Source organism: Dasypus novemcinctus, chromosome 1 (assembly GCF_030445035.2).
Source record: "Dasypus novemcinctus isolate mDasNov1 chromosome 1, mDasNov1.1.hap2, whole genome shotgun sequence".
Lineage (NCBI taxonomy): Eukaryota > Metazoa > Chordata > Mammalia > Cingulata > Dasypodidae > Dasypus > Dasypus novemcinctus.
The window spans coordinates 86,195,926-87,214,056 of record NC_080673.1 but is presented as its reverse complement, the minus strand read 5'-3'; the positions used below and the strand labels follow the sequence as shown (position 1 = coordinate 87,214,056).

At 37.6% G+C, this 1,018,131-nt stretch overlaps 3 protein-coding genes and 4 pseudogenes across 24 annotated transcripts in view; 4 read left to right on the top strand and 3 right to left on the bottom strand.

Moving 5' to 3' along the window:
• The window catches only part of ZGRF1 (zinc finger GRF-type containing 1), a 149,353-nt gene extending 28,034 nt beyond the window's left edge, over positions 1-121,319 (bottom strand). The window contains 21 exon segments of the mRNA XM_058293946.2: positions 942-1,044; positions 2,703-2,787; positions 2,789-2,862; positions 4,699-4,838; positions 6,505-6,701; positions 8,227-8,411; positions 9,038-9,176; positions 10,198-10,841; positions 14,452-14,563; positions 19,169-19,266; positions 19,357-19,453; positions 48,464-48,649; positions 50,313-50,393; positions 65,074-65,124; positions 69,332-69,408; positions 95,789-98,012; positions 98,641-98,826; positions 100,218-100,277; positions 115,581-115,661; positions 117,672-117,761; positions 121,095-121,319. Of these exon segments, the coding sequence (XP_058149929.1) occupies positions 942-1,044; positions 2,703-2,787; positions 2,789-2,862; positions 4,699-4,838; positions 6,505-6,701; positions 8,227-8,411; positions 9,038-9,176; positions 10,198-10,841; positions 14,452-14,563; positions 19,169-19,266; positions 19,357-19,453; positions 48,464-48,649; positions 50,313-50,393; positions 65,074-65,124; positions 69,332-69,408; positions 95,789-98,012; positions 98,641-98,826; positions 100,218-100,277; positions 115,581-115,661; positions 117,672-117,692 (4,841 nt within the window). The 5' untranslated portion in view covers positions 117,693-117,761; positions 121,095-121,319.
• On the top strand, positions 121,312-138,781 carry LARP7 (La ribonucleoprotein 7, transcriptional regulator). Of its 7 annotated transcripts, none has more exons than XM_058293943.2 (13): positions 121,312-121,460; positions 127,464-127,664; positions 127,981-128,081; positions 128,163-128,246; positions 128,418-128,582; positions 128,664-128,757; positions 128,912-129,271; positions 129,361-129,499; positions 131,173-131,324; positions 132,034-132,152; positions 135,085-135,244; positions 135,442-135,533; positions 138,380-138,781. In XM_058293943.2, the coding sequence occupies exons 2-13, from the start codon at positions 127,466-127,468 to the stop codon at positions 138,458-138,460; spliced, it is 1,746 nt and encodes a 581-aa protein (XP_058149926.1). In that variant the 5' UTR covers positions 121,312-121,460; positions 127,464-127,465; the 3' UTR covers positions 138,461-138,781. The 7 variants fall into 7 exon arrangements, with proteins under 7 accessions (XP_058149926.1, XP_004480927.1, XP_071071152.1 ...); XM_004480870.4 differs by having other exon boundaries at positions 129,355-129,499; XM_071215051.1 differs by having other exon boundaries at positions 121,360-121,497; positions 128,915-129,271.
• A 54,041-nt stretch (positions 138,782-192,822) lies between these two features.
• LOC101445363 (glyceraldehyde-3-phosphate dehydrogenase pseudogene) lies at positions 192,823-193,811 on the bottom strand (annotated as a pseudogene).
• A 40,673-nt stretch (positions 193,812-234,484) lies between these two features.
• On the top strand, positions 234,485-237,298 carry LOC101445810 (RNA-binding protein EWS pseudogene; annotated as a pseudogene).
• An 85,813-nt stretch (positions 237,299-323,111) lies between these two features.
• LOC101437446 (eukaryotic translation initiation factor 4E pseudogene) lies at positions 323,112-323,944 on the top strand (annotated as a pseudogene).
• A 2,850-nt stretch (positions 323,945-326,794) lies between these two features.
• ANK2 (ankyrin 2) lies at positions 326,795-951,083 on the top strand. Of its 16 annotated transcripts, none has more exons than XM_058293829.1 (51): positions 326,795-327,032; positions 422,393-422,453; positions 736,420-736,521; positions 767,708-767,806; positions 770,420-770,518; positions 804,192-804,290; positions 808,429-808,614; positions 809,053-809,076; positions 811,990-812,088; positions 813,373-813,471; positions 826,777-826,875; positions 830,244-830,441; positions 832,555-832,653; positions 832,821-832,919; positions 838,076-838,174; positions 843,430-843,627; positions 846,512-846,610; positions 847,134-847,232; positions 850,256-850,453; positions 855,216-855,314; positions 856,040-856,138; positions 859,584-859,682; positions 860,572-860,670; positions 868,064-868,136; positions 875,033-875,177; positions 881,608-881,710; positions 882,337-882,440; positions 886,845-886,880; positions 893,204-893,428; positions 894,932-895,030; positions 895,996-896,150; positions 898,863-899,074; positions 899,371-899,575; positions 901,997-902,093; positions 904,962-905,190; positions 906,367-906,492; positions 907,696-907,818; positions 909,940-909,972; positions 911,897-911,918; positions 914,587-920,847; positions 922,349-922,423; positions 924,533-924,664; positions 925,585-925,728; positions 928,049-928,358; positions 939,401-939,692; positions 941,889-941,981; positions 942,469-942,552; positions 942,663-942,827; positions 944,268-944,450; positions 946,209-946,300; positions 948,793-951,083. In XM_058293829.1, exons 2-51 carry the CDS (start codon positions 422,433-422,435, stop codon positions 948,974-948,976), a joined length of 12,414 nt encoding a protein of 4,137 aa, XP_058149812.1. In that variant the 5' UTR covers positions 326,795-327,032; positions 422,393-422,432; the 3' UTR covers positions 948,977-951,083. The 16 variants fall into 16 exon arrangements, with proteins under 16 accessions (XP_058149812.1, XP_058149821.1, XP_058149848.1 ...); XM_058293812.2 differs by lacking the exons at positions 326,795-327,032; positions 422,393-422,453 and adding exons at positions 704,961-705,145; positions 869,329-869,376; XM_058293838.2 differs by lacking the exon at positions 886,845-886,880 and having other exon boundaries at positions 326,825-327,032.
• A 3,671-nt stretch (positions 951,084-954,754) lies between these two features.
• Positions 954,755-965,875, bottom strand: LOC101446707 (activating transcription factor 7-interacting protein 2-like; annotated as a pseudogene).
• Between the last annotated feature and the right edge of the window lie 52,256 nt (positions 965,876-1,018,131).

Genomic DNA, 1,018,131 nt, shown 5'->3' with positions numbered 1-1,018,131 from the left:
TTGATGAGGGAGGAGTGGGGGGGTGGTGTATGGGGACCTCATATTTTTTTAAGGTAATATTTTAAAAGAAAATAAAGAAGAAAAAAATAAAATAAAAAAATAAAATTCAGTTAAAAAAATGAGATACAGGTAATGTCAACAATAAAATTAATATTGATATACATGTAGGACTTAAGCCATAAAATGCTTCTTTAAAATGTTAAAATACAGATGCATGAATAAAATAAACGCAACACTTAATAAAATCTTTAAAAAGTTATCCCCTGACAAAGGGAAAAAAATACACTAACATTAACTGGAACCATCATAACTAAGTAAAAAGATAGAGAGATACATAGGTGTAAATTTCTCTTTCTATTTTTAATTACGGACAGTAATCTCAAAGTCCCTAAAAGAAGATTAAAATTTTATTGCCAGTATTTACATAATGTGATTTTTTTTTTTACTGTATTTTTCATATTCATTTTTTTTTAAAGATTTATTTATTTCTCTCCACCCACCCCTCCACCCGCCGTTGTCTGTTCTCTGTGTCTACTTGCCGCGCCGTCTTCTTTGTCCGCTTCTGTTGTTGTCAGCGGCACGGGAATCTGTGTTTCTTTTTGTTGCATGATCTTGTTGTGTCAACTCTCCGTGTATGCGGCGCCATTTTTTGGGCAGGCTGCACTTTCTTTCGCTCTGGGCGGCTCTCCTAATGGGGCGCCCTCCTTGCGCGTGGGGCTCTCCTACACGGGTGGACACCCGAGTGGCATGGGACTCCTTGCGCGCATCAGCACTGCGCGTGGGCCAGCTGCACATGGGTCAAGGAGGCCCAGGGTTTTGAACCGCGGACCTCCCATGTGGTAGACGGACGCCCTAACCACTGGGTCAAGTCCGCTTCCCTTCATATTCATTTTTAATGACCATTTTGAATACCAGTGACCCAAACGTAAATGGTAACTTACATTGTTAACAGGTACTGCGTTAGAGGTAGAGTAGCTGGATTAAAGTAGTTTTGAATGTTTTTCAAAGTGGTCAGCTCTGTGCTAGCATTACAAACTAATAATGCTGTGAACCACAGCTGTGGAAAGGACACCAAAAATGAACATTTAGTATAAATAAAATGGACCATGACAAAATCTGTATTAAATGTCCATATAACTATTGAATTAATCAATCACATAAAAGAAACTCTAATTACATGAAAAGGTCCACAAACTTTTATCCACTAAAACTATTACACTGTTTGCTCATCAGACTTTATATATTGATACTCACAAATTGCACATCTTAGATAAAATTTGGACTTCCACACATCAACAAATGAATAAGAAAAATTTCTTTTGAATTAATGTGTTAATGCACGGTGGTACTGTTTGACAGCCTACAGTTCCATTTAATCAGCATACCATCTTGGCACTATCTTTGTGTAAATTTTTAAGATTTTCTTGTATTTCTAGCTAACTATTTTATAGAAACATACAGAAATAAGAAAATTAGAATGCTGGTATTGATGAGGAAACACTGTGACAAATATGAAAATATGCAAATGAAAAGTGACAAATGTTCATTTTATTAAGCTCTAGCTGTACTCAAACTGGTTGACTAGGTTTATTCAGTTATGAAAGAAAAGATCAAAAGTTAAAAGTATATATGAAGGGAAGCAGATGTGGCTCAAGCAGTTGAGCACCTGCCAACCACATGGGAGGTCCTGGGTTTGGTTCCTGGTGCCTCCTAAAGAAGACAAACAAGACAGTGAGCTGATGTGATGGGCTGGCATGGTGAGCAGATGCAACAAGATGACACACAAAGAGACACAATGAAGAAACACAATGAGAGCCAAAACAAACAGGGAGCATAGGTGACTCAAGCGATTGGATACCTCCCTCCCACAAGGGAGATCCTGGGTTTGGGGACACTGGGAAGTGTCTCCTAAAAAAAAAATACAAGCAGACAGCAAGCGCAAAAAATGGTGGGGGGGGGGGGGGGGGGAAATAAATAATCATTTTAAAAAATTACAAAAATTAAACAAACATGAAATACTAGGAATGTGCCCTTAAACAATGTGTCTTCAATAAGGTGTGGACCAGTTCAACCAACAAAAATTATTCTAGAGATCAAAAGGCATAGAGAAGTCTATATATGCCAGAGAACTGGATAGGTATATGGTTTACTAAAGGTTACTTTATTAAAAAAGAAAAATTAGGCTAGTAGCCTATTATTTTATTAAGAAATTCTCAAGATAGATGATAAAATACCCTTAAAGTAAAAATTCTGCTTAACTTCCTACAAAATCTCTTACAAAATGAACACCTTCTTAATATAAAAAATAAATTATTTGTTCAATAAAGTTACCTCCAAATAAACAAAGAGAATTAGAACTTGAAGACATTGTTTGAGAAAATTCTTATTTATATGCTTAATGTTTACATTTTTAGAAATCAGGTATATACTGTGTAAAATTCAATGTTATTGAAAATATTTAAATGAGAGTTAAGGACTTCATTATATTGTTAACCCTCTGGAACTTGAACTGCAAAGCTATTTATATATTCAGACTTCATGCACATTTTTAGGAACCCATTGTACAGTGCAATAGAAAACTGGAGGTATGTGGGTTTTGTTTTGTTTTGTTTGATTTAATCAAATAATCCGACACAAAATTAGCATCTTTGCTCAGAGTGCTTTCCATGTCTATCATTCTTTTTTAAATAAACTAGGATGGCCATGGTAATACTCACCGTTAGTGGGCCAATTAGAAGGGAAATAGCCTTTCAAAGGCAGTAGCTCCACCTCATTGATAGATGATGGGTCCATAGAAAGAACTACATGCAATAAAAGTATCCAGTTCAAAGTCTAGGGTTTTTGAAACGACCCAAAGATCATCTGAAAGGACAAATTTTAAAAAGGAATCAGAATCTTGTGATGGGGGGAGACAAGGAGATGAGTTAATAGAATTATATTGCTATAAAGGTATCCCATTTTGTTTTGCTGTGGGTTCACAGGTACATATTATGCTATTTAAAATAGCTAAATAACTGAATAAAAATAAGCATGTAAGGACCAATGACAAGGGTAAGACATAAAACCAAAGACTGTGATTAACCCAATTTTGTGTACCTAATATCCATTTTATTTCTCCCCTTTCCTTCCCACCCTGGTTTTTGCTGTCTGTCCATTCGCTGTGTGATCTTCTGTATCTATTTCTTTCTGTCTTCTCTTCTCGTTTTCTCCTCTAGGTTTCACTGGGATTCAATCCTGGGGACCTCCAATGTGGAGAGAGGTTCCCTGTCCCTAGTGCCACCGTGGTTCCTGGTTTCTGTTGCGTCTTGCCTTGACTCACCCCTTCATTTCTTTTTGTTGCTTCATCATCTTGCTGGTGGCTCACCACATGGGCAATTGCTTACCGCGCAGACACTGACTCGTGGCGTGGCCCTGCCTTTACCAGGAAGCCCCAGGGATTGAACCATATAGTAGACGGAGTCCAATCATCTGAGCCACATCTGCTTCTAATATCCTTTTAAGAAAACTTTTTTTTTTTAAAGATTTATTTTATTTATTTCCCACCCCATTCTCACCATTGTCTGCTCTCTGTGTCCATTTGCTGTGTGTTCTCCTGTGTCTGCTTGCATTTTCATTAGGCAGCTCCGGGAGCCGATCCTGGGACCTTCCAGAGCAGGAGGGATGTAATACTCTCTTGCACCACCTCAGCACCCTGTTCTGTTATGTCTTATTTTCTCTCCTGTGTCTCTTGTTGTGTCATCTTGTGACAGCTCTCCACATCGGCCAGCACTCCTGCGTGGGCCGGCACTCCCGCATGGGCCGGCACTCTGCATGGCCAGCTTGCCCCACCAGGAGGCCCTGGGCATTGAACACTGGACCTCCTATATGGTAGAAGGGAGCCCAATTGATTGAGTCACATCCGTTTCCCAGAAAAATATTTTTTTAATGGATTTTATTTCCAGATCAAACTTTAGGGTCTAATGTTGTCAAATTGTGTAGTTAATGAAGTATTGTTAAAACTCCTTAGATTTTTCAGGTGTTTTTTTTTTCATATAGGTCAAAGTACAGTCGAGTCATATGCCAATTAATATGATGCCAAGAACTTAGCATAATTTTTTTAAGATTATTTTTTATTTCTTTCTTTCCCCTCTCCCCGCCCCCCATTGTCTGCTCTCTGTGTCCACTGGCTGTTTATTCTTCTGTGTCCGCTTGCATTCTTGTCAGTGGAACTGGGAATCTGTGTCTCTTTTTGTTGCATAATCTTGCTGCAACAGCTCTCCGTGTGTGCGGCACCACTCCTGGGCAGCCCGCGCTTTTTTGGTGCAGGGCAGCTCTCCTTGTGGGGACGCACTCCACGCCTTGCGTGTGTCAGCACTGTGTGTGGGCCAGCTTACCACACGGACCAGGAGGCCCTGGGTTTGAACCCTGGACCTCCTATGTGGTAGGCGGACAATCTATCAGTTGAGCCAAATCCGCTTCCCTAGCACAACTTTTTAAAGACATATTAAACCATTTTTGGTATCTTTTTAATAAAGTTTAAAAAAAAACTACAATTTTTAAATATTTTAGAAATGGCCTAATATATTATATAATAATTTACAATTTATATTACTATCAAATTTTACTTTAAAAAAATCTCTTTAGGATAAAGGAATAATAGGGTTGTACTTAACAGACACAAGGTTAGACTCAATGCCCAACATGATTGGATTAACTTACCTTTGCTATAAGTTGAAGAACTTTCCTTCCTACTTAGCTTAAGATAAAGTTTACTTTTAGGTTCATTATAAAGGTCAGGATTTACAGAAGTGAACTTCTTTAGTTTCCCATACTGTTTTCTCTGAAAATCGAATCCCTTTCTGCAAAATGAAGTAAAAAACAAAAATGAATTTGAATATTAAAGTATTGTTTTAAATCTTTAAAATACAGTATGAAAAGGAAAGAACCAGGTGTGTGTGTATGTTTACACTTTCAGATGTGTATACAAAATATAAATATACTCTATCAAAGGAAGAAATTATTTTCTATTATTACTGCTATTATTAGCAATCTTCACAGGATTGTCATCATTTTATTTTTTTTAAATAACACACTTTTTTTTTTCTCTCCCCTTCCCCTCCCCACCAAGTTGTCTGCTCTCTGTGTCCATTTGCTGCATGTTCTTCTGTGACCGCTCCTATCCTTATCAGTGGCATCGGGAATCTTTGTTTCTTTTTCTTGAGTCATCTTGTTGTGTCAGCTCTCCGTGTGTGAGGCACCATTCTTGGGCAGGCTGCACTTTTTTTCACACTGGGTGGCTCTCCTTATGGGGCACACTCCTTGTGCATGGGGCTCCTCTATGCGGGGGACACCCCTGTGTGGCAAGGCACTCCTTGCTCATATCAGCACTGTGCATGGGCCAGCTCCACACGGGTCAAGGAGGCCAGGGGTTTGAACCGCGGACCTCTCATGTGGTAGCGGATGCCCTATCCATTGGGCCAAGTCTGCTTCCCTGTCATCATTTTAAAAAAGACTGAAGTAGAAAAAGCATCTAAAAGACAGAGTACCTCAGTTTCCAAAGATATAAAATGACGACTTATTCCTTTCATCTTTATATCTTATAGGGGGTATTATGATGATTAGATGAAATAATACATGTAAAGTGCTTAGAAGAGAGCCTGTCACATATAAGCTCTAAATTAATGCTGTTATTAAATCACCATGACATTAGTAAATCATATCTTCTCTTTGGATAATTCCACGTTTATGAGACTATGTTTACAAAAAGTAGCACTCTATTATCCAATAAGCACTGTAGTTCAGGCTTTTGAATCCTATTAGCCTGCACTGCTAAAATGTATACCTGTTATTTGTTGAATGGGATTTCCTTTAGGATTGTGAAGAATAGTCCTGACTATACATAAAAACGATTAGAAAAATAGTACTCCTGCCAGTTATCCTGTTATCACGGCTTGATGTTTAAAAGAGGCCAAAAATATGGGAAGCAGATGTGGCTCAACTGAAAAGAGCGTCTGCCTACCATATATAGGAGGCCCAGGGTTCAAACCCAGGGCCTCCTGGCCCATGTGGTGAGCTGGCCCAGGCGCAGTGCTTTCGCGCGCAAGGAATGCCATGCCATGCAGGGGTGTCCCCTTGTGTAGGGGAGCCCCATTTGCAAGGAGCACAGCCTGCAAGAAAAGCTGCCCTTGCAAAAAAAGCACAATCCACCTAGGAGTGGTGCCCCACACAACAAGAGCTTACGCAGCAAGATGACGCAACAAAAAAGAGACACAGGTTCCTAGTGCTGCCGAGAATGCAAGCTGACTCAGAAGAACACACAGCAAATGGACACAAAAGAGCTGAAAACGGGGGGAGGAGTGAGAAATAAATAAAATAAATCTTAAAAAAAAAAAAAAAAGAGGCCAAAAAATAGCTTTAAAAAGTTCTTTCCAAGATCACAACAGAGTCTTGGAATAAGTACACTAAGATTTGGTCTAAATTGATTTGATATATTTGCACATAATTATTTGGTACCATAAAACATACCTCACCAAAAGCTGACATTCTTCATAGACTGGTATCTTTTGACTTCTTAAGTACAAGCCAATACTCTTTATATCACTCAAAACCATGGTGGGATGAGATTTTTCGTGTGTTAAATATCCTGGAGTCACTTCTTCAAGCCACTTGAAAAATTTACATCTGTCAGTTTTGGGTCCATCACATGCATAAAAGAGACGACCCTAAATGGGAAAAAGAAGATATTAAAATTTAGTGGAAAAAAAAGATTTCATTTTTCTACCGGTTATTTTTGTCTATCAAGACTTTTATAAAGATGGCTTGACATTAATTTACTCCAGTAAATCAGTCTCCATATGATCTACTTTTATTATTAATTTAAACATTAAAAACTATCTACTTTTCCATTTATTTTCTCTTTGTCAAAAGGTTACATTACTCTAAGATAATGTAAGCTTATTTGAAAAACAATATTTATCGATTTTCTGATTAAAAGTTTTCATTATGGATAACCTGAAAGCTATCCAGAAACAACTACAAGCAACATCTTATGGGAAGTGGACTTGGCCCAGTGGTTAGGGCATCCGTCTACCACATGGGAGGTCTGCGGTTCAAACCCCGGGCCTCCTTGACCCATGTGGAGCCGGCCCATGCGCAGTGCTGATGCGCTCAAGGAGTGCTGTGCCACGCAGGGGTGTCCCCCGCGTATGGGAGCCCCACGTGCAAGGAGTACGCCCCATAAGGAGAGCCGCCCAGTGTGAAAGAAAGTGAAGCCTGCCCAGGAATGGTGCCGCACACACAGAGAGCTGACACAAGACTCAACAAAAAGAAACACAGATTCCCATGCTGCTGACAACAACAGAAGTGGACAAAGAAGACACAGCAAATAGACACAGAGAATAGACAACCAGGGCATGGCGGGGAGAGGGAATTGAAATAAATAAATAAATAAATAAATCTTTTTTAAAAATTAAAAAAAAAAATCTTATGCATTTCTTTGTTTTTTTTTTTAACTCAGTCACCTAAGTACACACACATATAAATGCACACATACAGGAAGATATAGACCTACATATTGAATTATTTTTAAACAACACTCAGACAATGATACATTTTCCACTCTATAACCTAACCCTTCTACCCAACAACATACTGTGAGCATGCAATGCAACTATGTCTTCAAATAATCTTAAAAAAAAAAAAACTTTTACCAGTTATTCTACGATATAACTGTAACTTACGAATTCTGCTTTTGACAATTAATTTAAATCCAAATTTTCACACTCAACTAATGATGATTCATAAATAAAAAAGTGGGATAAGCAAACAGCGGAGGAAAATTGGATTACTATGTGGGAAGACATAATCTTACAAATGAGTACAAACCATTAATCAACACTTTACTAACACAATAATGTTATCAGCAATTACATACATAGAAAGAGACACACACATGTATATACATAAATATAGATGATTCATATAGTTTTCTCTGAAGTATTTGTCTCCATTTACTACTATGCAGTAAGTTCCTAGGCAATCTGAAAGTTGACCTTAACTCATATTTTGATACCCTAGAACACAGATCCCTTGTTCTTTCAATAAAATTTTATTGAGAGTTTACTATAAATGAGGTACTAATATCTCAAACAGAAGAGTCCTAGTCAAGCTTGTCAAAAAAGCAATAGGTGCAAACTTTTTATAAGACAAGTATTTGGTGGGATATGGAAGGGAAGAAGGGAATAATACCTTATTTGGACCTTCCTTTTTAACCATGACAAGTTTTGCAAACTGATGATGATGACAGAATGGTACATTATTTTCTACATTTTTCAGTTTTTCTCCTTTTGATGATGTATAAAATGATATGTCAACTTTTGAAAGAGCTTTGTGCAACTTTTGTGACAACTCAAACAGCAAGATATTTAGATGTTCTACAAAGAAAGATAGATACAAGCAAAAATTAAAAACAAAATTATTCCATGTTTTTATTACATGTGCTATTTGTTAGCTAAATTTGAAAATAGTCTTTTGAGAGTCAACTATAATACTATACTAATATTCATATTTTAAAAAAGCAAGTTTTTCCCTTGTACAATAAAACAAACTATCAAAACTAATTATGTATCATACATCAAATGTTCCACTTATAGACATGTATAATACTTCCAGTTTTAAAAAAAGAATGAAATAACTATAATTTTAAAAAGAAAATATTGGCATTTCCCACTTTTAAAAGTCATTTATGATCTGAAATTAGAATAGATGTTAATGTTGAAACTAGTAAAAATAGAAATTAATAAAATCTCAACTGGAAGATTTAATATAAAAATTCACAATATAAGATATAAAAAGTATACAACTTTTTAAAAGTTTAAAAGTCATTTATGATCTGAAATTAGAATAGATGTTAATGTTGAAACTAGTAAAAATAGAAATTAATAAAATCTCAACTGGAAGACTTAATATAAAAATTCACAATATAAGATATAAAAAGTATACAACTATACAACTTACATTAAGCAGAAATCATAATAAAATTAAAAGATAATAGTTATACCTATGAGACAAGCAGTAAAAATCTGCTTATAATGAGCAGTAGACTGAAAAATAGCTGGTATATGAATTTGCCTTTGAGGAAGATAAGCAGATTTTGTTTTCTGCCCACTTGGGAAGGATAACTCAGAGGTATTTACCTTCTGAAAAGGAATAATTCAAGTCATTATAACATTCCAGAAAAGTACTGTTTACAATTGAGTAAATTATTTTCTATAGACATGTTTAATAAAATAAGTACACTTTCTTTAGATCTAGAATTATTAAAAATCATTGAAATTCCAAATGAGAAACTAAGTATAGCAAGATTGGCTATGTATAGTACTTTTAAACCTAAGTAAGACTAGCTTTTCTGGTTTCCCTGTTACTTAGTTTTCAAATACATTTTGCTAAGAAAAACTGAACTGATGTAAGTGGATATTATGTTATCTATTTCTGGTTATGACTATAATAAGAATTGCTCTCAAACAATTCTCATCTTAAAGCAAAAATGAACTGACAGGGAAGTGGCTGTGGCTCAATCAGATGAGCTCGCGTCTGCCATACAGAAGGCGCTTAGTTCGCGTCCCGGGGCAGCCTCGTGAAGGCAGGCTCTCCCACACACTGCAGAGTGCCACGCGGCCAGCAGAAGCCACAGAGCGCTGACTGAGCAAGGTGACACAACAAAAGGAAGGGAGACAAGCGAGAATACAGAAGAGCCCACAACAAATGGACACAGAGAGCAGACAGCAAGCAAGCTGCAAGGGGGGAGGGGAAATAAAATAAATAAAATACAGACACAGAAGAACAAACAGCGAATGGACACAGAGCAGACAGCATACAAAAAGCTGCAACGGGGGGTGGGAATAAAAAAAAAGAACTGATACTGGAAAATAAAAACAATCATAGTGAGAATAGCAGTCAAAGTAGTGGTGGAAACAGGAGTAGGTGCTATAATTTATCAAGTACCTACTATATCCCAGATACAGTACATAATGTTCACAATTAGTAAGAAAGATTCTAAGTCAAAGGAGATGTGATTGTAGCTAGCATTCTGAATCAAAAAAAGCTTCGTCTCCAAGAGTAAAATCATTGCTCCTATACTATTTTGGTAATTCTTTTGTTGAAATTCAGATAGTAACTACTGCAAACAGTGTACCAAAACACCCTGGTACATTTCCTTACCTGTAAATCTCCTATTACACTGTAGTTGTAGCAGTCAGACTCTCCTAACATATTTTGAATTTCCTCAGTCTCAGAAGTCTGCTTTACATTCAGAGAAAGTAGTTTCTTTCTGGAAACCAAGTCTTGACTGCTAAATTTCTGCTGCTGTTGATAGAGCATGTCTTTCATCATTTCTAAATGCACAGAGTCTAAAGAGCTTTTATTCATAGCACCACTTTGTCTTTCACCTGTGTTACTAAAATGCATCTCAGCAAAGAAACCTTCTGTTACCTTCTTATCAACTCTGCTTGGAGTAGTCAAGTTGCACTGGGGTGTGTTCTGATATTTCAGCCATTTGCTTTGGCTAGATATATTATCGAGAAGTAAAAGATCCCCTGGGGTCATTTCCCTAGATTCTTCAGAGAAAGAAGTTTCACTTTGGTCCTCAGGCAGAAAGCTAAATGGAAGAACTGCTGACTCTTCACACAAGTTGAATATGGGGGAACGGGAAGATGCTTGCATGTCACAGTCGATCAGATATGAATAAGAATCTAAATGGGGTAGCCCATCAGCAGGTGGCAAAGTAATAAGTGGAACTCGGGTTCTACTTACTAATGAAAGTCTTTGAAGGTTCTTGTTCTCCAGAGAATTGGATTTCTTTATTTCTGAAAGAAAAACAGAATGTTTCTTAAATAAAAATGTACTACCAGTCATCACCCAGGCTCTAGAGGGTGTCTATGTAAAAGCAGAAAGAATCAACTTGCCCTGCAAAAAAAACCCCAAAAAAACAAAAAGACATACACACAATTTTATTTCTTTTAAATAAAATTTTAAATGGTTTTAATCTCAAAAAAAACAACAACAACAAAACAACAAACAATTTCATAGTTAAATTCAGACTAAAATTTTTTTTAAGGTTGATGAACTCGGAGATCCTTTTCTTTTCCACCTTAGCTAAAAGTTTTTTCCATAACCACTATGCTACTTTTTAAAATTAAGTTTTCAAAGCACTTTAAAGCCATTCCACTACATATATTCTTGTTTTACAAAGGAGACTGCTAAGGCCTAGAGATAACATAGCTACCAATAGCCAAAGTCAGGATAAGAGCTCAGAACAAGCTTTTTATTCTCTATATCCTCCAGAAGCTGAAGTTCATGGTTCATTTATTGGACTTCATGCTTGTAACTTCCTTTATATGATTATTATATTTATAAATTAATATGTTGACATTCAGGGCAAAGGAAATCTTAATTTTCATTTGATCTACTGGTATGTGATGAGAGTTCAGTTCTGGTAAGCTAATGTACGGCAGATTTTGGCTGAAAGAGTTTTATAAGTTCTATCTGTCAGCGGCTTTAGTAGCAGATATACCCCAGAAAATGTAGAACAAAAAACTCATCACATTTAAATTCATTTAAAAATAAAAGAGACGTCTATCAACTATGGTCTCTGTAAAAAAGTGAGTAAACTTTCCACTGGAAAACAAGTAGGTTTTTTTCATCCTGCTTTCCCATTAATTTCTTTTATAAATTTGGACAAGTCAAATGGCTCTCTAGGGAAGCAGATTTGGCTCAACTGATAGAGCGTCTGCCTACCATATGGGAGCTCCTGATCTGTGTGTTGAGCAGGCCCATGCGTAGTGCTGATGCGTGCAAGGAGTGCCATGCCACGCAGGGGTGTCCCCCGCCTAGGGAAGTCCCACGCATAAGGAGTGCGTCCGGTAGGAGAGCCTCCCTGCGTGAAAAAAGCGCAGTCTGCCCAGGAGTGGCGCCGTACACATGGAGAGCTGATGCAGCAATATGACGCAACAGAAAGAGACACAGATTCCCAGTGCTGCTGACAAGAATGCAAGCGGAAACAAAAACACACAGCGAATGGACACAGAGAGCAGGCAAGGGGAGGTGGGGAAGGGGAGAGAAATAAATAAGAAATAAATCTTAAAAAAAAAAAACAATGGCTCTCTAGATTTGCTTTCTCATCTGTAAAATAGTATGAATAAGCATGACCTCCATCCTTCATGGAGCTACATAACGATGAATGAGAAGTGACATAAAAGGTACTTTCACAATGGGAAATTCTATACAAATTCTATACAAATATAAGGTCAGCTACCATCTGAAACTAGACGTAACTGCTGTAGTTGTAATGATTTTGATTGATCTCCATCTTACTCTCTGCTATAAAATGGCAAAATACCCAATATTTTATTTTCAGGTAACTTTATTATAACCTAGTTATCCTCAAATGTCCAAAGGGGAACCCATAATTTCCCCCCATAAACATCTCTTCCATCTTTATTCTACCACATCTTCAGGCTAAAAACCTGAGTCATCCTCAACTTTTTCCCCTCTCCTGCCCCACATTCAGTCCATCAGCAAATTACTTCCACTCTATACTCGTAATATATCTAGAATCTGACTACTTCTGATCATCCCACTGCTCCCACTCTGGTCCAAATTAGTCACTTCCTACTTAAACCGTTGCAATAGACTTCTTTTAGTCTATCCTCAAAAGGGCAGATAGTCTGATCTTTCTAAATTGTAGGCCCAATCACATCAATTCTCTGCTCAAAATTTTTCTCAATGGTCTAAAAAATGAATAAAGTGATGAATGCACAACGATGTGGTTACACCAAATACCACAGATTGTACATTTGGGATAGATTTATACTTTATTAATATATATCAATAAAATGATTTTTAAAAAAACTCTCCATTAGAGTCTATTTCACCCAGAGTAAGTACCAAAATGCTTATGACATATATATGATCTGGACCACTTTCTTTTATCCTCTCCCCTCCAACTCTTCTCTGAACATGTCAACTATGCTCCCAACTCAGTTGCACCTATTATTCCCTCTGTTTGATCATTCTTCCCCAGATTCCTGCAGTTTCCTTCTTTATCTCATCGAGGTCTTTGCTCAAATGTCATCATATCAGAACTACTCTGATCACCTCATATAATAAAGCAATTTCCTCCATCCTGTAATTCTTTCCTCTTATTCTGCTTTACTCTTCTCCACAGCACTTACTAATATTTAACATGTGTTTTATCTCTTTATTTCTTATCTCCCCCACTAGCTTATAAGCTCCCTGAATGAAAACAATTTTTGTCTATTTTGTTCACTGCTGCATCCCCAGTACCTATTACATTGTCTACATCTCTTGTTGAATAAATAAATGAATAATACTTCATGGGAACCAGCAAAGACTCCCATCAAAATGAAGTTTTTATCTAACAATGCTATGATTTCCTGTTTTATAAAAATATACTTTTCTGACTGAGTTTCTGTTTTCTTGGAAATAAACTCTACAGATCCTTTGGGATATAGTAGAGCAGTAGGTGAGCCAATGAATATTCTTTTATAAAGTGCTAAATTATTTTATAATTCTAACAAGTCAATCAAGCAATACTGACAGAAAAGTTAAAACTCCGAAAGAGAAGTAAAAGATTCATGGTATAGTGTTCCATTGTCACTTTAGTTGTTTTAGAATATTCACTCCTCCCACACTGGCTCTCCCATTTTTTCCTACCCTACCTTGTTGCCTTCTGCTAATCCCCACTAAATCTTCTCTGATGCAAGTACCCATTCACATTATACAGTTTTTCTTTTTAATATGCACCCAAGACCGAAAGTATTATCTACAACTTCACCCCTCACAAACTCAGAACAAGTTAAATTGATGAGATTACAAGAAAAGACAGAAGAAACTAAAAAGTAGTGGAAGGGAGCAGAATACAGAACAGTTGATACTTACCAAGAAACAGGAAATGACTCAGAGGGAAGAGTAAAAATATAAGAAAACTCAGAGACCTAGGAGTGACAATGGTGATAGCAGCAGTTTAGGAGTTTCCTGATATGGCCAGAACCGCCAAGCCACAAAGAGGAATCAAAGAGGTCATGCTAAAATCCATCAGTGGTGTCGAAAAGACATTCACAATGAGCTAATCCCCTGGCAGAGGAAGAGGCTATAGAAAAGCAAGGTTCTGGAGTTACAATAGTGAGAAGTATTGACAATGACAGAAAAGACTTTCAGAGGTCTGTGATGTGAAATGTTGGGAGGAGAAATAAGAAGGAAATAATAGCTATCTGTAATAGAAAAAGTCAAAAGGAAGAAAAGGTTTGGGAAGGATTCAGAGGGTATGATATTGAATCTGGTTCCAATATAATTTCAGTTCAATAATAATCTCTCAAAAAATTTCATTTTACATATTATAGATATTAGAGCAATATGGTAAAAAAAATATCTTCCAAGTGACAAAGTGAAGATCACCAGGTAAAGTTCTTGCTTTCAGGGATGCCTCAGAGAAGTCTTCATCTCTTGTGTTCAAAGAAAAAGTAGAAACAGGGTTTGATGTGGATATCTTTTGTTCTGATGATGTCACCTGTCCAGAAAGAAATTATTGCATAAAACAGAGTCATAATAAACAAAGCTACAGACCAAGGTCTTTTTACTACATTCTTCCCTATAGTTTGAATAAATTCTAGTACTCTATATTATAAAAATCATGATTTCAAATACATTAAGTAATACTATAGTGGGGACAAAGAACTATAAATACTTGTAAAAAGGACCCGACAGAATAAATTCATTAAAATCAACAAGAATAATAGAATGTAGCATATAGAACATAAAATCTTTTTGACTCATTTGAAATGGGCCAGATTCTGATCTGGACTGATATGGGTTATGGGGATTTGGTTCAGAAGATCAATTTCCAAACCAAGGGGGTCCAGACTATTAGACCTCAGGTTTGGAGCTGTGAAGGTTGATTCCTGCAGACTCAAATACTGAAGAGCTTTCTCTTTTGTCCTTAGGTTTAGGGTTTATCTAATGTTGATCTTAAAGTTCACTCCATTCGGACATATCCTAGACCCAAAAAGCCACATTATTCACTATGCTATCATCCTTAAAACAACATTGAATTTTGATGCTGCTTCTTCCAGAAATCGGTCACTTTAAAAACCTAATATGAGGAAGCAGACGTGGCTCAAGCAACTGGGTGCCCACCTATCACATGGGAGGTCCCAGTTTGGGTTCTTGGTGCCTCCTAAAGAAGACAAGCAAGATAGCAAGCTCTTGCAAAGGCTGGCGTGGTGAGCTGACCTAAGATAATGCAACGAAATGACAAAGTGAGGAGACACAATGAGGAAACACAATGAGAGACAATATAAGCAGGGAGCAGAGGTAGCTCAAGACATTGGTACCTCTCCCCCACATAGGTCCCAGGTTCGGTTCCTGGTACCTCCTAAAAAAAAAGATGAGCACATAACAAATGGACACAGAGAGCAGACAGCGAGCCCAAACAACAATGGGGGAGGGGGGAAATCTTAAGAAATAAACTGATACAATGATCACATTTAATATATATATTTGTATAAGCACAGAATAGAAGTATAAAAATTTGGAAGAATAATCACTAAACTAGCTGCTAATGGGATTGGGATAAGGAGAAAGTGTTCTTTTACTTGTAACTTTATAACTCTTCTCAATGGTTTGAACTTGTTAAAATGAACATGTTTGTGTATTTTTTAAAAAGTAAGTGACAATAAAGATTAAAAGTTTATAGAAACAAATAAATGTTTATAGATACATTTTAAAACATTTTATTGATTAGCTACTTGGCTCCAGGTATGCGAGAATTTAGGATGTAAAGATGAATATTCAAGATCCCTGCATGCCAGGGCTTCAGTCTAGTGGAAGAGACAAACAAATGGGAAATTATAAATCAATTATCACCATAACAGTAGTTTTCCTATAATATTGAGTTCTTACTATGTGCCATGTACTGTTCTAAGCACTTTATATTTTTAACTTATTTGATGCTTATTACAACCATCTGAGGTGGGTACCATTATTATCCTCAACTGAGGAAACTGAGAAAAAGAGCTGTTAGGCAGTTAAACTTGCTTAAATTCACCTAGCTGAAAGTGTCAGAGTTGTGGGATTCAGAGCTAGGCAGTCTAGACTGTATTGCCTCTTCAATAAAAGTAAGTGATGGGCAATACTTATTGAGTGTTCTACCCTGTTCCCTTCGTACATTCTCCACAAACTTGCTAGAAGTCTTTCTAAAATGTAAGTTCACTCATTTCACTCCTCTGATCAAAACCTTCTAATGGTTCTAAGTCTCTCTCAAAGTACAAGAAGACTCTCACAAGGTCTTATATGGCCCTGTATGATCAAACATCTTACCATCTCTTTTGTCTCTCTTCCTACCACTTTTCCCCTCACTTACTCACTCAATCCACAGCAGCCTCCTTGCAGTTCTCCAAATGGATTGCTATTGTCCTGCCTCAAAACCTTTGCACTTGTAATTTCCTATGCCTAGAATGCTCTTTTCCCAGATATCTACATGGCTCTCTCCATCTGCTCATTCAGGTCTCTCTCCAATGTCATTTTATCAAAGAGGACTTACCTTAATCTACACAAATCAAAACACCAACCCCATCTGTATTTCCTCTCCTTACTCAGCTTTATTGTTCTCCACAGCACTTAAAACCCTTTGAGGTACTGTATACTTATTTGTCTCTCTACTAGAATGTAAGCTCCATCAGAGCAGGACTTTGCCTATTTAATAAAAGCCTATCTCCAGCACCTAGAATAGTGCAACATAGAGTAGGTGCTGAAGAAACATTTATTGAACTAGTGACTGATTGACGAAATATGTTATTCTTTTAAAGGAGTTATCCACACATACTTTTCTCCATTCTCTTACCTCTCACTCACTCTAAAGGGGTTAAAACCCACTCTAAACTGGATTCTACCCTCACTATTTCATTGAAACTGCTCTTGTCAAGGTTAAAAATGACCTCCAAGTCGCCAAATGAAATAAACATGTTTCTGGTTATTTTATTTGAAATCTTGATAATAACTGACATAATCCTCTCCACCCGTTTCTTGACCATTATTATTTTTAGGAGGTACCAGGGATTGAACCCAACACCTTGTACATGCGAAGCAGGCACTCAACCACTGTCTACATCTGCTCTGGTCTCGAACGTTATTTACTCAAAACTTTTATGCCACCAACAGACTTCACAGTTCCTTCTCAGTTTCCTCTACCAGCTCTTCCTCTCTACCAAAACATCACTGCTAGAATTTTTCAGGGCTCAAAATAGAACCCTTCTTTATACTCTCCCTAAATGAATCCATCCATTCTTGTTGCTTTAAACTTAAGTATAAATTACTGTACAATCTTTTCCTTGAATTAGACCCATGTACCCAACTTTTTACTTAACATCTCTACCTGACTTTCTCCCAAGCATTCCTTACCTATATCGATGTAATCACCAACCTGTTCAATCTCTTACTCCACTCAGTGAGAACCATAGTTAACTCTCCCTTTCTTTCACCCCTCCCCACAATCAAACCAGCAACATCCATGCCTCTACCTCCAAAATATATCTTAAACCTATTTATCAACTCCTTTATACTTTCTCTGCCACAATCTCTAGCTCAAGTTATCATATCATCATAGGCTCTGCCTAACTGGTTTCTCTGCACCGATTTCTACCATAGCACCAATCCAACCAATTCTCCACATAGCAGCCAGCTAAATCTTTTGACAATGTAAATTAAATCATATAGTTTCTACTGAAAATCATCAGTGATTTTTCAGTGGCATGCCAAATAAAATCAAAGTTCTTCAGGAGCAGATTTGGCTCAAGCAGTTAAGTGTCTGCTTCCCACATGGGAAGTCCCAGGTTCAGTTCCTAATGCCTCCTAAAGAAGACGAGCTCACCCAATGAGCAGCGAGCAGATGTGGCTCGAGTCATTGGGCAACTGCCTCCCACATGGGAGGTACCCAGGTTCAGTTTCCAGTGACTCCTAAAGAAGAAGAGCAGACAACAAGCGGACACAAAGAGCAGACAGAGGAGGGAGACATCTCAGAGGGGAAAAAAAAACAAACAAGCAAAAAACCAACTCAGGGAAACTGATGTGGCTCCGTGGTTGGACACTGGCTTCCAACATAATAGGTCTCAGGTTCAATTCCTGGCCCTAGGTACATTAAAAAAAAAAAGTTCTTTACCTGACTTGTAAGACTCTACATGTCTGATCTTACCTTTTACAACCTCATTTAATTACCACTTTCCCTTTCACTCACTACAATTAGCCACTTTTACTTCCTCAAAGGACCTACTGTTAGTTCCTCAAACCCACCCAACTCTTTTTCACCTCAGGGTATTTACACCTATTTGTGTTCTTGCTCCAACTCTTATCATAGCGGCCAGCCTTCCTTAATTGCGCATCCTAAAGTAGATTTTTCCCTATAATTTCAGAGAGTTTTCACAGTTTTTTCACCACAGCAATTACCGCAATTTATTTATTTGTTTTTGTTTTGATTAATATCTCTCTCCCACTGCTGGCCTCTAGTTTTTAAGAAAAGAGACCATACCTGTTTTGTTCATCATTCTATATCCAAGTCCTTATAAATTTCTCATATACAGAAGGTAATCAATACATAACTGCTGAATTTCTATTTATTGATTTTATATCTTACAGTAAAATTTCATAGTCTATTAAACATATGTCCTATCCTTCTAATTAAGATTATGCCTAGTCATTTTATATCATTTGTTACTATTGTTGGGATTCCTTTTCTACTATATTTTGAAACTGGTTTAGGAAATCTATTTAGCTTTCAAGTTTACCTTATTCTTATTTAGTTTACTAAATTCTTCTTAAACTTCTACTAACGTTATTTGATTCTTATTTTATTTTTCCTTTTTAATATGTATGCTTCTCATTGAATGTCATATTGCAATAATCAAGACATGTTTAAATAATAAAGGAGACCGTACTCATCATATTTTGTTCTTGATTCTAACAGAAATTACTCTGCCTTTTCACTACTAAAATAATGTTGACTGGTTGTTGATAAACTCTTGTTCATGTTAACAAATATCATCCAGTCTTAAGATTTTTTACCTTTTTAATTTTTAATAAACTCATTTCTTATAAGATTACCAAAAAGTTTTTTATATTATACCTTATTTGCGTCCCATGAAGTCTTCTCTGTTGATTTGAAATTATAATCAAAATAATGATATGAATGTTCTGGATCTCTAGGAGGGAAACCTAAATTAGCTGTGGGAAAAAAAGCACAGATGTTTACATGACAGTTTGTCCAATGATAAAGAACTTTTAAATGTTATATTCTATTTACCATTAACTTACAATAATTTTCAGTTGATTCCTTGGACTCAGCTATCGCTTGAAAATGGTCTTCAATATTAAGGCTATTATCTTTTGGAAAGTTTTCTTTATCTGGGAACTGGAAAACAGATTCATTTATCACTTTAGTTAGTAAACACAAACATATACATACTCACATATATACACAGTTTATGGATATAAATTTAAGAAATAGAAATAAACAGAAATAAATGTTATGAAGCCAATTCTATTCAGGGAAAGTACATAATTGATGAAATTATGGTTAATCAATTCCTATGACTCACATTTTATTTTACATCTTAATGTTACTGAAAGAGGGATGTGTCTTAAAAGTGATGGCATTTTTACATGTCAATAAACCAGGCAGCAGTCATGACACAGTTGTCTTTGCCTGTGCATGTACAAATATAGTCACACTGCTCATAAAATGATCATTTAAATATGAGTTTGTACACTGTTACTATTAGATATGTTAAATAATTTTGCTGTTTAAATAGTTTTTTAAAAAAGATTACATCATAATTTAGTATTGAAACAAAAAAGTTACTGTGTTCACACAAAGGCAAGAAGATAGAACAGTGTGATATAATAAGTATTTATGCCTAAATAAATCTAAAATCATTCTTTCAATAAATTTAACAGTAAAGGACTAAGTGATAAAACATAGGGAAGCGGACTTGGCCCAGTGGATAGGGAGTCCGTCTACCACACAGGAGGTATGCGGTTCAAACCCTGGGCCTCCTTGACCCGTGTGGAGCTGGCCCATGCGCAGTGCTTATGTGCGCAAGGAGTGCCGTGCCACGCAGGGGTGCCCCATGTTGGGGAGCCCCATGCACAAGAAGTGCGCCCCGTAAGGAGAGCAGCCCAGCGCTAAAGAAAGTGCAGCCTGCCCAGGAATGGCGCCGCACACACGGAGAGCTGACACAACAAGATGACGCAACAAAAAGAAACACAGATTCCCATGCTGCTGACAATAACAGAAGTGGACAAAAAGAACATGCAGCAAATGGACATAGAGAACAGACAACTGGGGTGGAGGTGGGGAGGAAGGGGAGAGAAATAAATAAAATAAATCTTAAAAAAAAACCCCATAATGTTTTACTTCTTACTTCTTAGTGGCATATAACATAATGGTGCTTCTTAAAATCAGTGATATTTTCTTAAATTTCATGAATAATAGAATATTTTTTAAATGTTCACAGACTGCTATGTGTAAGCAGTCTCATACTTATTCAATAAGTCATGTATCTTTGTTGGTAGGCCTAGTCATTTTGCTTTAGAACATTTCTTAATAAACTTAGGATAAAATATGTATAAGCATAATTGACTTATATAAAGATAATTAGAAAACAGACACACAGTTTTTAGGGCACCAGGCGAAAGTGGACACTGCCAAGAGGAGAGAGGGACAAAGGAGGGGAACTGCTACCACAGAACTGTGAGTTGAAACCAGGGGCTGCTGCTGCTGCTGGCACCCTCCCCCACAATAAACACACTGTAGAAAACTCAGGCCTCTCAGCCTGTGGCTACAGACTAAGGGGGCTCCAGGGACCCATCACCCCTGGAAAGGGGAGACAGAGGGACACAGCCTAAGGCTGACTCAGCTTCTGACCCATGAATTTAGTCTGCTGTGTCCCAGGAGCCCTTCTAAGCTGGGTAGGCTGCGCCACTGTTTGCCTTGGGAGCCAGCAAGGGGGTTAAAGATATACAACCCTCCCAATCTCCTTCTCTACTAACTAGGACTGATTGCAGATACACAGGAGGGGAGCAGAAATATCTCCTACCCTGGGAAATGGAGTGGGCTGCCAGAGAAGGCTGGAGAACTGTCTGAGAAAGTTTGAATTACAAGGCTCTTAGCCTTCAGCCAGGAAGCTCTGTCACACTGACCAGGTCTGTGTCGCAACAAAACACACTCCTACCAGACAATGAACTGAGAGGGCTGCCAGAGAGTGCCATCTGCTGGCAAAACAAGGAGGGCAAGTGAGAAAATTTAAAAATAACAGGTTTTTTCCAGCCTTTATAGCCTCCCTCCCCAAGGTCCTAGGAAGTGGGTCTGCAACCCATTACTGGATCCAGAACCCAGTTTGAGCAACTACCAGGGATAATCCTAATGATCCAGATTGAGCCAAGAATCAAAGAGCAGTGGTAACACACAGCCTCCCACCACTAAATCCCTACAAAAGAGGAAGAAATTGACCATCTGAGTAAACTACATCCTAATTAGATGTCTAGACATCAGCAAAAAATTACAAGCCATACTAAGAAAATGGAAGACATGGACCAAGAAAACATATATCAAAGCCCCAGAAAAGACACAGAATTTGAGAGAATTAGCAAGATGTTTACAAATGTCCAAAACCAATTACTGAGTTGAAAGACAGTATGGCTACGGAAACGGATGTGGCTCAAGCAATTGGGCTACTGTCTACCATACAGGAGGTCCAGGGTTCAATACCTAGGGCCTCCTAGTGAAGGCAAGCTGGCCTGCATGGCAAACTGACCCATGCGGAGTGCTGCCCTGTGCAAGGAGTACTGCCCCACACAGAAGGGTTGCCCCGTGCAGAAGTGCTGACCCACACAGAGAGCTGATGCAGCAAGATGATGAAACAAACAGACACAGAGAAGAGATAATAAGAGATGCAACAGACCAGGGAGCTGAGGTGGCACAAGAAAATGATTGTCTCTCTCCCATTCCAGAAGGTCCCAGGATCGGTTCCCGGAGCCACCTAATGAGAATACAAGCAGATAAAGAAGAACACACAGCGAATGGACATGGACAGCAGACAATGGAGGGAGGGGGGAGAAATAAATAAATAAATAAATAAATCTTAAAAAAAAAAACACCAGTATGGCTAAAGAGATAAAAAGTACATTAAAAAGATAGAGCAACTACAAAGAAGAATTTGTAATTCTGATCATCTCAATCAACACAGAAAAGGCATTCAATGAAATCCAGCATCCTTTTTTGACAAAAACACTCCAAAGGATAAGAATAGAAGGAAAACTCCTCAATATAATAAAAGTCATATACGAAAAACACACAGCCAACAACATTCTCAATAGGGAAAGGCTGAAAGCTTTCCATCTAGAATCAGGAACAAGACATGGATGACCAGTGTCACCATTGTTATTCAATATTGTGACCGAAAAAAAAAAAAGGTATCCTAATAGGAAAATATAAAGTAAAATTCTCACTATTTGCAGATGACATAATCCTGTATTTAGAAAATTCTTAAGTATCCACGGCAAAGCTACTTGAGGTAATAAATGACTTGAGCAAAGTGGCATGATACAAGATCAAAATGGAAAAATCAGTGTTTTTATACACTAGTACTGAAGAATATGAGGAGGAAATCAGGGGGAAAATTCCATTTACAATAGCAACAAAAAGACTCAAATATCTAGGAATTAACTTAACCAAAGAAGTACCGGACCTATATGCAGAAAACAACAAAACAATGCTAAAAGAAATCAGTGAATACCTAAACAAATGGAAAGACATTCTGTGTTCAAGGATTAGAAGACTAAATATTGTCAAGATGTCAATCCTACTCAAACTGATTTATAGATTCAATGCAATACCAATTAAAATTCCAACAGCCTACTTTACAGAATTAGAAAAGGCAATTACCAAATCCATTCAGAAGGGAAAGTGCATCTGAATAGCCAAAGGCATTCTAAAAAAGAAGAGTGACGTGGGAGGAATTTCACTGCCTGACCTTGAAACATATTACAAAGCTACAGTGGTCAAAATAACATGGTACTGACACATTGATCAGTGGAATAGAATTGAGAATCCAGAAATAAACCCTCACCTATATGGCCAACTGGTTTTTTATAAACCTTCCTAGTTCATGTTAACTGGACAAAACCGTCTCTTTAATAAATGGTGTTGGAAGAACTGGATATCTATAACTGAAAGAATGAAAGAGGACTATCGCACTCCCTATACAAGAATCAACTCAAAATGGATCAAAGACCTAAATACAAAAGCTAAGACCATAAAACTACCAGAAGAAAATGTAGAGAAACATCTTCAAGACCTTGTAGTATGTGGTGGTTTCTTGGATCTTACAACAAAAAGCACATGCAGCAAAAGAAAAAATAGATAAATGGGACCTCCTCAAAATTAAACACTTTTGCACCTCACAGGACTTTGTCAAAAGGGTAAAAAGGCAGCTGACTTAATGGGAGATATATCTGGAAATCACATGTCCAATAAGGGTTTAATATCCAGGATATATACAGATTTACAACTCAACAATTAAAAAGACAAAAGACCCAATTAAAAAATGGTCAAAAGACTTGAATTGACATTTGTCCAAAGAAATACAAATGGCAAAAAAAAAAAAAATGAAGATTCATCAACATCACTAATGATTAGGGAAATGCAAATCAAAATTACAATGAGATATCATTTCATACCTATCAGAATGACAACTATTAAAAAGACAGAGAACTATAAGTGCTGGAGAGGATGTGGAGAGATAGGAACACTTATTCACTGTTGGTGGGAATGCAGAGTGGTATAGCCTGTGGAGGACTATTTGGCAGTTCCTAAAGAAGTACAGACTTGCCACATGACCCTGCAGTACCACTACTGGGTATATAATCAGAACTGAAAGCAGTGGCACAAATAGGCATCTGCACACTTATGTTAATGGTGGTGTTATTCACGATGGATAAACAAATTGTGGTATAGTCACACGATGGAATATTATGCAGATGTAAGAAGAAATGAAGTCGTAAAGATATGACAACATGGGTGAACCTGGAGGACATTATGTTGAGCGAAGCAAGCCAGACACAAAAATATAAATACTGTGTGACTGTATTATTATGAACCAAATATACTGGGTAAAATATTCTATGATTCAAAAAAAAATTGTATGTATCCAGTACATTTAATTGAGAAATGTATGTCTTTTTTGTTTTTCCATATATTTTTAATTTATTTTTAAAAGATACATAGATCATGCAAAATGTTACATTAAAAAATATAGATGACCATATGCCCCACTCTCCACACTCCCCACTTCTTGCACATCAAAAACTTCTTTCATTAGTGTTGTACATTCATTGAATTTGATGAATACGTTTTGGAGCACTGCTACAGAGCATGGATTATAGTTTACATTGTAGTTTACACTCTCTCCCAGTCCATTCAGGGAGTTATGACAGGATATTTAATTCCCTGTAATTCAGGACAACTCCAAGTCCCCAAAATGCCCCCATATTACACCTTTTTTTCCCCTCTCCCTGCCTTCAGCAACTCCCGTGGCCATTGTCTCCACATCAATGATATAATTTCTTCCATTGCTAGAGACACAATAATTATACAGTAGAATACCAGTAAGTCCACTCCGGCCCACATTTTATCCCCCCATCCTGAGGTCTCTGGGATGGTGATGCCCACTCCACCTCTTGAGAGAGGGCTTCGATCCCACATTGCAAAGCAATGGAGAAAAGACTGCCTTTTCAGTAAATGGTGCTATGTCTATTGGATGTCCAAATCAGAGAAGAAATGAAACATTATTCCTACCTCAATATATAAAAATCAATTCCAAGTGATTTAGAGGTCTGAATGTGAAAAGTAAAATAATAAAATTCTAGAAGATAATATGAGAGAATATCTTCATAAACATAGGGTACAGAAAAATAAAAAGTTCTAGACATAAAGGAAACAACTGAAAAATTGATTTAACATTAAAAATTATAAACTTCTGTTTAGAAACCATATATGTGATGAAGGTTTAATATACAAAACATATACAGGAAGCTTACAATTCAACAACAAAAACATAAACAACCTAACTAAAAAATGGGAAAAAGACTTGAATGACATTATTCCAAAGAAGATATACAAATGGTCAATAAGTTTGTGAAAAGATGCTCTATGTTACTAGCCACATGGGAAAGGCGAATCAAAACTACTATGAGAGGGAAGCGGACTTGGCCCAATGGATAGGGCATCCGTCTACCACATGGGAGGTCCGCGGTTCAAACCCCAGGCCTCCTTGACCTGTGTGGAGCTGGCCCACACACAGTGCTGATGTGCGCAAGGAGTGCCATGCCACGCAGGGGTGTCCCCCACGTAGGGGAGCCCCACGCGCAAGGAGTGCGCCCCATAAGGAGAGCCGCCCAGAGTGAAAGAAAGTGCAGCCTGCCCAGAATGGCACCGCACACACGGAGAGCTGACACAACAAGATGACGCAACAAAAAGAAATACAGATTCCCATGCCACTGACAACAACAGAAGCGGACAAAAAGAACATGCAGCAAATGAACACAGAGAATAGACGACTGGGATGGGGTGGTGGGGAGAGAAATAAATAAATAAAATCTAAAAAAAAAAACTACTATGAGAAACCACCTCATCCACATTAGAATGGCAATTTAAAAAAATGAAAAATAACAAGTGTTGAAGTGGATGGGGAGACTAGGAATACTTGTTCATTGCTGGTGAGAATGTAAATGTTGCTTCCACCGTGGAAGACAGTATGGCAGTTTCTCAGAAAGTTAATTAGAGACTTAGCATGTAACCAAGCAATCCCACTTCTTCAATATGTGCCCAAAAGAACTGAAAGCAGGGATCTGAACAGATATTTGCACACCAACCTTCATAATGGCCTTATTCACATTTACCAAAAGAAGGAAGCAGTACAAATGTCCATCAACTGATTAACGGATAGATAAAATGTACATACAATGGAATATTATTCAGTCATAAAAAGGAATGACGTTCTGATAATGCAACAACATGGATGAACCATGAAGACATTATGCTGAGTGATATAAGCCAGACACTCAAGGAAAATATTGTATAATTTAACTGATATGAATAATTAGAATAAGCAAACTCATAGTCAGAATCTAGAATAAGGTTCCTGGGGGCAGGGTAGGGATAGGGAATGAGAAGTTAAGGTTTTTTTTTTTTTTTTAAATTCTACTCAATTTATTTATTTTTTTAAAAGATATTACATTAAAAAAAATGAGGTCCCCATTCGCCCCCACCGCCCCCACCCCTCCACTCCTCCCCCCAATAACACTCTCCCCCATCATCATGTCACATCCATTGCGTCTGGTGAGTACATCTCCCGGCATCGCTGCACCCCATGTCCCGTGTTCCATAGCATAGCCCACACTTTCCCACGTTCCATCCAGTGGGCCATGGGAGGACATACAACATCCGGCAATTGTCCCTGGGGCACCACCCAGGACAACTCCAAGTCCCGAGAATGCCTCCACATCTCTTCTCTGAGAAGTTAAGGTTTAAAATGTCCATGGCTCCTATGTGGAACAATGGAAATATTTTGGTAATGGATGATGGTGATGGTAGTTGAGCATTGTGAAAGTAATTAATAGCAATGAAATATGTGCCTAAATGGGTTTAAAAGATAAATATTGGGTTGTATATATAGTAACAAAATAGTTTTTCTTAAAAATTCCTAAAACTGCACTATAAAAACAATAAATCCTAAATTAAACATGGACTATAGCTTATACTAGAATTATAATAATTATAACAAATGTTCCACCCCAATGCAAAGTGCTAATAATAGAGTGGTATATTAGAACCCTGCATTTCATGTATGATTGTTCTTAAAACTCACAACTTCTCTAATATAGAAAAACATTTTTTTAAAAGGACAGATATTGTAGTTTCTTAAACCTTACATTCAAAGCTCGAGCAATAAAAGAAAAAACAGAAAAATAGGACTCCTCAAAATTACACTCTTTTGCACCTCAAACGACTTTGTCAGGGTGAAAAGGAGGAGTGGATGTGGCTCAAGAAGTTGAGCCCCTGCCTCCCGTGCGGTAGGTCCTGGATTCAGCTCCAGGTGCCTTGTAAATAAGACAAACAAGAAATGAGCAGACAATGAATAGATATCGGGTTAAAAAAAACACCAAAACAAGCAAAAACTAGGAAAAAAAATGAGCAGACAACAGGCAAGAACAAATAAGCAGAGAGCAGGTGTGGCTCAGGCAGTGAAGTACCCACCTCCCACATGGAAGGTCCTGAGTTTGGTTCTCCCTGTGCCTCCTAAAGAAAAAACAAACAGACAGTGAGCAGACAACAAACAAAAACAGTGAGCAAAAACAGTAAGCAAAAACAAGCCAACAGACAAGGGAGCCATCTGCCAGTGGGGGGAGGGTGAAAAGATAGCAGACTTAATAGGAGAAAATATTTAGCAATCACATATACAATAAGGGTTTAATATCCATGATATATAAAGAGATACTACAACTCAACAATAAAAAGACAAACTATCTGACTGAAAAATGGACAACTGTCCAAAGAAGAAATACATATGGTGAAAAAAACACATGAAAAAATGTTTGACATAATTAATGATTAGGGAAATGCAAATCAAAACTATAGTGAGATATCATTTCACACCTAGAAGAATGTCCATTATTAAAAAGATGGAGTACTTCAAATGTTGGAGAGGATGTGGAGAGATAGAAACAATTATTCACTGTTCATGGGAATGCAGAATGGTACAGCCACTGTGGAGGACTGTTTGGCAGTTCCTAAGGAGGTTGAATATAGACTTGCCATGTGAACTGGCAATACCATTAGTAGGAATATAGCCAGAAGAACCGAGAGCAATGACACGACAGCATCTGCACACCGATGTTCACAGTGGCATTATTCACAATTGCCAAAAGACTGAAGCAACCCAGGTGTTCATCAACCAATGAATGGATCAACTGTTGTGTACACACGATAGGATATTATGTAGCTGCAAGAAGACATGAAGTTATGAAGCATATGACAACATAGTTGAACCTGAAGGACATTATGTTGAGTGAAATAAGCCAGGCACAAAAGGAACTAAATATGTTGTGTAAACTCATGGAGCTATTAGAATATAAGTCACCAGAAAATAGAATAAAGATTTGGAATGGAAACCTGAGGGTGAAATGGTGAAAACACATCAGTGTTTGTAAATAGCAGAGTCATTACATTGATATTAAAGTGGTTGAAAAAGCCTAAGGCTATGTATATTACTAAAAGGAGAGCTAAAAAATGTAAATAGGACTGTATAACATAATGAAATCTCATGCAAACTACAAATATAGTGATATCTAAGACTTTTTACAAAATATAAGTACAAATAAACTAGAGACAGAAAGAGAACAGCAGCTATGTACGTAAGGAAAATCATAGAGAGATTGAGAGGTGAGGGTTTTTGTTTGTTTTATTATTAATATTGGAATAATGAAAATGCTCTAAAAATGATCGAAGTGCTAAATGCACAACTATGTGATTATACCAAATACCACTGATAATATACTTTGGATGGCTTTATGCTTTATTAATATGTATCAATAAAAGTTATTTGTTAAAAAAAGGACAAATACTGTATGATCTAATTTACATGGAAAAATTAAGAATATGTAAATTCATAGAGGCAGAAACTAGAATACCATTTACCAGGGGCCAACGGAGCTGAGGGTAGGGAATGGAAATTAATGAATAATTGGTACAATTTCTCTTTGGGCTGAAGGAAAAGTTTTGGTAATGAATGGTGGTAACAGTGGTACATCACTATGAATGAAATTACTACCACTGATTTATATATTTGAAATTGGACAAAATGGGAAATTTTAGGTTGTATATGTTATCAGGATAAAAAAAAAAAGCAAAAACACCACAGAACTGTAAAACACAAAGAGCGAACCCTAATATAAACTATGGGCTATAGTTAATAGTGTAAATATAATAATGTTCCATCAATTATAACAAAGTTACCACACCACTATGACAAAATATTGCTAATAGGGAAATCTGTGTGTGAGAGGGGTATTTATGAGAACTTTTACTTTCTGCATGATTTTTTGTTTAAACCTATGGTTTTTTTTAGTTTATTATGCATATTAAACATAAACATGAAATATACACAAATCATGTTGTTTAGTTGTAATATCAGATTTCTTTTAAATAATATACTTTCTTTTTAAAGAGGCTTTTAATTACAGAAACATTACATCAAAAGTATAAGAAACTGTAAAATATAATCCATGCTTAGTGGCAATGCTCCAAAAATGTGTTCATCAATTGAAAGAACCATACTAACGAAACAAGTTATTAATGTGGGGAAGAGTGGGAAGTGTAGGGAGTGGGGCATATGGGAATCCCTTATATTTTCTTTATGTAACATTTTATGTAATCTAAGTATCTTTTAAAAATAAATAAAAAATATATTAAAGAAAGAAAAACAATTGGAATAGGTTTTCCAAAAAAATAAACGAAACATAAATCTCAAAAAAAAAAAGTATAAGGAATTCCCATATAATGCCCTTTCTACCCCTTCCACATCTTCGCTAATTTAATAACATCTTACAATTGTGTGGTACGTTTGTTACAAATGAGGAATAAATATTGCTACTAACCAGGTTTACATTGTGGTTTATATTTAATTCCAATGTCCTAAAAATTCCTATGTTCCACCTATTATACCCTCCCTCTCCCCTCAGAACCTCTGGTAACCACTATCGTTATTAAGAGGTTACATGTTCTTTCATTACTAAAATATTAAGAAGTTTACTTTGTTCATGGTTATATTTGCCCCTTATGATTGTTCATTATTCAATCTTGAGGATTTTAGGATGGTGGTGTGCACTTGGCCTCAGATTGAGAGGGTGCCTTAGATCTTATGGGGCAGATGGAAAGAACTGTTGTGCTTACAGTTGCAGATACTCTCTGCTTATTAGGAGGGGGCTGTACATCATCATTTTGTTAATTGTCCTAGATGAGTCCAATGACCTGGAGAGTAGACGTTGTCCACAATTCTTCTGATATTCAGAGCTCAGCTGACATATGAACAGACCACAAGTCTCTGAGACATATCTTTAATGGCATAGTGCTAATTATAGGTTTAATAAAAGGGGTAGAAAAATCATATGTAGGGAAATAATAAATGAGTCAACTGTTATGTTGGAGAAATAGGTTGTCATATATTTAAAGGTAAGGCTGATTTCAAGGGATTTTGTGACTTGCCTATACAGACTGGATGACTCTATAGTCCTCAGAAGCAACCCTATTTGAGGCTTTCTTCACAATGGCATTTAGTGAGATCTGCCTGAGACATGCATAAGTGTAATCTCTGGAATGACCTGCCAACTCATTTTGAAATCTCTTAGCCTTTAAAAACTGTTTTGTATTTGATGTGGTCAAGGTCTTTTTCCAAATGCATCACTGGTTGGTGCTTGGTATTTAATCCCTTGCTGCCAAAGAGGCTCATCCCTGGGAGCCATGTCCCATGCCAGGGGGAAGAGCATTTATTTGCTGAGTTTGGCTTAGACAGAGCCCACATTTGAGAAACAAGAGGGTTATCAGGAGGTAACTGTTAAGCAATAGTTATTATTAGGCTAAGTTTCAAATTTTACAAGTGTAAGGTTCATAGTGACGTGCATTAATATTGAGAGCCTGACATATTAGTCTGTTTTCTTTTATTAGGCACTGCCTATGTACTCAAGAGATTCTTGTCCCTTTATCTGAGAACCCAGGATGGAGTTTAATATTTTGCTGTTTATCAAGCCCCAGATGCACCCTTTCCCACATAGCCCCCACCACCAACACCCTGTACCAGTGACCCTCCCCTGCCCTATGTGCCAAAAGAACATTCTCACAATTTTATTTTCAACCACAGACCTCCACCTCCCCCAGAGTTCACCTGTTCATTTGTCCAGCCCTCCCCCTAGTTCAATGGATAGTCTATCCCACTCCCCCAACACTCCAGGACCATCGATCCCACTCACATCCCTGCACACCATCACACCTATCCACTAGCCAAACAACCCCTGTCCACCTTGTCACAGATTTTGTCCAGATGGAGCATCAGTTCACCACTCTCTACTCCCTTTCTTTCAGACTCTATCTCTGTGAATCTGCTCAATATGCTTAGGTAATATCAGTGAGGTCATGCAGTATTTGTCCTTTAGTGACTGGCATACTTCACTCAACATAAGGTCTTCAAGATTCATCTATGTTGTTGTGTGTGTCAAAACTTCATTTCTTCTTATAGCTCAGTAATATTCCGTTGTACATATATACCACATTTTGCTTATCCATTCATCTGTTGATGAACATTTGAGTTGCTTCCAGCTCTTGGCAATAGTAAATAATGCCACTATGAACACTGGTGTGCATGTATCTATTCATGTCTCTGCTTTCAATTCTTCTGGGTATATACCTAGCAGTGTGATTGCTGGACCATATGGCAATTCTATAGTTAGCTTCCTGGGGAAATGCCAAACTGTGCTCCACAATGGCTGCACCATTCTACATTCCCACCAGTAGTGGACGAGTGTTTCCATTCCTCCACATCCTCTCCAAAACTTGCAGTTTTCTGCTTTTTGGGTTTTTTTTAATAGCAGCCAGTCTAATAGGGGTAAGATAGTATCTCATTGTAATTTTGATTGGCAGTTCCCTAATAGCTAATGAAGTTGAACATCTTTTCACGTGCTTTTTGCCATTTGTATTTCCTCTTTGTAAAGTGTCTATTAAATTCTCTTCCCCATTTTTTAAATGGGTTGTTTTGAGATGTGGAATTTCGTATATATGCTGTATATTAGACCCTTATTGGATAAGTCGTTCCCAAATAATTTCTCCTGTTGAGTAGGCTGTCTTTCACTTTCTTGACAAACTCTTTTGAATACAAAAGTTTTTTTATTTTGAGGAGGTCCCATTTTATCTATTTTTTCTTCCATTCCTCATTCTTTGGGTATAAAGTTTATGAAGCCACTTCCTACTACAAGACTGCTCTACATTATCCTCTAGGAGCTTTATGGTCTTGGCTTTTATATTTAGGTCTTTGATCCATCCTGAGTTAATCTTTGTATAGGGCATGAGACAGTGATCCTCTTTTATTCTTTTGGATATGGATATTCAATTCTCCAGGACCATTTGTTGAAGAGGATATACTGTCCTAGTTGAGTGGGCTTGATGGCCCTGTCGAATATCAAGTAGCTGTATATGTGCAGTTCTATATCAGAACTCTCAATTTGGGGAAGCAGATTTGGCTCAACAGATAGAGCGTCTGCCTACCATATGGGAGGTCCGAGGTTCAAAGTCAGGGCCTCCTGACCCGTGTGATGAGCTGGCCCACATGCAATGCTGATGCGCGCAAGGAGTGCCATGCCATGCAGGGGTGTCCCCCAGGTAGGGGAGCCCCATGCGCAAGGAGTGCACCCCATAAGGAAAGCTGCCCAGTGCAAATAAAGTGCAGCCTGCCCGGGGTGGCGTCACACACAGAGAGAGCTGACATAGAAAGATGATGCAACAAAAAGAGACACAGATTCCCAGTGCCGCTGACAAGAATACAAGCGGACACAGAAGAGCAGACAACTGGCGGTGGGGAAAGGGAGAGAAATTTTAAAAATAAATAAATAAATAAATCTTAAAAAAAAAAAAAGGAACTCCTAGTTTCATTTAATTGTCTATCCTTGTGCCAATTCCATGCATTTTTTTGTTTTTTTTTTTTAAAGATTTATTTATTTCAATCCCCCCACCACCACTGTTGTCTCCTCTGTGTCCATTTGCTGTGTGTTCTTCTGTGTCTGTTTGTATTCTCATCAGGTGGCACTGGGGATCTGTGTCTCTTTTTGTTGTGTCATTTTGCTGCATCAGCTCTCTGTGTGTGTGGCACCACTCCTGGGAGGGCTGCAGCTTCATGCAGGGCGGCTCTCCTTGTGCAGGGAGCACTCATCGTGCAGGGGGGACCCTTAGGTCGGGGCATCCCTGCATGGGCCGGCACTTCTTGCGTGCAGCAGTACTGCACGTGGGCCAGCTCACCACACAGGCCAGGAGGCCCTGGGTATCGAACCCTTGGACCTCCTATATGGTAGGCGGACACCCTATCTGTTGAGCCACATCCACTTCCCACCATGAAGTTTTGATCACTATAGCTTTACAGTAAGCTTTAAAGTCATGTAGCATGATTCCTTCAGTATTGTTTTTTTTTTTTCAATATATATATTTTAAAAATATATTTTAGCTCCCCTCGTTGTTTGCGCTCATTGTCCACTCTCTGTTCATTGTGTGTTCCGTATGCCTGCTCATTTTCTTTTTGCTTTTTTTTTAAAGATTTGTGTATTTTTCCCCTCCCCTGTGCCTCCGCCCAGCTGTTTTTTTTGGTCTATGTCTATTTGCTGTGTGATCTTCTATATCTATTTCTCTTTTTTGTCTTCTCTTCTTATCTTTCTCCTCTAGGATTCAGAGGGATTCGATTCTGGGGACTCTGATGTGGAGAGAGGGTCCCTATCAATTGTGCTACCTTAGTTCCCGGTCTCTGCTGTGCTTGTTTTTGACTCTCCCCTTTGCCTCTCTTTTGTTGCATCATCATTTTGCTGTGTGACTCACTTGCGTAGGCACTAGCTCACCACACAGGAACTTGCATGGGCACTTGGCTCACTGTACGGGCAGGCTTTCTCCTCTTCTTTTTCACCAGGAGGTGCAGGGATTGAACCTGGGTCCTCCCATATGGTAGGCAGAGGCCTTATCACTTGAGCCACATCCACTTCCCTCGTCTTCTTTTCAGGAGGAACCAGGAAACAAATCCAGGACTTCCTATGTGGGAGGGAAGCACATAACTGCTTGAGCCACCTCTGCTCCCTGCTTGTTTTGTCTCTTATTGTATTTTCTCCTTGCATCATTTCATTGCGTCATCTTGTTGCATCTTCTCACTGTCTTGCTTTTCTTCTTTAGGAGGCAATGGGAACTGAACATGGGACTCCCATGTGGTAGGCAAGCACCCAACTGCTCAAGCCACATCTGCTTCCCTTTTTTCAATATATTTTTAGCTATTTTGGGCTCTCTACCCTTCCAAATAAATTTCATAATTCGCTTTTCCAATTCAGCAAAAAAAATGCTGTTGTAATTTTAAGGGGATTGCATTAAATCTGTAAATCAATTTGGGTAGAACAGACACCTCAATGATATTTAGTCTTCCATTCCATATACATGGAATATTCTTCCATTTAATTAGGTTTTCTTTGATTTCCTTTAATAATGTAAAATAGTTCTGATAAATTTTAAGTTTTACTCATAAAAAGACACCATTAAAAGTAAAAAGATAAATCACAGACAGAAAATTTATTAGGGATTGCCTAAGACTGGGTGGGGCAGTAGAGAGGGGAAAAAGAAGAATGGGGAATGGCTGCTAATTGATATCAAGTTTCTTTTGGGGGTGATAAACATGTTCTAAAATTAGATTATATTGAAGGTTGTACTTTGTAAACATATTAAAACCACTGAATTATACACTTTAAAAAAATGAATTTTATGGTAAGTAAATTATATCTCAATAAAGCTTTTTAAAAAAGGATAAGTGGGGGAAGATATTTACAAACATTCAACTGACAATGGATAAATATCTAAAACATATTTAAAGATGCAAAAATTTTAAGTAAATGTTTAGGTTAAGTCAATTAAAAACTGAGGAAGAAACTTTAAAAGAAACTTCACCAAAGAGGACACAGAGATAGCCGATAAGCACAAAAAAGGTCCCAAACTCACTGCTAGGCAGGGAAATGCAAATCTGAACCGTAGAGAATTACCGCTGACATACCACTACTCGACCACCCAAAGAGAGAACCTTGAACATAAACAACTGGCAACAAAAAGTGTTGATAAGGATGGAGAACGACGGCAATTCTAAATTTCTCATTGGAAACCAGGGAGGCAAGAAGGCAGTGGGTAGAAATATTTAAAGCACTGGGGAAAAAAAACCCAAACTAAGAATTCTGCAGCCAACAAACTGCCCTTCAGAAATGAGGGAGAGATTAAGACATTCCCAGATAAACAAAACTGAAGGAGTTTGTCACCACTAGACCTACCCTACAGACAATGCTAAAATGAGTTTTTCAGATCAAAAGTAAAGGACACTAGAAAATACACTGAAGCAGCACAAAGAAATAAACACTTCTGGAAAAGGTAACGATACAGGTAATTATAAATTCCAGTACTATTAATTATATATTTTTGGCATATAACTCTACTTTTTACTTACACTTTAAAATGAAAATGCATAAAAAGCAATGATGAATCTATGGTTTGGGGCACACAATATATAAGATATAAATTGTAACAAGTACAACAAAAAGGTGGGGCAAGGAGAGGTATAGGAACACTGTATGCTATTCAAGTTAAGCTGGAATCAAATCAAATGTGACTGTTAAGAGATTTAGGATGTTAAATCGCAGCCACGTGGTTACCTTAAAGAAAAAATAAATAAGATATATAAAGAGGGATAAAAGAAGAGACTCAAAATGTTATATTAAAAATAATCAAGTAAACATGACAGGAGGCATTAATGAAAAAAGAACTGAGGGGCAAACAGACCAAATAGGAAAATAATACAAGAAAGTCCTGCATTACCAGTAGTTATTTTGAAAGAATATGGATTACACTGTCTAGTGAAACTTATAAAAAAGCATGATCAGGGGAAGCAACTGTGGCTCAATCGATTGGGCTCCCATCTACCATATGGGAGGCCCTGGGTTCACATCCCAGGGCCTCCTTGTGAAGGCAAGCTGGCCCGCACCTGTGGAGAGCTGACAGTCTGTGCCCACGGAGAGCTGACAGTCTGTGCCCATGGAGAGCTGGCACAGTAAGATGATGCAACAAAAGGGAGACAAGCAGAGGAACGCACAGAGAATGGATATAGAGAACAGACAGCAAACAAGCTGCAAAGTGTGGGGGGGGGGGGAATAAATAAATAAATAACCTTTTAACCAAAAAAAGCATGATTGGGGAGCAGATGTGGCTCAGGTGGTTGAGTGCCTGCTTCCCACATGGGAGATCCTGGGTTTGGTTTCTGGTGTCTCCTAAACAACAACAAAAACAAAACAAGAAGCAAAACAAATGAAAAACCAACCCAGGAAAGCTGATGTGGCTCAGTGGTTAAGCACTGACTTCCCACAAACAAGGTCCTGGGTTAAATCCCAGGTTCCACATACGTCAAAAAAAAAGAAAAGAAAAAAAAAAAGAAACAAGTAAAAAACAAAGAGAACAAAACAAAAGCATGACTCAACTTAAAGACCAATCAAAGACAAAAGTAGATTAAAAGGGAGACAGATGTGGCTCAAGCAGGTGGGCTCTTGTCTACCATAAGGAGGACGAGGGTTTGATGCCCAGGGCCTCCTGGTAAAGGCAAGTTGGCCTGCGTGGTGAGCTAGTCCATGCAGGAGTGCCACCCCACGCATGAGTGCCCCGCCCCACACAGGAGTACCACCCCTCGCAGGTCTGCCAGCCAATGTGGTAAGACCTGGCACAGCAAGATGACACAACAAGAGACACAGAGGAGAGACAATAAGAGACATAGCAGAACAGGGAGCTGAGGTGGCAGAAGAGAATGATTGCCTCTCTCCCACTCTGAAAGGTCCCAGGATTGGTTCCCCGAACCGTCTAATGAGAATACAAGCAGACACAAAGGAAAATACAATGAATGGACACAGAGAACAGACAACAGGAGGGTGGGGGTGGGGGGGGAGAGATAAATAAATAAATCATTTTTTTAAAAGGTAGATTAAAAGAGAAAAGAGAGAAAAAAAATTGCCATGCAAATAATGACCAAAGAGAGGTGGAGTAGCTATACTAATATTAGATAAAGCAGACTTTAATTCCAAAATTGTTATGATAGACAAAGAAAGTCACTATATACTGATAAATGGGTCAATTTAACAAGAAGAAATAATTATAAATATATAGGCACCTAACGGTAGAGTCACAAAATATATGAAGCAAATATTGGCAGATCTGAAGGGGAAAAGAGATGTCAAATACACTTTCAATAGTGGATAAAATATCTAGACAGATAATCAATAAGGAAATAAAGACTTGAACAATACCCTAAACCAACTAGACCTAACAGACATTTATAAAACTCACATACTTCTCTAGTGCATATGGGTCATTCATTAGTATAGACTATGTTAGGTCACAAAACAAGTCTCAATAAATTTAAAAATATTAAAATCATACAATGTATCTTCTCTGACCACAGTGGAATGAAGGTATAAACCAATAACAGAGGGAGTAGTGGAAAATTCACATATATGTGGAGATTAAACAACATATCTTAAACAGCCAGTGAGTCAAAAAAGAACCACTAGAGAAATTAGGAAATATCTGAAGTGAATGAAAATGAAAACACAACATACCAAAACTGATGGGATGCAGCAAAAGCAGTGCTGCGAGGGAATTTATACCTCTAAATACTTAAATTTTAAAAGTAGCAATCTTTCAAATCAGAGACCTAACCACAAAACTGGAGGATTAAGAAAAATAAAAACAAACTAAACTCAAAGTGAGACAAAGAAAGGAAATAACACAGCTTAGAGAAGCAATAAATGAAACAGAATTAAAAAACAATTGAGAGAATCAACAAAACCAAATGTTTATTACTTGAAAACATCAATAAAATTAACAAACCAAGAGGACACAAATACTGGAATCAGAAATGAAAAGGGGGATGTTACTACTGACCAAAGATATAGAAAGGATTATAAGAAGATACTAAGAATAAATGTATGCCAACAAATTTGATAAACTAGATGAAATGGACAAACTCCTAGAAACGTGCAAAGTATCTATATTAAATCAAGGAGAAATAAAAGACCTCAACAAACAAATATCTAGTAAAGAGATTAAATCAGTAATCAAAAACTTCTCAACAAAGAAAGGCCCAGGACCAGAAGGCTTCACAGGGTAATTTTACCAAACACGCCAAGGAAAATTAGCACCAATCCTGTTTAAACTCTTCCAAAAAACTGAAGAGGAGGGAATACTCGCTAATTCATTCTACAAGTCCACCAGCAACCTCATACCAAAGCCGGATAAAGACACCAAAAGAAAAGAAAAGAAAATTACAATCTCATATGAATACTACCGCAGAAATCCTCAACAAAATATTGGCAAACAGAATCCAACAGCACAATAAAAGAGTTAAACACTATAACCAAGTGGGATTTATCCCAGATTTACAAGAATGGTTCAACATAAAAAAAAAAAAAAAGTCCAATATAATACACCCTATTAACAGAATGATATCTCAATTGATACAGAAAATGCATGTGACAAATACCAGCACCCCTTCTTGATAAAGCCACTTAAAGAAAACAAGAATAGAAGGAAACTTCCTCAACATGATAAAGGGCATATATGAAAACCCTACATTACCATCTTACTTACTGGTGAAAACTGATTGCTTTCCCTCTCAGATCAGAAAAAAGGTAAGGATTCCACAATGTGGTAGAAGTTCTGGCCAGAAAAATTAGGCAAGATAAAGAATTAAAAGGCATTAAGAGTAGAATGGAAGAATAAAACTTCCATGAGTAGTGAACAACCTGAAGAAGAAATTTTTAAAAATCCATTTACAATAGCAACTAAAAGAAGCATTTATCTAGGAATAAATCTAGCCAAGGATATAAAGGACTTATACACAGAAAACTACAATACATTGCTAAAAGAAATCAAAGAAAACCTAAATAAATGGAAGGACATTCCATGTTCATGGATTGGAAGTCTAATATTGTTAAGATATCAATTCTACCCAAAATGTTTTACAGATTCAACACAAGCCCAATCAAAATTCCAAAAGCCTTCTTTGCAGAAATGTAAAAGCCAATCATCAAATTTATTTGGAAGTATAAAGATGATTATAAAATCATCTTTAAAAAGTATGAAGTAGGAGTCCCACTTCCTGACATTAAAATTCATTAAAAAGCTACAGTCATCACAACAGCATGGTACTGGCATAAGGATAAATATAAAGACAAATGGAATCGAATAGAGTCCACAAATAGATCCTCATACCTATGGCCAATTGATTTTTGACAAGGCTGCCAAGTCCAGCTGTTTTAGTTTCCTAGTCTGCTGAAAGCAGAAACCATGAAATAAGGTTTGGCTTAAATAATAAGAATTCATTAGTTCACAGTTTTAGCTAAGAAAAGTCCAAATCAAGGCATCATTGAGGCAATGCTTTTTCCCAGACTACCTGCCAGTTATCCCTGGCTCCTCTGCCACATGGCAAGGCACACAGCAACATCTGCTGGTCTCTCCCTTATCTTCTGGGTTTTGTTGCTTTCAGTTCCTTGCTTCCGACTTTCTCTCCCATTGTCTGAATTTCACTGTCTTATAGAGGACTCCACCCCTGAATGAGGTGGGTCACACCTTAACTGAAGTACTTCATGAAAAGGGCCTACTTACAATGGGTCCACACCTACAGAATGGATTAACTTTAAGAACATGTTTTTCTGGGGTACATACATTTTCAAACCATCATACCACCCAGTAAGGAAAGAATACTATCTTCAACAAATGTGCTGGGAAAACGAAATATCCATATGCAAAAGAATGAAAGAGGACCCATATCACATACCATATACAGAAATCATCTTGAAATGGATCAATAACCCAAATATAAGAAACAGAACTGTAAAACTCCTAGAAGAAAACATAAGGAATCATCTTCAGAATATTTTGTTAGGCAATGGTTTCTTATTTTACACCAAAAGCATGAGCAGCAAAAGAAAAAAATAGAAAAACTGGACTTCATCAAAATTTAAAACTCTATGTATTAAAGGACTTCAACATGAAAGTAAAAAGACAACCTACGGGGGGAAATGGGCAAGAGCTCAGCAGAGTAGAGAGCACTAAGAATTAGCTTACCCTACAGAGCAGTTAGTAACCATCCAGGATCTATATAAAAATCAACTGTCTGAGGGGATCCAGAGACCAGAACACCATATACCATCTAGGGAAGAATGAAAGGAAAAGACTGGCTACCTGTAGTAAAGACGCATGAGGAGATCCCTCCACGTTAGAGACTAGTGCCCATCCCCTACAGTGGGGCAGTCTGCTTCCAGAGTCACTCCCTGCTGGAGTTGGAAACTCCACATCCCAAAAATGGGGAAGAGGAGACAGCCAGACACTGACTGCTATTGATTAGCAAATTACACTAGCTAGATTCCAATTCTAAGATTCTAATTCTAAGCTAATTCTAATTCTAATTCTAAGCTAAAGTTTGAACCCATCCATGTTAGAAAGAAGCTGGCAATCTCTACTTTAATTCCACCCTGGCAGGAGTGGAAGGAGGGTTGACTGAAAATCACAGTGACTGCTTGGATGTTAGGGATCAGCTTCTTTCCACCCAGGTCAGATAACAGTACCCAACTGGACTCCATCTCTACCCCTAGCAGGGAAGAAGGTGGGCAGAGCTTCATCAGTCTTTCCATGAATCTACAGGCAGTTTCAACCTGCACAGCTTTAATTACCACTTGCACCCTGACTCCATACCTGACCCCTGTGGGAGAGAGAGGTGACAGAGCTTCATCAATTGCTCAGGACAATGTGGGCAGTTCCAGCCCAATCACCACAAAAAGCAATCAGGAGGAAGTGGATGTGGCTCGAGCAGTTGAGAGCCTGCCTCCCACATGGGAGGTCCCAGGTTCAGTTCCCAGTGCCTCCCTCCCCAAAAAAGCAAACAAAAAACAGAATAACCAACTCAGGGGAACTGATGTGGCTCAGTGGTTGAGTGCCAAAAGGCTTCCCACATACAAGGTCCAGGGTTCAATTTCTGGTCCTGGTCCTCTGGTCCTGCCCCTCAAAAAAGAAAAACAGCAATCAGTAGTCTTGGTCTCAACTCTGCCTCCAACAGGGAAGCTAACTGAGAGATACAGTACCCTCTTGGAGATGTGGTAAACAGCTTGCTAAAGGTGAGTTCTTCCCCAAGAAAAGGAGGGTGAGGTCATGGCCCAGCACAGATTGTGACAGTTGATTAGAGATCTCAGATCACAGACAGGGTTTGGGATCTGTGCATCAGTTTCATCCCAGTGAAGCTGGCAAAATCAGTCACAGTCATACCCCCAAAAGGGGATAAGTTAGTTGAGAATTAAAGCAGCAGGACTACTTTAGGGCTGTGGGAAATATTTGGCTAATAAGCACCACCTGCTGGGGTAAGAATCAGAAGACTAAGAGCTAAAAAAATCTGACTTGTTAAACACCAGCTAATATAAAGTTTCAAATTCAGTGTCAAAGAAGGGCTTTAGCACAAAGTCAATCAAGAAAGTCCTTGGCTAAAGAGAGAAACTGAGCCCAGAATAAAGATATCAAGAAAATGTAGATGGTGGACTTGGCCCAGTGGTTAGGGCATCTGTCTACCACATGGGAGGTCCGCAGTTCAAACCCCGGGCCTCCTTGACCCGTGTGGAGCTGGCCCATGTGCAGTGCTGATGCGCGCAAGGAATGCCGTGCCACGCAGGGATGTCCCCCGCATAGGGGAGCCCCACGCTCAAGGAGTGCGCCCCTTAGGGAGAGCCGCCCAGCGCTAAAGAAAGTTCAGCCTGGCCAGGAATGGCGCTGCACACACGGAGAGCTGACACAACAAGATGACGCAACAAAAAGAAACACAGATTCCTGTGCCGCTGACAACAGAAGTGGACAAAGAAGACATAGCAAATAGACACAGAGAACAGACAACCGGGGTGGGGGTCAGGGGGAGGAAGGGGAAAGAAAGAAAGAAAGAAATCTTAAAAAATATATATATATATGGAAAAAAAAAAATCAGAAGCTAGGAAACCAGCAAAAAATTACAAACCATACTAAGAAAGGGGAAGGTATGGTTCAAAGGAAAAACTACATCTCCAGGTGACATATAAGATTTGAGACAATTAATCACAGATGTGCAAATTTCCTTAATAAATTCAATAAAATGGTGCAGCAGTTTGATATGGTTATGAATTCCAAAAACAGATAATGGATTATGTTTGTAATCTGGTCTTAATTACCTGGGCATGATTAAGTAAGATTAGGGCTCTGACTGGGCCACATCATTAGGGTGGGGACTCACAGAAAAAAGGCATGGTAAAGGACAGAGTTGAGAGATTTTGATGATGCAGATTGATGCTGAAGCCTTAAGCTGGAGCCCTGGGAAGAAAGCCCACAGAGGAAAGAGAAGCAAGCCCCAAGAAGAGAGGAACCCTGAGCCCAGGAAGACGCAAGCTCCGGGAGGAGAAGAACCCTGAACCCAGAGAGGCAAGACCCTGGAAGGGAGGAACCCAGGAAGCCTGAGCCCTAGCAGACATCAGCAGACATCTTGCTCCAACACATGGAAATAGACTTTGTTGAAGGAAGTAACTTATGCTTTATGGCCTGGTATCTGTACGCTCCTATCCCAAATAAATACCCTTTATAAAAACCAATCAATTTCTGGTATTTTGCATCAGCACCCCTTTGGCTGACTAATACAGATGGTTAAAAAATTAAGGTTATTAAGACACTGGTGGGCACAAAGAAGAATGTGAAAGCATTCAAGGAAAAATAAAAGAACTTATAGGAATGAAAGGGACAATGAATTAAATGTAAAATGCACAGCAGATTTGAAGAGGCAGAAGAAAGGATCAGTGAGCTAGAAGACAGGACATCCAAAATTGAACACAAAGAAGAGATAGAGAATGGAAAAAATTGAACAGGGTCTCAGGGAACTGAATGACAGCATGAAATGCAAAAATATTCATGCTGTGGGTGTCTCAGAAGGAGAGGAGAAAGGAAAAGGGGCAGAAGGGATATCTGAGGAAATAATGGTAGAAAATTTCCCAACTCTTTGAAGGATATAGATATCTCTGTCCAAGAAGTGCAAAATCCTTTGATCTGAATAAATCTGAATAGATCTACTCCAAGACACTAATAAAGAATGTCAAAATCTAGAAATAAAGAATTAAAAAAGCAGCAAGAGAAAAGCAATTTGACACATAACAGGGACAGCCAATAAGATTAAGTGCTTATTTCTCATCAGAAACCATGGAGGCAAGAAGGCAGTGGTATGATATATTTAAGATACTAAAAGAGAAAACTGCCAGGCAAGAATCTTATACCCATCAAAACTGTTCTTCAAAAATGAGGGTAAGTTCAGAATATTCACAGATAAACAGAAACTGAGAGAGTTTGCCATCAAAGGACTGGCTTACAAGAAATACTAAAGGGAGTGCTGCAGCCTGAAAAGACAAGAGAGAGACTTGGAAGATGTCTAGAAAGGATGATTATCAGTAAAAGTAACTAAAAGAGTGAAAAGAGTGGTGAAAATAAGATATGAAAGGGAAACGGACTTTGGCCCAGTGGTTAGGGCGTCCGTCTACCATATGGGAGGTCCACGGTTCAAACCCCGGGCCTCCTTGACCCGTGTGGAGCTGGCCATGCGCAGTGCTGATGCGCGCAAGGAGTGCCGTGCCACGCAAGGGTGTCCCCCGCGTGGGGGAGCCCCACGCGCAAGGAGTGCGCCCGTGAGGAGCCGCCCAGCGTGAAAAGAAAGTGCAGCCTGCCCAGGAAAGGCGCCGCCCACACTTCCCGTGCCGCTGACGACAACAGAAGCGGACAAAGAAACAAGACGCAGCAAACAGACACCAAGAACAGACAACCAAGGGAGGGGGGGAAATTAAATAAAATAAATAAATCTTTAAAAAAAAAAAAAAAAGAAAATAAGATATGAAAGATAAAACCCAAAGATCAATGTGAGTGAAGTAAGTACTACCTTTACTAATAATAACACCGAATGTTAGTGGATTAAACTCCTCAATCAAAAGACTGCCAGAATAGATAAAAATATATGAGCCATTTATATGCTGTCTACAAGATACTCATTTTAGACCCAAGGATATAAATAGGTTGAAAGTAAAAGATATTTCACACATACATTTACAAAAAAAAAAAGGTGGGGAAGCTATATTAAGGTGGACAAAATAGACTTCAAAAGCAAAGCTGTTATAAGAGACAAAGAAGAACATTATATATTATATTATTAAAAGGGGGCAATAAACCAAGAAGAAATAAGTCATAAATATCTATGTACCTAACCAGGGTGCCCCAAAATACATGAGGCAAACATTGAAAAAACTGAAGGGAGAAACAGACATCTCTATAATAATAGTTGGAGACTTCAAGGTACCACTCACATCAATAGACAGAACAACTAGACAGATGATCAATAAGGAAATAGAGAATCTGAACAATTTGATAAATGATATAGACCTAACAGACAAATAAAGAACAATGTACTCCAAAACAGCAGGATATGCATTCTTCTCAAATGCTCATGGATTATCCTCTAGAACAGCCCACATGTTGGGACACAAAACTGGTCTCAATACATTAAAAAAGATTGATATTATACAAAAAATTTTCTCAGATCATAATGGAATGAAGCTGGAACTCAGAAACAGGCAGAGGACTCAAAAATTCCCAAAGGTATGGAGGTTAAACAATATACTCTTAAACAACTAATGGGTCAAAGAAGAAATTAGAAGAGAAATGAGTAAGTATATTTAGTGAAATGAAAACAGGAACACAACATCAAAATATTTGGGGGAAACACACTTGGCCCAGTGGTCAGGGCGTCCGTCTACCACATGGGAGGTCCGCGGTTCAAACCCTGGGCCTCCTTGACCCGTGTGGAGCTTGCCCACGCGCAGTGCTGATGCGCACAAGGAGAGCCCTGCCATGCAGGGATGTCCCCCGCGTAGGGGAGCCCCACGCACAAGGAGTGCGTCCCGTAAGGAGAGCTGCCCAGCACGAAAGGAAGTGCAGCCTGCCCAGGAATGGTGCCACACACACAGAGAGCTGACACAACAAGATGATGCAACAAAAAGAAACACAGATTCCCGTGCCGCTGACAACAACAGAAGTGGACAAAGAAGACATAGCAAATAGACACAGAGAACAGACAACCGGGGTGGGGGGGGAGGGGAGAGAAATAAATAAATCTTTAAAAAAAAAAAAGAGAGGATCAACAAAACCAAAAATTGGTTCTTTGAGAAGATCAACAAAATTGACAAATCCTTGCCTAGATCGACAAAGTAAAATGGTGTTTTTTAAGTAATGAAAATGCTCTAATATTGATTGAAGTGATGAATGCAACAACTTGTGATTACCAAATGCCACTGATTGTTCACTTTAGTTAAACTGTATCGTTTCTGAACAAAATTAATAAGGAAGGCTGGGGGAAAAAATAAACCAAATGTAATATATGGACTATAGTTAGTAGTAATACTTAGATGATGCTCTTTCATAATTTGTAACAAACGTTTAAAAAAAATGCCAGTATTGGTGGTAGGGTGATGTATGGGAACCCTGCACAATGTTATGTACGTTTGTTTTGTGAGTTTACAACTTTTACTGTACACTTATTGTTTATGTATGTTCACATATGAATGATATACTTCAATAAAAATTTTTAAAATAAAATAGAGTGAAGATGCAAATAAATCGAATCATAAAGGAGAGGGGGAATATTACTACTGACTTCACAGAAATAAAAGAGATCATAAGAGGATACAATGAACAGCTGTACAAATTCCTAGAAACACATGAACAACTCATTTGACCTTAGAAATGATAGAAGACCTCATGAAAACAATCACAAGAGACTAAAACAGTCATCAAAAAACTCCCAAAAATGAAAAGCCCAGGACCAGATGGCATCACATGTGAATTCTACCAATCACTCAAAGAAGATGTAATACTTACCTTGCTCAAATTCTTCCAAAAAACTGAAAACAGGAGGGAGTACTACCAAACTCATCCTATAAAGTCCTATAAAGTCACCCTAATATCAAAGCTACATAAAGATACTATGAGAAAAGAAAATTATAAACCAATTTCTCTTATGAATATAGATTCAAAAACACTCACTGTATTCAAGAGCATATTAAAGAATTATTCATCATGATCAAGTGGGTTTCTTCCTAGGATGCAAGGGAGGTTCAACACCAGAAAATCAATCAGTGTAATATATCACATTAAAAAATAGAAGAAAAAAATCACATGATAATTTTGATTGATACAGAAAAGGCATTTGACAAAATACAGCATTCTTTCTCAAAAGATAGGGATGGAAGGAAACTTTCTCAACATAATAAAGAGCATATATGAAAAATCCACTCTAACATTTTACTCAATGGTGAAAGACTGAAAGCTTTCCCATTAAGATTGGGAACAAGATAAGGATGCCTACTGTCACTACTAGTGTTGAATACTGTCCTAGAGGTTCTAGATAAAGCAATCAGGCAAGAAAAAGAAGTAAGAGGCACCCAAATTGGATAGGAAGAAGTAAAGCTTTTGCTTTTCACAGATGATGTGATCCAATACTAAGAAAGTACCGAAAAATCTACAAGATAGTCGCTTGAGCTAATAAACAAGTTCAACAAAGTGGCAGGATACAAGATGAATATCCAAAAATCAGTAGTGTTTGATATACACTAGTAACGAGTAATCTGAATAGGAAGTCAGGAATCAAATTCCATTTACAATAATGACTAAAAGAATTAAATATTTAGACATAAACTTAACAGGACATAAAGATCCTGTATTCAGAAAACTACAAAACATTGTTAAAAGAAATAAAAAATGACCTAAATAAATGGAAGGAATTCCATGTTCATGGATTAGAAGACTAAATATCCTTAAGATATCTATTCTACCCAAATTGATGTATAGATTCAATGAATTCCAATAAAAATTTCAACAGCCTTTTTGCAGAAATGGAAAAGCCAATTATTAAAGCCCTATGCCAGCCTACCCCTGAGATAGGAAGAGTGGACCCACGGAGACTTAAGAGGAAGAGGAAGCTTGAACCCTTGCAGAGATCACCCACCATCTTGCATCAACACATGGCAAGAGACTTAGGGTGAGAAAATACCTCTTATGGTACTTTTAACTGGAACCCTTAGGGCCTTGTAACTGTAAGCTTTTACTCCCAAATAAATACTCTTAATAAAAGTCAACAGATTTCTGGTACTTTGCATCAGTACCCTTTTTACTGACTGAATAGTAGAGAATGGAGAATAAATGCTTTATTGGTCGAGTTTCTTTTGGGGTGATGGAAAAGCTTTCCTAATGAGTGGTGGTGATGGTAGCAAAACAATGTGAACATAACACCATAGAATTATATAACTGAATATGGCTAAAAGGGGAAATTTTAGGTTTTATATGTATAGTTAACAGAATAAATTTTTTTAAAAAACCATAGGCCTGTACAACTCTAACAGCAAATTTAACGTAAACCATGAACTATAGTTAATAATATAATTATAATAATATTGTTTCACCAATTGTAACAAAAGTACCACACTAATGCAAAGTGTTAATAAGGAAAACTGTGTGTGAGGTGGGGTATATGGAAACTCTATTTGTTTGCATGACTTATCTGTAAAACTACAACTTCTCTAAACCAATCAATAAATTCATAGCAACTACCTGTAGTAGTTCCAAAATGCAAACCAAGAAACTGCAGAATGAAAAAACTGAGGTGTATTCATACAATGGAATAATACATTCACAATGAAAATTAATAAACTATAGCCACACACAACAACATGAATCAATTTCAGGGGCATACTCTGTGCATGGTTCCCTTTATATAAAGTTCCAAAATCAAAACTAACATATTGTCTTATTCAAGAAAGTGATTACTTTAGGGGAGAAGGGAAAGAGTCACCAGTGACAGAGGCCAGGAAGGGAATTTCTGGGATACTAGTTATACTCTGTATCTTAAAGCTGGAGGTTAAATGGTATATTCGCTTTGTGATTCATTATTGAGCACTTATGATCTGTGTGCTTATTCTATATGTGTGTTATTTTTTTATCAAAGGCTTAAAATAAAAGAAAAAAAATCACTTTGAGTTGAAGAGACACTGCTGCAAATACATGCATATCCATCTTACTTAATGCTGTCTATTTTCATCCCAGGGATTTGCCTCTGATAGTAATGAGAAGTGCTCAGGGTCATACTTAATAGGAATTATTAGAAGAAGAAAATCTACTACCTGATAACTTCATGGGCATTTTCTGTACATAATCTGCCTATCTGCTCATGTCATCAATTCCCAGTCTTCTCTTTTAATTCCTAATTCTAAAAACTGTTAATCTATCAAATAAAATATTTTTGCCTTATTTCATTTGAACTGGGACATTACGCTTCTTGTTAATTTCATGAACACCTTTTTTACATAACTGTACAATGATTTAGCTAACTATATTCTCATTACAAAATTTGGTATTGACATAAAGAAATGATTTGGCAAGATGCAACAATAAGAATATTTTTACCTGCAAGAAGTCAATCTGCATACAAGTGCCAGGCAAATATGGTTTCAAAAAACTAATGTCTGCTGTGAAGTTTTCATCCTCAATGCTTTCTGGAAACTGACTGCACCCTGGCTGTGAGCTGTATCCTCTGACCATCACATCACTAGTGGCTGATCCTTTCACTTGGTGCCCTTGAAACTCAATGGGCTTCAGGTAAATTATTAAAAATGAGAACTGTGTAAGTATATAAGTATATATGGATATATATATTCATAATGTATATATAGAAAATAACACAAAATTCAGTTTTCTATTAAATATTACTGAATGTAAATAATTACCAAGGGACTAACATTGAAAACCAGGAAATGGTCCAATGATCCTAAAACATATAAGGGCAACTAATTTAAAATGCACTGATTTAATTGCATCCAAGTTCAACACTTATAAGTATGAATTTTTTTTTTTTTATTATGAACGTAAGGATGAGTAAAGTAAAAATGGGCTAATCAAGCCAGAAAGACTTAGTTGTTCCTTTCTCAGGCTTCCACTCTACAACTTTTTGTAGAGACGTTCTATTATAGACTTAATACATTGTACTCCAATGAAGTCTTTTCTTATCTGTATAGTCACTGTACTGTAAGCCCTGTGAGGGCAGACTTTTTTGCTTCGCCTAGGTATCACCTGCATCTAACACAATGCTTGGCTTCCTCTAGGAAGCAACTGATAAATATAAGATTATCGGAAAGGAAAAAAGGGACACAATGCAGGGAGTGTTTTCCTTACCCTAAGGGTCTTAATCAGGCTTCACACAAGGTGGATGGTGGACTCCCTATTTCACAGGAGAAGATCTAATATCCTATTGCTTTGAGAACAAAGGCTGTAAGAGTATGATTGCAATGCAGACATGTAACTCTGAGAGGTTCTTTCATTCCCCTCAGAGATGTGGTTTACTTTCAGGTTTGAATGACTTTCTCTGCTGCCCCCTTGAGGGTTCTAGGATTTTTATTTCACACTAGGTGACAAAGGAGACCCAGAATGTGGAAAAATAAGATTGCTAATACAGCCAAAGACGATACATAAAGGATTTATTTCCAACTGATGAATTAATGAAATTATAATAATATATAATCTGAACATACTCTTATGCATATTCTAAATAACACATTCGTGATTCTAGATCACACATTTAAAATAAAAAATGGAACCCAAACTGCCACTTATATAAGACTTTTGTTGAAAATATTCTTCTGGATTTAAAAACACGCACATTTCAATAAGAAATTTCTTAAATTTCTCAACTGTTAAAGACTATATTTCTGCTTGACAGGGAATACATATTTCCCACCAGCAAATAGCTCCCTTGTGTTCTATGCTGCCACATAGACCTCTTCCAGAGATGTGATGGACTTTAAAAATAGAATCATAATTGTAAAAAACCAATCACCATCTATATGGGTGTTGTCTCTATCACTTTTTGATGTGAAATAGGCAGTACTACTTAGAGCTTGAGGTTATATATTTGGTCAGAAGTAGAAGTGTATAGACTAAATAATTTAAAGACTATGAAGATATTCATTTTTTTTCCTCATGAAACATTCATCAGTTGCACTTTACATGGCTTTGTGTCCACCCTTGTGTATCTTAAGTATGGGTACTGCATATACTGCAATATTAGCTCATTACTAGTAGAGGGACGGCTCAAGACAAATAAATGGGGTAAGAGTCATTAAAAAGTTTCTCTTGTTCTTAAAATCAGGCTAATTCATTATGTTTGCTAACCTTGTGCCTAGGAAAACTCTTACACTTGTGGAGAAAATGACAGGAAAACACAGTAGTTTAGAAAAATAAGGCTCTTCAGAAATTTTACCTTAGGGATGCATGTGTTTCTCTCTATTTGCTTAGGAGTAACAGCTAGAAAAGCATTCTCTTCAATTCCCAAGGAAAAGAACTAAAATAAAATATCAAAAAGTATGTTAGGTAAGATATTTTTGGGGAAGGATTGTTGAGTTTCATGGGCAAATACTACCAAAATCTAAAGCTAAGTTTGCCCTTTGAAAGAATATTTAAGGCCATCTTGCTTCTTTTTATACCTACATATAACAAGCTATAGATGGTAAAGGAGTGTTCTAGCAGATAAAGTACTCAGGTAATTTTTAAACTCAGCACATTAGAAAATTCTGATTCTAAAATTAATTGAATCTTCTAAACACTAGATAAATTTGATGGGTACATAATTAGACACCCATCAAACCTAATACTTACATAAATGCAGGACATTAATTTTAAAATCATTATGAACTTGAAGGAGGAAAAACTGTAACTTGAGTAACAGTCTATTTAAGGAATGAATTGCCTTTCTGTGTTCATAGATACAGACAATTGCAACTAGTCATTTTTACTTTATCAAGTAGCTGTACAAAATAATAATGATTTTTAAATGAATTGAATAGGTTTAAAAAATGAATCCAACTACAGAAGCTATTTTTTCTATACATTTAGGAAATATGAGGAATGCCAGGTCATGGGGTAATTCTTAGCTTTCTGAGGAATTGCCAAACTGTTTTCCACAGTGACTGCAACAGTGTACATTTACCAAAAAATGAATGAATGTGGGAAGCAGCTGTGGCTTAATCAGTTTGGCTCCTGTTTACCATACGGGAGGCCCTGAGTTTGCGTCCCAGGGCCTCCTTGTGAAGGCAGGCTCGTCCGCACACTGCAGAGCGCCGCCCCACCCACAGGTGCCATGGAGAGCCGACTCAGTAAGGTGACCAAACAACAACAACAAAAAAGGGAGACGAGCAAAAACACAGAAGAACACGTAGTGAATGGACACAGAGAGCAGACAGTAAGCAAGCCACAAGGGGGGAGGGGAAATAAAATAAATACAGACACAGAAGAACGCATAGGGAAGGACACAGAGGGCAGACAGCATGCAAAAAGCCACAAAGGGGGGGGGATGAAAAAAAAAAAAGAATGAATGGGACAACCAGCAAGATGGCAGCAGAGTAAGGAGCTCCTAGAGTCAGCTCCTGCTACAGGACAGTTAGCAAACACCCAGTGCTCTCTGGAGCTAGCTAAAGCACCTGTTTGGGGGCTCCAGGAGGCCAGAAGCACATCCTGCAACATCCTTAAAGGAGGCACAAGCCAAATCAGGAGCTGTTCTGCAGCTGGAATTGAAAGCTCCACTTCCGAAAAAATGGGAAAGGAAGAGTCAGTTGGGCACCAACTTCAGTTACTGATAAGTAAATTCAGTGGACTAAAATATAATCCTGAGAAGATCTAAAGTTTGAACCTGTCCAAGTCAGAAAGAGGCTGATAGCACCATCTTTACTCCACACCTGGCATGAGGGGAAGCAGGGCAGACTGAAAATCACAGTGCTGGTGGGGACCAGCTTCTTTCCATCCAGGTCAGATTGCAGCTCTAGCCAAGGCCCCAACCCCACCTCCAGCAGGGAGGAAGCTGCGGGGACCTGCACCAGCCTCATCAGGAAATTACTGGCCAAGCTGCATAGGCAGGTGATCATCCTGCTTTGGCAGCACAAGCTGCCCCAGGAGCTATTCTGTGGCTGGAATTTGAAGCTCCATTTCCCAAAAACAGGGGAGGAAGAGACGGTTGGCCACCAATTTCAGTTACTGGTTGATGGATTCAGCTGGCTAGAGTATAACCCCAAGAACAGCTAAAGTTCTTATCCAGGTCAGAAAGATGCTGGTAGCTGCCATTTTGACTCTGCCCCCAGCACAAGGGGAAGCCAAGCTGACTGAAAATCACAGTGACGGTAGGAACTGTTTTCTTTCACCCAGATCAGCCTACAGCCCCAGCCTAGGCATCAGCCCCACTTATGCAAAGTAGGAGGCTGGCAGGCCCTACACCAGCCTATCCAGGTAACTGCAGATGCATTTGGCTAGCACAGACTGAATAACTGGAAGTCTATCAGGGCAACCCTGGACATCTTGGACTCATATCTTAGAATGCTGCTAACACCGACAGCTCTATCCCTGCCCCAGGCAGGGGAGAAAAGGACATGAAGTTTCATCAGTCTGTTTGGGCAACTAGAGTGTAGGCCTGCATGTGGATTATTCCACATAGCTGTGACTGTCCCTACCCCTAGCAAAGGAGAAAGTTGGGAGAAGCTTCACGGGTCCCTGGGGCAATGAAGGCAGCTGAAGTCTCCACAGCTTATAGCAACAACTATATCCTTGGTCCCTACTGCACAACTAGCAAAGGAGAAAGGGCAGGAAGCTCTAAACTAAAGAGAAAATCTGCACACAGAATACTATAGTAAGCCAGGTGCCAAGACACCAACAACAAATTACAATGCACACCAAGAAAAAGGAAGATATGGCCCAGTTAAAGGAACAAGATAAGCCTCCAGATGACATAAAGGAGTTGAGACAACTAATCATAGATGTTCAAACAAATCTCCTTAATAAATTCAATGAGATGGCTAAAGAGATTAAGGATATTAAGAAGACCCTGGATGAGCACAAAGAAGAATTTGAAAGCATACATAGAAAAATAGCAGGTCTTATGGGAATGAAAGGCACAATAAAAGAAATTATAAACACATTGGAGGGAAGCGGCTGTGGCTCAATCAGTTGGGCTCCTGTCTACCATATGGGAGGCCCTTGGTTCGCATCTCAGGGCCTCCTTGTGAAGGCAAAGCTGGCCCGTGCACCGCAGACAGCTAGCATAGCAAGATGATGCAACAAAAGGGAAACAAGCAGATACAGAAGGAAAAAAAAAAAGGCACAGCAAATGAACACAGAGAAGAGACAGCAAAGAAAGGAACAAGGAAGGGGGGAGGGGAATAAAGAAATAAACAAAATTTTTTAAAGTTATAAAAAAAAAAAACACTGCAATCATATAATAGCATATTTGAGGAGGCAGAAGAAAGGATTGGTGAGCTTGAAGAAATGGCTCTGAAAGTGAACATACAAAAGAACAGATGAAGAAAAGAATGGAAAAAATTGAACAAGGTCTCAGGGAACTAAATGACAGCAAAAGAGTTGCAAACATACATGTTATGGGTGTCCCAGGAGGAGAAGAAAAGGGAAAAGGGGCAGAAGGAATACTTGAAGAAATAATGGTAGAAAATTTCCCAACCCTATTGAAGGGCATAGGTATCCATGTCCAAGAAGCACAATGTACTCCCATCTGAAAAAATCCGAATAGACCAACTCTGAAACACATACTACTCAGGACGTCAAGTGCCACAGACAAAGAATATATTATGAGAACAGCAATGGAAAAGCAATGTGTAACATACAAGGGAAACCCAATAGGATTAAATGCTGATTTCTCACCAGAAACCATGAATGCAAGAAGACATTGGTGTAATATATTTAATACACTACAAGAGAAAAAGTTCCAGCCAAGTATCTTATATCCAGCAAGAACGTCTTTGAAAAATGAGGACAAGCTTAGAATATTCACAGATAAACAAAACTGAGAGAATTTCTAACCAAGAGAACAGATTTTCAGGAAATTCTACAGGGTATGATAATGCCTGAAAAGAAAAGAAAGGAGAGAGAGGCCTATAAGAGAGTCTAGAAATGAAGATTATATCAATAAGAGTAATTAAAAGTGTCAAAAGAGTGGTGAAAATAAAATATGACAGATAGGACACAAAATGTAAGGAATAAGCTTAACCAACGATGTAAAGCACTTATATTCAGAAAACTGCAACTCAATTTTAAAAGAAATCAAAAAAGGCCTGAATAACTGGAATAACATTCCATGCTCATGGATTAGAAGACTAAATACCATTAAGATGTCAATTCTATTCAAATTGATATACAGATTCAAGGCAACCCCAATAAAAAGTCCCCCAGCATTTTAAAAAAATTGAACATATGATTATCAAATTTATTTGGACGGTTAAGAGGTCCTGAATAGCCAGAAACATCTTAAAAAGGAAAAGTGCACTCTCCTATCTAGACTTTAAATTTTATTACCTAGCTGTAGTGGTAAAAACAGCACGGTACTGGCATAAAGATAGGCACACAGATCAATGGAAACAAACTGATGGTTCAGAAACAGACCCTCACATGTATGGTCAAGTGATTTTTGACTAGCCTTTTAAATCCACAACACAACTTGGGCAGAAGAGTCCATTCAAAAAATGGTGCTGCAAGAACTGGATATCCATAGCCAAAAGAAGGAAAGAGGACCCCTGTCTCATACCTTATCCAAAAGTTAACTCAAAATGAATCAAAAACCTAAAAATAAAAGCAAGAACCATAAAGCTTCTAGTAGACATTGTAGGAAAATATCTTCATGAGCTGGTAGTAGGTGGTGGATTCTTACAGGAGATAAGAGGAGGACTGAGATGGACTACTGCTGTTTAATGTATGTAGCAGTTTTAATTAGTTTTACTGTAAAAGTGTGGAAATGTATAGAGTAGACAGGAACACATAATAACAGTTTATAAATGGGCATGTGGCTGAAAATGGTAGTTTAGGTATGTAAATGCCAATTAACAGAATGCTAGAAAATATTCTAGCAACAGAATAGCACAGTAAACCAAGAGGTAGATGAGAATTGTGGTTGATGGTACACATGCAAAAGTGTCCTTTGTTAGCTAGAGCAAATGTACATCACTATTGCAGAGTGGTGGGAATGTGCAGAAGCATGGAAAAGATACAACTGGAGTGATCTATGGACTGTGGTTAGCAGTAATAATACAATATTCTTGCATCTGTGCCAAAGAGGTACTGTGTTGATAATGGTGCAGTATGGAAAATGTGTGCCAAATGTACACTATGCATGTGGCAACAATCAGATGATATTATATTATCTGTAACAAATGATCTACCACAGTGTGGTGTGTTGATAGAGGGGTGTTGTTTGGGAATTCTGCACATGTGCATGATTGTTTTATAAGTTTACAACTTCTCACATAAAAAACATATTTAAAAATAATAATAGGGTGGGTTGGGGGGAAAATACACCAAATATAAGATAAGGACCATAAATAGTAGTAAAATTTTGACAATATTCTTTCTTAATTTGTAACAAGCATCTCACGACAATGCAAGGTGGTGGTGGAGTGTTGATGTATGGGACCCCTGTATGATGTTATGCATGGTTGCTTTGTAAGTTCACAACTTTTACTATACACTTATTGTTTATGTATGTTCATATATAAATGATATAAAGATAATAATAATGGAACATTGGGGGAAAATACTTTGGTCAGTAGCAATATTTTGACAATGTTAATCATTAATTAAAAAGGTTTAACAACAATGTAAGGTATTAGTGGTAGAGTGAGGTGCAAGAGTCCTGTATGATGTTATATGTGTTAGTTTTGTAAGCTCACAACTATTACTGTACACTTATTGTTTACATATGTTTATGTGTGAATGATATACTCTAACAAATTAAAAAATTTTTAATTTCCTATATCTTGCCATCATCTCCAGCACTTGTAATATATACACATATATTTAATAGGAGCCATTCTAGTGATGTGAAATAGAATTTCATTGTGGTTTTGACTCACATTTACATAATAGCTAATGACGAGGAACATCTTTTCATGTACTTGTTGGCCACATATATATCTTCTTTGAAGAAATGTCTATTCAAGGCTTTTGTACATTTTTTAATTGAGTTTTTTTTTTGTTGAATTGTAAGATTTATTTATAAATTCTGGATATTAAACCTTTATCTGATAAGTGGTTTTCAAATATTTTCTCCCATTGTGTGGGTTGTTATTTTACTTCCATGATAAATACCTTTGAGGCTCAGACACTGTTCATTTTGATGAGGCCCCATTTATCTTTTTCTTCTTTTGGTACTTATGCTGTGGGTGAAAAGTCTAAGGAACCACTGCCTAACACGCAGTCCTGAAGCTGCTTCCCTGAGAGTTTTATAATTCTGATTCCTATATGAAGGTCTGTGGTCCATTTTGAGATTATTTTTGTACATGCCATGAGGTAGAGGACCACCTCCATTTTTTTGCATAAGGACATTCAGTTTTCCCAAAATCATTTTTTTGTAGAGACTATTCTTTTCTAATTGAGTGGACTTTGCAATTCTGTAAAAAATCAATTGGCCATCAATATGAGGGTTTATATCCGAACTCTCAATTAAATTTCATTAGTCTACATATCTATCCAAAACACCAATACTTTGCTGTTTTGAGTACTGCAGCTTTTTAATAAGTTCTAAGATCAGGAACTATGAGTCATGTAACTTTATTCTTCTTTAGATTGCTATGGCCATTTGGGAATCTATAAATAGCTTTGGATAGAATTGCTATCCTAACAATATTCAGTATTCCAGTCCATGAACATGGAATGCCCTTCCATTTCCTTAGTTCTTCTTTCATTTCTTTTGCAATGTATTGTACTTTTCTGTGTACAAGTCCTTTACATCCTTGGCTATATTTAATCCTAGATATTTGATTCTTTTAGTTGCTATTGTAAATGGGTTTTTTCCCCTTGATTTCCTCTTCGGATTGCTCACTACTACAGTATAGAAACACAACTAATTTGTGCTCATTCTACTTGTACTCCACCACCTTGCTGATTCATTTATTAGCTCTTATAGCACTGTTGTGGATTTTCAGAATTAAGATCATGTCATCAGCAAATAGGGAAAGTTTTCATCTTCCTTTCCAATCTTCGTGCCTTTTAATTTTTCTCTTGCCTAATTGCTCTGGCGAGAACTTCACTAGAATGTTGAACAAGTGGCTACAGTGGGCATTCTTGTCTTGTTCCTGATCTTGAAAGGAAAGTTTTCATTCTTTCACTGTTAAGTATGATATTAGCTGTGGGTTTTCCACATATGCCCTTTTTCATATTGAGGAAGTTCCCATCTATTCCTAGTGTTCTACGTGCTTTGCTCAAGAAGTGTTGCTGGATTTTGTCAAATGCCTTTTCTGCAACAAGGAGATGATCGTGATGTTTTCTGTCATTCTGTAAATGTGTTCTACTTACATTAATTGATTTTATTATATTGAAACACTCCTGCATACCTGGGATAAATCCCACTAGGTCATGATGTGTAATTCATTAAACGTGCCATCAGAATAAGTTTGCTAGATTTTGTTGAAGATTTTGCATCTATAATTATAAGGGATATTGGTCTATAATTTTCTTTTCTTATGGTATCTTTATTTGGCTTTAATATCAGGGTGATAGTGGCTTCATAGAATGAATCTGGGAGTATTACCTCCTCTTAAATTTTTCAGAAGAGTTTTCGCAGTACTGGTATTAATTCTTCTTTGAATGTTTGATAAAATTCATTTGTGAAGCAATCTGCTCCTGAATTTTTCCTTTTTGGGAGATTTTTGATTACTGTTAAAATCTCTTTACTAGATATTGGGTTGCTGACATCTGCTATTTCTTCTTGACTCAGTGTACGTAGTTTGTGTGTTTCTAGGAAGTTGTCCATTTCATCTCAAATACCTAATTTGGCGAACATTTTCCAAAGTATCCTCTTATAATTCTTTTTTATTGGTGAACATTTCCAAAGTGTCCTCTTATAATCCTTTTTTATTTCTGTGGTCAGTAGTAATGTCCTCCTTTTCATTTCTGATTTTCATTATTTATGCCCTCTCTTTTTTCTTTTGTCAGTCTAGTTAAAGTTTTGCCAATTTTCTTGATCTTTTCAAAGAACCAACTTTTGGTTTTGTTGATTCTATTGTTTTGTATTCTCCATTTCATTCATCACCACTCTAATCTGTTGTATTTCCTTCCTTATGCTCACTTTGGGCTTAGTTTACATTTAAATTAATATTGTGGAGCAGTATATCTCAAGTGGTTTAGTGCCTAATTCCCTTGTACAAGGTTCTGGGTTTGATCCCCAGTACCTACTAAAAACAAAACAAAACAAACAAAAAACAACTCTCTTCGTGGACTGGCTGCAGCTCGGTGAATGAATGCCTGCTTCCCATATATCAGGTCCTGGGTTCAATCCCCAGTACCTCCTAAAAACAAATAAATAAAATAAAAATAATTTCTGATATTTTGCTACTTTTTTCATTTTAAGTCTTAAATATTTTTTACCCTCAATTCTTCCATTAATTAACACTTTTGTATTTATTTGATATTTTTCTATTGTACCACATTGAGTCATTTCTCATTATTATCTGGAAATATTTTTCATATATTTTCTTGTGATTACCATGGGGTTAAATTTGAATACCCTAAAAATATAAGTCATTTGTGTTTTGACCCCAACTATACTTGAATAGCATAAGCATACACTGTTTCTGTAATCCTCCATCCCATTTTTTGTACTTGTTACAAATTATGTCTTTGCACATGATACGTACAAAACCACAGATTTATCATTTCATGCATTTGCATTTTATGCATTTGCATTTTAGCACCTGTAAAAAGATTAGAGTTACATACATAAAAAAGCAAAACACAATATTACTTGCATTTATAATTATTCAAGTGGTTAACTTTTACTGGAAGCCTTTATTTCTTTATGCTGCTTTGATCTACTGTCTAGAGTCCTTCCCTTTCAGTCTGAAGAACTGTCTTTAGCATTACTTATGGGGCAGGTCTAGTGCTAAAACTCTCTCAGCTTTTGTTTAACTCTCATTTTTGAAAGAAAGTTCCGCCACATGTCAAATTCTTGGTTAGCAATTGTTTTATTTTTTTCTTTAAAAAAAAAAAAAGATTAATTTCTCCCCCCCCCCCCCCCCCACTGTCTGTTCTCTGTGTTCTTCTGTGTCTGTTTGTATTTTCATTAGGTGGCTCTGGGAACTGATCATGGGACCTTCTGGAGTGGGAGACAGGTGATCATTCTCTTGCACCACCTCAGCTCCCTGATCTGCTGTGTCTCTTATTGTCTCTTCTCTGTGCGTTATCTTGCTGCACCAGCTCTCTGTATGGGCCAGCACTCCTGTGCAGGCCAGCACTCCAAGTGGGCCAGCACTCTACATGGGACAGCTCACCACACGGGCCAGCTTGCCTTTACCAGGAGGCCCTGGGAATCAAACCCTGGACCTCCTACATGGTAGACTGGAGCCCAATTGCTTGAGCCACATCCGCTTCCCAGCAATTTTTTTTTTTAACACTTTTAAGCGTTTCAAACCACAGACTGCCTCTGTGGTTTCTGATGAGAAATCAGCATTTAATCTAATTGAGACTCTGTTGTACACACCATGTTACTATTCTCTTACAGAACTCTCTTCTTGTCTTTTGCACTTGACAATTTGACCACCATGTGTCTGGGTGTTTTTGTTTCTAGGCTTCTCAAGCAAATATCATGAAATGGCTTAGCTTAAATAATGGGAATTTATTCACTCATGGTTCTGAGGTCAGGAAAATATCTAAAACATGGCATCATCAAAGTGATACTTTCTTCTTGAAGATGGTGATGTTCGGGAGATGGCTGTTGGTGATCCTTGGTTCCTCTGTTACATGACAAGGCACATGGTGGGATCTCCTGGTATCTTCCTTCTCTTCTGGTTTCTGATTCAGTTTCTTGCTTCCTGTGGCTTTCTGCGTATAAAAGACTCTAGTAATAACATTAAGACCCATTCTGATTGAGGTGAGTAACACCATAACTGAAGTATTCTCATCAAAAAATCCTACTTATAAAGGTGTTTTAGTTTCCTGGGCAGCTTAAGCAAGTACCAGGGAATGGTTCAGCTTAAACAATGGGATTTATTCACTTGACTTTCAGGCCAGGAAAAGTGTCCAAATCAAGGCATCATCAAGGTGATGTTTTCCACCCAAAAACTGGTGCATTCTGGGGCTGAATGCCAGTGTTGCTTAGCTCCTCTGTCACATGGCAAAGTACATGGTGGCATCTCCAAGTCTCTCCCTTCTCATGCTGGCTCTGTTGAGTTTCAGCTTCTGGCTACTCCCTCTGTGGCTTTCTCTCTTTCACATCTGAATTCATTTCACTTATAAAGGGCTCCAGTAATAAGAAAAGACCCATCCTGATTGGGGTAGGCCACACACACCTTCAATAAAGGAACCTCTTTAAAAGGTCCAACTAACAGGTCACATTCACAAGAGTAATAGTGAATTAAATTAAAGAACATAATTTTCTGGGACACATGCAGTTTCAAATACCATAATAGGTATATTTCTCTTTAAGCTAATCCTGTTTGTTGTTCATTGGGCATCTTAGATGTACATATTCACATCTTTTACTAAATTGGTAAAGTTCTCTGCCTTTAGTTCTTTGAATAGTTCTTCTGCTCCTTTCTCTTATTCTTTTCCCTCTGCAACTCCCATAATGCACATATTGGTACACTTCATGGTGTCTCAGAGATCTCTTAGTCTACCTTTACTTTTTCTAATTGATTTTTCTTTCTGCTCCTCATCCTAACTCATTTCACTTGTACTGTCTTCTAATTCATTTATTCTTTCTTTTGCCAGCTCCAGTCTGCTTTGAACAGCTCTCTCCCCTTTTCCATTTTAGTTACTATGGTCTTCAATTCCAGTAGTCCTGTTTGGTTGTTTTTTAAACTTTCTATCTTGTTATTGAAATTTTCATATTGCTTATTTATGTTTTCATGAGAGACTTTAGTTCTTTTTCTGTATTTTCCTTCATTTCCTTGAGCAAACTGAAGATTTTTTTTTTAAAGTCTTTGGTATATCCATAGTCAGTCTTCTTTGTTGGTGTTTTCGTGTTTTACCTTGTTCCTTTGGATGGGCCAGGATTTCCTGTTTCTTTGTCATGTAATCTTTTATTGCAATGTACATTTTAATATTTTAAAATGTTAACCCTGGGTTTTAGTTTTGTTGTTTTGTTTTTAGCTTATGTTCATGAAAAGCAATGTCTTTAGACTGTGCCATTAATTAATTAAAGAGAGGGCGGCGGACTTGGCCCAGTGGTTAGGGCATCCGTCTACCACATGGGAGGTCCGCGGTTCAAACCCCGGGCCTCCTTGACCCGTGTGGAGCTGGCCCAGGTGCAGTGCTGATGCGTGCAAGGAGTACAGTGCCACGCAGGAGTGTCCCCCGCGTAGGGGAGCCCCATGCGCAAGAATTGCGCCCCGTAAGGAAAGCCGCCCAGCGCAAAAGTGCAGCTTGCCCAGGAATGGCACCGCACACACAGAGAGTTGACACAACAAGATGATACAACAAAAAGAAAGCACAGATTCCCGTGCCGCTGACAACAACAGAAGCGGACAAAGAAGACGCAGCAAACAGACACAGAGAACAGACAACCGGTGGGGGGAAGGAAGGGGGAGGGGAGAGAAATAAATAAATAAATACATAAATCTTTTTAAAAAAATTAGTTAAAGAGAATGTTATCTAAGAAGCTGCATTTCTTTTCCAGAGTTGTTTCACACCATCCTTTGGGCCCTCTGCTGGAAAAGTAGAATAAAGGCTCAAATAATGCCTTTTTAATTGTATCCTCCAGCATTATAGATGGAGGACATTACTGTATCATATCTCTGTGAATGTAAAATATCTTGTACATGCTTTATGATACATAGTAGTGACCATGCTATATCACACCTGTTCTCCCCCAGATGGCAACCTCATCCCTTTGCTTGTTTTTTGTGTAAATTGTCTCCTTGTTGTTGGTTTTTTGCTTGTTTGCTGACTCTTTTTTTTTGCTCTTTGTCTGCTTGTTGTGTTTGTGTTTTTTTTTTTCTTTAGGAGACACTAGAATCGAACCCAGGACCTCCCATGAGATGCACGCACCCAAATGGTTGAGCAACAACTGCTCCCTGTTCATTTTGGTTTGATTGCTCATTGTGTTATCGTCATTTACTTGTTGTGTTTGCTCATTGTCTGTTTGCTGCCTGCTCATTCTCTGTCTTTTTTAGAAGGCAGTAGAAAACAAACCCAGGATCTCCCGTGTGGGAGGCAGGCGCTCAACTGCTTGAGCCACACCCACCTCCTCATACCTGTTTTTAATCATGTTATTCTAAAATGTTTTCTTTCCAGATGATGATTGAGAAGCTAATAAAAAATGGTACCAGGTACCATAACAGTAACAGAACTTGCTATTTTCTGGGGCTTTTGTTTTTTAACATTTTTTTCTTTTTCTTTTCTAATGGAGTATACTGGATGTCTCTATAATTTTGTTCAGATGACTATAGAACATGGAAAACCTGTTGCTGCTGTTGATGCATAACATACTGCTATTGGTCTTTTTATATAAATATATATACACACATATATACATACAATTTGGATTTTTAGAAACTTCAGCTATGCTGTCAACTTTGGAAAAAATATCCCAGTTGTACTACATTGAGATGGCATTGTACAGAAATTAATGGCCATATTGGTCTAGAAACATAATTAATTTTCTTTTCCATTTGTACCAGGGTAACACACTGTATTAAATATGTAAAGTCTTATCCACATGGGCTTGATTACAGAAACTAGTATTCTCTAAACAATGAAAAAAAAGGAAAAAGAAACACTCTGGGTTTAGTCCCTGAGGTATCTCTTTCCTGACTTTTTTTTTTCAACTAGTGATCTGACAGTGATCTTGAGTGCCAGGACCTAACAAACCAAACAAACCAATGCAAAAACGCCTTTCACAGCCTTTATAAATTGGCTTTGCATTGGTTTGTGCTTTCCTTCAGAATTCACCCCTCCTGTGAACGTCAGCCCAAGACAAATGCTAAGTACAGAGTCTTCCCAGGTTTTCTGGGCCTGAGTCAAGTTCTGAGCTTGCACTTGCTAGTGGCCTAAGGAGTTCTCCTATTCACAGGAATTTGAATTCACCCTCTACTCCCTAGAAACAGACATTCTCTGGGGTGCTCCATCACAGAACTTAAAGCATACAAAACCTTTGCACCAGGTCACCTGACTCAATTGTTTCTTACACTGATTTCATTGTCCCAAGTTGCTTTTGCCTAGAGGGCAGATTCTGGAAAGGGGGGTAAGCTAGAGATGAGTTTCCTAGGTTAGTCTTTCCAAGCCAGAAAGAGGCCAGGGACCCACAAAGGGAGTACCAGATGGCTACCACTACCATGGGAAAGGGATGCAGCACACCAATTTTCAGTTTGTAAGTTCCTTCCATCACCAATGTATATGAAGAGGCTGTATCAGAAAAGCTGTGGTAAGAAAGATACATTACAAAAGTACAAATACACTAATTTAATGCCAAAGTCAGATTTAAATAATTTTTCTTTCAAAAGATTATAAGATAGAGGGGAAACGGACTTGGCCCAGTGGTTAGGGCGTCCGTCTACCACATGGGAAGTCCGCGGTTCAAACCCCGGCCTCCTTGACCTGTGTGGAGCTGGCCCATGCGCAGTGCTGATGCGTGCAAGGAGTGCCCTGACACGCAGGGGTGTCCCCCGCGTAGGGGAGCCCCACGCGCAAGAAGTGCGCCCATGAGGAGAGCCGCCCAGCGTGAAAGAAAGTGCAGCCTGCCCAGGAATGGCACCGCCCACACTTCCCGTGCCGCTGATGACAACAGAAGCGGACAAAGAAACAAGACGCAGCAAATAGACACTGAGAACAGACAATCGGGGGAGGGGGGGAAATTAAATAAATAAATAAATCTTTAAAAAAAAAAAAAAGATTATAAGATAGAGCCAAGAGTGCCTACAACTGAAAGCAGGAGGATTGCATCCAGCATCCATGTGGAATCTAAGCCCTCTCTTGACATAGATGTGGAGTGGACACAAGCAATTCAAGGTCCACAGGATGGAGGAATAGAGTAGAGTGGACTTAACTGATAATCTATTCATGAACTATTGTGATTAGTAATCAAAGAAAACGTGGCATTGGTGTGGAGAAAGTGGCCATGGTGGCTGCTGGGCGTGGGGAATGGGAGGAAGAGATGAGATGTAGAGGCGTTTTCAGGACTTGGAATTGACCTGGGTGATGCTGCAGGGACAGTTACTGGACACTGTATGTCCTCCCATGGCTCACTGGGTGGAACGTGGGAGAGTGTGGGCTATGGTGTGGGCCATTGACCATGAGGTGCAGCGGTGCTCAGAGATGTATTCACCAAATGCAATGAATGTCTCATGATGATGGAGGAGAGTGTTGTTATGGGGGGAGGAGTGAGGTGAAGGGGGTGGGGGGTAATATTAAAAAAAAAAAAAAGAAAAAGAAAAAAAAGACAAAAAAAAAAGATTATAAGACCTTCTCATTACAGTGAGAGTACAATAGACTTTAAAAATTATGTGACATTTACTTAAATGGTAACTCATTCTAGAAAAAAAAAACGGTGATAATGTTTATTTGCGATTTATACTTTGTAATAACTGTCCTACAAAAAGTGTAAGGACTATTTTTTCAAGAGAAAAAAGCAGAATAAGAATGTGATTATTTTCATGCTAAACTGTGTAGTTTATTCATGTATTTATGAATTTATATATTTGATATTGTTAAAAGGGGTGAAAATGGTGTGTTACCACGACACTGATATTTTTGTTTCATTTGTGCAGTTCTGGGCAACAGAGCTGAAGATATAATTGTCAATGGCAATTCTTCGGTTCGGTAAATCTTGCTAATTTGCAAAATTAGCTTTATAATAAAGGATTTGTTGTTTAACCAAATTATATCGATCACACAGGGCATTTAAACAAAAGATAGAAAGGTCATCTAAATGGGCAAGGAAGCAATGAAGTACAAATGCATTTGAAGTTGACAATATATAATACAAACTTAAAATATAAATACATATAATTTCTGTATATTATACATTTTAAAAGATAACTCACCTGCAAGGATGCAAGTGGCTCACTTGGTTCAACTTCATTTTCTTTTAGCACCTGAGGAATATAAAATTAATATAAGTAAATCAAAAGGCAATAGTAATCACAAAATAAAAATACAAATTTCTATTAGATATAAGAAACATATAAACAGCATCACTAGAGATAACAAAACAAAAACTAATATGGAAAAGAGGATGTGGCTCAAGTGACTTAGCTCCCGCCTACAACATGAAGATCCCTGGCTCAGTTCTCAGTGCTTCCTGAAAAAGACAGCAGGCTGACACAGCAGGCAGGCACAGCAAGCTGATGTAACAAGAAAATACAGCAAGAGACACAAAAAGAAAAAGAGGACGTAAGAGGAGACACAGCAGTGTGGGGGCAGAGGTTCCTGGTGCCTCCTGAAGAGGACTAGCAGGATGGTGAGCTGGCTCAACATGATGACGCACAGGAAGATAAACATAATGGGAAACACAACAAAACAAGGAACAGAGGTGGCTCAAGAGATTAGGCGCCTCCCTCCCACATCGGAAGTGCTGGGTTCAGTTCCTGGAACCTCCTAAAAGAAACAAGACAGACAGACACAGCAAGTGCATGCAGAGACAGGGTGGGGAGAAAAAAAATACTGAAAAAAAAAAAAAACTACTACATTAAAATAAGACACTATTTTCACTTATCAAGAATTTTAAAAGCCTTTACCAGTACTGGTAAGAATAAAGTGAAATAAATATTCATACTGTAAAACATGAAGCTTTTTAGATTATATACCAAGAACCTCAGAAAATTGCTCCTAGCCTTTCAAGTACTCAAGTCCAATTCTAGGAATCAAATGTAAGGAAATAATTTAAAATGTAAGCAATGGGGAAACAGATTTGGCCCAATGGATAGGGCATCCGCCTACCACATGGGAAGTCCAAGGTTCAAACCCAGGGCCCTCCTGACCCGTGTAGAGCTGGCCCATGTGCAGCGCTGATGGGCACAAGGAGTATCATGCCACATAGGGGTGGTCCCTTGCGTAGGGGAATGATACGTGGAAGGAGTGCACCCTGTAAGGAGAGATGCCCAGAGCAAAAAAAGAGCAGCCTGCCCAGGAATGGCGCTGCACACAAGGATAGCTGACGCAGCAAGATGACGCAACAAAAATGAGACGCAGATTCTGGGTGCTGTTGACAAGAATAAAAACGGACACAGAAGAACACACAGCGAATGGACACAGAGAGCAGACAACTGGGGGGGGGATAAATAAAACATAAAATCTTAATGGAAAAAAAGTAAAAAAATAAAATGTAAGCAATGATTTAAGTGTAAAAACATTTACTGAAGTATTATTTATAATAGCAAAATGCTGGAAACAACCTAAATGTTCAAAATTAAGGGAACTATTTGTCCAAAGCATGGGATATCCATATGAAGGAATTGTAAGTAATCTTTAAAAAGTATGTTAAAGAACACTTTTTAATGATGTGAAAAAATACAATATGGTATTGTGGCAGTTCAATATTATTTATGAATTCTAAAAAGACATATAGATTATGTTTGTAAACTGGTCTGTTCCCCTTTGATTTAAATTCAAAACTTTTAGGTTTACTTATGTAAATCAATTCAGGGTTGAGTCCCCCCTGCTTTGGGCTATGTAAATGAACTTTCAATCGAGAAGATGCACAGAAGAAGGCAAAGGAAGAAAAGAGAGCTCCATAGACATGGAAAAGGAGAAACCGTCATCATTTCAGTCCTGCCATGTGACAGAAAGGAGAAGACTCAAACAGCTAAAGAACAGGGGAGAGCTGAGCCACTCACCTGAGAGTCTGCAGCAGGAAACCAGAGCCCTGAGCAGCTGAGAAGGCCCAGAAATAAATGACCCTCCAACCTACAGCTGAGATTGGAAGAAGCTGCACCCAGAGCCTTAAGAAGAAGAGGAAGGCTGAACACTGCAGACATCGACAATCATCTTGGCTCAACACATGGCAATAGACTTTGGTGAGAAAATACCTCTTGTGGTACCTTGAGATGGATTCTTTTTTTTTTTTTTAAACATTTTATTTTATTTTTTTTAAAGATTTATTTTTATTTATTTAATTCCCCTCCCCTCCCCCGGTTGTCTGTTCTCTGTGTCTTTTTGCTGCATCTTGTTTCTTTGTCCGCTTCTGTTGTCATCAGCGGCACAGGAAGTGTGGGCGGCGCCATTCCTGGGCAGGCTGCTCTCTCCTTCACGCTGGGCGGCTCTCCTTATGGGTGCACTCCTTGCGCGTGGGGCTACCCTACGCGGGGGACACCCCTGTGTAGCACGGCACTCCTTGCGCGCATCAGCACTGCGCATGGGCCAGCTCCACACGGGTCAAGGAGGCCCGGGGCTTGAACTGCGGGCCTCCCATGTGGTAGCCGGACGCCCTAACCACTGGGCCAAAGTCCGTTTCCCAAGGACCTTGTAACTGTAAGCTTTTACCCTAAATAAATGCCCATTACAAAAGCCAACAGATTTCTGGAACTTTGCACCTCTTTGACTGACTAATACAGGTGTTAAGGGAAAGGATATAAAATTATACACCTCAATCAATATTTTAAAAAGAGGCAAAGAGCTTTATTTTTAAAACTTTTTTTCTGTATATATAAAAAAAATCAAGATTATTGAAAAAAAGACAGTAATATGAAAATTTAAGTGAGATGCAAAATGGAGATAAATATTTCACTTTCCCTTTCTTCCACACATCTGCCAGAAAGAAGTGGTACATGATCAAAGAATTCTCCCTCCATAAATGCCAATAGTATCCCTATTGAGAAATATTAATTACAATGGTTTAATCCAAATTTCAATTCACCCTAATTAGCATGTTATTTTTTATATTACTACTGTGGTTCTCAAACTGTATACCAAGGTATCGTGGGAACCAGACTGAAATCACAGTGCCTCCATGAGAAGTTGCAAATTTTAGAGAAAGAAACTATCACTTGTCAAATACTGAATGAACTAACTCAAGAGACTTCAGCTTCAAAGTCAAACCTTGCTACATATCTTTCAATGAAGCCTTCCTTTGTGAAGCTGATTTTTGTGGAGGCTGCTATAATAAAAAGCAAGTACTATGGAAAAATCAACGTGGGGGAAGCGGGTTTGGCTCAACTGATAGAGCATCCGCCTACCATATGAAAGATCCAGGGTTCAAACCCAGGGCCTCGTGACCTGTGTGGTGAGCTGACCCACAAGTAAGGAGTGCCCTGCCACGCAGGGGTGTCCCCTGCATGGGGAGCCCCACATGCAAGGAATGGGCCCTGCAAGCAGAGCTGCCCCATGCGAAAAAAGCACAGCCTGCCCAGGAATGGCGCTGCACACAGAGAGCTGACATAGCAAAATGACGCAACTAAAAGAGACACAGATTCCCGGGGCTGCTGACAAGAATGCAAGTGGATACAGAACACACAGTGAAGGGACACAGAGTAGACAACGGGGGGCGGGGGGGGGGGGGGAAGGGGAGAGAAATAAATAAAAATAAATCTTAAAAAAAATCAATGTGGAAAATGGATGGGATAGTAGTGTCTAGTCTATTCCAAGGTTTGTGAAGTTCTGCAAAGCTCAATAGGAAAATATTTTTCATTAATAAGGTTACTGTTTATTTAAAAATGAGATGACTGCTAAGTTATTAGCATATAAAGACTTAAGTGTTTTTTTTTTTAATTTCTTTCCCTTCCCCCCCCGTCCCAGTTGTCTGTTCTCTGTATCTATTTGCTGCGTGTTCTTTGACCGCTTCTGCTGTTGTCAGCAGCATGGGAATCTCTGTCTCTTTTTGTTGCATCATTTTGCTGTGGCAGCTCTCTGTGTGTACGGCACCATTCCTGGGCAGGCTGAACTTTCTTTCGTGCTGGGCGGCTCTCCTTATGGGGTGCACTCCTTATACGTGGGACTCCCCTAAGTGGGGACACCCCTGTGTGGCACGGCCTTCCTTGTGCACATCAGCACTGCGTGTGGGCCAGCTTCACACAGGTCAAGGAGGCCCAGGGTTTGAACCATGGACCTCCCATGTGGTAGACAGATGCCCTAACCACTGGGCCAAGTCCGCTTCCCTATTAAGTTGTTTAATACCACTAACTGCTTAGTAAATGTAACTGTTGGGTATAGCTTTTGGCCTGGGGATGCTATGAAAAAATTGCCAAGATACATCTGGGGCCACGAACTGAGAGCATGGGAACCACTATATTGTGATAATCTTATACAAATTATAGAACATTCTATATCATAATAAAAAAAATACACTGATAGAAAAAAAGTAAGTACCTTTTGAGGGGAATCCTGGTTCAGATGTGGAGACTTTGGTATAGCTTGTGAAACTATTGCAGTTAATTGTTTCCTAGCTAAAAGGGATAAAATCAAATTATCTTAAACACCATACATATATTAGTACACAAAAAATTTTAAACTTATTTCTAAAACTGAAAGGAACAAAGAATAAAACTTAAATTTAAAAATTATTTCTCCAAATTAAATTTTATGATTCCAAATCCAGATATTATAAATTTATATCCTTATATGGTACTATATAATTTTATCTAGCTATATTTATTTTTCATTACTTTTAATTTTTTAGTAAACAAACATTTATTAAATTTAACTACATTTTAAAGAAACATTTTAGTAGATACAATAATATATTCATGTTTTTTTCAAAAACCCCCTGAAATACTAAAATAAAAGTTCAATATTAACTTTTTTCTAAAAATATCATAAAACGAATTGTTCATTCACATTCATACAGGTATAATATTAACTATTACATCCTAAAAAATGAAATGCTATTGGGAAAATACCAAAAGTAAGGACAAAAGAATGATGTCATAAAGAAACTACTTGTAGTACATATACTAGATATGGGGCTAATATTTCTAACTAGAAAAAGAACTATTACAAATCATGAGAGGTAAAAATATAAAATATTCATTTTTTTAAATGGACAAAAGGGTAGAACAGTTCATGAAAAGATATACAAATGACACTTAAAACCTGAAAAGATACTCAATTTCACTTATAAGAGGAAAACAAATAAAAAATACACTGAAATACCACTTCTCACATTTCAGATTGGAAAAATTCAAATGCTTGGTGACACTATTGGCAAGGCTGTAGAGAAAAAGGCACTCTTCATGCATTGATGGTAGGAATGTGAAATGATATAACCCCTTTGGAAGGGAATGTGGAAATATCTAACAGAACTAGACATTATTTATCCATTTGCTAGCAATTCAACTTCTGGGAATTTACCCTGAAGATAAATCTCTACCAATATGTAATAAAAAAATAACAAACCATGTACACACAGAAACACATACATATAAATGAATATATAGAAAAGGTTGTTAGGGACAGAAATGTCAGTTGAAAGAAAGCTAGAGAATAATCTAGGGACTGAATAACACAATGAACCCAGAGGGGGATGAGAATTATGGTTGATGTTACAGATATGAGTGCGCTTCTGTGAGCTAAAGCAGATATACATCACTATTGCAGGCTGGTGGGAAGCATGGGAAAAATATAACTGGTGTGACCTATGGACTGTGGTTAACAGTAATATTGTAATACTCTTGCATCTATGCCAAATATGTACTGTGTTGATCATGCGGGAATATGGAATAAGTGTGCCAAATATACGCTATGGACCATGCTTGGTAGTAATGGTCTGATACTATCTCATAATCTGTAATAAATATTCCACCATGGTGTGGTGTGTTGGTGAAGGGGTGTTGTATGGGAATTCTATACAAGTACATGATTGTTTGGTAAGTTCATAACTTCTATAATAAAAATGCATTTAAAAAAGTAATAGGGTGGGTTGGGGGGAATCACACCAAATGGTAGATATGGACTATAGTTAGCAGTAATATTTTAATGATATTCTTTCATAATTTGTAAGAAATGTTTCACAACAACATAAGGTGTTGATGGTGGGGTGACGTATGGTACCCCTGTATGATGTTATGCAAATTAGTTTTTTAAGTTCACAACTTTTACTATAAACTTATTGTTTATGTTCATGTATGGATCATATACTTCAATAAAAAATTTTTAAAGTATATTTATTGTCACATTATCAGTAATAACAAAATTAGAAACAATCTAAATACCCATAATACAAGATTGGTTAAATAGATGATGGTACAGCCACACAGTGTAATACTATCCAACTGTAAAAACAATAGAGGGAGGAAGCTGATGTGGCTCAAGCAATTGGGCTCCTCCCGACCACATGGGAGGTTCCGGGTTCAGTTCCCAGTGCCTCCTGAAAAAGGCAAGCTGATACAACAGGCAGGCATAGTAAGCTGACACGACAAGCAGGCGTAGCGAGCTGATGCAACAAAATGATGCAACAAAGAAACACAAAGAAGAAAAACAATGAGAGACACAACAAACCAGGGACCTGAGGTGGCTCAAGTAACTGAAAGCCTTTCTCCTACATGGGAGGCCCCAGGTTCAGTTCTCGGTGCCTCCTAAAGAGAAGGTGAACAAACGCAAAGCACACAGCAAATGGACACAGAGAGAAGACAGCAACCTCAAAACAACGAGGGGGGTGGGAGCAGAATAAATGAATAAAATAAATCTTAAAAAAAAACAACAATTGGAAGTGGATGTGGCTAAGTGATAAGGCCTCTGCCTACCATATGGGAGGACTGGGGTTCGATGCCTGGGGCCTCCTGGTGAAATAGAAGAGAAAGCATGCCTACACGACAAGTGAGTGCCCATGCAGTGAGCCGAGTGCCTGCACAGCAAGCAGAGGCCCTATGTGGGTGCCCACCTGGTGGGCTGAGTGCCTGTGCGAGTGCCTGCATGGCAAGCCAAGTCCCCATGTGAGTACCCGCATGGTGAGCCAGTGCCCGCATGGCAAGCCAGTGCCCAAGCGGTGAGGCGGGTGTCCACGTCGTGAACTGAGTGGCCACCTGAATGCCTGAGTGATGAGTCAGTGCCCACATGGTGAGCCAAGTGCCTGCAGAGCAATCTGAGTGCCCACGCAGCAAGCCTAGTGCCCACGCAAGTGAGTCATGCAGCGAGATGATGACGCAACAAAAGAGAGACTAACAGTCAAAGTGAAGCGCAGCAGAGACCAGGAACAGAGATGGCGCAACTGGCAGGGAACCTCTCTCCACATCAGAGGTCCCCAGGATTGAATCCCAGTGAATCCTAGAGGAGAAAGATGAGAAGAAAAAAGAGAAGTAGATACAGAAGATCACTCAGTGAATGGACAGAGACAGCAAAAACAGCAAGGGGGAGGGGGGGGAGGGGAAGAAAAAAAAAACATCGAGGGTAGAGTAGATGTGGCTCAAATGGTTGAGCACCTGCTTCCTACATGGTAGGTCACAGGTTCAGTGCCCAGTGCCTCCTAAAAACAAAAAAAAAACAAGCAACAAGCAAACCCAAATAAGAAAACCAACTCAGGGGAGCCAATGTGGCTCAGTGGTTGATAGCTGGTTTCCCAGCCCCAGTACTTCCAAAAAAAAAAGAAGAGGAAATACAAGTGTTACTAGAATAAATGCTAGAAGATGAAATATAGACTGCACAATAGAGTGAATCCTATTGTAAATGATGGACCAAAGTTAATAGTACAATTATAAAAATCTTTCGTCATGAATTATAAGAAATGTACCACACTAATGCAAGGTGTTAGTAATAGTGTGGTATACTGGGGGAAAAATACACCTAATGTAAACTATGAATTATAGCTAATACTATTTTTTTCATCAATTGTAACAAAGGTACCACACTAATGCAAAATGTTAATAATAGGGTAGCATATGGGAATACTGTATTTTTTTACATGATTTTTCTATAAATTACAACTTCTTTAATTAAAAATTTTTTTTTTAAGTGACAGCACCTGGTACCTCAAAAAAAAACCAAACAAACAAGAGTGTTATAGACTTAGGTGTTAAATTTAAGTCCCACAGTAACTACAAAGAGAATATGTAAGAAATATACACATAAGGAAATGAGAAAGGATTCAAAATGGTTTACTACAAATGAGCAACTTAATAGAAAAGTAGCAGTGGGAAAACTAAGGACAAGAAAGGTGCAACACTTAAAAAAAAAAACAGCAAAAGTAGACAGATTAAATGTAAATGGATTAAACTCTCCAGTCAGAAGGCAGACATTGACAGAATGGATAAAACAGCATGACTCAACTACATGCCTTTTACAAAAGACTCACCTTAAATTCAAAGACACAGTAAGGTACAAGTGAAAGAATGGGGAAAAATATTCTAAGTAAGTAAACACAACAGAGCAGTATGGCAACACTAATACAAGACAAAACAGACTATAACTAAAAAACTGTTACAAGGGACAAAAATGGAAACTGTATATTGATAAAGAGTCAATTTGTCAAGAATGTATGCCAATTATAAACTTATGTACTGTGGTAGTTTGATATTATTTTTGAATTCCAAAAAGAGATATGGATTAGGCTTGTAAACTGGTCTGTTCCTCTGGCCATGATACCTGTTGATTGAATTAAATTCAAAGGTTTTACATTTACTTAATTATGTTAAGATTAGGGCTTTGATTCAACCACGTCATTATGGTGTGCAGGGTTGAGTCCCCACCACCTTGACAGGCTATGCAAACAGACTCATTCAAGAAGAAAAAGGATGGTAGAGGGCCCAAGAAAAGAGATGAGCCATTCACCTGACAGTTTGCAGCTGAAGAGACCAGAGCCCTGAGCAGCTGAGTAGGCTCAAAGAGAAATGAGCCCTCCAGCCTATGGCTGAGATTGGAAGAAGGTGGGCCCATGGAGCCTTAAGAGGAAAGAGGAAGGCTGAACCCTTGCAGATGTCTCCCACTATCTTGCTTCAACATATGGCAACAGAGTTGGGTGAGAAACTAACCTTGAGTTGAACTCCTTAGGGCCTTGTAACTGTAAGCTTTTACCCCAAATAAATACCCTTTATAAAAGCCAACAGATTTCTAGTACATTGCATCAGCATCCCTTTTGACTACTACATACACAGACGAAACAACGAAGTTCCAAAATATATAAACAAATAGTTGCAAATTTGGAGGGAGAAATAAACGGTTCTACATACAGAGACTTCAAATACCACTTTCAATAATGGATAGACTAACTACACAGTAGATCAAGAAGGAAATAAAGACGCGAACAATACTGTAAACCAACTACAACTAACAGACATATACAGAATACTTCACCCAATGACAGAAGGGTACATATTCTTCTTGAGTGTACATGGATCAATCTCTAGGATAGATCATATATTAGACCACAAAAAGCTTCAATAAAATAAAAAGTCATACAAATTGAAATTATACAAAGACACTTTTCTGACAACAATGGAATGAAGCTGGAAATCAGTAACAGGGAAAAAATTTGGGAAATTTACAAATATGTGGAAATTAAATTAAACAATACAAATAAGTCAAAGAAGAAATCACAAGAAAAATTAGGAAATATCTTGAGACTAATGAAAATAAAAACATAACATCCAAAGTTTATGGGATGTAGTGAATGCAGTATTGGGAGGAAAATTTATATCTATAAAATACTCGTATTAAAAAAAAAAGAAAAACGTCAAATCAGTAATGGAACTTACACCTGAAGGACCAAAAAGAAAAAAGTAAATCCAATATGAGCAGAAAGAAGGAAATAATAAAGATCAGAGCAGGGATAAATGAAGTATAGAAATAGAAAAAACAAAACTGAGAACCAGCAACACCAAAAGATTGTTGCAAAGATCAATCAAACTGAGAAAACTTTAGGTACTCTAAGAAACAAAGAGAGAATGCAAATAACTAAAATCAGAAATGTAAGAGTGGACAATACTATCAACCTTACTGTATTAGTCAGCCAAGGGGATGCTGATGTAAATTCCAAAAAATTTATTGGTTTTTATAAAAGACATTTATTTGGGGTAGGAACTTAGAGATACCAGGCCATAAGTGTAAGTTACTTCCCTCACCAAAGTCTATTTTCACATCTTGGAGCTAGATGGCTGGTGACGTCTGCAAGGGTTCAAACTTCCTGGGTTCCTACCTTCCAGGGTCTTGCTTCTCTATCTGGGTTCAGGGTTCCTCTCTTCCCAGGCTCAGGGTTCCTCACTTTCTGGGACTGGCTTTTGTCTGTGAGCTTACTTCCTGGGACTCCACTTAAGGCTTCAGCATCAAACTGCAACATCAAAAACAGTCAAGTCTGGAGAGTGGGAGGGAGTGCAAGAGCAGAAGAGAGCACAAGAGCAGGAGTAAGAGGCAGGCAGGTAGTGCCTGCCTTCTGGAGACTGGATTCATGCCTGTCCTCAGGGGCAGCGAGAGGACTTTATGGTTTACTGTGAGACAGGCCGCTAGAAGCAAGGACCCCCACCCTGCAGTCCCCTCACCATCCCAAGAGCACAAGTGCAAGCTAGATGCAGGGTTCGCCAACTTCCTGCCAGCTGAATAAAAAGCATCTGCACAGCTCTCTGCCAAAGAGGCACATGGACGCCTGGACCAGCAGAGTAGTGATAGAATCCTGCGGGAACAGGCTGTTTCAGGAACCTACAAAGCAGGACATGTCTGGCCATCCACCTGGAGAGACTGCACCAAAATTAGTGCTTGCTCAAGGGAAAACTGCAGGTTTCTAACACTAAACTCAGAAGCCTTAGGAAGGTAAATCCCTTTCCCCCAGGGCTAATGGCTACAGAACTTCCTGAGAACTGAAGGTCACAGGGCAGCTTAGTTCATGTATTCCTGAAATGCATAACCACAAGCCCACGTTCCCTGAACCCCCACAATTTCACAGACCTACATAACTTGAGTCCACATTCTTCTGGGCCCCTGATTCCCCAGCCCAGCACTCCCAGAAATCCGGTATTGCCCTAGTCCTGCAGTTTCAAACTAACTCCAGGAGTGGAAAGGTTTAGGTGGGATGGAGAGAGGGGCCCAAGGAGTGCAGGCTCAATTGCCTGGTATCCCCCTTTTTATCAGGTTTGAAGGAGCATAGCAGCTGACTTGGGGAGAGCCTAGGAAGAGAGAAGAGGTAAATCGGCTGAGAGAGCCCAATTTACCTAAACGCCCAGGGATAGGAAACTTGGCCTGGGAAAAGGTGGAGTCAGAAAATTAGACCCTCAGAAGCACACCTCCAGGAGAGGGACTGTAGGATGTGTTCTGCAGGCTTCCAGTAGCATATTTAGGGTTCCTGGCAATGGGTGGGCACTCTCACTCAAGAAATTGAGACATTATTTTCTGAGGTGAGTTGGTTCACCAGGGACCCATTTCAATCTCCTATGGGAGCCCTCACACACCCTTCCTACTGCCCTGGGAGAGAGGGAAGTGAGGAAGGGAGAAAGGGGAAGGTCGGACTCCTAAGCAGTTTATTCAATTGGGAAGACGATTCCTTGCCTGTGACCTTGTCTGGTCTTTTTCGTTGGTGTGTTTTCTTGTTTTTTCTTCCTCTTTATTCCTGCATGGCCCCGTTTTTCTTTTTCTTTGTTTTCTTTTTTTAACTATGTTTTTATTTCTTTCCCCTTTCCCATCCCCCAATTGTCTCCTCTCTGTGTCCATTTGCTGTGTGTTCTGTGTCTGCTTGTATTCTTGTCAGCAGCATGAGGAATCTGTCTCTTTTTGTGAGTCATTTTTCTGCATCAGCTCTCCATGTGTATGGTGCCATTCCTGGGCAGGCTGCACTTTTTTTGCACTGGGTGGCTCTCCTTACGGGGTGTATTCCTTGAGCGTGGGGCTCCCCTATGCGGGGGACACCCCTGCGTGGCACGGCACTCCTTGCATTTATCAGTACTGCATGTGGGCCAGCTCATCACGCAGGTCAGGAAGCCGTGGGTTTGAACCTTGGACCTCCCATGTGGTAGGCAGACACCCTATCAGTTGTGCCAAATCCGCTTCCCCCATCTGATTCTTGTTTGCTTTTCCTTCGTTTCTTTTTCCTTTTCCTTTTCTTCTTCTTCTTTTTTCTTTTTTTATATTAGGTGCTGCAGGCAACATTTCTTATTTGCTGTGCTTCTTCATTCTCAATTTCCTCTTTTCTTTGTGTACTGATTTTGGCCAACAACACTATCCACTTTGCATCCTTCTATCCTCCATCATTTATTGTTTCTCTTACATTCCACTTCTCTTTATTTAGTCCCCAATATTTCTGACTTTTTATCTCTATCTTTTATTCACTCTTTATATTATTGTCCTTTCTTTTCTCTTTCCCTCTCTCCTGACTACACTGGCCTTTTAATTCATAATATATTCCTCTCCATATTCAGCTTACTATCTCATTATAGGTAGTCCACATTTTTACTGTTACAACTCTACACAGCTTACATGGGTTCAATATCCATTCTGCTAAATCTCACATGGTTCTTCTGCTAACATTCACTATCAATGCTATTATATTTTTCTATTCTTACCCCTTTTGCTTTCTTTGGCCCTACTATTTTCCTTCAAAGGAACTTAGCCAACAACAAGGAAATAGAATAAGAACAAAGTGACAAAGAGAAGACTTAACATGCACACAAAAACAACTACTTAAACCCCAAGACGAAGAAGCTAATCAACTGCATAAACCCAACAAGATAAAATGATGACCAGACAGCAACTAAAAACTACAGACCATCCCAATAATCAGGAAAACATAGCCCAATCCAATGAACAAACTAAAAACCTGGAAGAGGAGTGGAACATCGAACAACTAATTAAAGCTCTCAAAAAACATACATCATGGACCAATGTAATGAAGTGAAGGAAGAGATTAAGCATATTAAGAAAACACATGGAGAGCATACAGAAGAAAATCATTCGCAAAAAGATGACAGATATGATGGGGATCAACAGCACAATCCAAGAAATCAAAAATACACTCCCAGCAAATAACAGCAGATTTGAAGAGGCAGAGGAAAGAATTAGTGATGTGGAAGACAGTACATCTGAAATCAAACAGCTAGTAGAACTAATGGATAAAAAGATTAAAAAAATACAACAGGGACTTCAGGACCTGAATGACAAGGCAAATCGCACAAACATACATATTATAGGCATCCCAGAAGGAGAAGAGAAGGGAAAGGGGACAGAAGGGGTGTTGGAGGAAATAATGGCTGAAAACTTCCAAAACCTACTGAGGGGGATGCATGTACATGTCCAGGAAGCACAATGCACCACAAACAACATACATCCTAACAGGCCAACCCCAAGATATATACTTGTCAAATTATCCAATGCTCAAGACAAAGAGAAAATTCTAAAAGCAGCAAGAGAAAAGAGAACCATCATATACAAGGGAGGCTCCATAAGATTAAATGCTGATTTCTTATCTGAAACTATCGAGGCAAGAAGGCAGTGGTATGACATAGTCAAGGTACTAAAAGAATTTCCAACAGAGAATACTCTATCCAGCAAAGCTAACATTCAAAAATGACAGAGAAAATAACATTCAAAAATGACTAAGAGCTGCAGGATACCTAAGAGTTACCTCCTGGGAGCCTCCATGTTGCTCAAATGTGGTCAGTCTAGAAGCCAAACTCAGCATGTAAATGCACTGCCTTCCCCCCAGCATCGGACGTGACTCCCAGGGATGAGCCTCCCTGGCACCAAGGAATTACTACCAAGTACCAGCTGATGATGTGATTGGAGAACGACCTTGGATAAAAGGGTCAACTCAGGCCAGCAGAATATCTCAGCCTACATGTAATACCAGGAGTTAAAAATGCTTTCTGACCTTGAATACAAGGGGGAAATGGAAAGGACAAATGAGTGTATATGGCTATGAGTCTCCAAAAAAGAGCCGGGAGGTCATCAGAGAGGTCACTCTTATGCACACCTCAACAGAGTCCCAGAGACAGCTAAAGTAGATACAACCCCAGGTATTGGTTCTTCTGAGGGCTACAGAGACCCACAGGTTCTATGGTCATGGCAAATGGACTTCAGTGCCATGTCAGTTGGCCCTACTTTGGAATTTGTATTCCTGAGTGTGAAGGAGTTGGATTCAGATGTGATCTTTGTACACAAGCCTCTCCTGTCACTTTTACCAGATCTGTGGTTGGCACTGGGGTTTAGCGTATACTTGGGGAACCTGAATCTCTATACTGTCCATGTGATAGGCAGGCCCTGAGCCTCAACAGACTTGCAACTCCTACCCTCTGGTTTATTGGACTTACCCCACCCAGCTAACAGGGAGGTGAAGAAGGTCAACCACCACACCAGGGAGCCAAGAGTGCCTACAACTGCAAACAAGAGAATTGCATCCATCATCCAAGTTGAATCTAAGCACCCTCTCTATACAGAGGTGGAGTTGACATAACCATCCCAGGGTCCACAGATTGGAGGAATAGAGTATGGATCAGAGTGGACTTACTGATATTCTATTCTGGAACTACTGTGATTAGTAATGGAAGTAAATGTAGCATTCAGATGGAGAAAGTGGCCATGGTAGCTGCTGAGGGTGGGGGCTGGGAAAAAGATATGTGATGTGGGGGGCATTTTCAGGACTTGGAGTTGTCCTGGGTGGTAGTGCAGGGACAGTTACTGGACATTGTATGTCCTTCCATGGCTCACTGGGTGGACTGGGGGAGAGTGTAAACTATAATGTGGACCATTGACCATGTGGTGCAGCAGTGCTCAGAGATGTATTCCCCAAGTGCAGTGGATGTCCCACGATGGAGGTTTTGTGAGGGGAGGAGTGGGGTGAGGCGGGGTATATGTACCACTAAAAATAAATGAAGACAAAGAATTTTTTTAAAAAAATGATGGAGAATTCAAAATATTTGCAGATAAACAATAACTAAGAGAGTATGTCAACAAGAAACCTGCCCTTCAAGAAATACTAAAGGGAGTTCTACAGGAAGAAAGGAAAAAACAGGAGAGACAGAGTTGGAGGAGAGTGTAAGAACAATTAAAACAAAAAAAAAGAGAAAAAAAGATCAAACAACATATGACAAACACAAATCCAAAGACAATATTGCTAATATACGTAATTCCTTGAAAGTAATAACACTGAATGTCAATGGACATGTCACCTGTTAAGAGACACAGATTGGAAGATTAGATAAGGAAACATGACTCTTCTATATGCTGTCTTATATCTTAGATCCAGGGATTCGAGGAGGTTGAAAGTGAATGGCTGGAAGACAATCTTACAGGCAAATAACCAAAAGAGGGCAGGAGTAGCTATATTAATATCAGACAAAAGACTTTAAATGCAAAACTATTATGAGAGACAAATATGGACACTACAAATTAGTGAAAGGGATAATCTTTCAAGAAGAAAGAACAATCAAAAACATTTATGCCCCTAACAAGGGCGCCTCCAAATATGTGAGGCAAACACTGGAGAAACTAAGGGAAGGAATAGATGTCTCAACAATTACAGTGGGGGACTTTAACATACAACTATCACCATTGGACAGAAGATCTCAAGAGAGAATCAATAAAGAAAGACTTTGAACAATATATTAAAGAATCGAACCCTTAATAGAAATATACAGAACATTACACCCAAATACAGCAGGATATACATTCTTCTCAAGTGCACATGGATCATTCTCCAAGACAGACCACATGCTAGACCACAAAGAAAATCTCAATGAATTCAGAAAGATTGAAATCATAAAAAATAATTTCTCTGACCACAATGGAATGAAGCTGGAAATCTGCAAGGGCCAGAGAACCAGATTAGGCACCAAGCTATGGAAGTTAAGAAACACACTCTTAGAAAAACAGTGGGTCAAGGAGGAAATCTCAAAAGAAATCAGTACCTACCTTGAAACTACTGAAAATGATAACACAACATATCAAAACTTATGGGATGCAGCAAAAGTTGTACTGAGAGTGAAATTCATAGCCATAAATTCATACATCAAAAAAGAGCTAAAATTGAAGAACTAACTGCACAATTAGAGGAATTCGTAATAAAAACAACAAACTAACCCCAAAGAAAGAAAAAAGAAAGAAAGAAAAAAGATCTGAGCAGAACTAAATTAAATAGAAAATAAGAAAGTGCTCGAAAAAATAAAACAAAGAGATGGTTCTCTGAGAAGATCAATAAAATTGACAAACCTTTAGCTAGACTAACAAAGAAAAAAAGAGAGAAGATGCAAATATACAAAATAAACGAGAACAGGATTATCACCACTGACCCCACTGAAATAAAGAATATCATAAGAGGATACTTTGAAAAACTATATTTCAACAAGAATGACAATTTAGAGGTAATGGACAAATTCCTAGAAACACATAAACAGCCTACATTGATGAAAGAAGAAACTGATGATCTCAACAAACCAATCACAAGTAAAGATATAGAAACAGTCATTAAAAACTTCCCAACTAAGAAGAGTTCTAGGCCAGATGGCTTCACAGGTGAATTCTACAAAACATTCCGGAAAGAACTAACACCAATCTTGCTTAAACTCTTACAAAAAATCAAAATAGAGGAACACTGCCTAACTCATTTCATGATGCCAACATTATCCTAATACCAAAGTCAAACAAAGACACCACAAGAAAGGAAAATTACAGACCAATCTCTGTAATGAACTTAGATGCGAAAATCCTGAACAAAATACTTGCTAATCATATTCAACAACACCTTAAATGAATTATACACCATGACCAAGTGAGTTTCATTCTGGGTTTGCAAGGATGGTTCAATATAAAAAAATCAATTAATGTAATACACCACATAAACAGATTGAAGGAAAAAAATCACATGATCATATCTATAGATGCAGAAAAAAACACTTGACAATATACAGCACACTTTCTTGATAAAAACATTGCAAAAGACAGGAATAGAAGGAAACTTTCTGAACATGATAAAGGGTATATATGAAAAACTCACGGCTAACATCATTTACAATGGTGATATCCTAAAATCTTTCTCTCTAAGACCAGGAACAAGACAAGGACGCCCACTATCATCCCTTCTATTTAACACTGGGTTAGAAGTACTTACTTGAGCACTGAGGCAAGAACCAGATATAAAAGGAATTCAAATAGGAAAGGAAGAAGTCAAAATTTCACTCTTTGCAGATGACATGATCCTATTAATAGAAAGCCCTGAGAAGTCTACAACAAAGCTTCTAGTACTTATAAATGAGTTCAGTAAAGTTGCAGGTTATAAGATCAACATGCAAAAACCAGTAGCATTTTTGTACACCAATAATGAACAATCATAGGAGGAAATTAAGAAACAAATATCATTTACGATAGTAAATTAAAAAGTCAAATAACTAGGAATAAATTTAACTAAAGATGTAAAAGACTTATACACAGAAAACTACACAACACTGTTCAAGGAAATCAAAGAAGACCTAAATGCATGGAAGAATATTCCCTGTTCATGGACAGGAAGACTAAATATTATTAAGATGTCTATCCTACCAAAATTGATCTACAGATTCAATGCATTCCCTATAAAAATCAACACAGCATTTTTTAATGAACTAGAAAAACTAACTATGAAACTTATTTGGAAAGGAAAGAGGCCTCAAATAACCAAAGACATATTGAAAAAGAAAAATGAAATTGGAGGACTCACACCACCTGACTTCAAAACATACTACAAGGCTACAGTAGTGAAAACAGCATGGTATTGGCACAAGGATAGATGCACTGACCAATGGAACCAAATTGAGTTCTGATATAGGTCCTCACATATACACTCATCTGCTATTTGATAAGGTCACCAAGCCCACTCATCTGGGAGAGAATGGCCTCTTGAACAAATGGTGCCTAGAGAACTGGATATTCATATGTAAAAGAAGGAGAGAAGATTACTATTGCACACCTTATACAAAAACCAATTCAAGATGGACCAAGGGGGAAGTGGATGTGGCTCAACGGATAGAGCGTCTGCCTACACATGGGAGGTCCAGGGTTCAAACCCAGGGCCTCCTGACCTGTGTGGTAAGCTGGCCCATGCACAGTGCTGATGTGCGCAAGGAGTGCCATGCCACACAGGGGTGTCCCCCACGGAGGGAAGCCCCACGTGCAAGGAGTGCACCCCACAAGGAGAGCCGCCCTGAGCGAAAAAAGTGCAGCCTGCCCAGGAGTGGTGCCACACAGAGAGCTGACATGGCAAAATGATGGAACAAAAAGAGACACAGATTTCCAGTGCCACTGACAAGAATACAAGAGGACAAAGAAGAACACACAGCAAATAGACACAGAGCAGACAACAGGGGGCAGAGGGAAGGGGTGAGAAATCAATTTTAAAATAAATAAATCTTAAAAAAAAGAGAAGATGGATCAAGGACCTAAATGTAAGAGCCATGACCATAAAGACCTTGGAAAACAATGTAGGGAAGCATCTACAGAACCTTGCAATAGGAAATGGCTTCATGAACTTCATACCCAAAGCATGAGCAGCAAAAGGATAAATGGGACTTCCTCAAAATTAAAGACTTGTGCACCTCAAAGGAGTTTGTCAAGAAAGTGAAAAGAGAGCCTACCCAATGGGAGAAAATATTTGGTAACCATATATCTGATAGGAGACTCATATCCTGCATACATAAAGAACTCCATTACCTTGAAAATAAAAAGCAAAACAACCAATTTAAAAAATGGGAAAAAGATTTGAACAGACGCTTCTCCAAAGAAGAAATACAGATGACTAAAAATCACATGAAACAATTGTCAAAATCACTAGCTATTAAGGAAATGCAAATCAAAACTACAATGAGATACCATCGTATTCCCATAAGACTGGCAGTTATCAAAAAAACAGAAGAGGGAAGAGGATCTGGCTGAATGGACAGAGCGTCAGCCTACCACATGAGAGGTCAAGGGTTCAAACCCAGGGCCTCCTGACGCATGTGAGAGCTGGCCCACGCACAGTGCTGTGCAAGTAAGGAGTGCTGTGCCACGCAGGGGTGTCCCCCGCGTAGGGGAGTCCCATGTGCAAGGAGTGCGCCCGTAAGGAGAGCCGCCCAGCGCGAAAAAAGTGCAGCCTGCCCATGAGTGGCGGCGTACAATGGAGAGCTGACGCAGCAAGATGACGCAACAAAGAGACACAGATTCCTGGTGCCGCTGACAAGAACATAAGTGGACACAGAAGAACACAAAGTGAATGGACACAGAAACCCGCCAACTGGGGGAGGGGCGAGGGCAGGGAAAGGGAGAGAAATAAATAAAAAATAAAATCTAAAAAAAAAATCAAAACCAGAAGACTACAAGTGCTGAAGAGGATGTGGAGCAATGGGAACACTCATCCACTGCTGGTGGGAATGCAGAAGGATCCAGCCATTCTGGAGGACAGTTTCATGGTTTCTCAAAAAGTTAGCTATAGGTGGTGGACTTGGCCCAGTGGTTAGGGCATTCTTCTACCACATGGGAGGTCCGTGGTTCAAATCCCGGGCCTCCTTGACCCTTGTGGAGCTGGCCCACATGCAGTGCTGATGTGTGCAAGGAGTGCCATGCCACGCAGGGGTATCCCCCGCATAGGGGAGCCCCACACGCAAGGACTGCACCCCATAAGGAGAGCTGCCCAGCGTGAAAGAAAGTGCAGCCTGCCCAGAAATGGCGCCGCACACACAGAGAGCTGACACAACAAGATGACGCAACAAAAAGAAACACAGATTCTCGTGCCGCTGACAACAACAGAAGCGGACAAAGACGCAGCAAATAGACACAGAGAACAGACAACCGGGGTGGGGGAGAAGGGGAGAAAAATAAATAAATAAATAAATAAATAAATCTTAAAAAAAAGTTGGCTATAGATATGCTGTATGACCCATCAATTCCACTGCTGGGTATATACCCACAAGAACTGAAAATAAGGACACAAACCGATATATGCATACCAATGTTGATAGCAGCATTATTCACTATTGCCAAAAGTTGGAATCAATCCAAATGCCCAACAACAGGTGAATGGATAAATAAAATGTGGTATATACATACTATGGACTACTACTCAACTATGAGAAGGAATACAGTACAAACACATGTGGTAACATGGATGAATCTTGAGGACCTTGCGTTGAGTGAAGCAAGCCAGGCATTGCAAGACAAATTACTACATGACCTCTCTGATATGAAACAAGCAAACCAAGTTGTCTCAGAAAGCTAGAGACTGGAAGACAGGCTTAAGGAATTTGGGAGGGAGGGGAAGGTTGTGAGCTGACGCCTACATGGATGAAGTCTATGATAAGCTGGAGGTAAATATTTGTACAGGGAGGAGAAAAGATGTGGGGATACCTTTGGGTGGGGCTTTGTGGGCTTGAGAAGGGCTAGGGTTGGGAGGATGGGTCAGATCGCCCAAGAAATTAGGGGGAGGGATGGAGGGAACAGTTGAATATGGGAGACTGTCAGGTATATGGTTGAAACGATAATGTTGAGAAAACTCTTTAGAAAATATAATAAGGAAGGAGTACATGTTTAAGGTGTGTACGGGAGGGCATTTGGTACAGGGGCAGGCTTCTAGGGAGTGTGTGAGTACTCATTTTGTCATAGTGTGTTATATCATTGGGTGGAGACCCATACAATGAGTGTGATGTTGTCTCAAGAGACCTCAAGAGAACCGGGGGCTCCCAAACAGTTAGGGCAACTAGTCTAGTATGTCAAGCCCTCAGCATTGTTGCAAGTTTCTGTAAATCTGTTCCCTCAAGTAGTGAAGATTGAGGGAACGGGGAGAGAGGTATAGAACAGATGGAAGCAGGGCAACTGGGGGGCAATAGAAGTGCTCCAAAAGATCATATAATCACGGATATAGGGCATGTTAACTTACACCAAAATTGTACAAAAGTCTATAAGCTAAAATGTAAACCATAATGTAAAACATAAGGAAACTAAAAATTTAAAAATGTGTACAGTCTAAAATATAAACCATAATATCAACCAAAATGGAACCATGTTTGATAGCTATGTTTCAAAATCTGTACATCAGCTGCATCAAATATAACATGAACATGTAAAAAGATCGTTGCTGGGGAAGGGGGAAAAGGGTTTGATGTTGGATATCTGGGAGACCCTATATTGTGTATGTGAATTACTGTGATCTAAAACTTTTTTGAAGACAAAATTAAGAATTACAGAAAAAAAAAAAAGAATGTAGACACTGAGGAAGAAATGAAACAAAGTACCTTGCCACTGTACATACAGGGCTACATCTATTACAGTGATGAAAGGCGAAATGTTAAAAACAAAGCTTTATAATATTTTTCATTTTTTTAATACACCAACTTATTTTGACTTTTAGTATTTCTAAATAAGTATGTATTTCTAAACTTTAAACCCATCACTATATTTCAATTTCCTATTCATTGAATTTGGCATTGTATCAGGCTTCACTGTTGAAGTTTTGGACCACAGTGAGGTTCAACTATGGCAGGAGGAGGAACACTGGTGTGGGGTGTTATTGATGGGGGGCACATGGGTGGAAGGGAGTTCTGCAGGGCACGTATATAGGGGACATAAAAATGTTCAGATATATGTTGGGTATTTTCATAGTAGTTACAGTTACAAACATCAACTGATGGAGTGCTGAGTTCCTACCCAGGGGAGCTCTGTTACGTTCCCCAATGGAACAGCAATAACCCCCGAAGTGCAACAGGAAAGACCAACAAGGAAGGATGGTCCAATAATGAGCCCTTGATACTGATGACTATGTTTATGAACCTGTATGCCTGAAATATGAACTAGGCCTAGAGCTGCAGGGTGCCTAAGAGTTACCTCCTGAGAGCCTCCATGTTGCTCAAATGTGGCCACTCTCTAAGCCAAACTCAACATGTAACATGACTCCGGGAGATGAGTCCCCCTGGGCGCTGAGGGATTACTACCAATCACTAACTGGTGATACAAATAGAAAGAGACCTTAAATAAAAGGGACAACTCAGACAAGCAGAATATCTCAGCCTACATGTAGGATCATGTGTTAAAAACTTTTTGACCTTGACTAAAAGGGGGAAATGACAAAGACAAATGAGTTTATATGGCTGAGGCTTCAAAAAAGAGTCGGGAGGTCATCAGAGGGGTTGCACGTAGGCACACCTCAGCAGGACCCCAGAAAAAGCCAAAGTAGATACAACCCTACATACTGGTTCTCCTGAAGGCTACGAAGACCCACAGGGTATATGGTCATGGCAGGTGGATTTAGAGTTCTGCGACATGTCAGAGGGTCCTACTTTGGAATTTGTGCTCCTGATTGTGATGGAGCTGGACTCATATGTGACCTTTCTACACAAGCCTCATCTGTTACTTTCACTGAACCTGTGGTTGGTGCTAGGGATGCTGTATACTCAGGGGACTTGAATCTCTGGACTGCCTATTGTGCAAGCTGGGTCCTGAGCCTCAGCAGAGTTGCAACTCCTACTCTCTGGTTCGTTGGACTTTACCCAGGTCAGCAAACAGGGAGGTGAAGGTGGTCAACCACCACACCAGGGAATCAAGAGTGCCAACAACTGCAAAGGAATTGCATTTATCATCTACTTGACCTAGACATGGAGTGGACATCACCATCCCATGGTCCACATAATGGAGATATAAAATATGGATTAGAGTAGGCTTACTGATATTCTACTATAAAAATATTGTGACTAATAATAGAAGAACTTTTAGCATTGAGGTGGAGAAAGTGGCCACAGTGGTTGCTGAGGGCAGGGAGAGGGAAGAAGAGATGTGATGTGGGGGCATTTTTGGGTCTTTGAGTTGTCCTAAATGATACTGCAGGGTCAGATGCTGGACTTTATATATCCTGCCATAACCCACTGAATATACTGGGGAAGAGTGTGAACCACAAGGTAAACTATTATCCATGTGGTGCAGCAGTGCCCCAAAATATGTTTCCCGAGTGCAATGAGTATGCCACAATGATACGGGAGGTTGCTGGTGTGGGAGGAGTGGAGTGGGGAGGTGGGGGGTATATAGGAACCTCTTATGTTTTTTAATGTAACATTTTTTTTAGATGTATTTATCTTCAAAAAAATACAATTTATAAAAATGATGGGGGTGAGGGATAGAGTGAGTTATATGGGAACCGCTTATGTTTTTTAATGCAACGTTCCTTGTGATCTATTAACTTTAATTTTTAAAAAAACCTCCACTTTGTCATTTGCCATGTCTTTTACCTGTGAATCCACACCTATCAAGGGGTGGGGACTCAATGCCCTAATGACATGGTCCAATCAAAGCCCTAATCATAACTTAATCATGCCCAGGTACAGACCAGATTATAAACATAATCCAATATCTATTTTTAGAATTCATAACCATATCAAACTGCTACACTCCACCCTCTGAATTCCAAAAGGACATTACAATATTTTAAAAAAACCTAAATCAACAACCATGCAAGTACTAAATCATATCACAATCAATTTAAAGAAATACAGTTTGTCTTGGGGTAAAGTCCTGTCTGCTATAGAACTCTGAAACTTACAAAACAATTTATCTGCTTCTAATACACAAATGGACAAAGGATAAACATTTTCATTACAATAGGAGAAACTGGAAAGGAAACATAAGTCAGGGGTCCTCTTCAGTTCAGGAGACCTGCAAAGCATCCTCTATTTGATTTCAAAGTCTGAGAGTCATTCTTAAGATGATGTTTCTTCTCCTTGGTGCCTTACGGGAACCCACCCTTTCTACATGCTTGCCCAATGGCCATTTTCTTGGTTCCACCCTCATCAGGCATCTGGGTGTCCACCAAGCTCAAGACCTCACCCTCGAAGAGTGAAGGGGTGATTGCCACACATTACCCAATCTTTGGGTTAGAGTCTTAAACCCCTTACTACAGTGATGTGAAGACAACATTCCCCCCAACCTTTGGCAAACAGGCTCAACCCACTCCGAGCAAAGAATTGACCACCTGGCCTTCCCTAACCTTTGGCATGCAGGCTCAACCCTCTCAGCAACAAATTGACCAACTGGCCTTCCCTAATCCATAGGGGACAGGTTCATCCCTCACTGACCTTCGGCTTGCTGACCTTAACCTCCATAATCCTTGGGGAATGTGCTCCACCCTGTCTGTACCCTGGGGCGGCAAAACTCTTCCAGAACATAGGGTGGGAACAACCACCCTCTTCAGCTGCTGGGGCAAACTCACCATCTCTGTACACATGGGTGGGGTTCCTCTCTTGGCCCAAGGTGATGTCTTAATTCCAGATATCAGCTTTCCATGGTTTTCCTTTTAAAGCTGTTTCTCCTTCAGTCTCCTTTCCATGTCCCTTTTAGTCCAAGCTGACAGAGGTTTTGTTCATAGAGTTCTCTCAAAAATTTTGTTAGTTTAGCATGCAAGAAGCAGGGGTCCAAGCCATCAGACAGTAAGACTTTCCAAAAGTCTTTCTGAGATAACTGCATCTTCAATCCTGATTTACAAATTCCAAGTTTAGTTAAGTCCTCCAATGGGGCACTTTCTTCTGGGAGCTTGATTTCCAGAGCCTTGGAATTTCCAGAATTAGTTTCTATTTTCTTTGTATCTGACAATTCAGTCCTCAGTATATCTCTCTTGTCTAGCATTTTATTATAAGCTGAAAGCAGACAAACCGCATTCTCCAGGTTTACTTTGGAAATTTCTTTACCTAAATGCCCAGGCTTCCCATTTTCAAATTCTGCCTTCCATAAAACACCAGGAATTAATCTTGCTAAGTTCTCTGCAACCTATAAAACACAGATCGCCTTTCTTCCCATTTCCAAACATAGTTTCATCATTTACTTCTAAGGCATCAGAAAAAGTCTCTTAGCATCCATATTCCTATCAACAGTCTCGTCAAAGAGATCTAGGCCTTTTCCATCAAGCATCTCACAATTCCTCCAAAAAAATACCTCTTACACATTTATAAAACCCTTCCAGCATTCTGGTAATTTTGCAAAAGCACTTCCCCTCCTCGGTACCAAATTCTGTATTAGTCAGCCAAGGGGGTGCTGATGCGAAATACCAAAAATTGGTTGGATTTTATAAAGGGCATTTATTTGGGGTAGGAGCTTACAGATACCAGGCCATAAGTGTAAGTTACTTCCCTCACTAAAGTATATTTTCACATGTCAGAGCAAGATGGCTGCCAATATCTGCAAGGGTTCAGGCTTCCTGGGTCCCTTCCTACCAGGATCTTGCTTCTCTCTGGGTTCAGGGTTCCTCTTTTCCCAGGCTTACTTTTCCCTGGGCTCAGGGCTCCTCTCTTCCTGGGGCTTGCTTTTCTTTCCTCTGTTAGCTTACTTCCCGGGGCTCCAGCTTAAGGCTTCAGCATCAAAATCCAACATCAAATATCCAACATCACAAACCCTCAACTCTGTCCTTTGCCATGTCTTTTACCTGTGAGCCCCCACCCACCAATGGGTAGGGACTCAATGCACTAATGACATGCCCCAATCAAAGCTCGAATCATAACTTAATCACACCCAGGTACAGACCAGATTACAAACATAATCCAGTATAGATTTTTTGGAATTCATAATCATATCAAACTGCTACACTTACAAAAATAAGAATATAGGAGGATACTATACCAGAATATTCTATAACTGGGATGAAATGGACAAATTCCTAGAACACACAAATTACCAAAACAGACTCAAGAAGAAATAGATAATTTCAATAAACCAATGACGAGAGTGAATCAGTAATCTAAAACCTCCCAATTTAAAAAAAGCCCAGGACCAGATGGCTTTATTGGTAAATTTTACCAAATATTCCAACAAGAATGAACACCAGGTCAGCTCAAAGTCATCCAATAAACTGAAGAGGTTATACTTGCTAACTCATTCTAACAGCAAAGATAAATAACAAGAGAAAATTACAGACCAGTATCCCTTATGAATATATATGCAAAAATCCTTAGCTAAATATTAGGAAAATAAATTCAACAGCACATTAAAAGGATTAAAGGGAAATTGTGGGAAGATGGCAGAATAGGTAACTCCAGGAATCAATCCCTCTACCAGAACAACTATTCAACAGGCAGGAACTGTCTAATTCAACTATTTAAAACTCTGGAATCCAAGTAAAACACTGTACAATATCCAGGGACAAAAGGAAAAAGAAAATGGCTAGTAAATTACAGAAAATATCAGTAAATTGCTCTCTTCACACAATGTTTAAAATCACCTATCTCCAACTCCTACAGCAGGTAGCAGGAGGGCCAGACTCTGGCATAGCTTGCTGGTGCCACAGAGGGATATAAAAATCCACTTTCCCAAGACTTGGGGTGGGCAAGTGCTGATCACGGATGACTGCTTCTGATTAGTTACTTAAGTATGCTGGGGGACCGGTTCTGAGGGCAACCATTGTTCCGATCAGCCCTGGACAAAGGTGGTGGAGATGACTTAGTCAGTATGCTTACGCAGAGCTGCAAAGGAAAGTTGAAAGGCTGCCTTTGCTGGGCAGGGGCTAAGTCAAGAAATCACAGTTTGGGCAGCGGACTTGGCCCAGTGGTTAGGGCATCCATCTACCACATGGGAGGTCCGCAGTTCAAACCCCGGGCCTCCTTGACCCGTGTGGAGCTGGCCCACGCGCAGTGCTGATGTGCTCAAGAAGTGCCGTGCCACGCAGGGGTGTCCCCGCACAGGGGAGCCCCATGCGCAAGGAGTGCGCCCCGTAAGGAGAGTCGCCCAGTGTGAAAGAAAGCTCACCGTGCCCAGGAATGGTGTCACACACACAGAGAGCTGACACAACAAGATGATGCAACAAAAAGAAACACAGATTCCTGTGCCACTGACAACAACAGAAGAGGACAAAGAAAATGCAGCAAATAGACACAGAGAACAGACAACTGGGGTGGGGGGGGAAGGGGAGAGACATAAATAAATAAATCTTAAAAAAAAAAAAAAAAAGAAATCAGTTTGGGGAGGCTATTGAAGAAGCTCCTGGGGCCCTTCCTGGCCCCTCCCCTCATCCCTTTTCCATAGAAATAGAGGTAGTCAAATCTCCCTTTGCAGGTGCCTAGCCTTGTTCTGGCCAGGAAAGACTCATTTGGGAAACTCCTCACCAGCATGCCCCATGTTCCAGAATTTACCCTCCAGGCAAAAGCAGCTTGAGACAACTAAAAAGTGTAAAATCAGTTGAGGCAAGCAGCCTGGAACAAAGGCTCACCCTGACTTACGTATCTCAGTGGAACATCAGGAGAGGGAGAGTCTGTCTCCTGGAAAGTAGAGGGGGCATTCAAACTCCTCTAAATAGGAGAATTCCTAAGGAAAAAGGAAGCAAAAACCTAGGACAAGACGGGGCCCAGAAAAGACAGGGAAGATTCTGCTCTTATCATTGGCCTTGGGCTGACCTTCTTGGTAGGAGGGCTTATATCCAAGAAAATCTCTGTCATATAAAAAACTGGTTACAAACTCAAGACACAGACATTTCAAGGAATAAATCCCAGAGTTAACATTATAAAATATTAAAACATACAGTGTGCAGCAAAAGGCAATACCATTTCTAGGGATTTACTCAAAAGAACTGAAAGCAGGGACTTGAACAATTATTTGCACACTGATGTTCACAGCATTATTCACAATAGCCAAAAGGCGGAAGCAACCCAAGTGTCCATTAACAGATGAATAAAAAAATATGGTATATACAAACAATGGAAGATATTATTCAACTGAAAAAAGGAATGTTCCAATATACAACTACAACATGGATGAACCCTGAAGTCATCATACTGAGTCAAATAAGCCTGACACAAAAGGATCAATTTTGAATGATTTCACTGATATGAAACAAGTAAAATATGCTAATTCATAAAGACAAAAAGTAGATTACAGGTTATCAGGGATAGGAGGATATGGAATGGGGAGTTAACGCTTAATGGGTAAAAGTTTTTATTTGGGGTGATGGAAAAATTTTGGTAATGGAAGGGAGTGACAATGGCACAACCTTGTTAATATAATTACCACTGAACTGTGAACCTTAAAGGGGTTAAAATGGGAGTTTTATGTTGTAAATATATTACTGCATGAAAATTAAAACAAAAATAAATAGGGATGATTTTTATGAATTGATATGAAGTGATTTCCAAAATATATTATTGATGAAGAACAAGGTGCTGAAGAATATACTGAGTATATGATTATCTTTTGTTTTAAAAGAGGAAATAATTTATATATGGAGCTGCTTGCTTTTGGAACAAGAATCACAGGTGGTATAAATTTTGTAACTAAACAAGTGGGTAGGAATTGGGTGAAAGGCATAGGGAAGGGATCAGAGTATGTATTTTATATGGGTTTGACTTTTTAACTATATTAATGTCTTACATGGTCAAAATATAAAAATAAACCAATAAGGACAGGAAAAAAAACCCTCTTGCTGAATATAAACAATGAACTTAATTCTATATCAAATGATAATGTAATTATACTAAGAAAAAAATATCCAAGTAATTTTTGAACATAGCACACCAACTTTACACTCCCAGTAGCATATATTCCAAAGACAAAAAGAACTGCAAAGGATTCATGAAGTTCATGAATTTGTAAAGATTTTTTTGTTATCAGTGGTATCTGTGCTATAATTCAGAAACTATTTTGTATTATAGAATAAAACAAGTAAACAAACTGAAGAAATAACCACTAAATATGTGAGAACTTTAATTGGATTCTGAACAGAGGGGGTCCCTTTTTTTTAAGAAAGGACTTCATTGAACCAATTAGAATATAAAGTACTATAAAATAATAGTATTGTATTAATGTTAAATATGAGTAACTGTTTTATTTCACAGTTCAGTGAAGTGATATCTATAGTTAACTCTCGAATGGCTCAGAATATAAATTTATAAGTGGACACCAATGAAGTCCACTTAAATACATTATTGGATTGTTCAGAACAAAAGATTTAACATCAACAATATTATCTACTGCTTCTAAAAAAATCAGCAATTATTTGCTGAGGGAAATAGACAATGGTTTCACAACTGTGATGAACATTTAGAATTATTTCATCCCTTTGCACGTCCTCTAGAACTGCAAAGTCTAAAATAACAACGAGGGGGCGGTGGACTTGGCCCAGTGGTTAGGGCGTCTGTCTACCACATGGGAGGTCCGCGGTTCAAACCCCGGGCCTCCTTGACCCGCGTGGAGCTGCCTCATGCGCAGTGCTGATGCGCACAAGGAGTGCCCTGCCACGCAGGGTGTCCCTGCATAGGGAAGCCCCACGCGCAAGGAATGCGCCCTGTAAGGAGAGCTGCCCAGCACAAAAGGATGTGCAGCCTGCATAAGAATGGCACTGCCCACACGGAGAGCTGACACAACAATATGATGCAACTAAAGAAACACAGATTTCCGCGCCGCTGAAAACAACAGAAGCAGACAAAGACAACGCAGCAAATAGACACAGAGAACAGACAACCGGGGTGGGGGGCAGGGGAAGGGAGAGAAATAAATAAATAAATCCTTTTAAAACATAAATAAAAAATAACGACTAGCCACATTTAGCTATTAAGCACTTGAAATGTGGTTTGTCTGAATTATAATGTGTTGGAGGTATAAAACACACTGGAAAAAGTGTAAAATATCTCAATCATTTAATAATTTTATATTCATTACATGCTGAAATATTCTGAATATACTGAATAAAATATATTAAAACTAGTTTCACCAGTTTAACTTTTTAAAAATTTGACTATGAGCATTGGCCAATGCTACTCTAGAATTTTCTTTATATTATGGTTACAGTTTGAATTTAATCTATTCAAGTTGATCCTTACTTTTTAGGCACAAAACTGACTGAACAGAATACACAATTATATTCTGTTTCCAGAGGGCTTTCAAACTCATGCTTGTTGAGTTTCACATGAAAGTCTACTTTCTCCAAGTATTTTATTTTGCTTATTTTCACTATTAACAATATATTTGATATAGTTTGATACAGTTTAAAAATTGTTAGCCAAGGGAAAGAGATGTGGCTCAACCAGTTGGGCACCCGCCTACCACATAGGAGGTTCCAGGTTCGGGTCTCAGTGCCTTCTAAACAAAGAAGAGAAGATGTTGCTCCTACCGCAACAAGCAGATGCCACAAGCCAGCAGATGCCACAGCCTACAGAGAGCGGATGTGGCTCAGGCTATTGGGCACTTTGCTCTCATGTGGGAAGTCCCGGGTTCAGTTCCCGGTGCCGCCTGGAGAAGGCGAAGAAACAATGAGCAGAGAGATGAGAAAAACATCTGGGGGAGGGGGATAAATAAAGAAAAAATAAAGTAAACAAGTATATCTTTAAAAATTTGTTAGTCAATATTTACCATTGTATATTCCTAAAATTATCACAAATGTTAACTTCTTAAGTCACACAAAAGATAACTTATCAAAGGAAATAATGTATTGGTAAGAAATATTTTCAGAATTATATTTATTTTAGAGGAGATACTTAAAGAAATATAGGAGAGTGGGTATAGCTCAGTTCTTTGAGCATCTGCTTCCCACATACAAGGTCCTGGGTTCATTCTCTGGTACCTCCTTTAGAAAAAAAGAAAAAGATACACATATATTTATATAAAAACAGAGCTACTGAGTGATATGTATACAGGAATAGAGCTATATAGAGGGAGAGAATAAGAGAATACAAACACTTAGAACATACATTTGTGCACACATAAGCATATGTTTTACATACTTAGATATGCACAGAATAGTTCTAGAAGGATATGAGACTCCTAATTCTGAGGACACCAAGGGACTGTGGTAAAAGATAATTTTTCACTACATTACCCTGTAAGAATTGATTTTACCAAGTATATGTAGATCTAGTATCATTTAAACAATACATAATTCTTTAAGGTAGCTTCCAGAAGTAAGTATCTTCGCATCTTCTGAGCTGTAAAGAGAACAATCCAAAACAGACATGTCATTCTAACCTTTGGGACTGCTATCTGGCCCAAATGTCTGCTGGATTCCTTCCTGTTTAAAAGCAGTATTTTTTTTTTTCAATATCTCCAAGCTTTCTAAGGCTGTACTGTGTTCAGATAGTGACCTTAAAAGGGAAATATTTGCTAATCCAGGATGTTCTGAAGAATTTATAGGATCTTCCCAATACCGTTTGCATTCTCCAGCAGTTTCTGTCTCAATATGATCCTGTGGTAGACTTCCAGTCCTTTCCCCTTCTTCAGATTCAGAAATATAAGCTTCTGTTTCTTCGGAAATGGAATGCTTTTTTCCCAAAGAATAAAATGAAGAATGTGAAACTTGGGTATTTGATTTATCAAATGCAATACATTCAGAATGATTCTGATTGTTATTTAAAGGCTGGATACTACTGTCACTTCTAGAGGTTGGTGGTAAAACCTGTTTTTCATTTTTGTCCAAGTCACTTCCCAAAATAAAAGACTGAGGATGAGAATCTTCTGAAAATAGACTACTGTTTCCAGGAATCTGATGAGTGGCTATTTTTAATAAATGAGGAATATGTAAATCTGTTTTTATATCTTTACATTTATTTGGGACTGAAGTAAAATCATAGTCAGTTCTAACTCTTTGGATAGATTTATTAGCATATTCATTATTATCTACATATATATCATCAGTCCACTCTAAAGATGAGTAAAAATTGTATAATGTGTCGTTATATTCCTCCTCTAATTCTTTTCCAGTGTTTTCACCTTCACAAAGTCCCATACCAAAATCCGTACAAGTTTTAGCACAAAGCTGTGATGGCAGAGTTTCTTTAATGGGAAATGTTCCTGTCGATTTGCCACCTATAGATGGTAAGAGACACAAATGTTCACTGCCAATTTCTTTACTGCTTATATCCTCACATCTCTTTTGAACACATGAATTGGCATCATTAACCAAAATTTCCTTTACCCAACACACTGAATCTTGGGAAATTTTGTTGCTTTCCTGTGATTCTTCCTCAGTATCACTGGTCTCAAAATTGTTTAAATTAAAAGTTACCTCCAAAAGTGGTTGAGTTACATTACTCACAGATTCAGGAATACTATTAATAACTTCATTATCAGTACTACTTTTAGAAAGCATGTCTGAAATGTCACCAGAGATCCTAGAATTGTTACTTAGAGGAGATCCAATTTGTAGATGTTCCCATTGTGGCAGAGAAGACACTTTTTCTGGTGTTCCATTTCTTCCAATGAGAATTGGTTCTTTTATGCATACCCGGTCATTGTGATTAAAAGGTCTTTTATTATTTTCTTGAATGTCAGATTCTGATAAGCCATCATTTTCTGCACTGCTGCAAGTAACTGGCAAGGTGTTGCTTTCCCAGAATAAAGGAATTGTAAAATTTATATCTTGATCTAGGGATTGATCGTTATTGTCTACATGTTTGTCTTCATTATACTTTATCCCCTCTTCAGCACATGTTTCAAAAAACTGTATCTTCTTTTGCACCAAAAAGTCTTTCAAATTTAAATTTATATCATCTCCCTGAGCCTTGGGTTTCTTTTCTCTATCACATCCATTTATATTAGAAGGTTCAGGTGAACTCTGTGAGGATAAATACATGGCCCACCGGCTTTTATTTCTCATGGTATTTTCTGATGGATGTTGGTAGTATAAGGTTTCTGTGCTCTTCACCTCAGTACCCTCTTCTTGTTCAATTAAGCACTTTGGTTCAATAGGAATTTTTAAACTTCCTTGTGTTTGTATCTGAGGAAAATGTTCTATCATCTCTGAATTTAGCTTCTCAGAGGTACAAATTGATTTGGACTTCAGAAGAGCTAGTATCCGTGCTTTGCTCCTAATGTTTTGTGAAATTCCTAAGCAATGAGATGTCAAATTATCTATTTTCATGGGCTCACTGGTCAGTAAAGAATCTGAGTGCTTGCTTACAGAGCTGATAGGAGAGGAAAAATCGGTTTCTTGGTTAATCTTGAAGGATGGAGTAGAGACAATTGAAGAAAAAGATATGCCATTTCTTTCTCTGTTCTTGTAAGACACAATGTTCTCAGGGTCTACTGGTATATTTTCTGTATCTTTCTTGCCAACAGTAGAAAACAAAGGAGGTGTACTATACAATGGAGAAAGAAAAGTAGGACCAGTTTTCTTAGTCTCAAGTGACGCAGCTGATTGACCATTTTCCGTAGTAACCATTTTCTTTGGCACTTGACATGGCACTCGAAAACCCTATGAATATTAAAACCACTGATTATACACTTTGGATAAATCATATGGTATGTGAATATATCTCATATGGTATGTAAATATATCTCAATAAAACTGCTTAATAAATAATTAATTTTGTAAGAATAGTCAGAAATAGCTAAGTACAGCATGGGAAGCATAGAGAGATCAAGGGGTGTAGAATTTTCTTGTACGTATGTTTGTTTTTTATTATTATTGAAATAATGAAAATGCTCTAATGATGACCGAGGTGATGAACACACAACTATGTGATTATACCACATACCACTGATTGTTCACTTTGGATGAACCGCATGCTTTATTAATATGTATCACTAAAATTGATCTGTTAAAAAAAATTGTTAGCTATACCATCACCTATACAAAAAAGCTAAAATGAACTGATTAAAAAAAAAGGGGGGACGACAACTGTGTTTTGCCTAAGGTAAAGATCAAGATTTTAAAATTACTAAGTTAAAATGCAAACATTTTTATTAAGCTTTGTTTACATTTTATTTTCTTTCCAAATATACTATGGAGTATGATTTTAATGATAAGGTACAATAGCTTCAAAATTCAATGCCTCTTGAAATGATTTCATAAATATTATTATTTCAACAGAGAAACTTACAGTAAATTTCCTTTTTAAACCAGCAGGCTGACATCCAAGACACCGGCCAGAGGATATAAAGTTTCTTGAATTTAACTCTGGTGCTTCTTTAATGGCATCATGTTTAATAGCTATGCTTCCAGCTACTTTAACCTCCTCAACTGTGATTAAGTATCGATCACTTTCTAAGTCATCTCCAGGTTTCACCTAAATTTTAAAGAATAAATGTCAAAATCATATACATCTAATTATTTGATTATCTATTTGCCTCAGAAAGCTACTGGCACTGAGCAAGATATAATGGGTGCTCATAAATAGTTGCTGAGTAAATCAATCATTAAATTTATTTATTAGAAACTTCTTAACTATCAACAAACACAAAAAAAGGATAATAATGCAATAAAAAATTCACTAATTTGTTCATTCAACAATACATACTGGGACATGTGTGAGGCCCTTGGTTCATACAAAAACAGATACAAAAACAGAAAAATAAAGTGCCTCCTCTCAAGGCTTTCACTTAAGAGTCCATATAACTAAATGTATTTTTTTTTAAAAATAGTGTTATTATCAATTACATATCTTTACAAATGAGCGTGAATTAAATGCATACTCATAATTATTACAAATTAATTATTATTTCAACTGTTTAAACAATCATATTCAAAAAGGTATTTTAACCACTTTAATGAATAAAATATAAATTTGCCAACACCTCTGCCTACAGCATAAAAAACAGATCAACCTAATTTGATGATATACAATATCTGCATTAGATTAAAATTATAAGATAAAATAATAACAACAGCAGTCAGCACCAATTAAACACCTCCTAAGATATTGCTTCCAGACCCTGTTTTGATAAATATAAAAAGTATCATACCTACTCTTAATGTCATGTAAAATTTAAAAATAAGTTAAATATCATGGCCGAAAACCAACACAATACTAGTAAGAATATTCATTTTAACACTTTTAGAATCACTGTGCTGAATTGCTAGACAGTTTATAAAAGTCATTTCTAATCTTCAGACCAACCCAGTGAAGTCTGTCTATAATCCATATTTCACAGAAGGGAAGTTATATACAGAGAGTTAACCTAATAGATTAGCTAGTAAGTGTTTGAAAGCAGGAAAGGAATCCGAAACTCCAATATTCTTATGCTACTAAAATAGGTCTTTAGTTCCCTTCCCATCCTTTTTAGGAGACAAAATACAGAATAAATGTTTGAGAAAATATTTAATGGGAGTAAGTTCACAGAATATTTCCTACTGTGGATATCTATCAATATCAGGTAACAGAGCTGGACTCTGGAATCACTCCGAGTTCAAATCCCAGATCAAGCCCTGTAACTCTGAAAGAGGGCAGACATTCATCCTTTAGGTACTTCTAATTTATAAAAACCCAGGTTTATTGTAAAGATTAAATAAAACAATATGTAAGTTTTTAGCACAGTCTAGCTAATAATAAATGTTCAATGAAAACTTAATTATTAGTGTTATTCTATCAAGACTACACATTTTTACAACAACATTTATGAAGGAAGTATTTAAAGAGTTTTTGTAACAATAACTTATAAGACAAACACATTAAAATACCTCAGGGTACTTAAGAAATATGCTCTCCAGACACTCTCCTTTGTCATCATATAAAATCGCCTATATTTAAAACAAAATGAATGTTAAAAAAGAAATAACATAATTTTACTTGTCTTAAACATTTTCAAGAGCAAATTTACAAATGTTATATAAGTAAATCATATGAGAAGAAGATTGCTCATCTGTTTAACTTGGACTTAAAACTGCACCTATTTCAAATGTTCATCAAGTATCTATTTAGTTTGGGCAAGATGGCCAAGACCAACACATTAAAAAATTCAAGAACTTAACTTCTACCACAAGGATATTAGAATAGGATTTGGAAGAAAAGAGAATTGGAATGCATTAAAGGGAGGCAAAACAGGAGATAAGAAGATTAGGAAAGAGATTAATGTAATGGTAGGATGGAGAACTAGGGAAATGGTAAGTGCTTGAAATAAGGCATTGATACTGGGAATGAGACAACTGTTTATGAGGTATAATAAGATTTATTGACCAACTGAATGTGAGTGGTAAGGAAGAAAAAGGAAAGTAAGGTGACCATCGAATTTCTGGCTTTCCCCTTATGTCTCTAGCCATTTTTCATGGCAATCTCTCCACTAACCCAAGTATTGGTGTTTCCACCACTTTGGAATACATCTGGCAGTTCCACAGTGAAACACCGAGTTACCATATGATCCAATAATTCTACGCCTAGGCATATATCCAAGAGAACTGAAAACATATGTCCACTCAAAAACTTGTACACGAATGTTCACTACAGCCCAAAGTGAAAACTACCCAAATATCCAATAACTGATGAATGGATAATATGATATATCCATACAATGGAATATGATTCAGCAATTTAAAGGAATAAGTATTGATACATGCTTCAATATGGATGACTCCTGAGAACATTACGTTAAATGAAAGAAGTTATTTATAAAGACCACACATATTGTATGAGTCCATTCATATGAAATGTCCGGAGGCAAATCTATATACATAGAAAGCAGATTAGTAGTTGCCTAGGGTAGGAAGAGGAGATGGGGGTTGGGCAGTAATTGCTAAATGGGTAAAGAGTTTCTTTTTGCAGTGAAAAAAAAAACCTTAAAATTAGATTATGGTGATGGTTGCACAACTCTGGAAATATACCAAAAACCACTGAATTGTACACTTTAAGTGGTTGAATTGTAGATTGTGAGAACTATATCTCAATAAAGCCGCTTTTTAAAAGAAGTGTTTCTAAGGGCTCTATACTTGTTCTTCTATTATTTCATTCTATATTCCCTCCCTAAGCAATATCATCCACACAAATCAAATCATGTCACATTTCTGCACAAATCCTTCCAAATCTCTACTAAGAATAAAAACAAAAGTCCTTACAATGGCCTAGAGGCATACACAATTTGGACCCCCATTAACTTTCTACCATTATCTCCTACCATTCTCGCCCTTGCTTACTCTACTCTAGCTACACTGCCCTCCTTGCTTTTTGTCTACCTCACAAGACATACATATTCATTTTGTTTAGTCATCTGTCTCCTCTAGTTATTTCCATGACATTAAGGATTTGTCTATTTTGTTCCCTATGGCATTCCTTAGAAGGGGGCCTAACTCATAATAGGTGTTCAAAAAATATTTGTTAAATAAACGAATGAATGAATCCAGTCCAATCACTTCAAATATCATCTCAATGCCAGGGACTCCCAATCTGTATCTCTAGCCAAGAACTGTCAAATTCTAGGTCCATATAGTCAAGTACTTCAATGTTCTATAATACTTGGAATTCACTATGCTCCAAATAGAACTCAGAAATCTTCCCTGTTCCCTCAAAGCTTTTTTTTGAGATATCCTATGTCAGCAACATAATCATAATACAGAAACATAAACATAAAAGTCATTCTGGATTCTCCTCTAAACTTATATATGATCTTATCTAAGACCTGAAGATTCTATAATATTTTTATAATTTCTAATAAACTCTTCCCTTCATTGCCATTACTAATGCCTGCTTTGTCAAATGTCCATCACTGTCTAGATTATGCTATTGCCCCTTCATTACAACAGCCTTCTCAAATTCACTCTCATCCTACGTAACTTTTACATTGCTGCCAATGTGACCTTTCTATATACAAATATTCTCATAATTATTCGATGGTTCCTAAAGCTAAACACACAAAGTCCTTCATGATATGGTTCTTGCCTACCTCTTTAGCTTTATACTTCTAAAATTTCTGAATATAAGCCCTTCATTTTAGCTACATTTAATTATTTATAGTTCCCTAAATGATTTAAACTTCCATGTTGTTATGATCATAACACCATCTTCAACTCTTCTCTCTCCAATCTATTGATTTTATTTGGAAAAAAAACTAAAACACCTCTTCTTCTGAAAAGACTTTTCTGAACCACAGTCAAGATTTTGAAATCTTTCCTTTGTAATTTCACAGAATCCTAAATCTAAGCTTATCTCTGTACTTACTATAATCCTTATACTCATAGGTAAAAATTAGAGAAGTCCCTTGAATTCAACAACTATAATAATAGTTATCAATCATTCCATGCTTTCCATGTGACAGTTACTTTGTCAAGAGATTTATGTTTTCTCATTTAATCATTAAGAAAACTCTCTGAGGTATCATTTTCCTTCTTTTACAAAGGAGAGAGTAGAGGTCTTAAGAAGCTTACTCAAGATTACATAGCTAGTAAATGAAGAACCCAGATTCAAAAGTAGGTCTACCTGACTTTAAAATCCATGTTCATAACTGTTCTTCTACACTGCCTCCATATATCTTTTATTTGGTTTCCCTCAACACAACAATATATGTTTACTAAACAATGCCTCAATCAATGGAAGATGAGTAACACTGATAGAATTTGGATAAGTAGAGAAAAGGCATTACTAACAAGAGAAACAATGTAAATAATGTATTGGATTTAGGAACAATATTGTTACGTAGGATATAGTGAGCTGAATGATTTTCCTGGATCACAGAAAACCTCTGGGACTAACACCAATTTATCTTCTTTTTCTATAACCTACCACAGTGTGAGGTATATAATGGACATTCAATATATCTATGCTCTAGTTGAAGATAAAGTAGGATAATATTATTAGAATGACCTTAACATTATGAAAGATCCAAAAAAGGCATGAGCAAAGGGAGTAGATGTAGTTCATGTGGTGAGTGCTTGCTTCCTATGTATGAGGTCCTGGGTTCAATCCCCAGTACCTCCTTAAAAAAAAAAAAAAAAGGGATGAACAAAGAAAAAGATACTGCAGAATCCAAATCCAATCAGATATTCTTTATCTACAAACTTTAAGACTTTGACTCCATAATATAACAGAAAAATCATACAGAATAGCATCAAAGAATGGATTAGTTTAATCTAAAATGACAAACCAATGTGCATGAAAATGAACATGGACTTTAGTCTATTCAAATCACAAAAATGAGATAATGATATGACTTGAACGTAGCAATATCAACTATGAGACTAACTCCTTCTAAAGGGCATGGACTGTGAAGCAGATGTGGCTCAAGCAGCTGGGCGCCTGCCTACCACATGGGAGGTCCTGGGTTCCATTTCCAGTGCTTCCTAAAGAAGACAAGCAAGACAATGAGTTGACACGATGGGCTGGCATGGCAAGCTGAAGCAACAAGATGATGCAATGAAATGGCACCATGAGGAAAACACAATGAGAGACACAACAAGCAGGAAGCGGAGGTGGCTCACGTGATTGGGACCCTTCTTCACACATGGTAGGTCCCAGGTTCAGTTCCCGGTGTCTCCTAAAAAGAAGACATGCACACACTGAACAGACACAAAGAGCTGACAGTGAGAGTACAAACAATGGGGGGCGGGGTGTTAATAAAAATAAAATAAATCTTTAAAAAATAAAAATAAGGGCATGGCCTTAGGGAAGCCAATGTAGCTCAGTGGTTGAGTGCTGGCTTCCCACATACCAAGTCCTGGGTTCAATACCTGGGCCCTAGTACCTCAAAAAAAAAAAAAAAAAAATGTTAAAGGGCATGGACTTGGAGATCCTGTTATTACTGCAACTAAACACAAGTTCTCATCATGTCCACAGATTATGCAGGCAGTGTTGCACTGATTATAGAACTAGGTATCAAGTCCTAACCAAAACTTTCATTACCAACTTCAGTTCACTGGTACAATAACTCCAATTTACTTGGGATAGTACCACTTTTCACTCAATGGAAAAATACCTTTTAACTCCAGAACTAATGCAGCAAGATGATGCAACAAAAAGAGACACAGATTCCTGGGCCCCTGACAAGAATAGAAGCAGACACAGAAGAACACACAGCAAATGGACACAGAGAGCAGACAAATGGGAGGGGGGAGGGGAGAGAAATAAATAATCTTTAAAAAAAAAAAAAAACAGGGAAACGGACTTGGCCCAGTGGTTAGGGCGTCCGTCTACCACACGGGAGGTCTGCAGTTCAAACCCCGGGTCTCCTTGACCCGTGTGGAGCTGCCCATGCGCAGTGCTGATCCACACAAGGAGTGCCATGCCACGCAGGGGTGTCCCCTGCGTAGGGGAGCCCCACGCACAAGGAGTGCACCCGTAAGGAGAGCCGCCCAGGGCGAAAGAAAGTGCAGCCCAGGAATGGCACCGCCCACACTTTCCATGCCGCTGATGACAACAGAAGTGGACAAAGAAACAAGACGCAGCAAATAGACACAGAGAACAGAAAACTGGGGGGGGGTGCAAATTAAATAAATGAATAAATCTTTAAAAAGAAAAAAAAAACATAAGAGGGATGGGGCAAAATGGCAGCAGAGTCTACAGGGCAGTTAGTAATACCTCAGAGCTCTCTAAAGCACCTGGTTGGGGGGCTCAGGAGACCAGAAGAGTATCCTGCAACATTCTTGAAAGAGTGGAAGAAGGAGACTACCCATCTGCAGTGAAGAGCTGTGAGTACAGCACTTCAGGCTGAGGAAGCAGATGCCCATCCTCCACTGGCAGCACAAGCCACCTCGGGAGCTATTCCATGGCTGAAGTTAGAAACTCCATTTCCCAAAAACATAGGAAGAAGAAAGGAAGAGACGTTTTGGTACCAACTTCAGATACTGATTACTAAATTTGACGGGCTAAAGTATAATCCTAAGTACAGCTAAAGTTTGAACCTGCCCAAGTTGATAAGAGGCTGGTAGCTGCCATTTTAACTCCACCCCTGTCTTGAGGGGAAGCAGTGTTTCCCTAGCCTCCCTGACAACTGCAGGTGCTTTCAGTCCACAAAGACTTGTTTGTGGATTACCTTTGATTCCATTCCCACCCACCCTCCATAGGCTAGGAGGTTGGTGTTTCTTCAGTCTCTCTGGGCTACTGCAGGCACTTCCAGCACACACAAACTGGGTACTCGGACATCTGTAGCTCCATCCCTGCCACCCAACAGGATAGGAGGGGAGTTGTGTTTCCTCAGCCTCTCTGGGAAACTGCAGGTGCTTTTGGCCTGCATTACTGTGGGGTGCCCATGGTTCCATCTTCCCCCCTTCAAGGGCAGAAAGGACAGTACTTCCTCAGCCTCTCAGGGCAACTGCAGGCACTTTCAACCCACGTGGATTAGACTGTTGGGCAAGCTGGAGGGTTCATCTTTACCCCTGGCAGGGAAGGTAGGGGGGCCAGAACTAGGTTAATCTACCTGGTCAACTGTGGTCAGTTTTGACTAGCTAGGCTTAGTTTGCTGCCCACATCAGCAACTCCATCCCCACCCAGGCAGGGGAAAAAAGGGTATGAAGCTTCATCAGTCTCTCTAGGCAACTACAGACATGCTTGACGCCTGCGCAGCTTGGAGTACTATATTCGGCTGCAGTGCCGTCCCCTACCCCTATCAGGGGAAAAGGTGGGACAAGCTTTATCAGTTCCTGGGGCAATGAGGGCAGCTTTACCCTCTACAGCTTAGTACAAACTACACCCTCAGCTCCTACTATACAACCAACAAGAGGCAAAGGGCAAGAAAACCCTAACCTAAAGAGAGAAACTGCACCCAGAATAAATGTATCTATTAAGCCAGATGCCAAGACACCAACAAAAACTTATAATCCATACAAGAAACAGGAAGGTGTGGTCCAGTCAAAGGAACAAGATAAGCCTTCAGAGGATATAAAGGAGTTGAGACAACTAATCATAGATGTTCAAACAAATCTCCTTAATAAACTCAATGATAATCCTATTACTGGAGGCTTTAGAGAAAGCCATGGGGAGAAGATAGACGTCAGCTGATGGGAAGCAGACGAGACTCAATTGATAGAGCGTTCATCTACCATATGGAAGATACAGGGTTCGATCCCTAGGGCCTCCTGACCCATGTAGTAAGCTGGCCCGGGCGTAGTGCTGCTGTGTGCAAGGAGTGCCATGCCATGCAGGGGCACCCCTGTGTAGGGGTGCCTTACCCGCAAGGAGTGCACCCTGCGTGAAAAAAGCGCAGCCTGCCCAGGAGTGGTGCAGCACACATGGAGAGCTGATGCAGCAAGATGACGCAACAAAAGAGATGCAGTTTTCCAGTGCCGCTGGATAATGTGAGCGGACGCAGAAGAACACACAGCGAATGGACACAGAGCAGACAACAGGGCAAATGGGGAGTGAAATAAATAAAATCAATCTTAAAAAAAAAAAAAAAGTGAGGTGAAACCTGGATGACAAAAATCGAGGACATAGCTCCATAATGGGAAAGCCAAGGAACCCCAAGGATTGCCAGCCCACCAGAACCCAAATGATCATGGCAGGAAGCAAGCCTTCTACCCTCCAATAAGTTCCAAGAAACTGCCAGATTTGTTTGGATCCAGTCTCATTTTAAAATGGAGTACTCCCACACATATCTGCATTTATGATATAGTGGGTCAGATTACATCTACTTTGTGAGGGAGAGTTTGGGTTGCATACTTTCTTGGCATCCTTGGCCAGACATGCAATCTCTACTAAAACCCAAGAGAAAACTCAAGAGCTGCCTTTTAAATGGAGAAGAGTCACTGGCAAAAAAAGACCTGGCCTTACTCCAAAACAGTATACATTGTGATTCTCCTATTGGGACTTGCTCCATAGAGCATCTCTACCTATCACCCATACTTTAAAAACCATAGGAAATAAACAAAAGTAAAAGAAAAAAACAAAAACCATAGGATCTTCTCGGTCATGAGTATTAAGTGGCAGAGCACCTTGCATCAAAACCTGGACCTTCTGCAGACTCCACCTGTGCTCTGGGTTCCACTCAAAATTGGCAGTGTTAGGGGCACCCAGTATATGAGTCAGGGAAGTTCAACCAAGGTAGTAAACACTGTCAATAAAATCCAAAATGGTCAATCAAGCAGTGTTTCTCTATCTTTCTTGTGGACTTTTGTACACCTGAAATTTCTTCATTCCACTTTTCATGTTTGAAAGATATTTTTGCTGGGTATAGATTCTAGGTCAACAGTTTTACTTCTTTCAGTACTTTAAAGATGTTGTACCAATGACTACTGCAATGAGAAGTTCTGCATTATCCTTAAAAAAATAAATTCAATGAGATGACTAAAGAGATTAAGGATACTAAGAAGACACTGGGTGAGCAAAAAGAATAATTTGAAAGTATACATAGAAATAGCAGATCTTACAGGAATGAACAGCACAATGAAATTAAAAAGACAATGGAGGCATATAACAGATTTGAGGAGGCAGAAGAAAGGATCAGTGAGCTTGAAGATATGACTTCTGAAAACTAATATACAAAAGATGAAGAATGGAAAAAATTAAACAGGGTCTCAGGGAAATAAATGACAACAAGAGACATAGAAACATATATCTCCTGGGTGTCCCAGAGGGAGAAGAGTAGGGAAAAGAGGCAGAAGGAATACTTTAAGAAATAATGGAAGAAAATTTCCCAACCTATTGAAGGACATAGATATCTGTGCCTAAGAAACACAAAATACTCCAATCCTAATAAATAAAAATAAACCTACTCTGAGACCCATACTAAACCAGAATGTTATATGCCACAAAGAATTCTGAGGGCAGCAAGAGAAAAGTAATGCATCAATACAAGGGACACCCAATAAGAATAAGTGCTGATTTTTCATCAGAAACCACAAAGGGAAGAAGGTAGTGGTATGGTATATTTAAGATGCTACAAGAGAAAAGCTGCCAGTCAAGAATCTTATACCCAGAAAGATTATCTTTCAAAAATGAAGGTGAGGGAAGTGGACTTGGCCCAATGGATAGGGCATCCGCCTACCACATGGGAGGTCCATGGTTCAAACCCAGGACCTCCTTGACCCATGTGGAGCTGGCCCATGAGCAGTGCTAATGTGCTCAGGGAGTGCCATGCCACGTAGGGGTGTCCCCCATGCAGGGGAGTCCCACACACAAGGAGTGCGCCCCGTAAGGAGAGCCTCCCAGCGCAAAACAAAATACAGCCTGCCCAGGAATGGCACCACACACACAGAGAGCTGACACAACAAAAAGAAACACAGATTCTCGGTTCCCCTGATAAGAATAGAGGCGGTCACAGAGGAGCACACAGTGAATGGACACAGAGAGTAGACAACTGGGGAGGGAGGGATGGGGAGAGAAATAAAATAAAAAATAAATCTTTAAAAAAAAAATGAAGGTCAGTTTCAAATATTCACAGATAAACAGAAACAGAGTTTGTAACCAAGGGACCAGCTTTGCAGAAAATACAAAAGCAGGAGTTCTTAACCAGAGTTCCATGGACCCTGAAAATTCAAACAAACATTATTCTTGTGGGGACATGTTTGTGTGAATGTGATATATTTATTAAGTAATACACAGTATAATGTGTACTTAGTAAGGGGTCTGCGGTTTTCACCTGACTGGCAAAGGGATCCCTGGAACCAAAAAGTTTAAGAATCTCTGTACTAAAAGGAGTGCTACAGCTTGAAAGGAAAAGACAGGAGGGAAAGGCTTGGAAAAGAATCTATAAATGAAGATTATATCAATAAAATTAACTGAAAGTATATAGAGGTGAAAATTAATTATGACAGATAAAACCCAAAGGTCAAAATAGGTTAAATAAGAACTGCCTTTACAGTAATAACATTGAATGTTAGTAGATTAAACTCCCCAATCAAAAGACACAGACTGGCTGAATGGATAAGATGAATCATCTATATGCAGTATACAAGACTCACCTTAGACCCAAAATACCAATAGACTGCATGTGAAAGGTTGGAAATAGATATTCCATGTATGCAGTAACCAAAAAAAGCTGGAGTAGCTATATGTATATTGGATGAAGTAGACTTTAAAAGCAAAATTCTTATTACAGACAAGGAAGGGCACTATATATTAATATAAAGGGCAATGCATCAGGAGGAAATAATCATAAATACATATGCACCTAACCAGGATGCCCAAATTACATGAAGCAGACACTGGCAAAACTGAAGGGAGAAACAGATGTCTCTACAATAATAGTTGGAAACGTAAATATACCACTCTCAGCATTGGTTAGAACATCTGGGCAGAGTACAAATAAGGAACAGAGAGTTTGAATAATATGATAAATGGACTAAATCTAATAGACATTGACAGAATCCTGCACCCCAAAACAGCAGGATATACATTCTTTTCAAGTGCTCATTGATCTTTCTCAAGTGCTCAGGCTAGACCATATGTTGGGTCACAAAGCAACAAAGCAGATCTTAATAAATTCAACAAGATCGAAATTATACAAAGCACTCTCTGCTCATAAAGGAATAATGTTGGAAATAAACACAAAGCAGAAAAATTCACAAATATGGAGATTAAACAACATTTTCTTAAGTAATCAGTGGGTCAAAGAAGAAATTGTGAGAGAAATCAAGTATCTTGAGACAAAAGAAAATGAAAACACACATATCAGAACAAATGAGATGCAGTGAAAGCAGTGAGGAGAGGGAAATTTATAGCCCTCTCTGCTTATATTAAAAAAGAAGACCCAAAATCAATGACCTAACTCCACAGCTGGAGGAACTAAAATAGAACAGCAAACTATTTCCAAAGCAAGCAAAAGAAATGAAATAACAAAGCACAGAACAGAAATAAAATAAATTGAGAACAAAAAACAGTAGTGAGAATTAACAAAACCAAAAGGTGATTCTTCAAGGAGAGTAACAAAATTGACAAACCTTCAGCTGGACTGACAAAGAAAAGAGAGAAGATGTAAATAAATAAAATAAGAACTGAAAATGGTAACATTACTACAGAGCCACAGAAATAAAATAACAATTACACGCTAACTAGACAACGTAGAAGAAATGGAAAAATTCTTAAGAATGTACAAACACCTACACAGACCCTAAAAGAAATAGAAAACCTCGATAAACCAATCGTAAGTAAAGAGAATGAAACAGTCATCAAAGCACTCTCCAAAATGAAAAGCCCAGGACCAGATGGTTTCACATGTGAGTTCTACCAAGTACTCAAAGAAGATTTAATACCAATCTTATTTAAACTCTTCCAAAAATTGAACATTCCATGAAGCCAATATTGCCCTACCAAAGTCAGATAAAGATATTACGAAAAAAAAGAAAATTACAGACTCATTTCCTTAATGAATACAGATGCAATAATCCTCAACAAAATACTTGCTAATAAAGTCCATCAACACATTAAAAGAATTTTTCATCAAGCAGGTTTTATACCAAGCAACAAAGGTGATTCAATACAAGAAAAGCAATTGGCATAATACATTTTAATGAATCGAAGAAGAAAAATCACATGATTCTATTGATTGACACAGAAAAGCAATTTGACAAAATACAGTATCCTTTCTTGGTAAAAATACTACAAAAGATAGGAATTAAAAGAAACTCTCAACATGATAAAGGCCATACATGAAAAACCCACAGTTACCAGTGTACCGAATGGTGAAAGACTGAAAGCTTTCCCATTGAGATTGGGAACAAGAAAAGGGTGCCTACTGTCAACATATTGCTCAATACAGTGCTTAGAGGCTCTAGCTAGAATAATCAGACAAGAAAAAGAAATAAAAGGCATCCAATTCAGAAAGGAAGAAGCAAAACTTTTGCTACTCACAGATGTTATGATCCTATACATAGAAAACCCCGAAAAATCTACAACAAAGCTGCTAGAGCTAATAAGTGATTTCAGCAGAGTAGCATACTAATACGCAAAAATCTGTAGTATTTCTATACTCTGGTAATGCATAATCTGAAGAGGAAGTCAGGAAAAAAAGTCCATTTACAATAGTGAATAAAAGAATCAAATATTTAGGAATAAACCCAACCAAGTACATAGAGCACTTGTATTCAGAAAACTACAATGCATTGCTGAAAGACATCAAAAAACACCTAAATAAATAGAAAAACATTCTGTGTTCATGGATTAGAAGATTAAACATTAAGATATAAATTCTACCCATATTGATAAACAGATTTGATGGAATCCTGATAAAAATTCCACCAGCACTGTTTAAAGACATGGAAAAGACAACTATCAAATGTATTTGGAAGGGTAAGGGGCCTCGAATAGCAAGAATCATCTTAAAAAGGAAGAGCAAAGTTGGAGAACTCTCATTTTTGGACTTTAAATCCTATTACAGTTACCATGGTAAAAACAGCATGGTAATGGCATAAAGCTAGACACAAAGACCAATGAAACCAAATTGATGGTTCAGAAACAGACCTTCACATCTATGGTTAAGTGATTTTTTAAAAGGTTGTCAAACCCACCCAGCTGGGGCAGAAAACAGTCAATTCAACAAATGGTGCTGGGAGAACTGGATACCCATATCCAAAAAAAGAAAGAGGACTCCTATCTCAAATCCTTACACAAAATTTAACACAAAATGGACCAAAGACCTAAATATAAAACCCAGAACCATGAAACTCTTAGAAGAAAATACATGGAAACACCTTCAAGACCTGGTGGTAGGTAGTGGATTCTTAAATCTTATGCTGACAGCACAAGCAACAAAAGAAAACATGGATAAATGGGACCTCCTCAAACTGAAAACACTTTTGCGATTCAAAGGACTTTATTAAGAAGGTAAAAAGGCAGCCCATTCAAAGGGAGAAAATATTTGGAACTCCAATACAACTCAACAATAAACGTGCAAGCAATCCAATTAAGAAATGGTCAGGAAGCGGATATGGCTCAAACGGTTGAGCACCTGTTTCTCACATGGGAGGTCCCAGGTTCAGTCGGCAGTGCCTCCTAAAAACAAAAAAACAAACAAAAAAAATAACTCAGGGTAGCCAATGTGGCTCAATGGTTGAGCATTGGCTTCCCACATACAAGGTCTGGGGTTCAATCCCTGGCCCTGGTACCAAAAAAAAATAAAAAAATGGGCAAAAGACTTAAATAGACATTTCTCCAAAGAAGAAATACGAATGGTCAAGAAGCACATGAAAAAATGTTTACTATCACTAGCTGTTAGGAAAATGACAGGTATCATCTCACACTGCATAGAATGGCCACTATTAAAAAAAAACAGAAAACAGTGCTGGAAAGGGTGGAGAAATAGGAACACTCTTTCCCTGTTGGTAGGAATGTAAAATGGTACAACTTCTGTGGAAGACAGTTTGGCAGTTTCTCAGGAAGCTAAATATAGATCTGCCATATAATCCAGCAATTCCTCTACTAAGAATATATCCAGAACTGAAAACTATGAAGCGAACAGACACCTACACACCAATGTTCAGAACAGAGTTATTCACAATTGCCAAAAGCTGGAAACAACCAAGGTATCCATCACCTGATGAATGGATAAATTGTGGTGTATGCACAAGTTGAAATGTTATGCAGCTTTAAGAAGAAATGAAGTCGTGACGTCTATGACAACATGGATGAACCGGGAGAACATTATGTTGAGTAAAGCAAGCCAGACACACAAAAGGAAAAATGATTACACTGTTTTGAACTAAATAATCTCATGGGGTTACTAATTAGACTATCGGTCACTAGAAAATAGAATGAGGTTAGAGAATGGAAAACTGAGAGTTAACTTATAAAGAATTCCTAAAAATTAATTGAAAAAAGTATTATATAAGCACAACTTAACGTTTATAATTAGCAGTGCTATTACACGTGGTTGAAAGGGAACGTCATGTACATTACTAAAGGCAAAGCTAAAAATATATAATGTGGGACTGTATAGCATAGTGAAACCTCACATGAAATATGAATATGGGTAATATTACATATAAGACTGTTTTTCTTTAAAACTGAACAAATTTATGCTAATATTACAAGATGTTAATAACAAAAAAAATTTACACTAAGTGAAAGAAACCATACACAAAGTACTACATATTGTATGAGTCCTTTTATATAAAATGTAAATCTAAATCAATTTATAAAGATGGAATTAGATTAGTGGTCATGTAGGGCTGGGGAGAATACAGGAATTGAGAGGTAACTACTAAGAGTGTCGAGTTTTTCACTTTGGAGTAAATTGTTCTAAAATTTTTTGTGGTGATGAGTGCACAACACTGTGATTATACTAAAAACCACTGATTGTACACTTTGGATAGACTGTATGGTAAGTTAATATATCTTAATAAAACTGATTAAAAAAACAAAAAAACTTCATGGAGTTAGTAACTAGAATATAGGTCACCAGAAAATAGAATGAAGTTAAAGAATGGAAAGCTGAGGGTTAATCTGTGCTGAATTGGTAAAATGGTTCTTTGTTAACATTTGGAAATGAATAGAAAAGGTAAAAGCCCATCATAGTATTTGTAACTAGTCGTGCTATCTTTGGGTATGAAACTGATTGAAAGGGAAAGTCTGAGATCATGTATATTACTAGAAGGAAAGTTAAAAAATGTAACATAGCACTTTATAGCATAGTGAAACCTCAGGTGAAACAAGAATATGGATAATATAGCACATACAAGACTGTTTTCCTCACGTGAGTGGCCGCGTCACAAGCCAACTGCCTGAGTGGTGAGCCAGTGCCTGTGCGGCAAGCCTAGTGCCCACATGGTGAGCCGAGTGTCCACGCAAGTGAGTCATGGCAGCAAGATGATGATGTAACAAGAGAGGTGATGGGGAGAGTCAAGGAGACGCACAGCAGAGACCAAGAACTGAGGTGGTACAATTGACAGGGAGTTTCTCTCCACATCAGAGGTCCCCAGAATTGAATCCTGGTGAACCCTAGAGGAGAAAGATGAGAAGACAAAGAGAAATAGATACAGAGGATCACACAGCGAATGAACACACAGCAAAAACAGCAGGGTGGGGGAGGGGGAGAGGGAAGGAAAAAAAGACTTTTTTTCTCTGAAACTGAACAAATGTATGTTAATGTTACAAAATATTAATATCAGAAAAAAACACAGCCAGCGCAAACTATGGACAGTAGTATAGAGTAATATACTAATAATCTTCCAGTAAGGGTGGAAAAAAAGGAAATATACCAAGGGAAAGAAACTAGACATAGATACAAGGTACTACACATTGCTTGACTCCATCTACACAAAATGTAAATACAAATAAACTAGAGAGAGAAACAGAATAGCAGCTATGTATGGCAGGTGAAGAATAAGAGATTGAGAGGTGATGAGTTTTGGTTTTTTTGTTGTTATTATTATTGGAATAATGAAAATGCTCCAAAAATGACTGAAGTGATAAATGCACAACTATGTGATTAAACCACATACCACTGATTGTATACTTTAGATGGATTGTATGGTGTATTACTATTTATCAATAAAGCTGATTTATTTAAACAAAATAATAAGGGGGAGGGACATATGGAATCCCCTACATTTTTTATGAATCTAAAGCTTCTTTAAAAATAAATGTTTTAAAATAGTAAATAGCCTTCCCATAGGGATACTAATGATAGGTAGAATAAGGACAGAATATAGATATTTAAGCTCTAGGAATATGGACTTCACTCAGGGGGTCACAGAATTTGCCAATGTGTCCTATATAATATTATAAATTCACCTGTAATAAAGATTTTCTTATAAATTAGTAATATTAAGAGAGATGGGTTCACATATGATACCTCTACCTGATAGCTGTGGGACCCCTGCGTAAGCTATTCACCTCTCTAAGCCTCAGTTTCATGATCAGTAAAATGAAGACAACAATAGTACCTAACTAAGAGTGGAGGCATGCAGGTTAAGCAAATTAACACATTTAAGGCATCACACCTGTCACATAGAAGTGCTAGATAATATAAGTTATGTTTTGTTTTTCTTTTTATCAAGACAAATTAAATAATACTTACTGGACTTTATACACAAATTAAGCAATGTGATGTTAAAATCATTTGACAAAATGTTTTCTCAAGTTAGAGTATGCACATATCTGACATTTTATCACCTATAGAGCTTTCTCAGTATTATCAAGAGGTGAAAATACTAGCTCTCAGACTCTGTAACCAACTGCTTTTCACTTACTCTGTTTCCTAATGGGCTTATCTTCAGGACTCCATCTTGCCACACTTTGGACTTCTTCATCTTTTGGTGAGTATATAGTACCTTATTTCCAAAAGCACAAAAGTGGAAAAAAGACAATTTATATCATTCAATATTATGTATTTTATATACACTTCCTTCATATAAAAGTATTTAAAACGTCTCTTGAAATTAGAGCACAAACATCATGAAAATAACAAAAACATTAATTAGAAAAATAACAGAAAACTGGTAGTATAAAGAAGGGAGAGTAAAGAGGTAAAATATAAGAAGGAAAATGAAAAGTTAACTAAGCACCAAAAATAATTTAGAGTTTCCTAGTAATCAATGGTAAAGGAAAATTAGTTGGGTTGCAAAGTATTCATGATCCATGCAGTTCACAAAGTGTTAAGTCAGAGATTCCTAGAGGTCCCCTAAACCTTTTCAGGGGTTCATGAGATCAAAACTATTTTCATGGGGAAATGGATATGGCTCAAGCAACTACCATACCATATAGGAGGTCCAGGGTTCAATGCCCAGGGCCTCCTGGTGAGGGCAAGCTGGCCCATGCAACAAGCTGGCCCATGCAGAGTGCCAGCCCACACTGGAATGCTGTCCCATGCAGGAGGGCCCTCCTGAGTGGGAATGCCACCCAGTGTGGGAAACCACCCTGCACAGGAGTCCCAGCTGATGCTGAGAGCTGGCGCAGCAAGATGACACAACAAGAGACACAGAGAAAAGAAGAAGACATAGTGGACCAGGGAGTTGAGGTGGCACAAGAGAGTAATTGCCTCTCTCCCACTCCAAAAGGTCCCACAATCAGTTCCCGGAGCCACCTAATGAGAATACAACCAGACACAGTAGAACACACAGCAAATGGACACAGAGCAGACAACGGGGGTAACGAGGAGGGCGGGGGGCTAAATGTAAAAAAATAAAAATAAAAATAAACTACTTTCATGATTTACAAAGGTGTTATATGTCTTTTTACTCTCATTCTTTCAGGACTGTACAGTGGACTTTCCCAGAGGCTACATAGTGTGTGCTCTCACAAAAGAATGAATGCAGAAACAGATATGAGAATCTAACTATCTTTCATTAAGCCAAATATTAGAGAGATCTGTAAAAATTCTAAAAGTTATTTTTCTCAATGTTTATTGTTATTTTGGAAAATACAGCTATTTCAGCTATTTTTCATTTTAAAATATTATTTTTTCTAACATGTAATCGGTTTAGTACTGTCATTTTAAAATGAATTTAAAATACATATATATGTATGTGTGTATATATATATATATTTTTTAATCTCCCCCGTCTCCACCTCAAGATGGCTCGCTCATCTGTCTGCTGGTCTTCTTCAGAAGGCACCGCGAACTAAACCTGGGGTTTCCCATGTGAGGTGAGTACCAAACTGCTGGAACCACTTCCGTTCACAGCTTGTTGTGATGTCTGCTGGTTGTGGCTTCTGCTAGTTATAGCATCTGCTTATCTTCTTTAGGAGGCACCAGAAACCAAACCCTGAACAAATGCTTGAGCCACATCCACTCCCATGAATTAATAAATATATATTTTTAAAATTTAATTTCTAATATGAAATATATTATTTGATATCCCCATAAACAAAAACCCTTTGGAGTTCACAATAATTTTTAAGAGTATGAAAGGGTCCTGAGGCCAATGAATTTGAAAACTACTGATCTAGATACAATCATTCCAGTTCTTCAAAAGAAAGAAATTGCTTCCTGGTCCAAAGCTTCCAAAGAATTTGTTACAAAGGACTTTAAATAACAATATATAGTAAGCAAGAGGTAGGATTGTCAGATAAAATATGAGTGCCCAGTTATATCTGAATTTCAGAAAAACATGATTTTTAGTATAAGTATGCCAAATATTAAGAGACCTACTTAAACTAAAAAATTATTTGTTGTTTATCTGAAATTCAAATGTAACAGGAAGTCCTGTTTTTTGTTTCTTATTAAATATGGCAACTCTAAAAAGACATTTGTGAAATTCAGGGAAAGGAAGGAAAGAGAATAGGAAAGAAGGAAAGGAGGGAAGGAAGGGAAAGCAAATAGTGAAAATGGTAAAACTTACAATGAATTCCTGATTTTCCATTGTTTCTTTTGAAGTTATAAGCCAGTCAGGTCCAGCAAATTCTCAACGGTTACTCACCTATTATACCACCTAAATGAAAAATGACAAAGAATATTCAACACTGCTGAAAATAAGCATAAAATATATTTTTTCTCCACAAACCCTTACCTGGAGAGAGGAATAAGACTATCTAACCATCGAGGGAACAGATGTGATTAAATTATCTGCCACTGGGAAAAGGATTTGGCTCAACTGATAGCAGGTCCACCTACTACATGGGAGGTCCGGGGTTCGTTCCCCAGGGCCTCCTGACCTGTGGTGGTGAGCTGGCCCACGCGAAGTGCTGATGTGTGCAAGGAATGCTGTGCCATGCAGGCGTGTCCCCTACATAGGGGAGTCCCACACGCAAGGAGTGCGCCCTGTAAGGAGAGCTGCCCCAGGCCAAAAAAAATGCAGCCTGCCCAGAAGTGGCACTGTACACATGGAGAGCTGATGCAGTAAGATGATACAACAAAAAAGAGACACAGATTCCCGGTGCCACCGACAAGAATACAAGCAGACACAGAAGAACACACAGCAAATGGACACAGAGAGCAGACAACTTGTGGGGGCAGGGAGAGAAATAAATTCCTAAAATAAATAAATAAATCTTTTAAAAAAAATTATCTGCCACTGAGGACACTGTAAAAAGACTTAACACCACTATTGTGGAAAAGACTTTGCCAAGTTTTTAAAAAACTAAATAAAATATATGAAACTATATATAAACTTATATACTACATATATATTTATATATGTATAAACTACATATGTGGTTGTCTGCAAACATATTTCTAGGTGCCATAATCTGTTTCAGAAAATATGACTTTCCCCTCAATTTTGACTAAACTTCAATTTTTAAGTTTTCCGAATTGCTATGGTCACCACAAGATGGCCCCCTTATGTTTTAAAATTTTCCTTTTCACATCTAAAAGTCAATACAGCACAGTATTTAGGACCAAATACATATTATAATGCCTCTACAAGGAAAAATATTTTGAATTCTCTTGCAATGGTACTAGTTTTCCTATGCTATTGGTTAAAATTTGTGGGCAAATTTGGAACTCTAAAATCACTTATAGCACCGAAGTATGACTTGGAGAAGTAAACAGACAAGCCAAGCATATTTTCTCCCAGCTCTCCTCCCCAGGCAATGTTTCATATGTATGGATGGTCCCTGGACCAGCATCATAGAAAATTTGTTAGAAATGCAAATCCTTGGGCCCCATCCTTAACCTAATTATCAGACAGGCTGGGGTTGGGACCCAGTAGCCTGTGTTTTAACAAGCCCTCCAGGTAATATTAAGTCCTCAAATTAGCCAACACAGCACTAAAAGACACAGGGGGCTCCAATAAAATGATAATTTGAGATTCTGGGTTCAATTCCTCTAATATATGTGTAAAATATATAAAATATGCTCCCTATATATTATTTACAAAATATATGTCTACTCAGTATTATATGCCAGACATTTTGCTAGCCTTAGATTCTCAAGGAACTTTCAGTATAGCAAGGCAATAAACAGTAATTATAATAAAATATGATAAGAATAAGCACAGTAGAGGCAACCCAGCTCAGCCTAGGGCATCAATGTTTCCAGAAGGAGGTAATGTCTGAATTTTAACTTGAAATAACCATTAACTAAGAGAAGATGCCAGCGAGAGAAAAAAATTAAATTTAAATTTTTCAAAAAAAAAAGACAATAGGAAGTTAAGACAGGATTTTAAGAATATAAGCACACAAGCTGATTTGTTACAAAGACCACTCTAGTTGCTGTTTTGTAGAAGTATGGGGTAAGACATAGCCAAATGATATATGAATCCTTGCCCCACAACACAGGTCACAGGACTAGACCCAGACCTACAGGGGCACTGCCTTTCAGAAATACAAATCTCACATTCCGAGACATGCACACACCCCCTCCAGCCCTAAGGAATTGTTAGATGACTAATGAACGCTAAGACGATAACAGAGAGGTCAAGAGACACAGCACTGTTGGTGATTTCAGAGCAACTTGCTCCTAGCCACTGAATGGACTGGACATTTTGTGTATATAGATGGGACTCTATGGTGAAGCCATGGTGCCTGGCAAGTGGCAATTATTAATCTTAGATCTCTTTAATAAATTATTTACTCTGTGCAACTACATACTAGACACTTTTTTAAAAATGCTTTAAATGCTCACAACAACCTTATGGTGTACTATTTTTAATCTCCATTTTACAAGGGGAAACTGAAGCACACAGTAGTTAACTTGCCCAAGATCCTAAAGTAAACAAGCAGCAGAGACAGAATTCAAAACCAAACGATCTGGTGCTCATATTCAGAAAAATTACATTATATAGGTATGTATTCAGTACCTACAATGTGTCAGTCAGGAATTGGGCTAAATACTGTACATATATTTATCATTTCATAATCATGAAAAGTAGATATTATCACAATTATACATTAGGAATCCAGTGTTTACTAATTTAGAATTATTTATATACTATTTTGAATTTGCAAGATAGATTTCCCATAGTTTTCCCAATTTAGTGAAATTACTGCTGGAGTTTACAATTTAAAAGGAACTAAGGTTCAAAAAGTCTCATAAATGGTAAATGAGATTATAGGATTAAACCTCAAGAAAAGTCTAACTGGATTAGAAAAGATTCATAAGAGCCCTAATTCTCCAACGTGTAGTGGAGAGCTGACACCCTTTTCTTACCCTTAAACAGGAAAAATGGTTTCAGCCAACAGCATCATATATTAAGATGCAAGGATGAAAAATTTTCCCAAAGTGTTGATCTGTCCCGTCTCAAGCGTTGACCTACGTGTAAACGGCGAAAGAGTAATCCGCAAAATTTTCAAACTGCTGTGGAGACCCCAATCGTTCTGCGGTATTTAAATTAAGTACAGATATACATAAATTCACATACATACATACAAATAAAATATTTCTCAGTGAAAGATGAGCTATTCTCCTAGTTAATTACCACGAGATGTTGAAATGTTTTTGGTCTTTTTGTTTTGAAACAAGCAAAAAACTTTCAGCGGGGTCTTTCGTAGCCCTAAATGTTTCACAGACCAAAAAGATGGTGTCATTCAATAATATCCTAAGAAACCAATCCGTCCAAATAACTAAAAGAAACCACATTTTATTTACAAGTATTCTAATAACCGTGATCCTCTGTAACCAAATGACAAGGGAGACATGACACTTTGGCAGACCTAAAAGCAAACACCAAGACCCTCTCCGTTCCTTACTCGGAAGCAGGAATTGCCCAGTCCGTAGTTTCTTTGCTCAAGTCGTTCCAAGTCAGCGACGCGGTTTTCCACTCAAGTCTCCAAGCCTACCCACCCTCTCTATCCCCAGAAACACCGGAAACAGTTCAATTCACCTGTTCCTTGTCCAAATCCTTTCGAAATTCTCCCGCCAAAGGGATGACGTCACTAACTGCGGCCCACACTAGGTGAGGACCCAATTCTTAGCCCGCCCACCACCACTTGACCCAAACCGCCATTTTCAACTCGCGAATCACATTCTTCATTGGCTTGGTGCCTCCTCAGCCGGCCGCGTTCTCCGATGCCCCGCCCTCTCGCTGCTGTGACTAAGCGACGGACGCACCGCCTCCTGGCTGTCTCCTGAGGATGGGTGAACGGTGTCGCTCATCCTATGACGCGAAATATTCACGACCGTAAGGATCCGAAAGCGGAAAGGGTCGAAGGACGCAGTCTCTGACCCTTTGTTTTGCGAACTGAACTGAGTAAGTTGCACGTGAACTACAGGATCGGTCACGTTAGGTGAGGTCTAAAATGCTCATAGTCCTTTGCCTTGCTGTCCATTCTATTATCTGCCGTCCTTTCACCCCGCCCCTCCCACAAACCCATTTTCTTCTTGTACTAGTCCTCTATGCGCACGCGCAAAAGCCCTCTGGCGGCTCTTCAATTGCAGTTTTAAGTGAGCAAGGGCGCGTATTGTCCGGCTTTGGGAGGGTTAGAGCACGCCCCACATTTGGCGGCGTCTGTGCGGAAGTACGGGGGCCGAGAGGGACAGTAGCCTTAGAGATTGTACCTTATTTTGGGAGATTGGACTTGGGCTTTGGCTGCTGAAGGGTACCAAAATGTAGGGCGTTGTATTCCAAAATTTAGTCCTTTTCTTTTGCAGTACTGTGGTCCTTGTCCTGAAAAAGTTGAAAATTCGATTATGCAAGGACTCAAATCAGAAGTGTTAGAAGCGTAATGAATATGTTAATGGAGTCTTAGAGAAAGCAGATGAGCCAATTAAGGAATATGTGGTGGTGGGAGACCACAGACAGTAAGAAGACATTTAACCTTGCCCTTTAAGATTGAGTAGGGTTTATTAAACAAAACGAGAAGACTCATTCAGGTAAAGGCATAGGGGCAAGAAAATGTTCCGGGATTATTGAATAGTCCAGTAATATCCAACTAACTGGCTTCTTAAAGTGAGCTTTAAACAAAGAAAAAAAAGTTACTGTTTAACAGTGCCAGTTACTTTATGTACGTTGTTTTGAATCCCCACGATTCCCCTCGGTGGTTTCTTCCAGCTTCTTTTTACAGAAGCTCAAATGTTAAGTGATTTGGACAAAGATAACTAGCTCAGTGATCCCAGGTATGTTTGACTCTCACATTACCTACCGTTTAGTATAAAATTCTATAGTTTGCTATCATGTAAGGTGATGTTCTGACCTGGGGATTCTTAACCCAAAATCCATGGTACTTCAGGTAGGCTTCAAGAAGTCTTGGTATATATAACATAGCATCAACTATTTTCAAGAACAATATTAAACCTGATAAGCAACAAAATTCAGACAATGTGTAACAAGAAACTAATGGCCTTTCTATAATCCAACATTCAGTTATCTACAATGTCTTTGTACAAAGGGGGGAAGTCCATTGTTTACAGGCGTGTTATGTTGAAAATAAGGCTGCAATAGCAATTTCATATACCATCTCACAAAAATGTTATTAAAACAGCAATTAAGATTTCACAAATCAGTTTTTTCTTAATATATACTCTGTTTTTAATACATACTATGTTATAGGAAGGTGCTAAGGAATTTCTATTGTTGAAAGTTTTGATTTAGATTGACTTCAAAGAAACATCAGATCTGTGTTTTCCACAGGTTACAGTTTCTATAGAGGATGGATGACTTCTAGAACACTTTATAAAATGTTTCCATATGGCTACATATATTGAGTGTGTACCACATAGCAGCAATTTAAGTCCTTTATAAACAGTATTTTCATTAATTCTCATAACAACCCTATTCATTAAGTGTGATTTTTATCCACATTTTATAGACCACAGAGAGATGGAGTGACTTGCCAAGGTCTGTACAGCTAGTAAATAGATTTTTTAACTAGGTAGAATATGGCATCCTTAAATAATATGATGATGGTAGGAAGAATAGGCCTAGGGAGGAAAGAGAATAAGTTTGATTTGGGTCTGTAATGACAGTACATGTATTTGTTATCACAGGATATTGTAAAAGTGCAAACTTTGAAGGATAAGGCTAACAAAGGTACTACTCGTGACTTCCTGATCCCTGCAGCCACTCCGTAGAGGGAATCTAAGTTGTGCCATGTCTTATATTTCTTTCTGCTTAATCTAAATCTTCCTCTAAACAAAGGTGTTCAGTCATCCACAGAATCTTTTTTTATTATAGAAGTTACAGATTTACAGAGAAATCATGCATAGAATGCTGAGTGCCTATATACCACCCTATTAGTAACATCTTGCATTAGCGTGGTACATTTGCTGCAATTGATGAAAGAACATTTTGATAATTGTACTGTTAACTATAGTCAATGGTTTCCTCTAGAGTTCGCTGTATTGAACAGTCCTATGAATATATATACATACTTACTAATTTTTATTCTAGTAACATGTATAGAACCTAAAATCTCCTCTCTTAACCACATTGAAATATTTTATTTCATTGTTGTTCACAATGTTAGGTTTGCAATGCAAGGTTGTGCTGCCATCACCACCATCGATACCAAAATGTTTCCATCATCCCAAAAGGACACACTCTACCAATTAAGCATTAAGTCCTCTTTCCCTACTCTCACCCCAGACCCTGATAACCTATATTGTGTTTTCTGACTCTTAGGAATTTGCTTATTCTAATTACTTCATATCAGTGAGATAATACAATATTTGTCCTTTTATATCTGGCTTATTTCAGTCAACTAATGTCTGCAAGGTTCATCCATTTTGTCACGTTATCAGAACTTCATTCCAGAATATATATTTTAAGGTCTCAAATTGCAGACATGCTTAATGTACCTTATACAAGAATTCCTAAATTAAATACTCCAAGCCACAAAAATAATTGTAGGAAAAGGAATAAAGGTGGGTCTCTGGACCAAGAAATGAGAATGATGATAAATACCTGGTTTCTGGGAGAACTGTGGCTTTCTGGGCAAATGTAGTTCTGATTTCTTATTTCCTTATGTAGGGGGTTTTGATAAGGAAAGGAATTAGAGAGCTGACAGTCTGCCCTTTTTAATTTATACTTTCAGAGGGGGAAAGTTAGTAACAGAGCCAGCTGTAGTGATAATCACAACCTACATTTATGTTTTATTTATATCTTACCCCCTTACAAAAAAAAAAAAGAAATGCTTAACACTTTACATTTTATAAGGTACTGTTAAATATATTTATTGAATTATTCAAAATACGTGACGTTCAAGCCAAAGTCCCTGAACTCAAAGAGTTTACATTCTAGTGAGATAGTAAAATTATAATTCCCAGAAGTAATACAGGATAATAGAAAATGGTGATTGAGGGGGTGGGTAGACTTAAGGTTGGCAGGAAGGGAGTTATTTTAGAATGGATGGTAGAGAAAGCCTCTCTGAGAAAATGACATTTGAATAGCAACCTGAATGAACAAGAAAGTAATTTATACAAATATGGTAGAGAAGGCAAAGAGAGCAGCAAGACTTTAAAAGGCCTTGAAGTTGAATTGGCCTTAGTGTATTTAGAACAACAGAAATATGGTATGTGGCAAGAGTGAGCCTGCTAGAAATAATTATAGCAGATAGATTAGAAACAGATATACCTGGGCCAGATCATATAGAACCTGGTTAACTACAAGTAAGGATTTTAAGTTTCATTCTGAGTGTGATAAGAAACCTTTGGAGGATTTTGTGCAGGGGCTTGACATGATCTGATTTACATATTTTAATTATCCTTGTAGCTATCTGGGGAATTATTAGAAAGAAAGAAGAGGAGAAGCAGGCAGGTCCTTTAGGAACCTCTTGCAGTAAGTAGTCCATGCAAGAACAATGGTAGCTTAGACAGGTAGTTGTGGTGAAAGAGATGAGAAGTATTCATATGCAGGATATATTTTGAAGATAGCACTTACAGAAATGCTGATGAATTTGTTGTGATGTATTAAACAAAGAAAATGGGGAATGATTTCTAAGTTTTTGCTTCCTCAGCAATTGTGTTTTCTGAGATGGGAAAGAATAGATTTGTTAAAAGTCAAGAGTTCTATTTTTGCCAATTTAAGTTTGTGATACCCTTTAAATAAACAAGTAGAGGCTTCAAATGGACAGTTGAATATTGGCTTTGGGAGCAAATGAAGCCACATGAAGAAAGTTTTCAAAGAGGGAGTGAGCAACTGGAAATGTTGCTGAGAAGTTAATAGCAGAGGTCGTCGATGACTTTGTTGGCAGTTTTACTGCAATGGTGGGAAGGAAAGCCTGACAGGATGGGTTGAAGTGAGAATGAAGGGAGGAAAGTGGTTATGGGACATAAAATGAGACTTGATTGATTTTCTTTATTATTAATGACGTGTGTGCATTTGTGTATGTTAAACTAGCATCAACTAAATACCTCGTTACTTGTATGTTTTCAAAATTAGTACTTGGATGAGGAACCAAATCCTATTCTAAAAATGTCAAGGGGAGCAGATATGGCTCAAGGGATTGGGTGCCTCCTTCCCACATGGGAGGTTCTGGGTTTGGTTCCTTGTGCCTCCTAAAAACAAAACAAAAAAAGACAAAAAAACAGGCAAACAAATGAAATAAACTCAGGGAAGCTGATGTGGCTCAGTGGTTGAGCACCAGCTTCCCACATAAGAGATCCAGGGTTTAATCCCCAGTCCCTGTATCTCACACACACACACAAAAAAAGTCAAAAGACTTCTGTTTATTTTGGTGAGAATGCAGGAAGAGATTTGAGGTAAAATTCTTTAAGGGTACCTTCTTACTGGACATCACTTTGAAAACATGTCAAATTTCTGTTGCTATCTGCAACATCACTGCTCAGTTACAGGTTCTAGGTGGCAGTCAGACTCAGGAAACACAGAAACTTTAATACTGTCCTCACTTAACTTTAAAAAGGATAAGAGGCAAAAGATATAGCAGGTGCAATATTTTCATCACATTAGGCCTTGCAGTTTCCTCATCCATCAGTTACCAGTTCTTCTATCCACTCCTGCCACCCCCAACCATTGACAGCAGGAGTGTATAGCTACCACCGATAAAAGCCAACTGTATTTAGGTCACCTTGACACAAAAAAACTTTTACCTTCTTTCTCCTCATCCATCTTTTATGTGGTTCTGGTTGCATAGGCCCCAAGGCCTGCATACCAACTAATAGTTCTCCCAGCCCAGGTGCAATGGGAGAGTCCAATACAACCTTCCTCATTAATCTTAGCTCTTCTGTGTTACGGAGACCAAGATTATTCTTTTTTTTCATTTTTGTGTTAAGTACCTTACTAAATTGCCACTTCAGTAGATTTTTAAAATGTGTTCCAGGGACTAGGGATGTGTCAGTAAGCAAGGGGAGAAAATCTGATTTCATAGATCTGACATTTTCAGAAGGATGAATAAATAAATTAGTAATGTTAGAAGGTAACAGGACAGTGGACTTGGCCCAGAGGTTAGGGCATCTGTCTGCCACATGGGAGGGAGGCCTGCGGTTCAAACCCCGGGCCTCCTTGACCCATGTGGAGCTGGCCCACGCACAGTGCTCATGCACGCAAGGAGTGCCCTGCCACACAGGGGTGTCCCCCACGTAGGGGAGCACCACGCACAAGGAGTGCACCCCATAAGGAGAGCCGCCCAGCACGAAAGTGCAGCCTGCCCAGGAATGGTGCCGCACACACAGAGAGCTGACACAACAAAAAGAAATAGATTCTCGTGCCGCTAACAGATGCGGACAAAGACGGACGATACAGCAAATAAACAAGAGAACCGACAACCGGGGGCGGGGCGGGGAGGGAAGGGGAGAGAAATCTTTAAAAAAAAAAGAAAAAGGTAACAAATGCTATGAAGAAAAAATAAGGCAGGGGAGATACAGTTAAGTTTCTGGTTTTAGCTGTATTTCCGGAGAACACCTCTGAGGTAACAGCTGAACAAAGACCCTAAGAAGTGAGCTGTGTTGTCAGGGTTGCACAGAAAGGAGCAAGTTCAAAAGGCCCTTCTTGAGGCCTAGTCAGTTTTCAGGAAAAGCAAGGCCTCAGCTGGAGCTAAGGGAGCAAGGAAGGAGACTTACAAAATAACTCGGTAGGGAAGGAGGGCATAGGGAATTACTGTCAAATAAGCTCTGGGATGGAAAGTGGAAATTAACATTTTAAAATACCCAAATAGACTTTTATATTTCCTTCACTGGAGATGATTCATCTGTTGAGATAGACTGATTTAACTGACTTGGTTACATCTAATATAGCTGGAATGTATCTTCTGAAAGGGAGTTGAGATTTTCTGTTTTGAACTATTGTGTTAATTCACAGGAATGGAAACTGAAAATGTAAATCCAGACAAGGCAATAGAGGAAAGCACTGAAAAGAAAAAAGATGTAGAAAAAAAGAAACGATCTCGGGTTAAACAGGTGCTTTCTGATATTGCTAAGCAAGTGGACTTCTGGTTTGGAGATGCAAATCTTCACAAGGATAGATTTCTTCGAGAGCAAATTGAAAAGTCTAGAGATGGATGTAAGTTTACCTCTATATAAATATGGGCAGCTCTTTTCTCTTAATAACCACTTGCTCAGCTTTCTCAGAGTGTCAACACCCATTTTTTCTTAATGTGCTTGGGAACCTGCCCCACCTGGAATCATGACCCACACAAACTTGATATAGCGTTTGAGGTACACAGTCCCGGGTAACAGAATCAAGGTGGGTGGGACATTCTATATATATATTGAGATCTTCCCATATAAATAATCCTTTCAAAGTATATATGTATGACTTTTTTAACTATGTGCTATTTCTTACATCTGGTGGCTAAATCCGTTAACTTTTTCATTAGATGTGGATATATCCCTTCTCGTGTCATTTAACAAAATGAAAAAATTAACCACAGATGGAAAGTTAATAGCCAGAGCATTGAAAAGCTCAGCTGTTGTAGAGGTAAGAAATTCTACAGTTTAACTTTCAAAGCATAGAATTAATTAATGTTGAATAATCTCATTTAGTGTGCTCTTTTTTAAGCTGGATTTAGAAGGCACCAGGATAAGAAGGAAAAAACCCCTGGGTGAAAGACCAAAGGATGAGGATGAGCGGACAGTATACGTGGTAAGTCATTTTTAAGAAATTTTCTAAAGCCCAGGTCCCACAGTCAAAAAAGTGACACAAACATATTATATTGAAATTTATTGACCTTCAAATTAAAGTATAGTAATTGAATTTAAAAAAAAAAAAAACCTTAAGCATAAATCATGAAATACTGTGTTCAATTTATCATAGGAATTACTTCCCAAAAATGTTAATCACAGCTGGATTGAAAGAGTATTCGGGAAATGTGGCAATGTGGTTTATATAAGCATCCCACATTATAAATCTACTGGAGATCCTAAGGGATTTGCCTTTGTGGAATTTGAAACAAAAGAACAAGCAGCAAAGGCTATTGAGGTACGTCCAAATCCTAAAAAGGAAAAGGCAAAAAAAGATTTTTTTGGTCAGTGTTACAGTAACTTTTTGCAACCATTTCAGTTTCTTAACAATCCACCAGAAGAAGCACCAAGAAAACCTGGAATATTTCCAAAGACAGTGAAAAATAAGCCCATTCCTGTGCTAAGAGTAACTGGTAAGTTAATCATCTAATATTTAAATAAACAAATATTTCCAAAGACAGTGAAAAATAAGCCCATTCCTGTGCTAAGAGTAACTGGTAAGTTAATTATCTAATATTTAAATAAACGAAGGTGTTTTAAAGGAAACTAATAATAGCATTTTTACAGAAGAAAAGAAAAAGAAGAAGAAGAAGAAAGGCCGAGTGAAGAAGGAAGAGAAGGAAGATAATGTCCAGGTCAAAGAGTCAAATATGGACACAAGCAATGAGAGCGCCTGTAAACTGAAAAGATTGAGGGCAACATCTGAAGGCTCCGAGGTAGAAATGATTGAACCCCAGAAGCCACCCTCAAAGAAAAAGAAAAAGCGGGAAAGAGCTGAAATGTCCAGTGTACCTGAAGTCAAAACAGGGAAAAGGAAAAGAAGTAGCACTGAAGATGCAGAGTGTGTAGCTCCCAGATCAAAAGTTAAGAAAATAGCTCAAACAGAAAACATTAAAAAAGCAGCTTCAGAAGTCAAAGAAAACAAAGGTAGGTTAGAGATAAATAAAGGTTATGTTTCATGCATTTTGTAGCCAAATACCTAACCTAACTGGATTCTTAATTTTGTCAAGATATAGAATTCTCTGTAGAAGAGGAAAAGGACACTGGAGATACAAAAGACGGATCGCTCTTAAAGTCAAAAAGGAAGCATAAGAAAAAACATAAAGAGAGACATAAAATGGGAGAAGAAGTTATACCACTAAGAGTACTATCAAAGTAAGTCCATGGTATAAATTTCACTGCCGGCAATTGACACACTCCATCACCATTGCTAAAGTGCAATTCCACTTTATATTGAACAGAGTTGCATATTAGCAACAGTAGTGGCCTGTAACTCCCAGCAATATAGATAACACAATTGAAGGTTAAGTAGGATTCACCACACTCAAACATGGAAGCACTTAATAAAATAGCTCACAGCAAGTGCTTCCATGTTAAAGTAGAGGGGGTCCCTTTTCTGGCTTAAGCCTAATTTATACATACTAAAATTTTAGCTTAATTAAGTAGTCTTGAAGTCATGAAATGTAAAAAGACTCACCATCACCAAAACATGGAAGCACTTACTTTTTTAGATTTAAAGCAAGTACATCCACGTTTAAGTGGTGGGGAGCCCAGTCTTGATAGATTTGAAATCATTCACTTCACTTCATTAACCTGTAAAATTTAAAAAGTTGAGAGACATACCTTGGGTCAAACAAAAGTGTGCCGGTTTGGAGACACCTCCACTGAAACATGGAAGCACTTACTTTTGTTTTACATAGCAGGTACCCCCATGTTAAAGCAAAGGGGATCTCTTAGACCGCTGCTAAATTATCAGGGTTAGCATGTTCATCCAGAAGGTCAAATTGAATACACTTCTACTAAAACATGGAAGCACTTACTTTAAGAAACAGAAAGTACCTCCATGTTAAAGTTGAAGGGAGTCCAGTCCATTCTACATGACCTTCTTTCCGACGTTAAAGCTTAAGAGAAGAAAAACAAAATGGCATACCTTCAGAGGAAAATTTCCTTTACCTGCCGGTATTCGTTCCAAAGACTTGTGTTCTCTAGAAGGGTAAAAGGCAAGGACTTGAGGCACTTCTATTTATACTATTCTTAACTCCTGAATTCCTTCTGCCTTTTTATCTCTGAGAATCATTACAAGAGCCTTTTGTTATTTTAATGTATCAGCTCTCAGGGAATGTATGATCCTGGGTGGGTCTGGATTTTTTTTTTTTTTTTTGAAGTATACAGATGTCAATGTTAACAGCTAAAACCATTACCACAAGATACCATCCTCTTTAAAAAATCTCTTATCTGCTTGTTTGATGGCATAGATTAGGGTAACAATGAGTGTTCCTGGGGAGCCCCTGGAGGCATTGTGTTTCAATCTGGAAGAGCTCTACCTGTTTGCAGAAACATCTACATGTTAAATGCATGTAAATAAATAAATTGCTTCCCTGGGGTGTTTTTTTCTTCTTAGAAAATCTTTTTGATTCAAGTTAAAACTAAGGAATGTTACCTCTCACATTGGAAGCCCCTTAACAAATAATCTCTAAATTTTACTCTCTATTTTATCACCAGATTTAGCTAATTGTTCTAATAAATTTTACTAGTTAATTAGTAAATTCTGAAATTTTATTATCAAAAAATACAAACATTTGCAGCATGCTCAAGAATTTAATTTGCAAATTTAAAGCTTTTAATCTGAATGCTGGGGCCAGGAGAACTACCCTTTGCTTGTTTGCTAGTTGAATTTAGAACCCAAGAATAATTTGAGTGTGTTTAAAGAAAGAGAAGTTGAGGGAGGGAGTGGTTGCAAATAACTGTATATGTGTATATTTAGATATTTCATTTATTTTTTTAGTCATTTGTTGCAATATTTCTGTGTTTCTTTTTATTCCTTACAGGAATGAATGGATGGATTTGAAAAAAGAGTATTTAGCTCTGCAAAAGGCCAGCATGGCTTCTTTAAAAAAAACAATATCCCAACTAAAATTGGAATCTGAAATGGAAACAGACCGTGGTATACCTAATAAATCTGGAATGAAAAATGAAAAAAGTAAAGATCACTATAATAGTGTTTATAGGATTATGGTGGTACTTATATACTAAAATGCTATTTCTGAGTTCTTATAGGATAGCCTTTCATTTTGAAAAACAATTATAAAATGGTAGTAATTATAATAATTATTTGTCATGTCCAGTTGTAATTTATTCTTGGTACAGGATTATTTGAAGGGGATCTCTTTTAAATTATATCAGTTTTTTTTTCCTACAGTTTTCATAATTAATCAAGTTTAGTAAATATTAAGTGCCTAGTTTATGGATTGGGAATAAAGATTGTAACTTCATCACATAGTATGAACCACAAGCAAGAACAAATTAAATCAAGAGTCTTCTGAATTCTTCAATATTAGAATACATTTTAACTTCCTATAAATTGTAAAAATAGATTTTTACTTTTGAGTTAATGTACATGGGATATTCTGATATAGCCCTCTATGCCTGTATATTTCTAATAAAGTACTTACTTGGTTCAGAGAAAAAGGCCATTTTTAAGGTTTTACAAATGTTCTTCTAACAGTAAGTTTACAGTCATAAAACTATTTCATTTTAGTCTGAAATACAAGTTATTAATTTTCTTAATTTGAATCAACCTGAGAAGGCAAGGAATCATTCACGGTTGTTATTCTAAAACAGTCCTCCTAAGTATTTAATTGTGAAACGTAAGAGATTTATTTCTGGCCTTTTCCTTCTCAAATCAACAGCAAACAATGAAGAATGTGACCCCCAGGAGAAAGTTAATGCAATGGGACCACAGTTTGTGAGTGGAGTGATTGTGAAGATTGTTAGCACTGAGCCCTTACCTGGCAGGAAGCAAGTCCGGGTAATGCTTTTGAGACCCCAGGGTAGTTGTCACTCTCTCCCCTTAGTAAGATTCCTGTGTGAAAATGTCTTGGAAATGGAAAATGAAGTAAATCAAATTAGAATATACTTGCACCTTTTATATTCTATGGTAACTCTTAGGCTTAACTAAGCAAAATTTGAAATTCCTCACTGGAGCAAATTTGCAGTGAATACATGAAAAGTCATTCTGTATAGGAAAATTACAATCTCTGCTTATTTTTATTGTTGTCCTGAAATGGTTAACAACTGTGAGGTTGAAGATATATTCTATAGCCATTATAACTAAAGAACTGAATATAGTAAAATGCTTCCCCAATATTTTTTCCAAGACTTTTATTTCCAGTGAAACTTAATTTTAAAAAAATACTTAGCGCCAAATCTTTTGAAGACTTAAGAATATAGTTGGTATGAAATTATTTTAAAATTGTAATCATCATTATCGGTCTGACTGTGGAGCAAACTAGAGATTTGTGAATTTATTTTCAGTAGATTCAGTAGATGTTGTGACCTAAAAAATATGTCAGAACTGCTATTTTGGAATAAAAGGTAATATGCATATTTTTTCATTTAACATGGATTTAGTTTCTTTTAGTTTGTTAATGCATCCTGTCCGAGAACGGATCCTGGAAGGAATGCAGGAGGTTTTGGAGGAAAGAGATTTTAATTTTTTTTATGTTGTTTATGATTTTTCGTGAAATATTTCAATCCATGCTGAGTCTTTAAAATTTTTCAGCTATGGAAAAGTACTAAAAAAGGCTACAAAAATTTTGCATGCATGCACAACATAAATAAGTTGCACTATAAATTGCTGTGCACACTTCAGTTTTCTTTTTATCATGTATTCAACTTATATTCTAAAAGTCTCTTATACCAACATATATGGCAATATTTCTTTCATATTAACTCTGTCATATTCCTTTAGGTGGGAGTACTATATCATTTCCCTTACTCTGTGACCCATTTATTGGAAACACTTTATTTTTAAACCATGTAAAATGTTCTTCTACATCATTTCAACTATTTTTAAATTCCATTATACTAAAATTCAGAACACATGGTGGTTTGGTTATTCAAAGATCATGGCATTCGCATATTTAAGCTTGATAACCATTGAAGTTGTTACTGTTATGATCTTGCCAAGCGCTCTTTATATGAAACCCTATCCTAAAATCATGTAGCTGTCAATAAAAAGTAAGCTTTGTATTCTCTTTCCAAATTAGGTGAGGTGTATGGACAATCCTAGGGATTACTAGCTTGTTTCATTTGGGATAAGAAGGCTGAAAAATTGAGGGACTTAAATATATAGTCAGATTGCAAAAGCTTTAATAGAAAAATAACTCAAAGTTTGTTATTTGGAGACACTGGCAAAATTTAATTATATTAATCAAACAACTTTCATTGTCTAAATAGTAATTAGATCAATTACAAATTCTTCATCTATGATCAATGAAATAAAAAAATAACTCCATTAATTAAGTTAGTAGTTACTTACATTTTGCTGGAACAAAAACTGGTTACTGCTGTCTGCAACTTGCCCATTTGATTACCTGCCTAATTTGTCATTCTAGGATGGGTTTTAAACCTGGAGATTAGCCTGACATTATAATGGATATTTAGTAAATATCTGTTGAGTTGTGGTAATCTAATCTGTCTGATAAATCAGTCACAGCACTCTCACTACTACCTGTGAATATATTTCAAATTTCATCCCTTTAGTAATGTTTTGTTTTGTTTTGTAAATTTGGTACTAACTAGAGAGAGAAATGGGAAGGATTGGCCAAGTGTATTTTTCTTCAGTTCTTTTATATATATATTTTTTGACTCAGCAAACATTTACATTTACTAAGTACCTATTTTGTGATAGGCAGTATGCTAAGCATTGGGATGAGATAAGACCTAGTCCTTGGCTTCTAGAGGCTCACAAATTTTTACTGGATGTTCTTTATTATTAACTAATGGGCATTTCTTGTTCTATAATGAAATAACTTTTCCAGGTACTCAGTTGTTCTTTCTATAATTTTCCATCTGAAAATTGACATCTAAAAATGTGGGTCAAAGCCATAGGGAGAAAAGATGGATAAGGTTTCTTTTTCAGTTGGAAATCTTCAGTTACTTCTTTTAGTTTTATGAATAGGAATTGATGAACTAAGAATTAGTGTAACATTCCTGCATAAATGCCTGTATACCCTGAAGGACCCGCTGTGAAAATAAAATTGATTAGGATGCAGGAATCTTGTTAAGTCGCCCTCACAGCAGGCATTATAGGTAAAACTTTTCCTTGCTAAGTGACCACAGCCTCTTTAGAAGAAGTTACAGAGAAATTTTAACAGAAAGCAAGAACTTTTAAGCTAAGTTTGGGTTTTTGTAAGGTTCATGAAATTTTTTTCATAAATTGTTATAAAAAGAAGTTGAATGTTTTTACGTATATTTTAAGTCCTTTGTAATTTTGTGAAAAAAAAAATACCTTTTCTCCAATTTTAAATTTTATTCCATCTTCTAACTTACTACTCCTGGACTTGGATGTCTTGATATATATATATATATATATTTTTTTTTTTTTTTTTGGTTTGGGGCCAGGGGCTGGGCAGTATTTTCTGTATGTTCTGCTGTACAAATTTGTTGTCCTTACAAAGTTTACCTTATAGTTTAGATTTTTAGGATGTGGTTTAAAGAAAATAAATGAAACGTAAATTATGATGAGACTTGATATTAAATAGGTTCTCTTCTTTGTTCAGTTGTATTTATCTTTTAAGAGCTTGTGTATATTTTAGAACAGTCGGTCTACAGTACTTAACAATTAAGCTACATAATAGTAACCTATTTATAGAATATATCCTTACACCATCAATAGTATAAATTTTAAATTATTACAAAACATTTTGGTAAAGTCTTTTTACTGAACTCTAATGCAGGATACTTTGGCAACAATCTCAGAAGTTGTTTATGTTGATATGCTAGAAGGAGATACAGAATGCCATGCTAGATTTAAAACTCCTGAAGATGCTCAAGCAGTAATAAATGCATATACAGAAATCAAAAAGAAACACTGCTGGAAACTCGAAGTCCTCTCTGGTAAAAACTTTCATAGAAACTTCTAACAATTCTTATTGCCAGTGATTGTATTACATTTTCTGAGTTTAGCTAATATACACAAAGTGGCATAAAATATAATCAAATAACTATTCTACTTCCTAGAGAACGTTTGGTGCTTTGAATATGCTTATTCTTAAGTATCTATATGTTCTGTGATCAAGATTTTTGTTTTCAAGGTGATCATGAACAGAGGTATTGGCAGAAGATTTTGGTAGATAGGCAAGCCAAACTTAATCAGCCTCGGGAAAAGAAAAGAGGCACTGAGAAGGTAATCAATTCACATTTGATTTTTTATTTTGTAGCCTGAACTTTTGTTGGAGGATGAATTTCTTCTAGAAGTCTATAATTTGTAGTGACAAAATAACATTGATTTTCCTATACCTTAACAAAGATTTACAGAGAATATATTTTACATTGGTTTGGATCTCAAAACGCATGAAATCAGGATTATTTAACCTATGAGGGTACATAATTTTAATTTAGAGTCAGTTTTCTTTTTTTCCTCTTTTTAAGTTAAACCGTCTTTATTTCTGGCCATTGTGTTTTTTAGTTTGATGATAAGAGATTATTTAGACTGTCCTAATGGTAAAACACAATACTTTTAAGAGCATAGTTTATAAAGATACAAACTCCACAGATAAGATTCAGAAACTTCACACATAAATGATCCCTATAGCAATGTTAAACTTATTTGTTTTCTCTAGGATAGTCAACAAATGATATAAACAAGCGTAAGCAATTTAAATTAAGCCCTGTGTTCAATAATTTTATTTTCGTGTCAGTTTTTTAAATGATACTGTGCAATTTATAAAATAGTTTTTATTGCTACTTAAGCTGGCATATTCTTTTAAAAATTATTTATGTAAAGGTTAAAACATTTTAAAGTGTTTGGAACAAAATAGGACACATAAGGAAATGTATACTATAAAAGTCTGAGAAAATCTGAAAAAATAAGCTTCCTTTTATAATTGGTTAACACTTAAAGTCATACTTCCTGTATTCCAGGTTTGTTGATTTGGGGTCATATTCCTAAAATTATTTCTTTTAACTTAAAAAATTGAACGTCTTTCTTTAGCCTTCCATTGCCAGGATTCTTTAGAATTTAAGATGATTTGGGGGGAGGTTTCCTGCTGGTCTTTGTTAATTCTCTTTCCTTGAAAGAGACTGAACTTGCTGAAATGGGATGGCCTCCTTCCTTCCTAAGAACTCTTTCGAATCTATGAGGTGTTAATTTTAAAACCTGCTTGAGATTATTTAAATGTTAAAATCGTTAATTAAGAACAGGTAACTGAGATGAGATCACTTTGTTAAATAACTTATTCTTCTAATTGATGTGAAATTCCATTTAAATTATGTATATGTTTAAAACTAGGAGTTAATCATTTAGTTTAGATTTTAGAAATTTAGAAAGATTCTGTGTTTGAAAATTAAACTTGAGGCAAGGAATAAACAATTGACTAGGAAGTTTTATAAATTGAATTGGAAACCAATTAAGTAGCTCTATCATTGACCTTCAGTCTTGTTAATTAGCAAGATTTGTGTGATAAGTGGAAACCTGAAAGCAGGGGATCCTGCCTGAACACTATGGAAGTAGCTTATTTGCTTATCTCATGAAGTGAAAAGAATGTACTATACAAAGCTTTTCAGAGGAGAGGCATATACTATAATTAGTTTGTCACCCTCCACTTTACTATTTATTCATTCAACAAATTTTTTAATGCTTCCCTTTGTGTCAGCCACTATTTACTGGTCTAGGAACTGGGGATATGGCCATAAGTAACAAATTCCGTTTTCATGAAGCTTACACAGAAGACAGGTCAGATAATGATGAGCAGGTTATGCTGTGCAGTAAAATAAAGCAAATTAAAGGGCATTGTAGGGTAGTTTTGCATCAGGTCAATTGCCAGGGAAGTTCTCCCTGCTGAGATGACTTTTGAGCCATGAGTGAACAAGCCAGGAAGGTGGAGGATACTGCTTTGGGCAGAAGCCCTAGAGATAGGGTTGTCAGGGACTAGGAGGCAAGTGTGGCTAGAGTACAGGAAACGCTTTAGTAGTGGAGATTGAGTGCTTAGAAAAAATGAGCAGAATGTTAGTGATTCTGCCCAAGATATGACATAATACTTTATTGACTTCGTTGCCCAGTGTTTCAGCAGTAGTATTGAAATTAATCCATCAATGAATGACAAAAAAGTACAAATAAAAAACATCGTTCTTAATTTTCATGTTATACAGTAGAATAATATTGGTAACAGTTTCTTCATTGCCCTCCCTGTTTTCAGTTAATAGAGGATGAAAAGGAGGGAAAAAATGAATATGTCAAGAAAAGTTTTATATTTTCTTCAGATACCAGTAAATTAATGACCTCTCACAAAAAATCAGGGAAGTGGGGGCTATTAAAAAACTCTTTTGAGGAATACTCATTACAGTTGATATTTTTAAGAGAAAAGGATTCTAATTTACTCTTAAGATAAATAGCACATTTAAAATTTTTCCATTAAGAAAGCTTTTGGAAATTTAGACATTTTCAGCAGGTTTCTTCTGAGTTTCATTAAAGTAATTTCAATTACTTTAAGATGTTTCCCAAACTTTATAAAATGTTACAATAAATAAACTTTATTTAGGATATTTTTCATTTTCTAAATTTATATTTGTAAGCAAACCTTTATGTAGCACTCAGCCCAAAATATGTTGTCTTATTGGAATAACCTATAAATTGCCAAGCGCAGTGTAATTATTAAGGACCACATACCATTGAAGAAGTGCCTTGGTAATACTCATACCCACGGGCATATAAAACAACAAAATATGGATCTTGAACCCTTCTATAAAAGGGTAAAAAAAATCATCTATGTGGAATGACTGCTGATAATCGAAAGATTTTAGTAAAATGAAACCAAAAAGTTTTGGATAACTCAAAGATTAATGACTTACTATTTAAAAAGCTATAATCTAGTTTTTTATTTGACTTAAGCTTAATATCTCATTCATCTCCCTTTCTCTTTTCTAAAGAGAAAAGTTTCATTCAAGCCGATATGTGAATTTTTTCTAGTCATAATTAGCTTTGCCTTTCTGAGTATCCAGTACATTCTAATTTCTGATTTTTTCCCTCTGTAGTTAATAACCAAAGCTGAAAAGATTAGACTGGCAAAGACTCAACAAGCAAGTAAACACATTAGATTTTCTGAATATGATTAAACAAAAAAACTATGACTCATCTCTTAATGTTTCACTGGGTACTTGAGTTATTCATAGGAAATCCATTTTTATTATGGTTGTGCTGCATAATGAATATTGTTCAAGGACCTACATCTAATTAAAAGAAATATCTTCATTCCTCAATCTGTAAATAAAACTCTTTTTTTAAGAGACAAATACATTGTATTACCACAGTTTTTCATTAAACATTTTATTTGTTGAAATGATCCCTGTAGCAATGATGAACTTTGTTTTTCTCTAGGATGCTTGATGTAAATCAACCTCAAAGTGATGTAGTAAATAAATGTGTTTTGAATATTATTAATTTTGTTGTTTTTTTATTATAAAAGCAATATATAATTGTAAAAATAATCAACACTACATGAATATATAAATTTAAAGAGAAAACGTGATTAACAGCCTTAACAGTGGACCCTTACTGTACTTAATATCCTGTGACTTGCTTTCATTTCAAATATCTTGGATGACTTTTCATGTCAACTTATACAGACTTGTGTAATATTTCACTCTATTTACTGCAGTTTTCCTGTCCAAGCTTCCACTGCTGACTGTAGGAACTGTTCCCAATTGAGATGTTAAATTTAAAGTATTGAGTTTTTTATAAATGAAGTTGATGTTTTATTTTTATTTATCAGGTGCTAGCAACACAGAAAAATCAAGTCTTCTGAGAATTAGGCAGAATGGAAGTCTCTTTTTTTATTCAGGAAGATCAGCCATAGGACTAGAACATTGAGTGCTTTCTGGTACTGAACCTACAGAACCACTTTCTGCCAAGACCCTGGGCAGGGCAGTGCAGCTCTGGCTTATGGGCCACTGGCTTCACTCCCTGGAATCTGCAGATGACACTGGAGGGTGTTTATTGGCGAACCCTTTAGTTCCATACTATGAGGAGATTCACTGTCTCAAGACCTAATGTTTCTTAGTTTCTGCTATATATCAGACTTTGACAATAGGCATTAGAGATACAAATACAAAGTAAGATCCTCCCTGTCCTTGAGGAACTTACAGTCTCTTGAGGAAGAAAGACAAGTAAACATGATTATAATACAGTGTAAATGCTGTGATAGCTCCAGGTCCTTGTCAGTACTGAGGAAGAAAATAACCCATTTCTCTGTTTACTTACTGTGTACAAGTCACCACTGTTCCTCCAATACATTATCTACATAGACACTGATGTTTCAAGGCATAGCTGGTGAATTTCCACTCATGTGGCTGGATACCAGAATAGCAGTAACAAATTCAGCCTTCTCTTTTCTCAACTAAATCCACAGTGCTAACAGAAAGCTCTAGCTCATCCCACACCAATCATCTTTAATATCGGCCATCTTTAATTTTTGTCCACTTTGATGTGGGGTTACCTTGTTAAGCAGGATTGAAGAGGCTACCACTTGATTGGATTGTGAAGGGCCTACTATCAAAGGATCTGTTTACTTTTATGGGCCAGAAATATGAGGAGATTGGCTACATCACTGTTTGGGGTGAACAATTTATGACTACCAAAAGTAAGAACCAGGCAAATTGTCAGCCAACTGCTTACTCGTTTTCCTTCCTCCATGAAGGAAAGATAATATATACCGCTCATAGAGGAAAAGGATTATCTCTAAAGAGTTGTTAAGCCCTATTATAAAGGATTATGACTAAAGATGTTTCAGTCAATCCAGTGGAATCAGAAGTAAATGAATGTTTAAGAATTCAATTGATCTCAGTGAGGAGTGTATTAAGGAGACAATGGGGATGTTATCAAGTAAAATTTCAGATATCCTTCCCTTAACAATCTTTAAAACAAGGTATTCATTTAAAAAATATTTGGATATTTAGGCTTTGGACACTATTGTAGCACCTGAGAGAGAGTGAACATAGTAAAGATCCTTGCTCTTAGTAATCTAACAGACAAGCAATAGAGACAGACAAAAGTAAATTTTGGGATGGGGTGACTTTTCTTTATTAGAAAAGTTGTGGGTTTCTAAAACATGCATAAAATATAAGATTCTCATATACCACCCTATTAACACATTTACATTGGTGTGGAGCTCTTATTACAATTTGTGAAAGCACATTTTTATAATTATAGTATCAATTATAGTCCCTAGCTTAATTTAGGATTTGCTGTTCATATAGTGCAGTTCCTTGGGAATTTTGTTTGTGTTTTACTTTTTCTTCTGTTACTATGTACAACCTAACATTTCCCCATTTAACCACATTCAGATAATATATTTTCAGTGTTGTTAATTAGGTTCACAGTGTGCTACCACAGCCACCATCCATTATCAAAACATTTCCATTGTTCCAAATAGGATCCCTGGATGTTTTATTTTATTTTATTTATTTATTTTTTTTAGCATTAGATTTTTTTTTTTTTAAGATATTTCTCTCCCCTTCCTCCCCCCAGTTGTCTGCTCTCTGTGTCCATTCACTATGTGTTCTGTGACCACTTCCACCCTTATCAGCGGCACCAAGAATCTGTGTTTCTTTTTGTTGCATCATCTTGTGTCAGCTCTCCATGTGTGCAGTGCCATTCTTGGGCAGGCTGCACTTTCTTTCGCGCTGGGTGGCTCTCCCCATGGGGTGCACTCCTTGTGCATGGGGCTCCCCTACACAGGGGACACCCCTGCGTGGCACGGCACTCCTTGCACGCATCAGCACTGCGCATGGGCCAGATCCACACAGGTCAAGGAGGCCCAGGGTTTGAACCACGGACCTCCCATGTGGTAGGTGGATGTCCTATCCATTTGGGCCAAGTCCGCTTCCCCCTGGATTAAAACATCCAGGGGAAGCCCTAACTTTCCATTTGCTATCTCCACCCCATCCCCTGATAATCTATATTCTAGATTCTGACTCTATAAAGTTGCTTATTCTGATTAATTTTTTCATATCAGTGAGAGCGTACAATATTTGTCCTGTTGTGTCTGAGAAAAAAAAACGAAAAGAAATATAGTGAGTTGAGTGAGGATCTTTTTATCAAAGACTTGAACATAAACATAATTCTAAAGATTGAATCTGAACCAATAAATACTGTTTTTTTTTCATAGCACTGATGACATTTCCCAAAAATCTTGAAATCCCACTACCAAGCTACAGCCTTTTATACCTAAATGGAGAATAAGAGGAAGTTTTGACAGCATTTCAGATTTTCAAATGCAAAGTTATGAGGTGACTTATAGCATATTTTCCTGAACAAAAATATGTCAAGACTTTTTTTTAAGATTTATTTTTTTCTCCCCCACCCCCTTGTTCTTCACAGTCGTTTTCTGCTCTCCGTTTCTGTTCATTATATGCTCTCTGTGTCTGCTTGTCTTTGTTTTTTTTTTTTAGGAGGCACTGGAGACATAGCCCAGAACCTCCCATGTGGAAGGAGACACTCAATCACTTGAGCCACCTCTGCTCCCAACTTTTTTTTTACATCAGTTTTATTGGTACATATTAATAAAGCATACAATTCACCCAAAGCATACAATCAATGGTATTTGGTAAAGTCACATAGTTGTGTTTTGATCATTTCAGTCATTATTAGAGCATTTTTATTATTTCAATAATTTTTAAAAATTTAATTTTTTACCGCTCTATCTTTTGATGTTTCCCCTGTTGTACATAGCTGCTATTTCTCACTATTCTTGCACATTTATTTATTAAAGTTTTATTGAGATATATTCACATACCATATGATCTATCCAAAGTGTATAATCAATGGCTTTTAGTATAATCACAATGTGCGTTTGTCACCACAAAAATTTTAGAACCATTTCATTACTCCAAAAAAGAAAAACTCCACACCTCTTAGCATGCCTTCTCCAGCCCTACATAACCACTAATCTAATTTCATTTTTATAAATTGATTTTTAGTTACATTATATATAAATGAAATAATACCATATGTCACACTATATTTAGTTCTTGGTAACGCAATCATACATTATTTGTCCTTTTGTATCTGGCTTGCTTCACTCAACATAAAGTCCTCATATGCTTTATGACTTCATTTCTTCTTGCAGCTGCATGATATTCCATCATGTGAATACACCACAGTTTGTTTATCCATTCATCGGTTGATGGACATGTGGGTTGTTTCCATGTATAGGCAATTGTGAATAGCACCGCTATGAACATCGGTATGCAGATATCTGTTCATGTCGGTATGCAGATATCTGTTCATGTCACTGCTCTCGGTTCTTCTGGGTATATACCTAGCAGTAGCAGTGCAGAGTCACATGGCAAATCTATATTCAACTTCTTCAGGAACTGCCAAATAGTCCTCCACAGTGGCTGTACCATCCTGCTTTCCCACCAACAGTGAACGAGTGTTCCCATGTCGCCACATCCTCTCCAACACTTGTAGGTCTCTGTCTTTTTAATAGTGACCATGCTGTTGGTATGAAATGGTATCTCATTGTAGTCTGGATTTGCATTTCCCCAATATTAGTGATGTTGAACATTTTTTCGTGTATTCATTTACCATTTGTATTTCTTCTTTGAACAAATAAGAAAGACATTTTCATATTTTTAAATACCAAGAATTTATTAAGCCCCTTCCTACTGTTTAACTTTCCTGTGCTAAGTACTGGTGAGAGTACAGAAATAAAGGAGACATAGACTCTGCCTGCATGGAGCTTGCCATCTAGACTAGAGGGGAAAAAGTATACTTAAAATAAAGCCTAAGCAGGTTTTTCTTCCTTGAAGAACAAGGGCAATAATACTTTCCACCTTCACTAAGTAAGTTAGTGTTTTTGCCAAATAATTTTTAATGCTGCCTTTCTCAATGTATGGTTCTTGCACCATCTACTTCAGAATCTTCTGGGAAGCTGATTAAAATGCAATGATGTAGGAAGTAGATATGGCTCAAGTGATTGTGCTCCTGCCTATTACATGGGAGAGCCCAGGTTCAGTTCCCAGTGCCTCCTAAGGAAGATGAACAGAGACAGCAAGTGCAAACAATGAGGGGGTGGGGAGAAATAAAATAATAAATCTTAAAAAAAAAATGCAAGGATGTATGCAGTCCGCTGCTCTCAAATGTTTAGAACATATTGATAGATGAGAGATGCCAGGTAAGTAGATAGATGATAGATGATAGAATGATATAGCAAAGGTGGCAAAAGGTTAAAAATTGGTATATCTAGGTATTTGGATCAGAAGTATACTAGAGTTCTATTGTTATAGTACTATTTTTGCAACTTTCCTCCCAGTTTTAAATTATAGGCAAATAATTTTTAGAATGCAAATTCTCTGGCCCTACACTGATGCACTGACCACCCACCAGATCTCCAAACAGTCTATCCTGGAGGACAGGTGGGTATGATAAATATGGTGGAATCTGGAACCTGTAATTTTAATGCACACTTAGATGATTCTTATGCATACCAAAGTTTAAGAACTAAGAAGAAAGTGAACTATTTTTCTTAAAAAATTGGAGAAAAGGAATAAATTTTTTTCTCCTGCCCTAAAGAAACTATTAATATTGGTTGATTCTAGGAAGAGAAATGGATGTTGGAGAAGGCCTTTATTCTATAAACTCTTTAGGTACCCTTTGAGTTTTGAATCAAAAATATTATTTTCAAATAACATCAAAATTAACTTTTTTCATCTAATTGGTTTTTCACAAAAAATATAACATAAGCCAAGAATTAATTTCCTAAGTAAATACAGACCCCAGTAGAAAGCAAAGACAAGACTGGCCTACCAAAATGGTACAGCTCTGCAAGGAAGACTGCTCTTCAATGTTCTTCTTTGGGGTGGCCTTAGTGGATGTTGGAAAAAGGAAAATCCTCTCATTGGGCAGAGCCAGGAACAGTCAGGTGTGCTAAACAAGGGTGCCCTGCCCAAGGAGATAACCAAAATGCATATTCCCCTGAAAAGAGCTGGTTGATCATATGCCTAACCACTTCCAGGTAGACTGTCATTCAGGTGAACAGGATGAGGTATGTTAAAATTGATGGTTTCTTTTCCTTGTTGAATTGAGACTTATACTGGTTTTTCTTCATTATCATATTTAAGTGGTTTGGAGTTATAAATTGAACTCCTATTTCATAGGTTGTTGGATATTTTAGAGTCATACATGGATATGATTCCCTTAGGAAGTGGTTGTAGCTGCTAGACCTGAAAAGAGACTTGAAATTATAGTAGCTTAAACAAGATAAGCCAGTGAGATGGTGGAAAGATGTCAGAGTATATAGTTCAAGGATTCAGGTCTTCCACCACAACTACTATTAAACAGGCAGGAACTGTCCTAAACAACTATTTTTGAAACCCCTGGAGGCCAGTAGAACACTGTACAACATCCAGGGAGGTTCTATGGAAGGCAAAGACTAATAGATAACGGTGAAGATGAGTAAAATGGTCTCTCTGCATGGTGATTACTGGTGCACATCACACACTCTCGTGGCAGGTCACCATAGTGTTCAGTCCCAGGTAGTTCACTAGTGTCAAAAAGGAATGTAAATGTCCTCGTCCTCAAGCCCAGGGGAGGGCATGGCCAATCACTGATCATGGCTTTTGATTAGTGAGTTTGGATCACTGAGGACCTGGCTCTGAGGGCAGCCATTGACTCACCTACCCCAGACAAAGGAGGCAGCATACCAGCTTAAAATGGCATGCTTCTCGGGGCTCCAGGGGCAAGTTCAAGGGTTACATTTGCTGGGAAGTTCAAGATAGCTCAGCTTTGGGGAACTATGGAAGTTGCTACTGGTATCCCCTTCCAATGGCACTTTGGAATCTGTGCCCCCTTCATAGGTCGCTAGCCCTGTTTCTGCTGAGAAAGACTGACTTGGGAAAATCATCTGTGACATGCCCCTACTTCCAGAGTTTGCTCTCCAGGGGAAAGCAGCTTAAAATACAAGGAATGAAACTATAGAGGCTGACAGTCTTGGGCAAAGGCTTGCCTGCCTTAAACACACAGGAATAGTAGTCTGATTCTTGGGAAATACAGGGGGTATTCAAACTTCTATAAACAGGGTAACTCCAAAACAACTAACACACACAAGCCCAGGACAAGACACATGGCTAGAAAAGACAGCAAGGACACTGAACACAGCATTCACCTTGGACAGATCTTCCTGATAGGAGGGCTAAAACTCAAGAAAATCTGACCAATCACTCACTACCTGCTTAAAATCAAGAAACAGAAATCACAGAGTTAGCATTCTAAAATATTAAAATGTACAGTGTGCACTAAGAGTATAAGGCAAACAAAGAAACAGGAAATGACGTCCTATCCAAAGCCACCAGAATGTGGACATACCAAACAAAGACTTTTTAAAAAGATCTTAATAATGCTTAAGGGGAGAGGAAAATAAAGAGAAAGTATTAAAGGATATCAATGCAACAATAAATGAACATGATGAGAATCTTAGTAAAGAGAACAGAAACTTTAAAAGGAACTAAACAGAACTACTGGAGTTGAAGGTCATAATAATTGAAATGAAAAAGTCCCAGGAGGGTTCTAACAGCACAGTGGAGCCAGCAGAAAAAAGAAAGAGCAAATTCTAGAACAAGACAGTTGAAATTCATGGCAGGGAAACAGATGTGGTTTAAGTGACTGAGCTCCTGCCTACTACATGGGAGTCCCAGTTTCAGTTCCCCATGCCTCCTAAAGAAGACAAGCAAGACAGTAAGCTGACACGATGGGCTGGTGCAGTGAGTTGATGCAATGACATGATGCAACAAGAGAGACAAGCAGGAAAACATAAAGAGAGACTCAACAAAGCAGGGAGCAGAGGTGGCTCAAGTGATTAGGCACCTCCCTTCTTCATGGGAGGACCTGGGTTTGTTTACCAGTGCCTCCTTTTAAAAAAAAAAAGGAAGACGAGCACACAACAAACAGACAGCGAGCATAAACAATGAGGAGGTGGGGAGAATAAATAAAATAAATCTTAAAAAAAAAAAAAAAGAAATTAGGCTGAGGAGTAGAAAGAAAAAAGAATTTTAAAAAGTGAAAATAACCTGAGCCCATACTGAGACATCATCAAGCACACCAATACACACATTTGGGGAGTTTCAAAAGGAGAAGAAAGAGCTAAGGTACGGAGGGAACATTCAAAGAAATAATGACAGAGAACTTCCCAAACTTAGCAAAAGAGATGAATATGCACATCCAAAAGACTCAGAGGACATCAAACAAGATTAACATGAAGAAAATATACACCATCGCATATTGATTACCCTATCAAAAGGAAAGAACATGCAGAGAATTCTGAAAGCTGCAAGAGAAAAACATTTATGTACAAGGGAGTCCCAAATAGGCTGATTGTCTGTTTCTCATTAGAAATCTTAGAGGCAAGAAGGCAGTGGCTTCAAATACTTCAGATGCTTAAAGAAAACAACTGCCAACCAAGAATTTTATATCAAGGGAGACCTACTTTCAAAAACAAGGGAGAAATTAAGACATTCCCAGGAAAACAAAAGCTGAAGGAGTTCCTCACCACTAGACCTTCCTTATAAACAATGTTAAAGGAAGTTCTTCAGACTGAAAGATGAGGACACTAGACAGTGCATCAAAGCAGCATAAAGAAATAAAGACCTCTGGTAAAAGTAACATTTGGGTTTATAAATGCCAGTAATATTGTATCATATTGCTTGATGTAACTCTACCTCTTACTCCCTACACGTCCTAAAAATGCAAATGTAAAGAAAATAATGACAAATCTATCTATGGCTTTGGACATACAATGTATGAAGATATACAAGTACACAAATAGATGAGAAAGGAAGCAGATACGGCTCAAGTGATAGCCTCCACCTACCATATGGAAGGACCCAGGTTTGATCCCTGGTACATCCTGGTGAAAAAGAAGAAGAGAAAGTGTGCCTGCATGGTGAGCCAGTGCCCATATGGTGAGCCAGGTACCCATGCAAGTACCTGTATGGTGAGCCAAGTGCCCGCATGGTAAGCCAGTGCCCACCAGTGTCATGCAGCAAGATGATGATGCAACAAAAGAGAGACGAAAGGGAGAGTCAAGGTGAAGCGCAGCAGAGACCAGGAAATGAGGTGGTGCAATTGACAGGGAACCTTTCTCCACGTCAGAGGTCCCCAGGATCAAATCCCTCCTAATCCTTGAGGAGAAAGATAAGAAGAGAAGACAAAAAAGAGAAATGGATACAGAAAATCACACAACGAATGGACACAGACAGCAAAAGATAGCTGGGCAGGGGAGGGGAAAATTTTTTTAAAATAGATGAGAAGCTGGAAGTGTATTGGAAAAGTGTATATGTACACTATTTGAGGATGGGGAAGTGTTAGATTCCTCTAGATTCTTGGCTATGTTGCATAAAAGAATTTAAGAACATGCCAGTTTAGTTAGGCTGGTAAAAATTTATTTGGGAAATGAGGAAAAGAACAGAGCTTGCAGAGAAATGGGAGAGAAGGACAGAAACACACACTGAAATTTGGTATGGGCTCCTCTAGGCAGAGAAAGTGAGCTCTATCTTGTGTGGTTACTTTTTAAACTGTTAATTATTCCTCCCTCTTGCTAATGCTAAGGGAAGGAGCCCCAGCTGTTATTGGTTACCCCACCAATGGTGGGGACCAATAGTGGGGTCTTTTTGGTATATCTGGGACCAAGGGGAGGTCCAGGAAAGAGAAAGTAGGACCTCAAGGTCTCAACAAGATCTTGTAGCCATGTTTTCTGTTGACCATGTTGTCTGTCAGCCATGTTGTCTTTTGGCCATGTTGTCTTTCAGCCATGTTGTGGCTCATCATCTCGTTTTTCTGGCTAACCTGCCTCACTATTGAAACCAAGTTGATATTAAACCAAATATGATTATTATAGATTTAAGATGCTGGATTTTAACTCCATGGTAACCACAAAGAAAATATATGAAAAAATATTTCCAAACAGACAAGAAAACCCACTCCGATGGTGTAATTCAATGAGAAGATATAACAATTATAAATATATATATGAACCTAACAGCAGAGCCACAAAATACATGAAGCAAATACTGAAAGATTTGAAGGGAAAAATTAATGTAGACATTAATTATAGGATATTTTATTATACCACTTTCAATAATCAATGGAACATCTAGTCAGAAGATCAATGAGGAAATAGAAAACTTTAGTTAAATTTTAAACCAAGTAGACCTAACAGATTGTTATAGAACACTTGATCCAATAACAACAGAATACACATTCTTCTGGAGTGCACATGGATTATTCTCAAGGAAAGATCATTTACTGAGTCACAAAACAAGTCTTGATAAATTAAAAAATATTGAAGTCATGCAATGAATCTTCTCTAACCACAATAAAATGAAGCTAGAAAGCAATAACAGAGGGAGAAATTTAAAAGAGGGAATATTTTTAAAATGTGTGGCAATTGAACATATACCCTTAAACAGCCCCTTTAATGGGTTAAAGAGGAAATCAGAAGGGAAATTAGGAAATAACTTGAGGTGAATGAAAATGAAAATACAGCATACCAAAACTTATGGGATGAAACAAAAGTAGCACTGAGAAGAAAATTAATAGTTCTAAAGAATTGCATTAAAAAAGAAGAAAGAGGTAGTAGATGTGACTCAAGCAGTTAAGCACCTGCTTCCCATGTAGGAGGTCCCAGTTTCAGTTCCCAGTGCCAATGTGGCTCAGTGACTGATTGCCAGCTTCCCACATACAAGGTCCTGTGTTCAATCCCAGTCCCACGTAACGCAAAAAAAAAAAAAAAAAAAAAAAAAAAAATTTAGAGATCTAATCTCAAAATTGGAAGAACCAGAAACTAGACCCAAAGTGAAGAAACTTTGGGAAGGAAATAAATATTAGAATAGACATAAATGAAATAGAAAACAAAAATAAGTAGAACAAAACAAAAACTGGTTCTTTAATGAGATGAATAAAATTGACAAATCTTTAGCTAGACTGACAGAAAAAAAGAAATCAGATACAAATAATGAAAATAAGAAATGAAAAGGGACGTGAGGATGATCTGGCTGTGATATCTATTACCCCCTTGATCGCTAGGGTTGATTCGGCTGATCTGGCTGGCTAGGTGGGTGTCCCCTTCCTCCCTCACCACTCTATGTGCATCCCTCCTGAAGTTGCACGCTTGGTCGAAGAGGACAACCTTCCCCGCTAGAGGAGGACAGTTCTTCAGTCAAGGGTATACCAGCAGCTGCACTCCCCTGCTAGAACCTCCCAATAAGCTCTCAAGAAGTGGAAAGGAGGGTACTAATACTGACCGCAGTGAAGTAAAAAGGTCTGTAAGATGATAATATGAACAACTGTATGCCAATAAATTATATGACATAGATGAAATGGACAAATTCTTAGAAACACAGGAACTACCTTGACTGACTAATGAACAAATAGAAGATCTCAACAAAACCAAGCACTACTAAAGAGATTGAATCAGTAATCAACCTCCCCACAAAGAAAAGCCCAGGACCAGATGACTTCACAGGGGAATTTATCAAACATTTCAAGAAGACTTAACTCCAATTCTGCTCAAACACTTGCAAAATATTGATGAAGGAACACTACCTAACTCATTCTATGAGGCCAGTATTATTATCCTCATAACAAAACCAGATAAAGATACCACAAGAAAATAAAATTGTATTATCTCTTATAAACATGGATGTAAAAACCAAACAAACTAGTAGCAAACTGAATGCAACAGCACATTAAAAGAATTGTACACCATGATCGAATGGAATTTACCCCTGTTATACAAAGGAGGTTCAACAGAAGAAAATTAATTAATTTTACCACATTAACAGAATGAAGGGGGAAACCACATGATCATCTCAATCAGAAAAGTCAATTGACAAAATCCAGCACCCCTTCTTTTTTTTTTTTTTTTGGTTTTTATATGGGTATTTATTTAGTAGCTTACAGATACTGGACCATAAAGCACAAGTTACTTCCCTCACCAAAGTCTGTTTTCACATGTTGGAGCAAGATGGCTGCTGACAGCTGCAAGGGTTCAGGCTTCCTGGGTTCTTCCCTTCCAGGGTCTTGCTTCTCTGTGGGTTCAAGGTTCCTTTCTTCCCAGAGCTTGCCTCTTCCTGGGCTCAGGGTTCCTTTCTTCCTGGGGCTGGCTTCTCTTTCCTCTGTGAGCTTACTTCCTGGGGCTCCAGCTTAGGTCTTCCACATCAAACTCCAACATCAAAACTCCAACATCAGAAAACCCCCAAATCTGTCCTTAAGCACCCCTTCTTGATTAAAAACACTTAGAATGCTAGGAATGGAAGGATACTTTCTCAACAAGGTAAAAGGCATATATGAAAAACCCACAGCTAACATCCTACTTAATTGTGAAAGATTAAAGTTTTCCCTTTAAAATTAGGATTAAGACAAAGATGTTCACTATCACCATTATTATTCAACATTGTAGTGGAGTTTCTAGCCAGAGCAATTATGCAACATTACACCACATTGGTAATAAAGAAGCAAACTTTTCCCTATTTCTATACACAATCTTTTCCCTGTTTCTATATACACAATCAATCAAAAATAGGGAAAAATCAAGAAAAAATTTCTATTTACAATAACAACTAAAAGAATCAAATATCTAGGAATAAATCTTTAAAAAGGGTGGCTGGATATAGCTCAAGCAGTTGGGCGCTTGCCTCCCACACGGGTGGTCATTGCTCAGGTCTTGGTATCTCCTAAAGAAGACGAGCAAATGCAATGAGCTGACAAACAAGCAAAAACAAGTAGGGAGTGGATGTGGCTCAAACCACAAAGAACAGAGACAATGAGCAGACACAACAAGCAGACAACAAGCACACAGGCCATTTCACTGCAGGGGGTAAAGGGGATGTAAAGCACTTGTATACATAAAACTACAAAACATTGCTAACAGAAATCAAAGAAGACCTAAATAAATGGAAAAATCATTCCATTTTCATGGACTGGAGGACCAAATATTGTTGAAATATCAATACTACCTGTAGCACTTTGATGTTATTTATGAATTCCAAAAAAAAATATTGATTATGTTTGTAAACTGGTCTGTTCTTCTGGGCATGATACCCTTTGATTGTATTAAATTCAAAGGTTTTACATTTACTTGAAAAAATCAAGATTAGGACTTTTATTCGGCCTAATCAAGATTAGGACTTTTATTCGGCCACATAAATAGGGCATGACTCAGGGTTGAGTCCCTGCCCACGTGGTGGGCTAATAAATACAGACATTCACTGAAGAAGAAACACAGAAGAAGATACACAACAGGAAGTGAGAGCGCTCTTTAGACATGGAATAGGATAGAACTTGGTCATTTCAGTCCTAGCTATGTGAAAGAAAGGAGAAGGCTAAAACAGCTAAAGCCATGGGGAAAGAAACGGACCCTATGCCAGCCTACAGCTGTAGAGGAGAAAGGAAGGCTGAACCTGCACAGAGATTGGCAACCATCCTTGGTGAGAAAGTACCTCTTATGGTACCTTAAATTGGGCACTTTATGGCCTGGTAACTGTGAACTTCTACCCAGAATGAACACCCTTTATAAAATGCAAGAGATTTCTGGTACTTTGCATCAGCATACCTTTGACTAATGCACAACCCAAAGTGATATATAGATTCAACACAATCCCAATCAAAATTCCAACAACATTCTTTGTAGAAACAGAAAAGCCAACCATCAAATCCACATGGAGGGAAGCAGATGTGGCTCAAGTGATTGGGCTCCCATGTACCGTATGGGAGGTCCAGGGTTCTACTTCCGGGGGAGTGCTGGCCTGTGCAATAATACTGGCCCATGCGGCAAGCTGATACAGCAAGATGACACAACAAAAAGAGACACAGGAAATACAATAAGAGACACAGCAGACCAGAGAGCTGGGGTGGCACAAGAGATTGAGCACCTCTCTCCTACTCTGGAAGGTCCCAGGATCAGGTTCTGGAGCAGCCTAAAGAGAAGACAAGCAGTCACAGAAGAACAAACAGCAAATAGATACAGAGAGCAGACAGTGAGAGCAAAAACAATGGGGGAGAGGGGGAATTAAATGAATACATAAAAGAATTCACGTGAAAGGGTAAGAAGCCCCGAAAAGCCAAAGCCATTTTGAAGAAGAAGGAAGTTGGAAGACTCATACTTTCTGATTTTAAAACTTAGTACAAAGTCACAGTAATCAAAACAGCTTGCACTGTGGAGGACTGTTCGGTAGTTCCTAAAGAAGTTGAATATAGATTTGCCATGTGATTTGACAATGCCATTACTAGGTATATATGTAGAAGAACTGAGCAGTGACATGAACAGACATCTGCACACCAATGTTCATAGCATGTATTCAAAATTGCCAAAAGTTGGAAATAACCCAGGTGTCCATCAACTGATGAATGGATAAACAAACTGGTATATTCAAATGATGGACTACTATTGAACTGTAAGAAGAAATGAAGTTGTAAATCCTATGACAACATGGATGAACCTGGAGGACATGAAGTTGGGTGAAGCAAGTCAGACACAAAGGACGAAGGATTGCACTATGAACGAAATATATTGTATAATCTCATGGCATCAATAACTTGCATATGGGTCACCAGAAAATAGAATGAGGCTAGAAAATGGAAAGCCAAGGGTTAACTTGTGCAGAATTGGTAAAAAGGATGTGTGTTTAATCTTTGAAAATAAATAGAAAAGGTGAAAGCCCAACATAATGTTTATAACTAGCTGTACTTTTATGTGGGTATGAAAGTAGTTTAAAGGGAAAGTCTAAGGTCAGGTATATTACTAAAAGGGAACCTAAAAAATGTACCAAGGAACTGTATAGCATAATAAAACTGCATGTGAAAATTTATAAAAGATTATAGAAATTACATATTGTTTCACTCAATCTAAACAAAATGTAAATACAAATAAATTATTAAAATGGAACTAGATTAGCAGTTATGTGTGGCAGGAGAAGGATAGAAAAATTGAGAGGTGACTATTAAGGGATAGGGCTTTGTTTTTTCTGTTTGTTCATTTGTTTTTGTTTTTTTGAGTGTGTGATTGTTTTTTCTTTCTTCTTTCCTCTTTTTTTTGTGGAGTAACGAAAATGATCTAATATTGATGAATGTGTAACTCGGTGATTATACCAAATGCCATTGATTGTACACTTTAGATGGATTGTATGGTTTATGAATATTTCAACAGAATTGATTTGAAAATAAAAACAGCATGGTACTGGCATTGGCATAGACCAATGGAATGGAATTGAGAGCTCAGAAATCACCCTCACATTTATGGTAAGAAGACAAAGACCACTCAGTTGGGAAAGAACAGTCTCTTCAACCATTGGTGTTAGGAAAACTGGAATTTCATTTGGTAAAAAACAGGAAAACCCCTCTCACATCCCATATATAAAACTCAACTCAAAATGTCTCAAAGACAGAAATGTAAGAACCAGAAATATCAAACTCCTAGGAGAAAACATCAGTAAGCATTTGCACAAGGATCCTCAATGCTTTTTACTTTCTATTTGAGAATATCCTTTTGCTGCAGAAAGGAAAAACAAACATGCCAACATATTAACAAAAGTAGTCCAGGTCTGTGGAGGATTGTGGGAAGATGGCAGAATAGGATGCCCCAAGGATTGGGCCCTCCAACAAAACAACTATTGATTTGGTAGCAATTATCTGAACCAAATCTTTTGAAACCCTGGAGTCTAGGGGAACACTGTGCAACATCCGGGGAGGAGGATAAGGAAGAGGCCAGTAAATTGTGCTAAATACCATCGAGATTCACCCTCCCTGAAGGGGCTCCCATCTCTCTTCCCCCAGCCTCATGGTGGGCAGCAGTGGAAACTAGAGTTCTGGCTCCTGGCTCAGCTTGCTGGTGCCAGGGTGAGACTTATAAATCTAATCCTCCAAATCTGGGGGTGTATGGTCTGATCCATGATCCCTGCTTTTGAGCATCTACTCTAGGAAGCTGGACGCCAGCTACGAGGGAAGGTCATTGTTCTAACTCATGTCAGGCAAAAGTGGCAGAGGAACTCTAAAGACAGCAACCTTCCTCAAAACTAAGGCAAACTGCTAAGGGTCTACAGTTAACTGGGCAAGTGCTAAATTAAGAAAACACAGCTTCAAAACTCATAGAGAAGCTCCTGGAACCCTTGCTGGCATCTACCCTACATCCTATACAGTGTGAAGTGGAGCATGCTTGCATTCCCTTTGTGGGTCCCTGGCCCTGTTCCAGAGGGAGCAGAGTGGCCCCGGTGTACATACTGGGGTGTATGTATACTTACGACAGTGCCTGAGTTCCTCAGAAAGTTAAGTATAGAATTACCATATGATCCAGCAATCCTACTTCTGGGTATTTACCCAAAATAATTGAAAACAGAGCATTGAATAACTATTTGTACACTAATGTTCATAGCAGCATTATTCACAATTTCCAAAAGATGGAAGCAACCCGTGTCCATCAACTGATGAATGTATAAACAAAAATGTGGTATATACATACAATGGAATATTATCCAATGTAAAAAAGGAATGAAATTCTTTTCCATGAGACAACATGGATGAACCTTGAAGATATCATGTTGAATGATATAAGCCAGACACAAAAGAACAAATATGGTGTGATATCACTGTTTTGAAACAATAGAATAAGCAAACTCATAAAGTCGGAATCTAGGGTATGGGTTACCAGAGTACATGGTAGAGGAAGGGAATGGAGAGTTACTGCTTAAATTGTACAGAGTTTCTAACTGGGTTGATGGATAAATTTTGATAGTGGGTGGTGGTGATGGAAGCATAATATTTTGAACACAATTAACAGCACTGAATTTTATGTTTGAATGTGGTTAAAAGGAGAAATTTTAGGTTGTTTATATGTTACTAATAGAACATTAAAAAAAAATAAACCCATAGGACTGTACAACACACAACAGTGAACCCTAATGTAAGACATGGACTATAGTTAATAGGATGATTCCTTTATAAAACTTCATTGATTATAACAAATGTACCACACTAATGCAAAGTTTTAATTATACAGTGTATATGGGAACTCTGTATCTTATGCATGATTTTTCTGTCAACCTACAATCTCTTTAATAAGAAAAACACTGAGAAAATTGCTGTATATTCATGCGACAGAAATGAACAAGCTATTGCCATACATAACAACATGGATAAATCTTCCGGGAAGTGAACTTGGCCCAGTGGTTAGGGTATCCGCCTACAACATGGGAGGTCCAAGGTTCAAACCCTGGGCCTCCTTGACCTATGCGGAGCTGGCCCACGCGCACAAGGAGTGCCATGCCACGCAGGGGTGTCCCCGCAGAGGGGAGCCCCATGCACAAGGAGTGAACCCTGTAAGGAGAGCCGCCCAGCGCTAAAGAAAGTTCAGCCTGCCCAGGAATGGTGCCGCACACATGGAGAGCTGACACAACAAGATGACACAACAAAAAGAAACACAGATTCCCGTGCCACTGACAACAACAGAAGCGGACAAAGAACACGCAGCAAATAGACACAGAGAACAGACAACTGGGGTTGGGGGGAGAAGGGGAGAAAAAAAATATATGGATAAATCTTCCAAACACAAGAATATATAGTGCATTATTCTGACTTTTAAAGTTCAAAAACAGACAAAACTAAACTACTCTCTGGTGTTTAAATTCACAATAGTTATTACCTATTCGTGACAAATCATGAAAAATTTTCTTTAGCAATACTTAGAACAATGATCATAACTGTATTCCAAGTACATATTGAAATGTTTTATGTTTTATCTTGACTAAACAGAACTTGGCCTTAAGAAAAGTACTGGGTTTGTCAGTTCGTTTTGTTTTTTAACCCTCCCAAGCAATAAGGATAGGACAAACAAAAAAATGGGAAGTGGATAAGTTTTAAGAAGTACAAATGGCCAATAAATATAATAAAAAGATGCTTAAACTCACTAGTAATCAAGAAAATGAAAATGAAAGTAAAATGAGTACTCCCCCATTTTTTGAACTATTAGACTGACAAAAATAAAAAATATTCCTGTTGCCTGGTGATGTCAAAAGGAGGGTAATGGGTAACACCATACACTGTGTTGTAAATTGGTTTGTTATTAAAAGAAAATTTGGGATGTGGATGTGGCTCAATGATAGAGTGTCCACCTACCACATGGAGGGTCCAGGGTTCAATACCTAGGGCCTCCTGGCCTGTGTGGTGAGCTGGCCCACACAGAGAGCTGCCGTGCGCAAGGAGTGCCATGCCACACAGGGGCGCTCCTGTGTAAGGGTGACCCAAAAGAGTGCTCCCAGTAAGGAGAGCCGCCTGTGTGAAAAAAGTGCAGCCTGCCCAGGAGTGGTGCTGCACACATGGAGACCTGATGCAGCAAGATGACAGAACAAAAAAGAGATGCAGTTTCCCATTGCCACCTGACAATGCAAGCGGACACAGAAGAACACACAGCAAATGGACACAGAGCAGACAACGGGGATGGGGGGAGGGGAGAGAAATAAATAAAAACTCCTGAACATGTGAAAATATTCTCAAATCTCCCTCATAACAGGAAATACAGTACAATAAAAAATTTTTTTAATTTATTTCTCTCCCCTTTCCCGCCCCCCGCCCCCTAGTTGTCTGCTCTCTGTGTCCATTCACTGTGTGTTCTTCTGTGTCTGCTTGTATTATTGTCAGTGGCACCCAGAATCTGTGTCTCATTTTGTTGCATCATCTTGCTGCATCAGCTCTCCGTGTGTGTGGCACCGTTCCTGGGCAGGCTGCGCTTTCTTTGGTGCTGGGTGGCTCTCCTTACAGGGCACACTCCTTGCGCATGGGGCTCCCCTACGCGGGGGACACCCCTGCATGGCACGGCACTCCTTGCCCGCATCAGCACTGTGCATGGGCCAGCTCCACATGAGTCAGGAGGCCCCGGGTTTGAACCTTGGACCTCCCGTGTGGTAGGTGGACGCCCTATCCATTGGGCCTAATCCACTTCCCTATAATAAATATTAAACTCAAATTAAAACTGAACTTAGTAAACTGGCAAAGATTTCAAAGTTTTAAAACACACGGTGTTGTTGAGGATGTCATAAAGCAATCTTTTTGGGAAATGTTTATTACTTGACAAAAATCTGTTTAAAAATACAATCCTTGATACATTTCAGTTGTTTTAAAATGAACAAAATCAGGAATCTGACAGTTTGGTTTCAGCATATATATTTATATTAAGAAAGAAATTGGGGAGCAGATGTGGCTCATGTGATTGAGCTCCGGCCCACTACATGGGAGGTCTGGGTTCAGTTCCTGGTGCGTCCTAAAGAAGACAAGCAAAGCAGCAAGCTGATGCGACAAACTGGCCTGGCGAGCTGATGCAATAAGATGACATGACAAGAGACATGTGGAGGAAAACATAATGAGAGACCCCTAAAAGCAGGGAGCAGAGGTGGCTCAAGCGATTATGCACCTCCCTCCCACATGGGAGGTCCCAGATTTGGTTCCCAGTACTGCCTAAAAAAAAAAAAGAGCAGCACACAACAGATACAGCAAATGCAAACAACAAGGGGTTGGGAAGAAATAAGTAAAGAAAATAAAGCTTAGGAAAAAAAAAAGGAAATTATGCCATCTTTTTTAGGAAGAGATGACAAAATGTGTATAGAAGAACAAAGCCAGGATCATTAATGTCCAAAGGAATAATCCAAGCATTCAATAGCATGCAAATTTATAAAACAATATTATACTGTTTTTTTTGTTTATTATTATTGAAATAATAAAAATGCTTTAATAATTATTGAAGTTATAAATGCACAACTATGTAATTATACCAAATACCACTGATTTTATACTTCAGATGAATTGCATGCTTTAGTAATATGTACCAATAAAATTGATTTGTTTTAAAAAACACCATATTACTGTCAAGTGGGCACTGGCTTACCATGTGGGCACACACGCGGGCTCTCAGCTTGCCAAGTGGACACTCAGCTTGTCACACAGGCACTCAGATGGGCACTTGGCTCACTGCACGGGCACTGGCTCACCACATGGGCACTCGGCTTGCCACGTGGGCACTCGTGCAGACACTTGGCTCACTTGCCACGCAGGCACTCAGCTCGCCACACGGCACCCACATGGGCACTCAGCTCGCCATGCAGGCATTCAGTTCACTGCATGGGTACTTGACTCACCACGTGGGCACTGGCTCACAGTGCAGGCACGCTTTCTCTTCTTGTTTTTTACTAGGAGTCCCCAGGAATCAAACCCGGGTCTTCCCATATGGTAGGCAGAGGCCTTATCACTTGAGCCACATCCGCTTCCCTAATTTTATTTTCTTTTTAATTCAACTTAATCTCTATCTCAAACCCCACTTTCCACCAGGCTTCCTAATCTCAGTTTTTTTTTGTAAAGTTTCTCCTTCTTTTTCTCAGAACTGAGTCAAAATTCTGCGAGCTAATACAATATACCAGATTAGAGAGACACATTTTGACCTGAAGTCATCTATTTGAGATGGACATACTTGGTCCTGGGTTGTGAATTTACTCTAGGTACATAAACATCCCTTGATCCTATACACTTTCTTATGCTACTTTGGGCATTGCTCAAGACCTGGGAATGACTCCAGAGTGTTTGTGCAGTGTTGTAACTTGCTGGTCTTATGACACAGACATTTGGTGAGTGCAAGGCCCCTTCTTTCCACCTGTCAATCAAAGTAGAGTAAGTCAATACCTAGTCTGCAAAATTCTTTACAAAATAAATATGCAAGAGCAAATGAAAAAGGCAAGATTCCTTTGGTTGCAAGAAATAGAAAACTAGTTCCACTAGATTAAGCAAATGAAAAAGATTATTTTAAGGTTACAGGAGAGGCTCATGAGATCTAAGGGGAAAAAAAAAGATGAATATTAAGCCTCAGGAAAGGCTCTGGATTTCTTGGCTCAGGAACTCTCAGTTCAAAATCATTAAGTTCTAAGAGGCAGACTGTAATGGACTAAGATTGGGCCAGTGCATTCTTGTATTAATCAGTTGAGGCAAGTGGGGCAGGGTTACTCACACCATGACCATGGGTTTGGGAGTAATGTTTTAAACAGGGCAATGGTTGTTAGCTAAACATCTATTAGACCTAATTCTCGTATATAATTATAGCTGAGAAAACAGCACATGCATAAATATCCAAGAAGTATATCTCTTCTTGCTTGGCAGGTTTGGCGTACACTAAAGAATCTCAGCAGGAAAGTGGGTGTACTTCAGTGGTTTGAGTGCCTGCTTCCAGTGTTATAAGGTCCCAGGTTCAATCCCTGGAACCTCCTAAAAAAAAAAGTAATTAAGGTATTGACACAGTTTCTCAGAATGACCTTTACTCATCCAAGCATCTGTTTACTAAAATTCTAAAAATAAACCAGTTTGCTGCTGCTAGTCTCTCAATTTTTCAATTCATTTTTTAGACTATCAGCCAACAAATATTTTTAAGCTATTAGTAGTAAATGGAGGGCCATATTTTGGAATTTGTGCTCCTGAGTATGATGTAGTTGGACTCAGATGTGACCTATCTACACATACCTCTTTTGTCACTTTTACTGAACCTGTGGTTAGCGCTGGGGTTGGTATATGCTCAGGAGACTTGAATCTCTGAACTGTCCATGTGCCAGCTGGGCCCTGAGCTTCGGCAAAGTTTCAAAACCTGCTCTCTGATTCATTGGACTTACCCAGGTCAGCTAACAGGGAGGTGAAGATGGTCAACCACCACACCAGGGAACCGAGAGAGTCTACAAGTGCAAGCAGAATAGCATCCATCAGTGATTTAGAGGTGGAGTGGACATTGCCATCCTAGGGTAGAGGAATAAAATATGGATTAGAGTGGACTTACTGGTATTCTACTTTAGAATTATTGTGACTCTAGCAATGGAAGAAATAGTATTATTAATGTGGAGACAGTGGCAACAGGAGTTGCTGAATGAAGGCAGAGGGAAGAAGGGGTGTGATATTGGGGCATTTTTGGGACTTGGAGCTGTCCTGAATGATATTGCAGGGACAGATGCAGGACATCATATATCCTGCCATAACCCACGGAATGGACTGGGAGAGAGTGTAAACTACAATGTAAACTATAATCCATACTGTGTAGCAGTGCTCCAAAATGTATTCATCGAATGCAATGTATGTGCGACACTGATGAAAGAGGTTGTTGATGTGGGAGAAGTGGGGGTGGGGTGGGGAGTGGGGGTATATGGGAACCTCTTATATTTTTTAGTGGAACATTTTGTGTGATCTATGTATCTTAAAAAAAAAAAAGAATAAAAAAAGGGAGAAAAAAAGAAGTAGAATTACCAAAAAAAAAAAAAAAAAAAAATTAAGTGGAAGGTATGTTCTGTGACCTGAGAATGCAGCAGACATTATAATTACTTATTCCTGTTAAAAGCCTCCACTGACTTCCCACCAATTCTAAAGTCTATACTTGTTGGTAAGGCAGCCATCATCTTTCATAATCTGAGTTAAACATTTCCCAATACTTTTTCAGTCAGAAATTATCAAACATTTTGGTTTTAGAACACATTTATACTCTTAAAAGTTATTAAGGGCTCCAAAGAGTTTTTGTCTATGTGGATTATATCCATCAATATTTATTCTATTTATAATTAAAACTGTGAAATGTTTAAAATTTTTATTCATTGAATTTTTTTGAAATAATAAACTCATTTTATGTTAACAACTCATAAATAAGAAATGCAAATGGTCAATAAACATGAAAAGATTAGCAACCTCACTCATAAGTACAGAAAAATAACATACAAAGCAATAATTGGGGAAATTTTTAAATTTTGGAAATGCTGAGTATTGGCAGGTGTATGAAGAAACAGACACTGCCATGCGTTGTTGATTTCAATTATTGAATCTTTTTTATTTATTTTTATTTTTTTATTTATTTCTCTTACCCCTCCCCCTCCAATTTGTGCGTTCTTCTGTGACTGCTTCTATCCTTATCAGTGGCACTGGGAATCTGTGTTTCTTTTTGTTGCCTCATCTTGTTGTGTCAGCTCTCCGTGTGTGCGGCACCATTCCTGGGCAGGGTGCACTTTCTTTTGCGCTGCGCGACTTTCCTTACAGGGCCCACTCCTTGTGCGTGGGGCTCCCCTACGTGGGGGACACCTTTGTATGGCATGGCACTATTTGCACGCATCAGCACTGTGCGTGGGCCAGCTCCACCCGGGTCAAGGAGGCCCGGGGTTTGAACTGCTGACCTCCCATGTGGTAGGTGGACGCACTATCAATTGGGCCAAGTCTGCTTCCCGTTTATTGTTATTATTCAATCTTTTTGACGAGCAACTGGGCAGTACCTGTCAACATGTAAAATGAACATATACTAAGGTATAGTAAAAAAAAACTCAAAACCCTTATCTTTCAGAGATACCTACTAGAATAATATTTATGGAAGAAATGTCTGAGGTTGCTTTGATAACAGTACAAGCTAGGGCAAAATATAGTGTTGTATAAATAACAGGATTGGCCATGAGCTATTATCTCTTGAAGCTGAGTGAAGGGGACATAGAGGTTTATTATACTAGTATTTATTATACTATTCTGTTTCCTCTTGTATATGTTTAAAATTCTCTATAATAAAAAGTTATTTATAAAATAATCCTTTGACAAAACAGTTTCCACTTCTAGAAATTTATACTACATATAAATTAGCAAAAGTCCCCAAAACAACCAACTGGTTTGTATATTCCAGGATTATTTCTAAAAGAAAAATCCCTGAATCATCAAAAGGAGACTTGTCATTTGCATTATGGCACACTATACAATGGAATGTTCTGCAGTGGTTAAGATTGAAGTAGAAGACAATAATGACAGGTAGTATATTAATATGTAGTATGAACCCATTTCAGTAAACATATTAAAGAGAATATATCTCCTTTTAAAATGTATATATCGTATGTAGGGGATTTAATCATGTCCCCAACAAAAGACATGTTCTAGTCCTAACCCCTGTCCTGTACGTATGAACCCATTTGCAAATCGGTCCTTTGAAGATATTAGTTAAGGTGAGCCCAATAGGGGAAGCGCCTTACTTCAATAGGACTGGAGTCCTTCTAAGTAGAGGAAATTTCTAGTAGAAACCAGAGAAAGAGGCAGAATGAGACAGATGGCCATGTGATGGAGGTAGAGATTGAGCACCACCAAAATGCTACAGGCTTTGGAGAAAACATGGCCTACTGATAACTTGATTTGGTTTTCTAGCCTCCAAAGTGAGATAATTTTCTGTTATTTAAGCCAACCGGTGTGTAGCACTTGTCATAGCAGCCTTGGCTAACTAAGACATCACATTTGTGCTGTTAAATATACATTTTAGAATAATATACAGGACATTGTTAACTGTGGTGCTTTGGGGAAGACGAACAGCACTGAAGGGAAAGACTTCTTTTTGAAAAGACGAATAGAAAGTTTAAGATTACTTCAAACACAGTCTTCACATTTAACATGAGGACCCTTGTTGTCATTTGTGCAATAAGACATTAGACTTTGAACTTAAGATGCAGTATTGCAAAGGGAAAATTCTACAAGGAACTGGTGACCCACCAAAATTGTTGGTTTAAGCTTTGAAACAGGCCATTTTCACATGCATCGTTTTCAAGCTCCTAGAATAAAATTGGACTGATAATTAGTATGCTTATCAGGAAATCCAAACAGTTTTAAAAGAAAGAATGGAAGAAACAAACAAAAGAGAATGTTTGGGAGCTTTAACTGCTATTACTAAGGAAACCAACTTTATTTGCCCTGTCTCTAGATCAGGAAAAAAAAAAAAAAAATCAACCAAAAGTATGGTAACAATTATGAAAGAAAGACTATACTTTAAAATTACTTCAACTACTGAAAAATAATTTCAGATTTTTAATAAAATTTTTTTTCCTTTATTGTATTTTTGTTACATAAATAACACAAATTAATTTACCACACATGTATGGGAGAAAATTAGAAAATACTTATGAGCAAAAAAGATATCATTAGAATTTTATACATGCTATTGCACTTTCATAAGTATACTGTGAAGATTTTTCTTCAATAAATATTGCTTTCTCCAAGTTAGGTTTTTAGTCTGTAACACAGGGATATAACAGTATCTACTGTAAGATTATTGTGACAGTTAAAGAAATTAATACAAATAAACATCCAGTACGTGCTTGGCAGATGGTACATTCAACAACCATCCATCCTCTATCTCCATGTCTCTTTCTAAAAAAGCCATCATTACTTTTAAAAGCTGTTTGGTGTGCTCTTATGTTTGTACCTTAATTTATTCATTAATGTATTATTGCTTGATATTTAGTTTTCTATTTTTAAATTATTACAATTTTGTGTGTGTGTGTGTGCTTGACTATTTGCTTAGGATACATTTCTGGAAGTGCTCATTGCAAGCAAAATGCATCACATGTTTAGATACATGAATTCCTAAACAAGGGCCTGCTAAACTGCTTAAATTTTTTTTTTTCCTTTCTGTATAAAGTCAAATATGGTTTGTGCCATGTATTGCTAGACTCTATCTTGCTACCAAGGCCACGACAAATGAGGGAGGAACTAAAGTTCAACGTGGTTGAACCTGGAGGAGACCAAGAATCTAGGGTGGGGGCAGACTGCTTAGTAGGTATGCTACTGGACCCATTATAATCTTTTCTCTTGGGTGATAAGTCTCTCCAGCAAACTAAGATCCTGTTCTGGTTTAGTAAGAGAACTACCTTCACCCAGCCTTAACTAACAGGCTGGGAAATGGCATCCTTTATCAATGTACTCTTATAATCTTGGCATGTCTCTCTCCTATCACTTTAAAGAAACTAACCTTACACCTTCAAAAAAGAAATAGGAGACATTGTCTGGAAACAATAGTTCTCTCTACCTTATCAGACATTTCTAAGGCACTGTCACTTCTCCCTAACTCTGAATGTGTCTGTCATGCAAAAGAACACCAGCTGAACTGTTGCTCTCTGCCCATGCCAGTATGAACCCTCATGCATGATGCTTCTCCCCAGTTGTATGTTTAACATTTTAATGATCTGATTTAAAAAACAAGAACACCACTTTTCTAAGAATTGTCTGTCACTTTCTAATCAGATCTTGCCATATACTTGCATTCCTTGCTGATTGAACTCCAATTTTCAGGAAAGTTCTCTGCTTCTGAGGACATATCTTTATTTTGATTGATCTGACATTAATCTCAGCCCTGATATCCATATTTCAATTACTATTAAACAACCTTTTACAACCTTTAGAGAAACAAAGCTTGTGTCAGTCACTATTAGTTAGTAAATAGATTTACCATCTTAGCAATAGATCATATTCTCTGTTACATATTTTTCCTCTCTGACCAGAAACTACCCAATTTGGTTTTGCAGATGCCTGGAAGTTACCCTCATATTCATATTTGAATATATACATACCACATTTGTATGGGGGTTATTTTACATATAGTGTACTTAATTCTATATAATATATAGTAGATATTTCTTTCTTTCTGATTATAAAGTATAGTTAAGTGAAGAAAAAAAACAGGCTAATCCCATTTATATAAAACAATTACATATATATATACAAACACATATAACATTTATATATGTATATAAAAATCTATACAAATATGTAACAAACTAACAGTTGTTATGCCTACAGAGTTGGATGGGGCTGGATTTTCACTTTTTATTTTAGACATCTCAGTATTACTTAATAACAAAAGCTAATACAGGTGTGTACTATGTGAGATACTGTTATAAGCACTGTATATTTATGTATAAGCACTGTATATTTATTAACTCATACTTCTTCATACCAATCCTATGAAGTAAGTGCATGTTACAGATAAGGAAGCTGAGGCTCAGAAAGATTAAGAAAATTGTCCAAGGTCATGTGGCTAGTAAATGGCAGAGCTGGGATTTCAAACAAGGCAGTCTGGCTCCAGAGTCCATGCCCTTCCTAACTGTACAATACCGTGCTTATCTGATTTTACAATGAGCATGCTCCATTGCAAATGAAAACAGTAATGTATATTTATTGTATAAAGTTTAGGGATTAATGAAAAATAATTACCCAAAATGCCATTCTGTTGGATATTCAATAATTTTTACTTATTGAGAACATTTTCCAAGTTGTTAAATAGTAAATAATGTAATTTTTATAAGATGTATAATCTCCACCCCTTATCTAGCCAGTTCTCAGCAGCCAGACACTTTGGGTCTTCCAGTTTTTCTTTTTTTGAAAATATCTGTGTGATTAACATCTGTATCATACTTTACAGCTTTGAATTAAGAAGTAAAAGGGTTTAGAAAGCAATACACAAGTCATAATCTTCCATTTCACCTCCAAGTTACATTCTAGTAATAATAGTATAGTACAATATAGCATAGCATAGTATAATAGCATGTGTGTGTTTGTAATTTCTTCAATTAGATTAAAAACTCCTCCAGAACAAGATAATCTCAATAATACATAGAATATCACATTATAGAGTAAAATAATCTGTGCTTAGTAATTTCTCCAAGAACACTTATTAAAAGAATGATTAAATATTTAAAGGACTAGAATATTTATTTAAACAAATGAGTTTTTAATTATAAATAAGAAAACTAAAATGGGCTTACCAGCTTTGGGGGAAATCAACTCTCATGTCAAGAGGGCACTGCATCAGCCTTATAGAAGAGTCCCTGTGGTAAAGTTTTGAGGCCTTCAGCAAATAGACAGTGAGGAACTGAGGCCTCCTGCTAATGGCCATGCAATGACCTTCTTGGAAATGAATCCTCCTACTCTAGGCAAGCCTTCAGATGACTGCAACCCTGGTAGCATATATATATATATATATTAAAAAATTGTGGAAATATTAAATAGAACATAAAATTTCCCACCTCAACTATTCCCAAGAATATGATTCAGTAGGATTAATCACATTCACAACGTTGTGCTACCTTCACCACCATCCATTACCAAAACTTTCCTCTCACCCCAAACAAAAACCCTGCACCCATTATGCATTAATTCCTGATTCCCACTTACCCTTAAATTGTACTCTACTCTCTGTCTCTATGAATTTGCCTATTGTATCTGTTTCATATAAGTGGAATTGAATCATACAATATCTGTCCCTTTGTGTCTGACTTATTTCCCTCAACATGATGTCTTCAAGGTTCATCCATGTTGTAGCACATATCAAAGCTTCATTCCTTTTTACAGTTGAGTAATACTCCATTGTATGTATGAACCACATTTTATTTATCCATACATCCACTGATGTACACTGAGTTGCTTCCACTTTTTGGCTATTGTGAATAATGTTGCTGTGAACATTGATATACAAGAATCTTTCCCATTCTCTGTTTTCATTTATTTTATGTATATTCCTAGAAGTGAGATTCTGGCTGATATATTGACTGCAAATGCATGAAAGTCCCTGAGTCAGAACTACCCAGTTAAGCAGCTGCCAAATTCTTGAGCCACAGAAACTGAGAGATAATGTTTGTTTTTCTAAGCCAAGGAAGGAAGGAAAAGACAGAACAAAAAGGAAAATATAAAATAAACAGAGACTGCTTTATATAAATCACACAATTCATTTTCACTATTTTGAAAACAGTTACCCTGATTAATAATAAGTAACAATAAATTGTGTATTATTCTGGCAGGAAAAGAGTTACTAATCAGGTAGCAACTGATCAATTTTATAAAAATGCCAAAAATATTTTACCATGTACAAATTCTGAGTTATCAAAATGTATCATGTTCTACTTTTGTTTACAAAAGCAATTAATTTGGAAGTACAAAAATTATGACAGTATACTTTCTGGTGGAGATAGCCACAGAGAATTTGGATGAAGATGTTAGCCCTGTGGAAGTCCTGTTATATTCATTTGCCTGGAAAGTAGCAAAGCGACGGATAATTAACAGAACCTAGCTGCAATCATGACATAGCAATTTCCTTTATTTGAAATATCAGCCAGGCACCAATTTTGCCTCCTAATGTCCTCTCTCAGAATTTCTGGATTGAAAAGAACGTTAATTTGTTCTTCAAGGGAGTATACAGTTTCTTGCAATATAGCAGTTTATTTAAAAGACTCAATAATTTAGTTACCCTTAAAAGGTCTCAGAATTAAAGATAAGGTTTGCTTTCCCTTAAAAAGTAAGCTGTCTGTGTTTTCTTCCCTCTTTTTGTTCCCCATGGCAATGCATTAATCCTGTAACTCTAGTAATTTGATCTTTTGAGAAGAAAACACAGTGACCCATTTCTTTCACTACACAGCAAAAATCAGATAGTTAAGTTAAAAACAGAGTGCAGTTTTTAAAAAATGGAGGGGATACAAAACAGATTAGAATGAAAGTAACTTTTTCAAATTGTGTAGTATTTATCAGAATTTCATTGGTTTTTTAATAGGAAAAAACATAAGAAGATAACTTAAATGAAATATGGTAAATTATGAACTTATACAAAAAACTAAATAAGATGAAATTGAAACCATAAGAATGAGAAAAGAATAAATAAGGCAAAAAAAGTTTAAAATGTGTCAGAAAATAAAGATTATTCAGGTTTGTTTATGGATCAGTCTACAAGCATATATTGTTATTTTATTGCGCCTCAAAATGTTCATTTTTATTTCAGGACTTGAAAATTTTTAAGAACACTAAATAAATTTCACAAGTACACCAACATGATATAGCATGTGAACCCATAGAAAGATCTATGTTAAAAAGGTTGTTGTATTATCTATATTGTTAATTATATTACTAGTTATCAGTAGCTATTGGTTACCAGTAATTACAATATCAAAATAATATCTTTAAATAGCTAAAATGTATTTTAAAAGACTAGTGATATGATTGTGATTGTTACAGCAATGAACATTTACAATGCACTTGCTACATGTCTGCTGTTGTGCTAAGCACAACATGCCTACTGACTCATTTAACTCTCATCATAAACCTATAAAATTAGATGTTACCCTAATCTCCATTTTATAGTTGAGGGAACTGAGACAGAGATAAAATATCTTGTCCAAGGAGTGGATGTGGCTCAAGTGGTTGAGCATCCACCTCCAAGGTGGGAGGTCCTGGGTTCGGTTTCCAGTGCCTCCTAAAAAAACCAAAAATGAACAACAGGCAAAACAAATGAAAAAATAAAACCAACTCAGGGAAGCCAATGTGGCTCAGTGGTTGAGCACCAGCTTCTTACATATGAGGTCCTGGGTTCAATCCCTGGCCCCCAGAACCTCAAAAAAAAAAAAAAAAATCTTGGTCAAGAACATTTAGCTAATAAGTGACAGGGCTGGGTTATGAGTCCAGCTTTGTAAGTATCATGTAATACTGTCTGATTATTCCACCAAGATTGTTGTCTAAAATTAGAAATATTCAATAGACAAACTTAGGTCTATGGTTAATATATTAGTTCATATGTGTCATTAAGATTAAGATTGGGAAGTGGACTTGGCCCAGTGGTTAGGGCGTCCGTCTACCACATGGGAGGTCCGCGGTTCAAACCCTGGGCCTCCTTGACCCGTGTGGAGTTGGCCCATGAGCAGTGCTGATGCACGCAAGGAGTGCTGTGCCACGCAGGGGTGTCGCCCGCGTAGGGGAGCCCCACGCGCAAGGAGTGTGCCCCATAAGGAGAGCCGCCCAGCGCGAAAGAAAGTGCAGCCTGCCCAGGAATGGTGCTACCCACACGGAGAGCTGACACAACAAGATGACGCAACAAAAAGAAACACAGATTCCTGTGTCGCTGACAACAACAGAAGCGGGCGAAGAAGAACACACAGCAAATGGACACAGAGAGCAGACAACGAGGGGGTTGGGGTGGGGGGAAGGGGAGAGAAATAAATAAAAAATGAATCTTAAAAAAAAAGATTAAGATTCGTGAAGATGTCTTAATTAGTTAAAATTGAATTTGAAGAATAATTTAAAGAAATACATTGTCTCTTGCTTTTATTCTTTGTTTTTCCATTTTTAAAAAAAGATACTTAGATTATGTAAATGTTACATTAAAAAATAAGGATTCCCATATGCCCTGCTCCTCACACCTCCCACATTTTCCCACATTAACAACATCCTTGGAAGCGGATATGGCTCAAGTGACTGGGCTCCTGTCTATCATATAGGAGGTCCAGGGTTCGATTCCCAGGGCCTACTAGTGAAGGCAAGCTGGCACATGTAGCAAGCTGACCAGAGTGGAGAGCTGACCCATGTAGAGTGCTGACCCACACGGCATGCTGGCCCAAGCAGAGAGCTGGTCGGCAAGATGGTGCAACAATAAGAGACACAGAGGAGAGACAATAAGACACAGCAGGCAAGGGAGCTGAGGTGGCACAAGAGATTGAGTGCCTTTCTCCCATTCTGGAAGATCCCAGGATCAGTTCCTGGTACTGCCTAAAGAGAAGACAAGCAGACACAGAAGAACACACAACGAATGGAAACAGAAAGCAGACAGCAAGCAGAAAAACAATGAGGGGTGGTGGTGGTGGGGATAAATAAATAAATCTTTAAAAAACAATACAAAGCAAAAAACAAAACAACCTCCTTCATTAGTGTGGTACATTCATTGCAATTGATGAACACATTTTGGAGCATTGCCATTAAGTGTGGATTAAAGTTTATATTGTAGTTTACATTCTCTCCCACACAATTCTGTAGGTTATGGCAAGATAAATAATGGCCTGTATCTGTCATTGCAATGAGATTCAGGTCAGTTCCCAAGTCCTGAAAATGTACACCTGTTTTCCCCTCTTCCTGCTGTCAGAACCTCTAGTGGCCACTGCCCTCCACATCAATGATATAATTTTTTCCACTGCTAAATCACAGTAAGTGTGTAGTAGAACATCAGAAGTCTACTTTAGCCCATAGATCCTTACCCAATCCTGAGGATTCTAGAATGGTGATATCCTCTCCACCTCTGATTGAGAGGGGGCTGCGATCCTATAGGGCTGTACATTTTCTCTTTTGACACACATTCCTTAGCAGTAATTCAAAATAAACTACAGTCAAAGTAGATACAAGCCCATGTACTGGTTCTCCTGAGGGCTACAGAGACCCACAGGTTCTATGGTTATGGCAGATGGCTCTGGAGTTCAGTGCCATGTCAGTTGGCCCTACTTTGGAGTTTGTGTTCCTGAGTGTGATGGAGTTGGACTCAGATATGACCTTTCTACACATGCCTCTTCTGTTGCTTTTACCAGACCTGTGGTTGGCATGGGGGTTGGTGTGTACTCAGGAGACCTGAATCTCTGGACTGTCCATGTGACGGACAGGTCCTGAGCTTCAGGAGAGTTGTAACTCCTACCCTCTGGTTTATTGGACTTACCCTGGCCAGCTAACACGAAGGTGAAGAAGATCAACCACCACACAGGAAGCCAAGAGTGCCTACAACTGCAAGCAGGAGAATAGAATCCATCATCCAAATGGAATCTAAGCCCCCTCTCAATTTAGAGGGGGAGTGGACATAACCATCCCAGGGTCCACAGGATGGAGGAATAGAGTATGGGTTAGAGTGGACTTACTGATATTCGACTATGGAACTATTGTGATTAGAAATGGAAGAAATTGTAGCATTGATGTGGAGAAAGTGGCCATGGTAGCTGCTGAGGGTAGGGAGAGGGAAGAAGAGATATGATGTGGGGGCATTTGGAGTTGTCTTGGGTGGTACTGCAGGGACAGATGCTGGACATTGTATGTCCTTCCATGGCACACTGAGTGGACTGGGGAAGAGTGTAAACTACAATGTAAACCATTATCCATGTGGTCCAGCAGTGCTCCAAAATGTATTCACCAAATGCAATGAATGTCCCACAACGATGAAAGAGGTTGTTGATGTGGGAGGAGTGCGTTGAGGGGGGTGGGGGTATATGAGGACCTCATATTTTTTTAATGTTACATTTTTTTTTAAATAGAGAAAAAAGAAAACAAGAACAAAAACAAAAAAGATAAACTAACAAAGTACAAGAAAATGCCACTCTATAGGAATAATGTAATTGTTTGTACATAAAAAGATATTTCTTAAGTAATCAAAAAGTGTTTATTCTCAAATGGGCAAAGAACTTTAACAGATAGATAATTCTTGAAAGAAGATATACAATTGACCAATAAGCCCTTGAAGATGTTCAACATCATTAGCCATTAGGGAAATGGAAATCAGAGCCACAATGAAATACTACTTAACACCTACCAGGATAAAAAATGGAAAATAACATGTGTTGGTTAGGATGTGGAGAAATAGGAAAGCTCATGCTGGAGGGAATGTAAAATATGGCAACACTGTAGAAAATAGTTTGGCTGACAGGTTCTCAGAAAGTTAAATTTAGAACTACCATATCCCCTGGCAATTCCACTTCTAGGTACATACCCAAAAGAATTGAAAACAGGGAAGCAGATGTGGCTCAAGTGATTAGGCTTCCGCCTACCACATAGGAGGTCCTGGATTCAGTTCCTGGTGCCTCCTGAAGAAGGTGAGCTGGCGCAATGGGCAGGTGTGGTGAGCTGACACAAAAAGATGATACAATGAAGAGACACAAAGAAGAAAGACAATGAGAAACAGCAAACCAGGGAGCTGAGGTGGCTCAAGCAACTGAGTGCCTATCCCCCACATGGGAGGTCCCAGGTTGGGTTCCCGGTACCTCCTTAAAAGAAGATGAGCAGACACAGAATGAATGGACACAGAGAGCAGACAACCACCTCAAACAACAAGGGGGGAAGGGAGAATAAGTAAATAAAATTAATCTTAAAAAAAAATTGAAAACAGGGACTTGAACAAATATTTGTACATTAATGTTCATAGCAGCATTGTTCACAATAGCCAAAAGGTGGAAGCAGCCCAAGTATCCACCAACAGATGAATTGATAAACAAAATGTGGTATAGGCATACAATGGAATATTACTCAACTGCAAAAAGGAATGAAGCTGGAAGCGGATGTGGCTCAAGTGATTGAGCTCCCACCTACCACATGGGAGGTCTGTGGTTCAGTTCCCAGGGCCTCCTAAAGAAGTCAGTGAGCTGGCAGTGACAGACAGGTGCAGCAAGCTGACACAATAAGATTATGCAACAAAAGACACAAGAGGAAAAACATAATGAAAGCACAACAAAAGCAGGGATTAGGTGCCTTCCTCCCACATTGGAGGTCCCAGGTTCAGTTCTCAGTGCCTCAGTGTAAAGAAACAAAAGAAGATGAACAGACACAGCGAGTGTAAACAATGAAGGGGTGGGGAAAAATAAATAAGACAAATCTTTTTTAAAAAAAGGAACGAAGCTTTGATATATGCTACAATATGGATGAACTTGAAAGACATAATGCTATGTGAAATAAGACAGACACAAAAGGACAAATCTTGTATAATTTCCCTTACATGAAATATCTGGAATAAGCAAATTCACAGAGGCAGAGTAGACTATAGGTTACCGGGGGCTGGAGTGAGTTGGGAATGGGACATTATTGCTTGATGGGTATACAGTTTCTGTTTGGGATGGTGAAAAGTTTTAGTGATGGATGGTGGTGATGGTAACACACCACTGTGAATGCAATTAATAATACTGTGTTGTACACATAAAAATGGTTAAAATTTTATTCTAAAATATGCTACCACAATAAAATTAGAAGAGAAGATGAAAGAAACTCACCATGCATTTCAAGTGCATGTTGAGAATTCATTCATTTAGAAGACTTCTTTAATCTCTGTAATACAGGTTTGCAATATTAAATGATTTCCATCCTTTCTTTATGCATGCTGTTGTGATCTAAGTCAAGCCTAAAGATACTTCTCTCCCATAAATCTGGAGAACCTGGGGATGGACCAAATAGGTTTAATGCTTCTATTCGTGGTTCCAAAGATAAAGGTAAAGATTCTTTCTGAGGCAGGACCAACAGGTCTGAGAAGGGAAAGCTGAGTTCAGGATAATCACAGAATCAAAGCTTCCATGTATAAGAAAGTCACCCAAACATCATTTAATTACTGTTCCTTATTGTTACAGATGAGAAATGGAAGCCTATTAAGATATTAAATTAACCCAAAGTCACCAGACAACAAGTGGAGTCATCCCTTATGCTGGAGTTAGGAGCTATAGCCAACAACAAGGAGAAAAACCACTTAGTGCCAACTTTATAACAGGAAAGAAATTCCCCAGAAATATGACTTTCAGAAAAATTCATTCTTTAAGCCCAAAAATTTAGTTGTCCTTCCACTATTAGAAGCAGATCCTGTTCTTCCAGTTGGATGCCAAAGAAGTAGTTGCCTGATATAGAAGGACCATGTCATATGAGAAATGTAAATCTTTAAACTCTAAATCACTCAAGCATAGCTTGAGGTTCTCACTCAGAGAAGAATGTGGAAAACGAGTCAGGAAAGAACACATATACTTTTCCCAAGTAAACAGATTTCCCCATACTAAGTAAATTATCACACTCCCTTCTTCTCTGTCCCTTCTTTCCTTTCTTCTTTACTTCTCTCCCTCTTTTTTTCCTCTCTCCTTCCAGAGTTTATATGTTTTGTTATTTAAAGTAAATGTAGCGGGAAGTGGTGTGGCTCAACTGATGGGGCTCCTGTCTACCAGAATGGAGGTCTAGGGTTTGATTCCCAGCGCCTCTCGGTGAAGGCAAGGTAGCCCATGTGACCACCTGGCCCAAGCCACGTGCTGGCTTATGCAGGAGTGCTGGCCAGCACGGCAGGCTGGCCCAAGCAGAGAGCTGGTGCAGCAAGCTCTTTTTGATGATGCAACAAAAAGAGACACAGAGGAGAGACAATAAGAGACATAGCAGACCAGGGAGCTGAGGTGGTGCAAGAGATTGAGCACCTCTCTCCCACTATGGAAGGTTCCAGGATAGGTTCCCATTATTGCCTAAAGAGAAGAAAAGCAGACATAGAAGAACACACGGTGAATGGACACAGAGAGCAGATGGGGAGAGGAGAGGGGAGGAGGATAAATAAATCTTTTAGGAAAATGAAAATAAAAAATAAAGTAAATATGCATATTTCCTGACTCCAACGTGTTTGATGGGCCCACAGGACCACAAGATGAATTGGAGTAGGGAGAATAACAAGGAAAATACAAGACTGAAATGAATTCTTTGGTTTACATCAAATATGAGGTCCTTGAAGGAGTGGGCTGGTAACCAAACCATGACTCCTAGGCAGAGGAAGTAAGAACCACCCAATAGGATAAGAGACCTTCAGCCAACCAATAAGATCCATTACCCTAATTAATAATCAGCCAATCAATGCCTCTCAGTTAGCCTACCTCATTAACATAAAATGCTCTCATGTGGACCCAATGATTAACCAATCAGAGCATTGCAACTTTAGGCTCCACCCCAGGGCAGCGACATAGTAAACCTATATTTAGCACAACCCCAAAGCCCTGAGCTCAGTTTCATCTTTGCCCAGCCAGACCAACACCAAGCTGCAACACTGAGCCAAACTAATAGGAAGCCATGTGCCGCCATCTTTCTGCTGGGTGTGCTTCCATCATTGCCTCTGCCAGGCTTGAGCTGCAACACTGAGCTGTAATCAAAAAACGTCTGGTCGGGCAGTGGACGTGGCCCAGTGGTTAGGGCGTCTGTCTACCCCATGGGAGGTCTAGGGTTCGAACCCCTGCCACCTCCTTGACCCATGTGGGGCTTGCCCATGCGCGGTGCTGATGCGCCAGGAGTACAGTGCCACGCAGGGTGACCCCTGGTAGGGGAGCCCCACGCGCAGGGAGTGTGCCCCGTGGGGAGGGCCGCCCAGCGTGAGGGAGGGTGCAGCCTGCCCAGAGGTGGAGGTGCCCACCCAGAGAGCTGACGCAGCTGGCCGGTGCAGCAAGGGGAGGCACGGATTCCCGTGCAGCTGACAGCAACAGAAGGGGACAGGGAAGGTGTGGCAAATGGACAACCAGGAGGGGAGGGGGAGGGAAGAGAAATAAATAAATAAATAAATAAAATCTTTTTTAAAAAGTCCTTATTAAAAAAAAAAGGTCACTGTACTGAGGTAGCATTTCTTCACTCTGAAATCCGTCCAAACCAAGGTGCAAAAGTGGTGATAATAGTCCTTACATTTCTTTCCTCACCATCGCAATCACTTACATTCCCAGACTTTAGTTGTCATTTCTCAATACTTAACACAGTTTCGGCCAAAACATTAGTGCTTACCCTTAAACGTGTTGAACTAAGTCCATGGATTCTGCTTTTCAATACTTTGTTCTCTTTAGCTCTTAGAGTCCTTGATATGTTTGGAAAGGTTTCATTTTGAAATCATCATTCCCTCTGCAAAATTATTATACTTATTTGTTACCCATAAACTCTGCTCTTGATTTATATTCACTGCTTTATCACTGAGGTATGTGTACCCCAGCGTGAACACTTATAGCTCAATTATAGATTGCTTTTTATAAATGTAGAATATTAAATTTAAAAAGAAAAAATAGAACTTTGGTAGCACTGGACAATATAGCATCACATTTTCTCTTTTATTTGATATCTTTGGCATATTTAAAATATTAAGATTTTTTAGAGCTATATGCAGCTTTATCACTGCTCTAGTTAAAGAAGATGAAATGTGAATATAGACGCAATTATAAATGAAGCTGGAGTAGGGAGAATAACAAGGAAAACATATGCAAAGAATATGCAAGCAGGGAATTTACCAGTTTTGCTAGAGTTAATCTTTGGGGCTAGATGCAAGAGGAGGGCAAAAATACAGTTCAGAAATTCAGTGTAAGAATGGGTTCAAGAAGACCTGATCTACATATACATGATTGACAGAATTTGGTGTGTGTCAAAGTTTGTTCTTTCCAGCACAAACTTATATTTTGATTATTTTACACTGAGACATTGGGAGAACAGAACAGAGAATTACAAAAGCACACTAAGGATACAAACAACAGAAAAAAGACAATGATGCAAATAATTATTACATTTTTAAAACAATAACTCTTGTTTTAAATTACTATAGATTTTACTTTTATAACAATATTAATTTTGAACATCAGCTTTAAAAAATATATGGCTCTGTAGTTTTCATTGCATCATTGCCTTGCTTGTGATCAAGATTCCCTGTTGGCTGGTTACCATATCTCTCCTTAGTGTTCTGGGCTCCCTGTCAACTCTCCAACTTTCATCTTTTGTTATTCCCTAACATGACCTTCTTCTTAAGCCAACTTAATTGGCAGATAGCACCCAGCACATGACTTGCTATTTCCTCCTATTTGGCCCTTGGAAAGGTCCTTCTCTAAACCTGGAACGGCTTTCCCACTCTCTCCCAATCTGTATCTATTATTTCCTCTCACTGCTGATCCAAAACTTAATTTTCTTCGGAGAGCCTTCCCATTCTAATAACTTCTTTAGCATGTATTCCCTAATTACTGGCACTTCCTCACGTGGTCTTTTAAAATGTCCTAAAATTTCTTCATGAGACTGTTCTCTCTACAGAACTAGGACTGGTCTTTCTTTGTTATTTGAGCTGAATTTAGCACATGGTGGCACTCAATGCTGTCTTCAGATTTAAAATCTAATGCCATTGCTTGTCCCAAAAAATCAGGTTTAGTTATTTTATATTCATAAGCAACAGAAAAGGAAACATATCAAAAGATTGTAAAGCATAAAAAAGACAAGCATATGAGCTAAACTTATAGACGGAAGTATGCACATAAAATAAGTTGGCGGAAAAAAGCAGTATCTTCAAGTCCTTTATAGATAAAGGTAGAACATAAGTAAATAAAAAAATAAATTAAAAGAACATTGCAAAATAGTACATTTGCACCGATTTCATCTATGTAAAATATCTATTGTATATATATACTTCATACAGTGAAAATGGTGTTAGAGACCATTTGTTTCTATAAATTTGTTTGAGTGTAATTCAAATCAAAACTGTAAGAGATGAGTAATGGAAGTCTAGAAGTTCTAGATTATTTGATACATATGAATACATTCCCACCCTTTCTTTCCTCCTTAAATTCGTAAGAATTAATGAAACCTTTCTGGGGAGTGCTCCAGGTGATGATTCAGATGCTCTTTAATGATGCTTGTTAATGATGGAGTAGGGCGGGGGTGGGGGTGGGGACCCACTTGTTTAGTGGTTCTCAACCTTTAATGTGCCTCTCAATCATCTGGGGGCACTTGTTGGAACACAGATTGCTGGGCTCTACTTCCAATGTTTCTGATTCAGCAGGTCAGGCAAGCAGCTCTAACAAGTTCGCAGGTGATGCTGATGCTGCTAGTCAAAGGACTATACTTTGAGGGCCACTACTCTACTATTTCTCTAATGCTAACTTTTGTATTACTAGCTCATAATATTGCACATCATTTGCCCTCTTCTGCTTAAGCCCCATGCTATAATTCCTTGAGCGCTAATCTAGTGTCTGCTTCTGATGCATCCATCCCTTCCCTATTTCCACTCAATTTCCCTTCCCTCAAGTCCTCTGTGTAAAAATGACCTCTATCCCCCAAAATAGAATCCACCTCCATCACCACTTCCTGTCTAATTTACCTACACCAAAAGAGAGAGCTATAATTAAAAGTTTTCCACAGCAAGTTTTTTTTTATGCCTGTGCTTTACTTGGCATCCAAAGCTAATGTTTAAGCCTAGAGTTGTGAAAACTCTGCATAGGCCTAAAGAAGTGTTTGGTTTCACCACCTCTGTGGCCCTGAACTGCCTATCATTGAAATGTAATCTCTGCTGATTACATATCTAATTTTGAGTTGGTTTGATAAAGTAGGAGGGAATTTGAACTTCTCTATGTTGTCCTGCTCTCAAAGAATTCTTAAGCATTTTCTTCATAGAGACACAGAAACTATAGCAGGGACCCCAGGTACTGGTTTGACAGTGTGCATGCTATCTGAAGTGAGAAGAATGCTGTCACCACATGACAAATGTTCGTGGAGCAGCTGGGAAGGCATACATAGCCTCCAATATGATACCGTATATTTTTGTCTGGAGTCACGTAGTCTCTGCCTTTAAATATACAGGATTGCACTTTGAAAAGATGATGGAAATACTATATCATTTTAAACTTTTGACTATTGTATTAAACAATTGAAAATCTTGGTTTCTTAAGCTTTTTGACCTCAAGGTTGAAACCAGGAACAACATGTTATGTTCCTTGTTGAAGGGATTTACTGTTGGCAGACTTACACAGTCTTTATTTCTTACAGTATGATGTAGCTATATTTAGCTAGTCATTCCCTTCTGGGCTCTTGAAGTAATATTTTTTGGCTCTACTGCCCTTAGAAGAAAAGGAAAGATCTATTACCACGAAGAGAAATGATACAAGAGGGTTGTTGTGTTTTTTTCCAGGAGGTACTGGGCATGGAACCCATGACCATATACATGGGAAGCAGGTGCTCAGACCTCTGACCTATACTGGCTCCCCGAAGGGTTTTAATAAAGCAGTGGAATTTCTGAGATGAAGTGTATTAGCTTTTTCTCAATTACCAGGCTTAATGCAGTATTATTTCTGGTCCATAGAAGAGAACTGGCCTCCTGCAAAATAGTCACTTGACAAGTTTGTCTCTAGACCTTCAGGACTTCCTTATTTTGTGCCCTTTTCCTCCTTGGGCAGTTATCCACCTGAACCTTATTGCTCATCTACTACTTTTTTAAAAAATTTATTGAAGCATATCACTCATACATGAACATACATAAACAGTAAATGTATAGTAATAGTTGTGAACTTACAAAACAAACACATATAACATCATACAGGGCTCTCATACCTCACCCTACGACCGATACATTGCATTGCTGTTAAACATTTTAAACTAATGATTAAAGAGCATCCTCACAATATTACTACTAACCCAAGTATTTTTCCCCCAACCCACCCTATTATTACTTTTAATATCATTTATATATGAACATACATAAACAATATGTGTATAGTAAAAGTTGTGAACTTACAAAGCAGACATGCATAACATCATATAGGGGTCCCATACATCAACCCTCCACCACCACCTTGCATTGCTATGAGAATTTTGTTAAAAATTATGAAAGAATATTGCCAAAATCTTACTACTAATTATAGTCCTTATCTTACGTTTGTTGTATTTCCCCCCCAACCCACCCTATTATTATTTTTAAAATATGTTTTTATGACAGAAGTTGTAACAGAACAATCATGCACATTTGAAGAATTCCCAAACAACACCCCTCTATCAACACACCACACCATGGTGAAATATTTGTTATAGATTATAAGATAAGATCATCCGATTGTTACCATGTTCATTGCATACATTTGGCACACATTTTCCATGCTCCCCCATTATCAACACAGTACAGCTTTGGCTTAGATGCAAGAATATTACATTATAACTGCTAACCACAGCCTACTCCAGTTGTATTTTTCCCATGGTTCCCTGCAATAGTGACATATATTTGCTCTAGCTAACAAAGGACACTCTTGCATCTGTACCATCAACCACAATTCTCATCCACCTCTGGGTTTACTGTACTATTTGGTCCCTAGATTATTCTCTAGCATTCTGTCAACTGGCATCCCTAGTCTACCATTTTCAGTCACATCTCCCTTTGTAGACCAGCTGTTACTCACTATAATGTATTACCATCAACTTTATACATTTCCATACTTTTACAGTAAGACTAATTAAAACTTCTACATACATTAAACATCAGTAGTACATCTCAGTCCTTCTCTTATCCCCTTAAGAATCCATCACCTACCACCAGGTTTGAAGATTTTTTCCTACATTTTCTTCTAGAAGTTCTATGGTTCTTGTTTTTATATTTAGGTTTTTGATTCATTTTGAGCTAATTTTTGGATAAGTTGTGAGACAGGGGTTCTCTTTCCTTCTTTTGGCTATAGATATCCAGTTTTCTCAGCATCATTTGTTGAATGGACTATTCTGCCCAAGCTGGGTAGTATTGACAGGTTAGTCAAAAATCACTTGGCCAGACATGTGAAGGTCTGTTTCTGAACCATCAATTTGGTTCCCTTGGTCTATGTATCTGTCTTTATGCCAGTACCATACTGTTTTTACCACTGTAGCTAGGTCATATGATTTAAAGTCCAGAAATGAGAGTCCTCCAACTTTGCTTTTCCTTTTTAAGACGTTCCTGGCTATTCAGGACCCCTTACCCTTCCAAATAAATTTGGTAGTCATGTTTCAATTTTCAAAAAAATTTGCTGGTGGAATTTTTATCAAGATTGCATTTAATCTGTTTATCAATTTGAGTAGAACTAACAATCTAATGATATTTAGTCTTCCAATCTATGCACATGGAATGTTCTTCCAATTATTTAGGATTTTAAAAAAATTTCTTTTAACCCTGAGTTGTAGTTTTCTGAAAGTAAGTGCCTTACATCATTGGTTAATTTTATTCCTGAATATTTATTTGGGTTTTATCTGCCATATTTTATTTTCACCACTCTTTGACACTTATAGTTACTTTTTTTTTTTTTAATATAGTGGGCTTTTTTTAAAAAAAGATTTATTTATTTATTTATTTCTCTCCCCTTCCCCCACCACCCTGGTATCTGTTCTCAGTGTCTATTTGCTGCATCTTCTTTTGTCCGCTTCTGCTGTCGTCAGCGGCACCAGAATCTGTGTTTCTTTTTGTTGCATCATCTTGTTGTGTCAGCTCTCCATGTGCACTGCACCATTCCTGGGTAGGCTGCACTTTCTTTCGCACTGGGCAGCTCTCCTTACGGGGTGCACTCCTTGCAGAGTGCACTCCTTGCGCGTGGGGCTCCCCTACATGGGGGGACACCCCTGCATGGCAGGGCACTCCTTGTGCACATCAACACTGCATGTGGGCCAGCTGCACACAGGTCAAGGAGGCCCAGGGTTTGAACCACAGACCTCCCATGTGGTAGACGGATGCCCTAACCACTGGGCCAAGTCCGCCACCCTATAGTTACTTTTATTGATATAATCTTCATTTCTACACTCTCTTCCAGGCCACTCATTCCTGTCTTTTCTTTTCAGGCTATAGCACACCCTTCAGTATTTTTTGCAAATCCAGTCTCTTGGTTACAAACTCTCTGTTTCTGCTTATCTGTGAATATTCTAAACTCATCCTAATTTTTTAAATACAATCTTGCCTGATATAAGATTCTTGGCTGGAAGTTTTTCTCTTGTAGTATCTTAAATATATCATACTACTGTCTTCTTGCCTCCATGGTTTCTGCTGAGAAATCAGTACTTAATCTTATTGGATATCCCTCATATGTTATGCATTGCTTTTCTCTTGCTGCTTTCAGAATTCTCTCTTTGTCTTTGTCATTTGACATTCTGATGAGTATGTGTCTAGGAGTTGGTCTATTCAGATTTTTTTCAGATGGAAGTACATTGTGCTTCTTGAACATGGATATCTATGTCCTTCAACAGGGTTGGGAAATTTTCCACCATTATTTCTTCAAATATTCCTTCTGCCCCTTTCCCCTTCTCTTCTCCTTCTGGGACACCCATGACATGTATGTTTGCATGTCTCTTGCTGTTGTTTTAGTTACCTGAGAACTTGTTCAATTTTTTTCATTCTTTTCTTCATCTATTTTAATTTTGTATCTTCACTTTCAGAGGTCATTTCTTCAAGCTCACCAATCCTTTCTTCTGCTTCCTCAAATCTGATATTGTATGATTCCAATGTGTTTTTAATTTCATTTATTTGTGCCTTTGATTCCCATGAGATCTGCTATTTTTCTATGCATGCTTTCAAATTCTTCTTTGTGCTCATCCAATGTCTTCTTTATATCCTTAATCTCTTTAGCCATCACATTGTATTTATTAAGGAGGTTTGTTTGAACATCTACAACTAGTTGTCTCAACTCCTTTATGTCATCTGGAGGCTTATCTTGTTCCTTTAACTGGGCCATATCTTCCTATTTTTTGGTGTGGTTTGTAATTTTTTGTTGGTGCCTTGGCATCTGGCTTACTAGAGTATTTATTCTGGGTGAAGTTTTTCTCTTTAGTTTAGGGCTTTCTGCCCTTTCTTCCTTGCTGGTTGTATAGTAGGAACCAAGGATGAAGTTGGCACTATAAGCTGTAGAGTCTCAAGCTGCCCTTATTGCCCCAGGGACTGATGAAGTCTGGAAATAGAGGATATAGGGTCTTGGGGGTCACTGTAAGATTTTTTATTTTGCTTCCGAGTGTAATGAGAGATCATTGGAGGATTTTGAGCAGCATAAAAAGGCCTAAAATAGCTTAAGGTAGTGTCTCTTCCAGGGCTACATAACTGCAGAGATAAAATAATGGTAATATGTAATATATCTAATATAATGGTAATGGAAATAACCATCATATACTAACACTTAATATATGCAGGCACTATGCTAAGAATTTTACAAGGAGATTCTGAGATACGATTTCAAAAACAGGAGGCTATTTTTAGGCAGGGGGTATTTTCCTTCTGAAATCACATCACTTTTCTTTTCCCTTGTCTACAGACAAGACCAGTAAGGCAGTGACTGAACTTTGCTGGCAATGTGAGAATGAAACAACTCTGTGATAACAGGTAAAATAAGAAATAAAGAGACATGTTTCAGATTACATTGTTCCAGAAACATTATTCTTACTCTAAACCAATCTTTAGATGGGAACTCATCATTGCTAGCTCATTTTTAAAAAAATGCTGACAAACTCTTGCCACTTCATATTCAATGTTATATGCATGCCTCTCTCTTCCTGGATCTCAAATTCTTTCTAGGATAATGCAGGATAATTATTCCCTTCTCTTCCCTTTCTAAATTCCCCTTCTAAATTCTCTGTTTGAACCTGAAATTGATGGCCACTGCAAGGTTCTATGTAACTTTGCTCTTGTCTTGTAGTGCAGGCTCTATAGCAGCATGTTGGAAAATTCCTGGGTCTATGGCCTATTGACCATTCTCAAATTATCAGTCCCTTTCTTCTCTTTGGCATGCATCCAAGCAGAATCCACAGCCTGGGATATCATACATAAATAACAGTACAGGGCACCATTTTGTTGCATTGGAAGATTTCCAGATGTCTACTCAGGCAAAAAATTCAGTTCACATTTCTATGTGCTCATCTAGTTCATTCAGTTGCAACAAATATGTGTACAACATCATTCTGGGTGTGGAGAGTAATAATGGTTTTTAAAAATAAACTTATCATTTTAGACATGTAATTATCTGCCTGGCACTGTATTAACCATTTTGAATATATCATTTCATTTAACACCTAAAACATATTTGCAGTTTATTTATTGTTAGTACCATTTTGCTTAAGTAAATGGCAGCTTGGAGAAGAAAAATTGCTTGATGTTCCCACAACTAGAAAGTCAGGATTAAGAATTCAAGTTTACCTGCCATTAACGCCTGTATTTTACCAACACAAATGGTAATGTTTTTCTTTTAGTAAAATATAAATATCAAGCATCCAGTCCATATATACTTTTATTATTCTGTGGAACACTGAATTATTTAAACTACTTAAATTGCTTATTCCCTTGGCAAGAAGTTTCTTTGATCTTTTTTTGAGGCAAGAATGTTGCCCAAACACAGGGAAGTCCCCTAAGGCATTGGGGATCTCTAGAAACCCCAGAAATTTTTCAGTACCAGCTAGAATGTCATTGGCATTTGCCTTGTAATACAGAAGGGTGAGGGTTTAGGCTTATCGTCTTGATGTGTGTCTTTTCAAGGGCAGGCTAGAGCCCTGAGGTAAAGGGCAAGCACTTGGTTTCCGGCAGGAGGCCAGGTGCAAGATGAGAAGCACAGCAGCTGAGGGCCCAGGGAAAAGAGACTACGGGCTTCTCTAACCTGTCCTTCCTCTTTGACCTTGACTTACTTTTTTCATTTTCTTTTATATGTACCATTAAACCTTTTCTCACTTTGTGCTTTCTCTTCCCTGAACTGAATGGGAAAATCTTCTCAACTTCCTTTGAGAAAAACATCACAAGAATATGAAACTTCAGTTCAAAGGTGCCCCTTTTATTTTCTTGCAAGATGAAAATTAATTTTTTCTCCAGTTTTGATGACAAATATCATAGACAAGGGCAGGTGAAATTCAAGGGTCAGTTTAAATATATACACATAGATAAAAGAAAGGATGTAGGATGGTGTTCACCGGGAGTTAGCTTTCTCGCTTTGATTATAACTCCTTTGGATTTCTTTCTTTTCTTGTCTATTGCCTAATGTTCTCCAGTAAACAGGTTTTGCCTTTGTAAGAAATAAGACAAAGATTATTTTTAATTAAAAAATATGTATAAATTATCACTTGCCAAATATATTTACAAGGTAGACGACTAACACATAAATTGTAAGGACTTCGTAAAGATAAGTGTAGAACCAAGATAATATTAAAGAAACTCAAGACAGTGGGTGAATAATTAAGGAAAATCTGCAGAGGATCTAGCCCAGTGGCTTCTGCAAACCTACCTTCACTCTCGGGAAAATCTGCTCAATGGATTTCCATGGACTAAGGAAAGACTAAGACAACTATGTAGCTTGCAAAACCAGTTTAATTAAATTCTGTGATGGATGGGTTAACAATAACCAAAACAAGATCCTATTAATAGATAATTAAATTTCACAGACCATTACAGTCTTAAAAATTTTAATTTAATTATGCTTATATTTAATTATGTGGGGAAGTGTTAAGTAAATGAAATCAGGGAGCAAAACTGTACTTATAGTATAAATACAAGTTTTTTAAAAATAAAAGTAAGTTAAGCAGTGAAAAAAAAAAGAGTGGAAGGAAATCCACCAAGAGTGATTACAATTTGGTGGTGGGACCATGCTATTCTCTGATTTCTACCTTTTTGTATTTCTAAATTTTTAAAATAACTATATTACTCTTGAAATAAAGTGAAACCATGGTAATAAAATGAAAACAAACACAAAACATCCTACATTTTCCTGTATCTTTTTTCAAATTAAATAGTTTGAGAAAGAATTTTCATGTGGGATTTTTATCTGAAGAGGATTTAGAAGCTTAGACTTCCATAAAATGTTTATGCTTGCCAAGTTTCCAATTTTATTTTTATCTTAGTAATTACAGATATTGGAGAGGACTATAATTAAGATGGATTTCAAAATATTAGACAAAACATTCATTACTTTTGACCAAGCAACACAAATCTGAAATTTTGGCCTATTAGCATAACCCCAAAGATCGAACACTGTAAGTATTCCTTTAGCATTATTTATAATAAAGAATAGAAAGAACCTGCAAGGGGAATAGTTATTTAAATTGTGATGTATATCCTTTATATCATAGAAGCATTATAAATCCTTATTTCGAATACCATACCAAAGGCAAACCAAACAGTCTATTAGCAAGTAGACTATTACTAGTAATTTCATTGTGTAAAAATATGTATGCATCTTGAAAGAGTACTAGGAAAAGAATATACAAAAAATTATCATTAGACTTAAGGAGGTATGACTATGGATGATTTCCACCCTATTTTTTAAACTTAAGAAAAAAGTTTTTATAAGTGGGGTTTGTTTTTTAATGGGGAACATTATCTAGAGCAAGAGGGTTTACTTTAAATGAGAACCAATTTGGGTTTGGGCTCTGGAGTCAGGGTTCAGATTCCAGCTCTGCCACTTGTTACCTGTGTAAATTTTGTAAATCCCTTCATCTCTCCCAGCTTCGGTTTCTTTACTTGTAGAAGGGAGAAGGGAGATGATAATAGCATCTATTTTATGTGGCTATTTAAGAATTATAAATGGAGTGCTTAGCATAGCCTCTGATGCATAGTATGTACCAACAAATGAGGGCCATTTTTATAAACTCCCTAACCTAATTTTTTCCTTTGTTATTCATCAATCTTCTTTAAGTGACCAAGCAGTCAGCACTCTGACCTAGGGAAGAATCATTCTTTTTGATTAAGACTGATAGGATCTACATTTGCAGGTGGGATTAGCTGTGTATCAGCAAATTCCCTATTTAAGAAACTGGATATTGATGAGATTAGCATGTCCAGCTACAGGGCCAACCTCTCCATTAGGCACAGTGTAAAATGGGGATAATAATTAGTAAGTTTGTTGTGGAAAATAAATCAGATACTATCTATAAAGTACTTAGCATTATGCCTGGCACACAGTATGTGCTCAGTAAATACCAGCTGCTATTATTATCATAGTAACATGTAACAAAAACATATGAAAACAATTTCTTGGGTGCTTTCCCAAGCAAAGGCCCAAAGGTCATCAAAGAAATGTCAATTAAAATAGTACATAATCTTTCATCTATCAAATTGGCAAAGATATAAAAAGATCAATGCATCCTGTTTATAAGGGTATGGGAAAAAGAGCACTCATATATTCACTGCATATAGGAGCATAGTTTTAGAAACTCTTTCAATTTTTCATTATGTATCTAAAGCTGCAAAATGTACATAGCCCTTTTCAATGCTAAGAATGCATCCCAAAGTCATAATTACTGATGTGTAGAAAATATTCAATATAAGGATGTGTATCACAGGATAGTTTGCAATAAGTTAAAATGGGGAAGCAGACTTGGCCCAATGGATAGGGCATCTGCCTACCACATGGGAGGTCTGTGGTTCAAACCCCGAGCCTTCTTGACCTGTGTGGAGCTGGCCCATGCGCAGTTCTGTGGCAAGGAGTGCCGTGGCAAGGAGTGCCGTGCCACGCAGGGGTGTCCCCAGCGTAGGGGAGTCCCACGCTCAAGGAGTGCGTCCCGTAAGGAGAGCCACCCAGTGCGGAAGAAGTGCAGCCTGCCCAAGAATGGCGCTGCACACATGGAAGAGCTGACTCAACAAGATGACACAACAAAAAAAGAAACACAGATTCCTGGTGCCGCTGATGAGGATGGAGGTGGTCACAGAAGAATACACAGCAAATGGACACAGAGAACAGACAACTGGGATGGGGCGGGGAGGGCGGAGGGGAGAGAAATTTTTAAAAAAAGGTTAAAATGAAATAAAGAATTAGAAACAACCCGAATGGCCAAAAAATAAAGAATTGAATAAATAATAATTTACTCCAATAGTAGAATTTGAAGCAGCCATAAAAAGTTATAGTAGAACCAGATTTATTGGCATTGAAAAGATATTCATAATAAGCTGTTGTTAAAAAGTAAATAAATCAGATGATCCCACTTTAAAAATTATGAACATTGGTAGAAGCATATCTGGAAGAATTAACCAAGATGTTAATAGTGGTTATGTAGGAACTGTGGAATTACAACTTTTTTCTCTTTGCTTATCTGTATTTTAATTTTTTTCTCTTGTAAATTCTACATTACTTATAAGAAAGCACATGGAAAAGGATTTATTAAACTAGAGCACAGTAATTAAGAATGCAGGCTCTGGATGGACTGGGTGATAGCCCAGCAGAACATAACTGCATAAACTTGGACAACTTATTTAAATTTTTGAACTTCACTTCTCTTATTCAGGAGCTATAAGGATTAAATAAGTCAATGAACCAAAGTATGATAAGTAATATATTGTAACAATAATGGCTCACATTTATTGATCAAGCATATTTATTGACCAAGCTTTGAACTTTACATATATTAAATCTTTTACTCTCTTAAACAAGCTTTTAAGATAAGCATTGTTAGTATCCCTATTTATAGATGAGAACTCAGTAAAAGATGTAACAAATATTATGATAATTATTTTAATTCTTCATTTAAGACTATACATTTTTTAAAAGTCTACTCTCATTCTCTATGCTGTTTTTATCATTCATTTATGCACTAACCCAATCTTTTTTTAAAAAAGATTTATTTTATTTATTTTATTTATTACTCTATCAGTTGAGCCACATCCGCTTCCCACGTTTTTAAATTTTTAAATTTTTTTTAAAAAAATTTATTTCACTCCTTCCCCCACCCCCCTGTTGTCTGTTCTCTGTATCTATTTGCTGCGTGTTCTTCTTTGTCCGCTTCTGTTGTTGTCAGCGGCACAGGAATCTGTGTTTCTTTTTGTTGCGTCATCTTGCTGTGTCAGCTCTCCATGTGTTCTGCTCCATTCCTGGGCAGGCTGCACTTTCTTTCACGCGGAGCGACTCTCCTTACGGGGCTCACTCCTTGCACGTGGGGCTCCCCTACGCAGGGGACACCCCTGTGTGGCATGGCACTCCTTGCGCATCAGCAGTGCATGTGGGCCAGCTCCACACGGGTCAAGGAGGCCTGGGGTTTGACCCGCGGACCTCGCATGTGGTAAGTGGACTCCCTAACCACTGGGCCAAGTCCTCTTCCCCCCACATTTGTTTAAACTCAAAAACATAACCCTGATTCTATAATAGAAATGATTGTAGGCCAAACAGTGATTTTAACATTATTCCCAGTACACCTGTTCATTGAAGGTGCTCCATGTAGGGAGTTGGGCATTATATGTCCCAAGGCTGTTCCTATCTTTAAAAGAGTGTGATGCTGCGATTGAGATAATTGCTAGCAAATTCAGGAATAATTTAAACAGTATAAATGTTGACTTAGGGCTCAAATCTTTCTATGGTCCATAATTAAAGTATTCCGTTGTGTTTAGAAATATATTATCACATCATTGCTGAGGGTAATATCTTTTGTTGATTGTATATTCAACCAACTGAGTATCCATGTAAATCCATCAAAGAAATACCCTTTGCAGTAACAATCAGGCCAGTGTTTGCTTGATCAAACAACTGGGCACCGTAACCTGGACAAGTTGAAACATATGGAATGAACTGTCACAAGTACTGACTCATTTAATCCCAGAACAGATGGGAAGGTGGACGCCATGACAGTCTTATTTCACAGGTAAGTACACCGAGGCTTAAAACAATTCAAGGCATGCTTGAGGTGAACCAGCCAATGTCACCTGACCTCAGGAGCTGGGAAAGCCCTTGTTCTTTTCATTTTAGCATACAATGGAGTATACCACAGACTGTGGCAAATATTTCAATCCAATAGATCTTTAAATTTGGCTTTTTGCAATACCATATCTTACCACCATTTCTTCAACAGTACAATATATGCTTAAATGTCAATTGTTATTTTTGTGGATTTTATTTTTTGAAATGGTACTAAATTTATATATTAATACCACTCCTATCCAGAACCTAAAGTGAGGAAAATATTCTGAGTAGGCAAAATAGGGGTATAAAGTCCAATGCTCTAAGGAAGCGGACTTGGCCCAATGGATAGGGCAGCCGCCTACCACATGGGAGGTCCGCGGTTCAAACCCTGGGCCTCCTTGACCCATGTGGAACTGGCCCATGCGCAGTGCTAATGTGCCCAAGGAGTGCCCTGCCACGCAGGGGTGTCCCCCGTGTAGGGGAGCCCCGCGTGCAAAGAGTGCGCCCCGTAAGGAGAGCTGCCCAGCGTGAAAGAAAGCGCAGCCTGCCCAAGAATGGTGCCGCATGCATGGAGAACTGACACAGAAAGATGACGCAACAAAAAGAAACACAGATTCCCTGTGCTGCTGATAAGGATAGAAGCGGTCACAGAAGAACACACAGCGAATGGACACAGAGAGCAGACAACTGGGGTAGGAAGGGGAAAGAAATTTTAAAAATAAATAAATAAATAAAGTCCAATGCTCTAGAGTTCATGACCATTCTCATAAGGAATCTTCAGGACTTCATTCTGATCCTGTTTGGTTGTATTTTGCACACAGTAATAGCAATCTTCATGATGTGGTTTCTGAATTTGTAATAGATCAGAAGAGTATTACAGAAAGAAAAACCCTCTCAGGTGACATATCGACAGCAGTAATGAGATAAGTGATTTCCTGTCAGCAAGGAAGGGAACAGAAAAATAAATATAAAAGAAAGAAAATTTATGAACTCAAAAGAATAGCAACAAAGAGTGTCATTTAGTAGGGTCAAATAGACCTAGCATTTTTTAGAAGGCAGGGAGGTTATATATTAGAAAATTTTTCATAGAAATTGATTAAAATAAATATATTTCAGTACTTATAAGGAGTGTGTCAGCTGTCCTTGAAAGTATCCATCCATCCACTCACCCATCCATCTAGCCATCAGATGCTCTATTTCAATTGAATCCTGGATCTAGGGAGTTTATGTTCTAGAGGGGAGGAGACATGGAAATCGACAGTATAGTGACAGTATACTACAATGCTTGCCACATAGTTGGTAGTCAACTATGTTTCCTGAGTGACTGACTGACTGACTGAATAACATAGGTAAAATGAAAGCATTAAACAGAAGAATTTAAATTAGACTGGAGGGAGCAAATGTGGTTCAAGCAGTTGGGCTCCCGCTTCCCACATGGGAGGTCCTGGGTTCGGTTCCCTGTGCCTCCTAAGGAAGATGAGCTGACATAGTGGGCAGGCAGACAAGAAAACCATCTGGGGGTGGGGATGGAGGTGGGAGATTAAAATAAATAAATAAATACATACATTAGACTGGAGGTGGGAGCAGCAGAGCCTGGAGCTTTATTTTGTAGAGATAAGAGAAGAGCATTTGACTCTTAAGGAACAGGATGTTTGAAGGCAAGTTGGTGGAAAATAGCATGATATATTTAGAGCACTGTGTGTAGTGTGGTATGCAGGAATGGTAGACCATGAAATGAGTCCCAAGTAGGGACCAGATTGTGAAAGGCTTTGTGTATTGAGCTAAGGAACTTGAAGTTTCTCCTGAATACTATGTAGAACCTTTGGAGGAGTAGAAGAAGTGGTTAACTTTTGTTTTGTAATGATTATTCTAAGACAGACTACAAGAGACAGGATTAGAGTCCTAGAGAGCAGTCTGGAGTTCACTGCAAAAATACAGGAAAAAGGGGTTGAGAGCCTGAAATAAGAATGTGGCAGTTGCAAAGGCAGAGAAAGGGACTGATGCAAAAGCAATTTAGAGAGAATTCAATGACTGATGAGGGGAAGATTAAAAGCAGAGAAGGAAACTAGGTTAACCATTAAATTTCTGGTTTTAGCTGGGACAATGCAAAGGGGCAGCAGCTGAAGTTGGCTTTGGACACGCTGAGTTTAAGATATTTAATGGGCCTGAAGAGTTGTTCTATCTTATCCTGGTCATTCAGCATTACTATTCCCAATATCCTCATTTAAGTGGTTTTAAAAATTAGATCCTGAGAGGGGAAGAAACTATTCCAAGGTCACAAACTGAAACTGCCTACATGTCAAATTGAAGAAAATATTGAGATAATTATCTTAAAAGCTAATGAAAATATGAAGCACTTTTAGCAGAAAAAAGCAAAATAATATTTCGTTTCAGGGTCTAGATGTTGTTTTCTTCATCATTGAAATAAACTACTCTCCATTTCTCTCCTGTTGTCTCTGATTTTTTAAAATATTAATTTTATTCACCTACTTCAGCCCGCCCCCTCCCCTGTTGTTTGCAGTCACTGCCTACTCTCTGTGTGCTTGTCTTCTTAGGAGGCACTGGGAACTGAACCCAGGACCTCCCATGTGTTAGGCAGGCACCCAACTGCTTGAGCCACATCTGCTTACCTCTCTGACCTATTTTTGCAATCTCTTGGTTGTGAGATTTGTTATTCAAATTTTCTTAGTTACCTGTGAATATTGTAGAGATCCTTGGATCACATTTTGATTGATTAAAACATAAAGGGTCAAATGCACATTTTCCCAACTATAAACCTATTTCTATTTCCTCCTCTTATAATCCCTCCATGAGCTCACTAAGAACTAACATCTCAATGGAAATAAATTCTTTGATAGGGCAGAATTCTTATGTATTTGTAAAGTTGTTTTATATTCTAGTTCTTCCTTTTACAAAAATGCTTATGATAAAGTCCTATTACACGTTTTCTGAAACAGTTTAAAAAGCTGTTTCAGCAATTGCAAGGTTAAATGTGTTCAGAATTTGTGGTTTTCCTCATTTTCTTTTTTCTTTCACAGTTTTCTAAATGCTCTTAATGGGTAATATTATTTGAGTAAACTAAGACACCCTCCAAACAGAATAAAAGAGTATTTTAGCTTTTTGACCTACTCAGATATCTGATTTACAGATTGGCTCTTCCTGTACCAGGCGTGCTGCCCTGGATGAACTGGAAAATATCCCAGTGGAGAAGAAGGTCATGAGCCTTTTCTGGAGGTTTCATCCAACCCAAGATTACTGTTCTTGTCCCTTAAGGTCAAAGAAATCTTGTTGGCCAAATGATTAAAAAACATAGAAATGCAGTGGTATTTTTTGACTTCGTAAACTTCTTATTGGAAAGACTATCTAGGTCTCACCCAGGGCCAGAGTCCCAGGTGTAAGTTATACTCATGGATACAGGGCAGGACCTATATTAATTTCATAATGCAATCCTCAGCTATTAAAGTCATTTATGCTTGGTTTCTTACAATGTGTTGTGGTAAAAGATGCAGTGGTGTCTGATAATCCCACATTATTTATTTGTTTGTTTATTCATTCATTCATTGGCTGGGTACCGTGTACTTTATTAATAGTATATGACAAGGTAGGGCTCTCTGAGCCCCTCCCCTTCTTCAGGGGTTTTGGGATGGAAGCTGTGGAGAATAGGCCATTCTCAGTTTTGGGGGATTGAGTTGGGGCTAGGACTCCCCTATAGTGACTGCCCCATTCTTCCTCTAATGCTGTTACTGGAGCTGGTGGTCCAGGGTGCTCTGATTCCTTGGAGGCCACATAGACTATAAGGCCCACCATCCGGTTGCTATAGCCAAATTCATTGTCAAACAGGAAATGAGCTTGACAAAGTGGTCATTGACGGCACTGTCAGCCCCAGCATCAAAAGTGGAAGTAGAAGAATTGATGCCACTGTTAAAGTTGGAGGAGACACCCTGGTTCTCAGTGTGGCCCAGAATGCCCTTTGGGGGCCCAGTGATGCCTATTTCACCACCTTCTAGATAGCATCGTATTTGGCCACTTTCTCCAGACAGCAGGTCAGATCCATGAGGGACACACTGGGGATGGGGATGTGGAAGACCGTGCCAGTAAGTTCACATTCAGCTCTGGGATGACCTTGCCCGCAATCTTGGTAATGCCAGTAGATGCAGTGATGTTGTTCTGAGCAGCCCCAAGGCTGTGCCAACCACATTTTCTCTGAGGGGTCACCCACTGTCTTCTAAGTGACAGTGATGGCATGGACAGTCATCATGAGTCCCTCCATGATGCCAAAGTTGTCATGAATGACTGTGGACAGGGTGAGGAGAGGTGGAGGACAGTGCAGGCTGTTGGTGTGTAGGAAGCATTGCTGACAATCTTCAGGAAATTGTCCTACTTCTCATGGTTCACACCTATCACAAATGTGGGGAGATTGGCCAAAGGGGCAGAGGTGATGACTCTCTTTCAAGTGAACGCCAGCCTTCTCCAGGATTGTGAAGACACCAGTGAACTGTACAGCATATTCAGCAGCAGCAGGATCCCATTTGATGTTGGTGGGATCTCCTTCCTGGAAGATAATGATGGGATTTCCATTGATGAGAAGCTTCCTATTCTCAGCCTTGATGGTACCTTTGAATTTGCCATGGGTAGGATTATTCTGGACCAAGTAGACCATGTAGCTGAGGTCAATGAAGGGGTCATTGACAGCAACAACCTGCACTTTCCTGGAGTTTACAGCAGCCCTGGTGACCACGTGCCCACTATGACCAAATCCATTTATTCTGATATTCACCATTGTGTCTCAGAGATGTGGCTGTCACTGCACGAAAAGATGAGGCTGTCTCTCAAACACAGAGGAGCAAAGAGTCTGCCACATTATTTATGGTTTCAAGATTTCAGCTTACACTACTCCACAATCAATAGGAAAAAAAAAATTATTCATACAGGCAACTTAGATCAATCTCCAGAGAACTGTACTGAATAAAACAAACCAATTTCAAAGGTTACCTACTGTAGGAGCCTACTTATATAACCTCTTCGAAATGACAACATTTTAGAAATGGGGTACAGATTAGTGGCTGCAAAGTGTTAGGGGGGAGGGTGGTTACAAAAGGGCAAAACAGTGTTGGGACTGTTCAATATTTTGCTGTGGTGGTGGAATTTCATTAGAAATTTCAATTAAAAAATAATAGCAAGAATCCAGTTTCATTATAGTTTCAGTATAGTTCATATTATGTTTTAAATTATTATGTATTTGTTACATAAGTTTTTTGTAGGTATCAAACATTATATTAAAATTAAAAATGAAGAGCATTTATATGTATTGATACAAAAAGCTGTCCATGCTATATTGAAAAGTGTAAAAAGCATCATGTCAAGTAACATGTATAATACAATCTCCCCAAATATAATTATGTCTTTGTAGGTAAGTGTGCCAGGAATTCTGAAAGGACCAGTAAGAAACAGTTTATAACGGTTACTTCTGGGGCATGTGTCTAGATTAACAGAAACTGGAAGACTCTAGTAATGGTACCCACAGCTTCCCAGGAAGATGATTCAGTATTTTTCATGATTATAAACTGAAGCATTCTTCAGTTCATTTGAGCTAAGAGGGTAAGGCAGGCAGAGGAAAATCAAGCCTCAAAGTTAAAAAAGACAATATTTTTGTAGTCAGAGTCAGAAAACACAAATAGGGAAGCAGATGCGGCTCAACTGATAAAATGTCTTACCATATATAAGGTCCAGGGTTCAAACCCAGGACCTCCTGACCTGTGTGATGAGCTGGCCCACTCTCAGTGCTGCCACGTGCAAGGAGTGCCACGCCATGTAGGGGTGTCCCCCACGTAGGGGAGCTCCATGCGCAAGGTGTGGCCCTGCAAGGAGAGCTGCCTATGTGAAAAAAAGCACTGCCCTCCCAGGAGTGGTGCCGCACCCATGAAGAGCTGACACAGCAAAATGACTCAACAAAAAGAGACAGATTCCCCGTGCCGCCAAGAATGCAAGAGGATACAGAAGAACACACAGCAAATGGACACAAGAGAGCGGACAACGGGGGTTTTGGGGGTTGGGAGGTAGGGGGTGGGGTGGAGAGAGAAATAAATAAAACAAATCTTAAAAAAAAAAGAGAAAGAAAACAGATTAAGTGTTAATAAAGCTCCCTTGTAACCTGGAGCAGTTAATGTCAGTTATAGATTTCTACTATAGAAGCAAGAAAAAAAGAATCTTCTGATTTCTGTCTGCCTAATTGTGGCAGCCAAGATTAAATGGGGTAATACAGGAAGTACTAAAAATGTAGGGAGGAGGAGATCATCTCTGCAACTCAAAAATAACCTTGTAAACAGTCAAGAGCCTTTTTACTCCACAAAAGGAATCTTGGGGAGTGGATATGGCAGTTGAGCTCCTCCTCTCACATGAGAGGTTCCTGCTTCTGTTCCCAGTGCCTCCTGAAAAACAAAAATGAACAAGTGAAATAAATGAAAAAAACAACTCAGGGAAGTCAACGTGGCTCTGTGGTTGAGTGCCAGCTTCCCACACACAAGGTCCTGGGTTCAATCCCCAGCCCCTGGTAACTCGAGAGAAAAAAAAGGAATCTTGAAGTTTTGGAAGATTGTATTCCCTATACCCTTGCTTTCTGGTTGGTTTCACTTTAAAGTTTTAACAACTTTAAAATTTTACACAGCATAATATATCAATCTTTTTCATTTTTTAGATAAATGTCATTCTTAAGATTATCTTTCCTATCACAAAAAGTATGTCAATATTAAGAAGGGCACTTAGTTCAAAGCAAAGGGGTGTAGATTTTCTCCAAAGGGAAACAGAATCATCAAGGGTTTTCAAACAAGAAAATTTGAATTTTTTTTGAAGATATTTTTTTGAAGATATTGAAGATTTTGAAGATATTTTTTTGAAGATATTTGAAGATATTCTAGCTGAATGATGCAAGATGTTCCAGAATAGGAAGAGAGCTTCAGGACCATTATTAAGAAAATAAAACAATAGATTAAGAGTAGCTGAGGGTTTAGACTAAAGCCTGAATATGGACAAAAAGAAGAGGCACTTACCCTATTAGAATTCATTGGGTTTGGTGAGGAATTATGGAGAATAAGGAGGGAAACATATAGAGAGATCTAGAATGACACTAACATTTCTAGCTAGAATGCCTTGGTTCATGGTGAGAATCTTCACCCAGATTGGGAAAGCAAAAGAGTTGAGGAGGTTTTGCGTATTTGTGTGTATGGATGGGCAGGTGAGAAGGATAAGAAAGAAGAGATTTTTTTTTTTTTTAAAGATTTATTTTTATTTATTTAATTCCCCTCCCCTCCCCTGGTTGTCTGTTTTCTGTGTCTTTTTGCTGCGTCTTGTTTTCTTTTGTCCGCTTCTGTTGTCGTCAGCGGCACGGGAAGTGTGGGCGGCGCCATTCCTCCGCAGGCTGCTCCCTCCTTCGCGCTGGGAGGCTCTCCTTATGGGTGCACTCCTTGCGCGTGGGGCTCCCCTACGCGGGGGACACCCCTGCGTGGCAGGGCATTCCTTGCGCGCATCAGCACTGCGCATGGGCCAGCTCCACACGGGTCAAGGAGGCCCGGGGCTTGAACCGCGGACCTCCCATGTGGTAGACGGACGCCCTAACCACTGGGCCAAAGTCCGTTTCCCGGGATGTATTTTAAATCTCTCCTATTTTAGGGACTGAAAAATGCCTTTACTTAGCCCATTGGATCCAGCTAACTCATACTTAGAAGTTAGCCAGCCAACACCTCTGAGGACTTACCATGTGCCCAACTCTAAGCATTTTATGTGCATAAAACTTTTTAATCCTTCCACCAACCCTATGAGTTTGAGGGAGAGTGGTAAGAGACAAGGACAGAAAGGTAACAGGTTGGGCAAGGGACAGGGAAGACAAATGTTATTGGTGTTTTGAATTTTATTCTTTGTGAAATGAAGATCATTAGAGGATTTTTAACAGCAGATGTGATGTGATTGAACATATATTTTAGAGATAGTTCTGGATGCTCTGTTAACAATATCCTGCTAATAGACTATTACAATAAACCAAGTAAGAGGAGACTAATGGCTTAGATTTTTGTAGGAGAGAAAAGTTATTAGGAAGTAGTTAGGTTCTGGATTTATTTGAAGGTAGAGCCAAGGAACTTCCTAACAGCTTGAATGTGATGTGTGAGAGAGAGAGTAGTCAAGTATGACTCCAAGGTTTTAGGTCTGACCATCTGGAAGATTAGAGTTGTGATTTATTGGAGAGGGGAAGGCAGGCAGAGGAGTAATGCATGTTCAGTCTGAGATATCTAGTAAATATCTAAGTAGTGATGGAGAGTAGTCAGTTGGCATATGTGATGGTTAATTTTATGAGTCAGTTTGGCTGGGTTATTATGTCCAGTTGCTTGGTCAAGGAAGCCCTGGCCTGTTTATTACTGTGAGGGTATTTAATAGATGGATTTAAATCATTAATCAGTTGATTGCATCTGCAATCAACAAAGGAGATTGCCTTCAGTAATGAGAGGAATCTTTTCATCGAATCAGTTAGAAGCCTTAAAGTGAGAACTGAGGATTTTAGCAAAAAGAATTTCTAACTCTCTTTCAGCCAGTCTACTTTTGCTGAGAATTCAATTTCCAACTTGTCGCCTGACCTACAGAATTCAGACTTGTCAATTCCCACATTCACATGAGTCAATTCCTATAATAAATCTCTTAATATTTACATATATATCTGCCTCCTATTACATCTGTTTATCTCACAGTAGAACTGTGACTAATACAGCATGGCATGCCAGAGATATCTGTGTAGGGAGTTGTCAGCAGGGTGATATTTAAAGTCTTGGGCGAGGGATGCAGATGTGGCTCAGGCTATTGGGCTTCTGCCCACCACATGGGATGTCCATGGTTCAGTTCCTGGTGCCTCCAAAAGAAGACAGCGAGCTGGCACAATGGGCAGGTGCAGTAAGCTGATGCGACAAGGTAATGCAACAAGAGACACAAGAGGAAAAGCATAACAAGAGACACAACAAAGCAGGGAATGGAGGTGGCTTAAGCAATTAAGTGTCTCCCTCCCACAACGGAGGTTCTGGGTTCATTTCCCGTTGCCTCCTAAAGAAACAAAAAAGGTGAATAGACAGCAAGTGCAAACAAGGAAGGGGTGGGGAGAGATAAATAAATAAAAATAAATCTTTAAAAAATAAAAAAATAAAGTCATGGGTGAGACCAACTCAGGAGTAAGATTAGAGACCACTACAGTACTCTCCATTTGTGTAGTTTTCTGGAAAACCCATGGCATGCCTTTCCTGGAGCACTCTTCACTGTTGGTGCATGTGACAGTGGCATCTGTAACTATGAATGTAAAAAATGGGAATACTTTTTGCTTAAAATATTGTTTAACTCTACTATCCATATCCATCAATTTCTTTATCTACTTCTAATTATTTATATTTTCCTATCTATTTAAAACCTTAATTCTATTTATTGATATGCTGATTTTTTTGTAAATTTGAGTTAAGCATAACCAAACCATAAGAGATCAAAGACTCTGATTTCTGGTTTTCTTTTTTTTTAATTCCCCCCCCACCTCCGCCCTTTGCTGTTTTTGCTGTATGAGTCCATTTGCTATGTGATCTTCTATATCTATTTCTCTTTTTGTGTTCTTGTCTCATCTTTCTCCTCTAGGATTCACCAGGATTCAATCCTGGGACCTCTGATGTGGAGAGAGTTTCCCTGTCAATTGCACCACATCAGTTCCTGGTCTCTGCTGTGCTTCGCCTTGACTCTCCTCTTCATCTCTCTTTTGTTGTATCATCATCTTGCTGTGCGACTCACTTGCATGGGTACTGGCTCACTGCATGGACGCTTGGCTTGCTGTTTGGGCACTTGGCTCACCACGCAGGCACTGGCTCACTGTGCAGGCATGCTTTCTCTTCTTTTTCACCAGGAGTCCCCAGGGATAGAACCATGGTCCTCCCATATGGTAGGCGGAGGTCTTATCACTTGAGCCACATCTGCTTCCCTGATTTTTGGTTTTCTATGTGCCTATGATATAGGGCAACAGGAAACTACAGCTCACTCAGTTTACCTTGATTCCCTGATATGAAATAAAGGATTTCTTCTTTAATCACTTTTAGCCTCAGCATCCTATTTTTGGTGGACATCTTTACATAAATAAATGGCAATAGCTACATTATTGAGTATATTGTGTGTCTGTGTTTCTGTACATTATCTTGTTTAATAGTCACGATGATCCTATAAAGTAAATGATATCATTATTTTCCTTTCACAGATAAGGAAACTGAAATGTGGAAACTAGAATCACACAGCTAATGGTTGACTTCAGCTCACCATCCTAACTAATATACTACACTGCTACCATATAAATTATCACATTGGATGTTTCTTTATCAACCTCATGGTTTGGGGGACTACTTGCAGAGAAAAGGAAATAAATGTGTGTGATCTAGTAACTTAGAGAGCTTTTCAGATATGAACATTAATATAATTCTTGTCCACACATTTTTAGTATAATTCCCCAACGTTCTAAGTAAGTGACTGGCAAAAATTCTTTTTTTTTTTTCTTTTTTAGGTACCTGGGACCTCAGGTGTGGGAGATTGGCACTCAACCACTGAGCTATATCAGCTCCCCTGAGCTGGCTCCTTCGCTATTTGTTTGCTCTTTGCCTGTTTGCTTTTTCCTTAGGAGGCACTGGGAACTAAATCCAGGACTTCCCATGTGGGAGGTGGGTGCTCAACTGCTTTAGCTGCTTCGGCTCGCAAAATATACTTTTTTTTTTTGAAGGACCAGTATTGAGAGTTGAACCCAGGACCTGGCATGTGGGAAGCCAGTGCTCAACCACTGAGCCACATAGGCTTTTCTCAAAGATTCTTAATTCATTCAACAAATACTTATCAAGCACCTATGTTTAAGGCACTGTCCAAAATGTTAGAGGGTCTAGAACATCGGTGAACAAAATCAAGCCACTACCCCCACAGAATTTACCTTTCAGAGAGTCTAAAAAAACAAGTAAATTTAAATTCCATCAGGTGGTGTTAAGTGTACTGGAGGAAAAGAAAACAAAAGAAGAGTAGAGCAAGTGGGGCATGGTATTACTATTAATTTTAATTAAAGAAATTGTGGACTTAGAGAAAAATCATGCATTAAATACAGGGTTCACTTATACCACCCTATTATTAACATCTTGGATTAGGGTGGTACATCTGTTACCATGTCATGCAATTGTACTGCTAACTATAGTCCATTGTTTGCAACAGGGCTCAATGTTTGTATAGTACAGTTCTATGCTTGTTTGTTTGCGTAATGTTTATTCTAGTAATATATACACAACCTAAAATTTCTCATTTTAACCACATTCACATATGTAATTCAGTGCTGTTAATTACATTCACAGTGTTGTGCGTCCATCACTACCATCCATTACCAAAACTTTACAAACAACCCAAGTAGAAACTCTACAATCTAAGCATTAACTTCCCATTCTCTACCCGCATTCCATCCCTGGTAATTTATATTCTAGATTCTGAGTATGAGTTTGTTTTTCTAATTGTCTCATATCAGTGAGATCATACTGATGGCTTATTTCACACAACATGCCTCCAAACTTCATCCATGTTGTCGCATGTATCAGAACTTCATTCCTTTTTGCAGCTGAATAACATTCAATTGTCTGTATATGCCATGTTTTATTTATCCATATATCTGTTGATGGACACTTGGGTTGCTTTTACCTTTTGCTCATTGTGAATAATGCTACCCTGAACATTGGTGGGCAAATATCTTTTCAAGTCCTTGATTTCAAATCTTTATTTTTTTATTTAAAAACAATTTTTATTGAAGTGTATCATTCACATGAACATACACAAACAATACGTATATCGTAAAAGATGTGAACTTACAAAACAAACATGCATATCGTCATACAGGACTCCATATATCACCCCACCACCAACACCTTGCATTGTTGGGAAACTTTTGTTATAAACTATGAAAGAGCATCATCAAAATATTACTATTACCTATAGCCCATATCTTACATTGGTGTGTGTTTTATCCCCAACCCACCCAATAATTAATATCCTGAGTTAGTATTATATATTTGTTATAGTTTGTGAGAGAAGATTCTCATATTTGTTCTATTAATCACATCTTTTGGATATATACCTATCAGTGGAATTGCCAAGTCATATGGTAATTCTATACCTAACTTTCTGAGGAACCACCAAACTGCCTTCCACAGTGGCTACACCATTTTACATTCCCATCAACAAGGAATGAATATTCCTGTTCCTCTACATCTTCTCCAATACTTGCGATTTCCTATTTTTTTAAGAGCACCATTCTAGTGTGTGTGAAATGGTATCTCATTATGGTTTTTATTTGTATTTCTCTAAAAGTTAATGACATTGAATATCTTTTCATGGGCTTTTTGGCCATTAGTATATCCTCTTTGGAGAAATATTCAAGTCTATCGCCCATTTTTAAAATGGATTGTTTGTCTTTTTATTGCGGAGTTGTAGGATTTCTTTATATAATCTAGATATTAAACCTTCATCATATATGAGTAGGTTGTCTTTTCATTTTCATGATAAAGTCCTTTGATGCACAAAGTTTTAAATTTTGATGTAGCCTCATATAAATTTTGTTGTTTGTGCTTTAGGAGTAAAGTTTAAGAAACCATCACTTAAACAAGATCCTGAAGATGCTGCCCTAATTTTCTTCCAGGAGTTTTATAGTCCTTGTTCCTATAAATAGGTCTTTGATTCATTGTGAGTTCATTTTTGTATATGATGTGAGATGGGGACCCCTTGATTCTTTTGTATATGCATATTCAGTTCTCTCAGCACAATTTGTTGAAAAGATTATTCTTTCCCAATTGAGTGGACTTGGCAGCCTTGTGAAAAATTAATTGGTCATAGCCATTTTTAACAACAATATTATAATATTCTTGCATCATTGTCAAAGAAGGTACTATGTCAATGTTAAGTGTCAATAATAGGGGGATAGGGGATTTTTTCTTTTGGACTAAGGAAAATGTTCAAAAAGTTACTGAGGTGATGACTGCATGTGAGAATAAAAGTAAGAGCCACCGAGTATATACTGTGGATAGATGGTACAAGACATGGGACTATATAGCAAAGTGAACCATGTGGTGGAAGATGGACTGTGGTTAACAGTACAAATATGAGAGTGTTCTCTCACGAACTGTAACAAATGTACAATACTAATACATGATGTTAATAATAGGGAGTGTATGGAAAAAATATAGCAAATGAAAGCTATGGACCATAGTTAGTGGTAATAGTGGATGATGTTCTTTCATAATCTGTAACTAACGTTCCATAACAATGCAAGATGTTGGTGAAGGGGTGATGTATGGGAATTCTGCACATTATGCATGACTGTTTTGTAAGCTCACAACTTCTCTAATAAAAAAATATATATTTATAGGTATCAATAAAATTGATTTGCTAAAAAAACATATAGGTATAAATATTTAAAAAATCAATTGGCCATTGAGATAGGTCTATTTCTGAATGCTTAATTTGATTCCATTGGTCTTTTTAAAAATATTAAATTAAATTAAATTAATTTATTTATTCTCAGTTGGTCTTTATAGCTATCCTTGTACCCCATTTTGTTTTGACCACTGTAGCATTGTATTAATAGTAAGTTTTAAAGTCTGTAAGTGTGAATCTTCTAACTTTGTTCTTCTTTTTCAAGATGTTTTTGGCTATTCAGTGTCCCTTACCCTTCCAAATAAATTTCATGATTGGCTTTTCCATTTCTGAAAAGAGGGCTGTTGGACTTTTGATTGGGATTGTGTTGAATCACAATCAAAATCATTTTGGGTAAAATTGACATCTGAACAGTATTTATTCTTCCAATCCATGAGCATGGAATTTCCTCATTTATTTAGATCTTCTTTGATTTCTTTTAGCTAAGCTTTGTAGTTTTCCTTGTATAAGTCCTTTAAATCTTCCATTAAATTTAGTCCTAGATGTTTGTTTCTTTTAGTTGGTGTTGTAAATGGAATATTCCCCCTTGATTTCTTCTTCAAATTGCTCAATACTAATGTACAGAAATGCTACTGATTTTTGCATGTTGACCTTGTACCCCACCACTTTGCTGAATTCATTTATTAACTATAGGAGCTGCTTTGTAGATTTTTCAGAACTTTCTATATATGAGATCATGTTGTCTATAAATAGTGAAAGTTTTCCTACTTTCTTTCCAATTGGGATGCCTTTTCTTTCTTTTTCTTGACTAATTGCTCCGGTTGGAATTTCCACTACAATGTTGAACAACAGTGGTGATGGTGAACATTCTTGTCTTGTTCCTGATCTTAGAGGGAAAGCTTTCATTCTTTCACCATTGAGTATGATGTTAGCAGTGTTTTTTCATATGTGTTCTTTATTATGTTGAGAAAATTTCCTTCTATTCCTATTATTGTGTTTTTTATCAAGAAAGGATGCAAGATTTTGTCAAATGCTTTTTCTGCATTAAGATGATCATGTTTTTTTTTCCACATTCAATCTGTTAATGTGGTATATTTCATAAACTGATATTCTTATGCTGAACCACCTTTGCATACCAGGTGTAGTATTCTTTTAATGTGCTGTTGGGTTTAATTTGCAAGTATTTTATAGAGGCTTTTTGCATCTATATTTATAAGAGAAATTGATCTGTAATTTTCTTTTCTTGTACTGTCTTTATTTGGTTTTGGTATTAGGGTGATGTTGCCTCACTGAATGAGTTAGGTAGTATTCCCTCTTCTTCAATTTACTAAAGGAATTTGAGCTGGATTGGTATTAACTCTTCCTGGAATGTTTGGTAGAATGTACTTGTGAAATCATCTGGTTCTAAGCTTTTCTTTGTTGGGAGGTTTTGATTACTGATTCAATATCTTTGCTTGTAATTGTTCAGATTTATTTCTTCTAGAGTCAGTGTAGGTTGTTTGTATGTTTCTAGGAATTTATCCATTTTATCTACTTTGTCTAATTTGTTGGCATACATTTATTTATAGTGTTCTCTTATGTTCCTTTTTATTTCTGTGGTGTCAGTAGTAATGTCTCCCTAGGGATAGTATTATTTTATAAGGTGTTTGGGGAAGGCTTCAGTGATAAGGTGATACTGGTGCAAAGACCTAAGAGAAAGCAATGAGCTATGTAAATATCCGGGGGAGGAATGTTCCAGCACAAGGGACTTGCAAGTGCAAAGGAGCTGATACCAGAGTAGGCCTGGAATGTGCAAGGAACAGAACCAAGGCCAATGTGGCCATATGGAGTGAGCTCAGGGATGTTGGGAAATAAGGCAAGAAGTGTGGGTGGGCCAGAGTGGAGAATGGAATACTTAGGCCTTTGTAGACTGCTGAAAGACCTTGATTCTTACTCTGAGTGAAATAGGAATTTAGGAGGGCTTTGAGCACTGACTGGCTACTCTGTTGCAAGCCAAATGTGGGGAGAAAGGTTGGAAAGAATGTAGATTGGCCATCATGCAAGTCGCAGACTGTGGTAGCTTGGACTAAAGAAGAGTAGCAAAAAGTGAGAAGCAGTTGGTAGGTAAAGCCAGCAGGATTTACTGATGGATTAAATGTGAGGCATAAGAGCAATCACAAAATTAAGAATATCTTCAAGGATTGTCTTGAGTTACAGCAACATGGGACAAGCTGTATCAGAACAGCTGATTTGGCAGGGGTAGATTGGAAAGAATTCAGTTTTGGACTTAGTGTGTCCATGATTCCTATTAGGTTTCCAGGTGGAGGTGGAGGCAGTTGGCAACAGGATTCTGAAGTTAAGTGGATGGGGATATACATTTAACTGTATGAGATCAACAATGGAGTGAGTACAGATAGAGAAGAAAAGGGTGGCCAGAACCATTTTGCATTCCAAAATGTAGTGGTTTGGAAAATGAAGAAGAACCAAAAAAAAAGGAGACTGAGAGGAAGCAACCAGTCAGATAAGAAGCTAACTGAGAGGTGCATTGGTGTCAGGGGTCTCCAGAGAAACAGAACCTACAGGCTGTCAAATTGTAAACTCCTATAATGGTGATGCTGGAGACCTTTATTCAATTCCCAGGGAAAGCTGACTGACTGGAAATTCTGGCAAGAGCCAATACTGAAGTTGAGGCAGAAAACCTTCTTTTGACCTCTGAAACCTTCAGTTCTGCTTTTAAGAACTACAACTAATTGGATGAAATAACCCACATTGCTGAGGAGGGCAATCTCCTTTGCTGATTATAGCTACAATCAACTGATTTTAGATGCAACTCCTATCTATGAAATACTGTCATGGTAACAAGCAGGACAGTGCTTGACCAAACAACTAGACACTATAACTTAGCGAAATTGACACATTAATGGTGCTCCAGAAGACAAGGGAAGGCATTTCCAAGAAGGAGGGAGTGACTTATTTTTTTTTTCAAATAATGTTTGGCAATCAATCCAAATGAGAACTGAGAATTAATCATTAGATTTAGTAATTTGGGGGTCACTGTCACTGGGATCCTTGCCAGAAGAAAATTTGGTGATGTGTGTGGAGGACAGTCTACATGGAGTGGATTCAATCCAGAATGTAAGAAGAGTAATTAGAGATACTGAAACTTCTTAGATGATATTGCTGAAAAGAGGTGTAGAGAAATGTAACACTAGCTATTGGGGTTTGGGATAAAGTGAAAAGGGGAAGTTTTTTTTTTTTTTTAAAGGTGGAAGATGTGTTTGTGGAGATGCATAAGAAAAGGAAAGGGAGCAATTAATCTCTTAAGAGTCATCTTCTTATTTATAAAAAGTCATAAAAATACCCACCTCTTTGGGGGCAGCTGAGCCGAAGGAGGGAGATAATCACCAAGTCTTGGCAGGTGACGTGTACTCAGTCAATGGTTGTTCTATTTCCCTCGGACCCAGGACTCCTGCCACAAGCCCTTGCACAGGCAGAGGTATTGTACCTGGTCCTGCTTTCTAAGTTCTTTACAGGACTACAGAAGAGGTGCTCTTTGCCTTGGTGAGGATGGAGACATCACTACCTCCTCATCGCTTAAGGAGGATGCTGTCTTATAAAGCTTTCTGATAGTGAGGATGAGTGAGAAGGAAGAAGCTGGATCTTGGGGAAGGGGGAAACGCCCAAAGCTTTGTAAAAGACACAGTTTAACGCACTTCCTTGACAGCCTCACGCTCGACATGGGTTGAAGTCGCAGTGACATTTCACACCACGTTCGCGCCATAAATTAATTCCTCCTTATCAATAGGGCGTGGTCGGCAGAACAAAGAATGTGCGCGCGTTGAGGCTAGAGGTGAGTGGCTGCCTATCCCAATGGGAAGGGGAAAATGAATGAATAGGAAATGTGTGTATGGTTTGAGTGGAAACAGCTGAGAGCGAGAGCGGAGATGGGCAGAGAAGAACTGGACGTGCCCCAACGGCCGGGGGCCCCAGAGGGAACATTTGCCAGTGATGCGGGAGCGCCCGCGGAGGAGCCTTCTTATCCCCACCCACCTTCCTAACTCTGGCAGCCAGTGGTGCCTGTAGACATATTTCTGGGAGCTGTCCATGAGCTCATCGCTCTCCTGGCGAAAGCGGCAGCAGCAAGGAATGCAGCCGCCTTTCTCCCCGCACCGCTAGAATAAGCCCCGCCGCTGGCACATCCAGTCACACGCGCTGCGCGCTGCGCGCTGCGCAGGGAAGGGGCAGCCGAGCGCAGCCGCCGCCCGCGCGGTCTCACGGCCAAGGTCGCGCCCTGACCCCCCGCCCTCCGTGGCCCCGAGTCTCCGGGCCGGGAGGTAGGTGGGCGCGGGAAGGGGCGAAGGAGGTGCGGCCAGGGCGCTCCCCGGGCGAGCAAGGCGCGGGCAGCCACCCTTCCTCTCGGAGGACGCCGGCGCGTCTGCGGGGCGCGCGGCTTCGAAGCCTCGCGGCGAGCCTGGGGACGCCGGCCGCAGGCCCGGCGCTGCGGAGACGCGGGAGACACGGGGTGACAGGAGGAAGCACCGCGGAGCGGCGGGAAGATGGCTTCTCCCACCTCCCCGGCCCCGGAGGGCGGGGCCTGCACCCCGCCGAACCCGCCGCGGATTCGTCAGGTGGGTGCCCAGGGTGCGCGGAGCGGTGGCCTCACCCCACTGCCGTCGCCTCCCCTGGGGACGGGGACCTCGCCCCCCCATGCCGAGGCAGACCAAGGAGTGGGACCGACACTGGCACACTTGGCTACATTGCCTGGCCCAGGACCATTCTCTCAATCTCGTTTTCTCACGCTCACTTCACCCACAGACAAACACACCCACACCCCCCACACAACCCTAGAGAGGCACGTCTTCCAAAACTCGTGTGTAACTTCTGCATACACACACATACGCACGCACATACACTTACACACCTCGCAAACTCATGCCCCCACCGCTCACAGAGACACACACCCAGCCGTCACATGACCCACTGCAGAGCTGCTGTTAGAAGAAATCCATGGTGCCCTCAGAGGGCAAATGCAGCCCAGACCCGGATCCCCTGAGGATCTTAAGTGGGATTGCGGGAAGCATTCACTTCCCACCCATAGGAGAAAAGGAACCTCACCTAGAGATTACGCCACAGTTCTCAACTTTTAGGCACAACTAAACCCAACAATGCAGCCCTGTATTAGACACACTGTACTAGAAAACGTGTGTGCCTTCTCTTCCCACATTTAGAGACCCAGTTTCCCTGAGTACAGCAGGGGGGCAATGTACATTTCTTTGACTCTTTGAAAAAGCACTGTTTTCTGTTTGTGTGATAATATTAAACAAGGGAGTATTCCATCTGGTTGTGATCTGTGATTTGGTATCTAGAAGGTTTTTGGTTTTCTTTCACTGCCGTTTCCAGGAACTGCAGCTTTAGCACTTTCTGTTATGGCAATAACGCAAGCAAATATCAGCTTGTCCTGTTTCAGGGTAGTGTATGGGTGTGAGAATATGATCCACTGACTACAAGTGAGGAACCTCTTTACCGAGGAGAATTGGTTTCCTGTTTATGAATTAGGTAAAATGAATTGATAGAAAGGGAATATCTAGGCCTGTAGATAACGCCCAACAGAGTGGTCTTTCTCCAGGGCAGTGTGGCTATTGAGAAGAACACCAGAAGCTCCAGAATTTTATGAAAACCTTGCAGTAAAATTTGGTTGACACTTAGCAAGGTCTTTGCCACAATTTTAATTTTAATATGTGTAGGAGGTGTTATTTTAGGAACAATCTTTGTTTATGTGCATTATTTTTTCATGCAAAGACAAAATATGTACTTCCTTTTTTTCTTTTTTCTTTTGGTAATGTGTCCCAAATAAATTGTTAGGGTTTTAACTCCTACAGGATCCAGGACACTAATTTGATGACAATGTATTTTGAGTTGCACTTGGAAGTATTTTTCCTCTGAAGAATTGTGGTAGCAGGTATCATTAAATCTGTATTTGTGATATTTATCTATCCATCTAAGAGTAATGGTGAAATTATTGTGATTTGTAATATGAGAAATCACATCCTATGCAAAAAATATATATATCTATTTTAGTAAATATACATGCATGTATGTATGTATATATGTTTACATATGTATACTTTTATATGTAAGCATTGAGGAGATAAAATGTTAATTGAAATAGAATATATGCATTCATAAAAACCTCCATGAAATCTCATTTTATATTTAGGATATTTCTTTTTATCTTAAGAAATGTATGAAAATAGCTTCTAGGAAAAAATTGCATGAAAGGTCATTATTTTGCAAAGAACTCTACTTAGAAGACATTGTAATTAAATGCTGTGTAAAAAACAAAATGTTGCAACTTTCGAGCTAGTGACTTTTGTCATCTCTTCAGGTTTTCATTTATATGACCTTATAAAAGCAGTCTTATAGTGATTGGTGCATTAATTTGCATAGGATTTAGAAAAAGGTTACTGGGATTCCAGTCTACCTGATTCATTCAGTTAGGTGGAACAGAAGTACTGACAATCTCTGACTGCAGAATTATCATTTGCCTGCGAGTGCTTTGAAGAAAATGAGAAACAGACAAACCAAAGGGCTAATAGCATAGCCCTGCTAAGAGGTGAAATATTTTAGGCCCCAGATATTGTATTTTAACTGTCACTGTCTCCTGGTTCTTCTTGCTCTTAAATTCTTCTTCAAATCCTTTGCGTATTGAATCAAAATTGAAGTGGAAATCTCTGAATTGTTTTCCTCTTTCTGATCTGTGGTTGGAGGTTAAGTATAATTGACAACACACAGAAGAGAAATCCAAAGGAATCAAGGATTTTAATTAAGGACAGTGCATGGAATTTGGCAATAGATAAATTCATTGGTCATGATTTAATTATATAATAGAAATCTAAAAATAAAAATATTTTAAAAAGGCTTTTTGTTGAGTATAAAAATGACTGGTAAATTAGTATCTTTAATTACTAATTACATTAAAAATATTCTATGTTGAGATTCATTTATTCAACAAATATTTATGCAATATAAAGCAATGTTTCATGCCCTGAAGATAAAAAATATAAGGACGAAAACCTTGTTGATGAGCAGAAGTAGGCATTTCTAATGAAGAAAAGCATTAATCTCTTTGAAATTTGAATTCCTTATAGGGTCTTTTCCACATTATTTAGACAAAGTAGTTATTTCTTAGTTTTTTGTTTTGATCATTCCTGTAGTCATGAGCCTAAATAATACCTAAGTTTGCATATACCAAAAAAGTCACTATTTAACTGAATTCTGTTTGATTATTTCTGTTTTTTAACTATTTAATATATTATTAAAATTACACATCAGAAACTTTGGGACAAAGATTTTAAGCTTTTGGAAAATGCTGGTATAACATTAAATACCTAATGTAATCTAAAACCTCACATAGTGTAGTTAAAATCTAGATTTCCCCAAATGAAAAGATCAAGGATAAATAACCTTCAGCTTTATCCTCTCAGGTCAGGGAAGGGAGAGAAAAGTGAATCAAATCTGTCTTCTCAGGCTCCTAAAATACTAAGTATCTTGATTTATTTTTCTTTTCTACGAAAAGAAGTACCTTTATTTTATATATAGAATAAGACACAGAAATTTTGCTTACATTTCCAAATATGTAAGCCAAATGAGTTACCAAACTAGAAAGACAGATTTCCTGGATTTCAGCGTGCATTTATTCTTAATTCATTTTCTAACTTTGTAAAAAAAGAGATGAAGAAATGGCAGTGTTGCAACTGAGTTTCAAAAAAGGTTGTTACATATATTTTATACATTAAGAGGCCTACATGAGTCCTGTGCTCATTGCCAGAAAGTTTACATCAGTTAATTCAATGGGTATTTATTGAGATCTTGAAATGTAAGATACTTTCCCCCCAGATTTATTGGCAGTAAATTTATCTGAAAAAATTAGCAGATTAGGATTGTTAAATGGTGATTGAATTACAACCTTAGGTTGGCTGTAGATAAAAGAGTTCTGCAAAAAAATCAAAGAAAACATCTGTGAGAATCAACTGACTATATGGATTTTGAAAGAATTTTATATATTAGTATAAGTTGTATGATACTTTATATCAGTAAAATTTTAAATAAATTATATGTGTATAGATATGCCCACATTTTTTTCTCCTGGAGGGCCAGTTATGTCCCAGCACACCAATGAGTTGTACCTGTTTTTAGGGATGATGTGAAACTCAAATAAGAGAGTATATATAAAATACTTGGCATTACCTACTGCAGAGTTGGTACATGTTAGTTCTGGTGCCACTTCCCACCCCTGCCTCCTTTGTCTTTCTTGGTCAAGTGTCACCCTGGACAAGTTGCTTAACCTTTTCTACCACAGTTTCCTAAAGGGAATTAGGAGTTCAGTCCCAATTAATTGACACATGGGGATTCAGTGAAATAACTTTTCTGATTCAACTGACAAAGCCAGGAGCTTAAATGTTAATTCTCTCCCTCCCTTTAGTATATAAAGGCATAATCTACTAAGCATTTGGTAAAATTAAATGACTCCATTGTCTATAAGAATTTTTAAAGAAAATCTTCCAAAAATTATCTATACTGAATAATTCTACTTGTCAAATTGTTTATCTGGATCTAGTCTATTCACTGTCAAACTTTTTCATTTTAGTTTATTTTATAACTCATCATCAGATGTCTTTTTGTTATATTAATATTCTTGAGTAGACATTATTTTCCTTAGGAGATTGTAAACTTGAGAACAGGATCTGTCATACCATATCCTCCCTCTTTCTCTCTTTCTCTTTCCCTCTCTCTCTACCCCACTCTCTTTTAAAGCAGAAATATAAGATACTTTGTTAGCATCTTTTTGGCTTTACTAGCTCTCTGATGACTTCTGATGGGAACTTCCATGACATCCATGGCTATTAAAGTTTGGGGAGCTATAAGACGTCCTCTATCATTGGTACCAATAAAATTTAGTGTCTTTCTCTTGTTTCATTGCTAATACTTTTCCAAAAGGTCTGGGTATCATTTCATTTATAGCAATGAACTATCGTTCCTTCTTTGCCATAGAAACTTAGGCACCTCCCATATGATAAAGAAATATTTACGGGGCAGCGGACTTGGCCCAGTGGTTAGGGTGTCTGTCTACCACATGGGAGGTCCGCGGTTCAAACCCCGGGCCTCCTTGACCCGTGTGGAGCTGGCCCATGCACAGTGCTGATGCGCGCAAGGAGTGCCCTGCCACGCAGGGGTGTCCCCCGCGTAGGGGAGCCCCACGCGCAAGGAGTGCGCCTGGTAAGGAGAGCCGCTCAGCACGAAAGAAAGTGCAGCCTGCCCAGGAATGGCACCGCACACACGGAGAGCTGACACAACAAGATGATGCAACAAAAAGAAACACAGATTCCCGTGCCGCTGACAACAACAGAAGTGGACAGAGAAGAAGATGCAGCAAATAGACACAGAGAACAGACAACTGGGGTGAGAGGGGAAGGGGAGCGAAATAAATCTTAAAAAAAAAAAAAAGAAATATTTACAATGAGCCAGGAATGGTGTTGAGGTAGGCACAGACCTCACAAAAATCATATGAAAGAGATATTGCTATTCCTATTAACCATAAGAGAAAACATGACTTTAGAGAATTAAGCCACATACTCAAGGTCATAGCCAGTAAGTAGCAACTCAGGGGTTTAAAACTTCATCTTAATAATGTCTTCTTTCTCAGTCATTATCATTTACTTTCTCTTCTAAATTTTGGGCATTATTAACTTTTGAGGGATTTCCTCTTAACCCTGTTGCTACTCCAGTTTCCTATAACCATTCTTATGGAGTTCTCCTCTGGGTTATCTTGAATTTAACTACAGAATTTGTATCAGATTTGAAATAATTCTCATTATCCTAATCCATCAAATGAGGAGAACTTGAATTCCATTTTCCCTTCTGTATTCCCTAAAGCAGCACTTCTTCAGCATTGTAGTTCCTACGGGGAGAGACGAAGGCCCTCACTTAGCTTTTGCTTCCACTGGGAACTCCTCAATTATTTCCTACTGTTTCCATTATAGTCCTAAGAAAAATAATTCTGACAGTTATTCTGAGTTGGGTTAATGGAGAGTCTTCTTAAACAGAATGGAAAAAAAAAGAAAGAAAGTTAGGCTTACATTGTCAAGTTTTAAAATTTCTTCTAATGTTAATTCCATTCTTTGATTATGTTTGTCAAATGTCTAGAATGTGAAGGGTTGGGAGAAAGAGGCAGCAAGTGAATACAATGATGTAATGAAGATCATTGGATAAAAGCATCTCTTAGAAATCTTTTAAAAAATCATTGGTTTAGAGTTTTAAAATTTGTTTTAAAATTTATATATGGTAAAATTAACTTTTTAAACAGTTTAATGAATTTATACAAACACTTAGAATTGTGTAACTTCCACCACGAACATGATACAGAACAGTTCTATCTCGGAAATATTCCCTCATGCTAATCCCACTGTAGCCAAACTCTTCTCCTAGCACCAACCGTTGGGATCCAGTGATTTGTTCTCCATCCCTATAGCTTTGCCCTTTCCAAAATATCATATATATGTAATCATATAGTATGTAAACTTTTGAAACTGGTTGTTTTACTCAGCATAAAACCCTTAAAAGCCATCCAGGTTGTTGTGTGTGTGAATATTTTGTTTCTTTTTATTGCTGAGTAGTATTCCATTGCATGAGTATATAACCATTTGTGTATCTGTTTACCAGATGAAAGATATTTGGGTTATCTCTAGTTTGGAGAAATTATGAATAAAGCTGCTATTAAACAGTTGTGTACAGATTTTTATATGAACATACATTTTCATTTTTCTGAGTAGTAGGATTGTGGTAATATGTTAAGTGTATGTTTACCTTAATAAGAAATTGAGAAACCATTTCCCAAAGTGTCTGTACTATTTTTTATTTCTTTATTTTTTTTAATTTTTATTTTTTTTAAAGATTTATTTATTTATTTATTTCTCTCCCCTCCCCCCCCACCCCGGTTGTCTGTTCTCTGTGTCTATTTGCTGCATCTTCTTTGTCTGCTTCTGTTGTTGTCAGCGGCACGGGAATCTGTGTTTCTTTTTGTTGTGTCATCTTGGGTCAGCTCTCCGTGTGCGTGGCGCCATTCCTGGGCATGCTGCACTTTCTCTCACACTGGGTGGCTCTCCTTACGGGAGGCACTCCTTACGCGTGGGGCTCCCCTACGCGGGGACACCCCTGCGTGGCACCGCACTCCTTGCGCGCATCAGCACTGCGCATGAGCCAGCTCCACACGGGTCAAGGAGGCCTGGGGTTTGAACTGTGGACCTCCCATGTGGTAGACGGACGCCCTAACCACTGGGCCAAGTCCGCCCCCACTATTTTTTATTTCCTCCAACAATGAATGATAGTTCTAGTTGCTCTGCATCCTTGCCAGCATTTGCTATTGTTAAGGTTTTTTGTTGCTTTAGTCATTCGAATACGTGGTTAACTAAATATACATTATTCTAGCAGTTTTTAAAACAATTTTATTTTACTTTTTTAAAATTGAAAAAGTTATACAAGAATGTGAAAAGAACTTCAAATGTTTATAGAAGGGTGTATATGAAAAGTCAATCTTATTCCAAACTCATACTCTATTGTTCCCCATCTCAGAGGTGACTTCCTTTCAGTATCCCTCTAGAAATAGTTTGTGTTAATAGTAAATTCATCTGTCTGTATGTTTCCTCCTCCTTTTGCTTTTATAAAGGGAAACCACTACACATTGCTTTAAATTCTGTTTTTTTTTCATAAAAATTTATTCTGGTCATCATTCCATTTTAGTACATACACGTCGTTTTTTATATTGTTATATATTATTTTATTATATGAATGCACCTACAGTTTATTTTGCTGATTCTTTATTAATGGGCAGTAGGTTGTTTCCAGCAATTTACTGCAGTGAATGTCTGTGTACACTTGTCTTTAAAAATATGTGTGTGTGTATGGGTCTTTGAGCACATGTACTGGTAGATAAATTCCCAGAAGTAAAATTGCTGGATTGAAGGCTACTTTTTATTTCTGAATATTATGGTCAATGATGTAGAAAACACTGAGTAACAAACTGAAGTAGATTAATTTTGGTTTTGTGTATATAATTGCAAAGTCTGTATTTGTTTCCTTCACTTTTAATTTTATTTTGTGCCTAGATGCTAATATATTTGGAAAGTAGCCTTCATATACTTGTGACAGGTCATACTAGATTGTACTATGACCAAAAACTTTTCATCATTTAACTCAGTTCTTCCCTTAAAACACAGGATTATTCAACCCAGAGTATTATTATCAAGTACCATTTCTGTTCCTGTTTCAGATTCCCTCCTTCTTTATCATTCTTGATAATCACTTCGTGACAAATATCTGTAACAACTTGGAAAATGCAGAATCCATATTTCAGATTAGTAAAGTGAATGTGCACAGAGCATAAGTAATTTGCTCAAGATTACCTAGCTGATTCAGTGGCATTTGGAAAAAGACCCTGATTGGTAATTATTTGCTCTATCATCTGTGGAACTTCAGAGTGTTTCAAATAACGAAAGAAAAGTGTACAATCACATTTTTCAGTTTTAACTAACATCTGTTGGAGGACATACTGATAATGTAACCCTTTTACATTTTCACTTGGACATTTTAGAAGGTAGCTGTTAGAATGAAAAATCAAATGTAAAACTTCACATGTGGCCTGAAGTACACCCCTTAGTGGTCATTTAAAGAGATGTGTGCCTCAGATTTTTTAAAAGTTATGATTATATAAGCTAGGCTATGGTTTATTTGGGGACAAAAAAGGTTTTTAAATTTTTCCTAAAAAGGTCATTAAATCAGTTCCTATTCTCAAGGATCTTACCAATTCTATAGAAGATAAAATCAAGCTCTGTACATAACATACTATAATATCAACAGAATAAGGTAAGTGCAATAATAAAATACAAATTACTGTGGGAGGGCAGAAAAAAGTTTGTTTCGGTGGGAGGAAGTCAGATTAAGTTTAGTGAAGTAGTTGACATTTGAATTGAATAGTGAAGAACGGTTTTAATTTTGATAGGTAGGGGAGACACCTCCTACATGGGAGGTTCCAGGTTCAGTTCCTGATGCCTTTAAAGAAAAAACAAAGAGACAATGAGCAGACAATGAGGAAAAACAATGGGGAAACAGATGAGGGAGCCATCTTTGGGGGGGTAGTCATTAATTTTGATAGGTAGAGATTGGATAAAGAGCATTGCAAAATGAACAATGAGAAAGCAGATGTGGCTCATGCGACTGGGCTCCTGCCTACTCGCTGGTTTGGATCCCAGTGCCTCTTAAAGAAGACAGTGAGCCCACACAATGGGCTGTTGCAGTTAGCTGATGCAACAAGGTGAAGCAACAAGAGATGCAGGGATGAAAAAAAAACATAATGAGAGACACAACAAAGCAGGGAGAGGAAGTGGCTCAAGTAATTAGGCACCTCCTTCCCATATCAGAGGTCCTGGGTTCAGCTCCCGGTGCCTCCTAAAGAAACAAGGAAGATGGACAGGCACAGCAAGTGAAAAACAAAAAGGGGGTGAAGAGAAATAAATAAAAAAATTAATCTTAGGAAAAAAATAAACAGCATTAATAGGTACAAAGAAATGGGAAAATACTGAAGGGTGGGCAGAATGTTTAGTAATCAGTCCCAGTTGGCTACAGGGTAGGGGGCAAGAAGTGATTAGTGAAAGATATAATTGAAAAGATTAGAGGGTCTTCAGTTTACTAAAGAGTTAGGTCTTTATTCTTAGAGAGCAAATACCCAGGCAAGCAGTTGACTCCATTAGCCATCTCTCTCCCATCCCCAGTTAAAAGCTACCTCCAAATAAAATCATCATAATTTGTATTTTCACAATCTTATTTAAAATGTAGATAAAAGTAACTTTAGAAAATATTGCTCTTTCATCAATTCTGTAACATATAATCTAAGAAAAACAATGTTTACTCTCCAAACATAATTTCATACCATATCCCTTTGAATCTCCCTGTCTTCCAATTGGATTAATTCCTGTAAGCCCTTCCTAAACAGAAACTCTGGAACTGAGCACCCAGAGATTTAAGTTGAGGAAATTTTTTATTTCAGAGGCTGTACATTAATAGAATTAAGATCAGAGTTCTTCCTAAGATCCTTTGATACAAATATAATTGATAGAATACTCAGATAAAAATGAACTTGTAATGAGTGTTGCTCATGTGGCTTTTCCCATATGGACACCAGAATCTGACTAATATTCAGGTTATATATTTTTATATAACAATGCTTGAAGGAGGTTCTTTAGTTTAGGACTTAATGAAAATAATAAAAAAAAATTAATTAGTGGAACACACAATATAGAGTGGAAATTAAATGCATTTAGTGATACAAGTAAGTTAAACATATGAATGCAGTTATTAATCCTACCCAGTGGGATTCTGATATGAAACTATATGCCTCTTCACTAGGAAATTTCAGTCATATCTGGGTTTTCTTTCTTCCAGATGTGGCCAGATCACATTCTGATTCCCACATTATTCTTTTCCAATAATGCCTGAGCTCTGGATGCTAACTTCCTTGCTTTCAGGCCATTATTATTATTTGTACATTAATCTTATTCTCCACTAATATTTTAAAATTTTATTTAAAGTGCTAAATTTTTACCATCTGATTTTTGTGTTGTTCTGCTTCTGTCAGTTTACTCAGTAAAATTCACACCATTATTGTCTTAGTTTGCCAGGGCTACTATAACCAAGTGCCACAGACTGGTTGGCTTAAACAATAGGCGTTTATTGTCAGTTATGGAAGGTAAAAGTGCAGAATCAAGGTGTCGGCAAGATCGTGCTTTCCCTGAAGTTTGCCGTGCTCTGGTAGTGGTTTGCCAGCAATCCATAACTCCCTCTCTGCCTGTCACATGGCTGTGTCTCTCCCCATGTGTCTCCCACTGCCTCCCACTTTCTTCTGCTTATATGGACTCCAGCCATACTGGATCAAGGCCCATCGGTTCAGTTTGACCTTACCTTGGGTAATAGGATCTTCAAAGATCCTGTTTCCTGTTTGCAAATAAGTTCAAATCCATAGGACCAGGGTTTAGGGTTTGAATATGTCTTTGTGGGGGACATGATTCAATCCATAACAATTATATACATATTAACCAGAGAATCATGTCTCTTTAATGAGTATCTTCTCTTTTGCAGATGTGTATTTGGCCGTGATTGCCTGTTTAGTGAGCTGTGGGTGATAGAAAGGATATTTTAATTTACAGATTAATGGGTCACTTCTTGGTTAGATTTCAGGCGGAAAACAAACCTTGGGGCAGAACACAGGCCCATGGCACTTCCTGTGTCACATATAAAGTAGGACTTTTGAGGATGTGCTCAGATTGAGAGCACTGGAGATGAATGAGCTGCCCAACAGGAAGTCAAGAAGATTCAGTCATACTCCAATTAGAGGAAGCATCAAGAACTGAGCTATCATTAAGTGTGACATTTGGAATTTATTTTTCCTTTTATTTAAACAAACATTTCTTTTGTTGTACCTGAGCAGGTTGGACAGCAGATTTGTTCTTTTCAATACTTTATTTCTTTTAGACTAAAACAATTACAAATCTCCTTGAATTTTCCACTCTCTTTTATATACAAGTTATTTATCTCAACAGTTTTCCCTTTTAATGGATGGTAGATTGCCAGACACTTGGTAATAGCCAGACTCCTGGAAATGCAATTTTCCAAATCCATTAACCTTTATTCATCTCTTATGGTAATAATTGTAGAAGGATCGCGTCATTTTTCTGCAGTGTATGACCTAATATAAATTGGGTTTGTCTGACCTTTTTTTTGACTGTCCTAAAGGATAGGCTTATAAAACTTAAAGACGTCCTACCAGATTTTTTATGAATATTGCGTTTTTCTTTGGATGTGTATTTTTGTCTTAGTATCAGAAGGTTATTTCTCTCTGGTTCATTGTGGGCTTAGACAAGTCAAATAAACCCATTCTGGGATGAGATTTAGCCTGATTTAACCATTTTTATGCCCCTTGTGATAGCTGGTAATTTACAGCATAACTGGTAATAACTGCACAAACATGAAGGAAACTTGGATAGTATTGTGGTATTGCTTAAATTGTGTGAGCTTGCACATTTAAGAAATAATAAATATATTTAATATAAATTATATGGATTAACCACTTTCATAATGCTAGTTTATACAATAGGATGTTTATTTTATAAATATGCACCATTGTGTTAAAAATAATACCCAAGAAATCAGTATATTTAGTGCTAATACTTTTCTAAGACAGCTCCTGAGTATTTGTATAGTTTCACTAAAAGTGCTCATATGTATATATAAAAGAAATAATAAAAATAAAAAAACAACAAAAAAAGTTGCTTATAGGGAGCAGATGTGGTTCAAGTCGTTGAGCTCCTGCCTACTACAGGGAAGTCCTGGGTTTGGTTCCCAGTGCATCCTGAAAAAAAGCAAAAGCAGGGAAGCAGACTTGGCCCAGTGGTTAGGGTGACCATCTACCACATGGGACCATCTACCACATCTACCACATGGTGACCACCTACCACAGCTCCTTGACCTGTGTGGAGCTGGCCCATGCACAGTGCTGATGCGTGCAAAGAGTGCCCTGCCACACAAGAGTGTCCCCGCGTAGGGGAGCCCCACGTGCAAGGAGTGCACCCTGTAAGGAGAGCCACCCAGCGCCAAAGAAAGCACAGCCTGCCTAAGAATGGGGCCTCCCACACGGAGAGCTGACACAAGAAGACGCAACAAAAAGAAACACAGAGTCCCGTGCAGCTGACAACAACAGAAGTGGACAAAGAAGAAGACGCAGCAAATAGACACAGAGAACAGACAACTGGGGGGGGGGGGGGTGGGGAGAGGAAGGGGAGAGAAACACATTTTAAAAAATAAATAAATCTTAAAAAAAAAAAAGCAAAAGCAAACAACAAGCAAAACAAATGAAAAAGTCAACTCAGGGAAGCCAATGTGGCTCAGTGCTTGAGCACTGGCTTCCCATATCTGAGGCCCCGGATTTAATCCCTGGCCCCAGTATCTTAAAAAAAAAGTGTTCATATAGTTTATTTAGATACCTATGAATAAATATTTACTTAAAGTAAACACACATTTATAAATATTAAAAGTCAATATGTACAAGAGTAGCAGGGCTGTTGACTAAATCTGACTTTTAATTGGATAAGAGACCTTGTATGTCACTGTAGAAAATCTTCTCTCTCTTTCTGATAAAAGCTTGAATTGTTGTATAACTGGCTAATTTTTTTCATCTGAAAGCACAAAATGTTTTATTCATGATATCTCTTTTATAGCCACCTTCTTCAATTATAAAAGAAAACCAGGAACACACCTCCAACTTAAACATCTGTATTTTCACATATTCCTGCCGTCTTTCCTTTTTCAGAGGAAGAATTATCCTGATCTTGATCACATCTTTTCTTGCCTATTCTATGATATTGCTCTGTCCAGGAATTGTTTTCTTTCTTTCCAGATTTTTTCATCATTGATTCTAGAGATGTGCAAGGCTGAGTATGCTAAGGGTAAAGCAGGTCAGCTGCTGAGGAGAGAAGGTGGCTTTGGTAGAGAATTTAGCAACTGACAGGCCTAATCCTACTAGACTTCTGAGACTAGAACTAGTTTTAGTTCCTTGTCCTTTCTTATTATCTGGAGTTGCTATTGATTCTCCTCTCTTGTTTTTTTCCCTTCTCCAATATTTTTTTTACTGCCCTGGTTTAGGCTCACATTTTGTCTCACCTGGACTGTATTATAAAGCTTCCTAATTTATCTCATTCTTCGCAGTCTCTCCCTTTTACCAACTCTCTTCTGTACAGCCAGCACATCTGATCATGTCACTTCCTACTGGGATCAGTAATGTCTTTCTTTCTTTCTCTCTCTCTTTTCCTTTCTTCCTCCTGTTCCCTTCTCTTCCCTTTCCCTTCCTTTCTATATTATGAAGTGTTGAGAGCAAAAAACCTATCTTTGTACTCCTAGTGCCTTACATTGTGCTTAATTCATAATAGGTGCTGAGTGAATACACATTTTTTTAAAAGGAAGTACCAGGATATGAACCTGAGACCTTATACATGGGAAGCAGGCACTGAACCACTTAGCTACACCCACTCCCCTAGATTAATTTTTAAAATTAGAATTAAAGCCTTACACGTGCAGGACTAGGTAGAAGGAAAAACAACAGAGTTTGGTTTTATAATGTGCTTTTAATAATTAAGATATTTCAAAGCACTTTACCATGTAATGGATAATTCAGATATTTGTTGTCTAGGGATTGTGTTGGCAAATGGAAAAGCCATTACGTATTGAAAAAGAACTTACATTTGGCTGTGATTATTATAGGAGGAAGGAGAATATAATGGCTCATGATTCAGAAGTTTTGCCTAGCTGCTGTTTTTCTGAAAAATGCTAGGGAATAATCTCAATATTAAGGAATACTCTCCCCCTCCACCCCTACCAGCATCCAGAGCTCCTTTGATTTTCATATAATAAATTTCATTTTAAAATAAATTACAGAAAGGTTACTTTGAAAATATTGGGGATTCCCATATACTCCACCCCTTTCCTCTCTCATTTGTCCCTATTAATAACATCTTATGTTAGTGTGGTACATTTGTTACAACTGATGAACAAATATTGAAGCATTACTACTATCCAAGGTCTCTAGTTTACGTTATGGTTTAGACTTTGCACTATACAATTTTATAGGTTTTGACAAAATGTATAATAGCCTGTATCCATCATTGCAATATCATGCAGTACAATTCCAGTGCCCTAAAAATGCTCTGTGTTCCACTTATTTTTCCCTTCCCTTCCCCTCAGAACCTCTAGTAACCACAATCTCTATATCAATGTTACAAGTTCTTCCATTACTACAATCATAATAAGTCTACTTTCATCCATGGTTGCCTTCCCCCCTGCAGTATGTTCATTCCTCAGCCTTGAGGATTTGGGGATGGTGATGTCTGCTCTGCTTCAGATTGAGAGAGGGCTTAGACCCCATGGGGCAGTTGACTGTTTTGCTTACACTTAGAGATACTCTTGCTTTTTGGGATGGGGGTTGATCATAATTATTTTGTTAGTTGTCCTGGTTGAGTCGAATGAACTGGAGAGTAGGTGTTAACTGCAACTCTGCTGAGATTCAGGGCTCAACAGGCATATGAACAAATTCAGGCATATGAACAAACTCAAGGTTTAAGTCTCTGGGACACATGTTTAACCGGCATAGTGCTGATTATGGGTTCAAATTAAAGGGGTAGAAGAATCATGTGTAGGGAATTATAAATGAGCCTAACTCTGTCACACTGGGGAAGTAGAATCCTTTGATTATTTTACAGCTTCAGAGAAATAGAATCTCCGAATCCCTAAAGTTCAGAAGCCATTCTCCCAAGCATGCTAAGGTTGGGGGAAGGATGCTGAGGACAGGGTGAGGCAGAGGACGTAGCATCCTTTGTGTTTTTCAGAGCTGGGTTTGCCAATGAGGTAAAGATAATAGAGACTCTTTTATCATCTTGTTGCTAACTACGCGTTTGTCTGCCCTGAAGAAGGTAGTATCCCTGTTCACCTTGGGAAAAAAAGAGGCTGTGAGCTTCCAAATTGGAGTATGGGAAAAGTGGCAAGGAGGAGAAATGATTCTAACCTATTGCTCTTTTTTAAAAGGGAGAGTAACACTGAAATTGTGAGTTCTGAAATATAATTTATTGACTGCATCTAGCTAGCAACTAAAGGCAGGTATGTTGGAAATAGCATTGGGGGCATTAGAAATTGGACTTCATTTGTCATCCTTCTCAAATTTAATCGGAAAAAACAAATGTGACCTCATAAAAGTTTTAGTTTTGTTAAGTTTTGTCATCAAATTATTTGAGCCATTTCTAAACAGCTACCAGCATTTAGTATGCTCTAAATTACTTCAAGGCTGGCAAGGGCAGCTCCAGCAAAGTTTGTGCTATGGTTGCAATCTGTCTTGTGTTCATGTCTTTAACTCTATTTTAACTCACCCTCATTTCTGGCTCCCAAATTTTATGAGTTTGGAACACTTAGTATCTTTCTGTCTCCAAATGATAAAGTTGTGAGTTATGATCCAAAATCAGCTTTTAAATGGGATTTCCTGCCTAGAGCACACCCAGACACACATACACAAGAGGCCATGCTCCCCCACTCCCCTGAAAAATCATTTAGAATGTTTCAACTTACTGTGGCTTAAGCCATAAGGACATTTACTGTTTACCTAATAAGGAGGCCAGAAGCCATTAGTCCCAGGATTGTTTTTTCAGTGGCTCAGTAATGTCATCGGTGATGAAGTCTCTCTGCTCTTTGCCATCCTCAGTCATTAGCTCTGCCATCCTCTTGGTCACAAAATGGTTGCCAAGTTCCAATCATCATATCTTCATGTAATGGTGTCCAAAGTAGAAAGTCAGGTTAGGAGTAGGGTGGTGGCAGAGGGTCTTTCTCAGGTCATACCTGTCTGATCAGGGAGGAAAATTTTTCTCAGAAACCATCTTGTAAAAAAGCCTCCTTTCATCTCGTTGTCAGAACTCAGTCACGTGCCCATTCTTAGAAAAATCCCACCAGTGGAGAACAGTATGCCATGTATTGGGGCTGGGTACATTGATGTCCAACCAAAATTCATTATCCTCTGAGAGCATTCTTTTAGAACTAACAATGAGCATGGTTAGATGATAATCAAAGAAATGAACAAATGTCTTTGACAACTGCTGAAAGTGTATTTTGAAAGAATTTTCCAGTTGATATAATTTATGTATTACATTACTGAAATTATATCTGGGTTTAAAATTTAAAATATCATCAATAGAAATAAGAGTCTAAAATTAATACTTATAAACCTCTAAGAAAATCTTTTAGAGAGGATCTTCATAATAATTCCTATAATAACAACTTTATTATCTTTTCAATTTGAATCATTGTGCTAAGATATAAGAAATCTTCAAGATGATCTTTAAAAATCTTTAGGATTACTAGTTCATTCAACAAATATTTATTGAATGCCTAATATGTGTCAGGTGCAGTTCTCAGTTTTGGGAATATGACATCCCAAGAAAATAATGACCCTGCCATCATGGAGCTTCCATTCTAGAAGGGAGAAAGAAAATAAGCTTGTAAAAATAAATACAGAATATGTTAGATAGTGATAAGAGCAATGGAGGAGATAAAACAAGGTAGGAGTGGAGAACCCAGGAAGGAAATGGAGATTACTATTTTATATTTGGTGCTCAGGGGAGTCCTCCCTGATAAAGTAACAGTTGAGCAGAAGCCAGAAGTATGTGAAGGAGGAAGCAGACATGTGGGGGAAGAGCATTTTAGGGAGATAGCAAAGCAAATTCAAATGGTTGAAGGTGTGATCAGTTTGGTGTGTTCCAGGAGCAGGAAGACAGGCAGTGCAGCTCAAGCAGAGTGGGCTAGGGCAAAGTGGTAGGAATGAAGTCTTGGAGAGGTAGGGGTTGGGCAGATCATGTTTCAAGTTATAACAGTGAGTATCTAAGTGCATCCTGGTATGAATAAAATATGGGTATTACATTTTTCTGTAATCATAGGCATAATGTCTGTTTGTTGGAAAGTAGACGATTATATTGACTTAAGTCACATGAGGCGGTGGACTTGGCCCAGTGGTTAGGGTGTCCGCCTACCACATGGGAGGTCCGCGGTTCAAACCCCGGGCCTCCTTGACCTGTGTGGAGCTGGCCCATGCGCAGTGCTGATGCGCGCAAGGAGTGCCCTGCCACGCAGCGTGCCCCCCGTGTAGGGGAGCCCCACGCGCAAGGAGTGCACCCCGTAAGGAGAGCCGTCCAGCGCAAAAGCAAGTGCAGCCTGCCCAGGAATGGTGCTGCACACACGGAGAGCTGACACAACAAGATGACGCAACAAAAAGAAACATAGATTCCCCTGCCGCTGACAACAGAAGCGGACAAAGAAGAAGACGCAGCAAATAGACACAGAGAATAGACAACTGGGGGGGGGGGGAACTGCCTCCTAAAGAAACAAGGAAGACAAACAGACACAGCAAGTATAAACAACAAAGGGGTGGGGAGAAATAAATAAAATAATTCTTTAAAAAAAGAAAATAGCTTCCAAAAATCTAAGTTATTGAATGAAAGCTGTGCATGTTTCTTCAGATATATATGCTAAAATATGCTTCAAAGCGTATTTTAAGAATTCATTATTGCAAAAGTAAATAAAGGGCAGAAATCAAAGTAAGCCTCCTTGATTTCAAACACATGGGTAATTTATTGGAAAAAAGATGAGTTTTTTTCATGTTTATAAATAGCTAGCTATAGCTTACTGCCGGCTGTATATATAAAACAATAATATAGGAGCAGATGTAGCTGAGTGGTTGAGGGTCTGCCTCCCATGTACAAGGTCCTGGGTTCAGTCCCCCATACCTCCTAAAAAATTTTTTTTTTAATAATACATACATGATTCAGAGAGTAGCTGTGGCATGCAGTGTAGATAGTTAATGTTAAAATACTATGTTATATCTGATAAGGGTTTAAGATCCATGATATATAAAGAGACACTACAACTCAACAATAAAAAGACAAACTAACCAATTAAAAAATGGGCAAAAGACTTGAATAGACAATTGTCCAAAGAAGATATGCAAATGGAGAAAAAATACATGAAAAAACGTTCAACATTACTAACAATTAGGGAAATACAAATAAAAACTACAGCCAGAGGGAAAGGCTGTAACTCAAGTGATTACGTGCCTGCCTCCCATGTATGAGGTCCTGGGTTCAATCCCTGGTACCTCCTAAGAACAAACAAGCAAACGAATGGGCAAACCAACTCCCACTGGAACAAATGTAGCTCAGTGGTTGAGTGCCTGCTTCACATGTACAAGGCCCTGGGTTCATTCCCTGGTATTTCCTAAAAAACGAAGAAACGAAAAAGCTACAATGAGGTATCATTTCACACCTATTAGAATGGCCACTATTAAAAAGAGAGAGAGGGAAGCTCAACTGATAGAGTGTCCACCTACCATACAGGAGGTCCAGAATTCAAACCCAGGGCCTCCTGACCCATGTGGTGAGCTGGCCCACATGCAGTGCTGATGTGTGCAAGGAGTGCCGTACCACTCAGGGGTGTCCCGCATAGGGGAGCCCCATGCGCAAGGAGTGCACCCTGCAAGGAGAGCCGCCCCATGTGAAAAAAAGCACAGCCTACTCAGGAGTGGCGCTGCATACACGGAGAGCTGACACAGCAAGATGACACAACGAAAAGAGACACAGATTCCCAGTGCTGCTGACAAGAATGCAAGCTGACACAGAAGAACACACAGCGAAAAAACACAGAGCAGTCAATGGAGGGGGAAAAGGGGGGGGACAGAAATAAATAAAAAAATAAATAAAATAAAAAGAACTACAAATGTTGGTGAGAACGTGGAGAGATAGGAATGCTTATTCACTGTTGGTGGGAATGTTGAATGGTACAGCTGCTGTGGAGGACTGTTTGGCACTTCCGAAGGAAGCTGAATATAGACTTACCTTGAGATCTGGCAATACCGCTGCTGAGTATATACCCAGAAGAACTGAGAGCAGTGACACAAACAAACATCTGCACACTGTTCATAGTGGCAGCATTCACAATTGCCAAAAGATGGAGACAACCCAGGTGTCCATTAGCTGATGAATGGATAAACAAACTGTGGTATATACTCCTGGTGGAATATTATGCAGTTGTAAGAAGAAATCAAGTTGTGAAGAATATGACAATATGGATGAACCTGGAGCACATTATGTTGAGTGAAGCAAACCAGACCCAAAAAAGACAATACTATATGATTGCGCTGTTATGAACTAAATATATCATGTAAACTCATGGAGTTAATAATTAGAATATAGGTTGGCGGAAAATAGAATGAGAGTAAAGAATGGAAAGCTGAGGATTAATTTGTGCAGAATTGGTAAAAAAGTTGTTTGTAAATCTTTGGAAATGAACGGAAATGGTGAGAGCACGTCTTGGTGTTTGTGACTAGCAGAGCTATTGTATAGGTATGACAATGGGTGAAAGGGAGAATCTAAGAACATATATATTAGAAGGAAAGCTTAAAAATGTAACAAGGGACTGTATAACATATGGAAACCTCATATGAAATATACGTACAGGTAATATTGCACATATAAGACTGTTTTTACAAAATATGAATACAAATAAACTAGAAAGATGGAAACAATAGCAGCTGTACATGGCAGGGGAAGCATAGAGACATTGAAAGGTGATGAGTTTTTTTGCTTACTTGTTTTTTTTTGTTTTTTATTATTATTATTGGAATAATGAAAATTCTTTAAAAATTATTGAAGTGATGAATGCACAACTATATATTTATACCAAGTACCATTGATTGTACACTTTGGATGGATTGTATACTTTTTAAAAATGTATCAATAAAACTGATTTGTTAAAAAAAATACTATGTCATATGAGTTGTTTAACCCAAATATTTACATGTAACCAAACAAAACCTCTCTTTTTTTTTATGGTGCAGTGTGTATCATAGTAGTGAGAGCATAAGATTTAGCCTCAAAAGATCAGGTTCAAATATATGTTATATTATTTACTAGCTGAATAGCCTTTGGGAAGTTATAAATCCTCTCTGATCCTCTCAATTTCTTATCTGGAAATATTACCCATCTAATCTGGTTACTGTAGGGATTAATGGAGGATTTGTAAGTATACACTCAATCGTTAGGAAATTATAAATCATACATCATTAATAATATGCCATTAATGGGAATCATTTGTGTATTAATACTACTCTCTCCTCTCCAGTAGGGTATTAAAAGTGGAAATATGGAGAAGTGGATTTGGCTCAACTGATAGAGCGTCTGCCTACCATACAGGAGGTCCAGGATTCAAACCTAGGGCCTCCTGACCCATGTGGTGAGCTGGCCCACGCACAGTGCTGATGTGCACAAGGAGTGTCGTGCCACACAGGGCTGTCCCCTGCGTAGTGAGCCCCACACACAAGGAATGCGCCCCCCAAAGAGCTGCCCTGTGGGAGACCATGATTGGCGGTAGTAGCCTAATGATATTATCTCATAATACATAACAAATGTTCCACCAGGGTGTGGGACTGTATGGGAAATCTACACATCTGTATGATTGTTTTGCAAGTTCGCAATATCTGTAACAAAAATATATTTTAAAAAAAGTAGTATGGGTTGGGGGAAAAATACACCAAATGTGAGATAAGAAATATAGTTGGTAGTAATATTTTGATGATGCTCTTGCATAGTTTGTAACAACTGTTTCACACCAATGCAAAGAATTTGTGGAGGGGTGATGTATGAGACCCCTGTATAGTGTTATGTATGTTTATTTCGTAAGTTCACAATCTTTATTATACATTTATTGTTTATGTGTGTTCATGTATGAATGATATACTTCAATAAAAAAGAAAAGAATAAAAGAAAAAAAAACAAACACAGCCTTCCCAGGAATGGCACTGCACACATGGAGAGCTGACTTGGCAAGATGGCACAACAAAGAGAGACACAGATTCCCGGTGCTGCTGACAAGAATGCAAGTGGATACAGAAGAACACACAGCAAATGGGACAAGGAGAGGTGAGAGAAATAAATAAACAATAAATCTTTTTTAAAAATGTGGAAATATGATTCGAAGGGGCAGAGACATTGGAGGACTTGTCTTGAAGCTGCATTTGCATAGCAAAGTAGGGTTTTAATAGGGTGTATGTCTATTTCGGGCCACCTGGGGAGGAGGGCGTTCTTGGGGCACCTTATGAATTTAGTTATTCTAGTAATTCCATTGTAGCTGAACATTCTCAAATGAGAGAAAATGCTTTATATATTTTATACTTCTCTATATAATACTAACATCTATCTATATATCTTATACTTAAATAGTGCTCACCTTGTATCAGGTCCTTTTTTTTTTTTTTGAGGTACTGGGACCTCATATGTGGGAAGCCAGCATTCAATCACTGAGCCACATCGGCTCCCTTGTTAAAATGTCAGGAATTCTGTGAGCTCGTTGACTTCCTATTGTAACTTGAAATCAGCCATGGTAGAAAACTAGCACCCTTAACTCCCAGACCAGCTGTTAAATATTTATAGACTGGGAAACGGACTTTGGCCCAGTGGTTAGGGCGTCCGTCTACCATATGGGAGGTCCGCGGTTCAAACCCCGGGCCTCCTCGACCCGTGTGGAGCTGCCCATGCGCAGTGCTGATGCGCGCAAGGAGTGCCGTGCCACGCAAGGGTGTCCCCCGCGTGGGGGAGTCCCCACGCGCAAGGAGTGCGCCCGTGAGGAAAGCCACCCAGCGTGAAAAGAAAGTGCAGCCTGCCCAGGAATGGCGCCGCCCACACTTCCTGTGCCACTGACGACAACAGAAGCGGACAAAGAAACAAAAGCAGACAAAGAAACAAGACGCAACAAATAGACACCAAGAACAGACAACCAGGGGAGGGGGGAAATTAAATAAATAAATAAATCTTTAAAAAAAAAAAAATAAAATAAATATTTATAGACTAATTTTACTCTCACAAGGACTCTAAAATGCTACTGTTACTATTCCCATTTTAAGGAACAGGTGTAGCTCAATGTTGAGGGCCTGCTTCCCATGTATGAGGTCCCTGGTTCGATCCCCTGTATCTCCTAAAAAAATCCCATTTTACAGATGAAGGAACTGAGGCACAGGGTATTTAAGGTCACTTGCTTGTGGTCACATAACTAGTAAGTGGCAGAGTAAGGATTTTAATTGCTGCAGGCTGGATCTTGTGTTCATGGTCTTAATCTCTTTGCATGGTTACCATTGATGTTCCCAAAGAGGCATTCTCTTCTTTCTTAGTTTGTCAGGGCTGCTATGATGTATGCCATAACTTGATTGGCTTAAACAACAGGAATTTATTGTCTCACAGTTTTGGAGGCTAGAAGTCCAAAGTCATGGTGTTGCCTTACCATGCTTTCTTCGGGTTCTGTGGGTACTTGTGTTGGCTTGCTGGTAATCCTTGGCACTCCTTGGCTTGTGGATGCAGCTCTGCCTCTCTCAGATGGTGATCTCTCTTTAGTTCTCTGGCTTCTCCTGACTGCTTCTGAATGTCCTCTGCTTATAAGGACTTCAGACATGTTGAATTTATGGCCACCTTGATTCAATTTGGCCTCATCCAAATAGGACCTTCAAACTTTCTATTTATAAATGAGTTTACATCCACAGGACCATGGTTTAAGGCTTGAACATGTCTTTGTGGAAGACATGATTCAATCCATAACATCTTTTTTAAAAAAATGTAAATGTTTAAATTTTATCTTTTTTATTAGAGAAATTGTGGGTTTATAGAAAAATCATGCATAAAATAGAGGATTCCCATATACCACCCTATTATTAACACCTTGCATTGGTGTGATACATTTTTTATATTTGATGAAAACACATTTTTTATAATTGTACTATTAACTGTAGTCCATGGTTTAGCTTAGGGTTGGTTCACCAGGTTGTGTAGTTCCATGGATTTTCAAAAAATTTTTTATTTTAGTACCATATACACAACCTAATGTTTCCCCTTTTAACCACATTCATATATATATAATATATATATATCATTGCTGTTAACTATATTCACAGTGTTGTACTACCATTACCATCCATTATCAAAGACCTAAATATAAGAACAAAAAATATAAAACTCTTAAAAGAAAACCTAGGGGAAGTGGATTTGACTCAACTGATAGAGCATCTGCCTACCACATGGAAGGTCCAGGGTTCAAACCCAGGGCCTCCTGATCCATGTGGTGAGCTGGCCCACACGCAGTGCTGATGCACACAAGGAGTGCCATGCCACATGGGCGTCCCCCACCTAGGGGAGCCCCACGTACAAGGAGTGCACCCTATAAGGAGAGCCGCCCCATGTGAAAAAAAGTGCAGCCTGCCCAGGAGTGGGACTGCACACACAGAGAGCTGAAGTAGCAAGATGACACAACAAAAAGAGACACAGGTTCCTGGTGCCACTGACAAGAATACAAGTGGACACAGAAGAACAATGGACACAGAGAGCAGACAACTGGGGGGCGGGGCGGGAGGGGAGAGCAATAGTAAAAAAAAAAACTTTAAAAAAAAGAAAGCCTAGGGGGAAACAGATGTGGCTCAAGTGATTGAGCTCCTGCCTACTACACGGGAGGTCCCTGGTTTGGCTCCCAGTGCTTCCTAAAGAAGACAGAGAACTGGTGTGATGTACAGGCATGGCAAGCTGATGCAACAAAAGACTCGAGAAGAAAAACATGAGAGACACAACAAAGCAGGGAATGGAGTTGGCTTAAGTGATTAGGGGTCTCTCTCCCGTATCAGAGGTCCCAAGTTTGGTCCCCAGTGCATCCTAAAGGAAGAAGGAAGATGAACAGACACAGGAGGAGTAAACAATGAGGGGGTACGGAGAAGTAAATAAAATAAATCTTTTTTAAAAGAAGAAAATAAAACCTTGCAGGGAGCTGATCTAGCTCAAGTGGCCGAGTACCTGCTTCCCATGTACAAGGTCCTGGGTTCGCTCTCCGGTACTTCCTAAAAAAAAGAAGAAAAGAAAACCTAGGGAACCACCTTCAAGACCTTGTCTTGTCTTGAATGGTTTCTTAGATTTTATACCTAAAGTACACATACCAAAGAAAAAATATATAATAAGATCTCATCAAAATAAAATTCCATGACATCTTACAGTGTTGCCTGCAAAACAGAATGCAGCCTCACGATTGAGGGTTGAATGTGCGCTAAGAGATCACCTAAGACGGGAGGCCTCACCAACACCAGACAACACTGTCTTACCGGGCTTTGAAAGAGCCTGGGTCTCACTCTGCCTCTGAATAGCACTCACTATTCCTTCTTGAGACTCGGATTCCTCACCTAAAAGTAAGGAACTTGGACTTGATTGTATCTAAACTTCTTCCAGGTGCAATATTCTAAATTAACCAAATCCCATCATCCTTTTTTCCCTCTTTTCCCCGGTCTTTGGAGACCCAGCATCTGCACCACATAGGGCCTGTAGCTCTACTTGCGATTGAACATTTGAAATTATGAGAGTAATTCCCTCTCGTTATTTCATGCATGTACACTTTTTTTCCCCAGAAATTAGGTGCATTCTGAACTAACAACCTATTATGATTTTGCAAATTAGGCTTTAAGCTTCGTGAAGGCAGAAACCCTGTCTGTTTTGTTCACTGGTATATACTCAGCATCTACCTCAAATTAGACATTTGTTGATTGAGTTGAATGAATAAATGAATTGTCTTTGATTCAACTCAACAATTATTTATGGGGAACTTATTATGAACAATGAACACAGAACTTTGTGATATGAGGAATCCAACAATAGGACCAACAAAATTTATGGCTAGAAGAAGCATGAACTCTAGCTGGGACTCAAGGCTATATACATGCACATACTAATACACAATGCAAACAGGAAGGGAAGAGTAGGGATGAGCATTGAGGAAAATCTTTAGGAAGATAGGTTGATCTAGGCATAAAAAAGAGGGTGAGATTGTCCTAGGTGAAGAGCATAACATGAGGAAAGGTATAAAGGTTGGGGTGAGCATGGTATTTTGTTTCTTGGCATATGTATAAGTATATATAATATATACATAAATTATAGGTATTTTAAGTCTTTTTAGGTATTTTATAAGTATCTCTATATAATTAATGTATTTATATAAGCATATATATTTTATTTAAAAGATTAAAATGGAATTATGTCATAAATTCTATGTTTGCAGATGGAGCTAAATTCTGAATAGCTTTGGATTCCAGAATAATGAACAAAATTTTCAATTGTCTTACCACATGGCCAATGTTTGAGCTCACAGTTCCCTCAAATACCTTTCCTGCCCCTTTAACACCTCTTTCCTGCCCAGCAGACATGCCTACCGGTTTTTGACCTTAGTGACTTTTGTGTTAGCGACATTCTTGCCTTTTCTTTCTCATTTGATGTAATCTTAGAAAACTTCCACAGTGTTTACCTTTTCTGTCTCTGTTTCACTTCTGGAACTTCCCCTTCTGCTCCCTGTTCATCTTTCCCTCTTGATAGCTTGACAAAGACCATATTTTAAAAGGATAAATACCATGGGTAGGTTGAATGTAATGTGAAGAAAAGAAATTAGAAAATTGGAAACACAGACCAGTTGTGTGATGTGATGTGTATGACATACATATTTGCATGTATATGCACAGAATAGCTGTGGAAGAAAGGAAGAGTTTGGTAAGAGAAAGTGCCATGTCTTCTACTCTGTGAGGGAGAGGACTAACCTCCAAAGCTCACTCATTGGATGGACTTGACATGTTTCTCCTTAGCCTACTAAGTGCTGGGAACACTCCTGTTATTAACTCTTTCTAATTAAGCTCAGGGCCAAAACGTATCCTGGGGATGGCTTAGATTCTTTCTTTCTCCTGTGATCAGTCAGTCATAGCCATGAAATATTCCCTGGGAAAAATGCTGGGAAGAACCCTGTTCAGGGAACGTAATACCAATAGAAGACAAGGCTCCTGCCACACGTCTCTTGGTGAAATAGTTGCAGAGAATGATCTGAGGGAGCTGTGAGGGAATGTGATCAGAAAATATACATCCCCCCACTTTACAGACAGAGGCTCTTCATCACTTTTCTTTCAAGATCTCAAGGAATACTTCTCTTGTTTTTCAGTGCCATTTATTACAATAGTATTTTATTTCATTAAGTGTATTTTCTATTATTAAAGGTGCTCATGCTTATCCCCCCCTCCCAAGATGGTTCCCTCATCTGTTTGCTCATTGTTTTTGCTTGCTGTCTGATCATTGTTTTTGCTTGTTATCTGTTTGCTGTCTGTCTGTTTTTTCTTTAGGAGGCACCAGGAACCAAACCTGGGACCTCCCGTGAGAGGTGGGTGCTCAACTGCTCCCTGTTCATTTGTTTTAGCTCGATGTCTGCCTGTTGTTTTTTTGCTCATTTCTCCTCATCTGCTTGTTGGTTTTTTTTTGCTCATTGTCTGCTCTTTGTTTTCTTTAGGAGGAAACTGAACCCAGGACCTCCTATGTGGGAGGTGGATGCTCAACTACTTGAGCCACGTATGCTCCTCTCATACTTATTTTTAAAATATAGAAACAGGGAAGAATACAGAGAAGAAGGAAAATAAGTCTTCCATTGTTTCAGCACCCCAAAATAACCACCATTATTGTGGAAAATTTGTTTCCATTTTTACTTTTATAGTACTTTATTCTTGTATGTGTGTGTATGTATGTGTGTAGGAAGTAATCTGGGCATTTTGCCCAGTTTCGTTTAATTTTTATTTATTTGCGAAGTGTCTTAGATTGCATTACCCTTATTAAATCATTACTGTTATTAGCTATTACTAATGATAATCATAATGTGTTCTTATCAATCTAAAACTGATGCAATAAAAAGTTCATTACCTCAGGCACTCTCGAATGTTGCCTGAATTATGAACAAAAAAGATTCACAGTGGAAATATGACTTTAACCACAATGAATTAAAAATTCCTTGGATTCTGGTTCTTTAAGCATTTCTTGTTTGTGGGAATTACTTAGTAGGAAATCAGATGGAGCCCCTGCCTATACCCCAATAAACTGACCTTTTCTGTCAGTTTTGCTAATTTCTTCATCTTCCCATCTTTACCTGTCAAGACTCACAGTCATCCTCAAAGACTGTCACAAACCTTATCTCCTACAAGGCAGCTTCCCTCCTCACCCTGACAAGATGGATGTATCACATTTCTATGAACCAGCGCAGTATTTACTATCTGTACTATTCATATGGTATTTGTATTCTATTTCTTTTTATTCTAACTATTCACATATATGCCTTTTCTTGTATACTAGACTTGAAGCTACTGGAAAGACAGTACTAATGCTCATTTTCTTATCTTTTATATTTTTTAATACAGCAAGTCGTTCCTTAAATATGTTCAGAAATTTGAGTTGAATGAGTAAAGCCAGATTTTCAAATCTGATCGATATATAGAATTGCCTTACCTACATCCAGTGCATACTTAGGGAGACCATGAAGGATACTTACGTAACATTTCTTTTTCTCAGGTAGTTTTTTTCCCCCATTGAGTTTTAACTTGGCAGGCAGATTAATGTGGATAATTTGTCTAGGAGTCATTTGTACTAAATGTTCCCAGAATCCTACCTTTTCTTTTGTGTTTTAGAACAGAAATACCCCTATGTATTAGCAGTGCCCTTCAATTAAATCATGGTATTTTATAATCCCTTACCTAACTTAGTGACAAAATAATTCCTAAATTTATCTTAAAGAAATAAAAAATAATACCATAGACTTTCAGGGAACTTTAAAAATCAGGTTCTCTAATTTTACAGATGAGGAAACTGAGTCCAAAGAAGTGGATATACAGAAAGATGGGGTAGATCATTTGTCACTTCTCTGTGATGGCAAATTTCAAACATCTATCATTGGGAAAAAGATTTTGGTCAGGGAAATTTTCCCTTGCAATCACTTAATCTGTGTGTGTTCTGAATCTGTTAAGCTTTACTTTTATTCTGCAAATCCTTTTTAGAAGTAAAATTGAGTTATCCCACTCATAGATCATGAAGGAGAGCTGCCTTATAGTGATATTGCTATTTGCCTCACTAGACCAAGTGGCCCTGGTCATGCTATTAGAGAACAGTGGCAGCAATTCTTCCTCGAAGGAGCACAGTTAAATTTCTCTGACTATTAGGGGTGGTGGCAGCAGCTCTTTTTTCAAAAGTCCCTCTAGTGTTGTTAAGATCTTGGGTTCTGAAGATGCCACTGTTAGTTGAATCCTGGCTATGAATCCTGGTTTGCCGTGTGGCCTTGGACTGACTTCTTTATCTTTGCAACCCTCAATTTCCTCATCTGTAAATTGAGTATAATATTTGTTGCATTGGGCTGTTATGAGAATTAAATGATGAAGGCAAAGTATCAGGCACATGCAAAAAACTTTAAAAAGTTTCTTTTTTATGAATACAAGAAAAGTACTAGTACTTTAAGAGAAAAACTGATGCCCATAGATTACAGTACCTACAGCCAAGCTGCAGCCCGGCTCAAGAATATGCACAGACCGTTCAGGTATATGGACAACAAAGTTATGGAACCTGTGGACAGCCCACTGATGTCAGCTATACCCAGGCTCAATTCACTGCAACCTATGGGCAGACTGCCTCTTCATATTCTTATGGACAGCCCTCCTATTGGTTATATTACTCCAGCTGCTTCCCCCTCTAGGCTTACAGCCAGCCTCTCCAGGGGTGTGGCATTGGTGCTTACAATAACACAACTACAGTCACCACCACCCAGACCTCCTATGCAGCTCTGCTTACCCAACCTATGGGTAGCAGCCAGTAGTCACTGTACCTGCAAGATTGCAGGATGGTAGCAAGCCTGCTGAGACTAGTCAACCTCGGTCTAACATAGGGGGTTACAACAAGCCCAGCCTAGGATATGGCCAGAGTAACTAAGTTATCCCCAGGTACCTGGGAGCTACCCTAGCAGTAGCCAGTCACTGCCCCTCTATCTTATCCTCTTACCAGCTAATCCTCTACACAGCCAACTAGTGATCAGAGCATTTACTCTCAGCAGAACACCTATGGGCAGCTGAGCAGCTATGGGCAGCAGAATAGCTATGGTCAACAGAGCTGCGCTGGGCAGCAGCCTCCCACTAGTTATCTGCCCCCAGACTGGATCCCACAGCCAGGCTCCAAGTCAATATAGACAACAGGGCAGCAGCTGTAGGCAGCAGAGTTCATTCTGGCAGGACCACCCCAGTAGCATGGGTGTTTTGGGGCAGGAGTCTGGAGGATTTTCCAGACAAAGAGAGAATCAGAGCATGAGTGACCCTGATAAGTGGGTCAGGGAAACAGGGGGATTTGATCGTGCATGAGCAGATGTGGGTGGGGAGGAAGACATGGTGGAATGGGCCCTGGAGAGCAAGGTGGCTTCAATAAACCTGGTGAGCTCCATGGACGAAGAACCAGATCTTGATCTAGACCTGCCTGTAGATCCAGATAAAGACTCTGACAACACTGCGATTTGTGTGCAAGGATTAAATAACAATGTGGCTCTAGGTGACCTGGTGTGGACTTGTTTAAGCAACGGGGTTGTGAAATGAACAAGAGAACCGGGCAACCCATGATCCACACCAAACTAGACAAGGAAACTGGAAAGCCCAAAGGTGTCATATGAAGACCTGCTGACTGCCAAGGCTACTGTGGAGCGGTTTGATGGGAAAGACTTTCAAGGGAGTAAACCTAAAGTCTCTCTCACATGGAAGAAGCCTCCAATTAACAGCATCCCAGGTGGTAGGGCACCCTTTTAGGGCATAGGGATGCTGTCCCCCACTCTGTGGGGGCCCAGGGGTTCCAGGAGACTCTGGGGGACCCATCGATAACATGGGAGGCTGTGGAGAAGATAGAGGTGGCTTCCCCACAAGAGGCCCTCAGGGCTCCAGTGGATTTGGAGGAGGAAATGTCCAACACTGAACTGGAGACTGGTAGTGTCCCAGTCTAGGATGTGGAAACCAGAACTTCTCCTGAAGAACAGAATGTAACCAGTTTAAGGCCCCTAAACCTGAAGGCTTCCTCCCACCACCCTTTCCAGTATCCTGGACTGCAGGGTCCTGGTAGAATGTTCAGAGGTGGCAATGGTGGAGACAGGTGGCTTCCATGGTGGCCGGGGCATGGACTGAAGTGGCTTCCATGGCAGAAGATGAAGTGGCCCTGGGGGGCTTCCTGGGCCTTTGATGGAACAGATGGGAGGAAGAAGAGGTAGCTGTGGAGTACCTGGAAAATGGATAAAGGGGAGCACTATCAGAAACACAGAGATCGTGTCTACTAGATGCAGAGACCCCCTAGAGTTTTATTGACTACGAGATTTATTTTTTAAACAGAAAATGTTTTAAATTTATAATTCCATTTTTATAATGTTGGCCACAACGTGATGATTATTCTTTGTCTGTACTTTACATTTTTAATCATTTGTGAAGAAACACTAAAGTTAAAATGGTTTTAAAGAAAAGTGCAAATACTTCATAATGCTTGATTTAATAACATATCGGACCATTGTATGTTAAGAAAATCTACAAGGCTTAGGAACTGGTAGAGAATATTTCAACTGTATTCTGTTGGTTGAAATGATTCAAGAAGAATGTGGGAACAGCAGGGGATGTGGTTCATTGGCATCCACACCATTCATCTAACATAAACATTTAGCTACTTTTGGTGGGGACAGCATAAGAGAATATTTGTTCATTTATTGATTCTGCATTTATTTACTGAGCATCTATGCTGTGCTAGGGCTTGTATCAGGGGTCCACAGTTGAACAAAATATACAAGATCCTCTTCTGATGGAGCATATCTCAGGCAATTAAACAACTGATTTCAGTGATTTGGTGGGTACTATGACAGAGTTTATTTTTGTGAATCCCCAAAAGAGAAAGATTATATTTGTAAGCTATTCTGGTTGTGACACCTTTTTGATTATATTGGTTGAGTTGAGCGACTCGATTAAATTACCTGTTACGATTAAGGCGTGACTCAGTTGAATTCCCACTCCCTTGGTGGGCTGATATAAATGGACACTCAATCAAGGAGACACACAAGAGAGAGAGCTATGTCATTTTTGGTCCTGCAGCCCTGGGGAGAGAGGAGCAATTTGCCTTATAGCTTACAGTTGATCTTGGGAAGAGAGCCAAGACTGACATAGGAAGCCCTGAGAGACAAGCCCTTTGCCAGCCTACAGCTGGAATTGGGAAGAAGCTGGGACCATGGAGCCTCAAGAGCAAGAAGCGGCCCAGAGGGGAAGATTGAAACCTAGCAGAGATTGCCCACCATCTTGCTTCAACACATGGGCAGCTGACTTTGTAAGAAAGTACCTCTTATGGTACCTTTCCATGACTGGAAACTGTTAAGTTTTTATCCCAAATAAATGCCCTTTATAAAAGCCAACAGATTTCTGGTACTTTGCATCGACATCCCTTTGACAGACTAAGACAGGTACTTAGAGACTGGCAGTTAGGGGCTATATGCTGGGCACATTTAGCAGGAATCTTAACCTATTCCATGGGTTCAGGAAGGTTCTGAACTGTGAGGTAATAGTAAATTCTGTAAGGGTTTGAGAAAAGGAAGAAGTAGAGTTAAACTATGCAAGGAAAAGTCTGTTTTTTCTGGATATTAAATGATGTGGAGGCATTTAAAATGAAAAGGAGTAGGGATGGGATCATTCCACATGGAAGAAGCAGTACTGAGTCTGTAAGAAAGTGTATGTGAATGAAGTGATTGGCTCCTTTCTAGAGCAGGAGTGCCTGGCTGCACTACTTCTTTGCTCTCTGACTTAGAACCATAGGCACATGCTTACAAAATAGCAATAAGAGAGGAGTGCACTTGATATTCATGAATCTAGGGATGGACCATGTAGTGGTTTGATATAACTGATGAATTCCAAAAAGAAATATTGGATTATACTTGTAATCTGATCTGTATCTGGGCATGACTGAATTATGATTAGGGGTGGGGACTCACAGATAAAAGGCATGGCAAAGAACAGAGTTGAGGGCTTTTAATGTTGGAGTTTTGATTTTGGAGCTTGATGCTGAAGACTTAAACTGGAGCCCTGGGAAGTCAGCATGCAGAGGAAAGAGAAGCCAGCCCCAGGAAGGAAGGAACCTTGAAGCCAGAGTAAAGCAAGCCCCAGGGAACGTACGAACCCAGGAAGCCTGAACCCTCGCAGATGTCGGCAGCCATCTTGCTCCAAATAGACTTTGGTGAGGGAAGTAACTTATGCTTTATGGCCTGGTATCTGTAAGCTCCTACCCCAAATAAATACCTGTTATAAAAAGCAACCAATTTCTGGTATTTTGCATCAGCACCCCTTTGGCCGACTAACACAGACTCTTTGACTTTGAAGTTATTAGCAAAATACCTAAGAGAGGCAAATGCAGAACCAGGAAGGAAGCTTTTCAGTGGTTCCTCTGCCCACTGTCCTTGTGCCGAATTACCAAATTCCTGATGCTTATTTGGGAGGATAGTGTGGGCAATTTCCATCTCCCTATTTCCTTTGCAGACTCTCTTTCTGATAAGTTTATGCTGTTGCCCTTAGCTTTATTAGGAGATGAAAATATTGGAGAACCACTGATTTATTTCAAGTATGCTAAGAAAGTCCCAGAGAAATATTTTCAGTAAAACATTGTCATTGTTGAACATATTCCAATTTTCTATTCAAAATAGATATTTTCATCAATTAGAATAAAATAGTGGCAAGCTCAATTAGTTCAGACATACTTGCCTGTACAATGAGCAGGCAAGTGATTTTTATCCTATGTTTCTGCTTTAGAAAATTAAAAAACATGATTCGAGTTTTGTTTTTAAAAAATATATTTCTTTTGTACAAATTGCGAAAAAATCATTCATATACATTCACATATATTAAATGCAAAGTAATCACAAATTTTCATTAAATTAAAATCTTCACTTATTCTGAGGACTGTATACCACAGTTGAATTTGGTTGAAAAATACCCAACAATGCTGCCTGGTTTCCCTTCAGATTCCTACTCTTGAACCTCAAGGAGCCCTTAACGCTGCCCAGGATTGTGAATACATTTCCCTAGTCCTGTGTTCTCAGACTTAAGTAGGCATCACCATCACTGGCAGCTTGTTAAAACACAGATGGGGGGACACCTTTGAAATTCCTGATTTGGTAGGTCTGGGTTGGTACCTGAGAATTTCAAATTTCTAGCAAGTCCCAAGTGATACTGGTGCTGCTGGTCTATGCTCCCACTTTTCTAGATGAATAGTTCATCTCTTCTCCTTTCTCTTAAACTTCTAACATCTCCTTCTTCATTCTCACTCTCAACTGATGACCTTGCTTCTGGATTCACAGAGAAAATTGAAGCAATCAGCAGAAAACTCCCACAAGCTCTCACCAGCACTGGCATGCTCTGCCCTCATCAAATAGAGTCCAGCACATAATAAGTTTTAAGACTTATCAAGGGTCTTTACAAAAAATATATAGATTTGAATTTCCATAACACATTTATCCTAATAAAATACAGCTTACATCAGCTTTATATATTTGAATGCTGTGTAATTATTCCTTTGAAATAAGGGTTATATGTCTGAAAACCAAACTGGAAAACCACTGGAATCTATGACTTTTAAGATCTCTTGTAGCTGAATCATTTTTAGGATCTATGTAATGTCAAATAATGAGATAGGAATTCAGATGAGACAGAATAATATTCACGAAGGGAGGAAAGGGATACTTCTGTGGAAAGATTAAGTAGAGAGAAACTGCAACAAATATCCTGTTGGACAAAGAGTCACCTTCACAATGAAGAACTTCTACAAAGAGTTGCTTATTAGTAATCAATCCGTTAAAACAGAGATTCTTAACTTTTTTTGTTTCACAGACCCCCTTGCCAGTCAGGTGAAAATCATGGATCCCTACTACTACTACACTGTGTATTATTTAATAAATATAATCACATCACACCTGCACCAATGTGTCCCCACAAGAATAATGTTTTTTGGATTTTCAATTCAAGCTCATGGATCCCTTGAAATCTTTCCATGGACCCTGGTTAAGAACCCCTGCATTAAAAGAGTTTATGTAGGTGAGTGACATGATATGATTATGTTTTTTTAAAAAAACCACTCTGGTTTACTGTGTGGATACTTAATGGAAGGGAGACAAGAGTGTTAAGGGATAAGGTAGTATAATAATCCATGGGAGACATAATGGTGACTGATTGGAGTGATTATCAATGGAGATGGAGAAAAATGGATGGTACGGGGCATGTTTAAGAGACAGAGCTGACAGACTTCCTGGTGAGTTGGATGTTGTGATTGAGTGAAGGAAAGGAAACAAGGAAGTGCAAAGTTTGTCAATAATAGTAGCTTGGATTATTTTTATTTTCTTCCTTCATATTTTCTGTATTTCCCAAATTGCCATCTTGCATTAAAAATGAGAAGGAAGTAACAAATGCATGTATAGTGTTTTAAAAGGTACATATATTTCTAACCCATTTAAAAAGACAGGTAAGCACAGGGTATAAGATCTGAAATATCTGAATGTTTTATATGGTCAGAATAAGAACTATATTTCTGAAAAAAATCATGTATTCAAATTTAGCTTTTGTAGTCATTTGACATAATAAAACATGAGAATATGCATAAATACAAGTTTATGTATAAATTTCACAGAGGGGGGAGGGAATGTTTCATTTTGCACTGCTTAATCCTCTGGTACCTAACTGGAGCTAAATAAGTATTTATTGATGAATGAATGAATGAATGCATGGTGGTTATGTGCTTACATATGTAAAATATTTGGTGTAAACTAAACAATTTTGGCACATTTGTTGAATGATAGTTACTTTAGGAAGAAAACCTTAAATTCCTTCAGGATGAGCTTTTTTTCTTTCTTCATAAGGATGTGGGAAATTAGACATAGTCAAAACTAATAAGGTCACTGATAATCCTAGGGGATTCTTTCTAGCTCTAAGAAAGTCCAGGTGACAGTCAGGTTAATTTTTATAATTAACAGTTTCCTTATTTACTTTTATCCATGAAAACGGTTTACCTTGAATTACAAACATGGTCTACCTTAGATGCAGGTACATTCAGGATAGCAAAACATCAATATGCCTTCTTTTGGATTTATCAGAAAAATATGGTCAGGAAGGTATGGTCAGATTTTTCAAGATAGTAGGGGCTAGAAGAACTGTACAATAAAACATTTTTATATCATATTAATAAATTGCAATATAATTCCTGTCAGTATTGTTTTTTTCTCCCCCTAGCTAGGATGATCAGATAATATCTCTTAGGAGTCCTCTCTGCTCTTTTGCTTTTATTACTTTCTTGGTTTTTTGCCTGCCTCTTTGTCTCTACTCTCACACCTGCCCTAAGTCATCTTTCATTCCACCACCAGAGAGATTTTTTTTAAACACAAATTTGTCTGCCAATCCATGAACATGGAATGTCCTTCCATTTATTTAGGTCACTGGTTTCTTTCAGCAATGTTTTTTTGTTTTTGTTTTTTCTGAACACAAGTCTTTTATGTCCTTGGTTAAATTTTTCTTAAATATTTGGTTCTTTTAGTCACTATTGTAAATGGAATTCTTTGTTCCTAAATTCCTCTTTAATTTGCTCTTTAGTGGTGTATAGAAATGCTATTGATTTTTGCATATTAATCTTGTATCCCACTACAGTGCTGAAGTCATCAATTAGTTCTAGTAGTTTTGTTGTGGATTTTTCCAGATTTCTAGGTATAAGATCATATCACCAGTGAATATAAAAGTTTTACTTCTTCCTTTCTTATTTGCGTACCTTTTTTCTTTTTCTTGCCTAATTTCTCTAACTAGAACTTCTAGCACAATATTGAGTAACAGTGGGCATCCTTGACTTGTTCCTGATCTTAGTGGGAAAGGTTTCAGTCTTACACCATTGAGTATAATGTTAGCTGTGGGTTTTTCATATATGCACTTTATCAGATTGAGAAAGTTTCCTTCTATTCCTATTTTTTTGGAATATTTTTATCAAGAAAGGATGCTATATTTTGTCAAATGCCTTTAGTAATTTTTCTTTTTCAGTTTATTAATATGGTGTATTACACTGATTGGTTTTCTAGTGTTGAACCACCCTTGCGTACCTGGTATAAAACATACTTGGTCATGGTGTATAATTCTTTTAATGTGCTTTTGGATTTGGTTTGCAAGTATTTTGTTGAGGATTTTTCCATCTATATTCATCAGAGATATTGATCTGTAATTTTCTTTTTTTGTAATATCTGTATTTGGCTTTGGTATTATGGTGATGTTGGCTTCATAGATTAAGTTTGGTAGGGTTCCATCCTGTTCAGTTTTTTCAAAAAGTTTGTGCAAGATTGGAATTAGATATTCCTTAAATGATTGGTAGAATTCACCTGTGAAGCCATCTGGCTGTGGACTTTTCATTTTGGGGCAGTTTTTGATGACTGTTTCTATTTCTTTACTTGTGATTTTGTTTGTTGAGATCTTCTATTTCTTCTAGGGTCAGCATGGGTAGTTCTTGTGTTTCTAGGAATGTCCATTTCATCAACATTGTCTAGTTTGTTGGTGCACAGTTTTTGGTATCCTCTTAAGATTTCTTTTATTTCTGTTGGGTCAATGGTAATGTTCGCCTTCTGGTTTCTGATTTTATTTATTCACATCTTCTCTCCTTTTTTCTTGTCAGTCTAGCTAAGGGTTTGTCAATTTTGTTGATCATCTTGAAGAGCCAACTTTTTGTTTTGTTCCTTCTCTCTTGTTTTTTTTATTCTCCATTTCATTTATTTCTGCTGTAATATTTATTACATTTTTTCCTTCTGCTTATTTTGGGATTAGCTCTACCCAAACTGTTTTACAGATTTAATGCAAAACCAATAAAAATTCCAACAGTCTTTTTTTGTGGGATAGGAAAAGCAAAATTTCAAATTTATCTGGAAAGGTAAGAGCCCCTGAACATTCAAAAATATAGAACGGGCAAATGTGGCTCAGGTTGTTGAGCACCTGATTCCCACATAGGAGGTCCCAAGTTCAATCTCTGATGCTTCTTAAAAACAAAACAGAACAGCAAACAACAAGCAAACAAACAAAAAGTCAACTCAGGGGAGTTGATGTGGCTCCCGACATGCAAGCTCTTGGAACCTCAAAAAAAAAAAAAAAAGAACAAAGCTGGCAGCTGCTCACTTCCCACTTTAAAGCATATTACAGTGGTAAAAACAGCATGGTATACTGGCATAAAAGTAAATTGAAATCAAATTGAGATTGGAAATAGACTCTCACATCTATGGTTAAATGATTTTTTAAGCTTTATTTTATTTATATGTTTGCCCCCTCCTTGTTGTTTGTGCTTGCTGTCTGCTCTCTGTGTCCATTTTCATTGTGCTCTTTGTGTCTGCTCATCTTCTCTTAGGAGGTAACAGGAACCAAACCTGGGACCTCCCATGTGGAAGAGAGGCAGTCAGTTGCTTGAGTGACCTCAGCTTCCTGGTTTGTTTTGACTCTCATGTCTTTCCTTTTGTGTCTCTTTGTTGCATCCATCTTGTTGCATCAGCTCACCATGCCTGCTCATCATGCTCGCCATCTTGCTCATCTTCTCCAGGAGGCATCAGGAACCAAACTTAGAATCTCCCATGTGGTAGGTGGAAACTCAATCACTTGAGCCACATCTGCTTCCGGTTAAATGATTTTTGACAAAGCTGTGAAGCCCACCCAGCTGAATCAGAACAGTCTATTAAATGATGCTGGGAAAACTGGATATCCACATCTAAAAGAAATAAAGTAAACACCTATCTCATACCTTATATAAAAGTTAACTCAACTGGTTCAAGGACCTAATTATAAAAGCTAGAACCATAAAACTAGAAGAAAATGTAGGGAAACATCTTCAAGATCTTGTGGCAGGTGATGGTTTCTTGGATGTTACACCCAAATCATCAACAATGAAAAAAAAAATAGACAAATGGGAGGTCCTCAAAATTAAACACTTTTATGCTCCAAATGACTTTGTTAAGAATGTGAAAAAGCAGGCTACATAGTAGAAAAATTTTCGGAAACTCACATATCTGATAAAGGTTTGATTTCCATGTTATACAAGGAGGTCACACGACTCAATGACAGACAGACAAGCAAACCAATTAAAAATGGCAAAAGACTTGAATATTTTTTCAAATAGGGAATATAAATGGTCAAACAGTACATGAAAAGATGTTCAACATCAGTAGCTATTAGGGAAATGCAGATCAGAATTCTAATGAGATATCATTTCATGCCTTACAGAATGGCCATTATTAAAAAAAAAAAACAAAAACAAAACAGAAAACTACCTGTGCTGAAAAGGATGTGGAGAAATAGGAACACTTCTTCACTGTTAGTGAGAATGTAGAATGATGCAGCCTCTGTAGAAGACAGTTTGGCATTTCCTCAAGAAGGTAAATATGGAACTGCCATATGATCTGGCCATACCACTACTATGAATATATTCAGAAGATCTAAAAGTAAGGATTGTGAAATGACATTTGCATACCAATGTTCATTGCATCATTATTCACAATTGCTAAAGGTCAAAAAAACCTAAGTGCCCATCAACCAATGAGTGGATTTTAAAAATGTCATATATACATATGAAATACTTTTCAGTTGTAAGATGTAAACTAGGGAAGCACATGACAACATGGATGAACCTTGATGATATTATGTTGAGTGAAATAAGCCAGATACAAAAGGATGAATGTTGTAGGGTCTCACTGATATGAGCTAAATACAATGAGTAAGTTTATGGAGTTGAACTATAGAGTATTTGTTAGTGGGAGACAGAATGTGGGTTGAAAAAAAAAGAATGAAGATTGACAAGGGGGTGCTGATACTGAATCAATGTAGAATGTTTAATAAGGTTGATTGTGAATATGTGGAAATGGATAGAGTTGATGGTAGTACATTATAATGAGTATAACTAATCCTGCTGATTTTTAAATGTGATTGTGGCTGAAAGGTGTAGGGAGGTTAATGTTAATTGAAAGACAGCTAGAACGTAATCTACAACTGTATAACAGTGATTTTAGTGTTAGATGAGGACTGTGGTTTGTAATATAAATACAAAAGGATGTTCCTCTATTACAAGGTGTTAAGAATATGGTGGTACATGGGGAAAATACAACTAATGTAACTTATAGACTATAGTTAACAGTAATGTAATATTTTTGTAGCAAAGACAAAGATGGTACTATGTCAATGCTAAAGGTGAAATAAATATGGGATTTAGTTTTAGGAGATATGAATATTATCAAGCATTTTTTCCCTTTATTTTCTTTATTAACAAGAAGACCTTGGTCATATTATTTAACCAATCTGTGCTTATTTATTTATCTTTCTGAGCACTGGAGAAACAATTGAGTTTGTTTTTAGGATCAAATAAGACCAATTTTTAAAAATAATGCTTCCATAATTTGTTAAGTTGCCTTTTGTCTGTTATTTTATATTTTGATGTTGAAATAAAGTTTACTTTAAAAAAAAGCAAACATATGGGAGGAGCTGGTGTAGCTCAGTGGTTGAGCTCCCGTTTCCCATTATGAAGTCCCAGGTCAATCCTTGACCCTGGAGTCTTAAAAAAACGAAAACAAAAACAAAAACTAACAAGAACCATGGGGAGTCAGTATAGTTCAGTTGGTTGAGTGCCTGCTTCCCATGTACGAGGTCCTGGTTTCAATCTTCAGTGCCTCCTAGAAACGAAAAAACAAGTTTGAACTTCTTATTCCCTTGCCTGAAACTATTAAAGGATTCTTCACTGCCTTTAAGATAAAGCTCAAATTCTTAATGTGGCTTCTAATATCCTCCATGATCTGCCTTGTCCCTTCTGAGCAGGGCCTGGGTCTTCAAATGGGCTGTGCAATTTTCACTTTCACTTTTCATCCCAATGTCTTTGTTTGAATTCCAAGTCTCTCCAGTTCTGTCAAATAGGGATAATCTACTTCTCTTTCCATCCCTCCATGGGAGCCTTTCTGCATCTTCCAATTTGAATTGTTCAGTCCTTCTTTTTGTTCACCTCTGTCTTTACAGACTTTCATCACTTCCATCAATGATGGTTTATTGCACTTTGTTTTAGCATCTGTATTATTCTTGAAGTTGTGGAGCATGTCTTATTCATCTTATTCCCCCGTGTCCAATATGGCTCATGATACATAAAAGGTACAAGAAATAGGCTTACAAGATATACTTGATCTGAATCATCAAATTAATTGAGTAATCCATTTTCTTGGAAAAATGCCTTTTTAATAGATAAAAATCTTGGTTGAAAGGTGGTTCTTCTAGCCTGTCTATTACATTTTCCAAATTGTCCCCACCAGCTTGGTTCTTCTAAATGTGGTTAGCTGTTGGCATTTGTAGTCACTGTTCTATTGACCAAAAAACAGGAGAGAGAGAGAGAAAGCTGAAACAAAATGTCTATACCATAGAGGCTCTTAAGTGTTATTATCGCACCTGACAATTGATCTCCCTAGCAACAACCATTTTTTCATGTGCTTGTCCATGCAGAGATCTGGCTTTGCCTTTCTCACCCAGCAAAGCAACAACAACAACGACCAGGACGCCATCAAACAAACAAAAAAACACCCAGGAGAAACAGATTAGCTCAACTCCCTTCCGTTCAGTGATTTGACTATTTCCACTAGACTTTTCCCCAACAAATATGCTTTCATCTTTCCAATAAGGCTTTCTTTTTCAACAAGCCCAGAATCCCTATCCCTGGCCCTTCGAAGATGGGGGACTTCCTTATTCTCACAGGACCACCTTGACCAAGCCTACCCTGTCCGTACACTCGGTACGCTCTTCTAGGTTAGTGTGGGTTAGGATAGACTGGACCAACCTCCGTCTTGGTGTAAGGGGAAGTCAGGCTGTGTCCGAACATATCAGCCCTCTCAGGACTGGTGTCCCTAGAGTTGCTTAGTATAACTATTCATAGTCAGATTTTCTTTTGGATATAACTTTACAATTATAAATTTATTTTTTTATTCTCCATTCCACTTGGATTTCATTTTTTATTTCTTTGACTTGGCTGGATTGTGAATCTTGAAAATTGGCATTGAATTTGGAACACTTCTCAAAGCATTTTCCTAATATACTGATATAAACAATTATGATGTAACTATGTTCCAGATACTAGATGCTGAACACTTGATTAGGTTACTGTTTATGAGAGTAAGTATGCAAACAAAATAAAATGTAGTAAATGCTATATAAACTAGCTGAGTCTCCACAGAAGAGGTGAAAATGATTCTATTGGCATGGTATCCTCATCAAATGTTTCACTGAATAGTGTGTGTGTGTGTGTGTGTGTTTAAGTGGGGTGTGGATTTGAATGGTTAGAGGTCATAGATAAGGTTGGCTAAGGTAGGCTGGGAACAGAATGTTAAAGAAGGGCCTTGTTTGCCTTGATAAGGAGGATCTGGGGCAATTATCCTTTAGACAATGGTTAATTAATAGATTTGCAAGTAGAGGAGTACCACGATCAGATTTACTTTGTTTCTTCTTGAAACAAAGCAAACTAAAACTGAAGAAAAGTCTCCCCAAAATGAAATGCCAGATGACCCAAACTCTGATTTTAAAGTCCATAAACAGACTTTGTGGGTTTACAGTCCTCATTCTGCATTCTTTTGAGATCTACGGAGTACCAAATCAGGTCAAAGTCCAAATGTTGACTGATCCTTGTATAGGTAGAATCTAGGACTTTAATCTTACTCAGGCTGTAAAAACAAATCTTCACCCTTACACTAACTCCCACTCCAAACCATCTGCCCTCCATTTATTAAATTGTTTAATTTCACTATACATAAATATTGGTTTCAGTACTGTTAACCCATTTGTACAGTGGGATCAACTTTATCAGCACACAGTATTTTTATACAGTTCCTTTTGCCTTTGGTTTATAGACTCCAAGCATTTCCAGAGTTACTTTGGTCAGAATCCTTTTTCCTTAGTCCCTTCAGTGTGATCATTTCATACATTTGTATGCCACGCTATGAGTATATTTGTATGTATCTTGTTTTAAAACACTGCTATTAGGGAACTCGCTTCTTCCCCATTCTCCCCATTTTAATGGATTTCTATAACCTATTATTTCTATTTGGGATAGAAACATGAAAGTGCAGGCATTTCTCTCTGGCTGATACTTCTTGGCAAATCGAATTGGTAGAAACCTATATGACTCACTAATTATTATTTACATATTTTCTTTCAGTTTTACATGCTGATTTCTGATTACAACATAATATGTACTTGTAAAACTTCCATAACTACAGAAATGTGTTCAGAGAAAATACAGGTGATTAAGAAAATTGACAAAAAAAGAGTCTGGAGGCTGGCAGAAGGATTGCCCTCATGCACAACTGAGCAGAGTCAGAGAGACAGATAAAGCAGATACAACCCCCAGATATTGGTTCCTTTGAGGGCTAAAGAGACCCATGGGAGTTATGGTCATGGCCGATGGGGTTAACTACCAGGGCAGATGGCCCCTCTTTGGAAATGGTGTTTATATGTGATGAATCTGGACTCAGATGGGATCTCCCTTCATAAGACTTTCATGCTAATGTGCTGGAGGTGCAGTTAATGTTGGGGTTTAAGATATATTTAGGGGATTTGAATCTCTGGACTGACAATGTGATAGCCAGGTCCTGAGCCTCAACAGACTCCAGCACCTACAATCTGATCTATTGGACTTACCACACTCAGCTAAGATGGAGTTGAAGAAGGACAACCACCACACCATGGAGCCTAGAGTGATTACAACTGAAAATGGGAGGATTGCATCCAGCATCCATGTGGAATCTGAGCCTCCTCTTGACATAGAGGTGCAATGGACACAACCAATCCAATGTCCACATAGAAGAGGTGGTATTGGATTGGGAAAAGTGGACATGGTGGACGATGGGTATGGGGAAAGGCAGGAAGAGATGAGAGGTGGAGGCGTCTTTGGGACATGGAGCTGCCCTGGATGGTGCTTCAGAGGTAATCACCGGACATTGTAAATCCTCACAGGGCCCACTGGATGGAATGGAGGATAGTATGGGCCATGATGTGAACCATTGTCTATGAGGTGCAGAGGTGCCCAAAGATGTACTTACCAAATCCAATGGATGTGTCATGATGATGGGAACGAGTGTTGTTGGGGGGGGGGGGGGGGGAGGGGGGGGTGGGGGGGTGGGGTTGAATGGGACCTCACATATATATTTTTAATGTAATATTATTACAAAGTCAATAAAAAAAATAAAAGTAAAAAAAAAAAAAGAAAATTGACAATTGTATTAATCTTAAGAGTCATTTTCTAAATAGATTGAACGTGCACATTGTTAATGTTTAACTTCAGTTAAAACTACTTTTTTACCTTTTACATATGATGCAAATAAAAGGAGACGCCAAAGAAGATGTCATTGGAATTGCTAGGGTACCGTAGACTTGGGATGGCAGGGGCAGAAAGTGCCTCTGCTTACTGACCACCTCCTCCTGTGGAAACTTTATGGATAAAGAAAGGCAGGCGATCTCTCTTGTATTAAAATGATGCAGATGATAAGCTCTTTAGCTTATGGACATGCTTTAATGTTAAATAATTTTTAGTTTCATCTGAGGACCTGTAAAATGTGGACAATGACTTGGCACATTAATGTAAAAGAATTTGTCATTATTCTAATTTCAAAATAGGTTTTAAATTATTAAATTTTAATTTTAATCATGTGCAATGGGAAAAAGCCTGATGAAGTGTCTTAAAAATTTTCCTTTATGCATTCAGTGACAAAAAAGACACACTTTTTTTTCCCCAAATATTTCAAATATCAAATTTAAGCAGTTACTAGGCCAATAATTTTATTCACACATTTACAAATCCCTAAAGTACGTTTTAATTTGTATTATATTATTTCAGGAATTGAGCACAATTAACAGTGGTATCAGAGTCACAGCAGCAGATAGTACCTTTACATTTCTAAAAATAGCTGAGTAACAGTAACCAGATCTTTTAAGGCTGAGGAAATTCCTAAAAGCATAAATTATAATGTAGAGTATCAACATCTCTAGGTGATCCATTCTTCCCCCCAAAACTCGGTAGGGATTTTCAAAGTGAGAAATTCTTTTGTATCTTTTAAACTAGGAAAATCAAAGGAATTTCTTCTAATCTGGTTTACATCCAGGCATCCAGTGAGTGGCATTAATAAGGAACAAACACATTAGCACCAAAAGGAAATGAGAATTAGAAAGGAAATCTTAATCCATAGCCCACAGGCTACAATCCTTAAAGCCTTGTCACTGGACTTTAAATGTAAAAATCACTTTCAAATGTGCAAAATGGTAATGGTCAAGAATATTTGCATGTGAAAATCACTGGTTTTGTGCATAATTGCTTAGTTGAATACCTTTTGTTTGCGAGAGGGGATTGATTGTTGTGCTCCTCGGAACTCTTCGGGAAAGAAAAAGTAAAGTCTTCTGTGAAAGCACCAAATTTAAGAGTGAATTTATTTTTAAATTGAAAGTTAAATACTAAATGCTCTTAATTAAACAAATTGATTCTGCTTTGAACTGATCTATTTCAATGGTGATTCTCTAATTTGTGATTCTACTTATTGGAATCCAGCTGCTCTCTTAATATTGAGAATTTAAAACTGGTGGGGGAGGTGGGGAGCATGAGAGGAGAGTAGGAACAATAGATGTTAAAATCCCTTGAGTAGCTTAGGGTTGGAAAGAAGAAATAGAATTGTGAGGTGAAAGGAAGATAAGGATTTTTGCATGTGAGATGACTGCTGATGTTATCAGGATAATCCTGGCACAATGGATTAATAGTGCTCTATCTTAGAGAGTTCTCTGAGATGTCATCATTTATACATTTAAAAATAAATTTTTATGAAAAGATTTGACTATTATCCTGGAATTTAACGAGTTCTACATTGACTACTGAGGTGTAGTAAAGATTTTGTAAACATGTATTTTTTTGGTGCGGCATCCTCCAAGTGATTCAGTATTTGTAGAACATCAGGAAAATGAGGTGATTAATATTGCATGAAATAGAATACTAGAAGGACTTCCTCAAGACGCTCTTATTCCTGAGTTCTATATCAATTTACATGGGAATTGCCCTGGGCTAATATTCCAAAATATTCAGTCTGTAACAGAACACCACCAAATTTGTCTATTCCAACAAACATTTTTACCTCATAACAAGGATTAAGTAACAAATTAAGATAGTCATTGTGAGTTTTATAGAGTAAATATGGCAAAATCAGAAATCAATTTCAGGATCCTCAAGTAGTGGTGGATCTAATTCAGACTTGGTTAGGCTTGAACCTGCTGTTTTTTGTATATATACAAATATAGAGAATATCTTCAGAACAAGCTGGATGCAACCTATTTCTTTTAGGAATTTTTGAGTGACTCATGTCCTAAATTCCAGGACAGGGCTGTTCACAATGACAAATTCTTCTCTCTTTAAATTCCCCTTTCTCTTGTTTGCTTTATCTTCATTTGAAGGTTAACCTATAAGGGAATGTTAACTTCATGCACTGATAATACATTCCTTTTTTACCTTATTTTCTTTTCCTTTAATTCCTGCTGCTGCTGGGCCTGAAATTTCCCCCAGCATCAGCATAATATTGTCCTGGATGTGTTTTGAACATGGATGAATGTAAGATACTCAGATACATGTTTGTGGCCCCTAGAGAAAAAACAATTGAAAATTTGTTGTCTAAGGGACATTTGGAAACACACTTATGATTTTCAAATGGTTTAAATTATTGGAAACAAGAATGACAAATAATGTAGGAAACAGTAGTTAAGAGTAGGGATGTTATTTACAATAAAGGCATTAGGTTGACCACTATTCTAAGCCTCTTTTGATCATGTACAGATTCTTTTATGACATCTGCGAGTTTATCACCGTCTATAATGCCAACTCTCATATCCTAATGCATGTGTAGGCATTTCAGGTTTCTGGCAGGAGTGCTGTGGGGACTGGGTAATGTCTTGGGTGACTTTGTGCTTAGGTATAAAATAGATCCATGGATACTGAGGGCCAGAAATTATTTTACCCCAAATAAACCCAAATAAACCTGGGGCCCAAATGAACTTTGAAATTTAGGGGAAAATATTACATTCAGAAAAATGTATGGGCTGTATCCTGCAAATTTTCTCAAAGTAAGCTGTCACTGATCCTGCAGGGCTTGTGAGTTAAACTATCTGCTACTAAATGGAATCACTGGATTGAACAACAAAAGCAGTATTTTTCTGGCATAGCATCATGACTTTCATGGAAAGTGCTGGATAACAATGAATTAACTTTTTGATATTGAGATATATTATAGAACATAAAAATTTGGTTTCATTTCAGGATTATTCAACTGTAGGTAACATCTACAGTTATTTACTTCCATAATTTTTTCATAAATATATACATACTATTTATTTATTTTTGAGGTACTGGGGACAGGCATTGAACACCAGACCTCTTGTGTGGGAAGCCAGCACTCAACCACTGAGCCATATTGGTTCCCTTAGTTTTTATTTTCAAAAATATCACAACATACATTTTTTCTTTTATGACAATTTTCATGTAAGTAGTTATTTCTTCACTTATCCATTGTTTGTCTCACACATTGACTTAAAGCTTCAGAAGGACAGGGCCCTTTCCTCTCTAAAGAGATATATGGGAACATGTTTATTGCTCAAGGTTGTGTACTAGTGCATGCAGTGATTAACATAAAGCATTGCATCAATCTGTTATTGGACATTTAGATCACTTTAATTTCTCCATTTATTTCTCAGGAGCCACACCTTTGGTTCTTTTGATTGCATAGATTTTTTTTCTTACTTAGCATTTTTTAATTAGAGAAGTTGTAGGTTTTACAGAAAAATCATGCATGAGACATCCATAATATTTTTACAGAGAAACTCAAGAAAGATGCCCCAAACCCAACTTTTTTGATTTTTGATCATAGTGAGGGAAATCCAAACAGATCAATAGTAAAACATCAGATTGTTTCCATGAGGTATAAATACCATTAGGATTTACTTTCTCTGTAAGAAAATATTCTTTCTGTTGAAGGAAGCAAATCTTGAGGGGGTAGATCAGGTTCACTCTAGAGTAATCATAGAAAGAATCAGCAGTTATGAAAAGCCCTGAAAAAATCACCCTTCCTCTTTTTACTCCAATGTATTTGTGATTGAGCACATCAAGGAAAGTCAGAGAAATGGAAGGTTTTTGGATACAATCTTGCTAAGTAGGAAATGTCCACCTCTTTGAAATACCCTGTAATTAAGTCCTTAAAGTTGGATAAGTTCTTAGAGTTGGATAAGTTAGCACAGCTGTGGGCAAGAATCTCAGCACTCTTTTCACCCAATTTATTGTTTATATATATAAATATGTCACCCCACCTAAAATGTTAATGGACTTGGAGATTTCACCAAGGTTCTTCCCACTACTACTGTCTGACAATTCTTCCAGTCTCAGGAGATGAAGCAAGACTTGCCCCATGAGCCTAGAAGCACCCATTTGAGGGTGAGAAGAAAAGTGGCTCTGGCTAGAGAAGAACATGGAATAGAAGCCTGAGGAGAGTGAAGGAACCGGCCATTGGAAGGGTACAGAGAACTGGACTAGTGTGAAATGAAGGACAGTGGTGGGATAGAGGTTGTCACAACAAGGGGTGTTTTTTGGAAGAGCAGGAGAGAAAGAAGGCAAGTGTACTCAAATGCCAGTATGAGAATGAAGCAAGAGTCACCTATTACACAAAGTGTAACAGTCCAGAGAGCAAGTGCCTTTCTTGTCTCATCCTTGTCTCCTGTGTCGCGGGTGAGACTGGAGAGTTGGTGGGTTGAAAGCAAATGGTAAAGAGCAGAGGGTGATGTTAGTAATCTAAGGAGGACAAGGCACTCAAGAGTGAGTCTTCTAACAGTGTTGAGAAAAGAATAAGGACTCAGTAGAGAGCTTATGCATGAATAAAGGTTGACTTTCCCCCTTCAATTTCCTCTCCTAAAAAGGACAGTTCCTGGGAGTGGGGATGGCGATTATGCCATTTGTATACAAGTCCAGACTTCAGTGATTATTTTCCTTTGCATAATAGGTCCTAAGAATGGTAGCAAAAATACATCAGAGCACACCCTGAACTTTCTCCATATTCTTTGCATTGTTGGTAAAAGATAGCAAACCGTGGAATGGAAACAAAATGATCTTTATTGCCTAATTACTGTAATGCATTTTTTCTACAGGAAAATTCTAGAACAAAATTCCTTTTTGCTAACTTGAATATATTCTAAATGTTTGGCAGCCGGAGTTTGGGGATCCTTTATTTTCCTTATTTGAGATTTTAAACTTTGCCTTTATAATGAAGGGGAGCTAGTTCTAAGTGGTACATTGATTCTGCTAATAACCTTATTTGAATTGAGTGAAGGTCACTGAATATCATTACCACGAAGACGGAGGAACATGGTCACTTAGCCCCATTTTGCCTAATGCAGTGTTTACTTGGAAGTGAATAAAACTGAGTGCATAACTGCTTGAAAAAAAAGCAACCCATGAAAAACCAACTCACCCAAAGTTCACAGTCTACACCAAGCATGTTTCCTGGTTCTGCTAAGACATCCCTGATTGAGACACCAGCACATCCTCTTCAAGAAATGTTCCAAAATTTTCCCCACCCTGAGCCCCTTGCCACCTCCTGCAGGATTCCTTATGTAGATTGACTCTACTTCCTACTTTAGAGATAAGATCTCCACCATCTGGTGACCTCCCTCAATATTTAGCATATCTCTGGCTGCATTCCGGTCCCTACATTTTTGCTAAAGCTGTTTCCTACTGTTTCCCACCCTCCCCCCTCTTCTGACTCTATCCCTGCCCCCCTGCTACTTAATCCTTCTCATCCTTTAGGGCCTAATCTAATCCATAGCAACTCCACAAAGTTTTCTCTGACCACTCCTTCCCACTGGGATATCAGCTTTCATTGCACTTCACGGAAGTCTGTCGTAAAAAGGCTTAGACTCACCAAACTGGCAGTTGCCTTCTAGTCTAACCTCATCAGTTTACATATTTGCCATAGTCCTTTAGCTAGTTAATGGCTGAGCCAGGCCTAGATCTTGGCTTTCAGATTTACAGTGCTGTTCCTGGTGCTCTACCATATTTTAAAAATTAGAGGTCAAGAGTCTAAGCTCTCCAAGGTTATCTAATACTGCTTACAGTTTTCTGCTGCATTTGCAGGCGTGGCCACATTTTTACACTGTGACTTTTCCCTGGAGGGAGGGATTGGTGTTGGTTTTGGGAACCAGAAGGCAGTATTGTTCAGCAGGAAGAGTTTGGAACTGGGGAAGCAGAGACCCGGGTTGGGGCGACTGGCAGTTAACTGGCTATCGGAGAGTTGACTACTTTCTTCATTCTACCTCCGTGCCTTGTACATTGTTTTATTGTTGCTTGAATAATTCTGCCTCCTGACTATTCACAGGTTCTTTCTTCACTACCCTAAGTAACTCAAGCTACACTAACATTTTAGGTTTGCCTACAATGAAGCCATACCCCCTCTCTGGTCCACAGTTTCCTTTTGCCATTAAATGAAGTGTTTGTGCCTGAGGATTTCTAAAGTCTTGCCTGATTCTAAATGCCTATGATCAGTCAAAAGCAGAGGTCGCTAAAACCTGCTGGTTGAATCAAGCCCACGTTGTGTTTGTGGTGGTGTTTCCTGGCTTGCATTATGTCAAGAACTTGTAATTAGTCTCCAATGGTTGAAAGGCTTCATATAAAGATATGGATTTCTAGATTCACTCAAAAAACAAAAACCCACACTGTACACTGAGGCTGTTTTCTCTCGGGGCAGCCGTTGACTGGAGTGCACTCTTCTCTGCAGGCTGGGTGGAACTTACCAGTACCCGTGTTACTCTTTCACGTTATTTCTTAGCCCTGTTCTGAGTTTGTTATCCCTGCCCTAAAGCTGCCCAAGAAAACTTTCTAGAAAGGGAAGGGATAAAAGGAAGAGTGAGGGGTCATAATAAAAACAACCAGGAATAGAATTGGTGGGGGATATGAGGCCATGGAATACTGAAATGAATGATAAATTCTAACATGATAACAGTGATTACACCTAGAAATAGAGATGAGGAGGGAAGAGGAAGACTTTTACTTTTTATCTTAAATCCTTATGTATAGAAAACTACTAGATGAAAATATGAAGGCACATCAACAACTTGAAAGTAATTAATATTTCCTTTGTCAGCATTTTACATCTATTGATAGACCAATGCTGTATGTCTTGTGGCAGGAACAATATCTTGTTCATCTTTTTACCACCCTGGGAGCCTTGTGGAGTGCTAATTGGTATTGAATAAATGTTTATTGAATTGAAATAAGAGAAATATTCATTTTAAGATCATAGATTTATGTAATTGAGACATGCATATTCCTGGAATGAGATCATTCCTATTCTTTGGTTGACTGAGGTTGATACATGTGATTTGAATCTGGTGGGATGGTGGTTCCACTAGTTCTGACCATGAACGTGTCAGCCTCCTGTCTCATCATGCACTGGAGAGTATTTACTCAAGGAGCCCCTGGGCAGATCATCAGGTTCTTCCTCATCAATTTGCTACACGGCTTTAGTCCTGTCATTTAACCTGTGTAAACCTGACTTCTATAATTTAAAAAGGAGAGATTAGATCTAGAGTCTCTCTAGTCAGGTGGTAAGTTCTTCATAAATATTTTTTGAATAGATGACTGGGGTCTTTCCAATATTATCTTATCAATACTATTCTTTTTAGTTGTTCCTGCCTCTGAGAACAGTGGAGGAAATCAAACCTTGACCTAAAAAAATACAAATCTCAAACAATTTAAATAATCTAACCATGCAAGCAAGCTCCACTTCGGATTTATCTGTATTCCCCAACTTTGTTTAAAACATACAGCATCAGCTCTTAAATCTCAAGACAGGTTTCATTATATTAGTATCATCAGGAAAGTCATGAAACTTCCTTCTGTTACTCTGCCTTTTCTAATTTTTAGATTAAGTAGCTCTTTTAATTTTGAGCTACAGTATACTATTAACCTTGTAGTAAGTTTTATTAGAAAAGTACCAATACAGCATTGGCTTTCATAAAATCATAAGGCTATTGAGAGTAAGAAGAGAAACTCATTTACACTTTTTAAAAAATAAACTGAAATTTTGAAAGGTTCTCTTTGATATATCTTTATCAACATCTCTATTCTGTAGCTCAAAAAATGACAGTGAGTTCCTGCTGTATGTGAGAAGGTATTAGAAATATGAAGACCTGCCCTGAGTGGGAGGCCTTATTAAATCAACAAAATAAGACAGAAAGTGAAGACTTTGCAGTTCAGAAAGACTGGGAGCAATACAGCTAAAATGATAATTACTCAGGAGGTAGTTCATTAGCATTGTTTTTCCCCCTCTCACTTGATTTGCAACCATAGCTGACTTTGCTAGTCTTTATATGTAGTCTATTATTATTTTCTAAATATTACGTTCATAAGTTTTCTACATTATTCATGTAACATCATCTTTATTAGAAATTAGTTATTAAAATAAGTCACTACATTTCTTAGTAGTTTTAAACCAAGAGAAGGAAATGTGGTCCATTTCTTAATGATGCTTGGTAGAAAATATATTCAGGGTAGAAAGACCCCTCAATCCTTTTATCAATGGGCCTTCCTTGGGGGAAAGGGAGAAAGGGAGGAGGAGGCAGGCGGCTCTTGACGCAAGCAGGAAGGTAGGAGTGACTTCTGGCTAATCCCTGAGCTAAAAGGGGATGCCTTTGGCAGGACAATCCAAAAAGGCACTGGAAGAAAAAGCATGGGCATTATATTGTTTTCTTTAAAAGCAATTACTTTCCTTAGTACAAAAGCAGTGCCTTTGTGTTTTCTTGTAAATGCAGAGACTATTGTAGAATATCTAAGACATTGTATTATTTGTTGCCTCTGGAGAGAGGAGATTGTGTGGGGGAGGAGCATTTATATGTTTCGAATTTGAACTATTTCAATTTATTAGTTGAAAAAAAAGTATCATCTTCTATTTGTAGAAATAGGTTTCTACAAATCACTTGTAAAAAAAACTGATAGAGTAAAAAGGAAAAAGTGAAAAACAAAAACCAAAAACCACCCAAAACCCTGATTCATAGACTGAAAATGTTCATTGTTAACATTTTGATGGCTGCCTTTCAAGTTTTTTTTCCTACACATCTGATTTTTAAAATAAAAGGCAGGTTATACATATCTGTGTGGAGTTTCAGATGCACTAAGTGGGTGAGAAAAATCAACCAATCCCCAGCTCATTCTGTAGGAAGACATGCTATTTTCTTATTGGCGAATCCAGCCCTTATGTGTAAATTACTGGAAAATGAGTTAATTTAACAATTGCTGCTTAATTCTCCCCACCTCCCGAATTATTGAATAATTAAAGAAACTAGGTCAATTGTCCTGTAGAATGTTTCACATTCCTGAATATGTCTATTTCCTTTGGTATTATTTACCATGTTCCACTATTCACCCATTTTTAAGATTGAATTAAGAACTTTCCAATGAATTTGTTGTCCTGTAAGAACTTGATTGGACTATGGTTATATGGGTCTGTACTATGCTAAATAATAGGATTGGTTCCTTAATACTAGAAGACTTGTGCTTTGGGTTTTTTTCTAGAGGTACAGCTGAATTTAGAACTGATATATTTGCTCCCCTTCTCTTATGCAATTTACAGCATAAGAAGGAGGACAACCTGAATGTGGTATGCATGGCTCATGGGGATAATACAGGACAAAATTATCTCAATTGCCCCATATTCTATGCTAGTATGGTGTGGACACACTGGTTGCTCTGGAATCATTTGTTTAGTCTTATTTCTTTGGAGAAAAGGTGAGTCAGTTTATATAATACCCACTTATTATTGAACATGTTGAATTCCTATGTTAATTTCATGTCTTAACTTTATTTGGAATGCAATTCAGTAAGCCTGTACCGATGGCTTGCTATATATAGGCTATTTGCTATTGTTATACAATCCATTAAAAAGCATTCATTCATTCTTTAAGAAACTTGACAAATATATTATTTAGAAATATTGTATGCTGGTCACTGTGTAATGCTGGAGTTGCAAAAAGGAAAGATAATTTCTGTCTTCCCTTTCTCAGAATCCTTTCAGGTCTAAGCCATATACTGAGGATAGGATAAAGATGATGGAATTTAGAGGTGAGGGGGATTTGGGGGTCATCACCTGTATAGTTCATTCTTGAGAGAATGATGCATTATGAAGAAATAACAATGTCTCATAATAATAGTGAGGTTTACTACCACCATTTATTGACTGTAGTCATGTGCCAGATGTGTGCTCCATGCTTTACATCAGTTAGCTCTCATCTCCATAAAAATTTCGCAAGGGGATAGTAAAAATAGTTAACATTGTTGAGTACTTACTAAGTATGGGGTACTATACTATATTCTTTTTTTTTTAAGATTTATTTTGTATTTATTTCTCTCCCCTTCTGTCTCCCCACTCCCTTGTCTGCTCTCTGTGTCCATTTGCTGTGTGTTCTGTGCCCGCTTGTATTCTTGTCAGAAGCACCGGGAACCTGTGTCTTCTTTTGTTGCGTCATCTTGCTGTATCAGCTCTCCATGTGTGTGGTGCCACTCCTAGGCTGGGTGGCTCTCCTTATGGGGTGCACTCCTTGTGTGTGGGGCTCCCCTACATGGGGACACCCCTCCTTGGCACGGCACTCCTTGCGCGCATTGGCACTGCACATGGGCCAGCTCATCACATGGGTCGGGAGGCCCTGGGTTTGAACCCTGAACCTCCCATGTGGTAGGTGGATGCTCTGTCAGTTGAACCAGATCTGCTTCCCTGTACTAGATACTCTAGGTAGATTTTCTCATTTATTTCTCGCTACAACTGCATACAGGAGATAAATTTATTATTCTCATTTAGCATATAGAAAATTTAGGCATAGAGAGGAAATTTGCTGAGGATCACATAGTTAGGAAGAAGTGAATAAGGAATTTGCACTCTTTAGTCTCATAAAGCTTATGCTTTTAATCTGATAACCCATTTTAGGAAAGGAGAAACTGATTGTCTTAGTCTTGCCAGGCTTACTATGACAAGTACTACACAACAGGTTAACTTAATAACAGGAATTCATTGTCTTATGGTTTTGCAGCCTGGACATCCAAAATCCAGGTTTCAACAGTACATGCTTTCTCCTGGCATCTCTGTAGCATTCTCGAGCTGACTTGCTGCAGTCCTTGGGTGCCTGGTGTGCGTCTCTGCTTCCGTGTAATCTGTCTCCTTGATCTCCTCCTGTGACTTTCTTTGAGTTCAAATTTCTTTTTTTTTTAAGATTTATTTTATTTATCTCTCCCCCCCACAACCCCCATTGTCTGTTGTCTGCTCTCTGTGTCCATTTGCTGTGTGTTCTTCTGTGTCTGCTTGTATTCTCATTAGGTGGCTGGGGGAACCAATTCTGGGACCTTCCGGAGTGGGAGAGAGAGGCGATTACTCTCTTGCACCACCTCAGCTCCCCTGTTCTGCTACGTCTTATTTTTCTCTCCTCTGTGTCTCTTGTTGCAACATCTTGCTGTGCCAGCTCTCCCTGTTTGCCAGCACTCCTGTGTGGGATGGCTTTTCCCGCACGTGGTGGGTCTCTTGCAAAGGGCCGCATTCCCGCATGGGCCGGCACTCCGTGTGGCCAACTCACTATGTGGGCCAGCTTGCCCTCACCAGAAGGTCCTGGGCATCAAATCCTGGACCTCCTGTATGGTAGATGGGAGCCCAATTGGTTGAGCCACATCTGTTTCCCCCAAATTTCTTTTGTTTTTAAGGACTCCAGTCGTAAGGATTAAGGCCTACTCTCATTTAATCTGGCCTCATCAAAATAGGATTCTGGAAGATACTATTCACCAATGAGTCTGTACCTTATCTAATAATAACGTCTTCAGTGGTCCTGCTTACAAATGAGTTCACACCCATAGGATTGGGGGTTCAGACTTGAATATGTCTTTTGAGGGGTATGCAATTCAATCCCCAACACTGAGGCTTAGAGATGGGATGTGATTTAGCCAAGGCCACTGTATTAATCAGCCAAAGGGGTGCTGATGCAAAATACCAGAAATTGGTTGCTTTTATAAAGGGGATTTATTTGGGGTAGAAGCTTACAGTTACCAGGCTGTAAAGCATAAGTTACTTTCCTTACCAAAGTCTATTGTCACATCTTGGGGCAAGATGGCTGCTGATGATTGTCAAGAGTTCAGGCTTCTTGGGTTCTTCTCTTCCCCGGGCTTGCCTCTCTCTGGGCTCAGCTGCTCTGCTATCTCCACAATGCCAGCTGTAGACTACCAGGCGAAGGGCTCTGTCTCTCTTCCCAGGACTTGATTCTCTCCAGGTTCAGCTGCTCTGCATTCTCCTGTGTGTTTACTTCCCAGGCTCCAGCTCAGAACTCTCAACTCTTGTCCTTTGCCATGTCTTTTCTCTGTGAGTCCCTGCCTGCAACATCCTACTGATGTGACCAATCAAAGACTTAATCATGGTTTAAAAATGGAAACCTCTGAATCCAATATAATCAAATATGCCCAGAGAGACAGACCAGTTTACAAACATAATCCGATATCTATTTTTGGAATTCATAAACAATATCAAACTGCTACAGCCACCAACTAGCAATTAGCACTATGGCAGTCAAGCTCAGGCAGGTCTGATGGTAATGCCCAAGTTCTTTTCTTCCTCCCTCATACTGCCTCTGCTGGGTGCCATTTATAGACTTTAAAAAGAGTGAGAATTACAATGTTCTTTCTCCTTTATTTAAACACTGTAATAAAAAATAAAGAATTTAAATTTTCATACCTCTTTGCAATTGAAGAACAGTGTAATGAAATAATGATGTAGAAAGCAAGATCAGATCAATGTATAGAATTGTGTCACAACTTATGCTTTGAAGATTTATCCTTTCCTGCTTTCACCTGGACAGAAGGTGTGGATTGGAGTACTTAGCTATTTCATGTTGGGTACTACAAGTACAAAATCTTTTTGGGGTTCATGCTTTCACCAGCTCAGTATTGTTGATTCAGAAACAATTTGATTATCAATGCACATAGAATTAATCCGACTGGGGGGGAATAGATACTCTAGAATTCCTAAGAAATTGGTTTGTAAACCAAAATACCAATCTATTTATTCATGATGGGACTGTGACCTTCCAGTGTCAGGAATAATAATTTTGTTTACCAGGTATCAAGCTAAGTTAATAATTCAAATGTTTCTTGGGAGATTGATTGTGTACTTTATTATGAACACTTTGCTAGAGGTTCTATAAGCTATGTTGGAAAAATACTGCTAAGTTAGATTTTGAGAAAAATTTCTGGTATCACCATCTACCCCTCACCACCTTCTTTTCTAGCATTTGGATTACATCACCATGCAGCTCCTATAGTATATAGTTTCATCCGTGATAATCTATGTCGGTACTTTCCTGAAGTCTCAATCAAAGCATTTCTTAGCAGTCACTGTCTAATGCTGTTAATGAGCATCTATATTGATCCAGCCCCATGTGCCAGGCTTTTTTGCATGTATTAATGTATTTAATCCTCACAACAATCCTGTGAAGTAGGAACTGGCATCATTTCTGGTTTTATGAATGAGGAAATAGTAGGCCAGTGAATTAGTTTGGAGTAGATTACCTCTGGGTTTATTAAACCATTTATTTAATAAGCACTCCAAATTTATGAGCTATGGATTCTTATAAATTGAAGTTATAGAGCTTCTCATTTGTGAACACCTTATGCTTTATTGTGCCTGTTAGATTTTAGGGTGAATTTATTCGTGTGTCTATAGTCATCTCATTAAAACAGGAATAAAGTCTGGATTGAGAAAGTGGGGTCCGTGAATTAAAAAAGACACTTGTGGGAAGTGGATTTGGCCCAATGGATAGGGTGTTTGCCTACCTCATGGGAGGTCTGCGGTTCAAAAACCCTGCGTGGAGCTGGCCCATGTGCAGTGCTGATGCGCGCAAGGAGTGCCGTACCATGCCGGGGTGCCCCCGCGTAGGGGAGCCCCATGTGCAAGGAGTGCGCCCCATAAGGAGAGCCACCCAGCGCGAAAGAAAGCGCAGCCTGCCCAAGAACAGCGCTGCACACACAGAGAGCTGACATAGCAAGATGACACAACGGAAAGAAACAGATTCCTGGTGCTGCTGGTAAGGATCGAAGTGGTCACAGAAGAACACACAGCGAATGGACACAGAGAGCAGACAACTGGTTGGGGGGGAGGGGAGAGAAAAAAATCTTAAAAAAATACTGCATATTTATTTTTAAAAAAAGACACATGCAAAAGGTTTCATAATGTTGGGTTGTAATTCTTCAGAAGATTTATTATTTTACATGTATGATTCTGAGTTACATACAATTTAAAAAAAATTTTTTAATTTAATTTAATTTTTTAAAAGATAAGTTACATAAATGTTATATAAAACATACCAATTTTAAGATTAACATAGAAAAATAGAAATTTTCCCTATCTATAGTCCATTTTGGATTTAATACACAAGCCTCAATATATTTTAGTCTCTTATTAGTTTTATTTGTTTTTTTATTTTTTAAAGATTTTATTTATTTATTTATCTCTCCCCTTCCCCCCCCACCCTGGTTGTCTGTTCTGTGTCTATGTGCTGCGTCTTCTTTGTCTGCTTCTGTTGTTGTCAGTGGCATGGGAATCTGTGTTTCTTTTTGCTGCGTCATCTTGTTATGTCATTTTTCCGTGTGGGTGGTGCCATTCTTAGGCAGGCTGCACTTTCTTTGGCATTGGGCAGCTCTCCTTCCGGGGCGCACTCCTTACGTGTGGGGCTCCCCTATGCGGGGACTCCTTGCGTGCATCAGCACTGCCCATGGGCCAGCTCCACACAGGTTGAGGAGGCCTGGGGTTTGAACCGCGGACCTCCCATGTGGTAGACGGACACCCTAACCACTGGGCCAAGTCCGCCACCTCTTATTAGTTTTAAATGCCATTTCTTCCCAATTAATTTTTCTAGTTTTTTTTTCTTTTCAGATAACAGTACCAGGAACCAAATCTTCTATCAGAACATCATTTACAAGATAGCAAATCTTTTTATTTAACAAATTTAAATAGCTATTTTCTTTACTTTCTTAGGAAATGTTTCTTTTTCCTTAGTTGTATTGTTATACACCCAGTTTACTTTGATGTATATCCAAGTAAATTTGAGATTACAGTTATCTCAAAGTACAAAGAAATTACTTAGATTCTCCTATACATGACACACCCATAAAAGAATACCTAATATATTATTTAAGGACTTCAACATAGTAGAATTCTTTTTCCAGCTTTTCAAATGATTTTTTTCCTCATCTAAGCCAATATATATTTGACATTTGGTTTATATGTGCACATAAAAACAAACCCAGCATTCAATGTCCTTTCTGGATATAATCAAATTTTCAGAGGCAAAGTGGTCCAAATGGGAGTGAAAAGGCTGACTTCCTTATGAAACAGACTAGATAAACACAAAAATTAAGAATAATCAAAGATGCTAAAGATGAATTCCATAAATAATTCTCTTTCTTATCCTTTTAACATACAAATGTGCACTCTAGGTGTATATGAATTAGAATACTTCCAAGCAAGACTGTGAACTCCTATGACTAGGGATATGTAATTCACTAAAATTCCCTGGGTTAATGAGAGGTAGTTTTGGTGACTAGAGGACATTTGTCCATCAAGTTATCCATTTCAACTTACTGAAGAGGTAGATTATTTAGAAGTCTTTTGGGCTCAGATATTGCCTTGGGCTGTAAAGTGATGTTTTATTGCATTATTTATTAAGATGATAATTAAGTTTTTTAGAATACTGTCACTGGCTTAGTACCTTAATGTTAAACACTGGAGAGAAATAACGTATAAAACACACACACAACATTATATTTTGTGGTTCCACTATTTGTTTGTTCCACTATTTTTGTAATTGGGACAAGATAAGAGTTCCAGTTTGTTTAAGAACATTTAATGTTGGGAGCGGATGTAGCTTAGTGGTTGAATGCCTACCTCCCATGTGTGAGGTCCTGGGTTCAATCCCCAGTACTTCCTTAAAAACAAAAACATTTAATATAGCCCATACTGTCTGAATCAAGATTTTTATTAATTCTTATGCCAACACAGCACTGATTTCCATCACAATTATTTAATATGAGAAATGGTAAATCAGTTGGAAAAAAAAGCTGTGACCTTGAGCTCTAAAAGATTACTTTAACGCACATTGAAAAATCTAGAACATCCCTGTAAAGATGTTAATCACAGGGAGTGGATGTGGCTCAAGCAATTGGGCTCCTGTCTTCCACACAGGAGGTTTGGTTTCTGGTGCCTCCTAAAGAAAGTGAGCAGTCGCTGCAACAAGCAGTTGATGCAACCAGCATACGATGCAACCAGCACAAATTGGAAGTGGTTCAAGTGGTTGGGTGCTTGCCTGCCACACAGGAGGTCCTGGATTTGATTCCCTGTGCCTCCTAAAGAAGACAAGCAGACAACGAGCAGACAGATGAGGGAGCCATCTCGGGGGGGGGGGGGGGGGGATAAAAATTTCAAATAATAATAATAAAGATGTTAATTATTGTTGGCCTTCGGCAATGAATGGATGCAGCTTTTCTGTAACTTCTCCAAAAATGCTTTGCATCATCTAACACTGCAGGTACAGACTCAAAGTTGGAGTCATTCTCAAAGTTACTACAAAGTCAATAATAAGTTGTTTTTGTGGCTCATAGCTCCCAAGTAGTTCAATTTTAGCTTTGCAGTTTTTAACTTGATTACCTTTGTTATTCAGATCTCTCAGATTGCTTTCATCCCATACATAGTATATAATCAAATGTGGCAAAGTCTTCTGTGGTAAACTACCAGGCAATGTGATTCATAGGAATATCATGCTGCTTCATGCAATGATGCCCTTTATAATGAGGAGGCTTTCCTATCTCATATGTGGATGTTGCAGCACTGCCTGTGCTCCAATTACCTGAACTATTTTTATCAGTTACAAGTTTTCTAAAAACTGCTTCCAAATTGACAAGTGTTACCCAGATATATAAACAGCAGCAAGTTGGACACCTGCCCGGCCATCTTTTTAGGCTCAGAGCAGCACAGCGGTGAAACACAGAACGACCAGGCCTGGGATATGAGATGAGCACCGCCACATCTAGGAAGTGTTTTTAGACAATAAGAATAAAGCCTAAAATTTGCATAAAAGTAGAATCCCGTCTGGTTTGTTCCTTGGTGGTAAAAATCCCATTTCAATGCTGTAGAGAAGTGGGGGGTGAGTAAATTAACATGTGAAAAGATGTCCCTTTTCTCTCTTATCCTCACCTTCTCTAGTTTTGATTAGCTTTCCTGACTTCTGTGTTTCACTCCATCTTGGAAGCACATTTGATTAGTAATGATTTTCAGGGCACCTTACGTTGTAGAGGACTTAATGCTTTTGGAAGTGTCTCTACCCGTATGTATATTTTGTTCCTGTCCTTCCTTCTTCCTTCCCATGTGCAATTTGTCACCAATATCCTATTGATTCCTGGCTACAGTGCCTTTTTTTTTTTTTTTAAAGATTTATTTATTTTTTTATTTCTCTTCCCTTCTCCCTCCCACCCCAGTTGTCTGTTCTCTATGTCTATTTGCTGCGTGTTCTTTGTCCACTTCTGTTGTCAGCGGCACGGGAATCTGTGTTTCTTTTTGTTGCGTCATCTTGTTGTGTCAGCTCTCCATGTGGGTGGCGCCATTCCTGGGCAGGCTGCACTTTCTTTTGTGCTGGGTGGCTCTCCTTACGGGGCACACTCCTTACGCGTGGGGCTCCCCTACGTGGGGGACACCCCTGTATGGCAGGGCACTCCTTGTGCGCATCAACACTGCACGTGGGCCAGCTCCACATGTGTCAAGGAGGCCCGGGGTTTGAATCAAGGAGGCCCAGGGTTTGAATCATGGACCTCTCATGTAGTAGGCGGAGGCCCTAACCACTGGGCCAAGTCCGATTCCCTACAATGCCTTTTAAATTTGACACTTCTATCCCAATAACTGATGCTGTAAAAATCACAGCATGGTGGGGCTGGAAGGATCTTTGGAGATCACTTAATATGAACACCTCATTTTTAAAATGAAGCAATGGAGATCTGATGAGGTTAAGAAACTGGCCTGGGAGCTGATATAGCTCAAATAGTTGAGCACCTGCTTCCCATGTAGAAGGTCCCAGGTTCCATCCCCAGTCCCACCCCAAAACAGACAAAAAACCCAAAACAAAACAACTGTCATTGGGGAACTGCCTCTGGTACCTCAAAAAAAAAGTAACTTCGTCCAGCTTTAGGTCCCTTGACCCCTTGTGTTTCGGGTTGTATGAGTCAATGTCTAACTGCTTAGTTCCCCCCACTCCATTCTCCCACTCCAATTCTTGTTCATTCTGCACAGAGTTGGGAGGAAAATCCTTTTCAAATTCCGTTTACTTAAAGTTAGGTTCCTTTCTTTAGACTTAATGGATTTCTTATTTTCTCACATATCAAATCAAAAGTGTTTTAGTTGGGTTTATGATGTGTCCGCCCCCCCCACTTTTTAAAAAAATCAGTTTTCTTTTTTTCTTGAATACTTATTTATTTTCTTTATACTGTGTTAATTGTATTTGTTTTTGTTTTTTCGGTTTTGCATTTTTATTGGATCATCTTGACACAGAATCATTACAGCAGCATGATGTCTCCTTTACACGGGAATGTCGATAGGAAATAAGTTCTTAACACATCGTACGGTTGGAAAATCCTAGAATCACGGCACGGGATTCCGCGATAGATAACATGCTAAAGGGATGGTTTTCATGAAAAGGAAAAGTTAAAACGTCGCGAGGACCATCATCTGAGGAAGTTCAGTGTCACACGCGGCTGCCCAGCACGGAGGGGTCTGGGCTGGGGTCCCCTCGCCCCACCAGAGCCGCCCCGCCCGGCGGCTCCCCGCGTGGGGGCACCCACGGGGGCTGCAGAAGCCAAACCTCGGGGTGCGCAGTGGCGAGGCGGGGGGCGTGGAAGGCCGAGCGCCACCGCGCCCCCCAGGCCAGCAGACGCCCTTGTCCTGAGCGGAAAACCAGCGCAGAAGCGCCCCGGCCCTGCCCGGAGCTCAGGCCACAGCCCCCACCGCGCGTCCTGCCACTTGGCGCTCAGCCGGGGCGGGTGTCCACGACTCCCACAGGCGCAGTTGGTGTTAATTATATTAGAATGTATGTTGCTTTTGTAGTGTCCTGAAGTTTCTTGTGTGTACAACACGCTTGGAATAGCTTGAGCTGTGCCTTTCTTTTGTTTGCTTTTCCATGATATCTAATATTATAATAGTGTTTTGAATTGATGCTCGAAAAAATAAAAATAAAAATTCTTTCATATTAAGTACAAAGACAGTGTTAGGATATATGTCTTTCAAGATTAATGCATGCTTCATGTTTACTGATCTTTCTCTGCTGTAGTTCTTCAGTAACTTTACATTTGTTTTTGCATGCAATTGTATTTTTTTCTCAATCAGTCACTCTATTAACCCATAAACTCCTTAAACTGAGCCTCTTGGGTGCATGGCATGGAGTAGTTACTTAAGGAATATTGGCTACCTTTAATTGCTCTGAATAAACCAAATGCTATAGGAGCACAGAGGAAGGAACTGTTAAATTTTGCAGGCGATTAGTGCAAGAGAAAGCTGGACCAATATTGGAGCTGGGCCTTTAGTTTGCTGGGCTTGGGGGGAGAACATTCCTGGTAAAAGAACTGATATCACCACCTAGGGAAGTTCCAGCATTTTAGGTGTGACTTTATCCAAGACACCCCAGTTAGTTGATTAGTGAATTGCCAGATTGAAACAGACCAAGGGGCTAGCCTGTTTGTTTGGAATTCAGTTTATTACTTAAATATTCATTTAAAAAAATCGTTGGAATGAAAAAGGATGCAGGGAAACATTACTGAGTTCAAATCTCTGCTCTTTTGGTAATTTATTTGGATGAGCAGAGTAATTTCTAATTTAAAATTACAACAAGGTTTAATATTATTCTGTTGCTTCTTTAAGAGCTGAAAGCATTTAGTGAAAAAGAACCAAACTGAGTCACGTGAGTGATTTTCTAACAATCTTGATGCTATGATCAGTACTTTAATTTGTAATACCTCTAAATTCAATTGTGTTGCAACTGGAAAACGAGGGTATTTTCTTCAGGCTTCTGAGCTTCTGGTGCCCTCTAGTGACAGGAATGAACTATTAAATCCTTACTAAAGTTGTTTTGAAAATATTCTTTATTATTTGATATCATTTATTTCTATGCTTATTCAGTATTACATTAGGAGAACATTAAACTTGCAACTAATGGCAAGAGACAACTGATGTGGATTTATATAAAGTCGCAACTCCCAGACACATTGTTGGAATACCTGATGAATATTTAATTCCTTTATGAAAAAAAGTAACTCAGTGGGCTACAGTTATCAAAGGCACACAGTTTGGAGCTGCAGAGTCATGGAAACTTTATGTAGGAAGCTAAGGGTATCAAATCAAAAGGACATCAAGAACATACAAGCTGAAGTGATAATTTACATTGTTTCTTTCATCTATAGATTTTAGATATAGGGATATTGTACTTGGGAGGGGGTAGACTGCTGCATTCAAAAGATAAATAAATACAGTGAAATTTGTACTCACACACACATTATCTCATATGATCTTACAACATCCTTATAGGACAGGTAAGGGTGGTTCCATTTTACAGATGATTTGCTACTGAGAGGCAGAGCCTAGACTGGACTCCATATTGCTGTGATTCTGCCTCAGGGTTCTCTCCACTGAATTACTATTACTCTTATCTTCTTTATCTCTTACCTCTTCCATCTTTTCCCAAATGCTTATCCACCTATAGGAATTTTTCTGGGCAAAATGTTGAGCATTTACTCTCAGTATTTTATATGAAATCTCTTACTTAATCTTCACAACCGTATGAGGGAGGTATTGTTATGACTCATATTACCAATAAGGAGCTGAATGAAACAAAGAGTGAATTAATGTGTTCAAATCACATACCTGGTAGGTGGCAAAGTGAAGATTTGAACCCAAGAAGTCTTACTCCACCGTTTTTGCTGACAAACAATGCTATGCAGGCTGCTTCTTCTTAAATCCTTCCCTGATCTTGTCCACATTTTGAGCTGTGATTTCCTTTTCCTTTAGTCACCAAAATCACATCCGCTGTTTCTGTTCCCTTTTCACATCCACTTCTCAACTCCCTGCATTCTGGTTTTCTCCGTCATCTCTTATGACACCTTTCTCTCCGTCTTTGTTTCTGTCCCTCTCTATTTTTTTTTAAAGCAAAAATATACAATTAACACAAAATATTCAGTTATCAACATAGAGTCATGCAGATACAATCCAGAAGAAGGTGTAGGTCATCTAATATGTGGAGTGTTAGAGAGAGAATGTCATCACACTGTTAATAAAAGCCACCTGTTTTTATAAAACCACCCACAGGCTTATTGGTAGATTTATTTAATTTCACAGGGTGACCCCTAATATAAAGTTACTTGACACTGTAGATTGCCAGTTGTTTAGCAGGCCTTTCTTCCTAATTATTTGTGGATAAGCTGAATTCTGCCCGCCCCCCTTCCCCTTAAGGCCAGCTCACCAGCACTACCTGCAGGGACCAGGAGCGCTGCCACTGAGCCAGGGAGGGTGTGTGGAGCTGAGTGAGGGTCCAGCAGAGTGGGGGTGAGGTGGGCCAGGAGGAGCTATCCCGGCAGCTCAGGACTGGGCAGCACCCTCCGCCTCCCCTAAAATCAGCAATCTCCGGTTGTCTAACACAGTTCTCATTTTATTTTTTAAAAAACCTTCCTTTAGTTCTTGGCATAGTTAAGTCCTCTCCTCTTTCTTGAAGGTCTTTCCTTTTTCTTTTTCTTTTCTTTTCTTTTTTTTTTTTTTTGTGACACATCAATCTCACAGTTTAAAACCAGTTTTAGGGCATTGCATGAGAAGTTTGGTTTTTCCTTCCAAGGTGTAGCTTATTAAGCTGGAATGATTGTTTTTTTTTTTTAATCAAGAATTTGTTTAAAGCTTAATGTGTGTCAGGTACTGTTTTAAGCACTTTACAAATATTAACTCATTTAATCTTCACAAGAACATATGTGGTATTTTTTCCTTATTTTACTGATAAAGAAATTGAGGCCCTGAGATATTAAGCAACTTGTCCATGTTTTGCACTCTGGCAGTTTGCCTCTTACCATGTAGACTAAGCTGTTTTTCTAGATTTTCTTCAGCCTTAAAAGAGAACCACACTAATGCCAATTGTTAAAATAGAGAAGACAGCTTGTGTGAGTAGGGTATATGGGAAGTCTGCATTTCCTGCCTGATTTTTCAGTAAACCTACAACTTCTCTAATAAAAAACACTTAAATAAGAGTAATTAATAGATGTTAATGTCAAAAACTGGGGAAAAAAGGAAATATAATTACCCTTAATTCCTTACATATGTTTTAATTCCTTAGAAATGTTTTAAATGTTATACATATAATTCCCTCCCTTTAAATTTAGCAACCCTTGTGACTATTTTCTTACTATTAAGTATTTTTCTAAAATGCAAAAAATAAAAATAAAAAAGATAGAGGAAGAGGGAGGCAGATCAGAAATATCATTTCACAGTCTATTATCTTCATTGATTTTTTTTCCAAAGATTTATTTTATTCATTTATTCCTCCCTCCACATTGTTTCAGGTTCCTGTCCATTCTCTTTGTCCATTTGCTGTGTGCTCTCTGTGTCTGCTCATCCTCTCTTCAGGAGGTACCAGAATCAAACTCAGGACCTTCCTGGTTTGTTGTGTCTATCATTTTCTTTTCCTCATTGTGTCTCTACATTGTGTCATCTTGCAACAGGAACTGAACCCAGGACCGCTCATGTGGTAGGCAGAAGCCCAATCACTTGAGCCACATCTTCTTGCCCTCATTGTTTGTTATAAAGAAATAAACTTATTTGTTTAAAAGTAGAAATTGGTTGAATTAATTTTTAAATATCGACATCATTTATAAAGTTTGTGGAGCAGGAAATAAAAACCATAGAAAGGATTTAAAGGTATCATTTCTTCGGTTAACTTTAATAGTGTTCCAGTTTTTTTTTATTGACATTTTATTATGAAAATGTTCTAACATAAAGTAGAATAGTCTAGTAAAGTATCTCTATATATCTCATTGCTTTTTACTGTCAGATATTAGCTACCCCTCTGTTCTGCCTCCTGGAATAACTTTTTCTTCTCTTTTTTTTTTTTTTCTTTCCCCTGATCTGGTCTTCTGACATGTCTTTTCTATATAATATGCTCAATAGCTCTTAAAATCTGGTTCCATGATATCATGGCCTCTTTTCCCAATTCAGTGCTTCTCAATCAGGGTTAGTACTGCCCCCTGGGGGAACTTCTCTAAATGTGTAACATTTTTGGTTGTCAAAGGACTGGGCTTTATTGGCATATAGTGGCCAGGAGTCAGGATGTTAAATGCATTTTTCTTCCCTTCTTGGAATAGTCCTGAAAACTAAGAATTAATTTGCAACAAGTGCTAATACTGCCCACAATTAAAAACTATGCAGCTAATCTTAAGTAACTTACTGGATGTTGACTGACATAATGCTATGCACAAGCACACAATAGATGCTCAATAACTATTTGTGAATAAATGAATGAATTTTGGAATTTGACCTTTTAAAGCAAACAATTTTGCCACAAAAAGCAACATGTAACATAAAAGTAAACTCTGTTGTTAGAACTCTTAATTGTAAGTGGGGAAAACTCAGCTCACACTGAATTATGTAATAAAAGTCCAGAGGTATCAACAGCCTTCAAAAATTGCTGTATCAAGAGGCTCAAGTGATGCTATTGGTCTGTGATTTTCTTTTATCATTTGGCTTCCTACTTTTGGTATTGGCTTCACTTTCCAATGCATTCTTCTCTTAAGGTAGTGCCCAACAGCTCAAGGCTTTCATCCTTCCACCCTCCAGAAGAAAAGAGAATTATCCAGTTCCAACTCAAACTTAATCTTACTGGAATCATTGCATCATATACTTGTATCTGAACAAATCTCTGTGGTCAGAAGAGTTAGGGTGTGTTGATGGGCCAGGCTGGATTGTATCTTTTCCTTCACTCAAGGCATGAATTGAGTTAGCTTCCTTATTAGAATAAAAAGGGACAGATGCTGAGCAGGAAATAATAAAACAAATGAACAGACAGCAGCATACTTTCAAATATTCCTTCAGTCATTATCATTCAACTATGCCAAGCAATGTTTGTTTGTTTTTTTAAATATAACTATATAGTAGCAAATGTTAAGGGCTGTATATTTGCGTTTTCTGATTATCTTACAACATAAAACATTATGTCTTCCTTGCTTCAAAACTAGAACTTAAAAAGGAATATTCTGAATAGAACTGAATTAGTTGATTTAATTCTACAAGTATTTTGTGATGTCAAATTTCTAATTAAATAATTGAGGAGCAATTCAAAGAGCAATATAGCAAAATGCTATATTTAATCTAAGTTCTAAAATATATATGGTTTAGACCGTATATTCCTAGCCTTGGGCCTCTGACAAAAAGGGAATGGGCATAGATGATGTTTAAATTTTATATATTGAGAGTTTATGGTACTTTTGGCCATTATTATCTTAATTTATAATCATTATTATCTTGTTTTTTTTATTTAAAAGGGATTTACTGCTCCAAAAAGATTGGGATTCTGACCCTGGCAATCATATACTCCTATATAGGAAGGTCTTTTCCTCATCTCTCCAAACCTCCATCAAGGTCTGAGATACTTCCCTTGCCTTTTAGCTGAAAATTATCAGAGGAAGAAAGGGATAGGGCCAGAAAAGCAGGTAAAGGAAAAGACAAACGGGGAAGCAGACAGGGAGAGGAAAAGGATGAATATGGGGAGGCATAGAGTTGGTGTATAAGGTTTGTTGAATGGTATTGTTGAAAGAGAGATGAAGAGTCTTTGAGTATTGTCTGCGTAGATATAAAGGACATTGTATTTTCTAAGTCAGTGGGATGAAGTCGATCCTCATCCCAATTAAACTCGGAAGTACTTGCTACTTTTTTTCATGCTGTCCTACTTGAAATTCTCTTTTTCTTTATTTTCTACAAATATAATTTCCTCCTGTATCACTACCCGTTCTTCTGTCTACTTTTTAAATGGGTATTTTCCCAAGTTCCTTATTTTGCTCTTTAAAAAAAAACACAACTCACTCACTGTGCTCTCTCACATCAATTTCATCCATTTGTGCTCATTGTATGCTGTGACACAAATTTATGTCACCAGTTTTGAATTCTAGATTGTGTTTCCATCTGACTTTTGCATATCTTTACCCAGTTATCCTGTAATTATCTCAAACTCAAGCTGTTTAGACCCGAATTATCTCTCTCACCCACCTACCCTGCCTCTGTTCTAAAAGTCTGTAAAAAGAGAACAATTTGTGTTGATTAATACACTAGTTATCTGTTACAATAATGCTGGATAACAAATCACCCCATAGCTTAATGGCTTAAAACAACAGTCATTTATGATGACTCACAATTCTCAACTGATTTCACTCATGCATTATAAGGTCAGCTGCCATTTAGTAAAGTGACTTTGCTGAGCCTTACTGGGCTCTCACGTGTTTGGGGGCTAGCTGGGAAAATGGGCTCTTCTTTATGTGTCTTTCATAAGCACATGTTTCTCATATTCCTTTAGCAGGCTTGTTTCAAACTAGCTTGGGGAATATACTCTTAGTCACGAGAGGGAAGCAAGAGAGAGTGGAATGCCCAGGTGCTTTTTTAAGACTCTGCTTACTTCATGCTTGCTATTGTCCTAGTGGCCAAAACAAATCACATAGCCAAGTCCAGAGTCAGAGTGGGCGAGAACTACATAAATTATAGGGTAATGGGCATAAATATGAGAGAACATGTGCTCATGGCCAATGATGCAGTCTATCTATTGTACTTGACTTGGAGTCATCCTTGGTTCCTCTGCTTCCCTTACTTTTCAGGCAGTTGATGGGCTGCTCTGCTCTTCATTCTTCCTCTGAAATAGGGCCACCCTATCTTTCCCTCAGTGCGCACCAGTGCTGCATGATCAAGACCTAACCTCACTCTCCTGTTATACTAATGGTTTCTGCACTGGTGTTTTTTCACTTTCTTTTAACAAGTTCTACATAAAATCAAAACAAAACTGGTTCCGTTTCCTCTGAGACCTGCAGATCCCTATCTGCTCGTCCTCCCTTCTCTGGCAGACCAAATCCCTGGAGCCCTCCCAGGCCTGTGCCCCAGTTGGGAGTTCTGGGGAGTGTGGACACAGAGTTCGGGGAGGCTGCTGCAGATTACATGCTGTACATCCACCCAGCATTGGACAGAACACTACATAGCCCTCAAGAGCCATGCTCCCGTTAGGTGGGTTAGGTAGGAGGGCAGAGGATCACCTGAGTCACCAGTATTGGGAGCAGGCACTGGGCTCCCAGAGGGTCACCGAAGCAGACCTTGGTTGGGTTGATGTCTCTCTGGCATATTTCCTCTGGAGGGCGCCTGTGCTGTTGCCCATGGCCCCGGGACACAGGAGATGAAGGGAGGATTCCACAGCAAACAGTGTGGGACTGACCTACCATCTGAAGTGGGGACTCCAGGGCTTTGTGGCAAAGGTGCCAAAGGCACACAGCCCAGCAGGCTCTGTGTCCGTTTCAATCCAGTTCACCCTACTCTGCTGACCCTGGGATCCCTGCTCCCCAGATTTGGCCATAGGACAGACATCTGGGACCTTGAGTGTCAGAAGGGCCTGTGACAAGGGCATGGGACAGAATGATCGAGAGGGAACCATGGCCCAGCTGAGGGGAGAGCTGAGTGACAGATGTGGGCAGCTTGAGTGGGGCCCTTCTTGGGAGCGACTGCAGAAGGCTCTGGAAGGGGGGCGGGTCTGGGCAGAGAAAGCCTCATTGACTTTCTGTGCAAACAAGAGTTAGGTACCCATAAAGTGCCTGGGATCTGGTACGTTTCAGGAACAATATACATGTTTGATTGGCTGCCTCTTTTTCTTCTGGCTTTAATTTATCCTATGTCAGAACTAGCTTTCTAAAACATAAATCTAAGTGTATCAGGTCTTCATTTTAAACCATCAATCACTACCTTCACCTTACATAGAGGTTTTTCAAACTTGTGTGTTAGAATCCCCTGGAGGGTGTGTAAAACAGATTTCTGAACTTCACCCCCAGAATTTCTGATATAGTAGGTCAAGGGTGGGGTCCAAGAATTGCATTTCTGCAGGTTCTCAGCACTTTGCAGACACCGATGATCTGGTGACTGTATGTTGAGGACCGTGTTACACAATGATAGCCCCGCTCTTCACATGCCAAACAAGGACCTCCATAGCTTGACCTTCGTGTGAGGTCAGCGGATTCTGCCCAGGGGCAGGGCGATGCAGGAAGCATGACTTAGCTGACCCTCATTGGAGAATCACACAGGGGGACTCAGACCTGGGTCACCCTCCCCTTTGGTCAGCCAGTAGTTTATTCTTCTGAGATCTGGCTCAAATGAAAATCAAGAAGGGAAAGAAGGTATTAAAGGCAAATGTTGCTTCACTAAATAGAATAATATAACCTAGGAGAAGATGTGTGTGGTCAGAGAGAGGCAATTGTGCGGTAATTGATACATTATATATTTCTTCTGCACAGTAAGTATTTATTGAGTGCCTTTAAAGTGGCCTGACTGGTATAGGAGATAAAAAACAAATAAAGGTCCCAATCATGCCCTAAGGAAGGAGTTCACATGCATATGTTGTCAGATATATAAATAACTACTCTATGCCTGGATGAAAGGAAGCTGGAACAGAAGTATAAGGAGTGCGCCTTGCACATCACAAAGACTGATTTGTGAGTTCTGATACACAGATAACATTTGCTCTGGCCTTTAATTGCTCAGAAGTGAAGGGTAAACATAGAAGGGGTGAAATGGAAGGCAAAGTCCAGGTCCAAAGAAGAGGTGAGAGCTGGGGACATAGTTTTATAGCCACAGGCATGTAAGGACTGAAGTCTTGGTGGTGGATGAGATCGCAGGCGGCAGTTTCTCACACTTCAGCATTCATCAGATTCACTTGGAGAGCTTGTTTTTTGAAACACACGACTGGGCTCATCCTTGGAGTTCTGAATCAGTAGGTCTGGGGTGGGGGGTGGGGGCAAGAAAATACCTCTCTGACTAGTTCCTAGTGAAGCTGCTGCTGCTGACCTGTGCACCATACAGGACTTTGAGAGGCCCCAGCTAGGGAAAGATGTAGTGGAAGAGAAGGGCTGAGAGTGTCATTCTGGAGAGTGCCCCGTTTAAGAGTGAAGGAGGAGGGAAGCGGATTTGGCTCAATGGATAAAGCGTCCGCCAGCCATACACTAGAAAAGTACTGCCTATAAAAATGAGATGTCCAAAAGACATTTAAGGACATGAACAAATATTCTCATTATAATATTGACTGGAAAAAAGGAATTACATACAATTAAATAAATGACTTGATTCCAGTTTCGTAAATGTAACAACACTAGAAAGAAATACACCTAAATCTTCATAGTGGTTATGGCTCAACTATGAGTTTATGGATATGTTTTTAAAATTATCTTCAATATTTTCCGATATAGTTGATTAGCAGAGGTTGTTTATTTTATGTATATTGGTGAGCAAGTTCTCTGCAATGTGATTTTGTACCTTTTGTATCCAGGTTGCTGGTCAGCTTAGCCTATCCCGCAGAACAAACCTGAATTTGAGAATGATTTGACCAAATTAATATGGGGAATCAACACTCACTGTTATTTTTTTAACCATAACACTTTATTTTCTTCATAATTAGAAAAATTTACATACATTTCAATTTTTACAGACAACTCACAGGAAATATCAGACTATAAATTTGGTGTGACATTTTCTCTAAGAATACATTAAACTGATCAATTAAAAAAAGGACTGGGAGCTGGTATAGCTCAGTGGCTGAGCATCTGCTTCTCATGTAATAATAGTAGGTCCTGGGTTCAGTCCCTGGTTCCTCCTTAAAAAAAGAAGAAGACTGGCCACTAAGGCCTTTGTGAAATGATGACTCCCAGATGAAAACCTCTGAAGAACTGAACAGTGAGGGATTCCTGGAAGGACCAGACTTGGGGAATTCATGCATTCTCTCTTTTCTCATTTGTCTTCTGATATTTCTCATCTAACTGTGTTTCCCAATATGTGCATATTACACATGCATAAATATGTTCATATCGCACATGCATAAGTACGTGCATATTGTACATATCTAATATGCTATTTTTATTGCAAGGTGAGGAAACTCTAAGACATATCATAAGTATGCCTCACTAGCACCTCTTCCTTCACTTTTTTTAAAAAAGATTTATTTTTTATTTATTTCTCTCCCCTTCCCTCCCCCACTCAGTTGTCTGCTCTCTGTGTCCATTCGCTGTGTGTTCTTCTGTATCTGCTTGTATTCTTGTCAGTGGCACCAGGAATCTGTGTCTCTTTTTGTTGCGTCATCTTGCTGCATCAGCTCTCCGTGTGTGCTGTGCCACTCCTGGGCAGGCTGCACTTTTTTTTTGCATGGGGCGGCTCTCCTTACGGGGTGCACTCCTTGTGCGTGGGGCTCCCCTACGCGGGGGACACCCCTGCATGGCACGGCACTCCTTGCGTGCATCAGCACTGTGTGTGGGCCAGCTCATCACACAGTTCAGGAGGCCGGGGGTTTGAACCTTGGACCTGCCATGTGGTAGGCGGATGCTCTATCAGGTGAGCCAAATCCGCTTCCCTGTGTCATAATTTATTTAACCATTACCTGAAGTTGTTTCCATTTTTTATTGTTCTAATCAAAATATAGTTTTGAGATAAATATTAATGTTCCTTTTTGTAGTATAGAGAATTTCTCTTGAAATTATCATAAAAAATAATTTATCTTTGGCAACATTCTCTTTGCTATTTAGATCTTTAGGTGATATCTCATCTTGGTCTAGTAGATGCATCTAGTGCTTTAATAAGCCTAACAGTTTGGTACTTAAAGTTTTATAGCAAAAACCTTGTTTGCCTATGTTTATTCCTGAAAAGAGTAGAAGGCTAAGATTAATTTCTTCACTATATAGAAGGTAGAGAGAAACCATAAGGTATAAGAGAAGTATTGACTCAAGGGAAACCAGAAAATTCTGTAGAAGAATTTTACTCTTCTTAATCTTTTTCATTGTGTTAGACATGGCTCATCTACTTGAAACAAAATTTTTTTTTTTTGCTAATTATATGTGTATAACTTATAAAAATACCTGATGGGGGAGCAGATGTAGATCGGGTGTCGAGTGCCTGCTTCCCATGTCCGAAGTCCCGAGTTCAATCCCCAGTACCTCTGTTTCAACCCAACTTTGAAGGGCACGGGCTGGGGCAGCTGTAAGATCAAAGAGTGCACTAGACAAATGGTTAGACACGAGCTTTATTTGGACTATGAACAGGACATACCTCGATGGCAGCCGAAGTATGACATTAGCACCCCACAAAGAAACTTGAAAAGGACGGGAATATAAGGGGTTTCAAGACAAAGACATTCCGTAGGGCATGAGAACAGAGCTTCTGCAAAAGTCACATGAGGTGCACAAACAGGGTGTTTGGTGATCTTATCTCAGGAAGGAAGTTTTACCTCTAGGAGGAGATTTGGTGTAAGGCATTCTCTGCCCCTGGGGAGGGTTGGTAACCTTTAACTTAGGCCTAGATCATGCAGACAGCTGCATGCTGAGGACTTAGTGGGGGGTCTGGACCCTGCACCCCCACAAACTCCTTTAAAAAACCCTGACAACAGCAAACATTTATTGAATTCTCTTTATTAATAAATTACAGAGGGGAGCAGATGTACCTCAAGAGGTTGAGCACCTGCTTCCCATGTGCGAGGTCCTGGGTAAAATCCCCAGTACCTCCAAAAAAAAAAAAAAAAGAAATTACAAAAGAGAATATAAGGCCTTAACTCAGAGAGAGATTACAATTTAATGAAGCAAAATTATGCAGAAATGCTAAATAATGAGCAATCTTAGTTCATTGGTGAACCAATCTCAGTTCCAAATTCAGAGAAGTTGTTAGGCAGTTGAAATTATACATATTTCCTCCTTTTTGGAGTGTCAGGGAAAAAAAAAAACCAGTGTAAAATTTGCATGTTAATTATGAAATGTGTTTGTACTTAAGAAGCATTAAATGTGAAAAATGTATATTTCAGCATTGAGAAATTGTTCTTTATAGGTATATATCTATTTGGTATTTACCTACCTAGAGTCTGCCTATCATTTATATATACATCAGTTATCGAGCTGTAGAGTACATTTATTTATTTTCTGTTGATACTACTTTAAAGAGTGTGCTACCCTGGGGCCACAGGTGATTGTTGGATTTTTTTTTTTATTTAATTCATTTTTAAAAAAAATATTACATTAAAAAAATATGAGGTCCCATTCAACCCCACCGCCCCCACCCCCCACTCCCCCCACAGCAACACTCTCTCCCATCATCATGACACATCCATTGCACCTGGTTAAGTACATCTCTGGGCATCGCTGCACCCCATAGTCAATGGTCCACATCATAGCCCACACTCTCCCACGTTCCATCCAGTGGGCCCTGGGGGGGATCTACAATGTCCCGTAGTTGTCCGTGAAGCACCACCCAGGACAACTCCAAGTCCCAAAAACGTCTCCCCATCTCATCTCCTCCTCCCATTCCCTGCACCCAGCAGCCACCATGGCCACCCTTCCCACACCAATGCCACATTTTCTCTGTGGACATTGGATTGGTTGTGTCCATTGCACATCTATGTCAAGTGGGGGCTTAGATTACACATGGATATTGGATGCAATCCTCCTGCTTTCAGTTGTAGGCACTCTAGGCTCCATGGTGTGGTGGTTGACCTTCTTCAACTCCATGTTAGCTGAGTGGGGTAAGTCCAATAAATCAGAGTGTAGGAGCTGAAGTCTGTTGAGGCTTAGGGCCTGGCTATCATATTGTCAGTCCAGAGATTCAAATCCCCTAAATATATCTTAAACCCCAACACCAACTACAATTCCAGTAAAGTGATTGTTGGATTTTTAAGACACGGAGAACTTCACAGTCAGGCAGGGTGGCTGTGACCAAGCCCTCATCTTTTCTGTGATTATTAGAATTTGATAGCTCAACAGACACAGGATATGGGGGAAAGAGCACTTAATATAGTGCACCACAGTTTGAGGACCATCTTTTTTAAATTTATAATCAAATCAATTTTATTGATACATATTAATAAAGCATAGTATCCCTCCGAAGTGTACAATCAATGGTACTTGGCATAAACACATAGTTGTGCATTCATCACTTCAATCATTATTAGCGCATTTTCATTATTCCAGTAATAATAATAGACAAACCAAAAAACTAATCAAAACAAACATATATAAATGCTATTCTGTCTCTATTGCTCTAGTTTACTTTTTTTATATTTTGTATTGAGCAATTTATAGTACCTTGGGTCTAGTTTCTTTCACTGAGTATATTTTCTTTTTTTTTTTAACCCTTAATGGAAGATTATTAATACATTGCTATAAACTACTGTCCTTAGTTTGCTTTGGTTATATTTTTTTGCCTGTTACTAACATCTTATAATATTTGATTTTTAAGTTTCCAATAAAAACAGTCTTATATATGTAATATTACCCATACTCATATTTCACTTGAGGTTTCACTATGCTGTACAGTCCCGTGTTACAAATTTAGCTTCCCTTCTAGTAATACACATGACCTTGGTCTTTCCCTTTCCACCACTGTCATATTCATATAATAACTCTGCTAGTTTCAAACACTGTAATAAGCTTTCACCATTTCTATTTATTTCTAAAGATTTGCAAATAACCTTTTTACCAATTCTGCACAGATTAACTGAGGCTGATCTTTGCTACCTAACTTTTTGGTTAATTCTGTATGGAACTTAGGGAAGCCTCATACAGAATTGGTCAACATTTTTTTTTTTTTTTTTGTAAATTGGGATGATAAAAACTATTCTAGCTGTTTTTCAAGTTTGTTGTAAGAAGGGAATCAATTATGCCTCTGAAAGTGCTTTGAAAAAGGTAAAGTGTTCTGTAAACACACCTAATTAAAATATATCAGCACCCTGCTGCTGCAGATGCTGGCTGAAGCCTCCTCTTGAAATATTATGACTTCTAATCAACTGTTGCTTGAACAAACATCTCAGAAGGATACAATGAGTACCACATAATGCTAGGGGCTGGGGAACTAGAATCAATAGAATATACAGGCCCTCTCCTTAATGGGTTCTTCATGTCTTGTTCCTTTGAGGCAGCCGTATGCCTTGTTTGCCCCTTGCAATAGTTGGGTCATGGAACTGATTCTTTGAGATGGAATGCTAGCCTGCAAAAGGATTGCTACCTAGATTATAAGTTTGCTTGCAGGGTGAGGATGAGATAAGGGAGTGTCAATCACCCAGCACACCATTGCCCAGAACTGCATTTGCTTATTTGTTTAATTTTTTTGTGTGGAGGAAATTGAATTTATAACAACTTCTGATTCCCCAATGCCATCACTTATGAGAAGCATTAGTACTTATCACTGATTTTTGATTTGCTGAATTAGGTTAAATTGCCTTTTCTTGACACCCAATTGCACCTCAAGGGAAATCTAATTTGTACCAAAGTGGTCAGAGGTAGAAGCTTGTTCCTGTGCCGGTTTACTGTTTTGTCATTCAGGTTGTGTGATTGGCAGCCTCATTTATCAATGCTGCTTGTAGGACCTGAGGAGGCACTTTCTTGGTGAGCTTCTCATATATTCTCTGTAACTACGCACATATCATAATATAAATATGGAATAAATAAGCAATTTTTTAAACAAATCCATTTTATTGATATATATTAATAAAGCATTCAGTGAATCCAAAGTGTACAATCAATGGTATTTGGTATAGTCACATAGTTGTGCATCTATCACTTCAATCACTATTAGAGCATTTTTTTTTTTTTTTTAAAGATTTATTTATTTATTTAATTTCCCCCCCTCCCCTGGTTGTCTGTTCTTGGTGTCTATTTGTTGCGTATTGTTTCTTTGTCGCTTTTTTGTTTCTTTGTCCGCTTCTGTTGTCGTCAGCGGCACAGGAAGTGTGGGCAGCGCCATTCCTGGGCAGGCTGCACTTTCTTTTCACGCTGGGCGGCTTTCCTCACGGGCGCACTCCTTGCGCGTGGGGGCTCCCCTACGCGGGGACACCCTTGCGTGGCACGGCACTCCTTGCGCGCATCAGCACTGCGCATGGCCAGCTCCACACGGGGTCGAGGAGGCCCGGGGTTTGAACCGCGGACCTCCCATATGGTAGACGGACGCCCTAACCACTGGGCCAAAGTCCGTTTCCCTAGAGCATTTTTGTTATTTCAATAATAATAATAATAATAATAAACAAAAACCAAACAAACAAGAAAATTCTTCACCTCTTGGTCTTTCTGTGTTTCCCATGCTATACATAATTGTTATTTCTCACTGTCCTTGCACATTTATTTATTTATTAAGCAGTTTTAGTGAGATACAGTCACATACCATACGATCTATAGTGTATAATCAACGGCTTTTAGTATAATCACAATGTCGTATATTCATCATCATAAAAAATGTTAGAATTATTTCATTGCTCCAAAAAGAAAAACTCCACGCCCCTTAGGATGCCTTCCCTAGCCCTACATAACCACTAACCAAACTTCATCTTTGTAAATTGACATACATTTTATATAAATGGAATCCTACAATATGTTACACAATGTATTTAGTTCATAGTAATGCAATCATACAGTATTTGACCTTTTGTGTCTGGTTTGCTTCACTCAACATAATGTCCTCCAGGTTCATCATGTTGTCATACGCTTTATAACTTCATTTTTTCTTATACCTACATTGTATTTCACCATGTGAATAAACCACAGTTTGTTTATCCATTCATTTGTTGATGGACATCTGGGCTGTTTCTAACTTTTGACTATCATGAATAACGCTGCTATGAACGTCAGCGTGCAGATGTTTATTCATGTCACTGAATACCATCCAGTAGTGGTATTGCAGGGTCATGTGGCAAATCTATATTCAACTTCTTTAGGAAATGCCTAATAGTCCTCCACAGTGGCTATATCATTCTACATTCCCACCAACAGTGAATGAGTATTCCTAACTCTCCACATCCTCTCCAACACTTGTAGTTCTCTGTCTTTTTAGTAGTGGCCATTCTGATAGATGTAAAATGATATCTCATTGTAGTTTTGATTTGTATTTCCCTAATCATTAATGATGTTGATTATTTTTTCATGTGGTTTTTTTTTTTTCCCATTTGTATTTCTTCTTTGGACAAATGTCTATTCAAGTCTTTTGCCCATTTTTTAATTGGGTTGTTTGTCTTGTTATTGTTGCGTTGTAACATTACTTTATATTTCATGGATATTAAACCCTTATCAGACATGAGATTTCCAAATATTTTCTCCTATTGAGTCAGCTGCCTTTTCACCCTTTTCACCCTTTTGACAAAGTCCTTTGAGGTGCAAAAGTGTTTAATTTTGAGGGAGTCCCATTTATCTATTTTTTCTTTTGTTCTGTGTGCTTTGGATGTAAGGCCCAAGAAACTACCACCTACTACAAGGTCTTGAAGAGGTTTCCCTACATTTTCTTCTAGTAGTTTTATGGTCCTGCCTTTTAAATTTAGGTCTTTGATCCATTTTGAGTTGATTATTGTATAGGGAGTGAGATAGGGGTCCTCTTTCATTCTTTTGGTTACAGATATCCAGTTCTCCTAGCACCATTTGTTGAAGAGGCTGGTTTGTCCTGTTAACATGGACGTGGTAGATTTGTCAAAAACCAGTTGACCATAGAGGTGGTGGTTCACTTCTGATTTTCAATTCTATCCACTGATTGATGTGTCTGCCTTTATGCCAGTACCATGCTGTTTTTTTTTTAAGATTTATTTTTAATTTCATTTATCTCCCCCCCTCCCACCACCTTACTGCCTGTGCTAGCTGTCTGCATCCATTCACTGTGTGTTCTTCTGTGTCTGCTTGTCATCTCTTCTTTTCTTCTCTTTAGGAGGCATCAGGAGTGAATCCTGGGACCTCCAATGTGGAAGAGTCACTCACTTGCTTAAGCCACCTCAGCTTTCTGGTCTGCTTCTCTCACTGTCTCTCCTCTGAGTCTCCCTTTGTTGCATCATCTTGCTGCACCAGCTCTCCACGGGCATGGGCTGTCAGCTCTCCATGGGCCAGGCCAGCTTGCTTTCATCAAGAGGCCCCAGGAATCAAATTCAGGTCCTCCCAGATGGTAGATGGGAGCCTGATTGCTTGAGCCACATCTGCTTCCCTATACCATGCTGTTTTTACCACTGTAGCTTTGCAGTATGTTTCAAGGTCAGGCAGAGAAATTCATCTCATGTTGTTCTTCTTTTTTAGAATGCTTTTGGCTATTTGGGTGCACTTTCCCTTCCAAATGAATTTGATAATTGCCTTTTCTATTTCTGAAAAGTAGGCTATTGAAATTTTGATTGGAATTGCATTGAATCTATAAATCAGCTTGGGTAGGATTGACATCTTTATGATATTTAGCCTTCCAATCCATGAACACAGAATGTCTTTCCATTTGTTTAGGTCTTCATTGATTTCTTTTAGCACTGTTTTGTAGTTTTCAGCATGCAGGTTCTGTACTTCTTTGGTTAAATTGATTTCTAGGTATTTCAGTGTTTTTGTTGTTATTGTAAATGGAATTTCCCCCCTGATTTCCTCTTCAGATTGTTCAATACTAGAGTACAAAAATATTACTGATTTTTGAATGTTGATCTTGTATCCTGCTACCATGGTGAACTCATTTATAAGCTGAAGTAAGTAAGCAATATTTTTTGATGCCTCTGCTTTTTAAATCAGCTATCTTATTCTTATTGATAATGCAGTTTAGTAGTACATGATTTCTCATTTTCTTCTTGTTCTTTCTGATAATCTCATTTGCATGAGAGCAGGTCTTAGAGTTTACCGCCATAGTTAGCATATTCTTCAAAGTTCTGAAATTTGGAGTATTCTATATGACTGCTTTACACAAGTTTACATATATTTTAATTTCAGAAAATGTCATGATTATTTTTCGTATCCTTTTCTTGCCTTTTTCTGAGCATATTTCTAAGGTAAGGGGAAAATAATAAATTTATGACATAGCTTGCTTTTCCGTTTTCCCAGAACAAGGGGATTATTGCAATGCATTTTCCAAACCTTCCTTTCTCCCAGGAACTCTGCCAGAAGATGGCATTATGCTCCCTGAGCTGCCTCTGCCCTGCATGGAGTCATTAGAAGTCAGTGAAAACTCTGCAGTTGGAAAGCCCATTAGCCTCCGGAAATGAATTTGCTTTTGCATCTCCAGTCAAGGTCAATGACATTAAGGATTGCAAAACTACAGTATCTCAGACTAAAGATTTTAAAATTTGATTACTGGCTCACCAGTAAAATGCTTGCATTTCAATTTAGAATGAGGGATAGGAATCCAAATACTAAGAGATACAGTTTTTAATGTAGAAAACAATAGTGATTACAAATGAAACAAATTTATTCTAAAGGGAATGTATATATTGAGTTAGATATACAATAGATCTCTTGGTATATGTTTTACTTTAATGACCATAGGTTGAATCTGTTTTCAATGATCAGTGGTATTTCTTTTTAAAAGATGCTATTTTATATAATGCTGCAAAAGACTACACTGAAAAATTTTGTTTCATATCTTTATTTCTTTAACTAGATCTAATATGAGTACATACGATAAAAAGGTGAACTACTAAAGAATAGTGAAAAATTCAAAATATTGAATTTTTGACTTTCATTCCCACCCCCAGTGGCAACTAGTAGTGTTTTGTATATTCTTTCAGAAATAAAGAAAACCAAATTGTTTAAAAAAAAATAGGTTCATATTCTTCACCATTTAAATGTTAGTTTAAAAATTACTTAAATAATTATTTAAAAGAGACTGGTAACCAATTGTGAGGTAAGACCCTATTTGGATCTCTCTCTTTTTTTTTTTAAGGTTTATTTTATTTATTTATTTATTCTCCCCACTCCCTCATTGTTTCCACTTGCTGTGTCTGTTTGTCTTCCTTGTTTCTTTTTAGGGGGCACCGGGAATTGAACCCAGGACCTCTGATAGGGGAGGGAGGTACCTAATCACTTGGGCCACCTCCATTCTCTGCTTTTTTTGTGTCTCTCTTGTTTTTTCCTTGTGTCTCTTGTTGTGTCATCTGTGTTGCATCAGCTTGCCATGCCTGCCTGGCATGCCAGCTCACTGTCTTCTTTAGGAGGCACCAGGAACCAAACCACGGACCTCCCATGTGGTTAGCGGGAGCTCAGTTGCTTGAGCCACACCCACTTCCCTCTGTCTGGATCTTGATTTGAAAACGATCGTAAAAAAAAATCAGACTCTATTTCTTTTTCCAGGTGTATTCACTTTGGCGAAACTCATCAAGCTGTATATTTGTGAACACTTCAACATAAAAAGTTTACTTATAAGTATTTATGAGACAAACAAGGAAATTTAAACAGTGATTGGGTATGTGGTAGCATTAAGGAATTGTTAATGCTTAAATTATGATTATGGTATTTTTGGCTATGTTATAAAATGTCCTTGTACTTTGAAGAGATATACTGATTATTTATAGATGAAATGACTTGCTTCAAAATAATCCAATGAGTCTCTCTGAAAAGCGGATGAGGACAGAAACGAAACATAACTGTCCATTCAGTGTTACCTCACTATTCTTTGTAAATTGGTTACGGAGGTGCACCAAGTATCAAAAATGATGATTACCAAACAAATTTTTCCTATAGGGAATAATGCAAATGGGTTCCCAAACCAAAGACAATGCACATTTTTAAGGCAATATATAAAAAGATAGGGCTGAACATCATTACTTTACATAAGAAATAAACCTAAAAATTAATACTTAGATTAAGTAAAATAAGAACTTCACTTTTCCTGCACTGAGAAAGGTCAATGGCCTAAGGGGATGGTGGGAGGAGTGTGGTGAGGAGGAGAGGTTACATGGGCACTGCCTGGAAGGAGAGCCCCCTCCAGTAGAACACTGGGCACTTGCACTTCAGGTGTTCTCTTTTCTGCCTTTTCCCAACTTGTACCACAGGCTTTGACACACTCTTTGTCACCTTCACTAAAAACTTATTCAATGACGACTGCTTCTGTCTTTTTTTTTAGAATTCCTCAGAAGTGAAATTTTTTGGTCATTTAATGAATTCTCATTTCTGCTTGTCAGAGCTTTCTCCAGATGGTACTTCTTCACACAGTTTTGAACTTCTGCCCATTCTGCACACATTTCTTTTATCAAGGAACTGGGGACATCCTTCCTTATCTCCTTGTTAGCTGAAGAAATCTCTTTGGCCACCTCTTGTTGCTGCTCCCTCTGTAGTTCCTGCAGCTTCTCAGGGCTGAGTTCTTCAAGATGTTCCTCCACTAACTCCTCAACTTCAGCAACATCAACCTCCCGACCCGTGGATTGGTCCAAAGATACAATACCCTGCATATCTGTACCCTCTATACCTGCAGGCGTGGGGTCAGCTTCAAACCGTCTGAAGTCTCTCTGAGTCACTGCTTCTGGACACTAATTCTTCCATACCAAATTCAATGTTCTATAAGACTTCATTCCAGGCCTTATCAGTAAGTTTAAGGCAGTGCAGGATATTGAAATACTCCTTTCAGAATTCTGTGAGGGTCAGCTGTGTGTCATGAGTTATCTAAAAACACCTCTGGAAAAGTGCCTTGGTGTACAACTTCCTGAAGTTTGAAATGGCCTGCTGGTCCATGGGCTGGATGGGAGGAGGGTGTTGGGGGGCAGGAACCTTACAGTGATGGAGCTGAACTCCTCCAGTAAGTCATCCTCCAGGCCTGCAGCAGCTTCACGGCCTAATTAGAGGAGCCAGGGCTTACCTCCCCAGGGAGAAGAGCAGGCTCAGGTGCTGGCAAACTCAGCCCAGAGACCCAGTCTCTCCCATTCTGTTCTTTTTACATATCTCCTCTCCACTTGGCATAGAGAGAGTATCTCATTTCTGGGTACCCATACACTCAAGTGAACAGTATGTTCACTTCCATGCACTTCTTTTCCTACCTCTCCTTGATTCTCTAACGTGCTTTTCCTCAGTCTGGATTATGAACAACTTTTCCAGTTATCTTCACTTGTTAAGGTTCTTGGGAGAAGCAACTCTTTCTCACATCAAATCTGAAAAGGTGAAGGGAAGCTTGATATTGAATAATGAACACTGTGCATACTAAGGTGAATAAAGCCACTATCAGTGTATAACAGAAGTACTTGCTAACAAGCCGTAGTGGCTTCTATGCTATTAGGGCATACATTATAGAAAGAAGATTATAGTAGATGCTAGTATAACTTTGGAAAATACATCATACTATTTGATGTTGTTTTCTAATTGTAAGCTTTCCTCTTACCCCAATTTTAGCAATCCTCATTGGTTAATGCTTCTGCATTGTGGGTAGTCTTAGTTGAGATCACCTTGGAAACCTTATATTTGCGTTTTATTTTCTGTATTCAGAAAAATAAGATTGCTTTGCAGAAGGTTTTAGCTTTACTCTTACTGTCACTGTATAGAAAGTCCAGGGAGGAAACGGTCTTGGCCCAGTGGTTAGGGCATCCGTCTACCACATGGGAGGTCCACAGTTCAAACCCAAGGCCTCCTTGACCCGTGTGGAGCTGGCCCATGTGCAGTGCTGATGGGCACAAGGAGTGCCGTGCCTCGCAGGGGTGTCCCCCATGTATGGGAGCCCCACGCGCAAGGAGTGCGCCCTGTAAGGAGAGCTGCCCAGCGCGAAAGAAAGTGCAGCCTGCTCAGGAATGGCGCCACCCACACAGAGAGCTGACACAACAAGATGATGCAAGAAAAAGAGATACAGATTCCCGTGCTGCTGACAACAACAGAAGCGGACAAAGAAACAAGAAGCAGCAAATAGACACAGAGAACAGACAACCAGGGTGGAAGGGGGGAGAGAAATAAATAAATAAATAAATATTTAAAAAAAAAAAAAGTCCAGGGAGATACAGAAGTTAAGGGATTTTGGAGCCTTTAATGTTTAAATTCCATTACAAGGAAAATTAAATTCTAATTTCAGATAACCTATTACCTTTCCCCCCCATTACCTTTTTATAATGTTCACCAAAGTATTTTGACTTACAAATCCATCTTCACTGTGTATGAAAAATTATGGCAATGTGAGGTGCAGGTATAGATCTACATCTCTTTTGTGTGTGAAAAATAGAAAAGATTTAGAAAGCATTTTATCTGCTCATTTTGCCAATTCACAACTAGACATTTTTTTTTTTTATTTGAGAAATTGTGAGTTTACAAAACAATCATGCATACCATACAGGATTCCAAAACATCACCCCACCACCAACACCTTACATTTTTGTGACATATTTCTTACAACTGATGAAAGAATATCACCATAATATTCCTGCTGTCTGTAGTCCATAGCTTATATTTGGTGCATTTTCCCCACAAACCATCCCATTATTAACACCATGTATTACAAACATTCTCATATTTGTAACCACTAGTTTTTTTTTTAAGATTTTTCTTTTTTTTTCATTTCTTTCATCCCCTTGTTGTTTGTACTTGCTGTGTCTGTTCGTCTTCCTTGTCTCTTTAGGAGGTACCAGGAGCTGAACCTGGGACCTCCGATGTGGGAGGGAAGAAGCTAAATGCTTGAGCCACCTCTGCTCCCTGCTTTGCTCTGTCTCTCAGTATGTTTTCCTTCTTATGTCTTTTCTTGCATCATCTTATTGCATCAGCTTCCGTAGCTGCCTGTCATGCCACTTAGCTGTCTTCTTTTTTTTTTTTTTAAGAGGTTATTCCAACTGGAACACGTCACAATCCTAAATTTAGTACCCCAAACACCTTTTTAAAAAAATTAATTAATTAATTTTAATTTTTCTCCCCTTCCTTCCCCCTGCCCCCCAGTTGTCTGTTCTCTGTGTCCATTTGCTGCGTGTTCTTCTTTGTCTGCTTCTGTTGTTGTCAGCAGCATGGGAATCTGTGTTTCTTTTTGTTGCGTCATCTTGTTGTGTCAGCTCTCCGTGTGTGCGGCACCATTCCTGGGCAGGCTGCACTTTCTTTCACGCTGGGCGGCTCTCCTTATGGGGTGCACTCCTTGCACATGGGACTCCCCTATGCAGGGACACCCCTGTGTGGCACGGCATAGGTTATAACCTTTGCCATGGTCTTAGTTTCATGACCTATCATATACTCAAAAAGCACTTTTTGCAAATACTCAAACTCAGTACGTTCCCCAAAGAGTGAGACATTGGTATGATATAAGCTGCCACCTTTGCAAGGTGTGCCTGTAGTTGTTGCACATACATTCTTCTCGTATTTCTTTAAAAGGTCTTCTAAATTATGACTTTGTTCTCTGAACTCTTGCTCTTTCAACTTTGAGTAACTGATAAGAGTAGTCTTCTGTGCTAGTTGTGTCTGTAGCGCCATAATTGTTACTTTATCATTGCTAAGGTTTTCTTCCTGTTGTAGCCTTTGCTAATATTTCGTCTGCAGCTCCTCAAGTTGAGGCTGCAGGCCCACTACTTTTGCAGTCATTTCTTCTTCATAAGCATCAAGGATTTCTTCGTATCTTTTGGCTATTCTTCTTAGATCATGGTCTTTCTCTGCAGAGTTTTTAATGTCTGTGATCATATGTCACAAACTGATGTAAAAACAAGCATTTGTATTCATGTCATTCAAGTCACATACAGATCTTGTAAATTAATTTAATCTGTTTCAGCTTAGACCGATCACTGCCTTGTGTGTAAGTTTTGTCAATGTGCAATGGCAACATTCAAGCAAGAATACAGATTAAGAAAAAATAAGAGACCTCGATCTACTGTTCCAAATTTACCTTCTGTTCCTCTCTCAGATAACCATCCATTCAGTGTAGACACATGCACTGCTTGTTCCTAAAATAAATGACTTTATGCCATTTTGGTTGTGAGGAAGAGACTGCCTCAGCTCATCTGAAGACAAAAGCCACTGCCTTTTTTTGTCCCCCTGTTCAGTCCTTTCTTCATTTCCGGTATAAATTCTGGAGAGAGAGAGTCTGATGGGACTGATTTCCATTGCTCCAGCAGGAAGAGTACTTTAAGCCAGCCCACCCCATGGGTCAAGACTCAGAGTGTCAGGTGCCCACTCTGGTCCAATCAGTAGGTACGCCTGTCCTGGATGAACAGTTTCAGTTGGAAAGAGGAAACTTTCTGTGTGACTCAGAAACTGTCATGCCTAGGATGTGTCTAAGTCATTTTCACCTTCCAGCTTTTGCTTATATCCATTTTCTCATCTGTTAGATATGCTCTATTAATTTCCAATACTGCCCAGCTCAAATCTCAATGAATGAAATGAATACTGCAGCGTACTATTTTCCATCTGTGATATTTCATTAGATTGTAACTCAGTATTATCATGTGCTGCCTAATATTATTTGTTATTTATTAAAACTATATATTGTATCATCTCAAATAGAGTTAAAAACTTTGACGGCTGGGGCCATGTTTTATATATCTTTATTTTCCCCTCCTATGTAGTAGATTCAGGTTTGGTCCTTTTGCCAGAGTTTATAAATTCATGTTCGTTTCTAAAAAAGTTGTAACATGCATCTACTTGCCATAAAACGGTACCCTCTGTAAGAGTTCATTGTATATAGAGGATCATCTGAGACCATTCATCATACTGTGGTAAAATGTCAGGTTCAGAAAGGACTCAGACAGGGCTAGAGGAAAGAAAAAACCCCAAAACTTAGATGAGCCAAAGCCTGAGGTTCACAGTTTATTAGAAAATCTTTAAGTGTTAGAACACTAGAAAAATTATAAAAAGGCTGAAGATATACTACTTCATACCCACTAGGACCCACTAGGATGTTTTATTTTTTTTAATTTTATTTTTATAAGTGTTGACAAGGATGTGGAGAAAATGGAAGCTTCATGTTTCATACATTACTGTTAGGAATATAAAGTGGTGTAGCCACTGTGGAAAAGAGTTTGGGCCTTGCTCAAAGAGCTCAACATAGAGCTGCTATATGACCCAGCAATTCTACTCCTAGGCATACACTCAGGAGAATTGAAAACATATGCTCATACAGAAGCTGTACAAAAGTGTTCATAGCAGCATTATTCATAATAGCCAAGAAGGGAAAATAACCCAAATGTCCATCATCTGATGAGTGAATATAGTATGTTCATACAGTGGAATATTATTCAGCCATAAACATTAATGAAGTTCTGATACATGTTACAACATGGATGAACCTCAAAGAAAAGTGTAAAAAACCACATATTTTATGTTTCCATATATATGGAATATCCAGAATAGGTAAATCTGCGGAGACAGAAAGCATATTTGTGGTTGCCAGGGGCTGGGGGAACTACCTGTAGTTCTGTAGGGGTGGGTGGGAAGGGGGAGTGACTGCTTAATGGGTATAGGATTTCCTTTTGCGGTAATGAAAAGGTTTTGAACTTTAGGGCTGATGGTTGCACAACACTGTGAATGTACTAATTCACTGAATTGTATACTTTAAAATGGTAAATTTTATGTTACACGAATTTTACCTCAACAATGAAAAAAGTGTCAGAAGATAAATTGGAAAAAGACAATCAATATGGGAAGAGATAGAGGTTTATCTCAGATGATACTTGATGACTTAAATTGTGAGGAGCCGTGGAGGAAGAATACAGAGGACTATCCAAACCAGCAAGTCATATGGCTATTGGGGAAACAATTGTGATTTAAGGCTAAGGAGATGGAGAACAGCCTAGAAAGGAAAGATATTTTATCAGGCTGTAGGAATGAAAAAATAAGAACACTTACACTCATGTTATTTTGGAGTTGAACTTATTCTGGGTGGTAGAAACAACCTGGGCAAATAAAGACTCTTTAAAGTGCCCTTTAAAGGGTTTATGCTCAACCATTGATTACCTCAGGTGTGTGTAGTTTATTTCCTTCAATTCCCATACGCTTTAGTAAAGGTCTGTATATGTGTGCTTGAACTCTGTGTTCTGTACCACAGCAGTTGGAATAAGGGAAAGGTTGCTATTTGAAAAGAAGAAAAGTAAGAGGTGAGAGAGAACATAAATCAAAGGGCACATGACTTAAAGGCAAAATCTCCTTTCTTAGATTCTTGGCAGCATCATCAGAGTTATCCAAGATGGTGACTGCTGGGGATTCACTGAGGAGGTCCTCAGACACCAAAGGATTAGGCTTATTTCCTCTTCCAATATGGTGGAGACAAACTGCCTAAGTGTATAATTGACTACCTAGTTTGTCCCTATGGAAAAAGGAGAATGAATAAGAGCGATTGATTTAGATATTTTGGACATAAAAAAGGTGATAAAAATTCTAAATTAACTTCTACTTGTGAGAAGGAATTAATGGATTCCTTATCCACAATGACCTTGAGGTAAATAGAAATGCTCTTCTGTCCTTGATGATATTCTCATTTTTCTTACTGAAGACAGCAGGTATCCAACCAGTTGATCTTGAAGTCTAACTTGTTGATTTCTGATCCATCTGACTAGATGGGTGACCTCATTGACTGTCTCCTTTCTCTTAGGGCCTTATACGGGTGGGCAGAAATAAAAAGTAGTTTTTCCTCCAGAAAATGTTACACATTAGAACTAATTAAGCAAGGTATAGTGTCCCTGTACTATTTGGACTTACAGAATATCAGAGGGGTATTTCTGGATGCCACATTTGATAAATTAGAGCATGTCTGAGAAAGACAGATCTTGAAGGATAGATATGGGAAGAATTGTAGAATATATGGGGCTCTTCATTCTGAAAAAAATAATTATTGAGAAGAGGTTTTATATTTATTTCATGTAGCTCCAGAAGGCAGAATTGGATGATTGGGTTGAGGTTGCAGGAAGCAAATTTCTGCTTAAAGTAGGAACTCTCTAATGCTTAGGGGATATATGGTATGATAGAGATAAACTTAGAGATGTTTGAGTGTAGAACCATCCTGTGAAATGGAGAACCCTGTGCTTGGAGCATTTGAGCAGATATTGGTTAGCCATTGTCAGGAGTGTTGTAGAGGGGATTCCCACACTAGGAGACTGGCTTGATCAGATGGCCTCCAAGTGTCCTGGAAACTGACAGAACAAAGTGAGCAGTAGATTTTTAGGAATACACACATATATGGGCTTTCCATTTGTAAAAATTTTGACCTTATTCTGGGAACTTCTAGGGAACCAAGATTTATAGGTATTGGAAAATCAGGGTGGAGATAAAGAAAATCTCTTTTTACCTCTATATACCTGCAGGTCCTTGATTAGATCTGAGAAATGAAAACATTAGACTCTACATAGATAGGATTACCAAATACCTTGATATTCATAAATGATAGAAATAAAGGGAACACATTTGTATTTACTACAGTTGGTTCTTTAAAAGACAAATTAATTATAATGCTATAGATAGGCTCTGTAATTAACTCTTGATACTGATAACTACTTTAGGGAATATAAACCACAATTTCTTACTTCAACATGTCCTAACACACGCTTCTTTTTTAGTAGGCTTTGAGGTAAAATTTGTATTAGGTAGTATATTAGACTTGGACCTTGTAACAACTAAACATTTAAAAGATTTGAAAATATTTTTATATGCAGGTATCATTGCAATAGGATGTGAATTCTTTAAAAAAATGGATAATAGTCAATGGATAATAAAATGGTTGCTAGGAAAAGATGTCATTTTCTTAGGTGTTTGGTATTCACTGTGAGTCTCACAAAAATTAGTACTTTTTGCTAACTACAGCAGAAAAAATATTTGGTCTGATACTGGATATATAAGAAACATGTAGAGCCTACACATTGAATAATTTTGTATAGTTTCACCCCTTTCCCTGCTTAGTTGATTTGTTTCCATTTTAGAAATGAAAAATGAGGAGCCAAAAGGAAGGAGAGAAATAGACAAGTTTTCTCCTTGTGTAAAAGAGGATGTGACTTTTATTTGTATAGTATACTATTTCATTTGGTTTTGTTTTATTATAAAGCTGATACAGGCTTATTATAGAATGCTTTGAAGAAGAGTGCATTGTTTTTAAAATCTACCATCTGTTACCTCAAAACTAGAATGTTTTTAAAGGATAACCTGAATTCACCATTTGTTTTGATCCAAAATTTTTAAATAAAATCATAAGAATGTGGTTTACCTTATGGAGAACTTCAACTAATATTTGATAAAAAACTTAAAAGTATTTAAAAAATAAGAACATCTGCAAATTAAATGTTTATATTTTGTGATCTTTTATCCAAGAAATTAAAACAAGTCATAAATGAGCCAAAGTTTAAGATGTTAAGGTGAGATAAAATTATTGATAAGAAAAATTAGAATAATATTTATATTTCATTCAAATAATTTCATTATATTAAAGCATATTAGTTATTAAATAATAAACAAAGTAGTTATAAGACATATAGTTCTGAATGTGATTATTTAACCTGAAGACCTCTTATTAACTTTAGAGATGAATTTGTTCAATTCCATATTTCGTAGATTAGGAAAGTAAAGCTCAGGAAGCAGATTTGGCTCAATGGATAGAGTGTCCGCCTACCACATGGGAGGTCTGCGGTTCAAACCCCGGGCCTCCTTGACCCGTGTGGAGCTGGCCCATGTGCAGTGCTGATGTGTGCAAGGAGTTCCATGCCACACAGGGGTGTCCCCCGTGTAGCGGAGCCCCGTGTGCAAGGAGTGTGCCCCTTAAGGAGAGCTGCCCAGTGTGAAAAAAGTGCAGCCTGCCTGGGAGCGGCACCACATACACGGAGAGCTGACACAGCAAAATGACGCAATGAAAAGAGACACGGATTCCTGGTGCCACTGACAATAATATAGGGGGACACAGAAGAACATGCAGCGAATGGACACAGAGCAGACAACTGGGGGGGGGGGAGGGGGGAGAAGGGGAGAGAAATAAATAAAAAATAAATCTTAAAAAAAAAGGAGACTAAAGCTCAGATAGAAATGAAATAATTCCCTTCATTTGTAACAGCTTTTAAAAAATAAAGTATAGTCATCAGTTTCAATTGTGGAGTTTAATAGAACAACTAAGTTTTTACTTTTTCCCATACAATGTGTTAGAAGATTTATTTAACAGTGCAAAACAGATCTCTGGACAGCTTCATGACAAAAGTGAATTTAATTTTTTTTTTTTCTTTTTTTTTTTAATTTCATTTTAAGATAAAGTCTAAAAGCCCATGAAAACCCTTTGAGAAGATTTCAGGCTTTTATAGTTAATTTGCAGATTCCTAACTTGGGTTTCATAAAATCAGTTGTTATTTGTTAACATTTTGTTTATAAGAATTCAACAGATTTGATGCAGTATTATGACAGACAAGTCTCTTTGTTGCCTGGAAGAGAAATTGAGTAAATTTTTGGAAGATAGTGCATTGATTAAGTTATTAATAAAATCAGAGTATGTGGTTATCTTATTTATCTATTGTTTTGCTTATTCCTTGCCAACAAAGTAAAATTTATCCCATAACAAATACTCTTGTAAAACAAATTTAAGTATAATTAAGTATAAGTCTATAAGCTCTTGTGTGCTTGTAGGGAAATACAATAACTAAGCCTGAATTTATATATAGTGATTTTTGAGCATTAGGTTTAATGTCTTATCTCAATATTAGTTAGTGGTTCTATTTTCCCTTTAAGCCAAAGGAGGTCCTGAATGCAGAGGTAAGAAGCCCTTTCTGTTGCTGCCCTTGCTGCTTATTCTAGCGGAGAATCAGCCTTAAATGTATTAATGAAAGAATGAACTTATAGTCAGGAGCCTCATTTGCCTGCCAACATAAGAATTTGAGTACAGGTTTTTAAAATTACGGGTCTAAAGCTTTGATATCAGGGTAACATGGCTTTTTCTAAGGGGGAATGTGAGCAGAATAGAACAATGGCATAAGTCTAGGATCTAGAATCAGAAACAAATTTTCTTTCTGTATCCCTGACAAATTCTTTGGATTCCTTTGAAGACTAAACTGAAGAATGGTTGAAGCGGGGACAGAGACCATTAGGTTACTACAGAAGCCATTTTACCTTGGGGAATTACTTTCCAATGAATGTAGGAGAGAGACAATATTACCATTTTTTACTGTGCCCTATTCTTAATCCCACCTTTCACTACAAATAGTATATATCCAATTCCCAGAAGCCTCATCTTTGGATATATTTCTCAGACACTTGGAGTAAGGATAACTATCTCTGCATTCCAGGATAAGGTAATTCAATTCTGCTCCCATTTGCTCATAGAATCCCAGTGCTCTGGTAAAGTGGGAAAATGTTTTTCTCTATGAAGTGTGAGTAAGAGGTACAGAATCTAAAGTTAGATAGACCAGAAAGTACTAGACTAATTTTTAAAGGATTTATGACTTACAGTGCATAACCTGCCTCAGTTCTTAGCCTAGGATCCATGCACTTAGCAGTTATTTGTTGAATGAGTGAGCAAAAATCCATAGATCAAACATGAAAGTAATGACCAATAGGAAGTAATCCAAAAAGTAGTATAGTACAATTTACTCATCCATCCATCTGTTCATTTAGTCAACAAACTTAAGTATGTGCCACGTTTTATGTTAATTGTTACAAGGTTCAAATTTCAATAAAATTAGAAGCCGAGACAAACATAATTGCTTCAATAAAAAAAGAGCTGAGTGTAAGTTTTCTTTCTAGGGAGGAAGGCTGAGTTGCCAGGATATGAGAGCTCAAAGAAAGTATCTTTTAAAAAAAGCATTTAACTTATTTGTCTTTAAAGTCTCATTTGTCTTTAGTATTTTTCAAACTACATTATAATTAGCAATGATACTATATTCTAATTTGGTGACAGAAGTATTTTTTTTTTGTAATTTTGTAATATATTGGGGTTTGAATCATTTCCACCAAAAAAAAGACATGTTTAAATCTTAATCTGTGTTTCTGTGGGTGTGAACCCATTTGTAAATTGGACCTTTGAAGATGTTATTATTAGTTAAGGTATGGAATCATTTGTGAAGAGAATCTTCAAAGATCCTATTTTATAGATGTGGCCAAATTAAATTACGGTAGGCCTTAATTCATATGGTTGAAGTCCTTACAAAGAGAGGAAATCTAGACAGAGACACAGATGACTGAGCAGGAGAGAAGCCAGAAGGAGAAGCCATGTAATGAGGAAGAGATGCAAGCCAAAGAACCGCAAATATTTAGGTAAGTTAGTACCAGAGTGCTAGAGTCCAGGAGAAAGAATGGCATGTCAAGACCTTGATTTAAGGGAGATGGAGGATTAGAGAGGCAGAGGGATCACTTCTCTCCCAGAAAAAATACCTAGAGGACAAGTAGGGATTGTCTGGAGGGCCTCTTAGGGACTCAGGATACCAGGGGAAGGTGGGACACAACCAGAAGGGAAAGGGGTACAAGAAAGTCATCTCAGCAGCCTGGAAAAAATCCCATGAGTAAAGTTGCAGCAACAGCAGCTGGTGCCCATCCCCAACACTTAGGGCAATAGGAGTCTGAGGACTGCAGCAGTTGTGGACTGCAGAGGCTGTGGACTAAGGAGGTTGTAGGTGTCCTCTTACTCAAGAAAAGGGAGAGGGAGGGACATAGCCTATAGCAAATTCAGATTCTGGCCAGCAAATTTTGTCTGTTGCATTGGAAGGGTCCCCCACTTCCAGGCTGGGTGGGGCCCTGACATTGTTTGCAGTGAGAGCCAGCGGCAAGCTAAAGTAATTTGCCTTCTCTAAACCTTCTCTACCTCCCTGGGCTGGTTGCTGAGTAGGCAGAGGGAGGGAGGGTATGGCAGGGCAAGGGAAAAGAAGAACAGCATCTGAACAGCCCTGAGGACACTGCTTCTGCACCACCCACTGCAGATACACTAAATGCCTTACCCCTAGCACATGGGGTCTGGGCAGAGAGGTCTGCCAAAGAATGCCATCTGTTGGCAGACCAGAAAAGCACATGAAAAGGGAAAGTAAATAAATAAAGGCAATCAGGTGACTTTACTGTCTCCCTCTTCAAGGCCCTTGGAAACTTGTCTGCTCCCCATTACTTGGTCCTTAGCCCTGGTTTAAAGAAACAAACAAAGCAATCCTAAATATTTAGACAAGTGAACTAAAAATAGTAAAAAAAAAAACCAGTGACAGAACATAGCTACTTAACAATAAATCCCTAGGCAAGAGAAAGAAACTGAACATCAGAGTAAACTCAGCATCATAATCAGATGCCTAGAAACCAGAAAAAAATTGCAAGCTATACTAAGAGAAAGAAAGATATGACTCAGGCAAAGAAACAAATCAAAGTGCCATGTGAGACACAGGATTTGAAACAACTAATCAATGAGGTTCATACAAATCTAAATCAAAACATGGAATTGAAGGACAATATGGCTAAGGCTAAAGAAATAAAAGATATTCAAGAAGACACTGGGTGAGCACATAGAAAAATTTGAAACCTTGATAGAAAAATAACAGCTTATGGGAATGAAAGAAAATATGTGAAATTAAACATACAATAGAAGATTTGAAGTCATGGAAGAAAGAATCAGTGACATAGAGGACGGAACACCTGAAATTGAGAAAACAAAAGAACAGAGAGAAAAGAATGGGAAAAAAAAAAATTAAGCAGGGGCTCAGGATGATGAATGATAGCACGAAGCACACCAACATATGTGTTATGGGAATTCCAGAAGGAGAAGAGAAGGAAAAAGGGGCAGAAAGTATTTGCAGAAATAATGGCTGGAAAGTCCCCAACACTCATGAAAGACATGAATATATATGTGCAAGAAGCACAGTGTACTTCAATTAAAATAAACACAAATAGACCTACCCCAAGGCACAGAATATTCAGAATGACAAATGACAAAGATAAAGTGAAAATTCTGAAAGTAGCAAGGGAGAAACAAACATCACAAACAAGCATCATCCAATAAGACTTAGTGCATATTTTTCTACAGAGTCCATAGAGAAAAGAAAGCAGTGGTATGATATGATTAAGGTACTGAAATAGAAAAACTTTCAGCCAAGAATTCTTTATCTGGCAAAATGTCCCTCAAATATGATGGTGAGTTAAAAATACCCATAGATAAGCAGAAACTGAATTTGTAAATAAAAATCCAGCTCTGCAGGAAACACTACAGGGAGTTCTGCAGCCAGAAAAGGAAAGAGAAGAGAGAGAGGCTTGGAGAATAGTGTAGCAGTGAATATCAGAAAAAGTAACCAAAAGGAAAAAAAGATGGACAAAAATAGGTTATGACATATGAAAACTAAAGGATAAAGTGGTTGAAGTAATACCTTTACAGCAATAAGATTGAATGTTAATAGATTAAACTCCCCAATCAAAAGACAGGTGGGGGGATTGTGGGAAATGGCTTTCGACAGGCAAACAAGTCTCAGCTTCCTCACAAAAATAACAGGGAAAGAGTCAAAAACTGCCTGAAGGACCTGCTTTGGGAGTCAGCAGACCAGGACAGTGCTTCACAACTCCCAGGAGGGTGAGGGATAGAAAGATAAAGAAACAAAAACAGAAAACTGTGAGTTACTAAGTCTCCTAGCTGCTGGGAAGGGTTCCCCTCCCCCATCCCTGAGATATTAAGTGGGGGTGAAACCTCTGACTCATTGCAGCTAACTGAAAGGGGAGCAGACTTCTTTCCCCTGTTGCTGCTACAAGGGAAAAGGGAGGGAGAGTCAGGGGGCTTTTCTTCAGTGAATCTAGCCAGCAGAGCCTTCTTTGAATCTTGGCTCTAGCCAGATCAAAACAAAGGAAAACAGAGAGAAATACACCTCCATGGAAAGGTGTGCCAACAAGTGCCATCTGCTGGAAATTACATGGATGAAAACTGCTTTTAGGACTTTCTTTACCCCACCCCTGAGAGAAAATCTGTACCCCATTAGTGAGTCCCTGGCATGATTTTGATAACTTAAGCTGGACAATTTTAAAGACTTAGGATAAGTTGAACCAAATAGCAGAGAAGAGCTGTGAAAAAATAACAAAAATAGGGAAGAGAGAGAAATTGGCCATTAGAGTAAATTCACCAACTTATTCAGATGCCTAGACATCAGAAAAAAAATTACAAGCCATGCTAGGAAACAGGACAAGCCCCAAGATACAAGAGGAACCCTGGCAAAGCTTTAGGGAGAAATAGATGTCTCTACAATAATAGTTGGAGGCTTCAATACACCACTCCCAGGTTTGGATTGAACATCAGGACATAGGATAAATAAAGAAACAGAGCTTGAATAATAAGATAAATGAACTAGACCTAATAGACATCTATAGAGCAGTGTACCCCAAAACAGCAGGATATACATTTTTTCAAGTGCTCATGTATGCTTCTCCAATTTAGACCATATGTTGGGCCATAAGACAAGTCTCAATACATTTAAAAAGACTGAAATTATACAGAACATCACTGATCATAATGAAATGAAGCTGGAAAACAATAATGGACAGGAAAAGGGAAAATTCATAAATATATGGAGGTTAAACAACACACTTAAATAATCAGTGGGTCAAAGAAGAAATTGCAAGAAAATTCAACGAATATCTTGAGATGAATGAAAATGAGAACACAACATATCAAAACCTATGGGAGACCACAAAGTGCTTCAAGGGATATTTATAGCCCTCAATGCTTATGTTAAAAAAGAATGAGCTAAATTTGAAGATGTAACTGCATATCTGGAAAAACTAGAAAAAGAACAACAAACTAATCCTAAACCAAGCCAAAGAAAAGCAATAGTAAAGATCAGAGTAGAAATAAATGAAATCAAGAAAAAAATACAACAGAGAGAATCCACAAAACCAAAACATGGCTCTTTGAGAAGATCAACAAAATTGACAGACACTTAGCTAGACTGAAAAAGAGGAGACACAAGTAAATAAAATTAGAAATGAGAGGGGGGAATGTAACCACTGACCCCACAAAAATAAGAGAGATCATAAGAGGATCCAATGAACAACTGTATGCCAAAAAACTAGAAAATGTAAACGAGATTGACAAATTCCTAGAAAAGTATGAACCACCTACATTGATTTTAAAAGAAATAGAAAACTTCAACAAACCAATCACAAGTTAAGAGATTGAAACAGTCATTAAAACCTCTCAAAGATGAGAAGATGGCCTCACAGGTGAATTCTACAATCATTCAAAGATTAATACCAATCTTGCTCATGCTCTTCGAAAAAATTGAATAGGAAAGAAAGGCTACCAAACTCATTCTATAAGCCAGCATCATCTCAATAGTAAAACCAGATAAAGACACTATGAAAAAAGAAAATTACAAAACAATATCTCTAATGAATATTGTTGCAAAAATCTTGAACAAAATACTTGCAAACAGAATCCAAAACCACATTAAAGAATTATACCTTGGGAAGTGGATGTGGCTTAAGCCCTTGGGCTCCCGTCTAACATACAGCAGGTCCAGGGTTTGATTCCCAGGGCCTCCTGGTAAAGGCAAACTGGCCCATGTGGTGAGCTGGTCCATGTAGAGCACTGGCCTGTGCAGAGTGCTGCCCCACGCAGGAGTCCTGGTCCGTGTGGAGAGCCGGCGCAGCAAGATGATGCAAAAAAAGAGACAGAGGAGAGATAATGAGACACAGCAGATCAGGGAGCTGAGGTGGCACAAGAGAATGATTGCCTCTCTCCCACTCCAGAAGGTCCCAGGATTGGTTCCCAGAGCTGCCTAATGCGAATACAAGCAGACACAGAAGAACACACAGTGATTGGACACAGAGAGCAGGCAATGGGGGCGAGGGGAGATATAAATAAATCTTTAAAAAGAAAAAAGATTCATATACCCCGATCAAGTGGGTTTTATCCCAGGTACTCAAGAATGGTTCAACACAAGAAAATCAATTAGTGTGATAAACCACATTGATAAATTGAAGAAGAAAAATCATGATTCTTTTGATTGATGCAGAAAAGACATTTGACAAAATACAGCACCTTTTCTTCATAAAAAACAAAACAAAACAAAACAAAACCCGAGCACCACAAAAGATAGGAATAGAAGGAAGCTTTCTCAACGTGGTACAGTGCCTATCTGAAAAACCTACAGCTAGCATGTACTCAATGGTGAAAGACAGAAAGCTTTTCTACTGAGATAAGGAACAAGACGAGGATGCCCACTGTTACCATTATTATTTAGTATTGTGCTGGAAGTGCTAGCTAGAGTAATTAGACTAGACAAAGAAATAAAAGGCACTCAGATAGGAAAGGAAGAAGTAAAACCTTCACTTTAAAAAAAAAGATTTCTTTCTTTCTTTCTCTCCCCTGCCCCCCGCTCCCCCCACCCCCAGCCCCAGTGGTCTATTCTCTGTGTCTATTTGCCGCATGTTCTTTGTCTGCTTCTGTTGTTGTCAGCAGCACGGGAAACTGTGTTTCTTTTTATTGCGTCATCTTGTTGCAGTAGTTCTCCATGTGTGTGGCACCATTCTTGGGCAGGCTGCACTTCCTTTCGCACTGGGTGGCTCTCCTTACAGGGTGCACTCCTTGCGCATGGGGCTCCCCTAAGTGGGGGACACCCCTGCATGGCATGGCACTCCTTGCGTGCATCAGCACTGCGCATGGGCCATCACCACATGGGTCAAGGTGGCCCAGGGTTTGAACCACGGACCTCCCTTATGGTAGATGGACGCTCTAACCACTGGGCCAAGCTGCTTCCCAAACTTTGACTTTTCACAGATGACATGATCCTATACCTAGAAAATTCTGAAAAATCCACAAAAAAATACTAGACTTAATAGATGAGTTCAGCAAAGTGGTGGGATACAAGATTAACATGCAAAAATCAAAGGTGTCTCTATATACAATGTGCAATCTGAGGGAAAAAATCAGAAAAAAAATTCCATTTATAGTAGCAACTAAAATAATCAAATACTTAGGAATAAACATAACCAAGGACATAAAAGAACTGTATTCAGGAAACTACAAAACATTGCAAAAGAAACTGAAGACGACTTAAATAAATGGAAGGACATGCTGTAGTCTGGAATGGAAGACTAAATATCATTAAAATGTCAAGTCTATTCAAACTAGTTTACAGATTGAATGCAATCCCAATAAAAATCCCAGCAGCCTTTTTTGCTGAAATTGAAAAGCCAATAATGAAATTTATTTATAAGGATAAGGGGCCCTGAATAGACAAAAATATCTTGAAAAAGAAGAATGAAGTTGGAGGACTCTCACTTCTTGAATTTAAAACATATTACTTAGCTACAGTGGTAAAAACAGCACAATCCTGACATAAAGACAGACTGACCAATGGATCCAAATTAAGAACTCAGAAATCAACCCTCACATCTACAGTTCAGGTGAGTTTTAGCAAGGCTTCTAAGCCCACCCAGCTGGTTAAGAATAGTCTTTTCAGCAAATGGTTCTGGGAGAACTGGATACCCATATCCAAAAGAAAGAAAGAACACCCCGTCTCACACCTTAAACAAAAATTAATTCAAAATGGATCAAGGACATAAATTTAAAAATGACAACCAAGAAACTCCTAGAAGAAAATGTAGGAAGACATCTTTAAGACCCTGTGGTAGGTTGTAATTTCTTTCCTTTTTTTTTAAAGATTAATTTTATTTATTTATTTCTCCCCACCCTCTTGTTGTTTCCATTTGTTGTGTGTTTGTTGTGTCCCTCCCATCCCTCTCCTCCCATTCTCTCCCTGCCCCTCCCTTAACCAAGGACATAAAGAAATTGTATGAGCATGAACACCTGTATGAAGCATGAGCACCAAAAGAAAAAATAGATAAATGGGGTCTCCTCAAAATTCAACACTTTTGCACCTCGAAGGATTTCATCAGAATGGTGAAAAGGCTGCTGACTCAATGGAAGAAAATATTTGGCAATCATATATCTGTTAAGGGTTTAATATCCATGATATGTAAGGAGATCATACAGCTCAACAATAAAAAGACAAGCTATTTGATTAAAAAATGGGTAAAAGACTTGAAAAGACAACTGTCCGAAGAAGAAATACAAATGGTGAAGAAACATAGGAAAAAATGTTCAACGTCACTAGCGGTTAGGGAAATGCAAATCAAAACTACAATGAGATATCATTTCACACCTATTAGACTGGCCACTATTAAAAAGACAAAGAACTACAAGAGTTGAAGAGGATTTGGAGAGTTAGAAACACTCATTCACTGTTGGTAGGAATGCAAAATGGCACAGCCACTGTGGAGGACTCTTTGGTAGTTCCTAAGGAAGCTGAATATAGACTTGCCATGGGACCCAGCAATATCATTGCTGGGTATACACCCAGAAGAACTGAGAGTATTGACACAAATAGACATCTGCACACCAATGTTCAAAGCAGCATTTTCACGAAAACCAAGTGTTGGAAACAACCCGGGTGTCCATCAACTGATGGATGGATAAACAAATTGTGGAGTATACACATGATGAAATATTATGCAGTGGTAAGAAGAAATGAAGTAGTGAAACATATGATAGCATGGATGAACCTGGAGGACATTATGTCGCGTGAAACAAGACAGACACAGAAGGATGAATACTGTATGATTGCCATATTATGAACTGAATATATAATGTGAAATATAAATATTTTATGTGCCATATGAATATGGCTAGAATTGCATGTAGAAGACTGTTTTTCTTTAAAGCTGAAGAAATATAAGTTAATAGTACAAAATATTATTATCAGACAAAAAAAATTATACTAAGTGAAGGAGACCAGACACAAACTACTACATATTGTATTCCATCTATATAAAATATAAATCAATTCATAAAGATGAAATTAGACTAATGGTTATGTAGGTCTGAGGAAGGAATTCTAAGGGATGTGAAGTCTTTATTTTTGGAGTAATGGAATTGTTCTAAAATTTTTGTGATGATGATATATAACATTTTGATTATACTAAAAACCAGTGATTAACACTTTGGATAGAGCATATGGTATGTGAATATATCTTGGTAAAACTTCAAACTGCTTAATAAACAAATAAATAATTGTGCAAGAATAGCCAGAGACAGCAGCTATGTACAACAGGGAAAATACAATTTAGTAGGTGAGGAATTTTCTTGTTTGTCTGTTTTTTGTTTATTATTATTATTCAAATAATGAAAATGCTCTAATAATGATTGAAAAGATGAACTCACAATTTTGTGATTATACTAAATACCATTGATTGCACACTTTATTTTTTATTTTTTTAGAAGAGAAGACAGAAGCCCAGTGGCTCCAGAGAGCCTTCTAATGGACTTCTGTGTAGTTTATTTATTTTTTAATTGATTTTGTAAAAATATTACATTAAAAAAAAATATATGAGGACCCATTCAACCCCACCACCCCCACCCCACCACTCCCCCACCTAGCAACATTCACTCCCATCATCATGACACATCCATTGCATTTGGTAAGTACATCTCTGGGCACCTCTGCACCTCATGGTCAATGGTCCACATCATGGCCCATACTCTCCCCCATTCCATCCAGTGGGCCCTGTGAGGATTTACAATGTCCAGTGATTACCCCTGAATGATTGCACACTTTAAATGAATTGTAATATATATCAATAAAATTGAATTGTTCAAAATAAAAAGACATGGGCTGACAGAAGGCTAAGAAAACATGAGCCATCCATATGCTATCAGCAGGAGACTCACCTTAGACCAAGGATGCAAATAGACTGAAAGTAAAAGGTTGAAAAAAGATATTTCATGTAAATAGTAACAAAAAGAGAGCAGGGGTAGCTATAGTGCTGTCAGACAAATAGACTTTAAATGCAAAAAAGTAGTAAGAGATGCAGAAGGTAATTGTAGCAGTTTGATATTGTTTATGCATTCTAAAAAGAGATATTGTGTTGTGTTTGTAAACTGGTCTGTTCCTCTGTGCATATATGACTGTATTAAATCCAGAGGTTTCACTCTTACTTGATTAAATAATTATTATGGCTTTTATTGTGTCACTTCAGCAGGACTTTGAGTTCTCACCAGAGACTGACAGAGAAAACTACAGGGTGGAGGAATTAGTTGAAATTTTTAATGCTGGAGCCCTGGGAAGTAAATACACAGAGAAGCAGATATGTGAGGAAACAGAGAAGGCTCTGTTAGACATGGCAGAGGTCCTGTGGAGAGAGTAGAGCAGCTGAGCCCAGAGAGAAAGAAGCCCCGGCAGAGAGACAAGACTTATCCCAGCCTACAGTTCATACTGGAAGAAGCGGGGACCACGGAGACTTAAGAGAAAGAGGAAGCCTGAACCCTTGCAGACATTGGCAGCAGTCTTGCTCCAACATGTGTCAATAGACTTTGGTGAGGGAACTAACTTGTGCTTTATGGCTTGGTAACTGTAAGCTTCTACCCCAAATATATACCCTTTTATAAAAGTCAACAGATTTCTGGTATTTTGCATCAGTACCCCTTGACTGAGTAATACAGACATTATATATTAATAAAAGGGACAATCTACTGGGAAGGAATAACAGTTATATGTATCTATGCACCTAACCAAGGTGCCCCAAGATACATGAGGGAAACTCTGGCAAAACAGAAGGGAGAAATAAACATCTTTACAATAACAGTTGGGGACTTCAACATACCATTCACATCAATAGAGAGAAAAACTAGAAAAAAGATCAACAAGGAAACAGAGAACTTGAGCAAAATGATACATAAGTTGGTCCTGACAGATACATACAGAACATTGCATTATTCATTCTTCTTAAGTGCTCATGGATCTTTCTCCATGATGGACGACATGTTGTGCCACAACACAGCCTTAGATAAATTCAAGAAGTCTGCAATAATACAAAGCACCTTCTCTGTTCATAATGGATTGACCCTGGGAATCAATAATAATCTGGAAAGGGGAAAATCTGTAAATATAGGGAATTACAACACACTTTTTTTTTAAGATTTTATTTATTTATTTCTCCCCCCTTCACTCCCCCCCCACTCCAGTTGTCTGTTCTCTGCATCTATTTGCTGCGTGTTCTTCTTTGTCCGCTTTTGTTGTTAGCGGCACGGGAATCTGTGTTTCTTTTTGTTGCGTCCTCTTGTTGTGTCAGCTCTCTGTGTGTGCAGCGCCATTCTTGGGCAGGCTGCACTTTCTTTCACGCTGGGCGGCTCTCCTTACGGGTGCACTCCTTGCGCGTGGGGCTCCCCTATGCAGGGGACACCCCTGCGTGGCACTGCGTGGCACGGCACTCCTTGTGCACATCAGCACTGCGCATGGGCCAGCTCCACACGAGTCAAGGAGGCCCGGGGTTTGAACCGCGGACCTCCCATGTGGTAGACGGACGCCCTAATCACTGGGCCAAGTCTGTTTCCCAGTGTGGTACATTTGCACAATTGATGAACACAGCTTGGAGCATTGCCATTAAGCGATGATTATAGTTTACATTGTAGTTTACACTCTTTCCTGCATATTTTTGCAAGCAATTACAAGATATACAATGGTCTGTATCTGTCATTGCAATGTTATTCAGGATAATTTTCAAGTCCTGAAAATGCCCCCAAATTACACCTATATTCCCTTTCCCTCCCCTCCAGTGGCCACTGCCTGTACATCCATGATAAAAGTTCTTCCATTGCTAGGATCACAGCAAGTCTACAGTAGAACAACTGTAAGTCTACTCTAGTCCATCACCCATTCCCCAATCCTAAGGATTCTGTGATGGTGATGCCCACTCCACCTCTACTTGAGAGGGGGCTTAGATCCCATGGGGCAGTTGGATGGGACTTTTTTGTTTGCATTTGCAGACTCTCTGGTGTCAGAACTTATGCTGTCATTTTGTTCATTATACTCAAGCCATGCATTGAACTGCTTTCCCAGACATAAATGTACAGTCCATTGGTACTGACTATATATGTTACACTTTCTACCTATTCAATTCCACTTATTTAACAATTATTTATTGATATTCTATATGTGTTCAGTACTGTGCTAGGTACTGATAGTATACAGACGAATTGATCTTGTGGTTTAGGGGTGGTGAAAGACAAATGAGCAGACAAATATAATTGATAATGACAGGGAAAGCAAGGATATTGTGGTATCTTAGAGAAGAGATCCCTAACCTAGACTAAGAGGATTAGGGGGAGGCTTCCTAGAGGAACATATCTAAATTAAGACCTGCAGATTGACTAGGAATTGACTAAGTAAAGAAACGGAAAACTGCTTTTAGTCAGCATAAACAGCATGTGCAAAGTGCCAGCATGGGTCATCATGCATTTTTTGGAAATTGAAAAAACACGAGTTTGGTTTAAAAATAGATTGTGAGAGCATGAGGGTTAGAGATAAAGCCTAGGAGATCAGCAGGGACTTTCTCATATAGACTGTTGTAAACCTCCTCAAGACCCATTAAAGAGCTTGGAGAAAGGGTGTGTCATAATGAAATTTATGCTTGGGAAAGATAACTGTGTTTGAAAAATAGAGAATAAGAAAGGATAGGGTAAGACAGAAGTCTAGTAGACCAGTCATGAGTTTTTTGCAAGCAATCTAGGAATGGAAAGAAGTGGATAAATTTGAGTGTTCTCTTCTGGGATTTGATAACTTTTAGACCATATGAAGAGGGGAAAGGGTGACTCCTTGGTTTCTGACTTGGGCCACTGGATGAGGTGGGAAACAGTAGGAGGATTAGGTTTTCCTGGGGGAAGATAAGCTCAATTTTAGATAATTTAAATATGAAGATGAGGTCCCTATGGGTCTATGAGAAGGTTTTTTTTTTTTAATAGACAGTTTAGGTAGAGAGATTAAGAAGAGTTGTTGATGTTTTAATTGTTGCTCTTATCTCCAGTTCCTCCTTTAGAACGCCACTATGGATTTAAAAATTTATGAATAAGCAATATTTCCTGTGAGATTGTATCCAAGCAGTACAACAGAAAGGGGCATTGAACTTGCTGCATCTTTGGAGCATAATAAGCAGAGGTAGTGTAGTTTTTTTAAAAAGATTTTTTAATTTTTTTACTTTACTTATTTTTAATTTATCCCCATTTACCCCAGATGGTTCTTTTTGTCTGTCTGCTTATTGTTTACCTTCTCCAGGAGGCACTGGGAACTGAACCTGGGACCTCCCACATGGAAGGATAATGCCCAACGGCCTGAGCCACATCCGCTTCCCATGGGTGTGGTGTGTGCTGGCCTGTGGTGTCTGCTCGTTTAGGCTTCTGCTTGTTGCAGCGCAGTGCAGCTTCTAGCTCTCATTGTGGTGGATGTGGTGTTTAGCTGTCCTTGTGGTGGGTACGGACATCTGCTTGTCTTCTTTTAAAAGACACTGGGACCTGAACATGGGACCTCCCATGAGGTAGGTGGATGTCCAGCTGGTTGAGCCACATCCACTTCCCAGTAGCATTGGTTTGATTATCACGTTCTGTCAACGAATGATTGTTCTGCTCCTTCTCATTTATTTTAAAAAAATGTTTATATATACATAGATAAAGTCTTGTGAGATATATACTATAAAGTGTGTGTTTTGCTTATGGGGGAAATTGGGTTTAGGTGGAGTAGGGCCAATATTACTTTATATAATTTTATATTTTTAGAAAACTTCTTTGCTTAAAGCACTTTATTTTTATGGAAAATTAATTAAAATTATTTGAAAAGGGATTGGTGAAAAATAATTTAAGGGTTTGGAAGTTTTAAAGGGAATGGAGGCATTGAAAAAAAAAATGACTGGAAGTGAGATGGGAGTTGTTCCCTAAACAACATGGGAAAAGACTTTTTGCCTTCTTGCCTCCTCAAACAGTATATTAGGAAACATATGTAAAGAATTTTTGTCATCCAATTGCTACTTATTTACCTACCCGTAGCAAGCCTTTTTAATTATTACGTATTAAGCATTATTTCTTGTTTACTAAAAATCAAGCAAGAAATATGTTGGTACCTATAGCAGTTTGATATTATTTATGAATTCCAAAAAGAGAGATTATGTTTGTAAATGGATCTGTTTCTCTGGGCATGATACTCCTTGATTATATTATAGTCAGCTGAGACATCTGATTAAATTATGTTAAGATTAGGGCTTTGGGAGTAGAGGTGACCCAAGCAATTAGGTGCCTCCCTCACACGTCAGAGGTCCTGGGTTTGGTTCCCAGTGCCTCCTAAAAAGACCAGCTCACAACAAACAGACACAGCAAATGCAAACAACAAGGGCATGGGGAGAAATTAATAAATAAAATAAATCTTAAAAAAAAAAGATTAGGACTTGGATTCAACCATATCACCAGAGTAGACTCAGCATTGAGTCCCCACCTCAAGACTCTCACGGAGAAGTAGATATGTAGAAAAGATACACAAAGGATCCTGCAGCCCCAGGAAGAGGGAAGAGTTGGATAGTATACTGCTGATCTTGTGAAGAAAACAGCAGCTGAGCCCAGAAAGAAATGAGCCCCAGAGGAAGAGAGATGAGCTCTATGCCCGCCTATGCTGAGATAGGAAGAAGCTGGGATACCAGAACCTTAAGGGAAAAGAGGAAGGCTGAACCCTCATAGACATTGCCTACCATCTTGCATCAACACATGGCAACAGACATTGGGTGAGGAAGTAAGTACCTCTATGGTATCTTGAGTTGGGCTCTTTAGGGCCTTGTAACTGTAAGCTTCTACCCCAAATAAATACCCTTTATAAAAGTCAACAGATTTCTGGTACTTTGCATCAGGACCCCTTTGGTTGACTAAAACAATACCTTAAAAAAATTCATAGTCATGTTACTGTAATCACAGCTATTCTGATAGAAGAGTTAGAATTTTCGGAGCTGTATAAGTGAAGAAATTTTTAGTATGCACATTTTCCAGCTCTCAGTGAAACTTAAAGAAGGAATTACAAATAAATTATTGAGATATGTACTGTAACCTCCTCATAGAACACCTATTAGCAAAACTTGTGTCCAACTGGCTCTTACTGATAGGTTGTAGTGATGATGTATAGTTGGGATCTGACTACTGGGTGTAACTATCACCACTGCTTTAGTAACTTATACTCTGACACCATTGATTTAGGAAGGCTTTCTTGACCTTACCTCTTCTCCACCTCCTTTCAAGTTGACCTGACAGCTCTTTCTCTCTTTTGCCACTATTTCTCTGTGGTTGTCTATGATGGCTCCTAATTCAGACTATTTTAATAGTCTGAATTAGGGCCCCCAAAGACATCAGGTTCTAATTCCTAGCATCTGTAAATGTGTTATTATTTGGAAAAAGGATCTTTATAGATGAGATTAAGTTAAGGATCTTGAGATGGGATGATTATCTGGGCGGACCCTAAATGCCATCAGGAATGTCTTTATAAGAGACAGGAGGAAGTGAATTTGACACAGACACCAAAGAGAAGGAGATGTGAAGATAGAACAGATGGAGATGTGAAGATGCTGGTTTTGAAGATAGGAGTGATGTGGCCATAAGCCAAGGAATACTAGGAGCCACCAGAAGCTAGAAGCCAAGGAACAATTGTCCTCTAGAATCTCCAGAAGGAGCACAGTCTTGCTGACACCTTGATTTCAGCCTAGTGATACTGATTTTGGACTTCTTGTTTCTGGAACTATGAGAGAACAAATTTCTGTTGTTTTCAGCCACCAAGTTTGTGTTATTTGTTATAGCAGCCACAGGAAACTAACACATAACATTTAATTAGGGAAGTGGACTTGGTCCAGTGGTTAGGGCGTTGGTCTACCACATGGGAGGTCTGCAGTTCAAACCCCGAGCCTCCTTGACCCATGTGCAGCCGGCCCATTCTCAGTGCTGATGTGTGCAAAGAGTGCCTTGCCACACAGGGGTGCCCCCTGTGTAGGGAGCCCAATGCGCAGGGAGTGCGCCCTGTAAGGAGAGCCACCCAGCACGAAAGAAAGTGCAGCCTGCCCAGGAATGGTGCCGCACACACGAGAGCTGACACAACAAGATGACGCAATAAGAAGAAACACAGATTTCCATGCTGCTGACAGCAACAGAAGCGGACAAAGGAAAACATGCAGCAAATAGACACAGAGAACAGACAACTGGGGCGGGGGCAGGGGGGGGAGGGGAGAGAAATAAATAAATAAATAAATCTTTAAACAAACATTTAATTATGCTTACTTGTCAACAGGTGTTTTCCTCTACTGCTTTATATGTTTACTAAGGACAGAGATATGGTTGCCAGATCCCAATTAAATTTGAATTTCAGATAAACGACTAGTAATTTTTAGTGTAATTATACTTGGTACAACTATGATTATAATTTGGCATAATTTTTTGAGATAACTAAAACATATTTTTCATTGTTTGTCATCTCTGTAATATTATTCAGCATAATGCTTGATAAAAAATGGATGTTTGGTGCATAAATGCCATGATTATTTTGAAAATTATTTTTAAAAGTATTTTTATTATGGAAATCTCTAAATATGTTAAAAAAGCAGAGAGAACAGTATAATAAAGACCCATAAACCCATTGCATAGATTCTAAAATTATCAACATATGACAAATCTTGCAGTTTTTAAAATGATACTTTGCTCAAAAGAATCGGCTCTGGTGGTATCATTTTGTGTGTATATTTGTATGAGCATGTGTCAGGAGAGGAATGTGGTGGCAAAAGCACTGCATTTCAAGGAATTCTATACTTAGGCAAGAATCCAGGAATTGGAGATCGGAAGTTTGCTGATGAGCGTTTTATGTGAATAATAGGAGAGAAAAATAAAATATCAATGAGGGGGCTTGCTATAGAATGCAAGATCAGTTAGAGGACATGGTCAATATTTTCCAAATATAAATTACAACAAAGGCACAGAGATTGGTAGGTGTAGCTTATGGTAGTTTCATTTTGCTGAAAGTGAAGCATCTGTTGAATACTCAACAAGCTTTGCTGACAGAAATCCCTTCTTGGAATGGTGAGGAAGCAATTGGGAAAATGTTACCAATAAGAAGAGGGTAGAGATGTGGAAGTGACTGGCACTGAAAGAGGCCATGATCTTGTCATCTCTGAATGTAAAATGGCAAGGAAGATGGGGCTGGGCTTAGTCAGATCACAGTTAGCAGGAAAAGCAGGTTTCAAAAATTGAGGGAAATAATAGTTATACTTGTACCGTGAGGATTTTCAATGAGAAGCAGGTGCTAGGGGAGCACAGATTTCTTCAAATAATGAAAATTTGACAATTCAGCTTCATATTTATACTTTATTTTTAATTTTTTTTGAGGTATCAGTGGCCCAGGACCCAGGAACCTCATATGTGGGAAGTCAGGGCGCAACCCCTGAGTCACATCAGCTTCCCCAACTTAGTTTTCTCATTTGTTTTGCTTGTTGTTTTGTTGTTGTTTCTCCAGGACGCACCAGAAACTGAAACCAGAACCTCCCGTTTGGGAGGCAGGTGCTCAACAGCTTAAGCCACATATGTGCCCATACATTTTTATGGGGAAATGGGAAGCCAGAAGGCATTTGTAGCAGCTCCTACTGTTTGTTGTCTACCTTTGTACCAGGTAATGTGAACCAGTGAAGTGGGCCAGGCCAACAAGGCAATCATCAAATCTTTTTTGATGCCTCCTATGTACCAGTCACTGAAGAAACCATAAGAAACAAGCCAGACAAAGGCCTAGTGCTCCAGGGGCTAATATTCTAGTGATGAAATGAGACAATAAGGATGTAAGGGGTGTGACAAAGTAGATAGGGTGTGCCCTGACTATCTAAAGGTATTCTGATCTTTGTATCTTTGTTTTGTAAAATTGCCCAGGGCAAACAAAACAAGACTCTTGGGGATTGTGGTGGATGGGAGCTACATGTACCCTAGAAAAAGATGTCCTTAAACTTAATACATTCCTGAAGGTGTGAACCATTGAAAGTAGGACCTTTTGATGAGGTTACCTCAGTTATGGTGTGGCCCATAATGGCTATTAATTCTATTATTGTAGTCTTTTACAAGAGAATGCTATTCAGAGAAAAAGCCATAGAGGGAGTATCCAGAAGTTGAACATTAATGGACCCTAAAGAAAAGGGAGAGACTAGGAGATGCTGTTATGTGTTTTGCCATGTGACAAGTGAAGGACCAAGGATTGCTGGCAGCCAGCCCCAGAACACCAACAGTCTTTGAGAAGAAAGCATTGCCTTGATGATGCCTTGATTTGGACTTTCTTTTAGCCTCAAAACCATGAGCAAATAATTCCTATTATTTAAGCCAAACCATTGTATGGCAGTTACTTGAGCAGCCAAGGAAACGAAAACTTGGCTCCCTGTGATAAGCTGATCTTTATCCGCCTCTCCATTCTCATTTCCCGCCACTCCATGCCCTCAGTCCAGCAGGGCAGAAACATTTCTAGTCCCTGCACATTCTCTGATGTGTCACACCTCTGCTCCTGTTGTTATACCTGTAGAAGTCTTGCTGTCAACACCCGAACCTCAAAAACGTAGATTGAGTTGCACTGAATTTGACTCTGTATTATCCTAAGGAACTTAAATCTGTTAGAGGAGACAAACATGTATGCACATAACTTCATAGAAATGCATTCAGATACCATAACAAGTTCATTCCTAGGCATTAAAAAATGATATATCAGAGCAATGGAAATGTGTGCAGATGTAATTCACAATCACTCTTTGAGGAGAACTGGGGAATGGCAGAAGTTCTGGGTGAAGGGCAAATTTCCTCCATATTTTTAGAAAGGGAAAAATCTTTGGAATCTGATATACAATTGGGTTTGACATTGGTGGTCAGCAAAATTTAGAACAAATGTTAAAATAGGTGGCTTGTGAACACTCAGACTGGGAAGAAGTAATCACAAGGAATCAGTTTGGATTTACAAAGAGAAGGTGGTCCTTTTTTCCAGATATCCTAGATTGGTAATGAAATGCTGTAGATCCAGGCATTGGGCAATCTCCCAGAAAGTAGCATTTGGTTCTTTTGCTACAGGAGTTGGTCCCTTGCTCTTTGCCAGACTTTTTGTATGAGGTCAAAGGAAGACAAGTTTATTAAATTTGCAGATGACTGTGCTTAATAGAATTAGGAATTATAATTAGGCTGAAATGATGGAACAATACTGAAAAGATGAAATTATATAAGGGTAGATATAACTACATATATACAAATAGACTCAGCATTCATCTGCAATAAATCTTCAAGAAAATGAAGGTCTGTTTTAAAAACAATTCAATGAAAAAGTTCTAATGATTTTAGTTGACTGTAAGCTCAATATGAGCCAGTAGTGTAAAGGACTGCCAAGAAAAGTGGATACAAATCTAGAATATATTAATAACAGCTGAATGTCCAGTATAAAAGAAAAAAAAACAACAATCCCACTATGCTTTGTACTTCTCAGACCACACACATTTGGAGTCTTCAGTCCTCAGATCTGGGTTCCACATTTCCAGACAAACTGACAAACTGGAGCATTATCTGGAAGTGGGTGAGGAGGATGAAGAGAATGAAAATCATGTCAAGTAGAAAATGGCTGAATGAACTGGGAACATAATTGTTTTCTTTAGTTAGGAGGAAATGGGAATACATAATTTTGTGTAGCTCCATAGAGCAGAACTAAAGCCAGTAGAGTAGGATAATTTGAGGAAAACAAATTATGACTAAGGAAGAAAGAAATAAAACTCAGAGGTTTTAAAATTTAAATGGGATTCAGTATTAAATGTTGATATTGTAGAGATGATAATTCTTCCCAATTCAATTTTAGTAAAGAAACCAATGGGAAAAAAAAGATTTTTTAGAGGGAGTGGAGACAGTGGAAATAATTTTAAAAATTATCTGAAAAAATGGTAATAATAGCTTTAAAATTGAAAAAGAGAAGTAATGATGGTCAGGTGACTCTTTATTACATAAACTATTGTAATTAAAACAAATTGGTACAGACAAATCAATGGAATAGTCTCAGAAATAAATCTTAATATATTAAGAAATAAATCTTAATGTATCAATAGTTTAATAAAAGACAAGGGGCAAAACTATTGGGGAGGGAGGGAGAGGTTATTAATAAAATATCCAGGGTCAATTGGTTTGTCCAGTGAAAACCAGTATACTCTAAAAAATGCCCAGGTAATTTAGATAAATATTTTAAAGTATCAAGCCATAAAAATTAGAAAAAGCAAAAGTGAGTAATTAGAAACTCCCTGGATTTGGGGAGAATTTCTCTTTTATTATTTTATGCTATGAACATTTTAAATATAAAAATAAATATAAAGAATAGTATGCTGAATGCCTCCCATATATATTTATCACCTAAGTTTACAATCATTAACATTTTGCCATATTTACTTTTCTTTTTAAGCATTTGGAAATAATTACAGATATGTCATTTCACTCCTACATTCTTTAGTATGTATCTCTAAAATAAGGATATTTTTCCTAACTAAACACAATACTATTATCATTATCACATTTAACAAATTAACAATAATTACCTGAAATCTTCTAATACTCACTACACATTCAGATTTCTTCAATTTTTCCCTAGGTATCTTTTTTTTTTTTTTAAGATTTATTTATTTCTCTCCCCTTCCCCGACCTGCCCCAGTTGTCTGTTCTCTGTGTCTGTTTGCTGCCTGTTTTTCTTTGTCCACTTCTGTTGTTGTCAGCAGCACAGGAATCTGTGTTTCTTTTTGTTGTGTCATCTTGTTGTGTCAGCTCTCCGTGTGTGTGACACCATTCCTGGGCAGGCTGCACTTTCTTTCGCACTGGATGGCTCTCCTTATGGGGCGCACTCCTTGCGCGTGGGGCTCCCCTACACGGGGGACACCCCTGAGTGGCAGGGCACTCCTTGCGCACATCAGCACTGTGCATGGGCCAGCTCCACACGGGTCAAGGAGGCCCGGGGTTTGAACTGCGAACCTCCCATGTAGTAACCGGATGACAGATGACCTAACCAATGGGCCAAGTCTGCTTCCCCGCTAGGTGTCTTTTTCTGCCAATTTTCTCAAACCAGTATCCAATCAAGGACCTGCATGGCTTTTACCACTTGGCTGTTCGGGCTCTTATTTTTCTGTTAACCCATAAGAGTTCTTTCCTCTCTCTTTTTTCTTTTTTTCTGTGACATTCACTTGTTGAAGAGACTGGGCCAGTTTTCTGGTAGAAGTCCCACATTTTGGGTTTGTATGACTGTTTCCTTCAATTTATTTTATTTACCTATCCATTGTCATTCCTGTACATGGAAATTTCTATCTAAAAGTGTGACTTAATTCTGGTAAAACAGTATTTTCAAGAATATTTCATGGCCGATGCTGTGAACATTTTATTGAAGCATATCAGGAGTCACATAATACCTAGTTGTTTTACTTTATATGATGTTAAGATCAATTACTGGATTAATGGTAAATGTGGAAATAGCCAGGTTTGCATTGTAAAGTTATGACTTTCCCCCTTGAGACAAATAAATATGCTGTATTTATACCTTGGAGGCAGATTAATAGCTAGTCCTTTATCAATTTTATAGCTAAAGCTTTTAACACTCATTGCTGATTCTTGTCTCAATCAATCATTTCATTACAGGTTGCAAAATGATGATTTTTCTAATTCTGTCAATTCTTTTGCATTCATTAACTAAAGACTGTTTTAGTTGAACGGGGTTTTAGTTTCCCAGCTGCTAAAACAAACACCATACAAGGGGGTTAGCTTAGCAACAGGAGTTTACTGGTTCAGAGTTTCTGAAGCCAGAAGGCTGCTTCCTCCTGGGGTTGGTATCTTCCTATGGGCTGGCAATCTTTGGGGTTCCATGATTTTTCCATCCCATGGCAATGCACATCTGTTGACTTCCAGCTTCTGGCTGCTCCCTGTGGCTTCTCTCTCAAGCCTCCAGTAGCAGGATTAAGAGCCATCCTGATTCATTTGGGCCACACCTTAACTGATGTAACTTCATCAAAAAGTCATATTTAGAAAAGTTCATATCTGCAGGAATGGATTAAATTTCAGAACATGTTTTTCTGGGATACATAGCTCCAAGCCACCACAAAGAACTTCCTTTTGTTAACTGAGGCTATTTGTTACTCTGAAATACAGTTACATATGGAAAAAAAAGAAAAAAAATCAATACTTAAATCTGTCTCTTTACCAATTTTTAAGTAAGGTATTGGTATAGTAGTCACCTCATTAGTAGCAATGTTTTTCCTCTGTTGAGTATCACTAGGATTTTTATATATTCAAGTGCTTCAATCAATTAGAGCAAATATTCTCTTTGATATTGTGGCAGATTGTATTTTACAAAGGTGGCTATACCAATATATGCCACCCCACATACTCTTCTTACAATGTAATGTTGGTACTTCTCCATCAAGAATGAATCTTGGTCACAAGAGTTGTTGCATGACTTCTGACCTTAGGTTATAAAAGGTGGTACAGGTTCTGCCTGCACTTTCGGGACACACACTTTTGGAGAAGTCCAGCCACCGTGTTGGAGAGAGCATATGGAAAGATAATACAGAGATCTAGAGAGATGACTAAGGAACCTCAGTTGTTCTGTCCCTTAGCTTTTTGAATTCGGATACTGGATACATAGCTGAGACCTCAGAAGATCCTATACCTTAGGGTGCTGAGATGATGCTGAGTGGAGTAGAAACCAGCTGACCCTCTGAGCTCTGCCCAGACTGCAGACTTGTTAGGCAAATAAATGTCATTGTTGTTTTAAGCAGCTAAATTCAGCAGAGCTTTTTCTACAGTCAAAGGAACTAGAACAGATGCTCTGTTGACGTTGACCCTCCTCAAGTTGACTGTTGTGTCCTTTCGACATGACCTCAATGCTCTTTGACAGTTTCCTTGCTTTCTGGCATAAGAAAATTTCCTAGGCTCACCTTTTACAGTTTCTGCCTCAGACCTGAAATCAGCCCTATTCCCCAAAAGCCCTGGTTCTTTTCAGTGAGGTACAGTATTTAGGGTCCAAAAAAGCTGGACATTATAATAGAAAAATTACAAATTTGATGATAAAAAAACATTTCAAAATGTTTCACAAAAATACTTTGAAGGGCAAACAATGAAGTTCAACAGAATGGATAAGAAAAATACAAAAAAATCCCCCAAAATGTAAAGAAACGTGAACAAACAATTCTCAAAAGATAGAATACCAATGAATAATAAATATGAATCATGTTCAGCTTCTAATAGTAAAAAAGAGAATATGAACTTCTTTTCCTTTATCTAATTAGTAGATTTTGCTTAAAAGAAATAAGCCTCATGTGGACAAAACTGTAATCATGTATACCACTGACCACATGATTTTAGGTTTTCTGCTAAGTAACTGGGCAATACAAATTAGGATTCTTAAAAAGTTCAGATTTTTTGTACTAGTTAGGATAGAGGCTATGATACATACAGGCTAAGATGCTGTAATGAAGAGGTACCAAAAAGAAGTGTCTTCAAGTAAAAAAACAAATTTATTTTTCTCTCATACAGCCGTTCAGAGTGAGGGCTCAAGGTTGGCAGGGCTTTTCCCCTTGAGACAAATAAATATTCTGTGTTGATACCTTGGAGGCGGATTAATATCCAGCCCTTTATCAATCTTATACCTAAAGCCTTTAGCACTCCTTGTTCTCCCATTCTTTTGCTCTGCCACGCCCTAGGGGCCAAAGCTATGGGGTTGAAGCTAGGTTTCAGGCCTTTTTGTTCCATGAAAAGGAAAGAAAGAAGTCTAAGACTAGCAATTTTCTTTTAGGCCAGAGAGGTGGAATTTTGTTCACAATGCCACACATAGTGTGGGAGGATGGGAAGATGGGAGTTGTAGTCTTTGGACAGGCAACCACATTTCTAGATTACATTCTATTCCTTTGGAAGAAGGCCACATCCTTTGACCCACTCTATTTGCAGGGTCTTGGAGGCCACAGTAAGGAATTAAATGAGATGGAAAACCATCAGAAGCTTTGCTTTTGCTTCATAAAGGCTAAGCAAGAAGAGTAGAAGATTGATACAATTTGATTAATAACATTCTAAGGGGAGAGAAATAAATAAATAAATAAATCTTAAAAAAAAAAAAGAACATTCTGCTTGGGGAGCGGGTGTAGCTCAGTGGTTGAGCTCCTACTTCACCTGTATGAGGTCCCTGGTTCAATTCCCAGTACCTAAAGAACATTCTTCTTGCTCTACAGAGGGCAGAGTGCAAACAGTTGTCATAATTGAGGAGACAAATGATGACAGATCAAATTGATTTCAGATGGTGACTGTGGAACCAGAAACCATTCCTACTCTTAATCCCCATCTATAGAAGAAAACAGAATCTAATCAGGAGGTTGCTAACTCAGAGCACTATATTAAACATACACTACAGAACAGATGGGTGCTTTGACTTTTTAAAAATGATAAAAGTGAAACTTGGCAAGCAAACCTTCGACTTATCTCTAAATTTGATACTATTGAAGACTTTTAGGCTCTGTACAACCATATCCAGTTGTCTAGTAATTTAATTACTAGACTGTGACTACTCACATTTTAAGGATGGCATTAGCCTATGTGGGAAGATGAAAAAAAACAAAACAAAAACAAATGAGGAGGATAATGGCTAATTACATTGAACAGACAGCAGAGTAAAGTGATCTCTCTCACTTTTGGCTAGAGACACTGCTGTGCCTTATTGGAGAATCTTTTGATGATTACAGTGGTGGTGAATGTGGAGCTGTTGTTAACATTAGAACTAAAGGTGATAAGCAATACAGACTACTGAATGTGAAAACAGAGCCACTGCTACACACATAGGGAGGGTATACAAGGAAACGTTAGGACTTCTTCAAAGACAGCGACTGGTTATCAGTCCCATGCAGACACAGCTAGTAAGTGCGACTCCACCACTAAAAATAGGTTTGTTGTTTAAGAAGACACCTTCTGAGTATTCTCATAGGAGACTGCGGCAAGCAATTGAGATTTGGGAGCTGAACCAAAGCCACTTCAAAAGCAGAGTGGTGGACTGGGGGAGACTGTAAACTACAATGTAAACCACTATGCATGTGGTGCAGCAGTGCTCCAAAATGTATTCACCAAATGCAATGAATGTGCCACGATGATGAAAGAGGTTGTTAATGTGGGAGGAGTGGGTTGAAGGGGGTGGGGGGTATATGGGGACCTCATATTTTTTGAATGTAACATTTAAAAAAAATAAAGAATGAAAAAATAAAAGAAAATATAATAAGGAAAAAAAATAAAGCAGAGGGGACTGCATTTAAGTTTGATTCCCATCTGAATGTTGCTAAGAGATAAGTATCATTTTCCTTTGTCTTGTATGTCTGTGTTCATATATTATTATTGTTATTATTTTTAAATTTTTGGCTAGTGTATCCACTATCCCAATCAAAGTATTAGAGTGCACATCGTCCCCAGAATTCATAAATGTGTTCCTGGCACACTCTGTAATAGCTTAGTAGAATTACCATTACAAATACATTTACCTACCCTTAATATTTAAAAAAGAACTTGCATTTCTATACCTTAAAGGGAAAAAAAAATGTTTATGTTCCATTGTAGGCAGGAACGTGTTTTGCTGGTTTGAAAGAATATGATGCCTACAGTTTTCTAGCAATTTTCTTTTCTTTCTTTTTATAACATTGTCTTTGCTGTACTCCTGCTGATGGCTGTTAGATTTTATTTTATTTGTTTCCCTTCTTGATAACATTAGTGATTTTGATTTCTGCTATTCATTTTGTTTTGCTTTTTTTTTTCTTCATGTAACATTGGTGAAGGATCCAAGAATATGACAAAAAGTTAGAATAAACATTAATTTTGTGCATTCTTTGGTAATTTTTTTGTTTTTGTTTTTTAAATTAAGTTTGCTACACATTTATGTATTTCATTCAAAACAGTGATCTATGTTTGAGTGATTTCCTAAACATAATTATGGATTTTAAAAAATGTAACATCATAATTATATTTCTAATTAGAATTAGAATGTCTTTTTATATCTTTATGCTGTATTTTAACACTTTGTATTGCTATTGCTTATTGTTATTTTACTTTGGTTGAAGATGGCTCAAGTAGAGAAGTGATTTCATTCATATTAAGACAGTGTGCAAAGCTGTAAATAAAATGTATACAGTGAATTGTCTTTCAAAAAAATGATGATGGAGTAGAACTAGGGTTTAAGTAGTAGCGATAGATTTTTTGCATATTCAACTATTCTTAGCTATATAGATTCCCCACTTTACTTTGCCCATATGTTAAGAAATAATAGCAAAGGATTGCTTATGTGGATGTGTTGGTACAGATCTGAAAAGTGTCACTTAAAATTGTTCAAAGTTATAGTTAAAGATCAGAAAATGCCAAGAAACTCTAAACAAAAACATGTTTTCAAGTAGAAAACTTTCTTGTATATTTCATATTCATTTTATTTTATTTCAGTTTAAATATAAGATCTTTCCTACAGAATCATCACAAAATATGAAAGCTCTTGGTGTCCATTCATTTTCATCCGTGTTCCTTACATTTAAAGTGGATTGTACTATTTTCCTATAAGTTTATTAACACTATAAGATCAGCAATTAGATAGTATGTACATAACCTCTTTGTTATGGAAATAATATGCCTATTTGTAATTTCACATATGCTATTTAAGCCATCTCTTTCTTTTGTATCAAGCTTATGATATTTTCCCCCTGAGAGGGTTTGCCAGGTGACTTGTTACTGTGAGGATTTCATGGGGCAACTAATATCCATTTGTTCTCTTTTGGGAATAGCCAGATTAAGAATAAAACTGATTGTGTTAATTCATTTATTCTGTTTATTAAACACTTGCTATGTTTGAACCACTATAAGTGATTCAAAGTTATATACTATTCAGTGGATATATAAGCTGGTTACCTAATAGTCAGTGGATATATAAGCTGGTTACCTGTTTCTCCACAAATATCTGTTGATAAATGAAAAACACAGGAAGTAATATAGTTACAGAAAGAAAAGAAAGTGAATTTTCCTCTCTGCTAGGAAAGAATTACACTTCTGATCACTGCTGCCTAACTTGGTTATGATTTTGCTTCATAATAATTTAATAATTTTGGTTATTCTTACGTTAAAGGTTTATTTCCATTTATCATAATGAAATTAATTTGGTTTTGGTGCCAGTCTCCAAAAGTAGCATTAGAGAGACATTTTAAAAGGAGCCTTGATAAGGATGTTCCTTCCTTGTCTTCTTACCACAGAAGAATTAGAAGCCATGTGCCCCCCCAAAAAAGTTATTTGAGACTGTGTATGTTGTTAAAATATACAGTCCTGCATCAACTTCTGATATTCCCCTTTGTACTAGGTACATAGTAAGTGCTCAATAAATGGTTACTGAGTGAAGGAATGCAAGCATTAATAGATCTTGGCTCTTTGTCTGCCTACCTGTCTGGCTGACAGAGTGTGTTGGTATATTTCTGTTGACCTGTATGCCCTCTCCTCACACCGGAATTATTGGATAGGGCACTAAGTCTAGTGGCTGCCTCCCAGATATTTTCGTTGAACTAAAAGCAGTTGCAACTGGCTGAAAAAAAATTCTCAGAAAACCCCCCAACATTTTATGACTTACACTTGTTACAAAAGATGATCTACTGAAAGACGGGGTTGGTGGTAGTGATTTGCAGATGAAATCGCTCCCATGGTGTTGGCATCTTGATGCATTCCTCAGCTTCCCTGAACTAGGCGTGGAGCTCCAGCTACTTCCCATATAATAAATTCTGGCTGCAAACAAATCCATGCACTTTTATGGATTATTATTTTTTTCCTCCTGTTAAAAGCAGAAGGAATCGGGCAAACAGTATTTTGTAAGAAAACAGTAGTTCCTTACACCATGCCACCTGCTTAAATACAAGTCAAAGCCACACAAATGATGCAACCCGTGCGTGTGGAAGAGGCTGGCGGATGGGCTGTCACGTCGGGCTGATCTGATGTCAGAGCCGATCATGTGGTGCTCTCTGGGCAGCTGGGACTGGCCGGCTGCAAGCACATGGATTACAGTCTGAGGCTCTAATGGGAACGTCGGCTCCTCCGCTGCTGTCTCATGGACCAGCCTGCGGGAAAGCGGAGGGTTCTCTGACTTGCCCTGCTCAGGGCGGTAGGAAGAGCCTCCTGCTGCGTGACTCACAGGCACATTACTGAGAAGCTGCTGCTCCCCGTAAGTCTTAAAGGAGGTCTTTATTCAGAGCGTGTTGGAGGCTGGGAGGGAGTGGTAGTGTTGAAAAGGGGTTCTGGAAGCTCTTTGTAAAACACCCTCCTAGGACCTGGGCTGGGCAGCGTTGCTTTCCATGCCCTCCTGGAGTTCATAGGCAGAGCTGATAGGCAAATGTTGCCTAGCCCAGATTTCAGATTGCTCTCCCTGTGATGTGATTTTCTGATTTGCATTTTTAAATTTGTAATTGTAGGGCAGATTTTTAGATCCGGTTAGCCTGAATTGATTCAGATTGCCCCGTCTCGAGTCGACTTGGTTTTCTCTGTATGGTAAGCAGCTGGATCCGGGAGAGAGGGTGGTGGCTCCTTGGTTAGGCTAGCTACTGCTCTTAAGATATTGGCAGTGTCTGTGCGGGAAAAATATTTAGTGGTTGCCACCCCTTTCCTGCTTTGGAGAGGTAGGTGGTGGAAGAGAAAACAGGGTGGACCAGCGATGAGGAGCATGCAGATTTGGTTAGTTTCTGGTAAATAACAGTGCTATTATTATATTGTCTTTTTTACGGTCAAAATTTCTATTAGGTAGTGTCAGCTGGCAGAACAGGTGCCTGCAGTGGAAGGATGATGGAATTCTATCTCCCTTTTTCCAGTAAGCAAATTGTCCTTCCTGTTTCAAAAACCCCAAGACTGCAGAGAAGAGACAAGTACAGATTTCTAAGCACTGGGTTTGTGTGTGTGTGTGTTTGTTTGCTGGTAACAAGAATTATCTTTGGTAAAAGGATGTGTGCCACAGGAAATTGAATCATTCCCACACATCTGCATCAGGAAAGCTCCTCATCTCGTGATGTCTTAGGTGTGGCCTTTTTGGGGGGGTAGGGGATAAATCCAATAACATCTTACTGTTCCTTGAGGGCATATAAAGCTCAGTTTGTTTTAGAGACTGAAAATAAGTGTGTGTGGTTGAAAGGGACGGTAAAGGGGAATTTAGTAGAACAGATTGTTTGCCCTGGCATTTTTCAGTGAACATTTGTCAAGGTGTAATGCGTCTCCTTGACAGGCAATAGGTACATAATTTGTCTGAAGACATTGGAAAATCTTTATTTACTTGCTTTTAGGAATAATGTCTAGTCATTTCTGTGAGTCTCTACATAAAGGCTTTAGGTCCAAAGCCTGATTCCAGAAACATTTAGGCACTGATGGAAACTTTTCAGTGGACAGATGATAGGATAGAAGCAAAGAAAGCATGCTTAGATGAGGTCTATTCTGTTTTGTAGCCTTTTGCAATAGATGGTTTAAATCACAGAACACCAAACAACAGGCAAGAGCCTACCCCACCCAGAGTGTCATGAACGTGGATTATGCACTTGTCATTTTATTCAACTGAGCTGCATAAATACCAGTATAGAGGGGATTCTGATTCATCCTTTGAGCACTGTGATATAGAGTGCGTGCCATATGTCTTCTTGGGCATAGAAAAATGAAGATTTCTACTCCAGTCTACTTTGTCCTCCGTCCATATTGTTGGAAGAAGCTAGCTTTATTCTGGATTGGTTCCCCGTCACTGCTTATCATTTTCTTAGCCGTTTCACAGGAGCTGACAGAGGGGCATGGGATCTGCAGCTGATGCTCGGTGGGGGAGAGTAGATGAGAACATTGTGAGGAATGCTTTTGTAGTGACTTTTATTGATTCAGCTCTCTCTCCCTGCCTTCTTCCGAACAGCGCTAGATCACACCCTGGTTTTTGGCCCCACGTCAAGGACTCTATCTCTCTAGAGGGAAGCCTAATAAAATAATGGCCATGCTGGGGAACACTGATTCTTTGGTCACAAAATTGAGGCGCCTTCACCTCTCTGCAGACACACCTGCTTCTTAGAATGGAGATGCCCGTTTATGAGTATTTTAGAATTTCTTTTCTTCAAAAATCAATGTATCAGTATGAAAAGTAAGAGAGGAAAAGTACCCATTCCCCGAACTCACTCACATGAGCCCTGGTTAATGTCATACTGTTCCCTTCTTGTCTTCATAATTGTCCCATAGGCAGACTGTGTTTACTCAGAGGGGTCATCTACAACCCCCACTTGTACTTTCAGGGAAGGCTCTTGCAGTTAGGGACTCAGAGCTGGAATAGAGCCAAGGACTGACCTAATACATCCCCTTATTTTGTAAAGGGGAAAACTGACCAGCAGTATGCATCTGATGGGCTTCCTGACTCCCAGGCCAGTGCTCATTCTGCAATCACGTAACCTAAGGAGAGAGCATTTTCCTATGAAATTAGGCGTTTTTTCAGTTTCAGGTTATTTTTCATTTTATTTACTAGAATAAAATTATTATTAGATTAGTAAAATCACTGCAATTTCTCTTCCCTTCCCTAAAATGTTTTGAAATAGATTGGGAAGTCTTTAAAAAAGAAAATTATTTGCTCTCTTAAGGCAGTAGCATGTATGTATTTTTTGTGGGCCCCGTGATGAGATCTCAAATACCTGAATGTTAGAAGAGTTTTCCAATCTTGGCTTATTGGGAATGTGGACAATCCTAATTAATAAGGGGGATCATTGTTCATTTATGGCAAATCACGTAACCATGAAAACGTTTAGAAGTTTTTTCCCACTTGTTGTTTTTGGAGTCACACAATGCTCTTTTTTTATGCAGCCTCTGTTTATGGTACATTTAAAACTGTTTACTAGATATTCAATTTAAAGTAAAGTTGTAGCTTAATTTTCTGTCTTTATATTACTATTGGACCAACAAGTAATGTTCAAAATATACTTGTTGATTGAATGATAGCACAAATATTCAGAACATTGCAACATCTATTTATGATTATAATGAGATTTAAAAGATAATCCTACGTTATACTGTATTAGAATGCATATCTGTTAATTATTCAATCTAATTTTGGTCAGAGTGAGATTCATATATTGATTTGTAATTAAAATAAATATGAATAAATGTTACATGTAATTCATCTACATTAATATTGTTTATAAAAGCAATAAACACAAAATTAGATTGGGTGTTTAATTATATTTCTTGGAAACCTTGACCACAATTCCTTAATGTGAAATAATCAGTTTCTACTTGTCCAATGAGGGCTTCTTTCCATTCTAGACATTAAACTATAGTGATGTATTGGGAGAAATTAGTTCTGGTAGCTTTGAGTGGTTTCAACAAGAATAATTGGAACACTGTTCTAAACTGCCTGCACTCTCTAGCTCAGAAACAAATAGCTGCATGTGTGACATTTCTAAATGGTGACATCTTCATGCAACCCTCTAAACTATTACTTATTTAAAGCTTCAGGTTATGAAGGAGGAAGATAAAAACAGGAAAGAGAAATAAGGCAATAAAGTTTGAAATATGCACTAAGACTTCATATAAAGATATCTCTTATCTAAAAAACATGTAACTAAGAGGAAATGCAAAGAAGTTGTTCAGTGGTTGTTCAGTATAGTGAATTGCAGCTGTAGCCACTGTAAATTTCACTCTTTAAGGTCCTGGATGCCTTTTACCAAATCCATTGAGGCAGAAAGCACAAGCAAATATCTCTTCTTGTAAACAAAGCAACAGATTTAAGTTAATGCTAATGTGTTCACAGCCAGAGCCAAAAGCTTTTCAGGGTTATTATAACACACTGGGCTCTTGGCCCATCCATCTAAATGTCTAAAGTAGATTAAAGTTATGGATCAGCCCATTGTACACACCATCCCACACGAGAGCCAGATGCTACTGTTTACTGTGCTAGTGACTTAGCCAGATTCAATGTGAAATCTGAGAGTGCTGTTGGGGTCAATGGAAGTTATAGATTGATTTTTCTGATCATGGATTTAGACTGCTTCTCTCCAGGCTGTTTTGATTAATGTTGATTTTCTAAAACAGTCTCTTAAACCTGATTTACACCCAACTGTCTAAATTGTTTAGAGGGAGGGCTTCCTCGTGAAAACTGTGTTTATTTATTGTCCTTTGGGCAATGGGTTTGATGTAGGTCTTTAGCATATTTTTGTTCTTGGCCTTGAGTATGGAAAAGAAGTCGTGAAAATCTATAGCCCAACAACTATGCTCTAACATACAACTATAACACAGTGTTGGAGATGATTTGGTAGAAAAACAGTTCTGTCAATATTAGTTTAGAGAAAGACTACCTACTGTCCTGGGCTGAAAAGAAAATTCATCATTCAAGTCTCAGTGTTGGGTTTTGTTGACATTGTTAGGTTCCTTATTCCTTAACTTTATTCCATCTGACTTGATTTTATACCTTTTGCATCAGATTTTATACCTTTTGCATCAGAAGTACCACAAATAACAACAACAACAACAGTACTAATAGTAGTTATTATTATTGTCATTGCAATTGCCGTATGCTGAGCACTTCCCACATGCAAGACTAACGCTATTTTGGGGTCTTTCACATAAAGGCAAATAAATTCAAATCTCATAGGCTGAGATTCCAGCCCAGGTCTTTCTAAGTCTAAAGCACTGTCTGTTATTAAAGTTCTGCAAAGCACAATATCATACATGCCATATTTTCCTCTTTTGGCTTTCATGTCCTCACCTGAATAGCTGATTGCCCTCTTTTCTTAGACTTCCTTAAGGTTCTCGAGAAAAGGACTGAGTTTTACCTTTGTGTTTCCAGAGCCAGGCGCAGTAGCTGGTACAGGATTTTGGTTGTTCATACAATTGCATCCACCAAGAAGCCCAGCTCTCTGAAGGTGAAAGCTTAGTGGTTAAAACTATTTTTTTTGAAGTACCAGAGGCTGGAGATTGAACTCAGGTCCTCGCATGGAGGAAGCCAACACTCGACCACTTATCCACGTCAGCTTCCCTGAGTTGGTTTTTAAATTTGTTTTGCTTGTTTTTTGTTTTCTTTTTTCAGGAGGCACTGGGAATCGAGCCTAGTACCTCCCGTGTGGGAGGCGGGTGCTCAACTGCTTGATCTACATCTGCTCCCGTAGTTGAAACCTTAAAAAAGTAGGATTTCTTGACATTTTAAAAGAATATGTTGTGTAAAACAAAACAAAACAAAAAAACAGAAAATAAAACTTAACTAATCCAAACCAGTACTCCTTTTGCCTTGTTTTTTTTAAAAAAATGATATAGATATAACATAAAATTTGTCATTTTAACTACTTTTTGAGTGTACAATTTGGTGGCATTTGATTGCCTTTACTACATGTGCTACTATCACCATTATTTACTACCAAAACCCTTTTATCACCTCAAACGTACTTTACCCATTAATCAATAATTCTGCCTTCTCTCTTGGCCTTGGCAACCACTAATCTGCTTTCTCTTTTTTTTTTAAAGCTTTATTTATTTATTTATTTATCTCCCGCCGTCCCCTGTTGTCCATTCTCTGTGTCTATTTGCTGCGTGTTCTTCTTTGTCTGCTTCTGTTGCTGTCAGCGGCACAGGAGTCTGTGTTTCTTTTTGTTGCGTTATCTTGTTGTGTCAGCTCTCCGTGTGTGTGGCACCATTCCTGGGCAGGCTGCACTTTCTTTCGTGCTGGGCGGCTCTCCTTATGGGGCGTACTCCTTGCGCGTGGGGCTCCCCTACGCTGGGGCACCCCTGCGAGGCACGGCACTCCTTGCGCGCATCAGCACTGTGTATGGGCCAGCTCCACATGGGTCGAGGAGGCCTGGGATTTGAACTGCGGACCTACCATGTGGTAGACGGACGCCCTAACCACTGGGCCAAGTCCGTTTCCCTAATCTGCTTTCCATCTCCATGGATTTGCCTTTTTGGGATATTTCATATAAATGGAATGATATACTACGTGATCTTTTGAGTCTGGCTTCTTTCACATAGCATAATATTTTTGAGGTTTATCCCCGTCATTGCATGTATCAGAACTTCATTCTGTTTTACGGCTGAATAATATTCCATTATGTATATGTACCACATTTTGTTTATTCATCCATATGTTGTTGGACATTTGAATTGTTTCCATTTTTGACTCTCATGAGTAATGCTGCTTTGAATACTGGTGTACAAGTATTTGACTGAATCCCTGTTTTCATTTATTTTGGGTTTTAACCAGGAGTGGAATTGCTAGATCATGCCTTGCCGTTTAGCAAAGCAATTTCACAAATTCTTTCACACTGTCCATTCAGAATACCCACTGTCAGGGGTCTGGTTTGTGACTTTAAAAGTATACCCTTAAATGTGATACTCGGCGGCAGACTTGGCCCAGTGGTTAGGGCGTCCGTCTACCACATGGGAGGTCTGCGGTTCAAACCCTGGACCTCCTTGACCCGTGTGGAGCTGGCCCATGTGCAGTGCTGATGCGCGCAAGGAGTGCCGTGCCACGCAGGGGTGTCCCTGCATAGGGGAACCCCAAGCACAAGGAGTGTGCCCAGTAAGGAGTGCCGCCCAGTGCGAAAGAAAGTTCAGCCTGCCCAGGAAAGGCGCCACACACACGGAGAGCTGACACAACTTGATGACACAACAAAAAGAAACACAGATTTCCGTGCCACTGACAACAACAGAAGCAGATAAAGAAGACGCAACAAATAGACACAGAGAACAGATAACTGGGGTGGGGGGGAAGGGGAGAGAAATAAATAAATAAATAAAATCTTTAAAAAAAAATGTGATACTCAAGTGCTAATGAGAAAGTAGAATTCAGGAAGTTTTAGATTGATTAGATTTTATCTCTTCTTGATGCTGGAGCATCAGCTCTATAATTCATAACATTTCAAGTGGCTTAATGTCTGGTTTCTTTTTTTTTTTCTATTTTTTTTTTCTTTTTCTCTTTCTTTTTAAAGAAGCTTCAGATTATATAAATGTTACACTGAAATACAAGGGATTCCCATATAGCCCACTCCCACCCCTCCCACACTTTCCCCCATTAACAACATCTTTCATTAGTGTGATATATTTGTTACAATTGATGAACACATATTGAAGCATTTCTACTAAGCATGGTCTATAATTTACATTATAGTTTACACTTCATACTGCTTAGTTGTATAGATTCTGAATGCTGCTGAGTTTTATAATAAAAAAAAAATCTAGCCCTAACTAAGCTAAATTGAAAATTAAGCTTTGCATTGTTTTACAGTTACAAAATTATTTTACCCAGAAAAAACTACTAGTTTTCCATATTGTACATAACATACTTATTAAAACTTTGTTGATTTGTATAAAAGCAGATTCATTCTAATTATGAAGTTATTCGTAGGATAATATTTCAGAATTTAAAATACCTCATCCTGGTATTGTATGTTATTCAATTTCAGAATAAACTATGTTCTGTGAGAACATTTGGCCCAGATGTTGCTAAAAATAATTGTTGCTCTGAAATTTCACACAAAGAATAACATTCCATGTTCCACTTATTATGCATTCTAGCTTCATTTTCCATTTAGGATTGAAAAGAACAAATTCAGGAAAAAAGTATTTTAAAAGGAGATGTATTGTTATTTTATAAGCTCTAATATAAACCACTTCAATTAACTCTGAACTGTTGCTGTAAGGAGACAACTATATATTTCTGTTTAGAGACCACATTTTAAAAATTATTTAAAATTCAAGTTGGGGGATAAAAGTAAATCCTCCTTAAAGACAGCTAGCCTAGTTTTTATGTTAACCAGTTCTTAGCTAGAAAAAGTAGATTGTGAAGGACAGAAAGTGATGTGTGTTTGCTGGATTCTAAGGCAAGTCTCATTTAGACATGGAACAGTTTTGAAAGGTGGTCTAGCTTTCAGCTTGGACCACCAGAGAACTTTGCTGTTCTGATGGTGAAGAAAATTCCCTAGCAATTCTGCCAAAGAAAATGTTAGAATACAGAAACAAAGAAGGTTTTAACCATAATAAACCAAATTAAATACTTTTCAGGGATACAAACATGAAGTGGTGGGTAAGAGGTGAAGATGGCAAGCTGAAGGGGCAATATTTTGCCTCTAAAATTCAGAGCACTAGAATACTGGATTGGACAGAAGGCTGGAGATTTCTGATTTTAGAGGAGTTAGAACAATTCAGCAACAAAACTCTGAAGGACACCAAATACACTCTTCCTTAATTCAAAGGGTACAAAATGATAATGAGTCTTCCTTCTGTCCTGGTGCCTCAGTACTCTTCCTCAGAGGCAACCCCTATTTTTAGTTCCACATGCATTTTCTGGATATAGTCTATGATTATATATATATATATGCACACACAGATGCACATAACCTATACATACACCTATATATTTTTTTTAACCAAAAATTGTAGCATAGTACATACATTATTCTGTGTCTTTTTAACTTAGTATGTGTTGGAGATTGTTCCATGCCAGTGCATACAAAGTTGCCTTATTTTCTTTTAAATTTATTATGAAAAATTTCTGATATATACAACATTAGATTGTATAGTCACCTCCCAGATATCCATCACCTGGTTTTAACATGTCACTATTTTGACAATCTTACTGGATATTAGATGATATTAAGGGATTAATAATAACTTTCTTAGGTGTAATAGTGGCATACTGGTTATGTTTAAAAAAGATGTTCTTATCAATTGGAGATGCATGTGGAAATATCCTTGGATGAAATTATAAGTTGCCTGATGTTTTAGATTTACTTTAAAATATACTAGAGAAAAAAGTAAGTGTTGGAAGAATAGCTTGAAACTAGACTGGCAAAAAGTTGAAGTTGGATACATATAGATTCATTATATCCTTTTCTTTGCTAGTGTGTATTTTGAACATTATCCATAATAATAAAAAAATGCATTTGCCAGTCTGGCTTCATCTATAACTCCTCCTTTTTTGAAGTATTTTTAAAAATCCTAAATATCATGCAACTGCACCTACAAATACCTCAGTACCTATTTCTAAAAAATAAGGACTTAAAAAAATATGGCTACAATGCCATTGTCACATCTCAGAAAATTTTAAAAAATAATTCTTAATATAATTATTTTCCTACCTTCTGATTTTCTAAAAAATGTCTTTTTACAGTTATTTTGTTTGAATTAGGAGCCAAATTAGGTCCACATATAGCATCCATTAAATCTCTTTGGATCTTTAACAATTTTCTTCCTTCAAAAAATTTGGCTTTTTGTTGAATAAATTGGGTTATTTGTCCCATAGAGGGCTCCACCTTCTGGATTTGAAGGAATACTTCCTCCAGGTGCTGTTCAACTTGATCTGCTATCCCTTGTAGTTTCTGTAAACTGGCAGTTAGACCTAGAGGCTTCATTAAATTCACACTCAATATTTTTGTCGAGAATTCTTCCTGGGTGGTGCCATGTAATTTCTGATGTATCACCTTAGGAGGCCCATAAGTTTCATGTTTCACTTTGAGTAATTCTAAGATTGAGCAGAGGATTCAGATGGTGTCAGCCTAATCTGCCCATTATAAAGTTCTCCATCAACATTTGTCCTAATGTTTTTCTATCCACTGATTAGTTATGCTGAGTCCATTATTCCATTAAGGGTTATAAAATGATCTAATTCTTCCATTCCTTTTGCATTTATTATCTGGGATTGTTCTATAAAGAAGTTCCCCTCATTGGCTATTTGATTATTTTTTTTTAAGATTTATTTCTCTCCCTTCCCCCACCCCAGTTGTCTATTCTCTGTGTCTATTGGCTGCATCTTCTTCTTTGTCCACTTCTGTTGTCAGCGGCACAGGAATCTGTTTCTTTTTGCTGCACGTCATCTTGTGTCAGCTCTCCGTGTGTGCAGTGCCGTTCCTGGGCAGGCTGCACTTTCTTTCACGCTGGGCGGCTCTCCTTAGGGGCTCACTCCCTGCGCGTGGGGCTCCCCTATGCCCTGCATGGCAGGGCACTCCTTGCGCGCGTCAGCACTGTGCATGGCCAGCTCCACACGGGTCAAGGAGGCCCGGGCTTTGAACCGTGGACCTCCCATGTGGTAGACAGATGCTCTAAGCACTGGGCCAAGTCCGCTTCCCTATTTGATTATCTTAAGTACAGTGACTTCTCCTTTTTTAAAGATCTCTTTGCATTAATTGTATCAGAATTTAACTAGTCAGCTAATATAGATATTTACAATGTTCAAGAGCAAGGAAGTTGCTTATTTTTAAAATTATTTTCCTATTAATCCATGACAAGTTAGTTCAGAATTCAATGACCAACATTAAGGCAGTACTGACCCATGTCTGTGCTTTATCCTGAATGCAGAAGGTTTTTTTTTGTTTTTGTTTTTTGAGTGGAGGAAGACCTTAAAAAAGAATTATATGTAACAGTCAACAGCCTGTCTTTCACATTCTTTGCACCTGGGATGCCTTTAGGTATAGCCTCTTAAAAATGCCTATTTGCGACATTTGTCTTCCATTTTTTATTCCTCTGGAGGTTGGGGAATAAACTATTGTTCCCACATATGAAAGAAATGTTTTTCCTCTAGCTCTCACTTATTTGTTCAACAATAATTGATTAAGCAACTACTTAATCAGTTATGCTAAGTCCTGTACCACATGCTGGGGGTACAAAGATGAATAAGACATGGTTGTGGTCCCCGTCCTTTCTTACATAGGTGGAACTAGGTTGAGCACCTCTGCCCAGAAGGAGCAGGGCTTCTTGGAGTGTGGTTTGTGGCACACGCATCAGAGTCTCCTGGTGCCCTACCTTAGATCTACTGAGTCAGAATCTGGATTTATGTTTTGGAATCTGCATTTTCATCAGGTGCGTTTAATGCACTGGCCAAGGTCATTATAGGAGTGAGGTAGTTAATGGTGAGAGTAGCAGCCTGCAGGAGATACAGTGCTTTCCTTAGAGAGAGCTTTTCCATTTAGCACTAATAGTTCTGGGAGGTTTCACCTGAGGGAAGTACCTGGCTTGGAAGAGCTTCCTTTGGAGGGAGCTGGCTGAAGTGCTAGTGCGAAGACTTCTGGGAGTGGGTAGGAATTCTGTCCTTCCAGAAAGATGTAGTCCTGGATGAGGGAGAGATTCTGGATGAGGTCAGGGTGGTGGGTGGGGGGATAGGGCCAAGGGGCTTATACCCCTAAAGAGTCCACACCTCTTGGGTGTCCAAGAGGGAGCATACAGGTAACAACAATTCTAGTGTTGTCAGGGTTCATTTAGGGACAGAAAAATGCAAAGGTCAAACAATAAAAGCTAACATATGTAATGTCTTTTTAAGTCTAGGTACTGTTTTAAGCACTTTATATAATGTTCATTCATTCGGTCCTAACAACAATCCTGTGAGGTGGGTACTAGTATTATCATCCTTCTTTTCTGGAGGAGGAAATAGGAAAGCAGAGAGGTTAAGCAATTTTCTTGACGTTACCAGCAGCGCCAGGATTCTCAGCCAGGCAGTGTGGCTCAGTGTAAGTTCATCCACCACGGCACTGAACTGCCTCTCAGAAGCATCATTATTTCACATGGCAAAAGAATAGTGGGGTTTTAAATTCATAATGTTCATGCTGTTTTACTTCAGCACTGATTTCTTTTCAACTTTTTACCAAAATAATACCCCCTCCCAAAGGGCCACACAAAGAATGCTTCAGAAAGTCCTGACAACTGTCCTCTTAAATGCCTTCATTTCTGGTTTCTTCTGTTATAGAGAAGAAATGACACATTTCTCTTCGCTGTTACCTTAAAAGCTAGATGCATATGCAAATCCCTTTCACTGTGGATCTGGTTCTTCACTTTACTGCATGAAGTGAAGACTGGATGCACTATTTTTAGAGATGAAGCCACAACATCATAGTCCTTAAACAGTGCGCAATACAAGAAAAACTCCCAGTGCATATTTAGAAGGCTGAACGATTTTTCAATTTCTTTTCATTTGCTTTTAATTTCAGATTTGGTGTCTAAAAGCTTTCATGCTGTGTGTTCAGTAAATGTGGATAATTATGAGCAAGTTTAAAAAATGTTAACAAGGAGAAATACATTTGATCTGTGTCTGAGCTTCTGACATGAAGAGATTTTAATAGGTTGTTTGACTTGTGTTCTTTTCCAGGAGCTATTTAACACTTGTACATATTGTACAGAGGCCAGGCTTACAAATAGATATGACAGTGTCTTGGATTAGAACCAATTTGGTGGGCTTCGAGACTTTCCCATCTTTTTCAGTAGAGTGAGGAGCAAGAGGCCTTCCATTTCTTGGAAATTTTGCCCAGTGGCTAGGAAACTTAGACTTTTTCCTGCTCATAAAACACTATCTTATTGACCAAATTTTTTTCAGGTACAGGTTTGCTGCATAAACCTATGCAAGTTCTTTCGTTTAACAAATACCTTTGCCTAGCTAAACCAGCACTTGTAAGTTTACTGATGGGTGCAGCTATGGAAAGATAGATGAGGTTCTCATGAGTCAGGCATGGCCATAGACTCCATGGAAAATCCAAATTCAAATTATTTTTATTAATTTAAATTAATTATTTTTCTATTAAGATAGTACTTCTTATAAAAAGTTCAATAGAAGCAAACTTGTTTGAAGAAGTGAATGACTTTTACCCCTAAATTATTTTAATGTCAATAGATATCTGATACTTCTCTTAAAATAACTTTCCCACTGAAGAAAGTAATAGTTTAAATTTCTTAAAGTTAGAATCTTGATTCATAAGAGTAATTCTATTACTTTTAACTATTAAGGGATTTAGTTAGTGTCCTATTGCTGCTGTAACAAATTACCACAAACGTAGTGGCTTAAAGGAACACAAAGTTATAATCTTACAGTTCTGGAAGTTAAAAGTCCCAACTGGCTTTCACTGGGCCAAAGCCAAGGTATCCACAGGGCTGTGCTCTCTCTAGAGTCTTGAGGGGAGAATCCATTTTCTCTTCTGGAGAAAGTTTCCAGAACCTTCTGCATTTCTTGGTTCTTGACCCCTCCTTATCTTCAAAGCGCATCACTCCTCTAGAACAGCCTCTAGTTCTCCCATTACATTCTTCTTAGACCCTCTTGCCTCCCTCTTACAACTACCTTTGTGACTACATTGTGCTTACCTTGAAAGTAAAGGATAATTGCCCCATTTAAAGGTTCCTAATTTAATACCATCTGCAAAGTATCTTTTGTCATATGAGGTAACATTGTAAGATTCCTGGGATGAGAACACAGACATCTTTGCAGGGCTGTTATTTGGCCTGCCACAGCAAAGTGGACAGCTCAGATTTGCTAAGAGATTTTTTGTGGAGAAATTCATATTAAATTAGGATGTCTACCTCAACTCTTCTTTCTGTTCTCATCCAAATACCATAAATTCCTTTAATGTCTCCAGTTTGATGTATCTGAGAACTCCCAACAGAAGTGTGAAGAGGGCCTTAGCTTAGTGTTTTCCAAACTGGGACTCCGGTGGCCCATGAAAAATTAAGAGAGAAACTTTGCAAAGTGATCTGGATCAAATAGGATTGAGAACATTGCACTGAGCATGCTCATTGCACCTTCTACGCCACTGTCATTTTTTTTCTTTGTTAGAGAAGTTGTGGGTTGACAGAACAATCTTGAATAAATACAGGATTCCCATATACCACCTACCACCAACACCTTGCACTGGTGTAGAACATTTGTTACAATTGATTATAGCACACTTTTAAAAAATAATTGTACTATTAACTATAGTCCATGGTTTAGCTTAGGCTTGGTTCACTATGCTGTGCAGTTTCATGGGTTAAACAAAAAAAAAATGTTATTTTAGTACCATATGTACAACCTAACATTTCTACCTTTTAACACATTCAGATATATATATTTCAATAATGTTAATTGCATTCACAATGTTGTGCTACCTTCATTACATCCATTAACAAAACATTTCCATCCTTCTGGATAGGAACCCTGTACATTTTAAACCTTAACTTCCCATTCCCTATTTCTACCCCATCCCCTGGAAACCTATATTCTAGATTCTGACACTATGAGTTTGCTTATTTTAATTGTTTCAAATCAGTGAGATCATACAATGCTTGTTCTTTTGTGTCTGGCTTATTTCACTCAACATGATGTCTTCAAGGTTCATCCACATTATTGCAGGGATCAGGACTTCATTCCTTTTTGTGGCTGGATAATATTCCATTGTCTCTATATACAGCATTTATTTAACCATTCCTCAGTTGGTGGACACTTGGATTGCTTCCTTCTTTTGGCAATTATGAACAATGCTGTTATGAACATTGGTGTGCAAACATCTATTTGAGACCCTGCTTTCAATTCTTTTGAGTATATACCTAGTAGTGGAATTTCTGAGTCATATGCTAGTTCTAGACTTAGCTTTCTGAGCAACAACCAAGCTGTTTTCCACAGTAGCGACACCATTTTACAGTCCCACGCAATGAATGAGTGTTCCTATTTCTCCACATCTTCTCCAACACTTATTTTCCATTTTTTCATTTATAGAAGCCATTCCAATGGGTATGAAATAATATCTCATGTGGCTTGACTGGCATTTTCCTGATGACTAAAGATGCTGAACATTTTTTCATGTGTTTTCTGGCCATTTATGCATCTTCTTTGGAGAAATGTCTTATCAAGTCTTTTGCCTATTTTTAAATTGGGTTTGTCTTTTTGTTAAGTCCACCTTCACTTTTAATGCTCATTAGCATATGGGAAAGGTGCTGAGAAATCTCACGTTACTCTGTGATTCTGGACATATTTTACAGTGAAATCTTTTATTCTTTTTTAGGATGCTTATAACAATCTTCTCAAGGGATAGCATTAAGTTATGTTTGGCAACTATTGCCTTTAATGCCTTTTCATTCTAAAACTCAACTATATTTCCCTGAAAAAAAAAATAAATAAAAGCTGACTCTCCTAAATTGCATCTCTCCTATTTAATCTACTTTCTCTACTATACATACTCCAGAATTTAAGGCAACCTGCTTTCATAATTTAAATTCAAACCTGATATTAAGAATAATATCTCTGTAAACAAATATTCAGGATAATATTATATGCATACAATGATTTTGTGAATATAACAGCCCAGACAACATTGAGAAGTAGGATGATATCTGGATGTTTTCAAGATGCATTGCAAAAAAGAATGTTTTAAAGGTTTATTTTATTTATTTCTCCTCCTCCTTGTTGTTTGCACTGTCTGCTCTTGTCTGTTCATTGTGTGCTTTCTGTGTCTGCTTGTATTTTTTTTTAGGTGGCACCAGGAACTGAACCCAAGACTCCCATGTGAGAGGAAAGCGCCAATCACTTGAGCGACTTCCGCTCCCTGCTTGTTGTATTCCTTGCTGTGTTTTCTTGTTGTGTCTTCTTGCTACATCATCTCACTACATCATCTTGTTACGTTAGCTCACTGTCTTGCTTGTCTTTTTTAGGAAGCACCAGGAATTGAAGCCAGGACTTCCCATGTGGTAGGCAGGTGCCCAACTGCTTGAGCCACACCTGCTTCCCAATAGCAAAATTTGCAAGGTTGGGTACAATTCAGAATCACAGGACTGGAATATATCTTTATTTTTAAAATTTTTATTATTTTTAAAGATTTATTTATTTCCCCCATCCCCAACCCTACTGCTTTTGCGGCCTGTGTCCATTTGCTGTATGATCTTCTATATCTATTTCTCTTTTTGTCTTCTCATTTTTTCTCCTCTAGGATTCACTAGGGACCTCTGATGTGGAGAGAGATTCCCTGTCAGCTGTGCCACCTCAGTTCCTGGTTTCTGCTGCCCTTATCCTTGACTCTCCCCTTCGTCTCTCTTTTGTTGCTGTGTGACTCACCTGAGCAGGGCTCGGCAGCACTTGGTTCACCATGTGGACACGTGGGCTTACTGCGCAGGCCTGCTTTCTCTTCTTCTTTTTCACCGGGATCGAACCCGGGTCTTCCCATATGGCAGGCAGAAGCCGTATCATATCATTGAGCCACATCTGCTTCCCTGGAATATATCTTTAAAAAGTGGTGTTTACCTTTTCCCTAATTTGAGAAGGTATTGCCTCTTAAGTGATCCAAAATGACTCAATAAATGAATGAACTAATTTAGAATGGAAATCCTGGTAATATCATGTACTTCAATCATTGATCATCCATTTATATCCATCCCTACCTAAAATTTGAGGAATTTCACAAAAATACAGATAGAACAAGGAAAAAAAAATAAATTAATAGGTAAGATAACAGGTAAAGAAAGATAAAGGTCAGAAGGTAACATGGATGTAGAAGTGAGCCTAGTTCTGAAAAATATATACCATAAAATCTAAGCATTTGTAGGAAGAAGACATCGATTTGGTGTTAAATTTATTAGGAGCCAAAGAAGGAAGCAGTTGATTATTTGATTTTCAGTGTCAGTCAGATTCTTAGATGAAGCACAGCTATTTCTAGAACTAGGACCAGAGAAAAACTCCTCTCCTGGGATCTTGGAAAGAGTTTACTGTATAATGCAAGGAATAAAGTATTCAACTTATCTTTTCATGGAACATGACAATGCATTTCAGAGGGAAATTTCTTATATTATCTTTGATTTATGCTGATAGCATTCCTACCATCAAGAAATAACCTTGATAAGGAGTACAGCTTTAGGAAAATGGTATATGTTGGCTTATGAAATCCTGTAATGCTAACAAAATTATAAAGCCGCATTCAAACCTATTTTTGCAAAATCTAGTTAATGTGGGTATAAAATATCACTAGCAGGTAACAGAAGAGTATGTAGGTATGAAATACCATGAGCAGGTTGAAAATCTGTTGCCTAATTGTTGAGCAAAAATAAATTGTGGTCAATTAATGTAATCGATCATCTGAATATGTTACTCAAATATTAATGAGTATCATTTACTTAGGTGTTTTTGCCCTTTCTCTGTGTATGTGTAACTATGGAATGCAGCAAATAAGACTAATTATTAAATAACAGGGACAAAATCAGTTAAACATAGTACACGTTTCTTCCATAGGTTACAAGCTAGGTTCATTTCAGTAAAAGGAAAGCTACTCTAGAGAGAGTTCACAGATACCAATTATCCCAGAAAATGATGACTTAAAAGGAAGATGTGAGAGTAGGAACTAATTAAAGAAGGACATGCACCTGGAGCCCACTTTTGGGGATGGGAAAGTTGGATGGGAGTGTTGTAAATGCCCGGAGGTGATAGATGGAGATTGTGTGTCTTCTGGGAAATTAACCACCTCTTACCTTTCCTTTGTGCCTACATGGATTTTATACCACTATCATGTAACAGAGGTACTACCATTATCAGTTTAGAAATACGTATCAACGCATAAAAATTTATTGGAAAGAGGTTATAAAAAAGTGGATTCTCAGAAGCTATTTTTAAATTTAGGGAATTTTTCTAGAGGTGTTGTCTTATTCTTGGAGGTTCTGGAGTTAAGATAAAAACCTGCTCCCAGTAGCTTTGCAAACTAAAACAGTATGTTATAAGGCTACTTTTCTATACTTTTATTATTATATTTATTTTATATATATAATTGTCTCACTTGCTAGATTTTGAGCTCCTTAAAGGTAGTAGTCTAGATTCACTCACCTTTACGTACTAGTGCCGGGCAAAGAATAGACATGAAATAAATTGAATTGAAATGGATTTAAAGTAGAGAAATAAAGGTCAACAAGCCTCCTTGGCTCTGACTCATCCTTCCCGTAAGGAATTGAACAAGAATTTGATGGATGTGCATATGCTGTTTTATAATAAAAAGGAGCAGTCTTCTGATTCTGAACATGAAATAGCAACTGCTGGACTGCAAAACAATCTGCAAAATTTCATTTCTCCTGGAGTGTTTTGTTTTGGCATCAGTGGGGTAGCATGTTGTGGCATAGTCCATGTTTACTGAGCCATGTAAAGGATTTACAGGGGCATCTGGATGGAGGCCAGAGTTAAAATGGGGCACTGTCCCAAAAAAGTGACATGTGAGACAAATTGATATATTTAGTCATTCAGAGTTGACAACATAATCTGCTATTTTTATAGCGGACATTTGGCACTAGGTACAGGGTGTGTGTATATGTGGCCAAATCAAGCTCAACATCAACCCCACTCCCCCAAGCAAATTCCTCTTAGTTCCCTATTACTTTTTAAGGATATTACCAGTCTTAGTATTATCCAAGTTTGAAATCTTAAAATTATTTCTCTTTATTTTCCTTGTACCTCATAACTAAAAGTTGCCAAAAACCACGCAATTCTATAGTAGTTCTCACATAAGAATGCTCTCTTTCTTTGTCTTTCACTGTACACATCCACATCCCTGTTCATCACTCTCTGAATTCTTGGAGTAGTCTTCTATTTCTCCTACCTACTTGAGATATCTTACATTTCCAGCTTAGTTAAAATGTTATCTCTAGTTTATGCTTCTTAAATTGTTAGGAAGCTAGTCAAGATATGTTCATAAAAAAAGTTCCTCAGTGTTGTCCAGAAATGCCAACATTTTTCTAAGATTTTGTCCCAAGTTACTTTTCTGGCTTTTTTCTTTGTTTCCCACACCCATTCCCTACAAATAGGTTTATTTTCTATTGTTCTCATACTGTCCATAGTTTCCTGACTTTGCCTGTGACTGACTTTTTGCTTGGAATATATTGGAATGCTGTAGGGACACTTCTTTGGTCATTCATCTCTCCATCTGCCATCTTCTGCTGTTGTTTCTCTTCACTCCCTCTTAGGGAGTTCAGTTTCAACTATGACCTATATGTTGCTATAGGGGACTGAAGAATAGCACTCAACTTGCATACCTAAGATCTGATCCTGTTAAGGGGTAGACTTGATTTAAGACAGATAGAGACCTGTGATTATTTGAAGTTGCATGGACCACAGAAGATCGTGTTCTTAAAGCTAATCTTTCCTGTGGGTGCAAATCATCAATAAATTCATGAATTGATCAATAGAGAAATTTAGAAGAGTATGAATTATCTAATACATATGAAGTTGAATTTCTAATCCAATATAGGAGTTGTTTAAGGAGAAGGAAAACCAACAAAATTTCTTATATTTCCTAATTTGGAATTTCTACAAATGAATAGATATTTGGTGTATCCTATTTAAAGTCTTTCCTTGGTGGATAGATAATAAGACCCCTTTCTTAGGTGAATACAAAGTAGAGAGCATTGGAAAGGAAAACTGATAGAAAAAATGGTCTCAGTATATTAATAACACATGGCCTCAATCAGAAGGCATTGGAAGAAATTAAGCAGGCATTTGGAGAAAAGACAGATTGTTTTCTGGGCATTGATTTTAAAAGAAAACATTTGGGTGCATGTAATATTTAAAGTCATTCTGTGGATCCCTCTTCTTGGAAAACAAAATAAGTTAATATATAATGACTCTGATTTGTCTCTGATGTGTGTAATGCGAAGTTTGAATCGATTGTACACAACAACATAAAACATATGATGGAAAGCCCACAAAGCACTCTAGTAATGTCTACTGGAATTTGATTTCCTACAAAGAAACTCTTAAAAGAAGCTTTTATCTTCCTTATATCCACCTAATTGTTTCCTTTAATAAAAATAAGACAAATTGAGAGAGTGAATGCCCTAACCTTTTATTGTTCTTTAATTTCAGTTTTTAAAAAATGTTTCCCTCTTAATGGTAGAAGAACAACTACTATAAGTTACCTAATTTGGTGAGTCTTCCTTCCTAATGAGTATTTTGGGTAGTTGGGAACCGGGGGAAATATAGGAGGAATTGGGAATGTTTCCTCATTCACAGGATTTGAGAATTGTGGAAACGGTGCCATTTCTAGGAACTACCACAAGGTGGTGTAGAAATAAGTAACTTAAATACACATGGGCATCCTTTTTTCATTCATTCATTCATTCATTCATTCATTCATTCATTCATTCATTCAATGAAGAAGCACTTAATAATCCCAACTCATTCCAGGAATAATGTTAGGCACAGGTTAAATTGAAATGATTTAGATACAGTTCCTGTCCTGAAGGAACCTAGAGTCCAGTAGATATGTACCTGTAAGCAAATAAAGACAATACAGGTATCAGAGGGACTATACTAGAGCTACAAATGAAAGAAAGTGAATGGAGACCCAAAGGAAGGAAAGGGCACTTGCAAGGGGGGTTGGAAGAGTGGGTGAGTATAGATTTGAAAGTCACCACAGAAGAAAGGATTCTTAAACAGAATCTTATGCACTTGGTAAGTCTTTACTAGGAGGTAGATTTTATAAACTGTAGGACTAGAGGGGGATTTATAGGAAGGGCTTTTCAGTCAGAGGCAGAAACATAAGTGAAAGCACAAAAATGTAAGAACCAACAGTCATGTTTAATGAACTTTATAGTTTAGTCTGATCAAAGCATAAGGTAGGAGAGGAGACTGAAGATAATACAGAACAGATAATGGACAGCCTTGCATGCCATGGTGATATGATAGCCTTGTGTTTTAGGGAAGTCAGTTTAATAGTAGTATAGATGGTGACAGACAGGCAGGGGGATAAGTTGGGAGCCTGTTTTAACCATCCAGGGTAGATGTAGGGCCAGAACTATGGGTGAGGAAGAGGTGCTATTCTAGGAAGACGTTGAGGGTGCCAACTTAAGGGAACATGGTAGAGGATTGGGCAAGACTGGAATTACAGGAGGAAGAGTGGTTTTAGGAATAAAGCATTATATTGAGTTCATAGTGGTCATGTGTCTTGGAAAGTTTGGCTTAAGAGTAGTAGTACAGAGGGGAGCTGAGATGAGGAATGGAAATGGAAAGACCACTGTGCCAGAGCTGGGGCTCAGTGGGGGAGAAGGTGGAGGCTAGGTGATGTGATTTCATTTTGGTTATTTAAATTTTAGCATTATTTTTCTTTTTGATTTGATTGAGAGAGTTACACTGAGGACATGTAGTCAAACCACACAAGAGTTTAGTTTAATATTGCTAAACATTCAGCTCCTAATGGTACAACACAACAAGTACTGACCTTGTTGTATGGTTCCTTAATCCTACAAATGCACTGATTTAGATAGGCTGTCACCTTTCTGGGCACGGACCATACACTTGGTCTCTGCATGGCTGTACAATGCTGGGCAAGTTAATTACTCTTTCCTCAGTTTCCTTATCTTAAAATAGGAAAAATGATTAATTCGGGGGGCTAATATAATATACTTCCCTCATCTCCCTGAGTTATAACTTAGCAGATAAAGACAAAGGGCTCAGGCAGACAGAGAGCAAAATATTAACTTTAGTACTGAAAAAAAATGGATGAGAAGATGTAGCTTAGACAGGCAGAAACATTAAGCTTCTGAAGTTTCCTTTTCTCCAGTGTAGACCTTCAGGAATAGTGGGAACCCTTTCTGCTATATTTTAGGAAAATTAAGAATAAGTGCCTGGGTCCTGGGCCAGTATCCCAGAAAGGTGCACCCCTGGCCTTATGCAGTTAGTGATTGTGGCGGGTGTTTACCTCCTGGGCACCACTACTGCCCCAGAGCTCCCTGTCCATCTGTACAGCCACAGCGTCCACCAGCCTGCTCAGACTGAAGTGTTTTGCCAACATTTCCAGTCTACTGTCTTTGTGTACTTTACATCTGCTGGGGCAACGTTCTTCTATGCTAACATGCTTACCTGGTTCAATGCGGATCAGCAGAATATCCCTGTCTACATAAAATAACATGACTTTAAAATGCTGTTTGACCTAACGTAAGGGGGAAATGGAAAGGAGAAATGAGTTTATATGGCTACGAGTTTCTAAAAAAGAGTCTGGAGGCTGGCAGAAGGATTGCCCTTATGCACAACTGAGCAGAGTCAGAGAGACAGATAAAGCAGATACAACCCCCAGATATTGGTTCCTCTGAGGGCTAAAGAGACCCATGGGAGTTATGGTCATGGCCGATGGGGTTAACTACCAGGGCAGATGGCCCCTCTTTGGAAATGGTGTTTATGTGTGATGAATCTGGACTCAAATGGGATCTCCCTTCATAAGACTTTCATGCTAATGTGCTGGAGGTGCAGTTAATGTTGGGGTTTAAGATATATTTAGGGGATTTGAATCTCTGGACTGACAATGTGATAGCCAGGTCCTGAGCCTCAACAGACTCCAGCACCTACAATCTGTTTTATTGGACTTACCACACTCAGCTAAGATGGAGTTGAAGAAGGACAACCACCACACCATGGAGCCTAGAGTGATTACAACTGAAAGTGGGAGGATTGCATCCAGCATCCAGGTGGAATCTGAGCCTCCTCTTGACATAGAGGTGCAATGGACACAACCAATCCAATGCCCACATAGAAGAGGTGGCATTGGATTGGGAAAAGTGGACATGGTGGCTGATGGGTATGGGGAGAGGCAGGAAGAGATGAGAGGTGGGGGCGTCTTTGGGACATGGAGCTGCCCTGGATGGTGCTTCAGAGGCAATCACCGGACATTGTAAATCCTCACAGGGCCCACTGGATGGAATGGGGGAGAGTATGGGCCATGATGTGGACCATTGACTATGAGGTGCAGAGGTGCCCAAAGATGTACTTACCAAATCCAATGGATGTGTCATGATGATGGGAGGGAGTGTTGCTGGGGGGGGGGGGGGGAGAGGTGGGGTGGGGGGGTGGGGTTGAATGGGACCTCACATATATATTTTTAATGTAATATTATTACAGAGTCAAAACACACACACACACACACACACACAAAAAGCAACAATCCCTCAGGTGCAATGGCAAAGACCAATAAAGAAAGATCATCCAAAAATGAAAAAAAACAAAACAAAAAAAAACATGCTTACCTGGGCAGTCTAAGCTGTACTAATTATAGTTTTTGGTGATGTTCCACAGATTGTGCAGGTTGTGAGAGGTCTACCTCTAATCCTTTTTTTAAAAAAAATGCTTCTCTTTTTTTTAGAGCACAGTTTTGTAGAATAGAGATTCCCCTCCCCCCCCAAATATATGTATTAAATTATAGCAAAGATACCTATAATAATAACTCTACTTATATAGCACTCACCATGTGCCAGACACTGTCCTAAGTGCATCACATATATAATTTCACAACAACCGTATGAGATAAATTCTGTCATCAGCAAGAAAACTAGAGGCACAGGAAGATTATGTTATTTACCCAAGATCCCACATCCGGAGAGTTTTAGAGTCAGAGTTTGGACTCTGGCGTCTGGCTCCAGGGTCCAGGCTTTTTCCATTTTCAGCTTTGCTTTTCCCAGTTCTGAGAGGTGGGAGTGGGGAAAATTAGTTGTAATATGGGGTCATTTTTGGGACGTTGGAATTGTCCTGAATGATGTAGCAATGACAGATACAGACCATATTATATCTTTTCATAACTTACTAAATTGTGTGGGAGAGAGTTTAAACTATAATGTAAACTATAATCCACACTTAGTGTCAATGCTCCAATATGTGTTCATCAGTTGTAACAAATGTACCTCACTAATGAAGGATGTTGTTAATGTGGGAAACTGTGGGAGGTGTAGGGAGTGGGACATATGGGAATCCCCTACATTTTTTATGTAACATATATGTAATCTAAGGAACTTTAAAAAAAAAAAGGGTTCTGTGGAGTGTCTGGGAAAGTCCTGGATTAAACAAAGTAATAGAGGCTTCTTCAGAACTTTTCAGAAGTATTAATATGCTAATGTGATTTAAAATCTTTTATAGGCTAGTTTGCTCTTGAATCTTTAAACAGGAAGATTGGGCATACATTATTTTCCAAATATATTTGACCAAGGAACTATTTTTCTGGAGAATCTCATATTCTTCAGAACATGCTTTTTGAAACATGTGTGGATTAATGAAACATACAACCAAGATTTCTGTAAAAAGTGGCCTTGACCAGTTCTGTTTTGCAAATTCTTAGGTGTTTTTCAGACGCAAACATATTCAGAGTTTTTTTCAAAACCTTGCCCAGTGGTTGCGATGGGGCAGTGTTACCCAGAGCACACATCCTTTTGGAATCGGGTGCTCACCTTTGGGACTTGTAAACATGCTGTCATTTTGATGGCCTTAGAAGAGATCCTAGGGAAGTGGATGTGGCTCAACTGATAGAGCGTCCGCCTACCATATGGGAGGGTACAGGGTTCAAACCAGGGCCTCCTGACCCATGTGGAGCTGGCCCATGTGCAGAGCTGCCGCATGCAAGGAGTGCCGTGCCATGCAGGGGTGTCCCCCGAGTGGGGGTGTCCCACGCGCAAGGAGTGCACCCCTCAAGGAGAGCTGCCCCACGTGAAAAAAGCACAGCCTGCCCAGGAGTGGCGCCCCACACACAGAGAACTGATGCGACAAGATGACGCAACAAGAAAGAGATGCAGTTTCCCAGTGCTGCCAAGGCTGCAAGTGGACACAGAAGAATGCACAATGAATGGACACAGAGAGCAGACAACAAGGGAGGAAAGGGGAGAGAAATAAATAAAAAAATCTTTTTTTTAAAAAAAGGAAGAGATACTAAAAGAGTCTCATGTTGTTTCATTTTTGGACTTAGAGTCTCACGAATACTGAGAATGAAACTTTGACGTAGGTACATGACCAAGAGGTGATTTAATGTACGATGCTTGGATCTCTGTTCAGCTTGCCCATTTCTACTCGCACTTCACCAGGGAGTGATCATTGATATTTTGTGACTTCACAATTTTGGGCTTTCATTTAGGTGTTTGTTTTTCTTTTAACTAGTATTCTGAGTGAAATTATAGCCTTGTACAAGTCATTTTGTTAAAGTCTCAAGTATACTTTTAATAAAAAGTAAATTTTATTCAAACATACTATTCACATTTTTTTATAGTTCTCCATAAACCAATCTCATAAAATATATTCTGTCATACAGAACCATAGCACAAAGGATGGGGGCTTAGGAAAATTTGGATTAGGCAATTTGTAAAACTATTGGGAAAAATTCATCTGCTATTCTGTTATGTATCAGGTTTAAATTTAATCTTATTTATAGGAATACATTTGTGCAGAAATTGGCAACATTGGTATTGTGAGCCTTTTATACGTTGTACAAGGCATTGTTTCTTGAGCTCTAGTCAGGTGTTTAAAAAAGAAATTACATGTTACTCTGCTGTAATGATCTACTTCACCACCTCTTACTGCTTAGAAATTGGATGCTGCCAGCCTAAGTAGGCTGGGCTTGAAATATTAAATGTGCAGGTAGAGGGATCTGGATATTAAGGGATCCAATGATTGTCAAATTTTCATGTTTACAGTTGCCTCCATATATTGAACACAGACTATGTGCTAAATATTCTTCTAGGTGCTTTATATACATTTTCTTTATAAGTCCTTACAATAAGCATGCATTGGGAATTTTATTATATGTTTCGACTGATCGGTAGGGAAGCCATAGTTGAGAGAAGTTAAGGAAACTGCAATGACAGAGAGGAAATTTGCTCTCAGGTTTGCCTGACTCTGAAGTTGGATCTCATCTGTAAGAGCAAATTCGGTGATAGCAGCAGTGATAATGTCAAGGTCCGTTATCGGCCCAGCAGGATTCTCTTCTTCACCATCCATCTTGGTCCGTGTATTGATTGAAGCATAGGGAAAAGAACAGGAGGGTCCTCTGGTAAGATGACTTTGTCCTTGACTGTGGCAGCAAGTAACATCTTCAAAGACAAAGATCAATTAGAGAGTCTTTAACTCTGTCTTCTCCTTTGATAGTTTCTCTTTCCTTGAACATCTTTCTGCACGTAGGTAGGTAATCATCCCCCTTTGTGTGGCACACAAAATTAATCTGACCATTCACCAGCTGTCAGGTTCTTTGAGAAAGTACTTGAAGTGGTCTGAGATGGTTAAAGGTGTGGGATCCATGGATCCCTCCCATGAAGTCTCTGTGTTACAAGGAAAGCAAGTCTCAGACCAAATTTGCCTCTTAATAGCAAGAATGGCAAGAGAGTCAGATTGTCCAGGGGTTTGTCCTAATCTGTCCTCAGGCATCCCACTGTCGTCCCATGAAAACCTCACTCTGAGGCAGACAAAATGAAATTCTGATGGCAGGACCAGCCACACTGAGAAGCAGACAGGCTCAGGGCCCGTGGAATTCTAGGCCTCAAATGCTGCTGTTCATGCAAGGACAGGGAGACCCAAGCAACTCTCCATTCATTTCACAGGAACAACTATTTCAGATACCTCTTGTGTTAAACAGCAAACCTCCTGGTGTAGATCTCAGAAAAAATATTTAAAGTACCTTAAGAAACTACCTCTGTAGTATTGATTAATGATTGCATATTATAAATGCTAATTAATCACGTCTAAAGTGTAGATTAAAAATTAACACCAACTGGGAAGTGGACTTGGCCCAGTGGTTAGGGCATCCGTCTACCTCATGGGAGGTCCACAGTTCAAACCCCGGGCCTCCTTGACCCGTGTGCAGCTGGCCCATGCGCAGTGCTGATGCGCGCAAGGAGTGCTGTGCCATGCAGGGGTGTCCCCCGCGTAGGGGAGCCCCACACGCAAGGAGTGAGCCCCGTAAGGAGAGCCGCCTAGTGAGAAAGGAAGTTTAGCCTACCCAGGAATGATGCTGCACACACGGATTGCTGATGGTGCAAGATGACGCAACAACAACAAAAAAGAGACATGGATTCTGGGTGCTGCTGACAAGAATACAAAGTGGACACAGAAGAACACACAGCGAGTGAACACAGAGAGCAGATAACTGGGGCAGGGAGTGGAGAGAAAAAAATAAAATAAAAAATAAATCTTAAAAAAAATGAACACCAACTAACAAAAAACAAAACAAAGAAAATGAAAAAGAAAAAAATTAACACACATATCACATGTTTATATTTAAATATTTTCAGCCGATTACAGGCTGGTGGCATAATACTTTGCATAATTTTTTTTCCCTCACAGAAGTGGCTTCTGGTTAATAGCAGCAGCAAAAGGCTTTGATATGTAAGTTCATAAGGCTGAAAAAGAAAAAGGGCGAGAAGGATTGTATTTACTGAAAATGAGAAAGTTCTCAGGCTATTTCTGGTCCTTACAAGTGGCCTCAGTGACTAGGAAGGAGTGAGGCTGCCTTCTGTCTCACTCACAGTCTCCCTACAGTGTAATGTGGTACAAGAAAAGCAAGTCCCAGGCCAAATTATGCCCCGTGAAGCTGTATCTAATAGCAAGCTAGCATAAAAGCAGCCCTTCTGTTGTTTTCTGTCCTTCACACATTCCTGTAACCACCAATATCCCATGAAATGTTCACTGAGGCAAAGGTGACATTGTTCTGGCAGCAGGGTCACTAACCTTGTAATCAAATCTGTTAGGTGACAGACGGGGCCAAAGGAAGCTCTGCAGTCAGGAGGGCTACCCTGGATCTGTTGTGCTGCTGTGCGAATGTTTATACGCCACGCAAGGCAGCCTTGTCTGTCCAGCATTTCCGGCCAGTTTCCCTGCATGAACAGCATTTCACCTGGAATACAGTACTTCTAAGAGCCCTAGCACTAATCAGTGACCTCTCTAACACAGATTCAGATAGGGATGTTTGAAGTGTTTGTTCAAGAGGCCTTGGGAGTTTGAACTCTGATGAAAGTTTTTCAAATGCTACCCACCACCCTTCTGAGTGGTGGAGGTGTGGATTCCCCTCTAGGGGACTTCCAAGGTAATTTAACTGCCCTCAGGGTGTAGATTAAACACCTACGACAACCACAAAGTCCCTCTGCCACTGCTCAGGTATGTTAAAAGTAAATTACTGACAGTATGGCCAAGGGCAGACAGAAATAGTTATTGGGCAAAGCAGAAGAATTTAGCTTTTTCCTTAGCTGCACTCATACCAAAGAATTGTGGCTTTATGTAAGGTAACTATGATTATTAGTTTCACTATTTACATTAAAGTACAATGTCCCTTTAGCTCCTGGTACTCTGTTCTGTGCCTGTTCTAAAGCTTCCCCTGGATTTGGGAAAGGATCCAGAGGGTAGGCTCAGTGGAGGGGCGTGGCGTACGCAGTTAGGCTCCCAGCGTGCAGGCAGGCTCCAGCTGTCGCCACGCTCAGGGCTGGAGGGCTGTCCTGAGGCCGTAGCTTTTACCCTTCCATTGTCTCTTATTTGCTGCCAGTTAACATGGCTGAAGACCAGAGAATTTTTTTTCTGCTACCCAAAGCCTCTTTAATAAAAGTCTCTGCTGAGGAGCAAGTCTGCAGAAGGCATGGGAGCAGCCACACCACTACTGACCTGTGGCCCCCTACCCGGGTCACGACCCTTTCTAATGCTCCCTCTCACCTGCCTTGGGTTGCTAAGAGAGCCTGCCCACTGGGATATATTTTCCTGAATTGTGGGCCTTTATTCCTTGAAAAATAAAAAACAGAAAGATGATGTTTTAGTTACTTGCTCATTATTATTATTACTATTTGTTTCCATGATGCTTCTTTGCTACCTACCAGATGTGAGTACGCGGGTTGATTGCTTCTCTGTCAGGAAGAGAGCAGCCATTCTCTATAAAATAAGGGGGCGTTGTTTCAGCAGGTAGGTGGTACAGACCCGGCAAATTCGAACCAGCCTACAGGGAACATAGCTCTAGTGAAAGGAGGATCCATGTGAATGCTTCATTGTTACAGTGTTCTATCAATCAGAGAATAAACATTTATTTGATTAAGTTCCATTTACTATATTTCCTTTCCCTGTCACTTTCTCATCCATACAGTCTCGTAGAATCAGTCATTTACCATTTCACATAACCCAACTTAAACAGAAATTTTTCCTTTCTTTTTGCCTTCCCTCCCTGCCTCCTTCCTTCCTTCCTTCCTTCCTTCCTTCCTTCCTTCCTTCCTTCCTTCCTTCCTTCCTTCCTTCCTTCCTTCCTTCCTTCCTTCCTTCCTTCCTTCCTTCCTTCCTTCCTTCCTTCCTTCCTTCCTTCCTTCCTTCCTTCCTTCCTTCCTTCCTTCCTTCCTTCCTTCCTTCCTTCCTTCCTTCCTTCCTTCCTTCCTTCCTTCCTTCCTTCCTTCCTTCCTTCCTTCCTTCCTTCCTTCCTTCCTTCCTTCCTTCCTTCCTTCCTTCCTTCCTTCCTTCCTTCCTTCCTTCCTTCCTTCCTTCCTTCCTTCCTTCCTTCCTTCCTTCCTTCCTTCCTTCCTTCCTTCCTTCCTTCCTTCCTTCCTTCCTTCCTTCCTTCCTTCCTTCCTTCCTTCCTTCCTTCCTTCCTTCCTTCCTTCCTTCCTTCCTTCCTTCCTTCCTTCCTTCCTTCCTTCCTTCCTTCCTTCCTTCCTTCCTTCCTTCCTTCCTTCCTTCCTTCCTTCCTTCCTTCCTTCCTTCCTTCCTTCCTTCCTTCCTTCCTTCCTTCCTTCCTTCCTTCCTTCCTTCCTTCCTTCCTTCCTTCCTTCCTCCCTCCCTCCCTCCCTCCCTCCCTCCCTTCCTTCCTTCCTTCCTTCACTAGAAAATAACTGAGACAATCTGAGCCCTAGACCCACCCTGCTACTAAGTGGAAAAGACGCTTGAACTTTCTGCGCCTCAGTTTAAGTATCTGGAAAAATGAGGCAGCTGGAAAAAATGATGACTAATAGTTTTAGGTCTAAAATTCTATCACCATAATTTTACAAAATAAGTCAATAATTGCTAAATTAGGGACTTGCTTACTTAGGTTTAATCATACCAGTAAAATATATAAAAAGTTAACATTTTAAAATAAAAGATTTTACAATTATTGTTTTTTTGATTTGAGTATTGCTTTCCAAATTTGGTGACTGGGGCTATTGTGATTTGCCGCCTCCCCTTCCCCCTTGAAGCTGCCAAAGGGTACAAAAGAATTGCTTCACTGTTAATTTTACTGGACTTTTCTAATGGTAAACAAACTTCCTTTGACATGCAGAAGTTTCCAAAGCTGTGCTTTCCTTCCGGGAAGGTGGTTGAAGCTAAAAGGGGCAAAGCTTTTAGATTTAATTCAATGGGTGCACATGAAAGCCATGCATAAATCTTAGAAGAACTATGTTTTGCTGGGAGGCAAAGAATTGTCCCTATACTCTGTTGTGGAGTTATGCGGGAGGAGCCCAGGAGGTCTCCATGAGGTTGCAAACCAGTTAAATAAAAGCCTTGAACTCAGATTGCTTTTTATCATCTGGGTGAGAAGCCACAGATTTAAAGAAAAGAGCTATTGTTTGACAAAGATCTAATTAGCTGGACTACACTCAAACTCTTGGATTAATAGCTAACTAGGGAAAGGAAAGGAGTTTGAAATTACTTATGTACTGCCTCTTGAGTTGGGACTACTTGGAATTTGAATCTTCTAAATCCATTTCTGAAGAATACAGGACTCTTCTCAAAGCTGTTGTGAATCTGACTAACTAGAATTTACATTGAGTCCCAAATTAAATACAAGACCACTCTGATTTATTGAGGGTTGTCCTAATATCTTCTCTTGTACTTGGTAGTACAAGAATGATTTATTTATTTTTTGTCATTGTCTCTTTAATTACTCTTAAATAAACTGGAAACAAATTTTCAAAATAAACCTTTTCATCTTTTTTTTTCATTTTTCATTTTTTAAAAAAATACTTAGATTACATAAATGTTACAGAGAATATATAGGGGATTCTCATATGCCCTGACGAGGATGTTTTAGCTGTTAAAGAATTGCTTTCAGTCTCAACTGTACAAAATGCTAGTTGTACATTAAATAGCTATTTGCATTGAGGCAAGTTACTTGAGTTCTGTGAACTTACTGAGTTATTGAGAAGATTAAATGAAGTTTAATGACATGGTTAGTAACTGCAGGGACTTGACGGGGCTTCTGACCCTTACTTAGATATTGGGGTTTTAAATGTGGCTCTTTCAGCTTGGTAATATTTTATCACAGGCATAAATTGAACTCATTTTTCTTTGTTGAAAATAAATGAACAAACAAACAAGCACATTTAAAAAGGGGAGAAAGAGACTGACTGATGTACAGCTACCTGGAGAAACACAACTAAGGACGTTTTTCTTATTCTTTAATAACTTCAAGAACCTGACACTAGGCTCAAATCTTGGCTCCTGGCTTCAAATCAGATGGTTCCACTTACTAACTGGGGCAAGTTATTTAACCTCTCTGCCTCAGTTTCCTCATCTAAAATGGCAACAATACTCTTAGGTCCGTTGTGAAGATTTAAGGAAGTAAAGAATATATCTGGCATATATTAACACCCAGTAAAAGCTAGCCATCATCATCACTTCCACCGCAATTATTAAACAGCTGAGCATTCAATGTCAAAAATAGGAACAAAGAGTTTTAATACAGTGATGTTTGACAGATTTAAGAAACTATGTTTTTCCTTAAAGTAGATTTATTTCATTACTTTTCAGTGTCTAATTATCTCCCTTTTGATTTGATGAAGAAATATAGGAACAATTCTAAGCTAGTCTTTTAAACATGTTAGTCTTGCATGTGAAAGCTGGCTTTCATTATGTCTAGAGTGTGCCTGGCCAAGGCAGATCAGAGCCTTAATTTTTGGAATGCTAACAAGGGCAGCTGTATTTCAGAGTCCCAGTTGTTTTTATGGGATTTTAATACAAGCACAGAAACAAAACTAGTGGAAAAAAATGTTTTTAGACTCTGGTTTGAGTCTAAATCCTTTGAGAAGAATTATTTCTCTTCAAATTAGATGGTAATAAAATTAGTCAGATACTCGAATGTGCAGAACTTATGGTGTATAATTGCATTGTTGGATTAATTTGATTTTTTACTTGCAATTGTTTTATGCATTTGATTCAGAAAGCATTTTTAAGACATGAGATAAATGTTTTTCCTATGAGTAAAAAATTAAATGAAAACCATTTACTCCAGAGGACTCAGAGAATTCCAAGGTTTGTGTTTTCCTTATTTTTCCTATAAAAAGTCTTTAATACATAAAGTATCACATTGTGCACTCTTAGTGCTGAAATAAGTATTTGAAATCTCTTTACTGTTTTGCTATTTCATAATTTATTCTAATCTATGTATATGCTTTTTTTCTAGACTAAAGGATTAGGAAGATAGGTTATTTTATTTCTCCAAACACACTGTATTTCTTTGGAAAAAAATGATTTTAAGAGATTCTACTGTTTATATTGTCAGTATGGAAATATAAGAGTCTTTCAGTAGAGAAAAAGGCTAGAAGGAACAGTGAATATATGTGGGTAGTGTTGATATTGGTGATTAACATTTTTTTCTTTCAGATATACTTTATTTTAAAAATATAATGAGCATTCATTATTCAAATTAAAAAGTCATAATTTCTAATAGTAATTTTATGTAAGAAACAATAAATTTATTAGCCAGAACTTAATTGTCTCAAAAATTACAAAATCTTGTTTTTTAGCCTTCGCAGTTTTGGGGAAAACAACTAAATTGAGAGTATCTTCATTTTTTAAAAATGTGGTGATGGCCATAAACTTGTCAACTCTGATTTGTATATTATGAAGAAAATGATGAAATAGTTAAAATGAAAGAAGGTAAAAAAATCAAATGATAAAATAGTTTTATTAAAACAATAAAAGAGAAAAGAGAAAATAGCCAGAGATCCCCAAGATCCTTATATTTAGGTGACCTTGCAACCAGGAAAATGTCTAATTATAGAGATGTAAAGAAGAAGGACCAAAAATTAGATAGGATATTATGCAGAAGCGCCTAAAATTATTCGTAGGGGGTAGAAAACAGATTCAAAATAATAGGGAAGGGCAGAAAGAAGGGCTCTGGATAAGGATATTGTTCATTCATTTGCCATTTAACAAAGATATTTTGAGGGCCTGCCATATGCCCGATGGGATCAAGATATTCTTTAACCAGATACACTGCTGGTTTTCAGTGCCAACTCCTATCAATATGACATTATGACATTTTGGGCAGGCCCAGTAACATTTTCATTGAATGGCAAGGATTTTTAGAGTTTTAAAAAATTTTATTTGGTCAGATGGGATTAACTTGCACTGTGTTTTGTCATCACATAAAAGCAATCAAGTGCTGTGCTCATGGCACTTTAGTTTGAGTGGCTGTGAAGAGTAGAAACCAGGGACTCATTAACCTTAGAGTGTGTGGATTATGATGACAGTAATCCACCGAATGGTACTGGTACTTCATTTGCTCTCAAAGCAAGGGGGAAAACTTTGGCTTGACATTATAAATCCCAGTCTCCCAAAAGCAGTACAGTGAATCCTGACACTTCATGTAGAGAGGTGTTTTTTTTTATTAAATCGCAGTAAAGAAATTAACTTTCTTGGTTTTAATTTTCACATGGAACTTTTTGAAAGCTGTGTTACTGAGTTTACAGTGAATTTTGGCTTATAATAACCTTACAACTTCAGAAGATCTTGATAATGTTCGTCTCTGGCTTTTAATTTGGATTATAAAAAAATCAATTTTTAAAAATATTTCTGGGTATGTGAAAAGCATTTCTATGCTACGTAAGAAGGGTATATTTTATAGCAGTAATTGCACTCTACTTACTGCTTTTTTACCCAATAATCTACTTACAAGATGGTTAGGGCAAAACATAATATGGCATGGGGTGTAGGGTAGGGAAACATGAATCAGATGAGTGAGATTTTGCGGCAGCTAGAGTTTATAAAAGATATGATAATAGAAAATATTATAAAATATCTGTTCTAATTATACACCACAAACATTAGAAAAATGTAAATATTATCATTTACTTAAATTTTATTTCCAGGCATAAATACTTTAAATATTGGAGATGAACCCGTTCCACAAATGTCCTTGCAGCATTCTGAAGATGTATTTTTCATAAGCTGGTTTACTAGGTTCCTTAGATATTAAAAAAATTCATCACTCCAAGTTTTAAAGAGATTATGTACCCAGCTATTTTCCATAGCAATGAGAGTCTCAGCCATTTTATAATGTTTTGTGTGAATTTAAGGCTAATTACAGACACACAAACACATATTGGAGCTCTTTGGTAGATACTTTTGCTGCATTTAGGAAGTATTCTATTTTAACAAGGAAGAGCACTGCTGTTTTTCTTAAACAAATACCAGCCACAACTTTTAAAAATTGAGGTGCAGTATATGGTGCACCAAGGGAAAAATATCTTTTAGGCAATTAAATACTCTTCACTATCAGATAAGATAGTTATGGGGTGCCCATTTTGTGACTTTAACTTATGTTCCCCCATCCCTTGTAAAACTTAGATAGGAAAAATCCTTAAGGTGGCATGATCCAGCTGGAAGGAGGGAACAAAGTGTCTGGTTAGAGCCTAGTGAAATTCTAAGTCAACACACCTAAGGGAGTCCTTTGTGAGAGTACATATTGATAATAAAAAGATTATTCAAACTATGGAATAAGAATGCTATGAAGATGAGAACCCTTCAGGTACCTTAAACATAGGTATGTTTATGTAACAAAGATTAATACACAGCATTGTTTTTATTTATTTTATTATGAGAGATATTTAGGAAAAAAAAGATAAACAGAACAATGGAACACAGATAAGCAAAATGAGGATGATAAAGTTCATTCATTATCCAACCTCTTGGAAGTATTACTTCTAACAACTTTTCCATATTTTCCCTTGTGTTTGTTAATATATTTTTAAAGGTACCATTATATGGTGGTTCTGATGATAAATTTGAATTTTTTCCTACAAGTGAAATATGACTAAAGGAAAACTTTATGTCATAGTTGTGTTCAGATTCTTTTTTCCCTTTCCCTCACAATTCTTTATTATTTGATGACAATCTTTTTGTGATGGTGTATTAGTTTTGTGATGGTATATTAGTCTTGGTCTGTGTCAGAATAGTTACTTCCTTGTATCAAATTTTTTTCTATCAATTGAAGAAAAATCTAAGTTTCTGTAATTACATCAAATTCAACATTTCATACTATTAAAAAATCAATTATCTTTTTATAGGCCTAGCTATTTCCTAGATCTATTTAATGCTGAATTTTTAAGATCTTCTTTAATACATTCTAAAGACATTATATTTTATCTTTAAGGCACATTTTTAAAATTTCATAATGATTTCCTTTTTTGAGGTCTTTTAAAATTTTTTTCTTCCGCTTTTTTTTCTCTTGAGTTCTACCAGCTCATGTTTCATTTCCTTTTTTAAAAAAATTTATTTATTTTATTTATTTCTCTCCCCTTCCCCCCTCCCACCCCACTTGTCTGTTCTCTGTGTCTATTTGCTGCATGTTCTTCTTTGTCCGCTTCTGTTGTTGTCAGTGCATGGGCATCTGTGTTTCTTTTTGTTGCGTCATCTTGCTGTGTCAACTCTCCGTGTGTGTGTGGCGCCATTCATGGGCAGGCTGCACTTTCTTTCACGCTGGGCGGCTCTCCTTACAGGGCACACTCCTTGCGCGTGGGCCTCCTCTACACAGGGACAACCCTGTGTAGCACAGCACTCCTTGCATGCATCAGCACTGCGCGTGGGCCAGCTCTACATGGGTCAAGGAGGCCTGGGGTTTGAACCGCAGACCTCCTATGTGGTAGACGGATGGCCTAACCACTGGGCCAAGTCCACTTCCCTCATTTCCTTTTAAAGTATTTCCTTATCTTCCGTAAGCACTTGTCTTTCTACCTTGTGCTCTTATTTTATAAAAGCAATTGCCTTTAATTTTTAGAAATTATGTTGTTATGTTTGATTTCATTTTTTGTCTAGTCTTTGGTAGCTTTTTTTTTTTTTTCAATTGAGATACCAGGACCAGGGATTGAACCTGGGACCTTGTATGTGGGAAGCTGGTGTTCAATCATGGAACCACATTGATGCCTCTGATTTGGTTTTTCCATTTATTTGCTAGTTGCTTGCTTTTCTGTGTGTTTAGGAGGCACAGGGGACTGAACCTGGGACTTGACATGTGAGAAGCAGGCACTCAACTCTTGTGCCATATTTGCCTCCCTTTGGTAGCATTTTTGTGTTGAAAACTCATTTGTCATTTTTTTCCCTTAGTTTTTATTTTTTAAAGATTTGTTTGTTTATTTATTTCTCTCCCCTTCCTTGCTCCCCGCTCCCCCCCCCCCGCCAGTTGTCTGCTCTCTGTGTCCATTTGCTGTGTGTTCTTCTGTGTCTGCTTGTGTCAGTGGCACCTGGAATCTGTGTCTCGTTTTTTTGTTGTGTCAACATGCTGCTTCAGCTCTCCATGTGCGTGGCACCATTCCTAGGCAGGCTGCACTTTATCATGCTGGGCAGCTCTCCTTACAGGGCACACTCCTTTGCACGTGAGGCTCCCCTATGCGGGGACACCCCTGCATGGCACAGCACTCCTTGCGTGCATCAGCACTGTGTGTGGGCCAGCTCATCACATGGGTCAGGAGGCCCTGGGTTTGAACCTTGGACCTCCCATGTCGTAGGCGGATGCCCTATCTGTTGGGCCAAATCCGCTTCCCTTAATTTTTGTTGCATTATTTTTTTAATAAATTCTGTGTTTTAAAAATTGACATATAATCCACATATCACCAAATTCAACTTTTAAGGTGTCAATTTAGTGTTTTTTTTTTGTATAGTCACCGTCATACAGTCATCACAACTATGGAATTTCATAATATTTTCATTACCCTCCAAAGTTACTCTGTACCTGTTAAAAGTCAGTCCCCATGTTTCTCTTCCCCAGCCTCTGGAAACCACTAAAATTCTTTCTGTCTCTATGAATATGCTTATTCTGGAGATTATATATATACATAAAATCATATAGTATGTGGCCTTTGGTCTGGCTTGTTTCACTTAGCATAATATTTTTAAAGATCAACATGTCATATATAAGTACTGCATTCCTTTTTATGGCATAACCATACTCCATTTAATGGATATACCACATTTTGTTTATCCATTTATAAGTTGATGGACATTTGGGTTGTTTCCTTTTTCGTTATGTGTAACGCCATCATTAACACTTGTGTATGAGTTTTTGTGTGAACATGTTTTCAGTTCTCTTTAGTATGTACCTAGGAATGGAGTTGCTGGGTCTTTTGTTAACTCAGTGCTTAATTAGTGAGGAATTACTAGAGTGTTTTCCACAGTGGTGGCACCATTTTACATTCCCACCATTGAAGGTAAGTGTGCCAATTTTTTCACATTGTCACCAACACTTATATCCCATTATGTGTGTGTTTATTTTTAAAAGCATCCTAGTGGTTATAAAGTGATATCTCATTGTAGTTTTTATCTCAATCTTTAAAGTCTAATGATCTTGAGCATCTTTTCATGTACTTATTGGTTATTTCCATATCTCCTCTGGAGAAATATCTATTCAACTCTTTGCCCATTTTTCATTAAATTGTCTTTTTATTATTGAGTTGCAAGATTTCTTTATATATTTTGGGCACTTGACTTTTATCAGATATATAATTTGCAAATATTTTTCCCCATCTGTGGACTTTCTTTTCACTTTCTTGATAGTGTCCTAAAACACATAAAATATTTTAAAATTAATAAAGTCCAATTTATCTATTTTTCATTTGGTTGTGAATGCTTTTAGTGTCATATCTAAGAAACCCTTGTCTCTACCAAGGTCACAAAGTTTTATTCCTATGTTTTTGTCTAAGAGTTTTATTAGTTGTAGCTTTTACATGTAGGTCTTTTATCCATTAGGTTAATTTTTTTTTTTTAAAGATTTATTTATTTATTTAATTCCCCCTCTCCCTCTCCCCCCCCCCCCACTCCGGTTGTCTGTTCTCTGTGTCTATTTGCTGCATCTTGTTTCTTTGTCCGCTTCTGTTGTCGTCAGCTGCATGGGAAGTGTGGGTGGCGCCATTCCTGGGCAGGCTGCACTTTCTTTCGTGCTGGGCAGCTCTCCTTACGGGGTACACTCCTTGTGCGTGGGGCTCCCTTACGCGGGGGACACCCCTGCATGGCAGGGCACTCCTTGCGCGCATCAGCACTGCGCATGGGCCAGCTCCACACGGGTCAAGGAGGACCAGGGTTTGAACCACGGACCTCCCATGTGGTAGACGGATGCCCTAACCACTGGGCCAAGTCCGTTTCCCGATTGGGTTAATTTTTGTATATGGTTTGTGGTAGTAGTCAAAATTTATTCTTTTGCAAATGTTACCATTGATCTAGCACCACTTCTTGAAGAAACTTTCTTCCCCCATTGAATGGTCTTGCCATTCTTGTCAAAAATTGACTTTAGACACATGAATTTATCTCTGGACTCTATGTTCGATTCCACTTATCTATATCTTTATTCTATATCCTTATATTAAGTTTTGAAATCAGGACGGATGAGTCCTCCAATTTTTTCTTCTTTTGCCAGATTGTTTGGCTCTTCTGGGTCCCTTCAATTCATATGAATTTTAGTATCACCTTGTCCATTTCAATGAAGAAGCAGTTGGAATTTTAATAGGGATTTGATAGGTCAATTTGAGGAGTATTGTTACCTTAATAATATTAAGTCTTCCAATCTATAAGCAAGGAAGTTTTTCCATTTATTTATGTTTTCATTAATTTCTTTCAACAGTATTTTATAGTCAGAGTACTAGTCATGCATTTATTCCTATTTTACTATTTTTAATTGTTATAAATGCAACTACTTAATTTAATTTTTCAATTTTTCATTGCTAATATGTAGGAATACAATTAATATTTATATATTGACTTGTATTGTGAACATGTTTATTAGCTTTAATAATTTTTTTGGATTATTTTTAGTGTTATGTATATATAAGATCATGTTACCTGCAAATAAGGGTAGTTTTACTCTGGCTTTCCAACCTAGATGCCTTTTATTTCTTTTTCTTGCCTAATTTCCTTGGCTAGAACCTTCAGTACAGTATTGAATAGAATTGATGGGAGTGGACATCCTTTTCTTGTTGTTGATCTTATGAGAAAAGGTTTTAGATTTTTGTGAATGAGTTTTTCATAGTGCCTTTTATTAGATTCAGGAAGTTTCCTTCTACTGTTTTTTTTTTTTTGTGTGTGTGTGTTTTTTTTTAATCTTGAAAGGGTGTTCAATACTGTTAAATGCATTTTCTGTGTTTATTGAGATGATCATGTCATTTTTAATTGTATTGCTATAATATATTAAATTAGTTGATTTCTGGATGTTAAGCCAACTTTGCATTACTGGGATAATCCTACTTGGTCATAGTATATAATACTTTTTCATGCAGCTGTTGGATTTGTTAGCCTTTTGCTGAGGATTTTTGCATCTGGTATTCATAAGGGACATTAAGACATTGGTACATAGTTTTCTTTTCTTAGGATGTCTTTGTCTGCTTTTTTTTTTTTTTTTTTTTGTATTCTCTATTTCATTTATTTATGCTCTAATTTTTAGTATTTCCTATCTCTGCTTGCTTTGAGTTTAGTTTGCTCTTCTTCTAGTTTCTTAAATTGAAAAGTTAAGTTATTGATTTGAAACACAAACAGTTACAGTTATAAATTTCTTTCAGACCCCTGCTTTCTCTGTATCCTGTACATTTTGGTATGCTCTATTTTCATTTTCACTCATTTCCAAGCATTTTCTAATTTCCCATGTGATTTCTTCTGTTACTGAATGATTAGAAGTGTGTTGTTTAATTTTCACATATATTTGCCTTTCCCCAAATTTCCTTATATTATTATTTTCCAATTTTAATCCAAATATGGATAATATACCTTCTATGATTTCAATCCTTTTAAATTATTAAGACTTATTTTATAGCCTAATAGATGATCAATCTGGAGAATATTCCATGTGTACCTGAGAAGAATGTAGATTTTGCTTTTGTTTGGTGATGTTCTCTATATATCTGTTAGATTCTTGGTTAATGGTGTTGTTCAGTTGTTATACTTCCCTGCTAATCTTCTGCCTAGTTTTTCTACCTTTATTGAATTTAGGAGTTTGACATTTCCAATTATTATAGTTGAGCTGTCTATTATATTTATCCCTCCATTTCTGTCAGTTTTTGCTTTGGTAGTTTGAGAGTCTGGTGTTAGGCTCATATGTCTTATAATTATCAGGTTTTCCTGATAAATTGATTCTTTTATCATTATAAAATGTCCTCCTTTGTCTCTAATAAAAAATTTTCTCTCAAACTCCAAATATTTTCTGATATTATTATAAACACACCAACTATCATCTTGTTACTGTTTGCAAGGCATATTTTTTTATCCTTTTATATTAAAGCCCTTGAATAAAACATGAGTTTCTTGAAGACATCATGCAGTTAGATCACATTCTTTAAGCCATACTGCCAATCTCTGCCTTTTAATTGGGAAGTTTTATCCATTTAGATTTAATGTAATTATTGATAGTTAGTATTTATGTTTACTATTCTGTTATTTGTTTTCTTTATATTTTTTATTCCTCTATTCTTCTATTACTATCTTATTTTGTGTTAAATATATCTTTTCTAGTGTGCCATTTTTATTCCCTTTTTGTTTCTTACATATATATATAAACTTTTTTTATTTTGAAATACTTTCAAACTTATAGGACAGTTATGAAAATAATACAAATTCCACACAGAGCACTCCAACATACCCTTATCCACCAGATGCCGATTATGGCAGGTTGAGATTATTTCATGAATCCTAAAAAAGAAAGATTATGTTTATAATCTAATCTGTTCCTCTGGGTGTGATATCCTTTTATTGCATTAAATTTAGTTGAGGGGCATTTGATTAGATTACCTGTTAAGATTGCTGTAGGGCTTTCAATTGGACTATGTTAGTGAGGCGTGACTCAGGTTGAGTCCCTGCCCCCTTGCTGGACCTGATTAAATGGACTCACATAGGCAGAAAGAGGAGAAAAAAGGGAGCCTGCATATTTGACTCTGCTATGTGAGAGAGAAATGATGGCTTAAGTATAAAGTCCCAAGAGGCTGGGCCCATGGAGTAGCTCAAGAGGAGACCAGCCCAGCTATATGCTTTGAGTTTACAGCTGAACTTGGGAAGGGAGCAAAACAGTTGAGACTGAGGAAAGAGTAAAGCCCTATTCCAGCTTGCAGCTGATATCAGGAAGTGGAGCAGTTGAGCTTGAGAAAGGCTGAAACCAAGGCAGAAATCATTTGCCACCTTGCTTCAACACGTGTTTGCTGACTTTGGTGAGAAAGCACCTTTTAGGATGCCTTGAGTTGGACTTTTCATGGCCTTGAAACTGTAAGCTTTTACCCCAAATAAATACCCTTTATAAAAGCCAACACATTTCCAGTACTTTTCATTGGTAGCCTTTTGGCAAACTAAAACAACCGTATATACCAGTTTTAACATTTTATCATAGTTGCCATTTTTCTTCCTCCCTCGCTCCTTTCCTCCCTCCTTTCCTTTCCTTCATCTATCAACCTACTTATTTATCAATCTGTTTCCTAAGACTTGAATATGAGTCATGCCCCTGTACATTTAATACTAGCATGCATTTTTTCCCAAGAAAAAGAATATTCACTTAAGTAGTTGCCTTAAGTGCAGTTATCAAGTTCAAGAAATTTAATACTGATGTAAAGCTTAGAGTCTATACTCAAAATTTATGATATGTTCCAGTAATGTCCCTTGAAACCTTTTATCTCCCTTGCTAGATCCTAACCAGGGTCATGTATTGTATTTAATTGTTGTTGTCTCTTTAGTCACTCTTTTTTAAAAATTAATTGTGGAAGCATAAAAACATAAACTTTATCATCTCGACCATTCCCAAGCATACCATTCATTGGGAATAATCACATTCACAAAATTGTTGTACTCTCACCATTTCCATTACTAAAACTTTCCCATATCCGCAAACAGTAACCCTCTACCCATTATGCATTAAGTCCCTATTACCTCTGCCCTCCAACCCTGGCAACCTGTAGTTTTATTTCTCTCCCTATGACCTTGCATATTTCTGATATTTTCTTTGTAGCTACCATGGATATTAAATTCAACGTACTAAATCTGTGACAATTTCATTTGCTTTGATATCAATTTACCCTCAATACTATCAGAAGCTATGTTCCAGTACCCCTCTCTCCCCACCTTTATTTAGTCCTTGTCACAAACATGTTTATACATTGTCTCAAACTATAAATACTGCTTATCATTACGTTTTCCTTGTATATCCTGTAGTAAGTAAAAAAAAAAAATGAAGTTATAAATAAAAAATGCAATAGTACTGGTATTTATATTTACCTACGGTATGATCTTTACCAGAGATCTTTATTTCTTCATGTGGCTTCAGTCAGTTGTCTGATATATATATATATATATATATATATATTATATATATATATATATATATATATATATATATTTACAATTCATAGAACAGGGCTGGTCTAGTGATGAAGTCTGTCAGCTTTTGTTTATCTGGGAATGTCTTAATCCCTCTCTCATTTTTGAAAGACAGTTTTTTTCTGGAGATGGAATTCTTTTAAATATGTCATCCCATTGCCTTTTTGCCTCCATGGCATCCAATGCGAAATTGGCACTTAATCTTATTGAGATTCCCTTGTATATGACACATTGTCTCTCTCTTGCAGTTTTCAGAATTCTCTATCTTTGGCATCAGCTCTTCGATTATAATATGCTGTGGTATGGATCTATTTGGCTTTGTCTTATTTGACATTTGTTGAGCACCTTGGATGTGTATATTAATGTCTTCCATTAAATGTTGGCGGTTTTCAGCCAATATTTCTTCAATTATTCTCTCTGTCCCCTTCCCTCTGTCTTCTTTTGGGACTCCCACAGTGCATATATTGGAATGCTTGGTTGTGTTCCACAGGTTCCTCATTCTCTGTCCACCTTTCTTTTCCTCTCTATTTTCCATTACTCATTCCCAGGATTTTCTGTTGTTGCAGCTTACTTAAATTGTTATTTGTTCAGTGACTTTTCTGAACTAAATCCATGTAGTCTGCATTCTTTGTCATTTGTGGCCATTGAAGTCTCCATTTGATTAGCTTAGTCATCAGTGAATTAATGGAGAGAGATATTCTTAAATGCCTGGAAGTAATAAATCTCCCTGTCTTGACTGAGGGCTCTATGTGCATGTTGAGTCATACCTTTACCACTTAGCTAGGGGATTTACCACTCTACTTGAAACTTCACTTACTGCTTGTACAATTTCAAGGACTGCCAGGGGTGAGAGCCTATAGCCTTCTCAGGTATTTTCCAAGCATGCATATAGCTTTATGTCTGTGCACGACCTCCTAGTTTCCCAGGAGTATGTTGAAATTTTTCAAAGCCCTTGTAGACATATCATTTCTCAGCTTTTACTTTCAAGCTTTTGGTTAGCCTGGTGTTTGCCCCAACTGTTATACATCCATCCCCTCAGGCAGTTGTGGCATTAAATTATTTGCCAGTAAATGGTTTTTTTTTTTTGTTTTTTGTTTTTTTAGCAAATGTCCCCTAAGGGAGATGTTTTAGCAATGGGCAACTGATAGAGAAAAGCCTTTTGAATCAGGTATTCTAGGGAACCCCCAGAGAGGTTAAATAATGACAGTTCTTTAGGAAGGAGGTCCCATTTCTCCCTCTGCTACCAGAAATGCAGGTTGTTACTTTCAAAGCTACATCTTGGGTTGGAAAGGGGGATTGGACTATGATAAGTTAAAACCACAAAACTTGCTGTTCCTACAGACATTCAGCCATTTTTCTTGCATAAATACTCCCTGAATTGCTGTACGCCTCTGGTTAGTTTCCAGAATTCTTAAAATGTTGATTTTGACAATTTTTGCCAGCTTTTTTTGATGATCTTATGGAGGAGTGAATTTTTGGAGGTCCTTACTCTGCTATTTTCACTGACATCACTGGTGATTACTTTTTAAACATTATTCATATTTGAATGAGATAATCCTTCATTGAATGGCTTTTTACAACAGGTTAATGTGGGAGACCTACAGCCTGTTCTGGGCTAATAGATATTCTTTCTATGACAAATGTTTGTTGTGTGTATCATTGAGTTTTTTTAGCTTTTACTTCTCCTCGCCCAACTAAGGTTACCTTTCAAGGTTGCCCACTGTGCAGAGTTTTTTTAAATGTCTTCCTCCCTCTATCAGTTTACTGTTACACTGCCTCCTACATATATGGCTTATCTATGTGAGTCTTCATTGTATTGCACAATCCCAGCTTTACTAGATTAAATGCTAAAAATTGATGTATTTGGCTGATGTTCCTCCTTTCCATTTTGTAATTCCAATAGTGTCGTATACTTGGAAAATTTGCTCTAGTGGCCTTTTTTTCTGAGCTCTGTAGCCAAGTACATTCTCTTTCCAAGCTTTGCGTATACCTTCTCCCTATTTGTGGCTTCTAGCTTTTAGATGTGTGAAAGATGGTGTTTCTTTTCCCTTTCTCATCTTCTTGTTGCTTTGGAGATATTTTAAAGAAACGAAAGGGGAAATGCCAAATTTTATTCCACTGTGTTACTATTAGAAGCCTGAATGCCCATTGATCTATGCTGGTAAAGGTTGGGATTTTAGAAACTGCTTTTTGATCTGAAGAAATTCATTTTTCTAAATATTTATCACATATGAAAGGCTCTTTTACAGAGAATAAAATATTGACTCTGATACTTATCTCTTACTCTTAAATATCAAATATCTTACCCTCCTGCATCATCTTGCATTAAATTTTTTTAATACCGTGTCATGCTCAGTCTGTGTAGTCTACAGTTGACACTAGAAATATGAAAATTAATAAGTTTATGATTGATTTTGATTACGAGATCAAAGAAGTCTTCATAGAAGAGGTGATATTTGATAGAAAACTTTCTATATATATATATATTTGATAGAAGACTTTCTCATGATTGGGCATGGGATGGAAAGTGGGAGTGGAGAAGGGAAAGCATAGGTAAGTACAAGGGAAGGTAACTAGAAAAGGAAGGCAAAAGGTGCCTGTGAATATAGCAAGTAAGTCATTAAAGGTGCATCTAAATATGGGGAAAGAACCACTGGGAGTCCCTGGAATACTTTCAGGGGTTTTGTGAGGTCCTCCCTTTTCCAACTATGTATCTATATGAGGCTGGTGTTTTCTTTATATGCTTCAACTAAGAAATGTATCACAGATTAAAGCAGAAGCAGATGAGAATCTTGTTGTCTTCTATTAAGCTAGATGTTGAGGTGATTTGGAAAAATGTGAAACAATGCCATTCTTCTTACTAATTTTTTGGGGAAATATTTAGCTTTTTTCATTAATAATGTGTCATTTATGTTAACATAAAATGAGTTTATTATTTCCAAAAAATACTTCAATGAATAAGCATTTTAAACATTTCACAGTTTTAGTTATAAATAGAGTAAATACTGATGGATATAATCCACATAACGAAAAGCTCTTTGGGGTGTTTAATAAATTTTAAGAGTTAGGACGTCCTCCTACCATATGGAAGGACCTGGGTTCAATCCCTGGGGCCTTCTGGTGAAAAGAAGGAGAAAAAGTGTGCCTGTGTGGCGATCCAGTGCCTGTGTGGCGAGCCTAGTGCCACAGATTGAACTGAGTGCCCACGTGGCGAGCTGAGTGCCTGCATGGTGAGCCAAGTGCCCACACAAATGTCCATGTGGCAAACCGAGTGCCCACGCAAGTGAGTCATGCAGCAAGATGATGACACAACAAAAGAGAGATGAAGGGGAGAGTCAAGGTGAAGCACAGCAGAAACCAGGAACTGAGGTGGTGCAATTGACAGAGGTCCACATCAGAGGTCCCCAGGATTGAATTCCGGTGAATCCTAGAGGAGAAAAAATGAGAAGAGAAGACAAAAAGAGAAATAGATACAGAAGATCACACAGCGAATGGACACAGGCAGCAAAAACAGCAGGGTGGGTGAGGGGGGGAAATAAATAAATAAATAACCCTTTGAAAAAAGCATGTAAATGTATCCTAAGACCAGAATGCTTAATAACTGCTCTCCTAAAGAGTGTTGGGCAATGACTCTGGACATAAATTTTACTCAGATTATGAAAGATGCTGTTTGCCTTGCCAATGAGTATAAATGGAAAGTCAGTGGAGTTTTTTTTAATAGGAATAAGTAATTATGTTTGCCACATCCCCAGGTCACAGACCAATGCTTTCCACTTACTAGCTTAACAATATTTGTTGGATGATAGTCTGAAAAATGAATTGAAAAATTGAAAGACTAGTTTATTTTTAGAATTTTAGGTAAGAGATGCTTGGATGAATAAAGATTATTCTGAGAAATTATATTTCAACTCCTTAATTACTTTTAAATGCTGCTTTTAGGATAAAAGAAATGTGAAATGTTCCCTGGGTATTTGCAATTTTTTTGTATGTAGAGATTCAATGACTTTCTAACAGTTTCATGTGCTTTCCTGAGTGAGTATAACCAATCCTTTGTCAGTGTTATTTTTCAGATAAGCTTGTAGTTTGAATAAATAGAAAACCAATATATAAACTGAGCACAAAGCAGAATGAAGAGATTCACATTGGTGATAATCACAGAATCAATTCTTTGAAGTAGTGAATGCTGCTTGGAATGTCTGGATGCTTTGAAATATAAATTTAAAGCAATGTAATTTTGCATATATTATTGTGGTATTTTGAGATTAGGTAGTGTGTCAACCAGGATTCCAACAGAAATCCAGGTACTGTCATCTGTACACAATACACAATACTGTTTACTCAAACCATCATTTTAATAGCTTTATTGAGTTACAATTAACATAAAATAAACTGCATAAATTTAAAGGTACAATTTGATAAGTGTACAATTTGATAAGTTTTGACATATGTATATACCCCAAAAAAACCATTACTGTAATCAAGCTAGTGAAAATATCCAGCATCTCCTAAAGTTTTCTTGTGCCCTTCCACCATCCCTGCCCTCCTCCATCCCTAGGCAACCAGTGACCCCGCTTTCTAGCATTATAAATTGACTTGCATTTAAAATATTATATAAATGGAATTATAAATATCTACCCCTTTTTTCCTCTGATTTCTTTCAATCAACATAATTATTTTGAGATTCATCTACATTAAACAGTATGTTAGTTGGACTCTCAGTATATTATATTGACCATTTTACCTGCTGAGGGTAGACATTCTTTTCCATTTCCGTCTAGTATCAAACATTTTTTTTTCTCATCAAGTTCTGTGACTAAAATCTTCTCTTTCTCCCTCATTTTTTTCCCCATTAGGATAAATAAGCCGCCAGAAAAAAATACTCCATTTCTTTCTTATCATCATCTTTTTTCTGCTAATCTCAGGGATGAGGTGTCTACCTGGGCTTTGTTGCTCTCATACTCTTTTTTCTCCTTCCTATTATACTCTAGCACCCATTTCCTCTTTCTTCTATACCTTCAACATCTTTTCTACCATTGCCTCCTTTTCCTAAACCTGTAAGTCTTTCTCATTCTAAGATAAAAATATCAACAATAACCAAAGCAACCGATATGATTATGAAATAAAAGAACTTTCTGTTGTCTGCATATCACTTCTAATGCCTGCTTCCTTATCTTTCTTCCCTTGTTTGGTTGACCTTCTTTAAAGTATTTTCTTTACATGATAAGCTACAAATCCCAGCACTGAATGAAAAGTCAGGGTCCCTCGTTAAAAAATTATGAAGAATGTCAAGAACTCAACAGCAGAGAATTAAACAAAGAGGGGAGACTAGGGTCCCCTGTGACTGCATAGGTTACACATCTCTGCGTTTGGCTCTTTGGTCTACATTATTTCTACTTCTTCACTTCCCATTTACCTCTCTGCCTGTCACCATCTACAGTTTATCTCCTTTTTAATGCTATGAAATATCTCCATCTATCTAAAATCAGTACATATTTTTCAGTTCTTATTTTGACCTTTTTGTTATTTGCTTAATGTTCCTATATATTTCTATTTCCCTTTGCTTTGGTGATACCACCTTTGCCTGGTTCTGCTGTTACCTTCCACACATTGTGGTTGCTGAAAAAATATTTCTTGAATGAATGAACCCTTCTCATTGGGTTCTGGTTGTCTTCTCCTCTAACGCCATATCTTTACTCTAGTTAGTCCCTCCAGGTTTACATGTAAACTTGTGACTTAAAAATCTATATGTGGGGGAGCAGGTGTAGCTCAAGTGGCTGAGCATCTCCTTCTCATATATGAGTTCCTGGTTTTGATCCCTGGTATCTCCTAAAAACAAACAAACAAACGAAAAAAAAATAACTCATTGGGGGGCAGATGGAGCTCAGTGGCTGAGCAACTACTTCCCATGTACAAGGTTCTGCGTTCAAACCCTGGACCCCTGAAATCTATATGTGAGCTGGCAACTTCAAAATAGGTATGTCTCACTCTTCCTCTAAATTCACTTAACTTAAATATATATATGTATAATATATATTTATTTGCCATGCATATATATTTGCTGCCCTTGAGATAGCTTCACCTAGCTGTCCAACTGACACCTCAAATTCAACATTTCCAAAACCAAACTCATTACTGTCATCTACCCCTAAACTTTCTATTTCTCTTTGGGTTCTTATTCTTTATGAGACTTCTAAGCACAAAATACTTGGAAGGAGTCATTGAGGGAGAATTGATATTTTCTGACCAATGTGAGCTCAGAAAACATAGCAAGTCTAAAATAGGACTTGAAAGGTAAGTAATTTGGAAAGATAGAAATTAGATGGAATTCTCATAAAAGATGAAATGTTACTGTTGTTTATCTTCTGGAAAAAAAGGACCGATGAAGTGTGGTAACCAACTTTTTAAAATTAATTATTTTTTCATTTTTTAAGAAGCTTTAGATTACATAAATGTTACACAAAAAATATAGGGGACCCTCACATGCTCCCACTCCCTTCCCCTCCCACACTAACAACATCCTTCACCAGTGTGGCACATTTGGTACAATTGATGAACACATGTTGAAGCACTGCTACCAACCATGGACCATAGTTTACACTATGTTCTGTACCCTGTCCAGCACAATTCTGTTGGCTATGACAGAATATACAATGGCTCATATCTGTCACCTCAGTGATATGCAGGACAATTCCAATGTTCCAACAGTGCCCCCACACTACACTGATTCTTCCTTCTCCCTTCCCCTAGAACTTCTGGTGGCCTTGGCCCCCATAGCAATGATAAAAGTTCTTTGTTTTGTTTTTTTTTTTTTTTTTGAATCACACTTCATTTTATTGGCATTGTCAATATATGAAGAACAAGACAGGTATTTTTTTTCTCCATGGAGCCAGACTGCTTTCAATATGCCATAACATATGCCCACACATCTTCACCTTCAACATGTAGCATTTCAAGCTTTAGTCAGGGTAGATTATTCCTTTTCCACTTTCGCAATTTTTACACTGCTGGCAGAAGTCTTCTCGGCATTTGCTATGAATTCAGTCTTGAGTGCATCTCTTACTGCTTTTGCACAGATCTGGGAGTATCGGATGTAGCTGAGCCCAGCCTATCGCCAGTACGCCACCATGATGTCGCGAGAGTGGAGCGCGACGGCCAAATTGTGGGGGAGCGTCAACGCCGGCTCAGCCCCGCGCAGCCCAGCGGCCGATAAAAGTTCTTTGACTGCTAGAATAATAATAAGTATATAGTAGAACAATAATGTCTACTTTGGTCCACTGTTCATTCCCCAGTCTGGAGGATTTGGGGATGGTGATGCCCACTCTGCTTCTAATTGGAGGGGGCTTAGAGCCCATGGGGCAGATGGATGTAACTATCATGCCTGCTGTTGCAGACACTCTGTTTCTTGGGATAGGCGTTGTACATCATCATCTCCTTGTTAGTTGTTCTTTTTTTTTTATTCATTTTAAAAAAAATATTACATTAAAAAAATATGAAGTCCCATTCAACCCCACCGCCCCCAGTTGTTAGTTGTTCTTGGTGAGTCCAGTGAACTGGAGAGTAGGTGTTGCAACTCTGCTGAGATTCAGTGTTCAACTGGTACATGGATGGATCAAAGATTTAAGTCTCTGGGACAGTGAACCTATAAGTGTAAGTTCAAATAAAAGGGGTAGAAGCTGTGTATAGGAAAACAATAAATGAGTAACTAACTCTGTTACACTGGGGAGCATAAATTCCAAAGGGTGCAGAATTACTGAGCTGTCTGCCCTGCTTACAGTGTCTGGATGTCTCTAGAGCCCTCAGGGGCCCCACTATTTAAGGCTCTGTTTACTGTGGCAGTCAATGAGATCCTGCTGAGATGTACAGAAGTGTAACCTCTGGAATGACATCCTGACTCACATTGAAATCTCTTAGCCATAAAAACTCATTTGTATTTACCATTTCTCCCTTTTGGCCAAGGTCTTTTTCCAGATGCATTTCTAGTGAGAAGGTTTCCAATAATCTCCCTCCTGGTATTCACACACTTTTATAGTCTGCTTCCACCTTGAATGGGACTGATTTGTGTAACCAGTAGAACATTGCTAAAATAATGAAACATGACTTCTGAGGCTTGGTCATAAAAGATTGTGTGGCTTCCATCTTGTTCTCTTGGATCACTGATTCTGGAAGAAGCTGCTGCCATGTACTGAGGACATTCAGACAGGACAATGGACAGGTCCATGTGTTGAGAACAGAGCCCTCCTAAAACAGTTGTGTGAGTGATCTGTCTCGGAGGCAGAGCTATCTCCCCAGCCAAGCCTTCTAATTCCTGTTGTACCTACTAACATCCCTACTGCAATTTTACAATGCACCCTGAGACAAAACCACCCAGCAAAGCCACTCCCAAATCCTTGACTCATGAAAACTGTGAAATAATAAATGTTTGTTAGTTTAAGTGTTGAAGTTTTAGGGTAATTTTTCATATACATTTTAATGTTTTTTGCTTTTTGTTTTTGTTTTTTTTAGATTTTGAACTATGGGAATGTATTACCTATTTAAAGAGATGTAGCAAGAGCAACCACAAAGAGAACTCTGAAATTTAGACCCTTGCCTAAATCCCAGGGGTTTCCCATTACTTTTAGAATAAAATAAGAACTCCTTGCATTTATCTTCCAGCCTATGGGATCTGGCCCCAGTCTGCCTTCTGACCTCCTTATATACCCCTGACCTCCTCACTCATCACACCTTAGCAACACTTGCTTTCACTTCCTCAGGCATGAGTAGATCTTTAAAGTCGTTGTTTATTTGTCATTTATTGAGTGCCTCTGTGCCCTCTACTCATTTGTCACTCGTTTCCCAATGCCTAGAGCAGTGCCTAGGCACATAGTACAGGTTCAATGAATGTTAAATGAATGAATGAATGAATGAATGAACAGGCCCATCGTACATTTCACATAACACATATATAAATGTTTGTATTTATTTCATGTTTCTTTTGTCATTAATAATGACAAAATACGAATTAGATAGTTCATTTAAAAAGTCTATTTATATTTGAGTACCTATAGTTCCAATTTTTGTGAAATATTGTATAGATAATAGATATTAGACATAGAGTAGAAATTTTAGAGAGTATAATTCAAGGATATTTTTAGAAGGATTTGAAAAAATAAAACTTTATGGAATGTGTAAACTTATTCTCAATTTTATCATGGGATATACATTAGAAAGGCACAGATTTGTTGTTATTGCAGAAGGGTTCCCTTTCACAGACATTGTCACATACTGGTACAACCTATGATTAGTATGAAGAGACCTAAAATATTTGTACACCTAATTCATATAATTTCATGCTAAGGAAATAACAAAGATTCACTTAGCATATATTTATTGAGCACTTATTACATAGTAGACCAGTGTACAACACTGTATTACTGTAAAGAAAAGAATGAACAGAAAAGGCCTGCAGCTAGTCTTTAGAAGGGCTTGTTTGCAAAGCTGGCTCCTGGCTTGCATCTGGGAATTTGGTTTTTGAAGTATTCCCTCCATTACCTAACCAATAAGGGTGGTTCAGTGTATCTGGGCCTTTTGTATAAATAAGGTATTTTATGCATTCTGGGAGCCTGGAATTTTAGTAGGTGCTAAGTGGAGGATTTCTATATGACCAGCCTCCAATAAGAAACTTGAGTGCTGAGTCTCTAATGGGCTTCCTGAGAAGGAAACATTGCATGTTACTGCTTTTTTTTTTTTGCTGATGGATAGAGGAGCACACTTGTATGTTCCCCTCCCCAGAGGAAGAGATCATCAGAAACCTATGTAGGGAGTGGATGTGGCTGGAGCAGTTGAGCTCCCACCTCCCACATGGGAGGTCCCGGGTTCAGTTCCAGGTGCCTCCTGAAAACAAACAAACAAACTAAAAACAAACAACAAGCAAAACAAATGAAAAAACCAACTTAAGGAAGCAGATGTGGCTCAGCAGTTGAGCACTGCCTTCCTAAATATGAAGTCTCGCCAGTTCAATCCCTGGCCCTGATACCTCAAAAAAAAAAAAAAAAAAAAAAAAAAAATCTGTGTAGTCTCCTGAATCTGACTGTATCTTTTCTCTTTATTGATGTGGCTGTGCATCCTTACTGTGCCACTTTAATAAACCTTAACCATGGTAAACTATAAGCAGAGTCCCATTAGTCGTTTTAGTAAAACACTTAACATATGGGTGGCCTTGGGGACCATTAGCAAAAACTGAAAACAATGAAAATGTCTTACAATAGAATATCTCCATTTAATAGAATACTATGTTGTAAAAAAATGTTTCCAAAGAGTACTTCATGACATGGAAAAATGTCTATAATGTTAAATGGAAAGCATTTTATAAACTATAAATACACTATTATCTCAATTTTATTTAACATAAACTAAGGTAAAGTTACAAGAATAGATACATTTTGTAAAAATTGATAATAGTTAGATCTGAGTAGGGATAATTATGTTACTTAAAAAATCCTTATGATTTTCTACATTTCCTAAATTTCTACATATATTTTAATTATAAAACTTTAAAAAATTTTTATGTTTTTATTAGAGAAGTTGTGTGTGTGTTTAAAGACCAATTGCAGGTAAAATACAGTGTTCCCATATATCACCTTACTACCAACACCTTGCATTGGTGTGGAACATTTGCTACTATTGATGAGAGCCTTTTTTTGTAATTGCACTAATTTTTTAAAAAAATAGTTACCTTTGTTGCAATTGATGAAAAATTATTAAAATAGTACTATTAACTATGGTCCATAGTTTACATTAGGCATATTTTTTCCATATACCACTATATTATTAACACTTGTACTAGTGTTGTACATTTGTTCTAATTCATAAAGAAGAATTCTAATACTTGTACTATTAACTATAGTCCATCATCCACAATAGGGTTTGCTGTATTATACAGTTCTATATTTTATATAAGACATTTTTTTAGTTAACAGAATAAAAATATACTCAGAGGTGTGGTAATTCTAATTTCAGGTATATTCACTTCTTTATAGAGGAAGGATCTGAATCTTACTTCCTTTAGTTATCAACCAAAGAAAATCAGTTTTCTTGCAAATAAATTTGAGTAGAGTTTTGACAAGCAAAAATGTTTAGATTCTAAAAATGTTGCTATCCTTTCAGATATTTACTGAAATGCCATGGTAATACATTTGACAGCTAAGAACATCAAGAGATGCCAAATAATGTTAGTTGACTGAAGTTCTTTTTTTCTGAGTATTTTTAAAAGCCCAGATAATTAGTGAGTCCACACCCATTTTCCCAGCTACACCTTTTCTTTCCTTTTAAAAATAGCATTTATTGCTTTACGCTGACTATAAAACAAAAGACATCCATTTTTAGGAATCAGAGAATGCAAAATATACCTTCACTAAATGTATGAAAATCAAATCATTTTAACTTGCAAGAAAACCTTTGTATTTGAAGTATTTCTGTTGTGGGTAATTATGTAAAGCTAGTACTTGCTACTAAATTTATCTTTTGTTTCTATTTGCATTTTCACAGAAAGCATCAGATTTATCCGAAGTAAGGCATAGCTGTACAGATAGTCCTCTCCTGCTTGCTCTCCTATGATAACTAAGAAGTGGCAATCTAAGGACCAACTGGAGAAATAACTAACAAAACCAATTTGAAAACTGTGTTGCAAATGTTGGGGGCAAAAATTGGTTAAATGATATAGGCTTTAAGTTTAAAATTAAAAGAACAACATACTAAATTATGTGGTAGGTCAGCACAATTAGATGTTTGATGTTTACAATGAGAAGTTATGATAATAATTAGCTCTTGCTTTGTAAAATAAAATAATCTATACTTAGCATTAAAATAAGAAACTAGAAAGGCAGATGCCCACCCTATATGGTATATTATCATTAAACAAGCAAAGAAAACAAACAAAAATGTCTTAAACAGAAAAGCTCAATAAATTAGGTGCATAAGAATGGAGTAGCTGGTCTTTTACCCCCTCTTTAACCAGCAACTCTTTCTGTGCCCAGTTTGAAAAACACTGCTCTAGACCAATCTGCAATCTCATAGCACTGAATTAATTGCAATATCTTCTAAACTGTAAGACCTTCTATCATGGGTTAACATGTATCTCTGTGTCTAGTTCTAAATTGGGTTTCTCCAAGACATACTCTTCCAGTCAAGCAATATTTATTGTGCTTTACTATGTGTCAGAAACTCTCTTAGGTGCTGGGAAGATATTAAGAAAATATCTCATCCATGTGGAACTTTTTTTTTTTTTTTAAGATTTATTTTTATTTATTTCTCTCCCTCCCCCCGCCCCCCCCCCCCAGTTGTCTGTTCTCTGTGTCTATTTGCTGCATGTTCTTTTTTGTCTGCTTCTGTTGTTGTCAGCGGCATGGGAATCTGTGTCTCTCTTAGTTGCATCACGGGTCAAGGAGACCCGGGGTTTGAACCGCAGACTTTCCATATGGTAGACGGACGACCTAACCACTGGGCCAAGTCTGCCTCCCCATGTGGGGCTTATGTTCTAAGGAGGTAGAAGAGATCAACAATAAAGGAAATAAATAATAAAATTGTAGAATCCATTAGACGGTGGTAAGTTCTATAGACTAATAAAACAGAGTAAGGGGACAAGGAATGGCAGGGTCAGGTTTATAACTTTGAGTAGAGGGTCAGGGAAGACCTCACCAAAATGAGGGCACTTGAGCAAAGACCTGTGGGAGGTGAGGAGTGATTAATGTTCGTATCTGGGGGAAGAATGCTGCAAGTCAGAGCAGAAGCCCTCATAGGAGATGATGTACCTGGCATCGAGGCTTGTGTAGCTGGAGTGGAGTGAGCAAGGGGAATAGTAGTAGGAAGTAGGAAAGTATGGTAATAGGGAGCCAAATCATGAAAGGATTTGTTTTCGAAGCCCTAGGAATAGCACAGTGTTTGGCATATAGCAGGTACATAGTAATTGTTTGGTTGAATGAATGGACCTTAATTAGATGGTGGGATCTGATTGCTTATTTGTATTTTTTTGGGCATTTTCATTGGGATTATCTTTACTAATGCCACATACCACTCTCCTATTGCATATCACTCTCCAGAAATTAACGTGACAACCTAGTATTCAATCACTTATGGTCACTCTAGGAACCAGGGGATTTCTAATTAAAACCAATCCATGAAAAAGGATTTTCTTTATCATAGTTTTTGATGATTTGACATATATATAGGAAGGCAGTAAAATATCAGTAGATGAGCTTGTCACTGTGAATACAGATAATAGTTACACATACATTCTTTACAAAGACTGTCTTGCATTTAAAAACTCAGCTCTGCATCTTTTTAGTGGTCATTTAACTGTTTCTTCATCTGTAAAATAAAGGTAATAGCATTTTGTTTTTTTATTACATTGATTGCTACTAAAAGAAACCAACATAAGTTAATTTAAGAAAAAAGAATGAAAAATAAGGTCATGAAAATAGTGACTAAGCTTATTCTTTGGCTCTGTCTTCATTCTTTGGAAATTCCATCCCACCACGCTAATGTCTTTCAGCAGGTTCCAGAATGAGCTCAGTAAAACTCGGTCCTCTTGTATTTCTTGTGGCTTCCATATTTTCCTTCTTTCTAGCTTTCAATTTAGGTGCTGCTGATTCTCCCAAAGGAGCTGAACCTAGTTTCACTGGAATACTCAGTTTATTTTCCAGTCCTGATAAAAGCTAGCCTTATTGGCTCCTCTGCCCAGTGTGTTCACTTAGTTTGTGCTCTCCCTTACCCTCAACTGTGTGTGTGTGTTTGGGCGGGGGGGAGGGGGGGGGCACTCTGCCCTGCTCTGGTATTACATACTATTTTGTAGGTTACAAACCTTTGCTGCCTTGTTCTTTCATGGATTTCAGAAGTTTCTTCGGGATTCTTGTTTTCCTTTCTTTTTTTAAAATTTTAGTCCTCTCTCCCTAGAGCTCCTCAAGGCAAAGCTGGTTTGCAAATCTGAGCTGCAAGCTCACATGTTGTCTTGAGCTCTGCGGAGAATTGCGCATTCTCTTTGAGCATGGCCTATTGTCCTTAAACCAAATTTGTGCTTTCTGTCTTTAGGATGAGTTCATTGCCAAGAGATTCCTCATCTCTCCTGCAGGAGACATTTAGTGCTGGTTCCCCTGGATTTCCATCAATGTTGTGATATTTCTGAATTTCAGGATTGACAAAGATCAGATTCTTTAACTGAAACTCCAGCTATATATCACAACGCACCTGTTTGATGAAAAGGATATCCCTTACATTTTTCCTGCAGAGTGAGATATACACACACACACACACACACACAAACATACAGTTTTATGGAGGCATAATTAAAGCACAACAAATAGTACATAAAATGTACACTGTGATAAATTTAAAATAAATGATACCATTACTATACTTGAGGTTATAAACATATCCATTATGCTTAAAAACTTTCTCTGAGCTCCTTTGCAATCCTTCTGTCCCTCTCATCTCTTCTGACTAACTCCCCATCAAGTTCTTATCTTGACAGGTTATATAGAACATTTCCATCACTGCAGAAAGTTCTGTTGGAAAGCTCCTGAGCAGTTCGTGTACAGAATATCCCATTTTGTCTTGTAGTTAATATAACAGTTGTTTACAAAGTTCATGAGCAACAGATCCTATGAATGCATGAAAACAATTCTACTTATTGACAGTTGCTGATGAGAGAGCTTCTGGATTTTAGATATCTGCTGCAGTGGCTGAGGTATAACATGTTCACACTGTTGGAGGCAGAGTATAAAATGCCAACAGAAAAGCATAATTTAATTTTTCTACAGAAAACTATCTCCTCACTGTAGTTAGAAAGGCTGGCTTTTCCAGTTAAAACAGAGGTTTACAGTCTTTTTTTTTTTTTTTAAGATTTTTTAATTTACTTATTTATCTCCCCTCCACCCCCCCCCCCCCACTGGTTGTCTGTTCTCTGTGTCTATTTGCTGCGTCTTCTTTGTCCACTTCTGTTGTTGTCAGTGGCACAGGAATCTGTGTTTCTTCTTGTTGCATCATCTTGTTGTGTCAGCTCTCCGTGTGTGCAGTGCCATTCCTGGGCAGGATGCACATTCTTTTGTGCTGGGCGGCTCTCCTTACGGGGTGCACTCCTTGTGCGTGGGATTCCCCTACGCGGTGACACCCCTGCATGGCAGGGCACTCCTTGCACGCATCAGCACTGCACATGGGCCAGCTCCACGGGTCAAGGAGGCCCGGGATTTGAACTGTGGATCTCCCATGTGGTAGACAGATGCCCTAACCACTGGGCCAAGTCCACCGCCGGTTTGCAGTCTTTGCCTGAGGTGGGGGGTGGGGATGGAGTAAAAGTTTGCTCCTTCCATTAATTATCATTTACAAATGTGACCAGTGCATCCACTCTCTATCTTCTGATCCTCTTTCCTTTTTCTCTTTTATCTCCTCCATAGATCCCTCAGAAAGATTAATGGAAATTAGGAGGGTTTTCTTTGATCCCATTTCACCTTCACTTGGAGCTCTAGAGTGAGGGGGAAATAGGGTAATAGGATCTTTTCCTAGACAATAGCTTCAATTGCTTGTTTCTTATTACTAAAGTTTATTGTTCGTTTTAGTTTCCTTGGTTGCTTAAGCAAATACCATGCTTAAACAACAGGGATTTATTGGCTCATGGTTTTGAGGCTTGGAGAAATCCAAACTCAAGGCATCATTAAGGTGAGGTTTCTCCCAGAAGATTGTGACATTCTGGGGTTGACTGCTGGTGATTCTTGGTCCTTAGCTTCTCTGTCACATAAGGCACATGGTGACCTCTTCTCACCTCTCCCTTCTCATCCAGATTCCACTGATGTTCAGTTTCTGGCTGCTCGCTCTGTGGCTTTCTCTCTGTCTGTCTGTCTGAAGTTCATTCTGCTTATAAATGACTCCAGTACTTGGATTAAGACCCATCCTGAATGAGTTGGGCCACACTTTGAAGTAACCTCATTGAAAGGTCCTGTTTACAATGGGTTCATACCTACAGGAATGGGTTAAGTTTAAGAACATGTTTTTTTCTGGGGTACATACAGCTCCAAACTACCACATTGTTAAAAATTAGATAGAAAAGTTCAAAGAAAGTAAAATCATGATTATGCTTATCACACAGAGATAACTACTATTAGTATATTTCTCCTTAATAAAAATGAAAGTATACTACCCATTTAAATATTACGTTACTTACTATATTATGAACTTACGTTCTGAAGGATCTTTTATAGCACAATTTTAAAGAACTGCATAATGGAAATATATGCTGTTTTTTTTAAAAAAATGAATATTTACTGTTAGCTGCTACAAATAAAGACAGTTTTTCTCCAAACCTTTGACCTCTGGAATTGTTTTTATAGTCCCATATGTAAGGAAAAACCTACAGAAGTAACTCTCAGCAATGTTAGGGTCAAGATGGCTAGTTTTCAAAAGGAAACAAAATTAAACTCCTTTTTTAGATTCTGATGCAGTCAGTAGTTTAAAATATATGATTCATCTCAAATTCAAAATGATACTTACTAATTTTGGAATCATTGGAAACCCTATTTGGGGGATTGAATGTGGAAACTGTTCAATAGTTCAGAATAATGTTGGTTTGGTTTCAGAATCGAAGTGCCATATCTAATAGCAATCTTGGGCAAATTAATATAAGCAAAATGAAATTATCCAAATTAGAATTAAGTCAGAATTACAGGTCTACTGTACCAATAATTAGAATAAAAAAAAAACAACAAAAAACTGAGTTTCATTAATTTCATCACCTAACACAGGCAGATACTATTTGATGTAACTTTAGGGACACAGAGACTACGAAACATTTATCTGGATTAATTCCATGAAAATAATAGTATCTGTTACAAAGAATGAAAACTTCTATGAACTTGTAACAAAATACAGCAGAAGTATTTGCTAAACCACTTGTCTGCATTAATCTATACTGGCCTTTCCCCTGGAGAATGCTTTGAATGGAGCTGAGCTGTGTTGTGTAGATGTGGCTAGTGAATTTAGTCTAGTTTGTCTGGTCACTCTTGTACCCACCAGGGGAGTTGTGTAGTTGTGTGTCTATTCAGAGTCACTTGGGTTTCTTCCCTCTTGTATTTGTTATTATAATTATATAACTTAGTTAAATATTATGTTAGTAGATGAACTATATTAGAAAAAATAAAATGAATTGTTATTTCCATGAAAAATAGAATGCTTTGTAAAGATTTGATAAAGGTGAATTAGAATGGATCAGAACACTGTAAAAAATTAGGGATAAATTCATCAAAATCTTGAAGGAAACTGTATTCAGATTGATTCACAATTGGCTTGGCATTTTCCCTACACGTTTAAAGAAGTTGAAATTTGGAATTGTAAACTGTCTATTAAGATTATGCAAGGAGGAGTTGTTACAACTCCAAACTGCAGGCAAGTAATCAAAGAAAGGATCTTGGTCCCACATCAAAAAAGTGGTGAATAAATGTACTTTTAGTTAAAATAAAATGTTAAGTTATTTTATCATCATTTTTGTGAGTCTCAACTCTAGTTTTTTCAGTTACCACCTCAACACCTGGATCTTATTGCTCTAGATAAGGAGATAAGGGGAGTGAGTTGATACCACAAGTGCTTTTGTTTTTTGAATTGGAGCCGGGGATTGAATCCTGGACTGCGATTGTGAAGCCAGCACTCAACCACTGAGCCACATCGCCTCCCCTGAGTTGGTTTTTCAATTTGTTTGCTTTTTTTTTTTTTTTTTAGGAGAACCAAACCTGGGATCTCCCATGTGGGAAACAGGCACTCAACTGTTTAAGCCACGTCCACTCCCAACTATAAATGCTTTTGAATAGAGGCTTAAAAAGAATGATTCAATAAGAGTTCAACAAGGTATTATACACTCACATTTTATAGATTCCCCTAAGTGACTATGAAAATGTGACTTAGATCAGTCAGTTATTTCAGTAGATAATTGCTGAGGATGGAATTGTGTCTCCCACAATTCATGTTCAAGTCCTAACCTCCCAATCCTGGGGATGTGAACTCATTGTGAAATAGATTTTGAAGATGCTTTTAAGATGAGGCCAATTGAATCTGGGTTGGCCTTAATCCGTTACGACTGGAATCATAAGGAGAGGAAATCTAAACGGAGATCCAGATGATGGAGCAGGCGTGGAAGTCCGAGGAGGAGACAGAGAGAGGTGGAGCAGTGTCAAAGGGGGCAGAGACTGAGCCACCACCAGAACTCTCATGAACTTTGGAGGAGCCGTGGCTGCCAGTACCTTGGTTTTGGACTTCCAGCTTCCAAAACAGCGAGATAATAAATTCCTGTTGCTTAAGCCAACTTTTTGTTTTTATGGGAGCCCTTTCACACTAAGACAGTGATTAGAGAGAATGAAATTCTGACAGCTAAAGGCTTTCAAAAAAGTGATAGATAACAAAATTAATTTGTAGCTTTTCAAGTTCTTTCTAACTTTTTACAAAAAAATAAAGCAAATTGGACTACTTATGTTTAAATTATTGAACTTGTTGGCCTGGGGTAATAGACTGGATTAGGAGTTTGATTATTTACCCCAGGGTCGGCAACATTTTCTGTAAAGGACCAGAGTGTTAATAATTTTGGCTTTGTGGACCATTTTGTTACTACTTAATTCTGTCATTGTAGCATGAAAAGAGCCATACATAATATTTAAGTGAATGAGTGTGGCTCTTTTCCAATAAAAGTTTATTTGTGAACAGGGAAAATGAAATTTCATATATCATGGAATATTGTCCTCCCTTGGATTTTTCCAACCATTTAAAAATATAAAATCCATACTTAGCTCTAAGGCTTTTCCAAAAACTGGTGGCAGTCTGATTTTGATGCATGAACCCTAGTCTGCTGACCCCCGATCTAGACCTCATTCTTGCTATCCAAAGCTGCCTTTCTCATGAAGTGCTCACCAGGTTGCTTTTAATATCACAGATATACACAGTATTTGTATTTGCTCACACATTTTTTTTTGCTCATATTTTTCCTTCTCTGGACTATCGTCTGCTTTATCTTCAAATCCAGAATCTACCTGAGAGCCAACTCAGTTCCTCTGGCCTTGGAGAAGAGGATTGCATGGGAATTCACTGTGAATCCCTGGCCAATGGCTGCCTGCTCAAGTATAGGGCAAGACTGCACAAGGCCTAGCAGAAACTGACTGCTTCAGGGCTGAGAGCTGAACAGTGATACGGAGGTTGGACCATGCTGGAAGATGTTCAAGTTCTGGCCCCACTAGAATAAAGACATCCCATTGTGCACCCTAGGTGTTGAGTGGATGTTGCCATCACTGAACAGTCCTGTGGTCCTTCACTCATTTTATTATTTATTTGTTATTACTGTTATAACTTTTTAAGGTGGTACCAGGGATTGAACCCAGGACCTCATGCATGGGAAGCAGGAACCAAACACTGAGCTACATCTGCTCCCAACGAGGGTTGTTTTTTTCATCTTTTGTTTATTTAGGAGGTACTAAGACTTGAACCTAGGACCTTATACATGGGAAGCAGGTGCTCAAATACTTGAGCTACATCCGCTCCCATCATTTTATTTTATTACTACTTAATATGTCCTTCAAGATCCTATTCTAATGGTAAGATTTTTCCCCAGAGGTTTTCCTGAATTCCTCCATCCTGAAATAATCTATCTTCTTTTTTTCTTTTCCAGGATTAACTGTGGGTTCAGGGAAGTGGTTTTTATATTTATCTTTTGACTTCTCACTGCTTTACGCCTCTCCCATGGTACCTAGTTTTCTTCTGTCTTATCTTACAGTTACCTGTATGAGTATTTTATTTCCCTTGTTGTGGTGAGGGATTTGTATTTTGTTATCTTTTTAGTCACCAAAAGGTTTAGCCACCTAAGTCATGTTTTAAACACTCAGTAATTATTTTTGAATACATGAGCAAAATATGTGTCCTATATTTTCCTGTGGTTTTAAGAATATTTATTCTCAGAAATTTTTGTATTTATTCGTACATACATGGGTGAGTAGAAAATCTTCCACAGTGTTATTTTGGATTATGAGTTTTCAGGGAGGTTTTGACTTATTAACAGGCTAAACAAGTGTTCTTCTATCCCTCTGTACAAATGAAAAAAAAGTAATTGCTTATTGTTTTATGTCACAGACTAATGTATATAAATTTAGTTTTTGACAATCTCTTCTAGAATGAAAGCTCTGTGAGGATACAGACATTGTTTTGATCCAGCGATTTCAACAATTCCTGGATCAATACATATTTATTGAATGCCTGACATTGCCTGATATTTGACTAGAGCTTTCATAAATATGCCACACATTTTACCATTTTATCATAATTTATTTAAACCATTTTGAGTGTTTCAAGAAAAGCCTTCAGGGAAGTGGATGTGACTCAAGCAATTGGGCTCCCATCTACCATATGGGAGGTCCAGGATTTAATTCCCAGGGCCTCCAGGTGATGGCAAGCTGGCCGGCACAGTGAGTTGGCCCAAGTGGAGTGCTGGCCCATGTAGGAGTGCTGGCCCATGCAGGAGTGCTGGCCCACACAGCAAGCTGGCTCGAGTGGAGAGCTGGCACAGCAAGATCATGCAACAAAAAGAGACACAGCAGACCAGGGAGCTGAGGTGGTACAAGAGATTGAGCACCTCTTTCCCACTCCAGAAGGTCCCCGGATGGGTTCCCAGTGCTGCCTAAAGAGAACACAAGCGGACACAGAAAGAACACACAATGAATAGACACAGAGAGCAGACAACGAAGAGGGGGGAATAAATAAATAAATCTTTAAAATTAAAAAAAAAGAAAGGCTTAAGGTTTTCAAAGATTTTTTGTCATCATAAATTACAGCCATAAGATAAAGCCTATTGGGCGGCGGACTTGGCCCAGTGGTTAGGGCATCTGCAAACCCCGGGCCTCCTTGACCCGTGTGGAGCTGGCCCATGCACAGTGCTGATGCGTGCAAGGAGTGCTGTGCTACGCAGGGGTGTCCCCGCTTAGGGGAGCCCCTGCTCAAGGAGTGCGTCCCATAAGGAGAGCCTCCCAGCATGAAAGAAAGTGCATCCTGCCCAGGAATGGCACTGCACACATGGAGAGCTGACACAGCAAGATGAGATAACAAAAGGAAACACGGATTCCCGTGCCACTGACAACAACAGAAGCAAAGAAGACGCAGCAAATAGACATAGAGAACAGACAACCGGGGTGGGAGGGGGGAAAGGGAAGAAAAATAAATAAATAAATAAATAAATAAATATATTAAAAAAAAAATGTCTATTATTTAAAGCCTTTATTTTAAAGCAAAAATCAAATAGCTTTTTTCTTGTTAGTTTCTTTCAGGATGTTTTAGTGGTGGATTTTAATGCTATTTATAGATACTAAGTTGACATTATTTATATGCTCTTTTTGGTAACAACTCACAACTTTAAAAGAATTAATTGGTGAGACTTAGTTATATAGGTGGTGGAAATGGTTAATACAATGTTTAATGTCATTGCATTCTAATGCTAGAATGGTTCCTAGAGAGTGCCTAATCATTAGAGATAGATGAAAAATGATTCCAGAAAGCTAAACAGAGTGGTTCACGGCATCAGAACTAGACCTGATTTCAGTCTGCTGACTCCCTGTCCATTGCTACTTTTCTACTGTATAGTAATCACTTCATTCATTGATACATTCATTTATGTATCTATTCTTTATTGATTTATTTACCATTTTTTGAATGCCTCTTATTTCCAGTCCCTGTGCTAGGTGCTTTGAAATCAGCAGACCAACGTCTCTGCCTTCATAAAATTTACTCTGTAGGTACATTGGTAAATATGGAACTGTGCAAAGCAATATATATATTGCATCATCATCTTTCTGTTGCATCACTTCACCTCGTGGGGGGCACTGGCGAGGGTCTGCACCTCTCCACACCATGCAGGTCTGGGACACCTTTTTTTTTTCCTTTTTTTATGAGGAGGTCCCGGGAATCGAACTTGGGTCCTCCAAATGGTAAATGGGAGCTCAATTGCTTGAGCCACAGCCACTTCCCTATTGTTTTTGTTTTTCTTTTTCTTTATTTTTTTAATATTACATTAAAAAAATATGAGGTCCCCATATACCCCTACCCGCCTCCCCCCACTCCTGCCCCCATAACAACAATCTCCTCCATCATCATGAGACATTCATTGCATTTGGTGAATTCATGGTCAATGGTCCACATCATAGCCCACACTCTACCACATTCCACCCAGTGGGCCATGGGAGGACATACAATGTCTGGTAACTGTCCCTACAGCATCACCCAGGACAACTCCAAGTCCCGAAAATGCCTCCACGTCTCGTCACTTCCTCCCATTCCCTACCCCCAGCAGCCACCATGGCCACTTTCTCCACACCATGCCACATTTTCTTCAATTACTAATCACAATAGTTCATGAATAGATTATCAGTAAGTCCACTCTAATCCATACTCTATTCCTCCATCCTGTGGACCGTGGAACGGTTGTGTCCACTCCACATCTGTAACAAGAGGAGCCTTAGATTCCACATGGATGCTGGATGCAATCCTCCTGCTTTCACTTGTAGGCACTCTAGGCTCCATGGTGTGGTGGTTGACCTTCTTCAACTCCATGTTAGCTGAGCAGGGTAAGTCCAATAATCCAGAGTGTAGGACCTATATATTTTCTAAGAGCAACACAAAGAGCATATTTTCTCAAATTTAATTATGTTGGCATTTAGTATAATAAAATCTTTTGCAAGCAAAAATATATGATTTTAAAAATTTTGTAAATAATCAAGAGTTTGCATTTTTAAATATAAGATAAATATTTAATTAACATAAAAGGATCTTTATGGGTTTTTTTTTGCAAGTTTTAACAGGGCTAACAGCTGGAAACCACTCTAAATTACTTTAATTTTGATTTCTTTTGACTCTGTAGGAAGAGAGTCCTGTTTGTTTTCTAACCTCCCACTCTCCACCCTTCTACCCCCAAAAGAAACAACATAGCAATGCTCAAAGAGATAAATCCAGCCTTTGTTCTGCCAGATTCTTGCAGTCTGGCACTGGCACTACCAGAGGTTTGGTCTGATATAGTTAATCCACTGCCTACAACATGACAAATGTTTTTAGTCCAAGTTGAATGGCAAAGTCTTTTCAAACAGGAAAAACAGTTGTCAGCTGTCATTGATGTGGTACCAAAATGTACCATGTCAGGACAGCCAAACAAAGAAGAGGATGATTCAGAATGCTGACCTAAATACACAAACCTTGCTAACTCAGGTGGGATTTCTGGAAGGTCTGTTAATAAGAGCTGGAAAAAACAATCAGAGCATAAACTGGCATTATATTTGTTTCCCTTGACTGCTACACTGTTATCAACTAATAAAATGGTGTTACAAAACCATGAATTAGAATTCCTAACTTACCTATCAATGCCATATTTCTCTTCTCTTTAAAATCTCAAATTGTGAAGGTTTTCTTAAAATGCAAGTTTCTTTCCTCAACTTTTTGGGCTTGTTTGGTAGGAACTATGCCACTTACAGTTCTTGAATTCTATGAGGAGTGCTATTACTCTTGAAGCCACTCATTCAGAGACATAAATTCAGTTGAATACTGTGCCTGCCATACCTCATCTCTTTTATGGGAGATATTGCTCTCTTTTTTCTTTAGTAAGAGTGATGCATAATGTCATTTCTATAATAGAAAGAACACTATAGTACATTACATGCATTTAGTGATGTGTGTTTACATGGCCTGTCTTGATTCTTTTGAGTACAGTGGAGCCTATAATTCTGCAGAGCTACTGAGGAGATTAGAATAAATACTTACATCAACTTTATTTTAGGTGTCCCCACTTCAGATTTTTTTGCTCTTACATTATAGCTTTTAGATTTCATTTTGTTCTTTTCCCCATATTTTAAAAACTATTCTTGATTTTCTTTATTTTCTCTTTTTAAAATGACCAATGATTTCTATTTTATAAAAGTATCATAAAAAATAAAAGTACAACATGATGCTTATTTTATCCATTAGATACTGTTTTCATTATTATCCATTTATGGAAAAGAAAACGTCCAATAGGTTTATGTTTTAATTTATTCTTGAATATAATTGGGTTATGGTGTTATTCCACATCCCAGCTGGTAGGGAATTGTTAATTCCATAGGGCATTGCATGAATTATGTAATTAACATTAATTATTTGGGTTCAATGATACACACTTACCCCACACTATAATGTTATTCAGCGCGGGATGAATCCAGATTTTGGGTTGCAGAGATCTGTAGGACTATAACTTTTCCTAATTGACTTTGTTTTTTAAATTTATTTTTCTTTTTTAATAACTTGTTCAGTTAAAGTACAACATTCTTCAACATCTTGATTCATTACTGTCTAGAAAACACTTTCTGTGAGGAGAAACTACTTAAAACATGAAATAAACAATTAAACAGGCTTAGGAAATATTAAACTAGTAATATTTTGAAAAATAATATGTTTAGACCCCCTCCATTTCACATCACCTCTTTTTTCCCTTTTATCACAGTAAAAAGAGGTAAAAATACAGTGTTCCTTGCCAAATAGTTTTGCTCTTTCACTGTGAGAGAGAGGGAAAGAGCTTGGTGCTCTGGGATTTTCTTTCCTGTTCCCTGAAAATGTACTTGGCTTCTCGGTGTTTGAAGCCCCAGATTCTAGAATAAAAGTAAGTACCTGAGAGCCAAGAGCATGTTATTCTACATTCTTCATGATGAGACTACCTGTGATGATTAGATAGTGGGCCATAGACAATTGCACGGCCTTCCAGGAACACGTTATGGAATGGATTTATTTTCACACATAGTGACCAATGCTATAACTCTGAATAGTAAAGATTGCAGCAGGAATTAATGATATAAATTTTTATTGGATTTTGAAGTATAGGTGCTCACTTACATCTGTTTAATCCCTCTAAGAACTCATTATCTTTTGCAGTTGAAAAATGAAACTGTGTTCCAAAGAATAATTGAACCTCCATTTTCTCAAGAATTTATCACATTCCAGGTCATTTTCCTGTGCAACCTCATTTACTTTGCACCCACCACTGTGAGTTGGTGTTGTTAACTCTATTTTGTAGGTGAGAGAAGTTAAGACTCGGAGAGGTTATGTGACTTGGCAGATGCCACATAACCAACCCCGTCTTAAAACAGGTCTCTTGACTTGTAGTTTTTTGTTTTTCCTTTCTTCCCATATTCCCTTTGTGTCCCAGGGAATATGCTATAGAATTAATCTGGTTACAATAAAATGTGTAAAATTAATAATATTGGCTATTCTCTATTCCAAGCATTTCAAATTAATAAATATTCTTTCATTGGAAACTGGGTGACAATATAATTTATTGTCCACAGCAGGAAACTTTTGAGAGTGAAAGGAGGTATGATTAACCGCACCAGGACAACGAATTCAAACCAGAATCATCCCAGGCAAATTAGGATATAAATTCATCCTAATTATAAAGAAGACTAGAGGTAGTACTAGCTTAGTAATTAGGAGTAGTAGTTCTGGAGACAGACTAGCTGAATTCAAACACTGATTTTTACAATTTATGAGTGATATGACTGGTCAAATGCTTTACCACTGTGCCTCAGTTTCCTCATCTATAAAATAGGAATAATATCAATAATATTATTTCCTGGGGTCTTTGTGTGTTTTAAATTAGGTAATAAGCATATAACATTAGAAGAGAGTAAACACTTGGTTTTAGCTATTATTATCATGCATAGAGAGAAAGTAACTCCTGTAGCTATGCTTTGAGTAGTATCCAAAGATTGCCTGAAGATAAAACATTGGTTTTCCAGAAGTATTTTTTAGTATATTGTCAAATATTTACTCAATGAATAAAGGCATACTAGCTCAGAGGGATAAAATGCACTAGCATCCATTTGTGTTGAAAAGATAACTTGTATTTCAAAGAGACATGAAAGAATAAAGATGAGTTTTGCTGATGGCAGTGGGTAGATGAGAGTTTGGGCACAAGAACTCAGAGTGTGGTGTTCCTGGGAGGGCAGACTTCGCAAGGTTGCAGGACCACTAGGCGGCTCTGGATCAGTGAAACTTTTCTGAATTTCAGGTGTAAGAAAGGGTGGAAAGGGAAGAGGCCCTTAGACAAATGCTATTTGCATAAGATTGTATTGGCATTAAATATTAGGAGAAGAGATATACATCAGGCATCGTACGAAAATTTGACCTTTGGAATTAGAAAATCATAATTTCAAATTTCTCTTAATGATACTTAACTATATTATTATAATTTAGGGTAATTCCCTGAACTTTTTTGAGTCAGTTGCTTTGTTGGAAAACTGGGAATAATAATATTTATCTTATAAGGATTAGAATGGGGTATGTGTGTATGTGTGTGCATTCATGTACATACATGTATATAATGGCTTGCTCTTATTGGAAACTCAACAAATTGATAGCTTCTATAATTATTAAACATCATGACAAATTCCTTACCTGACTCACAGAACTTTATTTTAAACTCTTTTTAAAAACCTTACAGGGCAGTTGCAAAAATAATACAAAACCCATACAGATAACTCCAACATAACCCACCCCTCTCCCCAGATATCCAGATCCACCAATTTTAACATTTTGCCACATTCGTCATATCATTCTTTCTATTCATCTCTCAATCGATCTATATACCAGTCTCTCGCTAATCCTTCATGTCTATCATCTGTTTGTTTATTTATTTCTCTATCTGTCCCCCAACCCTGGTAGCTTCTACTATACTTTCTGTCTCTATGAGTTTGCATATTCTAGTTATTTCATGTAAATGGAGTCAGATACTAACATAACTCAACATGATGTCTTCAAATTTCATCCATGCAGTGGCGTTTATCAGAAATTCATTCCTTTTTAAGACTGAGTAATATTCCATCGTATATCTATACCACATTTTGTTTATTCATCTGCTGATGGATATTTGGATTGTGTCCACCTTTTGGGTTATTGTGAATAATGCTGCTGTGAACATTGGTGTAGGAGTATTTGTCTGAGTTGACTCACAGTATTTTGAAGAAATTTGAAGTAAAGTATTTGAAAGCTCTTTTGAAGGTAAAGTGCTTTACAAAGATATGGACTTGCTGTGAAGGCCGACTTTATACTGGTCACAAGTCCTGGATTTGGTTGTGCTGCTCTTGGAAAATAGCACTCCATGTTCATGTGGTCAGAGCACAAAGATTCAGAGTCAAGATTGTGACTGATATGACAGCTAAGAAGGAACTGAGGTTAAATTTTTTTCTCGTCTTTTTTTTAATTGTTGAGGCTAAGTTTTAAAGCATAAGTGTTTTCGTTGTTGTTGTTGTTGTTCTTGTTATTAATATATCCCTTTCAAGTCCTGGAGCCATAAGATTTGGTGTTTCAGTAGTTTTGAGCTTAATGGAGATTTTTGAACAACCACTTCTACTTTGTATATTTTGCTACTTAATGCTACACTGACCTTTAGACAGGGAGAAGGCAAACGTTTAGGTATTTAAACACAGATTTTGGGAAACGGACTTTGGCCCAGTGGTTAGGGTATCCGTCTACCATATGGGAGGTCCGCGGTTCAAACCCCCGGCCTCCTTGACCCGTGTGGAGCTGGCCATGCGCAGTGCTGATGCGCGCAAGGAGTGCCGTGCCACGCAAGGGTGTCCCCTGCGTGGGGGAGCCCCACGTGCAAGGAGTGCGCCCCATAAGGAGAGCCGCCCAGCGTGAAAAGAAAGTGCAACCTGCCCAGGAATGGCGCCGCCCACACTTCCCGTGCTGTTGACGACAACAGAAGCGGACAAAGAAACAAGACGCAGCAAATAGACACAGAGAACAGACAACCAGGGGAGGGGGGGAAATTAAATAAATAAATAAATCTTTAAAAAAAAAAACAAAAAACACAGATTTTTCCTATCTTTTTTTCTGTTTAGGAGGTACCGGGGATTGAACCCGAGACCTTGTACATGAGAAGCAGGTGCTCAACCACTGAGCTATACCCGCTCCCCCATATCTTTTTATATTTTTGTAAGTTCCTTTATAAAATAAAAAATATATTTTAAAAAAATCACTTCAACTAAACTTTAGATAAAAGTTTGATCTTTTAAAATCGTTTTTATGTTCTCTAGAGAGTTCATTCTGATATTCTAATTTTAAACTTGTGAACAGGCCCAGGCAGATTTTTTTTTTTTAAGATTTATTTATTTCTCTCCCCTTCCCCTCCCACCCTGTTGTCTGTTCTCTGTGTCTATTTGCTGCATCTTCTTTGTTCGCTTCTGTTGTTGTGAGTGGCACGAGAATCTGTGTTTCTTTTTGTTGCATCATTTTGTGTCAGCTCTCCATGTGTGCGGCACCATTCCTGGGCAGGCTGCACTTTTGCGCTGGGCGGCTCTCCTTACAGGGAGCACTCCTTGCACGTGGGGCTCCCTTATGCGGGGACACTCCTGCGTGGCAGGGCACTCCTTGCATGCATCAGCGCTGTGTGTGGGCCAGCTGCACACGGGTCAAGGAGGCCCGGGGTTTGAACCGTGGACCTCCCATGTGGTAGACGGACGCCCTAACCACTGGACCAAGTCCGCCGCCTAGGCCCAGGCATATTAATTCCAATTTTCTTCTATAAAATGGAGATTAACAATACTTTATAAGGCTATTGAGTGGATTATATGGCAAAGCTTGTAAAGTGCTTAGTAAAGTCCGTAATACTACAAGCGAGAATTATTATTATTGTGAATATGAATAAAATGCATCCTAAACCTTAACTTTATATAAAGAACTTCAGGCAAATTTATCATTTATAAAATTCTGCATTTTACAGACATTCTTTATTCTATAATGGTCATGTAGGATTCCTTTCTCCTCTTTAGAGATGGATGAAAGCTTCACAGAGGTTAAGTTCCATACCTAATCTTAGACAGACAGGAAATGGCAAAATCAGAATGTAAATACAAGCCTGCCCGAAAGGGTGTGCAGATTCTACTATGCTATGCTGATTATTAATCTCTAAACCACGGACTCCTTTGCCAGTCAGGTAAAAACCATGGACCCCTTCTTAGAATGTAGTGGGAGATAGTTTCATGACACTCATCTAGCATTGGGAATAACAACTACTGTAATTTCAAAATATGGATGAGCATAAGCAATTTTTCAAGATATGCAACAACTGTAATGTGATATGAAGTGAATACTATGGTGATTTTTGCATACATGCACAAGTGAAGGAAATGCTAGATTGCAGTTAGAGGTCAGAAATCATAAAAATAATAAGTTGATTTTTTTTCAGTTCAAGCTCAGGGACCCTCTGAAATCTTTCCACATACCCCTTGGGGGTCCATGGACCCCTGGTTAAGAACCCCTGATCTAAACTCTATAATGTCCCATGTCAAGACTTGCCCTAGTTGACTACTTACAAGCATATTCTATTTTTACCTAATATTATCATTTCTTGAGCACCTCCTAAGTGCCAGACATGTACTAGGCCCCTGTGATATAGAAGTGAATACAGCACTGGGTCTGTCCGTGAGAAATTCAGTCTAGTGGGGAAGGAGAGATGTGTATTTATATATGTAAAAGACATTTGTAAGTCTTTTCTTTTGGAAAAGTTTACAATTATTGACAAGCATAAAATTTTTGAATTTGCTTTACAAATATAGGTACTTGCTGCTTGCTATGAATGCTGACAATGTCCCTGTTCTAGCTAAGAGATGTCTAATTGGAAAGCTATAGAACTGGTAATACATTGTTATGAAGTGCTAAACTTTTCTCTGGGTAAGCTATAGAATATCCCACAATTGTCTAAGAATCAAATGTGAAAGCACAGTAAATTGCAAACACTAGAAGATCCACAAATCCATGTCATTCTTCATTGGAAGGATCATGTTCTCTTGGAATAAGTCACCCCTAGAACTTCCTGCCCCAATTTTTTTCACCATCCCTGGCCATTCCAGGATGACTTCAGAAGCGTAGACACAAGAGAGAAGTTTGTTTTGCTCATGTTGTAGCTGTGCTTTTTTTGAGTCTCATTCAAGAAATGTGCTTTTGGACATCAGACGTCATACATATGTGAGGCTGTAAGATCTGAAAACTAAGTTTGATATATAATAATTCTTTTTTTTCCAATTCTTTGATTGTGACTAACAAGTGACAAAAATTCCAGTAATTCACCAAACACCTTGCATGGTTAATGTACAAATTATATTACTGGTGACATTAGGTTATTGATGCATTAGAGGCATATTTTTTTTCAGTAACTTTGCAAAGCCACTCCCAATGGACACACTTAGCAACGAAGGATCAGTGTGCTGGTAAATGACCAATGTGTAATTTAGTTATCCTAAATGGTCTTAAACACATTTTCCTAATGGAAAATTTTACTGTGATAAGCTTTGAACCACTTACCATCCTTGCTATCATATTCCATTTGTTTGAAAACAATCATATTAGTCTAATGTTAGAGTGGATGACATCAATATAGTACTTAGAAAGAAGCTAATATATTCACCTTTTAGTTGTCCCTTTCATGGACTTGGGTAGACAAACCTAGTTTCATCTTAAAAGAAAAAATGATCATTCCAAGAAGGATTTGCAAAAGGAATTTTTAATCATTAGGGAAGATCAGGATTATTTTCTCCCCCAGTTTTACGACCTTTTAGGTGAAGAATGCCATAGATTTTTAAAAAAATCAGGGTGGCAGAAAATTATTTTCTATTTTTCAAGGAATTAAATAGATTTTTTAAATGCACCACTGAGGACATAGCTTTACTATGATGCTCATATAGAACTAAAACGTGCAGATGGTGGCACTTAACATATTTTTCCGACAAGTGACACAATCATCATAGGAACCCAAAGGAATACTTTTAATTTATAAGAAATTTCTTTACATAGTTTGATTACATTGAAATTCTGCTCAACAATAAAAAAAATCTGTCCCCAAAATAGGGAGTAAAGCAAGACTCTTATGTTTTGTTTTTTTTTAAGGTCAACCACAGCAACAAATGTGGCAAGACACCAAGTTTATTTTTTTAAGTAGTTATAAATTTCAGAATCAAAATACGAACAAAAGCAGCTAAAAAATAGTTTTCTTGGTTGGCAGAAATTTAAAGAGGAGGCTAGAAAACTGTTCAGCTCTGAGAGTATGTGTCTAAGTGAAAGCATTCAGGCCGCCTGTGCTTCAGCATTGGTGCATTGTGTGCTCCGCTGTGCCCCTGAGTGTGTTGTATTTGCGAGTCAAACTCTCATTTTGTCTCAGTAAGCCCCACAATGGAAGCGTTTGTTCTTTTTCTCGACTCACTCGACTGCTTCAGTTCCAAGCCATGGTGCCCAGGCTCTCTGACACAAAAAAAGGACCGTTAGAAATGCTTTAGAATGCTTTGAAGGGTCAGCAGGACTGGGGCATTTGGAGCCAAGCTTGGACTTAATTCATGTCGACTTGTTATTTAGAAGGCTTAGCTGTTTGTACACTGTTTTCCAGCCAGAGGGGAAAGGAGCTACAACATACTTTCAGTAGTTATTTCTTTTGAGGTGTGTGGTATAGACTGTGGACTGAGAACTTTTGTTTAGAGCAATGTCGTTTATCCACCATATTTGCAAGGGGCGTATTCTCAAGTTTCCGACCACAGGCTCTTGCCAAGCTCTTTGCCCTATAAAAGCAAATAACAGTTCTGAAAGGTGAAATCTGTGCATTGGAAATAAAGCTGAAACCTTTTCCACAATAACAATCTAAAGGGGGCGGAACAAAAAGGATTGAGGAATGTAGCATAAAACTTCCTCATTTTCCTTGCAGAAAGGATAAATGAATGTCTGGGTGCTGGAAATGCTTTTCCTGAGGTACTGCCTTTCTTTGAGTTCTCATTTATGACATTTCAGAGATTGAGAAAGGAGTTAAAGAGCGTTTGGTCAAATTGTTAGTGTTGCTCTTAGGCTGGTTTGGATAAACACTGTAACTGCCGGTCTCACACTGCCTGCGTTTTCAGTTGTCATTTCTGCTTTTACCACACTCAGACCTTAAGGGCTTCTCACTGTTTTCAATCTTGGATTCATGACCACTGCCACTTGCCTGCTTCAAGGATAGTTGCTCTCAGGCAGTCATCAATGACTTCATAGCCAGACTGGTCATTAGCGGAAACAAACCACTTAACTCCAAGTGTGAGGATTCTCAGATTATTAGCATGTTAGCTGCATGCAGTTCTTGGTGATTACAGTGCAGCCTCTTGTATTTTAGGGGACGATTATTCCACAGACATGATTCCTATTTTCAATTTCCCTTATCCACTGCACTACTCTACTCTTCCCCCAACCACGTCTCCTTCACCTGTTGATCTGAGAAGTTCCATTTCTCTTACAGTCAAAGGTAGAGTCCCCTTTTCCTGAACTTCTCTGGAAACTTTTCGTGGAGGAAATGGATTTCCATTCAGGCAAAACCAAAATCATGTCTACCTCTGGAAACCTTGTGCGGCTCTAGCTTCTGGTCTTCTGCAATTAAAGTTGCCCCCCCCACCTGGGCGTTCCTGATAGCCTCCTGTTCATGCGCCCACTCTACCAAGTATCTTTGTTCAGTGTCTGCTTCTTTGCCTTGGTTACTGTTTTCATTTGCCCCTTCTCCTTACTAGGAGTTCAAATGAAAAAGATCACCAGTATCTCAAGAAAAAAAAAAAACTATTTACGTACAGGACAGATAAAGAGAAGAGACTGATTTTTCTTTAATTTCTTAGGGTTAGCATTTTTATTTTTGTATTTCATGAAAGTGGCAAGAGTGCAGTTTATAAAAAACTAGTTAGCTGTTAAAATTTCCTCATCTGTGAAAATAAAGGGATTAGAGCAGATGGTCTCTTAAGGACCTTTCTAGCCCTAAAAATTTCCACCCACTGGTGATGTTCTGCCTTCTTGTGGGGGAGGCCAGATGGATGCTCATCTGTCTACACTGTGCATCTTTTTGGTCAATGGGTTGAACATCTGTTTGGGATATCTAATACCAAGGCACTGCAATTCCCATTGCTCACCCCTTTTAGCTAGCAGCAGCAGAATGCCTCTCCAGAAGGTATAAGAACTCTTATCTCTAGATGAGCTTTTTATTCTCATTATTTCCAGGAATAACATAAGAACTAGTTTCTTCTATATTTCCTTTTGAGACTGTAAAATATATTTTGCAGTAGTACTGAAAATTTGTGTGTTCCTCTCAAGTACCTCAAAAGAGCAGGAATTTGATATCAAGTCATAGTATTCATTCACAAATCAGAAACCAAAAATACAAACCAAAAAGTCAGAATATATTCTGACTTATTTCATCAAGGGAGGAGCCAATTAGTTTTTTAAAATGCTTTATTATATTCTCCCCCATCCCCAGTTTTCCCTATTAATAACATCTTACATTAGTGTGGTAAATTTGTTACAGTTAATGAACCAATATTGAGACATATTTTACTAACCGAAAGCCATAGCTTATCAGATTCCCTTAGTTTTTACCTAATGTCCTTTTCCTGATCCAGGCTCCCTTCCTGGATCCCACATTACGTTTAGTTGTTATGTTTTCTTAGGGTCCTCTGGCAGAGACAGTTTCTCAGACTTTCCTTATTTTTGATGTCCTTGACAGTTTTGAGGAGCACTGGTCAATTGTGGTACAGGATACTCCTCTAATAGAATTTGTCTGATGTTTTCCTCATGCTGAAGCTGGGCTTTAGGGTTCTGGGGAGGAAGATCCGTGAGGTAAAGTGCCATTTTTATCGTATCACATCGAGGATAATAGTCAGGGATGTCAGCCCACTTCATACCAGGGTCACCAGCAAAAGCGTGACTCACACAGACTCTGACCGGAACACGTTTTACTCCAACACGGAGAGACAGAGCAAGGCCGGCTTGGGCTGCCCTGGCCTGGGGGCCTCAACCCGGGGCTGAAGGGAGATGTTCTGGCACGGCTCCCCTTTCTTGCGCTGCGACAGTGGAGGAACTCTGCTCCTTCCCTGCCAGGGAGCTGGATGTTATAAAGCCTGTCCACCACACCCAGACGGTCTCCTTACGTTTACATATGCTCAGGAAAATAGGGGAAGTAATGTACTGGCAGCCCCCGTATCTACTGGAGGCGTTTGTGTTTTGTCCCACCTGACTGGTGCAACTGCTCCTGAGCACAGGACGTGTCAGTGGGGCCAGGGCCCCTGCTGTGCCAGGACTGCCCCTACCACAGAAATGCTATCAACAGGACTTAACACAGTTGATTTCTACCTTGATCCCCTGGCTGGCGTAATGATTGTCATGTTTCTCCATAAAAGCCATCCATTTTTAAATTAGCATCAAATATTTTTTCAAAAGAAAATTCTAGATTCTAGATTTGGAAATTAATATGAGGGAATGGCCTTCAGAAGGAAGCTTGAATTAATCTGTTTTCCTTCTTATGTCATAGACCTAAGTAAGTTCATGACCACTGAGAACACTGTTCAACGAGATAATTTGTGTGTGTGTTTGTGTGTGTGTGTGCATGCAGGTGATGCACCAGGGGAATGAAGGGGAGGAAAACAGAAGATGAGATTTTTCTCTAGGAAGCATCAGCCCCACGAAGGAATTGGTGCCTCATAGACCCTGATCCATGAGCATCAGCGAAGATATTTCCATTCTGGTTCTAGAGACATTTAAAGAATGACCATCCGGGGGTATTTTCAGCATTTCTGAGCACCTTTCTTAGGGAAGGAAAAGGTGCTTCCTAGCCCTTGTCTGTTTTCTTCTGCCTTACTCCATCCTGGTTTGTGGGCTCGTGAAGCCTTTCTCGTGGGTGTGGTCCCATTATTTTTATTTTAAATCGAGCAAAAGAAATATTACAAAGAATAATTCAGGTGTGCAGTTACTTAAATATCCTTTATAATATTTTCATATTAGTGAAAGTTAGGAAAGGAACTCCCTTCACAGAATGCAGTGTGATCTTAGAAATTAGATATAACCTATAATATTTAGATTCCAAATACCACATATTTGAGTTCAGACAAAGGAGTTCCTTTTAAATTAAGTCCATTGAATAAATGATATGTATATATTTACATACTTGCTTAGTGACAAGCAAAATAATTTAAAAACTTTTTACTTATATATTCATCCATAAGAACTCAATTTTATTCTTCTCAGGTGTGTTAGTTAATATTTATTAAAATTTGCAAGTATATACATGTTCCTCAGGCTTTCTCCCCTTCTGCTCATGTAAAAACAGTATTTTCTGAGCCATTAGCATAACAGGATCAAAAACATGATATTCTTTGCAGAATTAGGTACAATGTAGATGCCTAATAAAGTTAGCTATTTTATTATTATTAGAATGAGAATATTTATTATGTAGCAAGAGAATTAAATTACTTGGTTAATATTTTGTGTATCCACCCCCTCTTCTTTTGTTTCAGTGCTATTTCTTCAGTTCTGATCCTTGTTCTTGCTGATTTTCTTCAATCCATTAACCACTCTGCTACCAGAGTGAATTTTCTAAATGTTAAATTTAATCATTTCCCTTGTGCCCACCATAACTTATATATATGTGTACATCGTGACGAGTCTGGATTGTTATTGTTAGTTTTCTGTCTTGCCTTTTTTAGATAGTTAGGATATTTCTGAGGGCAGGGACAGTATCTCATTAAACTCTTTATAACTTCTGGCTCATTGTAGACCCAATCACCATGTACTCAAAGAATGAATTAATATAACCATATATTGGGGTATCTTGTTAACATCTCCAAACACAGATTAAAATTTCATTCTTTGCTTTTGTTTTACTGCCCTTATTTCATGAGGCTCTTAAAAAATCTTTTAAGGACAATTTCAAACATGAACCAAAGTAAGGAAATAGTATAATGAAAACCCACGTAGTCACTTGACTTTAAAAGTTATCATCACTTTGCTTATTTTGTTTCATCTATCTCCCACCCCATGTATTTTTGTATGGTTTTGCTGGAGTACTTATTTTAAAGCAATACCAGCCATCCTATTATTTCACTTGTAAATATTTCAGTATACATCAAACTAGTAAACCCCTCCTCTTTTGACAGACATACACACCATGACATTATCATACTTCTTTAATATAATTTAATACCTACCAAATATCTATACCCATATTTCCCTGATTGTCTCAAACCTACCTCTTTTTTACACTTGGTTTCTTCAAATTGGAGTCTAAACAACACCTGTACATATTGCATCTGGTTATGATAAGGCACTGTTTAATCCTCACATGTAGAAGAGTGTGATTTATGTCAAAAATGGGTAAGTGACTTAATAGCAAGAGGGTTTTAATAGCAGATTGGAACTGGCCGAAGAAAGAATCAGGGAACTCGAAGACAAGACAATTGAAAAGAGTCAGGCTGAGGAGCAGAAAGTAAAAAGAATTTTATAAAGTAAAAATAGCATACGAGACCTCCAGGACACAATCAAGCACACCAATAGATGCATGATGGAGTCCCAGAAAGAGAAGAAACAGAGAAAAGGGAAGAGGGAATATTCAAAGAAATAATGACAGAAAACCTCCCAAACTTAGCAAAAGACATGAATATGCACATACAAGAAGCTCAGATAGGAGAAACTATTGGATCAAACAGAAAAAACAGTCACTACTCTTATTCAACATTGTACTGGAAGTTCTGGCTAGCACAATTAAGCAACAAGAGGAAATAAAAGGCACCCAAACAGGAAAGGAAGAAGTAAAAAAATTTTCATTTGCAGATGACATGATCCTATATACAGAAAATTCTGAAAAACCCATAATACAGCTCCTGGAGCTAGTAAATGAATTTAGCTAGTGGTGGGGAATGGCAAAAACATAAAAAATCAGTAACATATCCATATACTAGTAATGAGTAATCAGAAGAAGAAATCAGTAAAAAATTCCATTTACAATAACAACTAAAATAATCAAATATCTAGGAACAAATCTAACCAAAGATGTAAATGACTTGTAAATATCATTGGTAAAATAAATCAAAGAAGAGATAAATGAATGGAAGGACATTTCTGTGTTCATGAATTTGAAGACTAGGTATCATTAAATATCAATTCTACTCAAAGAGTTTTACAGATTCAACATAATCCCAATAAAATCCTAACAACCTACTTTGTAGAAATGGAAAAGCCTATCATCAAATATCTGGAAGGGTAAGGGAGCTTGAATAGTCAAATCTATCAAAATGAACTTATAGGACTCATATTTCCCAATCTTAAAACTTATTACAAAGCCACAATAATCAAACATCAGGTTACTGGCACAAGGACAAATATATAGACCAATGGAATTGGATTGATAGCCCAGAAGTCACCTCTCACTTTTATGGCTGACTGAATTTTGACAAAGGGGCAATGTGCACTCAATTAGGAAAGAATAATCTCAATAACTAATGGGGCTGGGAAAACTGGACCTCCATTTACAAAAGAATAAAGATGGACCCCTACTTCATGCCATATACAAAAGTTAACTCAAATTAGACCAAAGACCTAAATATAAGAATCAGAATTATAAACTCCTAGAAGAAAACTTAGGGAAGCATCTTCTGGACTTTATGTTATATAATGGTTTCTTAGGATTTATACCTGAAGTACAAGCAAAAAAGAAAAAAATAATCAAAATGTGAAACTTTTAAGTTTCAAAGGACTTTATCGTGAAAGTAAAATGACAGCCTACAAAATGGGAGAAAATAATTAGAAACTGCATAGTTGATAAGGTCCAGAATATATAAAGAAATTCTTTAACTCAACAAGATAAAGATAAATAACCCAATTAAAAAATAGCAAAAGACTTGAGTGGACATTTCTCCAAAGAAGATATAAATGGCCAGAAAGCCCATGAAATGATGCTCAACATCATTTCAAGAAGGAAATGCAAATCAAAACCACGATAAGATACCATTTATCACCTACTAGAATTGCTACTACTAAAAAAACCCAGAAAATTATAAGTGTTGGAGAAGATATGGAGAAATAGGAATATTCATTCATTCATGCTGGTGAGAATGTAAAATGATGCAGCCACTGTGGAAGACAGTTTGGCAGTTCCTTGAAAAATTAAGTATGTATTTACCATATGAAACAGCAATCCCACTTCTAAGTACATACCTGAAAGAACTGAAAGCAGAGATTCGAACAGATTTGCACACCAATGTTCATAACAGCATTAATCACAATTGTGAAAAGATGGAAGCAACCCGAGTGTCCATTAACTAATGAATGGATAAAGAAATGTTGTATATACACACAATGAAATATTACTCAGCTGTAAAAAGAAATGAAATTCTGATAGACGAGACAGCATGGATGAATCTTGAAGACATCATGTTGAGTGAAAGACAAAAGGACAAATATTGTTGGATCTCACTTATGTGAAATAATTAGAATAAACAAAATCATAGAAACAGAATCTAGAATCTAGTTTACCAGGGGATGGTGTGATGGTGTGGCTGTAGGAAAAAGAGAGTGAAGGCTTAAAATGTACGGAGTTTCTATACATTTGGGTGATGGAAAAGTTTTGGTGATGTTAGCACAGCATTTTGAATATAATTAGCAGCACTGAATTACATATTTGAATATGGTTAAAAGGGGGAATTTTTACATTGTATATATGTTACTACATAAAAATTAAAAGAAAATTCATGCACAACATGAAGAGTTAACCCTACCTTAAATCACTATAGTTAATAGTACAATTATAAAAATGTACTTTTATCTATTGTAACAAATATACAACACCAATGTAAGGTATTAAAATGCAAGGTATGGGAAGCGGGCTTGGTCCAATGGATAGAGTGTTTGCCTACCACATGGGAGGTCCGCGGTTCAAACCCTGGGCCTCCTTGACCCGTGTGGAGCTGGCCTATGCGCAGTGCTGATGCGCGCAAGGAGTGCTGTGCCACGCTGGGGTGTCCCCAGTGTCACCAGGGTGTCCCAAGGCGTAGGGGAGCCCTACGCGCAAGGAGTGCGCCCCGTAAGGAAAGCCGCCCAGCACGAAGGAAAGTGCAGCCTGCCCAGGAATGGCGCTGCACACATGGAGAGCTGACACAGCAAGATGTCGCAACAAAAGAAACACAGATTCCCGGTGCCGCTGATAAGGATAGAGGCGGTCACAGAATGCACAGCGAATGGACACAAAGAGCAGACAACTGGGGCGGAGGGGGGAAGGGAGAAATAAAAAAATTTTTAAAAAATCTTAAAAAAAAAGCAAGGTATATGGGAGCCCTGTATTTTATGCATGATTTTTTCTGGAAAACTACAACTTCTCAAAAAAAATTGAGTCTCCATCTGCAAATAGGTTTTCTCTTGCGTTTAGAGAGTAAAGAGATGTCAAGAAACTGATGCCAGAAGTACCCGTGTAGTTAATATTTTATTTGTTGCAAATGATTTTCAATATTGCTTCTATGCCAACCCTAAAGCAAAATACTCCCCTTGAAGGAAAAAAAAAAGCATGATGCATTTCACCACAGAAAGCTAGTCACAATTAGAAGCCAGGAGAATCAAATTGAATTGTGGCTCTGAAGTAGTTCAAGGAAGTGCGTTTTAAACTGAGCTAAGCACACGGTACTTCATCATTAAGAGAGGAGAGTTACAGACTCATAGGGAAGAGGAGAGAGTGCTTAATTGCTCTCAGTCTCTTGGAGAAGAATGAACATGTATGCAAGAGCCCAGGAACTGGTTTTTAGTTTCAGAAGAAATAATACATGTTCTGTCAGTGGAACTCAGTGCATTCAGAGGCTCCATGGAAAGGAGCTGGAAGCAGCGACTCCATGAAGTAATAGCTCTGTGCAGTAGTAGGAGCACAGAGCCACATGCAGTAGGAGCTCTGTGTCTTTGGCAGTGTCTTGAAATTAGGATTAAAATTAAAAGTAGTCAAGTGCAGCCAGTTTTAAACATCAGATGGACCACTTTGCTCAGTATGCTGTGTATAATGTTGATTTTCCTTTTATGTTCTGCACTATTGTGTGAGATGTTGAATCAAGTTCCTGTTAGTGCATTCACTAGTGTAAGAACTGGAAAGCAACTTGGTCCATAGTTAATATTCTGTGATGCTATTATCTATTTGTCTTGGACTTTAATTGGGGAAGGTTTTTGTGGACTTGCTTTATTCTTTTGACACCTGGAGGCTATGTATATACTCACTCTTTCAATTTGTCTGATTGGTCTTTTCCATGGAAACTTCTTAAGAATGCTTGAATGTTATTTCTGAATTGGTACTAAGCACAGTACCCCACTGTGAGCTCCTCACATACAAGTGAAATATGGGAAGAAGTCTTCAAAAAAGCTTTATGCTAACCATGTGATCACTATGGGTACATCCAAATTTCTAAGAGAATTTGAAATTATAGTTGGGAGTTAAATGAATACCCCTTTATAATTTTGGCTGCTCTGAGTAAAGTTATGTGAATGTGGTCACTAAATCGATTGAAATTGTAAAATTTTAACCTAGTCATAGGATAAATCAAATAAGATCATGGGAAGAAAAATTATGGCCATGGAATACTATATGTGCCAGAGAGGCTTCTGGGAAACCAAGTGGGTACAATGCCTTGCCCCATCATGGCTCTAGACAGTCCAAAATTGAGAGGATGCAAATAGAACAAAGAATCTAGGAAACTGCTTCATTTGGGGCAGTGATTCTCAAGTACTTGTCTGCTTCAGAATCACCTGGAGGGCACATTAAATCTTATATACTTGGGCCCCATTCCCAGAGTTTCTGATTCAGAAGCTTCAGGTGGGAAACAAGTACTGCATCTCTAATAAGTTCCCAGGTGAGGCTGATGCTGCTGATCCTCGACCATTTATAGGATGATTCTTTTTTTAATTAAAAAAAATATTTTGAAGTATATCATTCATACATGAACATACATAAACAATAAGCATATTGTAAAAGTTGAGAACTTACAAAAAAACCATGCATATCATCATAAAGTGCTCCCATGTATCACCTCACCACCACCACCTTGCTTTGTTGTGGAACTTTTGTTGCAAACTGTGAATGAGCACCATCAAAATATTACTACTAACAATAGCCCGTATCTTACATTTGGTGTATTTTTCCTTCAACCCACCTGATTATTAACACCCTATATTAGTATTATATATGTCTTATAGTTCATGAGAGACGTTCTTATATTTGTTCTGTTAACCACAGTCCATCTTCCACCACTGGACTTCCTGTGTAATACAGTCCCATACTTTGTACAGTCCATTCAAAGTGTACACTCAATAGCTTTCATTTTCATCTCAGAGTTGTGCTGTTATCACCTCAGTCTATTTTTAGAACATTTTCATTACTCCAAAAGGAAAAACCCCTTATCTCTTTTTACCCATTACTAATGTCCCATAGAATTGATATATCTTCTTTGCCATTGCTTCAAAAATTTTACAATATTACTTTAACTATCATACATAAGTTATTTTCGTTGTGGTTTTTCTGTATATCACCATATTCTTAACATTTGGTAAAGGAACATTCTTATATCTATACTACTATATTAACGACAATCTTCATCCACCCAAAAATCACTATGTTATACATTCCCTAGATTACTCTCTAGCTTCCTTTCAATTGACATTTATGCCAATAGACTACCCCTTTCAGCCACAATCTCACTTATAAATCAGCTATGTTAGTTATACTCACCATAATGAGGATGATGATTCTTGTATTTTTTCTTAAACTTTAATGTGCAGAAGATTCACCTTGGAGAGATTGTAAAATGTGCAGTCTTGAAAATTATACCAGGATGGGGCTCAAGACTCTCTGATTTTATTTTTATTTTTTAATATATATTTTTATTTATCTTAAAAGATACATAGATCACACAAAATGTTACATTAAAAAATATAGGAGGTTCCCATATGTCCTATTCCCCACACCCCCCACTTTTCACATCAACAACTTCTTTCATTATTGTGGTACATTATTACAATTGATGAATACATTTTAAAGCACTGCTATACAGCATGGATTATAGTTTACATTGTAGTTTACAATCTCTCCCAGTCATTTAGTGGGTTATGGCAGGATATATAATGTCCTGCATCTGTCCCTGCATTATCATTCAGGGCACCTCCAAGTTCTGAAAATGCCCCCATATCACACCTCCTTTCCCTCTCCCTGCCTTCAGCAACTCTGTGGCCACTGTCTCCACATCAGTGATATAATTTCTTCCGTTGTTAGAGTCATAATAATTCTATAGTAGAATGCCAGTAAATCCACTCTAATCCTTATTTTATTCCTCCATCCTGAGGACCCTGGGGTGGTGATGCCCACTCCACCTCTAAATTGAGAGGGGTCTTCAATTCCACATGGCTGGTGGATGGGACTTTCATGACTGCAGCTGCAGACTCTCTCAGTTCCTTGTGGTAGTCGTTGTCCATCCTCATATCCCTGTAAGCTGACCTGGGTAAGACCAACAAAGTGGAGAGTAGGTGCTGTAACACCGCTGAGGCTCAGGGCCCAGCTGGCACATGGACAACCTAGAGAGTCAAGTCTCCTTGAATCTCTGGGGTTGGCATACACGAACCCCAGCACCAACCATAGGTTCAATAAAAGGGACAGAAGAGGCATGTGTAGAGAAGTCATATCTGATTCCAACTCCATCACATTCAGGAGCACAAATTCCAAAGTAGAGCCCACCGGCAAGGCACCAAACTCCAGAGCCATCTGCCATAATAATAATAGTAATCCCTCAGCACCAGGGAGGCTCATCCTTGGGAGTCACATCCCACACTGGGGGGAAGGGAATGCATTTATATGCTGAGTTTGGCTTAGAGAATGGCCACATTTGAGCAACATGGAGATTCTCAGGAGGTAACTCTTAGGCCCCCTACAACACTAGGCCAAGTTGAAATTTCCAATGCAATAGGCTCATAAGCATAGTCATTAGTATCAAGGGCCCATCACTGGACCATCCTTCTTCACGGGATATTGCCCTTCCACTTGGGGAAGTGTTGCTGTTCCATTGGGGAATGTGACAGAGCTCTGCAGGATGGGAACTCAGCACTCCCTCAGTTATCATGTGAATCTCTACCCATTGTGTTAATACCCAATGGACATCCGAACATATCTATATACCCTAAATGCATACCCAGGTGAACTCCCTCCCATGCACCCCCCATCAATGACACCCCACACCAATGCTCCTCCCCTGCCAGAGTTGAACCTCTCTGTGGTCCAAAGCTTCTTCAAAAATGAAGCCTAATATATTGCCAAATTCAATTAATAGGAAAATGAAATAGTGATGATAGGTTTAAACATCAGAAATAAAATACATAATAATTTAGAAAAACTGAAATAAAGTAAAATAATTAGGGTATTAAAATTTTTTTGACATTTTACCTTTCATCACTTTAATAGACGTTGTCCTGTATCTACAGTGGCAAGGCAATCTTTTCCATTTCTTCCTCAGTGTCTTACCTCTTTTTTTAATTTTTTATTATGTCTTCGAAGAAGCTTTAGTTCACAGTAAAGTCACATACAGAATACAGGGGACTTCCATATACCCAACATCCTCCCCAACATACTCCCCCATTTCCCCCTTCCCCAACAATGATCTTTTTAGATGTGGATATTATATTTGCTACAACTGATGTACAAATATTGAAACATAGCTACTAACTATGGTCAGTAGTTTACATTATGGTCTATATTTAGACTGTACACTTCCATAAATTTTTGGCCTGTATCCATCATTGCACAGTCATGCAGAACACTTCCATTGCCTCCAAATTGCCCCCTCTCCCATCTATTCCATTCCTCTCTCCCTCTCCCCTCTGGGCACACAGTGGCAACCAAGCTTCACTGCTTTAAGGATAAGATTCATAGATACTTGCAACAATGCTAAGGGCTGGACACACTAGTCTGACCTCCCCATTAGGAAACTCCCATGCTCTCGTGAGACACCCTCCCCTCTGTTTGAGAACATCCGGCCTCTCTGCTGTTGTTGGTCCAGTCATACTGGTCAATGGACTCTAACCCATTGGAACAATCCTAGCTTTTTAGTGTTTGGACCCTTTATGTTTTCATAATCAGTCGTGTGTTTGAATGTTTATTAATGACTGTTGGAGTGCTAATATTCCCTGAAGAGTAAGTGAAAATAAAGTGGAACCTTATTACAATATTTTAGTGACTTAATATCATAAGCTAAAGCACATCTGATGAAAATAGGATATATTATAATGCAATATGATTAACAGTTATTAAACCATAATATATTATAACAACATTTTGGCATTAAAAATTGTCCAATTTTCTGACTGGAGTTAATTATAAATAAACTAAATATTTTGAATGGAATTGGCAAGATATAATGAAATAGAAGACTTTGGAGATGGATGGATGGATGTAAGTTTGAAGCCAGGTTCTGCCACTTAGTACAAATTATTTGCTCTTTATGATGATTAGTTTTCTCATTTGCAAAAGGGGCTTAGTAAATCCTGTCTTTACAACTTCATGAAGAATAAATAGATACTATACGTGAGAAGGCTAGTATATAGCTTCTGACATTGTAGGTGCTTAATATTAATAGATGGTAGTTAGAGGAAGGAAGAAAGCATGATAGGGCAAGATATCTCACTTCTTAGTTTTTTTTTCATTGAATTTTCACTGTGGGATGTGGGACACTTATCCAATGTAACACTTCTGAGTCAGAAATTTCTTTTTTTTTATTTTGTTACTTTATTTTTGATTTCTCTCCCCTTCCCCGCCCTGCTGCACCGCACCCCCCAGTTGTCTGCTCTTTGTGACCATTTGCTGTGTGTTCTTCTGTGTCTGATTGTATTCTTGTCAGCAGCACCAGGAATCTGTATTTCTTTTTGCTGTGTCATTTTGCTGTGTCAACTCTCCATGCATGTGGCACCACTCCTAGGCAGGCTGCACTTTTTTCGTGCTGTTTGGCTCTCCTTACAGGGTGTATTCCTTGCACATGGGGCTCCCCTATGCAGGGGACATCCCTGCGTGGCACGGCACTCCTTGTGTTCATGTGGGCCAGCTCATCACATGGGTCAGGAGGCTCTGGATTTGAACCCTGAACCTCCCATGTGGTAGGCGGATGCTCTATCCGTTGAGCCAAATCTGCTTCCCGGTCAGAAATTTCAGCCACTGCTTTTCTATGAATTTAGTCTGACTCTGAAAATAATCTCATCCTCAAGTTCATTTCCTATAAGAATTATGAATGTAACTCTTCAAGATGTAAAGTATTATTAATAAATTATTAAGCTAATTTTGAATATTATATAATGAAAAGGATGTCTTGTCTTTGATTAAATAGATCATAATATGGGCATGTTCTCTGGAATGCTAAGGAAGTATTAAACAGGATGAGGTGAGTTTATATATAATGGCATGGGGCTAGTGTGAAGACCAAAGCAGTGGGTTCCAAAATAATATTCTATGATTTTTAATACAATAACTATGTGTATGTATATAAACAGTTCTGGAAGGAATGCATTTCATTTTAAGGTTAGGAAATCCAGCTGCTTTCTTGTGAACATTTTTCTTTTTAATGAGAAATAACAGAAGATACACAACTAGGATTCCTGAAGAGACATTAATGAAGGAACACTTTATAGAGAAATGAGTCAGGTTAAAGGAACCACTGTGCGGTGGCGAGGCACGATGGGGTCAGCCATCATCATGTGTAGGTTATCCTTGGGGAGTGAAGGAAACTTACTGGAGTGTAGAAGAGGAACCTCCTGATGGAAGTTAAAGTGCTATAAGGTTGCACCCACTGCTGGAACCGTGTCAAAGCAGGAAAAGAAGCAAGAAGAATAAATATCTGAATATCTTTTGTCCATCCCATTGGCCCATCCCAAGTCGAAACCAGTGGGGAAGGAAATGTGTGGGACAGTATCTATGGAGAGCACACTCACAGGATGAGAGCAGGGCAGAAGGGAAGTGAGCAAATGGGAGAGAGGAGGGGTGTGGAGGGGGTGCCTGGAAAGTAGTCTGCACAAGCAGTTATTTCTTAAAAATTTTTAAAAATTATTATTTTTATATTAGAGAAGTTGTAGGTTTACAGAAAAGTTGTGTAAAAAATACAGTGTTCCCATATACTTGCTATTGTTGACAGTTGTTGACAGATGAAAAAATATTAAAATACTACTATTAACTTTAGTCCATAGTTTACATTAGGTACAGTTTTTCCATATACCACCCTATTATTAACACCTTGTATTAGGTTTGTACATTTACTATGATTCATGAAAGAACATTCTTATGCTTGTCCTATTAACCCAGTTTATCATCCACAATGTGGTTCACTGTCTTATATAATTTCCATGATTTAACTTCTAACTTTAATTCTAGTAACATACAAGACCCAAAACTTCCCCTTTCAACCAAATTCACATAATCCATATTCTTAATTTAATTGCATTCCCAACAATGTGCTACCATTACCACCATCCATTTGTGGATTAACCTAAATAGAAATTCTGTACAAATTAAGCAATTTTCTAACCCCAATATATCCCCTGGTAACCTATATTGTAGATTCTAACTCTATAAGTTTGCTTATTATAATTAGTTCATATCAGTGAGATCATATAATATTTGTCCTTTCGTGTCTGGCTTATTTCACTAAGCATAATGTCCTCCAGGTTCATCCATGCTGTCACATGCATCAGCACTTCATTCCTTTTTAAAGCTGAATAGTATTCCATCTTATGTATATACTCTATTTTACTTATCTGTTCTCAGCGAATGGACACTTGGATTGCTTCCATCTTATGGCAATTGTGAGTAATGCTCCTATGAACATTGGTGTGCAAATATCTGTTTGAATCTCTGCTTTCAGTTCTGAGTATATGCCTAGTAGTGGAATTGCCCAGTCATTTGGTAATTCTATATTCAGCTTCCTGAGGAACCACCAGACTGACTCCCAGCTTTATTCCATTATAGTCAGAGAACATGCTTTGAATAATTTCAGTCTTTTAAAATTTATTGAGGACTGCTTTGTGACCCAACTTGTGGGCTATCCAGGACAATGATTCCTGTTGCAATTGAGAATTTATCCTGCTGTTTGGGGATGCAGTGTCCTGTACATGTTGTTCGGTCTAGGTAATTTGTCACATTATTCAAGTTCTCTGTTTCCTTATTTATCTTCTGTGTAGATGTTGTATTGAGAGTGGTGTATTGAAGTCTCCAACTATTATTATAGAGGTGTCTATTTCTTCCTTTAGTTTTGCTAGCATTTGCCTCATGTATTTTGCAGCACTGTGGTTAGGTGCATAAATATTTATTATATCTTCTTGGTGGATTGCCCCTTTTATTAATATATAGGGTCCTCCTTTGTCTCTTAAAACACCTTTTGATTTAAAGTCTACTTTATATAATATTGGTATAGCTACCCCAGATATTTTTGGTTACTATTTGCATGGAATATCTTTTCCCATCCTTTCATGTTCAACCTATTTGTATCTTTGGGTCTAAGTTGAGTCTCTTGTAAACAACATACAGTTGTATCATGCTTTTTTATCCACTCTGCCAACCTGTGTCTTTTGACTGGGAAGCTTAATTCATTAATGGTCAGTGTTATTATTGTAATGGCAGTACTTATTTCAGTCATTTTGTCCTTTGGTTTTTATATGTCATTTTTTTTGGTCTCTCTTTTCTTTTATTGCAACTTCCTTTTCTGTATAGTTGATCTTTTGTGGTGTATTTGACTGATCCCTTTCTCATTTCTGTTTCTGTATATTTCTAAAATATTTTTTTTTGCTGTTACTCTGGGGTTTATATTACAAAACCCTCATCTATAACCTACTAATTTGAAAAGATATCAATTTAGTTTCAATAGCATACATGTTCTCTGCTCCCATATTCCTGTTTCCCGTTTGTGTTGTTTTTGTCCCACTTAACCACTTTATATTTTGCATATCCATTGTAACAAAATATGCCTTTTTCTTTTTCAGTTGTTTTGTGACTCTTGTAGAAATTAAAGTGTAGAGTTGTATATTGAGGGTACAGTACTACTGTGTTTTGCATTTACCTTTTTAGTTACTCTTACTTATAATCTTCATTTCTTCATACTATTCCAAGGAACTCTCTCCTGTCTTTTTCTTTCAACTTGTAGAACTCTCTTTAGGAATTCTTTAGGGCATAGCTTTTGTTGACAGATGCTCTCAGTTTCTGCTTACCTTGCCAGATAAAGAATATTTGGTTGACAGTTTTTCTCTTTTAGTACCTTAAGTATATCATATCACTGCCATCTTGCCTCCATGGTTTCTGATGAGAAATTGGTACTTTGTCTTATCGAGGATCTCTTATATGTGATGTATCCTTTTTCTCTTACTTTTAGAATTCTCTATTTATCTTTGTCATTTGACCTTCTGATTGGTATGTATCTTAGAGTAGGTCTGTAGGATTTATTCTGTTTAGTACATTTAGTTTCTTGAACGTGTGCATGTGTGTGTGTATCTATTTAAGAGTTGGGACGTTTAAGGCCATTATTTCCTCAAATATTCTTTCTGCCGCTTTTCCCTTGTCTTCTCCTTCTGGGATACCCATCACATATATGAGTGCATGCTTCTTGTTGTCACTCAGGTCCTTGAGACTTTGTTCAATATTTTGAATTCTTTTCTCTATCTGCTCTTCTGACTGTGTGATTTTTTTTGAAAAGATTTATTTTGTTTATTTCTCCCCCTGACCCTGTTTCCTCCATTGTCTGCTCTCTGTGTCTGTTTGCTGTGTGTTCTTCTGTGTCTGTTTTTATTCTCATTAGGCAGCTCCGGGAACCAATCCTGGGACTTTCCAGAGTGGGAGAGAGGCAATTACTCTCTTGTGCCACCTCAACTCCCTGTTCTGCTATGTCTTCTTATTTTCTCTCCTCTCTGTCTCTTGTTGCATCATCTTACTGCACTAGCTCTCCGTGTCGGCTGGCACTCCCGTGCAGGGTGACTTTCCCATGCTGGGCAGCATTCCCACACAGAGTGACACTCCCACATAGGGTGGTATTCCCATGTGGGCTGACACTCCGTGTGGGCTAGCTTGCCCTCACCAGGAGGCCCTGGGCATTGAACCCTGGACCTCCTATATGTTAGATGGGAGCCCAATTGGTTGAATCACATCTGTTTCCCACGACTGTATGATTTTGATTGTCTTGTCTTCTGGTTTGCTGATTCTTTCTTCTGCCTGTTCAGATCTGCTGTTATATGCCTCTAATATATTTTAAATCTCTAACATTGTGCCTTTTGTCTCCATAATTTCTATTGTTTGTTTTTATACTTTTGAATTCTTCTTTTGCTTACACATTGTCTTCTTAATATCTTTTATCTCTTTATGAATATTTTCCATTATCTTCTTGAGTTGATTTAGTAGATTTGTTTGAACATCTGTGGGTAGTTGTTCCAACTACTGAGTCTCTTCTGAAATTTTAATTTTTTCCCTTTACTGAATCTTATCTTACTCTCTCTTAGTATGGCTTGTAACTTTTTGCTGATGTCTGGGCATCTGATTATCTTGATGAGTTAACTCTGAAGGTCAAGTTCTCCATCTTGCCTTGGGTTTTATTGTTGATTGGCTTTATGTTAAGGCTCTTCTTTAATGCTTGGTCTAACTTATAGTAAACCTTTCAAATAGCCCATGTTTAACTGTTCAGATTTTCTCAGATCTTTTTCATCTGATTCCTGTATATGCAGGCAATTTTTAAGGTTGCACTTTTTGTGCAATCATTTCTTCCCCAGAAGAGAGCTTCTTTTCCTCTATTCCTTCTCTGGGAATCTTGATCTGTTCTCTTTGTTTTTGTGCAGAATTTTCTCCCCAACTCCTATGATTCGTTTAAATTCTCTCCCTTACCCCTTTTTCCTTATACCTTTCAGTTCTGGGACCTATCCTATCTTATAGCAGTTCAGTTTAATCCACCCTTCTTTTCTGTGAGGCTTTTTGTATCCCAACCCAGGGAGCCGGATGGATAAGTCACTTCAGAAAAGTCTATTTGGTCTTAGGTGGTGCAGCTGACTGAAATTGGATTGAGTGAGAGCATAAAATTCTTGCCAGCCTCTCTATCGTGGTCTCTCTGTCTCTTTTCACCCCCTGGAGGCTCTTTGGTATGCAGCATTCTTCAGTGGCTTGTATTCTGCCCTGGGTCTCTGTGGTCTTAGGTCCCTATGCCTGGGTATGTGTAGAGTTCTACCTCACTACTGTAAGTCATTCTTCACCCTCTGTCTCCAGTGGGGGGAACCTGGGCCATGCTGCCTCTGTGCAACTCCCAAGCTGCCCAGGACCAAGTGAAAGGGAGGGGCATGGAACCATCCAGCAGTCCAGAATGTAATTTAGTTACTTGATATTTTTCTATTTCTTTGATTAAGTATTTGTGGAGTCCTCCAGTCTCTACCATCCTCCAGAGTTCTAAGCAAGATGAATTTGTCCTTTTATTTGCTAAATCTCTGGGGAAGCTTTTTAAGGGAATGTCTTACACCACCATGTGGTGATATCAACTCAACAGTTATTCTATTTTATTTCATTTTATTTTTTAAAGATTTATTTTTTATTTATTTCTCTCTGCTTCCTCCCTCCCCCAGTTGTCTGCTCACTGTGTCCATTCACTCATGCTCTTCTGTGTCTGCTGGTATTCTTGTCAGCAGCACTAGGAATTTGTGTCTCATTTTGTTGCATCACCTTGCTGTGTCAGCTCTCTGTGTGTGCAGTGCCACTCCTGGGCAGGTTGCACTTTTTTCTCACTGGGCGGCTCTCCTTATAGGGTGCATTCCTTGAGTGTGGGGCTCCCCTACATGGGGGACACTGCTGCATGGCACGACACTCCTTCTGTGCCTCAGCACTGCCCATGGGCCAGCTCATCACACAGGTCAGGAGGCCCTGAATTTGAACCTTGGACCTCCAGTGTGGTAGGTGAATGCCCTATCCTTTGGGCCAAATCTGCTTCCCATATATATATATTTTAATTGGAAAATTTGAAAATGAATTGTGTTGAGATAAAGTGTAGAGATAGAAAACTGGAGGCAAATGTAGGCTTGTGCGTAATGGGGAATAGCAAAGAGTTCAGCCTGGTTGTGGAGAGGATTGAGTGAATGGGAGTAATGGTCATTAATGTTGGAAAAACTATTTTGGGTCAGATGATAGGGCTTTTTTTTTGTTTTGTTTGTTTTGAGATACTGGAGCTGGTGATTGAACCCAGGACTCTCATGTGGGAAGCTAGCACTCAACCACTGAGCCACATTGGCTCCCTTGAGTTGGTTTTTCATTTGCTTGTTTTTGTTTTTAGGAGTTAGCAGGGACTAAATCCAGGATCTCCCGTGTGGGAAATAGGTGCTTAACCACCTGAGCCATATCAGCTCCTGACAGAGAGTTTTTAATGACAGTTCAGAGATTATAGACATTACTCACTGGATTTGACTATAAATCAAGGCCTTTTTTCTAGTCATTACAAATTAAAAAGAAGTGCTCTTTTTAATATTATGAAAGCTGGATCTTAGTAGGGAAAAGGAATGGTAAAGGAATCAGACAGAGATGGTGGAGAACGCATTAACTTAGCATCAGAGAGATGGTGGCTAGAATTCTGACTCAGCATTGCTTGTTGATGTGAACTTTTTCATCATAGACACTGAACCTATTCCTCATAGACTAAATATCTATAATATCTCACATGGCTGTAGTAAGATTAAGTGAGTTAATATGCTTACAATACCTAGAATGGGTCTCAATAAATGATGATAGCTACCAATTCTTTAGTGCCAAGTTTAGGTCAGGTACATTCCATTTTTGTCACTAATTCTCCAAGTAATCTCATTTTTCTATGAGAACTGAGGCTCAGAATGTAAGCAATTTGCCCAGGGCCTGTAGTTAGCAAGTGGCAGAATCAGGCCAATATGGTTCCAAAAACAGGCTTTTCTTGTAAAACCCCAGTTCACATTCTTTGTTCTCTCCCAGAAGGCACAAGCACACTTAAAATAACTTTCTGAGAGAAGTCAAAGGGATCTTATTGTGTAGTAAGTTTTCTCTGAAAATTTGTTCAGAGAAAATGTTTAGGTTGTTACATACAGGCTCCCAGTGCAAAGGAATAAAATGCTTGAATATTATGTGGGAGGCAGCACAATTTCCAAATGACTGCTCATGCTAAAATCAAAGCCAGCTTTCAAAATTCTGCTTACTAGGCCATCTTAATCGGCCTTACTGCCATCAACTCTAGATTGTGCCATATAACATAGTCTATCTACCTAAGTGTATTAACTTGCATAATGGGGATACTCAGGAAGAATTTATCTATTTTCTTTATAGTTTTAAAATTTGTTATCTGATCAGAGAAATGTCAAAGACTTTAAATAGAATATATAAACTTACTACAGAAAATGAAGCCAAAATAAAAGTGCAGAAATTAATAGCATTAACATATACAAGAAAGAAAAATACAAGCAAGAAGATTCTGTTGACAGTTACAAGTAAAAGAATTAAATAATAGCAAGCATAGCAAAGGGTGTACATGAACTATATAAAGAAAGCTGGTGTACTTTTAGAGGGCATGAAAAGGAGTATTTGAATAAGAGAAAAGCACTGCCTATTTGCATATGTGATGATAGACAATTGTTGGGTTTTCATTTCTTATCCAGGTTATTTATAGACTGAAGGAATACTAATTAAGTCTGATTGGATTCTAAATAATTGAACTCAACAAATTGATTCTAAGTTTCTATTGGAAAATAATAGGAATGAATATAAAACTATACCCTAAAACAATGCAATAAAAAGGGATGTACCCTACCAGATAAAGGAGCATGTATAAATCAGAAAAAATTAGGACTGTAGATGAGTATGAATTGGCAAGAGACAAAAGGGAAATATATATACATACTTGAAGTATTATTTATAGATATGACATTAATAAGATAATGGCAAAGTAAATTATGGAACAGCAATTCAATGCACAAATTTGCAGACATTAAAATGAAATGCAGGAACATAGAAAATAATTATAAATTATAAGTTAAAAAGGAATGTAGTATGTTGTATTCATATATATATATTTATGTTCTATTCATAGTGTGCTATATGTGCTAGGTTTAAATGAGTATAAAATTCATATTCGTAGATTTAAAGGAGAAAGACCATGAAAAAATAAAGGCAGTGGACAAGTGACTTTTGTTCATTCTAAAATTCTTTTACTGTTTTTGTAATGTTTTAACAATAAAAGTTTTAGAATAGGCATATGAAATTTCATATAGATATTGACTTGAGTGTCAATCAAAGTATATTAAGTGTTTGGTATAGTAAAAACAAGTATGAAGACAATAACTTATGTCTTGTTCACAATTATGTTATGTTGCTTAAAGTTCCTTATGATTGGGTGGCAATTTTAATAATTTCTTAAATTTCTTCCTCTTACATACTTATATTCTATTTCCTTCTTTTCATACCTTCTATTTTGTCTACTTTTTTTTTTTTTACGAGGTATGGGGTATTGAACCCAGGACCTCATACATGGAAGCAGACACTCAACCATTTGAGTTTGCATCCACTCCTCTGCCTACATTTTGAGCTCTTGAAATATTTAAATATTTTTAGTTTTGCTTTGCATTTATAGTAGGGTGGCAAATTTCTTACAGTCTATCAGAAATGTAAAAATTGTTCTAAATGATATATTGAAATAATTTCAAACTTCTAATATTTTCTTTTTTTCTTCTAGGTAAGTAACGGGACAGGGACATGAAGAACTGATATTTCAAATGACAACCATGTTACAAAAGGTACTTTTGGTATTTTGTTATTACTGTAAAAGAATTCCTATGAAAAGACATAGAGGTTGAATGTAACAAGGTAATAGTTTGGTCAAAAAAAATTTTTTTGTATAAATAGATTTAGTGATACGAGAGCATTAATAACATTTTAATTATGAGGAATGTACTATGTGATAGAACTTTTCTTTCTGTAGTCTAGGCATTATCAATATTATTTGGGAATGGAAAGGTAAATAAATTGATATATTTCCCTCAACATATTCAGGGAGACAGGGGAAAGAAATAAGGATGAGAGAGACAAAATGAACACATTGAGGTTTGTGTATCAAAAAAGTCATCTGTCTGTTTTCTCTTAGAGCTTATGGTTTGTCTTAAGTGATAAAAACATTATCTTTAGAATTACTCATAAAATCGACTGTACTAAGCTTGTCAATAAAGTGATTTATTCTAGATAATTATAATATATTGTGTTAGTGTAGAGAATTCTTCAGATTCTAAATATATGAGAAAACATTTAAGTAAATGGGAATGAGGGAAGAAGAAAATATTAAACATAAAGAAATAATACAACATAAAAGTTATTAGTACTGAGCATCTGTCATACAAGAATTGTGGAAATCTATTTGTTGTTGTTGTTGTTTTTAAAGGCATCAAGCTTGTATAAGAAAACCTCTTTCTTTTCTAGAAGGAATTTTAAAACACTAGGGAAACCATCATGTCTGGTTAGATGGGAAGCTTTTCATTGTGAAGTAGTAGACAAGCCACGTGACACTATTAATACTGGTAAGCATGCAAAAGGCCAGGGATATTTTAGATTCAGTGAATCATCTTTTTCCTTTATATTAGATTGATTATTCAATCCACGGAACAGAAGATATATGAAAATACTATAAGAGGATAAGTCAACTCAACCACCTTCTAAAATCATAATTTTAAAAGAGTTTCTAATTTTGCTTAGAATTTCCTCAAGGACCTTAGGAAATTCAAGGTAGTGCCACAGAAGAGGCTTAATTAGAAGAGAAGTTTGAAAGAAAGTTCGGGAAATAACTTTATACTCTTCTAATGGTGATCATTGAGTTAGCATTAATTTTCCTTGCTTTGTGGCGATATTTTTTGAGTGTTAAATGAGAATTAGACATTTTATTAATGCTGATAATGAGGGAACACTAATAAGCTTGGGATATTTTCAGGATGGGAAGTTATTACTCTGTCTTATATTAATATATTATATAATTTGTTCACTTGAGACTTGTAAGTGTAAATGCTAAGTCAGCTGGACTGCTGAATCTAGGAGCTCAGATGAGACATCGGGGTGGATTTGGAAATCACTGTCTCACAGTTGGTGACTAAGATTGCAAGAAGAGATGAGACTACTTCTGTGGAGATTAAATTGTGGTAAAGGACAGAGGACCAATTCTAAACTTAAAAAAGGGAGAAACTAATGAGGTGCAGGAAATGTTCAAATGTTGCTGAAATGTCAAGGACTATGAGAATGTCAATGAACCCACTGGGTTTTCCCACAGAGATATCACTAGTAACTTGGACAAGGGGCATTTTGGTGGAATAGTGGGGACAGAAGCCCAACTGGAGTTGGTTGAAGAATGAGTGGGAGGTAAAAAGATGGGTCAAAAAGATATTTCTTCCAAAACTTTTGTCTGTGAATAGAAGGGAAGAGAAGCCAGTAGCTGGATAGGAATGTTCAGATGAGAGTGAGTCTTTAACATGGTTAAATATTGAAGGGAACAGTGTTGAAGAAGGGAGAGATTGGAGGAACAGGTGTCTAGACAGAGGGATTATGTTCCTCTTCTGGGAAGGACACCTATCGAACATACCTCTCAGGTTTTGACAGTAGATGGGTGCAGACACAGGAAGGTTTGTAGACTTGGTGGGGGACGTTGAGGGGTTTCTCAAATAATGGCTTCTATTTTTCCTATGAAAAGGTTGTTGCCAGAGTAGTTAGAAAGGATTTGAGGAAAGGAAAAAGATTTGAAATAGTGTTTGTGAAAAATGAGAGAGAGGAAATTGCATTGCAGACACTTCAGCTGATATCGATGACTGGGAATTTGTAGTACCATTACACTCTCTGAATTTTACAAGTGATCTCAAGCTTCAAAAAGATGAATATCCTTAGTCACCCATTGAAATCATGACAAATCTTAGGTGGTAGAAGAATCTATTTAATCTAGTAAATAATTTCCTTCTCCCATAGAATTAAAAGAAGACCAAATTTGAGGACGTTCATCTAAGTGTGGTTTTGTACCTTAATTTGCTTGAACTTATAGATTTATGTGTCTATGTTATATCTGTGAATATTGCCTTCTAAAAATCAGGTATCAGGGATATTTTGCTTTGAGGAAAGGTATAAGGAAGGTATTGACTTTTCTTAGGTCCTTAGTTTTGGTGTATGTCTCCTAATGACAGTATTTTCATTGCTAAATTTTAGAACACAATTTAAACTTGAAGAAAAGATTATTATTACTTTTTAAATCCAAAACTTTAGTCCTGCTTTCCGCGACTGAACAGAGCCTGCTGTCCCTACACAGGCGCCATCGACTTGGCAGGCTCTTCCTGCTTTGGCAAGCATCCTTCGGGCAGTAGTGTTCAAGAGTGAAAGCATTAAGCAAGCCCAGAGGATGAAAGGCTTCGGCTTGTTGACCATGAATTATAAGAATGTGAATATGCCTATTTAACTAAAAGCTCTAAATTTCTACTCTCCATCTAGACTTTTAACTTGAGCACCTAGAGCTCTTTAAAGGCCTGAGATCTGCTGGTTTAGGGACTTTCAGATGTTTCTTCTAACTGAAAAATCATTTTGAAAAATAAAATCTGATGTTAAAAAAAGATAAAAGAGAACTGTTCTGGTTGCAGTAAGAGTAGGGGACATGGGACTCACCTTCTCTTGCCTACTCTTCCCCATGACCTCCTCCCACTTTCAGGGAGTGAAATGTACCATGAACATTCTGGCTGCATGGCACATTGAAAATTCTAGGTGATCACACAGTGAATTTTGTCAAAATATAAAGTTTTAAAGATAAATTGATTGCAGTTTGAAGGTATTTTTTTACTATATAATAAAATATGCACGTTAGTAGCTAATTTGATCCAAAACATATAATTATTATCTTCTATTGTTAGTTTTAATGATAGTAGATACTAATTTTGGCCAAAGAAGCTCCTTAAAAACTGTTGCTAAGTCCATTACAGATCTGGGGGGGACAAAAAGGCAAGTACTCCATTTAATTTATGCTGCAGATCAGGATGACCAAAGTTCATAAATGGGAAGCCTTCCAAGCTTATGTGTAGAACTGTTCTTTGTCCTCAAAGATGAACCTATGGCTATGGCAGGGAAGATTTTATTGCCTTGATCTAGAGAAGCCATGAGAGTATATATTATGATTTATCCAGGATAATCCTTTTTCCATTAGGGCATGGCTCTGCCTAGTCTGACATTATCCATAGAATTAGAATTGAAAAAGCAATAGTTTGAATTCAAGAAAACAGTAGTTTCCTGTTGGAAGCTAAAGCATGGACAAGGTAGACCAGTGTGTACGGGAAATGTTAAAAAGAGGTTAAACTGTAGTATGTAGAAATGGCTGAGAGAATTATGAAGACAAACTTATAGCAGACAGTAGTATTGAATGTATGATATATACCATGTAAAACAAAAGAGTTTACTCGGGGTATTTTTATTTTAGTAGTCATAGCAACCCAGTGAGGTAGATATTATGACTTGGTTTTATTGATGATGAAATGAAGGCTCATAGTGGTTAAATCCCTGATCCATGTCGGCCAGTAAAGTTACTAGTCATGTGGTAGCATCAAACTTCAGACCCAAATAATTTTATTTCAAGGCCAAACTGGTCTAATGAAGTCAGACCCAATACCATCTAGGTTAGAATAGTTGATGTCATGAACACAAGATTCAAAACTGTTAAAGGTATAGCAAGAAAAGAGCTGGCCCTTCAAGCCAGAGTGCTATCTATGAAGTTGAATGTCTCCAGTGGCTGACTGAGAAAGAAGTGACTCTGAAAGTCCACTGCAGAGTTTAGGCTACTTGGTTTCCAACTACTTGCCCCCAAAAGCTTTTCATATGGGGGTCACGTGGAACAACATCTGGCTGTATGAGGATTCCACTGGGGTGCCCCTGACTTTGGAAGCCTGGCCCATTGGTTGTGGGAGTGTTGTCTTTTCTCTTCCAGGATTCATTTCCTAGGGATAGAGAAGTACACCTTGTCCTTAAAATCTTCCATTCCAGTGTGTATCCCTGAATCACACATAAAGACCAATATCCACTGGTAAATGAAATCCATATGCTTAAAGGCAAAGCATATGAGGGAAGCAGGACCTTAACCTATCAGCTGGAAATACTGATCTCACAGAAAAGATCATGCCCTCCTCAGCATGCATCTGGCTCTCTACATTTTGCTTTCATCAGCTGGGGCTGCTCAGTGGTGCAAAGAAAACATTGTAAAATGCTTACGACTTTTAGAAGTGCTTCTGAGCTCTTCAAGTAATGGTAAGATTTGCAAATCTTGTAGGAAAGGCCTATCACAGAAAAGCTTTATTCAGCTCCATAGGGAATGATGAATTCCAGTTACTGAGAGTTGCTCTGCAGTAAAATACTTATATGAAGGAGGTACTGAGGTAGTCATTGTTACATAGCTTAAAGGGAACAAATGTGTGGTTCTTCGCAAATCTAAACCTAATATCTGTAAAGGAGGTTTGTGGTGGCCAACAGAAGGAAAGAGTGAAATTTTGCAGATGGATAAAAAGGAACTTTCAACAACCCATCTTGGCTTTTTGGAAAAAATCCAGCGCACTGGGATTTCTTCAGCAAAATGGGCTGAAGTTGGCAGCTATGCAAATACGCATATTTCTGCTCAGTACAATCAGGCAAACAGAGACTTCCAGAGGAACTAATTAACTTTTGTCTTTTTTGCCTTAGAAAGAGGATGATATTTGGAAGATAATTAACTGCAAAGAAATTTTAGAGGCAAAGGTTGAAAAGCATTGAAAGAGAAACCTATATTTAGTCTTTTAAAAAAAGTTTTTAATATCCATTTGTGCCAGAAAAATAATTGATCATGAATAGAAACCCAAGTCTTATGGTTTATAATATATGGTTTATAATTTGAAGTCTTGAGTTTATTGTTTGGTGGTATGGAAAACTATAACCATTTGCCTTTAAATAAACAAAAAAAGATATTCTATTTTATTATCTTTTGTTTTTCTTGCTACTTATTGCCACAGTTTCATCATTATGGAATTCATTAGCAATGCAATCAGTTTTCAAAGTATGTGTCTGTCTGGGACAGAACCTGTTTACTGACTCAGATTATCTACATTACAGAAGAACAAACTACACAAGAGCACAGATGAATTTCTCTTCAAAAACTATTTTCTGGAAAATATTGGCATATATAACAATGTGCTATCTGTATCAATATATATGTGAATTTTATATGATAATTATATTTGTTTATATGAATGTATATGAATGGGGAGATGGCATGGTCTTTCAGAAAAAATTATCATAGCAATTACAGGTAATATAACCAATATGTTTTAAATTCATATATATATCTATTCTAAGTATTTTATTATAAAAGTCATATAAAACAATTGAGAGAACTGACTTACTTGAAATGCAAGTCCTTGATTTTCATATTTTGTAAAAGTTTTCAGTTACATTTGGAGCATTACAAAAGATCCAATGGGCTCAATACAGAGAAATTTAAAAGGATCATCCATTTTTAAGAGTGGAAAGGTGGATAGACAGCTTTTTATATAGGATGAATTAAATCTTCCTGTTCTGAGATAGAAAGGTGGCCAAAAGCAAGGGCAGGGGTTGGGGGGATAGAAAGAAAAGAAAAAAAGACGTATCTATAGAAAATATTTATAACCGCTGATAATGGCGGCTGTCTTCAGTAAAAAGGATTTGGTGAGGGGACACAGGTGACTTTTACTTTTATAAACATTTTGTATTGTTTGGATTATTTTTCAAAGAATATTTACTAAAATTAAAACATATATTTAAGAGAGTTGGAAAGACTATTAGTTCTGACTTTGCTAATGACTAGCTAAATGACCACCAACCAGTAAATTTATCTTCTGCTTATTTTATGACTATTATGAGAGTAATTTGAAATTGTGAATGAGGAAGGAGAGAGGATAATTTTTTTTCTGTTAAACAGAACCACTGGCAACTAGAAAATGTAGCCATTGTATTGAGACAATTAGGCCAAGAGTTTATCCTGTGGATCTGGTTGACTTTCAAAGAGTAGCATTAAGGTAGTACCATGAGAAGTACTACTGACATAAAGTAATTTCTGTTTGTAAATGTCACTGGAAAGGGACTGAAATTAAGGAACCACGAAAACATCCACATGAGAAAAAGGATGATATGTAGAGGAGTTACAAAATACATCATGAGCCATTGTTAATGAAAGGAAAGAACTAAACTCACCAAAATTTTACCGTTTAAAAATTAACAGGATTTTTTGGTTTATACTTTTTCATAACATGCACATTTTAATTTGTGTCCATCAGTATCATGTACTTATAAACCTACATTAAAATTTCACATGGTCTACATTCTATAACATGGCTTATTTTAATTTTCTTATAGTGGCAAGCATACATAAACTCTTCAACACTATCTGTAGTGTTTACATATTCCTTTTTCCAACCCTGTATAATAATGTCTTACACTGCAATTTTCTTTGGCTTCCTAGTGGTTCACATTTTATTTTTATTATAATTTTTGTGCACCTTAATGACATCTATCAGAAGGCAAAATAGTCTATTATAGTTATAAACCATCAACTGGCTGAAAAGTTGGATGAATAAACAAAAGACAAAAATGAAAAACATTAAATAATGACAAAGTTCTAGCAGGCATAAACTATTGTAGGAGCACTATATTAAAATTTCTTTAATTCTATATTCATTAATTTTGATGGAAAATAGAGCATATATATCAGATGTGTGTACAAAGCAGGGGAGGGAGAAGATACACATCTTAAATGAACCATATATTAAATCACCTACAGATTACGATTAAATAGATGGTGTGGATTAAAGTATGCATGGACTATTAGATCTATTAAATTTTGTGTGGTTCTAGACAACCACTTTTTTTTTAGTGGATATTTGTATATTCATTTAGTAATGTGCACTTGGCTCATCCTGTGTGTATTTGAGACTAAATCAACTGAGCAATTGATTTATCCTGTCAAAAATACAATTATTCTTATATTTGCTTTCAAAATTCAGACACTGATATTTGGTATTTTGTTAATGACTCAGAAATGATCAACGTCTCTCCAACAGTGGATCTAATGCACATTACAAAATATGCCATACTTGGGGGGCATAAACGTCTCAGTATCTACAGAGAAGAGCCATTGGTTTTATCAGATATTTTCATCGTGTGAATCTTGGGTGGAAATTCAATGTAATTTTAAACAAAATGTAACACTATTCTTTTCCTTACATGTTATCAAAAAACACTGGGAAGAAGCTAATGTTGTCCATATATAATTTGGTTTTAGCCAAGCCCTTCAGATAAGAAAGGAAAAAAATAATATGTAAATAAAATATTTGGATAATTAGTTGGATTAGCTAGAAAAATAGTTCATGCTTCTGAAGTACATTAGCTAAAAGTGCATCTCTTTAATTGGTTACTGTGGTAAAAACTATGTGTCCTTTGTTGGTGAGAAATTTGGGTGTGGTGCTTTAGGGACTGCTAATACACAATGTCTATGGTTCAGAAAGGAAATTTCCCCTTTTTAATGAATGCTTCCCTCCCCCCTCTCCCTCCCCAGTAACATAAATATGGAAAAAAAGGGAAACCAGTCATGGGGGTCAAGTGTTTATAAGCATACTTTCTTTCTAACAACAGATGACCAAAATCTCTGAGCAAACCATTGCTTTAAAAATTATTCATTCTTACTTCAGAATTTCCAAGCAAAATCCCACTGGTATAATATCAAATGTAAAGAAAACATTTAGTTGCCAATTTTTTTATTTGCAGGGGTGGATGGAATGGTGTATATATTGTGATTTTTTTCTTGTCCCTCTAATGAAAAGTTATTTTTCTGTAAACTATGGAATCCCGAAGGACAAAATGTGTATTCCTAGCAAAGTAGAATGGAAAATGTCATATAATTAAGAGAGCTGAATAGAGGGGATACTCCATATTATAGTTTCTAGAAGATGAAATCTGTGAGTAGCTTAGTTTATTTTAATGTTATTAAGACAAAGTCAGCCACACGACCACTTAAAATGGGGTAGAGATATGTATTTGTAAATTAAATGTTTTCCAGATTTTAGAAAGGACTATAAGAAAACATGGTATAATTGAATAAACGCACTGGACTGGACGTTCAGTGAGGTTTCTCAGGTTTCTTCCAGTTCTACAATCCTCTGATATTTGTCAATCAATGATTGAAACAAGATACACTACAAGCTCAGTAACAACAATGTAACAGCAAAAGAGCTCATGTTAGCCTAAATTTACAAAGTTCTTCACATCTATGGCCACTAGGCTCAATCCCATTGTAACTACCCAAATTATTTGATAACACTAGAATTAATAGACTATATTAAATATTGCTTGGATATTAAATTTTATTTAATATTAATTGTTTATCTAAAAGGGCTGTGATCGGGAAACGGACTTTGGCCCAGTGGTTAGGGTGTCCATCTACCACATGGGAGGTCCACGGTTCAAACCCCGGGCCTCCTTGACCCGTGTGGAGCTGGCCCATGCGCAGTGCTGATGCGCGCAAGGAGTGCCCTGCCACGCAAGGGTGTCCCCCGCGTGGGGGAGCCCCACGCGCAAGGAGTGCGCCTGTGAGGAAAGCCGCCCAGCGTGAAAAGAAAGAGCAGCCTGCCCAGGAATGGCGCCGCCCACACTTCCCGTGCCGCTGACGACAACAGAAGCGGACAAAGAAACAAGACGCAGCAAATAGACACCAAGAACAGACAACCAGGGGAGGGGGGGGAATTAAATAAATAAATAAATCTTTAAAAAAAAAATAAATAAAAAAAAATAAAAGGGCTGTAATTGACATTTATATATCTTTCTGTGCTAAAGAGTTTTATGGCAAAATGAAGTTTGTTGTAAAAGGTTTTGATTGTATAGTTCCTTTTCCTATTGAATAAAGTCAGTATTATCATCTCTACTTTCTAAGCAAGGTAATTGGGACCCTGAGAGGTTAAGAGATTTGCTCAATATAATAAATCATCAGGAGAGCGTGTAGCTCAGTGGTTGAGCACTTGCTTCCCAGATAAGAGGTCCTGGGTTCAATCCCTGGTACCACCTAAAATACACACACACACACACACACACATAAATAAAATATGCACGCACATATATCCTCAACAAATGTTTTTAGTAATAAATACAAATCTGTATCAATCCGAGCACACACACAAAAAAGGCAGAAAATAAAGAAGGGAGAGGTAGAGGGAGACAAAGAAAGAAAGTGAGACTTACCATTGTATCTCTCATAAGGTCACTTTATGTTGAAAAATTTGATTTTACTTTCTACTTTTTTGCCTACCTTTTTCCTAATTCTGTTTTTTTTCTTTTTATTTGGAGGTACTGGGGACTGAACCCAGGAAGCAGGCACTTGACCACTGAACTACATCTGCTCCTCTAATACTGTGTTTTTTATTGAGATTGATTTTATTCTTTGTTAGAGAAGTTGTGGGTTTGCAACACAATCATACATAAAATAGAGGATTCCCACATAGCACCCCACCACCAACAATTTGCACTGGCGTAGAACATTTGTTAAAATTGATACTAGCACACTTTTAGAGTATTAAAGACCATGGTTTAACTTGGGATTCACTGTGTAATATAGTTCCATGGAACTTTTTCTTTGAGATATAGAAATTAAATTTTGGTTTCTTCTCTATTTACTATTGTTCTTTATATTTCCTTTTCTATTTTCTGGAGAAAGATTCTCAGGAGCAGGAACCTTGTCTGTTTTCTAAATCTTAGTGTCTTTAGTGCCTAGAAGCTCGTGGTGGGGCTTCAGTACGTGTATTGGGGGGAAAAACCCAAATAAATAGTGAATGCAAAAAAAAAAATAGTGAACGCATAAGTCACATTTGATCTAAAGAAATCTTTACCAAGAACATGAGACTTGGCAAGAAAATAAGACTACAACATGATTTTTTAGAAGAATAAGTTAAAATTATCAAAGAAAAATAAAGAATGGAGTATATTTTGAATACTATTTTGGGTTTTAAAAACTTGTAGCAAGATAGTTTGAATTATTTTTCAGTTTCTGTTGGGCTTGTAATGTTGCATTTACTTTCCTTATTTAGATTTGCAATTTTGTTCTTGGACACTTGATTTACTTAGTATGATTATATTTACCTCTTCTCACAGATGTGTAGAGAATTTTAGACCTGGAACATTAAAAATTAACATATGCAAAATATTTTTCTCTCCTGCATAGTTTTCAGTGCTTTTAATTGCCTGCTTTGAAAAAAGCTGTGTGAATTGAATTAAGATACAAAACGATTGAAAAAAAACCCTGAAAACATTATCCTAAATGAAATAAGCCACTTATTAAATGATTCTAGTTATCTGAGATATCTGGAACAAGCAAATTCATAGAGACAGAAAGTGGATTAGAAGCTACCAGGGACTGAGGGGTGGGGCCGGAGTGGGGAAAAAGGCCAATGGAGAGTTATTACTCAATGGCCTATGCATTTCTGCTTTGGGTTATGAAAAGTTTGGTAATGGTAGGTGGTGGTGTTAGCACAGCATTGTAAATATAATTAATGCCACTGAATTGTATACTTAAAAATAGCCAAATTGGCAAATATTCATATGTTACCACAATTAAAATTATTTTTAAAAACCCAAAACTATTGATTAACTACCCCATAAATGTATTTGTTTCACAGATTAAACAGCCCTTTCTACTCGTGGATTCTAAATGTCACAACTCATGATTTAGTAGACCCGTTACATGAATCTGTAGCATTCTTGTGTACTGACATAGTTTTGAAGAGGAGATAAATTGATATTAAACCTAGTAGTTCATGGATATAAACGATTTAAATATTTGCCTTTTTTGGTTCAGTTATTGAAGGTTAATGCATTAAATGCACTATTCTATCTTAGTCACTGAGCAGGTCTGTGAGTCTCAGTGCTGGAAAAGAGGAAAATGTGGGAAATTGTTTACCATAATGATCTTTGATGAGTATAACTATTAAATGGAGGAAATTGATCTATAAAGACTTCATGAATAATCAATATATAAGCTAAATTATCTGTACTTTTCTAGTAAGCATTTGAGTATTTCAGTGAAATACTTGTAGTCTATGTACATTTTGTGGCAATTTGGGTAGTGATGTGACTGAGAGTGAAGGTACAATTTTCTTCCAAGACTGTATGCTCTTCAATGACTGAGACTATTGAGACTGAGAATATTGTTTGCTTTCGTATCGCCCATTCCTAGCATAGGGTCTGGCACATTTAAAAAAGTAAAATGCAAGCAAGCAAACATAAAACAAAAACCTTGATACATATTTGTCAGGTGAATGAATTAATAAGTATTTACAAGAACATCTTTAACCTGTATAATAGCATCAAGGTTTTCCATGCAGGGAGTGTAGCTGGCTCAAGTGATTGAGTGCCTGCTTCCCACATGAGAGGTCCTGGATTCAGTTCCTGGTGCCTCTTAAAAAAACAAAGAAAAACCAAACAACAAGTAAACAAACAAGGACACCAACTCAGGGGAGCTGATAGGGCTCAGTCGTTGAGTGCCAGCTTCCTACATCCAAGGTCCTGAGTTTGATCCCTGACCCCAATACATCAAAAAAAAAATTTTTTTTCCATTTAATGTATTTTTATGAACGATTCAATGACTTTCATCAAAATTTATATCTCATTATATATGAGACACTGTGATTGGCACTTAAGTGGAATTAAGATGAATAATATAAAGGTTTTGCCTTTTAGCATATAATATATAGAGGCAACTAAATTGCAATGTCGTAAGTGCTATGAGAGCACTGAGGAGGCAAGGTTTTCGTAAAAGCCAGTGGGAATTCCAGAAAGGATTAGCATGTCCATTGTCACTGGAGAGTGTCGAACGTGCCAAGTTCCAGAGCTGCAAGTCATTCAGGATAGCCAGAACTCAGCGTTTGTGCACAAGGTAGATTTGATTGGTGAGGCCTGGAGCTAAATGACTATGTTAAGTGACCATTGTTTGCCAAAACATCAAGCATCACAACAAAACAGAACTCTTGAGCCTCTTTATTGATAACTTTCTCAGTTCTAAATCAATTTAGTTGTGAATTCACATTAACTCTGTTCATGGAATATGATGTGTAAAATAGAGTTCTACCGTATTTTTACCTAAGATTGAATAGTAGGGCCAACCTGGCATTCTGACTTTCTAGGCAAATAAAAGTGTTTTGGAACCAAATATTAACTGGAATACTACTACATATGCATGGGACCAGAAGAAGGGAGAGTCAATTATATAATTTGATTGCCTGTGATAGCTGCCTAGTATCTCAAAGTGTCCATCCGCATAAAAAAAATTAATTTTTGGCACTAGGATTAGAATGCTGGAGATACGGGACCTGAGCCTCACCTCTCTAGTTTGCACTATCACTATCAACATCTTGTGTTTCTGACTCTGCTTTACCTGTGAGTCAGGCTCACCTCCTGGATACTACTGCTAGTCATTCTGATTAGCGATATATCCAGGAGGTAACTAGGTTTCATCTCACAGACTATCTTGGATTAATTGGCAGTGGCTACCTGGAGCATTCTTGAGAAGGACTTTGAGACTTAGTCATGTTTAATGGACTAGAGTGTCAATGAGGTTGGGTTAGGTTTGTCTGGGCTTTGGAGGGGAGAGTGGAGATGATTTACAGATCTATTTCATAGTTACCTGCAAGAATAATTTAGATTATGTGGAGCACTGAAAGAGCATATGCAGGAAAGTGGTATCATCAGACTTTCATTTAAGAAGAAATGGAAGACGGTTAAATCACTTGCCCAGATCTGTCAACCCAGGATCTCTCTGAGTGAAAGCTATTTGACTGGGAGTAACTGTGGCACATGGCAGTCATTTCTAACTTCAGATACTTGTCTTCTATGATGGTCTTCACCATGGCTGATGCATTTGTTTTCCACGTGAATATTATTTATCCTGTTTGAAAATAAGGACAAACACAGATTAAAAATCTTGGCTATGTTGAGCAAAATTGAGAGAGTTGTTTAATTGGTCAAGAATCTTCCTCAATTATAAAGCAGAAAACTGACAATTCCTGCTTAACTACTTAATAATGGTTGATTGGAAGATAAAGAGATCATACTTTAGACTGAAATCTACCTGTGCCCTTTTATTCTGAACACTGATATTATTCAGACCATTCTAAGTGCTCTTAATTCCCTATTGACATCTATTATAGTTTTGTTTATTGCTTTATTTCATTAACAAGAGGAATTAATTTTAATAAAAGACTGCTGCTTAATTGATAAAGAGTCCTTTTCGTCAGCTGAGTTGTGGGTGGGATTAGGTATCTCAACTGCGGTGTGTTTGATGTACACCCCCTCCATGACGGGATGAAGATCTTTTTTGAGAAGCGATTATTTTTTCTGGAAATGAGAGACCCTTTAGTAACTAGAATCTCGTTTGTTCATTAAGAACTATTATTTTATGAACATTATCTATAGGGCACTATGCTTGGGGATATAATTTATTTTAAGACATGACGATTTTTACAAATAACTGCAAACTAGTAAGGGCTATAGAGCTGGCTCTCTTTGTGCCCAGCACACTAGATACCTTGTGGATGTTATTTTGAATCTCCACGTCAAATCTTTAAGGAAGCGTTACTAATATTCATTTCTGGAATGTACTTTCTGAGGAACTTAGAAATTAAGTAATTTGCTCAATTTTACACAACTGAGAGTGGTGTTTAAATTGAAACCCAGGCCTGTTTTAACAGCAAAGCCTACAGTTGTTATGCTATACAGGAACATATTTGAGGAAATAGAATTTGCACAATGCAATCATTTGAATGATATTTGTGCTGTTGTTCCCGAAGGATTCTGGAAGCAATTTATACAATTCACATCTTGTATAAAATTGATTTATACAATTCACATCTTTTTCAAAACCTCTTAACCTCTTAATGAAACTCTGCCACTCTCAAACAAATGCATGACAGTAATACTAACAATACTATCTACTATCTTCTTCGGGTTTTGAGTTTTATATTCAAGTTGTCTGTCATTCCAAAAGAATTACTGATTTTGAATTGCAGACAATATTTTTATCCCTTACTTTTTTTTTTATCCGTTAGTACTAATTACATCCTGGTTTTAAAAATGGTTAAATAATCCCGAAGGTGCTTTGCCCACTATCTTCCCACCTGTTAGCTTACTTGTTTACTTGCCTATCTCTGGAGCTGGGGATTAGTGTTTGCACAGCGACTTTTCTGCATAATTGAGTCCAAATACTGCTAATCGGAAGGTGGTAATGAGCACCACTTTAGTTGACCTGTGATTACTTTTGCTTCCTGTTGAATTTCCATTTTCTTATGTTTTTTATTTTATAAAAAGATGTTTACCATTTTCCTGCACAAATTTTTCAAAGCCTGGTCCTGAATAAAATGGAACTCTTGATAGCTTAGAAGAAATTTCTTGGTATGCTGGAGTATGTATATTAAAATTGGACCCCAGCTCAATAGCTCTTTTTATATTAGATGAATTTATAGGTGACAGTAAAGGCTTAGAGCAGCTATTTGGAATGGGAAATGACACTAAGCAATTCTTTTTTTTTTTCTATTTTTATTTCAATAGTTATAGTCAAGTTTTATCTTTTTTATCACAGATGCTTCTTTTCTATTAAATAGGTTTATAAATGTATAAAAACAAGTGATATTTTAAAATACATTAAAAAACAGCACAAATTTATCAATTGATGGTCATTAATGTTGGTTGAAGTCCAACCTGTCAGGTAAAGAAATAGTTTATTTTATGAAGACCAATAAAGGATAATTAATATGTACACTAATATTAATGTATATTGAATTATTTTTAATGCACCCAATTTGAACATCCTTTGAGATATCTGGATTTTCTAATATCTTCTTTAATTTTACTAAGACAAGGAAATAAATACATTACCAAATCTAATTGTCTTAGCAAAAAAGAACAGACAATTCATAAACCAGCATTTTGTTGATATTTCTATAATAGAGAATAATCGTTTGTTTGATTTAATTGCACTGAGTCTTGACGATGATTGCAAATGTCCAAAGGTGTGAAGGTGTGGCCAAACTAAAGTACCAATTGGGAAATGCAAAAGTGAACTTTGAATAGACTATAACGCCTGCCATTAATGAAGACCGATCATCTTAATGAAAAAATTACTTGTGTAGGCAAGTGTATTAGTCAGCCAAAGGGGTGCTGATGCAAAATACCAGAAATTGGTTGTTTTTTAGATAGGGTATTTATTTGGGGTAGGAGCTTACAGATACCAGGCCATAAATCATGTTACTTCCCTCACCAAAGTCTATTTGGAGCAGGATGGCTCCCGATGACTGCGAGTGTTCAGGCTTCCTGGGTTCCTACGTTCCGGAGGCTTGCTTTTCTCTGGGTTCAAGGTTTCTTTCCTCCTGGGGCTGGCTTCTCTTTCCTCTGGGGGCTTAATTCCAGGGGCTCCAGCTTAAGACTTCAGCATCAAACTCCAACATCAGAAACCCTCAACTCTGTCCTTTGCCATGCCTTTTATATGTGAATCCCCACCCACCAAGGGGCAGGGATTCAATGCCCTAATCATAACTCAGTCATGCCCAGGTACAGGTCAGATTACAAGCATAATCCAATATCTATTTTTGGAATTCATAACCATATCAGACTGCTACAGCAAGAATAAATACCTCTGATTAATGACTGCCTGTCTGCCTATATAGTTCTCTCTTCCTGCAGCTATTAATAAAATTTTATTACATTTTAAGTTGAATAATTAAATTACATAATTTTAGATAGCTTAGAAAGGGGCCTTATAGATTATTCAGTCCAATTGTCTTATTTCAGGTACTCTAGAGGTGAAAGTTCTACACCTGACTGATTGGTGGCAAAGTAGCTAAGTCTAGAACTCAGGTCTCTCACTTCTAAGCCTAGAATGTTTTTCATTATTCTTGCTGCCTCTGATTTATTTGGCACATAAATCCACTAAACGTTTTATAATATACAAAGTAAATCTGCATTTCTAATATTGAGGAGACTCAGCTCATTTTGCTTTTCATCAATATTTATAAAATATATAATGTGCTAGCAACAACCTCTGCAATGTTGTCAGGTGAGGGACATGATCTCATGACATTTAAGTGGAAAATAACAATATATCCATATGGCTTTCCAGTAGCCAACTAAAATGTTTTCTTCTTTGAAAAGCAATATGTTTGGAAATGATGTTTCCAAATATTACACAAATACGTAGAGGATGTATAACGTAACACTAAAGAGACAAGATGCATTTTATTTTTGTTAAGATCTATGCTTTTTACAAGGAGATAATGATGAACATTATATATCACAAGGAACAGAGAATGTCTGCAACTGCAAGCAAAATAGTTCCATCCATCTGCTCCATGGGCTCTAAGCCCTGTCTCAGTTAGAAACAGAGTGGGCATCACCATCCCCAAATCAAGATTGGGGAATGAGTCTTAATAATAAGATTAAAGTAGACATTATTATTCTATTATCGACTTATTATTATTCCAACAGTGGAAGAACTTCTATCATTGATACAAAGGCAGTGGCTACCAGAGGTTCTGAGGGGAGGGAGAGGGAAGAATAGGTGTAACATGGGGGCATTTTTGGGACATTGGAATTGTCCTGTATGACATTGCAATGATGTATACAGGGCATTATACATTTTTGTCAAAATCTATAAAATTGTGTGGTATAAAATGTAAGCCATAATGTAATCTATAGACCATGTTTAGTACCAGTGCTTCAATATGTGTTCATCAATTTTAGCAAATGTACCGCACTAATGAGGGATGTTGTTGATGTGGGGAAAGTGTGGGAAGGAGAGGGGGTGGGGCATATGGGAATACCCTATATTTTTTATGTAAGATTATGTAATCTAAAGCTTCTTTTAAAAAAATAAAAAAAGAATTATGCTTTTTAAACATGAACAAAGTGAAACAATCTTAAAGGATTTGGGATTACTAAAAATGTATTTATTTTCAATTATAAATCATATAACTTGAGCATTAATATTAATTCTTGGATTTCCAAAGGAGTCTCCATTGTAGTTGTAAATATTGTGCAGACTGGCAATAAATTAATAAAATCACAATTATTTGCTTGCTTTCCTCATAGATACATACAGTGCATAAGATTTTGGTAATGCTGTCAAGAATGGTCTGTTCCTAGTCTTATTTAACTGAATTGTCATGTCCGCTAACGAGAGATGTTTTACTTGTTACTCTTCCTTATTGCACACACACACACAAACGAGGGTCAAGGGTGTCCTGCTCCACCTTAAACATACACTTTCAGTTTAATATTGTCACAAATGCTAAATATAAAACCAACCTTAAATTTTTTTAAAAAAGATTTATTTATTTATTTCTCTCCCCTTCCCCCATGCCCTTGTTGTCTGTTCTCTGTGTCTATTTGCTGCGTCTTCTTCTTTGTCCGTTTCTGTTGTCAGCGGCAGGGGAATCTGTGTTTCTTTTTGTTGCGTCATCTTGTGTCAGCTCTCCGTGTGGGCGGCGCCATTCCTGGGCAGGCTGCACTTCCTTTCGCACTGGGCGGCTCTCCTTATGGGGCGCACTCCTTGCGTGTGGGGCTTCCCTACGTGGGGACACCCCTGCATGGCACGGCACTCCTTGCGCGCATCAGCACTGCGCATGGGCCAGCTCCACATGGGTCAAGGAGGCCCGGGGTTTGAACTGCGGACCTCCCATGTGGTAGACGGACGCCCTAACCACTGGGCAAAGTCCACTTCCCTCTAACCTTAAATTAAAGCTGTGAATGGTAAAACTCCGTGATTTCTGGTGAAGAAATATTCACAGAATCTTATTTATTTAAATACGTCATGGGATTAAACTGTTTTTATTGGTAATTAGTCCAAAGGAACAATTCTGTGTGCATTTTTCCTTGAGAAAAATTTCTGCCTTAGGTTCCTTTAATCTTTGTACAGTCACTGTTACATAATCTGTTAACAAAGTCAAGTAGAAAGTATTTTGAAGAACATGAGATACCACCTCTCTAATTTTTATCAAGTTTTAAACAGTGAATTTAAAACACAATTTTGCTTTTCTGTATTTCCCTCTATTTGTTCCTGTGTTTAAATATTTGTTACCACGGTAACTAAGAGGAATTTATTACTTGATCCTTGCCAAATGCCAGATAGCATGATCTTCTATGTTCAGTGCTTAAAACTCACAGCAATTCAGCTCTAGTTCATTCGTCCTTGAACGTGTCTGCCAGGGAGCCGCCATCTGACAAGCAGTGGAGGGAACAGAACTCTGGGCGGGATGTTGGAAGACTCTCTTTTTATTTTATTCATTTATTTATTTATTTGTTTATGAAGCTTTATATTACATAAATGTAACATTGAAAATATAGGGGATTCCCATATACCCCATCCCGTCCCCCCCCCACACTTTCCCCCATTAACTACATCCTTCATTAGTGTGTACATTTCTTACAATCGATGAACATGTATTGAACCATTGCCACTAACCATGGACTATAGTTCACACTTTGTCATGCACAAAATGTGTAATCGCCTGTATCTGTCATTGCAATGTCATGTGGGACAAATCCAATGACCCCCAAATGCCCCATATTACACCTATTCTTCCCTCTCCCACCCCTCAGAACCTCTGGTGGTCATTGTCTTTTATTCAATAATACAGGTTGGAAGATTTTTTTGCTAGTTGCTGTGTCAGACCTGTTCAGCTTAGTGCCCTTAAACAACTGACCTGTGTCTGTGGGCTTCAGTTTCCAGAGCTGTTAAAGAAATGGAAGACTTCCAAGGCCCCTTTTAATTCAAATATTCTGATTAATGAAATCATAGGGCTACTCTAACTGACCTTGAGAGTGTCATATATATATATATACCAATCTCTAGCACTCTTAGTTCCCTTTAACTGGAGTGTTAGAGAGGGAAGCCTGGTTCTTATCTTTGGGGATTTTGAGAAGAGAAAGGGATTTTTTAGTAGATCTGTATTGGGGTGCCCTTGAGTTAGCCTTATACTAAGCTCTGTAACTTTGAGAGGTTGTCTATCCTTTTTTTCAGATAGCCCAAGGGTCCGAGATCTGCTCATGATGCCACCTTCAGTTCTTTGACCTGTTTCCTTAGCATCCACATGAGTCATTTTTAACCTAAAATGATAAAGTAGTTGACAAGGAATATTCACCAATAATGAAATCCTGCTTATCTAATTTAGCTCAACTAGGTTTTATGTTGACAAATTTTGGACTTCAGAAATATTTTCAATTAACACTCAGTAGTAATGTGATACAAGGAAGTAAAAGTAGACAGAGGACTTAAAGATTACTAAAGTGCATACGTAAATAATGTAGTTTTGTTGGGAAATGCCTGAGAACATATTGCAGGTCACTCAGGCTGGTGTGACAGTCAAAGATGGAGTGGGTCACTTATTTTGAGCAAAGATTTCATAAAGAACTTACTTGGAATATCAATAGGAAGGTCTTAAAATTGGATTCTGACTTACTCAATACTTCAATATCAATGCTGGATTTTAGTTAAGAATGGTCAAAACCTGGAAAAAAAGCTATGATTAATAATGACTGTTGGATATTCACTGTCACTAGCAGTAACCTGCCAAAATCCAAGATGTAGTGGCAGACAGAACAGAGTTCTTATTTTAGATATTTTCCCTTTTTTCTAGTCTTGTAAAGGCTGTGTTGTTTTTAACATTTCTTTAAAAAATCATAAAATTTTCAGGAGTTACATAATATTCCCACCCCACACCCCATCTATAAAGAAAATAATACATTGGATTTATTGTTAGAGAGACATAGGTATAAATGTGACAGGATATGTACTTCTTTTTTTTTTTTAAGATATATTTTTTATTTATTTCTCCCCCGCCCCCCGCCCCATTTTCTCTCTCTGTGTCCATTCGCTGTGTGTTCTTCTGTGTCTGCTTGCATTCTTATCAGCAGCAGCAGAAATCTGTGTCTCTTTTTGTTGCATCATCTTGCTGCGTCAGCTCTGCATGTGTGTGGCGCCACTCCTGGGCGGGCCGCACTTTTCTCGCATAGGGCAGCTCTCCTTGCCGGGTGCACTCCTTGTGCGTGGGGCTCCCCCATGCAGGGGACACCCCTGTGAGGCATGGCACTCCTTGCACGCATCAGCACTGCACATGGGCCAGCTAACCATACAGGTCAGGAGGCCCTGGGTTTGAACCCTGTACCTCCCATATGATAGGTAGACACTCTATCACATGAGCCAAATCTGCTTCCTGGGATATGTACTTCTAAAATGGAAGTACAGTTTATTAATCAACATACTTCAGTGGACGCATTATTCTCTTTTAAACATTTTTAGTTTTTTTTTTTTTGGCATTTGATAATGCTAGATTCAAAGCTAATTGCATTTACACATAACACTAAACTAGAAATCAGAGAAATTAAATGCATTTATATTCCAACTCTTAAAAATTCTTGTCTAGGAGTGATATTGAAGAGCTGTTGCTTCATTGCCTTTAAAATAGAAATGTAAAACAATTGCTCTAATAGAGAATGTTGTGGATACTTAAACTGCTACCTAAAGGATTAAATTCTATGGTATGATAGTTTTAAAATGAGGCTGATTGTAACAGTAATTGCTAATTGCTACTGTATTGTTTTCAATGGGCACCTGGCTAATAAAATGCCAATGAATAGCAAGCTCAGATAATGCATGGAGTTGGGGGAAAATAACATAAGCTAGATATTTTTGAAAAGAAAGAAGTGCCTTTTTAAAATATGAATTGAATATAGAGCAAAAAAGGTCATGACTGCTCTAAAATTAGAGCGTTCATTAAAAAACCTCAAAACATGAAGTGCTAAAATTTGAACAGGAAAATGAACAAAATAGAAACCAGAGATTAATATTAAGCAATCTCTTGAATAAAGTTGTAAGAAAAAGTATTGGTATTTTTGCTATGTTGTTAAAGCTTTAGATATTGGAATAGAGAAGAAGGAGGAATTTGGAAGAAATATAATGAAACGCCCAAATTCTTGGAATTTGATTCAAACCAAAAGGAAATGATGTCTGAAATAGAGTACAGATTTTAAAACAATGATTCTTCCAGTTGTGAAACACTTTAGTCACACCTCTTTTTTTAGTGACCCAGAAGGTAATTCTACAAGTCTTGCCTTACAAAGTGAAATATAATGATATGTCAAAATGATTTTAAAATTCATTAAATAGGTAAGTGTATTTTGATATTTTAAAACCAATGGCTTTTTTTTTTTTTCAGATTTCTTGAAACATTTCCAGAAGATTTGAGTTTTTGATCCACGGATAACATTTCATCTTAAACAACTTGGGTCATAGTCTGTCTATTGTTTGGTGAGGAAATAGCTTTTTAAAAACTGACTTACTATAATGATACCAAATTGAAAACAAAGAAAATATTCAATAATAAGGAGATTGTTAGGTAGATTACAGTTCATCCATGAAATGGAATATTATATAACCATTAAAAATTATTTTCTTAGAGAAATTTTAATGATGTGAACACTGTGCACTACGTATGTAATAAAAAAAATTCAGGATACAAAAGCAATGTCTCCAATATGCTCTCAACTGTATTATCTAGATGTGTAGAAAGATGGAAAAGAAATACATATGCTAATAATGGTGTTATCCGAATACTTAAAAGTTTTCTTTTTTTTTTTAAGATTTATTTAGTTATTTTCCTCCCTCCCCCTTCCCCTCCTCACCTGCTCCCCCTCCCCCCCTCCTGTTTTTGCTGTCTGTGTCCATTCACTGTGTGATCTTCTGTATCTATTTCTCTTCTTTGGTTTTCTCATCTTTTCCTGTAGGATTCACCGGGATTCTATCCTGGGGACCTCTGATGTGGAGAGAGGTTCCCTGTCAGCTGCTCCACCTCAGTTCCTGGTTTCTGCTGTGCTTCACCTTGATTATTCCCTTTGTCCCTCTTTTGTTGTGTCATCATCTTGCTGCATAGCTCACTTGTGCGGGCACTGGCTCACTGCATGCGCACTCAGCTTGCTGTGTGGACCCTTAGCTCACCATGCAGGCACTGGTTCACCATGCAGGCACTTGACTCACCGTGTGGGCACTTGGCTCACTGGGTGGGCCCTCGCCTTGCCGTGTGGGCACTCGGCTCACCACACGGGCACTCAGCTCACCGCACACAAGCACTCATGCGGGCACTTGGCTTGCTGTGTGGGTGCTCAGCTCACCACAGGGGCCTGGCTCACTGTGCAGGCACACGTTCTCTTCTTCTTTTTCACTGGGAGGCCTACCAGAAATTGAATCCAGGTTCTCCCGTGTGGTAGGCAGAAGCCCTATCACTTGAAACACATCCACTTCCTTAAAAGTTTTCATCATACTTTAATTTCAAATTTTTCTTACAGTGACAATTTATTACCTTTTATAATTTAAATTCCATTTTAAAAAGCTTACTGATTCCAAATGTTATTGCAAATTACAGAGGTGAAGGTAATTATCAATAGCATATGATAACAGGTAGCTTTTTCTGAAATGTGTGGGAAAGAAAGGAACAAGGAATGGAAGTATACCTAAGTTACCCTGATACTGAGGTCAACAGCTTCAGTTTTCCTCTCAAGTGCATCAGTAGCTCTCTTAGAAAGGGAGTAACATCAATCTGTTTTCCATCTGCCATGGTATATGTTATGACATTTTAAAAAAATATGTAGGTTTGACTTTCATCGTTAATACAAGAGGTATATTTGCCTATTATAGATACCATTGACTGTATGAGTTACACTCTGAAATTTAAAAGGTTTACTTAGTTGCAAGAAAAAATAGCTTCAGTCTGGCAGATCCCCACCAGTAGGAAACTTGGCATAGTTCTACTTGTACTTAAGGATAGCAATAGTAAGTACCTCGAAGAATTTTTGATTAACTAAATCAGAAGTTTTAACTATAAATATTTTGTGTCTACTCAAGTGGGATAAACCTGGAATAACTTTGTGGGATTATTCAAAAGATTTAACTGGTATAGGATATAATAAGCAATTTAATTAGTATTATAGAGCGTGACATGAAATTCTGTCCTGAACTTCTGTGGTAGTCTATCAATTCTTCTACAGTTGAAGGGAATTTATGGTCAGCCATAGGGGAAAGTGTATAGTGGATATGAAAAGAAAATATAATGATACTTGGCTCTTAGAATATTTCCAAGTAAAGCCAGGCATTAGTTTGTGTTCTGGACCTCCACACAAAAATTTAAGAAATAACTTCCCTGAACCTTTTCTTTTTGGTCAATGATATGTCCCCCCTCTGGCTGCACATCAGAATTTTTTTTTTTAAGTTAAGCCAGTAATTTATTAAGGGATGGAAAGAAGAAGAGAAATGGAAGAAAATAGCAGGTAGAGAGAAAAGGGGCTGAAAAGAGATAAAGAGGATTGATTTATAGACTACACAAAATCCTTTTAAAAGTTCTTGAATTCTGTACCTGGAGAACCTGACTTAGTAGTTTTTGGTTAGGGGCAGGGTGACTGTATTTAAACAAAACAAAATAGAAAATCTCCTCAGGTCATTTTTATGTGTAGACTAATAGGGAACGATTGATCGGTACTGCAAGTCATTGACGATACAAAGAAAGAAGACATCAGATGGGGCCTTACATTGTTTGCCCTATGAAAAAGCAACTCAGCAGAGATTACCCTAATAGAAAGATGTTTTCCTGTCATGGGCTTTACTTGTGTTGATAGTTTTTGCATCTATTATCTCAGGTTCTGTCATGCCAGGAACATAAGGTCAAAGGACAGGTTTATTGATTGATTCAGTTATGACAGGATAAATTGTCAAATATCTGAAATAGACAGACCAGATGGCTGGATGCTCTTTTAGTGGAGTGTTGGGTTTTGTCTAGGAGACCCAGGGATTATCTGATTTTATAAGGATTTGTACTTGTTATTCTCATTCTAGGCATTTTATAACTTTGTAGCAATGGAAGTTAATTTGTAGAAAACTGATTAATGATACAAATGATTCTTTCTCATGGAATTGCTAATAAATTTTGTCCAGTAGAAATACAATTAAGTTCTGTTCTATAATCTTAAGCATTACATTTTATTGATGTATGGAATATTAAACAATTTTGCATATGATAGTAAAAGCATTTCAGCATTTAGAATATATGGTTATCCATATATAACTCTGTCTTCAGATTCTCCTTTGAGCCAGTTTTAACATCTTACAAATCTAATGAATTAATTAGCTAAATGAAATTTTTAAAATTTTATTTAAAATTTTTATTTTAAAGAATCTATAGATTACATAAAAGTTACATAAAAATTATATAGGAGATTCCCATATGCTCCCCTCCCCCTCCTCTCATATCAACACCTTCTCATGTCAGCAACAACCTTCATTTGTGTGGTATATTTTCTAAAATTGATGAATACATATTGAAGCATTGCTACTAATCATGGACTATAGTTCACATTCTATCCCACACAATTTTGTAGGTTATGACAAAATATGTAATGATCTGTATCTGTCATTGCAATGTCATGCAGAGTAATTCCATTGTCCTGAAAATAGCCCCATATTACATGTATTCTTCCCTCTCTTTCCCCTCAGAACATCTGGTAGCCACTTCCTTTATATCAGTGATAAATTTCTTCCATTACCAGAATAACAAAAAGTTTATAATAGAATAATAATGTCAACTTTTTCCATTGTTCATTCCCCAATCTTAAGGATTTTGGGATGGTGATGCCCACCCTGTTTCTAATTGAAAGGGGGTTAGGTCCCATGGGGTAGATGGATGGAACTAACTTTCTTGCATTGTAGACACTCTCTGTTCCTTGGAATGGGTGTTGTACATCACTATCTCCACGTTACTGTTCTGGGTGAGTCCAATGAACTGAAGAGTAGGTGTTGCAACTCTGCTGAGATTCAGGACTCAACTGGCACATGAACTGACCGAAGATTTAAGTCTCTGGGACATATATTTAACAAGGATAGTGCTAATTATAAGTTCAAATAAAAGGGGCAGAAGAGCCCTGTGTAGGGAAACGATAAATAAGTTTAAGTCTGTTACACTGCGGAGCACAAATTCCAGAGTAAGGCCCACTGACAGGGTGCTGAATTTCTGAGCTTGTCTGTCCTGTTTATAGTGTCATATGTTTGAGGCACTATTTACTGTGGCAGTCAATGAGATCTTGCTGAGACATGAATAAGTGTAGCCTCTGGAATGACTTCCCAACTCACTTATAAATCTAGCCATAAAAACTCATTTGTATTTAATATTTCTCCTTTTCGGTCAAGGTCTTTTTCTGGATGCATTGCTAGTTGGTGCTTGGAAATAATCCCTCAGTGCCATGGAGGCTCATCCCTGGGAATCATGCCCCACATGTTTATATGCTGCATTTGGCTTAGAGAGAGGCCACATTTGAGCAACAAGGAGGCTTTCAGGAGGTAACTCTTAGGCTATAGGCTAAGTTTCAATTTCACCAGAAAAGGTTCATAAGGACAATCACAATGTCAAGAGCTTGGTGTAATGGTCTGTCTTCCTTCACTAGGCACTGCACTTGTACTTGGGGGATTCTTGTCATTCTGTTAGAGAGTGTAGCAGGACTCCTCAGAATGGGAATTCAATGTTCTTTTGCTTATTGTGTTGGTCTCCACTAAGTGAAATCTTTGACATGCATCTTGTTGTATTTGCATGATAGTCACAATTTTACATTTTTGAAAAGCATGCTTTAGCAACTATAAATTCTGCATGACCTAGACTTATCTTTGGAATGGATTTCCCATCAGGGATCTTTCTGTCTTTGCTGCCCTTGTGAATAATGGCTATTTTCTTACTCATCCCTATATACCCCGAACCTAGAGATAGGATATATATATATATATCCTCCTAGCCTCTCACTACTTCTTTCAGGCCAGGTATCTTTATATTTCCATTAAAAAAAGCAACCTTTTTTTAAAAAGAATGTCATTAGACAAAACCATTTGCTCCCTGTCCTTGCCTCAGTCATCCTGAGTCTCCTATACATTCCTTGAGGATATAGCTACTGGCTTGCTCTTTCCATACTCTTTCTGCTATCTTTCTTGGTGACTTTATTCCCACTGAAACAGTGTCAAAAGTCTATTAGGATGAAGTTGTTAATGCTTTCACATTTGATCTTTGGGTAAATATGTTGAGAGGCATAGTAGCTAGAGACAAGTGACTTGGGTATTACACAGTTTACATAACTTGAAATTTGAGATGATGCATTGGTCATTTCTTCTCTATCACACCACTTTAAAAAGGTTGGAAAATTGTCTACCCTGGATCTTTCAGAAAACTATTTTTTTCAGATTAGTTGACAGAAATTTACTATTGGTTCTATCACAATAGTTCTTATGTCCTTTGATAAACTACAGTCATAAACTCCATTGCATTTGCTAGAGAAACTATCCTTGCTACCATGGCAACAGAGACAACATGTTCAAGTTAGATGTATACATTATACTTATTTATGCTTATTTATTTGGCCTATTGTGTGGCGATGTGATTTTTCTCTTGAAACAATTTTTTTTTAAAGAAATCTCTATTTTATTTATTTTATTTTTATTTATCCCCCCATTCCCCCTGTTGTCTGCTCTCTGTGTCCATTCGCTGTATGTTCTTCTGTGTCTGCTTGTATTCTCATTAGGTGGCTCCAGGAACCAATCCTCGGACCTTCTTGAGTAGGAGAGAGGTGATTACTCTCTTGTACCACCTCGGCTCCCTGTTCTGCTCCATCTTCTTGTTTTCTCTCCTCTGTGTCTCTTGTTGTGTCATCTTGCTGCACCAGCTCTCCATGTTGGCCGGCACCCCTGTGCAGGGTGGCTTTCCCATGTGGGTTGGCGTGAGCCAGCTTGCCACATGTGCCAGCTTGCCCTCACCAGGGGGCCCTGGGTATCAAACCCTGGACCTCCTATGTGGTAGGCGGGAGCGCAATTGGTTGAGCCACATGTTTCCCTGAAACAATTCTTGATTTCCAGACCAATAAGTTTTCCCATACAAAAAAATCAGAGCATTAAAAGGCAGTCTCTAAATACTCTCCGTTAGAAACCATGATGTGCCATTAGCACATAGGGTTTGCAAGCATTTTTTGATTTTCTAATAGTCTTGTAGGTTCCTTTCATTAAAAAAATAAAAAAAGAAATTGGTATGTACATGCTTGGAATATATCAAAAAAAGGAATATTTACCAGAGTAGAATGATTTGTAATAATTTGTTTATTGACTTTTAAAATACTAATTATAATGACATCTTTAAATAATGAAAATATAGAGAAAAGAAGAAAAAAAAAATTGGGTTTAAAAGTAAATCACTTGCTGTTTTTCTGAACTAGTGTTTTAAGTAAATATAAATGCCAGAGGCAGTGCCTTTCATTTTCCTAAACTGATGCAGTTAGAAAATATTTCAAATATGAAAACAGTATGATTTCATGTTTTTAGCACTTATGAAAATACAACATAAATGGCACACTGAGACATTTTCATTGTAAACTATAAAATATGCATTTTCTTAAAAGATCTAAGATAGACTTTTTAGCAATAATAATTACCCCATTTTTAGTATGAAAAATACCAGTGTCACCTGCGCAAGACTAGACCAGATTTCACTTTGATATCCTTCAGAACTCTAAAATATAGGCCTTTAGTTATCTGTGTCTCATCTGTCAGTAGTTTTTCTAAGATGCAATAAAGAAAATATGGACTTTACTATAAGACAGACCTGGTTTCAAATAATAGCGTCTCCATGAACTAGACTTAGGCAACATTATTTAGCCTCTTCGAGACCATTTACTCTTAAATGTAGCTAATGCTACCTATCTGATACAGCAACTGTGAAGATAAAAATGAGATAGCGTGTCTAAGTGCCAACTCAATGTCTAGCACACACGTACAGCAAATGGTAATTATTAGTTTCTCAGATTGATCAAGATGGAATTTATCTGCCTTCAGCTTCCCTAATTGCAAAAGTTGCGTCGCCTTTTCTTCCATGCTTATAATTGGGTTCAGTCCATATCCCATAACTTAACTCCTCCAAGAATGAAGGACAAATTCTAACGGTACCTCCATATCCTTACAAGCAGTTTGCAGGCTAATTTAAGTGGTAATTTCTAGCTGTCCTGTGAAGTTAAGCCAGTGAAGACATTCCATCTTGTACCAAATCATCTCTATAATGAACAATTTTTTCCCCCACTGAGCTCAAGGTAGAACAGAGCAACCAGACAAATTAGGTTAATTTGTAGTTTCCAGTCAAATTGCCCAATTAGGAGATGCAATCCAGTCTCTGACTCATGAAATGCAGGCTCTTGGAGTATTGTCTTGCTGCTAATGGAATAATTAACCTTTTGCTTCCAGGTTTATACAATGAGGTTGGTGAATAGGATGGTGCAGAAGGGGTAAATGAGTGGAGTATTTGGCAGAAGAAGGTCTCATCACAATGGGGGCTCATTTTTAAAAAAATCATCTTCCTGCTCATTGAAAACGTCTAGGTATCCACCTGTGAATACCAGCCAGGGAGTTAGGTTATAACAGGCAGAGAGGAAAGGCTGGATTGACTGTAAATGGTGAAAAAAATAAGGCTCAAAGTGGTAAAAGGTAAGAATGATGAGTGGAGCCACCAGACATTTACAACGTAAAATGTCTTCTTATGAGGAACACTAAATTAGCCAAGGCTGGAGAAATAACTCCTGGGATGTGGTCAGAGTATACTTGGAATAGGACATAGAGGCCTCACGACATCAGGGATGTGGATAAACAAGACAGATGATGATTTATAATGGCACCTTTAGTCTTCTGAGGGATAATAAGAGCCTTTAAACCCAGAATGGGTTCTGCGTGTGGTCAAGGAAATATGTGAGTGCAGAGAGAAAGGGAAAAGTTTCTTGGGAAGTGGTTAAGCAGAGCAGTCATTTCCTACTGGGTTTTTCCATTAGGCAGCAAAAAAGGGCCTTCAAGATGAGAATCTTGGTGGTTGGGGATAGGGAGGCTAGCACTCTGGAAGTATGGCCTTCCCTTCAACCCCCATTTTATTAGGGACTCAGAGCATAACTATGGGGATTCAAGAAACCATTCCATTTGCGGTAAATTAATCACAAACTTGATTATCATTTTACCCCTTAAAACCCTATAAAGACTCCTCCTCACTTGAAGTAACCACAGTTTGATCTTGATGTCTTGAGTAGATAATCATATGTCCATGATGATTTATTTCCCAAAACTGGTATCTTTCATTTTCTTAAGAGGGGTTGTTTTCTACAGACAAAATTAGTTTTTGTTCATATTTGGGGGCCTGTCACGAAGCCAAACAAAGAGAGTGTGTTGTGACTCTAAAGATATTGGGATGTGCTATTTAATCTGATAACATAAGTCTGGAAGATTCAGATTAATTCATATTGAACAAGACAACATTAAATATTAGTGGTGTCCCTGTGGCTATGAATTCGTTTTTTTATCTATGAGTGTTAATTTGTTGTTTAATAAGGGCAAGGGGCAACCTCTAGCCTGATGAAGGTAGAAATGTTAACATAGTTGGCTAAAATGTTGAAATTCAAACAAGGTAGCTTCATTCTCATGTCTGTAGCTGCGAATTTTGCCTACAAATAATATATGGTTTAGTGTTAGCCCAAAGTTTGTAAATCAGATTTAGTAGAATTATATAGGACCAATGAAAAAGAAATCTTTTATCTTGAAAATATTTTCCAGATTACTACATATAGTTTTAGCCTTCAAAAATGTCTTTCAATGATCTAGTTTTCAAAGCAGTTAAATAAATAAACTGAAGTTTCCCTAATGTAAAGCCAGATGAAAATGAGTTAATTAAAATCTGCAGTAAAATTGCTCATATAATTTCCTTTCATTTAAATCAAAGGAGTCAACTTGATGTTATCTTTGATGGTCTTCTATTTCTTTCTATATTTTAGAAAATGTAAAAATTAATAACTCAATCAGTCAAAGGAATATTCAAATGCCCCTTCCTTTTTGCCTCCTTCAGCACACTTATTTCTGTCTTGTTTATGATTTTGGTTAGAATTTCCATGGTAGAGTAAAGATAAGAATGGATGAGAAGTTAAGGGATATGATTCATGAAAAATTAATTGTAAAAAAAGATGTTTTGGATATAGTCAGGAGAATTTAAATATAGAGTGAGAATTAAATGCTATTAAGAAATCATTAATCTTGTTAGATGTGGCAACAGTTCTTCCTTATACGCAAATGTCCTTATTTTTAAAAATACTTACTAAAAGGTCTAGTGATTAAATGTCAGGATAGCTGGAATTCAGTAAAGGACTGAAAATAGACGAAGCAAATGTTAGCAATTGTTCCATTGAGAGGATAGGACTATAGGTGTTCGTTTTGCTAATACCCCTCTACTTTTATGCATAACTAAAATCTTTCATCATAAAAAGTTGAAGAAAAACAAAATCAGAAAGATTTAACTTGGCTTTAGATCCACCAGTCTGTGGCTTTGGATATGTCAATTAATCCTTTTAATTCTTAGCTTTTCCAACTTTAAAACTGAAGGGAAAATCCTAACTGTGAGGATCAAACAATACAATTCATAAGAAGGAATTCTGAAAAGAAAGTGATTTCCTAATATAAGGTACAGTATTATAAATAATGTAAATGTAATCACCTAACCTAAACTTTGGCCTATCCTTGTGCAAATAATTTTTAAAGAAAAATTGAGAACTATAATAGAGCTAAAAGCTATTGACTATAAAAATGACCATCTGGAAACTATGTCATATGAGAATAGCCAAAGTCTCTGGAGAGATTTATTTAGCCTGAGGAGTAAGATTTGAGAAAAGGGTGGGGAAGTTGGGCTTGTTAGCTGTTTTTAAATATTTGAAGAGTTGTGGAAATAGGATCTGTGTATTTCTGGAAGGCAGAACTGTAACGAATTTATGGGAAAATAGGGTGGAAGGTTTGGGTTCAGAAGCATGAAGAACCTCTTAACAACGAGAATGTTCTCCACATAGATTTGTGTTTTGTAAAGTGGCTGTTTGTGTGATTGAAGTTTTCAGGAGGAGCTAGTGATGAGCTAGAGAGGTGTTGAGGTGTTTCTGTCTCTGAGAGGGAGGGTCGGTGTTGAGCCTGAGAAACCTTCTGCTCCCTGGGGTTTCACTGAACCCAGTTGCCCCATATCGTCCTCTTTTTCATTGCTTTTTCTCTCAACATTTTTTTCTTCTCCCTCTGGCCTCCTAATTCCCTTTTACTTGAAATTTTACTCAACCCTCCCATTTTTTTCAACACGTAAGGCAATTTGATGGCATTTATTAGACTCTATTACTGCATTTCCTCTTTCTGTCATTAAAGGTTACTATTAATCCACTTCTGTTTATTTCTTTCCACTTTGTCAGACACGTAGTTACAGAATAGGAAAATGATTTAAAGTTATTTTATAATAAATATCTATTGAGCGCCTTCTATTTGGTAGGCTATATTTTGGGTTCTGGAGATATAACCATGATCCTTCTCTCATAGGCGTTACATATTAGTAGGAGGCATAGAACAAATAAATAATAGAGAAAAATATATCAGGGTAAGGGGAGTAAGAAGTGCCAAAGGAGGAGAAATAGCTATTTTACCTAGGGTGGATTGGGAAGGCCTTTCTGATCCAATGACATTTAAATGGTGATATAGGAAGTGAAAGAACAAATGGTGTGGCTATCGGAGGGAGAGCATCCCATATATAGGAATTGGTGAGGGCAAGGTCTTTGAGTGAGAGCATGTTTGACACATTCCAGGAACACCAAGGGGAAAATGTGGCTGGAGTGGGGCAAACAAGGGAGAGAGTATAAAATCGAAATCAGAGAAATGTGTTTGCGTGTTGGTGTGTGTCTAGATGGGGTGTGGTTAGAGTGCTGGATCACTGAGTGCTTTTAGGCCATTGTAAGTCTTTGGTGAGGTAGGGAGCCATTCAGAGCTTAGAAGTGACATGTTCCAAATTGCATTTTAAATATAATTTCTGGGAAGCAGATGTGGCTCAAGTGATAAGGCCTCTGCCTACCATATGGGGGGACCTGGGTTTAATCCCTGGGGTGTCCTGGTGAAAAAGAAGGAAAAAAAGCATGCCTGCATGGTGTAGTGAGTGTACACACAAGTGCCTATGTGGGGAGCCGGGTGCCCACATGGCGAGCCAGTGCCCACACAAGTGAGTCACGCAGCAAGATGACGCAACGAAAGAGACAAAGGGGAGAGTCAGGGTGAAGCGCAGCAGAGACCAGGAACTGAGGTGCACAATTGACAGGGAACCTCTCTCCACATCAGAGGTTCCCAGGATCAAATCCTGGTGAATCCTAGGAGAAAGATGAGAAGAGAAGACAAAAAGAGAAATAGATACAGAAGATCACACAGCAAATGGACACAGACAGCAAAAACAGGGTGGGGGCGGGGGCGGGGGCACAGAAGGAAAAAAATATATAATTTCTTTCAGAATTTACATCATTTGAATGTGAAAGTTAAAATTATCTTAGAATAAAACTGTGAAGGCAAACATGATGTCATCTTCAGCTCATTTACATAAATATTTTTGAGTTCCTACTATGGGACAAATGTAGGGGTTGGTCTGGGATATCTAACCCAAGGCTCATCCCCTTGAGACCATCAGGCTCTTTTGTCTTCTCAATTTTGCAATTTTTGAAGCACACAGTAAGTATAACAACAATAACTATCAACATCCTCTGAGAGTCTTCCTCAGTTGATATTGAAAAGAATATAATAGCACAAAACATAATCCTTTTATGTTTGAGGCCTTATGAATGGCCTCAAGGACTTATGGCCATTCATAGTAGGAGGCAAGGAGAGACAACCAGAAGTTAAAATTGAAGAACCACAGGGAAGCGGTTGTGGCTCAACTGATAGAGCGTCTGCCTACAATATAGGAGGTCCAGGGTTTGGTACCCAGGGCTTCCTGACCCAGGTGGTGAGCTGGCCCATGTGCAGTGATGTCACATGCAAGGAGTGCTGTGCCACGTAGGGGTGTCCCCCATGTGCTGTGCCACATGGGTGCCCCATGTACAAGGAGTGTGCCCCACAAGGAGAGCTGCCCCGTGCAAGGAAAAAAAGCGCAACCCGTCCAGGAGAGGCGCTGCACACATGGAGAACTGATGCAGCAAGATGATGCAACAAAAAAAGCAACAGTTTCCCAGGGCCACATGACGAGAATGCAAGCAGACAAAAAAATCACAGCGAATGGACACAGAGAGCAGACAATGGTGGGGTGGGGAGGAGGAGAGAATGAAATAAAATAAATCTTAAAAAAAAAAAAAAAAATGAACAACCACAAAGAATGGCAGTGACATAACACAGAGAAAGTTCATCTATCCCAGAACAGGTTAGTCTCAGAAAGACAATTGCTAATTTCATCTGTCATTAGGTCAAAATGGTACTTTATCAGTGACTACTATTGCCATCTATCAGACATGGGCAGCATCAGCATGCTTTTCTTTTGGAGCATTGCTTTGTCTGTCCCTGAAATTGTCTTAACTGAAAATCTGTAAATGGAGGAGCTTCTGTATTGTGCAGACATTGAGTAAAGAGCTTGTGTGGTCTAAAAAGGATAAAAGTAATGATTAATTTTGATTAAGCACTTACACTAAGCTAGGTATCATTCTCAGCAATTCCATGTATGAACTCATTTAAATCTTGCCACACACTGCAGTACAATTAGTGTCCCTTTTTTACTGACAAAATAGTCATGACTATGAGGAGTCAACACCTTTTCCAAGGTTGTTTAATTTGTAAGTGAGGGAGCTGGAATTCACACCAAAACAGTCTGTACTCTGGGAGCATGTTCTAGACCACTATTCTGTACTAATAGTTTATTTAAACATACAATGAAGACTTCCTTTTTGTCCAAACAATAGATCCAAACTTGGTTTTGAAGGGCTTACAAATATCTCAGAATGGGTAAAATAGTGATAGCTGATGAAAACTTGCCTTCCATTACTTACTTCTTGATGGCAGGGTCAATTGTGGAGCAGCTAGGGAAAGTATGCAAGATTTGTGAGTATAGACTTTTCTCTGTACAACCACCGTTCTTGTCTCTTCCAGTTTGGGCATTGTTAGACCTGATTTCCTTGTGTATAACTGGGATAGTCATTACTCTATCATGCTCTGAAGAAATGCCTATTCTTTAGTTCTATCATATACCAAATGTTCTCCTGATTATGATGTTTTCAGTGGTACAAGAACTTTTCAAACAGCTTATGTAATAATGCGGTGTATAGACAGGTGGCGATCTTTGGGAAAATATTGGCACTGGCAGTTAATAGCTTTGTGGCCTTGGGCAAGTTCATTCATCTCTTTGTAACATAGTTCCTCAGCTGTAAATGAGGATAACAATAGTATCTACTTTGTGAAGTGTTATGAGAATTAAATTAATTGCTTTTTAAAGCATTTAGTCCCTGATACATAGAAAACACTGTTTTAAAAATAAATAAAAAATAATAATTACTATGTCCATAATTCCCAATATCGTGCATTTTCTCCTAGCCAAAATGTATTGTTAGAATCATACAGTTAAATATGTCCAAAGGGAAGCAGATTTGGCCCAACAGTTAAGGCGTCTGCCTACCACATGGGAGGTCTGTTGTTCAAACCTCGGGCCTCCTTGACCTGTGTGGAGCTGGCCCATGCGCAGTGCTGATGCGCGCAAGGAGTGCCCTGCCACGTAGAGGAGCCCCACGTGCAAAGAGTGCGCCCCGTAAGGAGAGTTGCCCAGCATGAAAGAAAGTGCAGCCTGCCCAGGAATGGTGCCACACACACGGAGAGCTGATACAATAAGATGACGCAACAAAAAGAAACACAGATCTCGTGCTGCTGACAACAACAGAAGCGGACAAAGAAGAAGACGCAGCAAATAGACACAGAGAACAGACAACCGGGGTGGAGGGGGGAAGGGGAGAGAAAAAATAAATTTATTAAAAAAAAAAAAAAGGAAACACGAATTCCAGGTGCCACTGACAGGAATGCAAGCGGACGCAGAAAAACACACAGTGAATGGACACAGAGAGCAGACAACTGGGGCAGGGAAGGGGAGAGAAATAAAATAAAAAATAAAATCTAAAAAAAAGAAAAAGTGCCCGAAATAGCCCTTTAACAAACCTTAAATTATTCAGTCTTTGAAGACCCTTTTAGGTGGGCAGGAATATATTGGTCTTTGTATTTTTCTTTAATGAGAAACCAAAGCTAATGGAGATTAGATGAGTTGCCCCTGGTCACTCATCTAAAGTTGAGCCAAAGCCCGTAGACTCCTTTTCCAAAGTCCTTTTCCATCAATCTACACTATTTCTTTTCAGGAGTTCCATTCATTCTTGATGAGAAGGCTATTCATCACCATGTGCCTTGTGCTCTGATCATGCCTTAAATTGCCTGTCATGAAATAAGCTGGTGTGTTTCAGCAAATCAGACTCTTCTCTTATTTCATATTTCTGTACATTTTATATTTCCCCCAAATAGTTTAAACCGTGTTTTGGTCAGTTAAAAAAATCAATCAAGTTAGAAAACAAAACTAAAGTGAACAAAAGAGCACAAGCCCATGGAAAGTAACTGTTTCTTCTGATCAAGGAAACACTGCCACCTAGTGGATTTCCTTAGATAGCGGAGGCAAGCGATAAATGAGAGGACTCATAAAGATATAGATGATGCAATAAATGAAGAACAAAGAAAAGGGAGAAGTAAAACATAGGCTCTGTTTACCACCTCGGACTCTCAAGCATACTTTAACAGCTTATCAGTGGATTATTACATTGGAATGTAAGTTCCATGAAGGCAGGGACATTTTTTCCTTTTCCTGGAGAATTGCCCGTCGTTCATACATAAGAGGGATTTGTTGGTTTTATTTGCAGTTTATAATTTTGCACACTCCCATTGTAAATTTAGTTTTCTAATATTTTGTAGAAATTTAAACAAATTTCTTTTAACTAAAATAAGTGGGAATATTTTCATGGATATTTTGTTAAATTTGCTTGTCGCTCTTAGAGATAGGAAAGCCGGCAGGCATATGAATGAAAGTCAGCTCAGAAGAGACTACAAAGAAACGAAAATAGCAGGGAATAATCTATTTTTTTAATTTAAATTTTACATTTAAATTGGGAATTCGGTCCCAGTCACTGAGGACGGGGCAGCCTCCCTCTCTAGCCGCTCGCTTCCCTGGGCTCCATACCCAGCCTGCCTTCCCCTGCACCTGCCACGGCAGGCAGTTTTCACTGAAGAGAAGGAATTGTACTTATGTCTGCTATCCAGAGCCTCCATTCTTTCCACACCTTGGCTGATGACCTGCTTCCTGCTGGGAATGAGGCTATGTCCATATAAGAATTTAAGGGAGACCACGACAATGTCCAAGGGTTCGCTGATGACTATGATGAAAAGAAACTCATGAAGGCATTTGAGAAGAAACTAGCCTGCAATGGTATTGTAGTTGAGCATCCGGAATATGGAGAAGCGATTCAGTGACAGGGTGGCCAGCGGGAGAACATCTGCCAGTTCCTTGTAGAGATTGGAGTGGCTAAGGATGAGCAGCTGAAGGTTCACGGGTTTTAAGTGCTTGTGGCTCTCTGAAGCTTATGAGGATTTCCTTGCAATGAGTAGAAAATGTCCCTTCTGCCCTTGTCACAAGTTTGAAAACCTCACCGCTTGTATAGGGTAACCATTTGGGGTCTGCTTTTAACTTGGACTAGTGTAACTCCTTCATGCAGTAAACTAAGGGCCATGCTATCTAGTCTTGAAGTCCCCCATTTAAACAGAGCTCAGGCAGTCGGTTCCTGCCAAGGTCCAGCCTGCTGCAAAGCGATAACGTGATGTTCGAGCCACGCCTAGGCCAGAAACTCCTTGGCCCTCCCTCTGCAGAGTTCCCTGATCTGAGAGAATGCCACCACCTGAGCAGCCCTGAGTGGAGCTGAGAACCGATGCAGTGAGGCAGCCACGGCTGGGGCACCACTAACAGGGAGCCTTTTGGTAGCAATAGAAAGAGGCCCTGGTGTCTCCAGGCTGACCAGGTGGGCAGAGCTTAGCGAGGCCACTTCCCCTTTAGTGGGGCAATGCCATTAAGATCTTTGTTCTTTTTGCCCAGACAAAATATCCTAGCTAAGTTTGACCAAATGAAGACCCACCAGAATGTGAGGCCAACCTTCTATCAGGAGGGACAAAAGGGAACAAATTTGACAAGGGAACAGATTTCAAACTCACACAGCTGGCTATGGAGCTTTGCATTTTATTAGCAACAGCTGCCCAATGCTGTGTAAAGTATCAAAACTGGTTTTTGGGCTCCCCCCCCCCCTTCAGCTTTAATGCTATGAAATGTATTTAAACTCTTACTTAAATAAAACTTATTTTTAGAAAAAAATTGGGAATTCATTAAAATGACTCAACATTCAAAATGAACCAAAAAGAGACATACTGCTAAATGGTTCCTTCCCTACCGCTGTCCTCCAGCTAGTCAATTTCCTCACCTGCAAGCCAGCATATTTTCCCACGTGTTCTTCCTGGGATGTCTTAGATATATGCAAGTGTATATTCCTTTATTACTATAAAGAAAAATCATACAAATTTTAATTATAAAAGTAAGGACAAAATTTGTTGGAAAAGTTAATGTCTGAACTACCATGTGTTTTAAATTATTAACAAAATTCCTTTCAAGTGAAAAAATCTTTTTTTACTTCCCTGATTTTGTTTAAATGGCAATTCTTATTTTGGTTTTATCAGTTTTAAAATTTGTTTTTATAATAATTTTTTTATTTTTATATAATTTATTCATATAGAGTCTCAGCATTTTGGTTGAAAAACAGTTTTACCAGGTTGTAGACTTCCACCAAGCCATCTAATGTTTGCAGTGCCTCGGAAATTTACTGTAGGCACATCAGCAGGAAGAGAAACATAGTTACAGACTTTTTACCTTCTTATCAAAGGTTCATTTGTCTGTTACCCAGGCCAAATATTGCCTAATTCCTTTATTTTCTTCTTAAGAAAATGGTAGAAAGAAGCAAGATATTTATTAATTTGATAAGTCATTCTTAAATACTCTTATGAAAATAAAACTATGCTAGGGACTATAGAAATCACCTAATTATATAAAGCATTTGTGGAACTTATTCTACTTAGGCACTCAAACATAAAAGGAGCTAGTGACATTTAAAAATTTGCCCCTGTCTGAACACACATAAGGAAGGTCTAATTTGTTTTAAAAAATCAACTGATACCAGATGACTTTCAGTATTTAGTTATAATGGGAAGTGACATTATTAGCATTTTAAAGACTCCCCAAATGCCTGAGGCATTGTACATAAAATTAGAATACCCATTAATATTATGCTCTGGAGTTTGCGCTGTCTGACATATACTCTGTTGAATAACTGTTGCAAGACTTCAATTAACCTAAAAGCCTCTTAAGTATAACCACAATGTCAGCTCAGTATTTACATTTCAAGTAAAGGAACACAAAATGAAGGAGTCTACCATGGAAAAGCAACACTTTTTAGTTCAGACAGATTAAAGCACATCGATTTGTCCCTGAGGCATCCGTTCGGTCTTGGTGAAAGCATAGCCAAACAGGGATTTTCATGTCAAGGCATATGATTTATTTATGATCTGGAGCACAGTCTCTAATGCTAACATTTCCATTAAGAACTTAAGATCAATGGGAGAAAGGGATGCACCCTTCCAAACACTGCATGCTGTTATAGATAAGATTTTTGCTTTTTAAAGTCTGGGATAATATACACAAAAATTATCAGGAGAGTTTGATTACTTTGATATGAAAATTATTTAATGCATCTTTAAGATATTATATTCTTCATAGCGTATAATAGTAAATTATATTAAAAACAAACAACCCAATTTAAAATGGGCGAAAGACTTGAATAGACATCTCTCCCAAGAAGATATACAAATGGCCAGAAAGCCTACGAAATGATGCTCAACATCACTAGCTATGAGGGAAATGCTAAATCAAAACCACAAATGAGATACATTTCACACCTATTAGAATGGGTGCTATTAAAAAAAAAGGGAAAATAACAAGTATTGGTGAGGATGTGGAGAATCAGGGATACTCATTCATTGCTTATGGCAATGTAAAATGGTGCAGCCACTGTGGAAGACAGTTTGACAGTTCCTCAGAAAGCTAAGTATAGAATTACCATATGACTTGGCAATCCTACTACTAGGTATATGCACAAAATAATTGAAAGCAGGGATTCAAACAGGTATTTGCACACTGATATTCTTAATGGCATTAAACACAATTGCCAAAAGATGGCATTTGTGCCCATCTTAAGTGCCCATCAACCAAGCAGTGAATAAACAAAATGTGGTGTATACATACAATGGATAAGTATTAAGCTGTAAGAAGGCATGAAGTACTCATACATGCAGCAACATGGATGGGCCTCGAAGACATCATGTGGAGTGAAATAAGCCAGACACAAAAGGACAATTATTGTATGATCCCGCAACTTGAAATAACTAGAATATTCAAACTCATAGAGTCAGAATCCAGAATATAAGTTACTAAGGGACGGGGGGGGATAGGGAGTGGGAAGTTAAGGTTTAAAATGTACAGCGTTCCTATCTGGAATGATGGAAATGCTTTGGTCATGGATGGTGGGGATATAGCAAGACATTGTGAACCTAATTACAGCACTGAAAAAAATACATACCTGAATGTGATTAAAAGAGGAAATGTTAGGTTGTATATATGATAAGGGAATAAAATTTTTTTAAAAAATCCATGGAACTGCACTACACAAACAGTGAACCTTAAGCTAAACCATGTACAATAGTTAATAGTACAATTATAAAAACATGCTGCCATCATTTGTAACAAATATTCCACACCACGCAAGGTGTTAATAATAGGGTGGCATATGGGAAACCTGTATTTTATGCATGATTGTTCTGTAAACTCACAAATTCTTTAAGAAAGAAAAAAAATCATATGGCAGAAGAATAGTTAATATGGGAAAATATTCCTGTTACATTGTTGAGTAAAATGCAAATTTAAAAATATGTACTATTTGAACCTAATTTCATTGAAAAAGAAAAAAATATATAATTAATATGTATGCACAGGAACAAGTGGAAAGAAAAAGTCAATATTTTCATAGACGTTTTTCCTGTGCCTCAGTTTCTTCTTTAAAAATGAGGATAATGGCAGGACCTACCTTACAGGCTTGTTATAAAGATTAAATAAAACAATATTTATATTGATTAGAACAGTGACTGGCATAAATGGTAGCTGTTATTATCATTATTTTTACTCTTGTTTTTGTTGCTGTCAGTATTATTTTGTAGATAACTTATTTTCTTTTGTTTCCTTACTTTATAATTCTCCTTTGCAGCACATGCTGATATAGTAACTAATTATCTGCTTGAAGATTGTCTCTTCCAATAAACTATAAATTCTACTGGGTGGAGTTGTGTGGGTCTTGCTTAGTTTAGTTTCACCTGTTTCTAATGCTTTTCCTATTCCTAGTAAGTGCTCAACAAATACTTGTTGAAAGAATGAACATTAGGGATTTGTTCTAGACAATTACTAGTCACAATACTTGGAGGTTTAGTTTGATATATTATGTCACTGAATCCTCCTCATATACCTCTGAAGCTAATTTGATCTCACCCATTTTATAGATGAGAAAACAGCAGACACATCAAGCAGATTGAGGGGTCAGGTTCAAACCCAGATAATCCAATGAAGATGTTCTGTCTCCCATAAGAAAAAGGAAGAAAAATGGTCGAAGAAATATAAAGGGAATTATACCAATAAATAGGACTTTTTGGAAATATTATGATTTTAAAAAAATGAATCTGAGAGGAATGGAACAGAATATGTAGCACATCTGCCTGCTTTACAAATGTTTTTTTGTGTGTACACATACCAAATGCTTTCCTTGTAATTTCCTAAACACTTTTTATTTGTGTCAATTTTAATACATGTATTTGTTTCTCCCTATATTCTATCCTATTCATAAAATTAAATTAAGATAGCAATTTTCTCCGTTAATTCCTTACATACTTAAAAAAAAAATTTGTGGGGTGTTGAATGAACTGCAACCTGTGGTATTAGCAACAAACCAGATTGCTTAATTGAATGTAGTTTTACTTGCCTGGCATATATAAATGGTTACACTTGGTACCCATTCACTTTTACTCCATTTCTGCAGCCCCTCTTTCCCCAGACTTCTGCGAGACAGGGACATGGCAGATATTAAGTCACATAATGAACCCCTAACTCTGCGAACAGATTAAAGAAGTGAGCTGGTGCTTCATCAAGGGGCTAATTCTTTTCGTCTTAGATTATGGGTGCTGAGGTCCCAAAGGTAAAAACTGAAAGGAAAGTGTATGCTCTTTGAGAACTCTTTCTTATAATAGATTGAAAGTTCTTTTCTTTTTTTAAACTTGTAATTATAGGCAGCCACAGTTAGCCATTTAGTTTAATGATTGAGCAATTGCTGGAGAAAGTTAGAGTTTGCTATTACTCTGTTCCTTTCTCTCTATTTGGTCACATGGCTATTTGGTGGTAGTGGAGGAAGCCTTGAACTAGAAGTCAGATGATCTGTGTGCCAGTCCTGGGCTTTGTTTACCTTGGGCAAGTCATTTGAGTTCTGTGGGATTCTCTCTCCTCATCTTCAGAATAATGGCATTAGGATGTAAAGGCCCTATCAGCTCTAAATCCTCATCTTTTAACTGCATGTCACAGGTTTTGTGTGAGTGGGGGTATGTGTATGAGAAGGCAGTGCCAGGATTAATAGGGGTTTCGAAAAAGTAATACTATATGGAACCTATAAATTTTTCTTCTTTCCCCTCTACCTTTTTTTTGTAAGAAAGTATAATTGAATTGCTCTTTTGGACTCTAGAAGAACAGTTTTTAATTAGGAAAGTTGTGTTGGTTTCAGTAACAAGTTTTATAGATTCAAACCTGATTTGTATGACAATGTAATTTAGATGACTTTAGATGACTTCATTTATGTAAAACAGGGATGGGTTTTGGTTGCCCTTGATTAGAGAAGCCTGAGGTCCATTTCTCAGAAATTATTGGTTCATTGAACTAATACATATACCTAGGAAGGACTAGAGAACAGATGTAGAAGCGCTATTGATGGAGAAATCAGCTGTTAAATCCTTTCCCCTTTCTGGACAAGTCTTTCACTTATTTTTCTGATTTGGCCTGGTATGCATCTCTTTGTTGTGGCCCTTCCCTAGCTGAGGAGAAAATGTATGTTGTATTGGCTGCCCTGCGCTAGTCTCTTGTCTATTTGTTCACCATGATCTCACTCCACAGACTAGTATACAAGTATTTTTAGTTCTGTTAATAAACGGAAGAAATTATTTTTGCAGTTAAGAGACCAAACATGGCAAGTATTTTCAACCATACACTAAGTAAGGATTTTTAAAAATGTAAACATTCTGCCTTGTGGTAAAGATAAAGTTAAGTTACAATTATTAAGGGGGGAATGCAACTATGGATTAAAGTAGACGTTATTCTGGTATGGAAGGACATAACGTTGATATAAAGACAGCGGTCATCAGGCCTTCTGAGGGGAAGGAGAGGGAAGAATAGGTGTAATGGGGCATTTCGGGAACGCTGGAATTGTTCTGCATGACATTACAGTGATGGATATAAGCCATTATATGTTTTATTGAAACCTTTTATATTGTGCGGTGAAAAGTGCAAACCATAATGTAAACTATAGACCATGGTTAGTAGCAATGCTGCAATATGTGTTCATCAATTGTAACAAATATACCACACTAATGAAAGATGTTGTTAATGGGGTAAACTGTGGGATGAGGAGGGGTATATGAGAATCCCCTATATTTTTGATACAACATTTATGTAATCTAAAGCTTCTTCAAAAATAAAGCAAAAAAGCGACAGTCTCCCAGGTACAGTGGTGGGGACCGGGAGGGAGTGAGGGTTCAACAGTGAGCCCCTGATACTAATGACTATGCTTGTGAGCTGATAAACCCAAAATAATAACAAGGCCTAGAGCAACTTTGTGCCTGGGAATTTCCTTCTGTCAGCCTTCATGTTACTCAAATGTGGCCAGTCTCGAAGCCAAACTCAGCATGTAAATGCAATGCCTTCCCCCCAGCGTGGGACATGACACCCGGGGATGAGCCTCCCTGGCAACGAGGGACCACTATCAACTACCAACTGATGATGCAACTGGAAAATGACCTTATACGGAAGGTTCAATGCGGATCAGCAGAATATCCATGTCTACATAAAATACCATGACTTTAAAATGCTGTTTGACCTAAAGTAAGGGGGAAATGGAAAGGAGAAATGAGTTTATATGGCTACGAGTTTCTAAAAAAGAGTCTGGAGGCTGGCAGAAGGTTTGCCCTCATGCACAACTGAGCAGAGTCAGAGAGACAGATAAAGCAGATACAACCCCCAGATATTGGTTCCTTTGAGGGCTAAAGAGACCCATGGGAGTTATGGTCATGGCCGATGGGGTTAACTACCAGGGCAGATGGCCCCTCTTTGGAAATGGTGTTTATGTGTGATGAATCTGGACTCAGATGGGATCTCCCTTCATAAGACTTTCATGCTAATGTGCTGGAGGTGCAGTTAATGTTGGGGTTTAAGATATATTTAGGGGATTTGAATCTCTGGACTGACAATGTGATAGCCAGATCCTGAGCCTCAACAGACTCCAGCACCTACAATCTGATTTATTGGACTTACCACACTCAGCTAAGATGGAGGTGAAGAAGGACAACCACCACACCATGGAGCCTAGAGTGATTACAACTGAAAATGGGAGGATTGCATCCAGCATCCAGGTGGAATCTGAGCCTCCTCTTGACATAAAGGTGCAATGGACACAACCAATCCAGTGTCCACATAGAAGAGGTGGCATTGGATTGGGAAAAGTGGACATAATGGACAAAGGGTATGGGGAAAGGCAGGAAGAGATGAGAGGTGGAGGCGTCTTCGGGACATGGAGCTGCCCTGGATGGTGCTTCAGAGGTAATCACCGGACATTGTAAATCCTCACAGGGCCTACATGATGGAATAGAGGAGAGTATGGGCCATGATGTGAACCAATGTATATGAGGTGCAGAGGTGCCCAAAGATGTACTTACCAAATCCAATGGATGTGTCATGATGATGGGAACGAGTGTTGGTGGGGGGGGGGGGGGAGAGGGGGGGTGGGGGGGTGGGGTTGAATGGGACCTCACATATATATTTTTAATGTAATATTATTACAAAGTCAATAAAAAATAAAAAAATTAAAAAAAAAATAAAGCAAAAAAATGAGTACATTGAATGGATGTTACAGCACGTAGAAGGTAACATTAACTTGAAGAGTCTACACCTGTGAGTGGGTAGATCCATGAGATTTGATGAGCAGGCTTGTAGTTTGCATATGAGAATTGGGAGGTTTAGCATAGAAAAAAAGAAATAGAAATACTAACTTGCTTGTAATGAAGAGAGTAGAGGAAGATAACATAAAAGCAAAATGTGGCATAGAGAAGACCTTAGTGGGAATGAGAGAGGAGACACAGCCCTCAGTGGATTGGTACATTATAAAAGGCAATGCTGTAGTCGAAGCTGACTGTCTCAGCCCAAGAGTATGATGTCCAAGTTTTTATACAAATTATTACACAATATTTAATCAGTTAAATGTGCATCATTTAAAATGGGCCACTTTATACTAGAGTAGCAAAGAACTCCTAAATCTTAGTGGATTAAAACTCAAAGCTTTATCTCTTGCTTATGCCACCTGTGTGTCTTTGGTTGGTGGGGGCTCTGTTTAGGGCCCAGGCTAGCAGAGCGTCCATCATCTAGAACTTTGTTGCCTGCTGTGGCAGTAGTAAGGAACCCGTTGAATCGTGTATGAAAACTGATATGTTGCTTCCATCCACATTTCACTGGCTACTGCAAGTGTGGAAAAGTGTGGTCCCTTCTTGTGCCCAGAAGGAGAACAAGAACTATTGGTAAATTACATACCAAAAATAGTAAATAATATTTTTATCTACTATTTGGTATCAAGATTTTAAAGTAATAAGTTGTTTATGTAAAAATGGACATAGTGACTAACTGCAAAAAACACTTAATAAATTACTGACTCACAGCTACCATTTCTGTTTGGTAACCCACATACCAAGTCACTGGAAAAAGTACCTGAGAATGCATCCACATGCGTCAGTTTGCGGTGCCCTGAAAATGTCTATTAACTGCAAATTATCATTGAAAAGTTAATTTTTTTCCATAAGAGGTAAAATAATTCAACATGAGTACACTAGCAGACATAGGAACCCTCCAAGAATTATCTATCTATATCCATGTATCTTGTATCTAAGTATCCATCTATGTTTCTATGTATCTATGTATCTATGTATCTATCTGTCTTTCTGTCTATCTACCTGTTTAGTTTGCATATTCTTTGATATTTTCCTTGGGGGTTAAATTTAATATCCTAAATCTATAACAATTTCATTTGCTTTGATACCAAATTAACATCAGTATCCTATATAAACTATGATTCTATACCCTTTCCCCCCACCTGTATGTAGTTCTTGTAATAAATTATGTATTTATACATTATGAATCTAAAACCATTGATTTATGATCACATTTTATGGATTTGCCTTTTAGATACTTTAGGAAGTAAAAGGTGAATTACAAATAAAAAATACAATACTACTCATATTTATGTTTATCCATGTCATTATCTTTACTGGAGACCTTTATTTCTTAATGTGGTTTCAGTCAATTGTCTAGTGTTCTTTCCTATCAACCTGCAGAATTCCCTTTATAACTTCTTGCAGGACTCGTTTAGTGGTGACAAAGACCCTCAACATTTATTTATCTGCAAATGTCTTAATTGTTCCCTCATTTTTGAAAGACAGCTTTTCCAGATACAGAATTCTTGCTTGACAGTTTTTTTTTTTTTTGCTTTCAGAGCTTTGAATATGTCTTCCCACTATCTTCTTGGCTCCATGATTTCTGATGAGAAATTGACACTTAATCTTATTGAGGCCTCCTTGTATGTGCTGTGTTGCTTCTCTCTTGCAGCGTTCCAGATTATCTCTTTATCTTTAGCATGTGGCAGTTTGATTATAAAATGAACAGCATGGGTCTATTTGGAGTTACCTTGTTTGGAGTTTGTTGAGCATCTTGATGTGTATATTCATGAATTATTTTAAATTTTGGAAGTTTTCAGTCATTATTTCTTTGAATATTTTCTCTTCCCCTTTCTCTCTATTCTTCAGGGACTCCCACAATGCATATATTGGTACACTTGATGGTGTTCCACAAGTTCCTCAGGCTCTATTCAGTTTTCTCCATTCTTGTCCTTCTGCTCTGAGACTGGATAATTTAAATGGTCTTATCTTCAAGTTCACTGATTCTTTCTTTTGCCTGCTCCAATCTGTTGTGGAACTCCTCTAAGGAATTGTTAAATTCTATTACCATGGTTTTCAGCTCCTGTTCCTTTTCATAATCTCCATTTCTCTGTTGATATTCTCTTTGTGTTCATCTATTGTCTTCCTGATGTCCTTTAGTACTTTATCCATATTTCCTTTTAGCTCTTTGAGCATATTTAAGAGCATCTTTAAAAAGTCTTCATTTGGGGAAGTGAATTTGGCTAACAGATAGAGCAGCTGCCTACCACGTGGGAGGTCCAAGGTTCAAACCCAGGGCCTCCTAACCTGTGTGATGAGCTGGCCCATGCACAGTGCTGATGTGTGCAAGGAGTGCCATGCCACGCAGGGGTGTCCCCCATGGAGGGGAGCCCCACATGCAAGGAGTGTGACCTGTAAGGAGAGCTGCCCAGTGCGAAAAAAGTGCAGCCTGCCCAGGAGTGGCACCACAGACATGGAGAGCTGATGCAGCAAGATAATGTAACAAAAAGAGACAAAGATTCCCAGTGCCTCTGACAAGAATACAGGTGGACACAGAAGAACACATAGTGAATGGACACAGAGAGCAGACAAAGGGGGTGGGGGGGGGGGGGAAGGGGAGAGAAATAAATAAAAAATAATAAATCTTTAAAAAAAAGAAAAAAGAGTCTTTGTTTGGAATGTCTCAGGTCTGATCCTCCTCATTGATGGTTGCTAATGCTTTAATTTTCTCCTTTGCTCAGGTCATTACATCTTGTTTCTTCATATGTTTGCAAACTTTTGTTGAAACCTGGATATTTTGATAGCTTATTATGTTATCACTAAAATTTAGGCTCTGATGCATCTGTTCCTTAAGCTTGTATCCTCCTCCTATTGTGGCAGAACTTTTCTTGAATGCCAGGTGCTGACAAAAAAAATTAAAAAAAGAAAAGAAAATAAGAAAAGTCCTTTGCAGATTGACCTGCATGAGTGTTCTTCAGAGTTTATCCATTTAGTGAATTTAGAGAATAGCTCAAGACCAAAGCAGGTCTCCCTAGTTCTTTCTATGCATGCATCTTTTTTTGTCTTAGTCACGTGCATTTGGCCCCATTTGCATGGATACAAATATTTCTTCTTCCCTAGGAAATGGTTACCACACAGTCTTTGGCACTGCACTGTATGTCCCACAGCCAGCAATCCCTTGCCCCAGGAAGCCACTTGATTGCTCTCCCGTTGTGCTCTGTAGGAGAGCTCTGTGAGCTGCCTTCTACACTCAGTGCAGGTTCTGGGTCAATGAGTCCCTTAAGCCACCAGCAGAGCATACACGATTTACTCTGCTCCCTTCAGAACTGGAAACAGGGAGTCACACTAGGAGCACAGGCCAGCTCTGTGCTGAGCTGATGAGGAAGGGGGATGGGCCAGCCAGGGCTCTTAAGTGACCTTTTTCTTGATTGGGTGCTCACCTCTCATTGCTTTCTGGAGCTTTGAGAAAGATGTTTCTGCCAGTTCTTGCTAGTTCTTCAAAGTTCCTTTTGCAAGGACAGGGTTAGAGCCCTGAAATATCTCACTCTGCCATCTTAATTGGGGCAGGGCTGATGGTTGTATTTTAAGGCCCATTTTGCCGATAAGGAACCAAGGCTCTAAGAGGTCAAACCACATTTGCTAAGTCTCACAGCTCATAAGGGATGGAACCTTGCCTAGAATCCAGGCCTGTTTGACCACTCAGCATATGCTGTCATCCATATTCTCTACTACATTGCAGCAAGGCTGGGCACTGTAGGAAACCAGGAGATGGAAATCAGGTCAGAATTGGTGCAGGCAGACCAGCTGGATCCAGGAGAGGAGTCATTGATCTTGGTACTCTGCAACTGTGCTCATAATCCTACCAGAACCAGGAAGTGTTTTTAAATTAGTGATTTTCTGGGTTTTTGATACAGAAGCCTAGTTATTGCTGTTGTTTTTCCTGTGCTTGTGAGAGGAGCTTTGTCTGAGCCTGGGAGCCAGGGATACCCCAGCAGATGAAGACCAGAGCCCTTCCTGGAACGGAGCCGTGGCTGGGCAGTACCGGTCTCCTGATGTCTGGACATAGTCGGTAGAGGTTGAGGTCAGCTCTTATGATCCAGGGCACTTGGGGGAAAAGTGAACAGGCTGAATGGAATTAATTCATACCAGTAAAATCTAATTTTCTTTAAAATTGAGTGTTAATGTCAGCTTCTTGTTCAGGTGCTTACACAGATTGTTTGAATTCTTGTAAAAACCTATGATGTAGGTATTATGCCATTATATATGCAAGTATACAGAGGCTTAAATAAAGTATTACTTTTCCCAAATGATATAGCTAGAAAGTGGTGTTCTGGGTGCAAACATAATCATTCTAACACTAAAGCCAAGCTTTCCTCTGGAATACACTTGCTTAGGTGATTTTATTTAGTGGATCAATTCTTACAAGTTAAAGAATAAAGGTTTCTTGGAATTAAAGTTTTCATTCAACCCATATTTTCTAGATAACCTTTCCTAATTAACACTAATATGAAACCAATGCATAGACAGCAAAGCAACATTATTTCCTCTCACATGACTCACTCCCGTGAATGGAATTGCATGCATGTTAAGTCCATATTATGTTCACATATTTTATGCCCTTTGGGGGTAGGAACCATAACTAAATAATAATTTAAACCCCATTGTTCTTAGCATGGTGCCATTCAGTTAATAGCTGATTTTATGAAGTATAGTTACTTCATGGATTATACATTTAATGTAGCTTGTTATGACATAATATATGCCCCAGATTTTAGTGAAAATCTTTGTTTTGGGATCAAAGAAGTTGTTTATAGTTTGTTCTTAGTTATGCCAAAAATTGACTAGAATTATTTAACTATATCTTCATAACCTTAAAACATAGAAAAATATGTAGGTATCAAGAGCAAAGCAGCACATGGGAGGCTACTTAAATCTGTACAATAAAAGGTTATAATTTTGTTTCCAGACAACTGCATGGTATATATTTATTAATAGCATAGGTGTTCTACTCTGTGTTCAAAATATTAGTGTTTGATATGGAAAATTTTGGTGTAATGAATAGTAATTAGCTGGAGAACTTATGGGAAGTGGTGGAAAATTGAAACTTGGGTTTGAACCTGCCTTCACATCCAGGCTCTGTTACTTAATAGCTCTGTCACTTTCAGCAATTTAATTAATCACTTTGATGTTACTTTTTAAAAAGGATCCCCGCCCCCCGCCCCAAGATGGCAGTGGCTCCCTTGTCTGTTTGCTCATTGTTTGCACTCATTGTCTGTTTTTTCTTTAGGAGGTACCAGGAACCCAGGACTTCCCATGTGGGAGGTGGGCACTTAACTGCTTGTGCTACATCCATTCCCTGCTTGTTTTGTTTTTGCTTATTGTCTGCTCATTGTCTGCACATTGTTTGTCGTCTTTAGCAGGCACTGGGAACTGAACCTGGGACCTCACATGTGGAAAGCCAGTGCCCAACAATGCTAAGTCACATCAGCTTCCCTGAATAAGTTTTTTCATTTGTTTTGCTTGTGTTTGTTTTTTCAGGAGGCACTGGGAACTGAACCTGGGACCTCCCATGTGGGAGGTAAGCATTCAACCTCTTGAGCCATATCTGCTCCCAGAAAATCTTTTATTTACATGGAAATTCTAATTCCTAAATGCAGGGTTGTTCTGAGGAGTGAATGTGCAAATCATGTAGACTTTAGGCACCCAGTGAACAGTAATTACTCTTATTATCATCATTGAAGCCTGACACTCAGGACTAATTTGAGAATTTAGTGAGTCTACTGAAGATGTCATTCTTTTCTTTATTTCTGGGGAACACGTTGTATCAAACTGGAGAGCCTTCTGATATCTGCTAATTTTATGACTAAAGTTAAAATTTCTAGGGATGCGAATTTCACTCAACTGATAGAGCGTCTGCCTACCACACAGGAGGTCCAGGGTTCAAACCTAGGGCCTCCTGGCCCATATGGTGAGCTGGCCCACGTGCAAGGAATGCCGTGCAAGGATGTCCCCTACGTAGGGGAGCCCATGCGCAAAAAGTGCACCCGTCAAGGAGAGCTGCCCTGCATGAAAAAAGCGCAGTCTGCCCAGGAGTGGTGCCGCATACACGGAGAGCTGATGCAGCAAGATGACTCAACAAAAAGAGACACAGATTCCCAGTGCTGCTAACAAGAATGCAAGTGGACATAGAAGAACACACAGCAAATGGACACAGAGAGTAGACAACAGGGGCTGAGGGGAGGAGAGAAATAAATAAAAAATAAATCTTTAAAAATAAATTCTAGTTCCACTAAGTGCTCTGAGCCACTCTTCCCTTGTTCCTTTCCATTTTATTACAAATGTTTCCTAATGTATCCATTTAGACTGCTATCATTTTCCTTCTCACATTTTTCTGCCCAAAATAAAATATCAGAGTAGGGGAAGATGGGAGAAAGAGATAGAGAAGTCCTTATAAGTTGGTAGTAATTTGTCACAGAGGATCAAGTTTGTATCATCTGTTATGGATAACTGCGCCTCATCAGTCTATAAGGCTGCTTTCAGGATTGGTGGGTGCCTTTGTCTACTTACTAAAAGTCAGCACCTTGGAGAAGATATACACATACAAAAAGAGTTTAGTTGAAATGTCCACTTTGTACCTCTGTTCATTTGTGTTCATAAAATTTTAACTGTTTGGGTCAAAGTTGGACATGTTTTGTTATTTGTATTTGAACAATTTAAAAGTAACAGTAATTAAAGTCATATAACCCTGATGAAGGGATAGACAGTTCAATGAGCCAGAATAGAATCATGAAAGAAAGCCAATGATATGAGAAATGTATAATTGACTTAATTCACTGAAAGAGTTGCACAGAGGAAACAGCTTGATTTTTTCCTCCCAACAATTTATTCAAACTAGTGCTGTCATTCCTCCTTCCTGGCCCTGGATAACACCTCAAATCATCCTATAGTTTTTTTATTTTAATTTCTTTATTGGAGAAGGTGAGGATTTGCAGAAAAATCATGCATAAAGTACAGGGTTCCCATGTAGTACTCCATTATTAATATGTTACATTAGTGTGGTATGTTTGTTGCAATCGATGAAAGCACATTTTTATAATTGTACTATTAATTATATACCATGGTTTTCCTTAGGGTTTACTATGTTGTATAGTCCCATGAATTTTTTTAAACTTCTTATTCTAGTAAACTATATACAACCTAAAATTTCCCCTTTTAGCCAGTTCAAATATATAATTCAGTGCTGTTAATTACATTCACACCATTGTGCTACCATCACCACCAACCATTACCAAAACTTTTCCATCATCGAATAGAAACTCTGTACATTTTAAGCATTAACTCCCTATTCCCTTCTACCACCATTCCCTAATAACTTATATTCTAAATTCTGACTTGATGCATTTGCTTATCCTAAATATTTCATATCAGTGAGGGCATATACTATTTGTCCTTTTGTGTCTGGCTTATTTCACTCAAAATGATGTCTTCAAGGTTCATCCATGATATCAGAACTTCATTCCTTTTTAAGCCTAAATACTTTTCTATTTTGTGTATATACCACATTTTCATCTCTATGTATCAAATTCTGGGAGTGGGGCACACTGAAGAGGAATTGCCCCAGTTAGTCTTTCCTAGCCAAAACAAGGCCAGGAACCCACAGAGGGAGTTCTCTTGGCTTCAGATTGCCCTGGGGAGGTGATTAGGGAGGAGCCAGGAATGGCACCAGAAGCTTCGCCCATGGCCCTCCAAAACTGTGCTTTCTTGTCTCGGCACCTGACCAGCAAATGCAGCACTTCATTTTTCCACTGCAGCTTGAAGGAAGCCGACATGTTCGTCTCCTCCCCTGTGTTTGTCCTGGACATGTTGGAGCAATGGCTACCGTTGGAGCTGGCTTCTAATAATCTTAGTGGCTAATCAAAAGCAGTGATTAGCCCTTGGACTGTATACCCCTGGGTCTTGGGGAACTGGGTCTTAATGTCCCACTCTGGCCCCAGCAACCTGTATCAGTACCTTACTGTTGCCTGCTGTGTGGATGGGGAATGGGCAATGGGCAATGGTTGTCCCATGTGAATAGTGCACATCACTCACTGGTATTTCTTGCAATTTACCAGCCACTTTCAAATGCTCTTCCCTGGATGCTGAGCAGTATTCTTCTGGGCTCCAGAATTTTGAAATAGTTGATTCAGACTTCCTGCCTGCTTAATAGTTGTTCTGTTGGAAGGACTGATTCCTGGAGCTTCCTACTCCACCATCTTCCCACAACCTCCCCATCCTGCAGCTTTTTGGTCACATATTCAGACATTGGTCTCATTTTTGGAAAATAAAGAAGTCTAGTCCATGTAAACTAAAGCTTATTTTCATATCCAATTTAAAGATTTTGTTGATTTGGATCAGCACGGGGGAAAGGAGAGTATGACCTGTTCTTTCACTCTTGTCCCATCTTCTCTTACCTTTAGATCATCTAGCTTTGAGAGAAGGAGGATAATGAGTAGAGAAATAGAGGCAACGGCATTTTCACTAGTGATGTTTGTGGTGCTTTTTTGGTTATCAAAGTGCCTCTGTATTTCAGGTGTTAAATACTGCCACTTTTGTGATGCTCCTGGGGTTCTTTGACGATCTCCCACGGCATTTCTCCTGTTGACTTTCTGAGGTCCTGTACCCTGGAGCTTTTTTGCCCAGGTAGTGAAATTCAACCTTTTTTTTTTTTTTTCTTTGAGAGTTTAATATTTTCTCCGCCCACTGATATAACGCACTATGACAAGATGAACACTGACATATTCCATAGACGCATGCCCCAGGCGCAGCTTGTTCTGTATGCACCCTCCCCACACACATCCAGCTCTTTTTGGAGTCCGTTTGTTCCAGCAGGTGATGCCTGTTAAGTCAAGGTGCCATAAGCCTAGCTAAGCACTTGAATTTAGTTTCATTGCTTTCAACTTGGAAGTTGAGGTTGGTGTCTCCCCAGCTGGGTAAAACTTGCAAACATTTCCAAAGTGGTTCTCTTGATTCCTACTTTTCCTAAATAACTTGAACATTAGAGAAGTACCACAGAGCATGCTCCTAAAATTCTCTTTAAAGAAATGAATCATAGGCTTCATTAATATGGGATAGACATTTGTACTATGTTTAGTGGCCTGGTTTTGTGATCTCCTAATTCCTGTGAAGATGGATCTAGATGTATTGTGTCAGTATGAGGTTTGAGTTTAAATTCCAAGCCAAAAAAATGAGTTTCATAAATGTTTTTTTCAAATGCAATAATCAAATAAATCGGGAGGAAGTTCTTTCTTATTGGCATTGGAATATTTTGTTAGCTATTTGGAACAAAAATAATTGGATATCTTTTAATACCATACGCAAAAGTAATTTTGAGGTGGATTCATGTTTAAAATGCAAAATAAAAGTTGATAAAAATTCTAGAAACTAGAGATACTGTAGGGAAAGGGACTTGGCCCAGTGGATAGGGCATCGGTCTACGACATGGGAGGCCCACGGTTCAAACCCCAGGCCTCCTTGACCCGTGTGGAGCTCGCCCATGCGCAGTGCTGATGTGCGCAAGGAGTGCCATGCCACGCATCGGTGTCCCCCGCATAGAGAAGCCCCACGCACAGGAGTGCACCCTGTAAGGAGAGCCGCCCAGCGCGAAAGAAAGTGCAGCCTGCCCAGGAATGGTGCCGCACACACAGAGAGCTGACACAACAAGATGACACAACAAAAAGAAACACAGATTCCCATGCTGCTGACAATAAGAAGTGGACAAAAAGAAGAAAATGCAGCAAATGGACACAGAGAACAGACAACTGGGATGGGGGGAAGGGGAGAGAAATAAATAAAATCTTTAAAAAATATAAAAAAAAGAGATATTGTAGTCTTGGTTTTGGAAAAGTCCTTTAAACCAAGGTCAGAAACCATAAAGGAAAAGAACGTTTGTTGGAATATATACAAATTAAGAACTTTCCCATGGCATGAATCATTAACAAAGTTAGAAAACAAATTATACAATAGGAACCAATTTGCAACAAAGCATATTCTCAACATACAATCATATATCATTAAGAAAGCTAAATATGATAGAAAAATGAACAAAAGATAGAAATGGGCAACTGAATGAAGAACAAATGCAAAAGATCAATACACATTAATATGATTAGATGTTCAGTCTTACAAATAACTTGCTGCTCTATCTGCTTGAAATGCTTTCCCTCTCTCCCCACAGGTTTTATTAGCCTCATTCCTTTTCAATGATGACTTCAATGCCCTTTAACTCAGAAACTCTTTTTGTCACTTCATTACCCACCTCCCTCCATTTGAACATAAACTTTTTGAAATCAAGGCCTTAGTTGCTATTTTATTCTACTATGTGTCCAGTGCTTGGCCAGAGAGGACTCAACGTATGGTTTCAGGTTAACCATGATTTATGAAAAATGGAGTTGTATCTCAATCCACTCTTTACCAAATTATTGGGGATGAAACAGCCACTAAAGATGTTATAGATCTGTTTTTTTGAAGATTTATTTTTTATTTATTTCTCTCCCCGCCCTCCCCAGTTGTCTATCCTTATCATTGGCACTAGGAATCTGTGTTTCTTTTTGTTGTGTCATCTTGTGTCAGCTGCCTGTGTGTGCAGTGCCATTCTTGGGCAGGCTGCACTTCCTTTCACGCTGGGCGGCTCTCCTTACGGGGCGCACTCCTTGCGCGTGGGGCTCCCCTACGCGGGGGACACCCCTGCGTGGCATGGCACTCCTTGTGCACATCAGCACTGCGCATGGTCCAGCTCCACACGGGTCAGGGAGGCCCAGGGTTTGAATCACGGACCTCCCATGTGGTAGATGGACGCCCTATCCTTTGGGCCAAGTCCGTTTCCCTATAAATCTGTTTTTATTGACATAAAAAGATGTTTCTTGGGAGCAGAAGTGGCTCTGTACCTGCTTCCCACATGGGAGGTCCCGAGTTCATTCCCCAGCCCTGGTGTCTGCTAAAAACAAATAAAACAAATAGCAAACAAATGAAAAAAAAAAACCACCCAACTCAGGAAAGCTGTTGTGGCTCAGTGGTTGCGTGCTGGCTTCCCACATGTGAGGGCCTGGTTCATTCCCTGGCCCCAGTACCATTAAAAAAACAAACAAACAAGTTTGCTATTTAGTAGGTTAAAAAATCAGATTACTCAAACAGTACATATAGTATGATATTGTTTTCACAAAAATTCTAGAAAGATATACACCAAAATATTGACAATAATTAACTTGGGTCATTTTATGGGTTATTTTATTCTGTATGTCATTGTTCATTTTCTGAGCATTGGTTATTTTAATTATCATCTAGAACCCGACAGCTTTTAAAAATAAGGCCATAATTTCTGTTTCTAATCTCACGAATCAAATGAAAACAGATGAAGTAATTTCTTTTCCTTCTAATGTGTTTCTGAGATTATTAATCATTGTTACTGACACCTAGTGGATGAAGATTATTTTTTTTAAAAAAATATTTGAGAGTGTAGCTTATTTTATCCCCAAGATAGTGCTTTATATCTAAGAGTCTGACTATATACTGATGGTGTGCTGGTAAATGTTTAACAACCAGCTCTCCGAAAAACAGTGTAACTATATGTATATGTTTATAAATGTTTTATAAAGTTTACTATATAAGTAATTTATAAAAGCAGTAAAATATCAATGTCCTTTATTTAAATTCTATACTAATTGATTATCATAAAATGATTTTATTAATTTTTTCTGAACTCGTATATCTGTAACCAACCTATGGTTGCAGGTTAACTGTGATTTAAAACGTGGAGTTGGGGAAACGGACTTGGCCCAGTGGTTAGGGCATCCGTCTACCACATGGGAGGTCCGCGGTTCAAACCCCGGGCCTCCTTGACCCGTGTGGAGCTGGCCCATGCGCAGTGCTGATGTGCGCAAGGAGTGCCCTGCCACGCAGGGGTGTCCCCCGCGTAGGGGAGCCCCACGAGCAAGGAGTGCGCCCCGTAAGGAGAGCCGCCCAGCGCGAAAGAAAGAGCAGCCTGCCGAGGAATGGCGCCGCCCACACTTCCCGTGCCGCTGACGACAACAGAAGCGGACAAAGAAACAAGACGCAGCGAACAGATACAGAGAACAGACAACTGGGGAGGGGTGGTGGTGGATTTAAATAAATAAATAAATCTTTAAAAAAAACAAAAAAGCAAAAAAAACGTGGAGTTGTATCAAATCCACTCTTTTTGTTTTTTGTTTTTAAAGATTTATTTATCTCCCCTGTCCCCCCCCCCCACCCCGGTTGTTTGTTTGTTCTCTGTGTCTATTTTGCTGCGTCTTCTTTGTCCACTTCTGTTGTTGTCAGCGGCCCAGGAATCTGTGTTTCTTTTTGTTGCATCATCTTGTTGTGTCAGCTCTCTGTGTGGCACCATTCCTGGGCAGGCTGCACTTTCTTTCGCGCCAGGCGGCTTTCCTTCTGGGGCACACTCCTTGCGCGTGGGGCTCCCCTACACGGGGGACACCCCTGTGTGGCAGGGCACTCCTTGTGCGCATCAGCACTGCGCATGGGCCAGCTCCACACAGGTCAAGGAGACCTGGGGTTTGAACCGTGGACCTCCCATGTGGTAGACAGACGCCCTAACAACTGGGCCAAGTCCGCTTCCCCAATCCACTCTTTACAAAATTATCATTAAATGTGATATGTGATATACTGTTTCTCACTCTAAATAATACTCATTATTGTATTCAAACTATAGTCAAAATTATATTCATTCAACTCAAATCTCTTTCAGTAAGAGCTAAATCAAGCTCTTACGTGCAGCATTTGTAAATTTCCATCATGTAAATATTTCCACTGTGGCTGATTTCAATCTACCAATGTGATATCACTGAACATAGATTTGGAAAGAGATACAGAAGACCATATATAATATTTTCTATATGTATATGATAGACATTCTCAAAAACATAAATGAAATAAAATGTAGTAAGATAAATAGGAAGTGATGAGTTTGGAAAATAAATGATTTGTTTTTAATATAATTTATATAATTGTGAGTATATATAATTTAGATGACTGTTTTAACAGCTGGCTTGAAGAATTATTGAATATTTAACACTTGGCTCTCACAAGCCAGTATGAGCCAGCTATAGCACACCACTAAATAAGCTGTTATCTTTCTTTTCTGAGCTATCTTTATTGTTCTGGGAAAACTGAAGAACGCTGAAAGAGAACTATTCTTGAGTTTCTAATCTGTATTTGAGCAGCATATTACGGCATGTTTTATTTTTATCTGGTGTTATTGCATGTTAAAGAAGAGATTGCTCTGAAGTATGTTTTAAGCCTTTGAGCTTACTGTTTTATGAAAAGAAAGCATAAGAGATATATGCAAATCTCCAAATTACTGAGCAACATTATTGTCATATGGTGAAATTGGCTAAACTAGAGTATCTTGTGGACATACTTTTATAATGTTTAACTTCTTTTACTTTTTAACATGCTTCTGTCTATTATTATCTCTTTTGATCCTCCTAACAAACCTGTGTGTGGGGGCAATTATTATTCCCATTTGACTGGTGAGGAAATGGGGATACACAGAGGTAAAATGACTTGACCGAGCTCAAGAGTAACTAGGAGAGCTATAATAATAATGACAAGAACAGTTGCAACATCACTCTAGAAAACGTCGACTGAACACTCAGGATATGCCACACTTTGTTCTAAATATTTTGCTGGTATTGTTTCATTTAATCCTCATGACAATCTATAAATTTCCATTTTTCAAATGAGGAGCCCAGACCAGAATGGTAGAGCACTTTGCTCAAGATTGGATAAGAAGTGGGGAACCTGGGGTTCAAAATTAGATGTGTCTAACCTCAGAGCCTAACTCCAAGAGGTGCTGCGATCTCCTGCCTCACACTCCTAATCAGGATCCACGTTCTTTCCACAGAAAGAGCTAGAGATGCAGTTTAGTGTTCAATCCATTGCTCAGGCAAGTCTAATTTATAGCATGAATACTGCAAAATAGTTTCAGGAAAATATCATTAAATACCAGCTTTCTTCTTAAACAGGTTTGTTTTTCCTTTTTATTTCTAAAAATTTCTGTTATTTTAAGAGTACATAAGGGATTTCTCATCTTTATTTTAATAAAGAAATTATGAGTGGCCCTTTTAAATTTTCCTCAACCTGTGATAGAAATAATAGTGACTGAAACTAATTGTACTATTTCTAAAACATAGATTTTATTTCAATTTTGTTTTTATGTGTTTCACTAAATACTGCCTTATTTTCCCTTTCTATTCTCTGGCACTTCCTAATTGCCCTGTTCACCCCTGACCCATCTGAGAGTCTTCTCATCTAAGATTTAATATGGGGAAAAATGCACCATACCTATTCTTTATAATAAAAAATTAAAAACTACTATATCATAATAAATATACTTTATCATGCCACATTTTTGTGGGGTTTTGCTTGTTTGTTGCTGTGGGCTGCATATGAGTTCCTCTCTGCTAATTTTCTAAATGTAATCTTCTGCATATTTGATATTGCATATTTTTATTTTTTTATTTATTAACGTTAATAGATCACAAAGAATGTTACATTAAAAAACAAAAGAGTTTCCCGTATACACCCCACCCCACTCCTCCCACACCAACAACCTCCCCCATCATTGTGGCACACTCTTTGCGCTCAGTGAACACATTCTGGAGCACTGCTGCATCGCATGGATAATAGTTTACCCTGTATTTCACATTCTCCCCCAGTACATTCAGTGGGTTATGGCAGGATATATAAAGTCCAGCATCTGACCTTGCAATATCATTTAGGGCAACTCAAAGTCTCAAAAATGCCCCCACATTACATCTCTTCTTTCCTCTCCCTGCCCTCAGCAACTACTGTGGCCACTTTCTCCACCTCAGTGAGATTGCATATTTTTAGAGAAGTAGCCAGTAGGTAGTAGAGTTCTCTTACAGTTTCATTGTTCTGAGCTACATATGGTCTTCCTTTGCATCATTCCAGAAAAAAGTAAAGTGTACGATATTCAGGGATTTGATTCTATGTGAAATTTAAAGGCCAGAGTTCTCTTACAGTGTTTCAAAGAGAGAAATGTTAAAACAGAACAGCTTTGCCTACCATTTCTAAGTCTCTGAAGACTTGCGGACTTTCTATTCCTTGTTATTTGTTTGTTGAGAGGATCCTCCATTCTGCCGGAAGGTAGTTCTTGTGCTTGACTGGCACTGAAACTTCCTCTTAAATTTTGGTAAGGAATATTAGCAGGTGTTTGGTGATCCAATAAGTATCTCCTATATTGTGAAAATAAATAGGAACCAGCCACAGATATTTGCCTACCCTGTTCAAATATCCCAATTTTTGAGACTCTTTCATGTAGCTGGAGTAACAGGAACAATATACCTTCTTTTGTGTAAATGTAAAAGCAAAAAAGAGATTAAAGTGTATAGATTGGCATTTTATAGGTTCAGAACAGCACAATAACTACTGGTGCATATGTTTTTCATTAGAGAAGCTGTAGGTTCACAGAAAATCATGCTTAAAATACAGAATTCCCATATACCACCTCATTATTAACATCTTGCATTAGTGTGGTACATTTGCTACAATTCATGTAAGAACTTTTTTTTAAAAAATTTATTTATTTATTTTATTTACCCCCCCCCCCGTTGTCTGTTCTCTGTGTCTATTTGCTGCGTCTTGTTTCTTTGTCCGCCTCTGTTGTCGTCAGCAGCACGAGAAGAAAGAACATTTTTATAATTGTACAGTTAACTATAATCCATCATTTAATAAATTTCACCGTGTTGTATCTTGCACATATTTTAAACCCAAACAACATTTAAGTACCTATATGTTATTACTCTGCGAATGGTTTGATCTGTCTATATCAAGTTAAATTTGCCCTGGGTTATTTTTGTCTTTCTGTCTTCTTTCTCCCTCCCTCCCTGCCTCCTTCACTCCTTCCCTCCTTTCCTTCCTTCTTTATTCCCTCCCCTCCCCTTCCCAGTTCAAGAATATGTCAGTCCTGAAAAGCAACAGTTCCTCTGTAGTTTTAGAATGGCAAAAACATTTCCATTACATTATTTTCTTGAACCAAGACAGGATGTTATTTGAATACTAGTTATGCTGTTTACTGTCCATAGGAACAAGGAGATAAAGTATTTAAATGGGAAGGATTATGTGCCAGGAATCTATGTGGTTCACATTCAATGCATAATTCAAATATAAACACACTACTAAGAGCTGTAAAAAAGTGGGAAGTCTCTTGCAGATTTCATCTAGTAGAAAACAGCAATATGTCTCCAGTGTAGTAATTCCTGGTTTTTATTATCTATTGATTTCTTAATAGATTTAGTTTTATTTGACCATTAACCAGCATTTATTTCAAAGACAAACGAACAGAAAAATATAGAGTCCTTGATAAGGTCTCTTATTTTATTATGTATTTATTTATACAGGGCATTTATTCAGGGTAAAAGCTTACATTTACAAGGCCCTGAGGAGTCCAACTCGAGGTAACAGAAGAAGTACTTTCCAAAGACGGTTGCCGATCTCTACAAGGGTTCAGCTCTTAAGGCTCTGTGGTGCCAGCTTCTTCCCATCTCAGCTGTAGGCGAGCATAGAGTTCATTTCTTTCTGGGCTCAGCTGGTCTCTTCACAAGGTCAGCTGTAAACTATCAAGCAAATGGCTCATGTCTCCCCAGGGCTCCAGGATCAAAACTGACAAAGTGCTCTCTCTCTCTTCTTCTGCATCTTCTTCTGTGTATCTTTTGGAGTGAGTGTCCATTTCTAGCAGGCCACCATGGTGGGGGGGGAGGGCTCAACCCTGAGTTACGCCCTACTGACGTGGTTGAATCAAAGCATTAATCTTGGTTTAATCATGTAAACATAAAACCTTTGGATTTTCAAAAATACAATCAAAGGATATCAGGTCCAGAGGAACAGACCAGTTTACAAACATAATCCATATCTTCTTTTGAAATTCATAAATACCAAACTGCTACATGCACCTAAGGTGGTACATAATTGATCGTAGGAAATACACAAGGATATATAATATGCTCAAGGAGCATGAAGGTTGTAACCTGCTTTCAAATGTTCAGATAGATAGATAGGAAGAAAGATATGGCACATGTGGCAGAATGTTGAAACTAGTGAATCTGGTTATTTGGGGGACATGGGGACATTAGAGTTCTCTATGGGGTTTGGATTGTTTTGCAACTATTCTGTAAGTATGAAATCATTTCATAGTAAAAAGTTTAAAGAAAAAAATAAGCAATTCCTTTCCTCTAGCCTTCACTACCACTGTTAACAATTGTGTGTCCTTACAGAGGTATTCCATGCAAACACCGGCATGAACAAATTCAGTTTTTGGAGGAGTGGGCAAACAAATATAGGCTGATACACATTTTTTCTGCACCTATTATTTTTTTCCTTAACATTGTCCCTTCTATATGATTCTATATCAGAATATATAAAGTTGTCCAATCCTTTTTTTTTTATTTTACCTTCTTTTTATTTTTATTTTTTAGATTTATTTATTTCTTTTTCCCTTCCCCCCCATTGTTCGTTCTCTGTGTCCATTTGCTGCATGTTCTTCTGTGTCCGCTTGTATTCTTGTCAGTGGCACCGGGAATCTGTGTCTCTTTTTGTTGCATCATCTCACTGCATCAGTTCGCCATTTGTGTGGCGCCACTCCCGGGCAGGCTGTGCTTGTTTCCCACAGGGTGGTTCTTTCATATCGGATGCACTCCTTGCGTGTGGGACTTCTCTACGCAGGGGACACCCTGTGTGGTACAGTACTCCTTGCATGCATCAACACTGCATGTGGGTCAGCTTACCACATGGGTCAGAAGGCCCTGGGTTTGAACCCTGGACCTCCCATGTGGTAGGTGGATGCTCTATCAGTTGAGCCAAATCTACTTTCCTGTTCCGTCCTTTTTAATCCCACTGAATTGTACACTTAAAAATGGTTAAAATGAGAAATTATGAGTTGTATATATGGTACTACACTTTTTAAAGTTAAAAGATTAAGGTGAAAAACAGTTCTATCTCCCACCTCAGTTTTCCACCTCTCTTCCCAAGAAATAACTAATGGTACCAGTTTTTGAGTATCTTTAGAGGGAAATTTTAGGCGTAAACAGGTCTCTGAATTTGTGTCCTATTCCTCACATAAACATTAGCACAATCTACATACAGAAGATATGTCTTCAGGAGACTTACTCTCTAAATATTTCCCGAATTAACATACTTTCTCTCCATCCTTGCTGCAATTAATCAATCCATTTTTGAAGAGTACAGGTCTGTTACTTTGTGGAATGTCACTCAATTTTGCTTGTCTGGTGTTCTTCATGAGTAAGCTAAATTTATGTATGCACTTATATGCAATGTATGCACTTTTGTCAGTAATATGGAAAGACTATTATGCCCTTCTTAGATGCTTCACATCAGGAGGCACCTCATGTCAGTCTGTGTAATTGTTGATGAAGTAAATTTTGAGTACTTGATTAAGGTGGAGTGTGCCAAGTTTCTCCACTGAAAATTCACCAATTTTCCTTCTGTAATTTATAAGTCATCTATGGAAAGATTCTTTGAAGCAATATATAACTTTTTTCATCATAAACCATTTATTTCAAGGTTTTTACAAACACTGATGATTTTTGCCTGAATCAGTTATTACTCTGATGATTGCAAAATGGTATGTATTTGTTTTTTCACTCTTCTCAAGTTCTGCTGAACTCTAGAGCCAGGCTGGGTCAGTAGCGCCATGGACTGTCTCTGCCTCCTGAAGTCTTGCTTACTATTTCCAGGGTGCTCAGAGGAAGGGGGCATTCCATGGAAGACTGGGAGAAACATTTGGGGCCCAGGGTGATGATATCAGATACACTGAACTTGTTTCTGTGCCCCCTCATTCTGATTCCAGGGAAATCAAACAGTTGCTAGTGAGGTTGATGATATTTTAGATAGCTTCTAGATCTTGAATTCTCTCATTTCAGAGACTTTGGCCTTGTTCTTGTCCTTATTCTGATTCCTTAACAGGTTCTCTTTTTTTTTCTGGCCATGGAATCTTGATCTTTGGTTTTGAAACCAAATCTGGACTCTTGACTCTGGAACCCCAATTTCTTTAGCAAACTGTTCTTTGGAATCAATCCCAGGTTGTTCTCAAATGCCTGGATAAGAGTGCATAGTTGGGAAGAGGTGTAGGAGGTATGGCACTTCTGGTTTCTCTACCGAGAGTAGCTTGAACCTCTGCAGGGTGATCTTACCTGTGGTCTTGGCTTGAGTCTAAGGCTCCTCGGGTTCTGCTCTTCGCTGGAGTAGATGTCTAGCTCTTCAACTTGGAAACCAAATCTGGATTCTGAACTTCTCAGTGTTAATTTCTAACATAAGTTTTTGTTTGGTAGTATAACTCAGATAAGGTTGTTGGTTGAAACATCAATGAGGATTTTCAACTGATCCGCCGTGAGTTTAGTGTGACTGAACCTTCCATATACAGCTATGATCTTGTTTGATGAGTTGTACTGGGCCATGTTGGGAGGCATTCCTGGTCTGCAAACATGTGATAAAGTCTTTTAAAGGTAGAAAGGTGCTAGTTTTAGAAACAGAAAAGTTCAGAGAATTATCTGGTAGTTTCTTCTTTCTGTAATAATCAGAGTATAGCAATTCTATGTTGATAAGTGGGGGTTGTGTACTGGTAGGAATGTAAAATGGAATGATATTTTTGGAAAATAATTAATAAATTAAACATAAAAATATGTATAGCCAAGAAGACAGTTTCCAGAAATCAGTCATAAGAAAATAATCCTAAACATGTTAAAATGTACATAATCAAATATGTTGATAATTGTGGAAAATGTAAGTCTTTGGCAAGAAGGATGGAATTGCATTAACTATGCTATATTAAATTATATTTTAATAAAAACAAGGCAATAAAATTGAAATTTATACTAATGTAAGGGGAAAAAAAGAGGATGGAAATCATTCTTTGACACAAATCATATAGAGTTTAAGTTCATTAAAACACACAACTACTTAAACTATTTGTGGAAGAAAATTCCAGTGTACTTTAATAATGGTTGTAGTCTGAATACGCTCACCTTTTAAAAAAAATTATATGTTACCTCTGTAATAAAAATATGAAAAGTAAGACGCTGCCTTCTTGACCAACTAGGCATCGAATTTATCTGGCCTAATGATTGCTCCAAATATTTTTCAGTCCTATAATAATTTAAGTATATGTTCAAGGTAAGAGTTCATGGTTAAAGGACCAGAACCTTAAAGATACTGTATTTTAAATTTCCATTTGGCAGGTAGATTTTAGAGCATTAGAAGCAAGGAAAACTAGAAGTCTAGTCTTTTATCAATCCAAAATCTTTTTAAAAAATTCTACTGCTTTTTCTTTTTACTATTTTTTGTTTTTGCAAACACTTCCTCTTCCCTCCTCCCCCATCCTCTGGTCCCTCTATTAACTCTAATCTGCTTTCTATTTCTGTGAATTTGCTATTTCTAGTCATCTTTTAAAGTGATATTGTACAATTTTTTTTTCTTATGTGTCTTGCTCTTTTCACTCAGCATAATGTTTTCAAAATTCTTCTATGTTGCAGCATGTCTTATAAATTCATTTTTTCCTAAGGCCACGTAATAGTCCATTCTGTGTATGTACCACATTTTGTTTATCTATTCATTTGCTGATAATCATTTGGGTTGTTTACAGCTTTTGGCAATTGTGAATAATGCTGCAAAAAGCATTGGAATATAAGTATTTGTTTGTGGCCCTATTTTCTTTCTCTGTGTGTATATAACTAGAAGTGAGATTACAAGGTCGATGGTAACTATTTTTAACTTTTTGAGAAACTGCCATTTTGCTTTCTATAGGGGCTGCACCACATTATATTCAATGCACCAGGATTCTAATTTCTCCACATCCTCTCCAACACTTGTTCTTTTCCCTTTTTAATAATAGCCATCCTTGTTGGTATGCAATGTTATCTCATTGTGGTTTTAAATTGCATTTCCCTAATGGCTAATGATGATGAGGATCTTTTCATGTGTTTATTGGCCATTTATATATCTTCTTTGGAAAAATGTCTTTTCAACTCCTTTGCCCATTTTTTAAAATGAATTGTTTGTCTTCTTGTTGAGTTGTAGGACTTCATTATATATTCTGGGTGTTAAACCCTTATTTGATACATGGTTTTGAAATACGTTCTCTCATTCTGTAGGTTGTCTTTTCATTTTCTTGGTAATTTCCTTTGATACGCGTATGTTTTTAATTTTGATGAAATAATATTTATCTATTGTTTCATTACTTATGCTTCATTATGAGAAGTATTATTTTGTTATTGAAGCAATCTTCTCACTCACTACCTACTATTAGATAAGAGGTTGCTCCTCAGAAGGTTTTAAAATTATTTTGTTTCTCTAATGCTTTGCCAATGTTTACCTAATTGAATTGATTCAAAGGTAAAACAGTAAATGTCTGGAAACTTGTTGAAGATATTATAGGACACAAACAGTCTCTGCCTGTAGTATAATTGTTTTTTATTAATTAATTCCTACCTTAAATGTGATGCTATAGAGGAATATTTGTACTAAAAAATTTTCATGTGTGTGGTTGTTAACTACTACTGCAAATGCGGCAATAAGATTAAGAGAGGATGGAAAAGAAATACTGGTTGGTAGACCCTAGGAAGATTGACAGTAGACTTCCCAAATCCAGCTCAATTACTTGCTGGGTTCATGAGGAGTACCTTTATGTCAGCCCAATTTGAGAGGGTCCCTTATTTAAAATCTCCCACAGACCTATCAACAATTACAAAGGCTCCTGTAATTGGGAAGCACAGGTTTATCCTGATCTAATTAACATTAAACAATTGAAACAGTGGGAAACCAGGGAAACAAAGTGTGTAATGGAAATTCTGTTGGGCCTTTCATTATGGTGTCCTCCTCTGGTGACACTGGTAATAATAATAGTTTATTTGAAATAACCTAGGTGAAAAAAAAAGTTTTTGTGTTTCCAAGAAAAACAACTCAGATGAATGGCATCATAAAAGAAAAGAGCTCCTGTGAAAACCATGATAGAATATAATCTGGTGTGAGTACTATCAGGTACTGCTAAGCTGGAGAACTTCTTTATAGGGCAAAGTTGTCTGGATGGAATGACTGTAGATGAAATGTATGCAGAATGAATTCCAAGCCAGAGAAAGAGCAGTAATAGTGTCCACTGTTTTAAGTTTTATTTTTTTTCATTATGTATTTTTGTATCTCATTTCCAAAATCACAGAAAATAGGTGAATTGATTATTATGCCAGACACATAAAAAGTTTCTCTTTTCTTACATAATTTTTCTTGCTCCCAAATTTATTACTGTTACTTAAAACCTCCTTGGAAAAAAAAAAAAGAATCCATTAGTCCTAAACTTTGAGCATGTCACAATGCCCCAAATTAAATTATATATATTTAGAATAAGACAGAATTAAATCTATTAAAATAAATAAATAAATAAATTATCTTAATAAATTTATTCTTTGAAATAATAAATTAGTGACAATTTTTAAAAATGTATTAAAATTTAGCTCTACCAAAAAAATTGACTCTACTGTTGTTTTCCTCAAATACAGCATTTCACAGTAATAAGGATAATTTATTTTAGATATTAGGTTTGCCAAGTTTACCTTTTTGACCTTCACAACATTCCTTTGAGGAAATTGATGTATATATTGTTACTTCAATTTTATAAATAGAACCAAGGTTCAGAAAGGTTAATTTTTTTCCCTAGGACATGCCTTACAGAGTTTTCTCAGTTCATATTTCTTTATTATCAGAAGCTTAGAAGAATAATCAGATTTCCAAGGTATTTGTAATACTCAATTTCCATATCTTGTGTAGCACTGTTGTTGTTTGTTTAAGGTGTCTTATAAATTCTTAAGTTTATGCAAATTATTTACCTAACTACTCTTTTTAATAATGGGCTTAACAGGGACAAATAGGCTACAGATAAAATTCCATTAAAAAATGTCACTACAGAGAAGAGTTCTGGACAAATAGCAATTTTTTTTGGTCTGGGCAGCCAGCCCATGAAGAGCGTTTGTCTGATTTAGTTGCAATGAATTCTGTGTACGGTAAAACAAATGCTTTCTCTCAATTCTACAAGTCAGTATAACAAAAACAACAAAACTAAATGCTGCTTTCATTGTAGACAGGAAAAGGAGATTTGAACTAAGGTATTTTTTTCTAAAGTGCGACGGGTTGCTCGGTCGGTAGAGGTGGGGTCTGGCTGCGGACGAGGGGTCGGTCCCGCTTGGGACGAGGGATCGGTCCCGCTTGGGACGAGGGGTCGGTCCGGCAGCAGACGAGGGGTCGGTCTCACAGGGGTTGCGCGGTTCGGCTGACGGGGTCACCCGGCGAAGCCGGCGACAAGGGGGTCGCCCGGAGAAGCAGGCGACGAACTGGGGACAAGGGAGGCCAGGCCCTTGTCGGGGGCTCTCAGGACTGGAGGGCGCACGGCAGAAGAACTACCACGGAGACAAGGTAAACACGCAAGTCCACTTTATTGAGGGAGAGGCAACAGTTTTATAGGGGCTGGGGAAGGCTGATTGGTCGAAGCCACGCCCTGTTCTGATTGGTTGCCGGCAAAAGGTCAGTGGGCGGTACTGGACGGGGGAGGGGTGGCGGTTAGGGATTGGCTGTCGCTGTTGCTGGGGGAAGGGGCAGGGTTTAGGGATTGGTGGCTGCTGTTGCTGGGGTGGAGGGCAGACTTGAGTTTCCCGCCCACGCCTGGCTGTTGCTGCTGTCGGGGGGAGGGAAAGGGCAGACTGGAATTTTCCGCCCTGCGCCTGGGCAGGGAGAAAGAAGAAGGGTGCCGCCCCACAGGCATTGTGTGGCGCCATCCGGGAGGAGGGGCGGCCGCGGAAGCATGGCTGCCGAGAAGGGGAGACCCGAGGGCACTCTGCGCCCATGCCGAGCTCCCTTCGGGGGTGGCGGTGAGTCCGACCAGCCACCCTATTATGGGGGCAGCGGTTTGGCCTGCTGCGGCTGCTCCCCCGCCAGGCCAGCAAACCACACTTCAGCCCGAGGGGTGACCGCACTAAAGTTCTATAGAGTAACATGTACTTGCTCTCCCCCTCAAAAATATTAACTGAACAAAAAGAAACCTTCATTAGTCCCAAAATACCAAAACAAATCTATGAAGATTCTGAACGTAGGACAGAGAAAGGAAAATTGTGTGCATAATAATTTCCTGGTTTCTTTAATAGCTTCTAAATACTTTAAATAAATATTCCTCATTAACAATTTAGAGTTAATGCCTTTCCTTATCTGTAGGTACAGCAGACTGAGAATACAATTTTCTTTTTGCAGGTTGTAGAACATATATAACCAGAATGAAAGCAGGCTACTTTTCTCTGTCGTGTTAAGAGCTGTTGGACCATGTGCCTATGCCAACTTTTCAAAAGACGTTTTCTCTCCTTCTTAAATTAATGTGAGGCATTGTGCTGATGATCTTCAGATAAAAATGGCTAGCATAATTATAATAAGTGGAGCTGACTGAAGACTTTGTGAGCAGTCAAAGCCGCAGTGGTTCTCAACCCTGTCTGCCCATTACAATGTCTTGAGGATCTTTTAAAATATACTGATACTTGGACCCCCTCCCCCTGCCCTTCGGAAATTCTGGCTTAATTTCTCTGGGATGAGGGCTGGGACTAGGAATTTATTTAAAACTTCCCAAGTGACTACAATGTACAGCCAGAGTTCATCTAGTCTCTGGTCCCCACACTTTGGTTCTGCTTAAATAATGGAAACTTATTAAGGAAATAGACCTTGCTCCACCCTGCACCTACTGAATCAGAATCTATGGGGAGAGGGCTCTGGCATCTGTACATTAAAAAGCCTTGCAGGAGATTTAAGAGCACTGGTTTATAGAAAGAGGAGAATTGACTTGACTTCACTGAACCTTCATTAGAGTTAAATTCTAGTATAGATAGAAGAGGAAATGATTTACTCTGGGAATTCCCAGTAGATTCCTGCTAATTGTTTGTGTGCCAATGTGTTATTTCTTTTTATATCCCAGATTTTTTTCAGCTAATAGATATTTATTTTCTGATTATCTGATTTGCTTTCTATTACTTAATTTTTATATACTGCTTAACAATCAGTTATCCAGATGAAATGTTTAAATAGCCAGTGGCATGTTCCTTTAGGTTCAGTTAATTTTGGTGTCCTGATGATGGTGACTGACTTTTTCAAGCGATCTCAAAATGTTCCCTTCTCCATCTTAGCTGCCAATGTATATGAGGTGCAGAGGTGCCCAAAGATGTACTTACCAAATCCAATGGATGTGTCATGATGATGGGAACGAGTGTTGTTGGGGGGGGGGGAGAGGGGGGGTGGGGGGGTGGGGTTGAATGGGACCTCACATATATATTTTTAATGTAATATTATTACAAAGTCAATAAAAAATTAAAAAATTTAAAAAAAAAATGTTCCCTTCTCTAGAAGCAATACAAGAATATATTCTGACTTAATTCTTCCACTTTCAAAGCTTTGGGTATTTCTAAATATTGTGTTGGTTGACAATTTTTAATTTTTAACGATCCTGGTAATACTAAAACCCAATCTAGGTTTATTGCTTGTGCTGTACAAGGCAAAAATATTCTTTTCTGGGAACTCAATCTATTGCATGCATCTGTCATTGCCTCCCAACCTCCAATATCAAACTATCATAGCACCCAGGGTAGTTAAAGCTCTTGGGTTGAGAGGATTTTGGTAAAAAGATTACTTAGATTTTAGTCATTCTTAAAAGTATAGAAATAAGCTTATTCGTTCAAAATTTTGATAACTTAAAATAATCCATGAACCACAGTAGAAAAATAGCACTTGCTTATTATAGCAAATATTGAGAGAAGAGGCGGGTTGAATTTCTTTTCCAACTCAATTGCTATTTCTCTCCATGACGTCTTTCAGTCTTAATGGAAGTTTCTATAAAATGGAAATAATAAAATATTTGTTTTCACATATTTTCTCCAGTAAAAAAAATAGTTTAGAAAACTTTTCATAAAATGTAGAAGGTGAACTCTATCTCTATAAAATGTGATTGTTTACAAGAATCAAAGTTGTAATTTAAGATATCTAACATTTCTTTCAAATTGGGAATTAAACAAATAATAATAATTCCAATATACTAACACGAATTCATTTTTTGTGATCCTTTACAGTCTCTATCCCTGTTATATGCTATAGTTACATGTCTTGTAACCACTGTCATGATTGTCTTCAGTCATTATATACATATGTATATACATATATACATATTGTTAATTAAATATTGTATTATATTATTAATAAGCAATGTCCTAGTGTTAGATTCTTTTGTTATTTCCAACAAAACATGAAATTTCCCATATTTACTATCTTTTTATCTCTAGATGATATTTTGAATCACATTCTGATTGGTTATAATATTCCTGTTATAGGAAACAATGCTACATTTTAAAATAATATTTATTTCCTGATTTTACAAAAACATCAAAATTTATAAAAGTAACTTTGTCACTTTCAAATTTAGAAAAACCTAATTCAGTTTGTTTAAATAGAATTGTATGTTTCACATATGTATAAAACTTTAAAAAATTGAAATCTATAAATATCTTCACTTATAATAATTGCATAAATTAAGGTTCAAAATACTTTAGAAGTAATTATGACAATGTGTTTCCATATCCTCATGAACACAAACTGTACATCCAAATTATATAAAAAATATTTGATTAAATTTATGATATCCCTTGCTTTCTAAAATATTTTGTGGCTCATTAAAAAGTTAAATTATTCTAAAATAATTTTTATTAATGAAATTTTAGCATAACTTTCATATGTATTCTCCTAGCATAACTTTTTTTTTTAAAGATTTATTTTATTTTTTAAAATTTCTCTCTCTGCCCGCCCCCCCCCCCCCCATTGTCTGCTCTCTGTGTCCATTCGCTGTGTGTTCTTTGTGTCCATTTCCATTCTTGTCAGCAGCACCGGGACTCTGTGTCTCTTTTTGTTGTGTCATCTTGTTGATGTCAGCTCTCCATGTGTACGTGCGGCGCCACTCTTGGGCAGTCTGCGCTTTTTTCGTGTGGGTGGCTCTCCTTACATGGTGCACTCCTTGCACATGGGGCTTCCCTATGTGGGGGATACCCTTGCATGGCACGGCACTCCTTGCACATATCAGCACTGTGCATGGGCCAGCTAACTACATGGGCCAGGAGACCCGGGGTTTGAACCACGGACCTCCCATGTGGTATGCAGATGCTCTATCAGTTGAGCCAAACTGCTTCCCCTAGCATGACTTTTAATGTGTATTATTGTGATAAAAGTAATCCATTTTACCAGTAGAAAATTTAGAAAATTATTTGTGTTAGTCATGGTAAGTAGTACTAATGTTTTACCCTTCCATTCCTTTAAAAATGGATATATATATGCACATACATACAAACATACACTTTTTAGAAGAAAATTTGTGACCATAATATAGTTCATTTTTCCTTAATTATGCAATAAAAATACCATGTTTGTAAATATTCTCAGGCAATATTCTCTTACCAGTGCTGCATATTTTTTGCTATTGAAAGTAAATATGGCCAACATTTTTGTACGTAGAATAGGTTTTTAGAGAATTAAAAATAACTGTATTGGGGAGCTGATATGTCTCAGTGGTTTCAGTACTGGCTTCCTGCATATGAGGTGCCAGGTTCAATCCCGGACCCCAGTACCTAAAAAAAATAAGTCTTTATTTAATTATACTCAAAAATCATAATCATATGTAAGATCTTGGGACAGAAAACATTTTCTACATACGGCTTTTTAAAAACTTGTTATGAAGTTGTTTTATAAGCGTAAAAAAATTTTGATTCTAGTGATGTTTGATTGACAATGCATAAAATACTGTAAAACCATTATTGAATAAAAGTGTTACTCCTTTTGACCCTCTCCTTGCAGAGTGGCCAAATCTCATTTTCAGCCTGAATGAGCCCAGTTAATAAAGGTAAGGAAACTTGATGAGGGCCTTAGGGGTAACATTGTCAGGGCAAATTGCTGGTTCTTTCATCATAGAAGTCATTTTGGGGATGTTCTCAAGAATACAATATGCAGTTCTTTTTTTTCCCTTCCCCTCCCCCTTCCCTCCTCCCTCCTCCCTCCTTCCTCCTCCCTCCTCCCTCCTCCCCCCTGCCCCCTCCCCATCACCCCTTTCCCCCTCCCCCTTCCCCCTCCCCTTTCCCCCTCCCCACTGTTTTTGCTGTCTGTGTCCATTCACTGTGTGATCGTCTGTATCTATTTCTCTTTTTGTCTTCTCTTCTCATTTTTTTCTCTCCTCCAGGATTTCATCAGGATTCAATCCTGGGGACCTCTGATGTGGAGAGAGGTTCCCTATCAGCTGCATCACCTCAGTTTCTGGTTTCTGTTGTGTTTCACCTTGATGCTCTCCTTTGTCTCTTTTTTGCTGAGTCATTATCTTGCTGCGTGACTCACTTGCACAGACATTGGCTTGCTGCATGGGCACTTGTGCTGGCACTCAGCTTGCCACACAAGCACGCTTTCTCTTTTTCTTTTTTACCAGGATGCCCCAGGGATCGAACCGGGGTCCCCCATATGGTAGGCGGAAGCCCTATCACTTGAGCCAAATCTGCTTCCCTGCATTATGCAGTTCTGAGTGGTGGGATAAACATATTCTCTATGGAGGTTCTAGAAATTTTAAAAATTGAGCTCCTTGTGAAATAAATACTTAATTTTAAATGCTGAACTATGATGGTATTCTAATGAATTCCAAATAAGGATGTAAAGGTAACGTTATCTACCCTCCAAAAAGGTGCAACATGCTTGCTTCTCTACAGGGCCTTGACTCCCCCTTGTCACGTATGAAGGCTGTATTAACTCTTACGTCTTTCTGCAGCTGGAAGCAAAAAGGCACGAATAGACTAAACTTAATCTGTCCTTTTACAAGTAAGCAAAGTGATACGGAAAGAGGTTAAATGACTTCCCCAAGTCTCACAATTCTGTGCCAGAGGTGAAACTTGCCTTTGCGGGTCCTAGTTTGATAACCTTTCCCCTCACCCTCATTTAGTAGACAGATTCAGTAGTTTCTTTGTTTTATAATAAAAATAGTAGTTTAGATGATAAAAATTGACCATTTTTACAAAGGCTTCTGCCTTTTTATTTGTGAGAAAGGCTCCTGAAATGATGTGTACAATTTCAAAGGTGTGAAGGATAAAAAATATCAGGTGTAACAAAAATTTGTAGTAAGTCAAAAGTGTTAAATGATTTAGTAATTTTCCTTATAAAAAAGGTTAAACCAGTATATTTTTGATATTATATTTATTTTCATTTTTGTTAGAGGCTTCATTTTTAGCTCTTTAATCACACTCAGTCAGATCTTAAATGCAAAATCCTTGGTGTGGGTGGCAGAAACAGACAGACAGCAGCTTGCTTATTTTAATATTTAATCATTTCCCCTCTCAGCTTGAGGTGAATAGACAAAGAGGTTTGTGGGTCCACCAAGGAAGATTGTGGAATCCATTGTTCCTTGTAAAGAAAAATCTCCTGATACATTTCTTCTGCCATATATCTAGGTAGGTGGCAGATTATGTCTGCTAATGGGTGAAATTAGAAGATGGTTTTTATGTTTTGTTTTGTTTTTTTGTATCCTTCACCTTTTTTATTCCAGTGAGATTTGCCCAGCCATAGAACATGTACATTTTAAAAGCTTTGAACTTTCAGTCGATTATTCATTTGAAGGACTTTTCTATGAATCATTCATTATAACAACATTAATTATTAGTAGGCTCGTATCATAATTCTTGAGCTGAAATCTGTATTGCTGCACAGAGTTCAAAGAGGTAATAGTGCTGTTGACTAATGGTTAGATTCAGTGATCCTCTCGACCACAGCTTTTACATCCAGATATTAGGGCAAGCTGGTTATGACAGCTGTCACTTACTGTTGACATGGCCTGTCAGATCGGCTGGCAGTGCTATTTCCTGCCCCATCTCTCCCAAGCTAGCCCTTGCCTGAAGAGGATGCCTACCCCAGAGAAGAGAGCCAGTCTTTGATTGAGGAATTTTTTTCTTCCACTTGTTTCTGGTAAATTAATCCTGCTACCCAAATTAGGGAGGGAAGGGTAGGAATATCGAGTTTATGCAAAGACAGATTCCCTCTAGACTCGTTGCTCTTTGCTCTTTCTCTTTTCTGGTGGCTTTTCTCCTACATTGTGACTGCTGATACCCATTGCAGCTACTCATATCTTACAACATTCACAGCACTTTTTACTACAGTGTGAGGGAATTTCGAGTTATAAATTATGTCTTTTCTGTACAGGAATGCAATCCTTCATTAATTAATTAATTAGCCGGTATAGGGTTAAACATTAAACAATCTCCTCCAGAAAGAAGATTTTTACTTCTTTTGCTCATTTATGTCCTAATACTGACCTTTCTTGCTTCTTTATGCCATTTTAACCTGGCTCTTTAAAGGCCCTAGAAGAAACAATGTCTTTTTTACTTGTGTCTCAGTCTCAATTCAGAATGACTCTCTTCCTTAATAACAGTTAAGGACTGTCACTATTTAGCTAGCACTTTTTATAGTCTAGGAGGCTCTGTCTAATTATCACATTAATCTTGCCAGGTAGGTGTAATCATCCATATTCTACAGATGAGAAAGCTGAGACTCTTGAGGTCATGTAGTTGACAAATGATAGTATTTGTGTTAGTCAGTCAAAGGGGTGCTGATGCAAAATACCAGAAATGGGTTGGTTTTTATAAAGGGTATTTAGTTCAGGTAGGAGCTTACAGAAACCAGGTCATAAAGCATACATACTATTTTCACATGTTGGAGCAAGATGGCTGCCGACATCTGCGAGGGCGAGGGCTTCCTGGATTCCTCTGGACTCAGCTCCTGTTTTCTCCACAAGGTCAGCTGTAGTCTATGAGGCTCTCTAGACTTTGCTTCTCTCCACAAGGGCAGCTGTAGACTATCAGGTGAACTGCTCTGTCTCTCTCCCTGGGGTTTCTGCCATGTCTAAGGAGCCATCTCTATTCCTCTGTGTTCTTCTCCTGGCTCAGGTCCTCTCTTCCCTGGGCTTGCTTCTCTTTCCTCTATGTGTTGACTTCCTGAAGCTCCAGCTTAAGTCTTCAGCATCAAACTCCAACATCAAACCTTCAACATCAGAAACCCTCAACTCTCTCCTTTGCCATGCCTTTTATCTGTGAGTCCCCACCCACCAAGGGGCAGGGACTCAATGCCCAAATGATGTGGACCAATCAAAGCCCTAATCATAACTTAATCATGCCCGGGTACAGACCAGATTACAAACATAATCTAATATCTATTTTTGGAATTCATAACTATATCAAACTGCTACAGTATCTAAGTCTTGCAGGCTCCAGGCACTGGGATGCTTTTCACTAATCCACACTAACTCCGTTAGTGAGACCAATTGCAGCTCTGCTTAGCTTTATGGCCCTTAGAAATTCCCTGGATGTTATTTGCTTTGGACTCACATCATTGTACTTCTTTGGAAAAACAGTCTAATGTTTCCTGAGTAATGAAGGAATAGGCATCCATCTAGTTGCACCTATTCTCTCATTTTCTTTCTTTTCACCCAAAATTTCTCTCCTAAATCCTTATCCTTTCAATCTTCCTTTCTGACTTCTCATGCCGTTTCATTCGTACCAGGCTATAATTTTAAATACCTTGTTCTATTTCTGTAAGAAGCTGGGGCTCTCCAAGGGAAAGGTTTAAGGAAAAGGAAGAGTTGGGAGGAAAAGAAAGGAAAGAGGAGGGAAAGAAGGCAAAAGGAGGCTATATTCTGAGATTAAGGCCAGTGAGAAGTCAAAATATGACCTGAATGGTGTGAAAGAAAAAACTCAAGCAAATCTCATCTAGCTAGTATTTAAATTCTTTATTTTAGGACATTTTATGAACTACTTGTTCTTATGTCTAATCCAACTTTTACTCTGTAGAGTGAACCAATATCCTCTCATTCTGTCCTCCATAGATAGGATAGCAGTTATTCAGAAACACTCTTTTATGTTTAGCAATTAATATTATATTTCCTCATTGCTGAGCCCTCACATGGTACATCAGTATCATGTAGCTAGTGGTAAGTATGAGAGGTCTAATATCTACTTCTAAATACTATTTTTTGATGTAAGCCCCTGTCATAATTTTTTATTTAACCATATGCTAAATTATAAACATATATTTTATAAAATTAACATATTTGTGTGGCACTTTCAGATATGACTTGTTTGAATTTATTTGTATCGGAATTCCAGAAAGAATTCAGGACATCTTATGACAAAAAAAAAAAAAAAAAGAACAAAATGGAAAGTAAAAAAATCATGGTTACATAAAATTTCTTAAGTATAATTTTAAAAGGAAAAATTGACTTACGAGAATATGAAATGAACACATATTACAGATATCATTTATCTTCATATTGTATGAAAGAAACAGTAAAAATGTTAAAAACTGGTCCAAACAGCATTTGAGAAGCTCGATTTCTATATATGCAATTTATTAGATTGCTGAATCTAGACACCAAACTAGTTAATATCCAGCAAGATCATCAGCTATACCTTTGGGTTCCACTGGGCCAGTATTTATTTGCATCTCTACTGGATAAAACCTACAAAGGTATAAATAGAAAATCAAGCCCAGCACTGCTCTGAAAGCACACCTAATGATCTCTTTTGCCTATTTCTGAGTTCCAGATCATTTTTTTCTGGCCAATAGTGTAAAATATTAGTGCAGAGGACCAAGATCAAGGTAGATAACAGAACATAAGCATGTAGGCTATAAAAGCCTATATAATCACTATTTTGAAATTTTACATTCAGTTGTAAGTTTCCTGGCAGTCAAAATGAGCAGGGCATGAAGGTAAGATGATTTTATTATTGGAGAGAAGAAAATACATCCGTTCTTTCAGGGAAGGAAGGTTTTTCTTAAGAAAAGGACAAGTTTATCCTGAGGAGTTTCATATTGGAGTTTGTTGGTGATGGGGGCAGGCTTGGAATTACATGGCCCACATCCTCAAAACAGGCCTCTGAAAATGCAGACTTCACAAGGTTATTTTTTAAAAGTACCCTGTGATAGAAGTCTGAGATATAACACAAAAATTCACCTAGTGAGAGTAATTCCAGTGGAGCAAGGTTGGAGTGAGAGAGATGTGGAAAGAAGATAATTATGGACCAAGAACATGACTTTAAGATGGGGCTATTTCATTCATCTCTAGCAATGGTACTTTATCAAAGGGATGTATAAGAGTCATCTGGAATTCCTTTGAACACAGATGCTTGTTTTCTACCCCAGACATACGAGTAAGAAACTTCAATTGTGGTGGGATACTGTTATCCCCATTTTATAGTTGGCAAACTAAGGTATAGAGTAGCTAAGTGCTGAGCTCAAGAGATTTAAATACATATGCATTTTATCTAGTAAATGGCAGAGTTGAGACTTGTCCTCAACGCTTCTGACTTGTTCAGTGCTTTTCCATCTTACCTTTCCTCCCTGCTGTGTTTGCCTGTACGCTCCTTACCAACTTTGGTGGTGTTGCTTTTGTAAAGGTTCCAAATAGACTTGAGCACAGCGAGCTAATTAGTATCATTCAAGATGCTAGCTACCGTCTTCTTTGTCAGTCTGGGTTCCTATGTAGACTTAATGAGCCTGTTCCTTATGCCGATCATTTCAGATATTGACTGAAATATTAATGAAGGTGCTGGTCGTTGTTCTTTCAGTTTAAATAGTCACGCTCTGGGTGATGGGTTGTGTAATGTAGGTGGTTTTCATCAAGGAGCTAGATTAAAACCAGAAACTTATATTTTATGGGCCACCGCACTGTCTTTAGGGGTCAGTCACTCTCCATCTGACTGAATGTATGCCTGAAAGTAAGAAATGTTTTACAATCCTTGGGAAAGTCTTAAAATATTTACATCAACAGCTACCATTCTCAGGGGGAAAAAAAGCATTAAAAGGTATAATAATTAAAGCCAGACTTTACACTAGCTTTCTTCCTTGATTCTCTGAAATATAAAAATTGTTTGCATTATCAGTCAGCTTTTGATTTGTGGTGTCTTTGATAAACTATTCAAATTATGTATTGGAAAGAGTCCAGGAGACCCAGCTGCTAAGAGTTTGTCTTTCTAAATTGGGTGCAGTGGGTAGTGCTGCAGGAAAATGACACACCTCTCTTATGAATATTTTCATGAACCTTCTCAATCCCTAGAGTATCCACCCATACACTGTTAAATTGTTTCATTTGTGGGAACACAATGACAAGGGCCTAAATTGGAAACAGCACGGTTTTAGCGAGAAAACATTTTCCATTAAAAAAGGACCTTGCTAATTTCCTCTGTCCAAAATAAAGAGCTAAAGGGGTCAAATAAATAACATAAAATACTAATTCAAAGGCCCTGGTATTCCACATAGATCATCACAGAAAGTGACATGGGATTGTAAAATATTTTCGAAGAGAGAGAAAATAAAATAAAAGGAAGGAAGAAAGGACATAGATAAACATGCACTAATCCAGTTTCTCCTTCAATCTCCCAACTATAAATAACCAATCTCAATAATAATCAGAATTAACTAAGTGCTTTCTATGCACCACGAATTGCATGTAGATCATCACAATCCTCAGGAAAATCTTATGTAATAGTATGCTATGATTATTTCCGTTTCATTGGTGAGAGCAAGAAAGATGAACAAATTGGTCTTTATAGAGAGCTCACATACTCCACAGAAATGTCATTTTTGTTCCTTCTCTCCCATTCCCCAATTTCTCCTATTCTTGTCTTGGCAAAAAGAAAAAAAGAAAAAAAGGAAGTGGACATGGGCATGGCCTATGTTTATTTGAAAGTGGGAAAGCATAATTGTGAAAAAAAAATTCGGACTGCCATAGGAATTTTTCAGGTTATCTAGTTCAATGCATTCATTCTTCAGTGAGTTAACTGTGGTTTCAATATACTAAAAGCATTTAGTAAGAAGCAAACCTGGATTAGAAACTAATGTTACTCATTCCCAGCCCAGTACCTTTCATATATCATTTCAAACCCAGAAAATGCCCCTTTTTTATGACAAAAAATCTGAGTTATATGAGGGACTTATGTGTCTGACATTATCTTTTTGTAAAGGATATAATATTTGGGAACTTCCACTTAGTTACACCTGTGAAAGAATAATGCTACTGATGTCTTCAATAGAAAACAATTTTCCTAAGTTCATGGCTATTATTTCTTAAAATTTTTTGGTTAGAGTAAATTTGCAATGCCTTTGCTCCTTCAAATAAAAATATGATCTGTTCATAGTTTTCAGATTGCTAAATACAGTTTAGGTAAATATAAACCTGATAGGGAAAATATTTATTGTATTCTCAGAAACATTTTGAAAAACACTACATACAACTTTAAATTGTTTTTTGTTGTTTGGTATATTCAATGATACTGAAAAATGGGTTTAATTAAACTGGAGGAAATAAATCAAGGGAAGAGAGCTGACACTTTTATCCAATGTGACCTATGAATTGAAAGCATACACCATCCGCCACTCTAATTTTTATTCCTTCCATAAATAATATGCAGCAGGACTAGAAGCAAATAAACTCCCTTTTACAGCAAGGCATTCACCATTTCTCTCCTTCCCTTTTCTTTCCCAAAAGTTTATATGTTGGCCATAATCAACATTGTTCAGGGACATTTCCTTTGTAATTGACTATCATATTTTTAATCTAAGATATCAGATTATTAGATAAGAGCACCAATTAATTACTTTTTAGGCAATTCCCTAAAAATGGTAGATTATCTGGGGGGTGCATTTGGATATGACCATCTGAGTCTGGCTTCCACTTAGATTTTTGTTAGTCAGATAGCCTCAGCTGCCTAGGTAGTTGTTCTCTTCTTGTGTTTAGTTGATATTTCTCAATTCGACAACTTTAATATGCCAGTACATGCTCCTGACCTTTCTTCATTTCATGTTTCTTCAATCCACTATGCTTTGCTCTTGTAAGCCTGCTGCTGTGAATTTCAATGATGGAGCAGTTGAGGAATTAAATGAGTTTATTATAAATAGCCCTGGGATTTATTAGTTTCATGATTCTGAGCAGACCACTTCTTTGAGCAATACCTTCCTCATCCACAATATGAGGCTAATCATAGGTGCCTCAAAGGATTGCTACATCCAGTGAAGTAGTGTATGGTAAATTGCTTAATAAATTTTGAAATGAAATGAAATAATGCGAGAATTGGCTTTTTTATAAAGAGATCCATTCCAAACCAGAAAGTTGTAATTTTCATTTTTTTTTCCTTCAAAGAGCTGCATAATCACCTCAACTTGGAAGATATTTTTGCCTGTGTTCCTGCTATACTTTGAATCTACCTCTATTAAACCATCCACATGGCAGCAGATTTAAGTACTTGGTTATATTCTCCACTGGCTTAGTTCCTTAAGAGTGGGACTCTTTTCAACCATACCTTTTCAATTTAAAGGGTCTTAGTTATATTTGTATATTTGTAGGTCTAGCGTGAGGCTAGCAATGGGGTTTGTCAGTTGTAAGCTCTTGCAAGTCCTTGTTCAATTAGATTTAAAAAAATTAAAAAAAATATTGTGTGGCTTTTTGCATGCTGTCTGCTCTCTGTGTCCATTTACTGCAGGCTCTTCTGTGTCTGTATTTATTTTATTTCCCCTCCCCACTTGTAGCTTGCTTACTGTCTGCTCTCTATGTTCATTCTCAGTGCGGTCTTCTGTGTTTTTGTTTGTCTCCCTTTTTTGCTGTGTCACCTTGCTGAGTCGGCTCTCCGTGGCACTTGCGGGCCAGGCGGTGCTCTGCAGGGTGCAGGCGAGCCTGCCTTCACAAGGAGGCCCCTGGATGAGAGCCCATATGGTAGACAGGAGCCCAGTTGACTGAGCCACAGCCACTTCCCCTGTTCAATTAGATTTAATTCAGAAGACAAGAAAACAGGAATTTTATGTTCTATTATTTCATTTGTTTTTCTTTTCTTAAACAAAGTAGAGGTTTGCCCTTCAAAAGAGTGGCTTATCCTGGGCCAAATGTTTACTAATTTTTAGGAAATAAGGGAACAAAGGGTAAGAATTAGAGTATATTCATATGCTTTTCACTTATCTTTACTGTAATCTTTAAAGGAAAAAGGAGATGATGTCAAATCATTTGACTGGTTTTGGTGTAGAAAAATTACTGTTGGTGATTTATTATGAACAATTACTTTTCTCCTTTTCCCTTAGAAAAAATTGTTAAGATTAATAATAATAAAGTACACATTTTTTTCCCAATAAGTGGAAAACTTGTAAGAAAATACTTTGGGAAACTCAATTTTAAGAAAAGATGTATATCAAATTTAATGTATAAAGAAATTTGATAAATGAACTTGAATCATTGCATGTAATGACTTTTCTGAGATTCTTACTTTTAGGTGCAATTATTGTTTCTAATATCTACCTATAGTGTTTTCCTCTTTAAGCACTTAATAACTATTAATTCATTGATTTTCATAAGACTCTGGCAAGGAAGAAAACAATTTTAAGTCTTTTTTTAAAGTTTGATTCCTATTTTCATTTGAAAATTTCTCTTAAGCTGAGTTCTCAATGTAATTTTATTCCATTTTTAAATTTTCCCATTAATTTAATGCTTCTGGGACTGTAATTTCATCAGTTTGAAATGACCTCAGCAATTATAAATTTCACCTAGTCTGTTGAACTTGTTACACTAGTGAGATTTTAGACAGTGTGGTTAAGGCTCCTGACACTGGAGCCACTGTGTGGGCTCAAGTCTTGACTTTGCAGATCACTGGAAGTGTGACCTTGAGTAAGTTATTTAGCTTCTCAGGGCCCAGAGTTCTACATTTTTACAATGGAAATAATACTAGTACAACAATAGATTGTTATGAATGGTAAATGTGTCTACTATCTATCTATCTCTCTATCTCTCTCTATATATCTATCTATCTATCTATTTATCTATCTATCTATCTATCATCTATTTATCTTTTATAAATGCGAGATACAAAGTGTGCACTCCATAAATTTCAGCTATTAATACTTACATTGGAAATTTGGGATTTGATTGGACTTCCAAGAAGTGATACTTAGTTATGCTTGTCAGAAGATTGTGCAAACTGGGGCTCTTCCTAACCGTGCCTTTTCAGTTTTTTAAAACATATGTACATACTATGTGCTCTAATCAAAGCATTGTGTTAAAGTGTTCTGGTGTGTGCTAAAAAGTGTATGTAGCTCTTCCTCTTTGGAATGATTAGGTTTGGGGTGGGTGATGATAGGAATTAATGAATACAACAAAGCATACTATATTCATGTCATGAAAGATGATTGTAAAATTTTTATTTGGAGAGATCTTTTCAGAATAGGGGAAATTGGTACAGATTTCAATGACCATAACAGTTATGATTATGAGCAAGAAATTATATATAAATATAATATACATTATTTTATATATGAGTGTATACATTTATTTTCATATTTAATTTAATCCTACTGAAAATTTGTATGGTGAATATTATTATCCCCAATCTTATACATGAGGGAACTCAGGATTAGAGAGATTAAATAACCTGCACAAGAGCTTATAGTTGATAAGAGGCTAAATTGAGTTATGAACCAAAATCTACCTGATTGCAACTCTTGTATACCTTGCGCTCACTGTTTTACTATAGCGAGCCTCAACCTGAAAGTGTAAATATTTGATATGGATGTGAAGGAGAGATGGGAAGAATGTGAAGGAAGGGCATTCCAGATAAAAATGGCAGAAATGTGCTCAAGTGAGGTGTATGCTCAGGACTTCACTGATAGAAATAAGGGAAGAGAGAGCAATAAGGCTGGAAAAGTAATTTGGGAATGAAACTGTGGAGCAGAAATCCTTGATAGGATGCCAGTTTGAATTGGTAGGCAATGGCAAGATTTAGAAGATTTGTGTATAGAAAAGTCAGAGTTGCCTTCAGGAAAACTGTCAGAAATGTAGAGGATAGAGAAAAGGAGGTGGGGAGCAGATTGAGAATGGTTAAGAGTCTATTTGAAGAGTTTATATGAGAAATTATAAGATCTGAATTACGATGATAGTCTGGAATGAAAGGGGATAAATTCAAAAGACATTGCAGAGATAGAATCCACAGCACTTAGCACCTTATTGGATGAGAAATAGAGGAGACAATGACCAACTAAAGATTCGGGGTTAGAGGACTAGTAGAATGATGGCTCAGAAGTAATAAAATCAAAAGGAGGAAAATGCTTGTAGAAAAGGTAGTGAATTCTATTTTGGAGTTTGAATTTAAGAGTCTAGTGATGCGGAATGGATGTGGCTCAAGCAGTTGGGCACCTGCTTCCCACATTGGTTGTCTGGATTTGATTCCTAATGTCTCTCTAAAAAAAAAAACCAAAGAAACAAACAAAAATCAACTAAATAAAAAAAAAAAAAAAAAAAAAGACAACTCAGAGGAGCTGATGTTGCTCAGTGGTTTTGCTCCGGCTTCCCACATATGAGGTCCCACATTCAATCCCTAGCCCTGGTAGCTAGGGAGGAAAATGTCTAGTGATTAATCTTGCCGATGTATTTAAGGAAGAAATATCAGGGGTTACCAACTTTAATGAACACAAATGTGGTGCTAAATTTGAAGGCCTGATCTGGACTAGAGATAGAAAATTCTATTTATGAAGTAATGTCTCTTTCTTAAAAATAAATCCCTAAATTCCAAGGTGGGAAGAGGGCCAGATTGTGTGACCAATACTTTATTCATTCAACAAACATAGATTTATCTTCCTGGGAGTGGGAGTTTGAAAGGGTAATTCTGCCTCTAAAAGTTGCCCCATGGTGCTTATGAAGGCAGCAGAACTTTAAGACCCAAGAGAACAACAATAACCCTTCTCTTTATTCTCTCTAGTTCAGCTGAGACAAATTTTAAAAATCCAAACAAACCTCACTAAATTCAGCACTTCTCAGTGTTCTATGGAACAATCATGGTTGGTCCATGAAAAAGAGGCGTCTGTGGTCCAGAGAGTTTGAAAATGTTTGAGTTAAACCAAAGCAAATAGTTTTTTAAAACTTTGTCTTGTTTTATTTTACTTTATTTTGTTTTTACTGGGCTTTCCCGTTTCAAAATTATCAATATGAATTTCCAATCACTAAGAGGAAGCTATAGAATATCACATTTCTCAACCTCTTTTTTCTTTTGTGCTGAACATTCAAGGGATTTTGAATTGGATAATAATTTTTAGAAATACTAAGCAAGACGTGATAATTTGGTTCACAAAATATTGACAACTTCTCTTTATTTGGGGCCTGCTATAGGCATGCTTCTTTTTCTAGGTCCCAATCTCCTATCATGTGATATCCATCACCAAACCCCACCATTCTAGTTCCCAGTCATAACATCTTTTTTCTGAAGATTTGATCAAGATGGACAGGTCAGCCCCTCTTCTGCCTACCTGAAGTCCACCTTGATTCTTGTCCATGGATCCACTTGAATATGAAGGTTGATCTGATATGAATTATCACTTGGGTAATACTCTCCCCCATAATTAGAATTAGATAGTCTAAACAAAGTAAGGATTAACAGAATACTTATCTCCTTATAATATAATCATACAATATTCATTTAAGAAACACATATGAATAGTAATGGGAGATGATGAAGGGAAAAACTGAGGACTGTTCTTTTCCTTAAATTAAGGTGGGCATCTCCACTGGGGTCATTTTTGGAGCTATGTTAAAGGATGAGGACACCGAGAAAAAGATTATAGAAAGAGAAGAAAGCTGAACAAAGGAAGACACTTTAAGGAATATTCTAAGGGGAAAAATAGAGGAAGAGGAAAATGGGAGGCAGAAGGAGAAGCATAAAATTGTTAGGTTACAAAGGCTGAAGAGATAAAAAAAAAATTTTTTTAGTAAGAATTAAGAGTCTCCAGCATTAAATTTTGAAATATGATCATCTCTGCTAAACACTTAAAAGATAGATTATTATCATATGTTGGACTACCACTCCGAAGTAATCAGAAAGAAAGAGAAATCTAACTTGTATGATGAATATGAACTTAGCAAATTCTGAAAATCCACTAAATATTGAGAAATGTTCTCAATAAATGAAAAGTATTAATTCTAAAAATACATATTTATCATAATATTCTTGAAAAACAGATTTGAGTTAATACTAGAAATTTTTAGTTTTTGTTTTGAAAAAAAATTTTATTTGGTAAAATATCTTAGGCCAAGGGGCTATTTCTTTCTTTTTTTTTTAATTGACTTTGTAATAATATTACATTAAAAATATATATGTGAGGTCCCATTCAACCCCACCCCCCCACCCCCCTTCTCCCCCCCCCAACAACACTCGTTCCCATCATCATGACACATCCATTGGATTTGGTAAGTACATCTTTGGGCACCTCTGCACCTCATAGACAATGGTTCACATCATGGCCCATACTCTCCTCCATTCCATCCAGTGGGCCCTGTGAGGATTTACAATGTCCGGTGATTACCTCTGAAGCACCATCCAGGGCAGCTCTATGTCCCAAAGACGCCTCCACCTCTCATCTCTTCCTGCCTTTCCCCATACCCATCGTCCACCATGTCCACTTTTCCCAGTCCAATGCCACCTCTTCTATGTGGACATTGGATTGGTTGTGTCCATTGCACCTCTATGTCAAGAGGAGGCTCAGATTCCACATGGATGCTGGATACAATCCTCCCATTTTCAGTTGTAATCACTCTAGGCTCCATGGTGTGGTGGTTGTCCTTCTTCAACTCCATCTTAGCTGAGTGTGGTAAGTCCAATAGATCAGATTGTAGGTGCTGGAGTCTGTTGAGGCCCAGGACCTGGCTATCACATTGTCAGTCCAGAGATTCAAATCAAGGGGCTATTTCTAATGCTTCTGTCCCAGGGTTAAAGTTGAAGATATCATGGGTACTAGCCCTAGGGGAGGGCAGTCAAACCCTTTTGGAGGCTGTGTCCTATAGATGGGAAAAATGACATAAAACTGGCAAAGTTAGAAGCAAAACTTCCAAGAACATGCTGTTTGCATCTTTCCGTTAAAGCAGCTCTAGAAGCCCCATAATTTAGTACATGTTTTGTGGCTCCTCCTAGTGGCTAAAGGAGAAAGTGGAAGCAAGAAAGTTGTCTTGGAAATCTGCTATAGAATCCATTCTTTCAACCCTTGATATTGATTGCAGAAATGTCTTGTGCTCTACTTGAAGTTACAACAATATACACCATGGCAACCAGTGCATCAGAACCACACTGCATTCAGCCACCCCAACACGACTAATAATAGTAATCATTTTCATTTCCCTCATTAAGTCAAAGCAGTATTTTTAGCCATCTTTAAAGATAAAATTCTCTTTTATTGTCTTATGGGAAAACTATGAGGTTGAATTTTAAAATAATACACATTTCTGAATATAATGGGGTTATTTCTCACATCATTATTTATTTCATTTTATCCAACATATTAGAGTCTTTCTTATTTTCTAGTTCATGTATATTAAAATAATTATTCAGATAGTGACAAAAGTGGTTTTGTGGTTAGCATTTTTTTCTCTACTTATCTAAAGTGCACAGGCTTCTAAAATTTACTGCACAAAGTGTATGCTAAAGTAGAAAATAGTTGAACTTTTATAAATTTGTCTCCTCTTTCTTTTCCTCATTTGCCATAGCTTAGTGGGTAAAATGAGGCACTAGGGAGGAGATATAATTGAGTTGTAGTAGAAGAGTGAACTGCTTTCTTTCCCTATTCTTCTTTTTTCATTGCCCTACATAATTCAGTAGACACTTCAGGAATTTTTAGTACCTCAGGGTCATTATTCAACAACTCAAATAATTTACTGTAGATATATGGAAGTTAATGAAGACAGAATCTGCTTAACAGAATGTGTCTATATATTTAGCATTCTCAACCACAACAACATAATAGTAACTTAAAAAATGTTAACAGATGAATTTATTTATTTATTTATTTATGTATTTATTTTTCTGTCCCCTTCCCCACCCCTCATCCCCCAGTTGTCTGTTCTCTGTGTCCATTCGCTGTGTGTTCTTCTGTGACTGCTTCTATCCTTATCAGCAGCACTGGGAATCTGTGTTTGTTTTTGTTGCATCATCTTGTCGTGTCAGCTTTCTGTGTGTGTGGCACCATTCTTAGGCAGGCTGCACTTTCTTTTGCGCTGGGTGGCTTTCCTTACAGCGTGCACTCCTTGCGTATGGGGCTCCCCTAAGTGGGGGACACCCCTGCGTGGCACGGCACTCCCTGTGTGCATCAGTACTGCACATGGGCCAGCTCCACACAGGTCAAGGAGGCCCGGGGTTTGAACGCTAGACCTCCCATGTGGTAGGCGGACGCCCTATCCATCTGGCCAAGTCCGCTTCCCCATAATAGTAACTTGAGATCATAGAAAGTATAATGCCTAAAATCAATTTTAAAAATTTTAGACAATGCTCTGCCACAGGAGAGGTTCAGCCAATGTGGAATCATAACCAAAGATCATCTACAATGTGCTCTTGCTGTGCTTGGAATTATAAAAATCTACTTTTTAATCTCTGCATCAAATATGTAAAATTGAAATTACTGTCTCAGTTTTTCCTGTGTCCAGGGAGAGGATCAGAAAGTTAGATCAGGGAAGCAGACTTGGCCCAGTGGAACATGCAGCAAATGGACACAGAGAACAGAAAACTGGGAGGGGGGGAAGGGGAGAGAAATAAATAAAATAAATCTTTAAAAAAAAAAAAAAAGGAAAGTTAGATCAGTAGAAATAACTGAAGATCTGGACCATGATTCTAAGTCCTGTTCTTTTTACTAGGCAACCTATGTAAAGAATAAAGGTGACTGGGTATATACAGCTGTAGAATTTCACCAATCATAATAGGATAGATACGGACTATTTTCTAAAATGTTTTGCTGTTAAAGTTCATTCTAGCAGTCAAGGGTGAGCCTTGGGGGAACATAACAATTGTCTCTGAATTTAGGCTCTTCAATTATGTTACCAAAATGTTTTGTAGCCATTTGTATATGATAAATTGAGCTCAATGGACTCCTTCCATATAGCTTGCTTACCCCTGCCCAATATTTTATTATGAAAAAATGAAATATGCAATAAAGTTGAAAGAATTGCATAGTGCATATCCATATCACTACCTAGATTCTGTAATAAAATTTTGTAAAGCTTGCCTTTTAAATAATGATGTTATTAAAAACTGGATTAGACTGCCAAATCTACTATTATGAAGATAGAAGTTATTTTAGTTTTCCTAGATTACTTAAAATGAGAATATAATGGCTCACAGTTTTGAGGCTGGAAAAAAAAGTTCAAAGCAAGGTGTCATCAAAGTGATGCTTTCTTCCCAAAGACTAGCATTCTGCGCTGGCTGCTGGTGATCCCTGGTCCTTAGCTTATCCTATGGCAAGGCACATGGCAGCCTCTGCTGGCCTCTCCCTTTTCTTTCAGGTTCTGTTGATTTCAGCTTCTGGCTGCTCACTCTGTGACTTGCTCTCTCTATCTGAATTTCATTCTGCTTATAAAGGAATCCAGTCATTGGATTAAGACCCATCCTGATTGAAACACATGAAAAGGTCCTACTTACATTGGGTTCACATCCAAAGGAATAGATTTAGTTTAAGAACATGTTTTCCTGCGGTATGTTCAGCTTCAAACCACCATAGAAGTATATATATTTTTAATGTTTACTAAATTATCTGAGGGCCTCCCTCAAAACATCCATTTGAAATATTGTTCTATGTCTAAACTACTCCAACTGAGTTGTAGTTGGATTAATCAATTGAGAGTGTCAGCAAACCTGTCATGTTTGACTCTGACAGGTAAGAGATTGCATCACAATAGAGCCTAACCCACAACGCCCACTTGTGGTAATATACTGTGAGTGCTAACTCAAAGCCTATTCTCTCAAGTAATTTTTCTATGGGTAAAAATAGGCAGACAGAGCAGGAAAAAATCCCAGCAGTGTTTTCCTTCTGTATTTCTTTTGTGATTTTAACAGAATGATAACTCTTCCTGAAGCTTTTATTGAGCATATTCCTTAATCTTTATATTTGGAGCAATCCATAGGGATTAGTTGGTTTAACGTTAGTTCTTTGGAGCTGTTTGCTTCTGGGGACAACATCTGTATATTAATTTAGTAATATAGAAGTCTACCTTTAGTCTTGTTATTCAAGTTGTCTTTTAGACATTTCAATTCTGCTCCATGGCTCATCTCTGGAAGGGAGGATATGGGAATGAAGATTCATATAAATATACTCTGGTTCAGGTGAGTAGAATCAGCTCTCTCAATATCCAATAAATCAGTTTAGCTCTCTAATTTGTGTTTATAATTAAGCTGTATATACCTTTAGAGAAATATATAGCTTCTGTATATAAAGAGCCAATTTTTTTTCTAGTTGAACACATCATGTCTGTATATATCATTCAAGTGCTTTTTAAGATTTGAAACATCTTAGAAGCTTCAGCTATAAAAATGCAAACAAAGAATTTGAAGTTCTTACAATGTTAGTTTTTTATGAAGGCATGGATTTTGGTAACCCACATGGGCATAAAACTGGCAAATTACAAAAACCCCAGAAAGGTAACTAGAAAAAATTTTTCTCTTAAGTTACTGCAGTCAGGGAACTGTTTGAAAGTGTGAGAAAGAATACATGCATAGTGAAAATGCCTTCTGATTCTTGGGGAAGAATCTTCCTGTTAACACTCAGCTTGAAAAGTTTTCAAGAGGTTTAAAACACCCTTTACATTGTGTGATTGCAACAAATATCTTTGTAGGAGACATTTTTACAAACACATTAGTAGAGCGTTTGCTTCGGAGGATTTTCATTGCTAAGCATTTCCAATATTTTAAATTTGTATAAATCAAATAGAAAAGAATTGCTAGATTAATAGCATAATAGACCTTGATGTAAGTACAGCAATGCAGAATGAACATTTAATGCTTGCAGACAAGACTGTTCAGTGTTCAACAATCATGTTCAAATTTCCTTTAACTTGCACTTTGGCACTCTAGACATTGTCATACATTGCATATATCCAATTCAGTTTTTCATATATCAGCTACCTAATGATTTTAAGGTTATTGTGTGAACCTTAGCCTCATCCTTCTATCTTCTTCCCACGGATCTGGCATTCAGGGCAGGTATCCCTTTGCTGCCTTAAGCTTCCTCTACCCCAGGGGAGAAAGTAAGGAAAGTGGGAATGGTGGGCCATGCAGCTTGGTGATGCTCTCCATCACCATCCTCCAGGCAGGAGGTGGAGGCAGGTGAACAAAAACCCCTCTGCCATTTACTTCAGGTACTAATGAGTCCCAGATTGGAGGCCGACTTTCTGACTTGGTCATTATAGAAGGTAACAGGTCTTTGGGGAAAGGAAATGATGGACTACGTGTTTATAGCGGACATGAAAATGGTCCATTGGTTCCTAATTAGCAATTCCCATATATCTGTGAAGGTTATCATCCACAGTAGGATTCCTTGACTGCATGGAAGGCAGTGACAGACAGAAATGTATAATTTAGGAGTTATTTTTTCTTCATATTTTTATTTCTGCAGAAACAACTACAAGATTGAGGCCTACTCAGGTCTCATGACTAACTTTCAGACACTAAACTTTGTAACAGGGTTGAATTAAGTCCCCAGATAGGGAATTTCCTATATATTGTTTCAGATTCCAGGAAGTGACAGTTTTAGTGTCCAGCAGTGTAGGATATAAAAACATAGAAGGTGATTCAGATGATAGAGCAGAACTAGTATGACAAAGGAGGCAACAGTTGAAAATCAGGAAAGTTCATGCCCTAGCAATTCCTGAGTGCCCTTGTGAAAAAGAATGGGTGGTTAACACTAGCACTGCACAGCATGGATTTGGCTGTGAAAAAGAACTCTTTTAAAAATTGGTAAGGAAACATACTTGAAGTAGTTTAATTCACTCATCAAATATTTATTGAATACCTGTTATATACCAAGCACTATTCCAGCAACTGAAATGCAGCAATAAACAAAATAGACAAAAGCATTTGTTTTCCCATTGTTTACATTCTAGTAGGAACCAAGGGTCCTCAATAGATGTATGTACTTATTATTCTGGTGATCAAGTTAGGAGTATCTCTTATAGGATGACAGCTGAAGTATCTTGAGTGGGTGAGCCTCTTCTTACTTATGGGTTATTTTTTCCATGTTTCTAAGTTTTTTGCTTAGGTTTGCTTGATTTTAACTCCTGACACTCAAGAAAATCTCTGTAATATCATTAACAGGCAATAAATCCAAGAAGCATATCTCAGGGAATAAATCCCAGAATTAACCTTTTTTAAATATTAAAATATACAATGTGCTACAAAAGATTACAAGATACAAAGAAACTGGAAATGATGGCTCATTACAAAGGACAAGGATAAAAATACAGAACACATCAAAAAAGAAGAATAGACTATGAACATACTGGGCAAAAACATATAAAAATGATATTCAATATGCTCAAGAAGGTGAAGGAAACTACAGAGAAAGAACTAATGAATATCAGGAAAAATAGGATTTCAGCAATTGCAATTAATACTAACCAATGCAAGGTGCCAGTATTAGGGTGGTGTATAGGAATCTTGTATTTCTTGCATGATTTTTCTGTAAACCCACAACTTCTCTAATGAAAAAAAAAGACTAGGGTCTTTTTTGAACTCCTAGCTGTTTAACTAGAGACCAATATATAAACTTCTGCTGGGTAACCCATGTGATAAAAAAATTCTGATGAGAGAGAAACAGGGCATATTCTCAAAATAGTGTGATAAGGAAACAGATTCCAGGTATGCCAGGTCTCACAAGAAATGATTCTGCTCACTCTGTGTAGACAACTGCTACTTTAGTTTAGGTATAGATATATCTCTAGATTGTGTTTTTCTTAAAGCAGATGTAAAAACAAATGTTAGAAGCAAAAATGGTTATTTACTTCTTGTCATATTTTAAATGTGAGAACTGAAGCACAGAGAGGTTATCAATATCCCAAGTTGAAAATTTTTATTTAAATCAGAAACTCATTATAAATAATTTCATAGGATGTCTTAGGGTATAATATTGGTGAAAATGAAATCCATAGACACAGATATTATAAAACATGGTTCATTGATGCCTATTAGCCATATTTACCTGCAAAATTTCCTTTTGTTTGCAGTGATGTTTTATAGTTACTATAGTTAATTGATTCTGGGGATAAAAATAAGCCTGGGTGCCTCTGAAAGGCTCAGCAGCCTTGTGCAGTATGTTCTTATTATACTTACCTAAAGTAGGTCTCTGGATTATCAGATGTTAAGAAACAGCACAGGGTGACAAATTATAAATTTTTAGTTTCTTGATATGTCCTTCAGCTTTGTGGGGTAATCTTGTCTGCTCTCCGAAATGGGGGAGGTTCAGCAAATGTCTTGGAAAGAATTATTTGAAAAGGGAATGGGAAGTGGTGAGGGAGCTTCAAGGTTTAATGGTTGCATAAGGTATGATGATAGTCTGTCTAGTTTTGTACTGTGGGTGTAATAAATGCTTTTAAAGAAGTGGATTATAAGGAAGCATATACACATACATTCACATGCACATATTTGGCCTTATATAAATGATTGTATCATGCCAAGGTGAAACTGAAAATTAACATTTAACTCCATGCCTCAATAGGAATTGCCAAAATTGCAATATATTGGCCCTAACCCAATCAAGATGACAGAGCATGAGACTTCAGGAATCTATACTCCCAGAGAAGATTTGAACAATCAGCAAGAATGGGCAGAAATATCTTTCTCAAAGCTTCAGAAAACAGTTAAAGGACTGCAGTAACAAGGCAAATGCCATATTAAAAAAAAAAAAAAAAAGAAACCACCTAAAAGTGGTAGAATTTTGCGGTGCCCTGGCTGGCCACTTCCCCATCCCTCACCAGTCTGGCATGGAACTGGGCTTCTCCCACTGTGGATCCTTGGGTCCCATTCTGTAGGTAGCAGGGTAACCCTAGTGTACATACTGGCAGTATGCATGCCTGGACCAATCTGGCTGGTAGTGGCCTGAGGACCTGCTGTCCCATGACTTGCCCTGCATGTAGAAAGCACATCACTGAGCTGTCCTACAAAACATTGTGAAAGAGCAGTCAAGTGACTGCCTGGGGCAAGAGATTGCTGGTTATTGGATATGCAGTACAGCACCTGAGCATGAGAGGAAACTGTATCCTGTGGAAAAGGTGACATTCATATCTATATAAATGAAGCAATTCCCACAGCCACACTCATATTCCCAAGACAAGAGACATGTGCAGAAAGGATCAGTATGGTCCCATGCTTTGGCCTTGAGCTATTCTTTAAACTCACTGTGGGGATAAGCTCTGAAGGAGAGCTCTTGCACTGGTCAATCTGAGACTGGGAAAAGGTGTTTTCTCTTTTCTGTTTTTGTTTTTGTTTTTGTTGTTGTCAGACCCTGGAATTCAAGGAAATCTCTGTTAAAGCATTAACTAGATACAAGCTTAAGGACCAGATGCTTCAGAGTCTAAATTCCAGTGATAACACATTAAAGTATCAAAATGTCCAGTTTTCAACAAAACATTATAAAACATACAGAGAAACAAGAAGTGATGGCCCAGGCAAAGGAGAAAATTAAAGCATTAGGAATCATCAATGAAGAGTACTAGACCTGGGATATTCCAGACAAAGACTTTAAAAAGTGATCCTAAATATGCTCAAAGAGCTAAAGGAAAACATGGAGAAAGAACTAAAGGAAATCAGGAAAACAATAAATGAACACAAAGAGAATATCAAGAGGGATATGAAAATTTTGAAAAGGGATCAAAGAGAGCTGAAATTCACAGTAACAGAAATTTAAAATTCTCCAGAGAAGAAAGAATCAGTGAACTTGAAGATAAGATCATTGAAATCTTCTAATCTTAGGAAAAGAAGGAAGAAATAATGAAGAAAGGTGAACAGAGCCTGAGGAATGTATAAGCTGTGGGTGCTCCAAAAGGAGGAGAAAGACAGAAAGGGACGAGAGAATATTCAAAGAAATAAAGGCTGAAAACTTCCCGAATATAATGAAATACATGAACATGCACATCCAATATGGCCAACAAACTCCAAACAAGATAAACCCAAATAGACCCATGCCGTGGCACGTTGTATTCAAACTGTTAAATGCCAGTAATAAAAAGGAATTCTGAAAACCTCAAGAGAAAGACAACATGTCACATACAAGATTGCCTCAATAAGATTAAATGCCAATTTCTCATCAGAAATCATGGATGTAAGAAGGCAGTGGAGGACTTATTTAAAGTGCTGAAAGCCAATCAGAGATCAATATCCAACAAAACTGTCTTGCAAAATTGAGAGAGAGGTTAAGACATTCTCAGATAAACAAAAGCTTAGGGAGTTCATCCACTAGACCAACCATATAAGAGATGCTAAAGAGAATTCCACAGGTTGAAAGGAAAGAAAAGGACAATAGACAAATAGATTGATGCTACATGAAAAAATAAAGATCTCTGGTAAGTATAATGACAGGGGTAAATATAAATCCCAGAACTCTTGCATTTTAGTTTGTAACTCCACTTTTTACTTCTTACATAAATGCATAAAATGAAGTGAGAAATCAGTGATTTTTGAATTCATAATGTCTAAACATGTAATTGGTGAGAAGAACTACATAAAGGTAGAGGGGATAGAAGGACATCGGAATATAGTTTGTATATACTATTCAAGTATAAATGGAGCAATTCCCACAGCCACAAATAATTGAGATTGTTACAAATTTCGGATGTTAAATTTAAGCCCCATGGTAACTACAAAGAAAATATCAGAGAATATACAAACTCATAGAAACAGAAATTAGAGTACAAGTTGTCACAGGAAGGGGGCAGGAAGAATGGGGAATTAATGCAAAATGGGTTTAGGATTTCTGTTTGGGGATATGGAAACATTTTAGTAAAGGAAGGTGGTGAGAGTACTGCAGTATAGTGAATTTGATAAATCCCACTGAATAGTATATTTGAGAGTGGTTGAGATGGGAAAGTTCATGTTGTATATAGGTTTTCACAATCAAGAAAGAAAAGAAAAAGCAACTAAACAATGACAAAGGTAATGCATGATTCTAGATGGCATTTAAAAAGGGAGGAGAGAAGTCTCAAAAAGACATTATTGGGACATATGAAAAAAATTGGAATGTAGGCTGTATGGTTTAAATCAATGTTAAATTTCTTGAAGTTGATAACTACTTGGATACCTAAGTGACTATCTTTGTTCTTGGGAAATGTGCATGGTAGTATTAAGTGTTCAAGGATTGTGATATACACAACTATACTTAAGTGTTCAGAAAGTTGATTGATAGATAGGCATACAGATAGGTAGATGGATAGATGGATGGATGGATAGATAGATAGACAGCTAGATAGTGTATTAGTCAGCCACAGGGGTGCTGATGCAAAATACCAGTAATCTGTTGGCTTTTATAAAGAGTGTTTATTTGGGGTAGAATCTTACAGTTACCAGGCCATAAAGCATAAGTTATTTCCCTCACCAGTCTACTGTCATGTGTTGTAGCAAGATGGCTGCTGACATCTGCATATGTTCAGGCTTCCTGGATTCCTCTCTTCCTGGAACTTGCCTCTCTCTGTGCTCAGCTGCTTTGTTATCTCTGCAAGGTCACCTATATACTATTAGGCGAATGGCTTGTTTCTCTTCCTGAGGCCTTTTCTCTTTCCTCACAACAAGTTCCTCTGTGTGCTTACTTCCTAGGGCTCCAGCTCAAGACTCCAACCTCCCTTCTCTGTGGTGCCATTTCTCTATGAGTCCCTGCCCTCTTGGTGGGTGGGGAATCAGCATCTTACTTATGTGGCCCAATCAAAGCCTTAATCAATATTTAATCAAGTAAAAGTAAAACCTCTGAATCCAATACACTCTAATATGTCCAGAGGAAAAGACCAGTTTACAAACATAATCCAGTATTTCTTTTTGGAATTCATCAATAATATCAAACTGCTACAGAAGGAAAGAAAGAGGGAGAGGGAGAGGAAGAGGGGAGGGAGAGGGAGAGGGAGAGGGAGAGGAAGAGGGAAAGGGAGATGGGGAGAGAGAGAAAGAGAGAGAGAAGAAAGAAAGAGGAAGGAAGGGAGAGAAGAAGGAAGGAAGGAAGGAAGGAGGGAGGGAGGGAGGGAGGGAGGGAAGGAAGGAAGGAAGGGCAAATGTGGAAAAATGTTAAAATTGGTGCATCTGGGTATCTTGTGGGTAGGAGTATATTGGAGTGCTCTATATGAAGTTTGTATTATTTTTGTAACTGTCCTTTAAGTTTGAAAGTGTTATAATTAGAAAAAGTTATAATATATTAGCAAACTAATTGAGTTAATCATTTTCTAAAATAGTGAGTCAAAAGGCTAGTATAAACAGAATCTGTCGCTAATAATAAATGTCTAAAAGTCCTTCTCCTGGGAAGTGGAAGTGACTCAAGTGATAAGGCTCCACCTACCATATGGGAGGACTCAGGTTTGGTCCCTGGGACCTCCTGGTGAAAAAGAAGAAGAGAAGCATGCCTGTGCAGCGAGCCAGTGCCTTCATGGTGAGCTGAGTGCCCGCGTGGTGAGCTTAGTGCCCACATGAGTGGCCGTGTGGTAAGCCAGTGCCTGCTCAGTGAGCCAGTGCCCACACAGTGAGCCAATTCCCCCCATGAGTGCCCGCACGGCGAGCCAGTGCCCATGTGGTGGGCCAGTGCCTGCCTGGTAAGCCAAGTGCCTGCTCAGCAAGCAGAGTGCCTGCAGGGTGAGCCAGCACCCATGGAAGTGAGTCATGCAGCAAGATGATGACGCAACAAAAGAGAGACAAAGCGGAGTCAAGGTGAAGTGCAGCTGAGACCAGGAACTGAGGTGGTGCAATTGATAGGAACCTCTTTCCACATCAGAGGTCTGCAGGATCAAATCCCGGTGAATCCTAGGGGAGAAAGATGAGAAGAGAAGACAAAAAGAAAAATAGATACAGAAGATCACACAGTCCATGGACACAGAGAACAAAAATAGCAGAGTGGGGGAGGGGGAGGAGGAAGGGAAGAAAAGAAAAGGAAAAAAAAGTCCTTCTCTCTGATGTGAGATTAAATTTCATTCTGAGTAACCGTTTTCTCATTAATGCCAGAGACTTCTTTCTTCTCTTTTTCTGCCCAGCATGTTCGTGAAAGGGATGTTTTTAATACCTGTCTTGGTATATCTAAGAGTTAAATATCTACATTTGGATCGGGTCCAAAGAGAGAAATTCTAATATATCATCTCTAATGATCCCATGTTTAAATAATAGGCACTTCAGAAAAAACGAAAAGACACCATTTTGGGGGGCACAGTAGACCAAAAAATTAATGACCCGCTTGCTGTTTGTATAATTCTTCAACCATTATCCCAGGACAGAACATGCTTACGGAACCAGTGTTTTCCTTTCCAATTCTCATCCCTCCTTGCCCCGCCCTAATGTGCATGGTTGGCATGAAGGTCATTTTGATGTATCAACTTGAGCAGACTACAGTCTCCAGTGACTCAATTAGCACATGAATATAAGTGCTGTTGTGAAGTTATTTTGTGGATGTGGTTAAAGTTGATAATCTCACTTGCAGTAAGGGAGATTATCCTAGATAATCTGTGTGGGCAATCACTTGAAAGGCCTTCAAAACAGAGCTAAGGTTTCTCTGAGAAGAAGGAATTCCTCCTATGGGACAACAGTTTCAGCTGAGACTTCTAGCCTGTCTAATCTACAGATTTTGAACTTGGTTAGCTTGGTCTATAATCAAGCAAACCAATTATTTGCAATAAGTCTGTCAATAGTTATTTCCTACAAATTCTACTTTTCTAGTTGAACCTATGCTGATACAGTTGCTAGTGAATGTGATGTTTTAGGCTCTCTAACTTAGTCCCAGTAGTTGCCTCCTAGGTTCCCTGTTCCTGAGATCCTGTTAGGGAACATCAAAGGGATTGAACATCTCAGGGTGAGAATGAAACAAGAGAAATATCTACCTCAAGAACTTATTTCTGAGGAACCGGTCTGAGTTTCCTTTGGTATCCTTCCCAATTATACTTTTTTTTTTTTTCGGCCCATCAACAGCACCTGTGCTCAACAGGGTTTATTTTCTTCAGGTAATTTACTCTAAAACTTGCTGAGAAAAGCAGGAATGTCATGATTACTGACTCAACTATTTTATATTGCTTAAGGTTATGATGGTCAACTAATACTAGGTATAAAACTGTTTTCTTTTTTATTAACCTGGTCATATTGCCACATATAAAAATTATCTCCTAAGATTTTAAGATTTATTCTTATGGTCAATAACCTGAAACATATTTAGTATGACCCTCATTTTCTGTTTCTCAAAGTAATATAATGCCCTATTAATTGGATAATTCCCCATACATGCTTATGCTATTCTCTTTTCTGAAGTGAAAAGATGACCTAATATATCTTCATTCACTCTCTAATTTATTGATGTCCAGTGATGAATAGATGTTTGAATGAATGCTTTCTATTCTTTGATTTTGGGCTATTCTCATTGACTGAAAACCAACCCATTGGTGGACCAGGAGGATCTTTTGAACTATGTGTTTCTGTGTTCCAGTTAGTCCTTCTTCCTCTTCCTCGTCATCACCGCCTCTAAAGAGCAGGAGAGACTTAGAGCCAGGAAGGGAAAACTTTGCATGTTTGGCTGAAGAAGAGAAACCTTGTTACTTATGGTGTATGTGTGCAGGAAGCACATGACTTTTCTTGGGAGAAGCTTTATGTGTGGCACTGCTTCTGCCACTAATGTAGTCCTTTCTCAAACTTCTTCATGTTCCTTGGAATCAGGATTGAATGGTGTCACTTATTTCACACATCACTATTACCTGACTCATTGTGTTGTGCAAATTTTTAAGAAATGGCGTCCATTCATTTATTTTTAATCATTTATTCCTTCAGTTCTTTGAGTATTTGTTAAAGACATTACTCATAGCCAGATATTGTGCTAGGTGCTGGTGAGAGGAAAAGGAATAAGGCATAGTCCATACATTCTAGAAAATCAGAGTATTCTTGGTAGTATATTTGTGAAATAAATAGAATTGTTTTATTTATTGCATCTTTTGGGTGTTGCATTCCTTTGATGTGATTTAAAATAGTGATATATATTAAATGTCATGACTTATTTAAACAAAGCAATAGAAATTTTAAAATAGGGATTTTATTTTTGAATACTAACTTTTATTTTACATATATTCATTTTTTTCTTTTTTTAAAAAAAAGATTTATTTATTTCTCCCCCTTCCTCTCGTCCTGCCTTGTTGTTTTTGCTGTCTGTGTTGTCTTCTCTTCTCATTTTCTCTCCTCTAGGATTCACCAGGATTCAATCCTGGGGACTTCTGATGGGGAGAGAGGTTCCCTGTCAATTGTGCCACCTGTTCCAGGTTTCTGCTGTGCTTCATCTTGACTTTCTCCTTGTCTCTCTTTTGATGTATCATTGTCTTGCTACATGACTCACTTATGTGGGCACTGGCTCACCACATGGGCACTTGTGTGGACACTCATGCAGACCCTGGCTTGCTGTGTGGGCATACTTTCTCTTCTTCATTTTTCCCAGAAGGCCCCAGGGATTGAACCCGGTCCTCCCATATGGTAGATGGAAGCTCTATCATTTGAGCCACATCTGCTTCCCTACATATATTCTTTTTTTTTTTTTTTTTTTTTAATTTTTTTATTTTTTATTGACTTTGTAATAATATTACATTAAAAATATATATGTGAGGTCCCATTCAACCCCACCCCCCCACCCCCCCTCTCCCCCCCCCCAACAACACTCGTTCCCATCATCATGACACATCCATTGGATTTGGTAAGTACATCTTTGGGCACCTCTGCACCTCATATACATTGGTTCACATCATGGCCCATACTCTCCTCTATTCCATCAAGTAGGCCCTGTGAGGATTTACAATGTCCGGTGATTACCTCTGAAGCACCATCCAGGGCAGCTCCATGTCCCGAAGACGCCTCCACCTCTCATCTCTTCCTGCCTTTCCCCATACCCTTTGTCCATTATGTCCACTTTTCCCAATCCAATGCCACCTCTTCTATGTGGACACTGGATTGGTCCTACATATATTCTTATATACTTAAACGTGTAATATTGAATGAGAATTGAGTCTGCTTCCTTAACACAAGCTTTTCTGACTTGGTTGTATGAAAGATACAATACTCATAGATTTCTTTCAAGGTCAAGCCTGTTGCTCTGCTTTGCTTTCATAAGTAGAAATTTTAGAAATCCAGTTTTAAGAATGTATGCTAATTAAAGGGACTAATGGCAGATACTGCATGCTTAGTGGCTTTGATTTTAATGAAGAGCTATTTTATCTTTTTGTTATATATAATTAATGTGTGGTAGCTGAGTGAAACACAGTCTCCAAAAATTTTTCTCAAGCTTCTGGCAAAGATGAGATATCAGGAAGCCTGCCTGAAAATCTTTCAATTGGATGTACTTAAAGGATAACTGAATTCATGTTGCGTTCCTTCCTTGAAATCTTTTAAAGGACCTAGTTTTGGAGACTTTCTTTAAGTTACAGACATTAAAACACTCACAGTATCCACTTGTTGCACCCATAGCTGGTTTTGGGGTGCTAAACCTTGAGGTATATTACAATGAGCAACAGTTCTGGTATTGCTCCTTAAAAGTAAGATCTGTTCTTAAAATGTTGTATCGGTAACTGCCAGAATATTCTAATATAGCATCTCTGAAACTTTGAATTATTGGCCCTTTTTCTGATATCGTTCATTAATCCATTTAAAAATATTTATTGTACACCATCTTTTCTTCTAGGAGTGAGGAGTATAGAGACAAACAAGATAAAGCCCCGGTACATGTAGCCTACGTTCTAGTGGCAATTACATCCTTCAGCTCATCTAGCTACATACACATATTTCCATTTGACAGACAGTCTTTTTTTAATTTTTAATTTTATTTACTTTGTAATAATATTACATTAAAAAAATATATATATGAGGTCCCATTGAACCCTACCTCCCCCACCCCACCTCTCCCCCCCCTCAGCAACACTCCCTCCCATCATCATGACACAGCCATTGCATTTGGCAAGTATATCTTTGGGCACCCCCGCACCCCATGGTCAACGGTTCACACCATGGCCCACACTCTCCCCCATTCCATCCAGTGGGCCCTGTGAGGATTTACAATGTCTGGTGATTGCCCCTGAAGCACCATCCAGGGCAGCTCCATGTCCCAAAGACGCCTCCACCTCTCATCTCTTCCTGCCTTTCCCCATACCCATCAGCCATCATGTCCACTTTTCTCAATCCAATGCCACCTTTTCTATGTGGACATTGGATTGGTTGTGTCCATTGTACCTCTATGTCAAGAGGAGGCTCAGATTCCACCTGGATGCTGGATGCAATCCTCCCACTTTCAGTTGTAATCACTCTAGGCTCCATGGTGTGGTGGTTGTCCTTCTTTAACTCCATCTTAGCTGAGTGTGGTGAGCCCAATAAGTCAGATTGTAGGTGCTGGAGTCTGTTGAGGCTCAGGACCTGGCTATCACATTTGACAGACAGTCTTGAACGTAGGAGCTTTGGGGTCATTCTTCTCTATCTTTGCTAGGCAGGTGTGGATGCTGATGTTTGGACCTGAACAGAATACTGAATACATTAATAAAAACCATATTTCCCCTTTTGGTTTTCAATAAAAATCCTAATTACAAATCCAGGTTACTCGAGCACCAACATTTCATATTCCCAGTATTTTTTCTCAGTCTAAGTGATTTTTGTATAATTATTTTGACACAATCTCAGAGCAGTAACATTTTAGATGTGGCCTCTAATCTTTGAGGAAAGAACATTTCTTTTTTTTTTTTTTTTTGCCACATATTGCAACAAACACAGATATGGATATGATTCCCTTCAATGGCAAATTCTTTGCAACTAATAGCAAAGAAAAAAAGATTTGATCTTTTATAAAATTTAAGCATGTATACCCTAGTAAGTCAATTCATAAGAGAATTAATGTGAGAACTACAGCAGAATTTATTCTACTAATAAAATTTTGGCAGCATTCAGAATGCAATGTTTCATGAACAAGTTTCTAGTAGTTTAAAAGACTCTTTGTGATATATATGTGCGTGTATATATATTTGTGATATATATATATATCACAAAGAATATATATATGATTTTTTTGATAACATGGTCCACTGTTATGGGGTATTGGTGAGCATTCCACAGCCATATATACTGCTGGTTGAAATGTAAAATAGTATAATCACTTTGGAAAAAAATTGGCAATTTCTTAAAGTGTTAAACATGCCATTGGCTCAGCCATTTCACTCCTAGGTATTTGGCAAAAAAAGTGAAATCATGTATCCATACAAAGATTTGAATGCAAATATTTATAGCAGTTTTATTTGTATTAGCCCCAAACTGGAAATAAATAAAATGTCCATCAATAGGTGAATGGATAAACTAAAAAAGGACATACCATGGATTTGTGCAACAACATGGATGAATCTCAAAATACTTATCTAACTAAAAAAAGCCAGATATAGTAAGGGCACATACTGTAAGATTACATTTATATAAAATTCTAGAAAATGCAAACTAATTCATATTAACAGAAAGTTCAGTGAGTGCTTGGGTACACTGAGAGTTGTAGGGAGGCACAGATTACACAGGGGCACAAGGAAAGTGTTGGGGTGATGGATATGTTCATTGTCTTAACTATGGTGATGGGCTCACAGTTTTTTATATATGTGTGTGCTATTATGTTAAACATGTATGTATATATGTTAAAACCCATTGAATTGTATACTATAAATACATGCATGTAGGCTATTGTACATGAATTATACCTCAACAAAGTTGCAAAAAAAATCCACAAGGAAAACATATGTACTCATTATACACATACTATACATAGTATACTATGGAGTATAATAAGAATAGCATCTTTTATTTCGCTCTATGCTTAACTTGTGTTATAGTATTTCATTAATTTTAATTCACATAAATTTTAGGGCTCTCTCCAAATACTTTCACACATTCCTTCTGGCGTAGTTTCACCAGCCAAGATTTTGATGAAGTTTATTTTCCTATAGTAAGAATATGTAAAGTTTTTCAAACTGCACACATATCCCTGCTCTGTGGGACTTCTGATTGACCAAATTAGGACCACTCCCTTACCCCTGCAGTTGGAAACGAGTGATATGCCTTATGCATATATCACTTACTTATAAATAAGTGCATATAACAACAGTATCAACAATCTCTACACCTTGAAAGCCTTTAGATGCAGAAGTGATTTCTCCATCAGATCTTATTTGGACTTTTGACCCTTGGGAGCTCATTTCTAATCAAAAGAGGCTCAGCAGAAGTTTGGTTAATATAGTATTTGTTCTCACAATATATGTGCACACAACTATTTTGGCCATTGTTTTTTAACTGTGGTGTCAATTTTTACAAAACCTTGGTGTCATCAGCTACTTTATCTAATTACATAAACATGTGAGAAATTGTTGGCTTCTTTTGAGCAACTGGCCCCAAATTAGAAATACTTAATACCTCACATTTTTTCTTAGAAGCTATTGGAAATTATTAAAAAGTCCATTAGTTGAGACTAATATTTTTATACAGAGTCCAACACTGTGTAAGTTGTTCATAAATCTTAGATAATCCAGTGGTAATAAATAATTGCCATTTTCACAGTACATCTGGCTTTTTTGCCATGGGCAGACTGACTCAAGCAGAAGCCAATTATGCTTGCTTCCTTGCAAGGGCAATTTTCTTTTCACCCACTGGATCCTTAGGGTACAATTCAGAAGAGATTTTGTGCCCAAAATGAGTGATGGCCTCTAACAACTCTAATGCTTGTACAATTTGCCAGAAGTGTCCTTTGCTTTTCATTTAGCAGTCACATAGTGGCATGTATTACAATATATTTGCCAGAGGTTTTCTAGAATGACTTTTAAGCAGAAATGTTATTAGGCTGGTACAAAAGGAATTGTGGTTTTGGCCCGTGAATTTTAAATCATTATAACTAGACTCAAAAACATCTTTATTAATCGAAATAGGAACCATTACAATCAACACATTTTTGCCAAAGAGATATCAGTTTGTTATTCCTGTAGTGTAAAAATCCATGCTTTGGGATTCGACACACTCTTAGAAAGCATTTTCTGCATACTGATGGTTGTGGAAGCATTTCCCTGCAAAAAGGTGTCAAGATGCTTAAAGAAGTGGTAGTTGGTTGGCGAGAGGTCAGGTGAATATGGTGGATGAGGCAAAAGTTCATAGCCCAATTCGTTCAACTTTTGAAGCATGGGTTGTGTGACATGCCGTGGGGTGTTGTCATGGAGAAGAAATAGGCCCTTTTTGTTGACCAATGTCAGCTGCAGGTGTTGCAGTTTTTGGTGCATCTCATTGATCTGCTTAGCATACATCGAAGATGTGATGGTTTCACCAGGATTCAATAAGCTGTAGTGGGTCAGATGGGCAAGTTTGGCTTTGTGAAGTGCTTTGGAGCTTCTTCTCAGTCCAACCACTGAGCTGATCATTGCTGGTTGTCATATAAAATCCACTTTTCATCACAGATCACAATCCGGTTGAGAAATGGTTCGCTGTTTTGGGGTAAAACAAGAGAAGACGACACTTCAAAAGGACTATTTTTTTAAATTTTCAGTCAGCTCATGAGGCACCCACTTATCAAGCGTTTTCACCTGCCAATTCACTTCAAATGCCAAATAGAATGTCGACATTGAGCTCTTTGGCAACTTCTTGTGAAGCTTAAGAGGAATAGCTTTGATGATGGCTCTCAGTTGGTCGTTGTCAGCTTCCAATGGACATCTGCTACTCTCCTCAACTTCAAGGCTTTCATCTCTGCAAAACTTTTTGAACCACCACTGCACTGTCCGTTCATAAGCCGTTCCTGGGCCAAATGTGTTGTTGATGTTGCAAGTTGTCTCCTCTGCTTTCAAATGAGAAAATCGCTCAAATTTGATTTTTGTCTAAAATAAATTCCATAGTCTAAAATAAATATAAAATAAACAGCAAGAAATAAGTCATTAGCAAAAAAACATAAAGTGAAAAATGTACATTAAAATGATGAATGTATAATATAACCACATTTATTTAAGAATGTATGGCAATATCAAACAGCAAATTTCAACAGTGCAAAACCACAATTACTTTTGCACCAACCTAATAGCAAGAAAAAGTGTTTAGCAAGCTTAGCGTAGACTTAATGCCTGTTTTTTTTAAATTTTATAATGACTGATGCATATTTGAAACAGAGTTCTCAATGATCAGCTCTCCCCAAATTGTGTTTTTTTCCCCAGAATTCTAGAGGCTTATGAGATAGTAATGGGTAGTTGGTTTAAAAAAAAGAGTTTCAAGGTTAAATAAATTCGGTAGCAGTATACTAACATTAAACAGATTCCTCTGCTGCAGGAATTCTCAGAACTTTTCATTTGCCAATTTGAATTTTAAATCTCTAAAATAAGGATACAATACATAATGTTGCCTAAATATATTTGACCAAAGCACCTATTTATTTATTATTAGAAAAGTTGTGGGTTTACAGATATATCATGCATAAAATACAGAATTCCCATATATCACTCTATTATTAACATCATGCATTACTGTGGTGCATCTGCTACAATTCATGAAAGAACATTTTTATAATTGTACTCTAAACTATAGTCAATCCTTTACAATAGAGATTATTGTGTTGCATAGTCCTATATGTTTGGTTTTTAAAAATTTTATTCTTGTAATATGTATACTACCTAAAATTTCCTTTTTTTTTTTTTTTTTTTTTTTTTACCACATTCACATATATAATTCAGTGCTTTTGATTACATTCACAGTGTTGGACTTCCATCACCATCACCCATTACCAAACTTTACAATCAACCCAAATAGAAACTTTGCTCAATTTAAGCTTTAATTACCTATTCCCTACCCCAACCCCTATACTCTAGTTTCTGAATCTTTGAGTTGTTTATTATAATTATTCATATCAGTGAGGTCATAAAATATTTGTCCCTTTGTATAGGCTTATTTCAATCAACACGATACCTTCACGGCTCATCCATGTTGTTGCAGGTATCAGCCCTTCATTCATTTTTACTGCTGAATAATATTCCACTGTATAAATATACTACATTTTATATATCCATTCATTGGTTGATGGATATGTGGGTAGTTCCCATATTTGGCAATTGTGATAATGTCATTATGAGCGTCAATGTCAAAATATCTGTTCAAGTCTCTGCTTTCAATTCCTTCATGCATATACCTATTAGTAGGTTTGCCAGGTCATAAGGTAATAATATACTTAATTTCTGAGGAAGTGCCAAACTGTCTTTCACAGCAGCTGCACCATTTTACATTCCTACCAACAATGAATGTGTTCCAATTTCTCCTCATCTTCTCCAACACTTGTAATTTTTTCTTGTTTTTTTTTTTTAAATAGTAGTCTTTCTAGTGGGTGTGATGTGGAATCTCATTACTGTTTTGATTTGCATATTCCTAATAGCTAATGATGTTAAGCATCTTTTCATGTTGTTTCAGCCATTGTTTTCTTCTTTGGCAGAATGTCTATTCATTTTTAAGAGGGTTGTTTGTCTTTTTATTGTTGAAATATAGGTTTTCTTTATATATTCTGGATATTAAAACCTTATTGGATATGTGGTTTCCAAATATTTTCCTCTGTTGAATAGGTTGCTTTTTAGCTTTGTTGATAAAGTCCTTTGAGGAACAAATGTTTTTAATTTTGTTGAAGCCCCATTTATCTATTTTTTTGTTGTTGTTGCTTGTGCTTTGGGTATAAAGTCTAAGAAACCCCTACATTACCCAAGGTCTTTAAGATGTTTCCCTATATTTTATAGATCTGATTCCTATTTTTAGGTCTTTGATCCATTTGAGTTGATTTTTGTAGATGGTGTGAGGTAGGGGTCCCCTTCATTCTTTCGCATTGGACATCCAGTATTCCGGAACCATTTGTTGAAAAGAGTATTCTTTCCCAAATGAGTGGACTTGGCACCCTGTCAAAAATCAGGGGAGTGGATTTTTGTGGTTGAACACTTGCTTCCCATATATGAGATCCTGTGTACAATACCTGGTACCTCCTAAAAACAAAACAAACAAAAAAACCAACTCTCATTGGGGAACAGATGTAGCTCAGAAGTTGAGCATGTGCTTCCCTTGTATGACGTCCTGGGTTCAATCCCTGGTACATCCTAAAAACAAATAAACAAACAAATGAAAAAACCAAGTCTCGTTGGGGAACAGATGTAGCCCAGTGCACATGCTTCCCATGTTCTGGGTTCAATCCTTGATACCTTTTAAAAGAAAAAATCAGTTGGTCATAAATATGAGAGTTGATTTCTGAACTCTCAATTCAAGTCCATGGTCTATATGTCTGTCCTGATGCTGGTACCATGCTCTTTTGATTACTGTGGCTTTGTAATAAGTTTTAAGATCTGGAAATGTGAGTGCTCCAAATTCTCCTTTTTCAAGATGGCTTTGGCTATTTGGGGTTCCTTATCCTTCCATATAAATTTGATGATAAGCTTTTCCATTTCTGCAAAGAATACCATTGGAATTTTGATTGGGGTTGCATTGAATCTATAAATTGATTTGAGTAGAATTAATATCTTAACAATAAAAAGACATAGTCTTCCAATCCATGAACATGGAATGTCTTTCCATTCATTTAGGTCTCTGATTTCTTTTAGTAATGTCATAATATTCTGTGTATAAATCCTTTACATGCTTAGTTAGACTTATTCCTAGATATTTTATTCTTTTAGTTGTTACTGTAAATGGAAAATTTTTTTATTTTTTTTAATTTTTTTATTTTTTATTGACTTTGTAATAATATTACATTAAAAATATATATGTGAGGTCCCATTCAACCCCACCCCCCACCCCCCCTCTCCCCCCCCCCCAACAACACTCGTTCCCATCATCATGACATATCCATTGGATTTGGTAAGTACATCTTTGGGCACCTCTGCACCTCATATACATTGGTTCACATCATGGCCCATACTCTCCTCTATTCCATCAAGTAGGCCCTGTGAGGATTTACAATGTCCGGTGATTACCTCTGAAGCACCATCCAGGGCAGCTCCATGTCCCGAAGACGCCTCCACCTCTCATCTCTTCCTGCCTTTCCCCATACCCTTTGTCCATTATGTCCCCTTTTCCCAATCCAATGCCACCTCTTCTATGTGGACACTGGATTGGTTGTGTCCATTGCACCTTTATGTCAAGAGGAGGCTCAGATTCCACCTGGATGCTGGATGCAATCCTCCCATTTTCAGTTGTAATCACTCTAGGCTCCATGGTGTGGTGGTTGTCCTTCTTCACCTCCATCTTAGCTGAGTGTGGTAAGTCCAATAAATCAGATTGTAGGTGCTGGAGTCTGTTGAGGCTCAGGATCTGGCTATCACATTGTCAGTCCAGAGATTCAAATCCCCTAAATATATCTTAAACCCCAACATTAACTGCACCTCCAGCACATTAGCATGGAAGTCTTATGAAGGGAGATCCCATCTGAGTCCAGATTCATCACACATAAACACCATTTCCAAAGAGGGGCCATCTGCCCTGGTAGTTAACCCCATCGGCCATGGCCATAACTCCCATGGGTCTCTTTAGCCCTCAAAGGAACCAATATCTGGGGGTTGTATCTGCTTTATCTGTCTCTCTGACTCTGCTCAGTTGTGCATGAGGGCAAACCTTCTGCCAGCCTCCAGACTCTTTTTTAGAAACTCGTAGCCATATAAACTCATTTCTCCTTTCCATTTCCCCCTTACTTTAGGTCAAACAGCATTTTAAAGTCATGGTATTTTATGTAGACATGGATATTCTGCTGATCCGCATTGAACCTTCCATATAAGGTTGACTTGTTCTTCTGATTGTTCATTACTAGTGTTCATTACTAGTGTATAGAAACTGCTGATTTTGGATGTTGATCTTGTACCCCATCATATTGTTTAATTCATTTATTTTCTGTTGTCACAATTTTTCAGATTATATGTATATAGAATCATGTACTCCAAATAGGAATAGTTTCACTTCTTTATTTCCATTTTGGATGCCTTTTATTTCTTTCTCTTTCATAATTGCTCTAGCTAGAACTTCCAGTACAATGTTGAATGAGATTGGTGACAGTGGGCATCCTTGTCTTGTTCTCGATCTTAGAGAGAAAACTTTCAGTCTTTCACCATCATGTATGATGCTAGCTGTGGGTTTTTCATATATTCCCTTTGTCATGTTGAGGAAGTTTCTTTCTATTCAAAGTTTTCTAAGTGTTTTTTTCAAGAACTGTGTTGGGTTTTGTCAAATGCCTTTTCTGCATCACTTGAGATGATTGTGATTTTTCCCCCTTTATTCTGTTAATGTGAGGTATTACATTATTTGTCAACTGCCCTTGCATATCTGGGAAAAATCCCACTTGATCATGGTGTATAATTCTTTTGCTATACTCTTGATTTGGTTTGCTAGTATTTTGTTGAGGATTTTTGCATCTGTATTCATAGTGGATATTGATCTTTAGTTTTCTGTTTTTGTGGTATCCATTCTGTTTTCTGGTATGAGGGTGATGTTGGCCTCATGGAATTAATTAGGTTGTGCTGCCTCCTCTTCATTTTTTTTTTTTTTTGCAAGATTTTGAGCAGCATAGGTGTTAATTCTTTCTAGAATGTTTGGTAAAATTCTCCTATGAATTCATTCATCTGGTCTTAGGCTTTTCTTTGGAGATTTTTAAAAATTACTCATTCAGAGTCTTTACTAGTTATTGATTTATTGAGATCTTCTATTTCTTCTTAAGTTAATGTAGGAAATTTGTGTGTTTCTAGGAACTTGTCCACTTCATCAGGGTTATCTAATTTGTTGGTGCATATGTGTTCATAGTATTCTCTTATAGTCCTTTTTATTTCAGTGGGGTCAGTAGAAATGACCCCCTTTCCATTCTGATCTTAGTTGTGTCCTTGCTATTTTTTTTCTTTCTTTTTCTAGCTAAAGATTTGTCAATTTTATTAATACTTTCAAAGAACCAACTTTTGGTTTTGTTGATTCTCTATGTTGCCCTTTTAAATTCTCTCATTTATCTCTGCTCTAATCTTTTTTTTTTTTTTCCTTCTTTTTTTGGGGGTTTAGTTTTTTCTTTTTCTAAGTTCTCTAGTTTTGATTTAAGATCTATCTTCATTTTTAATGTTAGCATTTAGATCTATACACTGCCTTGGCTGTATGCTATGTTTTCATTTTCATTTGCCTACCGGTATTTTCTAATTTCTCTTGTGGTTTTTCTTTGGCCACTTGATAATTTAAGGATACATTGTTTAATTTCCACATATTCATGAATTTTCCATTTCTCCCTCTGTTAATGATTTTTACCTTCATTTCATTGCGGTCAGAGAAGATACTTTCTATAATTTCAATATTTTTGTTTTTATTGAGACTTGTTTTGTGACCTAAGATATGGAGAATGATCCACATACACTAGAGAAAAAAGTGCATGTGCATACTGTTTGGTGAAGTGTTCTATGTATGTCTGTTAGGTCTAGCTGGTTTAGAGTGTCATTCCAGTCTTCCATTTCCTTATTGATCTTCTGTCTAAATGTTCTATTCATTATTGAAAGTGGTGTATTGAAATTGTCTACTATTAATGTAGGAAATTATAAATATATATTCACCTAGTAGGAGAACCCTAATATATATGAAGCAAATCTGTTAATATTTGCTCGTATATATTGGGGTTTTGCTATTAGGTGAATCTATATTTATAATAGTATGTCTTCTTGTTGAATTGACCTCTTTGGCAGTGTATATTGGCCATCTTTTCCCCTTGTAGCAGTTTTTGACTTACAGTCCATTTTTCTCATATTAGTTTAGCTACCTCAGCTCTCTTTTGGCCACTACTTGCATGGTACATTTTTGTACACCCTATCACTTTCAACCTTCTTACATCTTTGAATTTAAGGTGAGTCTCTTAGAAACAGCATTTTGTTGAATCATGCTTTTTAATCCAATCTGCCAGTTTCAGCCTTTTGACTATATAGTTTAATCCATTTATATTTAAAGCCACTACTGAAAATGCAGAACTTTCTCCTGCCATTTTGCTATTTTGTGTTCAGAAGTCATCCCTTTCTGACCCTCAATTCTTCTGTTAATGCCTACTTCCATATTTATTTGAAATTTTTTGTAGTACATTTTGAGTTCCTTCTCATTTCTTTCTGAATATATTTTTGTAATGTATTTTCTTTGTGGTTACATTGGGTTAAAATTTAACATCCTAAATCTATAACAGTCATATTTAATCTTATCTTCAATAGCATAGACTTATCTTCAATAGCATACACTTACACTATTCCTCTATCTCTCCATACCTCTACCTTTGTTTTTGTATTTTTTATAAATTATATCTTTGTACACTATATTTCAAAAAATCATTGATTTATCATACTTTTTATGCATTTGCAGTTTATGCCTGTAAGAAGTGAACAGTAGAGTTACATAAAAACAATACAATATAATACTACTGGCATATGTAATTATTCTAATGGTTACTTTTACTAGAGTTCTTTCTTTATGCTGCTTTGATCCACTGTTTAGTGTCTTTTTCCTTCAGTCTGAAGAAATTCTTTTAGCATTGCTTGTAGGGCATGTCTAGTGGTAATGAACTCCTTCATGTTTTGTTTATCTGGGAATGTCTAAAGCTCTCCCTTATTTTTGTAAGGAAGTCTTGCTGGATATAAAACTCTTACTATTTCCTGTTTACAGTTTATGGGAACTCAAATGAATGTCCCCTCTACTCCCTTTGAAACAGACCTCTTCCCTCTCCTGGGTGCTCTCTTGAGTGACTTAATAAAGGCAATCCTTCAGGCTCCTCCAACTTCATTCTTTCTCACACTGCCCAGCTGTCTGCAAGTGACATCTCTATCCTCAGGACAATCTGTGTGAGGATGAGCCCAAGACAAGTTTCCCAGCTCAGTCTCTTATACTTGCACCCAGTAAATTGGTACTGACATACACACACCTCTAATGCACACGGGGGCTACTCTGCTTCCTCTGGAACAGGGCCAGGACCTCACAGCAGCAATAGAAGATAGCTTCACCTTGTCTGTAGAGGAGCATAGGGAGGGGCCAGCAAGAGCTCTAGGAGTTTCTACTTTGGCTTTTGAAGCTATTCTTGCTTACTTTAGTACTTACTAAAGACTGCCAAGTTAGTGCAGTCTTTTAACAGTTTTCTGTAATTTTGAGGAATCCTTACAATTCCTCTGCTTTCTTTGCCCTGGGGGTTGGAATGATGGCTAACCTTAGATCTAGCTCCCAGTGATCCAAAGTAGCTCATCAAAAGTAGGGATCCAGGATCAGACCACATTCCCCCAGAGTTTGGAGGACTAGTCATTTAGGTCCCACCCTAGCACCAGCAAGCTGCACCAGGATCCAGAGCTCCAGTCCCCACTACTGCCTTCGGTGAGACTGGGGGAAGGGGATGGTAGCCTGCAGGGGGGGTGAAACTCACCCATCTTTTTATTTTACCAGCCTCTTCCTCCCACTCCTCCATGAGTACTGCACAGTTTTCCCCTAGACTCTGGAGTTTCAAAGTAGCTAATTCAGAAAATTCCTGCCAGTTCAATAGTTGTTTTGGTGGAGGGACTAATTCTTGGATCCCATACTCCACCATTTTCCAGCACCTTTTTTTTTTTATTCAAAGACTATCCAATTTGCATCTTGCAGAAAATGAACACACTTCAAAATTAAGTTTAAGAAATCTTTCTACTTAGGCTCCTTTTTAACATACATTTGGAATTGCAAATTGAAAGAAGAGAAATCAGAAAAAGAAATAAAAATTTACTAAGAGTTACCTTGTCCCCATGACTGTTCATGTACAAAGTATTGCAACATGTAATATTATGCAAGTTGTTATATGTGTGTACTTTATGCCTTTTAAATATTAAATTAACTAGTGTCCTGCTATGCATTCTTTTTTTTTCCTACACTATTTCTCACTTTCCTCTGAAACAAGATAGATGCTAAAAGACCATTCCTTTGTGGTTTTAAATATTTTATCCAATTAAAAAAATAATAAGGAATACAGTTTCAAAATGTGTTTCACCTTATAATTTACCAACAAAATTGATGTGTGTGATTGGGTGCTTCTCTCCCACTCTGGGAGGTCCCACGATCAGTTCCCAGTGCCACCGAAAGAGAAGACAAGCAGACACCAAAGAATATGCAGCGAATGGGCATAGAAAGCAGATGACAAGTGCAAAACAACAAGGGGAGGGTGGGATAAATAAATAAATAAATCTTTTAAAGAAAAAATAAATGGACTTATTCAGCATCCTATAATAAAGTTGTGTCCACTGGGGGGTAAAATCCAGATTTCATAATTCACTGTCCATTTCCCTCTCCCTCATTGTGTTACTCTGGCATATACTATATTTATGGAGGAAGATAATCTTAGAAGTGAGTTCCAGTTTTTTTCAGGAATATGGGTAGTATGAAATAATTCATGGGAATAAAAGTTGAGAAAAGTTGAAGATAGTAGTTAAACATAGAGTTTTGTTTTGTGTAAACAAGGAAAATTAGATAATTTTCCATAAGATTTCAGGTGTAGGTGGATCAAATGAACTCTTGTCTATCAGCCCCAAAGGACTCACGACTGCTGATCCCTTCACCTGGCTCCTTGACATATCTTCATGACTGAACAGTAACATCAGGATTGTTAACATTATCATCATCCTCATCCCACATCATCAGTACTATGAATAAGGATGTAAACCCAGATAATGTCTATTTATTTGTCTCATTTTCTAATTGTTTACAAAAGACACAGGAATAATTTCCACAAAACTTTGAACTCATGGTTGAAATGATAAAGATGGCAAATATATGTTAAATGCTTTTTTCCTTTCCATTGCATTTCTTTTTTTTAAGATTTATTTTTAAAATTTATTTCTTTCCCCTTCCCTCGCACCCCCTGACCCCCAGCTGTCTTGTCAGCAGCACTGGGAATCTGTGTCTCTTTTTGTTGCATCATCTTGCTGCGTCACCATTCCATGTGTGCGATGCCACTCCTGGGCAGGCTGCACTTCTTTTGCATGGGGCGGCTCTTCTTACAGGATGCACTCCTTGTGTGTGGGGCCCCCCCACACGGGGGATACCCCTGTGTGGCACAGCACTCCTTGTGTGCATCAGCACTATGCATGGGCCAGCTCCACACGGGTCAGAGTTTGAACCCTGGACCTCCCATGTGGTAGGTGGATGCTCTGTCAGTTGAGCCAAATCCACTTCCCTCCATTGCATTTCGTTGCTTCTTTTCTTTCTCTCTCTTTTTTAAAGGTAATAAAAACCTTTATATTCAACTACTAACAAAATGCATTTAGCATAACAAGAAACATAAAATATGAAGCAAAACTTCCAAAGGGAAGGCTGTAATCAAATGATGGTATATTCTTGAATATTCTGGGAATGTGTAAGGTTAGTTAATATTTTAAAAACTTCCCCTCCCAATTCAAGGCATTCCAGTGTCCCCATATTTCTGATTAGGTGAACATTACTAAAATGTTATTTTACCTTTGACTCTAGTGACCACTGAATCTTTGTGAATTCAATCCTTCCTTGGTTTCTGCGAGAACCCTGGGTAACTTTGGCTTACAGCTCTTGTCACTCCTCAACATCTTGATGTTTGATGTTCTGTGGGTTGCAGAGTGGGGTCTTCTCCTCTCTCCCCTCAACTCAGGTGAGTGGAGAGGAGATAAACTGCCCCCGAGTGAAATTCTTGGCTAGCTAAGTGTGTCTCAGCTACTTCCAAATGTCTATTCCATGCAGTTACCTCTCCAGGTCCCAGTTAGGCACATGCTCAAGCCAGAAAGCTGGAATCCTTCTCCTTACTTCCCAAATCAATTATTTTATTTAATAAGTCCTAAGAATTTTACCTCCTAAATATCTCTTTAATCCATTCCTTGAACTCCATGGTGCAGACCTTTGTCATTTCCTACCTTGACAACTGAAATAGCCTATTTTCCTAGTTTCCAGTCTAGCTGGTCTAGGGTATTTTGGACTGCTTCTCTTTAAAACCCTTTGATACCTATAGGGATTAACTTTGTCAGGACAATAAACTCCCTTGTGATTGGGCCCTTGTTGACCTTTGCAGCTTTATCTCCTCTCACTTCATGTAGGGATATGACAGATGTGTTAGGAAACTATTTGTAGTTCACCCAATTGCTGTTTTCTTTTAGGCCTTTGTGATTCTGTACACTCTTTCATCTACCTGAAATGCATTTTACCTCCCTGTCTATTGGGAAAAACCTTTTCCTCCTTTGGCTGTCACTCTTCTGTGCATTCTTCCTCCACTCCTGGAGCCCATTTTTACAGACACTTTTTATGACACATATCAGATTACATTTTAGTGTTTTTAATAACATGTGTTTTATTATTAGAGTTTGAATTCTTTGAGGGTGGTAATCTTGTCTTGTAGTTTTTTGTATCCCCAACAATAGCAATAGGAAAATAAAATATTTGGGAAAAAACATACCAAGAAATATGCAAGCTTTTTATGAAAATTATTTTTAAAAGTATTTCTGAGGTCTCAAAAGAAGATATGAACAAACGGAAAGGTATACTATGTCCTTGCACAGGAACATTCGGTATCACATAAGTTTTTCCTAGGTTAATCTATAAATTTAACATGACCCTAATAATATTACAGATTTATTTCCTTTGTTCTTATTTTTTAAAGTAGACAATAGATTCTTAATTTATATGAAAAAATAAAATTTAACCAAAAAAAATGCTGGAGAGACTAATATGAGGTGGAGGGGAAGAGGATAGCCTGGCTAGATATTTTTAAATATTATAAAACTGGCACATAAATGAGAAAAATCAATGGTACACAATAGAATGTGAGATGTAGACCCTGATATTTATGAAGATTGAGTATATGATTAAGCTGGCACCACAGATCTCTAGGGAACAATAGATAAATGGCGTAGAGACTACTCATCCATTTTGAAAAAAATAGTCTTGTGTTACACCACAATTAATTGACAAATGAATTAAAGATTTATATATAAAATGAAAACATAAATGAAGTACTTCAATAAGCTATAGGATTTTTTATAATCTTGGAATAGAGAAAAGCTTTCTTTCTTTAGGTAATGTCTAAAGAAGAAGATTAATAAATTCAATGACTTAGAAGTCAAGAATTTTACATGCAAAAATCATCATAAGTAAATTCAAGAAATAACTGGGAAAAATTTTGCAGCTCCTATTAGAGGCAGAAGTTAATTTACTTTATATATAAAAAGTTGCCATAGAAATAAGAAAAAGACCAATGAAGCAATAGAAATGAGCAGATAGTTTACAACAAAGGAAATAGAAGTGCCTCTTCATGATATGAAAAGAGGCGTGACCACTCAGATGAATAGTGCAAGTTGAAACACATTGAAGAATCATTCATCATTTTTTTCATTTTAGCAAATATAGAAAATTATGGTACAACTTTATGATAGAAGATGTTGGGAAACAATCTTTTCACCCAGATATTTTTTTGTAGGAGTATAAATGGCTGCAACTTATAGACGACAATTTAAATATCTATCCAAATTACAAATCAAATCAACCTTTTCTTTGATCCAGCAATTCTACATCTAGGGATTTACTCCACAGGAATATTTTGAACTGTATTACTTTATTTCCTCTTTAAAAATATAAATAACTTTTTAAATGAAAAACGGAATTAAATTTTATTTTAAAGAATACTTATTTTCATCTTTTGTCCCAATGTTATCCTTTCCCTGACTATGAATCTGACAAATAAGTTTTCCTGAAAACTTTATACATTAAGAATTGTTAACAATTAGTAGGAAATTTAGGAGGAAAATGATTACTCTTCCCTTCTCCTATTTTGAGATAGAAATTCTAACATTTCATTTAAACTATTCCTGAAAAAGTAAATGATATTTAAAAGTTATTGATACTACAATTCATTACTTTTCCCAAAAAATCTATTTTTTTTAAAGCAATTATGTTTTTTTGGGGTATATGCTTTGGTAAAATTTTGTCTGCTTATTTTCACCTCTAAGAAGAATGGTAAAAATGTGTAATAGTTCCAACTATCTGACTTGACTGTTTTGCAGATCAGGTAGTATAAATATTTTGACCTTCACTTTAGCCTCTGGGAGTGGACTAAGCTTTAAGCTTTTCACAGAGTGGAGTTTTCACACACAGGACAACATGCTATACTGTTCTAGAGAACACTGGCTCTGGCCATAAAGTCCCAAAGATTTACAGGTTCTTGCCAACTACTCACAGAGCCTATGATAATTAGTAATCATTTACAGGATACCCTAAGTAACAAGCGCTTAAGGATATGGGAATATATTTTTTTCTTTGATCTCCCTATCCCAGAAGAAAATTATAACCCAAAGAAGAGAGAACTTTTAGAAGATTTTGATGTGAGAAAGTATTACTTAGACTCACACTACATTTTTCTGAATGACTTGGGTTGCTTAAACAGAATATGCACACTGAATTTGTTGATGGTGAGGAGGTTTGTGGCTTGAAGATTTAAAGATAGATGCAAACAAGATAAAGGTTAGTAAATAAGGCAATGTTATAAACACAAGCATAAGTTAACTAAAACGAAGACCTGTATTGCAAAGTAAATGTGAAATAATACTGTCATACTACTACGGTAGCAAACAATGAGAATGCAGTGTGCTGTAATTGCAGATTGTTGCCTCTCTACACCATGAACAACTAGGCGATTGAGCTCAGGTATTCCAGTTCACCTCATCTGAAATCTCCTAGTTTCAGGAACAGCATACAATTTCCTCCTTGCAGGGACCATCTTGTACAGTTCTTATGTTTTTTAGGGGTTTATCCTGATAATATTTTACGTATGACAATCACATATTAAAGTTTTCCGTTTGTTTTCTTGAATGGAATTTTCTTGTTGTTCCTTTCGAACAAAATTTCTAATGGAAATAAACTCAGGTTATAATTGCAACCTTTCCCAATTGCATAGGACTGTAAACACTGCATAAAGCCTGTGTGCTACACACACTCTTTTGGCTTTTAAAGGCAGTTGAGTGTGGCTTATTATACATAAGTCTTGTAATTGCCTTTAGAGAAAAGCCTCACATGATTACCATCTGTTTGCTTTTGCAAGTGTAGCAGTAGAATTTAGTTCTGACTTGCCAATAGAAATGTTATTTTATTTTTAGCTGATGGGAATTTTTTAGACAGGAATTTTAATTCTCATACCAGAAAGACTATTTCAGATATCTGATTATAAGCCACTTATTGGCTAAAATATTGAAATTCACTTACATAAAAAAGAGAAAAAATGATGTAAGAATTTCAGTTCAGCTCATATTTGTGTAAAGTTGGTCCTTGAAGTAAATTTTTGATATTTGGTGATTTAATATGAATTAAAAAGGAATAAAATGCCTCTACTGAAGAAAGGTAAGACATAAATGTACTCAAATACTAATTGAAGGCCGTAGAAGCAAAAGGTCTTTGAATCAAATGCCCATTTTTCATGTTGTATCATTAGTGATATAAATTTATTATTTAATATACCAGGCACCCCATTACTTAAAATAAGTACATTTATTGCTGGCTGCAGGCAGAAATGACTCTGTGATTCTGTGTTACACATCTAGGTGGTGAATAGGAGCAGGCCAGTCCAGCTGCCCCACAGATTCCACCTGTTCATTAGAGAAAAGGGCTCAGTGACCAGAGCTAACAAAGACAAGCTGGGAAATAAAACAAAATGAAAAAAAACCTTGCAGCTGCTGATATTCAGCTGCTTCACTTAAGGGGCCTCAGAGAAAGAATTCAGTCTTTCCTAAACAGCATGTTTTAAATGACAATGCAACACACCTGCCCACAGAAGTATACATGGCGAGCACTTGGGAATTGGTTTTTGCAGCATCCCTGAAGCAAGGATTTTTAATTATAACCATGCAGATAAAGGAGTACACTGTTCCAGTTAGTTTTGCTGTTTTTTTGAAGCTGCTTGTTTTCAGCATAGTACTGGAATTAGAGCAAGGATTAAACGAGATGGTTGCAATGTCAATTTGGATTCCTCAAAATGATGGTAAAGCATGCTATTCTTTGGTTAAAATGTATTCTGGAAACTATATAGTGTCCAAGAAGTCTTAAAACTTTAAAAGCAGGGAGCAGGTTTAGGTCAGTGGTTGAGTGCCTGCTTCCCATGTACGGGGTCCTGGGTTCAATCCCCAGGGCTGCCTAAAAACAGCAACAAAGCAAAACAAAACTCTAAAAGGATTATATTGGTTATTTAATATATATATATTTGCATTTGGTATATTTTTCTTCATCCTTCAGATACCTTTTTATACATATTTTAGTACTTCTAATTTTAAAGCAATGAACCCAATTGTTAATTTGAAAGAACAATAAATACTCAGCAGAGCAAGCAAAAAGACTGGAAATATCAGGAAATCTAGAGGTAGATCACCTGAAAACTTATCTGGTGATTGAGAAAAACATATTGAGAATGCTTTGTGTAAATTTAACTAACACACTTTTTAAAGAACATGACTATCCTGTTTCCAGACATTTTCCATCCACTGTGGTTCTACCTCTAGAATCTAGGGACTGCAGTTGTGTGGATGACAGAGGGTGCCTTCTCCCACTCAGTGCTAGGCTGCTCCTGAGCATAATAAATGGCTTGGGAATGAATTTGCTCTTTCAGCATTTGATTGTACGTATCTTCTGTAAAGTAATTCACAGTAATTCAGTGTTGCGATAAATCAACATGGGAAATCCTTAATTGTATATTTAAGATGTTTTTAAACATTAAATAAATTTAAATTTAAATTAAATATGAATTGTAAAAATGTCTTCATGAAGTAGGTGTGTGCTTCTAATTGTCACCCTATTTTTCTAAATGAACCCAAAATTTGAGTTTGATCCTGCATTTTCCCAGGCCCCGTTGTTGGGAGAGAGCACACATGCATGTGCGCGCGTACACACACACACACACACACACACACACACACACACACACTATGCTTCTAGTAAAATATGACAGTACTTCGTTTTGGGAGTTAGGCATGGATAGCAAATTATATAACCCACAAATGGCAAAAAGGAAGAAACTGAGAACCCACTCCTGGGGCTCACTTTTACCTTTTGCTTTTGTTTTGCCTGATTTTTCATGTTTGAGAGTAATGTACTGTGTGATCCGAACTGGAAAAAAATCTTCCTAACAGGACGATTGTGAACTTTTTGAAGTAAGTGCTTTAACAGAAATGTTTGGTGTAATGTGGATCAATTTAATAACTAGATCCCCATCTACTTAAACCTTATTCCCCCTACTACAAAACTAATACATTTTCCTGAGAAAATTTCAAACATAGAGATTAGCTCAGAAGAAAACACACCTCTATTCCCACCATAATGTAACTGTTGGATATTTTTAGTCTTTTAATGCACATATTTACAAAAAACTCATTTGTTCACTCTCGTTCATTCATTCATCAAATATATACCAAGTAGGGTCTACGTGCCTGGCATTGCGCTGGATCCCGGAACACTGCAGTGAGCAGGACAGATGAGGGCCCTTCCGAAGGAGCTTAGATCCTAGTTGGGGAGCTAGTCGGTAAATATCCAAGTGAGTAAGCAAGTAATATAATCGGTGGTTGTAGTAAGTGCTGTGAAAGAAATAAACAGCATGGCATGACGGAGATGAATTGCTCGGGTCCTCTCAGAGATGGTGGATGGAAAGCAAGTCCGGTAGGTTTCTGTAAGTCCCAACCTGAAGGCTGAGAAGGAACAAGCCTACAAAAAGCAGGGGAGGATATTTCCAGTTCAGGGGATGTTAAGTGTACACATAGTTTTTAACCTGCCTTTTTAAATTAAATATAAACATCCACATTTCTTTATACAAAACCTGGTGATGATAGGTGTTTTAGAATTCAGGAATTTTCAAACATTTGAAACATAACATGGTTAAATATATGTATGAGATTATGTTTCTAGCTGTGTCTGGGACAGCAACTCTGTAATCAAGAACATTAATATTTCTGCAATAAAACATAAGAATATTCACAGTACATGAGATAAATAATGCTATGAATCACCTCATTTTAGAGCACACTTTGGCATCAAGTGAGTTCTGGTCAGATCAGATTGTGCTGTCAAATAAATAATATATAACCTTTTGATCTTTTGGAACTTTTTGGATTTCAAGATTACGGATAAGAGATTGTGGATTAGATTTTGATTTTATAAAACACCATAATTTATTTAGCTAATGTTACATTTTATATATGGTTTCTACTTTAATTTCATTTTAGAATGCTGGGACAAACATGCTTTTAGCCATATTATTGTTCATGTTAATGATCAGGATACATTCAATTGCTATGTAAGGCATGTACAAAAATTATGAAGCAGATTTTTTATATGTATTTGATATTTTAAAGTAATTATTCAAAATTGGAGATTTCTCAAAAAGTCTTCCTAATTTTGTAGCATAGCTCAGGGTAATTATTTTTATAATATACCTGTGACACAAATTTTATAACTTTTAGCGGTAACAACGAAAAGCATGCTCTTTGGACTTGGCTGTTTGTCACCTTAATTATTCCCACCCCCACATTTGTGATGGTAACTGTGTACAATATGTGGAGAAATTAGATTACTTACCAATGAAATTTAACCATTAGGGGGAGGAGAAAATATAATTGGTTATATTTCCATAACAAAATTCAGGACATGAGCTTATAGAAAAGTATCCTTTATTTAATTAGAGAACAGTAGGTCATGTTGGCAGATTTCTGGGCTGTAATTATCTTTTCTGAGCCATCATAGATCTGATCATGCATCTGACCTTCGATTAAGATCAGCCTGGGAATAATTCCAGCATTTACAGTATTCGAAGCCGATTTACTGAGAATTCAATAGGTCTTTCCTTTCAGGTCAGGAACCTAATCAGCTCATTGTAACAGCTTTGGCTTATAAGCATACGTGATAGCAGGTGACATTTCTGCTGTGCTCCCTCATGAGTAACCGTATCCTCACTCTCCATAGTACATGTGGTTTTCCAAGTGTGATGGTAGTTCTGATGAGAGATTTAGAGTCAAAATATCAATGTGTTGCTCTTTGTTTCAAAGACGTAATTTCATCATCCCTCTTAATTTAGTACAAAAGAATATACAGTTTGTTTGAGAAGCATGTAAAACTTTAGCTACCACAATATGAAGTTCAAGGGATCCTGCCATAATTTGCATTACATTACTGAATACATGTATCATGTATTCAAACCCAGAATGCATTGTTTATGAACCAGCTATTCCATTGGAGTTCTCAGGCCTTCATCCATAGATGTCTATCATTGAGATCTATATATTTTAGAAATTGGAATGTCAACATTATTCTTCTTAGAATAAATGAAGGGACTCTGTGGGTGTGAGTTGTGGCTGGTTACTAAGAATATCTAATCAGGTTGCATTACTATAGCAACAGTGTTGCCAGGACTTTAAAGTTTCAGTTGGAATTCATATGTGAAAGACATTGTTTATCTCAGTGGTATTTTAAAGTGATCCTAGCTAGCATAAGGTAGGAGTCCCTTCCTTTGGAAAGGAGCTGATACCCCCCCCCATGAATTGCACTGTAGTTTATGATTAGTTCAGAGTATGTGATTTGCAATACAAGGGTGGTCTGTGTTTTGAAGTGTTTTGATTTCACAGATACCACCTAATTCAAGGTCATTTTCATCCTGTGATTCACAAAGTAGCCAGACTATCAATCATTCATACACTGATTAATTGAAAGGCAAGTTATCATTTCATATTTCTGCCATATAGAAGAGCACTCAAGGTCTCCAAAATATTATATTAGTGTTGTTATTTCCCTGTTTTTACAAAAAGAAAATAGCGTTGTTTTTTCTAACTAGAAGTATTAATAGTATTACATATTTACTATATAAAATTCAGATTTAGAAGACATAAAGCAGATAGTTAAAAAATCATTTGGAGCTACTTACTAATATCTCATTGTAAACATCATTTTATATTATGTTTGTTATATAAATATAAAATATATGTTTCCTTGGTAGTGCATGTTTTTTTAAAGGTAACATTACATTTAATTTTTTTAAAGAGACTTTTTAAAAAATTTACCCTCCCTCTTCCACCCTGATGGTTCCCTCATCTGTTTGCTCATTGTTTTGCTCACTATATCTGCTCGTCACTATGTCTGTTCATTGTTTTGCTCACTATATCTGCTTGTCTTCTCCAGGAGGCACATGAACCAAACCCAGGACCTCCCACATGGGAGACAAGTGCCCAAAGGCCTGAGCCACATCTCTTCCCCATGGACTGCGGCATCTGCTGGCTTGCAGCAGATTGTGATGTCTAGCCCGTTGCAGTGGGTTGCGGCAGGTGCAATGTCTGCTTGTCTTCTTTAGGAGGCACCGGGACCCAAATCTGGGACCTCCCATGTGGTAGGTGGACTCCCAAGTGGTTGAGCCACATCTGCTTCCCCATTTAATTTTTAAAATGCTTTAAACCTGTCTTATGGGGAGCAGATGTGGCTCAAGTGATTGGGCTCCCGTCTACCATATGGGAGATCCCAGGTTTGGTTCCCGGGGCCTCCTGGTAAAGGTGAGCTGGCCCATGCAGCGAGCTGATAGAACAAGATGACACAACAAAAAAAAAGAGACACAGAGGAAAGACAATGATAGATACAATAAACCTGGGAGCTGAGGTGGCTTAAGCGATTGAGTGCCTTTCTCCCATGTCAGAAGGTCCTGGCATCGGTTCCTGATTATCTCCTAAAGAGAAGACAAGAAGAGGAGACAAGCATACACAGAAGAACATATAGTGAATGGACTCAGAGAGCAGACAATGAGTGCAAGTGGCAAAAAGGGGGTGAATAAATAAATAAAATAAATCTTTAAAAAAACCCCAAACTATCACGTTTGCTCGATCGTGATTTTGGTCAATATTTTCCCTCAAACACACACTCAAAACATTGTAGTTGTAGGGGGATTAGTCTTGAAGTTTTAGAAGAAAGTACTTTTGATCTTAGATGACCTTATTTTATTTTTCTTGACAGTAATATATTCCTAGAATTAAGGAAAATCAGGTGCACTGTAAATGAAACCGTAACTCAGGAAATATTTCTTTGAATTCCATTCTCACAACATTCTGATTTGCAATTTGGTTTCTCAAGTGAATTTATGCAATGAGAATGAGATGTGTGCCCTGAGAAGAAGACTAGTCGACATTCCTGAAAAAATTGTATTGCCCCTATAAATAGTTTAAATATCCATTCACATATTATACATTCACATATTATAAGCAAACTCTCAGGCATGTAACACCATCAGGCAAGCCAATAAAAACCAAGGTTGTGGGCCAGCAAACTGAGTGAAACAATGGGCCATAAATACCACAAGAGAATGGCTTGGGCTAAACAAACCACCCAGTATTCTCATAGTTTCAAGAGAGGCCTCTGGAACTAGACTCCTGGGTTTGAATTCTGGCTCTGATACTTGGTAGTCATGGAACCTTGACAAGTTATTCAACTTCACTCTGCCTCAGTTTCCTCATCTGTAGAATGGGAATAATAATTGAACCTACCTCAGGATTATCAAAAAGTTTATGGAGATGAAAAGTATAACTGGTATAATAGATTAATTAATAATAAAATTTTTACAACAGTGCCTGGCATATACTAAGTTCTCAAAACCTGATTATTTTTATCTCTTAGATCCACAAGCAGCTCAGTCTTTATTGATTAGCCAACTATCCTATGGAATCGTCAACAGTTTTCCATTTTATTTTCATTTCTGGGTCAGGATGAAATGATCTCCCAATAGGCAGGAATGCTACTTTAGTTCACATCTGATTCAAAAGCCTCCTAAAAAGAAGACGAGCACACAATGAAAAGACAGAGCAGACAGCTGGCGTAAACAACGGGGTGTGTGTGGGGGGTGAGAAATAAATAAGTAAAATAAATCTTAAAAAAAACCACAAAACAAACTGGCCATTTAGGCAGAGGCTGGGGAGATCATAAAGAGATAAAAATTTCATCTGATGTGTAGACCATAGAATCATGTAGGGACACTTTTAATGTCATGGAGGCACAAATTCTTTAAGTTCTTCACCTTGTGCTCAGCATCTTTTTTTAAAAAGATTTATTTCTCTCCCCTTCTACCCTGTTGTCTGCTCTCTGTGTCCATTCACTGTGTGTTTTTCTGCGTCTGCTTACATTATCAGGCGGCCCCAGAATCTGCGTCTCTTTTTTGTTGCATCATCTTGCTGCGTCAGCTCTCTGTGTGTGCAGCCCCACTCCCGGGTGGACTGCACTTTTTTCACGTGGGGTGGCTCTCATTGCGGGGTACATACCTTGCATGTGGGGACACCCCTACACAGCACAGCCCTCCCTGTGCGCATCAGCACTGCACATGGGCCAGCTCACCACATGGTCAGGAGGTCCTGGGGATCGAACCCTGGACCCTCCATATGGTAGATGGACACTCTATCAGTTGAGCCACATCTGCTTCCCAATGTGCTCAGCATCTTGAAGCACATGTACCAAATGGTGATGTAAGACAGTTTTGGTGGAATAACAAAATTGTCAAGTTGGTTTTGGTACTGTCTCTTTTCACTTTCAGGGCTCATGCCATCTCTTCCCTGCTCCAGGCATGCTCTTCTGTAGGCCTCACATTCTACACTGAGCTGCCAAGCTCTAAACTGCTGATGAAGGCATTAGCTGATCGTGTGATACTTCCTTCCATCTCTCCTGGCAAGAGCCTTGAATCAGAGGGTTTATGCTTTAAAAGGACTGACTTCAAGACCCAAAGAAGTGACAATATACAATAGCTAGTAGAAAATGGCTCCCAGGTAAGGCTGGGGAAAGGAAGCCTGATCCTGGTTTAAGGGGCTACCCACATGATCTGCTGGAGAGACTGTACACAAAAAGGCTCAAGAGAGGTGCTGAGGACAAGGAGGGAAGAGCCTGCTTCACTGCTCCTGTTGTCCTCTGCTCTGCTTGAGTGTGAGGCTTAGAGCAGTGTGTGATGTCCTTGACTGCCCTACGTCACACCAGCTTGGGTGCTTGGAGGGTGCTTGGGGCCATGTCTCTGCACCCCAAGCCTAACTCCTCTCTGGCAGGTGAAAGGGAATTATCACAATCATTCTCTACCATTCCCTTCACTTCATATCTAAGCGAGTATACATCTAGAGACATGGCACATCACTCCTGAAAATTTTCTGGGCACCTACAATATATAAACACTTCTTAGCTTAAGTGTCTCAAAAGGCTTTCTGCTAACCTTTGACCTCTGTAGTCTGCTAGATTTTCTTTCACAAAGGTTTATCTTCGTGTTTGGTTTGGCTAAATATTAAAATCATTTCATATTCCTTGACTACACCATATCATTTAAATTTTCTCAAGCACTCATTTCACTTTCAAGAAATGTCTTAGGTATGAGGAGACTGTGATTCAGACACTTTTCTATGTTGTGAACAATATTATGATTGACAATATGAACTCTGCCAAAAAGGTTGAAGTGCAATCTGCCAGGTTTAGTAGTCTTTGATATTTTTTTCTATGAAGAAAAAGATCTGCAAGACTGCAGCCTCCAATTTAGTCTATCATAAAAGGGAAAATCTAAACCAATATTGCAGAAATTAGATCATAATACATTTTCTGCAGACTCTATAATTTAGTTAACTAACTCTCTCTTCCTGAAGTATGCTACAACTGTAAATCTTTCAGAAACCCATATTATTTGGGTTCCATCCAAATCTTGGATTTGCGTCTTACATTAACTTGCAGATTTTTGCATGGACTTAAAATGCTCCACTTGTTTCAAGTGCACTTGAGAATGGATTAGAAAAACTTGGTTAGTGAAGGATTTTTAGTTGCAGAATAGCAGTTTCTATGAAATTCCTAGTAACTTGACACTCTGGGCTAACTTATATGAATGATGCAAGGGGATCCTTACCAATTGCTCTGTGAAGCTTTTTCTGCATACTTTTATTTCTGTGTCAAATCCCCCATTAGACCTGATCCTCTAATATTAAAACCATTTGTTTTCTAAATAATTGGATATGGTATGCATGAGAGCAGCGGGTTGCCGAGGCATTCCTCATGTGACTTTAATGAGATACACAGAAGAAAAAAACTCAAAGTAATACAAGTGAAAGTAATGGGAATTAGCCACATTCTTGATTATATTTCTCTTGAAAATATGAAAGTGAAATGTTTAGTGTATTAGATTTTTTAAAAGAGTGCTTTACTTTAGTAGTCATTCTTGATGTCTTTTTGTTCTGACCAATGTATTATTAGCCTGAGGCAATTGGCCGAAAATTAATGATAGAAAACATAGGCAACTTGATAGGAGGTCATCTTGCAAAACAAGTAGTTGTGACTTGGATAAAATTTGAAATTAAGTCTATCTTGGAATAAGGGCCATAATTTAAGATAAATTAGAGATTGCTCATCAATCAAAATACCAATGACAAAATGCATGATTTTACTTTGGTAGTGAAATCGCTAAAGAACCTTTGTGTTAAGAGTCGATTTTATGGGAGTTGGTTGCATTCTCTTATGAGGGGAAGGCCTATGTGAATGGAGGATAAATTCAGTCATTCTTTATAATTCCACAGCTTGTCGGTTTAGAAATGTACATGTTTAGACATAGGAGTAGCATCCTTTTAGCACTTGTGTTGAATGTTGTTTCAGTCTGCAAGGCTGCCAGAAGCAATATACCGGAAGTGGGGTGGCTTTTACAATGGGGATTAATTAGCGTAAAGCTTACTCTTCCAAGGTTGAGAAAAATGTCCAAACCAGGGCATCATCAGGCAATGCCTTCTTGCTGAAGACTGGCTGCCAGTGATCCTGGACTCCTCTGTCAAACGCCAAGGAACATGGCGACAGCTGCTCGTCTCTTCCTTCTCTTCCTGGTTTCATTGCCTCAGCTTCTTGCTTCCATGGCTTTCTCTCTTCTTTCTCTGAATTACATGATCTTATAAAGGACTCTGGTAAGAGGATTAGGACACACCTTGGGTCATACAATACCTGAAGTAATGTAATCAAAAACCCTTAACTGAAGCAACCTAATTAAAAGGTCCTGCTTACTATAGGTTCAGACCCAGAGGAATGGATTAGCTTTAAGAACATGATTTTCTTGGGTATGTAGAGTTTCAAACCATCACAAATGTGGTATGTGAGATGATTTTGGGTGCCATCGACTGGACTAACCACAAGGAATATACCAACTCTGGCATTTGCATTGTTTCCCTGACCATGATCCCATAGAGGCACAGGGGTATTTCTTCAGGTTGTTCCTGACCATGTTTCAGCCTCTAATAGGCAACTGGATCCCTTCTGCTCTTCCTCTGGGGTTAATCTGTGGGTGGCCTCACTCCTTTCACTTCCCTCAGTTCTTTGAGATATGAATGAATTGAGTTGGTATGCTACTTCTGAAAGGTTGCTGATCCTTATCAACATAGCCATTTCTTGTGTTAATTCTACAATTCTCTGCGACTTATCTATGATACTGTTTCATCTCAACTGATACATATCCAAGATGAGACTGAATTCCTAAAATATTGGATCCCTCCTCAAATTAACCAATTTAGAGGAACAATTATGCAACTTCCTTATTCTTGGAGTACTTATGATAAGATTCCAAAGCTTTTTATTTAAGTGTATATGTGTATACTTACATTTAAAGATATATGTATATTTATGTTCTGTATTTAAAAAGACATAGTTAATAATCTACCATCAGTATTTTTAATTTTAATATGTTCCAATTAAAATATTTTTATTTCTCAATAATATTTAATTAAATTCTCATCAACTCTCTGTCACTACACATACAGTATGAAAAAGATTACAGAGTATGTGTCTTTAATCATACTTGTAACTAAGTTTGTGAGCATACCTTTGTTATTTAGAGTCTGCCCCAGGCATACAAAAATCAGTTTTACCAAACAAGCCACTTTCCATTAGCTATTATTATTTGTTCTTGTATGACCTTTGGTTATAGGAACAGAAATAAACCAAGTAAAATAAAACACATGTAAATATTCCAGAACATTTTTTTATTGTTTAAGATGATTGAGTAAATTTATTTTTATTCATGTAGTTTTTTTATTTTTTTGAAGGAATGTATTCAATCTTTTAAAAAATCAGAAGACAAATTTTTATAAGCACATATTAGCAGTCATTCTGAGCATTAAAATATATGCATGAGGTCTATATGAAAAATTATAGTAATGTTAAACGACAAAGTATCAGTGCTTCCCAGAATCTGATTTTGAACCCTTTCTGTGTTTAAGAGAAAAAGGCCTGATTTTTCAGTTTTCTAAAAAAGCTAGATCACTAATCTAAAATCTGAAGCAGTTAAATATTTTTTAAGATTATAAAAATTCAACAAAATTGTGAAAGTATTTCTAACTATACCTCAATCTTTTTTGTTGGTGACTTTCATTTCTGAAACTGAACTGAAACTAAGTGTTCTCTGTCATCAGATAAATGAAGTGTAAGATAAGGCACAAGTTTAAATGATTGGATGTTGTTTATTGCATAAAAATATGTAGGTCTTGTTAGGATTCAGTAAACCTGGGTTTACTGGGTTAGGTTGTCAGAGGACTTTGTTAAATGTTTATTGTTTTTTTAACACATGAGTGAGACATTTCCCTTTCCCTGTCTTGGATTTTTTTGTTTATGTATTTTTGAGCCCTGTACCAAAGAAAATGTGCTTTTGCTTACGAAGCAGTTTTAATAATATAGTTTTTCTGGTCCATATTCTATCAAAAGATAAAGTATTCTTAATGAATTTATTTGAAAAGTGGAGAGAATAACGTAGCTGTTCATTTAGAGGATAAGGATATAAAATCAGGGCATTACTTTGGGTTAGAGTAATAGAGACAAGAAGTGATTTTTCTTTCTTTTTACCCTTTTTGCCAAATATTCATTTATTATAAAGCAGGAGCTATAGCATTAGCTGATAAATAATAATGGCATGGAACATGTTCTTTGGAATGCAATTCATGGCTTCTTGCCTGGGACAGCAGAACAGCTGTTTCTGCTGAATTATTGGAATGTGAGAAGCAATGATGTAAACCCTTTAAAGCACAGAGAGTAAAGAGGATTTTTCCCCTCTTAAATCCTAATGAAAAGAAGCTTTTATACACAAAGAGGGTAACATTTCTACCCCTTTGCACATTCCCATCATTCAGCTAGATTTCAGTGTGAGTCATTTCAGGGGTTTCTGGTAGCACAAGATTATTCTGTTCTCCCAGGAATCATTCACAACTAGAAGCCCCTATAGTCAATTCTAGGGGTATCTGTCTAAGATCAACTGCCCGAGGTCTTGCAGTGAGAGTGCTAGAGAGCAATGCCAAGTGGAGGAAAGCTAGGGGGCAGTGGGCAGTTAAGGGTTTTGGAGTCAGATGGACCTTAGTGCAAGTCATAACTCTGCCTTTCTCTAGTTCTGGGACCTTGGTCACATCTCTTAACATCTATATGCCTCAGTTTTCTATCAATAACATGAAGAAAATAATGAAACCTATCTCATAATGTTGTTAATGAGTAATAGAAAATATTTACGTAAAGTGTGATGCCTGGCCCAGGGTAAGCACTGAATAATGCTAGTTGATTTAGTGAGATGGTTTTATTCTGAAGCATTTTGTATTACATTCGGTGTGCAGAAGTGCAGAAAGTAACATTTGTGATATTAAATAATCTCTATTTTAAAAACGTATGGAAATGGTAGTCAAGCCAGATTCTGGTCTGATACCACCTAATACTTGCTATGTGATTTTGAAAAGTCATATAACTTTTCTAAATCTCAGTTTACTTATCTGCAAAATGTAGGAGATACTGGTTTACAGTCATTCTTTCCTTCCACATACCAGCCAGCTACTGTAGTAAATACTTTATATGACGTAGATGATTTAATCCTCCTCGTATCCATAGGAGGTAATGTTTTACAGAGGAAAAAACAAGTACAGAGAGGAATCTGATTCCAGTCTTTTAAAAAAATTATTTACAGCACCAAATACATGCCAGACTTTTTTTTTTGGGCGGGGGGGAGGGGGGGGGACTGCTGGGGATATAGCGATGAACAACACAGATAAAAACCCCTGACCTTATGGGCCTATGTCCTAATCGGGGAGAAGGAGAATGAGCAGAAATAATTTTATAAAAGGAAATATATTTGCATATTGGATGGTGATAAATGCTAAGAAGAAAAATAAAGTACAAAACTGTGTGGGTGATTTGTAATTTTTAGATAAGGACACTAGAGAAGGTCTTACAGAAAAAGGTAGCATTCTTGAATAAAAACTAGAAGGCACCATGGAAGTAAAGGAGAGGAAATAATCAGGTAGCATTTTCAAAATGCTATTCTATGCTGCTAGTATAAACCTACCCACTTTACTGGGCTCTTGAGAGGATCAAGTGTAACTGAATAAACTTTGTAAACAGTACAAAGTAGGTAGACAATTATTATCATTCAAAGAGAAAGAGTCATTGCAGAATAGTTTAATAGAAGAGAATCCATGAGGTTCTCTCTACTATTCTCCTGTCCTTTTGTTCCTTAAAACCACATTTGCAAAAATTGTTCTAGTACAGAAGATGTGAATTCACTCCCTAAGGCAATCTCCAAACTGAAGACACATCACACTGCTATTCCACCTGATGTAGATGCATCGCTGAATTTCATTTGCTCCTTAGAATGTTTCAGAATAGCTAAAATGCCTAAAATGGAGACCAGACATTTTATAAAACCATTCTTGATTTCTCAAATGAAGGGCATTTGGGATATCAGAAATTTCCTCTTCCTCTTGCTGATATTAATTTCAAATGATGCAGCTCTTTCGGACTCAGAGACTTTTTTATAGTCCATTAATCATTAGCTCACCCATAGAATTCAGTCCAGCCTCACTCAAAAATGTACTGAAAACACTGCAAATTATGTTTGCTTCATAATTCTCTAGTGACTCAACTGAGACCAAGTTAGCTAATATGACTTTGACCAGTTACTCCAGTGCTTGATCTAATCTATCCTCTCACTTGCTATTCTTGTTTCTTTTAGGGCAATGTGGCTTTAAGTAAGAATTCCTCCATTAAATTTCCTTTTATATTTTTAAAATAACCTTTAAATACATAATATTCACATCAACTATGAGGTGAAAATATCTTCCCAACTGTATGGGGAAAAATGATGTTGAGAGGCTCAACTACTGAGCTGTGAACATATCTTAATGGCAGAGTCAGGGAGGAAATCCAGATTCTGAATTCCTGAGGAGCAGAAAGATAAACTCTTTGGACTTTTTCAATTTCCTCCTATTGGATTAGATCATATTTATTTATTCTTTGTGATTTTTTTTAACATGTCAAGAAACCCATTATCTGGAAAATAACTTTATCATCCTTACAAGGAGATAACTTCCTGAAATACACACAAATACTCGTATAATTTATTGAATGAGACATTTTATTATGTATTTATGGAAACCTCTGTATTTGCCTATGTATTTGTTTGTTAAATCTGTGTTAGCACATACATATGTATTAAGTAATCTGAGCCATAGCTTTTGAGAAGCTTAGAATCTAAAGGGAAAGAAACAACACTTTGATAAAACTTTTAAAAACTATGATGTTATAAATATTAACGACAACAACTAAAGGAATGCTTCTCACTTAGCACCAAGCTTCCCACTTTGAAGAAACTAGCAGTAATTGGATGTCTTTCTTTTTCTCCACCATCTCCCTCTTTTTAAAAAATCTCTGTAGCTACTAACTGTTTCCTCTATTTGGGTAATTTTATATTAATAGATAACCCTTGCCATAAAAACTTTGGGATTCTTTGATGGTCTAGGGGTCCAGCAAAGTTTCTTCTACAAAGAATATGTGTGTGTGTATGTATGTGTTTCCCTATATGGGAAGGAAATATAGGGCAGATTATCAATTTGTCCATATGTTGTTGCTGATTGTATATATTTGATAATACAAATAACCTTATTGATCAGTATTTTTTGGCAAAAATAAATTCATTTATGAAATGCATGATTTACCAGATTGCAAACTAAGGCTTAACAGAAAAAGATTTAGTTCTATTAAAATCTGTTCTAGTTTACCATCCTTAAATTGGACATTTTTTATCCATATTTATTTAAAATTAAGTTCCTAAGTAATAGCACTTTCTAAATGAAAGGGCTGTAACAGAAACCCTCCACTTGACAGATGAGGATCTTGTGATTCAGAGTAGTTCAGAGGTTTACCAATACCTAGTTCTTGGTAGGCCAGGAATCCTAGTCACAACTTGCAGGGACTTGACCAATGCCTGCTAAGAGGCACTGATGACACATGGAATTTTTGGGCATTTTTAATTTGTTTAGAGCTAACCATGATAGAGAAATTTAAAAATTAAAAGTACAATTGCTATTCCTTCTATAAATCTGACTAATGTTCAAATTCACTTACACTTGAGGGACTTAAGGGAGTAGATTTGGTATCATAAGAATCATGGCCTATTTTTAGTGAAGTCTTCATGTTGCCTTTCATTGACTGAATGACGCAATGATGAAACTTGAAAAATTAGCCAAATTCCCATGAGTGTGCTTTTTCTTCATGCCAGGAGAATGTTGCTGAATTTCAAGAGTTTAGCATAATCGATACAATGAAGCTGCAGCAAAAGGGAAGATTTATCCTTGCATTACCTTAATTTTTCTCAGGTAATAAATGTTAAGATTCATTTTTAAAATATGTCTATAACTCTAGGGGGTATTTAATATTGAAAAAATAGGTTAGAGTATAGGTGGGAGAGGAAAAGAGGAATGTGCTAGTTCATAAATGTGGAACAAAGAATATAGAGAATTCAGATCACAGTTTAAATTTCACAGTACTTTCCCTGTACTGAAACATTAAGCCCCTGTCTCAATTCCACAAACTCCCTGTCCATTAACTAACCCAGCAAGATCTGGCCCTGTGTGGGTGGCACCAGCTCCCTTAACTCTGTCACTCTCTGCCTCCCTCTCTCTACTCTTTTCTGAGTGGCTTCCTTGCTTATTCTCAAACACACCATGCATGCCTGCTCTCCACTCGGGCCCCTCTCACCCAAACCCCGGAGAGGTTTCCTCTGCCAGAAATGTACAGATATGTTCATGGTTGACTCCCCTACCCTTTTCAAGTCCCTGAGAAAATGTCACTTTCTCAAAGACATGTTGAACACCCTATCTAAATATGTACCTCCCTCCACCATCACTCTCTATCTCATTACCTTGGTTTATTTGTCTTTATATTGCTGCCAGCCGTAGTATGTCTTCATATATTTAATTGCTTTTTTGTCTCCACACATTACCATGGGAGCTTCATGAGATTGGGGTCTTCTTTTTTTTCATTGCCATGACTCCAGCACCTAGAAAAGTTCCTGGCACTCAGTGAAAGCTACATAAATAATTGGGGGTGAGGGTGGATCAATGAATTCCCTTTATAAAAAGATAATATTGAAAGGTAACAGTGAACAAAACAGGAAAGTCCTTTCCTTTATGGACCTTATAAGATTTTTGTGTGTAGGGTAGACTTCATTTTAAATTTCCCATTTTAGGAGTTAACTAAACCATTTCATTAACACAGATTATATGTTCATATCAAGTTTAAAGAGACCAGAAAATAAGAACAAAAATTTTTTAAAGTACGTACAAAGGAATTCTTTCATTTATTAACATCACAAACTTATATATTTACCCAAAGAGCATCTTCCTCCATTGCAAAGACAGGGTTTAATAAGGAACAAGATTTTTTAATCTGTTCTGCTGTTACTTAAAAATACTAGCATCCTGGATGTTGTCTCAGATAGACAGAGGGAGATAGTCTGTTGTTGTACTTTAGTATGTCAAATTTCTTTTCTCCCTTTTATAGTGTCCTTTCCGTCATTATTTAGTTTGTGAATTTGCCTCATAGAGAAAAACTTCTAAAAGGATACAAAAATTTCTTTGATTCACAAAAACAAACAAAACACCAAAAGGAGAAAAAATATCCAAGATACACAAGAGAATACTCCTCCTAACAAATTGTCCTTGTCAGAAGTTTGTAACTATAGCAATAGTCATGTGTTCCATGGCCAGCAAAATAATTGTGAAGTACTTGAAGACAAATCATTCTTTTGTTTCTTTGTAAGGACTGTGTTGCTTGTATCTGAGATTCCCATGACATGCAAATTTAAATATACCTCCACCTCCCAACCTTACAAAAAGCATATAATGAATGCTTTATATAAATTATTGTTTTAGACTAGAACATAGTGCAATTTAGATGAATGATTCTAAGTATTTGTTAGTACAAAAGTTCAGGCTAGTAGTGAAAAGTATGATGAATGTTTTGTTAAAAATGTTGAAGATTTATCTTTTTCATCATTCTTTTTCATTTACGTTTTAAGCTATATGAAGGCTATCTTTGAGTTTTATTGTTACCTATTTGTGAGGAGTTTTAGAAATAGTTCATGTTAATTTTGTACCTCGTATTTTTGTAGCATGCAATGGGTGTATAAGTCTTGGAATTTTCTTTTCTAATATATAATTACTATATAAAAACTAAGATTCTGAAATTCCTTGTCCTTTTTTCACTTCTTACATACATACATAATCCTTGTACAAAATACCCCTCAATATTTCTCTAAGTAGCCATATTACTGTTTTCAGTCCCCTTGCCCCAATTTACCCAACCTAACAGCCAGGAGAAATCTTTGATCCCCTCCCCATCCACATCACATGCTCTCTTTCAAGGCAACATTTGTAAAGTAGCTACCTCCTGCCCCTCATCTCACATACACGGTGTTGAAACGGTCGTGACAGCAGAATAAGGGGTGGGATATGTGTATTTTGGAAATCTCCCTGAGTATTCTTAGATTCTGCTCCATTCTCTCTACCCTTCCACTCACATTTATTTCCAGCTAGGCCTATCTCTGCCAGTATTCTTCACTTTGCCCAAACAAATGTAAATTTATCTTTTCTTTGTGCCTTTCTTTACAAACTCCTGGCACATAATGTTTTCTCTATTTAAACCCTTGCTAAAAATTAATCTCAGTGACACCTTCTAAGGCTCCTCTTCAATCATACCTATATTTTTTCAATATGAATGTAGCTATCTCTTTGTGCAGTTCTAATTAGCCTTGTCCACTGCTTCTTGGGTTCTTGTGAACGGTTAATGAGTTCCTTTTTCTTTTTCCCCATGAAGTCTGTATGAATAAAGTGCTAAGAGGACTCAGGGGTTGGGGGGTTGCACTCTGATGAGGGATATCAGGAATCACTTTGTGGAAAAGGCAGCTTTTGGGATGTGACGTTTTGGCTGGTGTATAATAACAAACAGCAATGGATTTTTACATAGGGAGAAGTGATACACAAATAAACTTTTTTTTTTTTTTTTTTTTTAAAGATTTATTTATTTATTTATTTAATTCCCCCCCCTCCCCTGGTTGTCTGTTCTTGGTGTCTTTTTGCTGCGTCTTGTTTCTTTGTCCGCTTCTGTTGTCGTCAGCGGCATGGGAAGTGTGGGCGGCGCCATTTCTTGGCAGGCTGCACTTTCTTTTCACGCTGGGCGGCTTTCCTCACGGGCGCACTCCTTGCACGTGGGGCTCCCCCACGCGGGGGACACCCCTGCGTGGCACGGCACTCCTTGCGTGGATCAGCACTGCGCATGGCCAGCTCCACACGGGTCAAGGAGGCCCGGGGTTTGAACCGCGGACCTCCCATGTGGTAGACGGACGCCCTAACCACTGGGCCAAAGTCCGTTTCCCACAAATAAACTTATATAGATTATTTCACTGTTATGTGTGTTAGTTTTCTGTTTTACAAAATTAGAAGATCAGGGTTATAAATTAAAATAGCAGTAGGCAGGTAAAGCAAATAAATGAAACTCGATGGGCATAAGAAGGATTGTTTGGTTTAATGGTCAATTTGTACTTGGATATTTGATAGAATTAGGATACAATATTAATTTCTTTTTCCCCTTAAGTATAGGGGGAAAAAAACCACAGTGCTGTGATAAATGATGACTGATGCATGGCACCTAATATTTGGAAAGCAGATATCCTGTCTAGAGGGAACCGCTGCAACTTAAGTCTGTTATTGTTGTGAGGGAATGTGAGCCCAGTGTTGTTAGATTTGGTTTCCAAAATAAGTAAGAAACCTGAATTTTGATATGAAATCTCCAGGCTTTTTATTTTATTTTTTCTTCTGACTTCTTAATGCAGGTTCTAACTAAAACAAAATGAAAACAAAAAACAAAAAACCCCAACGAAAATACAAAAAACAGCAATACTAAAAATAATGTGTGGGGCAAGCTGTTAATACATATGACGAGGCCATAAAGAGGCCATATCCAGCCCATATCCAGCCCAGGGACCTCCATGATATAGTTCTTAAGGACTGAATCATCTCTAAGATGCCTTCCTGTGCCAGAGAGCTTTGATTCTAAGGTCCTTGAAAACTGGGACTGTGTCTACTCTTTCCTCTTTAATCAGCTCAACAAAGCATTGTTACTATGGCTCAACAACTGATAATCAGAATTATTTTTATTGCTTTAAAATTTTCCTTTGACAGAAATTTTTGGAGGGAAATTTGACCTATAGAGGCATCTTTAATGGATAAGAGAGCATTGGTAATTCTGAGGGCAGTCGTTTATAAGAAAAGGCCCAAGTACTAAACTGAGGGACATAGTCAAAGTTGGTTAGAAAAGATTTAATAGCATGCAAAGAAAAAACACAGAAATAGCTGGAAAAGACAGGATTTTGCTTGGAACTGAAGAACAATGCAGCATCAAAGAGAAGGGAGTTATTCATAATGGTGGACTGTGCTGACAGGCTTTTTGGAGGAAAAAAATAAAGTGATTAGTACAGGGAAGAAGCAATTTGATTTGGCTGAGAGGAGGTTATTGGAAACCTTGGAGAGGTTGGTTCTTTGCAGAAGTTGGGATGGCAGCCAGATTGGAGAAGGTTAACAAAGGAGTTAGAGGTGAGAAATTGGGAGCTCCAGAGATATTATACTTATTCCAAGAGCTGGGCTACAAAGAGAAAAGGGACTAGTGTGAGAGTGAATGAATCCATCAGTTTCAAAGAAGATGGTGTGTTGGAAATGGGGAGCACCTGTGCTTGTTTGAAGTTGGCTGGTGATACACTCTCTTCATTGCCGTTGGTGCCTTGGAAAGTAAGTGACTTTCTCCTCTTGACTTGTATATCTGACCACATAGGTGAACTCTTCTATGGTGTGATGAACTGAAACATAAACTGTCTTGGTATCTTCTAGGTGGGTGATCAATAAGGTTACCAATCATGATTTAAATATATTCAGAAATTCAGTTCAGGTTGTAGGAAAATATATCATCTCTCCTATATTTGAAAGTCACTTGAATATGTAAAAGTGTCTCCAGACCCATGATAATAGTTCTTTAAAGGTGGGTTATACTTCAAGTAATATTACTGTGGAGCTAAGCTGAACCAAAACTATTCTGTGGTTATTTCTGCTAATTGTATAGAACATAATCTCTACTAGTTTATGCACGGCCATTCTAATGAACTCTGTATCTGTTCTCCTTGCTGGGGCCACCATTATCTGAGCTGAAACACACGCTGCTGCCCTTGGGATTTCAGCATTATATCAGGTTGCCAAGAACTAAGGAGAAGCTCATGCTCCCAGGTGTCTTACAGTCATTTTCTCTTAACTCATAGACAGGAAGGAGGGAGACCAGTGGATTTATTTGGAAATCGTTAATTTCTTTCTTGAAATACACTATTATCTTGTTGTATAAGAAGGTGGCATAGTTTTGTTGATGTTAAAAATAACAAGATATGCTGCTGTAAAATGTGTGTTCCCCTGATTTGCCCATTTATTAATTTCAAATATTCTTCTACTCTGGTAAAGCTATTAAAATTGGTGACTGATGGTCATCCATCCCACAAACATTTATTTAACACCTACTATGGATAGTTTCTTAGTGGCAGTGTTGAACAACTTTCACGTTTACTTGCATCACTGGAGAGCTGACCAATTAAGGAACTGAAATAGAGCAGGGGTTCTTAACAAGGGGTCCATGAGATCTAGTTGAAATTCAAAAAAACATTCTTCTTGTTGTATTGTTGTGTTGGTGCGGATATGATATATTTATTAACAATACACAGTATAGTGTGGACTGGCAAAGGGGTCCATGGAACAAAAATGGTTAAGAACCTCAGGAATAGAGTAAGTGGCATGGTAAGGGAATACAAAATACTGTGAGAGCATGGAGTGCTGATCCAGTGGGTCAGAGGTTTGTCAGAGGAAGTAAGCTTTGGGCTAAGACCTGAAGGAGGAATAAGTGGTAGCCAAACAGAGGTGTGGTCCTGAACAGAGGAAATGTGGCTGAGATGGCTCAGAAGTCAGAGAGGGCTCAACAAGTGAGAAAAATGGAGGTAATATTCATTAGGTTTTGTTCGTCCAACATATAGATTAAATGCCTAGTATGTGCTAGGCACTGTACTAGGCCCTGGGGTTATAAAATGCAGAAGTGACTGTCTTCATGGTGTTTACTATGGAGTTAGGAATTTGACTTATTAACAAATAATTACCAGACAGTATGTAAGTACTAGAATAGAAGCATGTACTAATGGACTTAATAGAACAAAGAAAGGAATAATCAGTTATGTTTGCATGGTTGAAGAAAAGCTGGAGATTTAGTTTGCAGCAACTCAAATGTAAGGGGACCTTTTGTTAAGTTTTGCTTAGGAACTTTAATCAGAATTCAGCTATGTGCTATCAAGATTACATGTTTGCTTTGAAGCAGGTTTCAGGATATGAAACCTAGAATAAAGAAGAAGGATGATACTCATAGAGTGTCTGTTCATTCTGATTGGGGCAAAGAAAAATTTGCATTGTTTCCGTGATGCAGAAAAGCTATTTGCTAACTCACAGGTTGTAGGAGTTAAACCTTAAAGACCATCTACTTCCTTTATAACATGCTCTGTGTGAACCCCAAACTTTCTGACATATAATTAGGCTTCTCACATATATATAGTCTCCTCAGGCAGGGGATTGAAGTACTCAGTCAACTCAATCGCTGTACATTAATGTAAATCAATGTCTTGGAATGACAAGTTGCTATGTATTGGGTTAGTGCAAATCAGCTCCTGAAGGCTTAGTCATATCTGGGGGTTAACAAAATTGAGTGGATTTAGAAGACTAAAATAAAAGCTTGGCTGCAGAGTAATTAGAAAAACTCCAGGCACTTTTAACATGTAAAAGTAGATTCTATATTATTTGTCATTAATTCCTAGAAAAATAGTATTTTAAGAAAGCAAAATTACTCTAAAGCAAGGAGTTTTGTGGCACTTGGGGAATTGGGGGATATTTAAAATATATCTCTTAGTGAATGTTGCAGAAGTGTCTCTAAAAATAATGGTCTTGAATAGAACATAGTGATTAGTGGGTCTGAAGTCCATTGAAACCCTGGGTTGGAGTGATTTGCTCAAAGTTACACAGCCATAGGCTGGGTCTGAATTGTACACACTTCTCCTCATCCCCAGCTGTGCTATTTCTACTGTACTGCCAGGCCTCAGAATGATTTACTTATTTCTCCAAAATGCCCTGGTATATTAAGGTGGCTGAGTTGTGAGGATGTTTGTTGACTCTAAAATTATAAGTGACAAATAATAAAACACACGCATCCCTTATTTCTTGATTAACATCTGCACACTTTTACATGACTTTCCCATTGTTCTATTTGAAATGGACATATATAATCTAGTTTACTTTTTAATTTACCTGCTACTAAGGTACAGTTGTTCACATGAAAAATAAATAGGGGAGCGGATGTGACTTAAGCAGCTGGGTGTCTGCTTCCCACATAGGAAACCCCTGGTTCAGTTCCTAGTGCCTCCTAAAATCAAAAACAAAAAAACCCCAAACAAACAACAAGCAAATAAATGAAGAAAACAACTCAGGGGATCCAATGTGGCTTGGTAGTTTGAGCACCAGTTTCTCACATAAGGGGTTCAAGGTTCAATCTCTGGCCTTGGTACCTAAAAAAAAAAAAAAGAAAAAGAAAGAAAGAAAAAAGATGTAAAATCTAGACTATAAATGGCATATTTTGGAAATAATATCTAGTATATGGTGTGAAATATAAATATAAAGGCAACAGAATGATAGTGTATAGAAAGCTAATATTGAAAATGAAATACATATTTCATCCAGAGACTAAAAACAACATCAGAGGGGAGTATACTTTATATAATAACAATAATAATAAAGATAACATATCAGGGAGAGACCAACATGTAGAGACTGACTGGATCGTCTTATATTTGACTCACTTGATGTTTTCCTAAAAAAAAATAATCATCTCTAACCTGGCTGAACTGTTGTGAAGTGGTAAGACTTCAGCTTGAAGCAAGAACCTACATAGTTCTTGAAAACGCAAACCCCTTCTTATAGAGTATCAAGCAATGGGACTGTATTTAGTAGTCCCTTTATTTAATATCTTTACAGGGAGGCGGACTTGACCCAGTGGTTAGGGCGTCCGTCTACCACATGGGAGGTCCGCGGTTCAAACCCCAGGCCTCCTTGACCCGTGTGGAGGTGGCCCATGCGCAGTGCTGATGCGCACAAGGAGTGTCCTGCCATACAGGGGTGTCCCTGCGTAGGGGAGCCCCACGCTCAAGGAGTGTGCCCGGTAAGGAGACCGCCCAGAGTGACAGAAAGAGCAGCCTGCCCAGGAATGGTGCTGCACCCACGGAGAGCTGACATAACAAGGTGATGCAACAAAAAGAAACACAGATTCCAGTGCCGCTGACAACAACAGAAGCAGACAAAGAAGAAGATGCAGCAAACAGACACAGAGAGCGGACAACCAGGGTGGGGGGGAGGGGGAGAGAAAAATAAATAAATAAATAAATAAATCTTAAAAAAAATATATATATATATCTTTACAGATGACCTGGAAAAAGAAATTTAGAGTATGTTCATCACACTTGTACTTGATGCTCAAATTAGACAAGACCCCAAGGATAAAAATAAAATTCAAATAATTTTACAAAAAGAGAATAAAAATTCTGTATGGAGAAATAGTATGCCCATTATAATGTAAATACAGGGTTGGAGTCAGCACAAGAAATGAAAGAAAATCCCAGAAAAAATCTGTTATAAATTGAACGTGAGTCAGCAATTCACAGCTATTGTTTAAAAAATGCCTGCACCATGCTGACTGTAGTTTGTGTTAATTCTATGTTTGTGAATGGCTAATGTGCCTTAAGAACTAAGAGGTAAGATTGAAAAGTGTTAAAAAGTAATTCAAATGACAGAAAGAAAGAAAAATAGGTCATACATGAGCATAGTTTAAGAAATGAGGATGGTTCAAGCCAGAAAATAAAAAAATAGATAAATTTAAAAATGACATATAGATAGATGTTTTTAAGTATAGGAAAGGGTTATATTTTTCAAATGAGGGGATGTTGATCATTTTCTTTTTAGGCTGAGATGGAGGGAAAATAGGCTCAGTTAATGCAAAGAACAATTTTGGTGGACCGTTAGGGTGATAAATATTAGAAGGAACTACCATCCTGGAAAGCTAGGTTAAGATAATGAATGGTTGTTTTTCCTAAAGATTTCAAGATACTTATTTGCTTGAAAGATACTTAGCAGATGACTAGAATTATTTGCCAGCTCTGTGACTATAACTTGAAGTTTTCCAAAAACTTGTTTTAAAAAATTGTAAATTTTAATTGAAAATAAATTAGAGGAAGAACAATAAACCATTATTATTTATGAGACTTATGTAGAGATGCAGTAGAAAAAAATTTATTTTATAATTAATTGGCTCAAATTTTTCTTTCATCTTTTTATAGATATATATCTTTCTTTCTTTTAATCATCCCGTTGTCTTGCCTTGGATTTATTTATATAAGGGGAAGAGAAGATGCTCTGGGGACTGTTGTAAAATAATGGGCAGATGGGCTGATTTCTTGCTTATTAGTAAGCTGGAATGTTTGACTTTAAATGTCCTCCTAAGGGACAGAAGCCACTTAAAATGTAGCTTACTCAGGCATGGAAATACAATGAAAAATTGAGATTATTTATTATTTATAAAGATTTAGATTATTTCATCCTCCTCTACCCTGGGCTTGCATTTTCTTGTGTTCTGGTTTAACTTGATGGCTTACTGTTATCACTGGTGAACCCTTAAGTAGACCAGTGGTTTGTTCTTTTGTTATCAGGGTTGAACAGATGTAACTGCAGGGTTCAGCAGAAGGTGAGTAGAAGAAGCCTCTCATTAAACAAGAACTGGGAAATTCCACCTGAATAACTCTTTCCCCACTTTTTAGTAATTGAAGAACATATGATGAATAAAACAGTGACATTGTTATTATCAAATGCAAGGGTATGCAAAAACTGTAGTAGAACTTACGTGTGCTTTTCTTCTTCCCTTCTTTCTTTTTCTTTTCTAAAGCAAAACATTTGTATTTACTCAAGTTAAGCACAATGTGTTTTGAGGTAATGACAGTTAGACATAATTATAATGTGGTCAACTCTGAATAACTTTGTGGCTTAACTCCTATATAAGCCAATAAAATATTTTACAAATAAAGAGCTTCTAAAAATGAAAGAATGCCCTAAATGCACTGCAGGAATGTTAATGCTAATGGAAATGAATTAAAGCATTATTTTAATTCTAATTAGTAGCTCTATTTACTGTACTGTTCTTTGGCTACACACATGATTTGAAAAAATATATGCAATTTGAATCACATGTCTGCCTTTTTGGAAGGAAAAGAACATATAGAAAATTTTGAATTCATCTTTTCTCAATCTGTTTTCCTAATTGTTGGTTTTTTAAAAAATTTTGCATATAGAAAACCAGTTGTTGAGTAGGTTTGTCTCAGATCTGGAGCATGAACTCTGTGGAGATTCCAGGGCATGAAGAATGTGAGACTGGAGCTAGGCGACCTGCTGCCTCCTAGGTTTGTCTTGGTTAGGTGCTTAACATCTCTCTGAGCCACAAGTTATCTCTCAGGGAAAATGGAAGAACCAGGGAGAACTTCTTCATAGAGATTTATGGTGTAGACTAAGGATGATAACCTAAGTGAAATCGCCTTGTGAATGTCAAGTGCTAAATTATTAATTTTTTGGCTGCTTCTTGGGAACTTGAATTCCATTTTTCGAGTGAGGCAGTGAAAGGGTTTCCAGAGCAATGAGCTATCAGTCCTCTTTGCTTCTGAGTCCTTTTTCAAAGTGCGGGCTATTCGTCATTCCTACCTTCACCATTTTAGTTATTCCAAGGATTTCAGGCTGAGAGGATGGATTCTTGAATTTCCTAATTTGGTACTGTTGGTTTTGGGGGCTCCAGAAATAGAATTTCTAGGGACATTTGTCAGCCCCCAAATCTTCCACTTGGCAGTGAGTAAGGCTGTAACAAGACTGACTTTTTCCCAAAGGCAGCTTCTTCTGTTTTCCAAGTAAATGATACCAGTGAAAGATTTAAGGATTCGTTTAGAGAAAAGGTACACCTTAAAAATAAAACAATCTTTATTTGTTTTATATTATTCAAAAGAGAAAGCCACCCTCTAGTGTTCTCCTCCTAAGAAGATTATGTTCCTACACTGAATTAGAATAGGAAGCTCCCTCAAATACTTGTAGATACATTAAAAATATATCTATCTATCACCTTTCTGATGAAACATTCTTCTCCTACCCCGGAAAGCACAGAAGTGTTCCAGAGGAAGCAAGTTTTGGAGTGAGTTTTGGAAGAGGGTCCCAGTTGACATTCAATGTACCATAAAATAACTTATAATATCAGAAAAAGTGAAAAGCATGTGCATCCTTGTGAAATCACAAGTACTGCTCTATTTGTCCATGTTGGGCCCTTTAGCCATGATTTGATTACACTTGAGAAAAATGAAATCGTCTGGTCTCTGTGTTTGGGAAACTGCTTATTATCTGATTTAAGGAACTTGATAAGTAGGGATTCAGGGAACACCCTGTGGCTACCAGTGTAAAAGGATAACAAGCCAATCCTGTACTACATGAGGTGAAAATGACCCAGGGGGTACCAGGGTTATAGGCTCATGCAACAATCTTAGAAATCATACCTTCTGTTTAAGTTTAACCCTCTTATTTTAGAAATAAAGACAGTGACACTCAGGTTAAGTGACTTGTCCATAGTTGTAACCCAGTTAATCAAGGGTCAGTCCAGGAGTGGGATTTATGTTTCCTGACTATTATCGTAAAGAACAGACCAAAAAGGTAAGGTCTGTAACTGCATGATTGGAAAAAATGTGCTTTCAAGGAAATTAAATCTAAGAAACATGGATACATGCTTTTAAAACTCTTCTCACTTATACCATCAAATACTACCTTAACATTATTCTTATTGTATACCTTTATTATATTTTTGGAGAACAGATTTACTTCTCTTATAATATTTACTAACAATCTGAGAAAGAAGTTTGTGGTTTAGATTGAAAGTTTGTTAAGATGGAAGTTGTCATCTTCATTACTATCCTTATCCTACATTAGTAAGAAACCCACCCAGGTGTAGTACTCTTCATAATGAAAATCAAATTAGTGGTCATTTTCCATTTGTTCTAGGACTATAGGCTCCAGGACAGACAGCAGTATAGGGAGAATCTAATTGCCTGTTCACTGGCCCTTCTTGTTACTAGTACCTGACTCCATATAGACAACCACCTGCAATCTGCCTTAATCCTCCTCCTATATTGCCCCACTCCTGCATCTTGCATGCTGGTTATCTGACTCTCAGGTAGAGCTATCTTGAACCATGTGCCTTAACTTCTTGAACAAACCGTCATTCATAGCCAGGACTCTAAACCTAATGGTTAGATTTAGTTCTGGGCTCCTGTCTCTTTTCCTGCCTGTTCCATTTTTTTTGTGTGTGAGTATGCTACTGTGCCAAATTAGCTAGCAGAATGGTATGAATAATTTGCTGGAAATTGAAACTAGAAAGTTCAAAAGGGCTCTGAACTCCAAGGAGGTCCTGGGTTCAATGTTGGAAAAAGGAAAACCTTGAAGATGGGATGAGTTTGAGGATGAAGATTATACCAAGAAGAGAAACCACGATAAATTTTAACCATAACAGAAGTATTCCTTAGGTGGGTCCCAAAGATGAGCCTCTGCTGTTTGCTTGTGGTTTTGTTTAGCTTATAACCAGATGAAGTTTTCTAATTAAACTAATAATAACTGAGCAGTCTTGATTTATCTGTGATCCATTCAATCGATCAAGAAATAGGGACTACCTGCTGTGACCAATATTGCTGGAAAAAAAAAAAAATTAATGAGAAAAGACTGCAGCCAATATAAAGAAACTTCCTGGGGGTGTTTTTAACCTTTCCAGGTTAAAGTAAAAGCAGGAACAGACAATGCTTAATGAGAAGAGAGTATAACCTTGATGTACTCATTGTATGTACATTCTTTAGGACAAGAATCATGTCTTAATCATTTTGTAGATCTAGAATGGAGAACAGAACCTAACACTTAACAGGTGTACAACAATGTTTGCCAAAGGAGTATTGACAATCTTTCTGGCATATGGAAAATTAGCAAATTATTGGAGATTACAGGATTCTTTTTCAACTAACGACATCTTCCTCTTCCTCTTTTCCCCATTTTCCTGCTTAGGCTACCATGGTGGGGAAGTGTATTTTAGAATCTCTAGTGGAGTATAAAATTCATTTTCCTATAGAAGAATTACTTAAAGTGTCACTTTAGATAAACTTCAAAACTGTTTAGGAAGAGGGGTACATTACAGTTACACAGGTGTGTATGGGCTATCCTTGAACTCATCAGGTCATAGATAACATAGTTTCTATGGGTAACTTTATTCAGACTTTGGGAATCCAATCTTCTTCTAAGTTGGGCTGGCTCATTTATATATATATATATATGCTTTTCTACTATTCTAGCTGCAATGAATCTGTGAAGGAAATAACAAATGCAAGCATTGGCTTTCACCATGTATGTATCTTTTTTTTTCTTGGATCCCAATTTATTCTGATTACTTTATTTGGCATTGCAAGGCATCTATTTGGGGGAGAAAAGAACTATGTATCTTAAGCAGTTAATTAACTTGTTTAACACAGACAAGAAGTAGCATAGCATCTAGAGAAAAGGAAAATTTAATGTAATTTGCAGTTTTGGGAAAAAACTCTGTGGTCAATTTGGGGTAAATTTTAGGAAGAAGGAATGAAAAACAAGTATAGAGTTTTTTTAATCTGGGACTTTTTCACTGACCCATCAAGATAGGATGCTCTTCATAGAGACTCTGGTAACTTTTCCTTAATAAAAGTCTGATCTACTGTGTTTTGATTAATCTATCACCCTTAATAGACCACTTTGAATAAAACACTCAAAGGCAGTTGTGGAATACTTACAGATGAATCTGAATAGTAGTTGAAGATATTTGAACTTTATTCAAGCTTCCTAGGATGCTGAAGACGCAAAACAACAGCAACAAAAAAACCCATGCTGCAGGTCAGATTAGAGGATGAAGTCTGAAGCTAGAATGAAGCAAATCCTGTTGATTGAAGTAGTTCAGAGAGGAGAGAAAAGGGTCAGTAGGGTGATGGTAATAGAATGGAAGAAATATATAGGGTGGAAACAAAAGGTTTCATTTACTGCGTATGAGATGCTGGAAAGAGAAGTGAAAATTGACCATTTCAAACCTAGTAGTCTTTTTATTTCTGTCCAAACTGGTAGATATAACTCTAGATCATTTTTACTACTGCCAAAATTGCTTTCCAAGTCTAAATAATTTGTATTATTATGGTCAATATTTCTGTTTTCCTCATTGTTTTTCTAACTTCATTTGATGACCTTGAGAAAAATTAGATTCTGTAGTCTCATATGTCTTCCAATGTCTATGTTTTCTAGTGGAAAAAGGAAAGGAAATTGAAAATGAAGAAACAGCTTACATTTCTGTCTGCTATTGAGTAACTGGCCATTTAATCTGCTCATTAAATTCTCTTTGAGTCATTTTTCCCACTTTAAAATGTGAGTTCATAGACTCAAGGACTTAAAGTCGTAAAGAAGAAGTAGAAAATAATCTGGATAAAATAAGAGATCACACATTGGTAGGCATACAGAAAGAGAGGTCCATGGAAGTTATATAATTTGTTGTGAGCCATGTTACCAGCTAATGACAGCACTGGGATTAAATCTAGGCCTACTGACCTTCAAGCATTGCTCCTTATTGTGAGCCACAGTAATTATGGCAATACTCCAGATAATTTGTAATATCTTCCAAATGTTTATAACTAAGTTAATTGTTATAGCTTGCTATTACACAGCAGTGCATGTATGACTACAGAGAATTTGAAGGAAATACTAATCTAATTTTCACTTAAATTTGGACGATCACAAAGGATATTTTGGCATTTAACTTCTTATCTGGCCATGAACTTACAGCACAGGTTCTGCTGAAGTTCAATGGGCACGTAAGACCGAAAATTGAAGCAGGTCACTCTATATCATATGGTAAAATAATGACAGTTTTATTAGGGAACTTACAGACTGGGAAGCCTGTTCTGGGCAGCGATAAGATGTTTAGAGCAGCACTCTGTGCCACCCAGAGAGTTACAAGGGGTTATGGCAGGTAAGAACAAGGAAGGTTACAGAGTCAAGTCAGGATTTGCAAGATGGTAAACAAGTCTCTTTGAAGTTACTAATATGCAGCCGTAGTGGTTCTAGTACAGATAGCTATCGTGCTCAGGAATATGCACGTGCCTTTTAAGATGCACTTATAAGGCATAAGGCGGTTTGGCTTATTTAGGAATTTATGGCTTCTCTGGTTTGTGTCCTCACACTCCTCAAGAACAGTTAAATGTTTTTTGAAACTTTCCATTGAAGAGACAGTTCTCTATAGGCATATTGCATTTTTGTACATCTTGGAAGCAGAGGTACTATGTCTTTGAGACTGTCTTTTCATGGATGTTGGTATAGCAAACAGCCTTGGAAAATATAGTATTTATCTCATAAGCAGATGGAAGGTCTGCTTACTGTCCAGTATAATAAAGATAATTTTTTCCTAAGGAACAAAGTAAAGGCAGACTTGTTACCTTCCATAAAATATTTGAGTTCCCTAAACTCAGGGTTCTTCTCCTGTATGCAACCCACTGAGTATGGAGACATCCGTCTAGACCATACATGTTACCCCTTGGAGAATTCGGGGCAAAGGAAACTGACACAAATATTTTGTTGCCCTTGTTGCTGACTGTTCATGACAAATACAGTCCTTTGTCTCATAGCTTCTACCGTTATCATGAAACTGTGGCAGGCTAACCTGTATGCTTGCAAGTAGGTAAAATCTTAGACCCTTCACAGTTCTTGGTACTTTAAAGGTGGATAGTTTATGGGCCCAGGAAATATCTAATAGTTGGCTAGTAATAAGGACATTTTCATTAAAGTCTTTGGCAGTTTGATATTATTTATGAATTCCAAAACAGATGATTATGTTTGTAAGCTGGTTTGTACCTCTGAGCTTGGTACCATAGCCTTTGATTGTATTGGATTCAGCTGAGATGCATTTGATTAAATTATGTTAAGATTAGGGCTTTGATTTGACCATGTCATTTGGGCATGCAGGGTTCAGTCCCCACCCCCCTGATGCGCCGATAAAACAGACTCTTACACAGAAGTAGATACACAGAAAAAGACACAGCAGAGGAGAGAACTTGGTTTTGATGCTGGAGCCCCAGGGAGAGTTGAGCTATTTGCTTGATAGTTTACAGCTGACCTTGTGAAGAGACCAGAGCAGCAGAGCTGGGAAAAAATGAGCCCTGGGAAGAGAGATAAGCCTTATGCCAGCCTACAGCTGAGATTGGAAGGGAGTTGGGACCATGGAGCCTTGAGAGGAAAGAGGAAGGCTGAACCCTCGCAGACATTGCCTGCCAAATTGCATCAACACATGACAACAGACTTTGGGTGAGGAAGTACCTCTTTTGGGACCTTGAGTTGGGCTCTTTATAACTATTAGCTTCTACCCCAAAAAAATACCCTATGCAAAAGCAAACAAATTTCTGGTACTTTGCATCAGCACCCCTTTGGCTGACTAATAAAGTCTTACAGGTTCAGCTACAACTACTCAGGATCAAAGTGTGACATTAATATCTTGGAGTTCACTGACTGGATTTAATATAATTAAACTTTAATTGCTGTCACCTATTTCAATCTTTATAGCACTGAGCATATTATTGTTGTTATATTCTATATATTGGGGTACCAGAGCTGGGGAATGAAACTGGGACCTCATATGTGGGAAGCTGGTGCCCAACCACTGAGCTACATTGGCTCCCCCAAGTTGGTTTTTATCATTTGTTTGTTGTTTGTTTTTGTTTTTAGGAGGTACCAGGGATCAAACCAAGGGCCTCCTATGTGGGAAGCAGGTGCTCAACTGCTCGAGCTACATCTGCTCCCCTATTCTAAATATTTTTATAAACTGACAAGCTGGCAAAAGTTAATTTTAGGATACTTATGCAGAGCAAACTGGCAAGCAGATATTGTGGAGTAATTTTATAGATAGTCAACGTGTCCAGAATGCATGGATTAACCACGCACTGGTTCTTGAATTTTGCATGTATGACTTGATCAGCTTCCTTGAGAAGGATCATCTTCCTAGTTGAATTAGTTAAATTTGCATATTCCCTTTCCAGGCTTCTCCCTCTCCAGGACTCCTCATCATCTCATTATCAAGGCCCAAGGTCTAATTTGTTCATAGGTCCAATTTGTTACATGATTGAATAATTAAAAATAGACATTTTCTTTTTATTTTATTTTATTTTATTTATTCATTTTTTAAAAAATATTACATTCAAAAAATATGAGGTCCCCATTCACCCCCACCGCCCCCACCCCACCACTCCCCCCACAGTAACACTCTCCCCCATCATCATGACATATCCATTGCATCTGGTGAGTACATCTCTGGGCATCGCTGCACCTCATGGTCAGTAGTTCACACCACAGCGTTCCATCCAGTGGGCCATGGGAGGACATACAATGTCCGGCAATTGTCCCTGCATCACCACCCAGGACAACTCCAAGTCCCGAAAATGCCTCCACATCTCATCTCTTCCTCCCATTCCCCACACCCAGCAGCCACCATGGCTACTTTTTCCACACCAATGCCACATTTTCTCGATTACTAACCACAATAGTTCATGAATAGAATATCATTAAGTCCACTCTAATCCTTACTGTATTCCTCCTTCCTGTGGACCTTGGCTTGGTTGTGTCCATTCCACATCTATGTCAAGAGGGGACTTAGATTCCACATGGATACTGGATGCAATCCTCCTGCTTTCAGTTGTAGGCACTCTAGGCTCCATGGTATAGTGGTTGACATTCTTCAACTCCATGTTAGCTGAGTGGGGTAAGTCCAATAAATCAGAGTGTAGGAGCTAAAGTCTGTTGAGGCTCAGAGCCTGGCTATCATATTGTCAGTCCAGAGATTCAAATCCCCTAGATATATCTTAAACCTCAGCACCAACTACAATTCCAGTAAAGTAGCATGAAAGGCTTGTGAAAAGAGATCACATCTGAGTCCAGCTCCATCTCGCAGAAACATCAACTCCAAAGAAGGGCCAACTGACATGGCAGTGAACTCCATCTGCCATGACCATAGAACCTGTGGGTCTCTTTAGCCCTCGAAAGGACCAATACCTGGGGTTGTATCTACTTTATCTGTCTCTGAGACTCTGCTCTGGTGTGCATAAGGGCAATCCTTCTGACAACCTCCAGACTCTTTTTTAGAGACTCGTAGCCATATAAACTCATTTGTCCTTTCCATTTCCCCCTTAATTTAGGTCAAACAACATTTTTAACTCCTGTTATTATATGTAGACAGGGATATTCTGCTGGTCCGCATAGAACCTTTAATTTTACTTCAAAGCTAGAAGCAGGAAAGAAGATTAAATTGAAGTGAATACCACAGATTGAATGACAAAAAGAATACATCAGATTCATAGTTGTGTTTAGGCCAAGAACAAACAATATATAACATTTAAATAAATAAGCACTAAAAAGTAAATTCTGGGTTGCTGTGATAATGTAGTTTATAATTAGTCTTGTCCCTCAATACTTTTTGCTTTTTTTAGTATAGTTTGAAGCTAGAAGTGTATATGCTTGCTTTGCCTATCTCTTTTTAGATATTAGATTAAGTTATTTCTAAGCTATGATGTACTTTTGTTGCCTTTTTTAAGATTCTATTTTCCATTTTCCTTTTTTGTACAGTAGGATTTTAAGTTGTTTATATAAATGTTATGTCATAAGATAGAATGAGTGTAAGAGTTGGTGAGAGACCAAGGCACATACAAAAAGTGAAGAAAGGAAGTACAAAAGAAGTTGCACTTCAAATGAAAAAGTAACTGTATTAGTTAACTGAAGGGATGCTAATGCAAAATACCAGAAATTGGTTGGCTTTTATAAAGGGTATTTATTTGGGGTAGGCGCTTACAGATAACAGGCCATAAAGCATAAGTTACTTCCCTCACCAAAGTCTATTTCCACGTGTTGGAGCAAGATGGCTGCTGATGTGAGGGTTCAGGCTTCCTGTGTTCCTCTGGGCTCAGTGCCTCTGTTTTCTCCACAAGGTCAGCTGTAGGCTATGAGACTCTCTAGACTTTGCCTCTCTCCACAAGATCAGCTGTAGACTATCAGGTGAACGGCTGTCTCTTTCCCTGGGGTTTCTGCCATGTCTAAGGAGCCGTCTCTATTCCTCTGTGTTCTTCTCCTGGCTCAGGTCCTCTCTTCCCAGGGCTTGCTTCTCTTTCCTCTGTGTGCTAACTTCCAGGAGTTCTAGCTTAAGACTTCAGCATCCACATTCCAACATCAAAACTCCAACATCAGAAACCCTCAACTCTGTCTTTTGCCATGCCTTTTATCTGTGAATCATCACCCCTTGGTGGGTGGTAACTCCATGCCCTAATGATGTGGACCAATCAAAGCCCTAATCATAACTTAATCATGCCCAGGCACAGACCAGATTACAAACATAATCCAGTATCTATTTTTGTAATTCATAACCATATCAAACTGCTATAGTAACTGATTACTGTGAATTCATTAGACACAGTGGCTCTCATATTCAGGAAGTATGATGATATGAAACTGATCTTTTCTGAGGTCAATGGAAATTTTGCATTGAGAAGAAATGGTAGAGTTTGATCTGGTAATTATATAGTTCTTCATTCCAGAAACCAACATTGATTACCTTCTTTGTATAAAACAAGAATGAAGAACAGTACAATTCTAGCTGGCAAGAACTGTTCATTTGGCAAAAGACCCTGAGCTTGTAATGATGCAAAATCAGCCCCTATACTTTCTCTCCCTTGTGGCCTACTTTACTTGCTAGCCATCTGTGGCAGATTACATTTACCAAGGTGCTACAATAATATCTTGCATCCCACACTCCTGCCTGCAATATGACCCTTCCATTCTCCCATCAAGAAGTGAAGTCAGTTTCTCCACCCCTTGAATATGAATAAGCCCCATGATTGCTTTGATCAATAAAATATGGCTGAGCCCTTAATTGGCCTGGTACCTTCTACTTTCTGTCCCTTGGAAGCTAGCTGATATAGAAGAATACAACCACCCTGAGACCACCATAAAGTGAGAAATCTAAGCCATGTAGAAAGCCCATGGAAAATGAGATGCTGTGTGGAGAGAGAGGCCAGTGAACCCCAAGCAGCCAGCTATGTGAGTGAGGGTGCCATCTCGAAAGTGCATCCTCCAGCCCTACCTGCCCCAGCTGACAGCACATAAATCAGAAACAAATCAATCAGGGGGACCCTCCCCAAATCTCTGACCCATAAATTTATGAGCAAAATAAAATGGTTGTTTTAAGCCACTCATTTTATGAGGTAGGCTGTAACACAGCACTAGATCACTGGACTACCATCAGTCTGGACTGCGTTTTAGTCAGAAGTTACAGAACACTAATAGGTAATAAACTCCCCCTGTTAATCTATTTTTCTAACTGGGAGAAACAGTAGTAGTCATTAATGATTCATTCAGAGGGATGATAAGATAGCAAACTGACTTCATTTGCCATCTATTATCTTTTTGATTATATAGTTAAAGGCTCTTTGAAGGTTTAATGTTCATAGTAACATTGCTTTTCTATCATTCTTGAGATAATTTGGCAAAGGGTGATTGTGGAAAAACTAGCTCATCTTTATTCTTTTCCCTCCTATTTGGAGCCTCATTTATAGCAATTCCTGATCTAAACTAGAGGTATTTTTAAAAAAATTATCGTTTGTCTTATTTAACTTCTTACTTCTAATGCCTGAAACAGTTTTGCCTGGTGCCTAATATATATATATATATATATATATATATATTCCTCTGAGAACAACAAGGAATTGAGGTGGGAGGTCTCCTGAAGTTCATTTTAGTGGAAAGAAACCCCACTAAAAGACAATAATGCTGAATTAGGAATGAGAAAACTCATAATTTAGTCTAAACCGCCACTAATTGTATACGTGACCTTGGGTAGGTAACATAACACAGTTTGGCTCCAATTTTCTTACTTGTCAAAAATGAGGGGCTCCGTATAATGCTTTCTATGGTCCCCTCTAACCACTATATTATGCATCTTTTAAAATTATTTTTAATGTAAGACTTAAATAGAGAGGTTATTTCTATGTTGGGCATTTATCAATGAATGCATACTTCCTCTTCGTAGTTAAAAGAAAAATTTTAAAAATCCCTGTCATAACTGATTTCTAAGTTGGTTGAAGATTAATAATGTGTACAGTAATAAAGTTAAAGTGAACTGGAAAAAATATCTGTCAAGGACACAATCTTCCCCAGTGTGCCATTCATATGCATCTATAGGGAAACCCAATTATAACAGCTATTTTCAAGAACTGATATCGCTAGAGACTGAGTAGAGCAACCCTGTAGTAGAGCAAGCAGATAACGTGTCCTAAAAAACTGACCTAGCCCAGAGCATGTACATGGCGAACTCACCCACATTTGTTATTCTCCTGTGACATTTTAAATTTGACCTAAAATAATATTCCTAGTATTTATGTTAAGTGAGACTCATAATTAATGACTATGCTAATTTTAAAAATGATATGCCTCAGGTGAAGTGAGGTGCTAAAATTTTATATGTGGGCTCCAAAAAATTCCTTTTGTTTGGACATGGTTAAATTCACAACCAAATTCCCTATTTGGAAAACCTTATTCAAGGCTTGTATAATGCGAATGAAAGCAGGCTCCTAACCAGTTGTTGCTGCTCTGTCTCTGAGATCCAGAGCAGTAATATATTAATTCATACTCCCCTCATGGGCAGGACCCAGACCTCATTTACATCCGACACCGGAGTCTGTCTTTCTTTAGGGACTAATTGTTAGTGGACTAGTTGCTCTGGTCTGTTAACACCTTAAGCAAGAATTGATGGCTTCTTAATTTCAAATAATAGTAGACACGATTTGGCACAGACACCGATGTGCAGATTGCCAAGGCCAGGCCCCACCAGACAGCCACTTAAGCCCTCTCTTGTTCTCCTATGCTATGCTATGTTCTTTCCCACTGGCGAGCATTCACTCATGCTGTTGCTTCTGTTTGGATCAATCTTCCCAATTCTTACCTTACACCTTCATTTTCACTCAGATAATGCCTCCTCATCATTGAAATCCCCTCAGTGTACAAGCACTTTGTCTCAAAACTTGTCTTGAAGTTCCTTCAGCCTAGGTGAGGTACCCCTGTTTTATGCACCCATAATACACTTAATATCCACTACAGAAGCAGTCATTAACTCTTCTAGTTCTATGACAGTTCCCACATTTAGATTGTAAACTCTTTGAGGACCAAAATGATCTAATTGTTGCCATAGCCCCAACATCTAGTACAGAGCCTATCGTATATATAGTAGGTAGTCACCAAATAATTATCTGTAGAATAAATAAAGGAGTAATGAATGATGGAAGAGGAAGAAGGTGAGAAGAAGATAAAGATCACATGGAGGGAGAGGAAGTACTTCCTGCTGCTCATTGAGAGTGAACTGCAAATTAACTGGGAGGAAAAAAAGTGGACAGTGTGGACAGTTTTCTACCTCTTATTAGTCTTACTTTTTTTTTTTTTTTTAGCTCCCAAGGAGGTAGAACTTAATGTAGATAGAGCTCTTTAGGATTTCCTATGGAAGAGAATAAGACTAGTGAATAAGAGTAGTGCAAATGACCAGCAATTCAGGCAAGGTACTGAAAGAGAGTTGTTCTGATGCCTGGAAGTGGATCTGAGCCCACTTCTGGCCCAGCTTTATGTACATTCCAGAAGTATCAGGGACTTTTCTATTGTGAACTTTGAGAAACTAAGTTTTCCCTTTGCTTGTTATCTTTACTTCATATCTGTTCCCATTGATAACAAAAGTATAAAAAAAAAGAAAAAGAATTCTTAGAGAAACTAAAAAAGGCTGTTTGCTTATAAGATAGGCAGACATTCTGTGTTTTCTTTCTCATTTGGCCAGAGAATGGAGACCACCATGTCAGAACAATGACTACTGGAAATAGAAAGGGGAAAAAAGAATTTATCTAGGAATCTCTGCTCCACACAGATATTAGGTTTTTTTCCATCTTGTTACTCTGCCTCCTTCTAGGTCATGACTTCCTCTGTATTCAGTCAGAATATAGGTAAAGGGTAAAGATTGCTTATGGAAAGTTCTATTAGCTAGACCCAGAAGGCTATATCACTTCCACTGGCAACTCACAGGCTAGAACTAAGTCAAATGGTTGCATCTAAATACAAGGGAGGTTGGTAAATAGGGCCCATCTCTGTGCCTAAGAGGAAAAGAGATATGGTTTGGTGAGCCACTGTCTGGACTCTTCCTGGTAGTTAAGAGTGTCTCCCACAAATAACAAGTGAGAGAATCTCCTTTGGGCTTTAGAGAACTGGAGCCTTTATAATACTGTTTCTGTGAAAAATGCATTTGGAATGCCAGACAACTCTGACTCACAAATGAACTTTTGGAAAATAACCCATCTCTAAGACATAATTGTATATCATTTAAGGAGTTTTACCCCACTCAAGTAATGTTACAATTAAAAACATGTAGTGTGTGTCAGATTTTGTAATACTGTGTTAACTCTAATTGTTTAATAAAAGAGTAAGGCCTATTAAAATCAATATAATTGTCTCTAAAACTCTGTGCCTATAAAAATACGCTTAATATGAAACCAATAGAGATTTCTTCCTTTTTCTATTAGGTCACTGGCATAGGACCGTGGTTTCCCCTCTTGGCATTTTCTGTTTTAGTCTTTGCCCATCTGAGAGCACTTTATTAAGTGGTGCTTCTTATTGAAGCTAGCCATGATATAAGGAACGAACAGCAGCTTTGGATTCAGAGAAGCCATAGCATAGACATTATTCTTAGATATTAATCCTGACTTCAAGGAGCTTACCATCCAGTCAGGGGCATTCCCACTCTAAATTACAGTGTGAGGATGGAGAATGAAGAGCATCCAGCATAGAGTCACAGGGAAAGTGACTGGAAGCTTCAGAAGAGGAAAAGAGGACTGCCCAAACACTAATTCATAACAACTTGTTGCTATGCCCTATTGCCATGGAGATAGCTATATTTGCCATTTTGCACTTGTTTAATTTTTAGTTTACGCCTTGAAAATAGATGTTTACAAGATGTGGCTCAGGTAGTGTTTGTGCAATACTTTCACTCTGTAAAGGAATTGTGTTGTGCACTAGTTTAAACAATATTCCAAAACAACTCCAAACAGCCAGGAACTTACGGCACATTGTCAAAGGTAGAAAGAAGCCTGAATATGATCCTGGGTCATTAGAACCATGCACCATAAATTTCTATGTTGACAAGGAACACAATGCTATTATCAGAGGCTGTCTGACCATAATAAGCAGGTCTGATTCATAAAATATTGGGGTATATTTTAGAATACATATGTTTGCAAATTACATTGCAGAAGCCTTGTAAAAACAATTATTAGGTGCCTAATTGGAATACAGAAACAAATTTAGCCCATTGATTGTAAAGCACATTCTGACTTCAATTAGAAACAAAGGGTTTTAGTAACATCTTTGTCTTAAAGATTCAACTGTTAGAAAAGTCTTCTACTTTCCTTTTTTTCCCCTTTTGGTAGTATCATAGCAATTTGTCAAGCAGTTTCTACCTCAGGACCTTTGAACTGCCATTCCCTTTGCCTAGAATACTTTTCCCCCAGATATTTGCTAGATGTGGCCCTTCATTTTATTCAGATCTTTAGAGAGCCATTTCCTTGCACCCATCTAAATTAATATCTCTATCCCATCAGTCCTTATCCTGCATTTTAAAATTGTTTATAGATTTTATGATGATAATTTTGGTTTGCTGCTTAGTCACTTTCTTAGTTCTGCCTCTTACAGCCATTTTCCCTGTGGTTAGGACATTGTACCTAGACTTAGGTTTGGGCACATGGCAAGAATTCAATAAATGTTTACAGAATAATAAGTGAGTAAATGAATTTAGGTGGCCAAGGCTACTCCCAAGAGGTCCAAGGAGAGTACATAGGGACATGTGGTGAGAGAACAGAGGAAGAGATGGTGAGAGGATGGTCGAGGTGTGGGGGTATATTGTGGGGATTGGGTGAAGCCTCTGACAACCGTCGTAGTAGAGGCTTCTGTCTAAGTTCTTCCTGGATTTTTATTTTTGTGGGGGAAGTGGGGAGAGGTCCATTGCCCCTTGGGCTTTGCTGTGGGATTCATGGCATCATTGAGGCAATGGCTAGGAAGACAGTGTTGGTGGGTTGGGTCTGCTCAAGTAGAAGGAGGGTGGAGGAAGGGAGGGGTAAGACGGGACTGACTCTAGATGAGAGCATGGCAAGGGCCCTAGGGTGGTAAGGCTGAGGGAAATAGAAGTAGCAACAGCAGTGAGGAAAGAAGGTAAATTTTTCTTGTCTGTGTTATTGGAAAGGTAGCCATTTGCATGTAAGAATCATTTTTAAGGTAAACCTTTTTGAGTTGAAAACCACCTGTATTTGTAATAATGATTATAGGGTTAACAATAACAAATTTACATAGGCATCTTCTGTTTTCAATGTGCATTTATATACATTATCCCCTGAGTTAATCCTTGTTCTATTTTTACATCTAGGTATTCCATATATTATACATTGGGTTCGTTTTCTAGGGATTGGATTGAGTGTTAAGCATCTGCACGAAACATATTGAGCTGTGGTGGCATCCACAATTTAATATGTTTAAATAAACAAATAGAGAAGATTGGGGAGTTCTCATTATAAAAACGAGTCCTGGTTTCTTTTCTTAGGAAGAATAATTCTGGAACTATTATATTATAAGCTCCTTGAGAGTAGAAATTGTGCTTTTCTCGATCAGTCAACAGAATGTATTAGGTTTAGAAGATTTCTCATAGAGGTTATAAATTGTTTGACCTCTAAGACTTTCTTAGGTTTGTATCGCCCATAGTGCCTGACATATATTCAACAAACCTTGATTAATGGCCTTTAATGTCATGCATTATGCTTCTGGGATAGTCAGTGATCTTTCCCACCCAAATACACACACACACACACCACTATCCCTGGCCTTAAAAAGCTCATTCCCTGCCAGAAGAGACAGTTGGATAAACAGTGCAGTTGTGCAATAGTGTTACAGGTGCTCTGTCAGAAGCCATGGCGGAAGGAGGAGAACTGGGGAGGGAGTAGTTTGTGTTACCTGGTTCTTGGAGAAGCTGGTTTCAAGCTGTACAACAGAAGTCATCCTCAGCTGAGTTTTGAAAGAGTACAATGTGAAATCAAGTGAATAACATCTTAGAAACAAACTTCCTTATATTCAGTTCAGAAAATAAAATTGCTAATCCTTTTCCTTGAGTAGGCTCTTCACTGGCAAAAAGGTACCTCTTCAGTTTCAGAGACACATTCAAGAAATGTTAGAGTTTTCTCATTTTGCATTATGTCTGCTCTGCGTTGAATACCTGTAGGCAGAAAATTTAAGTGCAGGTTTTATTTGTGGGTTTGGGGCTGATGGAATTGAGGGTGTGTCAAAAACCAGCCAGCAGAGTTCCCAAATCATTCTAGTCCCTGGCATTCTTTCTTCAAGGCTGTCTTCATTGTAACCGGTCCCTGATGGTAATTGGTTGAATCAGATTTAACAATGCAGTCAGATAAACAGTTGTGGCAGCTGCTACCATGGCAACGTCACCGTCCTTACCCTCCCAGTGCGCCCCCTTCCCCACCCCGCCTTCTCCTCCTCCTCCCCCTCCCCCTTTCCTCCAGTAAGTGCATACTCGCTAGTGGTCCGTACAGGCGGCAGGGTTTAATGGCAGAGCTATTTTCTTTCCGAACTGTTCAAAATGATGAACGAAGAGGCAGCTCAGAAAAGCGACAGTGGAGAGAAGTTCAATGGCAGTAGTCAGAGAAGAAAAAGACCCAAAAAGGTAAATGGTTGAAATTGGGCATGTCTGTATATACGTGTGTGTATGTAATATTAGTGAGTCTATAGGAACTGTGGAACATTATGAGTAACTATAGACTCGTTAGCAGTGCAGTGCAGAACACTGCTTTTTCAAGAGGCAGATGCAAACTGCTGCTTTTTGAGAATATTAAAGGAACCGCAGTCCATAATGGATACATCGGCTGGAGAGCACCGTGAATTTAACAGAGATGAGGTGTGTTCAGCGTGTGGATTACTAAGGATTGTGGCCACTGATGGATGCTTCTGGTGTTAACTCAGTACGGAGAGATTCATTTTATTTTTAGAAAGAGTGAATTCGAAAGGAAGAGTGTTAAGCAAGGTGGTGAAGTAAATGGAGATTTTTGACCAGATACATTTGCTCTGTGATGGCTTTGAGATGGCTAGACAGCAAATGCCTCTTGCTCCTGCACTAAGCATGTTCTTCCTAAGGAGAAAAGACTGTTGTGACAGGAGAAATATGATCCCCAGCATGATATTTCTTTGGTTTGCTCAGTTCCTCTGCAGTTTTCCCAGACACTGGTGTGATAGCTCTTTCAACGATCAAGATAAACAGCCCAAGGTATTATGGGGTGGGGGGTGATGGGCACACAAAGCAGCCTGTACAGTCTCTTACCCTGGCATACATTCATACACCCTTGATTTTCATGGAAATGATACCAGTGAGAAACAGTGGGAAAAGATGCAAACTATTCGGCCCCACCCAGTGCCAGCACTTCTTTCTTTATGGCCTGACTCCTTCTGGTAAACTGTTGCAGCTTCACAGAGCTTCCTGAGCCCCACCTCTAAAAAAGATGCTTTATGAAGAAATGGTTCTAAAGCCTATTTAATTCTTGGGTCAATAAAATGGGTGAGATCCAAAAATATGATTCTAATGTAAATGGCTTCCAATGTGAGATAGTTTTGGGTTTTGTATGAACAGGTTGAAAAATAACAATCATAGACAAATTAATATTTTCTTCCATTTTAATAATGTTGAAATTGTGTTGTGCTTCAAAATTATCGATCTCTGGTGTACTAAATGCCTCAATCTAAATAATTCTAAATAATTAGAAACCTCTGATATTTAAGATTATTGTATCAGCAAACCACAGAGTATTGTGTTTGTGTAGTGTCATGTAATTTGATAAAAATAAGCGTGCCCACATATGACAATTATTTAATAATAGCATGAAGATAGTGATGCAATCTGATAAAGACAGAAGGATAATTCAGGGCAGCCAGGAACATTGGTAGAATGTCCTTTGTAACTAAACATTCTCAATTCCCCAAACCTCGAGGACATTTTTATAGAATACTTGCTAATTGATCAACATTAAAAAAAAGAACAGAAAGAAACAGAGTAAGAGAGAGAGCAAAAAGAAAGGAAGAAAAAGGATTTTTTTTTTTTTGCTTGAATTCACAATATCATTTCAAAATCCTCTTAAATTCTGTCTGAAGTCCTTGGGCTTCGTTAGAAACAATATATTTAGGACAACTAAAGGGGTGGGGAACGTATCTCAGATTTTAAGCTCTGGTGATGATACCGAATTCACATTACTAAAGGCATCATTAAAGCATGTGAGGGGTTAGAGAAAATGAAACCATCATATGGAATAACTAAGATTTTTAAGCTCCTCCATTTCCTCAAACATTTATTTTAGGAGTAAGTCCTTTTCCAAACTTGGAACCAAAATAATAGCAATTAATAGCAAATTATGAATGTGTGTGTATGTATTTGTGCTAAACAAAAGTGAAGATTGAGTGCTCAAAGTAATTTCACCTGAGAGGAATTGCCCTTGGAAAAATTACCAGTTACGTGATAGAGTAGAGGACTTGCACAAGAAGCACACACATAAATGTAAAAACATATACTCCTAGTTTTTCACATCAGGTGTAAGTGGATTTGTTTTTTTGTTGTTGTTGTTTTTTTGTTTTTTGTTTTTTTTGTGTGTAAGTGGATTTGAATCCCAGCTCTAGCCTTTAATTTCATGTGACTGAGGCTGATCATCTAATGTCTCTGATCCAGGCCCTTATGTGTAAAATGGGAATAATTGTATATACCTTTTGATATTTTTTGATAATGTATATACAATTCTTTGACCAGTATTTAATATATCGTTTATGGCAATAACTTTTGATGTTAGTATTGTTCCATTCAGTGGAAGTTCTTACTAGAATAGTCCCTGTGGAAGGAAAGTCTATTTATGTCTGTTTATATTTTTGAGGCAGAAATGGCAGAATATTAGTGGAACCATGCAAAAGCTAGTTGTTCTTTTTAAGATGTCAAAAGTTATACGCTGTAATTGGAAACTTTTTATTTCATACAAATTACTGAAAGTTCTATAAACTGTACTCTAGGTATTTAGGTTACTGCCTCGCATCACTTTGCACAGCAGGCTGCTTTGATTTTCATATTGGGAAACTAGACATTAAGTGTGCTTTGATAAGGAAATAATGAGATAAGCATCTCTAATAAGCATTAAAATCTGAGAAAAGGAAGAACTGGAACAAAAGTCAATGCCACATTACTTATTTATTTCTCCATATTATAAAAAAAATAAATCTTTAAAAAAAGTGAATGCCCTATTACTTAAGTGCAGTCGTCTTGTTTTTCTACTATATATTCCCATTGGAGTCACTGTAGGATTCTATAAAACATCCAGGATTATGAAGCAGCTGACTTACTTTGGCCCGAGTGTAGCTCCATCCTGCTAAATTATATTTGATAAAAACAATCTCTATCTGGAGGAAATATATCATAGGCCATAACTCACTTGTTTATTGTATACCTCATAAAACTCATTCTTCAGAGGGACAGAATTAAAGGGTCCTTTATCACAAGACCCTCAATATGAGAAAAAAAGCTCATTTTATATTAGAATTTTAGTGAGTACCTTAAGGATAGAAATTCTTTTAGCTTTACTTAAGAATACCTATTCTAGTGCCAGTAATTGAGCTTTTCAGTGCCCCCCAGTCAAAGACTACCAGGAGCACAGCTGTAGTTGAACAAGTTGGGTTTATTTATTGTCGAAGAAGGATGCATCCCATAGGGAACAATGGAACATCTCAGTAAGAAGGTGCTGGTAAGGATTCATAGCTCTGGACTGTGGTTAAGTGATTTGGGGGAAGATCCGAGAATGTGGGGGTTAATTCTGGATTGGGTACTGTCAGAGAGTCGGTAGATCTTATCTATAGTGTGGGAAGGCAGACTGGAGTGAGGCTAAAGCTGTAATTGGCCAACAAGCAGCAATCTCTCATTTAGTGAGAGAGCAGGATGTTTGGTATTTTGTGGTATGGACAATGCTCTGCTCATATTTTGTCAGTGTTCAGACATGATAAGGGAGTGTTTGGGTCTTGATCCATCATGGTCACAGAGTGGCTGTGTCTGATGTTGATGTTCTGTGAAATTGTTTATGTTCAGCAGGAGAACACCAAGGCTTAGCTCTGAGTGCTGGGTCAGCTCTGAGAAAATAAAGACTTAGCTGACAGTACCAGGCCAGCTCCTGGATGTGAGGACCTGCTTTTCTATTTCTCAGTTTTAAACAGAAAGATGCTTTTGTAGAGCAAGATTTATTTATTATTGAATGCTGTTTAGGATCCAAGAAAAATAAATCATAGTAACATTGCTAAAGTATTCATAGGAACCTTCTTCATCTAATAGTTCAACCAAATGGTTTTCTTGGGGCCAAGTTGTCTCACACAAACAAATATAATCCAGGGTGCAGATTGGGGTTGATGTTCTAGGATGGTTTAGTGGAGAAAAAGAAATGAAGGCTCCCCTAATTCTCAACTGGCATCCTGGACGGAAAGGAAGCTTTGGGACCTATGTGAAATGCATTTAGTTTGATGACTTTTGCATACTCTAAATCCCAGATAACTCTTTAAAGGTTTCTTTTTTTTCCTCCATTTTCCCTTAAATGTTACATTAAAAAAACATGAGGTCCCCATATACCCCCCACCCCCTCACCCCACCCCTCCATACCAACAACCCCTTCCATCATCGTGGCACATCCACTGTACCTGGTGAATACATTCTGGAGCACTGCTGCGCCACATGGACAGTGGTCCACATTGTAGTCCACACTCTCCCCCGGTGTACCCAGCGGGCCTGGCAGGACACACAATGTCCAGCATCTGTCCTCGCTGCACCACCCAGGACAACTCCAAATCCTGAAAATGCACCCACATCTTATCTCTTCTTCCTTCTCCCTACCATCAGCAGCTACCGTGGCCTCTTTCTCCACATCAATATTACAATTTCTTCCCTTACTAATCACAATAGTTCCCCAGCAGAACACCAGTAAGCCCACTCTAGTCTATACTCTATTCCTCCATCCCGTGGACCCTGGGATGGCTAAGTCCAGTCCCCCTTTACATCAAGAGGAGGCTTAGATTCCACACGGATAATGAATGCAATTCTCCTGCTTGCAGTTGTAGGCACTCTTGCCTCTCTGGTGTGGTGGTTGATCCTCTTCACCTGCCTGTTAGCTGGCTAGTATAAGTCCAATAAACCAGAAGGTAGGAGTTGCAAGTCTGCTGGGGCTCAGGTCCTGGCTGTCACATGGACAGTCCAGAGATTCAGGTCTCCTGAGTATACACCAACCCAAACACCAATCACAGGTCCGGTAAAAGTAACAGAAGAGGCATGTGTAGAAAGCTCATATCTAAGTCCAATATAAAGATTTCTTATCCCACGCATTATCTTGGCAGATTAGATTTAAAAATCCAAGATCACAGTGCAGCACTATACACTTTTCTATTTTATACAAATAATGTGATTATGGATTTGTACTAGAAGAGACTGCATGGGCCGTTGAAAGTTTACATAAATGAAATGGAAATAACAAGCATAAATTACACAATAGAGCCTTCTAAAACCACTAGATTTTGCGGATTTTTCTAAAATAAGTAAACAAACAGTTTAATAAATGTTTTCCTCATTTGGTTCATTAACTATTAAAGGTTACCAAAAAAATCAGCACTGTCATTTTTAACAGAGTAGTAGGATAAAATTACTTTTTAGGATACCCTGTGTTCATTTTAGACTCTGTGATCTGGACCATTATTTTAAAATGCTTGTGAGCATTGTAAAATATTTTGGCTATGTATATTTTTATTGCTGTTTACTTGCCACTTACTAAGTAAAAAGATTAACACAATGCCAGATGTTTGACTGAATGTTGTACCATTGAAATGTGAAGGAGAGACATATTAAAAAGTTTATTTTTATAACAGTCACAGAAATTAAAGTTTTTTTAAAAAAATGGAATCAGGTAGCAGATCGAACATTTGGATGTTCATATAACATTTCAGTCAAATACATTTTGAATTAGAAAGTTGTATCATATCTAGTTCAATCCAGTCTAGAAGGCTTTCATATATAATTCTTTTTTTTGGTGTCTTTTTATTGTTGAGTTGTAGCATCTTTTTATATATGATGGATCTTATACCCTTTTTGGATTTTTGAGTCAGCTGCCTTTTCTCCCTTTTCACAAACTCCTTTGAGGTGCAAAAGTGTTTGCTTTTGAGGAGGTCCCATTTATCTGTATTTCTTTCCTTCATCATGCTTTGGGTATAAGATCCAAGAAACAACCACCTACCACAAGATCTTGAAGGTATTTCCCTACATTTATAATTCATTTTCAATATCCTAATTTCTTTAGTTATCCAATAACTTATAATTTGCCCTTTTTTGCATCTATTTATAACCCAAAATTAGTATGTGTTGCCTAAAGACAGCACTTGCCCATTACTGAAGGTTTTTGAGATGACTGTCTGCCAGGGATGGGATGGTGGAATTTTTTATTGAGTAGAAAAATCCCTTACAATTAGGTAGTCTGTGATTTTCTTTCTATGTCTGTCTTTCTATCTCTGTCTGCACACTTTTATGAGATTGATTTTTTTCCACTACTAATTTCATTTGTAAGTAGTAGCTAACTAATCCTAGAATATCCTTTGTAGAGCCTGTTTTTCAAAGTGCTTTCTGTTGATTACAATTACCAGATTTACCTGGCTTCTTTGCTAAAAGAATTCAGATTCTTAGAAGGCACTTCGAGTATATAGAAACATAACCTCTGGAGATTTTTTACAGGCTCCCAAATCTTTTTTGTGCCTGCAAAAGTTTGGAAGCATTGCTTTAGAATATGGTCAGCAGTCATGAAGCTGATTTGTCATAGATAGAAGACTCTAATTTCAATTACATGCTTTGGATTATTACTTGGCTCTGATAGGTACAGTTGCTTCTTTAAGTCTGGATGGCAACAATGAAAAGAGATAATAGAAAGCATTTTTCTTTTCTATCTTACTTTTTTTTTTTGTCTAGAACCTAGAATTGCTTCACACACACTATCTCTTTTAATCCTAAAAGCAACTTTACTTAAGTACTATTATCCAAGTTTGCAGATGAGGAATGGGAGGCTCAAAGACTTTATTAGGGATATTGATGGGGGATGATAGACATTTTTCCTTCTATTCAACCAGTGACTTCTTTTGAGCCATTTCTCCCATGGAAGCCAGGTGCTAAGCTAATTTTCCGTAGCTCTTGCATGGTGTTTACAGCTCTATCATCTGCTAAGATATCCTGATTCTTTCTCCCAACTTTGCTTGCCATCCTTCATTAGTCGATCACATTCTCCAGAACGCTTACTGTGATCATTGGGAATACTATGGAAAGGCGATTCTTTCTTGGTTGTCTACAATATTCCCCCCCCCCCCCACATCACTCCTCTTTTCTCTTGTTGCTTTCTTACATTTTGTGAATTGTTGGTGTAGATGTTTCTTGCAGTCTATACAGGCAATGTACTGGATTGGAAAACCGACAGAAATAGATGCAACAACAAAATAAACTGTTGTCTTTATGTGACTTGGGTTGTTAAATTAAACCAGCATAAAAAGTTTATCTTAGTTATACAACTTTAGCTCTAATTATTCTCTAGAGAAACTTTGTCTGTTTGTAGTCTCAATAATTGTTCTACTAAAGATTCTTTTTCATATACTCTTTTCTGAAGTATTTGAAGTTTCTTATTCCTCCTCAATAAAGACACTAAACACACGTTTTGAAATAGATTTAAAAATATAAATATGCATTTGTTTATGTCTCGTTCTGATTCAGAACATACTGACTTATAAATCCGCCCAGCTTTATTTCTTTCCTACTTGTATTCTGTTCTAATTCCTGTTGGCAACAGAAACAAAATCCTATCAACTATTTCTATTTTAGTGGGCACTGTAGGATTCATCACAACAAATAGTTACCTTTCTGAATTCCTTTTACTTGATTGGGCAAATTTGGGATTGCTGCCAAGTTAGACATTATTAAGCAATTTTCCCTTCTATTTTAACCATTTTTAAGTGTACAATTCAGTGGCATTAATTACTTTTATGATGTTGTGCTATCATCACCACCTTCCAACTTTATCATCACCCCAAATGGAAATTCTTTACCCATTAAGCAATTACTCTCAATTTCCCCTCCCCACAAGACCCTGGTAACCTCTAATCTAGTTCTTGTCTTTGATAAATTAAATATTATAGATATTTCATATAAATGAAATCATACAATATTTTCCTTTTGTTTAAGAGGAAAACTTTAGCTATTTTACATACTAAAGACCATGAAATAGGATAAATGATTTCTTTTTCTTTGAAATCTTTTAATATCACTGATTTCCTTTAGGGAAGGTCAATTTTAAAAAGCTGGAGGGGGATGATAAAATATGACCTTGTTAATGATATACCCTAATCTAGAGGATGAGCTTTTCTACTTAGTCATCAGACCTGGTTTCAGTTCATGTTTGTCTGTTAATGCACAAACTATCATCTTCTTCTATGTCCTAATTTGTGTTTGTACTAATTAAGACAATGACCTTGATTTCCAACATTTGCTTAGTGATCTTCAATTTTTAAGAAACAAATTGTTTTACTCAATTTAATTTAAGTGTTTCCTCCTAACATTTGGGAAAACTCCTTCAATTCAACAACTTCTTATTGGCTTGCTGGGAGCGTGGCACTCTGTTAGGTATTATGGACTAAAAAGTCAGTGATTGATACCTTCATAGAATTTGTCACCTGACTGAACAGACATTATACCCAAGGAAAAAGTAATGAGTGATCCAGAGTAATAAACAATTAAGTATTATGTTATCAATTTCCAAAAATAAATTCTACAGGCATCTGGAGAAGGGCAAGAGAGCAGTGGGATTGTGTTAAGAGAGTGAGCTCTTCGAGTGGGCAAGCAAGAGCCCTGAACCCTGAATTATAGCCTATACTTGAGTACAAAAGAAGGGGAAACACAGGCAATCCAGATGGAGCAACCTCAGCCATATATAATTCTGAGTCACAGTAAAGGTCAGTAAACTGCTGAGGTATTTCTTATAGGTCACAGTAATAAACTTTGCGGGTGCTATCTCTGACTGGTTGTCCTTCTGTTCTGAGCCTCATTTGCTCTAGGCTTATATTTTGGAAGCAATCTTGTTTGGGGGCATATTCTGTGTCCTTCTCCAATACCACATATCTTTTCATTCAATTACTTTATGCAACTTTGCCGCACATATTCAAGTTATAATTTTTTTTTGTAATTAATAGTGAGTATCAAAAAAATAAGCTTCCACATTAACCAGGCATCCCACTAGTAGGAGCACATTTTGAAAATTAACCAAATAAACAGCCTGCTGCCTTTATCTTAAGAGATTTTGTTATGGATAATCCATATCTCAAACGCGTATACAGGAACTCATAAGACTTTGCATATTAGCTGAAAACTGCTGTTTTTTCCTTTTTTGATTATTATTATATATGTTATCTGTTCCCCAGTTTGTGTCTTGACATAATTTTTAGTTTGCTCCAGGTCTTCTGTTTGATTCCAGATCACTGATATTGAGATTCATGACTTTCCCTTCCTTCCCATTTTCCTGGTCTGGTCACAGGTTTCTATGCACAGAACCTTCTCTGTCTATCTTCACTGGCCATCAGGAGTGACTCATGGCCAATCATTTTACCTCTCGCTGCCTTTGACTTTCTAGTCATAAAATAAGGGCAATCATAAATACTGCCACTTCAGAGAACTCTCAAGGCTAAAAAGAAAGAAGTAAGAGTGCACTGTAGAAGTAAAACTATGAAGGCAGAAATAATTGTTAGGATCTGTGTCGATTTTAGAAGTTGGTAAAAGTAAGTTAAAAAAAAAAAAGAGTATACCATCATGGAATGCTTCACCAAGTCTAGTTAGTGATACCTTTTTATATTATAAATATTTTAACATAACAATAATGCTGATCTACAACATTTTTGACAATAAATATTTCTTTGTGACAAATTGAACCGGTTCAAGTGGAGATGTAACTTTTTATGAAAAAAAAATTCTTAAAAACTTAAAACAATCAAAATATGATGAAAGTTATAAATAAGAAATCTTGTATGTAAATGTTTTGGAGGGTGTGGTGGCAGGAAGTCTTCCTCTCTTATTTTATTTCACTGTCTCATTGCAATGATTGCATAGAGAGGTGCAAGTGGAGCCAACACCCATTATTTTAAAATGAAAAGTAGGGGGGAAAAACTAGGATAAGTACAGACTCGTTACATTGTTCTTATAGTTTAGAGATGCCATTAGTACTATTAGAACTACTCTATCAGCTTATTCAAATGAGTATGAATATCTGCTTTAATTTTTTTTTCACGTTTAATCAAGCCCATATTAGATGGATGCTGTTTTAAGACAAGTGGATACCTGGTATGATCATATAATATTTTCTTTTCTTTTCTTTTTCTATGTAGTTGATAAAGTAAGTCATTTCAGTGTTTTCTTCAAACTCAAAAGACTAAGTGTGCATATAAATTCCATCTCTGAGTGTGTTGTTGGCATGAACCATAGTAAATATATTTAATAATTTTTTATGTAACAGGTTTTGCATCATCTGCCACTTATTATCATTTGTATATTAAAGTTGTTCAAAACTCATATTTAAATGACTGATAAATATGTTTTATAAATAATGTACTCTGTCCCAGTACTTTGCTGTGGCTGTATGCTGCACACCAGGGTGTGGCTAGATCACACAGCCTGCAGTGGAGATGTGTGATCTAGCAACACGTGTGTGGCTGTGCCAGATTTCAGGCAAATTTGTCACACTCAGAATTGCGATTGTTCTGCTAGGTCTCCAGAAGAAAAGCTAGTGCACCCTTCAATATAGTTGTGAATTTCTCATCTTCCATACAAAGTCAAGGTACTACTAATGTCCTGATGATAATGTTTTTTTCCTGTGTAGTACAGGGTAAGGAGGAGGACTGAGGAAATATCATGTAGGTAGTTCCTCTCCCACTTATTTCAGAAGGCATGAATAAATATAGATTCATCAGGATAAAATAGATGTGGCTGAGGTTTATCTGCAGAGCTCTTTTGTGTGTGTATTTCAAAGTACTGTAGTTAGTGATAATTTTGACCACATAAATTGGATATTAGAGAAGAATTTACATTGCAGAGCTTTACCCCTAGTTCTGTTGAAAGGGGTTTGGTTCTCCCAAGATAATGTACAGAACAAAATGAAATAAACAGAAACAAAATGAAGTACATATGTAAATTCTCTTTTGAAAGAGTGTACTTTGAAAATTCAGAAATTGGCAACACTGTTCAAGTCTATGATTTATAGTAGTCAATATGAAAAGCCTTAGCGCCAATTACTTGTTTATTTTCACAGTTTTAAGCCATTTTGAAAAACTCATTGGAATGGCATTAGTAGAATGGTCATAAGTAACACAATGTTATACTATATCCTGAGAATAAATCCAGGCACTGACTCTTTGGGAGGGGTGATGATTCGGTTTTGGTTTGAACTACTCAGCTGTTTAGGGCATGGTGCTAATCTCACCACCACTGTTCCATATATGCCAGTTATCTTCTCTTTATCTGAGAGGCATGGACTTCATTCATGCAGACAGTACCGACCAAAGTGAGTACTGCAGAGAGTAACTGACCAAAGCGAGACTGCACAGGAAAATGCTACTAGATATCTTCAAACCCAAACCCATTAACAAAACAAACACACTTTAAAGAAACGACTGTTCTATCGATACATATTTATGTATCAAGATGATCCCATAATTACGTACCTCCTCAGTATGAAAAAGAATTATAATCATCATGAGTAGTAATAGTACCAATATAACAAAAGTAAAATGGACATGCTCTGTGGCTTTGTGATGAAATTTACCTAAATCAAACTTGTATGAATAAATCATGTTTAATCAAATAAACCAGGCAATTTAATTATAAAAAAATTCTTCATTAGGAAAAATAATTCACCCATTAGCATAACATTTTCAGAATTAAGAATAAAAAACAATATTTGTTGAAAGTTTATCATAATAGGTGCATATGCTAGCCACTTCAGTAAGAGTTCTACATAGATTATCTAGTTTTATCTTCACCAAAGTCCAATGAGTAGGCACTATATTATTACCATATTAAAGATGAGGAGACTGAAGTATAGAGAGGTTAAAAAAATTTCCCTCTAGAAACGTAGAATTACCATATAACCTGGTAATTCCACTCTTTGGTGTATACCACATGTAATGAAAGCAGGGACAGAGATAGATACTTGTATACCGATGTTCATGGCAGCATCATTCACAATAGCCACAAGGTAGAAAGAACCCAAGTGTCTATTAACAAATGAATTGATAAACAAGATGCGGTGTGTATGTGCAATGGAATGCTATTCAGCCACAAAAAGGAATGAAGTACTGATAAATGTTACAACATGGATGAACCTTGAAAACATTATGCTAGTTTTTAATAAGCCAGGCAAAAAAGGATAAATATTGTGTGGCTCCACATAAATGAGGTGTCTAGAATAAACAAAATCATAGAGACAGACGGTAGAATAGAGCTTACCAGAGGCTGGGAGGAAAGGAGATGGAGAGTTATTGCTTAATGGGTACAGAGTCTCGGGGCGATAGAAAAATTTTGGTAATGGATGGTGGTGATAGCACAATATTGTAGACATAATTAATGCTACTGAATTATGCACTTAAAATGGTAAAAATGGCAAATTTCATCTATATATACATTACCACAATTTTAGAAAAGTGAAAAACAAAACAAAACGAAGCAAAACACCCTGGTTAAATCCACATAGCTACTAAATGGAGGAGCCCAGAGGCTCTCTTGGGTCAAACTGACCATGCAGCCTGTCTCCAAGCTGCTATGCTATGCTGATACAGCAGTTTCTTAAACATTTAAAATAGGATAAAAAATTAATGAAATAGAAGTTTCCTTTATGTCCAAAAGTGATTTTACTACTATGCCTTCACTAATTGGGCAATGAATCTAAAAAACTAGCTTGATTGATTTTTCAAAACAGTAGTATAAATCCAAATATGGCCATTTTTAATATAGTTATTGACTAAAATTATTAGATGTTTTCAGAATATTCGAGCCAGACAGGGTTTCTCAGTCTTCACCCTGGAACACTGAAGATCGAAACTTTATAAATTGGTATTTCCATCTGCATTTCGATTATTTTTGTCAAGTGGCTGACATCCTTACCATAGCCTTTCTAATATAAGGGGGAATTTATGAGAGAGTTGATGTTGCTTGTCTTAATTCAAAAATTCACTAATCTATCGTGCTCTGTAATCTCACTACACAGCAGGGGCTGCTTTTCTGTTGGAAAAGAACTAGTGGGAGAGATTGAGCTATTACATAGGGCAGTCAGGCATTTGTCTACTGACCAATGTAAGAACTTGCACTTTTAACTATTTTTTTGAGTGGGTAAGAGGTATATTCCAACTGAAACTCCTCAGATGGTTAGTCCCAAGTGACTTTCATGCTTGATTTGTGAGGGTAGTTTTTGAGCAACAGCAACAGGTTACATATGCTTTGGGAACTTACTTTTACAAAATGCCTTGATCATATAAAGAACTACTGTTGAAATAGTTTTCTATATTATTGGCCTCTGTCCAGTGGAAAAGTGAAGTTCCTCCCCTTATTGCTTCTTTTCAGTAATAATTTTAAGGATGATTTTTAAAAAAGTTTATAATTTATCCATATGTGAAGGCAATTAACTAAACTGAAATTATTTTTTTCATTTGCAGAGCAATCAATTATTCTTTTCAAATAGGTTACCAGGAGATAAATTTTTAGTAAACTGTTTATATAACAACATCAGGAATCTCCAAAACCTATATGCATACACACACCTGGATTATTCTGATTTGATTAGTTCATGTTTGATATTGGAAATGCCTTATAAACTTTTTATCTTTTTGAGTAAATCATCATAATCATACCCCAATTGATATTGCCTGGATATTTGAGGTGTCGTCATTGTTGCCATAGAAATTTTCTATAATGAGCTGTCTTTATTCTAAAATCCTAATGCCATGCCCTGTACAGATTCTAGATTCTTGTTTAAAGCAAGATCATTAATTGGGAAGCCAGAGGCTGAATTTCCAAACATTCACACCCGTTTCCCCACCCCCAGGTTGGGTTTGGCTGTTTTCATGTGTGATTTTCAGGTCCAATGATGGCAGTCTCATGTTCCAACCCAGGAGTCAAGAGCTATGTGGAGACAATCATGGTGTGGCTTAATCTCTAACTCAAATATCATGTAAATTTTTGTTTAATACTTCAAAATAATAGTAATAGTATTTTGCAGTTTGGATTTTTACTATCTGGAATGGTTTCTCAAATTTATTTCAAGGTATGACCAATGCATTTAGATCTCATTATCTCTGTATGTTGGCTGGCTGTGCAGCTCTTTATATATTTCTATATGGTGGAATGCCACCTCATTCTTTTATAAATATATTTTAAACATCCAGAAGAATCTCTTTTTAGGTATAGCTTATTAAATACTACATGAATTACAGAAGTGAGTTGTTGTCAATAATTCAGTAAATTGAGAATATGTGATCCAACATGGGCTTCTATAATGTTTTGGATACGAATAATTACAGCGCTGTACTTAAGGAAGAAATGGCTGTCTAAGTCTTTCAATATGTTGAATGTTCATTGGATGGGAGAATGATCCCTTGCTTCTGGTCAGTGGCATATATGCAGTAAGCATTCAGATTCTATTTGTACAGTAATTTCAAGGCTACACAACTCAGGCATTTAATAATAGGATTTATATTTTGGCTTTTCAATCTATGTCACTGATTTGATTATTTTCCCCAGGCCTAAAATGACAAGCAATTATGCCTGTTGACTCTAAAGTGACCTTGAGGAAATGAGGTACTTATGCCAATTAGTTGACAGAATACAAGTGTCTGTGTTATAGCTAACCAAAAATTCAAGTTGTACAGTGTAATATCTATGTGGTGTCTAAAATTCTGAAATTGAATACGAAATTTAGTAAAAGTATATCCAGTAGAATACATATGTATACACATATATACATATGCACTTATATATTCAATACGTATACATAAATATAATCTGTGGATATTGCCAAATGATAGCAAAAGACACCACAAAATTTGCCATAGGTCCTAAATGATAGCAGTAAAGGCTCTTAAATCAATACCTATAGCCATTATTGCAGTAAGATAATAACTGACTATAGTCATTATTAAAATAAGAAATTTTGGGAAAGGTGGATCTCAGCATCGATTTCTCAGAAAACATGTATCTTAAGAGTTTACTTTCTTCCACCTGTCTAGTCAAGGTCTGTTTTTATTTAGTGATGTGAGATGTCCTTTTTCATTATAAAAAGAATTGCTTTTTCAGAGAGCAGACAACTGGGCGGGGCGGGGGGGGGGCATGGAGGAAGGGGAAAGAAATAAATAACAAAATAAATCTTTAAAAACAAGAAGAATTACTTTTTGCCATAATCAGAAAATAGTCTATTTTTGTGTTGCCACTTTTTAAATTGGGAGACTATCAAAGATGAAATAAACTGATAAATAGTAATATGCATTCATGATATTAATTATAGATTATATTCTGACAGTTATAAATAAGCATTTTATACTGTAATTTAAACATACTTGAAAATTAATAATAAATATGAAATTCAGAGAACTGAATTACAGAAAATAATATTTGTCATAAAATATTCATAATTTTTAAAATTATGAAGCAACTATGTGAATATAGAAGTGAGGCAGAAAAATAAATTTCAGAACTATCTTTAGTAGACTTGATATTAATTCTTGGTAATTTTTAACTAAATACACTCAAATATACTTAGGTTGCAATGGGAAAAATATATTTCTGTTTCTTTGTTTCATTTATGGCTCAAATACCACCTTATTTATGAAAAGCTTACTTTAAAACAATGTTTTCCTTTTGGACTAGTCTAAACCATCATTCTGAAACTATTTTTCCAAAAAACACGTGTAAAAACAATTATTTTCAGTAGATATGGATAAATTACTTTACCCCATGGAAACTCATTTTTGGAAATTTTAATGATGCCATCCAGTTTAAAATGAATTGCTCATAGGTGTTAAAGATCTAGATTACTTATTTCAGAAAAAGGTTGCCTTGTTCATTCTTTAGGAATTTGAAGCTCATACATTTTGCCGCAAGTACAATAGTAGAAAAAGTTCCCTTCCATCTATCTCATCATCTCTGTGCACATTAAGCTTTGCCCAGAATACTCAGTATGGTTCATCATGATGATGGTTTTTGTGCCTGTTTTAATCGTGTTTCCCATATGCAGGTGCCAATTGTTCTGTGAGCATACACAGAACAGCAGGCGGTGCCAGTTGGGAATCAGCCAGGATTAATGAGAAGGGGCTGTGCATTCCACAGTGGCACACAGCCTTCTTTTGTTTTTCCCGTGACAGAAGCCCCTTCCTTCCCACCTGTCAGCCCAGCTTATCCACCTCACTCTAGGAGATTGATGTGTGGTAGTGTGGCTTGCTACAAAGTACTAAGCATCTCTCCTTTTGAGAAAATCTGAATATTATACAAATGATGGCTTGGAGGTCTCTTTGAGAAGTAAACTTCAACTTTTATTTAAAATCTTAGTCATGGATTGACAGTTCATTTTCTTGTGCATCTATAGAACTTCTAACAACTGAAACATTTGAGTTGAAATTTAAACAAATATGGCAACTCTCAAATTTAATAGGAACATATCAATATCACCTTTCTATGTGCATAGTAAAAGTAGTGATATCTTTGTTATTGCAAAATCAGTGCATATAATGACCTCTTGCAAATGTATGTGCATGTGGACTTTATGTATGATTCATACTAGTTTTCTTTGAGAGCATAAACTATGAACTTTTAGAGCTGGAAGCAACTTAACATTTCCTGATCCAACTATCTTATTATATATGAGGAAACTGAGACCCAGATGAGTCAAGTACCTTGGCCAAAATCATGTAAGTAGTTAATGTCCAGTGCAGGCCTAGAACTCACATATCCTGACTCCTATAACAGTGATCTCTATATTGCTTAGAGGCCATGCTTAGAGGCAATCAAAGCTTTTTCATGAGGAAAAGCAGTAAGTGTTGATTTTGAGAGAGCTATGGCTTTAGAAATGCCCGTGTTCTGCTCTATGAAGGAGACTCAGAGTCAACTTGACAGCAAGGACAAGTCATATTTTAACACCAAGTAATGTACCAAGCTTTATCTTGGGTCTATCTGCAAAATGAATATCTCAGTATTTCCTGACCACATGCTTCATAAGAACTTGTCACACTGGGCTTCCAAAACAAGGCTGCCATTCAGCTGTCATGTGTGAAAGGAGGACTCTGATGTCCACCAGGTAATTTGATGGCTTCACTTGGGTTTGGGTATATATTTTATGATACCTTATGGTCTTTATTTATTTGAGATTTTAACACAACCTAAAGAGGTAGTTGAAATCAAAACATGAGAAAACTATAATGGGTTTGTTGAACAGTGGACATACACAAGTCTTATAAAGATGTTTGATTATATTTAACAGTCTGTATACAGCTTTCATTTTAGTCATTTCCTATCTTAATTCATGTTACTTCCCACTAAGGCCTTTAAGATTTTTGTAAGCTGACTGCAGGATCTACTGGACTTATTCTACAAGTGCTTCAAGTTCAGTTACTATGGTACTTCTTATTATGAAAGGGTTCTTGGTTACTGGTGTGGTACCTTTCATTCATCTATGCATTCATTAATTCTTCATTCATTTATTGAGTACCTTTTAATGGCTGGACACTGTGCTAGGCATTGAAAATATAAAAAGGAAGGTGAGATATTAATTGACTTCAAGAAGTTCAAAGCTTGGAGGAGAACATGAAGGCATAAATAGATGATTATTATATTAGGTGATAAATGTAATGATGGAATCATACACAGTCTCTCAGGGGAGCAAAGAAGAAGGTCCTGAGAGGAATGGGAAGGGGCCAGGCAAGATCTCCTGCAAGATAAGATGACTGAGTTAAACTTTAGAGGATTAAGTAGAAATGAGGTAGGCCCAGGTGCAACAGAAGCACTTCCAACAGTAGGTAGAGTATAAACTATGCTGTGGGGAGGTGAACAAAGCCCCCCCCACACAGGAATGATGGGCACAATCAAGGATAGCACAGACTCTGGAGCTGGACCACCTGCTCTGTCACATACAAGGTGTATAACTTTGGGCAAGTAACTTAGCTTCTCTGTGCTTAGTTCCCTTATTTGTAAATATTGGGATAATTAAAGACCTAATAATTCTTCTATGAGAATTATGTGAGTGAATGTATGTAAAGTGATAAATAAATCCTGGAAATATTGAGCAAAATGGACTCATATTGCTAGATTATAAACTGAAAAGTAAGTAGAACCTGTGAGAAATGTGGCTGAAGAGAGAGTCCAGAGTAAGAGTATCATATCTAATGTTGAGGAGCTTGGATTTTATCCTGTATAGCAGGGTTTCTTAGCAAGGGGTCCATGAGCTTAAATTGAAATTCTTGTGGGGATGTGTTGGTGCAGATCTGATATATTTATAAAATAATACACAGTATAATGTGGACTTTGTAAGGGGTCTGTGGTTTTTACCTGACTGGCAAAGGAGTCCATGGAACAAAAAAGTTTAAAGCCAAAGAAGTCACTTGAAAATACTTTAAGCAGTGGACTAACATGGTCAGATTTATTTTTATGTCATCCCAAAGACAACAGAAAATGAGAAAGTCTGGGGAAAAATTTTACTTAGAGATCTGTAATGCTGGGAGATATGATATCCCAGTGAACTAAGATGTGGTAGTAGACTTGGAGAAGAAAAGATATAAAGATAAATTAGTCTGATTAGGCCATTGAATAGATGTGGGGGTGGTGTGGAGTAAGAGGAAAGAGTCAAAGATGACTCCTAGGCATCCAGCTTTGGATATTTGTTGGTTGGTAGTACTAGCAACTGACATAGCAAATGGTAAAGGAAGAGCAGGTTAAGAGGAGAAGATAATGAGTTCAGTTTTTCACACATAAAGTTTGAGATTTCTCTGAGACATGAAGATGGAAAAGTCCAGGAAACGTGAGGTGGGACGTTTGGAAAAAAGGCCAGAAGAGTTATAGTTTTAGGAGCCATCAGCGTGATTGATAGGTTGAAATCATGGTGGTTTAGTTTGCTAAAAGTTGCTGGGAGCATTATATGGGTTGACTTAGAGAGTGGGAATTTATTAAGTTAAAAGCTTGCAGTTCCAAGGCCACAAAAGTGTCCAAATCAAGGCTTCATCAGGCGATACTTTTCTCCCCAAGGACCAGCTGCTGAGGTCCTCAATTCCTCTCATCGCAGGGCACAATGGTGGAGTCTGCTGGTCTTGATCTCTGCCTTCTCCTCGATCTGTGGCTTTTCTCTGTCCCAGGTCCGTCAACTTCTAGAGACTTCTCTCTTTCTCTGTGGCTTTTTTCCCCTTCATTTATAAAGGACTTCAGTAAGAGGATTAAGAACCAAATGGCCTATACCCTACTGGAGCAATCTGATTGAATGGCCCTTAGTTGATCTAATCTAACCAGTAGGTGGCAATAGGTTAAATTGAAGAAGAGTTTTCTGGAGTCCACAAAAGCAGTTAAGGCCACACACATGGAAAGTAATAAAATTATCCATGGGAGCAGGACAGAGGCAAAGGGTGATACCTTTAGTCACAGGGAAAGCTAAGAAAGAAGTTCTTGGGATGGAGACAAAAAAAAGCAGATACAAGAATGCCTAGGAGAACAGGGAAAGAGAACATACATATATATATATTTTACCTCATATGATTTCCCCACACATGAATGCCAGGCTTAGATTCTAACAAGTGTTCCTCTTGGACTGCACATTATTACATATGCTGGTACCAAGCATGAATCTAAGCTTGCTTTGTCTTCTAAGAGACTCCACATTGGCTTCCTGGCCAGGTGAAAATAACTTCAGGGTTGCCTCTTACTCTCTGGTTAGGAGGACTATGCTTGCTCTCCTGTCTATACTGGTCACATGGATCACTGAATCTCTGGGGTTAGTCAGTAATGCCAATGGCTTTTCTTAGCCAGTTGCTATGAGTCTATTTAATTCCCGGAGAAAATACCAATTAAAGGGATCATTTGGACAACTATCTCCAGGGAAAATCAAAGCATGCTCTCTCTCTATGGCATTTTTATTTCTTTCTCTTCAAATAGTTTTCAACTGAGTGTTGGAAAATGTAGAATTTATTGTCACATCTTTACAACAAAAACTTTTGTCTAAGATTACCAGATGAAAGTCTTTAAGGCTTTCTGGTTCTTATATGTGAATTTCACCTACACAATGAAAGAATTGTAAAGGTATGCAAAAATGAGGCAATTAGTTATGATTATACTGAAAATGTTGTATATAGGTGATGATGAAAATTATTATGAGAATGTTGACTTTATTTTTAAATAATTTACATACTTGAGAGATCCTTTAAATGTATGTTACCCTTGATCTCTTTTACTCTTCAATGTATTGTTAATGTCATACAAACAGGCATCTCATCAAAACTTTGAAAAATTTCAACTAATGAAAAAAGCAAATAAAGGTATATAATACCAACATTTTAGTAATGGATTAGAAAGGCTCCTAATGGAGCACCTAAATGTATTTTTCCAGATTTTAAGTATATAGCTTGATATTACATGAGGATGTAAAGAATGATCAGAATTAACGCATATGATTGTATATTTGTGTTTCAGAGAGAGAGTGGTGACATGGCTATGAGTTGAAAAAATGTTGAAAATAATGAAAATAAACTATCACTTTAGGTTTTAAGGAAACACTGGAAAGGTATAAAACTACAGTTGCCATTCTCAACAGATTAAGGAAGTTGGAAATGAGGATTAAAGTTCTGGAAGTAATAAAGGCTTTAAGCAGATCACAACAGACACTGTAAGACAAGGAGTGAGAGACAACTGCTGGGCCTTGTAATCAGTGAGGTGAGGAAAAGGAGCAAGATAATAGAGGAATAAAGAAAAGAACATTTATGCCCTAATTAGCCAGTAATTTGTTACACATCAGCTTTGCCACCTGGAGAGCAGAATTTAAAAATTTGTTGGCATGAACCATCAAATTAGCCAAATTAGAGCAGGCTGTCTTCCAGACATTTCCAGCACAGGCTACAAGGGACAATTAGAAATAGCCACACAGTTTATAAAGACTAAAGGAAGTGGAATTTAGTAAAGAAAGTGGTAATACTCATAACTGAATAAGATCAGCATAGATTTGTGAGAGTTACATATTGCAATCAGTTTTTGAAAGTCAAATAATACATTTTGCTTTTTGTACCACTATATATCTTCGACTGAGTATTTCGCTACCAAATGAAACTAAATATGACAATAAAAGAGCTGCTCATCTCTATTGCACTCTCATTGATGCTAAACTTTTCCATTAAGTCTCTTTAATCTTGGGACTATGTCTCTTGCTTATCCTCTTACTTACTCTGAACATCCAGTGCATTTCTCTAACCCAGTGCTTTAACCTTTACCCCTGTTCCTGTTCCTTTCTCCTCTTCTCTGCCTTCTTCCAAAAGCCAAAGGACTCCATTCAACCTGTAGTACTGTTGCCAAAGTTCCCTATTCTCACTTGACTTTGGTCTTCTCCTCTTCCTTTCACCTCTTTTTCTAGACTTTTCTGCTTTGCATCACTGTGTGAATTGATATTGTCACTCTCAGTGCTGACACTTGACCAGAACAATCTACCCCATCCTATCTCAAGCCCTGTTGACATCCCGGTCAACCTTTCGATCCACCCGTGTGTAGAAGAAAAGTCTGTGTTTCAGTCCTTATACGATTTTGTGTATTTTGTTTCTAATCCTGGGTGGACGCTGTAGAGAACTGGTGTATAAAGTCTTTTGTCTATGCCTTCCCTGCTCAGAGAGATGACATCGTCTATTCTGCAAATAAAATGTAGGCTTCTTTATTCATTTCTTTTGTTTCTTGGTGGGCCTTCTCTTCTTCAAGACAGGGGTTGATCAGTTTTCCTTTACATTCTACTGAACTCTATTCCTACAATGCCAATTTTGTCACTTTTTAATTTAAAAAATCTCTGCATTGCTAAAGTTCATGAAATTAGCAGTACTAATTGGAAGGGTAGTGGTGATTCACCAAGCACATGACAACTTGGCATATCCTGTATGCTGGGTTTACATCTGTATAAATGACATTGTTATGTTTGAATGTTTTCTTCTAGTTCCAACTAAACTTAGTGACTCTGAGCTTGGACTCTTGAGTCCAGAAAAATGCACTTACTTTAATTTCCTAGCTTTGGTACATCAGGAAATCAATAACTTTGACTGGAGGACAGAATATATTTTTGTGCTGTTAGTTTAACAGTACAATTTTAGAACCAAACAATCATATACTCTATTTTGCTGGTAACCATTTCTGCTTGACTATACTACATTTTCTCCCAATGGAGATCCAACAACTCCATTCCCTTGTGTAATTTTCCTAGCTTCACTTGCTACTTCCAGTGAATGTACCAAGTCTTTTAAAAGCCCTTAAACATGATTTAAATTAATTTGTAGCATATTTCATTAACATCCCATTCTATCTTTTTCTATAAGCCCATGAGACTTTTGAAATGCTCATGTTTAGTTGCTTAGTAATTCTTTAGTACCCATATCATAACATCAAGTTTTGATGGCAGTAATGGATAAAGGAGGCTATCACACCCCAGAGAAGTTAAGAGCTAAGAAAGCTTAGCTGAATTTATTTAGAAAGAAGTAACAGAGGGAAATGGATGTGGCTTAAGCAGTTGGGCTCCTGCCTACCATATAGGAGGTCCAATATTCGATGCCCAGGGCCTCCTGGTGAAGGCGAGCTGGCCTGTGCAGTGAGCTGACCCACACAGAGTGCTGGCCCATGAGGAGTGCTGCCCTGTGCGGTAGTGCCACCCTGCACGGCAGTGGCACCCTGTGCAGAAGTGCCACCCCACGGGAGTGCCGGCTGACACAGAGAGCTGGTGCAGCAAGATGACACAAGGGGAGACACAGAGGAGAGACAATAAGAGACATAGTGGAGCTGGGACTGAGGTGACTCAAGAGAATAATCACTTCTCTCCCATTCTGGAAGGTTCCAAGATTGGTTCCCAGAGCCACCTAATGGGAAAACAAGCAGACAGAACACACAGCAAATAGACACAGAAAGCAGACAATGGTGGGGGGGTGGGGAGGGATAAATACATAAAATCTTTAAAAAAAAAAAGAAGTGACAGAGAGGATAAATCCGTAAGAATAAGACTGAGTTCATTTTAAATTGAGATGACAACCTTCTCATGGTCCAAAAATAATGACTCCTTCTAATATATAGTGTATGTCTGAAATGACTGACCTTTATTTATTTATTTTTAAAAAACTTAAATGAAATAGGAGCTGACAGAAGCTTAGGTCTGATGCATTTTCAGTCAGAAGAGGTACCAGGACTGGCAAATATGACAGCATGTCTCCTAAACTCAGTGAGCTGACAGAAAGTGGCTGTAAAATAGAGGCAATTATAATTCACTGTGATAAAGGCCATGGCACATATTGCTATGGAATTGAATTGTAGCCATTCCCTATTCAGACCAAGAGATCAGGGAGGGCTTTGTAAACATCTTAATGTAAACATCTTTGTAAAACATCTTTAGGTATTTCATGCCTACCTCAGCTGCAAAACACCTCTTGCATCACCTCCCAGCTTCCACTCAAATCTACCTTCTCATTAAGCCAGACTTTCACTTACTTTGATCAACTGACATGCTCAGTCTTCCCTATACACTATTTTCAAGTAGGATTCATTGCTTCCTTTAAACTACCAAAATACCTTTATAATCTGCTCTAGGCTTAGATAGCCGTGTACCCTGCTCCTCCCCCATTTTGAATAAAATCAGCGCTGCTGCACCAGAGTCCGGACAGCGGGTCAAGTACCTTGAGTAGGCATTTAAGAAGTGAAATGCACTGCTGGGTGTGCTTCTCTGCCTGGCACTTCTACTATTTCCCTGTGATATAGCAAAAGGGAGGCTCTGTCGTTATGAGGGTTACCTGGTATGGGCTTTTATAATCACTGTTACAAGCTAGGTCCCTTTTCCAGGGCATCTCCAGCACAGGGGGGTGAATCAGAGGCTCAGTCTTGGAAAATAACATAATAAACAACTCAAGAAACATATACAATTGGATTTCTGGAGGAAACTTATTTTTTGATTGCTATAGTGTTCAGGTGCCAAACTGCTGTCTTCTTTCCAGGTTGGTCTTTGTAAAGTCCATGTAAAGTGAGTGTGAGATATTCTCAAAGTGAAAAGGCTTCTGTGACTATTTTCCTAGAGGTATGGGTTGGGGAAAGATGATGAGAGTACCTCAACTAAATTATGTAGGGAGTGTGGGAGTTATTTGGGCAATAGCAATGTCTTATGCAATACTCAACCAAAATATAAGTGAAGCAATTTCCTTGATTGACTTTGGTGCTCTTTTTTTGTTGTTGTTAAAATAAAGTCACTTCAAAATTTTTTTGCTGCCCTGCCTTTGCAGTTCCTGAGGCATATCTTTGGACTACTTATTGAGTAATTTAATTGTAGATATTAGGGTGTTCCTACTCAAACTATTCCCATTGTAGAGTTTATGACAGTTATATTGTGCATGCTAGCAGACCTGTCTTCTTAACTGTGTTACAGGAACTGTGTCTTTTAAATCTTGTAGTTTTGCACAATGCCAGGCAAGTAGATGTTTCTCAGTTTGTTCCTTTTTTTTAAAAAATAATAAATGAATGAACTCTCATCATGGATTGAACATATGCAATTTGAATCTCTGTTTAAATAGAATTAAAGAATAATAAAACAAGTATATCTGGATAATATAGACAAGAGAACCCAATTTACCTGGATCATCTATGTAATTTAGGTGAACCTAGGACTTCAGCCTGAATTATCTAAATAATTCACTCAGCACTCTGCAGAAGATTCTATCACTACTGGCTAGAAGCAGAACAAGGTACAGAAGAATGGCATTGTTTTCTCAGTCAGCTTTTAAAATGCCACACTCTTGTTTCCATGGCAAGAAATTCTCCTGGGTGCATTACCAGGAGGTTCTCCCTCAGAAACTGAAGAGAAGAAAGAAAAGGAGGAAAAGTAGCAACCGGCAACTGTGTTTTCTGAAAACATCTCGGCTCTCCTGCTGCTCACTACTGCTGCCACGCCACAGAAACACCTCATCCAATGGTGCCCAGGCCGCCTCTCAGCGGGCGAGGAGTTAGTGATTTATTTTGTTTGACAGCAGCAAAAAGTGTGCCAGCTGATTATTTCCAGAATGTTAGCTTTTGAAAATTCCATGAATGGTTTGTAATAGCGATTCAACTTGAAGAGAGGAGAAAAATGCTTTTTTGAAAAAGGAAAGGTAAATTGGACCCAGCCTTATGGTAAATCTTCATCTTCAGAGGGAACATTTGATGGCAGAAGAGTTGAGGAAAACAGCAATTTCAGAATTTTTTTTTAACAATGAAGTTTGTCTATTATTGGCAAGTAGCATTAGAAAAAGTGCTGTGAAGAATAAAAAATGTTTTGAACTATGTGCTTTCCTTTTTTTCCTGGAAAAATATGGAAAACTGTAATGTTCAGTTTGGTGTTTATTTATTGAATGCCTACTAAGCTCAAAGTTCTCAGTAAATAGTTATTGAGTTGAATGGAGTATACCACAATGAAAGTTTATCAGTAAGAACCAGTGCACAGCCTTGGGGAGCCTACTATCCAGGACAGTGACTCTTAACCCTAGCTGCGTGTTAGAATACTCAGGGGTGCTTTAAAAACATTCTGATGCCTGGGTCTCACTGCTCACAGATTCTGGTTTAATTGGTCTAGGGTGAGGCCTGTGGTCTCAGTATTTTTTCATGTGTCTCCAGGTGATTCTAATGTACAACTAGATTTGCGAATGAACAAGTGATCTACAAGGAAATGAAAAGGTAATAATGGCCAGGTCCTAGTAGATGGAGATAAGGTGTTGTTTTTAAAAATCATTCTTCTATTTTAAAAGTGTGAGGATATAGAAGTAGGGAAAATTACATTTTATTGAGTCTATCAGGAAAAACTCCATGAAGTAATTAATGTTTCAATGGATTTTAGGTTGTAAAATTTTGATTGGCAGAGGTGGGGATCCAGGAAGAGGAAGCTCTATATGATCAAAGACATGGAAATAGGAATGAATCAGGCCAGTTCTGTGAACACTGAGTAATAATGCACAATTACGAGAAAGGGAGTATGTGGTTGATTGCTATTATGAAGACATAAACAGGGATTTGTAATTTTAGCTGGCTATTAAGAACTCAAATACGTTATCAAGTAGTGGGATATTTCAGCATTTTTTTTCCTCATGCTATATTATGCCTGAAACATAAGGGTTAAAACTGCCTAGTACTTAGTGGAGTAGATAATATATTAACGAATGTACTTTAGGACTTGGTTATATTCAAACTGTTTAGTCCTCAATCAGCAGCAACAACAGTTAAGAACTTATTAAAAATATGGGTTCTTGGGTCCCAACCCAGACCTTCTGAACCAGAAGCTTATTTTAACAAGCTCTCTGGTGATTTATATACACACTAAAGTTTGGGGACCTCTGCTTTACTATCTAAATTCATTGTTACCTAATTAGCTATAGTCATTCCAGGGAAGCAGACATATTCCAATGAATTAACTTTGTTTGTCAAAGAATGTGAACAATGATTAGCACTGATATCTAGGCAACACTCTTTCAGGCAAATATCTTTTTCATTTTCTGCATGTCCTATTTATCCCTGTATAATAACTTACTTAAGCGTGGTTAATACATTTTAAATTCACGTGACTTCTAGCTAGGTATTCTTCAGTTCCAATTCTTATATGCTGAATAAGGTTAACATCCTTGTACTTTGGATCTTGGTCATGTTTCCTATGCTTTTCAAATGAATGTTCTCAAAGTCACCTCTGAAAACCCATAATGATCCATTGCACTGTGTCCCTCACACAAGGGTTTGGGTGCATATGGCAGATGGGAAGGTAAGCTATAGGGCTGGGAAACTCATGGCTGCCACAGCAAACCTGAGGTGCACAGGCAGAGAGTCTTCCTTGGGTATTAGGCACCATATACCTTTTTTTTTTTTTTTTTAAAGATTTATTTATTTATTTAATTTCCCCCCCTCCCCTGGTTGTCTGTTCTTGGTGTCTATTTGCTGCGTCTTGTTTCTTTGTTTTAAAATCCAAGTCTAATAACAGTAAATAATGATTCAGAGCAGTTTTGCTATATAGCAAAAATATTTTATAGGTGGCTATTTTCCAACTGTGCCTCTGACTGAAGAAAAGGAAACATATTAACAAATAATTATTGAAGTATTTCTTTACCAAATAGTATTGGATTTGGTGAAACACCCTTAGGGTTTGTTTTAATTTCCTAAGCTGTTTAAAGTAAATATCATGAAATGGGTTGTGTTGAAACAAGGGGAGTTTATTCACTGGCAGTCTGAAGCTGTGAGAATGTTCAAATCAAGGCGATGCTTTCTGCCTGAAGAAGGGCCAGCGATCCATGGGTCCTTTGCCACATGCTACACGGCATTCTACACGGCAGTATCTGCTCGTCTCTCCCTTCCCTTCCAGGTTTTGCTGCTTTCAGCTTCTTGCTTCCATGGCTTTCTTCCTCTCTCTCTGTATTCATTCTGTTTAGAAAGAACTCCAGTAAGAGGATGAAGAGCGTCCTGAATAGGGTGGGTCACATCTTAACCGACGGAGCCTCCTCAAAAGGTCCTGCTTGCAGTGGTCCACACCCACAAGAACGGAATAAATTTAAGAGCTTTTCTGGAGGTCCATACATTTTCAGATCACCACAGGGTTTATACGTCACAAGTTCTAATAGGCTTTACAGAAATTATGTGCCTTTTTTCAAACTAGTGTAAAAAGAATATTTGGGGAAGTTGTTCAAAATAGGTACTTCCAGACTCCACTGAGGTTGTGATTCATTGATCTGAGTAAGGCCCAGAAATTTGCATTGAAATAAGCATCCTGGAAAAATCTGTCATTGGTGGTAAGACTACCATATTTTTAAGAAGAAAAAAACCAACATTACTGTAAGGCAATATATTCTTATAGATATATACCTTTCTTCCAGTATCAGTAAAATCCAATTGTCAGGTTATTACTTAAGCTTAGGAAACCATAGATTGACCCATCTAATCAGATGACCGTTTGAAGGAGGGAGCTGATATTAGAAAATGATTTGCCCTGAGATTTCATGATCTAAGTATCAAAATATGCAGTCTTTTGTATTTGATAATGAATTATGTTGCATTTTTATAGGAAATAATCAGCTAACTGTACATTTTATTACAGGAACTTGTAATTAAATCTGACTATATTAGTGATGGGTGTTTATTTTTATATCTTTTCCATTAAAGAGAGGAAGGAGAGAGGAAGCATGAGAAGGAAGGAAGGAGGAGGAGAGGGAAGAGAAAGGAAAGGAGAAAGAAGCAAAGAAGGAAAGAAAAATAGGAATAGGAAAAGGAAAAGGAAAAGAAAATAAATGACGATCCTAACCATTGTGAGGTGATTCCGTGGGCTGAGAAACATTCAGTGGGCTGAGAACAGCAATTGTTCTGTTGTAATTCTGCTACAGGGATCAATGTCAAAGATTTTTTACCTTGTATGGTGGTGAGTTTGTATCATTTCTTGTATTTAGTGTATCATTGACTTCTGCACTTGTGGCTAGTCAATGACTTCATCGCATTCCAGTGTAAAATGGAGCTCAGAGAATTTGGAATACATAAGGATGTACAATATGGCGGGTTGACAAGTTTGAAATATCTTTTTGGAAAATGAGGGAGGAAAATACACTTGATTTATGTTGCCTGATTACATTAAATCTTCCTCTTGAGGATTTATTGTATGACAAGAAGATGATTAGATTACCTCATGTTCCATAAAGATTTATATTTTGTTCTTTCTTTTTTTGTAGTAAACAATAACAACAATTACAAGTATTAACTTTTTCCAGGGAGGATGTCAAATCTTCTTTGAACTCAATCTTTAAATGATGAATATTTCAGAAATATTTAGATACTTTTGGATTATCAAATTAAAACATAAATATAAAACATGATACTCAATGTCGATGAGATAGAGTAAAAGGGTCCCTCTCATATATTGCTAGTGCTTTTTGGAAAATAGTTTGGCAATATTGTACTAGAAGTCATAAAATCCTAATACCTCCTGACCTAGTGATTCTGTCTCTTGGATTCTTTCTAAGGAAGTAATCAGAAATATGAACAATGATTTATATAAAAAGATGATCACTACAGCATTATTTATTAATAGCAAAAGAAACCTAACTGTTGAGCCATAGAAACATGGGTAAACATATATTGTTATGTCCATACAAAAGGAAAAAATAGCCATTTAAATTAATATTTTTCAAAAATACTTATCAGAAAAATTCTTACTGCAAAACTTTAAAAGAAAAAAAGCAGGATACAAGAAGTCAATTTTGGGAGTGATAAAAAAGCATACACCTATGAACTGGATTGAAACACACCAAAATATTTTACCAATGGTCTTATCTGGGGTACTGAATTATAGGTGATTTTAATTTTTCCTTCATAACTTTCTGTGTAGTCCAAAATATTTGCAATGAGCTTCTGTTACTTTTATAACTTTTATATATTTTTAGGCAAGAAATTTTAAAGGAATAGAATTTTTTAAAATTTAGGTTGTTTTAAGGGTAATTCTGCTTAGAAACAGGTGGATGGAGTAAATGAACCTTCAATGTCCCTTCAGTTCTAATGACCATCTGCCCAGTCTGATTAACCAGTAACCACTGAAAGAAGTTTGATCCAATTAGTAAAGGCAGACAGAAACAGTGCCTTTGTGAGTTCTATCTTTCGCTGTGCGTATCTGCCACCTTAAAGTAATGGAGCTCTTTATTGAGTTCAAGCTGTCCCCAAGGAAGGCTGCTTTATTCTTTGTTTCTATACAAGTGTTCAGATTTTATAACTGGTTACTGAAGTAAAGCCAGCAGCTGGCCATTTATACTATTACACATAACAATAGCCTGTGCACAAGCTTCATAGAGTGGCCCTCCTCTGATACCCTGAATATGTCTGCATAAGAAGCGCACACCACTGAGGATGGTTGTGTCTGCTTCTGCTTGTGCCCATGTGATGAATATTAAAATATGAAGGCCAAACAGTTTGAGGGCTGCACTCTATTGGCTTACCATGGGAAACGCAAACTTCAGTTTCTTCCTCCTTAAAATAGGAATTTTAGTGTCTTTCTCCTTATCTCCTGTAATTTATATAAGAACTTTTAAAACTAGTGTAAGATAATAGTTGTCAGATTATCATGCTTACATTACTTGATGCTTTTGGTTTTCAAGGAGATAATGATGCTAGAGAGAGCAAAATAGCAGCAGTCCTTTTCCATTACCTAGGACCTCATGCCACTTTGTAACGTGATCTCAAAATGGAGTGGAACTGGATTGCCCGATGCTATTTATTATCACCACTTAAAGCGAACCCATATGCCAGTGGCATATTGAGCTGACAAGCTGTGATGTCATTGGCAGGAGTAGTACTTCCAGAAGGCAGAGTTGCTAAGGGTTGTTTATGACATTATTCTACCAGCATATTGGATGCTACCGGTCCATAGCAAAGGTGTCCAGAAAATAAGGTCAAGTGAAGAGCATTACTTATTATTTAAGGTTATAATTTGTCATGCTGGAAACATTATGAATTTTTCCTAAATTAAGCTTAAATATCACAGAGTCATCAGCACTATCAAAAATTTATTAATTTTGTGATTGGTAAGCTTTTGTCCTTTTCCTGGTCAAAATTGAGAAATATTCAGGTGTGAGCCCATCCTGCTATACTTTCTTTAGCTGCATTATCACTAATTTATAAAGCAGGATTCTTACCTTTTTGAGATAGAACACATGTTTTGAGGCATTTTACAATAGACAGTTCACTATTCTGGTTCTCTTTTTACCCTACTGATGAAATATTCTCTGAACTCCACACAGAGGCATCCTATGATTTTTTTCAGGAGCCTGGTGAGCAAAGAGAGAGGGATAGGAGCCTTGCTATTTGAGTCTTGCCAGTCAAGGTATAGGGAGCAGGTTTCACACGTAAGAGGTCCTGGGTTCAATCCCTGGTACCTCCTTGAAAAAAAGTTCAAGCTGCGCTGTTTTGTATGTAGTGGAATTTTGAGCAAAGTTGGGAAATATAGTAATATGTATAGAAAAAATCATTTTGGCAGCTATGTGTTGCATAGACAGGAAGACATGTGAGGAAGCTGTTACTGTCCAGATGACAGATGGGGTTTCTTCCATCTGGGAATTAGTAATTAGGAATAACTACCTTTTGGGGATGAGAGAAAGGATTCGAGAAATATTTAAGAGGTGAATTTAGCAGGTTTAGACTGAATGTGAAGGTGACTTCCAGGTTTTCAGGTTGGGTGCCTGCGGTGACACACCAAGAAGTATCTACCAAGTCTCTGTCCATTTACAATCTATTAGAGAAAAGGAAACATAAGGCATCCAAGTGCAATTTACTAAACAAATTTCATGTGACAGGTGCAGTGCTAGACATTCTATATGCTTCATTGATTAAATATGTCTCACTCTACCTGGCTCATTGATTCTTCTCCAAGATCTTATGAGAGTCTATGATTACAGCCATTTTAAAGTTGAAGAGCCTCAGGCTAAGAAAGATTAAGTGATCCATCCAAGGTCACATGGCTGTTAAGCAGTGAACTCAAATTCAGATCCTCCTTGTTAGGCTGATTGCAAAGCTTCTGCTGTTCACCACTTGGCAATGTTTACCCTTAACAATTTTGCACAGTTAAAAAAGGAGCAGTTAACCACTTCAGAGAACCAACTACCAGAGAGTATTTGGGTCTAGTCATTCATATAAAAATAATGCAGATTGTAGATCTCCTTTCTTCTCAAATTCTTCCTAAATCAAGTAAGATTTATAATGACCACTTAAAGACTCTTAGAAGTGGGGAGCGGGTGTAGTTCAGTAGTTGAGTGCCTGCTTCACATATGCAAGGTCCCAGGTTCAATCCCTGCACATCCAAAAAAAACCCCTTAAAGAATAGTTCCAAAGATGGAAAGTTGAAGACTATTTCAAGTAGTCCATTTATTTTAAAAAGGGGGAAATTGAGACCTTGAGAAACTGACTTGCTTCCAAAATTTTCATAGTGAAAACATGTGGAGCCTGCACAAGCAGGCAAGCGTCCCGCTTCCCGTCTTTCAGTCTAGTGTTTTCTGCACATTCTCTCAGCCAGATACTCAACTAGTGATAGGAGATTAGATTTACAATTTGTACCTTTTCTGTGTGGCTGGCTCTCACTGGGATCAGCTAATTCAGTATTTTTGTTATGGATTCACTCTGTTAGCTTGATTGTATTCTGGATACAGTTGTGGTTTTGATTTTGTCCCTGCTCCCTCTTCAGCCTTATTTCAAGATCTAAGCCACATACAATACCTGGAGACATTTTGGTTGTCATCACTTGGGTGGTGGGGAAGTGCTACCAGCATCTAGTGGGCGGAATCCAGGGGTGCTTCTAAGCATTCTACATTATCCAGCCCAAATGTCAATAGTATCAATGATGAGAAGCCCCGGTCTACACTTACCTCTTATAGCTTAGCTATCTAATTCTAAATAATTCACTGAAGTTACCAGACTCTGATTCCTTAACTACTAAATGTTCATTTATTTCTTATTAGGCGCCAATAAGATAATTTATAAATCACATGACTTAGATGGGCAAAGTTCTATCGTGGCTAAGGGAATCAACTCTGCAAATAGGCAGATCTGTGTTCAAGTTCAGATTGTTCAAATTTCCATCTCTATGCTTTTAGCCATTAGCCTGGAAGCCTTCTTTTCTTCATTTGAAAAATGGAAGGGGGTGGTTAATAAGAGCATTGACTTATTAAATGTGTTAAATATGGTAGAATACAGCCTGATGAAATAGAATGCACTTATAATACTGTTAGTTTTTAAAGTGTTTCAGAAACATAAGCATTATACAGTTGTAATTACATAAAATATGTATTTTTTGTAAAAAATAGATCAAAAGATAACAGGGCAAAGGAAAATTCAGAAAAGATATTGAAGGAAGTAAACAAATATATATGGGAAATATTTATAGAAAATAGTTAATAAAATAAATCACCAAAATTAAAACAACATTAGGGCATCACTCTTTACTTCCTTAAATAGCAATTTTTCAAATATGTTAATATATAAAGCTGGCCAGGACTCCATATCATTTATAATACTGTGACATTGGGAGGGTAAATTGGAGAATATCCTGGAATTAAATTTTTATCAAGAATCATATAAATATTCTGTTACCTAGTAACTCCCACTTTGGGAATCTATCCTAAGGGGGAAAAATCTGCATTATGGAAAACAAGACATGAACAATCATGTTCATCATTATTGTTAAAATAGCAAAAATTAAAGTCATTAGCAACTGGGAAATAATTAAATTATGAGAGAGGAAGAAGGAATTTATTCATCACTTAAGAATTGTAAGTTTGAGGAAGATTTTAGAGGAAAAATAATCTGATTTAATGTAAAATAAGCTTGATACAGGAAAGTGGACTTGGCCCAATGAATAGGGCGTCTGCCTACCACATGGGAGGTCCGCAGTTCAAACTCCAGGCCTCCTTGACCCGTGTGGAGCTGGCCCATGCGCAGTGCTGACGCATGCAAGGAGTACCGTGCCACGCAGGGGTGTCCCCCGTGTAGGGGAGCCCCACGCGCAAGGAGTGCACCCCTAAGGAGAGCCGCCCAGCGTGAAAGAAAGTGCAGCCTGCCCAGGAATGACACTGCACACACGGAGAGCTGACACAACAAGACGACGCAACAAAAAGAAATACAGATTCTTGGTGCCGCTGATAAGGATAGAATCGGTCACAGAAGAACACAGCGAATGGACACAGAGAACAGACAACTGGGCAGGGGGAAGGGGAGAGAAATAATTAAATAAATAAATCTTTAAAAAAAATAAGCTTGATACAAAATGACAAGCTCTAATTCATCATATGAAAACATATGGAGAATACATAAAAACTACGAGTTGAATAGGGTTGTAGAATTGTAAGTTTCCCTTTTTTCTAAACTTTTGAAATTGTCTATAACTTAAATAAATAGTAATATACATATTGATAATATATGTATGCCCATAGACAAGCATTTTATGGGAACAACAAATAAAAAATAATTGCTTAAATGAGCAACATTTTTTATTTCCTCCTTTGTAACTTTAATATTTTAAAAATAAAATATATATAAGGCAAAGGAGAAGAAAAATATATATTCTTAATCATGACATCTAAGGAATAGAAAAATTATTCAAATAAATTCTGAATAAAAAATATCTGTTAAATATCTAAATCACAATTTGAATATGCAGGAAATTTTTTGAGAAAAGTAAAGATTAAACAATTGTGGTAAATCAAAACAAATATGGGCGCCAAGTAGATATATTTGGTAATTAAACTTGTGTTAAGGTTTAAAAAAAAAGATTTGAGCCACACAAACTATAAGCAGTTTTAATGTTCTTTTATGATTCCTTGCTTCTACTCAAGTACTACTATCAGTGAAGTTGTCCCTGTGATGACTTAGTCAAATAGAACTGGGCCCGCATTGCTCTTTGAACTTTTAATTTTATTACATTCAGATTGTAGTTACTTGTTTTTATGTTTGGTTTTCTCTTCTGGATTTTAAGTCCTCTGATGTTAAGGGCCATGCTTTATTTGCTTTATTTGTCTTAGTTTTCTTACTGCTCAGCACACTACTTGGCACATTCAATAAATGTTTCATAAGTGAATGACCTTGAAACTATAACAGTTTTTCTTTTTTAAACACTTTGGTTTTACTGGCTTTCCTTCTCATTTATTGGAATCTGATCTCATTTATCTGATTTATTGAAAGTGAGCTGGTCAGAGGAAATAAACATTTTAATTGCACATGGCTTTTGATCTTAATATAGTTTCCCCTCAACATGCCACAAATACCCAAATTCAATACACCAAAAATAGTCAAACATTACTGAAGATGCAAACATGAAGCAGTTTTTACTTTTAATTTAGATGAGGAGAGTCAGTTGCCACCCTGACATTCTTATTTTTAATGTCTTGATTCTTACTAATGAAGTTCTAACTAACCAACCTTTGATCATTTGACATGACTCTAGTGCATGATTAGCATGCCGCATTGTTTAATTGGGCTCTGAGATGATCCCCGTGCAAAACAATCTATATTGTTCTTCTGAGGAAGCGATCTGTGTGGATTTATCAAAGTGGAATTGCCTTTGTTACTTTATCATTTTACAGTCAACCTCCAGTTGTGGTATTTTCCATTGCTATTCTTTAACACTAGAAGACTTTAAAAACCAGGAATAATAAAATAGAGTATAAAAGCTCTGGAAAGGCTTTTAAATTGATTGTTGGGAAAACAGCTTTGTTTGTCAAGTGTATGGGCCTCCATCCCATACAGTTTTTATTTTTTATTTTTTTTTAAAGATTTATTTATTTAATTCCACCCCCCCACCCCTCCCCCGCCTCCCCGGTTGTCTGTTCTCTGTGTCTATTTGCTGTGTCTTGTTTTCTCGTTTCTTTGTCCGCTTCTGTTGTCGTCAGTGGGCGGCGCCATTCCTGGGCAGGCTGCACTTTCTTTCGCGCTGGGTGGCTCTCCTTACGGGGCGCACTCCTTGCGCGTAGGGCTCCCCTATGGGGGGGGGGCGGGGGGGACACCCCTGCGTGGCAGGGCACTCCTTACGCGCATCAGCACTGCGCATGGGCCAGCTCCACAGGGTCAAGGAGGCCCGGGGTTTGAACCGCGGACCTCCCATGTGGTAGACAGACGCCCTAATCACTGGGCCAAGTCCATTTCCCCCCATACAGTTTTGAGAATATATGCTCAGTATAATGGATATAGACTCTACAATCTAGGAGACTTAGATTCTAAACAACGTGATAGGTCACATTCTAAATTGAGCTCTGTTCAATCTTTATAGAATTTAGTCTCATTATGACTTGTGAGTAACCGATAATTGCTTTATATTCTTACATGATAACAATATTCAAACCTAGAATTATCAATAGAATATGTAAGGCCATTAGAATCCCTTCAAATCAAAGATAAGAAATCCTATTACTCAGAAAAAATATGTTACATCTGTCCGTGGTTTAGCCTCCTTCCTAATTTTCCTAACTCTGGTCCTGTTTCCCTTCTTTTGGTGAGAGTGTCCTACCCATTTTGTTTTCTTTTCTGGACCTGTGTTCCTGTATCACTACATTTGGAATCAGGCTCTAGGGGACTGAGTGGAAATGAAAGGTAGGATGCTGGGGAGGAAACTGCAGGGAAGGGGAGAGGATGGGCTTAGGAAAAGGACACAGGGAAGCCCACTTGGTACAATTTGGTGCACACTAATCCAGTTCTCACAAATACATTGGCAGTATAAACAAAATTTTAAAGGGACAGTTTGAAAATAAACTATTTTCAAGCTCTTCAAAAGCATTACTTACAGAGTATATATTATTCTTACCAAACCCTGAGAAATCTATTATACTGTGTACTTTAAATAAGTTGTATTTCCTTTCTTAAAGAATATAGAGTTATTAACTCAGACTCTCTTTTGCTTTAATTAGTCTCTTCATAAGAATTTACTGTTTCACTGCAGACTTTTTAACAGCATCATCCAAAACCAGTGGAAACTCCTATGCACAATGATGGTTTTAATTTTGAAAGGAGCACCCCTGCAAGTGGCCAGTACTCCCTCAAATTACCTGATTTCTTGTCATGGTAACTGTCTTTGATGCCTCAGTTAAAATTACTGGGCATTTTCTCCCAATTAGTGAAGTTGACTTCCATTTCTTTAAATGAACTACTTTTTAAGCTGTCTTGATCCTAGCAGCATGACATTGAGTCATTTAGTAATAAGGTAATAAGAAACTCAATATTTAATAGAAGGAAAGATCTATTTTTTGGGAGGGAAATTTTTTTCTTTATTAGAGAAGTTGTGGATTTACAGAACAACTATGCATAAAATATAGTATTCCCATACACCAACCCACCACCAACAGCTTGAACTGGTGTGGAACATTTGTTTTTATTCATGATAGGATATTTTTTAACTATACTGTTAATTAAAGTCTGTGGTTTAACTTAGCATTTTTGGTTGTGTAATGCAGTTTCATGGATATTTTTTAAAGTTTTATTCTCTTACCATATGCATAACCTAATACTTCCCTTTTAAATTATATATATATTTTTTTAATTTTTTTATTTTTTATTGACTTTGTAATAATATTACATTAAAAATATATATGTGAGGTCCCATTCAACCCCACCCCCCCACCCCCCCTCTCCCCCCCCCCAACAACACTCGTTCCCATCATCATGACACATCCATTGGATTTGGTAAGTACATCTTTGGGCACCTCTGCACCTCATATACATTGGTTCACATCATGGCCCATACTCTCCTCTATTCCATCATGTAGGCCCTGTGAGGATTTACAATGTCCGGTGATTACCTCTGAAGCACCATCCAGGGCAGCTCCATGTCCCGAAGACGCCTCCACCTCTCATCTCTTCCTGCCTTTCCCCATACCCTTTGTCCATTATGTCCACTTTTCCCAATCCTATGCCACCTCTTCTATGTGGACACTGGATTGGTTGTGTCCATTGCACCTTTATGTCAAGAGGAGGCTCAGATTCCACCTGGATGCTGGATGCAATCCTCCCATTTTCAGTTGTAATCACTCTAGGCTCCATGGTGTGGTGGTTGTCCTTCTTCACCTCCATCTTAGCTGAGTGTGGTAAGTCCAATAAATCAGATTGTAGGTGCTGGAATCTGTTGAGGCTCAGGACCTGGCTATCACATTGTCAGTCCAGAGATTCAAATCCCCTAAATATATCTTAAACCCCAACATTAACTGCACCTCCAGCACATTAGCATGAAAGTCTTATGAAGGGAGATCCCATCTGAGTCCAGATTCATCACTCATAAACACCATTTCCAAAGAGGGGCCATCTGCCCTGGTAGTTAACCCCATCGGCCATGACCATAACTCCCATGGGTCTCTTTAGCCCTCAAAGGAACCAATATCTGGGGGTTGTATCTGCTTTATCTGTCTCTCTGACTCTGCTCAGTTGTGCATGAGGGCAAACCTTCTGCCAGCCTCCAGACTCTTTTTTAGAAACTCGTAGCCATATAAACTCATTTCTCCTTTCCATTTCCCCCTTACTTTAGGTCAAACAGCATTTTAAAGTCATGGTATTTTATGTAGACATGGATATTCTGCTGATCCGCATTGAACCTTCCGTATAAGGTCATTTTCCAGTTGCATCATCAGTTGGTAGTTGATAGTGGTCCCTCGTTGCCAGGGAGGCTCATCCCCGGGTGTCATGTCCCACGCTGGGGGGAAGGCATTGCATTTACATGCTGAGTTTGGCTTCGAGACTGGCCACATTTGAGTAACATGAAGGCTGACAGAAGGAAATTCCCAGGCACAAAGTTGCTCTAGGCCTTGTTATTATTTTGGGTTTATCAGCTCACAAGCATAGTCATTAGTATCAGGGGCTCACTGTTGAACCCTCACTCCCTCCCGGTCCCCACCACTGTATCTGGGAGACTGTCGCTGCTCCCCTAGGGACCACGACAGAGCACCACTGGCCAGGAACCCAGTACCCCCCCTACTGTGGTTTTTAATTGTTGCCACTATGAGTATATCCAAACATTACCATGCACCCTGGACATATGTTCTGTACAGCTCCCTGTCAGTCATATATCACCTGTCATTGGTATCCCATACCAGTATCCCTCCATTGCCATTGTTGAAACACTCTGTGATCCAGAACTCCCCGAAATTTGAAGCCCAATATAATGTCATGGTCCCTTACTAGGGAATGGCATATAGCGATGAGTTTAAAGGATAGATAAAGAACTTGGATAAAGTTAGATAAAGAACTTAGATAAAGAATGTTGACTTGAAAAAATTCCACATCCTATTTTTTTCTTTTTTTTTTTTTTTCCCCCCCCCCCTAATTATTCAGCTTTTCTTCACAGGAGTCCTAGACCACAGCAATGTATATATATAATATATAGCACTCCCACACATCCACCAGAAAACCTTTTCCCTTCCATAGTGATACTCTTACGCCCTATTCATATCATATTTACTTAAAGTGATGTACAGAGTCTGAGACATTAGCTTTCTAACAAGGTGACATCTGTGTTTACATTATGGTGCATACTTTAGGATACACAGTTCTTTACATTTTTAGTTATCCTATGTTTTACATTATGGTTTACATTATCAGTCCGTCATCTCCTATATGTTATGGTGTAATATTACATGTTTTATATCCATCCTTGTGTACTCTCAAGAAACTCCTCTCTTACCCCCCATTTACTTTGGTTCCACACATTTAACGTCCATTTTCCCTTCCATCTTGGTGCCCTCAGTGATAGCCAACCTCCGTTTCCTGAGGAGCCACTTCCAGAGATAGATGGAATAGTGTTCAGGGCCTAACTTGCTCAACTGCCCCAATGCCCTGGGAGCCACCCTTTCTCTTGAGGGATACAGTTCCCTCTATTGGATGGCATTAGTCCTCCCCAGGATGTGGGTCCACCCCCACTCTCACTACTTGGGTTTCTACCCCATGGTGTCACCCACTCTGGCAGAATGAGCATTTAGACATTCCCCAGGAGCCCGTCCTGCATCAGACCCTCCCCTCCGAGCATTCTAAACAGGTAACCCTCTTTATTATATTTTGATATGATTTTCTCGGCATTTTACTCTCCACCAACACCTGACCCTCTCCTGGTTCATATGCTACCCCTCCCTCCCCCCACTTTTGGGCAACGTTACCCACCCGTCCCTCCCCAGCCACCCTCAAACCCGCAAAGCCCCAAGCAAAGGCAACCCCTTGCCCCCCTTTTATCTCTTCTTTGTGTTCATACTTACCACCATCTCGTCTTAAATTCCACCCCTGCAGACATCGGCTCATATCCTTCCTCCACCCTCCGATTTCCTGCAAGCCTATCGTTCAGTCTCTTGCTATCTAGGGCAGCTTGTTTATTTCATATCATTGAGGTCATGTAGTATTTGTCCTTCAATGTCTGGGTTGCTTCACTCAACATAAGGTTCTCAAGATTCATCCATGTTATCACATGTGTTTGTAGTGTGTTTGTTCTTACAGCCGAGTAGTATTCCATTGTGTGTATATACCACATTTTATTGATCCACTCGTCTGTTGATGGGCATTTGGGTTGATTCCAACTTTTGGCAATAGTGAACAATGCTGCTATGAACATTGGTGTACATATATTGGTTTGTGTTCTTGTTTTCAGTTCTGCTGGGTATATTCCCAGCAGTGGTATTGCTGGGTCATATGGCAACTCTATGGCTAGTTTTTTGAGAAACCGCCATACTGTTCTCCAGAATGGTTGGATCCTTCTGCATTCCCACCAGCAGTGGATGAGTGTTCCCCTTCCTTCACATCCTCTCCAGCACTTGTATTCTTCTGTTTTTTTCATAGCTGCCAATCTTATGGGTGTAAGATGGTATCTCATTGTGGTTTTGATTTGCATTTCCCTGATAGCTAGAGATTTGGAACATTTTTTCATGTGCTTTCTTGCCATTTGTATTTCTTCTTCGGAGAAGTGTCTGTTTAAGTCTTTTTCCCATTTTTTAAATGGATTGTTTATCTTTTTATTTTCAAGATGTAGGAGTTCTTTATATATGCAAGTTATAAGTTTCTTATCAGATATATGATTGCCAAATATTTTCTCCCACTGTGTGGGCTCCCTTTTTACTTTCTTGACAAACTCCTTTGAGGTGCAGAAGGCTTTAATTTTGAGGAAGTCCCATTTATCTATTAGTTCTTTTGCTGCTCGTGCTTTTGGTGAGATATTCATAAATCCATTACCTATTACAAGGTCCTGTAGATGTTTCCCTACACTGCTTTCTAAGGTTTTTATGGTCTTGGCTCTTATATTTAGGTCTTTGATCCATCTTGAGTTGATCTTTGTATAAGGTGTGAGATGGTAATCCTCTTTCATTCTTCTACATATGGCTATCCAGTTCTCCAGACACCATTTGTTGAATAGGCCACTCTCTCCCAGTTGAGAGGGTTTGGTGGCTTTATCGAATATTATGTGGTTGTATATGTGAGGTTCTATATCAGAGCTTTCAATTCGATTCCATTGGTCTATATGTCTCTCCTTATGCCAATACCATGCTGTTTTCACCACCGTAGCTTTATAGTATGTTTTGAAGTCGGGTAGTGTGATTCCTCCAATTTCGTTTTTCTTTTTCAGTATGTCTTTGGCTATTCGGGGTCTCTTTCCTTTCCAAATAAATTTCATAGTTAGTTTTTCTAGTTCCTTAAAGAAGGCTGCATTGATTTTTATTGGGATTGCATTGAATGTGTAGATCAATTTTGGTAGGATAGACATCTTAATAATGTTCAGTCTTCCTATCCATGAACAAGGAATAGTCTTCCATTTATTTAGGTCTTCTTTGATTTCCTTGAACAATCTTGTATAGTTCTCAGTGTATAAGTTCTTTACCTCTTTAGTTAAATTTATTCCTAAGTATTTGATTTTTTTATTTACTATTGTGAATGGTATTTGTTTCTTGATTTCCTCCTGATCTTGCTCATTATTGGTGTACAGAAATGCTACTGATTTTTGCGCATTGATCTTATAACCTGCGACTTTACTAAACTCATTTATGAGTTCTAGAATCTTCGTTGTAGATCTCTCAGGGTTTTCTATGTATAGGATCATGTCATCTGCAAATAATGAAATTTTGACTTCTTCCTTTCCAATTTGAATGCCTTTTATTTCTGGTTCTTGCCTCAGTGCTCGAGCAAGTACTTCTAAGACAATGTTAAATAGGAGCGGTGACAGTGGGCATCCTTGTCTTGTTCCTGAGTTTAGAGGGAAGGAGTCTAGGATTTCTCCATTGTAAACAATATTGGCTTTAGGTTTTTCATATATACTCTTTATCATGTTCAAAAAATTTCCTTGTATTCCAATCATTTGGAGTGTTTTTATCAAGAAAGGGTGCTGTATTTTGTCAAATGCTTTTTCTGCATCAATAGATATAATCATGTGATTTTTTTCCTTCAATCTGTTTATATGGTGTATTACGTTGATTGATTTTCTTATGTTGAACCATCCTTGCATACCTGGGATGAATCCCACTTGGTCGTGGTGTATAATTCGTTTAATGTGTTGTTGAATACGATTAGCAAGTATTTTGTTAAGTATTTTTGCGTCTAGGTTCATTAGAGAAATTGGTCTGTTGCTGCGGCTTGCTCGGTCGGTAGAGGTGGGGTCTGGCTGCGGACGAGGGGTCGGTCCAGCTCTGGACGAGGGGTCGGTCCCGCTTGAGACGAGGGGTCGGTCCCACTTGGGACGAGGGGTCGGTCCGGCAGCAGACGAGGGATCGGTCTCACAAGGGGTGGCGCGGTTCGGCTGACGGGGTCGCCCGGCGAAGCCGGCGACGAAGGGGTCGCCCGGCGAAGCCGGCGACGAAGGGGTCGCCCGGAGAAGCCGGCGACGAAGGGGTCGCCCGGAGAAGCAGGCGACGAACTGGGGACAAGGGAGGCCAGGCCCTTGCCGGGGGCTCTCAGGACTGGAGGGCGCACGGCAGAAGAACCACCGCGGAGACAAGGTAAACACGCAAGTCCACTTTATTGAGGGAGAGGCAACAGTTTTATAGGGGCTGGGGAAGGCTGATTGGTCGAAGCCACGCCCCATTCTGATTGGTTGCCGGCGAAAGGTCAGTGGGCGGTACCGGACGGGGGAGGGGTGGTGGTTAGGGATTGGCTGTCACTGTTGCTGGGGGAAGGGGCAGGGTTTAGGGATTGGTGGCTGCTGTTGCTGGGGTGGAGGGCAGACTGGATTTTTCCGCCCATGCCTGGCTGTTGCTGCTGTCGGGGGAGGGGAAAAGGGCGGGCTGGATTTTTCTGCCCACACCTGGCTGTTGCTGCTGTCGGGGGAGGGGAAAAGGGCAGACTGGAATTTTCTGCCCTGCGCCTGCGCAGGGAGAAGGAAGAAGAAGGGTGCCGCCCCACAAGGCATCGGGTGGCGCCATCTGGGAGGAGGGGCGGCCGCGGAAGCATGGCTGCCGAGAAGGGGAGACCCGAGGGCACTCTGCGCCCATACCGAGCTTCCTTCAGGGGTGGCGGTGGGCCCGACCAACCACCCTATTATGGGGGCAGCGGAATTAGGCCTACCGCGGCCGCTCCCCTGCCAGGCCAGCAAACCACACTTCAGCCCGAGGGGTGACCGCATTTCCCCCTTCTTTTCAAATAAGGGCCAGGATGGCAGCAGCAACAAGTAGCCGAGGCCCAAGAGGCAGTAAGCAATGAGGGAAGCGGGGCTGAAGAGGGAGGTGAGTATGACGGGGATACAAATGTACAATTTGGGGGGCAGTATCTTGCCGTTGCAAGCAAGGGTGGCCAATGTCCAATTCTTGTTGATCTCAGTGGCTATAAGGTCCATCTGCTTGTTAAAAGTCCAGGATGACAGTGCGTTACAGGTAGTTGATCTCTTCTTGGCGGCAAAGAGCGGTAGAGGTAGACTGTGTGATGGTCTGGAGGATCGCAGCGGTGAGGACAAGTCGCGTCAGGGCACCAGCGACGGTGGTGGCGGCAGCGTCGGGAGTGGTGGAGACGTAGGCGAGGACAATAAGAAGGCCAAAGTCTTCACGGGTGTGAGAGAGGCCGATGTTAATGGGGCGGGCCGACATGGGGCGGCCCAATCTGCAACGCAGTAGGGGTTCAAGCGAAAAAAGGAGGGGGGCGGGGGACGAGAAAGGACGCTTTGGATGGCTGAGAAGAGGAGTGAGGTCGAGACAGGAGGAAGCTCCGCAGAAGTATGGGGAGCTGTTAAAAGCAGAAACGTTATTAGATGCTAGAAAGCAGGCCGCAGGCCGGGGAAAGCAGGTTGCGGGCCGTTTCGCGGGGCTGGAGCTGCTTGAAAGCGATGGCGGCATGGGGGGCCGTGGTTACAATCTTCTGGGGTGGTAGTGGCTAGACAGATGGCGGAAAATATTATCAAGAAAGCAAAGGTTATGAGGAAGAAATAGAGTATTAAAGGCTGTGGGGGAAGTGAGAAGATCATTTAGAGGATAGGGTTGAGAATGGTATGTTTAAGACAGAAGCTTTGTGTTTTGTAGGAGACTGCTTTATAAACGAAGGAGAATGAGGGCAGTAAATATAGTAACGATAGATAGGAAGATGACAGTGAGGAGGAGTCTTTGTTTAAGGTTCCAATCGTCCGTTGCAACAGTGGCTAGGCCGATAGCGAGGGGTGTTGCTAAATAGACAATGGCTGCAAAGACAAAATCATCTTCTGTTTCCTCAAAAATAACTTTTCTTTAAATACTTAGTAGCATGCAATATTAGAAACCGTTTCCTAAAAGCAAGTTGGTAGGGGAGCTTGGTTGCTGTTAATCTTTCCTGTTATAAAATTACCTTTTATTATTATTATCATCAATTCAGTTTTATATATATATATTTAAGAATGACCTTTTGGAATTAGCCATTTAATACCTTAATGTAAGCTATTGAAGATAAATTTTATCTTTACAGAACACATTCCCTTACATAAAGTTATCACAATACCTTTTACACTTGCCGCATGCAAATTAAATTCAAGAGTTTATGAAAAATTAGCCATCTTACTTTAGGACAAAATACGTCTTTTTGCAAAACTTATTACATTTCCATTAGCATTTTTACAAACTTTTAACCTTTTTAATATTCATATAAGTTTTACATTCTTTATATTATCCTGTGAAGAAAAATAAGTTATTCATTTTAATCTAGGCAAGAACAACTTTTTATGAAGACGTACAGTTAATTTTGTTAATTAAGACTTACAATTTTTTTTTAAATTGTAGATATCTTATTAACATTTAAACTTATGTATTAATATAATAAACTTAAGTATTAATATAAGCGCTTATTTAATTTTTGGCCATTTGAATAGAGCTCTTTTAAAGATTTCTAGTAATTTATATTTACCATCTGGAGGTATCACAATATACGTTGACATTGAACGAACAGACAGACAAACACAGAACAATTACAACACATTAACAGAAATATATAATTTATTTACAGTTGACTCATAATTCTTACTTTCTTGGTATAGCTGCTTTTAAATCTTTTTTTATATAGCATATCATAGATTATACCCTTCAAGATTTCTTGTGGACTTCATGTTGCCTGTAATAAGCCAGGAAGGAATCTTTTACCTTCCTGCTCCACAGCAAAAGTGACCCTATCTATAAGGCGAGTATAGGTGTCCGGGTCCCAGAGCTGACACGTGGTAAGCCACGGATTAAAGGGGAGAAAAAGGTCCCAATATACTTGAAGCTGTTTGAAAGAGATCTTACACCGGTGAGTGTCTAGGAGACCGGCGAGAGCCCGAACTTGTGGGGCTTGCTTAGCAGATAGGATGTTACCCATTGCTAATGGCCTTTTGGAGCCGATAAGAAAAGGGGCCCTTACCTTGAGAGCGCGGCGATGGGAGCCGAGGTGCGCGGTGAGACGAGGGGTCGGAGCCGGTGGGGCTCCGACGGTGGTCGCGGGCCAAGAGAAGGCCCCGACGAGGGGAGGGCGGGACGACGAGCAGTGGAGCAAGGCAAAGGGGAGCAAGCGCAGAGGGGAGGAGGCAGAGGTGAAGGCAGGGGTGGAGGTGCTCAGGCACGCGCTCCTGAGAGTTTTATTGGCGCCTCTTAATCATAGCGGGTCGGTATAAGCCCCCGACATGGAAGGAGAAAGCCATCCAGCGATTCTCCCAGACCGCCGTGGATCATATGAGGTCACCAAGGTTCAGGAGCAGCAATGCAGAGCGAAAAGATAGGGGTGAGAAGAGAGAAGGGCGTAGGGCTGTGGTAGGGTTACTTCAGATGTGCAAGCGCGTGCTCCCGAGAAATCCAAGGCTCCTCTTAATCATAGCGGGTCGGTATAAGCCCCCGACATGGAAGGAGAAAGCCATCCAGCGATTCTCCCAGACCGCCGTGGATCATATGAGGTAGCCAAGGCTCAGGTAGCAGCAATGTTGCACGAGAGAAGTCCCAAGGTGAGAAGAGAGGAGGGGGTAGGGCTGTGGTAGGATTACTTCAGACGTGCAAGCGCACGCTCCCGAGAAATCCAAGGCTCCTCTTAATCATAGCGGGTCGGTATAAGCCCCCGACATGGAAGGAGAAAGCCATCCAGCGATTCTCCCAGACCGCCGTGGATCGTATGAGGTAGCCAAGGCTCAGGTAGCAGCAATGTTGCACGAGAGAAGTCCCACGGTGAGAAGAGAGGAGGGGGGGGGGGCGTCAGGTTATGGAGTGAGGCTGTGGTGGAGTTGCCTTGCCCCACGTTGTGCTGTGGTGGGGTTGCCTTGCCCCACGTTGGGCGCCAACTGCTGCGGCTTGCTCGGTCGGTAGAGGTGGGGTCTGGCTGCGGACGAGGGGTCGGTCCAGCTCTGGACGAGGGGTCGGTCCCGCTTGAGACGAGGGGTCGGTCCCACTTGGGACGAGGGGTCGGTCCGGCAGCAGACGAGGGATCGGTCTCACAAGGGGTGGCGCGGTTCGGCTGACGGGGTCGCCCGGCGAAGCCGGCGACGAAGGGGTCGCCCGGAGAAGCCGGCGACGAAGGGGTCGCCCGGAGAAGCCGGCGACGAAGGGGTCGCCCGGAGAAGCAGGCGACGAACTGGGGACAAGGGAGGCCAGGCCCTTGCCGGGGGCTCTCAGGACTGGAGGGCGCACGGCAGAAGAACCACCGCGGAGACAAGGTAAACACGCAAGTCCACTTTATTGAGGGAGAGGCAACAGTTTTATAGGGGCTGGGGAAGGCTGATTGGTCGAAGCCACGCCCCATTCTGATTGGTTGCCGGCGAAAGGTCAGTGGGCGGTACCGGACGGGGGAGGGGTGGTGGTTAGGGATTGGCTGTCACTGTTGCTGGGGGAAGGGGCAGGGTTTAGGGATTGGTGGCTGCTGTTGCTGGGGTGGAGGGCAGACTGGATTTTTCCGCCCATGCCTGGCTGTTGCTGCTGTCGGGGGAGGGGAAAAGGGCGGGCTGGATTTTTCTGCCCACACCTGGCTGTTGCTGCTGTCGGGGGAGGGGAAAAGGGCAGACTGGAATTTTCTGCCCTGCGCCTGCGCAGGGAGAAGGAAGAAGAAGGGTGCCGCCCCACAAGGCATCGGGTGGCGCCATCTGGGAGGAGGGGCGGCCGCGGAAGCATGGCTGCCGAGAAGGGGAGACCCGAGGGCACTCTGCGCCCATACCGAGCTTCCTTCAGGGGTGGCGGTGGGCCCGACCAACCACCCTATTATGGGGGCAGCGGAATTAGGCCTACCGCGGCCGCTCCCCTGCCAGGCCAGCAAACCACACTTCAGCCCGAGGGGTGACCGCAGTCTGTAATTTTCCTTTCTTGTGATGTCTTTGTTTGGCTTTGGTACTAGGGTAATGTTGGCATCATAGAAGGAGTTGGGTAATGTTCTTTCTGTTTCGATGATTTGGAATAGTTTCAGCAGGATTGGTGTCAGTTCTTTCCGGAATGTTTTATAGAATTCACCTGTGAAGCCATCTGGCCCTGGGCTCTTCTTAGTTGGGAGATTTTTAATAACTGATTCTATCTCTCTGCTTGTGATTGGTTTGTTAAGATCATCAATTTCTTCTTTTGTCAATATGGGCTGTTTATGTGTTTCTAGGAATTTGTCCATTTCCTCTAGATTGTCATTTTTGTTGGAATATAGTTTTTCAAAATATCCTCTTATGATAGTCTTTATTTCTGTGGGGTCAGTGGTGATATCGCCTTTCTCATTTCTTATTTTGTGTATTTGCATCTTCTCTCTTTTTTTCTTTGTTAGTGTTGCTAAAGGTTTGTCAATTTTGTTAATCTTCTCAAAAAACCAGCTCTTGGTCTTGTTTATCTGTTCAAATGCTTTCTTATTTTCTATTTCATTTAGTTCTGCTCTTATCTTTGTTATTTCCTTCCTTCTTCTTCCTGTTGGGTTACTTTGTTGTTGTTTTTCTAATTCCTTCAAATGTGCAGTTAGTTCTTCAATTTTTGCTCTTTCTTCTTTTTTGATATATGAATTTATGGCTATAAACTTCCCTCTCAGTACTGCTTTTGCTGCATCCCATAAATTTTGGTATGTTGTGTTATCATTATCATTTGTTTCAAGGTAGTCATTGATTTCTTTTGAGATTTCCTCTTTGACCCACTGTTTTTCTAAGAGTGTGTTGTTTAATTTCCAAATCGTGGTGTGAAATCTGGGCTTCTTTCCCTTGCAAATCTCCAGCTTGACTCCACTGTGGTCAGAGATAATGTTTTGTATGATTTCAATCTTTCTGAATTCGTTCAGCCTTTCTTTGTGGCCTAGCATATGATCTATCTTGGAGAATGATCCATGTGCGCTTGAGAAAAATGTATATCCTGCTGTGTTTGGGTGTAGCGATCTATATATGTCTATTAGATCGAGCTCCTCTAATATACTATTCAGATGTTTTGTTTCTTTGGTGATTCTCTTTTGAGATGTTCTGTCCAGAGTTGATAGTGGTGTATTAAAATCCCCCACTATAATTGTAGATGTATCTATTCTTTCACTTAGTTTTTCCAGCGTTTGCCTGACGTATTTAGAGGCACCCTTGTTAGGGGCATAGATATTTATGATTGTTCGATCTTCTTGACAGATTTTCCCTTTGACTAAAATGTAGTATCCTTCTTTGTCTCTCACAATTGTTTCACATTTAAAGTCTATTTTGTCTGATATTAATATAGCTACTCCTGCCTTTTTTTGGTTATTGTTAGCTTGTATGATTGTTTTCCAGCCTTTCACTTTCAATCTCCATGCGTCTCTGGGTCTAAGATGTGTCTCTTGTAGACAGCATATGGATGGGTCATATTTCCTTATCCAGTGTCCCAGTCTGAATCTTTTTATAGGTGAGTTTAATCCATTGACATTCAGTGTTATTACTATCAAGGAATTATTTGTGTTAGCCATATTTTGATTGGATTTGTGTTTGTCATATTTTGTTTGTATATTTTTTTTTGTCTTTTTTGTTGTTGTTGTTGTTCTTATACTCTCCTCCAACTTTGCCTTTCCTGTTTTTTCCTTTCTTCCTGCAGAACTCCCTTTAGAATTTCTTGAAGGGGAGGTTTCTTGTTGGTATACTCTTTCAGTTTCTGTTTGTCTGCGAATATTTTGAACTCTCCATCATGTTTGAATGCTAGTTTAGCTGGATAGAGTATTCTTGGTTGGAAATTTTTTTCCTTTAGTACCTTGACTATATCATACCACTGTCTTCTTGCCTCCATGGTTTCAGAAGAGAAATCAGCACTTAATCTAATTGAGCTTCCCTTGTATGTGATGGTTTTCTTTTCTCTTGCTGCTTTTAGGATTTTCTCTTTGTCTTGAGCATTGGATAATTTGACAAGTATATGTCTTGGGGTGGGCCTGTTGGGGTTTATGACTTGTGGAGTGCGCTGTGCTTCTTGGATATGTACATCTGTCTCTTTCAGTAGATTTGGGAAGTTTTCAGCCATTATTTCCTGCAACACTCTTTCTGACCCCTTTCCCTTCTCTTCACCTTCTGGAATGCCTATAATACGTATGTTTGAGCGTTTTGCATTGTCATTCAGGTCCCTAAATCCTAATTGGATTTTTTCTATCTTCTTATTGACCCCTTCTACTATCTGTTTGATTTCTGATGTACTGTCTTCCACCTCACTAATTCTCTGCTCTGTCTCTTCTAGTCTGCTGATATTTGCTGCAAGTGTATTTTTGATTTCTTGAACTGTGGTGTTCATTCCCATCATATCTGTTATGTTTTTGCGTATGTCTGCAATTTCCCCTCCAAGTGATGTCTTCATGTTGTTAACCTCTTTCATTACTGCATCAAATTTGTCGGTGATAAATGTTCTGAGATCTTTCATTGCTTGTGCCAAGTTTTGCTCCCCTTCATGATTATTGGTTTGTTGATTGGATTCAGCCATGTTTTCCTGATTATTGGTTTGGTTCGTAGATTTTTGTTGCTTTCTGGTCATCTCTTTATTTTGACGAATTTAATCAGTTCCTTAGCTTCTTTGTCTGCTCTTGGAGGTTAATTAGTTGTTATTTTTGCACAGGTGTTATATCTTCTCTTTGTCACTTTTTTCTTCTTATTCTAGTTACTTGTTGTTGGTTAAGTTCACTTTAGAGGAAAGTATTAGTGTTGGGGAAAGGCAATTGTGTAAGCAAGGGAAAAGTGTAAAGTTGTATTGGTGATGTATGTTAATAAAGCAGGAATATGAGATCTGGAAGGATGGAGGTTAGATTCATGTAGATTGTATAGAGTTATAGCTGTAGGTAGAGTACCTTTTATGAAGTTGATGACTGAATTTGGGAGGAATATGGTATGAAATACACAGCTATTGTTTTCATGAGAGAGGGAAAAAGAAAAGAAAGGTAATAGTTTCAAGAGTGGATAATAGACAGAAAACAGAACAAAGGTATTAGAAATTAAGAGTTAGACACTTTGTGGATCAAAGAACGGGAGGTGGGGGGTGGAATATAGGAGAGACAGTAGATGATAGTGGATATCAAGATGCAGGGGAAGGGGGATAGTGTAGGTAGCCTAAATCAGTTCACACAGAAATGAGGCAGTGGAGGATGGGAAAACCCAGCAAATTTGAGGTGTTCCCTGTAGCACCTATTGTATACTTGAGTTAAAGTAAAAATAAGTGGAAGATGAGGGACAAGAGGGAAAGAGAAAACCGAAAAAAAACAAAAACAAAAACAAAAAAAAAAACAAACTAATTATAATAAAGAAAAACGAAAGGCAAGAAGAAAGGAAGAAAGAAAAAGAGGATGGGCAAACGGTGGGGAACGGATAGGGAGAAGAGAGATACAGGTACACACGTGTCACAATTGCAACACTATCTAAAACAACAACTTCCCCCCGCTTTGCCCTAAAATCCCCCCGTCTGTCTGCCCAAATGGGTCTGCAAGCACCTCCCTTCCCACAAACCCCCAATAGGCCGCCCAGGGCCCACGAACTCCCCAGTACTGCAGATGCTCAAAAAAAAAAAAAAAAAAAAAAACAAAAACGGAGGCTTGGACCGGCTCTGCCCGGCTCCTCACGCCGCCTTGGCCTGGCCTGGCTCCGCCCAGCTCCGCTCGCTACAGCGGCCCAGCCGGCTCCGGCGTCCACCTCCCGCCACCGCGGCCTGGACCGGCCCTGCCCGGCTCCGTACCCGCCGCGGCCTGACCCGGGCCCGCCCGGCTCCAAACGCTACCGCGGCCCGCAGCCGGGGCCTGCACCGGCCCCGCCCGGCTCCAAGCGCTACCGCGGCCCGCAGCCGGGGCCTGCACCGGCCCCGCCCGGCTCCAAGCGCTACCGCGGCCCGCAGCCGGGGCCTGCACCGGCCCCGCCCGGCTCCAAGCGCTACCGCGGCCCGCAGCCGGGGCCTGCACCGGCCCCGCCCGGCTCCAAGCGCTACCGCGGCCCGCAGCCGGGGCCTGCACCGGCCCCGCCCGGCTCCAAGCGCTACCGCGGCCCGCAGCCGGGGCCTGCACCGGCCCCGCCCGGCTCCAAACGCTACCGCGGCCCGGCTCGGCCTGGCTCAGCCCCACCAAGCGGGGCTAGATGCCTCGTCTCCGCCTACCCAAGAAGGGAATCCTCTACAGGTAGCTGGGATCTCCGTGTATATTTCACAGACGAATCCTCTCTGTTACCTTCCCTCCAAATCGATGTCCAGACACCTCCGGACCAGCAAAAATCCCGAAACAATCCGGTCCCAAAGAGTCTCCAACGCCGCCCAGCCGATTCCCTGCAGAAGACTCTAACAGGGATGTTCACTCAGCCGCCATCTTGCCCCCTCTCCTTAAATTATATTTATGTATGTATTTTAGTGTTGTCAATTGCATTCACAAGATTGTTCTACCATCACAACCATCCAAATCCAAACATTTCCATCATTCCAAATAGGAACCCTGTACATTTTAAGCCTTAGCTTCCTCTTCCCTATCCCATTCCATCCCCTGGTAAACTATATTCTAGATTCTGACTCTATGAGACTGCTTATTCTAATTGTTTCAAATCAGTGAGATCATCATATATTTGACCTTTTATGTTTAGCATATTTCACTCAATATCATATATTCAAGGTGTATCCATGTGGTTGCATTTGTTTTTACTGTACTTCATTTTTGCTGCTGAAAAATATTCCATTGTATGTAAATATTACATTTTATTTCTCCATTCATTGCTTGATGGACCCTTGCTTAACTTTCTTTTTTGGCAGTTGTAAATAATGCCACTGTAAACATTGTTATGCATATATCTGTTTGATTCACTGCTTTCAATTCTTTTGGTTATATACCTAGTAGTGGGATTGCCAGGTTAAATGAGAGTTGTATACTTCGCTTTCTGAGAATCTGCCAAACTGTCTTCTGCAGTGGGTGCACTATCTTATATTGGCACCAGCAATGATTGTTTCTGTTTCTCCACATCCTCTCCAATGCTTGCTATTTTCAGGTGTTGGTTTTTGTTTTTGTTTTTCAATAGCAGCCATTCAAATGGGTGTGAAATGGAAACTCATTGCGGTTTTGATCTACATTTCCCTAATGGCTAATGATGCTGAGCATCTTTTTGTGTGCTTTCTGGCCCTTCATATCTCTTTGGAGAGATGTCTGTTCAAGTCTTTTGCCCATTTTTTCATTGGGTTGTTTGTCTTTTTTGTTGTTAAGTTGAAGATTTCTTTATATATACTGGATATTATCCCTTATTGGATATGTGGTTTCCAAATATTTTCTCCTGTTGTGTAGGTTGTGTTTTTTACTTTCATGATAAAAGTCCTTTGGGGGACAAAAATTTTGATTTTTATGAGGTCCCATTTATCTATTTTTTTCTCTTGGTGCTTATGTTTTGGGTATAACGTTTAAGAAATCATTGCCTACACAAGGTCCTGAAGATGCTTCCTTATATTTTCTTCTAGGAGTTTTAAAAATAGTTCTAGTTCTTATATTTAGGTATTTGATCCATTTTGAGTTGGTTTTGTATATGGTATGAGGTTGGGGTCCTCTTTTTTTTTTTCCCAAATGGAGATCCAGTTTTTCCAGCACCATTTGTTGAAGAGACTATTCTCTCTCAATTGAGTGATCTTTGCCATCTTGTGAAAAATGGTTTAGCCATAGATGTGAGGGTTGATAACTGATCTCTCAATTCTATTCCATTGGTCTGTATGTCTGTCCTTGTGCCAGTACCATGCTGTTTGGATTACTATGGCTTTATAATAAGTTTTAAGATCTGGAAGTGTGAGTCCTCCAACTTCATTCTTCTTTTTCAAGATGGCTTTGGATATTTGGGGCTCTTTATCCTTTCATATAAATTTGTTGATTGGCTTTTCCATTTCTGCAAGGAATGCTGTTGGAATTTTGATTGGGATTATGTTAAATCTATAAATTGCTTTAAGTAGAATTAGCATCTTAACAATATTTAGCCTTCCAATCCATGAACATGGAAGTTCCTTCCATTTATTTAGGTCTTCTTTAATTTCTTTTAGGAGTGTCTTATAGTTTTCTGAGCACAAGATCTTTATGTCCTAGATTTATTCCTAGTCATCTAATTCTTTTAGTTGCTATCATGAATGGATATTTTTTCTTGTTTTCTTCTTCCAGTTGTCCATTACTTATATTTAGAAATACTACGATTTTTGATTTTTGCATGTTGATCTTGTACCCTCCCCCCTCTCCCCCACTTTTCTAAATTTACTTATTAGCTCTAGGAACTTTGTTAAGGATTTTTTTCAGGATTTTCTGTATATAGGATCATAAAATCTCAAATAGGGAGAATTTTACTTCTTCACTTCCAATTTGGATCCTTCTATTTCTTTTTCTTGCCTAATTGCTCTGGCAAGAACTTCCAGTACAATGTTGAATAACAGTGGTGACAATGGGTAACTTTGTCTTGTTTCTGATCTTGGAGAGAAAGCTTTCAGTCTTTCACCACTAAAAAGGATGTTAGCTGTGGACTTTTCATATATGCCCTTTATCATGTTGAGGAAGTTTCCTTCTATTCTTAGTATTGTAAGTGTTTTTATCAAGAAAGGTTGCTGTATTTTGTCATATGAGTTTTCAATTGAGATCATCATGTATTTTTCTCCTGCATCCTGTTATTTGGTATATTACATTAATTTTTTTCTTATGTTGAAACAGCCTTGCATACCAGGGATAAATACCAGTTTATCATGTTGTTTAATTATTTTAATATGGTTGGATTCAGTTTCTTAGTATTTCATTGAGGATTTCTCCTTCTATATTCATAAGAGATATTGGACTTTAATTTTCTTTTCTTGTGGTATCTTTATCTGGCGTTGGTATGAGGGTGATGTTGGCCTCATAGAATGAATTTAGAAGTGTTCTTTCTTCAAAATTTGGCAGAGTTTCAGCAGAATTGAAGTTAAGTCTCTTGGAATGTTTGAAACCATCTGGTCCTGGGCTTTTCTTTTTGGGGAGGTTTTGATTACTGATTCAATCTCTTTAGTCATTATTGGTTTGTTGAAATCTTCTATTTCTTCTTGAGTCAATGTAAGTAGTTTATATGTTTCTAAAAATTTGTCCATTTCATCTAGGTTATCTAATTTAATGACATGCAGTTGTTCAAGAATCCACTTATAGTCATTTTTATTTCAGCAAGGTTGATAGTAATGTCCCCCTCTTCATTTGTTTTTAGATAGTTGTGTCCTTTCTTTTTCTTTGTCAGTCTAGCTAAAGGTTTGTCAATTTTATTGACCTTTTCAAATAACCAAGTTTTGGTTTTATTGGTTCTATTGTTTTGTTTTGTTTTCTTATTTCACGCATCTCTGCTCTAATTTTTTAAATTTTCTTCTTTCATTTGCTTTGGGTTTAGTTTGCTCTTCTTTTCTAGGTCTTCCAGTTTTGAGGTTGGTTCTCTGATTTGAAGTCTTCTTTTTTAATTTAAGCATTTAGAGCTGACTGCTGCATTCTGTAAGTTTTGGTATGTTGTATTTTCATTTTCTTTTTCCTCAAGGTATTTCCTAATTTCACTTTTGATTTTCCTTTTTAACCCACTGGTTGCCTAAGAATATGTTTTTTAATTTCCACATATTTGTGCAAATTTTTCCTTTCTCCCTCTGCTATTGAGTTCCAGCGTCAATATACATTATATGATTTCTATATTTTTAAACTTATTGAAATTTGTTTTGTGACCCAACATATAGTCTACCTTGGAAAATGGTCCATATGCATTTGAGAAGTATGTGTATTCTGTGTTCATTGGGTAGGTTCTATATATGTTTGTTAGGGCTAGTTTATTTAGTGTATCATTCAAGTCCTGTACTTCCTTATTGTTCTTCTGACTAAATATTCTGTCAATTATTGAGAGTGGTGTGTTAAAGTCTCCTAATTTAATGTAGACCCTTTAGCTTCTCCCTTCAAATCTGTCAGTATTTTCTTTATATTTTTGGGGACTCTGCTTTTAGGTGGATATGTATTTATAATTGTTAGATCTTTCAGTTGAATTGTCCCCTTTATCTGTATGTAATTACCATCTATGTCCTTTGTATCTGTTTTTGACTAAACTTCTGTTTTATTCTATATTGGTATAGCTCAGCTCTCTTTTGGTTAGTACTTGCGTGGTATATTTTTTCCATCCTTTCACCCTCAACCTACTTGAATCTAACAAAATGGTTATTTTTACCATAAGTCTTTATTTCTTTATGCTGTCTAGTATCCATTCATTTCCAACTGAAGAATTCCCTTTAGCATTGCTTGTACTGAACAAATATTTGTTGAATAAATGATACATGAAAATATGTAATATACCAAAAAGTTGATTTTTTTGTATTTTCTTGAACTTGTATTTACATGATCTATATTTTGTATCTAAATAATGCAGTAAATGTGTATGATAATTTATCATCAATTGGTAGAGAATTATTTATTATTTCTATAGGATAACATTTGTTTTCAGATTTTCATAACAGTCATACATTTTATTGATTTATTTAGAATTAATTTTATGTTATTGATGATGAAATGCCTTAAGCATTAAAATTTACTGAATAGGTGTTTATTTTTAATGCATTGTTTCCTTCTATTTTACCATTGGACTTTTTACAAAACCAATTCAGCTTCAATATTTGAAACACAAATGAGTGTACCTCTATTGTGGACAATTACTCCAGTTGGGAATATTATACAAACAAGGAGAGAAAACATGACTTAAATATTCCAACATAAAATACTTGGTGTCTTATGAATGTTGCAAGGCACAATGCCTTAGTAATAGAAAAATAGTAATTCCTATTTCCCTCCTCACATTTTATATATTTAGCATTCATTGTTAAAGTTCTTGGAAGAAAATATCATGTAAATTCTTCTATAAATGATGAGCCATCTTTGTGAAAGCATTCCTGCTAAAATTACATAATCTGTCTCAAGTCACTTATGAAAATGTGTCGTGTCTGGGCAGCATGGATCCAAGCATCTAAGTTACTGTCTTATATATGCCCTTAGACCCATCTGTAGTGGACTGTACATGTCTCTATAATTTCTTTATTCCTTCTGCATCCAGTATTCAACTACCTCTTTTTCCAGGTGAAAAAATCATGACCATCTCTGATAAGTATAAGAGGTGTGAAAGGGGAATTAATATTTATTCCTCCCACTGGGTAATCTAAAAAGCCCTTGGCACCAATCAAAAGCATATTGGGGGCAGTGGATGTGGTTCAAGCAGTTGTGCGCCCACCTCCCACATGGGAGGTACAGGCTTTGGTTCCCGTTGCCTCCTAAAGAAGACAAACAGGGAGCAGACTTTGAGCAAAAAAACAATGAGCAAAAATAACGAGCAATAACAATGAGAAAATAGATGAGGGAGGCATCTTGGGGGGCTGGGGGGTAAGCACATTGGCACTGAAGTTCAAAACCACAGCATAGATGTGTAGATTTATAGTGACAGTATTACTTAGACAACAAGAAATCTCAGTTTCCCATTAAAGAAACTAGCAGGTATTGAATTTATTTTGTTTTTATACACTAGGTGTTTTGAATAAACTCATTCACACTATTTTTTTTCCCTGAGACTCTGTCTATAATGGATGTGGTCTTTTCGTACTAAATTTAAGTGATATAAGAGTTATGATTAATAGCTGCTATAATCTATAAGCTTGCAGTTTCATGGTTTAACTCAAAAGTAGTTTAATTTTTGTTCACATAAAGTTAAATGGTAATGTCAGTAGTGTGTATGATGCTTTTGTAACTTTTATATACAGTAGTTCAGCAGCTGGGGTTTACGTAGATTGGTTTAGAGACCCAGGCTGATAGAGGCTTTGCCTCTCCTAACATTTGACTTCTGAGGTCTCCCTAGGGGTTGACATTCAACTGGTCAATTGAGGATGCAAGAGTGTGGAGGATTGTGTAGGAGATTTTTTAAATAGACCTTGCTTGAAAGAGATGTTCATCTATTCTGCTTACATTATATAGTCCATCATATGGTCTAATCAAAAGCAAACAGATGGAAAAATGTTGTCTACGGTGAGGTATTTTGTCCAGAAAAAATGTTTCTCTGTGAAAGGAGGACATTGAATTTTGGTGGACAGCCAACTGCTTCTGTCTGCTATGGTGAGAGAAGGACTTTGATTGCTGTATTGCAACAACTACTGGAAATGATGCTCAGAGCAAAGGTATTGAAATTAAGGCTCTTTTTAAAATGGAAGGTAAACACTTAAATCCACATTTGAATAAATTTATTTATGTTTTAGAACTAGAGGAGATGGGGAAACGGACTTTGGCCCAGTGGTTAGGGCGTCCGTCTACCATATGGGAGGTCCGCGGTTCAAACCCCGGGCCTCCTTGACCCGTGTGGAGCTGGCCATGCGCAGCGCTGATGCGTGCAAGGAGTGCTGTGCCACGCAAGGGTGTCCCCCACGTGGGGGAGCCCCACGCGCAAGGAGTGCGCCTGTGAGGAAAGCCGCCCAGCGTGAAAAGAAAGAGCAGCCTGCCCAGGAATGGCGCCGCCCACACTTCCCGTGCCGCTGACGACAACAGAAGCGGACAAAGAAACAAGACGCAGCAAATAGACACCAAGAACAGACAACCAGGGGAGGGGGGGGGAATTAAATAAATAAATAAATCTTTTTTTTTAAAAAAAAAAGAACTAGAGGAGATGTTATATCATTAAGTACAATCCCGTTTAGGTGATTGAAGAGATATTCCTGAATATCTGAAATTCAAAACAATTTTTTTGTTGTTGTTGTTAACTTCTGCTGATTCTTTTTAAGGAAAGGGATGAAAATTCTTTTTTTCATTGTTGTTCAAATAAAGTTGCTAAGCAAGGTTATCTTTTATTTAGGATCTCTCTCTATATATTCATGTCCTTTTGTATTGTAATGCTTATGACATGTAACAGTCTAGCATACTAAAGTAAATTTCTCTGATTAAGAATAATCATGTCCTCATAATCCTTTTCAAAATACTTTGAAGTTCTTATGACATGTGAGCTCCTCAATGACCCTTTGAGAAGGAATAAGTATTTTCAGGCCCCTTCTGAACATGGAATATGAGATGCAATGTTTAATGACTGGTTTAAAATTCTTTGGATTCTAAGGGTTAAATGAGTGGGAACTACTATCCTGTAATATGTTTTTCACTATACACGGTGATTACATTTACCTGGATACTGGAAAGGACCATTCATGTAGATTTTACAGTCAGTACAGACAATAAAAATGACCACTGATGCAAGTGATGTGAACAAACACTGAGGTGACTGAAAGAGCATCAGTGTTACTGGCTTCTTCATTTTGCTGGTGCAGGCATATCTTTTGTATTGGCTTTTAAATATTTACAGAGTAGAATTCCAAGAGTGGACAGATATTAAAGCCTTTTTCTTTTAGTCGGCAAGGTGCAAACCATCAAAGTTGCTGCTCCAGTGTATTTCCAAATGACTCCCAAGATTTTCTGCTATTCTTCAAAAATGCTTTTATTTAGTTTAGGTGAGTTTCACATTTGTATTCATTGCCATTTTATTGTGTTTTTATTGCCTAGAACTGTTTGGTACAGTGATAAAAGGCAAAGTCCCTTTTCTTAAGGAGTACACAGTCTCATGAGGGGAGACAGAGTAAGCAGTGATTTTTCATAGTCTGATAAAAGCAATGAAGAAGAGAAGTACAGGGAGTCCTAAAAGTCTTGAAGGTGGTTAGAATAGGGTTGTAATGGGATGTGGGAGATGTCCCAGAGGAGATGATGCTTGAATTAACTTTGGAAGGAGTTCGAGTGAATGTTAGTACTTTAAAAATAATAAAATACAAAGTACAGTTGCATCATAAGTATTTGGCTTAAGATTCTGAAATAAAACTAGAGCATAATGTTCATGTCTGGGCTTTGCCAAAAGAATTTAAAGGCAAGCTAAGTAGGAGGTCACAAAAATTGACCTATGTAAAAATAATATTAGATGCTATAGTAGGCACGCAATATGGTTGAGTTAATAATTAACTTGAACTTATTCTGTGCTTCCTCACAAACTTTATTGTAAACTACATCTATTTCTTGAGTTGTAACATTTACCCTTCTTTTTACTCTATGCCCGTTCTATCTCTGTCTATATCCCATTAAACCAGTCCCCACAGCAGTTGCAATGTACTTATGCTTATTTGTTTCCACATTCATTACCTGTGTCCAATCTCGCTGGATTAGTCTTCATCCTTCATAGAATTCTGTGGTACTTCCATTTCTAAAGAACTTTAAAAAAAATAAAAACAAACAAACAAAACCTTTATTCTCAGTGGCAATATTTATTGCCTATGTAGAAGTCACCTATGGTTGTTCGTTTTGACTTTGCATATTAAGACCCTTTGTCAGGTCAAAGCATGTTCATCCTGGAGAAGACAGAACTGAGACAAGTTAGAAAAGTGGGCGGCTGTGAGGAACCCCCTGCTGCAAACACACACCAGCTCAGCCTAAGGAGGGAAGAACTCTCTGTCAGAGTTCAGCGCTGGAGTCAGGTTTTTTAAATGGGGTTTTATAATCAGGGTTTTAAAACACCTTTATGTAATTTTCTTTAAAAAGAAACATATTCTTGTCTTCCAGAACAGTATTGGGAGTTCTGCATGAATGTAGAAGGGAAAGAGAAAGGAGGAAAGTACAAAGGACCAAGCTAAATCACTTTTAGCTATGTAGGAATTCTAAGTCAATATTCTAACAGGTTTTACTTTTTATAGAACCCAAAAACTGGTCCAGTGTTATATAAGTATTGACCATCGAGCAGAAAATTCTAACAGAACCAGCATAATATGTTAATATAAACATAAAATTTACTTCATAACACATTTAAGAACTGCTGTTCTCTATTAACGCTTTGCCTGCTTTTAAAAGCTGCCTCAAAAGTTGGTAAAAAGGTAGCTACAAGACACCTCTTTTTTAAAGACTATTTTTTATTATAAAATCAACACAACGAAAAATTTTTTGAAAAAAGTTTTGATCCTTTATTACTTTAACAAATTACATGTATGTTCTAGTCTTTGTCTATAGTCACAGATTTTTATATAGTTGTAAAAATATAGCTCAAACACTCATCATTCATATTCAACAATGCTGGTTAAGTTGGCGGTACTGTCACAGGCCCTGCTGTGACGAAGACAAAGCCCCTGCCCTCATGGAGATTCTATTCCAGTGGGGGAGGACTCTGGACAATTAACACATAAACCAACAGGCAGGTAATGTCAGAGAGCAATGAATGCAGCAACAAAAACTAAAGCATAAAAAGGGTAGAGAATGATGGATGGCTGTTTAAACTAGGGTAGTTAGGAAAGACCCCTCTGAGCTGGTGATATTCGATCAGAGACCTGGGTGAAGTGAGGGAGTCACCTCTGTGAATATCAGATTAAGTTCATTCCTGGCAGAGGAAATAGCACCTGCACAGTGTCTGAGAAGGGAATGGGCTTGGCATGTTTGATGAGCAGAGAGGTCAGTAGGTATGGAGCAGAGTGAGCAGGAAGGAGAATGGCAGAGATGGGGGCAGAGGTCACCAGGGACCACATGCTAAGTGCCCCTGTGTGTGGCACATATTATGTTCAGTGAAAGGAATATAGAGATGACTAGAGGCATAGACATAGAAGCAAATAGATTACAATAAAATGTGGCCATTATAAAAAAAGGAACAAGTGCAATGGGTAGCATAATTGACACCTTGGGAAGACAATGATATTGAAATGGGATTTGAAGGATGAGTAGTTTTCCAGGAAAAGAAAGGAGGGAAGGGCATCCCAGTAAGAGAGAATAGAGCATGCCACTAAGTTTCATGAAGTTGTGAAACATCCTGGCATATTTTTTCCCACTCTTTTAAACAGAGAAAATTGTTAACATATCAAACAGTTAATAATATCAAAGGGAGATGGATTATCCATTTTCTAAGTGGATGTAAACATTGAAAATTTCCAAGGCTACTTTAAGTTTTAGTTTTTGGGAAAAATCAAGATCTTTAAGTAATATCTATACTGTTTAATAATGATTTGCGGGAAACAGATGTTGCTCAACCAATTGGGCTCCTGTCTACTATATAGGAGGTCCAGGATTCGAAGCCCAGGTCTCCTGGTAAGGTCAAGCTGGACCATGTGGCGAGCTAGCCCATGTGGGAATGCAGCCCTGCACAGGAGTGCTACCCTGCATGGGAAAGCCGCCTCGCGCAGGAAAGCTGCCCCGCACTGGAATGCCGGCTGATGCGGAGAGCTGGTGCAGCAAAATGACACAAAAAGAGACACAGAGGAGAGAAAATAAGAAGACATAGGGGAGCTGAGGTGGTGCAAGAGAGTAATCGCCTCTCTCCCACTCCGGAATTTCCCAGGATCAGTTTCCAGAGTCACCTAATGAGAATACAAGCAGACATAGAAGAACACACAGCAAATGGACACAGAGAGCAGACAACAGGGGAAACAGGGTGGGTGAGAAATAAATTTTAAAAATATTTATTTGCATATTTTAAATGATGGGTTTCCTAGTTTCCTAGAAGAGACAGATTTGCAGGTTTTAGAGATACAAGTATAGTAATGTATTTATAGTGACAACCTCTTGTTCAGGTACTGTTACATATTTTAGAAGACTGTTATTGTTTGAAATTTACCCCACTTTATTATCTTGCATCCTGACTGGAACATTTTATAAAAAATTCCTAGATTCTGACCATAAATTTTCCCAAAGAATCATTTTTAACCTCTGAACCAGGAAAGGTTTCATTTTAAATCCATTTCATCGGTACTTTTGGGAGACTGAAATGCTTCTAGAATTCCTAGAATTACCCTATGAGAAATGAGAATCAAGTTATGAATGTTATTCTCTGGGTAGGTTTTAAGCTGATAAATTGCTTTGTCAGCTCTCCCTTGGTGCTTTTCATTAGAATTAGAAGCCATGGGAACCACAGGCTGTGTAGAATCTGAGCTCAGGGCTCTGCGTTCTCCAAGGAGAAGGCAGCACTCTGGGCTGCACGACTGGGTCCCTGGGAGTTCTTCACAGACGCCTCCTTGCTGTGCTGGTCAGCCTCTCTCTAGTGGTTGGCAACTATCAGTGCATTTAGGAGAGGCAAGGGAACTAGCTGGGCAGACAACACTGGTGTTTTGGAACATGTCCATGTGAAGAAAACATCGTCTGTTATTTCCAAACATAATCCGAAAGCAGAAATATGTGCCCATCTAGAGGGGAGATTTTCAGAGCACACCTTTATCAGCAATCAGTCTCACATTTCTAAAAGCAGATTGTAGTCTTATTTCAATGGGTTTTATTTAATGAATCTTGAAAAGTTCAGAATAGTAATCTTATACAAATGCTATTTAGAAAATAACATTTAATATCTCCAAATGGTAAGATGACCTGAACTGGGAAGAAAGCTAGCATTTATCTATATATGTACCCTTATGCATTATTAGTTCACTTAACTGGATCTACTGTGATCTAGACTTATCAGGTGCCATATTTTACGGACGAGGAAACAGAGGTTCAGAGAAGTGCGATTGCTAGAACTGGAACTGGTCCCCGGGCCTTTCTGGCTCCAGTGTCTTCTCATCGCTTCCTCCGCTCATGAGTCTCATCTCTGCTTAAGCACATGATTTGATCTTTCTGAGCCATATTTCTTCTCTGGTTAACTACCACTGAGTAACAGACTATCCCAACACATAATGGTTTAAAATAAAAGAAATTCAGTTCTCTGCTTATTCCCCTGGGCTCAGTGGTGCAGCTGCATTCAGCTGGAAGGTCGGTTGGTGACAGGCCCAGGAGGGCCTTACTGAGGTGTCTGCAAGTTGGAGCTAGTTGTTGGCTAGGGTTACTCAGTTCTCCAAGAAGTCTCGAATACTAGAGTATTAGATTGGTTGTTAGATTGGTTTTCTTTCATGGTGGCTTCAGGGTGCTATTCTGAGAATTCCAAGAATGGAATCTGTAAAGTACCTTAAGACCTAGGCCTTGGAAATCCCACTGCTTCATTTCACCACATTTCATTAGTCAAAGCAAATCAAAGGCCAGCTGAGGTTCACGAGATAGGAAGTACACTCCACCTCTTGATGTGAGGAGCTGCAAACATTTCATGATATTTAATCGATCACAGATTCTTTTTTTTATTTTTATTTTTCGTATGTTGCCTGATAACCAAAGCACTATATATATACTGGACAATGAGCTTTTAATTCTTAATATGTAAAATGTGTCTTCTAATTTTGTCCTGCTTTACCTTTGTGAAGAAGATATTTGAAAGGAGATAAAGAGTAGGAAGATGCTTTGAAAACTATAAATTAAGCTGTCTTTAATCTAAGAGCGTACTATGATTTATAGAAAATGCTAGGAATCACCACTGAAAGGAGCTTTTCATGGATTTAAAAAGAGATGAAAAGAGAAATCTATAGCTCACAAGCATAGAAATTTTCTTCTAGACTTATAGAAGCACTAATAGTTTTCTGAAGTGCAATAAAATTAAGGATATGTCTTTAAGTGTTGTTTAAGTGTGTTTTGTGTGTTTGTTTTGATAGAGTCAAGCAATAAGTAAAAGCTGAGTAATGTCACAGACTCACTATCCTGCAGATAGTTATTACTATTCCAACCAAATGGACTCATTTAAAAAGTTCTACAGAAATATACCATGGAAATGGAATGGTCTTGGCTAATGGAAAGATAGTCTCTAGCTCAAAAAATAATATTCCCCAAAAGTGAAATTTCTCAGTTAAGTCCTTTCTTTCTAAGATTCATTCAGCATTGAATTCAACATTAATAAAAATCCCATATCACTGATAAACTGCCATTTTTTGAATAAATTATTACTCTTAACATCTTCTCCTACTAAAATCTGATTTCTTTGGATATCTTAAAATAATATTGCAGTGTGGTAAGATAAACTCTAAAATGGAAAACCTAAATGGTGCTACAAAAGTGATATTCTTCTGGAATTTCTTTTTTAAGGGAGGGAAAATGAGACTTTGCGTCTCTATTTCAGAAGACTTTCTTGAAAACTAACCCCAAATGGATCCAGTTACTGCCATAATAAGGTTTAAAAGCTTTTATTCTGTAGATTTTGTTTCTTTTTTGGTTTGCTTTTGTGTATGCTTTGTCTATTCAAATTTTTTCCTCTACCAAGAAATCTGGGGATTTAAAATAGACCAGGCATATTCTGTTTAGCTCACATAATGTCTTATAAATTGAGTTAGTTGTCAATATTTTAAAAGCAGAAGATGTGTAAGTCTGGGATTTTGATTTCTCTGTAAAAATTGGAATATCTGGTAATATTGGTCCAACATTGACCCTTGATCATACTGACTTGAAACCAAAAAAGGTGCCCTCTTGAGATGGGGCATCTGCAACCCAGGCACTGTCATCTCCATTTCACATATTTATGTAATCTGCTTTGCTCTGCTAGGGTTTGAGTTTGAGACAGTGGCAGAATTATGGTTGAAAGGACCTTACAGGTCATTAGTTCCAAATACTCATCTGATGTTTAATAACCAAAAACAATTTGGGGAATTAAGACATAAAATGTGCAGAGTGTCTGTTTGGGACAATGGAAAAGTTTTGATAATGCATGGGTGATGGTAATACAATATTGTGAATGTAATGAACAACACCGAATTACGTATTTGAATGTGGTTAAAAGGGGAGATGTTAGGTTGTGTATATGGTACTAGAATAAAATTTAGAAAAGATATCTATGGAAACACACAAGGCAAATGATTAAACTTAAGTTAAACCCTGGACTATAGGTCCATACGGAATGATTATTTTTTTCTTATGGCATTGATCAAGGTTTCTTTCTGGCTAGGGTGTTACTTCTTGCCACCTGCTTACCACCTGAAAACAAACAAACAAATAAACCCAAAACAAAATAACACCACCAACAAAGCAATTTACTTAAAATGGGCATCAATGGTGCATCGGTTTACAAAGGGTGGCGACTGTCAGGATAGGTGCAAAGAGAAATGATGAGCTTAAGAATTCCTTTTCCTTCCAGATCAAACGTTGAATAGCATTGGTACAATTCTGCCTGTCTTTGAGCCATATCATAAAATCTGATTTTGGCTTTTTATATTAGGACTTGAAAGTTAGTGGCTAGCATATATAAATGCAAAACAAAAGTTGCAGAATGCAGAAGAATATTTGGTGAAAATTAGTAAAGATGTGACATTTTTAAAGCATCCTTGTGGTTGATTGAAGTCTAATGAGGATATTGATGTTTCTAAATAGAAGCCTCATTTTGAATGAGGCATAGCTGTCTTTTGAGAGGCCAGTTGGCTGTGAAGTTCCTCCCTGAGGATTCATGCCATGAGGTTAATTTTGAAAAACTGGTGATGAAACTCAACCAGAAAAAGCCCTTCATTTTACAGACATGGAAAGGAAATATACACACATGATCTGTTTTTATTAAGACATTGATTTTTAATTTTGTAAATGGATAATGAAATCTTTTGCGGATTAATATGTAAGTAAAATTCAAACTTTTTCTGTTAACATTACCCTAGAATCACAAGCTATTTACAATTTGCTAAAGGTGAGAACCCAGTAAATGCAATGCCACTTTAAAATTCTAGTTTGAGTAAATTTGAGATGCGTGTAAAAAAAAATCTGATTTTGGCAGGATCACTTCAGCACAGATTATACCTTCTGCTTTTAAAATACTGCTTTTCAGTGATCTCTAGCATGATGTTGATATCCAGGCCAACACATCCTGAAATTTTGACTTTTCTCCACTCTTGTTTAAATAGAGAAAAAGAATTATAATCCAAAATCATCTTAAATTCTCAACTCAATCTATAGACAGACTAAAAAGTGACCAAATCCTTTATTAAGGATAAGATGTGATACTTGATATATATTTTTGTTGAGAATGTTGTAAGTTCTACATTATTTCCCATTATTAAATATTCTCTCAGAATATAGTTTGGGTTTTTATACCAACTGGCAATTTTAAGGTTGGTTAAAAAGAAAAATTACCTGTTTGGATATACTCATAGTGGCAACAATTAAAAACCACAGTAGGGGGGGTACTGGGTTCCTGGCCAGTGGTGCTCTGTCGTGGTCCCTAGGGGAGCAGCGACAGTCTCCCAGGTACAGTGGTGGGGACCGGGAGGGAGTGAGGGTTCAACAGTGAGCCCCTGATACTAATGACTATGCTTGTGAGCTGATAAACCCAAAATAATAACAAGGCCTAGAGCAACTTTGTGCCTGGGAATTTCCTTCTGTCAGCCTTCATGTTACTCAAATGTGGCCAGTCTCGAAGCCAAACTCAGCATGTAAATGCAATGCCTTCCCCCCAGCGTGGGACATGACACCCGGGGATGAGCCTCCCTGGCAACGAGGGACCACTATCAACTACCAACTGATGATGCAACTGGAAAATGACCTTATATGGAAGGTTCAATGCGGATCAGCAGAATATCCATGTCTACATAAAATACCATGACTTTAAAATGCTGTTTGACCTAAAGTAAGGGGGAAATGGAAAGGAGAAATGAGTTTATATGGCTACGAGTTTCTAAAAAAGAGTCTGGAGGCTGGCAGAAGGTTTGCCCTCATGCACAACTGAGCAGAGTCAGAGAGACAGATAAAGCAGATACAACCCCCAGATATTGGTTCCTTTGAGGGCTAAAGAGACCCATGGGAGTTATGGTCATGGCCGATGGGGTTAACTACCAGGGCAGATGGCCCCTCTTTGGAAATGGTGTTTATGTGTGATGAATCTGGACTCAGATGGGATCTCCCTTCATAAGACTTTCATGCTAATGTGCTGGAGGTGCAGTTAATGTTGGGGTTTAAGATATATTTAGGGGATTTGAATCTCTGGACTGACAATGTGATAGCCAGATCCTGAGCCTCAACAGACTCCAGCACCTACAATCTGATTTATTGGACTTACCACACTCAGCTAAGATGGAGGTGAAGAAGGACAACCACCACACCATGGAGCCTAGAGTGATTACAACTGAAAATGGGAGGATTGCATCCAGCATCCAGGTGGAATCTGAGCCTCCTCTTGACATAAAGGTGCAATGGACACAACCAATCCAGTGTCCACATAGAAGAGGTGGCATTGGATTGGGAAAAGTGGACATAATGGACAAAGGGTATGGGGAAAGGCAGGAAGAGATGAGAGGTGGAGGTGTCTTCGGGACATGGAGCTGCCCTGGATGGTGCTTCAGAGGTAATCACCGGACATTGTAAATCCTCACAGGGCCTACATGATGGAATAGAGGAGAGTATGGGCCATGATGTGAACCAATGTATATGAGGTGCAGAGGTGCCCAAAGATGTACTTACCAAATCCAATGGATGTGTCATGATGATGGGAACGAGTGTTGTTGGGGGGGGGGGGAGAGGGGGGGTGGGGGGGTGGGGTTGAATGGAACCTCACATATATATTTTTAATGTCATATTATTACAAAGTCAATAAAAAATAAAAAAATTAATAAAAAAATAAAAAAATAAAAAAATAAAAAAAAAAAACAAAAAAAAAAAAAAAAAAAAAACAAAAAAAAAAGAAAAATTACCGAAATGACTGTTGTTCCACTTAATGGATCAACATGAGAGAAATTTCAAAATTGTTTTTTTATTAATAATAGCTAATGTTATTGAATGTTTATTATGAGCCAATATTTTAAGTTGGACATATAATTAATTAATTCATCTAACTCCTTGAGATAGATATCCCCATTTTATAGATGAGAAAATCGAGGCATAGAGAGAGAAAAAGATTTGTCTCAATTCCCAGAAAAGAATGATTTGTCCCTGGAAATCCTGTGTTCATACCTGCCTTGAATCACTTTGCTTTAGCGCTTCTGGGCTTGTGTTCTCTCAAATGTGCATCACAGCCTCCCCTGAATTTCACCAGGGTCTGTTTGCAGACATTGTAATAAAATGCAACATATATTGGACTTTTGGGATATTCTGCATGGAACTGCAGAATTTATGATCATAAGTACTGTAATGGCAGGTAAAAATGAAATTCATCAGTGTGAAGATTAGTGGGAACTGAATTTCTCATCAAATTAAATCATGTGTTTCCACTCTAAATATTGTTAGTACAGAGCCAGTGTACATCCTAAGTTATAAAGAAATGTGGAGATGTGCAAAATGAAAATGAAGGTGAAGATATTTGGACTCATTCAGAATTGCACTTGCCTACAGGATTGCAATCCATGTGCACAAGAAAAACATGTACAAAATAGTAAACGAATATTGCAGCACTAATTATGGTACAGTACTGACTAGAAATTTACATGGTCTTCACCCTTGACTGTGAGGACTGGAACTTAATAAATAAAAGGGTAATGAAAAAGTGAGAAACAACTGGATATAAAGGAAGGAATAATGCATAAAATCCCCACTCCAGACCTCATGAATCAGAATCTGCATTTACAAGAATCGACAGATGATTTATATGCACATTAAAATTTGAGAAGCACTGGGTTAAGGAGATGGAATTCTGCTAGGTTTTAGTTAGCACCTTGAATTAGTGACTTACTATGCTCTGTATTTTAGTTTCTTCCAGGCCTCACCATGTTGATCTTGGGCAGGTTAATTCTATAATCTTCATTTAATTGCTTGGAAAGCAGACAAAATAATACTTAATTCATATTATTGTAAGGATTAAATAATGTAATTAATGTAAAGTATATAGAATATTGTCTGCATCAAGTATGTGGTTAAATACTAAGCAATGATTATTTTAATATTATTTCCTCAGCTGTACTATATTATCTCATTGGTTATTAGTGATTATGTCGAGTGGAATAAGATAGTTCTCCCAAAACTTCCCAGGCGGGTAAATAAATATGATTTTAGAAATTAAAAAAAAAGAATTAAATTGTCCAAGAGTTAAGGAGACCAGTAGGAAAAATTCTATTGTACTTGAGCCAAATTATCAAGGGATTTCAGGAATTCTACATGAGAATATAAAGCTTATAGTACTGTTTCTTAGATTTTATAAAACTGTCAATAACCAATTATTTGATATTTGTTGTTTTAATCTATGAGATCTTGTGATAGGGTGTTCAGGTGACTGCTTTTTTGTGGCTATATATCGGGTCCTTTTATTAAATGAGTTTTAACTGCACACATATGCCCTACTTGCCTATATCTAATGCCAGATCAATTATTTGTATAGTAATTTGCTATTTGAAAATCTTGTTATGCTTAGTGCTGACACGTGTATTAAAGCTTCATATACAAGTCTGTTCTGTTTATTCCACATCTTGGCCTAGGTGGTATGTGAGCACACTGCCTGAATGATCGCAGGCACACAATAATCTTGAGGTACAGAGACTTCACCCTGATAGTCTGCTCTCCGTTGGAAAATTCACTGGAATTTTTTGCTTCTTTTTGTTGGTAGCAGAGTTCGTAGCAAAACACCTTTGTGATAACCAAGAACCTTGTGTTTAGTGCTCACTACAGTTCTTTGCCTGATAATTTGTCTCTAATTCACTATTAGTTCAGCCAGTGCTTACGCTGGACTAGAGTGTATTATGAAATTTTCATAAGTGATTAGACCTTCTTGGGCATCCTTAGTTTGCTTCTTTTGTTTTCTTTCCCAGTTAGTGAGGGTAAATTTTCCTGGTGAACATGCAGGCAACACAATGAATAAATATTTAAATTGAGTTGGATGTTGATTAATGCAAATTAAGTTAGGCCATATTTTTCTACTTATTTTAATATATCCACAAATCATATCCTGTTGAGGGGCTCTATGATTAAAAAATAAGAGTAGTTTCTTAAAAACCATGGAGAACTATTTTGCTTAAGCATCAGATTCATAATTTTTCATATCTACCTATCTCTGATACAAAGATTTTAATTCATTAGAAAAGAGAAAATCTCAGTGGAATCAGGTTTATATAATAAGGTTTAAAATTTTGGACATTTATCTGAAGGGACATTTATGATTGATTTTGAATATAAAACAGTTGCTTTCAGTGCTGAGAGGACCAGAAGAGTTTTCTGCAGTGGAGAGGAGTGTATATCTCTTGTAGTTATATTGATTTAAGTTATGTTCTCTTTATTAACGGCTCTTTGAGATATAATTTTTATACATATTTTATGTATGTATTTAATGTATAATCTGATAAGTTTTGACATATGTACATAGCCACGGGAGCCATCACGACAAGCAAAACAATGAACATTGCTATCAGAACCAAATTCTATTTCTTCTCCAGCAAAGCTTTTACTATTATACTGCATTTAAAAAATAAAATTAGATTTGTGTATATTTATTTGCATTTAGTTTCAAAGTACTATTTTTGTAGCTGCTTTGTTGTTTCTCTTTTTTTTTCCATTTAGGGTGTGGCTGGTATTCATTCTGTAGCATGCCCGACCTCCAGTGGTGTCTTTGAAGAATAACATCACTGCTAGATCTGAAACAACAGGTGAAATTTAGAGAAGAGCAATTACGTGTCATCTGAGATTGAGCAGCCACATTCTAAGTGGCAGGGGCTAGTGTAAGGGAACATCTGGCTTCCTCAGTGTCTTCCATAGTGATAGGTGGGAACTACCTACCAGCAATCTCGCTATTCACCAGAATAAAGTAGAATTCTGATGCTGGATAATGCTTGTAGTGCAGTTATTGCTTAGGATTTTTCATTTCCACATAAGAAACACCAAGATTTACACTGATTTTCCTTTTCTAGGAGAAGAGACTTTCCTCCCTCTGCCTCTCTTCTCACTGCACCTGATCAGGAGCTCTGGGTCCTTCTGCCTTGTTGCTCTGCTATCCCCACTATGAGGCTTGCAGCTCACAGCCTGAGCTGATAGCTCAGCTCTAACCATCCTGTCTAGTACAATGCAAAATGGTGGTATGGTAGATTGGAGCTGTGTGCACCCCATAAAACATGTCCTTAAACTTAATTCATTCCTGGGCATGCAAAACCATTGTAAGCAGGAACTTTTGATGAGGTTACTTCAGTTAAGGTGTGGTCCAACTCGATTAGTATGGATTTCAATCTTATTATTGGAGTCATTTATGAATAAAATAAAATTGAATTTTTTATGCCAAGCCATTGCATAGTATTTGCTTGAACAATCAAGGAAGCTAAAAGAGGTGGGGAGGGGAATTCATGCCTTGCCCTTAAGGACAGTTCCACAAGTTGGAAACGATTCTGTTTTTTTTTTTTTTTAACATATTGGCCATCACTTAGTCACATAAACACACTTGGCTTCAGATGACGCTGAGAAATTTAGACTTTACTCCGGCAGCCATGTGCCATCTAAGAGATTAGTTATTTCCACTAATGTTTTTAAAAATCTAAGCAAGGTGGAAGAACAGCTATTAAAGAATAAGCCAACTTTGGCACATTACCTCATGTAAGCAGGCATCTGGAAGGCCCGCCGTACTGGTCCACCCAATTTGCCTAAAGCTGGTTTTCATTCAAGCTAAGATTTCACTAAAATGAACCATTAAATTGTGCTTCCTTTTACAATAATATGTACCTTGGGCCAAACCAGTATTAATTGCCTCTAAGGCCATCAAGGGCTAATTTATTTGGCCCTTTCCATGACAAAATATGACCATTCATATAATTATTCTTCAGGATAAGATTGTCTGTTATTTACAGGATTGTCCAGTGACACTCTTCCTTTTTATCTCATTAGATTTATTCCAAGTAACTCAGTCTCTCCCTGCTATGCTAGAATTGTCTGTAAGATGTCCTTGATTTCTTAATTGTGATATTTGCAACAAATTGTGCCACTGTGCCTTGATGACAAGTATTCATTCCTGTAAATCCTGACCAAAGAAAGTTATATTCTACTTGTATTTCCCCTTGAGCTCCCTGCTAGGTTTAAATTAATAGTACTTATGCAATATGGGTTATGAATGAATTCAGGACACACAGCAGTGTAATTTCTTCTTTTCTGAGTGAATCTTAGTCAATGTTCTATCCAGTAGATCTGGCTACTTCTAGCTATTATAGTTAGACAAATAGATTCTGGTATGCAAATTGTGCCCAAAGTGCATAGCCAGAGAGTATGTTGTGTTATCAAAGTTTACCCTTTTCCTAATTCAAAGGCAAAAAAATTAGGATTGATTAGTGTTAAATCACTTTCAGAGCTACCTGCTTTTCCTACATATTTATTTCAAGAGGCACTGCATGAGCAACAACTTTCTCATTTTTGCTTAGGGTTGACCCATTTTGAAGGTGCATTAATTTTCAGATTCAATCAAGAGGCTATGTAGACAGATTCACAGAAATCAGAGCTGTGAAGCACTGTTAATTATTTTAGTTTTTTCAAAGCTAACTTTGAAATTTGGTTTAGTCATTAGCTCAGACAAGAAGCCAAAATAGCAATAGCTATTTTTCTATTGCACATACACATAAATATATAACACACTTATGATTTGATTAAGAATGCTCAATAGAGTCTAACCCATTTTAGTGATGAATAAATACTAGCCATGTGATCTTCAGCAAGCCATGTCTAAGAGTTTCCATTTTGTTTCTATATTTGCCTATGAAATTGTGTTAAACCTATTTTGAAAAATTAGAAAATACGGAAGAGTAAATCAAAACAGTAAACAGTGCTTAGTGGGAAATTTACAGAATTGAATGCATATATTCGAAAAGAAGAGATCCAAAATCCAATAATCTAAGCTACCACCATAGGATCCTTGACAAAAAAAGAGCACTATAAATCTAAAGCTTGCAAAAAATAAATAATAAAAATTAGAGCAAAATTCAATGAAATTGAAAGCAGTAAAATGATAAAGAAACTCAACAAAACCAAAAATTAGTTTTTTTGGAAAGATCAATAAAATTGATAAACCTCTAGCCAGGTTAACAAAAAAAAAAAAAAGAGAGAGAGAGAAAACACACATTACTGATATCATAAAGAAGGGGCCATCATTACTGATCCTGTAGATATTAAAAATATATAAAGAATATTATGAAACACTTTTGTGCCCACAAATTTGCTAACAGACTAATTCCTTGAAAAACTAAATCTGTCAAAATTCACATAGGAAAAATTGATAACTTTAATAAGCATATCACTATTGAATAAAATCAATAATTGCTTACTTTCAAAAAATGAAAGCACCGACATAGTTTGTTTCAATGATGAATTCTACCAAATATTTAAGGAAGAAATGATACCTATTCTTTACAATCTTTTCCAGAAAACAGAAGCAGAAGGAATACTTCCTAACTCGTTCTTATACCAAAGTCAATTGCTTTCCTATATGCCGGCAATGAACAATGGGAATTTGAGATTTATAGTGCAATACCATTTGCATTAACATCCAAAAATATGAAATATTTAGGTATGAAGCTAGTAAAATATATACAGGATCTATGTGTCAAAACCCTGATTTAAAAATTAAAGCCATTTCATGGTCTTTAGTAGGAAGATGCAATATTGTGAAGATGTCAGTTCTCAACTTGATCTATAAATTCAATGTCAAAATCGGTCAAAATCTCAGCAAATTATTTTATGGATATTGACAAACTGATTCTAAAGTTTATATGGAAAGATAAAAGACCAGAATAGCCAACATGATACCTAAGAAAAGCAACAAAGATGGAAGACAAACACTACCTGATTTCCTGACTCAATATAAAGCCACAATAATAGAGACGGTGTGGTATTGGTGAAAAAATAGATCAATGGGACAGACAGGAGAGCCCAGAAATAGACCCATACAAATATAGTCAATTGATCTTTGACAAAAGAACAAAAGCAATTCATTGGAGAATGGTCTGTTCAACAAATGGTGCTTGAACAACTGGATATCTACAAGCAAAAAGAAATTGAATCTAGACACAGACCTTGCACCTTTCACAAAATGGATCATAGACCTAAATGTAAAATGCAAAGTTATAAAACTTCTAGAAGATAACAAAGAAGAAAATCTGTGACTTGGGTTTGGTGATGAGTTTTTAGAGACAGCTATCAAAAGCATGATATAGGAATGAAAAAATTAATAAGTTGAAGTTCATTAAAATTAAAAATATTTGCTTTTTGTAAGACTGTTTAGAGCATGAAAAGATAAGCCACAGACAGGGATAAAATATTTGAAAAACACATATCTGATGAAGAACTTTGTGTTTCCCAAGATGCTAAGACAAATACCTAGCAGTAGGTTGGCTTCAACAAAGGGAGTTTATTGGCTCATCGTTTCGAGGCTAGAAGTCCAAAACTAAGGTATCAGCAAGGTGATACTTTCATTCTGAAGACTGTGGCATCCTGGGCCTGGCTAACAGCAATCCTTGGTCCTTGGCTTTTCTATCATATGATGATACACTTGATGTCTTCTCTTTTCTCTTCTGGGTTCTGCTGACTTCTGCCTTCTGGCTTCTCCCTGTCACCTCTTTTCTGTGACCAATTTCCTTTGCTTATGAGGACTTCAGCCATGTTGGGTTAAAAGCTACCTCCTTCAGTTTGGGTACACCTTAACCAAAAACATCTTCAAAAGTCCTGTTTACAAATGGATTCACACCCACAGGACCAGGGGCTGAAGCCTGGGAGTGTTCTTTGTCGGGAACATGAACTAATCTCCAACAGACTTGTACCCCAAATAGACAAAGAACTTTTTTTTGTTTGTTTTATAATATACTTTAAAAAAAAGATACTTAGATTACATGAATGTTGCATAAAAAAGGGGGGATTCCCATGTGCCTCACACCCTACCCCTCCCACATTTTCCCACATTAAGAACATCCATCATTAGTGTGGTATATTTCTTACAATTGATAAACACATTTTGGTGGACTGCCACTAAGCATGGATTATGGTTTACATTGTAGTTTACACTCTCTCCTTCACATTTTGTAAGTTATGACAAGATATATAATGGTCTGTATCTGTCATTGCAATGTCATTTAGGACAATTCCCAAGTCCTGAAAATACCCCATTATTACACCTATTTTTCCCTCTCCCTCTTCTCAGAGCTTCCAGTGGCCACTGCCTCCACATCAATGATAACAGTTCTTCCATTGCTAAAATCACAATAAATCTATAGTGGAATAACAGTAAGTCCACCCAGGTCCATCTTTCATTCCCAAATCCTTAGGATTCTGGGATGGTGATGCCCACTCTACCTCTAATTGAGAGGGGGTTTAGATACCATGGGGTAGATGGATGGTTCTATCTTGTTTGCAGTTGCAGAGTCTCTCTGTTCCTTGGGATGGTTGTAGTCCATCATCATCTCCTTGTTAGTTGTCCTGGGTGAGGCCAATGAACTAGAGAGTAGGTGTTGGAATGCTGTTGAGATTCAGGGTCCAACTGGCACATGGACAGCCCAAAGATTTAAGTCTCTTAGACATAAACCTATCAACTCTAGTACTAACGATAGGTTCAAATAGAAGGGGCAGAAGTGCCTTGTGTAGGAAAACCACAACTGAGTCCAACTTTGTCACACTGGGAAGTATAAATTCCAAACTGGGTGCACTGGCAGGACAAAGAATACTTAAAACTTAATAGAATAACTATCAGCCTAATTTTTAAAAAATGTGTACAATATCTGAATAGAGGCCTCACTAAGATGATGCATAGAATGCAAAAAATCATACAAATCATGCTCAATATCATGTCATTAAGGGATTGCAAATTAAAACAATGAGATACCACTACACACTTACTAGAATGACTAAAATCCAAAAAACAAAGCAAAACAAAACAAAAAAACTACCAATATCAAATTCTAGTAAAGATATGGAGCAACAGATACTTTCATTCATTGCTCTTGGGAATACAAAATGAAAGTCACTTTGGAAAATAGTTTGGCAGTTTCTTACAATGCTAAACATAGTCCAGTAATCACATTCTGAGATGTTTAACAAAATGAGATGAAAGCTTATGTCCACATAAAAACCTGCATGTGAATGATTATGACAACTTTGTTCATAATTACCAAACACTGGAGAAATCAAAATGTTTCTCAGTAGGTGAATGGATAACCTGTGGTATATTCATACATTGGACTTACTCAACAATAAGAAGTACATTATCAAGTACAAAAAGAAATGGAGGAACAATGTATATTGCTACATGAAAGAAGCCAATCTGAAAAGGATACATACTGTAGGATTCCAACTCTATGACAATGTGGAAAAGGCAATACTGTAGTGAAAGTAAAAAGACAGTGGTTGCCAGAGATTTGGAGTTGGGGGAAGAGGTTGGGGAAAGGGATGAAGAGGTGAAGCACAGAAGACTTCTATATGATACCGAGAAACTTCTATATGATACAGTGAAGGTGGATGCATCACATCATGCATTTGTCAAAAACTTTAGAAATGTACAACACAAAGAGTGAACCCTAATGTAAACTATGGAAAAAAAACCCTAAAACAATACAAAAAAACAAGAACTTTTTTCCAAATTACAGAGATAGCTATAGATAGTTTGTCAATATATATAATATCTTTCCAGATGTGTGTATATGAATAAAATCATAATTATAGGTTTTTGCATTTATGAGTGAATTTGATATTTCTCCCTATAGGGCAGAAAAATCAGGCTTTGATTAAATACAGAGCTTTTTTTTTTCTTTTTGCAGAGATAGTATTTTATTCTATCTATGAAAAGGAAAAATCTCTTAATTTCTCTAAGAAATTCAATATTGAACCCAAAGGAAGTGTGACATTCTAATCTTTAGTGGTATAGCTGGACTTTAGAAATATACAATTTTAGCATTTTTAATCATCAGCATTCCTTTAGGTTGTTCTTATTTATCAACAAATCTTCATTCATGCATTCATTTATGCCTGCATTCTTCCATACTTCCAACAAAAAATTACTGAGCCCATACTATGTTCCAGTCAATGACTTTGGCACCAGGAACTCACCTTAGTGGAGTTTATATTCCAGTGGAGGAAACTATATTAAATTACTAAGAGCCCAATTAACTATATCATTAGACATGGTGATAGATGCTATGAAAGAAAACATAAGATGTTATAAAAGAGGTTTGCAAGGAGGCCTAATTTGGCTTGGGTTGGGAAAGTATCAGAGGAAGCTGCTATGATCAAGTGATAGTGCAACTGAGTTTCGAAGAATGAGCCAGGTGAAGAATGAGGACAATTCAGGCAGATGGAAGAACATGTGCAAGTCCTGAAGCAGAAAAGAGTTTTTTGCACATAGGGACTGAAAGGTCAGTATATTATACAGTATATTACGGTGGAGTATATTCAGAAAGAGGAGCAAAGAAATGTGTCAGATCATGAAGGCTTTTAAGAACATTAAGCATTTGGACATAGGTTACTAAGTTCATTGGTATTCCATCAACATTGATTAGGCAATTGCTAAACAGGATCCAATTTATAGTTTAACACTTTTGTATTGAAAGGAATGGAGGAGGAAAGGAGTAGAAGTGGGTAGCGAATAGGAGGTTATTGTAATAGAACTGGTGAGAGATCATGATGCTGGAGACTGTGGAGATGAGAAAAGGTAGAGAGATGGGCAATACATTTTGGTGGAAACATTTACAAGACTCAGGGATAGATTGAATATGGACAATTCCAAGGTTTTTGGCTGGGTCACTGAAATGGGGAAGTCTGGAGAAGGAACACATTTGTGGGGAAAGATCCAGAGATACCTCTAAGATATCCAAATGGCTGTGTCAAGTGAGCAGCTCAGATAAAAGTCAGAGCCATAGATAGAAACTTTGGATTTGGCATAGAAATGTGATGTAAAACCATGGGGATAGCTGCTGTGTATAGGGTGTGTGGATAGGATGAGGAGCCAGGATGCCCTAGGACAGTTCAGAGTAACTGCAACATTTGATTTCTGATGGCGAAGGAAGACAATCCAAAGAAGACTGAGGCATAGCTGAAAAGACAAGAGGAAAACTGGGAGAATCTAGAGACCCAGAACTGAGGAAGGAGCTGAGAAAACAAGAGGAAGGAATGTTCAACTGTGTAAAACACTGTGAACCAGTCAAATAATATGAGTACTGACAAATCTCTATTAGATTTGGTGACAAGGAGGTTATTAGTAACTTAGAAAATATTTCAAGGTATCTTGTAACCACATAACCATACTGAGCTGAATGTCCAGGGCATTTTCCTCTTCCTTCTTCTCTCCTTTGTATTTGCCCCCAGTACTGACTGTTTTCTCCTTCTCTCCATTCTTCCAAGTTATTTTCCTCTGCCTATCTAGTTCTCTATGGATCAAAAGGAAAGCATGACACAAGGTGGGGAAAGGGAAGGATGAGGAAACAGAACAAAAGAAAAAGTTGAAACAACATGCTATTTTATTTTGTACTGTTCCTCACAGAATTTTCTTCCTAGTTTTGTTTACCTAATTTAATTTTCTTAACCTATTTAGAAAAATATTTTTATTTAACATATTAGCTGTCTTATCAAACCTGTGTAAATACAATCCTTATTTGTCTACCCCTGATGTGATTTGCAACTTCATTTGCTAATCCATAGCATGAATTGAAATTGGCCTTAAGCGGAATGCAGGTACTCTGATGCAGTTTACGTCGAGATGACTTGAAACTTTTCATACTCTTGTATTCATTTTATTTTTTTATAGCATCCATATAAGAAAAGACAGCACTAAATGCTAAGAAATAAATTCTTAGATGGACAGGAATTGACTGAGTTTGATACCCTTCATGGTACAAAAATATCAATTGTTTTAAAAATAGTATTAGCAATGACTGAAGATTTCTTTTAAGTGGAAAATGTGTTTTGAAATGAAGGGAAAAACGGTTAGTAATGTTTCAATGGCAATTTTTGAAAGTAGTCAAAAGTTCCTTCAGTATATATCATCATGAATTTATTTTAAGTGACCAAAATAATTTAGAATCCTCCTTAGCACTAAGCGAAATATAGTTAAAATATTGCTTTAGTACTTTTGAAGCATGCAGGATTTCTGGAAATGCATTACTGAGTATTACTTGTGCCTTTAATGATTCATCAATATTTTGGAATATAAGCTTTTATTGTCAGTGTTTTAAAAGTCAGCTATATAAAATTGATAGAGTGTCTATATTAGATGTATCCATTAGTCATTTTTCAAGAAATGGAATATGTATGCCCATTTAAATGTTTGCTTAAATGTAAAACAAGAGTAAGACATTTAAGCCTAGATTTGTAATAAAACACAGATCTTTAGGTTTTAGTAAGTTAAAAAATATTAGTTATAATTTTTATTTCCTTCCTCACCAAGTCCTCTAGTTGCTTCTCCCAGAAAATAGATGAAAGGTGACTTAAGCAGTACTTTTTCAAAATATCTAAGGGCTGAGAAACCTGGGGTATGACATGAGCATTTGAAAATGGTTAAATGTTAAATCTCTTGTCCACATTATCATTCCCTAGACTGTTCTTTTTTTTTTTGATAATAAGCTAAGGGTATAACCCCTGCTTATTAGCACTCTATTCCTTAGATGAAATGCTAAGATCTTTTTTCCTTCTTCCTTAAATTAGATGCTATGGGTTTGTGATTTTGATAGATGGTGGGAATTCTATGTTAGGCAATGAGAAGAAAAAGAAAAGCAAGTTTTTTGCCTTCTTAAAAATTTTAAAACCTTTATCACAAAGAGAGCATTACAAATTAAGAGTGTTGTTTTGAGGAAGAGAGAGGATTTGTTAAAAACGTGTAATTGGGAAAAATGGATGATAGACTCATAGGAAAAAGCAAGAGAAGTGGGTCTGTGATTTATAATTGGTGGAATAAAAAATGGGTAAGGGTGAAGAACATATTTTTAGTAACAAGTGCAATATCTTGGGACCCAGTGTCTAGTTAAGAAAGATGAACAATAGGGACAGGAAATAGCTAGATTTGATATACACGATAGGTATATCAATGGCCCCAAGCAAATAAGTGGTAACCCAATAGGATTGAGAACGTTGAATGTAAGTGACAGGAGTGTTGCAGCAGCAGACAATGCTTGGAGATGAGAATTCAGGAGAAGGATTTTCAGGATTCAGTGGAATGATGGTTAATTGATAACAGGAAAATCTTGTCAGCAAGTAGCACTTCTGGAGTCCTAGGCATGTTATATAGCTAAGGTTGGGACTGCATTTTGACATCAAAGCATAAATCAAGTTATCTGAACTGGGGTACCAAGATGAATTGACCCAGCATTTTGGAGAACTTAAAAATAACTCCTTAAACCCTTCCTGCCTCAGGACAAGATCAGCAGAACCGGGAAGTGAATATCAAGTGTCTCCTGCTGTGAGGAGAGGAGTCTTGAAGAGCCTGTGGACCAGGCAGTGTTTTATCAGTTGGTCTAGGAAGCAGTGGGGACAGAGGGTAGGCATACGAAGACAGGTAAGAGAAGGTCAAAAGTGAGGGGGCAGTTTTAAGCAATAAAAGAAGAGGATAGGACTTTGAAAAGATTAGATATGTGGGATAAAATTAATGAAAGTCTATTCAAGATTGTAAGAGAATATTTCTAGACTTATTCAAAACCTTAGTATTTTTTTCCTAAAATTCACAAACATTTTCTACCCATGAAGCTACAACTCTCCCTTCTCTTCTCCATCTTCTGTTAACCTCTAATGTGCTTTCTGTCTCTGCATTTTTAAACCTTACTCTTGAGACTTTCAGACATACATCTAATAGTGATCCAGCTGGGTTTGATAAAAGCATTAAGATTCATTTGGGGAACATTTTCTGTTAAGACAGTATTGTTCCAGTGCCTGCCATAATTGTGTTTGTACATCCAAATAAGGAGTTGAATATTCTAGAATAATTCTGCCAACATATTTAGAAAATTTTTATTCCATACAAAGAGTCTAATGTACTGTATGACCCAAATGTGTAAGACTATATATGGCTTAAAATATGTTAATGTATAGTTTGAGACTCTATCAATAGATAATATTTTTTAAATTAGTTATAATTATTTTGAGCTAACCTAGAATGAGGTTAAGAGTACTAGGTAGTAATTTGACAAAAAAGAAGCTACAAATACATTCTTGATGCTCTAATTTTACTTTTTTTGTTTGTCTCAATTTCTATTTCTATTTCTACCAAAAAAAGATTGCAGTGTTTTTAACTTGTAATTTGTATTAAGTTCTTCTCGCCTAATGTTATATTGTATGGTTGGCACAGGAGATATTTCCTGGCTCTTTCCTGCAAAACAGAAAACTATCCAGTAAACAAAAAAATAAATGTAACAAGCATTCAAAGAAGCAGTCATCTAAGCCTTAGGAAAATATTTCCTCAAATAGTACTTTAGAGCAAGTGGATTTAATCTCTCTCATCCAGCAGAGGGCTACCAACCTCCATTAATTTCTGCAAACGCACATGACAACAAATTTATATAGTTTGTATCAGTGGTTTTCAGATTCTTTTTTAACAGCAGATTCTTTTCTTAAAATAGAGTTTTCCAATATGTAAACAAGATAAAATCAGATAAGCTCTAATTGGACAAGAGCCCCAAGCTGCCACTGCAGAACCCCAGCATCATGCCAGGCACAATCAAAACCCTTCATTCTGATTTATCCAAATATACATTTCCAAATTCAAAGTCAGCTCTTCTTAGATAGAATCATAAATATTTTCCCCCTGTAAAAATCCTAATGCTTACACTGCAAGGAAAATACATAAGCAGAATGATGCTCAAATTAGGAAAATTCCTCTTATTGGATTTTGTCCTCAATTGTAAGAGTGTTCTTACTGTATGACTGTATGTCTTGTTTCTTCATTTGTTTGTGTTTGTTTTGTTTGGCAAAAGGTCACCTTTTATTTTTAATTTTATGAACAAATAAAGGCATTTCCTTTTGCCAGACTTTCTTCACATTATTGTACAGGTGTGACAAACTGATAGGGTGGTTAACAGTGCGCTGCTGTGTTTACTCCTGTAATGGGACCAGTTTCTGCCCTTTGCTAAAACTGGATTTCAGGGATCCAATTATAGAATGGAAAAGTCAGTTCCATCTCCTGACTACTTATTACGTTGCCTTGGTAGTAAGTCTATTTGTAAAAGGACCCATTACCGAACCACTTGCAACTCTGCCTATTTGGTAGTCAAATGGTAATCTTTGTTTTTCTATTCAAAACAAGCTCATGTGGGGCTTCCCTTCTGTCTGATTAAGGAAGATCTGTTCTAAATATTTGGCACTGAGCCATTTACGTAATAGAAATTTAAAGAGCTTTACTTCCATGGGGGCTAATAAATATTTTCTCAGGCATACATGTTCACTGATATTAAAGCTCATTCCACTTTGTTATAAATTTTGAGTCCATCATTACAAATAATCTTTATGATGTGTGAACTTATTAATGATGTTGTTCATACAAAGTGATCAATAATCACTTTTCATACATACTATTTTTGGGGTGTGTATTAGTATCCTAGGCTTGCCGTAACAAATTGCCAGGAGCTTGGTGGCTTAAAACTACAGAAATTTACTTCCTCTCAGCTGTGGAGGCTAGAAGTCTGAAATCAAGATGTGGGCAGGGCCATGCTTTCTCTGGTAGCTCTGGGAAAGAATTCTTCCTTGCCTCTTGCTAGCTTCTGGTGATGGCCTTTCTTGGCCGTCTATGGCTTGTAGCTGCAGAACTCCAGTCTCTGCCTCCATCTTCACATGACCGCCTCCCCTGTCCCTGCATCTCTTCTCTTTGTATAAGGGCTCCAGTCACACCAGATCAAGAGCCGATCCTACCCAGTATGACCTCAACTTAACTAAATATATCTGCAAAAACCCAGTTTCCAACTAAGTTTATATTCTGAGGTACTGGAGGTTAGTACTTCAACATTTATTTTAGAGGGGTACAATTCAACCCAAAACAGGGGTTTCCTATCTTTCTCCTAATCCGTCCATTTTTTTTTTTTAAAGATTTATTTTTTTTAATTTATTTAATTCCCCTCCCCTCCCCTGGTTGTCTGTTTTCTGTGTCTTTTTGCTGCGTCTTGTTTCTCTGTCCGCTTCTGTTGTCGTCAGCGGCACGGGAAGTGTGGGCGGCGCCATTCCTGGGCAGGCTGCTCCCTCCTTCGCGCTGGGCGGCTCTCCTTATGGGTGCACTCCTTGCGCGTGGGGTTCCCCTACGCGGGGGACACCCCTGTGTGGCAGGGCACTCCTTGCGCGCTTCAGCACTGCGCATGGGCCAGCTCCACACGGGTCAAGGAGGCCCGGGGTTTGAACCACGGACCTCCCATGTGGTAGACGGACGCCCTAACCACTGGGCCAAAGTCCGTTTTCCCCCATTTTGTTTCTATCTTGCAAGTCTACGTTTCTTTCCTTTCACGTTTTTATATTCATGTTTTTTCTCAGAACAATATTAAAAACCACTTAGATTTTGCTGTAGGTGGTCACTTACCGAGCACCTACCAGATGCTTCCTTGCTTGGTTCCGTTAGGTAGGCATAATTATCTCCATTTACATATAATGAAATTAAAGTCTACATTAGTTTGGTAATGTACCTAAGGTTATAGAGTCTACGGTTGGGATTCAAAACCTCAACTCAAGAACCTATACCAAACAATAGAGTCAAAACTTTTATTTATTCCATTAATTTAAAAAGATGATTAAGGTGGAGAATCATAAAAAGTGATACATGCACACATACATAAGATACTTGTAAAACAACCTGATTAGAGAATTTCTAAATGTTTCCAACCCCCTCTCAATCTTTTACATTTGTTTCAGTCAAATCCATGATTCAACAGCAATATTTCTTAAGGTCCCCTCTTTATCAAGTCCTTCCAAAGTATTCATAATGATTTTCATGAAAAAAATATTTTTGCAATCATATTTCAATAACAACTACAAGTGGGACAAAAAGTTGGGAATAAACTACCTGGCTTCTGGTAAGAATGTAACTTTACTAAAGGGAAAAGAATGCTCAAAAATTTTCGATTTGAGAGAGAACAGAGATGTTAAGTAAAGTTTTGTCAGAGAGCTTCTATTCTGTCTTTAAGAAAATTAGCAGAGAAAGAGAGCAAACTCACTTAACGTGGAAGACATTATTGGATCGAAAGCCAAGTATATGGTAGGACTTGAGACAGTAAAAACCAAGTGGATGTTTTTATTTTACAAAGTTAATTGAGTTGAGCATTGCCTAAAGTTCCTCCCTAAACCATTATGTTTGTTTTTCATATAAAACTTAATTTGTGAAAAAGTATTCTATTGTATTATATCAATTGCATCTTGTTTATTTGTTGGATTTTGGTGATTTTTTTTTTTTTATTAAGGAAGTTGTGAGTTGATGAAGTTTCTGAATTCTCAAATGTTTAAAGATGCAGTTCTCTAATATTCATTACATCATTATCAAAACAGTTTCCTTAGGAAAAGGGTATAGATTTCTGAAGACCTCTAGTACATTTTTCACTATTCTTTTTTTTCCTGTATTGCTTATTTTTCTAACACCTTTGTTTTTGATCCTATGCCAAAAACAAAAACAAAAACCCAAAAACATGAAACAAGTCTACCCTCAAAGAGTTCAGAATGTTTAACTTCCCAATAGGATGATATAGTTTTTGAGAGCTAGAATTGTTTCTTTTAATCCATTTCTTTTGTGTCAGAGTGCCTTATTCATGGTTCCATTCCTTGAAGTTTTTATAAGTCTGTTTCTCTAGTCTGTAGTTTCCACTGTGTATCTAATTTCCTTTGACTTTATGCAGGTCACTGTACTTGGAAACTTATTTAGGCATATAATTTGAATCAAGGATGAAGGTACCTTCCTTCAGAGAAGATATATATATTTACTTCTGCCAGACTGTGGCAAACTATGGTCACAAATGTTTGGGGTCACCCTAAACTAAATTCAAGGCTTAAGTTTCCTTGAGCCTCCGGGAAATGAAACCCAGGTTGTAAATCTGCTAGAGAGCCATTTACTTATTACTCTGTATTTACCCTAAAAGTATGTCTCAAATGATGGTAGAGGGGCCTCTGTTAGACTCTTGACCTTGTATAGATAGTCTTTTTTTTTTTAAGAGGTAGATATTGGCCTTTGATTTCTGTTCTCTTACTCATATTTAAAGTTTAAATTTGTCAGGGAAAGGCACTCAGGAAGCAAAAGCAGTTTCTGTACTTGCTTATCTCACAGTGGTTTCATTTTCCATCAGTTTTTCTGAGTAATTCCTTATTATGATGTCAACTCTCTGTTGCTTTTAAGAAGGAACAGAGAAGTTATTTATATTTTATTGAGCATTTCTAATTATTTTCAGTGGGAGGATTGGTCTGAATGACCTGGCTCCCAATATCTGGAAACACATGCTGCATATGTAGGTGCTTAATAATTTGGTGACTGATTTATTTTAGAAGTGATAGACTATGGCCCAGAAAAAAACAGAACACTTAACCTCTGAAAATGTGGTTTCCAAAGCTCTGAAATGAGGTTTGATTTAATTTTATACTTCGTTTTCTGCATTTATGCTTTGCATGTGTAGGTATAAAATGAAAAGTGCTGGCTATATATAAAGCAAGAAACTTGGGATGCCTAGCAACAGATTTTATTTTATACATTAATTAAATAAAAAGTGAAAAAAAATAGTATCACATGTCTGTTTATGAAAGAATGAAAATGGATTGTGGAAGCTCTTTCTGTATCAGTGGGGGAAAAAGATGGTTAGGTAAATAGGGCCACATTCAGAAGCAGTAATAATCCAGATATTTATACCACTCTAAAAAATAACTAACTACCATAGATACAACAGTCATTTGTACTAGGTGAAAAATTACCAGAGGGTTGCACTTAAATTTTCTGGAATGAAAGAAATGCAGCCATAGGGGATTGTTTGATGAGTGGTGTGTTGTTGAGACAACATGTTTTCTATGTCTTTTATTTTATTGCAGGAGCCACTGTGCAGAGAACCTACTGAGCAAAGAATTGGTTGTTGGAATTACTGGAAGTGTTTATGTCCATGTTTTAATGATAAGGGCACTGGAATTAAAACTTCTGTCACTGCTTTGATGTGTGACTTCGGCAGATTTGGATATACTCAGTTTACATTTTTGCTGTCTTATTGTTACTTTTGAAATTAATGAAACATTTCTGTTAATTATTTTACTGGCTAGAAAATACCGAGTTAGAGTGTTGTAAGTCATGATTCATATAAAGTATAGATTAATTGTTCATTTAAACCCACATTTCCTGGCTTTGAAACATTACTGATTTATATGCAAATGGAAATTATTTCACAAAAATTTGTTACATCTGGCTTAAATTGCAGTTACATAGAGAATAACAAAAGTTTTGTTCCAATCATATAGAAAAACGAATCCCTTCCTTTTTCAAATAGTCTAATTAAAACATGTTCTTTATCAAACTATTTATGCGATTATCACTTCTAACTGACATTAGGCAAATGTAAAACTTTTAAATACTGATCAGCTTATTTCTCTCTTACCAATAGTCATTTCCTTTGAGATGCTAGAATCATTAGCATATAATTCTTCAGTAAAAATATAATTTCTAAAGAAAATATACATTTCTTTATGTATAAGAGGCAGCACATAAATAAAAATACAAAAACATCTTAAGGGATCTTCAGGATGAATAGGCTTGAGAATGAGTTTTCACATTTTAACCACAACTCAGTCTTTTTTATTTGACCAAAGTGAAAGGGCTAAGAAATACATCTGAGCTTTTATGAAAAGCTCTTAGAAACCAAAGCGGAAGTTATATGTGTTTTAAAAGACAACAGCGAATTGTCAGCTCAAGTTAGAGTTAACCTCAATGTTTCAATCCCTAATAGACTATGTGGCTTTCTTATCCAAAATCATTGGGCATTTCATAATAAAATGTCAGTGAGCCACAGAATACAACATCATTTATGAGGAGAGAGCAGCCCCAAGAAGACATTTGAAGAAAATTAGAAATAGTTTGAAACTTGAAACTTGAAATTTGTGAATCTGAAAATAATTCACTTATAATGGCTGGAGTACCACCTCCATGAGGGCAGAGACTTTGAGTTTTTCATTCCTGGATTCCCAGTGCTTCATCCATGGCTCATAGAAGGCCCTCAGTAGCTATATTTGATAAAAAGATGGCACTCTACATAGAAACTTTGCACTAATGAGGCAAGAACAATGGGAAAATTTTCTATTTTTAAAAAGGAATATTGAAAAAGGCAAATTTTAAGATTAATTTTCATGCTTTCAACTTAAGACACTCTATGGTAAATTAAAAGGAAGAAAGATTTTAGCATTGTAGGGCCTTTCTGACTTTTTGGACTGAAATCATTTCTTTATTTCCCATTAAAATGAGCACAGAAAAATTATATCTTTGATGAAGATGCTGCAGTGAAGGATTTTCTGTCAAAAGACTTTTTTTTTTCAAAGAGCAAATCCAGCTTGTTTTACACAGGCAGACTCCAATTTACACAAGCTGGGCTGATGCACATTCATCTTTGGCCATCTGGGTTCCACTTCGGGAAAGAATGGATGGGTTGGAGTTTGAAGCAGAGGCAGAAAGAAACAGGTTATGTATAGAATCCCCTTTCCCTCAGAACTCTGGCTTTTTCAGATTTCCCTTTTTTGCTCCTTTCCCTTTGCTCTGACCACTCAGATTTTGCCGTTGCCTTGTAATCCCCAGACTTAATCAGTATTAAGTGAGATCTGTGGAGACTGAAAGGTAACTATTTATGACCTACGCTTCGTGTGGCTTTACTTTCTTTGTGTAAAAGGGCCTCCAGAGGGAATCTTTTCACTCTTTGCTTACTATTTTACTAGCTGGAATTTTTCTTTGAAACTTTAAAAAGAGTTATGAGCTTGTTTCAGAAACAGAAAGGTAGTGGTTTTGAAACTGCTTCTGCTTCTCCATCCCAAACCATGGAAACCACCTCTTTTGACTTGGAGCTGCCAATGTCCCTGCTTCTACTCCCTGAAGCAAAAGTAGAAGGAAGATACCTTTGGGCATTCTAATTTTAACCAAAACATCTGTAGAGAAACATTGTTATCTGTGGCAAGCAGGATATATGATGTTATTAGCAGACCCTGCTTTAGTTTGGTTTTGGCTTCAGGTACAACAAATTACAGCCATATTTTCAATTTAGTCACTTGTTCAGTTTGCTTTGTTTTATCCTGACCATTCATTAGTCTCAGAACATACACAAGTCTCAGCTATGGATAAACACCATTGAACTTGGGTAGAGGGAACTCTTGGCTTATAGCTCAAGAGACCACGTTACCATTATTATTATTATTTTCCTGATTAATGATGTTTGAACTGTCTTTGTAGTGCATCTGCTTTTTTCTCACTTACCACCCACATTCCATTTGTGGTGGAGTGACATATATATGCTGTTTATTCTCCTGGCTCCTCTTCCTGGGTGGGGCTGGAGAGGGAGAAGGGGGTTAAGTTACGAAGGGCTGGCTCAGTTGTTATTGAACGGTGCCCTGATGCTGCCTGGTTTCTGCAGAGGCTTTTCTTTGGGTTCTGATCAATGGAGAGCTGGACACTTAGGACAGCAAATGACCATTTTTGCTTCTGTCTCTAAAATGAGGTGCGTCCTCTCTGAAGGGCAATCTATCCATGCTGGCTCTCAAGTTTAAATGTGAACGACAGTGTGTTCTTACCTTTGAAGGCAGGCACAAGCTTGTCCCATTGATGGCTAAAATGTGTTGTGGAAGGAAGCAGCTTTTGTTGTCAGTTCAAAATTCAGCCAGTATTAGATCTCTGCTGGACGCTTGAAGGGAAGACCCCTTTAATGCGGTGCATGCATCATTTAAATGGCTGTGAGCTCCTGGGACTGGAAGCTGGTGCCCTGTCTGTGCAGAGGTCAACTGGTGAGTGTGCCCTGCTCTTTTTGCTCAGTAAATTGACACAGATTTTTTTTTCCTTTCGAACAGAAAGCACAGAAAAGCTTAAGTAACAGAAATATACAAGCAGGAATAATTTTAAATAATCATTTTCTCAACAACTCTCTGTTGAATGAAGTAGTTTAGAGAGACAAGGTTACCACCGTGTTGGAATGTCTGCTGTGCCTAGTATTCCAGAATGAATGGATTATATGCCATTAACCACCTCATACTGGAGCAATATGTCTTATGATTGGGAAAAAGAAAAATGAAAAGCTCACACGCTGAAAAAAGACATGCGAATGATTATTTTAAAATATACATGCTAGTTGTCTGAGAATTCTTGTTTTGTGATTTGAGGAGTAGAGCCTGTGGTTGCTTCTCCTGAGCTGGTATGATTTGACAGTCAGAAGAGGGACCCTCAGTCTCCTGCCGTTGCTGCCACTTCAGGAACGCTATCGAACAAGCCATTTGCCTTCTAATGTCCTGATTGGTAAAACAGGATGACTTTGTTTCTCAGTTACATCTAGAGATATTATGAGAAAATTTAGGAAAAGAAGAAAAATTATTGTTTTGAAGAATTGGCAATTGCAGTGCTTTGTGAAATATTTATGTCAGTCAAATTAACAAACTAACATCTGATTCATCACCTTTTCTTCATGAGACAAAGCGATGGAAAGAGTTCTCGTGCTTGTTTGTAGCAAAGTGGAGGGAGTCTTGGAGACTGTTAATTGTGCCTGAGAATGTTTTCTAAAAGTTAAATCGAGTTGCAATTTTACAAATGTGTAATTTTCCTGGAGTTGGAATACAGCATAATTATACTGATACTGTCAGATTTTACAGGTGGGTCATTGTAGGATAATGAAATATATGAGTGTTTCTTGGCAGCAGGAACTCCCCGATTTCTTGTCTAGTTGTACTTGTGATTTCTCACCTTCCTGATGACAGATTTATAAGGGGAGAGAATAATTTGACATAGGATAAAGAGATTCTAAAGGGGCAGTGGGAAGGACATTGTCCCAGAAGAAACTTAAGATGTCACCCTCACTGACAAGGAAACAACTGTAAGAGGCTTAGCCGCATTTTGTTGGGGCTAGTGTTATTCAGCTAAAAGGACACTCACGAATCAAATGAGACTTGCTGGGTTGTAAATACTTAAGTATTTAGAAGAAAAGAGAATGCCGGATGGCATTAAGAACACCCTGTGCTCCAATCTTGCTGCTTTCCCTGAACCATCCTCATTCCTAATGACTATTTTGATACCAGCTGATTCTCTTGAGAAAACATTGAGGAGACAACACTTGAAGCATGTTATAGCAAGTGCAGGTAACACACCTGGTTAGCTCACCTGCAAAAGGAGATAAAGGAGTTCCCTTGAAATCCACCTTCTCTTCTCAGGGAGCCTATATGTCTACATGTGTTTCTGTGTAGAGTAAAAGATTTCCAGAAGAGGGAGTTTGGAGGCCTTGGATAACAACAAGCTGATCCCCACTCCTGGCTTTGGAAGATGAATTATCAGCTGTTCAGGTCAGAGAGGGATGGTCCCTTATATCTGAAAGTAATTGTACCATTGAGTGGCCCATGAACCATTGGGTCACAGATACAACACTGGCCCATGTCATAGTGATTATTCTCTCCCTTGACTGATTTTTGAGTCAGAATAAGGGCTAGGTTCTTTGTCCTATCATGGAACGCATTGTGCTTGCTTGGGGGATATTTTGTTAATCATACTAGATACTCCTTTCAATTTAGTTTAGATCAAAAAGAAAAATTGCACATTATTTCACTGTAATGTACAATGTGTAGAGCTCACTAATAGTATAGAAAATTAGTATTCTCTCTCCTAGAAGAGTTACTGCTTACTGTCTTCCTATGGAATAAAATATGAGACTTTACATTCTTCATTCATCCTAAAGGCAAGAATACAAAAATATATCATTTTCTATGAGAACACTTTTGAATATTATATTCTCTTAATAGGGAATTTTAGAATCAGATTATATTGTTTAACTGTCAAAGATTATACATCATTTAAAAAAAACCCTTTTCTTCTAAAATGGGACAGTTGCGTGTGTGCTGGGGAGGGTTTACATAATCCACTATGTACAGCACAGTGTTGTAACTGTCTCTAGCCAGGGATGAATAATTACAAAGTGAGGGACATCCTATTGCTCTTTGATGAAATTGTGGTAGAATTCTGGAAACTGGCAGTATATGCAGTCAGAATGCATAGAGAATTTTGTCTTTTTGAGTTAATGGGTTATATATCCCCTCTCTTCTTTCATTGTATCTCTGTATTGGGTACATACACAGGAACATCCAGAAATATTAATCTTGCTTTACTTCATCACATTGCTTCTCAAGGTAATTGGGTATTTAATAAAAATAATTAATTATGAGTACCTGTGTGCCCTTCTAAGAGTGCTGGACAGGGTGGTTTTAGGCATTTCTTGCTTCCCCCTCTCTCTGTCTCTACCTCAGGCCTCCTCCCTATTTTGCACCCCTCTCTTTCTCCCAGGATAACCTCACTGAGCCCAGATTATGCTGCACACTCACTGGCAGCTCTTCTCTATTCCCTGCTTAATACAGTTCCCTAATGCAGCTTCACGTGGGTCTGTAAATGACAGTGAGGATCCGGCTACACCCAGCCCTTCCCAGACATGCTCACCCCAGAATTGCTACGGCAGTGGCAGGTAATTCCAACTGTGCTGCTCTGCTCCAAAAATGCAACATTGATTCTTTCCTTTAAATGAACCTTGAAGAAGAGAAGGGCTGAGGGATTTAAAAGGCAGGAATTCATGTCATGTGCTACAGCAGAGCAGCCGTAGCAACGGCAGTAGCAGCGTACCACACGGCAGCAGCGGCGGCAGCGGCAAGTCATTTAGCAAGACTGCACCATTTTCTCCTCACCCTGCATAGAGGTGTGGCTGGAAGCGGCTATAAACTGCCCACCCCCTAGCAGTTCCACAGAGGTGGCCTCTTCCTGGCTCCAGTCAGAAGACACAGACTGTCTGGAGGAGTCCCCAAAGACAGTTCCAATTGGTGATCTGTGCCTAAGGAAAGCTTTTTCAACTAGCAGGATGCTTGTCTGCACTTGCGGCCACCCAACTGCTGAAGAGCTCGAAGTCTAGTGCTCCGCCTTCCCTCGGGACCAGTTCAGAGTGTGGGCGCACACCTATGCCCGCATGTGTGCAATTCTGTGCTGCAGGAGGGGCTCGGCTTGGGACACTGGTATGTTGTGGTGAATTATGGGTGCTGCAGAGGCTGAAGCAAGATTATGACCTAGCTCGGGGGCGGAGTGGATTATTTTGTGAGTGTTCTGGCTGCCAGCCATTGCCCTGGTGGGGAAAATCACATCTCCATAGAGCTCTAAAATCACCTGGACTGCTGCTTAGTGGAAACTGATCCTCAGCAACTGCTTTGACTGATTTCCTCTGCAAAATGGCTCACGCTGCTGCTTCTATTAAAAAAGTTCGAGAGGCCGAACTGGATGAAAAGGAAAAAAACCTTGAGAGAGAGAGGAAAAAACAACGAAAAATCCCCCGGGAACGAATGGAACGGAAAAGAAAGGTATGAGGAGCATCCCTTTAACCCTTTCCCTCATTTTCTCCCTGAAGAACCATTCCAAGGCAAGTGTCAGTCTCAGACCTGGCAACTTCACCCTCCCTTCCTTCCATCATTCCCCTGCACCATTTCCAAGCTCAGTTTGCAGCCTATGGCTCATGCCTAAATTTGCTGCATTGGGAGGAGATGCCTGAGCAGGGCGAATTTCCTTTGCTTTGATCAAGCAAAGAAAAGAAAAAGAAAAAACACACGCATACACACACAAAAAAACCAGAAACAAAAACTCCTTTTTCTCTGTTTTTCTCAATGATCTTTATCCAGTCTCAGAGTCAGGTGCTTTATTCCTCCAAGTGATTTGTAAGCACTTGTCATAAAAGAAGGAAGGGGTTGATTTACAGCTGAAGGGTTAAGGTGGTTTTCCCTCACCTCTAGTGCTAGATCTTTAGCACTGCCTCTTCTCACTGATCCTATATATGTGATAGAGACTTCTGGTTAAGGATAAACTACAGGTTTTATTTACTCCTTTTTCTTCCTGAAAGCTGGCACTGTCCTATGTGAAACTGCACTAAGAAGAATGGTGCAATGAGCTGTGTTTCTGCATTTTTAAATTTAAATTTATTTCTAATATTGGTTTCTATCATTAATCCTATGATTTTTCTTTCCTGACTATTAAATGAAAAGAATAAGGTTCAATAAAGGAGGAAACATTGATTACCTTTACATTAAACTACAGAATTTTTGTCCTTGTCTTTCTCTTAGAACTGTTTTTTTCTCTTAAAATAGAAATAATCTTACAATTTAAAGGAACAGAAACACTCATTTAACCAGTGATTTGAGTCTAGAAGGAGAAAAGATGGTTGTAAATACTTTAGTTAACAAAGTAGGTCACTGAATAAATTCAGAAGATGATAAATGGCATATTACATTAGCAGAGCATAAAAAATAGTGGTTTGTATGCAAACTGTTGTTAAACATAGCCCTGGGATTACAAATGCATTGATCCATATGCTCAGTAATCCATATTCTCAATGGACTTTTCCCCCATAATAGATATGTTTGCATTTCCATTTTGGGATATTGTCTTTGCCTTATTTTGGAAAGACACTTGAAGACCCATGTTGAGTTGAGATCTTACTTCAGAGGGATTTATCACATTTTTGTTTTGCTACTTATTCTACCACTAGTTAGATTAGATGACTATTAGACTACACAAATAAAATTAGCAGCATATTATAATTTCCCTTTTTAGGAAAACTTAATACTGTCTGTCTGGCCTTTAGAAGGCCTTGTTTTAAGGGTGCACTAATGCTTTTTTTTTTTTTAATAATATCAAAAGTATTCTAGACCATTTTTCTGGAAGTTGGTTTTCTACTTGACAGCTACTGTAATTCTGTTCCTGATTCTTAGTGGAACATTATTGCATAAAGCAATTTCCTGTGATTATATCTTTTTAATATGCCTTCCAAATCATAACATATTTTCTTGGCCAGGAGTGCTTGTTCAGCATCCAGTTGTGACCTTGCAACTTTGCTTCGATAGGGTACCATGCATATACCTGGAAAATCCCATGTTCTCACCTTGGGTAGTTTCTGAATCTGGTTGGATGTTTTTACTTTTCTTTATATTATTAAACCTGAAATCTTTACCATTAAAATGGAAAAACACCAGTAGTTTTTTAGAACCTCCCTTGCTTGGATGGTGCATTGCTTTTGCTGGAATTCAACTTGCCAGGCATGCTTATAGGTTAATAATATGTTCATTTGACAGGGTCCTCAGGTCTTCACATTTAGATAATATCATTTAGCTGGAACCAGAGGAACTCTGAGGAATAATAACCCAGCAATTATATGTTCAGGTTCATTTCCTTCTTGTTCCTTTTTTTTTTTCATGTGTAACTTTGGGTCCTCCTCCCATTTCTACTGCAGATGCATAGATATTTACACAGCACAACAAAATGCTTGCTAAAAAAGTGGGTGTGGTTTTAGCTGTATTGGATTGATTTTCTAGATAGACACCCCCACCAAGCCGCCTGAGCCAGTTCTCAAATTTGCTTTGAAAGAAGAAAAATTTACCTCATCATTATCCCTTGAGGTATATAGAATGGTAGCTTATGAACAAATGAAAAAGATGGTTGCCTGCCTTTTAGTAGCATTCTGGAACACCATCTCCAGAAAGTAATTTAACAATTACTGCCCTTTATTTGTTGATGCCATTTTGTAACCATAAGGGAATATATGTCTGTAATAGAGATGATTGAGTATACAGTTTTCATATCCATTTGTAAAGCCATGGGCCTTTTGCAAATGAACTTGTTTATTTGTAAAATTCAGACAAGATCTGCCTCAATGCAGATGAAAACCAACTTTGGAGCTTGAAAAAAATAGATGATTTAAAAAATTTTTTTTAACAAAATAAAAATATTCAGTCTGGAAAAATTCAATTAAACAGACTCATATTTGGACTTTAATTTTTTGTAAACTTGCTATTAATTAAAAGAATATGTGTTAATAAACATTAAAATAAATTTTAATTATTCATGAACTTGAAACACGGTGCATGCTTGATTCTAACTCTACCAAGTGTTCAGTGTTATGGTTTAAAAAATGACTGTGTAAGTAAACTAGGAGCTTTAGTATCAAACTCATCCTAAGCAGAATTTAACTCAGAATAACATGTTCAGGCTTTTTCTGTGCTATATTCTGGATAACTGTTGTTTAAATATAGTATATTGTATCCATATCATAGTACAGCGGAGCTAGAATAAAACTAAGCTTTAAGCAAATGGGCCATAAGTAAAATGAGCTGAAACAAACAAATTTAGCATTATTTGCTTAAATGAGTACACTGCACTGATATTCTAGCTTTTTTTTTTTTTACAAAGAGAAGAAGATATGCTTGTTCTGATTATTAGCTTATATTTTGTGTATACCAGATTTCTTGTCTCTATATTAGTACATAAGAATTTTAGAATTGAGAAGGATGTCAAAAGGAAAGGCTAAGTGATTTGCCAGATTTCTCACAAATCTGTGTAAGGTTTAGTTCTAGAAAGTTATTTACAGTATGCAGTTCTTTCCATACTCACATACTACTTCCCAATTGTACTTTTTTTTTCATTTGGAAAAATAATTTAACAGATGGGTTAAAAAGAAATCATGCTCAAAAAATAAAGCATGTATTTAAATGAGCTTCCTTATTTAAACTTACGGTTACCATGCATTTTCAGATGAATACGTTCTCCATTTCTCAGCATAGACAAACCATTCTCCAATCAGTCAGAATTTCTATAATATTCATTGGAGTCATATGACATAAAAGGCAATTTTTATGTCTAATTCTTACAAGTCTAATGCTTTATTATTTTATCTTTTTTGGCTTATATTATTTTGATTTATATCATTAAAATGCCAGATCCGTATTTCCAGAGAAAATATTAATAATAACAATATTTATTGCATGCCAATGTGGTCCTTTACCAGTCACTTTACCAATATTGTATCATTAAATCCCAAAACAGCCTTGTACATCAGGCACTGTTCTTTCCATTTTACAGTATGGAAACTGAGACTCAGAGAGTTATGGAACTTGCTTAATCATATACAACTAGTAAGTGGTGGAGTTGGAATTTTGACCTAAGTCTGTCTGTCTCCAAAGTTAATTGGGAAAATAGATCATATGATTTCTTGGTCTTGTTTCTGCACTGAATGTGGAGCATAAGTAAATCATTTAATCTACCAATGCCTCAATTTCTCCCCCTCCAAAATAATACCTGAGCATAGCTGAAAGAATTGTAAATGCTTTGAGAATAAATTAAATGAAGTGCTGGAGGGGGAAACTTTATAAATTTAAGGTTCTGATTCTATTGTCTTGGCTCTGAAGTATTTCATCAACTGTTAGAATTTAGTATTTGCTCCTTAAACATAGCAATTACTGTCAATGATAGACTGTGATAGATCATAAATATTTGTTAAAATTTTATCAGGACTTCAGAATGTATTTATACATTTACATTTATTAAACTGACAGGAAGGCAATTTTGCATGGGATTAATTATAAAATAATAGTAAGTAGAGTACAGTTTCTGAATTTTGTGAAAAAGGTTCTGATCATTTCATTGCCTTTTGTGTGTGTGTATAATTATTATCTTGGACGGGACAAGATTCCTTAATTCTACAGTAACCTTTGGAGTACTCCCCCCACAGATCTCTTCTTGTCCATTTGGCTTATTTAATTGAGGACATTGAGAGTATTATTGAATATATATAAAGGACATCTTACCAAGTTTTAGAAAACATGGAGAGATGAAGACTTTTAAAACTTAACAAGTAATATATTTTAAAAAAACGTGGAGAGTATTCTGTTTGCAAGTGGATTGTATTCTGTAACTTTTGAATTGTGCTGTAAGAATGAGTTGTAAATAAACATAAAATATAGTAGCACGTTGTGCTGCTTTCCCTGGTGGTCTGTGGGGGAACGCTGTTGTGTGGGAGAAGAACGGAGGGGACTTTCATCCCTTCGTGTCCCTGAGCCTTCTGCTTAGGCACCCAGCAACCTGATTCCAAAGGAAAGTTCAGTTCTGGGAGTAGTAATTCTTAGCTAAGAAACATGTATGCACAAAGGTTTTGGGGCCCCAAACTAAATAAAAATTGATTAAAAATACAAATCATGACAGAGTAGTGGCCCCATATAATATATGACATTCAAAACTCTCCAAACATGGAAAATGCCAATCTACATTTTTTGGCCCAACATCCAGTTGTTTTTATAAAACTTTCCATAACCCTTTCATCAATATGCCAATATTTCCAGACACCACACTAACATAAGATAGATTAGTGAGGTTTCAAGCTTTTTCTGGACAAATGCCCTTATATCCTACTATCTTCTTTTAAGTGAAAATTTAAAACTTTTATTGCTATGCTTTTCCATTTGGGTCTGAATACATGTATTTGAATATATCCATTTACATTTGGAGGCTTCCATAGAAACATATTTAAAAAAAAACAAAAAAAAACACATTTTCTTCTTCTCTAACATTCCCCCTATCCCCTTTTCTCAGTCCACAACCCCTTTCTGGGCTAGAATAATTTTCTTTATATAAATGACTTGCACTATTAATGGCATTCTTCAGCTAGCACCATAAATCTGAGTTTTTATTAGTATTTAATTACAAAGAACCTCTTTCAGCCAGTAAGTGGGTGACTAACTACCAGTTTAGGGTTACAGCTGTCAAATTTGTGTGACTGTGGCAAAAATAGTTCTAATTAAGTGACTTGAGATAAGTTTTTAGGAAGGCTGTTGAAGAGAAAGAAAATCTTTTTTAAAAAGGTTACTGTGAGTGAATTTAATATATTTTTGGAATCTAAAATATCCATATACATATTTTTTTTCCTTTTTTATTATCAGTCTGACATATATATAAACGTTTTTGTTTTTGGTTAGGCCAGTAAAAAGAATTTATTTGGAAAATGAGGGAAAGAACAGTGCTTGCTGAGAAATGGGAGAGAAAGACAGAAATACACACCAAGGTTTGGTGGGGGTCCTGGCAGAGAGAGCCTATATAAAGATATATATATATAGTGAATATATATATGTATTCAAAGAGCCAGAATTAATTCATTGACAATCTCTCTTTTTGAACTTTTATTTTATCTTATTCATTGCTTGGGTAAAAATAATATTTACAGCACATTTTAATACCATAAAGAAGATTGAAAAAGTTTGTAGAAGAATTGTAAGAGTACAGTGCAAATACAAAGAATTTAAGAATTCTTCTCACACCATAGTTAAGGATCTTTTAAAAATTCATATTTTTACATTGTGCCACCCTTTTTTATTTATATTTCTCAAATAATTTCTTCTTCACAAAGGATACTTATTTTTAGTCTCAGTGATGGAGACACTGTGTATTAAAACAGAGAACAGTACAAAGAAAGCAGGTCCCACATCTTGGTGTTCTGCATAAACTGCTAGTGGAACCAGCAGGCATTTGAGTGTGCTTCTTTCTGCTCCTAAGACTTGTGAGGTAAAATGTATATGGTTGAAAGAAGGTCTCGTTAGAATATCTGGCTCCAGCCATTAATAAGAAGTTAGAATCTTGGAGTGGAATGGGAGGAAACTATATTTTTAAAGTTTCCCCAATGATTCCAATCAGGAGTGGAAGCCGCTGGAATAAATATTTTCATCTCTTCTCCATCTTCTGTTCTGCTTCCTCTTAGAATTTAGAGCAACAATGGATCAAATTCGAATAATCATTATGACTCTACATTACCATTGAGAACATTTTTCCATGTGTAGATAGGAGACACCTTGGCAACCTTTTGAAAGTTTAATGAGTATAATTGGCCTATGTAATAACCAATTAATTCTGACAGTGGAGAAGAGGAAACAAATGTTAGAGATAATTTGTAAGACTTCATGATCTGCAGTTTGACTACCTCTAGCCTAATGGAGCAATCTTCAGAATGAAGTTCCACATAATAACTAAAGAGGATCAAGGAATTATCGAAGTTAAGTTTTTGAAGGAAAGTCACTAAATTGTGAATTAAAATTTTTGTCTTAAACTGTGTTGTTTTGAATGAACTCGGGTAAATGTCTTGGGGATTTAACTGGTAACTTTGCAGCATTGGGGGCCTCAAATCTTTAGAGATGTTAACACTTCTGGAACTCTTCACCCAAGTCAGCAACTGCTTTTTGTTTCTTGTACCTGGCTTTGGTGACTTTTCCATTATCTCTTCAAAATTGTATAAAATGGTGTGAATGTAAGTGAGGAAGAAATGAGCAACTTCCAGGTGAATTATCTTCCTTAATTCTTCAGATTTCAGATATTTCCTTTTACTGTATCTAAGGCATTGACTTCTTACAGTGCCAGGATTTTTGTTTGTTTGTTTGATTTTGGTATTGTTTTGTTTTACACGAATATCTTACCACCTGCTCTCTCACTCTCTTCCTGGCTCAGGGGCAGTAAGATAAGATCTGAGATGGTAAGATGCCCATGAGAGCTGTGAGGGCAGCCAGAAAGGGATTCCCCACTTGGTTATACCAGACTCTGGAATGGACCTTTTAGTGTGTCTAGTTCAAACTACTCATTCCATTTCCCCTTACTTTGTTATTAGTTTTGCCAGGGTGACTCCTTCCCTGCTTTTGTCCCCGTTACAGCTTTATTTTAATTCAGGTTAGCCTTTTTCCAAGACTTTGCTTTATTGTGTAACATAACTATGCTGCTTATTATGGGGACTGCTTCCATAGGTAACAATAAAGGTAGTATTAAGGAAGAGAAATATCAGGGATAAAACATTATTATAAATGTATTTATCTAATCTTAGTTTACTTGTTTAGACATACTAGTGTTACTTTACCTGAATATATATTTCTTGGCTTTCTATGTATTTTTGCATAGATATCTGTGAATTATCAATTTTAAATGCACTTGTTTGTAGTTTGTCTGTAAATCAAAGGCTAAAATTAAGGTTGACAGTGACCTGTCTGTTTATTTGTATGTGGGCAATGATTTTTCAAAATGTCTATTTTTTTCAGGGGAGCAATCTAGTCTCTACATTAAATGATACTTTTCAAAAACAAGTGAATATTCACATTACAAACAATGACTCAGAATTTAGTTTTATTATTAATAGGTCGAATATCACTCTTGCAGTAAAATAAAATAAATTCTGCTCTTTAATCACTGGGCTTAAATGTGGTGTTCATCAAGTAGATTTTTCTAATATGTTTGAACTTATTTGTTTTATAGGCTGGAATAAAATAACATTTTCCTGTTGATGTAATGAAACAGAATAGATATGTTAGCAGTAGGAATAGAAATAATTCCTTATTTCTGTAGCATGCCGCTAGTTTACAAAGTGATTTTACAGTCTCTGTTAATTCTATTTTTTCCCTCTTCTCAGCCATGTAGTTTTTTAAAATTTATTTTAATTCATTTTTTTAATATTACTTTCAAAAAATGTGAGATCTCCATGAACCCCCCACCCCCTCACGCCACTACTCTCCCCATAGCAACATTCTCTTCCATCATCATGACACATTGATTGCATTTGGTGAATACATCTCTGAGCATCACTGCACCTCATGGTCAGTAGTCCACACCATAGCCCACACTCTCCCACAGTCCATCCAGTGGGCCATGGGAGGACCTACAATGTCCGGTAATTGTCCTTGCAGCACCACCCAGGACAACTCCAAGTCCCGAAAACGCCTCCACATCTCATCTCTTCCTCCCATTCCCCACACCCAGTAGCCACCATGGTCACTTTCTCCACACCAATGCCACATTTTCTTCGATTACTAATCACAATAGTTCATGAATAGAATATCAGTAAGTCCACTCTAATCCATATTCTATTCCTACTCAACCAATGTATAATTCTTTTTAAGCCTACTTTCTGAACATATTTGAAGCAGTTCATGAACTCACTTTCCCCTCCCAACTCTCCTGTATTGTACAGGGGGTAGGCAAGTTCCATCCCTAATTTTCAGATAAGAGTGAAGTTAAGTAATTTCTCCAAAGTCACAGACTACAGTAGTAGTAGAATATTTTATTTCTCTTTATCAAGCTGGTTCTCAGAAGAAGAATTGGTATTATTCAAAAACACTGAAGTCATTTTCTCTTGTCCAAGAAGGGTTTGAAAAGAAAAGAGATTTTCCATCTCTTCTGCAGGTCAAAGGTCTTCGTCAAGCTGTAAGGGAGGAGAGGACTAGACGGAACCTGAGGGTCACTTTCCAGATCATTTTGAGTTGGAGAGATAGAGCTTTGCCTGAGTTTGATATTTGAAATCAAGTAGCTCCCAACTCTTGCAAGACATTCAGCAAGATTGGAGGTGGGGTGGAATCTAAGGTTACAAGGACAAGCCAACATACCAGAAAGCCATTTACTAATTAAATAAGTGATATTTGTCAAAATTACCAGAGACCTGTGTTTAACTCTGTCTACTAACTGTGACCTTGGGTAAATAATTCCCCTGATCTCAGTTTTCTCAAAATGATGAGGACCTGAGATCAGTTAGAATTCTTTCTGTTCTTAAATAAGTATGATTCTGCACCATTTAAAATTGCACATTTCTTTACTTCCCTTCATTATTATAAATGATTGAGAGAGTTCAGTGGAATTTCCGTTTTTCTTCATTTGTTATGAATTTTTTTGAGCTGCTACTATGTTCTAGGCAAAGAGACTTCAATCAAGGAGCTCACAGACCACCTGTTAATTTCACAAATAACAAGAATAAAATGTTATTTGGACCATTAAGTTGAATTTGAGATTGTCTAGTTTTGTATATAAGATGCGAGTTATCTTTAAAAACTTTTATTTATACACTTTTACCTGGCAGAAGAAATGATGTAAGACAATAGTTCCTGTTGTGGTACTTAAAAATTTTCTGGAAGTTCTTAGAGCGGGATATATATAAAATGAAGTCATCGTATGAAGCTGTGTGGTTGTTGTTATTCTATATTTCAGATACTGATTTTGAGTTATTTTGCAGGCAGAAGTTTATTGTAGCTCCCTTATTTTCTGTTAGGTCCTCAGTGTACTGATAATACCAGGACATAGAAACCCACAGAGAAATATCACTGTGGTGTTGTTAATCTTTCTAAAGAGATCTGATGGCAATAGTGGTAGCTGCCTTTTGACTGCATGGCACTGTGATGAACGAGAGCCCACAGTAAATGCTTAAAGAAACCTCAGCAATTGGCAAACCATTCAACTATACAGCTAAGTGAAAATAAGGAACTGCCAGTGTTTTTCAAGTAGTAGTAGTATAAACTTCGTCCTTAATTTTGACTCCTGCCTCAAAGTGGGCCAGAATGCTGTATTAAACCATGTCACATCCTAAAACGACTAAAGCCAATAAAGTTAATGTGGAACAGGTTACTTGGAAACAGTAACTCCTTTCACGACAGAGGTCACTTAGGAAATGAGGAGCTTTCATTTAGGGTGGTCACCTACAAATCCTAAGGCTTCAGTGTGGGCTGTAAGGAACAGGAATCAAAGACTGGGTGTGGCTGGAGGAGAAAAAAGGCATCTGTGAAAGCACAAGCTGTAGTTATTGGGGAGGAGGCAGATGAGAGAGGACCAAGTGGCGGATGCCTGCTGTCTGACCAGAAACGCTATACACAATCTTATAAGGGGCTTTGTATGCCACATGAAGCTCTCACACCCAGTCATTTAACACAAGAGGCCATATCTCAGAACTTCTATACTGGAAAGAGGGAAGAAGAATTTGTAGTAGGTAAACATGAGAGCTGTTTTGCCAGTTGAAGGAAGCTTGATAATTAAGATGCAAGCCTCTTTAATCACTAAAATTGGCCAGCACACATGAACCTTCTGGGTTGTGTATTCTGTAATAAGTTATGTATAACAATTGAGTTATACCAATGATCTTTATAATTCTATAAAACTTGATTAATCAGGAAATTCAGATAAGTATGGTTTTTAGTTTTCATAACATTTTTCACTTAGAATCAGCTGAAAGGTCTTTCAAATTGTACTTGTTTAATTTCTTTTCTTTCTTGTCTTGGGTTAAAAAAAAAACAAAACCTCCCTCATTTTCCATCAGTTATCCTCCCGGGTTCCAAAATGAGATCAGGTATATATAATATATATAATATAACTCAAGATATTGCGGTCCCTTGGATCAAAGAAATATTAATTGAATAACTACTATGAGATAAATTTTAAATTAAGTGCTGGTAAAGAGTATTTTTATTTTTTTATTTTTAAATTTTTTTATTTTTTTTATTGACTTTGTAATAATATTACATTAAAAATATATATGTGAGGTCCCATTCAACCCCACCCCCCCACCCCTCTCTCCCCCCCCCAACAACATTCGTTCCCATCATCATGACACATCCATTGGATTTGGTAAGTACATCTTTGGGCACCTCTGCACCTCATAGACAATGGTCCACATCATGGCCCATACTCTCCTCCATTCCATCCAGTGGGCCCTGTGAGGATTTACAATGTCTGGTGATTACCTCTGAAGCACCATCCAGGGCAGCTCCACTGAGTAAAAAAAAAGTATTTTCTCTCAAGCAACTTCTCTTTTAGATATTTAATATTTAAGATTGATGCTAACAAAAAAATTAAGAGGACAATGCTAGATTCGGTGTAATAGCCTTTTATTTTGATAGGGATGGAGGACTTTGAGCTGGGCCTTGCAGGATACTTAGGGTTAGCTTAGTATGGATGGAGAGACATAGTTGTTGATGTACAACCTGCCATGACCAGAGAAGAAGGGGCAAAGGGGCTAATGGATAGCTGGAAATAAGGTTGACTTCAAAAAGGGCTTCAGAGTGAGGAAGAGATAGATGAACTCAGTGAAGGCTAAATAAGAAATTATGGAAGATTCTGTGAGGATGGAGGATTATGGGGAATAAGAGAAGCTGCAAGATCAGTCAGGGGCCTGTTATAGTAATCCAGGAGAGATGAAAGAGGCTTGGATTAAGATGGTTACAGAGGTAAATCAGTAAGGAGGAAAACAAGTTGGACAGTAGTACTCAACTAGGGGTTGAGGGGAAAAGATAATAAAAATGATTTTAACATTATAAATGTCAAAGATATTAAAAATAGCATTGCTAGTGACAGAAACAAGAAAATTTTAAGTGTGAAATTAAATAATACATATGTTCTAACTTAAAATATTAACTTCTAGAAATTTATCCTATAAAATATTTGTTTAAATACTAACATCTTCTATTAAAGTATTATACTCACATAACTTGTGATTAATAAAATAAAATATTTTAAATTACTGAATCAGATTCTGTTAAAATGAATAGAAATTATAAAATTATTTAAATAAAGTGTATTATAATTAAAATGAATTGTTAAAAATAATCATAGAGTAAATGTTAAAATAAATAAAAATGTTTATAAATATAAAGTTTCTTACAGTTAAATATTTAAAATAATCTACTAAATCTTATAATTATTTGCCTATAGCAGCTTACAAAGAGGAAGGTCATGAAGAAATGGGATTATAAAACTGTAAATTTATATAGAGAAAGAAAGAGAGCAAGGTAAAAAAAAAAAATTAGAGCAAAGTAGACTCCTAAAGAGAAGGCCTGGATTAAAAAGTAATGCAATGTTAAGGAGAAGGGGAGAAGGTTATTTATCAAGGGGAGAATGAATGTTCACTGAAAATAAGCTTTTACCTTTCACCATTTTGCCTCAGGAACCAAGAAATATAGGAAGAGAGAGACACAAATTCGGAATGATTCTGGCAAGGGATTAAGATCAGGACTTTATAACTAAATTGTGATGAGGGAATTAGAGTTGTATTACATTATTGGAGCTGTGTTTCAGAACCCTATAATCAGCTCTGGGTAATCCCATGCTGGGATGAAGACACAGAGATCAAGATGTGGCAGAAGGAAGGCACAGAAAATAGAGAGCTTGACTAGGATGCACAGGAAGTTGAGTCATTTACCTAGTTAATTAAGACACTCCAAAGATAAAAATCAAGGTAGGAGAGAAAGCAGAATGGGAAAGGGTAGGCCTAAAATCAGTGGTCTCCAACCTTACATAGTTATGTGCTCTCATCAGTAAGTATTTTTTAGCTTGAATAGCCAATATATGTATATTTATTTATTTCTAAATTGACTATATATGAAATTGTACTGATATAAATACAATATAAAACACACACATATACATAGAAATGGAAAAAAAAAGCTTTTTTTTGGCTAATGGGTAGAAGTATATCTTTTTATTTGTTGGTTGATATAATATTTGAGATAGCAATCAAAACTAACATTTGTGGAGCACTTTCATTTCCCTAATGCTTAGCAAAGTTTTTTTTTTTCAGTTTGATTTACTTTGTTTTTTTTTTAGTTTGAATTGTTTATCCACTTCTTTTTGTAACCAAGACATGCCACGTATCTGTATATGATTCTGTGTAATACTCTGCATCTGTTTCAGTGGGAATAATGTATGACTGAGTTGTCCCTTTCCTCTTTGAACTTTGGCCAGTGAGAATTTAAAACTTTCTCTTTTAATTACCATACTTGAATCACTAATAATTTTATAAGCAGGCAGTTGCTCTCTCTTTATAGATAATGCTTTCCCTAAAGTGCATTCCATAGTGTTCATTTTAATTTCTCAAAAGCATGGACAAACTTAGAATTTTTCCTTTTTTTTTTTTTTTAGGATTTTTAAATTTTTTATTTAATTCTCTCCCCTGTCCCCTCTCTACCCCCAGTCGTCTGCTCTCTGTGTCCATTCGCCATGTGTTCTTCTATGGCCACTTTTATTCTCATCAGCGACACCCGGAATCTGTGTCTCCTTTTGTTGTGTCATCTTGATGCATCAGGTCTCCGTGTGTGCGCAGCGCCACTCCTGGGCAGGCTGCACTTTTTTCACTCTGGGTGGCTCTCCTTACAGGATGCAGTCCTTGCACGTGGGGCTCCCCTACACGGGGGACACCCCTGTGTGGCACGGCACTCCTTGTGCACATCAGCACTGCACTTGGGCCAGCTCACCACCCAGGTCAGGAGGCCCTGGACTTGAACCCTGGACCTCCCATGTGGTAGGCAGATGCTCTATCAGTTGAGCCAAATCTGCTTCCCTCTTTACCTTTAGTATTTCCCTTGCCTACCTCAATCTAGCTTGGTGAGATATTTAGTTATGTAATGTTTGTTCCCTTTTGAAACTACATTCTCAGTTACAATCAAATGTATATTTATATTGCAAGTTGAGTGTATGCTTTAGAACAACTTTCTGTAGAGCCCCAGCACTGACTGGAGACCATGGCATACAAGTTCTTTACATGACTGACTAAACGGTATAGTGACAACTGAATGTGTTCACTTCAGAGGGTTTTTGGTATTTTCCCTAAGCTTACAGGTTTTGAAATTTTCACATGCAAGGTAACAACATCCTGCCTGGAATAGCCTACAGCTCTGATATCATGAGATTTGACCAGCTTGCTGTAAGGAAGAGTTTACTTCAGTACATAATGACCCCCAAGTTGCTTTATTGCATCAACATTTCTGAAGATAGAGTAGATACCTACCAATTCTAAACATCCAACATTATTTTTGTATATTAAATTCAAATATGCCATAGGTTAGTCTTCAGGATCAAACCTAGAAAAAGACGGTGACTTGGGCAATTTGTACATTGTACCAAGCATAAACAGGAGTTCTAGAATGAAACAAGAGCTTTTTAAAAAAAAAATTGAGTAAAATAGGTATACTAAGTTTTATATATTAATAAAAAACTAAGATGTGAAGTAAGATGAGAAGAAAAATTTGTTGAAGAAATATTGTACCTCTGATATTTAAATGTTAAAGCACTGTGTTCACATCTTAAAGTCACTCTAATGTTTAAGAACTGTAAACTTTCATTAATAGTTTTACACACTATTAATTCCACTATTTTCAATACAAATTTCCCAGTCCTTTAGGACTTGAAACTTTTCTCTGGAATTCATGAAAGCTGTGACATTAGGCTGGTAACCACTCCCATTATTCCTATTTGCACTGTTTTCTTTTGCCTTTCGCCTTGATCCCTTGTTCACACCTCACTACCTAGTCATGGTGAGTTTAGCTGCCTTAACACATGACCAAACTCAGTAACTTTCCTTGTGTTCTTCCTGCTCTATTTTGGTGAATGTCATTCAAGTTCCTTTGATAAGATAGCCATACATGCCAAAGTATATAGGTTATCTGTGTGTAGCCTGCACAGCTGAAATTTAAGACCTATTCCTTATGATATGTATTCATGTTCCAATGATTTATAAAGCTTTTGAAGGATCCTCTGATATCTGTAGCTTTCTCTTATTTGAAAATGTGCTCTAACAAGCATCCACGTTAATGGAATGCAAAAATAAGACAAGGAATAGATGGATGAAATTCATTTGGACTTTGAAGACTGGTTAGAGATTGTGCATGTCAGCATATTTTATAGACTCATAAAGGGAAGCAAACCTGTAGAACAGAACACCAAAGGCACACTGCTGTTGCAACAAGCATAATACTGTAAATGAGTATAAACCCCCCTAACAGTCCTGCTCTCTAAAGTACGGTTGTTTTGAACAGGGTCTTTGTGATTGCACATATCCTGAAGGAGAAGTTTTTCTCTCTGCAGAACCACATGCATTTTCATGGAAGCTTCAGGGTTAAAAACACTTCTGGGCAAGACATGAGTGAAATGTATAGACAAAAAGGCTTATGGGTTCAAAGGCTTTTTCTTCTCCCTTTTCCTCTTTAAACCCAATTATAATTTAATGCTATGGAGTGGACAGGTCAAGAATTTGACCTAACCTAGTAGTAAAGTTGACTGGGAAGTGCCATGAATATCAGATCATATACTCTAAGGCAAATTGATTATTTCTATTTCTAATTGGGAGTAGTCTGTTCACTCAGAAAGCCCATCTGTTTCAGTTTGCTGGCTGCTTAAAGTAGATATCATAAAATGCATTAACTTTAACAGGGGGAATTTATTACCTTACAAGTTTACAGTTTTGAGCCTGCAAAAATGTCCAGATCAAGCCTTTATGAAGACGATTCTTGCTTCCTGCAGACGAGCTGTTGGCTATTCTTGATGACTCTGCCACATGGAAAGGCACATGGTGGTGTCTGCTGCTCTCTCCCTTCTCTTCCAGGTTTTGTTGATTTCAATTTCTTGCTTCCATGACTTTCTCTCTTGTCTTTCCCTATTCATTCCATTTATAAAGGACTCTAGCAAGAAGATAAAGACCAGTCTTAACTGACATTACCTATTCAAAATGTCCTCCTTACAATAGGTTTACACCCGCAGGAATGTATTAGTTTTAAGACTATGATTTTCTGGGGTACATACTGTTTCAAACTACCATACTATCCTTGGAATTCTGTTCTTATGGTCTTATGCTCTTATGTGTATGTATGTGTGTGTGTGTATGTATGTACCTATATTGTCTGTATATACATGTATATAAATATATTTATTTCTTAAAATCTTTATTTCCATTTTCATGTTCTTTTTAGAATGTCTCTCTTGAGTTTTTTCCCAACAGTCTTCAGTATATTGAGGTTAAAATATTGCAGTTTTACTATAGTATATACTTGAAATATATAAGTTATATATATATATATATATATAGTATATATATAAGTATATATATAAGTATATATAGTATATATATATAAGTATATATATATATATATAGTATATATATAAGTATATATATAAGTATATATAGTATATACTTGAAATATATAAGTTAAGGCAGGGGTCCTTAACTTTTTTGTTCCATGGACCACTTTGTCATTGGGGTGAAAACCATGGACCCCTTACTAAGTCCTCACTATACTGTGTATTATTTAATAAACATGTCACACCCACACCAACACATCTCCATGAGGATAATGATTTTTGAATTTCAATTCAATCTCACAGATCCCTTCTTAAGAATCCCTGTTTTAAGGGGAAGGATTGTTTTAATAAGGTTTACTTAAGGAATGGATACTTTTAATAAGTATGTGAAACTGGAAGCAAAATGTGGAAGTTAAAAGGCATTGGCATCTAGAAGTTTAAAGGATCATGCTACGGAACTTTTTGGTACCTTGTAGCTGTAGCCTGAGGCTTGAGCATACAGACCTAGTAGGTGAGAGAGGTGGTAACATTAGGATCTTGGCATTGGATCTTTGGGTGGGATGAAGAGAACATTCTAGCTGCAGAGACTCAGCCCAGCAGAGTATGCCAGTCACAGCAACATGTACCTATCTCATCTGCAATGTTGGAAACAATCAAATTTGGGGTTTTCATTTGGGCAGAGGGAATACAGCTTTGGGGAATCCTAACAATGGTCAGCAGTTAGGATCAAGCAAAGAGGGTTAAAACTATTCTTGGCCTCCATGAAACCACCCACTGATGTTTATTATGGGGTAAAGTTTCCTTGTTGGGGAAGAGAAATGGACTGAATATATACTGAGAGCGGAAACCTCTTTGTGGCAGTCATCCAGCCTGAGAGAGGTGCTAGAGTTTGATCACACAGGCCAAATTTAGAAGTAAGGATTAATCCTCTTCAGTGACGATGAGAAGAGAAAAAAAGAAGCTATTGTTTAGAGGCAACTTGATTATTGGTTGTCCCCAGAAATAGGTGAAAGTATAAGAACTTGTTTCTAAATCGTGGTGAGAAGGAGTAAGGGAGCCAGAGAAGCTGAGTTTTCTGCAGGTGACGATTGTGAAGTATCCCAAATGGAAGCCTAAGGTATTCCGACCCATTTGTTCTGAAATTAGGGGCAAATGGAGCCAGCAGGTGGGATGCAGCAGGGGACCAGGTAGAATGAACTGATACAGACAGAAATAAGAACATGGAGGCTCTATATATGGCTATTGCATGCATTTACTATAGCATTTAATTCTCATAATGAAGGAAATGTGTTTAACCTCATTTTTCAGGTGAGAAAAAATGAAACTTAGATTAATTCATTTGCCATAAATCTCACAGTAAATAGATACCTTAACTAGCAGAGAGACCTCAGATGACTGATTCCAAAGCTGATGCATTTTCCTAAACCATTCTGGTCATTACTATGACACAATATATGATTTTGTGGTATTTTGAATTAAACTGTAGGACAGATAATGAACGCAATTTGGGTCCAGCTAATTCAATGAAAGGAAGGAGAATAAAGGTGGGAAAACATAATTATAGGTAACATTTCCTGAGCAATGCTATCTGACAGACACTGTGCCAAGAATTTAAGATGCAGCAATTTATTTAAACTTCTCAGCAATAATATGAGGTCGAAAAAATTACAACTTGCTTTTGTCGAAAGGAAATAGTAAGTTTAAGAAAGAAGGAGGAGATGTATCTATACCTCTCCAACTTGCCTTCTAATGCTATAGAGAAAAGTAGCTGTGATGTAGAGTATGTAGTCACTAAGATATTAAAAATATTTCTAACATTTCAAGTAATAAGGCAAATAGGGAGATCATCTTTCAAGAGTTGCAATATCATATACACTACATCAAGGTCTTCAATAAAAAGAGCATAGCAGGAGGAAAAGATGGTTAGAATTATCAAGTACTTAAAATCTCTCTACCACTGGCATCTTCAGTAATCAAAACAACATGAAAGCCCATGTCTAAGTTCTCGATGTCTTTAGCAGGAATCACTTGTAATGGCAGAGGAGATTCAAAGCAGGTCCCATAGGTTAGAGTGTCTAATGATTGGGTCATTCTGGAATCAGTTTATCCAACTGCAGATGGAGCTTGCTCTAAAATTTCCTGAACATGTGTTTTTTCACCACAAATACATAGAGCACTCAAAGACGTGTTTACAAAGCAAACTGAAAAATGAAGGCCACTAAGATATTGTTGACTGCAAATACCATAAGGTGAGTAGCACATAAAAGTCTTTGAATGCCGTTTCTGTTCAGCTGAATTCCTAAGGTTAAGAATCTGTATGATACCTTCACGTTTGTAGAAAGATCAATATTCTCTTACCCTAATGTGGGATAATAATAAACTGAACTATATCAGGTTCCAGGACAAGGAAAAGGAAATACCTTATAAGAGATGGCTTTTAACATTTGATCTCCAGATCAGCTAAAATCGAATGCTATTAAAATATAAAGAACAAATTTGGTAAAATTGACATTTTAAAATGTCAGTGGCTAATGGAAGCTATGTTCATTTTTATTGATGTTTCTTTTTATAGGAAGAATTTAGGATAGAATTAAATCGTCATGACATAGTTTTTAGGTCACTAAATAGAACGTGACCTATGTATTTAGAAAAAAATTCCAACAAAGGCTGATTAGGATTGTGCAGTACAGTCTAAAAAGTTATCAAAATATGAAGTTAGAAATAAATATTGTAGCCTTGGTGATAAGAAGTTTACAATTGGAAATGTTAATTCAAATATTAGAAGTGTTTTTAAAAAAGGAAAAGGCTTGTCCTTGAATTTGTATGGTGCTATTTCTTGGGAATGCACAGTTCCTGCAGTTAGCCTATATCTGAATTACTGCTATCTAATAGTGGCAGACATGGTGACTTTCACCTGAGAACTTTAATTCTTTGTTTATAATGCATAAAAATAGGAAATGAAAATCATATCAATGAGGCTGCTGATAACTATAGGAGGCATTTCTGCATTTGTGATTTGTGCTATATTATTGGTTGTTGCTGTCTATAAAAGGGTAGCATTTGTATCATAGGTAAGACATTAGGAATGACATTTCATGTGACTTTTACATGTGAAAAAAGAAAGGATGACAGTGGAGAGAAGGAAGAGAGTGTCATAGATTAGAGGCAATGTCAGTGAAGGTGTGGCAGTACAGAGATGATGGTGATTAAGAAAATTAGATGTGACAGCAAGGGTAGGGATCTACTGATAGACTATCAGTGGGAAAAAGAGTGAGCCAATGATGAAAGAATGGAGAACAGCTCTACATTTGTAAAGAATGGAATGAAAAATGGTTTCCGCGCACATAATCCTTTAGAGGCCCTTGATGGCCAAGCCACAGCATATTGTGTGTGTGTATGTATATAGACATTTGTTACAAGAGTAATCTGTTTGTGCCTCCGGAGAACAATCACTTCATTCCTCTGGCATTAGCAGTGCTTACTTGTTGTATGTTTTAGTTATGACTGAAATTTCCATTGTGTGATTAATAGTCTTATCTTTACTTAATAAACCATCTTCTGGTTTGTGGTTACTGTTACTCCGGTGGCTATTTGCATTTTGTTCTTTTCATTCTTCCTCACTTTCAGATGATTATCAATAGATTATTCCATGGCAAAATAATCCCATAAGAACTAACAAAATAGAAATGTGAACGAAACAAAGGAGCATCAAATGGTAATTAACAAATCACTGGACAAGACGTTTTCAGAGCTTTTCTGAAACATCTCTGTATGTATGTCAGTAAGATCACATTTGCCTCTTTATATTTCAGTGCCATATTTGAGCCTGATATTAGTGCTGAATAAAATATTTATGAGATGAATCAAATTAATATTTTAAAAAACCAGTCATACTTCAAATGTGTTAAGGAAGAAAGATTTTTATTGTCTGTTTATTCAGAAATCAATTATGAGGGCCTCCTATGTTAGAGGCATTCTCATAAGTACTGGGGCAAGTGGACGCGTAAGTCGTAACATCTGTCCACCACGAGCTCACAGTCTAGTGAAGGAGACAACCATATAAGGAGATGACAACAATACAGGGTAACAATCACTGCAGTGGCTCTGTGTCCCAACAGGACCTAATCCTGTTGGCCAGACAAGGCTTCTGAAAGGAGTCTTGGAGATGAGGATGGAGGAAGGTGATGCAGATGGAGAATTGGTGTGAATAAAGGTCCATAAATGAGAGAAATTGACATTTTAGAGAAACCACAGTAGTTTAATTTGGTTTGAGAAGAAATTGCAAGTGAGAAAGGCAAAGATGAGATTATGAAGGTTGGGAGGGGTTCGATCATATGGAAAACAGATCTGTATTTTCTTATATTTGCCTGCCTACCTGCCAGCCTTTCTTTCTTCCAACATTTCTTCTACCCTTTTTTTTTCTTATTTATATTCCTGAAGAGAAAAATCATGTGCTGACCTCACAGCGTAATTTACAAACTTCTGACTCCCAGTATTAGACACATGCCAACATTACTATGAGAGACTATTTGATATAGCTCGTTATTATACAGATGGGAATACTGAAGTTCAAAATGTCCAGTAATCACTCCCTAACAACAGAGACCCAATAACCTTGTAGCTCAGGGACCAGAAGACCACAGTGACATATACTTAGCTTAGAAGAATTGAATTAAAGATATTACTTTTATAATTTTTTCATGATTTTATTACCACTTCTTGATGATTTTATTACCACTTCTTGACTGCCTGTAAAATGATTCTATCTGAAAAAAATGTAGAGCATAAATGAAAACTAAAAAAAAATTCCATTTTCCAGGGAGAACATATTATATATAATCCAGTTATTTAGTCCAGTATGAATAATATATGAAGGATTATAAACAATTCTTTATACTGTAAGATGCATAGAATAAATTTGCTTTAAAGAGATCTTGCAGTAGAATCAAAATATTACCAGTTGAAAAATGAGATTCTGATTCTTTTCAGAACTCTAAATTTTCATAGCCTTTGAAATAAGTGAATTAAATATAGTATCTCTCATTCCATAATTGTAGTGCAACTTTTCTTGAGTAAATGTACACTCAACATGCAGTATAAAAGCTAATGGTTTCAGTTAGTCACTGAAGTAAATGCAGCATAACTAGATAAGACTGCTTCCTCATTCGGAGTTTTAAGGCAGTACAAGGAAATGCCTCATAATAAATTAGGTTTAATTGGCAATTTTAAGATAGATACTCTCCAGCTCCAGTTTGAACCAATATTAGATAATCTAATTTGGATTTGAATTTGTTCCTGATTGATTGATGCCTGGCTACAAGCCTGGCAATGTATTTTAAATATTTATGTCTCTTGCTTAATTTCAAATGTTCTATGTGTGCATTTTATTGGGAAATTATTATTTTGGAATTTGAGACCAATAGGTTGAAATATTTGCATTTATGATTACATAGACATGAGCTCTATTTCACAATTGAAGAAATTCTTTCAGTAATAACAAATATATCAAAATATTTAAATCCCCATATTTTATGCCCTACCCAAAAAGTTTATGGTAAGTTGCTATTTCTCTAGAACCTCTAAGGTGAATGTATAAACTGAGCATATTAAATGTATGCAGCTTAATGCTTGTGAACCATCAAAGGAGAATGTTGGCCAAATACTTTATCAAGTATGAGTTGAGAGGCATGGAAAGTATAAATGGATTTTTGCTAGCTGGTCATAGTCATGGATAATTTATTTACACTTAGCGATGAAGTTTCCTGTATGATCAATAGTAAGATATTATTTTGAGGTGTTGATTATAAATTCTCACGAGTGCAGTGTTCCTGTCCATCTTGTCTGGACACTCAAGCAGTTTGTCTAACGCTGTGCAGCATGAGGATCCTCTCTGATAGACGGGTCTAGACTATAGTGGCATGCAACATATGGAGCATAGCTGGTCAGCTTTCTCCCCGGCGTCCTATCACCATTCAGTCATCTCCTCTAAGAATGTCATTTTTCTGTGGCTGCCACTCATACCTTCCACCGGAGTGGTGCACCAGACTTTCCCCACTAACTACCATCAGGTTTGCTTTAAAACTATTCATTTTAAAATACCTCTAACTGAGTACTTTTCAGATGATCTCTACCAGCTGTCTCCCACTTTTACAGATATAAAATTTAGAAGAAATGTTAGTAAACTAAAATGCCAGCTTAGGTTTCAAAAAGTAACTGTTAAATTCAGATAGTAGGGAGCCCCACCCTACTTCTTATTTTATTTAAATCACTTGATCCCCTCATCAAATAAAGCTTGTGGAAGGCCTTGTTTGGTAGCTAACCATTTTCTGAGTATTGTGTATGCTCAAATTTTTCTTCAGAAAAAGTAGGAGTGCACAATGGCTAAATTGTTTTATTCATGTTGCTTTTCAAAATCCTGTTCAAAATGAGGGAACAGAGACCATGTCAGATGGCCCTTTTGGTCAGCTTTGGACATCCTGCACTTCTTGCCTCATGTGCTCTTTGATGTCAGTCAGCGGCATTTCTTGAGTGCCCACTTAGTGCTGGGCATTGTGTGGAATTGTCTTCAGAAAACTTCACAAGTTGTTGGCACTGTTTATTAAAGAATGTCTTCCTTTATATACCAGAAGTCAAGAGGCAGCAGTCTGGAATGAAAATAATAGCTGGAAGGAATGTGAAATTAAATTGGCTAATTGATGTTTGTGAGCACATGAATAGCTTGGCAGTATTCATTTTGATTCATTTGTTTTAAGCATAAACTGTAAAACTCATTAACCCTGACCTCAATTAGAAGAGCCATGCCTCATGTAATGGGGAATCTAGTGTAGATCTATAAATTATGCAATAGTTTTTTTGATGGATCCAATTATGTAACATCTAATTGGTGAAAATCATGGTGCATTTAACTTTTAGTCAAAGATCTTCTATTGAATGTAACCAAGAATGGGAGAAAATATTATACTGCCTGAGTTATTGTGCAGAATGTCTATTTCCACAGTTCAGTGATTCCCAAGGTCAGAAGAACTTGTCCTTGGTTTCATGTGACTATATGGGAATGGAGAATTTTTACACATTAGGAGTAAGCAAATATTAATCAGATAAATGCAAGCAGTTTTGTAGTGTGGTTACCACAGTATAAAAAGGGGGTTGGATTGTAATTCAGGCAGATTACTAAACTCAGCAAAGGCGACATAAATTTTAATATGTTGATGATTTGGAACACAAAGTGCTACTAAGTATCATGTAAATATCATAAACTAAATATCAGTTTATTTTGTACATGATAGACTATTGTTTTTCTTCATTTGTGTGGGAAATAATCTTGAAGAACTGTCACAATTTAGAGGCGAGAGAAAATTAAATTCTGTGATTTTGAATAAAACTTGTTTTCCAATTTGCCACTTTAGAAACTTACAGCAAATTCTGTTTAAACTTTTAAAATATAATACCACCTAATTTCTAAAAATGAATTAATCAAACCATTTGTGGGGAGGGTATAACCCTTTTACTATCTTATGCAGTCTATTTGTAAAAACGTGTCCTACAAAGTCAGTTTTGGAATACAAAATCAATTTTGGAAGAGTGAAATTATTTCCAGGTGAAAGTGCTTTATAATTGCCAGATGTAGAAAACTGTGACAGACATTGTTTCCAAAATACTTCAAGTTTATCAGTCGAGCTAATGTTCAGGAAAGGGAAACAAGTGCCTAAGGATGCTCCCTTTGGTTTAAGAGCTCCTAGGTAACATTAAGAAGTCATATGCAGCCATCCCAGGGTGCAGGCTGGAGGAGTGGAGTGTGGATTAGAGTGGACTTACTGATGTTCTGCTATGGGACTATTGCGATTAGTAATGGAAGAAATTGTAGCATTGATGTGGAGAAAGGGGCCACGGTAGCTGCTGAGGGTAGGGAGAGGGAAGAAGAGATACGATGTGGGGGCATTTTCAGGACTTGGAGTTGTCCTGGGTGGTACTGCAGGGATAGATGCTGGACATTGTATGTTCTGCCATGGCCCGCTGGGTGGACTGGGGGAGAGTGTAAACTACAATGTAAACCACTACCCATGGGGTGCTCCATAATGTAGTCACAAATGCAATGAGTGTGCCACGATAATGAAAGAGGCTGTTGATGTGGGAGGAGTGGGGTGAGGAGGGTGGGGGATATATGGGGACCTCATATTTTTTGAATGTAACATTTAAAAAAAAATAAAGAAGGAAAAAAAAAAAAAGAAGTCCCAGATTTCACAATGGTCCCTTCATCTTCCTGCTTGAGCCTAAGGGATACGAGGCTGGGGGCACAGAGCACTTAGCCAGCCCATAGAACTAAAGACTCATGATGCAAGATCCTGGAACTTAGAGTACATGACTTAGAAAGTGAAATTCACCTACCCTTTTTGTATGTGTGTACGCGTGAATGGATTAAATAGACAATCAGCTTCATCTAGCATTGTGTGTGAGGCATGATGTTTAAATGTTAGCAAGTTCTTTTCATAAAAGCAAAGAACTTCAGACTGGAAGGGATCTAGGAATCATCTGGTCTAAACCCTTTATTATAAAAAGTGATTATTGAATCCTAGACTTGATAAAGTTTATACAAGTCCACACAGGTAAGTTAGTGGTAAAAGCCAAATTTAAACCTGAAATCTATAACTTTTAACAGAACGAGTTCTTTTCACTTCATTATAGGAGCTGTGATACAAATCTTTAAATTAAATTATAGAAGAGAAACAGTTATTTCTTCTCCAAGGTGTTGATTTTATGTATAACTGTTAGTGCTGATTTAAAAGGTGAAATTTAAAACTGCATTGGGTAGTTTTCAGATTTGCTGGCATAGCAATTTGAGCAGGCACATTCAGATTATGGATAAGAAGCCTCCCTTGCTCTCATATTTAATCCCTTTTCTTTTATGATGGAATTGAAACACAGCAATGCAGATGAAATAATAACAGCAAGAGTGCCCGGAAATTGAAGAATATTGCAAATATATCACATCATGGGGTCTTTAAATTTCACTTTCTAAGTCATGTATTAAGTTCAAATATCTTGCTACAAGTGTGGCCAAACATGCAAATATTTGTTTTCTGAGTAATTTGCCCTAGTGACTCTGAAGCATTTTTGAGAAACAGTAGTTACATTGTTTTGCCCTGGCAGAAAGCATATTCCTTGTCAGATGTCCACAGAGATCCCCACCACCGACCAGCATATTTGTAGACATGGACGCTGCACAGTGTTTTCTAAACTTTGCCTTCTGGTTGGCAATATGGTATGTATATATGTTGTCACATCACTCAAACATTAGTGACCAACCTGTCTGGTTAACCACTAGGGAGATAGAACTAGACATATTTTAACTTCTTAAATAATGCCCTCTTTTATGGGTCCCCCACACCACTGTTTTTGATCATGCAGAATGAATCGATGGGTGGCAAAGAATGATCACAAATAAAAAGCTGTTCCTTGGAAATCCTCTTTTCACAGCTGTAATATTTTCCAGATTGATAATTTAATTCTGTTCTGGTACAAAGTAGAACATTTCAACAATCAGAGAAATACCGGAGGTTTGCATCTGTCTTTTCCTAGTCCGTTCTTATTTGGGTATTAGGCAGCATCAGTGCAGGCCTGGTGACATGGTGATATTTCTCTTTTGGGGAAAGAATGAAAAGGTGTGCCTGGGATGAAGAAAAGAGAGAGGGGCAGAAGAAGACTAACTACTAATCATTTAGAAAGATTGTTTTTCTAAGACTTCTCAGCATGTTCCTTTTTTAGTTTATAATGTCACTGTGGCTTACAAATATTTCCTTCTTTCATATCAAAGCACTACAAATCCTTTTCTAGGTGAGTGTAACCCAAATGGTGTTAATATTTTCCCAAATACTAGAAATGGAGGTTATTGCAAATTTCAAAATGAAATTAAAGACTTTGTCATGCCCAAAAAAGTTTAAAGTTATTAAATCCGTACTGTAGCTATGTAAGAATGATAAATTTAGGTCAGTGGAGTCCAGTTAAATATTGACATTATGAACTGTGCTTCTATCCATGGTTGCCTTTTGTTCATTTACTTAACAAACATCTAGTGTTACTGCGGATATTTAAGTCTGTGAGGAGGTCGGTGAGAAAGACAAGCCATATAATGTGAAAAGAGAAAGAGCTGATAGTACCACAGGCCCAACTTTATTCACAAGGCTTTAGAACAAATAAGGCACTCACACAGGTGTAATTAAGACTTTCAGAAGACAGTGAATTTTGAGGTGGGTTTTGAAGGAGGCGTTGAACATAGCCTGGTGGAGTAAAGCATTCATTGTTAAAGGAGAAGCAAGATCAAAGGCAGGGTGGTAAAAATGGGTAATGTATTAATGAGACAGATTGATGCAGGGAAGCAATTCAGGCTGTTAAAGCACAGCAAAATCATTCGCCTAGTTCCTAAGGGCACCTTTCCCTGATTTGGAGTGGTTAAATCTTCCTTCTACATGTATAAATACAGGATTTCAGGTCTCAGCTCTAGAATGAAGGAAGCTTAACAGTTTTAGGGTTTGCTTCCACTCATAAACTGCACGATTCTTTGTTAAAGATTATGTTGAATGTTGAATTTTCATGTTTTAAAAATAGTCAACTGCAAAAGTAGTCAACTGCAAAAGTAGGGGATCGGTGGGAATGCATCTCTTTCAACAGCTGGAAAAATCTGGTTTACAGTTGAACAAAGTAGTTCACATATATTCAAGAGGAAGCATCCATTGTAAGATGTTGTGGACTACAGAAGTTCTCCAGACTGTAAGAAACTTAGAAGATAGGCAAGTCAAAACTGCATCCTTTTTTTTTTTTTAAGATTTTTATTTATTTATTTCTCTCCCCTTCCCCACCCCCCCCCCCACCCCGGTTGTCCATTCTCTATGTCTATTTGCTGCATCTTCTTCTTTGTCCACTTCTGTTGTCAGCAGCATGGAAATCTGTGTTTCTTTTGTTGTGTCATCTTGTTGTGTCAGTTCTCCATGTGGGTGGCGCCATTCTTAGGCAGGCTGCACTTCCTTTTGTGCTGGGCGGCTCTCCTTACGGGGCACACTCTTTGCACATGGGGTTCCCATACGCGGGGACACCCCTACTCAGGGATACCCCTGCGTGGCAGGGCACTCCTTGTGCGCATCAGCACTGTGCATGGGCCAGCTCCACACGGGTCAAGGAGGCCCGGGGTTTGAACCGCAGACCTCCCATGTGGTAGATGGACACCCTAACCACTGGGCCAAGTCCGCTTCCCAAAACTGCAACCTTAAAGAAGAGTTTGTAAATTCATCATTAAATATCATAGTTTACTTAAATCCTACACTATGTGGTTCATGCAAAACATTTGAGGAGAGATAACCACAGTTACAATGAATCATTATGTTAGTTTATATCAAAACTGTTCAGGTAACACAAAAGGCTTTACTTGACACATCTAAACCAACAGTCTAGTCTTACTACTGATATTGAGGCATTGTCCTTATGATTATGTTTACCTAATGCTTTAAGATTTAAAATGTTTAGATTTTTATATTCCCTAACATGAAGAAATTAAGTTTTCTCCTGTCGTTGTGATGATATTTTTTGAGCAGTCAGCAATTTAAAACAATTGCTCCATCTATAATTAAGAGGTAAAAATAAGTTCACTGAATATTTAATATTAGAATCTCAAAAATTGAAATGTGAAGATAGGATCTTTATAGTAAGTAACATACTCTATCTCAAAAACTCTTGGATAGAGAGTTATTCAAAACAGGATTGATATAATAGCATTATGGGACTCTAATGGAAATCAACAATCCCAAAATGCCATTCTCAGATTTGAGTTCTTAGGGCTTTAGACAATAGTGATAGACTATTTAAGAAATGTTGCTTTTAATATTTTTAATAATGACAAATTGTCTCTATATATTTAACTAATGACAAATTGGAATAGTGAGTTCCATTAAATTTTAATAAATATCTTAATTAATTTCTAATTAATTCACATTCTAAATATCTTCCACATCCTGTTCTCCCCAAATGATTGCTTTCAATTCAATACAACTCTTAAACATTTAACATATAACATGTTACAAAAATCTAAGATCTGGACCCTGCTTTTGAGAAGTTTAAAAACTATTTGGAAGAGAAGTTGAAGATGTGCACACAGAACAAAAAACAAATAAGGAAGAATAAGACTAATATTAAAATAACTATATGTATATATGCATGTATATAATATACCATAGGCATCTCTCTTTATATTTAGAAGAAACCTTGATGGGGACATGAAATTTAATCCAAAGGAGGCTGTAATAAAGCCTTGATTTTTCTCATGATTGGCTTCATATATCTATTTGTACTTGCTGTATTCATTTCAATAGGAAATAATTTCTTTCAAAAATCCATAATATGATTTCAAAAATTATGGTGTTGAAAGCCATCTTAATTATTCCTGGTAAAATTGAAGGATACATTTACAAAAGATTACAGATTAAGCAGTTATAAATGAATCAAAATGTTTCCTCTCATGTGGCACAATCATGAACAAAGAAAAAAAATTGCACATAATGTGTAAAATTTAAAACATCCATACTAGTGATAATGAGCCATTTTGATTAATATTTCCCCAATGAATTTTAAGTGCTAAATGGATGGTTGATTTTTTCTATTAATGATAATGAAAAATATAATGCATATAAGCTAAGTGGATGCCTCTTGGTTGAAGCAACTACAAAAACAATTTTATCTGTTATGCTGGTAAAGCAAAGTCACTAACAGATTTAGTGTTCTGTGTGAGTAGAGAGATAGAAAGTGGAAAATCAAAGCATTCAAAGGCATTCATTGAGCTAAATTAAAAAATTTTCATATGGAGGGGCATTTTACACAGCAGGAACATAAGTCCATGTGTAAGGCAGACTGCTCAGATCCAGTAAAACAAAACAACACCGCCCCCTTCCCTGCTTTCCCTTTGCCTCACCCCCCTTCACTCCATTGACATGCATAGCTGGCCTGGTAGGTGTAAAAATAGACTGGCAGCGCCTGAATTGGAAATGGTCACTGAGTGTAGCCCGCAGTTGCTTGGGTTTTGAGTTCTCTGACACCAGCAAGGCAGCCAGCAGATGGGGAGAACTGGTGAGGGGCATGGAGGGGAACTGAGCAGAGGAGCCAAGTATCGTCTTGAATTGTCCATGTTAGTGTACCCCTGGGAACCCTGGACAGAGCACAGAGACCAAGGACGAGCGCACTGACGGCAGGCACTGTGCAACTGAGATGGGCAATGCAGCTCTCTGCCCGTCTTGCCATGCAGACAAGAGCACAAGAGCACAAGAAAACATGCAGGAATGGGATAAAACCCCGGATTACTATGGCTATAACAGTGAGGATGTCAGAGAACCTGGGGTGCGGGTAAGTTTTAAGCCATAAACAATGAGGAAGGTAAAAAGGTAGCGTACGAAAGAACAGTGGCCCTCATTGGTCAAACCCCTAAAACTTCCTGGAAGTTGACAATTAAAACCAATGCGATTAAACCACCTGACTGCCTCTGATCCAGTGGCATGCTGTTGTTTCCTTTTAATGCCGAGCAATGCCACGTGTTTGTTCTTCTGCGTTGTCTTTATGGGTTGAAAGTTGGGAATGAGCAATGACACTGCCTCTTTAATTGGAAAATTTGTCCCAGGCTGAAATTGTGTATTATTACAAAGTATCGGGCAATATTGTAAAGATTCATTTACATTCAGCCTGTCAAGTCCTTTTACCTCTTTATATATTGATGTATAGTTCATTTTGCACTAGGTCATGGAAAATTTTTTAAATATATGGTCACTTGGAATCCCAGCTTCAGTTTATGAAGGCATCTTACTTCTAGTATTTGACTAACTTCAGTGAAAAGGTCTTTGAATACAGTTCTGATTATGGTAATAATGTTTTGTGGGGCTTAAAAGCTGAGCAACGAAATATTTAAGTTGACTTTCAAATGTTAATAATTCATGGGCATGATGTGTTCTTAAAAAGGATACAAAGGCTTATTGTGATTTTTTTTTTTTTGCCAAGAATCTCTTTCTGGAATTTTTTTTTTTTTTTTGGTATTTGCTGGAAATAAAGTTTATGGTTGATCGGTCAGATCCAGGAATTTGACCTCATTGCAAGCTGTTTATTTCTGAGTGATACCCTAAAACTAAGATATATAGGATTTCTGAGTAAAAGAAACAGAGAGATTTACAGTACAGCTCTTGCCTGATATTTCCAGGAGTAAGAATAGAAAGTGTGTAAGGAGACCGTGATGGTGCCATACTTTTTCACTTTTACTCTGACCTGGCTGAATTTCATGATTTCTTAGCATTGAAATCCTGGTCAGACTATAGTGAAACTGAAACTGAAACTAAGAATTTGCCATTTATGAAAACAGTACACAGAGCAAATGTTTGCCATTAGCAGAACTAGTGAAAAGAAAGTTAATGGAAAAAAAGCCTGTCAGCATTGCAATGAAAAAGAGGATGGTGCTTTGGAATGGAAGTCACTGCAGGCAAAAGAATAAACAGAAAGGTGCAGGCAATTCCACAGGGAAAAGGAGATCACCTGCCTTAACAACCAGACAGCTGAGATTTGTACCAGAACAGTCATGCTTCTCATTCTGGATTTTGGCTTAAATTAACCACATCTACCAGAAGGATCATTCCAGATTTCTCGGAGCAGTCATTTCTAGTGCAGCTTTCTGTGCTAGGGTTGCAAAAAAGGATTACTGTCCACACTTAATTAGTTGCAGTATATAAATATTTTCTCTCAAGAAGAAATTAATTCATTTTAAAGGTAGTTTCTAGTTTAATGAATTTTTTATTAACTTAAAATTTATTCCATTCCTTAATATGTTATTTAATAACTCCTTTAGTATTTCTAAGTCACACAATGTACATCCATTTTTTTCACCTTTTAAAAATCATTAAGAAAAATGTAATACATGGATATAAGTTTCAAGTGCTTTAAAGAGTTAAATATAGAATAATATATATATTTTTAAGTAGAGAACAGACATGGCGGTATCTTGGTGAGTTGATTGGTTCTTTTTGGTAAAAAAGAGCAAATACCAACATGCTGTCCCAGGTTTGGAATGAGAAATTTATTCCACCCTACAGAATTCAGAAAACTATTTGAAAACTTATTGCAAGAAATATTCACCAGTAACCTCAATTCCTTGTTAAAATCTCTCTATCCCTTTAAGATATTGGTCCTGAAAAAAAGTAAGCTGTTTTATTTATTTATTTTTTAAAGTTTACAATCTGATTTCTCTGTATTAAAGTACATATAACTTTTTGGTCTGTGAATAAACTCTCTGGTCTAATAGTTACAAACTGGAGCATAGAATGATTGTTGTGACCTGGAAAAGGTATGGGAGAAGTGGAAATGCACCTGCTGTTTAACTTCCACAAGTGATATTCTGTCCAAAATTCCTCCCCCTTTTGGGCGTGGGGCATGGAAAATTGTGACTTGCTAAATGCTTAATTTAATAACCAGGATGGCTTATCACACACTAAAAAGAGGGACTATCTAGCTTAAGATTCCCAAGCTTAAGAATTTTATCAATCTTTATTTACTTTTAAACAGGGTGCTGTAAGACTGAAGTCATTCACTCTTCAAGTAATTCAGATAAATACATTCCTTAATTAGTTGTGTCACAATGATAAATAATTGTTAAGAGCTTCAGAGCTTTTAATTATAACATTCCTTTTTTTTTTTTTTTTGAGGGGAAAAGCAAAAACAGGTTTTGGGCATTTTTTCTTCTGGAAATAAACTTAGAAATGTTTTATAGAGTTTGTTTTGTTATTAAGCCAGTAGTTTAAAAAAAGTAAATTATCCAGTTTTATTTTTTTACGAAAACTAAATTCATAAAACCACATACATTTAAGATACTAAAACTACTAGACTTTATATATATTAATCCTTTCCTTTCTACAGAAGTTTTATTTAAAGTTTTGAATATCCCTACATTTGTTTCTATAGATGAATAGAACAGTGAAGAAGAAATCAGTTATCAGGAATGTGTTAGAAATAAACAAACATAATTTCGCCTTGAACAATATTATTATATATCCACACATAAAATTCTACATATAGGCTTTAAGAAAGATAAATCAAACCAGACCATAATAATTTCAAGATGTTAAATAGCTCAACATAGAAATTATACCCAAAAAACTAATAGAAAAGGAAATTGAATGCTTTTCTGGAAGTACGAGAATTTTCTAAGTCAAAAGCAAATTGGAAAAACAATATATTATTTTTATAATGTATACACAAATTAATGTTTAAGTTCCAGAGCAGGGTCAGCAAACTGTTTCTGTAAAGGACCAGATAGTAAATGTATGCTTTGCAAGCCACATGAATTTTGTCATACCTACTCATCTGTGCTGTTGTAGTGTTAACACGACTGTAGCTAATACATACAAAAATGGACCTGGCTGTGTTCCAACACTTACTAAATTTTTAATTGCTGCATTTTTCTATTATTAAATTCCTAATTAATAATTTCAACTACTATTTTTCTATTTATTATAAATACAACTTAAAATAAGATGTTTCCATTTTATGTTAACTTAATATAAAAGATATAAAATAATTATGAGATCCAATCTGGTAAGATTGTTTCAAGAATGATAGACATTCCTGGGTATGCTGGTAAATTGTTCTAAGCTGGAAAGCAATTTGGAAATACATTTCAAATTCTGGTTACGATATCTGTTTTTCACTTTGCTAGGACAGTAGTAGCAGTGAGCTATTTACATAGAAAGTAGATAAACCCTCCTGGGCAGATTCTCCCAATTGCGTCTCCAACCCCAGATCACTGGGATGGACTGGACCCTGGTCCATCCATTCTAAGTATCCCCAAGCCCTTCTCCCCCTTCACTCAAACCCTCAAGGCAGTTAAGGACTCCTATTCCCAGAGACCGTATTCCAGATCACCTGAGAAAATGCCTGGAAGACTCTTAAGGTATGTCAGGGCTTTTCTCTGACATATAGTTCACTCTCTCATTAATCCTTAAAGGACTCAAAGATGTGATATTCTCACAAGTGGTCTAGCAGTTCCAAAAAAAAAAAAAAACAAGCAGTGATGAGTGGTGGAGGCAGGAGAGGAGAGGGTCAAGAATAAAATTCAGCTGTGTTTATTCATTTAATATTTTTAAGACTTATTTTTTATTTCTTTCTCCCCACCCCCACCCCCAGTTGTCTGCTCTCTATGTCCATTCACTGTGTGTTCATTTAATATTTTTAAGATTTATTTTTTATTTATTTCCCCCCACCCCCACCCCCAGTTGTCTGCTCTCTGTGTCCATTCAGTCTGTGTTCTTCTGTGTCTGCTTGTATTCTTGTCAGCGGCACCTGGAATCTGTGTCTCTTTTTTTGCGTCATCTTGCTGCCTGTCAGTTCTCCGTGTGTGTGGCACCACTCCTGGGTAGGCTGCACTTTTTTCACTCTGGGCAGCTCTCCTTACAGGGCACACTCCTTGTGCATGGAGCTCCCTTACATGGAGGACACCCCTGTGTGGCACGGCACTCCTTGCACGCATCAGCACTGCACATGGGCCAGCTCGTCACACGGGTCAAGGAGGCCCAGGGTTTGAACCTTTTTTTTTTTTTCAGTTTTTTTTTTTCTTCTTTATTTTTTTAAAAATGTTACATTAAAAAAATATGAGGTCCCTATATACCCCCTACCCTCCTTGGACCACCCATGTAGTAGGCAGATGCTCTATCTCTTGAGCCAAATCTGCTTCCCTGTTTATATTTTTATTTAGCATAAGTTGTAGAAATGGTTCTAAATTTTTCTACTGATCACATAGGGGAAAACTGAATTGTCTTTCAGGTACCTTTCTATTTTTATTTGTGCAGGTGACTTGCATGTATTTTCAAGTTCATTTTTTAAAAGCAGTCTTAGATATGTCCTACAGACTTTGCTCTGGATCCTGGGGTAGCTCTGAGATATTAATCAGCATATCCATGCAAGGTTCAAGCAGGCTCTCTGGAGAGGAGTCATTGACCATGCTTTGGAAAAGTGTAACCTTAGGCCAACATCACGAATGCATCTGTATTTCATTTTCTTTTCTTCGGCAATTGTTTTTGTTAAGGCATTATTTGTAAATTTGCATATTGTTCTAAGTACACTATAATTTTCTTGCAGTGAGATCATCTGTTTTTTACTGTAGTTTCTTTTATCGTATCAGATTAATTTGCATTGTCACAAATGCAGTACTTTATCACAAACATTATTTAGTTTATCTTAGATGATTTTCAAATTAAGTGCATCCTTCCTTTTTTACCAGTTTGCCCCCAGAGAGCTTTATTTTCTTGCTTCATTTATTTTAACAAATTTTCCTATTTATGGTAGAGAATTTTATCTTCTTTATATCAGCCTTTTCATTATTTTAGTATGTTTCCTTATGACTTTATAATGATTGAATCCTGGTGTTTTTATGAAATTGATTCAGTTCTTTTCTGCTAGGCATCTCTTTGTGCCAGGAGTAGTTCTAGATGCTGGGGAAATAAGAGTAACAAGACAGTGTTCCTGGGGTAGGAAAAGACAAACATTAAATAAATAAATTTATAAATATGGTAACGGGGGGCAGTTATGATGCCTAGGTGAGATAGGAATGTGCTAGACATTGAGGGACAGAAAGCTGGGTGGTGTGGCTGAAGCATAGTGAAAAAAGAGGGGCGTGGAAAGCATTGAGGTAGGTATGGACCTACCTTGGCAGAGCGAGGGTTTCTTTTTTAATGTAATGGGATTTCATAAAGGAAGCCTTTAAGGGGTTTAATCAGGAAAAGAATCAGACCTGATTAATAATAATAAAAATATATCACTCTGTCTGCTGTACCTACAGCAGGAGAAGAAGAGGGGAGATCGATGTAAGTGGTCCCAGCCAACCCTGAGGTGAAAGGTGAGGGAAGTTTGGATTAGGGTGTTAACACTAGAGAAGTAAGGAGTGATCAGATTTAGAATTTATTTTTGTTTTTATACAAGGACTGTTTGGAGATCATAAGAGAAGGAGAGGGATTTTTTGTTTGTTTTTGTTTTGGCAACTGAATGCAAGGTGGTGGCAGTTTATTAAGTTGAGAATGTGTGTGTGTATGTGGGAGAGAGAGAGAGAGACAGAGAGACAGAGAGAAAGGGATTCCTCTTTACTAAGTGTATCAGTATGTTGAGAGTTCAACCCTGTACTCTAAGTGACATAAAGACTTCAAACTGTACAGGGAGCATTATCTTCTGGAGCAGTTTTATAAAAGATAAGGAAATGTTCTTCATATAATTCGTTTTGATGTCAACCCTCAATAAGAACCAGGAGTATAATGAAAATCATCCTAGGAAAGCATTTCAAAAATATGAAATAATATATAGCAAGCTTATGTAACTTTTGGATGAGTCATTTAAAGATAAAGGCTGAAAAAACTTAGACATTACTTCTGGGGAGCGGGTGCAGCCAGTGGTTGAGCGCCTGCTTCCCATTTACAAGGCCTTGGATTCAATCTCCAGTATCTCCTAAAAAAAGACACTACTTCTGTCCTCTGAGGGCTTAACATTTAGCCTTAGAAACAGGACTATCTACACATAATCAATTAACTGTAAAAGGTAATAGACAATTAAGTAGCAACATGAGTGATGAAATGAGTCCCCATAGGCTGCCTAAGAAGGGGAAGAACTAGGGAAGACCTCAGCCTTTTGGAAAGGCCTCATGGACAGACCAAAACCAGTGTTTCCAACTTGAAATGCTTCCATACGGGTTGATTAAATAGCTGCTGCTATGAACCCATCAAGCTGTCTTCTCTACTGGACCCTTTCCCCAGGGTACTCCATCCTATACCAACAACCCAGTTCAGCAAACAAAGGGATAAAGTCTGGACCAGCCAGAGCTTCCATGGTCCCACTCCAGTGCTCCAGCCACTGACTGGTTGGTGCCTGAGCTGTACCAGTTAAATATTTTGAGCATCCCTTCTGCTAAAGGAGAAGATGGAATCTGAAGTGGACCTTGGAAGCAGAGTACAATCTGGGTTCCTGTTGGAAGGAAAGAACACTTGTGCATTCATTGAGCATTTCTTGAGCAGCTGCTCAGTGATGGAGACAGCCTACAAAGATGATTAAGATGCAACCTTGGCTTGAAGAGGCGTGCGGCCCAGGAATGGACATGAGAGCAGTCCCAATAGTATGTTCCAGTGTGGTGAGAAAGCATACCATATTAGGGAGAACCTAAGAATGACTACTTAGGCTCAGAAGGTTGCAGAAAAGTCATTTGAAGCATGGGTAGTACACAAAGTCAATCTTGGAGTTGTAGTAATCTTAGAATAATTTAGAAGCAGTGTGTTAATTCTGATGGTTGTGATATCATTTTATATTTGACACTTGTAGAACCCTTGAAATTTGGATAAAAAGCATTAGGTAAGATTATCATTAGCTTCATATGCCAAGCTTTAGAATTTGGACTATATACTAGTGAAAAATCACAGTTCAAAGGCTGTTTTAGTAGAATAAATTGGATCATGGTCTGCTTATTAAGCTCCACTGTGTTATGAGGGCCTAACAAAGTACCTAGCATTTCATAGGTGCTCAATAAATAGTTTTTGAATATATGAATGAATTAATGACTAGAAAAAGGCCCAACATAACAAATCTAGTTGTGGGCATTTTCCGTTGCAAGTGACAAGTCCCTAAATGAAGCCAGAGGCTGAGAACATTGAAAAGGCAGAGGAGATACAAAAGACTTTTCTAAAAAACACTCAAAGAACTTGATGACTAAGCAGATTTAATTGTAACGTTCTCCCCCAAAAAGAAATGTACACTTATTGCAAGTGTACCCATTACTGGTGTAAAATATTGTGGAAAATATATTTCCTATTCAATAACAGACATTTTGTGATGCAGTCTCCATATCAAGCTGTACCTTAAATGCAGTAGTTGACTTTTATAGAATTTCATTGAAAGATTGTATTGTGATCTGACCAATAATTTTAATGTAAATAATCCATATTCAATATATTTCTTTTTATATTTTCTTACAATGAGAAACACTCAAACCAAATGTATTATTTGTATTTATTTCAGCTACTTAATAATTTTAGTGGTTACTGTCACTGTATGTACAGCGGTTTGCTCAAGGTCACATGTGTAACGAAACTGAGACTACTCTGTGGAGGCAGCGCTCTTCCCAGCCTTGTTTTTCTCCCTTCCCACACAAACATCTGCCATGCCTCTTCCCCACTTCCAGTTGCAGTTTTGGATTCAATGCCCTAAATGGGGAAAACTTAAAATAATTAAATATGCCACAAGAAGCATCTTCGTTTTCTGATTATTTTCACTTGAAGGTTTCCCCTTGAAATTTTGGGCATATTTTATCACATATGATTGTCAACATTTTAGGTGTTTGATTTTCATATTTGCATAAGCTTATGTAATGATAGTAAAACCTGTGCCCCTTTCTTTAAAATTTGCTTTCAAAGGTAGAAATATTACAATGATTACCTGTAGTATCATCATTTGAATGGTATCTTTTTTTTTTCATTTTGAAACATGGGTTTTTTTTTTGGTCTTTTTAAAAAAGATAATTAGATCACACAAAATGTTACGTCAAAAAACATAAGAGGGGGAAGCGGACTTGGCCCAAACGATAGGGCGTCCGTCTACCACATGGGAGGTCCGCGGTTCAAACCCGGGGCCTCCTTGACCCGTGTGGAGCTGGCCCATGCGCAGTGCTGATGCGCGCAAGGAGTGCCCTGCCACGCAGGGGTGTCCCCGCGCAGGGGAGCCCCAGGTGCAAGGAGTGCGCCCCGTAAGGAGAGCCGCCCAGCGTGAAAGAAAGTGCAGCCTGCCTAAGAATGCTGCCGCACACATGAAGAGTTGATGCAACAAGATAATGCAACAAAAAAAGAAACACAGATTCCCGGTGCCGCTGATAAGGACAGAAGCTGTCACAGAAGAACACTCAGCAAACGGACACAGAGAGCAGACAACTGGGGGTGGGGGGTGGGGAAGGGGAGAGAAATAAATAAATAAAATAAATCTTTAAAAAAAAAACAAAAAAAAATACACAAAACATAAGAGGTTCCCATATACCCCACTCCCCCAACTAACCTCCCCCCCCACATCAACATCCCCTTTCATCAGTGAGGCACACTCATAGCATTTGGTAACTTTGAACTAATAAAATGTAGCTAAAAGCTGTGTGAAAGCCAGGTGTTGAGATTGTGGGTTGAAACTCCTTTAAAAACAAATTGGTATGTGTGTGTGTATACTTTTTATTAGAGAAGTTGCACATTTGCAGATAAATCATGCAGAAAATATGGTTTCCAGATACTCCCCTCTACTATTAACATACTGTGGTATATTTCTTCTGATTGATGAAAGAACACTATTATAATTGTATTATTAATTATAGTCCATGGTTTACATTACAGTTCACAGTTTATCTTTTTTTTTATTTTTATTTTAGTAATATATATGCAACCTAAAATTTCTAACCTATAACCACATTCAAATATGCAATGCAAGTGCTGTTAATTACCTTCACAATGTTGTGCTTCCATCACTACCATCCATTACCAAACCTTTTCCATCATCCCAAATAGAAACTCTGTACATTTTAAGCATTAACTCCCCATTCCCTACACCCACCCCAGCCTCTGTAACCTGTATTCTAGTTTCTGACTCTATGAATTTGCATATTCTAATTATTTCTTACCAGAAACTGGGCTTTTTGATGAATTATGACTGTTGTGCACATAGGGTTTAAGTTTTGTTTTCCTCTGCTCTTTACCTACTTCCATCCTCAATGAATTACAGAAGAGGGTTTTGCACTATGAACTTAGGTTCTATCTGATACTGTAGTGATTTCTACAGTCTAGTATAACAACATGTTTCTTTAAATAAATATTACATGTAAATAAAATTCTCCAAGACTGAGAATGTGTTTTGTGAAGAATTTTCACTTTATCAAAGAAAACTACAAGAAATTGGATCTCTTACAAAACAGATACAATGTTTAAAACTAGATTGTTGGCCTTCTGAAGGAAATTAGCATCTACTAAAACATCTAGTAAGATGTACATAGGAAAATTTCTGGCACCCTTTCCTCTTTGAAAACCATTGATTTTCATGTATAGTTTCCACCCCCAGTGTTACAGAGAGAAAAGGGCATTTTTCAGACACTCAATAATTTTCTATTAAGAAGGTGTGTGTTTCACAAACTTGTCCACATTTCGATGGTATATAATTATTTCCTTTAAAAATGGCTCATGCCTTTCAGCTTCTTACGCACTCTGACATCCTAGACTAGATGATTGATGATGACATAAGGGATAAAGCATATTTGGGGTTGTGTAATAAATACCTAAAATGAAAGGTCTAGCTAATCCTTTATGTCAGCACCTCCCAGAGTGTGGTCCCTGAACCACCCACATCAGAAGAACCACCTGGAGTGTTTTAAAGTGATGTAGATTGCTGAGCCGCACCCCCACCTACCAAATTAGAATCTCAGGGGTGGGATCCAGGAATATTTATTTAACAAGATTAAACATGGTTTCTAAGTAACTCTTAAGTGCACTGATGTATGATAACCACTGCTTTATGTTAGAAGAGGCTGACTTTACTGAAGACACAGAGATAAATATATAAGAGCATTAAAGCAGAAGAGTATAAAAATCCTTCACATTTTATTAAGCTACTTCTAATCTAGGTTAATTCACCTGACGGCCAGCACGCTATTTAGTTATAATTAAAGAAACCAAGACCACATGGGCAGCTCTGCCAGCAAAGAGGGCTGGCAGAAAGTGTCTGCACCTTAACACAATGGTTAAAGAATAAATTTAAGTTCCTCTTCCAAAAGCTAATAATTATTATACACCTATATAGAGTCCTTTCATTCATTGTGTAACCTTGTACACTTCTGTCAGAAATCTGGGCACTGAGGGACTACAAGGTGTTGTTATGAAAATATGCCCAAAGTAAAAAATCAGAATTTCATTCCACCGTCGAATAGCCAACTTGAACAGCAAGACTATTCTGAATGCCCTTATCCTCCCTCAGAATTGAAGTCCAGTACAATATGCTGCCTGAAATCCACACTTCTGTCCAAAAAGTCGTGAGAGATGATTAACAAAATTCTTCTGACCTCATTAGAAATTCTTAGTACATCAACTAACATGAAGTGTAACAGATATTCACTCATATATTTTTAGTTTTTAAAATTTATTTTTGCCTTTTTAGGAGAGCTGTAAAAGTACCTATTGAAGCCATTGATTTCAAGAAAGCAACTAATGAATTCCATAAATTTAGATGCCCATTTTAAATTAGGTGATATGTAAATGCAGTTTGAATAATCAGTCTTCTTCTTGGTGTTGATTTGTACATACTCACCAATTAATTCTTTAAACAACGAAGCAGCAATCCAGATGACCATGCCACCTGCCATTTCTATTTTCATTGTGACCCGTGCAGTTAGAGCTGCATGCCAAGCCTGGGCCAGGCACTGCCAGCCATTGTCGATGCTGGGCTGATTGCTGGCTCATCCCAGGCACAAACACTTGATCTGGCACTGGAACTAGATCCACTCTACCCAGGATCACAAGTAGGTGAACAAAACTAAGGAAAAAAAAAGAAATAAAAGCAATGTGGGAATGCAGGGGAAATTCCATATTAATTATTAATTTATTGAGCCTCTATTATCTGCCAGGTTCTGTATGGTACTTTGTGAACCGCAGACAGAACATTTCAGTTACTTACTCCTGAAAATAGTTTCCTGAGCCAATATACCTTCTTTGTGTACCTGCTATTCTGATATACTGTTCTCAGGGGTTTGCATACATTTCCTAATTTAATCCACACAACCCCGTGCATTTGATAGACAATTAAACTGAAGTTTGAGTTAAGCACAGTCTGTGGTGAGTAGTTGAACTAGGACTGGAAAGATAGTTCTAAGCCTATTGTGCTATGCTGAATCTTTAGGGAAAGAAACATGTACAAGAAAGACATAAAAGAGGTTGTGAGATTTTTCAACATTTGGAAAATTTTGCCCACTTGGAAGATTTCAAATAAGATTGTCACTCATACCCCACACCAAAATAAATTTTAGATAGTTAAAAGAGTTAAGTGTGGAAAAAAAGAAACAACTTGTTAAAAGCTAGAAGAAAATAAAGAAGAGTATTTCATTGATTTCAGGGTTGGAAAGCATAATAAGAGTAGAGAAAAAATCGTTTAAAAGTTTATTTTATAAAATTTAAAATTTCTAAAAGTTAAAAAAATATTAAAAAGCAAATATCAAACAAAAATTTGCAACAAATAAGACAAAATGCTAATATCCCATCTATATGAAGATTTTTAAAAATCAAAAAGAAAGACATTTGAAACTCTAAAAGAACCAAAAAGTGTGGAACCTCAAAGAAGAAAAATGAAATAGACATAAATATAGGCTAAATTTAAATCTCCTCAAAAGTGAGGAAGGCAAACAGATCAAAGCCATGATGAAATGCATAACAATTGAGCAAAAAAATTTGCGCTTGTGATTGGCATTGAGACAGGCTCCTCTGCAAACTGTTATATCTTCTGATTCAGCCTTTTTCAAGGACAGTTTTGCAGTATGTAATAAGCATCTATACCTCCTGATACAGTTATTCCACCTCTAGGATTTTAAACAATGGAGATAATCAAGACAGAGACAAAAATTATGAACAATTTTTTAAATCATAAAATCATTTACAATTATGAAAGCTGAAGACTCTAGTTCCCCAAATGGTGGGGAAAAGCTAATACAATGATATTTGTTACATGACATTTAAAAATATGTTTTCAAAACTTTGGATGGTAGAAGTGATACTTATTTTGTAATGTTAGTTTTTAAAAGTAGAAGACAGAATAGTATTATTCCAAAATCATAAAAACATTATCTATACACGAAAATACTTTCATAAAAATGTTTTAGAAGAAAATGCTTTAAAAACATGCAGTGTTGGGAAGTGGATGTGCTCAAGCAGTTGGGGGCCTGCCTACCACAGGGAAGGTCCCAAGTTCAGTTCCCAGTACCTTATAAAGAAGACGAGCAAGACAGTGAGCTGACACTACAGGCTGGTGCAGCAAGGTGATGCAATAAGATGACACAACAAAGAGACACAATGAGGAGATACAATGGGAGACCCAATAAGCAGGAGCACAGGTGTTTTATAAACCACTGGGCACCTCTCTCCCACATGGGAGGTCCTCGGCTTCCATTCCCGGTGTCTCCTAAAATACAAAAGATGAACATACAGCGAGCAGACACAGAGAGTAGACAGTGAGCACAGACAACTAGAGGGGAAGGAGAAATTTTTTAAAAATTCACTTTAAAAAAAACATGCAGTGTTAAGTTTGGGTAATGAGATTATGGTTGTCAGCTGATAATGTTTTCTTTTTTATTCATTTTGCAAATGTTCTCTGAGAATATCTATATTCTTATAAGCATTTCCCGTCCCATTTTAAGAGGGGGGAGATTGTAAGAACAAAGGGAATTAAAGAACATAGAAAGTTGTCTAGTTTTAGATAATATTATTCTTGTGGAATATTTTTCTTTAGTTTTCATAACACGTAATTAGTTTACATTTTTACTGAAGTTTTACTGAGACGAGTTTTGCTTTTATGATTTCTTAAAAGCGCAATCAACATTTAAACAGCAGGTGTGGCTAATAATTAAGAACAGCTGAGGGAAGTTTCATCCATCTTGGAAGCAGTCCAGGTTTAAATCCTACTCAGGGAAATCTGTTAGTATGAGCTAGTGAAAGTCAGCATGCTGCTTTAGAAACAGGGAAAACGTTGTCTTTGATACCTACCATTGCTGTGCTTAATTTTTTTTTTCTCTTTGAAAGGAAATAGAGATAATTGTGAGGAAGAGTTATTGCTTTAGATTTACTTGTAGAGTGTAATATGGAATAATACTTTGAAATAACATAATGGTGTCCTTAGATAGCGAAACTCTTAGGTTAACAATGTGAAAGAAATCGTATTATTCCAGAGTAGGATTCAGGCCATATGATTTCAACTTCAGCCCCTGCCCCTAACAAAAGAAAGGGAATTGGGCACCAAGGGAAATCAGAATACAATGAGCCAAGGATGTGGCTGTAGTAATTACTGAGGCTATTGACATGTATTACTGTATGGTGTGTTTATAACTGGCAATCAACAAATATGTATAAATGATTGCATCATCAGGGTATTTACGGACTACAGAATAAGGGAACTCATCACACTCAACGGGAGAGGGTGGGTGCAGGAAGGGTGTCCTGAAGAAGCCAACACCTAAGCCTCTGGGAAATAGACTCACAGGGTCCACTTAATACAAATTCCTGTAGAAGTCAAATAATAAAAGACGTTTCTCCTTAAGCCTGGCTTAAGCCTGTTTTGTTTTGTTTTTTTAAAGAGGAGCTTAGGCATCTGACTCAAATTTTTCTTTGATGAAATGAATTAACCCTGATTTTGTTTTCAATTATGTTTAAATTGGGAGTCTCTTTACTTTTCAAAATTACCTTTAGAGTTGATGCCAATCCTCTTTCCCCAACAAATCAAGAATTTGTTTTGAAAGCTACCTCTGAAGAAGCTCAGATATTCTCTGGAATTCAGCAATAACTAGTGGGGTTTTTATTGACTGAGTTCCAATGGAGAGATCTTGTAGTATAAGCTAAAATGTTAACACAAACAAACAAAATAAAGGAGTACAAGCTACAAATCAAGTTACAAATGCTTGATTTACTCATCATTTTTCCACTCTCATGTGTTTATATACTGTAATTAACCAAACATTAATTACATAAGCCCTATACCTTGCATAGAGTTAAAATTGAATAGCTCAAACGATTCCTGACAATTGCAGTTCAGAACACAAGGGTAAATTTAGACAAGCTATAGCAGGTCACATCCATTGAGGATAAAGCAGTGTCTCTCAGTTGTGTCCTAGTCTTAGGGGGAAACGTCAGCTGCGTGATATCAGTACTCTGAGCTCCTGAGAAACTTCTCATATAAAATTGTTTCAATATTACTGTTCATATATATATATAGAAATATATATATATGCAATTTCTATTTTTATCATAATTTCCTGGCATTTTATGAAAGATAATGATAGGCTGATGGTATTCCCTTCTAGAGGCTCTACAGGATATGCTCCTCCATTTTAGGAGTTTCATGGACCAAAATATGGTAAGGAGTGAAGCAAAATCCAGCATCATACACACAAAAAAACCCTGGAGCAGCTCATAAGGGTTGTTCTGTAGCATTATTGGAATATGGTTTGGACCCTGGGGTAAAAACAGGAAAGAGGAGGGTATTTTTCCATGGCAATTCTCAGAGACTAAGATTGCAAGCCGTAAAAGGCCAGAAAGTTTTTCACCCTGATTTGGGCCTAAAATAAAGTATATCATACAAAATAATTCTTACTGTAAGAAGGCTTAAGTCAAATACACAAAATATTATATAAGGCACTATGTAATCACACATTGTGAAAAGATGTCTGTGATCCACTATTATCAATGAGTTGACCAACCTATCAAATCCTAAAAAGCTTTTAAGATTTCACAAATTTCTATTTGTAGGCAGAGAATTTAAATACCCAATGGGATATATTTATCCCAGCCATCTCGCATAGCAGAGTACCATTTTTACCTACAGGGTACTCATCACCTCCCATCCTACAAAATGAGTCATTAGCATCTCCATAGTAGCTAGTTCATAATTTCGTCTATACCCTTTGACAAATTCCTATACTCTACTCCTGTATTATTGATTCATAGCAGATTATGTTGCCCTCTTATGTCACGAAAGATTCAATAACATAAAGAAAAAATGCAAAACCTTTACCATGACCTCCTAGCCCCTTGCCTACATCTCCAAACTCACAGGCTGTCATTCCTCCTTGCTTTATTGTGCTTAAGCCTTAGGGACCTTATTGTGGTTGCTTGACACTTTGACTCTTTCCTGCCTCAGGGCTCTGTGCGTGGTGCTCTCTATATGGACACATGGCTGGCTCCTTCCTGTCAGTACCATCTCTGCTTAAGTACCACCTCTTCCAAATTGCCATCTCCTGTCATTCCTACTGAAAGAAGCTCTTCCCACAGCATTTATTATATCTCCCTCAGTTTCACCATCTGAAAGTAATTGGACATTTTTCTAGGTGCTGGGAGTGGAGCAATAAATAAGAGAGACAAAAACACATGCCCTTATGGAGCGTGCATTCTAGTAATGTAGACAGAAAATAATGCCATGTGTGCTCAGAAGTAAAATAAAGCAGAGTGAGGTCATAGAGAGAGACTGGAACTGCTATTTTAGATAATGGGGATTAGGGAGAGTCTCACAGAGGAGGTAATCTTTTGAGCAGAGACCTGAATACGTGAAGGGCAAGCCATGCAAATATTTAGAAGAGCATTCCCAGCTGAGGAAACAATCAAATATGAAGGCCCTGGGTGCTTGGAGAGCAGAGAGATCATCACACTGTACACAGAGAAAGACGGCAAGAGTAGTAGGAACTGAGGTCCAGGATAGAGGTAAGGGCCAGCTCAAATCATTTAGTGCATTAGAGACCATCATTCAGAACTCAGAGTTTGCTCTGAAAGAGTGGTGGAGCCATTGACAGGTTTGAGAGGGGAATGACTACAGAGCTGGCAATGTACAAGTTGAGAACTGCTTAGCAGATGTTTGCAGTAACTGGGTGTCTTGGAAAAGGATGGTTTGGTGGGGCTGAGTTTGAGACATTTGAAAATAGAAGGAATAGAAGTTGCTGATAGGTTAGGTGCATAATGTGACAAAATGGAGTCAGAGATAATATTTTCTGTATCTGGCAAGTGTAAAATAAATGGAAGCGAGTTTTTTTGTTTTTCTTTTTTTTACCGCCTATACACCAATGCTACTGAAATCTATATCTTTTGTTCATGCTGTTTTTCAGATTCTCTATTCACATTGTTGTCCTTGCTGACTAAACTAAATTGCCTCAAAATTCCATACTTTTTCCTCCTCTAATTCATCCTCCATATATTACTAGAGTGTTTGTTTTAAAACAAAAATCTGACTTTGGCTTTTCCTACTTAAAACTCATTTGGTGGCTCTAGCTCACCTTCCCCTAAAGGTGCCTTATTGTGACGGAACATTCATGGGCTTCCCACTTACTAACTCTAAGAATTTTATAATTCACACATACTTAATTACTCATAATTTTATGCATACCATGTTCTTCCATGCCACTGTGACTTTGCCCTTGCTGTTTCTTTGGCCACTGAAGATTTCTACCTGATTTATCGCCAGCATCCTTTATCAAGCAGTGTATTACTCTACCTATTCTATATCTAAATCTGAATATTCAAGTGTATTTATAAAACAAAACAAGCATCTATTGCTTGGACTACTGCCTCCAAATGATATCCCTAAATCCACTTTTGCCCACTTCTAATTCATGGACTACATTGCAGCTGACGTTTTTAGTTTTTTTAATTCACTTACCTTATATTTACTTATTGAGTCTGCAATTTAAAAGAACCTTTACTTAAACTACTGGCAAAATAAGGTTTATTTTAAAGAGATTCAAATTTAAATTTGCCTTCATAGAACATTTGTTATACTAAGGGTATTTTCTATTATTACAGTAATGCTGCTTTGCTGTAGAGCATTTGGAAAATATGAAAAGCTTAAAGAACAGAAAAGCCACTGTAATCCCATCACCCTGTTTATTATTTTGAGATGTTCCCTTCTGATCTTTTTTATTATGTATACTCTCTCTGGATTCATGGTTTGCTTTTTGATCATTGAATTAAGGTGAAAAACTTAAGATACCATTTTTTTAACCAATTAACTTAAAGGTATGATAAACCAATAAATGCATATCTTATTGAACAAAGAAAGACATTCATAAGCCAATTAACCTTCATATAGGGACAGTGTTGGAAGACAAAGGATCCATTGACTGTTAAAGTTGTTTCATTTTATTTTGTTTCCTTTTTAATGTAGATCTCATCATGTCATGCTCTGTCTTAAAATCTTTTCAGGGCATGGACCATATTTATTTCTTCAACATTCAATCTCCAGCATCTAGCATGTACATCTAGTACATGTACATCTAGTACATGCTAGATGCTTCATAAGTATTTGACTCTTAATTGAACAGTGGGCTATTTTAAGGACTTATTAAATAATTGTCAATTTCTACTCTCAAAATAACCTGTTTGATTAGTTTATTTCCACTTTTTCAAACTGAAAGCAAGATTTTTCTGATAAGTAAACATTTGGATAGGTACAACTAAAAACCCTTTTAGTAATTTAGCCAAATTAACTCAGTGAGTCAAATTTGAAAATGCGTAGTCTATTCTGCAATCCGTTATGTGTAATACACTTGTTTAACAAATACGTATTACATATCTTTAGTTATTTTCTAAAATTTCATTATATTTTCTTTTTAGGTACTGGGGCTGGAACCCGGGATCTTGAATGTGGGAAGGCAGCGCTCAAACACTGAGCCATATTGGCTTCCCTGAGTTAGTTTTTTCATTTGTTTTGCTATTTGTTTTTTTTTTTATTTTTTCAGGAGGCCCTGGGAACCAAACCCAGGACTTCCCATGTGGGAGGGAGGAGCTCAGCTCTTCGAGCCACACCTGGTCCCTAAAATTTAATTTAATAAAGGTTTGTTGACAAGTCAGGGAATGGATATAAAATGATTTGTTATATTATATATAACATCATTTTGACTTACTAGAATTGGACTTTTGCTTTTTAAAGTTTATTTTTTGGCACTCAGTATCCATATATATCATCTCATACATGCAAGAGAAAATGAAGGCCATGTATGTGGGACTCACATGTCTGGAGACCATAACCTCTCAAAAAATTATATGCACTATAGAAAGCTGGGCATTTGGATCTTGCAAATGACAATGAACTTAACAGTTTAATAAAAGGGACTACAGGCACTCAAATGATTTCTAATAAACAACATAATTATCAAGTTGAAATTCATGATACCCAGTAATTAGACAGATTTTTCCAAAAAAATTAGAATTCTAAGGGTAGCACAAACAGAGTTCTTAGGTCTGTTATTCCCAGAAAATTAGAATATTGCCTTAGGACAAGAAATGCTCTTAGACAGTAATGATTTCAAATACCTATCTCATTCTGTAATAGATATTAATATTGCTGAACTTAAGTACTCAAGGAAGTGAACATTAAAATTTGGATTGAATAACTCAATGAGTTCTAAATTGGCCTTCTTTGAAAACAGCATACATAACTACATAATTACATTTAAACAAGCAGCATCAGAAGGTTGACACAGTGTGTGATCATTAAGCTGTAATTTAGTGATACTTAGAAAAATCAATCGGACTGACAATTACAGATGTACACTAGACTGTGGTAAACAAAAACCCTTCTATATTTCCATGTGCATCTCAAAGGACCACATGGAAATCAAAAGTGTAATGAAATGTTCCAAAATAGTAAAATATATGTGAACTATTTTGAAATAGCAGTTATATAATAAAAGATGAGCAATAGGGAAGCTTTCATTTCAAGAATGTAGTTTTTAAATCAATTCTGAAAATTCAGTGCTAGATAGCCATCTATTTTTCAGTGTGTGCAGTTTGTGGGGCGAGGTCAGAACCTCATTTGTCCTGTGCCACAAAGCTGCTTCTGATTGAGTCATGTCTGCTTTAGAGCAGAAGGTTTTTGAAGCTGAAGAATAATTAGACCAATGGGGATAAGAATGTAGCTCCTACATCAATAGGGCAATATTAAATTAACACTGTAGGTAGGATATCTGACATAAAAAGCTGATGAAAGATATGTTCACTTGATTAGGTTTGTTTCTTTCATGTCTTGACAGTTCTGAGAAAGCCTTCAAGAGAGACTAAAACCTAATTTAGGTGCATTTATTCTGATCCTTATGTATAGCAGCCAAATGAACTTTAATGTATTTCCCTCCAAATATTCTGTAATATTTTAACACACTGATTAGTCAGTGAGTGATAAGAATTTTGAGTAGAGAAAATTTCTTAAGAACTTTAAATAAACTATTATTACTAAGTAATTCTTAGTAACATTCTTTAGCTACTCCACCTGACCCAAATATAGAGTTGGTTGGTATTCCTTTATAAACCAACGCTTTTTATGACCAGTGATGGTCCAAAAGGAAATTCCTCTGGAAATTGTGTATACTATATACAAACTTGATAAACTCTTCCATGTTTTGGCCCAGATTCATTTGTGGCAAATGAGTTTAAGATGCAGGCTGAACATTTATATAGACATGTTTAACTAGTTGAAAATTAGGAGAGAGATTAGGACTGGGATACAGATTTTTTTTTTATATAACCTTTTCATTCTTTTGCACACAATTAATACCAGTTGGAAATCCCAACACAATAATAGAGAACTGTTTAGAATTGAATCATATATAGATATTGTATATATTATCTAATGTAGAGCCCTAAGTTTTCATTTATTTTATTCTTGGCATGTTAAATGTGGGTTCCCATGTTACTTTAGCTATTGAAAATAGTAGTGATTATTATGGAGAGACCATAATAGTCATCATAGGACTTTAAAATGCTTTGCTTGCCTTTGCATAGTCAGTATTTGGAGTGATAAAATTAAGAGGACCTTTCAAATAGACTAGTTCAAGCAATATGTCATTCAACCACAATGTTCCAAGATATCTCTATACCAAGAAGAACCATTCACAAAAGTGGGAGAGTCATATTCACCTAGATTGTATGCCATTTTCTGGGAGCATGGAACATTATTAGCTCTTATAAAGTAGCTTAATGTCTAAAACAACTATCAAAGGCAGCGGACTTGGCCCAGTGGTGAGGGCGTCCGTCTACCACATGGTAGGTCCGCGGTTCAAACCCCAGGCCTCCTTGGCCCGTGTGGAGCTGGCCCATGCGCAGTGCTGGTGTGCGCAAGGAGTGCCCTCCCATGCAGGGGTATCCCCCGCGTAGGGGAGCCCCACGCGCAAGGAGTGCGCCCGTAAGGAGAGCCACCCAGCGGGAAAGAAAGCCCAGGAATGCTGCCGCACACACGGAGAGCTGACACAACAGGATGACGCAACAAAAAGAAACACAGATTCCAGTGCCGCTGACAACAACAGAAGCGGACAAAGAAGACACAGCAAATAGATACAGAGAACAGACAACTGGGGTGGGAGGGAAGGGGAGAGAAATAAATAAATAAATAAATCTAAAACAAGCAAACAAACAAAAAACAACTATCAAGGTGCTTACCCTAACTGAAGCTGTAATGCTTTAAATCTATCTGTACTTGAGACCTCCCAAAAAGCATCTTATCCTTTGAAAATATTTGAAGCATTGAACTTCAGTGTTCTTTAATTTGCATTTCCAGTGCGATTTTAAGTTTTTAAGACATGAACTACAAATTATTATTTAATCTGATTTTTGACCTAAAACAGCAAAATGTTTTAATTATTGCTCTGAGATTTGTAGAAATTTATAAATGTTATGAAAGGAGCCATAAATACCAACTAACTTACATTTTTCCCTTTAAATTCAGAAAAGATTGACATGTTGTATGTAGTGATGGAACTTCGGAGTTCTGTAGGTATTTCAGAGTCACAGATTCTATGCCTAGAATACAATAGGTAATCAAACCAGGTTCATTTCCTTCCTTACTAAAAGTTGCTTAAATTATGCATTCACCATAAAATTCAATAAAAATCTGACAATTATAGGCACCTAAGAAAGTTTCCCCGTCTTTGTAAGAAGTCCCCATTTTAATGAAAGTTTCTGTGTACCTCATTGTCATAAGCTTGACACCTAGTAATGAACCTAGTTATAGAGACATTTTATGAAGCCAAACTAATGTCAGCAAAACAAAGTCACTTTTCAAGTCATACCTCTACTATGTCATAAAATACCAAGTGGAGAATGCATATTCTTTCTTTTCATTATCTAATAGTTCTTTTAAAAATTAATGGATATAGATAAGTAGATATGACTCAACTGATTGAGCTCCCGCCTACCACATGGGAGGTCTGTGGTTTGGTTCCTGGCACCTCCTAAAGAGGTGCAATGGGCAGGTGTGACAAGCTGACACAACAAACTGACACAATGTGATGATGCAACAAGAGACTCAAGAAGAAAAACATAATGAGAGACACAGCAAAGCAGGGAGATAGGTTCCCAGTGTCTCCTAAAGAAGACGAGTGAGACAGTGAGCTAACACGATGGGCAGGAACAGCAACCTGACACAGCAAGATGGCGCAACAAGAGACAAGGGAAAAAAGCATAACACGAGACATAGCAAAGCAGGGAACGGAGGTGGTTCAAACGATTAGGTGCCTACCTCCCACATCAGAGGTTTCGGGTTCAGTTCCCTGTGCCTCCTAAAGAAATAAATTAGACAACACATACAGCAAGTGCAAACAATGAGGGGGTAGGGAGAATTAAATAAATAAAACAAATCTTAAAAAAAGTATTGGATATATATAGGTGTGTGCTTTTTAAATATTCAAAATAAAATAGGAAGTTGAAGTATAAAATAGTTATTGAATGTACATCAAAAATATCTTTTCTGGTAAAGAGACTCTATCCCCACTGGTTTAGGTCTTTTGCATTCTGTGACAGTAATTCTCATTCATTGAGGAGGGATTTTGTCATATTACAAATATTTTGATTCAGTTTTCAGAAAGCCCAAGATAGTATCACAGAAATGTGAATGTCCAGGAATTTTTTAATGTATAAAATTATCTCTAGCAATTTACCTCACTTTTGTTTATCTCAGAATACTTAACAACTGAGATCTGATCGTTTTGGAACTGAACTAAACATTTGAAGACCAGTGAATCACTGTTGTGCAATATGTACAAAGGATAAGAAAAGTGGAATAACCTTCATTCATGCCAATTGAAGAATATAATTAATGTCTGATCAAATAGAATCATGTAGTTTTTATAATTTCAAAACCTCAGGAGATGCTAGAGCAGCTAATGAAAAGATGCACTAGAACAAAATTATGCTTGCTTAATAATATTTTATAGTCTCTGTAATGTCTCTGTAATGTATTAATGTATGGCAAATGCAATTTTGAGTAAAAGTTTTGCATATTATTAATATTCTGCTGTCAAAAACTTGTTTCCATTGTGGGTAAATATACTGCTTTTGAATACTAGTTCTTTGATATCATTCAGATCTTCTATTTCCTTATTGACTTCTGTCAAAAGATCAATTATTGAGAGTGGTGTATTGCAATCTCATACTATTAATGTAGAACTGTATTTCTCCCTTCAGTTCTGTCAAATGTGCTTCATATATTTTGGGGCGTTGCCATTAGGTGCATATATTTATAATTGTGTGTCCTTTTGTTGAATCAACCCTTTTATCAGTATATAGTGATTTTCTTTGTCCCTCATAACAGTTTTTTAAAATTAGATAAACAATTTTTAAAGAGATTTTGGATTACAAGAAAGTTACGTAAAAAATACGAGGGATTCCCCTGTACCACCACCACCCCCCCTGCTACATCAATCCTTCGTATTTTTTTACATGTAGCAGTATAATTTCTTATGATGTATCTATAAAATCCACTCATTAAAGAAAATGCACATTTAAAAAATGACTCACTTGTGGTAAGGACTAACCTACCTACAGTAATAATCTAAAAATCTGACAAAACACTGAAGGAGCAAACTACCATTGTTTTAACGTCTTTAAAGCCAAAAACTTAAAAATCAGAATTAAGAGAAACTTCAGAATGTTTACATTTGCATGCATTTTTGGCTGAACTTTCAAAGATTCCACATATAACAAAACCACAACTTTGAATCAAAATGAATATTAAAAACATTTAAGCTGTATGACAAACTTACTCTACAGAAGCAAGGAAAACAGAGCATTTGTAATAGTGCTGTATTTCTAGGAAAGCAAGCAATCACTTATTTCCATTATCATAAAACAAAAGTCAATGAGTCAACATTTTAGTAACACTGGCCAGATTATTTCCTATTCAAGAATTTGCTTTTCATGTTGTGTCTTTAAAATGTATCCATCCAGATATTTGGATTAAATTAAATATTATGTACATCAAAAACAAAAAATTTTGCTAATAATTCTAATCTTAAGTATAAACCATATACTATTTGTTTGTTTTGGTTTTAGGAGGCACTGGAAATTGAACACAGGACCTTGTACATGGGAAATACGTGCTCAACCACTTGAGCTCCATCTGTGCCCTCTTGTTTTTTATTTTTTATTATTTTTATTTTTTTAAGATTATTTTTTATTTATTTCTCTCCCCTTCCCCTCCCCCTTCCCCTCCCCCTCCCCCCCAGTTCTCTGTTCTCTGTGTCCATTTGTTGCGTGTTCTTTGTCCACTTCTGTTGTCAGTGGCACAGGAATCTGTGTTTCGTTTTTGTTGTCTTCTTGCTGTGTCAGCTCTCCGTGTGTGCAGCGCCATTCCTGGGCAGGTTGAACTTTGTTCTGCGCTGGGCGGCTATCCTTATGGGGTGCACTCCTTGCGTGTGGGGCTCCCCTACGTGGGGGACACCCCTGCATGGCAGGGCACTCCTTGCGCGCATCAGCACTGCGCATGGGCCAGCTCCACATGGGTCAAGGAGGCCCGGGGTTTGAACCGCGGACCTCCCATGTGGTAGACGGACGCCCTAACCACTGGACCAATTCCGCTTCCCCCTCGTGTTTTTTAAACCTGCATATTCTTGATTCAGCACTCTCCCAGTTACCACAACCCTTTAACTCTTTTTGGAGTTCTGAGGAAGATGGCTCAGTTAGTTTTTGCTAGTTTTTCAAAGGTTCTGTAGGGAAATGGCATCGTGGAACATCCTCCACCACTATTATGGTCAACTGGAAGCCATTAAATAACCTTTTTAAAGTAAGAATATAAACATCTCAATTTGCAATGCCTTCTCCCTTTAGCTGTTTATAAAGTTCACTTTTCTGTTTGAACCAATTTTCTTAGCACATAGAAAACAGCAGAATACTCTTTGGATAGTTGCATTCCTTCTAGCTACTAAGTCCTATTTCAGCATTGTTTTCATTTAATAGCAATTTAAAGACTTGTTGAATTGACACTGGAAATATAAGTAAATCTGCATGTTTGAGCTAGATTGTACGAATTTATAATTTAGAGAAGTTTTTGCTTTTGGTGGCAGTTGAAGAGAAATTGTCCAGTGCTTTTGGGAGGTGTAAAGTGTTTTACCTTTTATAGATGTGTTCTGAGTAGAGGAAGGCAACTTGTGGAATTCTTCCTCAAAAATTGCAGTACTTTATAAAGTTCTTGACTGCCCCCAAATTTTGGTTTTTGAGAAGAGAGCAATAGCAACCTGAGCTATTAAGAGCTTAATTAATTAATCTAACAGACTTATACAAAATTATGATTGTGTAAGTAAACGTACTCAGCTATTAAAAAAAGGGTGCTTTGTAGAGTATTGATTAATGAAGACAGACCACACCCAGTTCTTTATCCTTTGTTGTCCTGTTGTACCTGCGGGCTTTAGAATATTTTCACGTTGGGTTGTTGCTCAGACCTCCTGGCAATGAAGTATTGACAACGACCTTCCATTTAAAGATCACGTGTATGTATCTATAATTTCATTTGCCATTGTTGCTTTGCCTTTTTTACATACAAGAAAAATTGCCATTATGAAACAAACTCATTAAGTGTCCTCTGTGCCTGGCATTGAATTAAGCATCTTCAAGTCATTTAATTAATTCTTATAGCAACTCCAAAAGTTACATTAGTTTTTCAAAAGGAGATTGAGACCCACGAAGACCCAGAATCATATAACCGATGTCTATGAAGAGACCTAAGGAACTGTAGAAATATCCCGTTTCCAGAATATTCATAATAATTTTATCCCCTCAAGTATTTTATTTAATTTGTTTAGAATTGCTGTAAACATACCAGGTATACAGGTAAATTATCATTTTTATAAAAGAATAATTGCATCTTAAAAAAAATAAGCAATATTTCTTTAATGTCCACAAGGAACATGTGCTTTACTTAAGGTTAACTGGTCTGCAACTATACCCCAAGCCGGAAACGAAGGGAAGGTGCTCTCTGTCACTCTCTTAAGGCTAGCAGAGCCTGCTGGCTGGTTCTCACTGTTAGGCAAGTGCTTCTCAAATTTGAGTAAGGTTTTGATATCTTTTATTTATTTATTTAAGATTTTTTATTTATTTCTCTCCCCTTCCCCTCCCCGCCCCCAGTTGTCTGCTCTCTGTGTCCATTTGCTGTGTGTTCTTCTGTGACTGCTTCTATCCTTATCAGTGGCACCGGGAATCTGTGTTTTTTTGTTGCATCATCTTGTTGTATCACCTCTCCGTGTGTGTGGCACCATTCCTGGGCAGGCTGCACTTTCTTTCGCACTGGGCAGCTATCCTTACGGGGCGCACTCCTTGCACATGGGGCTCCCCTACGTGGGGGACACCTCTGCGTGGCACGGCACTCCTTGCGCATATCAGCACTGCACATGGGCCAGCTCCACACGGGTCAAGGAGACCCGGGGTTTGAACTGTGGACCTCCCATGTGGTAGGCAGATGCCCTATTCATTGGGCCAAGTCTGCTTCCCTTGATAACTTTTAAATTTAAAAACATTGTTTTTATAACTTCCAGGGATGTTATTTATATTGTAATATTACTTTAAACATAAAAACATAAAGCTTTTAAAGTACTTGTACAATTACCAAAAAGAAAATTTTACAAATTAAGTAGAAACAAATGGCAAAAAGAGCGTTATTCAAATCAAGGTCATTAATATAATAGAATGGATAAAATTGACTAAAATTAAATCACAAATATTGGATGTAATAGTAAATAGATATAATCTGAGAGTTTGATATTTAAAGTAACATGTTTCTGAATTTGAGTAAGTAAAAATAAGCATGTTTTAGAAACATTATTATCAATAAGTTTAATTTTAAAAACTTTAAAAAACTGTCATAGAATTTGCTAATGTCAATTTTAATGGTATGCCACTCGATATCATTTAAAGCCCTCTTGATTTACTTGGAGATCAAATTAGCAGTGTGGTAGAGATGTGTGTTTAATCCAATAAAAGATGGAATTGGGAACTGAAAAATGTTTCACTGTGGATTTTCTGTTACCCTCACCACTAATGGTCCATACAAAGATGGCATCTTGTATGCCAGACCATACTGAGGTGGCATCAGGGCCATATTCTTATTTGTGAATTTAATATGTTCCAGTCTGCTTTCACTCAGGTTGTTTTGGTTCATCATGTCTATAGCATCCTGCCATGTATGGTGACCAGACTCCCTGACCATTCTTTCTTTATCATGGCAAAGCTTTTGTCTGTCACATGTCTGTACGGTATCTGAACTTCACTTATTATAAACACAAAGGGATATACAAAAATGATATGGCTGTACTCAGTTGTAGGATGTCCATCCAAATGGCCTAGCTGGAATATGCTCACAGCTTATGTTTTTCTTCTTAGTGTATGATTAAAATGTAAGCACAGAATTGGTAAAAAAAAATCTTATAGCAAGCTAACAGAGCCCCATGACTCTAAACCATATTTGAGAAGCACTTTTTAGGATGTAAGGCAGCTCTTTGAAGGCACATTCCTCCTTGCCTTTCATGTCCACCCTGCTGGGTGCTGAGAAAGATGTTCTGTTTTTCTAACATCCAGATACAAAAACCGTACAGAACTGTGTCAGGGAGAATTTAAGCGGTAATCTTTCTTTCTTGGCTTAAGATGCAACACTAGGGTTGTAAAGGGGGCAAATTTTAATGACACCCATCTGTTGCAGATTAAAATAGGTGAGACTCGGCGTTTGAATTCCTCTTCTAGAGTCTGAGTTTTGTAGGCATAAAGACAATTGACTTTAGGATTTGAGAAGTCTAGTGGCGTAAAGCAGCAAAGCAGGAGAGAGGTTAGTTTTACGTTTGAGATTTTTCCCCAAAGGAGTTGCTATTGTCTCATTTTTTCTTTGTTGTGCTATTATGTGTGGAATCTCCTAGTTGAACAAGTAAAACAGTCTACTTTGAAAGCATGTTTTCCCCTTAGTTATGGCTAAGTAAACACTCTTACTTTCATCATCATCGGAAGGAAACACGGCAGGGTAAACATTTCTGCGTCTGTCTCTCTGAGTCTTTGAATCCTCTTTCATCCCTGTATTGCTTGATGGCGATCTAACTTACTACTGTTTATCCCAAGCTTGTGTCAAGAGCTTTAATCACAGATTGACCTCATTGTGGGTAGGGTGTATGTACATATGTTCATGCAGACGTGGGAGAAGAATATGTAGTTCTGTGCAACTATGGACATTTGACCTTCAGTAACATCAATCAGTATCTATCTTTAGATACATTTTAAACTCCGTTTTAATTATGTCCTTGAAACTCATGCCCTTGGACCATTTTATAATAACAGTTCCATTTAATTCATTTCTTACTTTGGGGAAACTAAATCCCTAATGGAGTTCCAGAAGAATCTAATTTACAGCAAGGTCTACTATGCCTCCACCACTGCGGTGATGCCGGGCAGCACACCTCAGGTGTTCCCCATTGGGTCCAGCCTTTCTGGAACACTCGGGATATTTATTGCTAAAATTATATGTATTAGCTCTCATTCTTTGACTTGTTTCACTTTCTAAAAGGTTGATGAAAAAAAAAGAGAAAAACAGCTATGAAAACTTTTTGTTATTGAGTGCAGCAAAAGCAATCCTCAGTGACCCTTCCGATCAATGTCTCGCCCTCTAAACACCTGCAGTGGTGTCTCTAAGTGTCCCTTATCTCTCCTGGCTCTGTGTGTGCACAGCATTCTTCTTTTATAGGCAGAGTGGAGAAGCCTGATTTTTTTTTTCTTTTTGAGTTTAATCATAAAGGTAAATCAAACTGTAGAAGGGCAATCAACTGTTTTTTAAAACTATATAGATATATTCTTTTTTTTAATCACCACCCCCCACCACCACCACCAATGGTGCTCTCTGTGTGTGCTCATTGTTTGCTCACCTTCTACAAGAGGCACTGGGAGTTGAATCCGGGAGGCCAGTGCCCAATGGCCTGAGCCACATCTGCTCTCTGCAGCATTTGCTGGCTTGTGGCATCTGCTCGTTGCAGCAGATAGTGTCTAACTCATTGCAGTGGGTGCGGAGTCTACTCGTCGTCTTTAGGAGGCACTGGGACCCGAACCTGGGACCTCCTATGTGGTTGGCGGGTGCCCTGCTGTTTAAGCCATATTCACTTGCCCAAATGGCTTTTTAATGCAGTGTGTCCTTGACCACCTCTTTTCTCATTCCCAAATGAATATCTTTTCTAAGCAGTTTGTCTCAGGCCTGCTTTTATTTTTTCCAGGTGCACATAGTGGGGTTTTAGAAATGAGGGATAGGGGTGTCAGCCAAGAATTCCCTCTCCAGCTGAGGCACTCTATTTAGCAAGTGCCATAATTCGCAAAGCAAATATGTACACCAACAGCGTAACCGTGGTTCTATAGCTTATTTATAACCCCTAGCCTAGCAATCTGCAGTGACATCGGCTCTCCTGCTTTGGAGGTGCAGGGTAGAATAGGGAACGAGAGGTCTAGCTCTAAGTTTAAAGAACCTGGGCTAAATGCTGACTTTTCACTGTATAATTTGATTGACTTTGGAAACTGTCTAAACTTCTTTCCACGCATATTAAATTGGCATAAACATAGTTCTTTCCTTATAGTAGTATTGTATTAATGAATTAATGCAAATGACTCCCTTACCTATAATTTGGCCCATGTACAAATTGGAAGTAATATCTGGGCAAAACCATTAGTATTATATATAGCACAAATTAATTTTTAAAATACTGTACATAAAGGGAACTAATGTTTTCATATTTTCTATCTGTGACCTGATGTTATTTTTTTGTTATTCTATAGAAAACAATGTTTCTTGTGAGATATTGACCTAATATAATGCATAGTTATTATCTTTCACTTCTAAATGGTGAAGAAACCAGAAGGTAAAATCCTGGAATTTAGGATTTGCTGCAAACTGCAAAATAATCTCATACAAGAGGCATTATAAATGAATCACAGGGGAGCAAATGTGGCTCCAGCAGTTGAGTGCCCGCCTCCCTCGTCGGAGGTCCAGGGTTCAGTTCCCTGTGCCTCCTGAAAAAACAAAACAAACAACAAGCAAAACAAATGAAAAAGGTCAACTCAGGGAAGCTGATGTGGTCAGTGGTTGAGCACTGACTTCCCACATACGAAGTCCTGGGTTCAATGCCCTGCCCCCTGTACCTAAAAATTAAAAATGAGTCACAATTCAGTCATTGTAGCATTGCAGATATACTTTGGGCACTTTGCCATGGGCACAGCTTTCAGGAAGGATGAAGAAGGGGAAACTGTAAAGGTACTGGGAGGAGGAAGGACAGTGTGACATTAATCATACAAAGAATCCAAGCATGAATTCCGGACATAGAGATTTTAGTTCCACCTTTCAACTCTAAATTAATTATACCTCACATTTAAGTTAAATGTGATGTAATTTAGTCCTAGGGTTTTCTGTCTTCCCAAGTGTAGATCATGTGAACAGTATGCAAATAATTCCACACTTGAGACTCCCCAAGAAAATAGCTCCCATATCTATCTCTGTACATCATCACAAGTTATAATAAATAGCTCCGGCAGAGTGTGCCAAGAGTCCCTAGCTGCCGAAGCATTCTTAGAGGAGAAAGGCAAGAGAGCCTAATAGTTAAGAGCCATCAATCCTGAATCTCAATTCCTCTTAGGTAAATTGTATCCCTTTTTCATGCTACAGTTTTCTCTTTAGTTAGAGCTTAGCTCACAAATGTTATACATCAAGAAAAATTATAATAGTTGTGCAAGTGTCTTGGAATCTTAAAAAGAGTTTATCATTAGTACGTTAAAATGTAAAAGTCGGACTTTTTAACGAATTCAAAGGGACAGCATGACGGCAGGTCTCTGGAACACTCTCCTCAGTATTTTTCATGGGAAGAATTCCATTGATTCTCCTAGGATCAGATTTTTAGAGAAGGAGGGGGAAATAATTCCATCAAAAGTGATCATCTTTGCTAAGAGATTTTAGTCTGGTGTTATGTCAGCTGGTTTAAATTTAATCGTGTTTTTCCAAAATCACAGGGCTCACAAAATTTGCATCAATCCAGTCCACACCTGCCAACCAGCCCTATCCCATTTCCCCAAAGCATGCTTGGTGCGTCCTGTTATTCCTTTATAATAAGGACAGATAGCTGCCAAGTGACCTATACTCAGTGTTCTTCCTCAGACTTATCCGATAGCCAAATGGTAAATAAAAAGAAACCCAGAGTTTTCTGATTTTTTTTTTTTCAGCTTTACATAAGCCTCAGCATGAAGTCACTAGATTCCTGAAGCTAAAATGAGTGGCTAACTGTACATTCATCTTCAAATGTATCCAACAATTCGGAGTCAAGTCTTAACAATGAGTTTCATTGCAGTGGTTCTTCTATACTCTTTAATATAAGAAAATATATTTCCTGTTGATTTTAATGACCATAAGCAATTTTTCAGAAGTATTGTGAGGTTGCTACCTTATATTGTGAGTAATTATTCAGTGTTTTATACTCAATATTGAAATGTTTGCAGATAAAATTTTTTGACTTGCAGTATAAATAATCTTGTATTTTTGTGTTTGATAAATTTTTATTTTATCAATGATTCACCAAAGATCTTTTCTTTTTCTTACAGTCTGACAGCAATGCAAGTTTCCTCCGAGCTGCCAGAGCAGGCAATTTGGACAAAGTAGTGGAATATCTGAAGGGGGGCATAGACATCAATACCTGCAACCAGGTAAAAGCATGGCAGCTGGCTCTGCATAATAAGATAAAGAAACACTCACTACTTAAATATATTCCCGGAACCCAAGGTTATTTATTATCATTATTCAGTCTACTAAAATATCAGTGATTGGACTTTTGAACTTTTTCTTCCTCCTTACCAACTTTTAAGCACTAGACATTTGTATCTAGAGCTAATATTGCTGGGAAAGTAGAAAGATGAAAATAACAATTGAATATCACTTTTGTCTTTGAAATCATCTGGGCCACCATTACCAGTAGTGGTGACCAAGAAGATGCTTTGCTTATCATCCATCATAAATTACTTATCCAGACTCTGGCATCTTTTCCTCTCTGCTATATGCCTTTTTACTACTAGAAAACTGAGTTTTACAATTTCAGATAGAGAAATAAGAAAATAAAATTTAAATTATTCCTTTTGTTTTCCCAATTAATTTTCAAACATGGTTTAAAATGAGAAGAGGTTGAAACTATTAGCTTAAATGAAGTATTTGGATTATTCATTCATCATGTCCATTAGTGTCTAGTGAACCCCAGTATTCACTAGGGTGCTAAATGGGCTTTGTTTTTGTTTTCTTGCGGATTTTTTATTTTTATTTTTAAAAGAAATCTGACTTGGAAGTGAATAGTTCTGGCTAATTTTAAGTTATCAGGAGTTAAATTTCATCAGTGGATTCTAAATTGTCCATAAAATGTCAGTTTCTCCATCCTAGTATATATTAAACCCAATTATGTTGAATCTGTAGGCCATTGAAATTAGGAAATCTCTCAAATTACATGTCAAAAACAGAACTTAGTGTCTTCTCATCCTCACCTTACTCTCTTCCCAAATCCTTTGCTGCTGATTTCCTTACCGTGCGTCAATTCCTACAATTCCCTGTCACTAATCTTTTCCCCACTACAGCTCAGCTCTCCTCTCTTGGTCCACCTTCTGCATTCAAATTCCATTAACTCTGACTACAGCCAGACTAGTAATCATTTTAAAAAGAAACATGAAAATTGAATGTGGTCACATCCCTGATTCAATGCCCTTAATTTCCTTCTGCCCACACCTTTCCACTCTGGTCAGCTGCCCACATGATGACTTGAGTGCCCTTTCAAAATAAAAATGTCATTATTGCACTCCCCACTTCCCCCCACCCCCCCATGTACTTATACCGTAAATTTCCTGTGGTTATACAAAATCACCTCTAGGCTTTTACCAAGGGTCCAGGATTTCCCTTATTCCTCTTGAGAATTTCTGGCATAGAAAGCATTGTCAAATATGTCCTATCCCTTAGTGTTTAGGTTTCTTAGTGTCAATAAACTGTTGAGAGTGACTTGCTCTTGCCTTATGTCCTGAGCATCCTGCATGTTGTTCCTGGGCATGACAAGAATGTACGATCTGGTCCTCTCTACCTAGGCCATTTCTTAGGGTGGTGTTGGCAGTGGGCATCCTTACGAGATGAGGTAATACCTCCTCAGAAAAAAAGTAAGATTCTACTTAAGAAAAACCATGGCTCTCTAAGGCCAGTATCTCCTAGAACGTAACCCATTGCTTGTGGACCCATGGGACTCTGGGGACTTAGAGAAATGGCACAAGTGTCTTGCCGACACTCTGGCTACTGCTTTTGCTGAGTTATAAAGTCCATTGTCTCTGACCCACAAGAGCCAGCATTCACAAAACAGTAACAGTCTAGCTTTTTAGCTTGTAAGTAGGGTAAGATCCCAGATCCTGCACAGTCTTGACACTGGCCTATGGAATGAGGCCAAATTCCTTCATCATAATAAAGCTATAGTAAATGTATTTACTAAGTTTTAATGTAAATTAATTAACTTCCTAAATTTGCAATATACTGGAGAATAGGCAATGAAAGTATTACTTCATATAGGTAAAATTACATAAATAATGACAAAAAAGGAAACCCAAGGAAAATGTAATTAACCTAGTCCATTTCACCCCAAAAGAGAACAAATACAATAATTTGCATGAGAGATAATAGATAACAGATAACTCACTTTTTGAGTTACCTCTAGTTTTTATCAGTCAAACATATTTTGTAGTTTCTAGACATCCACTAGCATGTCACTATAGAAGGGAAGAGCAGTTATTTCTGTGAGAGGGTGACATGTTGTCTCAAAATCTGCACAGAATTTAGAGTCAAAGGCCCAATTTCAAGTTTCATCTCTACTTTTAAGTCACTTCAATTCACAGAATGGCATTTTTTCAGATACATTCAAGGAAATAATAATACATTCAATGCTTGCATCACTGGGTTGCAATGTAAATTAAATTATGAAATGTGAAAAAGCTTTCTAAAATGACCATGTTCTAAATGCCATTATTGTATATAATTCACTAAGAATCAGAAGAAATGAAATCGACTTCCGCACAAAAATATGAACCTGAATCTCCCTGATGACCTAAACCCACTAGGTATAAAACAAATGTTCTTGTCTTGTGTTGGTTCCTCATTATTATTCAAGAATGTGTAATAAATAGGTAAACAGTGTTAACTAATTTGTGACTGTGCATCACTCTTTATGCTGAAAGCCTTAGATGTGATGTTTCATCTATCAGCAGAGACAAAATGTTCTGAGGTAGGCATGAGCCCTAAATTACAAATGTGGAAACTAAGCCTATAAACAAATAATATTCCTGTCTGTCTCCCATTATCCAAGTTTCATCTACCTCAGTGCATGGCCTTCCTGAGTAAATTCCAGAGCTGCCTTTCAAAGTGTGACTGTGTCCTTTCTCCTGAAGTTCAAATTTTATTTTTAACCTGCTATTGTTAAAACAAGAAAGAAATCCATTCTTAGATTAACATAATTAGTAATTAAATGCAATTTTTCATTCAAAAGTACCACCACTTGGGTTACTACTAAAAATCAAGTGAAATACAGGACAGGAAATAACTTCTTAAACACTCAAGGATTAGAAGAGACTTAGCTAAAGTGTCATTATTTCTCAATATTTAAAACTTAAAGTTAATATGGCATGTGAAAGAATACAAGAAAAATTCTCTTCTCTTTTCTTGTAAGCCTGGGTTTCTGGGGATCATTATGCCATGTAATATAGAAAGTAGGACTTTCTGTGCCCTGTTATATTTCTCAATGAAAGGCACTCTAGGCTGTTTCGGCTTTCCAAAAATGTCTAATGTGTTGGTGTGCTAAGATTTCTTTAACTGAAATTTGCATACAAATTTTTGTCTTTATAAAATTGATCTCATAACTACCATGAGAACTTCAGATTTAATCTAAAATTACTATTTGGCTTCTCATCACTTCAAGGATATGGGAAAAATCATAAATTTGGCACAAGACAATATTCTATAAAAATTAGTTTTCATGTTTCTTTTTAAAATGATTACTAGTCTGGCTGTTAACTTTTATTTTCTTTAAAACATTAATCTAGTAATTTATTTCACCTTATCATTTCTTGCACAATCAGAAAAAAGAATAATCTTTGCATTCACCACCTTTTTTGAGGTTCATAAATAATAACACCTCTCTTATCTCTTTAATACTTTTAAAATTCTAATACTGTTACAAACAAGGCTACATTTATACATTAAAAATAGACTCTATAACCATTTCATAAACATTTATAGCCAGTTTAAAATCAATAAAAGCACCAGGATGTTCGGATACTTCTACCATGCATAAAATTGATTGGTTTTATTGCAGTGACTTCACGGTGAAGGGCTGTCATTTATTGTACATAATCCTCTATATGACACTAAAGTTGCATATAATCACAAATACTTCTAATAATGTCCCGAATTTTGGCCTTGACTTTTCACCACTAAGTTGTAAATTACAAAATTATGAGTTAGATTCTGTTTTCTTTTTCAAAAACAGAAGGCAAGTACACAGCACCATTTTCAATATAGTATTAATGTTACTAAAACATCAGGCCTTCAGTAACAAGAATGTACATCCAACAGTGACTTTAGCATGTTCTCTCATAGTGGGACTCAGACCACAAAGCGTTTAGGGAGTCTTTTTAAAAATTTGAGTTCTTGAATTCAAATTCTCATTCTATGTCTTTATCAGCAGAGTGACCCTGGGCAATTAACTTCTGTAAGCCTCAATTTTCCTAATTGTAACATAATGATGACAACAGTACTTATGTCATAGTTGTGTTGTGATGATTTAAATCCTTAGCAGAGCCAACACTCAACAAATAAGAACTAAAATGTGAATCTTTAATATCATAATGTAATCTTTTAATACTGATTCTCAACTAAACTTTACCAAAAATGGTGCTGGTTCTTATAGGCAGGAGATAATATAAAAATAATATCGTAGCTTGTATGGACAAATCATAAAGGCCACATTTAGTAGCAATTTGATAACTATTACTGTTTATCTGGGCTGCAATAAGAGGATTTTTTTCTTTCTGGAGCAAATATTTCTTTTACAAATGCAATTTGGATCCATCTGGTTTGGACCTGGGCTTTATAAAGGCAATAAAATGGATGGATAGCAAATAATTGAATTCATGGAATGAATGGAAAATGTAATGCACTGATACAGTTTTCTCACCAGTTAAATTAGCACAATTATATGTATCAATAAAATAATTATATATTTGTAGTGCTTATTTTTGACCTCTCCTTCAGAGGAAGAAAAGGGTAATGCTTCTGTATGGTTCTGGTAATAAATGCCCTTTTGTTTTCAGGTTCTGTATTCCCCTAATCCTCTTCATTGTATTAATGCTGGTCCTTGCACTATCCTGGGCAGTGCAGGTCAGAGTTGTATTTGAACAAGGTCTGTCTAATATTGTGAATACATAGAACTTTCAGTTTCAGTGTTTACTATAATTCAGCATACAGTTTATTAGATACTTTTCCATTACCTACTTGTCCGTAACTTTAAATAGTTTTGTTTCTATTTATAATTAGATAGATTTATGAAATTGTTTGAAATGTGACTCCTATTCCACTAAAAAAAATTCCAGAGGCAGCTTAATGCAAATTATTTCCATGACTGTCTTCTGAAATACTCTGCTACAGTGGGTTAGACAAGATAAGAGCAACTTATATTCTGGGAACTCTCTTGAATGCCCTCTTCCTGTTACTAAAAGTTTAGTAACAGTTTAATGTACCACTCCTAAGCAGCCACTCGGCTTTCCCCAACTCATCTCAAACATTATTATCACAGCATTCTTTTTATGCCAAATCTGGACTCAGGCTCACCATTCATTCATCCACTATTCAAACCTTTATTGCATACTCTGAAAGGCATTGTTCTAGATGCTGGGCTCAGAAGTCAACAGAGCAGGTAAAAACCCTGGTGACATGGAGTTTGCAACTTACAACCTGAAAGGACAGAGGTAATCACCAAAGAAAAAAGCATAATGTGTGAAATGAGAGATGGCAGTAAACCATAGTGAGAGAGAGAGAGAGAGAGAGAGAGAAAGCACGAATGAGCGCAGAAGGAGAGCCATGTGTAATTTTAGATAGGATGGTCAGAAGAAGACCTGGAAGAGGTGAGTAAATAGACCATATACTATTTAGAGGCAGTACATTTGAGAACTCTTGACAAGTGAGAAAATTCTGAGGAGGGAGCATGCCTGGCACATTTAAGAACCAGCTAGACTACCAGTGTGGTCAGAACTGAATGAGAGGAAGGAAAGATAATAGGAGGTTAGGGGTGAGCAGAAGCCAAGGAAAGCCATGTTGCAGGCAATTTTAGGAACTTTGATTTTAAAAAGAGATGAAACGTGATTAGAGAGTTTTTAGCAAAGAAATTACATAAGCTGATGAATTTTCAAAAAAACATTCAAGGACAGAAGCAGGGAATACTTTGTAATGTTCTAGGCATAAGTACTTAAGAAGACATTTGTAGGACAACAGCAGAAGAGATAGTGAGAAGTAGTTGGATTCTGGATATATTTTGAACATGAAGCCAATAGATTTCGCTGATGGATTTAATGTTATATGAGAGCAAAAGAGAGGAGTCAGGGATAAATGTTGGGGATACAATGAGAAGAATGAGGGTTGAAGTTTTTTAAACTGAGATTGGGACAATTGTATGAGAAGCAGGTGTTGGTAAATACTTAGAAGGTCAGTTTTGAACAGGTTAAGTTAGATTTGTCTATTTTATATCCAAGAGGCTGAGTAGACAGTTGGGTTTATGAGCCTGACATCAGGGGAGAGATTTTGTTTAGAGTTACACATATTGGAGCCACCAGTGTACATATGGTATTTAAAGCTATGAAACCGGATGAGATCACCTAAAGAATGAGCATTGGTGGAAAACAGAAAAAGTCCAAAGGCTGAGTCCTGACACACTATAACTTTTAGAGGTCCAGGAGATGAAGAGGAGCCAGTTAAGAGAATGGGAAAGAGTGTCCAGAGAAGTAGGAGGAAAATATAGAGAGGTGGTATCTTAGAAGCTATGTGAAAAAATTATTATCAGGTGGAGGAAATGATCAACTTTGTAAAATGCCATTAATAGAACAGGTAAGCTGATAGATTTAGTAATGTGGTGGTGACTGGTGACTTGATAAAAAGAATTTTAGTTGCATGCTTGGGTGAAAGCTGGATTGGGATTTCTTCAGTTGTTAATGGGACTACTGACTATTCTTTCATGAATTTTTTTCTATAAAAAGTAGAGAACAGAGGAGGTAGCTGGAAGAGGAAGTGGGACCAAGAGAGTGTTTTTTTGTTTTTTATTTTTAAGATGAAAGAAATAACATTTTTTGTTTCATTGATGAAAAAACCAGAAGAGGAAAGAAAATCATTGATTCAAGAGAGAGAGAGGGCAGAATGTCTGGGTGATGTCTCCAAGTAGGCAAGAATGTATGGGGCCTCGTGCACAAGTGAAGGGCACTGGTCATTGCTAGGCACAAAGATAGTTTAAGAATGGAGGGGAGGCAGGATATATGGGTGAAGGTGCAAGAAGTAGTGTGGGTGTGGTGCTGGGAGCTGGTTGAGCAATGAGTGTTCTTTTGATCGCTTCTAGTTTTTCAGTGAAATATGAGTCAAGGTCATCAACTGGAAGGGGAAGGATGGGGGAGAAGTGTTGGAGGTTTGAGGAGAGAGAAGAAGGTGTGAAATATTCATAAAGGAAAGTGAGAAAGAAGGTGTTTAAGGGCAACAGTATAATTGCCAGGCTGCCTTGAAGAATGATTTAAGTACAATGATCAAGAATTCAAAGTGACACCAGTTAGCATGTTATGTGTGTTCTTCTGCAAGCACATTGTGGCATGGGAACAAGTATAGAATTGACTATAATCCAGAAATGTGGATTAGCTAAACTGGATGGTAAAGCTAGAGAAATGCAATCAAACTGAGAATGCATGCAAGAAAATGAGTAAAATGATTATAAATGTTATCCATGCAATTTAGGCTTAGAGAAGTGGATACTGTGCCCATGTGAATAGACTCCTAAGAATCAGAAATTGAAGCATTATTGGCATTGGACAAATAGATTGGCACGAGAGTAAATGGTAGTTGTAGGGTTAGATGTTTGCAATTAAGGACCTGAAGAGGGATTATAATTAATCGAAATGACAAGATTTAGAGTGTGAAGTCAAGAACCTGAGTTAGAGTTTTGGAATAATCATGTTGGAGAATGCAGCAGAGAACCAGAAGCCAGAGCCTTCAAGGAATGAGGTGTGGGATGGAGAGGTTACAGTCTGATGACGTCTGAGTGTTTATAAAGAAGAAGGGAGAAAAACAATCTGGAAGAACAATGAGGGGCGAGGACAATAAGTCCAGCTCCACCACTCCACCAAGTCTAGTGTTAACAGGGGTATGGGGGAGTAATTATCCATCTCTTGAGTAGCCTCAGGGAGGCTGTGTCTTCAGGTTTCAGTTAGAGCAAGAAGGTTAAGAGAAATGTTCAGAAGACGCTTAGGATGCAGAGATGTTGCTAATGACTTCACTCGTGTTCTAGAGGACTTAGTGTAAGGAGATATGATAGTAGACGGTCAGGAAATAAGATATGTACAGTCATATAGAGGTATATTTGGAGGGATGAGGTAACCTTGACTGGTATAAACAGGGATAAAGGTTATACGGAATTTAGTCCAAGATGGTCCCAAGCAGATAATGTTAGAGAGGTTATCATTATTGTGGTTATTGGCTGAAGAGATGGAGGGGGATCTATTTAGAAGCCCTTTAGAGTTTTGAAGTCCCCTCTTGATTTCTGCTGTTGGATGCTGACAGAGGGAAGATCTTAACCGAAGTGTGCACACAACAAACTCTTCAGGTATGCACTGCAACCAAACACAGGCGGAGTGTGAGGTGAGACATATCAGCCTTTCCTGCTTAATCATTTTTCTCTTTGGTTATTTTCTTTGTCCCTTAAAAATCACCGAGGCCTTCTGCAGTAGCTGAGGTTTTATTCCAATATTTTGCATCCTTTACTAACCACTTATTCTAAACAGTCTCTTTCCTCCCTTCTATAGAAGTTTTCTACTCCTTTCCCATCCTTACCTGCCCCTAGGGATATTTCTCTTCTTTTTTTCCCCCTACTAAGTGTGTGTGTATGAGTGACCCTAATTCTGCAATTCCTAGTCTTTTCAAAAGTCTTTGATATTCTTCTCTCCTCAAGAGTAAGGAGTAGAGAAGAAAAAGGGAGCCTTGTTTTCAGATGGTGACTTCTTTAATTGGGGTGCCCCGTTCTTCAAAATGAAAGAAATGTATGCAGAGAAGAGAATTCCACAGTTCAGTATTAAGTGATGATCCATTTGATGTGAGCATGTACAGCGCTTACCTGCCTATTAATGAATCTGTGTATGTACATGTGTATAACTTGATGTAGGCGATTGTTTTTAGTTCTGTACTCAGTTTCAGTCGCTTTCCTTAGAAATGAAAGGTCTTCAGGGTAGGATGAAAGAGTTTGAAATGCAGATGAGAAAGAACTCGTAATAGCATACCATGGAACACATAATCCCTGGCCAAAAAGAAAAAAAAGCTGTCATCACTAAAATGAATAAATTTATTTGTGCCAATTGGGAATCCCTGTACTTTAATAGATATGTGAAATCATTGCTGAGGTGAGTGAAGGATGTTACTGCCCTTGAGAAAGAGGTTTACTAATATTTCCTAATAATATCATATATTATGATATTCATATATATTATGAATATAATATCTGAATATAATATCATAATATTTTGAGGGCTAAGAGAATAGTGCCCTTGGGAGGAAGAGTAAGGGAAATAGGGAAAGAAAGAGGCAATTTATCATGTGTTGAGAATATATTTTCATATCCAAAGCAACCACCAGAGTTTCCTCAAAAGATTTGTTACTCAATTTCCCTTGGGATTATTAGTTTGTACAACAAACTAGGGATCATCTCCAAAGCCATCTTAAACAACTCCTTTTAGTGAGATTTTTGTGTCTCTAAAGATGACACTAGATTCTTTTTATTCAGTTGCTTCCTCAGCTAATGATATATTAATATGTAGGAAAAAATGCAAGTCCCACCAACTGGAAACTTGGAACATTAGCAACACATGAAAAAGAAAGTTACATGAAATATACCAGTATGAATATAGTTAAAATTATAGACTTGAGAGGGAGGGAGACTAACACTAACATACCTAAGCCAACTCACAAAGAATTGTTAACTAGAATTTAAGCCTCAGTTGTCATGTAGTGAGAAGAGCCCTCTGTTGGGAGAAGTAAGATCCAGGATTAGCTGTAATAGGTATCTGCTTTGATTAATAAGTGGTTGGATGAGCACAGAACACTGGGCCAGTCACATAAAGCATTCTGAGTTTTGAAATATCCGATTGTGAAGTGAGAAAATTAGTGCCTATAACATCAAACAGTAGTTACCATATTGAATTCCTACATGTGCCCATCACTATACTCTACATTATATATATATATATAAAATCTGACCATGGAAGGGGACAGTCTGAACGTAGCCTTCTGCCTTTCCCTTTGACCATGTGAAAACGTTGTGCTCAGGACCAGATGTGTCAGTCTTAGATGGATTCTTAGACAGGATGTGAGTATGGGCTGACTTCCTTCTTGGATGATCTTGACCCATAACACATTCCATAGCAGATAGTGTGGCCTGTCAGCACACGCTCATCCCACTTCCACCTTTTTTTATTGGAGATACTGTATGTTTACAGAAAAATAATGCATTGCATAAAGATTTTCCATATACCATCCTGTTAGTAACACTTTGCATTAATGTGGTACATTTGTTACAGTTCATGAAAGAACATTTTTTATCATATTATTAACTTTAGTCCATTATTTACAATAGGGCTCACGGTTTGTATTGTACAGTCCTGTTTTTTTTAAAAATTTTTGTTCTAGTAACATGCATGCAATCCTAAACTTCCCCTTTTAATCGCATTCAAATATATAATTCAGTGCTGTTAATAAGATGAAAATGTGGTGCTAAATTACTACTAAATATTACCAAACTTTATGATCAATTCAAATAGAAATTGTACAATTAAGCATTAACTCCCTAGTCCTTAACCCCACCCTGTCCCTGGTAACTTATATTCTAGGAATCAGAATCTATTAGATTGTATATTCTAATTACTTCCTATCAATGAGGTCATATAATATTTGACCTCAACATGATGTCTTCAAGGTTCAACCATCTTGTTTCATGTATCTGAATGTCATTCCTTTGTACAGCTGAATAATATTCCATTGTATGAATATACCACATTTTATTTATCTGTTCATCTGTTAATGGACACTTGGATTGCTTCCATATTTTAGCAATTGTGAATAATACCTCTATGAACATTAGTGTGCAAATACCTATTTTTGTCCCTGATTTTAAATCTTTTGGTTAATTACCTAGAAGTGGGATTGCTGAGACATATGGTAATTCTATACCACAGTGGCTGCATAATTTTACATTCCCACTAACAATGAATGAGTATTCTTATTTCTCTGCATCTTCTCCAGCACTCGTAATTTTCTCTTTTTTTAATAGCTGCTGATCTAGTGGGTGTGAAATGATATCTTATTGTGGTTTTAATTTGCATTTCACTGATGGCTAATGATGTTGAGAATCTTTCCACATGCTTTGGAGAAATGACTATTCAAGTCTTTTTCCAGTTTTTAAATTGGTTTGTTATTGTTGAGTTATATAAGTTTTTTTATGTATTCTTTATACATTTATTACATATGTGGTTTCTAAAATTTTCTATCATTGATTTTCACTTTCATGATAAAGCCCTTTCATACACATAAGTCTTGATTGTAATGAGTGTCCATTTATCTAATTTCTCTTTTGTTGCTTGTGCTTTAGGTATAAAGTCTAGGAAACCACTGCCTAACATAAGGTTCTGAAGATGTGTCCCTACATCTTCTTCTAGGTGTTTTATAGTTCTAGCTCTTATATTTAGGTCTATGATCCATTTTGAGTTTATTTTTGTATCTGAGGTGAGATAGGGGTCCACTTTCATTCTTTTGCAGTTTTCCCAGAACCACTTATTAAAGAGACTATTCTTTTTTTAATAACTTTATTTCAAACTGAAAAAAAGAAAAACCAGAAAGATGCAGCTTAACAAGTTATGGAAGCATTACTCCTAAAAAGTTCTTTCTAGGCCCTTTAAACTCATCTAATTCCAGTGCTAACTCATTTGTTCCTCTAGTGTTCAGAAAGATATGAAGATGAACACAGATTAGTTAGAAGACAGCTGAAGGATAACATTGGGAATGTGTAACAATGATTTTGGCAGTAGATGAGGATTGTGGTTGATAGTATAAATACAGCAATGTTCCTCTACTACAGGGTATTAAGAGTGTGGTGATATACAAGAAAAACATAAAAGTAATGTAATTTATGGACTATAGTTAACAACTTTGTTATTGTTTGTAGTAAAAGCAAAGTTAGTACTATATTAATGCTAAAGGTCAAAAAAGAATATGGAATTTGCTACTGTGAGATATGAACATGAGTGAGCATTTTTTCTCTTCTTCATTTTCTTCATTAATATGGAGAAAATTCTTTCTCAATTGAGTAGTCTTGCCCCCTTGTCAAAAGTCAATTGGCAAAGGCCAATTGGCCCCCATCATCGGTGGGGTAACCAATAACAGCTGGGGTCCCTCCCCTTAGCATTAGCAAGGGGGAGGAATAGTTAATAGTTTAAAAGGTGGCCACAGAAGACAGAGCTCGTCCTCTTTGCCTGGAAGAGCCCACACCAGATCTCAGTGTGTACTTCTGCCATTCTCTCCCATTTCTCACCAAGCTCTGTTCTTTCCCCCCATTTTCCAGTAAATTAGTTTTATTGGCCTAACTAAACCCATGTGGTCATAAATTCTTTTTTGCAACATAGCTAAGAACCTAAAGGAATCCAACAGTTCCCCATCTTTACTAGTACCCTGTATTTTCCCATTTGACACCATTTATCACAAATTCATTAAATTCCTATTTGTATATATATATAAATCAATTGTCCATAGATATGAGGGTTGACTTCTGAACTCTCAATCCAGTTCCGTTGGTTTTATTCCTAGATATTTTATTCTTTTAGTTGACATTTTAAATGGAATTTTTTCTTGATTTCTTGTTTTGACTGTTCATTACTAGTATATAGAAGACCTATGATATTTGCATGTTGATCTTTTACCCTGCCACTTTACTGAATTGATTTATTAGTTTCAGTAGCTTCGTTATTGATTTTTCAGGATTTTCTGTGTATAGGGCCATGTCATCTGCAAATAAAAAAGTTGACTTCTTCCATTCCAGTTTGGATGCCTTTTATTTATTTATATATTTTTCTTGCTCAGTTACTCTAACAAGAACTCTCAGTACAATGCTGAATAACAGTGATGACAGTGGACATCCTTGTCTTGTTTCTGATCCTAGAGGGGAAATTTTCAGTCTTTCACCAATAAGTAGGAGGGCTTTTTATGTATACCTTTCATCACATTGAGGAAGTTTCCTTCTATTTCTAGTTTTCTAAGTATTGTTTTTTTAAATCAAGAAAGGTTCTGGATTTTGTCAAATGCCTCTTCTGCATTGACTGAGATGATTACCAGGTTTTTCCTTTGTTAAGTTAACATATGTATCATGTGTGTTGATTTCCTTATGTTGAACCACCCTTGCATACCTGGGATTAATCCCAGTTGATCATGATGTATAAATCTTTTGATGTGGTCTTGGATTTGGTTGGCCAGTATTTGTTGAGGATTTTTCCATTAATATTCATAAGGGATATTGGCCTATAGTTTTCTTTTCTTGTGATATCTTTATTTAGCTTTGATAAGAGGGTGAGGTTGACTTCATAGAATGAGTTAGTAAATGTTCTCTCCTCTTCAGTTTTCTGAAAGACTTTGAGCTGGATAGGTGTTAATTCTTGGAATGTTTGGTAAATTCTCCTGTGAAGCCATCTGGTCCTGGGCTTTTCTTTGTTTGGAGATTTTGATTACTGATTCAGTCTCATTATTGGTTTGTTGACATCCTCTATTTCTTCTTGAGTTAGTGTAGGCAATTTGTTTGTTTCTAGGAATTTGTCCATTTCATCTAGGTTATCCAATTTGTTGGCATACATTTCTTCAGAGTATCCTTTTATATCCCTTTTTATTTCTTTGGGATCACTAGTAATATTCCCCTTTTCATTTCTGATTTAGTTATTTGTGTCCTATCTCTTTTTTCTTTGTCAGTCAAGCTAAAGTTTTGTTGATTTTATTGACCTTTTGAGAACCAACATTTGGTTTTGTTGATTCTTTCTTTTTTATTCTCTATCTCATTTATCTCCACTCTAATCTATTTCTCCTTCAAATATGTCAATACAGTTTCATATTTTGGAGTTCTGCTGTTAGGTGTGTATGTATTTATAATTATGTCCTATTGTTGAATTGACCCCTCTATCAGTATATAGTGACCCTCTTTGTCCCTCATAACCATAATAGTTTTTTAAAAGTCTGTTTTATCTGATATTAGCATAATTACCCAGCTATCTTTTGGTTACTACTTGCCTGGTACATTTTTTTTTTTCATTCTTTTATTTTTTTAACCAATTTGTGCCTTTGAATTTAAGATGCATCTCTTGCAGACAGAATATGGTTGTGTCATACTTTTTTATCATTTCTGCAATTTCTGCCGTTTGCATGGGAAATTTAGTCCATTTATATTTAAAGTAACTACTGATAATTCAGACTTTCTTCTGCCATGTTGCTATTTTGTGTTTGTAAGTTTTATGCCAGTTTTTGACCCTCAAGTCTTCCCTTAATATCTACTTACATATTTACTTACCTTTTTGCCTTGTACTGTTTTGAGTACTTTTCATTTCTTTCTAAATATGTTTTGAAGTATTTTCTTTGTGGTTACTATGGAGTTAAAATTTAACATCATAAATCTATAACAATCATATTTAATTTGATACCAGTTTATCTTCAGTAACATACACATACACTGTTCCTATATTTCTCTGTCTCCTAGCCTTTTTTGTACTCATTACAAATTATATCTTTGTACATTGTATGTCCAAAACCATCAATGTATCATATTTTTATGCATTTGCATTTTATCACCTGTATGAAATATAACAAACAATATGGTACAATAGTACTGGCACTTTTTATAGTTACCTTTACTGGATGTTATTTCTTGATGCTGCTGGATCCACTGTCTAGTGTCCTTTCCTTTCAGTTTGAAAAGCTTCCTTTATCATTGCTTGTAGGGCAGTTCTAGTGGTGACAGATTCCATCAGCTTTTGTTAATCTGGGAATGTCTTAATCACACCTTAATTTTTTGAAAGGAAGTTTTTCCCATTATAAAATTCTTTGTTGACAGTTGTTTTCTTTCAGCACTGTAAATATCTTGCCCCCAGTGTCTTCTTGCCATTGTGCTTTCTGATGAGAAATCAGCAGTTACCCTTGTTGGGATTTCCTTGTACACAATTTGATGCTTTTCTCTTGTAGCTTTCAGCACTCTCTCCTTGTCCATGGTTTTGGACAATTTGCTATATGTGTCTGTGCATGGTTCTCTTTGAATTTATCCTGTTTGAAGTTCATTTGGGCTTCTCAAATGTGTGTGTTTATGTCTTTTCTTACATTTGGGAAGTTTTCTGCCATTATTTCTTTGAATATTCTTTCTGCCCCTTTCTCTCTTTCTTTTCCTCCTGGGACTTCAATAATTTATATATTGGTATGCTTAATGGTATACTACAGGTGTTTTAGGTTTTATTGTTCTTTTTTATTCTTTTATCTTTCTGCCTTTCAGTCTGAATCATTTCAATTGTCTTGTCTTCAAGTATACTGTTTCTCTCTTCTGCTAACTCCAATCTGCTGTTGATACCTTATAGGTAATTTTTCTTTTCAGTTATTGTGTTGTTCAACTCCAGTATTTCTCTCGAGAGATTCCCATATTCATTGTTTTCCTTGTATCTTTTAGTTCTTTCTCCATGTTTTCCTTTATCTCCTTGAGCATATTGAAGATCATTATTTTAAAGTCTGTGATCCATATGTCCAAAGTCTGGTCTTCTTCATTGATGCATTCTGGATTTTTATCTTCTTCCTTTAGATGAGTCATCATTTCTTGTTTCTTTCTTTCTTTTTTATTCTTTTGTTGTGCACTATTTATTTTAATATTTTAATGTGTTAACTCTGGGATTTAGTCCCTGGGATGTCTCTTAAGTTTTTTTCCAGGTAATGATATGACAGAGATGTTCTTGAATGCCAGGATCTAATTGGAGCAAAAACAAACCAAGGCACAAAGCATGTTTTACTTTCTTGCAAATTGGCTCTGCTTTAGCTGGTAGTCTCCTTCAGAGCCTAGCCCTTCTATCAGGCATATCAGCCCTAAGCAAATGGGAAGTGCAGGGGCCTCAGGAGCCGGGACCCTGCTTCTTCTCCTGGGTTTTTGCTTACTAGAGACCCCAGGAATTCCTTGTCTATAGTCCACAGGAGTTTGAGTGAATGCTTCTTTCCTCCCTCTAAAACAGAACCTCTCTCCTTTCTGGGTGCTTTTTTTTTTTAAAATATAGTTTTATTACAGAAGTTGTGAACTTAAAAAACAATCATGCACTGTGTAGAATTCCCATGCAATGCCACTCACCAACGCACCACACCATTGTGGAACATTTGTTACAAATTATGAGACAATATCATCAGACTGGGTGCTTTTTTGAGTGATTTAATGCAGGTAGCCCTCTGCCTCAGGCCATTCCAACTTAGTTATTTTTCACACTGTCCCAGCTGTAGGTAGCTTCCCTGCCCTCAGGACAAACTTTGGAAAGGTAAACTGGAGACGGTTCCCTGGCCATCTCTCAGACTTATAACTGATAGGATGGCAGTGACATGCATGCACCCAAGGTTGCATCCAGGGGCCACTCTGCTCCCTCAGGAACAGGGCCAGGGACACACAAAGGGAGTGCAAGACGGCTCTACCTGTATTGTGGAGGGAGTAGGTAGGGACCAACAAGGGATCCAGCAGCTTCTTCTAAGGTTTTCGAAACTATATTTTCTTAATTCAACACTGGCCTGGTTAATGCAGCATTTTAACTGTTTTTAATAGTTTTGAGGAAAGTTGCTGTACTGTCTTTAAGATTCTTCTACCACCTTTGTCCCATGGGTGTTGGAATGATGGCCACCCTCAGAGTGGCCCCCAGTTATCTGAAGTAGTTAATCAAAGGTAAAGAACTGGGATCAGGCCACACATTACCCAGAGTTTGGAGGACTAGTTATTTACGTCTCACTGTGGCACCAGAAAGCTAAGCTGGGAGCCGGAGCTCTAGTCCCCAGTGCTGCTGCCAAGAGGCCAAGGGAAGAGATTGGTAATCATGACAGGGAGGATGAAATTCATCAGCCTTTATCACAGTTTACCACCCTCTTCCTTCCACTCCTCCCTGGATACTGCACATTTCCCTAGGCTACAGAGTTTCAAAGTGATTGATTCACATAGTTCCTGCTAGTTCAATAGTTGTTTTGGTGTAGGTCTGATTCCTGAAGATTCCTTCTCTGCTGTCTTCCCACAATCCTTTCTCATTCTTCCCCTTTTGACCTGAGCATATGTCAACATTCCTAGGAACTGCTTAGCTAGATATGCATGTTATATGGCACCTGGCCAGTCCCACTACTATAACTGTCCTGGCAGGGAAGGAACAGAATTCTCTGCCTGCAGCACAATAGGGGTGTATGCAGATCATCTCCCTGCTTCAGCTGCAGAGTGAGACTGCCTGGGCATGGGGAACTAATGTCCACTATAGGAGCTGATCTTACTCTGTCTCTTCTCTATATGAGTAATTGTTGTTGCAGCCACTGCCTGTGTGAGTTGTGCTTATGCTGGTGACCCTGACAGCTGCAAATCATGGAGTGGGTTGATATCCTAGGGCTGTTGTTCCTGATGGCAGGCAATGTTATGTTCTTTGCTACCCTTCATGTGATGAGACCTCTGAATGTAGTAAAAGGCGTCACCTAAAACTTATAGCATATTTCTCTACTTCAGAAGTAGACAGCTGGGGGCTCAAAGATATATGTGAAAACATGTTGCATAATGCACAAATCAGGAGTATAAAGGAGTCTAAATTATGGCTCTGACAGATGCTGTTATATGGAATTTAATTAACAAAAAGTTGGGCTGCCTGCAAATGAAAGTTTCATCAAACCTAGAGTAGCTGGATGGACAGATTCTACATAAGAACTTACAAATATTTTCCTTACTATCTTTGCTAAAAAAAATCTCTTAATATTGTCATTATATACAAATTTTTTATTTTTTTTATTTTTTATTTTTTTTTTTATTTCTCCCCCCCCACACCCCCACACCCCCTCCGGTTGGCCATTAAAGTAATTAAAGCAGGATTCGAAAGATGGAAATAAAACAGCAGCAATCTCTTTATACTCTGAGGTTGGATTAAGGCCATGTATTGTCGATGATCTGCTAGTCCACTTTTTTTGTGTGGTGGGCAATAGTTGTTTCAGCAGCATCCTAGCTTCATTGGATAGCCTTGTTCAGCTCTTTTGAATTCTGGGCCAGATGTATGAGCAGGTGTGGAGGGAAGACAGCCAGCTTATCCTGTAAACCATCTACATCACCAGGATTGAGTCCTGTGAGAGAGAGGTTTAGGTCCCAGTTTGTCATAGTGAGTTCCTATTTGTCTGATGATTTCTAGTATGTCCTGATGATTCAAAGTTCCAGATTTTTCTTCTTGGGAGATGTCTTTGTCAAACTGTCCCCTCATTACCAAGCCATCTTATTTCATTGAACAAAAGGTTGCTGATTGATTCTGATACTCACCCTTTCTGTTACCAATTTTTATAAAAGAGACTATCTGGGTTTGTAATACCCTATTTTAAGATGGATTGATTTAAATATTAAATTAGTTGGTAACAAATATACAAAGACAAAACTTACCCTTTTGGGTAGAATTCAAAAAATTCTGAAAATTATACTCTCCTCTTCTGTCGTCTGTTATTAGAACCACAGAACCACATTAGAGAAATAAGGAACCAAACAATCAAACCACTTTCTTCCATTTTCACTTTTTAATTAAAACTAGCTAGCTTGGTATGAATATGATATTATAACATTTTTTTCTATGATTCATGATAATGTTCCTTCCTAATTTTGACGCCTTTGGATGTTATGAGTCTAGAAGCCTGAAATAATTTTTCCTCTCAATTGATGACTTACTACAAAAAAGACAGAGATATTTCTTATTCCACAGAATAGCAAATGAAGTTAATGAGAAACTGAGTCCTAAAGAAGTTGAAATGAGATTATAATTCAGGGTATTAATTGTTGGGTAAAGAGTGCTTTTTTCTGAGCCAGAATCACAAGGTAATGCATAACTCTTAATGTTCATTTGAGGGTTAAATGAGCTAATACAATAAAGAACTTACAATAGGGCCTGGCATGTAAGAAAAATCTCTAATAAGCTTTAACTATTATTGAAATAATTTGTTGCTGACTTTTGAATTTAATGTTTAAATCCCTTTAAACCTTGGCTACTAGAATGAGAAGCTAAAATAATTTTCTCCGTTGAACTTTATATACATGTTTTGCTTTGAAACATATTAAGGCAAATAGTAAAGAAATAATTTATTCTATAACTTTTCATAAAAATTAATTTTGTGTAAGAAATGAGACCATATGAAAACGACATTTAAATTGGGGGAGTTAAAATGTTCAGTAGTAAAATAGCAGCTTTTCAAATTATTGGTGATTGCCAATGGATCAGGCTTCAATTATCCATCTGTGTTTTTCTTTGCCAAAGGGTTGCCAATGCAAAGTACCAGAAATACAGGGGGTTAAATAAAGGGGGTAAAAGCTTACAGTTTCAAGGCCATGAGAAGTTATCCATATCAGGGCATCATTTTAGGTGCTTTCTCACCAAACTCAGCTACTGGTGATCCTGATGTCTTGCCACATGGTGAGATAAGATGGCCGCAGATCCCTGCCGAGGTCTCTGCCTTTCTACAGCTGTAAGCAGACCTGGCATAGGGCTTGTCTCTTACTGGGTCTCCTCTCTCTCTCCCTCTCCCTCCCTCCCTCCCTCTCTCTCTCTCTCTCTCTCTCTCGTTCTCTCTCTGTCTCTGTCTCTCTCTCTGTCTTTGACCTCAGCTCCTTGAGTCTCTTGGGAGCTTCCCTCTTTGCAGCTCAGCTGTGGGTAAAACCCCTCTCACATGGCAGGATCAAATATGATGCTTCCTTTCCCTGTATCTGTCTCTCTCTGTGTGTCTCCATTTCTATCAGACCCAGCAACAGGGTGTAGACTCACCATGAATCATGCCCCACTGACATAGTCCAATCAAAAGCCTCAAATCGATCTTATCAAGTAATCTAATCAAAGGACCCTGACTGAACATATTGTAATCAAAGGATGTTACATCCACAGGAATAGATTAGTTTAAAAACATAATCTTTCTCTTTTTGGGATTCATAAAATCATCTCAAACTGCCACAGTCTTCTTTCTGGGATTAATGTGAATGCATAGTATTTTAAAAGCTAAATACTTTTTGTATAAATTCATAATTTCCTCAATCCAAGTAAACTTTATAAAGATGCTCAGTTCACCCTCATCATATTCAACCATATCTTAGTCATAGAAAACAGACTAGAGTGTGGAAGGAGAGAGAATCATCTCAGTAATATCTTACTTTTGTGTATTACTTTATAGATTCCAAGTGTCATTAACATACATTTTTAATATTATTATCTTTAAAAATACTTATGTGGAATAGGCAGAGTGGAAACTTTTCCCCTTTTTGCTAATGAAGCAACTTTAGATCATCTTTAAGTGTATGGGGAGATAGGATAGGAATTCAGGTTTTCTGTTAACTAACTTGTGCGTTCTCCTCTATACCACACTACCTCTTGGAACTCCAAATGTACTTTTTTTCTTTTTCTGTTTAAAAATGCCAAGCGGTAAGTTAAATGTTTATTTCAGTAACATTGTAAGGCAACAATTAATCTTCAAGAAGTCAACAAACCAGTGAAAAGAAATGGGTAGACATAATCCTTCCTACAGCTAAGGCTTCCTGTATCAGCAGGTAGCTTGTGACCCCCTCTGTGGTAGCATCTTAAGGAATTTTGTGATGCTTATTTGCATCTGCTAAACTATGGACATAGAAATGCTTCATGCAATAATCATTCTTAGTTCAGGTACAATATAAATTTTAACAAAGAATTACTTTTAAATCTTCTTCTCTCTAACCCTGAATATGCAATATTGTGCTACTTATAGTTAAATTCTGTAGAAAGTAATACATTTGTTCATGAGTCAGCCAACATCCTCAAAATGAAAAATTCTTGTTTCTCCCATTATCACTCCCCTTATTTGTATCACAGCACTGGTTTAAAATGGGGCTTATTAAATTCAGAATATTCAAGTAAGTATACCCTAAGAACTATTCCAAACATCCATCCTCTTCTCTAAATGGGATCTTTGTGACCTTCAGCTTTTTATTTATTTGGTCTGAAAAAGCATCTTGTTTTCCCTCGTTGTCTTCATATCCTGGGTCTTACCTAAAGTTCCTTGTTTTTAAATACTTTTACTATTTATGGGGAGAAATACATTTTACTTCATATCCCAGAACACACACACACACACTCTCACACTCATAAATCCAACACTTTGTATCCATAGTACACTCTATTTTTTCAGAATTTCTGTTTCATGTTTTGAAAGATGCTGATTGGTCACCCATAAATTGAGTTTGTGACTCACATCGGCTTCATGACCTACACTTTGAAATACTGGTTTAGAGATTAATTATTTTAGTTTTAAAAGCATGGGTTTTCGAATCAGATAGATTTGAGTTTGAATGTTTATTCTTCCTCTTCCTCAAAGATAGGGATCTTTGAGGTAGATCACTTCAGATAGTTTTAGTATCCTTATCTGCAAAATGTAATGATATAGAGTAGAATAGAATTGAGTATAATAGCGTAGAATACACTGTATAAAATATAACGATATCTGCCGTTATGTTTGTCATTCTTTTCATTCATCAAGTATTTATTTCTTTGCACCTATAAGATCTTTACCCACTTTTGATCTTACTGAGATTTTGAAGGTCAATTTTCACAACTCTTTCTTCTCCCAGGCTAAATCACAATCACATTTAAGACCAAAGGTTATGTGATCAGTTTTATTTTATCTCTTTTGCTTCTGTTGAAAGTATCAAATATTCTACCATTCTCTATACTTTGGGATTATATGATAGAAACATTTAATATGGCTAGAGAAGAGAGAAAGACCAGTGGGTAAAAGAGGACACTGCCAGCCAAGAGCACTAGATGAGTTTCTGCTATAGGTGAAAAGGAGCTTCAGGAATGAGCTATATAAATGGATAGCCTCAAAGCATTTTTATTCTAAGTCTTTTCCTATGGAATGATCAATGATCCACCAAATTCCACATCCAAGTCTCCTTGTGGATATTTTATGATTGATGAAGGCTTAGAAAACACCATTTTAAACAACTCTTCACTTGGGAATTAAAAAGAAAGCCTGGAAGAGTTTAGAATAACTCCCTAATAAAACAAATTTCCTCTTAAGTCACTTATAGTGTAATTTACTTTATTAAATCAGAAACTTTTGGAGAACAACCAAGAATATGGTCCAGTCAGTTAAATTGTGCCTGGCAAAAATGGCACATCATTTGCTCTTCCTGGTTTTCATAACAACTAGATAATGCCTTGATTCCTTTCACAGTGAGCACTCTTGGTTTAGAGTGGCCATCAGGGAAGAGGTAGGAAAGGTGTGCAGATGGATTATGGATGGGTACAAAGAGCCAGAATGGATGGGGAAGATGTAAATGGGCCATTTTTGTATTGAGTTTGGTTTTTTCCTCTCCATTGTATAGACTGCTCCTTTTGCTTATGTTAATTATGCTAAAGACAGAATGAAATTGTAAATAATATTCCATAATTATTTGTATCTCTCTCTGAGGCGTATAGTGCCTCTTGAGAACTCCTGGATTAGGAATGTCTCTGACACAGGAGTCCCGTTCAGAGTTGTGGGGAAGGGGGTGTCACTTTCCCTTCTCTTTTGCTGCCTTTTGATGTACCTATTTATTCTCCATTTCTTCTTCTCATCTTTTTCAAGACTTCACATATTTTAATTGCTTCATTCAAAATATGCAAATTTTATTACAGTTTAAGAGGTAATATAATTTATTCTTTTCTGAAATGTTTACAACTTAAACTGGGAGACTCTTAAAGTCAACATGTAAAATTTGCAATGCAAGGTAACCAGAAATTTGAAAATAAAATCATGAGCAAGTCTGTTAGTACGTAGTTGATTTGTAATTGTTTAATGATAAATATTTATGGGTATGTTGAGAAGAGAAATTATGTTATGTATTCTTTATTTCTCCATTAGAATCTAGTTCAGAACTGAACATTTGGGGGCATACCTCACAATTGCTTGTTGATTAACTAATAGTTTGTATAGATTACGAGTCAATACTAAGAAACAGAAAAAAATTAATGGATCACAATGCAAGCATATAATCTTTATGTAAGTTTAGCCTCATCTTCTTGAATATTTTCTTCACCTTTTCCAAATGGACTACCCTGTGGCCTTCCTGGATGTGTCAGAAATGTAACATTGGAATGGCTCTATAAAAATATTATTGGCTACTTGTTCTACCTGAGGTTTCATCCATTAATTTTATTTGATCATTAAAAAGCCATGGATAGGCAAAAAAAAATCTCATAAAATCAGCAGGAGAAATAGCCAGTAGAGTTTAATGTAAAATCCATTTTTAAATAAAATGTTACAACATTACATTATAAAAGTTTGACAGAGATACTAAACAAAAAAGGTAACTGTCCTTTAGGTTTGATTAATGTGCACATGGTTGCTTTAAAGCCCTTCTTTAAAAAAAAAAAACAACTACCTGGTAAATTTGACAGTTTTAATGACATTATATAGAAATGGCATTAGTCCACATTGTAGCATTAAACGTGATTTCTTGCCTAGGGCTCACATATGCTGCAAAGATTTATTTATATATAAGTCCAATGTCTTGTTCACAATGAGATCTCAATGAATATTTTTTGATTGTTCTAAAGGACTCAAGTTCATACTATCTTATCAACATTAATTTACTTTCATCAGTGTCAAGGGATTATCAACAATAGCCTCCTTTGATTTGTTTCCATTCAGTATGTGGTATTGACAGTATTTAAACTATTGCTGGAAATGAATCATATCTTGATCTAGTTTCCTAATGTCATTATGTTAAAATTCCTCTTTCATATATTTACATTTCAGTGGGAGTCTATTAGATAGCATGTCTCTGTACTACAAATCTGATCATACTGCACATCAGGGTCATGTCTTTTACTTCTAAATTTGGAGTCTTATCAGGACTGCTAGGGTTGTCCTGGTTCTCTGATTCCAGCATCATAATGAAACCATTTTAAATACCCATTTTAATCCAATGGCCAGGACCACCTAGAATTTAAGAATGGGTTATTATTATTATCACTATATTTTTAATGCCACAATTGTAACAAGCAAGACAATTTCTACAACCTTCATATTAACAATACATTTTCGTTTTTACTTTTAGAGTATCACTCACAATTATTCTTGGATAAGTACTCATATATAATAAAATATGCAAAATAAATACTTCTCTAACATAAACAGAGATACTATACTATAAATTATTTCTGTATTCCATTGCAATATCCAGAATTAATTATGATTAGTCTCTGAGATTATTTATAAAATAACATTTTATTGAGTGACTTGGGTCCATATTATATGTTTAAATAATGTATCAGTTTGCATGTAAACATTTTTCAATATTCAGTACCAATATTAAAATATTATTTGTATAAGGTGAAAGGAATATGGAAACTAATGATCAGCGCCATGTACTAGATGCTAAGGTGGTACATTAATTTTGTTGTTTCATTAAGTTTCACTATGGTGTCAGGTGAAGAATATGTTCTTCATTTTGAAGATGAAGAAACTGAAGTTTATTTAGCTGACCAGTAATAGGGTTCAGATTAATATGCAGTGCCAGTGATTATAAAATCTGTGTTCTTTCTGCCTCCCCAAGAATATTGTCTCCCATCACTCTGCCTCTGAAGAATATTGCCTTGAGTACATTTTAAATTTGGGGACTTAAATGATATTCTCATATTTTTTATTACAATTAAAATTGGGAAACTTGGTTTTAGTCCCCATGCTGACCTTAGCCAGTCACTAACCACTCTGACCTCAGTTTTCTCATTTAGGTTAGCAGATATGTCAAATCCCTTCCAGTTTTAAAATCTTATACAGCTGTGAGTTAATAATTTAGTAAAGTATTAATTTGTCTACTCATTTCCAATAGATTTTTCCATAGAGTTGTTGTGAATATAAAAATAATATATATAAAGCAGGTAAAACAATGACTGGCTCGTAGTTGGTGCTCATCTATCTATCTGCCTATCATCTATCATCGTCATCATTATTTTTCATTGTCATCATTATCATTGTTCTGCATGGATGAGAACATTAGAAGCCAGAGAGGTTACGTGATTCGCCCCAGACACACAGTTGGTCAGTAGCAGAGTAAGGACCAGGTTCCAGTTCTCATCGCTCCAAACAGCACCTTACAATTTCTGCAGTTTACCACGCTACTTTGAGAGAGTGAGAGGAAGGAAGAAGGTAGGAAGGAAGGGAGGGAGGGATGGAGGGATGGAGGGAGAGAGGAAAGTAGGAAAAGAAAGAGACAGAGAATAAGAGAGAAAGGCATGTTCAGTCAGTTGCATATAAAATGAAAAACTTTTAACTTTTTGATAATCTTAAAAGTTGTGATTTCCAACCTTCTCTAACCAACTCATTAAGATGTTCTTCCCACGTCTAAGCTAAATTTTCTTTTCTGTGTATTCATCTATTTTCCTCTAGATTTGCTTCAGTACAGACAGAATACCAATGGTTTTTTATTCTCTTGTACACTGGAGAAAAATAATTCATTGCCTAGCCTTCTATTTTTCAGGCTCAATTAATTCTTAAATTTTCCTCTTAGAAACATATTTTTGAGTTTTAAATCAAGTTGTATTTTGTTCTAACTGTTCTCCAAGTTGCCGGTCAGTATTTTGAATCCCTGAATAGCTAATTAGAGTAAATAATAATATTAATCGAAGTCTAATGGTTGTCTATATGTCCTAATAGATACAGAGTACAATGAAGTAAGAGTGAATAACACTTAGCATAGTGACAATTTGAAATAAAAAAGAACTGAAATTTTTTACAGTAAATTATTGGTGGCACAACACATGCATACCCACATATATTATGATTACATATGTATATACCATGATTACATACCTACATTTTCACATTCATATAATACTCTATTCTGACATCATTAAAAATGAAACTAAACAAGATAAAAAAGAGAGGAATAAAGTTACTTAATTCAGATGGATAGTGAGTTTATTCTAGGTTTCCTAGAAACTAATAAAAAAGGCAAACACATTGGATTATGTAATTTTCCTAAATTAAAGATTTCTAAAACAAAGCATAGGGCTTTCCCCCTAATACTAAACATTTCTTATTACAGAACTCAATAATAATTTTTCAAGAGAATCCATATAAAAAGACACAAAGACATAAATATCACTCAATGGGAATTTCTTACAAATACCTTATATGAAAACCAAATGTGTAATAATATTTCATAATTCAGCAATGCCATTTCTATAGGGAATAGAGAGAACATGCTTGAGGTACATTTGCTTTCTTATGATCTAACTGAATAACTATCCTGTTTTTAATCTAGGGGAATGAATAGTCAATAGCTCCCATTGGATTATCTTTGTTAAATATGAATTCTCTCAGAAGACTCTTTGACCAAAACTCATTAAGCTCATATTGAATGTTCTGTATGTATATAAAAACTGCCAGTGTTTTATGCCTTGATATGAAAAGGACTTATGTACCTCAAAACACCAGGAGTGCAGAAGGCACTACTGGGAAATTGCTAGAACCTGCCCTGTATTTGTACCAAGTGTGGGGCATATGTCTACCTCCCACCCAACTAACGAAGTCAAAAATATCAACAATAACAACAAAATTTGCTTTGAAATGTGGGTCAGTGTTATCAACTGACAATAGTAAGCTAAAGAGTGTTAGTGTGCCTCCTATAGGAAGTTTGAGTCTTAGAAGTATAACCTGATGAGCTCACCAGAATGAGTTCCTGTGAAATATATTTTCAAGGAGTTAGCTGCATTGCACTATTTAATGGGATTATTTTTCACTTCCCACTTTAAATATGATGAAATGATATGCTAGCTCATGCTAAGATTAAAAAAAATTTTTTAATTAAAAAATTTTTTTTTGCTTTTTATCTAATTGATGCTAATTTTTTTTTCCTGATAACAATTACCCAGCATATTGAATTTATGTGTGGTCAGAGGTTCCATAATGAAGCCATCAGCATAAAGAATGCTGCTTATCTTCTGTTTCCTGTGGCTAGATGACATGCATTCAATAATATGGTAATCTGAGTTGGAGCACATTTTAAAAGAAGGTAGAATAACATTTATAACTGAAATTTTACTCACCGTGTTTGTCTTCATAACCATTCTGATTTCAGATGTATTAGTGTTACAGAAACCTTGCAGACATGCAGATACTGGATTCAATTTATATATTACATACAGTTTAGTTTCTGGATTATTCTCTTAATTGGAAAAATTTTATCATATTCGTTATTATTTTCCCAATAATATGAAAGTGTTGCAGTGATTTGTAATTGGATACTTGTGTCCAAAAAAGTAGTTTTTCCTAATTGAAAAATGTTTTACTTAGATCACCCTTGTAATTTCTTGAGAAAAAACCTGGCCAATTATTGAGGAAATGCTTTATCTTGTTTTATGGATTTAAAGGATTTTATTTTATGAAAATGAGGTGGGCTTTATTTTGAATTAATGAAGAGAAAACTATGGTATAAATTAAAGTAGATAATTTGGGTATTGGGGTCCTTCTGAGAATAACTTCTGAAATAGATGAATTTATAAATACATTTATTTTTTAAAATATATTTTTAAAAGTTTTATTTATTTATTTATTTATTTATTTATTTATTTATTTATTTATTTATTTATTTATTTATTTTTAAATTTCTCTCTCCTTTCCCCCCCACCCCGGTTGTTTGTTCTCTGTGTCCATTTGCTGCATCTTCTTCTTTGTCCGCTTCTGTTGTTGTCAGCGGCACGGGAATCTGTGTTTCTTTTTGTTGCATAATCTTGTGTCAGCTCTCCGTGTGTGTGGCACCATTCCTGGGCAGGCTGCACTTTCTTTCGTGCTGGGCGGCTGTCCTTACAGGGTGCACTCCTTGCACGTGTGGTTCCCCTACGCGGGGACACCTCTGTGTGGCACTGTACTCCTTGCGTGCATCAGCACTGTGCATGGGCCAGTTCCACACAGGTCAGGGAGGCCTGGGGTTTGAACCGCGGACCTCACATGTGGTAGACGGATGCCCTATCCATTGGGCCAAGTCCACCGCCCTATAAATACATTTAAACTTAATAAATTTTTATATTGTTTTAGTTCTATTCTTCTTGAGATCATTTCATATTATTGACTTATCTACATTCTTAACTCCTTTGACTTTAAAAAGTGTCTTTCTGGTAATATTTTATATCCCATTAGAATTGATGTTTTTAAAACTTGTCAATATCTGTTGAAATACAAAGTAGGAAGTGTAATATTCTGATAGTCTGATCCACAGCAATTTAAAGCTGGCTTCTGGCTACCTGATGCTGTAGAATGAAAGGAGAAATTTCTCTCAGAGTTGTGATTGTGGTGAGGTATTAAATCCTTTAGACTTCAGAAAGTTAATCATTAATAGAATTCTGATAGTTTTTACACAATTTTAAACATCTTTATCCTTAAAAAAAACCTCTTGAGTCGGTAGAAAGTTGTACACATGGTAACCACTCATTTGGAGATCATTTTCAAACCAGTCTAGAATACTCATTTTAAGCAGTAAAAGATTGGTGATTAGTTTGTAATTAGTTTATTAAAAATGTCCATAAAATTCCCTGTAGACTTTTACCACATGCTGCCCAGGTTATAGAATTGTAGAGATAAATGAAAACTAGATTTATGCTACTGGATGCTAGAGAAAGTGCCCGTTGGGGAGGCATTGTTCTAATTCAGATTTTTTAGTGATAAAACTATTTGTCAAATTGTCTCAAAACTCAACATCCAGGTAGTGATACTGCTGATAAATGGTTAAGAACTGGCTCTTGGGGATGGGAAACCCTGATTTATAGCATTTACTAATATCTACAGTTTTAATATTTCCCCTATGACATGAAGGGGAACATTAAAATAAGGAACTAGAATAGGAAACACTAGCAATTATTGAGGAAAATGCTTTCTTTTCCTTCTTCTTCTCCTCCTGCTTCTCTTCTTCCACCTTCCCCTTTCTCTCCTCTTCTTCCTCCTCCTTCATCTACTGATACAGCTCTGAAGCTGTGGGCTTAGCTCACCTATTTGGAATGGTTAAAGGTCTCCAAAAAATTTAAGGAAGGAAAGCATTCTCCATCTTCCCCCAGCTAGCAATATCCATGTACAGGTTAAAAACATCTTAAATGTTTTTAAGTCTTTAAAGAGTTCTTTAAAACCGTGACATCAAATAAAATAAATTTTAAAAGGCAAAAAGGAAATAATGGGAAAATTCTAATGGGATATAAAATATTACCAGAAAGACACTTTTTAAAGTCAAAGGAGTTAAGAATGTAGATGAGTCAATAAAATTGAAATGATCCTTCATTCCTCCATTCTTGGAAAGGAGCTGCATAAAGAGCTATCAACCAGAAAATCATACATAGAGAGATTTTTGTCATTTGACCTAGCCAACACTTGCCACTCAAGTTATAAGATTATTGCATTCTATGACATCAGATTTCAGAGAAGAGGGACCAATTCTTGGACAGAATAAGTTCAGTTGTTCCATGGGGATACCTCAAGCACCTGGAAAAATAATCTCCAAACCAAATATTTCTATTTCTAGTTGTACAAAAATGGTGATATAAAAATTACTTTAAAAACTATAGGGATCACTCAGTCTTTTGTTTCCACTATATTAAAGTTTTCTTGAAAGATTACTTAAAAGTAATCTTTAACAAAATATTCACTCTCAGATTACTTTCGATTCATTCATTCGTCCAACAATATTTCCTAAGTAGAAACCATGTGTTAGACGTGTGGCTGAGTGTTTTGGGAATAAAATGGAACAGATAATCTCAAATGGCCTTTCAAACTCTCAGGTTCTGAAACCTCAAATAGAGGAAGAGATAGGAATGGAGAAACAAGCTTCTTATAATGTAAAAAGGTTTAAGTATTAATTATCAGACTGTCTGTACAACTTCCAATAATTGAAACAGTAAACTCATTCAGATAACTGATACACTCTCGAAAATTTTTGATGTTATGGTTCATTAAACAGAAAAAGAATAATTTTTTCTTATAAACAATTTAGGGGAAAAAAATGCCAGTAGAAAAACATGTAGGGAAAAAAAAAAGGTATTAGGGGTTCTGAAGGTACTTAAAAATCTTTGGGTTTAATTATCTCCTTAATATATTCCACCCAAGGGTCATAGTGCTTTCCCTTGAATATCTGCTGGGATGGGTTTACTGTTTATAAAGTAGATAATGTTTATTTAAATTAACTACATTCTATTTCCAAAGTGACTGTGTTGAATAATTAAATCAGAAAGCAGCTTTAAAATGTTATGCTTTCCTTGGTAAAAAGAGCAAAAAAATTTTATTTGTTGAGTCATGTATGTGCCGTTAACATCATTCGCCTACTATTAGAAGCCAGGGGTCATAAAACTCCAACTTTTCCGAGGTTTTATTGTATTGTTAATTCATTTGTTAGGTTTCTAGTAATACAATAATACATTTCAAAAGTGCTTTAATTTTTGCCAGTTTGTCAGTAAATAATAGAAACAAGGCTACTCCAAGTTAGCCTTTTTAACAAAAAAGAGAAACAATTATTACTTTATTTTGAGTCAAATATAAAAGTCAGAATATTTTACATGACAAAATTATTAAGGATTTAACAGTTTTTATTTGCATTTGGTCCTCCTTAAATGTATAAGATCTACTTTCAAATTTTATGTTAGTATATCAATAGATATCATATTTTGTAAAATTGTAAATGTTTATTCAATGCATGGTAAATATTTTTAGGGAGTTTAGGTAAAAGAGAACCAAATGTCATAATACTATCAGAGATTACATAATAAATTTTAAATTTTTGAAAAAAATTCAAATCTCTGAATTAATGCTAAATGTTTTTAAGTATAAAGTTGTTGTTACATAGTTGTATTATTGCACATTAGGAATTGTCCTATGGCTTTTTTTCAATTTTTTTTAAAAGGACCTCTCTCTCCCATTTATTAAAAAATAAGAAGCTTTATCTAGAACTTTCTATATTTCAGAAACTACAGAATTTGATTTCTGGCTGCCACAATAATACAAAATTTTTCTATTTTCCTCAATAAAAAGTAAGTAGGTATTTCTCGCTGAAAAAAAGTTTGGTGAAATGAAACTGCTATTCCATATTTTAACTAAATGTTTTCGCCTTTATTTGCCTCTCTGAATCAAAAACTCTGGAAATTAGTCTTTCTGAACTTAATGTTTTCAAGCTCACGCAAAGATAAAGAAAAAAATAAAAAGATGAGAATGCTGCATATTCTCTGGGTTTTACGCTTGCATTAGATGGGAAGCCGCCTTTGCTCCTTGTTCCTGCACTGCTGAGGCCTTCTTTGCTTCTCTTCTCAGAATGGACTCAACGCGCTCCATCTGGCTGCCAAGGAAGGCCACGTCGGATTGGTTCAGGAGCTTTTGGGAAGAGGTTCTGCTGTGGATTCTGCCACTAAGGTAATGTTCACGATGGGAGAATTTATCATCTTAGAAAAGATGAAAAGATTTAAAGCTTCTTTTCCTTTTCAGAGGGTCACTGCAATGGCAAAATTCATAACCATGCAGAACTAAAACTGAAACCCTCCCTATTCAGCTGTTCAGGGTTTGAATTGTTTCTTTTATGGACTTACCAAAAACAAGATTAAGAAAGTTTCTGACACTTTAAATCTGCAAACCTAATTTCTATATTTTCTCTTTGCTCCTTTTTTTTTTTTTTTTTCACATAGAGAACTAGTTTAACAGGACATAATCCACCGTAGGCAATATCACCTATTTTCCTAAGGTTAACTCATTTTTAGAGTGAGCTGATATGGTAACCTTCTCAATAGAAATGAATAAGTAATTTTGATGCTTCAGTTAAATTGCCATATCTTTTAATGAATTCATTTGAGTTGGCATGATACTATACAAAATCCCTTCTACTCTAATGGAAGAGATTTTGAATCATAGCTTGGATTATTAGGATAAAATTAGATTTTATCACTATAATGTGTGTTTGTAAAGGAATTGGACTGATTTTTAAATAAATGTATAAGATGTTCAGAACACTAGAAACTGTTGCTCTCTTGTTTATGCTGCCTCTGCCAAAATATATGTGAATCTTGTCTCTAGGAATTAATTTCAGACACAACAGGCATTTTTGAAACTATCATCAACAGAGATAGAATCTTTGTTTTTTGAAGGTGAAGTTTTTATTTGGGAAAATAAAACACAGTAGCCTGTCAGAACCTGCTGACCAGGTCTGGTTTCAGGGACTACAAACCAAGTGGTCAATGGTCAAGCACTCGAGCTTCTGTGTGTAGTAGTAGTCTATTGGATGCAAAAAGAGTATTGAAAAAATATAGGTTGGTCCTGCTTACAGTGTAGTAACAGCAATGCTGTGGAAATTAAAAAAAGGAACAGCAAATAAACAAAAACTCTGTGGCAATTGGAAAAAAACTAAGAATAAGTTCACTGCATGCAATATATTCCTTACTTTGAACATAGTTTACATTTTTATTAATATTTCCCTTGACCACATCAAATAAACACTGAGCAAATATTTTAAGAATAATAGTTTGAAGGTTTATCAAATTATTTGCCTCCAGGGATTGCCCATATAGATATATCATATTCCTTAAACCAGACATTTTTCAGTTAATTAAATGTTGATTTCATTATTGTTTTATTTTTTCCTTTCCTGATTTCTAAAATATAAGTTTGCCTTTTATTGTGTTAACTTAGAAATATGTTCACCATTTTAAGCATTTTGAAGTGTACAATTCAGTAGCATTCATAACTTTTTAAATACTGTGCTACCATCACCAGTAAAACTTTAGTAAAACTTTCATCACTCAGAACAGAAGCTCTTTACTCTTTAAGCAATAACTCCCTGTTTCCCTTCTCCCCAGCTCATGGTAACCTCTAACCTACTTTCTGTCTCTGTGAATTTACTTATTCTATATATTTCATTGAAGTGGAATCACACAATATTTATCCTTTTGTGTCTCTGTCTGGCTTATTTCACTTACCATAGTACTTTCAAGGTTCATCCGTGTTGTAGCAAGTATAAGAATGTTAATCATATGACTGAATAGTATCCCATTATATGGATTTATCCTATTTTGTTTATCTCTTCATCTGTTGGTGGATACTTGGGTTGTTCCCACTTTTTAGCTATTGTGAATAATGCTGACATGAACATTGGTGTACAAGTATCTGTTTGAATAAGACAGTTTACTTTTAATAATAGATTAGAAAGGCAGAATTTTGGATCGAGAAAAACTCCTTTAAGGAGGTTGGTTTTAAGTAACTGAACCCCCAAAACAGAAGTGGTTCAAGGCCCTACAGTGAGCTGGTGGCAGAAGGAGCTAAAAAGAGTTTGAACTATATGGTTTTCAGTCTACAGATACGCTTTTTGTTTTTCCTTTTTGTTGTTTATTTTAATCCCATCATAAGTAACTCTTGATCTCTTGGCCTACATTTTCTTTTCACAAAGGTTTAAATTATTTTTCCTTTGTGATTTGTTTTGTAGATGTTAAATTTCAATGTAGCAAATGGTAGAAATCATTGCTAACATAGCTCAGGTAAAATCTATTTTTCATTTAAAATATTTGGAGCAACATCCATGAGTTAGACTAGGGGCTAGGAACACAACTGTAAGCAAAGTCAGTTTCTCTACCATTTAAAACTCCTGTATGTCTCTTCAAGGTGAAATAAACTCAATGGTTCAGTGAACTTTTTTAAAAGTTAGAGTGCTTCAGTTGCTGATTAAATCCCATAAAGTGTAATACTGTCATGCACATACACACATATACACAGATATCCCCGATTATTTGATCAGTGAGAACTCAGTCTTTCTGTGTCCTCAACACTCCAGGAGATATTGTGAAGGATAGAAAAGGATGACAGTATATGAAATAGCCAATGTTTTGTTGGTAAAAAGTGCCCTACCCAAGGTGGGCAGCTATCTTGATAGAATAACAAGTTTTTACCACTTGAAATACTCAGCAAAGTTGAAAATGCCTGCACACTTCCATTTCTACAAAATTTGCAATCCTCTAACGTTTTCTATTTTGTTTTTCCACACAGAAGGGAAATACTGCTCTTCACATTGCATCTTTGGCTGGACAAGCAGAAGTTGTCAAAGTTCTTGTTAAAGAAGGAGCCAATATTAATGCACAGTCTCAGGTATAACATTCAGATTTTATCTAATGTAAAGAAATTTAAATTAGAACGCTTTTGTGGAGTTGATTTGAGAGTTTTAGCTAGCTACTGGGCAGAAAAGTTTGCTAAAATGCCTCCATTATTATTTTAGCCGAATTAATTTATTAACTTGTTTATTTCTGTATTATGATGTCCTTCTTAATGTAATTGAAGCTTTGACAAGTGCATGGCCTATCAGTATCTTGAAGAACATTTTATAAAAGAATATAAACGTTTTTTTTTCTGGAATCAGAGTAACATCTGTGAAATATGAATTATTCATGCAAGTTCTGTGTTGCTCTATAAAAATATTTTCTCTCCCTAAACTTTAAAAATTCTAAAAAGATTAGCATTCCAGTCAAAAATATGCTAAAAAGTGGGAATCACACTGCTTTGGTTGCTTCACACTCCAAATATGGGCTTTACAAAACTGCCAAGGGAAGCAGGCAAATTTGAGCCCTGCCTCCAGCCTTATGTCACACATAGTAACAAATAGGAAATGCGCGTTCTGTAAGTGAAATTAAGAAAAAACTTCAAGGATAACTACCTGGTCAAAATACATCATACTAAAACTTGACCCCTATTTTTTTTTTTCTAATGGATGAGAGGAAAAGTTTTATTGTGCCCAGAGCTTTGCTCTTGTTATTACCAATTGTGTATTTATGTAGCAATTAAGGTGTATATCTTTATAGCCAAACCCATTCCTTCTCTCTATTTTTTAGAGACTTTTTTTAGCCTTTCTGATAACACAGACCACACCAAGGGGGATACTGGCAAACTTAGCGAGCTTCTCTCTGCCCATTTTTTTGGGATAACCTCACCAGTTTACCTTTGAAGGCCTCTGTTTAGGAATAGCTAATCTATATTGTTCCTTCATTCATTATGTAGACATGGCTCTAGCTGTGTCAGTGGTATAAGTGGACCCAGAAAACACTAAAGGCAAAGGTTAGAATCAACCCTATTTCTTTGACTTTGGTTATTGAGAGGAATCTATTGAAATAACAATAGAAAAGATATCCATTTTTATCTCTGTAATACCATACTGGTTTTTTAAAGATATATTTTATTTATTTCTCTCCCTTCTGCCTCTCCCCCCCATTGGGTTCTCTCTGTGTCCATTTGCTGTGTGTTCTTCTGCATCCGCTTGCGTAATCCGGCGGCACTGGGAAACTGTGTCTCTTTTTTGTTGTGTCAGCTCTCCATGTGTGCAGTGCCACTCCTGGGCGGCCTGTGCTCTTCACATGGGGCGGCTCTCCCTGCGGGGCGCACTCCTTGTGCGTGGGGCATGCCTACGCAGGGACGCCCCTGCATAGTATGGCGCTCCTTGCACGTGGCAGCACTGCGTGTGGGCCAGCTCACCACACGGGTCAGCAGGCCCTGGGTTCAAACCCTGGACCCTCCATATGGTAGATGGACACGCTATCAATTGAGCCACATCTGCTTCCCAATACTGTACTGTTTTAATAAATCACACTCTTTTTTCCTTGCAACCTAAACTTTTAGTTATATACACGTTGATGTTTTAACACTTATTCAGACTATCCTTTATTCTAAAATAGCTATTAAATGAAATAAAAAGGGATTGGTGACCTCTGTAAAGGACACCTGTATATTCTGGAAACTCTAATACCATCTTAGGCTTGGAGACACTTTACTCTATGAAATCTACTGCTCCAAGGTAAGAGTAAGAGATAAAAATTTTTCTTTATAGCAAGAGAACATCTTTCCTCTTTAGAGCAGAGATTCTCAAATGTTAGCATGCATCATAATCATATGCAGGGCTTGTTGAAACGTGGGTTTCTGAACCCCATCCCAGACTTTCTGGTTTATTTCTGGGGTAGGACCTGAGAATTTTCATCTCTTCCAAGTTTCGAGCTGCTGACACACAGACCACACCTTGAGGAGAACTATTGCTTTAGAGAAAGAGAGAAAACCAGGAGTAAAAATATTGCAGTAAGATTCACTAAGTAAAGGCTCCACTACATGCCTGAATTAATGTTTTTTGTAGTTAATAAGCAGGAAAATGAAAGGTTGGTGAAGTTCAGTTGCTCTTAGGAGTTTCTCCTGACTTTGGCAGGAAATTCACATATGCGTTGGTGCTGTTAATATGTGTGAAAATATCTTGGTTACTTTTCTCGAAATGACTAGTTGAACCTTTTAATGTCATAAAAGTTGACAGATGGCAAATGCTGTGAGATAAATGCTTGTTGAAAGTTATAATACCAATTATTGCAGCATGGTTATTGGAAATTTATATACCTTGGAAACTTTTCAAGGAGATAAAACCATTTAATCAGTGACTTTCTTTCAGAACTAATGAACCTTTTCTTTATAGTCATACTCACCCCAGGTTATAAAAGATCTTAAAAGAAGGTTTATATTATCACTAAGAGATTAAAACAATCTTTATCTGTACTATATGCAATTACCTCAATGTAAGGTTTATATTGTATGGAATTTTGACAAATAGCTTCAAACTGATTCTTAAATATTGTGAGAAAGTGAAATAAATTAATAATTAAAATTTAGGACTTTTTTTCTGTATGTCTAAGTCATTGGTAAGGCCTAGGACATTGTTTAGGTAACCCAACATTACCGATTAACAAAAATTATTAATTATATTATGTTATAATTTAATGATTGAATTTAAAGTAAAATAATATTGTGAATTTATATAAAACAGCTTGATCTTTTTGGCTATATATGTGAGCAAATCCTGAAGGGTATGGTGTTAGGCCTTGAGGACTGATAAGTCCTTCTTAATATATAACACTCCTCAATCCTATCTCATTTAAGTCACAGATTTCTTTCTTGTGTCAATGTTGAATGCCAGGTGGATGGAAAGGAGCAATGCTAATGGTAGTTGAATACAGTCCCTTTTTGAGAATCAGAGAAAGTGTGTAAGAATACCAAATGTACAACAATGTCCTCAAATTGTACCTTTTCCTACATCTTTCTAGGAACCTAATTCAGCAAAACAGAATAAGCCTGTCTTTATAGGAATTCTGTTGGTTACATAGTACTTTGCTTTTGATAACCTTATGAGTTAATAAGAAATGGACCACTAGAATTATTGCTGAATTTTACTTATTTAGTAAGAAGTCAAGGAACTCTCTGAAAAGTTCCAAGGACTAAATGTTCAGTAAAATTCTTCATGGCTCATAGGTTGTAGAGAAGTAAATATTTTATGGATTTTTCTGCAGTATTTATATAAATGGTACGATACACGCTGGTCTCACCTCCCAAACACGGTGCCAATTTTGGTCAGCAGCGTCCTTCATTCATGAAGCAGTCCCAAACTCAAATATGATCAACTTAAACACTTTAAAAGGAATTGTTTGAATGATACAGTTGCAAACAACAAACCTTTACTTAAGATTCTGTGCTTAGTACACAATATGGTTGCGAATGAATGAATTCTTGGCGTGATTTTAAGTATTGCCCCTTACGATATAACTCCTTTACTGGTCCTTTGGCTCTCCTGGATTCAATGTCAAGACCTTAGTGAAAGCTGTTTTGAGGAGTAATGGGGCTAGAATTCAGATTAGAATGAGTCCTCTAATCAATTCCACATAAATAATGTTCTCCACTATTGACCTCAAATTCCTTTTTCTTTCAGTTCAAAGCTTACTTTTGTCCAAATAAACTGACTCTCCTGAAGGAGAAGCCATGCAAAAGGTTTCAGGTGGAAAGTTCTCAGACTTAGCATTTTTGTGGACTGTAAATACTTTAGGTCTGAAAAATTACAAAATATGAAAGAAAGTTTGCTTGTGCTTTCAAGGAAACCTGGACTTAGAAATTTCCCTTCTTTAATTTTTTCTGCAAAAAAAATGTGACTTTTGGTTCTCATTTGAAAATATTTTTTCCTTTAAATCCCTACTGTATCCTCTGTATAAAAATCAGAATAACCAATGTAATAAGCAAAGAAATCTCTAAAAAGTACCTATTTCTACAAGGTTCAGGGTTCAATCCCTATCCCCCAGTACCTCAGAAAAAAAAAGATGGACAAATAAAAATACCTATTTGTTTATCAAAAAGAAAAAGAAAATTGGATCATAGACTAGGTCCTATCTCTGGACAGCAGAAATAGCAAAATTTGAAGGGGGTTCAGTGAAACTGGTAGCCAGCCACAGTGTGCTAATTATCCTTCACCTTAGGCAATGGAGCCTGTGAGGTCTGGGTTCTCTGACAGTTACAGAGAGAAAGGAAAATATGATGTCACTGGAGGAAAGAAAGGGCTAGGAACACCCACAAGGCGCGTGCATTCAGGGTGTGCGGTCTGGGTTGTATCAGATTATAGGTCCCACAAAACTACAGCCTAGTAATACTATCTTGCACTTAAACTCTTAATTATAAAGTGCATTTTCACATGTTATTTCATTTCATTTTATTATCACAACTCTGAATCATCAATGATTAGTCTCATTTTAGATATAGGGAAAATTGAAGCATGAGAACAGAAGAGAGTTCTCATTACAAATTAGTGATGGCGCCACAAATTCTTGGTCATTTGGTTTGAACACCTTCATTCCAAACAACCCCCAGCATAGTTCATTAAACTCTCTCTACACCTTCTACCTCTTCTAAAGAGGTGCAAGACACTGCTTACCTACTATAAGAATTAGGACCCTGATTTAGACAACACTGGTTTTCTGCCCATCTACCCTTTCAGATACTGGGGATAACTAAAATCATTCCACATAAGTTAGGCAACTAGTAAGTAAAGAGATTTATGTGTACTGTGATGTCTTTTCCATAGTCTAGATTTTATCATTCAGCCATCCATTCCCTTAGAGTGATCTTTTGGGAAGCACAATTTTTAACACAAATCAGACTTATATATAATTTCTGAAATATAGTTTGCTGTGTTGTTTTTTATTGTTTTCTTATCTATCTCTACATTCTTTTACTTTTTCTTAGAATTTCTTGTGTTTCAATGCTTTCATGAGGACTCTGAAAACTGTTTTGTTTGTTTTCACTTTTCATTTTATTTTAATGAGGGAGGACCATTTGTGTGGAGTGTCAGTGAAAGAGGATACAGGGGAGGAGGTTCATCTGGGCATACTTATTAGACATATAAATGTGTTCAAATGTTCATGGAACATTGTCACAGTGGGTGGAGATTCACACAGTAACCGAAAGAATACAGAGTTCCCATCCTGGAGAGCTCTGCCACACTCTCAGATAGAGCAGCAAGAATCCCTCGAGTACAGAAGCAATGACTAGTGAAGGAGGATGGTCCATTGAAAGGCCCTTGATATTGATAATTGTGCTTATGAATCTTTACTCTTGAAATTGAAACTTAGCCTAGTTTATAGGGTCCCTAAGTGTTACCTCCTGAAAGCCTCCTTGTTACTCAAATGCGGCCTCTCTCCAAGCTGAACTCAGCATATAAATGCAATAATTTTCTCGCAGCATGAGACATAACTCACAGGGATGAGCTTCCCTGGCACTGAGGGATTACTACCAAGCACCAACTAGCAATGTAACTGGAAAAAGACCTTGACCAAAAGGGGGAAAAGGTAAAGACAAATGAGTTTATATGGCTAAGAGACTTCAAAGTGAGTCTGGAGGTCACTCCAGAGGTTATGCTTATGCACATCTCAGCAGGATCTCATTGACTGCCAAATTAGACACTACTCCAAATAGCTGGGGCTCCTGAGGGCTCTGGAGACACCCAGGCACTATGGTCAGGGTGGACAGCTCTTAAGTTTGGTGATTTGCCAGTGGGCCCTACTTTGGGGTTTGTGCTCCCCAGTGTGAAAGAATTGTACTCAGTTGTGGTTTCCCTACAAGTGGCTATTCAACTCTTCTATTTGAACCTATAGTCAGGGCTGAGTTGATAAGTGTATGTCTAAGAGACTTGAAACTTTGGACTTCCATGCCAGCAGAGCCCTCAATGGAATTGCAACACCTACTCTCCAGTTCATTGGATTCACATAGGAAAACTACCAAGGAGGTGATGATGGACAACCACCATACCAAGGAACCAAGAGAACCTACAACTGCAAGCAAGGGAGTCGCATCCATCAGCCGTATAGGACGGAAGCCACCTCTCAATTGGAGGTGGAGTGGGAATCACCATCCCAGAATCCTCAGGACTGGGGAATGAACTATGGACTAGAGTAGACTACTGGTATTCTACTATAGAGTTACTGTGATCCTAGCAAAAGAAGAACTTCTATCATTGATGTGGAGGCAGTGGCCACTGGAGGTTCTGAGGTTGAGGAGAGGAAAACAGGGATAATATGGGGGCGTTTCCGGGACATGGGAATTGTCCTGAATAACATTGGAATGGCAGATACAGGCCATTATATATCTTGCCATAACCTACAGAATTGTGTGGGAGATAGTGTAAACTACAATGTAAACTATAATCCATGCTTAGTGACAGTGCTCCAAAATATGTTCATCAATTGCAATCAATACACCACACAATGAGGAATGTTGATTTTTTTTTTTTAAAGATTTATTTATTTATTTCTCTCCCCTTCTCCCCTACCCCGGTTGTCTGTTCTCTGTGTCTATTTGCTGCGTCGTCTTCTTTGTCCGCTTCTGGTGTTGTCAGTGGCACGGGAATCTGTGTTTCTTCCTGTTGCATCATCTTGTTGTGTCAGCTCTCCCTGTGTGCGGCACCATTCCTGGGCAGGCTGCACTTTCTTTCGTGCTGGGCGGCTCTCCTTACGGGGTACACTCCTTGCGTGTGGGGCTCCCCTACGCGGGGGACACCCCTGCGTGGCACAGCACTCCTTGCGCGCATCAGCACTGGGCATGGGCCTGAAGGATGTTGTTAATGGGGACAAATGGGTGTAGTATGGGGAGCAGGGCATATGGGAATTCACTATATTTTTTATGTAACATTTATGTAATCTAAATATCTTTTTAAATTTTTTTAAAAAAGTGAGTCCAAATAAGTTGTTCTCCTTTGGTATTCTTAACATCATATTTTACTTAAATTTCCTTTTTTTCTATTTTCCTTGAATTCTTTTGCATATTTTCTACTTACTAGTCTTTGGTCTTTGAATACCAGAAATTTTATTTTAAAAGAATCTTTTCCTATTTGAAACACAAACATGATTAAGATATTATTTTATTGGCTTATAGATTTTCTACAGAGCATTAAAATCAGTTGCAAATTTATGTCACTATTGGTTATATCGTCAGAATTTTGGAGGTGCATACAGCCACTGTATGCAGTGATAAATGTCTTTTTGAGTGCAGTTTCAAATCATTCTCTCTTCTTTGGCCCTAACCTGTTGTCACAAATAATTTGAATTGGGCTGTGAAAAGGAAGAAAGCCTACACAGTTGGCCAGCATGCCCATTACACTGAATTGCTTCCATATGGCCATAGAGCCATCCTTGGCTCTTGAAGCAAAAACTCATAAAGGAACATTCTGTTCTGTCATGCACACACACACACACACACACAAAGTGTACAAAATGTAATTCGTGGTCACAGATTTTTAAAAAATTTTTTTCTTCAGTTTTTTTCCCCAAGTATACATATATGGCTCTTTCTTAAAAAGGGTCTTTGTTTTTTTAATTGGGAGAATTGCTTTTGTAATATAAATGCTCTGAAGTAATAATGAAGGTAGGTGCTTGCATTTGACAGGAATAAAAAGAAGTCAAGTCACTTGTGTTGTCCTTTTAACTCTAAAATCAGCCTATTGGATGATTCCAAGTTTGTAAAACTGTGTTCTTCAGTACTCCAAATTAAACAAAAGAAATAGGTATGCTGGAGATATGATGAGAATTGATGTCTAAAATTGTGCATAAAATGACATTACTATCCCCTATTCCAGTATAATTCCAACATAAAATTACTAGTCTGCTAGTATATATCTGAAAAGACATGAAACTTTCATTTACAATAAAATGGGGCAGGTTTCAATTCTGTAAATAAAGTAATGCAATTATATTTTGTCTTTTGCTCACTTAACTAGGGACAGATGGTACACAATGGTTGAATCCTAGTTGTCATTTTGTCCTGTAATTTGAATGAATTTTGGCATAGACTTCATCAACTGTGCAATCTTTGGTAGATTTCCCATTTATTTATCACTCTACAAGCCTATCCAACTTCAATACTCATAATCTATTTCAAAGGAACTAAATTTGTAATCAGGTAAAAAGAGTAAAACGGCAAAGATAGCTTTTAAGTTCTCTTAATAGAGACAGAGTCCACATTTTATGTAAGACTCTTTTTCTCTCTTGAGTTAAAGTAAAGAATATGCTTCTCTGGCAATAAATGATTAAAATGCTACTATAGCAGTTTAACTTCTAACTCTTATCTCTGATTTTGCAATACCCATGTGAACCTTCCACAGCAATCAGAAAGATCCAAAAACAGTGATTTTCTGAGACAAAGATCACAAAATGAAACAAAATTGTAAAAGCATAATACTAAAAGCTTGCCAATAAAAAAAAATAATTGTGAGTAATAGTTTTTTTCCCTTTCACTTATTCAACAAGTATTTGGGTATCCACTATGTGTTCTCTAATATTTGCTAGGGATACACTGATAAAGGAAAAAAAGAGCTGAGGAGAGGATGGATGGCTGAGGTGCTCTCTTTCAAAAAAAAAAAAAAGAGTTAATTTGCAAATTAGAGGTTAAAGCGGATAGAATGTGCTATAGAAAAATGAAATAGTATATGGAAAAGCTTAAAAGAAATGGGCTATCTGAGTGGTAAAATTTCAAGAGGGGAGCATGGTATGTGTGAGGTCTGAGAGAAGGAGAGGGGGGAAAGAGAGTGAGAGTCAGATCCTGAAGGAATTTGTGAGCCTTATTTAGGACTTTTATCCTAAACCCAATGTGGAGGAAGGTGGGACAAACGCAGATTTGGAGTTTTAAAATATCACCCTGGAGTAGCTTGGAGAACAACTTGGAGGGAGGCAAGGTGTATGCAAAGCAAACTGTTTGGAGACATCGTAGTGATCTACTCAAGATAATAGGTGACTCTATGTATAGGATCATGTCGTCTGTAAATAGTGAAATTTTTACTTCTTCCTTTCCTGTTTGGATGCCTTTTATATATTTTTCTTTTCTAAGTGCTCAAGCAAGTACTTCTAGCACAATGTTAAGCAGGGGTGGTGAAAATGGGCATCCTCTTCTTGTTCCCTACATTAGATGGAAAGCTTTTAGGATTTCTCCATTAAATATGATGTTAACTGTGGGTTTTTCATATATACCCTTTATCATGTTGAGGAAGTGTCCTTCCATTCCTGTCTTTTGTAGTGTTTTTGTCAGGAAGAGTGTTGTATTTTGTTGAATGCTTTATCTGCAGCTATAGAGACGATCATTTGATTTTTTTCTTTTGATCTGTTTATGTGATGTATTACATTGATTTTCTTTTGCAAACTAGGGATGAAACGCACTTGGTCATTGTGTATAATTTGTTTGATGTGTTGTTGAATATGATTAGCAAGTATTTTGTTGAGGATTTTAGAATCTAGTTTCCTTAGAGAGATTGGTCTATAGTTTTCCTTTCTTGGTCTATAGTTTTCTGTGGTGTCTTTGTTGTTTGGCTTTGGTATTACAGTGATATTGGCATCATAGAATAAGTTAGGCAATGTTTCCTCTACTTATGTTTTTTGGAAGAATTTAAGCAGGATTGGTATATAGTTCTTTCCAGAATATTTGGTAGAACACATGTGTTCTTCAATTGCAATGAATGTATCACACTTAATGAAGGATGTTGTTAATGTGGGCAAATGTGGGCAGGGTGGGAAACAGGGCATATGGGAATCCCCTACATTTTTTTGTGTAACATTTATGTACTCTAAATAGCTTTTTTAAAAAATTAAAAAATTTTAAAAAAGATAATAGGTGATGTTAGCTTGCAATCGGGAAGTGGTTGTGTGATAGAAAAAGGAGATTCCTTTTTTTTCCTGAACACATGGTAATAATAGCATACTGGAGGTCAGGAAATGGGTGTGTTAAGAATGACTTCTGGATTTTCCCTCACTGAATATAGATGATGGTACAGACCACTGATACAAAGAACAAGGTTTTGGTTTTAGTTTTGGTGTTTTGGATGGGAAATGAGGTGGTGAGAGAGATTTGAAGTGCCTGTTAGAAACCCAAGAGGAATGGGTTTTTAATGGGAAGTTGGATCTACGGGTATGGAGCTCAGCAAATTCTGGAATGAAGATATTTATTTATGAGTAGTCTGATGTAAGTGGCTATTAAAACAATAGGACTTTTGAAGCAATGAATTCAGGGAGATATAGTAGAGTAATTAGGTTTTAGAGACAATTATTGTATTGAAGAAAATTAGGCAATAAAGAACATTTGGGGCATATGTTTTAAAAGAAAAACAGAAAAATTTGGAGTAATAGTTCAGAGGATTCTCTTCCTTTAGTGTGAAATAAATTAAAAAAAATAAATAACAGGCTTGGAAGAATTAAAATGAGATCTTGTCAAGTCCAGTGAAATAGCACTTAATTTTATCCTAGACTGACTTCATTTTAGCAGTCATTAAGTGCAAAGCTCTGGAGTCAAACAACCTGCATTTGAATATTACCTCCATTACCTACTCGCCCTGTATCCTTGGACAAATTACATTTTTTGTGCCCCAATATACTTATCTGTGAAATGGGGATAATAATTGTACATAAAATTTAGGATTTAAAGATATAATATATGTAAGGTACTTAGCACAATCCTTGGATAAGTGCTAGCTGCTGTTATTTTTATTTTTTTATTGTGTTAGCTTTAGGCTGTAGGAAGGCTATTATACTATTTTTGTGGGAAACATTGATCAGATATTATTGATTCTTTAGGTCCTGAATTACTTTTCCTTCCTGTTTATTAGATTTATTGATTCTTAGGAATAAGAGAACAAGAAAATTTAAGTTTCTTTTTACAAGTCAAGAATTTCTCGAGGAAACAGGGGAACAGAGGAGATTGGTATTGCTTAGCAAAACCTGTGGGGGAGTGGTGATTGTGGCTCAAGTGGCTGAGCGCCTGCTTCCCACATGGGAGGCCCCAGGCTCAGTCCCCTAAAAACAAAACAACAACAAGCAAACAAACAAAAAACAACTCAGGGGAGCTGATGTGGCCCAGTGGCTGAGTGCCGGCTGCTGGCATAAGAGGTCCCAGGTTCAATTTCCAGCCCCAGTACCTCAAAAAAAAAGCAACTATGGGGACAACTGAAAGAGACCTGGTGACTTATCTGATCTAAGAGAAAGGCTAAGAAACAAAAAATAGTATTCAATAATGTCACAGTATCAGGGCCTTTTAAACAGATCAGAGATCTCCAACTTGTATTCATACTATTTCAATCTGTCTAATTAGGAAAGGATTCTTGCATTAATGTGAACATGATGTGTTACAGTTAATGACAGACATTCTAAAGGTCATGGATTTGTTCACTGTTCATGTTCATAACTTACTTACCAGCTGTTGAGACTTTAGAGGCAACCTTTCTTTCCCTTCTTTCTTCTAATGTGTCATTGCCTAGTAATAATCAAACAGCTTGCATTTTGGAGCAAGGTTCCCCATACCACATCTTCCTTAACAGTCACTTTGACATTCTTCTTATTTTATGAAGTTGCTTGTGAAATTTTCAACCTTCTAAACTGACATCATGCTTTGTTTCAACAAAAATTACAGAGGCAATAGGATTGTGAGAGTATTTTAACTGTTTTGAAGAAATGTATCCTTTGGATGAACTGTTACATAGTTTGCTTTTATTTAGGCAGATGAATCCCTTACATTCTCTACATATTATGCTGTCCTCTAAATTTCTGTGATTTGGAACTGGCAGGAGGTACTAGTCCAGAATGGCCAAGTGTCTTAGCCAAGGTCATGATATCTTCTGATATCTCATTAAGTACTCCATATGTTTTGATTATTTGTCTTTCTGTCTATGTCTATCTCACGATCTATCAGTCATCTATTTGTCATCTATCTCTATCTTAATGTTACAAGTAACATAAGTAATATATTCCTATCCTAAGCAATTGAAATAATGCAAAAGTTTACAGAACAAAAAGTATAACCCTTTTCCCAACTCCCAAATCCCATGACCTTCTTCAGATGTAATCAGTTTTGTAGATCCTTTCTGTTCAGTTTTATATTGCGTTATACTGCTTCATGAGTGATTACCATTTTGTTGTTCATTAACATAATTTGCCAGATATGTTTAGCTAACATCCCAAAATTGGCAAGGAAAATTACTGTATTTAATTATTCCTCTCTACATAATTTGCATATAGCTCAGGAATTGATTTTTTTGGTTTGTTTTATAGTGAGGAAACTGAGTGTTTAGGTAACTACATGGACCCATAGTGATTTTGTTTATTACCCAAACATCAATTAATTACATAATCTCTTTTGGGAGATGAAAATTCGCATCTGCATTAAGTCAATTCTTTATCAAGTATTATTCTTGCCAATATCGTTAGTATACAATTTCCTTTTCTTAATGCAAAGGTATGCAGTGTCAAATAATTGAGGAAACTTGGTAAATATGAATTTGTAAGCAAATACATTACTCTGTTAACTATAGCACCTATTCATGTGTTACAATTGGAGTCTTCTGATTATTTCTACTCTTTAAGTTATTTCTACTCTTTAAGTTGTTTCTACTCTTAAAGCAATGACATAATAAAAGTTTTAGGAGATTGAAATAGTCAGGGATCCCTTTTGGCCTTGCCTGAGGTAGGCAGCAGAGTGAAGTGATTAAGAACACACCCTGAAGTCAGGTGGCAAAATCCCAGCATTCAAAGCTCATCTCTTTTACTGTCTACCCATGTAACTGCCCCTCATTTTCCTCATCCGTAAAAAGAGGATAGTAAGAATAGTGCCTCCCACATAGGGTATCGTTAGAATCAATTTAGTTAATCTTTGTAGAGAACTTTGAAGGATGCCTGGCAATTTTAAGGACTCTGTGACTCTTGAGTATCATTATTACCAAATTCAGTGATAATGCATCCGTGATGACCAGTCTTTGTGGATGCCCATTGCTGACTATTCTCAGCAGAGTGAAGAGCAGAACAAAGTGAGTTATTTCGTTGATGGAGCATAAGGGAATGCTATTAAAAGTGAAATCTATAGGACTGATTTTTTTCACTTCTTTCTTGGAACACTATTACTTTGGGTGCATGAAATTGCATTATCTTACACACAGATGCTTATAGAGCTTTAAGCAATTTAACAGGCTATTTAGATTGTAGACTTCGATTCCCTAGAAACATTTATAGTTTCAGATCAATGGAAAAAAAAATAAGAATTCTCAGAAATTCTGGTTGGTAAAAATTGAAGTAAAACTATCAAAATGTGGTTTTAACCAAATATTATTTTTGAAAAATCACTTTCAGAGGGTAATTCTAAATGAGGAGAATTCTAAAGAGAATTCAATAATCATTAAAAAAGTATTGTGTTTACATATGCTTATGATGTAAGAATGAAAAAGGTTTTTGACAAGACTCAAGTGGAGTATTTTTATATCTTAGTTAGAACAAGGTGTCCCTAAGGCTGGTGGCACAAATTTGAAGTTTGGGAGAAATAAATTTAAATTGCTGTTTAAAAAATTTCTGGGCCTCTTGATCTAAATGGTTGGTATTCTTTAAATATAGAGAAAGTTCAATACCACACCTAGTATTTTGGCAGATCCTTACTATTTGAGCAAATCCTTACTCTCTGGGCAGTTACCTCACAAATAAGTCCTGAGAAGCCCTGGTTGGTAGTATTCTTATGACTCGGCATAGACCTCCACTATAATTTTTGCATCTAAAATTTTAAATATTTTAAATGTTGCATTTAAATATGTATTTAAATTAATAAACCATTTAAATTTTAATAATGTTTTAAAAAATTTTAGTCAATTAAGAATGTTAGAGTACTTCCAGAAGAAACATACCCAAAACTACTGCAAACATGAGGCTTACCTGTACAATATTAGAAACATTCTCATTAAAACTGGTAACAAGAAAAAGATTCTTGTTTATAGTGATAATATTCAACATGGCCCTCAAGCCATAGCCAATGCCATGAAAAGAGAAAAAGAAATAAGACTATGAATGGGAAAGCAAAAGATAAAAACGCTGTTGTACAAGGTGATATGATTACTCATCTAACCAATTGAATAGCATCTATAAAACAATTATTCAAATATTTTTACATTCACTCATTTGTTAACAGCCTTCTCACTGCTTAATTCTATACAATGCATCATGGATTTGTCCTTTCATTGTATTTGGCTCAGATTTTCTTTAGCCTGAAGTTTGAAATTATTCTCTTAAAAAGTTGATACTAGAATGTTGAAGTAGTAAGTTTCATGTCTAAGAAAATTAGATTGGAACTTTAAATAGCCTATATGAAATTAGATTTGTGAAGCACAGATTAAAGCATAACCAACGCAACTATACGTTCTGTTCTTTCCAAATTTGAGAAATATTTTCTGTTTAATAATTTTTTAAAGGTCACAAAATCATGTTGTGAAAGTACACATTTTTTTTACTTGCAACAGCTGCCCATTAAAATGAATTGTGGATTTTCAGGAATTGAGACACTTTTGAACCAACCATGGCATCTAAAGACGTTCATTAACTATCTGATTGTCCAAGAGACTCTCCTGCATGCTGTCAGAGTGTAACTTGATACAGTCCTCTGTTCTTTAACATTTTAAGTGACACATTGACGTGATAACACAAGTAGCTAGAAACATAAACAGCTGGAAGAATGTTGACATTAAAATGCAAAACAACATAGATATATCTTTTCAGTGAGCAGCAAAATAAAGACATCACCAAATGAAGATAAATATAAAAACATGGCAAATTCCACTCTGTTTCTTAATGAGAAGAGAGAAAGCCATGAAATATGTTCAGTTAATCTAAGAGAATGCAATGAAATATGTTTAATTAATTCAAGAATACTACATGTAGAGATGTAGACTTCTTGTAAGGCTATCTGGTCTAGTGTTTAAGAACCACCACTTACTATCTGTGCACTTGGGCTGGTTGCCTAACCTCTCGATGACTCCATTTCCTCATTTGTAAAAGTAGAGATAATAATAGTGTTTACTGTATAGCATTCATACAAAGATTAAATGGATTCATATTTATAAATTGTTTGGAACAGTGTCTGGCACATAATAAATGAAATATAAATGTTAGTTATTATCCTAATGATCAAACCTACCTATGTAATTAAATTACTAAAGGAGGAGGATGGGAGGAGAAAAAGAAGGAGCAGACGAAGTCAACAGTTTGAAACATGAATTGAGGAGAACATCATCTGTTTATTTGGCTAATTGTCCATTGGAGCTGAGAGATCATTATTATTTGGGGGTGGGGGTAGAGAAAAGATTCTAAAGAAATTTCCTCTTTAATGACTAGCAACCTGTTAACATTTCTTGGTATAACATAGGTTTGTATCAAAGGACATTAAACTGTATATTAGAAAAGCTCCAACTACAAACAGTAAGAAAGGAAAAAGACTGTATTTACTGAGCATATACTGTATGCCAGGGACTATACCGGCTACTGTATATTGGGGATACAACAAAACAGTCTCTATTTTATTGTTTTTTTTTTAGTTAAAACAACCAAACTAAAAAAACACCACTTTTCTTTCTTGTGTTAGCTTTACCTAATAATTAAATTTTCTATTTCCTTTTATTTTAGCATAACTTACTTTTTTATCCCTGTATTTATTTAGAAAATTTACTTAAATATGATTTAATAATAGCAGAAGCCATTCCTTGTCTCTCCTAACACTTGAAAAACCCATTTTGAAGGCAGAAAACAAAGGATTGCTTCCAGTCTTTCAACTACTAAGCCAGGTTACTCCCCCTACATTCTTTTTGGTATATTTCAAATCTCAATATATGTATCTACCACCTTACATGAGGAGCAAGCAGTTTCTGGCAAAAGTATCTCATTACCAATAATTTTCATAATCTCGCAAATTACTGGATAGGAGAACAAAACAGTATAAATCTCTGTAAACCATTCACCAATGTGTTGTCTGATTTTGCAGCAAGGAACTGTTTCAGGCCAAGCTATGCAATCCATCAGCCTGAGATCCATCTCAGGCAATAAAAGCCTTCTCGACGCCTGTGCATAATGCAGTTTATACCATCAGGAAGGGGAAGCACTATCTAATGATAGATAAAATTCTAATTTTAGACGTTTAAAGGGGCTTACATCTAAAGAGCATGACTCTGGCCTTAATGAATAGATAAATTTCTCCTGCCACAGCCAAAGGAAAGAAAAAAGTCTCTAGAATGCTGATGACAATGCCTTAGGTCATAGGCAATTAGGCCATGTTAAGACATCATTTGAAAGCATAATAATACTTTTCATCTCAGCAGCTATGACAATTGTTGTTCTGGATAGATATGCTCCAGAAAACACATTAGTCTATGTCATTGTTTCTGTATGCATTTTCAAGCCAATACATCGAGGCAGGAAAATCAGAATATATTTTGCTTAAAATCTGACTTTTAATGGGAAGATGGGGAGTGGGTGGGGCATATGTAAGTGCTTTTCTGGATGAGCTTTGAGGAGTATACTGGGTGGAATAACATTCTGTATAAAGTTATGACCACCTGGAACTTCAGAATGTGATCCTACTTGGAAATGGGGTCTTCGTAGATGTAATTAAATTATGATGAGTCCATGCAGGATTTGGGTGGGCTCTAAAACCACCATGACTGGTATCCTTGTAAGAGAGAAATTCAGACAGACAGACACAAAGGAAAGATGGCCATGTGAATACAGAGGCAGAGAATAGGAACCTACTATAAAGGGTAACACATTCTCTTAGAATTGCTCAGGCACAAATTGTAGCTTTTATATTTAGGGATTCAGAACGCCATGGTCTTTTAAGCCGATCAAACACACTTTTTGAAGGAAAGTTTTGCTACAGATGCCTCTGGGTAGTTGTGAGGGCAGCCTCTATCTCAGTAAGGATCTATCACACGCTACAGTTTTCTTGATGATGTGAATCAACTTTGCTACCTCATGTCTTAGTCAGAGTCCATTAACCATGCAGGGAAGCTCGCCCTCCATTAATGGTGAGTATCCCTGAGAGAACTCTTCCAAGAATAGTCTCAGGCACAAATACCATTTCCTGTGTATTCTGTATTCCTTGCTTAAAATCAGTATTATCTACCTAACAGACAAATGCCAAGTTCCTTTTATCAGAAATATGAGAACTCTCATCATCTATCAATTATTCTTTCTTTCTATGGCAGCCAAAATCCAAGTGTTCAATTATTGTACGTAATTCATTCTGGATTCTGCTTATTACCACTAGATGTCGGCAACTAAAGGTTATTTAGGTCTGCCTTTATATTTATAGCCCTACTTTGACTATAGAAATATATTTTGACTCCGTGTATATATAAAATGTTTTAAGTAGGATTAAATGCTTTGTAAATGTATTTCAAGGTATAAATTATAAATAAATACCCCAAAGGGCAGTAAGCCTAAGTATGTGATTGAATGGTTTCAAGGTTTATGAGAGGTTTCGGATCTTTATATTGTCAATATTCATGCTTTGAGGCTATGTTTTTGACAAATTGTAGACTAGAGTGTGTGAAGAAGCTGCTAAATATTGGTATATCGCTTGGGATTGCTTATCTTAATGGGTCTATTTCCCTTCTTGGTCTCAGCACTGCCTGCTCTAAGTCCCTAGAAACTTTAAAAAGAGCTTGGATAAGGTTAAGTCAGCACAGACAAAACCCACACTTATTAAGGAAAAAATTCAATATTAAGACTTTTGTTGTCCTTACATTTCTCAGGTGCTCAAACATTAGTGAACCTGTTTATATCCCCAGGTGTTGTCCTAATTTTTATTGGTAGGATATGTGTAATGTGGTTTGAAATGAGACCTTGGTTATATCAGACATTGCTAATATCAGAAAAGTGGTTAGTATAAGCATTGTAATTGTGACCACTATTTGAGTGACTGAGAAAACTTACAGCAAATATTTTAGAATAAAAAGAAAGAAAACTTTTACTAGGAAATTAAGAAAATATGCTTGAATTCCTAAGAGTGTGTCTGTATGTTTGTTTGTGTGTCTGCTTGCCTCAGCTACATGTTTTAATTTTTGAATTGGCATTCAAAATACTTTATTTTTTCAACAGTAATCCTTAAAGGGCAAAAATGATTGGTATTGCTGTATGAAGCAATAATTTTAGTTCATTAAAAGTTTAGCCAGCCTGAATATATGTTTCAAGTAATTAAGAATGCTGTATTATTACCTTATATATATTTTTTTAGCAAAGCCAAGGCTACCAGTTATAGTTGTTGACAGGGCTATAAGAAATATGGCTTTAGATGTGATGGTGCAAAAGAACCATAGAGTGTTTTGATGTTAGATGTGGTTTTGTTGTTTTTAGATTTATTTTTTATTTATTTCTCTCCCCTTCTTTCCTCCCCCCGTTGTCTGCTCTCTGTGTCTATCTGCTGTGTGTTCTTCTGTGTCTGCTTGTATTCTTGTCAGCAGCACTGGCAATCTGTGTCTCTTTTTGTTTTATCATCTTGCTGTGTCAGCTCTCCATGTGTGCGGCACCATTCCTGGGCAGGCTTCGCTTCTTTCACGCAGGACGGCTCTCCTTACAGGGCATACTCCTTGCACATGGGGTTGTCCTACACAGGGGACACCCCTGCATGGCACGGCACTCCTTGTGCACATCAGCACTGCGCATGGGCCAGCTCCACAAGGGTCAGGAGACCCGGGGTTTAAACCCTGGACCTCTCATGTGGTAGGCGGATGCTCTATCAGTTGAGCCAAATCCACTTCTCTAGGTGTGTTTTTAAAGTTTGGAGCAACGTTTTATTTTCTTGAAAGACCACTGGGGAGAAATAAATAACCTATTAAGTAACCATTCATTTAAAAATATATTCTGGGGGAAACGGACTTGGCCCAGTGGTTAGGGCGTCCGTCTACCACATGGGAGGTTCGCAGTTCAAACCCCGGGCCTCCTTGACCCGTGTGGAGCTGGCCATGCGCAGTGCTGATGCGCGCAAGGAGTGCCGTGCCACGCAGGGGTGTCCCCCGCGTAGGGGAGCCCCACGCGCAAGGAGTGCCCCCCATAAGGAGAGCCGCCCAGCGTGAAAGAAAGTGCAGCCTGCCCAGGAATGGCGCCACCCACACTTCCCGTGCCACTGACGACAACAGAAGCGGACAAAGAAACAAGCCACAGCAAATAGACACAGAGAACAGACAACCGGGGGAGGGGGGTAAATAAATAAATAAATAAATCTTAAAATATATATATATTCTGGGATATAAAATACAAAATAAGAAAAAGAGTTACCACATAATTCTGAGTATTTTTATCTATAGAGTCAAAATTCTTTGATCCCTATTATTTTTAATCAATTTCAGAATAATAAATATATAGCCAACTAAAGTAGTACTATGGCTAAATTTGAAGTAATTATTTCTGTTTTATTAATTTTGTTCTGTTGGAGAAAAATAAAATCACCCTGTGGTGATTGTTAATGACTCAATTTTCTCAGTGTCATAGGGACCTAGATATAGAATTTGATATTTTTGCTTTTGGAGATGACACAGTTCCTCTTGCTTCTATGTTACTGGGTCTTTTATGAAGTTGCTCAGTGACGCATATTTTTAGCACCTGCAACATGCCAAGCAAATTGTGTTACATACTAAAGATCTGAATTTAGTCATCTATGTTAGCAATCTTAATATCTAGAAAAATTTCCTTAAGAGAATGTCAGAGTATTAATTTCTACCCAATTTCAATGTTCAATTATTCATTAATTTTAAATTAAAGAGTCATCTCAGATATTCAAATGTTTTAATTATCTCTATAAGGATTTTTCAGGATATAACATCAGCAAAATTTTTATTTTAGTTTCTATCATTAAAATTTATTTATTACATAGTCTATATAAAGGCACTTACATAGATTATCAAATGTTAAGTGTTATACTGAGAGAAGATTTAATCCAGGAATAAATTTACCTTTTCTACTGACAGTTTAAATAATAGTTAAACAGTTAATCAGGAAGGTAGGGGCAAAAATAACAATGGAAGAAAACATACCACCGAATACCTTATTTGTTTTGGCACTCACAAGAAAACAATCTACAATATCTTCACTTGCAAGACAAAATTTACTTTCCTACTGAAAATTATATACCTAACTTTTTGTAATTAAACCTTATTCTTGAAAATATGTTTTATATTTTTTTCTGCAGCTGTGTTTCAATTCACTGAATTTGGCCACAATAGTATTAAATTATGATTTTCAAAATTTTAGTTCTGTGATACTCCTTATAATTTACATTTCCTAGAAAATACTTTATTTTAAACTGATAGAAGTAGTGTAAGGTATATTGTGACATAGATATTTATAGCAATTGGGATTATTTCAATTGCATATAAGGAAAAAAACTCATCTCATGCTTTTTTTTTAAGGACATTATTAGCTTTCAAAAATAGAAAGTTCGAATGGGTAGAGTGAGCCTTAGCCTGGGCCTTCCCTCCACCCCTCCATCAGTGCTTACTCACAACCAAGGATTCAGATTCTTTCTTTCTCTTTGCTATTATTTTTGCAGTGCCAGCTTCTTTCTAAGGCTGGCTTCCCTCACGAGCCTAAGATGGCTGCCTGCAAGAATTGAGTCCACACTCTTTCTTCAGATTCAGAAAAAATGGAGCATGTCTGTCCCAAATATTTCCAAAAGAGAATTCTGAATTTGACTGATTGGGCCACATAATTCTCTTGCCCAAAGCTGAATCAGTCACTGTATTCAAGGGAATGTAATGCATTGATTGGCTTAGGTCTTCTGGTGTCATGCCTGCAACTAGAAGATGAGTTCTACTTCTTTGGAATTACAAGACCTAATGAAAAATGAGAGTTCTTTAAAGAAAGGGGAAGCATCTTGCCTAGGTATCAATGAATAACCACTGCCATATATATATATATATATATATATATATATATATATATATATTTTTTTTTTTTTTAAGATTTATTTTTATTTATTTCTCTACCCTTCCCCCCCCCCCCCCGACCCCAGTTGTCTGTTCTCTATGTCCATTTTGCTGCATGTTCTTTGTCCACTTCTGTTGTTGTCAGCGGCACAGGAATCTGTGTTTCTTTTTGTTGCATCATCTTGTTGTGTCAGCTCTCCATATGTGCACCGCCATTCCCAGGCAGGCTGAACTTTCTTTTGCCCTGGGCGGCTCTCCTTACAGGGCTCACTCCTTGCACATGGGGCTCCCCTATGCGGGGGCACCCCTGTGTGGCATGGCACTCCTTGCACGCATCAGCACTGCGCATGGGCCAGCTGCACATGGGTCAAGGAGGCCCAGGGTTTGAACCGTGGACCTCCCACGTGGTAGACGGATGCCCTAACCACTGGGCCAAGACCACTTCTTCCCACCACTGCCATATATTGTATGTTCCATTTTAAAATTTTATTTCTTGATTTTTAAAATTTAATTTGCTTTCTTTTTAAATTTATTTGGTTTCTCTTTTTTTTTTTTCAAATCCAAGGACATAGACAATATAATTATTCAGTTGTAGTTTATTAGTTACTTTAATCAGGTAGGTATTTATTTTTATAAATTGAAACATGGAGATAAATATTTTCAGCATTATGGAGTTATGTGACAGTAAATAAAAGGTCACCAGGCACCTCAAGTCCTTTGTAGAATGAGTAATGGTAAGCCACCAGTTAAATTTGAATTTTAAACTTGGGTAAAAGAGAAAAGCACAAATTAAATTATCTAAAATTGTCAGGAACTGAAGAAAATCAGCAGCTATTTATTTGACGTTTACTGTACAGAAGTGCAGTGCTGATTGTTTTGAAGGATTCCAAAAAAGTATCAGACAAAAAGCTGTTTTTAAGGAGGATACAGGCTACATGCAAAATCATGATGAATCAAAAGAAATAAAAGCAATCAAGAGAAGACTGTATGATTCAGGACTAAATAGAATGGAATAGAATATATTAGAGAGAAAGGTCAGAATTAGCTAGACTCAGTTCATGGAAAACTTCATGGGGGACTCAAGTCAACATTAAAAAGTGGAGAAGGCCTGTATCCATCAGTGCAATGTCATGCAGAACAATTCCAATGTCCCCAAAATGTCCCTTGGTATACCTATGTTCTTCCCTCTCCCCCCCCACAGAACTTCTGGTGACTACTGCCTTTATATTAATTTTTCAAGTTCTTCCATTACTAGAATAATAATGTCTACTTTAGTCCATAGATGCATTACCCCTTATGTTTGTTCATTCCTCAATCTTGAGGATTTTGGAATGGTGATGTCCACTCTGCTTCTGACTGAAGAGGGAGCTTAGATTCCATAGGGCAGATGGATGGAACTGTCTTGCTTGCAATTGTAGATATTCTGTTTTGGGAGGTGGGCATTGTCCATCATTATCCTTTTGTTCATTATCCTGGGTGAGCCTGATGAACTGGAGAATAGGTATTGGCTGCAACTCTGCTGCGTTCATTAATTGTAACCAATATACCATACTAATGAAAGATGTTATTAATGGGGAAAAGTGTGAGAGGGGGAGGGTCTGGGGTATATGGGCATCCCCTATATTTTCAGTGTAACATTTACATAATCTAAAACTTCTTTTAAAACAAAACAAAAACAATACAAAGAAAAAATTTTGTAACAAGAAGTAGGAAAGGATGTTAAACATTTTACAAATAGCTTAGTAGTTGAAAATACATGTGAAGATGTAGCTGTTGCTGAAATTTCCATTATACATTTTATGCAGCACAAAATTTAATAGTAATGTCTGTGATAAATAAGAAAATAACTTTGAATGTTAACATAAAGATGTACAACATTAGACGATTTGCAATATCTATTATACATTGTTACTGTGTAAGAAAAAAAGCGGAGGACTGCAGAAGGGAAAATGAAAGGGAAGCCTTTCCAAATGGAAAGATTAGCAGCAACAATGTTAGGAGATGGAATTCAGTGTGATGAATATAGAAATATTGGTGAGACAAACTGGTCTGGAACAACCTAAGAATATATTTTAAGTGGTTGTTCTTATTAATAATATGACTTACTGGGTAAGATGAGACCAGGGTATAAAAACTCTTGCTTTTCAGTCATGGTCTGTGGAAACTGATCTCCGGTCATAATCAGTAAAATGACAATGTAGAAAAATAGCTTATTGACAAGAGTTTTTAGGAAAATTAATTTGGGTTGATGTACAGGATACACTGGAGTGAAGAAGTTGAAGTATGTAGAATAGTCCAAATATTTTCTTGGTAATTTGCCCACAAGGGCCTGAAGGAGAGATCCTGTGGGAATACAGTCATTTCAGTGGTATTTCTGATTGTTAGCAATACCCAGACTTTATTTAATATGGTCTGTCAAATTTGTTGCTAAAGCACATGCAGAATAATGTAATAGAAAAAGCATGGACTTTAGAATTAGTTAAATGTGTCAAATTCCAGCTCCAAGATTTTGGTAGTGTGAAACTTGAGAAATGCTCTTATTTTCTGTGAATGTTAATTTCCTTGAGTTAAATAAGGATAATAGTATTTATTTTAATGGGCTGTTAGGGTTAAAAACCATCTATGAAGTATGTAGCCTTCTCTCTCTTCACTACCACCACTCAAAGAGTGCCTGGGCAATCTTCATCACGCAGATCATGAAAGTCCACAGTGCCACTAGGCAGAAGTTCCGTGCTCATCTCAATTGAATGACTTAGGAGAAACTGCTAAATAAAAATGTGTGTTTTCTCTGAGGCAAATTGATCAGAGGCAAGTAGAAGGAGCATGACTTCGGGGCTTTTTGGGGGTTCAAATGTTGGCCCTACCGCTCATAAGTGCATCCTTGGATGAATGACTATATGCCACAGTCTCATCTATGTAAGAGTAGTTGTGGGAATGAAACATGATGCCATAATAAACATTGAAGTACGTTTAACCCCCCTACAATGATTAGAACATTAATCATTGTAATGTCATTTGATGGTTTAGCTATAATTTTTTAAAGAGGACCTTCAGAGAGAGGAAGTCGTTAAAATAACTCAGAGTATCCTAACCCTGATAAAGAATTGTCAAATCCAGATTATCTGAGAACATTTGTAAGAGATTTTAATTAATAAAATACCTTCTTAACTACCAAGCAAGTGTATAAGCATATCTTTTGTTCTTTAGCCCTGAGTACACTCCCAGAGTACACAATACAGTCTTTATTTTTGTGACTACAATTAGTACCCATTGGTTTTTACATCCTTTGCAGCTGTGCATTCATGATATATTTTGGGAAATAATTTGAATCATCCTGACCTTAAAGCTGGGTGATAATTTTGGGATGCTTTCCAACCTTATATCTCTTAATGCGATTTCAAAGAAGACAATACATAGTATCTGGGATTGTAACTAGAGTAGTAATTCCCAGCAGTTCTAATTCATGTGATGAAGTCTCCTAGCATGTCATGGCTAAGCCTGGAGAATTTTACTCTGTGAGAAAAGCAAATCTTGGGACTGAACTGCATGCAAAAGATAGGATGCTTCTTCAAAAAAAGAATTCTACCTTTCTTAACTTCAATCCTAGAGCTATATGTAGCCATTACTCCCATTATCTACTGTTGGAATTGACTGTGTACTTTTGGCTGTGTTTTCCAATAGATAAGGAGATTAAATATAATATACTAAGAAAATTGGCACATGACCTTTAGAATTAGGGTATTATACAGATTTAGAGTTGTAGTTTTAAAACTCTCAGGTTATATATTGCTTCATATAGGAAAAATACACATTACCTACCCCATCTCTTCCTTCTTATTAATGCAAAGACCTAATATTTTCTATGGAAAAACACTGTAAAGAAGGGTAACACATAACCACAGCTTCTTTGTCATAGTGTTTTCTAGTGGTGATAGCTCTTAAAAGTCATCATTCCATGAGAAGACCCCTGATGTGTCCTATTTAGAACACAATACAGTTTAAAAATCACTGTCCCATTAGTTGGGGATAGGGTAGACATTGTTGAACTGCTATAACTCAGCCAACTTCAAACAGAGCAGCCATGTTTAATCTCTTATTTTGGGGTTTTCTGGGTTAGCTAGCATATGTCTAAAAGATTTGAAAATAACAGTCTAGGATATGTGCTCCTTTGCCTAAAGAGAAAGGAAGCAGTCTAGGCTAAGAGTGTTAAGAGATGTGGTGGTTGAGATAGGCCAGGTCCAGATCCTGCAGGACCTTGTTAGACATCAGGTTAATTAGCTCTTGCTGCACAACAAATGTCCCCAAAACTTAGTGGCTTATAACAAATGCAATAAGCATCTAGTGAAGATGTTGACCAGCACTACAGCTGTCTGAAGGCAAGCCTTGGGATGGAGGATTTATTCCCAAGGTGTTTTCCACCCTGTGGTTGGCACATTGGTACTTGTTGGTAGGAGGTCTCAGTTCCTTCACACGTGAACCTCTGCCTAGGCCACTTGAGTGTCATAATGACATGGCAACTCATGTCCTCCAAGAATAAGCAAGGCAAAAGTGCAATGTCTTTTAAACTCTAACCTTGGAAGTCACATTCCTCCATTCCATTATATTCTTTTCATAAGAAGTGAGTTACTAAGTTGGCTCATTTTCAAGGGAGGGGGAGGATTAGTATCCACCTTTAGAAAGAAAGAGTGCCAAAGGATTTGCAGATATATTTTGATACCACCAAAGACATAAAAAGGGGGTTGGATTCTGTTCTAGTGTATTCATTCACCCATTTAACTAATACTTATTTAACACCTACTATTTGGGAGTGTTTTTATGGACACTGAATAAAGCTTCTCAGAGATACTTGTGCCGAGGCCTGGGAGATGAGACTCTTGGGGTAAGAGTTTGCAGGCATCACTGCATCTGTTGTCCCCTTTCATCTCCTAATTGCTGCTTAACCCCTTGGCCATAGGAATTTGGGCAGTCTGCTCAATTTCTGGGTTAAAATGTACTCAACTGTAGAATGATGTGTTCTCTTTCAGCTATAACATTTTCACCTAGAAAAACAAGGCAGTGTAAATTAATCACTTAAATAACTTAATCTTAGCACTATCAGACTGAAAGTAAGAACAAATAAAAATAGCAGTGAGACGTTTACAAATAATGTATGTATCATTTGAAGTTTCCATAACCACTTTCGACTCTTGCGGTATGTTTTGAGGATGTGATTTGGCTAAGGCATGAGCTGTGAAATTATCTATGGAACACCTTTAACTGGTGGTAACATGTTACGCATTAATCGTAGTTTCCATGTTATCAGTATGGCTAAGAGCACTTTGACTTTTTTTTTAAAGACCTATAAGAATTCTTTTCAAGATGCATTCTTCAGTTTGCTTTTCCCCATCTTTAGCAATTCATTCACTGTCCTTTTACCATTCTCTAGATTCACCATAAGGCTTAAAGAATAGAATTCCCCAAGTGCAACATGTGCCTGCAGCAAATACACTCAGATTTCCTCTACAAATACCTTATCTCTTGAAAGTCAAGGAAAATGGAACAAGGAAAAAGAATCAACAAAGAGCGTTTCATTTTCTCTAGATCTGCCAACGTGATTTCCTTGAGACCTCCTAATTCTGTCTAAGATCTGTATACCTAAGTCAGCACATACCTTTCTTCACGGCATTAATTGTTCGGTCTTCAGTGTTCTGGTGGCATTTTAGTTATGCTTCTTTGGGTAGTGATAGTATGTCTTGTGCTATATGTTCCTTTATGTAGTTATATTCTGTGAATTCTATTATTTTTCTGCCCTTGAGCACAAGAACAATATTATATCCGTATTTGTTACTCTAATACACCTTGTCCAGTGGCTGGGTGAGTATTTTTAGCAAAGATCTGGTGCTTAAAAAAAGATCCTTTGTTGGTCAGAAGGAGAGATACTTGAAGAGATACCACCGGTGTGTGAGCTGGCTGTCTTAAATGTGACCTCCGGAGTCAGTCTGTCTCCAGTGACTATTTACATAGGCTCAAGAAAACAGGGGAAGGAATGCATCCGCAGTCCCCTTATCTACTAGGGAATTGTGTTTTATCACACAAGGCTGACACACCCGGCAAAGTCCCTTACCATTCCTTTCAAATTGGATGGTAACATTAACTCTTATATTAAGATAAAAAATAATTTCATATGGTTAATCATTTCAAGTTATCCCATTGATGAATCTTCATTTGTACAATGAAAGAATAAATTTGTATGTGGTGACATAATTAAGGGTGAAAAATTAAAGAATTCTTTAATAGCAATTATGTTGACTCTTGGTCCTTGCATCAATTCATTACTTTGCATACTGACATTATTTGTCTCTGAATAATTTCTTGAAATTACATACAAATATCAATAGATTTATTTGCTTTGAAAATATTCCTTGCAAGTTTAGAAAATCTTCATTTCACAGGTAGTATATTAGTTCATGTTCATTTGATTTGCTCAGATTATCCAATTACCAAAAGAGATCTTCACTAATGTCTAAATCCTGATTACTGCTACATAGTTAAAAGCACTGTTTTAATTTGCTAAAAGTTCCAGAAAGCAAATATTAGGAATGGGTTGGCTTTTACAATGGGGGCTTATTAGGTTGTAAGCTCTGAGGCTGAAAAACGTGTCCAAATCAAGGCAGCAGGTGACACTATCTGCCCAAAGACTGGCTGTGAGTGACCCTGACTTCTCTGCCACAGGGGAAGGCAGTGACTGCATCTGCTGGTCTCTGCCTTCTCCTCTGAGCTCTGTTGCTTTCAGCTTCTGGCTGCTCCCTCTGTGGCTTTACCTCTCAGCTTCTTTGGGTTCCTCATTGAACACCTGTCTTTTTCTCTCTGTATTCATTCATTTATAAAGGTCTCCAGTAAGAGGATTAAGACCCACCTGGGTCATGCCCTACTGAAGTGATCCAATGAAAGGCCCTTAACTGAAGTGACCTAATCAAAAGGTCCCACCTACAACAGGTTCACACCCACAGGAATGGATTAATTCTAAGGACATGATCTTTTCTGGGACCCACAAAAGCCTAAAACTACCACAATCACTAATTAAGAAAAATTTTGTAATATTATAAGTGCTTGAGTTCTCTAAAATACAGCATAATTACTATTCATATTACAAATTTGAGAAATATTATCAATGATTAATAAGGCATGCAGACACTGAAACCTTTTCTAGTCTTTGAGGACGTGAAGTAGAATATAAGTAGATGAATACTAACTTACATTTTAAAATATCAAAATCATATTAGTATTTCTAATCTTCAATTTTCTTCTGGATTATTACAAAAGCTTTCTTTCCATTTTTCCAGACTGTAGTCTGGCTCTTTTCCAATTCATCCTTCCCACTCCTGGCAAAGTAATCTCTTTAAAATGCAAATGTAGACATGTCATTCATCTACATAAAATCATTCAGTGACCTTCCCTAAGATCTTCAGAATAAAATTCATACTCTTTAGCATGGCATACAGGGACTGAACTCTGCCTACTCAACCTCCTCTCCCTCTACCCCATTCTTCTAAGACTTTTACCTAGTCTCATTGAATTATTCACTAGACCCCACAGGTTCTGTTTTCTTGACTCATGGTGTTTTCTCTCTTTGAAATGCCTTTCCTGTTTCTATGTCTGACTTCAGTGTATGCATGACTTGGTTCAAACATCACTTCCTTCTGATTTAATTTCCTTATGCACTTGAGTCCTGTCTTTCTTCTATGTTCTGTTTATATCTAATACATAACTTAAAAAAAAAAACACATAACTATATATGGGCTCACTGAACTGTAATGCTAAAGTTTGCTTACTTGTCTACCTTGGCTTCTGGGGATGGTGAGTTCCTTATAACCAGGGACCTTGACTTTCTTCTCTGAACCACTAGAGCTGAACACAATGCCTAGCACTGAGAAATCAAACATTTAAAAAAAAAATAAAGTAAATGAATGGCAAATAATTAATAATTTTCTATTGATGGGGCTAATGTTCAATATATTTAATAACCATTTAGTAAAGGCAACTATCTGTCATGCCAGAACTATTATAATAATAATCTGTCAACAAGGAGAAAATACGTATTCTTCATATCTATTATACATACAACCAGGCCATTTTAGAAAAACACATAATACATTGGAAAGCACCTGGATTTATATACACGGATGACAATAATCCTGTGTTAATGTATAAAGAGAAATGCTTCCCTATAAAATTTACAGGAGTATTAGCATAGTGCCATTTACTGTCCAGATTATCCAGAGGCATGATTCGTATTCTCTGATGGACTATCTCTCATTAAGTAACGTCAGTAAGTAAATAAAGGATAATTTCTGACATCTTTAGGATTTTTAGTAAATTTTTATTGTCTATTCTCCTTTAAACCCTTTGTAAAAAGCTCCCTTCCTCTCTTAGCCAAGATGTTGTCTGTTACGTACATTATTTTATGTATATTATTTCAAATATTGCAAAAGCCAATTAACCCCTACAGCAAGCAATCCGTGCTCACCTGAGTGAGCTTTCTGAAATGAAACTGTGCTCATATTGTTTTCAGCCTAAAATCATTCAATTATTCTGCTTCACCAATAGCTAAGTTTTTAAGGCAATTTCGAAAATTGAGCTTTTAAAAAATGCATATGCTTGGACTTCACACTTGGAGGCTCCGTTCAGTACAGGTGGGGTGGTCCCTAGATATATATTCGTAAAAGTTTCCATGGGAGATTGTATCACACCGTCAGGCTGAGAATCACTGATCTGCAGGATAAAGTCTCAGCTCCTTTAAATGGAGAGAAGGCTATTCATGAACTGGTACCTGCCTGTCACTCCCAGGGCCCTGTTTAAGCTTCAGCTGCCTCAGCTCCAATGGCGTTCATAATAACAGTGTTTTAGTACTATTGTAAGTATTAGGCCATTCAATTTATCTGTCAAAGTGGGATGCTATTAATAATTATTCCAGGAGACTGTCCCAAACTGGGGCATGTGATCATCCTAATTTGAGTCAGTGTATTCAAAACATCTCTCACAATGGATAGCATGTAGCAGAAGCTCAATAAATCATTTTAATTTTTTATAGTTCTTAGTGTCTGTCTCTCCTACTCCACTAGAGAAGTGATGGCACGTGGCACACAAATGGTATTCATGATATTATCTTACCAAGATGTCTTATCACTGCTCTTTTTCCCCTTATAAATTATGTGTTTTCAATCTTCATTTTTCCCTTTCTGTTCTCTCTCACTCTAGTCCATCTCTTAACAATTGCAAGGCTCAGGGCAATAATAAAAAACAGGCCCACTTGTAATATATTTTTCAAAATAAAAAAGCTGTATATCAAGTTAACAAACTATTAAGTCAGTGTAGCAGTTTGATATTCCAAAAGTTGTTATGAATTCCGAAAGTTGATATTGGATTATGTTTGTAATCTGATCTGTGCCTGGGCATGATTGAGTAATGATTAGGGTGTTGAGTCCCCGCCCACCAAGAGGTGGGGACGCACAGATAAAAGGCATGGCAAAGTACAGAGCTGAGCATTTTTGATGTTGGAGTTTTGATGATGGAGTTTGATGCTGAAGCCTTAAGCTGGAACCCCGGGAAGAGATGAACCCTAAGCATGGAAAGAAGCAAGCCCTGGAAAGAGAGGAACCCAGGAAGCCTGAACCCTCACAGACATTGGCAGCCGTCTTGCTCCAACTCGTGAAAATAGACTTTGGTGAGGGAAGTAACTTATGCTTTATGGCCTGGTATCTGTAAGCTCCTACCCCAAATAAATACTCTTTATGAAAACCAACCCATTTCTGGTATTTTGCATCAGAACCCCTTTGGCTGACTGATACAGTCAGTATCTCCTATTTTCCTGCCTTGAAAAACACAGCTTTATAACAATATTACAGATCCAGATTTAGACTTCTGGAATCCTTGCAATTCCATGCAGGACTGCAGCAGCAGAGTGCTGACCCTAGGACCCTGACCTCCAGCTAGCCTCTCTTCTCTTTCCATCCCCGATTCCATCCTGTGCCTCATGTGTAAAGGGACACCCCAACCTGCACTTCCAAGATCTCTGTTTATCTATTTCCACCCTCCCTAGAACACTAGTCTAGGGATGTGCTGTAAAAAATTACCATAAACTCAGTGGCTTTAACAACACAAATACATTATTTTACAGTTCTGGAAGTCAGGAGGCTGAAATGAGTGTTACAGGGTTAAAGGCAAGATGTCAGTAGAGATGGTTCCTTCTGGATGCAATAAAAGAGAATTCATTTCCTTGTCTTTTCCAGCTTCTAGAGCTGCATTCCTTGGCCCATGGTCCCTTCCTCCATCTTCACAGATAGCTATATAGCATCTTCATTCCTCTCTGACTAGCCTACCCTCCTCTTATAAGGACTCTTGTAATTATGCTGGATACTCTCCTCATCTCAAGGTCCTTAATTTAATCACATCTGCAAAGTCTCTTTTCTCCATATAACTGGTTCCAGTGATTAAGATATGCGTATGGGTGGCATCATTATTCAGCCTACCCCAAGGAGAGGGTACCAGCAGCCCCTTGGGAGGATAACCCAGCAAGCACTGGCAGAATGCGTGGGGCTACGTAGGCAGGGATAGTGGGTAGCTGAGTGCCTGTGTGTGGTCTGAAAGCAGGCAAGGTTAGCAATCAGAGAGGGCATGTCCCCTTGATGCTCTGGATTCCCTGCCAGAGGAGGTACCTCTAAAGCGCAGGACCCAGGGCTGGGGCCTCTTTCGAGCAGCATTGCATCTCCTTCCCCCTGCTGATCTGGCAACCACTGTCTATTTCCCTTTCTCCTGAGCATTCTACAAGATTCCTTTGAAAGAAACCCGGTCAGCAAATTGTTTTATACTATTAAGAGTTCTTTCTTATTGCATCCCTGCCTTTTACTTGTTGTGAAACAACCCCATTCCACACCCACACATTGTTTTTAACCATCTTTACTGGCTTTCCCTTCCTTTGAATCTCTAATTCCATCCTTCCGCCACCTCTTCAGTGTTCTTAAAATACATAAGATTTCACCTGTTTGCTATGTTTTAAAAATATGCTATCTCTTCAGCAAGTTATTCCTGAATCCTACAATATTGCTAATTTATTCCTTTTTCTAATATTTCTATTTTGGTTTTAAATTTCCCCCATCATTTGAAGCTTTCAGATTTTTTTATACCAAATTTAAAATTACTTTACCTCTTCTGCTTGTAGCATATACTCTGTATTTATATTTTTTCAGATCCCAGTCATTTTGAATGATGATTCCACATTTATACAAAATATGCAGAAGAATTTTTTTTAAATAAAGTATTTCAAAAAACATTTCTCCCCTATTATTTTTTTAAGTTGCTGAACTCTCATCTCTGTTTTTATTTATTCCCATGAATGCATATAAACTTTAAGGTAATCATCGATGTTCGAAACTATGGTAGGGTTTTGAGAAGATTTTGAGGTTTCCAGAGAGTTTATGGATTATTTCACAAGTTTTATTATTTGCTAGGTTTTATGGACATTTTTTCTTACAAAGGTATTACATATTCCAAGAGGTCTAATGAAAAGAAAATTTACAAACTTAAACTTAGTTCTAAACTCGTTTTGGTGAATTTTTTTCTATGACTACATATTAATGTTATAATATGTCACCATGCTCTACTTCCGTGAGGGCTGTTCTATCTTGTTTATCACTGTATTCCTAGTGTCTATCAGAGGCTGGATTTTAGTAAGTAACTGAATAAATGAATTAACAAATGAAAGAATTTGACAATGGCTTTTTAAAAATAACGTAAAGATGTTCAGTATAAACTATGCTACCTAAATCAGAACATTAAAATACTGATTTTTGCATTTTTAACATATCGATTTTATTGATACATATTAATAAAGCATGAATCCATCCAAAGTGTACAATCAATGGTATTCAGTAATCATAGTTGTGCATTCATCACTTCAGTCATTTTAGAGCATTTTCATTATTCCAGTAATAATAATAATAATACTAAAAAACCAAACCAAACAAACAAAACTCATTTACCTCTCAATCTCTCTATGCTTCCCAGACTGTACATAGCTGCTATTCTGTTTTCTTCTCTCTACTTTATTTGTATTTATATTTTGTAAAAGCAGTATTATATATGCAGTATCATCCATATTCGTATTTTACATGAGGTTTCACTATGTTTTACAGTCCCATGTTGCATTTTTCAGCTTTCCTATTAGTAATACGTATTTTTTAATCAGATCTGAAATATCTCCCAACCTATTCTGATATAAGCAATAATTTATTGCTTTAAGGTTGCTAAACTGTGCATATTCAAGATAATTGTAGTCTGTTTAAATTGTTTATGAATTGTTAATTACAGAAGATATATACATATTTTATTAGATATTATATGTATATAGGAGAGTTCTATGTATTATAGAATTATATAGACATCGAAATACTAAATAGCTTCAGTTTCAATGCAATGTTAAATGATGAGAATTGTGAATCTCTGATACTGAAATGAAGACATTTCATGTCCTTTTTTCCTCACTCCTCTAAGAATTGTATGTGGGTCTTAGTTCACTTCAATTTTGCCTCATTTTTTAATAGTAATTATATGTGTGATTTCTTCAATGTGAAAGTAGGTTACATAGTTCCACTATTTTAAAGGTTTACATCATAATGTTATTACCTTCCCTCTCTTGTATTCTTCTCTGGTTTAAAAATTATGAATGATTAAAGGTGTATTTTTCATTGTTCTCAGAATGGCTTCACTCCTTTATATATGGCTGCCCAAGAGAACCACATTGATGTTGTAAAATATTTGCTGGAAAATGGAGCTAATCAGAGCACTGCTACCGAGGTAAGACTGTCAGCCATAAAGGCTTGAGTTCTTTGACCTTAAAGACCATATTCTTTCTATTTAACCACAGAAGATACCCATCACATTATCAAAAATATATTCACAATGTCCATATTACTATTGAAATCTACAACAGTGACTACATTTTAGAGTCATGTAAATTTATTCTTATATAAAATCATGCTTCTATCAATTTGGCATACTCTAATTTTTGGGAACTTTATACTATTATAAAATTAAATAAAAAGTAAACATTACCCATCTTTTTTGATCAATATCTTATCCTTGTTAGGATCCAGGACAATTCTTTAATAGAACAATTGTTAATGCTCAGAAATAGTTGATAGATCTCTGTTAGCACAATTTCATGAGGAATATGTTGCTAAAAAGCTGTCCATATTTTCTGAAGCCCAAATTATGACATTTGGTTGTGTGACTGTGATTAGGGGAACAACTGAATAGAAAGTTCAAAGTCAATCCTGTTTCAAATAGTGCACACTTCTAGACAGAAGAAGGCGGTGGAGTGGGCAGGGACTGCTAGACAGCTCATTGCTTTCCCTTTTCTAAGCATGTCCGTCAATCAGCAGAATGCGCTTTGTATTTGCTGTTTATTTTTGCTTAGGCAGATTAAGAGGCAAGTTCAATGACTGACTAGAATGGTGCTTTTGAATTGATTTTCCAGAAGCCCTTGAGCTTGGAGAAGATGCCTCAGGGGTCACTGGAAGGCTAGAGAAGGATGACTTGAGAGAGTTCCGTTGGGATTTGGCCCTCCTTGTACTTTTCAACCAGAGCATGCAGGCTTTGTTTTTCATATTTCCTATTCTGTGAAACTGCTAATAAAATTTAAAAACTCCTGGTCTGGAGTGAAAGATGACTGGTAGCGATGCTTGTCATCCAGATTATACTGCTAGTTTTATGTCTAATATGGCTTGCTTTCTGGGAAATTAAGCCTTTAAGTGGAATAAACATGAACTCTACCTTTCATTTAATGGAAAGGGAGGGGGGAGGTCTGTCATTAAAATGTATTAAAGCCCTTTCCAGTACCCTTAGGGAGAAACTTTTCATGGAGCCAGCAATAACATTCTGACAGCTTATTCTCATTAGTTAAAATAAAATTCCAAAGAAATCATGGTAGATTGGGATCACGTTTCCTCTTTATGACTGAAGATACAAACTTGCCATTTACTCCAGCTTTCAAGTATGAAATGATTTCAAGCTCTCTATCCAGTACAAACAAATTTTACCCTCCTGCCACTTTGTCACTTGGGTACAGTGTGATTTTTATGGTTTGGAACCATTTTTTCCTGAGACACTAATTCTGTCAGTTAGTAGCGTGTGACTATGTGCAGGCAAAGCCTGAGGAACAAAATGAAACCTCATCTCCACATCAGGACCTCTGAGAAATGTCCCAATATAAGGAAATCTGTGCTTGCTTCATTGTATTTCCTTGAAGGCAGAATCATTGACAGAAGAAACCGTTTCACTACAGAGTTCTACACCCCAGATGCGCCCAGTGTTTCTGGTATATGGTTTAGAGAAATGCTTCTCCCTGGCATTCTCAGCTGTCTCCTGACTCCTTCCCTGAGCAGCGATCCCTGTAGCATTTTACTCTGGCTCCAGAAATACCTGTTAATGCACCTTATACCGGTAGAGGTCATGTTACACTGTGATTCCTTAGAAATTTAAAACCCCCTCTGATTTCCAGGCAGAAAGGTAGGTTTTTCAAATGAACCATCATTGAATTCTAGCTTAGACATACGTACCTGTTATTTGTTCCATTTTTAAAATAATTTAAATAATGTATCCTCATTATTTATGAATATGTTTAATTAAACTCTAACCCCCACCCTAATGGTTACCAGGAAACACAGATGGATAAACCTTTACATATTCCCTGTTAGTCTATCATTCTGTAAAAAAAGAATATCTTTACAGGGATTTATGGTTAATTGTAATTTGATATTTTATATTTATATCAAATATCTTAAACAGGCTCGTGTACACATGTATGAGTATTCCTAAGGAAGACATTTATTTTGAACCTGTTGGTAGCTCTGATTTGTACAAAGTAATTACTAATCGTGGCATCACAACCACTTAAAGTCAAATAATTATGAGATCATCAATATGGCAGTGACATACATGTTTGAAAAGAAATAAAGTTTTGAAATTTCATATAATTATAACAATTAGCATTAAAAAATTAATGATGAAAAATAAAGCTACTGAATCTTAATACTAGTTTTCTTTCTCAAAAGGAGTTGAGGTACTTGAACACAATCATTCCAAATATTTAGTCTCTTCCCGTGGATTACAGATTAGAATGAAATCTCCATGCTTAAGACATCCAAAGTTAAATTCTCTGAAAAAGTTCTCTGTCCCTCTAGGACCGTTTTTATAATTCCCTGTTCTCTTCCTTTCTTCCTAAGTGCTACTAAATTGAAGGCTAAAAACTTTTAATGAGGTTCTGTTGTGTAAGCAAATTCCTCACCTCTCAGAGAACCTAGAGTATAAACTATCACAAGGTTGTAAGAGGGTAATAAAATTAAATATGTATATGATAATGAGCCTGTGCTTTCCTTCTTCACAGAATAGTTAATTTGTGCCAAATGAAGTTCTAAATTTAGGCTACTGTTTTTTCTTCTGAGGACACTACAGGTTTTACTCTTCCATTCCGTTAAATAAGGTGTTTGTTTAAAATGCAACTTCTTTTTTTTTTTTTAATAGGATTTTTTTGTTGTTGTTGTTGTTTTTTTTTTTAAGATTTATTTATTTATTTAATTTCCCCCCCCCCCCCCCCCCGTTGTCTGTTCTTGGTGTCTTTTTGCTGCGTCTTGCTTCCTTGTCCGCCTCTGTGTCTTGCTTCCTTGTCCGCCTCTGTTGTCGTCAGCCGCACGGGAAGTGTGGGCGGCGCCATTCCTGGGCAGGCTGCACTTTCTTTTCACGCTGGGCGGCTCTCCTCACGGGCGCACTCCTTGCACGTGGGGCTCCCCCACGCGGGGGACACCCTTGCGTGGCACGGCACTCCCTGCGCGCATCAGCACTGCGTAAAATGCAACTTCTTACTGTGGTAGTGCTTCATGGTAATCCACACTTACGGAAAATGATTTTCCCTCGAAAGTCCACAGTTTCCCTTTTTAAAATTCATTGTTGAAAACAAATTGAGTAGTTAAGATTGTGGTAAATGGCTGTTGTCTCTAGAATGCAGTCCTAAAATGTACCATCTTAAAGCCCTCATCTCTTCTCCATACAAATGAAAACTTCTAACACTGAAACTTGTTTTCAAACGTTTGCATTAAGGGAGGATTACATATAAGTAGAGACTAGAATACATGTTTTTTTTCTATTTATACGTCACTTTTCCAGAAACTGAATACATGTTTCTGGAGACAAAACATGGCTTTCAAGTTTCCTATTGCAGTTATACATCTGCTACTGAGAATCTTCATTTGCATGATCTGTGTAAAAAGTTGCTTTAGCTCTCTCTCTTTTAAGATTAGAGTTTTAAGAAGCTGACTTTATCTTACATTACCTAGCACATGTAATTTTATGTCTAAATAGTTTAAAAAATATAAAATTAAGTGCAAAATTAAAGAATTAACCTAAATTGCTGATTTTTAGATCAGACTACGTCCCAAACTTGAAAAAGTAAATTGGTAATAGTCCATTCCATCCACAATTATAATTTTTGCTTATCAATACAGAAATATTTAGCAACTTACAAAGTTATCATTTATTTTATTTCCTTGGCTGGGTTACCATATCTTTGATCTCCATTCTTTGTGTCTTTCCCACCTTTTTTCCTTTACGTAAGCAGGCAATACTTAGGGTTGACTCTGCTTTTTATTTTACCATTGTAAACATACATTTATTGAGCACATCCTAAATGTAGTATGCTTTGTTAAGAATGGAGATGTTTTCCAAAATGCATAGAATACCAACTAGGAAAACAATCTGATTAAACTAGTCCTTAGGATGGCAAATGACTAGACTCCACTTTCAGTCTTCAAAGTAATATTTGATCCTTTTGCTTATTGATCATACTCATTACTTTAAGAATTGGCGGTAGCATTGCTTAGAATTGATCCCAGGGATCCAAAAGTTAATTGAAGATTTTTTCCTTCTTCTGTTTTACCAGGATGGCTTTACTCCTCTCGCTGTGGCACTCCAGCAAGGACACAACCAGGCCGTGGCCATCCTCTTGGAGAACGACACCAAGGGAAAAGTGAGGCTGCCAGCCCTGCATATTGCAGCACGGAAAGATGACACCAAATCTGCCGCACTCCTGCTTCAGAATGATCACAATGCTGATGTACAATCCAAGGTAAAAGCTGAGCACATTTGTGGAAAGGCACACTTCGGCTGCCAGATTCCTCCTGAAGGATGATAAAGAAGTAGGCCATGGTGGTAATGCAAAATTACTTCTAGTCATGAAAAGAGATAGATTACTTTCAGAGGTATTTCAGAAAGAAAAGAATGTCTTTTAATACAGTACCAGAAAAAATATTAAATGCAAGACAATTTTCTTTAAAAGATGAGGTTCAACTATTTAGAAATCTGATTATTTATTCTGTTTATAGTCATAAACAATAGAATCAGAATCAGAAAGATAAAATCATATTGCATAGTGCTATCAGGTATATTTTTGCAGTAGAATGCATTTTGGCCTGTTGAAACTATAACCAATTGCAGTGAGCAGCTTGCCTGTTTAATTTTGCATTGTGTAATATCTTCCTCTTTTTCCCACACAACACTGCTTCAGATGATGGTGAATAGGACAACCGAGGTACAGTATTGTGGTTATACCAAGATATACATTGCTTTTATTTATTTTTATTTTTCCAATTAGAGTAAATGCCCACTAATTCATACTAATGATTGGAAGTTCCGTTACTTGGAAATTAATGATTGGAAACTTCCCGTAACTAAGGCAAATTGTAACTAAAAATATTTAAAGTAACTTTTTGAAGCTTGATTTAATCAATAAATAAGGAATTTTTCAGAGTTGAGTATGATATGAAACTCTTGATTAATATATATGTTTTTAATAAAAGGGGCACCACTGACACTTTACCACTAATTTTTTCTGCCAAAAAGGAGTATGTTCTCATTTTCTTAATGAGAATGCTCAGGTTAGAGTTTAGCGAAGAGAAAATTAGAGAGGTTTGTCTTCCGTGGTGTTTTATCCTTTTGTCTAACAGCAGTTTCCCTTTTTTTTCTGTATGTAATTTTTCTTTAGCATATCATACGTAATCAATAATGATATTGAGCATATCATGAGCAAAACATTTGCTTTTATCATGCTATGTCTTAAAATACTTGTTATGAAATCATGCTTTTAACATACCACAACCACAGCAACCCACAAAAACCTTAAGTACAGAAGCTTTTCAGCATGGGGTGTGTGTATGTATGTGTGTGTGCATTCATGTTTAGCACTGTCTCCTTAGCCATTGCTACAGAGAGGCCCTAATCTAAACATTGTTGAAAATATAAAAATTACCTATTGTCAAAGCAACTATTCAAGTAGGTTGATTTTGGCTTTGCTGAGAAGACTCTTTAGACTAACATTTCATTTGGTCATTTAGTTGTGGACCTATGGGGTTTGATCATTTACACGTAGTGTTTCCTGAGAGTAATTCATTTCTAAAATGATTATCTTGTTTATTAATAAATTTACCTAACAAGATCTGAAAATATTTGAATTAACCTTATCATTTCTTCTGTTCCATGTCCTTGCATAGAACACAGCACAGAAATATTTTTAAAAAGTGGCCCATCTAGTTAGTGAAATTGTTCAAGACTGTAACCATACAAATTGATATCTTAATTACTGAATTTAATATCTTTAAATTCTCAGGTGCTGTTGGTGATTAAGCAGTATGGGTTTTAAACATTGTGTTGAAAGCAGAAGTTTGGGCTGATGACTATGTACAAATATTTCTTTGAGTACAATAGAGTAACAGAGAGGAAACATTCTATCATCCTACAGAAAGGTCTACTTTGCCTCCCACCTCCATTTAAATTGAGGAAAATTTCATTTGAGGGGTATGATACCCCCAGCCCTGTGTTAATTTAAGACTCTCAGCCTGAGGCATCATCATGAAGTATCACTGACGTTGCATCAGATAATAAATCAGTTTACTTTCGCAAATGAGAAAAATATTATATTAGAATAATTTGAAAATGATTCACTGGCAGTAGATTTGTTTTTCTGAAATTAGATATAACTTCAATAATAGGTACACATTTAAGATGTATTTGTGTGACAGCACATATCAAGATAAAAATGAAAAAAAAAAGTCAATTATTTCTTAAAATAGAAAATTTTGACATTGTATAAAATAAAAACCAGGTGATAAACTGATTTTGCCCTTCATTATCACATGAATATTTGTTGTCATTAAGACACAGAAAAAAATATCTTAACCACAGTTGCTGGATTTGGTTTGATAGTTACTGTTCTTATTTTGTGTCCTTGGTTTTATACAGTCAGAAATTATTACTTGATAACACAGAGGAATTTCTATTACCCAACATATCTAATTGCTTAGTTAGGGCATTTTTCAAATAAAACCACCAAATCCTATGTGTCAAGTGAGTAGAAAATAATGGTTATGATTTAGAATGGTTATGATTTAGAAACCACACAGTTCATTTCAAATGAAAAAGAACAATACAAAATAATCTCAAATCTGCAGAATTTGATAATCAATAGTCACATTAGTGAGATCTTATTAGTCTCATAATCTTAATTATTAAGTAATGAAAAATTTGGAGGCAAGAAAGTCAGATGATACAGCTTTGTATACTTTAATGAGAAAAGAGTTAATATACTTCTATTGTAAAGGCAAAATTTTCTAACTAAATTTTCATCCAATAAAAAAGTGAAAGGAAATAGACTTTTCTTCTACATCAGACTTCAGATTCGTTTTTAGAACATTCTGAGAACAAACAGTTCTTTAATGCCTATATACTTGATTTAACCTGGTTGTTCAATAACATTTTATTTTATTGAAAAAATTTTATTTAATTCTGTACATTCAAAATTAGATTCAGCTAACCTTTTCTCTTTTTATATTCCTATTGATATCAAGCATGCTGTTTAATTTTTGTTTCATTTTACTTATTTTTCATTATAAAGACATAGACTGATTAACCATAGTTTGGGGAAGAAGACAGAAATATCATGACGGTGTAAATGATGTGAATGAATTCTAAGAAAATGCGAAGATTTTCATGACATTTTCATAGTTCCAAAGATATAACCAATGTTTTTTAAAAATAAAACTGTTTTTGACTCTTTCTCTGAAGAAAACTTATATTTATTCATAATATGTTAATCCTTTGGCAAATATGTTAATCCTTTGGCTGAAACTTTAGGTTGTTTAATCATGATCTGTTTTTCTCTAATATGCTAAACCAACTCAAGAAACATGGTTTTGTATAAATAACAAATCTCATAGAATAGTTAAGGTAATTAGAAACAATGTTGCCAAGAAATTTAGATTTATTACCTCTATACATTTATTTACCACCTTATTACACTAAATTTAGAGTTTTATTAAAGCATTTATTATCTGAATTGTATTACTTATATGCTGGCTAGATAGTTATATGGTTTTCTTCACTAATGCAGTGACTGTAACATATAGAGTTAAAATGCTTTACTGATTATCATTTTATTTGCATTCCATAGAGTGGTTTTACCCCTTTGCACATAGCTGCACACTATGGAAATGTCAACGTGGCAACTCTTCTTCTAAACCGGGGAGCTGCTGTGGACTTCACAGCCAGGGTATGGAATAAAATAGTTCTCATTTTAAATAGCAGTAAATTGATATTTTACCAGAGAGAAAATAGCCACCATCAGCTTTCTTAAAATTTTTGCTCTTTTACCTTACTTACATCTATGCTAGAGATATTAGATTTCCTATTTCTTATTTTAAATCACAGATGTCATCATGACCCCACATGAAAAATAAGAATGCTATAAATTTGCATGTACACAGATCACTTGGAATAGTTAAGGAGGATATTATGACATCTGTATAAACAGTTATTTGTAAAGATCATGCCAGAGCTATAATTTACATGAATCCTGAAAAAAACTGTTATGTTCTATTCAATTATGTGTATCTTTAATTATAAAATAACCACTTGGATGAACCAAAAGTTTTGAATGAACAGTATCAAGACAATAAATAAACTGTTAAAATGTTAAGGACAAGATCTGTAAGTATTATGTCTTACAATGATTGTAGGGCCCACAATTTGACAGGGATCGTTTTTATGAATTGAGAAATTACTCATATGAAAAATCTTCCCAAAATACATAAAAAGACATCACATTGAGTTATATATTTAATGGTATGCTTTTATTGGAAAGAGTTCAATTACATATTAAGAATTAGAAATCTAAGTTTGAGTAATATGAATCACATAATGCAATGTTTGAATATTTTAAAAATAATGACGTGCATAAAAATCAAATATATCAGCTTGCCATAATTATGACAGATGATAGCCAATAAGTTATTAAGTGTAATTGGTATATATGATGATTTTGTGCTTATATGTCATATACACTGAAACCATGTTGCTTTGTTTTCAAGTTGTTTTTCTGACTTAATTATTCAGAAGAAAATGTTTTAAAGAATCATTTTCTCAGTGGATACAGATGTATATTTGTATTTTTTTATGAAAAGGAAACTTCGAGGTCCCCAAATCTTTAAGTGCACAGATTTTGGACTAGTGCTCTACCCTAGCTAGAATCTGGATTTTTGTTTCAATTATGCACAAGTACTCCTTTTGTCTCTCGACTGTGATGTGTACATTCAGTGCGTATATTGTAGATACCAACTAACTTAGCTATGCAGTTCATTCCATTTTCATTCTCTAACTGCAGTGTTTTGTGGTTTGTGTGCTTCTTTGTTCCTTAAAATATCAAAGACATTGAAATAGTAGAATCCTTGGATCAAGTTGCCATCTAGGTCACAACCCTCCCTGTGCTCTTTAGCAGTCATCACCATCATGCCCTGTGGTACCCAACATGCTCTTGTTTGGTCTTTCCATGGTGTAGAATGGAATCACTCCTCTGCATGTGGCTTCCAAAAGGGGAAACACAAACATGGTGAAGCTCTTACTGGATCGTGGTGGTCAGATCGATGCCAAAACTAGGGTGAGTGTCTCTGTTCTTTCAATTTCCTACCATGATTTACATGTGTCTTCTTAACAGTCAATTTACAACACCAATTTGTAAAAATAGGCAATGTATTTTCAATGAAATGGCTTTTTCTAATTTGATTTAAATCTCATACAAGAGTTTCACATCATCAAGTGAAATTAAAGTTTGCTTTTAAGTGCTTGGTGAAACAGAATGCTAGTCCCTCTATGAGACAGTTTGTCAAGTCTTTGCTTATTGATTTTCTGGAAATAAAATTCAAACATCAGACTTCCACGTCTCTGATTTGCACAGTTATGGTTATATACATCAAGAACCCAAACTTATTAGCCTACATTAAGCAAATGAAAGTATAGCTATTATATAAAATATTTGCATGCATGTTGAAAATTTGTGTTTCTAGCTATTCAATTCCCAATTCATTTTCTTAAGTGATTATGCTATACTGGCCTGAGAAGTCTGACTTGCTATTATGCTACTGGAAAAAAATGATGCACAGTTTATTATGTTGCATCTTGACTCATGTCATTTGGTAAGAGGTGGAGCCTTCCGTTCATTTCAAACTTAAGTAAAATATCATTCTCATGAATTTTTATTCACTACTAATAAATAGATAATAAGATAAGCAGCAGGAACAATTGTTAAAAGAGCAGACTCTGAAGCTAGACTGCCTGATTTCAAATCCTACTAGCTGGATAATATTGACAGTCTACTTAACTTTTCTGAACTCAGGCTAGTAATAGCACCTGCCACAGAGGGTTGTTGTTTATGAATTAAATCTTAGCTACCATTATTTATCTTTTTTAAAAAGTGGGGATGGTAAATTACTTAGTTGCTCATAATTTCAGCTTATGCTTCCAAAATTATGTGCAAGTATTTGCTTTAACATATGAGTTGTATTTTGATATCAGTTGTCTGGTGCAGATTTGACTCATCACAGATTTCAACAAAATTTTAAGCACTCATATAATGTGAAAATCTTGCAATATGAGGTGTAAAATTTCTAAGGAAGATAGTAGAGAGAATAAGCTCCTTAAAGTATTTTATCTTCACTCTGTTTAATTCTGGAAGTGTGTATTTTTATAGTCCAAAAAATAAGTATCAAATCTAGTCCCCCTGCAAATCTTGAGGCTAGCAAATGTTTTCATTTAATAAACTTTTTTTATTTCTAAGCTTCTAGAATTGACACCAGTTCCAGATTATAAATTCTGGTTTTTAGTGACCTCAGGAAACATTACTTTCTTAACCTCATTTCTCTAAGACATTTGGTTCAGAGTGGCTATGTCACATCATCATCTGGAGCGGTGGCTTTGCCTGTCAAGATCTTTGTTATGGTGTCACAGTCTCTGTATCAGAGTTTTGTATGGTTTCCATCGTTTGTTTTGTTGGCATGCCTTTTCCTTGCCGTGATGTGGGTATGCAGAATTCGGAACAATTAGGCAACAATTCTGTGTGCTCTGCATACTTGTGCTTTACTCTTAAAGGAAAGTTTCTATACTTCCTTCTTTAAGTACTTTGCTAACATAATCTCTCCCTTTATACTTACTTTTCTGTTTCTTTTGAGACTTTCTAATTGAGGGTAGCAATGGAAAGCCAACACTTTGCAAATGTAAATTTATTTTTGGCTGGTGTCTTAAGGGTATGCATTGCTTTTATTAATGCTTTTCTGGGATTCAATACTGAGGCAGTCGATTTTGTTCTTGTTAATCTTCATAGTATTTGCTTATTTCCTTAATTTGCATGGTCCACATACATTTACATATACAATTAAAAAGCCCAATTGCAAAAAAGGTGATGCATGTTCATGAAAAGAGTATTAAGACAAAATGGAGATTAGATTTTTACTCTACTTCTGTCATTAGCTAATTTTCCTGAGCTAGTTACCAACAAAATATAAGCTTTGCTTTCTTCTTCTTTGAAGGAAATACTTCGACCATAGTTCATATCATGTAGCCTTCAGATGCAACAGATAAATAGAATTTCTTGCAGAGAATTGCAAAATAAAATAGATTTTTCTAATTGTGCATATTATGTGGCCATCCTATTCATTCATTCATTCATTCTTTCATTCATTCAAAAAAAACATTCCTTAAACAGATTGCTATTGAGTACTGGGTCCTGGAATCACAGAGATGCAAGTCAACAGCACTCAAGGGATTATGTCGGGAGCAACCAATAAGATGGTGGCAGTGTAGGAGCTCCTAGAGTCAGGTTGTGCTACAGGGCAGTTAGTAATCACCCAGAGCTATCTAAAGCACCTGTTTGGGGGCTCCCGGACACTAGAAGAACATCTTGCAACAGCCTTGAAAGAATAGGAGGAGGAGACTGCCCATCTGCAGAGAAAATTCATGAGCAGAGCACTCCACATTCTGGAAGCTGGTGTCCATCCTCCACTGGCAGCATAAGCCATCTTGAGAGCTTTCCACTGTTGGAATTGGAAGCTCCACTTCCCAAAAATGGGGGAGGAAGAGACAGCTGGGCACCAACTTCAGCTACTGATTAGTAAATTTGGCACACTAAAGTATAATCCTAACAATAGCTAAAGTTTGAACCTGTCCAAGTCAGAATGGTAGCCACCATTTTTACCCCACCCCCAATATGAGGGAAAGCAGGGCTGACTGAAAATCACAGCCAGCTTCTTTCACCCAGATCGGACTGCAGCGCTAGCCTAGGCTTCAGCCCCACCTCTAGCAGGGAGGAAGCTGGTAGGACCTGCACCAGCCTCTCTGGGTAACTGCAGGTACATTCTGTTGGCACAGACTGAGTAGTCAGAAGTCTATAAGGCAACTGGAGTCATTCTGGACCTGCATGGCATAAATTGCTGCCCACACCTGCAGCTCCATTCCCACCACAGGCAGGGGAGAAAATTATGTGAAGCTTTATCAATTTCTCTGGGCAACTACAGTCTAGACCTGTACAATTTGGATTATTACACACAGCTGTGGCTCTGTCCCTACCCCTGGCAAAGGAAAAAGTTGGGAGAAGCTTCATTAGTCCCTGGGGAAATGAGGGCAGCTTGAGCCTCCATAGCTTATAGTACCAACTGTATCCTTGGCTCCTGCTACACAACCAGCAAGGGAGAAAGAGCAAAAAAACCCTAAATTAAAGAGAGAAAATGCTCCCAGAATAAATACTTTAGTTAGTCAGTTGCTAAGACCTCAACAGAAAATTACAATCCACACCAAGAAACAAGATGTCACCCAGCTAAAGGAATGAGGTAAGCCTCCAAATGACATAAAGGAGTTGAGACAACTAATCATAGATGTTCAAAAATATCTCCTTGATAAATTAATGAGATGGCTAAAGAATTTAAATATATTAGGAAGACATTGGGTGAGCACAAACAAGAATTTGAAAGCATACATAGAAAAATAACAGATCTTATGGGAGTGAAAGGAAAAATAGGGCGGCGGACTTGGCCCAGTGGTTAGGGCATCCGTCTACCACATGGGAGGTCTGCAGTTCAAACCCTGGGCCTCCTTGACCCGTGTGGAGCTGGCCCATGCGCAGTGCTGATGCATGCAAGGAGTGCCGTGCCATGCAGGGGTGTCCCCTGAGTAGACGAGCCCCATGCTCAAGGAGTGCGCCCCATAAGGAGAGCCGCCCAGAGCAAAAGAAAGTGCAGCCTGCCCAGGAATGGTGCTGCACACATGGAGAACTGACACAACAAGATGATGCAACAAAAAGAAACATAGATTCCCGTCCCACTGACAACAACAGAAGCAGACAAAGAAGATGCAGCAAATAGACACAGAACAGACAACCAGGGCTGGGGGGGAAGGGGAGAAAAATAAATAAACAAATAAATCTTTAAAAAAAAAAGAAAGGAAAAATAAATGAAATTTAAAAATGCACTGGAATCAAATAACAGCAGATTTGAGGAGGCAGAAGAAAGTCTTGGTGAGCTCAAAGAAATGACCTCTGAAAGCAAACATACATAAAAACAGATGAAGAGGGAAACGGACTTGGCCCAGTGGTTAGGGCATCCATCTACCACATGGGAGGTCCGTGGTTCAAACCCTGGGCCTCCTTGACCTGTGGAGCTGGCCCATGCACAGTGCTGATGTGCGCAAGGAGTGCCCTGCCACGCAGGGGTGTCCCCCGCGTAGGGGAGCCCCACGCGCAAGGAGTGCACCCGTAAGGAGAGCCGCCCAGCGGGAAAGAAAATGCAGCCTGCCCAGGAATGGCGCCGCCCACACTTCCCGTGCCGCTGACGACAACTGAAGCGGACAAAGAAACAAGACGCAGCAAATAGACACAGAGAACAGACAACCGGGGGAGGGGGGGGAATTAAATAAATTAAAAAAAAAAAAAAACAGATGAAGAAAAGAATGGAAAAATTGAACAAGTTCTCAGGGAACTAAATAACAGCAGGAGACATGCAAATGTATGTGTCATAGGTATCCCAGAAGGAGAAGGAGAAAGGAAAAGATGCAGAAGGAATATTTGAAGAAATAATGGTAGAAAATTTCCCAACCCTATTGAAGGACATAGATATCCATGTCCAAGAAGCACAACATACTCCCATCCTAATAAATCTGGATAGACCAACTCCTAGACACTTTCTAATCAGAATGTCAAATGCCAGAGACAAAGAGAATTCTGAAAGCAGCAAGAGAAAAACAATGCATAACGTATAAGGGATATCCATCAGATACCTAGGAGACAAGAAGACAGTGGTATAATATATTTAATATACTGCAAGAGAAAAACTTCCAGCAAGAATCTTATAGCTGGCAAGATTGTCTTTCAAAAATGAAGGCGAATTTAGAATATTCACAGGTAAACAGAAACTGAGAGAGTTTGTAACCAAGAGACTGGCTTTGCAGGAAATACTAAAGGGTAAGTTTACAGCCTGAAAAGACAGGAGAGAGCGGTCTGGAAGAGAGTCTAGAAATGAAGATTATATCAATAACTAAAAGTGTCAAAAGAGTAGTGAAAATAAAGTATGACAGATAAAACCCAAATATTCAGGAATAAACTTAACCAATGAAGTAAAGCACTTGTATTCAGAAAACTACAATGCATTGTTAAAAGAAATTTAAAAATGCCCAAATAATTGGAAGAACATTCCATGCTCATGGATTGGAAGACTAAATATCATTAAGATGTTGAATCTACTCAAATTGATATACAGATTCAATGCAATCCAGATAAAAATTCCACTGGCATTTTTTAAATAAATGGAAAACACAATTATCAAATTTATTTGGAAGGGTAGTTGTCCTGAATAGCCAGAAACATCTTAAAAAGGAAAAGTGAAGTTGGAGGACTCTGATTTCCAGACTTTAAATCAGATTACCTAGCTACATGGTAAAAATAGTATGGTACTGGCATAAAGACAGATTCATAGACCAATGGGTCCTAACTGATGGTTCAGAAACAGACCCTCACAGCTTTTGTCAAGTGATTTTTGACAAACCTGTCAAACCTCCTCCCTCCCCCAGCTCAGGCAGAGCAATCCATTCAACAAATGGTGTTGAAAGAACTGGATAGCCATAGCCAAAATAAGGAAAGAGGACCCCTATCTCACACCTTATACAAAAATTAACTCAAAATGGATAAAAAACCTAAATATAAAAGCAAGAACTGTAAAGCTGCTAGAAGAAAATGTAGGAAAATATCTTCAAGACCTGGTGGTAGGTGGTGGATTCTTTTTTTTTTAAAGATTTATTTTTATTTATTTAATTCCCCTCCCCTCCCCCGGTTGTCTGTTTTCTGTGTCTTTTTGCTGCATCTTGTTTCTTTGTCCGCTTCTGTTGTCATCAGCAGCACGGGAAGTGTGGGCGGCGCCATTCCTCGCAGGCTGCTCCCTCCTTCGCACTGGGTGGCTCTCCTTATGGGTGCACTCCTTGCGTGTGGGGCTCCCCTAGGGGACACCCCTGTGTGGCACGGCACTCCTTGCGCGCATCAGCACTGCGCATGGGCCAGCTCCACACGGGTCAAGGAGGCCCGGGGCTTGAACCGTGGGCCTCCCATGTGGTAGACGGATGCCCTAACCACTGGGCCAAAGTCCGTTTCCCAGTGGTGGAGTCTTAAAGGAGATAAGAGGAGGACTGAGATGGACTACTGATGTTTAATGTATGCAGAAGTTTTAATAGCTTTACTTTAAAAGTGTTGAAATGTAACATTGATGGTAACACATTACAGTGAATAACAGCTGGTTTATAAGTGGGAATTTGGCTGAAAATGGTAATCTAGGGATGCAAATGCCAATTGATAGAAAGCTAGGGACTGCATAGCACAGTAAACCCAGAGGTGGATGAAATTGTGTTTGAGGGTACAGTTGCAAGAGTGCCCCTTGTGAGCTAGAGCAGATGTACATCACTGTTGAAGGGTAATGGGAATGTGGAGAAGCATGGGAAAAATACAACTGGAGTCACCTGTGGACTGTTTTAACAGTAACACTGTAATATTCACACATCTATGCCAAAGATGTACTGTGTTGATAATGAAGGTATGGAAAAAGTGTGCCTAATGTACACTATGGACCTGGTAATAATCTGATGATATTATTTCATAATCTGTAACAAATGTCCCACCATGGTGTGGTGTGTTGATAGAGGGGTGTCTGGGAATTCTGTGTATGTGCATGATTGTGTTGTAAGTTTACAACTTCTGTCATAAAAATATACTTAAAAAATAATAATAGGGTGGGTTGGGGGGAAATATACCAAATATAAGATAGGGACTATAGTTAGTAGTAAGATTTTGACAATATTTCCTTCAAAATTTGTAACAAATGGTTCACAGCAGTGCAAGATGTTGGTGGTGGGTTGATGTATGGGACCCCTGTATGACATTATGCTTGTTTGCTTTCTAAGTTCACAACTTTTACTATACACTTGTTGTTTATGTATGTCCGTGTATATAAAATAATAATAATACAGTGGGTTGGGGGAAAATACTTTTGTTAGTAGTAATATTTTCAGGGTGCTTTTTAATCATTAGTTAAAAATATTTCACAACAATGCAAGGTATTGGTGGTAAGGTGAGGTATGAGAATCCTGTATGATGTTATGCATGTTTGTTTTGTAGGTTCACAACTGTTATTATATACTTATTGTTTATCTATGTTTATGTATGAGTGATGTACTTCAATGAATTTTTTTTAATTGAAAAAAATATATAGTTACCAAAAAAAATCTCCCTGATTTGTAACCTTTGCCTTTGCCAATTTCCATGGTATAAATACTTCTTCCATGTCCAATTTTAAGCTATGAGCATGATATCACTGACTGCAGAATTGGGAAGAGCACAAATTGGCTCTCACTACATGCAAGCAAGGCTCTAGCACACTCTTTGGTTAGGTCATTAAAACAATGATGGCAGCACCGAGCTTTTATCCTTATGAGTTAAAATACTTTCTCATTCTAAGGAGCAGGGTCTTTAAGGCATTGTTAAATTCCTTAACTTCTTGCTGTAAAAAAAGAGCTATAGCCCTCTCAACAAAGGAAAAATTAACTAGGCGATAAATACTGATATCAAGGACCATGGTCTGAAATTGGGAGGCCAATCGTGGAACTATAATTGATTATTAAAACAAAGGAATATGCTTTTTTTCTTCTGCCCTTTAAAAAATATATTTAAAAATAGGAAAATGATATGTTTATTTTTAATTATATCTTTAGCTAATACAATAGAGCATCTATATATGGAATTTTTAAAAAATAAGTATTTTTCTTCATTTCTTGTCATAAAGTTCACAAATTTCCCTAACAATCAAATTAGCCACAATGATTTTATATTTAGTCTTATTATGTCAAGAATTTTCCCTTGATCTTCCCATTGTTTTTCACATTAGTAAGATTTTCATTATCTAGTGAAAAGCAAGATATATAGAAGCTTTGGGATACTTTTTAAAAAGTCATGTCTTCAGTTTCTTCCACACTTTCTCCACCATTTTGACAATTTGAGACATTTTGCATCACATTGGCATTCTCCTCGTTGACTAGCACATAGTGTGAAACCCTGAGAAAATTTCACCACAGCCCCAGTTTTCTGGTATCTAAAAAACACATTTTAATGTTACAACATAAATTTCTTAGCTAATTAAAAATGATATTATTCTTTCAGGCTTTATTAAGGGCATTATTCTTTTTTATTTTTTAAGTTGTTTTATCATTTACATAGGGAGACATCCCATATAAGGATTGTGGTTAAAATATTGAAATAACATATTTCAGTGCAAATAATAAAAGTATTCAAAAAACATTAAAGGATTATGAGCAAAAAATAATTCACAGGAAAAAAGAATCAACCTTGCTACTTGATATTAGATGTACTAATTAAAGTAATAATAATGACTGCCAATTGTCCTTTGCAGATGATGTTCTAGGCACCCTGCTAAGTGTTCTACAGATGTCTTATTTCATCTTAACAACCTCTGAAGTCTCTAGTATTTTTTTGGTGAGAAAATATGAAGGTCTTCATTTTAGGAATGAGGCTACCAAAGGGAATGAATTTCAGAGAAGTTATGTAACTTGACCTTAGTAATTAGCAGAGCCTACATTCAAACACAGACTTCAAGATATTGTGGGAAGAATGAACTAAACAGGAAGGGTAGAAAGTAATATAGGGGGAGAAATAGTTGTAAGAAGCTAAGGCTGTGGATAATTAACTAGATAAATGGTACCTCTCTGATGCTGACCGATTGTCCCCTTTAAAAACTAATCATATCATAGTTTGATTTGTACAGATTCTAGTGGGAAAAATAAAGAACATAGGGAAGGGGACTCTGGAGGAGAAGAAACATAACCTTCAAACACAGTCTTAAAAAGATTTACATAAGAAGGCCCTTGAATATAAAAACCTTGACCAGAGATTTTCTGGCTATAATTTGATACTAGACTTTGTAGAAAATATTTAAAATCTAACCAGATTTAGAATTGTGGGAAACTTGAATTTGATATCTTAATTCAGAAGTCTTTGAAAAATGCAGACAAATTGCATCTATAAATGCAAGATTTAGAAGCAATTTAATCTTTTTTGTTCCTTCATGTTCTTATAAGTTTTTAGGTATTTTCCAAAATGACCCTATTGTTATTATTCTCAATGTGTCCAGAGCATTTTGGAAGTTTCAGTGTGATTACTCAGAAAATATTTCATGTAATCCTTAAAAAAGGATATCATTTTTAAAATGATTTAAGGCAGCATCACTAATCTTTCAAACAGACTGTGAGTTAAATAGGATAAGATGAACCATCCTCATTTTATCCATCACGAAGGTGAACCACAGAGAGATTGACCCACGGTGGCTGATCTTAAACTCAAAGATCTTTTTGTCTCCAGAGTCCACATGACTGTCAATTGCATATGATGACTCCACTTCTTAAACTCTAGATGCTGAGAACCCCATCATCACCACCACCAAGAATATGTATGAAAAATCATGCCATAGCTAATTATCATATAACTTATGTAACAACAGCATGCTTTGTAATGCTACAAATAACCACAGGGTAACTGGTATCACCATAAGAAAACATGATCATTTTAATTACTTTGTATATACAGTTTCCGATTAGTACCATCTCTGACAAATTTTAAAGTAACTTGGCATCTCAACTACAGTATGTTTTGTTTTGTTTTGTTTCCTGGACAGGCAATCTTTTCATCTTAATTCCCAGATATCCCAAACTACAAGCTCTGTTTTGATTATATGGTATTTTAATACAAGCTAAATAGGTTTAGCAAAGCAAGGAATCATTATCAGAAAACAGATGGCACACCCAAATTTGATCATTTCAATAGAGATTGATAAAGGATCTATTTAGAATGTGGTGAACAGACTGCACAGGAGATTCTGCAGTTCCCTAGGGGTTAGTGACATCAGGGCTCACTGCCAACCCTGGACCTGAAAGGTGAGGAGGAAGCTCAAAGGGAAGATTTTTATGAAGATCTCTGCTTTGGCACAGTTGCATTTAGGTGATCCCTCAGGAAGCCCCATCCATGTTTTGCTGGGTTTCCCAAGGGCTAAACTCAACAGGGAGCCGGAGGAAGGCAGCCCACTGATGCACTCTCTGGAAGTCAGTCTGTTGGACACAGAGCAGAGAGGAGGAGGGCAGACCATGAATCTGAAGAGCAAACGGAAGGTATACAGAATAGAAAGCCAGAGTGTCAGGTCAGAAAGAAATTTGGGTAATCCAGATGAATTATTTTTATAGGGAGGAAGGACTGATTATAGATCATTCTAGTTCTGGATAAATCAGATGCTTCTTAAATCCTCTTAAATGCTCACCATCCCTCATTTCCTCTGACTGTGACCCAGTTTCACCATCTCTTTCTCTGTCGCAAACTTTGTTTTATCATTAAGCCTGTAATCACCAATTAATTTATGTACTCAGGATTTCATTCAATTCTTGCCCATTCTGCCTTACATTTTGTTCATATTTCCCACCCCCTCAACTTTTTATTTGTTAATTTTTTTTATTAGAGAAGTTGAAGGTTTACAGTACAATCATTCGTAAAATACAGGATTACCTATATACCACTCCACTACCAACACCTTGCATTTTTGTTATAATTGATGATAGCACATTTCTGTAGTTGTACTAATCTTTTAAAAGTATTACCTTTGTTACAATTGATATAATGTGTCACACTTTTTTTGACACAGTTTTAAATGCTATTTATTACTAATAAATTTGCTTTATAGAAAATAATGATGTAATTTTTAAATGTTAAAAATATGTGCAGACACCAATATTCATAGTGGCATTATTCACAGTTGCCAAAAGATGAAAGCAACCCAAGTGTCCATTAAAAGGTGAATGGATAAACAAAATGTGGTACATACATATGATGGAATATTATTCAGCTGTAAGAAGGAATGAAGTACTGACACATGCAACAACATGGGTGAACCTTGAGGATCTTATGTTGAGTGAAATAAGCCAGACACAAAATTACAAATATTGCATGATCTCATTGATATGAACTAAGTATAGTGAGCAGACCCATGGAGGTGGAATGGAAGATAGGTTACCAGGAGATGGAATAGAAGTAGAGAATGGTGAGCTGATCTGTACAGAATTTATAATTAGGATGATTGTAATCGTTTGCAAATGGAGGGAGATGATGGAGGCTCAGCGATGTGAGTGCAATTAATAGCACTGAAGTGTGCATGTGAACATGGTGGACAGGGAAAGTTTTGGATTGTACATGTTGCTAGAAGGAAAGCTAGAGGGTAAAATGGGGTACTGTATAACCTAGTGAACTCTGGGATGGCCAAGGATTGATGTTAATAATACAAATAGAAGAACTTTCAGGAGCTAAAACAAAGGTGCATCTTTAATACAGAGTGTTGATAGTGAGGTTGTATACAGGGAAGCATACTTCTGTGGGATATAAATACATTCTTGTTGTCATTGGTATGTTTCCTGGATATGTAGAGGCCCACATTAGCTACGAAAATTTTAAACTTCCATCCTGGGGAAATCCTGCTACTTTCTCAAATAAGATGGCAAAAATCTCTGAAATATATAAACCTTGCCTAGTAAAAGAAAACAGGTCAATATGTCAAGCCCTCAATCTTAGTGCTTGTACTTATGAACCTTCTTCTTGTAATAATGAAACTAAGCCTGCTTATAATTAGTGCCTAAGAGTTACCTCTTGAAAACCTCCTTGTTACTCAATTGTGATTTCTCTCTAAGCCAAATTCTGCAAATAAACTCACTACCTTCCCCCAGCATGACTCCCAGGGATGAGCCTCTCTGGCACTGAAGGATTATTATCATTATTAATATTATTTTCAAAAAAAAAAAAATCGCAGTCTATAAGTTCCCTATCATAAGGTACCAACTGGGTGCCAGAAACCCAGAAACCCAGTGGATCACTCTCTTGATTCCCTCTCTGGGAGGTACTGGGGATCAAACCGTGGACCTTGTCCATGAAAGGCAGGTATTTCTCCACGAGGTATACCCACTCCACCTTGAGGGATTATTACCAAGCATTAATCAGTGATGCATTTGGAAAAAGACCTGACCAAAAGGTAGAAATATTAAATAAAACAGTTTTTATGGCTAAGAGATTTCTGAGTTAGAAGGTCGTTCTGGAGATTACATTTATGCAGGTCTCAGGCAGATTTCAAAAAAAATGCCACAGTAAATATAAGCCTCAAACAGAAGTGCTTCTGAGGGCTCTAGGGACGTCCAGACACTGAAGGCAAGGCACAGCTGTTTGAAATCAACACCCCTTGGCAGGCCCTATCTGGGAATATTATGAAAATCTATTTCCCCAATATAACATAGTTATACTCATTCATATTCTCCTAATCATGATTCTTCTAGTCCTTTTATTTGAATTTACAATTTTCAGTGTACCTGTTAAATATAATTCTCAGAGATTTAAATCATCAGATTGTTCATATGCCAGCATATATGTAGCCAACTTCTCTCTCCAGTTCTTTGGGCTTGCCCTGGACAACTAACAAAATGATGATAGAGAAGTCCCAGGCCGAAACAAGAGTATTGTCAGCGACAAGCAAAACAATTTCTTTCCTCTTCCCGGTAATGTCTAAGTCCTTTCAGCCTGAAGCAGTCAGTGTACATCTTCCCAAATCCCTCATGATTGAGGAATGAACAGAAATTAGGGGGGAGCATAGCCACTGACTAGAGCAGATCTATTGTTATTGTAGTTATTATATTGTGTTAATGGAGTAACTTGTATCATTGATATAAGAAACAATGTCAATATGTTCAGAAACCTTTCAAAGAATCTGAGAAAATGGCCCTTCCCTTTTAGGAACACCAGGAAGAATTTTGAGATAATTATTATAGTAGTGACAATTCAAGAGAGAACAAATTAGACAAACTGGACAAATTAGATTAATGGAAGAATTTTCAAGTAAAATTGTGTTAGGACAACCAAAATGAAAACAGTGCAATTTAATATAATCTCTGGCAGGGTTCCAAGTAAGTCAGTCTTTAAAATTCGACAAATGCAACACTCTGCTTTTTCTGTCTTCCTGAATACACAAACATGTCCAGCAGCACAGTTTCATTTCATTGAACCTTCTTATGTGGATTCTATCTTGCTCACTCCCTGTCTCTGTCTTGTCTCAGCCTTTTTTCATGTATCTCTTTCCTCTCCATCTAGGTTCCTATCAGTCTTGTTTTTCCTCTTCTTCTTCTCCCTCTCGAGCTTGTTTTAAAATAAAACAACATCACTACTCATCAACTGAGTCATCAGGATTGAGTTCAGGAAACCCTCTCTTTGTGGTAATAATAATTGCAATCTTGGTAAGGTTTTTTGATTTTTTTTTAAGCTAATTTAGACCTGGTTCTTTAATTCTGTTGGCAGGATGGGTTGACACCACTTCACTGTGCTGCACGCAGTGGCCATGACCAGGTGGTGGAACTTCTGCTGGAACGGGGAGCTCCTCTGCTGGCAAGGACTAAGGTGAGTCATTACCAGCAAGATAGGATCCAGAGGACTTTTTTCCTAATCTCTCTTCTTGAAATCAGAGCATCAACCTGACATTTTCTAGTTACTCAATATGTGTGTGGTAGGGAAGTAGGTTATATATTGAATGTATCCAAATAAACAGTCACACTGTTTTAAGAAAATATATGCATATTTATTTGCATATCTACCTTCAAAAATCTTTATTTTTGTTACCTTTTTATTCTTGCTGCAGATAAAAATTTGAGTATGTCTGTATTATATGTAAATGCAAATATGAAGTCTAAGGATTGCACTATCTCTTGTATTCTATAAGTCTAGATTTTTATGATTGTCTGAATACCTATTAAATACATGTAAATTATCTTTCTAAAATATTGCAATTAGTAATACAGGATAAATCTTTTAGCTCATTCCGTTTTTATCACTTAAGCAATACTATTTTTTTTTACTATGACATTTTTTAAAAACATGCTTTTTATTTAATTTTAATAGATACATAAATCACACAAAATATTACATTAAAAAATATAGGAGGTTCCCATATGCCCCACTCCCCACATCTCCCACTTTTCCCACATCAACAACTTCTTTCATTAGTGTGGTACATTTACTGCATTTGATGAATACATTTTGGAGCACTGCTGCACAGCATGGATTATAGTTTACATTGTAGTTTACACTCTCTCCCAGTCCATTCAGTGGGTTATGGCAGGATATATAATGTCCTGCAACTGTCCCTGCAATAGCATTCAGGACAACTCCAAGTCCCAAAAATGCCCCCATATCACACCTCTTTTTCCCTCTCCCTGCCTTCAGCAACTCCAGAGGCCACTGTCTCCATATCAATGATATAATTTCTTCCATAAGCAATACTATTAATAGTAAAAAATATTGCTCAACAGTGGTTATGGTTGATTATACTTGGGATTAATAGAGGCCATGTGGGAAAGCATGAGCTAGGATAAGCCACCTACAAAAAAAACTAGTATTAATCAAGTATGGGTGGTGAATTGATTTACTGGTGATTTTCCTTTACAAAAATGTACTTTAAAAGCTTTGTTACTATATCCTTCTCTATTTTCTAACCTTACATGGTATTGTTAACACAATGTCTTTTCTCAGCATCTCAGATAAATGCTTCTTTTTCCTGTCTCTTTGGAGATTACTAGACCAATATCAGGAGACACTAAGTAAAAATAATCACATAGACCTATTTAATGGGATATGTAATAATCCTTAGGTCCTTAAATTTCACAACACCAATTTAGACAAAGGACACTTCTTACATTTTCTCACTATCATCCCAACAGGATTGGTAGTGACTGATACAATTACTAGGATAAACCTAGGAAAACAAGGCAGTCAACACAAGCAAGTATTTTTCAATTTGTTATTTTTAGTTAAATATTTAATTAAAATCATTTGCAGCAAAGATCAGCCCACCTATTTAAAATACATGTAAAATGAACTCAGTAAAAATGGTATCCATAGACCATGAAAGGGTGGCTAAAAGCTAGAATGCATGGAGGAGAGAGATAAATCATCTGTATTTAGAGCTGTAAAGAAGTATCTATATCATGGATAAGGGAACTTGCACTACCAAACTGCCCTGGCCATCCTGTGAGATAGTTTCTCCTTAGCACTGATGTTGTTTGGGAATGTGAGGACAATCTTGGCTAGGGTGACCAGTAATGGCCACTCTGAGAAGATGAATTTTGAATAATGACATAATGAAAGAGAGAAAACTGGTCACATTGACTTGAAGTAAGAGCATTTGAGGCAAAGAAAATTTGTATTTCATTTCCTTTTCTCTTTGAATTGTCTGTCTCCCATGCTAGAATGTACACTCCATGAGGATAATAGTTTCTGGCTGTTGTGTTAGGAACTTAGTAAACAAACAAAGGATTAAGTGGTGAATATTTTAGTTTCCACATAAACAGCATCAAAGAGTGATAGAATTTCAGAGAATGAGGCAGCATCCAAACCTAGCCAAGACCTGAATTCCCTCTACACCTTACTCTTTACATTATCTTAAACTACTTTTCCCCTCAATCCATAAATCTTGTTCAGTCTGCTATTCTGTTTATTTTGTGAATTTCTAAATATAAAAGCAATACTGATGCATGGCAAGTATTTTAAAAAGTAAATAAAATGCATTAATAATTTTTAAATTTCCTAAAATTTCTACCACCCATAAGCCACAACAATTAAGATTTTAACTGTCTCTATTCACCTTCCTTGTTGAGAATATAGGGCCTTGGTCCTTTTCTAGCATCTCATCCAGACACAATTTCTGCTTCTTTGAATGACTGCCAACCTGGAAACTTGATCAGCAATTATTTTAATAGTGATCATATTTCTAATGGCTTTTAAGAAAAAATAGTCTCTCTAGGTGGAAAAAAAGTTTCTAATTTAGTTTTATTTCCTAATTAATTTTTTTTTTTTCTGTTAGTTTATTGCTTTAAGAACCAAAAGACAGTCTTACTTAGACTGGTGATTACCAGGGAATTATCCTGCTATGTTGTGCTCCTGCTGTTGACCTTCACATAGGATTAAAGATGAAGATGTTTAGATTGTCCTCAAAATTTGAGTTTCAGAATAACAACACTTGGTTCATAATTGCTCACACTTTTAATTCCTACCTGCCTGCTCTCTCAAATTCCAATTCAAATCTCATAATATGATAAGAAAAAGGAATCACAGAATTTCAGAGCAAGATGGACCTAAGAAATATTCAAAATCTCCTTCCCTCCTTGACCCACCCACTTGTTCCTCTTTCAGCCCTCACCCTCTCCATTTTATAAGTAATGAAATGCACGTGGAGAGAGTCATTGAACTTAGGTTTCTGTGTATGGAATTGGATACAGATAATTTAAACATCAATTCTCACTTGTGTTTGTATAACTAATATTGCCTAATAGTGAAATTAGGCTGAATTGCCACACATAGCATATATTCATTCATAAAAGACATATTAATTTGTGTTTAGCATAATTCTGAAAGTAAATGTTCTTTCAGTTTCCCTCTCCATCAAATATAATTTGCTATATAGTCAGATATCAAATGGAAATTACTTTATTCCCTGCCACCCAACTATGTCGGAGATCAAGAATTGACTTTGTTGTGTTTTGGAACTTGAAAATAATGAATAAAATGTAGACTCGGCTTGAGTTTTTTTCCTTTTAATGATTTTATTCACACACCATACAATCCATCCAAGTGAACAATCAATGGCTCTCAGTATAATCAGAGATGTGCCCTCGTCACCACAACCAATTTTAGAACATTTTCATTACTGCAAAAAGAGAAGTCCCAAGCCCCTTACATCCCCCATTATTGATTGGTTTTGTTTCCATGCACAGAATGGGCTGTCTCCACTCCACATGGCTGCACAGGGGGACCATGTGGACTGTGTGAAGCACCTACTACAGCACAAGGCTCCCGTCGACGACGTCACCCTGGACTACCTGACAGCCCTCCACGTTGCTGCACACTGTGGCCACTATCGTGTAACAAAACTCCTTCTGGACAAGAGAGCCAATCCGAACGCCCGAGCCCTGGTAAACCTGGCCCAGGCCACTTTAGCTGAATACAGATCAAGACAAGAGAACCCACTTTGATTGATCTGTGGTGTAGACACCAGTAAGGCTTGGTACAGCTATGTAGTTAGTCTTGCTAAGTTTTCACCCCCACAAGCTGCCTGCCTAATTCATGTCTTTATTCATTGCTATTAAGTCATGGTGAGCAATGATAGATTTAAGAGGACACAGGTAGCATTTATGAGGCTAGTGAGTTGTAATCAAATAGATATGAAACCTCTAGAGTGATAAGGAATTTTGAATGGAACAAAGAAGCTGCAAAAATAGGACATTATTTAAAATGTAGATGCTTCTAGAGGAAGATTAAAAGTATGAAATAGTTGACTTGGTTAACCTCTTTTTGGGAAAAAAAGATTTTAAAATGGTAAATATAGTTTATTATGTAAGATAGTGTAAAATATAAGCTTGTGAAGAATTCACTTGGAGATTTTTCTTATTGACCTGATTACCTAAATATACGTTAATAGAAAAGTGATGTCTAGCTACTTATAACTTCAGTAAGCATTTTATATAAACCAGTCCAGAAATGCTCAAGAGAAAACTGCAAAAGACTGCCCCAAGTGCATGTTGTGTCTCCTAAGGTCTAATATTGAATAAACCTTCTTTGCTTCACTTATATTCTAACAATAATCTTTGGAAGTATTAGGCATGTACTAATTTATGCCTTTTATTTCCTAATTCTCAATAAAAGCAAACCTTTTTTCCTATGTATTTACATGGTTGATATCAGTTAAAATTAGTCTTCAGACATTCAGTATTTAATGTGAGACAATGTCATAAGCAGAAATTAAAAATTATTTTTATTAGAAATCTTCCATTGGAAGCAATGTATGTATAATTACCAGGAAGTATATATACTTTTAGGGTATGTGCAATTATATGAGGATATTTATTTTCTCGTAAGGAGGAAAATACTCACTTCCAATTGGATAAGGATCAATAAGGCGATACAATATAAAATCTAATAATCAAAAATCTTTTAAGTGCTTCAGGTATATTTGGCTCTTAATATCTGGCTTGTTACATCTCTCATAATCAGAGAAAATGACTTAACAAATTAAGTTGTAGCCACTTTGTGAAGAATAAAAAGACCTTATCTTAAATAAGACCATATGGTTTCCTGAGCACTGCTATTGTTTTAAAATATTGACTGATAATCATCCCTGTTGAAATATGCCCAACTGTTAATGGGCAGAGTAGATATAACACAATGAAGGGATCACTGTTCAAATAAAAAGAGAACTTCAATATAATACATAAGGACTAAACACAGGACTAGTTAACAAAGTTTTAGGTAGTTTTCCCTAATTCCTGGACACCAGCCCCATTTGGAAATTTAGAAAATTTCTTCTACATTCCTTTGCCTTTTAGATGTATCTTTTGCCAGCAATCCCAGAAATTTATACTTTTCTTGAAAATATTCACTAACTTAATTATTTCTGTAAACAGTAAAATTTGTCTGATTTGCACATACTATACAAATTTTTAATATCCAAAATATAACTTCCAAATATAAAATATTACCAATATAAATGATGATTTCTGCTAATTTGCAACAACTGCTCCCTAAATAATATGGTAACAAAGCCAAAGCATTTATTATAGAGTCAATCATGTTCTTAGATCGTTGAAGGAAGACAGAGGAACAGCTTTTATGCTTTGAAGAAATAGCCCTCATCAGAAAAAGAAATGCTTATCTTCTGTGTAACTGCAAGCCATTTCACAACCTGACCAATTAATATACCTTAGAACATCTTGGAATTTCTAAAACATAATTACCCCTCTAATTTTTCCTTTCTTTGAAGAGTACATCCATGGCTCTTTTATTCACGTTTGGTTTTCCTTGTAACCACACAAACAGAATTATGTACAGGTCCACTACTTATCAGTCAAGCTCAATACCTACAGGAACACAACACCATGTCTTTCTTTTCCAAATCCCAGCACCTACAGGGTTGGAGCAAATGGGAACATTTTGCGACGATGTAACATTATTGCCTGCAATGTGCCAGCATGGAGTTGTGTGAGAATCGTATCTGCATGTTTTCAACTAACTTGATTGTCTTTTGCACAGAATGGTTTTACTCCACTGCACATTGCCTGCAAGAAAAATCGCATCAAAGTCATGGAACTGCTGGTGAAATATGGGGCTTCAATCCAAGCTATCACAGAGGTAGAAAAATATTTCAGCCTGTCACGAAGCATTCCTTCTCTTACACTCCTTCCTCCCCTTCCTTTCACCCATCTCATATCCTCTTCACTCAAGTTTTATTTATCGGAAGAAGCCCCAAAGCCCCCACCGGTGCAGAGGAGTAAAACTGCTGTTGCTTTGTTTCGCAGTCTGGCCTCACACCAATACATGTGGCTGCCTTCATGGGCCACTTGAACATTGTCCTCCTTCTGCTGCAGAACGGAGCCTCTCCAGATGTCACTAACATTGTGAGTATGGCTTGGGTTAGAATAACCACAGGAGAAAGACTGAGAGGAAGAGTGTGGGTGTGTGTAGGTACGTTTGTGTGTATGTGATCCAAGGGAACAAGCAAGCTTTCAGTACGGCCCCCATGATCACGGATTATTGAAATAATTTCTAAAACTTGGTTGAGAAGAACCTTGATAGGGTAAGACGTGAGTAAGAAAACAAAATGGAAGCTGTGGAGTAAAACAGCTTAGGCTTCCTGGTACAGATGAATTGCACATGCATCTCAAAAGCTCCCCTGAAAAGGAATGGATAATTGGTTTTAATAAAATCTTCAGGAATCATCCCAGTTGTTTGAGTGAAATATATACCAGATAATTTCAGTTGAAACCGCAAAACAATTTAGTCGGTACCATAAACAACCATATCAAAAGATTAAACAGAGACAGATTAGGAATTTTTACTTGATATCCAATTCCCTCTCCTTAATTACATGGATTTTACATTAACTTTACTTTGATTTTTAATTTTGATTTGATTTTGTTTGCTAGAATGGAGGCCTCTCATAACTGAAATAGTTATGCTACTGCAACTTTTTTATGTGTTCTGAACGAATGTTGGTCTCCAGATAACTTTCTGCCAATAAATATTGGATATTCCAGAAATCTCCTATCTAATGTAAATTAGAATTTTTACTTTTAATTTCTTTATATTCCCCTCATTTTCTTGAATCCCACCCTTTTAAACTTTGTCTGGAAAACCATCCAATACAAATTTTCTCCTGAGCAAGAGAACTTACCCCTCATAGCATACAATAATTTATTTGAAGCTCAAAAGGGGTCACTACAAAATTATGATTTTTATAAAAAGTATTAAATAGAAATAACTCATCCCAAATTAATGTTAGTGCTTATTATTAAAATGAATCATAATTTCAAAAGCAGTTAATTATTGTTGCTAATTTTTAGCCTCTTCCATTTAAGTTTTGAAAGAGAATGTCCAATTTCACTTTTGATTTGTATTCTTTCTCATATTTTCATTTCTTTGTATTTTGGACACTGTTTCTGTTCTGAAGTTTTTCATGCCTGGGAAGAATCCATTGTAGAAATAAACTTTTTTATTTCAAATATCATTAAATACTTTATCTTCATATTATTCAACAATTGGGTCGTAAAACCATTTAAACTTTTAAATACTAAGTCTATGTTTATAAGTTTCCTTAATTGTAGATTGTCCCAAGGTAATAATATTATATGCTGATCTTTAATTACTCTATTAAGCCTACTTGTGTATAATTTCTAGTACCTTCTTAGAACACTAAAATAAACATCATCCTTTATTTTCTTACAAGATCACCACACACTTACCTCCTTTATTTTGTTTTGTTTTGCTTCATTTTATTTTATTTTTTATTGAGACCTATATAGACTTACATACAGGCTAATAACTTTCCAGGAAAGTACTCTATGTCCACGCCCACTGTAATCTGTTTTCCTTCTTTGAATTCCTGTGCCTATGGGATCACAGGAGTAATGGTGATACTCTGCTAAATTATGGTATTATGTTATAATAATAAAATGTACAAGTGTATTCTATGGGGTGCTTGACTGAAATCTCCTAGGTTAATCTTTTTAAGGGAAATTTTTGCAAAATCATCAGAGTAATCCATATCCAAAGGTTGTGGGATTCTTTGGCCCCTCGGTTTGCTTCTTAAATTGACCAATTTCAAATTTTTGAGGTTTATGGTTTACAACACATCCCCTCTGCAAAACATGCTATATAAGCTATTTGTAGATTTTCAAATAAAATGAATAAATACTAATTAAAACAATAAAAATTTGATATTCTTTCAGATTCTTAAAGACTCCCAAATGTGGTAATTACTATATTAAATTTTAACTTCCAACTGTTGGTCATTCTAAAGGTCTTCACTTTATCTTTTCATTTGCCTATTACATACATGCTCTTTCCATACAGCCCCCTCAAAACAAACACTTGAGAGACATCTGACCATATAATCCTTTTTTCAACTTGTTTCCCAGTTATTTTTGTTTGTTTTTGTTTTAGTAAGATATGTTCTTCAGGGAGCAGGTACTATACATATGGCTGCTAGATAAAATACAGGACTCCCAGTTAAATATGAATTTCTGATAAATAATGAATAATTTTTAGTGTAAGCATATTCCATGCAATATTTGGGACATACTTAGAGTAAAATAATTATCATTGTTTTTCTGAAATTTGAATTTAAGTAGTTGTCTTGTACTTTAATTTGCTAAATCTGGCAACCCTACATTTAGAGGAATTTAACTTTCTCTAGCAGTGGAATGCTTGTGACCTTGGGTTTTCTCAGAAAATGAGGCTCTAGCTACTAGATCCAAACACCTTACAGGCTGATCAAGAAACTGTGTGGAAATTGACTGCCTGCTTGCTGTGTCAGAGTTGGTCATTTCCTGACCCCAAATTACCCACCCTTGGAGCCTTTGTGTGTTGCCTGAAATCATGTTGCATTTTTAAATGCAATGCTATCTGTTGTGCTTTGATGCTTTTGGACTTGATGCTGTCAAAGTGGAAGTCAATGTAGCTGTCAGCAGGGTCAGTTTTAACAATTGGGAAGAGGGGCATGAAACTTAGTACCTGCTTTGGGCATGAGCATACCCATTCTCTTGCCAGTCTTGTTTTTGTCTGAAAAATTCACTCCAATTGTGAGGTGTACCAATAACTCATTCATGAGAAGATATTAGTACTGTCAAGCTCCTTTTCTAGAAAGTTTAGAAATACACTTTGAAACCTATAAAACTGTACTGCCAGGTACAATTCATAATCCAAAATATTCATTGACTGAACCATGGGAGTAAAAAACCAAGCACTTTTTAGGGCTATCAAGAGTACAGTGTGGGGTACTAAAAAGTTTTCTCTTCTTCCTAAAACAAATCAAAGGATTCATGGCACAGTTCACACTTTATATTATGTTTAAATAGTCCCCCCAATCTTTAAATTTAATTAGCTTATTTAAGGAAATTAGCACTGTTGACTGAGATGAGGTAACTAACAATCAAGAATTGGAAGTTACTGATTAAAAAATACATGCATTGTTATTTGTTTTCTCATTTATACTTATGTACAAGTAGGGTAATATAAATATTAAAGGAAATAAATAATTTACAATAAAATCAGTTACCCCAGAGCCATTAAATAAGGATTAAATGAGCATTGTTTTAAAGTGGTGCAACCAACCATGTGTGTGTTTCTATGTACATATGTATATACACGTAACTTTATTCTTAGAGTAAAAGTCTTATACTTTAGGTTAGGTTTTATATCTAACTAATCAATTTCAAATGTGTGTAATATCATAAAAATAACTTATTTTAATTATAAAATAACGGTTTTGGAAAATTGAAAACTAATTGAGACATTTTTAGACTTTCAAGACCCCTTACTTGATGAAGCATGGGTTGTAAAATGAATATGACAGTTCTTCATTGAGTAGGAACTCTTGGTGCCTCTTTGACCTAACATCTTGTAAGAAAATTTATTCTTACCTTCATTATAGCAAAATGAGTAAAATTATCATATTTTTGTGAAATCTGGAAGTAAGGAGAATATTCATGTTTTATTTTTGAAATATTGAGAAGCTCTTAGCCTCATCTATTTAAGGATAGATCTTAAGTGATATAGAAAACAAGTTAGAAGTCATGGTTGTCCAAAGAGGAAAAATCCTGCCATACTCAAGAATATCCTAAGCCTGAGGACAAATATTGTTATTGCAATAATATGTCATTTTCCAAATCAATATACTTGGATGCCAGATTCAATTACTTCATAAAGGTCAAATATGTCATCAGAAAATAAGGGCACTAGAGGATACATGAGTCATCAACAAAGAAGAGAAAATTAGAGTAGACCTCTACCTTCATGCTTTCAAAATCAAATCATGTGAAATGAATTATTCATAACTTCCTGAGGAATGGATCTTGAATATAGGGAAAAATTAACTGTGAGGTATGTACCAAACTAAAGTTCTCCTTAAGCCTTCTAAATTTAAGGGTTTTTGTTGTGCAAGGAATCTGAAGAAATTATTACTAGAATTTTTCAGAAATATCCAAATTACCACAACCAGCTTTAAAATCAACTTGGGTTATTTAGAATGGTTTGCTTTACTTGATCGAAATCACCTTATTTTCTAGAATAGCTGTGGCGAGTAAGTTTGTAGTACTTATATTCCAATATGCTGTTCTTTCATAATAAGTAATTTGAATGAAAGATAGTCTGCCTTCTTCAGAACTTCAAATGGTGTTAAAAAAAAAACACGCTGATTAAAAAACAACTCTCTTTGCAGCAGTTATTAACAGTCCTCCTAATGAGAAAATTCTCTTAATTCTAACCCTGATCCTTCCTGCTGCAGCTTCACCTACCATTTCCTCAAAAAGTATTTCATACCTGGATGCAGCACGAAGATACCTGAGGGATGATATCATGTCCAGAGCTGCCTACCTGAGTGGATGACACTAACAGTCGCTTTACTCGTCTCTCAGTCAATCTCTCAAATACCTGACTGCCATTAAACATGCTCATTAATATTAATAGGAGACTTCATGGGCAAATCAAATGTCTTATGTGGACAATTGTATAACAATTTATACAATTATAACACAAAGAAAAACCAGATGGAAAATGGTAGTGTATTTCAGAAATAAAATTTTGAATATTGAAAAACAATGATTTATATATGTACAAATCATGTGATATTTTGCAATGTGTGGACTTGGTGTTCAGCATCTAGAATTTCTCAATAAAATAGGATCAAGTTGTGACACACAGGTAAGTGTGACAATGATAGATTTAGGTTTATAAGATAAAAGATAACTTCAACACCAAGAACAGTGTAAGTGATGCTAGGTTGATTGTGAAGTTAAACCTCAGGGTATCTTAGGTGTTTGGATAAATTCACTGGTTCGTCACGGCCTAGAAAAAATAAAATAAACGTTTGTTTTATCTTTGATGATACTGTTGAAGATCCCAAACTGTTTTTTTCTAGACTAAATAATTATGCCTTTTCATATAGATTTCTTAATTCTTTGGATATAGGGCTCTGTTTCACAACGAGGACACCTTTGTTCTTTCCCACCGAGGCAGTGGGTTTATTCATGATTCAATAATCTGTGTTTCCTGGCAGCGTGGGGAGACTGCACTGCACATGGCGGCCCGGGCGGGGCAGGTGGAGGTGGTCCGATGCCTGCTGAGAAATGGTGCCCTTGTGGACGCCAGAGCCAGGGTAGGTGCTGGTGCCCAAGTTCTCCTCCACTGCACTGCATGGCCCCATCTTCACGAGAGGAAGTTCATCTTCATTCCCTTGATTTGGAGATGATGTGGATGATAGCTGAAAGTGGGAATTTCATAACAGATGTTCTGGCAAAAAAGAAAATTGCGGTTAATGTATACAATGAAAAAGGCACCCCAATTCCAGAAATATCAGCATTTGAAAAAATGTGCAATTTACCATCTAGGAAAAAAAAACATTGACATAACATTTTAATATTTTTAAACCATGAAAGCCCTTTCATATATATCACTTAACCTTTGTGAATTTTAAAATTTCACCAATAAATGCTACACATATTAAAATTAATTTCTTTCCACCAAAGTCAGTCGAATTGTCACAGATATTCCTTTCTTAAAAACGAATTATACTCAAAGTTTCAATATTTTCCCTCATCTGTTTCACTTTCCTACTTTCTATAAAGTGGTCTTTCTTCTTATTTCTGATTTTACTTATTTAGGCATTTCTGCCCTTCTACTATTCAGAAGTAGAATTTTGGTACTTCAGATTTGATCAGACTCATCCTATTTCTTATTACTTCCAATATCTCCCACAGGCTTATTTTTCTTTCTTGGCTTTTTTTTTTTTTTAATTTCACTTTCCAATTTCATTTCTCATTTCCTTTATACTGAACACCCCAGTAATTTTTTTTTGATGCACTATATCTTCTATTTCCTTTCCCATTTTGTTCAGTTGACTTTTGCATGCACATCTTTGGGATTCTCATGTAATATTTAAAACTTCTCTCCTCCGATATTTGATATACTTATGAATCATACCATCTTGAGTCCATTTTAGAAATGGCATTGCATTGTAGTAAAACCATCTGGTTGAAGTCCTACTAGTTGTTAGTGATTGCAGGCAAGTCATTTCACTTCTTAGATCTTCACCATTAAAATGTGAGGGCTGGACAGAGATCTTCCTTCACATTTTCTGACTTTGTGAAATATATAGGCATTTTCTTTTTTGTATTTAAAAAATGTATTGAAGAATAGCATGCATACCTGAACATATATAAATAATAAGTATATAGTAAAAGCTGTGAACTTACAAAACAAACAAGCATAGCATACAGGACTCCCACACGTCATCCCACCACCAATACCTTGCATTGTTGTGGAACATTTGTTACAGATGAAAGAGCATCATCAAAATATTACTACTAACTATAGTCCATATCTTATATTTGGTGTGCTATTCTCCCAACCCACCCTATTATTAACATTGGGTATTAGTATTAAATATTTGTTGTAATTCATGTGAGAACATTCTCATATTTTTTCTGTCAACCACGGTCTGTCATCTATCACAGAATTCACTGTGGTATGCAGTCCCATATATACAGGCATTTTCTTATAATAGGTCCCACATACTTTCAACAAAATCCAGTGATACATGGGCAGCCTTAAATTACTCAGCATTTTAGGTTTTATCTTCTATCCATCCTACAAGCAGTGGCTTACCATTAGCAATTTATGCTCTTACATATTTAGAGCTTTCTTTACCAAGCTGCATTGCTTTCTTTACCAAGCTGCATTACCATTCTTCCCCTGCCTTAGCATTTTTCTTGTTTGCTCTTAAAATTACCTGGCATTGAGCTACTTCTTTAAACATTGCTATGGTCAGCCAATAAATTCCAAGTATCATGAACTTCACTATTTTTACCAGAAATTGTGATAATGCCTGGGTAAATATTTTTGTAATCCATATTTAACAATAAAAGGATTTCCTGTTTCTCTCTCTTAAAATAAAAACCCTAATATTTTATTTTCACTACTCAAATTTTAACTTGTTCTCTTTTTAATGAAAATTTGCTAATCTTTCATGTATCTCTACCAATTTTTCTACTTTATTTTACCTGTTATTATAATCTGACACCTTTTTGTATATATTCTGAAACCCCTCTTTCAAAAAAGCTACTAGCTAGAGACTCTTTCCTTTGAAATTTTGCATTTATTTATATATTTTTCCACAAACATACGAGAGAGAAAGCAAAGTTAGAAAATGTTAAAAATTGGTAAATTTAGGTAAAGAATATATAGTGTTCATTGTGCTATTTTCTCAGTGTTTCTATAGGCTTGAACTTTTTCAACATAGGAAAAAATGAAACCGTGTTTTTTTCCTAATGGTCAGAAATACAAGCTTGTTCATTCAGAAATTTTAGAAAATATTTTAAAAAGCATGAAAAATAAAATAATTGATTTTTTTTTCCTTTAGTGATTCCCCTACCATTTTTTTTTACTGTACCCTTTCTTTTCCCTCCTGCACCTCTTCACAGGAGCGCTCTGGCAAAGGCCAATCTTTCTAATTAAGATTCCTGTAGATAATGATTGAAGTGATGAATGCATAACTGTGTGACCACACCAAACACTGTTGACTGGACACCTGGGATGAACCACACGCCCACCAATATGTATGAACAAAATTGACCTGTTCAAAAAAAAAGATTTCCTGTAGGAAGATGAATAAGAGTCCTTCGCATTTCTCTAGATCCTGTCAATTGGGTTTCAGATAACTCTTGCTCTTTCTCAAGTTTAATCTTGTCTAATCAGACGCTACAAACCTTTAAGATAAATGCTCGTGTTACAAAATATTACTTAAAATTATTTAAAAATGCTTAGGCTGAGACTCAAAATTCCACAAAATTCAACAAATAAAGTCATCACCATGAAATGCTGAAAACCCTCCTGAGGTCTCCCCTTGCAGTGAGAAGAGAAAACACACTGGGAGCACGGCATCCAAGAGCTAGTCTCATCCTTTCTCATATGTCTTCTCCCACACTGCCTTCTTCCTTCTAGCTTCCTGTACTTATAATCTCCAGAATGGTCTAGATCCTGCCTGAGGATGGTCTCTGCCCAGGTCTCTGTGAGGTTGGCTCTTTTTCAATGAAATCTCAGCATGGATGTCACGTCTTCAGGGCATCTGCCTGTGACCAGCTTACCCATGGCAGCCCCTCCTCCATCTGCCCTACCCACCCTGTCTGTCCCCTTAACCTGTGTCCTCTCTTCAAGTCACTCATCATGTTCTGAAGTTATCTTGTTCTTTTTCTGTTTAATCATCTTTGTTGCATGTCTTTCCCCAAATAGAGTATAACCCTCCATGACTGACTTGTTTGTCTGGACCCCACTGTATCTCCAGGGCTTAGAACAAGGTCTGGTACATAGCAGAGGCTTGGTAAGTAATTTCTGACTGCATAAATATTCCTTTTCATATACAATTCTAGAATGTAGCACTTAGACCTCATCCTAGGAGGGTCAGAATCAACATTTCAGGAGCTGCAGTGAGTTTTTCCATTATAGACTTTTTTTAACTAATCAGTTCTACTGGTACATATTAATAAAGCACACAGTTCATCCAAAGTGCACAATCAGTGGTAGCTGGCACCATCACACAGCTGTGCATTCATCACCCCAGTCATCATTAGAGCATTTTCATTATTTCGATAATATTTAAAAAAACAAAAGAATTCTTCACCTCTCAATCTCCATGATTATATGTTTGTTTATTTTGTAAACAGATTCCATCAGTTCTATTGTTTTATTTCTCTTTTATCTCTTCTTCTCACTATTTTTGGACACTACTTCTTGGCTAATGGATTAAGAGTTCATCATTGCCCCAACTCTGCCTCTTACCTAAAAACACATTTTAGAGTGTGCCTCTTGCAACCTTCCACCTCTATCAAATTCTGAAGGGCAGAGGTTGAAGAAGGGAAACCCGGAAATGGTACATGTTCACCATAGCTATTCTCAAATTCCTTATGTATTTGATTATCGTTTGTCTGTTTTTGCTATCCTCTCTGTGTTTCAGAGAAGTTGTGTATTGTCAAGTGTTTTCAGTCTGCATATTACCAGTGAGAGTCATATTGTCCTGGTAGTTTTCTTAGTGGATATCTTGTAGCATGAGGAGGCAAAGAAATATTGTCCTTAGAATCAAAACATCCCAATTCAAGTCCTGTTTTAATAGCTGAGTGACCCTGGGCAATCCTTGAGAAGTCATTTAATTCCTCTTACTCTGTTATCTTGAAAAGGGGATAATGTAATACATTTTATGCTTTCCTTTCAGACCTATTATAAGGATCCAGTCTGTTCATATATGCAAGAATTTTGTAAATTGTATATTTCATCAAATCTAATAGTATTAATAAAGTAATTATATTATTAGTATTAATTATTTACTTCTAACTACCCTGGAATTCATACAGTGCCATCCCATCTCTACTTAAAACTCACTCTTAATACTTTTTTTCTTGAAACTTTAGGACACTGAATTTATTTGAAATTATTTTCCCTGCTCTATTATATCTTTTTTCAAATCTCTCTTAATCCCTAGAATCTGGCCCAGCTTTTCCTTCTTCACTTTTATTATGACATATCCTTTGGCAGATTATAAAGTTAGACCTCTTTTCATCACACAATTTTTTAATAAGATACAGTGTTTGCCCTGGTTTTCTAACACTGAAAACATTTTTTCTGACTGCTTACTAGCCAGGTGATTTCTTGAGCATCCTTAAACATGCTTGTATCAGCTCTATTTCTTTTCTTAGTTTTCAAATGAAAAGCACTTGGCAAATAGTTAACCCAATTTACTTCTTGCCGAAGTTCTATTTCACCATTGAAGTCCTTGATGCAAATCTCAGACCCATCTGCAACGTTTACTAGAACATCTTTTTAAATCAGATTGCTTATCTTCTCTATCTACAATTCTCTCTTTGCAGAAAATGATCAGCATTTGGGTTCTTGGCTTGCTGAGTGTAGTAAGAACAACATTTTTCCAGCATCTTTGTTCTTTTTCTCTTGATACAGTTCCCAGAATAAATCCTGCCTCTTAGTGATAGCTCTTAGACAAAAATCTAACTCTTAGGACTTATGGACCAGATTTTTTTCTAATTCAAAACTGTGAGTTCGTTTATATTAAAACACAGGTGAAGGTTGATGCCTTAATGAGTTGAAAAAGATATTTGGGTACCCAGAAAGCAATGACCAAACTCAAAGAAGTACATATTTTTGAAAGATCTAAGGAGATTTTGTGACCAAGCATGTCATCTTTATAACAAAGTATCAAATAAGCCATGGTCACAGTAATAATAATTTCCTTTTGGGTAGGGATGCCTAGAAGTTCCAAGGCAATGCCATGAAACATCTGAGTGAAATATCTTGTCATTGAAGTTTGATCTGTCCTGGCACTAACTTTTTACTTGACTTGAGTTGTAGGAGGAACAGACACCTTTGCATATTGCCTCTCGCCTGGGTAAGACAGAAATTGTCCAGCTGCTTCTACAACATATGGCTCATCCAGATGCAGCCACTACAAACGGATACACACCTCTGCACATCTCTGCCAGAGAAGGCCAAGTAGATGTGGCATCAGTCCTCTTGGAAGCAGGAGCAGCCCACTCTTTAGCTACTAAGGTAAGGGGAATGGTTTCAAGACAATGCAGACCAACAGGATTCCTAAGCCAGCTCACCTCTGCTCTACTAGGCATAGTATCAAGAAGGGTAGATGTCCATTTGGCCTCTGACTTATTTTTTTCTCTTTGAATAGTTTAGATACATTATCTAATATAAATCTACAGAGGTTGTTGCAATATGCCATATAATATCTTCAATAAGAGTACTAAATGCCACTCTACTAATTAATGCCTGTGTTGTTTCTAGCCAAAATATCTAGTACTTCAAATAAAACAAATTTCTATAAAGCAAGGGCTACATTCTCTTCCTTTTCCATTATAAACGCTATAATATATCCCAAGAGAAAAATAAATACATTTCTCAAATAGGCTGAATTGGAATTATTGGCAAGGAAGACAGTGTTGTACTATATTGACAATACTGTATTTGTTGAGTCCTATCTGAAAGTTTACCTTACTTAATCTTGCATTTTCTCAGCCCTAGCATTAGTCAGCACCTATTTGGCATTCTCATTCCTGTTTTGACCTCTAATCTTTATCAGCTACACTTTTGCCTCAGTGTTTACAGTGTCTAACCAGAGCTATCGAATCATACTTTATTGGTTATTATTGTCATCTAATAATGAATATGTACCAACCTGAATTTTATTTTTATATAATTCATAATAGGGTAATTTTTTCTACTTAATACCCTCTATTTAGAATTTACTCATTGGAGGTTACTTAGAATAAAAAATGAACAAACTGAGCCATCTGTAGTAAAATTAATTTGGCTAATGTGGAAGAGAAGGAAAATGAGCCACTGCAGCAGTTAATTTGCTTCAGGTCACTGATAGGGTAAAGCATCCTGTAAACTTTAATTCCCAGAAATACAGCAGTGATTTGGATTAACAGAAAGACAATTTTAATTTGTACATATTAAGTAGGTGTAAATACCATATCTGAGGAAGAAGGAAGTTTGAAAGTTTGGACTGAGCTAGTGTTTCAACTTAGCTGTTAACAACGTATCTGTTTCTTATGACTATCAAAAGGTTGCAATTTAAAAAACTGAATAATTATTCAAATTCTGAAAATCTGAAGTTTGAGTTTTTTTAAAAAAATTAGAAACTAAACAACCAAATAAAATAAGTCTAAGGACCCAATAGAGACCAGGTGATTGTCCCATCAAATCAAGGTGATGCATAAATAAAATTAAGATAGGTAAAACACAGAAATAGAGAATGAAACATGATGTCTTGTCTTCCAAAGAGTTCTAGGATTTAAAAAAATATCTCTAAAGCCATAGTAAATTAGTTCTGTAAAATACAAGAAATATTAAAGAGGGCATGGGAAGCTGAGGTGACTCAAGTGATTAAGTGCCTCTCTCCCACATGGGAGGCCCCAGGTTCGGTTCCAAGCGCCTCCTAAAGAGAAGATGAGCAGACGAGCACACGGCAAATGGACACAGAGAGCAGACAGTGAGTGCAAACAATGAGGGAGGGGAAATAAAGAAGTAAAATAAATCTTTAAAAAGTGAAAATAAAGAGGGCAGTTTAGCAGTAGAACTGTCTAGGGTTCTGCGCAGTAGATGACTCATGGCCATTAAAGCTGTTGTAGTATTTATAAACATCAGTGGGTAACTGAAATCCTGACCAGATTAATATAGAGAAAGAAGGGAGATGTATGACTCAAGAGATGCTCTCCAACCTCTTTTTTGTGATACTACAGTGAAGAGCCTATATAGTTTTGTCTAATAAGAGTTTCCAGATTTATAAAGGGGTTGGATTACTAGTCCAGCAAGACTTTAAGGAAAGGTTTGTTCTTTTTCTTTCCTCTCAGCATGTGATTTGTCCCTAAGACCTCTACCTCCTCCAGACTGTCACCCCAATCAGTGCGTGCATTGAGCAGAAGGATAGCTGAAATGACGAATATCAGTTTATATGGACTAGTGGGAAGAAGGAAAATATTCCAACATATGTTCCATATTTGGAAAAAAATGGAATATTCAGTCTCCTCCATGGACTTATTATAATACCAAGTGTTTAAAAGGAAAGCAAAATCTTAGTTAACAATAATTTGTCTGATGACACTGATATGGTCAATATTGCTTCTATGTTTACAGTGAGGGCATATGAATAGTCCCAAGGGTAAGCCATATATTAGAGCACCCCCAGGCTTTTTTGCTGCCTGTGTTTTACAGGCCCTGGTGAGCTTTAGAATTCTCCCAATGGAGTACCAGAAGACTAGGAGGTTAAACTGTCTGACCGAGGGGATGTTTTGAGATCATGGAATGGCAGCTACCCCAGGCTCTAGATCTGGGCCCATGGAACACATGAGGCACTGAATCTGTATATAAAATCATGTGTAAGAGAGCAGGTGATCAGTCAAAAAAGCTTTAAAGCTTTGGTGTATTTGCAAGTCTTGTGTTAAATCAGCCCAGCATCATGCCAGAAGTAGAATGGCTTTTTTGTACTATAGCTGTCAAATTATTTAAATTTAAATGAAGAAATTCTGAATTCAGGTTTTCTAAAAAGACAGAAAAAGAGAGGAAGATGGAGAGAAGGCAGCTGTTGTCTTGATCCTCATAATTTAAGAGGCAGGAAAAAGGTTGGTTTTTTCCCCTCACAAATTTGGAGCCAGTTTACTGACACCAATGACTTTTACTACTGGCAGACATAAAATTCCTTAAAATGAAATTTCTTTAGTTCAGTCTACTAAACCAAGCTTTTGAATGTTAAATTCATTCTTTACCCTAGTCCTTGTTTATGGCTGACAGATTTATTACTATTAGTATTTTTCACAAATAAAGAAGCAACATGGTAAGCTTAATATGTCAACAAATAAAAATATTTTCTGGGTAAGTTTCTAAAAGAAGTGCTAAACTTCACTTTTGTCCACATTTTCAGAAGGGTTTTACTCCCCTGCATGTAGCAGCCAAGTATGGAAGCCTGGATGTGGCAAAACTTCTCTTGCAACGCCGTGCTGCTGCAGATTCTGCAGGGAAGGTAAAAGTTTCAGTAATATATTTCAGTCAAATAATTCAGTTGAGTTGGAAGATTTGGAGATCTGTATTTAATGATTTTTTTTCACTTTTCTGAAAAGAATACGAGTGCAAATGATGAAATTATGCCCAACAGACCTGATGGAGAAGGCCTGTGCCTTGTGCTTTATTCTTGTTACAGCAGGCCCAGAACTTCTCTGTATGAAGAAGAATCCCTGCCATGTTTATGTAATAATTCTTCTGTAGTATTTTAGAGCTCTACTTATGGTGAACACCAGTTGTTATATTTGACTATCCTTAAGCAAGATGCACTTTGCTAACTAATTATAAACCCAACCAGTTATTTTCAATTTTAGTTAAGGTTCTAATATGAAAGTTATTAGGTATTTGTTTATTTTCACTTTTTTATTGACTATATTAATATATTAACACAGACTTAATCGATACTTGGTTTCCATTCATGCTGGTAGCTTCAGGACAGCTAACACTGGTTTATTAATGCTGAAACTTAAACGCACCCTTTACAGAATGGCCTTACCCCACTCCATGTTGCTGCTCATTATGACAACCAGAAGGTGGCGCTGCTGTTACTGGAGAAGGGTGCTTCCCCTCATGCCACTGCCAAGGTGAGGACCACAGAAAGGATTTATAGGCATAGGGTGTAACTGTAAACAAAGTACATGGGTACTGTTTTTTAAATACATGTTTGGTAGAACAGCAACTAACCCTAATCATAGCGTTTTTGGTATTGATGGCTTTTGTAATTAAAAAAATTTCCACTGATTCCATTCAGCCTTTTAGGATATTTTAAAGAGTTAGTAAATATTAATGGGATATGCCTATGAACCTTAATGCTATCATTCAGAATTTTAGAGACTGAAGTCTGAAGTTTAAGAAATGAAACATAATTAAGACAGTACAAGTTTTTCCTTCTCCCCTAAAAATGGAATGTTATGATGTAGCATACCCCTTTGGATTCTCATTTTTTCAGGGACTTCAGATTTTTCATTTTACTCTGTGAAAGACTCTGTTGTTTTGTATTTGAAATGTTTCACCTGTATTAACTGTAGTATGAATCCTTTTAAGTCCTTAATCTAGGAATACGTTTTTGTTGTATGTCTAGCACCAGTATCTAAAATAATTCCAACTAGGACTGGTACATATGGCCAGGGATTTCCCACCATTTAAGTTGTTCCTTTATTACACTGAAAACATAAATGAATGTCATTTAATACATAAAGTCATCATTACATTTTTCATTTATTTACTTAGCAAACATAAAGTGAGAACATAAGTAGGGCAGTAAGAAAGCATGCGGTCCATACTTTCATTTGCACATGTTCGAATGGATGACTTATATTTAAAAGCGCCCAAGGATAAGAAATCTCCTAATCTAGTTAAGAGAGAGAAGATTATATATATACAGAATTTTACTGAAAAAACTAACAATATAAGTACAAAATGAATAATTTAAAAGACCTATGAGAAAGTTTAAAATAAAAAGACAAATCTAGACTTGGTCTCTATCCTCCATTGTTTTGGTCCATACCGTGAGGCACCACCTACTAAATCCTGAAGTCTAGGTAAAGTAGTCCTCAACTCTGGAGTCCACAGCAGTCCCATATTCTAGAGAAGCTCCTCTAGTGTCTTCTACTCATCTGTCCCAATCTGTCAGTGAGCATGGGCCTTTGGTTCTGGGATGATTCCAAGAAAGTTCTGGTTGGTAGGTCCTCCTTCCTCCCATCTCCACTTTCAACTCTCTATACTCTACCCTTTATTTTTTGAAACATATGTACTCAACCCCTTAGCCCCAGGAATCTCTTTGCTTCTTTTTGCTAGAACCTCTCTTGGTCTTCCTTGGGAGGTTGTCTGTTACTGGTTATAAACAATTCTTCTTGAAATGGCATGAGAGGACTCTTTAGATCTCGCAGGTTGAGTATCTACAGGACAGTCCCCTTATACTGCCCAAACTGACACTCTCTTTGATCATCTCTTGTGTAATTTTGCTGAAAAATCTCTGTCTTTCTTCACTTGTCTCATTAACCAATGCCTGATCATTTGCCTGGCTTTGGTGGAGCATGGTCTACAGGAATGGGATGAGGTTGTATCTGAAGAAAACGTACTGTCACTACAAAAGAGGATGCCAAAACTTAGAGGATACACAAAAATCTATATGCCTTGTTATTCAATAGAGCCCAGTGTCACCTAGTGTGATGTTCTAGAAGAACTGGTGCACGTGCAGCTGATTACTAGACCCTGAAAAGGCTTCCAATGAGAGCTTCTGAATTTTCTTCATTAAGAGTATTAAAGAGAAATATTGTTTGTCTGAGATGAAAGATGATGTTAATTTTTGCTTGGAGAAAAGTGGACAGAATAGAGAGATAATGTACAGTTATTTGAAGATCAAGATTTGATGATAGACTTAAGGACATTTAAAATCTTAAAACTGCTTCTTATTTTTTGGTACACTTTGCAATTAGATTTCATGAAATAGTTTGACCTAAAAATATTTCACTTTTATGGTAGTTTTACAAGAAGCCCTGGATCATTTTGCCGAATTTCCCACAGAAATTTACAGTTAATGGCAAACCCACTGTTTTTAATTTTTATCTCACATTTTCCAAGGAGAATTCTACAAGATTTGATAAAGAAAAGGAAATATAATAATACAGCTTCTAGACTAACCCTTGTTCCAGAGGCTATTTTTTTGTTTGTTTTTGTTTTTTCCTTTTCCTTTCTTTTCTTTTAACTAATATGGGGCTTAGGGCTTGGCTCTTACAAGTAAAATATGAATTTCTCTGGTCTTCTCCATAAGCTTTGTCATAAAACTAGTAGCTTCATATTTCTACTTTCAGGGCAGCAGGTTGTGGAGTAGAGAGGAAGTCTAGACTTGAGTTGGCCACACAGTTATTATCAGCCACTTGCATGTGGACGATCCCTCAAAGACAGTGATTGTATCTGCCTCGTTCACCTTTGAATACCCACCTAGTCACTCTACCTGGAATATGTTAGCTACTCAGAGAATATTTCTTGAGTGAGTAAAAAGTAGCAATCCAATCAGAAGCACATTAGTAGGTGCACTGTAGCAAGATCATGGCAAAAATTTCCATTTTGCTCTGTACTACGGAAACCATATCTGAAGTATAGCATTGGGTTTCAAGTGACACAATTAGAGAGCAATATTGGCAAACTAAAATCAATCCCAGACAGGTCACCCTTAATGATGAGAGGTCCAGAAATGGTGCTTCTATGAGGAATACTTGAGGAAATGGGAAAAGTTTAGCCTGGAAAAAAGAAGACAAATGGGAGATAAGAAAACCATCTTCTGGTATTTAAAGGATGGTCACGTAGAAGAGGAACCTGGCTTGTTTTTTGTTGCTTTTTGAGACAGAACCAATATTATAATGAGGAGATTTTCCATTTGGAGGCACTTTGTATCTATGCCTGTCTTACAATAGAATGGGATTGCCTCGTGACATCAGTCGCAGAGGCTTGGGCATTGTTGGATGGAAACCTGTGATGGGTAAGGGCAATTAACTGTAAGCTCACTTTAAAAATTTTTTTTAATCAAAGATTATTTCCTTCAAGGATATACACACTGGGGCAATTGCTAAGCTTAGAGTGTATTATGTTTTCTTTTGTTTTGCAGAATGGCTATACTCCTTTACATATTGCTGCCAAGAAGAATCAAATGCAGATAGCTTCCACACTCCTGAACTATGGAGCAGAGACTAACATTGTGACCAAGCAAGGAGTGACTCCCCTGCATCTGGCCTCACAGGAGGGCCACACGGATATGGTCACGTTGCTTCTGGATAAGGGAGCCAACATCCACATGTCAACCAAGGTACTCTGTTCTTGCCTCTTGTTTTGGTCAAGAGTCCTTTGGAAGAATGTAAACAGAAACCAATAAAAAATAACTTGGAACAAAAGAGAACGATGTGTTACAAGCTAACATGGATATGTTATAGATCCCAAGGACAGGAAAGGAATCCAGCCTTATGAAGGATTGGAAAACCATAAGGAAGCAAGGGAGCCACTCTCACAGAATCTCTACCTGTGGGGCTACATTTTTGCATCTTGACTTTTCTCTGCAAGTCAGTTTCATTCATCTCTCTCTGTAGGTCTGCTTTCTCTGCTTCTCTGTGCAGGTGGCAGCACAGACTACCCCAGAGCCCCCAAGAGTTTTAACATCATTGTAGTTGAAACAGTCAGCTCAGATTGCCCTAGTACCTGCTGATCCTAACTACAAATTGAAGAGAGAGAGATGAATCTATGTGAGGTCTGACCCTAACAACTGTTATGCCAGCTGGCCCATTTCCACTACCTAGGTCATTCTCCAGTCTGGCAAAACATCAAAGGCAACTATGAATGGGGACAGAGAACTTGGTAAAATACAGATTCTGGAGCCAAATTCAGCTATATAATTTTAATACTCTAGCTTGGTGGCAGGAAGAGTTTTTAATGCATTTCAGTTGTTTTAAACTTGTCAGTGACCACTGTAGTATTCTATATTAAAATAAAATGACAATCAAGAATATATATCTGTCTGTCTTCTCTTTATATAAATCTGTTTTACATTTATACATTGTGGCAGTTTGAGATTATTTATAAATTCCAAAAAGAGAAATAATGTTTGTAAACTGGTCTATTCTTCTTGGCATGATACCCTTTGATTGTATTAGATTCAGCTGAGATGTCTTTGATTAAATTATGTTAAGACTGGGGCTTTGATTCAACCATGTCAGTAGGGTATAACTCAGGGTTGAGTGCTCCCCCCTTGGTGGGTTGATATAAACGGACACTCCAGAAGAAAATAAACGAGAAAAGAGAAAGAGCTCCATAGATGCCAGAGGAGAGTACTTTGTCATGATACAGAAGAGGAGAGAAATTTGATCCTGTGGCCCCAGGAAGAGAGAAGAGCCCTCTGCCAGTCTACACCTGAAATCAGAAGAAGCTGAGCCCGTGGAACCTTAAGAAGAAGGAAGGAGAGGCCAGGCAAAGCCTGCCTGTCATCTTGCTTCAACATGTGGCAACTGACTTTGGTGAGAAACCAACCTTGAGTTGGACTCTTTAGGGTCTTGTAACTGTAAGCTTTTATCCCAAATACCCTTTATAAAAACTGACAGATTTCTGGTACTTTGCATTAGCACCCCTTTGGCTGATTACTACATACATAAACACACTGGTGCCAGCTACTGAGAAAGTAAAAATTGGAGTCTGTATTTATAAATTCATGTTTTAGATCTTTGATACTTTTGTAACACATGGCATGAATTTAGTGAAAGTGAAGTTTCTTAGGATTTTCCATAAATGTACAGATACTGAGTTTTCTACAGCTCACTATTGAATAATTGGTTCTTTAGAAGAATATTTTCTAAATTGGTTTTAATAGCATTTGCAAATAGGTTGGATAGCATACATCCTTTAGAAAAATCTATGATAGGCATACTGTCTTCATTTTCTCCAGAATCCTTGATTTATCATTCAGAAGTGTGCCAATATATCACTTACTGTTATGTACTTTTCTGTCCTCTATCAAAAGTCCTTCCAGATCCTAAAGTATGGTGAGAACTAATTATAGAGTTAGCTCTATTGCAGGGATTGAATCATGTCTCCCTCATGTAGAAATCCTAAAGCCAGGTACTGTGGGCATGAAGATGTTATTAGTTAAGGTGAGGCCAGACTGAATGTTGGTGATCCTTAATGCAATATACCTGAAGTCCTTGTAAGCAGAGGAAATTTGAGCAGTCAGTTAGGAGAAGCCAGAAATGGAAACCAGAGAAGGAGACAGAGCTCACCATATGACAGAGGCAGAGATCAAGCCATCACCAAAATGCTACGGACTCCAGGAGAAAGCACCGCCTGGTCGAACCTTGATGTTGGACTTCTGGCTTCCAAACTGTGAGACCATAAATTCCTGTTGTTTACTCCAACCAGTTTGTGGTGTTTGTCCTAGCAGCCCTGGGACACCAAGACACCCTCCAAAAGATATTTGCATTTTAACAAGAATGAGCATGATGAAACCTGATGGTGGAATTCAGTGCATCAGCTAGACGGGAAAGTTTGGGACATGGACTTTCCTGTTGCCATTTAACTCATGTCATCCATGCCATATAACTCATGCCATATAACTCATGTCATAAACCTTGTTGGGGATATGCAGACCATGAAACCAATGGTAGGATATTTCATTTAGTATTAGTAAGTGAAGGGACATGTAAGTGTTTATGGAAAACAAATCTCCATTTGAAAATAAACAAAAGAAATCCATAAGCAAATCAAGCAAGATTTTGAACAGAATGAAAATTCTAGATATTTCATGAAACCCTTTATGCATAGAAACTATTTGTACATATCTGAAACTAGTTTATCTCCTCCCTGCTTCTAAACATATTACTACCTTTGAGCAAGTTTTAACAGTCAGACAGCAAATGCTGAAAGAATATTTTTGAGTTGCATGCTTAGCAATGGTGAAAAATATTCAAGTTTGGGTCACAAAGTAATTATGAATTATGTTACTTATATAACAATGATTTCAGTTTTAGATTTGGGTGGATTCTAAAGACAAAAGCAGAGAGATCTTTCATTAAAAAATGTGTTCAAATATAGCTGAACAATAGCACTGTATATGGAATCTATGAAAATATAACCCTGTCTTTTGGTTGGTATTTTATTAAGATAATTCAACTATAAAAGTATCTCAGGTAAGAAGCAAGACCTATGATAAAACTTTCTATTGCTTCTGAAAAGAATATATGCTCTTTTTCGATTTAAGCCCAACTGAAATCAATAATTTCATACTCTCCAAATTATTATTTTCAGTAAAAACTGTACTATAGAAACCATATTACATTCCTTATCCAATTACCATGTAAATAATAAAATAAAACCAATTGTAGAATCCACCAAGAAATAAATTACTTTTCTGAGAAGTCCTTCAACATATTATATTTTCTGATTTATTAGAAGGCTTATATGATTTGATCTGGCTATGCAAGTTTGCCATAATAAACTGTAGTGGATTTTCACACTGATTGAGAATCTACAATCGTATATTCTAGAAAATCTATTCTTGAGAGTTCACAATATTGTATTTTGGAAAATACCTTCTGCAAAGAGAGTAGAGTCCAGCACATATATTTGCAATGCCATTAAAATTGTCTTTGAGATGTTTGATGAACACTTCATTTGATGATCAGTAACATTTTTAAATGGACTGTCTGCAAAGAGAAATATTTTTATATTTGTTATTTTCGTATGGAGAAAACCAACATGAGGCAGAGTCTTCTGCTATGTCCTGATATCCAGACTGTTTATAAGAGTATATAATATTTCTTTAGAGGATATGAAATATTAATGCAAAAGGAATGTCTCATATCTCAGTCTAATAGTTCATGAAATTCAAAGCTGAACTACAAAACTTAGAAAGCCCCAGCCCTCAAATTTAAAACCTCCTATCTAGATATATAAAGTTTTTTTTATCTCTTTAGGTAAGTATTACTGCTTTTTCAAATGTCAAAACACCTTTGATTTCTAGCAGTAATAATACCTTGGCAGGAAAACATGAATTTTGAAGAACATGGCTTAGGTTTCTCAACCTAACTGCTAATGCAAGCAAGCCTAAGCAGGGCCGGTAGATTTCAAATGAATATGAGTTGGTGGGAAGGGGATAGACTCAGAGCTGCAGGATGCACAGGAAGGAGATAAACACATGAGATATTTGTGCAATAGTGCAGTATGGGGTTGGGGGGACATATAGTATGAACAAACTGTAGGCTAAAATATAAACTTTGTAAGGGCAGAAACTTTCGTTCACTGCTTTATTTCCAATTCCTTCAATACTTCTTGGCATAAGAAAGTTAATAAAAAAGATCCCAGTTTTTAAAAAAATGATTTGGGTTTTAAAGATACTCTCAATATCACCTTTGTTTGATGGAAGCTACTTGCACATGTAGCAAGGCTGCCAGATTGTGATATTGGCTGGATATACCACTTTATTTCCCTACTTTCGCCATTCCTTCATCTTTTATTAATTCTTAACTGTAATTGTATATTCAATTCAACAAAATATTTCTTTGATGTATATATTTCAAACAGTTTAGATAGTACTGGCCAATTTAGGGTGCTATATAAATGATACTATCTTTGGGTCCTGGAAAAAATTATTCTGAACTCATTTCCTGTGATTGTGTACATTTTTTTTACATTGATGTAATATTTTATTGGTGAAAATATGGAGCATTCCTATGGCTATAAAGAAGACGTAGGAGTTGAGTGGTCAATGATTTAAGTGAATAAATAGATTCAGAAAGAGGCTAGATGGCCTTGAAATGAATGTTGTTTGGAGGCTTACTAGCGGAGTTATTTTAAAGTCTCGTATCATAATATAAGCACCTAATATAGTAAATTGCTGGACATGTTAATGAACTTAGAGATATATCTTAGATGAAAAGGCATATTAACTTTGAGAGTTTGTCTTTGCTATCAAAAGATACATTTGTGGGGAGGGGCCATGTGTTTTTAAAATATTTTTTCAAGACATGATATTGTAGCTGATGAAATGTATTTTCATCAAATATACTCCTTTGCTTCCATTCTTTCTATAGAGTGGACTCACGTCCTTACACCTTGCAGCCCAGGAAGATAAAGTGAATGTTGCTGATATTCTCACCAAGCATGGGGCTGACCAGGATGCTCATACAAAGGTAAAGCAAATCCCTGTCGATATTGTAACACACACTGGCTTGGAAGATTATTTCTAGTAGTCCCCATTCTGGTCATGCTGAATGCAGTTCTCCCCACTTGTTGAGTGTGTTTTGAAACATAAGCTAATCATGACCCTCTGCTACTCACTAATCTGCAGTGGCTCCCCATTTCTTCTATAGTCAAGTCCAAGTGGACAGCATCGTATCAGCACATTTGAATACTGGACTTCAACTCTGCATGCTTACGTCTTCCCTCTCCCTTATTACTTCATCTGGTCTAGATGACCTGCTGTTTCTTTTCTGTAGTTTTATGTACCTCCATGCCCTTGGCCCTGAAATGTCCTTTCCTTCTCTCTGTCATTAAATTCCTACCTATTCTTCAAACTTAGCTTAGCTACATCCTTCACGCATGTCCTCTTGGTCGTCCTAGCAGAGTCGATCTCTCTCTCTTCTGTTGTGCCTCTCCTTTAATCCATTATCAGATTGTCACCCACATGTCTGATCTCTCTTGCTGCTAAGTTCCTGAGGCTAGGGATCTTCTCATATTCATATCTGTATCCCAAGGGTGCAGGTATATTCTGCTAAATAATATTTGTGAAGTCAAGCTGAATTTCTACCCATCCTACCATGTGTGAAATTCTGCCTAATCCTTTTCCCCTTGAGTATTAACCACTAGTGTGATAAGATTTCTACTTATTTGTTTTTCTTGGGTTTTGTTTTTACAGCTTGGTTATACTCCTTTAATTGTGGCCTGTCACTATGGAAATGTGAAAATGGTCAACTTTCTTCTGAAGCAGGGAGCAAATGTCAATGCCAAAACCAAGGTAAAATACTTGTATTCGTTTTCATTTTTTTAATAAGAAAAAGATTCCTCCATCTGGATTCTTCACTAGCTCACCATAGCTATAAGTGTATTTTTATTATTATTCCTGTTGTTTCAAAGTACATTCTAAGAACTGTCATCTTCTAATTGTTTGAGACTTTTCATCCTAGTCAGCTTTGCCAGCCAGGTACCTTAGGTTGCCAGTTCAAGTAGCTGGCATAGAGTTAAGTTACTACAGGATACAATAGAAGCCTGTCAAACATCTTGATGTCCTAGAAGATTTCCTAACATTGTTTCATGGCTCTGACCCCAACCCCTACCCCTACCCTGTTCCCCATGTAGAAATACAGACTAGCAGGTATTCTGCATGCCTTTCATTTTTAATGAACTCTGTCACACTAGGAACATCATATGGTCATGCTCAGCAAGACAATAATGTATAAGGGCTGGGCTGGAAATTCTCAAGTATAATGCAGAGCTGACTTGATTCCAGTTGTTTTTCCCAGTGGCATCTAAAGGGCCTTATTGCGCAAAGCAAGGTCAGACATAACATTGCACTTTAGGCTCTCAGATCCATTCAAGGGGAAGGGAAATGCATAATGTAACTACTGTTGTTTGCGTGAAGCTCCAGGTTACTTGGTTCAAATTGAAGCTCCAGGTTACTTGGTCCAAAAAAAATACTTATTTGCGTGTTTAATTTATAATTTATATACCAGAAATCCCTAAATCCAGCTACATGACTGGCCTCATGTACACTAGTGCAAGCACATTCAGTAGTTTTAAAGTTAGCATTCAAGATACTACTAATTAGAAATATATAAAAGTTTTGTAAATCAGTCTTGCTTTTTCTATCCTCTTAGGAGAAGCATCCACAAAATTATTCTCATACATAAGCATATTTATAAGCTAATTTAAAATACTAAGTTATTTTAAAATTATGAATACTGTTAACGTTTGAGATTCAAACTTCTAATTTGACTCTAGCAAGCGTTATCTGCTCCTATTTTCTGACTACCTTTTGAGTTCTCCTGAAATTATACTTTGAGACATATATAAACACTCCAATATGAATTTCCAGGCATTAGTTTCCATTTTTCCTTGAGTCAGCTCACACATTAGCACACCAGGAAAGGAATTCTTGTTGGAATACAGATATTCTGAAATGCATAAATGCAACAATGCAGTGATGACTTTCCCTCTCTCTCTCTCTCTCTGTTTCTTTTGCACAGCTGGCTTGGGCTTGAAAATACCATGTTTTCTTTTGGGCTTGGTTATTGAAATAAGAAGCCAGACAAATGATGTATTTCTAGATAACTTCAGGGTTTCCCTTGGGTTTGACCTGCATTGATGAGATTGAGAGAGAAATCTCATTTTAACATTTCAGATTTTACATGAACTGTGTAGTTTTACTGTTGCATTTGGAACCATATGCCTTCAGGAGAGTGGACAGGCATATACCTCAAAGGACATTCTTTTCATAAACCGCTCAGGCGTTTTTCACATGGAATGAAATCTCTGTAGAGGAAATTGTTTTTATCTCCTATGTAGCTATAGTTAGAGAATTGTTTCTTTGCTTTGAAAACTTAAACATATATATTGTCTTTGCTTCTCAAAAACACATGACTTGATATAAAGATTTGGAAAAGTGACCTTGTTTTATGGAACTATTAGTTGCTTAAAATTAGAATGAAACCCTGTCACATCAGTTTGAAGCAAACCAGATTTGGTTAATTATATGTCTGATTTGTGTAGAGTATTTAGAACTACAGAATATAGGATGAAATTTTCTTTATATGTTATAAAGATCATGGAGCTCTCCAGCAAGGGAAAAAAAAATACAAATACAATGTTTGCTAGCATTCTTGTATAACTTTATAGTTTAAAAAAAACTTTTATAGACTACTTATTTGTTCTTTACCAAACTTGAAATTTTGGCCATTTCCAAAAAGAAAACTGAAGTGGAAAGGGGTTTGGGATTTGCTAGTAGTTGGTGGAAATTCTGGGTCTAGATGGGACAGTAGGTTAAAGTTCAGCCAAAATGCTTAAGCAAAAGCTTTCGAGTTGCTCCAGACTTTCTTGGCAAATATTCTTATGAGCCAGAGAGGCTTCAAGTAATGGTTAGATTAAATCAGACCTGGGGGACATTTCCTGAATATAGTGTCCATAAGATCTGAGTATACAATGAGCTATTGAGGTCAAGCATGTTAGTTAGACATTATTAATTAATACACACATACTATTTAGCGTGCAGTGTGTGGCTTGTTGCTTGTTGAATCAATTAACTTGGCTGATAGTGAAGATAGGAACTAAATTTTGTTGATAGAACATTATAAGCAAAATGGAAAAGAAGAATAAGAAAAGAAATATCACTTTATTCTCCTCAAACATCCATGGACAAGGGGCTTATGTGATTTGAGAGAGAGTCCCTGCAATAGCTATCTTCTGTTTTATCATATCTGAAAAGGGTAGAACAATACTGATATATTCCATCAGTTTTTTCTTCACTCATTTAGTCAACAATTATTTATGAAACACTATGTACCAAGCACCCAAATTTTCAGAGTGATAATGAAAATTCAAAGAGACGATGAAATAAGGTCCAATATCTAGCACCAAATGAATGCTCAATAAATGGCAGTTATTAATGTTTTGTTGTGCCACCAAGTCTTCAAGTGCAGTTTTTAAAAACAAATGTGAATATGGGAGCACAGCTACCACCCACTATAATTTTAGCAAGCCTGGCTTCACACTAACCTTAACAATAACCTCCTCACACATCATGGATTGCAGAGCTTTCATGTGAGTGGAAGTTCAGACTAAAATGTTAAAAAGTACTTAGTTTTTAAAAACATGTTCTACCAAGTGGGGAGGGGCACTCAGCTTCCAGTGAAATCTTTTGTTCTCTAAGTGTACATGTGTGCACTTCTTGACTAAACCTGTTCTCTGTAAGGCATAAATGATTTCAACTTACTTTTATTGACTTAGAGTCCTTGAAGCCAGGTTAATTATTAGGAAAGTTGTCAAGAACAAGCAGTCGTTTGTGTGATGGTCTACATTCTTCAGCCAAAACCAATTTTATTCTTCCTTGTTTCCTCGACAAGTCACTGCTATACCCTTTTCTCATTATAAGTCTCCTGTCAGCATATCCATTTTTAATGCTAACTGGTTAAAATATAGTAATAATAATTTGTACCCTGTTAATTTTGCTGTTTCATAAACTAATCTCTTCTTTGGTTTACCTGACCGTAAAGTGTGAGGAAGCGTTCGGTGCTAAGCGATGGATTGCTAGGAATATTGGGCTCCAAATAAACCAAGCACCCTTGATGGTTCTGTTGTAAATAAGACTAAGAAATCCAAAAAAAAAATTCTAAAACCGAGAAAAATCTAACCGAGCTTTCCTCTCTCCCTCTGCAAACCGACGCTCGACCCCCGGCCTCCGGCCGCAGAACGGCTACACGCCCCTGCACCAGGCGGCGCAGCAGGGCCACACGCACATCATCAACGTGCTGCTGCAGCACGGCGCCAAGCCCAACGCCACCACCGCGGTAAGGCGGCCGCGCCTCGCCGCGCGCTCCTCCGCTTTCCCCCGCCCGAGGGCCTCGCCTGGGAGCCGAGTTCCAATGAGGCGGGCTGCAGCGCCTGTCCTGACGTCGCAGTGGCCTCCCTGGGAGGTTTGCCAGGGAGGGAGAACCGTGGGCCTGACTCAGTTGTCTTCCCTTTGGAGACCGGGCGCTCCTCTGGGGCTGCAGGACGCGCTCGGCTCACAGCTGGCTCTCAGATGTGTGCAGGCGCCGACCCCTCCCGCCCCGTCCTCTTAAAGTAGCAGTTTCCGAGGCAGGGGGGCGGCTTAGACCAAGCTCCTTGGGATGTGGAGCCATTGAAATGTAAACTAAGCGGCGCAATTAAACAAACGGGGATCCCGAGTGGCCTGGGTTGGAGCCTGGGTTGTTTGCTAGTGCTATTTTTTCTGCTGGTGAGCTTCTGCACAGCTGTAGCTAAATATGTTATCATGCTCCCTAAGGTAACATGTTCCTTGCAGCAGATGGCCCCGTGACTTCGAATGAGAAATAAGGGTAACCGCGCTCTTGCTAATAGTTTCGCAGGCATCAGCCTCCATTCAAGAGGCATTTTCATAAGCACAAGACAGTATCTGTAGAGATATTTGACAACCTGAGGGTTAAAGCATCAAGTGCTTTTCATTAGAAAGAGCCGGCAGATGTAAGCTTGTTGTGTTACCATGGTGACCTGGGCTATAGTCTGAAGAAGTTGCAAACACAGATTTAGATGTAATGGTAAAAACTAGTGATTTTCCTAAGCTGTGCCTTGTTTTGGAAGGAAATGCTGGCTCATGCAGAGCAGCGGGTGATCTCATTGGCTCGCATCACAGTTCTCCCTCTCTTCTCTCCCTCTCTTTCTCTTTCGCACTCTCTTCAGAATGGCAACACGGCCCTGGCGATTGCTAAGCGTCTGGGCTACATCTCCGTGGTCGACACCTTGAAGGTTGTCACCGAGGAGGTCACCACCACCACCACGGTGAGTACACGGGACCGCTCACCTTCTGCTCAGCCACCTCGACTTTCAACTCACGTACTTTGTCACTTACAGAAGGTTTTGGCTTTGAGTTCTGGACTTCATTTGGTCATTGTATGGTAGCACGGAGATAGAAGTAGGCAGCTGTAAATGCAATTCCACACAACTGGGACAGGGGTTTTTGCTTCTTTTAATCAACCCATGTCCATACGCAATGTGTAATGTGTGCCTGTAATTTGATATTTAGTTCCTTTTTCTGTGACTGACTTCATTTTTTTCTGGCTCCTTCTGCTCTTTTCCTCTAGTTGTGTGTGACACCTACTGTTGGCAAAGGGGTAGAACACTCCATAGCAAACTTCTTACCATTGCCAGGGATCACCCCAGGCTCTGGAAAGATGCTGGGCTTGGGGTCCCTGGAAGGACTCTGATCCCCCTCACACTGTGCTCATGACTGGGCCAAATGTGCTCCTAGTGAGAACAGTTCATCTTTGCTTTTCTTATTATTTCTAATTTTCTTTTTCTTCAAACAGAGAGTCCCATGTGCTTTGTAGGGAAGCTAGGCCTGTCTCATGAAAGAGTATATAGTTTTAAATTTTCACTTCCACTGTTTTGAATCCCACAGCTGATTCTTTAGAGGAGAAGAGTCATTATCATTGGCCTTTGTCAGAGAAATTCTAAGAGAGAACTCGCTCCAATGTGCTTGCGCAGTTCAGTTGGAGCTAAGCTCACAGGAGGCCTCCTGAGAGGGAAGCTCAGAACTGGAAGTGGAAAGGCTATTATATTTGAATTTATTTATTAACTTTTTACCTGGAAGCATGAACTCGGGGAATGACAGCTCTTTATCTTCATAAAGTGGAAAAGAAAAACAACAGTAAACTCTTAGATGCTCCTTAGAGAAAATAAGATCATAAATCGACAAATGAAAAATTCCTAATGAAGTTCTAGTAAATGCCACAAGCTAGGAATGATGCATACAGAGTTTTGGAATGCTTAGGTCTTTTGAAAGATGTGAGGAAAAAGAGAGGAATTTTGTTATCCATGCTGACTACAAATCCACATTGACATACATTGATGTAGAAGGGATACAACTGGTTTGACGTGAAGTTTCAAAGAGTGGAGTATGATTTATTGATGAACTGCTGGGCACAGACTGAATTTAGATGAGAGAGAACAACACCACGTGTTTTCTCAAGCAGAATCTTAAAACCATTGGCCAGTACACCAGAATATTTTTAAAGGTTTAAAGCATAACTTTCATAAATTATATGGGAGAAAAATGAATCTTTTTGCCGCTTGGCACCATACTGGTGGGTCACTATACATTTCTGAATTTTAATGGCTTTTTCTTACTATATGATTTCTTACACCATGAACATCTTCATATTAAGAGCCTCTACACATTTGTCATTTATCTGGTTTCTTGAAACCTTGTGTATATCACAGACAAGACGCATTTAGTGGCAAGCTAGACCAAGTACATGTCTGCCCTTAGAAGTCGATCATGGTTAGGTGTTTTTTTGTTTGTTTGTTTGTTTGTTTTCCCCCAACTTTATTACCTTTCCATGCTCTGGGGATCATGTATGTACATTCTTAGGAAGTTACCACTAGATGGCAAACTTGCCTCATTTTGCTGCCTTGGACCTGCTTTTCTTCCATTCATTTAATTAATCAATCGTTCCATCAAAATTTATTGGATATAAAATATGTGCTGGGTCTGGGCGTCACTGAATGAAGTCCTCAGTGGCTGAAACATTTCTCTTCCGACATGCAACTTACAGTGTAGTGGGAGTTGAGAATGAGATGTTTATTTGTTTTTAAATAAATTCTTTAACAACACAGCTATGCAACTTACATGTGTGGTATTTCAGAGAGATTTCGGGACCATAAATATTACTCAGAGCAAGTGACTAAACTTAAAAAGCTATATTTAAAAAAGGAACAATTAACTTTCTAAATATAGTCTCCAAACAAGTTCTCAGATCTTGCCACCGTATCTAGCTCTAGTCTAGGAGGGAATAAAAACTCCTCTTGGAAGCCTCTGTGAGCTTTTATTATTTTCTGGTAACTGTTATTCTCTATACTGCACAGCTGAGCTTTGCTCCAACAAAGACCACTGCACTTAGCATTCCAGGTGAAAAAAAACACAAATATTTACAACTTTCAGTTATAATAATAAGGAATCATTGTCCACATTAATAAACAAGGAATATATTTATCTAGATGGGTAGTTTTAGTGGACATATGTTTTCATGCTGCCTTCTCTTTACTCTCTGCTTCTTTTAGAACTGGATTCTTTTTGAACTGTGAGTTTTATTGTTTCATAAAGTGGAATTTGGGGTAAGGATCGAAAATATGAACGTAATATTGTCTATTATGTGAGTCATTTTCTTTATACTTCCTCTCTTCAAGAAGAGATTTTCAATCATTCCTGTTCTAAAGAATGATGATATTTAGAAATGATATTAAATATAATAGTAGTATTTACTAATTACAAATATTCCAGTAAACATGGGCAGATCTAGGATTTTTATTTTGATTGTTGGATTCCCAAACCCGTGTTCATAACCATTATGCCCTAACTAATCTTGGCTTTGCTTAAGCTATAACACCAGATTGTCAAAAATAGCTTAATAGGAATTATTGTGAAATAAATATTTTCATCTTATTTTTAATAACAATACCCTTATATTCTTTATTGATTTTCACAAAAGCTGCAAATTCAGTATTATTTTGTAAAATCTAAAGATTCATTAAAAGTAATTTGGAACTACTAACTAATAAGAGCAAATGGTATGAAGCAGTTTAATATTATCTAAAATTAATAAAATTAAATTTAATAGTTGAATTACAGTTACACAACTAACATACTAAATTTACATCAATTGCATTCATCTGCTCAAATAGCAGTCACGTGTGTTCTTAAGCAAAAAAAAGTTTCCTTTGCTATTCCTCTTTCCAGAGTTCTTTACCCTAAAGTATGAATAAACTCATTGTGTAGAGAGAAGAGTAAGGCAGCAGTTTGTAAAAGAAAGGTCACTGTTGCAGAAATTTCTGAGACATTTTAGAATCGTGGTTTGTTTCCTTAACCTTCTCTTTCTAACTTTACTTTGTACGACCCAGTGGGGGATATGAGACAGTTTAGCATTCTCTGGGGATTACAATCACTGTATACTTGCCAGAATGGAATCAGAGTGTTAGGGATACATTTCTGGCAGCAGAAGCCAATAAACTCAATCTCCTAATGCAGCTTCAAAGAACTGTGAGCTATGACTCAGCACTCTATTTATTGATCAGCTATCATCAATTATTTTTATTATTTGCATAATTTTATAGTGATCATATTTCATGTAGTCACTGATTTATAGAACATGTCACAGAATAAATTACTAAATTAAAAATGATAGTGTTTCTATATTATCATTGAAACCTAGGAGAATTTCATAACAAACATTTAAGAAAATATAAAATATTCAAAGTCCTAAAATGTATCCGATGCCATGAACAGTTAACATGGGGAATAATAAAAATAGCAATGTAATAAATACATGTAAAGTAATTTTCCATCTTTTGAGGTGGAGCCAAGATCTTTTCATTGAATATAGATCCACTATGTATTGACTATACATATATTTATGTCAGTATGAACATTGACTCTATATATGTTGCACAAACATCAGTAATACATACTGTATTATTTGTGTGACTATCCTATAATATTTATATGTCTATAATATTTATATAGCCTCTATATTATCTTTATTTAAAAAAAGACACCACTATACTGGTACAGAACCCTTTGAAACTTTTGACAAATTTTTTCCAGTATGTTTTCGTTTTCTTGACAACACCTAATTGAGCAGCAGTTATTTTTGGTGACTCACTTTGTTGAGACTTTCCCAAGCATTTAACTGTGTTTTTATATGGAAAAAAATGATTTACACATGTGTTTTAATAATAAAAATTACATTAATTTGTACAATTGGCATAAATCAGTTTGGAAACAGAAACAAATTTAGCCTGTAACTCAGCTGATAGGAGCTGAAGTTGGGTGGACATTAGAAGCTGCTGGTATATGAGGCAAGACCACCACCATACTGTGGGGGCTTGGAGACTATGTGGTACTAAGGAAATGGATGACCAAGGGGATTGGCTAAGTGGAGGTCAGCTAAGCATGTTTATTCATGAACAAACCATAAATTTTATACCATCATTATAAACCAGTATGTTAAGGATTCCTGTTTTATTTTCCACATCTTTCCTGTGTTATAATAAATATTAAAAACTCATTATTATCTTCCTTCCACTATCATATCCTATTTGTTTGCCCATTGTCTGATCTATTTGTGTTCTATTAAACTTGTACATAACATACTACCAATTTAACCTTTAAAGTAGTTTCTAATCTAGCTCCTGGAATCATAGATTCTATAACAGAAGGGGATGTCTATGATTATTTTATTATATGCTTGTTTTATTTTACTGTTCAAATGCAGTTGCAGAACACTGTTGTATAATTTTTCTGTTGCTACATGTTTGTTTATAATATCTCTGATAGTGTCCAATTAGCAAAAAAGCGAAGTTCTTTCCACTCTCACAAATTTAAAGAAAATATACTACCATTTTTAGTATCTAAAATAGAAAACTTGTATATTTTAATCATTTAAAAATTATTTCCATCAATTATTTTCAAATGGAGATGCATCCTCTTGTGAAAATGTTTCCTATGAAGGGCAAATACTCTAGAGCATTTCTGCAAAAATGGACTTTGTGATGTAGTCCAATACACTAGACATCCCTTAACATTTCTGAATCACTTTATTTACACTTAGATATTTATTTTTTAAGTTTCAAAAACATGTTTAATAAGATGTCATAGTAGGGCTGTCTCTATACCATATTTTAAATGCAAATCTGTTTTCTGCAATAATACAGAAAAATTTGCCTGAAATTGGCAGATCTACCTGAGGAACTTAAAAAAAAACCCAACAACCCATAACTGGGCCTCAGCCCCAGGGATTCTGATTTAACTGGGATTAATTCCAGCTATCGCTTAGAGGCATTATAGGTTTACAGAAAAATCATGCATAAAATAATCTGGAAAAAAATTTGTTTAATTCCTAGAATAATTCTAAAATGCAGCCACAGTTGAAGATGACTGATATAAAACATTTTTATCTTCATGACATTTGTAAATTAAAATTTATGGTAAGAAAATAATCAAATGGTATATTTTAGTAGTTTAAGTTCATCCATTCAACAAATCATTATTCACTACCTATGAGTCACCAAATCCTTGAGTGGACGCTTTTGTCCATCTTATGGGGTTTTATTAGTTTTCAGTGAATAAGTCTATGGAATTATTTAAACATCACAGGAGACTTGTATGCAGGCTAGTCTTTGGCTGTCCCTTCATCTGGATAACACAAGACTTTCTTGGTTTTTTCCTGTTCTTTTTTTTACTGTGATTCCACACATAGGAAGATCTTTTTAGTCATTATATGGTTTAAGATGTATGATTCGCATAATTTTATACCATCAATTTATTCAGTAGACACTTGAGAAGCTCTACTGTGTTTCAGGTTCTGTGGAAAGAATTTTACTCTTGAGCAACTCACACTTTTTATGTGGGAAGCAGATACTGTGTATGACATGAGACATCAGGGGTTAGCACAATATGCTGCAGGAGCCCAGAGCAGCCGAGAAACGTAGTTAAAGAAATAAACTCATCTGAGACAGTCAGGGAAGGTTTCTGCAGGGAAGTTACACTTAGTATGAGCCAAGTGAAGAGGAGAAAGAAGATTTCTGCCATAAAAAAAGAATATGTGGAAAAACTCAGAGGCATGAGAGAAAGTAATCTGTCAAGTGAACAAAAGTAGTTTAACATGGTTGTAGCACGAAATGAGAGAGGAGGCCACATTCCTTCTTAGCAGATCACAAGGCGTCTTCTGAGCCAGTTTATTCAGATTTGTTCTGAAGAAAATGGGGCCACTGAAGGATAGGCTTATGTAGTATCAAATTATGATTTCATCTGTCCCTCATAATGTGCAGGTATGCTTACATGTATATATTTTCAAAATAATCAATTGAATTTCCTTGACATATATTTGAAAATTTTCATTGTTTTCGAAAGAAAATAAATGATAGGGGCAACTCTGTAATACCTATGTAGCAAAGTTTCAAAGCCTAGACAACCTATTTATTGTACTTGAGTAGCTTTGGTTGAAGATTTTACTCCTATCTCAAAAGATTAAGTTTTAAAATTCTCATAATATTCCAGTGGATACGCTTAATAAATTTTCAGTGTAGAGACTGGAGATATGAATTTGATATTTAGATGATATTTAAAGTCATTAGACTTGGATTTTTACCCTTTTTATTACTGTGGTATCCCCAATGTCTAGAAGAGTATCTGACAGGCCGTTGGCTCTCAAAATACTTCTTGAATATATGAACATCTAAAATAATGAAAAGTTCATTATTTTTTATGAAATTAATGCTAAATTATAATAATAAATTATGGTAACTAAATTCTTGGGAGTTCTAAAGTATGCCAAACACAATTGTAAGAGCTCTTACACATATTATTTTATTTAATTTTCATAATAATCCTATGAAATACTATTCTTATCATTTAATAGATGAGGAAACTGAGGCACAGAGAGGTTAGGGAACTTGCCAAGGCCTCATAGCAAATAGAAGAAACTCTGAAGTTAGACTCTGAACCCAGGCAGCCTGATCAGTCTCATCAGTCAGTCCATAACCTGAGTTCTTAACCTTAGACTGTGTATCAGGAATGAAAGGTAGGAGATTTGACAACTCTGGAGTAATATCAGGGAAAGCAAATAATCGATAAACCAGAATTGTAACCCAGTGAAATACTGTGAAGAATGATTCTCTACTGTTGATCCTTCTAATCTCAGAAGAGCTGCGTCACATTTTTTGCCCAAATACTTTGTCTCTCATGTTGTTGACGGTTTCTCTTCCATTGGCTTTGCTTTTAATGAATTACATATGTTCAGTGCTTTTTTTTTTTTTAATAAAAAAGCTTTTTGTGAGAAATTACTTAATCCATTTTAGGGAGCCCCTAACACATTAATCTGCTTTCTCAATATGATTTATTTTTAATGCCATTGCTACAGAATTTATTTTTCAAATGTGAGCTCAAAATAATGAACTTTCTCTTGTATAATTTCACTGGAATAAATGATCACTTACCTTCAGAAAGAACTTGCATTTATATGAAAGTGAATAGAGAATAAGCTTCCAAAACATAGATGTGCAAAAGATGAACTGTTCAGTGCCTGATGGCTTGCTGCTACTATTACAGCCTCCTCTGAGAGTATTTTGATCTCTTGTTTTGTTTTTAACTTGAGAATTAATGATTTTGTATTTCTAGACCATCACTGAAAAACACAAGCTAAATGTTCCTGAGACAATGACTGAGGTCCTGGATGTATCTGATGAAGAGGGTAAGTTTTCTATGCCATCTGTCACATTCTTACAATGTGGCAGGTGTGGTGATAGGGCCTTAAGCTTTGCCATCACTGCCCTTCATCTTTGTTTCAATACAATTACTTTTGCCATTTTGGGGGGATGTGGGAATTCCAGTCAGCATATTATCTCCTGATAGCATCTTTAATGTCTTAGTCTCAGTTGCTGGAAAAATAGGAAGGGGGAGCAACTGAAAACTGGCCATCTGTTAAAATATCTAGCAGATAATACAATTCTTATGAAAGCGTGTTTTACTTATGTTAAAGTGTTCTTTTATTAAAGTGCCTTGAAGTAAAAGACTTTAAAGTGTACTCTATCAAAGGCATATTGAGAAATCTCTGCAGAGGAAAACAGTTTTAGAGATGGTTAAAAGAACATGGCAGTAAGTACTACAAATTCTACATAAGAATTTGATTCTCTGTCAGAAAATCGGGCCTATATAGCTTTAGAGTTGAGGGAAATTATCTAAAGCAATAGATTTCCAACAAAGTTCTGAGAAGTCTATTCTTCTAGAAGGAGCACTAGGGACTGCCTGGGATGGTGTTAGGATGGTTTGCTAGAGTTAGAGACCCAGCCCAGCAGGGTTTCTGGCTTCCTACCTCTACTTCAGCTGGAGTAGTTGGCTTTTCTTTGCTTTATAGTTTGAATTTCCATGCAATATTCCACTTGAGCAAAAATATCTGCTGCTGAAAAATAAAGACAGCAACATAAGAAGTATGCACTTAAGTTTCAGTAGTGCAGCTGTTGGTCAAATATGCATGCTTGAAAAATTATTGCCATAAAGGATGGCACTAGACTCAATTCTAATTGCTCTTATGGAGAAATGTTAAAGGTATTTCTTTAAATTCTTCAAGCTGTAATCATAAGTAAGTAAAACTTCACATCAAGATGTCCTTACTTGGAGCCAGTTTATTAAACCATCCATTGGTAATAGCTGTTGCTGTGGTTCAGCTTTTAAAAGAACTTATGACAAGAATAAGTAAAAGTGGGATCAGAGCATTATTATGAATAAATTAAAAGGTATTGTGAAAGCCAGCAGTTCCATGGTTTTGTCATAATAATTTTTTGTTCTATCCTAGTACTTGTCACTTAATTTTCAGCATTTCTATGTGTATGTCATATTTTGTTTTGAGAGATGATCGTTCTTATCTTCACTTGTATGTTGAACAGCTTTTAAACAGTGCCACCACTTTGTTGATGGAGCCCTTAGTGATTCAGGTACCATTAGAGGAAATTATTGGAGTGAGAACTTGCCTTTCTCATTTTCTTTTCTTAATAGAAGTAACTTGCTTAATATTTAAACCTGGGTGCCTGAATATTAATCTGTTTCTTTTGAAATAGCATGTGTAATATGGGTGGAATTGTGTTTATGCATTTCAGTGTGTGGATTTCATTAACTTTGAAAAGCCATAAATTGCTTATACTGTTAATGATTTTGCAACTATTATTGAGCTCTTTTAACATAATTAACTACTAATGAACAATATATAAATATTTTGCCAAAAGCTAGTATCTCTTAATAGAACACAGATTTAGAGAAAAAGGAATTCTTTGCAAAACTGGCTCTGAACTAGCATGATCATGCTAATGACTAAATTATATTCTGCCATAGACTGGCAGAATATCACCTCTCTTACTGAGATGGAAAGTAAGAAGTGATTATTTTATCATCTTATTTTTTGGACATATTAAAAACTTCGAAAGTTTTGAGTTGCACACAGAATTTTCCTAGTTACCGATAAGTGTGGGAAATTTTGTTTTTTTTTTTCCTGAAACGGTTTTTTTGTTTTCTACTAATTTCTACAGACATTTCTACTTTCTATCTCACACTGCAGATGTGCATTAATTTACATGCAAGTGTCTGGGAGAGAAGTTTTATGGTAGTACTAGCAAGATTAATCCCAAAACAGGCACCTTCCATGCTAATTCAAGTATTGGATTAGGATCCAGCCAATGATACCAGTGTTTAGGGATTTTGCTTCTTTGGACCATTTCTCTCTAACACACATCAAGACATCGGGATATGTACCATAGTTGTCTCTAAAACCCGGAAGCCTCACTTGGAGTAACACTGAAACTAGGAGGGGATGTTTTATGCAGCAACTATCATAGCAGTGTTTTTGTTTCCTAGGTTGCTTAGGCAAAAACCATGAACTGGTTTGGCTTAAACAAGAATTAATTAAATCATGGTTTTGAGGACAGGAAAATGTCGAAAGCAAGTCATCATCAAGGTGATGGTTTCTTCCCGAAAACCACGCTGACTGCCATCCTTAGCTCCTTTGCCACATGGCAAGGCCATCTGCTGGTCCTCTCCTTCTTCTCTGGGTTTCACTGATTTCAGCTTCTTGCTTCTGGGACTTTCTCTCTCTATATCTGAATTTCATTCTCTTTTAAAGGCCTCCAGTAATAGGATTAAGACCCATCCTGCCTGAGAGGGGGCACGCCCTAACTAAGGTAACCTCACCGAGAGGTCCTCCTTACAGTGGCTTCACACCCACAGGCATGGGCTTGATTGAAGACCGTATTTTTCTAGGGTGCATACAGCTTCAAACCACCCAGACAGAGAGCATTGTAACGAACCCCCTGAAATGCAGAGACTGATGGGGAGTGCAAAGGACATTCGTTATCACATGGACTCAGTGTTATCAGAGATTTTTAGTTGTGCCTTCATTTGTCACCAGAGTCACAAAAATTTGATATTTGACGAAAAATGTACTCTTCAAATTGTTTTCTCATCTTCTAAGAAGATTCTCTACATATAAAAGGGGAAGGCTAAGTTTATGTAGTTTATTTGCATGGTCTACAAGTTAAACCTAGAAACAGCCCGCTTCTGCAGACTTTGAGTCATTCCACCTAGACTTTACTGTGTTTTTTTTGCAAAATTACTCAATATGTTTATTTTTTTTTCTTTCAGCATTTTATTTTTTTCCTAGATTTTTATTGATTTATTTTATTTATAATTTTGAAAATGAAATTTTTATTGCCTTTTGTTTAGATATGTAGATCACACAAAATGTTACATTAAAAAATATAAGAGGTTCCCATATACCCCACTCCTCACCCCCCCCAATTCTCGCACATCAACAGCCTCTTAATGTAAACCATAGTGGAATCATGGATAGTAGCTATGTTTCAGTAGCTCCCCCCTCTTTTATCCTTCACCATTATAAGCCTTTTTCTCCCTACCAAGGGATGTCTAAAAGGGAAGAAGTGGGGAATAAGAAAAATTTGAAAGGTAAGCACTGTTTTATTAAGGAGTTTCGAGTACTTTCAAGAAACAAGAAATTAAAGCTTACTTTGGGTTACATTTGTTCCTTTGACCCTCTTGACTGTGAAGAGACTGTGGTGACAACTGGCAAATTGGGGCAGCAAGATAAAATGCAGGAGTAAATTGACTACAATAGTGTTCTATCATGAATGTTAAAAAAGTGTACAACATAGTGTTAATAATAGGGGTGCATGGAAAAAGTATACTGAATGTGCGCTGTGGACCATAGTGAGTGATAATAGTCTGGCCACGTTCTTTCATAATCCGTAACAAATGTTCCACAGGAATGTAAGGCGTGGGTGGAGCAGTGATGTATGGGAATTCTGAACTTTATGCCTGATTTTTCTCTAATAAAAAAGACAAAAAGAAGAAAACACACACACAAATTGACTCTGAGGAGGGACAGGATGCCCTAACATGGGTAGTAGGCAATTTGGTGCTAGAAAGCAAAGATTTATACTGGCTTTTTTCGGATTGGACGGGGAAACTATTAGAGTAAGGGAAAGAGAGAGAGAGCATCTGTGAGTGTATTCAGGCAGACTTGTTTTGTTAAATAGTCTTTTTGGCCTCTGCTCAAGGGATCCATAAAATACACTTGTATTGGGCTTATATTATGCTACAGATCCTGCACTCAACCATTTCCTTCACTATCGTAAATAAGAGTAGACTCAATCTTCCCAAATGCTAACAGAACTCTCATTTTATTTTTCTGAAAATAATTTAGGCTTATACCCAAACCAGACTATATCTGTGTTTTGTAAACCTTTTCTTAGACTTTATCTTAGAAAAAAATTTTCCAAGAAATAAAAGTGTGTGTGGGGGGGGCAATTTATTTGACTCATAAAAGTACTCATATGTAAAGCTTTACAAATTAATTATAAAAAAGAGAGGAAATAGTGGAACAAATGTAAAAATAAGTCCTCCAAGGCCTATAATAAAATGTCCAAGCTTCTTGACCTTGCCCCTATGTTTGGACACTCAACTCCTTCCTATATTTTTTCCAGTTGTTACCAAACATGAGCATTTGCCATTGACAAGCTTTTTAGTCTTTCCAAAACAAGCAATGCATATTTCTCTTTTACTCACACTGCTGCTGCTGCTCCCCATGACCCTGCATATGCTAGCCTCACACCTGAAACACCATCGTCTATGCCCCTCAGAATCAAGCCCAGTGCATTTTGTACTATTTCTCTGGAAACACGCTATCAATTTAAAAAAGAAAATCAAGCTCACCTCCAAGTAAAGGACCAGCTCCAATTCCTTCTGCAAGGTAGCCTTCTCCAGCCATTCCTTCCCAAAGAGATCACTCCCTCCTCTGAAGCTTTTAGTTCTTGAAGTTGACACAATAGCATGCATTTTATATTTGAGTATATTGTCATTTTATCATTGGATTGTTACTACCATTGCATCTTGCTTTGTGAGGAAACAATATACAAAAGGCAGAGAGGGTAGAAAAACCACTTTAACTCCCTTAATTTTTAAAAATTTACCCTGAGTTCCTTTTCCTTTAGAGCTATTAGATTTATGAAATATTTAAAATGAGGACAATATATTTCTTTCTTTGTATAAATTATATATAATTTTTCAAAAATTATTTTTGCAATATACGGAAAGTGATTTTAGCTCATATGACATTAGTGTGTCAACACCTTGACCATTTTGTATTAATAAAAATAATAGCCTGCAATTATTATGTTCTGTTAAATATTCTCATGTGTTATTTTAATTCATTCGTATAGCTACCCTGTGAGGAAAGTTGTTAGTATGGTCTCTAGTTCCTTGCTCATGGAGGTTAAGAAGCTAGTAATTAGTGGAGTTGGCTATTGAACCCAGGTGTTTCTGATTCTAAAGCATCAACTTTTAATTAATACTCAATGTAGCCTAACTCACTTTATTTTATTTTTTATTTTTAAAGATTTATTATTTATTTCTCTCTCCTTCCCTGCCCTCCCCACCCAGTTGTCTGCTCTCTGTGTCCATTCGCTGTGTGTTCTTCTGTGTCCGCTTGTGTTCTTGTCAGCAGCTCCTGGAATCTGTATTTCTTTTTGTTGTGTCATCTTGCTGCGTCAGCACTGTGTGTGTGCAGTGACTCTCCTGGGCAGGCTGCACTTTTTTCACGCTGGGCGGCTTTCCTTATGGGGTGCACTCCTTGCGCGTGGGGCTACCCTACACGGGGTACACCCCTGCGTGGCACAGCACTCCTTGCGTGCATCAGCACTGGGCATGGGTCAGCTCCACACGGGTCAAGGAGACCCCAGAGTTTGAACCTTGGACCTCCCATGTGGTAGGCGGACGCCCTAGCCATTGGGCCAAATCCGCTTCCCTAACTCACTTTAAATGATAAAAACAAAATGATGAATGAATTACATCTCTATTTACTGGAATTTCTTTTATTTACTCTAAATTTAGCTTTAAATGATTTATTTATTTTTTTTACTCTTTTTTTTTTTAAACAAGGCAATTTTATAGATACATATTAATAAAGCAACAGTTCATCCAGTGTACAATCAATAGTATTTGGTATAAGCTTTAAATGATTTAGGGAGCTATTTATTCTCTGATATATGCCTGGGTTCTTAAGACCATAGATACAGAGAAGTGATAAAATGAGCACAGAGCCCCATTCCAACACTCTAAGGTTTATCTGTGGAAATTACTTTGGATTTTGAACAATTTTAAATAAATGAGATTTAAATCATTAATATTTAACTTAATTGTAGGGATGATATACATTGCTTCAAGTGTTTTCCCTTACTTTGGTTATCAAACTTAAAAGTATATGCTCGGTTCCTCTAAACAGTCTTCAAAAACTTTCTGTTGGCTGTTTTATTCCTCTGTCTAAGCACTTTAGTGGTATATAGAGCATTTCTATGAATGAGGTACCATTTGCTGAATTACTTGCAACCTGTATTTTGAAAGAGGGCTATTCTAAATTATGTGCAGGGAATGTACCCTTACCATTTTGGCTTTTAAATGTGAATTGCAACACTTGGTCATCTCTTTCTGCCAATACCTAATTACTGAATTCACTTTTTCCACCCTGCTTTCACTTTGAGAAGCCATCCAGTTTCCAACAAAACATCCTTTTTAAATTCTGTAATATTTTTTAAATCAAATTCCAAGTTACTCAAAATGTTAACCATAAGTTATTTTTCCATTTGAACTATTTCATATTTATTTTAGAGCAGTAGATGTTTCTTAGCAATTGCCAATTATATGAGAGACTGTTAATGCTAGACTTAATGTACATAATTACATATACATATAAAAGCTAATTTGCTTACATATTATGCTGATATTTAAGTTAAATAACCATAAGCTGTAAAGCACCTATCATGATAAATAAATAATGACTAAATCAAACTGACTGGTAGTAAAAGAATTAAGATTCAGATAATTTTTTTCTTTTAAGTAATGGGAAAATGGATTAAATTTGTTTCTCTGAGTTTTAGCACCTTTTAATTCTGCTGTTTGTTCTAGTGTGCAGTGTTTCAATGATGTTAATGCAATGTATTTCAATACCTTTCACAATCATAATTGCATTTTGTGGTTGATATGACCTTCAGTAAACAAATGTTTTCTCCATCTTCTTCTGGTTGTTTCAAGGTGATGACACAATGACAGGTGATGGGGGAGAGTACCTTAGGCCTGAGGACCTGAAAGAACTGGGTGATGACTCTCTGCCTAGCAGTCAGTTCCTGGAGGGTATGAATTACCTGCGCTACAGTTTGGAGGGAGCACGATCTGACAGGTATTTACGTAAAGTTCACACTTGGTATCAGCCAGAAGTGTGTGAAACACCTTTTTATGATGATAATAAAAATATAGGCACAGTTATTGAGCACTTAATTGGCACCTCGCTGGTCTCAGCAGTTAGCCTGTTATCTTACTCATTCTCAAACAACTTTAAGGAGTACCCATTTTACAAAACAGGAAACTGACACCTAGATAGGCTGCTGGTCAGAGTGAGACTGTAAGAAGCAGAGCCATGATTAAGAGCCCTCTGCCTTTATATCTGATGTTTGTAATCGTCTGCCACCTTTTCCTCTAGTCAAATAAAAAGGACAGTTGTTCCTGATAGACCCCCTTACTGGCATCTATAGACACTTTAAATTCCCTTGGTTTTTAATTGGTGATACAATTTCTGTAAATAAATGTATGTTGTGAGGAAGAATTAGAAAGAGACAACTTTAGAAGGAATATATGCCAGCAACTGCCTTTTTCATGAAAATGACTCAGAATAGAATCCCACAAGAGCCTGAATACAAAAAACAATCTGAATAGGGGAGTGGATGTGCCTCAGGTGGTTGAGTGCTTACCTCCCACATGGGAAATCACATGTTCGGTTCCTGGTGATCCTAAAGAAGACAAACAATGAGCAGGCCATGACCAAAAACAATGCACAGACAATGACGAAAAAAAAAAGAAAGAAAGAAAACACAAGACAATGAGTAGATGAGCAAAAACAAAGAGCAGACAATGAGTAAAACAGACAAGGGAGCCATCTTGGGGTAGGAACCCTTCAGAAAAAAAAAAAAATCTGAACAAAATCTGGGGGATCCCAAATTTTATGTATAGATCCAGGGAGGTTTACATAATATTCTGGGACCAAAAAAAAAAAAAAAAATATATATATATATATATATATATTTTATATGCTGATTACTAACACAGCTGCTTTTTATTTTTTGAGACAAGCTGAATAAGAACATTGCACATTACCTCATCAAAAGTATGACTGCCGGTTGTCTGTGTAGTAAAATGTCTTTTGCTAAGCAATGATCTCAGTTTTGGAGTTGGGCCTATTCTAAGCTGTTTTATGAATATCCAGCATATAGAGAGTTGAAGAAATAAATACTGGTAAAGAGTAATCAATTCTAAATGGATGATTTGAAAAGAATGAGCTTTCCTTGGGCTTTTTCCTTAAGCATAAATCCTCCCCCTTTTTTTTTTTTTTTTTAGCAATTCATTGTGCTTTCAATGAGTGACTTTCTGCAGGGTTTTGTGGTAGGTGTTTGGAGCACAAACATGACTCAGATATGATTGCTGAATTCACAGTCCAGTGGGGTGAGGCCCTAGGCTCGTGCTGTGCTACAGGAGCCCTTGGGCAGGTGGTGAGTCAGGGCACCGGATGATGAGTAAGTCGGCAAGGAAAGGTAGAGAATGGCACCGGAAGCCATAAGAGGACCATAGGCAAAGTCTCACGGTGTGTGTGAGACACCGCAGTATGCAGTGTTGTTGGAGTGTAAGTGTGTGGGAGAGGGAGTCATATTTGCATTTGGATCCGTCTGATGGTAAGGTGGAGGATGAATTTTAGAGGAGGTTATAAAAAGGCAAAGGCTGCCTTTGAGAGCTGTTCTTCTGGTCCAGTGTGCGGCGGTTGTTGAGAGAGGGCCTGAACTCCAACCTTGGTTGTGGTCAAGGAGAGCATTTGAGGACAATAAAATTTGAGTCAGCCAGACCTGGCAGGGGTTTTCATGGGGTAGGTGAAGAAAAGGGAGGAGGTTAAATTGACCCCTTGGCCTCAGTGACTTAGCTGGTGGTCCTTGTGGTCAGGATACAGAAGACAGGAATAGAGGGAATTGGTGTTTTGACTGGTTCATGTATTTGGATCTTATAATCTGAGTTTCTTGAAAGACTTTAAAAATCAACAAAATGAAATGCTTGTGGATGTGTATAATACATACTCTTCTGTAACTAAGCCTATTACTGTCAGCCAAAGAGCCTTTATTTTTAGGTTTCCTTTTTAAGAACAAATGCTTGGTTTGATCCTTTTGGCTTCTTTCAAAGTACTGAAGGTGAGAAAGAATCTAGATCAGACTTTCTATACAACAAGGCCAAATGGTTTGATGCTTCTATTTAAACTGAATATTTATCAGCATGTAAGAAATGGGACGTGAAACAAAGCATGATCTGCTCTGCAGGTCCACGCTTACATTTCTAGGGCACCAGATGTGTTCATGATCTCCATAATGGAATTACAGGCAGCATCTCATTTTCATGTGTTTATTTGTTTATAATTTTACTTAGACAATTCAGTATAAGTAAGTTTGCTTTTTTTGGTAACCATTTTTCCTTTTTCATTATTTCTTGATTTGGTATGCTTTCAGTAGTACCATGCCCAGGTAGGTATTACATAGCATGAAAACATGACCCTCCTGGATACATCTGCATTTCCCTGCTTAGTGCTCAATGTATGTGATGTGTGTGTGTGGATGTGTGTGTGTGTGTTGAAGGTGGTGGTGCTTATATTCTAGAATTATGGATTCATTCTCTAATTAGGATTTTTATGTGTTAAATTTATTAAGTATTTTAGCTAGAAGTATGTTCCTGGAACTGAAGACTTAACCTGTTTTATCTGTCACAGCTCCACCTTGTGGTTGATAAAATAATAGCATACCTTCCAAAACCAGTCTAATGAGCCCATGCATAATTGAAGATAGAAAAATATTCTTATGTCTAAGATATACTTGGATGTGGAAGAATAAACATGCATGCAATTTAATGTATGCAGAATAAAAATACAACCAAGTTCTGATTAATTAGATATTGTGTCTGGTTTATTTTAATATTGCCTACAAATTTAAAATGCTTTCCAAACTCAAGGTAAAACACTGAATAAAAGGAATCACAATAAGGGGAGCATATGGAACTCAGTGGTTGAGTGCCTGCTTTCTATGTATGAGGTCTTAGGTTCCATCCCCAGTACCTCCTTAAAAAAAGAAAGCTTCCCTATGTATTAAAGCAAATACATTGATATTTTTGCACATTCACTTGTTTAATACGGTTTGACAACTCCATTTTTTGTTTGTTACTATGATAGTAATTATTGTGTTTTTGGTGAAATTACAGATTTTTATACTATCTAATATGTGTGTCTACAAAGCAGTTGTACCATAGTGAAAAAATATAAATTAATACCCTAACAAAACTTAGCACATCCCCTTGTTTAAGAGCAAGTAGAAATTTATATTTATTTGGGTGTGTATTATTACTATAAATTTATTAACTCTGAACATGAGGACCTCTGATTTAATAGGAAAAGTAATGGTCACCCTATTGCAAAAAGTATAAACTTGCATGTAATATTTTAATACAGGGTGGACAATTTCTGATCCAGGGACCTGAACTATTCTGGATCACTGGGATAGTCATTTCCTTCAGAGAGGGAAATTTCTCCATTGACAGACTATTCTAACTATATTTATTAATGTAAATAGATTCTATGACAGATCATAGGGGGGAAAGAGCAATTAGAAACTACAAACATTGATAAATAAAAAATTAGCATTTCAGGAGGCAGTAAACAGAGTGAGCTAGAATAAAATCCAATGAGACATTTAGACATATGGTTCCTAATTATCCATTCTTCTTCCTCTCACTGTCTCTTCAGCTCTCCTCATTCTCTGCTACAAATCCTAATATTTGTCTTTCTCTCTCTACCCTAATTGCCTCCTTTTGGTTGTATGTCACTTTGTCCCATTCTTCCCTCTTTCTTCTTTCTCTACTTTCCTCTTGGGGTTTTGGGAAGAACAAAATATAATACCCCTCTGCCCCACCCAGTTCAAAAACAATTAAGAGGTAGACCGAGGTGTCAAGTAGATGAATCTCAAAACCCACCTTTGGTACTGATACACTGATCACAGAACGTGCTTTACGTTCACAGCCAAATGGTCTCACTAAAGGGGCCTTCCTGGAATAGACATGCTCACCTGGTTCTGGTCACTCCCTGAGAGGGGCTGTTGGGACACGGGTGCCGTCTTTCAAAGCTTAGACATTGATAATGCTGGCAGGCATGACACGAGCTCTTAATTGAGGCACCTTTACTTCCGATTCATATCGACAACCTACCTAATTTTCCATTTCCCCTTTGAGGCCCGTGTTTCTACTATTCTAGGGCTGCATTCAAGGGTCAGTTCTACTTAGGGACCTAGGGATGTAGCCCACACTTGCTTTTTTAAAAAAAACAACCAAAACTGCTCTTCTGAGCAGGTATTCTTAGTCCTGTACCACAATGCTTCTTGCTCCTTTTGTACGGTTTATTCATAAAAATCTAGCACCTTTAAATATGTAAAGTAACAATCTTGATCTGTGGATTCTAAAACCATGGATAGATACTATTTAAGTAACAAATCTGAGCCCAATAGAAACAACTGAATGGGAAAGATGGATGAGGCCACATAATTTCAAGAAGTTGGCTCTGAGGCCACATAATTTCAAGAAGTTGGCTCCTATTATACTCTTTTCCTTCCTATGACCCAATTCAAATCAACAGCTTTTAAGAGTTGCTGAATTAGTGCTGCCTACCTGTGCCTGGTACAAAACACATGAAAAACTTAGCAATCTCCGTGGTTTAAAGCAGAAAAGAAAATTGTTCTGTTCACCAACTGAGAATGGCTTTTGCTGAGATTAAAGACTCTTATCCTAATAATTTAATCCCTATCCCAGCCTCAAATTCAAGGTCAGGTTAAGGTTAGCCAGAGCAGCTTGCAGCCTGTTTATGAACTGCATGATCATAAAACTCAGCCATAAAATAAACTGTCTCCAACTACAGCAGGCTGGAACTCCTGCGGATGAATTTACTAAGACATCTAGGCTCTATCCTGCCCTAACTGTGTCTGGGGCCTCAGTCTTTTCCAAATTATATTTGGATTTCATTTTTTAAAAACACACATTTATTTATATAGCCATAAACATGCAGTATCAACCAACTCCTAGATTCTTGACATCCTCTTCGTATTCAGGATCCATTTTCTTTGGCATAAGTGTACCTGCAAAAAAAAAAGAGGGAGAAGGACCTGGATTACTATGAAATATCTACAAAGTTATGATTTCCTCAGGGAGAATCAAAGTTGGTTATATTGACACTTCATAAAGATGACAGTATAGAGCACATAAAATTAGGTATATTTGAAAATTTTAAAAATAGTTTCTACTAAGAAATATGCTAACTTCACATTTAGTCCATAATTCTACAGTGCTTCACTAGCCAAATACCTATTAACTAAAAGTAAATGGAAATTTGTTTTTATAAATATTGTGAAAGCTTGCATATCCCTTTTTTTTCCTTCCTGTGGGCTTTGGGCTAATATTTTGAATAGAGATCCTTAATTCTTGGACTATATGCCTAAAATATAGCTTACTTAAGATATCAATCTAGTTGTTATATGATTATACAAATTGATTAAGAAGAAATGAAATTATACCTATCAGAGTGTTTTACTCATCACATTTGAGTATATAACTCAGAACTCTGAATTTCAGATTTATCAAAAAAGTAAAGCACTGATTTAGGAAGCCTAAATCCCATTTTGAAGCCAAACCTTATTTTGGTCAGTGTCTATTGGTGATTTGATTTTGTTTTTTTTCGGGCTGGCAAATGTGTCTGTGTTCTGGGCTGGTGCTTAGACACGGTGTCTTGTGTTTGTGCATCTCCTCGCCGCAGCGACCGGCACTCTTTGGTGCTTCCCTCACCACACACAGGACATGCAAAGGGAACAGTGTTGTCATCTGAAGTGATAGCATTGTCGGAGACACCAGAGACAAACAGGAGGAACGCCGCTTCCGCAGGAAGCACGCATTTGGCCACAGTTCATCTCACTCTGTACCTTCCAGGGGAATGTACCACCATTCAGTCATTTAGTTTGGAGAGGAGGAGAAAGAGGCGTGAAGAGGGAATGGAAGATAATAAGCAAAAATGAAACCTGTGCTTTCATTTTCTTCTTCTCTCTGAGGACTGTCTACTTTCCCCTTATAATTTTTTCTTAGTTGCAGGGAGATTAACACTTAAAATAGATTTAAGCCATCTATCCTGGATTTATTTCCTGCACGAATTTTTTATAATGGCAGTTAAGTAAGCTACAGTTGCTGGTTTCAAACGTTTCTGGGAAGAAAATGAATCAGATTAGAAGTATCACATTTTAACTTCTGGAGTCCCTTGTGCCCTTGCCATTGAGTGATAGGAACCAGTTAAAAGATGTGTTAGTTTAGCTGTAGGGCAGAAGTAGAGCAACACAGAGACCTGAGTTTCTTCTCCCACGGTTGCGACTTATGCCCCCCTGGAAGTTGCACTGTTAGCTAATAGCACGCTTTTTTCACTCTCCTGCTCGGCTCATCATTTCATCCTCCCAACCCAACCACTGCTGTTGGTATATGACCATGGCCTCCTGCCAACCTACCAGCCTTCGATCCTTCAGTTCCGACAGGTCTCACACCCTGAGCCATGCCTCCTACCTGAGGGACAGTGCCATGATAGACGACACAGTTGTGATTCCCAGTCACCAGGTACGTGACTTTTCTCTTTCCTGTCTCTGCTTTCTGGAAAGCCTTTTAACAAGACCTGATCCCAGAAACATCCTGAGAAATGTAATAAAAAAAAAAAATCCTAAGTCAGTTAACAAGGTAGCACATACTGAATTTTTCTGTGGAGATTGTATGTACAACTTGGTTCCTTTTAAAAATCTCTATTGAAGGAAAAGATGAGGTAGGATGCCCTTAAGGTATAAGATGTATGATACAGATTAAAATACATCTCCTAATAGTTAAAATCATTAGTTATTAGAAAAGATATGGAGTCACTCTTGAATGTTTTAATTTTTTAGGTATGATTTTTTCAGTTTTGGTTAACTAGATATAGGGAATAGATGGACAGCTGCTCTCTTCAAAGACAGTTATACTTCTTTGGCCCTATATCAATGATATAATTTAAATGGAAATATATTTTTAAAGATTCATTTTAAATGTGTCAGTCTTATGTCATATTTTATTTTATTAATTTATTCTTATGTCATATTTTAAATGAAAGTTTTCCCAGGTAATATTCACCTTTCTGTGATACAGTCTTTTAGATTTCATTATATTTTACTGTAATGGAAAGAATTTTTAAGAAATGCAGTGTTCTTTGTGTTTAGGTGTCAACTCTAGCCAAGGAGGCAGAAAGGAATTCTTATCGTCTAAGCTGGGGCACTGAGAATTTAGACAACGTGGCTCTTTCTTCTAGCCCTATTCATTCAGGGTGAGTAAATCAATATTATATTTCCAGATCAAGAGGCACAAGAGATGCAAATGAATATAACAGCTTTGCCTGCAGCTTTAGCTGATGGCTAACTTGCAGTGGAGGTCATCTTTGTTTAAACTTGTAAATAACATTGCTTTATCCGAAGTGGACTATATCAACACAAACAAACCAGCAAAAAAGGTTGAATTCAGCATAGAAAAACTGACCGTTGTTTAAAAATAACTAGTAGAATTTTGTCAGCTAGCTACTAACCAGAATAGACCAGTAGCTTCCTTACTGACACTGCCTTGAAGGCGTCTTAAAGAGATGGGCAGGATCATTTGCTTTTTAGAGTTTCCACTTATTAAAACTAACTGACAGAGAAATTAAAATAAAAAAACAAAAAATAAAATAAAATTAACTTAAAAGTCTTTGAAATAAACACCTTTCCTTGCATATTAATGTATTCAGAATTGTGATTATTTTACAGAAGTTGAAGTCACATAAATTTATAGAGGAATATAAATAAAAAGGGAAATTTGAATGCAAAATAGGATTCTGAGTTAAATAATTAAAAACATAATTAAAGTTGTTTGTAAGGTACAAATACTCAATTGTATGGAATATAAATTCCTAAAGGAATGTTGAATTGTAATATTTCTCACAATTTGTTTTTCCTTAAATTTTAATATTCATGTATTGCAGTAACATAATTATATATGAAATCATGTTATTCTTTCATTTAGCTACCTTTTAAAACTCTACCCATATTTTATCTAATTAAATGCAATATTTTGCTTTAAATAATTATCTCAAACTCCTTTTCTGCAATCCCCAGAGGTAATTTGAGTAGTAAACCTTTATTGCTTTTATTATTTTGAAATTTTTCCTTTTCAGAAAAGAGTTTTAAGATTTTTATAGTTAAAAATTGTGCACTTCTTGTCTAATCTTCTGCTAAATAAAGTTTTATGGCATATATAATTAATCATACAGAGATTGAAAAATAATCATAATATTCTTTTCCTCATTAAATAAATAAAACTAATTCCTGGTGCAAGAGCTATTCAGGAGAATGAGAAACCAAATTAAACCTCATCCAAATTTACTGACATATTTTTACATATAAAATGATATAGTTATAAAATCTCACAGTAATAAATTGTTCAGCTAGTAAATTTCTCAACAATGATTATTGAGAAGAAAGAAAGACCTGGACCTAGAGTCCTGGAGGGTAAAGATAGATAAGAATCTAGAAACCATAATGAAATATTTAAAGTCCATATCCAGTCCACAAAGTGACAAGATTATTTTAGGCAAAATGTGATTAACTTTAATAGCCAGATTTGTGAACGTGTTAAAGTAGTATGATAAAACATCAATTTTTGTAGTAAATTATTTGTTTCAGAAAAGGCATTTCTGAAAGGAGTCCTTTAAATTACTGAAGGGCATTAAAATACTCAGTTTAAGTGCATTAGTATACAGAGCAATTGTATAAAACTAGATACACCTATGGTTGCTTACTTATGATAAACCAAGGACATCCAGTGGTTAAAAATTAATCATTGTGAAGATAAGGATCTTTAACAACCTTGGTTTCTAATAAAACCATTCTGAGAATTTCAAACATTATCACTGACTCAATAAATAATTCTCAACTTTGGGCACTGCATTAGAATCACCTGGGAGCTTTCAAAAACTCCTGATTCCCCTGACTCCAGACCAGTTGCATCAGAATTGCTGTTGGTGGGGTCTGGGCACTGGAATTTCCAAGACACGCCAAAGGTCCAGATGTTCTTTATAAATGGTTAAAAAGGAATGACTTTGCTTAAAATAAAGCTTTGATCATTGGGGCGATCCAATTCGTTCCCTCAACTATTCTTTATCTCTTCCATTCACTTATGTATTTATTCTTCACATACTTGTCAAACTACACCAAGTACCAGACATCGTGGCAGGTGCTAAGAAAGAAAGATTTTTAGGAAGTAAAAATATATGTTGTTTGAATTTGAAAGATACTTAATCTGTGGATGACAGTAACATGATGGTTAAGAATATCTGAAGTCAGACCAATCAGAATTCAGATCCTGGCCCTAACACTGAATATATGACACTGGGCAAGTTATATAAAATCTCAAGTTTCAGTTTACTTATCTTAAGATGGGTGTTAAATTATCTATCCCAGTGGGGAGGTGTAAGGATTAAATGTTTTTTTTGTAATTCGCATTCTGCCTGGAAAGAATAAGTATTTAGTAGATTATAGCCATTGGTATTTATAAATCCCAAATATGAATGTTCCAGATCTTCCACAAATTTCAAACAGTTAAGCGAAATATGTTCTGAATTCTTTAATTGATAAGACCCAAAATAGTACAATTTGCAATGGCAGTGTTTGTTTTATTTTCCTCAGGTAATTTAATTATCAATCATTATCTCTGCTATAGTATTTGAACCAACATAATACAACAAATGATTCTAATGGGATGTGTAATTACTACTGAAAACTCAGTGATACCTGTTTTCATGTTATTTACAAGTTAACATGATATTAAGATCTATGAGTAATAGGCATCATATTATATTATGTATAAATGATTTCTTATAGTTTTATTCATTATATACCAGATTTCTGACTAGTAGTTTTTGTTTTTCAAGAAACTGAGTTTCTCCTTAAGTGGGTGAAATATTTTTTTTTTCCCTAATGACATATATATAAGCAAGTGGATGAATTCTCAACCCATTTCAAAATCTGCTTAAAAGTTAAGGAAAAAAATATTTGTAATAGAAGGGATAATAAAATTAGCTTTTATATGCACATGTCACTAGTTTGCATGCATAAAGTTCTATGAGATTCCATAAAGGGACTTTAGATTAACAGAAGACATAGATTCTACCAATAAGCAGTATTGGTGATCTTATTTTACTTCTAGTCTATAGTTCAATGACTAATGTCCATGACTACAGGAGGCTAGGTATTGTTGATTACAAAATTATTTCCTGCTTTAGAGATGCAGCCAATATTTGGCAAAAAAAAGGCAGATAGTAATATATTTTTTCTTTGCTCTAAGGGTTGTCTTACTGATTCACAATGAGTCTGAAAATTCTTTGTATCATACACAGTCTTGATCATACCAACATAAGTTTGGGCAAGAAGTTGAATTTTACTCCTCTGTATTTTATAAGTGCATGATGAATTAGCAGATGTAAGACAGAATCCTAGGCAACAGCTAGTTTTGTGATTCAATTTAAATATTACTGTTCCTCCAAGGGCTTTTTACTTTTGCAGTTTTATTGTGTTGGTTATATGTTTTAATTACAACCAGGTGCCAGAAATTAAATGGAAATTTATGAGATTGTGGTACAAGATACCATAAAAACTAGAAGTCCATGAGAGGGTGATCTTTTAAAGGAATTCTCTTTCATAAAAACATGTTTAGAGTATTAGCTCAAATTATGGAAGTTGATATTTTAAATGCAAGAAATTTAAGGCTGTTTCTCATTGGACAAGCTAGATGTTTACCTAAGTACCTATACTAGTTAATTTACTTGTCCATGCATTTCAGACACTCTAGTTTTTTTTAGGTACATGAAAGAAAATTCCTTTGGTTGAAGAAAAACCGTTTCTATAATTAGCTGCAGAACAATTGTTTTGTAAGACTGGATTTCTGGTTCCTTAAGCATGCATACCGTTGTGTGTCAGCAGGTGTTGAACATACAAGTAAACATTTAAAACCTCACGGAGCATTTTAAGGAAGAACAGGCTCACAGGTAGAAGAGAAATGAAAGGGAGCACTGAAAAGTGGAACTAGAGAAAGTGACCAATGAGGACCGTAGCAATCCCTAAAGTGGGGGGAGATGTCTCAAAAAAAGCATTAAGGCTTTGTTTTCAGAGTTTTTAATATAAATCTTACTTTACTGGCCTTGTAGTTTATGCTATTGTTTGTCATTGAGGCTATACTTTAAATTGTGCCTTTTCTGTTTGCGTTTCTTTTGTGGTAGCTTCACAGGACATCATCATTATTTTGAAAGTATTAAAAACATGAATGAAAAGCTTGTGAGTTGAAACTATGTCTGTCAAATCACTTCGTAATGTTAGTTATAATATCCCTTGGTATTTTCTAGCTTCTTGGACACTTAAACTTTAAGTGCCCCATAAACCAGGGTTGAATAAGGCTACAAATCTATAACTGATGATTTTATAACCATCCCAGTTCCCCTAACTGGGAGTCAACACAAAGCACCGTGTGCCATGCTCTTCTCTCAGCATTTGCATAGAGCTATATCTCATTTCTACTTCCATCTTTTTTTTCAATAAATATTGTATTGGTATATAAATAATATATTTCATTTGAAAGTCATTTCTGGTTTCTTTATATTTTACGTTATCCATTCCTTCTCTGTGCTAAAGTATCTATTCTGTTGCAGCCGCACCTCTCCATGTCTTGATCGTGACAACAGCAGGTGAACTTCTGCCTAATTCCTTTTCTGAACATGTTGCCTATTCCTGACTTCCTTTCACCATCTCCTGCATTTACCAAGCCTCAGGATGCTTTAGTGTGAAGATGCTAGAGGCTATCTCTTTTAGCCAAAAAAAAAAAAAAAAAGGAAAGATTTATGTTCTCCAAAGTCATGGCCATTACTGAACCTCCCTTTCTCTATGATGAAGGGAAAGTGAATATTGTTTTTGTTCATTGGCATTTAGGCAGTGTTGTGCCATAATTCAGATGCACCTACTATGAAAGCCTGTCTCTACATATCAACTTCTTTTAGAATGAGAAAAAGTACTACCCACAGCTAAAAAGTTTATTCCCAGCAATTATACAAATTGGTGGAGCTATTTTTAAAGTTTTCTTAAAGGTTATGATTTTAAGTAGCACTTAGCTTTTTTTTTTTTTAACAATATTCTAGCTGAGCCAAAGACTGAATGTTTATTAATAGTGCATTTCTTTGCTAGTACTGGTTTAAATACAAACTTTTGTTATTTTTTAAATCCTGCTATACAATGACTCTCTAGTCACTGTTCTAAAAATATCCATTATCCAGTGGATTAGATAAAGTTAATTTTTAAAGGTTGCTGTCAGAATACTGATTGTAGTATTTTTATTATCTATCAACCTCAGGGTACTATGGATTATCAACATACGAGTAAGAAATTTTTATCTTCCCAGTTTTGAAAACCTTTATGTCCATCCTTTTACTTTTCCTCGAACACACTAAATAATATATTTCTATACATAAAATAGTGATTGATATATAACTGGTGATTTTAACAAATTTTAGCCCCAAATTTCAAAGCCATTTTCCATTCGCTTACCAGTTCACCAAGAAGAGGTCAGAGGATTCTAGAGAGAAAGAGCTCATGTTGTGTTTTTCTCACAGTATTTCAGAAATCAGATTCATTTGAGACCCTCTAGCTATGTATGTGTGGATCACTGAAGCACCCTGATGATTTTTTTTTTCCTATTCCATCACCCAGTAACTAATTCTGAATGCTGCAATCTCCTTCCCATCCCCACCCCGTGATCCTGGATGAATTAAAAGTAAACCTAAGAATTAGCAACTTTTTGGGTAGAGAATATTGTCCTTAAAAGACTGGAATCATTGTTTTCTGCTGCCTCCTCTGAAGCATGTACCTGTTCAGCTAACCTAATTGCATATTTGTAGATAAGTCATCTGCATAATAATGGTGTATTGCTTTTGCTTTTGTTCTTTTTAAATTGTGATAATATTGTATTTCACAATTTAGAAAATTTCCATAAGAGTTTCTACTTTGCATGACTGCTGAATTTCACTTGGAGAGTAAGACATGCAACTAAAGCTGAGTGTGTTACATATTATATTTTTTTCTATACAGCCTTAAATCAAAGTTTAGTGCAGTATGCATGCACATTTTCTGCAAAACACCTCTTTGTTTTAGCCATAGAGCAACAATAACATAAATTTCTTGGAATAGTAGAAATTTATTTTCCAGTTAGGTATTCTTCCAGAGAATCTGAAATGAAACATTAAAATAGGTTTCCTAACCTAGTTAGCAATAAACTGCACATAGAATTTTCTCACTGGAGACATTAAAGAGATTATCTAATCTAAGCCTCTCATTTTATTGATGAGAGAACTGAAACCTAAAGAGATTAAGTGACTTGCCCAAGTTTACAACAATAATTCAAGACAGGAATAGAGGTAGACTCAAAAAAGAGTTTGGTATTTGCTGCATTCCCCTAGGTTCTATGATAATAGTATTTTAAAATCTTACTGAAATAGAAAATTTCACAAACTGATACAAACTCTCTAAGTCTGAAACTGTCTAGCAGTTCCTGGTTCATAGTAGGTACTCAGTGAATGTCAGTGTCTCCATTTTTTTTAATGTGGTGTCATGTATTGTGCTGTGCTATAATTTTGTAAGATATTCAGAATATATAAAATCACATGGAGAGGAAAGAGTTGGGAACAAACACTTGTTAAGTACTATATGATTTACCTATGCATTACTTAATTCATATCATCACCTTAAGTGCTGATATTATTATTCCAGGCAAGGCTAGCCCCAAAGCTCACAAAACGGCAGAACTGTTTCAATCTATAGACCATGTCCTCTTTATATACTTGGTTATATCTTTTCACTTTAGTTCTTTTCATCTCTAAATGTTTACCGGCATCGTCTTGTCTTATTTTTATCTACTGACAAAATGAGGAAAGTATTTTTATTCAAGGAGCTATATTAAATAAACTTCATCTCATGACTCATATCGACAAACCTTTCACTTTTTCCTGGGATACATAAAGGTAGATGGTCCCTTCCAATTTGTTCTTTGTGTTTTGAAAATTTTTATAATTATCCACGAATTCTACCACCTCTCCATAGTGGCACTTTTTGATGTTCTGAGATTTTAAATGAAAATGTACAAATGCTTGCTCAGTTTGACACTATAAACAATTGGGATGAACCGATTTACTTTTATCTAATCGACTGTTTACTTTTATGTAATAGACATTTCATCAGCACCCAGATATAAACTTGTGTAATTTTTTCTTATTCCCTCTTATTTTACAAAAAGATTTCTTTTTGTATGCAATTCTGTAAATCTGGATTTCTAATTAATTTATTCTGCAATTACATTATTTGAATTTAATTTGTTTAGAGCATTTTCTTGCTAGATTTATAAATATTTTTATTCATTCTGACTATTCATATTTAGCTCTTTCATGTCTTCCTATCTTTCTGTTTCTTAATTAACATCTTTTTGTTTTACCTCCTTCCTTTGTCCTCCCCTGAAACTCTTTCTCTCTCTCTCTCCCTCCCTCCTCGTTTATTGTTTCTTTTTGTGTCTTGAGATTGTAAGGCATTACCTTGCTATGTAAGATTTTTTTTCTTGCAAACTGGGTTATGTCTCTTTCCCTCAATATTATGGGATAATTAATATAAACAGTTTCTAAAGAAAATTCCCATAAGTCTTTACCATTCACTTTAGTTGTTTGTAAGAACACAAATGTTTACTTTGTTAGGAAATTTAATTTTTATTTTCTCTGAATTATGCATATTGGAGCCTTAATTTTTCCAGTTTGCTTTGAGTTTTGGTGTCGTACTTAAGTGTTATTTTTCAGATCTATAGTGACACAGGGACCTGTATAGATAAATGGATCTACTGCAACTTCAGTTTTTAAGTATTTTTATTTTTATTTTTAGTCTTTGATCTTTCTTCCATAATTTTAACTCCTAATAGAATTGTTTTATTAGATTCGAACCCTTGATTTTACTCATTTCCATTTTTTGCTAATCCTCGATCAAGGGAAATATATTCGGGTCTCTCATTTTGGAACAGGAATAGGCCTATAGGACAATATTTAACATTAGTAAGGATAGTCCTTCCCAACTGCTTTGCTATTTTATGAGGCGGAACATCTGAGTTTAGTGATTCTGACTGAACTGATTATCCAGAGATAAAAAAGTTAAATTACCTCTACTTTGTTAAACATAAAAATATACACCTTTTCACAACTTGCCCTTTTTGCTCTTCCAGTCATTCATTTATTCAGGTATTATTTATTAAATACGTACTCTGTGCTCCCCATTGTCCCAGGCACTGGGTGGCACAGGAGGAAGCAGGGGGAACATGGCCATGCCATATGGAGATTATATAGTATCTGGAGGTGGCTAACATTCATTTCTCATTGACCACGAAATTAAATGATTCCAAGCAGTGATGAAACCATCATATGACATCTGGGGTTTAGTCTGTGAGCATCTTCATAGCAGCAACTGTGTCTTTACTTTCAGTATCCTCAATTCTTAGCAGAGCACCTAGCACTTAAAAGGAGTGCCTGAAAAGGGGCATGGAAGTGAAAATCATAGAGCAAGTGGGAACAAAAAGAGGGTTCGAAAAGGAATAGTCAGTTACATAAAATCAGGGAAAGTAATCAAATATATATTTGATTAACATTGTTACAACCAAGAACTTAGTATCTTCAATTCACTCCTTAGAGAATGCTCAACTAGAAGATATTTCTCTAGATGGAGACTTATATTATATGAACCATAAGCCATCAACAGGATAAATTTAGTGGAAAGAAATAGCAATAATATGAGTGTTGAAAGGTTTTAAATGTCTGCAACAGGTACAAACAATATTGAGGATTGATATGATCAAGCAGAGATATTACAAAAATTCCTTACTAGTTTATGAGTTTCTGTTTTTCCAACAATAGAGAGAGTAATCAAAAGTTGAAAAACATCAGAGAACTTATTTATCGCAATGAGTTTGAAGTGGCAGCAGTTAAAATTTAAGTAGCTCTTTTCTGTTTTTTACAGAAGATCAACAGAGATATCACACTCAAAGATAATAAAAATGGGAAGAAAACTTTAATATCCATCTAGAAGCTTTATGAGTGCATCCTTTTGAGCAATAGTCTACTTAGAAAAATCAAGTAGAAAAGAAAGTATTTACAAATTCATACTTACAGATTGGTAATAAGAAAAGCAGCCAGTATTTCCTCGTTGTATTTTAAGGACCAGAAACAATCAGCATTTCAGGACTGAACTGTTGATTGTACTCTCCAGTTTTCACTTAGAGGGCTGGGTAAGAATGGTAGGTTGAGGCTGGCTCTTGCATGTGGGGAGGACTGTGAACCTTCCTTGTGGGCTCTTTCTGCATGGTGTGCTCGGACAGGCACTTGGGCTCCTTCACACTGATGCATTTTTATTGGCAGCAGGATTTCTGTTAATAGCATGCCGTATGACTCCTGTGTTCTGCTATGAGGAGGATGCTAAGATATTTTTTCTTCTTTTGTCTGAAAAATAATGTAAATGTATTGTGTTTTTATTCTGTAACTTACTTCAATGAAATACTTATCAAATGTAAATGTCATCATGGATGCAATAGCTAGGTGTGCCAAATCTGGTATAGCTGTCAGTAGTTCAGTTGTCAGTAGATCCATGATAGACCTGCTTCTCACTTTCCTTTTTCTGTTTTGGTTTAAAGATCTTGCAAATGCAATGAATATTGGGAGAAAGATTAATGTCATTTGTGTAAGGGTGTATACACTCTGTGTGTTTGTGTCTTTGTGTATGTGTGCATGACAGTTAGGTTGCCTTGTTTAATTTTTGCTCCTTCACAAAGTGACTGTCCAAGAGATTTTGAATGTTATGCCTAACAAAATGACAAGGACTCCTGCTAAGCTGGATCAGCATCTGCTAAGACCAGCCCAAAGGAGACACCTTCAAAGTTAAGACAAACCCTTTCTCTTTGAACACTTACAACAAACAAGCCAAGTCACCTTTGGATTATAGTTTTCCTTTTCTTGAACAACTAGCTTGGCATAAAAAAGAGCAAAAAATATTGGGGATGTATTTACATTTCTAAATTGTTAGCTGTGTTTTCCGTATTTAATTGCTATAATTTGGGGGAACTCACAATGCTTAGATAGTCTCCATCAGCATAAGCCCATGGTTTATCATTCTCAGAATTTTACTTCAAAACATAGATTAAAGGTGATTTATAATCTTGTTTCCTATCTACCCCATCTTTTTTTCAGTTAGATGAGTATGGCAGAGAGATTCCTACTTAAGATGTAAGAAAACACATTTCAACAACAAATTGATTCTATTTAAATAATTTAATTATTTTGCTCTTCCCCCTCCCTTAGGAAGTAATCAGGTTAAAACCTGCATCCTTGGGTAAAATGATGTTGAAGCAGGATGTATTATATATTCATGGATTTGATCTTGGGAGAAGGAAGGACTGTGACTTAATTTTTAAGTCATAGAATTACATTAAAATGAGTTGGACGAGACATGATTTTAAAAATTTAAATTTATGTAGAAAAACTGAAATTTGGTCTTCCTTTTCTACTCAATCCTTTTATTAATTCAACACGTGGATGTTACAAGATATATGTCTAATTTATGGAAGCAGAGGCTTTTGCATTTATAACAAAGGGAGACATGCCAATGTTCTTTCTATGATTTCATTCCACTGTCACTGTCAATTGGGCATATTTTTAAAATTTAGTTTATATTTAATATCATGATTGTCAACAAAAATTAGAATTCTTCTTCCTTACAGATCAAAACCATTCAAAACTTAAAATAACAACAATAATAATGCAGCCCTTTGTGTTAAGTAAAATGACTTTTAAAAACTTTTTTTTTGCCCCCATGCATATAGATTAAAAAGAGATTTTTTTGTGTGTGAACAAAATATTATGGGAAAAAATTAACTTGAAGAAAGCTTGTTTATCTGGCCCCTGATAATTGGAAACACATCAAAATTTTCTATTTTAATTTTCAGTTTCCTGGTTAGTTTTATGGTGGATGCCCGAGGGGGTGCCATGCGAGGATGCAGACACAATGGGCTCCGAATCATTATTCCACCTCGGAAATGTACTGCCCCAACCCGTGTCACCTGTCGGCTGGTCAAACGCCATAGATTGGCAACAATGCCTCCAATGGTGGAAGGAGAAGGCCTGGCCAGTCGCCTGATTGAAGTCGGACCTTCTGGTGCTCAGTTCCTTGGGTAAGGGTTTCTGATAAGCCCCCCACTTAGTCACGGATGAGCTTGTGTCCTCTACATGACATCACTAGAATGGAATGAAAAAGGTACGTCGAACCATTTTGAAGGAAGATTGGCTCCTTTGAAATATTTTAAGAACTGGAAATAGCACCTCTGTGCTTGACTCAGCTTCCATGTCTCTTGTTTGAAGGCATTGGTGAGTTGACCATTCAGGTTGATTATTAGCCTTTCTCTTTGGATGTGATCATAGCTATTAGACTCCCAATGTGAATAATAATTTTTTAGCTGGTGGTAGGTATTTTTTCCATCTGAGACTTATGTGGTAAGTCAAACAGAAAAAATATTATTCTATTTCAAATATAAAGTTTTATTTATGAAACATAATCATTATCTTCACTTTGGCAATCAGTGTTGCTTTTATAGAATATTCAGAAATTTAGTCTATGTATTTATTTCTGTTATCAAAATTGCTACCTTGATCTTTAAAATGATTACACTGGGATTTTATTTACTTGCAGTTTGCCTTAAGATGATAAAATCAAGACTAACACTTGCCGTGTTCATTTTAGCAATTTTGAACAGAAACCACATTTCTTTTTTTCTTCTGTGTGTTTGTATGGCTGCTATTATATTGAGTGGCATCTCAGTGTGCCAGGAAATGAATAGCTACTGCTGAAAACTGACAAAAGTTGAGGAGGGACAAGTTTCAAAAACATTTGAAACAAATCAATTGTATTTAAGTCTTGTCATATAAAGTCTTGGTGCTCGAAAACTGGGAGAAGTGCCTATTAATCATGAAGTCTTTTGCTTTGCCAGTGTCATATTGGGGGAGAGGATTTCTTGCTTTAGAACTCAAGGGAAGTTCTAAAGCCTTGTAATTTGGAGCAAACTACTAGGAACTTGCTCCAAATTACTTTCACACCTGGCAAGGGGTGTGCCTTTACTTCCCATTTATAGAAGACACTTCCCATGTCCTCCTAACAGCTAGGCCAGAGCCTTAGAAGGAGGCTGTGAAGTTCTGGGTTGCATCAGAAAACCCCGTGATAGCTGGAGTAATTCCCCACTGATCCTTTTCATATTCAGTACCAGGCCCTTTTCCTTCCCTGATGCTCAGGTAGTTTTAGGCTTTTTAATATTCTTAAAATCTGTCAAGGAATATCCATGAAAACATCTGGCCTCTCTGCAGTCAGAGTTTTTATTATATTCCTAACAGCTTTGTCTTTCTTACGGAGCACACTTTTTTTTCTTTTTTGCTGGTGCCCTGGCAGTGAAACTAAATAGGGACCGATGGGACAGCTAAGTGCTCTTCTTCCACAGATGCACCTCCATTGCACACGCTGGGGCTCCGTTGTTTGCCCTTTGTGACCAATGGAGAGCGCAGAACCAAATGCAGTGTAAAACCAAAGTTCACCCCATTGACCGGCCGGTGACACTGGGGTTCTGTGGAAAACAATACCTGAAGCTTACCTATCTTCTTTCTTTCACTGCTGCTTTGGATGTACTCAGTAAACTTCACCTGCCAACGGCTCCTCCCCCACTTAATGAGGGAGAAAGTTTGGTCAGCCGCATCCTTCAGCTGGGGCCTCCTGGAACCAAATTCCTTGGGTAGGAGTGACTTAAAACAAATTGATGGCTGCTGGCCCCCATTCTTCTCCTTCTTCTGCAATATGATTTCTCTTTTTGTCATTGTGCCCATGACATGTCCCTCTCTATGATTTAAATTCTGTATAACTTATCTTTAGTGGACCATTTCTGACCCTTGTGGTATGTGACTTTTATTTTTGAGTGATGTTTTTATATCTTTTCCCTTAAAGTGCTGTGACCTTCATTTTCGTTTAAGCATGAGATCTGCCTAGTTGTACTATGTGCTAGTTACAATGTTTTTATGATGAATTTGAGGTCTGTATCAAAGCAACCTGGACTCAAATGTCGAAAGCCTCTATAAATTTTTAGGGTGAATGCAAACTGAAAAAATAAGACGGTGCATGCGCTGGATCCTGAATAGGCATTGGACACAACTGGGCTGTCATCAGAGGTGATAATTAGGGCCACACTGTGTACACATGCCTATTGCTTTCTTGAATGAAGAACATAAAAGCAAAAACCATAGTGCATGACTCTTAGCCCACAGTAGTTAACTTTTTCTGACATGTTGTCATTTACAGTGCATCAGATTATGCAACATTTTTCCCTCTTAGTCATTTTGTCATCTTGCACCCTGTAGAAAATGTTTCAGAAGATTGGCATACAGCATAGTCATGCATGTGTGTTTCTTTTGGTTAAGCGTCTTCTACTTACATTTAGCAAAGGAGAAGTTCCAGAATGCCACATGCACTCACAGGGAAACATCATTTGGCTAAAGGTAGCAGCATGACCTGAGGAGCGGGGCCCCCGAGGTGGAGTGTTATGTGCGACCACGTGCTAGTCAGTGGTTCCAGAGGGTGCCCCGATAGGTCCTTGTCCCCAGAAGAGAAGAACTCCAGGTCACTTTGTAACAGACAGGGTAGAGGTGCTTGACTTGCTCTTGGTTTGCTCCTGTACACACTGAATGCTCTGCATTGCTGTGTCAGGCCTGTGATTGTGGAGATCCCTCATTTTGCGGCACTTCGAGGAAAGGAGAGGGAACTGGTGGTCCTGCGCAGTGAGAATGGGGACAGCTGGAAAGAGCATTACTGCGAATACACTGAGGACGAATTAAATGAAATCCTTAACGGCATGGATGAAGGTACTTTATTATGAAGGGTTTTAAAGAACACCAAAGTGGAAGCACAAAAATGATTTTGGCTGTGTTTCTTTGTTTTGACCTAAATATGTGAGTGTGTGTTTGTGTGCATGCCTTGTGTTTTTTTTTTGTTGTTGTTGTATTTTTTTTAACCACAGCCAATAGGCTGCTATGTTCCAATGGAGATGAGTTAGAATGCACAATACATTTGCCTAGTCTTCTGTTACATTCAAGAAAATAAAACCCTTTACAATAATGACGATCTCATTTTAATAAGAAGATACAGCGTGTCTCCAATTTTAGTGTAAATGTTTTCAACCTAAAATATTAAGCAGAATAGACAATGTGGTTTCATAACAAAATAAACTGATACCATATAATAATCCATAATTTTTTAAAATGCCTAACTTGAAAACTTAGATATTTAAGAAACTGATACAAATTCTTAAATTTTTCTTTTAAGAAATTTACACATTACCCATAACTGGTACATTATGGGATAATAAAATTTCTTCTTAAATTTCTATTGTTAAAGAGATAGGACAATTAAGTTCACTCAAACTTCTACCTATAATTCAAGCAGGGAGTTAGCCACACATATACATATCTATAGTTAAGGAACTCAGTTTTCCATTAGTTCTTTAATCTCCCTGTCAACCCCAAACCCAATCTGGGTCTTTAAGCCACTTTACAGGTTCAAATAGTTCAATGCAATGCAGTTTGACTAGAGGGAAGTACCTTTTCCTTGGGCCTCCATAGGGTGCATGGAGAAAAGGGCCCAGTACTAATACCAGGAGCTACACTTCACTTTAAGTAGTCACAGAAATAGGGCAAGATCTTTGCCTAAGTGCCAGGAGCATACCAAGTTTCATATAGAGCTGGATAGTCACCAACAAGTAAAGTTCTTTATCCTGTTCATCAGTCTTCCAGGAGCACTCCCAGTAGCTAGTCAGCTGTGGCCAATGCCCAGTAAAAGGCATCATGACAGCAGCTTCTTCAATATTTCTTCCCGCATCCTGCTGAGATCTGAATAAGAATAGAGGCCAACTTAGGTTATGCAAGAGGTTCATAGAGGAAGAGATTAAGCCTTCCAGATGTGTAGGTCAGTATCTTCCAAGCACGTTAAAAAGGTTAGGATTCTGGGGAAGCGGACTTGGCCCAGTGGTTAGGGCGTTAGTCTAGCACATGGGAGGTCTGCGATTCAAACCCCCGGCCTTCTTGACCCGTGTGGAGCTGGCCCATGCTCAGTACTGATGCATGCAAGGAGTGCCCTGCCATGCAGGGGTGCCCCCGCATAGCGGAGCCCCACCCGCAAGGAGTGCGCCCTGTAAGGACAGCTTCCCAGCGCGGAAGAAAGTGCAGCCTGCCCAGGAATGGCGCTGCACACACGGAGAGCTGACACACAAGATGACGCAACCAAAAGAAACACAGATTCCCGTGCCGCTGACAACAACAGAAGCAGACAAAGAAGAACACATAGCAAATGGACACAGAGAACAGACAACTGGTGCGGGGGTGGGGGGTGGGGGAAGGGAGGGAAGGGGAGAGAAATAAATAAATAAATAAATCTTTAAAAAAAAAGTCAGGATTCTTATTGATAAAGTTTGCTCCATACAATATTATTTGCTTCTACTTCTCAGAACCATTTCTTTTGCCAGCATTTAGATTTAGGATATTTTCCTCTGAGATGTTTAGCCATGAGCACTGGCATCTTGCCTTTGGATGGAGATTCATTCTTATCTTTATACATATGTAAAAAGTTCATTTTAAAATAAAGAATCTGATTTGTATATATACTGTTATATACGTATGTAATATTGTGACAAGAGCCTAGTACTTCTGGCTTCTACTAGCTAGTTAAGCAAAAGATAGGCACTATTCTATCTCTGAAGTGACTTATAAATTATTTCTTAAAAAATGAACAACTTTCCATAATCTCTTAAAATGTACTGCTCCAGTTAGTTCAAATTTCCTACATTTAAACTAGTCTGGATTTTCATATTGCCCTACATATCTACATTTGCAGTTTATAAAAAGCCCATGATCCTATCCTTGCTGGTATCAGGTGATATATTTGATAAATGAATGGCTTCAGGAAAATACTGAAACCAGAATTCACAATCACTGATCTTTTTGTATATCCACAGCTTCAGACAACCAGCCCCTGGAGCAAACATACAAACACAAACTCTGTTCTTCCAAGGCAGAATTATTCACACACTGTTCTCCTGAGACACAAAACGATTGTATTACTTCTTAAAACCACAATAACTGGCCTTGAGCTGTCTTTTGAAATTTGCTAAGAAAAGGAGTCATACACAACTTTCTGTCCATCACATGAATGAAGAAGAGAATAGGTTCATATTCATTCCAGGTTTGCCCTCAAATCTCCTCATATACAAAGACAACCCTGCTGTACTGCAACTGAACAAGATGCTTTTCTTTCACAGTGCCCTAGAAAGTCTTACTTTTCACTAAGCAAGAAAAAGGGTAAATAAAATGCTGACGGGCATTGAGAGATTACAATCTGGGGCAGAGCAAGGTGGGGATAAGGGAAATGTGTTTTTGATAGACTTGCTTTTTAAATGTTCGTATTATTAAAAAAAAAAAAGTTTTCTGTCACATCTGTTCACTATTAACTATGCCAGTGAGTTTGCTAGAATGCATTCAGAAGGACATCCTTGCTATATGAAGATGGGTCCTTTCTTGTCTCAGTCCTGGATAGCCCGGAAGACCTAGAAAGGAAACGAATCTGCCGCATCATTACCCGTGACTTCCCGCAGTACTTTGCAGTGGTGTCTCGCATCAAACAGGACAGCAACCTGATTGGCCCAGAGGGAGGCGTGCTGAGCAGCACGGTCGTACCCCAGGTGCAGGCTGTTTTCCCCGAGGGGGCGCTGACCAAGCGGATCCGTGTAGGCTTACAGGTATGCCAGTGGTGGAGGCAAATGTTTCTCACGTGGATTTCATTAGATTAAAAATCAGCTTTTCAAATGGGAAGTAAATGGTTGAGGGTCAAAACTTTTCCTAAGTGAGCAAAAGCTGTCCTCAGAGACCCTAGTTCTCACAGTCTCATACGTGACCTTAGTAACAGTACTTAGGATTGTTATCTTTGAAATCCACCAGACTGCTTTGTGAGACAGAAATACTTTGGGTAAGAAATTTGACATGAACTACAAATGATGTGTTTTTTTTCTTTAACATTTTTCTTTTCTTTGAAAAGGCACAACCTATGCATACTGAACTGGTTAAGAAGATCCTTGGCAACAAAGCTACGTTCAGTCCTATAGTCACTTTGGAACCTAGAAGAAGAAAATTCCACAAACCAATTACTATGACCATTCCTGTCCCCAAAGCTTCAAGTGATGTCATGTTGAATGGCTTTGGGGGTGATGCACCAACCTTAAGACTGCTATGCAGCATAACAGGTAAGTTACATGACTACGTTAGTAGAAGGTTCTGAAAGAAGAAACTTCAAGAATTGTAAGTATTAAATTATAATAATCAGAGGATGCTGGCAGATATACATATATAATTCAGGAAAAGTGTTCTATATAACTAGGAAAGTGAAAGGTAAGAGGGAATAAACTAATATTTACTAGAGTTGTGGGCCAAAACTATTAGATACTTTATATACATTGTCATTTTAATCTTCACAATAACCCAACAAGGAAACTTTAAGCCCATTTTGTGAAAAGGAAATTAAGGTTGAAAATAGTTCTATAACTTGTCCAAGATTATACTATAAATGTTTGGTAGAGTTGGGATTCAAACGAATACCCAGATATCTCCAACACCCAGGCTCAAGCCCTCACCAGAGGAACCACCTTATAGCTGTTAATAAATAAATAAACAAACAAATAAATAAATAAAAAGCACCTTGAATAGCGATACTCAGTAGTTCAAACCAAACTTTTCTGTGTCATACTTGGTTGTCTTTATCATTAATCTGTTGAACTGACTTTGGAATATCGACATAAAAATTTTTCATGATTAACTGATTTTTGGTTCATTCAACTAATAGTTGTAATAGCTTCCAAGCAATGACCAAACTTTATAAAGGCATTCTGAGAACACTGTCTGTCTGCCAGCAATAACACACGTAGTGATAGGGAGGAAAAGCAAGTAGACCACCCTGAACTGTGTTAGGGCTACTTAATTTGATTAATAATTTCCTCATTTAACTATAACGGCATGCTATTGGCATTCAGTAAATATTAATATTGTCATTGATAGGATTAACCATGGCTGGAATAACCATGTTTTGGTATCGTTGGAACTTTTTTCCCCATGTCTCTCCTTCATACTGGCTGAAATGTTTACCCTGATTTTGTCCTCTAAGTCTCTTCTCTTATTAATTTTTGCTTTTTCTCTGTATTTATGATAGAGAACCATTGAGATTTTATCTCATGTGTTTAATAATATGACAAACTTTAAAATCAGTGAGCGAAGGGTGTGGATGTGGCTCAAGCAGTGAGTGCTCACCTCCCACATGGGAGGTTCTGGGTTTGGATCTCAGTGCCTCCTGATAAAACAAAAACAAACAACAAGCAGAAAAAAATGAGAAAACCAACTCAGGGAAGCCAAGGTGGCTCAGTGGTTAAGCACTGACTTCTCATATACGGGGTTCAATCCCTGGCCCCTGGTACCTCAAAAAAAAAAAAAAAAAAATCAGTGGGCTAAAATGAGTATGGGGAAATCAAATGATTTATTTCTGATCTCTTTCCCATTTGCCCATTTCTGGTTATCACCTAGCATTCCTTTCTATACACTATGCTCCACGGGGGTTCGGTAACCCTTCTATAATCTGCAACATAATGGTAATGAAGCGAACCAGAAGAGATTGAAAAGTGTCTGTGACTCATCCTGGCTTTGTAGCTGATCAAATGAATACTGTTTAGACATCATCTAATCTATGTCCCAGTCCCATGTCTTCTGATGGTTTAGTACTTAACAATTCCTTAAAGTTATCGCTTTTTTTAAAAAAAAATGCTAGACCTATCTTTGTGCATGCATGCACGTGAGTGTGTTGCTATGTTATATTACATAGATTAGCTAACTATGTTAATGCATAGTTTAAAGTTGGTGGTAAGGTGCATTTCCATGACCTTTCTTTGATAACTTATTCCCTTTAAGAAACTTCAGAGTGAATATTTTTCATCTCAACCATCTATTCCTCCTGTAGCACTTCAAAACTCTTTTTTCCTTATCTATGTCAATTTAATTTCTCAGTAAAAATGAAAGACAGGTAGTCATCATCAGCAAAACAGTGATTTTTCTGTGTGCAGAAGCCATCCTTTCAGATTCATTTATGTATTCATTCACCTTGAGGATGTTTATGGAGCTTATAATATTCTCCAAGCATCTTTTTTTTTTTGCCAGTCTTCAATTGTTAATTGAGATGGGAAAATAATTTTATGAAAATAATTAAACAAAAGGAAGTTTAGGAAGAAAAGAATATTTGTATTATTCATTATTTTAACCATGTATTCTTCTACTTGATTAGTCAAAGGATCTTTTAAAATCGTCAACTTCAAAATTATCTTCATGTCCTATCAATTACAATAAAAGCTTTAGAATGTCAGAGAATAGAAATGCCTAGTAATTTGAAGGAGTTATTCAAATAACTTTCCTTGAATGCAAGTCCTTGAGAGGTAGTATCTGCTGTTTGTTTTCAGTGTGTCATTTTTAGCATGTAACTTTTGGTCATTTTGTTTTCAATGTATCATTTTGAGTCTTGGGTGGGGATTGCTGGTGAATACAAAAAAAAAAAGAAAACACAGAATTTTTGTATTGCAATCCAGATTCTGGATTTTTGCCTAACTTTTTCAACAATCATATTATTTCAGGTGGAACTACCCCTGCTCAGTGGGAAGATATTACAGGAACTACGCCATTAACATTTGTCAATGAATGTGTTTCCTTTACAACCAATGTGTCTGCCAGGTATGGTTTTTTAGCACAGGCAAGTTCTTTATGATATTATGTACCCCGCCCCCCCCAAAAAAAAGAGAACTATAAAATACTCTTCACTTTGTTTTGTTCTGTTTTGTTTCTTAAATTTTTAAAATGAAGTTTTTGGTTTGATTAAAAATATGGTCTGCATTTACTTTCATATTTTAAACTAGAAATGCCAACAAATAAAGTAATAATAATATAATAAATAACAACCAGTCAGATTGAAATTTAAGGAAAATGAGAGAGTGGTTGTCTGCTTTGAATTTTTGACTCTGACTCTGGCTTTACCATCCACATGCTGCTTTTTCCAGACCCAAAGGTCTTAGGCATGATGAATTTCCTGCTGTCAACAAAATAGCCTGAGTTACTTTTTCCAACAGTATGATAAAGCACACACACACATACAGAATTCATTGTGAATTGCTTAAATGGCTCGGAGAATTTCAGGCTCTCTTCTGCATCCCAGTACATTTACATCATACCCATTTCTGTATCACACATCTTTAAAAAGCTGAAGCTATATAGTTTAATTCAAATGTACACACTAAGCCATTTTATTAGTATTAGTTCCCATTGGCAGGGTCTTTAGTGGATAGCTAAGCATATTCACTCACATTCACTTAACTTGATTACTAGAACAACTTTGTGACTTAAGTAGGACAGGGTGTATTATGTCCATGTTACAGATGACAACACTGAAATTTGGAATGGTTAAAGCTTAAATTCCTATCCAGGGATTAAAGAAAAAAAGATAAAATGGCATGCCTAGTTAAATAACAGTGCAAGCAATCGCTGGCTGTGGCAGCACATTTTTGTGGTTCCAGCCACCCAGAGCTCAGCTATTTTGCCTACAGTTCTGTGCTTCAGTGTGTTTGCCAATCATGTATCAGCCAGTAATGACAAGTTCTGAAAAAGAGATACAGACCAGAGGTTCGAAAAGAATTCAGAGGAGGGTGTTCATATTGGGGTAGTCAGAGAGGATGCAGGAAAAGAGGAGACTCGTGAGAAATGTATAGGAATTTATGGGCAGATAAAAATGGAAAAGAGAGTAACTGAGCAAAGATGCAGGGATAGAATATAGAAGGTACATTTGGAGGACAGCAAGAACAATCGTGTGGTCTGTAATTCAGAAATAATTCTGGAATGTTAGTTGATAATGTGTTTACAGAGGTCTTGGAGGATTAATCAAGAGCAAGAAGTCATTATGTTACTGTACTAATAATTTAATTCTCAGACAACTGAAGGAGCAATGAATTATTTAAAGCTAGTTGAATCAATAGAAAGAGGGATATAATATTTCTTGAGTATGTGCCATGATCCAGGAACCTTGCTACACACAGAGGACAAAATCAGGAGTAAGCGGGATGCAGTCTCTAAACTCCTAGAGCTTATACCCTAGTTAGGAAGTGATGATAAAGATATTATGAAAGAAGGTGTGAGCCCAGCTATGGCAGTGACAATGAAATGGATAGTTATGGACCTTTGTTCATTGGAAAACTTAGAAGTAAATTAAGTCGAATTTTAGGAACAGATCATGTTAGGGGTAGGAGTTTTAGTTGAAGTTTTAAGCCATCGTAGGATCATGATGCTATGTTCCTTAATAAGGAATACATAAAGTAGATCCAATTTGGCAGGAAAATGGGTGGTGGGACACCAGAAAAACTGGGCATCATTTTAGGGTTATTTAGTATAGGTTAAGCTCCTTTCTATGGGCCATCACTGGGGAACTGAAAAGAGGCCATTTGATTTGACAAGTGGAACATCACTGGTAAATCTGGGAGAGTAGATGCAGTATAATGGAAGGAACAAACACCAGATTTAGTGGATTGAAAAATAAATACAAAGTCGAAGAATTGGAAGCAGCAACTCTTGGATTTTTTTTTCTGAAAATTTCGGTAGTGAAAAAAGGTGGATGAAGAACCTGAAGAAAAGTGTATGAGAGGGAAGGGAAATCTCAGGAAAGTTTAAAAGTGTAGGAAATGAGTCCAGAGAAGGAAAGAAATCACTGGTGCAAAAAGGATACAGGCAAAAACAGGTGAAATAAACACTTTGGAGATGTATACATAGCATGTTTAAAGAAATTTCCTTCTGATAGCCTCTACTTTCTTTTCTCAGTGAATTTTACTTAGGGCCTGAGGTGACAGTGGAGCTTGGGGAGTGTTGTAAAGGTTTAGAAATGTTACTTATTACTGTACTAAGTAAAATATCAGAATAAAAATTTCCCAAGCTATGTCACAGACTTGGTTGAAGCTAGAAATTATATATTAGTCATAGAACTGATCATTTCTTCTATGAATTATATTTAGCCATATAGCTAGAATTATTTAAATGATTGGGTTGATCCAACCTTGGTGAGTGGAAAGTATCTTGGAAAGGAATGATGAGATGATGAAAAACTGGTTAGATTTTGTTGGAAAGTTTCAGGAAAAGAAATGAGGTATAGGAGGGAGATATCAAGGAAAACACAGATTTGTCATATTGTCATAGTGTTCAACAGCAGACATACATCACACAAAGATTCTAAAACACTGAAGATCTATTTCAGAAGACTGAATGCTCAGAAACTTTTCCAAGGATGGAAACTACAAATAAAATATTTAATAGCTGATCTGAAAAACCTGAGATATCTTCCTCTCTTCCTCACTCCATTCCTTCTTCCCTTGCAGCTGCCGACCTGGACTCCCTTCCCTGTTATTCCTTCCCTCTCCTTCTACTTTCTCTCATTACCTCCCACTCTCCCTTCCTTCATTTTTCAAGAAGTATTTAACGCTTACTTGGATTATAGTGAGGGAACTGATTTTTTTTCAAGTATGAACACTTTAAACTTTAGACAATTGACTCTTTTTCATTTCATAGATTCTGGCTTATAGATTGTCGACAGATCCAAGAGTCCGTTACCTTTGCATCACAAGTGTATAGAGAGATTATCTGCGTACCTTATATGGCCAAATTTGTAGTGTTTGCCAAATCACATGACCCCATTGAAGCCAGGTTGAGATGTTTCTGCATGACTGATGATAAAGTGGATAAAACCCTTGAGCAACAAGAAAACTTTGCTGAGGTGGCCAGAAGCAGAGATGTGGAGGTACGATCATTTAAAAGAAATAAATATATCCTGTTCCTTAAACCTTGATTAAAAGATTATATTTAAAATAGAATTTAATAAGTGGAGCCATTAAAAAAGGCCAATTCACATCTTGATCAGTTAAAACGTAAAGCTCCCAAATCAGCCATTTTTAGCCAGGTTGGACCTATGCTACAAGGAAGGTTCTCTGTATATGTGGGGGATAAAAGAATTCCTCCAGAGGTTAGTCTGGGAAAAATTATGTTACTGATAAAGAAGGCAACTTACTATAGCAGTTTCAGTTTTATTCAGGTTTCCTTGTTATTGTTTTTTAAAAGTAAATTAAAAAGTCTGGGAAATAGATCCTTTCCTTAAATGTGAAAGTATAATATCCTGGGCTTTTCAACATTACTTTGTCTTATTTCAGAGTTTTCCATCAGAGTAAACCTTTGGAATTTTTTTTAAAGGATTTATTTATTTTTATTTATTTCTCTCCCCCTCCCCCATACCCGCCGGTTGTCTGCTCTCTGTGTCCGTTCACTGTGTGTTCTTCTGTGTCTGCTTATATTCTTGTTGGTGGCACCGGGAATTTGTGTTTCTTTTTTTGTTATGTCATCTTGCTGCGTCAGCTCTCCATGTGTTCGGCCCCACTCCTGGGCAGGCTGCACTTTTGTTGCATGGGGCGGCCCTCCTTACAGGGCTCACTCCTTGTGTGTGGGACTCCCCTAAGCAGGGACACCTCTGTATGGCAGGGCACTCCTTGCGCACATCAGCACTGTGCATGGGCCAGCTTCACCACATGGGTCAGGAGGCCCTGGGTTGAACTTTGGACCTCCCATATGGTAGGCAGTTGCTCTAACCTTTGGAAATTGAAGTCTAGTAATCTGACTCATGATGTCAAGTGACCCAATAAGAAATTTAAATTTGGGATTTAAATATATACTTGTTTTGAGATATAGTGTCCAAAATGATAACAGTGCTAGAATGAGAAGATTAAAGGCCACCATGTACTCCAAGATTCCCATTACTAGACTCAGTGCTACACATATAGCAAAATAATCATTGACATTTAAGGATGATTGTTGGTTTGTGTCAAGAATTAAAGTTCCAAGCGGTACCATTACTTTTTATCTATCTAAATAACAAGTTATTATTTCAGCTATTTAAATTCCATGCTATTTTTCTTTTTTCACCCAGGTTTTAGAAGGAAAACCCATCTATGTTGATTGCTTTGGCAACCTGGTACCATTAACCAAGAGTGGTCAGCATCATATATTCAGTTTTTTTGCTTTCAAAGAAAACAGACTTCCTCTCTTTGTCAAGGTAATGTATATACAGATTTTGTGTGCATTATATTAAAAATCAAGTAAGTATTTGATTATTTTAGTGGTAGAAAACATTTACTTTTCAGTATTTTCAGCAATTTATTAAACAGATCTATAAAACTTTATAATCCTACAAAGTCAATCACTTTTTAAAAAATTTTTGGGGTTCAAAATTGATCTTAATTTTTAATTATAGGTTATGTTTAATGCTAGGAGGAGGACAAATAATAGCCAATTCATTTACTGCAAACATTGACCACTCTTTTCCAAATTTGAGGGGAAGTCTATTTTTTGCTATTATTACTTTCAAAAAATAGTGCTTAAATTTCAAAAATATGTGTGAATATTACAAGTATGAAGACCAAAAGAATTCTAGTGATAAATTTTTGTAATAAAACCTCTCAAAATACATGTTTCATGTCCTCTGAATTGATAAGAGGTGTTCCAATAGAGCTATAGATTTGAGTTACCTTTGTAAATTCATTCAATAAATATTCATGGAGATACTTCAGCACACCATGAATTTGTTGTCTCTGCTTATTTTAGTCAAAGTTAGGGTTTTGGCAGTGATGTCCACAAATTTCATGCTAAATTCTAATATGGGAAATGTATGAATGTAAGATTCTTGAAATAAAAGGAAAGCATTATAATTCTGTTCTGCTTTGTTTTTCCAGCCTCTCATTGTCTTTCCTGTTACAGTTTATCTTCCTAATATAGAGGTTCTAACACTCATTCTTTACAAGGTAGAGGCTGCCCTCCACCACAATTTTCCTAGTTTACTACTTCACACTACTAATTTCCAAACTACTAAAGTCCAAAATAATGACTTCTTTTATTATTTTAACCCCTTATGATTTTTCAAAGCTTGTGCAGACCTCTTTTAGTATGCTTTCCCAGTATCTCTACTGAATTCGGTGGTTTTGCCCAATTAACAATAGGTTCTTACAGGTCAGATATTAAGCGATAACTCCTGAGGGATAATGGATCCATTTAACCCAGATAGCTGTATAATTAAGGTAATATTTGGTATTGTTGTTGTATAAAAGTAATTCTAAATAGTATTAGGAAAAGGGGAAAAATGATTTCTTATGAATCCGTAGCACTTACAAATAGATGACTATTTGGAGCATCACTTAATTAAAATAAATAGTATAATATATGTCAAACATGGATGAACCAAATATATCTTTTTTAATTCAAGGTACGTGATACGACTCAAGAACCTTGTGGACGACTATCATTTATGAAGGAACCAAAATCTACAAGAGGCCTGGTGCATCAAGCTATTTGCAACTTAAACATCACCCTACCAATTTATACAAAGGTATTGTAAAATCTGCTGTAGTGCAGTTCAGGCAATGGAGGATTTGGTTTACATGAGTTTCTTTAAAAGAAAGTAGACTCTGAATGCTACCATATAGAAGAATAATTTTTGATTACCTATTGTATGTATGATTTGCAATGTAACTGAGGAAAAAGTAGTTCCATCTTTATTTGCATTAAATAAACTTTGAAGGAAAAGTTTCTATAAATATATGCTGGATACAGAAGAGGGAAATTTGGGTTTAAGATTTAACTTTTTGGAATAATTTTTTACAACGAAATAATAGGCTTTCTCTTCATTATTGCTTTTATGTGCAACTTGGGGCCATAATAGTCCATTTAGCCCAACCAAAATATTATGAGTCCATTAGTTTTTGCTTACTCCCAAGTAAGAGGTGGGTTATATAATATTAAATTCAGAACATCCTCATAATATTTTATCATGCTGCTAAAATTATCTGTTCCTTTATAACCTATAATAGTTTAGAACTATCAAATTAATTTTTCATCTATGCTAACATGATTAGTATATGAAATACCCCTAAGTGACAAGGAGTAGATTTCAAACATGGTTGAAAAGATAATATTCACAACATTCATTAAATCCTGACCCAAAGCCAACCTGCAGGAAATCACTGTCTATCCAAACCTTACAGAACTCCTTGATTATCGTGATGAAATCAAAGAAGACTGAATGAAATAAATGTTGCTGATTACTTTATTATTATTATCATTTTATCTATAGTCCCTCCTTTTTTTTGAAGTACTGGGGCCAGGGATTGAATACTGGGCCTTGTATGTGGGAAGCCAGCGCTCAGCCACTAAGCCACATCAGCCTCCCTGAATTGTTTTTTTTTTGTTTGTTTTTTTCTGCTTGTTTTTTTTTCCCCCCCCCAGGAGGCACTGGGAACTGAACCCAGGACCTTCTTGTGGAAGGCGGGAGCTCAACCACTTGTGCCACATCAGCTCCACCATATCCCTTTTTAATAGAAGGTTCCCCCATGGCAATCTGTAGGAGGCTTCAGCAAGTTGGCTGTGTGTGCATTGGAAGCAGGGGAGGTGGATGAGTGGTAGGAGATAAGAAATAGAGGGGAAGAACTGATACATTTAAAATCCTAAGTCTTGAATCCACAAAACAAAGAATTTCCTATGTTCCTTTTTATCCTTCCCACTTCCCACTTTGTATATTTTACTTAATTATTCTGATAAATAGAGATTAGTCACATAGAGAAGAGCACTTACCATGATTGACATAGTAAATTCTTACTAAATGATCAAAATGAAATGAAAAATTATGTATATAGAAAATTATGCTTCCAAAAATTAGAATATAGCAATGAATAACTCAACCCAGTTGAACATAATCTAATCATACTTCAATGGTGCAGAATGTACTTTGGGGTTTGTAATACTGAACAATATGACTTGCCAGAGGCGGAATTTTAAATAGAATCCACAAGCAAGCATGTCCTGCTGTGTGCAAGGCACCTACATGATACATAAAGATGAATGAGATTTGTTTCTGATCTCAGTGAGCTTTCAATGAGCTATAAAAGAAAGCATTTAGTGTATTACATATACTGTCAAACACATGTCAAGCACAGTTATTTATGCCGCGGTGGTCCAGGACAGTTTTCTGTTTAGTAACTCAGACAAAAAGAAAAAAAAATGCCAAGCATTGTACATTTCAGATAGATCTTTGAATTTAGAACTATTGCCTGTATACTGAAACCATTTTCACCGTATGCTTATTTATAGCTATTAATATTTTCAGTCAATATCTGTAATGAATGGGTTGTCATCATCACCATTTTTTAGCATATATGCCATAGAATCCATTAGATATCAAACTTTGAGACTCTTGGTGACTTAGCATCTAAAATTAGTATATCATTTTGATTCTTTTGTCTCTTACATCTACAGACTTTTGCATTTAAATCAGTCCTTTTTATTTTTTCTGCCTCTCCTATAAACTACTAGCAAGAAAAAATAAAATTACACTGACTATAAGCTTGACTATTGAGGTTTGTGGGCAGAAAATTTGCTCTTTTTTTTCTTCTAAATACTCTCTACTCTTCCTGCTTTCTTTTCCCCATCCTGCATGACATCTTGGGACGGCAAGGAATCAGAGTCAGATCAAGAACAGGAGGAAGAGGTAATTTTATAATAGTGTCACTTGTTAATGACTTTGTCTTTGCTATAATCACTAATCAGAGAACAGGATTACCTGTATTCTTAGGAGTGCTATCCAGTTGTTTTTAGTGATTAAAAGGTCTCAGTTTTACTTAATAACTCTGAGCCTCTCTTTCCTCATCTTGTGGGATGGCTTCAGAGAATAGTAAAGTTTCCCTGTAAATTGTTGCTCTTGTTTCTATGCAATAACATATATTTATCTACCAACTATTTAAGGCCTAACTTTTATCTCAGTGGTTCTGAAAGGTTGTTCTGAGAATTCCTGGAGGTCAAAACTATCTTAATAATAGTACTAAAGCATTATTTGCCTTTTTAACTTTCATTTCCTCACAAGCCACAGTGGAGTTTTCCAAAGGCTATATTATATATGATGGCATCATATCTTGACATTTAATGGAAAGTGTGTATGTGTGTATTCTTGTCTCATAGAATTTACTCAGCTTTAATTTATATGTATATTCACACACACACACATATATATATATATTTGTAACCCACTTAAAGAAGTTCTGTGGATTCCTCAGTAATTTTTAGCTGTGTAAAGGTGTTTTATGACCAAAAAATCTGAGAGCAATTAAGACCAAAAAACTTTGAGTATATAATTCATCCATTACACTATAATATTTCAAATGCAGGACTGTACTAATAATGAACACATAAGTTAGGCTGCTTACTAAGTGCTCCACATACCTCATCAACACTGATCACTCACAACTACCCTATGAGGAGTGTGCTATTATTGCCCTTTTTATGGATGAAAAAAATGAATCATAGAAAGGTTACCCTGAATAAAGAACCATTTGAAGTGTACCAGTTTTAATATTTATAGCAAATAGATGTTCATCTCTCTTAAAAAGATTTGGAAATGCCCAAATGTTATAATAGAAATGAATAGAAATACTTATCTGTTAATACAACAGTCTCTATTTCTAAAATAGACAAATGTAATTATTGCACTTAAATGTTTTAAAAAATATGAATTTTCTTTTTTAAAATGTTATTTTGATATGATGAAATACAAAAAATATAAAGAAAAATATAATAGGTGTGCTTGTATACACCACTCACACTTAAAAGGAAAAAGATTTTTTGTTTAGAAATTCCCTATGAATTCCCTTTTTTTCTGTTATATTGGCAGTGGTGCAGGATGAGAGGGCTCATCAGAGCCTCATTTTTCTGCTGTAGAGCTATATACACAGTAAACATGACAAGAACGAAGTCATTCTTTCTCTCACCTGTACAGTCACTCTTTGCCTCAAGTATTCAATTTTCTTCCTGTACTTGGTAACACTATCACAAAAGCTCTTCTTGAAAGAGCAACAAAATTATGAAGCCAACATTGTTGTGTTCACAGATGAGTTTTTTCCATTGGGTGTGTGATTTTTCTATTGAATCTTTTCAGGAACTATTCAGGGCAATAAATCCAATTCATATTGTCTTTAGGATTTCTAATGCTGGCTTGTTATTCATGGTAATAAAGCTGCATCTGTAGAATGGGTCAGCCTGGCATGCTTTTTGTTATTCCTTTCTTTTTCTCAACTAAATTGGCAATTTATGCTTAATACCTAGTTCTCTTTTTTTCTGACTTTTTCCCTGATAAAGGTATTTCTAACATCAAACACGTGCTGTTTCATATCTTCCCAGGCATAGCATATTAGAAAGGACTTTGCACCCATAATGTCTAGAAATTAGGATTTTTTCCCCGAAATTAGGATAAAAATGAAGAAGACTCTCAGGAAGAACTCTAGCAAATTATTCTGACCTCTTTCTAGGTTATGGTGTCACCGTATGTGTATAATTTTGAATAAGAGCTTATTGTGCTCGTCAGGGGCTGTGAGACATGACTCTATTTGTAACCATTTCAATTTATGTATGTTTTCTTTCAGATCGATATGACATCAGAAAAAAGTAAGATTTTAAATAAAATTGAGTTTGTTTGAAAGCTGGCTGTATTAAAGAGAAGCATGAGTTAAGATGCAACCTAGTTGTTGTTACTAACAACTATAATAATATTTGTATATTATCCTTATTAATATTAATATGTATTTATAAAAGCAGCTTGGCCAGTTAAATTACAAATATGTCTAATTTATGAGCTAATTAGCAAAGAAGTGCCATGACTATTCATCTAAGCATTCACTTTCTTTGGACATCCCTGTTAACCCTGCAAATGCTGTTAACGCTTGTTTAGAAACCCACCCTACCGTTTTTGTCCATTTGTTAGCATAACGTTGCCATCTCATTTTATTTAAGCACTGACATGACAGTATCACTTTTTACCTAAAACAATGGCTTCTGAGTGCATTATTTATGTAGGACACACCTCCAAAAGTGATACTGTCTAATAGTTCTTAGCTGAGACTAACTCCCCACCCACCCCTCCCTCTCACCTCTTACTGTGGTGAAGTATAACTGACTTCCTCAGGGCTGAGGCCTAGCAGACCTTTGTGAAAACTTTCTGAACAAAACCGGGAGCCAAGGTTGCAAAAGTGAAAATTCCCAGGATGAAAAATCCCAACAGGGTGCTATTGTAGGGCTAATTTCAGATAAGCATGCAAATCCCAAGTGCAGTCTGGTAGAGTGGGAGCAGATTTTTCCTGTCTTTAAGAGAACTACCTTAGAAGTCATTTCAGATTTGTAATATTCAGCTAATATTTTAGTTCGTGACCTGTTTCCTGTGTGATGACTCAAGTCACATTTTACAGATTTCTTGCTTTTATGTTCTAAATGTTTTAGAAAAAAATTATAATTTTTGGTGTTTACATTTTAAGGTTTATTTTGATTTGCTATCTTTCATGAAAAAGGGGAAAAGTTAGAGCAATATTTAATATGGTCGTCTGACCCCATACAATCTATATAATCTGAGGGTTTTTAAAGTGCTACCACAATATAATTTCTTTCTAAGTTATTGGAATACTTTTTTTAAAATTGAGGGTCTCCCTACACTCATGTTAAATCATTATTCAGAACTAGAATATTTCAAATTTTATGTGCTTATATGGGTTTGAACAATTGGGCAAAGCCATACTGATATAAATTATTTTAATTTTTTTTGCATGCTCACATACAATATCTCCTCAACTAATACTGATTCGCTCAAGCGAAGGCATTTTTGTTTCTTTAATGTATTATCATTGCCTTCATTGAATCCTCATTTTATTTATTTTTCTCTCTCTCACATTTTCTTCTTTAGGATTACCATTTTTAAATGGCCCTTTCCTTTATTCCTTGCATTTGAGCTAGTAGGTATTAAAAGGTAATGTTCCATCTACCTTAACCACTAAAAAGAAGAAAAGTTACCATGTTTCTATAATGCTAGCGATTCTCCCAAAAGACTCCTTGGTGGTGTTTATGTCCCAGAGGTTTCAAGTAGAGACTCATATTTGCCATTGTTTTAGATTAAAGACAACATTCAATAATTCTCACCTCAGTATAAATAATCTCCAAAGAAGGACTCTGTTAAAGGCACTCTTTCTTAAGGTCTTTCTAATGAATAACTCCTAAAAGAGTTTGACAGAGTTTTTCCTCCTTGCCCTTCATGGGTACGTGCTCCATTACCTAGGCCTCGAGTCTTATGTATGGGCTTGTAGGGAAAAAAATAAGCTTCACCACAGTAATGTTTCACATATTTTCTGATTTCTTACCATTCTCCTGCCAGTGCTTTTAAGCAAGGCCGCATTCCCAGCAATCTTATTCCACCTTTGCTTTGCATGGAAATAACTTGGCTTACATAACTTGTGCGTGTGTCCCGTGTGACTGTCTCTGATTTGGGTTGCCATGCATTACATTTTTAACTTTGGACCCACATTTAAGTTTAATCACAATTGTTGGTTTTGTTGTTTTGCTTTCTTTTCCTTTATTTCCCTCCTTGATCTGTCCATTATGTGTCTAAACAAGGAGGTTGCTCCAGGGAAAGGACCATGCCTCTTAGCACAAAACCATTTGTTTCATTGTTAGGTGTGAATTTCCCTTAGATGAAATGCCGGTTTGCAGCTGATTCAGATTTACTATATATAGACATTGTATCTATTGGCAGAACTAAACATACTGAAGTCCAGATTTTAATATGACTGAAAGATGTGTCCACAGTATTTTTAGAGTCAATTCTGACAGTTTGCTACTACTGGCTTTCTCCTAGAGGAAATCAGTTTTCTGCAATTTCTAATGCTTTTTTTCCTTTTTTTTCTCCATGTTTTTCTATTTTTTTGGGAACATTGATCTGTAACATCTGAACAATCTTGAGATATCTCTGTGTAATTTCACTGCGCTTTTTGTTTTGTTCTGTGATTATTTTGTGGTTATGTCTTGTTATAGCTTTGTTGTATGTGTGGATGTGCTACAGTGAGAAAATTAAGCAAGTTATTTCCTGCTCATTTTTCCTTTCCAGTTTTTTTTTCCCGTTAGCTTTGCTTTGCTCTTGTACCCTGAGACCTTATGGATCCACCATTCCCAGCCCATTTTGTTGCCCCTCCCACCACAAGAGGAAAAGACGCTGTGTTGTTTTAGTCCTGATTACATTTGCCAATATCTTTTTTGATTTCCATTTTACTTTCAATGTTTTTCATTCACATCAAAGATGATGAGACAGAATCTACAGAAACATCTGTCCTGAAAAGTCACCTGGTTAATGAAGTTCCTGTCCTAGCAAGTCCGGACTTGCTCTCTGAAGTGTCTGAGATGAAACAAGATTTGATCAAAATGACCGCCATCTTAACCACAGATGTGTCTGATAAGGCAGGCTCTATTAAAGTGAAGGAGCTGGTGAAGGCTGCTGAGGAAGAGCCAGGAGAACCTTTTGAAATTGTTGAAAGAGTTAAAGAGGACTTAGAAAAAGTGAATGAAATCCTGAGAAGTGGAACCTGCACAAGCAATGAAGGCAGTGTGCAGAGGTCTCATTCTGAGAAAGAATTAGTGGAAGAGGAATGGGTTATTCTCAGTGATGAGGAAATAGAAGAGGCTAAGCAAAAAGCACCCTTAGAAATCACTGAATATCCATGTGTAGAAGTTAGACTAGATAAAGAGACCAAAGTAAAAGTAGAAAAGGACTCAGCTGGGTTAGTGAACTACCTTACTAATGATCTAAATTCATATACAACTCTTCATAAAGGGCAACTAGAGACAGTTCAAGATATGACAGGGGAGAAAATTGAGGCTATGGCTATTGGCAAGAGTTCTGAAAATGAGGGGAAAGATACATCCCCAGATGAGATACACAGTACACAGGAACAACAGAAATCAAGCCTGGGAATAAAGAAGCCAGTAAGAAGGAAATTAAAAGAAAAACAGAAACAAAAAGAGGAAACTTTACAACCTGGTACAGAAAAAACTGAACTTAAAAAAGGTAGTTCAGAAGAATCCTTAGATGAAGACTCAGGCTTAGCTCCTGAACCTCTTCCCACTGTAAAAGCTACATCTCCTTTGATAGAAGAAACTCCCATTGGTTCCATAAAGGACAAAGTAAAGGCTCTTCAGAAGCGAGTGGAAGATGAACAGAAAGGTCGAAGCAAGTTGCCTGTCAGAGTCAAAGGCAAAGAAGATGTGCCAAAGAAGACAACACACAGGCCGCATCCAGCCACATCACCCTCTCTGAAGTCAGAAAGGCATGTACCAGCATCACCCACCTCTAAATCAGAAAGACACTCTTCTCTTTCCTCCTCTGCAAAATCTGAAAGGCACCCTCCTGTATCACCATCAAGTAAAACTGAGAAACATTCACCCGTGTCACCTTCTGCAAAAACTGAAAGGCACCCACCATTGTTGTCATCAAGTAAAAGTGAGAAACACTCACCTGTGTCACCATCTACAAAAACTGAAAGACACTCCCTTGTGTCAACATCTGTAAAAACAGAAAGGCACTCACCTGTGTCACCTGCGGGTAAAACAGACAAACGCCCACCTGTATTGCCCTCTGGGAGAACAGAGAAACATCCACCAGTATCACCTGGGAGAACAGAAAAACGCTTGCCTGTATCACCCTCTGGAAGAACGGAAAGGCATCCACCTGTATCTACGTCTGGCAAAACTGAAAAGCACCTGTCTGTGTCACCTTCTGGGAAAACAGAAAAGCAACCACCTGTATCTCCCACCTCAAAAACAGAAAGAATTGAGGAGACAATGTCTGTTCGGGAGTTGATGAAAGCCTTCCAGTCAGGTCAGGACCCATCTAAACATAAGACTGGACTCTTTGAGCACAAATCAGCAAAACAAAAGCAGACACAAGAAAAAGGCAAAGCTCGAGCAGAGAAAGAAAAGGGACAGACAATAACCCAAAGAGAAGCACAGAAAACAGAGAGTCAGACAATCAAACGAGGCCAGAGATTTCTGGTAACCGGATCTTTAGAATCCAAAAGAGGGGTCCGTGCTTCTTCCATAGGGTTTAAAAGAGAAGATATAGGTGGAGAAAAGGAGAAAGCTTTCAGTCCCAAAACACCTGAACCTGTTCAGCCAGCACCCAAAGAAGAAAACCATAAAGAGAGTGAGGTCTCCAAAGAAAAGGTAGATGATGAACAAGGGGACATGGATCTTCAGATCAGTCCAGACAGGAAAACTTCCACTGACTTTTCGGATGTCATTAAGCAAGAGTTGGAAGACAATGACAAATACCAACAATTCCGCCTAAGTGAAGAGACTGAAAAGGCACAACTTCACTTAGATCAAGTCCTCACTAGTCCTTTCAGCACAGCATTTCCACTAGATTATATGAAGGATGAATTCCTTCCAGTTCTGTCTTTACAGAGCAGTGCTTTAAATGGTAGTTCTGAAAGCCTAAAGCATGATGGGATAGCGGTTTCACCATGTGGCAGCCTGATGGAAGGGACCCCTCAGATCAGTTCAGAAGAAAGCTATAAGCATGAGGGCCTAGCAGAGACTCCTGAGACAAGCCCAGAAAGCCTTTCCTTCTCAACAAAGAAAAGTGATGAACAAATTGGGGAAACAAAGGAAACTACCAGGTTAGAAACACCAACAGAAATTCATTCAGAAAAAGCACATCCCACAGCCAAAGACGTTAGTGATGGCTCTGGAGAGCAAGATGCTATAGTCTCTGAGAGCAGAGACCACCCTACTAAGGGGTTTTTAAAGGAGACCACCCTAGAACCTTCCAAGGACATATGCTCCAAACGAGAAGATGATTGCCCTGATAGCTGCAGTGATTTATTAGCAAAAGAAACATCCAAAGCACAGACTGAGGAAGCTTCCTGTGATGAAGGTCAACTTACATGTGATAGTTTAGCCCATAAGACACAAATTGATACTGAGGTTCAGGAATCCATAACCACTGAACCCTCAGATGAGACAAAGACCTCACCAATGCCTGATGCTTCTGTAAAGACAGACTCAGGGACTGAATCAAAGCCTCAGGGAGTCATTAGAAGTCCCCAAGGGTTAGAACTTTCACTTCCCAGCCGTGATAGTGAAGTCCTCAGCCCTATGGCTGATGAATCATTAGCAGTAAGCCACAAAGACTCTCTAGAAGCAAGCCCTGTGCTGGAAGATAACTCCTCACACAAAACTCCTGATTCTCTGGAACCAAGTCCTCTGAAAGAATCCCCTTGCCGTGACTCTCTTGAAAGCAGCCCAGTTGAACCAAAGATGAAGGCCGGAATTCTCCCAAGTCACTTTCCTCTTCCTGCAGCCATTGCCAAAACAGAACTATTTTCAGAAGTGGCCTCCATGCGTTCCCGGCTCCTAAGGGACCCTGATGGCAGTGCTGAGGATGACAGTCTTGAGCAAACATCGCTCATGGAGAGTTCAGGGAAGAGCCCCCTTTCTCCTGACACACCCAGCTCTGAAGAAATTAGCTATGAGGTCACACCCAAAGTTGCAGATGCAAGCACACCCAAATCAGCTGTGATTCATGAATGTGCAGAGGAAGATGATTCAGAAAATGGGGAGAAAAAGAGGTTCACACCTGAAGAAGAAATGTTTAAAATGGTAACTAAAATAAAAATGTTTGATGAACTTGAACAAGAAGCAAAGCAGAAAAGGGACTACAAAAAAGAACCCAAGCAAGAGGAATCTTCCTCATCCTCTGACCCAGATGCTGACTGTTCAGCAGACTTGGAGGAACCAAAGCCTATGGAGGGTGTGGAGATGGAAAGTGAGGTCCCTGTGGTGGTGACATCAGAGAGCAGAAATATTTCATCCTCCTCAGAAAGTGAGCCTGAGTTGACGCAGCTGGAGAAAGGTGCTGACTCAGGCCTCTTACCAGAACCAGTTATTCACGTACAGCCTCCTTCACCACTTCCATCCAGCATGGACTCCAATTCTAGTCCTGAAGAAGTACAGTTCCAGCTTATAACTTCCAAACAGTTCACTTTCAAGGTGAATGAAGATAACCATGAAGAGCCAGGAAAATCAGAAGAAGAAAAAGACTGTGAATCCCATTTGCCCAAAGATAATCGTGATATTTCCACAGATGGCCCAGATATGCCTTATGATGACCTAAACAGACATTCTAATCAGCCAGAAATCTGTGATGGTCATGGATGTGAGGCTGTGTATCCCAGCAGCTCAGCCACTCCTGTCGATTCAGGTCTACAGAGTTTGACTGGTGATGATATTGATGAACAGCTAGTCATCCATAAAGAATCATTGGCTCTCCAAGATGCTTGTGAAAAAGGCAAAGAAGGGGAAGAGCTCGGTGTTTCTAGAATGGAATCTCCACAAGTACATTGCCCCAATGAAAGCATTCCAACTTCGTCCTCTTTATCTCAGTGTCTAGTAACTGAAGGAAAAAAATTAGATGAAGACATATCCTCTACGTCTTCTGCTACAGAAATGGAGGTCACAAAACCTGGCCAGACTTTTGAGAGCTTATCAAAGGATTATTCCACCAAAGACTTTTCCATCACTACTCAAACGGATGGATTATCCGTGGATGTTCCAGTGTCTGACACAGTTGAGACTGATGAAATCTATGATCCTCAAATCACAAGCCCCTATGAAAATGTTCCTTCCCAATCTTTTTTCTCTAGTGAAGAAAGCAAAACCCAAACAGATGTGAGACTTACCACAAGTTTTCACTCTTCCGAAGTATATTCTGTTACCATCACATCCGCTGTTGAAAACATAGTAGTAGAAACCTCCTCTAGTGGAAAAATTTCAAGCAAACAATCTAATTTTGAAGACCAGAACATGGAAGCAGAATTGAAAGAAGAAAGCACCTTCTGTGAAACACAGTCAGATAGAGCTCCCTCATCTTTAGAGTGTGCTATACCAAATACCTCAGCAGTCATTGTTGAACAAACTAACAAAGTCATCATCACAACAACTGATGTGGATTCTGATTCCTGGAGTGAAATCCGTGAGGATGATGAAGCCTTTGAGGCTCGAGTAAAGGAGGAGGAACAGAAGATATTTGGTTTGATGGTAGACAGACAATCACAGGGTACCACCCCCGACACCACTCCTGCTAGGACCCCAACTGAAGAAGGGACTCCAACAAGTGAGCAAAATCCATTTCTCTTTCAGGAAGGAAAATTGTTTGAGATGACCCGAAGTGGTGCCATTGATATGACCAAAAGATCCTATGCAGATGAAAGTTTTCACTTTTTCCAAATTGGGCAAGAACTCAGGGAAGAAACTCTCTCTGAAGACATAAAAGAAGGGGCTACTGGGACCGAGTCCCCACAGTTGGAGATGTCAGCTGAGTCACTAGCACATTCAGAATCAAAAGAAACAGTAGATGATGAAGCAGACTTACTTCCAGATGATCTGAATGAGGAAGTAGATGAAATACATGCCTCAGATGCTCAACCTAATGCCCAAATGGGGATTTCAGCCTCCATTGAAACATCAACAAAAGAGCCTACTTCTGCTGAAACTGAGGACCTCCCCACCATTCAAAAGGATGAGGCATCTCTTCTGCCTAGTGTGAAGCAGACATCTTTCCCTGACTCCCCTGAACCAGTTGTACAAGTTCAGTTAGACTTTTCCACAGTCACCAGGTCTGTATATTCAGATCAAAGTAACGATTCTCCCGATTCTTCCCCAGAGGAACAGAAATCTGTGATTGAAATCCCTACTGCATCCATGGAGAATGTGCCTTCTGAAAGCAAATCCAAAATTCCTGTAAGGACCATACCCACTTCAACCCCAGCACCTCCACCTGTGGAGTATGAGAGTCCACTTTCTGGAGAGTTTCTATCCAGCCTAGATGATGAAAGTAAGGATGATGAAACAAAACCAAAGTCCAAAATCCCCATCAAAGCACCCACCCAAAGAGTTGAGCAACAGCTTTCACACCAAGAGTCATCTCTCCAGAAGACAGTGGCTCCTCAGGAACTGGACATGACAAGCAGAGCACCCGATACTAGAAGCAAATCTGAATCTGATGCTAGTCCCTTGGACTCAAAGACCAAATATGAAGTAAAAACTAGAAGTTACACTGAGGCAGAAGCAGAGAACAGAGAGAGGGTAGGGGAGCTGGAGTTAGAATCAGAAGAAGGGGCCACAAGACCAAAAGTCTTTGCATCCAGATTACCAGTTAAAAGCAGAAGCACCACATCTCCTTGCAGAGGGGGCATGAGCCCCACAAAAGAAAGTAAGGAACATTTCTTTGACCTTTACAGAAACTCCATAGAATTCTTTGAGGAGATTAGTGATGAGGCCACCAAGTTAGTGGACAGACTTACACAATCTGAAAGGGAGCAGGAGACAGTTTCAGATGATGAAAGTAGTAGTGCCCTGGAAGTTTCGGTAATTGAAAATCTGCCACCTGTTGACACCGAGCACTTGGTTCCTGAGGACATCTTTGACACAAGGCCCATTTGGGATGAGTCCATTGAGACTCTGATTGAACGCATCCCTGATGAAAATGGCCATGACCATGCTGAAGGTATTTGCCAGCCACTGGGAATCCCTGTGCTACGCATGTCATAAATTTGATAGAGTTTTTTTGTTTGTTTGAGTTGGTGATTTGTGTCTCATTTTCTTTAAGCTTTCTGTGGTGGTTAATGTATTTGTGTAAACCCTCCGTGTTTTGTGCTTTCTCTGTATACTCTTGTCTATGAAAACAATCTCAAGATTGAGTAATGAGAATGCTTATGGAAAACATAAACATGATAAACGGGCAACAGTGATCTTGCCTTTTTGTAGCCATTGCATGTTAAGGCCATGCAAGCTTTGGGTTTTGTTGTTCTGAAGCCCCCAGGATTAGCTTCAAATTAAGCATTTTGCTTATGCACATAAATATATTGATTTTTTCATAGTGTGAGGAGTCTCTGCTTTTCCTTCTTTTATGTACTTCAAAATAACTCGTACTTACAATTTTGTAATCATTAGAAAGCCATTTGCTTGAGAACATATCACATATCATACAATTCCAATTGTAGATCTGTTTTGATTCTGAAAGGTTGGATTTCAGACACTGTGGTAAACTCTTTAAGCAAATGAACATAATGAGGTAAAGATATGCTTTGCATTATATGGTAGGCAAATGAAGAATGTACTCCGATTAGATGCTGCAGACAACAAAAACTCAAATTTTGCACCATTTAAGTTGACTGTGAGGGAGTGATTGCTCTTTGAATTATAAAAAAGGAAACCATACATGGCTTTGAGAGGTACCCTCTGGTCTTCCAATATCTCTACAATAAAGACTATTATTCTTCCATATCATTTATAAAAATTTTCACAATGCCATGGTCAATTAATTGATGTTAAAAATAAACTGGGAAATTATAGTTTGCAGAAGTGTCACTAATATATGAACTTACTTAGTATCAAGCAGTGAGAAAATTTACCCATGACACATATACAAATTAATACAACATACACATATAAATGCATACCCTTTAACCTCGCCTTCCCCAAGGCAACCAGTCCCAGGGCCAATGTTGTTTCCAGTCACACTGGGTAAGCCCAATATAGTCTGATCAATTCATGATCCAGGTGTCTGCTGAGTACCAGATGTGATTTCTTTCACACATGACCTGGCCTATACCTCCAAAGGCAACAATAAGAGGTCCTAACCAATTACTTCTGCATCCCAGCTATGATTTCTCTAGTATTTGTTGAGAAGAGGGGATTGTCTTCTGGTGGGCAGTATTCTCTCAGATAAATTAACAGGAAATTCTTAAGATTACTAGTAATCAACAGTGTATGTATGTTCAGTGACTAGTCTTGATTAAAAGAGATATGGAAGCAGACGGTTTTCATCATCCACATTAGATTTATTCCCCTCATGCCATCCCAGAAACCAGGCAAAAACACAACTTAATATGTTCAATAGTGCAATAGCTAATTTGTGCTACTATCAAGCATTTGGATGAATCAGTACAGTGGTTCTTCTCCTGTCATAGACAGCCATTGGCCATTCTGTTTCTGACCTTCTGTAGATCCACAGGATGAGCAAGAACGAATCGAGGAAAGGCTGGCTTATATTGCTGATCACCTTGGCTTCAGCTGGACAGGTAAAATTAGTGTGACTTGTTTTTTGAACAAAACCTGCTCGGTTTAAATGATATAATTGCATCAGCCTAGTTTCATAACAATGAAAAGTCCACTTTTTTCCCTTTCCTTGGGAAGACCACGTGGATTAGTAGTGAAAAGAATAATATACTAGAAACTAAAATATCTGGAGGCTCTGCTTTAACTTCTTGTGTGGCCTAGAAAAGGTCTTTCTGTTACTCTGGAATTTAGAATAATAAATCTTTAGATTTGGAGATTTTTAGAATACTCCCACCCTCACCATTCCCCCTCTGACAGCTGTGGATATCTAAATTTTGGGGAGGTTTTTGTATTTCAAAACCATACTTATATACTTTCCATAAAATGTGATACGTTTCATTTGAGATTTAACAAAGGCTACTTATTTCAGATATCTTAGATCAGATACCTTCATTGTAAAGAATGCTAAAATTGCTTTGGGTGAATGCTAAAACACATATGAATAAGATGTATTTTTTTTTGAGAAGTGAGAGTGCTTAAGTATAGAAATTATAAATATATAAAATTTTATTAAGGAAAATTTAATTATAAAATTAATATGGTTTATTTACAAATTGTGATTTGTCGGTTTTAAAAGCTGTAAACTCTCATATTACCTGTAATTTAACATATTCAAAAAGAAGAATGCCAGTTTGACTTTCTTTTTATTCCCCGTGACTACTCTATTAAAACAAACAATATTTGTTTTTTCTTTAAATGTGTATGTATGCATATTCAGTGCAATATCTACATATTTTGTGAAAATTCAAACCTTATAACCATACAGAATGATATACAGTGAACAATAAATATGCGCCTCATACCTACATCTAGTCTTCTAGCCTCATGTCTGAAAGAAATCTGTTAACACTTTCTTATATATACAGAAAAGAATATGCAGATGCCTATATTTATGCCCATTATTTAAAATAAACAAAAATTGGCTTAATAGTATGCGTTGGAAATATCCTATCAGCATAGAAATCTCTACCTTATTCTTTTAAATAGCGATTTAATTCTACCATATGGATATACCATAATTTTATCAGGGACCTTTATTGATGGAATTTAATATTTCCTCTTAATGACAATAATTTTCTTTGCACATTGGTCTATTTTGTGAGTATATGTATAAAGTATACTTAGAAATAGAATTGCTGGTGAAAAGGATAGATTTTTTTTTTAAATATTGCAAATTGCCCTCCAAAAATATCACCCCATGTACACACACATGTGCACACACACCCCCCAAAACATAGAAGCATCCATATAGAATTTTAAAGGCAGAGTTAAAAGAGAACTTTGTGACTTCTTTCCTAGGTCAGTTTGTGCTTTCCAGTCTTTTCATTTATGTGTCATCAAATCAAAGAAAGAGTTTCTACAACCACAATAAAACAGTCATATCCAGAATTTATCTGAATACCCAGAAACAGAATTTATAGTACTTAAAACCTCACTTAACAATGATTAAGTGAGAAATGGTCTATTCCTCTTGCTTACAGTCATTCATTCTCCATTATTTTGGTTAAGATCATAAGCCAATATCAATAGCATCTACTGTATTTGGAGTTTAATGGGCCTGAGTTATATATATTTCACCTTTATCACATTAAAATTCCAGTATCCATTATGGCAACGAATGAGTCTATACCCAGGTTTTTTTTGTTGTTGTTTGTATTTGAGGTAGTGGGGCTGGGGATCAAACCCGGGACTTGATATGTGGGAAGCTGGCGATCAATCACTGAGCCACATCACCTCCGCTGAATTGGTTGTTTTCATTTGTTTTGCTTATTTTATTTTTATTTTTTTGTTTAGAAGGCAATGGGAACCGAACCTGGGACATCCCATGTGGGAAGCAAGTGCTCAGCAGCCTGAGCCACATTTACTCCCGTACACTCAGTTTTAAGGAAAAATCTACAATTAATGCTAAAAGAACAAGGACATATGTGAACCACTTATAATATGTAGAAATAAAAAAGAACCCTATTACTTATAGCAATACAAAGAACACATCATCTACAAAGTTACAAAGCAAGGTTGGAGACTCAAACCTTGAAGTCCATGTGTTTACAGAGTAGTGTTTTATATTCTAGAATTAGCAAGAGAACTGGATTTTACTGAAGAACAAATACATCAAATTCGAATTGAGAATCCCAACTCCCTCCAAGACCAGAGTCACGCACTACTGAAGTACTGGCTAGAAAGGGATGGAAAACATGCTACAGGTATGTGGAAAATTATATATAAAAGATGTTAACCTGAATGTGGAAACAGTCTTACTCACCAACCCCATTTTTGCAAATCCAGTAAAGTAATAAAATAGATACCATTAATCTTAAACAAATGATTACAACTATTGCTATGTCTAAAATATACATGTTGCATGAAAAATCTTGTACTATATTCCCATGAACAGCATTAATTAGTGGGAAGTTGTGTCAACACTGGTTGCTAACAGGAATGTTGTTAGAGCTCTGAAAATGTCTAAATACAGATTATGGGCACAATTACTTTTTTATAATTGGTTTAGTGCATTGTCTTTGGTTCCTACTTTCTTTACTCCTAAATAACTTAGATGGGGGAAAATGTCAGATAGTTATTTACAGAATAGTTTATATATAATATCCAAATAACTTGAAATAAAATGGGAAGTGATGCAAACCACAGCTTCTTCTCAGTCCAAGTTTGTTATATCCTTTAATCATCCTTCCTGAAAATCTACCTTTAAACTTCCTTTCTTTACATCCAATCCACATTCATCTTTCTTTCTCTTTACATTCTTCAAGGTAGGATTTTATTTGGCAGGTAAAAATGCAGGCCACGCAGTTAAACGTTAATTTCAGATAATCCACAGATATTTTTAAAAGTTTAAATATGTCTCAAATACATACTTTAAATGTGTTTCTTGATTATCTGAAATTCTCTCTTAACTGGGGCCCTCTTTGTAACCTGACAACCCAGGTTCTAGGGCTTATGCCCATGCAATACCACCCTTTCTGTGTATCTCTTTGTCTGTTTGCTTATTTTTAACAAAGCTCCTTAATTGGTTGTTTCTGTATAAATGTCAAAAATTTAGTGAGCCATATAAATGGAGAGTTTAAATGAATACTCAGACGTAATAAATACTTTTTCTCTAATATCCAAGATACCAGTCTCATTGAATGTCTCACCAAGATTAACCGAATGGATATTGTTCATCTCATGGAAACCAGCACAGAACCTCTCCAGGAGCGCATCAGTCATAGCTATGCAGAAATTGAACAGACCATCACTCTGGATCATAGTGAAGGTCAAACCATTTGCCTCTGTGTGTGTGTATGTGTTTAATTCAGGCAGTTGGACTTACTGTCTCCCTCTTTTTATTGGATATACCATGGCCTTTGGTGACGATACATTCTTCTCCTCACTACCCATATTTCCCTGCCCAAACCATAGGCAACCTGCCACTCATGCTTTGTGATTTTACCGCCAACATGGGTGATTCAACCAACTCCCTGTCCTTCAGTTCCTTGACTGCACTTCTGGTACTTGTACCTTTTTCTCTACCTTAGCCATCACTTTTATGCTCACAACCAAGTTTTTATCATTTCCAATAACTGCACTACACTGAAGCATTATACTTACTCTGTTTTTTATTTCTAAACTAAAACTTCTTCAGATCCACTGAAACATCCAGCATTGGCCCTTCTACATTTCCACTATGAGGATTTTTCAAATCAATTCTCATTCATTTGTGTTCTCTTTCCCTCTCGCTCACTCTTGATTTTACTTTTTCTCTCTCCTCCTTCCACCCTCCTTCTCCCATCTCTACTTTATACCTTTTCCTCTTCCTTCAAACCTCCAACATTTCTCTACGACCCATTTATTTTCAGCTGATGACCAGACTTCATATTTCCTAGAAAATTAGAAACACTCAGGAGCAGATGTTCTGACTCTTCCAACACAAAATCTACCAACCTAAGTGTATCTTGATGGCTTTGCTCTACCTCCCCTCCTATTACAGTGGCTTTTCTAAAGTCATAATCTCTTCTTATATCCTAGATCTCACCCCCTTTTACTCCATCAAGCACTTCACTCTGGCTCCACACAACTGTACCATGCCCAGTAGAATTAAAACATGCTTTAATTGTCCCTCCTTTAAAAACAAAACAAAGTAAATAACTCCTTTTACCCCACATGTCCCCAACCCTGCATTTCTGCTTTATTTCTCCCTACATTTTAGAGGAACTCTATTCAAAAGATTGGTCTGGATTTACTTTCTCTACTCCTTCCCTTCCTATTCTCCCCAGAACTCTCTCTAGAATCCTTTCAGTCAGGCTTTTCTCATTACCACTCCACTGAAAACAGTCTTGTAATATTTACCAGTTTTTTCCCCATTACCACATCCAGTGGGTGATTCTCAGTCTTCATCTTACTTTACCTCTTATTAGAATTTGACTCAAATAATTAATTCCTTTTTCTGAAAACATGTTCTTCATTTATTTCCATGACATTATCTTCTTAGCTCTCTTTCAACTTTACTGGCTACACCTGTTTCCTTTTCTATAACATCTTCCTTTTCAGATCTAAAAATGGTGGCATGTCTTAGTGCTCATATCTTGTTTCCAACCTTCGTCTGTCTCTCCCTTTATCACTAGTCCCAAACACCTGAACTTCATTCTGTTTGCAGAGCACTCCAAGCCCTCTCCTACTTCAGTAACTTGGTACTTTCTGTCCCTTCCACCTGGAGTACTCTTCCCTCAGATCATCCAATGTCTTTTCCTCTCTCATCGTTCATATCTTTGCTCAAGAATCACTTCGTAAGAGGAGCCTTTCCTAATAAGCCTATCAAAAATACTAGCCTATTTACTCTATACCTCTACTCTGCTCTATTTTTCTCCTAATATTTTCTATAATCATGTATCTGTAGAAGTACAGGTTCAGTGAAGACAAGAGGTTTCTATCTTGTTCACTGCTATTGATCCAGCATCTAAACAGTACCTTTTACATAACTGATGCTCAATATATGTTTTTTGAATGAATAAATAATGAGTGGCAACAACTCTTCTGTTAAAATTTTTTCAGTGACTTCTTTGTGTCCTGGTAAATAATGAAAATTCCTTAGTCTATAAAAAACCCTCCACAAAAATGTACTTACCTCAGAGTATTGTTGTGAGGGTTAAACAAGTGAATATTTACAAAGCACTTAGAAGAGCGCCTGACACATGATAAATATTCAGGCTGCATTAGCTATTATTATTATAAACCCCCACTCCTTTTGCCACTTAGATTCTGTGCCTTTACTATTACAATGGATGCATACTGGTCATTAGGTCTCCCTTAGACATCATGCTGTCTCTGATTCCATTCCTAATTCTTTAAACCTATGATTTCTTTTTTTTATAAACTGGTACTTATGGCCCAGTCTATCTGCACTTTAATTGCCCCATCCTTACCAGGGCCCTCCTAGACCATAAGCAGCATCTTGAAGGCAGAGGCACTGTCTTGTTCACTTTGTAACCCCTGGGTCTCTCACAGGAAGTCCACACAGGGTAGTTACTGAATAAGTATCTGTTTACTGTAAGATAAACTTCAATTAAATACTTAAATTAAATTGTTCTCCCCTTTAGGGTTCTCAGTACTTCAAGAGGAGCTATGCACTGCACAACATAAACAGAAAGAGGAGCAGACCATTTCTAAAGAAAGCAAGTGCTGTGATCGCCCTCCCATCGTCTCAGAGGAAGACATTTCTGTTGGTTATTCCACTTTTCAGGATTGCATCCCCAAAACTGAGGGGGACAGCTCAGCAACAGCAACAGAGCTCTTTCCCCAAGCTCACAAGGAGCAAGTTCAACTAGATTTCTCAGGGACAATGCATGACCTGACTGAAGAGTCATCTCTTGAACATCAGCAGTCTCTCGAACATCAGCAGGAATACTTGTGAGTTTTAAAGGAAAGCTTGTCATATATATCGCCAAAGAAACAAACTGATATTGTAGTGGAGAAATTTGGATAGGCGCGGTTTCGAAGGCCAGGACACGAGAGAATACTGAGAAGGAAGTTGGTTTATTTCGACCGGCCGGGCTCGGCGGACTCTTGTCCTAATAAAAACCGAGCCCCGAACAGCCTTTTTCAGACCCTTTTATACAGAGGATATAGGATTAGGAAGACTAACAGTGATGGTAAACAGACCTTTGGTTAGGTTCTTCAGATCTTAGTATCAGATAGGTTATTTCTTCCAGGTGAGTTACATATTCTCCACATCCAAGCCAGTTTGGATTAGCATAGCTCCACATTGTCTGGAGGCAGCCCTGAATACACATTCAGTCTCACATCCCTTCTGAACATTCAAAGACTGTAGGGCCTTTATTACTTATTTGGCCATCTTGGAGACTAGGTACTCTTGGAAATAATTTTGATTTTAATGCACAGGCTATATCATATTCCCCCCTTTGAGGCCGAGTTTAAGTTATTAAACTTCGGCATCACTATTGTCTGAGTCCCTCTGGACTGGCTGGTATGTATATAGAGCCATGAGATGGGCAGCTGTTTGCCTTTTTACTACACTATCTATTAGGGTGCGCATTCTGCTTATGATGAAAGGAAGGAGGCATGGAAGGATGGTGCATGCTCCTATGAAGAGGGCAACTATTCTCAATAGAAGCTTGAAATTGTTTACTATTGACTGCCAGCTTCCAAAGGGGTTATTTATATTTCAGCCATTCCAGGTTTGCACTGGGACATGAGCAATTTTTACTATATTGCTTGTAATTTCATCAATAACCTTTCCAGTGTTATTTAATTTAAGGCAGCAGTTAGAGAGATTGAATTTTCTACAAACTCCCCCTTCAGCTGCTAAGAGATAGTTTAGGGCAAGACGGTTTTGATAGATGGCATTTTTGAATTTAGTTTGCTCTTGGGCTAGTAAGTTCAGTGCATGGGCAGTTTTATTAGTTATTATTTTTACCACCGCTTGTAGGCGGATGATTCGGTTTAACATATAGATAGGGGTTCGGTAACTCCACATGCCATCCTCTGCCCAAGTTGCTGGCCCATAGTATTGGATTATACGCTCAGGGGGCCATTCTTCACCTCCCCAGGTAATGACAGCCCTTTTTTCCTTTATGTTTTGATACACTGGCTGGCTTAGCTCTTTCCCTTCTGTTAGGGGAATGAGGAAGAAGGAGGGTTTTATTGTACCAAGCATACAAGTTCCACACTAGTTTTGTGGCAGTTCTCGGAATGCAACTTTCCCACAAATCCAGTACAAACCATTTGGGGCAGTAAAGGGGCCCTTTGCAGTGGAGTTTCACACTGTGATTAAATTGGGGAAAGTACGATTTATGAGAACGAGGTCTGATTCGTTCCATGTTTCCCAAGGTTCTGTTGTATTTGTGGTATAATTTTGGAATTTTTCCCCTGTACATGTTAGATTTCTAACAGCTATAGAGGAGCTTAGGCAGGCCCTTGAAGCACAATATTTTCTTATGACAGAAGTTTGTAAGGGCCACATACTATCTCGGGGGACAGCTGGGAGGCCAGTTGCATTATATGGTTGGCTGTAATTGTATTCCTTGGTCTCTCATGGCTATTGGTCTCTCATATTAGTACCACCACATACATAACATGAGGAGACATTTAAGGCTGCGCCCACTACTTCAGCTAGGCTTATAAAGAGGTTTGTTGCTGCTTGTGGGATGGAAAAGGGCTTTTCCATTTCTTCATAAAAGGAGTGGAACACAGAATGGGCTTTACTTGTGAGTGGGTATTCTTGATACCCAACCCAGATGTAGGCTCCTGGGTCTATTTCCTTACTATCAATGCGGAGGCCCATTCGGACTCCCTGAGTCTGCCAGGATTCAGGTTTAAGGATGGTGAGATTTAAAGGGTTACATTGACCACGTGGACAGTTAGCCGGGGCCATACCCTTGGTGAGGATAGCTGTCTGTTTAGCTATGTTTGTTTTCCAGGTGGCCCAGGTGACACAAGACCAGTAAGGGCAGTAGTATGCACCTATGTATTTGCACCAAAAGCTCTCCCCTTGGGCTGCTCTTCTCATCTCTGGAGCGCACATGTACTTATTGCTATGAGTATACTTCCGCTCCCAGCCGAGCCTTCCACAAACTGTGTTCCATGGTGTCCCAGAGTCTATAATTTGACATGCGTCAAATAGGAGGGACACTTGTTCATTCTGGCTCATGACTGGGGTGGAGGAAAGCAACTTCCCATTTCGATTAAGCACTCTTATTTCCCATTTACGGGAGACTGTTGGGGGTCTAGGATCATAGCAGGTTATTTGGCCAGATGCATTACAGACACTATAGGAGGTTCCCTGAAACTGACAGGTGGTTACCTGGCCCTTGCAGGTGTAATGACTATGATATATTAATGTGGTGTTGACATGGGCCCCTGTACGCACCTTTTGAATACATGGCTCACATTCTGTGGTGTCGACCTGGGACCAGGGGAGGTTTAGGGCTAGAAGTAGGAAAAACAGGCAAAGGGGCATTGCAACAGATTAAACCGGATTTTTAATCTTCGGCTGTGCGTAGACCAATCAGCTTCCGGGTGTGATTGGAGCAGAGCTCGGTGTTCTCTCCTCAATCTTCGGCCGTGCGTAGACCAGTCAGCTTCCGGGGTGTGACTGGAGCAGGGCTCGGCGTTCCCCTTTTTCGCAAGATGAGTTTGGTTGGGCTGTGGGTATCTGGAACACAGGTCCAGGACTCTGAGGCAGCTCGCTTGACTCGGCTATGGTGAATCCACGGGATGATTTCAGCCACCTTAACTGCAGTGGGGGTGGATAAAATGACAAGATAGGGCCCTCGCCATCGAGGAGTTAGTGGAGCTGACTTCCAGTCCTTGACCCAGACTGCATCTCCTGGCTTGTACGGGTGTACAGAGCTGCTTAAGCTAATGGGGGCCCTTTCTTGGACCCAGCGATGCAGGTTATGTAGGGTTTTTCCTAAGCTTATCATCTGCTGAGCTATTGATAAGTTCCCTCTTTTTTTAAGATCCCCCTCTATATTTCTGATTAAGGGAGGAGGCCTCCCAAAGAGGATTTCATAAGGAGTTAGGCTTAGTTTTCGGCTTGGGCTGGCTCGAATTTGGAGGAGAGCACTTGGAAGTACTTGCACCCATGTTAGCCCAGTTTCTTGGCAAATCTTGGCAATATAAGTCTTTATTGTACGATTTATTCGCTCTACCTTTCCTGAGCTCTGAGGATGGTAAGCGGTGTGCAGTTTCCATTGGATGCGCAGTGCCTTTGCAATCTTTTGAGTGATTTCAGAGACAAAGGCTGGTCCATTGTCAGAGCCAATTGAGAGCGGTAGCCCATAGCGAGGAATAATTTCCCTAAGAAGAACCTTGGCTACTTCTTCAGCTTTTTCTGTTCGAGTGGGGAAGGCTTCCACCCAGCTAGAAAACGTGCAAACAAGGACTAGGAGATATTTATAGCCTCTAGATCGTGGCATTTCAGTGAAATCAACTACTAGATCTTCGAGGGGCATACTACCAATTCTCTGGACCCCTGGGGCTGTTGTGGGCCCCTGGCGAGGGTTATTCTTTGCACATGTCACACATCGTTGGCATACAGCATGGGTGATAGTGACTAGTCTTGGGATGTAAAAGAATCTTTTTAACACTTCTTTAAGATGAGTTTTTCCCAAGTGTGTATTCTCATGGTAGTCTTGAACTACGGCTGCTGCTAATATTTGTGGCACAACTATTCTGTGATCAGGCAATGTCCACTATCCATTTTCCCCTTGTGTCCCGCCCTCAGAGAGTATCTACTCTCTCTCAGCTTGAGTATATTGTGGCTCTCGGTGACTCAGAGGCTGCGGGGCAAGGACAGGCAGTGTATGCTGGATGTTCTGATAATTAAGGGGTTGAGGAATGAGAGCAGCAGCTAGGTTTTTAGATAGGGATCCCTCCCGTGCCACTCTTTTTGCTTCAGCGTCTGCCCTCCGATTTCCCTGGGCAATGGGGCTGTGGCTGGTCTGGTGTCTCTTACAGTGCATGACAGCTACTTTGGCAGGCTCCCAAACTGCATCTAGTAGCTCCAGAATCTGTGTGCCGTATTTAATGCTTTTGCCTCTCGAGTTAATGAGTTCCTTTTGTTTATATAAGGCTCCATGCGCATGCAGGGTAAGAAAGGCATATTTGGAGTCTGTGTAGATGTTAACCTTGGCTCCGGCTGCAAGTTGCAAGGCTCAGGTGAGGGCAATGAGTTCAGCTTTTTGTGCTGATGTGTTATTTGGGAGGCGCTGTGCCTCTACTGTGGTCTCAGATGTTACTACAGCATATCTTGCTCGTCGATTGCTGCCCTGCATAAAGCTACTCCCATCTGTAAAAAACTCCATATCAGGATTTGCCAATGGCTGGTCTTGAAGGTCTGGCCTGCTGGAATATACTTTTTGCAATGTTTCCAGGCAGTTATGGGCTGGAACCCCTGGCTCTACGGGTAGCAGGGTGGCTGGATTTAGGGTTTTTACAAGTTCCAGCTGGATGGATGGGTTTTCACATAATAGAGTCTGATATTTAACCAGGCGGCTGTTAGTAAGCTAATGTGTTCCTTTGGCTTCTAAGATTGTGACTACTGCATGTGGAACCCGGACAATAATAGGCTGCCCAAGAGTCAATTTTATAGCTTCTACTGTAAGCACGGCTGCAGCCGCTACAGCTTGCAAACATGAAGGCCATCCCTGGGCTACAGTGTCCAGTTGTTTAGATAAATACGCTACAGGTCTTTGCCAGGAACCGAGGTATTGAGTGAGTACTCCTACTGCTATGCTTTGGCGGTTGTGAACATAGAGGTAGAACGGCTTACTGAGGTCTGGGAGTCCGAGACTCGGTGCTTCCATTAGAGCTTGTTTGAGAGCAGTGAAAGCATTTTTCTGTGGGCTTTCCCAGAGCAGGGGATCCCTATCTCCCCCCTTTGTGGCTTTATATAAAGGGCGCGTGAGAACCCCAAAATTGGGGATCCAATTGCGGCAGAATCCAGCTGCCCCAAGGAACTCTCGCAGCTTCCGGCGAGAATTGGGCTCAGGAAGACTACAGATCGCTTCCTTTTTCTCAAGTCTTAATTCACGGCGCCCCTGTGTTATTTTGTAACCTAGGTATTTGACCTGAGGTAGGCAGATTTGGGCCTTTTTCTTAGACACCCGATAGCCCTTCTGCTGTAGATGTTTTAAAAGAGCATGGGTTCCACCAGCACAGTCCTGATAGGTGGAACTTCCGAGAATGAGGTCATCTACATACTGGAGAAGAAAACAGTTATGGCTTTCTGCCTTAAAGGATTTGAGATCACTGGCCAGGGCTTGTCCAAAAATAGTGGGTGCATTTTTAAATCCCTGAGGCAATCGCGTCTATGTCAGCTGCTGCCTTTCACCTGAATTTGGATTTTCCCATGTAAAGGCAAAAATCGGCTGACTCTTTGGTGCTACCCTAATGCAGAAGAAAGCATCCTTAAGATCTAGGCATGAGAAATAGATTGCCGATGCTGGTATTAAGCTGAGCAGAGTATAAGGATTTGAAACTGCAGAATGAAGGGCTACTACTGCCAAATTAACTGCTCGTAAGTCCTGGACTGGGCGGTAATCTCCATCTGGCTTTTTAACTGGGAAGAGAGGGGTGTTCCACGGAGACTGGCACGGCTTTAATATGCCCTCACTCAGCAATTTCTGAATATGTAGCTGGACCCTTTCTTGCGCTTCGCGTGGAACTGGATACTGCCTTATGCTTACTGGACTGGCTGTAGGCTTTATTTCAATAATAACTGGAGGAATGTCATGTGCTATCCCCATCGGGTTCCTCTCTGCCCATACTTCAGGCACATCTTCAAAGGGGAGCTGTGTGGCCATGGATTGGCCAGTCTCACTCAGGCAAAACAGTCTCCATTCCTCCTGCAGAGGAAGGGTCAGCGCTACCTTCGGAGGGTCTTGTGGCCCCAAGATCAGTGTGGATTGCCCTGTGGCACTAAAGGTAATTTGAGCCTGTAGTTTTGACAGCAGGTCTCGACCCAGGAGGGGGACTGGGCACTCCGGAAGATAGAGGAATTCGTGAGTGACTTCCCTTCCCCCAATGTTGCAGGTCCTGGCTTGAAGGAAAGGCCGTTGGGCACTTTTGCCAGTTGCCCCTACGATATTGGCTTGCCTTTTTGATAGAGGCCCAACTGGCTTGGTCATTACAGAATGTTGAGCCCCAGTGTCAACCATCATCTGTATGGTGCGGCCCCCAATTTGAACTCCGACCATAGGCTCCTCGGGGCCAAGGGAATAGGAGCCCGGTCTGTCCTAATAATCTCTATCAGAGTCTTTCATTCCTGCCAGCCCAATGATCTGATTTGCAGGTTTCTTCTCTGAACCTTTACGGTCGCAGCGTTTGGGTCGTGATACCCCACTGGCCTTTCTGGCTAATGCTTTGGCTGCAGAGGCAGCCGGGTCAAGTGGCCAGCTAGGACACTCTCGCTTCCAATGTCCATCCTCCTTGCAGTATGCGCACTGATTTCGCCCTAGACGTGGGCCTTTCCCTCTCCTTGGGGCTGGGGCTTGCCAAGTTACCTTCCTTGTTACAGGAATGGACTTTTCCACTATGGCTGCAGCCAGAAAATCTGCCTTTTTCCTCATCTTCCTAATTTCCTCCCTTTTTGTTTCTTCATCACGGTTGACATAAACCTTAGTAGCTACTTCCATGAGCTGAGAGATATTCATTCCAGCAAACCCATCTAATTTCTGCAGCTTTCTCCGAATGTCAGCCTGTGACTGAGCAACAAATGCTGCATTTACCATTGTTTGGCTCTCAGGAGCATCTGGGTTAAAGGGCGTGTATACACGGAACGCCTCACATAGTCTCTCATAGAATTGAGCAGGACTCTCATTTAGAGCCTGTAGAATTTGACTGGTTTTAGCCATATTCACTGCCTTGCGGCTCCCCGCCTTGAATCCTTCAACTAATGCCCTATGGAATGTCTCTAGTAGCTTGAGCTCGACAGCGCTATTTGGATCCCACAGGGGGTCCTCTTCTGGGAACTGCATGCGGGCATATTGATCACTGTCCAAAGTTCCCTCAGGTGGGTGCTCTCTAAGCCAGGCTAGCGCTCCCTTTGTGACCCGCATTCTCTCCTCAAAGTTCAATAAAGTCATTATAAGTTGTTTACAATCAGCCCACGTGGGTCTGTGGGTCTGTATGATAGACTGGAAAAGGTCTGCCATGGCCTGAGGCTTCTCCGAAAATGGTGGGGTGTGGCTTTTCCAGTTAAAGAGATCTGTTGTTGTAAAGGGCTGATAGATAAATGTCCGGCTTCCTCCCTGAACCTGGCCATCTGCATCGTAAAAGATTGGGGCCCGGGTTTCACGGAGCGGGAACTGGAAAGCAGCCTTTTCCCCTGCTCCCTCTGCCCCCGGGGCTCCCTGTGGTTGGAGCTGTAATCTCTTAGCACCTCCTCCCAGACCGACCCCCGCAGCGCTGCTGCGGCGTTGCCAGAGGCAACTGGCTGTAAAAGCAGCTGGTCTGCATTTTTTCTTGCCGAAGGTGCCAAAGACCGCTGCGGAGACGGTAAAAGCTGCTGTGGGGATGGCGTAGGGCTCTCAGGTGCAGATGGCAATAAAGGCAACTGCGGGGATAGTATAGGTGCCCTCTCTGATGGTGACAAAAGCAGCGGCGGGGATGGTGAGGATATCGCACTTCCCTGTGCGGATGACGACTGTGGGTCACTGCTTAGGGAGACTAGCTCATTTTCATTCCTTAGTACCGCTGGGGCGGGAGTCATCGCATAAGGCGGTGGAAATTCAAATTCATCTGGCCCTTTCAAAACGGGCGGATTAGCACTGGACTTGGGACGCACTTCCTCTGTGCCCTTTGCACGGTGATTGTTTGGTTTGGTCCCTGGGACGGCACTCCTCGGTTTCTGCATTAAGCAAATTCTAGCTTCCTTAGCCATGCACTTCTTTAACCAAGGTGGGTTTTGGCTCACAGCGTTTTCCCAAGCATCAATGTAGGGGAATTGGTCCGGATGCCCTGGATTTTCAGTCACTGCCTCGTGGACTTTACGGATGATCCGGGGATCCAAAGTGCCCTCCTGGGGCCAGCCCATGCCGAAAGTTGGCCATTCTAACTCACAAAGCATCCTAAGCTTTCCTGGCTGAAACCTTATGCCGTACATCTCTCCCTGGAATGCACGGGGGAAGTTTTCTAGCATACATCCTAACGGGGTTTTACTGTGTGTGTTTCCCATTTCCACCCTGTGCCGGCGGTGTACAACAGTCACTCAAGCCTTTCGCTTCGTCCGTCTCCGGCCGCGTCCCTCGCGGGAACTTTCAGGCGCCTCTTAACCTTAGCGGATCGGTATAAGCCCCCGATATGGAAGAGGGTCCCTTTGCAGGGACCCCCCAGACCGCCCTTGATCGTATGAGGTCGCCACGGAACCGCGGATCGGGACTCCGCACTCGCGCCGCAGAAGCAATTTTCCGCGTCTCACTCAGTCGCCACAAGCACACGCACACAACCACCCCCCTTTCCTTTCCTCGGACCTGAAGAGGAGACGGCTTCCTCCTGTATTCTCAGGAGTACTAGGGCCTCCTCTATGAGAGTTGATCAGACTCCCTCCTAATTTCAGAATTAGGCCTTCCCTGCACTATGCCCCCGGGGGTCTTACCAATCCGACGTGTGGAGCTCCTTGCTTCGTTCTCAGGGTCTCTCAAACCTCCCGGTGTCCCCGGCTCCTCCGGAAGGGCTCCAGCGAAAACCACAACCTCTTTCTGGACTCAAATGGGGTGTCCAGGGGCGCCCAGGGCTGGGCTTCGCCCGGGCCCTCCCGGCCTCCCCGGAGACGTCCGGTAGGGGCAAACAACTGTTGCCGCCTCTGACCTTCTCAGCGCCCTCCTGCCTGGCTCGCCAGAAATGTAGTGGAGAAATTTGGATAGGCGCGGTTTCGAAGGCCAGGACACGAGAGAATACTGAGAAGGAAGTTGGTTTATTTCGACCGGCCGGGCTCGGCGGACTCTTGTCCTAATAAAAACCGAGCCCCGAACAGCCTTTTTCAGACCCTTTTATACAGAGGATATAGGATTAGGAAGACTAACAGTGATGGTAAACAGACCTTTGGTTAGGTTCTTCAGATCTTAGTATCAGATAGGTTATTTCTTCCAGGTGAGTTACATATTCTCCACATCCAAGCCAGTTTGGATTAGCATAGCTCCACATTGTCTGGAGGCAGCCCTGAATACACATTCAGTCTCACATCCCTTCTGAACATTCAAAGACTGTAGGGCCTTTATTACTTATTTGGCCATCTTGGAGACTAGGTACTCTTGGAAATAATTTTGATTTTAATGCACAGGCTATATCAATATGGCTAGTGTGCCAGGCATGTACACGCATAAGTAGTTTTCCAGATATTTTTTAAATGACCCCACCAATAACGAACACCAGAGCTATGTAAAAAAGCAAAATATTTAAGAGGCATAATTGCGAGTGTTATATGGCATAGAACTACTTGAGGCCACTTCCAGTTCTGTGACCTTGGGCAACTTCCTAAATCCTTTGAGTCTCCATTTCTACATCTATAAATTATGATAATAATATACACCTTACTAATCTCATAGAATTGAAGGTCAAAAGATAGAAAGCTTTGTTTAAAATGTAAAATTTCATGAAGATAATAGTTATTGCTTCTAAGATTACCACACCTCACTTCAAATATAATAATCATTGTGCCAAAGACGGTTTGGAGTCTGAACAGTTACACTTTAGGTAAAGCAGCTCACCATGAATTCCAACAAATGTATGAAGTGGCTCACAATAAAAATATAAATTTGTTAGAACAAAACACACAGATTTGTAACAGAATAAAAGATCATTAAAATGAGGCAGGAAGGTGTTGGAATGGAAATTGTAAAGTCTCCTAGAGAGTTTCTGGCTAAAGGAAGCTGCAGAACACCATTAATTTCAGAACTTCAGTTCTGACCTTTCTGTAACTGAAGGGGAAAGGAAGTTGTTCAAATGGCGTTGCCTAGAAAAAGAAAATGGAACCTGAGAAAGGCAAAGTACCCCTAGCCCTGAAACCTGAGAACAGATTGCATCACAGCATTTTCTTTGTCATTGAGTGAGTTTTGTTCTTGGGTCACTGGAACTTGAGAAGAAGAGGGGGAAATGAGTACTGAAATGATTCCTTTTTCTCCTTACCTGGGCCTCCCTCTCCCTATCTACCTTTAGATTTTAGGGGAGAGTACAAAAGAGAGGTAAGGAAAGGAGAAAAGGGAAAAAACGGAAGGAAAGCAGAGGATTTCAGTGGGGCACTTTGGGCTTTTAATATCTACAGGGTGATAGGAAATTGTACCAAAGGAAAAAAAAAAAAAGAAGCAGAAAGAGAATTATAAAGAACTTGAGATTGTGAAAATTTGCATTGGAGTAATTCTAACCTTATCAGTAGAAAAAGTTTCAGTATCAACAGAGTAATATAGTTTTCCAGAAGTACAATAAAAATCTCTATATTTACAATTATGATCATCATATTAACATGAGGATTTATATATTACTCTTCCTTAATTCTGCCAAGATTTGATTCTTGCTTTAGAAGTCTTATTATCTACAGATCTTTCTCATGAAAAACTCTTCAAATCCTTAATATTATTTATTACCTTGAGCTATCAAAAAAAGAGGAAATTATGGTTTATGTACCCTTGTCAAGGTCAGGAAACTATATAGTACATTTTAGGATAATTTTTATCCTTAGAATTCACCATTCTCTGTCAATGCTAGATCAATAAGCTGTAACTCTCTACTGTATCTTGCAGCATGATTTTTCTTCAAATTTCATTTCTTGGCCAAGTTGCATTCTTCAAATTTCTCTTCATGACCAAATTTACAAAACCAAATTTGAATGTCATGGACTATGAAGATGAACTCCATCTCCTTCCAATTCTCTTGCTTCAACAGGGGGAAAATGGGGTCTGCCTCAGTGGTATTATTTGGTTTTTCTGTTTCAGTGTGACATCCCCAGGAACAGAAGTGCCAGAGACTGAAAAGGCTACAGTGGTATCTGGCTCTCCCAGTGAGACACCTGAGGAAATTAGTACCCCTCCTGAGGAGGAGCGGCTGTACCTCCAGACCCCAACATCCAGTGAGCGGGGAGACTCTCCCATCGTACAAGAACCTGAAGAGCCCCCAGTGCATGGAGAGGAGAGCTCTCCCCGGAGAACCAGCCTCGTGATCATGGAGTCAGCTGATGACCAGCCTCAGACCTTCGGAAGACTCGATGACAGTGCAGCGTTCGAAAAGGTAAGAATCTCCTTCTCCATTTCCTTACCACCTATAACAAACACTGCAGGCCTTCTTCAAGTTTCCATTTTTCTGCTGGCTCATTATATCACTTCAGAACGCTTTGCCAAATTAGTTTCCAACCAAAGTCATGTGAAACTTTCAATCCCTCTGAGAACCAGGAAATCTAGAATCAATGGTGACCATAAGCCTTCATTTTAAAATTGGAAGACGATTTTGCTGGGATAAATGAACACTGTGCTGAGACAGTATATCCGATGCAGCTTTTCAAGGTGTTGAAGCGCTCCACAGGCGTGAAGAGTAGTGCTGGGCCTTAAGGGACTCTCGGGTAGTTCTGTCCACCACAGGAAGGGGCAGGCAGCGGCCCTCCGTGTCCATCAGTGTGTGTGTTGTCAGAGGATGAGCATACAAGCTGGTAATGCCAAGTGAGGTGTATCTCCCAAAACAACTTTTTCTCATTAGAGGATGGCTAATTTCCAAATTAGATTTCCTTAGATTTTGTTTAAGTGACTTAAAAGAACAGTGCACCTAAACTTAGTGCTGTTTTTAAATGTCACACTGCCTAGTAGTTTGGTTGTGAAAAGGGCTAGTACCATCTCAAGACATTTATTTAAGCCATTCATTCTCAAAATATGGTATATATAGTAGATAGTCCCCAGAATTACTGGGGCACTTGATCCCTTGTCACACCCCCTGAACCCAATGAATCCCTGGAGGGAGAAGGAGGACAATAAGAATCTGCATTTTAAATGAACTTCCCAAATGACTTTTTACATGGTAAAGCATGGTAATCTGTTAATTTAATTTAACTTTTTATTCATTACATAGGTGATATCTGCTGCCAGAATTTATATAAAATTATAAGTAAAATTAGGAAAGGTCTAGGAAGATGAGAACTGTGCCCTTCTTTTGGTAGTTATATTAAATAGGGAGTCCATTCCATGCATAAATTTTCATTCCAAAGTTGCCTTTGCATAGAATTATTCATCTCACAAGTTCGTGGCTTAAACATTAGTAAAAATGTTCCATAGATGTTGACTTAAATGTTACGAATTCATCCTAAGAATCCATAAACAAAGTGAAGTGTAGACTTGACACAATTACATGAATAATTCATGTATTTATTCCATGAATATAAATATTTTTGATAATTCATTCTACATTTCAAATATTTTATACGGGCCTGCTCCACTTATTCTTTACAAATATCCAATTATTTCTCTTAAGATAATTGGATATTCATAAAGAAAAAGCGGAACAGGCCTGTAAAAACTACTTTGACTCTTTTGACTTCTCTTGACCCTAACTTGAGCATCTGATTTTAAGCACTTTTCTTCTGACCATATTTCTAGGCAGCAGATTCCTGATTGTCTTTAAAGTATAATTTGGTTTAGAATTTACATTTTTCCATTTAGCAGAGAAGAATATATAAATTTAACTTGGGTATTTTTAAATACATTGGACAAATTTTAATGTTGTTGCTGTTTTTTGAAATAACAGTCTACCAGGAAAGAGAGTGTGATTAAATATATGGCTCCTGAGAAATAGTTCTATTCTAAAATTATGGGCTTAGCCCCTTCTCTAGGTTTGTGCCAGACCCATAAAATCTGATTTGTCTCTAGTCTGCATCTCAACTTCTCTGCTGAATAAGTCTAATATTATTTATATCCTGCCTTTTTGGATGTCAGGAACATGCACTTTTGGCTAGATAATAAGTATGGGAAATTTTGACATCCTGTAGAAAGTTCTGCTACAAAAATAAGACGTTGTTTCACCTTTGGGTCAATAATTCCACATCTATCCAGGGGTGTCAGTGACTAATAAGTGTTTATGTGCTGGTTTAGATCTGTGTTTGTATACAGTTATTTATTAAGCATTTAAGTCCAAGGAAAGTAACATGGAGAAGCTGATTATTTCTTCCAAAAGATTTTGGCAAATGGGTGTTCAGACAACTCTCAGGAGCAGTAACTTGATACCAGAATTTTTTTCATTCATTGACCAAAAAACTATATTCTTGCTGAAGTTTGAGACCAGCACACGTTGTTAATATTTTAACTTGTTTGCACCACTGTTGACCTTTTCAACAAAGGCTCCATGAATGAAAATTTCAGAACACAGTGTGAGCTAAAACAGACAGCGGTAGTGAAGACATTCCTTAGCATGTCAAATCAAACAATGCTTCCATGCTTCCACCAGGAGCTAACAGAGGAATTAGGTGAGCTGGAGGCCAGCTCAGATGAGGAGACGATGGTAACTACCAGGGTTGTCCACCGACGAGTGATAATTCAGGTACCAGCTATTAAATTACTGCACGTCTTGGACTGATCTGTCCCAATAGCCCTTAAAGAGAGATTGGCCTGGAGCAGTATGGGGTTGGCATGCTCCTTGGTAGTGCATGACAATTGGAAAGCAGATCCCTTAACTCTCCTAAGTTTTGTTTATATAGAAATGCAGTGATAAAGACATTTGTGGCCTACGTCCTGGAGATACTGAACAAGATTTGGCTTCTTCAATTCTGCCCATCTCACCTCTCCTCTGCTTTCATTTGTTTGTTTATTTTAATTTTTACCTAACTTTTGGTCAGATTTTCCTAAGCATGTTGCTGCTCACCTTTTTCGTTCTTTTAAACAAACCACTTACCAGGATGTTGTATCTCAGCAGAGCTTCTCATCATCTCCTTTAATTGTCTAACATTCCTCACATACAAGCACTCTGGAGTTAGTTCCTCAGACTTGGCCCCAAATGCTGAAGTGATCTTTTCCTCCCATCTGTTTAGGGAGATGACATGCCTGACATACCACCAGAGACAGTCACAGAAGAAGAATATATTGATGAGCATGGACACACCGTGGTGAAGAAGGTATTGTCTACTCTCTCTTAACTGGGTTGATCGTAAACCTCCTGTTTAAAATTTATCAATACCTTGGTATAGAACTCAAAAATAAGATACATGAATGAAATATATTTCAGATTACTAGAAAAATCATTAGGCGGTATTTAGCCTCTGATGGCACAGAAAAAGAAGAGATTACAATGCAGGGAATGCCACAGGACCCTGTCGACATTGAGGAAGGGGATGGCTATTCCAAAGTCATAAAGCGCGTTGTACTGAAGAGTGACACTGAACAGTCTGAGGTGAGACTTCACTTTGCCCAAAATTCATTTTATGGAGAGATGTAAAATGGAGCTTGTAAAAGGTGGACAAGATTGTTTATTCATATTGGTCCTATATCTCCCCTCTAAATGGCTGTCGTTTTTGTTTTTTTTTTAATTGTTAAAGCAGTTGTAGATTTACAGTTGTAGATTTAAATCTACAGTTGTAGACTTAATCATCCAGAAAGTTCCCAGTTACCACCCCTCCCACACATAGTTTTCCCTATTATTACCACTTTGTATTAGTGTGGTATCTTTGTTACAATTGATGAAACAATATTATTACAATTATAATACTAACTGTAGTCCATAATAGACATTAGGTGTTACTCTTTGTGTTGTAGTTCTGTGGGGTTTTTTTCAATTTTTATTTTGATCCTAGTAACCTATATACTACCTAAAATTTCCCATTTTTCCCACTCTCAAATATACAATTCAGTGGTATTAATTACATTCACAATGCTGTGCCACCATCCATTAACAAACTTTTCCATCACTCCAGGCAGAAACTCCATACCAATTAAGCATTGGACTTTAGTCGCACATTCATTTTCTTTATGATTTTGTGTCAATTTTGAAATAGCCATCAGGGAGATTAGTAGCCATTTTGTTCATTGCCTTTGTGTAGTCCTTTTATTTCCATTTTCTATTTATTTCACAGTTCATCACAGCAAAAACCCAACTGAAAATTATAAAGGATAAAATCCCATTTATTGGGCAAGCCATATGTTACAAAGAAAACCTGTACAAAAGTGTTAGAGTGTGTGATAAGCACACTAGACTTCTGTGGTCACTTTAGAAAAAAATAATACTCAAACTTGTGCATTTCAGAGTCACTAAAATCAGGATCCAGAATCTCCTGGATTTATACTTTATTTCTTTCTTTTTCACTTCACTCTTTTGGGATTATATTTACTCTCTTCAACATACAATTTGTGACATTCTCACAGTTTTATCTTCCATTCACTCCTCAAAACCTCATTATTATGGACACAAGATTCTCTGCAAATCTACTTCTTGAATTTCTCACAGCTGTCAGAGTTCCTCCTTTGGGGGTTAATTGTGTCTTCATAATGTCAAACAAATTATCTAAATGTGGGAAAAGACGGCTGATCCACAGACTACGTGACATCACTCTAAGTAGACAGTATCTCATTCACGAATCTTACTGATGTCACCCAAGTGCTTAAATTAAATGGTTAATTTTGGTGCTGTGTAGATATACTCATTAAATTGGCATTACCAATGGATTATAGATTATTATTTTTCTAACTCTATCTCTCTTTTCCAAAATACTATTTTCCAACAGGCTAGTATATAACATAGTTGTTTGTACGTGTTTTTTATCATCAAAAAATTCATTCCTGTTAAATCTGGTAGCCAGTCATTATACATTACATGTCCATGTTGTTCATTCATTAGGTAACTTTGTCTGAGCCCAGGATTTTGTCCAGTACCTCACAATTTCAGGCTGAACCAGTGGAAGGCCGTAGAGTCAGCAAAGTTGTTAAAACAACCATGGTCCATGGAGAGAGGATGGAGAAACATCTGGGGGATTCTAGTTTAGCCACTGATCTTCCTTCAGCCAAAGATGACTTTGAAGAGGTATAGAAGCATCATCATTTTGTCTTTTTGTGTACATCATGTTTGCTTTATGTTTGAAAAGAAAATTGTTTAACCTTACATCATCCCATGCATGAATTCATGGAAGGGTATAGAATATTTTGAGATAAAAGAATTCCTCTTTGAATAACATGCACAATGAAGTAGTGTTTCCTCATTGTCATCTCAAAAGCTTTTAAAAATCCAGATGACCAGAATTTGCTCTTGCTGATTCAGAATAAAAATCTCTGGGATTGGGGTATTTTTTTTTTTTTTAAGTCCCAGAAGTGACTTGCATTCCCAGTTAATAAGGGAAAGAAATAAAAGATGTTGCAAATTATCTTTCCTAACTATTATTCTCAAATATTGCCAATTATAAGCAGTAAAGGCAATGCATGTATACTCATATCCCTATACATTTAAAATGATTCCTTAAATTCTGGTTTCCAACAATTAGTAAATGGGCCCACAGTGGCAAGATCCAGTTTCCAAAACCCAAACTCTGAAAACCAAAGCAAGTTTTATAAGTTAGTAGCAAGCTACACTGTCAGTAAAACCTGACTTGAACCGACAGGGAAAATTTTGCATTTTTGGTCTTTTTATCTTTTTAACTGTAAATTAAAGTGAATATTTATGTTTTGCTGACAATATAGTAATAGGTTAGCAATATACAGTATCATATTACCTTTCTAAATAAAAAAAATCAAATTCTGAAACATATCTGGCACTATGAGTTTCAGCAAAGGAATCATGGGCATGTAGTAACATCAACAAAACATTTTTTACTATTGAGACATTTTGAAGTTAAGCACTATATGTGTGTCCTTTTGCATGCTCACAATATCTATTGAGATTATATATGAATACATTGGATATTTAAAAACATATACTGTTTAAAAACTTATAGTTCTTCCCATTTTGACAACTAGACTATCAAAAAATGAATTATCTGAGTTACGGATTCATATATATATGTAGACATATATATATATATATATATTTGCCTCTGGTTATTTTATTTACCTTTATAGTTTCTGCTGTAGAAAGGAATGGTGTGAGGCAAGGAAGAAATTGAAAGTCAATCAGTATGTATACTATTCAGCAGCTTTTGCTACAAGTGTGAGATTTAAGGGACTTGTGAAATGAAACTCTATAGTTTGCTCTGCTGCTGTCTCAGTCTTGGGGGCTGCACAATGAAGTATCACAAATCGGGTGTCTTCAAACAACAGAAATTGATCGCCTCACTGTTCTGGAGGTGAGAAGCCCAAAATCAAGGAGTCAGCAGGCCCACGATTCCTCTGGCGTTTGTAGGGTTCTGGCAGGGGCTTGCCAGCAATCCGAGGCATTCTTTGGCTTGGGGCATGGATCAGTCTCTGCCTCTGTCACATGGACAACTTGTCACTCTGTCTGTCTCTGCCTCTCTATGTCCAATTTTCTTTTCTTATAAGGAGACCCTAACGCAGTCATATTGCGTTAGGGACCCCCATAACCTGGTTTGACCTCATCTTAACTAATAACATCTTTAAAACTCCTATTTCCAAATAAGATCATGTTCACAGGATCAGGTATTAGGACTTGAACATATCATTTTGGGGGACACAATTCCATCCATAACAGCTCCTGAGAGTTAATTTTATTTATCCTTTCAGGTATATAATTTTATATTGAATATTGACTAAGCAAAGCAACAGATTTTATTAAAGTCCATGATGTATTATGGGGTTTTATCTTGTCTTCTTTTCTTTTTTCTTCTTACTTCAGGCTTTGAGTTATACAGGCAGCCACATGAAAGTCCACTTACCCAGTTTAGTGGAGAATGAAATCCTGAAAGAGGATGGATCAATAATTAAAAGGTTTGGGTTAGCATGGGGTGAAGTTTTTGCCAGCTAACCATTAAAAAGCTTTGCAGTTTTGAGAAAAGAAAAGCAGAGCTGCCCCTAAATATACTAGAAAAGCCTTCGGGAATTGCTGACTCTCCCTGTGTTTTTAGACTTGAGTCAAGTGGAATAGTTTGTCAATGTGTCACGCTTGGAATTTCTGTTTATTTTTTAACATTTTATTTTGGAATAATTTCAAACCTCCAGGACAGTTGCAAAAATAGCACAAAATCCATGGAGTGTCTTCTTGATGCTTTAAAAGTAATATTAAGGCATGGTGATGGCGATACGATTATTTACACAAACGGACTCCCTGAATTAACAAACAATTTATTTAGTTGTAGCCAGCCATCTTAGACATTCCATTATGTCGATAGACTTGGAAAGCATAGAAAGAGGATATATGTTGTTCACAAATTAATCTTGGGACCAGCTCTACCTTCAATCTCAGTAAACCATTACTTACGTGCTTTTCTTAACAAGGTGTTTCCTGATTCTGCATGTGAGTGGTGAGTAACGTGAGCATGACTGTGATACCCATGAATCTAAACGTGGCTAGCATTGCTGAACCCAGGGCCTTTAATAAGTTAAGTGCCACGAACACAGTGAGCAGTACATTTTATGCATCTAAAAATGGCTGGCTGTGAGTCTCTCTGGCCTCCCCTTGTTTCCATCGCTGATTTGATGTATAACCTTCTGCACCATTTCCTTGGTCTGCTCTCATTTCTGTCTGGTCTTCTAGCAGCACTGTAAGTATGGAAAATAATAGTCTTCTTTTATTCTCAGTGAAAAGGCACAGTGGAAATCCAAGTTACTATTGTGCTTCTTACTTCATTGAAAAGAAGAGAACAATTGTCATTTATAGTACTAGTACTCTACAAAGCTATTTTAAGCCTCTAGAAGATAATAATTAGCAAAATTAAAGGTTCTGTCACAATTCCGCCCTCCCATCAAATGTGAAATGCATGAGCAGCCAGGAATTTAAAAGAGTGTAATTGCTCTCTTAGAACTTAAAAATGCAACATGAATTGCAGATAAAGTGCTTTTTATACTTTGAACTTTTAAGTCTTTTATCCATTTATTCAGAGTAATCCAGATAAACCTTAGATGCCCTAGCATCACAGGATCTTCAAATTGGAATAGATTTAGAGACCAAAGTTCTCCTGTACGGTTGGAGAAATTGAAACTAGGGGTGCAAACAGCTCAATCCAGTCCCCATAGCTAGTTAGTGGCAGAACCCAATTTGCAGTGTAAAATATTTTATCTTATACATTGCTCAAGACATTTTGTCATACCTCCTGCTCTCCTGCCCCTGCCACATATACATGGAAAGGCACTCTTTTGCTTGAGTCATATAAATAGGCATATTCATAGCTCACTCATCTGCATATGCCTGCACAAAATAGCAGGAAATAGCCTTTGATAGAGGCTGATACCCCAACATCAGTGCCGTAAGGACCTCTACTAGCTCTTGGCAGAAATAGTCAAGGATTTGCCTTTTTTTTGAGGGAAAAAAAAATTGATGCTGAATGATTAGAAGAACATAATCTAATTTTGGCCATTAGAATAAAATCTGATCTTTTTTGTCAAAAGGGATTTACTTTCAGATACAAAATAATTCACATTGTATCACAGTGAGGGGTCTCCCCTTAAGAGAACATGAGAGAAGAAGGAAGAAGGCGACAAAAATATCCAAACAAAAGCTGAAACTATTTTGGCTGATGTCTTTTTTTTTTTCTTTTTTTTTAAAGTCAGGATTATCTTAACATAGAGGTGTTGGAAGGTAAAATAATGATAGGCACAGTTCACAGGCAGAACTTCCAGCTTCTGAATCATAAGAGTCCCAAAGGAAAATGTTGGCTAAAGCTATGGAAACTGATCATTTCCTACAGTGATTTTAAGTGAAGATGCATGGCATAGTGGCTACAGACTCAAGCTCAGGAATCTCATCCCATGGAAAAGTTCTCATAGAACATAATTTGGGAAGTTTAGGTTGAGATGTGATTCTGAGGATTGAGCTGGTGGCTAAGGTGTTTTAAATAAATTGAAATAAACTTATTTTTCTTAGGTTGGCAGAAAGTGCTTATGGAATCACTCTTTCAGGATAAACCAAGCTCTTTTAAAACAGTGCAACCTAACGAAACAGGGGTGATTGTGTGCTTACTTTTGAGAGACTCATTAAAGAACGGTTTCATTTCATTGAAATATTTTGTAACAATTTTCCTTGCTCCAAAACACACTTTTAAAAATTCCATGAATCATTTCAGATGGGGTAGATCTGTTTAAACAAAATACATGAAAAGGTGACTTTATTATTCTTATACCTTGGTGTAGAAGGTATGGAAAAATCTTGAGGCAGTACAGTAAGCCTTGAGATTACTTCAGTGGATGAGCAATACCAATACAATGGTTTCTCCCACACCTAGCAGTGAGGAAAACATAATTCTCTCTTGTCTGCTTTACTCCAGGACAACAATGAATAAAGCTAGTACACAGAAGAGGGCTGTGGTGAAGGACCAGCATGGAAAACACATTCACTTGGAGCATCTAGAGGATGTCCCAGAAGCACTAGACCAGGACGACCTCCAGCATGACCTCCAGCAACTCCTTCGGCACTTCTGCAAGGAGGACTCAAAGCAAGAGGCCAAATGAGGGGCTGCCCGATTCTCACCCAAGAAACCACTCATTCACTCAAAATGCCACTTCCCATTTCATTAGAGAAGTGACCACTACTGGCCTAGTTAATGGAATACCCTGGCATTTCCACTTTTAGCAAATACACTGCATTTTGTTTTCGTTTCCTCCCATCCTCTTTAACTGTAAGCTAATTTGTGACCAAAGATAGCATCCTTCATTCTGGATGCTGTATCCAATGCTCATGTTTGTGCTAACCTGGGAACTGGCCACCTCCATTGTTCTTTGCTTCGGTACAAGCTCCATGAAAATCCATTGATGAGAAGAACTTCACCTGCAGACCTCTTCGAGTGAGGATATATATGAATCCCCCAAAGGGTTATCCAGTGTACAATGTATATAGCTGAAATGCTCAGATGAAAAACATTAAAATTAAAACCACTGCCTATCATAACCACACTGGGCACCATGGAATAAAGGCCTCTAGAAATTGCTGAACAATGGTTAATTAAGATATTGCTAACACAATCGAATGATAATACAGTTCTACTGCAAAAGAAGCACTTCAGACTTACCATGTCCTTAGAACTTCCAGAGCTGCCATTGCTCCCAGTTAAAGATGGGTCAGTAACCTTAAAGAACTATCCTTGCTACGAAGTTACTGCTGGTGCTGGCCAGCTATGACCTATGACTCTCCAACAGCCACTCTGAGGCGGGGGAGGCAGGGAGCAGAAGGCCAACAGGATGGAACCATGAGGGATGCAGTTGCTAGCAGCTACATCCCGTGGCGTCCTAGCATCTTCAGGTCTTTTCAATTTGGACATGTGGCAGGGTATTTTAAAAAGCTATAACTACTGTAGTTTTCCAGTTTTCATTGCTGCTTTAGCAAACCACGCTGTCTTACTGGTGGTACTGTCTTCTGGCCACTGCACTGTAGATAATTCATTGGAAACAAGATTTACCCACAACTCAAAAGGTTAAACTCCCTCACCATGTCGGAGTGGTTTCTTTCTTCCTTTTCCTTTTTTTTTTTTTTTCTCTTTCCAGGTTTAATATTGCCTAATACGTGCATGCAACATTTAAAAATCAAAACTACAGTCAAAACCCGTCTTCTGATCACATGAATGGTTTTCATTCTTTCTACCCTGAGTGAGCACTTTTTACTTTATAGCTAGGGCTGTTTGTTGGCTTGCAGGTGAGGTTGACAAATCCTTACAAATTTGGTTTGGGTTAAAAAATTTGGTTTATTTATTTGGAATCCAAACTCCCTTGGAAATCCTTAAGTGCATTTGTGCACTTTTCTGTCTGTTTGTTTCAAAGAAGGAAATGTAACAATCTGAGTGAATTCCGTGTCCTATTCCTCATTCTTCTAGTGGTTGAAGCTGTGTAGCATTTTAACATATATATATATATTCACAAATATATTCATATAAACAGTATACGTTTTGAATCAGTTATTTGTTAAAGAAAAGTATATTCAATGAAGATGAAATTTTAAAAAAATAGAGTCTATCCTCCAGGGATTAAAATTTTTCCAATCTATCTGGTCTTTTCCGGTTGTGCAAAAATGACTCAGTGCTCTGAATGTCAAAAACAAAGGCAACAAACAATAGCACTTCATCATTTAAAGTAACATTGCAAAGAGAGAAAATTTCCTGGGAGGAAGGTTTCCCATAAGCCAAACCTCCTAAGCCTCTAATGCTAGCACTTTTTGGCAGTTGGACAGGAAATAACGCATTCTTTGGCAGCCAAAATGAAAGAGGCCTATGGTGAAACTTTTTGAGACATGCCGTGGCCTTGTCAAAACTTTCACTGGAGCTCAAGAAAAGCATTTCTGTTGTGTTATTTGCAGTGCAGATGATGTCTGTGTAACAACATAATGGTTACTCACCTTTTTTTTCTTTTTTTAAATTTTGGCTGTGTTATCAAAAAACTTGAATCCTGTGAGAAGAAGTGAATTTTCAGTTGATGAATCAGCATCTTGTTCCCATGGTGATAACACTAATTGAATATATCTATGAGGGCATGTATTAGTTAATGGAAAAAAATACAACACTAACAATACATAGCTGCAATGTGTACAATGGCTGATTTAATTAAATAAAATGTACAAGTGTTAAATGTGGCAACAGTGATTTGTTCTTCTTTATCATTAGTTTGTATGATTTCAGGAGTTCCAGTTATCTTTCATGGCTCGAGAATTAGAAATTAAATGGATATGTTAATGTAAATAAAGATGGGGAGGGAATATGCAAAACTGAAACCAGTTTTTTGGGAGGGTTTGTTTGCTTTTTGGAAATAGCCCTATAGTGCTGCTATAATACTTATAATATTATAATACCTATCCATAAAAACACAAGAAAAAGACACAGTTTAGAAACTGACTGGGTTTTTGAATCTTACCAAGCATGAGAAAAGGAGTTCCCTTGGTCTGGTTAATCTGCCTGGGTGATTTACAGGAGCTTCAGAAATAAAAATACCAATTAGGCTTGAAACTTTTCAAAGAAAACAGAGTCAGAGTTAAACAACGAAGTCATTTCAAAGTAGCAGTGTCTATGCAACCATCCCTCTTCTCCTTTGCTTAATGTACTATGCTTTCTATTTACAGGAACTTTGGGGCTCCTTGCCTTGGGTTTGATTAATGAGGTCAAAGCATCAGAGAATAGTAAATGCCTTCTTGTGTTTAATAAATTGGTGCACAGACCCAATTTTGTTTAATGTCCTTCAATGACTAATATGCCGTTTGCCCCTTTACAGAAATGTGTTTTAAATGGGAGGAACACCCCCCACCCCCACTGAGGGATGGTTATGGGCATCTTGTGAATGACATGCATTTGGCATAAAGAGGTGAAAAGCACATAGAAGTACACTGAAAAAGAATTGAATTGAATTTGAAATTAGGTTGCTTCTGGGGTCATTCAAATTATATCAACATGGAGGGTCTGTGTGTAGGCAAGTAGACAAATACATGAATAAACAGATAAAGAGAAAAGAGACATATTTATGGGAACCACAATCACTACAAGGTTTTCTTGAATAATGGGATAAAAATTTTGTGCTTGCTTTCATTCTATAAAGAAAAATAAATTGTTTGAAAGTCTTTGGCTTTAGTGCCACCCTCTGCTTAAACACTACCCATTCCTTCCTTCAGTTAAGGTTTGATTTCTCTTTCCGATCTCATTGAGGCTGGAATTACAATCTTAGAATGAATCATTCAAGTCAATATGTACTATGACTTAATTTCACTGTAATAATAGACAATTTAAGAAATATATTGTAAATATCTTAAGAAAAACTTCATTCTCAACCAATGCTCACAAACTAAAATTTACTATTTATTTGGATTCAGACTTTCTGGGAAAGACAAAAGTACTGTCTTGCTTTTAATTAGCTTCATGATATAGAGTAAATGACATACGTGAATATTCTTTGAGTAGAGCTATTAGATATGACAGGCAGAGACATTGGCAGTGGTAGTTGTAGTCATCCATAGATAATATTGGAAGCGTTCGATTGATAAGCCCTCAAAATATTTCAGTGAGCAATATGACAAAATGGCTAAATCTAGGTGTAAGACTTGGATTGGAAGCCTATCCGTATCAATATTTATTGTGTGACTTTAATCCCCTTATCAGTACGACAGGAAATAATAATGCCTGCAGATCCATCTCACTATATGAGACACAAGGAAGGCAGCAAGTTTAGCCTGTCATCCTTTTAATCTAGAAGGTCCATGGTGGCCTGTGTGTCTTCAGAGTCCATTAGGTATGGACACATCAATGAAATTCTCCACCTCTTTGGGAAGGAGCAAGTCTGGGATGTGTGTTGAAGGCCCTAACTTCTCCCTCGAGGTTAGAAAATCTAATCAACTGCTTCCTGTTGGGGAACCACAAGGCATTCTTGTCTTTTAAACCCTTTGATTCACTTCCATTCCGAGAGTAGAGTCTTCAAGTTTCCTTTCTTTATCTCAACAGTAACTCAGGTTTGGTTTTCTTTCGTTTTTTCAAAATTCCCACACTTACTCTATTTTGGGATTTTCTTCTCTTTTTCTTGTCTACAGAATTGGATAAAGCCACCCAAATTCTTCTACTGAACGGCTATATTCCAATAGCACAGGTCTAGCCCAACTGCAGAGATGTGCACAACCCTGCGCTTGACTGGGGGTGGATGTGAGCACAACAGTTGTCTTGGTAGATTTGTAGAAGCCACTGAACCATGATGCCAACATGAAATACACATTATGCCAGTTTTTTATGGGTCTCGTTCAGAACTTATATCATCCTTTAGGCCATGATATATTGCACTGACTTCAGTATAGCACCAGTTAACAGCAACCTGCAGATGATTTGGGCCTTGTCTGAATTTTACAATGATTTTTGAAAATGTGATGCCTTAGAAAACTAGCCCCCAACCACATCCTCTTAGCCCAAACGTCAGAGGGACAGACTGGGAAGTCTGCTCATTTAGCAATCCAATTAATGCTTAGATAGGATTTAATCCAAAAAATAAAACCCTCTAGGTATTTCAAGCAGAAAGAGTTTTAATGCAGAGAGTTAGAAACTTACACAAATGATGGAAGAGCTAGCAAAATGAAGGCAGGAAAGCTTCTGCTGCTGCTTTTGAAGAAATCCATAAGTGCAGAAGTCAGAGCTTCATGTACCACCAAAGTGTATAATTCATAGAAGAATGCCTGAAAATGGCTGGCAAAAAAATCTCCATCTGTCTTCTGTCAAAGTCTGTGCACCTCACTCTAGCTGCCCCTGAAGAAGCAATTATTTTCCTTCTTTTTTGCTTTTCATTTTGTTGGTAGAATCTAACACAAAAGTCTACTGAATAGGGATTCCAAGCAATACAATTCTGAGGTATCTCCCCCAACATGTAGGGAAGAATGTAGACTAGGGAAGAAATGCTGTGCTGAGTTGCAGTGTTTCACTGTAGAGACTGAACCACAGAGTAATAATCTTCATTCATCCACTAATTGCAGTATTCAAGATATTCTAAATTCCAGTGTAGATTGGGGGAAAGAGGATAATTCTGGCTCACATTTACTGAGTTTTTACTATTGCCAGTCACCATTCAAAGTGCACTTGATACCAAACCAGTGGATGTGAATGAGGATAATAAAACAAAACAAACAAACAAACAAAACACAAAGTACACTTGAAATTCTTATACAAAGTCTCCACCACAAACCTACGAGTTTGTGGTTAGGTTGAGTAACTTGCTCAAAGTTGTGCAGTTAGTACATGGCAGAGCTGGCATAAGAACACAATTAACTGGCTCCAACAGTCAAGCATACTTCATCTCTAATAATGCAATCCCCACACCTTGATTTAACATCTTGCAGGGCAGAAAGATATTGAGCCAATAATTTCATAATTAAAAATTAATTTAATTAATTTAAGTAAATTAATTTTTAAAATGAATTTAAATAAATTTATTTTTAAAATAAATTAATTAAAAATGAGTTTAAATTAATTTAATTTTTAATTTTAATTTTTTCTGGAGAAACACCTTTGATATAAGGAAGCAGACCCTCATTCAGTGCCTCTCCCATTTCAATTCTTATGCCAAATCTTCCCTGCTCCTCGAGCCACTTTTTCTTTCTCACCTTCATCATGCTCAGTATGTGCTCAAGCCTCTGTTTTACAAAAACACCCAGTCGACAGTCATGAAGTACCTCAGTGCCTTTTCTATGTCTACCTCCAGCACTATCTATATTCACACATACCCTTAATACTCGTTGCCACAGAGAGGGCTTCCTTGCTTCCTGGACATGTGGCTTGGATTCTGGTTTCACCCTGCCAAGTTCTCTGCCGCCATTCTGAGTAATGTTCTCTCTGATAACACTCCACCAGATTTCTCCTTCAGCTCATAAACACTCTCAAGTTTCTCCTAACACAAAAAGAAAAAGTAAAAGAAAAAAAAATATATATATATATATCCTCCTGGCTTTGCATATAACCAATACTCTCTCTCACTCTCTTTTATAATTTTTTTCCTACATAAACTTCCCCAGTTTCTCATTTCTCAGTTTTCCTGTAGTCTGGCTTCTGTCTGCCATTACTAACCATCTGGAAATATAAGAACTCCCCCCCTTTTTTTTTTTAAGATTTATTTTTTTATTTATTTCTCTCCCTTCTTCCCTCCCCCTCTCCCCCTTTCCCCCCGGTTGTCTGCTCTCTGTGTCCATTCACTGTGTGTTCTTCTGTGACTACTTCTATCCTTATCAGCAGCACGGGAATCTGTGTTTTTTTTTTGTTGCATCATCTTGTTGTGTCAGCTCTCCATGTGTGCAGTGTCATTCTTGGGCAGGCTGCACTTTCTTTCACTCTGGGCGTCTTTCCTTACGGGGTGCACTCCTTGCATGTGGGGCTCCCCTACACAGGGTACACCCTGCGTGGCACGGCACTCCTTGCGCGCATCAGCACTGTGCATGGACCAGCTCCACACAGTTCAAGGAGGCCCGGGGTTTGAACCATGGACCTCCCATGTGGTAGGCGGACGCCCTATCGATTGGGCCAAGTCCACTTCTCAAGAGTTTTTATCAATTCTTTTTTAAGAGGCACCAGGGATTAAACACAGAAACTCATACAGGGGAAGCATGCACTCAAACACTGAGCGATGCCTGGCTCCCCCCATTTCATACATTCGTAAGTTAAATAAGAAAGAAAAAGATATTTCAGAAAATATCAAAACTTAACATATTAGAACCTATGGGAAATGGCTTAAGTAGGGGTCAGAGGAAAACTAAAAGCCTTAAACTAGGGGTCATAATTTATATGCCTAGAAAGGTCCAGCAGAAAAATAATATGTCAATTTCTGGGCATAGAAAATAAGAAAAATGGGGCCTGTGGCAAACTCAAGAGTGCATGCCACATCTTATGTAATTTAGATAAATAAGAATTAATTTATTAATTAGAATAGAAGAACAGTAAAATTACTGAATGTGCTCCGAGCTGTCTTTTGAAATCACAGATATTATTAAATATAGAATATATAGAGAGAAGCCTATATTTATGGATGAATATAGATAGTCACACTAACATTCTTAAGAGGTAAAAGAGAAAACAGAAATACACAGGGTTTAAAAAAGAGACAGGAAATAATCACAGAGGAAATAGAGTCATAAGAAAATATGGTAGCTAATTTATGTAAGGAAATATAGAAACCTGAATGAAAGTGATGATTTTTTTTAGAGAAAATGAAAGTTACTAAAATTAACCACAGGCTGATAGAAAAAAAATGAAAACTCTGGTAACCATGGAAGAAATTGAGAAATTTACCAAAAGTTTATCCCCACAAAAAACACCAGACATGGGTGCTGTCATAGATAGATTCTTTTGAGGTTTCAATGAACAGATAATTACCATTTAAACTACCACATACCCCAAGAAAAAAAGGAAAGCTCCCAATTATTTTTAACAAAACAACCATATCATTGGTACCAAAACTAGATAAATGTACCCCCAAACTCTCCAACTGAGAACAACATAAAAAACCCATAGGCCCATTTCACTAAGGAATGGCTATGCAAAAATCATTCAAAAAATATTAACAAATATAATACAGCACGTATTTTAAAAAATAATAAACTATGATCTGGTGGCTTCATTCCAAGAGGTTAAAATTGTTCATAACTAATAGCTATTAATATAATTACTTGATTGAGAGGTCAAAGGAGGAAAACAAGGTATGATTATTCTCATAGACAGTCAAGAGGCATTTGGTAAAATTTATTATCCATTCCTGACTTTTGTATCCTTTCAGAAGATAGGAAAAAGTATTCCTTCTTAAAATGATCAAATTTATGTACATTGTACATGTGTATGCATAAATAGCACTTAACAACTGCTCAAATCCATTTATGTGAAGAACACTTAAGAAGTTACGCCCATTTTAGAACAGCTTTTGCAATAAATTTCAATTATAGAGAAAACCTTTTCCCTGACTCCAGCTCACAAGCTTTTCTCTTTCCTCACCTCACGTCACAGACTAGACCATTGCTTTTACATTTGTATTTCAGCTTGTTGGCTCTTCTATTTGGAAGGTGATTTCAACTAGAAAATATTTATGAATCCTCTCATGAAACAGGATCAAGTTAATACATTCATTAAATAAATTATTTAAAAACAGCATGTGAAAAGTGAGAAAAAGAGAAAGAGAGAATGTGCAATAACTAGAGAATTCTTTTGTTTGTCACATACTATAACTTAGAAAGGAAATTACTTTTAGGATGGAGTCCAAAAATAATGTGATTTTAACTAAAATTTGTGCTTCAAAGGAAGTGACTTTCACGTCATGTTTTTTTTGCTTTGTAGTGGATTTTTTTCAGTGAATTGAAGGCACGAAGGAGGAAACGTGTTCCTTATATCAAATTCATCTTGCTTAATGATGAACACTGGAAACATTCCTATTTTAAAATCATAAACTAGAAAAGACAATAAAGCCCACTCTTTCCACTATTACCTAGCATTTACCTGGAAGTACTAACAATGGGAAAAAAAGAAATGAAGTATAAAGATTAGAAAAGAACAGGCAAAACAGGCAAAAATGATTGGCTTACACAGATGATATATTTGTGAAACAGGAAATCCAAAGAAAATCAACTGAAAGAAAAATTACTGTCAACAATTGGTTACTCTTTTCAAAATTTACATAAAAATCTATAACTTTCCTAAACACACAAAAAATCCTCCAAATTAAAAGTAAAGAGAATAAATGGTAATTATAATTTACAATGACAATAAAAGAAATTGAATGCCTAGTGAGAAATTTAGCAAGAAATGTGCAAGGCCTATTTAAATATGTGTAAAGATATTACCTAACTAAATAGATGAATATACCTTATCATACAATATTGCAAAGATATCAATTCTACCTTAATTTATCTAACATGATCACAATGAAAATGCTTATAGGATTTTAACTCAAGAGTTTACATATTTTTAAGAAGCACATGAAATTAATCAAGAAGATTCTGGGAGTAATAAAAATAAAAGTAATATGATAGTACTGCAGTCCTACCAGATATTAAAATGTATTTTAAGCTATTGTTTGTAAAAGAGTTTAGTATTAGTATAGCAATCTACAGCAAAAGCAATCGAATATAATGGAAAATCTAGAAGCAGAAATTGATCCAAATGAAAATTTGGCATGTGATTAAAGTAGCATTTTAAATCAACCAGAATGAGCAGATTACTCTATATAGCATTGGAGTAAATGTCTAGACTTTTGGGGGAGAAAATAAAGCTAAATCCCTACTTGTTCTCCTCACCAAAAATATTATAGATAGCTCAATTATTTTAATCTAATATTTTTTTTTCAAAAATGAAACTGTAAAAGTAATCAAAGAAAGCAGGGACAATTAGTTTATGACCTTCAGTGAGGGAAAACTTTGTGGGCAAGTGAAAAACCAGAAGCCTTGGTAGGAAAAAAATCATATACTTAGCTTTATAATAGTTAAAATTCCATGTGGAAAAATATCACAAGCAAAATCAAAAGATAAATGGAAAGGTACGGATTTGCTGATTGTCTAAAGAGAGCTCACATATCAACAACTTAATATAAAAAGTGGCAAAGAATATCAACAGGCTGTTCACACATGCACACAAAAAAATTCAAATGACTTTTTGCCCAGGAAAACATCTCAGACTCACCTACAAAGAAAGGAATTTAAACAATAAGATATTATTTTTACATCCCTCAATTTGGAGAAATTACAGTTTTCATAAGACCAAGTGTTGCCCCCTAGCATGGAAAAATGAGGCAAGCTTATATACCATTAGTGGGAATGACAAATAATATACAAAGGCAATGTCTTGCAAATAAATCATTAGATTCAACAGTTCTACCTTAAGGAATTTATCGATAGTCTCCATGTGTCAGGAAAACATTGCTTCTTTTTTTGAATACTAGTTTCACAACTGGATACAAATTTTATATCTATAAAAGGATGCATACAAAATGGAACAATATATAGCTGTTGTCTTTTCAAGCTATGTCTGAAATGAACGAGTAAGGTATAGAGGAGGAAATTTGTGTAAAAGTTAATATATATGTGTCAGAATAAATGTGCAGCTCAATTGACAGTTGTTCCTCAGGTCTCCAGTTTCAAGGGGTCTCGTCCGGCACTATTAGCCTCTGGCTGTGTTTGATGTCTTTCTTTTTAAACTACATGCTGTTTTCATAAGAGAGTATCTATTATTTTACAGCTGATTAAGACCACGTAAAAGTAGATACAGAAAATGAGGCAATGTCAAGTGCGTAACCAACAGGCTAATACTTAATTTTATACAACTGGAGAGGTGAGTTAAATGTAAGAAAAATATGAAATGCTAAAAAAAATGACAATACCTTATATGATTTGTATGAAAATAATTTTAGCTAGTTGTAAGTATCAATAATAAAAACATCTCGTTGTTTTAACGTTCACCTCACATTCATTCCAGAGACAATAAATACAGCACTTGGTAACTTGCCTGGTAGGCCCGCAACAATAAATGGTTCTGACACTATCACTATGATCGAACCTGAGAAAAATTTCCCCAATGTGCCACTAGACGGCAGCAGATGATCAGTTATTTGTCCCAAAGCTCCAGCTAGTGGCTGCGGCAATAGGGTAGAAACCTCCTTCCAGCTCAGGAACTTGGTGGCTGGAAAAGCTGCTGACCTCCGTTTTATCTGTAAAATGGGACTGGGGATGGGTGGACTGGACGACTCTAAGGCCTTGGCCAGCTGCTACGTTCAAATGATGAACATTGTTAGTAAAGTTTAATCATTAAACAAATTAAAAAAAACTTAGATAATGTTTCATTGTTTTTTAAAACTAGCTAACCGTTACTGAGAACTTCTTAGGAGCCAGATACTGTTTAAGCACTTTGCTCGTATAGTTATCTACACCAACTCCCTTTGAGATAAGCACAGTTATCGCCCCCAGTTTGCAGATGAGGGTCAGACTATGAAAGCTGTGAAACCAGAAGCCGCATTCGTAACTGCTTCATTATACAAGGAATTATCAGTGTGTGATACTAGGAACTATTATTCTAAATGTCTAATAAAATGTTAATAATTGCATCTGACTGTTTCGTCCTTCTAAGAGAAAATGGCTTTCTTGGGAGCTTTTTAGGAATATAATTACATAAATTAATCCTATACCATGTTACTTACGTAATATTTTGATTCCATAAAAGCATTTTATTAATAATTGCGTCCACTATTAGGGCTACTGATCTCTGCACTAATTTCCCACCTCTCTCTCCTTACACTCCACAGGCCAGGTGTACTTGGCTAACGGCAGGTGCCCTCCACAGCCCTGCTACCTAGCATGTCATTGCATTTCAAACAAGCTGCTCCCTGCAGCGGCGCCTATGGAACTCTTTCTTAAGAGTTCTGGTCTCCCCATAAAGCTTTTCCTTGTACTCAGGGAACTCTAAGACACTCTTTCTTGCACATTTCTACTTGAACAATTTTATTATAGTTATTTATTTATTTTGTTATTTTCCCAAGTAGGTTTCAACATTCTAGATCAGGTACTCTCTATTTTCATCTTTGTACCCCATGTCTAGCATAGTACTTGGAATACAGTAGATAATAATTATTCTTTGAATGAACAAATGAAAGAATAAATGCAGGTTTTTCAAAACTTTGCTTTGAGAACTGTTTTAGTTTCCCAAAGGGCTGCCGATGCAAAACACCAGAAATTTGTTGGCTTTTATAATGGGGATTTATTCAGGGTAAAAGCTTACAGTTCCAAGGCCATGAAATGTCCAAACATCCCGAGAGGTTTTCTCACCAAAGTCAGCTACTGGTGATCCTGGTGTTGATGCTACATAGTAAAGCAAGATGACAGCCACCTCTGCAGAGGTCTCTGCCTTCCCCTCCAGAATCTGCTGTGTCTTGGAGTTCAGCTGTGAGAAACCAGGCAGAGGGCTCGTTTTTTACTGCACCTTAGCTCTTTGAGCCTCTCAGGGGCTTCTGTTTTCCTGCAGTCTTCTCTCTCATACTGCAGAATCAAATATGCTGGCTTTCTTTTCCTGTGTCTGTCTGTTCATGTTTTCATTTATATCAGATCCACCAAGCAGTCAGTGATTCAACCAGAGTCAAGCCTCACTGACTCAGTCCAATCCAAAGCCCTAAATCAATCTTATCAAGGAGTCTAATCAAAGGCCCCTCAACTGAATTTAATGCAATCAAAGGGTATCATTATCAGAGGAATAGATTAGTTTACAAACATAATCTTTCTCTTTTTGGGATTCATAAAATAATCTCTAACTGGCACAAGAACTTGTAACCAACCTGCCTTTACATAGAATTTTTCTTTTCCTGTTAGTGACTTTAATAGTTTTGAATGACTTCAAATAATTCTCTGATCTTGGGTTATTTAATTCTTACATAAATTTGCAAGGATAGTTCTTTGTTTTGTTATTTTGTTTTGTTTTTTTTAACAATTGTTCACAAGCATTATCTGATGCTGAAAACTTTATTAACACCCTCTAGGTCTGGGTACACACTGGCATGCTCAATGATTCTGAGAAACAGATCTTAATTGCCAGAAGGCAGGATGACAAAGACCAGTACAGTGGTGTAGTCCAGCATCTATTGGGGGACATAAGCAACTCATGTGCTGATAGAAAAGCAGCTACTTACCAATCCTGAACAAGCCATTACAGTTAGAACTATGTGCTCTCCCTCTTACTTGTCTACTCGAGGGGTCACTGATACAAAAACATCCTTGCTGATTCTAAAAATGGATTGTTCCTCCTCACAGTTGCTCAGGATTCAGCTCTGAGATTATGCCTGAAGGTAATCTTTTTAGACCTCTCTTGGTTTTGTTTTAAACCAAGTCTTTGTAATTGGCTACAACCTTTGGTGTTCTTTTGTAAAATGCCTTTCTAAACAAGGTGCCCTTTTCTTTACAAAGATACATGGAATCAGTGCTCAAAATACTTCTACCTCCCACAATTTTCTACATGTAGAAATCTCTCTTGGTGACCTTTCCCACACTTCTGCTGTCCTTTTCTGTCTCTGAAACATGAATTTCTCCTTGGCTATAATTTTTCTAGCCTAAATTAAAACACTCTATGTTAGAATCTGTTAATCTTTTGAAATTCATTGCCTCTCTCATCTTTCTTCATGCCAAAATTCTCAGCCAACATACCTAGAGAGGTGGAGGAGAACTGGAGGAATAGGAAACCCTATGAGCAAAACCAGGGATGTGGGAACACGGAAGGTATATTCAGGGAATATGAATAGACCATTGCCCTGATGGAAAAGGTTAATTTGGGACGACAATGAGTATGAAAATATTTTGTTAAAATCAGTTTGTGGAAAGTCTTAACGGCCAAGTTGTGGAGTTTGGACTTTATGGAATTAGACATGCATAACCACAAAAGATATTTGATCAGGAGCACTGGGTCTAGAGACCTCGAAAGCTCTAGTGTGGTCTAGGAATGAGGTTCTAACAAATACTTACCAAAAAACAAACAAACAAAAAAACAAAGAACAACAACAACAAAAACAGTGATGATGTCACCAAGATCAAACTTCTTGAAAATAAGACTATTGGAAAATAGAAAGCAATTTATCAGGGATAGGGTTTATTGAAATTAAGTGGTAACAAGTATTTGAAAATGTGTTTACACATGGGATTTACAGAGAGTTGAAAATACTAAGGAATGCTCCTAGTAAATGTTATTTTTCAAAGGAGAATGCAAATATATGTATATGATACTACTGTTTTGGAGAAAATGAAGGAAGGCGGATTAGGAGGAAGAGACTTGTTTTCCTGTGCATGTGTGTTTTGGCCCTTGCACAAACACCTATTCCCTTCTTCCTCCCCTCTGATAGTTGCCTGTCCTGAGGCCACTCAGTTGGCTGCTTGCTAACCTCCCTTTGCTCTAGCTATTGATAAGGTCTCTGTGTTGGGGCTACCTCATGTTGCCATGTCCTCAAATTGTGTCTCTGTGAGGCCAACTCAAGGCCAGTCACTGTTTCTTGTCCATTTGGTTCTTTTGCATTCTTGCCCTGCTAATTTCTGGAAGTTCTGACCATACCAAAGTAGACCTGTCTCTTATTTTTTCTCTGCCACCACAGACCACCCTGGACTCTTTGGATCTGAGAAGATTGGCAGTCTCAATCTTCTAAACTCCAGAAGACACATCCATCTCTGCAAGTAGCTCCCTTGAAGCTCCACATGCTTAGCTGGGCACAGCTGATGCCACAGGACATCAGCAGTCTCCTCAAAGTACTCCACGCTGCTAAGTCTGGCCATTCCCCCACCTTCCCAATTCTGTTAGATTCTTCCAAAGTGGTGTAGCTGGGGTTGCCAAACTAGTTTCACAAACTCCTTGCCCATCCTGCACAGAGGGACCTAGATGGACATAACCCAAACGTTACAGTACTCAGCTCTGAGGAAACAGATCAACTGTTCATCTCTTTAGTTTTCTGTGTTTTCCAAATTTTCTGCCTTAAGAATATTTTACCTTTACAATTAACAAAGCAGTAAATATTGTATAGTTAAAGAGAATATAAATAAAATAAATTTAATATAACATTTGCTCCAAGTTAATATAACTTTGCAGAATGAAACCCTTTTTTTTCTCTCTCAGTGATCCATTAGACGCATTCCTATTTGTGAAACCTTGTAGTTTTGTTCTTTATCTTGCAGAAATACTTGCTATTTTATATTAAAATTAGTGAAATTAATAAAATATTATATTAAATATTAAAAATATTTATAATTTTTTAAAGGTATCTTAAAAAGGAGACCTTATAATTGTGTTGTTTTTTTAAAATATTGGATTGAAAGTTCAGGCTAGAGCTTAATATTACACTAGAAATTGTTTGGATTCATAAATATTTATCTTGAAAATCTCACTAATACCTGAAGGAATTCTTTTCCTCTAGATTATCACAAATTATGTTCTGTGTTACACACATTAAATCAACAAAACTTTCTCTCCACCCTGCTTCTCTCATTACTAGACTGGGGAATCTAAATTTCCTCACTGTTTTGTTCTCCATATCACAGTCAACCTCCTTGTCATCACCGGCAAAGTCCTCAGGTGGCCTGAATTTGACCAAAAACAAATGGAGTAATTTTCTGAAGTGATATTGGAATTTTTTTTCAATGTTTAACAAATTTTATTATATGTAAGTATACAAACAGATTTAGAGGAAACCTCCAGACTTTTTCCCCAAATGACTGACAAAAAGGGGTGGAGGGAGGAGGACAGAGGGGGGACAAATCATAGAATTTGAACACAGAACAAAATCATAAAACCTTGGTGGAGATGTACCCCAAGGATGATTTGATCTCAGTGAAGACCTGATTTTTCCTGCAACTATTGACCACAAGCAGGTCACTAAAGCTATTGTCAAAAGAGGAAATGGTGGCTGCTTCTATCCTAGGACTTTTGATACAAACAAGAGATCCATAGTCACCAAAGATACTGTTTACAGCAGAGCTTAGCAACATGGGTCTATGATGATGTACGTTTGAGAACATATCCATTGAACATATTTATTGAATGTGAATCAGAAATTTGTGAAACTATAGAATAGGCCACTTAGAACATGTGGAAGAGGACTCTCCCTATACAAAGGATTCACAACATTATAAACAAAAAACTCAAATATGAAAAAACTAAACAAATCATATTAAAACTTATAATTATTGAAAACTTTTCTTTTAGGTAAGATTTTTCAGAAAATCCAGGGATAGATTTTATGTCACAAACTCATCCTTATAGCCCCAAAATGTCTTTTGATTGGGCAACAAAGTAGTATTCATCGGAAAATAAAAACAGATAAAGTGCAGACTATTGGGAGAGGTAAAGCTGTAATATCTCCAATTTTCTTCCAAATCAGCTTAACATTAGGGTTCTCATGGCACAGGAAGAGGTGGCAGCTTTCCACAGGAAACCCCTTAGGATTGATTTTGGTCATGTTCCAGGCCAGGGCGATGCACCCATTTCACTTTGAGCTCAGGCTTCTGGGGAGGAGTGGTAGCTCAGATTTTGCCGACTAGTTCAGGTAGTAGGGTGGTGGTTCTGGGAGAGGGGGCAGGTACTCAAAGGACTCAAGAATCTGGGCTGCATTTTGTGCCACTAGGGTTGTCTCTTTTGAATTTAAAGCAGCTTTCCTAGATGACTCCAAGTTGGATACTGGCCTTTCAGTGTTGCAGCTGCATAGGGCGTCTTTTGTTAGATCAATCACAGAATCGAGTTTCTTTTCCTCCATAGTCCTAACTTCCGGTTCAGCATCAGGTGAATCACTGGAATTTCTTGATGCAATTTTTCCAATATCTGTTGGATTTGATGCTACTGAAGTTTTCAAATTATGACTTGCCACAGAACTCAACATAATATCATCATTGTTATTTTCAGAAACAGACAAAAATCTTTTCACTTGATTTTTCTGAAAGTATAGAAGGTTCCTAGTTCATAGAAGTCATTTTTCATCTGGGCTTTTAACTGACTCTTGAATCTTATACAGATTCATAGGCTCTGAACTTGTAAACTTACAGTCTATATTATTTGATAACGTGTGTGGTTCCAAACAATTCCTTAGAGATAATAATACTGTTTTAATACATCTTTGAAATTGTACTGTTCTTGTGAAGTGTTCACTAGCTTTTGCTTCATATTTATGCCTGCCCTGTGTCTTCCCAATGAAGTCATTCAATTCTTTCAGTTTGTGACCAAATACTTTGCAATATATATTACAGATATCCTGTCAAATCAAATGTTTGACCTGTTCCAGACACGCTCTTGGCCTTTCCAAGGCTACAAAAATATTTTCATGAATTTGCTCTGAAGTTTTCATGCACTTAACATTTTCTTTGTTTTCTGAAAACATACTCTCCTTTTGATTATGGCTGTAATTATTATCAGCGTCAAATGATGAATGATCCATTGACTCTATACTTCTACAAGTTCAAATTCCGGAATGACAGGATCTATTAGGATATTGGAATTTACACTTTAAAAATTCATGTTTGAAAACTATGTTATAATCTAAACCTGAACCTGGGTATATGTATAATGAGATGAATATTTTTCCTTAATTCCCCATTGCTGTGATTCTAGTGTGATGTCTGAGGGTGATGGTGAATCATATCCCCTTTCTGTGAGTTTTAAAACCAAAGGAGAAAAAGTTTTAGGAGTAAGTATCAGCTTTATTTTAGTAAATAAAGATAAAATGGCATTAGGCTTAGATTCAGAGACAAAATTGAACTTCCTACTCTTACCCCACTTTATGTGCTAGCTTTCTCCTCCCACCCCCACCCCCCACCCAAGTTGCAAGGTAGGCAGAGAGGCTTTGCCCTAATGAATTTACCTTTCATGTGGTAGCAGGACAGTGTCCTATAAGAAGTTATGTGTCCTGCAAACTGGCTGGATCTGCCATGGCAAGGTGAGAAATCAAAAATGGTTTTCTTCTAACACTGCTCAATTAATAGGGAATAGAGCTCCCCTCTTTGGCAATACAAGAAGTGAAGTGATAAGTAACATGCTTACTATTAAACTTTTCTGAATTTTTTTCCAATTGCTAAAGATGCAGAACTCTGTAATGAGATGAGGCAATTGGGAGGAACACCTCTTGCAATGTGTAGAGTAGCTATTTTAGTAGGACTTTCCTTATGGTGTAGTATATTACCATCTTTTGGATTGAATGAGAGGACCTACTGGTTATCAATCAAGAGAGTAGATCATGAGGACTTCTATAATAATACAGGTTTAAGAAGACAGCACAATGTTTACTGGTCTTCCTGTTTGGCTTAGGAATGAATGAACACATCATCATGGCATCATACTCCTTCCCTATCTCTGGAAGATCTGGAAACTGAGCTATCCCTGAAACAACTTGGGAGTCCTGCAAAAACTGGAAACTGATGAATAGAAGTTTTATTTGATTCTGGCCTGGATTCCTCAATAAAGGCCAAGATTTTGTGCAGAGAATCAAGATTTGGTGTTACTCCAAGGTTTTGTTTTAGGAGCCAATTTGAATCAAGACCAAATTGCTGAGAAGAGGGACATGACCTCTCCCAGATGGAAGAAGGCACCTCTAGCTGTCTGCGATGGCTCATATTCTCCTTCAGCTTACGTCCCTCCATTAATGGAGACTGACTCTGTTAGGAACTTAAATCTCCCAGAATATAGATAACCCTAGATGTGGACCTGTGGGTAAAGTTCTTCATCTTAAAAGAAATATATTAAAGTTTATGCATAGGCAAATATCTAGCATCTAGAACATTGCAGATATTCAATAAATGCTCTTGTACTAAAGTGAAGTCGTTTGACTATAACTGTTCAGATCAGGGAAAGAAACTGCATAATATCTGAGTGAGTAGTAAAGCCTAACTGAGTCCAATATAACAGAGCTTAGAAGATTAAGGTACAATTAGGAAGATTATCTGTCATCACCTTGCTCAGTGGACTCCTCCAATGTTTATAATCCAAACTTGAACCTAGGTGTATGTATAATGAAGTGAACATTCCTGTGGTTTGGACAATACCTGTGACCCTTGAGCTTGAGTTAACACCTAACTTAAGGGGAGCCGGGTCATAGGCATGGGCGGTCTGTTATCCCCTGGAGGGGAAAGGGAGCTCTTTTGGACTCTGTGTACATTACCTAGCACATGATGGATGCATAACAAATAGATTGGACCTCCCTTAAACATTACCCCAGAGAGTAGCAGAACAACTGTGTGAGTGTGAGAACTGAGTTTGAGAAGCTAGTATAGTCATATAAACATAGAGAGGATAGAATATTGTCTTATCGATCCATTGTGCTGGTTATAGCAGGTTCCATACAAAGTTATGAAGGACATAAGGGTCACCCTTGCCTATTTTTTCAATGTCCTCATCTTTTCTTCTGTCTTTAGCTCCTTTTTAAAATCTGCCCTCTCCTTCATGACCCATGCCATAATCAGTTTTCAGGAGATCTCTCATTAAATCATCTTGCCAAGAAGAAAATTACTAAGAAGTCATAACATTTTGTTTATCCCAGACATATATGTCTTTTATTGGGATGGACAAGGTAAAAGACTGTGACCTAAAGGAGTACATTTCCAACAGTGGAATTTGAGGCTGTGTATCAGCTAAAACAGGCTGAACCACCGTAAAAATGATTAAAACAAAGCAATTTTATCTATCACTTACAGTTCCATATGCACGTTCAGGTGACCGGGCAGACTTCCTCACATTGTAACTCAGAGATCCTTATGCAGCCAGCAGGAGAAGGGGAAAGAAAGTGTGGATGCCTACCTGCTCACTTAACAGCTCTGAGTCGGGGTGGCATAATCACCTGTGCTAATACTTATTTGGAGAGAACTTAGGCACATGACCACATCTATTTTTCAGCTACAGATCTATTACCTTGGAAGAAAAGAAGGCTGGATTTTGGCAGACAACCAACAGTTTCAGCCAGAGACCACAACCCAGGGTCTGGAGATTTTTTGCTTTGGAGGGTGCATACAGTGAGGGAGGCTGATTATCTCCCCAATACCCATTAACACACATCCAGCCGAGCAGGTGCAGCTCATTAGTTGAACACCTGCTTTGCATATGAGGTCCCGGGTTCCATGCCTGGTACCTCCTAAAACACACACACACACACACACACATCCACTTGCCAGTTTCACCTCCACCTAAGCTAAGCCCTGGTGGTGATAATGAAATTAATTCCCAGAATTGTTCAAACAGATCACTAACATCATTTTAATATTTGTAACTCTGCCCCGGTTTGTAACAATAGAAAAGGACAATGTGTGCATGTGTATCAGTGGCCACTGGATCCAGGCCATTCCCAGCTCCCTCAAAATCTCCAAGCAAACACTGAGCTGAACGAGGAAATCCCAACTGCCACTAGAATGGACATGCTGCTCGCTCCTCCTGTTCATTAACTCGACTTCTGCTTGGCTTGAGATTTGCCTGATCCTGGGCTTCTCCTCCTTTCCCTGTTTCTTCTCTTTTCTCTTGACTGTTTCACGGCTGATTAGCACCTGAATCAAGAGGTGAAGAGGATATAGAGATAGTGAAATAAACCTATGCCTGGTAATTACTTCTTAAAATGGAGAAAACAGGGTTAGCCAGGTGCAGCTGAAACAAGGATTGGGCTGTGGATACCCATCCTTCCTCCCATCCTGGTCTCATCGGCTCAGGTCCTTGAGAGGTGTCTGCAACACGACGTAACACTCTCAGTTTATCACAAATTCGAGCTTAGAAGGGTTTAACGCATTTTTCTCTGTAATATGTAACAAGAAATAATTCTAACAATTTTTGAAAGATTATCAGGCACTGCCTTATGTACTGCCTTAATGTATGTTCCATTTAATTTCCTCACAACCCTGAAGGATAGACACCTCTATTACCCCTATTTCAGAAGTCAAGAACATTGAGACATGGAGGGATTTACAAACTTGTCTGAGCACTCGTATCTAATAAGTGGCAGAGGCAACCAGGGTTCAACTGCAGAGCTCTCTGATCCCAGAGCCCAGGAGTGGAAACTGTATATTATTCACTCCCTTCTGCAGTGGCAAACTACCGCATATTCATTTTTATTTTTATTTATTTTTTATTTTTTTTAAAGATTTATTTATTTATTCCTCTCCCCTTCACCCCCCACCCCAGTTGTCTGTTCTCTGTGTCTATTTGCTGCGTCTTCTTCTTTGTCTGCTTCTGTTGTTGTCAGTGGCACGGGAATCTGTGTTTCTTTTTGTTGCGTCATCTTGTTGTGTCAGCTCTCCGTGTGGGTGGCGCCATTCCTGGGCAGGCTCCACTTTCTTTCACACTGGGCGGCTCTCCTTACGGGGCACACTCCTTGCGCGTGGGGCTCCCCTACGTGGGGGACACCCCTGCATGGCACGGCACTCCTTGCGCGCATCAGCGCTGCGCATGGGCCAGCTCCACACCGGTCAAGGAGGCCCAGGTTTTGAACCGCGGACCTCCCATGTGGTAGACAGACGCCCTAACCACTGGGCCAAGTCCGCCGCCGCATATTCATTTTTGAAGAAAATATGGTGATCATATTTTTCTTTCGAGAAGGTGAATCAATCTGTGAAGTCCTTCTTTCTGTTCCAATGGAATAAAGTATCTGATTGAGAGCCTAGAGCCCCCATTCTGTGTTCATAGCAGTCACTAAATAACAGTCCCTGGATGTTCTTCCTCAAACTAGTAGGCAGTAAAATGTCATGGCCTTATGACCACCCATATACCCACTGCCTGATATGAAGCAGGGAGAAAGCAAACAAGAATGGATAATGGAAGCAGAGAGAGGGAGCCCCACTGCATATACTGTCCTCCACACAGAGTGCAGACTAGGCACGGCTGGTGCCAGTTGCCGGTGACTGGTCTGCCTAGTGCACGAAGGAAATCTGTGAGGTTAAATAGAAACCTTGGGCTGGCATCATGCATTGCACTAAATCCCCATCTGCCCTTTCTGTTCAGTAACTCAACAAATTGTAAAATTTCTCTAGCAAGTGCCAAAGAAAGCATACAAAGCAGTCAGCTCAGGTCACCTGGGGACACGCAGATAGCTGTGCCTAATGACAATGTGAGAAAGCCCAATTAGGCTCCAGAAAGTTCCCTTCAGCAATCCTCGATATGACGTTGATTTCTGTGAGGTCTCAGCAATGCAGAGCACCTGCGAAAGAGCTCATTAGCCACAGGAAGTATCTCTCACTGTTCAACTTTACCTCCAGCTCAGAAACGTGAAACTCTTGGCAGGTAGAGCCTGTCAGCAGCTCAGGGAAATCTTTCCTTTGGTTTCGGTTCACAAGGTCTGGCAACATTTTCAGTCACCTGTAAAGCAACCAGAAAATCTGCAAAAAGACATAGCTAACTTACCCATTTATAATAGCTATGGGCATGCACACTATTTATTGTTGTAGAGCTCCAAGCATTGGAAAGCTCTTTTGAGAATTAGTTTTTCCACTCAAATACAGAATTTTTATGACTTTTTTCTCTATAGAGATTGTCCATTCCTGTACTCTTCTTGGTAACATCCAAAAATAACATCACATTTCTATCACTATATGTTTTAGGACATTTGATTTGCTACTTCAAAGACCTCTTATGGTATATAATTTTGGATATGTAAATTAATTCCATTCAGAGAGAAGTGACTTCAGAGATGGGAACAAAGCACATATTCAACTACATAAGTCTTTCCTTCCTTCCTTCAATAAGTCTTTATTTAATGCCTACCATGTGCCATGCCTTTTAGACACTGGAGATAAAGCAGCAAATAAGAGACAAAGGTTTCCTCCTTCCAAGAGCAAAATAAATGAATAAAATATGGAACAATGCAGATGGCAAAAGTTCTGTTGAGATGAATAAACCAGAGAAGCATGATAGAAACTAGGACTTGGTAGGGGTGGGGGGAGGGCGAGGGACTGTAATTTTGTTTGTTTTTTTTTAAAGATTTATTTATTTATTTATCTCCTCTTCTCCACTCCCCTCCCCCCCTGCCCCAGTTGTCTGTTCTCTATGTCTATTTGCTGTTTGTTCTTTGTCTGCTTCTGTTGTTGTCAGCGGCACGGGAATCTGTGTTTCTTTTGGTTGCGTCATCTTGTTGTGTCATCTCTCCGTGTGTGCGGCACCATTCCTGGGCAGGCTGCACTTTCTTTCGCACTGGGAGGCTCTCCTTACAGGGCGCACTCCTTGCGCGTGGGGCTCCCCTACGCGGGGGGCACCCCTGCGTGGCACGGCACTCCTTGCGCTCATCAGCACTGCGCATGGGCCACTCCACACGGGTCAAGGAGGCCCAGAGTTTGACCCGCAGGCCTCCCATGTGATAGACGGACGCCCTAACCACTTGGCCAAGTCCGCTTCCCTAGGGACTGTAATTTTGAACAGAATAATTAGAATAGTCTTGACTAAGGCGACAGTTGGGTAAAGACTTGAAGGAGGAAAGAGAATCTTGTAGCTATCTGGAGGTAAGAATATTCTGGAAGAGTGAGTGCCATTACATATATGAATTCCTTTTGTTCCTAGTATTGCAAAGGGAGAATACATTTGCATTGTTACTGATTATGTTTAAGACTAAAACCTATAAAATTAACAGATGGATTTCAAAGCATAAAACATGACAAAATCTCAAAAAAATTGGTCTAAAACAGTTGTATTTATTCTAGAACATGTTGAGTTCAGTCAAACAAGAAAACCAAATTTTATCAAATAACTGAATTATGTTTCATTTTCAAACAATTATTTTGTGGTAAGTAACAGAAAAGATTCTACAGATGGAGAACAAGTGAAGAAGGCAAGAGGCAAAGCTCGATGGATTCAGGTAATGATCTCTCTTCAATGGCAAATAAATCTGAGTTGATTTTCTAGCATCTGTTTATACATCAGCCAAATATATCGACTTCATTTTGCAAGTCTGAAATGATCCAAAACTCTGAATCCTCTGTTAATAACAGAATATCCGTAGATGTTTTGTGTATGAAAGCAAAAATCCTGGGTTAGCCCCTTCATATCTCCATGTGGAAAATCCTTCAGTGCCTATGCAGTTTAATCCTATTATCAAATAGGAGAAACTGTAGGTGAGGGAAATGGTAAGAGAGCTAGGACGCTGTAACCTTTTGACTAGTTTTGCTACTGTGACGCTGTTGAAGGCCCAGGAAGGGAAGGCGTGCATCCCTCCCATCTGTCCTATGTTGACAGAGGCGGCCCCCTCTGCTCTGGGTTTACAGCCTCAAATTATATGAAGTTCAGTCAGTACAGGCTCTGCCTTCAGCAAGTATTCAGGAAATTTTTAAATGTGGCCATAATGATTAATTTAGTCTTATAGTGCAAAGGCTGGTCTTATTTTCTGAGTAAATGACAGTGCAGAGAGTGGAATAAGGAAACAAAGGAATGGGCTCCAGGAGCCCCGGAACTGCACAGAAATGTCCAGTTAGGACTCTGAACGACAGTTAGGATTGACTTTGGAAGCGGTGCCTCTTACAGAAGCATCTGTGCTCTAACGTTACAAAGGTTGAAAGCCCTCAGGCATTTTAAGACTCTCCTTTCAACACTGCCAATTTCCAGCTCTGTCTTTGTCTTCTTTTTGTTACCCCAGCTCCTCTCAAACATATTCAACATTTGATTTTAGTTTGGGACAATGATACTGAAATGGCCTTTCTCTTTTTGGAGACTTCAGGAGTCCACTAGGATTTTCAGGGACTTCCTGTTCTCCAGCAGTGGGTTTACTGTTTTCTTTGGTTTTGTATGTTTGTTTGCTTTTAATTCAAACTGCATTGTGTGGCTTGTCAACTAAATGGGTTATCTCTATCTGGTGTGTTGCTTTAATGATTCTCTGTGGCATAGTTTCCATTTCTCACTCCCTGATCAACAGAAGTTAATAACAGCAGAACTCTAAACAAATGAGCCACTATTGCCAAGAGACCATTTCTGCCAGCATTAGATTATTTTTGAATTGTATGAGGTTGTTTCCCAAGAGGCTTTTTTTTTCCCCCGGTAACCACAGTTTTTGTGGTTTTTTGATTTCATGGATAGTAAACAGAAAGCAGTCTGGGATTATATAGAGAGAAATCTTCAGTTTCATAGCATCTAATTTCCTCTAGAACTCTTTTTGTGAAACACAGAAGAAGAGTCTTTAATCGAAGTAATCGCAAGTATTTTAATGTAAAGCTTATAGTAAAGAGATTTTATTATAAGTTAAATCCCATATCCTAGGGTTCACATAAGTATAGAGGATGAACCAATGCTAATGCTGTTTTTAGTTTGTTGGAAATAATTTCCCCAATCTTTATTCATCGAAAATTCTAAAAATAGACAAAGGCTTTGACCTCGTCATGAGATATTTGGCTGGACCCTATCAAATCGTGATCTTTACAGGTAGGTAAAAAATGGTGTAATATAAGCAATTTCATAGGATTCCACATAAGGCAGGACTTAAAATGATAGGAGAAGTGAAAAAAATATATAATGACCTAGATTCACACAAAGACCTGGAGAAGTGGGAGAGAAAGGGTCAGTATGGAGAAAACATGGCAAGTGGGCAACCAGGAATCAAATCTGTACACTGATACTCTTTTACTCATTTGCATTTGTTACAAATTCAGTAATAGCTGCTTTTGTGGGTCATTTACAAAGAGCAAAGCACTATCTAACTGATCTTGCTACATATGATCAATATATGCTGTCTAGAGATCCCTTATTTATACTGTCAATAATTTATGAGGTAAGTATTTTTATCTTCATTTTATGGATGAGGAAATTGAGGTTCCCAGAATTGAAGTAACTTCCCCAAGGCCAGATAACATCCAAAATTAGTTTTGTCTGATTCTGAAAGTTCTGCTCTGAATCACTATGCCATTCTATGTTGTGAAGGCCCCGGCGCTGTGGAATTCTGTGGGTGCTCTGCTCTCTGTATTAATATCAAGAGAGAATCTGCACCAAAAAGAATATTTCACAATGTTTCACTGTTTACAATCTACTCCAAGGGGTTTTTTTCCCCTCTTTTCTTTACATATTGGAGCTTTAAACTGCTAGTTGTCAGTCTTGTGGATTTTAAAAGAAATCATCCGATTTCCTACTACACTTCAGAGATTAAGCTCCATTTTAGTTACAGGTGTCTAAATTATAAATGCCATCCTTTATTTTTCTACCAAGAATTCATCAAAGGTGGAAAATAGCCTCCCTAAAAGAGCTGTGGATGGATAAGAATGGGTAAGAAGATGTTTTTCTTTCCCCTTTCTTGGTGGGAATGGGGAAGTATCTTAATGTTTCTTTTCATTGTCCTGATGATCTAAGCATGTTTTAGGAGATATTGAATGAAAAACTTTCCCAAATAGCCATATTTCCTGTTCCAGCTTTTATCTGTTTCCTATTTTTAAATTTAAATAAAAATAGAAATGTATTAGAGGAAGGAACACAGTGTGAAAACAAAGGAGAAAAAAAGGCTTTGTAAAATTTGTTAAGGTCTTAAACAAATCTGTGTATGTGGGCTCAGAAGCGTAACTTCAGTTGTAAAAAATTAGATTCAGAATCTTTATGAGCTGTGAGAATGCCTCCACGTTTCAAAACTTGTCCTTTACCTTGGACATTTCGTATTTGAGCTTAAGCTGGTATTTTTTGCTTTGTTTCATACGTAGGTCTATCTCCGTCTCCGTCTCCATCTATATCTATCATCTTTCATTGCCTGCTTGGTAAGGCACTTTGCCAAGAGCTGAGGCTACACACATGGTTACAATGCAATTCCTGCCCACAAGCAGGAACAAGAATGGGATTCAGGCCAGTTAAACGTTAATGACAACAGTTCAGTGTAAAGCACTGCTGTAGGGGTGAGGGGAGCATAGGGTGCTGTGCTAAACCAGCCAGAGTCAGAGCAGCCAGAGCACCAGGTGAGTGTCTGTTCGTGCTGAATCCCTGGCCCTAGTGGCTGGTATTTCTCAATTTTCCTGGCCTACTGGGTGAAAGTTCATTTTCCTAAATCATAATGCTTCTGGCCCTAATGGAGTGCTTCCCTTCATGTGCAATCTTTTTGTTATTAATAAAATTAAGGCATATTCTTCAACTAACACCAGACAAATGTGAAGAAAGGTGACAGTCTCACTAGCAGAAGAAGGGAGAAATGAGTGCTTCTTTGTAAGTATAACATTTTTTTCATTTATATGTTGTCAACTGTAGAGGCAGTAGACATTCAGAACAGTTGTTTCAGTCAAAGAAATTGTATGCACCAAAGAAAAGAGGGTGTTTTTAGAGGACTGTCTAAGATTTAACGTCTATTTCTATGACTGGTGGGTGGGGAAATCCATCACTCCCTTATTCTGCTTCTCGGTGGCTAATGAACTACTTAAAACTCAATTTCTCTACAGCAAGTTGGCCATTAGGAGCACTCAGCACTCAGAAGACAGCAGCAGTCAACATCTAGAGTCAGTTAAATGTCTATCACCACGGGACTATGTCCTATGAATGATATAATTCATCTTAAATTAGTCCCACCCTCTCAGTTTATGTTTCTTAAAGTAGTGCCCAAGGCCCAGCTGCATCATGTTATTACAAAGACAGGTTCTTGGGTCTCTCTTCCAGATGTGCTGATTGAGAAGTTTTTTGAGTTGGTCCCCAAACTGTTTTTTTTGTTTTTTGTTTTGTTTTGTTTTTTTAACTGCTCATTTTGAAATATTTTCAAACATACAGGACAGTTAAAAAATAATACAAACCCTATACGGAGAACTCCAACATAGCCCTATCCCGTTAGACACCCAGGTCCACAAATTTTAACATTTTGCCACATTTGCCAAATCCTTCTATCTAACCATCTAACTATGTCTCTCTCTGTCCATCTATCTGTCTATTCTATCTTTTTATCAATCCGTTTTCTGAATGCTTGAGTGTGAGTTGTATAGCAGCTCCTTGAAAACTCAATACTGCCAGGTGTATTTCCTATGAACAAGGATATTCATTTATATAACAAACTTAAGTATAGTTATCAAGTTCAGGAAATGTAACATTGATATAAAGCTTATTGCCACGTCAGCTGGCCCTACTTTGGAGTTTTGTGTTTCTGTGTGATGGAGCTGGACTCAGATGTGATCTTTGTTCACAAGCCTCTCCTGTTACCTTTACCAGAACTGTAGTTGGTGCTGGGGTTTAATATATACCCAGGGGACCTGAATCTCTGGGCTGACCATGTGATAGCCAGGTCCTGAGCCTCAACAGACTTCAACTCCTACACTCTGGTTTACTGGACTTACCCCACTCAGCTAACATGGAGTTAAAGAAGGTCAACCACCACACCATGGAGCCAAGAGAGCCTACAACTGAAAGCAGGAAGATTGCATCCAGCATCCATGTGGAATCTAAGTCCCCTCTTGATACAGATGTGGAGTGGACACAACCGTTCCAAGTCCACAGGATGGAGGAATAGTGTATGGATTAGAGTGGACTTACTGATAATGTATTCATGAACTATTGTGATTAGTAATCGAAGAAAATGTGTCATTGGTGTGGAGACAGTGGCCATGGTGGCTGCTGAGGGTAGGGAATGGGAGGAAGAGATGAGATGTGGAGGCGTTTTTGGGACTTGGAGTTGTCCTGGGTGGTGCTGCAGGGACAGTTACCAGACATTGTATGTCCTCCCATGGCCCACTGGGTGGAACGTGGGAGGATGTATTCACCAAATGCAATGAATGTCTCATGATGATGGAGGAGATTGTCGTTATGGGGGGGGGGAGAAGTGGGGTGAGGCGGGTGGGGGGTATATGGGGACCTCATATTTTTTGAATGTAATTTAAAAAAAATAAAGACAAAAAAAAGAAAAAAGAAAATAAAAAAAAAATACAGCTTACAGTACATATTCCGATTTTTATACATCTCTGTAATGTCCTTTGGAGCCATTTCTCCTCCCTTATTAGATCCTGTCCAGGATCACATACTACATTTAATTGTTCTTTTTAGTTGCTCTTTCTTATTTTTTTTTAATTGTGGGAATATATATATATATATATATATATATATATATATATATACACCATAAAGTTTCTCATCTCAACTACTCTCAAGCACATCATGCAGTGAAATGAATCATATTCACAATATTGCAGGACCCTCATAACTTCCCTTACTAAAACATTCCCATCTCCCCAAATCTAAACCCTGTACCCATTATGCACTAATTCCCATTCCCCCTGCATCCCACCATGGGCAAACTGTACTCTCCTTTCTGTCTCTATGAACTTGCATATTCTCAATATTTTCTTTGTAGTTATCATGAGGCTTAAATTTAACATCCTAAAACTAATAATTTTATTTGCTTTAATATCAATTTAACTTCAATAGTATACAAATCTATGATCTTATATCCTCCTGTCCCCTCATCTTTATGTAGTTCTTGACAAAATTACAAGTTATGCATTACGAGTCCCAAACCACTGATTTATTATTACATTTTATGCATTTGCTTTCTAAAAATTATTACCCTTTCCCTTCAAACCTTAATTTCCTTGCTCCTTTCAGGTGAGTAAACATGACATGCAGCTATTAACTGACTTTCTGCAATTCTCCCAGTAGAAGTATAATGTCTTTTCTTCTGAGGCCTAGTCTGGATTCTGAAACCTTATCAGCAGACACGTTTGCCTATCCCTGAGCTAGCTACTTTGTGTGGTAATATGTATTGAATACGTTCTGGCTCTGTTTCTGTTCACATATCCAATATGACAGCTTCGTAAGCTAAAAGCTAGTCTTTGGCCACGTGATTCAATTTGTAGGACCTTGGTTTCTACATCCAAAAAGGGGGAGGTTGTGCAGATTGCAAGGAGCTGTCTCAGTCCACACAGAGTTGTGAGGGACAGGTAGCTGGAGGGTGGCATTTGCTGGGCAGGCCAGGAAAGCTCAGCTTTGGGGAGCAATTGGAGAAGATTTTGGTGCCCTTCCACCGCCCTCCACAGAGCACTTGGGAGCCACTAGTGGGTCCCTGGCCTTGTTTTGGCTGGAAAGCCTGATTGGGTGACCCCTCTCCCAGAATTTTCCCTCCAGGCGAAAGCAGCATGAGACAATGAAGGGAGTATAAGAAAATTGTAGAGGCAGAGAGTTTGGGACAAAGGTCTCTCAGCTTCAAAAATCTGGGATAAGGAGGTTTTTGCCCTGGGAAACAGAGGTGAAACCAAACTCCTGTAAAGAGGGGAGCTCACAAACAACCAACAAGCGAACTCGCAGGACCAGCCAGGGCCCCAGAATGACAGGAAAAGTGCCGCACAGTGCCTTTGCCTTGGGCAGACCTTCCTGATAGGAGGGCTGAAACTCAGGAAAATCTCAGTCTTATCACCAGCTGGTAACAAAACCAAGAAACAGGCATCCCAGGGAATAAATCCCAGAGTTAACACTTTAAAATATTAAAATTTCAGGGTACAACAACAACAAAAAAGTACAAAGCAAAGAAACAGGAAATGATGACCCATTCATAGGAAGAGGATAAAAACACAGAAAACACCAATGAAGAAGACAAGAATGTGGATATATTGAATAAAACCTTAAAAAAAGTGATCTTAAAAGTGCTCAAGGAGATGGAGAAAGTACAGAGAAAGAAATATAGTATATCAGGAAAACAAAGAATGAACAATTTGAGAATCTAAGTAAACAGAAATTTTAAAAAGGAGCCAAACAGAACTAGTGGAACTGAAGACAACAAATAACTGAAATGAAAAATGTCAAGGAGGGTGTCAAGAGCAGAATGCAGCTGGCAGAAGATCAGGGAAGTTGAAGAAAAGACACTTGAAATGAGTCAGGATTGTAAGAAAGAAATCTTCTGAGACAAAATAAGGCTCACCCGATTATGGAGAAGAAAATAATTTATTCTCAATCTTGCAAGAAGGGGCACACAACCAGAAAACGTGGTTGGTGCCCTGAACAAAGAAAAATGACACAATTTATACCCCTAAGCCTAGCATGCAAGCCCTTCCTCTATTTCTCCATAAATTGGACTCTTCAGAAGTTAAAACCTATCCGAGAAGATCTAACTTTCCCGCGCAAAAGTTTGTGATTAACCGCTTCCCCCATCACATTCCAAACATTTTAGTCTTTTGTTGTTGTTGTTGTTGTTTTTTGTGTTTTTTTTACCTGCTCCCCTTTTACAAATAAGGAATGGAATTTAGTGCTGAATTAGTATTGACTTAGCTCTTTCTTGGGCATCTTTTTCACTGCCTATAGGACTGGCTTAAGCTGGTTTCCTTTCTTCCTGCTTAACCCAGGAGTGGGAGACTGAGGCAGTAGGCTGCCAGGTTACATTAATTAATATTTTCTTCCTTTATGTGAAAGTTACTAAACTTCATTTCTTACAATTGCTCCTCTTTCTTTCAAACTCTTTTTAGTTTTCACATTTCCATTCTTCAAATTTTCTAAGCGCTATCTCACACTGTTCATCATAAGGATCTCCTTCTTTAAGGGGGTACAGATTGTTTTGCCTACACTGGATGGGCATTTGTTTGGTTAAGGCAGTTCCAATGAGTCTTTGAACTAGCCCTCGGGCACATGGAATGATACACCATCTGACTGTGGTAAGCACCCTGGCTGAGAAAATGAGGGAAATTAAGATTGTCAGTGCAGCCCCTTTCCATTTTCCAAACCAATTTTCAAGCCATCCTGTGAGTGAATTGCTAATGCCAGAATTCTCTGCTAATTCCTCAGATAGGGCCGTTAGGGCTTGTAAAGCTTTCGTGATAGTTCCATCAGGGGCAGTGTTATTGGGGATGAATGTACAGCAACTACCTCCATTCTTAACACAGATTCCTCCTTTCTCAGCTAGCATCATATCTAAGGCCATTCTATTTTCCCATGCCACTCTGCTAGTTAGCACTAATTGTTCTGCAATTCCTTTAATTGCATTCCTGGTGTAATTAATAAATCTCTGTTGATTATAATAAATATAATTAATCCAGTCTACGTTTTTATTAATGGTGACCCATCAGAACAAGAATGACTCAAACCCAGCTGCTACCTGATTTCTAGTCTTAAATTCATCTGGGACTCCTATATAGATCTGCTCATCAAAAGAACCAAGTAAACTTCTCTTCTCTCTCCCTGGAATGATATTTTCATTTCCTTTTCAAATGCCAAGGTGAATGGGATAGCCAATTGGACCAGAGCACAGGTTCCGCCCCACCTCTCAGGCAGTATTGGTCGGAGAACACCCTTTCCACAGTACCACCACAGGTCTACTCAAGGTCTGACCAAATGGGAGGAATTGTCAGTACGATCACTGCGTACATTCCACACTCGTGTACACAAGGCCACAGTTCCAAGGTCCCAGAATCCTTTCCCCTGTCTAGAGAGGCAAGCAGAGTGATTCCCTGGGCCCAGATGGGAGGCAGGTATGGCCTTGATGTTTCTGTTTTTGACCTGTGGGAAGAGAGAGGACAATGTACTACAATTTTCACCAGGAGTAGCATTTTGGAAGAGGAGTATCATGCACTTAAACTCCTTTTCATGCTTTTCCATACCTAGTGGAAAGGGTACAATGTGAGCTGTGGGGCAGCCTGTTGCACAAGAGTAACTGTTGCTTTTGTTTAGACTCTGGACTGTATATTTGATCCATTCTACCCAGGCATTTGTGTCCCCATATCCTGTCTCTATTTCTATGGTTTGCTTTAAATCTTCTGCCTTAAGTATCCTGATGGCTTTGGGATCATTTTGAATTGGGGAAGTGGCCTTTGGTGGGTTTTCCTGTGGTATTTCTGAAGGATTAGCTGGAGAGGGCGTTGTCGATGTCATATCTACAGGGGGAGGAAGGACTCGGACACAGAACCTCCCCAGAGGATCTTTACCTGTAACGTTTGCTCCTATTCCATATATTCTATCAACTACTTGGTCCCTGGTGCTGCTCCCAGTTTCTAATTTGTCTGCCTTCTTAATAGTTATTACTACTGGATTGCACTGAAGACTTTTGTAGTTTGGCAGGGTATTACCTTTAAAAAGGTTATATTACCCTTTAATGGCCTCGAATTTGGGGAGACCCATCCCATATTCATGGTCCGTCCCTTATACTGGGTGGTCCACCGTACATCATGGAGGTGGACTACCCAGGCAAGGAGGGGCAAGGAGGGGCAAGGAGGGGCAAGGAGGGGCAAGGAGGGGCTCGACTGTAACCATTCCCCACTGGCTCTGGGCATAGGTATTTATTTTTCCCACTCAGATATTGCTGGTGCTCTAAATTCCCACAGTCTATTACTTGGCAGATGTCAAACTCCACTGTCTGAGACTCTAGACCTTCAGCCACATTTATAACTAAATTGATGGGGCTAGTTGCTTCTCTGGTTTGAAACATCATGGCTAGTAAGATTATTTTCACCTGTAACTTAAGGTCTGAATTTCACCTTTGGTATTCTGATAGGACTAGGGTCATTGTTGACTAGGATGATACACAGCTCAACCCCCACTCCCGCCCAAGTTATTGTTTTTCCAGTGTGATCTTTATGGGATCTGGGACTGAAATTATTTTCCAAGACTCAGCCAAAGTTGTCGGGTACTTATCATCTGGTTCAGGTACTGGTCCTTTTACTTGAGTGTAATGAGTCTAGCCTTTTTCTGCTGTTCAGACTGTTGTTTCAGTTGTCAGCAAGACTTGATAAGGTCCTTCGCAGGTCGTTTGGAGTTTGGACTCTGTCCACGACTTGATTAGGACCCAGCTGCCAGGTGGTGTTGTGGACTGCAAATTCAAGAGGCGGAGTCTGAGCCAGCAAACCCTGATGTCTGAGGGATGACAAAGTAGAAGACAAGGACAGTTTATAATTTTGAAGAAAGAGATCCTTCGACTCAAAGGAGAGGAGTTCTTCAGGCTTCCCAGGGAAGGGTAGACTAAAAAGCATTTCTTAAGAGAAATTCCCAGTTCCCTCTTAGGGGTGGTTTGGATTCTTAACAGAGGTATAGGTAAACATTTAACCCATGGTAATCTGGTTTTTAAGACCAACTTAGAGAGATGGTCTTTAAAGGTTTGGTTCATTCTTTCCACTTTCCCCGAGGATGGTGGGTGCCAGGGTGTAGGGAAGTACCATGTGACACCTAGACCCTGCATAATATTTTGCAACACTCTGGATGTAATGTGACTACCATTGTCTGAATCTATGTTTTCTACTAACCCATATGGGGGAATGACTTGTTCATGGATAATTTTTGAAGTCCCTGATGATATAACTGAAGCAAGAGGGTATGTTTCTACCCACCCTGTCAGGTGATCCACAATAACCAGAACATACTTTAGTCGACCTACAGGGGGCATTTCAGTATAATCAACCTGAATGCTCTGGAATAGCCTGAGGTCAGGCTCCCTCCTCCCTCGCACTTGCTTTCTTAAAACTTTCTTATTAATTTTCTGACAGATTATGCACCATTCAGTTATTTGTTTGGCTATAGTATAAAGGCCCACACACCTGAAATACTTGAGCACCAGGTCACAAATGGCCCATACTCCCCAGTGACTCCCTTGGTGCAAAGCCGCTAGTATTTCCTTCATTATTTGCTTGTTCAACATCTGCTGGCCATCTGGAAGGAACCTCTTCCCTTGGCTGTCTAAGGTTGCCCCCAATTGTTCTAGTTCTTTTACTTCCTTTTCAGAGAATACAGGGATTCTAATTTCTTTGGGGATGGAGCGTATTGGGACCATCAGTTCCAGAGGGGAACAGAGAGAAGTTTTTAGAGCTAATGAATGAATTCAGCAAAGTGCAAGATCAATACCCCACAATCAGTAGTGTTTTATACACAAGCAATGGACAATCAGAAGAAGAAATCAAAAAAAGAATTTCACTCACAATAGCAACTAAAAGAATCAAATACCTAGGGATAAATCTAACCAAGGATATAAAGGACTTGCACACAAAAAACTACAAAACATTGCTGAAAGAAATTAAAGAATACCTAAAAACATGTAAGGATATTCCATGTTCATGGATTGGAAAACTAAATATCATTAAGATGTCAGTACTACCCAAAGCCATTTATAGATTCAATGCAATCCCAAACAAAATTCCAACAACCTTCATTGCAGAAATGGAAGAACTAAACATCAAATTTATATGGAAGGCAAAGGGATCCAAATAGCTAAAGCTGTCTTAAAAAAGAAGAATGAAGTTGGAGGACTCACACTCTCACACTTCCCAATCCTAAGACTTATTACAAAATCACAGTAATCAAAACAGAATGGTACTGGCACAGGACAGTTATATAGACCAATGGAATAGAATTGAGAACTCAGAAATCAACCCTTAATTTATGGCCAAATGATTTTTGATAAGGTGCCAAAGACCAATCAATTGGGAAAGAATAATCTCTACAACAAATCACATGAGGAAAATTGGATCTCCACTTGCAAAAACAAAACAGAGGACTCTTACCTCACAACATAAACAATAATAAACTCAAAATATATGAAAGACCCAAATAAAAACCAGAACTATCAAACCAATAGTTTGTGAAACAGATAGTTTGTTAGTTAACAGTACAAATATGATTGTGCAAATATAAATAGAACAGAAATTTATTAAATTATCAAGGTATTGCTCTCAACTTTTAAATTCTATTAAGTACAAATATGAAAACATTCTTCATGAACTATAACTCATATATAATACTAATATATAGTGTTAATAATAGAATGGTTTGTGGAGAAAACATTCTTCATGAACTATAACTCATATATAATACTAATATATAGTGTTAATAATAGAATGGTTTGTGGAGAAAATACACTAAGCTATGGACTGTAAGTAGTGGTAATATTGTGATAATGTTTTCATCATTTATAACAAATGTGTTGCAACAATGTAATATGTTGTTGGTGAGGTAGTGTATGGGAATCCTGTATGGTATGCATGATTCTTTTGTAAACTCACAACTTACAAATTAAGTAAATAAATATTTAAAAATCTGAATATGATTAGAAGGGGAAATGTTAAATTGTATATATGATAGAATAAAAATTAAAAAACAAAAATCTGCAGAATGACACTACACAAACAGTGGGCCCTAATTTAAACCATGGACTTTAATTAATAGTACAATTATAAAAATTTTTTGTTATCATCAATACAAGCTGTTGGTGGTGGAGTGGTATATGGGAATCCTGTATTTTATAAATGGTTGTTCTATAAATGCACAGTTCTCTAATAAAGAAAAAAATGCCTAAAATAAAGACTGTACACTGAGTTCCCATATATTGCTCACCTAATTTGTTTCATTAGAAACATCCTTATTAAGGTACACCCATTACAATTAATGGACCAATATTGATAAATTATTACTGACTAAAGTCCATATTTTATTTGGGTTTCCTTAGGAGTTATATAATGTCCTTTTTCTGTTCCAGGATCCCTTCCAGGATACCACATTACATTTAGTTGGCATGCCTTCTTAGGGCTTTCTTAGCTGGGCCAATTTCTGAGACTTTTTGTTTTTGATGACCTTGATGGTTTGGAGGGCTGCTGGTCAGTTATTTGTAGAATGTCCTTCAATTGGGAGTTGTCTGGTGTTTTTCTCATATTTAGAAAGGAGTTATGTGTTTTAGGGAGGACGACTACAGAGGTAAAGTGTGATTTTTATCACATCACATCAAGGGTACATACTATAATATCAACATGACATCACTGATGATGGTTTTTTTATTTTGTTTTGTTTTGATTTTGGGGTTTAAAAAATAATTTTATTATTTTATTTTGTATTTTTTTTATCTCCTCCCTTCTCTCTGAGCTGGCTCCCTTGTATGTCTGCTTATCTTCTTTAGGAGGCACTGGGAACTGAATCTGGGACCTCCCATGTGGGAGGCAAGTGCCCAGCTGCTTGAGCCACTTCCACTCCCTGCTGGTTGCATCTTCTGCTGGTTGTGTTGTCTGCTGGTTGTAGTGTCTCTTGTCTTCTTTAGGAAGCACTGTGAGCTGAACATAGGACCTCTCATGTGGGAGGCGGACGCCCAATTGTTTGAGCCACATCTGCTCCTGATGATGTTTAACATGACCTGGCTGATGTAGTGTTTGTTAGGGTTCTCCACTAAAACGTTACTCATTTGTCTTTTCCTGCTTCTTTGGAAGGAAATCATTATGCATAGTCTATTCTTAAGAGAGTAGATACTTTTTTTTTTTTGGTTTTTATAAAAGATATTTATTTGCGGTAGGAGCTTACAGTTACCAGGTCATAAAACATAAGTTACTTCCCTCACCAAAGTCTATTTCCATTTGTTGGAGCAAGATGGCTGCTGATGTCTGCAAGGGTTCAGGCTTTCTGGGCTCCTCTGGGCTCAGCTCCTCTCTTTCCTCCACAAGGTCAGCTGTAAACTATGAGGTTCTCTAGGCTTTGCCTCTCTCCACAAGGTCAGCTGTAGACTATCAGGTGAATGTCTCTGTCTCTTTTCCTGGGGCTCCAGCTTCAGCATCAAACTCCAACATCAGAAACCTGCAACTCTGTTGTCCTGAGAGTAGATACTTCTGTTCCACCTCTTTGAGTACAGAATAGCTTATAAATTATTTGAAAGTCTTCTGCAATTTGTCTAATCTTCCATTTCATTTATTCAAAAAAACTGTTTAAGTATGGTCTTAGTTTATATATGGTGTCTTAGTTTGCCAAAGGGCTGCCAATGCAAAGAACCAGAAATGGGTTGGCTTTTATAATGAAAACTTATTAGGGTAAAATCTTCCAGTTCCAAGTTCATAAAATGTCCATATAAAGGCACCATCAGAGATGCTTTCTTGCCAAAATCAGCTACTGGTGATCCTGACATCCTGCCACGTGGTGAATCAAGATGGCTGCTGATCTGTGCCAAGACCCTGCCTTCCTTCCAGGCTCACTATCTCCTGGAGCCCAGCTGTGGGTGATAAGGCATAGGGCTTGATTCCTTCTGGGCTTCCTCTCTCCGCCTTGGCTGTTCTACTTTCTTCCTGAATTTAGCTGTGGGCTATCAGGTGTATGACTGGTCTCTTCAGCCTTGAGTTGCTCCATGGACCCAGCCTCCTGGGAGTTTCATGCTTAAGCTTTGACTGTTAGTGATCCTTGAATCCTCTTATATGGCAGGATCAAAAATAACAGCTTCCTTTCTCTGTGTGTCTCCGTTTGTGCATGACCCAGCAAGAGGGTGGAGAAGCAACCTGAGTTGCCTCACTGATGTACTCCAGTCAAAAGAGTCTCCCATCCACAGGCATGGATTAGTTCCAGAGCATAAACTTTTTGAGGGGTTCACCAAATTCAGACTGTCACATTTGGGTTGTTATTAATATGACCTCATTTATTTTATAGATCAAATTGTTCCAGCTTTGGTCATTTGGAGCTCTTTCAGTTGGCTCCTTGTATTCTTTTGATATCTCCCCATCATTGTGGGATTTAAAATTTTTACTTAGCACTTCCTTACTTTTTGGCACTACAAGATAATCTGACTCATTTTATTTATTTCCTGCAACAGTGCAGAATCAACCATTTCTCCAACGATTTCTCAAAGGGCCCTGTTGCCGTTTTCTAGAGAATGCCATAAAAGATCTGGGCACTATGTCTATTCATTACTATTGGAGTGTCATTGCCTCTAAGCCCTTTCAGCTGACTGAGGAAGGAAAAATATGTGTGTACACTTATCCATATATACATACATATATCTATAAATGTTATGGTATATCATCATATGTATCTATATTAAGCTAAACATGAGTTCATACTGATTTCTCCAACTCTAAACCACTACTACAGGGATATCTCTAGCACCTTCATCTTGCTTATTTGTAACCTTCCACTCCAAACATTCCCTTTCAATTTCTGTAATTTTTCTTTTCCAGTATACATTTGTAATGGTATCAGAATCGTTAACCTAGATCCACATGGAAAACCATTATATCAATTAAAGATCAGTACTTATATGCAGTTTCTTTTGCCTTTAAATTTACAGATTCCACTTATTTCCAAATTACTTACATCAGCACATTTTTGTCCCACCCTCTTCAGAAGTGAAGCGGTTTCATATATTTTGATACATTTGAATCATTTGATCATGTATTGCACTTCATCCTGAGATGTCTCAACCTCCTAAAACTTTTAAAATTTGCATTATTAAGGTACACTTTTGTGCTGTAAAGTTACATGGATTCTGGCAAATATACACTGTCAGGTATGCATGATTATAGTATCAGACAGAATTGTTTCACTGCCCTAAATACTTCCCTAATAGTTTCACCTATTCAATTCCCGCCATCCTCTTTCCTGACCCTCTCTAGCAAGAACTGATGTTTTTACCACTGCTATAGTTTTTGTCTTTACAGAATGTAAAAAATTATAATCATAGAGTATTGTTTTATTTTCCTTGGCTGCTCAAGCAAATATCATGCAAAGATTGGCTTAAACCATGTGAATTTATTAGCTCATGGATTTGAGACTCAGAAAAAGTCCAAATCAAATCATTATCAAGATGATGCTTTCTACCCCAAGACTGTGAGACACTGGGACTGGCTGCCAGTGATCCTTGGTCCTGCGCTCCTCTGTCATAGGGCAATGCAGATGGCAGCCTCTCCTTGCTTCTCTCTTCTTTTCTGGGTTCCATTGACCTTCAGCTTCTTGCTTCAAGTGGCTTTCTCTTTCTCTGTCTGAATTTCATTCTGCTTCTAAAGGACTCCAGTAGGATTAAGAGCCATCCCGACTGAGGTGGGACACCCCTTACTGAAGTAATCTCATGAGAAGAGTCTACTTAGAATGGGTTCACACCCACAGAAATGGATTAAGTTTAAGAACATGTTTTTTTCTGGGTCACTTAGCTCCAAATCACCACAAGCATGTAGCCTTTTCATACTGCCTTATTTCACTTAGCAATATGCATTTAAGATTCATCTTTTTGTGACTTATGTGATTTGTGTATTTTTGAATTTGCTGGATTCATTTCTTCCTATTCCTGATAATATTCCATTGTGTGGATGTACCACAGTTTATCTATTCACCTCTTGATGGACATTTATTTTGAGTTATTTTGAGTTTTGAGTGGCTATCAATAAAGCTGCTATAAATGTTTGCATGCAAGTTTTTGTGTTGACACTTTTCAAATAATTTGGGTAGATACCTAGGAGCATAATTACTGGATCAAAATATTTGTGAGAAAATAAAAGCTAAATTGTCTTCCAAATTGGCTGTACTATTTTGTATTCCCACAAGTTATGAAAGAGAGTTCATTTTATTCCAGATTCTTGTATGAATTTGGTATTATCAGTTTTTTCTTTTTTGGGTTTTAGCCACTCTATTAGTTACGTAGTGATGTCTCATTGTTGTATTCATTTGTGATATCCTAATGTTGAGCATCTTTTCATATGTCTGTTTGCCATCTATGTAATTTCTTTGGTGTGATTTCTGCTCAGATCTTTTGACTACTTTTTAATTGGGTTGTATGTTTTCTTATCGTTGAGTTTCAAGAGTTCACTGCTTATTTTGGATACAGTTCTTTATCAGATATGTGCTTTGCAAATATTTTCTCCCAGTCTGTTCCTCATTTTTTAATTCTTTTAACAGTGTTTTTTTGTAGAATAAAAGTTCAATGTAACCATTTTTTCCTTTCATGGACTGTGTTTTTGGTGTTGTATCTAGGAACTCATCACCAACTCAAGGTCACACAGCTTTTCTCCTACTTTGTTTTCTAGAAGTTTTCTAGTTTTCCATTTCCCATGTAGGTTTATGATATATTTTGAGTTAGTTTTTGTGAAAGGTATAAGGTCTGTGTCTAGTGTCATATTTTCACACTATTGAAATTGTTCTAGCACTGTTTTTTAAAAAGACAGTCCATTTTCCATTGAATTGCTTTTGTTGTTTTGTCAAAGAACAGTTGGCTATATTTGTTTGGATCTATTTCTTGGATCTTTATTCAGTTCCACTGATCAATATATCTATTATTTCACCAATATTACACTGGTTTTGACTATTGATTACCTGTAGCTTTATACTAAGTATTGAATTTGGGTAGTGTAAGTCATCCAACTTTGTTCTTCTTATTAGTATTGTATTGGTTATTCTAGATCTCTTGCCTTTCCATAGAAAGTTTAGGACAGGTTTGTTAATATCCATAAAATAGCTTCTAGAGATTTCGATTAGGATTGCATTGAATCTGTAGAACAAGTTGGGAAGAACTGACATCCTAACAATATTTAGTCTTCAAATCCATGAACATATAATATCTCCTCATTTATTTAGATGTTTGATTTTTCTCTTCAGATTTTGTAGTTTTCTCATAAAGATCCTGCACATATTTTGTTAGATTTATACCTAAGTATTTCATTTTGGGGGTACTGTTGTAAGTACTATTTTTTTAAAGATTTCAAATTCAATTGTTCATTTCCAGTATTCAGAAGAGCAATTGAATGATTTCTGTTAACCTCATATCTTGTATCCATACACTACTTGCTTTTTAGTTCCAGGTATTCTTGCCAATAATTTGGGAATTTCTATATAGGAAAACATATCTGTGAATAAAGACAGTTTGCTTCTTACATTCTAATCTGTATTCCTTTTATTTCCTTATTTGCCTTTTTGTGTTAGTTAGGATTTACCAGTATGAGTATAAAAAAATAAATTTTAGAAATAGCGGTGATGAGAAAGGACACCTTGTTTTGTTCCTGATCTCCAGGGGAAAGCATCTAGTTTCTCACCGTTAAGTTTGATATTGGCTATAGATTTTTTTGTATATGTTTTTTCACCAAGTTGAGGAAACCCCTCTATTCCTAGTTTGCCATGAATGGATGTGAGATTTTTTTCAAAAATGTTTCTGCATCTATTAATAAGATCATATGATTTTTCTTCTCTAGCCTTTTCCTAGATTATATTAATTTATTTTCAAATTTTGAATCAATCCTGCATATGTGGATTAAAATCCCACTTGGTCATGAGGTATAATTATTCTTATACATTGTGGGATTCAATTTGATAATATTTTGTTGAGGATTTTTGCATCTATATTTATGAGAGATATTGGTCTATAATTTTCCTTTGTTGTAATAGCTTTCTCTGGTTTTGGTATTAGGGTAATGTTTCAGCAGTCTGCTGGGTTGCTGAAAGCAATACACCAAAAATGGGTTGGCTTTTACAATGGAGATTTATTAGTTTACAAGCTTACCATTTCAAGGCGAAGAAAAATGTCCAAATCAAGGTAACATCAGATGACTCTCTCTCTCTCACTGTATTCATCCCATTTATAAAGGAATCCAGTAATAGGATTAAGATCCAACCTGGGTCACACCTTGACTGAATTAACCTCATCAAAATTTACTCCTTGCAATAGGTTTATACCCACAGTAACGATGAGCCTTAAGAACGTGATTTTTCTGTGGTCCATACAGCTTCAAACCATCACAGGTAATGATGACCTTATAAAAAAGGTTAGGAAATGTTCCTCTGTGTCTAGTCTCTGGAAGAAATTGTGAACAGTCATTTCTTCCTTAAAGATTTGGTAGACTTCATCAGTGAAATCATCTAGACCTGGTTCTTTCTTTTTTGGAAAGTTATTAGTTATTGATTCAAATTACTTAATAGAAATAGGCTTATTCAGATGATGGTTTCCTCTTGTAAGTTATTTTTTTTAAAGATTTTGTCCCATTTCATCTAAGTTATCAAATTTGTGGGTAGAGTTTTTCATGGTATTCCTTTATTATCCCTTTAATGTTTATTGGGTCAATATAAAGACAACTTTCATTTTTGACATTGGTAACTTCCTTCTCTCTATCTCTTTTTTTTAATTGGTAACTGTCTTAGTTTGCTATAGGGCTGCTGAAGTGAAGTACCAGAAATAGGGTGGCTTTTATAATGGGAATCTTATTTAGGGTAAAAATTTATGGTTCTGAGGCTGTGAAATGTCCAAATCAAGGCACCATCAGAGATGCTGTCTCATCAAGGCCAGCTACTGGTGGTCCTGGAGTTCTGTCAATCTCTGCTGAGCTCCCTGCCCTCCCCGTCAGAGTCTACCATCTCCCAGGGCCCGGCTTGGGTGCTTAGACACAGGGCTTGCCTCTTTCTCGGCCTTCTTTCTCACTCTTGGCTGCTCCACTTGCTTCCCGAGTTCAGCTGTGAGCCATCAGGCATATGGCTCATCTCAACAGCCTCGAGCCTCTCTGTGGGCCCAGCTTTTGGGGCCTTTGTGCTTCAGCTTTGGCTGCTAGTAATCCATGAGTCCTCTCTCACACACGGCAGAATCAAAAATGGCAGAGCTCCCTCTTTCTCTCTGTGTCTCTCTTTATACAAGACCCAGAAAGACCATGGAGAAGCAGCTTAAGTCACACCTGACTGACGTAGTCCAATCGAAAGGGTCTCTCTCCCAGGAATGGATTAGTGTGAAAACATAATCTTTCTCTTTTTGGGATTCACCAAACTGTCACAGTAACATTAACTTTTTAAATCTTTGAAGTTTTAGAATTTGCTTCCATCCAAGAAATTATTAGATCTTCATTTCTTCATCAAAAAGTACATGTATTTTTTAAGTAAATCTCCTTGGGATATATATTAGAATGACTTCCTCCTGAGCTGCAGTTCTTCAGATGCCAGTTTGGTTCAGGATGAAATGCATCCACCAGACATGGAGTCTGGACTAGCATATTCTAATCTATAATAGGCTAAAATCCCACCTAACTGAAAAAGCATCACAGGTAAATAACCTTAAGACTGTAGTCTTAGTTGGCCAGGGCACAATTTCAGCTACAGCCCGTGATGCAATTTGTTGTCAGTCCTACATTCTGCCACATAAAATCATAGTGTAGAGAATGTTCTTATGCCATGTCTCAAGAAGTTTGCAATTGCCTAAAAAAAAAAAATTACTGGTCTACAAGTCTGGACAAATCCAAGATTCCCCACATATTTTACTGTCACCCAATCCTCAGTCTCCTTCTCTCCTGCCTAGAGTTTATCAGGTCTATGTGCAAAGAAAATGTAATATCTTCTGTGGCAGTTTGAGATTATTTATGAATTATAAAAAGAGAGATTGTATTTGTAAACTGGTCTGTTCCTCTGACCGTGACTGAATTAGATTGAGCTGAGATGACTTTGATTAAATTATTTTAAGATTAGGGCAAGATTGAGGAAGCAGATTTGGCCCAATGGATAGGGCATCCACCTACCACATGGGAGGTTCAAGCTTCAAACCCAGGGCCTCCTGACATGTGTGATGAGCTGGCCCACGGGTGATGCATGCAAGGAGTGCCCTGCCACAGAGGGGTGTCCTCCGCATAGGGAAGCCCCACGTGCAAGGAGTGCACCCATAAGAAGAGACACCCAGCGTGAAAGAAAGTGCAGCCTGCCCTGGAATGGTGCTGCACACATGGAGAGCTGAGGCAGCAAGATGAAGCAACAAAAAGAGACACAGATTCCAAGTGCTGCTGACAAGAATACAAGCGGACACAGAACACACAGTGAATGAATATAGAGAGAAGACAACTGGAGTAGGGGAGGGGAAGGGGAGAGAAATAAAAAATAAATCTTTAAAAAAAAAAAAAAAAGATTAGGGCTTTGATTTGACCACACCAGTAGGATATAATTCAGGGTTGAGTCCCTGCTGCTTTGGTAGGTTATATAAATAGACACTCACACAGAAACATGCTCCAGAGAAATCAGGAGTATGGCCCATATCCTAAACGTGGACAACAGGTTACTAGCAGATGTTAATTACCACATATTTGTTTGTTTGTTTATCAAAGAAGTTATAAATTTACATAAAAGTCATGCAGAAAGAACAGAGTTTCCATATACCCCCCTCCCGTGCATATTATTATTATTTTTTAGAGATTTTAAGAAATAGATTTTATTTATTTCTCCCTACCCCCTCACTGTTGTAGTTTGAGTTTTCTGTGTCTGTTCACTGTGTGCTTGTTTTCCTTTTAGGAGGCACTGGGAACCAAATCTGGGATCTCCTATGAGGGAGGAAGTCACCTAATCACTTGAGCCACCTCTGCTACCTGCTTCGTTGTGTCTTTCATTATGTTTTCCTCCATGTGTCTTTTACCATGTCATCTTTTTGCATCAGCTCACTGTCTTGCTCATCTTCTCTAAGAGGCACCAGGAACCAAACTCGGAACCTCCCATATGGTAGGTGGGAACTCAATCACTTGAGGCATATCTGCTTCCCCCTCACATGCATATTATTATTAGCACTTTGCATTAGTGAGAAGTACCACAGACCTTTTTTTTTTTTTAAAGATTTATTTATTTATTTATTTATTTCTCTCCCCTCCCCTCCCCACCTCACCCCGGTTGTCTGTTCTCTATGTCTGTTTGCTGCGTCTTGTTTCTTTGTTCGCTTCTGTTGTTGTCAGTGGCATGGGAATCTGTGTTTCTTTTTGTTGCGTCATCTTGTTGTGTCAGCTCTCCATGTGTGCGGCACCATTCCTGGGCAGGCTGCACTTTCTTTCGCGCTGGGTGGCTCTCCTTCCCTGTGTGGCAGGGCACTCCTTCCGTGCATCAGCACTGTGTATGGGCCAGCGCCACACGGGTCAAGGAGGCCCAGGGTTTGAACTGCGGACCTCCCATGTGGTAGATGGATGCCCTAACCACTGGGCCAAGTCCGCTGCCACCACAGACTTTTAAAGGTAGCCTTATAAATTGTATGAGTGTTTTGCCATCAATCTTGCCTTATTAGTATGTTCTCTATTATTATAATTGCCGTGTTGTTTTCTGTGGAAAATCATGTGTCTATCAAATCCAAGCAAAATTAGACTGCTTTAGGAAATGTGAAGGTCAGTTGAGGTATTTCAGACCAAATATTGGTCTTTATTTCCTGCCCTTGTTTAGTTTACAATTTACATTTGTGTATTTTTTCCACAGTTACTCTATTTTGTTAGAGGCCTCTGAACCCTTAACCTATTTTGTTTTTTGGATTTCTTCCAGTGCCTTGTTCTAAGAAATCAAGATGGTTTTTGCTCAGAGAAACTGAGGACTGTCTTGCTCTACTGCATCTACAGCAGCCTTTGCCCTTAGGACACTCCACTTTAGCTTTGCTCTCCAATTGCACATGAAGCTGTATGTTTCAGCTCTCAGAGTTGTCCTTGAGGGAATCCCTTTCACTCAGTCTTGCTGAGTTCTACATTGTAATGTTTTTAACAATGATATTGTACTCGCTAGGCTTTTTAAGGAATGCCCAGCTCTTCATAATTCTTACTGACAAATTATTAACCTTTCCTTACATCCCATGGAAAAGCCCTGCGGAGTCTCATCTCATGCCATTAAACACTCTTTTTGGAACCAGTCTCTGAAGTGGTTTGAAGCTGTATGTGCCCCCAGAAAAATATGTTTTAAAATTTAATCCATTTTTTGTGGTTGTGAACCCATTCTAAGTAGGACCTTTTCATGGTTACTTCAGTTAAGGTGTGGCCCATCTTGGTCAGGATGGGTCTTAATGTATTACTGGAAAGCATCACCTTGAGAATGCTTTGCTTTGAACTTTTTCCAAGCCTCGAACCACAAGTAAATAAATTCCATTTTTAAGCCAGATCCATTTCATGGTATTTGCTTGAGTAGTCTAGGAAACTAAAACAATCTCCATCATGAGACTCCACATAAAAGAATGTTGACACAGTTATTGTATTGATTGTGAAAATTAGAATGTTGTCTTTACAAAGAAAAAATCCCCTAAAATGCTTCAATTAGGTATTTGTTCTGAAGTGGATCTAGACACTTGGGGGGAGGGTCACAGTGGGAGGTGGAGTGGGGTAAAAATCTAGTTTTCCCTCTATGAGATTAGATTTTCTTGACAATGTGTGTGTGTGTGTGAGGGGTGTTTACTTTGGGAAAATCTGATCATGAATCCTTTACTTAGTCAAAATTGGACTTAATACTAGCATTTTCTTCTTATGGTGTAACTCAATCTCTTTCACGTCCTTTGTCTTAGCAAAATATGTCTACAATTCCAAAAACCACATGGTGGGTCAGAATGTTCCCACTCCCAACCACCTAACTGGCTCCTCTCCAAACAAAGCTGTTCACTGGGGTTTCTATTTCCTGTCTACTCAACCCTTCCCTTTAGTAGCAGGAGGTCACATGCTCTCCTCCGGCTCAAATTCTCTTCTGAAGAGACCAGATTCAACCAGGAACTCTTTATCATAACAACGTTGTTTGTTCTTCAGGTCTGAGTGGGGCACTGTTTTACTTTTCCATGCTTTGCAAGTACTTGACGTTTTCTTTTAACTACCAGGTGGCTCTGGCTGTTTGAAGAACATACACATTTAAAGAGTTAATGTTTTTATTATGCTGTTATTTACATTCACCTTCTTTCCCATAGCCGAGTTGGGGTTAGGAAATTGTTGATGGTATTTTCATCCTGCTTGGCTACATCATTTTACCCATTTGGTTAAAATTGTAAAGCAGCAGGCAAACAAGCACAAACCCCAACAATCTGGTTATTAGCAGACAGAAAGACTACACCATGTTAGGAGGCCGAAAGCAATGACTCATCCTGGGTCTGGAAGTGTTGATTTTACTCTCACGGGTTTGAGAACAGCAACCTCTGTAATCAAGATGAGGTGATCAGCCTCGCTGCCATGGTGATAGAAAGCATGTTTTCACACGTTGTGAGAACTGGATAGGACTTCAACATTCCTCTGAGGATAAAGATATCACTGCCAGCAACTCCATTCTGATCCTAGGGTGATCTCTGGAATCAGTTTCTTACCGTAATGAAGGCCCTTAATTGTGAGTCATAGCATTAGGTCAGTCACTTCCTGAGAGGTCTTGTTTCAGTCTTATACTTTCCCAACTTTGCCTTGGTAAATTTTATAATGACAATGCTTTATGGACAGTCTTGTTTAAAAAATGACTCATTAATGAAGTTGCTTTTTGCTTAGAAATAAGCCTCTGCAAAGCCAAACCTGAAAAAGCATTTGTGTAACCTTCTACTACTGTTCTATCACCAACCCCTGGGAAAATAAAGCCTATTGCATATTAGAGTTCTTTTTAAAATTAAAATGCTCTAAAAATGATTGACGTGATAAATGTGCAACTATGTGATTATACCAAATACCAGTGATTGCACACTTTGGATGAATTTTATGCTTTATTAATATGTATCAAGAAAATTGATTTGTTAAAAAAAAGTTATTTAATGGGGAGCTGGTTTAGCTCAGTGGTTGAGTGCCTGCTTCCCATGTACAAGGTCATGGGTTCAATCCTCAGTACCACGTTAAAAAATTAATTAAATTTAAAAAAAAGATAAACTAAAAAATAAAGTTATTTAATGAATAATTGCCAAGCACCCACTATATGCTAGGCATTATGTAAGGAATCAGTAATAATGTTTTCTGCCTTTGAGACATTCACAATCTGGTTATTAATAGTTACATATTTTCAAAATTCTTCTTAAACTAAACACATCAAAAGTAATTCATGGGGGGGTAGATGTGGTTCAAGTGCCTACTTCCCACATGGGAGGTCCCCCCAGGTTCAGTTCCTGGTGCCTCTAAAAAACAAACAACAAGTAAATAAACAGACCAAAAAAACAACTCAAGGAAGGCAACGTGACTCAGCGATTGAGCACTGGCTTCCCATATACGAGGTCTCAGGCTCAATCCCCAGCCCTGGTAGCTCAAAATTGAAAAATTTTTAAAAAAGATAACTCATGGGGGAGGAGATGTACCTCATTGGTTGAGTACCTGCTTCCCATGTATGAGGCTCTTGGTTCAATCCCTGATATCTCATAAAAATTTTTTTAAAAAGTAGTTCAGACATGTGTTTCTTCTTTTTATATAGATTTTTTTGTTATTACAAAAAGTGGTATGACTGTACATATATGCTTGTACTGCTCTTTCAATTAATATATCAAATGTCACTGTTTGAGCATATATTATATATTCTGCATTTTATGACAAGTCCCACCCATAGTATTTAGGATAATGCTACCTACCAGTATTAATAATGTGTCAAATCTCAGAGACATACCCACTAGAAGTCTATTTCTCACTCACCTAACAAACCAGCGTTGTTTTTCCGGTCTTCTACATGTAGATTCCAGGAACCAAGCTACTTCTATTTGTGGTTTTGCCATCCCCTAGAGTGTTGAAACACTCTGCCTTCAGTCCAAGATGGGGAAAGAGCAGATGAAGATTGCACAGCTGTTTTACAAATCTACTTTGGAAGCCACATCACCATCACTCACAGCCTATTCACATTGTTGGGAACTAGTCATACGGCTCGACCTCTCCGTGTACAGTAAGGTGGGAAATGTGGTCCTTAGTTGGGCAGCTATTTCCCAGTGACATTTCTATACACTGGAGGGGGAAGCACAACATTTGAGTCATCAGTTAATTGCTTCATTCATGGTCCACCCAGCTAGCCAGGCAATGATCATGTTCACTTTCCTTTCAAACACAGAGCACATCTATTTCCTCCCAAAGGAATGAGAGTCCCTTCAATCACGGCAGCCTGAAAATCCCAGATCTCTGGGTGAGGAAGATCCCTCTCCATCAGGTTTGTATCCTCATGCTTTGGTAACATGTGAATTAAGAGACACGCCGTGACACCCATTCCATGGTGGAGCTGGGAGAGGATAGCTAGATGTAAGAACTGAGTCCTAATGGGCCAACATGACTTAGATAAAGACTATTGTCCACAACATTTTGCTTTGTTCCAGGAAAACTTTGCCCAGGGAAAACATGGCTGTAAATCAGGAAAAAAACTTTTCTGTTTGCTTCAGAAAATTCTTAAAAATCTTTTTTTTCCCCCCCAGAGGCTATAATCTGCTCACATCAATAAATAGCTCACTTTTCAACAGTAGCTTAATAATCAAGGCTTTGCTTTAAGACCTTTGTTTACTTGTGTCCATCTATCCTAAAATACTATATTACAAACTTCGCCTAGTCTCAAACAGTTCCTTGCTTTGAATGACTTACTTCAAACCAATTGATCCCAGACTCCAAAACCCTCTAAATATCCCACTTCTGACTTCCACCTTTTGAGAGACTGCTAGGACTCCAACAATGAGTATTCTCTCTCATTGCAGTATGTTCTAAAAAGTTTTGTTTATTTTTATTAACAGATTATCTGCTGACATTTTGGGGAATTGGACAATTACTGGGGAGAATAGGAGTCACATTGCAGACACTGGTGTCTGAGAATGTTGAACTCATGCCAAGCTTGCAGCACTCTGAGGTCTCTGTTCTGGCAGCAGGGAAAGAGTGGAGTTTCTGCGTCAGATTCTGAACCAGCCTGCTGGTGGAAATTTCGGTGGACATGGTTCTATGCCAAGGAGGCTGTGCTTTGCCAGTATCCTCAGTGGCCACATTTAGAGTGGGTGAGGGAGTATTGCAGCATGTCTTTTAGTTCTATTGAGATTTCAAAGCCTACTTAGGTTTGTGTAAGTTTTGAGGTTTGAGATTAAGCTTTATACTTTCAACAGTATTTTTGTTCAGGATTGTAAATTCTTTGACAATTCAACTCCCTCAAAAACCTCAAAAAACCTCAAAAAAGGAGGCAGGAAGCAGATGTAACTCAGGCAACTGGGTTCCTACCTACCAGATGGGAGGTTCCTGGTTTGGTTCCTGGTGCCTCCTAAAGAAGACAGCAAGCTGGTGCAACAGGCAGGCATGGCAAGCTGACACAACAAGGTGATGCAATAAGAAGCACAAGAAGAAAAACATAATGAGAGACACAAGAAAGCAGGGAATGGAGGTATCTAGTTCCTCCTAAAGAAGATGAACAAGACAGAGCGCTATCATAACGGGCAGGCATAGCAAGCTGATGCAACAAGAGATACAAGAAGAAAAACATAATGAGAGAATCAACAAAGCAGGAAAAGGAAGTGGCTCAAGTGATTCGGCACCTCCCTCCCACATTGGATGTACCAGGTTTGGTTCCCATTGTCTCCTAAGGAAACAAGGGAGACAAACAAACACAGCAAGTACAAACAATGAGGGAATGGGAGGAAATAAATAAATAAAATAAGTCTTAAAAAATAAAGAAGCAGCTTCCTCAGGGCTGTGGGGGACTGTTAGCTGAGGGCTGTACATGCTGGAAAGGCCATGAAAGCTTAGCTTTAAGGAATTATTAGAGAAGCTTTTGGCACCATTCCTGATCCGTTGCACAGGGCATTTTGGAGCCAGTGGCTCCCTGGCCCTGTTTTGGCTGAGAAAGACCAACTTAGGAGAGTGCTCTCAGGGGTGACATCCTCTCAGGATTTGCCCTCTAAGCAAAAGCAGCGTAAGACAACAAAGGGAGGACAGTGTACAAAAAAAGAGTACAAGAAAAAGAAACAGGAAATGAAGGTCCATCCAAAAGAAGATGATAAAAATAGGGACACATCAAAAAAGAAGACATAAATATGCACATACTGAACAAATACTTTTAAAAAATGATCTTAAAAATGCTCAAGGAGATGAAGGAAAGTACAGAGAAAAAAACTAAAGGATATCAGAAAAACAGCGAATGAACAATATGAGAGTCTAAGTAAAGGGACTGAAATTTTGTAAAGGAACCAAACAGACCTACTGGAGTTGAAGACCACAGCAACTTAAATGAAAAATGCCCAGGAGGGTTAGAAAGAATCGACAAAATTGAAGACAAGACACTTGAAGTGATTCACGTGAGGAGCAGGGAGGAAAAAGAAATATTAAAAGCAAAAATAGCCTAAGACAACTATGGGAAACTATAAAATGCACCAATATAAGCATTATATTCTAGAAGGAGAAGAAAGAAAGAGGCAGAAGAAATAGTGAAAGAAATAATGACTGAGAATTCCCCAATTTAGTTAAAGACATGAGTATGTGCATCCAAGAAGCTCAGGGAACACCAAAAAGGAAAAATAGGAAGAAAAATAGATTTTGTCATATATTGCTCTCCTATCAAAATGGAAAGGACAAGGGGAGAATTCTGAAAACTGCAAGAGAGAAGCAGTGTGCTAGGCACAACGGAGTCTCAATGAGACTGAGTGCCGATTTCTCATCAGAAATCATGGAGGCAGGAAGGCAGTGAGTTGAAATACTTAAAGTGATACAGAAAAATAACTGCCTTCCAAGAGCTTTATATCTGGCAAGACTCTTTCATAACTGAGGGAAAGATTAAGACATCTCAGAAAAACAAGTGAGGGACTTCATCACCACTGGACCTGCCCTATAAGCAATGCTAAAGGAAGATCTTCAGACTGATACAAAAGTATACTAGACAGTGGTTCAAAGCAGCATAAATAAATAAAGATCTGTGGTAAAAGTAACCATTTGGGTAATTCTAAATGCCAGTATTATTGAGTTGCATTGTTTGGTGTGTAACTCCACTTCTTACTTCCTACAGGTGTGAAAATGCAAATGGACAAAAAAGAAAGATAAATCTATGTTCTTGGACATAAAATGTATAAAGATATAAATGTTAACAAGTACAAAAATGGTGGGCAGATAGAGGGGCAGGAAAAGTATATACGCATGCTATTGAATTTAAGCTGAACTTAACCAAATAAAATTGTTATACATTTAGAATGTTAAATTTTAACTCATAGTAACCACAATGAAAACAGATGAAAAATAGATCCAGATAAAAAATGAGAAGGCATTCAATAGGCTACAACACAAGAAATTAAGTAAATATAAAGGTAGTCCTTTAACAGAAGTGTGGGACAAAAACAGTATAAGACTTACAAAAGTGAAATACCAAAATAGCAGAAGAAAGTTCTGTATTATCAGTAGTGACTTTGAATGTAAATGGATTAACATCTCCAGTGGAAAGGCAGATATTGGCAGAGTAGGTTTTAAAAACAAGCATCACCCAACTTTACGCTGTCTGCAGGAGACTCCCCTTTACATTGAAGAAACTAGTAAGTTGAGGGTGAAAGGAAAAATAATATAACACACAACCAGTAACAAACAAGAGTTGGGGTACCTAGACTAACACTGGATAAAATAGACCTTAAGTTAAAAACAGTTATGAGGACAAATATGTTTATTACATACTTATAAAGGGGACAAGTCAAAGGAAGATGAAACAAAAATACAAATCCTCCTAACAGCAGAGTGCAAAATATATAAAGCAAATACTGAAAGATTTGATGGGAGCAAATGATGGTATTACATTAATATTAGTAGATTTTAACACTCTGCTCTCAATAATGGATAGAACATCTAGTCAGAAGACCCATAAGGACGTGCAGGACTTGAATGATATACTAAACCAACTAGCCCAAATAGACATTTAAAGAACACTGAACTCAATGAAAACAGAATACACACTCTTCTTGAGTACACATGGATCATTCTCCAGGATTGATCATATGCTGGGTCACAAACAAGTCTCAATAAGTTAAAAAATATTGAAAGCATACAATATATATTATCTGACTACAACGTAAGAAACTAGAAATCAATAACAGAGGCAGAAAGGGGGAAAATCACAAATATGTGAAAATTTAACAACATACTCTGAAACAAGCAATGGATTAAAGAGGAAATCAGAGGCAAAGTTAGGAAATAGCTTGAGCTGAATGAAAATGTAACTACAACATACCAAAAGTTATGGGATGCAGTACAGGCAGTTCTGTGAGGGAAATTAATAGCTCTAAATACTTACATTTAAAAAGAAGAAAGACTTCAAATCAGACAACTAAAAAACCAGAAGAACTAGAAAAAGTGGAAGAAGTAAACCCAAAGAAAGCAGAATGAAGGAAACAACAGAGATTAGAATAGAGATAAATGAAATAGAAAACAAACAAAGAAAAAACAATAGAGTATCAACAAAACTAAAAGTCATTTCTGGCAAAAGATAAATAAAATTGACAAACCTTTCATTAGACTGACAAAGAAAAAAAGAGAAAGGATATAAATAACAAAAATCAGAATTGAAAAGTGGGACATTACTATTGACCCAGTGGAAATAAGGACTGTAAGTGGATACTCTGAACAACTGTATGCCAATAAATTAGATAACCTAGATGAAATGGGCATATTCTTAGAAACACAAAACTACCTATATTGACTCAAGAAGAAATAGAACATCTCAACAAATGGATTACCATTAAAGAGATTGAATCTGTAATCAAAATCCTCCCAACAAAGAAAAGCCTAGGACCAGTTGGTAACACAGGGGAATTCTACCAGACATTGCAGGAAGACTTAACTCCAATTCTGCTCAAACTCTTCCAAATAACTGAAGAAGAGAAAATGCTCCCTAACTCATGTTATGAAGCCAAAATCATTCTCATACCAAAGCTGGATAAGATATCACAAGAAAAGAATACTATAAACCAATATCTTTTCTGAATATAGATGCAAAAGTCCTCAACAAATACTAACAGACCAAATTCAACAGCATACTACTATAATTATAATCATGATCAAGTGGGATTTATCCATGGTATACAAGGTTGACTCAACAAAAGAAAATTAATTAATGCAATACACAACATTAACAGAATGAAGGGGGAAAAAAACCCTATTTCCTCAAAATGATGCAGAGCATACATGAAAAGACTAGAGCTAACATTTTACTTATGAAAGACTAAAAGTTTTCCCTTGAAAATCAGGAACAAGACAAGGATGCCCACATCACCACTATTATTCAACATTGTACTGGAAGTTCTTGCCTAAGCAATTAGGCAAGAAAAAGAAATAAAGGTTAAAGCTCAGAAACCAGTGTGTTCTGAAAGGCTGCAGTGGAACCTTGATAAAGAAGTTACCCAAGGATGGTAGCTTCAACTAAGCACATCCAAGAATGACAGCAGCCGAGAGTCATGAGTGATAGTGGTGAGCAGAACAATGGCAAGTGCAAATCCTGTTCTTCCAGAGGTGAGAGTGCTCATGGATCTGGGAAATCTGCAAGGCATTACCCCTGCAAGGTCTCACTCCCAGGAAGATTCCAGGCATTCCAGATCAAAGTCCAGGTCCAGATATGAATCTAGGTCTATCCATAAGAAGTTCTGGAAGGCGTTATACAAGGTCAGCATCTTGGTTCCACTCTCATAGAACATACCATAACAGGTCTTATAGTCAAGATTATTGCAGATGGCACAGCCATAGTCATTCTCCCATGTCTACTCTCAGGCGTCATATTGGGATCAGGGCAATCCTGATCCCAAATGTTGTGTTGGAGCATTTGGGTTAAGCTTGTACACTACAGAAAGAGATGTAAGAGAAGTGTTCTCTAAATGTGGTCCCATTGCTGATGTGTCTATTGTATATGACAAGCAGTCTAGATTTTCAAGAGGATTTGCCTTTATATTTTGAAAATGTAGATGATGCCGAGGATGTTAAAAAGCATGCCAATAGAACAGAGCTTGATGGTCGTGCTATAATAGTGGTGAGGTGAGCAAAATCAAAATGATCTATATCATCCACAACTGTAGTAAGGAGGTGTTCACCTTCTATATATCTGATCCCTGTCATGAGCAGCTATCCAACCTCTACCTCTTCACTTTATCTTCTGTATGATCTGCTATAGTAGTCCCAGTCATCATAGCTGCTATCATATCCTTTGTCATAGTAATCCCAATAGTGTGAGCTGCCATAGGTAGGTCTCCCCATGTAAATTCCTGGTGTTAGGGTATGCAGTTGTATTTGTCAGCCAAAGGGGTGTTGATGCAAAATACCAGAAATTAGTTGGTTTTTATAAAGGGCATTTATTTGGGGTAGGAGTTTACAGATACCAGGCCATAAAGCATAAGTTACTTACCTCACCAGAGTCTATTTTCACATGTTGGAGCAAGATGGCTGCTGACATCTGCAAGGGTTCAGGCTTCCTGGATTCCTCTGGGCTTAGCTCTTCTTTTTTCTCCACAATGTCAGCCATAGACTATCAGGTAAATGGCTCTGTCTCTCTCCCTGGAACTCCAGCTTCAGCATCAAACTCCAACATCAAAACTCCAACATTAAAAGCCCCCAACTCTGTCCTTTGCCATGCCTTTTATCTGTGAGTCCCCACCATTTGGTGGGTAGGGACTCAATGCCCTACCGGCATAAGAGGTTTACATGATTACTTAATCAAGCAAACCTCTGAATCCAACATAATCTAATATGCCCAGAGGAAAAGATCAGTTTACAAACATAATCCAATATTTCTTTTTGGAATTCATCAAGAATATCAAACTGCTACAGCAGTCTTTTTTTTTTTTTAAGTACTGGGGCCAGGGATTGAACCCGGAACCTTGTAAGTGGAAACCCAGCGCTCAACCACTGAGCCACATTGGATTCCCTGAGTTGTTTTTCTATTCATTTGCTTGTTGTTTTTATTTTCAGGAGGCAATGGGAACCAAATCCAAGACCTCTCATGTGAGAAGCAGGTACTCAACTGATTGTGCCACATTTGTTTTCCACAGTCTTTTAGGTATAGAAAAATCAACTCATCCTATGACCACCGAGCTCTCCTCCATTGGCATGCTCATTAGCTTCCTTGGCATCATCTACATTTCCAAAATATACAAAGGCAAATCCTCTTGAATGTCTAGGCTGCTGGTCATATACAACAGACACATCAGCAATGGGATCATATTTAGAGAACTCTTCTCTACTCAATGAAATGGAATTGAGAGTTCAGAAATTAACCTTTACACTTATGGCCATCTGATTTTTGACAAGGTGGCAAATACCAATCAATTGGGAAGAATAGACTCTTCAACAAATCTTGCAGGGAAAGTTGGATCTTCGCTTGCAAAAACAAGATGGAGGAACACTACCTCACACCATATACAACAATCATCTCAAAATGGATCAAAGATCCAACTATAAGAGCCAGAACCATCAAATTCTGAGAAGAAAATTTAAGTACGCTTCTTCAGGATCTTTTATTAGGCAATGATATGTAGACTTTACATAGAAGCACAAGTAACAAAAGACAAAACTGATAAAGGGGACCTCATCAAAATTAAAAATTTTTGTTCCTCAAAGGACTTAATCATTAAAGTAAAAGGACAACATACATAATGAGAAAAAATATTTGGGAACCACATATCTGGTATAGGTATCCTGTGTATATAAAGAAATCATTCGACTTAACAACCAAAAGACAAACAACCCAATTCAAAAATGGGTAAAAGACTTGAACAGACATCAGTGAAGATACATGAATGGTCAGAAAGCACATGAAGAGATGGTCAACATCATTAGCCATCAGGGAAATGCAAATCAAAACCACAATGAGATACTGTTCCATACCCATTAGAATGGCTACTATTTGAAAGCATGAGACTCTCTTCTCCTCCAGAAAAATAGCTAGAGTATAGGCTAAAATAGCCTGGGAAAAGGTCTTCTAGAGTTTAGGACATGAGGTGAAGCCTGGACACCATGCAGAGGAGAGAGGAACAAAAAAGGAGAATCACAACAGAACTGTGATTTGAAACCAGAGGCTGCTGCTGCTGGCACTCTCCCCACACTAAAGACACTTTAGAATATTAGGCCTCTGGACCTACAGCTATGGACCAAGGGTGCTCCAGGGATTCACCACCTCAGGAAAGGGGAGAGAGGGGGAACACATCCTAAGGTCAACTCAACTTTCAACTGCAAATTTGGGCTTCTGTGTCCCACAAGCCCTTCCAGTTCAGATGGGGCCACACCATTGTTTGTCTAGGAAGCTGGCAAGGGGATAAAGAGATAAAACCCTCCTGATTGCCTTCTTCTCTAAGGGGTACTGATTGTTGAGGATGTAGAGAGGAGTGGTAATATTTCCTACCTGTGAAAAGGGAGGGGCTCCCAGAGAAGGCTGGAGAACTGTCAGAGAATGTTTCAATCACAAGTCTCTTAGCAGGAACCTCTATCACATTGATCAGGTCTGTGTTGCAACAACCACATTCAGACCAAGCATTGAACTGAGAGGGTTGTCAAAGAGTGCCATGTGCTAGCAGACCAAGGAAGTGCAGGTAAGAAAATTAAAAATAAGAAAGGCTTGGTCTGGCCTTTATAGCCTCCTCCCCCACTGCCCTAAAAGACAGAAGTGCAACCAAATACTGGGTCCAGAGCTCGGTTTTGAGCAATTAACAGGGACAATCCTAACAATCCAGGTCTAACCAAGAATCAAAGATCAGCAGTAACACACAGCCTCCTGCCACCAAATTCCTATGAAAGAGAAAGAAATTGACCATCTGAGCCATACTAAGAATATGGAAGAAATGACCCAAGAAAAAGAATATAAAAAGCCCCAGAAGAGATACAGGATGCACACGAATTTCTAAAATCAAATTAATGAGTTGAGGCAATGTAACTAAAGAGTAAAATAATTTCAAGAAGACATTGAGCAAACACAAAGATGAAATCCTGATTAGAAAAGTAACAGATCTCATGGGAATGAAAGACATGTAAGTTGAGATAAAAAACACATTAGAGGGAAACGGACTTTGGCCCAGTGGTTAGGGCGTCCGTCTACCATATGGGAGGTCCGCGGTTCAAACCCCGGGCCTCCTTGACCCGTGTGGAGCTGGCCGTGCACAGCGCTGATGCGTACAAGGAGTGCCTTGCCACGCAAGGGTGTCCCCCGCGTGGGTGAGCCCCACGCGCAAGGAGTGCGCCCATGCGGAAAGCCGCCCAGCATGAAAAGAAAGAGCAGCCTGCCCAGGAATGGCGCCGCCCACACTTCCTGTGCCACTGACGACAACAGAAGCGGACAAAGAAACAAGACGCAGCAAATAGACACCAAGAACAGACAACCAGGGGAGGGGGGGAAATTAAATAAATAAATCTTAAAAAAAAAAAAAATTAGAGGCATACAACAGCAGACTCAAAATGATAGAAGAAAGAATAAGTGACACCAAAGACAGAACAGCTGAAATTGAAGAGAGAAAAGAATCAATAAAATTGAGCAGGGGCTCAGGGAGTTGAATGACAACATGAAATTCAACAACATACATGTCATAGGAGTTCCAGAAGGAGAAGAGAAGGAAAAAGGGGAAGAAAGTGTATTTAAGGAAATAATAGCAGAAAATTTTCCAACATTCATGAAAGAAATGAACTTACATGTTCAAGAAGCACACCATACCCCAATCAGAATAAATCTGAATAGACCTACGCCAAGACACATACTACATAGAATGTCAAATGTCAAAGATATAAAGAGAAAATTCTCAGAGCAGCAAGGGAGAAGTGAACAATCACATACAAAAGATGCCCATTAAGACAATACAGATTTCTCTTCAGAAACCATGGAGGTGAGAAGACAGTGGCATGATAAAATTAGAATATTGAAAGAGAAAAACTGCCATCAAAGAATCTTTATCCAACAAAATTGTCCTTCAAAATGAAGGTGAGTATAAAATATTCACAAACAGAAACTAAGAGATTTTACAAAAAGGAATCCACCTTTACAGGAAATATTAAAAGGAATCCTTAGAACCTGAAATGAAAAGACAAGAGAAAGAGGACTGGAGGAGAGTAGAGAAGAAAGAATAGAGAAAGGATAACCAAAAGAGTAAAAGGACAAGCACAAATATGATATGACATATGAAAACCAAAGAATAAAATGATGGAAGTAAATAATGCATTTACAGTAATATCATTTAATGTGAATAGGTAAACTCCCCAATCAAAAGATACAGGGTGACAGAACGGATTAAAAAAACATGAATCATCCATATGCTGCTTTCAAGAAACTCATCTTAGATGCAGGGATACAAACTGACTGAATGTGAAAGGTTGGAAAAAGATACTCCATGAAAATAGTAACCAAAAAAGAGTAGGAGTAGCTATACTAATATTGGAAAAAACAGACTTTAAATGCAGAAAAGTTATAAGAGATACTGAAGGCCATTATATATTAATAAAAGGGAAACCCACCAGGAAAATATAACAGTCACAAATATCTGTGTATCCAACCAGGGTACCCAAAATATGTGAGACAAACTCTGGCAAAATTGAAGGGAGAAATAGACATCTCTACAATAATCTTTAGAGACTCCAACACCCTGCAACATCATTAGATAGAACAACTAGACAGAAGATCAACAAGGAAACAGAGAACGTGAACAATATGATAAACAAGTTAGACCTAACAGACATATATTAACATTGCATCCAAACTCAGTGGGTTATACATTCTTCTTAAATGCCCATGGAACTTTATCCAGAATAGACCACTGTTAGAACACAATGCATCTCTGAAAAAATATAAAAAGATTGAAATTATACAAAGCACCTTCTCAGATCATAATGGAATGAAACTGGAAATCAATAATAGACAGGAAAAAAGTAAATTCATGGATGTGTGGAGGCTAAACAACACACTCCTAAATATCAGTGGGCTAAAGAAGAAATTGCAAGTGCAATCAGTAAATATATTGAGACAAATGAAAATGAGAGCACAGCTTATCAAAACTTATGGGACAGAAAAGGTAGTCTTGAGAGGGAAATTTATAGCCCTAAATGCCTATATTAAAAAGAAGAAAGAGCTGAACTCAATGATTTAACTGAAAACTGAAGAAACTAGAAAAGGAACAGCAAACCAACCCCAAGCAAGCAAAAGGAAAGAAATAATAAAGATTAGAGCAGAAATAAATGAAATTTAGAAGGAAAAAACAGTAGAGAAAATCAACGAAACCAAAAGATGGTTCTTTGAGAAGATCTATAAAATTGACAAAACTCTAGCTTGATTAACAAAGAAAAAAAGAGAGCAGATGCAAATAAATACAATCAGAAATGAAAGGGGAGAAGTTATGACTGATCCCACAGAAATAAAAAGTATCATAAGAGGATACCATGAGAATCTGTATGCCAACAAACCAGACAACCTAGATGAAATGGACAAACTCCTAGAAATACAGAAACAAGCTACACTGATGCTACAAGAAATACAAGAACTTAACAAACCAATCACATTTAAAAAGATTGAATCAGTCTTCAAAAATCTCGCAGCAAAGAAAAGTCCAGGATCGGATGGCTTCACAGGTGAATTCTATCAAGCATTTTGAAAAGAATTAACACCAATCCTGTTTAAATTCTTCCAAAAAATTCAAGAGGATGGAAAATTACCCAACACATTTTATGAAGCCAACATCATCCTAATACCAAATCCAGATAAATAAACTATAAGAAAAGAAAATTACAGACCAATCTCTTTAATGAACATCGATGCAAAAATTCTCAAAAAAATACTTGCAAATTGAATCCAACAGCATGTCAAAAGACTTACAAATCATGACCAAGTAGAATTTATGCCTGGTATGCAAAGCTGGCTCAATGTAAGAAAATCAATCAATTTAATATATCACATTAACAAACTGAAGGGAAAATCCTCTTGATCATCTCAATTGATGCAGGAAAGGCATTCAACAAAATCCAGCATTCTTTTTTGATAAAAACACTTCAAAAGATAGGAATAAAAGGAAAATTCCTCAATCACATAAGAGGCATTTTTTAAAAACCCACAGCCAACATTATTCTCAATGGGGAAAGGTTGAAAACTTTCCCTCTAAATTCCAGAACAAGACAAAGATGCCCACTGTCACCATTGTTATTCAATATTGTATGAGAAGTTCTAGTTAGAGCAATTAGACAAGAAAAAAAATTAAAGGCTTCCAAATAGGAAAAAAGGAAGTAAAACTCTATTTGCAGATGACCTGATCCTGTACATTCAAAATTCTGAAGTATCCATGACAACTACTTGAGCTACTTGAGCTAATAAATAAGTTCAGCAAAGTGGAAGGTAGAAGATCAACATGCAAAAATCAGTAATGCTTTTTTACATTACTACTGAACAATTTGAGGAGGAAATCGGGGAAAAATTCCATTTACAATAGCAACAAAAACTCAAATACCTAGGAATTAATTTAACCAAAGAAGTATAGGAGGTACATGCAGAAAACTACAATAACAATTTAAAAGAAATTTAAAAAAGACCTAAACAAATGGAGAGACATCTGTATTCAGGATTGGAAGAATAAATATCATTAAGATGTCAATCTTACCCAAACTGATTTATGATTTGATGCAATACCAATCAAAATACCAACAGCCTAATTTACAGAATTAGAAAAGGCAACTATCAAATTCATTTGGAAGAGAAAGTGCACCCAAATAGCCAAAAGCATTCTAATGAAGAAGAGCGATGTGGGAGTAATTTCACTGTGACTGTGAAACATATTACAAAGCTACAGTGGTCAAAACAGCATGAACTGGCATAAAGATAGACACATTGATCAGTGGAATAGAATTAAGAATCCAGAAATAAACCCTCACCTCTACAGTCAACTGGTTTTTGACAAACCTACCAAGTCCATGTTAACAGGACAAAACAGTCTCTTCAACAAATGGTGCTGAGAGATCTGGATATCTATAATCAAAAAAATGAAAGAGGACTCCTATTTCACTCCCTATATAAGAATCAACTAAAAATGGACTGAGACCTAAATGTAAACGCCAGGAATATAAAACTACTAGAAGAAAATGTAGGGAAACATCTTCAAGACCTTGTAATAGGTGGTGATTTCTTGGACTTTGTACCCAAAGCACATACAACAAAAGAAAAAATAGGTAAATGGGACCTCCTCAAAACTAAACACTTTTGTACCACACAGGACTTTATCAAAAGGATGAAAAGGCAGCTGACTCAATGGGAGAAAATATTTGGAAATCCCATGTCAGATAAGAGTTTAATATCTAGGATATATAGAGATGTTACAGCTCAATAATAAAAAGATAAATGATCCAATTAAGAAATGGACAAAAGACTTGAGTAGACACTTATCCAAAGAAGAAATACAAATGGCAAAAACAAAACAAACCAAACACATAAAAAATGCTCAACATCACTAATGATTAGGGAAATGCAAATCAAAACTACAATGAGATATCATTTCACGCATATCAGAATGGCCACTATTAAAAAGACAGTGAGCTACAAGTGTTGGAGAGGATGTGGAGAGACAGGAACACTTATTCACTGTTTTGGGGAATGCACAACGGTACAGCCACTGTGGAAGACTGTTTGGCAGTTCCTAAAGAAGCTGAATATAGACTTGCCATGTGACCCTGCAATATCACTACTGGGTATATACCCAGAAGAAGTGAGAGCAGTGACACAGACATCTGCACACCAATGTTCATAGCAGCATTATTATTATTATTATTATTTTTAAAGATTTATTTATTTATTTCTCTTCCCTCCCCTCCCGACCCCAGTTGTCTGTTCTCTGTGTCTATTTGCTGCGTCTTCTTTGTCCGCTTCTGTTGTCGTCAGTGGCACGGGATTCTGTGTTTCTTTCGCTGCATCATCTTGTTGTGTCAGTTCTCCGTGTGTGTGGTGCCATTCCTGGGCAGGCTGCACTTTCTTTCACGCTGGGCAGCTCTCCTTACGGGTGCACTCCTTGCGCGTGGGGCTCCCCTACACGGGGGACACCCCTGCGTGGCAGGGCACTCCTTGTGCGCATCAGCACTGCGTATGGGCCAGCTCCACACGGGTCAAGGAGCCCTGGGGTTTGAACGGAGGACCTCCCATGTGGTAGACGGACACCTAACCGCTGGGCCAAGTCTGCCGCCCCCATAGCAGCATTATTCATGATAGCCTAAAGCTGGAAATAACCCAGGTGTCCATCAACCAACGAATGGATAAACAAACTGTGGTATATTCACACGATGGAATATTGTGCAACTGTAAGAAGAAATGAAGTTGTAAAGCATATGACAACATGGATGAACCTGGGGGACATTATGTTGAGCGAAGTAAGCCAGGCACAAAAGGACAAATACCTTATGATTGCATTACTATGATCCAAATACATTGCAAGATACTGAATGATTAAGAAAAAAAAATTTATATGTATCCAGAATATTTAATTGAGAAATATAGTTTTTATTCAACTCTGATTTCTTTTTATTTTTTAATTATTGTTCATAATTTCAATTATTAAATGTACAAAATAAAATTTAAAAAATTTAAAAAGTCATATTGTAGAGGTGTTATTTTAAATTAAATTTATTATAAACTAGTAAAATATTTTAAAAAATAAATTACATAAATAACATATAGCATGATCTTGTTTTAGTTATATTTATTAAATTCTGAGGACAGAGCATTCCTTTTCCCACATGAAGCTATGATAAGAGGAAGAATGATAAGAACAAAAGAACTTAATCATTTCAAAATCTCTTTTGTGAAATAACCATTAAGGTAATAAGGTTCCACAATTTTTCTGGTAAGTGTGAAGAGGAAATAGGAAAGAAATCACAAATGTTAAGAATGAGAACAAACATTGATAATTACAGAAAGCTTATATTTTCTTTCTATGTCCTCCAAGAATTACTGTTTGTTCATAGGAGGGTATGTGTTTTTCATGTTTTTAACAGATATGTGTTAAAAAAAGTTGTGAATGAGGAGCAAGATGGGATAATGGGATTAAATAGATGACAGATAAACTGGAGTTTTCATGTTCCTGAGACCTGGACCTTCCCATCCTCCTCTTCTTCCTTCCATCTTTCTGTTGTTGGGTATTGAACCATGTCCCCACACGTACCCAAGGCATGGTTAGGTCCAACCACTGGTTCTTTGGGTGTGAACTCATTGGTAAATAGGACTTGAAAAATTATTACGGTGTACCCTTAACTAGAATGAGGATGGGTCTTAACCCAATGTGGTTGAAGTCCATATAAAAAAGGAAAATTGGACACAGAAAGAAACCATGGGGAGCAGCCAGAAGCTGCAGTCAACAGACTGGCAAGAGAAAAGAAAAGACATCACCATGTGTAATAATCTTCTTGGAGGGGCCTCCTTTTTCTGGGAAAATTCTTATCACAGAGCCTGTCTTGCATTGGCCCTTGGTCAATGTTTCCTTCTTGCAAAGAAATGTCTGTCTTCCCCACTCATTAGCTCCAACTTACCAGCTAAATGCGGGTCCACAATTCTAAACCATGCCAGTATGTTTACACGTGTGCATATTTACTGTTTCATCTCTTAGTAGAGTGCCCTCAAGACAGACTTGCTAATTTTCTTAGATACTGAAAAAACGGAATGTGGGAGTTATCAGTCTTAAAATCAGCCCTCTTAGTTCTACACCATGGAGGGAACGCTTTCCTCACAGTGTGACAAATAGATGATCTACTTTTGTTTGGAAGTCAAAGGATGTGGATGACAAGATTAAAAACAAATAGCAGAGATACCTGATTCTGAGAATTAAGGCTTTTGTAAGGCTATGGCAACTAACCAATTCCACCTTCAGTGGAAGATGTCTCTGAGTCACATATATTTGCAATATGAATACTGACAAAAGGAACATTGTACACACAACGTGACTTAATCACAAGTCAGATCTTTAGCTAAATACTTTACCCACACAGCAGCAAATTGTTGCTTTAGATCGTGACAGGAACAGGTTCTGCAGATGAACTCCCTGTTCTTTTGTTCATATTGCTGGGCAGAATCAAGTGGGTGGATGTGAATAAGATAGTTGATGTTTACTTGGTTACTAATTTTTTTTTTCTCTTTTCCTACTTTATTTACTTAAACTTATAAGAAAGAAAAGGGGGAACTGAAGTGAATTGATTGCTAAATTTGGTTTGTCATCAAGTGGTTCTCATTCTATCTTAAGATTTTTTCATTGAAGTCAGGGCATGGCGAAGAGGTTATGTGGAGGGAGCAGGAGAAATTCTGGCTGGATGGGTTCTTCTTGGGACTGGAGTTCTTAAAATAACTTCAAGCAGATTGAAATGCCTCAGCTTTCCTAGGCCCAAAGAGTTATGTGATGAAAGAATTCTCCAGCAGTGACTGGACACATCAGTAAGACACAGTAAGAAAGGCTGCATCAGTGAATGGAATTTAGAGTTTGGATAAAATAATTCATTTCCTCAGATTTTATTTTTCACAAGTTTAATCACATGCATAGAATAGCAATCTTAAAAGGAACAATAAAAACAATGATTTTCCTGACTTTCCTTATGTATGTATTATTCCAGACAATGTTGGTTCTCTAGCCAGCACCCACACCCCAATTCTTTCTTGAAGATAAAGCAATACAGCCACATCTCAGAGTTATTGTGGGTTTGGTTCTAGACCACCGCAATCAAATGAATATCACAATAAAGAGAGTGCATTTAAAAGTAATGTTTACACTATACTGTAGTCTAATAAGTGGGCAGTAACATTATGTCTTAAAAAACAATGTACATACCTTAACTAAAATGTGACACAGAGACATGAAGTGAGCCCATGCTGTTGGAAAAATGGTGCTGATGGACTTGTGCAACACAGGGCTGCCATATACTTTCAATGTGTAAAAAACACAGTATCTGTGAAGCACAAGTAAGCAATACACAATAAAACGAGTGCAATTCATTTTCTATCTAGATATCCACCCTCCCCTGAACGCTCATGGCCTAAGGAAAGTAACCCACCCCTAGCTCAGTGTTAGTTCTTCATTGGTTTAAGCCAAATGTGGTAATCCCATCTCCTTCTTGGAAGTTGCAGTGACTGGCATGTGACCCAGTCTGGCCAATGATTCATTAGGGGTCACTGGGTGTGTGTATAAGTGGGGGAGGGCAGGGAGAGAAAGAAAGAGGGAAAGATAGAAACAGTTCTTCTTCCATTGTATGTTATCTGGACACAAGATATCAAGTCAATATTTTGGGGACCATGGGGTCTGTTATCCTGGATGATAAAATTAACACCCTTGGAAGGGGAAAGCTGAAAATTGAAAAGAACCTGAATCTTTTTTTATGTTGTTGAGTCACTAAAATAAACAGGGGCTTACTCATCTCTTGTTTGTGAAATAATGTATTTTCCTTATTTGACATATTTAGAATTTGCTTTTTGCAGACTGAAAAAGTTCGAACTTTTTGCATTATACTGCAAGTTTGTTCTTTAGCCACAGTAGAGTTTTTTTCTTTTTCCTTTTTTCTCAAAGTAATGATCATGTAAGCAATTTACAACCTCTGGGATTGCTCTGAGGCAACATATACTTGCCAGAAGCCTCTACTTTGCCAATTGTAAATGAGGAAAGTAATTTATTCATTGATTCATTCAATCAACAATTATTATTACCTATTTATTATATGCCAGCAACTGTTCTAGGAATGCAGAATACATCAGATAAAGAAAGAGGGAAAAAAATCCCTGCACTCATGATATGTATGTTTTACTGGAGGAGACAATCAATAAATAAGATAAATAGAATGAGCTAGTCATGTTAAATAGTAAGCACTAAGGAGAAGAAATCAAGGAAAGAGGATGTAAAGTGCCGAGATGAAGAAGCTTGGAATCTGATAAGATGGCCAGAGAATGCTTTACCCAGAAGGTGACTTTATTTCTTAGAGACATAAAAGTGAAAGAGCCAGGCATTGGCTCTCTGAGGAAGAACATTTCACATATAGTAAACAGTAAGTGCAAAGGCCCTGAGACAGAACCATGCCTATTTTAATATAAAAGGACTTTACTGTTTCAGTCTGCAAAAAGAAAACACACACACACACACACAAAACCAAAAAACCAAAACATGAAAAAACAAATTCTAAGTATCTTTCTGGTCGTTTTGGCATGCAAAAGGAAGAGCCAGGTAAGAATGGTAATGGGGAACCATATGAGGTAGGACTTTGGCTTTTAATTTGGGTGATTCCGGAAAGTCCTAGACGTTTCTAAGCAGAAAAACGAACTTACCCGATTTATATTTTAACTAATGCATTCTGGCTGCTGCATTCATAATAGCTGAAAGTCTAGTCAGGAGGATATTCCAATAAAGGAGTTAAGGATAATATTAGGATTTCTGGCCTGATCAATAAAAGAATGAGATTGCCAATTTTTGAGACATGGAAGAACCTAAGAACTGTTAAGAGGAGCAGGTTTTGGCATATGCCACCAGGAACTCAGTTTTGCACATGTTAATTTAAGATGCTGTGGTAGTTTGCAACTCTATGTAGCCCAGAAAATGAGGTTCTTAAAGTTCATACATTCTTGTGGGTATAAAACTATTATTAAGTCTGACCTTTTGATTAGGTTACTTCAGTTAAGGCATGGCCCAGGGTAGGTCTTAATCCTCTTTCCTGGCATCCTTTTTAAACAGGATGAATACAGGGAGACAGAGAGAGAAAGCCATGGAAGCAAGAAGCTAAAAGCAACAAAACCTGATAGAGAAGACAGAGATCAGTAGATATCACCATGTGCCTTGCTATGTGACAGAGTTCAGGATTGCCAGCAGCCAGCGTTTGGGGAGAAAGTATTGCCTGATGATGCCATGGTTTGTTTGGACATTTTTCTCAGCCTTGAAATTGTTAACTTTTGAGTTAATAAATTCCTACTATTAAAAGCCATCCCATTTTATGATGTCTGATGTTGGCAGCCTAGCTAACTGAAACAGATTTCTATTAAATCTGCAAGGTAGATTTCAAGTATGGAATTGGATACACACATACACACACATTTGAAGTTTAGAGGAGAAATCTAGGTTGGAGATGTATGTTTGAGGGTCATTAATATAATTTAAAGCCATTGGTAATGGAGGCAATTACCTGGGAAGTATGTGAAGATAGGAAAAAAAATGGATAAAAAATTTAGAGGTCAGGTGATGAAAAGGACAATTTAGAGATTGAGAAAGAGCATCTTGAAAGGCAAGAGGAAAATCAGGAAGCATATTGCTTGAAAGACAAGAGGAGAATGTGTTTCAAGATGGAGGTGGTGAATAATTTTGTCAAATGCTGCTGAGAGATCAAGTAAAATGACTGAAAATTGATCCTTGGGTCTGACAACACAGTGATCCTCGGTGATTTTGAGAAAAACTGTATTGTGGAGTGGTAAGGGCAATCAGAGTGAGATTAAGATAATGGGAGGAGAGAAATTGCAAACATCGAGTATAGACCATACTTTCTAGGGTCTGGCTATAAAGGGGAAAAAAACCCATGAGGCACTCATAGGGATAGGAATATCTAGTATAAAGTATGTAATTTATAATGACAGGATGGCAGTGGGGAGAACTGCTAGAACAATTCTTCGAATAGGTGTGGTCGGATAGGATCTGGTGCACAAATAGAGATGTAGGCTTTCAGGTGGGAAGGCAGGCTATATAGAGAGGCCGTGAAGGAGACAGCAAGGTCCTCAGGTGAGTGCGCTTAGCAGATGCTGGAGGTAGAAGAAAGTAAAGAAAGCATGAAATAGTTGGTAGGAGAGTGGGAGAGAGAATGGACTAGAGGAATATAATTTTTGGGCAGCCTCAAGGATCCACATGAAAGTGTGAAAACTGTCAGCAAAATTGTGTGCTTTTCTCCTGCTACACTGAGCTGCAGAAGTACGGGCATGGCTCAGGCAGACATGTAACTGTGGTTGTGGGTTTCTGAGTAAGTAAGAAGGGGGAAAGAAGGAAGGACATTAGGTTCTAACAGCTCTGTAAAGAGCTAAGTCAGATTAAGTCCAGAATATATTGTGGTTAGCAATTTACTGAGTCAGCCTTTCTGGTCTTTTGGCAAATCACCATACACCAAAAGCAGTTTCTAAGTATCTGCTTATATGGTAGATCCCAGAAAAAGTTGCCAGAATTTGTATATATGACCCATTCAAGACGTCATTATAATTATTTTCTTGAAAATAACCATTCTTTTGAAAGCAAATGTGCTTAACTAAGAATTCTTTGATTCAAGCCTTAGATTTTCCACATGTATATAATTTTTTATGTTCAGTGAATACTATAATACATTTCGATAGCCCACAAAAGTGTGCATGGGACAAAATAAAATCCTTACATTAAAATAGTAGCTACTCTTCCTTTAATAAATCAAAGTGAATCTCAGAAAAAAATGTGTGCTTTACATTTATTTTGGGGGAACCTCAATTTTCTTGTTCAAAGTCCATCAAAATAATCCTGAGAATTTTACCTCTTGGGCCTAACAGGAAGATAGCTGCCTAAGT

What these genes read in the sequence shown, in the direction of transcription:
- LARP7 (XM_004480870.4), top strand. Translation starts at nt 127,466, where the DNA reads ATGGAAACTGAAAATGTAAATCCAGACAAGGCAATAGAGGAAAGCACT. An exon ending in CCACTAAGAGTACTATCAAA is followed by an intron (nt 129,500 to 131,172) that starts GTAAGTCCATGG and finishes TATTCCTTACAG; the next exon opens with GAATGAATGGATGGATTTGA. An exon ending in GAAACTCGAAGTCCTCTCTG is followed by an intron (nt 135,245 to 135,441) that starts GTAAAAACTTTC and finishes TTTGTTTTCAAG; the next exon opens with GTGATCATGAACAGAGGTAT.
- ANK2 (XM_058293812.2), top strand. Translation starts at nt 705,011, where the DNA reads ATGGGCAATGCAGCTCTCTGCCCGTCTTGCCATGCAGACAAGAGCACA. An exon ending in CTCTGCTGGCAAGGACTAAG is followed by an intron (nt 826,876 to 830,243) that starts GTGAGTCATTAC and finishes TTCCATGCACAG; the next exon opens with AATGGGCTGTCTCCACTCCA. An exon ending in TCTGGTGCTCAGTTCCTTGG is followed by an intron (nt 893,429 to 894,931) that starts GTAAGGGTTTCT and finishes GGATGTACTCAG; the next exon opens with TAAACTTCACCTGCCAACGG.